Source organism: Ambystoma mexicanum, chromosome 1q (genome assembly GCF_040938575.1).
Source record: "Ambystoma mexicanum isolate Mex_15411 chromosome 1q, UKY_AmexF1_1, whole genome shotgun sequence".
NCBI classification, from domain to species: Eukaryota; Metazoa; Chordata; class Amphibia; order Caudata; family Ambystomatidae; genus Ambystoma; species Ambystoma mexicanum.
In genome coordinates, this window is record NC_090922.1 from 1,236,716,301 (window position 1) to 1,237,608,800 (window position 892,500).

At 45.7% G+C, this 892,500-nt stretch overlaps 1 protein-coding gene across 6 annotated transcripts; it reads right to left on the minus strand.

The window, feature by feature from the left end:
* Nucleotides 1–233,645: 233,645 nt before the first annotated feature.
* Nucleotides 233,646–755,673, minus strand: ATG4C (autophagy related 4C cysteine peptidase). Of its 6 annotated transcripts, XM_069642012.1 has the most exons (12): nt 755,187–755,526; nt 700,814–700,949; nt 645,746–645,880; nt 587,759–587,842; nt 524,597–524,839; nt 504,966–505,296; nt 453,229–453,299; nt 441,630–441,751; nt 395,135–395,213; nt 394,398–394,474; nt 288,617–288,736; nt 233,646–234,292 (listed from the first exon to the last, which is right to left on the minus strand). In XM_069642012.1, the coding sequence occupies exons 3-12, from the start codon at nt 645,819–645,821 to the stop codon at nt 234,122–234,124; spliced, it is 1,374 nt and encodes a 457-aa protein (XP_069498113.1). In that variant the 5' UTR covers nt 645,822–645,880; nt 700,814–700,949; nt 755,187–755,526; the 3' UTR covers nt 233,646–234,121. The 6 variants fall into 6 exon arrangements, with proteins under 6 accessions (XP_069498113.1, XP_069498112.1, XP_069498115.1 ...); XM_069642011.1 differs by lacking the exon at nt 700,814–700,949 and having other exon boundaries at nt 755,187–755,673; XM_069642014.1 differs by lacking the exon at nt 700,814–700,949 and having other exon boundaries at nt 288,626–288,736; nt 755,187–755,527.
* Between the last annotated feature and the right edge of the window lie 136,827 nt (nt 755,674–892,500).

Below are 892,500 nucleotides of genomic sequence, written 5' to 3' on the forward strand. Positions count from 1 at the left end.
TTGACCATAACAAAGGCTGGGAGTCACTGGCTAGTACCAAACACCAGAGCTAGTGGCCGGCTACTGTTAAAAATACCAATGTGCATGGCTAAAAGCCATGCCTAGTAGCCCATCACTATTTTCAAATATAGAGTGGGCAACATTCAAAGCTGTAGTCAGTGGCTATCGCAAAAGGCCATGGCGTGTGCCCATTAATATGTTAGAATATACTGTCTGATCACGACGTGGCCGTCCCCCTTGAGTCACCTGTGGTCCCCGGGCATTAATAACTACATCCCCAATGTTGAAAGATTCCCGGCGTGGTATGAGGCGGGACTAGAGAGGGTAGGACAGCTCCTACGATGTAATTCCTTCATCACTCTTCCGGAACTGACAGAGGCCCTTAATATATGTGTACTATCCACCTTCCATTACCTACAGATCAAAGGGGTCCTAACAAAGGCAGCATGGAAGGCAAAACTTAGTAGAGAACTCACCCCCTTCGAAAAGCTCCTGGACTCCAAAACTGACAGGAAAGGCCTGATTTCCGCCATGTATAAATTACTCGTAGAAGCGGGTGGAGGGAACACACTTAATCTCAGGACGCGTTGGGAGAAAGACATGGGCCTAGAAATAGATGATGACATGTGGGATAATATGAGCCGCATGGCAACGCGCACATCCATATCGTGCCAATACAAGCTCCATTCCATAAAACTTTTGCATCGCTGGCAGTATGACCCCTATAGACTATCCAAAATGTACCAGTCACCCCCCCTCTGTTGGCATGAATGTGGACAAGTTGCGGACTATTGGAACATGTGGTGGGGATGCCCTAAGATTAAGATCTATTAGGATGAGGTCTTGGGGTGGATTAGACGCCTGGACGGGATTCAGAGAACAGCGGACCCTCATCTAGTCCTTTTTCGGTCTAGAGAAAATAGAAGATGAGTGGAAGAGAGTACAAGGCTTGGCCCCCCATCTCCTGCTTGCAGCCCGAACCTTAATAGCCACCAAGTGGAAATCAGCTATGACCCCAACCGAGACTGAATGGATAAACATTGTAATGAACATATGCACCATGGAAAAAATCACAGCCTCACTCCACGGCAGAGCAACACAGTGTGAGACCCTGTGGTCTGATTTTTTTATCCAAACACACATCAAAAAGACATCCACCCTAGTGGGGACAAGGTCCAATGTCCGTGTGGCTCGAATGGGTCCCTCCCCTCTTGATGCTGTCCCCCCTCCGGCCTCCGCTTTGATCCTGTTCCCATACTACTGACCAGACGACATCCAAATTAAGATAGGATAGGAAGCCCTCCCTATGGAGAGCCCCTGCACACATGACATCGAAAAAGTTTCAAGTTGTGACAATGACCACATGACCATACCAGCACGACTCCTTGGTAACACGACTTCCTAGTCCATGGGGGGCAGGGGATGGGGGAAAGTGTAAGAGAATGAAGAAAATTAGGGATCCAAGTACAACGTTTTCACTGTTATTCAGTTTGGTTCATGGTTGCAAAATTGTGTAATGTGTTCTGGTTTTATTTCCACCTGTTTAATGCCTATGAATCCATACGTAACTTTTTCTTTTGTTTATTTTTCCTTGAGAAATTGTTATGTGTTAAAACCTAATAAAAACCAAATAAAAAAAAAAAAGAATATACTGTCTGCATAGCTCAAAACCGTGGCCACTGGCTAGTATTGTGTTGAAGACCAGGGCTAGTGACTGGTTGGCGTATATAATATACAGTGGGCACAGCTGAAGGTCATAACTAGTGGCTGGTTAATATTGTATAATACATAGTGGGCACGGCCGAAGGCCATCGCTTATTGCATTTTATTATTTTAAAATATACAGTGGACATGGCCAAAAGAGACACGAATTGCTCAAGGTCAAATGCCATGGCTAATGGCCCATTTATATGTTAGAATACAGAGCAGTAACAGCCAAAGATTGTGGCCACAGGCCAGTAGTGTGCTAAAGTCCATGGCTAGTGCCTGATCAGTGTGTATAATATACAGTGGACAGGGTTTGAAAGCTGTATCCACTTGTAAAGGCCAACATCTATGGTTGGTAGCCTGTTAGTGTTTAGAAATATTCAGTGCACACGGGTGAAGGTTGTGACAACTGTCCATAACTGAAGGCCATGACTAGTACCCATTAATGTGCTAAACTATATTTAGCCTTGGACACAGCCCATGGTTGAAGGCCATGCTTTAGGCCTGTTATTGTTGTAATGTAATTAGTGTTGTCACCATTGATGGCATCAGTGATGTGATTTGTAATGTTATCAGTGTGCTCGTACAACATATAATTAGTGATGTCATCCGTGATGTGATCTGCAATGTCATCATTGTGGTCATAGGCTGCGCAACAGAGGCCGAACAGTTAAGGTGGTTTTAGCTGAATTTCAGGGGTTTTGTTGCATTAAGTTCTCACCTTACCGTCCCTGCAACTAAAGATTTTTCCTTGCATTCCAAAGGTTCTGTTACAAAGTATTGCTCACCTTAACATCCCTGCAACTAAAGTTTTTTCTTTTCCTTGAATTTCAAGAGTTTTGTTATTCCATACATTTTTGACACTTCCAGAGCATTAGCATGGACTTCGGCCACGGTCAGTGGGCATGGCCTTTAGCCGTGTCCACTGTTCATTTTAAAACGCTACCAGACCACTAGCCATGGCCTTCGGATTGCAGGAATTGAGAACTCACAATGTTTTTAGGCAATGCGCAGTGAGATTAAATTCTTTGCGATGGAGCTCACACTTTGGTTAAGCAGCCTTCTCCAAGCGGTGCACCTATTTTTGGCACAATTAGTTTGGCACGGGCCAATTTGGCACACCGATTCCGCCCCAGCGCCCTTTTCGGCAGGCTCTTTTTTTGTGCAAAAGCCATTGTCGGCCCGTTATTTTAGCGCAAGGGATGTATGGACGTGGCTGACATTGCAGCCACGTCTAAATGCCCTCATGCCAAATAAGATCACAGGACTGCACTGCAACAAACCTCGCCACCTCCCACTTTCGTTGCTTTTCTTTTAATTAAATTAAATTCATTAAATTAAAAAAAAAACATACAGTATTGAATGCTGGTCTTTCAGAGTTCAAGACCCAGCATTTAACCACTAGGCCTCAATGGCTTGGTGCTTCATGGGGCATACCTTTCATACTTAGCCTATAATTTAATATGTTCCATGATAAAAGGCTAGGTATGAAACTTGAAAAAATTCAAACAATAGCATCATTGTAGAATAATGGTTAAGTGCTGTGTCTTTAACGCGTTAAAGTCAGTGTTCTCTGATAGCAGCGTCCAGTATAAATGTGATTTTTTTAATTGGATTTTTTAATGTTTTATAATGTTTCCCAGAGACGGTGTAGTCCTCTTTTTTAATATATGGGCAGTGTAAGGGGGAATGTCTGGTGTGAGGGTGTGCATGTCATCTGAGAGGGTGTGCATACAATGTGTGTGCATTTCATGTGAGCGTTTGTGTGTGTTTACATGGTGTAAAGTTGTTTGTGAGGGATAGATGCATGCAGTTTATAATACTGCAATAAATAAATGTGTTTCGTGTTTCATACGTGTTCAGTGCCTGCAGGTTAATGCCAATTGTGACCTCTTGCACCAAAACATCCTTGCGCCGAGAAGTACAAAATGCAAAATGCCTGCAGGTTCATGCCACGCCAATTGGGACTTCCTTGCACCAACAGGTCCCTGCCCCAGCGGGCTGCCTCGAACTAGTCACGCCCAAACAGAAACTGTGGTGAAAAGGTCACGCCATAACGCCGTGCACCTAAATGACCATGCCGAAATGTCCTATCCCGTGCTCCAAACCCCTTGTTTTATGGCCGGTCCTTTGGTGACTGTTGTGATACATCGCACAACCCCAACTAATCACATTTAAGCAGCACGAAAACAGGAAAAAAATTCTCGGCTTCCAAGAATAACATATGCCCAGGTACTTTTATGCACCCATAGCGAAAATGTAAAGCTGGTACCCATAAATATACGTAAAGTACTGCTTAGCTTCAAAGTGAGGAAGGGGTCAGCACCATCAGGCCATGTTGCTCTATGTGGTCTTGTAACTTTGCCTCATTTATTAGGCACCATGACTTGAGGGGGCTGGCCTTTTTTCCTCATTTTGAAGCTAAGCAGATTCAGTCATGGTTACTGCATGTATGGGAGACTTGGGTCACTAGTGATTTTTCAACCTCGAGGTTACTGTAGCTGTAAAAATATCTATTTTCTTTATTATGTATAAACATTGCAGGCTTTAAGAACTCACAATGTTTTTAGTTAATGCCCTGTGCGATAAAATTAATTGCAGAGGATCATTCACTTTAGTTAAGCAGCGTGCAACAAGCACCTTGTTTTATGGCCGGTCTCTTAGTGACTGTTGTGATACATCGCACAACCCCAACTACCAACTGCATTTGAGCAGCACAGAAAAGGCTAAAAATTGATCGGCTGCAAGAATAACATATGCCCAGGTACTTCTGCCCCTTAGCAAAAATCAAAAGCTAGCACCCATGAATATACACACCGTAAGTGGCCACATATTTTAAAGTGAAATATACAAATGTAGTTCAATTGACCTTCTCCTTAGATGAAAATGCGCAAGACAAAATAGCATTGGACGTTTAAAGAAAGTAATGAACACCAGAAAAATAACCTGAGAGAGGAAATCTTTCAATAAATATGCAGGCAAAGTATAAAAGGTGCTCACCTTTTAAACCCAGCAATCTGTAGTGAAATATTCTATGGAAAACAAAATCCCAATATGAAACAAGTGCTTGTGGGCTTTTGGGTAAGTATCTGCACTGGAATCATAGCAACCTGAGTAAAATCCTGGAATCCAAATACTTGAGCAAGCTTACCAGCCTCAAAAAAATCCAAGGGGTTTCATCCGCCCTTTGAAAAAAAGTTACGCTATCCACCCACATGTGTCCTTTACCTGTGCCCTGAAAAGCAATCACAATCAGCGGAACATAACTGCACCAGTGTCCAAGATTGCAAACTCTCTTGCTACATCATGGGCAAATACTCATGACTTACTTGCCCTCTCATAATTGCCCCTCCTCACACCATGTCTGTCTTTCAACAATACTCTGCTTTATAAAGCTAACTTCAAAAGTACACATGCCATAGTCTCACTCAAATATATAAATCCTTATAGAACCATATTAGGCAAAAGTGTACCGTCATGGCATTATTCACCCATCTGGACTGTGAGACTACAAATACCAGAATGAAATTCAGCAAAAGGCAAAAAAATTGTTTCTGAGTGCAAAGTTTTCAAGGACTGACAGTTGCATGGTTTAAAAAAAAATATGCGTATGCCGTGTGTTATGAGATATTCAAAACTTTGAGAACTCACAATGTTTTCAGGCAATGCGCAGTGAGATTACAATATTTGCCATGGAGCACACACTTTGGTTAAGCAGTGTTCTCCAAGCGGTACACCCCTTTTCAGCGCCACCATTTTGGCATGGGTCGATTTGGCATGGGCATTCCACCGAAACGCTCATTTCGGCAGGCCCTATTTGGCACAAAAGCCATTCCAGCATGCGTGTTGTTTTGGTGAAAGGGATGTTGGGACATGGCTGACTTTACAGCCACGTCTAAATGCCTCATGCTAAATATGATCACATGACTGCACTGCAACAAACCTCGCCACCACCCTCTTGCTTTGCTTTTCTTTTAATTAAATTAAATTATTTAAATAAAGAAAAAGAACACACAGCCTTGAACCCTGGTTTGTCAGACCTCGAAGCCCAGCTTCCAACCACTAGTCCACAATGGCTTGCTGTTTCATGGGGCCTACAGTTCCTACTTAGCCTATAATTTAATATGTTCAATGATATAGGGCTAGGTATGAAAATTGTGAAAATCCAAACAATAAAATCAGTGTAGCATAAACGTTAAGTGGTTCATCTCGAACTCCTTAAGGTCAGGGTTCTCTGATAGCAATCTTCAGCATAAAGATGATTTTAAAAATTGAATTTTTTCTGTTTTTATAAAAATGTGAATGCCGTGTTTTATGAGATATTTAAAACTAAGAAAACACATGGCATTCAGGACGGTGGACTGTCTGCCATCCATGCAGGAATACGGGACCGACCCTGCTTAGTTTCATTTCAAGGAAGGATCCTGCCCATTTAGGCCATGTTTCTCTAAGAGTTCTTCAAAGGGGGAGGTCATATATTAGGCAACATGGCCTTAGTGGGCTGACCCCTTCCTCACTTTGAAGCAAAGCAGGATTTGTCCCAGTTACTGCAAGGATGAGAAGCCCACTGCTGCTGTAAAAACACCTGTTTGTTTCTTTTTTATTATTGAGTGGGAGACTACAAATACCAGAATGCAATTCAGGAAAAGGCAAAAAATTGTCTCTGAGTGCAGAACCTTCAAACACTGACAGTAGCATGATTTAAAAAAGAGAAGGGAGACCTGGATGGCAATCGAATCACTGGCCATGGCCACTGAGTTTTCACCCCCGACGTCACTATAGTTATAAAAATTACTTTAAAAAATGTAACCGCAGGTACAGAACTATAGTTATTAAAATAATATAACCGCAGGTACCGAACCATGCTTGTGGTTCTCTGTAGTCCTTTGTAACCTCAGATACAGCCAGGAATATCGGCAAAACAGTTGAAAAAATGCTTCCCTGCCCCCCTCATCTGTGCCAGCTCACCTCACTCCCCAGACAGCCTCCTCACCTCCCCTGCCTTCTCCCTTTCACTCCAGAGCACACGCTGCTTTTGTGACACAGTTTGCTTTCAGATGTTGGCTATTAGCAGCTATAGCCGAAGCTACAGAAACCTTTGTGTTGCAAACTCGGACCCTGGACACCCTTCATCTCCCAAATTTCACTCAGTGCTTTCTAGCCATCCCCCACCTCTACCCCGGTGGCATTTGTATGTCTTTGACCTGCAAATAGTTTTTTGCTGCATTCCATTTTCCCATAACCTTGTCTATAGCCTCGAATATCTCTCACATCGAGAGAAAAACAAGATGGTGGTTGTTTCATTTTTGAAAACCATGATCCTACAATGCACCATGGGAGATATAAGTATAATTTTTGGAGAAGTCGGCACCCCCTTCTCCATCAATTTTTAAAATAACCATAGCACAGAATAACCCCAAGCCATGCATGGCATGCTAGTCAACGCTTTGTGCCCAAGTTGTTTCCGGCCTGGTCCAAATCCGTTCAGCGGTTTGGGATGTGCGCTTTCACAAAAACATTGAGAGATATTCGAGGTTATAGTCAAGGATATGTGACTATATACGGAAAAAAACGATTTGCAGGTTTCATCAGGCTAAAGGTGAGAGGTGGGAGGTGGCTTAAGGGTACCAAGTGAAATTTGTGATCTTTGATGTCATCATTGTGGTCATAGACTGGGCAACAGGGGGCGCAAAGTTAAGGTGGCTTTAGACGAATTTCAGGGCTTTTGTTGTGTTAAGTTCTCACCTTAACGTCCCTGTAAATAAAAATGTTTCCTGCGGTAGCGTCCTTGTAGTTATGGTTAAGTTGCTTAATTCATAGAAAGAGCACTTTTTGGACGGCTTATAACTTTGTCCCCCATGGATGAACCATAACCAAACTTTGCAAAAAAGCATATGGCATCCTCAGAGTGATTCTGCGAAGCCGGGTGCGTTGGGGAGGCTAAGTTATAGGGGGTTCCAAAATATGTGGAAATCCTAATGTGGGGTGAAATATAGGCCCTGAATGCCAGAAATAAAGAGGCCAGATTCATGTGTAAATGCCCATTAAAGTATAAGGCCAGCACAGAAATGGTGATGTCAGACATGAGGCCTATTGACCCAAAAACAGGCCCACATCTCAAAGGAAAGAAAGTGGGCCTGAATCTCAAGATAAGCAAGGAAAAGAAAGCCATGTGGCTGACAATGCTGGTTTACTCAACCCATGGAGAGCTGCACTTTTTCTTAAAGAGACAGCAGCGTGTATAATATTGTTATGCAACATGAGACTGTGAACCCCAAATTGTAATTGAAACCAATTACAAGAAATAAAGAACTTCTGTTGTGTTTTTTCCCACATCCAAATGACAGTATGCTAAGAGAAGTGTTCACTAGACTTTCAGAGTTTGAACATGGTTTGCTCATACAACTGCCCTATACATATGGACAATCCAGAAGTGGTATTCATGTATTTTGCAACTTTGGGATCAAAGAAATCCATTACACCTGGATATTGGACCCAGGTGCCTTGTAAAATGTTATGTAAAATGCATTTTGCGTGGGTTTAAAATCTGTTGCTTGCAGGATTTTTACATGCAGCCGGTCATTTCTCCTGAGATGGAACTTAACCTCAAAGACCCTTCCTGTACTGGCCAAGGGGTTGGAGGTCTGGTTGTCAACCATCAATCAAGGCCATTAGAGATGCAATCATGGGCCATCACAGGCATTGAAGGGGGGGCAAACATAAACATGAGCCAGGCTCTGGCTGATCGCATGCTCAAGGGAAAATGAAACTGAAAGTGAATAAAGAAAAGACTGTAGTTAGTTAATGTAAAAATATACATTATTGCATGAAAAGGGGCAGCGTATATGCCACAATGGTCATTCCAGACTTTTATTAAGGTGACAGTATCCACCTTTGAACCATGCTAAAACGGTTTTTGTGTGATAAACATAACTAAAGTTATTAATTAAAATTTGATGTGGGCCTTCTCTTGATTCTGATAGATTTGAAAGGTGGTGGGAGGGTGAAGGAAATAATTAACATGAGAACTATGAAGTGGCATATTTTTCACTAATACGGCTCCTGAGTAAATGAAGAAAAACGGTATCACTGCATAGGAAGTGTGTGCCGACTTCAGATTAGCAGCATCTGGTTTGTCATAAAATTTAATTCTTACAAATATATTCATACATGTAAAGATTTGAAAAATTAGGGTACTTGCCATGTTGAGAGATTTTTAGAGTTTTGAACATGCCGAGTCCACCTGTTAGTTTGTGATGAAAAGCGTTCTCCTTCCACAGCTGTACTAACTCACACCCCTCATCTCCTTGTCATATTAGCACACAGGTGGGGGCAGGTAGAGAAAACCAGCCAATCCCTTTTAGGGGGTTCATGACAAGTTTGTGCTGTTGTTTGCCCTATAAGTAGACCAGTTTGCATTGGGCTTTTTCACTTATTCTGGGAGACATCTTGCTGCTGAACTCTTGAGAGAAACATCCAAGCAGAGAGGCCCCACATCTTGCATTTGAGACAGGAACCATGAGACATAGAAGCTGACTGGGCCCCTTTGGAGGATTCAGAGGAGACTATCCTTGACTGACACCCTTGTTGTCCCAGAGGTACCCTGCCATTCCCTACTGATCCCTGATGCTCATTACAAGGCCTCTCGTGTAAGTAAAACTATCCCCAGAGCTATAGATTGTGTAGGCCTGCATTTTGAAGCATTGTTTAAGTTAGTTCCCTGTAGCAAAATATCCTGTTTGCCTGTGTAGATCCTTAGCATATTTAATTCAAGTAAATCAATTAATTCCCCTATAGAAATACCAGGATGTGTTTTGTTGGCATTCGAATCCAGCAAGCTCTTCCCAGTGTGTTTTGAGCCAGTATAGACATAAAGATCTGCCAAAAAAATTAATCCCATGTGAGGTTTCAGGGTACAAAATTAATTCCCCATTGATCCCCTTCATTTTAAATCAGAATTGAGATATCTGGTATTTCCTTTGCCTGTGTGGAAGAAAAACGAAATTGTCCCTGGGTACCCGTTGTGCTCAGACCATAACCATAAAGCCCTGCCTGTTCCTTTTAGGTGTGGCAAAACAAATTTTCCCGTTGCTTTTCTTTCCCTCATATTAGATCTGTGACCAGAATTCCAAAACAATTTTCCTATTGTGTTCCCACTGTCTGCCACTGGCCTTCAATTCAGAGGGGCCGAACCTAATTGATGTTTGGAGGGTGGGAGAAAAGTATTATAACCAAATCATCAATCACTGTGTGTCTTGAATTGTTCTCTTTCTGAATTGGTGGTGCCTTTACGGAAGTCATTTTTGTTCTTGTGTTGCCACAGCCTTGGTGGCTGATGTTAGTCTGTTTGTAAAATTTGGTTTAAATAAATTAATAAATATATTCTTACTACACACTGGTCTGGTTCCTAGTCCATTGTAGCACTGGGTATTTGTTGAGATTGGGTGTGCGATTGGGTTGGAGCCCTTACCAAATAGAACCTGAATCAAAATCATAGTGATTTGTTGTGTGCCACATTCATTGGTGTTAAAGGAACTCCATGATTTGAGTGTGGCCGCGTAATAAACCGTAACACTAATAGACGCAATGGAAAAAAGGCTTTTTTTTGCTCACGCCTACAGCCCAAAACGCTGGATGGATTTTCACCAAATTTGCGCGAGGAGTGGCGGCCTGGTCCCAAAAGGGTGCTTTTGTAAATTTGGTGTAAAACAGTCTAGTAGTTTTTTTTAAAACAGCCAAAAAGTAGGTCCAAAGAAATTAGTAATATCTGGGTCTGGTCTGCGGACTCACTTCCCTATTCGGTCCCCAGAAAAAAAACCTGGACCAATAAGAGTCTGGTGTGATCTCTGCGGGCATCAGTCCAGTCACGCCTGCTGATTGGATGGTGAAAAGTGTGAGGTACATCCTATTTTTTTAAATGATTGCAATGTTGGATCCATGGACACCGGTGGCTGCTGTCCGTGGATAGTGTGGTGGGGAAAAAGTCTGTAAAACACATTTGGGGTTATTAGGTGGTCGAAAGAGGGGCTACAAGGGGGGGTTGATGGGGAAGAATAAAGATGATATTGAGCTGCCTTTCTAGGTTAAAAAATTGAGTGTGGGTGCCGCTGAGTCCGCGGGCACCAGGGTAGTCTCTGGACAGCGCTGAGAATGAACAATTTGGAAAAACACATTTGGGGTTATTTGATGGCTGAAAGAGGGCATGGAAAGGGTAGGGGAATGGAATTAAGATAATGTGGAGCTGTTTTTTTAGATGAAAAAATGGTGTGCATGTGTCGCCGAGTCCGCAGTCACCTCTTGATCGACGGACATTATATGGATGGCAGTGGGTTCTGGGTGAGTTTTGTTATTTGAAGGTGTATTGTATGTATATGGTTGAAATCTGTTGTGGTGGTTATAGCCAGTGGCCAAAGATCTGTCCACTGGCAACACATAGTATAATATGTGTATAGTAATTATAGGTAATGCAGAGGGAGTATACAGCATATGTGACATGATGACATTATATAATTAAAGTACATATAGTATTTATGATTGCACTACAATTGAGGATAGTGCTTCTTGATGTCTCATCCACCTTTCATATGGTGAACCATTGTATCCTTATTAAACAGTTACATGATACCTTTAGCATCGTGGAACAGGCACTGGACTCACTGATCTGTTTTCCTCACTAACCACCCTCCCCATCTGCAACTCAGCTGCTTGTACTCCACCACCTCATTGTGTACTTACAGAGTACTGCATGGTTTTATCCTATCATTTTGGCAATTACATTTCTAGTTCTCCCCTCTGCCTCCCCCGATGTGTTTCTTGTTTTCTCATTTCCAGTGTTATGTTAATGACACATAGTTTTCCTTAAGCTTCCCTGAACTAATGTGTTCTCTTAGTTTTTTATCCCTGATTGTCTGAAGGCCATTGAGGCATTGTGTGTGGCTAAAAATATCTGTCTCAATGTCAGTAAGATCTTTCTTACTATGACACCTGTACCCTGCTTTTTTAATACTCTTTGGCTGCTGTCTTTGGGCTGCCTACTCTTAACATTCTGTGAGGCCAAAAACCTTGGGGTTATCTTTAAATCTTTTCTCTCTTTTACTCCTTACATTTTGGAGTTTGTAAAGAAAGCCCATGGCTTGAGCTTGACCTTCTTACAGGCATTGTACCATTCCTTACCTTCCCCCAGAAGCTCAACATCCGTAGAGCCCTTGTAGTGTGTATGATATTATATGATATGGCATTTATAACGTGTCTTCACACAAGTGTTTCCGTAGGCTGGACTACTGCAACAGCCTCTTCCTTAACCGCCCAATTTGGTATCTGTACCTCTTTCGGCTAATCCAGAATAGGGCTGCAAGACTTATCCTTGGCCTGAAGCCCTGGGAATCTATTGCTGCAGCCCAAAATGTGTACATTGGGTCCTGCTAATTGTAAAGACTATAATATGTCCAACTTTGTTTCCCTAAATACTGCACTGCTACAGCGCTCCACTGCTGTAACTTCAATACTCTGCTTGTCAAATGCCTTTTGAAACAGAGAGCTGGAGGCGTGCCTCTGTCTTCAGACTGTGTTTCTCTTTAGAACAGCCTTCCTGCTCCTTTTAAACTTGAGCTGGACTTTCTTAAATTCAGAAAACTTCTCAAAGCTGTGCTTTTGTGTTCCTCTTTTACTTAATCCCTTCCACTGGTGGCTTCGTCCCTCATAAACCTCAAAGGTTCCATGCCCTATATTTAGTTGACAACTGTAAACTCCTCCACCCTTCAGCACTGTCCTTACGAGTGTACCGCCTGGTGGCTGTTTACTACACCCTTGGAACTCCTTTGCCAGAGCAGGTAGTTTGTGGCCTCCCACTTGGTATGTCTTGGTACTTTCCTTCTGGGCTTCTTTGAGCACTTGGTAATGCCTACTCCTCTTTCCATGCATGCACTTTGTTTACTGAACAATGCATATGTGCATTTCTAGCATCAGTGTGTACAATTTTCTTGGATAAGCAAGGGAAATGCAAATAGAAACGTTTTATACAACATGTATAAGTGGCAGTTGGTGTGTGGAAGTTTAATATGTGGATAGGGTTATTTGTAGAGCTTTTTAAACTAATTGGTGGATAGATGTACAACTGTTTCCAAGCAGGCAATGAGGGAGTGGTATAAACATAACAGTAAAACGGGTAGAAAGGCTGTCATGTGTGATGGTGTGCATGTACAATCCAGTTTTTTTAATAGAGGGCACTGCATAGACCACAGATAATTATAAAGGGTCATGGAATATGTGTTGAAAACAGTAGTGAAACCAACGAAGGGAAACTAACATTCGAGAAGGGCCGGAGCCTGGAAGAGGGAGGACCCAGTGGTGAAAAGGCATCACCCAAAGCACAAACAGAAAGGAACTTTTGTTTATTTTAAAAGCCATTATGTCCTTATAGGGAAAAGAGACCTTTTTTGTAGAAAAGAGACTTAACCACCGTAGGCCATTATTGCTGAGAGTGGAACTGTTGACTTGTGCTGGGAAAGCTCAAGCGTGTGCTGTTCTCCCAAATCCTATATTGTCCCGTGCTGAAAACGTGGGGCAGGGAGACCTCGACTACCGCATCCGGACTTATTATTTGAGAACACTTCCTTCTTTCTCTTCTTTCTTAAGAACATTATCCCACACTTCTTTTTGTATTAGCATAAGGATTGGCAATAGGTTTTTTAGTATATTCCCTTTTAATTTGACAAGATGCCACTCGGGCTGCGTTGTTATTGTTTGATGGTCGAAGCTTGCTTCCATTTAAGATTTAGGTTTAGATTAGCAGTTTCTCCAACCTACCTAAACAATTTAATAAACACCCTTGAACTGTGATCACTTGTGTCTGTCTTCACTTTTGCCATCATAAGTTCCTTACACATAGTAGAAAATGGGAGTGTTGGTGAATCTTATTGAGTCTACTGAAAAACGTAAAGTAGATGCAGTCTATAAGCTTATTTTTTTTATTTCTATTTTGTAACTGTGAAAGGTGGTTCCTGAAGGAACCTTTTTTTGGTATGTTTTGATGGTAATTTATTTTTTCAGGAGAGTCCAGGAAGTAAGGTGGGTAGGGAAGTAAGGGAATGGGCAGCAAACACAGCTATGGAGGGACATGTCAATACGGGAAGATGTTGGGCGTGCATTACATCTAAGGTAGGGGGCAGTGTTTCTTATGCTCCTTGATTGCAGCCTCGAAAGCACTTCGAAACTGCTCCCCCCTGCAGAGTGGTGTGTTGCAGTGTATACAGAGTATAGTTGTCTTCGAACGATATGGATCAACAGCCACTTTTATATCTAGCAAGGTAACTGGTGGGATCTTGTGCCCCACATGAGTAGCCTGTGTGGTGGCAGTATTGGTTGAGGAAGACAGCATGCTTCTTCCTGAGAAAGGAACAGCCTTTCTCACAGCATGGTGGTGGTTGGATTTGGTGTGACGGCGCATGGAGGTGGTCCCGTAGGAGTACCGCCCAGGATGTCCGCCACTGAGTACAATCAGTGCATTTTACCCTGGTAGCCTTAGCATTTGGTACACCCCCAATGGTGATAAAGAACTGCCACACCAATGATTCTCTGTGGGTGTTAGAGATATTCATTTCCTCTACCTAATTTTCCTGGTCCTCTTGATTGTTTTTTGAATTATTGCCCTCCAGCTGGTGTTAGTGGTGGTAGTGGTGGTGGTGGCTCCTGGGGAGGAGAGATGGCAATAGCTGATGCTATTTTTGAAGATAAATAGTAGTTCTGGTGACATTCTTCCAAGCATGTGCTGTGTCCTTAATTGCAAATGGATAATCAGTCAAAAATAGGTGTTTGAAACTGTTTGCGAAGCAAGGACCCATTCACGAAGTGCACATGAGTTTGCAAACACGTCAACAAGCCGCGCAATCGCGAGGTCACGTCACACTGTCCCGAAAGTCTGTGGTGGCGTGAGATGTTAGCAAATATAAGCGAACACAAAAATGGTGGAAAAAGTTGTAAAAAGTATATAGAAGTGTTAAAAATGTTGCTAGGAGGTGGCGAATACCACAGTTTTAAGATAAAACGTTGTACATCGGTCATAAATGCGTCTATATCGGGGTTAAGTATTATATTAAGAAGGTGTAGCAAATTAGCGTGCACTGGTAAAAACCTGTGAAATTCAGTGAAAAATGTTGTTAAAGGGATGTTATGGTTAAGCTGCACTAATAAAAACCTATGAAATACAGTGAAAAAACGTTGGTAAAGGGATGTTATGGTTACAAGTAAAACCAAAGAAAAAAATGAAAAGTCACCAGTTATGGCAAGCTAAGCAACCATAACTCATGCTACCATCGTGCACTGCTAACACTAACACCCAGGACATCAAAGATGACATCACACATGTCATCTTTGACATCACTGATGAATTCACATATTAAATTAATTGTCAAAAATAGTTCTTACAAGGGGCTGTGTTCACAATGTTGATAGCAACATCTTAGGAGATTAGGAGACCTATGACGAAGTACTTCATGCATTAAAGAAGGTACTCATCTAAACAAAATGTTATATTGGTGTGTTGTTAATACAGGAACGTAATAATACATTCACACAGGCTATGAAGTGCAATATTTTTAATCTGGTAATTGTCAATAGTAAAATAATGAATGCTACCTTATCGCAGTTTTCAGTAATGTTAAACATGAAATAAATAGCTAACAATTCAAGACTTACTACACACATTTGTTAGTACAAACAATACAAACAATACATATAAAGACTCACAATGCATACACATCAGAGGCATGTACAGGGAAACTAAAGTAAGGAGGAAAGAAACAGCATCACCATAAAATGTCAACAACATTCAAGTTCATCTTTATGTATACAAATGAATTGTCTGTTTGAGGCCTGCTTATTGCCCCATGTATGTGCACCATGAGCTCATACTAATCCCTAAGGAAAGTACTTTAAGAATAAATGACAAGGTTAATCTCTAGATATATGGCCCCTTTTGAATTTTAATATTCTAACTGGCAGTGAAAAACAAACACCTGGCATAGATATATCAGTGAACAAAAACATGTGGGATAGATATGTGATGTCATCAGTGATGTCATAAATTGACATTTGTAATGTTATCTTTAATGTGCTGGTTGTTAGTGTTAGCAGTGCAGGGTGGTGGCGTGAGTCATGGTTGCTTAGCTTACAATAACTGGCGAATTTCTGGAGGGTTTCGGTTTTACTTGTAACCATAATGTCCCTTTAACAAAGTGTCTTCACTGAATTGCATAGGTGTAAATTAGTGTAACTAAACCATAATGTCCCTTTCACAAAGTTTTTTCATTTAATATATACATTCACTGAAAAAACATTGTTAAAGGAACATTATGGTTAGGTTGCACTAATAAAAACATATGCAACTCACTGAAAAAACGTCTTTAAAGGGACGTTATGGTTACAAGTAAAACCGAAAAACCTATGAAATTCACCAGTTATGTTAAGCTAAGCAACCATAACTCACACCACAACTGTGCACTGCTAAGACTAACACCCAGGACATCAAAGATGACATCACAAATGTCATTGATGACATCACATATCAGGACCACTTGTTTTTGTTCACTGACATATCTAGGCCAGTTGGTTTTGTTCACTGACAGTCAGGATATTAACATTTGAAAGGTACTATATAGCCAGACGTTAACCTTGCCGTATGTTCTTAAAGTACTTTCCTTAGGGTTTGGCCTCAGCTCATGGTACATCTACGTGGGGCAATAAGCATGCTTCAAACACGCAATTTATTTGTATCCATGAATATAAACTTTAATGTTATTAACCTTTTCTAGGGATGCTCTTTCTTTCTTACTTACTTTAGTTTCCCTGTATGTGCCTCTGATTTGTATGCATTGTGGGTCTTCATATGTATTGTTTGTACTAGCACAAGTGTGTACTAAGTCTTGAATTGTTAGCTAGTTATAACATGTTTAACATTACTCAAAAGTCTGATTAGGCAGCATTAATTATTTTACTATCCAAAATTACAAGATTATAAATATTGTACTTCTATGGTGCATGATCCAGCCATATCCTATGTTTATGTGTGATTATGTTCCTGTATTAACAACAACACTCTGATGTAATGTTTTGTTTAGATGAGAACATTCTTTAATAGATTAAGTAGTTCATGATAGGTCTCCTGATCACCCCTGACATCTTGTTACCAACATTATAAACACAACCCGTGTAGGGACTTTTCATCAAAATTAGTTTCATTTATGATGTCATCAGTAATGTCATCAATGACATTTGTGATGTCATCTTTGATGTCCTGGGTGTCAGTCTTAGCTGTGCTCGCTGGTGGCGTGAGTTATGGTTGCTTAGCTTGCCATAACTGGTCAATTTCTAAGATTTTTTGATTTTACCATAACGTCCCTTTAGGAATGTTTTTTCATTTAATTTCATAGGTTTTTATTAGTGCAACTTAACCATAGCATCCCTTTAACAATGTTTTTTCAGTAAATTTCATAGGTTTTTATTAGTGCAACTCAACCAAAACGTCCCTTTAACAAAGTTTCTTCAGTGAATTTCATAGGTTTTTATTAATGTAACTTAACCATAACATCCCTTTAACAAAGTTTTTTCAGTGAATTTCATAGGTTTTATATTAGTGCAACTTAACCATAACGTCCCTTTAACAAAAACATTTCTGTGAATTTCATGGGTTTTAACACGTGTATGCTAATTTCTTACAACTTACTAATATCATACTTACCCCAATACAGCAACATTTGTGCCCAATTTACAAAGTTTCACCTTAAAACTCTGCTATTCCCCACCTTCTAGCATCATTTTTAACACTTCTTTACACTTTTTGCAACTTTGTCCACTTCTTTTGCATCCGTCGACATCCACGAACATCTGATGTCATCCCAGACTTTCCGGACGGTGTCATGTGACGAAGTGCTCGTGCGCGCATGATTCCGTGTACGCAAATGGTCCGCACTTCGCAAACGGATCCATGTTTCACCGACAGTTTAGAACTGCACTTTCTGCTGATCTAGCAACTTTCAAGCTAAACATTTGCCCTTGCACAGCTCCTACACTTACTTACTACTCATTATCCATTAACAATCTAGTGCAGAGGACATACTTGGAAGAATATTAGCAAGAATATTAGCAAAACTGCTATTCATTTTATAAATGACATCAGCTATTGCCATAGCTCCACCCCAAGAGCCACCACCATCACTACCAGCTGGAGGACCCAGCAAAAAAGGTGCAGTACTTCCAAAGAGAATGAAGAGGACCAAAATAAAGTAAGGGGTAAAAAAAAAAAATGGAGGGTGGGGGAGATGGCGGTGGGGAGAGCCGGCCATCAGGCGGCTTGGAATGGAGCTTGTACCGCCGGTTCAAGCCCACATTCATAGCCACCTGATTGGCTGGCTCCCCCGCCCAGGGTGCTAATTGCCAATTGTATACTAGAGATAAATATAGAAGGACAGAAACAATTTTCTGTTAAAACACTTTTCTCTAGCATACAATAAGGACCATAATCGATGGACCTTTATAACTATCCACGGTCTCCACAGTCCCCTTTCGAGGCCATGGATCATTACAAGACCTGGATGGCACATGCACACCATCACACAGGGCAGCCCTTCTACCCTTTTTTGATTTTATATGTGTAACACTCTCTCAATGCCTGCTTTCAAACAGTCACATCCTACCATCAATCACTTCCAAAAACTGTACACATAGCCCTATGACCATATTAACCTCCACACACCAACTGCCACTTAACAACCTTCTACAAATCTTTTGCATCTGCATTTCGGATGCCAGGTTGGGACACCACTGACCAACTACTGGAGGAGAGGAATTCTAAGGGTGGGATGCATCTTAACTGTAACATCCCTTTAACAATGTTTTTTCTGTCAATTTAATAGATTTTTATAAGTGAAAATGTTTCATGGTGTTACATCACTGTATATAAGTTATTAATAATTCCTCTTTTCATGTATATGAAAGAACTATAAACCTCCTTTAAGAAACATATTTTTTGCAACACATACTTATGTCTGTCATTATCAGCAGTACATGCTGGGGATGTAATTCATCGTTCAATTGCCTATGGCACAGCGCTCCACCATGACCCCAGCCAATCCAAACCACCCTTATTATTCACTGCACCTACCCTGCATCCTAGCTCAGTGTTCACTGTACCCTAATGATGTAATCAATGGTCAGTGCTCATGGCTTGCAGCCATGGCCTGTCTCCAAACCCATGGGGCATGGGCTTCGGCCATGCCGCATTCCCCATTAAGCAAATTCGAGTACACATTTGCATTTGCAGAGGGGCAGGCCCACTACCCAGAAACCAAATGTATATCACTAGTTTTTCTGCTTACATTCTTACAATTTGGAAAAATAAAACACAAGACATAGTTCCAAAAACATGTTTTCAGGTCATTGCTAATGCTCATCGCGCAGGTTTGTTGTAATCCAGTCCACCACTGCAGACTGTAAAAGCAAGCAGAATATTTTTTCCCATTCAAACCTAACGCTTTTTCCATGCCGCATGATCCAATAAGAAAATTACAGTACACATTTCTCCTTGCTGACGGCCATGCCCATTGCCCAGGCACCAATATTATATCACTGTTTTGTGTACTTACATTTTCACACTTTCCAACAAATGAAATGCAGGACATATTTGCAAAACCATGCTTTTAAGTTCTTGCTGACCCTCCTCCTGCACATTTGCTGCAATCCCATCCAGCATTTCAACCTGTACCCACAAGAAGAGTTTTATTTTCCCATTCAAACCTATCCCAATTTCTAAAAACTTTACCAGATAGCCGGTCCCTGGTGGCAATGCCCGCTTTAACCCCATTGCTAGTCCCTCGTGGTCATGGGCAGTAGCCAGATTGTCCAGGTCATCGCCTGACCCGGACAATCTGCCCACTGCCCATGGCCCTAGGCTATACATCAGTCACCAAAGGTATATCACTTTTTTTTGTACCTACATTATGACGCTTTTCAAAAAACAAAACACTGACACATTTGCAAAACCATTCTTTCAGGACCTTGCCAATACTCCTTGCAAAAGATTTCTGCAAATCCACCCATGTTTTATTTTTTGAAAAGTGTCAAAATGTACATACATAAAATAGTCATATGACTTAAACCCCCCACTTGACAAAATCCATTCAGACTTTGCACAAATATTCAAGGTTGGGTCTATAATCCCTTTTGAAAACTTTTCTGCAAATTTGTCAAACAGCAACAAAGTTATAAGCCATCTAGAAATTTAGAGAACCCCCCTCTAATGTAGCCCCCTCTTGACAAAACTCCAGAAAACTTTGCAAAATCATTTATATCTAGATCTAAAGTATTTTTACAAACTCTAGTGCAGATTTGTCAATGGCACCACATTTATAAGGCTTTACAATATTTTGGGATCCCCCGCTCTAATTGTGTTCCCTCTTGACAAAACATCACCATACTTTCCAAAACCGTTCAGAATCACTGTCTAAAATGAAAATTCCAGATTTGTATGCAGTTTCATTGAGTGGCACCAAAGTTATAAGCCACCTAAAAACTGCTTTTCGCCAACCCTGTAATGCACAAATAAGCATGGATGCCCCCGAACATCTTAGATGTTTTTCGAACATCTCAGGAATGCCCCGGACTGTTCGCAGACATCAGCAAAGAAATGCACTGTTTTTTGGCTTTTTAAGGCCATATGCCATCCCATCCTCATCGCCCCTCACGTCCCCATAGATTGTTTGATAAATTTGACAAGTGCAATGTTGTATTTTTTTATATGTTTTTACCGCAATGTTCGCAAACATCGGTGCTGTCCGCGAATCCAACATGGAGGGCGTTTCCAAAAATCTGATGTACCTCATACAGGTACAGGTAGGCGAGTCCGCGGACCAAACCCAGATATCACTATTTTTTTAACCTACTTTTTGTCCTTTAAAAAAGAAATACTGGACGGATTTACACAAAATTTACAAAAGCACGCTTTCGGGACCAAGCCACTGCAAATTTGGTGAAAATCAGTACAGCGGTTTGGGCTGTAGGTGTGAGCAAAATTATTTTTCAATTACGTCTATGGGAAAAACCGCACATTTTGGGATCCCTCTTATAACACCCCACCTGCCCTTGAAGAAACTTCACGAAACTTTGCAGGGTCGATCTGACAGGGCCATTTACTTTTTTTGCAAAGTTTCGTGAGGATTCGGGGGCAGAGTTATAAGTCGCCCAAAATGTGCTCTTCCGATTGGTTGAGCAACTTAACCATAACTACAGAGCCGCTACCACAGGCTCTGTGATAATATTTGTAATGTATTATCTATATGTCATAGATATAAAATATATGTATTATTTAACATGATTATTTAACAGATAAAGGTGAAGCATAATATCTCATTTTACATATCATTATATATTTATTTTAAAAAACATTTTATTGTTTTCTTGAAAGCATGGACCTAGCTCGAGAGCAGTGGAGCGCTGTAGCCATTGGGCAGGGTGTGGCTAGCCAGTGTTTGGGCTGGCATCTTTTAACAGTAGCGCATCAGTGCAAGTTGTGGTCTGTGCTTCATGCTGTAATCTGGTCCTCCCAACTAGAGCACCGCCTCCGTTTTGATGGCGTCACTATTTCCCCCAGCCAGTGTCGAAATGAAACATTAGCATGTGATGCTACATTGCATTTGGTAGGTGTCGGTGCAGACATGTAATTGTTATACATCTTCTGTTTATCATTATCATTATTGAGATGGCACAGCGAGTTAAGCACTCGCATCTCTCAGCCCAGCAGGGTCTGCTGAGCTCTGCATCTTTCTGAGGTCAATACATTCAGTAACACTGAGTTGGGAACTAATGACATCTACTATGAAGCTCTAAGAGACAATTCAGTTTGTGGTGCGTGCTGTACAAATGATACTCATAATTATTACAATACCAAGTGAAACATAATATGTGAAATAGAAGCCTGTGATGTTTGTAGAACAATCTGTGACATCTCTACTCATCAGTAATAAATTAAATCATTCCCCACAATTATTGCAGTTGATTTGTGATGTCAAAGTGCTTGCTGCAAGAAGCAGCACATGCTGTGAAAGGCAGCTCCCTGAATAGAGTACCAGCTGCCACACGCTTAATGAAATAAATGCCTAGCTTTTCAGATTCTCTGGTTTTACCGCCATTCCTACATTTTGCCTCAGCTGCTGGTTGAGGGCCTGGTCCGGTGGTGGAGGTTGAGAAGCACAGTACGCAGATAGGAAGCAGCGGCGTACTACAGAAGCAGGGTGGGAACAGCTCCAGGCGCTCACACATCTCGAGCGCCTGAAGACCGTGCACATGGCAGCGTTGTGCGCTATAAATAGCGCTAACATAACATCTTGCGCAGCTGGAGTGATCACAAAAGACTCTTGAAATAAAACACAAGGCAGTAGCAGTAGCGGGTTTGAATGTATTACTTCAAATGCAAGGCCAATATCCTACAGTCAAAAATATAGCTCAGTGAATTGATCATTAGTGTTCTATGACGAAAGGTCAACAGTCTTTTTTTTAAACAAAGTAGCGTTTTAAGTTGTTCTTTTTGCCGCTCCCGTGTTACGCTTCCTTTGCTCGTCAGCTATCCACATTGACTCCCCCCCTCCCCAACCCCGCCTGCCTCTCTAGTACGACCCTTCCCACCCACACACATGTACGGTGGGAGGTAGAATTCAAAATTCAATAATCCTGACCTATCGTTTTTTTCACATTTTTGGGGAAATATTCCACTAAATACAGGGTGGTGCATTAATGGCTCGCCCTTTTCTGTAACCCGCAGCTCGGGCTCTGTTGCCGGCAAGGCCAGGTCAGCGCTTCATACTTTGGAGGTAAATGAATTGAGTAACATTTTATATTCACCTTTTTATTGAATTGAGTAAAATTAAGTTGGATAATAATGACTGCTTTCAGAAGTGGGAGGAATCTAGCATGAAGTACTATAAAAATTGTGATACCAATATAACATACAAAAATTGAGTAATGTTCTCCCAACAAGTACATTTTAAGGATGTTTTATGTCACCTCAGAGTTCTGTTCCCGGACATGTTGTCTCGCTTTGGTATGCAGTGATTATAAGAAGAAAAAAAAAGAACGAATGCAGCAATAACGAACACATATATATATATGGTGGATGGAGTTTCGGGGTTCGGAGTGGGGTTGGAAGCATGGGAAGTGTGGGGTTTCGGGGGTACGGGCACCCCCAATTAACAATTATGTTTTTATTTGCTTAAATCTCGCTTTATGTGGCACACATTTCCTTGTATTCATTTGGCTTGGGGTACATTATTATGTTATTATTAATATTAATATTAGAATTGTCATGATTATTATTATTTCTTTATTTGTTTTTCGTTAAATATATAACCTTTATCAAACAAATTCAATAAAACATATTAATATAAGAAGAAAAAAAGAAAAATTGCATACTGCATTACAAAGGATAAAAAAAAAGCTGAAACATGTTCATACCTTTCAGTTCAATCACAAAATCAATACATTTACAGCACAAAGTGCAACACATTTTTTTCGTACCCACTTTTAGAAGCAAGTCCTGTTCCCCAATAGCTTATTTAGCACAAATTACAATAATTTACACACCTCAGTTAGAAACCATAACGCAGCAATTTGGAGGGATATAGAACCATTGTGCAACATCTCCCACCAGAGCAGATCCAAATCAACTCTTTCTATGTTCCTCACATGTCTGCTAAATAGGCGTATTGGTGCATATCTTGACGCATTGCAATTTATTAATAAATGTCTCTTGTGTTTCTGTGCAATCAGTAAGAAGACAAAATCGACACTTAGATAGAGACATGCTAAGCCCACTTCTTATGTCCCTTGTTTGTTTGTTTTATTCACTTATAATGCGCACCAGACCCGAGGGTAATAGGGCGCAGCAGTAAAGGATATGCGAAGCTTAGGTTACATGGTTACAGATAATAATATACAGGCAGTGCCCTTATCTCCCCCGTATTGAGAACATTGAAGTGAAACCGCATAAAATCATTGCATCGCCTTTTGTCTGGGAATTGTACAAGGTAGGATTCGGGGCTGCCCAATTTTTTATAATGAGAGACTAGCTGAGGAAATAGCTTGGTGTTAAGCACCTCCTGCACAGTGTTCGCCCAGTCATTATGCTGTAATAACTTTTTAACTTTCAATGGCCTAGTAATTAGTAAATCAATAGTAAGTCCCAATCTGTCTAAAATATCCACACATTCACCTTGCAATGTAGGTACAAACCCCACCTCCTAAATTTGAATATATATTCTCACTTTCGCCAGCTAACAGTTTCCTGCAGAGAGATCATCTTCGTCAGTCTATCAGACTACTTACAGATTGGAGGCCCAACTTGTACCGAATTGCTACAAATGAAACCGATTTGGGCAAGCAATAGAAAATAGATCTCCATATCTTCGCTTCATACTTGCCCAATTCCGGCCTAGCCCATAAAATGAACAGCTCTAGACCATAACATATTTTAGGAATCATTTTCGATATGAGAAATAAAGTAGGGGAATTAATGAAAACTTCCCATACTTATAGTCAACCTTTTTCATCTGGGCAATACACTTGGTTACCTTCATGTAGTATTACTAATCCATCTCAAGACTACAGGGCTCGTGGCGAAGCAAGCACGAGAAGTCATCCACTGTAGCACGTCATAATGTACATGACGTACGAGTGCTGAGAGCGAGCGGACATTCAAATGCAAACAGTAATGCTCGTCAGCCGGTGGAGCCTGATAGTACTTAACTAGATTTCTCCCGATATGTACATATAATAAATACATATATTTATCTTACCCTTTGCTTCACGTGCCTTATACTTCACTTCAGTTCAAGAAATTGACGATAGTGCTGTTTTTTAGTGTTCTGAAAGATGGGGAACCCCAAATAACTCATATAAACTCTACAGGCTAATTCTGCCACTGAGCTTCATAATCACAGATTTCTTGACATTAATCGCTAGTCTATTCTTTGAGATAAAGTCACTGAAGGCGCTAAGTAAGCATTGTAAACCTTTGGGGGCATAATCAAAAAGCAAATACTCATCAGCATACGCAAACTAGCATATTTTCACTCCTCAAAAAAATGCAGCCCTTTCTAAACATCTTCCTGCCTCAGACATATATAAATTGAAAAGCTGAGGAGCAAAAATGCATCCCTGCTGAAGTCAATTTGTGATGCTTGTTAGAAAGGTTAATGCACCATCTCGATTGAGCCTCACTTGTACCACGGACCCTAGATGCAGATGAATCAGAATCAAAATAAGGCCAGAGGGGCACCCTAGGTCAAATCATTTCATCCATAGTTGGTTTCGATTGACTAAATCGAAGGCACTGGAGAGGTCCATAGCCACGATGTAAATAGGTGGGCTATTAGTCATCCATGCCTTCTCCTGCAGAGTTGTGAGAATCACACCACCCGCATATGTCCCCGCTCACATCCTAAACCCAATTTGTAATGGTGACAAAATATTATGGGTCTCGGCCCACTCCTCTACATGTTCCAGTATCAATCGCATAAAGATTTTTGAATCAGCGTCTAATAATGCTATCAGGCGGTAGTTGGAGGGGCAAGATCGATTCCCCTTTTTTTAAAATGGGGATGATGTATGTATGAGGTGTGCCAAGATTGTGGGACTGACCTAGTCTGAATAATATCAGTAAACAAAAGGTAGAGGGCTTTTGCCCACAGCTCTGAATTGTCTTTAAGCATCACATTAGATAGATGATTTGGGCCTGATGCCCTAGATATACTGGCTTTATTAATCTGTTTCTCAATCCCTGATATAGAGAATTATACATCCCAAGGATACTTAATTAGTCCCTCTAGCATTACTGCAAGGGTCCCATCTACTTGTGTAGTCCCTTCATTTCGTGACCCAAAATGGCCCTTCCATTTTTCTTCTGGTATCGCCATTGTTTGAATGGAGCTTTGTGAAATTTCCTTGGAGTTAATTAATATCCAGAATTGTCTTGATGACCCATCTTTAAGTACATAACACATTCGCTCACTATCTGCCTGGTATAGAGATGCTCTCTGGCCTTGTAGCCAGTTTTTAGATTGATTCCGCACCTTTCTGACTTCTAGATATTTCAACTCAGGCTTGAGTGTGGAGGTTAGGATATACCTCATTTTTTTTTCCATGTCTGTCGTTTATGGTCTTGAACATGACTATCATAAGTATGTAGTCGATATACAGAGCTTTGAGGCACAGTTACTACCTTTTTGGATTTAATTATCAATGTCTCCACATAGTTACAGTATTGATCATGGGAGCATCAAAATCATTTAGTGTCCAGCTTAATGTTGTTAAAATGAAGAAGGAACACATTATTGAATTTCTTTAGCTTGCCTTTATGCAATGTAAGTCTTGTTTTGGCATGAATAGCCATCAGGGTCTGTCCGTAGACCATCTTCTGCCAATTTCCAAGCATCAACAAAAACGTAGTTTCTAACATTTTGGAGTTGATTCACAAAAGCGTTTTACAATGGCGCAATCCCATAGGAAAACGTTCTGTGAATCAAGCCCTAAATTATCACTACAAGATATACTATGCAAACTAAACTCTGTTGACCATGTCTATCAAAAACCTTGATGTGAAGATGTAATCTATCGTTGAAGAACGGGAGCCATCCGACCAGGTAGCAGGATTGTCAAAAGGGTTCAGTAGTTCATTCACCAGGAACAAGCCCCAGCTATGGAAAAACGAATTCCATAGTTTGCCTTGTAATTTCTTTCTGGAACATCTTGGTGCCCCCCCCAATGTAATTTTTACTATGCTTAGTCTCCGTTGTAAGCAGCCACAAATCTCTTTCCTCAAGAGCCCCTGTATCCCCATCCCTTATAATTTGTGCATTCAAATCCCCTACAATAATGATCTGTAAGCCAGAAATACACATTTGACGATCCTCTATAAATGAATTCAATAATTTGATTCTGTCTTTCAAATTCAAATGAGGTTTCCAATAAATGTTAATAAGCAGAACATGCAGGGAGGACAGGTTTTCATTTAACTCAAGCAAGCGGTACAAGCAGCAGCTCAGCGTGGTGATAATTTCTCTTACCATCAGGTTAATGCCAATCTTAATAGTGATTAACAGACCTCCAGAAGGTCTTCCCCTCAGTCCCTTAGTTGCAGGTTTACTATGAACCACAAAGCCATTAAAACACAGGGATCTATTAGCCATGTCTCTTGAATACAAAAAATGTAAAAATTTGAAAGGATGTTACAGAGTTCTAAAGAGTTGCACAGGTGCCAAGAACCACTAGAGTTCCACGATAATAGTGAGTGAGACTTTCTTGGGGTAAATAGAATGTTTTAGTGATTGCAGTTGCGAGTTTGAGTCATGCAGACTCATAGCGAACCATCAATTCATGTCTGGTTCACCACCCCCCTGAAACCCTGCAATCTTCTTATTGGGTAGATTGTTAGAGATCTCAATTTCTTGACTAGCAGTATTCCTCCCAAACTCTGTACCATGAAACCCTGGACTAAAGGATGAAATATCACATCCAAGTTTGAGCTGAGAGGCCTCTTTCAATAGTAATTCATAGACAGTTCATGAATGTAAGACAAGGCGGACATGGTCGTATCTTTCAGGGTGAATAAAGTCCACCAACTTAATGTCCACCAAAGAAATCAGTCGCAAACTTGAAATCTCATTTAGGAGTGGCAGGACCCGCCATCTATTAAGCGAGTTAGTGCCCCTATATTCAAACAGATAATGCATAATGGCACTTGGATCGTCTGGAAAACAGGGTTGTCTCCAAGGGACCCCATTGAGATTGCTCTCAAAAACTGATAAGTAGCTTCTATCAGCCCCTTCCTCCCGGTGAGTCACACCCATAAGAGATGCCTGCCATAAGCCATCCTGCTCCCCTGCTGAGTTGAGCTAACACCACCAGTGAGGGTTCTATCATCTGAATGCAACTCCCCCCTACCCCAGGGTACCCCCTTTTTGATCTCCTTAATCATCAGCAAGGGGCAAAAATGTGTTAGTGTTTTGTGTCCGTTCAGCCATGAATGGTGGAGGCCCCCTCCTATCAGCGATGAATGGTCGAGTAGGTTGTGTGCCCAGGATTTCCATTACCATTTTCTTAACCAGAAATTCTAGTAGCTTATTGTTATTTAAATGGTTGCCCCTGCACATCTCTCTATCCTGAGCCACTCCAGAGGTGGTAGTCGGGGTAGTTGGTGAGACACTAGAAATATCCTTAATTTGACGAGGTTCATTTAACTGGAGTTGCCCCTCATTACTAGGTGCCTTAGATGTATCTGCATTCCCCAACTCAGTCAATACCTCTATATTGGGAGCCCGACTGACTCCAGTGGAGCTCATAATTCCAATGGAGCCCTTTTTGGAGGCTGAGGTACAAGCTGCCATCCTACTCAGAGATGACCCCTTATCTATATTTCTAGTAAAAAGGTTATATAGGGGAGTATTTGGTTTTGAGGAAGGTGACTCACTGCTGAGTGCATGTTTTTGGTGAATCTCGTTATGTTTATTTTTCCGTGGATTTTTGCCCTTATGTTTCATGGCTTCAATCAAGTGAAGGGGGGCATTGCAAGCCTCACCTTTACCAGGGGAATCCCCAATTATACAGCACTCTACCACTTCATTAATTGGCGAGAGGCCGCACTCTGGATCCTGGGAGGCACTCACCTCCTCCCTCACCATATTCCACCAGGAGTTGCGGGCTGGTCTATTAGAGCCCTTCCCCGCATCCAATTTCAGCACTTTTGTCTTTTTCCTATTTCTTTTAGAGGAGGTCATAGGCACAAGTGGTCTTTGGTCCGTATTAGTATGGTTTGCAGTCTCACCTACAGTACCGGCCGAATTCAATTTCAAATCTACCAAAACACATTTTTCTACCTCTTCTACAGAAGAGTTAGCTTGATTGAGGTCCGGGGAAGGTTCCAAAAGACAAACCTGAAGCAAATCCTCAGTAATGTCAGTCACAATCTCCACCGACTTACTTCGATTACATGGACAAGGTTGTCCCAGACCCTGCCTCTGAATATTATTCAGAAGCATATTTATACTTCAGGAGAGAATTGGGCCTCTCCTCATTAGAAGGAGTGGTACAATGGAAGGAATTGGCTCTGTTTAGGAACATTTTGGCCGAAGACAACATCAGAATCATGAAACTGGTAAAACATGAGTTAGTGCGTGATAAGGACTTGATGCTGAAAAAATGGGTTGAGAGGTCTAAGGCTAAATTGGCAAATTTAGCCTGTTCAGAAGAAGACCTTCTGAGAACCCCATGAGAGTGAAGAAGAAACATTTTGAATCAGACTGGATCCTCACAGAGGATAAAGCTGCAACATACAAACTGACGGCTGATTTACCATCGAACATCCGAAAGATAAACCATCCTAGGGTTTACCTCATTAAATTCCCAGACAGGAAATTTAGGGAAACCTTTATGAGGATTTGCTTTAATCAACTACCAACAAATGAGATCAAATGTATACAACGATTATCCCAGATCAAAACAGTGTAGATTCTGCCACCTTCCTGAACAGTTAGAATCTGTTAAACATCTATTGACATCATGCAAAGCATTGAGACGCAAATACAACCTTTTTTCCAACCATTAATACGAAATCTTACTATTTTAGATGATGAAGGCAGAGGGTCGGCTGTGATTGGTGGAGATTCCTGTTACGCTCACCTGGTCTCCACGGGGGCGTCGCACGAAGCTGGGCGATGAATGTCTGCATGTGCGTCGCGCGAAGCTGAGTGATGAATGCCTGCACGTGTCTTCTCTGTCTCACTACTTCTTCACAAGGGGGCTTTTGCCTAGAATGTTGAAACGAGATGTTAACCAGCTGTGAGGGGTGGGCTAGACTCCCACCTCCCGTAACCTCCTAGTGCCCCCCTCTGCTTATGCCTCACCTTAGGTGTTTTTATGGCGGGTTCTCCATCCTGTGACTGAATGCAGGGGCGCGTTGATGTTCATAAGCCTCTCTTCTGGATCTAGTTGCGTCACTGAACCTGCGGGTTGTAGCTGAGTCCTAAGCAACTGTGACTCTGTAGGTAAGTCTCTATGCCTAGTTTTTGCTTCAATGTTCTTAGTTGCCAAAGTTCTCACTATTGTGCTTATTCCTTTGCAGGTGCGGTTTTGGCGGTGCCAGATGAAGGATTGACCTCTCTCCGCAACGCTGAGCAGAATTCCTGCAGGTGAGTATTAGGGCGAGAGCGCAGCGTCGGAGTGTATTAGCAAATGGTTCTTTTCACTTGTGCGACTAACCTGATGTTTTCTTTCCTGTTCTGCAGGTGTGGTGTGACTCCGGAGCGGTGATCGCGTGAACCGCTTCGATGGATTACAGGAAGAGTGCAGCCTCCGGGTGAGTATTGGCTCTCTATGCTTGTGTTTCCTTTCTGCAGATGCGACGATTCCTGAGAGCGGCAGAAGGGAAAGCCTTTCGGATAGACTGCTTCTCAGGTAAGGACTCATCCGCTGTTCTTGTTCTTATTCTCTCTTCCTTTCCTCTCTCAACAGGTGCTGATGGTTCGTGGTTCCCAAGGCGGCATGGCTGAAGAACGAGTAAACTGGAGCTAAGCAGACACAGTGAGCGTTACGCTGCAGGAGTGCAGAATAACGCAAAGCGTGTTCTGTCCTTAGGGTGTGGTTTATATAGCCCTGCACAAGTAGTCCCAGGTAAAGTAGTCCCTCCAGCCACACCCTGCACAAGTAGTCCTTGGTAAAGTAGTCCTTCCAGCCACACCCGAAGCTAGACTGTATGGCTCAGTTCTTTCAGGCTGGGCTATGTGTGTTTCCATGCTCCCTGCAACCTGTTTTACATGATGGAATACTATGACCCTGGCGCCAACGGCGCCAGGACTGACTCCAGGAAGTCCTGAGGCAACCTTTTGGGGCCTTAAAGGTCCCGATGGGTGCCAGCAACTGGGGTAGGCTGGTCTGCTCGTGGCCTCTGGGGGCATGGACCATGACAATTCCACAAAATGGGTCATAGCAATAGTCTCATTCATAAACAAGATTCTATCATTGGATACAAATAAAACTGACTAGCGAATGTCTGTCTAACAAAAACTATACAGGTTTTAACCATGACCCTGTGTTTGAGACCATCAAGCTAAACTAAGCACAGGTGCCTCCATGCTTTTTGGTGCTAGGAGGAACTTTCTTCGATCCTAGAAGGATGTGGATTGTTTTGTTTGTTAGTTTGTCTGGTTGTTTTTCTTTTGTAAACATTGTAAAAATTGCAACGCAATTAAATCAATAAAAAAATTATACTGCTGAGACACTTAGTGTGTTCTGCCAGTTCGTTTTGAATTGATTCAGTAAGCCCACCCTCCCTACCACATTTGATCTCCACTCTCCCCCTCCACTCAGAGACGAGAAGCCTGTGTGGAGGAAACTGCATCCTCCAAGTCAGAGAAATGTTCAGACAACGCTAAAATAAAAATAGGTGACGTGTCTAAAAATGAAGACTCATTCACAATGATAGGGGCAACAGGAGTAAGCGCTGAAGCAAATTGAACAGACTCCTCAACTTCTCCCCCAGGGCAGGAGCCACCCGATCCGAGGGGGAGCAATGACAATTCATCTCTCGCAACTGCAAGTAGGGTTAGGTCCGTCACAGTGGGTGGGGCGGGGGGATGTGGAGAGCCAGCACCCTACGCATCGTGTTTTTCACCGGAGTGAACACGAGCAGGACAGAAAGTATCAGCATAAATGCCTGCAGACCTTCCTTTTCTAGTCCTAGGATAGGCTGCATGTTTAATCAAGGTCTAATGTTATTTTAGACAGACCGGAGTACCAAGAAGCTTAAATATCGCTTTGCAAAAGCCAAACAGACAAAGGCTTCCTCCTTACAGATCAGTTTATAAGCAATTTATAAACAAAGGCACTCAGCGAATGAGAAGAGCAGCTCGATCCTCAACAAGAACTATTAGCACAGTTAACCAGAAACACTTATGACCCTCGTATGAGAAAGCTGGCCAGCAGGCTAACAGGCACTCTGTTGGCACTCCGGCTGTGCACGCTTGGTTGCGTGCGTCCCGGTGCCTAAATAGGCAAAGGGACATGGCCTAACGCAGTTGTTTCACAGTACACTGATATCTGCAGATATAAATAAAAAGGAATATGTCAGAGCACAGTAATAGCTTCAATCAACCTTTAAAGTCCACAAAGATGTAAAAGTGAAGAAGTCCACGTACCAAACAAGTACGATAGTCAGCATGAGTCCAACAATCATGGGAGGCGTGGTAAGCAAATCCAGGTGACACAGGCACTTTGCTGGTATTCCGGATGTGCGTGCGCGCACGTGCTCTCGTCACAGTGACTAAATAGCCAAAGGGGCGTGGCCTAACAGCGTTGTTTCACAGTACACTGATATTAAACAAGTATGATAGTCAGCATGAGTCCAGCAATCATGAGAGGCGTGGAAGACGTGCCGAGCAAGTCCAGGCGACACAGCACTTTGTTGGCACTCCGTGTCATCATTATTAGAATTGTAATTTCTATTATTATTATTATCATTATTATTGTTATTATTATTATAATAATAATTATTATATGGTATTTATTTAGCCTAGACCTATCTTTGTAAAGTGCAGTCAGTGCAAAGTAATTTTATACTGCAAAAAGGACCACTTGCACTGACTTTGCACTGCAAAAATACACTTTGCACAGTTCCATGAATCAGGGTTTGTGCCGGTGTTGCAAAATAACTTTTCAGCAGTGCAAAGTCACTTTGAACCGTGCAAATATTCCATGAATCGGGCCCATATCATCTTATCAATTAATCTTATCAATTATTGACACCAAACATAGGTGCCTCAACTACTTGGAATACTTGTTTTGGGGGCTGCAAATGGCAAACCAAGCACATCTTCCAAGCATTCCTGTGTCTGTCCCACATCCCGCTCGTATCCACTGCTCCCCACAATCACACTCTCCAGTCGCCCTCTAACTATCACCCAATCCCCTTGCATCTCAATACGTCTTTAAAATATAAAACACCTACCTTAAATGCCATCTTACATCTTAATGTTGCAGGTCACTGTGGAAACAGAAAATGAACTCCCATTTATTTTCTCTGTGGTGGGCATTTTTGGGTTGGACTACTTTTTCTTTTGTGAGAAGACGCCCCTGAAAAAAACATATTTTCTTTAGAGGAAACCTTCATATATACGCACCATTAGCATGTCGGGTGTTTTGCCAGAATGCTAATGTCAACAATCAACTCACCAGCAGCTTGTAAGTACAGGCGGAACCATGATGGGTTACATCTCTGGTGGGTTGAAGAAATGAAAAGAAGGGTGTTGCTGTAAAAAGTCAGAAAGGAAAGACTGAAACAAAAACGAAGAGAGGAAAAGGGAAGAGGGGTTGTGTGAGACCACTCAGGAGATCATTGTACATATTATGCCTCTACATTGTGCTCGTTATAAAAATGGAAACTATACAAATTGTATTTACTTGCAGTATCCTCCATTGCATTCAACAGTTTTTCATGTTTACTAAACTGCTCAGGTCTTTCAATCATGTTTCAACACCTGATAGTCTTTCCTTGTCTTTAAGATGTTTCTATTGAAACATGTGATGGCCCCCCTAGCCCCTAGTGGTCTATATGTGTCAGTATCCCTCAAAACTGCTGTACAAAGGTCAACTTGAGCGTGTAGCTCATAGGAATCATGTTAGTTCTTTTTAATAGATCTTCTCAAAAGAGATGAATTCTCTCATATAACCAGAACATGGGTGTCAGACTGACTGGTACTTTTGCGCATTTCCAGCAAGAGTAAGAGATGAGAGAGCACACTTTTGAAAAGAGGTCTCTGTGGACATCACCTCATTGACAGATCTCTTGAGCGTTTTTGATGTTAAGCAGAATGTCCATCCATTGACCATCAGATAGAATCTTGGTAAATTCTTTGTACTATTTGTCATTTATTGATGTTAGCGGTGCCAATGTAACAGAAGTTCAAATCAAATCTCGTCATAAAGTTCAATATGGATATGATAGTCCAGATTTTCAGGATTTGCACGCCGCTTCGCAACTATCATACCTGGACTGAACTTTATAACAAGATTTGAATTGAACTAGTGCTACACAGGCAAGTCTACACTAGATTATGAATCGTTGAATTATTACACCAATCCTCCTGATGAGTCACTGGATGGTGGTGAAACATGTGTAGAGGACGAGGACATAAATACAATCTGGCTAAAAAAAGAATATAACAAGTTATCAATGCAATACAAGTTTATTTCAACAATAACTACAAGTCTGATAAGGCGCTTTTGTCTACCCAACATCCAACATCTGAACTTTAAAGTGAATGTTTTGCATTGGGCAGACACACTCTTTTGGCTGAAAGACAAGCGACGTGACAATCATAGTTATATTAAGATTATTGCATAAGAGGATAACATATGTCTGCAGTTTATTTAATAAAAACGTAATAAAATATGTTCGAACTGAAAACTGAAGTGCATAATCAAGCCATTGATCAGGCCACTTAACCCATTCTGGTTTTAATACTGGGCTTAGAACAGTAGGAGTATCTACTATATGTTTCCAAATAATCTTCTTTATAGAATATATAATCATCCAACGCCCAGAAGGTAGACTAACCACACATACAAGGCAGGAGGACTATATACCTCTTTCATGAGTCAATGACATTGAATTCCTGTTAGTTATGTGGATGCTTTTAGAGATTTGGCTTTTCCCTTATATCCTTAAATATCTTGACCTTTACCCATATGCTGCTCCTCCGCAAGGGAAAACAGTAGCTGTCATACAATTGGTTTATTTATTGTAACAAAAATGGCACTCTCCCATATATTCAAATAGAAGATTCACTCTTAAAGGGATGGTCTAGTAAAAATTTTTATTTAAAAAATAGATAGGCAACATAAAAAAAAAATACTAGCATTCTCCGTTTTAAAACTTCCTATGTAAAATTTTGAGCTATTCAAGCTCAAAATTCGCAAAAGCAAGCACATGGGCGCATCCATTTTGTGAAATGGAGGCCCTCCTGTGCTGGCTTTTGCTTTTGCGGCACTAATGAAGGAAAAGTCAGCCAGCTGTAGTAAACAAAGGCTACCGCTAGGTGGTTTTCCCTTCATTAGTGCTATAGGCGGAGGACGGGGACCGGAGACCAGAGCAGGAAAGCTGCAGCTGAATCTCGGTAAGTGCTATTTATTTTTTTTAAAAAAATAAGCACTAGCTGCGTTTTTTTTTCTAAGTTTAACTTAGAAATAAAACCGCAGCTTTAAAAACGTTGTATTTATGTTTGCGGTCGCTTTTGAAGCGACCGCAAACATAAATACAACGTTATTGTGTTGGAAAACGCTGCGGTTTTTCTTTCCAAGTTTCTCAGGCTCCACCGGCTCAGAGGAGCCTGAGAAACCTGGAAAGAAAAAACGCAGCGTTTTCCAACACAACCGCGTTGTTTCTGCCTGAATCTGCTTTACCATTTGGGGCTCTCGGGCTCCCCACGGGGAGCCCGAGAGCCCCAAATGGTAAAGCAGATTCAGGCAGAAACAACGCGGCATTTGGGACTCTCGGGCTCCCCGTGGAGAGCCCGAGAGCCCCAAATGTGAAAGCAGATTTGGGCAGACAACGCAGCATTTAGCATTTACCAATTGGGTCTCTCGGGCTCCCCAGCGGTAGCCTTTGTTTACTACAGCTGGCTGGCTTTTCCTTCATTAGTGCCGCAAAAGCAAAAGCCAGCACAGGAGGGCCTCCATTTCACAAAATGGATGCGCCCATGTGCTTGCTTTTGCGAATTTTGAACTTGAATAGCTCAAAATTTTACATAGGAAGTTTTAAAACAGAGAATGCTAGTATTTTTTTTTATGTTGCCTATCTATTTTTTAAATAAAAATTTTTACTAGCCCATCCCTTTAAATGGCATGCACACACTTCAGATATGTATTCTTTTTGGCATATGACTCAGAAAGTATTTTCCTCATTATCCAAAAACATTCCCCTTTCAAGAGGTTTGCAAGAACATTCAGTGTAGTTTGCCCTTAAACATGCTCGAGCTAATCTCTTTGATCTCTTAGGGTTTCAATGGGGCATGGTTATTAATGACTATTATCATTTACCTAGCATCACATGATCATTCTAATAACGCACTAGTGCATAAAGAAACTAAGGGACTGTGCCCTCTACATGTGTTAACAAAAGTCCAACTGAGGCTTTTCTGTTTTCTGTCCTACTTTTTTTGTGGTACTTTTAAGACTACATGAATGCAGATATTCAAGATGGATTTCCTAGACTTTTCTAGGCATTGTTCTATCATCTTATCTGTTAGATTGCAATGACAAGAAAGTGGGTTGAATGATGCTTACATTTCTTCTCACAAAGAAGATTATTGGCAAATCTACTTTGATGAGGATACCATTCCAACCTATCGTAATGTTACGGCTTGTTTGCCCATGCTATCACTGGGATCCTTCCGCAGCATGTGTGATCATCTGCAAAGTTTCATAGTCATCAAAAAGTGTGCAATCACATTTTTCATCATCTAGTAGATTTTATTAAGCAATTGGCTAGGAAATACCTGCATGCATGACACAGTGATATGTGCTTTTCCATGGGGACATATTATGCATTGTCTAAGATGTTCTGTGCACAACTCCTCTGTTCACTTGTAGACGGTGCAGGATTTCCTCAAGTAGAATTTTACCAGTATGTGTTACTGATTATGGAGTAGCCTCTTGACGCATTGAAGGGTGTGTAGCAGTTATGTGAAGAGATTAATAATGAGCTGCACATCTTTACTTGCTATAACCTATCCTGCATCCAGCTTTCTCCTACAAACTGATTTGAAGAAAATACATGAAAAAACACTAACTGTAAATCACCAAATTAAGCTTCTAAATTCGTTCTGAGTTTTTTGAGAGCCAACTCCAGCTGAACATTTCAATACAGTGCGTACCTGCAATTATAGCAGGTGCCACAAGGACATCAGCATGCTCTGCTGTTAAGGAGGTACATCAATGATTTTTTTTACCTTTATTCTTGTTGATCATTACACTCTTGTTCGTAGTCTTTCTTCTTTTGGCATTTACGGTTCTGTTCTTTCATGGTTATCTTATTCATGTATTCACTCATTTGTAGTTTCTTGGAAGGGACAATGAACCTCATTCCGACTATGCCAGTATCCTAGCGGTAGAGCCAGCTTCCCAGTGGTGGTACAGGCGTAGTTGCGCATTCCGGCTGCCCACAACGATTCTCTCGCAGTTAGACCAACATCAATTCTCAAGCTCCATTCAGCTTGTCCCTTCTTAGGCTCTCGGTTGCACTGGCTTCTTAGCGCTCTCTCTGCTGCTTCCCAGCTGATGGCCACCTCTTCCCAGGTTCACATTACCAGGGTACCTCCTCTGCTTGGAGACGCATTCCTCTCTCACTTCTCGCCTCATACTTGATGAGTATTCCTCTTTCAATCCACTCGTCTCAGTGGATTGATCACTTTTTCTTAAAGAGACAGTTTCTCCTTTTTTCGGAATTATAACATTGGTTATCTTCTTCTACGGCCCAATCCTGATAGTTGCCAGGGTTTGACAGACCCATATATGCCATCATGTACAGACCCATATATGCCATCATGTTTACGGGTGATGGGAATTCCTCACAGGAATGGGAATCCTTGTTCCCTGAGGGGAAGTCTCTCCAGGTGAGATCGCACTTGCCTCTACCCCTAAGAAGGGTGTTGCGGAGCGGGCTCACTTTGCTAGCCTCACACGGGGGCTCCCTCTTTGGAAGAAGTGACAAATTCCCTCGATTTGTCACAACACCCTTATCTTACACCTTATTTTATTCCAAAGGCAGGGGTACATTAATCTTTTGGGCTGTACCTCACCATGGAAGTATTTTCACAATGTAGAGCTTTCAATGACTTTAATATATATTCTGGAACTTAAAGATCCTCTAATACCCTCCAACACAAGCTCCTATTTTCACAGTCAAGCACCATTGGTAAAGCCGTAACGTTGAGGAACAATGGTGTTTTATAATCCAAAATATACTTGCAAGAGATAATATAAAGTTTTAAAACCTGCTCCCCCGGGGCTCACCTCCTCTCAAAAAACATATTGGGAATCATCCAAGATTTTTTTTATCATTTATCTAACTTGTATGTAAAGTGTTGCCAAAAATATGTGGCCATAACATAAAAAGGAGAGTCTGGTTTGTAAAATACTGAGCGTTTTATCCCTTTTAAAGTATATTACAAATAACAGACATTTTCCAAAGGAGATATAGATTATGATTTATCAATGGCAATCATTACACTTAGTTAAAAAAAAAAAGTGACCAAAGATCTGGCGCAGCCTTACAAAGATCCTACAGTCTAAGATTTGGGAAGATATTACGTTATGAATTTTATCTAATTTAAGGGTCAGGCAAACAACCTCCATGGTTATTCACCAGTTATTGCTTTCTACCACATGTTAAACGGGGGGGTACATTTGCCAAATCAGATAAATGTGCTTCCTCACTATATACTTGGGAGAAGTGAACAATCTATGAACAAGGGTTCACATTATTGCCAGATTGATTTTTTTTGTCTTTGGAGAACGGTTTAGCTATTAGTTTCCAAAAATATTTAGAATCTTGCTTAGCGCAAAGCCTGTTCACCCAAAGTCTCTGAATGGTGTCTGGTCTTTACATTTGCTACATAAAGATGTGTACTCTTTTCAAAGAAAAGTAATTACAGAAGAGCCTGGGGAAGGGGACCCTATGTCACCCTCCAGCATTCTGAGTCAAACCACCAACAAGTATAAACTGGTTTAATAGCAGTGCTAAAAAAATAAAAATAAAAAGGTTACTATGTGGGTTGAATGGTCAAAATTGGCCAGGCGTCACCAAATTGGTACTCTGCTACTTCAAACATTTGTTCCCTGATGAGATAGGGGCTCAACATTTCCCACCTCAATTGCCACCTCAATTGCCAGGTATTATTCGATAAAATGGGGGTGGGGAACTATTCATGCATTCACCCTGACCAGAAAATGGATTAGGTCCAGCGGCAAATTGTTACTTTCTGTGGAATCCCAAGTTTCTAAATCTTCATTTGTTTGCCAATTTGAACCCCTAGTCATAATATATTCTATTGTTAAATCCCCTTTACTGTGGTTAAATGTAAGATGGCCAGCCATTTACAGCCCTTTATATGTTATTTAATATGCAAACTCTGCTACAAACCCATTTGACCCCTTTTCAATATGAATGCTAAAAATGTCTCACTCCCTGTGTTAGAAATGATAGAATTTTGCACTCTGTTGCTTCATTTTCATCTAAGAATCCTTAAGATAAATCATTTACTAGTCTGCAATTAAAATCATCCACCCTCCCCCTAATAAAGAGTGAACATGTAATTTCCCCTTACCATCCAGTTCAGTGACAGAATATGAAATTCATTTTGAGAGTGAAGAGTATTAATCCCGGATAAAGTGTAGGATTTGGAGACTAAAGCAGTTTATAATACATGATAAAACGCTTACCTCACGAACAAAATTGACTACTAAGAGGTTGAGTACTTTGGAATAAGAGAGAGCCAGGAAAAGATCAATCCAAAAGCGCAACACCTCCTGAAATTCTTCTTACGAGTAGCTAATTGTGCTACTGTTGCATAGTTCTTAATAAAACGTGGGCCTATAGCCCACATTTCTTGCAATAAAATAATATCTTTATTGTTAACAAAGGTTAGCCACCCCTCATTAGATGGGTTCTCCTTCACCTCAGCAATTTTCCAAGATAATCTTAAATGTTGTTGCCCACTAGTGTTGTTAGCCTCCCATTCTATTGGAATGGGGGTACCCAATTGCACATTGGGGTTAACAAGACAGTCATTGTCCCCTAAAATGGTTAAAGCTTAATAATTGTTAATACAAATAGCACAATTTATTTGCTGAATAAGCGTCTTACAAATGCACAATAAAATAAAAAAAATGTAAACAAACAGTATTACCTTCTGTCAAGTTAACCTTGGGAGGAGGTTTACTAGATAAAGCCTGTTGAGAACCCTGTAGTTGCTTGTTCTTAATTAGATCGGAGGAATTCTTGGTATTAAGCTTCCATTGTGAATTTACCTCATGAGGATAAGAGTGCCTTTGGTTATCGCAGGCCTGTTTGTAGTTTGCAGATGAAAGAAATCCACCATGGAGTGGTATAATTCCAATGTAGAATATTTCAATCCAAAATTGAAATACACAATCATGAGATAGGTTACTGCATGGGGACAGGAAAAGATAAGTCGACACAATTACTTAATACAAATTTAGGATGATCCCAACCTACATGCCATCAGCGGGTCTCTCTGGGATTCCTGTTAATTTCTAAACTTATTGAACCAATACAGTGATGTATTCCGTAATTATGTAGTATATTCCTAGCATTGTTAGGGTTCCCCTGTGTCTACCAATACCAGGGGAACAACTTTGGGTAGAGTATCTGATGGAAATAATGTGTTCCCATCGGAATCTGAAAGGCTACTGGCTGAGTTAGGGAGTTGTCAATTAAATAAAATTACATGATGGTTCACGACAAAGGTAATTTCAAACTGAACCAGCCTTCCGCACAACATTCTGCATGGTTAAAAGGGCATTTTGAGTTGCAGCAGAATCATGTGATATGCTAGTAATATGCTTTGTTTTAAGAGCCTGCACATATCACATTGGTGTTTACAGTATTACTAAGGGACTGTTGTGGTACCAGGTTATTTTCGAGTGAGCTTTCATGGGCAGCAACGGTCCAACAAGCAAAAGAACCAGGCATTCCAGTAGTCTTGAGATTTAACCATCTGACTTTCAAGGGGTGAGACATAGCTGGCTCAGATACAGTAAAAAAGCCCTAGTTGTGGAACCTCCTGGGAATTTTCCCCCACCATAAGTTGGTTATTTCTTAGAAGTTCCTTTGCCCTTTGTGCCATTCTGGGGAAGTGTTCTGCTGGTCACTTCTTTACTGTTGGGTGTCCGTACGTTTCCTTCTCTTGTTTGCACACAACTTTGTAAGGCAAGGGAGCAAGTCTGTACTACAGACGGTATGCCCTGTATGTCCTCATTAGTTAGGTGAAAGCAATAAATGCTTTGTTCCTGGGCCGGAAGTACCTAACAAATCTAAATTGGTGGCACCAGGATTAACTCCCTTGATACATGCAACAGCCATTTTCTTCATTAATCTCAGTTGTATTATTTTTGATCCCAGGTAAATTAGTGTTTGAAGAATGTTTATTTTAAAGATATTTGCAGCGCAGGTAGTGAAGCAGTAACTCCCTCCCCTGATGGAATATTATCTTTGCGCCCTACCTACACCGTGCCTTCAAAGTTAACTTGGATATTTTAGCATCCCATTCTCCAATCACCCCGTTAGGTAAATATCAAGTTCACAGCCCCCTTTTTATTGTGTCCCTTCTCTTTACATGGAACCTGAGGTGGCTTACACTTTCCTGAGGTACCTTACATTTTGCCATCATATTATATAATAAAGAATATGCCTAATAATCCTGGTAATTAAAATATCAAACAATTAAAAAAACAAAATCACTTTTTTCAAAAAGTTATGACACATCTACAGCAATATGTTCACTTAATATGAGCCAAAAAAGGCTTAGTCAGGAACACCCAACTGGCTCAAGAGGCACCCTTGGTCTGACTCCCCAGGCTACAACTTGTATAAGGATAATTAAAACTGCTTGAAATCTCAGTATCTCTGAGGAACATCTGGTTTTATTAGGGAGAAACAATGTATCCAGGCCTTATCATGAAAAACCCTATTGCTCTATAACACTGAGACTTCATGCACAGGCTCTCAGCTAATGGGCTCCCAACTTAAAGTAGGGATCAAATGCAATGCGTCCACAAGTAGTTTGCTGCCAGTACACAAAGGTCATTGCTCACAAATAAACGCTTTCTGAGGGTGCACAGTTCAATTAAGATGGAGTTCTAAAGAGCCACCCTTTATGGTCGTACTGCAGCAGTGCCTCTTAAGAGGACTCAATCTCCAAAGTTGTTCATAGTTTTGTTAATTGGATAAAGTCAATAAGTCAGATAAACACTATAGAAATATAAGCATGTGAATATACGAGTTCAGTCCAGCTTCAATTCAGCAACAATCCTAACCATGTAAGTGCAATACCGGGGTCCAAACACACAGACAGCTCAGAACAGTATAATAGTAGCAGAATGCTCAAGCTCTTCAATGCTGCAAACCTGCAGGAACATGTTGGTGTAGTGGTGGAGGCAGAAGACAGCAAGTACTTCCACACATTCTCAGACCCACTGGCAGCGCGCTGTAATGGTTTGGTGCCAAAGACTCACTGGAGACTCACCAGGACTACTTTAAGTGCCCTGCTACAGTGGTAGCTTGCTTTAACTTGCTGTGGCAGTGAATCTGTAAGCAGGCTTTTTTCAGATTTTACTTAAGAGCTTCCTTTTTCTTGTCTGTTTCCTGCTCCTCCAACTAAGACATCGGCAGAGCAGCTGCCCACTACAGCTGCTGTGTGTGTGAACACACTGTGCTCATTAATCCGTTTGCAGGCTTTTCCTGGATTTGGCTTCAGTGTCCCTCTTCTTGTCTTGTTCCCACTCCTTCTGCCACGCTGTTACATACACTTCTTTTGGCAGTTGGACATGGACACCTAGGGCCTAATTCACAGAGCGTTTTCCAATGGGGTTTTGCCATTATAAAACGCTTCTGTGAATTGGGCCCTTACTCTTTTGATCGGTTGCTCCTCCTTTAAATGATCAAATACAATTTCTATGGACTGATTGTACAAATGACTCCTATGTTTTTGGAAACTTACTTCATGTCCAATTCCACTGCTGACCAATCCCTGTTATGCATTAACATTTCGACAATTAATTATTATAGCTTGTGTACACACATTTTAAATGCTATCAAGTAAAGAATTCAATTTCTTGATAGTGTATGCCCTAGAACTTTCATCTTTTTTCTGCCTGATATTTTCTGTTTAGTCATTCTTTTTGCTAGATAAATCATAATTTTGAATGTGGTCAACACATTTAAATCGTTGGTCTTTTTCTAACATTTCACTATTGAATTCTGCATAGCCTGATAGAATGAACATGCGGCTGACTGTTTTTGCCTTCTTTGAAACAAATGGTGCAGAAGGCATATATTTGTATTTACCTATATTAGTGCATATTATAGTTTTGGTGGCCACGCAGCATCATCCATTGCAGCTTTGTGGCCTCCAGAAACAAAACACTCGGGCACTCGTTGGTTGCTTAAGGTACTACGTGTGTTACGTCCAAAATGTATTGAACATGATTTTAAAAAAATATAGTTCAACTGGTCACATCAAAATCCAGACATAGACTGATGGAAAGGAAAACAAAAACAGCTGTGAAGGTGTAAATTTGCCACGAGTTTCGCACTTTATAGGACTTCCTCAGGCTAATGTTGTGCCACCAAGAAGCATTAGTGGGATGTTATTGGAGATTGGCCATAGTGGCCATGTAGGGATGACAAAGACTAAAGGGATATTGAGTAGAAATTATTGGTGGCATGGGTTGGATTCAGATATTGAGGAGTTGGTCAAGGGTTGTTTCATTTCTCTTTGTTGCACGCATGATCTGCTGTACCAGTGATGTCAGACATGATGCCATATGTAGTGTCATAAGTGATATCTCAGTGATGTTATTTGTGGTGTTTTCAGGGTGCTTAGGGGCCGTGCAGTGGGGGCATCATAGTTAAGGTTCCGCAACTTCAGCACCAGCACCAATGTTGCATTAAATCGGCATCTTTATGTCACTTCAACGAAGGTTGTTTCACTGAATTTCAAGAGTTTCAATGCATCAGATTGTTTCACCTTATAAATGCTTCAACTAAAGCTTTTTCACTGGGTATATATGTTACAAAAACCTTCGAAATTCAAGGAAAAAACTTTAGTTGCATGTCGTTAAGGTGAAGACCCCTGAAATTCAGCTAAAGTCACCTTAACTTCACCCTCCCCCCCGTTGCGCAGCCTATGACCACAATGATGACATCCCATCAAAATGTGTTTATGTGTAATTAGGTGAATGCATGTTTGGTGTTCCATTGTATGTTGTTTATGTTGAAACCAATGAAAATTGTTTTAATAAAAAAGAAAAATGATGACATCCCATATCACATCACTGATGACATCACTAATTACATTACAACAGTAACTGGCATTAAGCATGGCTTTCAGCCATGGTCAGTGTGCACAGCCAAATATATTTTAGCACATACATGGGTAATAGTCGTGGCCTTCAGTTGATGCCCGGTCATAAGCGTGCTATAAATTACCAATAAATAAAATAAGAACCCAACTACAGCACATAATCAATATAAGGTATTTTCAATAAACTGAAGGTGATTTGGAGCAGTCCAGACTGGCACTGAGATGTAGTTACAGAGGACCGAAACAGAGAACTAGAAAGACCACTTCTTAGTTGTCTCCTTCCAAGCCAATCTAGTTTTCAGTCTGCTGATGGTTTTCCTACGAGGTGACCATGTGCCGAATTATGCTTTTAGTTTGGCAGTCAGGCAGCCCGCCGAAGTGGTGGTGGTGGTGGTCTTGTAGGTGAAGCACAATGTGGGAAATTTGACCATCTGCATGGGGGGCATGGGCTCACCTGTGTGTTTTTAAAATGCTTAATTAAATGGAATGATGGAAGACCGACCTCAGCCAAATGTGTGGGGCTAATCCATACACATTTTCCTCTGCTCACACTGCAACAAATGCATTGACCCATGTACTCTGGTGTGGACACAGCCTACAGGCTCAGTCTGGCCCTGGCATATTTAGTTGAAATTTGACAGCTGAGGAGAGCACAGTGTCACCCGGAAAGTGGGAGTCCAAACGTCCCCCTGCCATGATCAGCCTGATTAACTGACAAAGGTTCAATGGCACCACCCTGCCTTTTCGTTCGGCCTTCGAGCTGGTGGCAGCAATTATCATACCAACATGGGGTACTTCAAACAGGCCCACACAGGCCCTGGCTGCAGTGGATAATAAAGGAGACGGGAAACTCAACAACCTTTCATAAGCAACTGTGTCAACCTGAAGCCAGCTCCCATCTCTCAGTATTGATAGCAGTGAACTGTCATGTCTGGGTGTTTTGTTGCAGTAGACTCCTGCCCGCTAGGGGGACCACATTCATAGGTACAAGAATGTGGTTTGGAGGAGACAGAGAGTCTGGTCTCTCAACAACTTCAAGGGAGACCTGACACTTTAACAGTGAAGGAAGGCCAGGTTATACAAAGAGGGAAGCAAGAACCCTCCTCTAAATTTCTCCCATACAGCAGAGGGGGATAATGAAATCAGCGGACCCTCCAGCCACTCCAGAACCAGTACCCAGCCAAAGCAAAGCATGCCCTGTTAGGCTCTGCAGCATGCTTCTGGGATAGGAAGTGCCAGAAGGTCTCTAAACCTTCAACCAAGTACAAGGCAGCTGCCTGCAACACACTCCTCAGCTTTGGGCCATCCGCCTTAAAGGATGACACAAGTCCATTGAAGAAGCTGGGAGAAGTGCCTCAACAAGCATCTACTGCTGTTTACCTTAAAGGACATTATTTTGATCCAGTTCAGTTCCTGGATCCGCAACCGACTGCAATGGCTAACCGGTGTCAAGCCGCAATCGCTTAAAGAAACCGGAGACGTCTCGACCAGTGCTTCAGAACCATCGATCAGTACTGAGACAACGATTCCTGACCCCGAGCCGCCATGAAGACCAGCCGGCAGCTGTTCTTCCAGCTTCACTCCATGAACCATCTTGGCATTGATACGGCCGCAGCCAACTCCCTTCTCAAACTCTGTCAAAGGAGCCTGCAAATCACCCTGAAGCTGACTTGACCGTGTTGTGCATTAAGAACGCCTGCAGCCAAAGGTACATTGTGGTTCTGTCACCCTGGTTCTTCCAAGAAGGCCCCTAGAAACATTTTAAGACCACTTGCTCCTTTTGTGCTGAAGCCAAGAAACCTTAACACACTGTTGTGGTAATTAACCATAACGACTACCCTCCTGTTAATATCCAGAGTGCATCCTTTTTCCTTCTTCGAAAATGTCTGTCCTCTGTATTCATTTACAGGGTGGGTTGTATTTCATAGTGTTGTTAAACGGCCTGTTGTGATTTATAAAGTAGATCTTTTTAATACAACCTTGACTGGACACTCCTTTTATCATTGGGTAATAATTGTATTTTCACTGTGTTGCAACTAACCAACGACACACAACCTTTAGATGAGATAAACCGGCCGTTCCGTCCAGGTTACCAAAATTGGAAAAGGAGGTTTTTCATTTTAATTGTATGCTTACTTATTCCAATCTGTTCAGATTGCTTCTGGTGTATTCGATGTGTGGGAGTGATTGATGGTTTAGGAACTGATTTTCACCCTTGAACCACTGGTACACCCAAAGTTGATTTGTCACACACACAATTGTGAACGAGATTTTAGCAGAGCTGGGGAGCCAGTGTAATTCATGCAAGGTGGTTATGATGTGGTCAAATTTCCTATAGCAGGTTATGAAGTGAGCGGGCCATGGTGAGCTGCTTTGATAGGGGCCAGGAGAGCAGTCGGTGAGCGCGAGGTGTGCATTACCCCTTTCGTTATGCAAAATGTTGAGCTTGTGGAATAGTGAGATCTAATACTATGCAGTTCGTGCCTTTTCCTGTTGTGTTTTTGGAAGGATGAAATGCGATCCACAATGAAGCCTAGGGATTTTAAGTGGATGACCTGTGGGTTGAACTTGTCCAAATGCATCTCATCTAGCCACCTTTATCTAGGCACTTGTTATCCACATTTCAATGGTTTCAAAGCATGAGCAAAGGCGAATGATATCTTGTGGGCCCTTGACCTATAGGTACAACTGTGTATCATCTGTCTACAGCTGTATCATGATATTTGGGGGGAAATGGTGTCTCTTCCAAATGCCTCCTTTTAACTGCTTTTCTCTGTCTTCATCCCTCTTGTTTCCACCTCTGCCGTCTCTTCCTCCCCTTTCCATCTTCTACATTCAAAGTATTTGCTCAATATCACATCTTTTTGTTTGTCTGTGTCACTCCTCCCCCCTCATTTCAACACCCAAGCCTTCCTTCACATGTTTTACCCTTCCTCGTCCTCACGCTGCCCCCTGTTTTTTTCAGCCCACGACTCAGCACCATTTCTTGTTGTCCCTGTCTCCTCTTGCTGCAACCTTTCTATGTTAGAGGTAGAAAGGGGACTGCAGGCTCAGAAGCTGAAGCAGATTTGTTAACTGCCATAGAGGAGGTAACACACCAGTATCCTCATTTTAGATATTATTTAAGCTCATTTAAAAAAAAAAGAGAAGTATTTGCCGAATTAATATTTAGAAAAAAGAATTTCAAGTGAAAAGGTTCACTATCGGAATTCGTCAGTCCAAAAATACACATGTTATTTCTAGAAACTGGATCACATTTCATCTGGGAGGGATCCACTACACTGGCTCCCTATTTCGGCCCGTATTCACTTTAAGCTTGCAACGTTAGTTTATAGAGACAGGCCCCAAGTGTACCAGAAGAGCTGCATCAGTCAATGCCTACCCACTTGCACGCTCTTTTCTGCAAATTTGGGAACAATTAACAAAGACAGATTCAGAAGGATGGGTGGTCTAGGGAAGGCCTTCCCCAACCAAGCTGTACTAATATAGATCTCTCTCCCGAGCACTCTGAGGTTGGACAGCAATGTGATAACCTTTAGGGCCTCTCTAAAAACGATTCTCTTTAAATTGCTGGTTCATAGTCAGGGATGACGCAGCCTCTTGATATATACTGATATCAATTTGACCTCTTCTTTTACGTTCTATTGTGTTTATGTGGCGCCCAGATGCCTGCAGGTTTACGGCGTGGTACAAATAAATAAATAAATAAGAATTAGAAGATCTGTGGCATATTATCAAAACATTGCCTTTGCGCAAAAAAAACTGGAGGAAATTAATTTTGCAACAGTGTTGATGCTTAGATAATACAGAATAAAGTGAACACGTTTGGACTAAGGCAAAAATGAAACAGACCTATCAAAGTTTTGCTCAATGTATTAGCACAAGTGCAAATGTTAGGCAATCTGGCCTATGGCCTAGTGCACAGCAGTGGAGTTGTTGCATGTACGAAATATTTTTTATTTTTTATTTTGGCGGTACAATAGCAATAACATCACAAATTAGAAAGACGGAGAAAACAAAATGTTAGAAAATAGCACGAACAAAAACCACTGCATCAAATATGCTTTCAGAATTTACTATTATCCTAAAACTCTACGCTGGCAAAAAAAAGGTTATTTTCTTTAAATTCTAGGCGCACCTTAGCTGTTGATTAAATGTAATACATTCCCCCTCTGGACAAGCTGGGTACTTTCTCTTAGCTGTGTGTGGATTGACATTTTCGTTTATTATTAAATGGCCATGTACTATCACATTGCCACTTAACTGGCTTGAATAGATTAGGTTCCAATCCATAGTACTTGATATTCATTCTTTAATAGTGTAATAAGTATGCGCATCCCATGTCTAAGTGACTCGGCGCCCAAATGCAGTTCCATCGGCATTTTGCTCATGTTCATTCCGTTTATGAGATTGTTTTACATATTATTAAGCCACCCATCTGATGTATAATGACAGCCCTGCTGACACCGTCTGACCTAATTTGACAATCTGGATAGAAATCGCGGGGCAGGCTGCTCACTGCCTGTGACTTTAACAGCATTGCTTTGGGCCCGGAATCAATTCTTTCTGTTTACAGACCATTTCACAGGCCCTTGCCTGCAACATCACTTGTGTCAGTCCCATAAATACTTTGCTGTATATAATGCTTGAATTAGCATAATGGTTTCGGCGCAGAGCTTTAAGCACAAAGAAGGAAATGTCAACATGTTCCCTCCACTTAGGCAATTAAGAGCCATTATGCTGCCTCAGTGAAAATATCATCAAGGTTAAAGACAGCCCCAAACACCCCTCTAACCTTTTTATTCCAAGTCCAACAAATGAGGCATGTACTTTGAAATGTTTGTAAACAGCACCAATTGGAAGCTCTTTCTGTATCATGTTTAATCAGGTTTTTCTTTGGACGACCTGCAACACGGAAAGAGGTTTGTGTTTTAAGAACGTGTTCGGTTGAATCTTTTTCAGGAAGACAGAATTTTATATTAGAAGCTGTGTATTCGTTGCTGCATTAATTTATTTATGTATGTGTTGTATAAATAGTTCAAAATAAACTGAATTTTTTACAATATTTACAATTACTAATTACTAAAATGCGAATCACACATATTAACTCCAATATCAACAAATAATACATTTTCAGCACTTAAAAGAATATGTGTATGTACAGATTAAAATAATAAAACAGATCACATTAAAAGGAATGTGTTGCTGCATTAAAGGACATATGAAACAGAAGGTTAAAAATATTAGGGCCAGAACCACAATGCTATGTTTGTGTTCATGGTGCATTATTTCTTAATAGGGTAATGCGAAAAGAGTATTCAAATCCTATAAGGTCTACAAGTACACTGCATTAGGAGTGGTCGAAATGGGGAGATTTCATGCCGCCGAAGAAATTGGCAAATGTTGCCCAAATCGGCCCACTCCACCGTTTCCCTTCAGAAGTGAAATGGGCAATGGCAGCGATTTTTAGACATGCCAAATTTCACTTTTGCCCCAGGTCCAAAAGCTGTAAAATCTGGATGATATGGATGTTGCGCCTAGATACCTCCGGGTTAGGTGCACTATATAAATGCATAAACAAATAAATATCCCAACTTCTAGCAAAGGGGTATTTGAGACAAATTATACCTATTTCGCTTTGCCAGCCGTAATTTAGCCCACACCTAATTGTGAGTGAATAAACACCTCCATTCCTTTAGTAGGAAAGAATAAAGTCAGCCTATTTATATGTTTACCTTTTCTTGTAGCACTTGCCATAGATGACGTCTTCTCCTAGGTCAACGTAGAGGGTAGGACTTTCTATGTAACACAGTCCTGCCCGTCAGTCCTCAACATCTGGTCTTTTATCTGAAAGCCCATTTGAATAATTAGGTCTTCAGATTCTTTGACAGTGATGTGGTTTTGCTGATTTTAAATGTTGGAATCAAGGGAGCTGAGCTCCAAAGCAAAGGGCCCCACGAGGCATACAACAATGTTGAACAATGCCTGGATGATTTACTGCCACATTATTTTATTTATATTTTATTTTTACATTTATATAACCCCCAGACACACGGGTATCATGGCTGTTGTACAGGAGAACAAGGAGAAGGTGCAACAGTCAATCAAGGCAATACACCGGTAGGTGTAACAGTCAATCATGGTAATACAGCGGTAGGTGCAACAGTCAATCGGGCTAATACAGCGGTAAGTGCAACAGTCAATCAAGGTAATACAACAGTAGGTGCAACCAGGGCCGGTCTTTGCATCAGGCAGCCCAGGCGGCTGCCTGACGCCAGTCAGCCTCTAGGGGGCGCTGCAACAGCAGTCCAAAGTGCTAGAATGCACGTGTAACACATTCGTTTCCTAACATTATAAAAATGATTGTGCCTATTCATTTTTATAATGTTAGGAAACGAACGTGTTACACGTGTATTCTACCACTGGCACTGCTGCAGGCTGCAACCTTGGCCCTCGGGCAGGGCAGTGCTAGAATACATGTGTAACACGTTCATTTCCTAACATTATAAAAGTGTGCCTGTTCATTTCTATAACGTTAGTAAACGAACGTGTTACACGTGTATTCTACCACTGGCACTGCTGCAGGCTGCAGCCTCGGCCCTCAGACAGGGCAGTCCTAGAATACACGTGTAACACGTTCATTTCCTAACATTATAAAAGTGAATGTGCCTGTTCGTTTTTATAATGTTAGGAAACGAACGTGTTACACGTGTATTCTGTAGCCTCGGCCAGGGCGGTTTCTAGTCCATTTGGTGCCCAGGGCGAAACACTAGGAATGCGCCCCCCCGGTCCCCCTCCCATGCGCCACTCCGACCGCACCCCGAGCAACACTCCCGCTGCACCGCGCACACCACTCCCACCGCACCCTGCGAACCACTCCCACTGCACCCTGTGCGCCATTCCAAAACTACACCGTTAAAGAAATCCTACCCAAAGTCAAACAGTCAGACACACAGGGAATGAATTGCCATTTGCAACGGTGGGCCACTTTTTCACTGGTGCCCAAGACAATTTTATGCCCCAGTCCACTTAGGCTTCAGATAATGAGGACTGGATACACCAACCAAGAGACCATGAATAATATGGCACAGGATGCAGTATATACAACCAACAAAGAACACAAGATGCTGAAGGGGTTTGGAGGCAACCTAAGCCAAAGGAGCAATGACAAGGAGACACCTGAACCCAATAAACTATCACTTTAACATTCTTTGAATGGGAATCAAGGGTTATGCTTTGATACAGTAAAGTCTTGACTGTTGTAAGGATACATGGACCAGGATTATTTATTTATTCATGCAATGTTTGTCGGGTACCTGCATATTTATTTATGCAATGTGTGTCAGACACAGGTATCCGACAAACATTGCATAATTAAATAAATTATCCGTCTCCATGTAAACATTGCATAAATAAATAAACCGGTTCGTAGCTTAAAGAATATTTACTCAGCAACACTGGTCAAAACTATTATCCGCATAGTGAAGTAACTCATCACCAGTGCCAAGGAAGTGGTTTAAAGTGTAATTGATATATAGTTTGGAAAAGAAGCAGCATGAAAGAAATAGCGCTGCTTTAAACTATTATTTTGGCAATTTTCTGGGCTTGCAGGGATGCACCATGGGCCCACGGTGCGTCCCTGCAAGGCACGCCCACTCCCCACAGCCCACTGCACCTCCCCTCCCATCTCAATGCCAGCACGAAACCATTAAGTGACTAATGGGCCACCATTAGCAGTTTCCTGCCGGCATTGTGATGGAAGGGGCTGGTCTTAGCTGCAGGGGGACCTAAAGTGTTTTTATTGGTGTGCTTATGCCCCCCACTCCAAGTGGCGCTAAAGTGGTCAGAGGGAGCCTCTGACTTCTGTAATGTCACGTAGTACTTTTGTACTATGTGACATTACAGTCGGAAGGGGCAGCACCAGCACCTGACCTGCAGAACCTTCCCCACGTCAATGTGCCGCCCCACAAACTGAGGAATTCCATTCCCTCCAGAGGCTCCAAGGACCGGGGCAATTGCACCCCTTAGGGCTATTGCGTCCCGGGTAGTTGCCCACCTCGTCCGGGCCAAGAAACGGGCCTGGCCTCGGCCCTCAGGCAGGGCAGGGCAATTGGCAAATAAATTAGCAACATTTGTTGCTTTATTACCTTCCCCTGGCCTCGGGTTGCGCCGGCACTGCTGGCGCCAACCAGGCCCATGGGCGCACGTGCGGTGTGCCCTCCTCCAAGCTATGGGCACGCACTGACACTGAAGTGTGGTTAGATTGAGGCTGGCTGGTGTTCACAGCCCCGGCCATTACAGAAAAGAGGAGCGAGTGGGTCACTTAATCCTGAAGTTGTTCCCATCACAAGCACACACTGCCAAGCAGCAGCAGAATCAACAAATACAAACAGTTGCTACATCCTGCCATCGCTGATTGGCCTTGTTTCAGGAAACCCGGCAGTAACTACAGCCTGTCGAGGCAAGCACACTTCTTTCCTCCTGCTCCCGTCCTCGCAGGTGAGGCCTATTGCTGCATAGGCGTTTTATTTATTTTAAAATGGTATTGTGGAGTTGACTGGGCCATCCAAGAACAGCCTCTGGAGGCCACAAAGCTAGACACTTTTGTCAAGGCTCAAGTAGTCATGAAAAAGGAAGCAAGCACTGGTGGTGGACTCTCCTCAGGAGATCAAAAGGCAAGTTCTCAGAAGACCTGGGCAGCGTGTCACTGTCAGCAGATCTTAGACAGTTGCACATTCCAGCTGGGTTGGATTGGTCGGTCCATTGGCTGGGCCAAAATCACTTCGAGGGCGAGGCCCTGGGGGCCGGTACCACTCTCGGGCTGGTTTGGGGGTTACTTCGCCCCCCCTAGTTCCCGCTCCCGAGCATATTGCTCGTCGTTCCCTCTTTCCTGGGCATGCACTGCTGACTTTATTTTAGTGCAAGAGTTTCATACATTTCACTGTTCGCTCAGACCTGTTTTATACCCTTCTTTGTCGTTGTGCTTCTTTTGTTTGGAATAGCAATCAGGCTAGTCTAAGAAGATAAACAAACACCTACACGAACACGCCTTGTGAATGATGGTGTGAAGGATGGATGCAGGCGCTGAACCAAAAGCTGAGCAAAGTCCGCAAAGCAGCTGGCTTGGGAAAGCGACTCAGCAACTACAGTAGAAACCGTCTCCATGGACGGTTGGCCCGTCTTCCGTATAATGCAAATACCCAGACTTGCAGGATGCATGCTTCACTTTCTTTGTTCCATTGGGGCGACATGCTGTAGCATCAATTCATGGCCTTTAAAATACCCCGCACGGTGCAGCTTCCGATCTACTTTAACACAAATGTTGGGAAATGGCCTTGACTAGCTAACGCCACATTAATCAAAGCCAGGTATCTAAAGAATGGTTCAAGTGTTGGGGAATCACCTGCTCACACTTTCTGTCGTGTGACCAACCAGTGCGCAAAAGATGTTTCAGAGCGTGGGGCTCTTGATGCTACCCATTTCTGTATTTGATATACCAGCAGCTAAACACACCCTTGGGAGGCAGCTCCTTCTGCATAGTACATTTCTCTCCCAAGCACGGGCCAATGTGCTTTACCATAATGGAGAATGTGAAAAAGCGCAGGGCTGCAAGGCTGGGGTGTGAGGGTCGAGGGCAAAGCGCACTATGCTTGGGGTACACTGGAGATGCTTCCCCTGATACCCGCAGTACTCCAAGTCCCTTGAAATGAAATTCATCTATATACTGCACAATGTGCAAGGGCCGCTGTTATTCAAGCAGCACACGACGAGTAATTTGCTAAAAGTAAACTTAAGGAGTCCCAAGAAAAGGTCATCTTTCACCCTTTAAGAATTTGATTGTTTTTATTTTTATGTTGGGATGGTAGACATCGTTTTTCTTTGCGATCTTACAGTTTCATGGTGCTGCCGGGAGCTAAAATGAGTGATCACGAAGGAAACATTTAAGAATTTTGTGAGTTCACAAGCATGAGCGAAACAAACCCCAATACTCAAACTGCCATTTTTCTGCCGCGGTAATGCACTGCAGTGTATTTCCATGTAAAGTCAACATTGTAATGTCATAATAATAGAACGCCACCTCTCCAACATTAACATTGGGAGCTATGTTGAATTGTACATGCATGTTAACTCTCCTCATATGTTTAAAGTAGACTTTACCACTCACATGGAGTAGTGATATTGTTTACGTGTGACCCTCCTAAATATATTTAACTTCCCATGAAATATTTGATGCAATACATATTGCATAAATGCATGTATTTTAATGCTGAGATAGACGGGCTTGTACAGCTATTGGTGGGTATGTTGCTGGTGCTTGTTCTTGTAGTTTTGAGTAACACTGTTCAAGACCAGTTCATCACCTTTTAAGAATGGCTAAATGTTTGAGGTCATACGAATGACATTAGTGTAGATCTGAAATTGTCGATTCTCTGACCTGAGTCACAGCAGCAAACTGGTCATTGGTACTAAAAATGAAGAGCAAAAGCAGACTAACATAACCAGGCCTGTTCGGGTTTGACCCTCTTATTGCTGTTTTCTGAAGTTCATAAAATTCAGCAGATGCCAGCATTGACAATTTTGTTAACTCATAGTCCCCACTCCTGCTGCTCAGCCCATGATACATGCATGAGATCACAGGTAGGGGGGGTGGGCGCCAACAATGCTTCCCGCCTCGGGTGCAATCTGTTGTAAGACCGGCCCTGGGTGCAACAGTCAATCAAGGTAAAACAGCGGTAGGTGCAACAGTCAATCAGGGTAATACAGCGCTAGGTGCAACAGTCAATCAGGGTAATACAGGTCAGCCATCCTCAGGTAAGTGTTATGAGCATAAAGCAGTGGCACTTAATCACCTATGATATTTCCCTTTCAGTGCGGAATCCAATCCTCCAGAAGAAGCAGGACACCATGAGAAGCACAAAATCTCACCCGAATCAACAGATGACTCTGGGCCAGTTCCACTTGGGAGTTCCCCAGATGTATCATCCAACTAGGCTGTTGAAGCACTGCCACTACTGAGTCTTTGTGTATTTTTGGCATTTCACACGTCAATCATCTAGGTAAGGTTATGTCATGATACCCACTTCATGAAGAAGGGCCACTGAAAGGCTAAAACCTTCATAAATACTACCAGTGATCCTTTCAGTCCAAAATAGAGCACCAGTAGTAGGTCTTGAGTACATTTACCGTAAAGCATTGATGACTCCCTTTGATGAAAACATGAACATGTGTATTCATCAATCACAGAGTTGTGTTGAAGTTGCCATGTAAAAAAGAGGAATAGTACTGTGAAGGGTTTTCCATTTTGATTTGACAGACCTTAGCTTAATAGTTGACCCTCCTCAACTTCATTTCAGCTGAAAAACCACTAACTGTTTCAGGACCTTAAAGCTGAGGGAGTGCATCCCCTTTCTCTGTAGGTTATATGGAGCATCTCAAAGGCCGTCTTGACTCCAGCTCCAGAATGCCTCTGAACGAAGCCTCCCTTTTCAGTGACTCTACTAGACAATGGCTCTCATAGGTTTCCCAGTATCCTGCCGGTATTACCGCGGGATACCTCAAAAATGTCCCTACCATCTCCACCACCTGATATCCCGATATTAGCAGGATATTACGGGCAATGGAAATGGCAATAAATTGACATTCCATGGAGTCCCTTAGGTGTACCGGTGCCAGTGATTCTGGCATTTCTTTCCCGGTAGCGCCTGATGTATCAGCAGGTCAGGCCTGCCGGTAGATCAGAGCCCCGTCTGGCAAACTCGGGTTTCCCTTTCTGGTAATAATGCTGGTGCTGATATTACTGCCAATTTATTTGCCATTTTTACCAGACCCTGGACCTTGGAAAATGTGTCAGGTATGCCCATGGGGGAGGAAGAGAAACAAATAATTGCATATACTTCGCAAAATACCATCAAACCCCAATGACGGAGTGGGTTTTCTCATACCACATGGACATTCTGAACATCACCACCCTCCACACCCCCACCAGAACATCTTGCCTTAATTCAGCTTAGTCAGGAATGCTGCCAACACTGTGGCAGAGCCGACCTTTGATGTGTGTACTGTGTGGCTTTTCCAGGGATTTCCTCCTGATCTGGTATGTAGATCCTGTGTGGAAATGCCTTCTCTACAAGGATTGTCTGAATGCAACGTTACTGGCGATTGGGTGGTTTCCTTTCTCCCTTCTTACACATGCATACTTCTTCGCTTAAATTAATTTGTGCACTTGCTCTTCAAGTTGATTGCCAAAAGGTTGGTTTCTCAAAAAAGGACATTCTAAGTGCAACCATTTTCTGAGATGATTCCATGTTCTAATCCCTCCGCTGTATGTTCCAGAATGTTGCCATGGTTGTACCGATAGTAACAGCTGAGGATGAACACCCCCAAAGTCTGATGAAAGTTCCACCTAAGCATTCATGTTTTCCATTAGTGCTGGACACTAAGCCCCATGGTCAAAGATGGTAAGATCTCTAAACTTCATTGGCTGTGCTGTGCAAGATGCATAGGTTCGTGTACATAGCGTGAAGGGAGTACCAGATAATACTTTATAAGGGTGGACTTCACCTTTTTGTCAACAGTAACTTTAGGTGTCACCTCCCATGATCTCATGTATGACCGCCCCACCAAACTGGCCAGAAGGTACTCAATTCGTAGAACATCTTTCACTGAGTCTACTGCCCAAACAATGAATATAGTTCTATAATTATTCTAGATATAATATTCTCCAAATCTGACCACTGCTGCAGTTCTTTACACATGGAACCACTGGTGTTGCTGGTACTGGCACAACAGAAACCTTCAATGCACAGGAGGCAGGACCTTTGAAAGGGCCTCTTTATCCAGTTATTTCCAGTTGCTTGCCCTAAGGTCTCATTACCAGCAGAGGTTGACAAGGAGATACTCCTTGATGAGAATGAAGAGGAGAAAGAAGACTCCCTCTTACTTGAACACTTTCTCTTTTACCAGCTTTTAGATCCTTTCATGTAAATGTTGAAAACATCGAACCTAGCCCACTTGAGACACTAGAACTTGGCCCGATTAGTTTACTTAGCGTCGATGTGTATTTTATAATGGATAGTGTGACTGTGTGGGCCCCCCATGATCACCTGTCTTCAAACAACACTACAATAGTAGCATTCCACCACATTCCTGCACATACGTTTTTCATTTACCATTATTTCCATACTTCACTGATATGCCAGGAAAGGTGGTAAAATATGTATTATGGCAAAATGGATATAGTCCGATTGGAAATAGTGGGGCTAGCAAGGTGTTTTGATAGGTTACATGTTATTTTGTTTTAGTTTTCTTTTATTTGATTTCATTGATACACATTTTTTACCAACCATTTATTTTCTTTTTAGGAAACAATTCCTTATCTTCAATAACGGTTAGCCAGAGTGTCCGGTGTAACTCCTTCCTTTTAATTTTAGTCTAACGTCTAGTCTTCAATTCTTGGAAAGATTTTAACCCTGAATGAAATCAATGCTATCACAAAGGTGGTCTTCTCCCCACACATTAAAACAGCCCACCAGTCCTCCACGTCGAATGAAGACGATTTAAGCAAATGCTGACCCAGTTATGTGGTTCGCTCCTTGATTAAACCTGGACAGTGGAGCAAGAGATGCTTCAAAAGGCCCAGAATGCGGCAGTGAGGTTAACTGCCCACCTGGGCAAAAGAGATCACGTTTCTACATCTCGGAAAGCATTCCACTGGCTGATGGTGGAGGACCGTATTAAATTCAAGGTGGCGTGTCTGGTTTATAAATGTTACCACAAACTCGCACCCAGATACCTGAACACGAGAATCCACCAGTATTACCCTACCAGAGACCTCCGTTCAGGAGACAAACTCCTGCTATGTGTCCCTCAGACAAAATACACCTCTAAAGGAGAAAGGAGGTTCTCCGTGTTTGGCCCCAAGCTGTGGAATCAGCTGCCTTTTGGCATTCGTTCATGCACTACACTGGCAACGTTCAGAAAGGAATTAAAAACATTCCTATTCAAATGAACTTAAGTAACCATGGTGACCCTAAGCCTCCACAGCTAAACATATAACATATAGTTAACATCTGCGCCAGAATGCAATTGCTTGCTTGGTGCACGTAAGAAATGAATCAAAATCAAAATCAAAAATCAAATCAAATTTTCATCCATGTCTTCCCCTTTACAGTACCAACATTTATTTTGATCAGATTCTTCCCTATTTGCAATGATCTAGTTGGTCGGGAAAAAGGTTTAAACGTATTCACAGAAACTGATCTGGATAGAATTTGTTTAGAAATGTGGCCAGATATCCCGGAAGCGTGTTTAGTTTTCTTCTTTCCACTGGTACCTACCTGCTGTTGATTGGTAGCCGGATGCAATGGCGAGGGTGAGTTTCCAATCGTTTTCTCCTAATTTCTTTTTGACTTGCGTAGGATTCAGCTTCAGGTCAGTTAGTCAATTGCCCCCAGTTTGACTATGTTGTTGGTCACCCATTTTCCCAATGTTGTGTTGGACCCTCCTGTTAGTTCTTTGTTTAGGATTTCAAAGATTTCTGGCCGGGCTGATAGGATGGTTTTTCTGTACAATGCTAGGCTGTTCCATTCCACCACTGCTTGGAGGGAGAGAAGTCTCAACTTTCTACATATAAAAAAAGACCCTCCAGCCGAGGCCATACTTTCTCCGGAATGTTTATCATTGCCTCAGCGCCGTAGGTCACTGAAGGGACTACTTTTGACTTGTAGTAATTCAACATCGGCAGCATAGAGAAGCGGCTGTATTTCTTGTTAATTGCTGCCGCCTGACTGGCCAGGGACTTAGTTTTCTCACAAACGAGGTACAACATTGTAGTTTCCACTGCACTGTTATTTAGCCTGACTCCTAGATATTTGAATTGTTTTACTTGTTCAATCGACGTGCAGCCCATAAACCAATTCCGTTTTTCGTTGTGTTTTTTTTTATTTTTCAAAAACACATAATTTTAGTTTTCTCTTTGTTTTTCTCCAGAACATGCTCGCTAATATATTTTTGAAGGCTGTTCAACTGTCGCTGGAGGCCCACTGCAGTTTGGTCTATTAGATCATCAGCGTATGGGAGACGGGTGAGGCGATTGCTCCCTGTGGTCAGTGGGAAAGATCTGATCGTAGGTTCAAAATGCTGGAGCTCAGCCAAGAAGAAATTAAACAGTGGCGGGGCAAGAGGGCAGCTTTGTTTTATGCCTCTAGCTGTGCTGATTTCAGTTGATAGTTTTGGTGGTGTTCGAGCGGTGGGCAATCAAGGGTTCTAGGATTGATGTCGGGCAGCTCCGGGCAGCCAATTTAGCTGTGATTATACCAAATGAAAAAATTACGAAACCCTTTTAAACTAAACATTTTCTTTATTTGGGGAGTCCCCCAACACCCTGTCTCCCTTCATTTATAATCCCACCCCAGTCCCCTCACCACCCATTTTAAACCCCTAACCCCAACCCCATATATATATTGTAAAATATTTGGTGTTTTTTTTCGGTACAAATGTTTAAGTAAAAATGTTGCTCCTTATTTTAGGTTCAGTAAACTCACTGCATACCGTTTGGATTCTGTTTGTCTGGAAATACCACTGAGATTTGAATGCCCTGTGTGGAAAGAACTGGGATCTTTTTTCTCAGATAAAAGTAAAATGGTCAAGTTTGTTGGGTGATGGAAGCCTCTGGAATACAGTGTTTGGTGTGGGTACCTGTTTAGTTCAGTGTTGATTATCCTGCTTTTGGGCCCACATGCAAGGACTGTTGCGTGGTTTGGTGTGAGTGTTGGTCTTCCTGTGTTTTTGCATGCAAGAAGTTTAGGGGTTTCATTGGAGTCAGAGTTTTTTCCTGTTGGAAGGAATGGAGTTTATGTATTAAGGACCTTGGAGTTGGTATTCCTTTGAAAATGTGTTCAACATTTCACTTTTCTTGACTTTTGTTCCCTTTGGTTTAAGGGAGGGAGATATGGTGTAACCTGCTTCCCACCTTGTGTCTGTGCTGCTATCATGTGAGATGTGGAATGCCCATGAATGCCTGTGGAATGTTGGATGCAGAATGTGGTGTTAGGTGCTTGGGCCATTAACTTGGGCAGCCGGGCCATTACCCCCAATCAAGCCCTTGGAATGGTGGTTTAATGCCATTAGCACCCCGGGTTACCAAAGCGGCAACCCATGGTGCTAAAAAAAAAAGTATTTTCAGTCATTGAACAGGATGCCTCATGTGGCCCGTTCAATGACTGAAAATACTGTGCTAAAATGGCCACCAAGGAAAGGGAAGAAGGGCTCCTTGCAGAGCCCCTCTTCCCTTTCCATAGCAGCCAGAGAAGCTGGGAAGCTGTGGCAGCCCATGCGTCGCAACACATAGGTAAGTGGGGTGGGGGGAGGGTGTTGGAAATGGCCCATCAGGCGGCTTGGAACGCGGGCTGAGATTGTAGTTTCAGCCTGCATTTCTAGCCACCTGATTGGTTGGTTCCCCGTGCCAGGTGCTAATGGTGAGTGAGTGGTTTCCTTTGAGTTTTCTGTGATGTCAGTTGGAGGTGAGCTGCCTGGATGGAAGGATGCCGGTGGACGTCTCTGTGCTCCTAATGTACTTACCTGTGACCTGCACCTGATAACCTGTACCTGTAACTTGAAATAAAGAAGTGGGTTCCTTACCTGAGGCTACAGTGTCATCCTTGGAAGAAAGTACTACCTTTAACAAAACATTTCACGGTGGAACAAGCAAGATACACAGCTTCCCAATCCTCCAGTGGCTGGTTCATGCAGGCAGTGTTGTCTGCATGCACATTTTATCTTGCAAACCTATGATGATAAGAGAAATAAAATGTCTCTGGGCTGGGCAGTCCAAGGTCTGGCACAGTCAGCAAGAAGCTACCAGTTACTTCAATTATTTCTGTATAGCATTTAGGAAATATTAAATAGAAATTAGACCGTTTTAGTCGCTTCATGCTATTATTATTCAGTAATTATTGAAGCTAAATTGCACTTATCTAAAATGCAAAGAAGTTACCTGTATGTTTACATATTTCCCCAGAACTAAAAGGGCAAAAGTGGAACAACCTTCCCTTTCTAGAAATATAGGCTAGGAGCCTCCCATTGTATGTGTACCTCTGCAATGGCAAACTCTAGAGCTCAGCCTTCTACATCTCGACAAGAACCTCAAACATCCCGATGGGCCCGTTAGGTAGCTTGCTTCCTCTTCCCTTAGTTATGAGCATGTACTCCACACATCCTCCTCACTGGTCATTTACCCGCCCTTAACCTAGACAAACGTGTGCGTCAGTTAATATGTGATCTTCGACCTTTCTACAAGAGTAGTAAAAACGCGATCCCTGTGGTGGAAGCAATGTGTGCACGGATGCTTGCACGGCAAGCCATTGCCTTTGTCTTCCCAGGATTGCAGGGGCCAGGGGGCAGTGCAATCTGTATTTCCATTGCTAGCCTCCCTTTGCTGCAAACATATATCAGAGGGCAGCATTAGACCATCTGGTACAATTTGTTCAGGTGCGAGTCTCATTCTGACGGCAAAAGCGTTTCTTAACATGACCCTTTCAACCTTTAATGAAAGCATCTTCTTAAAGATGTCTGACACCTTTAAAGGCCTTCTTTTAAATGCATCTGTGCCTTCCAGATCTGGAGCACTTTTTAAAAAGCCATGGGGCAACATTTTCTTAAGTCCCCTGCAGTGGTATCCAAGGCATACAAATGCGTAAAACGGTTATACATGGTTTTACGCCTCAGATACCGCTTTGGGGCATTTAGATATTTGTTGATGGTGGAGGTGGGGCATGGAATGGCCCATGCCCTGCCACAGAAAACGAATGAGGCTCGTGTGCCAGGTCCCTGGTAAATCAGTAAAGGTGATGAACATATTTTGAATGCATTTGTGTGGTTTTTGAAGGCAGAGGGGTGCACAGGGCGGAGTTACGTTTCCACCTCCCTGTTTACCCCCGCCTCCTCAAAAAACCGTTTGGTTTTACGTCAGCACAGTATTTTCATGCTGATGTAACACCAATCGATTCCTATGGTATTCTCCAGCTTTTTAGACCAGCAAAAAGCAGTTGGATTCCATACGAACCCATTGTAAATTCTGCCTGCCATGTCTTAATGCAAAACCAAACGTTGATGGCCGGAAGGTTTTGAATAAATCCCCAGGATGCTTGTGGTCTCTTGCAGAAGGGATGTGACCAAGCAGTTTGGGGTGGACTGCCCATTTTGGGGTGGAACCAAACCTGGATTTGCATATGGTCCTCCCCCTTCTGTAATGGCTTGGCAGGTGAAGAACAATGGTCTGGAGGGTTGGGCAGAGCAATGCCAGAGGTTAAGATTAATACTAAACCGTTGAGACATCACCACTTTTTTTTTGCTATAGTCACTCGAGTGGGACAACTATTCGCAGACGTGGGTCCCAGGCCTGCTGGGCCTAGAGACCCAAGCAACTCCTCACTGATGAGGCCCAACAAGGATGAAACCTGTCTGGGAATGCTTGTGGTCTTGTGCAGAAGGTATGTGACCAAGCGGTTTGCCCGGGGCTGCCCCTTTTGTGGTGGAACCAAGTCTGATTTGCATGTGGTCTTTCCACTTTTGTAGTGGCTTGGCAGGTGAAGAACGATGATCTGGAGGGTTGCCCAGAGCAATGCCAGAGGTTAAGATTAATTATAAACCTTTCAGCCATCAACCTGTTGTATAGTGCTTGGGATAGATGCATAAGTCTGGTGATGTAAGAGGGAATATTATGGTGTGAGAGAGAGAATGTTCTGTGTGAAGGTTTGCCACCCAAGCAGTTAGAAAGAGCTCGCCTGGGTGATGAGTGCCAGTGGTTTTCCTACAAGCTATTGCATCTAACTTGATGTAACTGAACGAAGCAACTTACTGGAAACCTACCTGAAGTGCTGAGGATCCTGCCTGATCCTGAGGATCCAACCCTTTTGTTTTAACATGTCTTAATGGCAGACAGCATTTACTCAGTTTCCACTGCGAACTGTAAAAAGAAGGTCGGTTTTGCCTGCTTTTTGCACTTACATTGCTCACTTCCGAGCACAAATTATTAGAAATGTAAGGAGGCAACCGGTTTGCATGCGCTTGTGAAAGTAAGTTGTTCACTCTATACAATTTACGGTTGAAAATGAGCTCCAATGCATTCATGCAAGCATGCTATAGCCAAACATTCCCAAATGCATTGTATTCCTAGGGAATCCGCCTGCTTTTTGAGACCTGCTACCAGCATGCAAATTCCATAGGAATCCATTCCAAATCTCACCCGGCAGGTGTAAATGGCAGGCAGCATTCAGACTATATGCTTTCTGCAGTGCCAAAACAAGGCGATTAGGTCTGCTTGGATACCTTTCTTGCACTTCAAAGTGCAAATAATGAAAATTGCATGAAGAGATCTTTTCTCAAAAAAGTACAAATGTAAACGGGATCCCTCTGTGCAATTAGAGCATTTTTATAAAATACTCTCCTGTGTGCCAGGTCTCATGACCAACTCGATTGTAGTGTCTAAGGAGTACTTAATAAGGGGAAGCTGATTTTTCAACTGGGCATGCAAATAGCACATGAAAATATGCCTTTGTGAATGCACTTCTATGTTAGAACATTAGTTAAATTCCCTCTTTTTTATCTGCTATCCTGTTACATGTTAGGTAAAAATCTCAACTCTGAGCGTTTTTTTCAAATGGTAGCTTTAACACAGAGAATTAACCAATCTCTCCAAGGCACCATTTTTCAATAACCTTTCAAGGTATGTTGACCCCAAATTCTTTCCAACCACTGTCCAATTTATTTGTGACCTTTCGTTTCTAAAGTGCTTGAGGAACTAAAAGCTGTTTACCTTCACACTTATCCATTACTGAGCTACCAATTCCCCTTTCTCCTCCAGCCAATTTAGGGGTGAGCGGTCAGATTGTACTTACTTTCAGTCAGTCGGTAAAAGACCCTGTCAGGTGTGTCACTCCAGCGTTTCACTCATCTTAACTGCTCTTGACGTATCCTGCACTTCAAACACCGTTGGTCATCTCACACTTATAAACACACAGCTCCGTGCATTGATCTCATGCACGGATGTTGGCACCGTCTGTGCAATCCCTATATTTTCGTGCACTAATTTTCCCGGGTTAATTTACAGTAACAACACCAGCACTTTCGTTTGAAGTAACACGTAATTCTTCAGCCCCTGTGGTAATGTAAGTGTTGTAGTAAGATACTGCATTTTTGCATTAAAAGATCTGCACAAACATCACGCTATGTTACAAGGCTATGTTATTTTGCGTTTGTACGGTGACGAATCACAACCAGAGTCGTTTCTTATTTTTTTCTGCATGCGTGTACCGTCTTTTAATGACAGAGTTAAAAAAAAAATGTGTATAGTGTTTATTATTTCAAAGACAATACAAAGGAAGCAATAAAATGGCTTGCTATATCATAACATAAGATGCCTGCATGCATTGGCGTCATACAAACATATAAATATATATATATGTATATATATATATATATATATATATATATATATATATATATATATATCGAAATTCATCAAAGCAGGTATAGAGCAAGAGAGAAAAAAGGGCAAGGAAAATAGCACAGCTAAACATATAGATCATTAAATGCACCCCAAATTTAATCATATCTGTGGTGTTGTTCCTTCGCAAGAAAAGACACTCGCTCTCTCTCCTAGCAAGGAACTACAAACCGGAGTAGTTTCAAAACACCTGTGCTTCTCCATAATGTGGCTATAGTGGCCTCGCTCAGGAAGACCAGCCCTTGGTCTGCTGCAGAGCAGTGCTTGAAAGAGAGTAAGGTAGGAGGGTGGGAGAAGCGAGACAGAGCGAGGGCAGTGGCGGGGGAGATTGCTTTCTATTAGAGCAGATGCATGTGAGTCTGAGATATAGAGGCCAGATTCTAGAGAGAGGTGGCACGGTTATGGGTGAAAGGATCGAATACAAAGGATCAAAATGCAATACATTTGAGTCAAAAGGACTGAAAAAAAGACCAGATTTTTTTTGGGGGGGGATCAACCCCAAACCCCCATTTTTATGCCAAAAACCATTAATTTTACCTATACCAAAACCCCCAGAAAAATACATAAAAAAAGGCAATCAGTCTTTTTTTTCGGTCCTTTTGACTCGAATGTATTGCTTTCAATCCTTTTGTTTTCGAATTAATGACTGGACAACAGGTGGCACAGATATGTATATGTTTTGATCATTTACGGGTTGTGTTTCCAAGGCAGCTTTCGGGTAGTAGCAGATGAGTGACGGGCCTGTTCCAAGACTAGGACACATAAGAAGAGGAATGTTGTTGGTAACACAAGGCAGAGGGTTTCGGATCGAGTGGCAAACTAAAAATATTTTGCCTAACACCTAGAAGTGAGGTAGACTGCTTGAGTGTGCCTTTTATCATGGTAGGAAGGCTTATGGAGGATAGCTCAGGGGCAACGTGCTTGCCTTGGAAACAAGACAACACGGAGCACTACAGGTTCGATCCCCGGGTCCACGCTTAGAATCCTCTGGGTATTAAGCATGTTATAAATAACCTGTCATATCATATGTGTAGTTCCATTGAAGAGGGCACATGTCAACCAGAACTGGCAAGATTATGTGGACCACGGCTGCCACACTGCTTATGGTTTTTGAAGGACTGGTCTGTGTGTTTGTCATCCAGTAATATGAGTCTTTGGATGGTAAGCCTACTTTTGAACTTATACCGTGGAGCTATTTCTTTATACTTTCTACAGATGCACCGGACCTTGACTCTGCTTATGTGTTACTGCAGGAGGCAGTAGTGTCATTTCAATGCTGAGGAATGTGATAACCAATACGCACACTTAGGCAACCCTCAGCAGCTTGATTCTGGATCCTTTAGCAGGGGTTTGCAACCGTTGGCTCTCCAGATGTTTGGACTGATGTAGCGAAACATAGCTTGTGTGCTGTAGGCATTGTATGGTTATGAAGTGGTGGCAGAGTTGGTGATCGGATGAACAAGAAATATGTGAAAAAACACAAAACACACAAAGGACGTCCCACAGCAGCAATGGAACATTTCAAATGCTGGAGTAGCCCAAACGGCTGGACCTTGGTAGGAAGACGCACCTTTGAGTGTGGACACATTTTGCGCTGGTAAAGAACAGGCCACAGCATTTGCAGCCCCAGGATGAACAGTGACTTGTTATTTTGGATGCATGTGTTCTGTTATTGTGATTTCTACTGCACACCTCTCCCCATTTTGAGGGTCTCCCGGCGCCCAGCATATGGTAAAAAAACAACAATGCTCATCCATCTGCCACCCAGTTTACCACAATTGCAGGCCGTGCGCTAGTCAGGAACACGCTCAGAACACCAATCACAAAAATCAACACAAATTGTTCTGCCTGTAGGCAGTTGCTCAAATAGAATGATACCCGTACATAGTTCGACATAGCAGGTTATTCACAATCTCCACCTATGGAGCAGAGGCAAACACATTCGATAAGGATTTGATATGAAGCGAATAGGACATCACATGCTTGAGGAACTGTACATTCTAAAAAGGGAGGGACAAAGACAAATGAACACATTCGAAATTCAATGGCCAAGCTATGTGCCAGTCTAGCTGGAAGGAACCTTTCCAACAGATTCCCGAACTAGCTCATGGATAGAACCTACACACTGAAACAGGACAGTGATTACCGAGATGGGAGAAGATGGTCTCAGAGCCAAGCTTGGAAGGAGATGTGAGCATGGTGCCCGGCCACTCTGCTCATGCTATGTTGCTGTCCACATCTGCAAAGTATCACCCTTTCATTGGCATGAAGGCTGCTATATGCACACTGATGACACGCAACAGCTTCCATTGTGCTGCCCTGCATCTGACTGTCCCTCATTCATACTGTGCAGGCCTTGGTGTTGTGACCTCATGGCCTGCACATAGGGGATCTACCTGCACATTTGAGATAGGGACCAAAGCAGGAAATTGTACAAGCTGCACTTCTCCATACATGTGGCCTCTGCTGCAGAGGTCCTACATCTTAAGGAGGTTCAGCTGAAATATGCCCCCCAGCATCAGAACTGAGTGCAAACAGGGGATCGAACCAACACTGAGCATGACAAGCCTATCAGCAAAGCAGTCACCATGCCTGATCAAGGCACTTCCCCAGCACGACTTTTCGGCAATCGGTGCAACAATACTGTACGATGTGGTTGGACCATCTCAACAATTACTTCTGCTCCACTAGCGAAGCAGACGCTTGAGTGAAGCAGTCCATGCTCCTACTTCAAATTAGGGAAGACGGGCATGAGCTGTTTCTGGCATTATCCAACATCATACATAACAAATCGCGGTTCTCACTATGAACACCTACTTCGAAGGTTTCAACCTTAGATAAGCACACGAGACTAACATAATTATTTCTTAGCTTTTATGCCAGGGTGATGCATCTAGCAAAGTCCTTCATCTTCCGGCCTTAGAAGATTAAATGTGTACATCAGTGATTCAAGAGTGGGCATAAACCATTCATCAAGAAACTTGTATCACTTGACTGGTGAATCTGGAGATTCCATGCAACGCTCGAAGATAAAGGAGGCGGGTCTTAAGCCATATCGCTATACACTGAATTTCTGTGGCCACTGTGGGGGGATGCCACACCTGGCAGTAACGGTATTCAGATGCCCTAGCCAATTCACGACTGCCATCAGTGGGATTAACATAAGCACTTTGCCATGGTCTGCAGACTGTCAGACAAACCAAAGAGGGACCGAAAAAGGCCCTGCTCTGCTCAAACGGCCTGAGCTGATGGCAATGCTTCCTTCAGATCAGAGATCAGTCCCCTGAAACATGTTCAGCAATGAAGTGATAACCTACAAATGTGCAGTGAAAACAGCAAAGGCTGGCAGGCGCCTTTCACGTGCAACATATTCATTTATGATGCAAGGTTATCCTTTCTCTTCAATAGAGGCGTGTCGAGTGCATTCTACCAAAGAAGTTGTTTCAGCTTCTAACCTCAGTCCCAAGTTTATGTATACCTTGAATTGCATTAATTTAAAACATTGCTGCAACACTAATATTGCAAATACAATGTGAGTCAGTACATTATGGCCTTCCTTAGGCCCGGGCTACCCGTGCGACCGCCCCGGGCGTCTGATTAGCTGGCCTGCTATGCCAGCTCAGGAAGTCTTTCAAGGGCTTCTCTGAGCTGACAAGGTGGGTGAAGGCGTGGCAGGCACCCTATTGTAATGAAATGCACCCTGCACGCATGCTGGAGCCGGCTGTGCCAGCAGGAGAGCACAGTGCTTTTCATTACAATATGGCGCCGATGCTAAACCACCATGGGGCAGCCCCATGCTGGTTTGACAGCCGTGCTCTATTGAAGTGATTAACTCCCCACTCCTGCATGGGAGCAGGAAGTTAAGCACTTCATTAAATAGAGCGCTGCTGTTGGTTTTGCGGCAGCGCTCTATCTAGCAGAGCAACTAAAAAGTGGGGCTTCCCCCCCTGCATGGTCCCGGAGCAGGGTGTGCGGGGGGAGAGGGGAGAGTGCCGAATTCTGTTGACTCGCTTCACGCACTGCCAAAGCTAAGGCCGTCCCTGCAGCACATTACCACCATCTCTTTTACAGGAAAGTAACTTTAATCATCAGCCTTTTCAGACATTCATTTTCCCCGACTGGTCCTCAACTTTACCTTCAATAGCTAATAGGCCATGATTAATACCACTCTAACGGCCTCATTCCAATGGCTGAATACTTGAGATCTTTTGGCGGGACAGATCAAGGATTCACCACACACAATCAGTGAACATAGTGCGATCCCCATTGTGCACGCATGCGCACAGTGGTGGCCGGTAATGTTGGTCACCATAGCAAACCTGGAGGGTGTTTTTGACCATTCAGTTTCACGAATTGTTCCAGATTCCTGGGGACGCAGGAAAACCAGGCGTAGTCTAATGAATGAATCCAATCTACCACTGATTCGAATAATCAATTCCATGTACAGTAGCCCAACCCTGGAAGCCGGAGCAGTGTTTCTGCACCCGCTGGAAGCCGGTGCAGTGTTTGTGCAACCGCTGGAAGCCGGTGCAGTGTTTCAGCACTGGGGATCCGAAGGTCCGAATGCACTGAAAGGTTTTTGAGCTTTTCATCCGTATTAGCACCGATCGAAATATGTGTGTTATTTTGGTCTGTAGTAATAATGTATTAATTTTCTCTTGCACCTTTAATTAGGCCTCAAGGGTTATGTATAGAGATTTTTTTAGAAAAGAAATCAGTATACCACAGAGGGACAGATGAAGATTAAATGTATCTCAAGTTGTGAAATTTATTTCTCAGTTGTACATATTTCTACAAGCCGTGTAGTTCCTTTATTAATGTAAATTAGAGCAATTTTGAAACATAAATGGTTTGTGCGGCTTATGTCCGATTTCATCTATTTTATTATGCATCACGGTAATGATTTTTCCGATTTTATAGGACTTTTGTGATAGTGTGGGTAGTTTTTCACGTGTTAGCTACCTAATAACCTGCCTTTTATTCTTGGGGGAAAAAAACATCTCGGAGAAGGAAGGAAGGACGCTTTCCACTGACTTTAGAGACTAGTATTATTCTCGCAGCAGACACAAACCCAAATTCAAACTCTACTAACACCCTTGCATAAATGTTCCCTCGGCCGTTTTTCTTTCCTTTCAGAAACATGAAAACTGTTCATTAATTCTTGACATCCAGACACTGATGTCAAATGGATTTTCCGTTCAGTTCTGAGTGGCAGTGGTTTGCCCCGGGCCAGTACCACCACCAGGCTTTTGCAGGGGGGGCCCTGGGCTCCTGCAGGGAATGAAGTCAAAGGTGGAATACCCATTCATTGGGCGGTTCATAGGGCCTGACCCAGCACAAACACTTGCTACATACATTTCCACCCTGGTCACCTACCGCTCTCTTTTGCTAGGGAGCCACACCCACTTGAGGTGCAGCCGCTGCGTGCAATTCATGTATCACAAGCAGTGGCAGTGTCCATTGGACGTATTCAGCCTCCAACCAGGGCCCAACACCGGAGTCGCCATATTTATGCAAACATTGGTATTGTCTAAATACCCAGCTCTTGACTCCCTCCACAGCCCCCACGAAAGGTGCATGGTGGATACTGAATAATTTTTAATACCCATGGTGCTAGTCCCACCGGGTGGAGTCTCACTTAATTTCCATAAGTGGAAAAGTGCTGTTTTGCCAATAATGTTGGCCTTGCTGCAGGTGAATGTAAGAAAGATAGGTGGGATGCAATCTGATAGAGGGATGCAGATAACTGCAGTGTTGATGGCTGCAGGTGAGAAGCACCCATTACCTGCATGGCAGTAGGGATTCACAGTCTTCATGGGGTGAAAATGAGGCGTTATTCATAAGGGAGGCCTCAGGGCTGGGAGAGCTGCAAAGGATATGGCGTGGGTGTTTAAAGCAGCAGGGGAGGGGAGGAATCTGTGATTTGCACCCTAATCCTTCTGGGCCATCCAATCTGACAGGGAGAGAGTTTGGTGTAAAACGTGCACAATTTTAGGTCAGAGTGTTAGTGAAGTCGGAAAAATAGTAGAAAAGTAAAGATAGTGAGGGCTGAGACTAAACTTCCTCCGATTCAAGGTGATGTCCTTGCTTGGTTGACGCAGCTTCCTCCGATTCAAGGCGATGTCCTTGCTTGGTTGACGCAGCTTCCTCCGATTCAAGGTGAGGTCCTTGCTTGGTTGGCGCAGCTTCCTCCGATTCAAGGTGATGTCCTTGCTTGGTTGACGCAGCTTCCTCCGATTCAAGGTGAGGTCCTTGCTTGGTTGACGCAGCTTCCTCCGATTCAAGGTGATGTCCTTGCTTGGTTGACGCAGCTTCCTCCGATTCAAGGTGAGGTCCTTGCTTGGTTGACACAGCTTCCTCCGATTCAACGTGCAGGTAGTATGTGATGCCAAGGGAATCATCACCTCAGTATATGCCAACTATCCAGGGTCCACCCATGACAGTTTCATTTACAGAATGTCAACCCTAAACCGGGACCTAGAAGCTGGGCGGCATGGCGATACATGGCTGCTTGGTGAGTATAAATGCCCCTGCACATGCATGCATGTCAGATACTGAGTAATGTCACAACCCCACTAATGATACCCATCATCACCTCCCTAGGGGACAGTGCCTACCCACTGAGCACCCACATGATGATGCCAATTCGGAACCCCACCACACCACCCGAGGTAAGATACAACACAGCGCATTTTGCAACCCAGGCCATAGTGGAGCGCACATTCGGAGTGCTCAAGTCACGCTTTCGCTCCCTTGACCGCTCTGGTGGACAGCTGCTATACGCGCCCCCAGTAGTGTGCAGGATCATAGTGGCAGCATGTGTCCTGCACAATGTTGCAACACGCCGGGGCCTGCCGGAGGACATGGTGGTGCCCCCACATCCCCAACCACAAGCACGGCCGCTGCGCATGGGAGGGGAAAGGGCACGTGGTGAGGCAGCCCGTACACAGCTGGTGGCTAATTACTTCACCTAAAATCACACCCCTGTGGAGTGCACACAGCCCTGGCACATATCAACTGACAATCAATGATAATGACACAAGGGACAGTAAACTGTCACACCCATACCAGCCTGAGATTGATCACCTGGAATTGTTACATTGTGTGCATCCCTACCTGCCGAAAGACAACCAATGCTGTGCCACAAAAACACACACATTTATGCTGCATGAATGACTACCCTCTTGCAAAATACAACATGAAAATAGCGCCATGTCACCCAACCCCTCCCCAGCTCCGCCACCCAACACACCATGGCATGTCATGCAATGTGAAAGCAAACAAAGCAATGCACAAGACCTGACACAAGTGTCACAAAGTGCACTGTCCCAAATGGAAACTGCCCACAGACAATATGCTCCAAGTAATCAATAACAACCAGCACACATGAACATATACTGAAGCCTCAAGTTCAAGCAGACTCTGCCTGCGGTTATGGAGTTCCACCCTCGGGGCTTCCCTGTGGCCCTGTGTCTCTATTGATATGGATTCGCGCAGTCTCCAGTGCCGCCCGTTGGTCCCTGTTGGGCGCCAACATGTCTTCCCTGTGTGATTGGCAAATGGAGTCTGTGCCTGCTGTTGTTGCTCCATCTGCCTTTCAGGGGGGATAATGGAAGTGGCCACCCTCTCCATTGCCTGAGCCATCATTTCTACTGATGCTGCCTGTTGGGTTGCCATACCGTACATGGAGTTTTCCCATACAGTATTGCCTGGTGGCGCGCGGCCACCGCGTCGGCTGGCACCACACCTGTTCGGGGCAAGGCGATCTGCACCTTGCTGTGCTGGCACTGCCTAAGGCTGCAGGACTGCATTCCCCCTCTGATCTGCTGGCCCAGGAACAGGATCAGATGCTGTGGAGTGTGACCCTGCATCCGTAACTGCCAAAGGCGGACCTACCAACACTGACATCCCCATAGAAGGTTGTACCCCTGGTGCAGGTGGGTTGGAAAGAACAGAATCCCTGCCAGAAGCACAGACCTGCGACAGCACATAAGTCTCATCATCTGACTCAGCACCTGAATAGAGGTCTGGGGAGCTGCACCCAGAGGCACCCCTCGACAGTATGGTCTGCAGTACCAAAGTGTTTTCACCCACCACCACACCACGTCCCCCACTGGTGCCTGGTCGTGGCTGAGAATCCTCCTGGTTCTGCACCATCTCCTGAACCTCACCAGCATCAAGTGTGTTGTCACCTGCAAAAACATGAAATACAAGAAATGGAAACAGGCATGAGCACCATAGCACACACATAGGCCTGACAACACAGAGATCCTGTACATGGTGTACACATGTCCCACATGACTATAACCCTGGCATGCATGCACTGTCAATGAGTTTGAAGGGGAGTCAAAAAGGCAGACAATGAGGACACCAAGATGGAAAAGCAACACATTCGCAGCATGTCGTGTAGCACTGGCATCACACATCAGCCTGTGAGTGGCATGTCCAATACACATACATGACACATGCCAGCACACAGATGTCATGTAGCATAGCCATGGTAAATTAGACAACTACAGCGATATGTCAGTGAATGAGTACTGTCACACATCCATGTCACATGGACATGATGAGAAGATTAATGCAGAATAGTGTTGCAAAATATGCATGTGCCACACACTGCAACACATCCAGTGTACAATAGGACAGTGATTGTAGGCAGATGTACACATCAATGGTTGGTCACTTCAACATGACAGGAAACAACTATCATGTTCCACATGCAAACAGGCCCTAAAAATAAATTTCGGCAGGCCAATAATCCCTCGCCCTGAATGGTCTAATCATTCACATAACCAGGTAACTAAAGTGGCACAATGTGGGGTGTAAAGAATGACAGAAGCATCTAGCATATGTGGCATTAGGGATGGAAAAAGCATATGAAAAATGGGATAATCTAAACAATCAGCCTGAATGAACACAGAAAAAATCAGAACAATGTTGTTGCAAGATGATAGTTCAAGTGCAACAGCAGTAATGTGGGGCTAGTTGGCTACTGTGGGCAGAAGGGATACTGTCATACCCAAATCAAAGGCACGTGAATGTATTGGAGGAAGCACATGGGTGACACATAACACCCAGGAGTACACACCCTCACCTGGCACTCAATCAGAACCCGTCACCCAAACAACATACACATGGATTACACACACATGCATGGGCACTCACCGGACAATGCGTCGTAATTAGGTAGCTCTCCCACGCCTTGGATCTGTTCCTCTGTGACGAAGGTCCCAGCAACAGACTCATGTTCAGTGAGTTTGTTGTCCTCTGGTGGAGACCCACCGCCAGTCACCAGAGTAGCGGCATGATTTGAGGCCAGCTTGTTCTTTGCTATGCGTTTCAGGTCATTCCACCGCTTGTAGCAATCATCAGCTGTGCGCCTCACAAATCCAAGGGCACTTATGCGGTCCGCGATGGTCTGCCAGTGTGCCCTAAGTTGACCAGGTGTGGTCTTGCACCCTGCAGTCACCACCATTGCACGGCTATGTGCCGACACATAGGTCACAAGTGCATCAAGTTCGGCGTCATTAAAGCTAGGCTTCCTTGATGTGCCGGACTGTGTAGCCGTGTCTGGGGTCTCAGCCTGTAGTGCCAGAGCACCATTCTTCCTCTTTTTCAAAGGTGGAGCGGAGCCTGAGTGGCTTGCGCCGCTCTGGTCAGTAGGGACAGAAGAGCAGGTGGACCTCGTACTGGGAGTGTGCGAAGGCACAATGACCATAGGTCTTGGTGCAGGCATTGGCTGAAGTGTGATGTTGGCAGGGGCAATGTCAGTTTGATGGACCAGGACCTACACTGTTCCAGCTGAGAGACTCAGAGCTGGGGTGGATAGAGCTGCAGCTGCCCCTGCAGCCTCCCCACCCTGCCTACTTGGGGCAGCAGATGACATTGCTGCCCCAGATCCACGTGGCCTGGTGACACCAACTTGCACCGGCACACGTGGCTTAGACTTGCTGACCTGGAAGTCAGCCTGGGTGTCATCCTGTGCCGGGTCAGGTGCCACAATGGGCTGGTCCAACAAGGGCTGAGCTGGGATGGTGTCAGCCACATTTCCCTCAACCATGGGGGGGAGCATGGGTGTCCCTGATTGGTCCTCCACACATGGGGGTCTAGGGGCACCCTGCAAATCCTGGCCACGTCCCCTACTACGCCCACCACGCCCACCTTTTGGAGGTCGGCCACCTTTGCCTCCCTTATCGCTTGGTCGCCTCCCAACCATGGCACTGATGTTGTTGTGCGTATGGGAGTTGCAGTAAACAATTGTCCTGGGCAATTGGGGGTGAAAGGGGTAGGATACTAGATGGAATTTGTACCCTAGTGCTCTAGCAAGGCTGTCTGTGACCCCTGGTGGAAGATGACGGGTCACGCAATGCAAAGGCACCCCGAAAACAAAAAGTAACGTGCACGCAACCCCTCGTAGACCACGTGCGTGAAAAATGAACCTGCACTACGCTGTGGAACCCAGAAACACAAAAATAAGCGTATGTGTGTTACACGCAGCCTACAATGACCTCTGAAGGGGTACGCGACACACGGGGCAAGCACAGTTGGTAAATGCGTGCGCGACTCACCGTCTGCCTGGAAAAAGAATGTGAAAAAAATGCACGTGTGCGCGTTGGCAACACCCCCACCAAAAGAAGAATTGTACGCGGTCTGAGGAGACAGGACAAAAGAAGAAGTGAACGCTGTTTGAGGAAACAGGCCCAACAAAAAAAATGAACACTGTCAGAGGTAACAGGGAGTACGAACTTGAAACGCTGTGAAGTAATCGCACGTGAACTGACAAGAAGTACAGAATTCACCCACTCGCTCTCCACGAAAAGCACATACAAGGAAATGGGGTCCTACACGTACCTTTTAAAGCGGCCCACACATACAGCGTCACTTACGCGTGTACGCGCTAAGGCCCTTTCCTCCAATTACACAAGCTGACACTCGGACATGCAGTTTGTGGACGTGTACGGTGAACATGCACCCGTGTTGATGGAAACGCCCGCGCATGTAACGTCAATTACGCGCGTAGGCCCTTTCCTCAGATTACACACATTCACACGTGGACGTGCAGTTTTTTCACGCGCGCTGAACCACTATGCCCACGTCACAAGGGAAACGCGTAACATCACAGATGCGCTTACACACTAAGGGCCTTTGGTCCAATGAAATCGCGTACGTGTGCTGACGCGCTTACGCGCTAAGGGCCTTTCCTCCAATTACACACTGACGTGCAATTTTATCACGTGCCAAATCACTCCGTATCAAGCTGGCCACGCAACAACACACGGAAGACCACGCTCCTGCCCAGAAGGCCAAATTACTGCCCCCCAGAGCCCCGAGCACGCTCCCGCCTGCCATCTGCTGCTGCCTGACTGCCTGCTGCCCACGTGCCCTGCAATTTGCTGCCTGCACGTCAGCCAGGGGTGCAGTTGCTGTGCCCACCCCTGCTGGAACCGAAGACTCCCGACTTGGATACCATCGCTCCACAGCTCAGCCCCAGGACCCAGTTGCCCACTCACTCCTGCCTGTGGGGTTGCCATGTCGGGCACAACACCATCTGGCAACCCCCAGCCAGAGAGGCAGAGGGCCACCAGCTTCACTGCCAGGGAAGTTGGTGTCCTGGTGGAGCAAGTCCTGGGGCAGTATGATGCCCTCTTTGGAAGTTTGCGCGCCGACTATGAAGGACGGACCAGGATCTGGATGGACATCGTGACTGCCATCAACGCGGAGGGGGTGGCAGTCCGCGACTTACAACATGTCAAGAAGCGCTGGGAGGACTTCATGTCCAGGACCCTCAACAAGGCCCGGCGCCTCTTGAAGGCAGCGGATGTCAAGGGGCGCCGGGGCCACCTGTCCGACCACCAAATGAGGGTCCTGGAACGCATACGCCCAGCGCTCCACGTCCAGGTCCTTGAGAGGCAGACCCGTCTGGAGTCGAGCGGTAATTGTACATGCATACTGAATGGACGCTGTGCGTGTCGTGGTATGCCAGTAGTGTGCAGGTTGCACATGTGTTTTTATAGGGCCATGTAGGGATGTGTATGTACAGGGGCGTGAGGCTGACACATGTGAGTCCTCTCAGGTGTGAGACACATCGATGGTGTATGTGTTGGTAAGCATGCAGGCCAAATGCAGATGTGGGAGCACACATGTTTGAATTTCTGTGTATGTACGTTGGCATGGTTATGGTGTCACACATGGATGGTGGTTCCAGCTGCATGTATCTGCACTGTGTACATGTGCATGTGTGTGTATTTGACAAGTGTGCAACTGTGATGCAACATGGATGCATGTGACTCTGATATGTAGAAGGCTGAATGCCAGATGTGACATGGATGGTGATCTCATCACTGCGACAGTTGGTGGAGATGTACACATGTATGTAAGTGTGGTGGCGTGTGTGCATGTCTTGTGCACTCCCTGTGTTTCATGTGATGTAAGGCTCACCTTCGGCTGCTCATGCTGCTGTATGTGTATGGATGGTGCTGCCTGGTGCAATATTGCTGCGGAATTGCTCATGTGTGTGAGTTGAAATGACATGTGTGTTGGGGATTGTGATGCCATATCTGAAGTGTGACACTGCCACTCATGTGCAACTGTCATGTGTGTATCAGTCCATTGTACAGTGCCCTGATGCCTGTGTCCTATCTCTCCCTGTCTGCAGCATCAACTGATGAAGAGGGTGGAGAGGGTGCTGTGGAGCAAGGCGGCAGGGATTGCACCGCCAGCCGGAGACGCAAGGCCCGGCTCCCCTCCCAGGTTGTCATCTCGTCAGGGAGTGAGGAGTCCAGTGCCGCGTCCCAGGCCGCAGCTGTCGAGGGTAGGTCCAAGAGGCAGAGGTCGGAGTTGGACTCCTCGGCAGCAGAAGGGGCAGCTGAGACCCCACAGGGTCCGACGGCGGAAGATAGCATGGAGTCATCCAGGTTGGTGGGGGTTTGGTGGAGGAGGAGGCCGTGAAAGGGACAGACACGGGGTCTGGAGGTGGGGATTCCACTGGTGCTAGTGGTGCAGTGCAGGGGCAGGGACAGGAGGCAGCACAGGCCGCCGTGGAGGTGCCTGTGTGTAATCCTGTCCCCGATCCTGTGACTGCATCATCCTGCACCAGCAGGGATGCCTACGTCCAGACCTGTTTTCAGGGAGGGGATCCGCTTACAACAACTGGCCTTCCTCTCCCTACGGACGTGGCTATCCGGGACCGGGTTGAGCCTGTCCTGAGTGGGATGGCATTGCGTCAACGGGGCATGCAAGGTGACCTGCAGTATTTTCGTGAGGACACTGCACGTCATCTCGAATGCCTCGTTGACCGCATTGACCTACTGGGACGGGTCAGTCCGTTTGCTGGACCTTGTTCCGAACCCCTCCTCACCTGAACCCCCTATGCGCCAGTCGTCCTCCATGCCATCTTCACACCCATGTATCACCTGGGTACCCTGTGAAGCTGCCTCTGACCCTGCGGCCAGGCTGGTGGAGGACACATCCCTGCCACAGTCGGGAGTCGGACGTCCAGCAGGGGTGGCCATCTCAACAACGGCAAGAGCAGGGGCACAGGCACAGCAGCAGCAGCAGCAACAAGGTGGGACCCATGATGGCTCGGGGACATCAACATCGGAGGGGCAGGCATTGGCCAGAGGGCAGGAGGACCCAGGATTGGAAGTGTCTTCCGTGTGGCAGCGGTTGGGCCACGCCATAGATGCGGAGCGGCAGCGGGCGGAAGAGGCACGGCTCACGATTGTCAGGGCGGAGAACTCCATGCAGAGGGCACTGAGGCGGGCCGAGTGCCTCGAGGCAATTCGCAGGGAGTTGGAGGTGAACATGTCATCGTCCCTGTGAACCCTCAGGGCCATGGAAGAGGACCGCCTCCAGGACATTGAGCGGGAGTTCAATGATGCCCTGGCACGGCACATCAAAAAGTGAGGCATCGGACTAGCACGCTGCCATTGTAAATCGTTTTTAGAGTTAGGTTTTCTTTTCCTTTTCCTTTGATTTGTGGTGAATGGACTATGGCACACACATTTGAAAAAAAAAATTTTATTAGGTAGTTTCTTAGGTAGGTTTCATTTATTTCATTGGGCTCATGCACCCTTGACAATGTATTGTACATAGTTGGACAATGGATTATTTTGAACTTTTTCTTTTGATTTCTCCACGGCTCAATGGATTTTTCTTTTTACGTTTCCTTTGGATTTGCGTTGGTGGAGGGAGAGTTTTGACTATTTTTCTTTAGGATTACTTTGGATTGGTTGTACTTTTCATTTACTCATCTTTTGCACATGCTTTTCATTTCATGTTTGCTATTTTGTTATGCTTTCATTTCATTGCTTTATTTTTGTACATAATACATTTTCATATTTTAGTTGCATGTGTGAGATTCGCTCATTGGTTTAATGCATGTGAAAATGTGGGTTTACACAATCAATGACAACCAGTGTGTGTGTGTGTGACGGACATGTGTTGATGTACATACATGCCATTTGGGTTGTTTCATGTAATGGGCATTTGAATGTGGGGTGTATGTTATGCTTGGTTGGTCATTTGGGCAGGGGTGGCGTGCCGTGGGATTTTGGTGGCCATGAGGGCCATGATTGTGGGTCATGTTGACATGTTGGGGGGGAATGAGTGGGGGCCTGCTGGCAGGTGCCCCTCACTGATGGGGGGTGGGGGTGCTGGGGGACATGAGTGGGACATGAGTGGGGGCCTGCTAGCAGGTGCCCCTCACTGATGGGGGGTGGGGGCGCTGGGGGACATGAGTGAGAGATGAGTGGGGGCCTGCTGGCAGGTGCCCCTCACTGATGGGGGGTGGGGGTGCTGGGGGACATGAGTGGGGGCCTGCTGGCAGGTGCCCCTTACTGCTGGGGGGTGGGGGTGCTGGGGGACATGAGTAGGGGCCTGCTGGCAGGTGCCCCTCATTGATGGGGGTGGGGGTGCTGGGGGACATGAGTGGGACATGAGTGGGGGCCTGCTGGCAGGTGCCCCTCACTGATGGGGTGGGGGTGCTGGGGGACATGAGTGGGACATGAGTGGGGACCTGCTGGCAGGTGCCCCTCACTGATGGGGGGTGGGGGTACTGGGGGACATGAGTGGGGCATGAGTGGGGGCCTGCTAGCAGGTGCCCCTCACTGATGGGGGGTGGGGGTGCTGGGGGACATGAGTGGGACATGAGTGGGGCCAGCTGGCAGGTGCCCCTCACTGATGGGGGTGGGGGTGCTGGGGGACATGAGTGGGGGCCTGCTGGCAGGTGCCCCTTACTGCTAGGGGGTGGGGGTGCTGGGGGACATGAGTGGGGGCCTGCTGGCAGGTGCCCCTCATTGATGGGGGGTGGGGGTGCTGGGGGACATGAGTGGGACATGAGTGGGGGCCTGCTGGCAGGTGCCCCTCACTGATGGGGGTGGGGAGGTAGGGGTGCTGGGGGACATGAGTGGGACATGAGTGGGGGCCTGCTGGCAGGTGCCCCTCACTGATGGGGGGTAGGGGTCAGGGGGACATGAGTTGGTGATCACTAGTGCAATGTGACACGTGGCCTGGCTGGGGGGCATGGCCATGGTGGACGGGCTGCCTGCGGGACAAGTCCAGGGGTGCAGGGTAGTCCCCTGTGGTGTGGGCTGCCTGCAGGGGCCGTGGAGGGGTAGAGGGGACACCTGGGTAGGACCCACACTGCCAATTCACGTGTCGGACTCCCCGCACACCACCACTGGATACACATGACCCGCTCTGACAGCAAAATTGCGTGTGAAACCTCCCGCGCACCCCAGTAATACACGTACCCTGCCCGCACAGGGCCAATCGCATGTGAAACCTCCTGCGCACCCCAGTAATACACGTACCCCGCTCGCACAGGGCCAATCGCGTGTGAAACCTCCCGCGTACCCCAGTAACACACGTAACCCGCTCGCACAGGGCCAATCGCATGTGAAAGTTCCCGCGCACCCCAGTAACACACGTACCCTGCTCGCACAGGGCCAATCGCGTGTGAAAGTTCCCGCGCACCCCAGTAACACACATACCCCACTCGCACAGGGCCAATCGCGTGTGAAAGTTCCAGCGCACTCCAGTAACACACGTACCCCGCTCGCACAGGGCCAATCGCATGTGAAAGTTCCCGCGCACCCCAGTAACACACGTACCCCGCTCACACAGGGCCAATCACATGTGAAAGTTCCCGCGCACCCCAGTAACACATGTACCCCGCTCGCACAGGGCCAATCGCGTGTGAAAGTTCCAGCGCACCCCAGTAACACACGTACACCGCTCGCACAGGGCCAATCGCATGTGAAAGTTCCTGCGCACCCCAGTAACACACGTACCCCGCTCGCACAGGGCCAATCGCGTGTGAAAGTTCCAGCGCACCCCAGTAACACACGTACCCCGTTCGCACAGGGCCAATCGGGTGTGAAAGTTCCCGCGCACCCCAGTAACACACGTACACCGCTCGCACAGGGCCAATCGCGTGTGAAAGTTCCAGCGCACCCCAGTAACACACGTACACCGCTCGCACAGGGCCAATCGCATGTGAAAGTTCCTGCGCACCCCAGTAACACACGTACCCCGCTCGCACAGGGCCAATCGCGTGTGAAAGTTCCAGCGCACCCCAGTAACACACGTACCCCGCTCGCACAGTGCCAATCGCGTGTGAAACCTCCCGCGCACCCCAGCAATACACGTACACCGCTCGCACAGGGCCAATCACGTGTGAAACCTCCCGCGCACCCCAGTAACACACGTACCCTGCTCGCACAGGGCCAATCGCGTGTGAAAGTTCCTGCGCACCCCAGTAACACATGTACCCCGCTCGCACAGGGCCAATCGCGTGTGAAAATTCCCGCGCACTCCGGTAATACACGTACCCCGCTCGCACAAGGCCAATCACGTGTGAAACCTCCCGCGCACCCCAGTAACACACCTACCACGCTCGCACAGAGCCAATCGCGTGTGAAAGATTCCACGCACCCCAGTAACACACGTACCCCGCTCGCACAGGGCCAAATGTGTGTGAAACTTCCCACGCACCCCAGTAATACACGTACCCCACTCGCACAGGGCCAATTGTGTGTGAAACCTCCCGCGCACCCCAGTAATACATGTACCCCGCTGGCACAGGGCCAATCGCGTGTGAAACCTCCCGCGCACCCCAGTAACACACGTACCCCGCTCGCACAGGGCCAATCGCGTGTGAAAGTTCCTGCGCACCCCAGTAACACACGTACCCTGCTCGCACCGGGCCAATCACGTGTGAAAGTTCCTGGGCACCCCAGTAACACACGTACCCCGCTCGCACAGGGCCAATCGCGTGTGAAACCTCCCGCGCACCCCAGTAATACACGTACCCCGCTCGCACAGGGCCAATCACGTGTGAAACCTCCCGCGCACCCCAGTAACACACGTACCCCGCTCGCACAGGGCCAATCGCGTGTGAAAGTTCCCGCGCACCCCAGTAACACACGTACCCCACTCGCACAGGGCCAATCGTGTGTGAAACTTCCCGCGCACCCGAGTAATACACGTACCCCGCCCGCACAGGGCCAAACGCGTGTGAAAGTTCGAGTGCACCCCAGTAACACACGGACCCCTCTCGCACAGGGCCAATCGCGTGTGAAAGTTCCCGCGCACCCAGTAACACACGTACCCCGCTCACACATGGCCAATCGCGTGGGAAACTCCCCGCACCGGGGTGTACATGTATTCGGAGGGGTGCGCGGGGTGTTTTACTGGTGTTTTCGTGGTTCGGGGCCTGTGCACCATGTACGGGATTTGTGCGCTGTGCATGGCTCACGGGGAGGGGTTGGGGGCGTAACTGGCGCTGCTGCAGGGTCGCTGCTCCACTCTGCGCCACGACTGGTTTTGGATGCTAAAATCCATGAATACGCTGTGCGCGGAAATGGATTTTAGCACACGCGGCTGGCGCAGAAAGTCGCACGCGCACACTGTGCGCCAGCCGCGTGCGCCACTTGTGCACTGAATTCTATGAATTACCCTGTAAATGGTATTTTTCTTCATTCCTTTCCCTTAAATTTCAGCTTAGTACATAGTGCTGCTATATATTCTACCTATAACATTTTTCATTGAGAATTCATTAATGTATCTGTTAGTTCCATTTTTTTACGAACAGCTCTGTTCCAACAACATAGATTCACTTTGAATTATCTTTTTTTGTGAAACCATATATTAAACTTTTAATCTTATATTCCTGTTTTCCTTCCTAGTTCTATTTTAACCTTGGCTTGAAAAGCGTGTTCCATTTCTATTGTCTGGCTTTCATTCCGTTTAATAACCTTCATGAAACCTTGCTTTATTTACTGTAATTCGTCATTGACACATCTATGTGTTGGTGTCTTTGTCTCTGATGAATCCTAACCACTAATAAATAGAGGTCTATTTAGAAAATAACATGTCTTGACCGGATGTATGTCAGGATTAGGTTATTCCTATGCCTGGCCATTACTTCTTCCTGAAATGGTGCTCACCAGTAAATAAGGTGCAGTTTACTACTCTGTGAAAATCTGTCTTAGATGCAACTGATTTACAAAATGAGACGTCAATATTGTATTAAATATCCTCTAGCATCGATGTTTGATGCAGTAGCATACATCCAATGGATAGATGTGAGGAATCATCAATGCCTGCAAAACGGAAGGTCCACAAGATCAGTTTTCATCTATTACCCTGCGTAATGATGCATTTTTTCTATTTGGGTTATTATCCAAATACTGCATTTTTCAAACCTCCCCTTCTGACCTTCATTTACTATCTGTAAATCAACTGTCAAATTCCCTATAAAAATGATCAACCCTCCCCTGAAGAAACTGCCCTGAGCGTGTTTGCAAGTTTTTGGATTATATTCACAGTGAATATGCCCTTTCAGCTTCCACCGTATACATTAAAGGGCGTTTTGGGTAGAATGACTCAAAAAACAATTGCGGAATAACGTGCAAAGAGTTGAGGATGGTATCCCTGTTTAAAAAGGAATGAGAGATCTGTGAGTGAAAGGTACTGTATGAGTAAATGATTCAATTCATTGTGAGGTCAATCAATTAGGATGCACTTTTGTGATTTCACGTCCAACAAATGATTTAGACTTCTGATAATTTAGATAAACTACTTTGCCTCCTAATTCAGAGACCTTTAAACAGGTGAATGGATTGACTATCTTCGTTGTTTCTCTTTCATCAACAGAAAGATCCAAATAATGTGACTGATCCAGCTCTTGCATTTAGAAGACATAAACCCCTTTGCTCCGAATTGATAATTCTCATGGCCCCTCCGATACTCATAGACTCACCTTAAGTCAACTACTATTGCTTGATCTTACAGGCATTGCTATCACCTGGGCATCTTCAGTATTGATTTATTATGTACCACAATTTTCTTATTTATTTTGTTATCAATCTTTGAATGTAGCACATCACTGGTCTTTCCTCATCCCAATAATGTTCTGCATGCTTCCCTTCACAGTTTCAGCTTCAGGTATTTCATAGCAAACCTTTATTTGCAAAGAGCTGTCTATCTACAAGTTTCATCTTACTTCAATGACTACTCTTGGTGTCTCCGGTAGTGCTCTCCGATGGTTTCGATGGTATCTTTCTACTCGCATCTACTCTGTGTTCTGTGCTGGACACACATCCACTCCCCATCCACTTCTGTATGGCGTTCCACAGGGTTCTGTTCTTGGACTGCTGCTTTTCTCAATCTTTTTTCAGCTCTTTCTAGGACTCTATTTACTCAACTATTTCAGCCTGCCTTTCTACTGTTCAGTCTTGAATGACTTCTCACTTCCTTCATCTAAACCCATCCAAGACAGCGATACAGTTATTTTTTCATTCCTTCCCCTCCCCCGTCCCCCATCTCCCTCTGGTTTGCTTTTTCCTCCTACCTTTCTTCCTTTTTCTCCTCATGCCTGAAACCTCGGGTGACTTTTGACTCTTCTCTCTCTTTTCCTCATTATATGTTCATTACTCCCATATCCATCACCATCATTTTCATAATATACATGCCATGCATCCTTTTCTTTCTGTTCATGCCACCAATCTACTTGTCTCTACCTCTATTCTCTCTCGACTCAACTACTGCTCTGCCATCCTAGCGGGCCTTCCCTCCTCGTACCTTGTGCCACTCCATTCTGTCTTTTATTCTTCAATTTGGGTTCTCGTTTCTTTACCTCCCCGGTCCTGCATCCCCTCATCACTTCTGTCCATCTCTTACCTTCCCTTCGAATCTCGTCTGCTTTTCTACTTCCTCACTAATGCCTTTAACGGATATCATGGTAAAGCCCCCTCTATCTGTGCTCTCTGATATCACCCTATTTCCCCTCCCGTGCTCTCTGAACTCATCCCCTAAATTTACTTACTATCCCAAAATCTCCCTGTGCAACCTCTTGTTTCAGCTCATTTTCCCTCCTTGCATCAATATTATGGAACTCTCTCCCTCCTGTTATTCGGTCGTCTAGCCCACAGCACATCTTGCATTCCATCTTAAAGGCTCATCACTTTATATCCTCTCTTTCTCTATTAATTGATTTCCTTCTGACTGCTAAGATTTTTCGTTTTATCTGCTTAAAATGTTTGTACTGTACACTCTAATTCTTGTTCATCGCTTTCGAGTAAAGCGCTTTATAAATACCAATAAAATAAAAAATACAAGTGCAACCACACTCACAAAATCAACTATTTGCCTATATCCGTTGATAATATCTTCACACCCATCAATTTTCATCATTTTAGGCCCATTTGGTTAGTACATTTGTGACGGCCCGCTGACATTGATTCTAGTAAGTAGAGCCTCACACCTCCACTTTTTATTTAATTGTCAGACCAATTTTAAGTAACTGTTTTGCAAATCAGTCTCTTTCAGCAAAGCTTCCATGTTTTTCCTTGTTTACTCAATGATAGGCAGGTAGATTACCACACCCGGTTAAAAATATCAGGATTAAAGCTATAGGAAATTCATGTGGCAAGACAAGTCAGTTTAAGAAGTGTGGAATGGACCTGTCCAAAGCATTTGGTTTATGTGACTGTTTCCTAGAGGGGTGTTATACATACAAAGGGGCTAATTTATGAGTTCCAGGAGAGCTAAGGACAAACTGCATGGGATTTTTGGTGTTGTTGCAGGTGAAAAAGAGGGCATGAAATGGGATGACTGTTTCTGTGGTGTATTCCTGCTCAGCCTGCAGAAACGTTGGTTTTACACAGGATGATATTTTTAATATGACAGAAGTGAAATAGCTCCCTATAATGAGAAGGGTGCAAAAAGAGTTAATACTTAGCACAAACCTAAATAGTTGGTATTACCTGCAAGTCAGTAATGGGGCACTAACTCTGAAAATCAGAATGCTGTCATTAATCCAATAGCATTGTAACGTATTGCATATTATGGGGGATGATTCCAAAAATTCAATTTGTTTATCAACAAACTTGTATAGAGGGTTGCGGATTGGGAAATGATTCAGGAATTATATCTCATCACTGAATTAATGATGCTCAGTCCTTTTAGAACATTTCTGTGAAACTATGTATTCCAATGATTCAATTTTCTAACCTAAGCATGTGCAGTTTGGACGCTAACGTGGCACAGTCTCTCCCTTAACGGGAGACTGGAACTCTATTTGTTTAACTGATCATGGAAGGCATGGTGCTACTCTTATGCCGACGACACCCAGATACAGATCCGTCTAGACCTTGATCGGGCCGAAGTGTTGTCGGGCCTTCGGAGGTGTCTACCTGCTGTGGGGGAGTGGATGAACCACAATTGGCTCAAATTGAACGGAGACAAGAGCAAGGTTCTGGTGGTAGACTGTCCCCCCAACCCCTCACTCTGGGTGTCCTCTTTTTGGCCCTTTTCCCTTGGCCCACTTCCTGCTCCGGCGGTGAAGGTTAAAAACCTTGGTGTGGTGCTCTCAATGACCCTGTCCATGGACGCCCAAGTTACCTATGTGTGCCAATCGGGGCATTTTCAGCTCAAACCTTTGAAAAAAGCTCTCCCGATGATTCCTGCCACTCTTCGCACCCCGGTTGTGGCCGCTATGCTGTTTAGTCGGCTTGACTATTGCAATATTATTATTATTATTATTATTATCATTATTATTATTATTATTATTATTATTATTATTATTATTATTAACTCTCTTTATTTGGCCCAACCCAAGGGGCTGATCCTGCAGCTCCAATGTCTTCAAAATCTGGCTGCTAGGGTTCCCACAGGTACTCCGTATGGAGCTCATATCTCTCCCGTCCTACGCACCCTGCACTGGTTCCCAGTGGCCCAGTGGGTGAAGTTCAAAGCGCTATGCATTGTCCATCGGGCATTACATGGCCTGGGTGCGGAACATATACGCACTAAGATCACGCGGTGTTATTCAAAACGCTGTCTGCGTTCTGCCTCTTCTAAACTGTAATACGTTCCATCATTCCGCTGTGCGCGGATTGGGGGCTGTACTTTCTCCATCTCTGCGGCCCAATTATGGAACGAGCTCCCAGTATCCATAAAAAACCTATCTAACCATCTGTCGTTTAGAAAGGCCATCAACAATTATCTATTTTAGCCCTGTGTGACGTGGCCCTGCCTGTCCTGCTTTGTCTCTCCAGCGCCATGATACCCTCGGGTGGCCGTGCGCTTTAAAAGTATTCCTAACATAACATGACCTTCTCAAGCAACTAATAATTCTCACTTATGGGCAATGCGCCCTTTGAACAAAAATATGGATTAAGTCCAGCAAAAGGTAAAAACACGTGTTCGGACTTGGGCATTTGTAATTCCTACAAAATGTACATGCTTTTGTTTCTTACAATGTTTATATTTCTTTAATTTTATCAAGTAACTTATTGCCAGAACATTATATTTTGCTAATGTAATCAAAAAACCTGTTTAACAAACATGTGATTTGTACATACATTTCTACCTAATCTATTTACAGAAAATATTACTTGCACAAAATCTTGAAATACATAGGGCATGTTTACAGTGTCCTGAGAAATTAACTCTATAGAAACATGGAATTGCTATGAACATTATAACGCTATAGGGTGTATTTAGAATTCAATGTGTTAGAGGCAGTAAACATTCGCAAGCACTCTCTATATAACATTGCCTGAAAAATAGAAGACTGCATGCTTTTAAGAAACAGGGTTTGTAGCGCATAAAGTTGCTGATACTACATTGGACATTTAATTGTTCACAAAAATACAAATTTGGGGGGTCACCCCTTTCGTACACACAGTTACTCAGGTGCTATAACTTCACCATTCTATATGAGATGAAACAAACAATGTATTACAAAAAGAAGCACAAGGATAATTTGTGCAACAAGCCAAGTACGTGTACAATTAATTCATAAAAAATACTGCTTTTAAAATATACACATGTAATATGTAAGCATATTTTATAGATCAAAAACAAAGCGTTGATGGCTGGAAGGTTTAGAATGAATCTTAACCACTGGCATTGCTCTGGGCAACCCTCCAGACCACCGTTCTTCGCCTGCCAAGCCATTACAGAAGGGAAAGTCCATATGCAAATCAGGCTTGGCCCCACCCCAAAAGGGGCAGTCCAGCCCGAACTGCTAGGCCACATCCCTTCTGCACGAGACCACAAGCATCCCCAAACATGTTTTGCCCTTGTTGGGGCTCATCAGTGAGGAGTAGCTTGAGTCTCTAGGCCCAGCAGGCACGGGACCCACGTCTGGGCATACCCGTCCCACTCGGGGTGACAAAGCAAAAACAAAGAGGTGATGGCTGGAAGGTTTAGAATGAATCTTAACCACTGGCATTGCTCTGGGCAACCCTCCAGACCACCGTTCTTCGCCTGCCAAGCCATTACAGAAGGGAAAGTCCATATGCAAATCAGGCTTGGCCCCACCCCAAAAGGGGCAGTCCAGCCCGAACTGCTAGGCCACATCCCTTCTGCACGAGACCACAAGCATCCCCAAACATGTTTCGCCCTTGTTGGGGCTCATCAGTGAGGAGTAGCTTGAGTCTCTAGGCCCAGCAGGCACGGGACCCACGTCTGGGCATACCCGTCCCACTCGGGGTGACAAAGCAAAAACAAAGAGGTGATGGCTGGAAGGTTTAGAATGAATCTTAACCACTGGCATTGCTCTGGGCAACCCTCCAGACCACCGTTCTTCGCCTGCCAAGCCATTACAGAAGGGAAAGTCCATATGCAAATCAGGCTTGGCCCCACCCCAAAAGGGGCAGTCCAGCCCGAACTGCTAGGCCACATCCCTTCTGCACGAGACCACAAGCATCCCCAAACATGTTTCGCCCTTGTTGGGGCTCATCAGTGAGGAGTAGCTTGAGTCTCTAGGCCCAGCAGGCACGGGACCCACGTCTGGGCATACCCGTCCCACTCGGGGTGACAAAGCAAAAACAAAGAGGTGATGGCTGGAAGGTTTAGAATGAATCTTAACCACTGGCATTGCTCTGGGCAACCCTCCAGACGTTCTTCGCCTGCCAAGCCATTACAGAAGGGAAAGTCCATATGCAAATCAGGCTTGGCCCCAACCCAAAAGGGGCAGTCCAGCCCGAACTGCTAGGCCACATCCCTTCTGCACGAGACCACAAGCATCCCCAAACATGTTTCGCCCTTGTTGGGGCTCATCAGTGAGGAGTAGCTTGAGTCTCTATGCCCAGCAGGCACGGGACCCACGTCTGGGCATAACCGTCCCACTCGGGGTGACAAAGCAAAAACAAAGAGGTGATGGCTGGAAGGTTTAGAATGAATCTTAACCACTGGCATTGCTCTGGGCAACCCTCCAGACCACCGTTCTTCGCCTGCCAAGCCATTACAGAAGGGAAAGTCCATATGCAAATCAGGCTTGGCCCCACCCCAAAAGGGGCAGTCCAGCCCGAACTGCTAGGCCACATCCCTTCTGCACGAGACCACAAGCATCCACAAACATGTTTCGGCCTTGTTGGGCAGGAAAAAGACTGATATGTTTAGGATATTTCTTCTCTGTGAAAGATAGTGAGCTAAAGACTCTGGGTAAGTCTCTCGCAACCAGGACTAATGTCTGGCAGAGAGACTCCCAGGACCCCGCTTGTTGATTTGCATATGCAAGTAACTTTGGGTCTCACCCTAAGTTACTAGGGGAATCCAGACGTGGACCCCTTGCTCACTATTCTTAGAGAGGCACAGCTCCTCCCTACTGATGAGGTCCAACCAGACCGAAACACGTGTCTGGGGATGCTGTTGGTACTCTTGTTCAGAGGAGAATTGCCTAGCATTTCGGTGCTGGACTGCCCCAGGGCAGGACAAAGACTGATATGTTTAGGATATTTCTTCTCTGTGAAAGATAGTGAGATAAAGACTCTGTGTAAGTCTCTCGCAACCAGGACTAATGTCTGGCAGAGAGACTCCCAGGACCCCCCTTGTTGATTTGCATATGCAAGTAACTTTGGGTCTCACCCTAAGTTACTAGGGGAATTCAGACGTGGACCCCTTGCTCACTATTCTTAGAGAGGCACAGCTCCTCCCTACTGATGAGGTCCAACCAGACCGAAACACGTGTCTGGGGATGCTGTTGGTACTCTTGTTCAGAGGAGAATTGCCTAGCATTTCGGTGCTGGACTGCCCCAGGGCAGGACAAAGACTGATATGTTTAGGATATTTCTTATCTGTGAAAGATAGTGACCTAAAGACTCTGGGTAAGTCTCTCGCAACCAGGACTAATGTCTGGCAGAGAGACTCCCAGGACCCCCCTTGTTGATTAGCATATTTTATAGATTACATACATACCCAAAGTGTTTTATGAACACTTGCCTTGTAAACAATATGGTGTTTAACAACGTGTATTTTAAATAAGTTCTCCTTATGCACAAATAATCTCTCTGCACCTAGAAATGTATAATACATGAAAATGTATTATTTTACAAATACACAATGCCGAACATGTACACATAATCTAAAAAGCAAGGAACTTGAATATTACTTATACACACACTAATAAAATCACTTTTACACAAACACCAATGTACATACTTTTGAAAGAAAAAAAAATAGCAAAATATATCTTGGTTATTTTATGTTTTTTCTTTTGAGTAGTACAAAGAGAAACTAGGTTCGAATAGGATTCTGGATGGAGGACTTAATTTATGTGTAGCCATCTTGACACTCTGACTAGCACCCTCTTTGACTTTCTTTTACATAGAAGAGGATTTTGTATCACAGGTGTATGGAAAGATTAGGTTTTTCTACTTTGAAGAGAGAATGAAAGTTAATACTAATCATGCCTCCTTGTCAGCCTCATAATTCTGTCCTACCACAACATGGTAAGAAAACGTATACATGCTTCTCTTCTGAAAGTTAATTGGCTGAAGAAACAACATGCATTAAAAATAATATACGATCACTAAAGATGCTACTGCTTTTGAATGGAAAGATGGAGCAGTCTATGAAATAATTCAGGTTGCAAACATTACAATTAACAAACTCTCACCAATTATCCAATAAAAATAAACAATGTAAAACAATGGACATGTTTACAAACATGTTGAATACGTAGGTCACATTTTAATTTAAAAATACACCTTTTACAAAAACTTGATCTTTGTTACATGTGAGGGTACAGATGAATATATGGACATCATATTTTGTGTTCATATGGAAAGCACAGCAACAGTACATTTCATCACATTCAGATTCTTTGTTAACATAATACAGCAATCAGACTTTAGCAGTATTACTTTTACAATTAAAACAAACGATGAAAAGCCAACATTTTGAATACTGACTCATGCTCTCCTGTGATATTTTATCTACAATATCACTCTTATGCCCTTTTTGCTGTGTTTCAAAATACATTAAACATGCACATGAAATACAACACATTCCTTCAGCCTCTCAGAGTAAAACAATTTACTGTGACTAACTTTGCTTTGGTATTTTTCTTACTGCACGTTTACATCTCTATGCATGCCAACTCAATGAGAATGAGTGCAGAATAAATACACTGAGACAAAATTACCTTTTCGAATTATTATTCTTTATCAGCAACCAAAACTATGCAAGTTACACAGAATGACATGTGTGCCCACGTTGTATATTCGAACATAAACAAGGTTTTATCTGCGATAAAGTGCAGAGCTCTGCCTGTTGTCTCCCTTGACTTCGCACCAAAACTGGGAGAAATATAAACACAGTTTTACTAGCATGTTTAAATTCGTATTATTAATGCTGGGCCTTAAAATGAATTGAATTATTTAACCTATACTACATAGTTTCAAACATAACACTCCCATCACTTAACAACATAATTATGATTTAAATTCTTTATTTAAAATTTTCTGATAATTTGAACAAGAACCAGCAATAAATCACAAAGTTTCATAACATAGCATAAAGGATACAAACATGTAGGAACAGAAAAAGAAAGAAAAACAAAAAGAAGACATCAATATACAATCCTCAAGGTGAACTAGTACCTCCTCAAAAAGGCTCCCCAGACCTTCGCATGCAAACTCAATTTCCCCATTCTTCTGTAAATAAATTTCTCCATTTTCGCTAAGCAGTTCATTTCCGTAATCCAGTCCTCCAAAATTGGTGAGTCACGAGATTTCCAGCTCCTCAAAATCATTTTTTTGCAAATAGCAGCACCTCTGAACAAAAATTTCTTTTCCGATAGCGAAAGGTCTTCAAGCAAATCATCACAGTCTAGCACCATTGCTTTAAAATCCAAGTCAATATGTTGGTTCAAAACCCCTAGACAAAGAATACAAACCTCATGCCAAAACCCACAAACCCTCACACAGTCCCACAATAGATGTTCCATGCTGCCTTTCTCACTCCAGCAACACCAACAAACATCAGAATCACACAAACCTCTCTTTTTAAGCCTTTCCGGGCTCCAAAAAACTTGATTGAGAATTTTAATTTGCCTCGAACGATCAGTCAAACTTATTGAGCAAAGCTTCACGTTCGCACACATCACAAGCCACAGGTCAGAAGTGATTTCATAGCCCACTCTTCTGCTCCATTCAATAAGCAATTCGGTATTTTCTCTATAATTCGATACAATTCGTTGAAAAACCCTACTTGCCAGTGACTGAACACCAGTAGTGAAAAGTTCAACATTGGCATCCCCATCACATTGCACATCACCAATACATCTCTTCAATTTCCTGAAGTCCGAGATAGAAACATTTTCAACAGTAAAAGTAGTATTTAACTCAGCAAAGTCAATCCATTTCCCATTTTTAAAAACATCACCAATCCAATGAATCCCACCGAGAAAACACTCTGGCCAAAACAACACCTTGCCATTGTCTGTAATAGCCTTATTCATCTAGATAGATGCCTCAGGTGACTTCAAAGCAACCGAGCCATACATCTCCCAGATATTCTTCCAGACATCTCTAAGAAACTCAGTCAAGGGACATCTCCTACCGTGTTTGCCAACAGTCGTGAATATTGCTCTCGGGGCGAGTGGGCCCATCACACTTGCTTCAGCCACCGCCCACTCACTAGGAGAGTCCTCCACAAAGGGAAGAAAGAATTGGCAAGAGAAGGCCAAATGATATGCCTTAAAATTCGGTACACCTAACCCTCCTTTCTCAACTGGAAGCTGGAGTTTCCAAAGCTTCAGTCTTGGCGGTTTCTCATCCCAAAGAAAGGACTGTAGAGTGGTATTAATCAGCTTCCAATAATATTGACCAATTTTCAGGCGTAGCATTCATCTTAAGCGCATTCACCTTACCCCACAGAGATAGATGCAAAACCGACCATCTTTGGACGCTCAACTTCAGCTCCCTACAAACCATACCCATGTTTTCTTCAACCATATCACTCACATCCGGAGTCAACCAAACTCCCAAGTACCTCAGTTTTTTCTCACACCATTGAAATCCAAACCCCACCACCAAAGACTTATCACAATGCGCAGTCACCGGCAGTACCTCCGATTTAGACCAGTTAATCTTATATCCAGCCACTTCATGGAACCAATTAAGTGTGTCCATCAACGAATGTAAGGACAAATCCAAGTTCCTCAAAACTAATAAAAGATCATCTGTGTAGACCCAAATCTTCTGTTCAACACCGTGAAAGGAAACGCCTTGCAAATTCAAATCACACCTTAATACAATAGCCAGCGGTTCAATGGCTGGGACAAACAACAATGGTGACAGTGGACAACCCTGCCTAGTGCCCCTATGTAAATCAAAAGACTCCGACAATAAGCCATTAGTTTTAACATTGGCTGTGGGGCGAGCATATAAAAGGGCAACCCATGCAATGTATTCTTCTCCCATGTTCATATTTCTTAAAACCATAAACAAATACTGCCAGTTAATTCGATCAAATGCTTTCTCAGCATCTAGGGAGAAAATCGCCACGTCTTCATCCAAATCCTGTGCATGGGACATGGTCATTAACAAATTCCTGATATTACTGTAAGTCCTACGACCTTTAACAAACCCAGATTGGTCAGTGTGGATAAGCTTCGGCATGAGTTGTTCAATACGTAAAGCAAGTAATTTAGCCAAAATCTTATTGTCCGGGTTTATCAAACTGATTGGTCGATAGTTTGATGGTAAATTACAGTCCTTGCCCTTCTTTAAAAAGACAGAAATAGTAGCATGGTTTGTAGATGACGGGAGAAGGCCAACTTCCTTGGATTCAATAAACATATCCCTCAAAAGACCCAACACCCTCTCTGGCAGAATTTTATAAAACTCCACCGGTAATCCATCAGGTCCCGGAGTCTTCCCAGAATTCAATTTACCAATGGCCACCCTGATTTCATCAATCGTCACCAGTCTGTTCAATTGTTCCTTCTCATCACAATTAACCTTTGGAACATCCAACCTGTTCACGAAATGTTCACCTTGACCAGTAACATCAGATTCATTTCTATATAGATCAGCATAGAAGGTCTTAAAGACTGCATTAATCTCACGTGGATCAAAAGTGGTCATTCCATTCCCATCCTGAATTGAAGTAATGGTACCCTCAGATTGTTGTTGTCTCAGTCTGTAAGCCAGCCACTTATTGCACTTTTCACACCGATCGAAATAGGTACATTTGATCCTATACAAATCACCATTAGCTTTCACACAGAAAATGTCATCCAGTTCTTTCTTCAGCTTCCTCAACTCATTCCTCTTACCATCATCATTCGGAACACACACCAATTCTCTCGTCACCTCAATAATACGAGCATCAACATCAGAAGCCAACCTATCTAATTTCTTCCTTTTGCTGCTAGACAAACTTAGAGCAAGACCCTGCATCGTACATTTAAAGGCCTCCCAGATAGTTCTCTTACTAAGCTCTTCCGAAGTATTTTCCAACACAAGAAATTCAGCTTCAGACCTTAGCTTCTCCAATAGGACATCATAATATAAAATAGATGTATTCATTTTCCATTGAAACGATCTACAGCATTCAAAGTTCAGGGACACTTTCACAAAGACAGGAGCATGATCAGTGACAGCAATAGAACCTATACTGCTGTCTAACAAATTAGTGGTCATCCCACCCGCCGTGAGTAGCATATCAATTCTTGAATAAGTAGAATGTGAACCGGAATAAAAGGTAAACTCCCTGACATCAGGGGGTTGCAGCCTCCAGCAATCTTTCAAATCAAAATCTTCAACAAGAGTCCTAAATGAACGATAATGTGCATCTGTCCTCTGAACCATCCTCTGAGTTGAACCATCAATAGAAGGATCGGAAACCAAGTTAAAATCGCCTCCAATTAAAATATTGGGACAATCCAGATCAAGCACGAACTGCGACACATCCCTATAGAAGGAACCATCATCCATGGATGGAGCATAAACACTGCAGAACACACTCTTAGTCCCCTGAATATCCACCAAAAGAGCAACAATCCTGCCCACCTTATCACTGCAAGTTTTCAAAATCTTAATCGGAGAACCTTTTCGAACAAGAATTGCAACACCCCTGCTTTTACTGGTATAGCATGAGGTGAAGGCACCGTCAACCCACCTCTTCTGTTGATATTCCCCGACTCAGCTTGGCAGTAACCACAAATTAATTCCCCAGCCTTTCTGATTGCCGCGCTCAGGGTCAATCGCAGGTAAGGTTGCTCAAGACTGCAGCTCTTCTAAGGAATGCCAACCCAGGAGACAGACAGCCTGCAGCACTGAAGTCTCTCAGGAACCAGCCTTCTGCTCCCTTCGTCAATGAGTGGTTGAATGACCCAGCCCTCTCTGCCTCAAACCTTTTTCTCAAATCTATGTGTCACTCAAAAAGCACCTCCCCTTGATAACTCATCCCATTAAAATAGCACGTGATTTCCTTTGTGCCTTTACTCGATATATAAACTGCATTGCTGAAGAGAACTTGTTACATCTCTCCAGCGCTTGCTGCCCTGAGACAATGCCATGTCTTTAGCAGAACGGATCTCACATTCCACATCTTCAACACAGTGCAGCCTTGAGCCTGCACGTTTAAAGTTGATGTTTTCTATTTCCACAGCATCATGCATTTCCATCAATCTGCATCCAGTTTATAGCATGGACTGATTTGCACTACATGTTACTATGGGAGTTATATGTTAAATGGGTAGAGGTAAATTAGTATGTAGTTTCATGTTAGTTTCATTTTCAGAGCAACTCAGCCCATTAAAATAGCATTGTGCAGCAAAAGCATGTGTTCTGTGCATTGGCATCAATTTAGATTCAACCTGAGTCTCATACTCTTGGCCCTAGTTAAAATTCAAAACTTTACTAAAATGTAAATGATGAAATGCAGAGTTTACATGATGAAATGCAGAGCTTACATTCCTACATCATACACTTAATAAAGGTAAATGTTATCCTAATATGACAGTATCTACACGTATTCAAAAAGAGGATACTAAAGAGTAGGTTTTAGAAAGCAGCATTACATTTTAGCTAAAATACAAGGAATAAGACATTACTGGTATTGGTGTTTATCAGAATTTAATTCTATGTTGCATAAACGTGGACCACCAATATTGGTTGTACCTTTAAGTTCTACTGAATATGCAAGGCAAGAACTAATAGACTTTTTAAAAGAAGCAAATTCACATGTTGTACATACTGACACTTTATGCTCTAGATCAGTTAATGCTTCCATCATTGTTTCCTTGCAGTTTTAAATGTTATTTTACACAGTGAATGCCTACGATAAGGCAAATTAGCACATTACTTTTGGAGAAAAGAGGTTCAGGATCGAATAACTCACCATATTTAAAATGGTTTTCTGGATTGAAGGTGCTCATCACTTGAAGAAGATTGTTAAAACGCAATAAGTAAAGTTTATTCTCAATGATGTTACTTAAAAATTCCAAATCTGGTCAGATACCCAAACTTACACAAACCAGTAATCCATTTTCAAATGGACAAATGCACATATTGCTGTAAATATATATACATATAGCATACGAAGCAAATTAATATTTTTATCAAGGATGTAGATTTGGCTTCCATAGGAAGCAACAAGCAGAAACTATAATTAATTTACATTTTCTCGTATTGTAAAAAGAAAATCTCCTAAAAGACATTATAAATATAAGAGAGATTTGAAATCTACAATCATTAATACCTACCTTCTGATACTTTTAGCTATTTGGAATTCCAACATTGATATCCAATTTCAAAGTGACAATTCGATGGCTCTAAGTAGATGCATACTCTGATACATTTCTAAGGATGAAGCAAGTCAATTAGAGGATCTTTGGAAAGAAATAACAAGTGACTATCTGCCCATTTAATTAGTTGAAAGAATAACCAAAATAACATTAAAGGTCCTGCTTTTCCAAATTATATTAAAATGCTAGAAGAGAAATAGAGCATGAAAAAAGCTTGAAACAGCCCTATCCTGACCTTCACACAAGAAATGGATGACAATGTGTAAGAAACAAATCTTTAACTGGCCAAAAAGTGTTCACAACTGAAATAAGTATAATTTCAATAAATAATGTTCTCCAAGGTGGACGCCCTTGGTTCCAGAGGATGGATCCCTTCCCCTGGATTCCTAATTATAAAAAGAATAGTCACTTTTTTACACAGTTCCTTGGTGTCTTGTTTGGGCTCACAATATTCCTGTTTAGGCAACATCATCTTTAACAGTCTTTCTTTAATGCTACTTTCTCCTTGGTCTGGATAGCAATGTCTTCCTTTAACATCCAACTTACCAGGATTCCACAAATAAACACCTATCTTTCCTTTAACATTTATTGGGGCTTGCAACTTGCCTGGTTTACTCCCCTGCCAAGTTCCTTTATGCAATGCCAACTTCCTGATGTACTCTCCTGCCAGGACTCTTTCTTCAATGCCAATCGGCTGGTGCACTCGCCTGCCAGTACATTCACTTATGAGTTTCACTTGCCTGGTATACTTCCTTGCCAGGGCTTTTAAATATATCAATTGCTTGCTGTCTTGCTTGTCAGGATTTCGTATATATTTCACTCGTCTGGTGCCTTTGGTTTACAAGGGTTTCTCAAACTTCACTCACCTGGTGTCTTTGGTTTACCAGGACCTTTCAAATGCGTTGCTCACCTGGTGTCTTCGGTTTACCAGGACTTCTCATATGCTTCACTGTATCATCAATATTGTAGGGTTGGCCCTCAAATTGGGATATATATACTCTTTGTAAGGTTTCTTTAAGTTTCACACAACATTTACATTTCAGATACTCACAGTTCATTGAGGTTTGCCTTTTAGCTTTTTGGTATTCAAACAATCTTTTGTCATATTCACAAGGTTATAATGTTCAAAGTGCTGGTGGCGCGGTTGCCGGAAGGCCCTGGGGGCCCCATTGTCTTTGGGCAAATGCATCAGCTTTCTCCAGCCAGGTTTACGCTTCTGCGGTGGTCTGCTTTCACCTGCGTTCCAATCTGGAGGCTGCAGACGCTCTTCCGGCCTCCCTTGCAGCTTCTCGAATGCACGTCTGCTTCCCTTCAAGAGCTGGAATAGAGAACACTAGCTTCTCTAAATCGCTGTGCACACAAGACCTTCCTCGTGGCTCCCAGTACCTCAAGGACACTTCAGCCAGAACTGCTACAAAGAAATGGAGATGAATAAGCACTGCAGGATGTACTTGCTGAAACAAACACATAATTTTGAATTTGATCAATTACATTGTTAACAAAAAGAAGTTTTCAACCTAAATGTTAGTTGACCACATGAAATTAAATGTTTAGAGTGTGTAAACATTGAACATACGCTCTTATATTTTAGTGGACTTGTAGGTACAGGGAATTTAAATGGACAGTTGTGTGCAACACATTTCCTTAATCCTTTAGCATGTGCTGCAACAGCACCTAATGGGTGTTCATCCTATAATATTTGTGGTATAACATGCTTATGGTGGCAAACATATTTATGTTGGCAAACATATTTATGTTGCCAATAGAACATGACAAAAAATCAGAATATAAAAAACATCATGCAGAATTGGCAAAGGAACATGATATTTTTAAGAATTGATGAGGTAAACATGGTTTCAAACCTAATGCTTGCATTTTTATTTCTTAGAATATAAGACATTTTAAAATATAATCATTACATTTTTGATGGTGAACATGAAAATGTTAAGATATGTTACAATCAACAAAGTTAACATATATCTAGTCTTTCAATCAATTACCACAAAAGATAGTGTAACATGTGTAATTCGTCTAATTTATGGAGTTATTTTTCCTACTTTGAATGAGCACAAAACATGAGTGTTATATTGTACCATATATCATATATTGTATATAATGTGTTTTAATCTACTGCACTAAAGCATATTTATAGTTGAATTCACCTAACATTCCATGCTAGAACGGTGAACAATAGAATGAAGAGTGCTTTGGGAGGATTTGAACTGGGGCCGTTGGAATGGTTGAGGGCGTGACCAGAGAAGGATATATCTGGGGGTCTATTTATCGATTTGCTGATGTACTGAGAATAAATCAGATGACTTTATAAAATTCAGAGGCATGGACCCGCCAGTTGCCTGGAATGTTGCTGGCTGAGCTACTCGAGGACACTCCTGGATTGTGGGCAGATCATGTGGGATGGATGTATATCTGTGTCTGAAGTTTTCTGCCAGTGAAGATGAGTGGAAGCCATCAGAACAAAGGTGTATTGTGCTGGAGGACCAAGGGTTGTTGGATGTGCTCCATGTTTGTGGGCAGGTGTTTTGACTCGTGGAGAGGAATGGAAACCGTCGGAGTGGAACACGTGGGAGAAAAGAGGCGTTTCATGGGGCACCAATTGGCGTAGCATGGCGCTATTCTAGAGTAAGGGACGTTCTTCTGTGCTGTATGCACCCACTGATAAAACAGGAGGCTTGTCATTAGCACCTTCTGTGTTTGCAGAACGGTTGCCACAACAACCGAAAGGCTCCAGGAAAAGGAGCAACGAACTACTGCAAGCAGAATGGTTGCCACAACACCCAAAGGGCTTCAGCAAATTAGAAACAAGAGACTCTGAAAGTCATTACAATGCTGCAATTAACTGGATTGAGCACTGATGATCATCCCTTTAAGTAATATTATATATGTCAAGGGGGGAGCTGTGGTGCACCGACTGGATGGTAAACTGCACTAGTTCAAGGGAGTAATACTGTGGTGGTCATGTGCATCTAAAGGTCCACATAGCAGTATAGGGGTAGAAATAAATGCACTCCTAACCTCTATATCCTCTGCTCAACCACCATGAGCTGTCTCCCTCCTCAATTCTTACCCAACCCTGAAGAATAAATAGAGAAGCTGTAAACATGTCCTGGCAATACAGGGGCCTTCATACAGTTTGTAAAGGTGCTGTGCCCTCCTCATGCATAGTCTAGGATTTGAGGGTTGTTGAAGCCTGAAAAGCCTTCCCTATGTAGGACAGAGTGGATTTGGGACACAAGGAGAAATGTCTGGTGGAGGCGATTCCTTAAATTCCTATGAAGTCATTCCCTGAAAGATGGACTTACACTTTGAAAAAAACAGATATAATACTCAAGAGCCATTACTTTAGCATCTGAGAACAGGGAAAAGTAGAATCGGTATACGACTTCATTACAGGTCTTAGAGAACTGGCAAGCGAATGTAATTTTGGTCTGTCATATAATGAATACTTTCGGGACCAGTTCATGCTGAAGGCACGCAAGAGCAAAATAAGAGAGGTGATCTGGATGAAGGGGGACCCAATTTTGGATGAGGTTCTTGACATTGCAAAGAAATTGGAACATATGGCATGTGGGAAGGGAGTGAGGGCCAGACCATTGGTGTAGGGGCTCTGGGGTGCGGGACGGGGGCCAATCAATGGAGAGAGGTTTTAGTGTCCCAAGGGTGCAACATTGTTCAGCACTTCACTGATGTCTGTGGAGCACAGTATTGGTCAGCCTCGGTGTGAATGCCTCGCACCTTGCCATCCTCAGTGTGAATTCCTCACCCCTTGCCATATCAAGCTATTTTGCATATTGGACATTGCCAATGAAAGGCAAATGAGTATTTTTGATTGAACAGCACAATCATGTAATTGATGAGCAGTGTGGAAAGGTTTGTGATGTAACGAGGGGTGTTATTTGCCAAAGAAATATTCTACCGAAACAGGGTCATTTAATATATATTTGGACATAGGGGACTGACGTTGTCCCACCAATTGGCTCTGGTAATCTGCTTTAATAATGTAACTAAAATGCTGTATAGTAATTTGACAAATTATGTATAAAACGTTCACCCGCAGGGGGGCGGTGCTGACGGCTCATTCCATTCATTTCAGTTTCACAGAGCTGTACGGACCATGCTTCCCAGCTCTTTTGGGTCCAATACATTTGTGTTACTGCTTGCTTGATGTATGCTCCTATTTGGATTGGTTGTTTCGTTCCTGTGATTACTTTTACCGGATGTCCCAAGGAACACTAGTCTAACCCCATGTGCTCTGCTTCAAAATAAAATGACAAACTGACATCTAAGTTTGTTTACTGTGTTGTTGAAATTGTGTACAAGTATCTACATTTTGTACAAGTATCTACAGTTATACTTTTACTAAACAAGTCTTTTCATTTCGTCTTTGGGACTTCTGCAATGCGCGGACCTGCAGTATGCTGTAGCAGCCCTGTAGTTATGGTTAAGTTGCTCAACTCATAGAAACACACTTTTTGGGTGGCTTATAACTTTGTCTCCTCTCGACAAGTCCTCACCAAATTTTGACCCCCAATATGAATTGTGAAGGCATCATGAAGCAAGACAGAGATAACAGAAATAAAGTTCAAACAAAAGGTATTTATTAACCTAAATGTCAGGATTGTTGAAGGCCCAACTTGCCCTACACTAAGGTGGGATTTCCCTACCTGAACAAAATTAAGGAAAGACTGTGTCAAAGAGTTCAGCTTAAAAGTCTGTCTGTGTCCAAATCCTTTTCTCGCACCCACATCTAACTCTAACTAATGTGTAGGGATGTTACTAACACAATAAACAGTGTTCAACTCAAAGTATGAGCTTCTTACAGCTCTCAGCTTCCCTTCCCCAAGTGCAAGAAAGTTCAAGATTACCTTCTTCACATTCAAGGCTACACATACAATAACCCTTGGCGTTCCCTTCCCCAAGTTACAAGAAACACAGTTCACAAGGTAAAGGGATCTTGATCCTTCGACCCTCAAGACAACATTTACAGTTCAAGTCTCAGGGTGCCCTTCCACGAGACTTCAACTCGGCCAGATTTATTTTACTCTTTCAATATGTCAACTTGATTCTCCTTCTGGTTGGCTTCACTAGTTCATTCACAACATTTCTCGTTGGTTTGTTTCACAACTCATTCAGGGCTCACTAGTCTAGGCGCAGTTGTCAGATCACACGGTCCACCCATCACAGGTCACGCAACTAGGATCCCTACGTTCTGCTCCCACACCTGTTTTTACACGACCCACTTGTCTTGGGCCACACAAGTACTTTGGGGTCTCTGCCGACAAACTGGCTACTACACTGGTCCCACCATGGTGGCCTCCATACATGAGGGTTCCTCTGCTGGTCTCTCCCATGCAGCCTCCATATTGCACCTCTCTCCTTCTCTAACTCTCATTTTATACACCTGCTACTGGTTAACAGGTTGCAAGTGGGTGTATTCACTTGGGTTCACCTAACCATGATTATAGGGACATGCCTGACTTTCTGCAGGCATCTTCTTCATCCCATTACCAGAGTGGTAAAACAAAGGTATAGTGTTTACTACTCTCAGTCTTCTCTTCTTCATCCCAGTACATTTAACTGTGAAATGTGGGGAAATTATGGGAGCAGTCTTCTAGTAGCCCATAAAGGTTGGGGGAGGGGTACGTAGGTCATTATTAGGGAAAGGGGGATACCATGTCTCGCCTGAGGGTACCACACTCCCAAACTCCGGGGACCCTCCACCCAGGTGATCCTCCCTCACTTCTCCCTCCCCAGGGTCAGGATCCAAGAGTGATGGCCTTTCCCTGGCCACCTGAGAATAGTATCCAGAGGGTTTAGGAGTCAGAATACCCTCAGGTTTCTCACAGAATTCTTTTTGCATGTAATATGAATGTTTCTCGTTATTATCATAATCAATTGTATTTTATCAAACTATTTCAGTCAAAATTGTATTATGGCACATAAATTGAACCAACAATTTCTAAGAAATGGTGGAAGTGGTTAGAAGGCTATGCTTGGTAATGCTTGTTGTCTTTGCCGATGAGTACCACAATTGCAGCCGATAGAGCTGAATTAGGGTTGAACTCCATGGTAGAATCAGTTATGTTGAAATGTAAGATATATTCTGATTATTATGTTAATATTTGGGTTGCTCATTAAGTGGGTAACCCAATCTCATGCCCCCTAATGTACAGTCACACACCACAATTATGAGCAAGAAACAGGCAGCTTGCTCAAATCTTGTATTTATTTAAATGAATACATAAATAATCCTCATTAATTGATCTGTTATTATGCACCCAATATCAGAGACTGAAGGGGCCCCTGAGGGACCCTCGGATGTGGAAACAAGGCACAGTCACCACACACGAATAGATACGCCAGGCACGAGGTTCTGTTCCCAAAATCTAGGGTTTATTGCAATACAAAATAGTCCCAGTTGGCAAGTGGTCCCACGCCCCGCGACGTGTGTCTAACAGACCTCGGGGGACGCAAGAGAGTGCGAGACGTACATCAGTTACATATATACAAATGGAGCATTTTACAATCAGAAATGACACATTTGATGCCGCCCCCAATTCATTTCCCTTTGAATTAGAGGCGATGATTGACCAGTGTGACAATATGACACCTTAGACCACCATATTTAGTAACAGTTTGCAATCTCCAGTTTTACAGACACCATTCTTTGTGCCCGCCAGTGTCCTTCCTCTCTGCAGTATATTCGAATTTCCCCTACTCTGTGCATTTCCCCTTCCCCTGTGGTGTCCTGCTATCAGCTGGAGTAACACCCCTACTATCGTCCGCAGAGCTTCTATTCTTATTTGCAAAGGATACTCATTACATATCTCATTTATCTCCCCTATCGAAGTCCTAGGGCTTGACATCCATCTCATTGTTTCCTGCACACACACCTGCAATCTTTCTCTATCACCTATCTGTCCGGGTGGCGGCAAGGATTTCTGCATATGCAGTCTTGACGCTCTCTTCCTGCCCCTCTCAATACTCTTTCTCTTATTGCCCGGTGTGGCGAGTACTTCAGAATACTCTTGATCTAATTCATTCTTTGTTTCAAACAGTCACTTCACATGCTCTTCTATTTCTTCATCTCTCCCTCTACAACGGGCTAATGCATTTAAATCCAACAATTGTTGCGGTGGTAACTTCCCAATTAACATTTTCCATTGTCCTGACAAATATTCCCCCATGCATTCCAACAATACCTGTCTTTCGTTGTTTCTTCTGAAGTCATATAGGGACGCTAGGGGGGATCCCTCATCATTTTCATCTATATACATTTCAGCCTGTTCTTGCAGCTCACGCTTTCTCTCCTTACTGATCGCGCTGCGAGTTACTCTCGTACATTCATTCTGCTCAATTCCACTCATGGGAGGGGCAGTCGGGACAGTGGTACCCTCTTGATCAGGAGGTGCACAGGGGGCAGTGAGAGTGGGATCTGCTGGGGCTGTGGCAATTGCGAAACACTCGGGGCTGGCTGGCTAGTGGGCACTATCTGATGTAGACTGTGGCTGTGCTGGTGTTGGGAGGGGCTGAGCAACGGGAGGGGGTTGAGCGACAGCTACTGCTGTAGTCTTTTTAGTTTCACTCCTCGGGCCCTGTTTTGTTTCAGTTAAGATTCTGTTTATTAATTCGCCCAATGAGTGTAACTCTCTTTGTGGATATATTTTTTCTATGTTTAATTCATCGCGCCATCTCGCCTTTCTCAAGCTATTACTCCACTCCTCCTCCTCCTTCTCCTCAGCTTTCTCCGTCTTTGACTTATGCCTGCGCGCATGTTTCTCTCTACTTCTAAATCGGAGCATTGCTTCCCTCCTCCAGTCCCTAAGGATATCAAGTGCTCCAGGGCGTGCTCTTTTACTCATCAACACCTTTTCCAGGTTATCTATACGTTCCATCTCAAAACTCCCATCCCTCGGCCACTGAAGATTTTCCTGTTTTCTGGTTTGCTTATGCCAAGTTTCACAAAACATTATCGCTCCCATACCATACTATATGTACATATCATAAGCCGGCGTTCCTCCCGGAGGTGCTTCCTGGCCAGTTTCCAAAGATTGTTCACCGCAGCGGAAAAATCCCGCTAAGGTGGACAATACCCCAGGCATGTTTTAACCTTACCCTTGGCTAATCAAACTTACTCTGGGTGTTTGATTTTGCAAAATCAACTCTCAACCAATATCAGGATCACTTACGAATTGGGGCACGACTCACCTGCTCAATCAATTTGTCTTTTCAAGACACAATTCGTCTGCATACTGATGCCACCAATGATGTTGTGTCTGCGTATCTCGGCTCTGCCTCGTTTCGGGACCCTCACCTCCTTGTTCACTGGCCAGGGACGTCGATCAGGGATCAGCTGTTTGCAGATCTGCAAAGGAGTCTCTCATCGCTTTTGCAGGGGCGCCCCGAACACCTCTTGATCGCTCCCATCCTCGCCGTTCTTACTGCCTTTCTTATTTTGCAACGTATACGATGGAACAAGTGGGGGAGGGTCCCTATTCGGGCGCCATCTTGAAGGGGCCCCTGAGGGACCCTCGGGTGTGGAAACAAGGCACAGTCACCACACACGAATAGATACGCCAGACACGAGGTTCTGTTCCCAAAATCTAGGGTTTATTGCAATTCAAAATAGTTCCAGTTTGCCAAGTGGTCCCACGCCCCGCGACGTGTGTCTAACAGACCTCGGGGACGCAAGAGAGTGCGAGACGTACATCAGTTACATATATACAAACAGAGCATCTTACAATCAGTAATTTCACATTTGATGCCGCCCCCAATTCATTTCCCTTTGAATTAGAGGCGATGATTGACCAGTGTTACAAATATGACACCTTAGACCACCATATTTAGTAACAGTTTGCAATCTCCAGTTTTACAGACACCATTCTTTGTTTGCGAGAACACAGCGTTTCTGTTTTTCATGGGCAAGCTGCGTGTAGGAGACTAGCACATACCAGGCCTCACTATCTCTAAGTTTCGATTCTCGCTCTAGAAGCCAGCCTGCTCTCCGGGGCCTCACTGGGCTCAGAAGGGGGGCCGTAAAGAAAATATGCCTTGCTCCCTGTCTTCAAGGATACGTGAGGGAGGGAATCGGGCATTCCTGTCTGGCTCTCCAGTGTAATGTTTCAACATGTTTCTTAGCCTTGGACCATTGAAGCGAAATAATATCTACAGCAAAGCAGTTTTACATGAGGCAAAGTGGCAACGTTAGAGAGAGCAGAGAGAGAAAACAAAATGGCGATTCTGGTCATCTTAAAATGGCTTCACTCTAGTTAAACTAATAGCTACGTAATAACTAATGACTAATGAATATATATTCTTACACTGTAAATGAGGCAGTTGGTCTTCGGCCAACCAATTATCATTAATTCCCGGACCCTCAAGGGGTGCTTATTTTTTCTGGACTGACAAGACCAGTCTCTAAATGCGGGATGAGGATTCAAACCTGTGTTGCTCTGTATTGACTTGCTTCCAAGATAAACATGTTGTCCCTGACCTATCCTCCCGGCACATATATAGAGGAATTAAAGCTAGTCTTAGGGGACGTCACCACAATGTTATACAATAACAAGCAAATTGTCTACAAAAAATGAAATTAACCTGCCTGCATGAATCTCACTATTTCTCACAAACATAAATTAATTTCCTTGATCAATTATGTATATATCTTATGTTCTGAATAACACTAGACATTATCAAGCATATCAATATCCCTGACTGCACAAAAGGTCTCTAAATTACAAATAAATTCATAGTTACAAGTGAACCAAAGACTGTTCCTTTCCCTAATAACAACAGCAATTTATAGAATCAGGAAACGGTTGCATGTATCACATTTCCCATGTAGATCCTGTGCCGTGCGCTGCTGACATATGCGTGCAGTTTAAAGTAGGTTTAGAATAACTCAAAGAAGCATTCTGCAGGTTTTGGTTTATGGAAGCTGTGTTATCAATTCAGAATGCACAGACATCACCTCCTCTGCCCAACCTGGGAGAATGCTTTTAGAATTCTATTACATCACTATAGGTGTTCCTTCCCTCTTACTGCATTAATAGAATTCCACCGTGCAGGTGTAAGAATGGGGGGTATATAGGATTTACAGTTGCACTATGGATGGTTAACATTTCTATGCTTGTGATCAGAAAACTACTCTTAAATACCTGACATGCTAACCCATTTTTCTAATATAATTCAGGGTAGCAACATTCAAACTCAATGAAACCAAGATTATTGTATTTGTGCTTGTGATTTACTACTTACTATCTAGCACATTGCTTCATGACGTTATGAATCTTTCTCTTTTCATTAATACAAAATCATAGCCCATGGCAAAACACAGAGGAGACTCTTAGCTTCAAGGTGCACCCATTGGATTTTCTCTGTGTCATATGGCTAAAGAATTATGAGCATATTCAGCTTTTCTATGTAAAAGGTAATATTTTACTCATGTCCTATATTTGATCTGTGGACTAAGGTCCTGTTATTCTGTACATGACTCAAGTAAAAGGTAAACTATCTAATCGGTTCAGGGAGTGTTTGATTCCAAATATGATAATGGGTTTCTTTGTTCTCACTGCATTAGCTTCTAAATGGCCAGTTAAATTGTCAGCTAGAGTTCAAAATGTTACTTTGAATGGGCAAATCTGCCTTTGAGTGTGGGTTCCAAATGCGACCAACTGTTTACTCCTGATGCTAATCTCCCCAAAGGCCATACATTCTATGTTCCTAGTATGTTAGAGTATTATTCTTACATTATCCCCTGGAAGACTCTCAAAGGTGGGAGGGCTATCTGGCTCAGAGTTGAAGCCCAGGTCATCTAGCAGTCAATATCAGACTGAATCAAAACACAATGTTAGTCAAATCAAAACAAGAGAATCACATATTATACTTTAGGATATTATTTAATTTCACTATATTATTATAATTGTGTGGGGTGTCCAAATGACATGTAGCCAGTAATGTCAGAGGGTCCTAACAGGTAACTATGCACAATTTGGTGCAGATTGGTGGAACGGTGTGGAATTGTGCAAGGAACAAACTAACATATTCTCTGCTTTATAGATATGTTTATGTTCTCTGGATAACACAATTATAGACAGATTTGGGCCTATTCATACTTTAAAAAATGAAGTTTCAATTTCAGCTGGTGCATTCTGCATCTGTTGTTTTCTTTGAATTTGGTTACAACTCAGTCTGTGCGTGAAAATGTTCTCAATGTGTCAAGTACCTGGTCTAGTTGGTACTGAGTCTGGGGTCGAGAAGAATTGCTCCTTGACTTAATGAGTTCCTTCAAGCTGGATCTATGGTGTAGGGGTCAACCCCTGAGTACCCTCCTCCTTGAGGAATAACAGAAGAGGAAGTCCGGAGGCCGGCTCCGCATGCCGCAGGACAGCTTCCCTGGATTTACATGGCATAGGGACAGCGCGGAGCACTAGCCGCGGAGGCTGGTTGGTAAACTGGCTGTGAATTGATGGTGATGGTGTTCCAGAAGAACCAGGAAGCCAGTTCAAAGATGCAGGTCCAGGGACAGGCAGGAGGGTATACAATGGTCAGGCAGAGAACATAGGAGAAGCAGGGGAGCCAAGGCCAAACAGGGATAACAGGAGAAGGGCAGGTAGAGGAACCAGAAAGCAGAAAAAGCAGGAAACAGGTTGAGAGCAGGCAGGCTAGCAACATACAGAGCGTGTTAAAACACGTCCGAATGTAGCCGTACAGGGTTTAAATAACCCGAAGTTCCCGTGCCGTGTACATGGATGCAAGCATTGTTGCTGCAGCACCAAACAACACTATGAGGACTGCGCAAGCGCAAGGGAACAGTGCTGTGTCTCTGCGCATGCGTAACGTGCCCCAACATGGCAGTGCCCATAATAGGACCACCAGAACTGTTACATTGCCTTGCCTGCGCCCCCCTTGCTATAAACGGCAGCGCAGATAGCACCACCAGGTAGGTTGCCACAGGCCGCAGTGGTGTGAAGCCGAGGGCATGACACAATGGCCAACGTGTTGGGTGTTATCTCTCAGGAGCGCACTGGTTCACCCTTATCGTCTTAGTGAGTAAGAGGTGGAAATCATATGATGCATTTTTATGGCGTATCTCTGACTTTAATTTCAAACAGTCTCCATTGGCCTTTTATTCTTCTAAGACTGAGACATCTACCTCACACTTAACAGGATCAGTGCACTTTGAAGTTCTTCTGCGTCTGTTTTCTTCAGTGAAATAATCTTGAGTTCCATTATTCCACATGAATTGTCTCATTTTCATAATAATGAAAAATAATATTGGTTTTTATATTGCACTTCATACCAGACATACAGCTTGTAAAGATTATAATAGTAGTTGCCATTATTACACAAGTTACAGGGATTCAAGTTAATGACATCGAAGGCTGAAGGGATAAGTCAACCCTGCTTGGATTTAGGCTAACCATGGAAATTTGATTTTTAGACAATCTAACCTATCTTAATGTTAGTGTAGAGTTTTCCAAATGTAAAGGTATGCCTCTGCAATCCATTTCAATTATATAATGAAGTGGTGTTTTAGGGAATGTGGTGTGTAAGGTTATCTTTTTAAGATGGTAACCAACTATATTGGGGTGCATTTTGATGCAGGTTAAGGGGAAAGGTTTGTAATGTACCCATCCGCTCCAAGCAGAAAATGAAAATCCATCTCCACTTACATTGATTTTAATGTAGAGAAGTTGAAATATGCATCCACCCATTAAAGATCTTCAAAAACGCAGTAGGAGTACATTGGGATTCATGTAAATGCGGTCTGCCATGCAGAATGTATTATTGTGTTTATGAATGAGTGTGCTTTGAACTTGTACACCTGGGGATAAGCATATTTATGAGCCCCAAGCCCGCCCATTAAAAAAAGCAATCCAAATTGCAAGGCAAGAACTGCTTATTCTTACACTGCTTGCAAGTGTAAGAATAAGCAGTCAAATCCGTGTAATTTACAGGGGCGATCACATTCTCCCTGATTGTGATGTATTGATATTTTGGTGCAATGGGTTGATGTGATATGACTTATGGATCTTTACAGAATAATCGTAGCATGTAAGATAAAGTTATGTGCTGTGTCCAAGGAGCATTGTTTATGTGTCTACCGCTATAAAAGGGGAGTGATGGAGGGAGAGCTAGAAGGAAAAAGGGAGGAATCAAAGGAGCGATGGATGGATGAGGTGTTGGAGGGATGATATAACATTTGCTTTTAGTTGTGTCCAGTTCAAAACAGTGTGTGCTATAACTCTTAGGAATTTACGTTTCCTATGTGTTAACTAGGTAATTAAATATCTTATTTCTAATTTGTATTGTATTTGATGCAATTTGATATTGTATTATTTTCATTTCATTTTCATGTGTACCCACTTCTGCTTTTTCTGTTTTTGTTGACGTGGAGGGATTTTAACTTTTATGAAATGTATATGTTGACAAGAAACCTATTTATGCTATTTTAGTGAGATTGTGCATTTTACGAGTTTTCTTATTCAGAATGATGTTGTGAAGAGTTTAATTTGTTTACAGTTTAAAAGAAGCGTGCATGCTGTATTGACATTTAAAGTTTCCACAACAAGTCACAAGTGTGCATGTATGGGGATTCTGATCCAAATCTGTACTTAAGGAGTTGTGCACATTTTCGTGACTTGTAAGATTATTTATTATTGTATGTGAGTTAGAAGGGATGGCATGTTTCATATATTTGTGCATATATGTTCAGTGATGTTATCACCAGTATCTTCATGTAAATGTATTATCAATATGAGCAGTTTTAGTGTTGATTGTAAGTTAACATCCCAATCCAGTATGAGGTCTTTTAGTGTGGGTATCTGCTCATGGATTTTGTATATGGCTTGTTACCGTGTTACTAGTTAGATCTAGTTAAAATGAGTATGCTCATGGACCGTTAGGTTTGTTTACAACTTTGATGGTATTGTTAATATTGATGGGGACTATCTGCAGATTCTGTGCTAAAACCTGAATTTATGTATTGATACGGGTGAAAGGACATTTTATTAGATGTATATGGAAGACGTATATATTTGAATTGAACGGTGTATGTTTTTAATGTGTTTGTTTTCCACTTGTAAGATAAATGGTTAATTTAATTTTTTTCATAATGCTTTTTTGTGTGCATATATATTTGATTGATGTGGTGCCATTTCCAAAAAAATAAGGGATGGTGGTGGATGTGCTAAAAATATTTATCATGGGTCAACTGTTCCTTGCATGGACTAAATAGAAACACAAGGTTTAATAACAATTTCCAAATAACTGTACCGATGGAAAATCTACATAATGAAGGAACACGTGACAGAGAATCTGTATGATGTCTTGTGTAGTTGTTGTTGACATGTTATTAACTTGCAAGTAACTTTGGGATTCATTTGTGGGATTTTGGCAAACTCTGGACTAGTGAGGCGCTGGTAGGATTCGATAATCCAGTAGTAGTTGAAAGACAACTTACACAAGTAATGGATTAGTCAAGTTTTTTGGTGATTGTCAACCATGAGGTTGTTTTATTCGTTGGTTTGGTCTGCACCAATGAGAAACATCATTGGATGTAGAGATGATATTTATGACATGATGTTACGTTTACACAGCCGACGCCCATTTCAACCTGAGTCTTTTTCAAGGCCAATTGAGTTAGGGGTGAGCTTCCAGGTGGAGTGAGCTGGTCCTCCCAATTTGGGTGCCATTGGGCTGGTTAGCCGTTCTGAGGCCGGGTTCGGCTGTGCTGATGCTGCGGAAGTATCTGGATCTCTCATTGCGTGTTCCACACCTCTCCTTGGCCAAGCCTATGCAGCGTGCTAAGGTTGTACTCTGCTGTGTTTATAGTAGGAGCAGTTCAGAGTAGCACTGAAGGTATGTGGTGTCAGCGGTAGCTGGAGCCCTTGGGTAGCTGGTATCAGCAATGGCTGCAGTCTTTCTCCCTGGAAACAAAGGCACAATTACTCCATGCTATTACTTCGTGTTACTCTATCCCTTTAGTCCTTATGTGCCCTACGGGGAAACTGAGGCTGGACTCCCCACTTGGCATATTACTGGAATTCTATTCTTCTGCTTCCAAGTGCAGCAGTTGGCAGTTACTTCACTGGTTGATGCTCGCCCATGCCTGCTGTGTCTGCTAGATGTGGAGTAGATAGCTCCTTTAAATGTCCAGGTTTGTTTGGGCGTTTTTTTCCTCTTCTGTGTCTGCACTCTCCTTTCTCTGCGCTCTGCATAAGCCCTGTTTTGTCTTCACAGGCTGGTGCTGTGCTAAATTACTTCTCTGGCTGAGATCAGAGTGCTAATGCATGTGTCTTTGTTGTCTAGGCTTCAGATAATACCTGTACTATCTTGCAGGTGTCGGTAGATGAAGACGGTTATAGTAAACAGCTGGCATTACGGACCGGGCCAACCAGCGAGTATGATGCCGGTAAGTAGAAAGTTTGCATCCTTTTGCTTTTGTCTTGCAGGTGCGGGTCACTGTGACTAAGGGGCAATCTAAATTGCAGAAGCATGGTAAGCACACTGCTGCTTAGATGCAGGTTTAACGCAAAGCAAAGGGTGTGGCCCCTGGAGTGGCTTTTATAGCCAAGTCTCACAGCGACTAGAGCACATGTAGAGATGTTGGTTGTGGGACCCACATTGGCCATATTAGGTATCAGATGAGTCTTGCACTGCACATACAGTAACTTGTTCTACGTTTTTGGTTGTGGGGACCACCGGTGGCCATATTCGGTATCTGAGGAGTCTAGATAAGGTAACTAGTTCTATGTTTTCTCCAGTGGTGCACAAGCACTGTCCAGCCTCTAAATGTCCTGCTGGAAGCAACAGGAGTCCTGGAGAGCACCTTGAACTGGACAAGCATGACACCTCTAATCCCCTTCATCCCCCTCCTGCTTGCTTACAAAGCCATCTGCAGACCCTTCCGGCCCAGTTAACTACCGACCTATCTCCACTACCCCCTTCTTGGGCAAACTCCTGGAGAAGTTGGTTATCACCCAACTAATCCATCACAAAGAATCTGTTGGTTGTCTCCATGACCACCAATCTGGCTTCAGAGCAGCCAGAGGCACGGAAACTGCTCTCCCGAACACCTGTGATGACCTGCTCTCAAACCTTGACTCCAACTCCCCCTCCGTCCTTATCCTCCTTGATCTGTCCTCTACCTTTGACATAGTCAATCATTCCATCCTCATAAACCGGCTCCACAATACCCTGGGTATCACAGACGGGGCACTGGATTGGTTGATCTCTTTCCTCTCGAATTGGCCCTACCAAGGTTAACGGGGCCCTTTTCTCTCTTTCACCTCCCTCTCGACCTGCGGTATCCCTCAGGGCTCTATCATCTCGCCGTGGCTTTTCATCATTTACCTTACCCCACTTACCAACTGGATTATCTCCTTCTATCCTCATTTCCAGTTTTATGCTGATGACACACAGCTCTCCCTTAACCTTCCCTCCTCTTCCTCTTCCTCCTCTTCTTCCTCTCTCATTCCTGACTGTCTGACTGCTATTTAGGCATGGTGTGCCACCAACGATCTCTGCCTTAGTGCCAGTAAAACAGAGATCTTTCTCATTGGGACTCCTCCCCCCAACCTTCCCTCCTACACTCTGGCTGCCTTCCTTGGGCCCCTCCCCTCACCCTCGTGTGAGGCTTAAAATGTGGGTGTCTCTTCGACTCCCCTCCCTCCTTCATCTCATATTGCTGACCTTGCCAAGAAAGCCCACTATCAGCTTCACCTCCTCAGGGAGCATTTTCCCTTCCCTCACCTTCCATCAGAAACACAATGGGCCTCATTACGAGTGAGGCAGAACGGGTTAACGGGCTCCACTAAAGGAGGCGGACCTATTAAACCCGTTCTGCCTCATTACAAGCTCCCCTTGCAGGACCCGGTAAGTAACGCCTGGTCAAACCAGATGTCCTTACCGAGTCCCGCGAGGGGAAGAGGGAGCAAACAACAGGCCGGTCTTAATCGGCCCGTTGTTTGCACCCTCTCCCTTGCCCATTGAGCGCTATGTGGGCTCAGATGGGAATGGGGAAGGTCTGGGACTGGGTTCCTGGAGGGAGGAATTACTGGGCCCTCCAAACTATGAATGGCCCGGTAATTCCCCATTCTGGGAAACCGGACCCGATTTCGGTGGCAGCCATGCCGCCAATAGCGGCATGGCTACCGCCGAAGTCATAATAAGGCCCAATGTCTCTTTTTAAAAATGGGCGCAATAATTGCCTCATTCCATGACCTTGGAATGATGCTTATTTTTACAACTTGAGTGAACAAACTAAACATAATCTCAGCCCACAATGCTCTGTTATTTTATATTAGTCTATTACTCATACCATTTGGCCCACACGCTCTGGAGTTTTGTGACTTATCTCTTATTTGCTCAATATTTGAACTGTCAAAATGATATGACCATTCTATCCCCAAACCTATTTTTTGTGGCAAAGTTGACTTCACTTTTAAACTTGGCCGAATAATAATTGACCCAATCACTTTCTGCTACACGCGATGACTGATGTTTAGATTGTACCTCATCTTTTTGACTAAGCCTCCACCAGATTGATCTGTCATCCTTATGTATTATGTTTACTAAGAAGATTTGATTCTCTGCCATATGTTTTTGGATCTGATGATCTCTCAGACAGTTCTCGTGGGTCTGCTTTAGACTACATTGTTATTCTTTTCTTCCAATCTAAAACTTTTGATTTGATTATCCTCCTGACATTACATTGCTTTGCTCGCTTATTTAGATTGATTACTAAGTCAAAATGATGCCCATTATTTTTTGCAAATACCTGTCATGTCCAACATTTTTGTGATGTCGCACTCATCTTCAGCTCATTGTATTTGCAAATGCTGACAGGTAAGTGTGGAGGTTCTTCTTTTAAATCATTCCACCAATGTGCTACTCGAGAATTCACAATTCCTATGGTTTTACCAAATTGTGACACCCTATTACCAGTTGCGGCAGTTATTAGCTCTTTACACCCTGATTGTTCTTTCCTTCCCCACACGCACACTGGGATGATAAAAGCAGTCATTAACATTGCATGGTCACTCACACTTGTCTTAATCACTTCAAAGTTAAGAACATCTCTATGTTTAACGTTGGCAAGATAAGCATAGTCAATGATGACTCCAATGAGATTCCAAATCAGGTGGGATTCAAAATATTCTCTACAGTGAATAAAGAGTTCAATTGAGAGAATCCCCAGCTTTCCAGAAATCTTGCCCAGACCACCCCCTGGGCCATGACTCCTCATTTGTAGCACTTTCTATTCTCGATCTTTCACATGCAGTGTCAGTCAGTTCTTCAAATGCTAGAGACATTTTAGGACACAAACAATTAAAATCCCCAGATACAATTATTGGACAAGTGTAATTTGTACTTGTCCAGACTATAAGCACATTCTCTATTTCATTAATGGCGTTGTCCACTTCTACCTGAACGGGGTTGAAATAGAAATGTATTACTAGCAGACTGGATTATTTACTAGCAAGTTGATCCACCACTATTGTGGTCAAAACAACTCCTGAGATGATCTTAATTGTTTTAATTACGCATCCTTCTGCATTTTTTATAACGGCGATATTTCCCCCACTTTTCTTTAAACATTTAGGATCTTTTATGAACCCATCCACAACTGGAACAACATTTAGAGACGTCTCTTGAAGTAGTACAATATCATAGCCAGTAAACACAGCCATTATGTTAGCACCAAAGAAGCTATTATGTCCTCTAGAGTTCCAACACAACATTTTACATTCATGTGTTCCCAAATGCAGGTCTGGCACCTCTTGATGTGGACAGAGAGGAGGCAAGCCACACCGAACTGGATGGCTCTTGGTCAAGTCTAACTTGCCCCTGCTCTTCTTTGTTGACCAAACGTTCTATATTCTGTTTATTCTTACTGGCAATCAGTTGATGACTAACTCCTTTCTTCTTAGCTTCTTCATGGCGGGCTCGGTAGCTCTCAAAGCCCTCCATTAGGAGGTCCTCTGTCTGTCACAGACTACGTTCTCAGTCAATTTGGAGTAAAAGTGGACAGAACATTTCCCCACACACCTGTCATCCTACAAATATACAAACTGTATGTCAGAGAAGGAAATAGATGTAAGGCCCGGTAATGTTGCAATAACAGACAGTAATTTTGTTCTGTTGAGCAGGATAGTCCACTCTTCTTCAAACATAGATTCAAATATTAATGGTCGAGTAGCCTTTTGGACTGCCCGTCGCATGTCTTTTGGCATGATCCGCATTCATTCCTCACACCCTTAGAATATAGTTTAGAGTATGTGTGCCTCGATACAACAATCAATTCCCTTTTAGCTTTTTCATGGAGGTTATCATCATTTCCCGCTCTTGTCACACTACTTTCTAGTGTTAAGTTGCATTCCGTTCTGTCCTCCTCCTTTTGAGTCTCCTCCCACAACTCCTGTTTTTCCTGACCACCACACCCATTATTAGGAATCTTTTTGATCCTTTTTTATTAATTACTCTCTTCTTCTTTTTCCTATGTTGATTTACCTCTTGAGTTGTCGGGAGTTATTGTAACATCATACCTAGGTCCATGACTTTCCTCAATTGGTGCCATGGTAGACTCCTATGAAATGTGTGTATCATTGATTACAATGATCTCTTTTGAGGGGTTTTTGCTTTTTTCCCCATTCATAATCCGTTGCTCTCTCCTGGTTGTGGCTTTTAAAATATTGCTTAGAATTGTTCTTGAACCTTTGTTCATAATCTTCCTACGTACTTTGACATTCTTAGTTTTCTTTCTGTTATCCGCAGAGTTGCTTATTTTATTAGCCACGTTCATACCCTTGGACACACACACTGCTGTTCATCACCAATGGCAAAACAAATCCCCACTTCTCTAACTTGTACAACATCGCTTCTTATGTGATCTAAAGTCAGATCTGCAGTTACACTCTTTCCTATAATATTGGCTTCTTCCATCCTTTGTAATTGTTCCCATAATTATTTTATTATACAACAATTAGCTTGTACCTCTAGGAAAAATTTGTCCTAGAGGTGAATGAACAATTGTAAAACTACATTTGTTGCCACTAGCGGGCTGTTGTCTCTGTCTGAGGAGTCCCAATTGGATGCATCTTCCTCTACCAATCGAAGTGAGGACCGATCTCCAAACACTTCCTTTCTCAAGGATTGTACACTCTCCCGGACAATATTGACTTCATTTTCCCATCCCTCTGGAGAGTCGAACAATCTTGGAGAAACACTCAGTCTTGTAGAGGGAAATTCCAGAGAATGTATTTCATCTTCTAAACTCATACACACACCCATCGGAGAGGTGCTTGCACGTCTTTCCCCATATATGAGTACAGGACCAGATATATCAATGACCTCATTATCGTCAGTGCCTGAACCAACCATCATTGCATCTGGGATTGAGTGAGCTGTGAGTATGGCTGACTATACGTTATGTGCTGGATTTGGGTAAAGAAAGTCGTGTTTTTGCCTTTTGCTCCTTGCACCTGACATTTCAACGTTTTCCTTTCTACCTGCAAATTAAGCTCCATTTCCATTTCCAATGGTGTTACCACTTCACTTCTTAAAGTGTATCTTTTAGTTCTGCCCCGCATATTTCCAAGAGCAGGATCTAAGCAGCAACTAAAAGGCCCCTCACTTCTTTTATGCCAACTGCCAATAAAGTCAGATCGAATTACCTTGCTAAATTGCTCAATTAGTCAGTGAATTCAGCGATGTAGAAATTAACATTCGACTAATGCAGAATAGTTTTGAACGTGTTTACCCACCCTTCTCAAGGTGCTGACAGCTCAAAGGGAAGACTTCACAACAGTCACCGTTCAGCCTTTCAAAGAGCACTTGGTCCGGTACGCATTAGAAGGAAAGGCGAGGTTTGGGGGGCATTCACATCAGACTAGGGGTGGGGAATGGGAAAGAGAACAACATGTGAAGTGGGGGGAGTCTGTCGTGGGCTGAGGACCCCATTTTGCAGCAGAAAATCTGCTTTTTGGGGAATGCCGCAGGAATCTTACAACATTACCACTGTAACATTGCAGGATGTGCTGGGAATAAAATGCATCACATGAAACAGAGTGTGAAAGAGGGCAATTAGAGAGGGACAGGAGGGAAACACAATAGAGGTAAGTGGGGGACCAGGAAAAGGGGAGGGGGATACACAGTGAGTGCCAGGGAGGATGGGAAGAATGTTTAATTTGTATTATGTTTTCCCATTACAGTGGGAATAGACATATGTTATGTTACATTTTCGCGAGAATTGTCTTTTACACCTGCACAGATCACATCTACTAGGCAAGGGGCTGTGGCCAGCAGTCACTGAGGCTGCCAGCTAAGGCCCTCTAGGATTTAAAAATGTTGCGGCAATAGTCACGGCCTGGGAGAGGGCCATGGCTACCATCCACTGGAAATGGCCAAAGAGAAGTGGACCCTAAGGTCACTAGGGTGTTATGGGCCTTTGTCCATGGCGAGCAGGCATCCCTCTTTTCAAATCATTAGTGCAATATGGGCGGTGACCACGGCCAATGGTCATGGCTAGTGGGCGCCGTAAAAACTATAGTAAAATGTAGCCTTGAAATTCAGTGAAAAACCTTTAGCTAAGAGAGAGGGTGATTTGACTCAACACAACTAAACCCTTCAAACTCAGGGGGGGTGGGAAGTGATGACCATCTTTACTCGCCATCCCCCTCTTATGAATACCATGAGCACATGCATGATATCAAAAAAGGGATTCACATTGAGATACAAAATGACATCATGGGGCACATTCACTCACCTGTACTGGGTGGTGAAAAGTCATATTGTAGGTGTTGCTCCGTGACAACAAGGCCTAAAATGTTCCTGGAAGGCGAGTTTCTGTCCATTTCTTATATGCGCTGAGTTATGTGGAGTCTTATGCTTGTTGATCATCTCTGGGTGTGGTTGCACTCCATGGATCATTGCTTATTCCGTGGATCTGGAAGTTTGTTTCTATATATCTTTTGCTCCATGTTTTAGTTGCTTACTTTCTTGGGCAATGAGTGCAAGAGTAAGCATGTTTTCATATACATTTGTTCTTGTGTTCTGTGGATACATGCATGCTTTATTAATTCTGCCAGTTCGGAGTACCATATTCAACTGTAAAATTGAAAAGGCATGGAAGAATGTCAACACATTTGTGTCTGCTTTCCTTAGTGTGAAAAAAATGGATGTAACTTCATTTTGAAGAGAGCTTCATTGAATGGATAGCAGCAGCTTGACCATTTTACATATGTTGTTCAATGTTGTGAAACTTTTTTCTTAAACTAACTTTTTTACATTTAAATGTTAACTAAACAATTTTAAAATATAATATATATGTTTTGTTTGTGGTGGTCTGGTGTATGTATGTGTGGAGGTATGGGAGGTGTGTGCAGGGTGTATCTGTCAATGTGGGTGTGTTCTGTGGGTCTCTGTATGCAAAGTTTGAGCTCATTGTTTGTGTATTTTGCTATTCCATGTATATTGTATGCACATCCCGCGTGTATTTATTGTAGTCGTGCACGTGATTATGTGCATAAGTGTGTCGCAATTAAATTTTTGTATTCTGGATGTACTTGCAGATCAGAATTCTAGATGCATTTTGAGGATTTTGAAAGTGAATATCTCAATGGTGTCTTGTTTTGAGTTTCAAACTTTTTATAGCAGGCAGCAGGTCCAGCTAAGTGCTAACAATCTAGAAGATCAAAGTGGAGATTTCAACGATATGCATCCCAAAAGCAGGGTTTACATATTGTTTTTGACATCACAACATCAATAAAAGTTCACCTTATTTGGCAAGTGTTTTCGGAAAGAGGCCAGGCAACTATTGTGCCAGCTTTGGTGAACATGCATGATTTCAAATGTTACAAAAGAAAATGATTCTCTTTTTTCTAGCCATAATGTCACGCAATCTTAATCACAGGGTATCTACTGCAACACTGTAATAATCGCCAGTGAATAGTTTTTTTTTTATATTACAACCATCATTTTAGGAAGACATGATACATTCTGATGATCACCAAACTATTGCCTTCAGGAACCCCAATATTCATACTCAGGAGGGGCATTCTAGTTTATTTTAGTTTTTTCAGCACACTAAACTAATAGAGCCAATCCACTCATGATGGCTACCCCTGAATTATGAGACGTGTACGATGGGCCTCGTTAGAGAAACTTTGCACTAGAACAAGTGTACCTTTCAATGATATCACTACTCGTTTAAAAATATGAGTGTCAATAATTGCACTAGCACTGGTCCAATGAATTATAACGAGGCCCCTGGTTGGTTACAGCATGCACATGTAAGTCTTCTATGTTTTTTTTTAACTTGGTCAATGAAACGTTCACTGTTTACAAGATTTGCCTAACATGCAGAAAGTAGCTAAACCCTCGGATCTACTTACAAACATGTTTTCTTCCAATAGTCTTGCCCAACTATTGTCTTGGTGGTAGTGGCACTATTGAACTCACAAAACAAGGTCCTTGTAGCTAAGAGATAACCACTTTGTTAATAGCTGGATGACCAGTGCTTTAAGTGGGCCGGTGCTAGCTGGGGCCGACCTCCGGCAGTCTCCAGAAAAGGCTCCCGAGGGCTCCTCATGCTGGCTGATGGCTATTTACTCGGAAACAAAAGGAGAGCTGGGCAGTCCAGCCCTCCTCCTGTTTCAGAGTACAGAGCCATCAGCGGCAGGCAGCACTTTCATCCAAGGAGCCTGTGGTAAAGCATTGCACCACATGGTTTCCTTAAATGACAAGGCTGCCTGCTGGGTGTGAGCTGGGGCACACTGGTGTCACACCTTTGGTGCGCCCAGCCCCTTCTTTTGTTTAAAAGAAGGGGCTGGGCGCATCAAAGGAATAATGCCAGTGCGCCCCCGCTCTACTTCTTTTAGCAGCCCACACCCATTAGGTGAAGGAGGCCACTTGGTAGGGGCGTGGCCTAAGCACACCTATAATTAGGCCACACACCCTAACGAGAGCCCCCTTTCGATTTCTAATCCCACTTAACGCACTAGCTGGATCGTTATGTGAAAGTCCTCTTTCTGTAGCTATTTAAAGATGGTACTAAGTAGGCATATGCTTTTGGTGTAAATCTCCACTCTTCACATTCCTCCTGAAATTCTGAATAAAATTGCTTAGATCACAACTTTGTAGTCAGAGTGCCCCGTTCCTCCATCTTCATGACAGCAGTTGTGATGGCCACCCGGAACTGACCTATGTAGGTTGGCTGAGTAAGTGACAAAAAGGTTCTTATACATGTGAAGGATGTTCAGCATATACATATGGAACAGTAGGCGTGTTGCTTATATGTATACATAAAAGAAAATCTGAGACTTCCAATTTCTCAACTGCAGCAATGACTTTTTTCACTGGATGGGAGTAAATATTTCCCACAAAAGAGTGCAAGCAACTGAGGGTATTGAGTGAGCCCTAACCAACCAACAAGGATTACAGGGTGGCGTGGGTAGTGGAAGAAATAGGTTCAAAGCCATACAATTAATAATTGGCTATGTAGGGTAACACATGAAAATGTCAAATTGATTGAGGTCACTAACAGTACACAGGAATATTTTCCGACATTTGTATGCCTTTGTCCACAATGTATGCCAGCACTGTCGCTATGACAGTATTTTACCACTATAAGCAGGCCTTTCTATTCTGTTTTGCCAATATATGACCGCATTGGCTCTGTAAAAATACACTCATGTTTGCTGCGCCCACTAATAGGAGTACTGGCGCTATAAGAATACACAGGGTAATTCATAGAATTTCGCAGAAAAGTGTCGCAAGCGGCTGGCGCAGAGTGTACGCGTGCGATTGTCTGCGCCAGGCGCGTGCGCCAAAACCGATTTCCGCGCACAGCGTATTCATGGATTTCAGGCTCCCAAATCAGCCGTGGCGCAGAGTATCGCAGCGACCCTGCAGCAGCGCCAGTAACGCCCCCAAGAACGCCCTCGCGCAAGGAAAAGCCATCAAAATCGCTAAATCATCGCAAAGGGCTGCGCCAACCCTGGACCAGTTTACAGGGCTGCCAAACAAGGAACGCAAAGCGGGTAACGTTCATATCAGGGGTACGCGGGAAGTATTACATGCGATTAGCCAGGGTACGTGTATGACAGGGGTACGCGTGAAGTTTTACACGCGATTAGCCAGGGTACGTGTATTACAGGGGTACGCAGGAATTATCACACGCGATTTGGCTGGGTACGTGTATGACAGGGGTACGCGTGAAGTTCTACACGCGATTAGCCAGGGTACGTGTATTACAGGGGTACGCGGGAATTGTCACACGCGATTTGGCTGGGTACGTGTATTACAGGGGTGCGCGGGAATAATCACACGCGATTTGGCTGGGTACGTGTATTACAGGGGTGCGCGGGAAGTTACACACACGATTAGGCTGGGTGGGTCCTCACAAGTGTTTCCTGTACACCCTCCACGGCCCCTGCAGGCAGCCCACAAAACAGGGGACTACCCTGCACACCTGCTCATGTCTCCCACCCCCCACACAGCAGTGTGGGGCACCCTCCACCAGGCCCCCACTCATGTCCCCTATCACCCCCACCCCCCAGCCACCATGGGCAGCCCCAACCAGGCTCCCACCCATGTCTACCACCACCCCCACCCCCCACCCACCATGGGCAGCCTCCGCCAGGCCCCCACTCATGTCTCCCACCACCCCCACCCCTCCTGCAGTGTGGGGCACCCTCCACCAGGCCCCCACCCATGTCTCCCACCACCCCCACCCCCCACCCACCATGGGCAGCCTCCGCCAGGCCCCCACTCATGTCTCCCACCCACCCCCACCCCCCCAGCAGTGTGGTGCACCCTCCACCAGGCTCCCACCCATGTCTACCACCACCCTCACCCCCCAGCACTGTGGGGCAGCCTCCACCAGGCCCCCACTCATGTCTCCCACCACCCCCACCCCCCAGCCACCATGGGCAGCCCCTACCAGGCCCCCACTCATGTCTCCCACCCACCCCCACCCCCCAGCAGTGCAGGGGCACCCTCCGCCAGGCCCCCACTCATGTCTCCCACCCACCCCCACCCCCCCAGCAGTGTGGGGCACCCTCCACCAGGCTCCCACCCATGTCTCCCACCACCATGGACAGCCTCCGCCAGGTCCCCACTCATGTCTCCACCCACCCCCACCCCCCAGCACTGTGGGGCAGCCTCCTCCAGGCCCCCACTCATGTCTCCCACCACCCCCACCCCCCAGCCACCATGGGCAGCCCCCACCAGGCCCCCACTCATGTCTCCCACCCACCCCCACCCCCCAGCAGTGCAGGGGCACCCTCCACCAGGCTCCACCCATGTCTACCACCCCCCCCACCCCCCAGCCACCATAGGCAGCATCCACCAGGCCCCCACTCATGTCTCCCACCACCCCCACCCCCCCAGCAGTGTGGGGCACCCTCCACCAGGCCCCCACCCATGTCTCCCACCACCCCCACCCACCATGGGCAGCCCCCGCCAGGCCCCCACTCATGTCTCCCACCACCCCCACCCCCCCAGCAGTGTGGGGCACCCTCCACCAGGCCCCCACCCATGTTTCCCACCACCCCCACCCCCCAGCCACCATGGGCAGCCTCCGCCAGGCCCCCACTCATGTCTCCCACCCACCCCCACCCCCCCAGCAGTGTGGGGCACCCTCCACCAGGCTCCCACCCATGTCTACCACCACCCCCACCCCCCAGCCACCATGGGCAGCCTCCGCCAGGCCCCCACTCATGTCTCCCACCACCCCCACCCCCCCAGCAGTGTGGGGCACTCTCCACCAGGCCCCCACTCATGTCTCCCACCCACCCCCACCCACCAGCAGTGCAGGGGCACCCTCCACCAGGCTCCCACCCGTGTCTACCCCCCCACCCCCCAGCCACCATGGGCAGCCCCTGCCAGGCACCCACTCATGTCTCCCACCACCCCCACCCCCCCAGCAGTGCAGGGGCACCCTCCACCAGGCCCCCACTCATGTCTCCCACCACCCCTACCCCCCAGCAGTGCAGGGGCACCCTCCACCAGGCCCCCACCCATGTCTCCCACCACCCCCACCCCCCCGCCACCATGGGCAGCCTCCGCCAGGCCCCCACTTATGTCTCCCACCCACCCCCACCCCCCCAGCAGTGTGGGACACCCTCCACCAGGCTCCCACCCATGTCTACCACCACCCCCACCCTCCAGCCACCATGGGCAGCCCCCACCAGGCCCCCACTCATGTCTCCCACCCACCCCCACCCCCCAGCAGTGCAGGGGCAGCCCCCACCAGGCTCCCACCCATGTCTACCACCCCCCCACCCCCCAGCCACCATGGGCAGCCCCCGCCAGGCCCCCACTCATGTCTCTCACCACCCCCACTCCCCCAGCAGTGTGGGGCACCCTCCACCAGGCCCCCACCCATGTCTCCCCCCACCCACCATGGGCAGCCTCCGCCAGGCCCCCACTCATGTCTCCCACCACCCCCACCCCCCCAGCAGTGTGGGGCACCCTCCACCAGGCCCCCACCCATGTCTCCCACCACCCCCACCCCCCACCCACCATGGGCAGCCTCCGCCAGGCCCCCACTCATGTCCCCCTGGCCACAGGCCCTGACAATCCTCAAGCATGTGCCTCATGGCCAGCCACCACAGCCCAAAGACACAACCAAGTATTACATGTGCCCATGATACTACTCCAATGGAAACAATGTAAATCAACACATGTGTCTCACACACACACAATGGTTGCAAGTGAACCTGAAAACCCATATCATGACATGCATGAAAACAATGAGATGAAACCACACATTGAAGAATGAAACAATCCAAATAATGTATTAAAAACAACAGCAATGGCAATCAAAATTAACCAAAATACACAAGTAAAAAAATAACAAAATGAAGCTGGCTGTCCCTTTTCAAATTAAAATCAATAAAAGATAATCCAAAAAAATATCTTCCAAAGTTCAAGTCCATGAAAAGGAAATGAAGGGAAAAAAGAAATAGAAAACCATTGCTCCATGGGAAAAAATATTCATAGTAAAAAAAATATCCAAATCCAAAGTCCAACTATGTACAAAGTATTCAGGGTCCATCATCCCAAGAGACGAAATGAAACCTACCAAAAAACTTATCTAAAATGGAACTATATACAAAAGGTGGAGCAGTGTCCGTCGACTCCAAATAAAAATAAACTATAAAGGAAACCTATCACTAAATAACTATATACAATGGCGGCGGGCCAGTCAAGCGGCTCACTTAGTGGTGTTCCGGGCCAGGGCATCATCGAACTCCTCGTCTATGTCCCGGAGGCGGTCCTGTTCCATGGCCCGAGGGTCCGCAGGGACGCCGACATGTTCACCTCCAACTCCCTGCGGATTGCCTCGAGGCACTCGGGCCGCCTCAGGGCCCTCCGCATGGAGTTCTCCGCCCTGACCATCGTGAGCCGCGCCTCTTCCGCCCGCAGCCGCTCCGCATCTATGGCGTGGCCCAACTGCTGCCACACGGAAGACACTTCCCGTCCAGGGTCCTCCTGCCCTCCGGCCGATGCCTGCCCCTCCGATGTTGAAGGCCCCGAGCTATCGTGGCTCCCACCTACAGCCTCCTTCTGCTGCAGCTGCTGCTGTCCATGTGCCCTGTCCGATGGTGCCTGCCCATCCTCCTCCAGCTGGGGTGCAGTCGTTGATGTGGCCACCCCTGCTGGACGTCCGACTCCCGACTGTAGCAGGGATCTGTTGTCCACCAGCCTGGCCGCACGGTCGGAGGCAGCTCCATAGGGCACCCAGCTGACACATGGGTGGGAAGATGGCATGGAGGACGACTGGGGCATAGGGGGTTCTGTGGAGAAGGGGGTCGGAACAAGGTCCAGGAAACGGAGGAATCCAGCCCTGGTGAGCTGTCCCAGTGTGTCAACGCGGTCAACGAGCCATGCGAGAAGACGTGCAGACTCATCATGAAAAGACTGCAGGTCAGCTCGCATGGCCCGTTGACGCAACGCCACCCCACCCTGGACAGGCTCAACCTGGTGCAGGATAGCCACATCCGCAGGGAGAGGAAGGCCAGGTGTTGTAAGCCAATCCTCTCCCTGAGAACGGGTCTGGAGGTAGGCATCCCCGCTGGTGCAAGATGATGCAGTGACAGGAGCAGGGACAGGATTGCACACAGGCACCTCCGCGGCGGCCTGTGCTGCCTCCTGTCCCTGATCCTGCACTGCACTACTAGCACCAGTGGAATCCCCACCTCCAGACCCCGCCACTGTCGCTTGCACGGCCTCCTCCTCCACCAAACCCCCCACCAACCTGGATGACTCCGTGCCATCTTCCTCCATTGGGCCCTGTGAGGTCCCAGCTGCCCCTTCTGCTGCCGAGGAGTCCAACTCCAACCTCCCCCTCTTGGACTTCCCCTCGGCAGCTGCGGCCTGGGACGCGGCACCGGACTCCTCACTCCCCGACGAGATCACAACCTGGGAGGGGATCCGGGCCTTGCGTCTCCGGCTGGTGGTGCGACCCCTGCCGCTGTGCTCCACAGCACCTTCTCCGCCCTCTTCATCAGTTGACGCTGCAGACAGGGAGAAAGAAAACACAGGCATCAGGGCACTGTAAAATGGACTCATACACACATGACAGTTATACATGAGTGGCATTGGTAAACCTCAGACATGGCATCACAATCCCCAACACACATGTCATTTCAACTTGCACACATGAGCCATACCACAGCCATATTGCAACAGCCAGCACCATCCATTCACATACAACAGCATGAGCAGCCAAAGGTCATCCACACATCACATGCAACATAGGGAGTACACTACACATGCACACACAACACCAAACTTGCATGCATGTGTACACCTCCGCCAACTGTCGCAGTGTTTTGATCGACATCCATGTCACACCTGACAATCATTCCTCCACATCCTGTGCCATGCAAGCCCACACACACAAGCACCATCCGTGTGTCACACATGAGACCCCTCGCATGTGTCACCCTCACGGCCCTGTACACCCCCCTACTTGGCCACATAAAAATACATGTTCAACCTGCACACTCCTGGCACACCACCACACGCACAGCTTACAATCAGTATGCATGTACACTTACCGCTCGACTCCAGACGGGTCTGCTTCTCAAGGACCTGGATGTGGAGCGCTGGGGATATGCGTTCCAGGACCCTCATCTGATCTTCCGACAAGTGGCCCCGGCGCCCCTTAGCATCCGCTGCCTTCAGGAGGCGCCGGGCCTTGTTGAGGGTCCTGGACCTGAAGTCCTCCCAGCGCTTCCTGACACGTTCGTAGTCGCGGACTGCCACCTCCTCCGCGTTGATGGCAGTCATGATGTCCATCCAGATCTGAGTCCGTCCTTCCTTGTCGGCGCGCAACCTTCCGAAGAGGGCATCATACTGCCCCAGGACATGGTCCACCAGGACACCAACTTCGGTGGCAGTGAAGCTGGTGCCCCTCTGCCTCCTTGGCCGGGGGTTGCCACTGGTGCCAGATGTTGCAGTGCCCGACATGGCAACCCCAGAGGCAGGAGTGGGTGGGCAACTGGGTCCTGGGGCTGGGCTGTGGGGCGATGGAAAAGCAGTCGGGAGTCTTCGGTTCCAGCAGGGGTGGTCACAGCAACAGCACCCCTGGCTGATGTGCAGGCAGCAAATGGCAGGGCACGTGGGCAGCAGGCAGTCAGGCAGCAGCAGATGGCAGGTGGGAGCGTGCTCAGGGCTCTGGGGGGCAGTAATTCGGCCTTCTGGGCAGGAGCGTGGTCTTCCGTGTGTGAACGCGTGGCCAGCTTGATACGGAGTGATTTTGCACGTGAAAATCCAACACGTCTGCGTGTAATTTGAGGAAAGGCCCTTAGCGCGTAAACGCGTCAGCACACTGTACATTCATTGGCCCAAAGGCCACCAGCGTATGTGCGTCTATGAAGTCACGTGCACGTTGAATAGGGCACACGTTGGAAATGTTGCGTGTTAAAAAAATGAAAGACACGTCCGAGTGTCAAAGCGTGTTATTGGTGGAAATGGCCTTAGCGCGTACACGCGGAAGTGACAAAGCGTGTAATTGGTGGAAATGGCCCTACACGCAGAAGTGACAAAGCGTGTAATTGGTGGAAAAGTCCTTAGCGCGTACACGCGGAAGTGACAAAGCGTGTATTTGGTGGAAATGGCCCTACACGCAGAAGTGACAAAGCGTGTAATTGGGGGAAATGGCCCTAGTGCGTACACGACGCGTAAGTGACGCTGGACGTGTGGGCCTGCATAAAAGGTACGTGTAGAACACCATTTCCTTGTACGTGCTTTTCGTTGAGAGCGAGTGGGTGAATTCTGTACTTCTTGTCGTTTCACACGCGATTTACTTCACGGCGTTTCAAGTTCATACTCCCTGTTACCTCTGACAGCTTTTTCTCTTTTTTCTCTTTTTCTGGTTTTCCTGGGCCTGTTCCCTCAAACAGTGTTCCCTTCTACTGTTGTCCTGTCTCCTCAGACAGCGTACAAATCTTCTTTTGGCGGGGGTGTTGCCAACCAAACGCGCTTCTTTTTCACGCTCTTTTTCCTGGCAGACGGTGAGTCACGCACGTATCTAACATCTGTGCTTGCCCCGTGTGTAGCCTAACCCTTCAGAGGTCATTCTAGGCTGCGTGTGACACGCATACGTTCATTCTTGTGTTACTGGGTGTCACAGCGTAGTGCAGGTTTTTTTTTCCGCACACGTGGTCTAGGAGGGGTTGCGTGCACGTCATCTCCCTTTTCTGGGCTTCCTGTGCGTTGCGTGACCCGTCATCTTTCCCCAGGGGTCACATTCAGCCTTGCTAGAGCACTAGGGTACAATTACCATCTGGTACCCAACCCCTTTGACCCCCAATTGCCCAGGACAATAGTTTACAGCCACTCCCATACGCACATTAACATCAGTGCCATGGTTGGGAGGCGAGGATTCCATAAGGGTGGCAAAGGTGGACGAGCCACAAGTGGTGGCCGTGGTGGATCCGGTAGGGGACGTGGTCGTTACTTGCAGGGTGACCCTGTCCCCCCATGTGTGGAGGACCAGTCAAGGGCACCCATAATCCCCCCCCCTGGTTGAGGCTGATGTGGCTGACACCATCCATGCTCAGCCCTTGTTGGACCAGCCCATTGTGGCACCAGACCTGGCTGACTCCATGGCTGACTTCCAGGTCAGCAGGCCTATGACACGTGCGCTGGTGCACGTTGATGTCATCAGGCCATGTGGATCAGGGGCAGCAAGGTCATCTGCTGCCCCAAGTAGGCAGGGTGGAGAGGCTGCAGGGGCAGCTGCGGCTCCATCCACCCCAGCTCTCATACACCCAGCCAGGACAGTGTCGGTCCTAGTCCATCCTGCTGACATTCCCCCTGACACCATTACACTTGAGCCAATGCCTACACCAACTCCCATGCTGAGTGTGCAATCCCACACTCCTGATACAGAGTCCACCAGGGCTCCTGCCCCTAGTGTCCAGAGCGGCGCAGGACACTCAGGATCACCACCACCTTCCAAGCGGAAGAGGAAGAGTGCTCATCCGGCACAGGCTGATGCCCCAGACACGGCTACACAGTCCGGCCCGTCGAGGAAGCCCAGCTTCACGGATGCCGAACTGAATGCACTTGTCGAGTATGTGTCCGCACATAACGAGATGGTCATTGTTGCAGGATCCAAGACCACACCTGCACAACGCCAGGCACACTGGCAGACCGTTGCGGACATCGTAAGTGCCCTTGGAATCGTGAGGCGCACAGCCAATGATTGCTATAAGCGCTGGAATGACCTAAAGCGCAGGGCAAAGAATAAGCTGGCCTCAAGTCATGCCACAACTCTAGTGACTGGAGGTGGGTCTCCAGTAGAAGACATGGAACTCACTCCACATGAGTCAGTCACTGGGACCTACGTCACGGAGGAACAGATCCAAGGCCTGGGAGATCTGCCTGATTATGAGGCATTGTCCGGTGAGTGCACATGCATGTGTGTGTCATCCATGTGCATGGTGTGTGTGTGAGGGCTTCTGTTTGTGTGCCAGGTGAGGGTGTGTGCGCCTGAGTCGTTTGGGTCACCCATGTGCTTCATGCAATACATTCTGCGCAGCAGCATTTGGCCATAGCAGTATCCCTTCTGCCAACAGTAGACATCTAGCACAACTGCACGCCAGTTGCCCTTGAAGTGTCACCTTGCCACAACATTGTTGCTTATTTTTCTCTGTTCATTCAGTCAGATTGTTTGCATTCCACCACTTTTACTAGGCATTTCTCAGTCCTGTAGTCACATGTCTGACATGGCTATGGTAAAGTGGAGTGACTTTGTTACCTGGATATCATTTGTTCACACATGTCCCTGTGCAATCGGACCATTTTGGACTGGCAGCTCCAGGTGAAAAATCAGACCTGTTTGAATTAGAAAAGCTATTACATGCGGGAACTGGACTGAATGAATAAGTGCTGCCCTCCTCTCCATCTTCACTCAATAGCAATGGTACATGCCATCTGTGTGATGGCATGTGTATTTCACCTGGCAATCACAGGCCAATGTGTGATGCCACTGCCAGGCAGCATGCAGAAAATGTGTTCATCTTCCATCTTGGTGTCATCAGTGTGTGCCATTTGCCTGCCCTTCATACGCAGTGAGGGTGCATGCATGGGAGGGTTTTAGTCATGTGGGACATATGTCAATCAAGTACTGGTTCTCTTGCTTCTCAGCCCTCATTGTGTGCCATGGTGCTAATGCCTGTTTCCATTTGTTTTCTTTTATGTCTTTACAGGGGAAGACGCACCTGATACTGCTAGGGTTGTGGAGATGGTGCAGACCCAGGAGGGGTCCGAGGGCCGACCGACCACCAGTGAGGGACGTGGTGTGGTGGTGGGTGAGAACCCACAACTGCTGCAGGTCGTGCTCTCAAGGGGTGTCTCTGGCTGCACCTCCCCCGAGCTGTACTCAGGTGTTGATTCGGATGATGGGACCTACGTGCCGTCGCAGGCGAGTGTTCCTGGGAGGGATTCTGTTCTGTCCCACCCACCTGCACCAGGGTCAGAACCCTCAATGGGGATGTCGGTGTTGGCAGCTACGCCTTTGGTGGTTACAGATGCAGGGTCACACTCCGCGACATCTCATCCTGATCCTGGGCCAGCAGATCAGAGGGGGAATGCAGTCCTGCAGCCTCAGGCAGTGCCGGCACAGCAAGGCGCAGTACGCCTTGCCCCAGACAGGTGTGGTGCCCGCCGACGTGGTGGCCGTACGCCACCAGGCAATACTGCATGGAAGCAATCCATTTACGGTATGGCAACCCAACAGGCAGCATCATCAGAGATGATGGCTCAGGCCATGGATAGGGTGGCCACTTCCATTGTCCCCCCCGAAAGGCTGATGGAGCGACTACAGCAGGCAACCGACTCCATCTGCCAGTCACACAGGGAGGACATGTTGGCGTCCAACAGGGACAGGCGGGCGGCACTGGTGACTCTGCAGGAAGCCATCTCCATAGAGTCCCATGGCCACAAGGAAGCCCTGAGGCAGGAGCTCCTTCACCTCAGGACGACTCTTGTTGAGCTTGAGGCTTCAACAAACTGAAGGACGGAACAGCAGCTGGAGCGTCTCACCCGTATGCTCTCAGCTGAGATGCAGGCAACTAGGGCGGAGGTCCGGGCATCCCGTGAGTTGTTGCATGGGACCTCCGCACACTCATCCTCCAGAACGAGACCTACCACACCCGCATGCTTGCAGCCATGGAGGAACAGACTAGGGCCTTGCGTGGGCTGCCTCCCATAGTGCAACCACCTCCGGATGCAGCTGCACAGGGTGATAATAGCGACAGCAGTGATACTCCCACAATAGGGTAGCCGTGTGGGCCATGAGCCCATGGAGGTGTTTTTTTTTCCCCAAGATCCACACAGGTGGGTTTTGGTGTGCACCCTGTCCTCGGACCTCACCCGGGCCCATTAATGGCCATTTTTGATTTTACTTTTTTTTTTTTTTTGGGACAATGTGTTGACTTCCGTGGCTCCTGTGGGCATACGCTGCATTATGGCTGGCCACATGCAGGCTTGTCATGTATTTGGTTCAGATGCTTGGGTTTTTGTCACACACACCCCTCCTGCTTCCCGTTTCCATGGGCTTGCAAAGGGTGTGCCCAAGTGACATTGGCGTACATGGTGACATTGGACTCCCACTACATGTGTGGGTAGTCTAGTCAATACTGTGTATACATTCCTAGTGCATATTGCTGTTGTGTTGTACACTGCATGTTGCATTGATGTGTAACTCATCATCCGTGTCTACCTCCTAATTTGCAGGTCCTTTCCTCATGTCTACACAAGGCCCTCTACTTTGGAGATCGGGTCCATGTTGGCAGCAGTGCACCTACAACTCTACATGGCGGCAACACTGTACAGTTGGAAGTGGTGGGAGTGCAGGCATTTCCAGGTGGTGAGACTACTAATTCCTTACATTCGTAATGTCATGTTAATGGTAGTTTTGAGGGTCAGTGGCTGATAAGTGTTATTGCTAAATACCTGCTCAAGTGTGTTGTTGGTCCTGCATTACTGTGAGCATTTCAGGTGTCGCGAGTTTCAATTAGGGACACTGTACATTGTGACACTTGTGTCATGTTGTGGGGATTACTTTGTTTACCTGCACATAGCATGACATGGCACGGTGTGTCGTGTGGCGGTGCTGGGGATGGGTTGGGTGACATGGCACTGTCCTCATGTTGCATTTTGCAAGTGGGTATTCATTTTAGCTGCTTGAATGTGTTTTTTCACAAAACTGCATTGGTGGTGTCTGTGTAGGTAGGGATGCACACATTGTAACACTTCCAGGTGAACAATCTCAGGCTGATATGGTTTTGACGGTTGATTCTCCAGACATTCAGGATCAGTGTCAGGTTGAGTCATCATTGATTGTCAGATGGTATGTGCCAGGGCAGTGTGCACTCCACAGGGGTGTGATTTCTAGGTGAAGTAATTAGCCACTAGCTGTGTACGGGCTGCCTCCCCCCATGCCCTTTCCCCTCCCATGCGCAGCGGCCGTGCATGTGGTTGGGGATGTGGGGCCACCACCATGTCCACGGCCAGGCCCCGGCGTGTTGCAACGATGTGCAGGACACATGCTGCCACTATGATCCTGCACACTACTTGGGGAGCGTATAACAGCTGCCAGCCAGAACGGTCAAGGGAGCGAAAGCGTGACTTAAGCACTCCGAATGTGCGCTCCACTATGCCCCGGGTTGCAATGTGGGCTGTGTTATATCTTACCTCGGGTGGCGTGGTGGGGTTCCAAATTGGCGTCATCATGTGGGGGCTGAGAGGGTAGGCACTGTCCCCTGTGGAGGTGGTGATTGGTATCATTGGTGGGGTTGTGACCTTGCTCAGTATCTGACATGCATGCATGTGCAGTGGCATTCATACTCACCAATCAGCCATGTATCGCCATGCCGCCCAGCTTCTAGGTCCCGGCTTAGGGTGGACATTCGGTAAATGAAGCTGTCGTGGGTGGACACGGGATAGTTGGCATATACTGAGGTGATGATTCCCTTGGCATTACATACTACCTGCACGTTGATGGAATGCCAGTGCTTGCGGTTCCTATAGATGTGCTCAGATGCCCTGGGGGGACGTAGAGCCACATGGGTGCAGTCGATGGCACCTAGCACTTTGGGGAATCGTACCACACCGTAAAAATCCAGGGCGGCAGCATGCCTTTCTGCAGGTGTTCTGGGCAGGTATATGTGCCTGCGGACTGATGGGCGTGCAGTGATGATGTTCAAGACCTGGTGTAAGCAGCGTGACTGCGTGGCCTGTGACACCCCACCTACTATGGCACTTGTCCGCTGAAATGATCCAGTGGCTAAGAAGTGCAGTACATTGAGGACCTTCTCCAGGGGGCTGAGTGCTTGGGAGCACAGGGTGGGTGATGTGAGGTCATCCTCCCACTCACTCACCAGGTCCAGTATTATGTGTGGTGGAAACCTGTACCTCCCATACACCTGGTCATCAGGCATCCCGAAAAGGCTGGTTCTGGGTGTGAATATTCTGGCCCTGACTATCCTCCTCCTCCTCCTTTGGTAGCCCACGGCCACTGCTGCTAGGAACGGTATATTCATCCTGGCGTCTCAGCTTGTTATTTTGTTTGCGCGCAAATTTATGCGTCGCGGGTCGACGTATGCCTGCTTCCTACTGGCGTACGTGTTTCTTTGCGCTTGTTGTAGGCGAGCGTGTGAAACTTCCCGCGCACCCCTGAAATCCAGTACCCAGGCCAATAGCATGTGGAAATTCCCGCGCACCCCGGTATACACGTGCGCTGATGTACTCGCGTGTGAAACTTCCCGTGCACCCCTGAAATCCAGTACCCAGGCCAATAGCGTGTGGAAATTCCCGCGCACCCCGGTATACACGTGCGCTGATGTACTCGCGTGTGTAAGTGCCCGCGCACCCCTGAAATACACGTACATAGGCCAATCGCGTGTACGCGCACTTTTGTCCAATTACACGCGATGACACTCTGACGTGCAGTCTTTCCACGTGTGCTCCGTCATCACGTGCTATGAGGGAAACACCCGTGCGGGTCACGTCACAGACGCGCTTACGCGCTGAGGGCCTTTGGTCCAATAGAATCGCGTATGCGTGCTGACGCGCTTACGCGCTAAGGGCCTTTCCTCGAATTTCATGCTGACGTGCAGGATTTTCACGTGCCAAATCACTCCGTATCAAGCTGGCCACGCGAAAACACACGGAAGACCACGCTCCTGCCCAGAAGGCCGAATTACTGCCCCCGAGTGCCCCGAGCAGCCTCCCACGTGCCATCTGCTGCTGCTGCTGCTGCCTGCTTGCCTGCCTGCCTGCTGCCACCGTGCCCTGCCATTTGGTGCCTGCACATCAGCCATCTGCAGGGGTCCAGTTGCTGTGTCCACCCCTGCTGGAACTGAAGACTCCCGACTGGGATAACATCGCTCCACAGCCCAGCCCCAGGACCCAGTTGCCCACCCACTCCTGCCTCTGGGGTTGCCATGTCGGGCACTTCCACATCTGGCACCAGTGGCAACCCCAGGCCAGAGGGGCAGAGGGGCACCAGCTTCACTGCCACCGAAGTTGGTGTCCTGGTGGAGCATGTCCTGGGGCAGTATGATGCCCTCTTTGGATCGTCCCGCGCCAGCAAGGAAGGACGGGAGAGGATCTGGGCCGACTGTGTGGTTGCCATCAACGCGGAGGGGGTGGCAACCCGCGACGTCCAGAAGATCAAGAAGCGCTGGGAGGACTTGAGGTCCAGGACCCTCGTGAAGGCCCGGTGCCTCGTGGAGGGGGGCCGGGGCCGCATGAGTTCCATCCAGATGAGGGTCCTGGAACGCGTATGCCCAGCGCTCCACGCCCAGATCCTTGAGAGGGAGACCCGTCTGGAGTTGAGCGGTAAGTGTCCAAGCATTGCTGTGTGAGACAGGGCATGTTGCGGTGTGCTGGTTGTCTGATACTTGCCTGTATGTGTGACATAGGCCATGTATGCATGTATGTGTGCAGGGACATCATGGTAATGCATGTGCGACCAGTGATGTGTGAACCACATGGTTGTTGCATGTGTTTAAATGCCACATGGGGAGCCCTATGCAGATTTTACACATGAGAGCATGCCAGTCTCTGTTCCTGGACATGGGTGGGGGTGAGGGATGGGTGCTGATGCAAGGTACATATATGGTAGCCATGTCTGTGTACCTGACCTGCGTGTCTGTGACTTGTGAATGCCATGGATGCATGACACATGTGTGTGACAATGCACAGATTCACTGATGCAGCCTAGTTACCCTTGTATCCGCTGTGTTTGGGGTGTATGAGGCCAGATAGATGTGACTGAGGTGAAGTGTGTGCATGTGATAGGCATGACCCATGATGCATGTGAGTTCCATATCATTGTATGTTTCAAGAGTCCATTGGACATGTATGGAAATGTCCATGGCATGCACCATGCCTGTTACTGTGTGTGTTTTGCCTGGAGTGACCCATGTGTTGTGGAGGGACATGATGGAAGTGTACTTTGACAGTGGTACTCATCTGCTATTGCTTCCTGTCTAGGGGACCATTGAACAGTACCCTGATGCTTGTGTTCTATGTCTCCCTCTACGCAGCGGCTAGTGAAGAAGAGGGCAGAGACAGCACTGTGGAGCAAGGTGGCGGGAATGCCCCCACGACTGCAGCGGAAGGGGTGGGTGAGCCCCCACAGGGGCCTGCTACGGCGGAAGACGGTGAGGAGCCATCCAGGTTGGTGGTTTCCACAGAGGAGGAGGAGGCCGCCACTGAGGCACACATGGGGCCTGGTGGGGGCATCCCTGCTGGTGCAAGTGGTGCAGTCCAGGGGCAGGGGCAGGAGGCAGCACAGGTCACCGTGGAGGGGCCTGTGCATGTCGCTGTCCCTGACCCTGTGAGTGCACCACCATGCACCAGCAGGGATGCCCCGTCCCAGGCCCGTCCACAGGTAGAGGGGATGTCCATGTCACCTGACTCCCCTCCACCTGCGTACGAGGGGACCCGTGTCCGTATGGAGAAGGTCCTGATTGGGGTTGCGATGCGCGCGGGTGCAATTCGTGATGACGTGCGTGCTTCCCGGGAGGAGCACGCACATCATCACGAAGAGCACCGTGCCGACGTGGCCCAATTGGGATCTTCCATGTTCCTGCATGTGTCGGCCAATCTGGCGGCCCTCTACTCTTCTGTGGAGGCTATACGCCGGTCGTTCTCCTTGCCGTCTTCCGGCCCAGATGCCACCAGGGCCCCCTGTGGACCTGCCCTGACCAATGCAGCCAGCTCGGTGGGGATCCCATCCCTGCCACAGTCGGGAGTCAGAGGTCCAGCAGGGGTGGACACCACAGCAACTGTACCCCAGCAGATGGAGAATGTGCCGGCATCATCAGGCAGGGCACGTGCACGACGGCGTCGGTGGATTCCATCAGCCTGGATGCCGTCGTGCTGGCAGAGGCAGTTGCGTCGGAGGCAGCAGCAGAGTCAACGTGGGAGGCATCATGGCTCGGGGCCATCAACATTGGAGGGGCAGGCATCGGCCGGAGGGCAGGAGGACCCAGGACAGGAAGTGTCTTCCGTGTGGCTGCGGTTGGGCCAGCAGAAAGGTGCGGAGCGGCGGCGGGCGGAAGAGGCGCGGCTCACGATGGTCAGGGCGGAGAACTCCATGCGGAGGGCCCTGAGGCGGGCCGAGTGCCTCGAGGCAATCCGCAGGGGGTTGGAGGAGCAGATGGCGTCGTCCCTGCGGACTCTCGGGGCCATGGAACAGGACCGCCTCCGGGACATAGACGAGGAGTTTGATGATGCCCTGGCCCGGAACACCACGGAGTGAGCCGCTGGACTTGCCCGCCGCCTTTGTATATAGTTCTTTAGTTTTAGGTTTCATTTGTTTCTTCTTATGATTTGGAGTCGACGGACACTGCTCCACTTTTTGTATATAGTTGCATTTTAGTTAGGGTTTTTTGTAGGTTTCCTTTGTTCAGTTGGGCTCATGGACCCTTGGATGTTTTGTACATAGTTCGTCATTGGATTTTTTTATTTTTGATTTATTCTCCATGGAGCAATGGTCTTTGCATTTATTTTTATCTCTCGGATTGATTTTATTTTTAATGTGACTTTGAACAACATTTTTTTGGATTTGTAGTTTTGATTTTTTTGGACGGACATGCAGCTTATCTTTTTTTCATTGCCATTGTAGTTTGTTTCATTTCATTTGCATTCAATTTTTTTTAATACAATTTTGTTTTCATACTTCACTGTGTGGTATCATCTCATTGGTTTCATGCATGTCATGTTGGGTGTTTTCCCATTCATTTGCAACCATTGTGTGTGACGGACATGGGTTCATTTGCTTTATGAACATTGGGGGTGTAACATGTAATTTCCATTTCCATGTGGGTGAATGGATTACTTGGTAGGGCCTTTTGGCTGTGGAGGCTGACCATAACGCACATGATTGGGGATTGTGAGGACCTGGGTGCAGGGGGACATGAGTGGGGGCCTGGTGGAGGGTGCCCCTGGATGCTGGGGGGTGGGGGTGGTGGGAGACATGAGTGGGGGCCTGGTGGAGGGTGCCCCTGGATGCTGGGGGGTGGGGGTGCAGGGGGACATGAGTGGGGGCCTGGTGGAGGGTGCCCCTGCACTGCTGGGGGGTGGGGGTGGTGGGAGACATGAGTTGGACATGAGTGGGGGCCTGGTGGGGGCTGCCCATGGTGGCTGGGGGGGTGGTGGTAGACATGGGTGGGAGCCTGGTGGAGGGTGCCCCACACTGCTGGGGGGGTGGGGGTGGGTGGGAGACATGAGTGGGGGCCTGGCAGAGGCTGCCCATGGTGGGTGGGGTGTGGGGGTGGTGGGAGACATGGGTGGGGGCCTGGTGGAGGGTGCCCCTGCACTGCTGGGGGGTGGGGGTGGTGGTAGACATGAGTGGGGGCCTGGTGGAGGGTGCCCCTGGATGCTGGGGGGTGGGGGTGGTGGTAGACATGGGTGGGAGCCTGGTGGAGGGTGCCCCACACTGCTGGGGGGTGGGGGTGGTGGGAGACATGAGTGGGGGCCTGGTGGAGGGTGCCCCTGCACTGCTGGGGGCTGGGGGTGCAGGGGGACATGACTGGGGGCCTGGTGGAGGGTGCCCCTGAATGCTGGGGGGTGGGGGTGGTGGGAGACATGAGTGGGGGCCTGGTGGAGGCTGCCCCTGCACTGCTGGGGGGTGGGGGTGGTGGGAGACATGAGTGGGGGCCTGGTGGAGGCTGCCCCTGGTGGCTGGGGGGGTGGTGTGAGACATGAGTGGGGGCCTGGTGGAGGGTGCCCCTGCACTGCTGGGGGGTGGGGGTGTAAGGGGACATGAGTGGGGGCCTGGTGGAGGCTGCCCCTGGTGGCTGGGGGGTGGGGGTGGTGGTAGACTTGGGTGGGAGCCTGGTGGAGGGTGCCCCACACTACTGGGGGGTGGGAGTGGGTGGGAGACATGAGTGGGGGCCTGGTGGAGGGTGCCCCTGCACTGCTGTGGGGTGGGGGTGCAGGGGGATGGGGGTGGTGGGAGACATGAGTTGGACATGAGTGGGGGCCTGGTGGGGGCTGCCCATGGTGGCTGGGGGGTGGGGGTGGTGGTAGACTTGGGTGGGATCCTGGTGGAGGGTGCCCCACACTACTGGGGGGTGGGAGTGGGTGGGAGACATGAGTGGGGGCCTGGGGGAGGCTGCCCATGGTGGGTGGGGGGTGGGGGTGGTGGGAGACATGGGTGGGGGCCTGGTGGAGGGTGCCCCTGGATGCTGGGTGGTGGGGGGGCAGGGGGACATGAGTGGGGGCCTGGTGGAAGGTGCCCCTGCACTGCTGGGGGGTGGGGGTGGTGGGAGACATGAGTTGGACATGAGTGGGAGCCTGGTGGGGGCTGCCCATGGTGGCTGGGGGGTGGGGGTGGTGGGAGACATGAGTGGGGGCCTGGTGGAGGGTGCCCCTGGATGCTGGGGGGTGGGGGTGAAGGGGGACATGAGTTGGACATGAGTGGGGGCCTGGTGGATGGTGCCCCTGCACTGCTGGGGGGTGGGGGTGCAGGGGGACATGAGTGGGGGCCTGGTGGAGGGTGCCCCTGGATGCTGGGGGGTGGGGGTGGTGGGAGACATGAGTGTGAGCCTGGTGGAGGCTGCCCCTGCACTGCTGGGGGGTGTGGGAGGTGGGAGACATGAGTGGGGGCCTGGTGGAGGCTGCCCCTGGTGGCTGGGGGGTGAGGGTGGTGGGGGACATGAGTGGGGGCCTGGTGGAGGGTGCCCCTGCACTGCTGGGGGGTGGGGGTGCTGGGTGACATGAGCAGGTGTGTAGGGTAGTCCCCTGTGGTGTCGGCTGCCTGCAGGGGCCGTGGAGGGTGTACAGGGAATACCTAGGAGCACACAGCCAAATCGCGTGTAGAATTTCCCGTGTACCCCTGTCATACACGTACCCAGCCAAATCGCGTGTGGAAATTCACGGGCACGTACCCTGCCAAATCGCGTGTGGGACTTCCCGCGCACCCCTGAGATCCACGTACCCAGCCAAGTCGCGTGTGGGAATTCCCACGCACGTACCCGGCCAAATCGCGTGTGGTACTTCCCGCGCACCCCTGAAATCCACGTACCCTGCCAAATCGCGTGTGAGACTTCCCGCGCACCCCTGAGATCCACGTACCCAGACAAATCGCGTGTGGAAATTCCCGCGCACATACCCGGCCAAATCGCGTGTGGAACTTCCCGCGCACCCCTGAAATCCACGTACCCTGCTAAATCACGTGTGAGACTTCCCGCGCACCCATGAGATCCACGTACCCAGACAAATCGCGTGTGGAAATTCCCGCGCACGTACCCGGCCAAATCGCGTGTGGAACTTCCCGCGCACCCCTGAAATCCACGTACCCTGCTAAATCGCGTGTGAGACTTCCCGCGCACCCCTGAGATCCACGTACCTAGACAAATCGCGTGTGGAAATTCCCACGCACGTACCCGGCCAAATCGCGTGTGGAACTTCCCGCGCACCCCTGAAATCCACGTACCCTGCCAAATCGCGTGTGTGACTTCCCGCGCACCCCTGAGATCCACATACCCAGACAAATCGCGTGTGGAAATTCCCGCGCACGTACCCGGCCAAATCACGTGTGGAACTTCCTGCGCACCCCTGAAATCCACGTACCCTGCCAAATCGCGTGTGAGACTTCCCGCGCACCCCGGAATACACGCACACGTTATTTTTCAGTCAGCGGGTGTCCGTGTTTGTGGGTACCCCTTTGCACGTCATTTGTCCTGGAGGGCCACAGTATAGGACATTCATCATGGCTGTATATAGGTGCCATTTTTTTGGCGCACCTTTTGGCGCACATTTATTACAGGCGCAGAGACGCTACCGCCTGCTTTCTTGTGGCGGTCGTTTGTGTGCCTGTGCGCTGGTTTGACCGTGCGCTTTTTTGCCCTATTCGATTCCATGAATACGGGTTGTAGGCGAGCGTGTGGGCGTTCCGCGCACTTGCACCCTGTACTTCCCCCGTGACGCCCACATTTTGGCAAGTTGTTCCCCATTCCGAGTGTTACGCCCCGTGTTACGCCTACATTTGTTGTGTGCGCTGCGCTATGTGCGATTTTCGCTGAGGCCTGTGCGATTTTTGCTGTGACCTGGCGCACGCCGTTAGATGGCCTGTGCGCCAACGTGCGCCGCGCACTTTTTTAGCGCACATCCGATGGTTTTCTCGCGCACGGCCTTCCATGAATCGATGTGCGCTGCTTTTCGTGCGATTTTCACACTTGCACTGCGATTTTCGCTATTCCACTGAGAATCGCACGTTTTTGGCCACTTGCGCCGCGCTAATTATTCCATGAATCGGCCTGACATTTTCGTGCTGGCTGTGGTCAATAAAGGCAGTATTTCCACTTTAAGAACAATTGTGTTGTCTGTGCCTATATTTACCAGTATTTTCCTACACAAGAACTCATGTTGGCTGTGCCCATTAGTGTCATGATGCCTACCCCCGGGCATCCGATCAAGCCCATCAGCCCCGGGAGCAGGCATCCAGACATTTACATAAAACCCAGCAGCCCCAGCTAGGGGCTGTCTGGGTTCAGTCCTGGCGCCGTAGGCACCAGGCTCATAATAAAAATCAGTCCTGGCGCCACAGGCGCCAGGCTCATAGACATTACTTACCTCATGCAGACCATGCTGCAAATAAATCCAAGCCAACGTGAGGCCTGGATGGGACTATTTTACTACAGGGACTATTTTTTACTCGGGTGTGGTCCTGGGGAACTTCTTTCCTGGGACTACTTAGGAGGCTATTTAAACCACGCCCAAACAGCAGCACATGCTTCGTGTTATTCTGCATCCAGCAGCGTGACTCTCACCGTGCCTGCAGCCAGCATCCAGTCTTCTGCCACGCCCGCGTGCCTGCAGCCAGCATCCAGTCTTCTGCCACGCCCGCCTCGAATCCGGAGCTCCTAGAATAAAGAGGAAGAAAAGGACAAGGTTAGAAAACAAACTTATTTCAAATTCCTCACCTGATTCCGGATCCATTTCATCTCCCGACCTGGAAAGTACCTCAGTCCTGCACGCGTCGCTTCGCCAGCTCCAGCACGGCACCATACTCACCAGTTCTCACAGCATCTTTCGATCCGGCACTGTCTCCATCATTTCTTCGCCGTATTCCAGCACCTAGGGGAACAAGAATAACAAGGTGAGCCAAGGGAATCAACAAATAACTCTTACCACCATAGACTTACCTTATTTACCACCGGCGGTATTATTCTCCATATCTTCATATGCCGCATCTGTAAAGAGGGAGAAAAACAACACGTTAACGCATGCAGCGTTGGGTAACACAGACTCTTACCTGAACGCCAGCAGTAGCTACGAGACCTTCTTCTCACGAACTCAGTTGCAACTTAAGGAAGGAAGGGGACAAGAGTGAACATCGGGCACATTGAACTCTTTGAACTTGATACTTACCAATCCCGCCTGGGACTTCAGAGTCAATGCTTACTGGAACTCTCCCAACGCCTTCAAACCCGTGAAGTAACTGGTATCTACGCGCCCCTGCAAGACACGCAGGATGTAGAGCTTATCTTTTACAAACATAAGGTGAGGTTACTAAGGGGATATCGGCGGTGATTAGTGGGGGAGAGCGAGAATAGTTGGGAGGCCATCACTAAAACCCACAGGTGGCTAATCCCTGTCTCCACTTGCAGGAAAACACTTCTTCGGGTCCAGCAGACTAGACTAGACGGGCCAGTCCAGACAGTCATTTCTGCACTACGCATCACGTTGACGGAGACCGCAGCTGTCCAGGTCCGATCGACACCCATGTGGGGTCCAGGTGAGCGTAACAGAACACAAAGCCTTTCTAAAAATACCCACCCGGGTGTTATGGAAACCTCGGAAACCGACCAACTGGCCCAATAATTGGGGGAACTTAGGGCGGAAGTGCATGCCACTCACCAAGAGACTAATGCCCTCAGGAGAAAACTGATTGTTTCAAAGGAGCGCACTGATGATCTGGCTAGGCAACTACTGCAAAACCAAGCTGGGCAAATGCCCCTACCTGGATATGGGGGAAAACCAACCCCTGTTTCATCAAGCAATCCTGTGCAAGTGGTTTTACCAGGAAATATTCTGTTAGCTCCACCCGAACGCTTTGCTGGGGACCCCAAAAGGTTTGCCGTGTTTATGAACCAATGCTGCTTGCACTTTTTATGCAGACCGGGAGCCTTTCCAAATGACCAAGCCAAAGTAGCCTTTGTATTGTCATATCTTAGTGGCAGCGCAGCGGATTGGTCCATTCCGTTAGTCAACCAGGATGATCCTCTTCTCCAGGATTTTCAGGGTTTTTAAAGGAGCATGGAAAAACTATTCGCCAGACACTCACAGGGTCAAGCCCTGGACAACGAACTTTTATCCTTACGACAGGGTAACCAGGATCTGCTAACCAATATTGCAACCTTCAATAGGTTGGTGGTGGAAACCGGGTGGCCAGAGGAAAAACGAATTACATTGTTTCATCGTGGACTTCCGGGAGAACTCAAAGACGTCTTGGCTCAAGTTGTGAACCCACCTCAGGATTGCACAGAATTTATAAACTTAGTGGTCCAGCTAGACCACCAACTTCAGAACAGAAAGACTGATCGAGCTACGTTTGAGAATCGGGTATTGGTTAAACCCAACGTTGCCCCAAAAGGAACAGATGCATCTGAACCTATGCAGATCGGGGGGGTTAAAGGACCCTTAACTCAAAAGGAAAGAGAAAGAAGACGACAGATGCAGTTGTGTCTGTACTGTGGAACCTCAGGACATTTTCTACGGGATTGCCCTACAAAACCACCCAAGAAGGTGGTAGGAGTTGCTGATAAAAGCTACATAGAGCCTGATTCGGGAAACGACCACGCCCGACAAGCGTAGAGGTCCGCTTGCCGAGCTTAAAGAAGGACACTCAGACCTCGCATCTGATCATCCCAATGGTCCTACTTGATCCCAGGCAGCCATCACGTATGCACGCAGTAAGGGCATACATAGATAGCGGGGCCGTAGGAAACTATATGGACCACGAATTGGTGTCAAGGATGAATCTACCTCTTTGCAAAAAGACCACTTCGGATGTCATCACCACAGTTGATGGAACTGAGATTGCCTCGGGACCTGTAACTCATTCCACTACAGAGATGACACTGTTGAGTCAAGATGGGCATCGAGAGACTATTGTGTTTGATCTAATCAAAGCCCCACAGTTCCAGATAATACTGGGGATGCCATGGTTGGAAACACATAATCCTTGTATAGAATGGCAAGTGAAGAGAATAACCTTCCCGGATTGTGCACACACCTGTTACCCGGAGAAAACTTTGAACAAAGGCCTGGCTACAGTCGTTAACCCAATTGTGCAGTTACCTCAGGAATACCAAGAATTTCAGGATGTTTTTCAAAAAGAACAGGCCAATACATTACCTCCTCACAGATCATATGATTGTCAAATCGACCTCCTACCCGGTGCACAACCCCCATGCAGTAGAATCTACGCCCTCACGGAACTTGAAAATCTTCACCTACGGCAATACTTGGACCAATACCTTGCTAATGGCTTTATTCGTCCTTCCAAGTCTCCTGCATCCTCAGCTTTATTCTTCATGCCAAAAAAGGAAGGTGACCTTAGAACGTGCATAGATTACTGCGCATTAAATCAGATTACGGTAAAAAACCGATACCCATTGCCTCTGATCCCCGAATTACTAGACCAAGTAAAGGATGCTTGTATCTACACTAAGTTAGATCTCCGAGGGGCATATCATCTGGTACGTGTCAAGAAAGGCGACGAATGGAAGACTGCCTTTCGCACCAAGTACGGATTATTCGAATATCAGGTGATGCCCTTCGGGTTGTGCAATGCACCAGCTGCCTTCCAGTATTTTATGAATGATGTCCTTCAAGAACTCATTGACGTCTGTGTCGTCGTATACATAGATGATATTGTAGTGTACTCCTCCTCAGAATCAGACCATGTTAAGCACGTGCGTGCAGTCCTTGAGAAACTACGCCAGCACAAGTTATATGCAAAATTGGAAAAATGTGTTTTTCATGCTACGGAAGTTGAATTTCTTGGATTTATCCTGACTCCAAAGGTAGTCCGAATGGACTCTCGAAAGTGGCCATCACCCAGTTCAGTCAAAGGGGTACAAAGCATGCTCAGATTTGCTAATTTCTACCGCAGATTCATTCCGGACTTCTCCCATGTTGTACACCCCATCACAGCACTTTTGCTAAAAAACAAATGCTTCTTGTGGACCGAAGAGGCTGAAAAGGCCTTCCAAGAGCTAAAAGCGAAATTCACATCAGCACCTGTCTTAAAGCATCCACGCCCTGAGTTTCCATACATAGTAGAAACTGATGCATCCAGTTTAGCCATGGGAGCTGTCCTGTCCCAGAAGGATCCTGAAACTGGTCAACTTCACCCAGTAGCGTTTTGGTCCAGAAAGTTCTCAGCACCTGAGTTAAACTATGCCATTACCGATAAAGAGCTATTAGCTATCAAATCCGCCTTTAAGGCTTGGCGGCACTACCTTCTTGGTGCCAGGCCTACCATTACCGTAATCACTGATTACCGGAACCTGCAGTATTTAAAAACAGCCAAAGCCCAATCATCGCGACAACTTTGATGGGCATTGTTCTTTGCCGAATTCGATTTCGTGATCACTTATCGACCAGGCCGCAAAAATGGCAAAGCAGATGCCTTATCCCGAATAGGGATGGGAGAAGCATATGCAAACCCGGAACCGGTGCCAATAATTCCCGAGCAAAGAATTCTTGGCATAACTACTCAACAGACACTAGAAGATATTCATTCAAAAATCCAACAACTCTTCAATCCAGCAACCCTGCAGGACTGGGTAAAGAAAGGCCCGGACTACTCAGTCCTCAATGACCTACCTTACTATCAAGGACGACTATTTCTACCACACAAGGAAATACAAGAACTAGTCATCTCCAATTACCATGACACCCTGATGGAAGGGCACCCAGGTATCGCAAAAACTGAAGCGAAAATTAAGAGACAGTTCTGGTGGCCCACTTGGCGAAAAGACGTCAAGTCATTTGTGATGTCTTGTGGCATTTGCGCCCAAAATAAAAGCCAGAAGAAAAAACCCGCTGGCCTTTTACAAGCTTTGGATATTCCACCTACACCATGGCACGCCTTGTCTTTAGACTTTATTACAGATCTACCTCCATGTAATGGATTTAACACCATCCTAGTTATTGTGGATCTTTTTTCCAAGATGGCCCACTTTATTCCTTTAAAAGGATTACCTTCCGCTTCAATTTTGGCCAAGGAGTTCCTCGAAAACATTGTTCGAATACACGGATTTCCTTCCGTATTGGTCTCTGACCGAGGCAGTCAATTCATTTCACAATTTTGGAAGAAATGTTGTCAATTGGCGCAAATCGACGTGAGGTTATCAACCAGTCACCATCCCCAGACCGATGGTCAGACGGAGAGGACTAACCAGACCCTTGAACAGTACCTACGTTGCATGCTGCACCAGACCGAAAGCAATTGGAAGGATATTTTATGGATTTCCGAATATGCATACAATAACTCAGTACATTCTGGAACCGGACAAAGCCCCTTCTATACCATATACGGACATCACCCTCGAACCTCAGAACTCGATTCGCCTCAACAGTTAGAAATGCCTGCAGTTAGTCATTTACACTCTACTATTACACAAGCATTTAAGGAGGCAACAGAACATTTGAAACAAGCGAAAGAGAAATATAAGAAAAATGCTGATCAACAAAGAAGCGATGCTCCACGATATCAGATTGGGGATCAAGTTTGGCTGGCTACAAAACACATACCTCTAAAAGGAACTCGGACTTTTAATCCTAGGTATTTGGGACCTTACACTATTAAGGCCATTATCAACCGGTGGCTGTCAAGTTGGAATTACCCTCTAATATGCGGATCCATCCTGTCTTTCATGTTTCACTTCTGAAACCAGTTCAACCCGGGACAAGACTTGCCAAACCACCTGACCCCATCCTAATAGATGGAGAACCTGAATTCGAGGTAAAGAATATCCTGGACTCTAAGTTGGTTAAAGCAAGACTTTTTTATTTAATCGACTGGAAAGGTTACGGACCACAGGAAAGGTCATGGGAGCCTAGTGATCACGTTCATGCACCTCGGTTGGTGAAGAAATTCCATCGGAACTTCCCAGAAAAACCAGGGCCAAGGGGAAGAACAACTTTTGGAGGGGCCTTGTGGGGGGGGGTGCTGTCATGATGCCTACCCCCGGGCATCCGGATCAAGCCCATCAGCCCCGGGAGCAGGAATCCAGACATTTACAAAAACCCCAGCAGCCCCAGCTAGGGGCTGTCTGCGTTCAGTCCTGGCGCCGTAGGCACCAGGCTCATAATAAAAATCAGTCCTGGCGCCATAGCCGTCAGGCTCATAGACATTACTTACCTCATGCAGACCATGCTGCAAATAAATCCAAGCCAACGTAAGGCCTGGATGGGACTATTTTACTACAGAGACTATTTTTTACTCGGGTGTGGTCCTGGGGAACTTCTTTCCTGGGACTACTTTGGAGGCTATTTAAACCACGCCCAAACAGCAGCGCATGCTTCGTGTTATTCTGCATCCAGCAGCGTGACTCGCACCATGCCTGCAGCCAGCATCCAGTCTTCTGCCATGCCCGCGTGCCTGCAGCCAGCATCCAGTCTTGTGCCATGCCCGCCTCGAATCCGGAGCTCCTAGAATAAAGAGGAAGAAAAGGACAAGGTTAGAAAACGAACTTATTTCAAATTCCTCACCTGATTCCGGATCCATTTCATCTCCCGACCTGGAAAGTACCTCAGTCCTGCACGCGTCGCTTCGCCAGCTCCAGCACGCCGCCATACTCACCAGTTCTCGCAGCATCTTTCGCTCCGGCACTGTCTTAATCATTTCTTCGCCGTACTCCGGCACCTAGGGGCACAAGAATAACAAGGTGAGCCAAGGTAATCAACAAATAACTCTTACCACCATAGACTTACCTGATTTACCACCGGCGGTATTATTCTCCATATCTTCATATGCCGCATCTGTAAAGAGGGAGAAAAACAACACGTTAACGCATGCAATAGTTACCGGACAGCGTTGGGTAACACAGACTCTTACCTGAACGCCAGCAGCAGCTACGTGACCTTCTTCTCACAAACTCAGTTGCAACTTAAGGAAGGAAGGGGACAAGAGTGAACATCGGGTACATTGAACTCTTTGAACTTGATACTTACCAATCCCGCCTGGGACTTTAGAGTCAATGCTTACCGGAACTCTCCCAACGCCTTCAAACCAGTGAAGTAACTGGTATCTACGCGCCCCTGCAAGACACGCAGGATGGAGAGCTCATCTTTTACAAACATAAGGTGAGGTTACTAAGGGGATATCGGAGGTGATTAGTGGGAGAGAGCGAGAACAGTTGGGAGGCCATCACTAAAACCCACAGGTGGCTAATCCCTGTCTCCACTTGCAGGAAAATACTTCTTCGGGTCCAGCAGACAAGACTAGGCGGGCCAGTCCAGACAGTCATCTCTGCACTATGCATCACGTTGACGGAGACCGCAGCTGTCCGGATCCGATCAACACCCCTGTGGGGTCCAGGTGAGCGTAACAATTAGTGTCAGAATGTGCCACTGTAAGTGCACCCATGTTAGAAGTGCCTAGTCATTAAAATATGTGCTACTGTAAAAGCACTTGTGTTGGCTGTGCCCACTGTAAGCATTTGCCACTGTATGTAAATTCTTAATGGCTGTAACAGTAGCTGTGCCACTATAAGAACTCCCCTGTTGGATGTGTCCACTAGTGCCAGTATTTGTCACTATATGAACACTGGTACTGGCCGTACTGCCAATATACGACACTGCAGAAAAACTGGTGAACCTGTACCCATTTAAACTATTATTTATCACTACAAGAACATGCAGGTTAGATGCGCTATTAATGCAAGTGTTTGCCATTGTAATAAGAATTATGCTGGATGTGCCCAGTGATGCCAGTATTTGCCACTATGAGAACATGGCTGCTGGCTGTGCCAAAAAAGGTCAGTGTGTGTCACTGTAAAACACACATATAGCTGTGCCAAGTAAGGGCGGGTATTTGTCACTGTAAGAGCACTTGTGTCAGCTGTGCCCAGTACATTCAGTTTGTGCCAATGTAATAACACAGGTATTGGATGTGCCAGCTAAGGCCAGTATTTGCCAATGTAAAAACAGGTGTGCTGGCTGTGAATAATAATGCTATGTACGCCACTGTTGGAATAATCATGTAGGGTGTTGCCAGTAGTGCCTTTTTTGGTACTATAAGAATAATCATGTTGGGTGTGCGCAGTAATGCAAGTATTTGCCACTATAAAACATTTGTGCTGGCTGTGCCTAATGAGGCCAGTGTGTTCCACTGTAAGACAATGCCTATTACCTGTATCCAGCAAGACCAGTAGTTGTGACTGTAAGACAAGTTGTGCTGGCTGTGCCCCGTAAGGCCAGTTTATGCTAGTGTGAGAACAATAATGTTGGCAGTGCCCAGTAATGTCAGTATTTGCCACTGTAAAAAACACTTGTGTTGGATGTGCCTAATAAGGCTAGTATTTGCCATTGTAAGAATATACAAGTTGGCTATGCTCAGTAAGGCTGATAGTTGCCACTGTAAAATCACTGATGTTGGCTCTGCCCAGTAAGACCAGTAGTTGCCTCTGCAAGAATACGCTAGTTGTCTGTGCCAAATAAGGCCAGTGTTTGTCAGTTTAAGAGCACTCTTGTTGGTTAAACCCAGTAATATCATTATTGCATTGTAAAAAAACATTTCCATTGTGTGCAGAAGGCCTTCCTCCCCTGCAATCACATAGCAGGCGAGCAGCAGCATTCCACGAACCATGCAAACCTCAGACAGTCAAATATACTCACACACTCATTCCAAGTCACTCACACACACGTCCACACATATACATACTTCACATACACATGTTCTCTCTCGCAAGCATGCACTTTCACCTTCTATGACGACTCTTCAGATGTCCTCCCTTCTCCCCTTAGGGAAGCCCCTCCTCATTAGGCCAGGGAGGTGAGTCTGCTACCCAATAGTCCCCCTGGGGGTGATACTCAGTGGGGGTATCTCATGGGAGGGATTCCCCTGTAAGACAGGGGACATCCATCTGAAGAGAACGTGGTATCCCCGTAACTCACCTAACCCGCCTTCCTACCCTCATCACAACTACTCTTTCCCACTACTATTTCCTGGGCATACCTATGAATCTCAGTAATATACCCAAGTAAACCTCCTTATCAAGTACTGAGATGAGGGAGAGTCTAACAGACCCATTTAGGGAGACTAATGTTATGACTAGGTGGAGGAATCCATCCCACCAAAGGAGAAGTCGGGTAGATCTTCTGAAGGTTCCACAGAGTAGTACTGGGGCGAGCAGGAGTAGCAGAGGCATGAAGAGTGCAACTTTTCACACTAGTGAGTGGTCTTGTGTTTTGCCAAATCCTAGTGGCACAAACCATTACAAACTACTAGAGGGAAAACCAGACGAAGAGAGAGATCTTATAAGGAGGGACAAGGGCACAGCAAGCCATCAGGTTTGGAAGACTTAGAGGACCCAGGACAATTTGCAACCGGCAGATGGGCAAGAGGAGCGGAGAGCCAAATGTCCCAACTGCAGAACCGCCACAGGGGAAGACAAACTAAAGAAGAGGCAAGCAGAGACCAAAGTGAAGCTATAGGAGCAGTTCATGGGTGAGGCCACATTTCCCGACTGCGGAGCTGCCGCAGGGTAAGTGGAATCTAGAAGGAAGGTTGGATTTAGGCGCAGAGGTGCTGGTGAGGCGGTCCCCATGGGCCAAGTAAAACCAACGAGAAACCAGAGGCAGGGAGAGCCAACAGCAAGCTGAGCCATTCCACTGGACTGCATGGTCCAGGCAAGCCATTTACAATGCAGAGAGAAATACTGCAGAGTCGCATCGGCAGACGGATGGCCAAGACAGTGGTTGGGGGACCGGATAGTGTGTGGCAGACCCGCACCCCTTTGAGAAGGGATACAGAAAGAACCCCTTTGATAAACAGAAGAGAGACTTTAAGAAAACCTGCAAGAGTGAACCGTGTTCAATTGAGTAATATGCGTCTGAGAGAAGGGTCCGGGAACCATATTTTGAAACTACTGATGTACTTTTTATGGAAGACAGTAATTGACAGGGGAGTAAACCAAGTCTACATGTAACATCAACAGACCATAAAAAGAACTGTGAGAACACTACAAAGGAACACAGAGCTTGGCAGGCGAGTGAACCAAGTCTGTGTTTGAAACTAGGAGACCTGAGGAAGGAGGAAACCAGGTCTGCCAACCAGGGTCAGGGACCCACCTCAGCTTGAAGGAGCATCCAAGCCACTCTTCTTCGTCGCAGTACTTGGACAAAGGAAGCCAGGTCTGCCAATCAGGGTGAGGGACCCACAGCAGTTTGGAGACATATCCAAACTCCTCTTCTTTGTCATTTTGCCTGGTGAGAAAAGAACCAGGTTTGCTAATCCAAGGGTCGGGGACCCCAGAGATGGAGAAGATGTTGAACTGTGTTGCAAGCCCAAAGAAGGTTGGGGAAGGGAGCCTTTTCCCCCACCATTGAAAAGAACTAATAAACCCTGAAACTGTCTTCTTGTCCAGGGGAGGAGAGTCATTCCACTGGGATAGGAAGACCTCTTTTTTTATTTCATTTTGTTTTACTTAGTGTGTGAGGGACAGGATTAGGATTGTGACATTGGGCATTGAGACTTTTTGCTTTCGACATCCTGAAGGTGACATTAGTTATTATGGTTGAGGCAGGGAAACCCAGAGTTAGGGTACCATAGGATTTTCTTTTAATTTTTGTACTATAATAAATGTTTATGCCAGCCACTATGACCCCTCTGTGTCAGAGTCTTGCTACCGCACCCTTACATGTCATTCAAACAAATGATCGCTCATAAACACAAACATGCATAAGCACACCAATGTTAAGTGGGAGAGAAAAAAGGCAGAGCTCACAGTTCTAAGTAGGTAGACTATGACAATGGATAGCTGAGGAAAGCAAGTGAGGGAATTGTTGGTGCAGACCCATGGAACTAACAGTGCAGTTAAGAAGTTCAAATTGTTGTAAACTCCCAGATATAAATATTTAGCCGTAGTACCTCTGTGAACCTCCCCAATGCAGGCTGGGTATGTCTTCCCCTCTGCACCCAGAATCCCACTGCCAATAGCCATCTGTACCCCTTCTCTCCATATTCTTTCAAATCTACCTTTCATATGCCCAAATCTACCTTTCATTTCTCGCACATCGATGGAGGAAATGCTCTCCTGACAGGTATCCCAGCTGCTCACTTTGCTCCCCTAAAAGCAGTCCACCACGCGGCTGCATGTCTTATTACACGAGCATGTAAAGTTGACCGAATTAACCCCATCCTATGTGAACAACACTGGCTTCTACTCCAAGCCTGGATACTGTTCAAGACTGCATGTATTATCTACAAGGTAGCCACGAGTAGCACACCAGTTTGGCAGCTAAACTCCACATATCTGGTGGCACACTCTCCTTGCGCAGCAAATTGACCGACCGGCTTGAATCACAATTCGTCCACAAAAAGAGGATGTGCAAACAATCCTTCTCTTCTCTTGTCATGCACCCACCCTCTGGAACTTGATCCAGATGTCGGCTCACAATGCCCCTACAATTCTTCAATTTTCCAAATCTCTGAAAACATGGCTTTTTCAACAACACCTGACAAAGGACTAATTCCAATGGACACACATACTGATGCACATAACTCACAGTGCTGCGCTACTGTTAAGATGCCTTCCCAAATGGCGGCTACCCACACTCTGTACAGTGCTCTACTGCTCTTGAGCTAGGGCAGCACTTTAATAAATAAAATATTTGGTGCTTCTAATTGTATCCTTATTACTGTATTCTTTTCACCGAAACACTTGTATAGTGCTCAGTTGATCCCCATTTAGCTTTGCCCTATATAAAACTCAAAACATATATACATTTATCTCCAGTGCATTTATAGTGACTCGTCTGTATGGGGGACATGAGAGTGTGGAATGTGATAAGATCAATTTTTGCAATGCCAATTAGCATGAAAGCAGAGCACCTGGTTCTTATTTTCCCCACTGTCCAACGAGATGCAAAGCATTTAGTGATGCACCATTATAGCAGCTCCCCTTCCCCCATACACATCCAGTACGGTCTGTCATGTGTCTTTGTCCTGTCCCTGGTCTATGCAATATGTACAATCTCACATCAAAGGTTCAGTTGCTCAATACCTTCCCTTTAATTAGAAGACATGTGATGCAGGATTTACCCCAAAAATTGTTGTTCCTGATAGAAATATTTCTTGCCAAAACACCTTCTTCCCTCAAAAAAAAAATCAATGTGTGGTTCTTTAGTTAAATGTATGAATATCGGTCCTACATGAAAGCAGGAAGATTGACCTAAACCCAACATTTTGTGGATTGCTTTGTTGCTGTCAACCTCTGCAGCTTTAGAAGGCTTATCAGTTATATCCACTACCTCCTCCCCTTCCTCCTCACCTGAGTCCTCTGGAGAAGTTTTGCGGCGGTTAGGCTTCTTTCCGATCTTCTTTTTCTTTGAGAAGAGGTAGGGCCGTCCGCGGTGGGAAGCCACCCTGATTCCCTGCCAAGCAGGGAAGCAAGAGGCTTCCTTCCCGCAGAGACCGAATAGACGAGGGAAAAAAGCGGATGCTTAAAAAACCCTCGGTGAACAAGATAACAGTCCAGCAGGTCCGGGAAGTGATGAAAACCTGCAGATCCGATGTCAGAAGGAGGACGACTGAAGCAAGAATCCTGGACAGGTGTCTGAGGCGAGGTAAGTCCTTAGAAGTTTCCAGGAGAGGTGGACGAGGAAATCAGCCGGAGAGGGCAAGCGGCAAAGAGAGAAAAGGAAAGAAAGACAGGAGAACCAGAACGGCGAAGGAGCGCCGCGGGCAAGACGAAAGAGAGAAAGAACGGCGAAGAGACGCCGACTGGAGGCCCAAGGGTAAGCAAGGTAAGCACGGACGAAAAAAGCACACGGAGCAAGCAACAAGGGAAAGAAACAAAGTTGCAACGCACCGGACCCGGAAGTGGGCGGTGCTTAAGTAGTGAAACCAGGGAGACAGAGAAAGACTAGAGCGGGCAAAACCCGGAAAAGGACAGGAAAAAACAATGGACGACCTAACGGCGCCGCCAACGCCAGGCGTTCCATAGCCCCCACCGGCGACTAGACGCCGGCGGCATGACAGTATGCCCCCTTCCAATGGAGAACCCCTCCGGCTTGCCCGGAAAGAGACGATGAAACCTCTGAACCAAAGACGGGGCATGGACATGGGAGACAGGTTCCCAGGAGTCCTCAGAGTGGGGGTACCCCTTCCAATGGATGAGATATTCCAGGCGGCCACCCCGCAAGCAGGAGTCCAAAACGGAGGCCACCTCATACTCCTCCGGGGGCAAGGCAACCGGGGGCAGTACAGTCGGAATGGAGCGGTGATAGGGATCTGGCCTAAACTCTCTCAAAAGAGAGGAATGAAAAACAGGGTGCAAGCGGTGCATGTGTTTGGGCAAAGAAAGCCGATAGGCAAAAGGGTTGATCCTGCGCAGTATGGAAAAAGGTCCCAGGAATCTGGGAGACAACTTAGAGGGGCGAAGCCAACCGGGAGGTATTTGGTGGATAACCATACCTTAGTCCCCTTCTGCCAAGCGGGGGAGGGCAAGCGCTTGGGGTTACTCTGAGTACAATAGCGCCGGCTACTAGCCCGTAGACTATCGATGGCAGTCTTATGGGCCTCTTGCAAAGTGAGGAGAAGAGAGTCCACAGAAGGAACAGTAGAAGGAGCAAGAGACAAGGAAGGAGTAAAGCTGGGATGATACCCATAAGAGCAGTAGAAAGGACTAAGACCAGTGGCACTGTGAACAGAATTATTGTAGGCAAACTCCGCAGTCGGGAGAAGGCTAACCCAATTGTCCTGCTGGTTGTTGGTGAAGCAACGTAGATATTGCTCAAGAGTGGCATTTGTCCTTTCGGTCTGTCCATTGGTTTGGGGATGGAAACCTGACGACAAGGCACGGTCAATGCCCAACCTCTTGCAAAGTTCCCTCCAGAAGCGTGACGTATATTGAGAACCCCTGTCCGAGATAATCCTACTGGGAGTGCCATGTAGGTGGAAGATCTCTCTGTCAAAAACGGTTGCCATCTCCGCTGCCATGGGTAACCCAGCCAAGGGTGTAAAATGGGCCATTTTAGAGAATCAGTCAACCGTGACCATAATACAGGAACATCCCTCTGAAGCAGGCAGTTCCACGATGAAGTCCGTCGAGATAATACTCCAGGGTCTCTTTGGTACCTCACTCTGCTGTAGGTAACCAATGGGTCGTTGGGTAGAATGTTTAGATCTACAACATATAGGGCAGGAGCGAACATACAAGTCCACCTCTTTAGACATTTCTGGCCACCAAAAACTCAGTCGAAGAAGTTCCAGAGTATTCTTCGCCCCCCTGTGACCAGCCACAAGATCGTCGTGGCACCATCTTAGTGCGGTGCGTCGAGTCTGGGAATCGGGTAGGTAGAGACGTTGTTGCTTGAATCCCAGGCCATTCGGTATGGTGATGTCATCTGAGTGGAGAACGGTATGGGGAATACCCTCAGACTGTGTGCCTTTACGTACCCACTCCAAAAAGGCATCTGCAGTATATATGAATTTTACGTCCGTTAGAAGCAAACTGGGAAGTTCTCTGGTCGTGCCACCGGAACATGGCCTTCGAGAAAGGGCATCTGCTAGGATATTCTTAGATCCCGGTAGATAGGTCAGGAAAAAGTCGTATTGAGAGAAAAAATGGGCCCACCAGGCCTGGCGTGAATTGACGCACTCCATATTCTGCAGGACCTTGAGGTTTTTGTGATCCGTTCTTATCTCAAATGGGTGAATGCCCCCTGCAGAAGATGTCGCCATTCTTCACAAGCAGTCTTCATGGCCAGAAGCTCCTTCTCAATGACGGAGTAATGTGATTGACTGACATTCAAGGTCTTGGAAAGATAGGCTATTGGGTATTCGAGTCCAGCATGTTCCTGTAAGAGAACTGCACACAAAGCAGCTGACGAGGCATCGGTCTCCACAATGAATCTTAATCCTTGGTCCGGTTGCCGGAGGATGGGAGCAGAGCAAATCTTCTCCTTTAACAGTAAGAAGGCTAGATCAGCTTCTTGAGTCCAGGAAAAAGGATTGGAAGTCTTCTTGAGTAGCCTGGTAATAGGGAGAACCGTCTCCGAGAATCCCTGAATGAATTTGCGATAAAAATTTGCAAGCCCAAGGAACCTTTGGATATCCTTCACTGATTCCGGAGTAGGCCAATGCAAAATAGCTTTGGTTTTAGCTGGGTCCATGTGGATGCCTTCCGCGGAAAGAATAAAACCAAGGTAGGTTACCTGAGAAACTCCAAAGACACACTTCTCTACATTGGCCTTGAGATGGTGGTCCTGTAGCCTTTTAAGAACTTGGATGAGATGAGTACTATGGATCTGTGCAGTTTTCGAGTATATCAAGATATCATCGAGGTAGATTATGACACAATGAAAAAGAAGATCAGAGAATGTTCTGTTCATAAAGCGCTGGAAGATAGACGGCGCATTGACCAAGCCGAACGGCATTACGCAGTACTCGTAATGACCGAACGGAGTCCGGAATGCAGTCTTCCATTCGTCCCCAGGATGGATGCGCAGAAGATGTTAGGCTCTTCAAATCGATCTTTGAAAAGATCCGTGCTCCCTGCACCGCCTCTAGAATATCCTTCATGAGAGGCATGGGGTAACGGTCTCTTATTGTCACTTGATTGAGGCCCCGGTAGTCGATGCACGGTCTTAATTCATCCAAACCTTTTTTCGGAACAAAAAACAGAGATGCCCCTGCAGGAGAGTGGGAATGTTGGATGAGACCGTGTTGTAAATTGGAGTCCAGGTAGTCCTTGAGAACTCTCTTCTCCTTGAGGGAAAGAGAAAACATATGGCCAAACGGTACCAGAGCATTGGGCACCAGGGTGATATGGCAATCCTCAGGCCGATGTGGAGGTAGTTCTTGAGGACCTTCACCCTGAAAAACTTCCTGATAACGAAGACACTCCTTAGAAATATTGTTCACGGATAGAACATCCGTCAGAGTAGGAGGATCCGGAAGGGTGTGGATCGTTGCAGCCAAGGGTTGTATCGAGCAGAACTTCTTGCAAAAACTAGAAGAAAAAGACAGTTGGTTCTTGGTCCAATCAATAGTAGGGTTATGCTTCCGGAGCCAGGAAACCCCCAGGATGACGGGAAAATGAGCTGCTCGGATCAAGTCGAATTGGATGGTCTCAGTATGATGGAGAACCTTCATGATCATGGGAGAGGTAGCATGGGTGATGAGATCGGAGCTTAGGGGTGTACCATCAACGACCTCAACCTTTTGGTCTTCCTCCTTCTCCAGACGACTGATGCCAGTCTTGTCAGCCCAGACGACGTCCATAAAGCATCCAGCTGCCCCGCAGTCCAGTAGCGCTAGGACTTCGAATGTCTGATGTAAGTGGTTCAACTGGACTGCAATAACCATGAGACGATTGTCTTCGGAGGGGTTGATGGTAGGTGTAATAGACAGAGAGACGTAGGGACCGGAATAGCCCCCTTGGTAACTGGTCCCTACTAGTTCCGAGGTATGGCGTTTCCCGACCTGCGGGGAGGTACGTCTGGACAGTCCCTTAAGACATGGGTGTTGGAACCGCAGTACATGCATAGATTGAGGTCTCTGCGCCGCTTCCGTTCTTCGGGGGTAAGAGGTCCCCTAATGGTTCCGATCTGCATTGGCTCGTCTTTAGCTGAACCCGAGGGAACGGAGCAGGATGGAGCTGGGTTAGCAGAGGTGGGGAACCCACGTTGTCTCCGCCGCTCAGACCGTCTTTCGGATAACCGAAAATCGAGCTGGAGGACAGTAGCCCAGAGCAGCGAGAGTGTGGAGGGGAGGCTAACCCTAGCAAGTTCATCCTTAAGGTCTTCTTTCAGACCTCGACGAAAAATAGTGTACTGAGCATTCTCTTGCCAACCCGTATCAGCGGCCACCCTTTTAAAGCGGGAGATATATGACAAAAGGTCTGTGCTTCCCTGACGGATATCTAGTAGCTGTTCACTGGCTACTAATGTAGTCTCTTTCTGTTCAAACGCCAGTTTGAACTGGGCGGTGAACCCAGCATAATCCTGAAGAAGAGGACTGGCACTGGTTACCAAAGGGGCTGCCCATGACAGGGAATTTCCGGTCAAATTCGAGATGAGAAACCCTATGCAGGCTTGGTCTGTAGCGTAAGACTGAGGTCTAAATGTGAAATAAATCACGCAAGCCTCCATGAATTCCTTAAATTTGTTGAGTGATCCGTCGTATTTGCCGCAGGATAAAGGCATAGGAGGAAGGTCACTGCGGGACTGCTCGAAGCGGTCCAACCTTTGTCTGAGGGTAGTGTTTTCCGTCTTTACTACCTGTAACTCTTGAGTGAGATTATGGACAGCTGTTAGCAGTTCTTGCACCTGCTCGGGAGAGGCCATGGTTCTTAACTGTGGGCGTTGCAAACTGTCAACCTCCGCAGCTTTAGAAGGCGTATCAGTTATATCCACTACCTCCTCCCCTTCCTCCTCACCTGAGTCCTCTGGAGAAGTTTCGCGGCGGTTAGCCTTCTTTCCGATCTTCTTCTTCTTTGAGAAGAGGTAGGGCCATCCGCGGTGGGAAGCCACCCTGATTCCCTGCCTAGCAGGGAAGCACGAGGCTTCCTTCCCGCAGAGAACGAATATATGAGGGAAAAAAGCGGATGCTTAAAAAAACCCTCGGTGAAAAGATTACCTTTCAGCTGGTCCGGGAAGTGATGAAAACCTGCAGATCCGATGTCAGAAGAAGGACGACTGAAGCAAGAATCCTGGACAGGTGTCTGGTGGCGAGGTAAGTCCTTAGAAGTTTCCAGGAGAGGTGGACGAGGAAATCAGCCGGAGAGGGCAAGTGGCAAAGAGAGAAAAGGAAAGAAAGACAGGAGAACCAGAACGGCGAAGGAGCGCCGCGGGCGAGACGAAAGAGAGAAAGAACGGCGAAGAGACGCCGACTGGAGGCCCAAGGGTAAGCAAGGTAAGCAAGGAGGAAAAAAGCACACGGAGCAAGCAACAAGGGAAAGAAACAAAGTTGCAACGCACCGGACCCGGAAGTGGGCGGTGCTTAAGTAGCGAAACCAGGGAGACAGAGAAAGACTGGAGCGGGCAAAACCCGGAAATGGACCAGAAAAAACAATGGACGACCTAACGGCGCCGCCAACGCCAGGCGTTCCATAGCCCCCACCAGCGACTAGACGCCGGCGGCATGACAGTTGCTGCATCTGGTCTTGTGACCGTTGCAGGATCAGGGTGCAACAAGATAGGGCAAGAAAAAAGCTTAAAAGGGAAATGGGGAAGTCTAACAAACAGCCGCAGGTAAATGTTTTGGTTCATTCTGAAGCATGGTCCCAGCTGATTAAATTGTTCAGAGAGTGCCGGGGGCCCTTAGTGATAAAAGGGAATGAGTACTGATCTAGAACTCATTGATCTAGAGGAGGATTTCATGTTGAGAAAGAGAAATAAGAGTGAGACGTGGGGCAGGAAAAGTCCAACAGGGGAACAGTTGCTTGGTAGGTTTAGTGTTAGTTTGGACCGTACCTTTTGTAGGGGACAGGTAGAGAAGACATGGTTATTTCGTATCAGTGCAAACAGACATGCCAGTGGAAGAGAGGTAGATGTCAGCACAGTTAAAAAGAAAGGGGAGCGTTAACAGAAGGTAATATGTAGTGGGTGGACGTTTTTTTATTAATTACATTTCCTTGGGTGGAGGTAGGGACATCATTTCACCAAAATACATGGGGTAGTGGAAGTGACATCACCGGATCCTTGACCTCTGATGACATTACAGGAAGTGATGTAATTTGACCCCGCCCCGAAGTGACATCATGGGAAGTGGTGGAACACAACCTTTCACCCCTTGACAAAACAGAAAGTGGCATCACATAGCATTGTTCCTAAGTACACTATGATAAATAGGGTACTGAAATCACTGTAATGTAATATACATTTCATACAAGAATGAATCACCATATGTATCGTTAATATCAGTGTAGACAGGCCCATGTTACCAAATTACTGTGAATGCAAGCAGACGTCCAAGGCCAAATGTTAATGATGTGTTACTATATAGCACTTACACTTACGCGCTTTATATAGAACAAATATACATACAATATCAGCCAACGTGTTGGTACTAATTTACAGACCTCAGAAGGATGAAAGGCTGAGTTTTGAACCTGCAACCTGCATATCACACACCCATCACAGCAGCGAATGCTCAACCCACTGAGCTATCTTACCAGCTATAGCTATCTTACCGGCTATAGTAAAATGAGCAATTACATGTCTGAATATTCTCAAAGTCAGAAAGCAAATTACACTCTGTAGTGGATAGCAATAAACTGGTAACTGAAATTTAACAGCAGGCCAGTGCATCTGCCGGTCTGGGGCAAAGCTGGCCACATGTCAAACCTGCGTGAATTACTCTACAGGCTTCAGAGGTTGACAAAATACATACCATTGTGAGGGTTCATAACTTTGTTTTAAAGAATTTAGAGTAGCGCAGGGAAAGCAGCGCACTCACACGGCATCACATACTCTGAGCACTCATTACCTTATAACTGCAAACATACATCCTGAACAGCATGCCATTGAGATAGGAAAGATAGACACATTACAAATAAAGCATTAATGGTGGCACAATGAATTCAAGGGCCACTTCCACTTATGTGCTATGGTAAAATAGTTCTACACTGTAGCAAGCTTTTAGACACAAGGATTTTGTCAAGTGACCGAGGACAATGAGAAGGAATGTCTTTTGATGATCGTAACAGAGACAACCGCAGAAAAAACCATGCTATAACTGCAACTTGCGAGAAGCAAAATACACATCGTTTTGTCTGCATTGTAAATTTGAGGTGTTTAAGAACAGACTAAATCAGGGACTAACCCCCTGAAGTGTGCCTACAATAAACCTTTAATGAGTCTTGCAATTACTGTATAGAATTCCAGAAATACTATTTGTTATTCCTGTTCTTTCTTATTTAGGGTCACTGCTCAAAGTATTGCACTTGTGAAACCCCTGTTTTTTTTTAAGAGGCCTGAACTAGAAAGCCAGCCACTGCAGAAACAAAGAGCTACATGGCGCTGGTCACAGCCCAGGAGCTTCCATTAAAAGAAATGAAAAATAAATGTTTTTTAAAAAAATATTTAGGGGTAGCAAGGGAGACCTCAGGGTTTGCATTTGTGACCCCTGGTGACCCACAAATGATGTCGCGGGAGGATAGCTCAGCGGCAACGTGCTCGCCTTGGAAGCAAGACGACACCCCGGGTCTGAGCTTATAAATCTCTGGGTATTTAAGCATGTTATAAAATACGCAACTAAGAAAAAAAAAACATTTAAGCAAAAAAAATAACAATTACTGTAACAGTGCCTCGATGCCCATGGGCTGTGTGAGCGCTTTAAAAAAAAATGCAAAATGCAAATGTCCCTGGGTGGAGGTTGTAAACTTGTTAGTACTCTCTACCGTAGGTATTTTGAAATGGAGCATTAAGAAGGGGGTGGTTTAATCTATTGGGCATCGAGCAAGGTTAGCGTTGTTTGTTAACTTAGAACTGTGACATTAAAGCAACCCTTTTCAAACTATTCAGTTGCGTCTGTGGTTAATAGCGCCGTACTGTCCGAAGTGGTTTCTAGTGAAAGACAGCATGTGTGCTTTTGTATATGTATATGTATTTACAGAGCACTGGGTGTCCTTACTTTGCAACAGCCCATGCTCTGTGGATAATGCACATGTATGTGTCGCTGTGCAGAATCTGCATGTATGAAACTAAATGTTGCAGGAAGGGCTGAAGATTCCATTCTATAGTCCATGATTTTGCATGAGCAAGAGGGTGCTGATACACAAATATCTGCACAAGAGCAAAGCAGTAGATACCCATGGAAATTTCTGATTTGCACATGTTTCGTTATGTTACGATATTGTGCATTTGTATAGCACCTCAAATATCATTGGTATGATCTCAAAGCGCTGTGGGTTGGATGCCCCTCGGGGACCGTAGTCCAGGTCAGTGGAAGGAGTAGGGTAGTTGCTTGGTTGCACTCAGTATGTGTGCAGCCAGTGCGGGGTGTAGCGGCATTATAATGGTAGGTGTGGTGCAGTGGCTGTGTGAGGTCAGTAGAATGTGTGCAGCAAAGCCACTGACCTTGGGTATGCCTTCAGGCGGCGGTGGCGCTTGTGTACAGTATTGTGTGTGCAGGTAGGCTGATTTCTTCGTGCGGTATAGCTGGGTTCTAAAGACTGTTGAGGTGTATGTGTGGGTGAGTAGGTATTTGTGCAGCCATGCCGAATTGATTGCGGGGTATAGCTATATTCTATTAATATTGGTGTAGCAGAGAGAGTAAGCCTATTGGTGTGTGTGAGTACCAGTAAGGATTGTTTGGAGACCCCTGTTCTTGTTTTATTTCCTGTATTTTCTGAGCTCTAATTTAGAGGGGCATTGGCTCTCCAATAGGGTTCTTTGTCAGATTCCTCGCCTGCTTCAGAGTGTCTACCCGTGATTTGGGACAGAGTGCGACTGTTTCAGAAGCATTGTTATAAGTACTGTTGGGACCGTTTTCTGGGTCCGGGTAATAGTGTGTGGCAGGTGGATGGGCCCTCCTATCGTAGTTTATGGACTGAGTTGTGGAATTGTGTTATATTATTGTCCCTTCTGGGAATTCAGTGCTAGGGAGCTCCTTGGATCGTAGGGCATAGTGCTTATCTGTAGGAGACTAGAAGAGGTCTGACCAGGTGTAGACACTGCGCCCCGGGTGAAGGATTTCATTGCAAAAGATTGTATTCAGATCGGGGTACCCTGGCTTGATCGGAGCACTTTGTATACCTGATGGCTGATATCTGGCCCAGTTGTAATGTTTGAACATAGGTGCTGTTGGTCTCTGGGATTGTAGTTCTGTGCATTATTCCCAGATGAGTGTGATTGACTCAGGTTAACAAGAGCAGACCACATCATAATTGCTTATAACATAAGTGCAATTACGCTCTGGGTTTGTAGTTCTGCGCATTGGTTCAACAGATAAGTGAGATTGATAGAGGTTGACATCTCCTGGAATGATGTGCAGAGTGTACTTGGAGGAAGATGATGTTCAGGCAAAGAAACATAAGTGCTGTTATGACTCGGATTAGTAGATAGGGTATTGTTTTCCAGCTAAATAGGTGGGTAGATGGGTGTCTCCTGGTCTTGGAGTGTGGTGCATGCATGGTATGGGAAATTGAGCAGGTCCAGTCGTAGCATAGTATCTGGTGGTGTTATGTCTCGGGTCAGAAGTTGTGGGCATTAAGATTGTAGAGGAGTTAGGGTGGAATGGAAAGGTCTGGTTATTGAAGCCTGAGATGGTAGTGACAGAATTTGGAGACATTATTGAGGTGTTGAGACAGGGTTAGGTCTGAGTCCATGGTGCACCCAAGGTTTTTGACAGTGGTGGAGGTCGGGAGCGGGTACTGAGGGAGGGTGGATGTGAGCAAGGTTGTGGGAAAAATTAGAGCTCAGCGAATACGGGAAATAAAACAAGAACAGGGTTCTCCAAACAATCCGTACTGGTACTCACACACACCAATATGCTTCTGAGTCCCGACTTTTCTTTCCTTACCGTTTTGATGTGGTTCCTGCCAATACTTGCCAATTGGTGGTGCGTCGCGTGGCCCAGGGCAGTCCCGCATAAGGTTTTAGGAGAAAAGCCAGCTTTTGAGTGCTTTCTGGAAAGCCATGTAGTTTTGGCTATGTCGGAGGCAGTGAGTTCGACAGTGTTGGTGCCAGGGTACAGCAGGTGGACCCTCTGGTCCTGGCTGAATTGGAGGCGGGGACCACTAGGAGGAGGGCCATGCTTAACCTTAGGGTGCAGGATGGGAGATGAGGCATAATCATTTTTGTATGTATAAGAGGCCGGCTTTGTGTACCGCTCGGTGAGTAATGCACAAGATTTTGAAGGTGGCCCTTATTCTGATTGGGAGCCAGTGTAGTGTACGGAGAGCAGATGAGATGTAGTCCCTTCATCCCAGTGCAAGAAGTCTGGCAGCTGCATGTTTGACTCTTTGGAGTTTTAGTTGGTAGGCCGGTGCACCCAGGTAGATGGAGTTTGCATAGTCAAGTCTGGACATGACAATGGACATAATTGCACCCAGTCTGTTAAGGTAGGAGAGGGAATGGGAAGATGTGCTTCGGAAGCCTGGGATGGTAGTGACAGGATTTGGAGACATTATTGAGGTGTTGAGACAGGGTTAGGTCTGAGTCCATGGTGCACCCAAGGTTTTTGACAGTGGTGGAGATTCCCAAGGTTGTGGGAAAAGAGCTGAATTGCTGCATACCATGATCGCTGTTTTCCCTGGGTTCAGAAGGAGATGGTTACTTGTCATCTATAAGTCAATATCTATGAGACATGCTGCTAGGTCAGGGCAAGGATCGGAGCTTGATTTGGAAATTCTCAGCAAAATGTGTGTGTCATTGGCGTAGTTATAGCAGGTGAGGCTGTGTGAGCGGATGATCCTGGGCAGAGGGGTCATGTAAAGGTTGACGAGAAGTGGTGACTCGCGGGCGCGTTGGGGCACTATAGTGTCCACTGGGCATGTGAAGGAGAGGAAAGGTGGGAGCCAAGTGATTTGCTGTCTTTTATTAAGGAAAGAGGCAATCCAGTTGAGTGCCGAGTCTCGAATTCCTAGAGAGTGGAGTCTGTCTGGATCAAGTGATTAATGGTGTCAAATGCTGCTGAGAGGTCAAGAAATACAAGTCCTTCAGAGTCTGCAGAGACTTTGAGGTCATCCCAGATCGAGAACAGGGTGGTTTTTGTTCCATGGCGTGGACAGAAGTCTAATTATACGGGGTCTAGGAGGCTGTTGGATTCCACAAAACAGTTGAGCTGTGAGTATGCAGAGCGGCTGATGAGCTTTGTAAATTATCAGGTTTTGGAGATGAGCCTATAGTTCATTGGTTGGAGAGGGTGGAGGGGTTTGACATGCATGGTTTTGAAGCCTTCTGGGAAAATGCCAGAGGTGAGGGAGTCGTTAATAATGGACCTTACCACTTCTCAAGTGGAGGTGAAGATTTCTTTGAGGAGAGAGGTGGGACATGGGTCAATGAGGGAGCCGGAGGGTTCGCTGCTGGAAAGTAGTTTTACGAATTCCTCACTCGAGATGGGGTTGAAAGAGCAGAAAGAAGGGCTTCCTAGGTGGGGATGGTAGATTCTTTGAGAGCGGTTGTTGGGCGGGGGGTTGGCGAGTTTGGCATTAGGTTGGCTGTTCTGTCTAAGGCAGTATTGTGGAAGTGTTCATAGAGGGAGTTGCATAGGGTTTGCATGGAGGTGGTCGGGCAGAGGTGCAAGAAGGCTTCAGGAATTCCAAGATTATTCTGTGGAGGTCTTTGCTGCTGTTTCGCAGTTTAGTTTCTTTTGGATCTTGGATTTGTAGTTTCGGTGATGGTGGCTGAACACTGACTTGCTTAGAGGGGTTCTGGAGGCTCACCATTTCAACTTAAAGCAACAATTTTGGGCTTTGAACGCTTTGAGGTGAGGGGGTAAACTGACCTTTGCGGGAGGGAGTGGGTTTGCAGGGGGTGAGAGGAAGGAGTGAGTCGTTTAGCTAGGAGTCAAAGAGCTCGATGGGTACGGGGGTTCCGAGTGATAGTTTCGAATGCCATAGTTTCGAATCGAATGGCAAAGTTTCGAATAAAAATGTGTTGAAAAATGCATTTTTAAAAAAAAATGTAATGGGGGTCCTCCCAACCCCTGTTTTTTTACCACTTAACACCCGTTTTAGTTTAAAAAAACCTTCACCTACAAAAAAAAATGCATTTTTTCGAAATTTTTGTCATTCAAAACTATGTTTTTGAAACAATGCCTGGATACCGGGTACGGGTCTATCTGTGGCCAGGAATGCAGGGGCTTCAGCCAGGTCATGTAGTACGTTGACCTTGTTCAAAGTTAAGGCATACCACACAAAGCTAAAATTGGTGCAAATCTCACGATGCCTGGAGAATTTCGGAGATTTCTTGAGGATAATACTTCTGACTCACATTTGCAAAGCTGTGCCAGGCATGAATAAACTGCACATAAGAGATGTTCATGGACATCTCATGATATGCTCAAGAATAAGTGATCTGGCCCTATGTTTATGCACAAAATGTATTCATTGCTTGTATTTGCCCAGTTCAGTCTATGTTAAATCTGGTCCCCTTAGCTGACATGCTGTATTTTAAAAATATCGTCCCGCCAAGAACAGACTTATTGCAGGGATTTTTGCTGATCTAGCTCTTTTGGCAACAACCACCACCATGACCGTTGCTTCTCCTCTAAAACGAAGGCCACCTTTGTAGCTGGTATGGATATTAAAGAGCCCTTTGTGGGTGGTGCCCTTGCAAGATGCCAAATCTTGCATTGCCCTAAAACCCGTCCATTTCTACTCCCTTATGTACTTTTCACACATCAGGTGCAACCCATTATTTTTCTTTATTTTCTGTGATTTTGAAATATTGTGAATAAAAAGTTGCAAAGAAGGGTTTGGCACTGTGTTAGAAGAAAAGGCACGAGTTCATGCCTTTTATTGGAGTAACCGGAAACAATATGCAGAGATGTCACAGTCTTTCAAAGTCCCATGGACCTCTTCAGCAGATGGCGCAAAGTGCATCATCTGCTGAAGCAGTCCATGGGACTTTGAAAGCTAATGCACTCTTCCATCTCTGCATAATATTTCTAGCCTGTTCAATAAAAGGCATCCAAACCTGCTTTTTCGTGTGTACAAAAGGGTGGACGTTCAATAAAGATCTAAACTATAAACATGTTTTATAATGCTCCAATTAGGTTTAACTTTTAGTTAAATTGCCGTATTCCCTCCAGGCGTAGCAATCTAGTGTCTGGAGGTGAGTTACTCTAACCTTCATGGGCTACAAGAGTGCTGCTTGCCCACTTAAAACACCGGGTGCATTTATCCGGGTGAGGAACAAGATATGCTGTTGCCATTGTGTGAAATCAAACCGCGTTGTCTGGGTTCGGGACCTGGTTAAATTAGCATTCAATAGGTTTGGTGTGCATTTCTAAGAGTTCCAAGACTTGGCCCATGCTAGTAGGGGCATCTCTATTAAGCCGTTAGTGAAGATTGCAGCTACGCTTTGTCCTTATGGGCAGGGGTGTTGCTAGGTCTGGAAAAGATCCGGGGCTGCGCTAATGTCAGAACTGTCGGGACTGGGGGCTAGCTATCCTTTTGGTTATAGCTCCTGAGATTCTATCCGGGGCTACAACCAAAAGACCAGGGGCTATAGCCCCCATAGCCCCTCCCCCTCTGCTTATGGGCCTGCAAGCGCTTGGGAGTAAAGTATTATTGGCTAAAAATCCAGGGCAGTGTAAAGGTCCCCAGGGTGACGTTGCTTGGACAAGCGGGAGATAACATGATTATACGTTTTGGCCAAATGCTGAGATTATAACACTGCTCTTCCAAGTCCAAACTCAGAATGTGACTACTACTTCCCCTGCTTGGAACATGATCGAACAATTCCTATCATAATATTTAATTTCTGCTATTTCTGTGCAGACAACGTGTCTGTGATTTCAAAACTCGATGTTAAGTTTGCATTGCAACATGGGTCCTAAAGTGTGGCTGGAGAGACAGCGGCCTGCCAGCGCTCGTTCAGGACCTGTGCCATGTTTCTGCGGCCTCAGGGGGCTGATATGCCAAGATTCATAGAAGGTGGGTAAGTCATGGTCCAGTGGAAAGACAGCAGTTAGTCATAATGTGATTTCAACAGTTTTAGGTCCTCGGGGCACGCCGTCGAATCACCATGAGCTATTTCACAGCCCACTCAAATGGGCTGCAGTAGTTTATCATGTCAAAGTACCCTACAGAGGGTCTTGTCTGGGGCCGCTGGCTGTTGGGCACGGGATTGTATCTCGGGTCCCCTGCAGGCTTTTCAAGGAGGCATCCATTATTTCTTCCCTTTGAAGGCACAAAGAAGACCACAAAAAAAATACAGATTTTCATGTAAATATATGTGTAGGCAAAATCGCTTTTGCTTAGTGTTGTTCTGGGTGAGCAACACAGGGAAAGTAAAGGTAAAATGTTCGTTCTGTTCAGAATGTCACTCACTAATCCCATGAACTTTTGCTGTGGGTAATTTAGTAGAACCACAAAGTGTTGCCAACATAAACATGTCCTCTTAACCTACACTTGCGCTTTTCGACAGCACTTGTTTTTTTCTTTAAACTGTGCGTAGGACCTAACTGCGTTGCCAATTTCACTTCGAGATGGGCTGCCCAGGCGCGTCCATTTTGATAACATTAACAATGGTGTCATTTTCAGGAGAGCAATTACCCCGGGTTTATTTAGTGACAGTACAAAAAGGTTACACCGTGCTTTCCCGCTACTTGCTTATATCGACACTGAAAAGGTAGCATCTGGTCAACTCAAGAGGCCGTCACGTTTTCCGCGACGCCTAATTAAATGGCAAAATTTATCAACATTAACAACAAAGTGCTGAAATGTATTGATCAATTCACATGATCTGAGCTGACAAATGCTTAAAGGCATTTCCATAATGCCCTACACATGTTAAAATGTGTAATGAAAAAGAATGCCGTATTAACATTAAATGTGAAATGAAAAGGGTGGTTTTGTAATGGAAGCCAATGCCCTGCGGCGGCGCGCTTTGTTTCCTGCGCCACGTCCGAGGCCGAGGCTGTTTGAGCTGCGTACAGATGGGCCTCTGACAGGCCTACAGCTGTTCTCCTAATTGTCCACTAAGCGTTCTATTGATTCCCGGATTCAAAGTACATGTGTCTTTCAGCTCCAGCTAGCCCGTGAAGTGGCAGAGACATTCTTCGCCGAGTGACAGGCCTGCTTGAAGCCTAAAAAATGCGGCCTGCCACTTTCAATCGAGGATCCCGCTTTCAGAGTGGGAAAGGGTTGATTTTTTTTTCTCCCTCTCCAAGCAGGGAGCTTTGTGGTAGCCGTCCGTGTTTTATTTCGCAAACTTTGAGCAGCAATTAATTAAACACAATCACAGAGAGCTTTAATTCTCCTCTTAGCACGTGCAGATTGCAGCTGGCTGATAAAGAGCTGCGTAGGTCCGTCAGCGATTGCTAACAAGCGATTAGGCGCCGGCGGCCATATGCAGCCATTGTTTTCTCCCTCCCCGCACATGCGCACTCGCATTGTCATTTGGCTCGCAAGTTCACTTTTAGCATTCCTGTTTTTTTTTTCCAAAGCATGGATCATCTGCAATTGCGGATTATGCCACTCAGACAGAACACAGTTTTAAACCCGTCTTATTTTAATCTAAAGACTGAAAGATAAGATGCATATCGCGTGCACGGATCATAAATCTTCAAAGAAACAAATAGCCCTGGATAAAACTGTAAAAGTTATTTTGGTCTCTGCAAAAAGGAATTTATTCATCTAAAATTTCCAGGCCAGTGTGCCATGATTGGCTTAGCCGCTGCATCTCATTTCTTTCCAGTTGTGTATGCCGTGCACTTCAAGAAGGCCTGATCACTCCAAAGCTTTAACTATATCAGTGGCCTCGTGAAATAAAGCACAAGGGCCTGAAATAGAGCCACACAGGGAAGAAAAATCACAGCCTTCTGGGAGTTTATTAAAGGATCCTGTGAGAGATGGGCCCACGCTTCCATTATTTTTCCAGTTCCTCTCCTTGTTTGCCAATGATAACCACTCTTCAGGTACCCGCGCAAGCCAGAAAGCTCGCTAAATGAGGCTAGCATTCCCCATGAGTGTCAATATATTTTTCTTAAACTTATACAGAACTCAATATCTTTGTTGGTGCACAAAGATCTTAATTGTGGAACAAGCAAATGCGCCCAGTTAACAAAAAAGCAGCATTCTTCTAGTTGGCACACTGGAAAATATATTCCGAATTTAATCTGTTTTTCCACACTAGAGCACTGAAAGAAATCTATTCACTGCACACAGATAGGAGGCCTGCTCTTTAGAAGAAGAAGAAAAAAGCTGTTCTTAATGCACAGATTCCATTTTTTTCCAATTATAGCATGAGCTAGTTTAAAAGGAATAGCTTTTCAGAGGCTTTTAACTTTAGACTTTTGTCTTGTTGAGTGAACTTTAGCTACACTAAATTTTAAGTAAATTTGTGATGACTGAGCAATGTACATTGGCTGAGCAGGAATCCAATAACCCACAGGACGAATTAATTTCCAACAAAAAGGGCAGAAACCTCAAGTGCCACGAGTGTATGGAGTTTCCTACTATCTCTCTGGAGCCATTTTTGCAAATCACCTCTGCTATTCATATTCAAAGTCCGTCTCCTTCAGCAGCGCAGAGATCTTTTTTCATGACAAAACAGAAGATGACATTCATTAGTGCCTAACTTGCATAAGCTTCCTTAAATTTATTGGCTTCGTACTGCAAGAGGTTTCAGAGCACAGTGGTTTCAAAGTGCGGCGTAACTTCCATCCCAAGTTTTGCAATTTGGAGGGAAAATTGGTGGACATCGAAATGTGTCGGATGCCTCAATTGAGGTGCAATGATAGTCATATGTAGTCACTCCAAACTGATCAAATGGTGCCCAGTAGTCCTCCTGTATCGTGTTGTTGCACCAGTGATGAGCGGGTGTATGCCCACACCGTTTCCACTCTTTTGCAGCTCCTCCTCACCCACTAAACTCGACTCAATTTCTAGTCCTTGCTTTACCTGTACACATTTCTGTGTGTAATGAATCATTCAAGGTACAGTTCATGGAAGATATGGAAAGCAGCTTCTGGGCACCTCACCTACTTCCAGACACACAAGTCTATGAAACAGCTGATCATTAAGTCTGTTTCTTTATACCTCCTACAAATATGCTTTGTGCTATTTATTATTCTTAAGGTGGTCATCTCAAGTGTCTAGTCGTAACGTGATGAAATTCTAGACGTGTCAAAATGTCCCGTCACCTGGGGAATGAAACATTCCTAGGGATATCATCACCCGATCAATCATCAGACCGGCAGACATACATTCTGTAGAAAGTGAGACAAAACTTTCCAGTCATGTAAAAAGGCTTGTCAAATGCTGAATACTGATTGCACTCAGTCATAATCACTCAGCAAATCATAAGAAAAATAGATGTGAAAAGTGCTTTCAAATAACATTTATGGTTCCTTAGAATGGTTACAAAAACCTAGCACATGATAACAGTGTTCCGCTCCAATGTCACGCAAAAGGAATATTGTGAAAACGCTTTTTTTACCACGATTTGAATGATGCTTTCAAGTACATTAGTTCTTTACATTTGTTCTTTGGAAAAATGATCACAGTTACTAAAATATATACCTACGAGAAGCGGTCGCAACCCAGGTATGGGCACAATGTTGCGTATCTCATCACTTTCCTAGCTGGAGCCGGAATTTATCTCCTATGATATTCTAGACATTATGTGGCCGAGTCACACAACTCTGGGTTTTGACATATGTTACGCTAGGTGTAAGTTACTCCGCTGTCCTGCCGTACTTGTCACCTGAAATCGATCTTCGCAAAGAACATTTTTTTAAGTTACTACTGTTGGAAAATGTGTGTAACTTACAAAAAAAATTCCTAAATGTTTTTCTCTCACAACAATTGATTTTTCTACCACATTCCCCTATTGATTATAGAAATGTACTTTCAGTATCTGTACGTTTTCACTCTGTCTCATGATTTCTCTTCGAATATTACCCAATGCCCAACCCCTTCTTTCTTCTCTACAACTCCTCTATTTGCTCCATACTCTTCCCTTTGCACCGTTCTCCTACAGTGGTTTGACGCCTCCTGAAGTTGGCATTTAGCACCAAAGAAAAAAGCTTACATGCATGCTTACAATTACATATACTTTATTCACTTCCACAGCTCACATCCAACACTTGCACCTCGAACGTTCAGGTGTAATCTGAGTTTGTTGACACACAATGCCAGAAGGTACATATCAGCTCACGAGAATGCCTTTTAGACTTGTTTCGGCAGCAGCAGTTTTCCAAAGGATTCTGCATAGATACTTCCGGAAACTGCAGGGAGTGTTGTTCTTTCAAGATGACATACTGACAGTAGGGAAGACATTGAGAGAACATGATGAGGGGTTGGGACAGGTAATTGAAATAATCAAGGAAGCTGATTTGACTTTAAAGATAGAAAACATGCAAGTTCAGGTAAGACTCTATAGACTATGTGGGACACAAGATAAGCAACAAGGAACCTAGGAAAGAGCATGCGGATGCTGTAATAAATAATTTGGCTCCCAAGGACAAGCCTGAAATCAGGTTATTTTTGGGCCTGGTAGAATACTACTTAACTTGCATACCCATTTTTGCTGAGACATGCAGCAATATAAGGAAGATGCGTAAAGATGAGGTAAAGTATGAGTGGACAGAAGCTTCTGAAAAAGAGTTCAACGATATCAAAAGTAAAGGCTCCTGCTCTGTCATCTTTTGATGTGGCAGACACTTGCATTGTGATGACCAATGCTAGTGAGAAAGGGCTGGGGGCAGTTTTATTGCAAGAGAGGTGTGGAAGGGTGATAGCATTTGCCTCACTTCTCCCGGGGGTTGCAGAACAAAAATATTCAGTGATTGAAAAGGATGCCCTCAGAGTCGTTTGGGCAATAGGCATGTCTACATTTTTATTGTGGGGGGGGGGAAGAGACGTTCTAGTGAGGATGGATCACAAACTGTTGTTTGGAATTTCTGGCAACATAGGTTTGGAGGGTGCTCCCTCAATATATTAAGTAGGTGATGTTACTCCGGAGACATGGAGTATTTCTTATTACTGGACAGGATGTTAATGGTGAACTGCTGAAATGCAGGACCAGGTTGTAGAGAAACCTAAAGAGATGGTAAGAGGATGCTGGATAGTTTATGAAGGTGAATGCAAGCTTGCTCCGTACCTCAAAATAAGAGATGAGCTACACCTAGAAGGAAGTTTCGTGGTGAAGGGAACAAAATATTACCTCCACAGGGGAATAGAGGTAAAATATCAGAGCTGTGTCATGAGGGACACTTAGAGATGACAAAGATGAAGGGACACATACATGGAGATTTGGTGGCCAGGAATATAGGGAGAAGAAGAAGCTTTGGTGAAGGTGTACGAGAGCTGCAGGGAAAGTGACAAAGTACTAAAGACGAGGATTAAAACACTAGCACCAAATGACCTACTGGATATGCCATGAATCCTTGTGGCGATAGGCATATTGGGGCCCTGCATGACAATCACAGGAGGGCGTTAACCTCAAATAAAGCGGAGCTCTATTCCGGACGCATACGAGTGTATCATGTGAAGACATCCCTATATCATCCGCAAAATAATGGGGTGGTATGAAGATTTAACAGGACACTCATGGATTCAGTTAGGATGGTGAGAACCACGAGTAGGAACTAGGAGGAGGAAGATAAAGAAGAAGGTCGGGGCACACAATCTGGCTCCCAACTCTACCACTGGATTAATTCCATTCAAGGTACTTAGGAGAAGAAACTCATTTTCTATGTTGTGTCGACCATGGATGGCACTAGCAAAATATGCAGACTGTGACAAGGAGCTAAAATGTCTGCAAAGTAAGATGGGGTAGATGAAGGAACGATATAACAAGATCAAATGTACCAGGGACCGAGAGATACATTTTGGTCAAAAAGTGTTTATAAAAAGACAAAGAAATTATTTTAAGGTTCAAACAAATATGTGGGACCACATGTTGTGGTGGGAGTATTTCATGATACGGCTGTCACTGCAAATGGTAGAATATGGAACAAGAGTAAAATAGCTTTAGTTAAATACATGTTTGGTCGAAAGGGAGATGTTGTGCAATATGAATGCTAAATGTTCTGTCATGTGCCATCTGCAGTACCAACAGGAGCTTGGTGTTGCTTTGATACAAACTGGAACATAAAGTTATACAAGGAGATGTGGAATGAGGGGCAGGAGAGGGCGGTTAAATGACTGAGCAAGAAAGAGTGAGGGTGAAAGTAGCTCTTGCGGGTCTGTATGATAGAACCTGCACTTATCAATAAAGAAGATTAATATTCATCTCAGCCTCATCCCCGCTTCATTTGGATTCAATAGAATCCTCGCCACATAACGTGAGGTGATTAAAGAGAAGTTCTGAAACTCATACTTTATTCATGTGTGGCAGAAATACTTTTTTTCATTTGCTTTTCTCTTGCGTCTCTACATGGTCCAATATGGTTTTAATTCCTTCGCTTTATATTTCAGAGATGGCTTTCATCATATTTTGCTGATTGTTTCCTGCACCCTTCCTTGCATAAACTTTCTGTTCTGTTGCTCACTATTCCACATGGTAATGCCCTTTGATCATCTCACGCCTTGATCTTTATTATTATTTTAATTGTTTAGTGCGCAGACATAGCCCAAGGACAGCTGAGCACAGTACAGAGTGTGGGTAGCCCGCAATTGGTCTGCCATCTTTTAACAGTAGTACATCGGGATGTGCGTCCATTGGAATTAGTCCTTGGTCAGGTGTTGTTGAAAGAGCAATTTTTGTGGGAGATTTTCGAATCTGGAAAATTGTGGGGGCATTCCGAGCCGATACTGGGATCGAGTTCCAGAAGGTGGGTGCATGACAAGAGAAGGATTGTTTGCGGGTCCTCTCTCAGCGGATGAGTTGTGATTCAAGCCGGTTGGTTGATTTGCTGCACGAGGAGCGTGTGCCACCAGATATGTGGAGCTTATCTGCCAGGTACGCTGTAGTGCTACTTGTGAGAGCTTCGTAGATGATACATGCAGCCTTGAACAGTATCCTGGCTTGGAATTGAAGCCAATGAGGTTTGCGTAGAATGGGGGTAATTCGGTCATATTTCCGTGTTCCTGTAATAAGACATGCTGCCACGTGGTGGACTGCTTTCATAGGAGCCAAGTGAGAAGATGAAAGCCCTGTCAGGAGAGCATTTCCCCGATCGATGTGGCAGACCACAATGGCCTGCGCTACAGTGAGGAAGTCCTGCGGCAGGATGAAGGGTTTGATTTTTCAACGGTGTAAGAAATCTGAGGGTATTCTCACTCCTACTCCACTTGGATTCTCTATGCAGGTGGCCAGGGACAGGCCATCGCGTTAGGATCCTGAACTTGGGGGTGGAGAAGTGAGGAAGGATCACCTGGGAGGAGGGTCCTTCTTGAGGATTGGGAGTGGGATGCCTCTAGACAAGACATGTTATTCTCCTTTTCCTAGTAATAGTTAACCTAACCCTCCCCCAACCTTTATATGCCGTTGCAAGACAATTCCCATCATGATTCCACACACAACACCTGGAAGTACGAAGACGAAGAAAAGGCAATTGAGAGTAATGAAGTTAACCCTCTTCACCACTTAGGTACTGAGACGGAGAAGCTGCATCCCAAATACTGGGAAGGTCAGGCATGTCTGCCTAACTATGGTCAGGCAGGTTTAATTAGCCTGACACACTTGAAGCCTGTTAGAAGGCTGCAGGAGCAGAACATGAGCAACCAATGACGAGGAAGAGAGACTTCAAGGAGAACCAGCGAAGAGAGCCATGAAGGAGAAGAAGGGAGACCAGCAGGTGACCCACTCTTCGAGGGACAGCAGAGGTAGAACTGATGCCAAACCAGGACGCCGGCAGACGCAGGCCTCAAGGAACGCTCAATGTGTTCGCAAGAAGCAGCAGGGGCTCGCATTGGAGGTGTTCCCTGCCCCAGAAGTGGAGCTGAGACCGCAGCTGAAGCCACAGAGTGCAGGAGCAGGTTGCTAGTGAGTGTAAGAGCGACATGCAAACACCGGGGAATTCCGAACAGGACCGCAGGCAAGTGCCCATCCACCTATTGAATGTTGAACTATATTAAAACGTGATCTTGCAAGAAACCAAGGTATACTGAATACCAAACTACATGAAATCCTATCATAGCAAGAAAGCAAGGTATACGGAATACCGAACTACATAAAACCTTAACATTGTAAGAAACTAAGGTATGCTGAATACAAACTATATAAAAATGTAACATTACAAGAAAATGCAGATATACTGAATACCGACTTATATGAGAGTGACTTTAGAACAGCACACTACAGGGAAACCTCACATTGAATTAAACAAGCACATTGAATTGTGAACTTTAAAACACCTTTACCTTGGACAATGTTAGTGTGCCTTCAAATTTGAATTTGATTAAGAAACATAAGAATAATTTAGAACTCTGAATTGAAACTCAAAGCCTAGTATAGCCGTGTTGCACAGTGAATTACATCTACCCTTACAATTGACTACAGTAAAGACTAAAGAAAGCATGAACAATGAACCTTAATTAATTAATGCAGTGTGACAAGACAACTACTTGGCAAAGGGCGTGTGATACATGGTGGCAGGGCCACAAAGCAATCCAGGAAAAGCCAAACGATATAAGATTGCACCCTAAAAACCAGTAGACCAACACAGCAGAGTCAAGTAAGGGTGACTTGGTGCACAGGAGCAAGTGCCATGGAACTTGTATGTTGGGTTGAGAAGTCCAGGGACCCTGGTTGCACGACCTGTGATGGATGGACCGTGTGGTCTGACAAATGCACCTAGACCAGAGGAACGGTGAAAGTTAAGGATACCGTGAAACCAACCCAATGAGAGTCCAGGTTGCGTGACCTGTGATGGGTAGACCGTGGGTAGACTGTGTGGTCCGACAACTGCACCTAGATCAGAGAATCCCAATTGGTATGAGCTAAAGACATCACGAAACAACCTCAACAAAACCATTGCAACACTTTTGAACTACACTTATTGTCTTGGGAACAGAATCCTGAGACCCTTTTGTTTTGGATTGTACTACTTAAAACTTGGGGAAAGGAAGCCCAAGGATTGATCTTGAACTGTATTGCCTTCAACTGAAGAAGATAACCTTTGAGACTTTTATTGTATGGAACTTTCTCATGCTTGAGGAAGGGGAGCTGAGAAAAACCTGTGTGCTGGATGAAGCTCAGAACTTTGAGTTGAACACTGTTTCTTTTAAGTTTGACATTCCTACACATTGGTTTACATTGGTTTACTATAGTTGTGAGGACAAGGATAGGTTCTGGACATGGACAGACTTAGGTTTAACTCTTTGACACAGACTTTCCTTAGTTTTATTTTGATAGGGAACTCCCATATTAGCCTAGGGCAAGCTAGGCCTTCAACCATCCTGACATTTCAGTTAAATAAACATCTTTTGTTTAAACTTGAAGTCAGTTGTCTGTGTCGTACTTCAAGATGCCTTCACAAAGGGTAGAGATACTGAGCCATGCTATTAGGGCCTTCTTGGTTATGTGCTTCTGGAAAGACGGATTGCTGTCAATGGTGAAGCCTAAGGATTTTGCTAAGTCTGGAGTTGTGGATCAAATACTTCCAGGCGCATATCATTGAGCCATTGTTGGACAAGTTGTTTTTTTTAGCAGGCAGACCGATGAGGATGAATTCAGTCTCGGATGGGTTTAGTTTGAGGTAGGGAATCAACATCCAGGACTGGATGATGGCTAGCTAAACACGGAGATGACGCCCTGCGCGCTATTTACTCTCATGTACAACTGAGTATCGTCCACGTATTGGTGGATGGTTATATTGGGATCTTTGAGGAGAGTGCCCAAAGGCTCCATGTAAAGGTTAAAAATAATTGGTGAGAGAGGATGGGGCTTTGGGGGACTCCACAGGAGACCTGGAGTCGGTTAGAACACAACACATCCATTCAAACAGCCTGGTGTCTGCCTGAGATGTGAAGGGTTTTGACCCATGCTGAATCAATAGACTGGGTAGATGTGGGGATGAGCTGTCGCCGCCCATCATTCCATCCCAGAGTCCAGGAGAACCGCGCAGTTGTGCGCATACCAAAAGCGCCAGGGGTGAAAGGTGGTGCCAAAGGAAAAATAGCAGCACCTGTCAGATAAAAAGCACTTTTAAATCACCTCTGTTTCTTTGAGGGCAAGCTCCAAATGTCCATTCCAAACATTGCAAGATAGCTAATACCGGAGACCTTTGTTCAAAAAAATCCGTTTTACTGATGTCAAAAATTTGCTGAAATCATGGGCACAAGACCACTCTAAAGATTCAACCTTCTTGTGGGGGGTTCCACATAACCACTCAAATGTAAGGATGCCCATCAAAACAATAGCAAAAATCTCCTGTCAAATTCAAGACAACTCAAAAATGGATGCAATACCGGTACTCACCACTATCAGAAAGCCGGCGTTTTAAAACCACCAGACTTTTGTGTAAAACGGAACAGATGAACCCAAACCAGGCCAAGGAAAGACTTGCTAAGAGGTGGATACAATGTAAAACTATATTCTGAAATGACTTGAAGGAAGTAATTATTTAATGTATATGTAAAAATTGTAAGTTTGATTTAAACTGGGAACTAAAGTGACATTTAGCTGAATTCTGCCTGACAACTACCCCCGACAGGAGAAACCTGCTCAGCCACTCTTCCCAGGCCTAGCTGCATCCTGCTGCCCCCACCAAAAGGAGATGACACCTCTCTGATTAGATTAGGGGAGGGGCACCTGCAGGAGGTTGAACAAAGCACTGTCCTGGGCTCAGGCAAATGTTATATTGGGGGGGTCGTAAAGTGGCTTCCTCTTGGGAGAAGTGGGAGGAGAAGTGCCTCTGGAAGCCACCCGAGCTGGAGGCGGGGACAGACAGAAGCTTCCCCCATGTGCTTTGGAACCTAAACCACACCCATCTGGGCCAGAGCATAATTTAAAAAAAAGATGGATAATTCATAGTACAGACTTGTCAGAATTATATAAGTAATATCATTTTTCTTGTGATTTTTCTGTGCACGTTTTAAGAGGTGTTAGGACCCTGTGGTGTATTCTGGGGGGTTGCTAGTGGAGAATAGGGTCTTACTCCAAATGTCTGCCTGTTAAAAATCTGACACTCCATTTCTTCCCCCAATCAAGGGAGAGAGGAAAGCTTGGCCAATGATAAGTGAGAGGGGCAGGCTTAGCTAGGCCCAGGCACACACCCATTTTCAAAACACATAAAAAGGGCCACTGAAACCCAGGTAGGGGATTCACTTTCCACTTTCTTGCGGGATGCTTTGCCGGGAGACTCCAGACTTCAAATCCATCAACCTCCAGAGACCAGAGATCCAGAGAGACCAGAGATCCAGAGACCAGAGATCCAGAGAGACCAGAAATCCAGAGAGACCAGAACTGTGCAGTGCTGAGAGCAGAACCAGAGACCAGACCGCTGTGAGCAGAACCGCCAGAAGTCCCGTCCAACTTGACCAGACCTTGACGGCTTATTTCAAAAATATAGTGTGAATACTCACTGTGCCAAAACCAATCTCTTAGTTTAAAATAATCTAATCCAAACTATTTTAGCCTATTAGAACTGCCTCCTAGAACCGTGTCATTCTGTCATCTTTAAAACTGAAAACTGTTATCTGTCATTCTGAGCTTTAAAATTTCAAATCCGAAAATCTACTTTCACAAAATCGTCCGTATCTCCGGAACCGTTTGTGCTAGGAACGGGATTTAACTTTCCTTTGAAACCGACTTCCTACTCCTTATACTTTTACCGCAATCGCGATTCACGCACTCGCAAAATTTACCGCGATTTGCGATTTGGCCTGATTTCGTCATCTGTAAAAAGATAGCCGCTTTTGCCTGAACTGCTAAAATTCGTTTGCAACCTAATAACCATCCCTGAACCATTGTTAGGGCTGACCTGAACTGATTTAAAGTGTCTACCACTCACCCTGAACCTCCTATAGGGAATTAAAAGCAATCTTAGCATTTTTCACTTCCTTGCCACCACATTACCAAGCACTCTTGCCCGTGTTTTAAAAAGCATACCGGTTGTCTAAGCTTGCGGGGGGGGGGTAACTGAATTCCGTATTGTATTTGATTGTATTCCTGAAGACTGTGTGTGTTACTTCCATCTCCTTGCATTGCATATAGGGGTGGTGAATTGCCACCAGGGGAAAAGTGAACATATTATCTCTTGTGAAACCATATCAGTTTATTTTCTGTACTGCATTTATTCCACCTTGCATTTCCTTGAAACCATAAAGCATTTCAGCTACCTCATCCTCTATACTAATTCTAAGTAACCAAATCAGTTTACCAGTAGAACATTATCCATTGTTGATCACTGTCATATTTTAAGTGTGATATCCAATATTAATTTATTATAAAAGTGTGATAGATATATATTGTTATATTTCTCAAATAAACCTTTTAAATTTGCAAAACAGACCTACTTCTTGGCTCAGTGGGGTCAGGGGGATTCTAAGAGGGGGGTGTTATACAAGGGTTGTCATCCAGAGTACTGAACTGGACCTAAAAATATATCAATAAGGGTTTCCCTCAGCATCCCAGACTAGGCATTGACTTAGCTGTAGTGCTGAAGTGAGGCCGCTTAACAGAGAGTAAGGAGGTAAATCAATTCAGGGCTGTGCCTGTCAGCAAGGAGGGATAGAAGGATGCGTCAGTCAACAGTGTCAAATGCAGTTGAGAGGTCAAGGTGGGCGAGGAGGCAGTTGGCTAGATCAACTGGATCTAGGTTTTTTTAAAAAAAGAGATCATATGAGACCAGTTTTGAGGGTGTCTGGGAATGATCCTTCTGCAAGGGAGGCATTGATGATGCTGCGCTGCGCATTGAGTGCTGGACCTGTAAATTGTTTAATGATGGAGGCCGGAATTATATAATCAGAGAAAGAAGTAGGTTTGAGGGAAGAAATAATTTTTAGGTGATCCGGAGGAAAGAGAGGAGAGAATGTGGTCCAGGGGGGCAGTGTGTGTGCCAGAGTGCAGGGGATGCTAATGCTGCAAAGCTTGATTCAATTGGTCGCTTGGATTTTGTCTAATAATTCAGTAAAAAAATGTTGATTCATCGCATTTTTCCTGAGTTGCTGGTACCTCAGGGTTGGTACAATGCTTTATTACTGCAAAGTTGGCTTTGCTCCTCCTGTTGCATGCTGCAGCAATGGTGGTGGTGTAGTAAGCAGCTTTGGACTCAGTAATCAGAATCCTACTGCTTGGGCATAGAGATATGAGGCTGGTGAGATCTCCCGAGTTATGGTTTTTGTACAACCATTCCTCTAGGGCTCTGATTGAGCATTTGTTGGGGGCTAGTTCAGTGGGGTACCATGGGTGGATGGTTTGGTCTTTGTGGCTGGATTTTAGGGGGGCATTTGTGTCCACCAGTTTCTGAATAATTCCAGGAATAATTCCACGTGCTATATTAGTTTAGAATTCACAAGTGCTTTTTTATCACCCCTGAAAAAAACTTGTCATCCAGAAAGCACCACATTAGTTACATAACACAGTTCATTTTAATTTAGGATTGAGGCAGTGTCAATATATGGGTACAAAATTGCATATGCATTTCGGAATGTTTTCTGGATGATGAGTTGTTGCTTAAAAGGAGTGACTGAGGATTTAAGTTACATGCAGCTCACTTTTGAACATAGCGAGAGCACATGGTATTTTTCAGGGGCGACCCTGGAATTATATACATATATGTTTTAGCCTTGTGCCAAGGGCCTACTGTACAATCAAGCTCCGAAGGCCTAGATTAACCTAGTAAATTCTGATCAGAACAATCAGAGTATAAAACAATCAGTCAAAGAGAACTACAAAGTTAGCCATGCCCACCTTCACTTGTTTTCTATACACTTGTTGAAATCACGTCAATTCTAAAACTGGGGGTTGTCCTTTAAAAAAGAACTGCATTCTGGGAGTTTTATTGTCAGATTAATTAAATGAAAAATGGAACTGGGCACCTGATGCCAATCCTTTATAAAAAAAAAAAAGAAAAGGAGGCCCTGCACTGGAAAAAATGTGTCCCAGTGAAATTAGGTCATCTGGTCTCAATAACTCCTGCCACCTCTAAACAGTATTAGACAATCTTACATCACTGGCCGATGATGCAGTGGTGCCATTTTAAATCTTCTGTCTGTCGCCATTGAATTAACCAATCATCCAATTTTAAGGTGAAAGTGGGATTTAGAACAATTTCCATGGATCAGAGAAAGCACTTTCTCAAAGAGGAATTTTCTGCCTGCCTAATTTGGACCCATGGGACATATGTCTTTAACACCTCAGATTAAGAGGTTAATTCCAAGTTTAGCTATATTTCCACAGTATTTCCATGGAAATACCACTAAAATTAGTTACTGTTTCCACAACTCGGCACAGTGGATTTACAGCTGGTTTTGGAGTGGTGGCATACAGTGTTAATGATCCTCATAAGGACTTGATAGATTATCAACTGCAGCAAATCCACCTATTTTTGGCATTAAAGTGGAGGATTTACCTTCGACATATTGGTAGAGGTAAATCCTCTACTTCAAAGTAAATGTCAGAATTTGGTGGTGCAGTAAAAATAGTGGCAATTCTGTTAATACCCAAAAATGGCAGTAACCGAATTAACGCTATTTTATTCATACTGCCTCGCCAACTGCAGAATTACCTCCTAAGTGAGGTTATTTGAGCAGCCTATCGTATGTAAATAGCACACATATTGTGGGATTGCATTTATTCATGCATCACATCTTTAGGAACAGCAGAACATTCCACCTTCCTCACGACCTAAATCATCTGGGGCCTGGTAGCATTTTCGCTGCATTGATGACGTGGATGCAGAGGTCATACTTCTTAGATATTAATGGGTGGGAAAGTGGGTGGGAAAGTGCTCTCCAGCACTGGCATATTTTCTCTGGGAACTTGTTTGGAAATTATTACATCTTAAATAGCCATGCCTGGCTCACATATCACACACTTCAGGTCATCTGCTCTCATCCAAAACATGCCAAATAACAGATCAGGCACTTTCTGAGAAAAGAAGCCCAACATTACTTCATGAGCCTAATTTTTCTATGTAGAATCTGGGACTTCTTAGTTAAAGCTGCTGTAATCAAAAGAAAGTTACCAATCACCTGTAATAACATGAATAACTAAGAAGCCCGTCATGCGGAATCCAGGATTACTTAGTTTAAGATGGTGAAACCAGGAATATCCCACCAGTAACCAGTCATAACATTAACGTTATGTGTCCACCCTTTCTAGGTATCAGATACAGGATCCAGGATGTCCTACTTCAAGATGCCGAAACCAGGATTACGCTACCAGTCCGCAGACTTAGAACATTAATGAGTAAGACGCCGAGCATTACTCTAGGATTCACCTTTTCTATGCACTGGGTGTAAAATCCAGGACTTCCTATTTCACAATGCCATAATCAGGTGCATGTTACCAGTCAGCGGTCATAACATTAATAACTTTTGTTTTTGATGCACCCTGAAAATGTGTATTTTCCTCTGGTGTGATGGGTCTTTAAACTCTCAGCTTTGGTTTCAGTTGTATAGAACATATGTAGGTGGGAGGGTAATCAAGAAAGTTTCTATAAAGAGCAACTTAACACATGTATTCAAAGACTATATGCGCAGTTAGCTTTGTGCCATAAACGAACAATGCAAGGCAGATTATTTGGCAATAAAAGAGGTCCTATGAATGCACCTTACCATAGGAGATATAGCTGTATTACAGCAAACGGCTCTCATCATAGGGCTCTGTTCGGCATATCCAGCTGTGGAATCCCTATTTTAGGCGGTTCTGCTTATCATCTTTAGTTAGGATGCTGTTCTGAGGTTTCAGGTGAATGTGCTGCCCATCTACACAGGCTTGTCCTAATTACTTTTAATTCAGCTTCTTTTGTATGCCTTGAATTATTTGGGAGATTTGTTTGCAAATGTATTTACTTTAGAATACAATGATTAAAAAACGTGTGCAATTATAATAGGACTAATGCTTAGTTGTGTAATTAATCATATGTTATGTTCTGTAATCCTTATTTATAAAGGGAGTCTTATATGCCAGAGGGGCTTACCATGGCACAGACCATGGCACAGACAGAAAGACCACAGCCTATCTGAGTATTAAGGAAAATTACATGGATTTCTTAAATCGGCATGGGCTTCAATATTACTTTGCCTTAGAGTAGGGCGTTATGTCACGGTTTAATCCACGACACACGCCAGCCAGGGAACGCCTTCCCCTACAATGAATGTGGCGCACAATAAAACACGTTTTATTTTTAGTATACTGCAGATTCTTTTTGAGTAGGTCTCCAACCCGTCTGGCACCCAACCCAACCTCCACCAGCACCCTGTGTCACAATGGACTAGGAACCAAGCTGGTGTGTATTCATAAGATATTTTATTAATTATTCAATGTAATGAGGGTAATCAAAATAGAACAGCCACCAAAATTGTGGCAACACAAATGCAATATCCTATCTAGAGTGACCAGGTTGAAATAGACTGTTACACTAGCTTTTGTTTTAATGGCAAAACAGGAAAATAATTCCACACAAAGTGATAGCACCTTCACCACTCACCCCCAAATATCAATTGGACTTGCTTCCTTCGAAAGGGAGGCAGTGGCAAGTAGTAGGAATATAGGGGGAAAAAGCCCACCACCAAAATATGGGAAGCCAGCAAAAAAACGGAAAATCCGTTTTTGGAGCAAAATGGAAGAATGAGGTTTTTATTATTTCTCACAACTGCTAGGTGACAGAATAGAAGAACATTTGCAGTGCTTACACTAAGGAGACAGGCAAAGTTTTAGAGAATACTAATCAGTACACCAGGGAACATAGAAATAGAGTAGAAAAATAGTTTTTTGGGAGAAAGCAAATGCATGGGGAAAATACAGTGGCACATGGAAATTCGTTTACACTGAGCCTTATAATGACAGGGAGGGTCTGGGAAAGGGGTTTAGCTCACAAACACTACAATCGGTTTTGGTTCAGGTTGACAGATGCAAAGAGGAATGACACTGGCAAATGAAAATTCGCTTAGCAGCGCATAATTTAAACAGAGGGACAAATTTGTTTTTCAGCTCACAAAGGGATTGATTCTTTTGGGCAACACTTTAATGACTAGAACAATTAACAGAAACACTGGCAAAAAGATTGGTAGTTTCAAACTCCACCAATCCCAATCCTGTGAAATTAAATGGGGGAATAAATTGATTTACTTACCCAAATATTAAGGATTTATACAGACAAATGAGGGGTTTTTCAATGGGGATATGCTAATATACACAGGCAAACAAAAGATTCTTCTATGGGGAGATGACTGAACTACACTGGCAATTGGGGTTTTCAATGGGGAAATATTGGATGCACTGCCACACAATGAAGGGATTATGCAATTTAGGGCTGGAGTTATTTCTACTTACATAGCAAGCCTTTGTTTAAGTTTCAGGAAAGCCAGCTGCATCTCAAGACACTCTGGAAAGAAAGGGCAAGGGGTCTGGTCACTCCACTCTCAAAGATGGTAAGATTCAGCAGCCTTCTCTCCATCCTCCTTCCCCTGTCTCCCCGGTTTTTGTGTGTATCCTGAGTCCTAGTACATGGCAGTCCCCCTTTCATAGCAGAAATGACATGACAAATTTTACAATCTAGGGGGAAGTACCCTGCCATAATCCCTGCTGCTAAGATTGGACAGTAACCCTATCTCTCTCCGCCCACAGTCAGGATTGGTTTAGGTGTTTTGAAGCAACATCTGTCTTTTCCCGTTCATCACCATCCTTTGTTCTCCTTTCAACTTTTTGGCAAAACTAGTGATGTATCATAACTTCATAATTGTACTAGCAACTACCATACGAAACTTAGATTCGGTTTTAGCTGATCATGGGGAATTAGATAAACTGACCGCCAAATCCATACGATGTAGCATGGCCAGGTGTCACATTTTTGTTGTTTTCATACAATGTACAGCAGTTATGAATATGTAAGTTATCAAGCATATTCCTAATTTCGTTTTCCACCAACTCTCAGATTTGTCACATTCAGATCAGCCAGAAACCTAGTCTAAATGGCCATTCCTTTTCCCAGAGTCACACGTAGATGCATTTTATACCCCCAAAACTGCCTGGAAATTACATGCAAAATGGCATAAAAATAAAATTAATCCTCATTCTCATTGCTGTGCAAAATGCCTAAAAATGAATAGTCTTTCATATCAATAATGAGTGTTTCTGTCAGCAAATGGGATGGCTGCTTCATCCCCAACAGCCACCTGTTCCCCTGGGTCAGCCTGGGACCAGACATTTTTATCGGTCTTCTTTGAAGTTAGTGTGGGCTTTTGAAGTGGGTACAACACGGATTCACACCTTTTAGTCATGCTTCAGCCATGGGTGGAATTCTTTTGAAGGCTTTGCTTTCCTGCCACTAAGTCTGTAGAATAGGCAATTTTGACGCCTTCAGCAGCATCACATTTTACTTCAGCGTTATTAGATAGGAGGTGTGACATCCAGCTGGAGTGGTGCTTTTCATTGTGCAGTTTTTGCACCCAGCCAGAACAGGTTTTTCCTGAAGGAAGTGTCTCTTCAACTGTCACTGGGTTTTTTTGGGTGAACATATATACATTGCTTTGGTCAACCCACACATCCTGTTCTGTTTTCCTGACATTTTTCTATGAGAAGTGATATATTTTTCCATTGTGGCTTTTTAAAGCTGTTTTTATTTTGCAAACACATGTGCAGGCTGTTTTTGCTTACAATATTTTAAAAAATCCTGTTTTCTATGTCACCGGATTCCTGGATTCCTCCTTCTTTTGTGCTTAAACTGCTGCTTGTCCATTGACAATGCAAGGTAGGCCCCTTTCCCCATGGTTCTTTAATTTTTTGAACAAAAGAAAAAGCCAGGCCGTTTTTGTTGCAGTGTTTAAATTCCTGCCATTCATGTGACAGGGAAAGCAAAAGCCAGGCCGTTTTTGGTTGCAGTGTTTAAATGGCTGCTATTCTTGTGAAAGGGACTTCTGTTTGGGGCCGTTAAATGCACTCCACAGTTACATAGCCCTGAAGCTTGACCAGATAACATTGAGTACCCCTGCTGTACATAACGGGTCGACCAAACGCGCAACAGTCTGTTTTCTGCAGAGCTATAATTAACACATTTTCTCTTAAGAAAGAGGGGTGTTCTTGGGTTCTAGACCATGTGTGCTCAAGAGACTGACTTGGACTTCTAAAGGGAGACAGTGGAGCTGTCCTCACACAAGTGTGGCATGGGCTCATCTAGACCGTCTCAACAGATTCTTCACCCAGTCCCTTGTTTCAGGAGACCGACCAAAGCTGAGCTGCAGTAGTCTATTTTTGACGACACAAAGGCATTAGCAATGGACACTCTGTGATAAAAGCAGACCATGAAGTGAAGTTGCTTAAGGGAAATGATGCTTTGCTCATTTCATATGTCATCATTAAGTTATCTGACATGACTAGCAAGTTCTGTTCTCTCTTTGTTGGTGTTACTTTGGTCTTGGAAGCATTGAATTTAAGTCTGCTAGCATCAATTTATGCACTGCAGCCTGCATGTACTCAGGACAACCATTCATGAAGAATGTATGTATTGGTGGCATACAAAAAGAATTGCATGTTGTCTAAATTCACCAGTTGACCCAAGGTTTTCAGGTACAAATTAAAGCATAGTGGATAGAGGGCAGAGCCCTGAGGCACCCCACAATCTCTCCAATCATCTGAGATGTATAGGAACCCACTACAATGGTTTGGGTGGGACCTTCTAGAATATACCCCAGTCAACTCAGGGCAGAGACTGCTATTCCCATGTGTTTAGGCTAAGGGTGATATTGGGATTTATGGAGCCAAATGCTACTGAGAGGTAGAAGAGTAATAATATTCCAGCACCACCATCATGTACCCTCTTGCTGTCATTATTCATCGTCATTACCCATATCATGGTAGCTAGGCCCAGTCAAACGCTTGCCTGAAATGGATCGCGGAGATGGAACCTTTTCATATATTGCCGCTGTTGGGATGTGGCCAGTGTCAGACTGGGCCATCAGCCATTCGGCCCGTGGCCTGGCCGAAATCACTTGGAGGGCGGGTGAGGCCCTGGGGGCCGTTTTCTGAACCACACACCTGGGCCTGTTTGGGTTTATTGCAACTTACGTTATTTTAAGTAACGTTAAGTTACATTGCTCTCCTTTGCAACCCCCGCCGTGGATGCATTCATCATCAGAGAAAAGTAACACCAAAGTGTTACCTTTCTTTGATGAATGCTTCTGACTGCATGATCAGAGTGGGCCTGGGGCGGGCCCTGCATTAACCATGCGCAGTGTGCCCTGGAGGCAGCCCTGAGCCAACTGCCATTGGCAACACCATGGCAGCAGGTGAAGACAATTTAGACAATAAGTGTTACTATTTTAGAAAACACTGGGAGCAGCCGGGCTGGGCCCGGCCCGCTCCCAGTGAATTGTAGGTAACATGAATCCCACTCTCGGGCCGTGCACATTTGCAAGTTGCTAATTGCTTCTTCCTCCAAGTGCACTGTGCATTAAGGTTCCGTGGCCTGGGGGTGGGAGATGGACTGGGTGGGCCGATCCTGAGGCAGGGTGACGTGTGAGCTACTGAGTCTGGTTTACCTCAAGTGAAGGAGGAAACAAGCATACCGATGCACTGTCTCCTTCAAACATTTCCACTTTCATTCGCACAATGGATGCTGCATGTCTGGATTAGAGGCAGGAAATAAGCAAGTTTTACTTACTTTCTGAAGTTTCCAACTTTCCATGCATGTTAAGGGTGGACTGTAGGCTGCACAGCTACATGCTGGGGGATGTTTTGTGAGTTATAACTGTTTCACTCTATTCTATGTCGATCAAGTGGACCATGTGGTGATTAACTAGAGACTAGGAATGAATGGTAATGCAACAGTTTGGGCTTCTGTGTTTGGTATGGGAAAGGCCCTGTCATAGTTGTATTAACTGGCCGTTGATGGTAGCAGCAACATGGCGCGACATGGGCATATAATAGCAGTGCCTTGCAAATTCCTAATACTTATACAAAAGCCAAAACCTTTGGCTTTCCCAATGCCTATTTATAACAGGACTTCAGTGAAGGACAAACATAGGGGCTGAAGGCATATCTGTCTAAGACATTCTTTATCACACCATTAGTGGGTTTACAGCTCCAATTAAGTACTTAACTCTTGAAGGCTGCTCTGAGAAAACACTGCAAAGTTTGATGGTAAGGCTCGAATAAGGCAAGCTCAAAGAATTCCCATGAAAAGGAATTTTGGACGGGAAGGGGCAGGAACTGGGTGGATATGGCCCAGGTCCCCTCCCCCACAGTTACACACCTAAACAGCCTCCCTAGCAACCCCCGCACTTGAGGACTGTTTCTGTACCCCTACAGTCCCCCACCTGCACTTGACACCTGATGTTTGAAATTACCACCAGCTGGCTCTACTTCTCTTATTGTTTTATTTATTCTATTACCCCTTGTACTGTACTGCCCCAACCCCCCCTCCAGCCCCGCACATCTCCTCCTCCCCCTTCCTCCACACTTGCGCAATCTGAATGACACTTGGCCTAGTAGGATCGCTGTCTCTGTCTTCCCTCTGTTCCCCCTCCCTTGCCACGTTGCGCCTTGAAACACTTGTGTGTAGGCGGATTATAAATGCCATATCATGATTAGCATGGCCATGGACAGTCAATGGATGGGCCAATAACCAAACACCACCTACAAGCTTTGTGTCCCTCCTCATTTACCATTCTCCCTATCTGCACTCTAATGCGACAGTTTGGACTTAAAGCGGCACCTAATAGCCACAACTAAAAAGAAAACATTGAACATTGTATTAAGCCATTGTCTGCTAAATGGGGGTAGATAGATTTGGGCAGGGCAGGCTATTGGGTCTTTAATACAGGCCTGAAGGCACAGGGGTATTAACACATTTAAAGCAGAACCATTTGTGGCGTTTGGCCTCTATAACCGTTCAGTTCTTGAACCCTTAGGCGTTACTAACTGCTTACTCTGCATGCCCTAATTAACACGTTACCATTTACCAGAGCCACATGCGGCCCCTACTGTGCATGTTTAGTAGCTATGTGTGGCCTCGCTAAATCTCCTGCATGTGTACATACACGTGAACAGCATCCCACATGCAGCAGTGTTTGATATGTGCATTAATTGGAGCACTCTCTCTCTTGCAGCATTTGAACAGCTACTACGACACATCCTGGCACAAGGAAATCACAGGAGACAACATGGGACACTCTGGGTGACAACTAACCTAAGCTAAGTGCTGCACTACCTCATGTGTGTGTATTATGCTGCTATGCCTTTGTATACTGCGATAGTGATATTGTATGTGTGTGTAGAGTCAGAAGCAGGGACGTATGTTTGTATGAGTGCTGTGTAACAGCTCGCTGGAAGCATGCGCAGTGGTCAAAGCCTTAGCATAACATCCCCAATCTATCCATAACCTTTCCCTAAACCTCATTTTGGTTTCCCTACTTCCCCCACTTCCTATCCAACCATCATCACCCTAACCCACCTTCCCTGATGGGGCTGCAGAGCCCTGTATAAACATTGACTTACAGCAGGTTGCAAAACCACAGTAGGGGTGGTTGGTTCATACCACTCCTGGCCTCGGAGTTGTGGACCCTGTCCCAGAACTGTATGCAAAGTTATGTTATTTTATGAGTTGTGTTGTAATGTAATATTTGAGCATAAGTACAACTGGCAAGGTACTTTCCGTGTCATCATTTGGCTGTACTGCTTATTAAATGCAACTCTAGTTTCATGACCAGTGGCAACGAGTAGACATGCCTTGAGTCTAGTACTGCAAAATAAGTATTTAGCTATGTGAGGATTTAAAAAAAATAAAATGAATGTTATCACTTTCTCAAGCGTATACATAAAACTTAATGTAGAGGAGGGGCCAAGTACCTCTACTGAAGTCCCATCCCCATTCTGCCTATATGACGGCAGCCAGGAATTGCGACATTTACAAAGCCAATAATGGCACCTATACCGCGAAGAGTCCTTGAAACAAGGTATCCATTGAGAAAACCCTACATGTATCCGCGAAGAAATGATGGTCTTCTGAAGGAAGTTCCGGGAAGAAGTGTGAAAATGAATGAAAGAGAAGACTGGTGACGTTACATGAAGCAGAGATGACGCACCCAGAAGAGATGCCAATGAAGAAAGAATATAGACCTTGTAGAATCTGACGGCGAAGTAAAGAATTGAGCAACGTTTTATGTGCGGAATGAAACTTGTACGTGCGAGGAAGCACTGAAGAAAATGCAAAGCCATTTCACTTCTAGGCGATCTCAACCTGGGCTTCAACGACCCATTGGATAAACATCCTATTTCTACTGCCAACATATTGTCTGAACTTGGCCTGACCCAAAAAATTAGCACGCCCACTCACAACTAAGGGAGAACCTTAGATTGGGTAGCCGACTACAACTGCACTGCCAATATTATTTCTATCTCCCCTCAAGTGTGGACGGACCATTCCCTCCTGTCTTTCGCACTCACAACAACCAGACCTCTAACCCCAGTTATTCCTACTGCCCCTCCCAGTTTAACCAGGAATAAAAAGATTATTACGGTGGATAAACTTATTCCCGCCATTCTACCCACCCTTAACTCTCTTGCAGACAGCCCAGATCTCTGAACACTTGTTGACGAATACAACAAAATCATGCGAACATCGCTTGACATCATTGCCCCGATTAAACTTAGACCAAGCAAGCCAAAAACCCATTTGAACAAATTCTTCACCCCACAGCTAAAAAACATACGACAAATAAAAAGGAACAGTGAAACTTCCTGGAGATCACTCCCTTCAGAAGCAAACAGAATCAAATTGACTAAGATCTCCTCCCACTACAAAAAGGAAATCTGTCTGCCTAAACGAGAATCCTACAACAACCGCATTTCTCAAGCGAATTCCAGTATGAAGGAATTATTCATAATCTTTAAAGAATTAGAGACTCCTAACCCAGCTCCTGACAACTGTACTAAAGACAAAACCTTGTGCTCAGACATCAACAGGTGCTGTCTAACAAAGTAACCACCCTCCAAAACAAAATACCTAAAAAAAAAGCATCCTTAAGCTCTGTATTACTGCATAAAAACATAACCACCGACATCCTCACTAAAAAAACACAACTCCGAACACCCCTTCCATCCGTTTCAACTTCACTAAAACTTCCACTCTCGAGGTAGAAAAAGTTATTCTCTCGCTTAAGCCTTCCAGTTGTCAGAGCGACCTTTGTCCTGCCCAGCTGATAAAGGATGCAGCGAGGGAACTTGCTCCTTTTATCTCCAAACTTATCAATGCCTCCTTCGCATCAGGCACCATCCCTACCAACCTCAAACAATCATAGGTGCTCCCATTGCTAAAAAAACAAACCATAGACCCACTCAGACCAACTAATTACCGCCCCATTACAACAGTACCCTTTCTCTTAAAAATTCTAGACAAGGTTGCCTACCTTCAAATCCAGAAATACCTGGAACTTCACCACCTTTTAGGAGCCCGACAATCGGGCTTCTGTTCCCAACATGGAACGGAGACCGCCCTCATCGACCCGAAGGCCCAGATAGATGAGTTAAGGGACAAGGGGAAATCAGCCCTCCTTCTCCTCCTTGACCTCTCGGCTGCATTAGACCTTGTAGACCACAAGGTCTTATGCAGCCATCTAGACTCAGCTGCACACTTCTCCAAGGAGGCCATAGTCTGGATCAAGCCATTTTTAAGCAATAGGACCATGAGGGTCTTCTACCCTTCATCAGAAGCAAACCCCATTCAGATCACCTGTGGGGTGCCCCAGGGTTCTTGCGTCTCTCCTACGCTTTACAACATATTCACTAAGCCCCTTTTCGATGATCTGGACCATCTTGGTATTTTAATTTAATTTTACATTTATAAAGCGCTCACACAGCCCGCAGGCATCGAGGCGCTGTTACAGGAATTGTTTATTTTTCTTAGTTGCGTAATTGTGTTTTTTTGTTTTGTTTTTTGTCTTAGTTACGTATTTATAACGCGCTTAAACACTCAGAGGTTTCTAAGCGCGGACCCGGGGATCGAACCTGTTGTTGCTCCGTGTCGTCTTGCTTCCAAGACGCGCACGCTGCCGCTGTGCTATCCTCCCGAGACGGTATCACCTACACTAATTATGCAGATGATACCCAGATTCTCCTCCCACTTTCAGGGCATTACGTCAAGGATTTGGCCTTGGTGAATAGAGTTTACCTCATCATCCAGGCATGGATGGCGACCCACAGTCTATGCCTGAATGATGATAAAACAGAGCTCATCATCCTGGGCACCCCCACCAACCTCAAAAAACGAGGTCAGGATTATTCCTCTTTCATAATCGATGGCAATCTCATCAAAGTAGCCAACGAGGTAAAGAACCTTGGCTTTTACCTTGACTCCACTCTTTCCTTCACCAAACAAGTGAATGCAATGGCCGCTGCCACCGCTTACACTTGTAAGCTTATCAGAAACGGCAAACCCTTTCTCTCAGACTAGAGTTGCATTATCCTGGCCAGAGCCCTCATCCTCTCTAGGTTAGATTATTGCAACGCTCTCTATATTGGATCCAATAAATTGATTATCCAGAAAATCCAAATCGTCCAAAATAATGCTCTTAGGGCGGCCCTTGGTGTGACCAGAAGATCACACATATCTGAGATCAGGCGTCAAAACAACTGGCTCTCGACCCATAACCAAATCCAGCTAAAAATTGCTTCCCTCAACCACAAAGCTCTGAATAATGCTGCTCCTAGCTATCTCACTGAGAGATTCCATAGAAGAACCTCCATCTGACCCATGAGACTAGCCAACTCCAACTGCCTCACCATCCCTAGATTTAAGCTATTGAAGGTTGGAGGCAGTAGCTTTCCGGTCAAAGCTGCCCAGTCATGGAATGCCATGCCACCCTCACTCAGAGAAGTTCAATCATTCCTGAACTTCAGACATAACAACACTAACTGGCTCAAATCCACCTATCATTAAGGTCCTTTGTATTTATTGTTTGCTCACTTGCGTTCTTGTACATGTACCATTGCTCTACTGTTTATCATTTGTAACCTATTCCTGTAATCTAAGCTTTGTATCTCCTTGTATCCTTCTGCGCCCTGATACCCTTGGGTCTGGTGCGCATTATAAATTAATAAACAAACAAATAAATGTACAGATGCAGTAACACAAGTAGACAAAGTAATCATGAAGCTGCCTACATAGTGAATAGATTGCAAGCGGTGCCGCCAATATATACATAGAAATGTATAGAATCTGGATGTTCCATGACACATTTTAGCAAACTTGGACCCTGTGAATGAAGGGCTGAAAGTGTGGTGCAGCAGAACAGAATACCTAATGGCGAAGAAAGCTTCGAGAAAGCTTGCCTGTCCCAGTGTCAAGAGTCGGGGCACCAAGAGCCTGGTTATCTACTTAAGAAGATACAATGAACGTGAGAAGCGAGCTGAGCTCCTGTTTGAGGTGTAATGGAAAAACACTAGAAGTGCCAGGTTTCCTTCATCTAATAGCATAAAATACAACGAAGGAGCTCAAAACGTGGTCTCTAGTCACCTGGTCAGATGAAAATAGACATTGGGGTAAGCCACACCGAGACCAGAAAATAAGGCCATGCCTTCACTCCCTTTTATTCTCAGGCACAGTGAGCCTTCACAAGGCTGAGTTCAAACATAGTCATTGAATGGCAGACCGCAGGCGTGATGATGGATGTTAGGCTAACTGGGTGGGGAGGCATGACCTTGCCAACACACCCAGCACCTGGGCTACTTGCTTGCGTGATGCTAGCGAGTGGAATATTCCAGAAGGGTACAAGCTTGCCAACCAACGGTAGAGAACCACGAGAAAGGAACCTTACAATTTGTGAAGCCAATAGAACATTGTGTATTTTCATGACACAGAAGATGACTTGCACTTGGGGTGGGCTTAGTTGTCCACCGGACCTTAGAGACCCAATCCCCATCCTCATCCCTACAGAAAGTATACTTAGATGTTTCCTTTAAGCCTATCGCATCCCCTAGTAGGTTTTCTTATTTTGCCACGTAGTAGAACGTCACTTATGACAAATCTTTAGTTTAAAGTTGTGTTTTATCATTAAATGTTTGGAAGAACCCTTGTGTGAGAATGCTGTACATCGTCCGTTGATGCCCGTTGTACTCCCTGTTTTAACTTGCAAATAAAACAGTTGTGATTTTGCCAAACTTCCTGTGTCAGTCTGATTAATGATCTATGAGAAAGATATGCATCCCCATCCATCTCAGACACTGGTACCTCGTCTTAAAGGACTCAGTGTTCAATAACATGCAACAGACACATGAACAGAGGCGTTGCTGGGGGCGGGGGCTAAGGGGGCTATATCCCCTGGTCTTTTGGTTGTAGCCCGGATAAAATCTCAGAAGCTACAACCAAAAGGCTAGCTATCCCCCAGTCCCGACATTAGCATAGCCCCACGTCTTTTCCAGACCTAGCAACACCCCTGCACTGAACCCTCCATAAGTAGCATTTTCTGTAAAGTAGTGAATTGACGCGGTTCACAGATGATAGTTTGAGGGCCCCTTCTTTAGAGGCGAGGGGTGGGCCTCTTCTTTTGAGGCGAGGGGTGGGACACACTTTTTTGGGTGTCCAGGCCTATTTCTTGTCCTAGTCCGACACTGGATGTGGCTGCCTTTTTCATACGTTTTGATATGAAGGATAGACAAGCAAAGTATAAGGTGAAAGCCCACAGGGCCACATTCTATTATGACTGCAGGCACTCTAGGCAGAGGCGTTTCTAGGGGGGAGCTAAGGGGGCTACAGCCCCTGGTCTTTTGGTTGTAGCCCCGGATAGAATCTCAGGAGCTACAACCAAAAGACTAGCTAGCCCCCAGTCCCGACAGTTCTGATATCAGCGTAGCCCCGGGTCTTTTCCAGACCTAGCAACACCCCTGACTCTAGGTATACAATAAAGGAGGTAGGGGGTGGTATATTATTTTAAGTTATATTCCATCAAATCGTTTGGCAGAAATGTCCAAATTGGGAATAGATGTGCTGGGCATTGTTAGTTCCCCCTCGAATCCAATGCTTTTGTTTCCAGCTCATGGGACCCGTGGCCTAGAGATAGCATCAGTACCACAGCAGTGCATGGGTTTCGTGTTGTTCCCCCTCATTCCACTACGAATAGTAATTACCTGCACGGGATCGGCTCTCTCACACCTTCATAAGCGCTTCCAGCCCACCCTTTGGAGGTCTCGCTGTTAACAATACTGTTAACTAGAACAATAGGCAAATGTCCTGCAGCTCGACCTGCGCATTACGTGGAGATGCAGCAACGCCCAAGCTCATTATGAATAAGTACAACATGGTTTGTTGTAAACTGGCTAAAGAGATATTTGCTCAATACAGAACTGCTATTGGTATGGACTCACTAGACTGCATAGAGAAACATATCTCAACTGTCAAGGCATCTGCTTTTCCAGAACTAACCACGCACTCCAAATTCCAAGCTTCCCAGAGCTTCAAAAGGAGATATTTATAAATATTCCACTAGCTCTTCAAAGCAATGCATAGAAGTCAACCAACCTCCAGTAGATGAGCTCTTCCATTTTGATGAGCCAACCCCACCTGCAAGCACAATGTTTTAAAAATGCAAGGTCTTTATATTCTGGATTGGTTTGTACAGGTTCTGCAACCTTAGTTCAAGTGAGAGAGGACGATTTTCACAGTCCGAGAAATGTGTGTGCAGTTGCACCGCACACAACCGACCACCCGCCCACCCACACGTATCCCCTACCAGGGCCACAGTTCTATTACATTTTTATGTACACCTCTTCCTCTGCTTGCAGCAGATACTATGGGGAAGACAGATGCATGCTGGAGAAACCTCTCTCCACTGAACAGCTGTAGACAGTCATAGATTTAGAAGGGCCAGGATCTTTTGCTGCTAGCCTATATGGCACACCTCCATGTCTCTCTTCTAGGGCTCTTTTTAATGTCGTCTCTCTCCTCTATGTCTAATGAGATCAGAATTGGACATTTATAGACCTCAGGGCTGAGAAGAAAATCCAGTCAGGTTGTCAGGATATTTGTAATCAATGTGCAGGTACAATGAATTGCCATGGACTGCTTCCCAAATGTGAGTACCATTCGGAAAGCCCAAGTGTTTTTTGCTGTTTGGAAGGTGGACACATCCTTTCTTTGTGTACTTTATGTTTGCATCATCATCATCTTTAATAATTCTCATTGGCGGAACACCAATACCAATGTCTGTCGTGTATTAAAACAAACTATATACACACCACATCTAGTTACCCAGAAAGGGGGCACCGGGGTTATTTTGACACTGCACAGGCCAGCGAGGTTAAGAGCGTCTTGAGGGGTATTTAAGGGATAGGGAAGGTTCGGGAAGCATGCGACGGTTGGGGACTTTGGTTTGAGAAGTTCTGTCGCCTGCTCCCGAGCCTTCGCTGGTAGTGAGGACTTGGTGACTAGTGTAAAGTGAGGTGAGGTAGGTTAGTTTGTTGTATTAAGGGAGGTTAGGGGAATTATTTAACATATTATTTTGTTAGAGCTGGTCAAGTGGCACAAGGTAGCACCACTTACCTTGTATTTCACATGTTTCTGGGCGGTGTCCGTTTTTGGGGGTGCGCGGTTCCGACAGTCCTTTTAGTTCGTATATTTTATTAAATAATTGCCGCTTCAGGCTCCTGCGCGCGGCTTTCCCTCCTTTCAAGTACAGCTGTGCAGGGGGTTAAGGACGTTATCCGTCCTTTTTAAGAGCCCGGAACGTAGGTAGAGTACGTTATGGGGCAAAATCCATTTATGGAGTTAGAGCTGGTCAAGTGGCACAGGAGCAGAGTGCTCGCTTTGACACGTGCAAAGCCTGCCTACGCAGGTTCGTATCCCGTTAGGGGGCAAAATCCATTCATTAATGGGACCGTAACCCGATTAGGAGCCATTAGTGATGTTATAAACAGCACAGTAGAAGGCAGTGTGTTTTCTGCCGTTTAGTAACAGAATTTACATTTTGTGCTTTGTTTTGTGCCTGCTATGATGGTTGTCTACAAGGATAAGGCAGTGGTTGGGAGTTAGAGCTGGTCAAGTGGCACAGCGAGTAGAGCGTTCGCTTTGACACACGTGTAGACCCTGCCTACGCAGGTTTGAATCCCGACAAGGCCAAACTCAGCATTTCATCCTTCGATAGATGCAAAATTATTTTTAAAATTTTTTTAAAAAGAGCAAGGGTTAGTAATTTTATATAAGAACTATGGGTAATTTTAAATTGGGGAAGGTTGACAGTTATTTTACTCTTTCTCTTTATTATCTTGGTTTTCACCTCATTTCTTCTATCCTTTTTCTTCACAGGGGTCAGTTGTCCGCAGTTAGGTGCTGCCCGGGGTTTTATCGTAGTTATTCATTAAATAGGGGCATTATTTAGAACCCGGATCATATTTTTTATTGTACAATGGTGGGCCAGGGCGCCAGCAAGAAGGGTTTAGTAGATGCCAGGGCACTTAGGGAGGCCCTGGAGATTATTAGTAGGGCATCTAAAGCCCAACTGGAAGAGGCGGTAGGGGAGGTTACAGGAGAATAGAGGTAGGTGGTGGTAGACCGCAGCGCAGAGCAGCGGGAGATGAGGCTCTAGCAGCAGTGGTGGCTTGCACCCCTGCGGCTGGCAGAGAGGAGGCATGGGAATCCAGGGGTTGAAAGTTGAGGAGGGAGATCGATATGAGAGCTTCTAGGGGGGAATTGCATTTAGGTGAGGAACCTGTTAGGGTTGGAGGGCATATTGATCAGGAGGAGGTGGAGGATTTGAGGAATGTTCAAGAAGGGACAGGACAAGAGATCCACGTCAGTGGGTGTGATGGGGCGCAGGGCGGGGCAGCCGGGCAGAGGGGCAAGGGTGGCAAATACCTGAAGAAAAGTGTAGTTGGGAGAAGGAGAGATAGGTCCCCATCATTAAGTGATGTTAGGGAGGGGAGCGGAACGGCCCCACTAAAAAGGGGGACAGGTAGCGGAGGGTGCTGCGCAGCCCCCGTTGTTCGAGAGGATGAATATGGAGAGGGTTTAGGTACGGCCCCTCCTTGGGCAGCGCAAGGTCAGTCTAGCGGGTGCAGCACGGCCCCTAGCGAGGAGGATCACAGGGTGGAGGGGAGCATGCCTCGCCCGAGAGAAGAGGACCAGGAAGGGGTTTCCGCAGCCCGCCGAGAAGACATCAAAGGAGTGACGGGGCGGATGCCCCGGGCTCACAAGAAAATGATCCACGAGACCCGAGCATGAGCTCTCATCAACAATGGGATTTCAGGAATGAAGTTGGGATTGAGGAATATGTGGGGCAGTGGGAGGATGAAGCAATAATGAGAGGAGGTAATGAGAGGAGGGGTTCTAGGTGGGTTCGGGAAAGACAGGAGCAACGGGTTTGGGGAGCAAGAGGTCGGGGGAGCAATTGGTTGGGCGAGACGGCTGACATGTTTTGTCCCCACAGTAGGAGCCCAGTAAGAAAAGAAATGAGGAGCATTGGAGTGGAGGCCAGACCGCAGACAGGAGATGGCGGAACGGAAAGAGGTGAGCGGGAAAGGGATTGGTCATCTGCATGGCAGAGAGGGGATACGAGAACAAGGGTAGGAAATGAAGGGTCAGGTTTGCAAGAGACAAGGAAAGAGATTGGTGTACAGGCTATTGGAGCCATGGGGGGTGACAAGGGAATTTGCTTGGTGAAGATACAAACGGATAATGTGGTTGAGCCATTGGTGCTCGAGGTACAGGTTTCAAAAGTAAATGAGGTCGAAGTGAAGAGCAAGGAGAAAAAGCTACCTTACATAGGCATCACAAAACCTTTGGGGGCGCACTTAATGGCAGCAACTAAGGACAAGATTCAGGCAGGGGAATTTGTGGACATCTTTAAATTGCTTCATAGGGAAGTGAGAGCAAAGGAGGGTTCGAAGGAAGAGGAGAGAGAGTTGGCTTCGCGCCCAAGTTTCCCAGTCACAATTGAAAACTGGACATCAGTGTTCATTATTTACGCTCGTGTATATTGTGTATAATTTCCGGAGCAGTGTGTGGCTTTGCTAAAATATATGGATGTGATCAGGAAGGCGTTTACAAGTTTCGGGGGCTTTGCGTGGGTGCGTTATGATGAGGAATTTAGAGCGAGGATGGCTGAAGACAGTCAGGGGCGGGGGGATGAGGTAGAGGGCAGTCCTCAGCAGCGTGTTGGGCGTTTAACTAGGATGGCTGCACAAGGAGCTTATGTAGGTTTAGGCATGAATGTAGCAAATCAGCAGGAAAACACTCTCTCACTCAGTGTTTCCAACAGGGAGACAGGGGTAGGGCGAGAGGATCTGGCAGAGGGGTTGTGGGAAAAGGCTTTTACTCCAGTTAAATTGGATATGTTGGAGAAGTAGTTGGAATTTTATCCGGACATGGAAGGAGCGAGAATTTTGAGTGAAGGTTTTGGACATGTTTTCAGGTTGGGCTAACAGGGGCCATAGCTGTAGGTGATTTAGTTGTATCCCCACTGGGAGTGGTGCCTAAGAAAGCCCCTTGGGAATTCAGATTGATACACCATTTGTCATGGCCCGAAGGCATGCCTGTCAATGATTTCCTTGCCCCTGAAGAATGTGGGGTTGTTTATGCAAGTGTGGATCGGGCTGTATACTTGGTGAGGAAAGCTGGGTGTGGGGCCTTTATGGCCAAGTGTGACATTAAGGCAGCTTTCAGATTGTTGCCAGTGCACCCAAATGATTTTTGGCTGTTGGGTTTGCAATTTGAAGACAGGATATACATCGACAAAGCTTTACCAATGGGGTGTGCAAATTATTGCGCCTTGTTTGAGCGTTTAAGTTCCTTCCTGCAATGGGTCTTTTCATACACCTCTGGCTGTAAAAGTGTTCTGCATTACCTAGATGACTTCCTGTTTATTAGCGGGGCGGAAGGAGAAGGAGAGTGTGAAGAGATGCTGAAGTTGTTCCAAGTTTTGATGGGAGAACTGGGCGTGCCTTTAGGGCCGGCAGTGGTGTTGACATTTCTAGGGATTGAGCTGGATTCATTGGCTATGACCTCACGCTTGCTGCACGACAAGGTGAGCAAACTGGTGGGATTGCTGGAGAAAGCGGTAGGGGCCAAGAAGTTGATGCTAGTGGAAATGCAGTTTGGTGGGGCATTTGAATTTTGCATGCAAAGTGGTGGCCCCAGGGCTGATTTTTTGCAGAAACATGGCAAGGTCGATGGCAGGAGCAAAGTGCCCACATCATCGGATAAGAGGGACAGGTGCAGTGAGGGAAGATTGTAGAATTTGGCTTCGTTTTTGGAGAATTTTAATGGAGTTTCCATGTGGTTGGAAGGAGAGCCGGTCTCTTGGGAAGTGCACATTCTTTCAGACGCAGCAGGCGCAGGAGGTTTTGGAGTGTTTTGGGGAGGAAAGTGGTCTGCGTAGAAGTGGCCATCGCTTTGGTTGGAGGGGGGAACGAGCATTGCATTCCTGGAATTTTTTCCCTTGTTGGTGGTGTTGGAGTTGTGGGGGAAGGAGTTGCAAAATAAGAAGGTGAATTTCAACATAGGCAATGAATGCGTGGTCCATGTAGTGAATTGACAGTCAGCAAGGGATCAGAGGGTGTTGAGGCTGATGAGAGTTTGTTTTGCGTTGCATGGAATCGAATGTGATTTTCAAGGCAACACATGTGCCAGGCAAGGATAATGGCATCGCTGATGCGTTATCTCATTTTCAATGGCAGAGATTCCGTGGATTGGCTCCAGATGCGGAACAGGAGGGGCAGAGGATTCCGGAGAAGCTGTGGAAAATAGGAAGATGAGAGCACTTTCATTGGTGGAGGGTTCGCTGGTTCTGGCATCTAGAGAGGCTTACAGGAGAGCTTGGGAGGATTTTATAAGAGGAGGGGCTCGTAGTTGGAAAGGTTGGGGGATGCGGAAGAGCGGAGAAGGAACGATGTCACTAATTTCCTACTGAGGTGCATGAATAGGGGTTGGTCCCAAGTAACTATATTGGGAACAATGGCAGGGATTGCTTTCTACGGGAAGTGGTTTTGGGGTTTTCAACCAAGCGGGGGAGACATGTCAAGCAGGATGATTGAAGGTTGGGCAAGGGAAAGCAAGAGGGAAAAAGTTAAGAGGAGACCGATATCGGCTGAATCGCTAGTTAGGCTGTGTCAGGCCGTAGGGGGAATTTGCTGGTCGGACTGGGAAGGTGAATTGGTTACAATCTGTTTTACTTGGCTATTCTTTGGGGCTTTTAGGGTTTCTGAGTTGGTGGGGGGGAAGATGGGAGTTGGTGGTCTGCAATGGGAAGATGTTCAGTTCACTAACGTGGGTTTGGACATCAAGATTAAGAGGTCTAAAACAGATCAGAAGGGAAAGGGCTCTTGGGTTTTGCTGGGGCGGGGGAGTAAGGAGTTATGCCCGGTTCGGACAGGTTTGGCTTGGAAGGAGCGTTGTGGGGGTAGGTTAGGTTTGGTTTTTCAGCACGAGTTGGGAGAGCCACTGTTAGCGCAGCAAGTTTTGGGGGTGTTAAGGAAAGCTTTGTTAGCGGTGGGTGAGAAGGCAGGGGATTTTGGAACTCATTCATTTAGGATTGGGGCAGCATCTGAAGGTAGCAGATTGGGCTATTCTGAAGACAAGGTGAAAAGTTTGGGGCGTTGGAAGTCTGAAAGATACAAAGGGTATGTCAGGGATTTGGATAAACGGGATGTTTGAAAGAATGGTTTTAAGAATTTTCAGGAGTGTTGTATTAAACAGAATGTTGGTTTTTGTCAGTAATTAATCATTTCTTTTTCAGATGCTGCTCGGAGGCCGGGGCAGATGGCACAGTTATGGATTGTGGGTATTTTCATTGTTAGGTGGGCTGGGAAAGAGGCTGAGAAAAGAGTTTTTGGCAGGCAATTGGGTTGCAGCTATGGAGATGTTTTGGTAAGATGGCCAGGTTTAGGGGGGCTTCGCTGGGATCAGTTACTCCCAATGTTGGCTGGGTTGAGGGAGCGCCACGGGACTCCAGATGGGCTGATTATTCATGCTGCGGAAAATGACCTGGTTAGGGATACTGGTGTGGCTCTCCTTAGAAAAATGAAAAGGGATTTGTTATGGGTTCGGGAAATGTGGCCACAAGCATCTGTAGTTTGGACCAAGTTGTTGCCTAGGAGAGTTTGGAGCGGAGCGAGAAGTGAAGGAGAAATTGAGCGAGCATGGAAGGGCATGAACAGGGAGATGGTAATATTTTGTGCCTCTGTCGCGGTGCAGGTTTATCGTTCAGGAAGGATTTATGTTATATAGGGAGGATGGTGTCCACTTATCTATGATTGGTAATACTTACTATCTGTCAGAAGTGATCTGGTTGGTGAGAGATATGTTAAAGAGTTGGAAGTAAGAAGGAGTGGGGCAGAAAGAACACCTCGGGGAGGGTTTTTCTGGTGGCTGGGGCATGGCCCCTTTAGATGTGGGGGGAGGGAAGCACAATGGGGGAATGGCGCGGGAAAGGATGGGGTGGTGCTGTTTGCACAAGCGGGCTACCCCGGGGGAGCAAGTATTGAACCTGAAGGGGCATGGCCCCAGGGGAAAAACGGGACGCCTTGAGAAGTGGTAAGGAGACTGTTGGGACCAAGGGATGTTTAGGGAGCAAGTTGATTTCTTTAATTATTTAATTGTTGGGAAAAATAAAATTGTAGTTGTTATTTGGTTGTGTAAATAGTTGTAAGGCCAGGGAGCCAGGTAAGCGTTTATTTGTAAGCTTTGACCTGTCACATTAAAGCAACCTTTTCCACTGTAACGAGTCTGGGTTTTTGTGCAATAAGTCAAAAAGGGGGACCTGGGGGGAACGCAAAGAGTTCCCCCCGGGGTTATTTTGACGCTGCACAGGCCAGCGAGGTGGCCGTGTGCAGAGCGTCTTCAGGGGTATTTAAGGGACAGGGAAGGTTCGGGAAGCAGGCGATGGTTGGGGACTTTGGTTTGACCCGCCCGCCCCCTTTGTTGATGGGTTATGGTATCAGGTTTTAGTTTAGTGGGGGGGTACCATCTCTTAATTTTGTTTTCTCTGGATCAAATTTCTGTAAAAAGTTGCTGGGGGGCTTTAGGGTACCGTTTTCAGTTCGTACTTTTGGTAGTTTTATGTGACAGGTTGGGGCATTAGATTTGTGTGATGTATATTAGCCGTTGCTGATGTGGCAGGTCAGACTGGCTGCAGGTCATAGGAAAGAGGAATTTGGTGTAGAGGGGAGTTTGGATGGGTCTGGGAAATTGTTGTGGTGGCGGGGGCATGGCCCCTTTAGATGTGGGGGGAGGGAAGCACAATGGGGGAATGGCCGGGAAAGGATGGGGTGGTGCTGTTTGCACACGCGGGCTACCCCGGGGGAGCAGGTATTGAACCTGAAGGGGCATGGCCCCAGGGGAAAAACAGGACGCCTTGAGAAGTGGTAAGGAGACTGTTGGGACCAAGGGATGTTTAGGGAGCAAGTTGATTTCTTTAATTATTTAATTGTTGGGAAAATGAAAATTGTAGTTGGTATTTGGTTGTGTAAATAGTTGTAAGTCCAGGGAGCCAGGTAAGCATTTATTTGTAAGCTTTGACCTGTCACATTAAAACAACCTTTTCCACTCTAAGGAGTCTGGGTTTTTGTGCAATAAGTCAAAATGGTGCTAGCACGCACCACAAATGATGGTGCAACATACTATAGCTATTTACATGTTGGATCAAATGTGCAAATAGGAAGTGTAGTCACATTAAAGTAAATATGATATTGGAAATTGTACTTTGCTAAAGGGATGTATTAAATGGACATACTTAACGCATTCGAACAAAGTATCCTCTTTGCCGCAATAATAATATCACGCTGTGTATATAGTGCTTCCTGCCGGATTGCTCAATTTTCTAAGAGCTGTTTCAATAGGTGGTGTTAAATGGTCCTCAAGTTATCGACCTCTATAGGAGGAAGGGCTGAGTCAGCCCTCACTGGAATACTAAACTGTCTTGCAAGCTAAACACAGATTTCTGTGGCAAGCGCTTGACTGGCTGAGCTATCTTGCCTCCTTTTTGGTTTGGGCTAGCGATACCTACAAGTCGAAACTACTGAATTAGAGTACATAGATGAAGAAATGGCATATGGGAAGGACACACCCGCTTGTAGGTGTCTGGTTATTTGCACACCCATTGACTGCTCATGGCCATGCAAATCTCCATGGACGTTCCCACCCAGTTCCTGAACAACCCCCCCCCCCCACCCAAAACACCTTCTCATGGAAACTCTTTGAGCTCGCTTTATTCATAGCCTTCCCATCAAATATTGCACTTGAAGTGCCTGCCAGTGTTTATTTAAAGCAGGCTTCTGCGAGTTATTGACTTAATTGGAGTTCTAAACCCGCTACTGGTGTAATAACCATTTCTTAACTGGTTCTGCCTTCGCCCACTAGATTTATAAGAATTCTGCATGTCCTTCAATGAAGACCTGTTAAAAACAAGCATTGACAAATTCAACCGTTTTGGCTTGTGTAGAAGTATTAGGCATTTGCCAGGCACTGCTCATAGTGGCCCAGGCAGGGGTGGACTGGCCTATAGGGAAGTCAGGAGATTTCTCAGTAGGCCTCTGCACCCTGGGCCTCTTTTGTGCGGTATTTACAAATGTTCCCATAGGTAAAGGGTTGCGCTTGCTGAAAATGTTTAATATGGGCCCACTTTGAAAATTATTTCCAGGGCCTCTTTTGGTTGCCAGTCCACCCATGGGCCGAGGTACTCTCCCCATTTTGCACCTGCTATCATCAGTGGCCAGTTAATACCACCACGGCTTTGCCTGGCAAGTGCCTTTCGAATGCCTACACAAAAGCCCAAACGGTTGGCATTGCCAAGGCTTGTTGATTCTGTAAGCGGTAAATAAATATAAGCCGCTTTTTTCAAATGTTATGCAACCAAATAAAAATGTGCTACTGCTTCTCAGAGTACACACAATTAAACCAATGAAACACCTGGAAGCAAAGCATTAAATGTATAGTACTCTTTCTCAACTGTTTGACCGATTAACTCATGCTCCAAAGCAATGAACACTTTCCATGGCTGTCTTTTGACAGGTAGCTACACAGTCGGAGGAGAAAATCATCACCAAAGGAGGTGCAGAAAGCAACGGTGATAGCGGCCATGCAGAGCGACTTGTTTTTCACACACAAACAATCATCAGAAATCAGATTCTGCAAATTGAGCTTTCAGCGGCTCGACCCCGATAACTGCATAATGTGTTCCTCAGATCCCGTTTTAACCAAGGAATTTACTGGCCTGAATATATTAGATTTGCAAAGGGCCCCAGTGTCACTGACACTATTGGCAGCTGTGTTAACAGTGAAGGGGATGGCTTTGTACGGCAGTCCAGTTATTATATTTCTCCAGAGACCATGACTCATTAATCAAATATTCATACATCTCTACAAATACACACAGAACAGAGAAGACCCTCAGACCAGAGCATCCCGGCACAAGCGCCCATTCATCGGACACTGACCAAATCCTGAGAACATGCGGTCATGTTTTGCATTTCTAGTGGTCTATGTACTCTTTGGTGCCCCGCTCCCCAAAAAGCAGAGCACAAATGATCTTACTGATGGCGAGTGGCACAGAGTCACAATTAGAATGATTCCATGCTTGCTTCATAACTTCCTTTTCAAGTGAGCACAGTCAACCAATTCTTCTGTCCTTTGTTTACCATCAAACAAGCACATTTTTCCCATACGGATGCAGGAAGCCAAGGCCGTGCTCCTATTAATCCAAGAATTTGTATTAGCACGAAAGGAGCCCCCTATTTCCCCAGCTGTGAAGGCCAATGAAGGAGAGTCGGGCACTCAACAGTCTCAGAAAGAATTAACAGGACATCCAAGAGCTCAACTGAGGAAAGCCATGGCAAATAATATAAAGTAACCATGGTCCTACTTGTAACCCCCACTTCCCTTGTGCTGTGTCCCCCAACTATAGCCCCCCACTGCTTCCCAAGTTTGCCCTTCATAAATCCAATTCATGGACAACTATAAAGCACCTACATTTAACCTGGGGAGTCCATGATCATAAAAAATGACCCCTTCATCTGACCGCTCCATGTGTAATATTGCTGCCAAGTTGAATGGTCAATATTTGCTCTAGCAGTTACTACCCAAATGGACAGTTTTTCTATGCGATCATTTGTGCAGAATATCCAGTGGAAATGTAGAGACATTCCACATTACCCACAAAGTACACCTCTTCCCATTGCTCGCCAGTGGTGAGCTCCACGATGTCACTCCCCAGGGAGGTGGCCAGTCTTTTCCCCAGAGGTCACCTCTCATCCCTCCAAATGCCAAAGGTCTCCTGGACACCCACCAGTGTCTTCTTCAAAAGCAGCCCAGATTAGATAAACCAAAGACAGGTGGGCAGTTTGTAATCATTTAGTACCGCCTCTATACTATCGAAATAGCAGAGAGGCAACAGAAACTTAGGGATTGGTCATACATTTATGGTGCGTGCCCATCGCATACAAGGCCGATCCACAGCCATTTGCTGGAGGTGAAAAGCAAAGACACCCACCAGCAGAAGCCTAACCTGGTCATGGAGCGTATTTTTAATAGACTGTCCATATCATCCGGCAGTAGCACCCCTTACTGTCGGTAGTGGGGACCTTCAAGTTATGTAATATAGGCCGTTGAATTTTATAGAACTGCCCACCATTGCACTTGGGTAACTGGGAGCAAGCTCTGAAATTTTAGGGAGGGCTCATCAAAAAAAATTGGAAAATAGATGGGGTGATTAAGAAAATTCAGCATATCACCAGGTTCTGCAACTTGCAGCACCACATTTGTTGGCCCACAACTCACTCGGCCCCACACCCATTGTCCACACTATCGACTATGCTCCTATTCCAATCTAGCTTCAACCTGGAAACAGCACCAAAAGCATAACACGTCACATTCTCAATGACCTCCACATTATCACTAAGAAAGAACAGTCCTACTAGTACTCGACCTCTATTAATCTTTCAACACCATCAACCACACCATTCTCCTCAACATCCTGTACTACATGGTGAAACCCTGAGGCACAGCACTCGACTGGTTAACAGACGTCCTCACTAAGGGGACGCACTGTGTCTCCAGGCCCCCTTCTCCACCTGACCCTACCCCAGTGAAGTACAGGGTCCAGCAAGGTTCCTCCAAGCCTCCACTCAATTTCAGCATACACATAGAATCCCTTGGGCAGCCACTTAGCAAACACAGGATCATTTCCACCAATACACAGATGACACAAAAATATACTTCCAAATCCTCTCATCTTCACACCCTCAAAAGCTGTCTCTCTACTATCACCACCTGGATGGCCACCCATTTCCACAGACGCAACCTTTCCAAGATGGAATACCTCATCATCTGCCCACACTCTCTCTGGCATAAAACCAACCTCACCATTTGGATTAAAGAACTCACCCCAGGCAACCCACACATATCTGTCTTTACTCTCGTCAAATCCTTTGGCTTCACCCTCGACCCCCACATTTCCTTCATACACCACATAGCTGCCGCCACCAATGTACAACTACACATCACAAAATTCACTGTGGGTGCATATCTTGCAGTGACTACACATGCCAGCTTGTGTTGTGCCACCATTAAAATAATCCTTTCTCCCTAAGCTCGAGCAGCCTCAATTAATGTTTGTGCACTTTTTCACACAATGACAAATACGCCAACGGATTGCCCCTTGAAGCATCACTGGCTATAAAAAGCCCTGTCCTGGCCAAAACACTCTCCAAGGTAAAGATCAGTAAAAAAAGAAAATACCAGTTCAACAGGTCCCAAGAATCCAATGGACAGTTAACATCTCCATTTCACAGGGGCGACTGCAGTAGAGATTTAAACAAATAATGATAATGGACCCGAAGAGTAACCCACTCATCCGCTTACAGTTGCTATCATTGGTTTAAACTTTAGCCACTATTCTATGTCCACCTTGACCCTGAACTATACCTGCCACAGTGCTGCTTGGGGTTTGGTAGACACTTGTTTAAATGAACATGAAAGAGGCATCACCTGTATAATCAGAGACGTTTTTATGGGAGGGCAAAAGGGGCACTTGCCCAGGGTCCCCACCTTGGAGGGGGCCCCACAAGGTTAGCTGATCTGAAGAAGTAAGATTTGATTGTTCACCAGTCTTAAATAGCACACGTCAGGATATTCTATGGGGTGCTGCTGAGGCTCTAAACCCATTGCCTTTCTGTTTTGGCAAGTGCATTCATCCTTGATCAATTCATCATGTATTGCTTTCTGTGTTCACTGTGGTATACAGAGTTTGTGTGTTCTTTATGGTACAACTCTGTAGCATTCTTTCCTGTTGATCACGTGCAATAGGCAATGGTAAAATGCATGCTGATAAATTGAGTGCCACAATGCTTCAGTAGTTAGTTCAGTGTGTGAAGCACCCATTGCAGAGATATGTGTTCATATGCAAAATAGAATATCACATTCCAGCAAGGCTGGCTGAGCCTTTCCTATGTCTGAAGTTTATATCCCTACCTGCATATGTACTAGGCTTTGCAGAACAACATCTGATATTATCAGCAATGTACCTGTACCAGATAGGGGTTGCTATAAAAACGAACTCATTATCTGTATGATGAAGGTCTAGAAATTGGTTTGTTCAGGTGGGGTGTTGTAAAACCTAGGCAATCGCCTCCAACGATAGCATAAACTGTTAGTCCAAGAGGTGAATAAGTATCCAAATTCAAGACTATGGAACGACAGCGTTCATGTTTGTATCCTGGATTTGCCAGCAGACGATTCAGTGATCCTGGTCAAATCATCTAATATATCTTACATTACTGTGCTGTCTTCTGTGGGGTTTGCCTTCTTGCATGGTGCTGGTATCATTTAGCCCATTAGTTGATCTTTCTTCTTATGTAGGCCATTTGGGTGGAAGGGTTGGTCGACAGAAAAGAGCAGACCATATGTTACAGGCCTCAGGCAAGCATATTTTAAGGTCTGCTTGTTTGACACAAAACACGGTTTCCTTTTTGGTAAAAGTCAAAGGTTTTTATGCACGTTTATAAATGAAAATATAAATGAAATGTCACAAGCCATTGTTTTGGAAGTATTTAAAGCTTTACAATACAAAAGACAAACCCAGATAAAATGTGTTAAATCAAATCGATTGGTATGCTGGTTTATATACTTCCCTTGATGATGGAGAGAATGAAGCTAGAATCATTCCCATTTTGCAGAACACCCTTCTATAATATTTTGTTTAAAAATGGTCATGTTTGGTAATGTGATTTGTGTACTTTCCAAGTCTGTTTTTTAAAAAAAATAAAATGAGATTGTTTTAGTTCATGGTAAGAACTGGAAAAGAAAGTGTTCAAATACAGAAATTGCAGAGTTGGCACAAATCCCAGCTTCAACCCTTCACCCCTCGAACAATATGTGATCCTGGGCATTGTGTATTGCCTAACCTCTCAATATTGCCAGTCTCTAAATCTTTCAAACTTGTCAGGCCTTCTGAGTGATTTCCTTCTCATGGTATGATCTTCATAAAAGTCTTATTCATGGTTTCACTGTGTTAATAGTGAGGATATTTATATCGCACAGGCATGTGTTCCTTTGATATCTATTGGCAACACTATTTGAAAACTATATCCCACTACAAATCTCAGTCTGTCTGGATAAAGACACCTTCCTGGTAGCTTCTAATCTGCCTCCACTATCCATGCTATGGTATGTGTAGGGTTCTCCTTCCTTCCAATTGATGGTCTTTATTCATGCATGAGCACTTTTGCATTCTGTGAGGCAGCTAATGTCAGTTCTCTGTCTATTGTGGGTTACATGTACCTTTTACATACAGTCCTGCATTAATACTGCATCTACCTTCCTGGATATTATTGATAAAAAGTATCCTGTATGTACTAGAACAGTAACCCCTTTGTAGACTGCTAATGTTGGTCTTCAAATGCTACTTGTTCATCATTCTTATTTGAGCAAGAATGAAGAGGGCAAGGGGACTTAAAGGGAGTAAACGTGCTTATTATGCTGCGAGACAACATATCAACCTATAGGCTGTGAGCACGGGGGGGTGGGGGTGTATGGGGCGACCAGTATTCTTGATGCCTTAATTCCTTTAGTTTGGTGGAGGGGCCCCCAAAGATGTCCGTGCCCAGGGCCCCAAAAGTGCTTAAGATGGCTCTGTGTATAATGTCCTGTACCTTCCACTGAAGGGAGAGAAATAGGTGTGCCCAAAACCCTGTTGTACAGTGTGTGCACAACAGTACTATACATTTGTCAAGCACAACACGTGCATCGCCTCCTGTTACGGATGTGCAATGGTGCCAGATCGTTGTTGCAGGGCAGCTCAGCAAAGCGCGATATCTGTTGCACTTAAAGGGTACAGAACGCGCAGCATATCAGTCGCTTCAGGCACCACACCGTGTGGAGAGGTGCACGCATTTTCACCACAAGCTCATCGTCAATATGAAAAAAATCAATAAATCAGCCAGAGACCACTTGACTGTACAAGAGTATCTCAGGGTCAAGGTGGTCATGAAATATTAGCTGGAATTACAGCCATCGATGTTGCCAACTGTAGCTATGGGTGCAGTTCTGATGTATAAATAATAAACAAATCTCTCAACGAAGAGCACCACCCTATTGGGTAATTTATTTTTTTTATTGTTCATTTTTTTAATGCGCCTATTCACAAGTGCTTCGCAGTGTAGCAGATATTGTCACAATGCTTTGAAGCAAACACTGCCCACCATGAAGCGCTTTATATTGTAATTGGTTATTTGTAACACACTTAATACACAAAGGTTTCTAAGTGCGTACCCAGGGATCGAACCTGTGCTGCTCGACGTAGTCTTGCTTCCAAGGCAAACACGTTGCCCCTGAGCTATCATCCCGAGACATCCCGGTGTGTACTGTGGCACCTACCCGCTTTGTAACAACATTCGTCTAAAAACTCTCAAACCAGGTTTAAATAAACCTCGTATCAGATCTCAGGAGAACACGAGGTAGAACAGATGTACTGAATTTCCTGAGGTGGTTTTTGCTGTGACAAACTTTGTACATAGGCAAGTGGGTATACAGAGAAAAACGTTTAAATGTGTTCATTAGCCGGTTTCCATCTGTAAATTCTGCCAGCTATCTGGTGAACGGCAGATTAATTCAATTTTCTACAAGTTAAAACTGATTGGAAAGGGATTTCTATTTCAATAGGTTGAAATTTCGAATAATATTATATGATGGAATTTATATGCAAATTGATAATGACATTTAAAAAAAAACTGTACTTTAGCTGTATCTCTTATATATTTGTGATTTTATGCCTAATGAAGTTATTAAAGAAAGTTATGTCATAAGAACCTTTCGGCTTGTTCTGCCATCTCAACATTTGATAGATATTTTATATCAACAACGATCAACGATACATAGATCTATATAACGAATGGTCAAACCAGTGTTCATGCCCAGAAAGTCCAAAAGATGGCACGGCGGACATTCTGGTGAGTGGTGCAGAACGTAGCATTAGCAGCTTAATACTATGAAGGGGGAAGCCATGCCCGGAAAGTCCAAAAGATGGCACCTGGTGAGTGTTGCAGAACGTAGCATTAGCAGCTTAATATTATGAAGTGGGAAGCCACGCCCAGAAAGTACAAAAGATGGCATGGCAGACATTCTGGTGAGTGGTGCAGAACGTAGCAATGGCGGCTTAATACTATGAAGTGGGGAGCCATGCATTTGGAGCTCAAAATACTGGAACCGGACAAAATGAAAAGAAACCATATTGACAAACTGGCAAAGGCTATGCAGTGGGGGCATTATTTTTGATGACGTGAAACTGTCCAGGCAGAATATTATGGGTGTGGGGAGAGTTGACTTGCAAAAGAGGAAGAGCAATCGTAGGAAACGCCGCTTTAAAAATCTTTGACAAGGCTTCTTCTAAACTGCTCTGCCCAGTACTGGAGATCTGGGGACCTACCATTTGATGAGTGGCACCGGTCATAGCCAAAACTATCAAACTGAAAGTGCTGGCGGATGGCAAGAGGGTGCCCTGCATTGGCATCAGGACATAGCCAATACAAATCTAGCCCCCCTCCCTACATCACTAGCCCTGAATGCCAAAACAGTATCAAAGAACCAGCAGCGCTGGAATTACATAATTACATGGGAAAAGCTCTCAGATAACCTAAAACGTGTCTGGATTATGCAAGCAGCACACGGGTCCTGTTGATTCCAGCAGTACATTTCATAGCCCCAGCACCTCTATTCTAGAGACCGTTCCAAGGTGGCACCACCCCGTGGCACATAGGCTTGGACTGGCATATAGGGCAGTAGATCAGTGTCCAAAGTGTAGACCCACATGCTTGTGTCGGGCCTTGTTTTAGGCCACAGTGAGCCAGTTGGAAAAGTTACTGAAATGTGAAGCTGGTGGGTTTGAACAATGAAAAGGAAGAGGATTCAGTCTGGGAATCCTCCTGTCCCCTGCACACTTTCAAATGTTTGGACAAGTCCAATACTGCTATTTAAACAAAATGTAAAGAAATCACTTAAATTCTATTTGTGACAAATATAAACAAACACAGTTGTGCAAGACCAAAGATATTTATATCAAAAAAAGTGTAGTTCAAATTTTTGAAAAGTTATATACAAACGAAGAAACAAAATAGTATCAATAGACGACACCAAATTTACAGAGGTAATGAAGTCCGATTCAATTGGCGACGCGTTTCGAGGAGGTTTTCCTCTTCTTCATATTGCCAGAATTGGACTCTTAATCCAAAGAAAAAACATTGGCTCAAATAAATGTGTTGACACAAAAATCTATCTTTATAAAACATATTCTATATATTCAACCTTAATATCTGTTACCCATATTATGCCTAAAGAGATCCTAATCCCCTATGATACTAGTAACACGGTTTCAATCTACTTTCATGTGTATAGTCATCAATTTAGGGTAATATACCCTTTGATTAACCACAGCATCTCTGTTAAAAGATATGAAAAGTCACTAGGTAGTCCCCACCCTGCGGGATTGGCAACGTTAAATGTTGAGTGTTACTATTTGTTCATAGACTCAATATTTTCTAATAGACAAGTAAGAGGCAATATTAGTATAGATAGTTACCCTTGGGGACATGTGGTCCCAATCACGTAGTGCAGGAAAGGTGAAAACAAGTAGCGAACGTGCCACTGAACATCTGGAAGTGAATTCCTCAAAACTGAGCACATATGTTCAAAGTTTCTATAAAGTCAAAGGAGACATGTCCTAAAAGAGATGAAGACACTCAGCTGCGTAGATACAGATAATTAGAGGTAGTAAAATCCATTAATTAAACCCGAGTAACATACCTAATGTACGTGTATACGATTGTGGAGAGTAAGGTGACTGAAACCAAACAATGGATGGAGACCTCTAGTCTCAGTCTTGTGCCTGCAGTTGGCGGCGGCACTCATTAATCCAGTATGTGGGTATAAACTAATGGAAAAACAAAGTAGGAGTGAGCTGTTAGCATTGATCTAATTCTGATCTGAGTCTGAAAAATGGCTAAATGTACAAAGACTAAAGAAGTTACCTTTGCAACGTTACACGCACTACGAGATGGCAGAAGTCAGTTTAAGTCGGTAGTTGTGTTACAAACACGATCTGACACGAGGACGCCAGAACGCGGGTCTACGAGTCATTTCAACTGTGAAACGAAATAAAAGAGAGAGCGGCTTAGGTATTGATACTTTTTACAGAGTCCCTACCAAACTAGTGGGGTGAACAAGCACGCGCGTAGCTGAGGCGCGGGGGGACAGCTGTTCACAGGGTCTGATCCAGGGCTCTGCGTCTTCCACTGGAACCATGGAAACTGAATTTAAATAAAGCCCGAGGTACAAAATGGAAAAAGGACTCAGGAATAAGGGCCGGAGAGTCAGCCATATTTGAGTGGTTTACATGAACATAGACGTGGTATATAATAGAAGCCGTAAGAAGTGGTTGTTAAAGATGAGGTGTTGAAATAAAAGGAGATCAAGATAAATCAAATATGCAAACTAAGGGCAATCTTGATAGATCCTAAGGGAGCAAAACATACTAGGGCCTAAAACAGACACATGGAACATATGCAGAATAGCACTTATGCTATCCTGCCTATGATTAGATTAAGGACAAATAGAAGTATCTGGCTGTGAAGCATAATATTCACACTGGTACCTGAAATGGTCACCTATGGTAACTAATAGGCCAAAGCGTGTTGAGTCAAAGGGTGGGCAAGAACATATACATATCTATGATGCTAAGCCGTCAGGGTGAAGAGTACTAAGGCTGCTAGTCAGCAACGGTTGTGGCAGTGTGTGGCCTCCATGTCCATAATTTGTTAAGTAAATTAATTACAGTAATTCTCGTTGTAAAACATGCAGTTTTAGAAGAGTTTGATCATTGTGGAGAATATTCCAATTTTGTTTATACTTTTTGAAATCTGAAAACTCTGCCTTGAAAATTTAGATATGAATAACAGTGAAGTATCTTTCACATTTGATTTAGTTCGTAGTAAATCAGTGTGTGTGATCTCAGAGGCTCTGTTTTTTGCTACTTCTAGAATCTCTGGAGGGTAACCTCCATTCTGAAATTTACCGACAATGTTTGTGCATTCCTTATCGAAATCTTCTGGGTCAGAAATTATTCTTTTAAGTCGCAAGATTTTACTGTAAGGTAAGCTTTGAAGCATTGCCCTCAGGTGGAAACTTGAATAATGTAACAGATTGTTAGCATCGGTTGGTTTGTGATATACAGATGTTGGGATTTTGTTGTTAACAATACTTAAATTGACATCCAGAAAGTGTAGGTAAGGGTTACCAATCTCAATAGTAAATTTAACTCTTGGATGTATAAAGTTGAGGTATTCAAAAAACAAATTTAGGTCTTCTTGTGTGCCACACCAGATGCAGAAAATATCAATAAACCTCTTCCATGTGAGGATATATGATGACCACATGGGGTGTTCCAGTACATGTTCAAGTTTAACAGTTCCAAAATGAATTGTGGGTTACCTTTAGCCCCTGAGCTGTTGAGGAGTAGCCATTCGACAGAGTCCATACCCTCGCTTTGAGGGATTGAGGTGTATAAGCTGCAGACGTCAAGACTAAATAGTATGCAGTCTGCACTGATGGCTGAGAAATCTTTTAGGCCATTCAAGAAATCTGTTGTATCCTTCAAATAGGTAGATGATGCCTGTATAAGTGGTTGTAGTAGTCTGTCAATATAAACTGCCAGAGAATCAAAGACGCTCTCCGTTCCAGCAACAATAGGTCTAAGGGGTGGATTGTGTTTGTCCTTATGAATCTTGGGGAGCCCATAGAAAACCGGTGTGATCGGGGGTCCCTGTCTAATGTTGCATAGGTATCAGTGTCACTAAGAAGTTCAGTGCATCTCTTCATATAGAAGGACATATCCATGATTACTATTGCACCGCCCTTGTCTGCCGGTTTGATAGTAATGTCTTTGCTTTTGGCTAGATCGTCTATTAAATCTAATTGACCGTTCTTGATGTTGATAGGTGTTTTCCTCTTGTAATCAATTCTGCTTAAATCTTGCAACACACTCTTCTCAAACAAATTCAGGATTGAATTGTGTATATGAGGATCAAATATGCTCTTAGGACGTATTTCCAACATTTCCTCCTCGGTTGATTTCGGTTCTATTTCAGGTTGTGAATCAAAAAAGATCTTCAACCTTAATTTCCTCAACAATCTGTGTAGACAGACTTTTTCTTGGAATGACGAGGTATTACACGTTGGAACGAAAGATCCTTTGTTTAGTATTTTAAATTGTTCTGCTGAGAGACTCTTGCTAGAGATGTTGACCACCAAGTTGTTTACCTTTATTTGTTTTTCTTTTTTGTTTGTGGCTTTCTTCCCTCTCCTGGTGTTTCTCTTGTACCTAATAAAAACCCTAGTGGAGGTATTAGGTTCAGTTTCTTTATTAGCTGGGGATGTTGGTGCTCGTGGTCTGTTAGTATCCTCACGTAAATCACGTTCACTTGTCTGTTCCGAAGCAGGCCTCTGTATTGGTTCCCCAACACTACTATCACTCCTATTGCCTGAGTTTGTTGAGCCAGTATTTTGTTGTCTGCTACGATTAAAGTTCCATTGTCGATAATATTCCTGCCAATTATATACTATATATCGTTCAAATAGTCAAAGGTATCTCTCTTGAATTTTCGTAATTTCCTTTGCTCTATTTCAGTTTCATAGTTAGCCAATTTTGAGTTGATATCCTCTAATATATCAGAGAGATCCTTAGCAGATTTAAATTGATATATTTGATCTTGAAGGGACTTAATGTCAGAGTCAATAATTTCAAGAGATTTTGACAGTTCCTCGATAGTTAAAAGTATCAGGTCCAAAGAACACTACAAAGAGAGGCATACTGGATTGACAAAATGGGTTCCCTACAGCCTTGGGGACTAAATGAGGATTTTACCTTAAATTGCTTTTTATGATCTTCAACTACTCAATAGGGAATATTTGATGTTAAAAGAATAGAATGTAAAATTGATGGTTGTTCCACAGTGCTTGTGAAATGTTTGTAATGTTAAGGAGAGCCAAATGCCTTCTTGTAGAATTAAGCCCATTACAAAGTATGCACATTTGAATGCCTTGTTAATTGAATTATTACTCCCTCTGATGTCTACTCATTATGTTTAATCATTTGTATGTATTTAAAAAGAACAGCTGCATTATGTTTCATAAAAGATATCTATGATCTAGGGTGACTTCCATTACATGTTTTACAACGAGAATTACTGTACTTAACAAATTATGGACATGGAGGCCACACGCTGCCACAACTGTTGGTGACTAGCAGCCTTAGCACTCTTCACCCTGACGGCTTGGCATCCTAGATATGTATATGTTCTTGCCCACCCTTTGCCTCAACATGCTTTAGCCTATTAGTTACCATAGGTGACCATTTCAAGTACCAGTGTGAATATTATGCTTCACAGCCAGATACTTCTATTTGTCCTTACTCTAATCATAAGCGGGATGGCATAAGTGCTATTTTTCATATGTTCCATGTGTCTTTTTTAGGCACTAGTATGTTTTGCTCCCGTAGGATCTATCAAGATTGCCCTTAGTTTGCATATTTGATTTATCTTGATCTCCTTTTATTTCAACACCTCATCTTTAACAACCACTTCTTACGGCTTCTATTATATACCACGTCTATGTTCATGTAAACCACTCAAATATGGCTGACTCTCCGGTCCTTATTCCTAAGTCCCTTTTCCATTTTGTACCTCAGGCTTTATTTAAATTCAATTCAACAGGGCGCGTGTCATTTCCATAGTTACAGTGGAAGACACAGAGCCCTGGATTAGACCCTGTAAACAGCTGTCCCCCCGCGCTTCAGGTACTCGTGCACTTGTTCACTCCACTTGTTTGGTAGGGACTCTGTAAAAAGTATCAATATCTAAGCCACTCTCTCTTTTCTTTCGTTTCACAGTTGAAATGACACGTAGACCCGGGTTCTGGCGTCCTCGTGTCAGATCGTGTTTGTAACACAACTACCGACTTAAACTGACTTCCGACATCTCGCCGTGCGTGTAACTTTGCAAAGGTAACTTCTTTAGTCTTTGTACATTTAGCCATTTTTCAGACTCAGATCAGAATTAGATCATTGCTAATAGCTCGCTCCGACTTTGTTTTTCCATTAGTTTATACCCACATACTGGGTTAATGAGTGCCGCCGCCAACTGCAGGCACAAAACTGAGACTAGAGGGCTCCATCCATTGTTTGGATTCAGTCACCTTACTCTCCACAATCATATACACGTACGTTAGGTATGTTACTCGGATTTAATTAATGCATTTTACTACCTCTAATTATCTGTATCTACGCAGCTGAGTGTCTTCATTTCTTTTAGGACACGTCTCCTTTGACTTTATAGAAACTATGAACGTATGTTCTCAGTTTTGAGGAATTCACTTCCAGATGTTCAGTGGCACGTATTGAGTTTATGAACAAATAGCAACACTCAAGATTAACGTTGCCAAGCCCGCAGGTTGGGGACTACTAGTGATTTTTCACATCTTTTAACAGAGATGCTGTGGTTAATCAAAGGGTATATTACCCTAAATTGATGACTATACACATGAAAGTAGGTTGAACCCATGTTACTAGTATCATAGGGGATTAGGATCTCTTTAGGCATAATATGGGTAACAGATATTAAGGTTGAATATATAGAATATGTTTTATAAAGATAGATTCTTGTGTCAACACATTTATTTGAACCAATGTGTTTTCTTTGGATTAAGAGTCCAATTCTGGCCATATGAAGAAGAGGAAAACATCCTCAAAACGCGTCGCCAATTGAATCGGACTTCATTACCTCTGTAAATTTGGTGTCGTCTATTGATACTATTTTGTTTCTTCGTTTGTATATAACTTTTCAAAAATTTGAACTACACTCTTTTGATATAAATATCTTTGGTCTTGCACAACTGTGTTTGTTTATATTTGTCACAAACAGAATTTAAGTGATTTCTTTACATTTTGTTTAAATAGCAGTATTGGGCTTGTCCAAACATTTGAAAGTGTGCAGGGGACAGGAGGATTCCCAGGCTGAATCCTCTTCCTTTTCATTGTTTTTTGTAGGGGTTTTGTGCCATGACCCCAGTTCCTCCCCCGCACCTAATTTTCTATGAACTAAAGGTGTGCACCTTTGTCCAACCTTAAGCTGGTAGGTTTGGCCAATATTGCCGACGGAATTTTGCAACTCTTATTTTTACAAAAGACATCCCCAAGGTAGTTCTCAAACAGTTCATTGTGAAAAGTAAAGTGATATATGACATTTATAATGCGCCTATACACAAGTGTTTCAAGGCGCGACGAGGAGGGGGGGACAAGGTGAGACAGACAACGATCCTACTAGGCCAGGTGTCATTCAGATCGCGCAAGTGCAGTGTAGAGGGGTAGGGAAAAAGTGCAAGGGGAAAGGGAGAAGTGCAGTACAGGTTTAGTAGAAACAAGATAAATAATAAGGGCCAGCAGGTGGCAAGTGCAAGATAAGTGCAGACAAGTGCTGGGAAGGGGGGCTGTAGAGGTACAGAGACAGTCCCACAGTGCAGGGGTTGCCAGGGAGACAGTGCAGAAGAGAGTGGCTGGGCCACGGCCCGGGATAGGAGAGTGGCCCCGTTGCAGATTCTGTGCAGTTTCAGTAATATTAACAGGGGAGAGGGGGAGAGAAAGCGGAGGCAAAGAGGAAGGTTTTGAGGTGCTTCCGGAACCGGAGATGGTTCTCCTCAAGTTCCCCCAGCTCGTTGCTTGGAGAAGCGGCTGACCCTGAGGGAGTTGGAGCGAATGAGCGAAGAGCTCGAGAAGGAAGATATTTAGGAAGAGACAGTTGAAGTTATTTTGGCCCGAGGCCCCAGAAGGCCTTGTGGACAATGCAGAGGGTTTTGAACTTAATCCTCGCAACCACTGGGAGCCAGTGTAGCCATTTCAGTCCTGGAGAGATACGGTCCCTGGGCTTGAGGTGAAGGACAAGTCTCACAGTCCTGTTCTGGATGAGTTGCAAAGGGCGGAGAGTAGAGGCAGGCAGATTTAGATAGAGGCTGTTGCAGTAGTCCAGCTTCGAGAGAACCAGGGCTCTAGAGACAGTGAGCTTCTGGGGGAAGGAGAGGAAAGGAAGGATACCTCTGAGGAGGTGTAGCTGGTAGTGTGACTTCTTAGAGACGTCAGATATGTGATGAGAGAAAGAGTGTGGTGTCGAAGATGACCCCAAGGTTTTTAGCCTTGCAGGTAGGAGCAGGAAGAGGGCCAAGAGAGGCCGGCCAGAGAGCTGCAGGGAAGGAGGGAGTGGGTGTGCCGATGAGTAGGATCTCAGTCTTACTGGCATTAAGGCAGAGGTCATTGGCGGCACACCATTCCTGGATAGCAGAAAGACAGTCAGAGATGAGGGAAGGAGAAGAAGATGCCGAGGGTAGCCTGAAAATGAGCTGGGTATCAACCACAAAAGTGCATTTGCGAATTTAGGAATTTCATTTTTTGCAGTGCCCATCCCTATTTGAAGTCCAGAGCTGACCCTGGCAGCACCCTCTACCGGACGGAAGCATTTCCTTCTGGTGGACCTGGTGCTGGAAATTAAGTACCGGCCGGATCGCACTGCCCCTTCTCCCACATTCATGGGTGTTATCACCCTCCGCCCAGGCTTGTCAGCTTGGTGGAAACATGAACTAGATGGAGGGTACTGATGTAACAAGGCACCTTGTATCTGAAGGAACTTTGGCAGAACTTAAGGAATCCGGAAGGGAAGGGGTTTGAGGAAGGAGATGTGAAAGACATTCACATTACCTCCTACTTGTAAACATTGTCCTCTGGGAAGGAGCTACAATGTGACACCTGAGGGTGATTGTCCCAGGAGAACTGCAAATAATGGATCAGTGCCGGACAGCTGTGCCATCATCCAGCAAAGCCAATGAGATCCAGCTTGGGAAAGACTTACAGTAGTGACATTAGCTGTGGGGTAGGAAGGCCAGAGAATGAGGAGGGCATGCTGCATTTACATTACCATCATGCCACCTGCGTTTAGTTACCATATTGGGCAATGAGTCAGGTTGAACGACTTTGTCAGCTTATTTCTAAGTAAAGTCACGTTTAAGATTTGTTTCTGCATGTGTCCACGCATCCACATTTTGAGTAGATATAACACAAGCCAACATCTAATATTTCAAACTGTGGACAGGTATCGCTAAAGCTACCTTCATGAATTTGAGCCTTCCATTACATGGACTGCTATTAACCATGAATCGGGTGATGTCAATGGCATTTGCATTTCTGCTCTTCATGTTGGTTTGAGACTCGAAAATTACTTCAAAGTACATTTTGCATTCATCAGAACCATCACATTTCTTGCAAAGGAAAACTGAACTCTGGGCCAACCTACTGTATCCAATTCCTTTGTCTATTGCATGCATGAATGGATATGGTTTTCTAAGGAATGGGCACTGCTACGAAGCAATAGAGAATTCTACATCGAAAGACTAACTTCCCACAGAGTGGAGCAATGCAGAGGTGGGATCTGTGGGCGACAATGGGAGGGACACTGAATGGCATTCCATTTGTTAGAGCATCATCCAAGCAGCAGTAGTGTCTCCAGTTCTTTCCTGAAGTGTACTAGAGCGCGAGCCATTTTAATGTCTGGTGGGAAGGCCGGTTTCCTAGTCTTCACCTTGTGGGATGCGTTGGTGTTCAGTCTCACTGTCAGTTTCTGGAATTTAGATGAGTCAAGAAGTGGCTACCCCTCTAGCCAAGGATGGCAGTGGTTTGATGTAATTCGGGTTGGTTGAAACGGATCCCGGTTGGTATCACCAGCCAGTGTAGCTCACTGAATGTGTGGGAGAGGAGCTCAAACTTTCACATGCCAGCAACTAGTCTATAGAGCGTTGTGTACTGGTATGAGTGGTGCGAGGTCTGACGTAGCGACACCAGAGTAGAGCGTACCCCCTTCATCTTGGTGCGACAATATCAGGCCACCTTGGCGTTCTTTGCAATGTTTATGTTTATTGAATTTATATAGCACTTTAAGCCAGTGTGCGGCTTGAACAATAAGTTACAATTGATGGTAACACAGAGATTCGATGCTTGTGACTAGTTTCAGTGAATTTCTTGGAGATTTCGATAGCGATGATCTGACGAGTGCTTGTTTAGCTGTTTTGCCGGGCATAACACTAGTTTTGGTGGGATTGAGTTTTAAGCATTCCCTCATCATCATAGACTTAATGAGCGCAGCAGTATTTCCCATGAGTTTTCTTCAATGTGACTGACTTTTTAGTGTAGCCGTGTGGCCTCAGTGTATTCATGCACCAAGATGTCAGGATGCCCGAGAGCAGCTCCTAGAGGCTCCGTGCATAGGTTGGAGACTTGCACTACACGATAGACCCTTGCAGGACTACACCAGACTGGGAGCGCAGCGATCTCAATTCGAACCAGTCGGTGCCTTTCTGACCGATTAGAGACACACGAGTCAAGCATAGAATACGTACATCCCATCTGAGTAGCCAGACGCGCGAGTATTGATATTGAATGTTGTTGGAAGATCGGGCTGGACCAGGAGACATGCATTGCCTCAGGAGGATAACTCAGGGGCAACAAGCTCGCCTTGGAAGCAAGACAAGTTCAATCCCTGAGTCCGCGCTTAGAAACCTCTGGGTATTAAGCACGTTATAAATAACCTATCATATCATGTGCAATGCACCATCCACAGCCTATATAGTGATGTTGGCGTTCTACAGTTGGGTGTAAACCAAGACTGGTTGTCCTGCACATCTGCAGTGATGTATATGTTTGTGCAGTTGCAGATACAAGATGAATTCAATGATCTACCCTAGGAATGCTAGGCTTGTGATCAGGCAGTGCTTGTGGGGGTGAGATTCGTAGCAGGCGTATTTAGCCTGATTTTTTTGTTTGTTGTAACAATGAGATAGAATAGCGCATTCAAGATTTGGAGAACATGGAAAAGCACGTGGTCTCGGGTTGCTTAGTTGACAAAGGCAGGACGTCACCCTCATAGTGGTGAGTTTGTGGGGCGAAGGTATGCTGGAGATTTCGGTGGTCTAGTTGGGTCTGGATTTTGATGATCTGTGACTTCCGATCAAGGGAATCCAGAAGTTGTTTTGGCGTAGCATTATTTCACTGATTGTGGCACCGGGGGTCCCGGAGGAGTTTGCAGAAATATTTTATAGCCTAAAAGGGAGCTCAGATTTTATTTTCAGCCTCAGTGTTTGCTGTTGTAGAGAGTAAGTCAATTGTGCATACTAGTGGATGCCACACAATTATTTGAGTGACATGCATTTAAATATATAAATATCAGGTCTTATGGACAGCCTTCATTAAATGTGTTGAGCAGGTTTCAAAGTTATTTAATCGGAATCACAAAATGTGTACAAGTGAGTTCCAATTTCCATGTCACCAATTTGGCCACTGGCCACATAGTCCCCAAAAAGGAAGCAAAAGATAATACCAGTTTTTATATAGTGCTAGCTCACCAGAGGGCACCCAAGCTCTGTAATAACAGCTGATATTATCAGCCACGTGGTACTCAATTTATTGACCTCGGAAGGATGAAAGGCTGAGTTGCCCTTGCCAGGATTCGAACCTGCGTCAGCAGGCTACGCACATAGGTCAGAAACTAGCATTCTATGACTTGTAGTCCTGGATTCATAATTGGGAAATCCGGGACTGCAAGTCTCACAATGCAAACAAGAAACAGAACTGGAGTACCATCTCCAGAACGGAATGGGGCATGTAGTCATTAACCCCGCCTGTAGAGACTAGACCGACCTTCACGGTCACCTACCACGTGCATCACTTGAGCAGCGGCCAATTGTCTCACGAGAACGCCCGTTATTATTTTCATTGCGTTGTTTCAGAACATGCACGTCACTAATTGACCAGAACGTTCAGATTGAGGGCAGTAAATGCTGACAATGGCCTGCATTTTAAACCGCTGCACCTGTTGTCCGATTGGCTGAGCAGATTATTTCCCCACACGCACTCTTGGAAGGGTGGCACGAAAAAGCTACACACCAATTTCCATTTCTTTCTTGCATCCTTGGAAGAGCAGCTGCAAAAAGAAAAAGTGCTCAGGCAGAAAACGATAACACGTTCATCATTTGAAGTATTGCTTGAAGAAAATGTATTGACACCAGTGAGTAAAATAGACAAAGTCGAAATCTCAGAACACATTACTCAGGTAGTGCATACACACTCATCATATCTACTAATGGAGACCATGCGACTCCAAACTGTACCCAGGAGGCCACATCACTCACTTAGTGTTCAGGTTTCAAGTTGTGCATTTGCATTAAGCCACCCGGCTTTTGCGTACAAGACAATGCGTATTAAAACAGATTAGCAATATGTCCATGCGTATTAGACAATACATTTCTCATACTTAACAGCTACAAGATGATGGCGCAGAGTTAAAGCCGTGTCTATCAAATGGGGCCCGCCTTCAGCTATTGACACCGTGCACCACCACCTCCGGTGTTACAGCAGCGAGCACTGGGCTGAGAGAAGGCTCTGCCCAACTTTAAATGGAGAAGCAGCTAGGAAAGCCAGTGCATGTGCAGCACAGCATAATGCGCCGACACATACCCCAACAAATGTAGAGTTACAACATGGACAGCACTCCGCACAATGATCATGTGCCATGGAGCACAAGCCATCTTTGTCCTAAGGTACAAAGGCAGTGCAGCGCAAGGGCCAGCCCACCGATCAGTGCAGATAGCCACAGGACAATGTGTGCAAAGGCGGAGTTGCACCAAGAAAGGTGGCTACGCCCACCACAGCAAGGCATTCATCGTGGCTAGCCCCAAAGCACATGTTCTAATAGCAAGGTTTGTGAACCACCAAACTAAAAGGAAGTCTGCACTGCGATTGGAAGCCCTGGTGAGATCGGGGCGAGAGGTGTCCAGCCTAAATGTTGGGCCCATCTGGCAGAATGCTCAGGGTAATAAAGAAGCACAGAGGTATAAAAACGAACCTAAGAGGAATTTGCAAAATGTATAAGCAAGTGTCACCAAAGTGCACAAGAGGATATTGAAAGCGGAAAACATGATTCAGTTTAGAGAGTTACTTGTAGTAAGTTGGAAAGAGCCATTGGGGTCTGGAAATTGTCCACCTGGTTCGTTGTTAAGAAAACTCATAAGGCCTTGCTCAGGTGGCTGCCTGAGAGAGCTTTCTGTAGCCCAGTGCGTGCTAGTGTTCATAATTATATGGATTGCAGCACAGTTTTGAGAGCGGACAGAGATTTAGTAGCATTCCTTGCCGGAACCAGACAACTCTCAGATTACACCCAGGTGGCGCAAACATCTTTTGACCAAGCGATGAGAAAGTGCACTATTTAGCGGTAAAAAATATGCTCATCGTTCTCTCTAGACTGAGCGGTATGGACAATGGCAATCATGCTCCTTTGATAGTGCTCAGGGGTCCTGGATAGGTCTGTAAAATTGTGCAGTGGAGAGATGAGGAGCCAGACAGACGCGGAAGCTGAGGGCGTAGCCTGGATACACCTGGACATAGATTTGAGGGTAATAGTGGGGATAGAGGATTCTCGATTGGATTATGAAATTCTAACCATCACTGTACATTTCTCTTGTTTGCAAACTGGGTCTAGAACAGTGAGGAATACCCTTTCCCTCTTCCACTTGGGACGGAGTAGAAGCATAGTAATTGGCTCATCGTTGATGTTTTATGGGGGTTAGCAATAGTAGGGGAGGCAGGATCACACTTGCAAGGTTCTGCCTTGTCGGCTCGCTTAAGGGTGGTGCACCAACAGAAAGGGCATGGATAGTAAATGGGTAATTGGGGCAGGGGAATTTGCCTTCAATAGAGGCACTTTGATAGTGACGTTTCATTTCCAGACAACACCCCAATTGCACAGTCTCTGACAAGGTGTGGTGATGGGGGGGAGGGGGGAGGGGGGTGGGAGTGGAGGGACAGATGGGCTGCTGACTGGTAGGAAGGTTGGTGTTTGGAGTGTACTGTCGAGGCTGGCAAGAATATAGAATGGGGTAGGAAGCCAGAGCTGTTAAACCAAGTACTGAAGAGAGTTTGGATTGGGATATATGCAAAATCAGCTTGATATCTGATATAAATAAAATGACTACCGCTGTTCAGGATAGCATGATTAGGGGTGGCCGAACGGGTATGACATCAAACGTGAGGGGGTTAGTGTAGTCACGAGACACCAGATTCACTCGTAGCTATTCCTCACATTTCACTGCAAGTGGGAGGAGGTGTTGGGAAGGAGAGAGGGTCTTCCCACCACTCTAAGCAATTCTGAATGAGAAACAAACTGTAAAGTGCACATTGAGGGAGCAGGGTCGAGGTGGGTGTACACACAGCAAAGTGTATGAATGCATAGTGCAAGCATTAGGAGCTATATAGTAGAGGCGAGTGTAAACGGCATCTTAGTTATTGTCAGCCATTTTTGGACGGAAGCCCAAGCGCAGCGAAAAGCACCAAACGTGTTCGTAGTAGATTTGCATTGACCACACAGACATAAGCCCCACCACGCGTGAACTTCGGCAAGTTACAAGCTTGCCATTGTCTCAGAGACTGTAGGCCTTCACGCCCCCGAAAGGATGTACTCTGCAAGGCCACAAGAAGGGGGCAGAGCACCTATTGGCAGTTACCATTCCACAATACAGATAGCATGACTCCTCAGCGCCAACACCGCACACGTCAGAGTTACAGCCCTCCTATGCTTTGATTGCAAGCCCCCCACATACCACAGCACCAGTCAGGCCTAGACCACTGACCAAAGAGCTGCAAGACCCCCGATGGATCAGGAAGCAAGGCTATCTTGCCTTCACATTTGGGTCATGTGATTTTTGCTGTGAGGTGCCAGGGAGGGATGAAATTATAACTCAAAATGAGGGTGGAGGACCTTGGAGGCTGCTGGCACATCTGGGAGTTAGTGAAGTACACAAGTTGGTATGACCTTGGCTCCCCCCCTGGGCCCATCTCTGTGTCTGCCAGGTGCACCATTACAGTGATAGAGTAGCATTGTTTTCAAAATAAGCAATTGCTTGTTAGGCCCCGTTTTATCATGGATGACGAGCCCAGGAGCACTCACGGAGACGGACAAGAACGCCTGGACCAATGGTATAGTATCACCTATGGAGTGGGCCGCCCATGTATAGGGTCACTCCAACCAGCCATGTGGGATTTTACTCTATGTAGTGACATTTATGACGCCAGGCATCCTTATACCTTTTTGCACATCCCCAATTTGCCAGAACGTTTGGCAGGAAGCAGATTTCTTTGCTGATGTTTTACAAAAATTGGGGGTTGCCTGGGTAGCATTTGTGCTTAGGTAAAAAATGTTTGTTTTTATTTGTTGTTAATTTGATGGCTGCAGAGCCTACTAGAACAGAGACTCACTCCCTTGTCTCTAAACTTAGAAACAGAAAAATTGTTCCAACTATGCTAGTGCGCTCATCTTATGGTAAGAACATAGATATAGGTCTCAAAAGGTCTTCTATTATAATTGTATTAGTTGCGTGCAGTAAGCCGACACATGTGTCAGCCATCGGTCATTCTCAAGGCTTGTGATTGCAGTAGGTAACAATAATACATATTAGATACAATTGAACCAAATATAAGTATGTACAAATGATTGGCACATCATTCATTGATGAGTGTTAAATTCAATGCATCATTTTCAGTATTCAGAGATATTGGTGGCAGTCATGCCAAAACCAAAACAAAATTCATAGATTCCATTGCATTTCGAACAAATAATGACCCATTGTCCAGAAACCAGCAGATCAATATAAATTCAATAAAATACAATAAAATACAAAATTGTGAAGTGCATAGAACCCCAAACAAAGCGAGTTATCTTTTTTTTAAAAAAAACTTGTTTATATATGAAACAGCGCACAGGAGAACATACATAGCAATATTGCATATACCTCAGACAACACGAGTTATCTTTTTTTTAAATCCCCAGTCTATCAGCGTTTACAAGATTGACATGGAGCTGGTGAGCGATGGAGAAAAGGAGAATATTTTCAGGAATGTAGTATGGGGGTGTGATGTCCGCACAGCCACTAGTTAAGTTTGCAGTAACATGCTTGTTGAGTTGAAGTAATATCACGTTCATGAAGCCAAGAGGCCTCCACAGAGGATGCAAATCATGGACTTAGTTCAAAAAGTTTTATTTGCGACTAAGTACCATCTTGGACAACTCAAAAGGGGTCAAAATGACAAAACAGACATCTTGCTTTGAATGTTTTTACCAAACGTCTCTCTGGGTCTCTACCTGCTGTTGCCCTTTAGGGGGTTGCTCAGACCACTGATGTCCACATTGATAGCGGCCTCTCCAAGTAGAGCCCAAGTTGGGTAGCACTGATCAGGAGTTGTGGGTATTCGTGTTTAAGCTCTGGGCTCTTGGCAAGCCCCACAGAGTCTCCCAGGTGTGAGGTAGGCCAGGAGGGTTTGGCTCACTTCGCGGCCCAGGTACTGAACCAACAACCACCAAACCCCATATGATCCCCTCCCCCGTAGAGTCGACACTCTTGCATAAGTGCCTGTTGCTAGAACTCAATGAGAGCCCTCAAACTGACTGTTGTCTAACCACCTTCACATTCTGTCACATGCTTTGTCCTCCTCCCACTATCGGTAACAAACAGATTTGTGATTTCACTCTCCCTATACCTTCAAGGGGGAAGTCAACCCACTACCTCCATATCTGTGGAAGAATCCATCTATTCTTTGATGACAGCAAAACAAAAGAGGAGATGGCAGAAAGGTTTAGAATTAATCTTGACCTCTGGCACTGCTCTGGGCAGCCCTATTTCACCTATTCCGTTTTGCTATATGCTTTGATGACATGCAGAAGTTCAGCTCTGCATTCTTCAGCCATTAAATATTTGGAAATGTATCTGCGGTTTTGTTGGATAGGGCAGTCCAAAGAGTTTCCCTTCTGCTGCCAGACTGAACTCCCTAGGCATCTCTGCTGCCTTCGGGTGAATTTGAAGGAAAACCGACCTGAATTTCTCAGAATAGAGTGCAGTGGTGGTGTTACCTTAAAACACAAGGAAAATTGTACTCCTCTTGGTCTAATGGAGAACCAGTCTTCGTTACCTCAATAGTCATCTAAAAAAAAGTGGGTAAGCAGGACAACAGCACTAAGTAGGTGCTCCTACACCAAGTGGACTGAGTGGGTGGTCCAGGAGGCATTTGTAGCCTGTTTGAACTGGTATCATGAGTTACAGCTTATGCAATGCCATGAGGTTGCCATCTGTGAGCTCATCATTGTGCGTGCTCATGGGTTGCACAACAGGGGGCACAGAGCTAACAGGGGTGTAACAGCTAACACGTCAAATTTCAAGGGTCTTGGAGTTAAACTGACACCTTAATGAAATCTAAACTAATGTTTTTTGCACTGAATTGCAAAGATTTTGTAGAATTGAGCTGTCAACTTAACTGTGCCTTAACTAAAGAGTTTTCCCTGAATATTTACTATGGGGTGATAGTAGTTGTACAGTAGGTGAGGTGAAATCTATGAGCCATTGCATTTTCCAAATTTCTATGTCTAACTTTTAACCTGTTAGATGCATCCACAGGACAGGACATTTCTAATTTATATTCTTTGGGCTGGGCCCCCTAAAATAAAGTGTGGTGCAAATCCATCCAATGATTCAAAAGATATAAAGTGAGTAAAAAAAAGTGTGTGTGTTTTACTTTCAGCATTGGCAACATACACTATTTTTAGACCGGCACATGGCTGGATGGAGTCTCGCTAGCTTCGTTTTGAAAACAGCCAGAAGCAGGGGGAATGGATTATTTTGATGGTGCGGTGGCCATCGATACACTATATTTATATATATATTAGCAAAAGGGGTACCTCTGCACCTATATCTGTTGTAGATCACCAATTAAGCACTGGTTGTTATGAAAATATAAAAATAGGACAACCTCTTGACCCAACGATACTGGGGAAAATACATGAATTGAAAAAAAGGACAGAGCGTGTCTAGTGGGACAAATGAATAGTCCTTTAGAATATAATCATTCGTTATTCGAATTAATGAAAAAAGAGAATATTACTGATATCGTCACTATTCATCAATTTCATTGAAGAAAGGGAAAAAAGGTTCAGAATAAGAAAATATTCCAATGTTAATGACAACATAAGTAAGCCATATTATTGAATGTGTAAATGTTAAACATTAGAAAATGAATTGTGAGAAAGTGAAAAAGTATATACATTTGTAGAAAATGTATTGTGAAAAAGTATATATCATTGTAGCAAATAAAAATTAACTGACATAAAACAAAATATAACAAAAATGAGTGCAGAAAGATATCACCAAAAGAAGGAAGGTAAGAGAAGTTTACTAGTGAAAAATTCAAGAGGACCCTTAAAGTTATTTTTAACTGATGGCATAAATTAAGTGTTGCACTTGAAAAAATATATAAATATAAAAAATTCTGTATGTTTTTACAATAATAAATATAGTATTATGCAAGAAATTTGGCCGATGCTTAGATGTAAATAACGCTGCTCACCGAATCCACTGATTAGCATTGTACTCTCCATGTATATAGATCCAGTGTAGCACCAATTGAGTGTGTATGAACCGAACACTGTGCTGTGGTGAAACACAGTAAGCCCTACGTGCTACATGTGAATTCTTACTGTGTCGCATTCGTGCATTTGGATGAAAGCTGCAGCCCTATAAGGCAGGATCATTTTAGTGGCTCTAGCTTCTATTGGATATTCGTACAAGGGATAAGATGAATGGCTTGAGGCCCTCTTAGAATGGACTAAAGAGAGGAGAAACCACTGCAACAGTTTAAAAAAGAACTAATTGAATGAGTGATGAATTACCTTCAATGGGGAGACTGGGATTAGCCCACAATTAATACCTGGAATGAAATTCCAAAAAGGGCCATGCATTTGGGGCATTAAATCTAGACGCACCCAAAATGGTGCCATTCTTACTTGTCTTTAAGACCCTCGACTTAACTCTGTAGGTTGGATATCCAAAATTGTTCCCTACGAGTACGCTATCGTCTATATTATCATTAGTAGGAGGTTCCAAAGACCTTGGCCAGTAGACTTGGAGGATTCATTTAATTTAATGCCGGCAATGCCCAGTGGGATCTGCTTAGTTACAAGGATGGGGAATATGGGCTGTTGCCAATTAGCCATTGGCCTTCCCTTTTAAAATAATTGGTGCAACCTGTACAGTAGCCAGGTCCAAGGGCCAGCGGGACCCAAAGAAGATACAGTACAAAACAAAGCTAAAATTCAGTGAAAACACTTTTGTTAAAACAGAGTTAAGATGGTCCGCTTTATTGCAAGAAAACTATTGAAATTTAGTGGGTGTGTGAAGTGACTACCATTTTAACTCAGTCAACCCTGTCATTCAGCACAAGCATATACATGATAGCACAACGAGGATTAACAATGAGATTTAAAAAAAGACATTATGGGGGACATCTACCATGGGGACCCAGAAATGAGATGGACGTTACCCACGCCTGCGGAATTTCAAGGGTTTTGTTGGGATAAATCTGATCCTCTTAACCCTGTCTTAACCATGTAGATATACATATATACACAACAACATGACAAATATGAACAGCAAGTGTGCCATAAGCACTTTTACACCACCTAAAGACAGTCTGCTGTCTTATTACAAACGTCTATGAGAGGGGGAAATTTGTCCCACTCATTTAAATCCAAAGTTCCATGCTTAATCTACACTACAACTCGTACAGTCCTGGGTCGTAGTTAAATATTCTTATTGTATGAACAACAATTCACTACTTTCCGCAACTGAATCATGGCAACGAATGACAGTGAAGTAACATGCAATTTACAAAGAACACATCTCCCATAATGCACTGGTTAAAACTTTCAATTGTTCAGCAATAAAAATACGCCATTTTTGGCTTAATTTATTTTCGAATTAAAGAGGAACAGCACCAACTGAAATTTGAGATTAGGACTGTCATTTTTCTCAGGTTATGGAGGCCTAACCCGATCAAGGTAACAGCACGACCCCACTCGCTCACCGTTGCTGTGGGCAGGGCAGAGCGCCATACTGTTTCTGGTTGGTCCGGGTCCACCACAACCTCACCACAGCAAACTCCTCCATGCGGTTAAAGGTGATTTCTGTGGCCAACTTTTGTCCTGGTATCTTTGTATAAAGGTGAATACCTTAATTAGGCTAACAAAGTCATTCATTTGGAAGCTTTCATAATTTTCAGATCACTTCATCGGGCAAGAAAGAATGCATCTTTATGAAAATCATAACAGCTTATTCATTTACCCCTGGAAATCCTTTATCTGTTGATATCCTAGTCTTTTTATTCATAGGTCCTTCCACAAGGAGCCATCCACTATACTTCAGAAGTTAGCCCTTCGCGCTATGAACAAAGGGAATCACGGATAGCCTTTCAATTGGTTTCCTTGTTTGATAAGTAAAAGCCTGGAATCTCTCAAATCGTAGGACACTTCTATTGTTTAGGCATTGTGGCAGAATTCCAGGAAAAGGAGAGCACACGTGATCTGGCTGAAGGCAAAGGTATTGGCACTTTTATGGCAGGAGCATTGAATGCAGGGTAACATTCACACATGTTCATGCATTGCAATGCGAGATCTCGCGAGATGTGCACAGGGTAATCGCTAGGCACTAATGAAGTCAGCATCTCCCACCATTTCATTCATTCCGCAGGACGCTGAAGCTGCTTTTCGTTTGTGAAGTATATTTCTGCAACACAAATAGGCATGTGGGAGAAGGGGTGAAAATGCATACATCCGGTCAAGCAGAATTAAGTTAAGAAATGAGACCGAAGAGTGAGTGCACAATGTACAAACTAACAAAGCAGAGAGAGCTCCTAACTACAACTGTTCTGTCATTTTTAATGAGTATACATTTCTTACTCGTCTTTAAAAATATATGTTATATATTTCCCCAGGTATATCCTGTATGCCTTCTTTGGTTTTCTTTTTGCTTCGCTTAAAAAAAATGAGGTTATAAGAAATTGTTCCAAGCAAAAGTGGTTTGGGGCCGGGGAGACAGGTTTGCACGAGCTACGGGCAAACCTGCCCACAACATTTTGTATGGAGGCAGTAGACGACTGTTTGCAGGCTCCCATCCGCTTTCATCACTTCTCTTCCCCCATTTATTTTATGACACCATTTAAAATCTGTACAAGTCAGAGTTACATTCCCATAAAGCCAAATTGTTGAGATAGGAAACAAACACTGCTCCATCTACCGGGTAATAATTGGTTTTGTCCAGTTTAATTGGTTAACATTATTAGCATTACATCTTTGAAATCGAAGAAAAAAATGCAATATTTTATATTCTGAGATCCAACAGTAATGTTAACGAGCCGCCATTATAAAATCACATTACACATCTTATGTAGTATCCTAACTCACAATTCTGCTGGTGTAATTGCATCAATCAGTATTACTGCTTACAATTACTGTCTAAAATAAAAAGAACTCATCTCAGAGAGTGGAACACAAAATGTGGAATTTAAACTCTAGGTCCTAAAATTATATTGCTATTAACACAATTACAGTTGTGAGCTTTATAAATGATTCCAACGACCAATTTAACATTCCTAAAAAATATTAAAATCTTTAAAAAAAAAACTATTTTAGCGTTGCTTGTTTTTTTTCCTTCCAATTGGCGAATGTCCTCCTGGAAAACGGCCCAGAATCCAATGTTAAAAAAAGCTGCTACAGCAAGACAAACTCATCAGTGTTAAATCTTGGTAATCTTTTCCCTTCTTCCTCCGATAAAAGGTCATTTTGTTCACAGGCTGGAAAGGAGTCGAATTCATAGTCCCTGGAATGACCCTTTACAAAGGTAAATAAAGGATACTTCTCTTTGGCTGAGGATTTCAGCACCTAAAATGTAAAAAGAAATATGAAATAAAGATGAACCCAAACCGCAGCATTGAACTTGCATAGTGAAATGTGTATAATTTTACTTAAATGATGGACCACGATCAAACAAGAATGCCCACAAATGATTTATCACAATGGAGGTCCACCTCCATAAGAAAACTATTATAGAGGTGGCCAATTTATTTCAAAAATATGATCACAAAATAAACATTGATCGTTTAAATTGAGGGATTGCCATTAGTATAATGGCTTGGAACACTCCCTCAAAACAGTGCCTCGTTTTAACAAGCGGTGTAACTGGGTCTTGCTAAACGAAGCTAAACCTCTCCGATAGCGTCTGTAAGAACCATAAAGAGTGCAGAAACCGTTCATGTAATACTGTGCAAAAATGCAGGCCAAATGGGAGATCTGTGGAGTTTAGTGTTTGCACTGTTATCATTTGGCATTTCCCCATTTCATTGGTGCATAAAGTGAAAGGAAGTTGCTTGGAGCCCCCTTGCTAGGGTGAGGCACTGGCAGTGCTGGAATTCATATGTGCGAAAAATGCAGCAGTGCCTCACTCTAAAATGGCTGCCGTGGAAGATAGGTGCTGCCATGATCTGCTACAAAATCTCATTAGCATATCTGCCATAGCCAGAGAGCTTGCCTAACCCTGCTCAGCTAATGAAAAGAGCTGCAGACATCAATGCTCCGACTGAGTTCCTCTGAACAGTGCCAGGATGTCACCATACAGAGGAGTGCGGACACAAAAGGCAACAGTAACCCAGAGTTGGAACCCGCTGTTATTTCTTCCAGTCTGCAGCTTTGCAGCAGTCACCCGGCTCGTCTCTTCTGCCTTTGTTATCTAGTCCCTTTCTGATCATGCCTCTCCATCCTGGACCATAGGCTAAGAAACCAACCTGTGGTGTACATTGGTTATTTGTATTTGAATTTAGTGAACCGCGATCAAAAGTATGACAAGAGGTTCCGTCCTAGACATCATTAACCTTCATGACCACTGTCATCCAAGTTTTTTGGTAGAGCTGCTTATTATGAAATGTAGTCATAGGGCTACCTCTCTAATAAGAAGGCAGTTACAATTAATTACAGACATGCAATCTTTCAAGTCCTTAACGTTGCAAGTAATCCACTGGGCCATCGATAGATTACTTAAATTCTTCTTGATCTAGAGCAGAGTTCAGTGCAAAGGGTTAAACACATTCATTTTCCAGATGTAACCACCCGATAATCAACGGTGAGTCAGATGTAGTATGCATGTTCTGTGATTTGTTTCAATCACCAGCTTGTTGAATCTTGAGCGCAGAAGAAATCGTATAGTAAGAGTATCCCTTCAATCCTCAAAAATACTCACTGCAATACTTCACATGGCTGTAATAATTACCCAAACAACATTTCTTTAGTGAACATCCAGTTCCCACTGCAAAGAAAGGGAAAGAGAAAATGTCTAGTCTCCCATCTCCCTGCTGTGCTACTGCTTCACATTATGAGGTGCACTTCTATGCTCAAATCACCACAGTTCTCGGCCAGGAACACTTTCTCTCACCCTGGAATGTCATACCCAGTGGGTAAACACCAATTAAGCCCGGGCAAAAGTATTCAGCCATAATCGGACACCGGCGTCTTTGTAGTTTGGTGAACTCAAGCTGAGCTAAACATTACCAGTGGTTTGGTCTCATTGGGCATGCACAGATGGATTTAGGGATTAGTGGTGCCAGACACAGTCTGAAACATCTGAGTCTTGGTCATTTTTGGGAGATTTTAAGCTGTTCGGAACATTTACAGAAGAGTAAGCAGTTTGCTCTAGCAGCTGAGGGACTAGAAGTTAGTTGGAGTGGCAGAACATTGAAGTTGTCTTTAGTTGAGTTACAGACAGAACATTAACATAGGGTTCATTGATGAATAGGTAGAAAATAGAAATAGGTTATGCCATATTTTAGTCACAAGTACTGCCTACTATGTCGCAGAGAACACCATGCATGACAAAACCAAAGCACTTGGTGTCAGAGAGAGGAAATGGCCACCACAAAATGGTTCAGAGGCAGGCAGATTACATTCAGTGGCTCTAAATCATTAGGTCGCATTTTCGTGGTTAGAGAAAATAAAGTATTGCTTGTGTAGAGAAAATCTTAATTCTTTGGAGGCAGGAGAGTTTATTATGTGGCTGTTATGGAGCGTAATCTTTTTGTGATCATAGAAAGTACTAGTTAAAGAGAAAATGTTTACCATGCTTTGTAGAAGGGAGGTGATTATGGACTTCATTACGAGTTTGGCACAAATACAGCAGTAATTCTGCCCCGGCGGTATTGCATTTACTGCCATGATGACTGACGGAATTACCACCGCATCATGATGGATGCACGCACACCGCCCCAGCAGCAACAGTAATACCATCCAGCGGTATTACCACCGACAATGGTCATCTGACAGTAATACAGTCCAGAGACAACAGTATTACCATTACCGCTGGCACACCCAGCGGTATTACCACCGCTACACTCAGTGTTATTACCACCAGCGGAAATAACGTCCCCACCGGAACGGGAAGCACAGCAGCGGCCATCTTTAAAAACTCGATCCACTCAGAATCTCCCATTTCCTGTTGCCATCCGGACACCATAATTGGCAAATCATGTCACAGGAAAATGGAAAGGCTAGCCTACCTGAACTGAGGCTGTGCAAGCCAATGTTCTCGCAGAATGAGCTGCACACGCTCACGCTGGCACAGGAAGTTGTGCACCATGCAGAGGAAATGTTTGGCAGTAGGCAGCACAAGACCTCTGCCCAGAGGAAGGCTGCAATATGCACCTCCATCCAGGACAAGGTGACGGCTGTGGGCACCGTTACGTGATGGAGGACTGCCGCAAATGATGGAATGACTTGAAGTTGAGGGTCTGCAGCCTCATCTCACACCATAGGAGGTGGCACTGTGGAACCCCCTCACCCTCATGCCATGGGAGGAGAAGGAAAGAGTCATCCTCTACATGGAGGGTATCGAGGGAAACGGGAGCACAGAAGCCGGAGCAGGAAGCCACAGAAACAGTGATAAGTCTATCAGACCTCCATGTACATGTGAATGCACAGGCCAAAAGCATCTGTCCCCCAGCGCACATTAGCACAACGGACAAGGGAATGGGCAAACACATCACAATCACAGCAGATGCACAGTGAGTGCACGCATTTGCAAGGGAAGACAGGGAATTTGTAGTAATGCACATGCATTGTAGGTGAAATGAGCATGACAACACATGGAAACATGAGAAGCACCCATGTGTGCCATGATAATCCCTGCTGGCAAGTGAAGCACCAGTGCACCCACAACAAGCAGCTTTGTCAGGCAAACAGGCAACATGCACTTGCATGCATGGTGTACACCCACATCAGGCACTAGCTTCAACTAGCAATAGCAGCACTCATTGGCGTAATACCGCCCATGCCAATCATACAAAATGTGCTTAAGTAGAACACACACAATGTTGCAAGAGTGTCTCCCAAGCCCGCTGACAGGTCTGCAAAGTGAAGCATGTCATTGTACTCACAACAGGTACACAGTCAACGGACAGTGAAGAGGCCATACCCTCCCCTGCTGTCACTCGGTCTACCTCCACCCCAGCACATGCTAGACCCATAGGCAGTGGGAGTAAGAGGAGGAGCAGGGCAGCAAGGCCACCAGAACCCACTGCAGTGGAACCTATGGCAGGGACAGAGGAAAACACCATCCCCACATTGGTGCCCAGTGGCCCCTCCACTGGCCATGCAGGTGACACGCCCATCACCGAAGCTGCAATAGCTGGCCCCTATGGCAATCCACATGGCTGCAGTCCCCGCTCTGGCACCCATACGCCAGGGCACCATCACACCCTTATCACCATCTCAGATAGTGCAGCAACAGCCCCAACAGCATCGTGGCATGGGTAGCGACCGCACCACCAATGAGGATGACATGGGCTTCCGCTCCTCGTGCTTCAGTCCCAACCCTCCCACTAGCCCTCGACCTCTGCCCGCACACACGTCAGCCATTGGGGCATGGCTAGATGCCATAGAGCGGCTTAAGACATCACTTAAGACACTGGCGGGCCAGCAGGTGGAACATATGAAGGCATTAGGGACTGCATGTCGGGGTGTTGCCGCCAGATGTCCCGTTCCCTCACTCAGGCCACCATTGCCACGACCACGGTCAGGCAGAGGATGAGGGAACACACTAAGGGTATGACGGCCTTTGCAGAGTCCCTAAATGCTGGCATGCTACTGACCCTGCAGCATATCCGGAAATCGGGGGTCTGAGCCCTCCAACTCTGTCACCCCCACAGATGGGTGTCAGCCCAGGACTCCAAGGTGCAGCCCAAAGCGCCATCTGACACCAAAAGTGCTGGAGCAGGCTACGAAGCCCAAGAGGTACCGGAAGTGACTGTTTTTGTTTGACATTGCAGGGGCGTTTTAGGGATGATGTAGGGATGGTGTTTGGGGATGGTGATTTTTTTATTCTTTGCAATTCAACCTTTGACACATAGTCAAGTAAAAAGCAGCATGTATCATAGCTCTTAAAAGCAAAAATATCACATGAGTCCATGACATTCAATGGATAAAAGCAGCTGTCATATAATAAAACCACATAATAACAAGAATGCATTCAAGTTTAAGGTTTAAAAGCCATGATAAAGGGGGAACATAAAAGCAAAGAAATCCATCAATATGGGTTTTTAAAAAGGGGAAAGGAAGGTACTATGTGCCAAGTTGTTAAATAGGTAACATTTTCATATGAGCTTATCCTTGATACGGTTCCAAATGTGGCATGCAGCTGCCGTAATAAACAAAGATTTTGTGCAGTAAAAAGAGTTTCAAAATTGGTCAAACCCCAGAATTCCCATAGATTTTAGAGTAAAAATGAGTCAAGAGGCTACAATGTGGCTTCATTTCCATCCCCTGTTTGCATTTACCTCCACCTGTTAGGTGGAGGTAAATGCAATGTGTTTTTGGCAGTATTACTGCCCAATTTTAACCATATTACCATCATATTTCAACTCTTAATATGGCAGTAATACCATTGTGATTTTGGCAGTAATTCTGTCGCACTAATATTGTCAGCGTTGATCCCGCCGACGGTAATACCGTTGGCTGTACTACCGCTGTGTGGGGTGAAATGAAAGCCACAGAGTGTCAGAGTTGGAGAGGCCATGCTAGGCCCCTATTGTGAGAGGGAAGCTGGCTAATGTGGAGTTCCATTGAAATATAAAAGCCAGTGCAAAACCGTGATTTTCGACATAAGGCCTACTGAAATGGAAAGAAATGGGCCCAGCCAACTCCACTAAAATGGACAGGTGCGTAAGTGAAGAGGAATATACCCGAGAGGTTAAAACTGATGGATATGCCCAATTAATAAAAAATATCATGTGGTGCTGCAGATGCTGACTTGTGTAAACTGGGAAAAGGGCACCTTTTGACAGATTCAAAACTGCAGCAGTAAACATGGGAAAATCTACATCAAAACGATAGGCCTAGTGAAAAATACCAAGGAGGAATTGTGCCTTGCATTTAACAAGTGAAGCCAAGCAACCTATTTCGGAGAAAGACACTTACCTTTCACAAATAAACTGACATTCATATAGAAAGGGCCACTTGTTGGATTTTCTATGTCACTGTGGCCTATGTGTGATTAATACCTAAAGTGAACTTATATCTGTCCAAACCGTATGTCAAGATAGATTGTAGTTTAAACAACATGCCCATTTATAATGCTAAAATGTTACATGTAAGCACATCTTGTTGATTTAAAGCTGTATTTTCTGAAGTATGGATGCAGATTGTGTTTTCCCCACTAAACTGAAAAGCCTGGTTCAGTTAGAAATACATAGAAATAATAGAGAATTAGATCCAAATTGTGGGAGTTGTAGATTACACAGCCAGCAGAAATTACCTTTAAGGTCAGGTCTCCCCTTTAACTGTGCATTAGTGGCCAACAGAAATGACCTTTTCAGGGCTGACTCGACCTCAAGAAAAGGATTTAGAGCAACTAATGGATGATCAAACATTGCGTATGAAACAGATAAACAGATGTTTGTGTCAGGTGACGATGGAGAAATGAAACTTGGGAATAGGTGGTGGCCATATGAAACTGAGGGATACATGTGATGCCTTGCCATTCGGCCACCTTTTCGTTAATTAAAAGAAACTCGTATGTCCCAGTGAGTCCATCCCAGACTCATATTAAAGGGGATAAGAAGCCTGTCGATATCATGTAAATATGAATCCAGTGTGATGTATACAAGTTGAAATATAAAGACAATTATGATTACGGCCTTCTCATAATTCAGAGGGAATGGAAAGTTGGTGTGATGATAGGTTATAGAAGTAAGGTTTGAATCAGGAAGGGGCAGATTTGTCACTATTTCGGCTCAGGAGTAGATCGATAAAAACAGTAGCTCCTCCCAGCAAGGGTGTCCAGAGATTGATTAGTATTTTTCGCCATAAAATATAGAACTCAACTATATATATATGTGCCTGCCGTTAATTTATTTTGCAATTTGTATAGCGCACCCAATCCGGAGGCATCTGGGCGCTGATCTTAACAGTAAAACAGTATCAACGGTTACAGAGGTTCACAGGTAGATAGGACATAAGGAGGAAATGGGGTTACACAGTTACAGTATTACATGTGGGCATATAGATGGACCTTTCCACCCAGTGTTGGAAAGCAATGACGATTTAGGTGTTAGAGATGGTGCAGGTAAGCTCAGGGGAGTCATTTCAGTAACTTCTGTGAAAAGAGCCATGTTTTCAAATGTTTGCGGATGGACCAGAAGGAGGCTTCTGACCTTAATGAGGCTGGTAAGATGTTCCAATGTTTGTGTGCTACCACAGGGAAACTGCTGCCTCCTGCATTCTGATGTTCAAAATGTGTGGTGGCGAGTAAACGCGAGTAGGCTGAGCGTGAAGGCCTGTTAGAATGGTTGATGGTGAATTTGTCAGCCAGATATTTTGGAGCAGACTTATGTATACATTTATGGGTCATGGAAAACGTTTTGAAAAGTATTCATTCTTGTATGGGAAGCCAGTGTGTGTTCCGTCTTGTCAGTGAGATGTGAGTCTTTTTGGGTATGTTTAATGCTGCTCTCAGGGTGTTGTTTTGGATAACCTGCAGCTTTTTGATATTGTAGTTCTTTGTCCCAGCATAGAGGGTGTTACAATAGTCTAGTCTGGAGAGGATAAGGTCTCTGGCTAGAGTGATGACACTGTCAGGTGACAGGAAAGGTCAGCAGGCATTAACAAGCTTAGATGTGTAGGCTGCAGCTGAAGCAGTGGCATGGACTCGTTTAGTTAGGGATAGCGTTGCATCAAGGTAAAAAGAAAGAGTTTTTACTTCCTTGGACACCTTGATGATATTGCCATCAATGTTAAAGGATTTTGATGAGTCCTCGAGTTTGTTTAGCCGGTGTTGTGAACCAATGAGGAGAGGTTCTGTCTTTACATCATTTAGGCATAATCCATGTTTGGCCATCCAGGTCTGAATAGTTTGATAGATTATATTGATTGATTCAGTGGCTGTGTCATGAGATCCGGATAAGGGTATGAGGATTTCAGTGTCATTTGCATAATTGGTGTAGGCGACACCCAGATCGGCAAGAAGGTCGAAGAGAGGTTTTGTAAATATATTATAAAGAGTCAGTGAGACACAAGAACTTTGGGGTACGCCGCATAAGACCTGGCCGGGCAGTGATACGGAGATGGGAGAAAAGACTCATGGTTCTATCCTTGAGGAAGGAGCGTACCCATTGGATGGCTTTAGGTGAGAAGTGTGCCGTTGAGGCTATATGATTTTAGAGAATATTATGGTTGACCAGGTCAAACGCTGCTGAGAGGTCTAACAGGAGGAGGAGAGCTAAATTGCCCTGGTCTTTTAGCTCATCCGTTTGTATTTTAGGTCCACTAGTGCTGTTTCCGTCCCATGTCTAGGGCGGAAGCCTGATTGTCATAAGCCAAGAAGGTTATTAGATTCTAGATAGTTTTGGATATGGAGATAAGCTGCTCTGTCCAACATTTTGAGGAGAAATGGCACTGTGGTTATAGGTCGATAGTCAGTTGGAATATTGGGGTGTAGAGTAGATTTTTTCAGCACGGGGAAGGAGCCACGCATCTTTAAGATTAGCTGGGACAGTGCTGCTTTCAAACAAAGTGCTGATTAATTTAGTGATGAATGGTGTTAGTTTGTTGGCACATTCTTTAAAAAGTGAAGCTGGGCATATTTAATCTTTGCATCTGGAGGGTTTGAGTTTGGTTATACTGTTCAGGGCCACAACGTTTGAGACGGGGGAGAATTCAAAGAGTGCGCCTGTGTTGTAGCTTGCGGTGCTCAGTCTGTTGAGGTTGTGGGGGTTTAAGATTTGGTTTTGTGTTTCAATTTTGGATTGAAGGAGGGCTATTTTCTCCAAAAGGGCTTTCTGAATGCCGGTGCACCAGTTCTCGTCTGAGACAACCTTCAGGTGGTCGCACAGGCACCTCAAGTTCTCTTAATATGGCAAAGGGTTCCTCGGTTCTTGACTTGGGATTTGTGATTCTTTCATTATATGTTACACTTTTTGGAGGATGGCTTGCTCATAATTTGATGCAGCGAGGAAGGCTGCCTTGTTCAATTCTGTTGGGAAAATTTTCCTGTTGGACTCAGCAGTTCCCTTGGTGCTGCGTAGTGTTTTCAGATTGGGGGTGTACCATGTCTTGAGGTGGGCTAGGGTTTTCGCTTTGCACAAGGCAAGTGGGGCAACTTCATTGATGGCTGCTTGGACAGTAGTTGTAGCGGTCGATCATGACTGCAGGGTCGTTAGTCAATTGGTTATGGTCTGCTGTGATGGGTTGAAGTAAGGCAGGATATTCTCTGCGGTGATACTGTGAGAATTTCTAGATGGGACAGCTGGAGCCATAGGTGGGGGGTGTCAGTCCTGGAGTTCTCATCGTATTGAAGGTGATGATGTGGTGGTTCGACAAGGGGCATTGTGAGTTAGATGTTATGGTTGTTTTGCAGTTATGATCCGCTAGCCAGTCAAGTGTGCGCACTTGACGTGCGTATGGTTGTTAATTCGATGGGTGTAGCCTAGTGCAGTGAAGGTGTTAGCCAAGGCTGAGGCATGGTTGTCTTTGGGGTCGTTGAAGCTCAAGTTGGTAGAGAGGAGTTGAGATACGTTGTCCTAGAAGGAGGCAATTGGGCCAGGAGGTCTGTAGATGAGGTGACTGTAGGGGATAGGGCAATTTTAAAGGATATTAGTTTGCGGGAGTGGAAGGTGAAATCAGGCATTTCCCTGATGTTAAGGGTGTTCTTGGCAATAATTGCTACTCACCCGCCTTTAGCTGTTGGTCGATCTGTCCTGAAGATGGTATAGTTTTCAGGGACGGCGAGCGTGAGACCTGGGCAAGAAGCTGCATGGAGCCAAGTTTCAGTGATGGCTAGGAGGTCAGGTTTTTTGGATGAGATGAGCTATGCGATGTCTCGGGCATGTGCCGGAAGGGACCTGGCATTGATGAGGACACCCTGGAGAGAGATAGTTTCCAAGTTTGCGTTATGACTTAGGGTGCGGATGGTATTAGTATTTTGTCGTTCAGGTATGGAGGGTTTCTCAATCGATGGGTTCATGGGAAAGGTGGTATGGACAGAGGTCTTCTGGGTATTCTAAACACAAGCATTGATGTTTAGGTATTTGGTTGTCAATGATGCATGGAAAGATGTTCTGGAATTAAGGTGAGTGTTCCTCCAAGTGGGTGAAGGGATGGTAGTGGCAAATGAGAGCCTTCTGAGCTGGGCAGTCCGAGTTGATAGTCGGTTGTTTCAGGGCAAGATATGTGATTCCTAGGTTTGGACAAAGCGGTCAAGGTTCCCACCAGTTCGTTAATGGGATTGGAGGGTTGCCAAGGCCATGGATATGGATGGTGTGTGTTGGCAGGTGGGAGGGAGCGTGATGGGGGTATGTTTGAGGGGTCAGGTAAATTGTGTGACATTGTTAGTGTGATGATGCAAGGGTTGTGAACAGGAGTTTTGAGGTGTGTCATCTTAATGGGCGTACTTGCAAGTGTATGAGGACGAGGTACGGTGATTAGCGAGTGGGTGCAGATAGGCGAATATGTGTCTAGGACGCTTGTAAGAGTGGGCATAAGTGTAGGCTGAGTTTGAGGTAATGAGGTGGATAGGGCTAGGTGCTCGGCCAAATTTTCTTGCAGTAGATAAAGCGGTTGGCTTGAGTGCGAGCCAGTGGAGATAGGGTTCAGTGTGCGCTTACGTTTGTAGGGCTCCTGAGCAAATTGATTTTTGTGCAAGGAATGACACCAGTCAGTTAGTCAGACGTTAGACGCTGTCAATGAGGACAGATTTGCCTTATGAGGGTTATCTAGCTATACGGGCATGTTAGAAAAGCATTAATCTAGCATAGGAACCTAGTATGTAATACGAGATACAGTACAGTTAGACTATTCTGACAAGGTAAGTTACGGTTGTTACATAGCAGGTAATTTGCAAAAACTCAGTAGGGTAGAGATATTTAGCGTTCTGCCGTTCATAACATTGAACTTGGATGGGAGGTGCCTATCAGTAAATTGGGCAGAGTTTGCAAGCAATACCGTGTGGACTCAGCTGCCATTGCACAATGGTTAATATACACTGTGCGACAGCACAAGTGAGCTGATGATTACAGTAAGTAGGATACACAGTCTGATGTTTATCTTAGTGAATGTCTGGGGTACATGCTTTTAGAACGTACTATTATAGATCAAATGCAAGCAGCAGTGAACCAGCGGTGGGTAGTATGGCTCACGGTTCCGGAAGGCCCGGACAGGCACAGACAGGGGCCATGGGTAACAGGCCTTTGGGATAGGGCCGGCTTCCGCCAGCCGGCGTGTATGATTGCCTATATGGGGAAATTAGGAGCCAATCGCAACAGGCGTTAGAGGCGCGGGTCAAGAAGTCCACAGATACTAGTTGTTAGGGTCGGAAGTTGCCGACCGCCATTTTGGAGTAGGCATTAACATGGTGTGGACATCAAATAAGCAGCATTTTCAGACAATTCTGAGACTGTAGCCCCGAGAGGAAATCTGGAATCCAGACCGGTAGTAGTTGTGACAAATGTAGATTTTTCCATTGCTTTTAAGAAATACACAGATTTTGGCATTATTGTGCGGCGTGACTCCCTTGAAGCCTCATGGCCTTACCTCGTAGGATGCTGCATGGATTAGCTGCTTCTGCAGCCGTGGTGGTGGCAAGCGATGGTACAGTGTTGGAGAGCTCCTGCTACCTGGATGAAGCTGTACTGCCTGCTTCGCAGTTATCTGAAAAATTAGGGTAGCTGCCATGTTGTTAGATTTTTAGGAACACTAAAAGTTAAACCCACTTGTCATTTTGGGATGATGAATCTTTCTCTTCCCTTGGCCTCCATCATCCACACCTCCCAACACCTTGTCCAATCAACAGGCGGTGGGCATACTCACAGAGAGAAAGGGAGAGAGCTGGCCAATCCGTAGCGTGGGAATTATGATACTAATGGAGTGTCACCAGCCCTATAAGAGATTAGTTTACAATCTGAGAGGGATCTTCTGGGCTTTCTTTGACTTTTTGACTCTTGGGACCTTGCTTTGGACTGATTTTTCCCTTGATTTTTCCCACTCTATTGCTGAAGGTAGTCTACTTCTGGACTCTTGAAAGGAAAGGAACAACTAGCAGAGAGACAGAGCTACACAAGACTTAAACATTGCATGGGAGACAGGCACGGGGAAATCTAGAAGCTAGCTGTGCCTGCCATTTGATGAGCCAGAGGAAGTCTGGGTGCTGGGGACTACCCTTGACCGAAGCCTTTGACCGGATCTGTGCTCTACTCAGAGGAGTCCTGCTGTTTGCCTGGATGCCCCATAACCAAGGCCTCCCATGTAAGTAGAGTAATCCAAATGCCAACAAGAGTGTGGGGGGAGGGGTTCTGCCAGCCTTAATCTCCATCTCGCAAAGCAGGTAGGGTGGTGGAACTGGGGAGACCCTTAGCACATTTATCAAATCGAACTCAAATTAATTATAGAAAATCACCTTATCCAGTTGAATTGAATTGTGTTGGGGACTGCCTGCCTTAATCCTTTCCATTAAATTGTGGGGAGGGTGGAAGCTGTGTAGATCCTTAGCACATTGAATTTAAGTTAACTCAATTAATGAGAAAATCATGGGATGAGTGTTGTTAGAGTTCAAAACTAACAAAGTCCATGCCCAGTGTGTTAGAGCCGGTATAGACAAAGTACTTGGGTGACTATGTTTCTGAAACCCCTGTCTTCGGTACAGAAGGGGGTGTGTCCAGGATGCCAAAATAAGTAACCCTAAAACACTGCCATTCAAGTGAATGGGGAATGTGCAAAACTAAATTTCCCATTTATTTACTTGCATACCAAAATGTTCCCATGCCCCTGCATTTTATGCAAATAAAAAGCCCAAAACGATTTCCTTTATGAGTTCCTAAACTTCGCCTTTCAAATAAAAAGCCCTAAACTATTTTTTTCATTGCATCTATTTTTCAAACCCTGACTTTTTAATAAAAAGCCAGAATGATTTTGCTACTGTATTCCCACTCCCTGTACTGCGTCTTCAAATTACGGCGTCATATATAACCTGGGGGTGGGGGTTTCTGGGAGGGAAGAGCATTGTGATAACCACAAGCAATCACTGGGGATGGTTTCAAATTTCATAATTGTCATATCCAAGAAATCCTTTGTGTGTGTTGATGTAAAGTCTCTACATTGTACCTGTGTGTTGAAGTATCTGTAAGTTCATTAACAATACAAGTCAGTCCATTGGTGCAAGTAATATGAAATTGTGATATTGTGTTGTGCCACAGCGCCTGAGGTTTTGGTTGTTTTATGGTTCTTTGTCAAACCTCTAATAAAAATATATTGTTACTATACACCGATCTGGTTCCTAGATCATTGGTCGTACAGAGGATATTTGCTGGGGGTGGTTTCGAGACCAGTTGGAGGCCTCACTAAAGTTAAATCTTGCTTGGGGGGAAAGGAGCTCTGAGTTCAGAGTGACCGCCTAATAAATCGTGACAAAGCTGGGGGCTTGTGGTAGGGATTAGAGAGAGTCTTCACTTGTAACAGTGCAATAGCAGCAGACTATTCATTTGTGTGTAATTGCATTGCAATGGATGGAAGGTTGCGTTGCATTGTAAAGGTGCCATTCAGACCTGTACCCTGGTTTCCAGGGCAGTGTATAGATAAAACAGTGTTGAACTTGAGTGGTCATTGTGAGTGGAACCTAAGCAGGAACAGGGTTGAGATGTTTGCCCTTGCATAGAGTATACAAGGTGCAGAACACATTTCAGAATGAGCACCGTAGAAATCAATATGGCCGGGAAGCACCTCCTATACAAATTGTTTATTAAAAAGGTGAATGGGTAGAACAAGAACTATGAAATGTGGCCAGCCAGAATGATGCAGGAGGTTGCCCTCTGCAAATGTGGACATGTGGCAGGATAATGGCATATTACATCAGGCCCTGACACACTTTTACATGACACAAACCAGCAAAGATGAGAAAATTAAAATGGCTCCGCTCACAGCATACATGCATTTCCATATGCTGATCATGGAAGAAAGACACCAGAATCGTGTGGCCTCTGTGCAAAACCAGGCTGAGCTTTTCTATCATGCCCAAAATAGCTGAAACAATTAGAAGCGAAAGCGCAACAGAGCCACAATTTGGCGTTAAAATGAGGAAATATTATCGAACAGCTAAAAGAGGAGTTGAAAACACAGCAGTGAGAAAATGTAGCACGAGAGGCTCAATTTTCTGCACTGCAAGGGGAGTATAAAGAATGTGCAGAAAATCTGAGCGCAAGGCAACATAAATTAAAGTAGAGTAGGCGGTTCACAATAGAGCATGCTTAGAGGACATTTTCACATTTCAATCAACATTAAAAAAGTGAAAACTGCCAGTTAATTATTAAGGGGGTTGATTCTCATGGTGAGTTCGATCAGATGCACCGAGATCTGTACACCTTGAAACAGCAGAGAGCAGTTGAGGGAAGAAAGTAACAAATGAAGTCAAGAAAATAATGCCCCGTTTCAGGAAGTGAGTCAGTTAAGGATGGACGTGGAGAAAAAGAACTGACTGACAGTAGGCTACACAATTCACAATTAACACAAGCCAAAATTGTGCACAAAGAAGAGATTAGTCTCCTGAAAAAGAAACACTCAGAATATGCACAGACAATGCAAGCCTCACAGAAGAAAAATGAGTCCCATTGTGAAGAGAACAAGGGACTAAGAGACCGATTAACGGCACAAAGTAAAGTGTTAGAAGCCACTCAAGCACTGGTTCAGAATTGAAAGCTCAGGCCTCTGCATACCACCAAGAGACAGGGACTGAGAAAAACAAATGTGAGGTTGGAAAGTGAAATAGCCAAAGACAAACAGGCTTTGAGGCACCCCGACCCGTCAGAGTATGGAAAAGAGCACTACAATTATGGAGTGATGACCTCATTACCAGGGACCTGAAGCCAACTCACCACCTCATATTTACAGAGTGCGGAAGACTTCATGCATACCACTTCTCAAGAATAGTGAAACATGAGGCAGCCGGACTCAACCAGGCCGAGTACAACGGATCCAGAAGGCCAGTCCTTATCAGACATCAATGAGAGTTCAGGGTTACTGAGTAGAAGGGAAGGAGACCGGACCAGTGGTCTGGTGCAATTTAACAATACCCTGGCAGGTACTTCTGACCAGGAGGGCTCCTATAATGAAAAGATCAGGGAGTTGGACTGTCAGAAAATGAAGTTGCGCTTTACAGAAAAAGAAGAACCCGAGTTTAGGCCTCAAAAGAGCATCTTAAAATCCTCCACACATTCAGAGAAATGCAGGGTATTCCCCACCATCCCTGGAAGGAGGGATGAGGATGAGTACTCTCCAGTGCAAAAAGGGGAGTACAAGGGAAATTACCCTGAGAGCCCACAGCACCAGGAGAAGAGAAGAGTCCAGACCCCGTAGTTCTGCAAGGTATTCCCGGTCTCAGAGGTAGGTAGCGCCAAGAGGACAGGGAATGGACCACCAACAGTAGCACCTCTGAAGCAGAGGAGGAGTGGACTCAGGTGCAGCGGAAAAGGAATTCTAGCCAAACAGAAGGTCTGGTGAAAGTCCCAATTCGGCAGATGAAGGCCATAAAAAGCTTCACGACTCCCTACCATAAGAATGTAAAAAATACTCGGTATGGGAGCATCTAAAGCTTTATGACCTAATGATGACATCATTTGGTATTAGAGATGATGAGAATCGCATGGAACTTGCTAAGTGGACATTCTCCCCTGAATACTCCAGCTTCTTTGCAGGGATGGAGGACCAAGATCACCAAAAATGGTCCACCTGTAAGGCGGCCATTCTGAAACACTTCTCAATTCGAGGCCCGCAAGGCGGCCTACAGTCTGCAGTGTGGGGAAGACCAAGCAACTAGAGAGTTTGTGCAAGAGCTGAAACAAGCATTTGCACAGACTTCTAGGCGGGTGAAGGACCCAATTAGTAAGGGACTTCCATGAGCGTAGGACCCTGGGTTGGGTGATGTAAAGGCCACCAGGATCTAAAAGCCCTCTGAAAGTAAGAATAACCAAAACAAAAAAAAGAAACTTTGTATACACCTTCAACTGTAAAGGTAGCGGAGGTGAAAAATATTCCCCCATTGGACTTGGAGATAGGACATAAAAATACTCCTCCCGCCAATCAGCCGGACGAGAGGCGGAAGAGACCCTCGGATCCAATCCAATTGGGTGGTGGCGGGGCAGGATACCAGACCAACACTCCATCTGACCCTGCCACTTATATCAGTCCGAGATACAAGGGTAATAGACCCATCCTGGGGTATATCTACACTCCGCCAGCACAGAAAGGGGGGCCCAACCAGGTAGGAACCGCCCCGGAAACCTTCCCTCAAAACTTCCCAGAGGAGGCAAGAAATACTCTGCCCTCCAACCTAAACTTCTTTCCCAGATACCCTTCAAACCCTCATTTCCAGAATAATCCTCTCTCTCCCCACTTTCAGGAAAATAGATTTCTGAATCCAGGAGAAGGGAGACCTAGGATGGAAGGTTATCAGGGAAACTCCCAATACCCGAGCTACTCCAGGAGAAGGGACAGCTACCCTTTGCAGGAGCAGTAAAGGTATGAATCCAGAATTCCCTACCAACCAGAAAAAATGTCACAACTGGAGCGCCAAGTCCAACAATTAACCGATGACCTGGGTCGCATGTTGAGGGCTCAGCAGAACCCTCAACTGAAAACTGCTGCCTCAAATAATTTAACACCTGGGTCTGATGCCCTAGGTGGGGAATGACGGGAAGAAAACTCTGTCAACCAACAGGTTCCAGAGGAGCAGGCACGGGTGTAAAGGAGATGCGAAGATGCTGAGAATCCCTAGAGGAAGCTTCCTTTCCTACTGGAACAAAACCCCTGAACCTGAATCTCCTACCCCAGATAAGATAGAACCTAAAGAACAGAGGGTAAATATGGTAAGAAATCGAAAGGCAAAGACAACCACTTTGTGGTGGTAGTCTGCATCATCCCTTTTGAAGGAGAAGAATGCCTGGAGGATTCAGGGAAGAAAATCTTCTCTTTCAGAGATTGAGGAATCCCTCCCAAGGAAAAATGGGTCCCAAAAGACACCGCTTTTGACGGGGTAAGTATGAAAACAAACCCAGAGCAAGAAGTGCTTAAACCCAAACAATGTCACCCATAGGACCCAGAAATCACAGAGGTATCCTCCCTCCCGCCCCCCCCCCCCATGCAGGTTCAGGTTACTGTATTCAGGAAAAGGGGAACAGCAAAGAATCAGGGGAGAAAAGGGACTTCCCCAATCCCACCTGTACTTGGGTGCAAAATCTTTACAGATTCCCGGACTCTGACACAGAAAACTGTCCAAGATCACACAGTGTCGGAGTTCAATATAAAAATGTAAACCGCCAAGCTGGCAGAGAATAAACATTTTCTTTGCCCCCTTGAGGAGAGAGAAGGAAGATTTTATGCTTCTGTCAAGGTACAGGGTCAGTGTGCATTATCAGAGCTGGTGGATACTGGATCATAGGCCACCCTCCTGTCCAAAAAGACCTTCGACCAACAAAATTCAGGAAGGGGAGAGAGTCGCCAAATTCCTACCAGTTTCCAGGCCCATTTCCCACTGATCAATTTAAATATGGGAATGGTCTGATGGGAGTTTCCCGAATAATGCTTCGCTGATGAAGCTTCTTCCGTTATTCAGGCATACTCTGGTGAGAACAGGCTCCTCCGCCTCACTTACCTGAATGGGGAAAAACAGCTGTTCACCCTTTATCTGGATGTTGGTCAAACTTTGTGCAGGTTTTTCATCATCTTTTGTAATGGGATTTGGGTTTTCTTCCGATTATGGATTGGTATACAACCTCAGAGTATTTACCTCCAGTGTGGAATGCCACTTAAAACTGGGAGCGAGGATGATTTTCAAGAAAAGAGAAGGGTTCCCATCACCAGTTTATTCTGCTGCAGAGATGACTGTGATGTCTGGGACTTGATTGCTCCTAAAATGGAATTCTATTTTGTTGGACCGTTTTTCAATCATGTGGTATGTGCCATTCAAATTCAGATAATTTGTGTATTGTTTTAATTTGATTGGCCGGTTAGTCTGAGTCCAGAGGACCTTGTTCAGGCATCCAATCAGGGGTGATCACTTCCGAAGGAGGTCATTTGGAGGTTATTCCCCAAGAGACAAGGTGTGCCCTTTGGAGTGACTATCCTCACTGGGTGTTGCACCCTATGTCGCCCAACTTTTATTTCCAGATCTGCAGTCCCTTCGACGAAAATATCATTCCCATCAAAGTTGTCCAGGAAGAGGTGTGTCCAAATTCCAAACATCTCCTGCCTAGCAGATAGATGTATGCTATATATGTCCATGGGCGACAGAAGCATAGAACATAATTGTTGGGTTGCGAGGGATGTCCCCTCCGCCTTTTACTTAAGTAGTGACATTCTCAAATCGATTTGCAATTAATTAGGACCAATTGATAACAATGCCTGGTCCCAACTGGGGGGGTAACCCCATGGGCTTTGACAACACTGAGAAAGCATTTTGGTCAGCTCAATTGCTGCCATATGCGGTTGAAGTTCAAGTGAGGGAAGAGGTTACCATCGAAGGATATGTGTGTCAATTTACAATTTCCCTAAAAATTAAGCGAGGACAGAACCTCAAAAACCATTACGCCTATGTAAATTTGAATTATCTCCAACAACAAGGTTTGTATTTACATCCGACACCCCTGGTTGACTTAGAACAGAACCCCATTCAAATATTGGTGGATAACAGCGACCCTCAAAGTATCACTTTGGGCGCAGACACTTTACTGGAATGGCGGTTGATGCCCAACATTATTCTATTGACTTTGGTAATGAGATCATTGGACTAATTCCAAATGACTGCTTCAATATCGACAATGGTATCCCTTCCGAAAAGGTTTTCACCAGGCAAGGAGGGAATTTCTTGGTGTACTCTTCCTGCCCTTATGTTGTGGAAGAGGTGACCTGTGACATCAGGAAGGATGAGGTGGTATTCCGAGTCAACAGTGACTACCTCCCATCCTTGGAACCTCTGGTGCAGGCCAACATCATCACAAGAGATCTCGCCACCCAAGTGGAGGTTACCGCTGAAATTGGCTTGCCTGAGGTCTTTCCAGGTTTCACGCAGATGGTCTAACAACAAATCGATCTCGCTGATTACTGTGAGACCGAAGAGCAAAAACAGAAGCTGAAAAGGTGTTTCTAGATTTTCAGGATATCTTTGCAGTGGATTCATATGACTGTGGACACACAGAGATACATAATCCACCATACCCACCGACCCCCAGATGGCTCCAGTATTTGTAAAGCAATACCTGTTACCTCTCGCGTCCATGGAGTCACTCACAGAAGTTATTTAAAACTTAGAATCCCGTGGGATAACTCGTCTAATTCAAAGTACCTTTTACAACCCGGTACTGGGGATACTCAACCCCAATGGCCAATGGAGACTGTGCGCAGACCTAAGGGAGTTAAATAAAGGGGTACACATGTCAAGATGGGCCATTCCCTACATCGATCAGGGACTGGCCCAGATTCAAGGGTCAAAGGTATATACCAGCATTGACCTGACCAGTGGTTACTGGACAGTACCTGTGAGTAGTGAAGACCAGTATAAGCTTGCCTTTACCTTCGGGGGGCTTAATACACATAGACCTTAACCCCCTTTGTATACATAAACTCTGGCAATGAATTTAACATATTCCTGCATAAGGCCATTCCCGATTTGGCCAAAAGGGAAAACCTGGCCTATGTGGATGATGTCTTAAATCAAGAGCTCGCCTGTGGAGGAGCATATAGCAGAAATACGCTATGTTCCGACCAAGTTGCAGAAAGCCGGAGTAAAACTGTCCTTTCAGAAGGCACAGTGATGTAAGACGTACGTGAACCTCTTAGGGCACGAAATCCCCCAGGCAAAAAAGGTGGAAGCATTATTGAAATTGAAAGACCCTACTACTCTGCGATATTTAAGAAGCCTTCTTCGACTCACTAATTATAATAGAAAGTTCATTGAAGACTACGCAGAGGTCACTCAACCTTTGGTGGTCCATTTATTAAAGGCTGGGGGTCAAGTTGGAGTGGGGTCCGGAACAACCCGAGGCAGTAAAACAACTTAAGAGAAGCCTTTCCAAAACCCCTTGTTTTGCTTACCCCACAAAGAACATGGAGTTCTTCTTAGAGACGAGGTTCTCAGATAATTGCTTAACAGCGGTATTATACCAAAAGCACGACAAGGTCAACAAAGTAATATCATACGAGAGCATGACTTTGTCCAAACTGGTAGCTGGCATTGGGAATGCCTGGGTGAATGATGTCCAGAACCCTCTGCTGGGTACAAACTAGGTCCCTGAAATAATCGGGTGTCAGAGTTTATGGTGGTACATCAAGCCATCCTCACTGCAGCACACCACCAACTCAAAGAACTGGTCTTAATGACTGATTATGTCAGGCAAGGGTTTGTTGAACACCTGATTAACTTGAAAAATCAAGGCATGCTGTGTACAAACCAACCACTAAAGCATGGGAAATTAATTCAATCAGTTGATGATCTGGTAACCTCTAATGAGATGACCATCTATTGGAAAAAGATAAGGCCACTCCAAAATAGAAGGCGCAGACAAAACTGGAAATGACTTGGCAGAACCGTTGGCTAAAAGCGGAGCCCTTCACAGGGATCTCATAGAAACTGAATCCCTGTTGAGGGAAATCCAGATCACTTCTATCACCAGGTCCCAAACCCATGCCAATAATGAACTCGCAACTGCCCAGTGGAGTAAAGAAACCCCAGACGCAGAACTGATTACTGCACAAAAAGAGGACCCAATTATTGGGAAATTATATCAACATATTGAAGACCCCGTGAATTTTCCTCTGACAGAATCCAATTACATCGGGAAGGAGGATCTCTGAGTGTTGATGAAGTTTTCCAAGATTTTATGAATCCAAGACGTTTGTTGGTACAGAGATCCATATCTGGATGTGACCAGTGGGTAGTACCTACCTCATTCTGGAGCCGGATGTTAAGTCACGCCCATGATGCGGTTACTGCCGCTCATAGGGGATTTCATTCCACATTAGAAATCTTGCGCTGGGTCGCATATTGGCCACACATGGGCCAGGACCTCAACATCTACTTAAAGGGGTGTCTTGGGTGTGTGCAGTTTCAGTCACGTTCACTCACACACTGAGCTCCCCTACAGAAGAGGGGAATGACACTGCCTTGGTCGGATTGGCAAGTCGATTTCATCAGGCCAGTGATTTGCTCCTCTAAAGGAAACCAGTACATGTTGACTGTGACATGCGTGTTTACCAAGTGAGTAGAATGTCTTCCGGCCCCGGATTGTAAGGCGGGGACAGCTGCCATACTAATGATCAACCACATCTTCTCTCGCATCAGGCATTCCCCAACGTATTGAGTCAAACCGAGCAAGTCATTTTGCCAGCAAGGTGAAGACCAAGATGTGGAAGATACTACGAGTAAAAAGAAAACTCCACATTGCCTACCGCCTAGCCTCGAGCGGGGGAGCTAAGAGGTACAATAAAACAATTGTGGGCATATTGAAGACATTTGTGGCCGACTCTGGACCATGTTGCGGTTGTCCTAATGGCCATTAGGTCCACGCCGTCTTCTGCAACCAAAATGTCTCCATTTGAGCTCATGACTGGATGGAAAATGGCACTACCTCAGCATCTGCTGTACAGAAATCAAGAGCAGACCCTGATCAACGCATCCACTACACATGAATACATTGAGAATTTAAGGAAACACCTGCAGCATGCTTTTGCTAACGCTCAGCGCAATTTAGAAAAGTTGGCAGAAGGAATTAAAGCCTACTACAACTTAAAAACTAACAAGAAGGAGTACGAAGTAGGAGACTGGGTCTACCTATACAATTGCCAAAGTAACCAGACCAAGGAGCAGAAGTTGCTCCCCTCTTGCCACACCGCCTTTGAAATTGTCAATAAAATCTCACCTGTCGCCTGTAAGATCTGCATCCCTAAAAGAAGAACATACGCAAGAGAAATAGGTTCATATCAATCAGTCAAAGAGCTGTCACCCCCAGTAGATTTTACAACTGATTATATAGCCCAGTGAGCGTAGAGCCAAGGAACCATCTGAAGAATGAAAGAAAGCCAGGAAACCCGGATGTAGAATATCACACATTTACAGGCAGTAAAGGAATTTATACTCACAAAGAATGTATAAAAATCAGGAAAAATAAAAAATGTGTAGAAATGTTAATCTAAGAGAAATAAATGGCAATGTGTTATGTGAGGTTGTTTTGTTGTTCAAGCTGGGGGATGAAGTACTGTATAATATCCTTAACCTCTCATTTACCCTCTTAACACTCAATAATGCCTTACCTTCACAGCCTGGGGGTAGGAGGTTCCAAAAAGGGAGGGGTTCCAGGACCAAACCCCAAAATCCGAATAGAGTGGAGTGCAGACCAGAGTGTCACTCCCTCAGGACCGGAAAAGAGCAGACGTGCTCCAACGAGGAAATTCATGGAATGAGCCAAGGCAACGAGAAAACAAAAACCCCACCCTCCCTGGCTCATTTCTACAGGTCAATGAGTCAAAGACACGGGGCGGAGGACATGTGGGGTGAAAAGATAGCCCCAGAGTGACAGATATGGAAAGGCCATGCTAGGCCCCTATTGTGAGTGAAGCTGGCTAATGCAGAGTACAATTGAAATATAAAAGCCAGTGCAAAACTGTGATTTTCGACATAAGGCCTAGTGAAATGGAAAGAAATGGGACTAGCTAACTTCACTAAAATGGACAGGTGCGCAAATGAACGGGAATCAACCCGAGACCTTAAAACTGACGGATGTGCCCAATGATTAAGAAACAACATGTGGTCCTGCAGATGCTGACTTCATGTAAACTAGGGAAAGGCACTTTGAGAGACTCAAAACTGCAGCAATACACATGGGAAAATATACATTGAAATAGTAGGCATGTGAAAAATACCAAGGAGGAATTGTGCCTTACATTTAGCAAGTAAAGCCAAGTGACATTACAGAGAAAGACAAATAAACTGACATTCAAATGGAAAGACCCACTTGTTGGATGTTCTATGTAACTGTAGCCTATGTGTGAATAATAACTAAAATGAACTTATATCTGTCGAACCGGATGTCAAGAAAGATTGTAGTTTAAACAACATGCCCAGATATAATTCTAAAATGTTAAATGCAAGTACATCTCGTCGATTTAAAGCTGTATTTTCTGAAGTATGGATGCAGCGGATGTTTTCCCCACTAAACTGAAAAATCTGTGTCTTTGAAAATTTGAACTCCAGACCTGGCCTGGGCCCACTAGGAAAAGCAGGCCTGGTTCAGTTAGAAATATAAAGAAATAATAGAGAATTAGATCCATATTGTAGGAGTTGTAGATAACACAGCCAGCAGATATGAAGGTCAGGTCTCCCCATTAACTGTTCGTTAGTGGCCAACAGAAATTTATTTATTTATTTATTTATGATCTTTTAAGGGCTGACTCGACCTCAAGAAAAGGCCTCAAAGCCACTGATGGATAATCAAGCATTGTGTATGAAACAGATAAGCAAATGTTTGTGTCAGGTGAAAAGGAAGAAATTAAACTTGGGAATAGGTGGGGGATATGTGAAACTGAAGGATACATGTGATGCCTTGCCATTTGATTAAATAATGGGGCACCTTTCTTTAATTAAAAGAGGATCGTATGTCCCAGTGAGGCTAGCCTGGACTCATATTAAAGGGGATTAGAAGCCTGTCGATATCATATAAATACAAATCCTGTGTGATGTAAACAAGTTGAGTTATTAAAGACAATCATGATTTTTGCCTTCTCATATTTCCGAGGGAATGGAAAGTTGGTGTGAAGATAGGATATGGAAGTAAGGTTTGAATCAGGAAGGGGCAGATTTGTCACTATTTCGGCACAGGAATAAATCGGTAAAAATGGTAGCTCCTCCCAGGAAGGCCATGCTGAGAAATGATTAGTATTTTCCGATTTGACATAAAATTATATATGTGCCTGCAGTCATCTGAAAAATTAGGGTAGCTGCCTTGGTGTTAGATTTTTAGGAACATGTTAAACCCACTTGTCATTTTGGGATGATGAATCTTTCTCCTCCCTCAGCCTCCATCATCCACACCTCCAAACTCCTTGTCCAATCAACAGGCAGTGGGCGTATTGGCGTAGGGGAAGGGAGAGAGCTGGCCAACCCGTAGTGTGGGAATTATGATAATAATGGAGTGTCACCAGCCCTATAAGAGATCATTTTGTTTTCAATCTGAGAGGGATCTTCTGGGCTTTCTTTGACTTTTTGACTCTTGGGGCCGTTCTTTGGACTTCTAATTTTCCCTGGACTTCCCCACTCTATTGCTGGAGGTAGTCTACTTCTAACTAGCAGAGAGTCAGAGGGCTACCCAGGCCTTAAACATTGCATGGGGGATGGAGACTGAGAAATCTAGAAGCTATCTGGGCCTGCTATTTGAGGAGCCAGAGGAAGTCTGGGGGCTGCGGACTACCCTTGAACGAAGCCTTTGACCAGATCTGTGATGTCCTCAGAGGAGCCCTGCTGTTCCCTGAATGCCCCATAACCAAGGCCTCCCATGTAAGTGGATTAATCCAAATGCCAGCAAAAGTGTGGGGGTAATCAGCCAGTCTTAATCTCCATCCCGCATAGCAGGTAGGGGTGGAACTGGGGATACCCTTGGCACATTTTATTAAATCTAACTAACAATAATTCCACTTTAGAAAGCCACCCAATCCAGTTAAATTGAATTGTGTTGGGCACTGCCAGCCTTAATCCTTTCCATTAATCATGGGGATGGGTCAAGCTATTTAGATCCTTAGCAAATTGAATTGAAGTTAAATCAATTAATTCCCATATAGAAAATCACAGGGTGAGTGGTGTTAAGAGTTCGAAACTAGCAAAGCTCATGCCCACTGTGTTAGAGCCGGTATAGACAAAGTACTTGGGTGCCCCTACCTTTCTGAAACCTCTGTTGCCAGTACAGAAGGGGTGGTGGCCATAATCCCAAAATAAGTAACCCTAAAACGCTGCCATTCAAGTGAATGTAGAGTGTGCAAAACGGAATTTCCCATTCATTTACTTGCATCCCAAAACGATTTTCCCCAAGGACCAGCATTTTATGCAAATAAAAAGCCAAAACGATTTTGCTACTGTATTCCCACTCCCTGTACCTGGTCTTTAAATTAAGGGGTCATATATAACTGATGCCTGGGGGTTGTGTTTGCTGGGAGAGAAGAGCATTGTGATAACCCCAAGCAATCAATGGGGATTGATTCAAATTTCCTAACTGTTAATGTACAAGAAATCCTTTGTGGGTGTGTTGATGTAAAGTCTCTAAGTTTTACCTGTGTGTTGTAGTATCTAAGTTCTTTAGAAATACAAGTCAGTCAAATGGTGCAAGTAATTTGAAATTGTGATGTGTAGTGCCACGGCGGCAGTGGCTGATGTTTTAGTTGTTATATGGTTCTTTGTCAACCTTAAATAAAAAATATATTCTTACTATACACCGGTCTGGTTCCTAGCTCATTGGTGGCATTTGCTGGGGGTGTTGCGAGACAGGTTGGAGCTCTCGCTAAAGTTGAATCTGCATAAGTGATTTGGATGCGCGCCACTTTGCATGGGGGAAAGGAACTTCCTGAGTTGAGAGTGACCGCCTAATAAATCGTGACAGCTGATGGTATTACCATTGCCTCCTAATTTGGCAGTACGGTAAAAGTGGTGTCAATACAGTTACTGCCACTTTTAATGTATACCACCAGACATATCAGCCCCAATATCCGGTGGTTGGTAGTGTGTCTTTCTAGTGCTAGGGAGGATGGAATCCCAGTGACCACCTTGCATGTTATTAATGCACACGAAACGTATAACATCCCAGTATTGTTTGGGGGCAAGCAGGAAACTCCATTTAATAACTGAAAATGAGTGTGCCATCTTTTAGTGGGTAGAGAAGATACTTTTATCTTGCTGGAGGCTAATCTCAGTGGCTGTAACGGAGTATGTAACACCTAAGGTGCCATCTTCTAGTTACAGGAAAGTGATCAGTCCGAGTGATAAATAGCTGGTGCACCTAAAGGTATCAGGGGGTGAGTAATGAGTGCAGGAGGAGGTTTGGTCTATCGTCTCTGTGGCAGAAGGGGGAGGAGTTACAGGTTGTACATTCTGAGCCGAGAGAAACAACACACTGTGCAGAGGTGGAGTATAGGGGATGTTCCCGGTCTCCTTTCTCTACTACCACCCACATATAGGGTGTACAAGTCGGTAGAGGATGATGATCATCACAATAAAAGTGACCCATCCAAGTACAGGCAGGAAAACATGGATTTGGGAAACAGTAATACCATGGAGAAAGAGGAGGCCACACCTAAGTTATAGAAAGGAAGGAAGGGCAAAGATGCACTTCCACATTTGTACAAGGACTTTCAAAGACAGCCTTTCACATCTGAAAGCGCAAAACGTCAGCGTGTGGCAGCTGCAGCACCAACTCCAACGCCATCTCCTTTGCAGCCAAAGTAGCATAGGAGGACAAGTCTACCAGGTCCGCAAGAAAGTCTGAACTGTGGACGTTTTTCATAGTGAAGAACACACAATGATACCACTTGAACTCTGCACAACGTAACTGTGTTGGGGAAAGGTACAAGTTGGGTAACACAGCTTTGCAGTGCCATATGACATGACACCAAGCACAGTACCAGGCTATAACCAGAAGACACATAATTTAGCAGTCTCACCAATAGCTAATCATCATACCACCCCAGAAAATATTGCTATTGTTCAATAGCCGCAGGGACTGGCTGCAGTGGTGGTAACTGACTTTAATAGCCATCAATGTCATTAGCGTTTGTGCTACTACTGTTCTGCACTTCTGCCACTGCTATTTCAGAACCACACTAATTCACAAAGCCACCTTGTAAGAGGGCTGGCAGCAATACCCCTAGCATTCTTTTCGGTTCTTCTTGTGAAACAAGAGCTGCAAACGTGAGCATTTTGGATACTCCAGGTCCTGCACGATAGCCCGAAACAGATGACAAATTCTAACTCCAATCATTTGCTGTGGTGCATTTTAATGTTCTACAGCACTAACTGCAAAAGATAAACAGTTGGTTTAGAAAACACCCCATCATTCCCAGGACATCACTATCTTTTGTGTAACATCACATGCTCTAAATGGCATCTGGGTGGCTTCTTCGGTATCCAGCCAAGTTAATACAGTTCAGTGGTAGCTTGAACCTTTCCCATACCTCCCCATCATGTCAAAGATTGAATACGCAAGTGGCCCATTCCTAATATTTAATAACAAGGTGAACATAATTAATTGGATTTAAGGATTTCTGCCTGCCTTCAAATGATTTACAACCGAGTTGCAAGTTCGCAAATCACAACAACATGACACCATTTGGTCAATTGATTATTTAAACCAAATTAGCTCTTTTAACTCAAATTAAAGTCGTTCTAATCTCATTTCAGCTCTGCAGACATTGGTGCAACCAAAAGGCGTGACCCTCTTCTGCAATATTTGGGGAACTAACCTTTCCGAGGCAGGCACCTGCCCTTTTCCTGCACTCTTGCTCAGTCAGTCACCTACAAGAAAGTACAGTGGCGGGGGGAACATGCCTGTCTGTGGCATCCTACACTACTGAGGAGTTTAGCTACCCGCAAATGATGGTCATCTGACAATGCAGGCAGTACATGCCAGCGTGACTTGGTGAGTCTGTGCCTGCCCAAATAGCTGTTGCACCTAAAGAGCGAACATCATCACCTCCAAGAGGTGGTGCTGATTGCAACAATGCCCTGCTGGTAGATGGTGCCATTGGTACAGTATGCATAGAGGGCAGAGATACTTGGGCAGGATAAGAGGGCACAAGGGAGTGATGGCCGTTTGTGACAGTGTGTCTGGGACCAGCATCTGGCAGATGTGTCATCCTTTAAGGGTACTCTCTTACTGCTGTTCCCATCACTCTGAAGTCTGCGCATAAGGACTAGTCAAACCATGCCTCGGTTTCGCTTTGTCAATGTGCCAAAGGAGTAATACTCTTTGGTACATTTCCTTCACTAGATCTTTACATAAGTTGCATTTCTTGGTTACTTCCTATCCCCCTCAAAGTGTTCCCCTCCTCCAAGCTAAAGTGGTCCTAGGTCCATGATGAGGCGGGCACTGTCTACGCTTGTGTTCGGTACATTCACTTTCCTACATCAAGCATGACGACGGATGACTGTGGCTGCATTTCCCCACCTGCAAGGGCAGGGACAGACAGAGGCATCCGTCTGCTGTCATCTGCTGATGCACAGCGTCTGTTCTCTTCAACCTGTTGCTCTTCCATACCCTGCAGTACCACTTGCACCCTCACCTCTACTATCTATGGGCAGCCCCACACCTCTACTGCATCCTCTCCCTGCAGACTTCCCGAGTCATAAAGAAAGTTGACAAGTCATTACCAAGCAAATATTCTAGTGTATCCACAGCTGCTAATGTCAACTTTCATTAAGACAGCTAGTATCATCCAATCCAACGTTCTCCTTGCAAGTTCTTTCCACAGCCTCGGGCAGATAGATTCACTGCATAGTCCCTCCCAAAGTGTGTCTTCATACCCCTCCACCCCTTCCTCTTCATGTGGCAGTGAAAGACCCCTCCATTGCCACTCCTACTTCCATCGCCTCCCCCTCTGGCAGTCGCAAGCTCGCAGCCCTCCCTTGTGAGCCCCCTGCCTCAACTCCATCTTCAGAGCTGTCTCTCCATGACTGTCCCAGATCAAACTTGCTGTGTCTGGCACCTACTAGGCCCAAACCTCACAATTAACACCAATGCTCCCAGAAAACCCAACCTTTTCTTCCATCTTCATGTCTCCTTCCTTCAAATAAAAATCCCTGCCCTGCTTCATGATCTTAATTCCTGTAAGGACTAACACTAAACAAAAATAACATACAAGTAACTCACTGACAAGTGCAAACAAATGGATTCCGATGGGTTCTCGGACACACAAAGAAAGGAAAAACACAGGAAGGATTCTCCCAATCAGACATATATTGTAAGGTGTTTTAGGGTTCACAAAAAGGCAAAAATACAAAAAGCGGAAATAAGTTCAATTTTTTTGGGGATGAGGTTAAAGGCAAGATTAGGGAAACAAATGGAATTCGCACAAGGCCAGCCAAATTGGATTCAGAAATCAAAAAGAGAACCCGATTGTTTCTTTTTTTTTTATTTGAGTGAAACAAAAAGGAATATAAAGAGGGGAAATAACAGGAAACGTTTGTTGCCATTTGTCTAACTTTCTATAAAGGAGTGTAAAAAGAAAATAATAGAGGAAGCACAGTAAAAACAGAACAAGACAAAAGGGGAAAACATGTTTCAAAAGCTCTAAAATGTAATACACTGGCAAAAAACACTAACACCAAAATAAATACAAAATTGATAAAGCAAAAAAGGGATATGGTTCTTTAATTGGGGCACAGACCTCCCAGAGCACACTGGACCTCACCAAGAGGTTTGATGACTGATTAACAGACTAAACAAAAAGCAGTTAGCCAAGAGCCACAGGATTCATTCAGACATTCTATTGGCTAATCAGCAGCCCTGCGTGACCTCCAAGTCCAGAGGGCTGGATTTGTCGGAAACGAAAAGAAAGTCTGTGCAGATGTTCAACTAGCCTTCACTCCAGTTCTCCAGGCAACTAATCATTTGTGAGGAGCCTCACATTGGTGACATCTCTTGCGATAGGTGCCTCATTTTTGCTGAACAGGTTCACTCCCCCTTTGCCTATAAGCTTCACTGTTGCAGTTCTCCTATGATAATCATCCAGTGCACTTTTTGCAAATCGCCCCCCGACCTTCGTGAACCAAGGGGAGTAGTCGTTGATAAAACCTACTAAAGTGGGTACTACTAAATCCATGCCTGGGGCCAGACTAAAGATCAAGGGACTAGTACATTTCCTGCACACTAGATTCCGAAGTAGGAGCTCATCTATAAATGTTCATGTCCATGCCATGTCAGGCGTCCACTGGTGACCTCCAAAGTGTGTTACACACATGTTGCCTTTAGACTCTAAAAGGGAGATTTCAACCTTCAACAAGTCCTTTATAATCTCTCCAGGGCAGATGTTCATTGTTTTATGGCATCCTCACCTCCATTGATCCTGAAGCCCCACAGCATTAACCTTGGCGGTTGCCCCTAATCCCCCCCTCTCCACACCACTCCAGCCAGTCAATAGAAGGTCTAATAAGATGCTGCATTTTGGTGTCTAGCTCTTATCTCTCTGCCGCTTTTCCATACGTTCATCCTACTGCACACTCCAGGCCTTCAAGGAAGGGCCGGGCCTCCTCTCCTGCATGCAGGTGGGAACCGCTGCTGTGCACCTCCCTGCCAATACAAGGGGCAAGGTTCTCCACACCAATCATGTCTTTCAGCATGTGCCTTTTATAAACCATGTGGTGCCACTGCATGGTCAAAGATTTCCCCCTTTGAATCAGCCATGAGACAACTCCACACCAGGGCCATCCGGTAGAGCAAGATTTGATAATGGAGAAATCCTCCCACTCTTCCATCTAGCTCCACCCTCTGACCCCTACTGCTTTGTGATAACTTCTAAAATCAGGGAAGCAGAATCCCACAAACATCCCACTGAAGAAGATTCCACCCAAATGTTACTCTATTTTACTCTTCCTGTAGATAGAAGTGCAGCAATGTGTGAAGCAGTGTTAAGCCCTTCCCTGATAAAAGGAGGCTTGTGTTATTAAAACATTATTTAGGCACAACAACCTTCTTAAAGTGTCCATGGCCCAAGGCGGGAAATTGAGACTGAGAAAAACACAGCCAGTGTTACACAGACAACTATTGCTGGGTCCAGAATGGAGCAAGTGACTATATAGCTTAGACACGCGTAACCATAAATGCCTGGGTATGGCAGAAGAAGCCTTAACCAAGGACAAGAGATGTTAACTTAAGGGTTCCTGTCTTTGGAACCCTAGAAAACAGTCAAGCACACTCCGAGTGGGCAAAGATTTAAGAAGGGTCTGGCCAGAATGAAGAGCATTAATTAGAAACTGTCACAGATGGCCTGAATAATTCTGAGTTCCACTGAAACTTCAAGGGTTTTTATTGAATTTCTAACAGCATTGGTATGGGACTCCTGTAGAGGGGTCCGTTTAAGGGCCATCGCCCTTCCCCTTCTTCCTCCCGTGGACTCCCTTCACCAAAGTCTAGCCTTCCGCAATACCTAGTGTGAATTCCAACTAGAGATCGGTAACCCCTACTATCAAAGAGCTAGTCTTGCTATCTGTGAGGCCTTTAAAGCTGAAGCCTCACTGGTCTTACTCTCACCAGGACTTCCAGAGGTCAAATGATATTACACTTGTGCCAGTAACAGACACCCTGGTCCGTTCTCTCACTTGCTCCATTTCTCTCCTCTCCCTGACCTTACTAGTCCCCTCTACTTCCTCTCCTTTGCTATGCCAATATCCTCATCTCTGATGCCCTATTCTCACTCTCTTTTGTCCTCTCTTCCCAACCCACCTTCCCAGGGATATGGTGCCTTGCACACCATTCTCCTCACTTCCCGAGTGTAGCTGACCCACTGTCTAAGCCTCCAGGGCTTAATCTTACCACACTTTCTCGCCCATCTCTTCCAACTACCTCCTGCCTCCTACTTCACCTCTGCCCTTGCCACTACTCCCACTACCGATTTGCACTCTCTCCACCCCTCCTACCATACAGTATCGATCTCACTCACTCCAATTCCCCCTCAACTTTCTCTCCCTCATCTCTCCAACACTCACCTTTAATACACCCCCTCACACTACACTACATACAACTGGGCCACTCTCTCACAAATACCTTGCCTTTACTCTGCTCCAACTCTGCCAGCAACTTGTCAGTACTCCACTCCATGTCTGCTGTCGTCCTGGTCTCTTGCTCCATCTCCACTCCTTCTCACCATCAAATATACACACTACCCTCAATTCACTCCTTCCATTCCTTAATTATTCTGCTGGGAGATTTCAACCTACATCTCTTCTATTAATTGCTCTGTTCCTTTGCTTTCTATTCCTGACTCTTACTACCTTTCCCTTATTCCTGCACCTCCTTTCTATGTCTCTGGCTCCCATCTTGACCTTATCTTCCTCATTAGTGACCTCCTCTGTCTATGATCTTCCTGTCTATTCCTCTGACAATCATCTTCTTTTCTCTATAATTACTCGCCCCTGTCCCTAGTCTGCTTCTCTTGCTTCTTCCCCTCCCCATACTTACTACTGCCAACATATTTGTGCATTCAATACTCCATTTGTTTCTTACTGTATTGCTCATCTTCCATCCCACTCCACTTTTGAATCTCTCTACCAGTGATTCTGCTTCTTCCCTCTTCTTCTCTTGATATTCTTTATGCGATTTCTTCTTTCTCACCTACTAGCAAACATTCACAACCTTGGCTTATGCTGAAACATCACTCAATGCGACATTTTTTATCGCTTAGAACATTGCTGGCATAGGTCATACTCAGACTTTCTTTGCCGCCTTATTTTCACTCGTCCTATGAAGTTTCTCTTCTCTCTGCTAAGCGTTCCTATTACTCTGACCTTATCTCTTACTCATCTCATCCTCGCCATCTCTTCCAAACTTTGTCCCGTATACTTTCTCTTCCTTCGCTTGACCTTACCCTCATCTCCCCGCTCTCGGCTACTGATCTTGCCTCCTACTTTACCTCGAAGGGGACGATTCTACGCTCCTACTCCGAAGGCTCCCTTTTCCTCTCAATCTACTCTCATGCCTTCCTCACACTTGCTAATCCTGATAATGAACTCCTGTTGTTCAGTGCTCATCCTACTTCTGCTGCTTTGAACACCATACCTTCATCCCAAACACCCAAGATCTATCCTTCCTTATGGTCTTACCTCACTACTCTCTTCAACATCTCCCTTCTTTCCTCAAATTTTCCCTTATCATTTAAGGATGCTACAATTCTTCCTATCCTTAAAAAGCCTTCTCTTGACCCTGTTCTTCCTACTCACTTATGACCTATACCTCTTCTTCCTCATCTCGCTAATCTCTAAGTGTGCCTTGTCTATTCTCAACGTTTCTCCTTTCACCTCTACCAACTCTATTCTTCCTCGTTTTTCAATCTGGTTTTCGCTCCCTCCACTCCACGGAGACTGCGCTATTATCAGTCTGACTCTTTTCTCTGCACGTTATATTAAGCACTCTTCTCGTAATACTTCTTGATTTATCTGCTGCTATCAAAAATGTCTTCTCTCTTTTCCTATGGGCTTTCTGGCTCTGTCCTTCTCTGGTTCAAATTGTATCCGTTTAATCGCACTTACTACATCTTTTGGGCTAGTAAATCTCTTCTACCTTTCCACTCCACTATTGTCTTCCCCAAGGTTTAGTCTTGAATCAATTCCTTTTTTTACTTTACATTTTTCATCTTGCCCTAAATTATCTCTTCCTTTGGGTTGTCCCACCACCTCTATGCTGATGACACCCAACTTATTCTATTATTTTCTTCTTTCTCTTCTGCTATCCACTCTACTTTAACCTCACGTCTCTTGGCCTTCAAATCTTGGATATCCGATCACTACCTCATTCTTCATTCTTTGAAGACCTTTCCTTTCCCACCTTTTTTACTCCCACTCCCCTTACTCCTGCATCTCTTTCTGCCCCCCCTTTCCTTCCCTCTATTTCTACTTCTGATCGCAATCTTGGTGTACACTTAGAATCCTCGCTTTCCTCTTCTCTTCACATCTCTATGCTCTCTTGTTCTTGCCGGGGCAACGTTTTTAACATCTGTAACGCAACACCCTTTCTTACTTTCCAGGCCGCTAAAATATTCATTTCCTTCTTCGGCATCCCAGTTTCTCATCTTAGTCCCCTGAAGTCTATTTTTAATTGGTCTATTCGTCTTCTCGGTTCTCTCTCCCCTTGTTATTCAATCACTCCTGCTCCATCTGCTCTTTGCTGAAATTCAAATTTCTTTGTATGATCCTTAAATCCCCTTATAATCTTGTTCACCCGCATCTTTCTTCCCTGGTGTCCTTTTATTCTCCCCCACGTACTGTTCGCTCCCAGTCGATTTCTTTTAACTGTTCCTCCCCCACCCTGTGCCCAGTCTGGCTTTTGCTCATTCTCTTTACTAGCTCCCATCCACTGGAACGCACCCGTTCTTTCCCCTTGTATTTCTTCATACCCTCTTTTTTGCTCTGCTCTCAAAACTCATTTGCTCTAGTTTCACTTGGTTAGTCTTGTCATGGTTTTCCCCTTTAATTGTACCGTGGTGTAATGTTTTGTGCAGCTCTTTGGCGTAAAGCGCTTAGTAAATACAAACTAAATACAAAAATAGAAAACCCCAACCACTATTAGTTGCAGCAGTCATCAGACTCTGTGGGCTAATGTGTGCCAGTCTTTTCCCCAAAAGGCTGGGTTACACAGTTGCAAGGCCTTCCAAAAAACATCTATGCCCATCACCCATTTTCAGCACGTTTTTGCTTGCAGTCTCTGTTTGCAGAGAAGCAACAAGGCACTCGGGATGCTCGTTTTTCTTGCGATTTTCCTCCTGTGCTGGTGATTCTAGTTTCAAATTCGGTTTGGGAAGGATTTCTGTGTTTTGCCTGCTGCCCTGCAGTCTTTCCTCACCCCAAGTTTATTTTATGTTGCCCTGCCAGTCTCATAGGGTCCACCTGGTTGGATGCTGGGTGTCTTATTCCTATTTGACAAGAATTCAACTTCATTTCATGTCTGTTCTTGATTCAGTTTCCCTGGCTCCAGGTTTACTTGGTAGTGCCAGATGTACTCCGGGAGTTGTGCAGCAGAGGTTGGTAGCACTGTCAACATGCGTAAAGGGGGACTACACACATAAGTAATCTGAAAAAAAGGTACAAAGAGTACTTCACAGAAGAGTGACACCTTGCAGGAAAAACACACATTTATTAACTCCCAACAGCTGGGAGAAAGACTCAGACAGCCCTGCAAACTGAACTGGTTGAAAGGTTCTCAGCCCTGCCCACTGCTAACACTTTTTATACAACAAAACATTAGTTACATTTTGGGGCAGGTCAAACAATGTGATTGGTAGAGCATCCTTGGGATCCTATAGTATTCTATAGATTGGGACACCTCTATTGGACAGCTGTTTCTTGAAATAAAACCCTTTAACCCCCGATTCATGATGTCATGATGCTCACATATCCCCTCCCATAATAACATCACTTTGTGTTGACGAGCAGAAAACCCTTTGCTTTAATTTGCTGGCCCAGTCCAACATACAAATAGATACTAAGCTACAAACTAATTGGACTGTGTGTTTGAAGATAACGCCAGCTTCGGCACAATAGTGCCAGGGTCAAAAACAATCGTCTCAGCTCTCGGATAGGTTCCCTTCCTCTTTCCTGCTCCTCTACTCGCCTTAGAAATAAACTCATGCACCACAGTTTCTGGAAAGTATTTCCTGCTATTTTATTCTCAATTGCTATTGTATTCACTGCCAGAACTCGTGCAACTTATGTGGAACTACAGCTGGTGTGTCTGGATGGGGCTCGTCCCAGGAGAAACTTTTCCCTAGGCAATAATGAATTAGCTACTCGACCTTGGTGAGCTGATATCGACTTTTATCGTGTTAGCAGATGCTCAGTTTTGCTGTGGCCTCTTAACTAAAATGTAATAATGGCTTCTATCAAGTATGCCTTCGACCTGCTCCAAGATGGCCGTACTATGGTTCATTAATACACAGAACACTAATCCTTATTATAGTTCTATTTTACTGCTACCATTACCTCTAATGAAAAGCCCCAACTATGCTCCACGTATACTTGTAAAAATCCAAAATAAGCAAAGCCCTACGTGCATATGTGCTAAAAAGCGCTGCACACACATGCTCTAAAAGATGAACCCAAAATGGGATTATTGCTACATGGGTGATTATTCTTCGCAATCACTGTGCTCTCACACCCTTATTTATCTATGCCTTGGAACTGCATCTTCATTGTGTGTTATTTCATGTATATTTCTTTGCGCAGCACCCTGCTCCCAGTCATGCGGCACTCTAGGTGTAATGTACATGCGTCATGACATCATCCTACACGTGACTCTTATGTCACTACTTCATTTTTATAACTGGTACATGCACCCTCCCCCTCTTGTGGACCTTACATTTACATCTCTTCACATGAATAGCACATGAGGGGGTCTCAAAGACTGGGACTGAGGAGAGTGTGCTGTGACAGGGTGAGGCTTATGGCCTGGTCAGGCGGAAAGGAACTCCCCCATCCCAAAATGTGGGGTGAAAGAGTTGGTGGGGGTCCTTTTCCCCTTGGCAGGGTCATAAGTCTACCCTGACATAGCACATCCTCCTAAAATAGGAGACAGGCGACGAATTTACACTGTTCAGGCAGAAAATCATTTTGGGGTTTCATGCTCCCTAATTTTCTGGGTCCCCTGAATTTTGGGCTGGTTTTGGTGGTTTTAGGACTGTTCATTTGTGGCTAGAGGGACTTTGTCATATGCCTACCAGAGCAAGGGTGATTCTAAGAACTCCATTTTGTTCCAGAGTTACAGTCATCCAGAAGAACAAGTTACTCTTACCTGGTAACGTTCTTTCGATGGGATGGTCCGACGACGTATTCCATATCTATGACAGTAATCACCACAGCTGTGCTGCTTCGGAAAATCTTTCGGCGTCTGCATCCTGCATCGATGACGTCGATACGCCGCCCTCGAGGACCTCCTCCGATGGCCGACGTCACTGGATGTTACAAGTAGGACGCACGACGCCCGTAGCCTCAGTTGTAGTTTTTCACCAGAACGTGTGGCACCAGTCTTCTGCCAGTCTGACCACACAAAGCCTTGCGGAAACGTAAGATGCAATCGCATAAGAAATTTTGTAGCGGGGAAGGTAGGGAGGGAGCGATATGGAATACGTCGTCGGACCATCCCGTCGAAAGAACTTTACCAGGTAAGAGAGTAACTTGTTCTTCGAGGGGATTGGGTCCTTCGACGTATTCCATATCTATGACAGACTCCCAAAGCAGTACCAACGTAAGGAGGTGGGAAAAAGAATTTAGAAGATAGAAATTTAGAATGCCCAATCAAATTTAAGAGTAAAGGACCGCCTTGCCAAAGGCCAGATCCTGCCCACGGATACAATCGAGGGAGTAGTGACGTACAAAAGTATGGGCCGAAGCCCAGGTGGCTGCATCACAGATATTACGAATAGGAACACCCCTCTGCAGGGCAGTAGAGGCAGCCATACCCCTGGTAGAATGGGCCCGCAAGCCTATCAGAGGGTCCTTACCCACCAAGCGGTAACATTCAGAAATTGCCAGGATAATCCATCGAGACAAAGTCTGCTTTGTAACAGCGTGTCCCAAACGCCTTCCAGCGTAACCAATAAAGAGTTGATCGTCCACTCTGACCCGGGTCATGCATGAAATATAAAAGCTTAAAGCTCTTCTAGGATCCAGCCTATGGAGCCTCTCGTCTTCCCTACAAGGATGCGGAGGAGGATAAAACGCTGGAAGAATAACCTTCTGGCCTAAATGAAATTCCGACACCACCTTCGGAAGAAAAGAAGGACGAACTCTAAGGACAACCCTGTCCTTGTGAAACACAGCGAAGGGTGGCTTAACTGAAAGTGCCTGTAACTCACTCACTCTGCGAGCGGAAGTGACCGCAACTAAAAATACAGTTTTAAGAGTTAACAGTCTCAAAGGGCAGGAATGCAAAGGCTCAAACGGAGCACCCATTAGAAACTTGAGAACAAGGTTCAAATCCCAACCGGGCACCTGGAAAGGTGGAGGGAACACATTAGTGAGCCTTTTTAGAAACTGAGAAATTAAAGGAATTTTAAAATAAGAACACTCTTCAGATGAGCGCTTAAATATGGACAGTGCCGCCAGGTAACCTTTAACGGTACCCACTTGCAGGCCCTTGTGGGCCAAAGAAAGCAAAAAAGACAGAACCACAGGAATGTCACATGAAAAAGGATCCACATTCTTAACCCTGCACCAGTCGCAGAACTTTCTCCAACGGCAACGGTACAGGGACTTTGTTGCCGGCCGTCTGCCGAAAGCAACACCTCCATCACGTCTTCAGGGAGGTCCCAATCCTTATACATCAACCTTTCAGAAGCCAAGCGTGAAGGTTGAGGGATCTGACCTCTGAATGGAGAACCTGACCCCCTTCCCGTGAGAGCAGATCGTCTTGGTAGGGAAGACGACGTGGAGGGCAGATGGACAAGTCGAGAAGGTCCGAGTACCACGTCCTCCTGGCCCATGCCGGAGCAATGAGGATCATCCGGGAACCGAACCTCTGTAACCTCCGCAGCACTTGCGGAATGACGGGGACTGGAGGAAACGCGTACAGCAGTGGGAATGGCCACTCCACCACGAACGAGTCTCCTAAGGCTCCTCTTGGAGGAAATTCCCACGAGCAGAACCTTTCGCACTTCCAGTTTGTCATGCATGCTGGACGCTACGCTCGTAGAACAGCTAGACCGTTCTACTCCAAATGGAGGCTATTCGATACGTTACCGGGAAAACGACGTTTACACTTTTCACGTCGCTAACTTCACGTGACTTTTGCTTCGTCACGTGAAATACGGTATCACGTACTTAAGCAGCGTAGAAACTTCACTCGCTGCTTCTGATCGTCTCTATTGGCGTCGTGTAGCTGAACCTCTGATCTACATCCTGGTATATTCCTACAGCTACTTTTGGGCCTTCGATAGCGTGTGTTCCGCCACACGCTGATTCCTGGAGCTATCCCTTCGCGTGAAAATCCACACGCGCTCATTGTCTTCATACGCGGCTGGCCAATGCTGCGTGAATCCTGCCCGCGTGTAAAATCCACACGCGCTCTTCGTCTTCAAGTGCGGCCGGCCCAGGCTGCGTGAATCCTGCCCGCGTGTAAAATCCACACGCGCTCTTTGTCTTCATACGCGGCTGGCCAAGGCTGCGTGAATCCTGCCCGCGTGTAACATCCACACGCGCTCTTCGTCTTCAAGTGCGGCCGGCCCAGGCTGCGTGAATCCTGCCCGCGTGTAAAATCCACACGCGCTCTTTGTCTTCATACGCGGCTGGCCAAGGCTGCGTGAATCCTGCCCGCGTGTAAAATCCACACGCGCTCTTCGTCTTCAAGTGCGGCTGGCCAAGGCTGCGCGAACCCTGCCCGCGTGTAAATCCACACGCGCACGCTGTCTTCACACGCGGCTGGCCCAGGCTGCGCGATTCCTGCCCGCGTGTAAATCCACACGCTCACGTTGTCTTCAAACGCTATTTTCTTCTAACTCCTGCATCTGTGGAATTAACAGAAGGATTGATCCCTAAGTGGGAAGGAAGCCTTTCAAGGATTATTGGAAGTGACTTTGAACTGAACTTTGGACGCTATCCTGTGGTGAATTCAACCCGTATCTAGCGTGAGCCTCGTTCCGTCCGGGATAAGTCTCCCTTACTAATTTTCCCTTCCCTGTCGTTTTGTTCTTCAATTCAAATCCATCAAGAGGCTTCTGGATTGTTCTACCCAGAGATACAGGTCAGTGTGATCATTCCTGTCATTATCTAACTCATCATACTCAGGTTGGAGCAGTTATTCATGATACTTTAATTTGTCCTAGGCTGGATTACTATACCTTACCCACGCCCTTTCCAGTGATCCATCGCTCTGCCTGTTTTATCAGCCAGAGGGTTGTATCATTTGGAAGGTCTTTGTTGACTTCACGACTATCAAGTCGGGTGAACAGGGATCCGGAAGACCCTACCTCCTGTATCCTTTTGAATATCGTATCCTTTTCAGTTGATACTTTGGTGCATTCTGACACAGTTGACACTGGAGGCGAAGAGATCCACTTGAGGGGTCCCCCAAAGGGCAAAGATCTCCAGGAGAATCTCCTGAGCCAACTCCCACTTGTGAGAGATCGCGCTCTGCCTGCTCAGAGCGTCCGCCGTCTCGTTTTCTTCTCCGGCCAGATGAACTGCCGAGACCGAAATTTCCGCTTGATTGCCCAGAACCAGAGCTGCATTGCCTCCCTGCACTGAGGAAGTAAGCATGCCCCCCCCCTTTTTGTTGAGGTAGTGCATAGCCACTGCATTGGCCGTCAGAATCAGGACATTCTTTCCTCGCACAGTCGGCAGAAAAGCCTTCAGTGCAAGCCTGACAGCCCTCAGCTCCAACAGATTGATATGGATTCTGGACTCCGACGGAGACCAACGACCGCTGACTGTCAACTCATTGGCACAAGCTCCCCATCCCGTGAAGGATGCGTCCGTCACGATCGTCACCTCCGACCAGGGTAGCCAAAATGGAGCCCCCTTCATCAGATTGCCTTTGACGGCCCACCACAGAAGGTCCTGGGCGACCGAGGGCGGCACCTGAACGGGGTCCGACATCCTGCCGGAGGACTGAGACCACTGGAGCTTGAGTGCCCATTGCAAAGATCTCATCCGCAACCTGGCCTCTGGCACCAGAAGAATGCAGGATGTCATGAGGCTGAGCAATCTCAAGAACTCGAAAGCAGGGAGACTCTGGGCATGTTGGAACTTTTGCACCATCTGCTGAATGTGATGAGCCCTTACCTGGGGAGGAAAACACTGCCCCAGAGACGTGTCGAGCACTGCTCCGATGCACTGGAGCCTTTGAGCTGGCGTCAAGTGGGACTCCTTTAAGTTGAGGGAGAAGCCCAACTTGTGGAGGGAGTGGCAGGTGACGGACAGATGATCCAGGACTTGCTCAGGAGAGCGCGCCCTGATCAACCAATCGTCCGGGTAGGGGTAGACGTGAATACCCCCATTCCTGAGATGCGCTGCCACCACTACCATGAGCTTGGTGAAGACCCTTGGGGCGGATGTCAATCCGAACGGCAGGACCCGAAACTGAAAGTGTGAGCCGCCAACCGCGAACCTCAGGTACTTCTTGTGCTTTGCATGGATCGGCACATGAAAATAAGCGTCCTTGAGGTCGAGAGACACCAACCAGTCCTGAAGTTGAAGGGCCTGGAGGACTTGAGAAAGAGTAACCATCTTGAACTGGTCCTTCCTGAGGAGTTTGTTCAAACCGCGCAAGTACATGATGGGTCTCAATCCCATGTCTTTCTTTGAAATAAAAAATAAGGTGAATACCATCCCTTGTTCCTCTCTGCTACAGGCACCAGTTCTATGGCGCCTTTCTCCAGCAGGGATTGAATTTCCTGCGCAAGGAGCGGATCCGGACTCTTCAAAGAGAGATTCCCTGGTGGATTGTCATAAGGCCTCTGCCGGAAAGGAAGACAGTAGCCGTGGGCTATGATCTCCAGAACCCACACATCTGAAGTAATGGCACGCCATTCGACAAGATGCTGCGCCAGCCTTCCCCCAACCATTAAACCATGGGACATTGCCTCATGACTGAGCTGAAGCGGCTGTGGCGTTGCCTGAGGGCAAAGATGCAAAAGCCCGAGCGGCCTTGGCACCTCGAGTACCTTGTTTTCCACCTCTGGCATTCCTACGGTGGCCCCTTTGATAGCAGCTCCTTTCGCTTGACCAAAGGATGAGTAATAACGAAAGGAACCTCCCCTCCATTGCTGTCCCCTAGGACAAAAAGGCGAAGGTTGGCGAACTGCAGCACCCAACGACTTTGCTGCAGCTTTTGAGGTCTGCAACCTCTCAAGGCTCTCGTCAGCCTTGCTGCCAAAAAGATGGACACCATCAAAGGGCATGTTGAGGAGCCGGCTTGCACATCAGGAGCAAACCCCGACTTTCGCAACCACGCAAACTGCGTATTACGGTGCTCGCCGCCATGGACCGGCTGACGCAATCTGCCATATCCAAACCCGACTGAACGGCCTCACACATGGCATCCTTGCCATCCTGGACCATAGCAAGAAAACCATCCCGTTCGTCCCCTTTGGGAATATTCAGCCGCTAAGGAAACACAGTTCCACAGAGTGTGCATGAAACGTGACATGGCACATATGGAGTTGGCAGCCCGAAGAGCCATACCCCCTCAAGAAAACACTTTCTTCGCCCAACCATCAAAATGCTTGTCGTCCCTATCAGGAGGGATGGTAGGATACAAGGCCTGCTTTGCTGGGGCCGTAGCCGCCTGCACCACCAAACACTCCGGAGTGGGGTGCGCGGTCAAGTAGCAGGGGTCGCTACTGGCAGGGTGGTATTTTTGCGGCAAAGACTTGCCCACTGACGGGAGACTCACCTGAGCAGTCCAAGCCGCCGCCACCCTCCTCTGTAGAGCCATATGGAATGGCAGTACCGGGTCAGTTGGTGGACTTTGGTCGAGGATATCCGTGAGGTCATCCTGAAGAAAATCCCCTGGGTAGCAGACCGCCCCAAGTACTCGGTGACCCTTGACATAAGGCGTTGGCACGAGGAGTCAGCATGGGTGCCAGGCTCAGGCCTACAAAACTCCACCTCCGAAGAGGTGTCCAGACCACTGGCGTCATGCAGTGACTGACGCAGGTCCTCAATCTGACTATGTCCCGAGATAATCTCATCTGGCACCGTATCAGGAACCATGCCATCATTAGAGCCCTCATCCACCTCCGAAATGTAATCAAGATGGTGGAAAGTGGGCACAGAATGGGGAACAAAGCCATGCTTGGCCTTGACCAGAGCCTTTCTAGGGGGTTCCACCGTACCCCGGGGTACCCCCGTCGAAACAGCCTCAAAAAGCGTCGAGTGAATCGGCGTCGACGCCGAACGCGGCGCCGACAGCATCGACACAGGCCTCGAGGGCGGAGCCCCGAGGGTGTCCTTCGACAGCCTGGGCGCCGATGGCGTCGACGCCTTCCTCAGAGGTGGAGCCTCGAGAGAGTCCCTCGATGACCTCGGCGCTATAGGCATCGACGTCTTCTTCAAAGACATCACAGGTGCACACGGTCTCGAGCGCATCGAGGACCGGGACCTGGAACGGGCAGGACTAGAACGATTCCCCTTATCCGAGCGGGACCTTCCCCGCGAATCGTGCCGACCACCCAAGCCCGAAGGTGTACAAGCGGTGTCTCTAGTACGGTCACGCCCGACCCCACTCGGGAGGCGCGGACGGACCGGTGCCCTGCGTTTCAAGAATCGCCAGCATTTTCTTACCGAAGGAAGCCCATTCCTCCGGAGTCGCATGCTTGGTGGGATAAACAACCTGCCGACGGGCAGAGTCCTCGGACGAGAACGGGGAAGGCGACCGATGACAGCACTTCCGGGAGTGCTTCGAAGAGGCAGAGGAGTGGCGGGACCCACTCCGGGCCCGAGACACCCTAGACTTACGACGATGATGTGGAGAGTCGCCCCTCGAATCGTCCGTCGAAAGCCCAGTCGACCTCGACTACGAGGCTTTGGACACCTTACCGACCAACAGTTTCTTCTTGCGCTCCCGTAAGGCTTTGGACGTAAGCGACTGGCAGTCGACACAATCATCCGTGTCATGGGCCTCCCCGAGGCACCAGAGGCAGGCGTTGTGCGAGTCCGTCACCGACATCTTGGACCCTCAGTCCCCACATTTCTTGAAGCCCGGACGCGGGGTGGAAGAAGAGGAAGACATCTCGAAAACTTCTTACAACCGAAAAAGTTCGAAGAACCGAAAGAACAGAAACTCCAAAGAGTCGAGGCGCGCCGAGATCTCAGAAGCGAACACGTTCGCGGAAAAAAACGGAACTGAGGCTACGGGCGTCGTGCGTCCTACTTATAACATCCAGTGATGTCGGCCGTCGGAGGAGGTCCTCGAGGGCGGCGTATCGACGTCATCGACGCAGAAACATTTTACGAAGCAGTACAGCTGTGGTGATTACTGTCATAGATATGGAATACGTCGGAGGACCCAATCCCCTCAAAAGCGTGTTGTGCAGTAGGTTGATGGCAGCAGTGATTTCGTTTTGGCTACCCCAGAGCTTTAGCCACTTTTACTGGATTAGTAGCCCAAGGTACCTATGTGATATGTGATAGCAATTGTGGTACTATTGCATTACTTAAGCCCTGCTCCTAGCTATTTTGTTTCGGGCCATCCTTTTGTCTGCATGGGCCATAGGCAAGGCCAAATGTTAGTTTTGTTGGTGTAGGTCCTCCCGAGCAAATGAGGGAAACCTCTGTTGCGATTTGAAACATGATAGACAAACTTAAAAGTCCTCTAGATATCCCAATCTATATATACTGGGGGAGTGTTTGTGTTTCTTTAGAGGCCATCTGCTTTAATGGGCACCAAAAGCTGTGGAGTATCATGGTGTGACCATATTAGCTGGAGCCTGGCTCATTTGTCCTTGGCTCCCTGCTTATTCCCTGCTGGTGGAATTCCACCCTTGTCTCCTCCTTAGCTTCCAGCCATGGATTTAGCTGGCTGTATACAAGGTGCTCCATTGTGGGACATCTTCCCGTCTGCAGTGCTGCCTCCTGGGCAAATGCTTCAAGCCCAAGTGGCTTAAGGTTAGGGTTTTTCCTGGCCTGGAAATGGGTTGGCTTGCTGCCGCTATGCCCCAGTTCAAGTTTTGGGGGTCCTGGGTCACCTTCTGCACTTGTCCCCCACCGCTCAATCATGGCACCATTTCTTGCTGGCTGCCCCTTCCTGCTCACTGAATTGACCTGAAACTTCGTCAGGTTCGTCCATGCTCATGTCGCTATTTTCATGGGTGCTGAGTCATCTGTATTGTAGGTCATCATGCCCGGTGTCCCATTTATTATAGATGTACATAACTCATAGGCACATGCAAGAAAGGAATACAATTCAATTGTGAAAGAGACAAAGGCAATTGGGAATGAATGCAAGATATGTGGAACAACTTACAAGGTTTTTTGGTTTTCGGAATAGGATTGTATTAACCATTATACTAAATAAGGTATCAGAAAGTAACACTTCAGATTGGAATACTTGAAGGTCAATCATATATAGATACATTGGCTCTAAAGAAGCACACAATCAGTAAACTCAGTCTATGACTATGTGAAACACGTGTTAGCCAGTCAAATTGAATCAACTTATTATCTTGATTATAAATTGTTGCATCTGAAAATTCAGTATCTAGAAACAAGTATTGCGATCCGAAGAACAGATTTGTTCTTTTGCAATTAGTTAATCATTATAAATGTGTAGAGCACTTCAGATTAGTGTTATCGTTTTACATAGTTCATTATTAAGATTGGAAAGGTCATTAAATGTTCAATACAATAAATTATTAGCATTATTTCACTGTGTAGAATTTGTGTACTAGTGCACTCAGTTGATCTCAAAAAGGTTTTTGTTTACATATATCTTTCATCATAAACAGGTATTGTATCTTTAGAGACAGAGTAGCAGCTCTTTAAGCACTTGATAACTTATACAAAAGAGGGATTGTTCAAAATTAGACACAATCTGTTTACAATTTGTGGCAATATGTATTACATAGAACTGCCCTGTAAGACAATTATCTGGCGTTAAGGCTTGCATTTCGGCTAATTGCATGCCCACAATGCTTTGGTCACGTGGCTTTGAAATGGAGGTGAACTTCCACTGAGAACTACAAGGAGGAGCTGTGGTATGTGTGACTTTGTTCAAATGGCTTACTCTATGACTGACAGAAGAAAGGCTGGCCTGCGTTGGATTCGAACTTGCAAGGCCGACTCCATGTAACAGACCAGAAATTTACTCCTCAGTTAAATTAATGGAAGTTATTCAGACTCACCAACTCCTAAACAAAAAGAAGACTTGATCCGCATTCCCAATTGAAAAATATTTGCTTATGGGGTATAGCTTTTGAATCCAAAGGAATGGCCTACAGATTAAAGGAAGCCTGCCCTCCAAGCTCTAGCGATATTTTAATTAACTGAAGACGTTGAAGATCTACACCGGTCAATAGGTCTACGTGTTCTTTTTTTCCAGCGCTTGCCGCTTATGAAAGGAAACTAAAGAAATGGGCGACATCTGGATAAGTGTAGTGCAACCACACTTCTCACCAACACAAGTTCAAAGCCCGAGCAGGGTCTCATCACTCCTGGATAAAGAGTCACGCCTCTTCAAGAAAAGCTTTGGCTGTTAAAGCATACCCTAAAGTCTTACCCACTACCAAGCGTCCAGCTTTCTGTTCTGAGCCAGTGGGTGGAGTAGCCTTCTGGACAGGTCATTCCTTCATTATCAAGGGTTTACCTTAAAACTGCAGAAGACAAAATTGCTGAGAGCTATTTAGCTCCTGCTTGTAATCTTGTAGAGCCCAGTGTTTTCAGATAAAAAAGCCAAAAAAATAAAGCATGATCTTTAAACAATGTAATCAGCTGAAAAATTAAGATATGAAGACGCAAACATGCTAAGCACATAAATGATGAAAAAAAGGCTGGTGTTCATTTATTTTCAGTAATGCATTAAAACAGATTATTAATTGCCAGTTTTTCATTGGGAACGGAATACGACAAGAATATGAGTTAAACAACGGTTTAAGAAAAATTGTTCGCAACAGTGAAACTTAAGGCTAAAGTGATTCTTTGAAACGGACAAATAGAAGCAGCTTGTTTGAAAATATGATTTAATAAAGTGGAATTGGGCCAAGGGCAGCCTGAGGGTTTTCCACGTCTCCAGAACTTCAAGAATAAACTGAGGGGTATCGTCATCGCCCATAGAACATTGCATTATCGATTGTAGGTCAGGTTTGTCAGGGAACGCTCGACGCAGCACGTCCCATATTTGTGTCTGGATCTTGTTAAATGAAGCTCCATCATTTGCATAGTTTTCTAAATTCACTCCTTTGTACCCTGCTTTTACACACACATTCCCAGCCAGGTCTCCAATAGTTTCTACCAATAAACTTTTTAGGTCGCTAACTGCCTGAGGTACCCCAGCTGTCTGTTTTTCAGATGCATAGATCCACTTACCTGCACCCGCTACGAGGGGTAGGAGTGCCTTTATTAAATTGCTTTTATCCATCTAGTGCGGCCTGCCAGACCCCTTATCTATAAGGGGGCATCTGCATCTTTTCCCTATTCCCATCAACTATTTTTCCACTTCCCTTTTTCCTTGCCACTGCCATTTGACCAAACCTGCTCCTTACCCTGCCGCCTGCACCCCACAAACTCTCCACCCAGGGAGTTTGTTCAGGTGCTTTCTCTGCCTCTTCATCCTCATCTTCGTACTCCTCAATTGCACTCCACCAATCTTCTGCTCTTTTCGGTGGGACCCCAAGTTCTCATACCCTAGGCTATCCTCTCTAGATCTTCCATATCGTTGAACATTTTCCAAAGGTCTAATATCTCTTTGCAACTGTTTCCCCTTATATTTGGCTGTCAGAAATATGGACATGTGTTCTAAAATTCCCTTATTATGGGATCCCTACTCTGGCCATGAGGGGGGCATCCCCCCTTCTCTTGTTTCTGCCACCCATGGCTTGTGGTACTTTTCAATTCTGTCAAAAAATAGGGTCGGGCCTTACACATGTACTCTATGGGTGTTTCTCCTCCCATTATAATGGCCTGTGTGCCTCACTATTTCTTCGCCCTCGCTAGTGTGCCACGCACGCTGCTGCTGGATGTCAAAAACAAAACATTTAAAAATCTGTTCTTCATCCCCTCCCTCCCAGCAAGAAAATAAAATGGCAAGCACTCTTCCCTCCCTAAATCACAAGCACTCTTCCACTCTCCCCTTTTTCAACACGCACACCTCATCGCTTTCACATACCACACACGGTTTACGCAATAACCCTCCTCAGGCCTCCACCTTACATAACAAACAAAACAAGCAAAAATAAAAACCACTATTTCCGAGACCACTAATTATGTGTGGCTCCTATTAATTTTCTTTTTCTTCGGTTACACAATATACGTGATACCACCTTCTCCCCTCACTCGGAAAGGCTCCCTACCATTTAGTTTAACCTTTCCTTAATATTCTCCTTAAAAAGTTAATACTAAAAAATACAACAAACCACATCCATACCATTCCAACTTCCCAATTTTTCTGTCTGACTTCACAAACAGACCAAGATAGGGGGAGGGGGTCCAGAAGAGCCAACTGCTAAATCCCCTGTGTTTACTTACTGCTAGCCTTTCAAGCGCGCAGGAACCCTGAAATTGTACAGCCTTGCAAATGTAAAGTGATTTTATTTAGGGTCCAGGGTTGATGATCATTTGTTTTGAAATTTGTATAAAGTTAAATATTGTGATTTGAGTTTCTCCTACGAAATTGTGAGAGTTATTTATGAAGAGAGAAGTTTGTGTTGTGCCACGTATAAAGTGGTGTGTGACATTTTAGTGTGATTTTCTATTACCTATCATCCAAATAAATACACATACATTTCTTGCACACCAGCCTGGTTCTTAGCTCATTGGTAGCGCATGCGGAGGGATCCAGGGGGTGTGCTATGCGCATCAGGAATAGGGCTGAATAAAATACTGACAATAGTTTGTTGTGTAGCACCTTGATTGGCGAGGGAAGGAACTCCCTGCGATGAGGGTGGCCTCTCAAACGGTTACAGTGTGCCATCTTCCCCCATGTTTGGGAGTATGAGAAAAGGACTCATCTTGCCCTGTGCCCCAGGATTGGGACCCTCGGCACCTGGAGAGCCAAGACAGCCGTTGTTGCTAGTGAACTGCTTGGTTCCGTTTTCAAGAGCCGTTTGACACATTCAAACCACCAGAACCCTCTGGCGCTGCCTTTTGCACGCTCCCAATCTTTGAATCGCTCGCACAGCACCAAGAAGGGTGGTTCGGCACTGCCGGTCCACCATGAACTGAGAAAGGTTTTATTGACTGCCAACTGTCCCTGGGTCCACCTTTGGGCCCTAGAGATTAGTTAGGTTAAATTCATCAATTGTTGCATACAAGAACACATCTTTTTAAAGGTGGTTTGATTTGGCAGATGCAAGCTGGAATTTAACCAAAGCACTGGCTAAGTTACTTAGCCATGGTACATCATCAAATCTGATTAATTAAATTTGACAAAGATCCTGATCTAAAATGTACCATACTGATCTTTTTAAATAAACTTTGACAATGCATTTACTGCGGCGGTCTCGATCGAGCAGCGATCGGGACCCTAGTCTGTGAGAGACACCTGCATTGTGCATTAGGTAAGTGAGCACACTGCGGACACTTGGCTATGTATTCTGTGATGCTACACACACACACACCTTGGGGTCAACATAAGGCTTGTGCATTTTTAGCGGTTTTTACAACACACATTGATTATGACTCACTGTGTTTGTAGTGGTATGCAGTTACATTTTTGTGGACTTTTGATTATCTTTCTAACTCATTAGCAGTAAGTTTAGTACCTTATTGTATTTGCTCTTAATTAGGCTCGCTTGTATTTTGGACACAGACTCATCTGCGGCATTCCCGCGGGTGTGAAGTGTTCGGTACACTGTCAGCAACGGCGTGCAAATGAATACACTTTGTTTTGGGTACTTTAATTGGACCGATACATATGCGCTTAGGCGCTACACTATATTGGACGGCTCTCCTGTAGTCCCTACCTCTTTGACCATTGAGCCACTGAATATCTTGTGAGACCCTCTATTCCCACGTAGACCACAGGCTAGTCTGATTTTTATATCCTGTTTTCCACAGTTTTGAATATTTCTGCCATCATCCCTTCAGACCTTATTCCCTCCTCACCGACTTGCAGTCGGGTAAGTGCTATGAAATTTCTCTTGTTACACATGTAACTAGGTATCTCTTACATTCTACCCTTTGTGGTCTAAAAGGATTTCTACCTTTAATGTAGTCCCATTCGGGTATTTTGTAGGTCCAGTGTGTGACCTGGAGTCACTATGAGATGACAAGGAGGTCAGTCTCTTATTTAGCATTACATTTACTAATATTTACTAATAAGCATCTGTTTTGGAGATACACACTGACGGACATTGTTTTACATTATTTTGTAGACACATTGCTGAAACAAGTTGTACAAAGACTAGAAAGTTGAGTCCGCTCAAGCCCTGAAGAAGGATTTTGTTATAATCCGAAACCGTCGGCAAACCATGTTCACCATCATTTGAGTGTATCAGGGGATACAACCCCATGTGCTTTAATTTATGTACAAATGATCTTCTGTGACACAACAGTGTACATATGGATACAACCTTTCTGTTCTCTCACTTTATTTGAAGAGGACCATTTATTGTGGTATTACAAACTTCATTTTGAATGATTTATTGTGATGTAACATACCTCATTTTGGATGCGTTATTTTGTATGTTTATTTTCAACTCCTGGATTCTGAGGACATCATGCCTCTAACTATATGTAAATAGAATTTTTTTTTGGAATACAGACTCGCATGTGTGGTTCCGTTTACTTTACTGGGTGCAAAGCACACACACAAATGATTGTATGGAACCTACCAATTATATGTAATCAATTACCCAAGAACTCGCATTGATTTCATGTTTGACTCACTATTTTATTTTTCTGTACTCAGTCACATTTCTAGCATAAGCGGGGTATCTACCCCTTAGGAGTGCACTAGAGGGGGCGCCTGTTAGCAATAACTGGCTTATGGTACATCCTTTCAAATAAATGACACGCCCGTAAAAAGATTGAACGCCCAGTTTCCGATTAGATAATAATTTGCCTCCAGGCAGAGGGCAAGTCCCAATATCAAAAATAATATTAAACCAATAGCAGGATGTCTCTAATATGCAAGCCTATGACAAATGCAGGTGTCTGTAACATTAGTATATAAATACATATTGAAATGTTGACCCAAAATTCTTCCAGCGTAGAATGAAATGTGAAACGTTCATTACAATATTAAGAAACGCTGTGGCTTAGACCAGAGGAATACATCAAATATTGCTTGGATCATTATTGGTAGGGATTAAAGTTGAGCCTACTATGGCATGCTACAAGAGTGTACATGTGTTTCTGGGTGTATGGCTACTAGTGTGTGTGTGTGTGTGTGTATCCACTAAACAATATTTGTTCAATACAGTTATGGGCCACCTCTTGCCAAAAAAACCTTTGAATGTCAGTGAGAAACACTCGAGTTGGAGGGATATTACAGTAGCTGCACAACACAAGAAACACTGATAAAGGTTAGCAATGGAAACGTAGCTTGCCCTCGCCATGCACAGCGCACGATGTCACACACGGCATTGCATATGGCATCACAAATGTCATTGGCCCCCACCTCTTGTTCCCACTGGGTGCGGCTGACATGATCCAAATCAAATAAGTCGTTTTTATCACACAAGCCTTTAATAGGCCATGCTGCCAGGTGCCTTGAGGCTTGCATGATAGGTGCCAACTTCTAAATATCCAAAAGAAAAAAAGGACTATACTATGGTGCTTTGCAGCAATGGCGCAGTTTCGGGTCTTCCTCAGAGATGGCAGAAGTGCACAAGAATTGTCAACAGGCATGTGTGTGCACCCTGTCATGCTCACAAGGGGTACAGTAGTCGCATGCTGACCATCTGACATCTCACCATCAACTTCACAATAGAGGTAACAGAGTAGCACAGAAGAGAATGTGCAAACATACAAGGACACTATGTTTAACTGTGCACGCTTAACAACAAGAAACGCTTGAAGAATCCAACACAAAATAGTTTCCTTTACAGACTTCACAACATATCTACACTTAGCCATTGGGATGACTGGCATACACGAGCATTGACAAAGAGCAATATGTTTGCAGGCATTGCAAAGGCGAATTACCCATGTATTTTACTGCTACTGAGCTCACGCGCGCACCCACCCGCCTCGTATCGCAAACGCGCCACGAGAATGAATGATAAGTGTATCCTGTTTTGTTGCAGGATGCTCCATGCAGAATGGCAGCAGTGTGGGTTCTACGGAATGCAGTGCGTCTTATTCCAGCCCATCTCCTTGGACCTTTACTCCATCCCACGCTTGGCAATGGCCGCCAGCACCACCAATGACTAAATTATGGGAGACTATATATATAAAAAAAAGAGGGGGCTGATCTACTCATGAAAATATATCCCTCACTCCCCTACTAGCCCCACAAAGTCTCTGTGATGACCAATAGCAACGCAGACAGCTTTGGGCGTCATCGCCCTAGTAAGATAGGGCCATTGTAAATGTTAGATCTTTTTTTAGGTGTTCTTATAATGTCAATATTTTTATGTTTTGTACATGTGGATTAAAAGGTTAAATTTGTGTATCTCTAAGTGAACCATGACAGTTTTTGTTTGGTGATAATTGTGAATGATCTGACCTTGTGCGTGGGAAGGCGGGAAGCTGTTCTTTGTGGAATTTCTGTATGCTATAGTGCCATCAATGAGCCAAAACTAAAACACCAGAGTAGCGATGGGCCCAAGGGGCCATACACGGGGTAATTTCAGGTCAAATAAAAGTAGCCAGTACCAGTGAGTGACAGCTTATACGAGACCGTAAGAAGCTGCGCATTCAGGGTTCACCAGGGGGAGGTGTGCACCGTCACAGACGCGGAGCCCCATGCAAACAGTGCAGTGCGGTGTGGTAATCCTCGTGTGAATCAAGGTCAGGTCAAAAGGCCACCTGCTGGGAGATAATTAAAGGCGGAAATCACGAAAAGGGTGCGGAAAATCACCAATGTGAAGAGGAGGACGCCGACACACGTGTGAAAATGCACGAGTGCAAACAAGCTAGCCAGAGAATCAAGAGAAGAAAACACGACTGGGGTGGGGGGGAGGGGGCGCACTTCTAGAAACGTGCTCACTCGGGTCACACGAATATGCTCACACACACGAATATGGAATGGAATGCCTTTGCAGTCAGGCCCACCGCAAGCGGAACGTTTGCGGAGATGCCAGCAATAGCAAGACGGTCGCCGCCCCGATGGAAAGCAGGTGCATTGCAGGTGCAAAGGCGTATACTGCTCGCATCTCACACGTGCTCCCCGCCCATACCTGGAGTGCTTCTACAAATCCACTTCATGCTTTACACAATATGCATTAAGCGCCCATTCACAAAACAAGCCAATTATTAGTACAGGAAGTTTTAAAGGGTTTAAAAAAAAAGTAACCAATCAAAGAAAGTTATAACACTCCTCTGTTAACATTCGTTGCGATATTCTGGGCACGTCATTTTAACCAATCCAGCAAAACAGCTTTAAAAAAAGAGTTAAATAAAATGCGCATTTAAAACGGACATGTAATCTCGGGAACAGCCGGTGTGCTCGAACGGTAGGCAAAGGAGGAAACCAAACCACCATTTTAGTAGGTTCAGAGTGGGAAGCCTCATTATTTGATTTTTTTTAACAGCGCGAATACGTTTTTAAATAAAATGATTCTTTGCTAATTAAATACATTAAACACAGTCAATTTTAGCAGTTGTATTTAGGTATAAGAAACGCCATGTCTTATTCCCCTGGAATACTGTGTGTAATTCGCCAAGACGCCTGAAAATAAAGTCCGTCAAATCCTTTTAAATAAGCAACGACCACGTGACAGGAACATGAAAGAAACCCTGAGTTTTCCTTTGTAAACATTCGGTTTCTCTCGGTAACCCTCCCAACTCTCCAATACGGCGTTCTTTTGGTCACACGAGGCTCTTGTGCCCCGACATATCCTCGGATCACTTACCAATCCTTCACTGCCCGCGTGCAGGTGTGTGCGCCAAACTCCGCAATTTGCTTTATTGTGACAGTGAGCGCATTGCCTCTTTCAAAGTAATTCTAATTAGACGGCGCTCTCACATTCAGAGCAATGTTTCACTCATTTCTATTTCAACACTGCCACCTCCTGGAATTATACGGGACTACTGCGGCGCGTTATTTATTGCCATGGCTCCGTTATTTTCGCGGTAGATAAGAACGTTAACCCTTACATGTATTAAACCTTGCTACACAATATAAGTACCTAAAAGACCCAGCATAAGGCGTACCTGGCTTGGAATCGTAGAAACGAGTAAATGCAGCACGTTTGCAGGAATTTCGTTAATGCTGAAATGTGTTCTGTCTCAGGATGTTCGTAAAATGCCTGTATGATATGAAAACGCCCTTCTTTGTTGCATTGCAGTCTGGCTTATTTACCTCTGATTAAATGTTTTGGTATTAAAATAATGCACACTTCGTCACAGAGCAATACATATACATTTGTAGCTGTGCACGCACATGGAATATGCATGTACACAAAAAGGTAGAATTCATATAACGATTTGAGAAGGGACGCACATCATGCAAACAAAAACATACTGCGCTAGGTCTGTACCATGGTTGCCTTTCAGAAAATACGTACTCAATTGTGAGCATGCGTTTTGCATTTGTCTGGAAGCCATCCTTTCATAAATATTTATTTTTATTTTTTGGATTTGTAGATCGCACTACAACCCACAGGCATCAAGGCGCTATTACAGGAGACTGTAGGTAAATATGGCGACGATTTTTAAAGTTACCGGTATTAACGCCGACTTGCGCCTACAGAGAGAAAAGTTTCGGCCGGTGGCTCTGTGAGTCGAATAGTCTTCCCTCCAGAGATCACCCGGATGTGCGCCTACTAGCTTCTCTGTGAATACCCGCAACAGTATTTTTTTTAGTAGCGACAAGTACCTCGCGAGATCTGCAGTGAAGTGTTAGGAGCACGTCTGTCAGAGCAGCTCTTTCTAAAGCCTTTCCCAGCACGGCTTGCACTATTCCCAGGACTTGCCTCGCTGTGGTCAGGCCCGTGGACATCGTGGTTCCTACGTGGATAGGTTTTGTTTTCCTCTCCTTCCCTTATGCTAAATTATTATGAGCAAAAGAAGCCACGTGCTTTGCAGGAACTTCGTGTGTAAAACACGTGGTAATGAACCTATTGAACACACATTTCGTAGCTTATTACACACACTAGGCGGAGCTACTAGGCATGTGGGCCAATAACAGCCATTACAGCACTCACCTTACTCACTTCTTCAGCAACCTTCTCAAAGTCGGGCACATCCCTGCAGTAGAAGCCAATGGTACAACTGGGGTCCATCTTTTTAAAGGACATCTTTTTTGGGGAAGAGCAGTGGAACGACTGTAATCACAAAACAACAAGAACATGTCAGAACGGGCGCTGCCAGAGACGCACCCGCACTCATTCTGTGAAGGCGACACACGTGGCGACACGTCACGCCGTGAGCGTAGCCAGCTGTCACTTTCACACGCCTGAAACGGGAGCACTCAGCAAGCACCCACAGCGCGACGCCCAAAGGTTTATTAACATTTAGTGACAAGCACCCCGTGAAATAACAGTCTGGTTTAAACAGAAACATGGTTTTCATTGTAGAGCAGACGCGGTATGTACGGTGTGCGTTTATCCATCATTCGGGCACAGGACTGCTGAGCAGGCAAATGCCTGCAGGTGCGCCTCTTTACTTCTTCTGCACTCACTTCGTCACACACTCACTTTGCCACATCTCTTCTTACCTATACCTCGACTGCACTCCACTCCGTCATTACAGGGGGAACCCCCTCTTCTTTTCCCCCCCATCTCCACCCCAGACCTCAAACCTTACCTGTAAGTGAACCGTAATCCTACACATTACCACTTTCACAATGAAATAGAAGCGGGAAGACATAACTATGTGAAGAAGATGGAAGCGCAGGAGACATTTTCTGGCCAAAGTAAAGGGGGGCCATGTGTTTCCGCCCATAACTTCCCTTCTTGTGGAAATGCAAACGGTTGCAGTGGACTGTGGTGACTTTAATGGGCAGATTCATTGACAATGCCTTTGTGTCTTCCTAAGGGGTTTGTGGAGGGGTTAAGAGGAGCATTGTTTCTTCCTACGGCCAGTTTCGTTACATATAAAATCAGGCCGGGTGATCAGGGCAAGAGTTCAGTGCACAGCAAGCGACTTCACCCACTTCCGCATCATTATGCGTTTCAATGCCCCCCTTGTGCACAGAAAACCTGCCCTCAAGGTGGGAAGAAGTGAGGTGGGGAGGAGATGCACTTGCAGAGATTGTGAATGGGTGGGGGGGTGTTTTAGGGGCTAGTGAACAATAGTTCTTAGCAGGATTTATCCACAGCCTGCTGGCGAGGGGTGAGAAGAGATATTCTACATGAAAAGGGGCCCTGGACATGTTTTTTAAAGTGGCCCCATATTATACCGTGCAGGCAAGCCAAATCCTTCAAAGTGGGGTAGGTGGGTTGTCCCACAAACAACAAAACCCATAGGTTGGGAGCCTCAACTATCACTGGCACCTTGTGGTAGGAGCAATACTATAGAACAGTGTTGGTGGCAGGAGGAATGCAAACAAAAACTGGTGAGGTCGAGACTTGAGCTATAAGTATTAAATCGTTATTTTTATTTCATTTTGATTTAAATATAAAAATAGAGAAACATTTTTTAATGATTAGTTCAATAAAAAACATTATAGAGTCATACATTCACATTCATTCGTACCATTCGATCCTAGAACAATTCATAATTTTAAGAACTTGGACATTTTCCAAATATCTTGTATTGTATCTTTGACAGTTGTTCACTCAAAAAACATTTGGAGAAAATGGGTCAGAAAAGTGAATTTGAAAGCACATTTAAACCTATATAGGGACTACCAAGTAAAACGAACATATCACATTTGAAAGAGTGAAAGAGAGCATATTGGAAGCTTTGTAGCACAGGAAAAGCCTCCCTACAACCCGGTCACAGGACCCTGCACCCTCATGGTCACCCTTTTCTGCCACCATTGATAGAAAAACCATTTGCTATTCTAGGACCTTAACTAAATATACTGGGACGAAGAAGAGCAAAGGAAGCATATGGAATAGCAGTATGCAAATACAATCAAGTACTGCAACGAGGTGGCCCACGGAGGGCATGAAGAATACTAAAGAGGCTTTAGTGAATGGTGTTGACGTTGCGTGAGGGTAGTCTCAGCAAGATAAAACAGAAAGCAAGAAAGGACCAGGGAAGAACAGAAGATCAATTGTCAACAGACTCTTAAACCGCAACAAAAAAATCTTAATTATCGCATCACAGTCGATAATTTAAGAAAATTGAACTACAGATCCCAGGCTAAGGATCAAAGGAGGATGACAAGTAAAGAAGTCACCTGGGGGGAAAGGCTGGCAGGGGCATTAGCAGGGGAAAATTCGTCACCATAGCGTCCAAAAATAAATGAGCTGGCAGACAAGTATTCGGAAGGTCATTTTAGGGACATGGCGCTGGCCTCTTGGAATACGAGAGGCTTCTCCCACCTCTTCAGTAAAGGGGACTTACATTTAGAAGAGTACAATATAGTGTGTCTGCAAGAGACATTGCTGCGTGATCCACCGTTACTGGATGGTTACTCAGTTTTCCTAAATCCAGCGACTAAGGAAGCTAGTGGCCGCAGCAGGCCTCTTATTGGCAATGAAAAATAACAACTTTAAGGTAATCTTTGTATCCATAAAGCCAGGAGTACATAAACAAATGAGGAAGCTTTTGATACTAAACTTATACTGGAACATCGTCTCAGTTGCAGCTAAAGGATTTGCAAGAACGGTTCATAATTTGAGGAAGCAATGGGAAGTTGGAGTAATCTGGATATTTTAATATGCAGAGATCTCAATATCCACTGCTTCAATAAAGGAGCACGCTTGATAATGGAAGCCTCGCCTTCTGCAACCCCCCTCCTACCCCCAAGAAATTAGAGTACTTGTTTGGAGGACGGAACTGGAATAAAGAAACGTTTTCTTAGTGAACGGCCACACGGAGGGGGATATCCCCGCTAATGCCACCTGGACGAGAGGCAACAAAAAAAAGTTACTCGACTATATTTTTGCCTCCGAAATCATATATACGAATTTGAATAGCCTGAATGTGTGGATGACGGATTCTAGCGATCATGGAATCCTAAGTGTGAAAATTAAGGGACGGCTGGGCGTAATTCTTCTTAGCATGGACGACAACCTCTTAATCAAACCTGGAAGAAAGACTAATAATCCAGAAAGAGCTGCAGGAAGTCAGAAGGAGGGTCTACAGAGCGGAAATTCTTTAGGTCAACAGAATCCAATGGCTTTCAGCGAAGTTAGGAGGAAGGGCAGTCACTCTTCCTTTTTAAAGCTGCAGGCTTTTGATGAGGTTGTAGCCCGAAAGAAAAAAGACCTTAAAAGGCGCATTCGAGACTTTCAAAAAGAAGATCCAAAAGTCACCTTTGGTGTAAAACGCCTAAAACAATCCTACAAAAACTGGATTAAAGATCCTAAATGGGCAATCCTTCAAAGGTACACCAAACGTTTTTTAAACATAGTTTCCATAATAGATGGGAAGAAAAAAAAAATATTTCATTGTTGCCTAATTAGTTTCAAAAATGGCAACTGAGGAGAAGAGCCCCCCAACTGGTTATGGAGAAAAAGGTATATAAAGTTACTTTAGGTAAAAAGTATAATTTCAAATTGTAATTTTGAGAGGTTGTCAAATTTTACCTTACCTTGAAGTTGTCCTCTCTTCAAACATATAATGTATTGGCCTTGATAAGCTGCTCTCCTATCCTCGGCTGCTTTCGCATTACTATGTTGCCGAAATGCGCTATTTATAGCGTGCAAAACAGCGCAAATATACCTTTTTCTCCATAACTAATTGGGGGGCTCTTCTCCTCAGTTGCCATTTTTGAAACTAATTAGGCAACAACCAAATATTTTTTTTTCTTCCCATCTATTATTCATTCTCTTCCCTGCAGTCAAAAGAAACTGATGACACATAAAAGCTCAGTCTACCAGAAGTGACCAAATAATATTGAGCTTTCCTGAAAAAGATATTGATTTAAAGAAATCCTATGAAAACAGCCAAATATTTTGGGTGAGTCAGAGATTTTTGTAATAATCAGACAATGTTCATTTATATTTTTTTTAGAATAGAGTACAATGATCACTACTTACTTCAATAAAAAAGAAAAGGGAAACAATAATTCTATAATTGTTATTTTTCCTTTTTTTCTCCCTTTTCTTTTCTCCATTCCTTTTTCCTTAAGAGACCAAAATCTTTTTCTCCTGATGAACTATTGTAACTGTCAATGGGGAAACACGTGTTGAGACATTTACAACAATTTAATTTTGAAAAAAGAGCTTAACGAAATATTTTGAAAAATGTGTGAAAACAACACAAAGTTAATCAATTTGTTTGAGAAAACGACATCTTTTCAACCTTGAAAAGAAACATTTTGAACAATGTGTGAAAAGAACACAGTCAATAAATTTGATCTGACTCACTGAACAGGAAGTCTTTCATCAAATTATTTAGGGAGTTGGCGCATTGTAGTGACATTTTTCACATATTAATGATTTAATGCAGTTTGTCAAATATCACTTATACAACAGAGTGCAACGGGAGTCATCTACCTCGGCACAGTGGCCCAACAAATAACACAGTGAACATAGAGTGTATCAAGAGTCCTCTCCCTGGTCGCAGTGCTCCATATAATACCACTAATAAGACTGAGTGTAATGGGAGCCCTCTGCTTTGTGGTAATGGTACATCAAATACAGCTGAAAAAGATCTTCGGGCTACACCTCCCTCATCAAGTTACTATTTTGGGAGAAAACAGTAAGGAAACCTAGAAGAAATGCAGAAAATCCTGGGATTAGTATCCTTCACCAGATGGTCAAGTGTAAGCCAAACAAGGGTGTGACCTTCAGTACTTCCAGGAAGGAATTAAAGAGACTAATTCAACTCGTCAAGTGAAATGCTAAAAGAACACTGTCTGAAGCTTTTACTGAAGAATCAGGAGAAGGGAGCCATTTCCCTGTTCCATTGTAGGTGAACATTGAAGGAATTACTCCTATGCTGCTATAAGACTGAAGTGTTAACAGTAGAAGAGAGTCATTGTCCTGGTGAAGAAAACACATACTTTTATTTAGTTAAAAGATTATGTTTCTAAGTAGTAGGGTTAGATTAGATGGTTTTCTGACTGAGGGAGTTGGGGGGAAGGGGAGAACATGTCTGTTGACGGACATTCTGATGGACCACAAAGTTTTCTTAGGTTGAGGCAGCCTAAACCCCTTAGGAAGGGGTCATGGTGTGGGCTAAAAAAACCCTTATATCAACAAAGAAACCTATCCTAGCCTATGTCTGTCAGTTCCCTTCTTCTACACCCTTGCAGCTAGTTGTGTTAGGTAACCCTTTAGAATAGGGAAAAATAGGTGTTTATTCCTTTGGTTTAAAAAAACCTTCAGTGAGATGGCAAATCAGATTTTGCGCCCTCTGCCTGACCCACCACAGTAGGGGAACGTAGGCCAAATCACTACCGGCAGGCCTTTTTCCATGTTTTAAAGAAACTCCCTGTTCACAGTAAACATAGTATTTTTTCAATATCTAATGGGATTGGGTCCTTAAAATGAAAAACATTCTTAGACTGCCGTGGGTACCTCCTTCCATTGCAGGACCCTCCTCCACATTTGAGAGTGAAACTTACATATGCTGAATTACCATGCATACAATGGCATTATTGGGGCATCTGAGACTGCCCTTGTCATAGGCCACAGTAAATGTGCAGCTATTCCCGGTTTATGATCACTATATATTGCCATTTCTGTGGAGTTTGAGACTGTAAAGACATGTGGCGCTCTTGCTTACATATTTTACAGGCTAATTTTAATTATCCAGTACATTTACTAGAGAATGCCTGTAACACTTGCGTGTCTCCGGCCTTCTTTCCATAATTATGGTTGGATTTGTTTAGGCATGTAATATAGGCCCAGTAATCCAGGCGTCCCTGGGTTCGATCTCTTTTTACACCACATAACAAAAATAAAACGGTAACCAGTCCCCATGTACGCGCTTGATGTTAGGCATTACAATTAATCCTTATGGACTCTTCCTGGTTTTAGAGGCGTGTTAATTTTCCCTCTCCCCCTCTCCCCTTCTCCCGCTCTCCAGGTGGTGATGAAGGCATATTTCCTGCACATAGCTGGTTGATGACGCAGGGTAGAGTTTGCTTTCAAGACATCCCAAATTCTCTAATTTCTTAAGCGGACCTCTGTATGGCATTTTTTGGAGAGATGCAGTATAATTCACAACATACCGAGGTCCTCTCAGATGTTTTAGGAGGACCTCTGTAGGCGGTCATTAGTACTGCACATCTACAATAAATACTTGTATTGTAACAGAACACAGAAAGGGAAAACTACATTTAGCCCAATGGGATCAGGAAAGTAACCCTAATACTCCCTCTGACTCTGAAAAGAAAGATCACTACATGGCCGAAGTTTTGAAATTGACACACACGCAGGACATGTTACAGTACTCCTGATAGGAAGAAAAGAAATTAAACAAGCCATTATTAGATTACATTGGTGTAAGGAAACAAGAGCAACATTTAGTGTGTTGGAAGATTATGCCACAGCATTTCCAGTTGTCAGCCAACCACAAAGTCAGCTTTCTGGCTTCCTTTTACTGTATCTCCCGTCTCAGAAGCAATGGTGCTGGCGGTATTTTGGGGGCTGCACAACCAAAATGCTCCAAAACCAAAAATGTACAGAAGTGCCATAGCCTACCTACTCACTCAGATACGTCAAATGACAATATCTTGAAAATGATGAGTTGGCCAAAATGGTGCAAGTATCTGAGTATGCAATGCCATCCAAATTATGTGTCATTTGATCTCCATACCTGGTTTCATAGTTGAACTAATATGGGAGATCAAATTGCTTTATGGCCTACAATTGATGCGATTGGTCATCTATACATAGCCGGAGAGTTAAATGTCTAGCTCACAGATCCATGATAAAATGGGACTTGTAAGGAAATATTCTGCAAGAGGCAAATACGCCATCCTACCAAATACATAGTGACCAAATATAAAATCAGGGGGTGGGCTGGACCAGGGGATGGTTCTCAAAAATCCCAAGGATTTCGAGCGATATGTGGAGGTTCATGTGGCATAGTGCAGAGGGATGTCTCAACGTATGGCAAGCAGACTGCATAGCCTCTATTCAAGAGAAAGTCTAGACGTCATTTATGGCTCAGAATGCACAGCAATACTCTTGCTGCAAATTTAATACAGACATTATTTTGGTTGGCGAATAGCGCGCTTTTCACACCAGTGGAGGGTAATGGGAGATTGGGGCATCTTACATGTGCTGTTCATGTAAATCTCTCAAATTAACCATTAAGCATATGGCCCTGGATAAGGAACAGATAGATCGCCTCTGGAGTAATGGCTGGCTTGCCATTTGAGAGATTTGTAATGTAAAAGCCCCCATCTCTTTGCAGAGCTTGAGGAGAGGGAGTTTGATGCAGAATACCAAATGTGAGAGAAAAGTCGGCAGAGTAGTTGATTTGTTATTAGCAGCTCGGACAGTCCGACCGTACACAGCGTGCATCCCCTGAAACCTGCTTACCTGATCTGAATCCAGGAAGGAATTAAAGAGACTCATTTCAACTCGGGTCTGGGTTCTGCACTCTCTTGGATGGGATCAGCTGCCTCCTTACTCTTTGGCGTGCGTGCGTGTGTGTGTGTTTTTCATGAACTGCATAACAGTTACAATTCTGCAAATGATCAAGCATATTCATAATGTACATCTATCTTCCCACAGATTGTCATATTTGTCCCATTTTAAAATCAGCCAGAAACGAGTCTTGACTGGCCATTGCAGTCTACAAAGTGCTTGAAACATGTACTTTGTCTCTTAACATCTGCCTGAAAATTGATGGGAAAATAGCATAAAACAACTATTTTTCTTATTCTGGGTACTGTGGAAAAATGCCTAAAATGCTGTAGGATCTGCCACATATGGGAAGGTGCTTCATCAACCCCTACAGCCAAATGTCTCCCCCTGGCGGGACTGTACTAGGACTTGGGACACACAAAAACCGGGGAGACGGAAGGAGGACTGAGAGAAGGGTGCTGAACCTTACAATCCTAGAGAGTGCAGTGACCAGATCCCTTGCCCTATCTGTCCAGAGTGGCCTGAGATGCAGCTGGCTTTCCTGAATCCTAAACCAAGGCTTGCGTTGTAAGTAGCATATAACCCCAGGCCTAAATTGCATAAGCCCTTCATTTTTGTAATAGTACATCTAATATTTCCCATTGAAAACTCTAACCTGCCCGTGTAATTTAGTCATCTACCCATAGAAGAATCTCTTGTTTGCCTGTGTATGTTAGCTTATCTCCTTTGAAAAACCTCTGAGTTTTCTGTGTTAGTGTTTTTTTCAAGTAAATCGATTAATTCCCCCATTGAAATTCATGGTTCAAGATTGTTGCGATTCGAAATCAAGCATCTTGTTCCTTGTGTTTTTGTTTAATTGTTAGTCAGTAAAGTGTTCTCAAAACAATTATTCTCCTTGAAACTAAAAAAACGAATTTGTCTGTGTATTTTGTGCATTACCAAAAAAATTCCTTTTTTGCATCTGTTCCATTAAACCCAAACCGGTGTTCCCGTTGTGAGCAATCCCTTTTGCCTAGAAGTCTACCTGTTATGAGCCTCTGTCCTTGTCACTGAAACTGATTTTCCTATTGTAAAGTTAAACCTCTTCCCTGAGCCGCCTGTCATTGTAAGCGCCAGTATATTCACTGTATTTTCTCTTTGCATTTGCTTTTTCTCAAAAACGATTTTCCTACTGCATTTCTATTTTGCCCTGGTGTGCTGATTAGTATTCTCTAAAACTTTGCCTAAGTGTAAGCAATACACATTTTCTTCTATTCTGTCCCCTAGCAGCTGTGAGCAATAAACAAAATCCTATTCTGCCATTTTACTCCAAAAATGGGTTTTCCCTTTCTTTGCTGGCTTCCCATCTTGTGGTGGTGGGCTTCACCCCAAATCCAATTTTCCCCCAATATCCCTACTCCTTGCCGCAGTCTTCCATTCAAAGGAATCAAGTTTAATTGATGTTTGGGGGGCAGTGTTGCAGGGGGAGTGCTTAATGGTTGGTGCTATCACTTTGCGTGGAATTGTTATTTTCGTGTTTTGTCATTAAAGCAAAAGAGAGTCTAACAGTCTATTTCAACCTGATTGTATTTTCCCGTTTGTCATAACAAAAGCGAGTGTAACAGCCCATTTCCACTTGGTCACTCTAGATAGGATATTGCATTTGTGTTGCCACAATTTTGGTGGCTGCTGTATTTTGATTATACTTCTTTACATTGAATAGTAAATTAATAAATATCCAATTGATACACACCGGCCTGGTTCCTAGTCCATTGTGACACGGGGTGTTTGTGGTGGTTGGGTGCGAGATGGGTTGGAGGCCTACTCAAAAGAATCTGCAGTATATTAAAAGTGAAAAGGGCTTTATTGTGCGCCACATCCATTGTAGGGGAAGGAGTTCCCCAGCTGGCGTGTGCCGTGTAATAAACTGTGACCTTTCTGCAATGATAAAAAGTTACCACAAGTAGCAACATAGCAACACGACTAAGGGAAACACTGTTTCCCAGTACTGATAGGTCCTTCGGGCTATCAGTTTCCCCATAACATACGAGCAAAGGCCAGTGCAGGGAAGCTTAAGGCTTCACTGTACAGCAAAAAGTACTAGTCAGATTAAAAAATAAAAGCAAAAAGTTTAGGGGTTCCATAAAGATGGAAGGAAAGGTGCAATAAAGAGAATCTTTCCTAACACATGACCCCCCCCCACCCCAGACTAATGAACAGAGGGAACTAATCCACCCCTGGATGGGTCCTCTGTTCCAGCCGGTTATCCCCGTTGGACAGCCCATCAACATTGCTACTTTTGGGATCTGGCCTATGCCCAATAGTGAAGTCCAAGGCCTGCAGACTCATGAACCACCTGAGCCACTTTGGACTCTCTCCCTTAATATCTATCAACCACCTCAGGGTTTGAGTGGGAGCATACACAGTGAAGTGAGTCCCATGGAGGTAGGATCTCAACTTCCTGAGGCACGATACAATGGAAAAACAACTCTTCTCCACCTGGGGCCAACTGAGTTCTCCACTCTTAAACTGGTAGCTTGCTAGACATAGGGTGTTCCTCACCTTTGTCATTAAGCTGTGAAAGTCTTCCAACTATCCCAGTGTAATAGGAATCTGTCTGCATTATGAAAGGTCTCTTCCAATCAGGTTCCCTTAAACCAGGGGCCTCTCCTAGGGATTCTTTCAGGCCAGCGAAGGCCTTCTCACACTCAGGAGTCCATAAGAACTATTTAGGTCCCCTATGAGTAGTGAGGGCAGTCAGAGGGACAGCTATATTTCTATAGGCTGCCACTTTGCTCCTGTATTTCCCAGTGAGGCCCAGGAGAGTCCTCACTTGGGCTTTTGGGGGGGGGGGGGGGGGTTGCCCACCTCTGTACCCAATGTACTCCACTGATAAGAGGTTGCATCTTGTCCCCACACACACCGACATTATGCCTGAGGAAGGCCAATGGCTCCTGTTCAGTTTGACACTTGTCTGTCTTCCTGAACAAGTTGGCCTGATGAAGGTCCTGACACCCAGTCTCTTGAGTCAGACCCATTTCCTTCCAAGTGGGGGTTGAATCTGCCATGTCATCCAGACATTTATTGCTGAGATCCATTTTCCCCATTCAGAATAGGGGCTAGGCTCAGTTGACAGGTGTTAGTTGCAGCCACAAATCCAGAAGTCCATACACTGAAGTAAGGCTCTGAAAAGCAGAAACAGGCCGTCTCCTCCTCAGCACAGACTGCAAGGGATATGTTGCCATACCCTGCAGAGATCAGAACAGCAACTGAACTTTCAGTACAGAGCTGATCCACTAAGGTGTTAGTTCTTAGTGAAGAGCATGCTTCTGTCTTGAGGACAGGACACAGAGCTCTAGTGTCCAAACAGAATCCAAAACTGGCTTTACCTGTATATCCCTCCAGTTCCTCAGAACATAATTAACAGCTAGAATACTCATACACTCTGTTCCATCACAGGGTGGATCTCACACCAACCGTCAGAACCTTCTCCTGGTCCTGAGCACAATACCCAAACTTGGTGGGTTCACATACTCCATTCTGTTATAAAGGGTGTCAGTGACATCAAGGGGGGGAGATTGCCTCAACAAACTCTCCAGCTCACCTTGCGGATGTGGGGACAGGTTAGGAGACACTAGGCCATCTTCACTGAAGCCATTACAATGGCTGCTTTGACACAGGGCAGGGAGACACAGATTTCTCTGGCTCCCACTCTATAGCCATAAGCAGGGCTCCAATTGTATCTCTCAAGATAAAACCCACCATACTATTCTCAGGAATCTGTATGGCAACCTGTCCAGGTTCACCAAAGCCTTGAGAATAGTTTACCTTGCCAAGCTGTGAAGCATGACAAGGCCCAGACCACTCACAGGTAGTCAGGGATTTGCAGAACAGGTCCGACAGGAGAAGGTCCCACCTCTTTCTCTGGGGCTCACTGAGAGCTCCAATCAAACTCCTGAGACATCTGACAGATCTCTCTCTCTCAGACCATCCTGTGGATTGACAGCTCAGTGACACTTGACAGGTCACTTCACCATCCCTCCACTGGGTCGGACCACTACTGAGCACAGCAGAGGATCTAACCTCTGTAGCGGCCATTCAGTAGGGTGTCAATGTTTGACTTGGCAGTCATTCCTGTGGGTTGGCACAAGGGCGTATGGGATTATGATCAGTAATCACCACTTGCAACCTATTGGCTGAGGTTTCCAGAGTCAAAGGGATAATAAAATTAGGAGTTGTCTCTGGTAACAATGAGTTCATGCCTAAAAGTGAACTCTGGAGTAAAATGAATTCTTGTCTCACTTTTGTCAATCAGGTGACAGAGAGGGAGACCCTTACATTGTTTTTACTCTGGGACCCCACCCCCCCATCATGGGCCAGCAGGAATGTGTGTTAGACCCCACAGGTGATATCCCGACACTAGGATGCCTCACCAGGGGAATGTCACACACCAAATGTAGGAGGAAGGGCCTCACTGTCACGCTCACCTGATTCCCACAGAGGCGCAGGTCTGGCTTCGAGTGCTGATGCTTCTTCAATGGTGAAGCGCAGGACTCTGATGATGGACAGGAAGGGCCCCTCTACTCTGGCTTTTCTGGCTCGCAGGAATATTCCCCTTAGGGTCTGGAAGGATGAGTTCTCCATCCTGCTTCTGATGCAGGGGCGCGTTGAAACCCAGTTACTTCACTGGATTGAGGTTTGATGGGAGTTCAAAATAAGCTTGACTATTCAGGTGAGGCGCTGTAAGAGTTCAGTTGCAAGTTCAAAAGTTCAAGCTTAATAATAATGTTCATTGTCTTATTGCAGCAAGCGCTAATGCTTATGTCTTTTTCCCCTTAGGGGCCGGGGTTCGGAATGCCGGAGATATGGCGCCGACCCGAAGTATAAGTTCTGGATGAGCGTTCAGGTAATGTCTTTGCATTCGCTCATTCAATGTCTTTGTCTTTTTTCCCCATTGGGGCCGGGGTCCGGAATGCCAGGAAGCGGCAGGACCCGAAATGAAATGGGAATGACCCAACAAGTAAGTCTTAGAAGGAAACTGAGCTTTTCCTATTTCCCTTCCTTCTCTCACCTTGTTTTCTTGTCTTTTCTCTCTAGGCTCTGGGAAGTGGGTGCGGATCCGGATGATCGCTGCTGAAGATGGAGGCGCCCAGGAAAGGCGAGTGAAATGCAGCGCTGCAGCGATCGAAGCGAAATGCTTTTAAAATGAGATCTTCCCTTTCAGGATCGTCGGTGTGATGTCCCCGTGATGCAGCTTTAGCAGGTAAGGTCTTCTTTCTCTCACCAATTCTCTCTTATCTCCCTTTGCAGGCAACCCAGGATGCTGACAGGCGTGGCTGAAGTCCAGATGCAGGAGCTGACACGGTGAGCGTCCAGCTGCGAGGAGCAGAACAGCGCGAAGCGTGAGTTGCTGATCGGGTGTGGTTTAAATAGCTTTGGAAGAAGCTCCAAGTGTGTATCCTTCCACCGATCAGGTATGTATCCTTCCCCGACCACACCCGGGTGGAAAGTAGTCCCACAGGTAAAGTAGTTCCATTCAGGCCTCAAGAGGGCCTGGATGTAGCAGCATGGTCTGCATCAGGTAAGGGCACATTAAAACACTTAAACTCATGTCTAGCTTTATGAGCCTGGCGCCTAAGGCACCAGGACAGGGATCCAGCATGAGCCTGGCGCCTAAGGCGCCAGGACTGCGTCCAAAGGGCCCCAGCTTGTGCCCGCTGGCACTCCCCTGGGGGAAATGATGCCTGCCTCTGGGGTTGCTGGGTCGGACCTGGCTCCTTGGAGGTAGGCATCATGACAGTACCCCCCCTCAAGGCCCCTCCCAAGGTTCTTTCCTCTGGGGGTTTTGGCTTGTTCGGAAATCTCCGGTGAAACCTTTGTACTAATCGAGGTGCGTGGACATGGTTACTAGGCTCCCACGATCTCTCCTGAGGACCATATCCCTTCCAGTCAACAAGATAGAAGAGTTTCGACTTTACCACCTTGGAGTCTAAAATGTCTTTAACTTCGAATTCTAATTCCCCTTCAATTTGAACTGGATCTGGAGGCTTGGACAATCGGGTTCCTGGTTGTACTGGCTTCAAAAGTGATGCATGAAAAACTGGATGAATACGCATGTTGGACGGTAGATCCAGTTTAAAGGCCACTGGGTTGTTTATAGCCTTGATGGGATAAGGTCCTATGAATCTGGGATTGAAGGTTCGCGGGCCCTTGAGGGGTAAATGTTTAGTTGCTAGCCATACCTGGTCTCCTACTTGGTAAGGAGGAGTTTTACTTCGGACCAAATCAGCGTTTTCTTTATACTTTTTCTTGGCTTGCTGTAAATGACTTGCAGCTTCTTTGAAGGCTCGGGTTATTGTGGAATGCAGATGATTTACTGCGTACATTTCCAGGGTCAGAGGTGGATCTAGGTCAGAAGTCCGAGGATGGTGACCATACAAAGTATAAAAAGGGGTTTGTCCGGTTCCAGAATGCACTGAGTTGTTGTATGCATATTCTGCAATCCAAAGAATGTCTTTCCAATTCAATTCAGATTGGTGTAACATGCACCGAAGATATTGCTCAAGAGTCTGATTGGTTCTATCGGTTTGTCCGTCGGTCTGGGGGTGGTGGCTGGTGGATAACCGCACATCTATTTGTGCTAATCGGCAGCACTTCTTCCAAAAATGGGAGATAAATTGTCTTCCACGATCCGAGACTAATACGGAAGGGAAACCATGTATGCGAACTATATTCTCCAGGAATTCCTTGGCCAAGGTGGAAGCTGAAGGCAAACCTTTTAAAGGGATAAAGTGGGCCATTTTGGAGAATAGGTCCACAATTACAAGGATTGTGTTGTAACCAGCACAAGGAGGCAGGTCGGTTATAAAGTCCATTGACAGGGTGTGCCATGGTGCCGGTGGAATATCCAAGGCTTGAAGTAGGCCGGCTGGCCTTTTCTTTAGAGCTTTGTTTTGGGTGCAAATTCCGCAAGACAGAACAAAAGACTTTATGTCTTTTCTCCAAGAAGGCCACCAGAAGTGGCGTTTGATTTTTTCCTCCGTTTTAGCGATACCAGGGTGTCCTTCCATTAAAGATTCATGATGATGGGCAATAACAAGTTCTTGCAATTCTTTACTTGGCAGAAACAACCGCTCCTGGAAGTAGGGTAAGTCATCCTTAACGGTGTAATGAGGACCCTTTTGACTCCATTCCAGTAAGGTTGAAGAGTCTAGAAGTTGTTTTACTTGCGTTTGGATGTCCTCAATAGTTTGCAATGAAGTTAGGCCTAAGATTCTTTGTTCTGGTATGATTGGCACAGGTTCTAAACTCGAATTGGGTTCTTTCATGCCAATCCGGGATAAGGCGTCCGGTTTACCATTCTTGCAGCCAGGGCGATGGGTAATTACAAAATCAAATTCCGCAAAGAATAGAGCCCATCGGAGTTCTCGTGATGCTTGAGCCTTGGCCGTCTTTAAATACTGTAAATTTCTGTGGTCCGTAATTATGGTGATGGTGTGTCTTGCCCCGAGAAGGTAGTGACGCCAAGCCTTGAAAGCAGATTTAATAGCCAGTAACTCTTTGTCGGTAATTGCGTAGTTGATTTCAAGAGGAGAACATTTCCTGGACCAAAAGGCCACAGGGTGTAGTTGGTTAGTTTCTGGGTCTCTTTGCGACAGGACAGCTCCCATGGCCGAACTGGATGCGTCGGTTTCCACAATGTAAGGGAGATCTGGGTGCGGGTGCTTCAATATAGGTGCAGAGGTGAACTTGGTTTTCAGGTCCTGAAAGGCTTGTTCGGCAAGAGTCCATTCAAAGCGTTTGTTTTTCTTTAGGAGAGCTGTGATGGGTTGGACTGTTCGGGAAAATTCCGGAATGAATCTTCGATAGAAATTGGCGAAGCAGAGCATGCTCTGAACTCCCTTCACCGAGCTAGGAGATGGCCATTTGAGGATGGCGTCCACCTTTCGCGAGTCCATTCGGACTCCTTGAGGTGTCAGGATGAATCCGAGAAACTCAACTTTTGTGGTATGAAAAACGCATTTTTCGAGCTTTGCAAATAGTCTGTGCTGGCGCAATTTCTCAAGAACTGCCCTAACATGTTTTCTGTGATCGGATTCTGAAGAAAAGTACACCAGGATGTCGTCAATATAAACAATGACACAGACATCGATAAGTTCCCGAAGAACATCATTCATAAAGTACTGAAAGGCGGCAGGTGCATTGCACAAACTGAAGGGCATCACCTGATATTCGAAGAGCCCAAATTTGGTGCGGAATGCAGTCTTCCATTCGTCGCCTTCTTTTATACGCACCAGGTGATAAGCTCCTCGGAGATCTAACTTGGTGTACACACAAGCGTCTTTCACCTGGTCGATAAGCTCAGGGATCAGGGGCAGAGGATAACGATTCTTAATCGTTATTTGATTTAGGGCGCGATAGTCTATACATGTTCTAAGGTCGCCCTCTTTTTTCGGCATGAAGAACAGAGCTGAGGAGACAGGAGACTTGGACGGGCGAATAAAACCATTGGCTAGGTACTGATCTAAATACTGACGCAAATGCAGGTTCTCAGGTTCCGTAAGAGCATAAATCCTACTACAAGGTAGTTGAGCATTGGGTACCAGATCGATTTGGCAATCATAAGACCGATAGGGAGGTAACGTGTTAGCCTGTTCCTTCTGAAAAACATCTTGGAATTCTTGGTATTCCGACAGTAGCTGTACAGGGGTGGAAGTTGCTGAGGCTAGACCCATAACTGGATTTCTTGGATAACAAGTTGGTTCACAATCAGGAAAACTTATCTTCTTTGCTCGCCAGTCGATTCTGGGATTATGTGTTTCTAACCAAGGAATTCCAAGAATTACTTGAAATTGTGGGGCCTTGATCACATCAAACACGATTGCTTCCCGATGTCCATCCTGACCCACCAGTGTCATTTCAACAGTGGAATGCGTTACAGGCCCTGAGGCTATTTCGGTTCCATCTACTGTAGTAATGACATCTTGGGTTACTTTCGGGCGGAGAGGGAGCTTAATCTGGAAGCCAATTCACGGTCTGTGTAGTTTCCAATAGCTCCACTGTCGATGTATGCTTTTACAGCATGCAACTGCTGAGGCTGTTTTGGGTCCACGAGCACCATTGGCATGACAAAATGCGAGGTCAAAGAGTTTGTTTTCAAGCTCGGCAAGTGGACCCCTACGCTTCTCGGGCTAGGTCGTTTCCCGAATCAGGTGTCAATAAATCGTTATCAGTGGCTCCAACCACCTTCTTAGGTGGTTTAACTGGACAATTTCGAAGAAAGTGAACGGAAGTCCCGCAATACAGACAAAGTTGCATTTGCCGCCTTCTTTCTCGTTCCTTCTGCGTTAATGGTCCTTTAACACCGCCGATTTGAATAGGTTCGGATACATCGGTACTCTTGGAGTTAGCGTGGGTTTTGATCGGTACTCGGGTTTCGTACTTTAACCGATCTGCTTTTCTATTGAACCACCAAGTCTATGTAGTCTGCGCAGACCTGGGGTGGATCTACTATCTGAGCTAGAACATCCTTAAGCTCTCCGCGCAGGCCTCGATGAAACAATGTGATCCTTTTGTTTTCTGGCCATCCAGTTTCCACAACCAGTCTATTAAAGGTGGCAACGTAGGACAGGAGATCCTGATTACCTTGTCGTAAGGATAGCAGTTCGTTATCAAGGGCTTGTCCTTGAGAGTGTCGAGCAAACAATCTTTCCATGCTGGACTGGAATCCCTGAAAATCCTGGAGAATGGGATCATCCTGATTTACCAATGGAATAGACCAGTCGGCAGCACTGCCACTGAGGTAAGATAGTATAAAGGCTACCTTGGTCTGGTCGTTAGGGAAGGCCCCGGGTCTGCATAGAAAGTGTAAACGACATTGGTTCATAAAGACGGCATATTTCTTGGGATCCCCCGCAAAACGCTCAGGCGGGGCCAAAGGCATGTGTCCAGGTAGATTGATTTGTACCGGGTTATTCAAACCCATTGATGTGGAAGTACCTCCGGAATTAGGTAAAGGAGTGTGCCCTGCCTGGGCCTGCAATAACCTTTTGGCCAGGTCATCAGTTCTTTCCTTGGATAGGATCAGTTCTCTTTTGAGAGCGTTGGTCTCCTGGCGGGCTGAGTGCACTTATGCCCGTAATTCCCCCAAAAGCTGGGCCAGCTGATCTGTCTCGGAAGTCTCCATAGTGCCCAGGTGGGAAATTGTGGGTAGACTTCGTGTTCTGTCACGCTCACCTGATTCCCACGGAGGCGCAGGTCTGGCTTCGAGTGCTGATGCTTCTTCAATGGTGAAGCGCAGGACTCTGATGATGGACAGGAAGGGCTCCTCTACTCTGGCTTTTCTGGCTTGCAGGAATATTCCCCTTAGGGTCTGGAAGGATGAGTTCTCCATCCTGCTTCTGATGCAGGGGCGCGTTGAAACCCAGTTACTTCACTGGATTGAGGTTTGATGGGAGTTCAAAATAAGTTTGACTATTCAGGTGAGGCGCTGTAAGAGTTCTGTTGCAAGTTCAAAAGTTCAAGCTTAATAATAATGTTCATTGTCTTATTGCAGCAAGCGCTAATGCTTATGTCTTTTTCCCCTTAGGGGCCGGGGTTCGGAATGCCGGAGATATGGCGCCGACCCGAAGTGTAAGTTCTGGATGAGCGTTGAGGTAATGTCTTTGCATTCGCTCATTCAATGTCTTTGTCTTTTTTCCCCATTGGGGCCGGGGGCCGGAATGCCAGGAAGCGGCAGGACCCGAAATGAAATGGGAATGACCCAACAAGTAAGTCTTAGAAGGAAACTGAGCTTTTCCTATTTCCCTTCCTTCTCTCACCTTGTTTTCTTGTCTTTTCTCTCTAGGCTCTGGGAAGTGGGTGCGGATCCGGATGATCGCTGCTGAAGATGGAGGCGCCCAGGAAAGGTGAGTGAAATGCAGAGCTGCAGCGATCGAAGCGAAATGCTTTTAAAATGATGTCTTCCCTTTCAGGATCGTCGGTGTGATGTCCCCGTGATGCAGCTTTAGCAGGTAAGGTCTTCTTTCTCTCCAATTCTCTCTTATCTCCCTTTGCAGGCAACCCAGGATGCTGACAGGCGTGGCTGAAGTCCAGATGCAGGAGCGGACACGATGAGCGTCCAGCTGCGAGGAGCAGAACAACGCGAAGCCTGAGTTGCTGATCGGGTGTGGTTTAAATAGCTTTGGAAGAAGTTCCAAGTGTGTATCCTTCCACCGATCAGGTATGTATCCTTCCCCGACCACACCCGGGTGGAAAGTAGTCCCACAGGTAAAGTAGTTCCATTCAGGCCTCAAGAGGGCCTGGATGTAGCAGCGTGGTCTGCATCAGGTAAGTGCACATTAAAACACTTGAACACATGTCTAGCTTTATGAGCCTGGCGCCTAAGGCGCCGGGACAGGGATCCAACATGAGCCTGGCGCCTAAGGCGCCAGGACTGCGTCCAAAGGGCCCCAGCTTGGGCCCGCTGGCACTCCCCTGGGGGAAATGATGCCTGCCTCAGGGGTTGCTGGGTCGGACCTGGCTCCTTGGAGGTAGGCATCATGACACTCACAACCTGAGCAACCTCTCAAGGTTTGCTCTGGTGGGCTCTGTGGGTGTACTTTGCAGTAATCCACCTTCCTGTTGAACTCTTGCTTCACTGGAGGAGAATCCTCCCATTGGAAGCAGGCCTTTCTCTATAGGCCTAACCATGATGATTTTCCTTTCTGTTGGTCCATACTTCTTGGTCTCGTATGACTCTCCTCTACCTGTATACTAGGCAGCCGAGGAGGCCCATAGGAATCAAGGTTTTCTGGGGGTCCCTCTTCCAACTACCCCAACATCAGTTGTAGGTAAGGCAGGGGGAATATTCTCCTTCCCTCTGCCTCTGTTTCCAACTCCACTGGCCATGGGTTTCCCCTTAGGCCTAAGTGTTCTCTTAGGCTTGGCTTAGACAGCCTGATTTCGAGGCCTAGTTCTTGATGGCTCTAGTGAGGGCCTATCGGGACCCAAGTCTTGAAGGCTCAACTCACCCAGCACTCTTCTAGGAACCACTCGCCTTACATTGACAGATGCCCTGACCATTTCGCTATTCACAGCTTGAATGACAGGTGCTACTGGAACATTAAGAGATGGCCTACCAGCCAACAGAGTATCCCCCAAAGGAACTCTGGCAAGAACCTGTGGGTTTACCATGAAGGAAGCCACTTCAGTATGACTGGACCCAGTGTTCCTAACAGTAGAGGTAGTTGCACCTGCTACCTGAACACTCAACAGAATGATCACTATGTAATAGGACTGGGATGGGAGCCAGTGCTCCAGCACTGCTGGTTTCCAAAGAATCTAGACAAACTTCAGTCTCTTCCTCTGAGGGAATGCAGTCGAAAGGGAAGATCACCCCTGCCATCTCTTCCTTATACTGAGAGAAGGCCAGACTGGCAGAGTGGACTCGCAAGGTTTTACCCTTACATTTGGGGTCCCCCTTCCTGTGGATACTTGCTCCCAAAAGCCCAAAAACGAAGCTGGTCAGCCACAGGACAGTTCCCAGGCACTTCCAAAGGCTGTCTTTGGCAGGGCACCGGGCAGACGTCGGGAATGGCTGGTCCCTCCACTCCAAGTGTCGTGGCACCTTTGCATGATTACTGAAGATCACGATCAAGACAGGGCTCCACCAGGGCTGCCGCAGAAGTTGGTTGCCAAGCCTTCTTCAGTCAGGTTTCTTCATGGGTATCACAGCTGGACAGGATACCTGGCTCCTTCAGGTTTCTCCAGGATCTCTCCAGAACGGGTAAGGGGTCCTCCTCTTATCCTAAAAGCCATGTAGGAGCTGAAACTCCCACTAGCCAATAGAAGGACTAGCCCACACAGGACCACTGGCGGGAACATTCATGCGTTACACTCAGACACACAAACCAGATTGGAGTCAGAATGACCCAGCCCACATCATGCCTGCAAATACACATAGCCCTCCAGTAGCCTGCCAAAAGCTGCTGCTTTCCCAGGCACCAGAAGTCCTTATAAGGATTTTCCTGGCCTCTGAGGCCAGGAAGATGGCTAAACAACCAGATGTACAGGTCAGATTAAAAAATAAAAGCAGAAAGTTTAGGGGTTCCATAAAGATGCAAGGAAAGGTGCAATAAAGAGAATCTTTCCTAACAGATGGCAAGACATCAGGTGAGATGTGGTATCCCCACCAATTAAGAGACTCTAGACCCACTAGGGATAGTCTATTTCCTTCCCGACTCATGGCTCGTCATTATCCAACCATTCCCCTAGAAGGTGCAGGACGAGGAAGAACAGGAGTTACCTAAATGATGATCCCTCTCCCAGTACTGTGACGAGGAAGATCCCCCAATGACTCACAAGGGATTTGTAAGAGCAATACTTTGACAAGGGAGAAGAATGGAGGAATGAGCATTACATGCAAGAACAACATAGAGCAGTCTAGTCTTTCCCAAAATCCCATTGGCCAAAGCCAGTGTAAAAGCAATTTAAGACTCACAAAGTATGAGAGAGGCCCTCCCTGGAGGGCATAGTGGAAGGAATTGTTTGTTGCAGAAGGGGCCTTGGACTGCTGTTCCAAAGAAGCGAAGGTGGAACCCTTGCACCCCAACACCTTGTGGAGAACTGGGGACCGCTGGACGAACCCCGGAAACCGCTATGGCCCCCCAAAAGGGGGTGAACTCCTGGCCACCAGTAGTGTGCCAGAGAGAAGCTGGAGGCTCCCTCACTGGGGAACTGCAGCTGAAAGCAAGAAGTTTAAATCTGCTATTGTTACAGCTGGGAGGAAGACACTTGCTGGAGACCTCTAGTGCTCTTGGTGTTGACCGAGGGACAGTGGGGCTGGTGCGAGGTCTGTGGAGCTATGCTGCGAGGATGCCAGAAGCAGACGAGAAGCTTCAGAGCGTTCACAGGAACCGAAAGCAGCATCTGCATTGCCTGAGCCTGGATATATGCTGAACAAAATAGCGGGAGCTGCAAGAGGCACAGAAGCTGCAAAGTAGAGGTGACAAGAAGGAACAGAACACTGAAGAGCGGCAGGTTTACCACAGGAGAACTTATACACGACATCAAGAGCCGGTGAGCGCACTCAACGGAAGCAGGGACACTGTGGAGTATTGGCAACCCGGAAGCAAATAACATTGAGTGACGGATATGAGAAAGAGCGAACAAGTGATTATTACTTAAAGAGTCAAGACAGAATATAATAAATATGATACTTTAAAACCTGTAAATGTGCGCAGTGCACATATGAGGAACGCCCTGGCAGGAGAGTATAGCAGGCAGATTTAAGTTACAAGAGAAAAGCCGTGGCATAGAGTATACCAGGCATAGGCAAGTTTCAAGTGTGCTCATATAGGAAAGAAATGGCAGGAGAGTATACCAGGAAGATGCTAGCTGCAAAAGTATTCATATAATAAAGTCCTGGTAAAGAAGCATAACAGTCAAGGTCAAGTTGAGCAGTGTGTAAAATACATCACCTAAGGAAGTCCTGGCAAAGTTACAGCAGGACTGGAAAAAGGCTGAGTTAAAACATATCAAAGAGGAGAGAAAACCTGGCAGGAGAGTACACCAGGTACCCTATCAAGATACAGACTAACAGCCAAGTTGTTTTGTATACCAGGTGTGTAGTTGACCAAGAGAAACCTAATGAACTGATATTCTTGAAAGTATAAAACAGAGTGAAGAGAAATCCAGTGGAAGGGAACCACTCTCTGGAAAAAGGTACTCCAGGAAAATTTTGAGTTTGTTTATTTGGTATTGCGCGCTAAACCCATTAGGTAGCCGGGCGCAGTAGAGGTCAAGACAACTTAAGCTTAGTTACAGAATGTGTACAGAGAAGCATATAATATACAAAACAGTTGGAAAAATAGGTGCTGCCAGGATAGTTTCAGTGGCAGACGGAAGGAATCACGTTAAGAGGCATACAGCAGAGACAGGAGTGTAAGGTACCGACAAGGTAAGCTAACAGTCATTCGTTCGTAGCCATTTATTTACATTGAGTCTAAATTTAGGATATGGTTGTTCCTTTCTGAGGTCATGGGGTAATGCATTCCAAGTTTGTGCTGCAATAACTGGGAAGCGAGATCCTCCAGCTGTAACACGTTTAAATCTAGGAGTTTCAAGGGTATAGGCATTGGCTACTCTCATTGGATATGTAGATGATCTTCTATTTATCCTTTCAGCAAGGTAAGGTGGGGCTGTTTAAGCATTTGGAGGTAAGGGAGGCTGTTTTTAGGAGTATCCTGTCAGATATTTTTAGCCAATGAACCTCTCTTCTAGCATCTGAAATGTGTTCTCTCCAAGGGATATTCAGGGCTGCTGTTAGGGCATTATTTTGCATTCTTTGTATTTTGTCGATGATATTTTTGTTGGCGCCTGAGTAGAGAGTGTTACAGTCTAATCTCGACATTACGAGGGCATTGGCATGGGTGATGCAACTCGAGGTAGAGAGGAATGGTCTACATGCTCGGATAAGCTTACAGGTATAAACTGTGGAGGATGCGAGTGAGTTGACCTGTTTCTTAAGCGAGAGAGTGGCATCAAGATAGAAGCCTAGTGTTTTAACCACTGCCATCACCTTGATGAGATTGTTGTCGATATTGAAGGCGGTATAGCTAGGGCTAAGTTTTTTTATGTTGGTTTCGGAGCCTAGGATTAGTATCTCAGTTTTATTGTCATTCAGGCAGAGGCCATGAGATGCCATCCATGCCTGAATGAGGAGGTAAACTCTGTTTACTAAGGATGTGTCCTCCAAAAAGTTGCCCGAAAGGGGAATGAGGATCTGGGTATCATCTGCATAATTTGTGTAGGTGATACACAGTCTGTCCAATTTGTCGAAAAAAGGCTTAGTAAAGATGTTGTACATAGTGGGTGAGACACAGGATCCTTTGGGTACTCCACAGGAGATTTGGGTTGGATCAGCAGCCGTTAGTGGGGAGAAGACTTGCATTGTCCTGTTGGCCAGGAAGGATTGGACCCAGGCTATGGCTTCCCCTGAAAAGTGCGCCGCCGACCTAAGATGATTGCATAAGACTGCGTGATCCACTAGGTCGAACGCTGCAGAGAGGTCCAGGAGAAGTAGCAAAGCTGTTTGTCCCTTGTCCTTGTCAACTCGTCAATTTGAGTCTTAAGGTCTAGCAAGGCAGTTCCCATTCCGTGGAGTGGGCGGAAGCCAGACTGTCGTGATCCTAGTACGTGATTAGCTTCTAGATATTCCTAAATTTGAATATAGGCTACTCTATCAATAATTTTGAGTAGAAAGGGGACAGTGGTAATCAGTCTATAGTTGGTGGGGATGGTAGGGTCTAGTGATTGTTTTTTAAGCAGGGGGAGGACCCAGGATTCTTTGAGGTTATTGGGTACTGTATTGGTTTTAAAGGAAGCGTTTATGAGCTTGGAGATGAATGGGGCAAGGTCTCTAGCCGCATCCTTTATAATTTGTGCCGGGCAGCTGTCGCCCTTGCAGTTAGATGGTTTTAGCGAGAGAAATTTTTTCCGTATCAAGAATAGAGATTTCTTTAAAGGTAAATGGTGTAGTTGTGTTATGCCCTGTGTCAGGGGATGGTTGTTGCTCAGAGGCAGGCAGAGATGCTTTTTGGATTGCTATTTTCTATTGGAGAGTAGTAATTTTGTTTAGGAGGGCATTTTGAATTGCAGTACACCATAGCTTGTCCTTAGGGACAGTGTCTGCCGGTGGAGTTGGGGCTTCCATTTCGCGGAGGATAGAGAACAGTTCCTTAGTATTGGAGTTACTCATTTCCTTTTTGAAGATTTATACACCACTCCAGGCCAAAGCAATGTTTCCCTTTCTACCTTAGAGTTGATTTTCAGAATGTGAGGGCCAGACAGTTCTTTGGACACAGGACATTTTTCTTTGGACATCTTGACATTGGACAGAGCCTTAGTTTTGTTTTAGGTAGGGAAAGACGACTTACAGTAGGGATTGCAAGGCATTTTCCATCTCCCTTTTTATTTATAATAAATGTTTATGGCCAAAACCATGAATCCTCTTGTGTCCACGTCTCATTCCTGGCTCCTTACACCTCCCAGAAATTTCACCTATATACATGCTTGGGCAAAGACAACATTGGAATTAACTATCTTTCCTGCACTGTATATGGGTTGTCACCCAACCTCTGGTGGTGTTAATGGAGTGAGGTGGGAGAATTTCCCTTGTTTACAACAGAATATTTTACTAGGACCCTAGTTCTTAGGGATCAAGTGTAAGTGGTTTCAACCCAGCACTCCACCTAAGTCAATGCCTAGTATGTGATGCCCAGCTGGAACCCTTATTTATATATTTTTATGTCTAAAGTTCTTTTATTTCTGGATGATGTACCCTTATATAACGCCCCTCTCTTTGAATCCCCCCGGTCTCACTGAACCAAGAAGAAGGTTGTTTTGCAAAGTCAAAAGATTTATTTGATGGTTTTGAACTATATATATATATATATATATATATATATATATATATATATATATATATATATATATATATATATATATATATATATATATCACACTTTCATGAATATTAACAATATCTAGATATCACACTTATTAATATGTATACACTGATCAGCAATGGGTGATATAACAACCACCAACGATCTCTTTAATCAATAGAAGTATGGGTGAGAAGAATCATGTAGCAGAGAATAAATGCAATCATATGAAATTAATGCAGCACAGAAATGAAACTTGATATGAATTCAATCAAAGACAATGTGATCACTCTTTCCCCGTTATTACTCAATCCCCCCTAATATGCAGTATGAAGAGATGGAATGAGGACACACAGGTTTCAGGAATATACAATCAACAATGCAGTTCAATCCCGATTCCTCCAACAAGCTTAGAGAACGGGAATGATTTTACACAGGTCAAATGCTTTTGAATGTGGTTTGAAATGAATGTGAAAAATGCTAAACATGGATTTTAATTCGCTAAATGGGATTCAAAACTAGTGGGAGCTGCTTTGGATAGTTTCAGGTAGACACTAGCAATGATGCTGGAATGACTAATAGATAGGAAATTGAATACCGAGATTGTATGCAAGAAATAGCAATTTTATATGGAATGAAATTGAGCCAAATGCAGAATCGCGGCAAACTTTTCAGTGCGCGAGAAATGCGATTACAGAAAAAGTATAAGTAGTTGGAGGGCGGTTTATGTACGGTTCAAAAGTTAGACGTTTTACTAAAGGTCGATTTTTCTCAAAAGAGTCAATGTTTCAAAATGAAAGATGCGCTATGGAAGATTAGGAATAAAGATTTCTTAACACTAAGGAGTCTATGGAGCCGCAAATTACACGACAGCACAGCCACCGATCCAGAGGCGCCCCCGGATGGTTGCTATCTGCCCGAGACGCTTGCCTTTCTTCAGCAAATATATATTAGCGCAAAGATGATTATCACTACAATTATCACAGGATTATATGGATTAGAGAAGGATTCAGGATAGACAAAAGAGATTCTACAATGCAGTTCTGGATATGTTGGAAGTGGTTGGATAGGATTACCTAAGGTTAAGAGATTTGCTATGGACAGTTCTATGCTAAATACTCAACTATGGTTTGGAATGGGCCGTCAAGATCTGGTCAAAGGTTTGCCTGGAATTTGCTCGCCACAGGACAGGTCTCAGGTGCTTGGTTCTGATCTCAGCAAGGCACTCTGGTCTGCACGGCCCCCTGGACTGGATCTGAAAGGTTGGTTCTGGATACAGCTCTGCTCTACGGGTTTGGATCTCTGGGTTCTTGGCAAGAAGCAGCCAAAACAGCACAGCCAGGCTGTTGAATTGGTTGGGCCCGTGGAAGTTTGGGGTTAAAATCAGCTTGCAAGATTCTAAAGGCCAGCTGAGAAAGGTTCAGCTTTTTGGATTAGGCCTTTTGCTTCAGGGTTCTGGAGTCTGGATATGGGTTCTGGAGTCTGGATATGGGTTTTCCCTGCAGAGCGCTTCGCCGGTCGATCAGTTGATGGGTGAATGTGTGTCCCTCTGTGCCCTCAACAGTCCCCATTTATGTATTTCCCAACAGGGTGGGGAGGCTGATTATACTAAGCCCACCCTCTAGGAAACTGATTGGTCTAAGTATTCCCTCTCTCCTGATTCGAGAAGGAAACAGTGTGTCATGATGTGTCATGTTTATGGTCCAGGGAGAAAAAACTCCCCTTTGTGTCTAAACAGAAAATCTATTGTTCATAAAAAAAACATTCACAATATCCCAAACTTGCTAATATTACATATTTACATTACAGATTAATTAAGGCACGTGTCTGTCAAAGTCCCATGTTCTGGAGAGCTCCGGTTCACAAATGACAGTTTTTCACGCTTTTGGTAGGTTACTCAGTGTCAGTTCTGTACCAATATTTTCACATACATGCACATACCAACTGGGCATATTCCTGTCAATTTTCATATTTTTAACATTATCACAACTGCTACAAAGTCCACATTTTGATAGTTCTGTCTCTGAATATCGCACACATTCCAGAGTAGTTTCTACTTGTGAGCAACCTCTTCATTTTAATAACCTCTAAATTCCATATTTATACCAGTTCGGCACAATTGTCTATAAGTCTTTTCCTCAAACATATATTTTCTCCAGTTTAAAATCCACATCTCAGTCTGGACCCGCCTCCAAGGCTTGGCTGAGCCAGATGGTAACTTGAGCTTCTTCCTGCCAGGGCTGGTTTCTATTGACGCCCCACATTAGCATTTCCTTTCAGTTCAAGGGAGTCCTTTGTCTCCACTCAGAGCAACAGGCAAAAGTGCTCCTCCCTTTTCCTTTCAAACCTGCCTGTCAGATCCTCAGCAGAGCACAGGGGAAAAGATTCCTTTGTTTGGGAGAGGGCGTGGAATGTCTTTGAAGCTCAGTGCGGCTGGCTTTAACTTTTAACCCAATGTTTTAACATAGTCTTGTCCTAAAATACAAATTACAGTTTTAACAAATATATCCACCAATCTCCTAATTCCAGCCTTTTTAAAATATAGTTTTGAATTGTATCCACCGCTATTGCTTCCGATAGCAAGTCTTTCCTTTTCATACTATGATTTCAATGTATCAGTTAAAATTACAGGTTTAAGTAATCACCAGCTTCTGACACAGGCGAGTAGCGGTACTACGCCCATTTTTGACATATTTCTTTCAAGCCAGCATCTTTAAAGGTGGATTTTCTTCTGATAAATATGTTTCTGCTGACATCGTGCGTAGGTGAATTCTTTAAATAAATTGATGTTGAACACCCAACAAGGAGGTTGGATCTCTTGTGATGTTTGGAAACCATGATTTTTGCACTTTCCACAGTCAAGGAAAAATTGATTTTTAAAGCAGTTTCATTTTCCTCTGTGGGCAGCCAAATGATAGGTTTTGGCAGTGGTCTTCTGTGTGGCCACTGACATAGGCAAAAGAGGATTGGGTGCCTGTTTTCAGGTTTCCCAGCGCACTTCTGGGTGATTTTAGCATGCATAATGCTTTCCAGCAGCCATTGCTGATGTTTCTGATGCACACAGCGCACAGTAACGTTGCAGGGCATGGACTAGTGGGTTAAAACATCCCACACAAGGAAAGAATAGAGTTTGTCCTAGCAACATTAGCTGTTGTCTGTGTGTGGATGTGTGTCCTTTATATTGTGTTATATGTTTGTAAATAGTACATTTGGAATCTATTTCAGGCCTTTGCCTCTTTTTCAAGAAGATTTGGGGGCATCCATGAGGTTTGCTTGGAACTAGCAAGCTTTTGTGGTGCCGATCCCCATTGGGCCAAAGACAAGCGAGTGTCCTCCGAAGCGTACAGTAAGTCAAACTCCTAGCTTAATCGCAATTTTTAAGAAAAGGTATCAAACTCAGGGTTATGTGCCTTGGTCTTTGCAATTGTCGTCCACCCCATCTCAGTCTCTGAATCTCTGCCACCCAAAGCCCACTTTAGGCATTCTTTACCACTGCCAGTAAAACAAACAAAAATTGCAAATCAAACACCATCATAACTCTTCTATACCAAAGCAATCTGATCAAATACTCTAATACTGAAGTTCTGGCTGATACCAGAGCCGTTGAGTATTTCGCCATGGGGCATTAGTCGGTGGACTTCACAGTCATGTCAACTCCCAAGTCCTGGGCTCCCCACTTCTTCCCCTTTACTGGGACTGTTCAGTGGTTCATTTGTCAGATGTGTGTTCTGGCTCAGAACTGCCTATTTCCACCCTGTGACTGATCAAAATCTGGGGTACCAGTAGTCCATGGGTGATAATCGCTTTCTAATCCAGCAATCAGCCCACACCTCTAATACACCAGAATGAATCCTAACAGATAGGATTAAACAAGCATACAATTACAATTATAAACCTCCTTGTCCAATATTTGTAACATGGATGGAACGGCAGGCTTATCTCCTCTAAAGGTCATGGATCGTTGGTTATTTGCAACACAGTGAAAATACAATTATTACCCAATGATAAAAGGAGTGTCCAGTCAAAGTTGTATACAAATATCTACTTTATTATTATCACAACAGACAATCTAATAACACTATTAAATAACATCCTCCCTGTAAAGGAATGCAGAGAACAAACAGTTTCTAATACGGAAAAGGGAGGCACTCTATACTGACAGTAGGGTAGTTTGTATGGTTAATAACCATGATCGTTTTTTAAAAAGCTTCTTGGCTTCAGCCAAAAGGGAGAAAGGGTCTTAGAATGTCTAGAGGGGGCTTTTGGGAAGGACAAGAGGGACAAAACCACATTGTACCTCTTAATGTAGTTTTTCTGGGTGCTCGACAGTGTCGAGTTGGCTTCAGGTTGCTTTTCAGGCTTCTGCAAGAGAGTTCGGGATGGGAGTCAGTGACAGATATCAGGCAGCAAGACTAATGGCTGCAGGCCGGCCTTCACCGTGACTCAGGGTCAGGGCTCATTGCCTCAGTGCTGATCAGCAGTTCTGAAGCGCTGGTCAAGACATCTCGGGTTCATTCAGTGACTGCGGCAGAGTTGCAGGCAGTTGCGGATCGAGGAACTCGACTGGCTCGAGAATGTCCTTTAAGGAGAACGGCAAAAGGTGCTTGTCGTTGCACTTCTCCCCACCTCATCAATGGGCTTGCATTTTCCTTTGAGGTTGACCGGCCAGAGGTAGGGGGTTTGTTGCAGGCAGCAGCCTTGTCCTTGGTTTTGGGTTCAGGGACCTTCTGGCACTCCCTGTCCAGGGAGCTTGCTGCAGAGCCTAGCAGGACATGCTGTGTGCTGGCTGGGTACTGGTTCTGAAGTGGCTGGAGGTTCTTCTAAGTTCTTTTCTTTATTTTTTTATTTCATTTATTTGGATTGATTCCTTATGAACTTTTACAAAACATATGAAATTAAATATTTAACACATATATAAGACATACGGGCACATAACATTCCATGGAGCATTTATACACATCTATATGTATAAAACATCTAAAACATCCAACAAATAACATTTCGTTATCTCGGATTATATAGCGACCTTGTTCTTTATCATTCAGCAAGTCACCACTATAACTAATGATCTCCATATTACGTTTCACAGTTAATCCACATCTTCCTGAGAACAACTAAAAAAACGAGCTAAAAATGTATACAACGAATTCCATGGTATAAAATGTAGAAGACCGTTAAGATATTGATTGTTAATTTAAAACCTTTCCAGTCCGAGTTAGATAATGCACACAAGACAATAACACCAACCTTTCTTCAAGTATGTGTACTTATGGTGTTCAAGTTCTTCAATACGGCACTCCAAATCTTGAATAAGGCTATGTGAACCGATTGGAGGTTAGAATTAAGAAAATTCCATATTTCATCATTTTTTTATGGCATCATAATTGCTTACAAAATGACCTAGGTTGGTCATATAAAGTATTCCCAACTTTGGACATGATGTTAAAAAAAGTCTTGGTGTTTCAATATTCGACTGACATTTACAAACTCTGCATATTCTTTGTTCAATGGGAATGTTGCTATGGCTCCCTTGTGATGCGAGTACTGGGAGTGCATTTACTCTCTGTTTCACCATAAAATTACGAATGCCAGGACCTGGGTCTTTTAGAAGGTACTTTTGGGTTTTAAGGTACTGATGACCAATAATTGATATATACTTGAAATTATGTAGAGTCTGGAGATGTGAACAGTTGTTAATCCAGTCCTGCTGTTCAAGCTTATGTTTAAAAAAAACCTTAAGGACTCCAAATTCTGTACCTCGTGTGTAGTCTGGACTCCAACTCATTTCCTTAAAGCATTCATCATTTAGTTTTACAAATTATTAAAGGGTTTCGAGGCATAGTTTAAAACCATAAAATGATTGACAATTGGTGCTCCATTGACAACACTGAGTGTATCATCATAGGCTGTGGGCTTAGCAATTGCCCTATGTACTTGAACAGAGTTGTAAAATTACAAGCCTCTCCCTCAACGACTAACCTAAGAATTGTTGTGAACTGATGTGGTTCTGTTCCCTAAGTTGTTGGCTATAGTAGTTGACTTTGATTAAGGCCTGCCCATTTGAAACTGTTTTATCTGTTTTGTATTTTGCTATGTATATGCTATGTTTCATTGTTATTCTCTGCATTTGTCTTTATGTCAGCGCCCTTACGCCTCAGGGTCAGTGGAGCGCGGTACAAATAAATTTCTTTCAACTATGTTAAGCCACATGAGATCTTTCATGGCTAAGGCTTCAAGATCATATAATATGGCGGGTGTAAAACTTTGTTTATATAGTTTAATGATGTCATCGATCGAATCTCCTGCTGCTTGACTTGCAAATGTGCTAATCAAGCAGGCCAGCTGTCTTGCCTTCCTTCTTTTGGTCTCCACAATGGATTTATAATTTGTATCAGCACTCAATTCGATTCCTAGTTAGGGATAGCTATCAACATAATCAACTCTATGGGAATATATTTGAAAATGTACTCTGGTGTGTCTATTACTTGCAACTAACATGCTTCTAGCTTATTCATGTTGATCACCAGGACGTTTTGATCTGCGAACTCAATAAGGGCCGTAACATTTATTATTAGCTCCCCTTATTGTTCGATCTAACAGAACAAGGTCGTCAGCATAGAGTAGACTCGCAATATGTCTGGTACCAAGCTTAACAAAGCATCCCTCAGCAGCCAACAGTTTTGCTGGAAGATCGGCTAAATATAGATTGAACAGAAGGGCAGCCAGGATACAGTCTTGTCTAACCCCTCTGTTCACATCTCTAGGGGATGTGACTGTCCCGATGTTATTGCGTCACACTCATACACTATTACCAGAGTATAGGTGCATAATGATTGATAACAGTTTTTCTGGGCAACCCCAAACTTGCAACTTCTTCCATAAGGTGACTCGGTTAACAGAGTCAAATGCAGCACTGAAATCTACCCAGATGACAGAGTGCTGGATTACCCTTTTGAGCAGCTTCACACATTAGTGCATCTAGCAACCTAATATTTGTGGTTGCAGACCCACATCTGAATCCTGTTTGGGTGTCATGCAATATATTATTTTCTTCTACCCAGGATTGAAGTGCTTTCAACACAAAAGTAGTGAACAATTTGCCTGTGACATCTAGCACAGAGAGGAGTCGGTAATTTACAAGACATAGTCTAGCACCTTTCTTATGTATAGGCAAAAGAATCGCTGACTTCCATGATGGAGGAATGCATTTTTCAGAGCATATTTTGCAAAATACGACATACAATGCTTTTGCCCATGCCTCAGGATCAGATTTAAGAACAGCATTCAACCCGATTGGTACAGGCGCTCAGGATTTCTTCCGGTTTACTATTGCTTTATGGATTTCACTAATACTAGGGGATGATAACCATTTCCCTTCATTAGCATTTTCAAAGAATAATGCTTTTTTTGGACCCGAAGTTTGACATGACACATTCCTTCCACCTATACTCTGGAATTGGGTTCAACATTGTGCCTCAAGAGTCACCTTTAGCTCTAGCTAACATTTGCCAAATAGATCTAGCGTTCACTACAAAGTAGCGAGAACATAGAGTGCCACTTTCTATTAAGGACAGAGTATCTTCGTCTTCTTAACCAGTTTTTTAACTCTTTGTACGTTTAACCTTTGCTTCACACAACCATTTTTACTCACATTCCATCCATGTGCGCCTTATTTGGCGCAGCATTAATCGCTTTGCATCACGTACTTCGATGTCAAAAGGTGTGTTTGTGTTTACGGTCACTGATTTCAAATTGTTGGTTACCTACTTTCCCCGTTTCATGTGCAAGTGTTTCCAATCAACTCTTGATGTATTCTACATTACATCTTCACCAATAATCTAAAACGAGAGCATTGTTATATATATATAAATATTGGCTTTACTTAGATTTTTGGCTGACCAGGATATCCTGTTGCCTCTATTATTGACTTTAACATCCGCATGGGTTATCATTCTTTCAAATTCAGTATACATGTTTAGGGCAAGAATCAAGATGTTATGGTCGCTAAAGTCATTCTCTTGGGATTCCAACTGTACAACTCTTTCTGAACAGTAGCTGGTACCAAATAAATAATCTAGGGTTGAGGAGCAGGTACCAGCAGGCCATGTACATTTACCAGGGCAGTCCCCTGATGTGAGTCCGTTGTACATCAAGAAACCCCACTCTCTCAGGGTGTCAATCCACTTCTTACCTTTTTGGTTGCATCTAGGTTTACTCATAATGCGCTTTGGCCTAACATAATTGGGGCCAAGAACAGGATCACTACATGCTGCATTGAAATCACTGTCAGAGCAAATTCATGACTTTGAGTGGACATCCATGTTGAACAAATATCAATTGTCTCTAATGTTTCGTCTAAGCTATCACCTTTAGGTGGGACATATATGTTAATGAGCAACATCGGAATCATGCAACTGTAGCAAGAATGTTATCTGGGCTGATGATTATATTCATGTTAACTAGTGGGACAGTACGTTTCACTCCGATAATCAAGCCGCCGAACAGGCGACCACGAATACCTTGTTTTGCAAGGTGTTGAATCAAAGTGTAGCCCTCCAAATAGATCTTTGAACAGAGCCATGTTTCTTGCATGAAGAATATATCAAATTCAGACAGTAGGGGTAGTGATCTTTTTGGATCTAATAAATGAGGAAAAAACCCTCGTGTTCGACCTGGCAACACCCCTCGTGTTCCAACTGGCAAACTTTAAAGTTCATTTTGACTATCAATTGGCAGAACAAAAACGTTTTAAACCAATCCCAACCCGTAGCATCGTCAAGGACATCCTTGTTGGCAATTACTGCGGTCTTACCTACTACCTCAGCTCCTGATATTACAGACTCTACTGGGGGTAAGGGGGTCTTGTTTACATGGGGTACAGGGACATTCGAGGGGCAATCAATAACATTTTCCACATTTTGAATTGATGACTGATGGTTACGAAAAACGCGGTCACTTCAGAAGAGGTACCATTATTTACCTTCACAGGTTGAACAAAACTAAAATCAGCAGAGGATAAAACATGTAATGCAAGTATTCTGCTACACACATGAAGAAGATCAGGCCTGTTAGTACGGCCATCAGTAAATGTCGTCAGGCCTCTACTGAGTGTGAATATTTTTGTTTCTCTTACAACAGGAGGAACACAGGGTGGGCACATTGTGGGTTGGGGGTTGTACTGGATTGGCTTGATACGTGTTTCCAGAGGCCAACAGGGCATGCTCTGCCAACAAACATGTCAATTCACCTAGGTTGATGCACAGGTGTTGCATCTTCATTTTAACTCACAGGGGGATCATCGATCAACAACCAACTGCTCAGGGTGCCAGGAGCTCCCTGACCCTTTGGGCATTTCCTCTTAGGATTCAATGGATTCTGTACCACAGGTACCTGTTTGGGCAAGATCGAGGTCGAATTTAAAGGGACAGCTGATTTCTTTTGGTCAGCAGCAATACCTTTCTTCTTAGTAGTCTGTTCATATAGCCTGGCACGTTTTGCAAGGCGTCTCTCTTTACAAGTGTTGTACATAGATAAATCAGAGGTATCCACTTTGCCTCTCTCCAAGACCATAGGAATTGGTCTTGACTCTCAGTCTACATTTTCAGAAACAAGGTCAATAGGCACTGCCGAATCTTCATGGACCAGTATTTTTGAGTCATGTGTTTCTGGTCGTAATCTAAAGTTTCGTTCTTTGAGAGCTGTTCCATGGGTTTTTAGTTCAAGCATTACTATACATAATTTTAAAAGAATGTTTACCGCATATTGCAGAACACCTTCAGACATGTCTACATTGTTACTTGAGGCGGATTCATTGATGTTGTTAGATCATATTGTAGGATTTACGTTAACATCAATGGATCCCCTAATGGAACTTGGACATAGATTGGGTGACGACAGTCGTTCTTGGGTAGGTGGACTGGAGGGTAAATTCTAATCTGTCTGGTGAAAAATCAACTTGTGTCACAGGACTCTCCAGGTCTCCAGGATGTCTGCAGAGGCATTATTCACATAATGATCAGCCTTAGTTGTCAGAATCGGTCCAGAAGTTTTAACCTGTGCATTGATGGGCATAGCACACCTGGCAGCAGTACCCGAAAACATGTAGCACATTGCAAGAAGTGAGTTATTGTCTATGTCTCCATAATCTGTATTGGAGACTTCAAACGGTGGTGTAGATGTTTGGGAAACCTGTGTTTTTACACAGTTCACACGTGTGGCCATAGGTTGGCCAAAGGCTGTAATTAGACCTGCCTCAGTTGCATTATCATGTGCGTCAAAGCAACTTGTTGCAACAGAGCGTGTAGCCATACGAGATGAATCAGCACAATTTCCAGGTTTAAATGCACCACCCCTTTTCGGGGGAAGTTTTTCGCAAATGTTGCTAATCCAGGTTTTCTGTGACCTTGTTTTCATTATTGCTTTGCTTGGCATGTCCTGTGTATATTATGAATTTTTCCAAATAGCTTTGGTTTTAGAGCTGTATGTGGTACAGTAAAGATGTCTGGACAAGCAGAATGCAAAACCTCTGTGGGCACTGCAGTTACTTAGTAAAAGTTTGTGAGTAATTTTATAAAACCTTTGTCTTTCAATTTAGACTGAACTACTAAAATCATAGATCGAAAGGCCTATGTACCACTAAACATAGGACCCACTCCCGACCTATTGGTGCATCAGGCAGTTAGTGGCACAGATGGTTGGGCTATGGGATATAGGCTGAAGTATTGCTCTCCCACTCCTATGTCCACTGTAATAACAGAGGGCGGCTTAAGATCATGCAAATCAGGTAGTAGCGATCAGTTAAGCAACAGTAGTCCAACGTGAGGGACGGAGGATCTAAGACAATCGCTTAGAAAGACAGCAGCTTGGCATAAAGATTATGAAGTACAGTCACAGTGGTTTATATGGCAGGGTTCACACACAGTTACATTGGGCTTGATACTACGTGCACTTTGCCCCGTGCCTCAATCCTCCAAACATCAAACACACTGACCACATACCGGAGGGGAGGTCGCCTAGCACAGGGATAGTGCAGGGTGCAGTCTGCACTCACCGCCTTACTACGTGGGCACACCGGGCACACACCTCGAGCCACCGCCACTCATGCACACCTTTGGTTTCCTCTCCCACACGACTCTGAGGAAAGTTTGCTGCGCGCTGCCACCCACCTCAAGCCTCACTCCTTGGATCACACTCAGCCGTACCGCACCTTGCCTTGACTGCCTGGCTCGCAGGGCTCATGGGGCTCTTTCTCCTTTCCCCTATCTTTTTCCCCCACTGCGGCAACTGGCTGTGGGGCTTGGAGCTTGGCGAGCTTGAGGAAAGGACATTCAGACGTGAAAGAACGTGTCAAACCGCACTGCCTCAGGAAGGAAGCAAGCAATCAAACACAGCAGCCGCTTCGGACACAAACATGTGAATCCGTTTACAAACTCAAATGATCTATAATGCGTCTGTCATGCGGTTCAAGAAACAGGGGTCTCCCTAATCGGGTACACCATCCATTTGAGGATTATATATAATTGCTGATCCGAGCAAGCAATAGCACCACGTATACAAAGTACAAGCACTTAAGCAGATAATTTATTTGCCAATTCAGGCAACTCTGAATGCTGTAACAACCAAAAGATCTTGCTGAGGTACATGGGGACGTTCATCCAATGATTACTGCCTTGAGAAAGACAATGTCGAAACACGTTGGCTGTTTCTTCTTAAGAGTGGACCACAATAATAAAAGAACACTCATAATCGTACACCAGATACATTTCATGTCAAACAATTTAAGGGGGCGAGCGCGACTAACTAGCAAAACATGTTATCTCTTGAATTTCATTACTTGTTTGAAGAATATCCATTGCTAATACAAACATGTATGAATTTTCCAATCTGTAAGATGTTATTTTTTTAGCAGACTTCACATGAGTTGCAGTTCTGTAAAGTTTCACTTCTTTAAAAGTCTATTATTGGACTACTAGAGCACAATGGACTCTGTTCATTACAAGCACATCATAGGACAATTAACTTTAATTAGAAACATATCAAATCATACTATTAATAAAAAACGAACAGAAGAATTTTGTAAACCTTTTCTTAATTACATTCTGATCATTATATGTTGCGCTGTATCCATCCGCAAGCAATGAATACAACTTATACGTACAGAAAAAAACTGTCAACACTGGTCTTCTACATGCAGAATGGATGGATTAGGAGAGGACCAACATAGACTCTAATGCAAGAGGAAAGGGAAACAATTGGACGGACAGTGGATTTAACACCAGTGGGAACAGCGAGAAACTCAAATTGTACGAAAGAGAAGGAGCAAGCAGTGAAACACCAGCTGGAATTCGGCGAGTGATACTATGCTGGTCGGTTGGTAAGACCCCCCCCAGAGAGACGTGGGGAGAGAGAAGCAAACAATTTACTGTCTGAGAACTGCTAAAATGGCCTGAGCCACAGATCACACTAGGCAAATAATTGATTCAAGCATGAACAGGCTCAATTCTTTGTTAGGTTATATGAATTCCCAAAGCTACGCAAGACTGGAGAACAGAACTGCACCAAGGATGAAAATGCTATGTTACAAATTCTGTAGATTTACTGAATGTGAAAATGCTACAATCTGGGAACTGCAGTAAAAATTTCAAGAATTTCAGAATTGAATACAGTCTGTCAATGCTGTATATTGAGAACTGTATTAATATAAAATCATAACAGGACTACAGAGATTTTAATCAAGTGTAAAACTATGCAATAGTCCAGAATCTGCGATAAGACTCCCAAAGCATTTAATATGCAAAAGAGGTGCATGGAAAAATCTCAATATGGAAACTTAGAAAATCCAGGTTGGGACTTGGTATCCTGTTAAAGTCGGAGCGTCTGGGATCTCCAACTACAGCTGAGAAGTCCAAATGGAGCCCATCATCAGAGGGTGAGACTAAAAAACAAAAAAAAGACAGTCTTTCTGCACGCACCTCTAGGGCATTGAGAAAATAATTAAGAGGATAAAAGAGGTGAACAGCTAGAGGATTAGAAAGGGGAGGAATTCTGCGATTAGGAAACCAGCTAAGGGACAAGTGAAGGAAAGCGTACAACAGGAAAGACTGATTTGACTGAAAAACTGTGAGAAAGAAGATGTAGTTATTGAAACATCAATCCAGACAACTACTCAAAGCAAGTTTACTGAAATAAACATTTGCTTAATTGAACTAGGTTTGTAAGAATTACTTACACTCCACTACAATGTGTCTTATATAGAATTATTTTTGTGAAGTGCACAGATAAAACTACAGCAAATAGACAACACATGAAACAAAACATCTCTGATGATTATACTTCATGACTACATGGGTTATTTGTGGCTAGTTATGGTATTTATCAAACTAAAATGTGTCCTTTCCCTGTTAGGAGGAGCTGTTTGGAAAATAAAAGATTTCATTTTGGGGGCCTGTTTATGCGCAGGGATAGCCACATGAGCTCTCAGTTACTTCTGTTTTTTTCAGAATAAAACCTCTCTTTGGGAATTGAAATGGAGAGTCAACGCAAAAGCGAGTTGTAAAATGATCAAAATGTGAGGCTTTCATGAAGACTGCAGAACAGCTTGGATTGCTCTGACCAGATGCATCTCTCAAACCGAGTCACCAAGATCAGATGAGATCAGGAGAAGGGTTTGGGAGAGTGGATGAAAGTTGAAGGGGTCTGACAGACAATTTCAGGAAACAAGCACAAACAAATATGAGCGAAGCATGAATCGCTTAGGATGGAGTAGAAGATACGTAATATGGCTCTGGTAAAATGAGGAATGAGAATGTAGTAAAGCATGGACACCTGGCTCTCCCTGGATTCCATAATTATTACTGATAGGCAAGGATTATTCCAACGAGTCCTGTCACATCATGAAAGTCCCAAGAAAATATAGAAAGAACTAAACCTACTAAACACATTCAGCAAAAACTCCTTACTTGTGACCACCATATGAGGTTGACATCAGGAACCTGGCAGTTCTAGTAGAATTCAATCGAACTAGTGCTTTCATACATTGGTTACTGGGTGTCGAGCAGTGCAACATCCTCCAACATTGTCCATCTTGAATTGGGGGTTTAGAATTAGGGTTTCCCGTTTTCAGTGTTTTACCAATTTTGGTGGTGTTTCGCAGGGGAATAAAAAGAAAAAAAAAGTAAAATCTGTGTTCATCATTGTTTAAGGAAAGCATGGTTATCAGAAGCACGACAGACAGGAGTATAATCCAAGGGTGGTTATTAAACAGTATAAGGATGAAAAAAACATCTAATCTAAGCATAAATCTAAGATGGGAGCAAGCTACAACCATCAAAATAAAGAAAACGCTGTCCTAGTGGTGTCGTGTCAAAACGAAATGGGCTACACTAATAAACCTATTACCAAATTCGTACTCTATATAACAAAAGGGTGTGAGATAATGATATGTATAACAAAAGAGTGTATTGCAAACTAAAATGTCCAACAGGGTTTCGCTAGTTCAGGACTGCTGAACTAGTGTACTCCCTTCCTCACCTTACATCACATCACGGGACAAGGGGAACAGTGGCATGAACGTGGGCCCCGCCCCGCCTCGAGTCTATAGGCATCAGGAACCAGTTTCTTCAGAAAAGGCAGAATCCCTCGAATCAATGTCTTTTGCTTGGTGTCACAAGACTTTCCCAAGCTCTCACCATGTGAGAGTCCCCTCTTCCCCAGCTTCCTCGCGTTACCCCCTTCCTTGGTTTCACCTTCGTCTTTACACCACTGTTCATTCACTTTAACAAAATGCAGGATTCACTTTCCCTTGCTTTCACTTGGCATCCCTCCGTCGGGTTCAACTGTGCGCCCTGGTGCCTGCGGCGTATAATAAATAGATAAATAAAAATAAAACATAAAATAAATATAGCCTTCAAATCATAGTTCAGTTAACTTCATTAGTTATACTAGTTTATAGTTTATAACAGTGAGGAACTCGATGTCTTTTTAAACAAGTATTTGAGGTGGCATCTCTCTGTCAGGTTCACATTTGCCTTTACAACTTCATCACAATGCGAGATTCGCTCCCCTTAGCTTTCTCTTGGCTTCCCTATGTCAGGTTCACACTTGCCGTTGCAACTTTATCACAATGCTTTACATTACCATTGTTCACTTTGTTTCCCACTTGTAAAAGACTTTCGATTGTAGGAGGATTTTGCTTGCACCTTTGTATGACCACTTTGGCTTTCTTTTACTTAGGTTTGCCTCTCCTAAGGCCTTTTGGTATTCACAGTCTTTCCAATTATCTTACTTTCAATCTAACAGTTTCACTCTGGGTGCAGAGCTTTTCGAAATGGTAATATTCTATTATCGGACCACTCTGTTATTCCTAGCATATTTCAGTCTTAAACACATTCGCAATGTTGCAGGCTTCCATCATGGTTTTCCATGACACGCGCAGCTACTGCATTCATCGTTCTGGTTACAATGTACTTCACAAAAACCTGCAAGCCTCAAACGCTTTGGTATCGCTTACTCGATAAAGCAAACCTGTCTCAGAGTTCACTCACTGGTAGTGCTCGATACAATTCATCTAGCGTTTCCTTGACGCAAAGGCTATTGGCACAGCACGGCTCGCTTTCTCCCAACTTAGTCGTTCACCCGAAGGAGGGCCTGCCTTCACTTTGTGCATTAGCGGGTAGGTTTCTTTTGAAAAGTCTGCGCTAGCTTCACTCTGCAGCTGGCCGGATCATGGCCCTTCTCTCACCTCTTGGTCCATTCTTGCTCTGCTTCCATGGTCACTCCAATTTCATGGGATCTGTTCTCCTGTCGATTTGCTGGTTCTGGTCATCTTGCTTGCCTTGCCTCTCAGGTGCACATTTTATCCCGGTGGGGAAAGGGAAAAGGATTCAGGTGTGAGTCATTAAGTGCCGGACTCTGCCTGACCCTGATATTGGGAAATGCGAAACTGAAAAGTTGTGTACGAGTCTGTCTTTCTCTGAAGTGCTTTGTCCGTGCAGTAGAGTGTGTGAAGGAAAGGGGGCCGGGAGAGAATGTTCTTCGATAGCATATAGAACAAGGGTGTTCTACAGGGAAATGGGTGGAAGGATACCGCGTCTCTCCGCCAGTTACCCCACTCCCACTCACCAGGGACCCCCATCCAGGTGATCCTCCCGCACTGGACCCCTGGATCCAACAGCGATGGCTGTGCCCTGGCCACCTGGATGATAGATCCCCAGGCGACTGGTCTGTGAGATACCCTTTGGTTTCTCACATAACCCATTGTTTCCCTCAAACAAATCACGGATGATACAGTTTGAGTGTAGACAAACATTTATCTTTTATTGCTGTGTGTGTATTATGCATAATACTTTTGGAACAAACAAAAAAAACAGCACAGATGGTGTTGATGCAGTCCTGGCTATCTCTTTGCATTCTTGGACTTGTAGGCCTGAATTTGTAATGGAAAAGGAAAACTACGCATACAAACATGCAAAGAATCAAAAAAGGGGCAGATGGTCTCAAGTTGCATAAGAGCAGGTAAGAGGCTAAAATAATTTTGCAGGGAACTGTGATGAATCCGATGGACTCATCGCCAATTCTCTGTCAGTGATCACCTCCCATGTGGTCAAAGGACGGCAGTTGCTACCTGATGCTCGGCTCGGGTTGTTTATTTGAGGGAGGATCACATAGGAGGGGACAACTACCGGGGAGAAGGGAGGATTCCATTAGATGAGACTTAGCATTCCACCCTTTTCCATAAAGCCTATAACATCTAAGTTCTAGAGGGCTTGTTGTCACTGAACAATGTCCCCTTATGAAAATCAGAAACCCCTTCCCTTATGTCACTCTAGCTAAAGCTTCACGTATACCTCAACATTCACAACAAACAGAAAACATCTTCCGTTTCTGACATTTCTGTATGTGAAGCTTTTGAACATCATCATCTTGGAAATCCAATTGCATCTATGAACTTCAGCTCCCATAAAGCCACAAGTACTGAGACGAAAGAGAAGGAGGGAAAAGTTAATGCAGATTAAGCAAAGTCCAAAAGACCAACATGTGGACTAGTTGTTCTATTCACACTAAATTGCCCGTGACATTTAAAAATGGCAACTCCAGCATACAGAAAGGCAGTATGGGAAAGAACCGCAGAGGAGAAAAACAGCACTTGCATGCAGTGGCTCGTGAATTGCGAGCTACAGACACCGGCATGGTAAGAGAGGAGTAGTGAAGAAAGCAAACCTGAAGGACTGCGTGAGCACCGAGAAGCACAGCGGAGCTCCTGGAGGTATGGTTGAGTCAGGAAGTGGCTTTCTCCAGTCCTGGCCCCAGAAGGTATTCCGTGAGCAAACGCAGAGCCGCAGGAAACCCTGAAGAGACACCCGCATCGCCTCGGAAGCCAATTCCATGGAGGCAGCTTCACCGCAGAGGCACGCCATAAGTTGGGGACACCATGAACAACCGGTGAGCTGGCCCTGAGCCATTGGGGACCCCGGGGCATACCGACAAACAAGCAAGCAAGTGAATGAAGTATGTGAGATTGATATTTTGGGCAATTCTCAAAGGCGATTTAAACACGGGCAAAACCTAATGTTAAATGAAGGTTTAAGAGAAAGAAGATTTGAATACTGACAAGAAAAAGTGCAACACAATCTGAATGATTACATATGCATGAGATGTCAATGTGGGGGAGAGCTGAAATAAGCGTTATCCTAAGCAAATACATTGGACAGAACAAAGATGTGATATATTGAAAATAACAGTAAATCCAATAGAGAAGTCCTGGTAAAGAGAAGACACCAGGCATTTGACATTTGGGGGAAAGATACCTGGCAGGGGATTATACCAGGCAATCTATTGAAATTGGGAAAAGACTGAACATTGTTGCAGGATACATGGCAGGGGAGTATACCAGGGGAACGAAGAAGGCCATAAAAGAGGGATCCTGACAGTCAAACACACCAGGCTGTTGAAAACTGTACAAAATATCTTGAACACTTGGGGGAAGATACCTGGCCAGGAAGTATACCAGGAGATATGAAGAACCCACAAGAGGATTCCTGGCAAAGGCGTATGCTGGGAATTCCAACAGAAGCTGTAAATAAAAGCTTAACAGCGATACAAAATACCTGGCAAGGAAATATACCAGAGAATCTGAAAGAACACCAGGCAAATATTTAAATTTACAGAACGAGGACCTTGTGAATCCAATATAAAGACCTTACTGTTCAAGAAAGACACTTTTGCAACAAAGGCATTGTTGGCTGTTTTGAAAGATATTGTGTGAACAAGAACTTTCTGAATCCAGTGCAAAACCCTTAAGGAATTGTTGGATAAAGAGACACTCTTGTGCTACAAAGAAACTCGTTTGAAAAAGACACTTTCACCATCCGCCCCAAAAATCCAGGGGAAGGGAACTATCCTCTGGTGTCAAGGATTTCTCCTTGGAAAATACTTTTGGATGTATTCTTTATGTTTTGATTATGAACACTTTAGACTTAACATATGTCAGAGACATTTCGTTTGCATCCTTAACTGTTTGTTTCTAGTGTGAGGGTCAGTTTTGCAGGTTTTGGACATAAGTACGGTGTCCAAGTTACTAACTAATTGACACAGACTTATTCTTAGTTCTAGTTTCTTAGGTACGGAACCTCCTTCCATAGGATAGGGCTAGAGAGACGTTTTACCAATCCATTTCTTTTAAATAAAATGTCTGACAACGAGAATACTGCAACATTGTGTCTGCCCCTCATATCTGACCCCTCACAGAACCCCAAGACATGTACTACCCAAAGATAATATATGGTGTTCAAGAGGGGAAGAGGAAGGTGCATGAGGGGCAGAAGCAGGGATATCTGTGTATGCATTTTCAAAGCTGCTGGCAGGACAAGGACCCAAGCAACCCTCCTTAGAAATAAATGGTGGGAACTAATTTTCTGTTCACACAGATTACAACAAAGCACTTGGTAAAAATATAAATGTTGAGTATTTACAAAGTGGATGGTTAAAAAGATTCTGGAACCAGACAAAAGAGTTGGATATTTATTTTGATGGGTGTTAGGGGTTCAAAATTGAAGATAAACATCCTATTCTTTAAATGATCAGTACAATCATATTTTGCTGAAAACCTTGTATAGGGAGCAACAGTAGTGACAGTCCCTTGGAGCATTTCTCCAAAAGAACTTTAATGGACTAGTGTTTGATGGATGATCTTGGAAATACAAGGCACAATTTGATCAAGAATTTTCTCTGATGCCAACTGATTATTTTCAGGCTTGTAACTTCAGGAATCCTATAATGAACTAAAAATTGCTACTTTAAAAAAATCTAACATTATTAAGGGGAATATATGATATTACATGTTTCAGTTTATATCGTACTCAGTATGAGAATGTCTGAAAATGTCCACTAGATGGCAGTGCTGACCTTGCTTTTAATTTTAACTTGAGTACGTTAATCCATGTTTAGCAAGGTCAGTGCTGACATCTAATGAACATTTTCCGACATCTTTCGGATAAACCCCTAAAAGGGAAAAATATTTTCAGGGGCAGAAATCTGATTAAATCGGATTTTACGGAACTTCAAAAAATCTATTTATAATCACGCACATTAGATTAGGGCTAATCCGTTTGAGCTTTGGATCCTAATGTCCCACTGTATGCAAGCCGTTCACAATAGTTTCTGCAAAGTAATATTGGATTTAGAACACAATGGTAAAGATACGTAAAAGGGAAGTTGTCTGGCCTTTACCCTGGAAGGAAGTTTTCTACTTGACAGTGACCAAATCCCAAATCAAAGTGTTTACTAGAGAGAGGTTTGACCTCTTATTGGTCAATGAGGAATCTGAGAAAAATGACATAACAACAGCGAGACCCTATTTGCACATCTCAAGTTTAGATTGAGTGAATTGATTCATTTGCAATCGGTGCTCTTTCAGGCAAAGAATGGTGTTAAAATGTTTTCTTGTGGGTTGCTTGCCCCTTACAATTGATTGCAACTGAGTTATGGAAGGCTATTCCTACATCAGACTATGCTTGTTCTTGTGATCATTCTATCATTGAAACACCATTCACCTTTTGTTTTAATGTCCTTATTATATGAAGATTCTGTTAAAAAACGATTTGTATATTAAGGCAGAGAGGGTTCTGGGATTGTAGAACATCTGCATTTGTCTTTAACTTCTTATGACATGACTGCTATATCAATAAGATTTGCAATACAGAAATGTATTTCAGAGGCATTGACTTTTAGATGGAAAATGCGGCTCAATTAAATATAGGATCTATTTAATGTTTGTTCAGAGGTATGATATATTTTACAATATATTATTTATTATTAGATGGCAAGTTGGATCAATTACAATGGTGAAAATACTGGATGTTTTTCATGTGGTATGATCATTCAGAAACATGGTCCGATGAGATGGGGTTAGTTTGTGAAGGAATCACTCTTGGTGGCAAACAGTGAACCCTATGTCTCTTCCTCCTTTTTATAAGTCTAGGTCAGCGGTCTTCAAACTTTTTTGGCCAGGGCCCCCCTAAGCAAAATTTGGGCAGGACGGGCCCCCCCAAAAAAGCCAAATGGACAGTATGTATTGCACACCATCACTGCACCCTACTCCCAGTATAGTGCCTGGGCTCCCCCACCTGCTCCCATCACAGTTGCTGTGCTCCCCCATCCCACTCCTACCCAGTCCCGGGGCTCTCCCCACCCCATCACACACCCTGGGCTCTCCGCACCCTGCTCCCACCACTATCCCATGGTTCACGGCCACCCTGCTCCCACCACAGTCACTGGGCTCTCCCCATCCCATTTCCCAACACAGTGCGAGGCCCAATTGGAGGGGCATAACTATTTCCCCAAAAAATGCCATAGCGACCGAGCGCAGGAGAGAGCCCAACGAACCAATCAAGGGAGGTTCGGGGTGTTTTCCCCCCCGTGATTTTTTAAAAAAAATAATAGGTTAAAATGTTGCATAGTAGAGCATACCTTAAAAAGAAATGGGTAAATAGCCAAACAGTTTGCAATTGATATATACCACCAGGGGGCGCCGAGATGCACTGACGCATCCGCACTGGTCTCCTCCAAAGGGCGCTGTAAGTGGGACTTGAGCCCCCCCCCGGACCCCCAGGAGTGCAGTGCCGACCCCCCCCCGCGGATCATCGACTCAGCGGTGCCCCCGCGGCCCCAACTCCGATCTCCCGGCGTGGAGATTTCACCGAGTTCGGACCCTCGGAGAGAGGAGGGAGAAGGAGCTCCGCCTTCCCCCGCACCGCGGCTCCGCAGGAGGTAACGGAGAGCCGCGGCTCGGATAGGCCCCGCGGGTGCTGTCCCCCTCCGCGTTGAACTTGTCTGGAGCGGATCCTGCCTTCTTGGAGCCCCGAGCAGAGCCACACAGGATCTCGAGCAGTGCCAGCCTTCCCCAGCACCGCGGCCCCTTGAGCGGGGCGCCGCCGAGTCGCGGCCTACGCGAGGCCTCTGACTCAGCCGGACGGGGCGGAAGAGCGCCCCCCCTGGACTTCGGAGCTTGGGACCCCTCCTGAATCCGGGCGGGTTCGCGCAGTGCTCCGGGCTGCTCCCCGCTTCACTGGGGTGCTGCATGCTGGGCCAGGCGGACTGCGCCTCCCCCGGGCCCACCGCCGGACTGTGGAGCTGGCGCAGAAGCGCACTCAGGAGGCGCGGCCTCCCCTCCCGGAATTTTTCAACCCCATCGACGGCCACGGAGCCAGTCTTCATCAGGGACCCCCAAAGGTAGGGGCTCCCACAAAGGTGCCCACGACGATCCCTACACCCCTCCCCAGGCAGGCCTTCCCTACACAGCTGGGGAACCGCACGACGGGAGCTCAGGGGCGAGGGTGCCCCAAATCGACAACCTGCAACCAGCGCCACGGAGAAAAGAATACCCCCCCGGACCCCCCGCAGCATTTCTGGAACGACCACAAAGAACGCCAATACAGTGGCGACTTGAATCAGACTCGGGACGAGGAGCGATGGGCCCGTATCGGCTGTGCCTTGGAGACCTGGCTTGAGCAACCTCCCGCCCCAACAGTGAGTACAACGCCGAGGCCGTATACAGGGAAGACCCCCTGCTGCCCCCCCGGGCGTAGTCTGGTAACCCGGCGGTACTACCCATTGGGCCTAGGGCACTGGGGAGAAGATCCCGTGGTGTTGGTCGGGGGAGGCCTATGAACTGGAAGGAATCCCTGCAGAGATTTCGACGTAAACCCTCAGGCTCGCCTACCAGCCCGGAGATGGCGGCCCCGGCACCCCTGGACATGTCTGACACTAGCACGGTCACCAGAGGCATGGCGGCCCTCCTGGAGGAAATAAGAGGCTTCAGAGCAGACATAACGCTACGGCTGGATACCCTGGATAAAAAAGTGGACAACATAGACGACAGGGTCCAAGCGCTTGAAAACAACACGGCCTCGAGTGACATTTTCGAGACGCAATTCGACATGCGCCTATCGGAACTTGAGAGGAGAGAAGAGAAATGCTCCCTAAAACTGGATGACCTGGAAAATAGGGAACGGCGCTGTAATCTTCGCTTTCTGGGGTTCCCGGAACGGGAAGGTGAAACGCAAATGGACATAATCAAAGCTGTGAACGCAGTGGTGGGGTCTCTCTTCGAGGGGGCGAACACGAATGAACCCACAATTGGCAGAGCCCACAGGGCGGGAGCGATCAATAGAGGCCCCAGGTCCATTCTTGTGCGTTTCCATTACTTTACGGAAAAGAACAAAATACTGGAACTGGCGCGTAAGAGGGGCCCGGTGGACTTGGAGGGAGCCCTGATTTCGGTTTACCAGGATCTGTCCGCCTTCACCCTGGCAAGACGTCGTCTCTGTTCCCCGCTGACAAAAATGCTCCAAGCCAAGGGGGTCCGATACAGGTGGGGATACCCTTTTTCGCTCTCCTTTGAACTGGATGGGTACAAATATGCCCCTGTCACGGAGGATGACATTCGCAGGGTGTCGGGCGAACTTCTCGGAGAACCAAACGTGGAGGGGGAAGACCAAGAACGTGGAAGAGAGCCCGTCGGACCCGGGAGAATTAAGGCTTCTCAGGAGAGACGTAAAGTCCGAGGCCACAGGAAATTCAGGAGAGTGGCTCCGGCATCCCCGGGGCAACCTGACACTTGAGGAATCCCAGGATGCTTCACGGTCAAGTTTGACTTCCAGGTCTTTGGGGGAATCACTGTGATCATTTGTATTCTGAACATGATAGGGGGGGGGGGGGCTCAGGTTGTGGTTGTTGGATAGTTTAAGAGCCCGGAGGAGGGAGACAATGGTGGCCTGGCTCAGCGACAAGATGAAGCCGCTGGTCCACCAGGCGTTCTGGGGGGAGGGAAAGGTTGGGGTTAGTTCGAGAGGATTCTAAAGGGGCCAAGCCAAGTTTTCGGGTCTGTTTTGTAACTGTGGTTTTGTTATTGGACTATAGCGGGTGGTGGAAGCACTGTGGGAGCGCTGGAATTATTCGTCCCGAGAAGGGAGACATGGGCTCTTACCATTGCTATGATGGATGATTCCTTGCAATATTTGACAGTGGGTTCGCTAAATGTGCGGGGACTCAACTCTCCCACCAAAAGGTCGTTCCTGGTGAGGGAATTCACAAGGCTCCGGCTCCATTTCTTATTTGTACAAGAAACACATTGGGTTCGGGATAGGGAACCAAAGCTGAGAGCTAAAGCTATTGAACAGGTCTATGCAGCGTCCTTCCGGGCCAAGAAACGGGGAGTGGCCCCATTGGTTTCCCCCGGGGCCCGTTTCATTCTCAAAGCCCAGAGGTCAGACCCGGAAGGACGATATATCATGGTTAAGGGGAAGGTGAGGGGTCGGCTGTTCACCATGGTCGGTATTTATGCTCCGAATGAGGCGCAAGATGTCTGCTGGATGGGGATGAGAGAGAAAATCGTAGCTTTTTCCGAGGGTACTTTACTGGTCGGGGGGGATTTTAATATGGTTCTCTGCCCTGATAGAGATAGGAGTTCGCCCAATCCATACCCCAACCAACGCCTCCAAAAAAAAAATGGCCGTGGCATTTCAGTCAGTTAACGACGATCTGGGCTTGAGCGACACACACCACACAGATAAAGATCGAGACCCTGACTTCACTTTTTTCTCGAAACCTCATGCCACTTTCTCCCGCATCGATCACTTCTTGGTTGATGCCACGGTCCGGGGCGAAGTCACCGTATCAGGGGTAGAGGTGGTTCCCTGGACGGACCACGACATGGTTAGAATAAAAGTGGGTGTGCCCCCAGCCCCGCCACCCGGGTCCTTATGGAGGTGTAACAACCTCCTTCTACATGACAAAGAGGTGCGACAATCCCTCCTTACAGCCATTACTGAATACTTCTCTATCAACGACAACGGGGAGGTCGGAGTCATGGGGGTTTGGGAGGCATTCAAGGCGACCACTAGAGGCATTCTCATCGGGACAGGTTCAAGAAAAAAGAGGGAGAGGGGACAGGAGGAGGCACAGTTGAGGAAAAAGATAGAGGCTATCCAACCTGGTGGGAAACTAAAAACACAAATGTTCCCAGGGAAGTGGGAGGAACTCCAAAGGTTGCGCTCAAGCCTGGCAGACCTCCAGGTTGGACAAACGGAAAAAAAGCTGTCCTTCCTGAAACAGAAGTACATGGAAAAGGGGGAAAAGGCTGATAAAATACTGGCTTGGAGGCTCCGGGAGCTCAGAAATAGTAGGAGGGTTAATTCCATCCGCCACCGGGAGGGGAGCCAACTGCAAGAGACAGCAAAATAGCTGAACACTTTCGGCACTATTATGAACGCTTATACAGCTCGGAATACACAGGGGACGGAACCGAGATCGACAGTTTCTTGGACTCTCTCCCGATTCCCGGCCTCTCACCTGAAAAGGCAGACATACTGGATCTCCCTGTATCTCCTGAGGAGGTAATAGATACCATATCCTCCTTGAAGAGTGGAACAGCCCCAGGTGACGATGGGTTTACAGTCAAATTCTATAAGACTTTCCGGTCCACGCTAGCCCCGTTTATGTCCAAAATGTTCAACTCGGCACTTGACCAGGGCACCCTCCCACCTTCAATGATGTCAGCACTGATAGTAGTAATCCCTAAAGAGGGGAAGGACCCTTCCCAGTGTCAATCATATCGCCCCATTTCCCTTCTCAACGTGGATGTCAAGATCCTGGCCAAACTTCTGGCGAACAGGCTGGCAAAACTCCTCCCTTCACTTATACATGGAGATCAGGTAGGGTTCATCCCGGGACGCCAGGGGTCCGATAACATACGAAAGACCCTAGACCTCATGTACGAGGCCTCGAGGCAGGGGGAAGAGGGCTACCTGCTAGCTTTAGATTCAGAGAAGGCCTTTGACCGTGTCGAGTGGCCTTATATGGGCAAAGTTCTCCAGAAAATGGGCCTCGGGGAGAATTTTTGTAGATGGGTCTCCACACTATATAATACTCCCACGGCAAGAGTTTTGGTTAACGGCGGTACGTCGGAACCCTTGGCTCTATCTAGAGGGACCCGGCAAGGCTGTCCCCTTTCCCCCCTTCTATACGCTCTGGCAATGGAGCCACTGGCCATAGTGATCAGAGCGGACTGTGGAATTACGGGGATACGCTGTGGTGACTGCGATTTTAAACTTTCACTATTTGCCGACGATATCTTGGGGTACCTAACCAACCTTCAGGACTCTCTACCCAGATTATTTGATCTTATAAACCACTACGGGGCCTTCTCGGGGCTTAAGATAAACGCCTCCAAGTCTAGTATTATGCCAATGGGTCTCGGGGACAGAGACATTGGGGATCGCTCGGAATTCCTGGGAGTGAGGATAGAACGTGTGTCCACCAGGTATTTGGGCACCAGCATCCCTAGGAACCTCTCGCTACTATATCAGTATAACTTCCCGGAGATCCTGGCCAAAATCAGCAGCGACCTCAAACGCTGGGCTCCCCTTACACTCTCCTGGTTTGGCCGTATGGTAACGGTTAAAATGAATATACTGCCTCGCCTCCTGTATCTCTTTGCAGCCCTCCCTGTGGTCATTCCTGAATCCTTCTTCGAGGTTCTACAGGCCCGTGTCCTCCAGTTTATATGGGACGGGAGAAGACCAAGAATCAGATTTTCCATCCTGACCCTGCCGAAATCTCACGGTGGATTCGCCCTCCCCGACTTTAGATTATACTACTATAAAGCAGCTCAGCTCCGGGTGATGATGGAGCACATGCGAGAGGATATGAGGACCTACTGGACATATATAGAAGATGTCCACGCACACCCTAAAAAAGTTAGAGATCTGCTATGGGCCTCCCCTAGAACCATCCCCTCCTATGTCAGAGAACACCCCACACTGGCAGTCTTGTGGGCACTCTGGAAGCCGAATAAAGATAACAAAATGTTGTCGTCCTGGCCGGCCCCTTTAACGTCGCTATGGGGTCCGCCTATGAACCTAGACACCAGAGGCTTCCGCGACACGCAAGCTTGGTCAGATATGGGGTTGGAGAGAGTTTCCCAGCTCTCCCGTGAGGAGGGCTTCATTGACTACGAACAATTGACCGAAGCACTGGAGGATAAACCACCAACAATCTTTGAGTACTTGCGTTTGAAGGTAATTCTGACTCATCCTCGGTGGGCTGACAATCTAACCCGCCCCCTTACCCCCTTTGAAGAAGTATTAACTAAAAGTGTCACTCGAAAGGGCTCCCTGTCCAAGTTCTATAGTACCTTGATAACGGCTAATCTGGAGGGGAGGCAACCCTTCAAACGTATATGGGAAGAAAGGCTGGGCATGGCATTAGATGACCATACATGGAGGGCAGTTTTCAAAACCATATTTACTGGTACTCTGTACACTGCAGCCATGGAGCATAGTATTAAGATTCTCCACTCCTGGCATCGCCCCCCAGACACCCTCTCCAAAATGTTCGCGGAAGTATCCCCCTACTGTCCTAGGCTGTGTCACCAAAGAGGCACATGGTTCCATATGTGGTGGGGATGCCCGGTTATTCAGGTGTTCTGGTCGGAGCTTCTCAGCTGGATTAAGGATATAGAGGGATTCTGTCCAACGCTTCTCCCCTTAGAAATCCTCCTGGGTACTCCCATGCCGGAAACGGAACAAAGTGCATTCCCGATGGTCATCGGGGCCATGCTGAGGGCGGGGAGGCTAGCACTGGCCCAAAAGTGGAAAAGCACTCTTGCACCAACCAAGGAGGAGTGGCTCGGTAAATTAAGGGTTATATTCACTTATGAAAAACTTACTGCAGTAAAAAACGATAGAGTCTTGGAGTCCTCACAGGAATGGACAGCAGTTCTCCTCCACGATGAATGTGTCTCTATGCGACTGTAATGATGGATCCCAATATGTATCTCCCGGGCTCACCCCAGCGCCGGCCCTAGAACGGGAGACTGTCCAACATTTTGCTTTGATCCATGCTGCTCCCACGATGTCAAATTGTACAACAAACGCATATAATGATGTTCGAAAGTTCTCACTGCTGCTTCCGTAACCTGCAAAAACCTCAAAGCTTGGTATGTTGCAAAGTTGGGGGGGAGGGGAGGGTGGGGGTTGGGGGAAGGGAATTATGTTGAAAAAAGTTGTGGGAGGGGGCGGGTTGGGGGTGGCGGGATGGGAGTAAAAAGTAAAAAATACTGTCAGTTATGTTGGCCTAGTGTATTGCTGGTAGGGATTGCTCCTGCACCCTACCTTATTTGTATTATGTCAATAAAAACAAAGTTAAAAAAAAAACAGTTTGCAATTGGTGCTGGGGGGCACAGGGGGCAGGAATGACATTTTTTACTGGACATCTATGATAGATGTCCAGTAAAAAGATACCATCCCTGTCCCCTGGGCCCCACAGGGCCTAACACAATCAACATGATTATGTGTGCATGCAAGGCGCTAGGGTGCCAAGGGGGAAGCATGGTATTTTTGATTGGACATCTATAATAGGAATCCAGAATAAAAATTGTATCCCTGTCACCTGGGCTCCACAGCACCTCAGGAGAGCTGATTTTGGCAGGTGGGTAGGGGGACTGTGCAATGAAGGCATTTAGGCATTTTTTAAATTCCTCTGTTGTACAACCCTCCTCCCCCCTCTATCCACCACTTGCCAAAATCAGCTAAACGGACCAAAACAAACTAACACACACACACCCACACACATTCATACAGTAATCACTTTCATTCACACGAGCATCCATCACCATACACTCACTCATAACACAAGCATACACGCATCCATACACATGTTTAAATAAAAAGAAAATGAACATAAACATACCTTCTGCATTGGCCTGCGTGTGGGTGCTGAAACGCCCTGCTCCAGGATGCTCTGTCCGTATGTGGGAGGCGGCGCAGGAGCTCCCCCTCGCACATACAAACATGCAGTGCCCCAGCCAGCATTTCCAATGTGCTATGCAATGCTGGCTAAGCAAAACGCCCCAGCACTTGCGTGGCTCAGTGAGCATGTGCGGCTGCGGAACTAAACTGAACTGTCAAAGGGCAATAGTGTTTCCCTTTGACAGTTCAGCCAGCCCAGGAACACTCCATCAGCTGGAAAAAGCAGCTGAGGGAGTGCTCATTGTTTCACTGCGCTGGCTCCTTAACTCCTCCATAATGGGTGAGGGGGCCACTGGGTGGGTGCCGCCTCGCCGTTCTGGATGAGCTGCCAGGTTCAGACTGGCTTATAGGGCAATAGGGAAATGCCTGTACCAAAAATGCAAAATGCTAGTGTGGGCCAGTCAAAAAGGGCCACCTTTTTGGCCAATGTGGGCCAGTTTGATGAGTTACTTCACTATGCAGTTAGTAATTTTGACCATTGTTGCTGAATAAATATTATTTAAATATCACAATTTACTTACATTTTAACACAAAGCACCCCCTTGAGTATTATTCAAACAGTCTGAAACTAAAGGAATGAATATCCATTCACAACTGGGGCCCACTTTTTCATTGGTGCCTAAGACAGTTTCAGGCTTCAACCCGACCATGTGAGCCGCCCCTTGCCCATTTCTTCCAAACTCATTGTTTTTTAAAAGCATGTTTTTTTATTTATTATTATTTTTTCACATTTCATGCTGGGCTCTCATAGCCCCTCAGGGATGCGGCCGCGGCCCCCTGCGGGGGCGCTCCCCACAGTTTAAATACTGCTAGTCTAGGTGGAGGAAACACCAAAGAGGGCAGATCAGATAATATGGTCCCCAACATAGGAATCCAGGAATTCCAAGCTGCCTACATCACAGGTCCCTCAGGACTCCAATTCCTCCACAGAGGCCAAAGCAGGTAAACCTCCATGACACACCTCTTTCCTCCCTGCCCAACTTAGAATTGCTATCCATCCGTAGGGGGATGGGTCAAAGTTGAAAATACCACACCCAGGTCAGACGAATCCCTTAGAAACCAATACCCAGTACACTAACTCTGGCACTATCTTGCAGGGGCCCCAGAGGGTTAAGCATTCTTTACTTACTTTTCCAAGACCCTCCAAGGAATCCTATGCACAGTATTACTTCAACACTCTGCCCCAAATTCCCTCTTGCACCAATCCCTTCAAAACCCTGATTAACTTTGGGTCATACAAGGTCCAGGTAGGGAGGTGAGATGGGGATCATCTAAGAGAAGTATCCTCATATTCCCATATTCCCAAAAATAAAGTGGGCCTCAAATGTTTAAAGTCCTATTCACGGGACCCCCCATTGCTCTTCCCAGGACAGAGGTCCTGGGAAGACAAAAGGTCGATCTTCCTAAGACCTCACCAGAGGACTATCTCCTCATTGCTTCATCACTCAGTGAGGTGCCACCTCTGGTATAATTGCTGAAAACAAACCTGCCCAAGAGGGAGCCCAGCATGGTTTGTAAGGAAGATTTAGCACAACAGCTTGCAAGGAACTATGATCATAATGGGGGATTTCCTACTATGCAATAAAACACAGAATCTTGACATGTCAACAAATGCAAAATCATGTTTTCTTGGGGGGGTGTGGGTCAGAGACGTTTGCGGTGGAAAGAAAGTGAACAGGAGTTCAGGGTGGAGAGAGGGTAAACTGCATGGGGCCTGAATGGAGAGGTCCGAATTACAAATTCCTGCCCTTGCAATGAAGGATTCAACTTATTTTGTGTCACGAACAGGGAATATATATACTCATGCGTAACTCAATGCAAGTTGCTTGTGTGGAGCAGTCATAAATTGAGACAAGGAGGTTAAATAATGGGCACTCTACGTGCCAAGCTGACAAGTGAGGCAGAGTCAGCACAGGCAGACTGACCTGCAAGTTTGAAACTCGCCTGGAGCAGGAGAAATAAAAACGCAGAGAAGAGGCGGAGAGAGAGAAGTCGGGACGCCAGACCCACGGCATCAGTATGACACGAGAAACCATGTGAAGGACATCCTACAGAGAAACATTAGAGGAGAGAAAAATCAGAGAGAAGTTGGGATGCCAGAATCATGGCATCAGCCCGACATGAGAATGCCTGGGAGGAAAAACTTTGAGAGGGGCACTGGGACGCCCAAGACCCAGGGTCCACACGACACGAGAAAACGACAACAAAGAGCCAGGAGAGAGAGAGAAGTGGGGGCAAAACAAACTAAGGGTCAGTCAAGCACGTGAAGACTATGGGGCAGGAGTCCAAGCAGAGGTTGTGTGCAAGACCACAGAAATCCCATGGACAGTCGGTCTCTACAATATCGTTGATACCACCATGCAAGCAAAGACACAGGGTGTCCACTTCCTAGTCAACGGACCAGGAGGAGAAAATAAGCTGCAAGAGAAGTACAACGCCAAAGGACATACTCCAACAGCTGGAGACCTGTGAAGAGGTTCAGAACAAATGAGGTTCCCAGAAACATTCTTCCCCTGAACAGAAGGCAACGGGGAGAACGGGTATAACGGGCTGCCAAGAACAAAACAGAATAAGAAACAAATAATTCATGTCAGTATAAGCCATAAAATTAATTTCCCCTTTGAGTATAGGAACTTAAACTAGGGGGATATAAGACAAGATTAATACAAGAGAAAAGAAAAATACTACAAGAAAAGATCCACAAATGATACCCTGGAAAGGGGGGGGGCGTCACAAACTCATTTATAGAAGACAGAGAATACAATAATAAGAAGCAATGTTGGTGAATCCAAGTTGAACGAAATCAGACAAGTGAAGCTAAATAAGAGGCAAATTGGACAAAGCAAACCAAGTTCTAATTGGACACAAGAAAAAGCTTATTCTGACAGAGAAATAACCACAAACCATAGTTGAAGAGTTGCAAATACCATTGCAAGATATCTCAAGAGACTATTGAAAGATTACCTACTGTTGAAGTGTCTTACAGACTGGTACTAGAAGTACAGTCATTCTCCACCTAGAAGTTAGTTTATATAGTGGCAGGGTCAGATAGAATAATTTTGGACAGTCGACATTTTACCTTTGGACATTCACGTCATACCGACTAGCACCTCACAAATATCGGCAGGGTCCACTCAGAGATAGGGAAAGCTAGGCCTTATCTTAATTTAATACAAAATATCTTGCACCATGTCCTCAAAGTTTCTGCGTCCTTCTGACCCTCCACACAACTTACAACACCTTGAAATATGCCATTTTAGTTAGAAGATGCCATAGCTGCGCTCCTCTAACTAACATGGCATGGCTTGGGGTGTAGAGGGGTGCCTCGAGATGAGAAGGACATGCTGCAATTGTGCTTCTCAGAATTACCACGAGTGGGCGCTTGGATGTGGAAGGTGATGCAAGGGGCTGGATACGGAGCCAGACAGATAGCAGGGGGAGCGACGGTGGAGTGCATGTACCTTTTATCTAAATCAAACATTTTAAACGGTTTGGGAATCCACTCATTTGAATGCATCTTCTGTAGCTTGCACTTTGGAACACTGTGTCAGACGAACGGAGTACAATGAAAGCAGCTGACTTGCAGAGATGCCAGTAAGAAGGCTTGTGTTCAGACCTTTACACTTGCCTGCTCCAAATTGAGGACACGTTTTAGGACTAGCACGATCCATCATCTCTTTCCTTTTATCCAATGGTTCACCGTAGGGCTCATGACATTTATTTGACTAGGAGTTCATAGACCAGGGGAATTTTTTATAATCTTAATTGTTAAGTGACTTGAATATAGCTAGTATGCAAGGATGATGCGTCCAATGTTCCAAAGTACAATGCTGTTTTTATGCGAGTTTCCCTTCTGTGGTCAAACTAACTTGTTGTATGTATGCCCACTTGCATTGTCGCCACCGAAGAATTGTTCACCTTGCTGAGTAGTCGCATATTTAGCTAGGATTAATAACATGCCTATAGGATTTTAAATCTTTAGTTTTCTTTCTCTCGAATTTTGCCGATTTTCCTTTTAAGGGTATTGTCGGGCAGCACATGTCCTGCCAAGTGAATCGTCAGTGATTTATCCGTTTCTATAATTAGTGGCGCTGCTGGTGTTTTACTTTCTTTGGCACTAGTCCGAAATGCACAAACTGTGTTCTTAAAATCTATTTTCCCTGCATCCGGTGAATGATGTTGCTGTTTGCAAAAAGTAACTTTATTTTCCATGGTGCAGGCCCTTACCCTGCACCCAATAGGCTAGTACGGTAGTGACTTGATCGGGCATACACAGTTTGTAATGTAAAATACAAGAGAGAAGCTACAAAGAGTGTGCATGGTGGATATGCCTGCGCTGTTATACCGAGGATTCTCCAGAATATGGTGTATGTAGCATTTTACTATCAATTGTAATCTGCCTTTTTTGAAATAATATACTCTGCAGGCCCTGCAGAGGTGTTGCTAGGTGTGGAAAAGATCCAGAGCTACACTAAAGTCAGGACTCGGACTAGCTAGCCTTTTAGTTGTAGCCACCGAGTTTCTACTCGGGGTAGAAGTGGGGCTATAGCCCCTTGAGCCCCCCTACACTCCCTCCCCTCCGCCCCTCCAAATCCCTCCCTAGCAACAACTCTGGTGCCCACTGACGTCAATGTTACCACAACCGGAAATTAAACCTATTGAACATGAAGATTACTATTTTGTGTGTCTTTGTGGAGTGGTATTTCTGGGCACAATTACATGCCTTACTACTATTCATAAACTGCGCAATGTTTTTGAAGTGTATGTATTTTGTAAAAAAAATAAAGTAATTGTCACCCCCATACCTTTTCTCCATGTATTGCCAGCACACCTGCGCTGTAAAGTAACCCCATAAACATGACATCCTTTTCTGTCATCCAATCAGCGGAGAGCAAGGCGGAAACTGTGCTCCTGCCCAATCCTAGCATTAGGGGTGTGGACATTAAGCTTGCCCCTGCCATATACTTTAGTAGTGATGTCATTTGGCATGATAAATAAGGGAATCTCACAGCACACAGACACTGATTCCTGACTTCTTCCTGATTTCTGTGTGGCGCCCTGTTCCTGATTTCGCCATCCTTGTTCCTGATTCCTGATTTTCCTTACAAAGCTAAGGCCTCAGCATTGCTGAACTCCTTTTTCAGCTAGGTCCAAATTCTGAAGCAATCCCAAAAATCCAAGCGAAGCATTTTGATCCAGTCTGGCTTGCTACTACTAAATGCATGCCTGCCGCAAACTCGCCATCCCACTGATCGTCAGTCATCAGTAAACCAGAAGGGCCAGTCCAGTGCCATCCAGGTGACCAGAACCACCCAGCTGACCCTATCCTGCCAGATGTGCCCTGCTGTCCTTGGTTAGATCCGATCCGTGTGCTGACCAGAACCCTTGACGGTCCAGAATCCTAAACTAAAGTGGACTGCAAGTATTAATAGGAAGCATAGAAAATCATAGCATACATTGCCTTGTTTTGTTCCATCACTGCTCTGAACCATCCTATCCTTACCTGAAGAACTTGTAACACTGTCAGAACCACTCTTGAAACCAGGCCTTTGATTCTTTGCACTAGTGCCAACTTCTTTAAATAATTGTGTCTTGTAAAATCCTAAACCCTCAATCCTCCTTCGGGTAATCGGACTGAGTCCGCCAGGGCGGGCGCGGAGGTACTCGGGTTGGTTCCGTGGATCAATTCTAGAGCTTACTGTATTTCAATCTGGTAACCTAGCCTGAATGCCCTAGTGTAGAGATAACTATCCTTGTAAAAATTGATTTCTGTTTTCTTTTTCGCGCCATTATTTTCCAAAAACACCCCTCATTCAACATTGCATAATTCACTAAATTTAATCGCTAAAGACTTCATTTCAACTCTGAATTATACCCAAGACCCATAGCTACTTCTCAACCGAAAAACCTCCAAATCAGTATATTTCACCCATTTTTCTTAAAAAACGTTTGGTTAATTTTAGGCGGGAATCCGCATTTCTGCAAAGTTGAATATGTGTGATTTTTGTTTTAAATTATTTTCAACCTTCCATTAAGATTTAAAGTGTTTCCTTTTGCTCAAACTATAGCTCATGATTGTTGGCATCTTTCCAATGTTGCTCCCATAGAAATCTATACTGATTAAGGATCTTTGCACACTTTTCATTGTTTTGCTAAGCCATTTTCGAATGTCATTTTAAAAGTGTAAGATTTCAAACCCGTTTTTTCTCTCTTGTTTGGGGAGGGAAGTCTGTATTCAAATTCTGTTTACTGTGCTTTATTCCTGATCACCTGCTGCTTCCTTATATCTAACTAGAATTGCTTATTTGCGGGTTGAGGAATATTGCAGGGAGAAATCCTAATTTAAGTGCTATCTTTTCAACCTAGCCAAAAGTGTTCTTTTCTCTGATGTGTTCTATTTTGTGTTGCTAAAAGTAAATTTAACTGCCTTACATACATTTTTATTTGTTATTGTCACCACATTGGTGATTGCTACTCCATATGCAAAAGTATATGTTTCATTTGAATTTTAAATAAATAAATAAATATTACCTGTACCAACCAGCCTGATTTCAGGTCCAAAGTGACCTGGGGTATTTTGAGAAGGGGTGTGATATGAGTGGTATATCACTCAGAATATTGATATACTTCAAATGTGCAACAGTGATGCGGGTCTGTGCAGAATGCCTGGTAGACCACCAGGAGTAAAATGGTGATGCATGAGTGAAACATGCGTCACCAAAATTGTGCACATGCAGCATGCATTTTGTTCCATAGACCAGAACGCACAGTTTTCACGTTGCACCAAGCATTGGACCGGACGCTTTCAGAACCAGATATTTTAACATGGACCACACTGTTTCACTCATGCGTCACCATTTTACTCCTGGTGGTCTACCAGGCATTCTGCACAGGCCTGCATCACTGTTGCACATCTCAAGTTACGATCTCCGCACCAGAGAGGATACACTACACCTGGAGCCATACCCACTTGTGCAACCACGCCACTCCACTTACCTCCATGGATACTTCACGGCAAACCGGAACTATTCGCCGAGTTCCACACAGAGCACCTCTTCACTCTATGGGCACGTATGGACTACTACCACAGCAAATAGGGGGTACAGACCCCTGGCAGGATTCCCTCGCCACTACCGAATCCACCACTAGTAGACCTCTTTGAGGATCATTTGGTCATGATCCCCCCCCTTGTTTTCGTCTCAGATTTGGGACCCCACCCTGGCCCATTCCAGTCTGCGGGACCCTGAGAGACGTCCACCTTCAGGACACTTCGGCCCACTCTTAAAGTGCAACTTCGCACTAGCAATCCAGCAATTATATGAGGATTGTCCACAGCATCCTACTGCTATTGCAGCAGGAGGTAAGCTGTTTTTTGATACACCATGTGATGTATCACCACGGCACCACTCGGCCAGTATTCAATACTATTATGAACCAGTCAATTATTCTCTGAGATCCTGACAGCTTCTTTTAAACCTACAGATTCTACGGACAGCACCACAATTGGTGTCTCTCCTGACGAAGGCCATTATATAGACAGGCTTCAATCAAGCCCTATTTTGGCCGAAACACACCTGTGTCAATCCCCGTGACACAACTGTACCATCCCCCTCTCGTGTATATTTTGTAAAGACTGTTGTGTACACCCTGTGTGAACAAATCCTGGGACCATCTTAAGTCTCAGGCGCACTTCCTTTGCTTAGTAGGTTTTCTCTACCCCATCTGTCTTTGGAATGTGCCTCCTTGTGGAGTTTTGACCTCAATACCTCCGAGGTCGACACTTACCCGTGTTACCATCGTTCACAATCACTCTTGTCCGTTTGTTTTCTCAAAACTTTCGTGCTTATCGAAAGTAAAGTCAATTGTAAAATCAACACAAAATGCTCTGTCATTGTAAAATAAACATACACACACAGAACAACTTTATGGCTTGTAGGATCTTTTCATCCTGATTATTTTCTTCTTGTACTTATCAGCAAAGAAGGCATGTTCCACTGTCCCCTTGTTTGCATTTTCTCCACGTATCCAGGTCGACTTATTGTAACAAACCTTTTTAGGACAATTGTTCCATTTTTTTAAAAACATGTTGTAAATGCATGTTTTAACTATAAAAACTTTAAGCCAATACATGATTTATAGATATTTATTTCAACAGGTCTCTTGTATTCAGTGGCCTGCCTTCAACAGTACCCCCTTTCCTTTAAATTGGCATGGTTTTATGGCTTCAAGTTCGAACACAACAAGTTCGAACACAAATACACAGCTGAAGAAATTGAAGCAAGACAAAGTCAATAACTACCTGAGCACGACAGTACACAGAGGACGATTTTCCTGATCCAGAACCCAGTCCAATGGAAGATGTGTTCACTCAGTATCAATGTCATTGCTGTAAACTGATATCCACTTGAAAACACCTGTTGAAGTAAGAATTTCACATGTAGAGTCTATCTATCCGAAGACTATCTCCCAGCACAGTGCATAACGCAGCAAAGTGACTTCAGGGCAGTGTGTCATACTCCTTCAGTTCATCGAATAATGATGGCACTGATGCATAAACTTCAAGGCACTGTTCACCTGTGTGTCCTATAAGGGTGCAGAAGTACGCGTATGACACAGTGGTGGTATACTTGTTGACAAAGACTTATTTATATATAAAAGTAAAGAAAAGGAAAACCTATCTTGCCCTATTTCTAAGGGGGGTTGCCCTACCCCAACAAATAGTCTAAGGAATCTGTCAGCATGTCCAAAAAAGTAAAATGTCCATTGTCCTGTATCCAAGCCTATTGCTGTCCCTTACACTCTAGACTAACTAAGGAAAAATTGAGTATCCTCTTGATCCATAAGGAGGCTTCTCTAGTTCTGGATGCCAACTTAAATGCTCAGGTCTTGATTCAAAAACACAAATTGTTCTTTAACTTAAATGTTATTGGTGATAGATACTTCTCCAGAGGTATACAAAAACACACCAGGATTAATGGGGAATTGCCCTCACTCCTCTTTACTTTCACTGTCTTTCTTAAACCCAGTTTCCAAGTATCAAGGGGGAGTCTTTTCACCTTTTATTTCTCCTGTTCACTATACTGCCAGACTTGACCTTAGATCTTAGTGTCCCAGAAAAAGTCCCTTCTTTTAGCAACGGGTCCTCAACCCCTTATCTTCACTTCTTGCACCTCCCTCTCTCTCTCGCTCTCTTGTGTGGGTTCCAGACCCCTCTGTGTTCTCTCGGGATCTCCCCGACTTGTTGGGCGACTTCCCTCTCTTTTGTGTGGGTCCCAGACTCCTTTGTGTTGTCTTGGGACGTCCCCGACTTGTTGTGGGCCTCAGCCTGTTGGTTGGATGCTTCTTCAGATTGAAATGGTCCCTGACCCCTGTGTGCTATAGGGGAGGCATGGTATCACAAGTATGACACTGACACAAGGGGTACAATTTGAAAAACCTTTATTGAAGTTTCTTGGGTTGGAAAACTCCTACTCTACTATCCTATAACTAAGATGGGAGTAGTCTGAACCATCAAACGATAAAAAAACCAGTCCTAGTGGAGTCTGTCAAATCAAAATGGCCAATGCTAACAAAACCTAATGCCTGCCCAATCTCTTGTTCAAAAAGTGTATGCAAAGGAAAAATCAGTGTTCAAATTAATAAAGGCGGCTGAATCAGCTCTCCCCACGTTACACCTCACTGGGTAAGGCGGTCCTTGTAGGCAGGATGACACACTCTGTCTCGAGTTCTCAGTACAATAAACCGTTCCAAAACGTGGATCGAAGCCCGCTTGACCTTCGACGTTAAAGTCCATCTTGCAGACCTTCAAATAATATTTCAACACAAAGTTCACATAGGTCCCCCTCCGTCGGGCTCAGACCACTTCAAACACAGTTCACAAGGGTTCCCCTCTGCCGGGCTCAGACCTCTTCAGCACAGTTCAACAAAACCTGCAAAGCTCCCTTCCCCAAGTTTATTTAATTTCGGGTGTCCCTCAGATGGGCTCAGACCACTTTCGGGTGTCAAAGACTTTCGAATGTGCGTGGCTGCCTTTACAGACCTCCACAGGACTACTTTGATTAAAAGTTCAAAATTCAACATCAACTCTCCCCTTCTCTAGGAGGTAATTCTGCTTACTTTGCTTTTTCACTTAATTCGCTGTATCGTTACAATGCACCTTTCACAGAGACCTTTGAGTGGGCTACTTCATTTTGCTGTAACACTCTGTTATTCAGTATCGCTGATACCACAGCTCTTTTTACTTCAAAGTTCATTCACAGGTCTGCCTTTCCTCGCATCTCATCCACACGCATGCATCCTTCACTTGCAATATAATATTTCCACTTAAAACTTTCTTTAACACACACCGATCTCCCAAGTCACTTGCCTACATACCAGCTGTGTGTATTTCTTTCTTGGCTTTAAGATTTCCAATCCACGCATCAAGGTTAGAACCACAGGCTTGGCCTTGCCTCCCAAACGTTGCTGTTCACCCAGCAGGGTCGCTGGTGTCCTTGAAACACAATGCAGTCTTCACTTGCGGGATCTGGCCTTCTCCATGTGTCTTTCGCAGCCTGTCGGAGGCAACAACCTCCAGTAGGGAACTCTTGGGGTTTCGACCCGCTGCTCTAGTCCCTTGGTCCGTTCTCTGCTCCAGTAGGTTTGCCTTCGCCCCGCAAGTCCTGCTCGTACTCGTGTTCGTGTTCCACCTTGCTCAGAGTGTCTCTTTGGGTTTTGCCTTTTATCAGTGTGAGGAGAGCACTTTGGTATCATGAGGATGCACTTGAAGTCAAGTGCCTGACTTTGCCTGAACCGATTAAAAGGACATTTTCAGTACGATGTATGAGAGTTAGTCTGTTACTCTCAGTCGCCCCTTCCTCCGCCCAGTGTGTGTGTAAAAAAGGGGGGGTGAGGGGAGATTGGACCTCAGAGAATCCTACAAAAGAGGATGGGGTAGATGACTGAAAAAGGGGGGAATATCACGTCTCACTGTCGGCTGCCTCACCCCCCACTCCACGAAGACCCCTCGCCCAGGTGATCCTCCCGCATTGGTCCACCCCCCATGTCTGATTCCAAAGTCGATGGCCATGCCCTGGCCACCTGAGGGAGAGATCCCAAGTGACTAGCAGGGTGAGACGCCTCTGGTTTCTCAGTGCTGTGCTTGCAGGGCTTCCCCCAACTTTGTGTGGGTCCCAGACCCTGATGTGCTTCTCTTGCAGGGCTTTCCAGATTTTGTATGTGTCCCAGACTCCTCTCTCAGGTTTACCGCACAGTATACCCAGGATGGGTTCACTAACCTGCCAAGCACTTGTTCCGATAAGTCAGTTTCTTAGTCCCACCTCAAACCCTCCCAGAGTACTGGTACAAGGGAGATGGGTTACTAAAGCCTTACGCAACTATCTCCTTCCTTCTCCTTTATCTCTACCACCCGCTATGGTAACCCAGGTACCTTTGGGGGCTTTACTGGCTTGTTCTGGCAGCTTCACAGAACTGCTTCTTTCTGCTGCCTGCTTCTGCATGCCACCCAGTGCTCTTCGCATGTCCTCCCAGTGTTCCCAGGTCTGGTCCCTCTCGGCTTGCACTTCTCGGTCCGACTGTGATCCGACTCTCGGTCTCTCCCAGTCCTCCGATTCACCAGCCTCAACAACGGGCAAACAGTGTGTGTTGGGCGAGGCTCCGACAGCCTTTCCTGTTCTCTGCGACCAGCCTCCAGCCAGCTCTCGGTTCCTCGAGGGAGTATCTGACAAGTACACCGTCCTCCTAACCTTTTTATCTTTTACTCTGGCTCTGGTTGACTGTGCCAGGTATGTTGGTCCCGCTGTGGGCCTTTGCCTCTTTGCCTGTTCTTCGTGTCAGGGGTTGTCTGAACTCCATCTGGTAAGCCCTCACTCTTCCTCATTCCAGTATAGTCTATATGGTTGCGGGTCTTCTACCCTACAGAAATACATAGGCATCAGGGAAACTATAGAAGATTATGTGGCATGAGAGGAAAGAAGGGACAGAGATGAGGGAGGTGCATACCGCATTCTCTCAAGGCAGTTGTTACTTGTCCCATAGAGAGTTTCCCTGCCCCCGAGACCCACTCCACCCCCCCCACCGCCCCGCCCCCTTGAGTATCACCCCAAGGGGGACTATCGGATAGCAGCCTCACCTCCCTGGCCTCATGGGAAGGGGCTACCCCATGGGAGTAGTGACAATACCCTGGGAATCGCCACAGTCCCCACTAATGAGGGAGTATAGCATTAAATGATTGCTAATATTTGACATACATCACTGTACCAATCATTACTGTACTTTCACAAGCGTTACAGGATATTTATTTTCAAGGAATAGCACTAGTAATTGGCTTTTCTTTGTGCAGAAGCCCATTCTTGCACACCTATAATATAAAAGATCTATTGTTAGCATGTCTTTCTAAATGCATCTTTATTTTTAGTTAATTTATGGGGATCTCTGAGGTGCTCATTGGTTCCTGAAATAGTGTCACATGCTTTCCAATGCCAAATAGTTATTTTTGGTGAAGCTTCAGTTTCATTATGTGGATTTTCTGATGAAAACACATTAATTTAATGTGGATTTAAATAGAAAATGTAAACAAAAGTGGTCCCATATTATGAGAGGAAATTGCATCCTTGATCATTAACTACTTGACAGAAAAATACTCTACTCGGATGTCTTAGGGGGTGCTTTGGGATGGTTTTAAAGCGGTGCAAAGAGGGGGTGCTAATTAGCTGCTCAGCTACATATATCAAGCAAAGGGGGGCCTTGTGGTTACATTTGGAGAAAGAATTGCAGGAAACAGGGGGAATCCCCCCGTTGTTCGGTGACTGTAAGGTAACTTTTGCTTGTCCAAGGGCAGGGAGGTTCCATTATACTTTTATCTGTCACTAGATATCAAGCCCTCAGGTTAAAGGAGCAGATAGGCAACACCTATGAGGTTACTGTAGAGAGTGGCCCATTTAAAGGATGGGTCTCCTTGTACAAATTACTGGATATGGTGTGGGGTGCATTTACAGGCCCTAAACAGAAATCCCTGTCACCTGAAGAGCTGCATTAAACATTGCCAACAAAAACGGCTGTGCTTTGCTTTCCCTGGCACGTGTGGCAAGCATTTTAACATTGTACCACGAGCAGCTCTTCATTTGCCTCTATTCCATTTGAATGACAAAAAGTTAAACAGTTCACCAAAAACAGCCCTGCGTTGCTCCGATTTCATCTAAATGACAAGAAGTATGCATTACACCCAAAAATGGCTGTGTTTGACTTTTAATGCACATGAGGGGCAAGAAATTCAACACTCAACGAGAAACGGCTTTGTTTTCCCTTTCATGTGAACCGCAGCACGTTACACACGGCAAAAGAAAAATGACTTAAAAGCCACAGAGAAAAGACCACTTCACTTCAGGGAAATCCGTGTTGGGTGGGGGGAGGTTGACTAAAGCCAGGTACATTATGTTTTCCCCCACAAGACTCCAATCACATTTGAAGCGGCCCACACCACCAGACTAACCAGTTTGGCCTAAAGCAGGAAACTTCACAAGGAAGTGCCCCGCTCTCAATGAAAGTCGCACCGACTAGTGAACTATTCCGCAGTAACCTGTGATGTGATTATGGGTTAAATAATTCCCTGCTCTGCCACACTCTAAGGCAGGGGGTCAGGGAGGACAAAGAAAGCGAAGTGTGGATGGAGTATGACTAGGAGGGAAGCCCTTCCTGCAACCCCTACTAAAGATGAACTGAGACTTCAAAGAAGGTCGTAGAAATCTCTGGTTGCAAGCTGACCCAGGAAGACAGTGGGCTGTGGGGGATGATGCGCCCCTCCCACAGAGATTGATTTCAATTTAGACATTTTTCTCCGCACTAAGAATAAGAAATAATTTAGTTTTATGCTATTTCTCCATGCAATTTCCAGGCAGATTTTTAGAGACTAAGTGCATATTCCTAGAACTGAAATGGCCAGTAAAGACTAGTTTATGGCGGATTTAAAAATGGGACAAATATGACAGTTGGTGGAAAGGTGGAGATGGACATTATGAATATACATGATCCTTTGCAGAGTTCTAAGTGTAATATATTGTGGGAAAAAGGACAAAAATGTGCCAAATGGATATGCTACATCGTACGGATTTGGCAATCGATTTATCTAATTCCCCGTGACCAGCCACAACTGTATATCTGGTTCACCTGGCCGAAACGAGTAGAAATATGAAGTTATGAGGCATAACTCAGTTTTGCTAAAAAGTTGACCTGGGAACAAAGAACTGTAATAAATGCCAAACAGACAGATGGTGCTCTCTCTCCCCTTGAACCAATGATGCCAGAGGGCAGAGAGAGGAATGGTAGGCGGCCCTATCCCAGGGTAGAGGACATTCTAGAATACTCCCCTAGATTGTTAAGTGAATGATGTCATTTTGCCTATATAAGGGGGGGGGGGACTGTACTAGACAGACACACAAGAATCCGGGGAACAGGAGGTGGACGGAGAGGAGGCAGATGAACCATACCAAGGGGAGTGCAGAGACCAGACCCTTGCCTAGCTGTCCAGAGTGTCCTGAGATCCAGCTGGCTTTCCAGAATCCCAAACCAAGGCTTACTTTGTAAGTAGCAGATAGCCCTGTTGAAAATCCCATTGAAAGCCACAAATTGCCAGTACAATTCATTCACCTTTCCATAGAATAATCTGAATTAGCCTTTGTATGTTAGAGTATTCTCTGTAGTCCTTAGATTTTGTAATAAATCAATTAATTCCCTGATTGAAATGCACGTTCGAAATTCTTGCCATTCGAAATCAACAGTCTTGTCGAGTGTTTTTATTAATTATTCTAGTCATTTAAGTATTGACTCAAAAGAATTAGTCTGTGTACTGAAACCAAATTTACCTGTGTATTGTGTGCATTACCCCATAAACTCCTAATTTGCTTCTGTCCTCTTAAAAAACCCAAACCCTAGTCCCATTGAGAGCACCCCCTGTTGCATAGAATCCTACCTGTATGTGCCTCTGTCCTTGAAAAACGATTTCCCATTTTGAAAGCTAAATCCCTTACCTTAGCTGTCGGTCATTGCAAATCCCATGTAAAACGAATTTCCATTTGCCGTTTGTATTTTTCCTTTTTTCATTTGCTTTCTCTGAAAACCGACTGTTCCTTTTCTTTCCACGCTGCCCTAGTGCTCTGATTAGTAGTATCTAAGCTTCCCTATGTCATCAAGTGTAGCAACATGAATTTCTGTTCAATCTCTCCCCTAGCAGTTGTGAGTAGCCGTGTGAGTAATAATCAAAATCCGATTCTGCCGTTTTGCCCTGAAAACAGGTTTTTCACTTTCTTTTCTGGCTTCCCATTTTGGGGTGGTGGGATTTATTCCAAATCCGATTTTCTCTTTCTTTCCTTACTGCTTGCCACTGCATTCCATACCAAGGAATTCAGTTAGTTGAGGTTTGGGGGTGAGTGTGCAGGGGGAATGCTAAATGATGGAGCTATAATTTGATTAAAAACTGTTCTTTTTCCTGTTTTGCCATTAAAGATCCATGTAAACTGTGATAGGATATCTGAGCCAATTGTTCTGTAGGAATCATTGCATTTGTGATGCCATATATTAGTAGCTGCTGTATTTTGAGTTTTTTTCCTTTTTCATTAAATAATAAGTTAATAAATATCTTATTGATGCACACGTCCTGGTTCCTAGTCCATTGTGACACGCAGTGTTTGTGAAGGTTGGGTGCGAGACGGGTTGGATGCCTACTCAGAAAGAATCGGTAGTATATTACAGATAAAAGCGCTTTTATTGTGCGCCACATTCATAGTCGGGGAAGAAGTGCCTGGCTGGAGTGTGCCGTGTTATAAAACCGTGACAAAGTGGGGGCTCGTGCCATGATTGAGGTTAGAGTTTTCACCTGTGGCAGTCCAACACAGTAGACTAACCCATTGAAGGTAGTGTTACTTTTGGTGGTTAGAAAGCTGTGTTACACTGTAAAGGCACCATCTAAAAACGTGTACTTTAGGTATCAGGCCTGAGTATCAAAATAGAATATTGTAACCATTTTGTCCTTGCATAGATAACCAAAGGAAGAACACTCTTCATAATGAGCACCGTGGAAATTAGCATGGTTGGGCAGCACCTTCTGGCCAAGTAGTTCATTAATGGGGAATGGGCAGAGCAGGGGCAGGAGGCCTGGCTATCCAGTGTGATGCAGTAGGTGACCTCTATAAACATGGATGTGTGGCAGGACAGTGGCCTTTTACATCAAGCCCCGACTGACTTTTACATGACACAGACCACCAAATATGAGTAGATTAACATGGTCCAGCTCACTGCGTACATTTACTTCCACATAGTCATGGAAGAAAGATACCAAGAAAGTGTAACCTCTGTGCAAAATCAGCCTGAGCGTTTAAATCAAACACAGAGTGAGTTAAGGGAGGTAGAGGAGAAAATGCGAGCGAGCCAAAATTCGGAGCTAGAATTAGGAAACCTTATTAAGCAGCTAAAGGAGGAGCTGGCAGTTCAGCAACAAACTAATTCAGAACAGGAGGCCCTATTATCTGCATTAAAAGAGGAGGGCCAAGAAAGGGTTGACTCTCTATGAGAGAGTCAGCTAAAATGGAGTCAACAGGTGACGTACAATAGAATTAGCTTAGGGGATATATGCACTTTGCAAACTTAGATTAAGCGAGTAAAAGAGGAGAATAACCAGTTAATTATTAAAGAAGTCCATTCCCAAACAGATTTTCACCAGGAACGCCAGAAGTTGAACACTATAAAACAACAGAGAGATAACCTGACTGAACAGATTGGCACACTGTATCTGGAAAAAGATGCCCTATGCCAGGAAGTGTACAAATAAAAAGACCTGGAGGAAAAACAGTCATGTTCTCAGGAACTGACCAACATACAATTTGTGAATGAAAAATTAATGGGGCACATAAGACAAATAGAATGTGATCTAGAGCAGACAATACAGAAAAAGAGTGAGGAGCGGCATCTCCTGCAACAAAAATGGTCAGAGGATTTCCAGACCATAAAAGAGGCACAGAAAGAAAATGAGGCCCTGGCTGATGAGAGCAGGGGACTCCAGAGCCAAGTAGTAGCACAAGGGAAGGTCATAGAAGTCAGTCAAGCCCTGATAGCAGATCACAATGATCAGACCTTTGCATACCATCAAGAAATAGTTGGAGAGTGGCTGGGCAACCCCTGATCACAGCGTGATGCCCTGTGTAACAAGGGCCTCAAGCCAACTTACCACCCTATGCGCAAGGCACTGATAACTTCATCTCCACCGGATCACAAGAACCAGGAACTATGAGACAGACAGACTCAATTAGGCCAGGCATGATTGAGCCAGCAGGCCAGCGTGAGATTGATGGGCGTGCTTCCCTGTTTAGATTCAGAAATATTGTAGATAATGTATCTGACCTGAAGACTCCTATGAAAAGAACATCAGGGAGTTAAACCTCCACCAAATCAGGGAAGTGGGGAGAGTTCTCCACCAACCCCGGAAAAAGAGATGAGTCAGATGTCTACTCCCCTGTGCAAAAGGGGAGTCCAAGGGAAGTGACCCAGAGAGCCCACAATACAACAGGGAGAAGAGCTAGGCCCAGTCATTCTGGGAGAGATTCCCAAGCTCAAAGAATCAGGGAGCGCCTAGAGGATAGGGATGGGACCTCAAATAGCAGCAGCTCCGAGTGAGGGCGAATGGACTCGGGTGCAGCGGAAAGAGAAGGCTGCCAAACTAAAGAGAACTCTGGTGAAAGACCCAATTAGACAGTTAAAAGCCATTAGAAACTTCATGACTTTGTACCATACAAATGCCAAGTACTCAATCTGGGAGCATCTGGAGCTATATGACCAGATGAGGATGTCATTTGCCATTAAAACTTATCAGAATGTAATGGAGTTTGCCAAATGGATATTCTCTCCAGAACGCTCCAGCTTCTTTGCTGGGCTGGAGGATTAAAACCATTCAAGATGGTCTACCTAGAAGGCAGCCATCTTGAAGCACTTCTCCATCCACAGAAACTCCCAGGAGACTCGCAAGGGGGCCTACAACCTCCAGTGTGGAGAGGATCAGGCCCAGAGAGTATTTGTCCAGGAATTGAAGTGGGCATTTTCACAAACCACTAAATGGGTGCGCAAGAACAGTAGAGAGTTCATCAATACCTATTTCCATGCACTCCCTAAGTACATTATGACGCAGCTGGTTAGGGACTTCCACGATGAAAGGACCCTGGACTGGGTAATAGAGCAAGCTACCAGGATCTATAATGTCCAAAAGCCAGTAGAAAATAAGAATTGCCCCAAAAACCCCAAACAAACCAACACCCCCCGCTGCTGCCAAGGTCGCAGAGGTGAAGGTTACCCCCATTTTAGACCTAGAAATGGGGGGTGCCTAAAAATACACCTCCCACTAACCAATCAAATCAGAGTAGAGAAGACCCCCTGACCAGTTCTACAAAGGTAGGGTACCAAACAAATGTGTCACCTACATCAGCCCTAGGTACAAGGGGAATAGACCCATCTTGGGGTACGTATGGGGGGGATCCAACCAGGTGAGTACAGCCCCTGGAAACTTCCCTCCAAACTTTCCTCAGGAGGGCAGTAACCTTCCACCCTCTAGTTTAAGTTTCTTCCCCAGGTACCCTCGAAACTCCAACATTCAAAACAAAACAATTCTTTTATTATTAACCCTCCTTTCTCTCCCTGCTTTCAGGAGTCCAGACCACCAAATCAGGGAGAAGGAAGACCAAGAATGGTGGGCTACCAGGGAAACCTTCCATATCAAGGCTACTCTGGAGGAAGGGATAGTTACCCTTCTCGAGAACAGCAAAGATTTGACTCAAGACCCCCGTATCAGCCAGAGAGGGTGTCACAACTGGAGCACCAGGTCTAGAGCTTGACCCAAGACCTGAGTCGCATGTTGAGGGCTGAGCAGAACCCTCCGATGAACATGGATGCTTACAACAGCTCAAATCCAGGGTCTGCCACCCTGGAACAATGACGGGGAGAGAACTCCGACACCCGCTTAACAGGGGTGATGGCTATACAGTAGTGTCGGAAGTGGCCTTGTCTGTTCCATTTAACTTCCTGAGGTGTGGCTTGAATACAGCCTTGCTGGTTTATGCTGGATCACACCTGGGGATCACGCCTTTGAGGTCCTTTCCTCTACTCACAGGCTGCTCGGCTCAGGCACTGCTTCTGCTTATTCATTTTCTTCTTTGTTCTACTGAGAACACAGCCGAAAAGCAGAGAAGGACCCAGCAGCGCGGCGTTCGGTGCCCCCGGCTGTGCCCTGCAGCTATCTGCAGCCTCCTGTCATCACCAAAGAAGGTAGGCAAATGGAGGTAAAAAGTTGCTGTCCAGTTGTAGAGAAGTTTCGGAAAGCTTGGGAAGCCAGGATAGAGCAGGGATAGAGCGCAGATAGAAGCACTGATAAGTCTCTACTATCCAGAGAGTGATAGTGGAGCCCAGTTGTAGAGAAGTTTCAGAAAGCTTGGGAAGCCAGGATAGAGCAGGGATAGAGCGCAGATAGAAGCACTGATAAGTCTCTACTATCCAGAGAGTGATAGTGGAGCCCAGTGGTGCTCTGTGGTGAAGCTGTGTGGCCGACTGGTCACCCATGTTCGGTGCTCTGGTCTGCCGGGGTACACCTGGGACCTGGTAGTCTGTGGGGAGGTTTTGTTTTCTGCACGCTCCCTACACCCCGCCCGGCAGGTGTCTTTATCCTTGGACTCTGTATGAGTGGAGCCAGGTGGGGCAACTTCTTGGTAGGCAAGAAAGTCTTGTCTCGGTACGAGCCTCAAGTAGACCTCCAACGTTGGCTGGTGCCTTGGTGAGCGTCTTTGGTCACGGAGTTGGCACTGCAAAAGAGTTATACAAAGTACTACTTGTTAAAGCTCTCATAAGGTTACAGTGGGGACTGTGAGTTCTTTAACCTTTGACCCACGAGTAACTTTCAATTGGCAAGATGTTGAAAATGTATAACTTACGCAGTGCCCCTCAAGAGGAGGACCCTTCCACCTCAGTCTCTGAGGAGGTGCCTGTTTTACCCCTGAAAAATGATATGGTGAGTAAGTTTACCTTTAATTGCTATAAAGTGTTTTTTATTCCTCCAAAAGGCATGTACCCGGGCGATTTGGAACTACCTGCCTGTTCAGGATTCCCCGGGCCGCCGAATGAAGTAGGAGCCTCCACTCTGCTCAATCACCCGATTTATGATTTATGTGCGACGAATCTGAATTACACCTTAACCACGTCCTCAATGAAGCACACCATTGGCTCCGTGTTCCTGAGAAGGGAAAGAGCCCAATCACCAGTGGATCCGGGCACAGCAGAGATAGTGACAGGCGTGCCCATACTGGTGGGAAACTTGTCAGATAAGGAGTTAAATGGGGCAAATCTCCTTGAAGTTGAACTTTTAGACCTGGAAAGTCGCGACTCAATCGAAGTCTCATTCACATTGAACATTATACCCAGAATTGGGGACAAAGAAGCAGTTTCTCTTAATAACGGTGTCAAATCCCCAGACAAACTAACAAGCCCAGTGGACACATCGAGCCTATATCCACGAATGACTCTGGTGAATTTATGCCACCCACAATAATGGCCCTCAACTTCGTTCTGACCTCTTTGGTCAAGGTCTTTCAAAACCTAAAGCTTGAGGTATAGCAGCAATCTGGAATGCTACTTGAAATTACAAAAGACCTAGAACCGAGCAAAATCTCCATGGTGGCTATAAAAATGGTTTTGAACGAATCAATGTTTGAAATCTTGGGGGAATTACTTTCTATTTCCAGCCTGCAATCAATTAAGCTGGATCATTTACTTGATAGATGGTCAGAGTCTAAGGCAGAGATTAGGGTTCTATCTTAGAAAATAGATGTTTTGTCCCAACAATCTCCCAACGTCATAAGTTCGATCCTGTAAACATCTCATTGGTTGATGTGATGGTGGATACCCCGCTCTCTGCCTCAGTTATGGAGGAATTTTTGCGTTTGGCCCTAGTGGTGGAGTCTGAATTACTTAATGATATTCTGGACAGAGAGGGAGGTCAGTCTCCAACTTGGGAGGTTGAGCCTGAGGTGGAGTCTAAAAAGAAGAAATCGAACAGGAAAACCAAAAATCAAAAGAAAAGAGCAATTAAGCCCTTATCTGATCCTCTGCCTCTAATGGGCAAGAAAGCGAAGAAAACAAAACAGAAGAATCAATCAGACACAAACCGGTTCATCAAAATCCTGAAGGGGAAGATTATACCATCTAAAGCTACTGACGGCTTTAATTTCACCAACATTTCCAAAGAAAAAAGGTAAAATCTATTGCATATGCTCAGGAAGATCAGGAGAATGCTTCGGCAGAGGTGATGGTGAAATCAACGAGTGCAGTGGCAATTCAAACTGATCCACTCACTCCCCCACCCCCAAGGAAAATAGGCCCGATCTTTTTAAAAGCACCTCCGAAAGCCAAGCAGGTCAAACCGGTGCCTACCAGTACAGCTGACTGTTGGCGATTGGGGCACAGGGGAAGTGGACATATACCAACCTGTGAGTAACAACCTACCGCCTCAGCTGACTTATGGAGCTTTCCCTGCACAGCTATTGGTGGGAGGGCCCGGTATTGGTTGGTCTCCGACCCTCAGCCTAGTCCACAAACCGAAAGTACAGCTATTGACTCTCGACAACTAGTACCAAAATCAGCTGTACAAAAGACGGAGCTTAAAGTTCATCTCTCAAGAAAGTTGCAGTCAGCTACTGGAAATACTCCTTTAAAATCACTCTGCGATTTTGACAGACATGAAATCTATTCCGTCTTTGAAGTACTTTTCAACAGCGGATACCAAACTTGTGACCTTCCCATTTAGTCAAAATACCAACACAGTTGAACTGTTACTAAGCTCAAGATTGGGCAAAGAAATGATCATGGGACCTAAAGAGGATTGGTGTCAACGGGGTATAATAATCTCGGAACTATGTCCTCCAATGCCAAACTCACACCCATGTTTACCGCCCAACTCGGGATCAAATTCAGCTCCTATTGGTCCAGACACCTCGCTTTACTCTTCACTGAATATGTGGGACCTAGTTCCGGAGATCACAAGCCAAGTTTTCCTTAAGATGGGTATACCACAGCACAGACTCAAGTTGATCGCCATATCACTCTACTATCTTGGAACTCAAGGGGTTTCAATTCACTCTCCTCTGATCCTGTCAGACTTCAGACTATTCAGAGTTCAGATCTGATTTTTTTACAGGAATCTTGTTTATGTATAATGTGGGAATTGATGGCTTTTCAACTTTTCAGCAGCTTGCCCAGCAGGTGGGGGGGGGGGGGGCTGGAGACCCACAGGGGACCTCTTTGTTGCATGTAGAAATTATGTTTTTGTGTTTTTGCTTCCTCTGAATTGCGATCAATAGAGAGACAGGGAATCCAAATTCTGAGAGTGTGCCTGTTTGACGATAAGCGAGTGGTGCATTGGTTCGTGGTCAATTTGTATTGGAACCCATTGGGATGTAAGCTTGGGGTGTTTCTACAATATCTATCGGACCATCTTCTTAAATATGCTTCCCTATTTCCGGCAGATCAGCTACTAATAGCGGGAGATTTAAACTCCCAATGTGTTGATGCCTTGGATAGATCATATGGCATTAGTAAATCTAGCACAAAGAATGGAAAAACCGTGTTAAAATTCATGAGGGAAAGAAACCTCTTGCTACTGAACGGTAACGTGGTGGGTGACTGCTCTTGTGAACCCACTTGGCATAGAGGTGTGTCCTTCTCCACTTTAGACTATTTCTTCGTAACCAGAAAGATTTTTGACTGCTGTTCTAAATGTGTTGTCTCTAAAGAAAATACAGACAACCATGATATGCTGATAGCTACAATCTCCCGAGAAGGGGCTTTGTTACAACCAGTCTATCAGCCAGAGGTCGTAGTAAATTCTGCTGGTAATCGCCTCAGACAATTTGATAGAGGGGGTATGACTCTTACAAACAATTTGTCTGGATGGGTTAAACAGCTGTCGGACAATCAGTTATCCTTTTGCTGTGCCCCTGCTAACTTTCAGGCTTTTTTGTGGGAATGAAGTCCCCAATCTGCTCAGGTACATAAAAAACAGGTGACCCATAAACATGTGTATGATTCTCACCTCCACCAGCAAAAGAGGCTGAAATGGAAAAACACGGCTAGGTTGAAAAAAGAGCTTCTAGATCAGCATCGGAGGGGACTGAATAATGTTTATTGGAACTGGGTGCGCTTGCACAGACACTTTATATCAGCAAGATGGGGAAATGACATTGAGGGCTGTATTCCTCAGAAACTCAAGAAACTTCTGGGCAATTGTAGGATCTCTGGACGGCCAACTTTCAGATACTCAAGAAATTATGTTGCAGGAGCAGGTGTGGGTTTAGCATTTTATAGAGGTGTATGGCGACTGATACCCAAGTTCCCAATACGGAACTGAGAGACGTTTGGTCCCCATCTTATTCCTGTGAGACCATCGAAACGCTGATCAGGAAGTCGTCTAGTTCCAGAGCAGTTGACCCGAACGGCCTAAGGAATTCCATTCTAAAAAGAAAGTCCTCCCTATGGCCGCAGTTACTGAAACTTCTATTTGATAATATCTTGTTGACTAAGGAATTTCCGGAATCGCAGAGATCTTCAGTGGTGATTCCTATATGCAAAAAATGGGACCGCCTGTCTGCTTCGAACTACTGTCCGATATCTCTTTTAGATACAGATAGTAAAACTTTTGTAGGTTTGAGATCTGGGCCAAGTTAGAAGGTATTCCGAAAGAAGAAACTGGTTTCAGAAGGGGGCTGTCGACCTCCCTTGATGGATTACTACTGAGTTGTCTGAGTGGCAATCTTCGGAGAAAGGTGGTCAGCCGTTGTTTGGAGGTTGGATCAATCTCTCAGGCGTTCAAAACCATTAATAGAAATTTGCTTTGGAAAAAAATTGAACACCCGGGGGGTCCCGCCTCACCTCTCGTCTATTCTCATTGAACTCCACCATAAAACGACTATGCGAGTTAGGCTCTCGAGAATGGGTGCCCTGTCGGACCCAATTAAGATCAAATGAGGAGACCGACAGGGGTGTCTGATCGCTCCCTTTCTATTTATTCTCTTCATCTCAGACCTGGCCCTATGGTTGCAAGACAGGGGCTTGGTGTCCCTAAAAATTGAGATTTGAAAACTAGTTGGCTGGCCTATGCCGATGATGTGGTCGTCTTGGCCCATACACAAGTTATTCTCCAGCGCCTACTATCGGTCTTAGCAGACTATGCCAAGAAACAATCCATTTAAATCCAGAATTGTTGTATTTAAGCATCCAAAAAAGTTACTCAAGTCATTCACTTGGATGTTGGCAAATCGGCCAATAGAGGTAGTTTCCGAGATCACCTACCTAGGGGCCAGCAGAGAATATTTCCCAACCATGGGGCATGTTGTTGCAACAATTGAGCTTAAGGTAATAAACGTGGGTGAGCAGATGAAAAACATTCTTTACAAATTCTGCAAGTTCTCTATTCTGCCCATGATTAAATTCTATATAGGTAAAGTAGTCCTGATTAATATATTTGGCCTGGATTGTAATCCTTTAGCGTTTGATATAGATTGGGATAAAATCAAGGCCAAACTGTTAAAGAAGCCGTTGAATCTCACCAATTGTGTTCCCATTAGCTGTCTGACGCACAAACTGGGCTTGACCTCGCTAAGGGGTATTATGGAGTGGAAATGGGTCTCAATGCTGAGGTCAATTCTAGATCCGCCCACATGTTCACTGTATGAAGACAGAGTTTTGACCAGCCAGAGAGGATGTAATATCTTCCTTAACAACTTGGAAGTAAGATGTCAGAAATATTGGCTGACTCAGATTGCTCAATAGAACAGCTTGTTCAGAATCCCATGAAAGTCAAAATGCACATCCAGCATGCAGACTGGATTAGGACAATTGACAGAATGAGGCAGGCAAAGCTCTCTGCTTCTCATAATGAAACTATGAAGGCGAGAACTTTTCTGCCTCATTATTTAAATTGGTCATCTGATTCAGCCATAAAATAAACTTTCCTGAGATTCAGACTGAATTTACTTCCCACACGGGAAATCCTGTCAATAAGAAATACTAAGGAATTCCCGACTGATATCTGTAATAAATGTGAAGATAAGGAAAGTCAACCTTTGTACCATCTACTCTAAGTGCCCATGCACGTGGGCGCTGAGAGTCGCCAAATTCCAGTGCAGAGGTATATAAACTCATTACATCCAAGAAAATTGATTATACAATGTGGGTTTGAATACATGTTACACATGGTCATTTTAATCATTGCACGCAAGATAGCATGCGTTCATATAAGTTTAATGGCTTTTGCTGTGAAGCCAGGGTCTTTCACAGTTTAGACAGACGATTATTTGCCTGAAGTACATGCCTTCTACTATAAGCTACTATAAGCTACTGCTAAAGGATGTGGCTTGTATAGCACTGGAAACTGAGAATTGTCCAGGTTGTGCCACCTGGCTAAGTCAACTCTCAGAGAAGGCTCTACACAACTTCATGGATCATCTTAGCTTGAAGTGGTAATTTATTTAGGTATATTGTGCTGTTCATTCTATTTTCTTTTCAAAGTTATACAGTCTTCATAGCCATTTCCCAATCTGGCTGCCCACAATGCATTACACCTTGACAAATGGTGCTTCAAACTAAAAGCAAGGGCAGACAGTCAGAATATACAAAAAACAAAGACCATCCGGCCTCCACATACAGGTTTCATAACTACATCAATATACATCTCGACACAATCACACCTGCTAATTTAATTAAGCAGGGTGTCCCACTGGGGTGTTACAAGTCTTTGACCATAACATTCACTTGGGTATGCAAGCTTCATTGAAATGCCACCATCTGCCCGCCAACACCCAAGACATCTGGACACTTGGGAGCTCATGTTCAGCTCGGAGTAATGCAAATCAAAGACGCAAAAGCCTTTCATTTCGGCGCAACCCACTTTCCACAATTTATAAGTCGATGAGGAGGGGCAAAATGCAGCTTGCCTCTCCGCCATACACATTTTCCAGCATTTGCAGTGGAATGGTGCTGGTGCCAAAAGCTGGCGGACTCATAGGGATCAATTGTAAACGGCTGTCTGCCATGCGTACATGTGCAAAAGGCATACTTCTATGCTGCGTTTTGCCCTCCCCTTTCGCACTCCAACGTACCAAAATTCGGCTGCAGAGACCTACTTACGTGGAAGTGCACACGTAAAGGATCGCCGCAGCCAAATTACATGGAACTCGAATATGAGTCCCATGTTGTCTCTTGCCAGTCAAATGCAGATGGTCTAAATACAACATTTGAGAACAGAGCATCTTGGATCCAGTTAAATGTCAACTCATAACATCAAACAGTAGCACTAGCTAAATGAATTCAGCAGGATATTCCACAGGGGTGTGCTACAAGTCTGAAATTATAACACAACCGTCCTTTTCACATTCAACTTACTCATAGGGCAACAAGCTTCAATGACCTACAACTATCTGCTGGTCAAACAGTGTCTGTTGACGATCAAATGCAAACAACATAACACGTGTATTTGTAGAGCGCACGCTTACCATCAGTGAGGTCTCGTGGCGCTATTGACAGTAAACAGATGTCTATGGTTACCCAGATGAACTTCCACAGATGGGGTATGGTATAAGGCTGAAGTGGCACATCGCCTCTATGGTTGCTATGTACTCTTGATCACCTAATGTGACTGATTCCATTGAACCCTATATTCCTTTTCTTTTAATAGTTTCAAATGAGTTTCACAATGTGCCCCATTCGTATTAATTGTCACCTTATCATAGCATGTGGGATGTCAAATATGGATTAGGGACCAGTCAAGGAAAAACAACAACAGCGTACTGCCCATCCGTTACCCACCCACACTTTCCATGTAAAGGGTATAAAATAGAGCCTCATTCTGAAATTGAATATTTAACGAAGCATCTTTTGGAAACAGACTGCTATCCACGCCAGCAAATTCCCACATCACCAAGCACCAAAAGTAAACTAGTGTTTTTCTATTGTATTTACATGGTAAAGTAGGTCCAATGGACAGAACTTTCTACACTTCATTATATTTACCATAGATTAAAAAAAATACCCCAAAACATGTTTGAAAATGTTTGAATTTTTTTTTTTAATTGAAACTTCAGTTCAACAATCTTAAAAGGAAACAATTAAAAAAGAGAACCTTTTGTTACACGAGAACGAAAGAAGTATCCAATCCTTCAAAATGAAACCGAACAGAAAGAAATTGAGCACCATGTTGACATCATAAGACAAAAAAGAGGGAAAGAAGGGAGAGGAGAAAGAAAGGATAAACTGAGCTAGACATCCTTGTCTTGTGTGTTTGACAGGTCATGCAATGCATTGGCGTTTTTTTAATCATTTTTCCACCAAATTAGGCATATTCTTTCATCAATATCGAATCCATATAGTCCACTACTGCACATGTCAATTTTACTTTGTCTCCCGCGGTCACATACGCCCACCAATTTTCCATATCGTTGCCTACGGGTGCACATCTCCCGAGATGACGAGACCGGTGTATGCTGGCAATGGGCAGACTATTAAGAGATGTTTATGTGATTCAATTTCGAGCTTACAATGATGACAGATTGTCCTATTTCTTTGTTGCGTCTTTGCCACAACAAGTCTTTGGTATTCCGCACATTTATTCGTAACTTCAGAAATTGTTCGCGATGATGGCGTGACGGGCAGTTTGTCAAGTAGCGATATTGTACATTTAGTTTATGTGCTCCTATTCCCGACTTCAGTGTCGATTGCATTTTTTGATGTTTTTCTTGGTTGGTAATCCAACACCAGGTTTCAAATTTCTTTTTCACAAGTTGTGGATGTTAGATCAAGTCTGATCTTTAGGTCAGCGTTTGACAAGATTCCTTCCAAAAGTCGCTTCCAATGCTCTAGTAAACTTGACCAACCACAACCTAGTTTTTCTGAAAGAAATTTGATATGCAGGGGTTGGAGGGTTCAGAATCATTTTACGCATGGTCACCAATGATTTCCAAGTCACCCAGGAATGCAAATAATTCAAAGACCGTTCGTAGCGTAGAGCTGTCATTGAAATGTAAGAAGGTAATCTTAGCACACGCCGCCAAAATTGACCCACTAGTCTTTGCCAGTAGAGGAGATCTATGTTCCAACAGGCTTCAGCACCAAATGTTATGGCAGGAACTACTTTTTGTACGTAGAATATGATGACCAGTGCTAATGTGAATTTCCCATAGTCCTTATAGATCTTTGCACCTTGTATGCCGAATTGCTTCATTCGATTGACTAATTCTAGCCCCTAATGATGTTCGTTTAGTGAGATGTTAAACATAATACCAAGGTAGCGAATAGAAGTGACAGGACTTAGTCTTTCATCTGCAATTTTCCACCTAAATCCTCTCTCCTTCGTGCCAAGCGACCCGATGGTCATTATCTTAGTTTTTTCAGTATTTATTTCCAGGTCGTTGAGATTTAAGTACTCATATCGTTTATTTAGTCATCGTTGCAGGTCAATCTGCATAGAGTCCATGAGAACAAGGTCATCAGCAGCATAGGTTATGCATTTGATTGGAGTGTTATTGAGTTTTGGAGGAAAGCATCGAACTTGATCTAGATGTCTTTGCAAATCTCAGATGAACAACTTGAATAGTTCGGCGGCTAAGGGGTAGCCCTGGTTAACCTCTTTTTTAGTTGATATTTTTTCTTGAGAGAACGCCCTGATTGTTTAGGCAAATCCGAATCACTGTATCAGTGTGTAGAGCTTTTGCTGGTTCAAGCATAGTTGAGGGGCAATTCCAATTGGATAGTTTCTGCCAGAGCTTTCCACGATTTACTTTGTCAAACGCCTAGCACATATCGATAAAGGCCAGAAATGTTTTTTTCTTCGCCTTTAAGGTTTTAAGTTTTAGTATGTTCAATATCAACAGATTGACTTCCACTCCCACTCCTTCTGTAAAGCCAGTTTGGCAGATGTCGAGGATCGTTTCCTGACACGCCCACAGAGCTAATTTCTGCCGCAGAAATGAGGCGAAGATTTTTCCAATAGTGTCCAGAAGGGCAATCGGACGATAGTTGGTCGGATCAGCCCGATTGCCCTTCTTATAGATTGGCGCTATTATTGCTTCATGCCAAGAATCAGGAATCCGCCTTGATGTGGAAATTGCCATGAACAGATCTTCAATGAAAACTGCCCACTAAGGTGCATGTTTTTTCATCATCACATTTGTGATCAGGTCTGGACCAGCAGCGTGTGAGTTCTTCAGGCCGCGTATTGCTCTTTCGATGTCTAACAAGTCCATTTTTAGATCCCACATATTTTGTTCATTCTTTGTCGAAATCCTTGGTTCGAACGATGGTTTGCTGTAAATTTGAACATAATGTGATTCCCATTTGGCCGCTGTAATATCGTTGGAAATAGATGCGAGACATCTGGAGGTGCCTGCATTGAGAATGGCCCAGATTTGACGGGTGTTTTTGGACACTAAGAGTTTCATCATGGCTTCTGCTCGATCTTGTTCAATAATGGCTATATGAGATTTGAGCCAATTTCTATATTGTTGTCGTTGATGTCTGATTGCTATACCTACTTCATCCCTTTTCTTTGGAGAGCCTTTGTTTTTTTTCAGCAATCTTATATCACATCGCAGCACTCTCTTTGCGGATGAGAGAATGTTGCTTGATAGATGCTTGTGCATTACACCTATTGATCGTGATGAGACCAATGAATGAGTCTTAGCTGTCCATTTTTGTTTGACTTCCCTCTAACATATTGCAGTCAGAACACGTATGCCAGTCGTGATGGCTGTTTTGTACTTCACGCTCATTACGTTATAATTGAGAGAGGGCATGTCACTAATATCTCTCTGTGCAGCGACTATACACAGTAGATGGTATTGCCCCATCACATTTTCTCATGTCATACCAGTCTTTCTTGTGGAACCTTTCTTTTCTTTGACACAGGGGGGTGTGGGGAGTGGACCCTCCGGCACATCTCTTGGAGGGCAGGTATGCCGCTCTGGGTATCTGTGTGAATTTGGGGGGGCCCTCTTGGGCATTGCAATTGAGAGCAGCACCCATGTAGTGTCTAAGCTGGTTGCAAAGTACTGGCCAATGGAATTTGCTTGTGCCATATGTGACTTTGCCCCTTGCCCTATGTCAGATGCTATCCACAGGAGGAGATTGCAATGCCCAATGCTTTTACCTCACAGGTATGCCTCTGATGCTTGTGGTGCATTAGGTAAAACAGTCTCTAGTCTTACCATGAATACAATGTATGCCATGGATCATCGTATTGACCTTGCCCTGCGCAATGTACTGCCCGATTCCATGTGCTCTTGTACCAGCAATTGCTTTGCCACATGCCTGATTTCCTATGTGAAGGAAAAGGCAGCATTGGACCTTGCGGTTTTGCAGCCCACCGAACAATTGTACATATGAATTTCCTGGCTTTCTTATGTGTTACATTTTTTAGTGCTTTGCAATTGGGAGCTGGACATTCACTAATCTACGTCTTGGTATAGTCTAGGCCTAGTAGAAGGTATTGCCCCATGACATTAGCCCGTGTCAGAACTGTCTTTCTCTGGACTCAAATCTTTTCATTTCCAACAGGAGGAGAGTAGGACATCAAGTGCTTTCACAGCACACTCTGAAACATCTCATGGGGCGCAGGAAGGCCACTACTGGCCACTTTCGGGATGTCAGTTTCTGGGTTTACAAATAAAAGCATGAATGTCAATATCGGTCTTTGCAGAATCCAAGGCAAGTGGAATATATTGCTGCCTTCCATGTGTATCATGACTGTGCCCATGCTATGAGTTATTTCATTTCTTGTCCTAAAGCAAAGCACGTGTTCTACCAATAAATTATCGTTACGCTCCGATATCTTTCAATTGACACATGCATGCCAGTCATGTTTGCTTTTGTCATTAGTGCTGATATGTTTTTCTGAAGTACAATTGCAAGCAGTCGTGTCAGTAATATTTTCGATTATATGTGATTTCATCGCTGGGAAAAAAACATTGAGGGGTTCTGAATATTTTTTTTGACCCACTAACTACCCGTCCCAACATATTTTAGGACTGGTGCAATTATATAAACAAAATCCATTCCTAGAATATTTGGGTAAAGTGTTGGAGAGTGTTTTAAAAGAAAATATCGAGTGCCCCCAATGTTCTCTTTCAGCTCTGAAATCACTGGGTCCCATAGGTTCCATGGCAGTGTCTATGGCACGGAGAACGTTTTGCCTTATCACATGTGTGATAACTGTGCCTTCTGCTCTTGGGCTGCTTCCTTTAATTTCCAGAAGAGGAGACCATAGCAGCCACTGTTGACTGGATTGTCCAACATTCCACGGAACAGGTGTGCTACTCAGGGTTGCTTTGTGCATCTGTTGTGAGGGAGGCAGAGGGTCATCAGTCTCAGTGGTTGCATGTCTCTAATAAGCGCTGATGTAGTGCCTAGACCAAGTGGAATGTACAGCCCAAAGCCAGCAGTCAGCCCGATATACAAGCAGTCTCACTATGGCCCAAAATCATGTGCGGTGCTGGAGGGCAGTTTTAGGAAGCACATGATAAGCGGCCCGACTGTGATCACCCAAAATCTAGTGCCCAAGTGCCAGCATCCACTCAATCAGCTGGGGCTTTGATATGTGTACTCTGCCCTGAGTGACCCTCATACATAAGCTGTCCCAATGCTTTCAATTGTCCTGAAAAGAATTATGAAAGAATGAAGCAGAGGGGTCAGTGCTGATAGGTTACATGCAATGGGAATAAAAACAGTGCAGCTTCTCGAGGTGATGTTAGGTGGCTACAAGTCACATGATAGCAAGGCCATATGCCTCACTAGCTCACCAGGATCTGGATGTGTTGGCTGCAGGGATCAGCTGAAGAATGTGCATTATCCCATTGTACTGGTGATCTTATCCCCTAAGACCAGAAGGATGAACATCTAGGCTTTCCTTTGGCCCATTGAAACCACCTTTCACCCCAATTTGGAGAGAATTAATTTCACAAAGAGGCTAATCATCTGAGGTGTGTGCCATATAGAAGCTTGGCATACTTTCTGGCTTCCTCCTGCGGGAGGGGGGGGGAATAGTGAGATGAGTAGAGCACGATTCTTTCACATGTCATATGTGGGGTATTTTGCTGTCGGCGGTTTATGATTTCTTAGACAATATGCTCTCGAAGATGAAGCATTTAGATGTACTCTTTCTGCAGCATCGCTTTTGCCATTGACACACCGGCCTGAGGTTCTTGGCATAGTGCTGCATTGCGCCTTCTACATAGTAATTGGCTCAGCTACCATTATGGGAATGAATACAGATTTGAAATGGAATTTCGCAAACCTCTTCATTTTTATGCAGGGTGTTTGTAACTTGACCAAACAGACAATATATGTGAGAACAATATTTCAGGACACATTTCATGTTGAAAAAAATGCACCTAAAGCAGCGCATTTCTGAATAGCATTACAAAAAAAATGTTGAATCAAAAACGTACAATGGGATCCATGAAACAATTGCAGGTGATTAGCAAAGGTTCGTAGTCGATTGAAAACAATATGCTACATTGCAGAAAAGAAGGAAGTTCTAGTATTGCTGATGTCCTTCAAACAACGAGTTGAAAAGATAATTCACAATAATGTAACTAGTGTGATACAAAATGTGCTCATTCTAGGCACAAGGATATACGAAAGTCAAAAATACCTGTCTAATTCAGCATTGAAACTCTTGGAAGCTTGCAGGTGCTGCAGAGAAACGTCAGAGAATGGATTCAGTAGCTTTGCTGTAAGTAGATGTTGTTGCATCTATAGAGAATGTATAGGAAACAATGTAGCTAGCAGCCAAGTAGCTCTTTAAAAATCCTAACTCCACGAGGAAGAAAGACATGGGGCCTCATTACGAGGTGGGAGGTAAGGGATTACCGGCACCGGTAAGGGCACCGGTGCCGGTAATGCCTTACCTCCCTACTACGAGTTCCCTTTGCGGGTCCATCCTGAACGCCTGGTTTTTGCAGGCGTTAAGGACGGGACGCGCAAAGGGACTCTAGAGGTAATAACGGTACCACAATTTGCGGTACCGTTATTAGCGCCTTCCCCATTGAGCCCTATGGGGGCTCAAATGGGAATGGGGAATGGCCCTGGTGAATGGGGAATTACCGGTCCCTCCGACCTCGGAATGGACCGGTAATTGCTCCATTCACCAGGGCACAGTCGGAAGGGTTTTGGAGGCAGCCATGGAGTTAGCTCCATGGCTGCCTCCAACCTCGTAATGAGGCCCATGGTCTTTAACATTGCATGCCAGAAATTGTAGTTCTGTTTTTTGATTTAAAGGAATTGTCATACAAGCCCACTCACGTAACAGAGAAAGAACAAAAAAGGACTGTCGATGTTGACAGGAAAATGAATGCAGCAAGTACATACTGATAAGAGGCGTGTGTGATTTCGAAAGGTGTGTGGGGAAAAGAGGGGTTACATATGTTAAATAGGCTAAATGATGTAATGGTACTGTCTTATATAGGTACTTGCTGCAAACTTCAATTTGCCATAGTCCAGGTCAGGCTCTACAGGAACCATTGGATGATATTCCTTCCTCGTGGCCAAACAGTGCTGGTTATTACAATGGATGCTCGCACACGTTTCTTCACATGTAAATAAGATAATTTACACTAACGCAAGACTCCAACCACTGTGAAGCCCAGGTGGTGATTGGGACATCATAAGAAGAACGAAAGATGCAATATATCACACCCTGCCATCAGAGCTGACATTGCAAAGAATTAACTTGTTCTCTTGACCGAGTTCTGTGGATAAAAGTATCTTGATATTGCCTAAAAATTGCACCTTGGGTATTTTGTGGAACATTACACAACTTTAACAGATTTGGAGGCATTGGCAGAAACGCAGCAAAGACTTTCTTCAATTTGAATTCCTTTTTCGGAGCAGTGTTGTAAAGGAGTGGCAGGGACATTCAGCAGCTACCCAGATTACCAGCAAGAGGGTACTTGGGCCTCATCAAAATCCCTACTGCAAGAACGGAAGACTCAACCATAGGGCAAGGTTTACTGTCTTTAATATCAATCAAAGTGACAGGGATTACACTAGAACAGCATGTCGTTCCCAGAGTTCTCCTCCTCCAAACGTGTGTCACACTATTTTAGCTGCTAGTGACATAACAAAGACAAGTTGCGTCCCAAAAAACCTATCAGGGAAGGGGATGGGTTAATCAGGGACACTATATATGTAATCGATAGGGGTTAGTCTAGTTATTGGATGCCCATATCTGGTGGACCACCTCCAAGTGTCAGGAATACAAAGTTGCAGGTTACCCTAAAGGTAAATGGCTCATGCAACACAGTGTGCTTAACGTGAAAGGCAGTCAGGGATTGGGCAGAACAGGTCTTCTCAGCCTTGGAACCTTGGACAGTTACCAGGTCAGGTGAAAATCTATAAGGTTGGGAACGATCCCCAAAGGTGATGTGTGTTCTCAGCAAGTTGCCATCTCTGATCGCCTAAGCCCAAAGACAGAACATTCACAGCTGAACCTGTATAGTAATTTTATCTTTCCAACCTCTGGTTCGATGGGAACAGCTTTCCCCATGTACAAAATGAAGCTCTTATGCTTGTAATTATGAGCATTTTATGCTGTATCCCTCACAGGTGCTTTATCACCTTGGCTAGCTGAAAACCTTCCATCTCTGCTCGTCCTTGGTGGGGATTTGCACCGTATCTGCGCTAGAAGCTCTGTCTGCTTCAACTGGATCAATCTGTCAGCCTTTCCCCATTTACTTGAATGCACCTATGGCTTCCATATTGGTTTTTATGGCCGTCCATGTTAGTCGCAATTTAAACATGTGCAAGCTAGTTGTATGTATTCTTGGCAACTTGATGTTTCAGCTTAGCAAGGATATACTTGTGTATGTGTCGTCTTTCTATACAAGTCATAAGCATTTGTTTGTGTCTACCAGCAATAAACTATAGTGTTTGTGTAGCTTCATGCATGGATGCCTATATGCTTCATGGCTAACGCATCTATGTCATGATGTTAGTAGTGAAGTCATCAGCTTCTTCGAAGTTATACTCCGTCAACTTGTTCGATCGAGGACAACTGTATCTCCCCCATGTATCTCCCCCATATTGGCAGTCAGGTACGGTTTGAATGGCTGCTTGAGCGAATAGCATTTCTCACATCTGAGGAACATCAATGATGGCGGGGAAGAGCCTAGGAGTGATGTGCATGCCTCATTTCTCTGCCTTCAGCTGTGAGTTGGGTGGGGGGTCACGAGGGCCAAACTTGTATCCTCCTCTTCAATGTGTCCTCTGGTCAACAAGATAACCACACTCTCCAGATGACCCTCCCTATTCACGTACAGTCTCAGGACCCAGTCCTTTGTTACTCTTCCTAGATGACCACAATACTTTTGAAAGGTCGCTCAGACTCCAGGTCATATAACTAATCTCCATCAGGGGTGCACCATACCCTATTTCCTCCAATACCCCCAATAGTCGAATGAGTTCGAAGGAAACATGAAAACTGTGCCTGGCAGGAACAGAGGACACTGCGTCAGGTGTGCTGGCGGGAACAGAGGACACTGTGTCAGCTGCGATTTCAGCATGTTACGTCTTTTTGTGTCTTCATCCTCTTGTGTCTCTACGTCCAGCAATACCTTCATCCCTATAGACTTTTCAGTAGTCTTCCTGCATTGTGTTATTGCTACTCTGAAGACACAAAAAGTGAATAACACTAGTAGCAATGCTGCTACCGGTAGTTTCAGTCTGTTGGCCATCCATGACGGTATGACGAAAAGATGTATTGCAACTAGTCGTCCTGTCCTATAGCTTTTGTCTATGCCTCCATTTTAGCATGCAGGTCTGATAGTTGAGTGATCGCTTCTGTTAGGGTCCCATTTTCTTCATCATGGATGGGTGTGTATGTACAGCAGGAAGGCCCGATCTTGGCACAAATGCCTCCTTCCATAGCCATGAGAAGATCTAGAATGTATCGGTTCTGTAGGGCCATTAACCTGACCGCTCTCAGTTCTTCTTTGATGGCTTTGAACTCCTTAACAGTTGAGTTCATCGTCTGCATCAGCTCCCATTGTGTGATCTGGCACCACATGGCATTGACATTAGTTTGAATTGCTGGAACAATGGATGGAAAGAACATCTCTGTCCTGCTGAACAGCCTATGTCCTAGTGGTATAGTATCAAGTTAATCTTACATCTTTGATGACGCATAGTTTAGTCTCTTCACTCTTGTTAGCTGTACAGATCTCTTCTTCCGCTGGTGAGCATCCATCTTAGGGAACCCATCTACTTTTTACATCCTTTCGAGGTCCTACTAATGCTGGTGTGTTTAGCTGTACTAGAGAGCATATTGCTCCACAATATGGCAGCAGGTACATGTACGCCTTGGACCCGCAGGCCCTGTAGTGGTCCATTAGCACTGCGGTGACGACCTTCATGCCTGGTATCTTCAATATCTGCTTGCATCCTTTATTTTTTCCAACCTTCACTGGACCATCATTCTGAAAACACAATCAAGCGCACTCGAGTGGTAGAATCGGCATAGTACCTGCTTCATTCTCTACCCAAGTGAGCAGCTTTGCACTTGCTCCCCATTCCTTGAGGCAATAATTGTTTTCCATTTGTACCACTTCTACTGGAACTGTTACAAGTACATGTGCTTTGCTCCCAACCATTCCCTCTTTCCATCTTTCAGCTGTGTACATGTGTCCATATACTAGTGATTGTGGTCTCTCCCAGCATCCTGGCATTCCTCCCATCTCCTTTTCTCCTGTCTTGGGGTATTGTGGTTCCATTGGTTTTACAATGCTGGCTTCTCCTTTGTGTGGCCCCTCAGGGATATACTCCATTGTCGTGTCAGTGCTCCAGTAGTCCTCTATCATTTCTTGAGTCTTGATTTAGCTGTCTTAATATGGGAACGTCTTCAGCAACATCCATTTTAGTGTAGCTTATCTCCCTTGAAATCGACCTCTGGTTAAGCAGAGCAACAAGTGCATGAGGCATTGGGCTCTGGCGGTTGGAATTTCAGTTGCTACAAATGTTCTGGATGTGCTCATGGCATGGGGATAAGAGAGCACACATAGAAACTCTCCTTTGTGGTTTCTTTCCACACCTTGGTCACGTGCTTGTACCACGTGTTAGATATATGGAGCTGAATCTGTTATTTATGAATGTACCTGCTCAAAGGCTACATCAGTATTACATCTGAATATATGTACCACTCTGGCAGTATTATTGACCTGCTCAGGTAGGACTTCCATGAGAGCATGGATAGAATCATTAGAAGGAATCAGAGCATGTGTATGCGAAAATAGAATCCTGCATAGTGCAAAAATGGTAGAGAGTCTTGAGTCTTGATTTAGCTGTCTTAATATGGGAACGTCTTCTGCAACATCCATCTTAGTGTAGCTTATCTCCCTTGAAATCGACCTCTGGTTAAGCAGAGCAACAAGTGCATGAGGCATTGGGCTCTGGCGGTTGGAATTTCAGTTGCTACAAATGTTCTGGATGTGCTCATGGCATGGGGATAAGAGAGCACACATAGAAACTCTACTTGGTGGTTTCTTTCCACACCTTGGTCACGTGCTTGTACTACGTGTTAGATATATGGAGCTGAATCTGCTATTTATGAATGTACCTGCTCAAAGGCTACATCAGTATTACATCTGAATATATGTACCACTCTGGCAGTATTATTGACCTGCTCAGGTAGGACTTCCATGAGAGCATGGATAGAATCATTAGAAGGAATCAGAGCATGTGTATGCGAAAATAGAATCCTGCATAGTGCAAACATGGTAGAGAGAAAAGAAGGCACAAAACATCAACACAGCAGTTCGAATTACAGTTCCCATTTTTGGCAGTACCGAATGTCCTTTGTAATGTTCAGAAAGTCTGCAAAGTCACCAGAAAAGCCTAAAAAACATGTTATTGCTTTAGTGTGTTAGTTAAGCTCTACTTCTATAATATTGGGCAAAAACTACGAAAAACAATTCTTCCTACACTAAACGGACGTTTGCACGGTTTAATATCGTAATAATGGATGGATCTCTGTGGGCCAGAAGAGGGTATATGTTTGTGCCATTTAATGACTAAAGGCATGAAAGACAATCTAGGTGGTATCATCCGTTCCGGCTTAATCACAGATGTAATGAAGTGCTTCTCAAAGGTTTTGTGCAGGTACGAAACCTTGTATTTTAAGGCAGTCCTTTCACTTTCACAATGAATACCTAGTGTGAGCAAATTATAATGTGCCTAATCTAGTTCTGTGTTTTGATTTTCCCCAACTCTGGTCATAGATCTAGTGCTTCTTCTTGCATCAAATCGTCTTCGTGCTGGCGGGCGGATGTTTCACTTTGGCAGGGCTTGATATCTCCAATGTAGTTACAGGCTTTCTACAGCGATTGGTTTGAACCAAGTTTGCAAATAGAGTCCCACGGATAAAGCAGTGGCTGCTTGAGTCGCTCGGAGTTCATTTCTGGTGTGTTTTCTTCCTCAACCTTCTTCGACCTCTCCCGCCAGGACTACAGCTGTCGAGAGATAAGAGGCACAAGCCATCACTGAAGCAATGTAATCATGCATTTCACCACCCAAGACAACTGCAGAAAAATGGGCGTCTCTCAGTGCTCTAGTGGGAGGAGGAAGTGGGAGTCGCAAGCGTCGGCCTGTCACCACTTCATGAGGTGTTAAATGGTGGTCAGATCCAGGCTGATTGCGCAATGTGAACAAGGCCAGGGGCAGGCAATGGGGCCATCCGTTTTTCAATGTTGCTTTAATTTTGGCTATTTTCTCCTTTAGCAGGCCACAGAGGCGATGCATATTCATTCGCTTGTGGGGGTACGCACAGGAAAATGTACGCTTAATCCCCAGTAGGGCTGTTATGTGTTCAAAAGTCTCATTTACAAATTGAGGCCCATTGTCTGACCGCAGGCCCTCGCATCTCACCTACCCCCCATTGTGGGAACACCTCTCTGATGTATTTTCCCGCCCTGAGGGCATCACAGTGTGACCATAGACCTTGTTCGATCCACCGGAAAAAAGTGCATATCACTACTATCATGTAGCAGAGGTGAGGTTGCATTAGGCAGCCACTTTAAAGCCGCTCAGTGCTGCAATACTTGACAAGCTTGATGCTATTTTAAATAGTTTCATATTGTTTGTGTAATTGCTGCACTTCATTTCATTGCGTTTTCGAATGCTGGGTTTCATTTATTAGTGTGAGGGCTCTGCTGTTATTCACTCCCTCCCCACTAGTCCTCTTTCTTTATCTAAGAGCAGGTGGGGCCTCGCCGGTCTTCTTAGCCTCTCCGGCACTTTTGTGCTGGAGAGAGCGCCCATGCAGCAGACGGGCACAGCAGGCACACTGTTAGTGTGCAGAAGGCGTGCTTATTGCAAGCCCGTCCGTGCTATGGATGTGCAGGATGGTGCTTTTCGTTTCTCCAGGCTGGAATAAATTAATTTAGCGCCCTGGATAATTTCCTGCGGGTTGGGAAGATTGTTCTGCCTTAAGCTCACTACGCACTTCACACGTGGCGCCCCATCAGGCTCAGAGCGTAATGGTCTGACAACTGTTGCTACTCAACATCCACTCGCTGCAAGCTCATGCAACCGATATACATCATCTTCTGTCTGATCGCTGTCCAGACATGCTCTGTTTAACCGAGACCTGGTTGCAGGAGTGTTCGGCGCCGACTTTAGTCCAACGATTCTGGCTGATTTTAAAATTATACACCTTGACCGGCGCTCCACTCATATAGGAGGTGGGGTAGCAGTGATTTTTAAAACTAACCTTAAAGTCACGCAGCTGGTGCTCTCACACTCTCTGGTTATAGAAGCGCTACTGTTGAGATGCTTCTTGTACTTGCCAATTTTTGATCATCTATCGTTCTCCAGGATCTTACGCAGGATTTCTTGAGACCCTATTAGATCTTTTAGCTGATCTACAAACAGTATTTGCACATCTTGTTGTGCTGGGAGATTTTAATTTGAAATTCAATGGCCCCCGGGCTCCATCGCTTGATCTTTTTTTTGACAGCTTGGACGACCTGGGTCTTCAACAATTTGTTGCAGGACCCACTCATAAGCGAGGGAACACGCTATGATTTGGTTCTGGCCAATGAAGCACAATTAACCACTTGTCCAGTTGAGGCTGTGCTATGGCTGGACCAATTTCTGGTGTCCTGCCATTTTAAAGTAGCTTGGGAGAAGCCTAAGATTGTCCCTCCCAGAGTGTGGCAGCGCTGCTGGCGGTCGGCTGATCTTCAGGGCTTTGTTTCTTCAGTCGGAGCAAAATGTTGTGCTCCCCCGTAAGCCGCCCTCTCTGTATTATCCCGCTCATTGCAAGTAGCAACTGATGAGGTGGCCCCCTTAAGGCTAATTCAGCCACGTAGTCTCCCGTCGGAACCTTGGTTCTCTGAACAGGTTAACTCAGCTCAACTTGAACTACATCAGGCGGAGCGGAAATGGCAGATAATCTATGACCAGGATTGTAGGCCGAGTATAAAGTTAGTGCAGCAGTCTACTCCACAGCAATACTGGCTGCTAGGAAAGCTCATCTATCTCAGAAAATTGAGTTATCCTTATTTAAGCCTAAAGCCCTGTTCGCAGTGGTAAAATCATGGTCATCTTCGGCTAATCTTGTGCCTATAGTTGGCTCCTTTTAGGAGCTCTGTGACTCGCTATCTCAATTCTTTGCCACTAAAGTTGAGACTATTTGAGCTAGTATCTCGGTGGCAGCAATGGCATCTGCTGATGGGAGCGAACCATTAGCCCTAAACGGCTCGACTGCATCTAGAGGGTGGTCTCTCTTTCCTCCATTTGCAGAGTCAGGGATCTCGGCTGCCATCCATCAGATTAAGTCAGTGGCTCTGTCTGATGTGGTTCCACTAGCAGTAATTAAGGGCATTTCCTCTGATCTCCTGAGTGAGATCACAACAGCCATTAATGTCTCCTGCCAGTCAGGTTGCATACCTCAAGAGCAGCTTAAGATGGCAACAGTGATCCCACTCTTAAAAAGCTATCGTTGGACCCCACACTTCTTTCCAATTTTCGTCCCATCTCACTCCTACCTATTTTTATGAAGCTCCTCGAGTCCCTGATTTCAACACTCCGGTCATACTTTATGAAGACCTCTGAACTTTTTGACCACGCTCAGTCAGGTTTCAGACCTGGCCAGGGGACAAAGTGTTTTGGTGTCAGTCCAGACGATATGGCTAGGCTGGTGGATGCAGGGGGGTGGGTGCCTTGGTTTTACTCATCTCTCGGCAGCGTTTGATACGGTGGACCACCCTACCCTGCTGGCCCGCCTGGCTCAGGTGGGAATTTCTGGTCAAGTACTTGCTTGTGTTACTTCCTTTCTGGCTAACAGAACTCAAATACTTTCTCTTCCACCCTTCCTGTCGGATTTTTCCCACTTGCTTCCGCCTTGTCTCCTATCTGGTTTAATATCTACATCTAGCCATTGGTGTGTGCGTCTCCTCCGCTCCTTCGGTATCAGGTGCTATTCATATGCCAATGACACTCAGATCCTGATTCGTTTAGATCTCGAGCAAGCTGAAGATCGGGCGACAGAGGACGGACGTTCACGCTGGGTCTGAAAACGAAGCGAGGACCGTAATTCAAATCTAGAACTTAGCGGCACTGAAAAGCCCAGCTGGCTGAGCACATTACCAGCGAGGAGACTGGTCACTTGGGAAGGGCTCTGTTTTCTCGAACAAGGATCGCCCGTTTACAAGAGCCTATGAGGCACAACAAAGGCTTGCAGGTTTAAAAAGGCACACACTCTGCGAGTTCAAAATTGCAGTCTCCTTTGAAGACGGTCCTACTAAACCGTTGGCAGCTCAATTGTTTAAAGCCACCACGGTTTGAGAAGAACACTATTGGGTGGATGGTACAAGAAAGTGAAGACCTATTTGTCGAAGTTTGCCTTGACGAAGCTCTTATATTTGCATTATTCTTGTTGAGAAAGAACAAAACATGTTGGGTGTTTTAGGTGTTGTATATTTTGACAGCACCCAGTAATGAACTATTAAATAGATTAGAACCTTGTGTTTGTAGACAGAAGGATTCACCTAACAAGAATATGTGTTACTTAAAGTGAGCAGCCCACAAGTTGGGAGCTACCTTAATCGAGCATTCGATAGATGTGTCATTACAAGTTTGAGCTGAGTGCTGCTGTTTTTTTGTTTGATAGCGGTTGTATGCGAGACCGATAGTGAGTTTGCATGTTTGCACTTTGTGAAACAGTAAGAAAAAATCTTTTTAGGCAGGAGTTTTCCTACAATGTGTTGTATTTTAACTATTGTGTATATGTTTTTTTAATATATATTAATATAATAAAGCTTTGTAATAAATGTTTTCAGTGTTTGTGAATGCCTGATATAATTCCTATGGGCACATTAATGTTAGTGTTCTATTCTCCTTACAAGGGACATAGCATGGAGGCAACGAGATTCTTAAGTTAAGAAGCTATCGCAGGCAGGTAATTGGGGATGAATCTTGGGGCCGTTTAAGCTTTCCCCAATGTCTTTCTAGTGTTTTTGCTGAGATGTCATCATGCCTGCATCAGTGACTGTCTGTCATGGGAGACTGGATGAACCACAATTTCCTTAAGCTCAATGGAGACAAAACTGAGGTTTTGGTGGTCGGTTCTTCCTCTGATCCTTCATGTTGGGTGTCCTCTTTCTGGCCATATTCTCTGGGCCCTCTTCCTGTTCCGGTTGTGAAAGTGAAGAATTTAGGAATGTCATCTCTGCTACTCTTTTCATGGATGCACAAGTATCGGCGGTTTGTCAGGTTGGCCACTTTCACCTCAAGACACACAGAAAGGTGCTTCCGTTCCTACCCCGGAATCTCAGGCCGCCAGTGGTAGCGGCCATGGTCTTGAGTCACTTGGACTATTGTAACTCATATCTGGCCCAACCTAAGGGTATTGTCCAGCAGCTGCAGCGCCTACCTGGCTGTGCATGCCGCTACGAGATTCCCTTGTGGGGCTCATATCTCCCCAGTTTCGCGGTCCCTGCACTGGTTGCCTGTGGCTCAACGTATTAGGTTTAAGTCACTTTGTTTGGTACACTGTACGCTTCGCAACCAAGGGGCAGAATATCTACGAGCTAAATGTACCAGTCATCTTCCAAATCGGACAAAACGCTCTGCTGGTTTTTTGTGCGTACCGTCCTTTCGCCGATCGCGTATTGGAGGCTGGCCTTTCTCAGTGGCCGCGGCCCAATTATGGAATGATCTCCCACTGGCATTGAAAAAAATCAATCAAACCACCTGGCATTCAGAAAGGCCTTGAAGACATATCTGCTTTAGAAGTCTTATTAGCTTAGATGGGTTTATCGTTTACCTCGTTCTCTAGCGCCATGATACCTCCGGGTGACCGTGCGCTTTATACATTTTCATAACATAGCGGTAGGCGTGGCAGACCTCGACCATGTCTACGTAATCTACATTGAAGAGGGAAAATCTGTATGTCCCTTACCTCCTGACGGGGCCTCCAAACAGAAGAAGCACTCCCGACAGAATAATTATCGCTTATCCGAGATTGCACCCGGTCCCACTGCTCCCAGCGTAAGCTCACATCACGAACGACATCCAGCCATCCACCCACCCAATCCCGCAATGGCAGGAGCCCTAGCCAACACTAACAATGACAACCAAAATCGAGCTGGAGACGACTACATGGAACAAATCGATTGACGACCCGGCAAGCCATGCTGCAGGTCGTTCGAGATTTCATGACGACATAGCTGCGTTAGAGAGGAAGCACACGTGCAGTTGGCACAAATCGGGACACTCGCACACAAATCCACACGAAGAACATACGTGTACATTTCTATGAGCTAGGGGACAGTGAGACACATCCTGGCTGCATGTTTGTTATTTTCCATATAGGCTTGCTGCTGCACCGCAGATACGCAAGATGCCAGAAGAGCTTGTGTATATACTTGCAGATGCTACTCGCTATTAACTCTATGGATGGACAGGAGCACTCAAGGGACCTGACCACTCATTGCATGCTTTTAACCTATGAACAATCATATTGGAAGCATAACCAGAACTTAAGTAGGCCTCAGACCAATCCAGCACACTAAACTTATTTCACAGAGATCTCGAAGCTACAAACTGCTGAGCGAGCAGAATCTCCCTGGCAGCGACTGCCACCTCCAAGGCCACAATGTTGCGATTGAGATTCCTCACTCACGGTGCCACGATGAGCCCAGCTACAGGAGAGGATACCTCAAGCTAAAATACAAATCAAATTGAAGTAATTCGGCTTCACCAGCAGTCTCTGCACTGGTGACCCGGCCGACTTGACAGGACGCCAAAGCCTGGAAGCTGGGAAGATGCAGCTGTCTCACGTCTGAGGCTGAACCTCGCAAAATCATTTTAACAATCCGTCTACAATATGCATTAGCAAAGACCTCATTGCTACACACTGTCACAGTCACACCTTGTTGTTACACATTGTACTAGAGATGTCTTGCAGGCTGGGAACAAAGGTGGTACCAGGCTTGGGGGCCCGCAGCCTGACCAATCGGGACAGTGGGGGATAGGGGCTGGTGGCCGGAATCTCCAGCCAATCATCAGGGGTCTAATGTAACATTTCTCAGGTAGCAATTTTTAGGCATGAACCAAGTGCACCACCTGACATCATAACCACCAATAACCAAGCATCATATATATCCCCATACTGTACCTACCACTCTGGGAGCCAACCCAGAGCGGAGCTAGGTTCTGGGAAGGATTTTGGTAAGTAACGCCGATTGTGACATCACAAGTGTACAAAAAGGGCCTGCGAGCCCACAATCAATGAGATGTACTTTGGGCTGAATTTGGCGCCTCGTATGTTGTTCCTGCTCGTTTGATATAATAAAACGGCAGTTACCCTTTGCTCCTTGTGTGGACCTTGACTTCTTTGGGACATTGAAAGGAGTTAGAAATATTATTGAAGAAAAAAGCTGTGAAGAGGAATGGAGAAAGGCAATGTTGAACTGCCCCCCCAGCTTACCCCCAACCAGCCTCCCCCACCAACCCCTACTGTGTGCCAATCTGCATCTGCACAGAACCATGTCTCCAGCCTGGCCTCTGAGTGCCTAAGCTTGTCAGTGTTATGTTGCCATTTCAGATGCTGGCTCATGAGAGAGAGAAGAGATTGAGAAGCGTTAATTGAGAAGCGTTAAGAAAAGCTAGGAGAAACAAAAGCTGCATGAACGCAGTTCCACTGCTGCTGGTAGATGTCACTATGGCGGAGCGGCTTGTGAAAGACGCCAACCCCATCAGCGCTTCTGCACAGAGAAGCTGTGTTGCAGTGCAGAGCAGCCGTGTCGCAGCACAAAAAGAAACGGGACCACAGCTAGCCCCACAACAGAAAAACATACACTAGATCACCACGTACTTTCAAGAGGAAGGTTCCCCGGCCCTACCTTAGGAGTCCTCATCAATGCGACCCTAAAAACAAACTTTGATATAGGTTTTCCTTCAACGACAGGTCTCCCAGGTAGCAAGCCGCACTGAGAAAGTGCACAGGGCAAAACCCTGCTTTTAAGCATTTTTGCACATGTACAAACTCGGAAAGGGGAAGGAAGCAAGGAAATTGCTTAGAGAAAGCTCATCAACACTCACCAGGAGAGGTATATATAAGCAAGGGACAGGAAACGGTATATGTGAGTGTATTGGGTGAGGTCAGAGGAGGAAGTGGACAGTGACCAAAAGACGAGCAGTTTGAAGAGTTTTGGAGCAGACAAGGCATTGGAGAGAAAGAGAGGGGGAAAGAGGGGGGAAAGAAGGGGAGAGAGGGGGACAAAGAGGTGGAGGGAGAGAAGGGGCGAGAGGGGGAGAAAGAGGGGGAGAAAGAGGGGGACAGAGGGGGACAGAGGGGGACAGAGGGGGACAGAGGGGAAGAAAGGACAGTGTCAGGTTAAGGTGCAGACTGAAGAGAAGACTGATGTCTGAAGACTGATACTGTAGCAGTGTGGGAGGAGTGGGAGAAATCGCATGAGGGGAGGAGTAGTAGTGTGGGAGGAGAAGGAGCATTAGAGTGGGAAGATGGGTAGCAGTAGCGAGGGAGGACACATCAGTAGGAGTTGGCATCAAAGGGGGTGAGGCAGGAAAGAGGAGTGAAATATTGGAGGGACAGAAAGTTGGTGGGGAAAGAGAGATGTGAAGAACAGTTACAGTTGAAAGGAGGGGTAAGGTTTGACACGGATGGAACCAGGTAAATTTTACTGAGTAGCTGCAAGGCACAATCCCCTACCTTTCCATTAGCACACTAACCTGTGGTGAGAGTAGGGAAAGTTAGGAAGTTCCAGAGGGAGTTTGTGTGCTTGCTTTTAGGAAGAACACAATTAGTATAAAAGGCAGCTATTAGACAGTAAGGGTCAACAATCGATAGAACTAACCAGAAGTTAGACGCCTGGGGTAGGGAGCACGTTTGTGGGAAGTCAAAAGACAGAGGGATAGCCATACATCCCCCCCCAAAGTCAAATAAAAACCTTGAAACGTCCTTGAGACTGAGTGTTTTCTGTGCCATCTGTGGCAGTCGGCAGATTTGTCTTCCGCATTTGCACGTGTAGTGTGTTTGCATAAATTTAGGGTACACTCTTTTCAGGGGGGAGGGGCACAGACTGCATCAACACCAGTGTTTTCTCTGGTTTGTGTAACCAGGTCCATTACCACAAGATGACCGAGGCAAACACTGGTGGGTCACGATAAGTGCATCGACATTTAAGTGATGCCAGATAGAAATACATGTATCTCTATGGTGTGGAGGTGGTGAATGGACGATTCAAGGAGAAAAAGTATGGGGTGGCCACACCTTTAAATATTTCCAACCTTCTGTTTTTGTTAGTCACGTGCGCGTGGTAGTCCATATGGCTCCTAGCACTGGGGTATTTCTTTTTTAAAAAACTATTGTGGCCTCAAGATGATTATCTCGATCTTTCTTTGGTTTTAGGAAGTTGGATGGTGACAGCTGTAATTTAGCTGTGGTTTCACAAGGGGCGCAAGCCGATTTACAGCATTAGTCCCTCAATCTACCGTTTTGATAGCAATAGGGGTACTAATGTATTTAAGTCCTGCTCTCTGTCACTTTATTTTGGGCCTATCCTTTGTATGGGAAAACCACAACAAAGGCCTAAAATGATCGTCATACAATCATGACATCACTCGGGGCCCAGCCCTACACTCTCAGAAGTGGCTTGGACTGTTTCAACCAGTTTCTGGTCTGGTGCACCGGAGTGTTTGGACGTTTTTGGAGCCAACCTGATTAGCTGTTAACCAAAATCTTTGTGCGATTATATGCCTGGCTTAGGCCAGCCCAGGAGTTTTTGGGTACCTCTAGGGGAGACCCAAAGCCTGCATCAGTTCGGCTGGATGTATCCTGGATTTCTGCTGGAGGATTTTTCCACTAAACTGCTACCATTTTAGGACCTGGGCCCAGTGCCTTACCTGTGCTTAAGGTTTTGTGTTTGGCTTCTAGAAGTCCTTTCTGCATGGCCCTTTGTCATCTCCCTGGTCCTCCACACTGGATGGGTGGTAATCCCCATGTTGGGAACGTTTCTGGGCCATTTTACTACTGTCTTTCCACAATAATGACTTGGGGTACGCCTGCTGGACTAGTAGTAAGCATCTGACCATAAAGTTCATCCACCGACATCTCTCATCTCCTCCATCACCACAAAATACTCCAATAGAGTCCCAGAACCTTCTCCATCAGCTGCAGTACCTTAAATACCTTCTGTTGCTGTACAGTCAGTGGCAAAAACTTAAACCTATTGAAATAACTGGGTCCCCTCAACCATAAGAAGCTCTGTCACATCTTGATCTGAGCAGCCCAACCACCCCCCCCACCACCCCTTTTGAAAAGCAATCAGTCTCCATGTCTAAAAGGGGTGAACATGCTGGATTGCCTTTATCCCCCAATCAAGCTTCAGAGTGCTCTACCTTACATCACCCACCTCCACCCATGAAGCAGGAAAACACGTACACTACATAGATTAATGACATTAAGAGGAGGACAAACTAGGAAGAACAGAAAAAGATCAAGGGATAAAACAAGGGAGTCAATACACATACAAAAACAAAATGTAGCAGACTAAACGCCTTCTATTACCTCTTAGCACCAACAGACAAACCGACTCTGCCAGTATTGCACATGCTTCCTCTCCTTCCAACTGTCAACCTCCCCTCAAAAGCTTAGCAAAGTCCACAAAAGAAAAGGAAGCAACCTAGGCCTTTTGAAGAGCAACAAACTTCCTTTGGGCGTTTGATATCTCTGACCGGTTACTAGAGATTCTCTAGGAAGCCTTAGGGGTATCCATCAATAACTTAAACAATTGAGAGAATCAAACTAGCTTTGCTTCAGAACTTAAAGCAAACTCTCATCAGAATGGTTGCGCGATGTGAGGACCTATTTTTTGGGAGTTAGAGTAGAACCATCAGACCACATCTAAAAAAGCAAAACAACATAATGGAAAGGGTTTTCACCACAACAGATAGAGTTTGCCGGCCAGGACTTCGGATATGTTTCACAGTTCCTTGATATATCACATTAGTATATACCAGGTAGTGCTTAGTATATACATTTGTGGTGATTCTTTATTCAAATATACTTGCTCAATCTTCTTCTTCACTTTGGTATTTCATGCATCTGCACTTTTTCCCTTTGTTTTGTCCGCATTCAAGCATTCAAACATTGTTCCTAAAGAATCTTGCCTTTAAACTTTGCCTTGTCTGTATTCAAATAAACTTCGTCTTTGCGTTTTTTTTACATCAAACATTCTTCTTATCGGGGGTTGAATCTGTACTGTGCTCTTAAATGCATTTAAACAAGCTTTGCCTTTGTATATTTTCTGAATTAGCACTCTTGTACCATTCAATAACTCCCAAGCTCTGTTGTCTGAACGCCCCAGGGTCCCCAATAGCTCTGGGTGGACTTCTCACCATCTGTGCCAGTGTTTGCACCATGTCGTAGTAGCCTCTTCCTCTGCTTTCCAGTTCGGGGTATATGGATGCCTTCTGTATCCAGCGAAGCTCTGCAGACACCTGCCAGTTTTCCCTCGTAGCACGGAGTGAAGACTGCTGTCTAGTCGAGCGGCCCGGCTTCCAACGGCCTCTGCACTGCTCTCGGCTTCTTCCCTCACAAACAGCATCTCCCTCTCTTTTCCGGTAGCCTTGCCAGCTTTGCCAGGCGTCTCGGTGAGTCCTGCCTTCAAAAGCCTTCGCACAGATATCAGCGTTCCCCTCAGCATGACTTGCTGTGCTCTCCCTTCTCCGCATTTCAATGCGGTTGCCATTTTGAAATGTCCTGCTCATGACAGGTGTGGGAAAATAACTAGTAAGCATGTTACAGTTCAACCTCTTGTCATCTTGCATAAACTCCTTTGTCCTCTTCCTCGTCCCAGTACTTGAGTGGTTATGGGAGTTGACGTCCATAACTTCATTGGGGGTTTTTAACTCCAGGGTGTTTCTCATTACGTATTCCACAAAAAGTTATTTCATGATCAAAAGATGCTATGTGTTATATTCGATAAGCTACTTCACCTCAAGTCCACTGACACAATTTAAAAAGCTGAGAATGAATGGTAGACGCCTCACGGTTCAACTGGACCAGACTGAGCAGCCTTTAAGTTGGTGACAAATGCCTGTGGGAAGTCGTGGGGGGGGTCACATATCCTTCCCAAAGTAGCAAAAGACCTTTCTTCTAGGTTATGTGCCCGTTATGTTCCCACACAGCGAACCACTAGTAGCAGTAGCTGTGCCTTTCAAATCAATAGACCTACACTTACTGAAGTGTAGGTGAGAAAAATATCACTATGCTGGATGAAGTGGGGATGACTTTTTCAAGCACTCCAGTTGGGAAGATTATTTTATTGCTTATAGCACAGACAGCTCGACAGCAGCAGAGCGCTTTACAACGGGAGGGAGTCAGCATTGGTTTTTGGCATTTTATACAGTAGCACAGTACTGTTGGTGGAAGGAGTGTGGGATTCATTTTTATACATCTACCAGGTATTTTTTTTATTTCTATGTGGTTTACACAATAAACCTTTACAAATTCGTTACAGATTCACATCATAAAAGAAATGAATGTGTTAAAAACAAGTCCATGTAATAATCATAATTAGTTAACATGTGCAAAACGATCTTAAGAAAAAAACAGTTTCAGTTAAAAATTACAAATAATTGTTTTTTGTTTGTTTCTGCAATAAAAAAAGTTAAATACATCATCAACAAACAGAGTAACCGAAAATACTAAAGAACCATTTTATACAAAAAAGAATCATCTACTATTTGTTTGAGAGAAGGCTAGATAATACCTCTTGCCATTCCTAGCTATGCACAGTTGCAATAGTAGTCACATTCAGGGAGTCCTCAATTTTGTACAATAGTTTGTTAGTGCTAACAGCAATGCAGTGTTGTCTCCCCACATACATCTAACCCAGAAAGACTGTCTCACAATAGTGTTTGGTTCTGGATAGTAAATACCTAGTGAGTTAACTCTATCCTGTTCGAAATGAGAGGAGTCTAGCACCAAGTGTTAGCGTTTCCGGCACATCTGTGCTAAAACAAAATCGACAATTGCCATCTTTTGCTGCACTAGATTGTTTGTACCAATGATGAGTACGCTCACATGGAGCAAATTGATTTAATTTGTACCATAGGTAAGTTCTCTGTGCTTTTTCACATAGGAATCGTCATTAGATTTTAGGTATTGTTGAAAGAGCCATGTTCTAGTGCTCTGTGGAACTGGAAGATGGTAGGGGCATTCCGAGTGTTTGCTGGGATGTAGTTCCAGATGCTCATGGTTGAAATGAATTCAAATACTCATTCAATTTTTCTGGTAAAAAGCAACTTCAATAGCGATAAAGCAGACGAATATGGCCAATGCATGGTATACATTATACTTGTGTTATACACATTTAGCTGTTTTTGTTACTTTTGGCTTTTTTTTTAAAATAAATCCGCGGGATTATTTTGTCAATTTTTTTAATGAGGTTTGTGCTTTTCAGGACATTTTGATGTATGATTTGCTTTCTTAACACGAGGCCAGGCAGTTTTCATTAACGCCAGGTATGTCTTTTGGTTACACCTTTCTTTTGTAATGTTCCCATTTTTCCCCCCCCCCCCCATCTCTTCTTTAGGACACTACTATCTTTATCCATTCTTTATTCCTAGACTGAATCTATTGGGCCTGGACATTGAGAGACATTGTTTGTTTGTTGTACATTTTGGACCTTGGCACTTCTCTTGGCCCGGTATGCATGCCCTGCTCATGCACCTCCTCCTTTGTCATTTCTGGTCAACTTTGGAGTTCTTCTCACATTGGGTTTTGATTATTTTCCTTTTTCCATTTCTTATACACGTTGCCCTGATGAAGGGCCATGCTGGGGCCGAAATGCATTCGCCATATGGCTTGTCTCTATTGAATTTGGGGCCGAAATGCATTCGCCATATGGCTTGTCTCTTTTGAATTTGGGGCCGAAATGCATTCGCCATATGGCTTGTCTCTATTGAATTTGGGTCCGAAATGCATTCGCCATATGGCTTGTCTCTATTGAATTTGGGTCTGAAATGCATTCGCCATATGGCTTGTCTCTATTGAATTTGGGTCTGAAATGCATTCGCCATATGGCTTGTCTCTATTGAATTTGGGTCCGAAATGCATTCGCCATATGGCTTGTCTCTATTGAATTTGATTTTTACCATATTAAATTGATTATTTGCCTTTGTTGATTGAGTGTGTGCTTATATTTATGAACTTAATGTGACATTTGTTGCGTGGAGGCAGCCATCGCTGGGTTTATCATTTCAGTCGCTTTCTATGTCCCTTTCATTGTTTCCACTATAAACAATAGCACCCACTTTTCTTGTGGTGTTCTTTTTTTGTTTTTGAGTGGTGACGGCTCACAGTTCTGTAATCCCCAAGCACCTACAGCCCGGGTACAATGATGCATAACATAACCAGCCACGAGGACATGGATGGCCCTTGCTGTCCTACACTGTAACACTCGGAACAGCCGAGCACTGAATTAGGACAGAGGTGAGGGGCAAGCAAATCAGGGAAACATGTGACCAGTGGCACTTAAACACATCACGCTTGCTTGGCTCTGCCCGACCTCCAGCTCCGTGAACAAAAGCGCAGTTTGACAACCAAGGCCGCTGCCCAGCCTTGGCGTACCAAATGAAAATAATGTTCATTTTGCTCCGTCTATTGCTAAAGCCCGAAATGTGGTTTCCAGCCGCAGACTTCCAAATATTGTGAAAGCGACGCAGCCGAGTTGACTGTAATGGACGATTGCTCCGTGGCGCGATCATTTATTTTGCTGCTTTGCAATGTTTAACAAGCTGGAGACAGAGACAAACGATGGAGGCGCTACACCATAAATTAAACCCCGGTACAAAGTACTTAACCTTCTGGCATCTCGGCTGATTATAGTTTTCTAAGAAAAACAGAATTTCCACATCTACCTTGCAGCGCAATGCTATGCAGGGTGCAAGTTGCTAACACCTCACAATGCAATTAGTGTTTGATTGGTTTGGGAAGGGAACAGTGTCAAATCTTTAGCCACACACTACCTCGAGAGGGAAGTCCTTTCTGCTGACATCTACAAAAGACTGGCAGTAATGGGGGTCCATGTAAATCAAGCTGTCATCTGCAAGGACAAAACAGAAGACAAGTAATTCAAAAACACCTTATTATTACACTGCTTACAAACCAATTTCTATGCAAAGCAGTAAAGGGAGGTGGTGGGGAGAGCAAGAAATGGGTTGCCCGGCTGATCGCTATTGACGGACGCCTAGGTTCTGCAGGACAGATTAACTGTTGCATAATGAAATATGCTTGCATAGGCAGAATTTTTACAAAGCGATGAGACCGTCATTAAATTTTTTGGTAATAAAATTACTTTTACAAACACACAATTATGTTACGCAGTTTGCCAATGAGAAATGGGTTGGGGCGCTCGAGCTGACAGGAAGGACATATTGCTTGTCAGCTTAGCAACAACTAGAACCCACTTAAACTGGTAGAAAGTAAATATGTAAATAGGAACTGCCAAACAGTGCAGGATAATACTGAGTTGTATTATAGAGAAGATAAAACATGCCTTGTTTATAGAGCAAAGGACATGATTATACATGCATCTTAGAGAAAGCAATTACAATGCAGACTATATGACAAATGGCTGGACTTTGGAGGGGCTGCTGGAATTAATAAAGTACTCTTCGCATTGTCCTACCCTAATCACTCTACCAGTGCAGTGCCAGATTTGTAAAGACAATATTGAGAAGTCAGGTCTTGTTATTGAACCAACCTTGGAAGCCAACAAAGTAATAGGACTGCTTAGGCTTGCCACCGATAATTCCAACACAATACTCCAGGCTTAAAACCCCCTGTAAAGAGAACAAAACCAGGTCAGACGCTATTTATTTCAAAATACTTGACATTGAACATTTTCTCCTAAATACCTGAACAGTAAGGCAACTTGTGTTTTTTACTGTGGATTTCAATGGCTGCAAAGAAACCATGTAATCTGACTCTGGAGGTATAGCAGCAGCAGGTACATCCGAAACCTTTGAAAAGCAGGGCATGCTGTTCAACTTCGCTCACAATGAGTGCCTGGCATTTAATGAAATAACAGAATATTGGCTACATATTAGAGCTGCAATCTAAGAATGGCTTCATTTGCTTAAATGTGACTCCATGAACCCGTAGCAAGTCCAGCAATTTGCTGTCTAGCAAGTCGTGTTTACCTCTCAGATTGGCTCAAATATCCTAACTAACATAGCTTAGTCTTTAATAAAAACTGGACGCACAGGGAAGGTCTGACTCCATGAGCATCTTCATCCCAAGGATGCAATCTCTGCTAAAAAAAAAAAAAGGGAGGGGGCACCTTGTATTGAGCTACATTTAGCAAGAGCGATTCTGTACTTACAGCTCTGCCTGCGAGTACCTTCAAAATCTGACCTGTGCGCTGTATCCCCCATTGCAATTGCACCGAAGCATTACTGGATTAAATAATCTTCAGCAGTTAGGAGATATTTTAAAAATAGTCTCTAACATATTCCCCTCACCCTTCATACTCCTTGCCATTGAACATCCTGCCCATGACCAAACCATGCTCTTTGACCTGGCCCAATGTTCTACACCTGCCAGCAGACCCAGGCCTCCACTAATGTGCATGTCGATGAGAACTTGGAAAAGTGAAAGAATTGTCTGGGTACCTCTTGCTCTTTATACACGTCACCCAACTGCTCACAGGTCCTCAAGTTCCCTTTGAATGCTCTAGCAGCCAACACTAGCCACAGAGGTAGCATCATACATTACACAACAGCTCTGCACACTTTCTGCCTGTAGGCCATTGCTAAAGTTACTGGACAGCCTTAATTAAGACCGTCTCGAAACATTGCAATTACTATGTCATTCTGAATGCAATATATGCTATACTTGAGTCTGCGGTCTACATACACCAGTCAGGGGAAGCAATGAACGATGAAATAGAGTGTTAGCTGACCACAACAGTGGCAGGTTACTAGTCTACAAATATCAAATGACAAAATATAACATGATATAAATATGCTCAGTTCTGAGAAAACAAGCAAAATATGCCACCGTTTATGTTCAGCACCCATCTTCAAAGGAATACAGGAAGAATTCAAAGAATGACAATGGGCCTCATTACGAGTCCGGCGGTAACCGTGGCGGTAAAACCGCCTGGTTACCGCCGGACTCGTATTACCTTTCCGCCTCCGTGACTCTCGGAAATACCAGGGCATTACGACTGGGAATCCCGGAGGCGGAATGGTGTAAATCCCCATTCCCATTGAGTCCTATAGGACTCAATGGGAATGGGGAAGTGGAAACACTGGCACCATCTCGTGATGGTGCTGGTGTTTCCACGTCCGCCTGCAGGCGGGAGGTGTTGCTGGCGGGAAGATCACCTCCCGCCTGCAGAACTCGGGATCGGGCGGTCCGGAATTAACAGTGGCGGCGGGTTTACCGCCACTGTTAATTCCGGACCGCCCGACCTGTAATGAGGCCCAATGTTTCTTAGGGGGAAGGCAACCGAAATAGGGTTTTCCGCAATGCTTAAACTAAGTATTCGGTCTTGCGTGTACCCATAAGGAGTAGCCCACAGGGCTGCCTTAAAGGTGACATTCAGGGATGCATTACAAAAATGGCAATGCCAGCACGAGCGTGGATCCCTTAAGAAGGGTGAAGTCTTTAGGTTCAGGCAGCATTTTAAACATCACAAAATGAGTAATTGGAGCCTTTGGGATTTTCTTGCCATGAAAAGGGCCTTCATAGGTCCCAAAAAGATCATCTCAAAGGCCTGTGTCCTTTGTACAGTCAAGTTACACAGAGTGTCATGAGAACATCCTAATTATGCAATGTTCCCTCCACATCAAAGTGCTTGGAAGGAAAGAAAACATTATTTCTACATAGACTTAAAATCTGACAGAACCTTAACCACACACTTTTCCTTCGTTAAATATTGCATGTTTCCAACTCACTACACATCCAGGCAATATCAACCACAAAAATGTCCAGGACACGAATTTAAGATCGCTAGTATTTACCCACGGGATTAAAATAATGTATGAGACTAAAACAGAGAACCACAAACAGATCCCAGATCTGCAAATTCGTACTCTACAGGAAGTTGTAAATTTCTACTGAGGACATCTACTAGAAGATTATGTTCCCCTGGAACATTTTGGTGCAGGAGGAACATGTTGTGTATCAGTGCCCAATTCCATGTGTTTTGGCACGGCTTGACAGACCCGGAGAGTGTGCCCTGCCCAGTTTATTTATAGCAAGCATGGCTGTAGTGCTGTCTGTTAGAACTAGAACTGTTTTCCCTTGTAACTGGTCTTGAAAAGCTTTCAGAGCTTTCAACACTACCAGAAGCTCTAACAGGTTGATGTGCTTGTTCACTAGTGTTTGCGCCCTGCACTGTATGTTGAAGATTTGGGTCTCATTACAAGGTTGGAGATAGCCTTGCCGGTAAAGCCGGCAAGACTACCTCCAAACTTGCAAGAAAGTCCGGCACCCACGAATGGGCAATTACCAGGGTATTTTGGCCCCGCCGGACCCGGTAATTGCCCTTTTGCAGGTGCCGGAATCGGGTGATCCCCATTTGAGCCCCATAGGGCTCAATGGGAATGGGGATGCCTGTAGCACCGGCACTGTCCATAACGGTGCCTGTGCTACAGGCATGCTGTGCTCGTGGGTGCCCTTCATTCCGCCAGGTCAGACCTGGCAGAATGAAAGCCACCCGCGAGCACAACTCAGTTTGCTGGTCCGGATACAACCGGTACCGTTGTATCCAGACCAGCAAACTTGTAATGAGGCCCAATGTGCTCCCCACCCTCATAGGGAAGCGTCAGTGGTAAGAGTGGCCTCTATTGCTGGTGTGGTGAATGATTTCCCTTTGCGAAGGTTCTCCCTTGACCACCACTGCAGGGACATAAGGAACAAGTTACTTACCTGTAACTGTTGTTCTCCAGCATGGGTCTGGCATGGATTCACATGCTCATGAATATTCCCCGTCGTCAGGCTGGGAATCCTCGGTAAAGAAAAAAATCACTATCAGTTTCGTTTCTGATCTGTCTTTCTTAGTAGTAACCAATCACTGATCTCTGGGTCATACTGCCCCCAGCCAATGACTGCCATCTCCCTAAGCCCCGCCCCTGGCAGCCATCCTCAGATTTGGTAGCACGGCAAGAGGCAGTATGACCAAGTGAAGAGCCACAGAGGGGTAGGTGGGAGGGTTCGCATGTGAATCCATGCCAGACCCATGCTGGAGAACAACAGTTACAGGTAAGTAACTTGTTCCTTCTCCAGCACGGGGTCTGGCATGGATTCACATGCTCATGAATAAAAGAATACATAGCAGTATACACATGCACAACCACGGGAGGTGGCAAAGGCTCAACATTAAGCATTACCTACAAACTCAACATTAAGCAATTCTTACCTCCTCATCAGGCTCACCTTAGGCAAACAGGTTGCGCAGTACTGCTTGGCCGACCCTGGACTCCTCCCTGGAGTCCCGATCGACGCAGTAGAATCTTGTGAAGGTGTGCGTCGACCTCCAAGTAGCAGCCCTGCAGATGTCCAGCAGGTGCACACCAGACAGGAACGCCGTGGTAGCAGCGATCACTCTGGTCGAATGGGCTCTCGGACGGCCGGGCAGCGGTCGGTTTGCCAACCGGAGACAGTGCATGATGCAGCCGGAGAGCCATCTGGAAATGGAAGTCTTTGAGAGAGCCTTCCCTTGATTCACAGACCCAAAGTTCACAAACAGTTGTGACGTCTTCTGAAAACTCTTTGTGCGGTCCACGTAGAACCTCGTGGCCGGCATCGAAGGCGACGGGAAGAAAACTGGTAACACCAAGGGCTTGTTGAGGTGCAAGTCCGACGGCACCTTGGGCATGAAGGAGGGATGCGTCCTCAGCACCGCCCTCGTGTCATGAAAAGTCAAGTATGGAGGCTTGCAAGATAGGGCCTGGATCTCTCCCACTCGCCATGCAGAGGTGATGGCCATGAGGAACGCTGTCTTCCATGACAGGAACTTCAAAGGCGCCGAATGCATAGGCTCGAATGGGGCCCCCATGAGCCTGGTCAGCACCACATTAAGCTCCCACGCCGGGGCAGGAGCCTTCACCGGCGGGAACGATCGGAATAGTCCCTTCATAAATTCCTTCACCAGGCGATGAGACCACAAGGACGCCCGTCCCGTAGTCGTGGTATATCGGGAGATGACAGCCAGATGTATTTTGATGGAGGCGTGAGCCAGTCCAGCTATGGCCAGCGACAGTAGGTACGGCAGTATTTGAGGGGCCGTAATCCGCAGAGGGTTAATCTTCTGTGCACGGCACCAGACAGAGAACCTCTTCCATTTATGACCTTAACACGTGAGAGTTGAGGATGCCCTGGCCTTTGCAAGAACCTCTCTGCAATCAGCCGGTATATCGTACCCTCCAAACTCTAGTGCTGCAGGAGCCAGGCCTGCAAGTTCAGCGACTGTGGGTCGTGATGGAGAATGGCGCCTCCTTCTCTGGAGAGAAGATCCGCGTCCGCCGGCAGCTTGACTGATGGGGACGTTGACAAGTCCAGAAGGTCCGGGAACCAGATCTGCCTCGGCCACGCCGGTGCGACGAGGATCATCCTGCACCTGGACTTCTTGAGCTGGTTGATGAGGCGGAGCATCAACAGCAACAGAGGGAACGCGTATAGAAACAGGCCGTCCCAGGGAAACGAGAAAGCATCGCCCATGCTCCTCGGCTGTGGGAACCTGCTGGCGAACCTCTGGAGTTCATCGCCGTCGCGAACAGGTCGATCTGGGGTTTGCCCCATCGTTGGAAGAGCCGATCCACTTGATCCTGGCGCAGTTCCCACTCGTGGCACGAGCGCAGCTCCCTGCTGAGTGAGTCGCTGATGGTGTTTTTTATTCCTGCCAAGTGGAAGGGAACCAGAAACATCCCCTGGGCAACGGCCCAGTGCCACAGATCCTGGGCCTCCTTGGATAGGGATGGGGATCTGGTGCCCCCTTGCTTCCGTATGTAGAACATCATGGTGGTGTTGTCTGTGAAGATCCTCACCACCTTGTCCTTGAGGGACGGAAGGAACGACTTGAGAGCCCAGAACACTGCTCGGAGCTCCAGAATGTTGATGTGGAGAGACCTCCTCCGGGAGCCTTGCGTGGAGATCTCTGCTGTGGGCCCCCCAACCCTCCAGAGAGGCGTTGGTCGTCACCGTCTCCTGAAATGCCAGGGTTTGAAAGTCCGTACCCGTAGTTAGGTGAGCACGGGTGCCCCACCATAGGATCGGCCGACGGAACTCCTCATCGAGAGGGATCCTGTCCTCGAAGCAGCCCGTCGCCTGAAACCAGCGGGCGTCGAGGAACTCCTGTAGCGGACGCATCCGAAGTCTGCAAAGGGGTACAAGATAGATGCATGAGGACATCATCCCGAGAAGGGAATTGATGGACCTCACCCTGGCCACGTCCGTGGCTAACAGGCGCCGCACCTTGCCCAGGATGGTCTTGATCCTCTCCTCTGAAGGGGAGGCCAATTGCCCCATTGTATCGAGCTTCGCTCCCAGAAACAGTGCTACTTGCGATGGGACCAGGTGGGATTTGGGGTAGTTGATGGCGAACCCCAGCTCCGTGAGCAACCGGACGGTCCTCACCATGTGTTCGACGGCGAGTTCCCTTGTCCTTGCCCGGGTTAGCCAGTCGTCCAGGTAGGGGTAGACGTGGATCCCCTGCAGGCGCAGCCGCGCCGCCACCGGTGCCAGGCACTTGGTGAAAACCGTGGGTGCCGACATTAATCCGAACGGTAGGGCTCCGAATTGGTAGTGGCGTCCTTGAACCACGAACCTGAGGAACTTCCTGTGCCTTTTCAGAATGGGGATGTGGAAGTAAGCATCCTCCAGGTCCAATGACGATAGGAAATCGCCTTCCTCAGGCTGTCCCAGCACGTGCTGGAGGGTGACCATCCTGAATTTCTGCGTCTTGATGCATTTGTTTAACCGAAGCAGGTCCAGGATGGGGCGCCAACCGCCTGTCTTCTTTCTGACGAGGAAGTACCTTGAGTACACTCCGGAGCCCCGGAGCCTCCTGGGGACGAGCTCGATGGCACCTTTCTTGAGCATCGCCCTTACCTCCAACAGCAGTTGAGGGACGCGATTCTCCTTCCTGGCCACGGGGGGAATGCGAGGGCACTTCTTTTAGAATTCCAGCAAGTGCCCGTTGGCCAGGGTGTCCAACACCCAAAGGTCAGTGGAGATGGACTCCCACACGCTGACGAACTTCGTCAGCTGCCCTCCCACCGGGGTACTTCGGTGGGGGCCCGACAACACGGCCGGGTCAGTTTTGCTTAGAGGCGGCCTTGCCGCCTTGGCCTCCTTGGCGACGACGGCGGCGGGATCCCCCTTGCTTGCCGCGACCTCTGTAGGCCTCCTGGGAAGAGGAGCGTGCCGTGCCGCCTGCCGGTAAGTCGAGGAGCCACCGCTGGATCCTTTGGAGGCACCCTATCTGCCTCCAGAGCTCCGAAAGGGGCGTCGCTGTTGAAGCACCCCTAGGGCCCAGGCCGTCTCCGAGTCGGTCTTGATGGCCTGTAGAGACTCGTCCACCGCCTTACCAAAAAGGTTGTTGCCGTCGAACGGCATGTCCAACACTCTGGTCTGGACGTCCTGGCGAAAGTCAGTCGCCTTGAGCCAAGCTCGTCGTTGCCACCGTTATGGCGTGATCCGACGCCACCTCGCCTTCCTGCTGAATTTCTAGGGCTTCCGCCCTCTTGTCATCAGGCAGGAAGTCTAGCATGGGAGCCATCTTGAACCAGAGCTCCCTGTCGTAGCGGGCCACGATCACCAAGGCATTGGCCGCCTTAATCGTCGTCGCCGCCGAGATGACTCGTCGTCCCATGGAGTCCAACTTCTTGCCCTCGCTGTCCGACGGGGAAGTGGAAGTTGAAGCCGCCGCACCCGCTGCCTTCTTCTTAGCTGCTGGCGAGATGACAGAGTCCGGCATGGGCTGGGCCCTGAGGCACAAGGGGGCGGCATCAGGGAATCGGTACTTCTTCTCGTACCTGTCCCTCTTGGTGGGTGTCGTGGAAGGGTTCTTGAGGACAGCAAGCCCCTCCTCCTAGATGTCGTCGAGCAAAGGCACCGCGAGGAGCGTCTTCCTCTTGGCCTCTCGTCGTTGGTACAGAAACCCTTCCTTCTTTTGTTCTTCAGGGGAGAGCTGGAAGAGCTTGGATGCCCTAGTGATCATGGCGTGGAAAGAGCCAATTTCGTCGGCTGGAGAAGCCCGAGGGGGGGGCGATGACGGGATGTCCGCTGTGTCATCACCGCCGTCATCGTCCGTCCCCGTCGCTGTATCCGTCGCCGTATCCTCTCTAGGGTCCGGCGAGGAGGATGCGGGGACCACGAGTCTCGCAGGCACGAAGGGCAGACTCTTCTCCGCTTGTTCGGAGGGCTTCCCAATGGGCCTGGTTCTGGATCCTCCGCCGGGGTCCGTGGTAATCTCATCCTTATCTCGGCACATAAGGATTGGATTGCCAACAAAATGGCCGCCGAGCTATCCTGGGGCTCGGGTAATGGCTGCGACGGACGGGATGGCAGCTCCACTGGGCCCTCTTCATCGTCATTGTCGCTATCTTCGATCACTTCAGCAGGGACCGCCCCCTGGGATCGAACCTTCTCGAACCTCTTGTTGAGGCCTATGAACCTCTCGTTGAGGCCTATGGACCTCTCGTCGAGGCCTAAGGACCTCTCGTCGAGGCCTATGGACCTCTCGTCGAGGCCCTTCTTGGTTTCCACCAGCTCCTCCTCAGAGGCTGATTCCGAGTCTGTAATGGCCACCACCCCCCCTCTTTTTCTGACAGGGATTTCACGGGGGTCTTAACGATGGGCTGGAAAGAGGATTCCCTCCGAGGTGGCAGGGATACTCTGGGCCCAGAGGCCGTTTCCACTGGCGTAGACTCAGCCGGCTTCGCCAGGGTCGCAGCGACCACTTCGATAGAGGCCTTTGCCGGCTGGATCAAAGCCCTCAGCACCTTAGGTGCGTCCTGGGCCTTCGCCTTGGGGGGAGGGTCAGCGCCTCACTCCCCCTTCGAGATCGACCGGGTCCGCTCCAGCGACTTACCCGGGTTCTCGGACTTCCTCTTCCCCGAACCAGACCGCTGGCTCGTGGTTGAACGTGCCAGGGAAGTAGCGCCCTGCCTGGCAGCCGGAGAGCCTGACCTTTCAGTGCTCCCGGGGCCCACGGACTCGCGGTGCTTGGCCTTCTGTAGGGCCCCCGTCGCCGGAGCACCCTCACAGGACTTAGAAGCCAGCTGAGACTTTTTCTTTGCCTTTTCACCGGCTGTGCCCTTCTTAATCCAGGCGCGAGGGTGGAACGACGATCTTGTTTGGTCCGTTCCGAAAGGTTCTTGCAGAACGCACAGTCCTTCTCCCCATGCGTCTTGTCCTCATGAAGGCAGTAGAGACATCGCGAATGCTCTTCCTCCTTGGAAACGTTTTGCAAACCGCATCCGGGGCAGCACCTGAACAGCTTGGATCCGGGCGTCGAGCTTCCTTTGTCCTGGGCCATGTCCGTTGAGGTAGGCCGCAGATCTTCTGGAATCCTCCAAGAAGTGTAAACTCTACGGAAACTTCACCCTTGAGGGGCGTAGAAGAATTTCGAAACAGGTCCCCGTTGTCGGAAGTAGAAACGGTGGAGCTTGAGGCTCGATTAAACTGAAAAAATGAGAATCTCCTGAAAAAGCATGAAAACACAGCAGAAAACTCGAGAGCTAAAGCACGAGGACTCCCAACGGTTACCAGACATTTGGTCGAAAAAAATTGGTCGACCAGACAAATGGTCGAACCAATTTGGTCGAAAACCAAATGGTCGAATTTTTTTTTTATTTTTATTTTCACACTTTTTTTAAAAAAAACGAAAACCCGAAAAATAAATATATAATTTAAAAAAAAATTTCGACCATTTGGTTTCCGACGAAATTGCGTCGACCAAATGTCTTTCGACCAGTTTTCGGTCGACCAAATGTCTGGACACCCTCCCAACACTTGAGCGTGCGGTAAAAATCTGAGGATGGCTGCCAGGGGCGGGGTTTAGGGAGAGGGCAGTCATTGGCTGGGGGCAGTATGACCCAGAGATCAGTGATTGGTTACTACTAAGAAAGACAGATCAGAAACGAAAATGATACTGATTTTTTCTTTACCGAGGATTCCCAGCCTGACGGGGAATATTCATGAGCATGTGAATCCATGCCAGACCCCATGCTGGAGAACTAGAGACTACAAGACAACCACTAACTGGTCCCACTGACTGCTGGCCTGAGACTATTGTCTTGGAAGCCACTCTTGCATCCGATGCATGCGCAGGTGGGCGTGAGGCACTAGGTAGATGCAGGAAGCCATCATTTCGAGCAGGTGCATGAACTTGCATACATTGATCTGAGGACCGGCTATAATTTGTGGCATTTGGAATAGCATGTTTTGGACCCTCTCGTCGGAGGGGAAGAGACGACAGATTTCTGTCCAAATTAACGCACCCAGAAATTGTTTGACGTGACTGGGCACAGATTTTTTCTAGTTGATGGAGAACCCTTATGGTTTCTTGCATGTTTCTGAAACACGCTTGAGGTGCGTCTCCTGTAACTAGCCAGTCATCTAGATGAGGATACCCTGAAATGAATTTTGTGCGAAGGTGAGCCGTCACCACTGCAAGAACTTTGGTAAACGCTCTTGGTGCCGAGGCTATTCCAAATGGCAGTAATTTGAATTGATAATGAGTGTTTCCCACTTGAAATCTTCTGTGCGCTGGCAACATTGAAATATGAAAGTATGCATCTTTCATGTCCAATATTGCCGTGTAGCGCACCTTTTAAAGAAGACGTATTACCTCCTGCAGGGTAGTCTTCCTGAATTTTGGTGGCTTGTGTGAGGGGTCCAAATTGAGAGACAGACACAAAAGTGTAGTTTTCTCTATGTTTGCCATTTATTAAAATAAAAAAGTGTAAGATAAATTCCTATCTTTCCCTATACAAACAAGAATGTTCTACCTAGCAAACTAGAACTAAAGAAAGTTGAACGAGTGTTCAAAAAGCATATGACCTTCACATTAATATATATAACAAACATATACATTGAATAATTGGCTGTCTTCAGTTCAACAAAAAAAAGCAAAAGTGCACACTTATAATTTCTAGAAGGTACTCCTTGTGACCACGGGTGGGCTTCCTTCACCTGGATCAATTCAGGAATACCCTTGGGAAAGTTCTGATTCAACAAAGTTCTGTTCAGTTCAATACAAAATGTATTTTCCATCCACTGCATCCTTCCACTTGGTAAATGCCTCTTTCTCAAACTCTTGTTCAAAAACTAAAGCAATTGTTTTCCTCCACAGTATCCTTCCTGGTTAGGCAAATGTCTTGTTCACAAAACACCAGTTCATAAACCAAGGCAATTGTTTTCCTCCACACAAGGTCTTTCTCGTGATGCAAATCAAATATTCGCATATCACATTTACCATTCCAATGGAATGTTTGTGTCATTATAGCACTGCAACTACCTTTACTGATGCAACCATTTATCAGAATGATAGTTACCAAAGTCTTTCCACACACCTTTTTACCACAACCACATTTCTTTGGAGCAACTGTTTCTTTCCTGGAATACTCGCCTGCCAGGACTAACTACAAGTGGTACCTTTCATGGTTCACTCTCCTGCCAGGAAGAAAAAAACTCCTATTACTACAGTTGGTCTCTTCTTTTAGTGGCAATATGGGTTACAGAATTTCACAAACTGGTGTCTCAGGAAAGGAGAATTATGCCTTTCTTGCCCTTTTAGGTCTCTGTTATAGTCTCTGTGCTGTTGGCAATGTGGGTTACAGGTTTCCTCAAGTTGACATCTCATAAATGGAGAATTGCACACTTTTTTGCCTTCCTACTCCTTTATGACCACTTGGCCGTTGACAATGTGGGTTACAGATTTTCCCAAGTTGACATCTCATTAATGGAGACTTCGCCCCATTTGCCTGCTTATTTTACTTGCTCGGTATTCAAAATAGTCTGATTTTAGCAAATGTTCCACTCAGAGCGACCCAGGGTTACCTTCTCTTGCAGGCCAACTCACCAGCTTCGTTTGGCATTTCTGTGTTGCTCCCTGCTGCTGCTGTGACCCCTCAGCGGATCTGTAATCCGATTGAAAGCTCTTTCGTACCTGCCACCACCTGCACGGCCCTTCTCTTGAGTGCCACCGGCTCTGTTGAGTCTTCGCATCTTCAAGCACCTCCAAGGAACTTGCGTTGGGAGCACGTCTCCCGCACAGCTGGGCTTCTCTACCTGTTGCTGACCACGACTCTGCTTCCTGCTGCACCTACTCTGTAAAACTGCACACCTTCTCTTCCCACGTCGGCTTCTGCTGGCGTTCTGCACTTCTGCTGCACCTCCAACTGCTTTGGCATCTTTCAAGACTGCTTCTGCCTCTGGTGCTCCTTCCCTTCTCATTCACAGTTGTGGTCCATTTTCAGGTTTAAAGGTCCCGTCCAGGTGCCTTGCCTTCAAACAACTAGACTGCACATTCTCTTATGTGGCATATTGATTCACATTGACTCTTTGTCCATCTTCCTCATTCCAGTAGCACAGGCATTATGGATCTTGAAGTCCACAATGGATTTATGTCCTTCATGTCTATTCATTTCTATTGGATTTTTTAACTGCATGTTATCAGAGTTAGGAGATGCTATATGAGTGATGTATGACTAAACACTAGGGCTAAGATTTATACCCAAGATGGAATCATGGCCATTAGAGGATGTCACATTCGAATCAGGTACTCCCAAGGTATACAACTTATTCTGTCTAGGTAACTTTGCACAGAAGGTTCTTCGGGGTTCCTCATGCCATCAGATATTTGGGAATTACAGAACTCATCTTCGCAAGAAGATGAATAGCGCTTCTCTCCCAAAGGAGTCACCACTTTCACCTGACAGCCATCTCCTCCCATGTGATCCTCCCTCATGATACCACCACCAGGTTTAGGATCAGGTAGCCGCTGCCTTACCCTGTCCACTTGGGAGGAGATCTTAGGCTGGGGTTCAGTGGTGACTCTGCAGGATTCGTCACACTTGAAAATACTTGTTTGCAGGATGCAGATCTAGTACAGGGCACACGGTTAAGTTCTTTTTGGGTACAAGGAGGTACACTGAATAAATACTTTTGCTTACCTTTAGAAAGGGGAAGAGTTCTTTGGCTAATCATGGAAATTATGTCTCCACTTCCGCTTGCAGGATGAGCTGATGTTCTTGCAACATCATTCTGTGCTTTGGCAGATGGTAACAGGGTTTTAGTAGGAATTCGATGGAATATCCGTCTGCGGTGGTAGACAGCACCCACTGGTCTGAGCTTATCTCGTCCCATGAATGGGTGAATGATGAAATTCTACCTCCTACTGGAGATACAAGGGAGGGAATCTTTGAACGAAAAGTCACTTGCTGGTAGGGGTGCATCTAGAGGCTGCACTACTACCTTTACCTTTGCCTCATCTGAAACCACAGTGTTGAGGTTTGGTAGGTAGATTGTGTACCCTGGGCTGTGCACCAGAAAGAGGACCCAGATGCGAACCCTGAATGCATCGGTCTGGAGCCAATGTAATGGCAGGTGTTAAAAACTCTGCATTGGTTAAATGGCTTGTTAGAAATTTGACTTATGGTCTTAAGCATGTCGTGTTTCTTTTTCACTGTCTCTAAAGCTTCATCGATAGCTTTGCCAAACAGGACTGATTCCTCAATAGGCTTGTTCATTAAAGTGGCCCGAGTTCCTGGTGTGAACCCAGAACTAGGCAGCCAAGAATGTATCTTTAATAGGGTTCTTTGTGCAAGGATTCTGCCTGCCGTTTCTTTAAAATGTTATGGGTGATAAGTCTACCCTCTTTAATGATGTTGAGTAATTGGCCACCTATGGGTCCAAAAGAAACATACTGGGGGAACGTGTACAGTGGACACGGCTGAACGCTGTGGCCACTGGCCCAGCAGTATTTTAAAATATACAGTAGGCACGGCCAAAGACCAGGCTCTACTAGCTAGTTGGCCCAAAAGACCTGCATAGTGGGTCCAAAAGACACATATTGGCCTTTGGCCGTGTCCACTGCACTGAACTTGAACTAAGGTTTTTTTTTTCAGCGACCACCAAACTATAGTTCAGTTGAGTATCAAGTTCCATGGGAATGGGAACATGCCAAAGTTGGACGGTGAGATCCTCAATGCGGAAGAATGGACGACATTCACTCAAAATCATATTATGGAGTCGATATATCGATGATCTATTCATCATATGGAAAGGCACAAGTAGAGAATGGCTACAGTTTGTTGCAGTAATTAACGATAATTCACATAACATTAAGTTCATGAAACAGCATGATACCAAACGCATCACACACCTGGATATCAAGATAGACATCGTTGATGGGAAGATGCAGATCTAGATGTATAGGAAGGCCACAAGCCCTACTACATGCCGAGAGTGGCCAATATAAAATGGAGCATCCCATATTGAGAATGTATTAGGATCAGATTGTACCTATCGTACGATGCCCCAGAAATCACCTGAATCAATTAATGAAAATATAAGTCAGACGTTTTGACGAAATCTCTCGCTGCTTCACCTGATCATGACAATCTACAAACCTCAAATACCCCAACTTATGTTTCCCACTCTGATTCCCTTTCTTAAAATAAATTATTCAAATTATCAAAATACATTTAAAAAACATTGAAAATAAAAAACACAAATTAATAATCTGCAGACTTCAGGCATGTTCGTTTCTGCATGCATCTGTTAATGTGACGTCACTCTGGCTTCTGACATTCACAAATGTTCCGGCTAGTCCAGACATGTCAAAATTACTCAGCAAATGCAGTGCGCAAGCACATTTGTGCAGCGGTTTGTATGCCATATTCGTCCGTTAATGCCATACCATCACAGCGGATGCCCACGAACGTCATCACATAACCGCGCAGCATGGTGATGTGTCAGCGACTAGTGCCCATGGACATCTTGAAACTTCCTAGAATTGCTGAAAATTCCATTTCAAGTTGAAACGTCACCCTTCAACACCTAACTAGTGCTATTCTTACTTGTTTTCAACTCTTTGCAACTTTTCATGACTTTTTTTAGGCACCAGTGTCCGCAGACAGGAGAATAGTCTTTGGACGGATTATCCTTAGGCACCCTCCCATTTTTTTTACTCATTCTCAATCTAGCACACCTGGAGAGAGCATCTTTTTTAGGAGCTAATTTCTGCAGAAATCTACAAGAAGAAATGGCATTGGTCATGGCCATCCCTCCTCCCCCAGGTCACCACGACCACCTGGAGGACCTGGACAGGGGCCGTGCAGTGTAGGAGGAAAAGCAAGATGAGGTAGAGGAGGTACCTACTACCTCGGGCACTCAAAAGTATGGGTGTGGTGGCTTTTTACCACCGTTGGAGGGGTGCCAAAGGCTTGGGGTGCCAAAGGCTTAGGCTGCCCATGTTAAATGCACTGAGCGTGGAGCCACACTCAGTCGCGGACAACACAGGCATTACTCCTTTGGTACTACCTCCATGTGCCGCCACACCTGTACATTCCACCCGGGTGCTCTGAGAAAGGCGGTTCCTTTCTCCGGTAGTAGGCTCACCTCCTCTACTGCATCTTCCTCAACTGCTCCTGCCACCACACAATCCACCAGGGCAGAGGATTTCTCCTGCTGCCATACAAGAGGCTGTTGATCCTTTCTCTTCACAGAAAGCAGTCCTCTGTATGTACCGCGGCACAGTCCTCTGCAGGGGGCAGAAGCTTTGAAGTGCCTTAAAGGCTGCTGTGAAGGCGTGTAAGAAGCGCTGCGCCCTAGCTTGAATTTAAGATCAGGCCAATAATTTCCCTCTGTCCTCCTGTCCCTCCCTTTCGGTGATTGGTGCCCTTCCCCTCCCCAGCCTTCCCTCCTCTATCAACCTCTGGAGAAAAATAAAATGTAAAAAAAAAAAAGGATCCATTGGAAACCACCTTACAGAGTTCAAAAATCAAAAAAACAAATTAAACGTATTTGTATTTTTATTTGTATAGCGCAAACCAGGCCCAAGGGCAACTGGGCGCATATCTTGACAGAACATTACAGCAATGACATATAATCGCAGTAGTCATAACAATTGTGACAAAGTTACCGTAATCTTATAGACTCATCTACTTTATATTTCTGCGTAGTAGTTCGATTAGAAGATTCTCCAGTATTTTCTTTAGCATTATGTTCTATGCTAATGGAAATAATGGAGTTTTGTATAGTAGAGAAAAAGAAAAGGTGGCACATTATCTTTCGTTCAAGAATCTGGACACTGGCCATGTCCACAACTGTACAATTCAACCATGTCAGTGTGAACCTCAATCATACTGCTCTGATCCCAATGTTCTTTTTTTAGAATTTAATATTCAAGTGTCATTACAGTTTTCCAGTGCTCCTAAAAACATGGAGTCTCGTGACTTAAGCCAACACGTGTTTTGACCATGATGTCTTTTTCAAAGCTAAGTAAACGTTTTGCAGAATAAAATGTAGTTTTCAGGAAGTATTTGTTTTCCAATGATTGTAGCGAGTTTTTTGTATCTCTCAATTGAAGAATCAGGGTGCCCTGTGGGTTACATTCAGCCGCATTCGGCGACTCATTGAAGTCTGCAGCCTGTAATGACACTTGAATATTATATTCTAAAAAAGATCATAGGGCGCAGCATGATTGGTGTTCACACTGAAGTTACATTTCCTTAAAAGATTTCCTCTAGAACACAATACGCAGCCAACTAATAATTCTCTGTCACTCCTATACCTCAGTACGTAAGACAAAAGGTTGCCCTAAATATTGTCTATACCAACCATGTCACAAACACTCACATTACACCAACATGTAAAACAACCCCATTCGCTGTTAGTCATACTGTCCACAGACGTCCAGGCTGTCAGAGGAGTCCGCAATTGTTTCCATGAAGGGCTTAGTCAGAGAACCAAATTGTATTTCATGAAGTATAAACTAATTATATTTTCTTTACAAACAAAAAAGCGCAAATTATATCTTTCTCACCATATCCAACTAAGTGTCCATACCTAATATGATACTTCTTGCAATTAGTTAGCCGAATAACTACCGATCAACCACATTATTCAATTTACAATGTTCATTTTCATTACATAATCACTGCACACATTACTGTGGTCATATCCAGTGTCCAGAGTCTTGCTCCAAGAGTCTGGACAGTGGCCATGGCCACAGCTAGACTCTTTAGCCGTGGTATAACCTAGGCATAGCCACAACCATACTCCATGTTATAACCACTTTACACACCTCAGTAACAACCAACATATGTGTTTTTATGCCAAACGCATCTAGATTACTCACACTCACTACTTACATGAAATCTGCATAAATATACCCAGATACAGAACACCTCCCAGTCCAAATGATGTCCACGGACACATGTTTGTGTTCGGGGCTAGGCATACACATGGGGAACACACTCTGTGCCTGCATAGGTCACGGACAGTAAACATGAACTCAGCGACAACCACATAGCCGTTTTTCACCTACAACAAACTTTTTTTCCCCCCACTCTCTCACCATTCCCAGACACTCCTTCACCCACAAAATAACCCCAAATGTATTTTCCAGAATTCTTTCCGATACGTTGCCCGCAGACAAATGCTGTGGTTCGCATATCCAATATTGCAGCTGTTTCAAAAAGATTGACGATCCTCATGCTTTTTAATAACCAATCAGCACACGTGCTTGAAGTCTGCGAACATCACGCAGCTCCCTCATTGGCCCCGAGGCATCCGTGGACACCTAACAAGGAAGGGAATCCACGGACTGTACGCCAATATCACACATTATGTACTTTTTGGCAATTTTCTTCAAATCTACTGGATGGATTTACATCAAATATTCAAAAGCATACTTCCAGGCCACTGCTCCTCGTGCAAGTTTGCGGCAAATCCATCCATCGGTTTGTGTTGTAGACGTGAGCAGGTTTTTTTTCAATCTATGTGTATCCAGATTTCAAATGTTTTGGGCCCCCATACAACTATGCCCCGCCTCCCCTTGACGGAATTGCACCAAACTTCACAAAACCATTCAAAGATGGCCATATGACATGCATTACTCACCGTAATAGCATTTCTGATGATTGTATCATTTGTGATGTCATCTTTGATGTCCGGGGTGTTAGTCTTAGCAGTGGATAGTGGTGGCGCGAGTTATGGTTGCTTAGCTTACAATAACTGGCGAATTTCTGGGTTTTTTCGGTTTTACCAGTAACCATAACGTCCCCTTAAAGTTTTTTCATTGAATTTCATAGGTTTTTATTAGTCCAACTTAACAATAACATCCCTTTAACAAAGTTTTTTCAGTGAATTTCATGGGTTTTTACCAGTGCATGCTATTTTCCTACAACTTACTAATATCCTACTTAGCCAATAAGCAATATTTTTGTCCAATTTACAAAGTTTCACCTTAAATTTCACACCTTGTAGCATCATTTTTAACATGCCTTTACACTTTTTGCAACTTTTTGAAAAAATTTTGCATCCGTAGACGTCCGGGAACATCTGACTTCATCGCAGACCTTCTGGATAGTGCCACATGACCATATGCTTGCGTGCGCATGGTGACATGTTCGCAAAGAGGTCTGCACTTCGTGATCGTATACATGCTTCGAAGACAGTTCGGAACTGCATTTTCTACTGATCTAGGAACTTTCAAAACTTTAAAATTTCCCTTGCACACCTCCTACACCTTTTCGTACTCATTAGCCATTACCAATCTAGTACACAGTACATACTTAGAAGAATTTTATCAAAACTGCTATTTATCTTAAAAATGGCATCAGTTATTGCCATTCCCCCTTCCCAAGAGCCACCACCACCACCACCAGCTGGAGGACCTTCGCAAACAAAAAAAGCACAGTACTTTCAAAGACAATGAAGAGGACCAAGAAGATGAGAAGAGGAAGTGCCTACTTCTATCACCAAGATCGAATCATGGGTGTACCAGTTCTTTGCTACTGTTGGGGGTGTACCAAAGGCTAAAGCTACCAAAGTGAAATGCACGGAGTGCAATTTTGTACTCAGTCGCAGACTACCTGGACAGTACTCCTACGGGACCACCTTCATGCGCCACCACACCAAATCCAATGACCGCAATGCTCTCAGAAAGGTTGTTCCTTTCTCAGCAAGTAATACGCTGTCTTCCTCCACCTCATATTCCTCAACAAAAACTGTAATCACACTGCCTGATGTCTGCCTATAGCGACGCCTGTGGCGCCCCGCTGTAAGGAAGGAAGGAAAATCCTTTTCCAAGACAGCCAACATGGAAAGAGAAGGCAGGGCTCCGTCCACAGCCCCTCTTCCCTTGCCATGGCAGCCTGCAAAACCCTATGAACATATTACCACAAGCACCTTTTTTCCCTTTCAAACCTATTCTACCTTTGAGTTTTGCCAAATGTTGTGCAGATTCGTCAAATGACACCACATTTATATGCCTTTACGATATTTTGGGACCCCCCTCTAATTTTGCAAAACAACATGCAGTTTCATTGAGTGGCGCAAAAGTTATAAGCCATCCAAAAACTGCATTTCCCCAACCCTGTAATGCAGAAATAGGTACAGATGTCCTAGGACTATGCTTGTAGACATCTGAAGTGTCCGCAAACACCACAGGACTGGCCCAGGACATCTGGAGTGTTCGATGACTTTCGGGGGGTGAAACAACCTGTTTTTTGGCTTCTTATGGATATATACAATCCAATCCTCATCCCCGCCACATCCCCAGAGATTGTTTGTTGAGTTCGACAAGTGCAAATGTGCAATGCTGCTTTAAAAAAAAAAAAAAATTCACTGCACTGTCCGCAGCCCCCAAAAGTCCATGAATCCAAGATGACAGGCGTTTCAGGGAAACCGACACATTTCACGTTTTCTCACCACCCAATCAGCAGCTGCGTACCGATGTCCGCGGACCACGCAAAGTCAGCTAATTTTTCTGGCCAACCGGGGGCCAGTCCGCAGACCGAACAGGGAAGTGAGTCCACGGAGCGGACATAGATATCACATTTTTTTGCCTTATGTTTTGGTCATTTAAAAAAAAAAATAAAAAAAAAAATAAACACTACTGGACGGATTTACACCACATTAACAAAAGCACGCTTTTGGGACCAAGCTGCCGCCCATGCCGCAAATTTGGTGAAAATCCGTCCAGTCCAGCAGTTTGGGCTGTAGGCGCGACCGAAATATTTTCCCATTATGTCTGGGGAAAAAAAGAAATTTCGGCACCCCCTTATAACTTCCCCCCCCCCTTCACCAAACCTCACCAAACTTTGCAAAATAATTCAGAGTGGGCCATACACTTTTTTTTTGCAAAGTTTGGATTCTCCAGGGGGAGAAAAGTTATAAGCCACCCAAAAAGTGCTCTTCCTATGGGTTTAGCAACTTAACCATAACTACATGCCCGCTACCACAGGCCATGTAATATATATATATATATATATACACACACATACATACATATATACACACACACACAGTAAAAAAAATTGTGATATCTGGCTTCGCTCCGCTGACCCATTTCCCTGTTCGATCCGTGGACAGGCATACGATTGGTCTAGAGGGTGACGTGATGTCTGTGGAAATCGGATGAGCCCCCTGATTGGATGGTGAAAAGCGTGAAATGCGTCACATTTTTGGAAACGCCCACCACGTTGGACATTGCAGTAAAAACATATTTAAAAAAACATTGCACTTGTCACACTTATTAAACAATCGCTGCGGAGGTGAAGGGGGATGGGATGAGATAGGCCTAAGATGCCAAAAAACAGGTGTTTGTCACCCCGAAAGTCTGCGAACAGTCTGGATGTTCGTGGGAAGACCTGAGAAGTTTGCGGACACTTCAGATGTTCAGGGACATCTGTGCCTATTTCTGCATTAAAGGGTTGGTGAAAAGCAGTTCTTGGATGGTTTATAACTTTGGCACCACTCAATGAGACTGCATGAAATTGTGGAGTGTTATTCTAGACTTGATTCTGAATGGGTTTGGAAAGTGGAGCTGTTTTGTCAAGGAGGAACACATTCAATGTTTGTGTAAAGTCTGAATGGATTTTGTCAAGTGAGGGCCAAGTTATAGGACTTTTGTATGTACATACATTTTGACACTTTTGAACAAAAAACATGGGCTGATTTCAAGCAAATTCGTGTAAGGAGCATTGGCAAGGACCTTAAAGCATGGTTTTGCAAATGTGCCCGTGTTTTATTTTTTGACAAGTGACATAATGTAGGTACAAAAAATAGTGATATACCTTTGGCGACTGAGGTTTAGCCTTTGGCCATGGGCAGTGGCCAGATTGTCCGGGTCATGGTATAAGGTCATGACCCCGGACAATCTGGCTACTGGTCAAAGCCGCGAGGGACAAAAAAAGGGGTTAAAGTGGCCATGTCCACCTTGGACTGGCTATGTGGTAAAGTTAATCGAAAGTGGGATAGGTTTGAAAGGGAAAAAGAAATTGCTCTTAGTAATATGGTCATAGAGTCCCGCCTTCCCTTTCCATGGTGGCCATCTTGGAAAAGGATTTTCCTTCCTACCCGTCCCGCTGTAGGAAGAAAAACATTTTTTTTAGCACCCCGGGTTCTCGCTTTGGGAGTCAGGGGTGCTAATGGCCTTTATCCCCCATTGCAGGGGCTGCAATGGAGGATAATGGTCTGGAGCCCTTGTCATTTATTTATAACGTGCTGCAGGCATCAGAGCCCACACTGACACATTTCGCTTGGGCCGATATCTTGGGCTGCCGACCCGTTATCCCCTGTTCCAGGCCCTGGAACGGGGGATGAGCATCACATTATTTCCATTAGCATAACACAAAATGCTAATGGAAATGTTGGAAAAACGTATTGAGTCTATGTACTTTACTGAGAAATGTAAAAAGTAGATTGTGTCTAAGATTCTTTTAGTTCTATTTTTTTAACTGTGAAAGGTGGTTCCTAAAGGAACCTTTCTTTTGTTTTAATTATTTTTTTTTTTTGCAGGATAGGTTGGAACGTAAGATGGAGGGAAATGAGAGAAGAGGCACCAAGCACCAATATGAAGGGCCAGGTGGACAGGGGAAGATGTTGCCCATGTGTTACTTCTAAGGTAGGGGCTAGTGTTTCTCATGCTCCTTGATTACACCTTCAAACGCACTTTGAAATTGCTTCCCCCTGCAGAGTGGTGTGGTGCAGTATATACTGTTTTGTCTCTCAACGCTCGGGTGTAATAATTATATAGAAGCTTATTAGGCCCCCGACTGACCGTATATATGGTATTGAGTAATAATGAGTGAAATATGTGCTGTATTGGATTTATGGAGAGAAACAGGTTTATCAAATTTGAGGCACATTTGGTCAACAGAGGAAGAGCCGATATCTCGCCCGCTTTGCGCTAAGAAGAAACTTTTCAATCACGATTGGATTAATAATAGAGATCTTCTATCTAATTTAAAGATTTTTAAGCATTTTTACAGTCACAAACTGGTTGAAATTCGTACAAATGTGTTCTGTAAGTTAAACTGGTCTTGCCATGAAATAGCTCCAACACTTATATAGCACTGTTTGATATGTGATTCAAACACTTCGCTGTGCATTGCTGGTATGAGATTTTTTAAAATTGTTATTAAATGATGATGTCATGCTTTAACTGTAAAGGATACTTGTTTCTGATTTTGATAAGTGTGGAATGTTTATGATAAACTAACACTAAAAAAAAAACACAATACAACAGCATTTCAGAAAAGCCTCAACGGGGGAGGATCCTTTCTACAGTAGGCACTCTAGAGTGAAGTGTTTGCTGCGGACAGGGCAAGCATGAACGTAGCAAATTTGAAGCCCAGCAGGGATGACTTAGCCCTTAGCACCATTGATTACTAAACAAGGTATTAGAACAGTGCTTAGAAGCAGCAGGAATGTGACGAAGCACTTTATATAACATGACAGCATTATATAAGTCTGTCCTTGCAAGTGAACCAATTCAGATTTAAAAAAAACTGATGAAACCCTTGGCCATTCTGGAACCGGCTTTTGCCCCTGCAAAACCTTTAAGCATTCGTTATCAACAGGGTTATTTGTAAAGCGCACGTTAACCATCAGTGGGGCATTTTGGTGCCACAGGGCGGAAACAGAAAATATTTGATCACAATGTGCCTGAAGGGATTCGAACCTGTGAGACCACGAGGTTAAACCCTGCAGTTCCATTAGTATTCGCATTAGTTTACTGCGCCATAGACAGGGTTGTGCCCCGGATCATGAACCCACAGAAGCCTATCAAACTTTTGTGCCACTATGCAGATCACATGCCCTCTAATTGAGAGGGTGAACAAAATGTTTTGCTAACACGAAATTCTTGTTGGGAGGAGGGGGGGTCCCCAAAACAAGAATGTATTTTCCCAACACGTGCAATTGTTTAATTTCAACTATAAAAAAGTTTTTTAAAAACAATTTTCTGCAGACATTTGTCAACAATTTTTCACAGAGAAGAACTATCCTGACTAACCCACGGTAATCCAGACATAGACCCCTTGCTCACTCTGCCAGCTTCACCTAACTGATGAGGCCCGACGAGGCCGAAACATGTGTCTGGGGTTGCCAATGGTACTCTTGTTCAGAGGAGAATTGCCTAGCATGTCAGTTCAGGATTGCCCTTGTGGGTGGAACCAGACTGATAAGCAAATGGATGTTTCTCTTTTGTGAAGGGTGCAGTGAGCACGCGGTGATAGACTGTCCTGAATTTTTACCCATGATCATGCTCTCACATCCATGTGTAATGGTTTTCTAATGCACAAGCATCAGACTGCTGTACAATAAAGAAAATAAAATCCTAACTTGAATATACAAACATTGGCAAAGCCAAGTGTTTGGGTTTTTATGTAGGCATGCAAAAGGCATGGCATTTTCCGGGCACTGCCATAACAGTATTATATGGCCATATGATGGCAACCACTTGCAGATAGTGGAAGCACTTTGGTATATTAGGACAGTCCCTTGCAAAGGCCTATCTAATGCCTATACACCAGCTAAAACGATTGTCTTTGCCAATGCTTGCTATTAACCAGAATTCAGAGCAAGGAACATATGCAGGAACACACGGATTATAAATCTAGGGTCTAAAGGAAGACTTTATTAAGACATTTTTATTACACCAGGAGCTGAAGCAAATACGCTATTACCTTACAAGATAAGGCTTAGAAATAACACGGGATTCCCCTCAAAAGCACAGAGGTAATGGGGGGGAACAAATCCAAACAATATCCACATGTGAGTTTTTCACCCCAGCGCAACCCCACATGCTATCTCTTTCTTATCGTCACTTCCCAAACCAACAGTTGTGGTCAATAGACAACGCTTAAAGCTCCACCTAATTGCCACAACTTAAAAAGGATTGGTGAATCTTACCCTTATAAACCATTATCTCATTATTGTGTTACTTTTTAAAGTTTATGATTCGGGAGCTCAAGTTTCAAGCAGCCATGTGTGAGAAGGCACTCTAGTCATGTTTTTATCCCTCTTTCCCATTTGAAATTTAGGAAAGGTTCAAGTCCCACAATTGCAAGCAAAAACAGAACTGAAAGGGATTCTCCTGCATGGCCACAGGAAACTTGAATGCTCAGTGATTCCCGGCTCCCTGCTACGTCAGGGGAGGGACATATTTCAGCTCGGACTGCAGTGTAAACAGGAAGCTCAAACGTACTTCAGGAAAGCATTTTAATTTGCCTCCGGCTGCAAACCAGTGGTGTGGGTTGTATGCTGTTATTTGCCCCTAGCCACTGTTCCTCTCCATCCCCCGCCCAAAACCCCAACCCTCCCCACTCCATTCTCTGCAACTGAGTAAACTGAAAATAAAAGGAGTTGCTGTAAATATTTCAGGAAAGGTTACGGGCAACAGGAAATGCAAGGATGTGGCCACACAAAAAGCTGTCCCAGAAAAAGGTGTGTAGGCTTAGACAAACTCGGTATCCAGCGCAAAACATGCAGAAAACACATCTGCATTAAATAAAAGAATCAAGGATTTACATGTTTAAAGATGGCACTGTGCAAATGTCCCAGTTAGCACAATTAACAATCCTGGTTGCAAATGAATAATTATTTTTTGAAAATTAATATCAACTAGCAAATATTACCTGTACTCCCTGTAGACAGACATAACAACACTCTTGAATTGTTAAAAAGAAAGCCCTGTAGGTCGCTGTTCCGAGTCCCTTATCGCATGATGTGCTTTGCACTCTGAAGTAAACGGCACTTAGAATGGGCATGTGCGGCTGGTTGACATACCCCGGGAGCAACCGTGGAGGGTAGCCGAAAGTTGGCTTGTTACTACATTCTAGGACCTTCTGTGCGCTCTCTCCACCTGTCGCCTCACCCTGGCGCAGTGTAGTGTGTTGCAGTGCAAACAGATCGGAAACCGTGCATCCTAGGGCCTTGAAACATTGTTTTTAATGCCTTCAAGTTTTGTTCCTCGTGTCGAGATGCTTAAAATGGGCCTTGTCCGTTCCTTCCACGTCCACATTGATGTTTGGGTGTGGTGTGCAAATGTCATGTAGCCAGTATCTGGAGGGTCCTAACAGGTAACTGCAAAATTTGGTGCAGTTTGGTGGAACGGTGTGGAATTGTTACGGAACAAACAGATTTCCACACACACACACAAGAAAGTTATGGTGGGTTTAAAAAAGGTTTGAAAATGTGAAAGTTGTAAAGTTCATTTGAGCCAAGTCACGCATTCCTCAACGCTACCTAGTAGCCATCGCTGGAAGTTCACCATAACAGCAAGGCATTGTGGATACGCAAATTAACTCAAATGCAAACCCTTTTCTCCAGGAAATTGTCTGCATGGGCAGTGCTATTTTATGGATACCTTAATACACCCAATACAAACATTTTCTAAGGCTGTCAGGACAACTACATACCTGGTGTCACCCTTATTAGAGATAATCAGTGCAGTATAGTCCTGACCGTCTTGTAGTTGGGGCATCCGGCCATATTTTCACACCAAGAAAGTTATGGTGGGTTTAAAAAGGTTTGAGGTTCAAAACTGTTGTGTCTCCAAACTGGAGGTGAACTTCCAGCGATGGCTACTAGGTGGCACTGTGGAATGTGTGACTTGGCTCAAATGCATATAACGAGTCAATACCTTAATTAGGCTCACAAAGTCGTTTATTTTGCATATTTGCGAGCTTTCGTGGAATGTCTTCACTTCCTCAGGCAGAGATGAAATTAAGCATTTTAAAACATCACCGCATTACTGCTTTCATAGCCCCTCCTGCAGATACCCTGTACCCTGTTATCTATGCCTGCATGTACCTGATTTGTAGTTATGCTCAGAAAGGAATGTGGATGTTCAACTCCCCCACACATTGCAATCTTCAAGGCCTAAATGGTATACTGTGCTAAATAGGGCAAAGTGGAGAGCAGGGAAAATAAATGAAAACACAGCCCACAATGTTAGTTTGCTCTCAGGAAGCCAGGAGGGGTTGGTTTGGTGTCAGTCATTGAATGTGCAGTACAGTTGAAGCTCGGCAAGTCAGGCCAGTCCCTTTACAAGATCAGTGGTAGCACAATCATCAACATATCAGGCTTGTCCTCGCAGAGGTCTGAAAGAGGGGTATACAGCCAGTTTATGTGTTAGGCCTGTGGCCCATGGAGCCCAGTGTGGGAATTTGTGTCAATTACTGTATAAGGATTGTGTTACATCCTCCCTCTTTAGGATTCTCAAATTTAGGTGGCTTTCCACTGGTTTTAAATTTGCTTGTATCTGCACCACTAAAATTGCATTGTGAAGCCTAGGCCTTTTTCTCAGTGGCTTTCCACTGGTTTTAAATTTGCTTGCATCTGCACCACTAAAACTGAAACCTAGGCCTTTTCTCCCTCTTTAGAATTCCAAATTTAGGTATGTCTTCTCTCCCGTCTTAGAATGTCCTGTGTTTTTCTGCGCTCGCATCCTGTGTGCCGTCGTCTTGTCCCATAGCTCTACTCGCTTGCCTCTCGCTGACTTGTCTGACTACCCCTGGCACTCCCCCCCCCTCCTCTCCCACCTACTCTATGGTGCTCTCGGTCTCCCCTATCTTTTCTAACTGCTTCTCTATTGACTATCCTGCTCTCCTCACTAAGTCTGGTAGGAAGAAGTTTAAAAAGGACATCCTGGTCTCCAACCCAGGCCTCCATATCGCTGACACCTACATCAGCGTTTCCTACAAGGAGACTCTCACCGACATCCTCTTTGTTGTTCCTTCACCAGATCTATGGACTCATCATATTGTCTCTGTGCTCTCTCCTTTCTCCTCTCCTCCCATTAATGGTGGCACCCGTTGGGACGCCCTCTTGGCCGCCTTCCTATCCTCTAAGGTCTTCATTAATGTCTACTCTAATGGGACCTTCTTGGTCCAAGGCCCTCAGTCAACCTTCTCCACATTGCCACACTTTACTCCCGCTCCACTGTCAAACATTCCTCCGATATCTGCCGCCTTCTTCAAGAACTTGACCTCGATGTCCTCGGTCTCACTGAGACATGGTTCACGGCCAGCTCTGTCACCAGCTTTGACTCGCTCCTACCTGATGGCTACAAGATCATCTCCGCCCCCAGGCCCAACCGCTCTGGCGGGGGCATAGCCCTCATCTTCCCTGAGTGTATTCCTCCCTCTGTCACTCCTACGCAGGCTTACTCCCATTTAGAATGCCTTGTCTGCAGGCTCTCTCTCTCCCCTAGCCATTCCCTTACTGTGGCTACTATATCGGCCACTTGGTCAGATTTCTTCCTTCCTCTCTGAGTGGGGGGACCTCTCCTCCTCTCTCCTGGCCGCAACCACTCAACTCCTCCTTCTTGGAGACTTCAACATCCACCTGTCCCCCCTCTGGACTCTTTCGTGACCTCTGCGACTCTCTCTGACTCACCATTCTCCCCTCTGGCATGACTCATTCTGCAGGGCACACTCTCGGTGTTCTGATATCTTCAGACCTTCCCCTCTCTGTCCCTCTCTCCTGGAGTGACCACTTTCTCCTATCCTCCCACCTCACCCTCACTGCCACCCACCTTCTCGGTCATTCAACCCATGAAGCGCATGTCAGTTGAGGCTTTCGCCGCCACCTTCTCACCCCCTTCTCCCCTCCTGGCTGACTCTCACCCCGACACAGCCCTCTCCACGCTCCACTCTTCTATATCTGATGCTGTTGATATCCTTGCCCCTATCATGAGAATCCTGAAGCCCAAAGTCAAGTGTAACTCCTGGTATGACTCAGACCTCGTCACCCTTAAACGCAAGTTTAAGGCCGAGAGGAAATGGCGTGCTTCAAGTTCATCCTCTGACAAACTGGCCTGCCGTCTGCTGCAAAGGCAATACCGGCTCTCCGTCCTCACCAAGTAGAGAGCTCACATCCAATCCCGCGTCTCGTGCGGCATCTAACAACTCGGCCAAACTCTTTAAAATCTGCAAGGAACTGGCCAATCCTGCCGCAGTCTCTACCTCTCCTGTCCTTTCCCAGGCCCTCTGCGCGGCACAGGCTTCTCACTTCATTTCTAAAAATCAGGACAGCCTGTCCTCACTCTCCTCCTCTTGCCTCCCTCCCACTATTCCCTGCTCTTCCTTTGGCCCTTTTGCAGCCACCCCTCCTCCCTCCTTCTCTGCCTTTCCCCTTTTTTCTGCAGACGAGGTTTCTAGACAAAGCCGATCTATGAATGTCTTGTCAAAACAGGTTCACCCCTGTTCCTCCAAAACTATCAAGGACCACATCGACTCCCTGGCTCCTGCCCTGGCTGATTTCTGCGATCACTCCTTCGCCACTGAAGTCTTCCCTTCCCCCCCCTGAAGCACTCCCTTGTGCACCCTCTCCTTAAGAAACCCTCTGCCGACCCCTCCTGCCCGGCTAACTATCGCCCAATCTCCATCACTCCCTTCATGGGCAAGCTCCTGGAGAAACTGGCCATCTCCCAGGTCAATCTCCACACTGAATCTGTTAGTTGTCTTCATGACCATCAATCTGGCTTCAGAGCTGCCAAAAGCATGGAAACTGCTCTCCTGAACATCCGTGAAGACCTGCTCACCAACCTTGACTAACACCCCGTTGTAACGCTCACCTGGTATCCACGGGCACGTCAATCAGCCTGTTCTGACCTCTTACAACCTTGAACCCTTCCCTGGAGGCTATTCGACTGGAGAATGTGCCTGAAACACAGGATTGGTAGAGTTTAACTCCCTATTGCCTCTATGTGCTTCAACCCCTTCTTCCCTGGGGTCCAACCCTTCGCTTTGATCCAGTTACTTCACTGGCAGGTAAGTATAATGAGTCTTTTGAACAGTTCTCTAACTTCGTTCCTTTCCTTCCTTAGATGAATGGCGGCGTCCTGGTATTGCGGCGTGCTGCTGAGATGAGTAGCGCTGAAGGTGAGTGAGAGCGCGATGCACCCCTTTCGTATTTGTATTGAACTGAGTTCTTTTTCTGTGTCTTTTAGGTGCCGCGACATTTTCAGCGTGGATGCCGGTTATGAAGAACAAATGCGGTGGGTAAGCACGGTATGCGGCGCCTCTAGATGTCTCCACGCTAATCTGGAGTGTCTTTTCCCTCTTGCAGATGGATGAGAAGTTCCGGAGACAGAGTTCCCACAGAGCGGCTGGGATTCAGGTAAGCGTTTGAAGCTCGTACAGTATTTAAAAATAAGCGAAGATTTGCAGAATGCTTACTAATGGCTTTTTTCTGTTCTTTTCCCCTTTTCCTTAGAAAGCGGCGTGCCGTGTTGGGAATGACACCGCCGAAGATGCCCACAGAACAGAAGGAGCGATGAATGATGGGCAGAAACGCCGCAAGGTAAGGCTGTTACTAACGGTGTTCTTGCAGGAGCTGAGCGCAGAAGAAAGATGCAGGCCTACTGGAGACCGATCCGAACACGGCGAGTGTCACACTGCAGGTGCAGAAATTGCAAAGCATGTTTCTCAGCCTGGGTGTGGCTTAAATAATCTCTGGGTATCCCAGGTGTCTCTGGGATGGAACAAGTTACTTACCTGTAACTGTTGTTCTCCAGCATGGGTCTGGCATGGATTCACATGCTCATGAATATTCCCCATCGTCAGGCTGGGAATCCTCTGTAAAGAAAAAACTAGTATCAGTTTCGTTTCTGATCTGTCTTTCGTAGTAATAACCAATCACTGGTCTCTGCGTCATACGGACCACAGCCAATGACTGCCCTCTACCTAAGCACCGCCTCTGGCAGCCATCTTCAGATTTGGAAGCACGTGAAGTGGCAGTATGACCAAGTGAAGAGCCGCAGAGGGGTAGGCGGGAGGGTTCGCATGTGAATCCATGCCAGACCCATGCTGGAGAACAACAGTTACAGGTAAGTAACTTGTTCCTTCTCCAGCATGGGGTCTGGCATGGATTCACATGCTCATGAATAAAGAATACATAGCAGTACACACATGCACAACCACGGGAGGTGGCAAAGGCTCAACATTAAGCATTGCATCAAACTCAACATTAAGCATCTTACCTCCTCACCAGGCTCACCTCAGGCGAACAGGTTGCGCAGCACTGCTTGGCCGACCCTGGACTCCTCCCTGGAATCCCGATCGACGCAGTAGAACTTCGTGAAGGTGTGCGTCGACCTCCACGTAGCAGCCCTGCATATGTCCAGCAGGGGCACACCAGAAAGGAACGCTGTGGTAGCTGCGATCGCTCTTGTGGAATGGGCTCTCGGACGGCCGGGCAGCGGTCGGTTTGCCAACCGATGACAGTACATGATACAGCCGGAGAGCCATCTGGAAATGGAAGCCTTCGAGAGAGCCTTCCCCTGATTGACAGGTCCAAAGTTCACAAAGAGTTGTGACGTCTTCCGAAAACACTTTGTGCGGTCCACGTAGAACTTCAGCGCTCTAGCCACATCCAGCGAGTGCAAAGTCCTCTCAGCCGGCGACGAAGGCGACGGGAAGAACACAGGCAACACCAAGGGTTCGTTGAGATGGAAGTCCGACGGTACCTTGGGCATGAAGGAGGGGTGCGTCCTGAGCACTACCCTTGTGTCGTGAAAAGTCAAGTACGGGGCCTTGCAGGAAAGGGCCTGGATCTCTCCCACCCATCGTGCGGAGGTGATGGCCACAAGAAACGCTGTTTTCCACGACAGAAACTTCAACGGGGCAGAGTGCAGAGGCTCGAACGGAGGTCCCATGAGCTTGGTCAGCACCACGTTGAGCTCCCACGCCGGGGCCGGAGCCTTCACCGGCGGGAACGATCTGAACAGTCCCTTCATGAACTCTTTCACCAGACGTGTGCCAGTCCAGCTTTGGCCAGCGTCAGCAGGTACGGCAGAACTTGGGGAGCCGTAATCCGTAGAGGGTTAATCTTCTGTGCGTGGCACCAAACAGAGAACCTCTTCCATTTGTGTCCGTAGCATTTAAGAGTCGAGGCAACCCTGGCCTTTGCAAGAACCTCTCTGCAGTCGGCCGGTATGTCGTATCCTCCAAACTCTAGCGCTGCAGGAGCCAGGCCTGCAAGTTCAGCGATTTCGGGTCGTGGTGGAGGATGGCGCCTCCTTCCCTGGAGAGCAGATCCGCGTCCACCGGCAGCTTGATTGGCGGGGACGCTGACAAGTCCAGAAGGTCCGGGAACCATATCTGCCTCGGCCACGCAGGTGCGACGAGGATCATCCTGCACCGTGACCTCTTGAGCTGGTTGACGAGCCGGATTAGCAGTGGCAAAGGAGGGAACGCGTAGAGGAACAGGCCCTCCCAGGGGAACGAGAAAGCATCGCCCATGCTCCTCGCCTGGGGAAACCTGCTGGCGAACCTCCGGCACTTGGAGTTCGTCGCCGTCGCGAACAGGTCGATCTGGGGTGTGCCCCACCGTCGGAAGAGGCGATCCAGCCTGCTTGGACAGTGCTGGGGACCTGGTTCCGCCCTGTTTTCTGATGTAAAACATGGTGGTGGTGTTGTCGGTGAAGATCCTCACCACCTTGCCCTTGAGGGACGGGAGGAAGGCCCTGAGGGCCCAAAACACTGCACGGAGCTCCAGGACGTTGATATGTAAGGATTTCTCCGTCGGGAGCCAAAGGCCCCTTGCGTGCAGATTTTCGGTGTGCGCTCCCCACCCTTCCAGGGAGGCATCCGTGGTCACTGTCTCCTGGTGGGCTGGGGTCTGGAAGTCCATGCCCGCCGTCAGATGCGCGCGGGTGCCCCACCACCGGATCGCTCGTCGCAAACTCTCGTCGAGTGTGATCCTTTCCTCGAAGTTGCCCGTCGTTTGGATCCAGCGCGCGTCCAGGAACTCCTGCAACGGGCGCATCCGGAGCCTGCACATGGGAATGAGGTAGATGCAGGAAGACATCATTCCGAGGAGGGACTTGATGGACCTCACCTTGGCCGCGTCGGCCACCAACATCCGCTGCACCTTGCCCAGGATGGTCCTGGTCCTCTCCTCCGACGGGGAGGCCCGAAGGGACACTGTGTTGAGCCTCACTCCCAGAAACAGAGTGTCTTGCGCGGGTACCAGGTGGGATTTGGCGTAGTTCACGGAGAATCCCAGGTCCGTGAGAAGTTGGACGGTCCTTGCCGTGTGGACCACGGCGAGCTCCATTGTCTTGGCTCGGATGAGCCAGTCGTCCAGGTAGGGGTAGACGTGGATCCCTTCGCGGCGCAGCTGAGCCGCCACCGGTGCGAGGCACTTGGTGAACACCTTGGGTGCCGACCGTAGACCGAAGGGGAGGGCTTTGAACTGGTAATGCCGCCCTTGGACCACAAACCTGAGGAATTTTCGGTGCCCCTTCAAGATGGGAATATGGAAGTAGGCATCCTCCAAATCCAACGACGACAGGAAGTCGCCTTCCTCCAGCTGACCCAGGACGTGCTGGAGGGTGACCATCCGGAACTTTTGCGCCTTGATGAACTTGTTCAGACGTCGCAGGTCCAGGATGGGGCGCCATCCCCCTGTCTTCTTCTTCACGAGGAAGTATCTCGAGTAGACTCCGGAGCCCCGAAGCCTCTTTGGGACGAGTTCGATGGCGCCCTTTTTGAGCATCGCCTTCACCTCCAGGAGAAGTTGAGGGACGTGAAGTTCTTTCCTGGCCACGGGGGGGACGCACGGACACTTTCTTTGAAACTCGAGCGCGTGGCCCCGGGCCAAGGCGGCCAGCACCCAACCGTCGGTGGAGATGGACTCCCACACGCTGACGAAGCTCGCCAGCCGGCCTCCCACCGGGGTGCTTTGGTGGGGGCCCGACCCCCCGGCCGGTTCAATCCTGCTTCGACGAGGCTTTAGCGCCTTGTCCTTGGCGACGACGGCGGGGTCCGCCAGGCTTGCCTCGTCCTCTGTAGGCCTCCTGAGATGACGAGCGGGCCGCTTGACGGTAGGAGGAGAAACCGCCGCCGGAACCTTTGGAGGCGCCCTTGCCTCCGCTGCTCCGAAAGGGCGTCCGTCGCTGTTGCAGAACTCCAAGGGCCCGGGCCGTCTCGGTGTCCGCTTTAATGGCCTGAAGGGAATCGTCCACCGTCTTCCCAAACAGGTTGTTCCCATCGAAGGGCATGTCCAGGACTCTGGTCTGAACGTCTTGACGGAAGTCCGTAGCCTTGAGCCATCCACGCCATCCAACGAATGCTTAAAGTCCAGCTCAAATCTGCTACGCTTATAAAATACAAAAATTTGCATTTATTTCTCTCCCCCTATTCAAATACTCTAATCTTTGTTGCATAAAAAACAGAGTATATTGATGATTAAGTTGTAAATGTTTTTGTCTACTATTCCTTTGAGAACTTATGAGACAGTGGGGACGCCATGTTGTAACCTTAAGTAATAAAGGTAAAGAAACTGGTTTTCCAGCCCTTTCAGAATTTGGATTTGTATGTTTTTCCTCCCAAAATGCATAATCTGTTAAGTGAGCAGTACTGGATTTGGAGATGTATGAAAATTGTGTCTATAGTAAATAACTGTAGCTTAAATGTTTGAGGTCAGGACCACCCCCCTGTTCTAAATATTTGTATATGCCCTATTGTCCTGTCCGATTTTGGGGCTATCCCTCAAGTTACCAAAGTTGCTGATATAGCTTAGCTATAATAGGGATCATAAATTGGTCTTATATATTCACGAAAGTGAAATTTGGTTTTTATTTGTTCCCAGACCCGTGAGTATCACTTAACCACTGCAGTTACATCACAGTGGACTCCCCCTCCTTTTACCCTAACCGACACTTGCATTACATAAACCGTCCGAACATGGAGCATACACTCAGCTTCTCGGAGGATCAAATCAATGACATAATTCGGGGCCCCACACTTTTCAACATGGAAGGGGCCCAAGCACATCTAGATTCCACCGCTACAGGTGAGGATCTCCTTAATTTTAAAAAACGGGTCTTCAGAACAGAGGTACATGGTCACTTCCTATGTGAATATTTACGAGCAAACATGGTACCACTAGGCCTAATAATACGTAATGAGCCAGCCCTTTTTCTAGATGACAGGGTATATATGGAGGACTTCAGCAAAATTTCCACCAAATGCAGTAGAGACCTAATGGCTCTTACTATTACAACAGCTAAGAGAATACACATCAAAATGATGACGGACCTTAAAAATGAGGAAAACAAATTTCTCAATGATGAATCGATTGCCAACGCGAGGGAGAAACTTAAAGAAATAGATGCAACCCTTGCCACTTTCTCAGCCCTCACTTTAGAAAGAAAACATAAAAAACTTACCAAGGACATAAAAAACTTTAAACTAGAAAATGTTTACCCTTACCTGGCAATAGATTATAAAGACATCAAAGAAAAAGAAAGAATTGCCAAACAAGGGGGAATTAATAGAAGTCGCCGCAAAGGCGTCTCCTTTTCGGGCTCAGACAACTCGAGCTCAGGATCCTCATCGGGAGATCAAAGCAATTCGGGAGGCAACAACCCGAACTATGGTCAATTCCTACCACCTCCTCAGATGCCTTTTTTAGGGCAAGGCGGCCCCAGAGGCGGGTTCTGGGGACCCCCTCCACCTTTTCAAATGCCGCCTTACAATTTCCCACAGTGGGGTTATCCAGGCAGGAGACGCAGGGGCAACCGAAGACATCAGACTTAATCCCCATATTTAACCTGTCTAATATACCACTCTCCAGAGAAGAGACCTCACTCTTGGCCAAAGGCCTCTCCTATGTACCAACGAAAACCACTGACTGGTTCCAACTGGATGGTGAAATATCCACCTTTTTACGTACGATCCGAAGGAAAATCTTCTTCAAGGATAAAAATGCACCTCAAGAAACAGAGGACACAGGACTAAGACCAAAAAGTGAATTCCACCCAAGGGATAGTGACATCCCTTCTACATTTCTTGCGTTTGAAAAATGCCTTAGACAGGAAATAAAAAAACTCAAGGATATACAAAACCATCACAGAAATAACCTCACCACTGGGGAACAAAAGGCACTCAAATCTTTGGGAAACAATCCCGACATCGTGATAAAAATGGCAGACAAGGGCGGTGGCATTGTGATACAAAGTAGAGAGCAATACACGTTAATGGTCATGGCATTACTAAATGAAGACAACAACTATAAAAAACTCAAAAAAGACCCCACAAACCAGCTGAAAAACAAAATAAAAGAAATGACAAAGTACGCAGCCGAAAGAGACTGGATCTCCGACAAAGAAGAGGCGTTCTTAAATACTGCGGAGGGGAGGATACCGGCGTTCTACGCCTTACCCAAAATTCATAAAAACATGACCCTGCCTCCAGGCAGACCGATTGTCTCAGGTTGTGGCTCCATACTTGAACCTGTGTGTAAATTCATAGACTTCTTTCTCAAACCTCTGTGCCAAAACACACCCACATACCTCAAGGATACCATGATGACTATCAGCATATTTGAAAATCAACTTTTTGATCCCAGCACGGAAGAAATTGTCACTATGGACATCAAGAGCCTATACACGAGTATCCCTCAGGAACAGGCGGTCGAATGCATAAGACAACATCTAGTCCGACACATGATACAGAAAAGAGTTCCAGCTAACTTTATTTCTGAACTTCTGGACTTTGCAATAACTAATAATTACTTTTCATTTAATGAGACTTTTTACCAACAGACATGTGGCACAGCTATGGGGGCAGCGTATGCACCGAGCCTAGCCATCATCTTCATGGCCGAATATGAGGAAACCTACATACTTAACAATGCCAATCCATTCCACAATAACATTCGTTTATGGTATAGATACATCGATGATGTCATCTTTTTATGGCATGGCAGCAAGCAAGAATTGGCCAATTTCTTAGAGTGGATTAACAACTTAACACAGGAAATCCAATTCACAATGAGCCATGATAATGAGAAAATGAATTTTTTGGACCTCAATATAATGGCCACAGGCGGGAAAATCTCATGCTCAATTTTCAAAAAAGAAACGGACCGCAACACAACCCTACACTACAGAAGTAACCATCCCAAGAGTCTACGTACCAATCTGCCATATGGACAATTCCTTAGAATCAGACGCAACTGCACTGACACGAAGGATTTTAAAATACACGCATCCGAATTACAACTTAAACTTGAAAATAGAGGATACCCCAAAAAACTTCTGAAAGACACGAAGAAAAGGGCTTTATACACACCAAGAGAAGCTTTGTTGACCCCCAAGATCCGGAATCCAGATTCTGAAGACACCATGACTTGCGTCACGACCTTCAACGCCAATACATCCAAACTCAGAGGAACTATTAAAAAACTATGGCCCATTGTCCAGTTGAGCCTGCCAGGAGAACCCTTGCCTAGAATGGCTTTGAAAAGATCTAAAAATCTAAAAGATCTCTTAACACATGCCAGGAACAAGCGAAAAGACTCCAGATCTACTCTGTGGAATATGAGGGAGATTCGGGGGCACCACCCATGCGGCAACTGCTCTGTTTGCAGTCAAACTATGAAATTACGGTCTTTCCCGGTGGATGGCAAAGAATGGGAAATTCGCCATTTCTCGAATTGTAAGACACCGAATGTCATCTACCTCATTGAATGTCCTTGTCACCTACGATACATAGGACAAACATCGAGGCCAGTCAACAAAAGAATTGGAGAACACAAGTCGAGAATAAGATGTAAGATCCATAATGCACCGTTAGTCTCACATTTCCTCGAATATCAGCACAACTGTGACTCCTTTAAATGGTGGACAGTGGATAAAGTGAGTGACAGTTCAAATACCGCCAATGCTCTTAACTTTAAAGAATCCTGGTGGATCTTTAAATTACAGACCACAACTCATGGTCTGAATGAACTTGCCCCTGTTGAGTACTTATAAGCATCTGGCCCCCCGCCATTGGAACCAGCACTGATCTGCCAGCACCATACTCCGATTCAGCACTTCAGGCTGACAGGTCCCCTACAGAGTTTATATCCAACAGCTCTGCAGCACCAACATCCTAGTATTTATTACCCTTTATGAATACACCTACCATCTACCCTTTGCGATGTAAAACCGGGGCAAGAGTCCGCACGCGTCCTTGTCTCCATGGCAACTGGCCACTGCACTCACGCACATGCACAGCTGTCGATTGTACAGCTGGTGCTGCGTCATGTATCAGAACGTCAGGCTGATGGGTTCTCCTACAGAGCTCACGTAAATCAGAGCTGCTAAATTCGTACCCCTATTAGGGCTGCCCCTCCCGAGTACACCCACATCCTACCAGTTCACTTCAAGGCTGCGCCACGGTTTTTTATACACGGCCGCTCCCACATGGGAACTGACCACCTTACTCATACGCATGCGCGGTGGGTGTCTGTTCGACCTTTGCGCGTGCGCCCGTGTTACCGCAGGCCACCGACCTGCGGGGCACGGGCGCATGCGCGATGGGTGTTTATATGTCCATCGCGCATGCGCTCCACGTCTCACTCGTACAGCTCCAGTCCACATTCAAGAGACAGAGACGAGACACAGCACATTCAGTGTGCCCATACACGATGGAATAGGTAAGCTAAAGCCCACCTTGGGGCCTCTCCTACCACCCACCTGTTTCCGCCTACAACTCTCTTAACGCTTGTTGACTAGGAATTGTTCCTTTTCTCTTCTCCCTGCCCCCCCATCCCCTCCACACAGATTCGTGTGCCTGAACTTCTCCCACCTCGGGATAGGATATTTCGCTCCACCGAGCGGTTCCCCACCGAGGGACCCCCCCAGCACCCCACAATCCTGGAGCACTATTAAGAAGGTACTTTATCCTTACCTATACCCTTGCTCCAGTACTTGGTATGTCAGCCACGTGTGTAACTCGCATCACATGCTGAAAATTTCTTTGCAGACAACCCATCCTCACACCAAACCTTTGGGTCTCCAACATCGCCCCCGGGAGCCCACTCCAGAGCTCCCCACCCCTTCTAACGCAATGTCAGTATATGGGTTCGGAGGGCTCATCCACAGCGTGTAACCCCTCACGGGCTTTTTTAATGTTTGTACATAAAATCCACATTCTGGATATTCAACAATATCCTGTATATTGTTTTTTTTTAAACTATAGGAAGACCTGCTAATCTGGGCCATAGAAGAAGGCTGCTATCTCTATACAGCCGAAACGTCCTACGTCACACGGTCCAACATTAAGACCTACGACAGACATTAACTCTACCACCTCCAGTGTGGACGTCGCCTCCCAGCAGTTCCTATTTTTAGGTGTCACGAAGCAAAAAAACGTTTTGTACAAAATACTAGCCACAAAAGTGTTGCCTCTTAGTAGACCTTATTTTCAGGTTCTCTTAAGCAAATGTTGGTTTGGTACAAAACGCTGATGACAAATATGAATCAATATTTTGTTTAGCCTCCCAGCAGTTCCTATTTTTAGGTGTAGACCTTATTTTCAGGTTCTCTTAAGCAAATGTTGGTTTGGTACAAAACGCTGATGACAAATATGAATCAATATTTTGTTTAAATATATAGGTAATAGAATTGAGTTTCTTTTCCTGAAAAAAGTAGTATTGTGAAGTCAACAAACTACACCTCTTTTCTACAATGTGTTCTTTTTGAAAAATGTATAACGAATGCTTAAAGTCCAGCTCAAATCTGGTACGCTTATAAAATACAAAAATTTGCATTTATTTCTCTCCCCCTATTCAAATACTCTAATCTTTGTTGCATAAAAAACAGAGTATATTGATGATTAAGTTGTAAATGTTTTTGTCTACTATTCCTTTGAGAACTTATGAGACAGTGGGGACGCTATGTTGTAACCTTAAGTAATAAAGGTAAAGAAACTGGTTTTCCAGCCCTTGCCTCCCAGCAGTTCCTATTTTTAGGTGTCACGAAGCAAAAAAACGTTTTGTACAAAATACTAGCCACAAAAGTGTTGCCTCTTAGTAGACCTTATTTTCAGGTTCTCTTAAGCAAATGTTGGTTTGGTACAAAACGCTGATGACAAATATGAATCAATATTTTGTTTAGCCTCCCAGCAGTTCCTATTTTTAGGTGTAGACCTTATTTTCAGGTTCTCTTAAGCAAATGTTGGTTTGGTACAAAACGCTGATGACAAATATGAATCAATATTTTGTTTAAATATATAGGTAATAGAATTGAGTTTCTTTTCCTGAAAAAAGTAGTATTGTGAAGTCAACAAACTACACCTCTTTTCTACAATGTGTTCTTTTTGAAAAATGTATAACGAATGCTTAAAGTCCAGCTCAAATCTGGTACGCTTATAAAATACAAAAATTTGCATTTATTTCTCTCCCCCTATTCAAATACTCTAATCTTTGTTGCATAAAAAACAGAGTATATTGATGATTAAGTTGTAAATGTTTTTGTCTACTATTCCTTTGAGAACTTATGAGACAGTGGGGACGCCATGTTGTAACCTTAAGTAATAAAGGTAAAGAAACTGGTTTTCCAGCCCTTTCAGAATTTGGATTTGTATGTTTTTCCTCCCAAAATGCATAATCTGTTAAGTGAGCAGTACTGGATTTGGAGATGTATGAAAATTGTGTCTATAGTAAATAACTGTAGCTTAAATGTTTGAGGTCAGGACCACCCCCCTGTTCTAAATATTTGTATATGCCCTATTGTCCTGTCCGATTTTGGGGCTATCCCTCAAGTTACCAAAATCCACGCCGCCTAAGGCAAACGCCGTTGCCCAACTGGCGGAACCCAGTGTCGGCGATGTCTGTCGCAACGGTAATGGCGTGGTCCGAAGCCACCTCCCCTTCCTGCAGGATCTCCAGGGCCTCTGCCCTCTTGTCGTCCGGCAAGAAGTCCAGCAGGGGAGCCAGTTTGTACCAGAGCTCCCTGTCGTATCGGGCCACGATAGCCAAGGCGTTGGCATCTTTAATCGTCGTTGCTGCAGACGAGATGACTCTGCGTCCCATAGCGTCCAATTTCTTTCCCTCGCCGTCCGGTGGGGAAGTCGATGTGGAGGCCGCACCCCCCCCCGCTTTTTTCCTGGCCGCCGCGGAGACGACGGAGTCCGGAGTAGGCTGCGCCCGGAGGCACAGGGGGGCCGTGTCCGGGACCAGGTACTTTTCTCGTACCGGTCTCTTCTAGCTGGCGTCGTGGACGGGTTCTTGAGGAGGGTGAGGCCCTCATCCCAAATGTCGTCCAATAGAGGCACCGCGAGGACCGTCTTCCTCTTGGCCTCGCGCCGCTGATAAAGGAAACCTTCCTTCTTCTTCTCCTCAGGGCAGAGTTGGAAAAGCTCGGATGCCCTGGCGATCATTGAGTGGAACGATCCAATCTCGTCGGGCGGAGAAGCCCTGGTGGGAGGCGACGACGGTACATCCTCATCGTATACCTCGTCGTCCGTACCCGTCGCTGCCGTGTCAGCGGTTCTGGGTCCCCCGACGGGAGAGGTTCCGTCGGCAACGGTAGTCTCGTCCTTATCTCAGAGCATAAGGACTGTATAGCCAACAAAATGGCCGCCGAGTTGTCTCGCGGCGCTGGCAGAGGGGAATCCGACGGGCGATCAGGGGCCCCGTCGGTACCCTCGACGATGTCGTCGTCACCTGCGTCGGGATCCATCCCGACGGGCCGGTCTTCTTCCACGCCGAGGCCGTGGCTTAAGACCTCGACCAGCTCCTCCTCCGAGGTTGAGGCCGAATCTACGACGACGCCCTGCCCCCCCTTTTTCTTCCCCACGGGGGATTTCACGGGGGTCCTATCGATGGGCACAAAAGAGGACTCCCTCCGAGGTGGCAGGGAGACTCTGAGCCCCGAGGTCGCCACCACTGGTGTAGCCTCCACAGGCTGAGCCAGGGCCGCCGCGACAGTTTCGATAGAGGGCTTGGCCGGATGGATTAAGGCCTTCACCACCTTAGGTGCGCTCACCGCCTTATCCTTGAGGGGGGGACACTGCCTCGCTCCCCCTCCGCCTTCGAGCTCGACCGGGGCCTCTCCAGGAGCTTCGCCGGGTCCTCGGCCTTCCTCTTACCCGACCCAGAGCGTTGACTCGTGGTTGATGGTGCCGGGGAGGGTGCGCCCTCGGCGCTCCCGGTGCCAGCGGACTTGCGGTGCTTGGCCTTATGTTGGACCCCCGTCGCCGGGGCGTCCTCAAAGGTCTTAGAAGACCGCTCGGATTTCTTCCTCTTCTTCTCGCCGGACGGGCTCTTCCCTTCTAGCCAGTTGGCGAGACGTTGATGGCGGTCCTTCATGGTCCGCTCCGACATGTTGCCGCAAAACGCACAGTTCTTCTCCACGTGCGTCTTGTCCTCATGTAGGCAGTAAAGACAAAAAGAGTGTTCGTCCTCCTGAAGACGTTCTGCAGCTGGCATCCAGGGCAGACCCTGAACAGCTTTCCGGGCGTCGAGCTTCCCTTCTCCTGGGCCATGGCCGGGCCTGAGAAACTTCTGGAGTCCTCCAAAAGCGTAGCTCGACGAAATCTTCACCCTTGAGGGGCGCAGACGAATCCGAAACGGGTCCCCGTTGATCGGATGGAGAGTCGGTGGAGCTTGAGGCTCTTTTGACCGAAAAAACGAAGTTTTTGAGAAAAAACGTGAAAAAATAGCACTAACGCTCGAGAGCAATAGCACGAGGATCCCAACACATGAACGTGCGGTAAAAATCTGAAGATGGCTGCCAGAGGCGGTGCTTAGGTAGAGGGCAGTCATTGGCTGTGGTCAGTATGACGCAGAGACCAGTGATTGGTTATTACTACGAAAGACAGATCAGAAACGAAACTGATACTAGTTTTTTCTTTACCGAGGATTCCCAGCCTGACGACGGGGAATATTCATGAGCATGTGAATCCATGCCAGACCCCATGCTGGAGAAGAACCACACCCAAAAGACTAGACCGCGCATGCAGTTCTGGGAACCGAAATATGTGGGGGCATCCATCTTGTCCCCATCAATGCACTACAAGTCCAATCCCCAATGTTATCCTATGGGAGTGAGTGAGTCTGGAGCCACAAGCGCCAAGTCTGACTCCAAGTGGGTCTTTGGAGGGATGGAGAGGCCCTTGAGAGCCATGTAGGTGATCGTGGCCTGGCTCCAGCCTGACATCTTGGAGGGCTGGGGACAAGAGGGGCAGGAATCATGACACCCGTGCGTTCTTATCTTGCTTGATCTCTCTTCTGCCTTTGACACTGTCAACCATGCTATCCTGCTCAACCATCTCCGTGATAACCTGGGCAGCACTGGTCAGGCTCTGGCGTGGCTAACTTCTTTCCTCTCCAACCCACCCTCGCAGGTCCAACTTGGATCCTTCCTCTCCGACATCTTTTTCTCTACCTGTGGTGTCCCCCAGGGATCTAACCTCTCTCTAACCTCTCCCTGCCTGTTCAACCAATACCTGGCCCTCCTTGCCCACCGTATCGCCGCTCTCTGTCCCAACTTCCAGTGCTATGCGGATGATACCCAGCTCGTTTTCAGGCTACCCTCGGCCCCATCCTCCTCTCCTTCCCTAATTTCTGACTGTCTGTCTGCCATCCAGGAATGTTGTGCCGACAACTACCTCTGCCTTAATGCCAGTAAGATGGAGATTCTACTCATCGGCACACCCACTCACTCCTTCCCTGCAGCTCTCTGTCCGGCCTCTCTTGGCCCTCCTCCTACTCCCACCTGCAAGGCAAAAATCCTTGAGGTCATCTTTGACGCTGCACTCTCCTTCTCCCCTCACATCTCTGACGTCTCTAAGAAGTCACACTACCAGCTGCACCTCCTTGGAGGTATTCTTCCTTTCCTCTCCTTCCCCCAGACACTCACTGTCTCCAGAGCCCTGGTCCTCTCTAAACTGGACTATTGTAACAGCCTCTATCTAAATCTGCCTGCCTCCAGTCTTCGCCCTCTGCAACTTATCCAGAATAGGATTTCGAGACTTATCCTTGGCCTCAAGCCCAGGGATCGTATCTCTCCAGGACTGAAATCTCTGCACTGGCTCCCAGTGGCTGTGAGGATTAAGTTCAAAACCCTCTGTACTGTACACAAGGCCTTCTGGGTTCCGGGGCCGAAATACCTTCAACTCTCTTTTTCTAAATATCTTCCTTCTCGAGCTCTTCGCTCATCAGCCTCCAACTCCCTCTGGGTCAGTCGCTTCTCCAAGCAGCGAGTTGGTGGCAGATCACTCTCTTCAGCAGGGGGCTCCCTCTGGAATAGCCTTCCTGCCTCCCTGAAACTCGAGGAGAACCATCTCCGGTTCCGGAAGCACCTCAAAACCTTCCTCTTTGCTTCTGCTTTCTCTCCTCCTCTCCCCTGCTGAATTCCTGACCTAAATTGCACTGGTTACCTGGCCACCTTTTCTTATCTCTGGCCCAGGCCCCGTCAATTGCCGACCTGCACTCCCTCCCTGGAAACCCCTGCACCTGGGTACCATTTTTTATGTATCCCTACAGTCCCCCTACCAGCACTTATGTCTGCACTTCCTTGCACTTGCCACTAGCTGGTCGTTTTATTTTGCTTATTTATTCTACTTTCCCCATGTACTGCACTTTCCCCCTCTCCCTTCCCATGCACTTGCACAATCTGAATGACACCTGGCCTAGTAGGATTGTTGTCTGTCCTCCGTTTGTTCCCCCCCCCTTGCCTCGTCGCACCTTGAAACACTTGTGTATAGGCGCGTTATAAATGCCATATCATATCAATCAAGAGACATGGGTGAGGTTTGACTAGGGACAAGGGCCATGGAAAGCTTTTGGCAGATGGGGCTGGGTTCGAGGGAGTTTGACAACAATTCATTGCCTTAGAAAGGCTGGTGGGGCTGGTGCAGTGCCAGTTGAATGTCTGAATGGCTTTGGAAAAAAAAGTGTTGGCCTGGATGTTGTGATCCCTGTATCTCCAAGGGAAAAAGGTGAACGTCTGTTATTTGCAATAGTGACTCACAAAACCGCGACGTCTGTTCATGCCCCCAGCCAGTGTTTTGAAAATGTGCATGCATTTGAATTCATAGGTCTTTTTTGCCTAGGTGCGTGCATTTTAATTCATAGGTCTTTCTGGGTGGGTGGGGGGAGAGAGAAAAGAGGTAGAGAGAAAAGAGAAAAAGAGGGAGAAGAGAGAAAAGAGGGAGAAGAGAGAAAATAGGGAGAAAAGAAAGAAAAGAGAAAATAAAGAGTGAGAATAGAGGGGGTAGAACAGGGGAAAAAAGAAAGAGCGAGAAAGGAAAGAGTGAGGAAGAAAAGAGAAAAGAAAGGGTGAAGGAGAAAAGAGCGAGGAGGAGAGACAGGGAGAAAAGAAAAAAGAAAGCGTGAGGGAGAAAAGATAGAGAAGAGAAAGTGAGGGAGAAAATAGGGGGAGAGACAGGGAGAAAAAAAAAAAAAAGCAGGCAGAAAAGAGGGGCAGAGGGGGAAAGAGGAGAGGGGGAGGGCGATTGCAGCTTTTCCTACTCATCGTCCACAAAAATTTCGGACCAACAATTAGAAAAATGTTCCTGTAACAAAAGTGTTGCGTGAATAAGAAACTTAATATTTCACTGGCTACAGCTGATTTATTGAGAAACAATATGATGGACATTTAATAAATAGTTGGCTGTAAATACTACATTCACTCAATAAAATGTAATGGTGTGCAACGTGCACCACAAGTTTTAAAGCTGCTCATAAACGATCACAATATCGGAACCTGTTCTTGTACACACACAACATGTCAGGATAACCACATTTTAAGGTGGGGCATCTGCCTTATACAATAGTCAAATTGCACACTTTATAATTCCCATACTGCCCGCATGCTTGTGGTGAGTAGTCTGAGAAAGTCAGATAAAACAGTTGGCTTCATCAATGCTCATTTTCAACAGGACTTCAGTGTAAGGAACAGATATAAATGAAGGTGCTGTAGTGCCTTTTTCAGCTGCAACAAAGCCGTTAACCCTCAACAAAAACACTTACAAATAAAACTGGACGGCCATAGTTTGATGTAACTGCTTCATTAAATAGCTCAAAGAGATCTCAAGCGGATGTGTTTTAGGGTAATGGGGCAGGTACTGGGCGGAAATGGCCATAGGAATTAGTATGGCCATGGGCAGTCATTTGGATGGGTAAATAACCAAACAACACCTGCAAGCTGTGTGTCCCTCCTCACATGCCATCTCCCTCCTAGGTGTATTCCAATGAAATAGTTTAGAAATGTCTATGTTGTTTATCCTTAATCTACATATTGTCCCATTTACTCCCCTCCACGGTCTGGTCAGAATGTCTCTCCAACTCACTCCTTTGTAAGAAGCTCACTGCTTCCCGTCAAAACGGATTCTAATTTATTGTACGTTTTGGGATAAAATGAGCATTAGTCCTCCTGCATATATAAAAAGTATCATGGAGGGATTAGTTGCAGTCTATTTACGCCACGACACCACCTTCAGATGGATTTAGATCTTTTGAGGTTGGAGGCCTGGATGTGATGCATGGAGGCCTGGATGTGATGCAATGGAAAGAATAAACCACCGACAATGGCAAGGTGTTTTTTTTGCTTCCCCTTCTTCACTTGGGCTACCTCTAAAACTGCCTGTCCACCATTCCCCGCCTGCCCGCCATTCCCCGCCTGCCCGCCATTCCCCGCCTGCCCGCCATTCCCCACTGGATGGCTTTACGTTGCCTTATGCTTAACTTTACCACGAAGGAAACCATTCTTTACCTAGTCCCGAATACTGCCCCACTCGCCTTACTCCTTCACCCATAGATCGCAACCTTTGTGTCCTCGTCAATGGAGACTTGAAATATTTCCATTTCATCAGGGCCACTCCTGCAGCCAGACTCATCCTCAACAAGAAAATCCTCACGCACCACTCCTAAAATAAAAATAAATCCGATCAACGGCATTACTGTGCAGGCCTACATCCCCTATATTTCTTCAGTGCCTTCAACAAAGTCTGCCACATGCTCCCTCTTCCATCTTCCCATATACTCCCCCGATGTCAACCTACCGTCGCCACGCAGGATGGCCATCCATGCAAAATCAATCCTTCAAAGTTTGTGCTGTGCATGTTTATCTCTCCCCAAGGTCTTGCAGACAGTCTCTTACTGTACTCTTCCACTATACTGATCTACTACTCTGAACAACCCTTCTGCCCCCGTTCTCCCTACGCCTCACTCCTTTTCCTACTTTTCTCTGCTTGCGCCATTCCACGGAAATGTGAACCTCCCTGGCATCAAAGTAATTTTATTAGGGGAACGGCTTACGATCAGGTGCAACTTAGTCTCGGGAGGATAGCTCAGCGGCAACGTGCTCGCCTTGGAAGCAAGACGACACGGAGTAACACAGGTTCGATCCCCAGGTCCGTGCACAGAAACCTCTGGGTATTAAGCGTGTTATAAATAACCTATCATATCATAACCTCCACTTGCAAAGGAAGGAAAGGGCACTCCTAGCTCACCATGATGCCCTTCCTATGCTGACCACTCAGCCCGCACCACGTGCCAACGTCTACAGGACTACTCGGATAGAGATTGTATCTATGTAAATACTGGCCCTAGACCCCAGTTGTCATACTATTTATGTTTTGCCCACTTGTCTCTGTACCTTTTCTTACCCCTCCAGCCCCTCGCCTACTTCATCCAGGCTACCAAGGAACATTATAAAGGCACCCTACATCTAGGGAATCCTTCCACAATATATACTATGCATGGCACTTCTGTTTGAAATCAGATCCTTGCCATTAATAAATACAATGAAACAAATATAATAAAAAAGAGATTAGACAATCAGGTTTGCCTGCAGAAAGAATGCAATCTTATTCCTATATAGGAAATTCAAACTCGTATCCACTGACGTTTCATGCATACATTGGAGCGTTGCTGTATTTTGAAATGCTAAATCAGCTACAGACTGTTTATAATTGAGAAGTCGAACATCATACCTTTACAAATTCAAAGTATTCCAAATTGGTTCTCTCTCCTCCCAGTCTCACCGGAACTAAGATAATAACCGCTTTTTCGGACCCCGAAGAACACTGCTTGTCAAAGACATCCCCACTGTAAACTGGAAATGAATAAACTCTTCATTAACTGCAGACACATTGCAAAAGCAGGATTTAAAAACAGTAAAAAAGTAAAAGCAGAAACGCAATTAAAGGTTTAACACTTTTTGAAGACAGAACATTTTCTGTTTTTAAGTATAAAATATCAGAAGAAAGATAGTACATTAATGGCAATTTACAGTATGCACACTTAGCTCCCACTTGCATGTTTCATGCGAGCCCGCTTAGTACGTAAGAAGCAGTTTACCATGCCAATGCCATTTTGTGCAATTAGCAGATCAGTGTCAGTTTCTATTAGGGCCGGTTTGCACAGGACAGCCAGGAGGATAGCCGACCTTCAGCATTTATAACCTCTTTGTTAGTTTGCCTTATGACCAGGAGCACATCATGTACAAACTTCATTATGTCCTGTTTGAACCTACTGGAAACTGACCAAGGTGTGCTGTTATCTGATCATTGCTCAGACGTATCTGCCTCCTCCCCAAAGGTTGTACCTTCTGGTGTCTGAGGCCTAGATTGCAGCAAAGCAAAGACTGACATCAGGCCTCCGCGCTCTCAGCATTTGGACTGCAGGAAACTGGGTGGGCAGGACAGTCGGGTCCAGCCAAGCCTTCAAGCCAACAGCATGTAGACCTACAGTTTCTCTCTGGGAACTTCTTTAAGGCACACATACATTATTTTGTTTAGCACCAAGATTTTCCCTGGTCTTAGTCTTGGAGCAGAGATCGGGTGAGGGATGGTTTTAGTGCCAGTGACATGATTAGATATAGCTGAGATTGGGGCAGGCGACATTTCAGCGTTTGCTGAGGTGGCAGCCCTGGATCAATATCCACACACGCGCTGGTGAAAACTCTGATGCTAACAGCAGCAGAATTGGGTTATTGCATCTGCACGGCTATCTTTAGCCCCAGCACGAGGATCAAGTATGGCTGGTGGCATAATAACAATTTCACCAGTGTTGGCGCCGGAACGAACACTGATACAGGTGCGGTCATAATGCTAGCGGTAAAACTTGGGCAACACAAAGTCCAGCAGAAACCTAGTAATTGTGCTGGCTCTCCACCATGAATGTATGCCGACTCTAAAAGTAGTCTCAGACAAAACCCCAATATATCCAGCTTTTGCACAGTCCAAGTATATTCTAAATTGTTCACAGGCGCAATATATTTGCTATTTGTCAATCCCAGTATACTAGCAGTTGGTATAATCCTAGTTTGGCATTACCAGTTTCAACAATGACAGCACATTACCATTGTAACAACCCCACTATATTCGTAGTTTAACAAAAGGATAATTCTGAAGCCCCAGGTTGTATCCACTAATAACGCAAACAGTTTTGTTTCTTTTTTAAGTACTCCATTTTTTAAATATCCCAGGTGAACAAAACTTGGTTTTGTGGTATTTTAGAAATCAGATATTTAAAGCACCACTTCTTTTCACTGTGATCACTATACCTGTTATGAGGTCACTAGTTCCAAGAAACCACCAAAATGGCAAGACGCGCTATACAAGATTCATTTGCATTGCATTACATTACATAATAACCCCAGAATATACCTAGTTTAACAAGTCTTTTGCAAAATTTCAGCAAATGATCAGTTTGACAATCCAGGCATTTTCCTATTGCACACAGTACTCCGTATGGCACAGGTAAGTCACATGGAGGGGAACATTTGGGACTAGGGGAAGCCACCTGCTGAGTGACGAGATGCTGTAGGTGGATATAGGGGACACTCAGAGTCCATTGTGTTCAATCAGAATCCGGAGACTAGGTGGCATTTTGGTTTAAATAGTTCTTTTTTATTTAAAATCCAAACCCTGAGCGGTCCCTAAATTTCTCTGCCCTACCTTCAAGAAAAGAAAGGAGTCTAAAAGAGTGCGTTCAGGATGTCCTACAAAGTAAGCAAAGTCTGCCATCCAGAAACCTATTCTAATGTGACTACTGCCACAACCACTATAAACGAAAATAACCTAACTTTAACAGAGGTACTATAAGGGCCTTTGCCCAAATGAAAATGGCGGCTGGTTACTGACCCGCCACAATGACTATCAGAAAAAAAGAGGCTCTTTGACCTGTGGCACAGTTCAAGCCGGAAACCAAATGAGCCTTCATGCTTCCCTTCCTCTGGCTGCACGTCAGTCTTGAATTAGTCTCTTTCTTCTTGTGTTTACCAGGCACCTTGTCTCAGTGTCTGTTTCTTCCACCCTTCAGAACCACCTGGTTCATAAGTCGACACCAGGTTCTCTCCTTGGGGACCCCAGCAAGGAATTGCTGGGTAGTTTTCCAGTTAACCGCCTCTGTGCTTTCATCCCTCCCTGGGCTCTCGGGTCTCTCATCCCACAACTTGGGGTCTGGTTTCTCGCACCATCCCTTGGGGTCTCGCTGGGCCTTTCCAACCTCCCGGTCCCCTGGAGCAACCATGTACCTTTCATCTCCGTGCAGGGCTTCACCGGGCAGACATTCCAATAGGCCGATACGACTTCTCCCTTCCGGCTTCTCTCCGGTGTTCTGCTTCTCATGAAGCTGGTGCTCTCTCATGCATTCTCCCGGTGGGGCTTCAGCATCAGTTCTGCGTTGGCTGCTAGTTTGCCGGTGTATGCTTGCTTTTTCCTGCCACACCTCCCATGAGGAGGTCTGTCCTCCTTTGCAGCTCCGCAAGCGACTCTCCACCCCAATTAGGAACACTGATTGGATCTTTCAAAACTAATTGCATTACACTAGCCAATGCCCTAGTAATGTCTAAATTGGACTACTGTAATGCCCTTTATGCAGGCGCTAGCAAAACGGCCATAAATAAAATGCAAATACTTCAGAACAACTCTCTTAGAGCAGCTCTGGACATACCCCGCAGAGCCCACATTTCCATCATCAGGAAAGACCATCACTGGTTAAAAATTAGTCACAGAGTCCTCCTCAAGAGATTATCCCTTACCTATAAAGGCCTGAACAATACTGCGCCCCCTATATCTCGGCCAGACTGACTAGAAAATCTTCTACTCACCACACTAGAGCCTCCAACAACCACCTACTTGAAATACCTAGATTTAGACTATCTAAAGAGGGTGGAGCAAGCTTCCCGGTTAGAGCTGCCCGTGCCTGGAATGCACTCCCCACCGCACTGAGAGCCAACCTACCCTACACCAGATTTAGATATAATGTGAAAAGTTGGCTATGGACTAAGGATGACCTACAATTGACGCCTCTGCGCTAGCCTTGGATCGACAAGCACACTTATATAACTGACACTTCTGAAACATCTCAATAGATTCCCTCTTGTAAGGGTCCCGTACTTTGCATCTTTGTATTCACTTGTACATTCTGTATACCTGTGTTCATGCAAATTCATCAATAATACATGTACTGCATTTTTGTATATCTCCTATGTATGTAACCCAAGCCTAAGTATTCTTGTAACTGCTGCACCCGGCTACCCCTGGGTTTGGAGCGCATTATCAAATAATAAACTAAACTTTATCTTCCACACAACCAGGTGGTGGGTCCATCTTCTGCTGCCCCTCCCGCCATGAAGACGGTGCATGAAAAGGACCAGATACCATACCAGCCATTTGTGTAGTAAGTTGCACCTGGTTATACAGTTTAACTCCCATATAACCAACACAACTATTAGATTTGTGAGGCAAGATTGCACTCAAAGAATGGTAGGGCAGGTAACCTGCTCCTCACTAGTGGTTACAATCCTAGTCTTATCTACACACTGAAGCATTTCTGAACCCTCGTCAATGGTGTATTTGCAATATGCCTTCCATGGGCAGAAAATCGAGTCATCATTATGCCAACCTAAGGCTCTCTTTTCTGTGTTTAGATCCCTTTCAGCTGCAGCTAGACTGACCCAGTCTGTCAGCACTTCCCAAGACCTATGTGATTCAATGGTGCAATTTTTTATCACAAAGATCGAGACAATGCATGCCAATATTGCGCTGGCCATGACTACATCTATCCCTATAATGGAAACTCCAGCCCCTACGAGCTTGACAGATCGAGCTGGTTGGTCTTCCTTTCGGGAGTCACTGAGGCTGATGTACTTGCTGCTATTCAGCATATTAAGTCGGGGGGCCCCCTCTTATGTAATTTTTTTTAGCAGTGATGCAAGACATCTCCTCCGTGCTGCTGTGCGAGATTACGGGGGCAGTATACCACCTGAGCTCAAGGCTGCTATTGCAATCCCCCTGCTTAAGAAGCCCTTGCTTGATCGCCTGCAGTTATCTATCGCCCGATCTCACTTCTGCCGTTTCTTATGAAACTTCTTGAATCGTTGGTCTCACCTTTACTTTCATCCTTTATGGAATCTACGGAACTCTTGGACCCCACCCAATCTGGTTTTAGAGCAGGTTGGGGGCACGGAGAGCGTCTTCGTTTTGGTTCAGGATGACATGGCCAGGATGGTGGATGCTGCTAGGGTGGGTGCCCTGATTTGTTAGATCTTTCAGCGGCTGCTAGGGTGGGTGCCCTGATTTGTTAGATCTTTCAGCGGCATTTGATACTGTTAACCACCCCATCCTGCTCACCTGCTTAGCTCAAGTTGGCATCTCGGGTCAGGTGCTTTCCTGGTTCACTTCGTTGCTGCTGGATAGAACCCAAACCTTGTCACGTGCCCCTTTCCTTTTGGGTTCTTCTGTTCTCTGCTGCGATGTTCTGCAGGGCTCCGCTTTGTCTCCCATTCTCTTCAATATTTACATCTGGCCTCTTGCGTGTCTCATCCGTCTAGATCTTGATCAGGCTGAGATGTCGTCGTGCCTGCATCGCTGCCTGACTGCCATTGGGGCATGGATGAACCACAACTGGCTGAAGTTGAATGGAGACGAGACAGAGGTGCTGGTGGTGGGTTCTCCCCCTGATCCTTCACTCTGGGTGTCTTACTTCTGGCCTACTTCTCTGGGTCCTCCTACAGTCCCGGTGGTTAAGGTGAGGAACCTGGGTGCGATTGTCTCTGCCTCACTCTCTATTGAGGCACAAGTTACTACAGTGTGCCAGACAGGCTTTTTTCACCTTAAAATACTGAAGGTGCTTCCATTTATTCCCTCGCACTTACTCCTCCCCTGTTGTTGCAGCTCTGGTACTTAGTCGTCTAGATTACTGCAACTCACTATATTTGGCCCAGCCCAAAGCTCTAGTGCAGCAGCTTCAGCGCTTACAGAATATGGCTTCTAGGGTGGCTACTGGTTCCCCTTATGGTGCTGCGGTCCTTACACTGGCTGCCAGTTACTCAGCACATCGCTTTCAACTCTTTGCTTGGTACACCATGCCTTGCATGACCAAGAGGCCGAATATCTTTGCAACAAGTTTACTCGATACTTGCCTACACGGCCACTCCGTCTGCCGTGGGGCTACTTGTTGTCCCTTTATTTTGCTGCTCCTGTATTGGAGGATAAGCTTTTTCAGTTGCCTCAGCCCGGATGTGGAATGATCTTCTGCCCACTCCGAAAAATTGCTCAAGCCATCTGCTTTTTAGGAAAGCCCTACAAACCTATCTGTTTCATTAATTCAGACGTAGCAGTTTTTTTTGTATTCTTTCCTACTTTGTCTCTCTCTCCCAGTGCCACGATACCCTCGGGTGACCGAGCACTTAACACATTCCAATAACATAACATAAATGTATGCTTCAGGCTTGAACCAGTCATCAGGTCTTCTCCAGCGGATCTAGGTGATAAGCAAGTCTTCCAAGGACTGACCCACACTCATTGGGTGGCGCAGAGATCAGTTGACGCCCTCCAGGGGATCAGGTTCGTGCCCTATGATCCAGAAACCGAAAACACCTCCTTGCTGACTATCACTAATGTAAGCTTCCGGTCCCCATTTGCACTCTCTCTCCTACCTTCTCATATCTTTCTGCCCAGGCCCAACCTGGCCTGCTGGAACCTCTCTGCTGTCCACGGGTAGTGGTTCTCGACCCCGCCATCTCTGGGATAGTAGTAGTAGTAGTAGTAGTATCTCCCGCTCTAGGTCTCTTCCCTCCAGCCCAGATAAGTGCCTCAACCCTCCTCGCCCTCCTGGTTGGTATCCTAATGGTGGTACTCCTCCAGACTCCCCAAACACCCTCTCTGGATATTCATTCTCCTCCAGCCTCCTCCATGCTCAGACTAGATGGTATTCCGTCTCCAATTTCCTCACAGCCACCTCTTCTCCTCGGATGGTCTGTTTCATCCACTCTCCATCAATTCTCCTCCCTCTGGTGACACCTCTCTTCCTACAACCTCCTTCCAGCTTGCTCCTCCTGCTCTCCTCTCAGTACTTATTTATCTTGACACTCTCTGCCAAACTCCTTCCCTATCACCTCCTCTTCAAACACCCCTGACCTCCAGACTGTGGACGCTGTTCACACTGGTTCAACATTCCTCCTGGGGGGTGCTTAACATAGGCTACACCTCTGTGGTGTGCACTAAGTTAGCCCGTGACTGTGTCATGTTCCAAGGGTCCTGAGGGCTGCGGATGTAATGGCCTAAGGTTATTTTAGGCCCGGCTGCCATTTTGGATCGCATAGGGCCATTGATCCGATTGATGTCCCTCCCCTTCCTCCTATAGGCGTTCAGCTAAAGGACAAACCTGGTCAGCCTCTCCTTCTCTTCCCACCGGGTGACTTCGTTACCAGCAATACACCCAATAAGCAAGCCAGGAATTCAGTGCTTTGGTTGTGTGGAATTTGCATTTTATTTCCCTGCAATACAAGCATTCTTTGCATGGAACTTTTAATTTGTTTTTTTTAAGAATGTGCATGTAGTTCTGGCTTCTTTGAGTTCACCGAGAGTTTCTAAAATGCCATGGTGCTCAATACACTTGGGCAGAGTAGCCCTCAGCACCGCTGCTGAAGGAATCACTGCATGGCAGACCTCTGAATTGAACCTTTGTGAATGAGATGCTGTTTGCTTAAAGAGGAAACGCAATTTCCAAGCAGAGCTTTTGGGTCTGGCCAGTGGGTGTAACTGGTGTATGGGACAATCCGTTAGATAGCGTCACTTTTCCCTACAGGGGAGACCATTTCCATGAGGCTGATAGATGTGGTCGCTAACATATAGTTTCCCTAGGATTGGAAATATGCGGGAGAACCTCATGGAGAGTGGGAAGAATCCTACAGATCCCTCACTGAAACCCTGCCTAATGCCTCCTTCCAGGTGGCCAGGGGAAAGCAGCGCTTGCTGATCCCAACCCTGGGGGTGGTGTACTGCGGGATGATCACCTGGGAGGAGACAGGGCCCAGGGTGCTGAGGAGATTCTGTGGAATGTGACAGTATTTTTCCTCCGACCGGAAGATTCTTAACCGGCACCCAAAGAAGTTCTGGCTAATTGTCATTTTAATGTCTCTCAACCTCATAAAATCTAAGGTTGTAATCCCCAAGGTTATAAAATCCAAAAAAACTACAACAAAAGGAAGATCCTTTTTGGTATCCCAAACTAAATACTTTCCTCAATCCAGAGAGTGCAATGTAAAGGATTATGGAAATGTTGTCTTCACTAACCCATCTTCCTCTGTGATAGCTAATTCCCATAGTCCCTCTGTTAAAAGCTTTAAGGGAATCAAATCTACCCTTACAAATACTTTAAAAGTGGAAAACCTAACCTTTGTTAAAAGAAACTACAAGTCCCAGAATCCTAGAGGTACTAAGACGAAGAAGAAGAGGGCTGAAAAGGCATGTAAATGTCAAGCAATTAAGCCTAGTAGCCATTGCAGTAGTCCGTCAATTAAAGCTTATAGCCCACACCTGAAGAGAATCATGGAACCTGTGAGGTATTCAATGACCCATCAGGAGAGGAGGAGCAGAAGGAGCTGGAATGTGCGCTGGAAGGTTGGCTGTAGCACTAGGCTGGTAAATCACAAAAAAGTGGAAGAACAGAAGGGATGCCGGAAAGTGGATACAGCAGATTTCACCTGCAAGTTCTGAGAGAGTCCTGTTCTATCAAAATCTTAAGTACAGAGGCTGCACAGAGGAAGACATACAGGAAACTGAGTTTTCCACATGGGAGCCTGATTGCCATGATTGCAGAGCTGTGAACGTGCAGGAGACTAAGGTCAGAAGCAGAAGGCAAGCTGAGGGTCCCAGGGGGAGAGGGAGAGAGGGTGGAACTCCCAAATCAAGTGGCCGAACTGAAAACACCTGTGCTGGAGAAGGCTGGAGAAGGTTGTGGGTCTCCAGTGAGCCAGAAGCAGTAGAAGTGGTAGAGGAAATCGGGAAAGCAGTGCATCGCACAAAACTAGTGTCAAGGAAGCCACATTCAAATATGCTGTGCAAGCCTTGCTGGTAACTGTAGCCAGCTCCTAAGTGACTTGCGTATTGAGAGTGAAAGCTGTTTGCTCTATCTGAAGTCCTATTAACAATAGAATTGTAGCATGCGCGTATAACGTTGAAGATCAGCACTCGCGTGAGAAGACAATATCATTGAAAACCATTGTTGCCTTTTGATTTTGACTTTCACTGACTTCCTGACAAGCACCTGAGTTTCGTAAGTTTAGGTGGGGAGAACCCCATTAGAGTTAAGGACAGATCACTTTATCCTTTCTTTGAATACAAGTCTATAACAATCTCACCATGGCACCCCTTGGTCAGTCTCTTCCTTCACCACAGGTAATACTACTGGGGTCAAGGCAGTCTCCTTTGTGTTCTAGTTTGTTCCCTCTCCCTGGGTGGCTGTGGCATGGGTGAGTGCTTTAAGACTTCTGTGGCTGTTTCCCTGGAGGTTATGGGTATCCATATTAACAGTAAGGGTGTGCAGCCTTCCGACTGCCCCCTGCCTTCATGTGGGGACTCAGTGTGAGTGGCCTATGTATTCCGGGTAAGTCTCCACAAGGCCTAGAATTCACTAGATTGGTCCCGTTAACCACCCCACTGTGAGTTGCTAAGGTAAGGCAGGGGAATTTATCAAATCCTTCATGAATCACAAGACAAATTAAGACCAAGAAGAGGAATGAAACCCACAATGAATATCAGCGGACGAGAGAGAAGGAGAATGAACAAAGGACAGTGTAGTGTGAGGATGAAGTTGAATGCCCAGTATAAAAATGGGAGAAAACCTCAGAACAGAGAGAGAGAGGAGATGGAGCAGAGAGGGAAATTCAACTGGAAGGGGAATGGGAGGGAGAAAAAGGGGAGAGAGGAGGATTTAATGAACAAACAAAAAAAGTCAGAAATGTGACCGCTATACTCTTTTGGGGTCTCCAAACAAATCATCATCCCAGCCCTCAAACGCTCTACTGACGACCGAACATAGGATAGCGTTAATTTCCCTATACCTCACCCCCAACCTCACCTTCCAAGCAGGGGCCTGAAAGCACTACCAGGAATTTCATCCACAACAACCAGAGTACACGGATCCAGCAACACGGCCTAGGTGAGAAACAGCATGATGGTCTTTCTCTTTTCCCTCAACTAAGCTCTGGCACTCAATCCCTGATGTCAGCATGCAAAGGAAAACTACCTAACTCTTCAGAAAGTTCACAACAACCTGACTATTCAAATTACACACTAGCAGGGCACCCTGAAATACTGGACCAAACCTAAGCACCCCAAAGCAACATTAATCAACAGACATCCCAAACTCAGGGTCAATTAACTGTAAAAAAAAATGAGACTTGTGGACATATGGCCATACACCTCACATACATGAACCATAATACATCCGGTGCTAAGAACGATCAGAAGAACAAAACAAAACGGAGAGACAGGACACACTCCGTTTACTCTCGTCGACCCCTCACACAATTTCAGATGATCAGACTGAGGCAGGTAAGTCTCCCTGTGGCCACCTTCCCCCCACTCCCAATAAACGAAATTGGAATTTTAAGAACTCTTCTTCCACACAGACAACAGCTCAACAAAAGTGATACTTCAGTTCAATAGGCTGGAACTGAAAATGTTCTTTCTAGCCTTGGAACTCCTATGATGGGAGTCCTCGCTAACCCTATCCCATTTCTCAACCCCACTAACCCACGCTTATCTCCATCTCTTAACACCTTGCTCTACTCACTAAGTCAATACTTGCAAAATATCACATTAACTGAGTAATGCCACTGCTCACATCTGTAGTTCTATTACATGCTCCCAACAACCACCCGTGCCCCTTTTCTTGCTGGGCCGCACCAAACGAGGTAATGAGAACCACAGAGGTATGCTATACAAGACCACTTTACATTAAAATGAGTCTCTTAGTATCTCTTTGAAGTCTGGCTAGAGAGTTTCAGGTCTCTGCCAGAGCTCTAGAGAATACATATTAAGGGACTCTGGAGTCTCTCAGCTGCTCCATAATGACAAACCAGTGCATCCTGGTGAAAGTATAGTGGCAAACACCTTTTAGATACTAATGTTAAGCTGGGGAGACATACAAGTTGAATGTTGAACATTTCTTTATTTTTACCATAGGTTTAGGTTTATTAAATTTATATAGTGTTTAAGCCAAAGCGCTTTACAATATAACAGGTACAAAAGTGAGAGAAGCATATTTACAAACATTAACAGGAACAGGTCATTAAAACAATAAGTAGAACTATTTACAGGGAGGGGGGTAGAGGAGGGGGGTATGTGAAGGGAGTAACGGTGTAGGATTTGAAGTAGGGGAGAGGATTGGGGAGGGGGGAGTGATCTGGTGTCCTCATTGCCCTTAAGTAGTATATGTTAACAATTTAAGGTCAGAGGGGAAGCAGAGAGGATGGGGGTGAGCGGAGGGGGGGAGTAAGGGTAGGAGGGGAGGGGTAGGGAAGGGAAGGGAAGGGAAGAGAAGACAGGGGGCGGGAGTCAATGGTTTACCTTGCATTGTTATTCTCCTTTCCTCCTTGCCCCCAGGTCATGAATAATAGACTGAACTTTGCTGCTGTATTTGTGCTATGAATAGATTTTCTTTTTTTTTTTTTTTTACGCATTGCTTGGAACATTGATGAGTTTTCCACAGGTATACTGCATTACACTGTTACTTTATTGTGATCATTGTTATTAGCACTGATATGAATTCTCATTTATATAGCGTTTTTTATCCATGTCTATGGATGCCACAGTTCATGTGGTTAAAGAATGCAGCCATGATGGATTGTGAGCCATGTATAAAAACCTTTATGATGCCCTCAATCCATTATGGTCGCCATGCATTGGCAATGCCAGTAGGATTGGCTATGCACATGTAAAAGGAAGATTTATATTTGTAAAGCTCCCACACAGAAACAAAAAAGTCATAAACCCCTACAGTTTGTAAAGCCAGACCTACTGGCTTTGCCAATGCGGGTTTAAATTGCAGTCACATTTAGAAGTTGTCCACCAATGAATACACATGCTCCCTATTCCAAAGGCGGCTCGGCTGCTGTGCAGAAGTCTCGAGTCCCCACTATCCGACCCCCAAACTCAGTCACAATATCTAACAAAATAACGTCATTTCACATTTTCAAAAATAAAAATATTGAATAAAATTGGATTGTTGTATTCAATATTTGAATTGCCTATTGATACAAAGAAAGATGAACTGTAAATCGTTATGCATGTGTACCTGTACAGTCCTGAGCAACATAAATGGTTATTCCATGGACCTCGGGCTCAAGAGCTTCTTCGACCGATTTTCTACACAAAGACAGAAATAATGAAAGATAGAGTAACAGTAATATTAATTATGAGAAATGCGAAAAGTCACAAATGATGACACTACAAACATTATTGCAGCACAACAATGCTAAATGCGAACGTTTGACAACGATTTATTGAAGCCTTTCACATGTCTATGTACAGTGCAAAATGTAGGCTAAACTAAACCTCATAAGTGAACAATTCTACTCAAGCAAATCAGAAGACATCTGCACATGCTACCCGTCTCAAAAGAAAGGATTATATAGCAGACAAGAGACACAAAAGAAGTTTCAACCCCTTAATTTTGAGACGGTTGCATAAAAGGACGATAGAAAAAGGAAAAAACAAAAAGAGAATGGCAGCGCCACTGTACTTTGAATAATGGCACAGGACAGGGGTAAAGAACGAGGGGAACACGTTCTCTTTTAACTGAGCTGGCACTCCCTCTGCACCTAGGCTTGGAGGCTCTCCGACAAGGTTTGTGGAGACGGCATTTAAACACAAGAGGAAGAAATTCAGGCTAACAATGTCAAGATGGTGGATATACAAAACACAAGTGCTGGGTCCTACACTAAAGTGGACCTGGTGTCCCAAATCTATTTGTCTATTCTAAAAATCAAGGAATCCACGTTCCCAAACACCATGTCCTCCTGCAGTTTAGTCTCCAAGTGTATTTCTTTCAAGACCAATCTTTATTGAACACGTTCAAACATATTATATAGTCACAAGGCAATCTAACAAGTGGGATGGCCAACCTCACAGAAATTTACCCAAGATCACATTTCCCAGGGAAGTAACATAAGGCAGGTTTTTCTATGGGACCAGACTAGAGCCAATCAAATACAGGAATAGTACAGATGTACACTTTTGAGCCTTGCACAAGGGTCTCATTTAAGATGCTAGAGACTTATAAAGAAGACCACGATGGACAACACCAACAGAAACCATAAGGGAAGGTAGAAGGTGGGGGATGAGGGGCCACTGCGTGGGTAAGGTGTATACATTATTAAATGGCGTCCATATAGATTTGTACTACTCCTCTCACTCCCTCTTCATAAAGGAATGTTTCGGCTTAGCAGAAAACAAGACAAGACTCTCGATCCAATCTTTACAAGAAGGCCGCCTATCCAACTTCCATACCTTCAGAACGTCCATCTTTGCAAAACCCAGCACCGTATCCAACCACAGTTTCAAACCAGGTCATTGAGACGAGGTGCGTGGAATTGATAACAGGCCATGAAGACCACACAGTCAACAGTTCATTCTATGTACGACCAAATCTCCCTTCTGATCCAAATAAATGGTCTTCCTTTGCCAAGTATATACAGGTGTGACGACAAGGGTCTCAGAATTTGGGTATTTTCAAAGAAAATTCTTTATTAAGCAAGTGTAAGACAAAACAGTATTTGAGGAATAAATAAAAGTGCTCAAACTTATGATTTAGAAGTTCATCTCTGTGTGAATTACGCAAACCCAAGGTGTACTTCACCTATTAAGTAAAAAGGTGCCTAAAAATCCTAAAGTAACTTTGCCTGTTACACCTAATACTCAAACCTAAAAGACACGTTTTCTGAATCATATGTTCCTAATCAAGTGAGCTGTCAAAATAGCCAAATCATATGGTGCAAGGAGGAAAAAATACTCCAAGTCCTTTCCTCAGGTGAAAAGTGTTTAGGGTAAAATATCCAAATTAAAGTGCTCTCTCAAATTAATGAAGTGCATACATTCAAAAAGGTCTTCTCTCATGGCCTCCTTTGGTAGACAACCAACAGGGCCACTTATGCAAAAAACTCAAACTTGGGACCTGTAGTTCTCTTCCAGGTGCAGGGCTTCTTAGGCGAGGGATCAGCTAGGACCTGCACTTTAGTTCATAATCTTAGTCCTCTGGTTGATTCATCCCTCTCTTGGTTGTTTGGCACATTGTTCAAACCTCCTGTTGGGGTTCTGGGTTTTTCTCTCTCTCTCTCTTTCTTTCACAGCCTTCAGCTTCTGTTCATCTTCCGCTTCCAGGGGTCCTTTGTGCCCAAACTCCTGTTGGGGTCTGTTCTCCTTTCTCTATTTGAACGTACCCGCCCACTATCCATCTTCCTTTCATGGTTTCTGACCCTACCCCATCTTCCTGCAGGGGTTCTCATCAGTCTCTATCTGACTTCGGTCTCTTACACCCTCTGTGGGGTATTCTCACTTCTTACTTGGTGGCCCTTTTCACTGTGATTTTCCCTTTCCTTTTGCTTTGCACCTCCCCGATTCAGAAGTCTTGGCATTCCTCCTCTTTCCTACAAGAGTCTCTTTATTTAATCCTTCTTGCTTTCTTTCTTTCTTTGTTTGTGTCCTCAGGGGACCTGGATTTGTGCCCCCAACCACTTCAGGGGATATTTGCTTTTGCCAGTCACCACTCTATAGGTGTCTTGGTTTGCCCGACTTATCTTCATGGGTCCTGCTTATGTCCTGGTCTCTTAACTGGTCTCTTAATGAAGTTTATCCTTTGCCTCTTCCCAGGCTGGTCAGCTCTTCCACTCTTTTGGCTTTGTCAGTGAAGCGGGAGTACTCCCCTTTCCCCCACTGGGTAGATCAGTTTATCCAGGCTCTTCAGGCAGCTTCCTGGGCAGTTAATGCTCCAGGGTCGTCAAGGCTCCTTCACCCAGACAGCAACTTCCCCTCTTTTCATGATACAGCTAATCTTCTTGCATCAGCATCTGGCGACAAGTACAGGGAACCTGACTGAGACCAGTTCAGAGTAGGCTGGCTTTGCTTTTATAGCCAGACTCCTCCTCAGCCTGTAAGCCACTTATTGGTTTAAATCCCCTGCTTACAGGATTGGGTGGTAGGGTGTTTCCACTCTGGTCCTCTCTTTCTGGATTGTCCAGTATGAGGTTCGGTTTTAATCATGATTTAATTTCATTTTCTTTTATATATTCCTATTTTATAGTGGGCCTCTTTAAAATATCACTGTTACAATGGTTTTTCACCCCACAATAGTGCAATCGTCGCCCAGTTCATCTTAATAAATACTTAATATCTTAATGTGTGTCTTCTCTTTTTTGGGTATTTTATTCATTCAATTGTATGTTTGAAATATTGATTCATATCACAAAGAAACATACATTTGATTGTGTGACATTCTGTGACTTTGTCAATGTTTTACATGCATTGGTGTGCTTAGCCAACAATCAACTTTGGCGTACGTGCATCAATGTTTCACCAATTGGTTGGCTTTGCCAAGGCCGGAGTTACAGTTTATTGATAAGAACAACATTATGTATTTTTTATCTATATTGTTATCATTGACCCATTGGGTTTCCTACTTTCTGTATATAACAAATCTAGTTAGATACAATCTTATACATGATGAGCAGTACATGTATAACCTTCTATGGTGTTTCCATCTGGAAGCGAGAGTAGGGAAAAAGAGAAAAATTAACATGTGAGTTGGCGAGGAGTCTGTCCACAAGTTGTGTCCACATAGTTGTGGTATTTATCATAAGGGCCAGGTGGTGTTAAGCTATATAATGCCAATGTGGAATACTGTAAACGCACTAAAAAGTTGAGCCCAAATACACTGCAGGTACTTATCCTCTTATTCTGATCATTTCAATTCTGGGTGCTGATACTAATACTGGTCCTTCAGAAAAGCATTGAAAACCTGGCTCTTCACTTGAGACACCTGACAGTTCACAGGCGTACGTACATGTTCCTTTGAGCCTGTATCCCCCTCCTCTCCTGTTCATAATTGGAGTGTAACTGGTTGTACCAGCGCCTTGATGCCCGAGGGTTTTGCACACTTAAATGTAAAATAAATGATGTTTCCCACTTCTACCTACTTTACTATCCAAAGATATATTGGGAGACCACGCTTAACATGGGGAATTCCTTCCACCCCACTCAGGAAGACCCACAATAAATCAGTTATTTTTGTTCAGCTAGCCCTGTCCGACTCTTATAGAGCCACGTAGAACCCTGCCTAGTGTCAATAATGAGCCAAGAACTAGGCCGGGGTGTAGAGAGAATATATATTTATTTAAAAGTATAGGTTCAATTATTAATTGCCTTAAATGGTTACATATGCCACCTTCTGTGTAGCATAAACAAAGCTTTAAAAAAATATGACACTTTTTACTTTTTGTCATAGATTCAGGGAGGCACATGAACAGGGGATCTTGTTCCACAAATCCCTTTGATGTCGAAATGAAATAAAATCATGGCATATTAGAGCATAAAGATCACTTGATAAGGTTTACATTTAAAATAACTGCACAGTTTTGGTTTTCAAAGCAATTTCGCATGCATCACTTGGTATGCGTTGTTTCTCTGCACACTTGAAAATGCTAGCAGTTTTAAATTGCACAGTCTTTTGAGGATACTTTTGAGGGATAGAACCCTTTTTTCACCAAAAAAGCAATACAAAATCGTTCTACTATTAGGGTCACTTCTTCACTCTTGGGAAAGAGTAACTATTTTATAATTGAGGATTACACTTGGTTTCACTCGGCAAAGCTTTTCTTTCCCAAGCACCAAAAACCCAGGCTTCAGTTATATACAGCACCCCTCTGTTTAAAGGCAAGGTCTGGGGAGTGGGGGCAATTGTGAATTTTGTTTTTTTAAGGACACCCTTCTTTTTTGAGAAGTCTGGGGTTGACAGGAAACATAAATGTACCCAATTACTTTAAATGACTAACAACTTCATGGTAGGAAAGGGGGCAGATGTTTCAAACTCCTCCGAACTCCCCTCTGCGCCGATCTATTTGGGAATTAATTAAATTAATATTAAGCCAAATATGCTAAGGGACTACCCAGTTTCTCCCCCACCCACTATTAAGGGAAAATATTAAGGCAGGCAGATCCTCCACACACTTGGATTAATCTACTTACATTGGAAGCCTCTTTTAATGGCACGCAGGAAAGACAACAGGGCTCCTCTTTGGACAGCACAGGGGTCTGGGCAAACGCTTCAGTCAAAAATAGGCATCCATCCCTCATTTGGGTCGCCTTAATCGTAGGGCCCAGTCAGCTTTTAAGCTTTGCCAGCCTCTGCCTCCCATGCAAGGTTAAGTTTCTAGACAATTATGAGGTCTCTCCACCCAGGTAATATTAGGCAGCTGCGTCAGGACTCACCCAGATGGATTATAGGCAAGTCTCCTTCAAGATATTTAGGCAGCTCTCCCTTTCTCCATATGGCAAGGGCTTGTTACCATGTATGCCGCACCTCCAAATATTCAAATTATTTATCGATTGCTTCTGACTTATCATTGGAGGATTCGCCCCTCCCCCCCCCCCCCAAGATCCAACCCCTCTCTTGCCGATAGGCTCTGGAAGTTCTGCAGTTGAATTGATGGGACAGAAAGACACAGAGTTATCGGGCAAAAAGTAATTACATAGGAAAAAAAATTCAATTGACAAAATAAACACCATAATACATATTTATTTTTAGTCCCCTAATCATGATGGATCTATTAAATTGTCTCCAATTTTAGCATGGTACTATGCATGCGAGCTATGGTTTTTCGCCCTCTAGGCAGAATTATCATAGTTAGGAAGTTGACATTTTCTACCCAGATATATAATTTAATGAGCCACCAGCTCCCCAACTTACAGATTCGTTACATTCTTGGGGAAGCTAGAAACACATTTTCGACTAGAACTTAATTTCCAAAATTCAGATTTGAAAGAAAATTATAGCAATACCACCACCTTCAAATCAGCTCTAAAACAACATATTCAGTAAAGTGCCACATTTCAAAAGTTACTGGGTAAAATGGCATTTTAAATGTGAGCCTATGGACCATAATTATACATAGATAGCTAATTTATCAATTTAAGTTGCAGGGAGGCCAAAGCATTTGTTCTAGTCTCCAGTCTCTGCCGCTTATGTTGACTTAAACATGGGGTAAATCCATGAGCCTTTGTTCTCTTAGGGCTAATGGATGCTGAAGAGATTCTTATCCTTCAGGCCACATGGCTCATCTCTGCCCTCTGAACATCATGAGGCAGTACTGTCATTTATCCTTCCAATCTTGAGTCCACCACGTTGAACATCTAAAGTTTTTTAAATTTTTATTTTAGAGCTGCACCCATGTAGGGCTGGCTCTGTTGTTGATCTGGTCGCCATAAATTCCTGTTATGCACGAGTCAAGCGCTTCCCTCAAGCTTCAAAGCAATGATCTTTCATCTGGACAGCAGAACATAGCAATAGCAATAGCATGTCATGGGGAAAGTAACTGAGTCTGTGTTAAGTCACCCCAGTGTCAAAAATTCTGTACTTCGCATTTCGCAATAGCTTACTTTAGACATGAGGCCTTCCTAGTATTTGTAACATGTTTCCACATCACTGTTCATTTTACCAACATAACAGATTCATTCTCATCAACATTTTTCCTTTTTTCCAAAATGATCACGTATCTGGAATTTGCACTTTCACTCTTGGAAACCTCCCACTTTTCATGTAGAATCATTTTCTTTACTTTTTCTTGGCCTCATCAATTGCAATGCAAGGCCCTTTTTATATCGGTGTCTTTGCCTTGCTTTGCACCTCCAGTATTTTTAATGTAATTCACAATGAGCAATTTCCATTTTCTTCATATTCCTTGTGTCATGTGCACAAAGACACTCATCACAAGTCAGGCAGTAACCCTTAAAAGTGATGTTAATGGAATTAGCGCTGCAAATACTGCTCCGCCGGATCATGAGCTGACGCAAATATCACCGACTGTAATAGTAGCCTCCGCTATTACAGCCGGCACTATTACAGACGGCCATACCAGGCGCAAACACAGACGCATCACAAGTCCATGTTCGGCAGTACTAGTGCCGAAAACCGGCACAAATACTGCCGAAAACACGGCGCAGTTACCCTCCAGCTTTCAGCTGGTAGTCAATGAACACAGGTACCTGAAATGAAGCCACAGGTGAACCCAATCCAACCCAAAGGGATACATAAATTGCACCCCTATCCCAAACACTGTTTCCAACACCATGCAGCCACTAGCCACTGTGAGCTGGAACAGGCAGCTGCTCATACTGCGCTTGGAAACAGAGCGTCAGGACAACCAGGCCAGTGCACAGAGAGAATGGGGGGTGGGGTTGAGGAGGAGGCGGCAGACGAGGCAGAGGGGAAGGGGGATGAGGATGAGGAGGAGAGGCCGAACAAGGCGTACACCAAAATCCAGGGTTAGGACCTCACCTTGGACCCTCACTGACAGCCAGTTGTTCACCCTGTACCGCCTCAACAGGGAGACCATAACAGAGCTGCTCACCAAAATACAGGAACGCATGGGGTGCAGGATTAACATCCAGACAGCTGTGCCCCCACTGCTGAAGCTAGTGTCCATCCTACAATTCCTTGGCACTGGCACCTTCCAGCACTCTGTGGCCATGATGCATGGCATAGCACAGCCCACACTCTTCGCATTGCTGGGCCAGGTGCTTGAAGTGTTTCTGCGGCATGTGCAATGCCACAAGCTCACTACCACCCCAGCCCAGGTCAATGCCATAAAGGCACAGTTCTATGCCATTACCCAAATGCCAAATGTGATCACTGCCCTGGATTGTACCCTTGTTGTGCTGGTGGAACCCCAGGCCCACGAAACAGTGTACCGAAACCGCAAGCACTACCACTCCCTGAATGCGCAGATGACCTGCGACCCCAGCCTGTACATCACCCACTGCTGTGCCCACTACCCTAGTTCCACCCACGATGCCATGATCTTACGGAACAGCACACTGCCAGGATACATGGAGAGGCACAGAGGACAACAGACCTGCATAGTGGGTGAGGAGAAAAACCAGCATGCACGGGCTGTGGGGCACATGGCCAAATGGAGGGTGAGGGTGAGAATAACCACACAAAGGTTGGCATGACAAGCAAATGCAATATCTGTACTTGACCACCTCCCACACAACGTCACAGTACAGGCCAGGGAGAAAGCACATGTCAAACTTACCTGCATGGAGAAGCAGTAGTACACATACAGTAGAAACCATAAACACCAACATAACTACAGGTACCACGATGCAACATGCACTTACCAAAGCAATGCTGACAAATGGCCACATTGCCTCACACAACAACCCTGCCAGTGCAACAGCCATGCACCCATGTGTGGCCAACCCACAATGCCCACCCGTTAGCATCAGACGCCCAGGAGGTTCCATGGGACACCCAATATGCCACATGCACGGTGTACATATACTGCCACATGATAGCTACCATGTCTGCTGCACAGGTCACCGACATATACTGTACGTAACTTATGCTGCAAGGGAACAGGGTGTATGTGAATCACAATCAATGCATGACATGAGTGAAAATGCATGCACAGACATAGAATACACACATGCCGTTAAATGAAGACCCATTTTCATGCACAAATAGCCCATTGACCTGACCTTGTGTAAGTCCACCACTACACCTTACACCATAACTAATAGCTTTGCCTCCCCCATGATATGATATGATCTGATATGGAATTTGTAACGAGCCTATACACAAGTGTTTCAAGGTGAGACGAAGCAAAGGAGGAGGAACAAAGGGAAGACAGAGACAACGATCTTACTAGGCTAGGTGACACTGAGATTGCGCAAATGTAGGGGAGAGGGGTGGGGAAAAGTGCGAGGAGAAAGGGGAGGGGGCAGTGCAGTAAATGGGATCAAACAAACAATAAAAGAAGTGCGGCCAGCTGGTGGCATGTGCAAGGGTATGTGCAGACAGCAGGTGTCCAAAGTGCTGGTAGGGGGACTGTAGGGTTACAGATACAGACCCAAGTGCAAGGGTTGCCAGGGGGGCAGTGCAGGTGTGCAACTAGCAGGGAGGGGACCTGGGCCTGAGATCAGAGGGTAGCCAGGTGACCAGTGCAATTTCAGTTTCAGCCAGGAATTCAGCATGGTAGAGGAAGAGAGAAGGCAGAAGCAAAGAGGAGTCTTGAGTTGCTTTCGAACCGGAGATGGTTCTCCTAAAGTTTCAGAGAGGCAGGGAGGGTGTTCCAGAGGGCGGCCCCAGCCAAAGAAATATCTACCACCAACTCGTTGCTCGTTCAGAGGAAGAGTAGAGGGAGGAGGGGGAGAGGACGAGAGAGAGGACAGGATGTCCTGAGTTTTAGAGAGGAAATGAGAAGCCAGGCACATGCAGGGGGCCTGGGAGGGAACAGGAGAGGTAGAGACTGCAGGCAGGATTGGCCAGCTCCTTGCAGATTTTAAAGAGTTCATCTGAGTTATTGGCTGGTGCAGAGACACAGGCTTGGATATGGGCTCTCTTCTTGGTGCGGACAGCGAGCCGGTATTGCTTTTGGAGCAGGCGGCAGGTCAGTTTATGAGAGGATGCACAGGAAGCACGCCATTTCCTCTCAGCCACCCTGCACTTGCGTTTAAGGGTGACTAGGTCTGAGTCATACCAGGAGTTGCACTTGGCTTTGGGCTTCAACCGGATCCTCATGACAGGGGCAAGAACATCAAGAGTATCAGAGATAGAGTGGACCATGGAAAGGGCTGTGTCGGGATGTTAGTCAGCCAGAGGAGGAGGAAGGGGTGGAAAGTGGCGGCGAAAGCCTCAACTGACACACACTTCATAGGTCAGATAATCGAGAAGGTAGGTGGCATTGCTGGAGTTGGCTTTGCCTGAGGGGCAGATAGGGTGAGATGGGAGGAAAGGAGAAAGTGATCACTCCAGGAGAGAGGAGTGGTGAGAGAGATAGAGAGGGGACGGTCTGAAGAGGTTAGAACATCCAGAGTGTGCCATGCAGAGTGAGTCGGGCCGGAGGGGAGAATAGAAAGAGTCGCAGAGGTTGCAAAAGAGTCCAGAGGAAGGACAGAAAGCATCCAGGTGGATGTTAAAGTCTCCAAGAAGGAGGAGTTGAGTGGTCAAGGCCAGGAGGAAGGAGGAGAGGTCCGCCCACAAAGAGGAAGGAGGAGATCTGACCAGGTGGCCAATAGATGGTAGCCACAGTAATAATGGCCAGGAGAGAGAGAAATCCAGCAGGCAAGGCATTCGAAAGAGGAGTAGGCCTGCATAGGAATGCAGGTGACTCCTGATACCCATAGCTGCTCTGGCTAATGACCCCTGTGTATGATCCACGAACACAGCAGGAGAATGCCTACAACCACGCTCACAGCAGGGCCCGTGTTTGCATTGACTGTGCCTTCGGCATCCTGAAGGCACGTTTGTGCTGCCTCAGCCTTACCGGTGGAGCCCTGATGTATGCTCCACAGAAAGCGGGAAAAATTGTGCTTGTGTGTGCCATGCTGCACAATATCTGCCTGAAGTGATGTTCCGCTACCCCTGATGTGGACATGCAACTCACAGAGGAAGAGGATGTAGTGCCTGCGGCAGAGGCAAATGCATGCATTGCCAGAGATTACATGAGGGATGGGAGATTGGCAAGCCAGGGACTGATGGAAAATTTCTTTTGACACTGTCACATGGCACAAGCCATGCACGACTGACACCTCCTCAATCAAACATGACAATGACACAATCAAGAATGTCCTTGCATTGATCACAGGTTTTTAAAGAATGAAGTGCCCCAACTATCCCCCCTCCCATCACCAACACCCCATCACACTATCCCCTTCCCCCTCCCACCACCAACTCACCAGCAGGGCCACTCATGACAATTAGTGCCTCAGAGTCCTTTACGACCGTGGCCTCTTCCTCCTCCTGCCAGCCTCCAGTGATTTTAGGCACAGAAGGCACTGTGACTGACTCCTCGGTGTGCCCTGCTGTGACCCTTGTGGGAGTCAAAGGGACAGAGCATGTACCCAGGTTTTGTTGGCTTTACACCTCTGTGCTTGGCTGGATGGCCTCTGCCAGTGCAGAAACACCTTCAGTCATCTCCCTGACCCTCTGGGCGTGCTGTGTCAGGTAGGCAGTAGTCCCCAGCCCTGTTCCACGTGATGGCCTGCACAATTCTGCTGGTGGCCACTTGAATGCTGTCCCTTATCGCCTTCAGTTGCTCTGAGTGCGTGTGGCCAATTGCCTCGATCTCCCGCTGTCTGCACGGCATCTCATCAAGCCTCTGCAACAGCATGCTGCATGTAGGTGTGTGCTGTGTGGGGAGGGGATGTGCACTGGCCCTGGGCTGAATTCAGGAGAGCCATAAGAGGGTGTGTCAACGTCTGGCTCTGGCCACTGCATGCTGGCGGCGGTAAGGGCTGCCTTGGGACTGTGGACGCTCGCACCGTGGGGGGGCTCTCCAGAGCTTATGGATGCTAGCGGCATGGGGGGCTTTTCGGGGGCCAGTGGATGCTGGTGGCATGGGGAGCTCTCCAGGTTCCTCTGAACACTGGTGGCGTGGGGGGCGCTCTCCGGGGTCTGTGGCCCTTCAGTAGGTAATAACACCAGGATGGTGTCCGCCAGTGACTCCATAGTCGCCCTGCCAGCATTGCCTTGGTCTCCGAGCCTCCAGCTGTGGGAGTGGGTGCAGGGTGCCCTGCACTGCTCCTGGTAGCCTGTGGTGTAGATGTTGGCTTGGTTCTGCTGTGTTGCGGTCTTACAAGGCAGGAAATCCACCTCAGTAGAGCCTGACTAGGCCTTTGCAGGGTGGTGGTAGTAGCAGACCTGGAGGGCCTGGATGCGCTGCTCCCAGATGGGCCTGCTACCACCTCCTCTTCTGATGCCTCCGTCAATGTGCAAGTGCCTACAGGGGCATAGGAAATGTCAGGCATGGTCCCCCACATGTGTTGGCATGAAAGACACATTTGCTATGGTACAGAGTGTGGCCCCACACATTGACAAATGGGCATGGTTGGTCATGGGAGGTTGCATGCGGGCCCAGCATCATGACCCTTCATGCCCCCACATCCCCTACCCAAGTGGCATTCACATGTTGGGGGTGGTGGCCTAGTCCATGGCAGGGGCACGACTATATGGTATGGGGCACTGCTGTGCAGACAGCAAAGCTGCACTGTGGTGCATGGTGATTGGCAGGCTGAGCACATGTTGGTCTGGGGAGCGTGTACTTTCCTGTGGCTTGTCTGCCATGCCAACATGGGGCAGGCCAAATGGGCTCACAACATGCTGATGTGACTGCTGCACGTTGTTGTGGTCACACACACACCACAATCTCGCTGGCACAGGGTGCAGCGGTAAAGGTGTGGTGTGCATGGCATTTGGTTAGATCACTTCCTGCTGCTGTGAAGCTCAGGGGTGCCATTGGTGCCCTGCAACATGGCTGCTGTGGAGTGTGGCTGTCCCACCGCCCTGTTGGCATGTCGAGCTTCTGGGTCTGCTGACTTGTGTCCCTGTCCACTGGGGCATTTCATGCTGGGCTGTCATTTGAGCATGCACTTGTTCTGGGTGGGGGTTGATTCACCTCCTGCCCCGTGGCTACTGGCACCCGCCTCCGCACTACCGAATCTCTATATTCCTTCTATGGCCAGCACAGTTCTACACTGCACTTTTCCTCCCAGGCGGTGAGGACCAGTGGCTCCACCGTGTGACCTCCACAGTCGCCAGGGACTCCTGGTGGTGCTGGGACAGCGGTCCTTGCACCCCGACCCTCAGGTCATTCACCACTTGTGGCAGTCCTCTCCATCACAGGGTACCCTGATGTCACCTTCTGGCTGATGGCATGCCAGATGGCGGTCCTGTGGTCTTCCGCTGCTGACCGCCATATAGTACGTCACAGTGGGCAATTACCTCATCTGTGAGGACCAAAAGCTCCCCTGCACTAAATTCTGTTTTGCTCAGACTATGTTCTGCCACCTTGCCTCTGATTCTCTCCCAAGACATTCTGGCTTCTTTCTCAGACTGGATGGGTGCAGGAAGTGAAGCGATTCGATGGATTGTGTTTTTCAAAATGGCCGCTGCAAAGCTTCCCGTTCTGGCGATCTCCGGCAGTAGCGCAATTCGCACCAGTTTTTCGGCTGTTACCCTTATTTCAGTGCAGCTTACACCGAGCGCTAATAGCGGTACCGCTGGAGTCAGGGGTGCGTTCATACCAGGTTGTGATGCAGCGCTAATACCATCACATGGCCCGGTAGTAACGCTATTTCCACTCGTTGGATATTGTGCCTGATTACCGGCCAACTTGTGATGAGGCTCACACACATTGCATTCACTAGGCACCTGGGCTGTGTTAAGGTTTTAAGGCTGGCTTGTCATTTTTCCAGTGTGCCTTTTCTCATAAAAATGTATTTCACATTAGAGGCCTAAACTGGCGTTTAATTTCATATTCTGGGGCCGTCATTGAACCCCACAACTAAAATGTCCTTCCTGTTATTTTACAGTAGATAACCCACAATGTTGTTTAAATGCAATTGTACACATAGTGGTACTATATTACTAAGAAATAACACACAAAGTGCTTCTTACCGACCCTTGAGAAACATGCACCCTAGCAGGAAAGGACAAAGAACATGGATCAGAACTCAAAATACAATTCTTGAAAACTGATAGCCACTTTATCAAGGCCATGATTGATGTGAAAAACGTGAAACCCTTTTCAGCCAGCTGTCAGTTTAAGGACAAAACCACACAAAGGCAATTCAAAGTACAAGCCAGCTGAAAGCAGGAAACCAACTAATCCAACACATAAAATAAATCGAGCACATGCATGAAAAGAAAGTATAACAGCTTCTTATTTCAATTTGACTTACCACATATATGCCAAGCAAAGAACTATGATTAAAAATAACATTTACGATTTTAGCCAATAAGGATACATCTGCCATAACTCTTAAAAGGTGCACCTGGTTGTGTTGGGTGAGTTCTCTTACCTTTCTAATGGCATACATTAATATTAGGATGCTGCTGGATAATGGCTGTGTGGGGTACACATTGCAGTACACAGGCAGGCTTGAAACCGCACATAGCTTTGCAAAGGTGACATATACACAGGCTCGGACTCATAGCAGTGAATTGGCCAGTGTCCTTCTAGGAATCATCCCCAATATTTACCAATAAGCAGAGCTGAACTGGCCTATAGGGAACTCTGAAGATTTCCTGGTAGGCCTCTGCACACTGGGCCTTTTTTGTTTGGTAGCCGATTTACTTTTCACTTTTTTCATACGAAAAGGGTTGGGCTTGCTGAAATTATTTCCAGGGCCTCTTTGGTTCCCAGTCCACCCCTACCAATAAGACAAATCCCAAATACCTGCAGGGTGCATAGGATTTGGAAGCAGAGTTGGCACTAGGTGGTTGGTTTTACAGAGCTGATCGATAGCCTCTGTTCTGTCACTCGCAGTTGCTGCCCTGAGCTCATCAATGTGTGCTGTCGGCTAATTGGCTCGTGGCTTGAGGTATTCAGTAGCTGCTGATATGTCCATTGTTTGCACATTATGCCTCAAGCAGCTGCTCTGTGTTAAACATTAAATGTACAATTTCATATTGCCACAGCCAGGTGGCAGCAGAGCACAGTCATGGTGGCAGCAAGAGCTCAGGGCAGCAACAACGAGTGACAGAACAGAGGCTGTCGATCTGCTCTGTAAGACCAGCCACCAAGTGCCTACTCAGCTTCCAAATCCTAATGTACCCCTGCAGGTATTTGGGATTTGTCTCGTTGGTAAATATTCCCTGGGGATGATTCCTAGCAGGACATGGGTCATTGACTGCTATGAGTCAGAGCCTGTATTTGTCATTTTTGCAAAGAATGTCAGCTATGTGTGGTTTCAAGACTGCCTGTGTGCTGCAATGTGTAGCCCAAACAGCTTTTATTGCAGCTGTTGGCCCCACCATGTCCCACCAATCTGCCAAAGATGTCCGCTTACTGGGTGTGGTAAAATGGTAAGACACAGAGGCCTCCTTTTCCACAAGAGGCTTATCAGTTTCTATCAATCCAGTCAGATTCCTGTAAGACATTCTCTAAGTGTACAGAATAATGTGAAGCAATCACCTGACATTTACACCAATCGGAAAAAGGGTTAATTTCAAAACCTTGTGCGTTGCCCATTGCGGATACCACAGAGGGGCCTTTCCTCCTTCAGAAGTAAGTTTCAGTACTACACTCCTTCCAGAAAACTGAGGTCCAGCATTGCTGCACTAGTATTAGTAGTCCCCAACTTCAACAACAGACAGCAAGGTTTATCCTCCTTTTCAATTCTGGCCATAGAACTGTGGAACACCCTACCCACCACTCTCTGGCTGGAGGAGAAGGTCTAACTTTCAGAAAAACCAGCTCAAGACTTGGTTCTCCAACCAATCACTTTGAAAGAAGAGAAGGATAATAGCAACCGTCTTCACCTTTAATCTCAGTGAAATCTACCATCAACAGCCAGGAAGTGACCACCAACCTCACCACCATCCCCATCATCCCGTAAGGAATTCCTCACTACTTCTCACCATTTCCTCACATCATGCATCCTTACACCTCCGACAGACAACTTCCTAGGTCTAGTGTACTTAACAGATTCATATCCTATCCATCTTGTATATACAACCATACTGTTAATGTTTGCACACCACAATGTGGCGGCTGCCTATATGGCTAACCTGCCCAGTCGGCAGCAACCACAAAGAGCGATTTTTATATCGACACAGAGGTAACAGGTACTTCTGACCTGTATCCATCAACACCTAAGGTTTCTGCAACTGCCTTCCCACTATCCGACTAACACACACTGTGCTCCTCTCGCAAAGAGTCATGCGCAGCAAAGCTAACATTAATGGCAGAAGGGCGCAATACAAGACCACTTTACACAACATGTCTATACATAGTCATAGTTTAAGAAAATGAATCCTTTCGTCTGATCAGTTCTGCCAAAAGTATTTATGTAAAAATTAAATCAATGAGCTGATGAAAAGAAGTATCAATGTTAACCATTTAAGACCAGGGGCGAAGTAAGAAAGCTCTCCAATTTAGGACTCTGCCTTCCCATGCCATCTGTTCTTAGGCAATCTAATCAAACCGGATGGCCTATTGTATCAAACATGTCAGATAAGTCAAGTAGAATTAGGGCTCCAACAGTGTCACCTTCAACAACCTCCCTCATCTGGTCGAGCTTTGCTCCTTGTGTGCATGGCCAGGCTTAGAGCCTGTTTGTGCACGGCCTAATGGCCAGTTATCTACCACAAAGTTTGTGAGTTGTTGTGTTACCACATTCTCCAACTGTATGTTGAGAAAGAAAAATTGAGATGTTAGGCGGAAGTTGCCAAAATTGTCTTGATATATGCCTGTTCCCACACATCGGGAATCATATTGGTAATCAGCAATGAATTAAAAGGGTCCCTGCTTAAGTCATTAAACAATGGAAAGATGTCTTTAGCTAATTTAGTTAGTACATGTTCTAATGGATATGTTGAACAGTGTGCAGGTTGTATCCAAGCACTAATCCCTTCGAAGAACAAAGTCTGAAAATTGGGTGACCAACTGTAGCGTGGCAAAGAATGGACAGCAGTTTTAGAGGGTGAAAATCTGTGAAAACAGCTCCAACGTTTTCTACTTCATCACAGAAAAATTAGACAGCACATCTACCATTATCTGAGAGAGAACTTCAGTAGCTGAGGGAGGCAGGGGATTGTCTAAATAATACAAGATGTCAAAGATTTCCTTAAAAGCATTAGTTATATTTTCTATCCAATGAGACAGAAAGGCTTTCTTTGCAATTATATTTAGGTTTAATCTTCCCTGAAAGAAAATGCTTTAAGTGGTGCTTCTTTGCCGATCAGTTTTGCCATGTAACTGGCCATACGGCCAATTGAATTAATCAGCTTAGGTATACCAGAGTATGCACTTTACAGGAAAATAGATTAGCTTCAACTAGTTCACATGTAATTAAATTCCAAGATCTTGAGGAAGTTATTCAATAATCTGTATTAGTTGAAACTTGTGTGAACGATAGTTATAGTAAATAGGATTCTAAAATGAGGAGACCAGATCACTGGGAACAGATTCAATGACTACTTCTGTGAAAAAGATCTAATCTAAGATGTGACTTGATTGAGTGCAATCAAAATGTCACAAAGATATGAAATGAAGTAAGCAAATGAGATTTGCCACTAGTGTGAATATCAACAAACCAGAAGTTCAATAGACGTATTTCTGTTGGCGATTCCCCTGGCATGCCCAATTTCTTTTTCACATGATGAGATAAGGGATCAACAAATCATAATTTATATATTCTGTGATGCGGTGAGTCTCGCCATTAGTGGCTCAGACTCAGAAATCAGCAGGCAATGCTTTGACGATCTGTATGGTTTGTTTGTAAATAATTGCGATACCCCTCAACGTATTCCAAATCATACGCAGCTCAAGAATTTAAAGCTGGACTGTAACATTCACATGATCAATGGATGTTTGTTATTTGCTAACAATGTTTCGATCAAGCATATAATATCACCATCTTTTTCCAAAATCAAGTTATGAATCGTGGGCATTGTGCATGCTTTAATCCGCGCTTTGTCAAACCTTCCTTTGCTAATAATGACATTTTGAGGCACAAGGGCTTTCATCGGTGACCAGGATGAAAGAGGTTTTATGACTTTAAAAGGTGACCTGACCCTACCCCAATTCTTAGTTGGATGAGAATTGGAGCACCAGATCCCCAAGTACAGCTTTACAAATTATAGAGGATTGGACAGGGTCTTGGGCTCTACATATGAACTGGCGCAGACTGGCTCGCTTTTGCGCACCTTCAGTTATCAGTGGAAAGAAAAATAACTGGCATTCACAACCCTCACACACTAAATTTAGGGCAGCCTTCCCCCCTGCTATGCAATGTGCAATAATGTAAAACGAGGGATCAAATCTGAAAAAAAGATCAAGGTTTATTTCCAGATAAAATCTGTGTCTCAATTACAATGATCAGTGCTGCAAGGAAGGTTTTCTACCAGTTAACACTACGTAACCATCCCATGATGGTCTAGAAGTGTTTCCGGTGGTGTATCTGCCACATATCAGTAGAAAGAGAAAAAAAAGACTGTCTTTCACATGCAGATGCTGTGATCGGAGTGGTCAGAGATTGTGCATGCGAGAAGTTCTTCTAGTGAACATTGAAGATGTTGACACACATGGCCTTTGAAATACCCAAATGCGAAAGAGAAGTCAAGGGTGTTTCTTTTCATTTCACTCAATAATATGAGGATGTAATGGCAGTAGGCAAAACTGTGGCACACTAAGAGCCCTCATCGCTCATCTACGTGGGCGTACAGCCTCCATAACCCAGGCATCCTTGAACCCCAGTTTGGACATTTCTATTGTGTAAGGTTCTAGCTATGGTGAGGGACTAAAGGCAAAATACCTACCCGTCAGACTGTCTTCAGGGGTTTCCTAGGGGTGACCCGACCTACCACTTTCTTAGGTTTTTCAAAATAGGAGCGAATGGTTTTAGTGCCGGAAATAAAAACCTTAGTTCAGCACCGCCCCTATATTTTACTACTCTTGCTCTCCCTCTGTCTTTCGTCCTGTCTCACTCCCGCAAATAGTCCTTCCAATCTCTCACTTCTGTCCCTCCGATGTCCACTCTCTTCCTTCTCAACTCTACTCCCCTCTCCCTTTCCTAGTCTACTCTCATCCCTGCACTCTACCATATTTTCCTCTCCCATCTACTCTCCTCCCTCCACTCTTTCCTATACATTCCTATTTGTTCACTCTCTCAAACACTCTCCTTTTTCACACTCACTTATTCTACTGCACTAACATACCACCGTTCACATGGTGAAGCAACCATGCACTCATTTCACAGACATTCTTTGAATCGGGTACCGCTCTCCCTCACCTGAACCAACACCTCACCAGAATCATGCTCCACAACAATATCCAATCGCTCTGCTCTTCTGTCCTTTCAAAGTCTGATCTCTCGGTCCGCCTCCACGCCAACTGAACATACCTGAACATGCCATATCATGTCTGAGTCTTGTTTTCTTTTTTGATACAGCTCCTTCCCTTTGTCCTCCCCTCCCCGTTGGTTCCCTTTATCACATGCTTCTCAGGTCTAGTGTATCTCTGGTTTCCTTTGGGGTTGGGCCACTGAAGGAGGAAGGTTTAAAACCCCTCAGTAGACCCAGTGCCTTTTTACACATAGTGCATAACGCAGCCTCTTTGATGTAGGCTACTGGATGTCTGCTGCAAACGCGGAGCTGAGTTACAGAAAAATGTTTTAACGGACTGGTGTGGATGATCTTTCTTCAGCAAAGCTGGAGGCTTTTTTTCCATAGAGTGTGAGTAACCCCCTATGCTTGCCTTTCTGTGTTAAAGCCTGTCACAGTGTACATCTACAGCCAAGTGAATGCGATGAACACCAAATAAACATCTAAACCAATAATGAAACCAAGGGATGTTTTGCTTTAGGGATAGCATAATTGCCCTGATCTCACATGGTGTCTGCTTCCAAGGAGTAGGAGCTTTTCCCTGTTCCCAGTTGCTGTGTTGTGGCACTCATCTATCCTGAGAAAGGGACTATATGTGGGTGACAAAGGAATCCTCTCAATATGGCCCTGTAGCCCACTATCCTCTAGCTCGGGGAGGTACCCCACCCCCCACTTGGACACCTCACTGAAGGACCCCTGAGAAAGGCAGAGGACTTCATTAAAGGGGTTATAGTGCCCCAGTACAAGGAATATGAAGCACTTCTTATTGTTTGCACAAGGCGTATCTCTTCCCACGCCTCCTTGAAATTACTGCCCAAAGTCATGGCATGGGCTTTTAACCACTGCACAACCTCGCCTGGTGCTGCCTACAGGCTCATAAGCCCAGTAACAGGCCCAGCCCTGAAAGTATTTGTTGTGGCTTCCCACGGACCACTGTTCACTATTCCAAGTGTTCTCTCCTAGCTCTTTCTGCTCATGCTTAACCACTCCTCCATCCATACTCAACTGTTCACCAGGACTCCTGGCCTCTCTAACCATCAGGTTTCACAAGCTATATTGCTCTCCAAGTGGCTAAACACTGTTTGGGAGGGGGTATTGGCACTAGTTCAATGTCTATCACAAGAAGACTCCTCGTGGCAAGTCTGACGTCTGCTGAATTAATAGTCTGCGAGCCATTTTGACGTTTGGCGCAATTCCAGACATTTCCCAGATTACCTGCTTAACCTGCTAAAGTTTGGAACACAGCTTCCTGTATTTGCAGATGGTTCTCATCAGTGGAGTAACTTTGCTGAAAAAGTTGGGGGGGACATGACATCTAAAGAAAAGTTGCCCCAGTCAAATGAATGGGGACAAAATGGTGTGCCATGAAAGTTGGGGGGGACAAACACCCTTTTCTCCCCCTAAAATAACACCCATGGTTCTCATGCTTCGCTCTACTATTGACAGTCTCTGTCATCCCAGTTCCGCATTTGTAGTATTGTACTCTGCCGTTTGACCAAGATAGCGAGCGCTGGTTTCTCCAATGTTTGCAGAGACCCACTCGCAAGCTTTGACGTTCTGTGGGCTTTTCTTTGCTGAACTGCTCTTTTGAGTGATTTTAAGAAGAGGGGTTTATGTCCTCGTTGGCTCCACCAACCGGCTTGAATCACTAGTCCACAAAGAGGACCCGCAGACAATTCTTCTCTTGTCACGCACTCACCCTCTGGACCTCAATCTCAATATCAAGTCTGAATGCCCCCAAAGTTCTCCAATTGCGCAAATCTCTCACAAGGTGGCCATTCCACAGCACCTGACCATGGGCTAATCCCAATGGACACACCAAATGTAACTCACAGTACTGCACTACTGTTAAACAATGCCATTCCAAATGCTGCCTACCCAAACCTTGTACACCGCTTCACTGCTCTCGTGTAAGTCGACGCTTTAAACAATAAAATAAAGAAATACAAAACAGGTGAACCCCTGAGATTCTGTTCAAGCCACATTTACCAAAGTCATATTGGTGGAGACTAGCGTTAACCTTTCTTTGGATAGTCCTGGGGTATTTGCTAATAAAGATGGGTCTAACTTTCTTCTCATAATTCAAGATGACATTATAAACTAGGGAATGATGAAAGAATGGAGGGGGTTCTCTCCCATTGCTTCCTCCTGAAGACTGGCTTTTCTAGACTGCAGAGACCCCTCTGGTTCTTGTGAGTGAGTTAGAGGGTCAGCTTCATCACATCTCCTGCACCCTTATTCAATCAAGCACCCTGCCCCTTGTGGTGGGACTTACCATAGGGAGACGAGAAAGTTGATCAACATTGGCATGTACCTTACTTTCTCTGCGTTGGAATATGACTGTAAACTCAGGGACCACCTCATAAGGCAGGTTTAGGAATTCTTAAGTCTTGATAACAAGAGAGGACCTGGTGTGAGGAGTCTGAATCAGTATCCAGATAAGCATTTCAGGGCCTCAACGGCCCCTTGCTTGTCAGGTACGCCATGTCAATGGGGTAGTTTTGTTCTAGCTACCTGCTGATGTAGCAGATCGGTTGCTCTTTCCGCTTGCTTTCCAGAGATAGAATTTTGGAGGCATCTGTTTGTAAGCTAAACACATTTCCTCAGTAACATACAATGGAGGGTTACATAAAGCTGGCTTTCACAGCCTCTGTCCAAACAATGTGCTGTGGCAAGATGACTTCAGCATGTCTATCTAGGGACCATCCTTCTCGGAGATTTAGGTTATAAAGCAGATGTAATAACCAGAAAGGATCGGATCTCCCTCTTGGTGGCTGAAAATGGGATGGACCAGACTGTCGCTGCCTCCTCCGTTTGTAGTCTTACTTCTCAGCTACCCACTTTGGAGACTAAGCACTTAACAGATGACTGAGCCAGTATTCACTTGGTGGGAAATTACGCTGTGTCCCGCTCTCCAAAAGGTCTGGCAGTAAAAATGTTTTATATTTTTCCTCTAGAAAGTACTCTGGATGACTACAACAATGGCATCAACCACAGAGCCCCAATATGGGCTCAGGTGATACTCCATGAGGTGTTGAAAAATAGCAGGCATCTCCATTTGTTCCAAAAGGGAGAATACTGAAGGGACAGCACAAGCAGTTTTGTCCTGAGGTTTTGGGTTGATGGGTATACCCCAGCGCCCTTTAGTCAGGCACAGGATGGAAAATATGTTGGACGCCCCAGTTGCTCTATTCTTTCATGCATGACCTGGGAGTTGACAAGTTACTGACTTTACAGAAGCAGATAGAAAATCCCCAATTCAAGTGTCGTCTGGTTTCTCTACCAACAGTTTAGATGAGGAACAATCACTTTGCAAGCCTTAAATAATACTTAAGCATCTTCTGAACCTTTTGCCTGATCACCTCTCTCCAGAATCAGCCAAAATGACTGAAATTCAATTACCAAATCTGTGATTTGGCCAAATTTCAGCCATTTGAAAATTGAGAACGGCTGAACAGTTTGACCAGATCACACATTCAGTGCTGGGGGCTGCGAGGGTTTATCCTGCACCTTTGCTCATTATATTGTGAACAGGAGTTGCAGGGGTGTCCCCCACAGCCATCCCAAAAAACAAAACAAAAAATAATAAAAAAGAAAATAAACGACCCTGCGGCACCGGTTCCCGATCACGGAAGTTAAAGGGAACAGGCGTCACAGGGACACAAGGTGAGTAGGTGTTTTGGGGGTGGTGTGGATGTGGTGTGGGCGTGGGTTGGGCTGCGGGCCAAGTTGTAAATGTTCAGGGGAGAAAATACTGAAGATTATTTCAGAAAAATAATCTTCAGTCTTTTCTCCCTCAAACATTTGGATCGCAGGCTTTCAACCAAGATCCCTCTCTCCAGGGTTCAACTTGCCTGAGGTTGTGCATCCACAATCAGAGAATTCTTTCAAACAACCATTGATTTCCAAGAAGATGCCTTGGAAATGTTTCACCAGGTAAGGTCCTGTTGAGCAGAAACTTGCAGATTGGTTGGAAATTCTATTATCAAAGCAGGAGATGGGGGCGATGCTGCTTGCTGTCAGTGAACCAGTTCACACTGAAGACCTGTTTTTTTTTTTTACAAATCTGACTGGGTTGCAGTATGTGGTAGATGAGGTATCCTAGGGACTCACACCAAACCAATAGACTAACAGCTCATTCTCAGGTCTGAGGAGGACAACCATCTCCTTGTGTCATTTTTCAAACGTTTTATGTTCGGCTCTTTGGTTATAACTGGGCTTCCAGGAAATGCTTTAGGATAATGGTACAAATCAAGCCCATCCATTTTTTCATTCTCTGTATAACTTGTGTGGTATGAAAAGAGTTATGTTCTTGCTCTTCCCAGCATTCACATAATATGTCCAGTAGATCACAAGCATTCTGGCCATATACTATATTCAAGAAGGAAAACCCGTCAGAGGCCTGAGGTTCCCTAGATGGTGATGGACAGTGCCCAAGAGACCAACCTTAACATAATTGTTTAACCAACTTCCTTACCATGTACTTTAGTGTTTTATTGAAATATTCTACAAGTTCATCTGTTTGGGATGATAAATGGAGGTCTTTACATAAAACTTGAGCCCTGTCTGGTTAACATTTCCTTAGAACACTCTACCCTCGAGAAATACAAATGAAGGTGTTTCAGGATGGTGTAGTGCTGGATTGCAGTTGAGGATACGAGGTGACTATTGTTGCCGTTTCCATTTTACTAAAACCCTTTGGGCCAGCTCCTTGCACTCATAAGATACAGCCTGTGCTGTCAAAAGTGGTATACCTGTAGGGATGCTCCAGTTTCGCCAATATGACTGGGCTCACTGCTGATTTAGTAGTAGTGTAGGGCCGAGTAGGTGCTTGAGCCACTACTCGCCACTGTACTTCTGCTGAGTAGTAGTCATTTAACACAATCAGGAGGTATGGCAAGGGGCGTTAAGCAAGGGAGAGGTTCAGAGCCAATGGCACCATTCTTTGAGGAAACACCTGGTTCCTAGTATTTTCCATAAGGAAATTACTGATAGCCCAAAGAGAAAACAATCGACAGGAAGTAGAGATGGGACTTAAAGTGAGGTCAAGCAGAAGGGAGTTAAACAAACCCAGGAGGGAATCAATACAATATAGAAAGTCCAACTTTGGCTAAGGACTTCTCTCTTGGAAAAGAATGGAATGTCAGAGAAACAGGAGGGTTGACTGAATATTACCCGCTGGCCCTTTCTCAGCCTGAACGTTAACCCTTTGGTGCCTGCCGGTTTGATTATTCTTTCAAAGTGGCGGCAGATCATGTGCAAAGATTCTGATCAACTGAATAAAGAACAGACTGCTACTAGCTCCCCCTTTCTATTCCTAATGCAATGCTTAAACTGCATTCTAGATCCAATACTAAACGCAGGACAATGAAGTCACCCGAAATCATACTCTGTGGAAGGAACTCAAAGTTACTGAAGTCCCATGACACTGATGTACCAGACCCCCTGGCTGGCCATTCATGTATCGTAGACTCATGAAGCCACAAAATCACTGTCCTTTCCATTGTTTGACTGCAATATTTTGAGGCTAGGTGAAAGGAACGGTTTTAAATGGCAACATTTTCATTGTTGCCTTTCAAGGTGAACCTGCATATTCCTTTGCAGTAAAAGAAGGGGTTAGTACTTTGTGAAAAAGAAGATAAATTGGTGTGTTGTGTGCCTATAAACAAACCACATCGAATCCAATTCACTCTATAAACACTGCAGACAAGATGTAAATAACATCTGTACACATTTCGGGATTGAAAAGATGTAAATTAGAACAGGCATGCCGAGCGTGGTTTCAGTTTTCAGTTCTACGGGACTGACCCTTCTGGACGTATTTGCATGTAATAAAACAATGTTTTTCTTGCAAACCGTGCACTCATTATTGACCCCTTCTGGAGCAAATATTTGATCAATTAGTATTTGGGTCTGCCTTACAGAATTTGGTAATCCCTTACGTGATTCCAGATCCTCTGTGAAGCTAGGGGTTTCGCCGCCACGCATTCTGGGTTGCAGCATCCGTCTGCAGTGACCAGTCTGTGTGCACACTCTAAAGAGGTCCGCAGGGACCATGTTGCCAGTAGGCTTACCCGATTCTTGGAGCGGGGCACTGAACTCAGCTGTGCAGGCAATTAGAGGGGGATGCCAAATCAGAGGCGCTCGGAAGAATGCTTAGAACAGGAGGGAGTGAAAGTTGTAGTTTAGGTGTGTATGGGTGTGAGGAAAAGCCATGTGGTTTTATTATATAATTTTTGGGTAGCAGGAAGTTGGATTTCTTCCACCGCGGGGAAAGATAAAGTCATAGTAGAGTAGTAGTGATAAAAGAGAATTGGGATATCTCCTCTTGGAAGAGGAAAAACAGCGCTGTAAATAAAGTGACGGACCAGTATATAGAGGACCCGGTATCCCTATGCCTGACAGTGAAGGGAGCGTGAGGAGGGTGGAGTGCCCTCATCTCAAGAGAAAGGAGACAGAGGCAGGAACTACATCAGTGTGTAAATAAGTGTTTTTATTGATTTTATTATTATTTGTATATATAAAAGAGTGGGGGCAATTGTTGCCCAAAGTGTGGAGATAGGGGTTGTGTGGTGGTCAGTGTGTGCGCACAAGAACGGTTTGAGGGGGTGATGTTTGGTGGGTGGGTGTGAAAGGGGGGGGGGGATTTTGTTGAGGAGCATTAGGAAGCTCATGGAGTAAAACGGTACTGGAATGATCAGTATTTTTAGGACTTTAGATAAGGTTGGCAAACGTGTGCCGTGTTGCCGCAGTATAAGGAGAACATTCTGAAGTATCATTGTGAGCGAGTTCAGGGGACCGAGGGAAACATGTTTAAATCTTGGCCTGAGGAGAGCACGGATGACAAGGCATTTCTTGAGCACATATACATTTATTTGCCATCAAAATATAAAGAAAATACATTTAAAAGTAGGAAAGATATTCTCAAACTGTATGGATAGAATAACCCATTAAACACACACATTATCACCCTACCACCCTGCTCCCCCTTCCGCAGGTTACACCAACCCCCAGTATGTGCCCTCCACCGAGTCAGACAAGAGACCCCAGTGGGCGTATCGATACAACACGAAACCCATTGATTATGCAAGTAGATAATAAGGCGCAGAGAGAATTAGAAACAGCGCTGAAGAAAACAGAGGAGAACGTGAGTAACGAAGGGGCAAAGGGAGGAGCAGAGTGTGGAAATGGGCACAGATCAGTGGCGGGCAGGAGCAATTCTTTTAAAATAGATAGCAGGGTCATCAGAGAATTCCAGGTAGCGACAAGTGCAGAACACCCAAATTCAGGGGGATAACCAGAGGTTTCACCACAGGAGGGCATATGTGCCCACAGTGTAGACTAGAACTCCGTAGGTACAGAGTGAGTAGTAGTGGTCGCAGAAGAGGGATGGCAACATATGAAGAACAGGTGAATGATGGACCATGAGAGGGCAGGGACACCATGAGGCCCGAGGCTTAGTACGCAAAGGGCAAGAGGGGAGGGAGAATGCCAGATGACAAAAACAGGGGCACAGTTCCAGTTATTGCACAAGGGACGAGAGCACACTATGGGCCCTCGCCACACATGAATAGGAACAACTTAATGAAGGCATTATCCTCACTCACAGCGCAGCTGGGCAAGTGGATATCTAACTAGAATAGCAGATAGTAGGAACCACATTAGCTGTAGGGGATAGAAAGAGTTTGTTCGCTGCACTGTTGGGGGAACAGGAAGACGAAATATGGAAGGCGGCAGGGTATGCAGGAGTACAGATGAACAGTGACTATCATGATGGAGCGCCATTTAACGACTGTCAAGCACACGTATGGAAAGCTTTAAGGTTAGCCTACCCAGACACACATGACAAATTCGATCATTGCCCTGACAGTGAATGCAGATGAGGACACCGCTCTGTGTATTAACCAGATTCAGGAGATGTGGCGAGTAGATACAGGGGAAGCTTGGAACAAGAATATAGCTATATTCTATTATATGTTATGTAAGGGACTTCCCGAGGAAGCGCAGAATGATTTAGATAAGGTGGTTGGTATTGAAACAAAGGGATGGGTTGAAGTTCAGGAACATATAGTACATCATTGTAGAAGACATGACAAGAAGGAGATAGTGGAACAAGCGCTAAGGGAAGAGGTGAAACTGGTACAGAAAAAATGTGCTCAATTAAGCGTGGAAGGATTACTTGAACTACCGAAGGGCAATCCGACCCAAGGCACGTGAACGGGTCGAGGGTTACACAGACAACAGAATAGAAATGGGATGTTTCCAGAGGAGGTTTTCAGAGGCAGAGGGGGTGATTTCGGAGGGGTAAGGCCCAGGTTTGGAGGACAGTGTTGGTCATGTGGGAAGATGGGACATTTTGCGAGAGAATACTGAAGCAGACCACCTTATTCTTATGATCCCCACACCTACCCTAGTCGACAGGTGTTTTCTCTCACCTATCGCCCGCTATCGAAGATGTTGCTTCCCCTTTCCACATACGCCCCCGGTCCCATGCCTGCCCCATCACAAAAGCAACAGTTCCAGTACCAAAAGCCAGCAGTCAAAACAGTGTCAAGCACTGAACGCCACACAGTCAAACGTGCAGCAACCACTGAAGCAGACTCCTACATGACCATGGGATAATAATCCCATGCCACAAGCCACACAGCCCTGGGATCAAAATCCATTGCCAAAAGGTACAGTAACGCAGTATACAGGAGCAAGCGATTTGAGGGGCACCCCCTTCACAATTCCCATTGGACAGCCCAGAGATTTCTGACATGCCCGGTTCTGCCAGTAACTGCTGACCTGGAAGAGGAACCCCTAGGTAGGTGTGCAGATGGGAAACAAAAACATTTATAGTTAACACAGGGGCTACAAAGTCCTGTATTAGGAAAGGAGGGTTTCCCTTGTTGGGTAACAAAGGATAAGCAGGGATTCTGTGGAGCCATTATTGTATTAAAAAGATACTGCAGTAAATCTTTTGGGCAGGGGCCGCCCAAGTACACTAAATGTGGCCATTTAATTTACTGAGGAAAGCTTAGTGCCACGATTATACGAGTACTTTACAGCAACAGTGCCACAAGAGGAGTGCACTTACATCCAGATTTGTTCCTTTATGAGTTGACAGTTTTGTTAGGATGGGTGCCAGGAATAATGGATAATTTTTGTTCAGGCAGGCTATCCACCAGAACATTCACCAGACACGATCACATTAGATTTGGAAGCAGTGATCACGAAAAACGACAGAGTAATTCTATTAGGAACAGATGAGAAAGGGGATGAATGGTGCACAGTTTTGTGCATTGTCTCAACACAACTCAAGGATATCGAAGACACAAGAGAAATGATTTTTTTAAATGTGCTTACCATGCCAAATTATCAACATAGAGAGGTACCCCCACACACTATGCTGGTTGTCACAACATTGCTATCACACGTACAAGAAGATATGGACCAGTAACCCTGATGATGTAGGATTGTTGGACAGCATTGGGGTAGTTCCCATCACGACAAAGCACGGCGCAGTGTTACCCAGGGTAAGGCAATACCCCATTCCAAAGGAAGGAGATGAAGGTATCTATGACACCATTGTAACATTGTGGCAGCAAGGCATAATGTAGCCATCAGAGTCACCATATAACATGGCTTTATACCCTATCAAAAAAGCAATGGTTTCATCCGGAAGGATGGTGTAAGACTTGCGCCCGTTGAACAATATTGTTGAGGCAGAATTCCTAGGGTTAGCCAACCCCGCTACAATTCTTTGCAATATACCCACTGTGGCAACACATTTTACTGTGATCGATCTCAAGAGTGCATTCTTCTCCATTCCATTGTACCTAAACTCCCAATATCTCACAGCATTTACTTATTGGGAGCAAAGATTCAAGCACACAAGGTTACCTCAAGGATACGGAGAGTCCCCAAGTATCTTTAACAGAGTATCGCAAATGGATTTAGGTAACATACAAGTACAGAGCACAATTATTCAACATATAGATGACCTTTTGGTCTGCAGCACCGCAGAAGAACAATGCAGGAAGAATTCAGTGACATTTTTTACATTACTCACAGAAAAAGGATATAAAATAGATAAAGAGAAATGGCAGCATTGCCAGAAAGAGTTTGTATACCTAAGGCAAATAATATCCTCAGCAGGAAGACGCGTTAACACCAAAGAGAGCAGCTGCAGTGCAAAGCAGAGCTCAACCAACCACTGTTAGACAAATGAAATAGTTTGTAGGGCTGTTCAATTATTGCAGATACGCAGCACACATTCATGGGACACAAACCCCTGGCTTATTACAGTGAACTTTTAGATCCAGTAATGCAGTCATTTTCAATGCGCGCATTGTATTGGCAGCAGCAGCTTTCACAATTGAGAAAAGTTCGAAAATCATCATGGTCTACCCAGTAACTTTATATGTAGAACACACAGTTTTTGCTATTTCAGAGAAGTCAAAATCAACCGTTGCCACACAGTGAGTGTTCGGATATGAGGTAATATTGTCCAACCCTTCAATTCACATTATTGGGTGTCACGCAGTGAACCCAGCGACATTCTTTGCAGAAACCGTACGTTTAGGTGACGAAGTACCCGGCTGTGTGACATATGAAGGTCCTGAAGAGGACATGGCAAAGATCAGAGAGGATGCACTTGAGAAAGAGGTGATGTTTCGTTGATGGTTCAGAGACACACGGGTACAGCAGTAGTGAGCCTTGTGGATGGGTAGTATGAGCTCATGATAAGAAAAAGGTGGCTGCCCGCACACTACTCCGAACAAGCAGCTGAGCTCATAGCAGTCATAGAAGCATTAGAAATGTCAAAAGGTACCCCAGTTACCATTTATTCTGATTCTGCATATGTTACCTCCACCATGCATTCAGGATAGTCGAGATGGTGCAGGAGAGAGTTTAGAAAATCTAATAGAACACCTGTGCAGTATGCAGCATTGACAGCTACATTGATTGATGCATTAACAGGTCCCTCAGTAGTTGCTGTTGTAAAATGTGCAGCCCATACGTATAACTCAGACTCAATTTCTTATAGTCTGATGCAGCAGATGAAGCAGCGAAGGAAGCAGCATACTTAAGAGTACCAAACATTAAAGGATACCTTGACATAGCATTTAAACAGGTACACCTGCCCACACGGTATACATCAACCCCTTTGACACAGATAATTAAACTACAGGGAGGAGCGCCACAACAAGAGAAGCACTTGTGGGCCAAAAGAGATATTTCCTTACACCTACTGACCTAATCAGGAGGCAAAATATAGGTAATGTAGTAATGCCTCAAGAATTGCTTACAGTGTCCTTAGAGCAAATGCACTATTGATATTGATAATTTATTTGTATCACGCTCAAACACAAGTGTTTCAGAGCGCGACGAGGCAAGGTAGGGGAACAAGGGAGAACAAAAACAACGATCTTACTAGGCCCAGTGACATTGAGAACGCGCAAGTGCAGGGGAGAGGGAAGGGGGAAAATGCAGAGCAAAGGAATACAAAAAAAACAACAGTGGAAGTGCAGCCAGCAAGTGGCAAGAGCTAGGTAAGGTACAGATAGGGGGTGTCTGATAAGTGCAGAAAAGAGGGTCGGGGGGGACTGTAGGGTTACAGATACAGTCCCAAGTGCAAGGGTTGCCAGGAGGCAGTGCGGGTGCGTGGCAGGGTGAGCAAGTACCTGGGCCGGAAATCAGAGGGTGACTAGGTGCACGATGCTGAAGCAGAACAGATCAGCAGGGGAGAGGAGGAGCAAAGGCAGAAGTAAAGAAGAAGGTCTTGAGGTGCCATGGTGGGGTCGTAGAAAAGAGTGTGTATAGGTATAATGACACTGAAGTAGTACATATGTCAGCAAATAAGAGTGGATCAATGCCCAGAAGCAAAAGAGAAACTGAATATAGAAAAACGGAATATAGGGACACTGGACATGGGGACACCGATTATAAATGGATCCGCTTAGATGCTTTTGCAGATGTGTATCACCCGACACGGATAACCTTTGGTAGAACAATATGCGTAAAGAGGGACAAGAGAGGTCAAAAGATTCCCGATATATAGGTTCTCTGATCCCACATGCAACTGGCACTCCCAGATTATTCATCACCAAAGAAATGCCACCTCTGATGGCACAATGTCTAATGCACTTGGCCTATGTAGGGTACAAGGGTTGTTTCAAGGGCACAGGGTTCAAGCCACTGGGCTACCACCAGACACAAGTGAGTGCTCTGAGAATAAGGAGCAAATGCAGTGTCAAAATTGGAAGGTGCTGTGTTCTCTGACAACAGATGGGAGATGTGGCTGGTGAGCTGCAGAGGGGTTGCTGTGGGGTATTGGGATTTTCAGAAGTAGTGGCACACGTAAACGAGATGTATGATGTATGGAATAAATATGTGCCAACAGACACCTGGATACAGATGAATGAACAACCCGCTAAAGTAAAGATACTTACAGATTTCTCCCTGTGTTTTAAGGGCAATGGCAGTGTGCCTGGCAGCACCAATGATCGCTGCAACGGGACATTATATATGCTGGATTTGACGGGAGGCACTGCAGCGCTCATGGACCTCTTCTGGAACTATGCATATCTCCATCTTTTGCCATTTTGATACGGTATGTGCACCCTGTCGACATTACATTCCGCTGTTATGCCTGATGCTCACCTCACCATTACAAATGTGTGACACCTACCCCCAGTTACAACTGTGCTCCCACCCCACCAGCGTACCCGTTCATCAATGAGCTTTTCTCACTATAAACATTCCAACTACCTTTCTCAAGAATCATCCGTCAAGCTCAAGGCAATCAAGGGCCTATTTCACATATTCATGAGAACCAAAATGTTTTTCGCGTCCTTACTGGCTCCAGGAATCCAAGCTGCAGCAAACTCCAAATGGTTGCATATTTCCAGGTGGGAAAAGCTGCAGATTGCAAATGAGACTGAGCATGGCCTCAACTCGATGAGGAGGAGGTACGGGCCAAACGGTTGACACTCCAGTAGAAGTACATTATGGACTTCCGCACAGCCATGGGGTGGAGAGTGTGCAAAAAAAATAGGAAGTTCCTGTTGAACCTACATTCCCCCATCCCCCAACGATACGGACAATGTGTCCCTGACCCACGCCATAGGTCGCCCTGCACAATGGAGAATGAAGCAGGGGTGGGAGAAGAGGATTAGCGGGATTGGGTATTTTCATGGGCCCGTTCCTGGTTGGGCTTAGCCATAAACATGCTAGTTTCCATTCCTGTCCTTTTACTCGTTGGATTCTGTACCTGTCAGCTTGTTCAACAATGCTGCTCCAAGACATTACCCAAAGGAGCAATGATGATGTCCCCAACCCTCACAACAGGTAAGGCCACCACCGTCTCAAAACATGTGTGTACACAAACAGAGAAATGGAATAGCAAATGGGGGCACAAGATAGTAAGCATGGAAGAGCCAGTTGGTCTCGCGGGAGCCCTCTTACCCCGCCACCTGACCCTGAGAATTATGTAGAACACTGGGTAGATCTTGCAGGGCATGGGGGATATTGCTTTATGACATGTACCCCAGAAGGGTATGCCTGAAGGCAAGGCATTTTTCATTATGTGTGCCAAGTGTGGGTGCCCAAAGACGATTCATACAGGGAGAGGGGAGCAAGATTGGTTATTGAATTTACTAGAGTTGGAGTTTTGGGATGCAGGTGCAACACCCCAACTGTGGAAAGAGGTTTTGGCTGTGCAAATTGTATTAACAAATAGTTGGTCCTTTGCTATTAGTATTTTGCTGTTTGGATTGGCAGTTCTGCACACATGTTATTTGCAGTTGAGCTTTGGCACACTTTAGAAAGCATCATAAAGCCTTATACGATGAAAAATGAGAAACAATTTGATAATGTCACATACTATAGGTAGAGATCAGAGATAGGGTGTGTGGGTGTGTGTGGTATGTTTTCTAGCTAGTAGTAGTGACCATATAGTGTTTTGGTTTTATTAGGGATGTAGAACAACCTTAGACTGTTGGTAAAAGGTAGTTGAAGAGCGAGATAGGTTAAAGTGTAGTGTTTTAGTAACATAAGCGGAGGGTGCCGTGGTTGCAAGAGCTCTGCCATTTTGGATTAGGCCTTGCAAGAAACAGTAGCTAGAGAATTAGGCCGCTTGGGGCTTTTGCTTTGTCCATTTAATTAGAATGTATGCATCCTTCTCCCAGCGAGCATACAGACGGCCAAGGCTGAGGATAAAAGGGAGACGCATTGTACCGAACAAGTTAATTGTGTCAGATTGAGCTGTGTACAGGAGCTCGGAATGGAATGTTGGTCATAGATTATTAGAATATTGTTGCAGCTGTGGAGGAAAAACTATGAGAACAGGACCTGGTATCGGGCACTGCCAAGCAGTCCAGCTAGGTTTGGAGACCTAGTGCCCCCACTGAAAAGTGGCCAGACAATTTCAACTGCAGGTGTTTTCATCAACTAGAGCAATCAAATCCGAGAAATTCATTACCAAGAGCCAAGCCTTCATTGTGTTTATTATAAGCACCTGGTTCCCAAAAGAGATACAGTAGTGAACTTAATAGGGGTGCAGCGTGTTCTCAGTTGGGAGTCAAAAGAGGTGATGCCAATGAGCACAGCTGCAAGGTCCAATGAGCCATTCAGGAGTGCCAAATTGTCTTATCTCCTGAGGAAGCCATTTTATCATCGGGTGGGTTTGACCTCATTGTTTTGTGAGGGATATTAGCTGGCACTGTATATTTCTTTTCAAGCTTTATTCAGTTTTAATCTATTTTCGATTGGATAGGCAAATGAGTGGGGTGCAGATCCACCAATACATGCCACTGTGCTGGTCCCCTTCAAAATGCTCCCCCTAATATCACTGTTGTGGTTTTTGATTTATTTTTTCAAAGGTTTTCAAATCAAGGTTTTCGTTGCTCTTTCTCAGTGTGAAAAACATTAGCTCTTCATTGGGTCCTCTCCGAGGCATGCACATCACGAGTGATACGAAGATGTCCTGACCAATAAGAAGAGTACATTATTGTAACCAGTTATTTGAGTTTTATGCCGACGGCACAATTAGGTTATCTTGTAAGGAGTTGCATTTAGATATGCACGACCAATGGGGTGATGAACTGTAGGACCAGTTTAGATTTTTGTATAGGTGTTAGCCAATGGGGATGGGGGATGTGGGATTATGTTGTATCGGATATATTTTGCCTTTGCGAAGGTGCGGTTTGCCGATATAAAAGATGTAACTTATAATATGCGTGAAGAGCGTGGTTTCAGTTTTCAGTTCCATGGGACAGAATGAGACTCCTAGGTGTCTTGTGCACTGTTTATTGACCCCTTCTGGAGTGAATTTTTGATTGATCGGTTTTTGTGTCTGCCCTACAATTGCTTTCAGCCAAATATATAGAGGTCACATTCTTCATAGCAGGTAGTCCCATATATGCTACTATGTTGTGTGGCTTAGGGAGTGCCTTGCAGGAATAGGAGACCTTGTCTCCCAACGGGGAGTCTCTCCCAATAAGGCCCCACTTGCCCAAACCCCTAGGGAGGGTCTTGTCGAGCGGTCTCACCTCCCTAGCCTCACAGGGAGAGGCATGCACCCAGGGAGAATGGATGAATACCCTCAATTCGTCACAGCACACAAACATAAAAATAAGTAACTCCAAATAATGGATAAATATAAATAACTGTAAATATATATTAAGTTAAAAAGTCTGATGTCCGACTGCTTCTGCAAGACGATTTTGACAGACACAGCTTACTCGGACCCTGATTTCAACCTCTGTACCGAGGTGGCCACTCTCCGGGTGGTGGACAAATCCTTTGGGTGACTGTTGGAGCCCCCATCTGCTGGTTTCAATGGATCGTGCAGTGGCATACAAAACGTTGAATCATGAGGCGATATTTCCATTTCATCAACAAGCTTGGGAATTTTAGATCACATCCTGGAGCGTTTTTCATCTTTCATGTCTGGGCACTGTGGCGGACCTTAAGTAAGACATGGCCCAGAGGACATTTTCTCAACCAGGTCTTCATTTTATTTAAATAAAAATGCCTCACCTCCTAATGCCTAAAAAAACTAAAGGTGCTCGTTGGGATGTCAAAATAAAAAAAACATCAGTCCCCTGTCCTAACCTGTCCAACAAACTAGCCCCACCACTGGATGAAAGGAAACAAAACAGAGGACAGTGTTTTCACACTGGAGGTTGTCAACACTTATTAGATGGCCCCTTCTCCAGCAGATAATCTTCAGAATTAAATGGTCATCCCAGGACATTGTCCTGGCCTGGGTCACTGCAGCAGCTCTCAAAAAAGGAAGTAATTAGAACGTTCAAAAACCAACCAGGTCTAGGTTCCACTCGTTACAAAGTCACTCAGTTCATGAAAACTTTTCAAGTGGTCAAAAAGGATTGCTCAGTTCAACAAGGTTTCAATACTTCAATCCAAGGGGGTACTCAATCTATCCTCCCTACAACAATGCTTTATTTTAAGGGCCAAATCGCTCACTCGAGCCTTCACACTCTGGGGTAGCGTGGGCGTCACACTTTTCAATTAAACTTAAAACTAAGAGAATCATAAATGTTATCAGTTCTTGTGCCACTAGAGACACCTCAGCCCTTGTTCTCCAACCCCTGGGATTCTTCTGCATTTCTCTGGTGGGATCTGTGTCCCTTTATCCTTATATGACACTTCAATATGGCTTTCTTGGCGTTCAATGTTCTCTGTTTTTGCATCACTCTGGACACTTCATACATTTTCAAGGACATCTCAGTGTCTCGTTAAATGATTACTCATTTGTCATAATACTGTTTTAAATGTTGTTCTCATTTCACCGAATCTGCGATGTATTTTGCATTTCTGCACTCTGTGTTCTGGGTTTGTGTTTGGTTAACCCTCTTCCTATATCTAGAAGAATAGAACACATCCTGTGTTTGTTTGTGGTCTTTTTTTTTTCACACAGCAAACCTCAATGTCAATACATTTGGGATTTGGGGCTACCCAATGTCCCACGGTCACCTCATTCTGTCCCGGATTATTAGACATGGTATCAAGGTAATCTCAACAACTGCCAGGTCACTTCCCTTCAGCTCGCGATCATAAGCAACTAACTGCTGCACTTAGAGAATTTGACAGAGCTCATGATTGCTTTTTATGTTTTGCATATATTACTTTTTGGGTGTTTGCCTCGCTAAGGGGTTCAGGTATGCTCTTTGGCAGTTCCCAAGTTTACCCTATAGTGCAAGATATGTTTATTATGATCCTACATAGAATGGACGTGACCTAAGGGTTTGGACTGGGCCTGGACTTTTCCACCTATGTGGGATACACTGGTTGAAACTTGGGGGATTGAGAGCTGCCTATGGCAGTTGGACCCATGTTTAGTCAAGCTTTCCATCCATCAGACTTTTTTCGACCTTGTTGAGCCCATATATTTAGTGAGCCTGGATTAGAGGTGAGGGCAGTGGTGAAAGTGAGTGAGAACGGTCGGGAGTGGTGTTCCACTACTCTTATTTTTTACTATCAACAGCTCCACTACTTTCTGTAACCATTTTCTTTTTTTTTTTTATTATTGATTTAGTTGCATTATTTTTATGTTACAACTTTTCAATAAACATGACATATCAACACAGTCTGAACATGGTAGATTAAAATAATATTAAAAGCAATTTAAGATCATTTCTCTAAGGACCATTCAGGGTGGACAACAGTAAATACAAAATAGATATCAATAATCTGATATTCACAATTTGATCAGAGTTTCTTCAAAAAAAAAAGAAAAAAGAGGACACAGTGTCTTAAATTTCATCATGCTCGGTTCAACTAAGAGTAATCATCGGAGATTCGATGAATTTTCCCTTGATCTAAATTTAAAGAGAGAAGAAAATGAACAGTTGCTATCTGAATTTTCAAGTCTGTCGAGCCAAAAATACGATCCCAACAGGCATCAGGTTCATACATAGCATATCCAGGGCAGTATTTGTGAAAATGCAAATGCCTCAGACTAGTAAGATTAGGACATGTAGTGATTAAATGTGCTAAGGTTTCTGGGATTTTGGTTGTTTGACAAAACCGACAAAAAAGTTTGAAGAGGTCCTATAAGGTGATGCGTATAGAGCAGATCTCTCGTTTCCCATATATGTAGCCGGAAACGGAGAATTAAATTTCTATATTTCGGTGAAGGGGCTCTTGATAAATAGGATTGTGTAGTGCCTATCTTATGTGGTGGAAAACAAAAGCTTGAGGCATGTTTATAAGTGAGACATTTCTGATGATTCATGATCCAGGAGGTCTGATGGATTTTTTGTTTAGCCTTATCAGGATTTTGCAGAAGGGTTTCAATTGAGATATCTGCGTCAGCTAAGATCTTGTAAACTGCTGACAGCCATCTTTGGATAAAGACGTGATCTGTCGTAAAGATGTAGTTCGACAATACCTTAAGTAGGTTGTCTATCCGAGATGATAATAGACATTTCCTGAAAAATGAACATTGTTTCCAATTAATATGTGCTGACAGAGAAGAGAGGCCTAGTTCATATCGTAACCATGAGATAGGAATACACTGCGGCAAATGCAACACATTCCGCCAAAATTTAGCCTCCCATTTATCAAGAGTTGTAGATGGTATGGGGGATCCTGTTTCCAAACCATATAATACGGTGGGAATGACTTTCATCCGCCAAAATGTTAAGGCCGGGATTATGGAACATTTTCCAAATTTTGCAAGAAGAATACGTGATTGTGAAATCGCTGTAAGAGGTTTGACTTCGATCTGAGCCATGTGTTCAATGGATGGAGTGAGGCTTCAAAAATAATACCTAAGTAGGTATATGATGAAACCAGGGACAAAGAAATATTATTACTAATCAGCCAATGTTTCCGAGTATGGAAACCAAGATGAAGATTGTACATCAAGATTTGAGTCTTTGTGGAGTTAATTTTTAAATCATTCTCTACTACATAGTGGTCTAGGGCTGATAAAAGTTTTTGTAACCCATTGGGAGTCTTTGAAATGAGAACGATATGATCAGCATAGAACAGTGCTTTAATTGGGACACCATTAATTTTCGGAGAATCTGATTGTATGGGTTCAAAGGAAAATTTGATATCTTGGATATAATAATTAAAAATGGCTGCCGCTAACAGACAGCCTTGTTTAAGGCCGCGTGTAGTCGGAATCGGATGGGAAAGTAAGCCATTCAATGTCAATCTAACCTGAACCGTGGTGGTAGAATGAAAGTGATAAATAAGATCGGTAATGGAGGGGGGACATTTGTCATGAATAAGTTTAGACATAAGTTTGACTCTAGAAATTGAGTCAAATGCAGAGTGCAGGTCCACAAAAGCAAAGTAGACCTGCTGTTTTTGAATGTGACACAAAGATTTGATGGAGTTTAGAAGAAACAAGTTAACTGCTGTGCCCATTCCGGCAACAAAACCTGTTTGGAACGGATTGCGATGTAGATGGATTGAAGTCCATGCAGAAAATTCAAGCAGTAAAAACTTTGCAAAAATCTTGCTCGGCGAGTCAAGGAGCGCGATGGGTCGATAATTCTCGGGAAGCAAACGATCTCCCTTTTTGTAAATGGGCACGAGAATAGACGAGTGCCATGAAGATGGGAGTGTTCGAGTGATCAAAATATTTTGAAATAAAAGGAAGAGGATTTGGGCACAATGGTTTATGTTGGATTTAAGCATTAAATTGCTGATTCCATCGGGTCCTGCAGCTCTTGAATTTTTAGCCAATTTTATGTAATTAATAATGGTTTCCATCTCGCAGTTCAGGGACCATTGCGTGGTGGACTGCATTTGGTATTTGAAATTACTGAACTCTGGATCAGAATATAATTCGGAGAAATGTTGGACCCATTGCGCTTCTTGCACGCCATTGGCTTGTGCATCTAGTTGATGATTACAATGTTTATGCTTAAGTAATTTTCATATACTTGCAGAATTTTTTGTAGCTAGAATGTTAAGCATAAACTCACTATCTTGTTGAAATAACAAGGCTCTATGTCCACGAACCCAGTTGGTATAGCGGGTTTTTGCCTGCCTTGCATGGTCAAACCGAGAGCTTAGTGACGAGGAGAGCAATAATTTCCGTTCTTGCCTATAACTCGACCCTTTATGATGTAATTCATGATCAAAGGAGTGTAAATGAGTAATCGACCTCTGTTTAGATGTAAGAATGTTGTTCTGAAATTGTTGTAAAATGTGTGTATATTCGATCTTGGAATTGGAATTGGGCACCGTAGAAGGGGCAAGTAATTGTTTTAACATCCAAAACATTCTAGAGGACACCGAGAGGCGATTACCAGAGGAATTGATAACAAGTTGTTGAGAGGACCTTTTAGTATAAGAAGGCGCTATAGCCAGGGGTCTTAGGAAATGTAGTGTCAAAAGCTTGTGGTCACTATACATCTGAGGAGTGATGTTTAGTGAAGTGATATTATCAAACAAATTTGAATCAGCATATATGTAATCAATTGTACTGGTGCTTAAATCACGGCGCCAAGTAGTTGAGGGTGGAAGATCACCAGGCATAGACCCGTTGATCATCATAAAGTTATTGTGAGACATGAAGGTAGACCAAGTCAAGACCTCCTGGGCAGTAGATTCAGAAGTTGGATTAAAACAATCAAGATTAAGATCGCCAAGAAGAAAAGTGACAGTAACATCAGATGCCTGAGAAACCATTTCCAACATATAGGAGAGTTCTCTAAGGAATAAATCCAAAGAGAGTTTTGCCGGATTCCGGTATATATTGAAAATGGCCATATTGCCTCCACAGCCAATTACTCAGACTAATTGTATATAGATGTCGAAGGCGCACCATGGAACTATTTCTATGTCAGAAGATTGTCTAACTGCTACCAAGAGGCCCGACATTGGACGACCTTTCTCACCTCTTATAGCCGCAATAAGTGCATTTGCATAATTGTCCCAAACAGGAGGAGTTAGAAACAATGTTTCTTGAAAAGCCAGTATATCGTAAGAGTGAGTGAACACATCAATAGAATGTTGTAAGTGGACATGGCCTCTGGTGTTCCAACAACCTAGTGAAATGGAACGATATTTCGGAGGATCTTGAGGTTATAAATTGTGACAGCCATTTTTGGTAGATTGGTAAACTCGTGTGGTTTGAAGGGATTTACCTGAGTCACTAACCGATAAATTTGTTGAAGTGAACAGGGATTGTGATCGATCGGGGTCCTGAGAGATGAGAAATCCCATCTCAAACAATATCAGCTTAGCATTCCAAAGCAATTTCGCCACAGTAGCTGAAGGAATCCATAGACGGACAATGGTGAAGTCAGCATCCGCAATGAATTCCACCAGGTCAATATCAGTTGACGAGATATGTTCCAAGGTGTCAACATCATTCAGGATGTTTAATACACACTGTCTATTGAGATCATACAGAGGATGAGAGCCACCACGACATTTCATGATCAATGAGTGGCCATTTGGTGCACAAGTATTGGAGACTTGAGATAGAGTTTTGGGAGGTATTTTACTGAAGTTCATATTTTTGGATGACTGCAAGGTGGCGGGAAGGGGGTGATAGTTCAACTTTGTCGATGCAGGGGTGGTGACAGACCAGGACTGGCGGGTAGGAAGGCTACGTAATGAGTCCTGAGATTGATGTGGAACTGCTATTGAAGAACCAGGGCGCGGACCACTTTGGACATGAGTGATAGCCAGCGCATTATTATTGGAAGAACCAATATATGGAGCACCGTGGATTTCAAAAAAAGCGTCCATCAAAGATTTAAACTGAGAGGTCATTTTATCAGAATTATGTAAAGTGTTGTTGCACGGCATGTTGTTAGGAGCTTGATCTTGGACTGTGGTAGGGGGTAACATGGAAACTGGAGGGGGAGGCGTTGTACTTGTAGGCGCCATTCTGAAAGGATTGTTGGTTGAAATCAGGGGAACAGCATCGGTAGACTGAGTGGGAACACAGATGGGAAGAATAGCCTGGTTTTTCAGGGAAAGATATTCATCAATGGCATTTTTAATGAGAACAATTTTTGCAGTAGATGAATTATCAGGGCAAATTATGGGGCCGGAAGTGATCGAAGTAGCAGCCTTTGAACATGCAGGAGGCACCAAGTTTTCCAAAGCATTAATTAAATTATGTAGAGGAGAGTAATGAGAATTATTAAGAGGAAGTGGACTGCCACAAGGACCACTCTTATCAATTTGACAAGCTGGCTTGGGTTGATTGATAGATGGAGCCTGTGGGAAACTTGCAGATGAAGGTTTAAAGAAAGAGGCAGTGGAATTCTTCGGGAGCTTCGGGGCAAGCATGTTTTTAGATTTCTTGATAAGTGATTGCCTAAACGGCAATTTCTTTTTCTTTTGACGTTTGCCTTTTAAAGGCTCCTGAGCAATGTCAGGACAAGAAACAGGAGGGTGGCTAGTAGAAGGAGTTGGTTGAATAGAATCAATAATCACCAACTCAGGAATCTCGTAAGGTAGATTTCCTTGAGTCGTGGAGATGGTCTCCCAAGAAGAATCATTGACCACAATGGCTTCATTAACGGGATCGTCCTCAGTGGGGCGAATGATTTCTTCAAATGAGGGAACAGTGGGAAAGGGTCCCAAATGGGTAGAGACTGGATGAACAGGCGCTTGAGTTGGCACAGGATTTAGGGAGGTTATCCAATCGTACATGGTGTCAATCTGCAGGGATTGAGTAGACATTTTGTTGTCAAGGCGTTCAAACAGTTTGTAAATACTTAACACTGTGGTATTTAATGCAGCAAGCATGATTTCAAGCATGGTGGGTAAAGTGATAGACACAGAAACCGGTGAAGATGGTTGAGGCTGCGCACGCGGAGTCGGATGCGGGTAAAGAGAAGCATCACTTGGAGCATTACTGATGGATGAGATTTCATGTGGCTGGGCTAGATCGTGGATACTAGCCACAGAAAAAGGGGAGTGGGGTAAATCAGCATAAGAAGAGATGGTCTCCTTATTTGCAGGGGTAAGACTTTCATGAATGGTATCTAAAGTAGGAGCTATTGGCAGGACATGCATTTTGAAGCAATGGTTATCGGCAGCAATCAAAGTTGAATCAGAGACAAGTTGTGACATTGGGGCTATTGGAGACCCTGTCCATTGACGGGGACCAGCAGCACGGCACGGAGCATGCACCACGTTTTGAGAGGTGCCAAACGTGCCGTGCACTGGAGTTATGGGTTGACAAAGGGATGTGCGAGTGTGGTTGCTTTCCGTGATAATTGAGCCATGGGTTGACAGAGGAAAAGTATCTGTGGGTGTCCGTTGTGATTGCAATGGAGGGGCAGATAGAGCCGGCAACCTACGAAACGCACAAAAATTATTCATCACAGAATTTGTCAGATTAGCAGCAATTACAGAATCATCGGGCATGCCTACTTTGAGAGACTGAAGATGGGTGAACATAGTAAATTATGCAAAAAAAATAGAAAAAAGAAAGATAAAAAGGAGACAAAAAGTAATAATAATGATATATATAAAAATGAAACAAAATGGAGCACCCTCGACGCCCTCAACACCCGTGGACAGCCGTAGACAGCCCTTGACAAACAGCGCTTCACAAAAAAGCGCGGGTGTCCAGGATTAAATGGATTGTGGGAAAGGAGGGCGGGGCCAAGGGCCTCGAAGAAAAAAACAAAGTCCCTTCTTTATTTTCATTTTTTTCTTTTCCTTTGAAGTCACGGGGAAGAGGCAGCAGAAAGGCACAGCTAGCAGCAATCCTTGAGAGGGCAGCGAGTCCAGCCGTAGACAGCCCTTGCCAAACAGCGCTTCACAAAAAAGCCATTTTCACCATTCGGGAACTGTTCTTTGTTAAGTTACATCACACTTCTCCATTTTACCACGGATATCAGTTACAGCTAATCTCAAATCTGCTTCAACTCAATTGGATGTCCACAGCATAACTGCAACCCTTGAAACATGTGTTGCACGTTGCTATCCTCCTTCCTACTACGTCCCCTTCCAGAGTCACACTTCACCTACTTTTTGGTCCACTTCTATCACTAGTTGAGGGTGTGAGTATGGCTACATAGACGGCGCAGTTACATAAGGTTTCAAATTATGCTTGCATTTTTCCAGGTCCATGGGCGTGTGTCATCAGTGAGCAAGAGATTATCTGGCTTTGATGGGCTTCACAATCAGAGAACCAAGCAGTCAAACAAAAAGAGGAGATCTGCACTTGTGGAAGTAGGAAAAACCAAACCAAGGCAGCCATCTTGTCAGGCAGAATCTGTGGAAATCACTACATAATAAATAATGGTGCTATTCCTTGTTTAAGCACAGAGGGGTTTTCAAGTTGGTACACAGACAGAGTTAGACTGTTACCTTAGTGGCAGCCCAGTTGGGTAGAAGTATAGGAAACACAATTCAATTTGGGCAATGTGAGTCAAAATCCAGGTTCATACCCTTATGCACTTTGGGTGACAGTCAGAAAATGTCAAATCCCCTCTGCGGACCCATGGGCAAAACTCAATCTCAGAACGAACCTGTGCAGACACCACAGACTGGGGTCCAGAGGTTACCATTATCAAACTCAGATGCAGAGAACCCTAGAGTGGGAGATGGCAGACAGTCATCAGGAACCAGAGCAGATCAGGCGGCTGCCATCTTGGCCTGTCATCTTGGGCTTTCTTGATGCCAAGATGGTGACTTGCTGCCTTTTATCCTATACCCTCGGACCTGTAGCGAACACCACACTGGCAATAACTTCGAATTGGAGGATGGAAGCCACACATGGGGACAGAGAGAATGAAGGAGATGGTGGACCCGTTCAGGATTGACCAAACATGCATGACTAGATTAGCAGAGAAACAGACTCATCAATCAGGACCCAACGGGACTAATTCGGTCCATCAACCGAGATTTAAAAGGAAGGTGGAGAAATCCAAGTATGGGAGTTACGCTGCGAGACAGGACACAGTACCTTAAGTGCAAGCACAGTGTGAAAAAAAGGGAGATTTGGGATTCCAAGATGGCGGCTGGCAGGATACAGACGCGAGTTGCAGAGCTCTGTCCCACCAGGCCACAATATTAGCATTACCATAAAGCAAACACAACAGCGATGTGGTAGTGGAATCCCTGTGAACGTAACGTAACCAGACTCTGAGGAGCACCACTCAAACTGTACGCTCAGTGGGGCTGGGCTCCACCAGTGCCTGCGACCTCATCCCACCAGTTGGACCGAGCAGTCGCTCTGGAAAGGTGCTACCCGCACAAGTCCAGCAACTAGGCGCAAAGCAAGAACCTGGCAGGGGACGGACCCCGGTGAAGGTGCAGCGGCGAGTGACTGACAGGGCAGGGGAGAGCTAGAAGTGTTGCAAGGCAAAGGGCCCGGTGGTGCAGAAGGCGCTGAACAGGAGAGTGCATAAAAGCCTGTGGTGGCCAGGGACACAGCTGCTGGAAGGGTGGAAGACAATTCGGAGAACCGGCAAACATCACAGGGCAACTTGGGGCCTGGCCAGGAATCACCGCTGCAGAGTGGAAGCACAACGACAATAAATTAAGGAGACCAGCCTTCCCCCGCCCACGAACAGAAGAACTCCAATTGTGGGGGAAGGGGAAGCAGTGGAGTCCATGAAATGTAGCTGCCCTGGGGCACACACCATGAGCGGCGTGTCTGGCGCGGGGTTAGCAGCAACTGAGGGAGGCCCTGCTAACAACAAAAAAACAACAACAAAAAAAGTCAGAGGATTGAAAGGCTCCAGGGGCAGGGAAGGACTGAGCCCAGAGAATACCCACTCACCCCCACTGACAGGGGGGCCACATCAACTTCTGACCATGATACTACACGATACCCCAGGCAAAGGCAGAGCACAAATGGCAGTGCACTGTGAAAGAGCTGGGAGAGGGAACAAGGCCCAAAGCTATAAAGCTGGGATAGAGACTGTGGGAGTCGAAATAAGGTAGCGCCATTTAAAAAAGCAAATGGACAATCCTTGGCGGTTGGGCAGAACCCCCCCCCCAAAAAGGCCAACAGGACCAGGAAGAGCTTAATATGGCAACCGTAAAGAAGATCTGCAGCAGTGCTTTAAAAACGTTCAAGATCGATTTATGGAAACCGTACAGTGACCAAGCCAAACCTGACAGGATGCCAGACCCAGGAGGGAGAAGTCGCCTGGGTCCCACGTTCGAGACACAGGCTACAACAATGAAATGACCCAATGGACAACTACAGCGATGGGAATGGTCTGCTCTCAGGCATATGAGCAAATCCACGCATTGTCTGCACGAACACATAGTTACATATTGTTGCAAATGACAGGTACACCGCGAGCTGGGAACAACGATGGTTCCAGGCTGGGGGGCTCGCGAGTGGACCAATCAGAACATGGGGCACTCACCACTGACGCCACTAACATTAGCCAATCATTAGGGGTCTTCGTGTAACACCGTACAGTGCAAGTTCAGACTGATAAAAACAGAACTGAAGCAGTCCATACAAGAACTGAAGTGGATACTGCCAAGCTAGAGAAACGGACGAATATCACGGAAAAATCTTTGCAGGAGATGGCGGATGACATGATCCAGGAACATATCTCCTGCTTCTCCCACAATCTGGAACTACAGTCTGATGACTTGGAGAATTGGTCCAGAAATCGAACATCCACATCAAGAACCTAGCAGAGACCGTTGCAGATAAATACCTCAAGAGCATGATACAGTAAATGTTTGCCGATCTACTGGATGCGGAACAAGAGAGGCCCGTTCAACTGGACAGGATCCGCTGGGTGGAGCCAAGAAGAATACACATGTGTCCAGACCGAGAAATGTCCTGGTGGCAGTAAACTCCTATGCCCAAAAAGGATTAGGTTTTGAAAGCGGAGCGCATATCAAGTCCCATAGGGATCAATGGCTTGGACATTCAGCTGTACCAAGATCTGTCCTAAAGCACATTACAAAAAAGAAGGGCAATGGGTCCAGTTGTACGATACCCCACTTAATAAAATGTTAAATACACATGGACATTTCCCTTTGGGTTACTATTTGCGTGGGAAGCCCACCAGGTCAGTGGAACTGATACACTATATAAAAACTAGTTTAAGTCGTAATCGTCCGACTGGCGAGAAAAAGGGCATGACAAGAGGTTGCCTTTTGTCCGTTGCAATTTGAAAGATCAAGAGTGCACTAGACACAATAGCGGCACCGGTGGGGGTCACCACGCTGACTGCAGTCGATTGGAATCCAGTGGCAGGGGTTTTAGTATACCCCACAAGTTGATCTCTGGGAGTGTAGGAGGGTGGACCATGCATCAAGGCGCCCATAGGAACTTTGACTCTTCCCAGGCAGTTGAGGGGTGAGGGGAGGGAAGCCTTGGTTGGTTTTGTAGGGAAAGAGGGGGGAATGGGGACAGGGGAGTTGGTGGGGGAGGTGAAGGGCAGGGTGGCACTAGAGGGTGGGAGATGAGGCAGAGAAGCATGCAGATAGGGTAGAGGGGAGGTGGATTTCCCATTGCAATAACCATCACACTTCCGATGCATAACATACAGGGCATGAACAATCCAGTGAAAAGGAGAACATTAGAGGCTTACCTGTGGAAAAGAGAAGCCGGACATAGTGATGTACCAAGAAACCCACATTAGGAAGCGAGACAAGATGGAGCTCAGGATCTGGGGGAGACACCCAGGTCCATCAGGTCAATACCTTGGATAAGACAGCAGGGGTGCTAATAGCAATACGGGATAGGCTGGACATGCAGGTCCAGGGCACTCAAGTGGACCCAGCAGGGAGATTTATATTTCTTCATGGACATATAGACTCACATCCATACACATTGACTGCTGTCTATGCTCCCAATACCGGCCAAGATGGCTTTTTGCACTGCGGCTTGGCGAAACTGGAAGGGTTCACACAAGGAGAGATGATCGTAATGGGAGATTTTAACATGGCATGGGACCCTTAGGTGGACAGAAGTACAGGGGCATCTCGGCACATACAGGCACTGTCAAAGCACTAACACAGAGGATGTCTGGAGGGGGGGTTAGAGGGTTCACCTACTACTACTCCCATGTCCACTACACCCCATCTAGAATCGATTACATCTGGGCCTCCATGAGATTACTGGGGAAGGTTAAAGGTGTGGAGTTGGGTACCATCTCATGGTCAGATCATGCCCCAACTTTGGTGACGATAGATGCAATAAGGGGTGTGGGGGGTGTTGTGGAAATAGTAATTCCTGACAGACCTCCTGCAGGACCACTTTCTCACTAAGGCCATCAGGGACAGAATGACACTGGAGTTGGTGTGGGGCACGTTTAAGGCGGTGATGAGGGGAGAGTTGCTATAGATGAAAGGCACAATGGAGACCGAGCTCTAACAAAGAGCTCAAAAACAAACCCAAGTTCGGCTAGAATTACTCTGCACAAAACTAGCAGAGAAATCCCTGCTGTACACAAAGCAAAGGTAACTATATAGAGACAAACAAGGCAGACAGCATGCTAGCAAGGCAACTGAAAAGCAAAACACTGGCTCACACAGTTCTAAAAATGACAACACGAGAAGGTGGCAAAGTCACGGGTAACGATGCAATTCTTGCAATCTTTGAGGACTACTACTCCGCATTATACACCAAGGACAGCCCAGATGCGGATAGGCAAGAAGCATACCTAAGCACTTTCCCACTACCCAACATTTCTAGCTTAGAAAGAGAAGATCTGGAAAGAGATCCAAAAAAGCAAGGTGGTGAAGGCTATCAAAACACTCCCCCTAAATAAGGCCCCTGGTCCAGATGGTTATCCGGCAAGCTTTTATTAAAAAGAAAACAAATTAAAAAATAAATAAATAAAAATCGGGGCAATCGTAATCCTGTGGCGCACTAAATTACTGAATTTTTTTTGGGTCCAAGGGACATATTACATTGACAATAAACGAAGCAAAACTGGTGGTTTTTCCAGAACCTAACAAGGACCTGACACTCCCTGGGACTTACAGGCCCACAGCATTAATACATTTCGATGTGAAGATGTAAACTAAAATATTAGCAAATAGGCTGACTGTGCTACGGCAAAAAATCTTTGGGCAGGACTGATCTGGGTTTATATCCAATGGCGTCTTCCTCAGGGCTCATGCAAATTTAAGAATATGTTCAATAATAATCATGTATATAACATGTATTAGCAACGAGTCACACAAATTGTAAAGTTTAGCCATGCAGCACTTTTAGATGGATTTGTCAAGATGTGCCACGTGTCACACAGACTGTAACAGTGTATAGATTTGTGTAGATTAGCCACATAGAAGAATTTGGAGAGCATCCAAAGTACTAACCCCCTGCTCCTGTCTCCCAACACACCACCAAACACTACACACACCCACTGGGATAGCCAACCTATACACTAACACAACCAACACAAGCTTACAACAACAAACATGGACAATGGACCTTATCGGTCTGGTTGCAACAAGCCAGTGCACACAACCGGATCTTTACCAAGAGGCAATTAAGGGGGTTTATGTTTCTACTAGTAATATGGCTAGCAATAGCACAGAAGTGGAAGAAGAGGTAAGCACCAACAGAGTTTGACTAGTTGCGGAAAGTCTGGAACTTAGTGACTCTGGAGTGGGTAACCTATAACTTGCAAGGGGACTGGGAAGCATTTAGGCAAGGCTGGGGGCAAGTGCTGTCATATCTCGTAAGTGATTATAGGGTACAATGGTGTCCGCATCGACCGAGAATATTGGACATACTGCGATTGCGGCGGGCATGTTCGATGAAGATAATACAACTACTTATCTGTCCATCTCTTGATGGGAGGAAGAGTGGGGGAGGTTCAGAAGAGTGCAGGAGGTAGGTGGGCATTTAATGTTTTATATGCTATGCAAAAACCAATAAAAACCGATTATTGTTACTGCAACCTAGGAAGGAAGGTAGGTTCACAGGAGGCCAACCTAAAAGCCAGTTACAAAAAGGGGCAGCATTAGCCCAGTGCAGCCACAGATAGAGGGGAGCCTAGGACTAAGGTACAAAGTAGTTTGAGGCACCTTTTGTCCATATCGAGTGGTTAGCAAACATTTAGATATTGAGAGAAGATATAAGAGCAAAGAGAAAGAAACTGGTCAAACAGAAAGAACACAAGATAATTGAAGAGGTCTTGTTTGACAAAGAAAGTCTTACTGGAGACGTTGGTAGAGGGCACAGAAACTCTACCCAGAAGGACCCCGGAGTGGGGCTGCGGCCATGCCTATACTTGACAGATCACTGAGCTCTGATGAAATCCCATGTTTCAACCCAGGTGATGGGAAGGGGAAACACGGGGTGTCACCACATGCTTTGTGAAATAGTCCTGGAGGTGATAGAAATGGTGGATCCCCACTCTAGGCTATTGTGTACAAATATCCCTTCAGCCAACTGCTAAAGGAACAGGCATTGCTGGTTCCTGTAAAGATCCCTAACTGGAATAAAGTTGTCACTGTGACCCATGTTGAGGGGCACGTTTTTGATGCCAGTACAGACACCCTCAAGTTGCCAGCAGAATCTGTTAATTACACGTTACAGCACAACTGGATGATTTTGTCAAAGGACCAAAATTTAAATCAGTGCATCGCCAAGTCCCCAAAAGTGGAATCATTTGGATTTAGAGTCCTAGTACAAGCGGAGACAATATTAGGTTTCCTGCACTTCCCTGTACAGCTGCCCGCAAGGCTGCCTCATTAAAGTTCATGGAAAGCAGCTCAACGTTATGAAGCAGACACTTAAACTATATTCAGAACCATGACTGCAATCTTCAGCCGAGCAGCCCGACCCATGAATCTGGACTGAATGATTGCAAAATGATGGCACCCCCTATTAACAGTTCGGACCGAAATGCTGCATAAAGAGAATTCAAGGTCAGTTGGGGTTTCATAGTTCTATTAAGTCACTCAGTTAGAAACTTACAAAGTTACAAAGCAAAACTCCAGCGGGAAGCTATCGGACAATTGTAGTGAGGTGCCATGAGTGGACCCACGACCAATCAAGTTTGGAAAGGTGTGGTGGTTACCAGCTACATGAGTAAAAGGCAGGAGAATCTGCTGCTGTGCATGGAGGCTACAGTACAGTGGAGTTGGCAGAGAGGGAGAAGGAATTTGGCAAAAGTGAGAGGAGAGTAGCAGGGTGTGAAAAACTATCAGGGGGAGGATGAAAGACCACCCGAGAAGCAAGAAGTGGAAGAGATAAAGGAGTAGGTGTACACAAGAGCTAAGCACCAGGAGGGTGTAAAGTAAAAAGAATAGCCAGTAGATGATGGAAAGAAATTGAAAGTGGCCGAAATGATAAGACTAGTTAAAACAACCAGGATAATTGGGGCCGAGTAAAGAAGAGAAGCTAAGAAGAGAGGTCACGAAAACCAGAGCATGGTGAGGCATCAAGGAGGAAAGATGGAAGGAGAAGACCAGATCCAAGTAAGTGAAGGATGTCAAGGAGGTGGTATCCAAGCCTAGGGGCAAAATGTTGGCGAGTTGGTTAAGACCCAAATGCTGGGAAAGGTAGGGCCTACGACCAGCACTAACCATGTTTAGCCTAGAGAACCCCATGGACCACAGTCATTCTAACCAAGAAATGAAAGAGCCTGTCCATGTGCATGTGCATGTGATGCAGCTCACCAAGACTGGTGCTGCTGGCTCTAGAAAAAGAGAAGAATGAGGACATCCTGACAACTTAAGCAAAAGTCAAGCACCCAACCAAAAGTGCAAAAAAAGAAGTGCCGGGGAAACCTAAATCCCAAACAGGAGTGCTTTGTGTCCACCAACTGGCTGAGGCAGAGAAGGTTGTATTGATAGACTATAGTCTACTAGAATGCTTGAGGTGTTTTGTTACTTTGATCCCCCACAACAGATACTGGTAAACCTAATATCTTAGCAGTTCTGTTGTGCAATAAAGGACTCTGGATACCTGAAATCTTGAATGCAAGTTCTGTGTTGATTCCTCTGCCGTGACAGCAACCCTGTGGCAAGGAGGTGGAAAGGCTTGCCAGTTGCATGGCTGTAGCCTCATCCGCTGGGATGAAGACACCTTGGTACAGAGCTGTGATGGTACGGAGAAGCCTGAACCACTGTGGCAAACTGGACTGTGGTCCATCTACGCCATGACATCAGGACACGTTGTAAAGAGGTGTGCAGTGGCACTCCACTCCATGGGACAGAGTTTGGCAGATCATGGAGGTGGGCTGATGCTTGTGAATCTGATTTGGTTTTATAGAATAGAAAGTGACTTCAGACGTCTGGCCATAAAGTAAGCTCGTCATATGGACATATTTTGGACTTCAACATCCTTTACATTAGGAAAGTTTCACTGACTGTCCTTCTACAACTTTGCACAGTTTTGATTGAATATTATCCCTCTTGAGTTAGCCATACACTGTAGGCCGTCCTCCAACAAGTACTTAATAGAACCAGGACTTTATCCAAGTGGGGAAACTTTGATTCTTCTAGATCTATGAATCTTTTAGATCCTGAAACCGGGGCTTATAAGGAAGGTGTTGGGATTTCCAATACACCACCAGCATGTGTCTTTTGTGGGTTTTTTCCTGGGTTTTACTCTTATGTGCGATATGTGAACTTCTTACTCTATATTGCCAAGAAGCCCATTTGTGCTTGTTTTTTTAATTCAAACATAATTTTCCTGAAGATTAACCGCCTCTGTTCCTCCCTATGTGTGACAGATACTGTATACCTGTGGTTTTCACACAGTCCAAACATTTTAAAATCACGTTTATGAGGTGCCCATCAACTTAATGTTGTCTCTATCTGTAACTGGGAGGGAAAACATGGGAGGGTGTTAAACAATGTTTTAATGTAACGCCTTTATGGATCTTACTGTTGCCCCTGTCTTTTTCTTTCATGTGCTTGTAGCGCTGAAGGTATATATTGGTTTCAAATAAAACAGATTGAGTGCATACACCCAATTCAATGTGTTGTCTTCAAAACTGAAAAGCCTCAAGAAAAAAAATAAAAACAAAGACATGGTTTACCTTAACAGATGAGCAACAACAGCTGGGCCGTACCAGTCTCCTGCCATTTTGCCTGAATTCTTTCCATGTTCGGTTAGTTGGTGCAAACCAAAGAGTGCACCAGGGCAATCTGCAAACCAGGAAATTATTTTTCGGTGGCAATCTACACAGTCCATTTCTTGGTCCCCACTAATGTTTCTTTGGTTTTCTAAACTTGAATTTGGCAGAACGCTGGATTTTCGTTCTTCAGGAAGTGGTGCTTCAAATGGTGCTGCCAACTTTTTTGATGTAAAGCTTGTCCATAAGTCTGAATCTGAATGCTCTTGGTTCAATGCTTCTGGCCAGGTCCATGCTAAATAGTGTTTTGACATAACAAATATTTGTTACTATCAATCAGTTTTCCACTGAACGATACAGAGAACAACAAGCAACCAACATAGTCCACTTGGCAACATGCTTTGTGAATAAACCCCCCCACAAGTGAATGAGTTTCAGGTCACAATACCTAGGAACAATTGAAGAGCGCTTTCGGAGTGGCACTTCCTGACCTAAGCTCTTGTTTTCCTACACTGCGTAGTGGATTTCTCACCAAACATTTCCTTGAATAATGTATTAGATACTAAAAATAACTTCCTTTGCTTTTTGAGGTAATTCTATCATGGTGCATTAAATCTTGTGAAGACAAAACAGGCCTTGCAAATTGTTAAAAATCAATCTTCCTGCAGGATGAGTTTCTAAGTTGACATATTTGACTTAAAGGACAGGCACTCGTCACATGTTTACAGGTGACAAAGAATTGACCAGTGCTTTCTATAAAATGGTGCATGTCACCATAAGCCCAATTCATATTTTATGCAATGCCACCCAAAGGCCAGCCATGCATAGCAAAACGTATTTCCCCTTTACAGCAAACAAAATATTTTCACAGTAAATATAAAATAAAAGTTCCAAACATCCCTGTAAATCGCCAGCAAGGTCGAATACTGCGCAAATGGTACTCATCCTTCATAAAATCGATTTGGCAATGCGAGTGGGCAAGTTCTGCAAAATTACCTGTCAATGTCAACCTCAATCACCTCATGTGGTTACTGTGAACAAGCCACTAGGTTGTGGCGAAACAAGTCAGGCTGCCGTCTGGCAACAATATGACTGGGATATTTTGATTAAAACATCAAACTATGAAATAAAGGTTGTTAACTTTGTACCACCCGTGCAGTTTGTCTGTTGATTTTTGTCTGCGATGAGGTGTTTGGAACCAACATGTAAGGAGTGCTGCTCGATGGAACGGCGTCTTAGTATGCTGTACATAACTGAAAAAAGTGTTCTATTATACATGTTCATTAATCACATTGAAGACATTAGAAAAACATTTAAAAAAGCTCATAATGTCAATTGATGTTTAGAACTCATCAGAAATCACATCGTAACATTAAAAGATGTATGTAAAACATCAAACAATAGTGTGTCACATGAATACAAACACATGCAACTGCACGGTAGGCCCAAAAACCGGTAAGAAAAAACTATCCAAGGAATTCATTTTAAAGTGCACGTTTAGCAAGAAAAACAAGTTTTATTACATACAAATATGCCTGGGTGCGTCAGTCAGCTCTGTCAACACACCCCCGTCCTGCGCACCTGGTGCCTTCCTGCCAGCTGCTCTTTTTCACCACTTAGCAAGCCCCGCCCACCTAGTGCCTTCCTGCTTGCCGCTCTGTTTCCCTACTTAAGGAGCCCTCCAGCTTCTTTTCCTTTGCAGATGGGGAGCAGGTCCAAGTGGCTCTAGGTCATCTGGCCTAGGCCGCGCCCACCTGGTGCCTTCCTGCTTGCCGCTCTTTTTCACCACTTAGCAAGCCCCGCCCGCCTGGTGCGTTCCTGCTTCCTGCTCTTTTTCACCACTTAGCAAGCCACGCCCATCTGGTGCCTTCCTGCTTCCTGCCCTTTTTCACCACTTAGCAAGCCTCGCCCACCTGGTGCCTTCCTGATTAACGCTCTTTTGCACCACTTAGCAAGCCACGCCCATCTGGTGCCTTCCTGCTTGCCGCTCTTTTTCACCACTTAGCAAGCCACGCCCACCTGGTGCCTTCCTGCTTCCCGCTCTTTTTCACCACTTAGCAAGCCCCGCCCGCCTGGTGCCTTCCTGCTTCCTGCCCTTTTTCACCACTTAGCAAGCCCCGCCCATCTGGTGCCTTCCTGCTTGCCGCTCTTTTTCACCACTTAGCAAGCCACGCCCACCTGGTGCCTTCCTGCTTGCCGCTCTTTTTCACCACTTAGCAAGCCACGCCCACCTGGTGCCTTCCTGCTTCCCGCTCTTTTTCACCACTTAGCAAGCCCTACCCATCTGGCGCCTTCCTGCTTGCCGCTCTTTTTCACCACTTAGCAAGCCACGCCCACCTGGTGCCTTCCTGCTTGCTGCTCTTTTTCACCACTTAACAAGCCACGCCCACCTGGTGCCTTCCTGCTTGCCGCTCCGTTTCCCTACTTAAGGAGTTCTCCAGCTTCTTTTCCTTTGCAGATGGGGAGCAGGTGCAAGTGGATCTAGGTCACCTGGCCTAGGCCGTACCCACCTGGTGCCTTCCTGCCTGCCGCTCTTTTTCACCACTTAGCAAGCCCCGCCCACCTGGTGCCTTCCTGCTTCCCGCTCTTTTTCACCACTTAGCAAGCCCCCCTCCCCCAACTGGTGCCTTCCTGCTTGCCGCTCTTTTTCACCACTTAGCAAGGCCCATTCACCTGGATCCTTCCCGCTTGCCGCTCTTTTCCACCACTTAGCAAGCCACGCCCACCTGGTGCCTTCCTTCACCATCACCGTCTTGTGGCAAATGCTGGATTTGACTTTTATGGACTATCTGAAATGTCGTCAGGCCTAGTATGATAGTCGCTTGTTTTGTTCCTCCCCTCCATTTCTGCACCCCTCTCCCTCACCTTTTGTTTTTCTCCGGCTCTTCCACAAATGTCGTCAGGCCTAGTACGGTAGTCACCTGTCTGTTTCCATTTCCTTCCCACTCTCCCGCTCCCTTCCTTATCTATGTCTTAGCTCTTGCACTATCTGAAATGTCGTCAGGCCGAGTACGATAGTTAATTTCACATCCTTACTGTTCATGGCCTGTAAGAATGTGGTTGTATTTTCCCTTGTTCCCTCCCTTGCCTTGAAGCACTTTGAAAAACATTGTGTATAGGCGCTATATAAATAAACGATCATATCAGTTTACTGTGTTTATAGTGGAAAACCCACATAACATTTGTTACAAATATTAAGTACATGTTAATCCCACGCTTCCAAATGGCTAGCCCCTATTCAAAAATCAAAACACAACCTATACAACTCAAACCATTCGGTCAGTGACCGGCCCATGATCATTTAAATGCTGCCTCCCTACAAAGGACCTGATTGTGTAGTCCGCAAAAATAATCAGTTTTGATTGGACAATATTATTGCTATTACTGTTGCTACAGTGGCCTTTTCTCATTGGCCAAAACAACTTCATGATGTGCATGACCCCCAAGATGACCAATCCTGAAGCGACTGCGAAATGTCAAAAATCCTAACACCAAAAGGCCCAACTCTACCTGCTAATAGAATTGGCGTAGACTGTACCTCTTCTCATGTTTCGGGCGTTGCACCCGAAGTGAGCACAGCGGTCATCACTGGACCATTTGATTATAAGAACAAAAATTGCTTGTTGTAATCAGGTGTTGCTAAAACGGGTGCATTACTGCTAGTGTTTTTAAGTTCTTGAAAAGATGTGGTCATCTCTTCTATCCAGACATGGGGTCCCTTTATTTTCTGTGCTTCTTTTAGCCCTGCAGCAGGAGTTTGGTGTAGGTGGAACAGTCAAAAATCCCTACAGTAATTACGCAATCCTAGAAACTGATGCATCCGCTTGGCTGTTGTGTGCGTTTAACTGCTGCTGCTCTTTCTGGGGTTATTCTTTTTCCTGTTGATATTATTTGTCCCAGGCACACTACCTCTTTCTGGCAATACTCCAATGTTTTCTTGTCTATCTTGTAACCCTTCTCTGCAGTATTACTGTGTCCCCTCTGCATTGTTCCTCTGTTGGGCTGCAGATCAGAAGGTAGTCTACATGTTGATTGACTGTTCGCTGTACTTGTAAGTTTCCTAAATCCATTGGCAAAACCCTATTAAAGATGTACGAGGATTCACAATAGCCCTGAGGAACAGGGTGTGCTAAAATCTCAGCCCACAGTAAGGGGAAGCAGGAATAAAATCCAATTAAACTAACAGGTCCAAAGCTCATAAATGTAGCCTAGTGCCATGAATGGCAGAAAGCTATAGATTATAAACAGGAACTAGTTCAAAATGGCAGGACTCTGGTTAATGTGACAAATGGCCCATATGTCAAAAAAAGCCAATGCCTTTCCTACTTAATGCTTGTACTACTGGGCACTTCCGCCATACAATCGAACACTAACGAAGCTTCCCCAACTACACAAACACCACATTCTATCTGTTAACTGCAAATCAGGCACAACATAACTTAATGATGCTGACAAAGAAACCCTTGAAGTGACATGGGTATAAACTATAAATATAATTGCCAGAACCTTTTGCTGCGGATAGTGCTCTGTAAAAATGTGTCAAAACTAAGTGCAATTCACACGTGGACAAAAATGCTAAACAAATGTCAACAATCCGGACACTAAAAGGACCAGATCTCTCTACGAATAGAATTTACACAGCCAGTACCTCTTCTCATGTTTTGGGCGTTTCACCTGCATACCAACAGAACCCACATAAACATAATATTTATTCCAAACAGAACATGTTCCAGTCCCTATTTGTGCAATTTTCATCAGGGGCACAGCAATTTAGGGCGTAGGCCTTGCAAATTCTTAGAAATCCCACTAGACCTGCAGGGTGAGTTCCTTAATTTACCTGGTCTTGCCACTTGCCCCAAGGTGACTGGTGACAAAATATTTACTAGTGCTTTTTGTAAAATGGTGCCTGTCGCATAAGCACACTTCATATTTGGTGCAATGCTGTCAAACATGCACTGTGAAACTTGAATTTGCCATTTACTGCAAACAAAGTACGTTTCTAGCTTCCCATAATCGCAAGCAAGGTCGAGTATCATGCAAATGGTACTAGCCCTTCATAAAAACTACATGCCAATGCTAGCGGGCTCATAGATTTTACAAGCCCTGGGGTGAATATATTTGTGTGGGTGGTTTGTCTTCATTTCACACTATTGTTTGAGGTTTCATATACATCTTTTAATGTTACATAACGGATGATGATGGGTTCCATTTAATTTGTGAGGAGGTTTCTCAGATAAATGTCCATAAATAACACGTGAACTGGTTCAAATTGACATTAACAGTGATGTTTTTTTGTCTTCATGTTTATTCTCCTCTGGGATACCCTCTTGTCTGAAACACCCAGATTTAGCTTTACGAGTTGGAATAAATAAAATCTTGTAACATGTTTTTAATTGATAGACTAATGCAAACTATTTAACATTCAAACAACTGCAACTTAAACCCCACAAATGCAGAGAAAACAATTAAAAAAAAATGTTTTGGATTGCAGTCTGAAATATTTTAAATAAAAGTTCAAATATTCCAACAGGATACCTAAACCTTTAGGGGCACATCCCAGACTGGAAACAGGATGTCATTACACTTCTATTAGGGATTGAACCAGAGTACTTAGCTCTTGGTCATATCGTTTAATAGGTTACAAAACGCTCAACTGTAAAAACTCAATTTGATGGAAAATTAGTTATCCATGGCGTGCTAAAACAAACCGCACATAGTTTTACTCCTAAGGGCCATTTTGCTACAAATTCCTCAGGCGGAGTGGGATTCAGAGCGGAAATTGAACGCTGTGGTTTCTCCACTCCATGTCAGGAATCTGCCACATCTAAATCTGCATTTTTAAGCTGGCTGAGACCCCTATACATTCTGCATGCTCTTTTTTTTATTTTCTTTTTAGCATTTAGAGTATGCTGAATCCACTGCTTAGGCAAAACAAACAAGGGGATGGCTTGAAGATTTACAATGCATCTTTGCGTCTGGAATAGCTGTGGGCAACCCTCCAGACAATCATTCTTCAGTCTGTCAAGCCATTACAGAAATGGCAAAGACCATATGAAAATCAGGCTTGGTCCCATCTCAAAAGGGGCCATCCAGTCTAACTGCTTGGTCACACCCCTTCTGCACAAGACCACAAGCAACCCCAGACATTGTTCATCATTTGGCATCATCAGTGAGGTGTAGCTCCGCCTACATCAAAATCTGGGGGATGGAATGCAAACCTTGGAAAATGCAATTATTAAATTACAGTGCTTGTCCATTTTATTGTTTGAATTGAATCTTTTTGACAGGAATGCAATTGCTCCTTTCAAGTAAAAAGTCGGGCATTGGCTCACAATGAGCTATACAATGATGGGAGAAGGCAAACAGTACATATTATGATAGCATGTAGGATGCAATATGATCAGTCACAGTGCTTTTCTCTCCATGCTCCCCAATACCAACTTACTTTTGGCAATGTTCTTTCTACACACATTCCTTATCCTTTAAAATATATGAGAGTTAATTGGATTTCCAAATCCATACATTCTGTGAGAAGGTCACAAGGGAGGCTATGGGATGGGGATTGGGAGATGCTGAGCCCCAGGCGCTGCCACCTGCTCGGTGATGCGCTCCATGGAAGTGGTATTCAGTGATCTCACAAGGTCCACATCACATGCCTGGCCTCCTTCTTCAAACATATGATACTGCTCCCAAAACCCCCATTGTGGCAAAGAAAGTATAACCAAGGTTTTGGAACTAGAAGCCCACGGGCTACAGACCCATGCCACCTGTGTCTGCAAATGTGGGGCTGTGTGTGTCGCGTGATCTCACTAGTAGATGTCAGTTGGCAGTTCGGAACAGGTATTGAAGCACAGCTTGCAAGAGGCCCCAATAAACTATATCACATTAAAACACCAAGAGCGGGAAGTAGAGACTCAGAACCAGTAGAATTCTGCAGAAGACTACAACGATGCCATCCAGTCTAGGGGCCAGTAGGAAAACATTCCTGGACTACAAGATAGTGGATGGCCATTACATAGTCTCACTGAGCAGAGCCACTGGGCAGTCAGTAGCATACGGATTCGCACAGGAGAAGTGAAGTCCGCCTAAGAATGCGCCAATCTCGAAACCCACAGCTGAATTATGCAAAGCAGCCACACGTCACTCACTTACAAAACCAAGTTCAAACCCTGAACTGTGGGTGTTAGAAAATAGTTGGATAGGGATCAGTGTTACAGGCTGGAGCGGGAGAAGGTTGCAGAACAGAGGAGGAGGAAGGAATAGAGAGAGAGAAGAAAGGACAATGTCAAACACACAGAGTGGAGAAGGTAGGGGAGGAATATCAGAAGAGAAGGAAAGTAACGAGGGGGTGAGAGAGACAGTGATGAGGAGGCAGGCAGGAGGCACACAGACATCAGGGGCCAGTGGAAAAGATGTTAAGGAGGAGAGCAGGGGCATATGCCAGGGAGGCAATGCAGGTGTGCAACTGGCTGGGGAGGGGGCCTGGCACAAGATCAAAGGATGCCCAGATGAACATTGCAGTAGCAGTTTAAGCCAGGAGTTCAGCCGGGGAGAGGAGGCGAGAAAGCAGAAGCAAACAGGAAGGTTTTGAGGTGCTTCCGGAACCAGAGATGGTTCTCCTCAAGTTTCAGGGAGGCAGAGAGACTGTTCCAGAGGGAGGCCCCAGCCGAAGAAAGATCTACCACCAACACGTTGCTTGGAGAAGCAACTGACCCTGAGGGAGTTGGAGGCAGATGAGCGAAGAGCTCGAGAAGATATTTAGGAAGAGGGAGTTGACAGTATTGAGGCCCCTGGCCCCAGAAGGCCTTGTGGATGATGTAGAGGGTTTTGAACTTAATCCTCGCAGCCACTGGGAGCCAGTGCAGAGATTTCAGTCCTGAGAGATACAATCTCTAGGCTTGAGGCCAAGGACAAGTCTCGCAGTCCTGTTCTGGATGAGTTTCAGAGAGTAGAAGCAGGCAGATTTAGAAACACGCTGTTGCAGCAGTCCAGCCTAGAGAGAACCGGAGCTCTGGAGACAGTGAGCTTCTGGGGGAAGGAGAGGAAATGAAGAATACCTCTGAGGAGATGCAGCTGGCAGTGTGACTTCTTAGAGACAGAGATGTGAGGCGAGAAGGAGAGTGTGGAGTCAAAGATGACCGCAAGTTTTTTAGCCTCACAGGTGGGAGCAGGAAAAGGGCCAAGAGAGGCCAGCCACAGAGCACCAGGAAAATAGGGAGCAAGTGTGCCGATGAGGAGAATCTAAGTCTTACTGGCATCAAGGCAGAGATCATTGGTGGCAAACCACTCCTGGATAGGAGACAGTCAGATATGAGTGAGGAAGAAGAAGTGGCAGAAGGGAGACTGAAAATGAGTTGAGTATCATCCGCATAGCACTGAAAGTTGGGGCAAAGAGCGGCAATGCGGTGGGCAAGAAGTGGAAGGTATTGGTTGAACAGTCAGGGAGAGATGTTAGACCCCAGGGGGACACCATCGGTAGAGATAGAGATAGAGGAGGAAGGACCCAAGTGGGACCTGGGAGGGTTGATCAGTGAGAAAAGAGGTCAGCCAAGCCAGGGCCTGATCGGTGATACCCAGATTATCATGGAGACGGTTGAGCAGGATGGCATCGTTGACCGTGTCAAAGGCAGAAGAAAGATCAAATAGGATGAGGAAACGGGTGTTGGAATCAAGGTTGGAGAGCAGGTCTTCACAGATGTTCAGGAGAGCAGTTTTCGTGCTTCTGGCAGCTCTGAAGCCGGACTGATGGTCATGGAGACAAGCAACAGAGATTGACATTGTGTTGAGCCATGATGAAGTCTACAGAATATTTGTAAAACAAGCTGAGTGAACAGATGAAAAGTACCAAACATACATTGTTGTCAAGATGAGCAGATGAGAAGTACTGATCCACATTATTGAAAATAGCTGCATAAAGGTCCTGGCAGAACAGCACACCAGGCAAAGTGTAGTACGTGTGATAACCTGCTGTAGAAAGGAAATGCTAAGTAAGAACCATGTCCTTGAAATTATTAACTGTTATAAAGCTGTAAAAGAACCTGCTAAACTGGGTATACCTGGTGACCTGCGAGTCTGGCACCCGCACCCAATTTGTGAGACAATAAGAGAGGAATTCTAAGGAGGACTCGGATTGTAATCAGCTTTGAATGCTAGGAGAAACCTGGGGAAGTGAGCCATTTTCCCGGTAGTGGATTGTAATACAAAAAGGAGAGGGATATCCTTTTGGGCCTCAAGGAACTTGATTATTCTCTGTTTGAACTTTTTGGCAAAAGAAACTTGGGAGAGGGAGGCTTCCACTGGATCTGTGAATATTGACCATTTGAAACTTTTTGGTTGGATTTAAACCTTTGTGTTGGGAGGAAGTTGAGAGATGGAAGACGCCTATCGAGAAGGAGGTTGGGCTGAGGCATACCCCATCACTCTTTTCCTATCCCTAATCTAGGAGGCGTTTCCCTACCTCAACCAAAACAAACGTCTCTCTCCTTTGTCAAGAGGTCCAAAGCAAAAATACATCATGTGGCCAAAAACCTATTCTCGCGCCTTAAAACGCTTGTATATAGGCGTTACAAATGCCATATTATATCATTTAATAAAAGTTTGCAACAAACAATGAGATCTCCACGTCTGCATCTCATTCCTGGCTCCTCAAAGCTATTAACTTAGGCATTGCTGACCGTTAGAGGGCTATTCAAATACTCTACTCAAATAATGAGGCAGTAATCGGGTGGATTGTCAATGGAAGCACAACAGAAATGGTAGTAATTCACATGGGGGGTTGCCAATGTTGCACGTTAGCCCAAAAGTTAATGGGCAACTGTTAGTTTTTCCTCTAATGCCCCCGCTAAGGCTAGAGAAAAACTCCCCATCCTCAAGTTTGCAAATGACAGTTCTTTTATCTCACACACCTGTAGGGCTTAAGCCCCAATTAAACGTCTTTGTAGAGTTCTGTAGATCAAACGGGCTAAAAATTAATGTGGCAAAAACTAAGGCACTGGTATGTATGGGTATCAGGGCTAGGAAAAAGCCAGTGATAAGGCTGAAATTGAATGGAGAGCTAATCAAGCCGTTTATAAGTTACAATTATTTAGGGCTATTGGCCAAATGCGATTACAAGTGGAACGCTCAAGTGGCAAGGTCCGGGGAAACACTGGCTAGGTATAGTGGGCATTAGCTAGATTCACAAAGGAACATGGCAATGGGGTGGGTAAGGGTCTCAATTGAAGCATACAAACTGCAGGCCAGGTAGGCTGCTTTGTATGGAGCTGCATTATTGGGAGTTATCAACTGCAAAAGTCTGAGTTATCGAGAATACATTTACGAAGAACATTCTAGGCCCACCCCTTAACGCACCCAACCTGCCAGTATACCTGTAAACAAATCTTCAAAGAGAGGAATCATTATGCAAGTCCAAACCAATATTATTGGCTGAGGATTTGGACCACTGCAAGGTTGGCCAGGTACAGAGAATCCCTTGTTGATATAATGGCTGAAGAAGGCGGCACTTCATTGCCATGGTTTGCCCACATAAAGAGAGCCTCATAGTATTGGGCTGAGCGAACATTGGACAGCGCCAGAACGTATGTACGCTAATACAAAGCTGTCTGTCAAAAACACTTTCCTGGCAGACAGAATCAGAAGTATTGAATATAATAGGGCAATACACCCAGTTAAGCAAGTAATGCGATTTGAAACACGCTTTGGTTATGAAGAGTACCTGGACAATGTAGCCCTCAAGTCCATGAGATCATTATATAGCAAGCTGCCAATGGGCATCCTCCTACCAGTGGCGTGGCTGCGCAACTAGTGGAATAGAAACACCACAGAAGCGTGCCCATTCTCTGATGATTGAGCTGAAAGTATTGACCGCTTCCTGTTGATCTGCTCCCATCATCTAGATATGAGAACGCGTTAGCTAAAACCCCTGCTCTGAGCAAGATCTATTAGAATCCCTGCCCAAGCAATGGCCTTATGCAGCTCTAAGGATCACTTGGCAGCGCACTCTGTGGTTAACTATTTCTATCGGGCTTGGTAAGGGAGATCGGCCAAGCTCGTGAATTCCACTATCGCAAAGGTCAGAGCTGAGGGTGTAAACCAGTTAGTAAACCATGTGATGAATAACTCTAGCGGTTGGTTCGAGCCACCCTAATTGGGCATCGAGTGACATGTATCTGCTGTGATTCTGTATGCTTTTGCACTCCATATGCACCTGTACTTTGAGATAAAGGCGTAAAATTGCGCGATAACCCCACATCATGTGATTGAAAACCTCTTTCTACGGTAGTCCTGAACGTAAATTGAATTCCCCCTTTTATAAACCAGTTGGTCTTTCCACCAATCCGTTAGCCTTAGGATGATATAGAGCTGTACGTGTGTGCTTTAATCGCATAACTTTTTAGAAATGTCTTCATGAATTCTGATGAAAACTGAACGCCGTTATCAGAAACAATTTCTGAAGGAAATCCTTCTCTCAGAAAAACTCTCCAAGGATATCACTAATTCCTTTGCTGTCACCTCTCTGACAGCACGCCATCCCACCCATTTCGTATGGAAATCCACCAACACAAATATACATTTCAACCCTTCACCTAACACCATAATTGGCCCCATTATATCGATAGCCAACTTCTTCCAGGGTTGGTCAGGTACAAAATTGGGAATGAGGGGAGTTTCTGTCACAACCTTGTTTTTATCACTCCGGCTACAAGGAACACAATTCTTGACACATTTCTCAGCCACCTTGTCCATGCCTGGCCACCAAAAACGGTTCCTCAGCTTCCTCTTGGGCGCACCTTACCCTAGATGACCCTGATGAGCCAATTCCACTAATAGATTCCTGACCTTTTCAGAAGGTACAACACACATTTCTCTCCGGGGCCTCCCATCAATTATGCTCAGTTCATCCTCAACTTCCCACCGCACTTCAAACTTCTTTTCTAATAATTCTTCACTGGGCCATCCCTCTACCGTCCACTCTTTGATGATCTGCAGGTCTTCATCCATTTGTTCACTATGCTCCCACTCCATTTGTCCCACATCAACTTCCGCCACAACATTTTCCTCTTTCCATTTACCACACACCACCTCCTCTCTTCCTGTGGTGGGCATTCTGGATAGGTAATCTGCAACAACATTTTACTTTCCTGGTAAATATCGCACTCCAAAATCATATCCTTGTAAACCTAAACACCATTGGCTAATCCAGGGTGATCCTGCTGCCCAGCTCCCACTTTCAAACATTTGGGCCAATGGTTTATGGTCCGATCTCACCAAAAAGTCCTGCCCCACAAGAAAAACTTGAAATGACATATTGCCCAAAACATCACCAATGTCTTTCGTTCAATGACTGAGTAATTATTTCCAGCCCCCTTCAAAGTTCTTGATGCAAATGCTATAATTCTTTCTGTCTTGTTATTGTCATACTGTGTGAGGGTTGCTCCCAATCCCAAAATACTGGCATCCACAGACAAAGCACACCTCTCTTCTGGAGATAACTTCCCTATAGAAGGTGCCTTTACTATGTCCTCTTATTTTCTGCATCGCCTCTTCACACACATTTGACCACTCAAATGTGACCCCTTTTTTCAACAATGACCTTAAAGGAGTGGGGAAATACAGCAAAGTTCTTCAAAAACTTGTGGTAATACTCAGCTAAACCCAAGAATAACCTTACTTACTCCTTGTCCCTAGGGCTTGGAGCTTTTTCAATCGCTTACACAAGGCTGAGTTTAGGCTTTATGCCATTAGATGATACCACATGACACAAATACTCCACACACTCCACTGCAATCTTGCACTTTTTCCTCTGCACTGTTAACCCTGCACCTTTCAGCTTATTCAACACTATTTTCAATAGCTCATCATGTTTCTCACTCGATTCAGCATAAATTAGAATGTCGTCTTGGAATACAATAAGGTTTGGCTCCCCCTCCAAATCCTTCTCCATAATCTATTGAAACACAGCTGCCGCTGAGGCTAAGCCAAGCGGCATGCAACAGCACTTAAATGTTCCTTCCGTTGTCACAAAAGCTGTGAGGTGTTGACACTTCTCTGATAGGGGTACTTGGTGATATGCCGAGGACAAATCTATAACTGAAAACACCTTGCTCAAGATTGCCAGTTCCTCCAAAATGACTGGTAGTGGATGGCGAGCTACCCAAATGTTTTTATTCAAGTCCCTTAGGTACACCAGAGACAACCATTCCGAGCTTTCAATTCGCTCAATTATCCCCCTTTGAAGTAATGTTTCTAGTTCCTCCTTCACTTTGTTTCTCAGTTTTTGGAGGTACTGTTCTCACTTTATGCACTTTCGGCACAGCTTCTTTCCTGAACTTGATACTGTGTTTGAATCCATTTAATTTTCCTAACTCCTCTGAGAACACTTCTGGAAATTCCTTTTCCCATTTGTCTCCTATCTCTGCTTTGGTAACAGGTACTGGCGTGTTAGCTTGGATTCTAATGCCTAGCTTCCTCTGTTCGCTCCACCCTACAAGCGATGACCCTTCATTGGTCACATACATTTCTTCCCCGCAACTTCTTCCTTTGCATTTCAAAATCGCCTGAAATGTTCCCAATACTTAAATCTTCACATTACCATATGCATATGGTTCTATTTCATGTCTTAGTAACACTTCCACGCTTCCTTCCACACACTACTCATATGTCTCTTTTGGACATTATTGTCCACTTTCATTGTCACCACCTTGCCATTTATTAGGAATACATCAGTTGGCCCTCTTCCTTTGCCAGACACGTCATTTACTTCCAGCATGTGTTTTGCTTGGGTCATGGATACATTTACTGGGCTTCCCTCTTTCTCTGGTCCTAGACCCCCCACCCCAATTTCGATTGGTTCAACTGTAGACCACTCATGACAAACTCTTGGAAAATGACCTTACTTTCTTGCATTTTAAGCAATTAACATTCCTCGCTGGACAGAAGATAATGGACGAAATTTGTCAGTTACTGCCACATCTGTAGCATTTGACCTCCCTTCCTTCGTTCATTTTTCTGTTGCCTTTCAATGCTGCAATCTCATTTCCGTGTTTGTCACTTTTCATGGTTCTCATGTATCGAGTAGTCTGCTCCATTCCCCTGGCGACCTCTACTGCCTGTTCTAGGGGAAAGTCCTTTGATAATAGTTTCTCTTGAACCCTGCTACTGTTAGTGCATCGTACAAAACTCTCATCAATGAGTTGGTTAATATTCCAAATTTTCTCAAAGAAGCCACAAAACATTCCACCGGCTCTTGTGGTTCTTGCACTCTCTCAAAGAATTTGTGCAGTTCAAAGGTAATGTTCTTTTTGGGTTCAAAGTGGTTTAGTAATTTTTTTTCTGCAATGATATACTCATCAGTATCCCCCTTTCCTCCTTGTTCTGGTAAGCCATTGTATACACTCCTCCCTTCTGCACCAAGGTTGTGCAGTAGGATAGCTCGTTTCCTGCTAGGACTGAACTTGTCCCCTCCTATAGCCAGTAAATATGTATCAAAAAACCTCTTCCACCCATACCACCTGATGGTTGGTATTCCTGGCTCAGGTAAAAAGGGTGGGGACATACTTGCAGCTGCCATATCTATGCTGGAGTGGAGCGTCTATAATGTATGCTTTATTTTACAATTCTTGAGTTGGCGCTTCCACTTCAGTTCCTGTGCTTGTTTTGTTCTGTTTCTATATTCCAGGAGAATGTTACTTTCAGCCGTTTCTCTGGGAGCTGTATGTCTATTGATTTGTTTTGCAGGCCTATTTGCTGTGCCTGTTTGCATTGTTATTTAGGTTGCTATGGCAGCCTTCTCTCTGTTCCGTGTTCACGCTTGCAGGTGCTTTCCTTAAGCTCGCAAGCGTGATGACGTCCTCATGGCCCCAAAATCGAAGCAATGAAGCCCATCCTTGCTACTTGTCCCTTAGACCCCCGCAACTCTCACCTGATGGTGCCGTTTCCACACCAAGGTAGTCTGCCTGGGCCAGGACACGCCTCCCTCCGCTAACCTCTCTGCTGGCCACTCCACAAAGCATGGAAGCAGCGCAGAGTCCGCCACAGGCCAGCCTCACTGTGCCATCCTCGTCGTCACTGTAAAGATTTCAGCAACGCGGTAAGAAGTACTTTATTGAAGCGGGCCTGCAGAGAGCCAAGGAAGCTGCTCACAGCTCTCCAGCAACCGTCGCTCCCTCCTAGAATGCTGTTTCCAGAGCATTCCAGATTCCAGCTTGAGAAGGCTCAGGAGGCAGATCACTACATGTACCTTTGTCGCTCCTTCCAATTTGTCCCCTGAATCCATGCCTAAAACACGTTTACATTCTTTGAGGCTGCTAATCAGAGTCCTCTGTCTATTCTGGGGTACGTCCACCTTTTTCATACAGCTTCTGATCTGTGTCCTGCTTTTATACTACAGCCCATTTACCTTCCTCATGACATCTATTGTTAAAAGGTGCCCTCCCCTATGCAAGAACACAAGTACCATCATCCTGGACTGTTATTGTTGCCCTTGAAATGCCACTGTGTTTTTTACTCTGATTCCAGCAAGCAGGGAGAGGGTAAGACAACTGGAAGGGAGTAGCTATGATTATTTTGATCGCCAAGGGGCAGCATACCAAGCTAGGGATTGTGATCACAACGAGGAGGGCACAACCAGATATTCTGGACCCCATCACTACTTTGTTTTGGCAGATGGGGGGCCTAAATGCATCTCTGCCCGGGCCCTAAAATTGCTTAAGACGTCCCCGACACATGTATGTCTGTATACATGACTAGTCAAATCTCAAATAGTTGAGGGTTTTCCTTAGACGTCTGTATCCAACCTGCAGTTAAAGAGTTGAATCTTAGTAGAGCCAATTCAGCCAGTCATCCTTCTGGTGTTGAGAAATCGATTACAATAAATTGGTTAATAACAGCACTTATTACAGGAGTTTAAATGTAATTAAGCGCAATATAATAATGTGACATTAAAAATACTGTAAAAACAATGCAACTATAATAATAATGTTTGGCATAGAAACGTTAAAGTATAATAATAAAGTATTTAAATGTAAGTAATACACATTACCCAATGCAATGGAAGCATGAAAGGTTGCCTTAGTCCTACCACGATTCTGCTTTTTCAGTAGAAGAGGGCGATCAGAGTCACTAAACACATGTAAAGAGCTGTTTAGGCAATATGACCCAAGGAGGGGGCCATTACCGGTCGGATAATGCCCCCGGGGCCATAGTTGGAAGCCTGAGCGAAGCAAAAGCTTTAACGGAGCCCCAGAGGATTAACCGACTGGTAATGGTCCCCCTCCTCGGGTCATATTGCCATTAGTACCCCAGCACATCATACCTGGGTACTAATTGGTGCTGCAACTGTTGCTCGAGAAAAACAAAAATAAAATGGCCGCCGGGTAGAAGGGACTACATGTAGTTCCTTCTCCCTTTCCATGGCGGCCATTAAAACCAATGCAGAAAAAAGTAAACAAAATGGCCACCACAGAAAGGGAGAAGTGACTACAGATACTCCCTTCTCCCTTTCCATGGCAGCCAGTTGTGGAAAGCACTTCGGATTCAGGGGAGGTTCAGAGCATTCTCAGGCAGGTAAGACCCGGGCGAGGGCCAATGAGCTTGCATTTTACAAGCTCATTGACCCTCGCCGGGTACTAATATTATATATACTACTACCCGTAGCAACAGAGTGTGTCTACAAGGACCATGAGAATGCACTTCATAGCAGCCAGATTTGTTCCCCTTTTATTGAGACCTCGTCTTAATTATGATTGAATTACGTACTGTAATAGGGACAAGTTAAGAGCGTGCATCCTATGCAGCATAGAAACGTGGAAAAATGTTTGACCGATTTGGGGTTCATTACAAGTTCCAGCGATTCACGTCTCGTATTGCCACAAGCAATAATGACAGTTACCACATGCAGACATCCATGGGTCTCCACATTCTGATGGCTTTTACTCAAATACCACATGCAGTATTGCAGAACGTTAGCATGCCATGTTTTTATGGCAACATTCAATTTCCATTCCTGTTTTGACGATGGAAACAGGTCAGACACAGCAGCACCTTAAAGTGTTATTGTACTGTGCAAAATAATGTCCCTACTGTGTATAGTGTAGTAAAGTTGGTGAGCATCTGAGAAGCCTACATTTTTACCACCTTTGTGATTCTCCCTGAAGGCTGTTGCCTTAGGTTGTGGGAATGCACTAGTCCAGGGGTCTGCAACCTGTGGGTCTCCAGAGATTTCAGACTACGACTCCCATGATCGCATTGGCTACACTAGCTATCGCTTATGCAAGTTGTTGTACAAAACACCTGGAGAGCCAAAAGGTTGCAGACCCCTGCAATAGCACTTACATTGAAATATTTAACTCCACCTAAAGTAGAAAGGTAATAAATGTAGTAATGTTTTTAGATTTCAGCTGTCAATCATGCAGTATTCACGCTGCATACTGCATGAGTCAATCATGGAGATGGTAAAAAACAGGTAGCATTTGAAATGGAAAACTGTTTTTACCAACAAGAGCCCAATCATGAGAGCCCTAGCATCAATCATGCTCTCCGAATGCTTCAAGTTCACTGGAGTACAAGTAATTACCATTATCCCTATTTAACATCTCAATTGGTTTGACATGAACCTACCTCCCAAGTATTCATAAAGGTTTTCAGAATAGCAGGAGCCAATGTGTGTGTTATGTTCTCCATCGTCTCACAGAGGCCATGTCATTAAAGATGTATCCTTTGTTACTAGATCCTATATTTCTACTCTAATGCCATCATTTGCCAGCTGAGGACAGTCCAGCCAGCCATGGACATGCATACAGGCTTCCATATTGCCCCTTTATAATGGAAAGCATGGACTAGACCATTCTGGTGCATCTTAGGTTTAAGTAATACCTTTTCTTTTATAGTGGTCCCAATTACTTACATAAAATAAATAATCATCATCATATAGTGGTAATGTTCAGCTCATTGGTAGTCTCCACACAGGCATAAAGAGCCAAGAGTACACTTTGAACTGTACCCTCTACTTATGAGCAGATCCGATGTGCAAAGTTTCACTTGCTGGAACCCACTTAATTAATTTGAGTCTCTCTGGGTGGAAGCAAATTTCACTGAAGAAAACCGCATTTACTAAAATAACTGGTTTTATTAATTTGGTGAATATCACTTATTTGTTGGATAGCCACCCCCTCCCTCTCCGCTGCCTTCCCCTAATTAGAGTGGTGGGTGGGTATCCAACATTAAAATGTTCTGTGGACAACTTGCACAGCATCCTGGTCAAGTATTCCTCAATGTGAGGATGTTCCACAGGGATCTGTTCTCTGCCCTCTTATTCTCCCTGTACACTGCCTAACTTGCCCATATAATGAAACCCTTTGGTATATCTTTTTATGCAGACGATGGTCAGATATTTCTCCTTCTGCTTTCTCTGAATCCATGCATGACCATATCTCAGAACGTCTACAGGCTGGTTAAGCTTGGATGCACTGTGGTTTCTCAATTCTCCACAATAACAAAAACAGAAATCCTCTTTTCGCCCCCTGTTTTAGCCCTCACCCTCATCTATTCCATTTCCTCAGCTCTCCATCTTGAAGTGGCTTTTGATACTAATCTGACTTTTAAATCCCACATTTCCACTACTGTCACTTTCAGTTTTTTAATATTGGGACAATTTGCTCTTTCCTAACCTTTTCAACTACCCAACTCCTTATCTCTTCCTTGGTTCTCTCTAGGTCAGATTATGGCTCTGCTCTCCTTGGTCTTCCTGCAGACCATCTTGCTCCATTCCTGTGTAAGGTTTAATTCCACCATTCGTATTTTGTTCTGCGCATTCTATTGTTTGGCTCTTGTTTGAATCCCGCCTTCTATTCCACTTCTTATCTATCGTTATCACAAGATACTTAAACTAAATGGTATATGTAAAGTTTGTCTTAATTTTAACTGCAAAGCTAAGAAATGTATGAATTGTTTACGAATTCATTATTAATGTAGATTTTGTATGTTCATTATCATATATGAAACGATTCTAATTGTTTGTACTTTAACTATGGACGAATAGTGCTTTGCCCAATAAAACAATTCACGAATAAAAACAAATTAAAAGAAAAAAGTTCTTTAAGTTCTACTTGTAGTTGCAAATGGAAGGTAAACAGGCGAGGTAACTACCCAGCACAACAAGCCAACGCAGATAATGGATGGGCAACACTGTTGGCAGAAGAGAGGAGGGAGGTCTACAGACCATTGTACCCCCATTGCTCCCCCACACCCCACTTGACAGATACCTAGTGACAAAGTGAGAAATGAGGGCCAGGCAAAGAAAGCAGGACATGTGTAGATAGATGGCTTGCATTTCCAACAAAGAAGACACTCTTCGGCACCCTAACTATCAGAGCATGAACTACAAGTAGAAACCCATTGTTACCCAGATAAGCTGAAACCAAACAGATCCCTGTTTAACAAATATTTAAAGCACATATACAGTGCATGCACACACGACGATACAATTTCGCACAACAAGCGCAACGTAAACAGCATTGAAAAATGAAACCCAAGCTACGCAAAACAAGAGGCCTTCAGGCTCCAACATATCAGTAGATGGCCCGCAGCTACCAACCTACCTCTCCCAAGAAAATGAAGCATTAGCCCCTGAGCCAGCAGCATCTGGCCCGTTCTCAGCGTGCATCCCCATCCGCAGTCTGTAGTCAACACACCCTCTGACCCCTCCAAAGGAGGAAATTCTTCTCTGTAGGTCAACCATATTCTAGAAATAAAATCTTTTCGAAACTCTTCGACATTTCCAGAAATGTCTCCCTGGTCTACTGAAGCAGGTTCCGTCACATCCTGGAAAGATTCATCGACTTCTGTAAAAAGAGATGACGAAAAACTGAAACGTGTGGTTTTGTCATATAATGTTAAAAAGAGTTCATAATTCATCATATTTTTTTCAAAGTAAATCATAAGCGGCAGCTCGGATAATGGAATTCGACTACATGCAGTGGTCGAAGTGAGCGGGAACGGTCGGGAGCGGTGTTCCACTACTTGGATTTTTTACTATTAACATCTCCACTACTTTTTTCACACTTCTCCACTTTAACACGCGATAGCAGTTACAGCTAAAATTAGATTTGTTTCAACTCAATCGGCTGTCAATGAGCATGGCTGCAACCCTTGAAAAATGTGTTGCACGTTGCTCCCTTACTGCCTACTCTGTCCCTTGCCGGGGTCACAGCTCCACTACTTTTTTTGGTACACTTCTACCACTGACTACTTGCAAGTATGCAAATTAGGCCCAAAAAGAGCTGTAAGAAGACATGTTAGAATTAATATTTCCCCAATCTATAGCAAACGTTAAAAAAAGTGACAAGAATGGATTGATTAATGCAACCATAACATGTTCTTCTGAGGGACATCCATTCTGAAAAGGAACACAGGACAACATTGTATTACTGTAGTACACAATAGATAATGTAACTGAAATGCAAATTTCAGTAGACACACATACCTTGCACCCAGTCCGTGGGGTTCCATGCACGGGGGGCCCCCACACCTTGTACACAAAGGAAGGTCCACACACGATGTGCACAGAAGCAGGCCCGCCGACCTTGTGTGCATGAGCAGGACCAAATACCTTGTGTATACTGTTATGAAGATGCGGCAAAGGCAGGTAAGTTTCATATAAGTATTTATTTAGATTAGTAAAGGGGAAAGAGGACCCCCACGCTCATGGGCTCCATTTCCTTCAGCTCTCTCCACCAACTGACAATATTGGAACAGAAACAAGAAACAGAGAACAAACATTCCATGACATCATAAAGGAAACCATGTGATATATGAGGCTACTTACAATACACCTCAGACAGGAAAGTTCCCTGCCCTAGGAAGAAGCAACACAACAAATCTTCCCCTTTTTTTTTTTTAACTCAAATTTTCATTCCATGCAACTTTTCGTTAAATCACCTAAATTATGTCGCAATAAACGGATTGCAATTCATTAAATCAATTTAACAATTTCACAATAAATAGTTCACAGTTATCAATCTCTCACTCTATCTCCCGGACACCGTCTACACATGCCCTCTCCTCACAGTGGCAATTCTATCTTTATTCCACACTTGCCCGCCGGACACACGTACTGTCCCTTTCATGACTGCCACAACTCTGACAGGGTCTGAATAAAGCGAATCTCCTTTCCTTTTTATAACTCCTTTCTTTATTCTGACCCAATCACCACACTCCATGTGTAATTCCTTTTTTCCTCTCCTCAAGTTTTCACTCGTGACCCATTCTGACTTTTTCTTCACCAATGACCTTCTAACTTCATCCACAACCAGATCGATCTCCCTACATCTACCAAGCCATGGTGGACAAGCCATAGAATACGGCTTTCTTCCCCTCATGAGCTCAAACGGGCATAAACCGGTTGTAGAATGTGGCGCCATCTTCAAGGCCCACATTCTGTTCTGTATCATAGCTAACTTGTCCAAACCACACTCCTCTCCCATACGTACACTCTCCATCACACACCTATTCATTCTTTCAACTACTCCGTTTGACTCGGGATGGTACAATGAAGTCTTTTTGTGACCAACCCCACACTTCCTCAAATAGTTGTTGAAGTTCTCCCCAATAAACTGCGGACCATTGTCCGTCAATACAGTTTCATTGCAAAAATCTCCTGTAGAACCTTTATCATATTTTCACCAGTGATGTCCCTTACAATTTTAAAATCCACCCATCTGGAAAAGAGATCTACAACTAACACAATAAATTTACCTCGATCATAACCTAGTTCCACAGGACCTAGTATGTCCATGGCAATATCACTCCATATCCTGGACGGGAGACCAACGTCCACCAAAGGTTGCTTTCTGGCTACCACTCCTTTTCCTCTCTTGGCACAAAACTGACAATTTGCCAGACAATTCTCTCTTTATCGAAACCCAGCCACCAGTAATCTTCTCTTAATATTCCTTTGGTTTTGGTAACTCCAATATGACCGCTATGTGCCAGATCAATCACCTTCTTTCTCAATCCAATCGGGACTACTGCCCTTCCCCATCTGAACAAAATATTATCATTTACAGATAATTCATCCTTCACCTCCCAATAAGGTTTCCTGCCCTCCGTCAATTCAAATTTACTTGGCCATCCTGCAGATGCAACATAGGGAATTATCCTCTTTATGATATTGTCTCTTTCCATCTCATCCAACCACTCCTGTTTGGACACAATACCATCGGTGTTGACAAACACTAATTCAATTTCTTCGCTCTCCACACTTTCAGAATCTGCCACCCTTATACTTGATAGACTGTCGGCCAAAACATTTTCCCTTCCGGGTATGACTTCCATCCTAAAGCAATGTGTCTGCATCCTGGTAACCCAACCTGCCACCCTACGAGAAACTTTGTCAAGGCCCTTATTTTCAAAAATAGCTTTCAGGCTTTTGTGATCCGTGCGTATCACAAATTCTATACCCCACACAAAGTTTCTGAAACGTTCCGCAGCCCAAAAATACGCCAGAGCCTCTTTTACTAGTACTGAGTATCTTAACTCCGCTCCCTTGAGACCCCTCGAGGCATGGGCTATCACCTCTTCAGAACCATCTTCTTGCTTCTGGGATAACACAGCTCCCAGCCCACCCTCACTAGCATCTACTGTGATAAGGGTTGGCTTTCTTGTGTCATAACATCCTAATGGACGAGTCATATTTATTTCTTCCTTTATTCTATTAAACTCCATATCACACTGACTATTCCATACAAAATCGGCACCTTTCCTTAGGATTTTTCTCATTTCCTGCACTTTGTCAGCATAGTTTATCACAAATTTATGATAAAATTCCGTCATTCCCAAAAATGGGCGCAGCTCACTCTTGCTTTTTGGTTTTTAAATGGTCTTTATGGTATTTACCATGTCTTCTTTGGGCTTAATTGCATCCCCCCTGACACTTCATGACCCAGATAGTCCACTTTTGATACCGCAAACTTACATTTCTCACCTTTTAAAGGGATACCTCTCTCCTCAAATATCCTCAAAACTCTGTGTAGATTCTTGTCATGCTCTTCCAGTGTCACTCCACTCACCAACACATCATCTTGAAAACAGAACACCCTTCACTCCCCTCAACAGACGATCCATGATTTTCTGAAATACGGACGAAGCAGACGCCAGTCCAAACGGCATTCTCCTAAACTGAAATACTCCTTCATGTGTCACAAGGAACAAGTTACTTACCTGTAACTGTTGTTCTCCAGCATGGGTCTGGCATGGATTCACATGCTCATGAATATTCCCCGTCGTCAGGCTGGGAATCCTCGGTAAAGAAAAAACCAGTATCAGTTTCGTTTCTGATCTGTCTTTCGTAGTAATAACCAATCACTGGTCTCTGCGTCATACTGACCACAGCCAATGACTGCCCTCTACCTAAGCACCGCCTCTGGCAGCCATCTTCAGATTTGGAAGCACGTGAAGTGGCAGTATGACCAAGTGAAGAGCCGCAGAGGGGTAGGCGGGAGGGTTCGCATGTGAATCCATGCCAGACCCATGCTGGAGAACAACAGTTACAGGTAAGTAACTTGTTCCTTCTCCAGCATGGGGTCTGGCATGGATTCACATGCTCATGAATAAAGAATACATAGCAGTACACACATGCACAACCACGGGGGTGGCAAAGGCTCAACATTAAGCATTGCATCAAACTCAACATTAAGCATCTTACCTCCTCACCAGTCTCACCTCAGGCGAACAGGTTGCGCAGCACTGCTTGGCCGACCCTGGACTCCTCCCTGGAATCCCGATCGACGCAGTAGAACTTCGTGAAGGTGTGCGTCGACCTCCACGTAGCAGCCCTGCATATGTCCAGCAGGGGCACACCAGAAAGGAACGCCGTGGTAGCTGCGATCGCTCTGGTGGAATGGGCTCTCGGACGGCCGGGCAGCGGTCGGTTTGCCAACCGATGACAGTACATGATACAGCCGGAGAGCCATCTGGAAATGGAAGCCTTCGAGAGAGCCTTCCCCTGATTGACAGGTCCAAAGTTCACAAAGAGTTGTGACGTCTTCCGAAAACACTTTGTGCGGTCCACGTAGAACTTCAGCGCTCTAGCCACATCCAGCGAGTGCAAAGTCCTCTCAGCCGGCGACGAAGGCGACGGGAAGAACACAGGCAACACCAAGGGTTCGTTGAGATGGAAGTCCGACGGTACCTTGGGCATGAAGGAGGGGTGCGTCCTGAGCACTACCCTCGTGTCGTGAAAAGTCAAGTACGGGGCCTTGCAGGAAAGGGCCTGGATCTCTCCCACCCGTCGTGCGGAGGTGATGGCCACAAGAAACGCTGTTTTCCACGACAGAAACTTCAACGGGGCCGAGTGCAGAGGCTCGAACGGAGGTCCCATGAGCTTGGTCAGCACCACGTTGAGCTCCCACGCCGGGGCCGGAGCCTTCACCGGGGGGAACGATCTGAACAGTCCCTTCATGAACTCTTTCACCAGATGATGAGACCACAAGGACGTCCGTCCCGTGGTTCTGGTGTATCGGGAGATCGCAGCAAGATGAATCTTGATGGACGCGTGTGCCAGTCCAGCTTTGGCCAGCGTCAGCAGGTACGGCAGAACTTGGGGAGCCGTAATCCGTAGAGGGTTAATCTTCTGTGCGTGGCACCAGACAGAGAACCTCTTCCATTTGTGTCCGTAGCATTTAAGAGTCGAGGACGCCCTGGCCTTTGCAAGAACCTCTCTGCAGTCGGCCGGTATGTCGTATCCTCCAAACTCTAGCGCTACAGGAGCCAGGCCTGCAAGTTCAGCGATTTCGGGTCGTGGTGGAGGATGGCGCCTCCTTCCCTGGAGAGCAGATCCGTGTCCACCGGCAGCTTGATTGGCGGGGACGCTGACAAGTCCAGAAGGTCCGGGAACCATATCTGCCTCGGCCACGCAGGTGCGACGAGGATCATCCTGCACCGTGACCTCTTGAGCTGGTTGACGAGCCGGATTAGCAGTGGCAAAGGAGGGAACGCGTAGAGGAACAGGCCCTCCCAGGGGAACGAGAAAGCATCGCCCATGCTCCTCGCCTGGGGAAACCTGCTGGCGAACCTCCGGCACTTGGAGTTCGTCGCCGTCGTGAACAGGTCGATCTGGGGTGTGCCCCACCGTCGGAAGAGGCGATCCACTAGATCCTGCCGTAGTTCCCACTCGTGGCACGAGCGCAGCTCCCTGCTGAGTGAGTCGGCGATGGTGTTTTTTATCCCTGCCAGATGAAACGGCACCAGAAACATCCCTTGGGCGACTGCCCAATGCCACAGGTCCTGCGCCTCCTTGGACAGTGCTGGGGACCTGGTTCCGCCCTGTTTTCTGATGTAAAACATGGTGGTGGTGTTGTCGGTGAAGATCCTCACCACCTTGCCCTTGAGGGACGGAAGGAAGGACCTGAGGGCCCAAAACACTGCACGGAGCTCCAGGACGTTGATATGTAAGGATTTCTCCGTCGGGAGCCAAAGGCCCCTTGCGTGCAGATTTTCGGTGTGCGCTCCCCACCCTTCCAGGGAGGCATCCGTGGTCACTGTCTCCTGGTGGGCTGGGGTCTGGAAGTCCATGCCCGCCGTCAGATGCGCGCGGGCGCCCCACCACCGGATCGCTCGTCGGAAACTCTCGTCGAGTGTGATCCTTTCCTCGAAGTTGACCGTCGTTTGGATCCAGAGCGCGTCCAGGAACTCCTGCAACGGGCGCATCCGGAGCCTGCACATGGGAATGAGGTAGATGCAGGAAGACATCATTCCGAGGAGGGACTTGATGGACCTCACCTTGGCCGCGTCGGCCACCAACATCCGCTGCACCTTGCCCAGGATGGTCCTGGTCCTCTCCTCCGACGGGGAGGCCCGAAGGGACACTGTGTTGAGCCTCGCTCCCAGAAACAGAGTGTCTTGCGCGGGTACCAGGTGGGATTTGGCGTAGTTCACGGAGAATCCCAGGTCCGTGAGAAGTTGGACGGTCCTTGCCGTGTGGACCACGGCGAGCTCCCTTGTCTTGGCTCGGATGAGCCAGTCGTCCAGGTAGGGGTAGACGTGGATCCCTTCGCGGCGCAGCTGAGCCGCCACCGGTGCGAGGCACTTGGTGAACACCCTGGGTGCCGACCGTAGACCGAAGGGGAGGGCTTTGAACTGGTAATGCCGCCCTTGGACCACAAACCTGAGGAATTTTCGGTGCCCCTTCAAGATGGGAATATGGAAGTAGGCATCCTCCAAATCCAACGACGACAGGAAGTCTCCTTCCTCCAGCTGACCCAGGACGTGCTGGAGGGTGACCATCCGGAACTTTTGCACCTTGATGAACTTGTTCAGACGTCGCAGGTCCAGGATGGGGCGCCATCCCCCCGTCTTCTTCTTCACGAGGAAGTATCTCGAGTAGACTCCGGAGCCCCGAAGCCTCTTTGGGACGAGTTCGATGGCGCCCTTCTTGAGCATCGCCTTCACCTCCAGGAGAAGTTGAGGGACGTGAAGTTCTTTCCTGGCCACGGGGGGGACGCGCGGACACTTTCTTTGAAACTCGAGCGCGTGGCCCCGGGCCAAGGCGTTCAGCACCCAACGGTCGGTGGAGATGGACTCCCACACGCTGACGAAGCTCGCCAGCCGGCCTCCCACCGGGGTGCTTCGGTGGGGGCCTGACCCCCCGGCCGGTTCAATCCTGCTTCGACGAGGCTTTAGCGCCTTGTCCTTGACGACGACGGCGGGGTCCGCCAGGCTTGCCTCGTCCTCTGTAGGCCTCCTGGGATGACGAGCGGGCCGCTTGACGGTAGGAGGAGAAACCGCCGCCGGAACCTTTGGAGGCGCCCTTGCCTCCGCTGCTCCGAAAGGGCGTCCGTCGTTGTTGCAGAACTCCAAGGGCCCGGGCCGTCTCGGTGTCCGCTTTAATGGCCTGAAGGGAATCGTCCACCGTTTTCCCAAACAGGTTGTTCCCATCGAAGGGCATGTCCAGGACTCTGGTCTGAACGTCTTGACGGAAGTCCGTAGCCTTGAGCCATCCACGCCGCCTAAGGCAAACGCCGTTGCCCAACTGGCGGAACCCAGTGTCGGCGATGTCCGTCGCAACGGTAATGGCGTGGTCCGAAGCCACCTCACCTTCCTGCAGGATCTCCAGGGCCTCTGCCCTCTTGTCGTCCGGCAAGAAGTCCAGCAGGGGAGCCAGTTTGTACCAGAGCTCCCTGTCGTATCGGGCCACGATAGTCAAGGTGTTGGCAGCTTTATTCGTCGTCGCTGCAGACGAGATGACTCTGCGTCCCATAGCGTCCAATTTCTTTCCCTCGCCGTCCGGTGGGGAAGTCGATGTGGAGGCCGCACCCCCCCCCGCTTTTTTCCTGGCCGCCGCGGAGACGACGGAGTCCGGGGTAGGCTGCGCCCGGAGGCACAGGGGGGCCGTGTCCGGGACCCGGTACTTTTTCTCGTACCGGTCTCTTCTAGCTGGCGTCGTGGACGGGTTCTTGAGGAGGGTGAGGCCCTCATCCCAAATGTCGTCCAATAGAGGCACCGCGAGGACCGTCTTCCTCTTGGCCTCGCGCCGCTGATAAAGGAAACCTTCCTTCTTCTTCGGGCGGAGAAGCCCTGGTGGGAGGCGACAACGGTACATCCTCGTCGTATACCTAGTCGTCCGTACCCGTCGCTGCCGTGTCAGTCCCCGTATCATCCCCTCGGGTGGACGGGGAGGAAGGCTGGAAGGGGCGCGACGGCTGAAAAGGAGGTGGAGGGTGGATCCTTCTTTTCTTGGTAGGGGGAACACCAGAAGGTCCCGGTTCTGGGTCCCCCGACGGGAGAGGTTCCGTCGGCAACGGTAGTCTCGTCCTTATCTCAGAGCATAAGGACTGTATAGCCAACAAAATGGCCGCCGAGTTGTCTCGCGGCGCTGGCAGAGGGGAATCCGACGGGCGATCAGGGGCCCCGTCGGTACCCTCGACGATGTCGTCGTCACCTGCGTCGGGATCCGTCCTGACGGGCCGGTCTTCTTCCACGCCGAGGCCGTGGCTTAAGACCTCGACCAGCTCCTCCTCCGAGGTTGAGGCCGAATCTATGACGACGATCTGCCCCCCCTTTTTCTTCCCCACGGGGGATTTCACGGGGGTCCTATCGATGGGCACAAAAGAGGACTCCCTCCGAGGTGGCAGGGAGACTCTGAGCCCCGAGGTCGCCACCACTGGTGTAGCCTCCACAGGCTGAGCCAGGGCCGCCGCGACAGTTTCGATAGAGGGCTTGGCCAGATGGATTAAGGCCTTCACCACCTTAGGTGCGCTCACCGCCTTATCCTTGAGGGGGGGGACACTGCCTCGCTCCCCCTCCGCCTTCGAGCTCGACCGGGGCCTCTCCAGGAGCTTCGCCGGGTGCTCGGCCTTCCTCTTACCCGACCCAGAGCGTTGGCTCGTGGTTGATGGTGCCGGGGAGGGTGCGCCCTGCCTGGCGCCCGTAGAGCCCGACCGTTCGGCGCTCCCGGTGCCAGCGGACTCGCGATGCTTGGCCTTATGTTGGACCCCCGTCGCCGGGGCGTCCTCAAAGGTCTTAGAAGACCGCTCGGATTTCTTCCTCTTCTTCTCGCCGGACGGGCTCTTCCCTTCTAGCCAGTTGGCGAGACGTTGATGGCGGTCCTTCATGGTCCGCTCCGACACCGACATGTTGCCGCAAAACGCACAGTTCTTCTCCACGTGCGTCTTGTCCTCATGTAGGCAGTAAAGACAAAAAGAGTGTTCGTCCTCCTTGAAGACGTTCTGCAGCTGGCATCCAGGGCAGACCCTGAACAGCTTTCCGGGCGTTGAGCTTCCCTTCTCCTGGGCCATGGCCGGGCCTGAGAAACTTCTGGAGTCCTCCAAAAGCGTAGCTCGACGAAATCTTCACCCTTGAGGGGCGCAGACGAATCCGAAACGGGTCCCCGTTGATCGGATGGAGAGTCGGTGGAGCTTGAGGCTCTTTTGACTGAAAAAACGAAGTTTTTGAGAAAAAACGTGAAAAAATAGCACTAACGCTCGAGAGCAATAGCACGAGGATCCCAACACATGAACGTGCGGTAAAAATCTGAAGATGGCTGCCAGAGGCGGTGCTTAGGTAGAGGGCAGTCATTGGCTGTGGTCAGTATGACGCAGAGACCAGTGATTGGTTATTACTACGAAAGACAGATCAGAAACGAAACTGATACTGGTTTTTTCTTTACCGAGGATTCCCAGCCTGACGACGGGGAATATTCATGAGCATGTGAATCCATGCCAGACCCCATGCTGGAGAAATGCCGTAACTTTCCTACATGCCTCCTCCAATTCAACCTGATGATAGGCTGACGTCATGTCCAGTTTTGAGAAATACCTTCCTCCACCCACCATGGTCAACAACTTCCCCATGTTGGGCAAGGGGTGCCTGTCCACCAACACACATTTATTCAACTCACGCATGTCCACGCACAGTCTTAAATCTCCTGAACTTTTCTTTACAATCACCACTGGAGAGACCCACTCAACCCCCCAGCTCTTTCAATCACTCCTGCTTCCAATAATTTCTGCAACTCTTTCTTTACACTGTCCCTCAAAGCAAAAGGCACTGGCCTGAGTTTCGCCACGGTGGGTATACTGCCCCTTTTTAATATTATCTGGTGCTGAAACCCTCTCACTTTTCCCAACGTCTCATCAAATACTTTCCCGTACTCCGACATATACCTGCCGTGAGTTGAGAGTACTTCGGATACTTGCAATACTTGCTCTGGGTGATTTGGATCGAGTCTGATTCCTAAGTTCTTTTGTTCTCTCCACCCTAACAAGGATTGTCCCTTCTTGGTAACATACACCTTGCCATCACAACTTCGTCCTTTGAATTCAAACCTACTCCACACATAACCCAATAATTCAATGCGATCTTGGTTATACCCTCCAGGACTTATGTCGGGCTCTGACAATGCAGACACTACCCCATTCATTTCACACTCAAATGCACTCCTGGACACCAGGGTTATTTTCGATCCTGAGTCAGCCATCAAGGATACTTTACATCCGTTCACCGTTAACACTGCATAGGGACGTTCACAGTCCTCTGGATCCCCACCATTGGTAACTACATTAACAGTATTAACGATAACATTTTGTAATGGCATCACAACTTCATCTTCTGATGACCTCCCATCTTCTTCCTCATTTACGTATAGCACTTTCCTTTGGCTCGATTGTCCAAATTGGTAGTTCTTGCAGCATGACGCAAAATGTCCTCTTCTTTTGCATTTGGTGCATATGCTCTTTCGCCCTGGGTACACAGCGGAGGATGCAAAATGTGTTGCACTGGCACACCGATAGCATAGTCTTTCGTCCTTCCTTTCCTCTTTCTTCTCATACCTCTGCATCGAATCTTGATTCCTCTTTTCTTCCGGATTACTCCTCCCTGACTGTCTTTTTTTTCCTCTCTTTTTGTTCTTTCCTTCATCCAGAGTTAACATCTCCGGCTTATTTGCTTTGGGCTCTGCTCCTTCAGTTTTGGAGAGTTTGGCCACACATGCCAGGGAATGTTCTACACGTTTGGCCAAGTCCAGTACTTCATCTAAATTCGGCTCATCTTTCAGCCATAGTTCCTCCCGTATCTTATTCGACCGACAATGAGTCATGAACTGATCACGAATATGTTCGAAGTTTCCTTGAAACTTGCATGTAAGGGCTAGGTGTCGCAACGCAGTCACATAATCCTCAACAGACTCACCATGAGTTTGAGTGCGCATTCAGAAATTGTAACGTTCCAAAATCGTGCTTCTTTTTGAGTTGAAATGTTTATCAAGCTTCACCAAAGCTGACTCGAACTCATTTAATTCATCACCACTTCCATCACTTGCTAGCTGAGAGAGGGTCTCAAAAATTCTCTGCCCTTCGTCACCCAAAAAGTGAAGCAATAACGCTAACTTCCTTTCACTGGAATATGCCGTTCCCCCTCCTGCCTTCATATAATGCATAAAACCCTTTCGCCATTGGGGCCAAACAATCTTCGTCGCGCCTGGGATAGGTATAAATATGGGGGGACCTGATATCCCAGGTAAAGCTGCCATTTCATCTGATTGGTGTGATATGTCTTGACTGTTTATTTTCCCTTCACAGCAAAAGGGTCCCTTTTCCAGCACTTCAGATGTCTTTCACGGAACTTCCTTGTGTCAACCCACTCAGGTATACAGCACGGACCACCTCCACCACCACTACTCCTCACAGGTGGCATACTGGACACAATAGCGTGCACCACTCTTCCTGGACTTGTGGTGATAGTTCCCCCTTTCCCCCCTTTTTTTTTTTTTTTATTTACTCCATCTGGTACCAAAACGGTGTTGTATGGATTTCTGATCCCTCCACTGATTTTCGCTTGTCCCCCTATTAGGTGGAAGGCGGTAATCACCTCAGCCCAGAATCCACTTTTCCTGCTGTTACATGGAATACGGTAATAATGATCAGGTGCGCTGCTCCCATCAAGTCCGCTCTCCGCCTCCTCCGTTCGGATCCTCGGGGCCTGGCTACAGGGTGGGTGTCAGGTGCGGGAAGGGAGAAAGGGCTGTAAAAGTCTGGAAGAGCCGTAAAAGTCTCCCGCTCCCGAAGAGCGGTATTAAACAAATAAAATGCAATTACTGCTGCAGTGTTGGAGATATGACAGGAATCATCGGATTCTGCACGGGGGCCGCTCAACGCAGTATCGTTCTCCCAGCGCCGGGGTCAACTTCTCCCACGGGGACGGCGGCGCTCGCCGGGTGCAGGGATCTTCAACTCTCCACAGTGGGCCGCTCAACGCAGGGGTGGCGGAGCAGCTAACGGACGGCGCGGGCCAGTCCTTTTCACTGCGGCAGTGCTGACAAGCATTCCTCTCCGAAAGGCACGCACAGGGAGCAGCGAGGTCTCCACTACAGGTCACTCGACGCCGGCACAGGCGGAATGTACCTCACGAATGGGGCAGGCGGAGGGGCGCAGGGAGCAGGTTCACAGGGCTACACTCAACGCAGGGGCTCGGCGGAGCGGGTGTGACTCGCAGCTGGGGTCCTTCCTTTCATCTGCCTGCCATGGCTTCACATCCCATCCTCGTCGCCATTGTTATGAAGATGCGGCAAAGGCAGGTAAGTTTCATATAAGTATTTATTTAGATTAATAAAGGGGAAAGAAGACCCCCACGCTCATGGGCTCCCTTTCCTTCAGCTCTCTCCACCAACTGACAATATTGGAACAGAAACAAGAAACAGAGAACAAACATTCCATGACATCATAAAGGATACCATGTGATATATGAGGCTACTTACAATACACCTCAGACAGGAAGGTTCCCTGCCCTAGGAAGAAGCAACACAACATATACACTCCCATGTACCTTGATATGTCCGATGTACCATGCACAGGTTCTTTGAATTGCAGGGGTCAAGCACCTTGCACAGGATGGTGGGCCCATCCATCCATGTGTGGGTTGCCCAAGCCACCTCGCATTTGTGGTCAGGTCCATGTACTGAGTATGAGAGTCAGACCCCCACACCTTGTGCACGTACCCCCAAATAGCTTCCATTGGCCTATGCACCATGCAATTGTATGCAGGTTCATTACTCGCTAGTCCACGCACCATGCAGATTAGGGTCCAAGCACCTCGCACACAGTCTCACATGCCTTGTGTGGGCCAATGAACCATGTACTGACCCCCAAGAATGCATGAGGTAATGGACCTTCAGTATTTGCCTTGTGGATCTTCCTTGCCTGGGCAGATCAGGTAACCTTGATTGTGCATTTAGTGGGCCTGCCCTTAAGTGCTCAAGCTTACCCAGGACCAGATGGGTCATATGAAAATCTGACTACCCAAGAAGCGTACAGGTGGTAGATTCAAAATAGTGGTGCATGCATGAAGCACCCAAGTACCACTTGTTCGCAGGAGCAAAGGGACAAGCATTCAGCCCAAAAGTGGTGCGCCTCCATTCACCAATGAGTTTACCATGAAAATGAGAGTGCCGAGCCGTGCAGGAAACCGATCTAGGTGAATCGGGATATCATTCCTCGTTCGAAGTTTTGGTCAATGAAGGTTTGCGGACGTCCGCCACCAGCTGGAAGACTCACTCCCACAAAGAATGAGACATGCGACAATGCAGTAGGAAATAGCTACGTGTCTATCACCCCCTCAGTGCCCTAGGCATAGAGAACAGGTTTCTCCCACAGGGCATCCAACATCCACACTCGTAAAGGAATCCTTGACTGAAAGCGACAGAGTATGCTGCGACAAATCCAGGGAATTCGTCCCCTTTCCCCAAGGGGGAGCCACGCACTTCGGGCCTAGGGAGGCGAATCCCCTACACTTGACACCCCATAGGTGATCGGGCAGGCGGGATCCCACTAATGGTGGACCCCTCATCCCCCTTGGAAGACAAGACAGTGGGCCAGAGACCCTCTCATGGGAGGTGTGGCAGGATAGAGGGACGTAATGCCATGTGTGGCTCGGCCAGGTGCTCACAGTACTTGCAGATTAAGGAGCCAGAAGATCCTAGTTCAATTGAACACAGGCAAAAGATTGCCTCTCAAGAAGTGAGTACAGTGAAGCAGACACCAGTCCCCCTGGAAGCGAGTAGGAAAGCAGAATAAGATGCGCCTGATGCAGGACCCCATGGAAAAGTAGCCCTGTGTCAGACAAAGTCACCAGCCCTCCGAGGAGCACCATCTGGAAAACATAAGTATGCTGTGCTCCAGTTAAACAGGACGAGGGTGGCAAGAACCAGCGAGACACCAAGGTGGGGTTAGATGCAAGAAGCCCCAAGGTGGGGTGAACCCAAAGAAACTCCAATGCGGGTCGAGCACAGAGAAACCGCAAGCAGGGGTGAGAGCAAGAAGAGTCCAAGCCGGTGTGAGAGCTGAGAAGCCCCTAGGTGGAGTGATCCTCAAGCGGCCCCCCAGATGGGGTAGGAGCAAATAAACTCCAAATGGAAAGACCCCAAAGAGACCCCAAGGCAGTGTGAGAGTAGAGCTACCACAAGGTGGGTTGAGTAACAGGTGGAGAGGGCACCAGGAGACCCCCAGGTGGCGAATACAAGGATCTAACCCTGAGTGGGCATATGAGCCAGGGGTCTCCAATTGGGAAACGAGGAAGAAGACAAGAGACTGAGACAAAATCCTGGCAGAAAAGAGGAAAGAGATCAATTCAAGACAAACAGCAGACCCGAGGAGACAAATATTGAAGAGGCATTCAGTGTCCTTGATTGAACTGTGTCAAAAGGGGCTCCTTGCAAAGAGACACCGGCGTGTGGGTCAGAAACCAGCGACCACCCCTTTATTCAGGCAAGGGCCCTAACTGTACCTTGGCGGAATTTATGTTTTTTCCTTTGTAGTGGTAGGGACTGTTAACAGCCCTCCAGATAAGGGGAGTACCGGCCACTTTTACTCGCTAACAAAATTTGCAAATATTGCCAAAAATAAAAATAGGGCCTCCCAACAGAAAATTGGCAAAAGATATGTACAGTTTTGAGCCCCTTCCTTCACCCTCACAGATACATGCACATGTTTGGATTAGTAGTGCACATAGTATCACAGGAAGAAACTACTATTTTAACTACCAGACTGGAAGACGTAAACATGTATCTTTTAATGTACTAGGTGCAAAGAAATCCATATTACAAAAACATTTCAGTTTTTCAGTAGCTTATAAAATACTCTCATTGGTAATTGAACTTACATTTTTACTGCCTAAAAAATAATTTTACTCCCATATTCCAAATCCTATCTGGAGCCCTTACTGTTAGGCAACTGTAAAGACTGGAGGGGGGATCTGTACTCCTGCTCTTTATATGGCAGAGTAGAGGCACAGACCACCCCAGCCAAGATTCTCTATTTGATAAACGTGGGCGAGCAATCAAGGCTTATGCTCTCAGGAGGTGATGCGGGCTGGATCTTAAGTACAGTGTAGTCCCCAAGCACCCACAAAGGAATGTCCACACACTATGTTAGTGAAAACACAGTCTTTATATAATTAAGGTTTACGTTATGTACATGATCACAATAACGCACTTTGTGCTTCGACAGTTCTAAAATGGTAAATATATACAGTTTCTATGTGGTACCACCAATACTCGGATTCCAATCAAATGCATCAACTGTAGAATGTTCAAATAGCATACTAATCAATATAGCAAAAAGTATCAACCATAGACCTAGGAGGAAAGAAAGAGTTTAGCCAATTGGCAGAATACTGGGCCCCTACCGTCAGGCACAGTTCTGTGTGACGATCCCCCCCAATGTGTAAATAAAGCTATAACACAAGCCCAGTCCATATATTGCTTATAAGAGTCTTATTTCCTTCTAGAAAGGTTCTCCCACCCCAATGCACCTGGAATAGCAGAGTTAGACATCGGGTCATCGACGGATCCTTCTTGAGCTGCTCCCTCTAAGGCAGGAGCCATGGATCGTCGAGATCCCACGGGGAAATGGTGAACAAAGGCGTTGAGACAGCAGCTTCAGTCCTGGTGGTGCTCGTCGACGTTCGGTCGTGGACATCCTGCAAAGACGAGGCGTGTGGTGCACCCCAACAACGATAGTTTGTTGACGCAAAGAGTTACAGAAGAACTTTGGCCCAGCAAGGGCGTCGGGTCGTCAGCGTCATTGTGGTCTTCGGGTGGCGGAAAACCCACCAGCGGATTCTCCTTGGAGCATCGGCGGCCTAAACTTTCTCCAGCGGGACAAAGTGATCGTCAGTGATGAGCGAGGGAGTTCTTCATTCAAAGCATTTTAATCAATGGAGAGTTGTGGCTCTGGTCGACGATGATTGTCGTTGACTGTGACAGACTTCAAAGTCCGTGCGCTTCGCTTTGTGATTCTGCTCCGGTCCCAGTCTGCGGTCGGCAGCCTTTCGAGGACCGACTTCCCGGGGCACTTCGGCAAAGGTTAGTTGGTGCACTATGGTTCCTTGTAGCTCAAGGAGAGGTCTCCTAGCCAGATCCTCTCTTGGATCAGTTCCTTGAAGGCACAGCAGCTTTCAGATTGGTGAAGGACAGCAGCAGCAATAATTCTTCCAGTGGTTTTCAAGGTTAAGCATCAACTTCAGTTTCTGAATGATTTCCATCATTGAGCGGTTACCAGATATATGGTTTGGTCTCTCATTCACTCTGCTGGGTCACACTCAGGCAATCAATCATTCAGAAGGGCATTCAGGCAGTCAGGCAGCCAATCAGGCTCACAGTGCATTCATGCAATTCTTCTCCATCCAGACACTCACGACACGGAATGTCGATTCGGACAAGCACCCAGCCATTCAGCACTCCACACTGCATTCATACCAGTTTCAGGCAGGGCTGTCTCAGTCATTGTGTCACAGACCAGATACTAGACACCCGTAACATGAAATGCGTATTCGTCACACACTCCATTCACCCAGGTCCCACCACACGGGCACCCACAACATAGTCATTGGGAAGGCTCTAGCCAGCCTGGCCTGGACTGCCCACAATACCATATATGGAACTTCCACCCAACAGCCAGTCAGGGGGAAGGGACAGAGTCAGGGCTTCCCAGGACTTTGGGAAAAACAAGGTAACAGGCAATAGAGAGCAAGAGGGCACAGGGGCCATCTTGTCTCCTACCAGGAATCAACTGATTCCAACGGCAGGGCCTGGGTATCACAAAAGGAGAATACTCCTAGCACCTGTCAAATTCAGGATGAAGCTCACACCAGCCTATACCCTACTCTGTGGGCCACACACAGGTTCGAAAAAACATACACTAGGAGTGCAGGGTTTTACTCCCACCCATGTGTGCGATAAGGGTATCCCAAGGGTCTGTTCACCATGACCAAAAAGAGGAAGAGCCGCACCGCCAGGAGTTCCACATGACCTCCTGCACAGAAAACAAAACAGAACATACATGATAAAAACATAAGGGACAAGGATATGGAGGCCGGTTATGTTTAAATGTGCCTAAAGACAAGCTGGTGGTAACATATACCTTTTTACCATTTTTGCTATATTTTTAGTATGCACATACAAGTTTACGGAATTTGGCTAATAAGAGTGGCTAGTGTCCCAACATAAACATGCCACGAGATTTTTCACTTTTTCTTTGGCAATTTTGTTCTTTGGCCTTTTACCTGCCTTCTCAGGTCAGGCAATCCCTAACAAGGCCCTGCATTTGCCTGGGAAAGCAGCTGTTTTTGTGGGCTAGTGCATGACATGTGTGTAGACCAAGGAAAGTGGGCTGGGACTGTCCGGTCCCAATCCACAAACTGGTACCAGTGACTCTAGTGTGCATGCTTGAGTCAGCCCTACAGTGGTCCCAGATTGGACCACTGCTGGTATGCATGAGAGGTGCAGGTCCTTTCTATTGGAGAGCTGAGTTTGAGAATTCACCTGATTTTAGGATAAGACGAGGAGTCATTCAGCCATTCAAGAATATCAGAAACAGAGTCAAATATCCTGTGTAGCTGTGCAGCTGACTGAAACCCTAAGGACGACTTCTGAAGAGGCGTGGCGACCTTTCCTGCAACTGTCCCAGCTGGATTACCTGATCTCAGAAAGCCCTTGTTGGCACTTCAGCTCTCGGACTGGTGGGACCAACCAGTCGCGACACCTCACGATCCTTCAGCAAGTGTCCTTGGACAACCCGGTGGACTGACCAACTCCAAATTTGGCAAAGCGTCACTGTTGCGCGTTTTCATCTAGAACTTCGGTAGTGGCCACCTAGTCGCCCTCCTACCAAGTTTCAGCTTCCAAGCTTCGAAGGATCCTGTCCTGGACGTCTATCTACATTCACTACTGCCTGCAGTCGCCTTTTTGTCACTGGAACCAGCTCCCCTTCGCTGAGTAGAATGTCCGGAAAAGGCCTGCACATCATTGTCCAAAAGGGACTTGCAACAATGCAGTAGGAAATAGCTAGGTGTCTATCACCCCCTCAGTGCCTTAGGCATAGAGAACAGGTTTCTCCCAGAGGGCATCCAACATCCACACTCGTAAAGGAACCCTTGACTGAAAGCGACAGAGTATACTGCGACAAATCCAGGGAATTCGTCCACTTTCCCCAAGGGGGAGCCACGCACTTTGGGCCTAGGGAGGCGAATCCCCTACACTTGACACCCCATAGGTGATCGGGCAGGCGGGATCCCACTTATGTCATTTGACCAAGTCATTTGAGAAAATCAGAACAAGAGGGATGAGTAAACAAAATAGTTACAGCTACCCCTTTCTCCCATTTAATAAACCTTAGAATAAACTTGTTTAAAAAGCAAGAGAATGGAATAAAATATTTGCTTAAAAAGCTGTTCTAACTAATCCATATCAATAACCAGTAAAATCCTTGAAGTATTTTGGAACATTTCTCGCCACAACAAGAACTCTTCCTGCCATTGTCCCCTCTCCTAAATAAACTTTGTGACTTTTGGGCACAAGGCCTCATTCAACTTGATTGAACTCAAAATAAGGACTTCTATTCTTGTGAACAGGTTGTCTCATTGCCTAACTGCTTACCTTGCCTTTCAGGTGTATAGGTGAAATATATGCATTTCAATAATGTGACGAGCCAGGAATGAAACGCGGACACAGATAACTCATAATGGTTGTTACAGACTTTTACTGAAACAATTAAGGGGCTAGAAAATGCTTCACTGTCCCTAATCTAGGAGGTATTTCCCTATCTCAACCAAAACTAAGTATCTGTCAAGTTTTAAGATGTCCAAAGCAAAAATGTCCTGTGTCTGAAATCCTATCCTAGCCCTCAAATTCTAAAACCAACTCTTAAGATGTAAAGGGGAACAGTCATTTCTTCAAAAAGGTGCTCAAATGTTCAGGTTCAACAAAAGGTATAACACCAACAAGAAGGTTCCAATAATCAATGTTCACAGTTCCAAAGGGGATGACTCCCTTCCCCAGGATTTACTTCATAAAACAAAAAGTTAAAAGAAACAACATTCTTTAAAGCTCAAGAGGATAACTCCCTCCTCTTGTGTTGCAACTCACTCCAGGGGTAACTGCTCCCTCTCCCAGCATTCCACAGTTAATTCAATTCTTAAGGGTAGGAGTCCTCCTTAAGATTTTCCTTTTAAGATAAAACAACTTGTGTGCGAGTCCCAGACTCATAAAACACCTGCTTACTCCCCTTCCAGGTTCTCTATCACAATTCTTTATGGGTGTAATTTTGTTTTTAGTGTGAGTGTCAGGATAGAACATTTGGACACAAGGACAGCTTTTAATTTCTGACATCCTGCAGACCGATCCTATTCTTAATTTTTGATTTTAGATCAGGAATTCCTCTTAGAGCAGGGTCAAAGAGGCATTTCTCAAACCTGTTTATATTAACAAAAGTCTTTAACCAAAAGCATGACAACTTTGAGTCAGCTTTCATTTCGAACCCCTCACAGGAGTTAATAGTCAGACTTAGAAGGAGTGAGTTTACGGTACCTTGAATTCGGCGAGGATGGTTGGAGTCAGTCAATGAGGGTTAGGTAGAATTCCTTTTTTGCTCTATCAAGAGTGGACTTGAAAGTGTTCAAGGTAGAGTGGTAGAGTTGCATGTCCTCATGCAAGTGGGTATGCTGTGCGAAGAAAACCTATAACGGGGTGACCCATGGTGGAGGATGCTGAGACAGGGGTGAAAGTAAGCAGTGGGAAGTGAGAGAAAAATAAGTTATTTAATCGGAATTGGAAGCTGAAGAAGGCAGTGCTGGTGGAAGAGGCATTGGGTGTGAAGGAGGAGAGTGAGAACTGTAGGTCAGAGAGAAAGGTGGAATGAATTTATCAGGATATGTTTGAAAGACCCGTCCTTTAGACAGGTGGAGGGATTAGCTTGGACTGTTCCCTCCTCCTCAAAATCAGTGGTTTCCAGACTGGGCTTTTCTGCTGTCAAGGGGGGCGGGGGAATTCTTTTGCATTAAGGGGAGCGGGGGAAGACACATGCTCCATGGCCAATAGTTAATGTTAACATGGTCCGCGCTCAGTCCTAGATCCTTCCCCTGCTCACCCTCACCTACATTCTTTCAACATTATACTTGCTCTCCTCTGAGCCCTAGATGGATGGTGGGATAGAGGGCAGAAGTGAGGGCAACTATAACTATTTTCTAAATCACAAAATACTCACTCTTATCTTGAGCTGAACAGAAATTAAAAGCAGTTGGGTGTCCCTTCCCCTCTTCCCCTCTACCCAAGTCACAGTAGCAAAGCGGAGTATGAGGCATGCTGGGGAAAGCGGAGGAGCTGTAGCCCAGTGGGCATTGCTCTCAGCCCCTTTTTTCTATTCCCACGTCTTGATTATCACTCCGTTCCCTCGGGGTACAAGGAATCCCTCCTGGATCCGCATCATACATTGAAACGTCACAATATCATCAGCAGGCGCAGCCACAAAGGCTGATCCTGGGCAGTGATAGTGTCTGTGTGCCCCCTTCTGCGTCTTGTACTAGACACAAAGTGTGACTATGATCAGTATAAACGACTTTTGCTGAGATTAAGCAAATTTTCTTTGCACCTTTAATGGCACTGCGAAAGACTGCATATCCTAGAGAGATGAGACAAGTCATTGAGATATGTTGTCATTCTAACTCGATCCCTGAAACTGTGTAGAATGGGTGTGTTGCTGCACCTTTGCCATGACATAATGAAACAATGTATTGCCACAATCAAGAGACATTCTGCAACGCAGCATGCAGGTAGAGACGCCTCGACACAAAGTAGACTGCTGACAAGTCAGTGTTGCCTGCTTCAGATGTGTTGCGCATTAGTAAGAAAACATTGAGCTTTTTGAAATGATGGTGGCTGGCTCTCTGTCCTAGAAAGTGTGTTCTGCTAAGCAGAGCCCACTTTCAAATGTTTCATGCTGAAAAGCATAGTGAACATGTGCATGCACTTTGCTGGACTGCGGTGTGGATTGAAAGCATGACAACTAGAGTAAAATGTGCCTCCATAAAAACAAACTGCTGAAAACAAAATTAAATTCCAACAGCCACAGGCTGCCTTTAAAGTGCCGAGACCCATGTTCAAAATACCTTCAACTGCATATCCTGGTCTGCCTGGTAGCTGTACTTAGGCCAACTATAAAAAGAAAGCTATATATGGTCAAGTAACACATGATTAAATGCAATTAAAATTGCCAAAACACAATCCAATCTCATTTGTATTTTCCACTTGGTTTCCACAGAGCTGCAGAACCATTTGTGTATTGTGTCTGGCCTGGGGGGTTTACCAACATCATCTTCTGGGGAGATGGGAGCTTCAAAAGGGGTCACTACAACAGAATGGTGAACTCACATCAAGAGGATAATTACTAGAGTCCTTCTGATGAGATGGGGTATGGTGGGGAAGGACTTATTGGATTTGCCAGACCCTTCCTGGAACTCCCTCCCCCCAAACTCCTGAAGACCAGGGATGCTGAGGGCTGATATCACTAGCAATTAACCCTCTACAGCAGTAAGAGTATAAGAGTAGTAGAAAACTTTATTCGGATATACAATTCATTAAACTGCCAATTAAAACTCATTAAATAAATAAAATGCATTGCAATTAAACTCCTCAGCGAATTATACGATACAGATTAGCAGAAGATAAGATACATTAAGATATCTTGCCAAAACAATACAAGCCATCATCAAACATGGATAACAACAGCAATCGTGTTCTTAATGAAATGGGCTAAAACAGTTAAAAATGTTGCAGCCTCACAAGTTAAAATATAATTCATAGTATCCCTACGTGTCCGTAGTCAATTTTTAATAAGAGTAGGCCTCAACCACTGCTTCCTTAAAATAGTCAAATATTTACAATCTAACAGAAAATGCCATACATCTTCTACTTGGCCCAAATCACAAGGGCAAACCTTTTCTCTTACAAGCCAAGGTGGTCCTTGATCTCAAAAGGGAGTATGTTTACCATAGTCATTAATATAAGTCTCTGGATTTCGGGGTACTTAATCTTAAGCACGTCTAGGTACTGGGGTGTAATGTTTCAATGAGTTTAAAACAGCACTTCTCACACAAAGAGCATTATACTCCATTTCAACTGCTCTCTCCTTAAGAAGAGCGCTGCGCTGAGTGTGGGATCTTTAGTCCAGTGCCCTTACATCCCCCAGCTTCTACGCCTTCATTAAACAGATTCCATCATTGTACCAGCTCTTGATTCCGTGACCAAAATTGAGCACAGAATCACACTTGGCAGATGTCACATTTAAATGTAATGGGGGAAAGGGGTTGAATTGCACATTCACAAAGAAATCTAAAAACCTCCTCTGACTTGGAGAGAGAAACTTACTATACCCAATTCATTTTTTAATGCATCCCTTTGTGTTCTGGTAGGCAAACCAGTGATCGCAACCCACTCTTCATCAGGGAATCTAAACTCAGGCTTTGAGCTGCACCCCAGATCTTTGCTCTGTACACAACAGCAGTGTTACCTTTGGAGCCTAACACCTGGAGGCACTTGCCTAAAGGTCTCCCCCCCCATAATTATCATAAAAACGAAGGAGAGCATTAAAATTCCTTGCAGCTTGTTTTGATACCATCTTTAAAGGATTGCTCCAACCACCCACTTTCCAGAAACAGGGGCCCAAGTACTTATGTTCGTCCACAACCTCAAGCAATTTATTGCTCAAATGCCAATTAAAGGATAGTTTCTTCTTACCAAACACTAATATTTTAGATTTGGAAAGATCCAACTGGAGAACTAGATCTTTAAAATATTTACAAGCATAATCTAGGTTCCTCTGTAAATCTCCTGGCATAAGATCAAACAGGGCTGTGTCATGCGCATATAATAAGGAACTAACTTAATTTCATTGAATGTAGGGGGAATTATTCGCTAGGTTACTGTGGGTGGATTGACATCAGAAAGAAAGAGCGACAACAAATAGGCCAACGGGCAACCATGCTTTACACCCACATTAGTCACACACTTATCAGAATAGCTATGATTTGGTGAACATCTAACTCTCACCAAAGTGTTTCCATAAAGCTGAAAACTGAAAAATTAACTGAAGAAGTCTTAACGGAACACCACTCCTTCAGAGCTTTTCCCACATTCTGGATCGATCTACGGAATCAAAATCTTTTGAAAAATCCAGAAAGGTAACAACGTCGACCCTTCCTTCTTCTTCCAAGATATTTCTCCACAAACAAATGTAATATAAAACATAGATCAATTGAAGAAAAGCCTCTTACAAAACCCTGCATGTATATCTGGAATGATCAAATTATTGTGTGCCCACTCTTCAAGATGCTGAGCCAAACAGACAGCACATATTTGTTTGAGGCATCCAGCAAAGCGAATTGACGATAGCAGTGGGGGTCTAATATATTACCCTTTTTAAAATAGTAATATTTAGACTCATTCTCCACGAATGCAGAGACGCAAAGAATTCAGCAATAGAACTAGAATCCTGCAACAAAATCAGGGCCCCACCAAGTCTCTGAGGCACAAATTCTTCAACTTCTATGATTGGCGACCCAATTCTGATACAGTAAGACTATCTGACATCCGTTTTCCCTTTTCAGCTTCGAACCTTCTATATTGACATTTTGACCATTGCGCGACGTGAGGTTGTCTATAAATTTGGAAGCTTTGCATGCCACGTTGTTTACCGTGCTAGTCTGCACAATCTTTCCACCCTCCCCCATGCGCTAAACATGCTGCAACCCTTATTTCATCTTGTATGCTCTTATTATTAGTTTGGCCGATGCATATATAGCATTAGGCATCTCCTTACTGCTACTTGATCCATTACTGCCCGCGCTCCAGACCTTAACTGGTGCGTTTAACTTCTCTACTGCCGCCGACACTGTTAAGGAAGCGCCTCGCGACCTGCTTAATTAACGCATATTGACTGCCCGCTCCGCCACCCAGAGCGACTATGCGACCACTCCCAATGCATTTTTCTGTGCTCTGTTCATGGCTGGCACACTGAGGGCGCGACTTCCTCCTAGCTCGGCCGTGACCGTATGCAGCACATTGTAAATCACTGGGCATTGTACTGATATTCCCTGTGGCACTACCCCGTGAACTCCACATTGCACTGATGGATACGATTATTCGCTCGGCATCCCCTGTGAATCCTTAACTGCACTGCACGGCTACTTGCCAGTACTGACCGAATGCCCACAATTGCTATGTTGACCACTGCATTATCTACCATGTGCTAGCACATTGAGTAACCAATAACCCGCTTCTTACTCACCCGCTACTATGCATTTCCAAAGTGCAGTATCCACCTTCCTCCAACTTGCACTTTGTCTGCTAATCAATTTTATAGCACATCTAGACTCAGCATTACCCTGCTTAAACTCACCCATAGCTGCACCTTCACAGAACTACAAACACATTTTCTTGGCATCCTTCTGTGCATCACAACAAATACCTAACACGGACCTTCCTGCACACCCACAACGCCCCAGCAGTACCCTCAACAATGCACACCAACAACTCCCATTCCACCTAATCATGGACACCCTTCTGGCTAACCCCTACCTCAACAATCCAGCGCTTTGGCTACAACACTTCACCAGGAAACCTTCACCTAGACTGTCACACATCGCCTACCATCACTCTATCAGCACCCAGCCTACCAAACCCTCTGACATTAAGCTCACAGTTGCCACGCACCACCATGCTCACAGCCCCCCCTGAAAACCCCCTTGTTGGACCCCCACCACTGACTCACATACCGCACCTTCCATTACACAACCTTCAACAAGTATCAAAGCAGCCCTGATCATTTCTAGGTCTCTTACTGCCTTGATATGGCTGACCTTATCACTACTCTTGACTTGGACTTTATAGCGGTCACTGAAACTTGGCTCCATGCGGCCTCAGGACCTCTGCTATCCCTGAAGGCTACACCATCATCAGAAGTGACCATAACACTGCCCAAACAAAAGGAGGAGGTATAGCCATTATTTACAAAACAGCTATAAATCTCCGTCTTTCAACTCCTGGCCAATTCAAATCAGCAGAATCCCTCACAGCTAGGCTAGCCACCTAACCAGACTATTACTGTCCACATTATATACAGACCCCCTGGTCCCATATCCACCTTTACCAAGGATCTTGCCCATACTCTATCCGAAAACACTAAAACCACTTCTCAAATCATCGTTTTAGGTGATTTCAACTTTGGACTCCATGACTCTAACGATGCATCTGCCCAAGATGTCAATAGTCTACTACTCAATCTAGGCTTCACATGACGTGTCACAGAACCTACTCACTCCAAGGGCAGAATCCTAGATTGGATTGCTGACCTTAATTGTGACGTGAAGGTCAACTCCAACCTACCATGCACCTGGACGGACCATCATTTTATCACCTTTAGCATCCCCACTAAAATCTCTCACTCCACCCCTAACATTGCACCTGCCACACTCACCAGGAACAAGTGTAACATAACTTGCGCCAAACTTATCCCACTTATCCTCCCTGCCCTCAATGATCTTTCTTCAGTATTCTCGGATCCTACTGTCTTGGCAGACTCCTACAATCAGACCATGTTAAAAGCACTAGATCTCATCGCTCCAGCCAAGCTACATAAACCCAAACCCCGGGCTCACCTTACTTCCTGGTTCACACCTCAGCTGAGAACCCTACATAAGGAAAAAAGGACCCTTGTAACTCGCTGGAGAAGCCACCCGACTGAATCCAATAAAGTTAGCATGGCATTAGCAACGCTAAACTATACAGAAGCCAGTCTGTCTGCTAAAAAAAGAGACATATAATAAACGTATTGAACTTGCCCAATCCAATACTAAGGAGCTCTTCAAAATCCTAAAGGAATTGGAATCTCCTGCCCCTCCTCCAGACACCTGTTGGTGGACCAACATCCAAGAGGCTCTCCTCGGTAAAATCACCATGCTCCAAACTAAAACCAATGGTAAAAAACAGCCTGCACTCATTTATAGCACAGCTTGCTCCTCGGGCTAACCACAAATCCAATACTGTATCCTCGCAACCATTCTCCTTCTCACCTCTCTCCACCTCTGAAGTTGAACGCATCATCAACACCCTTAAGCCGTCTAATTGTCAGGGAGACGCCTGCCCCGCCACCATTATCAAGGAGGCCTCTCACAACCTGGCGCCCTTCATCACCACACTTATAAACACCTCCTTCAGGACGGGGATCGTCCCGGATAACCTTAAGGATGCTTGGGTTATTCCTCTTCTGACAAAAACCTACCTTGGACGCTAACATTCCTACTAACTACAGGCTCATCACCACAGTGTCATTTCTCTTAAAAATTCTTGATCGAGCGGCATATCTGCAGATCCAAGATTACCTTGAAACCAATAACATCCTGGGTCTAAGGCAATCGGGCTTCCGCCCTCGCCATGGTACTGAAACTGCCCTGTTAGACCTAAAAACTCAAATAGAAGATCTAAAAGACAAGGGAAAATTAGCGCTCTTACTCTTATTAGACCTCTCCGCAGCATTCGACCTAGTCAGCCATCAAATCCTCTGCCACCACCACAGAACTGCAGCCAACTTCTCAGAGAATGCTACAGCCTGGCTTACCTCCTTCCTGGGAAACAGATCCATGAGGGTCTTCTCCCCTACCGCCACTGCAGAACCATCCCCTGTCCCATGTGGCATCCCCCCAAGGATCATGTGTGTCCCCGACACTCTACAAGGTCTTCACAAAACCTCTATTTGACATCGTGGACCACATGGCCGTCACATACACCAATTACTCTGACGACACCCAAATACTTATTCCCATTACAGGCGACTACAAAACTGATTCCTTAGCTATCAACGCCATTTACCAAGTCATCCAAGCCTGGATGGCGCAGCACAAACTATGTTAAATAATGAGAAAACTGAGCTCCACATGCTAGGCTCACCCCATTAACTCAGTAATCTTGACTCCTCATTCAAGTCCTTCACTATCGATGGTAATTCCATCAAAGTGGCCAAGGACACTAAGACACTAGGTATGTACCTTGGCTCCACCCTCTTCTTAACTAGACAAACCAATGCAGTTGCATCAGCTGCATCCTACACTTGCAAGCTCATCACAGCCTGCCGCCCCTTTCTGTCACCAGCCAACTGTACTACAGTAGCCAGGACTTTGGTCCTATCCAAAATTGACTACTGTAATGCCCTCTATCTAGGCACCAACCAATGCAATATTAGAAAACTCCAAATTATCCAAAATAATGCTATTAGAGCGGCCCTTAACATCCCTAGGACCTCACACATTTCAGAATACAGACGAAACCTCAGCTGGCTTTCAGTTACCCAAAGAATCTCCCTTAAAGCTCTGACACTTACACACAAAAGTATTGCAAATCAAGCTCCCAGTTACCTCTCCAACAGGTTCACAACTCATTAAGCTGCGAGACCTCTCACAAGCGCACACGCCAATTGCCTTGTCATCCCTCGCTTCAACCTCCAAAAATCTGGAGATCGTAGTTTCCCAGTCCTTGCAGAGAAGCTGTGCTACACTCTACCCAACCCACTCAGAGCTGAACCCTCGTTCCCTGCCTTCAAGCGCAAGGCCAAAGCTTGGTTGTCCACCCTTGACTGGGCATGACCTGATTGGAACATTCATCCCAGCATCTTAGCCCGTTTTTGCTTCTTATCCTGACTTTACTTTTTGCTCAAGCCGGTGTAAACTGCACACCTTCATTTATGTATCATGTATATTCTGTATAGTTTATTGTAAATATTGTGCCTGTAACTATGTATATCTTGCATATCTTAAGGTAAATATTGTGTCTGTATGTAACTTGCCTGTAACTAAATAATGCGCCGGGTTGCCCTCGGGCCTTGTGCGCTATACAAATTAACAAAATACAAAATTCAAATACCCATCTGGGCCTTCCACTACACCATTCTTTAGACCACTAATGTGTGCCTCTATTTCACCCAGAGTAAAAAAAAGGGCCCGATTGCACTTCCCCCTGATAGCACCAACTTATCTTTCACTTGGACCTCGAACATATAAAATGTCTTTAAAGTGCACAATCGACTGTTCCGGAAGTACTCGGCCCTCAATTTCCCCATTTCCTCCTGCAAACCCTCTCTACACCATTGTTCAAAATACTTTTGGGCGATTTTTTCACTTACAGCCCTATCTGAAAGGTTCCATTGCAGGTCTGTACATTGATTTGTTTTGTCTGCCAACAGTTTTTTTATAGACTGTCTTGAGAAACCGCAGCTGCGTAGGTGGAGTATGCTCGTAGAAAGAGACTAAGTTGACATCCTTTTTGTCTATACGACATTCATTATCAAACCATGGAGCATTCATTCTATTTATCATGGGTTTGACCATATGCTTATTGCACCTTTATATGGGCAGAATTATAAATATGCAGAAGAATTTGAGAAAAACACATCACTATTTCATCATGAGACTGAGCCCTCAGCAAATAACTATGCAAGGCTATAGATTCTTACCTTGTAACAGATATAATATTAGAAAACTCAAGTCTCTTCATGGGACGAAACTGAGACAAAGTTTCAAGATTGCTGGGTTCCAGAGGTGGAATACCCCCCAGCTGCCATTTAAGCAATATCGGATTGTGATCGACCTCTGGCCATTCTTGAGTCTCAGACCCCTTCACCTTAGAGAAATTAAAACTACCAAGCAATAGTCAGTAAAGGTTTTCTTATGACCAGCTTTGTAAGTAGGCTTTGGGGGATAATCCCCCATACATCTACAATTTAGCTCTAAAATAAATAATTATTCATGAATTAATCCATTAAACTACCCATTGCAGATAAAGCCCTCCTTATGCCTCTCACTGGAACTCCGCACAATTCCTCTACCAAGAGTTTATCTTGCATGGTAATTTTATTCTGGCCCAATTTAGCATTAAAATCTCCAATCAATATCACCTCATCCTCTTCCATATTCAACCAACCCTTTAACAGGAACAGTTCTGTCACGAGGCTGCCAATTTGTTTAAGCTTGGGAGGTACGTAGATATTTACTATTGTTATGTTTTTGTAGGAAGATGAAGAGTTTTTGCAGAGGGTCACTGCTAGGGATACTCCTCAGGCAGTCACTTACAGCAGAAGTGTTGTAATCCTTCTTCACAAGTGTCAGCAAGTCTCTGCGCCATCTGTTGGAGCTTAAACACATGGCTTTAACTATAGATATACTATCATTGGGGAAAGAACATTCCAGAAAATTGCCACTGTCGATCCATGTTTCTTGCAGGCAAATCACGTTGTGCCCACTCATTCCAATTGGCTTCGATTAGCTTATTGTTTAGGCCAGCAATGTTCCAGCTCACAGCTTTTAAAATTGGGCCATCGCTAAGCGTTTCCAACAGGTTGGTGATGGATCCTGCCTGATGCTGCTAAACCTAGATTGATGGATGCATACAACATGACGATACACCTCTTCCCTTGCCTGCTTTCAGATAGCCTTGAGGTGCTTACCGGGTTGAGCTGACACAGTATTAAACAATATCCTGTTCTGACTACAACCACATGATTTAGCTGATTCACACCCCAAAATGCTGTCAGTAGCTTTCCTCACCAACTGGGAAGCAATGGTTCCTAACCACTTACAGTGGAGATAGCAAGTGTTAGATTTTACATCTATGGTTACCATAATGCCTTTCATAGCTAGTGCATCTTGGCAATTAAAAGTGCATTGTCGTATATGATTATTAACTAGCCAAAAACGCACACTACACCCCCTCCCTCTACCCCCACAGTACATACAGTCCAAGAGAATTCAGCAAGTTGTAAAAATCCTAGAAGAGAAGTTGTTAATGTCCAAAATCTAGGACAAAGCTTTTATCAAAAGCCTTTTATAGGCATGTTCCCTCCCATGAGTTTATCCTTTGAAGGTGCATATGATGTTTTTTTTGTCGCCAGCCCTCAAGTGGGTCATCAGCCAATACATCCTCCTGGGCCTCCTGTCCTTGAGTAGAGCTCACTATACATCTGTGGAGCAATTGTCCTAAGTAGATTGTCATTGTGGGGTGACTTATATTCTTCTCTTGCTGACAAGTCATCATCTGGGGGCAAACAACTACTCATTTGAGAAGACATCCCTCTTTTTCAGTGTCAATGACTACTTTTGGCTTAGAATGAGCTGTTTCAGCCAGGATTGGATCATCAGATGCCATATCCAGCTCCAGAGTGTAGGCTGCATGGTCTGCAGAATGTTTGCTTTTTGTCAACAGCTGACACTTTAAGATGGCCTTCATTATGCCTGCAACCTGCCATCTCAGACACATCCTCAGCGTGAAACTGTAAAGATCCTACTATGAATAATCAGCTGTGGCAAAGCATCTACAGAAAAGGACAAGATTACCTTAATTCACTAATGTTTGTGATCCCTTTGGGGAAAAATCTTTTTGCATCGTTTGGCAGAATCATCGTGGACCAACTAAAATATTTCAATGGAACCTTGTTGGAGTAAAAATCTGTCCAACATCCCATCAATTGGGTGATGACAAGGATCTAGAATGAGGGTGCAAACCATCACCCTAAACATCTCTTGGAAACATTTGAGGTGGCTTGCTGGAGGAAAGCGGACTGCTGCTGGACACTTATGGACAGAAATCTGCCTGCTGAGTGGTAGCCCTGGAAGCATCCCTAGAAAAACACTTAGCTTTGAAAAGCAGAAGATTGACTCGCCTTTCCTCAAGGACCAAGGGATGGACCCCATGTCACCCCAAGGGCCAAACGTTGCTGCCTTAGGCCCGCTGCAATATGGAGTTGCTTTTAGTTGCTTTGAGCAATTCCTTTGAGCCACTGCAAAGACCAAACAAACCTGCCTAGGACACACTCAACTTCAAGCACCTTCGAACTATGCCAAAGCGAACACAGCCACCTGTTATAAGCTTCTTCCTGCTACTGAGGCTTATACAACTTCACTGCTTTGTTGCATCTAGTTGAGCCAACTTGCCGCTGAAGTAGAATCTCCACTTTCCTTTCATTAAGAATCTATTAAGCCTTCAAGCTACTCTGACTTGTCTTTGTCTGCCTGTCCCAAACCTCTATTGCCTTGTTGTAGCCCATCGAGCAAGCTCACCAACTCAAACCAGACTAGACACCCTGGAAAGTGACCAGAAACTCTGCATGCCAACTCTAGACACCTGGGAAAGTGCCCAGAAACAGCATGATGCCATTGAAAGAAGTTAATCTTTATATTGAATTTGTAATGCGCCACCTACCGACTAAACTCCATGAAGGCGCAGGGACACAATTCGAATATAAACTTGTTTAGTGAAAACATGGGATCAGACGAAGGCGAACAGAATAACCAGGTTTTAATTGCCTTACAAAATTGGGGGAAATTATCCATATGCCCAATATATGAAGGTAGAGTGTTGGAAAATTGAGCAGCTGCTACCGAGAAACGTTTGCCCCCTGTGTTGAAAAAGTTGGCAGTAGAATTACAAGCAAGCTTTTGTCTTTTTGAAGAGGGAATAAATGAAGATTTAGTTTGGAGATAGAGGGCTGCCAGGTGATATAGACATTTAAACGTCAGGCATATTACTTAGAATTGTATCCCTTTATTCAGCGGGAGCAGCACGGTGCAGGAGATGTAATCGCCACGTGAAAGTTGAAAAAACAATCTAACAGCTGCATTTTTTACTCCATGTAGCCGTTTAATCTGATGCGTTGGAAGGCCTATGTGAAGTGTGTTAATGTAATCAATCTGAGTTCATTAAGGCAACCAACTTTGCCAGCCATAAACTCATTTATAAATGGAGCTACTCTTTGTGGAATTCTTAGTCTGTAAAAAGCTGCTTTCATCACTTGATTTATTTGTATATCAAGTCCTAGATCTCGCTGCCGATGCGCTACCAAAGTAAAGAAATCTTGGAGTCTATTTCATGGGCATATCAAACAGAACAGGGGCTTCAAAAAGACGGTCTGACCTGCGAAATGTATTGTCAGGGCCCTATAAATTTGCTCTGATTTATTAGGGTTAAGCTGGAGTACATTATCAAACATCCAAACATTCACCTGGTCCAAGCATTCCAACAGCACGTGGACTCCAATATTGCAATCCGATATTATCCGATATTATCTAATACATCTAGGTGTCATGACCATAAATATGGTAGCCGAGATTAAATCCTCTCAATGATAAGCAATTGCCTCACAAAGATTTTTAATAAAATAGGAGATAATGTGGAGCCTTGCAATATACGTTGTTGGGGATAAATGGGGACCTGGTTTTACCTGCTGAGTCTTAACTGATAAAAAATAAACAAAAATAGAATGGGACCATCAGAAGGCAGGCTTAAAAATCCTTGCATTCTGCTCTATCCAATGAAGGATGTTATATTGATTCATACTGTGCACCGTTGCCATTTGTTTGGTCTCCAGGTGCTCTCGTGGTTCTGAAGGAGAGAGAGGGGTGGCTTGGTTATGGGAGAAAGAGGGAAATGACAGGCATTGTGCCCAGCTGTTGATGTCTGTAGAACCAGGAGTAACTGGCGTCTGTGCAGGTCTGTTTTCTAGGTGTATTTTGTGCACACTGGAGGTGTATTGTTGCCAGATGAGACATCCAGTGTTTGACTTATGGGATGTTTGAGGCCAGTAGGGCGTTTGTGAACTGGTTTGAGAGATGTGTGGTTTAACGATTGGGGTTTTTGATAGCTGCCTGGGGCAGGTATTTTCAGTGTGTAGGTGAGTGAGGGTGGTTGAGTAGGAGATGATTAGTAGTTTTGGGGTATTGAGTTGTGGATAGTCGCTGGGTACAGTGCAGCTATGAGATTCGGCTTCTTTGGGGCATGCACTCTCACACAGGCATGAGGAGTGCATTGCTTCAGAAACTTTGTGCAGTAATTTTGGGCTTGTCTGGGTGTGGAGAACGAGTGCAGGTAGACAATATTATATAATTGTTTGGTTTATCAGTTTCATTCTAGTGAAAGCATTTGTCTTCACTCTCTGGTGTATAATGTTTGGAACATAAAGTTATCTGAGTCCTCTGAACCCACTTGGAATAGGAACTTGTCTTAGAACTGTAATAGTAAACCAGAGTACGTGGGCGGGGGGCTTTCGCATCAACAATACCACAAGTTAGCAGAGTATCTGGGGCCCATCCGGAACCACCCCCCCTATAACGGAAAACTGTGAGGACCACAAACCTAAGCCTTTCTGTCTAAAATTATGAGGATTTCATTCTGCAGGTGGCTCACCACATCCGGAATCTGGTATCTTCCACTCGCTCTTTGTCCTTGGGTGCAAACACTATCTCTGTGCTTCGTGTTGCAGGGATTGCACTTTTCCCCTCCATTTATTTGAGGCCTGTGGCTTTATGTGTATTCACTACAGTCATTCTATGGTTTCCCTACGTGTCCCAATATCTTCTTAGCGGTTAGTCGTGATAGAGCCATATAGGTCCCTTATACGTTCTGATAGCTCCTTATGATTAGTTTCAGTAAAAGCGGTTGCAAGCTAGGTCCATCTATGCTTGGCTTTCTTGCGTTTCTGCGTTTGGCGAATGAAAAGGAAAACACTCTTGACAGTATCTACATGTATCTGTCCTCTACCTATAGACGGTGCAAGCGTGTTGTTCGTGTATGTGTGTGCATCTGTATCTTCATGCATGAATGCCAGTTTGCTTCGTAACTAACGCTGCCATGTTGTGTTGTCACTAGTGACGTTGTCACGGCTGGATCTTGTCATCAGTCAACTTGATCCATCGATGAGGCACCTGTCTCTCCGAAACCATCAACCGGATAAGGCTTAAAGGTTTGTCTCTGCAAATATATCTTTGCATATATGTGGGATACACTGGGGCACCTGGTGATTGGTCGAACATTGAGTTGCATTGTTCTTTTCTCATCCTTCGGCTGACATAGGTGATACGAGGGCCATTCCAGGGACCCTCTCTTCAGTCCCCCCCTCTGGTATACCCGTTACCACTTCTCCAAACCTGTTCACCTTCAACTTCAGGAGCCAAATCTTCATCACTCCCCCTAGTTGTCCATAGACTCTTGCATGGTCATCCAAACTCCATGCCAGACCACAGCAATCTCCTCCAGGGTTGCACCAAACCCATTTTCCCCAAAAGTGTCTGCCATCGTTAGAGTTGTTGTATACTACAGTCAGGAATCGAGGACAAGGACGACTGGTTATCTGTGCTCTCAGGATATCTTGCGGCACTATAATCTCGTCATCTTTGGAAATCGTTTCTACTAGTAATTTCATGCCTACAGTATTTTTTGGTCATATTTCGGCATTGTGTAATGCATATTCGGATGAAGCAGAATGTCAGAAACACTAGTACTAATACTGCAAGTAATACCTTCAGTACATTGGCCATCCATGTTGGTATCCATAAGAAAATGTACGAAAGCCAGCCTTCATCTTTTCCTGTATCTTTTGCTTCTGCCTCCATTTGGCATGCATTTGTGATAGCCTTCTAACTGCTTCAGTGAGTGTCCTGTCGTCTTCCTCATTAGCTGCTAATGTACAGCAAGAAGACCCGATCTTGGCGCATGCTCCTCCCTACATGGCTGTCAGGAGGCCCAGTGCATATCTATTCTGGAGAGCCATCAACCTTACTGCTCGCAGCTCTTCTTTCATGGCGCTGAAGCCCTTGACGGTCAGTTTCATTGTCGGAATCATCTCCCTCGTGATCTGGAGCCATTTTGTGTTAGTGTAGGCCTGTAAGGCACAAATAGTAGATGCAAAAAACATTCCCGTCGTGGTATCTGATCTAGGGAGTCCTCCATCGTCGATTAATAGTTTCCCCTTTTCACTCTTGTTAGTTCTACAGACCTCTTCTTCCTTCTGTTAGAATCCAATTTAGGAAACTGATCCATTTTGATATCCTCCTGTGGCACTACCAATGCTGGTGTATTGATCTGCAAGCCCAAAAATGATCCATTAATAATGCTGTGCCTAACTTCATGCCTGGAGCTTTTATTGTCTGCTTGCACTGTTTGTTTTCGCCAACCTTTATTGTACCATCATTTTGGAAACATAATGCTGCTCATTTGAGGGGTACTATGGGCATAGGTCCAAGCTCATTCTCTACCCATGTTAGTAGTTTTGCAATAGCTTCCCATTCTTGGCATTTGTCATTCTCCTCTTGTACTGTATGGACTGCAACTGTTCGCAGCGTATGTGCTTTGCTCCCACACCACCCCTTCTTTCCATCTGTCGGCTGTGTACACTTTACCATACACAAGCATCTGCGGTCTTACCCAGCATCCTGGGTCTCCTCCTACATCTGCTGGTCCCCTCTTGAGACAGGGCAAATCCTTCAATGTTATGGTTCTCGCCTCTCCCTTTTGTGGGCCTTCAGTTATGTATTCTACAGCATGGTCCTTTTTCCAGTAATTGTACATCATGTCTAAGGTTTTTATATAGCTGTCTTCATAAGCAAAAGTTGTCTTCGACATCCATCGTTAGGTTGCCGTGTTACCTTGGAACCTTCCTCTTGTGGTGCACATTGATAGGTACATAAGGCACTGTACTCTCGGTGCTGGAATTTCAGTTGCCACAAACGTTCTGGAGGCACTCATGGCATAGGGGATAAGAGAACAGACATAGCAGCTCTCTCCAGTGGTTTGACTACTTTAGTCATGAGCTTGGACAACATGTTATTAGCTACTTGGGCTGTGTCAGTTAGATAAGAATCAACCCCTCCCGTATCTACATCAGCACTGTGCCTACCTCTTGTTACTATTTTGGCAGTGCTTATGGCCTTACCTGACATGGTAGCCATACCTGCCGTAAATGGTGTGTTGGTAGGGGTCATCGCAGATTTTTCTACAACAAATGACATTTGCCAAAAAATTAGGCTAACAAGAAAAAAGAACAAATCATCATTATCACACCTTTAATAATGGCATCCATACCTCACTCCACTTCGGAATCTTGTGTTACTCCCGATATTATGATGAACTGCCTGGAATTTGCTAGAAACGTGTTAATATTTATTAGCTCAATCTCCACAGGCTTAATATTGTGCGAGTGCGATGAAAAATAATCACTCCTACAAAATGCGTATTATAGGGTCACAGAGTATCTCAATTACTGAGGGATTTCCTTGGCAAAGTCGTGGCTACATTTGGGCCAAGTGGTTCAGGAAAGCACAAAAGAATAAACTCGGAAATGGTCTTCGTGCTCACTTAGACCTTCTAACAAAATGGGACAAATTGGCCCCAATAGGTCCTGAGATGTGGGTCCTGGCCAATCATGGGACACTAAAGAAATCACAGTCGCTACTTTCATGATGACTACCTAGGTGTAAAGAAAAAAGAAAAGAAACTGACAGTGTGTCCTCACTCTGGATGTGTAGGAAGTCCTTTCCCCATCTCTCTCGCTCTAGAGCATGTAATCATTGGTTGGCCCTTGCTAGGCTGGGATAATCCTTATTGATCTTCTTGTCGGACGTTGGTACCATCCTTGTCGCTGCTTGGAGAGGCCTATGCTCAACAGGGCTTTAACATCCCCAAGAAAATTCCAGGCCTTCTTCCCTCGGTTCTTAACCGCTCTTTCAGTTACTTCTTCAAAGGTGTGGGGTCCCGTGAACCTCGGTTTGTACCAGGTCTGGGTAAAATTCCATAACAGTACCTGAGTCTATCTTCACTGTTCTCTGTATTGTTATTTTCCTCGTTACTGTTGGGCCTCTCCAAGGCAGCAGTGAAATCGTACAATTGTTTCCCCAATACATTAGACCATGCCTCTGCGTCTGTCAAAGCCCTAGTGGGAGGAGCCAGTGGAAGTTGTAGGCGCCGCTCGGTAACCACCTTGTGTGAGGTTAACTGGTGGTCGGACCATGGTTTATTGTGCAAAGTGAACAATGCTAAAGGCAGGCAGTGGAGCCAACTCTTATTCAGGGTTACTTTTATTTTGTATTGAGAAAAGTGGGTGAGTACCCCTCCCTTCAAAGCGCAGGTAGTGCACACAAACTACAGAGTGCTAAGATTTATTTTCTTAGCCGTTCATGATCAAACTAACAAGTTAAAGAACTGTTAAAACAAAATGTATTCTGAATAAAGTATCACATTAAAAATAAACATATGGCTTGAGTTGCCATTCACAGCACGATAACATTGGGTTCTAAAAGAGTGAGGTTAGTAACAAAAGGGTGATTTTTTCCACTACAAACAATATCAGCACATTACATCTGTCGACACTATTGCGCGTTTCCAGTTCGAGGCCAGTGCTTGCTCACAGGAGTAGTGTCCTCTCATTACTGGATCTAATATTCTGCTGTAGTAAGCAAGTGGTTTATAACATAATTTTTTGTGCGAGTATTGCAGTCATCACTACTCCATTGGAGAGAGAGAGAAAAAAATAATTTGTCATGATAGTCTGGGATCCCTAACACTGGAGCTGTGCATATTGCTGCATTCAGCTCTTCAAATGCCTCCGTAATTTCTTCTGTTCACTGTAATGTGCCCTCCCCTTAGTGCTTCCTTTGGTACGCTTAAAGGCCTTGTGCATGTGCTGTAATCGAACACCCATGCTCTGCAATAGTTGCAGAGCCCTTTAAACTGCTGAATTTGTCTTATTGTCATGGGTTTTGGTGTCTTGCGACATGCCTCTGCCCTTTCTGGTGTCACTTTTCGCCTCTCCTGTGATATCAACTGTCCAATGTCGAACACTTCTTTCTGGCAGTACTGCAATTTGTATTTGTATTTTGTTTATTTATATAGCGCGCCGGGCCCAAAGGCATCTGGGCGCATATCTTGGGAGACAGAGTTACATTTACACGCAAAGAGAAATAGGTGGCTCTACCAGCTTACAGTCAACGGGTAGAGCGACAGTATGACATGTGTAGATACAATATAATATGCAACAAGCAAGTACAGGCAAGACAAATATACAAAAGGTTACGCTAACAAGTACAGGCATAAAAATATAGGACCTTCACAGGAAGATAAGTTATCTACGTACAAGAGATATATACAATGAAGAATATTAACATTGTATACACGTAAACTATAGAGCAGAATACAAAAGTGAGTGACAGAGCGGCAATATCCATAATATAGCATCAGATATCTCATATGTTTTGTGCCGAGAGCCACGATTTGGTTTTGCTCTTAAAGGATTGGAAGGAAGGCTCAGCTCTGATAGCATTGGGAAGGGCATTCCAAAGTTTAGAGGCCAAGACCGGGAAGCTTGCACCGCCAGCTTTTTGAAGTTTGAATCTAAGAAGGGATAGACTATGGGCTTGGGCAGCTCTCATGGGCCGAGTGGAGTTGTGAGGTGCAAGTCGGTTGGCTAAGTAAATAGGGGTCTGACTGGACAGGAACTTATGAGTCAGGGCAAGTGTTTTCAAGGAGAGTCTATGCTTAACAGGAAGCCATTGTAGATTACGTCTGTGGTTAGAGATGTGGATGTTTCTAGGTTGTTTAAGGCCGCTCTGATGGCATTGTTCTGAATGACTTGCAGTTTGTTAAGGTTAGATTGACTAGTCCCTAGATAAAGGACGCTACAGTAGTCTATCTTGGACATGACGAGTGTTCTAGCCAGGATGGTGCAATTAGGAGTAGTCAGGAATGGTCTACAGGCAGTAATAGGTTTGCATGTATAAGCAGAAGCTGGGCTGACAGCATCAGTTTGTCTACAAAATGATAGTGTGGAGTCAAGGTAGATTCCTAGAGTTTTAGTATGCTTAGAAACCTTAATGACGTTGCCATCAATGATTAACGACTTGAAGGAAGGGTCAGGTTTATTAAAACATTGATGGGAACCCAAAATGAGGAGTACCGTCTTGTCATTGAGGCAGAGCTCATGTTGCGCCATCCATGCCTGAATAACAATGTAGACGTCATTCAGGGATTTTGTGTCCACTGCATAATCACCCGTGATGGGGATGAGTATCTGGGTGTCATCGGCATAAATGGTGCACGAGACACCCAGATAGTCAAGCACATCAAACAGTGGTTTGGTGAACACATTATAAAGTGTTGTTGACAGATATGAACCTTGGGGTACACCACAGTGAATAGGAGCGGACTCAGCAGATGCAGACGGGGAAAAAACCTGCATAGATCTGTTGCTTAAGAAGGAAATGATCCAGGCGGTGGCAGAGTCTGAAAAGTGGGTGGCTGATATAAGTTAACGGCATAAGATTTGGTAATTAACCAAATTAAAGGCAGCTAAGAGATATAGTAATAATAGCAAGGCTAATTTCCCATTGTCTTTCAGCACCTCAATCTGTGCTTGAGGGTCAATGAGGGCGGTTCCTGTCCATGCCTAGGCCTTAAACCAGATTGCCTTAAGCCAAGGAGATTGTTAACTTCAAGATAGTCCAGGATCTGAAGGTAAGCGGCTCGGTCCAATATTTTGAGCATGAATGGGACAGTGGTGATGGGCCTATAGTTGGTTGGTAGACTGTGATCATGGGAAGGTTTTTTTAAGCAAAGGAATGACCTAGGCGTCCTTTAGGTTGTCCGGAACTATACCTGTTTTGAAGGATGAATTTATAAAGGCAGTTATGAATGGGGCTAGAGCGTGGGAAGCCTCCTTGATAATGGGGGCTGGGCACGAATCTCCTTGACAGTTGGAGGGTTTAATTTTATTAATGAAGCATTCAACTTCAGCAATAGTGAGTGGAGAGAAGCTGAAAGGTTTAATGTTAGGACTGGCCTGGGTGATTGCACTCAAGGGGGTATTCAGTTGCTGGTCTGTCTGTAGACAGTTTTGCTTAGCTTTGATTTTAGTTTGGAGGGTGCTTGCCCAAGAGTGCTTTCTGTATGTTCGAGCACCATTTGCTGTATTTGGTGCAAGAATCAAGGGGAGTAGCATGCGATTCAAGTTCCTTCAGAATCTTAAACAATTCTTTGGCATTAGAGTCCGCTTTATCTACCTTGTACCCTTTTTCTGCCAGTACTGTTCACGTGTGTACCTAGTCTTTTATGCACAGATTCTGTTTTGCCGCAGATCAAAATATATACATACTGCATAACTGCACTATCAAATTGCACATTACCTAGGTCTATTTGAATGCCTGAATTGAATATGTAAGGGGACTCGCAGTACCTTTCTATATAGAAATTAAGTCAAATTGTGCGAGTCTGGGTGGAGTGGTATAGAGAAGAAGGCATTCTTCCAATCTATAACTGTAAAGTAGATAGCTTCCGTAAGAACGCTGCACAAAATTGTCACCGGATTTGGAATCAAAGGACATTCTGCCTCGACAATATAGTTTAAAGGACGCAATCCTGTATTAAACACCACAATCCCCATGGTGCCTTCTTCAGAGAGCACACTACGGTATTGCACTGTGATTCTGCTGGTACCAGGATGCCTTGTTTAACTAGGGCTGCAATTATCTCATAAATGCCCCCATCTGCCTCCCTTGACAGAGGATATTGCCTTGCTCTCTGTAAAATGTGTCCTGGTTTGTGCTTTATTTTCATTGCCCCAAGTTATAGGGACTTGTGGTCCATAAGGCACTGGGGACCTTTGCCAAATCTTCCACGATAAATGGCGCTGGTGCTTGCAGTATCATCGCCATTCTCTGTGGTACCCCTCTGTAGTGTACCTTCACCCAATTTGTAATGCTAATGTCGAATACCATTTTGTGAGCTGGGGAATTGTCCTGAAACAGTTCATCGGTCAAGGTAGTCAACCTATACCCTTCTCCCACTGCAATTACTGTCCTCCATACCAGCCTGATGTCATCTGTCCCATGCACTGTTATTCGGTCTTCTCCCACTATTACTGCCACTAGTTCTAGTGGTACCACTGTCCCCTTCTGGCTCATCTAATAGTAGTTCTGGTCTAAATATATACTCATTGGCAAGGCAAATCCCTGGGAGCCATGATATTATCACTTCCACTCCATATTGGAATAGCTCCAAATCTGCTTGGACCCCCCCCCCTCTGTACCTGTTACACTCACCTGGCTCCCTCAGAGGCGTCGATCGGAACTGGACAGCTGCGGTCTCCACCAATGTGACACGTAGGGCCGTGATGACGGACTGGACTGGCCCACCTAGCTTCGTTTGCTTGGCCCGTAGGAATATTCTTCTGCAAATGGAGAAAGGGAATTAACCACCCGTGGAGTTGTGCGTAAATCCCCCTACCCCTGCTGTTCTCCCCACAGATCACCTTTGATGTCCCCTCTTATAGTCTCACCTGATGGTTTGAAAAGATGAGCTCTCCATCCTGCAGTGAGCGCAGGGGCGCGTTGATAACCAGTTGCTTCACTGGCTCGAAGGAATTGGTGAGTTCCAGAACAATAATGACTCCAAAAAGTATGTAGTTCGTAAGAATTCACATGTCTGACTTTCACTCTTGTCCGATCCCTTGCAGTTTGCAGCTTGACCCCAGCGAAGAGTTCCTTGTGGTAGCTGACAAAGTTCAGGTAAGGATTTGGCTTATCCTACAAAGTTCAATAAAATAAGGCCAGAACGTAACCTGTGGCTTGCTCCCTTATTCAGGTGTGGAGAGAAAATATGAAGTTTGGGGAATAATGCGTCCGGCGGTAAAATAAGTAAGTCTATTGTGGTGAGAAGAGTTCCCCTTGTTTGTCCTTTCCTCTCACCTTGTTGTCCTTTTGTTCCCCTTAGGGGCCGGGGTTTGGAGCGGATGCAAGGGAGACTGCGCCGACCTGCGAAGAGGAATAGTACCCCCGGCGGTAATCAGATAAGTCTATGGGGGTCATTACCATTGCCTCTGTTTATTCCCTTGGCTCACCTTTGCTGTTCTTGTGTTCCCCTTGGGTGCCAGAGTGCAGCGGGAACGTGCAGAAGGATGCGGTGGATCGTGAGTATGCTGCGAAGGCCGGTGAGTTCAGCGCAGCACAGCAGCAGGCGAGGCAGCACGCGTAAAATGCTTCTTTCTTCCAGCTCAAAGGCGCGGTGGATCCGGAATTCAGGTAAGGATCGAAGGTTTTGCTTTTATTCTAACCTTTTCTTCTTCTTCTGTTCCTCCCTTTTTCTAGGGGCTGCAGACTCGCGGCAGGCGTGGCAGAAGACTGGTTGCAGGCTTGCAGACACGGTGAGCGTTACGCTGCTGGATGCAGAATAACGCAAAGCTTGTGCTGCTCTTCGGGAGTGGTTTAAATAGCCACCAAAGTAGTCCCAGGTAAGTATTGCTCCCCAGCTCCACTCGAGTAAAAAAATAGAGCCTAGGTAAAATAGTCCCTTCCAAGCCTCCTTTGGCTTGGAGCTCTGCAGCATGGTCTGCATCAGGTAAGTTCTACTCTATGAGCCTGGCGCCTATGGCGCCAGGACTGACTCTCCATATGAGCCTGGCACCATAGGCACCAGGACCGCACCCAAACAGCCCCTAGCAGGGGTTTTTGGGCTTGCTCAAAATAACTTGATGCCTGCTTCCAGGGTTGCTGGATCTGGTCTGGTTTCCCGGGGGTAGGCATCATGACAGTACCCTGCATCCACAACAAGCCTGAAAGATTTCCCTTACATTCAAAAGATGAAATCACATGTGTGGAACACACTATGCCTTGGTCTGTGAATGAGATGGTCATGTTAAGATTACTCATGATGTCCCTCCCCATTATGTTCACTGGTATCCGTCAGGAATGCAATAATGTTAGAGCCAAGTCATGCTCCCCTATAGACAGGGAAAGATTGTCTGTAAAAGGAGCCAAATCCACCACCCCAAAAAATCCCTGCACATTCATGCCATTGACTGACATTGGATGCCTTCCCTCCCTTATACAGTACCTAGATCCTTCCCATTGGGACCCCTGCTCTTGACTTCTTCCCTACAATCTGGCCTTCTTCCATGGGCTCTCCCCCTGCTCCCTCTTCTGAAGCCAGAGACCTCAGAGTCATTTCCAACTCCTCTCTCCTTCATCCCTCACACCCAGGACATTGCCAAGAAGTCCCACTTTCAGCTTTATCCTTCTCAAAGGAATTTTATCTTTTCTCACCTTCCACCAGAAGCTCAATGTTACCAGAGCCCTGGTTCTCGCTAGGCTTGACTATTGCAATAGCCTCCTCCTGAATCTACCTTCTTCCACTCTTCGACCCCTCCAGCTAATCCAGAACAGGGCAGTGGGACTTATCTTTGGCCTTAGGCCCAGGGACAACAGCTCTCCTGCCATATGAAGTCTACACTTGCTCCCGGTTTTTTGATTGATTGATATTTTATTTCTATCGCGCTCATACATAAGTGTTTCAGAGCGCGACCAGGCAGGGAAAGGGAACAGGGGAGAACAAAAACAACGATCTTGCTAGGCCCAGTGACATTGAGAACGTGCAAGTGCAGCCAGCAAGTGGCAAGTGCTGGGTTTATGGCAGCAGGCCGTGTAGGTCTGAAAGTGCAGGAAGAAAGGGGAGGGCTGTATGGGTACAGATACAGACCCCAGTGCAGGGGGTGGTCCGGAGGCAGTGTGTGAGGGTGGCAAGATGAGCAGGTACCTGAGCCCAGAGGACATAGGGTGGCCAGGTGCATGGTGCCGTGGGAGAGCAGAATCAACAGGGAAGAGGGGAGGAGAAGGCAGAAGCAAAGAGGAAGGTTTTGAGGTGCTTCCGGAACCAGAGATGGTTCTCCTCAAGTTTTAGAGTGGCAGGGAGGCTGTTCCAGAGAGAGGCCCCAGCCGAAAACAGCCGCTCGTTTCTTTGAGAAACGACTGACCCCGAGGGAGTTAGAGGTAGAGGAGTGGAGTGCTCGAGATGGGAGGTATTTGCGAAGGGATAGCTGAAGGTATGTTGGACCCAGGCCCCAGAAAGCCTTGTGGACAATGCAGAGGGTTTTGAATTTAATCCTTGCATCCACAGGGAGCCAATGGAGAGATTTCAGAGCTGGAGAGATACGATCCCAGGGCTTGAGGCCAAGGACATGTCTCGCAGTCCTGTTCTGGATAAGTTGTAAAGGGCGGAGAGTAGAGGCAGGTAGATTAAGAAAGAGGCTGTTGCAATAGTCCAGCTTAGAGAGAACCAGAGCTTGGGAGACAGTGCGCTTCTGGGGGAATGAGAGGAAAGGAAGAATACCTCTGAGGAGGTCCAGTAGGAGGTTTGACTTTTTTGATACATCAGCGATGTGGGCAGAGAAGGAGAGTGTGGAATCAAAGGTGACACCAAGGTTCTTGGCCTCGCAGGTGGTGATAGGAGGAGGGTCAAGAGAGGCTGGCCAGAGAGTGAGGGGAAAGGAAGGTGATGGTGTGCAAATGAGGAGGATCTCTGTCTTGCTGGCATTAAGACAAAGATCGCTGGCGGCACACCAATCTTGGATGGCAGTTAGGCAATCAGTGATGAGAGAGGTGGAGGAGGTGGCCGAGGGCAGCCTGAAAGTGAGTTGACTGTCGTCTGCGTAGCACTGGAAGTTTGAGCAGAAAATGGCAATACAGCGGGCGAGAGTTGCCAGGTATTGGTTGAAAAGCCAGGGCAAGAGGTTAGACCCCTGGGGAACACCACAGGTGGAGAGGAAGACAGATGATAGGAAGGACCCAAGTTGGACCTGGGAGGGTCGATCAGAGAGGAAAGAGGTCAGCCAGGCCAGAGCCTGATCGGTGATGCCCAAGTTATCCCGGATACGGTTGAGCAGGATGGTATGGTAGACCGTGTCAAAGGCAGAGGAGAGATCAAGTAGGATGAGAACAAAGGGAATACTAGAGTCAAGGTTGGAAAGCAGACCTTCATGGATGTTCAGGAGAGCAGTTTCCGTGCTTCTGCCAGATCTGAAGCCAGACTGATGGTCGTGGAGACAGCCAACAGAATCAGAATGAAGGTTTAGCTGAGAGATGGCCAGCTTTTCAAGGAGTTTTCCTAAGAATGGGGTAATGGAAATTGGGCGATAGTTGGCCGGACAAGAGGGATCCGCTGTCGGTTTCTTGAGGAGAGGATGCACAAGGGAGTGCTTAAGAGGGCAGGGGAAGGATCCTGAGGCAAAGGAGTGGTTGCAGAAGTCGCAAAGGGCCGGTTGCTTCACGGATTAAATTCAAATCCTTCCATATCATCCACAAGGCTGTCTGGGGCCTGCGATCACACAATCTGCAACTCTCCCTTACTAAATAGTCACCCTCTAGACTTCTGTGCTCCTCTGGCACCAACTCTTTGCATGTAAAGCATTTTGCTAAACAGAGAGCAGGTGATCGGTCACTTTCCTCAGCTGGCTCCCTCATTTGGAACAGCCTCCCCATACTTCTTCGTTGTGAGCAGGACTTTCTTAAATTCTGGAAGCTCCTCAAGACCTTCCTCTTTACCTCCTTCCCTGACTCTCTCCTCTGCTAACCTCTCAGTTGCTTGTTTGGTAATCAGGGCCCTTATGCATCCTCGGGCCCTGACCTCCCACACCGAATCGCCGTCAGCTTCTATCTTCAACACTTGCCTTGGCTCACCCTCCACCCTGGAGGCTCGCACTCATCTTTCATTGCACTTCATCTGTTGCTCACCGATGAGTTTTCCCGCACCTAAACCAAGCTCCCTCCCTTAGCACTTGCACGTTCTGAGCACTCGCAAGGCATAGTAGGTTTGTCCTTCTCTACCCCTCCACTGTATTTAATATTTGTTATGCATTTTTAATTGTAACTCATCCCCTTGTTCACTCTCTGTTGCCCTGTGGGCGCTTTGAAACAGTATTTACTTCCTGTATAAGCATCTAACAAGCAAACAAATAAATAGTCCCCACTGTATCTACGAGGAAGTATAAAGTCTTGTCACCTATCGTCACCCCTATAGGTGGTTTCTCTTCCGAGTTGAGTGTAATCAATAGGATGGAACACATCAGGACCATCTGTGGGCTGTCCTATTGTGGGTACAATGACATTCTGTTCCCTGTGAATGGGTTGCCCCACCATACTAAGAGAAACGCCAATCAAATCTGTGTGTGTCAGTGTTCTGTCGTTTTGCTGCGTCACGTGCAGTGATTGCATGCCACTCTGCATCTGCGGCGCAGGTGGTGCCTGTGAATAGAATTGTGTGGGTCCCTGCATCTGGGGTATCTGTGCGATGGGCTGGTGTGCGTGTGTGGTGTCTGCATTTGTCACTATGTATGGTCTTTGGCATAGTAGTCAGTCTGTTTTACCAGATACGTGGGCTGATATTGCATTCCACCATTCTGATGCACCCCTCGCCTGCTCCTACACTCCTGAGACATGTGCCCCATCTGTCCACACACCCAAAACTGCAGAGACCATCCTATTGGTCTCTGATAGCCCCCTGAAAACCATTCTTGGCCTTGCTGCATCCGATACCCATACCACCTTCTCCTAGGTGGCCCTTCTCTTTCTCTAAACCCGTGGTACATGTCGCCCCGACCCCCATAAAACCTTCTGCTACAGGTGGCAGTCTGTACTGCGCATGCAGTGTATCTGGTCTTTCTGCGCTTGTTAACATCGACCCTTCCATAGCATATTTTGACAACTTCTTGTGCACTAACTTTGCCTCTTCCTGCTTTGTTTCCTTGCGCTTTTCCCCCTCACATTTTCTTGCATTAGCTTACAATAATGTACTATAGTGTGCAGAATTTCAGACCATGGTTTAGCCTGCATTCCCACCAACTTCGTGAGCTGTTTTCGCACCTGCTCAGATAACCCTTGACATAATATAGGATAGAACAACCGCACTGTTTTATCCCACGGTTGACATGTCTCAAGTCGCCATTTCTCTTGAAAAGCCTGAATATACTGTAGGGGGTCTTCGCCTTCCCCCATTTTGCGCGACATAATCGCGCTGATGTCCAAAGTGTCTGGGTACTGCACCCTTAGAGCCTGTCACATGGCCGCTCGCCAGTTGTTAAACGGCAAGCCTTTGTGTGCCGTATTCTGTGCAGTAACTCCCGAGTAGCCGACCATTTTCTATACATCGTCCGCAACCTCCCCGAGGATGGCCAAAAGTAGGCTTTTCATGTAACCCACTGCTAAGGTCATCCCTGCTGTCAAACACTCTCTCATATCAATTTCTCGGCTCCCGTGGTCAATGAAGGTAATTTACACCTCAGGTTATTCTTGTTGATCTGTTGTCATGGTATGTATTGAGGTCGCCCATCTCCCTTTTCTAATAGTGGACATTGTGTCAGTCTGGTCTTACCAACTCGTCTCCTTGTACCTTTCGCGGTGGTGAACGCTCATGCCAATTCCCCCCTTCCTTCGCACCAGAAGATCGGAGCCTTTTTGTTTATGGGGCAACGCTGTCAGCACTGCGTGACATATCCCTGGGACATTGCGATCTTTCAACCCTGTCCTCCCTTAGTCAGTCTGTGCTCTTATCGTCTCCCCACATTGGGTCTCGTCCGGGATCTTCCCTTGAGAACGATGGAACGACCACCCTACCCACTCGTCCTCACTTTTCACCAAGTCATTTGTCCCTGTACCCCCGTCAGCAATGTCAAAGTTCTCCTGCAAGATGAGCCTCAACACTGCCCTTCCCAGCTGCCCCTCTTCTATGTTACTCTAACTTCCGCACACCCCCCTCATGGAGGAAGCAATGTCATTTTTATCTATTCGTGGGGTAGCCCTGCTAGGTTTTAACCACCTCGATCTCGCTCCCGCCTCCCTTGCACCTCTCCCTCTTCGTCATCACTAAAACGTGCTAATCCCATCTTCACTAGCACTTCCCTCACAGCGCACTTATCTTCCTCCCTGCGCCGTTGCTCTCTAAGGAGCTGCTCCACCTCTAACTTCCTCTTGTCCTTTATTTCCACTTGCCTTTCCCTCTCTTCTGCCCTTCTCGCCATGTTCTCAAGCTCCTCCTGCCTCTGCGCATCCTGCTCCTCACGCTCTCGCAACTTCTGCATTCTGTTTTTCCCTGCATACTCTCCTCCTGCTCCCTTCTCTCTACTTCTTCCATTACCGCTGTACAGGAGGGCGTACAACCCCTGACGGGCCCATGGGATCAGAGCTCACCCTCGAGTACTTTTAAGACGAGATATCTGCACCTTGAGGTGGATGGGGTGCGGGATTCTCTTACTCCAACACCAATCAATAAGGACAACTCAAATGGTTTGGCAAAGGGAAGTCCGTTTAATGACAAGTACAAAAACGGGGAAACATTAGGAAACCATCAGTGATGCGATCGCCTGTCTCGCTTCAACTTCCACAATCTTCATTCAAACAGCAATTCTTATAGGCAAAATTCGTCATCATTGACGTGTAACACTCAAAAGTTTGTCATACAATTCTATTGGTTAAAAAGAAAACTTAAGTATAGGTGTTATATCTGTATATGGTAACAAAGTGTGAGGATTGGCTAACTTCTTATCGGGTGGGCATCTACGCCCCTCCCTCTTCATCATTCGCATCAGGTGTCACTAAAAGTACGACGTCTCATTGGGTCTACTAGCTATAGGACCCTAGATTACTTGGCCCATTGTGATTGGGTCGGTTACACCCCTAGGCATAAATCTCCACTTTAGCAGCATGCAGAATGATTACCCAGATGCGACATGCCCCAAGATTCACCCTGCCTCCTTTCAATCAATCAGTACTTTAGGGCTATGTGTCAATTAGTTGGCTGTGGATGGTCTTGAAACTGTAGCTTCTTATCAGGAGAGGTTATGGCATCCTCTGGTTTTGGGTGACATCAGATGTTGGTACCTCTTCGTTCTTGGCTGGTCACGTGTCAGTACACCGTGAATCTGCTTCATTTTCCCTCTATTTGTGTATTTGATTCTCCATTCGGCCTTGCCAACTGCCTGGGTCTCCTTATCTCGACCTTCACGGGCAGGCTGCTATGCTCTGAAGTTTCGATTCTTCGAAGTTGCTGCTCTCCTCCCTTCCTTAGGTTGACCTTGAATTCCCAGGCATGAGCAGCTTCTTGCTAAGTTTCGATTCCGCTCTTTCGTCTGGCTTTGTGCTGGTATATGAATCCTGGCCTGTTTAACCCCTACCATCCTGGGCTTAATTCTGCTTTCGTGTAGAGTGGACTGTAATAATATAATGTGCTTCATTGAGGTAGATGTATATATGGTTGGGGCTTGCTGCTCTATTCTTCTACTACGCATATCAGGCTGCACTGTTTTCTTAGCTTCTTGCGTTACAAGCCTATGTACAGGTGTTAGCTGGTTGCATACTTTAATCCTGCTTTCCAGTTACGTTTCTTTATGTTTCGACATCATTTCTTCTTCTATGTCTGTTTTACCTTTATCCCTGGTGTTTCGTCTTAGTGTGTCATCTTTTTGGTTGTTGTTTTGTTTATCTCTACGTCTGTGCAGGCCCTTGTGTCGTCACCATTCGCCTTCGTTTAAGGCCCTTTGGGTCTCTTCTGGGACAGTTTGAAAGTAGTTTTCATGCCGTGTCAGCTGTTGGTACGGTTGTCTCAATGGGTACTGTGCTGCCCATGGTTGTCTGGTTATTGGCACTTCAACAGGTATTGCTCTTCCGATGGGCACTGGGCAAAGCCCTAGTGCGGGTCTCTGGTTTATCTGCTCATCATACGTCACATATCTTGGTGTGTACATTCCTGGTGCTTCAAAATGGGTGGCTGGAGTGCAGGCCATATCTGGGACCTCCTCTACACTGCTGTCCATCATCTTGCTTCATCTGCATCCTTGCAACTCACTGCGTGTTGGCTAGGACCTTCCATCTCTCCTGCTGCCTGCCCATTTAGTTTAAGACATATTTGTCCACCTACTCACTCATTCCGAACTATATGATCCGGTCCCTCCATGTCGTTTTTTCTGTGTGCCAAAATCTCGCTGTACTCCTTCCCCTCGCTGCCTGCGATTTGAGCTCCCTTAGTGACTTGTTCAGTCTTGTCCTGCCCTCCCTTTTACTATACGCTAAAGGTGCAAATGTGGAATTGGTATACCCATCTGTCGCTTTTATTTCCCTCACTGTATATAATCCCTGGGCTCTCGCTATTGCACCTTCGCTTTCGTATTCAGGAGGAGGGGGGGCAGCGGCTATTCGCTGCTGGCCTCCTGTTGGTTCAGCATCCAGTGATGCCGCGCCACATCACCCCCCAACTCCATCATCATCCTGAAACATCTTCCACAGCTCAAATATAGCCAGTCACTTTCTCAGGTTGTCCCCCCCCCTTGTACGCCTCGTGTATATGCGCATGTAATGGTTGCTGCACACTTTTGGAGAATCTCCCTCCTTTTGGCCTTGGCTTAGGCAGTTGACCCTTTCTGCTTCGTGTCCATTCTGCATTATATTTCTTGTCTACAAATCTTGTCCTTATAGCATGGAAGGGATTTGTACATGTGCTGTAGGGGAATACCCACCTTTTTTACCAGAATACATTACTTTGAAACTTACTGTGAGAAACCTGAAGTTGTCTCACCCGCTAGTTCCCGGGGATATGTCATCCAGGTGACCAGGATACAGCCATTGCTTTTGGATCCAGTTCCTGGGGGTTGACCAATACAGGAGGATAACCTGGATGAGGAGTCTTCGGGGAGTGAAGTGGGACACCACAGGGTGAGAAGCGGTATCCCCTTCCTTGTAACACCTTTTCCTCATCCGGTCAGATAGGATACCTAGGAACTCAACCCCGCCCAGCCCTTTCCTGACACAAACACTTTCTCACAGACAGTTCACCATAAGCCAAAACAGACTAACACCAGAGCCATATACCTGACATGTCCCAACACTATGGTCAGGCAAGGTCAGGCAATTACAGATCATTACACACCTGACTTCCATCACACTTCCTCACACGGATAAAAGGCAGAGCATGAAAGCATACTTGGAGCAAGGCAAAACACACGAGGAAACAGCAGTTCCAAGATGGAAGTTTAATACAAGGAGAAACACAGCGAGACCAGAGACGGTTGCAAGGAGAGGAGTATCGTTGACCTGTAAAGACTGTTACTTTCATGAGCCTTGGAACATAAGAAACCCAAGACCAGGAACTAAGGCTGAACAAACCTGCACACGCTGATCAAACCTGCACACTGTGTCAGAGGTACCTGGGGCTCTCCTGCGTCAATAACCAAGGCTGCGGGGAGCGTATGCCGCAATGGTACTGTCCTTGTCTCCTACAAAAAAGCAGGGTCAGAAAAGAGCACAGCTGGTGAGTCAAAGAGACTGATATCAAACCAGCATGTGTTTTGAACCAAGGATGCCAGCGGCAACATCGTATAAAGAAAACAGTGTGCAGCATTTGGGATGAGCGACGTGAATAAAATTGGAAGCCAAAGGAAATAGTCATTTATAAATGAACTTTGGGAGGCCCAACCCAGAAAAGATACCATACATAGAGTGGTCCGGTGCCACGTGGCTGCTCATTCGAAAGTCTCGGTTAGGTATCCAACCGATGTAGAGTGTGAGAGAAAGAAATATTGAGATCTAAGTGGTCGTGCAACGGTTAAGTTAAACCCTGTGCACATTCAAAAGTCTTCGATAGTTTAATGTACTTCACAATTGGTCCGAGCCTAGCTGAGGGAGATTAATTGAACAAAAGAAATGGATCTGAGCCCAGCAGAGGGGGGATCTGGGGTGAACCGAGAGTCACCCGAAAAATAATTCTCTGAACCTTGTTGTGAAAAGGATCTGAGTCTGTAAGAGGGGGATCCAACATTGAACATTTGTTTTGGAAAAGGATCTGAACCCGGTTGATGGGGATCCAGGGTGAACACCCAAATTGAATACTAGAAAAGAAAATGTGCATGTTGTATTTGGTACAGCAGGCCCTCTGCATCAAGAGACTTGCGAGAAGTAAGGAGATTTGGACACAAGGTTCTGAACTGGGAAAATGGTACTATATCCTCATGCTGCAGAAGCCAGAGTGTGTGCTTTTCTCGAGTGACCCGTCTTGCCACGTGCTGAAAACGTGGGGAAGGGAGGCCAATGGCTCAAACATCCTGACATTATTTTGTGAACACTTCTTACATTTTCATAAACATTACCCTGCATTATTTGTACATTAGTGTTAAGGTTTGGCAATAGGTTTTTTAGTATAGGCGCTTTTATTTTGACAAGACTCCACTAGGACTGCATTATTATTATTTGGTCGTAGTTTGCTACCCATCTGTAAATTTAGGTTTCAATAGCCTTTTATCACACCCTTGTGCAAGTTCAATAAACACCCTTGAACTGTGATCACTTGTGTCTGTCTAACTATTGCCACCATGCTTTCCTTACTTTACTTGACCCAAAATCGGGGTTTTCGACACTTCTGCTGTTACCAGATAAACTCACTTTACTTTACCTTAACACCAAATGTTCAAATAGAGTTTGAGCCACAAAAATCAACAGCCTCTCCGGCTTTACACCAATGTCCTGGGAGTGCTCCGCGCACTGCCCTTTTGCAATTCTCTGCCTCCAGAGGCACCCCTAGCGCTCCTGCGCATGCGCATTCCACGCACCGCCCTAAAACCCAACAATTCTTTTAATCCTTACAGCCACGAAAAAAATATTCTGCATCCCTCGTGCATCTCAAGTCTTATACGCAAACCTGATTGGTGACACCACCTCTTCAATACAGGAAAGAGAGAGTCTTCCTCTGCACTGTCCTTAAAGCCTAATTTGGCAATAAAGTCCCCTGTTAAAATGATATTAGAGTGCTCCTTTTGCTCCAGAAGCTCCTCCAAAGCTTTCTTCCATCGGTCACGACCCGAAATGGGCTTTCCAAGAGGCCAGTAGACATTCACCACTACCTTATATCATCAGCTGGTTTTAAAGCCACTGCAACTACATGATCATTGCCACCCTAATTTCTTTCAATCACAAACGGAAGAGACTTCCTAACCAGGGTTAACCCCCTCTCCCCCACACAAGAGCCCCTTCCCCAATCTTTTTGCATTTGTGGCAAAACTCAAAAAGTCCTTAGTGCGATATACCTTCTCAGCCCAGATCTCTTGCAGTGTTGGCCCATTCTACACCTATAACTATTTTTAAGGCCAGTCACAATTTAAGCATAGTTAACCCATTTCCTGCTACCTCTACTAGAGGCAACCCGGCATGTACGGTTTTATGCAACCATAAATGGGATCTTTAGCCTCGCTAGATATTTCTCAAGCTTCATCTCCAGTATTCAAAGAATGTTCCAACTCTCTAAGGGTCATGTCAATCAGATGTTGGGTCAACAACTCGCCTCCTCCTGCCTGGACACATCATCCGCTTTAGTTTCCCACCCTGGTCTCGACATTTAACATGGGTGTGCCGTACCAGGGGTCATGACTGTGGCAGATCTTAGTCTTAGAGTCGAACAAATCTCAATGCCCTCGATAACCAACATATCTCTGCATTGTATTACACAGGCCCCAACATGAGGGCTGTTAAAACCAATTCATAAATTACAGCCCCCGCAATACAAACAATCTGAAAGTATACGAATGGCAGAACAAATCTTAAGAGATATCACAAACACCTAGGATCGAATGCAAGGCATTTATAAAAGAGATCTTGAACATATTCATATTGCTGTGCATCAATCCTTTTTATTATGATGAAGCAGAGGCTAATGCGACACCGTGTGCTCATGACCTGCAACACACTGCTCTACAATAAATGGCAATGACCCATACTCCATTGGGTGAAATGATCCTGCATGCCAATTCTCGGCCCCACAATGAGTGCCAACCACACTGAGTAGTGCCTTTGGGGCATACTTCTGGAAACCGAGCGGAACATATGGATCCCACATTCACTTCTTGTCACCCTGCCCGGGTGCAACACCCCCTTCAGACAGTCTGTCTGATGGATGTCCACTGTTGACGAAGCGGCTTAGCTTATTTTTGCCTGTGTGTGTAGTGTCTAATAATATTGCCCAGGCACTTATGAGTAGGTTACCCCCACCTGAGCCTCAATGCCCACCAGAGGATGACTGGTACTTATGGCTTTTCCACTGGCTGGCCCTGCTTCGTCAATACACCTACCACGGGGCAGATCAACAACCCTGTGTAATCAAGTAGAAATGGCAATCGCGAGGCCTACTTATCTATGATACCCAAGCATATTCCACTGGAAGACAGCTCGGTACTTTGACAGTTCCTAAGGTCCTCAAGCATATTTTCCACTCTTGGAAGTCTCTCTCAAATTAACATAATTGTAGCCTACAAATTTACAGCGGAACGGCACCTTAACTCATCCTGCAGCATTATCGAAGTTTCCAGCAAGGTGATAGAGTCCATCTTGTGTTACTTTTAGACAGGCTTTTAAGCACCTCCGGCATCACAAGCAAAAGATCTTCAATTAAATTACTCCTCTTACCTCTGGAATTTGAGTAAACACTGCCCGAGGACTCCAGGGTCAGCTTGGACTTGGTGCCTATTACCGTATACAACAATGGTGCAACATACTGACAAGACATTCAGCCTCTGTTGCTGTGTCCCCAATAGCACCCACAGATTGACCAGTTTAATGTATTTAATTTAATTGTTGTTTTATAATGCGCTTAATACCAGAATTTGGTTTCTAAGCGCGGAACCGGGATTCGAACCTCTGTTGCTCTGTGTGGTCTTGCTTCCAAGATCAGCACGTTGGCCCTGTGCTATCCCCCATTGCAATTACCGGGGTCCCATACACAAGCATCATAACTGGAGCTTCACGACCAAGACCACACTTAATCAACCGCTCCAGAGTGTCTAACAGTGATCTATCCGACGGTTCTGTGAGAAACCTGAATGTGTCTCACCCACTAGTCCCCGGGAAGCTGTCATCCAGGTGGCCAGGACATAGCCATCGCTATTGGATCCAGTTTCTGGGGGTGGAATCACCTGGATGGGGGGGTGGGGTCTTCGGGGAGTGGAAGCGGAGCACCAAAGTGTGAGACACGGCATCCCCTTCCATATAATACCATTTCCCCACCCTGCCCAGTAGGATACTTAGAAACTCTACCCCCCCCCCGCCACTTTTCCAACACGAACACGTTCACACAGCGTGGACGACAACAGATTAATACCTGAGCTGTTTACCTGATAGTTCCCAACACAAGTGTCAGGCAGAGTCAGGCAGTTGCCGACAACTACACACACCAGACTACCCTTTCTCTTCCCCATAGGGATAAAAGGCAGAGCACAGGAGCATACCCCAAGCAAGGGCAAATGCACAAGGAAGCAGCAATTCCAGGATGGCAGTTCAAGTGGAAGAAAAAGCCAGTGGGTTCTGAAAGGATGTCAAGGAGTGAGTTGCCCGTGCCCTTTTCAACCCAGACCCACAAAGCCTCTGAAGGAAGATACGCTAGAACAGGAATCCTAACTGGCAGGTGGTGCGACAGATGTCCGTGGTACATGGCACCCTCACACACTGATTGCCAGGGCGGGGAGACGTGGTGGCCATCGGCTACTGTCCTTGACTCCAGCAGCAAAAGGAACCGCCAACGAGTTCAACACAGGTGGTGAGTCCGAGGAACCTTATAATTAACCGGCTTGTGTTAGGCTCAAAGTAGCAACAGTAAGAAGATACAAAAGACAAACTGATTTCTATGAACAAACTGGGTACCAGCGTCAGAGTGGCCGAGCTCTATGTGGGCATTCAGTCAAAGGCCTCTGGCTGGTGCCCCTCTCCTGAACAAAGACTGTATTGAACATAAAGAGTAAAGGAAATTACAAGTACCAATAGGCCATAGGGAAGGATGATATAAGGTGTTAAGGTGGTCATACAAGGGTTGAGCCAAATCCCTTGTACAATCAAAAGGTCCTGACACATTGCACAAGTTTTGTTTTGATGAGAATTGGCGTTTGCACCGGATGAGGGGAACGTTGTGCGAACAGTGATGTTAAAAACCGAGCACTTGCCGTAGGTTAACAGAGTGACCCACCGATACGATATTGCCCTTCGGAAGTCGCTGTTCGAATCAGCAAGCGCTCTGGTTGGTCTGAACCCGACTGAGGGAGACTGACAGTTAAAAGAAGGATCGGAGCCCAGCTGAGGGGGATCCAAGGGTGGCAGGTATTCACCCCATGTAAAGATTACCAGAAGGAACTTTTGTTTCGTTGTTTTTGGCATATCGGGCCCTCTGAAGCAACAGACTTTGCAGGAGAAGAGACTTGGGCACAGAAGGCCCCGATACTTTGAAAAAGAACTGTAAACTCTTGCTGGAGAAAGCGCCTTGAAACACTTGTGAATAGGCGCGTTATAAATGCGGTATCATATCAAAGCCCAGGAGTGTGCTGTGCTTAAGAGTCCCGCCTTATCTCGTGCTAAAAACGTGAGGAAGGGAGACACCGGTCATAGCATCCTGACTTATCATTTGGTGAACACTTTTCTTTTCTTGTGAATATAATCCCACACTTTTCTGTAGCAGTGGTGGATTGCTGAATGAGCCGGCATGCTCTTGGCGGATAAACTTAGTCTCCCCTCTCTCCACTAACTCCCTGTATTTTTGCATCTTGTAATATCTTCTTAGCCTCTTGTGCCCCGAAGCACCCATTTAAAGGAGGATTGGCGCAACCCCCTTGTGACTAACTCCAGGGAGCCTTCATTTTTCCTAGGTTTCTGCAGCTGCCAACCCTTTGCAGTGGTTACTTACATCTTCCCGGCCAGGCACACTATCCTGCTGAACCACTACCCACCCAGAAAGTACTAGAACACCTGCTTACAATGGGGCAGCAGGGCACCAAGACTAAAGCAACTAAAACTGCAAATAACCAAACTAGGAGACACACCATGGGGATTAACATTCATAGGACAAGAGCCAGGGGGAAATTACCTCTCCAGTAACAGTGACACTACAAACATTGGATGAAAGGATAGATACAGGGGCTATTCCGACACTTAGCCCCTTAGCCACAGACCACCTTAATACCATGCACCAGGTTTGCACAAGGAACTGCTTGGCGGTCACCTCCCTTCACTGAGAATCAGTGAATCCAAAATGTGTGCACTCCCGCTGGCACTCCCAAGGTGGCCGCACTCAAGTAGCCTCAGAGTCTGTCTGCCACTCTCGTCGGCTACCTTTTCCTACCTTCCCACCTAAGCAGCTGAAGTGCATAGAGCAAGCCAGGTAAGGAAAGACCCTGAAGCCGCCCGTGGAATATCGGGTGCCGGCTGCCGGCATTGTATAAGGTGTATACAATGAGATTATCCCCTTATTGTTTAGCTGGAGTCGTTCCTTTTTTTGATTATTTCATGATGTCACTCAAATTGTAACTCATTAGGGCCTCCCTGAGAGCAGCTACAAATATTCTTACAATGGCATAAGCATCCGCAGCCCAGAAACAGTGTCTCCTATCATGTCCTGACAGTAAGTGAGAACACGGCTGAACAAGCTTTCCATAAGTGCTTCATGGTGAGGTGGGCCTGTTAAGCCTACACGTCGTGGGATTACCGCGACAATAGCAAGGTGCCATTAGAATGCTAAGACTTGTAGGTGTATCAGAGGAATCACGCCAAACTTAGAACAAAAGGTCTAACAAAGTTAATAAATGATGTGCAGTGTGATGCATCTGGGGAATTCGTCACCTCTCCCCAAGGGGGAGCTGTCCTCATTTGGACTAGGGAGGTCAGCCCACTAAGCTGGACACCCACTAGGGGATAGGGCAAGCAGTACCCCACTGGGGTTGACCCCCTTCCTTAGAGCGCAGGCAATACCTAGTGTAAGGGTGCAGAGGACCAGTGGTGGTATGTCTGTTGGCAAAGACTTATTTATGAAAGAAAAAGAGAAGAAAAATCCTATCTTGCCCTATTACTATGAGGCGTTGCCCTACCTCAACAAAAATACTAAGGACTCTGAAGATGTCCAGTAAATAAAAATGTTCCCTGTCCTGTGTCCATAACCTATTTCCGTCCCTTACACTCTAAACTAACCAAGGAAAAACTGTTTGTCTTCGTGATCCAGAATGAGGCTCCTCTCATTCTGAAAAAGATTCAAAATGTTCTGTTCTTGGTGAGAAAACACAAGGAGGGATTTTTCGACTAAAAATTCTTAATGTTGGATGCTCCTCCACATGTACACAAAACACAACAGGATTTAACAGGGAATTGTATCCAGTCTTCTTACCTTGCCAGTTTCCATTTATTGCAAAGAAAAATACAATTCACAATTATTGGGGCGGGAGGGGTGTGTCTCTTCCCCTCTTCTTTCACCAATATAACACTAAGTCTGGTTTACTGTGCTGGCAAAAAAATACTATAGGTTTTCATACAGCAAAACACAGTCGCCAAATATCAGGGGGCGCGGTGGGGGATGGGGGGGGTGGTGGAAATGCCTTCCCCCGGATCTCTCTCTCCAGCTCACAAGTGTAGCACCAAGTATGGTTCCCTTTGCTGCCAGACTTGACTGTGGAGGTTTGAATTGCAGAATATGTATATTTTGCAAATGGGTCCTTCACCCCTTGTTTTAGCTTCATGCACCTCCCTTTCTCACGTATGTGGGTCCCAGTCACCTCTGGGCTGTCTCAGGATCTCCCGGACTTGTTCTGTTGCTTGTTTCTCTTCTGAGTGGGTCCCAGACCCCTTAACATTATCTTGTATCTCCCCAACTTGTTTTGGGCCCCAGTACATTGGCTGTGTGCTTCTTTGGGCTTGTGTGGGTCCTTGACCCCTTTGTGCTGCTTTTGTGAGCCTTGTCGGACTTCGTATAGGTCCCCAAACCCTAATATGCTGCTTTTGCGGGATCTCTGCTCCGGTTTCACTCAATGTCAAATTGAACAGACCTGGTGTACTCTCCTGCCAGGTACTGTTTCACATAGGATATTTTGTAAAGTTCATTCCACTTTTCACTATCCCTTTCTGTCTCTCAAGATATTGGTATGCGTCTCTTTAATCTGTTTGGCAGCCTCTATTTTCCACCAGCATGCCTGACCCTTTTCCTACATTTGGGATGATTGCTGCAGTCTCCACTATGTCTTTGCTGTCCTGCCCTTGGCGGCTGCACAGAGGTAGGCTCTCGTGTCCTCCATGGCACGCCTTCACCTTACATTAGCTTTGTCGGTTGAGTTTCGTCTTTCCCAGTCACTGGACAGGTCCCATGAAGAGACTCACCGTTCCTCAACAGCATCTCGTTCTCTATGGGTCTCTCACTACAGAACCAGTATCTAGTTCCTCGCTCCTCCAGGGCTGGCTTGACAAGGTGCACAGTCCTATTATCGTTGGGCTGCCTCTAGTAAACTGAACCGTGTAGGTTAGTTCTGCAGTGTGCTTTTCCCTCCTTGCCTGATCGTCATTCCAGTATGATTTGTATGAATGAGGTCCTGCACAAAGAGATACATAGAGGTGTGGGGGACTGAGTTGGGTGAGAGGAAAGGGGACAGAAATGGAGGGGGTGAATATCGCATTCTCCTTAGGCCATGGTCACTGGTCCCATGGAGGGCTTCCCTCCCCATGAGATCCACCCACCGAGTACCACCTCCAAGGAGACTATTGGGTAGTGGCCTCCGCACCCGGGCAGAGGCGTAGCCAGGATTGTCTAACAAGTGGGGCTTGAAGCTAATATAGTTGGGCCCACCACAGTGGCATGAACATCTGTAAATGCCCACACAGGGCTGCAGAGTGGGCATTTACTGAGTTTGGGTGGGCCTTGCCCAGTCAGGCACTACCCAGTCTATGCCTCTGCTCCCGGGCCTCATGGGCAGGGGCTCTCCCCCTCGCCCCCCCATGGAATCAGTGCAAATACCCTGGGATTCATCACACTAGATAGGGATTTATGTTAACCTCCTTTTTCCCAAGAAACCAGCAGCTTTCTTAGTTATATGGGTGTTAGCCTTTGTTTTAACTGTATTCACAGCTGGCTGGTGTAATTCCTTACCCCTTACAAGCAGCAGCCACACCTAAAAGAGAGACCGGACAATTTACCCACATTCTCTTTGTATGGAAAATAAAGCTCCAATCTGCTTTGAGGGAGGGGAGAACAACCGCCCCCAGAGCAACAGAGGCCGGGAAACCTCCTCCTGGGAGGTGTGGCAGGAGATGGGAAGCACCCACCCAGCATGCTGAGCAGAGGCGTGCACTATCCCATTGAATGGAGGGCTGCCCTGCTGGGAAACAGACCACAAAGACCCGGTTCCAGAGAGGCTTGAGCGCAGGACACCAGAACAGGAACGAACAGCCATATGAGAAGCAGACGGCAGAGCCCCACCGATCGACAATGGAAAGGGAACCAAGGATTCAAACCATGCTGAACCCAAGAATGGAGCCGGCTCAGAGAAGCTGCATCACCCTCTTGAAACCCCCACCAGGAGGACAGAAGGTACACTGTTGCTCCCAAGGAAGACAGTGATGGGAAGAAAGATCCCAGGAGACCCCAAGGCGGGGACAAGAAACCAGATCCCCTAGTTCGGGACAAAAGGAACCCCGCCCCCAATGCAGGGACGAAAGGAACCAGACCCCCCGCCCCACCAAGGCAGGGTTGAAAGAAACCAAACATTCCCCCACCCCCAAGGCAGGGATGAAAGGAACCAGACCCCCAACCCCAAGGTAGTGACAAAAGTAACCAGACCCTCCCCACCGTCCCCCAAGGCGGGGACGAAAGGATGCAGACAACCCCAAGGCAGGGCCAACATGATCCAGACAACCCCAAGGCAGGAACAAAAGCAACTAGACACCAGGGAGGTGTAAAAACCAAGAGCTAATCAATTGGAGAGTGTGCAGCAAGATTCGTGAGTGGGGAACGCCTGGTGTGGACATACACTCTAGGAAGCAGGCAAAGGATGAACACAGTTCTGAGAAAGAGTGTCTGCAGATCCCAAGGAAAAGGGATTAATCCGAAACTGAGACTCAATCCCAAAGATGGGGGAATCTTTAAGAGAATCCTAATGTCCTGAAGGGAACCTCGCAACATGAAAAGGGACTCCTTGTCTTTTGAGAAAAAACATTTTGATGGGATCAGAAATAGCCACCTTGTCTTTGTTTGGGAACAGCACTTATTGTACCTTTAAGAGTTAAGTTATTTTCATCGTATCAAGTGATCGACACCAGGCCAGCATAGGTTTCTGGACCGCTGACTTGAGCACTCTTAGATTTCTTCTCTTTAGATTAGGGCCAAAAGATTTAGGGACAGATTCATTCGAGAGATTTAAAATAAAGAAACCTTTAACCAAGAGGACATCTTATCCGTCTCTTGATTCCGACTTTTCACAGCAGATAAAATGTTCATAGAGGCCAAAAGATCAACTCATTCTGTATTAAAATTGAGGTAAAACTAAGAAATAAAACCACAACCAAAAGAGTAAAAACAAGCATACCTTGGCATATGTTCTAATGCAGAATACAGAGTATCAGACAGCAAGCAGCCTTTACAATGTGTCAGCTGGGTTGCTAATAGAAATATCACGTGTCCTGTCTCGCTGGTCTTGTACGACAGGCCCAAGTCACATGAAGACCGCCTTTTTACCCTGAAGGCATTCTTGAACTTGGTTGACATTACTACAAAAATGCTTACCTGCGGACTCCTATTCTTCTAAATTCTGCCTTCTCTGTAGCTCTCGTTAAAGGGAAGGGTTTGTAGTGTTTTTAATAGTCTATGCCTGTCCTTTTAGTTGAACTAAAATTGTATTTTTATGAAACCTTGATTGTACATTACTTCTATATCGATACTTACACACTATTGCTGTTTTGGATGCTTCCATGCCGGCTCAAATCCTCTTGAATAGTATAGCCTGCCCACAGCCCATGATACCATAATGCGATGAAGGAGAAATACCATTCGCGTTGGGCCCGTTTCAACTTTAAGATTGAGCTCACTGCAGCACTAGTAGTGCTGTGGGGCAGGGTAGGAGTTTAGAAAACACTGCTTGCTCACCCCTGTAACTCCTGCAGTGACGTAGTCATTTTGTCACAGCACTACATATATTCTTGTGGAAAAGAAGTGAGACCTTTGTATTAACTGCTAGTTTAAGGTTCACCAGTGGGTAATTTACACACAAAAGTAAAGCAATATTGGCATTTTCTTTCACAATTACACATTTACTTATTAGCAATCTACTGGTTTCTTTTTTAAAGTTTGTTTTTTGCTGGAATAAGAAAGAAAGAAAAAATGTGAAGATGGACTAAAATAAGTCAAAAGTAAGGCATTTCCGGGAGGCTCTCCAGGTCACCACTAGCACAGAGGGAGGTATGAGGCGGATGTCACACTGGCCCTGGAAAGGCAACTCTGGTGCTACTGCCAGGGGTAGGGCTCCCAAAAGGCAGGCCACTTTAGGCTGCATAAATCATTGCAGTGACACCAGCTTTATATGTTGAAATTGAAGAATTGTCCTGCAAAGAACAAAATATATGGGATAAAAAGTAACCCCAATTGCAAGTTATAAGGATATTGCAAGCCATTTAGAAGGTCTGTGACCAAATATATGGAACAAGGCAGAAAGCTGAGTTCCCACATAAGGTAATGGAACTGCAGGCTTGCAAATATCCTTTTTCGACATACAGTAAGGGGTATTTTATTCCTTATAATACATGGCCACACACGCATGCTGCTTCATCTATTGTAAGAGATCTTCCATTTGCTGTTCGATGTAATTAATCTAGAATGTGTTTGGATTTTTTTTTAAACTAGCATACGGTTTGTAATGTGTTGCAGAAAAATTGTTTGAGCACTTCAAAGCTAATATACAAGCAAAATTTTGTAATGGCTTAAGTGCAGCAGTGACAGCTGGAGTTATGCTAGGCCCTGGCTGAAGCAGCAGGCATTGTGACGTCACAGCTCAAGCGTAATAAAGGATTACAGATCAGTTGTGATGTCACAGCTAGCCTGTAATAAAAACATTATTTCCAGGCATTTATACGAATATATACAGGCTGCCGTGTATTATAAAATGATAAACCAAGCACATGCCCGTTCCTTGTTAATTTGGGGGAACAGAAAAGTTTCACATCAAATTGGTTTCCAGTTCTCACAGCAGTGAACCTGCCTTCATATGGATGCCTCATTCCATAGCGGCTATCACTGTATACACACAAAGAAAGCAGGGCGTGTACATAACAGGCGCAGCATAAAAAGGGGCTGCTGCTCTGAGCAAAGTAGTAATTCCACTCCACTGTAAAGTTATCGTTTTATCTAGTATCAATATGTTGCTTTTACGCAAGGATTATTTGACAGCCAGTTGTTAAACGTTTATCGTATTTGTGTAGGGTTAAAGAAAGCAGGGTGATCACACAGTTCATGATTAGAGATTATCAGGAGCAAACAGGTTATCTATCATATTTCAACTTACCGTCAGACTTGAAATGGTAGCATTTGCCAAGCAGGAAGACCGGGGAATTTCTACTAAAATATGTCTTGGTTTTTAACACCCAGCCTAAAAGGAATGAAATCAATGGAGCCAGTGTTAGGGACAATATTCAAGACTGTAATACGCATTACCAATATGAAATGGTTCATTTATGAGACAGAGCAGTGAGAGGCGTTTTGTCTTCTTGTCAATAACCCGAGCAAACGAGCACCTAATGTAATCCCCAATAAAATCCAATTGAGCTCATTTTGCTCCATTGAGTAATTTAGGGGTGGGGAGGCGTCACGTGCAGACATACAAGTAGGCGGGTTTCCTCCAACAACCTGCACTTGTGCTCACGCATGAAGCTGGCGAGCTCCATAGGGATCCCCAGCACTTGCACCTGCATGAAAATGCATGCTAGCGCAAATGCTTTGCCATTTGTATGGTTGAGAGGAAGGAAGGCGGTGAAATGCATGTTTCGTTTCGCCCCTCGCCTCCACCATACAAATCATTGAAAAGCAAAAGGTGTAAAGAAATTCTTTATGCAAGGATTTACGCATTTTGCTTATGCTAAGCCCGGCCGACATGAGCCCCAATGCATGTTCTACTGTACTCAAGCCAAGTTTATAGTGCAGACAAAATAATGTTGTCAAAGGTATGAAAAGACTTCTAAAAATAGATGGATAATGTTTGTTAACGATGTTGACATAATAAGAATATTTTAAAGTGAAATCAGTATAATAAAACATGTTTAGCGTGCACGTGCTTCCTTTGCAATTTGAAATAATGGGGTTCTCAAGCTCACACACCAGGCTGGAGTCAGGAGGTAAGCTAATTGTTAAGTTTATTCGGTGACAAGTTACATGGGACATATCCTGGAGCATCCATTCTAGCCAGCATACAACTCTTAACCGTCACTGGCAGAACACACAGACCACAGACCCACCAACACTCCAACATTCTACGTGACCTCACACCAACATTCCAACATACTCACACTAATGCCAATTACACTTCTCCCTCCCTAATAATCACAAACAGGAAAGGATTTACTTTCAGGCAAACCAACTCACAATCCACATGTGGCCTGCACGCAGACCAATTAAGACCCTCAGACAAATTACCACAAGTACCTCAGACAAATTACCACAAGTACCAGACTGCAACCAAACTGTGGAACCCTCATATATGAGACCCACAAGAAACCAAAACCCTGTGAAGATGAACCCAACATGAGACAACAAAACCCAAAACAGTTGTGAGATTTGGTCCTTTGGAACTTGCATTTATATTGTATGGGATTACACCAGAATAATTCTGAGTCCAAATAACCGGACAAACTCAAGAAGATGGCAAGTTTCTGTTTTATTAACAATGATCTAAAACAGGGAGGTTACAACGTACATCAATGGACGTACGCTCAGTCTCTCAATGATCTCCACAAAAATACAATTCTTACACTTAATTATGCATCAGAGTGACATCATACTACGTGGCAATAGTGACAACCCCCATCAAGGGTCGGGAATGGTTAAGGGAAACCTCTAAAAATACAATTGTATAGGACCTAGTTCAACATACCAGGTCATGTTAGTGTAGAAAAACATATTTTCGAGAAGGGACGGGAACTAAAAAATGGCTGAACTGGAGTCTTTTGCTTTTGGTTATTCTTGGTCACCAGGAATTTTAAGCTGGTCAACTGAATAGTAAAAGCCAGTCAGGCTGAAATCATTAATGAATATCTAAGGGAAGTTTACATTTAATGAATAACAGTATAGGTTATTTGCAGATGTAATGTTTAGTCTGCAAATCTAACTGGATTATACTATTCTTAGCGGAGAGGAGGGGTTAAAGTCAGCCCTACAATAAAACACAGGCAATGGCTTAAATGTAATTACCCAATGGACAACATGGCCCAGGGACCTCGCCCTAGGTAATTGCATACAATTTTAGGCATTCAATGTTTATACCATTAATTCAGCCAATAGAATTAACTGAAACCAAGACCTACAGTGAATGACAACTTGAGTGTGTTTATTCGGGACAACTTGGGCACCCTGGGTGCCAAACAATTCCAGTATGGCTCTTCCTAGGTTCTGCTCAAGTGGGGGTTGCCTGTAGTAGCAGTTATGCTATCCAAGGCTACCAGAGTGAGGCCTGTCAGTAACTACGAGGGCGATGTATGGTTGTTCCACAAGGTGCAAACACTTTGCACACACTCCGTGATAAAGTAAGGAGTCGCTAGTCTTCACCTTCCTCGTCACAATGGCATCCATGATGCATTGTTAAATATATAACTAAAACAACTTCGTCCATGTTCTGTTTTAATTCACCCATAAAATGCTACCTACCCCTTTTCCCGTTGCCAATTTAGAAACACATAAGCAGCCCGATTTCTTTTTGTCACTAATCTTTAGAATGGTTAACTTTAGCAAAGTTATTTTCCCCCAGTTTTCCTAGGCCTTATATTATAGATTTACATGGGTATTCCTTTTTTTTTGGGAGGCACAAATATCCTAGGCAAAAGGCACTGAGTGACATTGTGGGCAAAAAAGAATGGACCCCTGATCCGATTACACACTAGACAGGTACCGGGAAGAATGAGGAAGTTAACCGGACCACTTCTACTCCTGGCCAAGAGAAGGGTGGCGATGGTATTGGGTGGATCCCGACCTCAGAGTGTCAGAATGTGGTGGGATAATATACTACTGCAACGAAACGGAGGTGGAGTATGGTAGACTGGCGCCGCCCCCCGGGCGAGACCCAGAGATATCTGGAGACCATACGTTAACCACCTCATTGCACAGGCCCGAACACTGTAAGGAGATGTGCAATATCTGAAATGCACTAGGCCCTAGTGACTAGGGAAAGGGAATAATGGTCAATGGTCCAGAGGAAAACAATAATCTGTGTAGTTTAATGTCGATTGTAACCAGCCATCCGGTGTACTGTGCACATAAACAATGCATAATGTGAAGAAAAAAAGTGATGACCTACTGTGAACACCTGTGAGATCCAAGTCTTCTAATGTAAGATAACTGGTTATAAATGTTACTGCAAAATGTTAATAAACAGAGTAAAACAAAAAAAAGAAATCCTAACATCCTAGGCAAGAAAGATACCTCACTTGTTTCTAATATCCCATATATTTTTGTTTTATTTGGTAAACTTGTCCAACAAATAAACCAAGGAACATCCATCTGCTTAATTATTAAGACCTCCTTCCAAGACTGTATTCATCCTCATCGGTTCCGCCGCTAAACAAAAACAAGCTCAACAATTTCTCAGTGAAATGGACATAGGAGGATTTGAGCCGCAACTCTCGAATTCACCAAAACCTTTAGGCTTCACCATTGAGGCCAAAAACCTCTGGGTCATCTACTCTGCTCTCTCCTTCACTCCTCACATCATGAACCTTTCCAAGAAGGCTCACATCGAAATGCACCTCCTCAAAGGCATTCTCCCTTTCCTCACCTTACACCAGAAGCTCAATGTTTCCAGAGCTCTGGTCCTCTCCAGGCTGGACTACTACAACAGCTTCTTCCTCAATATCACCCTTTCCTCCCTTACTACCCCTCCAGCTACTCCAGAATAGGGATGCAAGACTTATCGTTGGCCTCAAGCCCAGGGACCATATCTCTCCTGCCCCAGAATCTCTCCACTGTCTCCCATTGGCTGCAAGGATCCAATTCCAGACCGTCTGCATCATCCACAACGCTTTCTGGGGCATGGGAACCCTCTACATTAAACTTTCCCTCGCTAAATACTCCCCTGCTAGAGCCCTCTGCTCCTCAAACTCCAACTCTTTGATTGTCAAACGCTTCTCCAAGCAGAGGTTGGGGCAGGTCCCTCTCCTTGGCTGGTGCCTCCCTTTTAAACAGCCTCCCTGCCACCCTCTGACTTGAGCCGGACCTCCTTCAGGTCCGGAAACTGCTCAAAACACGACTTTTCTATACCTCTTCCCCTTCGCTGCTAATCATCCCACTGTCGCTGAGACCTCATGAATCTCACATGATACTGGGCCGTTCTACCCAGTCGATACCAGCACCCCCTGGTCCTCCACTGCACCCCCCCTGCATGCCCTTGCTTGGGGGCTTTACATCCCCACCCTTGGGAGTCGCACATATTAGTACTTAGTCTGAGGCCTCCCCCTTGGCTGTTCCCTCCTAAGCACCCCCCCACCAGCAATTGTCCATTCCTTCCCCCCTCCCCATGCACTTCTTCACTGCAATTGTACGTCTAAATACCACAAGGCTTAGTAGGACCACAACTGTTTATCTACTGATTTTCCAATGTTGTTTCTCTCCCCTGCTCCCTTCCCATTTATTCTTGTGGCGCTTTGAAACACTGTGGGGGGATGTTTTTACCCATGCATCCGAGCCCTACCTCAAAAACTGGGCAGTACTGGCGTTGAAAACATCATGATGGCCAGAACTTCCCAGAAGATGCCCAGGGAAGGGCATGAAGAATAGGCTGCCACCCATTTTGCCGATGTTATGGGCACAGAAGGGCACTGCCTAAAACCACCATTGGACTACCAGCACAGTAGTCTGAAACCATTGGGAATGGCAATGCTGATTGCCAAAAGCAAACCCATAACTGTTGGGAATTCATTTTTCTTGAATGTCAAATATGGCAAAATCATGGGCACAGAATTACTTTACTGCAGAAACACACCAATGCCATGTCCTGAACATGGACAATATACTCCATGCAATATCACTTGCTGAAATGAATCAATCTAAAAAAATCCCAAGGATGGATGCAGTAACCACAAAATCCTGAGGGTGGCGCTGGCGGTCTAAACTCTGACAGGAGAGCTGTCTTGCAAAACTGTCTAGTGCAAAGAAAGGGGTCTCATTTCATCAAAAGTTCAAAGGGGTTGCCTGTCCTGAGAACGCTTGACACTTCAGAACTCAACACAAGAAGCCAGGAAATCACAGGGTTCTGTTAATTAAATGCAAAGTGGCTCCCTGGCCTCCTGATCTCAGCTTCCCAGAGACCACACAATGGCCCCTCTCCTCTGAAAGGAATATGTTGATTTTTACTGTTTTACTGTCAACAAAGGCCTGTCTGCCAGAAGACATGTGACTGACCCACCCAAGTCTTGGAGGCGGACTCCAACACTCTGAGGACTGAATTGAAAGTAAAATATATATTTTACAAAAACACTGATAACTCTTTGTAATCAAATGACAGAAATGTATAACTTTGAGAGACTTAATTTAAAAAATGTACCTTTAATTCAAGCCCAAACTCCAAATTGTGGGATATTCTGGGACAAAACCCTGCTGTTTATTAATATTACAGACTCCCTGTTTCAGCTAGACAAACGAAAATGCATTGGTATGTGGGTAGATATGTGAGGAACAGTTGTATAAAATTTAATGAAGATCTAATGTTGTTTAGCACATTAAAAAGTGCTAAAAGTTGCCATTTTTGAATGCAAGCTCTTAGAAACAGCAGATTTGGGACAGAGTATACCTCATGTGATATGTGACATGGGTATGTAATTTCAAACAACTGTGTAACTGTGAAATATGTATTTTGATCATATATAGATTTGGGTGCACAGATGACAGGGGAGTTTTTTCAAGAGATCATAAATGGCTGACATCACTCTGACACAATTTAGCTCCCCCAATCAGGGGAGAAATGAAAGCTGGACCAATGAGGGGCAAGTTTAGTTATGACCAACACACACACCCACTTGCAGAACATATAAATGGACCACTGAAACTTAGGTAGAGACATTCATTTCCATCTGCAGCGGGACGCTCTGCCGGAAAAATCCATACTTACCTCCATCAACCTTCAAGGAGCCAACACTTAGACTCCAAGATAAACAGAGACTACAGAACCTTAACCAAAAAGGCCACTGCCAGCAAGAGTATTTGTCAACAGGCCTGAAAATCTTTTTGCAACTGAACTCTTCAGACAGCCGGCTAACGCCGTCTGAATTTTGCCAAGAACTTTTGCAAGAACCCGGTGACAGAAATAGCCAAAGAGAAGGCAGGACCCGACCCAGAGAACCGGTGCCTAGCAGAGACCAGGCCATTGTATCCAGAGTGCTGACCCTGATGCTGTGAGCAGTTCCAGAGGCCAGGCGCTGTGAGCGGAACTCGGGAAGATCTGACCAGACTGAAGTCCGTGACCAAGTCGCTTTCCGGTTCAAAATCTCTTGTGAGTACTCAGCAAAACTCAGAACACATCTCTTAGTTAAAATCATATAATTCAATCCATTTTTAATCTAAGTAGAACTGCAGCTTAGCAATTGTGTTATTCTGCCATCATTTTTAAAGCTGAAAAAGTGTTGCGTTTAAAATTTGCAAAACCAAAAACGACCTTCACTAAATCGCTCATATCTCCGCGACCGTTTGTCTTAGAGACTTGCAGTAACTTTCATCTGAAAGCTTAGAATCTTAGCTTTTAATCGCACATTCCTACCCCTTATAGTTTTACCGCAATCGCGGAACACGCATTCGCGAATTTTGCCGCGATTTGCAAATTTCTTCACGTGTAAAAATCTGCTGCTGCTTGCCTTCCATTTGCCAGAAATTCGTTTAACCTGCTAGTTACTCCTAGATACTTGCTAAAGTGAGCCTGGACTAATAATAACTTGATTTCACTCACCCTGAACCTCCTAGAGGGAATTAAAAGCATTTTAGCATATTTTTTTCTACATTGCCAGCACATTTAAAAGCATTTGGGCCTGTGTTTTCAACGTCTGTAGTCTAAGTTGCTGGGTGAACTGAATCACATTTACTTGCATTTCTGAGAACTGTGTGCCTTCCTTCCATTTCCTTGCATTGCATAAAAGGGGGGGTGAATTGTACAAGAAAGTGATTACATTGTTTTGCTGAAATCCTATCAAGTTATTTTCTGTACTGCATTTCATTCCACATTGCATCCATTGGAAACCATAAAAGTATTGTTGCTATCTTATCCATTTCATGTCAACTCCTTAGTAATTATCAAGAAGTGTGCTAGTGCCAGATTCTCCGTTGTTAATCTTTATCATACCAGATTAAGTGTGATATCCAATTATTAATTTATTATAAAGCGTGATATATATATATTGTTTAAATCATCAATTAAACCTTTTAACTTGCAAAACAGAACTACTTCTTGGCTCAGTGGGGTCAGGAGGATTCCAAGAGAGGGGTGTTATATAGGGGTAGTCATCCAGAACGCATGAACTGGACATAAAGTTATATCAATAAGGGTTTTCATTCAGTATTATAGACTAGGCGTTGACTTAGCTGTAGTGTTGAATTGAATCCTCTTACAAATTGGGGGCTCGTGCCGGACGTTTGGGTTAGATCTACCATTTGTTCAGATTAATACAGCGTGCCAGCTGACCAGATACACATATCCGGTCGGATCACCACGCTGTGTTACGCTGTAAAGCACTCCTCATAGGAACGCTCTAAGAAAAAGGTCTGTTTTGCAAAAATAAAATACAAATTTCTGTAAGTCAGGACAGAGACCAATCTCTAGAATGACGACCTTAGAAGACATGAAAATAGCCAGAGAGCACCTCTTACATAAACTATTGGTGAGAGGTGAATGGACTGAACAGGGCCAGGATGCCTGGTTGCAGGCCATCACGCGACAGGTCACTGAAACAGGGTCAGACCTATGGAGAGATCAGGGTCCATTACATGTGGCCCTGAGTGAACTATATATGGCTCCTAAAGCCAAAGATGAACACAATAAGATTGCCAGGATAGCAGCATACCTGTACCTATATATGGGAGACATGCAGGATAAATGCACTGAAAGCCAAGATCTGGCAAATAGGCAACAGATAGCAGTAGAGAAGGCCCGATCTGATCTGGCCTCTTCTGAGCAGAGGCTGCAGAGGAGCCAGGAGTCAGAAGATGATAGTAGGCAATATATCATTAAAATAAAAGAGGATATGGGCATCCTACAACAGGAAAAGACAGACCAGGATACCAGATTTCTGGCCCTGCAGAAGGAGCACCAAGACAGTTTGGATTCCTTACTGCAGAGCCAGAAAAAGCTGGAGCAACAGATCAATTTCAACAGGGCATGCACAGAGCAGGTAGCCACCCTGCAAATCCAACTAGACAGAGAGAAAGAGGAGAGCAATAAACTGATCCTGAAAGACCTGGATACCCAGGCAGATTTTGATCAGGAGCGCCAGAAAGCCGGTGCCTTCCAAAGGCAAAGGGACGACCTGGCGGCACAGATGCAGGCTCTTAGTCAGGAAAGAGACACTTTAGGCCAGGAAGTCTGCCACTTAAAAAAGGAAATGGAAGAAAATCACCTGGCCCTCCAGGGGCTGGGTGACCTCCAAAAAGAAAACCAGAACTTGGTAGAGCACACCAGAAGGGTGGAAGATGCTCTGGCAGGAAAGGAGCAGGCCAGTAGGGATGGGACTCAGGAGGTAAACCTCCTGCAGCAAAGACTGGCCCAGTTCTCCAGGACCAACCAGGAAGCACAGAGGGAAAATGAGGCCCTCTGTCAACACAATGATAGGATCCAACAACAGGTAGCGATGCAGGAGAGACTGATAGAGTCTAGTAAGGCCTTGACTGAGGAACTGAAAGCACAAATGCAGGCTCTTGCATTGCAACAGGGAGCAGGGGCGGATAGAGATGAGGACCGCTGGGAAAGAGAGACTCCTGACCATAACCTCAGGAGCCCTAACACCAGGGGCCTTCATCTCTCCCAGTCCCTGGACTCTACCACCCCCATGTCCCCTGGCGCACATGAGCACAGGGCCACAGGGATGGCAGATTACTATCCAGCTAAAAGTATGGGGCTCATAGGCCAGTACCACTCAGGAATGGAGGGGTGGGCATCCGGGTATGGGCACCCAAGTACAGTACAGTTCAGTGGGGAACCCCAGGAGAGTAGGCCCCTTAAGGGCATCCTGAAAACCTCTGCCCAGTTAGGTCAGTGGGGGGGGTACCCAGCAAATCCTGGCAGCAAGGAGGGATCTGAGGACTCCTCTGAGCACCACAGGAAACAGGAGACCAGGTCCCCACATTCTGCCAGCCATTCCCAGGCTCGCAGAATCTGGGAAAACCTGGAAGAACAGACAGGAACCTCTGGGAGCAGTGCCTCTGAGTCAGAGGATGAATGGACAAGGGTTACCCGAACCAAAAAGGCCAATAAGGCAAAAAGGGCCTTGCTTAAGGACCCCTTAAAGCAGATTAAGGCGATCAGGAGCGTCATCACGCCTTACCATAAGAACGCTAAGTATTCTGTTTGGGAGCACTTAGAGTTGTTTGAGCAAATGATGGAGACTTTCCATTTGAAGGACAGCCAAAGCTGTATTCAATATGTAAAGTGGACCTTCTCCCCGGAATACTCCAGTTTCTTTGCGGGGCTGGAGGACCAAAATCATTTAAGATGGTCCACCTATAAGGCGGCCATCTTGAAACACTTTTCTGTTCACAGAAATCCTCAAGAGGCTCGCAAGGCAGCCTACAATTTGCAATGTGGGGAGGATCACGCCCCACAAGAATTTTTGCAAGAACTGAAACGTGCTTTTGCGCAGACCACCAGAAGGGTGCGCACAGACAGTAGAGAATTCATCAATACATTTTTTCATGCCTTGCCCAAATACATAATGACCCAGCTCGTGAGGGATTTTCACGAGAAAAGATCTTTAGACTGGGTCATTGAACAGGCTACCCGGATCTATGAGGTGCAGAAACCGGTAGATAGCAAACGTAATGCCCAGAAAAACCCCAAAGCCGACAGCACCCCTGCTGCTGCCAAGGTGGCAGAGGTAAAGGTCACCCCCGTTTTGGATTTGGAGATGGGGGGGCCTAAAAACCTACCTGCACCTAATAATGCTAGGCCCAGAAGGTCCTCGGGCCAGTCACAGACAGGGAGCCAGGGAGGCAGCCCCACAAATGGGGTCCCTCGCTCTCCTGATTATGTAAGCCCCCGTTACAAGGGAAACAGACCCATCCTGGGTTATGTGTGGACTCCTCCAGCCCAAGGGGGGAGATCCAGCCAGGAACCTAACCCAGGGAACTTTCCTCCTAACTTCCCACCGGAGGGCAGAAATTCTCCGAATCCTGGGCAGAACTTTTTCCCCAGGTATCCACCCAATTTCCAGCCCCAGAATCCTCCACCCTTCTTTCCCCAATTCCCTGAGCCCAGACAACCTAATCCGGGAGAGGGGAGGCCAAGGGTGGAGGGGTACCCAAATCTTCCCAACCCGGGGTATTACCAGAGGAGGGACAGCTACCCTTCCCGGGATCAGCCCAGGGGAGAAAACAGGGCCCCGTATCAGCCTGAGCGGGTTTCCCAGTTAGAGCGCCAGGTTCAAAACATGGCGCGGGATCTGGGTCACATACTGAGGGCGCAGCAGAACCCTCAGAACGGCATGCCGGAGCAGAACGCACCCAACTCTGGACCTGGTGCCCCAGAACAATGACGGGGGCAGCACCCCGATAACTCACCGGTTCCTAGGGAGGAGGCACAAAGGGAAGGGGGGTGTAAAGCCTTGGAGGAAGCTTCCTTCCTCACTTGTAAACTGCCCCTGGAAACCCAGGAACCGGAAACAAAATCTTTTGCCCCTGAAAGTCTGCCTCCTAAGGAGCAGAGGGGGGGTAGGAGAAACAAAAGACCCAAACAGACTCAGTTTGAGGAGGAGGTACAGATCTTCCAATTTGAGGGAGAGGGATCCTCAGAGGATCCTGGGAAAAGTATCTTCTCCTTCAGAGAGGGGGGGAACTCCTCCCAAAAAAAAATGGGTCCCTAGGGATGCAAATCCAGACTGGGGAGATGTGGAGACTGAGCTACTGCCGCCCACCATCTCATCCCAGAACCAACAGCAAGAAACTCCCCTGGTTCAAACCCATCCTGGTGACTGCCTCCAAAAAGGGGGGGGCGGCCCAGAACCAGAGCCAGGGGAACCCACAATGGCTCCGATCTCCAGTTGCCAAATTTTTCTTTCAGATTCCCAAGGCTTTCCACAGAATTCTGGCCAAATCTCTTCTCTCGCCATGTCCAAAACCAGAAAGTTAGCCAACCAGTTGTCCAAAAATGTGCATTATCTGTGCCCCCTTGAGGAGAAGGAGGGAAGATATTATGCCCCGGTACAAGTACAGGGGCAGGGTACAATTTTGGCACTGGTGGACACTGGATCTCAAGCTACCCTTCTGTCCAGAAGGGCCTTTGACGAACTGAATGCAGGAAGGGGAGAGAATTATCGTATTCCTCTCACCTCTCTTCCTGGACAACTCCAGAACTTCGACGGGAAGGAAATTCCCGTTGAGGGGATGGCAGACTTGGACATTAAAATTGGGCGACACAAGTTGAAACACCCGGTCATAGTTGTGACCCCAGAGGGCACCCCTTGTTTTCTAGGGAATGACCTCCTGAGAAGGTTGTCACCCCTAACAGATTGTGTAAACAAGGTCCTCTGGACCCAGACTAGCCGACCAATAAAATTAAATCAGAGTGTCAACCATGTTAGTTTAAACGGCACCTGCCACATGGTTGAACAAAAACCTGACCAAGTAGAATTTCACTTCCAGAATAGCCAAATTTCAGACGTGACAGTAATAGCAGTAGGACAACAGACTGGTGATGGGGGGTCCTCTCTATTTCTGAAAATCAACCTTCCTTCCAGTTTAAGGTGGTATTCCACACTGGAAGGAAACACCCTGAAATTCTTTACTAATCCACAATCAGAAACTCCCACTCCTACAGTCCAGAAAGATGTGAAATCAGCTCAGAGCCTGGCTGATATTCAGCAAATTGGAGAGCAGTTGTTCATCCCTGTTCAGTTAAATGATGGGAAGGACTCTGTTCTCGCTCGAGTGTGTGTGAACAACGGTAAGAGCTTCATCAGCGAAGCCATGTTTCGCCAACTCCCAAAAGATCCAGCCATTCCCACCTTCAAACTGATAGACAAATGGGAAATGGACCTGGAAGCACCTAATTCCAAACATCTCCTGCCAAGCAGGTGTATGCTCAAAATCTCCATTGGCAACAAGAGCATAGTCCACAATTGTTGGGTCGTGCGAGACGTCCCTGCCGCCTTTTACTTAGGCAGTGACATTCTCAATCGCTTTGCCATTAGTTTGGACCTAATAAACTTCAAAGCTTGGTCCCGATTAGCGGATAATCCCATGGGCTTTGATGATCCAGAAAAAGCATTTAGGTCAGCTCAATTGCTACCTTATGCAGTTGAAATTCAGATTAAAGAGGAAGTCACCATCCCAGAAAGGACCCGACAATTCTCCCTGGAAGTGAAAGTTAAAAGAGGACAACATTTGAAAAACCCTGATGCTTACATACATCTAAATGCTTCTCTCCAACAGCAAGGGTTGGGGGTAAACCCAGGGCTTTAAGTGGGCCGGGGCCTGCCGGGGCCAGGCCCCGGCAGTCTCCAAAAAGTGGGACTGAGCCGGGCCCCCCTTCCACTGCACGCAACATTGGCGGGATGCATTATCCCGTCGCGGCGGCAGCCGCGACGGGAGATGCGCCTGCCATGAAGTCAGGCATCTGACAGAAGTGGCAGCCAACCACAGCGATGCTGTGCCTGGCTGCCACTTCTGTAAGTCATAGTAACTGCCTCTGGTGACCTCTCGCGCGAGGGGTCACCAGAGGCAGTTACTGTCCCTTTGTTTCCCCAGGTCGCCGAGGCGTCTTTAACCCTCGGCGAACCTGGGGATTCCTCGACATTTTTCGAGGTTTATGAAAGATGACTTGAAAAGTACACAATTCAAGCCATCTTTTATAAATCTTTGCCGACGGACAATTTTGTCCGTAGTCAAAGTTTTATAAAAGATGGCTTGAATTGTGTACTTTCAAAGCCATCTTTTATAAAACCGAAATGTTTAAAAAAAAAATGGCCTGAAAAGTAGGCAAACCGTAAGGTATGCACACACACACATATATATGCATGTTCTATATCTGTGTGCGTACCTTACTATGGTTTGTGTACTTTGCAAGCCATCTTTTCTAAACATAGAAATAAATATGTTATAAAAGATGGCTTGCAAAGTACACAAACCATAGTAAGGTACGCACACAGATATATAACATGCATATATATGTGTGTGCATACCTTACGATTTGCGTACGTTTTAGGCCACGCCCCCCACAAGCCACGCCCCCAAATGAGGCCCCCCCTCGATTTCTTACCCCACTTAAAGCCCTGGGTAAACCCAACTCCATTAGTCCACATAGAACATGACACCATTCCAATAGAGGTGGATAACAGCGACTTAAAGAGTATTACTCTAGCCGCAGGCACCATTATTGGAATGGCGGTTGATGACCGACATTTCTCCATTGATCTTGGAAATGAACTGTTAGGACCAATCCCCAAGGACTGTTTTGACAGTGACAGGGATGACAATACAACACCAGACAGGATTTTTACCCGGCATGGGGGGGAACTTCCTGGTGTACACTTCCTGCCCTTATGGTAAGGAAGATGTGACTTGTGACTTCAGGAGGGATGAGGTGATTTTCCAGGTCCATGAGGGCTGCCTTTCCCACCTGAAGCCTCCGGTCCAAATCAGCACTCTGACCAGGGACTTCTCCACCCAGCTGGAGGAGGCCGCGGAGATAGCCAAACCAGAAGTCTTTCCAGGCTTCAGGCAGATGGTGGAAGAGAGAGTCAACCTAGCTGATGCCCGTGTGACTCTGGAACAAAAGCAAAAGTTGAAACAAGTTTTCTTGGATTTCCAAGATCTCTTTGCGGTAGACTCATATGACTGTGGTCGCACCGACATCCACACAACAACAATCCCCACGGACCCTGGCATGACTCCTGTGTTTGTGAAGCAATATCGCTTGCCTCTCGCATCAATGGAGTCCCTTACTGAAATAATTAAGAACCTTGAGTCCCGGGGAATAATCCGTCCAGTCCACAGCACCTTCAATAATCTGGTGCTGGGAATATTGAAGCCAAACGGCCAGTGGAGACTCTGCGCCGACCTCAGGGAGCTCAACAAACGGGTCCATACTTCCCGATGGCCTCTGCCCTACATTGACCAAGGGCTGGCCCAGATTCAGGGGTCACAGGTATTCACTGCAATAGACCTGACCAATGGATACTGGACCGTGCCGGTCAGTAGGGAGGACCAATACAAGCTGGCTTTTACCTTTGGGGGCCAGCAGTACACATGGACCCGGACTCCCTTCGGATACCTCAACTCCGGCAATGAATTCAACATTTTCCTACATAAGGCCATGCCCGACCTGGGTGCGAGGGGTAACCTGGCTTATGTAGATGATGTCCTCATCAAAAGTTCATCTGTGGAGGAACACATAGCAGAGATCCGTTATGTTCTGACGCAGTTGAGGGCCGCCGGAGCAAAACTTTCCTTTCAGAAAGCACAGTGGTGTAGAACCTGTGTTAATTTCTTGGGGCATGAGATTACTCCTCAGGGTCTCTGTCCCCAGGAAAAGAAAGTGGAAGCACTTCAGAAACTGAAAGACCCCACAACTCTGCGGGAACTAAGGAGCCTCCTTGGACTGACTAATTATAGCAGAAAGTTCATTGAGGGCTACGCAGAGATCACCAGACCCCTGATTCATCTCCTGAAGGGGGGGGTCAAGTGGGAATGGGGTCCAGAACAAGCCGAGGCAGTAAAACAACTCAAAAGAAGCCTCTCACAAGCGCCTTGCCTAGCTTACCCTGTCAGAAACAAGGAGTTCTTCCTGGAGACGGGGTTCTCTAATACGTGCTTGATGGCAGTATTATACCAAAAGCATGACAAGGTCAATAAAGTAATCTCCTATGCGAGCAAAACTTTATCCTCTGTTGACGAAAAATTCAACGATTGTGAGAAGGCACTCCTGGCAACGGTGTGGGCATTGAAGAATTACCGCCCGTTTATCCAGGGGGAACACATCATAGTGGAGACTCCACACCAGCCTCTGCAATATCTCCAAAGTGACAGAATCCGGGCCGGAAATGTGAGTAATTCCCGAATTACTTCCTGGATTCTGTCAATGCAAGGCTTTCCTGTGGAGGTCAGATATGGCCAAAACAAGAAGAGTCACCTCGCGCAAGGTCTGGCTGACTTGCATGATTGTGCCAGAGAAAACTGTCTCGAGGACGAAAGTCTAAAAGTCAAGGACAACACAGAGGCATACCTTAATTCGCCACACAAAGTCTTTGAAGAAGACAAGTGTGAGGGAATGCCCACTGTGTATGTGGATGGATGCTCTTACCATGTTGACAACAACGGGGAGAAAGAACTGGTGGCCGGCGTAGGGAATGCATGGGTGAATGAGTCCCCAGAACCCTCCGCTGGATACAAAATTGGTCCCCGAAGTAGTCAGGTGGCAGAATTGATGGCTGTGCATCAGGCCATCCTCACTGCTGTCCAGCATCAACTCCGCGAACTGGTCATAATCACAGATTCGGATTATGTACGGAACGGGTTCGTGGAGCACCTGGTTAATTGGAAAACCAGAGGCATGTTATGTGCTAACAACAAACCCTTGAAACATGGGAAGTTGATCCAAAACATTGATGATCTGGTCACCTCGAATGAGATGACCATCTATTGGAAAAAGATCAAGGGTCATTCCAAAGTAGAGGGACCAGACAAAACTGGAAATGACTTAGCTGATCAGCTGGCCAAAACCGGGGCCATCCAAGGGGATCTAATTGAGATTGAGTCCCTGTTGGGGGAAATCCAGGTCACTGCTATCACTAGGTCCCAGACAAATGCTCACAACGACCTTTCAATTGCACAATGGAGTAAGGAGACCCCTGATGCTGATTTGATTACCGCTCAGAAGGGGGATCCAATAATTGGTAAATTTTACCAGCACCTTGAGGACCCTGAGAACTTTCCCCTGACGGATACTGATTACATTGGGAAAGAGGACCTAAGAGTGTTGATTAAGTGTCCAAAAATGTTCCGGATCCAAGACGGTTTGTTGGTAAGGAAATCCAAAGCTGGCCACGATCAGTGGGTGGTTCCTATCTCATTCCGAAGCCTGATGTTAAGTCACGCCCATGATGCGGCCACCGCCGGTCATAGGGGGTTTCACACAACACTGGAAATCTTAAGAGAGGTTGCATACTGGCCACACATGGGGCAGGACCTCGACCAATACTTGAAGGGGTGTCTTGTGTGTGCACAATTTCAGCCATCCTCCCTCACGCACCGTGCGCCTCTCCAAAAGAGGGGGATGACACTGCCATGGTCAGATTTACAAATCGACTTTGTAGGCCCCGTGATTCGCTCTGCTAGGGGGAATAAGTACATGTTGACTGTGACATGCTTGTTTACCAAGTGGGTGGAATGTCTCCCAGCCCCAAATTGCAATGCAGAAACGGCAGCTGCCTTGATGATTAACCACATCTTTTCTCGTTTTGGTCTACCTCAAAGGATTGAGTCAGACAGGGGTAGCCACTTCACCAGTGAAGTAATGACAAAGATGTGGGAGATACTGGGGGTCAAAAGGAAGTTGCATATTGCTTACAGGCCAGCTTCTTCTGGGGCAGTAGAGAGATATAACCGAACCATTGTGAGCATGTTAAAGAAGTTTGTGGCAGATTCTGGGCCAAGTTGGGATATCCGATTACCTCTGGTCCTAATGGCCATCAGATCTACCCCTTCATCTGCCACCAAAATGTCACCATTTGAGTTGATGACTGGGCGCAAGATGGTGCTTCCGCAGCATTTGCTCTACAGGACCCAAGAGCAGACACTGATAAATGCCTCCACAACTCATGAGTATGTGGAGAATTTAAGGAAACACCTTCAACATGCTTTTGCTTATGCTCAGCGGAATCTAGAAAGATCAGCTAATAGCATGAAGACCCATTATGACCTGAAAACTTCCAGGAAGGAATATCAGGTGGGAGACCGGGTCTATCTATACAACTTCCAAAGGAACCAGGCCAAGCAGCGCAAATTTTTGCCTACATGGAAGGGACCCTTTGAGATCATCGACAAGATCTCCCCTGTGGCCTACAAAATCCACATCCCCAAAGGTCCTTTGGCAGCGGGGGAAGACAAGTGGGTCCACATAAACCAGTTGAAGTGTTGCCATCCCAGGCACGCTCTGCAACAACTGGAGGAATCCTCTGGAATCCTAGCGGGTACTGTCTCAGACTAATTCAGTTCCAATCATAAAACATACCACATCTAGTCTCTAAAATATTGTGATTTGCATGAAACTGTCTCTTAGTTATACTGTTTTTTATCAAAATAAGAATGTAATGTTTCGTTATGATGAAATGCATATGCTGCCCCACTATCTCAACAGTGGTGGAAAAACGTCTATGAGTAGGTATTGCCGCTCTTCCTTTGTTGTCCTAGGAGAAAGAAAACCTGGAGACGGGCCAAGGAGGACGATCCGGAGACCGGGAGCAGAGACGCAATGGGCCGGGGTACCGCCCAATATTCCCATCAGAACCGGCGAGGAGAACCGATCGATCCACCGGATGGAGGATAAGATGCTGAACTGTGCCATCTATTGGAAGAAGATGAGGAAACATCCCAGGTCTTGCGAGTCCCATCAGGAAACAGAATGGCCATCGCAAGAGGGGGGCTTGTGGGATGTTTTTACCCATGCATCCGAGCCCTACCTCAAAAACTGGGCAGTACTGGCGTTGAAAACATCATGATGGCCAGAACTTCCCAGAAGATGCCCAGGGAAGGGCATGAAGAATAGGCTGCCACCCATTTTGCCGATGTTATGGGCACAGAAGGGCACTGCCTAAAACCACCATTGGACTACCAGCACAGTGGTCTGAAACCATTGGGAATGGCAATGCTGATTGCCAAAAGCAAACCCATAACTGTTGGGAATTCATTTTTCTTGAATGTCAAATATGGCAAAATCATGGGCACAGAATTACTTTACTGCAGAAACACACCAATGCCATGTCCTGAACATGGACAATATACTCCATGCAATATCACTTGCTGAAATGAATCAATCTAAAAAAATCCCAAGGATGGATGCAGTAACCACAAAATCCTGAGGGTGGCGCTGGCGGTCTAAACTCTGACAGGAGAGCTGTCTTGCAAAACTGTCTAGTGCAAAGAAAGGGGTCTCATTTCATCAAAAGTTCAAAGGGGTTGCCTGTCCTGAGAACTCTTGACACTTCAGAACTCAACACAAGAAGCCAGGAAATCACAGGGTTCTGTTAATTAAATGCAAAGTGGCTCCCTGGCCTCCTGATCTCAGCTTCCCAGAGACCACACAATGGCCCCTCTCCTCTGAAAGGAATATGTTGATTTTTACTATTTTACTGTCAACAAAGGCCTGCCTGCCAGAAGACATGTGACTGACCCACCCAAGTCTTGGAGGCGGACTCCAACACTCTGAGGACTGAATTGAAAGTAAAATATATATTTTACAAAAACACTGATAACTCTTTGTAATCAAATGACAGAAATGTATAACTTTGAGAGACTTAATTTAAAAAATGTACCTTTAATTCAAGCCCAAACCCCAAATTGTGGGATATTCTGGGACAAAACCCTGCTGTTTATTAATATTACAGACTCCCTGTTTCAGCTAGACAAACGAAAATGCATTGGTATGTGGGTAGATATGTGAGGAACAGTTGTATAAAATTTAATGAAGATCCAATGTTGTTTAGCACATTAAAAAGTGCTAAAAGTTGCCATTTTTGAATGCAAGCTCTTAGAAACAGCAGATTTGGGACAGAGTATACCTCATGTGATATGTGACATGGGTATGTAATTTCAAACAACTGTGTAACTGTGAAATATGTATTTTGATCATATATAGATTTGGGTGCACAGATGACAGGGGAGTTTTTTCAAGAGATCATAAATGGCTGACATCACTCTGACACAATTTAGCTCCCCCAATCAGGGGAGAAATGAAAGCTGGACCAATGAGGGGCAAGTTTAGTTATGACCAACACACACACCCACTTGCAGAACATATAAATGGACCACTGAAACTTAGGTAGAGACATTCATTTCCATCTGCAGCGGGACGCTCTGCCGGAAAAATCCATACTTACCTCCATCAACCTTCAAGGAGCCAACACTTAGACTCCAAGATAAACAGAGACTACAGAACCTTAACCAAAAAGGCCACTGCCAGCAAGAGTATTTGTCAACAGGCCTGAAAATCTTTTTGCAACTGAACTCTTCAGACAGCCGGCTGACGCCGTCTGAATTTTGCCAAGAACTTTTGCAAGAACCCGGTGACAGAAATATCCAAAGAGAAGGCAGGACCCGACCCAGAGAACCGGTGCCTAGCAGAGACCAGGCCATTGTATCCAGAGTGCTGACCCCGATGCTGTGAGCAGTTCCAGAGGCCAGGCGCTGTGAGCGGAACTCGGGAAGACCTGACCAGACTGAAGTCCGTGACCAAGTCGCTTTCCGGTTCAAAATCTCTTGTGAGTACTCAGCAAAACTCAGAACACATCTCTTAGTTAAAATCATATAATTCAATCCATTTTTAATCTAAGTAGAACTGCAGCATAGCAATTGTGTTATTCTGCCATCATTTTTAAAGCTGAAAGTGTTGCGTTTAAAATTTGCAAAACCAAAAACGACCTTCACTAAATCGCTCATATCTCCGCGACCGTTTTTCTTAGAGACTTGCAGTAACTTTCATATGAAAGCTTAGAATCTTAGCTTTTAATCGCACCAAGAACCACATTCCTACCCCTTATAGTTTTACCGCAATCGCGGAACACGCATTCGCGAATTTTGCCGCGATTTGCAAATTTCTTCACGTGTAAAAATCTGCTGCTGCTTGCCTTCCATTTGCCAGAAATTCGTTTAACCTGCTAGTTACTCCTAGATACTTGCTAAAATGAGCCTGGACTAATAATAACTTGATTTCACTCACCCTGAACCTCCTAGAGGGAATTAAAAGCATTTTAGCATATTTTTTTCTACATTGCCAGCACATTTAAAAGCATTTGGGCCTGTGTTTTCAACGTCTGTAGTCTAAGTTGCTGGGTGAACTGAATCACATTTACTTGCATTTCTGAGAACTGTGTGCCTTCCTTCCATTTCCTTGCATTGCATAAAAGGGGGGGTGAATTGTACCAGAAAGTGATTACATTGTTTTGCTGAAATCCTATCAAGTTATTTTCTGTACTGCATTTCATTCCACATTGCATCCATTGGAAACCATAAAAGTATTGTTGCTATCTTATCCATTTCATGTCAACTCCTTAGTGATTATCAAGAAGTGTGCTAGTGCCAGATTCTCCGTTGTTAATCTTTATCATACCAGATTAAGTGTGATATCCAATTATTAATTTATTATAAAGCGTGATATATATATATATATATATATATATATATATATATATATATATTTTGTTTAAATTATCAATTAAACCTTTTAACTTGCAAAACAGAACTACTTCTTGGCTCAGTGGGGTCAGGAGGATTCCAAGAGAGGGGTGTTATATAGGGGTAGTCATCCAGAACGCATGAACTGGACAAAAAGTTATATCAATAAGGGTTTTCATTCAGTATTATAGACTAGGCGTTGACTTAGCTGTAGTGTTGAATTGAATCCTCTTACAACACGACTGTTGAATAAGCACCTAACAAATGCTCAATAAAATAAAAATAAAATAAACAGCTGCCTGCTTTTCCAGAAACATAACCAAGAAGGAAAAGACACCCTAGCTCCAAATCTCCATCCTTTGTAAAATCAAACCCTTCATCCTGCCATAGCGTAGGCCCTTGCAGTCTTGCATATCAATGGGGGAAATCCCTACGAAGTGTGGAGCCTTGTGCTCAAAAGTATGTTCAGCAGAGCAGCACTCCATCGTGCGTTAAGTGTAAAGACAGGTCTCTTCAGGAGGCTGTGGTGTGTGGTGTCTCAGGAAGGGGGGTAAGGCGATGAAGAATGGAGTTCCACTATTCAAGGAGGGTATCCACAAAAGCGTAGAGCTAGTTCCAGGAATCTGGAATAGGATGGTAGTTCAGACTATCCCTACAAAAGTGAGTGGCTCTTGGGGGACAATCATGCGTAAATGTTTATGGATGCGCCAGGGGCCACCGCTTCTGGGGCAGGGATCGGGCCATTTCCACTGCAGCTCATCTTCGGGCGCAGGGGGGGCACAGCAGCAAGCCACCCATGAAGCTTAGTCACCACAGCGGGGTGACACGGGTACCACGTAGGCTCGGATTCAGGTGTACTCTCCTAATTCCAGACCTGTGAATGCTAGGTGTACAAAACTCGGCCGCAGAATGCATTCTACCAAGCGCTTATGGTTCCCAAAGTCTCAAGCCGAAACGTAGATGGCGGCGGTTCCAAGGCAAAGGTCCCGTACAAGCTGGTCAGTTCACTTGCCAGTCCAAGAACACTTCCGAAGAGGCTCGTTTGCAGGTTAAAGCACGAGGCGCCCGAGTAATTAGTCCCACTACTCCAACAGGTCGAAGCGCCCTTGCAGGCCTTGTGTAATCAAGGAGAAACAGGGGCTCCGACAAGACAACAATGGGGTCAGGGTGCCAAACCTTCCAGAGGGTCACCAGCAGTTCCACGGATCTGTTTCTTTGGGTCAGGATACTTGGCTCCTTTAAAGTGCGAAGTGAACTCAGAAGATAATAGGTCTAGAGTGCCTTTTCTTATCCGAAATCTCCTCCTCGCCAAAATGAAGAGAAACCAATAGGAGATCTGCTCACATTCAACCATTCCAGACGTGGACCAATCACGGACCACAGTGGTCCCAGTCAACCCAGCACACCAGACATCCTGGCACCCAGGATGTGCATTGGAACTAGACAGCTCCAGCCCACACCCATACACACACACAAGGCATGCAGAAGCCTGCGAGAGCTTCGGTGGGCGCGGCGGTCTGCATGACCAAATAAGGAATTTCCCGGGTCTGCTGGACCTGGGGAAGGCAAAGGGACGAAATGGCCAAAGGACAGAACAAAGGACCTTATGGCGGCCATTTTAGGCACTGGCCACTGTCCTGGGCCAAACGTGGTAAATGTGGTTTGGACCATTGTAAAGAGTCAAAAATGCTTTAAACGTAACTACTGCCACCAACTCTGTCCTGGACACATTTGTACATTCACAAAAATCCTTTGAGGTTGTCTAGGGCCTTAAAAATGAAGAGATCCCAGAGCACTGTACTGGAAGGTACATTGTGCACTGATAAAATGTTGCCAAGGAACGGCAACAAAGTGAAAGACTAAAGGTAAACAGTCCGCCAGTACTGACAGTCTGAAGGGCATGTCAGTTTCACCTTACAAGATGAGCAAAAGCTGAGCAGAGCACAGCAGAAGGCTGGGCTGCACTGGTAAAAGTCATGCTCAGATGGTCAGCCAAAAGCAAAAAGTTGGCGGGGTTCACAACAGCGAAAATTACCCAAAATGGAAATCCTTCCTAATAGAAAACGAGGCAAATCATTCCAATTCAATCAACAGAAGTCTACATTATGAGAGCATAAGGTGAAGGCCGGGAGTAAGCAGGATAGTTGTTAGGGTATGGACCGAAGAATGCTGAGAGAAATAGAGAGGAAAGAATAAGAGGAGAAGATATAAGATGGCAACTTCATGAAAGGTAGAAAGGGAAAGTGGGAGAGGATGGCAAGGGTTTGTAGTGTGAAAGATTTGAAGTGACGGACAGAGCAACCAGGATAGTTGGGAGGAAAAGCTGGCTTTATGTAGGAGGTCATATAGCCAGGGAGGCGGGCTGTCATCCTTCCTAGAAGCTGTGAAAATGAATGGCTGTTGCATAAGGCGAGGATAGAAGATTGAGCTTATAGGTCTAGACAATGGACGTTCCATACAGCTGGTGGGCGATAACAATAAGACTTGAGGTTGTGCATACAATGGCTGAATTTAGGAGTATCCAGAAATAGTGAGACTCGGCTGCTATAGTTACTAATGCCATAAAAGCCTTCTTCTAAAGCTCCAGAATAAACATGGCAATACACTAGCAGATGGTGTTTGCTTTGCAGTGTAAGTTACATAAGTACATAAAAGTCGGAAATGCTTTTAACATGGAGTATATTAAAGATGTTACTATTGTGGTATATAGCTCTGTGGAATCAGTAATTTGGAAAGAAATTGCAAATGCATCCTTTAAATGCGCGCACCAAGCCAGTACCATTCAAGTACCGCTTTGCCACTGGACTCTCTGCTCCCTCAAAGGAATTACTTATTTTGTGAACTACCATATCCAGGAGGCATTGCTCCAAAGTTCGCCTAGTAAGGACTTCCCCCTCTGAAGGCGTTACTATATATTGAAGCGCGCACCAAGCCAAGTAGCATTCAAGTACCGCTTCGCCAACTTCGGCGAGGCGGCGGGGTGTTACTATAACCATCTGTAATTACCATCCCTATAGTTAGCTCGATTATAAAGAGGAACATCAACTCCCTTACCTTTATACTTCTTTTCAATCTTTTTCAAAATGCAACGAGGCATCTCACACTCAAAACAGGTATGCCTCCACAGGTTCCACTGGATGCTAATGTTGACATAATCTGCGTAACTGTAACAGATCAAAATAAAAGACGGACTTGTTCCACGCCGTTAATCAGGAACAAACGCAAGATGGTGGACAGTTCAACTTTGTCCGTGCATGGGGATATCCGGATGTTTTGCAAAGAAATCAACAATGTAGGCACACCAGTGGCAGGTGTTAGAAAGCCCGTAGAATGTATGCCACTGCAAAAATCCAGAATTTCATTTACTGATGCCGTCACACACGTAGATTTTGATGTACTGGGCAGTCCTACAGTGAATGAAGATACGAGTAAAAAAACGTCAGCATTGGTAGCTGGTAAAACGGATGTAAATGTAAATGTTGAAAAATCAATTGTAAATGATATTTCTTTATCCGACAGTGTTTTGTTGTGTAATGTTCCAATGGCTTCTACAGCTCCTGATAATCTTAAGGCTGATGTTAATAGATCGGCCGAAGCTGTAGTCATTGATATAAATCTAAATTATTCGTGTTTTTCCACACATGTCTTGTCAGAAAATGTATCAGGCTCCCCAGACCTTTTTGTAAATCATAGTCGAGCAATACATAGCTCTCAACCATTTGTGTTTCAAAGGCGGGTGAAATCACCCGATTTTGTTTTTGGCGGGTGAAACGCCCATTGAAATGAATGGGCGTGCAGGAGGCTTGGCGGGTGAGTCAGCTCCTTACAAGGCGGGTGACACCCGCCAAAAGCGTGTGAGTTGAGAGCTATGGCAATATCTGAGTTAAATGTCTCATATGTTGCTCCAACTCCGCGAAAGCGGCTCTCTATAAATCAAGATGCTAACATTTCCAATGACAGAGCCAGCCAATAAGTTATTAGAAATTGCTTTGACCTCGATATGATATGATATATGATATGATATGATATGGTATTTGTAACGCGCCTATACACAAGTGTTTCAAGGCGCGACGAGGCAGGGAGGGAGGGAAACAAGGGGAAGACAGACAAACGATCCTACTAGGCCAGGTGTCATTCAGATCGCGCAAGTGCAGAGGTAAGGGGAAAAGGAGAAAGTGCAAGGGGAGGAGGTGGGGAGGAAGTGCAGTACAAGGTAAGTAGCGTAATAAAATAATAAATAATAAATAAAAAGGGCCAGCTGGTGGCAAGTGCGAGGTAAGTGCAGAGCAAGTGCTGGGAAGGGGGGCTGTAGGGAAACAGTGACAGTCCCACAGTGCAGGGGGAGCCAGGGAGGCAGTGCAAGTGGAGAGTGGCTGAGCCCTGGACCGAGGTCGCTGAGAGTGGCCCAGATGCAGGTTTAGTGCAGAATTCAGTGGGGAGTTAAGCAGGTTTAGCAGGGGAGAGGGAGAGAGAAGGCAGAAGCGAAGAGGAAGGTTTTGAGGTACTTCCGGAACCGGAGATGGTTCTCCTCAAGTTTCAGGGAGGCAGGAAGGCTGTTCCAGAGCGAGGCCCCTGCCGCGGAGAGAGATCTACCCCCAGCTCGTTGCTTCGAGAAGCGGCTGACCATGAGGGAGTTGGAGACGGATGAGCGAAGGGCTCGTGAAGGAAGATATTTAGGAAGAGAGAGTTGAAGGTATTTAGGCCCCAGGCCCCAGAAGGCCTTGTGGACAATGCAGAGGGTTTTGAACTTAATCCTCGCAGCCACTGGGAGCCAGTGAAGAGATTTCAGTCCTGGAGAGATACGGTCCCTGGGCTTGAGGCCAAGGACAAGTCTCGCAGTTCTGTTCTGGATAAGTTGCAGAGGGCGGAGAGTGGAGGCAGGCAGATTAAGATAGAGGCTGTTACAGTAGTCCAGCCTAGAGAGAACCAGGGCTCGGGAGACAGTGAGCTTCTGGGGGAAGGAGAGGAAGGGAAGAATACCTCTGAGGAGGTGCAGCTGGTAGTGTGTCTTCTTAGAGACGTCAGATATATGAGGAGAGAAGGAGAGTGTGGAGTCGAAGATGACCCCGAGGTTTTTAGCCTTGCAGGTAGGGGCGGGAAGGGGGCCAAGGGAGGCCGGCCAGAGAGCTGCAGGGAAGGAGGGAGTGGGTGTGCCGATGAGTAGAATCTCAGTCTTACTGGCGTTAAGGCAGAGGTCATTGGCGGCACACCATTCCTGGATAGCAGACAGACAGTCGGAGATGAGGGAAGGAGAGGAGGAGGCCGAGGGTAGCCTGAAAATGAGCTGGGTATCGTCCGCATAGCACTGGAAGTGGGGGCAGAGAGCGGCGATGCGGTGGGCAAGGAGTGCCAGATACTGGTTGAAAAGCCAGGGAGAGAGGTTGGACACCACAGGTGGAGAAAAAGATGTCAGAGAGGAAGGGGCCCATTTGGACCTGGGAGGGTCGACCGGAAAGGAAAGAGGTCAGCCATGCCAGAGCCTGACCAGTGATACCCAGGTTATCACGGAGACGGTTGAGCAGGATGGCATGGTTGACAGTGTCAAAGGCAGAGGAGAGATCGAGCAGAATGAGAACGCAGGGAGTGTTGGAATCGAGGTTCAGGAGCAGGTCCTCACGGATGTTCAGGAGAGCAGTTTCCGTGCTTCTGGCCGCTCTGAAGCCGGATTGATGGTCATGAAGATTACCAACAGATTCAGCATGGAGGTTAAGCTGGGAGATGGCCAGTTTCTCCAGGAGTTTGCCCAGGAAGGGAGTAATGGAGATTGGGCGATAGTTGGCCGGGCAGGAGGGGTCGGAAGAGGGTTTCTTGAGGAGGGGGTGCACAAGGGAGTGCTTGAGGGGGGATGGGAAGACTCCAGAGGCGAATGAGTGGTTGCAAAAGTCAGCCAGGGCAGGAGCCAGGGAGTCGATGTGGTCCTTGATGGTTTTGGAGGAACAGGGGTGAACCTGTTTAGACGAGGCTTTCATAGATCGGACTTGTCTGGAAACCTCATCAGCAGAAAAAGGTGGAAAAGCAGAGAAGGAGGGCGGAGGGGCGGCTGCAAGAGAGCAAGAGGAAGAGCCGGGAAGAGAGGGAGGGAGGAGAGCGGAGGAGAGCGAGGACAGGATGTCCTGAGTTTTTGAGATGAAGTGCGAGGCCAGTGCAGTGCAGAGGGCCTGGGAGGGGACAGGAGAGGTAGAGACTGCAGCAGGGTTGGCCAGCTCCTTGCAGATTTTAAAGAGTTCGGCCGAGTTGTTAGATGCCTCAGAGATGCGGGCTTGGATAAGGGCTCTCTTCTTGGTGAGAACGGAGAGCCGGTATTGCCTTTGGAGCAGGTGGCAGGCCAGTTTGTCAGAGGATGAACATGAAGCACGCCATTTCCTCTCTGCCACCCTGCACTTGCGTTTTAGGGTGACGAGATCCGAGTCATACCAGGAGTTACATTTGGCTTTGGGCTTCAGGCGGATTCTCATGACGGGGGCAAGGATATCGAGAGTATCAGATATAGAGGAATAGAGCATGGAGAGGGCTGTGTCAGGGTGGGAGTCAGCCGGGGGGGGAGGAGGGGGCGAGAAGGTAGCAGCGAAGGCCTCAACTGACACGCGCTTCATGGGCCGGATGACCGAGAAGGTGGGTGGCAGTGAAGAGGGTGGCTTTGCCTGTGGGGTAGGGAGGGAGAGGTGGGAGGATAGGAGAAAGTGATCGCTCCAGGAGAGAGGAGTGGAGAGAGGGAGGGAGAGGGGAAGGTCAGAAGAGATCAGAGCATCAAGAGTGTGCCCTGCAGAGTGAGTAGGCCCAGACGGGAGAATAGAGAGTGAGAGAGAGTTGCAGAGTTCGCGAAAGAGACCAGTGAGGGGACAGGAGGCATCGAGGTGGATGTTGAAGTCGATGAATCTTACTATGCAAACTATGGCTAGGCTTTTTGGGACACTGGATGACAAACTGAATGTACAAACATATCAAACTGACCAAATATTAAAATGGCAAAATAGTTTCATTGAAACTCTTTGCCAACAGGAAAGGGCACTGGGCAAACAAACAATTCTAAATAACCGTAAAATGCCAGAGATATGCATAAAGAATATGACCTTGTGTGCAACAAACAGTGCCTGAAACAAAATGCGGAAAAAATGCATACAGATATGGCAACTCAAATTAATATGGAGGTTGCTTCACCAATACCTTTCATCAATAAGGTGATATGTGAACAAGACCTAAAGATCGATGGGATGAGTGTGGGAGAACATAGAATTGCTGATCAAACAAATCCACCTAAAGATGTAGCTAATCCAATATATACCATTTTTACCAGTATTGGGGTCGATAATAATAAAAATAAAACACTGGTTCAAGCGATCACAAATGAAAAAACAAAAGAAATCTAAAAATGTGAAAAATACTAAAAGCGTACCCTCCTCACAAACAAAGCAATTAAATCCTTGCAACGAATTAACAACAACAATACAGGCCTCGAGGGCAATTTCAAAAAAATATCTTCAACAGACATTGAATAAAAAAAATAGCCTTGAAATTGAACCCTATGGTTCAGACCTAAGCGCCCCTAGATGATCTAGTGGAAGTGGCAACCATAGTAGGATATCAAGAAAGTATTGACAAGCACTTAAAGGGAATGCTTCTAAAGGGACATTGTCAAATTGGGATGTCGCAGAACAAACACTGAGAGATACCCATTGGAAGGAAAATAGATGTGCTGTTGAGGAGTATATGGCTGCGCAACCTGCTCAATCCACTCTAAAATGTCATCCATTGATTCAGCATACCCCAAAAAGTAAATCTGGAACTGTGTCAATGGACGAGGAAAGTTCTAATTTGACATTAATACATCAAGAGTCATCCAAGACATCGCAAGCAGGGAGTGGCCAGAAAATACCATCTCCTTCAAAAACTGGAATTGGATGGTGTAATTCCAATAGCTCTAATATAAAGACACCTCCTCATGTTGACATCATACAAATAATAAATATGACTAAGTCAAGCCGTACAGGTCAGAAAACAAGAATTGGGTTAATTGAATACATTAAAATCACAAACCCCTAAGGTGAAAATACAGACCAATGTAAAAAGTAAGAGACCAGCTGTCCATTCTTTAATGATAGCATGTCGCCCATTACCAGCGATTCAATATAACTTGAACCGCAAGTCTGTGCTGACAGTTTTCTCTGTCATTCTGCCCTAGATGACATTTCCTCTGTGGATATAGAATTAGTTGAACTTGACAGTAATAGTAGGAAGCAAACATCAGCAAATCTACGGATTAACTCACAAGTAGTTCTAAATACATTATGGGCAGCAAAGTCCCAATTGTAGGACTTGGGTTTCAATATATTTACAGAATTAACAGAAACATCAACTGAGGGTATAGTGCGAGATCTGTGTGGACAATCTAAAGTAATAACCAACAATGGGACCTTAAATCTCAATGGCTGTCAATGCAATTTAAATCAAAAACAAAATTAACTAGAGAGTGGAATATTTGCAACTCATTCTTTGGTTAGCTGGAACACAAGGGGCCATGCACAACTATTTAATAATACATCCTTGGGTCTTGAAAATGTTGATGTTGTAGTATTCCAGGAAACGTGGTTAACTGCTGTACCCATATGGGATAATTATGATATGCACTTGGTCCCAGTAATTAGGGCAACTCGTGGACGAACCATGTCAGGTTTATTAGTAGCGATTAAACAAAGTTCCACATTACGATCGGAAAGTTGGCTTTCTCCCAATTCATATATGCAATTAATCAAGATGTATGATACAAAAAAAATGTACGCCTTAATCAACCTAAACTGGAACCCGGAAGGGTTAACTGACAAAGAATTTATAAGTAGAATGGGCTGTCTATTAGATGCAATTGCTGGAGATCAAAATGTACAATATACATACAATCGTGGCTGATGATTTCAATTTACACTTTTTAGAACAAAAACAGCTCTCTGAACAAGGACGATTGGCCAGCTGGTTACAAATGGCCACAACCCGGAACTTGTATGTATTGAATGGTTATGTTGCCTCCGATATTCCACCAGCTTTTACTTGTCATAGGCAAAACAGTGTTGCCATCATTGATTATATTTATGTTGATGTATCACTACTGTCACAAGTGTCCACCTTCTATGTACAACAGACTACACTAAGTGATCATAACATGTTAATAATGCAATGGGAAACAGAGAAATCCATGGTCGAAGAGGAGAGATTTGATAAAGTTGGTATATGTCACGATGCCTGCCCCCGGAAAGCCAGACCAGGCCCAGCAACCCCGGAAGCAGGCATCATGCCACTTGAAGCATGCCCAAAAACCCCAGTTAGGGGCTCTTTGGCTACAGGCCTGGCGCCTGCGGCGCCAGGCTCATCACAGAAATCTTACCTGTTGCAGACCATGCTGCATACCTACCTGATGCAGACCATGCTGCACGAAGCCACAAGCCAAATGAGGCTTAAAGGGACTACTTTACCTCAGGGACTCCTTTCCTCTCGGGTGGGGCTGTGGAAGAATACTTACCTGGGACTTCTTCCAAGGCTATTTAAGCCACACCCGCACAGCCACACGTGCTTCGCGTTATTCTGCTTGCTGCAGCGTAACGCTCACCGTGTCTTCAGCAGCTCCAGTCTTCAGCCACGCCCACTTCAGCCCTGGAACACCTGGAACAAGAAAAGGAGAAGAGGTCAGAACAAAACCCTTACCTGAATCCTTGATCCAGCACATCGTCGATCTGGAAGAGAGAAGCCTTCTCAGGTGCATTCCCACGCACCTCGCAGCACCGTGCTGAACTCACCAACCGAGACTGCATTCCTTTACTCCATCGCGAACCCAGCATCTCCAGGCCATTCTTCAACACCTGGGGAAGACAAGAACAGATAGGTGAGCAAGGGCAATACAAACTACCCCCAAAGACTTACAACAGGGGGGTACTCACCTCATCTCGGGTCGGCGTAGTCAATTCCGCATCCCCGCTGCACCCCGGCCACTAAGGGGAAAAACAAGAACAATACAAATCACCCCCAAAGACTTACCTGATAACCACAGGGGGGGTACTCACCTCATCTCGGGTCGGCGCAGTCAATTCCGCATCTCCGCCGCACCCCGGCCCCTAAGGGGAAAAAACAAGGACAATACTACCTAACCCCAAAGACTTACCTGATTTACCACAGGGGGGTACTCGCCTCATTTCGGGTCGGCGCAGTTTATTCTGCATCATCGCTGTACCCCAGCCCCAAAGGGGAGAACCACAATAGACCTACCAGGATCTTACTAATTGCCACTTGGAACTCTTCTGGTGGTTTAAATCCACAACCTGCAAGGAATCTGGCAGAGTGAAGATCAGACTTTTGAACTCTTACGAACAATTGGACTTAGAGTCAATACTGGAACTCACCGATTCCTCCACGCCAGTGAAGTAACTGGTCGTCTACGCGCCCCTGCGCCCGACGCAGGATGGAGAGCTCATCTTTCCAAATCTTCAGGTGAGATTAAGAGGGAACTTCAGGAGAGTTCTGTGGGCAGACAAGGGGAGTGGGAAAGCGGGTTAACGTTCAGATTACGGGAGGTTAATTCCCTTTCTCCATTGCAGAAAGATATTCATACGGGTCCAACAAACGAAGCTAAGTGGGTCTGTGCAGTCTGTCATCTCGGCTCTACGTGTTACTCTGGTGGAAGCAACAGCGGGCCAGTCCAGATCGACGCCCCCGTGGGAATCAGGTGAGCGTAACAGTATAATCACAGTTAGCCCAGCGTGTAACAAGGTGCAATGGTCGAAGACAACCTTACTAAAGTTTAAAGAACAATTTGTAAGAGAAATAGGGCAAAGGAATATTGATAGTATGGAAGGAGCTTTGGTATATCCTGAGCTAATGCAACGTTTTCAAGCAACTTCCAATACTCATAGGAAAAAGCAAACACCGAAATTGCATTATTATAGTCAGGATGTACATTTATTGAAAACAATGGTACGAACCCTAAAGAGACAAGCAATGAAATTACCCCTGTCACAGAGAGTACCCACCTTAGTTAGGATCAAGACCAAGTATAAAAATTGGATAAGACACCACAAATCAACATTATATCATAATGATGGTGTATATATGTGGAAAGAACTATACAACAAGAACACCTCCCAAATATGGCAAGCGATAAATCAAATAACAGCTGGCCAGCAAGTTGCCATACAATCTAATGCTATTCCAGAGAAAGAGTGGATTGAATACTACTCAAAGATATACTCTGTGGATGACGATCACAATAACCCTCAAATTAAAGAAACCATTGACTACTTCCATCAAAAATTGATAAGGAAGATATACTGTATTACATGAATAAAATCCGTAGGTCAAGTGCGGGCGGCCGGCCTAGACGGGCCATCAAATTTAACACTTAAGCAGCATCCTGAAGTGTGGACCGGAATTCTATGGAATATGTTTGAAAACATCAATAAAACCATCAATAAAACTCAAATTCTACTGCAATATTGGAAAAAATCTATAGTAATACCAGTATATAAAAAAGGTGATCGCTGTAACCCATCGAGCTACAGACCTATAACACTCTTGGATGCCCCAGACAAAATATTCAGTCATATAATAATGAAGGAACTGATTGATTGGTCTCAAATAATGCATAAAAGAGACCTGTTTCAGTCTGGATTTGTAGCAGGTATAGGTACAATTCCAAATATTATCTTGAACATGTTGAAGTCACAAAATGCCATCTGGAAACAGCCATTATATATGGCATTTGAGGATGGCCTTTGATTCCATCGACCGAAGGCTATTGTATGATAAACTCCTACGATATGGTTATCCAGCCTCACTAATAGCCCTTATAAAACATCTGCATAGGAATACATCAATGCAAGTAAGACTTACAATGAAGGGCTTACTCTCGGACTCATTTTCCACGAGGCGATGTATACTAGCCTCCATTCTATTCAACTAATTCATCTTGGATATGGGCGCATCATTCATGTTGGATTTGAATGATGCCCCCAAGTTGAATGATCAGCGTATAGCTTGGTTACTATACACTGACGACCTTAGGCATGTTAGTTCATAATACCATGTATGATACAGTTTATGAGCAGAATCTAAATAATAAAATAACAACTCTAACATCGCAAGCCAAGATTCTGCTTTATAGATATGGGACATTTTCTTGTAAACATATATTGTTGTTTTATCAACAAAAAGTTATACCAATCCTAACATATGGCGTTGAAGCAACATTGTAGAATTCAGCAAATAAGTGGGATATACTGGAAAGACGTTTCTGGAAAGGCATTTTTTAATCTGCCAAAAGGTACTCCATTGTCCATTCTCCGCTTCGAACTTGGCTTGTTGTCAATGACAGCCCACATAATGTGGAAAATGTGTAACCTCTTCCAGAAATGCCTGCTTTATCTAAATCAACCAAATGTGATCAGCGTAATGGCTCATTATTTAGTTTCATTTGAGCATGAATTCCCAAGAACAGAATGGCGAAACTATACATTGAATAATCTGGCAGATGCAGACATAACCATAGGCTTGTTATTGGAAAATCCCAATAGAGCAAAATTGAAATTGTATCAATACGATTGGATCCAAAATAGACGTAAATGTATGATGCTTAAAGATTTGGACAGTACTCTATTTGGTCATAAGAAAATGAGATGCATGTCAGATTATCTAGAAAAATCTCAATCACCTAAAATAAGAATGTCATACTTACGTTTTAGATTAAACTTGTGGCATATCAGAGACATTCTTGCCAGAAGAGAGTTAATAACTAAGGAATCCAATGTTTGTCGATATTATGGACAACTGCTCCAGAAGGAAACATTTAAGCATATGATTGTCGATTGTCCTAGCTTGATACAACAAAGAAATACACACTTTCGTAGAACACTTAAAATGCATTGGTCAGCTAATGCAGATGAAATCTGGCAAAATTGTTTTCTAGTAGGCAACTAGCAGTGAGAATTGCCATAGTACATTTTCTTGAATGTGTAATTCCAAAAGAGGGAAATTCCAAAAGAAAAATAAGTTTTAGTCCACACAGGACAATGCTGACCCATGGTTATTATTTGAAATGATGTGATGAAGAAAACACTGTAATAAGTATATCAAATTGAACAATGTTTTAATGTTGGTTTTCAGTATATGTAAAATGTTTTCATGTTGCTAAATGAATTTGATGTTGAAATGTGTACGTAAATTTGAAAGGTTAATTATATTAGCCAATCAAATAATAAAAAAATTAATTAATTAATTAATTAAATAAATGCAAGTTATGCCCAGACCAACTCTTTTAGATGGCTGACTGAGTTTAAGGGCAATAGCATGGGCACACATCTCCAAAGTAGCATACGAGAAGCCAAACATATTTGTTTTCATAGGCATGCTATTCGTTTTGCTTCCATCTGCAAAACATGATTTACTCCATGCAAAATCATTGCTTTTCTTATAGAAGTCTGTCTTTGAGGCATTGTGGACCAAGCCCGTCAAGCATAGCTACCTGTACCCTCATAGGTAGAATACATATGATGGGGACTACAAGTGGAGCTGCAAAAGGAGATACAAAAAAATAAAAAACTGAGGTTAACAATTATTAATCGATACATAATATATCCACGTTGAGTTTACCGCAGGAGCTTCCTCAACTGCTGGAGCAGTTCCCCTGCCTCTGGAGGGCCTGGGATCCCCCTAGATGCAAGGTAGGACCCAGGGCTCAGCCCGCTTCATATTGCGCTCCATTTGAAGCAACAACGAATTTCGCAGCAGATCAGCTGGGAATGCACACATTTACCCAGTATCACGCCGACAAATAGAAACATTTGCAACCGGTTACTAGTTTGCCATCATTCAGCCGATATTTACATCAGCCTCCATTGCAGCCCACGAGGTGGCCCACGAGGTGGCCGCCCATATTTCACTGAGCCAAACCCGACCCTAGTCTCTACCCTGGACCTGCCTCGGCGCGAGATTGGCTGCCAACATCTAATTCCAGCCGATCCGTTGCGGCAGGCAACAAGCTGGCCCACCCACAAAGGCATACCGATCAAGGCTGGTGCCTGTCCAGAGTCGACGAAGGCCAGGGCCCGGAACGCTGTCCATTTCGCACCATGAACAACCAGCGTGACCAACCCCTCTGGTGCCTGAACCTTCAACTGCCTGGTAAGCACCCTACTGCAACCCTTCTGTGACTAACATTAACAACAGTCACCCCCAGGTTCGCGACATACCTCATGACCGATACCATTCTTAACCCATAACTACCATTAATCTCATGTGTGTGCAGGTACACCCTCATTGCTGCACATAGCTCCGTGCTCGCTCCCCACCTGTTCTATACTACTGTTTCCCGTTTGCATTCAAAGATATATCCTTGTGCGCACTCACTGAGCTTGCGAGTTTCACCCTACCACCTTGTTGACTCACCCATACACTGTAATTTACTATTGCCTTTGTATTCACCGCATAGTCATAATTGCACGTTACCGGCATCCGCTAACTTATCCACCAAAACGCCTAACATGAATTTCTGTATTGTTGCATGCCATTACCCAGCCTAGCATTCCAACACACATTGAACGGTTACCAATCAATCGGTCTATGCTAACCCATAATCTACTATGCCTATGCTCTAATTTATCCCATCATGTCTATGCAGCCGAATCTAATCCACTCCACTCCACATATGCTAAATTAGCCTACTGTGCTCATGCCGTGGAATCTAGCCCACTGCAGACTACCACACCAATATTAACCTTAGCTCACTAGGCCTTTGTTGTTGATTTCAGCCTATTCTGGCTATGCCTAATTTTGTTCACTAGGCCTATGTTGTTGATTTTAGCCTATTCAGCCTATGCCTAATTCAGCCCACCAGGCCTGTCCTAGCCTTAGCCCATCCATCTAATCCACTGCAGTCTAAACCAAACCCTTTTGCTATCCCTGCCAATGCTGCTCATACTAATAGTCCTGATAAACATGGACCAAATTAAATACGCACCCTGCCCTACACTGAACAGAAATAGTAGGCTTTGAGCTAGACTCTCCACCCTATATAAACCGAAAACGACTAGCAACACCCACTTAAACCGCCGCACCAACTGTAAACATACCACTATGCATACCACATGCAAATTTACGCAGAAGCTAAAACGATAGAACACCCACCAGCAACCTTGAAACCCCAGAGATCTCTTAGCTCTGTTACGATAGCCGGAGCATTAATTAATGCCAGATCTGTCGTAGCTCACGCCACTGAAATAGCTGATATTCTAACTTCCAACAACCTTGACCTCCTAGCGGTCACAGAAACCTGGCTGCATGAGGCAGCAGGTCCAGCGCTCGCACTAGCGGTTCCAGAGGACTACCAACTCTTAAGAATGGACAGACTTTATACTAGAGGAGGTGGCTTGGCTATCATTGCTAAAGCCAACCTGGATATAAGACTATCCACACTACCCCCACTAAAATCATGCGAGTTACTTTTGGCGAAATTGCCTATATCCCCATGCTGCACGCTAACCATCTACCTTATATATAGGCCACCAGGACCTATAGGTACATTTGAAGAGTACATATCTAGCCTCTTAGCTAACAATACAAAAGTCTCCTCCCAGATAATTATCTTAGGTGACTTTAACTTAGGATTTAATGATCGGGATGACAAGCACAAGCGATAGCTACCATGCTCACTGAACATGGCCTCACCCAAAATGTCCCCCTCCCTACCCAGGACAAAGGCAGGACTCTATACTGGGTAGCCACCTTAAATTGCCCAACTACTATCACCAAAATTACACCCCAATCTTGGACTGACCACCATCTAATTAAGTTAATAATAAACAAGCAATTTGACAAAAGATAGAATTATGGCAACTCCTCTTCCCACCAGATCAAAGAAAAATATCACACCAGACAACATCCTTCCACTCCTCCTCCCTGTGATTAACGCCATGCCATGTAATTCCGTCCCAGACACTCTGGTGGATTCCTACAATGACACCATGGCAAAGGTCCTAGATACTATTGCCCCTCTAAAGTCACATAAGAGCAAACAACAGTCTAACCTTAATACTTGGTTTACCCCTCACCCCAAAGAATTAAGATTGGAAAAAAGGAAATTAGAAACCATATGGCAACGCGCCCCAACGGAAGAAAATAAACTTAATCTAAAATCTTGCGGCAACAATTACAAAAAAGAAATTATCCAAACAAAAAAAGAAGTCTTTAATGAAAGAATCTCAAAATCATGTTCCAATACCAAGGAACTATTTGTGATCCTGTGGGAATTAGAATCGCCCATACCCCCGCCAGATAATGTACCCAAAGACAAGCAATGGTGCACCAGCATTCAAAATGCCCCAGCAAATAAAGTCAAAACACTGCAAACTAAAATCGTTGTCAAAAAAGCCTCTCTTCCCCCCCTGCCGAAATACCAACCAATACCACTCCCATTGACAAGTATGACCTGGCTCCATTCAAATTCTCCAAAGTCTCCATTCAGGAAACTGAAAAAATTATTGCATCCTTAAAAGCATCGAACTGCAAAGGAGACAGCTGCACAGCCCAAATAATTAAAGACGGGGCTAGAGACCTAGCCCCCTCATCTCTAAAACTCATTAATGCTTCCTTCTCCAAGTAAATTAAAAGAATCCTGGGTTTTACCCCTTCTTAAAAAACAAAGTTTAGACCCATCCATCCAAACAAATTACAGGCCTATCACGACAGTACCATTCCTCCTCAAGATAATAGATAAGTGGCCTTTCTTCAAATTCAGAATTACCTCGAAACCAACCAACTCTTAGGCTCCCGCTGGTTGAAAATTAGTGACAGGATCCTCCTTAAAACTGTCACTAACCTTCAAATGTCTTAACAATGCAGCCCCCCCTTACCTGAGAGAAAGAATAACCAGAAAAACGTCTGCACGGCCCTCTAGAACTACCAACTCCTACTGCCTTCAAATACCCAGATTCAGACTTAAAAAAACAGGGAGGCAACAACTTCCCTGTTAAAGCGGCCCAACAATGGAACGCACTACCTATTGAGCTCAGAAGGGAACAGTCATGTTACTCTTTCAGATGTAATATCCTCAACTGGCTACACCTTAACGACCTTTAGACTGTGATCACAACTTTATGTATACATGTGTCAACATCTGTAACTAAGCATTTAGCACTTTTTTGCTCCTGTTTATTTCTATGTCTGTAAGTATTCTTGTTATGCTGTGCGCCCAGGTACCTAAGGGTTTGGTGCACCCTACAAACTAATAAACAAATAAACAAACAAACAAAATAAATAGAGATTAACAGGAAGACATTCTAGATAGGAAATAAGAAAATAGCATGGTTATCTTGAAGGTCGATTTATTAATAGCCAGTCTAATGAAATCTTCTACAATTCAATAAAAAGCATCCGAAAAAAATCCATTTGTGCCTCCAACGTCAAGAAAAAGTTTGGTCTGCCAAGCATTTCCAGATGGACATTCAATTCTACGGAGTGGCTGGATGGATACTTTGTGATCTAAATCTTGTTGTTTTGTATACTTTTTAAATGTACTGTTACATACCTTATTCTATCACGAACTGAATATGAGAAAGGTGAATATTCTTAACCATTTTCTAAACATGTACTCAGTCTACGAGTACCATACACTTTGAGAAAGCGCACAGTTTATGGTTTGATTTTGCAAAGCAGCAGAACTATTAAAATACACCTCATCCAATCGATCTAAAGACGTACAACTATTTTGTTCTTGGTCGAAAAGTGGTATAAAGGAATTGGGAAATTTACAAGTGAGCTTTTTGTTAAAGCCTTCACCTCTCGAACGCCTTGGTTCATCTTAGTCAATGTTATTTTTCCTGATGTATCCAGAGGGCACCCACCTCTTTAGAATTTCCAAGCGTGCATGACCGGATGGTACATGGTGGTTGTATACAAATTGACCGAATTACAATTGACCTTCTACACAATTGACCGAATTTAAAAAGGTCAATTAGGATATATATGCGGGGGAAACCCCCAGCAACCCCCCACCCAATACAAACCACCCCCCGCAATCCCTCACCCCAATCCCATTATATTATTATAAACCCAAACCAACCAACCATATACATAAAAATAACCAAACAGTCAATTGTACAGAAGATCAATTAGGACCACTGTAATTCGGTCAATTGTGTCATTCATCTAATTGTATTCGAACAATTCGGGTAATACGTACATGGTAGCCTGTATGGCGACTATTCTCCCAAGATGATTCTCTCACTAGCACTTCCCCATGATTGTGGCATCCATCAAGCTCTTGGTCTGCTGTGCTATGCCTTTGTCTCCCGTTTCCAACCTCCCCACTTCTTCCCAGAACAGGAGTCCCTGACCAAAACCTACTCAGCAGTCGGTTGCGCTCCTCTGTATATCCTGCTTCCCTCTCTACCCCTCCCCACACCGCTATTCCGATCCCCCTGTGATGCATGAACGGGATTACATCTGGGAGCAGAAGGGGTGGAATCTCCATGCAGGGTCTTCGACTGACCAAATAGACTCATTGATGTTTCAGTTCTCTTAAATTGTGCACAGCACATATTTTACTGGTCCACTGACCTGGTGTCGTAATTGCTGCCCAGTAAAATCCCCTTGAATGCACCAGTACAAACTCTTACTGTGTCCCAAATCCCCCAATATCCGCTCCCTGTCTGGGATTCATGTATTCATTGCCCAGTGTTTGCTAATGGATTGCCTTACTTCCAGCTTGCTAAATGACATAGGACCTGCGTATTTACTGTTGCAATAAGAGCGCTCTGACACTGTCGCCTCAGGCATGGCTCTGAAACTGCTCCTGAAAGTAGGGGAAAGCAGTGTTAATCAGAGAAAAGAAAAAAAAGCTTGCCGTCTTGGAGATGTTTTAGTTGTTATCGTTCGAGACCACAAATGAGCTTTCTTGATCTAGGCAGAGTACTACCAAAACAGAGTTTATTTAAGAGAACAGTCCGACTGTACAAGTGTGATGTACTGCGTTACAAGTCAATGTCCTGAACATCGAGATGGAAGGTCGCAATTTGAAACAAGATTGTTAAGCGAGCTGTGCCAGACACTAGAAATCTCCCAGCTATTCTGCGAGGCTTACAGCTTAGGGGCGACACTCGCACGCAAAGATGCGAAGTTCAGTTCATACGTTTACCAACATGACTGGATAAATGGTTAAATGACCAGCATTCTGGATGCAATTATAAAATCAAGTTGCATAATCATAATCGTCCATCCCCCTTTGGAACATCACTCCCTAGATGGGAGGGGTCGGGAGCAGCTTGCACGACAAGTCTGGTGTGGCTTTGCCTCCCCTCCAGTCCTTGCCCCCGCCACCCGCAGTCCCACCATGCTGTCCAGTCATCAGCAGTCAATGCCTTTGCTCAGGACTAACACCTACATTAAAAGGACTTAAAAACAGGCAGGTGGGTGGGGCATCTGGAATATGGACTAGGAGCACATGACCCTCTATAGTAAGCATCTTACATTTCCTGAATATCCAGTCTCTCATCCTCCAAATGAATGGAAGGATTCCAAAGAATTTCCATTTCTAATTCGGGAAGGCAGTGGATGACGACACCACAGGGGCCATGTCAAAAGCAATGAAGTGCTGGCTCAAGTGAGTGTTCATGCTTTCTGTAAACACTGTGTTCTTTGCAAGTTCTGAATTGTGTAGAAGCCCCAGTGGCTGCTTTGTCCCTTATTTCATGAATGCCATTGGCAGGGAGAAACCACGATACGAATTACACTTTACAATGTAAGAATATCTCAGCATGTAAAGATGCCTAGAAAGCCAAAGTACTAGAAGGCACTATGTGGTTCATTCGACTGGTTATTGTGCCTACTGTCTAGTCATTGGCTTTAACGTGACCACACAGCACTAACATGCATCTCTATTGTTTGCCCCCCCATTTCCTCGCAGCTATCTCCCCCATCACATTGACCCCCCCTATCTGCCCTACCTACCCAACTACCGTCTTCACCAGTTCCCTTGATAATGGGTGTTATTCCCCCATACTTCCTCACTCGCCCCTGGCCACCTCAAATCCATCCTTATCAATTGTTTTGGGCCACTCTTCTTTCACTGTTCCTCCCCACACTGTTCCCTCCTTTTCTCTCTCTCTCTCTCTCTCTCTCATAGAAGGGTTTCCCGTACCTCCTATTGGGAAAGATTTCCCTTGACTGCACCTTTCCTTCCATCGTTATGGAACCCCCACACCTTTTACTTTCATTTTTTATTCTGACCTGCTTTTTTTGCAGTGCAGTGACGCCTTAAGCTTCACTACACTTGCTTTTGCTCATATGTGATGGGGAAACCGACATGTCCATCAGGCTGTCAGTACTGGGAAACATAGTTTCCCTTAGTTGTGTTACTGTGTTACTACTTTTGTATCACATGTGGTAACCTTTTATCATTGTAAAATGCAGCTTACACTGCAGTTCAATGGGATACATTTTTGTTTTGCCCTAGACTAACACTCGAAGGAGGATTTTTGGTTATTCTAGGTGTACTAAAAGGATAAGCTGGTGGCAGCAGGGACTTTTTCCCACTTTTGGGGACTTTGTTTCAGCCTTACCACGTTTGACTACTAACTGTGGCTACTGGTCAAACATGGCCGTGCCACGAGAATTCTCGCTTGTCCTTTTGCCATCTTGTTCTTTAGCATTCTTATTGGCAGCAGCTTTTGGCGGGCTACTGGAGGGGTGTGTGTGCCTTTGCTGGCCGCATGTGGGCTGGGACTGTCTGGTTCCAATCCACAAACTGGTTTCAGTGTGTCTGAGTGGTATGCATGAATGTTCCGGCCAGTGGTTATGATTCGACCACTGCTGGGGGTTTGGGGGGTTGCGGGGATTGTGTGGGCTAGTTCTGTCATTGGCTAGTGAGGGCAGCTGCTCTTACCTGGCTTTTAGGGTAAGAAGAGGACCCCTACACCCATTCCTCAGAGATCCTGGAGAAACCTCTCCAGCTGTGAGACCTGTGAAGAAATCAGAGACTCATCGGAAGGAAGGCTGGCTACCAACTTCTGCTGCTGTCCTGGAGGGGCCCGGTCTTGCTGAAGATCTTTGGCAGTCCTGCGAGGGAGCTGCAACCCTTGGAGTGGATGGAACACCCATTCCGGACGTCTTCTCGGTACCCTGCAAAGGAGAGCCTTCATAAGTGCCCCGGGACCGTCCTGCGGCTGACCAGCTCCGAATCTGGGCTACCGTGCTGCCGGCGTCACGTTCTGAGTTTTGGCCTGGAACTTGGAGATCCTCAGCTGGCCCTATGAGACTAACCTCTGCGAAATGTCGGCGTCTTAGCTTCAAGGGGACCCGAGATAGGAGGGAAAGTCTGACCGAGGCAGTCAAGGCCCTTTGCATCGTCATGCTGCGGTGAGCACCGTCCGAAATCGCTTACCTGACCCGAGTCCAGTCCTGAGAAGGGTCCTTCATTGAGTTTTGTTGCATTCTTCATTCGAGAGTCCTTGCACCAGTGAAAGACGCCAACCAAAGATCAGCTAGAACCTGCAACCCCTGCAAATCGAGGACTGAGACTTTCAGTGGGAAAACCAACCTCAGACCCTCTTCCTTTGTCCTGCCAAGTTTGGGGTAGAATTGTAGTAGAGGGGTAAGTTACAGAGGTTCTTACCTAACCCTATACTTCAATTATAAGTCAAAGGGCTTATAACAAACTTATTATTACAATACTGGATTTGCCATTGCTTGCTTGCGCATGACTTCTGAAAGTTGGGGCTCCTTCCGTTAGCTACTTTAACTAGTACTCTGACAATTGGAACCTTTCACTACACCACAGAGACCCTACCTGCATTTTTTCCTGCTTCAAAGATTCTGTGGAACTTTACCTGGACTATTGGGCAAAAGGCCCCCGACAACTTAGGGCTTGACAATTTAAGTTATGTATCATTCTCTGCAGACCTTGAGTGCATAATAATAACCTTACCTTTACAGGAGTTTTGTAAAATATATTATTCTCTCTGATAAGTGAATGTATATATGTATCTATTTTTACTAGTGTGTGATAACTCTGCTTGTAGTCATTTCTCTATAGTGGGTTTTGCCCAATAAATAATAATCGTTATTAAATCAGTCCTAACCCCTCCCTTACCAGTTATCTCCACACCTTGATCACGTCTGACCCCCACAACTCTTTGATGCCTTCCGCCTTCCTTTGTCCAAAGCTCTTACCTTATCCGTCGGTGGCACATTCTTGGGCAGGCCTATTGCCTTCACAAAAGGGAGGTGCAGGACTATATGGAAATTTGCTTAGGCACTTCTGTCAGAGACCTTGGGTGACTCTTCCTAACTTGGATACTGTTAGTGATTCCCGCAAGCTCGCCAGTCCTTCCAAGGGGGAGGAGTAACAGAACAGCATAGGTCTAACTCTTAGGTGGTGGAGTGGGGGTGTTTAAGAGGTACATCACACAATTTTCAGTATTTCAAATAAGAGAATGTCCAAACACTATATTTTTATAAACATATATAACACAAAAGGTAGACAGAAAAAGAAATAACCTCAAAGGTAACCTATTTTGAGAAACAGAAGGAGCCACTATATAACATGTAAATTGTAATACAGTTAAGTAAGAGTTCTTTAGATTCAATAGAGGAAAACAAAAGGCAGTAACAGGTTTTCAATCTAGGCTGATATGTTCAAGTAAAGACCAACAAAGACCAGTTGTGCCAATAGGGGAAGCTATTGGTGGCAAAGATACCTTTGTGTGAAAGTGCCCCAAGAAGCAGTTCCAGTGAAGGCAAGCCCTCAAGAGTTTCCTGAAGCTGAAGCGGCCCAGAGATGAACAAATGTTTGAGGACTTGCCAGAGAGTCAGCAGAGCAATAGCCTGGGATCACAAACGCAGTTCTGCAACTATCCAGCGACAGTTGCTGTGCATGTTGTTCAGTGAGTGAGGATTCCAGCAATGACACACCAGTGGAGGAGGGGCTCTCTTAGGAAGTGTGAGGAGGCAGGAATGAAACTCAGACAAAAGGGTTAAAGACTTTTTATTAAAATAAAGGGGTTGGAAAAATGCCGCTGTCCCTGTACTAGAGGAGTTTTCCTACCTTAAACTAAGGATCTGTCCATGCTCAGTGTGTCCAAAACAAAACGGCCTGTTTCCAAAGTACTATTCCGACCCTCACATTCTAACGAAGTAATTCTAAAGTTGAAAGGGAAAGTGTCCTTGGGTGATATACAAATAAATAATAGTGTATACATAGTTCTAAAAGACCTTTTACAAAATAGGATCTCAAAAGTTAAAACAATTCACTACATTTCATCACATACCTGTAATATGCAAAATGTATACACAGTTTAAAATATAAAAGGTAACATTTAATTTGCAACTGCAAGTTCTTCTTCAGATTTCCAGAATAGTGTTAAACTTTACACGCGGGCATAATATTCCTCTGATTCTAAACATGCAAGACCCTATTCAAAGGTTCCACGCCTGTATTAAGCGAACAATAATACTGGTACAGAGTAATAAAAGCAAGGTGCTCTAGCTCTTTACAGTAAACAGTGGGTAAGGGTCCAGATTTTTAAGTCTAACCTTAACCTGAGGCCGCATATCATGTAGCAATTTTCATTAAAACAATAAATACTAAACATTTTTAAAAGACTAATTCTAAAAACTAAGGAGTCCCTTAATAAATACGGGTGTCTAAAAACGATAAGCTGCTCTATTTGATAAAGAGTTACTTATCCATCAACAATCACTTGCTTAGAATAATCCACAAGCGGTACAATGCAAAGTGCGTACTTTCAGAGTCGTATTAAGACAATAGTCCCAGAATGTATCTTTCTTGATGACATCGTAGCAATACACCATATGTCCTAGTATATTCATGTACTTAGTGCTCAAAGCCGAACATTCTGTGAATAGGTGTTTTGCCGTCTCTGATATCCCGTTTCATTTTCACACAGGCGGCAACATCGATCGTTATGGGGAATCCTCAAATGTGCACCCACAACAACACATGTTGGTAGTTGATTTGCTCGCGGTCTTAATCGGAAGCTCTGAATCGATATATTCGGGCATTGCCTCAGTTATCTCTGGGGTTTCAAGTATTTATGCACCGCTCTAGATACATACTCATAGCTTCTATTCGTAGCCAAAATGGCTGCAGTTGCTAATCCAGTACCACTGTTTGACTCTGTGCTTAAGATACGTTTCAGGCATTGGTAACTTGTCGCTCTAGAAAAATCGGGGCACCGACCAATATCCTTATATAGGCTGGTGGCCAAAGCATCAAATTGGCCTGTACCACACACACAAGTGGAGCTTACACCAGTCCCCAGTAATTTGAGCAATTGGCATTTAGGACACATAGATTTTAAAATGTAGTAAGCCTCTTCTAATGAGCAACTCACTTTTGAGTGAAACCAACTCCAGCTCGCACCGCAAGTATTCCATAGGGATAGATTTGCTCAACCTCAAGATGCATTTCCAAATGGCTCCTTCAATGCAACAGAGCCATCGTAGATCACTGGTAGTCAACGCCTCTAATCCGTATAGCACCATGGTGCAGAGTCATTGTTTATAGAGGGTAATGATTCCCTCCAGTGAGAACCCAGCAGTATTTTTTTGCAAAGCTACAGATTGATTGAGTCATGCGTAAGGCCTTAATCTTCTTAGTGGCCACTATATACTCATAGGCCCTGCTGCCACTCATATCTAAACCCAAATGGGGATAAGATACCACATATTGAACCTTACCAAGGGAAGTCTGAAAGTCAAGGAGTTTCACTTTTTTAGATGAGACGGCCAAAATCTTTGTTTTACCCAGATTTATGCACATTTCATTTACAGCTGCATAATCAAAGAGTCCAACATTGCTTTGGCCCCCATATAGGTGTAGTTCATCATTACCAAGTCATTGGCATACAACATGCAGGAGACGATTCTACCACCAACTTTGGGGCAACAACGAGTCGGGAGATCAGCTGTAAATAGATTATACAACAGGGGTGCCAAAGTGCAGCCCTGCTTCACCCCTTTCCCAATAGGAAAGGACATAGATCGACCACCCTCTTCATTCATGCGTACACGTGCCTGGGTATTAAAAAGTAGCCCTCTTAACGCATGAACAATCCTATTTGGACAGCCATAGTCAAGCAGTTTATCCCACAACATTGTTCTATTGACTCCATCGAATGCCGCTTTAAAGTCGACAAACTTCACATATCGTGTGGACCCTCCAGATTCCAGTGTGCCTCTCATCGGTGAATCCAGAATTCTTAAATTACATATAGTACCACAGCCAGGTCGAAACACTGTCTGTAGGGGTTGTAGTATGTTAAACTCGTCGGCCCATGTCTGGAGCTCTATTAAGAGGAGGGTGGAGAAAATCCTCCCTGTAACATCTAGTAACATCTAATAATGAGATGAGCCCATAATTACCGGTCCCATTTCTTATGCACTGGCAGGAGGATGGCTTGCTGCCACGACACTGGGATGTTTTGTGTCAAGCACACTTTGTCAAACAAGATCCTTAATATACGAGCCCATATATCGGGATTCTGTTTCAAGTACATATTGGCAAGTCCATTTGGGCCAGGCGCCCTAGAGTTTTTAAGTTTACTAATAATCAGGTGGATATCATCTTCATCAAATTTCAAAGGCCACCCCCCAGCCATACGTACTGGATGGGAGGCCACTATAGTTTCACCACCTTGCTTTTGGATGTGGTCCACCCAGTCTTTTTTACTTATAGGGTTTACAAAACGTTTGCTTTGGTCTCACTTAGCTTTGGCTAGCATATCCCTTATTTTCCTTTGGTCAGCACTACTAAGAGCGACAAACATTTCTTGCCAGCTGGCATTAAGGACAGAACACTTCCACCTACTAAGCCAACCATGATACTGTTTCTTAATGGCGTAAACACGCCTGGCAAAAGGCTGAGCTGGCAGGGCAGAATTCCGTACCAGGAATATTTCTTTTCACATGGCTCTCTTTGCGTCTCCAATTGCAAAATCAAATGTGTGCAATGATTTGCCACAAATTATACTCTAGGTTTTATTACCAACTGCAGCGATTTCAGTATTCAGTATGTCCCAGAGCAATACGGTCAATATCCCTCAGGTCGGATAACCAAGAATCAATTTTCTGTAGGTGCTTTACAGTCCAATGAATGTGATTACCTGCATGATTAGTGTAGACGTCAATGCACCTGCTTCCGGTTAGCATGGTATGTTGGAGGTTAATACTCAGTGATATGATATTATGATCCCTATGTTATATAGGGATGACCCTTAATTCGTTTGTCGCAAGTAGACAAGCATTGTTGCCAAAATAGTCATCTAATGTGGCCTTGCACTAATTTCCCCTCCAGCTGTAGCTCTCCGGTAGATTTCCATCGGATCTGCCGTTTAACATAAACAGATCCCATTGTTGCATAAAGGCGACACACTCTTTACCCTTGCGATTACCAGTACCATGAATCATTGTGCACTTTTTAAGAACTTTAGAATATGTTGCACAGGTATTTTCATCCGTACTCTTTGCATTCAAGTCTCCTCCCAGTAGAATCAGATTTTACACAATTCCCTTCACCAGTTAATAGGAGCTCCTCAATGGCTATTTGGACATCCTCAAATACTTTACTACTAGGGGGTATATATACATTAATCAGCAACATTTTCCAGTCGCTCTCACTTCCATTCTGCCACACTTCGACTACCATCACATTATCCTCAGCCAAGGTGCCCACCAACTGACGCGAGTGGTAGAAATGATTAATTCCAATTATAAGACCCCCAAATGGCCTATCCTTTAAATCTTTTTTAGCCATAGTTTGGTAGGTATAATATCCCTCCAGTTATAGGGAACTATCCAGCCAAGTTTCCTGTAACATAGATATGTCAAATTGTGTCAGGGTAGCCATAGAGCCTTTCTTATGTAATAGGTGGCTAAAAACGTGTGTATTCCAAATAGCAATATTAAAATCGGTCAACTAACCCCGTCGCTCGAAACCTCAGGGGTCACCACCACAGTACGTCCACCCCATTTACTAGCTCATACTCCAGGCACACATCCCAGCTGGCCCCGATGGCTGATTGCACCTCTCTGGATGGAACCTTCCACAGAGCCCCCTCTTTACTTGTGGAGCCCAAACTATGGATTGATAGCAATGAATGGCCAAACTGAGAATTACGTGACCCCTTCTAGTGACAAACTGAGTTTCAAACCCAGTGTAAGTAATACATTTGCGTTAGCACATAATAGCGACAATGAAGAAGTAGTACCAAATTCAATCAGCACCCAGTTCGTCTTGCTCCCCCACTTCGGGAGCTTTATCTTCTACATATCTTCAAAAGTAATAGCAGCCAGCCAAGGCACAGCCGCCCAGAGTCTAAGCAAGAGTGATCGGTTTAAAAATGGGTTTATGTACGAGGTTTTAATCTCGTCAAGTTTTACCGAGGCCCCCAACCTAAGTTGAGTCTCTGTTCTGCTGCCTATGGGTGCGCTAAGACTACCCAGCTTGTGTGCATTATTAGTGACTCAGGTGTTGGTGGTCAACGGGCCAACTAAGACAACTCAATTAGAGGCCGATAGGGAAGAGATGGCCACAGGACGAACAGACCCCGGTGGTTGCATTGAGGTATCCATACTACGATACCCCACCCTCTTCTCTTTACTCAGCGTACTCCAAGAAGGGGCAACATTGGTGTTGATCTTGGGCTGTCTCCATGTAATTTCACCATAGGCACTATGCCTTTGTACCTGGACTGGGGGAGACTCCGCAGAATAGATCGAATTGGTTTTGATGGCTCCAGATTGGGCCCAATTAACAAGCGGACTGTGAAGTGCCACTGTGTATTCTCATAATTTCAGTTGGTGTTTTTGCTGTTTTCAATATACCATCAGTCAGTGGCAACCCTCTAGGAGCAAAGATCGGCCGACTAAGACTACTGGGGCCCATACTTTCCCCAGGTAGTAAGGCCTTATCTTGAACGATAGACTCAGGCTCTGAGGAAGATGCTTTCATCGTGGAGATTTTGGCACATAATGCTTCATGGGCAAACTCCTCAGACACGGCAGCAATATTTACAGAGTCTTGAGACATCCAATCCATTCGAGACCTCGATTGCTTCTTTTGAATCATTAATGGTCACAACAGTCTTAACCTCCGTAGGATGGATAGTGCTCCTCTTCATTTCTTGACAAGGCACTAATGCATTGGGCCACTTCTTTTCTTTGCATAGTCGTCAAAGAAGGGGACACAACGGGTAGGCGTGTGTTTCTAAGCATGTGGGCCTGGCAATTGGGCTTTAGCACTCGGCACATCATTGTATGGAGTATACGTTGATCTGAGGCAACTACTGAGCACACGGCAAACACAACTTCAACATTCGCTAATAATTCAGTTAATAATTTGGGTTGGTTGCCCCCAGATTCAGGTTCCCTGAGGGATGAACGTAACCGGGGCTACTTTCTGCCCCTAAAGTGTCTCTGATGGATACCAGTGCCTCTAGATTTGGGCTAGCTAACAATTTGGAGGATGCAGAAGCATTCCTCTCTGGATGTTGCATGCCCAGTGATTTTTTACGACGTATGTGTTGGCAAAGGTTCAAAAAGAGCCATTATTGTCTAGTGAGTGCTGCGACCACGAGAGTAGTGGATCTTGAGAAGCCTTAATAGTAGCATGAGACGGGTGTGGGGGACTTGTGGCAACTATTTCACCAGGATCTTTACTATGGCTACCCATAGTTAATACAGAATCGGCTGCTAGATTGCCATTCTGGGCAAAGTAGCCTATAATCCTGGTTTGTTCCCCCTGACCCATGCATCCACTAGCGCCACCATCTTTCTTTCCTTTTTTAGGCTTTGGGCCATTTCTTGGACATTTCCTGGTTTGGGCTGACTCCTTAGTCGCTTTCCTTTAAGGGGCCACCTCACTGCGTAGGCCCCGCCTAAGGCAGGATTTAGGCTGAATTCTACTGTACACTCGTTTTTAAACAGGCGACAACACAATGCCAATGCGATAGCCCCAATAACAGCAGATATTCCTGAGGGTAATTACGCAGTAATGTACAACTTAGATAGTTGTCCCAGTATGAAACAATGGTGTATTAGGGCTGAAGCATAAAAATGTAAACAGCCCTTTAAAGCGAATCAGTCGTAGCGCATATAACACTGGTCAGACTGCTTATGATGGCAATAAGTCAAGTACTGAACCCGTGGGAAGAAAAGCAGCAACAAGCACCCACTTGTTGCATTGCAGATGCTCAACTACCGAATGCCTGCTTGGGCGGGATACATGTCAGATACACTCTGCAGCAATGCGAGACCAGATCCGATGGGCTAATCAACAGAGTGGGGCTCAAACAGTCTTTACCTTATAGCAGTTCTTGTTCCAAGCATAAGCGGCAAGGCAGGTACTGCTTTAAAAGCTCATCTCCAGCTATAACTTCTGCTTCCAGGCAGCGTAGTCCGCAGAGTGACCGCAACGCGAAAACCCGGAAACCAGGAACACAAAAAACACACTGCTGCGCTCCGTGCCTCGCGGAGGCTCTCATAGTCTTGTACTGCCACGGTCACATGTAGAAAGTGAAGACTCCAAATGTTGAAAGGCTCCAGCGAGGCGGATTAAGTGAAAACACACTGCAGCACACGGCCGCCGATGTATAAATGTTCACAAAGAAAAATGTGCATCTCCAAAACAAAAGTTCCAAAGGATAGAGTTCCATGCCCAGAGGGTGATTCCCTTCCCCTGGATTTCTCTTCACTCTGGTTTCCTTTCAGGATTATCAGTCTCTTGATGTGGCCGGTGCACAAAACTTAACTCTTGAACTTTTCCCTGTTAGGATACCTGATATACTCTCCTGTAAGGTTTCTTTTCTCCTTTGATATATTTCCTCTGCCTTTTCCTCATGTGCTCAGGTCAGGATTTCTTGAGTCAATCTTTGTTTTACACTTAGTTCAACGTAATGCCTGATATGACTTCCTATCGGGGCTTCCTCATCAAGGCATACGTTCACACTTAACATCCTCCTGGTATACTTGCTGCCAGGGAGTTTCTCCTTTGAACACGCTTACAACTTGTCTTTGCCTGGTATACTCTCCTGCCAGGGCCTTCTCATATTAGTACTTCTTTAAGTTCTATGTGAAAAGAGCTAATTGTAAAAAAGTCTCAAGAGAAAAAGACCGATTTACAATGCCCGGTTTTCTTTTGATCGTAAAAACAGCATTGTAAAGAACTTTTTCTTGAGACCTTTAAAATACATTAAATATATATATATATTTCAGTGGGTTTCACCCCCCCAAACCCCAATTGTTCCTCCCTGCCCTGCCCCACCCTCTCCCAGTGGATTTCCGCCACAGCCCCACACCCCCACCCCATACCCAAACTAAAATACATACATACACACAATACACATGCACCCACCCACACACTTACCCGTTCTCCTCGCCCTGCGCTTCTGGGTCATGCACAGACCGTCAGCCCCTGTGCGCACTCCTGTGCGGCAGGAGCACAACAGTTTGATATAGAAAGACTGCTCCATGCAGTCACGGAGCAGTCTTTCTAAATCGATCTTTTAATGAAAAGATCTTTATAAAAAGATCTGTTCACTTAGAACGCTTCTTTATACTTTCAAACTGCCGGGTATACTCTCCTGGCAGAGATTTCTTATGTGGACTGTGTACACATTTCCAATACTGATAGTTTCTTTAATTGGCTTTTTCTAGCTTTATATTCGCCTGGTATGCTTTTCCATCCGGACCTTTCACATTTGTACTGCATACACTCATACGATTTGTAAGTCTCTTATTCTGTTTGCTTTATCCCTTTTACAACAATAGTCATTTTCACATATTCGTTCAGGTACTGTTGTTCATTAACAGTGTTTGGCATGTCTGCCAATACACCCTGGTGTCCCCTCTTCCCTTCTGTGGACTCACTGGTTCTTCTTGGCATATTTTGCCTCTCTCCGGGTTAACCAACAGCAAGTTTTGGGCCCCTAGCTCGCCGCTTCAATTTCCCAGCCTTTCTGCTCTTCAAGTCTTCTGCTGGGCTCTCTGGCATCTTGCTGAGCTTCAGTCAGGTAAAAGCGACCTTCCGGACACCTGCAAACACCCAGAAGTCTTCTCTCAGCTTCTGGCATCCCAGCAGCATGTTCCTATGCACGGCCCGCTTCCCTTCTCTTCTCTTCCTACAAAAGTGGTTGGAACACCCTCTCATCCCTCAATCTCCCAGTCGCTCCTAAAAGATGTAATCTTCTCCCGCCAGCAGCTCTGCTTGGTCAGCTGCTTCAGCTGTTTACATTTCCCTGCTGCAGGCAAGCTCTCATAACAACTAGAATGCGGCTTGTGCTCACGGGCAATCTTTATTACTCAAACCCTGGGTAACTTGTGTATGAAGTTTGGGACAACGTGTTTAGTTGTTTTCAAAGGCAAGTCGGTTTTTGATGGTTTGTAAACAGATCTAGTGAAAAGGTTTTCAATACACTGGTGGATGACGGAAGGTGTAGCAAAACACCATCAAAGCATTAGGTACGGGTGGGATATCCTCAGAAGGAAAAGGGAGATAACCATGTCTCATCCGATGATGCCATGACACTACCCCGGAGATTGTCTACCCCCATGACATCCTCACTCATATAGTCGCCCCCAGGGTAGGGATCAGGTAGCAGCTACTGTCTCCTGGCCCAATGATGGGAGGACACCGCTGAAAAGGAGTGATGATATAATTGGATTCATCACATAAGAGTGATTATTCTTTATGCAGTGATTCCCTGGGAGGTGGGATGGTCTGTGTTGAGGCCAGTGGAGCGAAAAGGTGAGTTGGATGCAGTTGGCAGTAGTAATTGATTCAGGGTTTCTGACTCAGACTTCTCTGTCTGTTATGAATCTTTTATCTTTATTCTGACAAGTCTTCACATCTGTTTGTGGACTGCAAAAAGCCTGAAGAGTCTTGTTGGTTCACCCATCAGTGGCGGCACCCAGTCGCTGCTTAGTCCACAAAGCTGAAATCCTAGGTAAATGAGAGAAATCGAAGTATGTAGTATCCCGCCCACGATATAACTTCAAAGTAGCAGTTGGTCCAACATTCCGTCCATTTCGGCGTTCTTAAAAGTCACGCCCATGGTGTAGGCGGAAATGTAAGGAAAAGCACCAGGTTAACTAAGCAGCAACTTAGTGCTGCCACTGATAGGCGACCCGATGAGACTCTGCCGGCTTTTTGCAGTTCACAACGAATGTGAAGACTTGTCAGAATAAAGATAAAAGATTCATAACAGACAGTGAAGTCTGGCACACCACGACTGCATGCGTCACCTATTGTCGGCTGATCAACATGATTACCCGTCACGGGAGCCAAGAAACAGCCGTAGTTAAGAATGATTTTTCTCTAGGTTCAGAACAGAAGACACGTTGCTTCTATAAGAATTTAAAGAACAGTCCACACAAGGACGTTGACTAAAACTTCAGTAAAAGAAGATTGTGTTTTCTTTTAATTTGTGGAACTCTAGTTATTGCAACCCCTCCTTTATAATGTCCCACAATAATTGAGAGGACAGAAACATGTTGAGTCTTTCCTCTAGTGATAGGTAACCTAGAAGTGGAGATCTAGACTAATCCAGGGTCTGTACAACAGAAAGATGTATATTTTTTAGAATGTTTTTTAATGAAATTTAGGGTGCATTTAACACCCAGTCTTCAATTTAGAAGAACTTGTTGTCACTTTCACCAATGTGCGTGTTTTAGGAGTTTTTAATGTCATTTTTGTATTGTCTTCTCACTAATGAGTGTTATGACTTGTCTTAATAAAATGTTGAATTGATATATACTGGATTCTTTTGCAGTGTAACTGTTGATATTCATGGTCTACCTTTTGTTTAGTAATGGCTTGAATAATTCACCTGTGCTGAAATTCATGCTGGCATCGGTTTATGCAAAACCAAATGTTTTCTTTCAGAAGACAATTGCCATGGCAGTTCACGGACTTGGGATCACAAATACTTTGGCAACAAAAGTATAGTAGGACCCGACTGATATTTTGGAGCAGGGTCCACCCAAGAAGACACTTCTTCCTTTCAACCACAGATGATAAATTTAGCCAAGTAGGTAAAATAAATATGAGAAAATTATCCAAGATTCAGAATACTGGAATAGCTCCTATTTTAAGGGAATTATGCAAAAGTAAAGCTTCTTACCCTTCTACTGTCTGACAAGACTCCTTTATTAATTACAGAAACCTGCAAGACCATACTGCGGTCCATGGAAAGCAACCAGTCTCACTGGGTTTATACTGCAGATCACACAACACTCAGGAGTAGTTCAACAGCTTCATTTGTTCTCTGCAGGGAGGGGCAGTAGAAATACCTATACAGAGTGTTTTTAAGTCGGTGTGATCCATTTGGCTTTTCTACCTCTTGCTCTCTACATTTCTTCTCCCACTTCTCTTTTTGCTACAATGCCCGGCCAATCTAGTGGTTTATGTCTCAATTTCTATTGCGGCTTTGGAACAAATGGTGCCCCGTAAGTAAGTGTTTGTATTGGGGTTTGTTTTACCATCAGCCCAGGGACCTGCAATCGCTGTGTGGGTAAAATGGTTCCTCCTGCCAGGTGTATGTCCCCCTCTCCTCAAGCATACTCTGGTGTTGCATCTTCCCTCATGACCAGATCAGCAACCCCATCATTCCCACATTCTGCCATTTTAGGATCTGATGCAAGTATCGAGGTGGCTGGGTGGCTCTGCATTAGGACTGCTGGTGTCTCCAGTAATACCATTAATTCCATTGGCGCGCATATGCCCAGTCCTTTTTCCCCCCCTTTGTTGGATCCCGCTTTCCTCATGCTTGTGTTCTTAGTCCGCTACAGATTTGTGCACCTAAAGCGTGCTCTTCATGGAGTCCAGCACAGTGAGCAGACTCACAAATTGATCCTAAACAAATGGCCTGTATCCAGGTTACATATTATCATTTGCATGCATGCCCTGAGATTGATATTTCAGAGTAACTTCTACCTAGCGAGATTCCCCTCGAAATGTATTACTATGGGACACTTTTCCTACTCTAATACAATATATGTCTTGTTGGGCTACACTAGAGAAGTCTTCCTGAAGGGTTAACAGCAAGATGTGGGGGCGAGGGGTGTGGGGGGCAAGGGATGACCAGTGGAGCTTTGACATTTCCCCATAGACCACCTCCAGGGGTCACAACAGTTGGCTTTCTCTGGCTCCGCAGAGGTGCCCAGTCCCCTTCTACAGTCTCCCCAGAGGGGAATCCATCACACACCTCCGAAAGCTAACCTTGGTGACAGAGATGAAGAAAGGTGAGGACAGCCTCCCTCATTGATGAAAGAGGGGATATCTCTTCAGAAGTAAAGGAAATGGGGAGCTGTGCTCAACACAATGATTTAGCAAACAAATTGAGGGTTGTGCTCAACACAAGCTGATCTGAAAAACAAAATCAAATTGGATCACTTAGCTGCAACAAGAACCTTTTGTCACTCTACTATTCTGAGGTTTGGGGATGACTGAGAATTTGCAAAACAGGAGGCCATTTGAGGCTACAGATATTGCATGTATATTCACATAGAATACTTTTTACTCCCAAGATTAGAGATTGTGTTCATGTAAATGTCCCAGAATTGCACGTTGCATGCATTTGGAAGAGTAGAAGGGTCACAAGTGCAATTCCGCATATACTAGAAATAAAACTTTCATTTGCAAAAAAGCAAGTCGATTCCTAGCTCTAGTGGGGCCTCCATAGGTCCTTGTAACATCTAGGGAATCACCATTCAGTCATAAGAGAGTAAGACCTCAAATGAAGGGAGACCTCTTTCAGGCCAAAACACTTCGCTAGTGGATACCAGAAGGTGGTATAACCTTTACCAACTAACCATCCCTGATGAACTATAACCTGCAGACCATATTAATTGACTCACCCAACGAATACATAGGGTTGTAGTTTCTTGTTGGCAGTTTAGTGAATCTATACAGGAAGGGTGGTAGAGGAAGAGGGCAAGGGGGTCTAGAGAGTAAGAGGCTCTGACAAACTGGTCATCCATGAGGAGTAAGAGGTTAACCGGTCAACGCAAGAAAACGTCCTCCAACAAACACCACTGCCTTATTAAAACCTCAAAGAAGAGAATTTTGAATTGATAATGTACTGTCAGCAACCATAGAGATAATTTCTCCGAGGTTGCTAAATGGCCATATGAAAGTAAGCCCCCTTCTTGGGGCACCAATCAATTAAGAAACCAATATCCGCTGCTCACCATCACAATCTTCAGCACTCCTTGGGGAATTACCGGTTGAAGAGATGCAGATCCAAGACTGTCCAAAGAACCATGGTCCTTTAATTGTTTAACCAGGTACAAAACAACAGAGTAGAAAACCTAACTGATATCCCCTGTAGACAACCATTTAATGGCCCCCAGCAGCAGAAGCTTCTAACTGGAGCAAGGACTTCTGGAGAGACCAGGGGTTGAAGAGGGTGTGAAAAGGGAGGGAACTAGTGGGAACTTCAATCTCTGTTACTGCTCATAAGAACCATAAAGCTTCTGTACGGTTCCTCTGGACATGTCGCAAGAATGACACTCTTCACCCTTCCATCCCAGACCAGGAGGATGTGCTTAAAAGGGGGTCTAGTAACAAACACCTTTTGCTTTAAATGTATGTTAATTCATCTGGTATCAGTTTTTAAGCCTTCTTCTGAGCACTCCTTTGCCTTCTCATTTCAAGGTAGAAGAGGGCTTAAAGTACGCCTATTTCTTTGTTGCCAATAGTTTCACAGAAAATTAAGTCAACGTCAATGTGTGTGCATACATTTAGAGTTAAAGTGAATATTTCAAGTGGTTAAGATTCAGGTGCGGGTGCAGCCCCCATTGTAATTCAAGTGGGAAATCACTTGTAACATTATTCTGATACAATATTGTTTAATAATATATATTGATAATGCAAACTAGCTTGTTTCTTGCTCATGGTGGGATTGTTGTAAACTAGAGTAAACGGAGGGTCGTCCAAGACTGGAAAAAGAAAGTGAAAACACACATTTTGCTTCTGCGAATCCAGTTTGCAGTAGGTATTAAGCTTCCTTGTACATTATCTCGAGCAACTGATAACTAAGCCAACATATGGTATGGAAGTAATTAAGGGGGTGTAGTATGTTCCCAAAGAGGCAGCACAGTCACAGAAACAAAACAAAGAAACAAACCAAAGAACATTTCTTCAGTGCATGTTGTCCCACCAACACATGTTAATCTCCCAAAATATTGCTTTACCGGTTTATCAGTCCATTAAAAGTCCATCAACTCATTATATGCAGCAAACCCCTCCTCTCATAAAAAGGTTTCATGGGAGAAGAGAGGGATAGGCACAAAGAACCACCCCTGCAGTTAAATAAACCACACAAAAAACAATCCTCACGGCTGCCCCCCACCCCAGTGGCAGGCAACTACCCTGTGCATCCTCAAGGAGAGTGGCAGAAATGAAAAAACAAAAAGTAGTTGAACAGGTACCTCACACTTATACCTCCAAATGAAACCCTCTCCTCCATGAATGGAAGGATTGGCCCTCCATGAACACGCTCAGTCTCGTTGGATAGGAGACGATGGAAACCAAACCGTTCTTAATGCGTTCACACTCAATTACGAGAAGCGCTCATCTCTGAACCAGTGCACCCCAGCACAGGTCCAGAAAGGGTAGTATCCTGCAGCTTTAAGCACTACCTACTTCAATTCTCCAGCCACCCTCAACAAATGCTATCCAACTCTAGAATCAGCAGGCACCAGCATGTTTGTCCTACCGAATGACACCCAAACGGGTATTAGATCATCTCCAAAATCTATGAATTGCAACTCTGCTGGCAGATGGCACAGAGTAATCCAGAGGAATCTCCTATCAACATTGTAAAATCGTCCTCTCCCGCCTGGTTTGGGCAGCTCAGTTAATCACCATTATTTTATCTACCAAACATTCAATGGTAACATCCACGCATTTCACACTGTTGAAATTCACAGAAAGTTCTGTACACCCACCAGCATTGCCATTACTTCTCACTACAGGACTACTTTCATGCCCCCAATCCCAATCCACAGCTACTTCCTTCAGTGTTAAGGGTTCTTCCCTCCAGTCCAGGAAAAAAAAAAAGAGACTTGATGCTACACCCGATCTGCTCCTCAATTCCCCACCACTTCTCACTCCGCGTGGCATTGAGCCGACAGACAGCTGGCAGCATTTTAAAAGTTGCAGCTGGCTTGGGGAACCGGACCATCACGCTTTTCACAGGCTTCTCACCTCGACATACAACTAGTGGTTCAGTCTCCCCAACATGCGCAAGATTATGGCTTCTCCTTGCTGAGAATAAGGCTGTCATCAAAGTGAAATGGCTCAGGCCGCCAGACAGACACACACAGGAGATCGGCGAGGAAGTGTCCTCTCCTCAATCTGCAGTCTCCCTAATCCCTTTGCAGGTTCAAATTTGATTAATTTACACATCTTCTCTGTCAAAGCCTGGAACCCAATATAGCTGACGAATATTTAATTATAGTGTTCAACAGGAGAAGCTCTGGTAGATGGAATCCGATTTCAATCAATAAAAACAAACATTTGCCTTTGTAAAACCTAGTTTAAGACATTATGATTGCTATTGGGTCTTTAATAGGGAGACATCTGCAAAGCTTATGCAACAGAAAAATCTCCAATTCAAACAGGAGTAAATCGCATTTGCTAATTTTAGTTAACGTTACACTAGGTACTTACTATATTTCATGTTGTGCCATGCAGAAATAAATTTAGTTTTCAACTTTTCCACTTCATCTGTCCCAGTAGTGTCCATGTTCACATTCAATGAGAAAATCCATCACTTCTTTTGCTTTCTTTTTTAACATGCATTTGCTGTAAAGAAAAACATATCAGCAGAGTATGCATGTTGCTAAGGTAAAGGGAGATGCTGTACAAATCTAAAAAGGCCATAATATCGAGGTTTTCTACACAAAACCTCAATGCCAATCAACCCCAACTTACAAACATCGATGCATAGAGAACATCACGTTTCCCCTGTTTTTAAAACAATATTTATATATTTTACTAATTGAAATTTCACAATACGAAATCGAGGTATCCAACGAAAAAGTTTTGGTACACAAGAGAGAAAAGGAGGCTATGAGACGTGGTGCAATACATTTATCAGAATTGGACATTTTAAGACATCAATTTTTACAAGTCATCAGAACACTCAAATTGTTTGCCTAAAAGAGAGAAACTCCTGGTTCCAACACCCAATGTTCAATTTCCATAATGGTAAATGTCCCGGTTCCAACACCATTAATCTTCTTGAAGGGGCCCATCGGGCTTCCAGAATCACAGCACCGGCAGCATACTGTCACAAAGCTTTTTTAAAAAATGTTTTACCAAGAATATGTGGGATGGGATGATTCAATTATCAGTTATACAGCATTGCTTTCAAGCCGGGACGGATGTTGGTACCAAGGACCACATCTTTTCACAGACATCCTATCACACAGTGGCCATTTTACAGATCAACTGGCAGGTGGGCATAACTATTTTGGAGGTCATCATTGTGTATCCATAATAATGTTGACCACAGGAATGTCTCTCATAATCCTGTCCTAGTTTTAAAGTAGGAATCCTCACGCCCAAGTCTTCGTTCCATGGATTCAATCTAATTTAGTAATACAAAGGCATGTTGTCTGAAGAAAGCTGAATATGGATAATTGAAGAGGAGAGGGATATTGACCATACCGACCAAGATTTAACCTTGTACGGTTGATGACTCCAGGACCTTCGACCAGTCATTGGTGTTGGTGCACAAAAGTACATTTCAGAGGCACAGTTAAGACCATATCTCATTTAGTAGGTGGGTGGTCAAATTCTTTACTCAATTTTTAAAATGATTTCATAGAGTTGTCACAAAATTCAAGAAGGCATGACTGCCCAGCTTTAGCATACCAGAATTATGATGTCAACTTTTAAAAAGGCATTATTCAGGAAAGCTGCTGCAAACGTAGAATTGTCCAGTCATTGGCCCACGTCTTGTAGTGGCATCCTTGTACTTTTAAGAGTACTTTTAAGAGTACTCTGACTGATTCAAGCTATCGTAAGAAAAACAAGCATTGCCAATGACAGTTTTAACTTTTGTGTAGGCCTGTGAAAGGCATTTGTCAGACACTGCCGAGATGGTACTGCTGACTATTAATTATAGCATTTGCACATTTGAAGTTGGTGGGAAGGCCACAGGGATTAGCATGGCCATGAGCAGTCAATGGGTGGGAAAATTAGCAAACACTCTCCCCATAGCAGTACTCTACTGCAAACATGTTGGCTTACTGGTGGTGCTGTTCCGTACTGCGATTCAATGCGAGGCTAGAGGACTTCCGAAACTATTTACAACTGTGTGGGTTAATCAAATGGGTTACGGAAGGTGGATTTCTTTGTCCCAAAAGGACAGAGTGAGTCAGTGTGATGGGCAATGTGAGCCTATTCACCACGTTAGGCTGACTTCTGCACACAACAAAATTAAATTGCATCCTCTTTAAAATGTTCAACGTGGTTTATCATTCCTGGAAGAACATTAGAAAATATGGCATTTGGTATTAGCTGCAAGTGTATTACGAACAGCAATACATCCATTGTTGATCAAATTAACAAGATTTGCAGTGCAAAGCCGACGCAGAGAATTTGGGAGTGAAGCCACATAAGGGATTGACCCAGGACTTTCTGTGAAATGACAAATGGCAAGAACATGAACTGGATTAGGAATGATTTGCTTTTTTGCCCCAATTGTTTGTTTTGAAAAAGGCTCTTGAGCAGCCGAAACACATGTAAACCAACCAGAGGGCTTTGTGATTCTAATTGGAATTTAGACTGACTTTTTTCTGTGATCAAATTCACAAAATATAAAGAAACGTGTTTTTTTCTGAAACCTATGTGTGGCGCAATCATTGTGTGGCAAAACACTTGTTCAAATTAACATGAGCATATAATTTTCAGGATAACATGTTGTTGGGCAAAGAGGTCTAAGGACATGATCAGTGGTTCAGGGAGGGGTTTTGTGTACTTTAAAATGTAGGTTTAAACCAGAGGAAGGAAAAACGTAGATTATATTAAAACTAGATTAACATTTTTGACATGGGTGGTTGGGAAAGGCAGAGGAACCAAAAATTGATTTTGTGAAGTCTTGTCTTTTGGAACGGCCATAAAATATTTAAAGTCCGATATGGTTCCGTCCACAGTCCACCAACCAGATCAAATGCCTAGATAAAAGGGATTCCATGTATGGTCTAGGACAGCTCGTGCGGGAGTGAGTTTTTTTGTTGCCCACCAAAAACAAGGGATCTCCCTCTTATCAGGGAAAATGGTCAGGGTTGGTCAAACACTATGGGGTATCCGTTGTTCTAGAGTGGCCACATGTGCTTAATCAAAAGTCCAGGACCAGTTCTCGAAAGCAGGACTCCTGCTAGAGATGGACATTCAGGCCAGTGGCAAACTAAGTCTTATGGTGTTGTGGTGCCCCATTGCACTTCTTGTAGTCTTGGTAGGTCTGGTCATCCAAGAACTAGGCCACAGTTTGATGTCTTGCCTCAAAACGATAGGAAGGCCTATGAAGGTCATTTGACCCTTCATGCCGTTTGGAGTCTATAATGAGTAGGTGCACAGGATCCCCACATACGAAAGAAGTCTCCAGAGCACGGCTTTCCCACCCAAGATGTTTCAAGTAGGTATGCTCCTCTCCGACACCCCCCATGACATTTTACAGGTAGATTTTCTCCAACTAACCTAGGTACTAACTAAGGATGTTGGGCAGTGCTGCTGACCCGCTATATTTTTCTTAGTCTGGACCCCACCCTGGATGCCTAGCCTTGCTGGCCCACATACATGGCTACCCTCTCACTCTACCAACCTTAAAAGGCATAGAGCGCCCCAAACCCGCATTCAATCTCAAGGGGAGGTTGTGCCAATGACTAGATCTTTCATTCCTCCAGCTGCTCCTCTATGATCCTGCTCCTCTGCATGCTCCTGCTCTTATACTCCCTTCTCCTCCTCCATCGCTCTCTCCAACTACTCTTTTTCTTTCCACCAGCAGCACTCAGGAATGCTACCATTCACCATCCCTCACCCCACTAGTGGAGATTGGCCATCTTTTATATTTTGGGTAGTAACGTGTATGGGTGAATAAATGCTCGAATTAGCTGACCAATGTCTTATTGGGCTTCAGGACACTTATTGGCCCTAGCCCCGTGTGCTCTATTCCTTCTCTTATGGGTGAACGCCTATGGCATGGGGGGTTTCTAATGATTTAGTTAATGTCCTGCCAAGGCCAACCTTGTCTTGGGAGGATAGCTCAGAGGCAACGTGCTCGCCTTGGAAGCCAGACGACACAGAGCAACACAAGTTCGATCCCCGAGTCTGTGCTTAGGAACCTCTGGGTATTAAGCGAGTTATAAATAAGCTATCATATCATATCATACTAACCATGTTAAGTGAGGCGTGTCATGGCTGCTTCCTGCGCCAGTGCTCTGTCGGTAGCGTTCACAGGGAACTGGCTGGCTCTCTGAGCCAGCCCTCTGCCTGGCAAGTTTGTGGCAAACTTGTTCTCATTCGTACTACCTTTAATTGGTAAAGGTAAACTATTGAAGTCTATGTGCACCTGCAGAACATGAGTGCCAGATTACGGTCTATGCCATATGTTTTTTCTTTGAGGCCAGGTTTACAATCGATGCCAGGCTTTGCCCCTTTCGTACAAGTTAGGCAGGGACTTACCCTCTGAACACCCAGGCCTATGAACCTCAATCCCCACTAGAATGCCTGTGTTTCAGCCCCTCATTAACAGCCCTTGTGTGTTGAAGAACGCTGGCTATGGAGTTTTTGCTGGATATTTTTAAGAGGGACAGGTCATCTAGGTCTGTATGGCCAGCATCATCACTTGCTAAGTTCTCTCTGCTGCCTCTGCCCAAGTGGCTATCACTCAAGGCAAATACAAATGCCGGAGAGGAAGAATGTGGAGTATGTTTGGACTGTTCACCAAGAAAATGAGTTTGAAGGCATAAAGAAATAGCCACAGCTCCAGCACTGGCCAGGTTTGATGTGCAGTAGGAGAAAATAGTCACAACGGGCGGAATTCCTGTTGAACCTTTCGTGGAAGGTTTGGAGAGTTTGTGAGAGCTACTTCTGGAGGAAGGTATTGAGGTTACCCAATCATCTAACGGGTTATATGATACGACATGAACTAAGACTTCAGTCCCCGACATCGATAACCAGGTGGAAAACCCTCTCACTTTATGGGAAATGTGTTGTGCCTTCTCCACCTGTGCCCTTTGAAATTTTGAACAGCCAGAGCGAGCAGAAAGATAAGTACCTGAAGGAATGGGTGGACCGCTGCAATGGTTTATTGTTGTCCAATGACATTACGACTGACTTGTTATTGATCAACCCTACGAAAGTTAAGAAGCTCCTGCAGGAAAAGGACTGGATTGAAACCACAGAGTAGGTGCATAATAACAAGCCAAATCAGTATATCACTTGGGAGTCAAAGAAATTAAATCAACCCCCGAAATATTTAAAACGATTTCCATCATCTCATTATCATTATCTACTCATGAGATGTAGAATTAATATATTACCAACCAAAGAGATTCTGTTACGTAGAAAACAGATTACATCACAGGAGGCTACATGTCGCTTTTGTAAAAAGGACCAGGAAATTGAAACTATAAAACACCAGGTAGTAATCTGCCCAGGATTGAGGGAACGTTGAGCAACCTTCTTGGGTGCATATGCTGAGACACAAGAATTGATGACGAATGGTGGAAGGGGCTAATGACCGCAGAAAATAAATCGTAGTAACAATTGCAGCCCTAAAGTTTGTGGAAACAATCCTAAAAGATTAACCATATTAACAATCATGAAATTTATGGAAAATTTGAAAATACTTATGACGAATAGTTTTGAACTTAGAGTATTTTTTTGAATACTGTGATGCACAAGAAATGGATAATGTTAAAGGTTTAAATGTGTTACCCAATAAAACATTTTTTTTTTTTAAAATAGTCACAACTGATGCCAGGGAATATGGTTTAGTGGTGGTACTTTAAGAAAGTGTGTGAAATGTGGAACAAACTGCTGCATTTGCTTGTGGAGGTGAAAATTGCCCTCAGTGTTTAAAAGTTGAGAGCTGTTAAACCCTTGTGAGAAAGCTTTCAAGAGTAATTTGTGGAAGGAATAGAACATTTTATTGATAAGAGGTCTAGTGAGCTAGCATGAATTAGACAGAGATGTAAAATAGATGCCTAAATAAACCAAGGGAAGGTTTAGGAGAGATTTCCGGTAGCCAAAATGGAGGACAATGTGAAGATAAAGAAATTCGTAAGACTAGTGGGGCACCACAGAATTATTTTGCATTTCCAAAGATGCAGTGGTATTGCAAGGCACTAGACCTGTGACTGCAAACTGATGTTGGGAAAAATAGAAGTAGGAGCTGATGGAGCTTAATTTAAGTGAGCAGAGGGCCTGGTGACACCTTAGGTCACAGAGGTTTTTGTAGTATCGCACAATGCATTATTCACTGTAGTATTTTCTACAGAAGTAACTTCGGCGAACAGTATATCCATCTGGTGTAAAAATGTAAATGAAGCTGCAGCTCAATGCTGCGGAGGAATTACCGACTGAAAAGGCTACCAGTAAACATTGTTATATCACCCTGAGGCCAAAGGAAAGTTGATCGTTTGATCACACAATCCTGGATGCAAGTGTATTGCAGTGGACAACAAATATTTAAAGCATGAGATGTACGACCGTGTCACGTGATATAGGTTGGTGCAACACTGCATGACTGCAATAGTCCCAAATAAGGTACTGGGAGATAGAATACCCAATTCTAGCATGTGTCCTGGGTGGCTGATGAGAGATAGAAAGAATTGGAAAGAAAAATAATTTAGGGGGAATAAACATGATAAACAGAATCAACAAAATGCTGCAATACACATCATGCGTGCAAGGTGATCAATGAGAAGAAAGGTAAACTGGCAAGGGTTAATGCGCTCAGAGCCGCTCTGAACACTCCCAAAAGGGTGCACATCTCCCATGCCAGGCATGGGGCGCACTGGCTCCCGGTCCAAGAACGCATCCTATTCAAGACCCTAGCCATAACCCTCAAGTGTCTCTCTCACACAGCCCCCTCTTATCGCTCAGAAAAAGTACTCTGATCCACTTCCTTGAGACCCAAAAGATCACTACTCCAATCAGCTAAACATCCCCAACTTTAAAAGGGGTAAAGCCGGAGTCTCCAGCTTGCCAGTCCTAACTCCTAAACATTGGAATGCCCTCCCTACGCCCCTAACAAATGAGACCTCCCACTTATTCTTCCGTAAGGCGCTCAAAACCAATCTTTTCAGCTAACCTACTCCACCCACCCAGACTTCGATTCTAGGAAGGTGCTGAGTTACCTATGGCTCCCCTGCAACCACTGAACTGTTGAGACCCCCTTCCTACTGTAACAATGTCACAACTAACTACCAACTGTCTTGTATCAGGTTCACTGGAATCACGAACCACAGCAGGCGATCCTGCTGTTTCATGTAACTAAGTAAGCATCATTGTTTCTCCTGTAACTAAGTAAACTTCTTTGTAACAGTGTCACTATGCCCCAGGGCTGCTTTGTGCACTTTATAAATGTAAAAAATAAAGGTTTTATGTCTAGGAATAAGATAAAGTGGTAGCCTACATTTTTACAACCTACGAAAGCATTTAAGAACCGAGAAACTGCTGTGAAATCAGATGATGGAATAAGCTGAAACAAGGGGAGAATCAAATTCATTAAAAAAAGGATTATGAAATAGCTTTCAAATACTAAAAGGTGATATCATAGGTCCTGTACATAAATTAAAATTAACACCACCACTTGAAGTTTGAGTGGGTGAATTGCCTCGGTCCCAGCCACTGCCTTCAATTTCTCTGACCTTTACTTCACTATAATTCTTAGCATTCAGATTCATCTCAATTCACAGTTTTTTCAGCTCGATTTACTACAACTCACAGCATAAAATATTGCCTCCGTCTCACCTGCTTTTCATTTGGGTTTACTCAGCATGCTTTTCAAACCTGCAACTGTTCCTTTTTCCTTTAGTACTTTGCTCCTAAAAGTTCTTCAACAATTTCACAACCACGAATTGATAACAGGGCATTCAAATGAAAAAATGTTTCACATTAATGTCCAACTATCACCCTTACTTTTTCTTCATTTCCATCTTCCTGTTTTAACTAATTCAGGTTCATCATCGGCTGATTCTAAGGCTCCATTCCCTCCCATTGGCTCTGTTCTCTGTAGTCCTGCCTTCTCCAGCGACTGTCTTTGGGGTTGCCCAACAACCCGCAGTTTTACTAAACAGAATCACCTGCCCTCCAGACTGGTTGTCTCAATACCAATGGACCTCATGATTTCTCGGTCTAGTTTGCGTAGGCACTCAATGAGCATCAATCTTTACCACTTTCCTCTTTCATTGGTGTATTCATGAGGCCAATCTTATGATTCAGGCTTGTGCCAGGTTTTTTACTAGTCCTCACAGCTCCCAAGTAGCTTTGGGCACAGGTCGTTCCAGATTTCTGCAATATTCTCGGGCCATACATTTATCTGCCTTGTCTACACTAGTAGCATTTTAAGGAGGACTCATTCACTGCAATGCTTTTGAATCCTCGCCCCTAGTCTTCACTCCTCACATTCTCATCTGACTGACAGTCTTACCATCATGCATTTATCCTGCTCTGTTCCCTTCAGTATATCAATTTCTCCACTGCTTCCTTTTCGGTAAGCCCGCCTTTTCCTCTCTTCTCAATATTTGCACAATATTTCTCGAGCTGTATACCCCTCATTAGATCGTCTCTGCATTCTCAACTGGCCTTTGGGCCAGACACATCAGCTCCATGTTTCAATGCCTTCCCTCTAGATATATACCGTATTAAAAAAATTCCTCTCCAGATATGTACTTCATTTATATTTTTATATTGAGAGTGCATAATGTTTTGGCCAGAAATACCTAGAGAAGCAGACAAAAGTCAGAGCAGTAATATAAAATTGAGTGCCATACATTTTTGTGAAAGATGTTGAATGACCAATGGGTGAATGAGAGTGCATAATACACAGGCAGGAAAAGCAGCCATTTGTACAGCCATCCAAAAGCACTAGATATATGGAGGTTGGAATGTAGAATTAAATAAAAAGGAAGTTAATCAGGGAGGGGAGGATCATGGGAGTAGGCAGATGATGTGCTTAATAGGCGGTGGAGCTTGAGTGAGAATTTGAATAGATAGTAGAGAGGTTTTTGGTATTAAGGCGAGGGGAAATCCAAAGAGGAGGGCAGGTAGGGAGAAGTAGAGGAGGCAATAGTGAGGACAGGGAGGATGATGTACAGGGAAATTTGTGAGTTCAGAAGAGCAATAGTTGCGTAGGTGTGCTTAACGCAAGATGTTCATGGCTCGGTAGTGTGGAAGCAAGCCCATCCATGGATTTGAAAACAAGACAATTAAATAGACACTAATATTTTATAGAGCCAGTCTACTTGGAGATGAGAGAAAAGTGTGCAAGACTGTAGATGGTATGCATGGAAAAGTGCCTTGTGAAGTAGGGATGAGAAGTAGATTGTAAGGCCAAGAAGGAGACCAGCACAGAAGTCAAGGAGACAGATAACCAGGGTCAGCATGAAGGTAAGAAGAGGGGGGAAGGTCATGGGGGGGGTATTTTTGGATGTTAAGCAGATTACTCAAGGCTATAATCGAGGTATGCGTAATAGAGTGATGAAGGTTAACGTCACAGGCAAAAAGCACCCCAAGAATTATTATTATGGTATTCATTGAGAGCGGATCTAGCTTCGAAAAGCAACAGAGTGCTTTACATAGGTATACAACAGTACAGATGCATAACAGAGAGTTTAGCGTTCTAGGTGAAAGATCTTTTGATAAAGATCTTTAATATATATATATTTTTTTTCTTTATAAATAATACACCGATTTACCAAGACCGATCGATGACCGCACGGAGCAGCCTTTCTAAATCGAACAATCATGCCCCTGCCTCACCCTAGTGCGCACAGTTGCCGACAGGCTCAGCAGGACCATGAAGCGCAGGATGAAGAGAACGGGTAAGTGTGTGGGTGCGTGTGGGTTGGTGTATGGCGTTTAGGTGAGTCGGGTGGGGTCGTGAAATAATAGCACGGGAAAGTGGGGGGTGGCGTGGCAGGAGCAGCAAAGGGGAGTTTGGGTGTGTAACCCCTCTCATCTCCCGAATTGTAAAAGAAAATATAATTTAAAAAAGGCGGGTCTTTTTTATTTGTGTATTTATATTGCGCCGAAAGCCCACAGGTATAAGGGCACAGACATATAGACACAGACTTAACATATAAAAACAGTACGGGGTTCCTACCTAGTTAATGCGATCCATATCTAACAACCAGGTTCACCTGAAGAGATTAGTTTTCAGTGCTTTTTCGGAATGTGCTATAGTTCTCCTCTAGCCTGAGCTGCACTAGTAAGCTATTCCACTTCTGGGCTGCCTTCACTGGAAAGTTCCGACCTAGACCACTGGGATTTTTTGAAGGAGGCCAGTTAATCAAGGCCTGGGCCTCTGATCTCAGATAACATCTTGGTACGTAGAGTGAAGTCTTTTCCTTAAGGTATGCTGCAGCCTGTCCGGACATGCATCTGTGCGCTATCGTCATGGTCTTAAACTGAATCCAGTCTTCCACGGTCAGCCAATGCAGAGCTATTCTGTCCTCTGTTATGTGGACTCTCCTAGATTTTGTCTTTACGATTCTCACTGTGCTAATTTTGCAGGGTTTGACACCTAGCTATGCAACCTTTACTTGCGCCGATCAAGAGTGCGTTGCCATAGTCGACCCTGGAGAAAATTGTAGCCCTGGCTATGGTAGCACTGTTACCCTCACTCAAGTATGGTCTAATGGACTTGAGCAGTCAGAGGTAATATTGGCAATTTTTGATAAGTTACGTGACGTGTGCATCTGCATCTATTGGAGATTCAAAGTATAATCCCAACGTCTTCACCTTCTCGATCACAGTGATCGGGGAGCCTTTGATATTAATTATGTTATATTCACTGAGCTTCTCTCGGGCTTGGGGGGAACCGAATATCATCATCTCCATTTTGTTCCCGTTAAGGCACATCCAGTTTTTCTCCATCCAGGCTTCGATGATGTTGTATAGGGACGCTACCTTGTCATAGTCTCTACCGTAGCATCCGCTGAGCTCCATCACCACCTGGGTGTCATCTGCATAGTTCGTAAAATAAGATCTGATGTTATCGAGCACTATCCAGAGACACCTCAGATAAAGGTTGAACAACAGTGGTGATAGGCTTGAACCCTGGGAAATGCCACAGTAAATGGGCATTTTTCTTGAGAAGGCATCACCCCAATGAATTCTGGATTTCCGGTCTGATAAAAATGATACAACCCATCTGGTTGCTTCAGAGGAACAGTTACCTACGTTTTCAGGGCCCATTGTAACTGGTGATGGTCTAAGAGATCAAATGCGGTGCTTAGGTCTAACACCAGCAAGCCAGTCTTACTCATGTCCATGATACTGAACATCTGCGTTTGTAGGTCTAGCATTGCTGTCTCAGTGCTTTGCGCTTCCCTGAAACTAGATTGTTGTTTGTGTAGGATGTCTTGGCGTCTACGAATATTTAAAATTGTGCCGTGCTACTTTTTCTAGTACTTTTAACAAGACGTTAGTTATTGGCCGAAGGTTGCCCGGGTCTTTCTGGTCTAGGCCAGGTTTTTTTACTAGTGGAGTGATGGTTACTGTCTTAATAGTTTTGGGTATCTTCCCATCTCTAAGGACGCATTCACCATTCTAGTAAACAAGGGGGCAAACATCTTATTGTCTAGAATCATTTTAGGCGGTAGAAGATTCTCTGCACATGAGGTGGGTCTCATGGGCCCTAGTGTCACTTCCATTTCCTCTGCTGTGATGGAGTTGAACCTGAAACAGTCCTGGTTGTTACGTGGAATGACTGGCCTACCCTGGTCTGTTTGGTTCCGAGTAATGGCTTGTGATGTTCTTATAGCCTCTCTTGCTTTTTGTATTTTGTTGGAGAAAGCTTTCTGTACCTTTACACAGTCCACTTGTGGGGGTTAGAAGGGAGGGGTCAGGGCCTTAGGTTTTTCTACCGATGTAAGAATGTCAAACCACAGTCTTGTGGAGTTGCTGCTGCTGAGATTTGGTCCTTGTAGAAGTATTTCTTTGCTTGAGGTCTTCACTGTGAAAAGTTACCAATATTAAGGTTTCATGATGTACGACCTAAAGAAAAACGGCCATTATAAATCAGTCTTTTACTCATGAGACCTTAATGAAGAGGTCTTTTCACATTTTCACATATAACCCTTTTTAGAGGTAACAGAACAGCTATACAGCGGGGGACAGATACAGAGGGGCACAGAGGCAGAGTACAGCTGTACAGGGGGGGTGGAGCGGAGAGGGGCGGACGGTGTCTAGTGAGTCAGGTGGCACGGTAGGCTACGTGACGGCCTAGATGTTGGAGGAGAGACTCCTTGAGGTGGGTCCCAAGTTCTTTTCTCAACTGTAGGAGCGCGGGGCAAGTCTGATGCTGACCGGGAGGAGGCTACATAGTCTTGAGGCATAGGCAGAGAAGGCTTGTTTTCTGGTCCTTTTCTTTTCGCAGCAGCGGAATTTCAAGTCTGCGTGTGTCCTGTCTTTTGGTGGTGCGCTGTCTGCCAGAGATGCTGAGTTTCGCAGCAAGGTAGCTTGGTGACTTCAGGGTGACTGCCTTATATATTTGTGCGTGCAGTAGCAGCCAGTGAAGATCGATGAGGGCCAGGGTGATGTGGTCATATCTGCATAGACCCTTGATGAGGTGTGCGGCCGAATGTAGGACACTTCTTAGGGGCATAAGGAAGGACGACGGGAGGCCTTCGAGGAGAAGGGCATTGCACCCTTTCAGGTGGGATAGTACCAGTGCTTGAACTGTAGATCTAAAGCTGTCCAGAGGGAGGGCTTGACTTTCCGCAGGTGGCAGAGCTGATACCAAGCGGTCTGAGTTTTCTTAGGTATGTGTGTCTTGAGGGAGAAGCGTATCTCGATGTGGAATCAGAGGGACTTGGTGCAGAAGGTGAGCTCGGGTGTGAAGTCCTCAGGGTTCATGGTTGATAGCCAGGTCTGCATGTCTGGGTGTTCGGTGTTGTTGGCGAGGAGTAGGAATTTGGTCTTGGAGGGGGTTGAGCTTGAAGTATGCACTGGACATCCAAAACTGGATCAGCGAGATGCAGGTTTTGAGCCTGCAGATGTCCAATGTAAGGGAGGAAGGGTCTTTTTGGCACCCCTGTACATTCTGCATGGAATTGATCTTATGCTTATCCAATCGCGGGAGACATCCCCATGTTTTGTCCCCTGAAGACAGAGGACAGAAGCCATTGGATGACCCATACAGACTCCATGTAATGGCACCCCAAACTCCATATTTTTACTAGGCCGCACCATGATTTCCAAAAGCCATCCCTCCCATGTCCAGCGCTGCTCACAGCCAGCACAGCCAGCCTCACCACCTTCTCCTCCTCCTCCTCCTCCGTCTGCACCACACAAGCTCTTTTCTCATGGAATCCCAATTGCAAAAGACACAGTATTATTTCTCTTCCTCTGAGCTCACTGCCCAGTGTGTGGCCGGAGCAGAATCACCGCCCGCCCATCACTCTCCGCAAGCATGTCTATGGCCCCTCTACCCGCACAATAAAGAGCCACAGTTCCCTGACCTCTCTTGATGCAGATACACATCGGACCCCCTTTTTATGAGCAAACCGATCACCCACCACAGTTCTAATCCCCTACCGTTATATATCCTGGGTAAACATAACACATGTCAGCTTGTATCATGAGGTATCAGGCAGATAAAAAACCTCCAAGGTCACCAGGGTTTATAGGCCCCAAGGTACAAAGGGCAAAATTGATCAGATACCTAACAATATGAACTCTACAACATCCCCATGACTGTCCACTTTTTCTAGTGATTATTTGTTGCATGCCTTCAGTTCCTGTTTTTTGCTAAAATAGATTAGTTACCCTTCATCTTGTGTGCCTCACCTTCACCCCACGGAGAGGAGCCCAGCTGACCCACATGCTGCTTGGCGAACACCCAAGCATCCAGCCAATCTGGTGCAACTGTCTCCTATGTTTCTATAATGTATCTGCACATTTAGCCTAGGATATTCAAGTAATATGCATCTATATCGAAGCGCCAGCCGTGACGCGTTCCAGTCTTATAATGTGCTGCCCGTGTATTGTTTCAGCAGAGCTTGCAATCTATCCCCTGGTCTCATTCCCTACTGGGGTGTGTCCATTTATTCCGAGTTTGGGATCAGTGTTAAGAGATGGGTTCTTACATTTGGTGACCCCGACGTGATTGCTCCAAGAAGTCCCCCGTACTGCAGCAAGATCCGGGGCACCACCATCAAGACCACCCCACCTACGGCTGACCAGAATTTAAGACATTTACGCTCCTGAGCAGGTTCCGCGGGGCCCGGCTTTGCGAATACCCAGCTGCTCGCCGGAGTCGGGCACGGCTTCATTGGGGGAGGCACCCCAATTGTGGATAGACCGCTCTCGGAACACCACGGACAGGTTAGTATTGATTGCAAGAAGAATAAAAGTGGGAAAGATATGGAGCAGATGTAATAACGGGACATGGAAGGGATGGATTGGGTATGAATGAATGAAGTGAATGTTTTAAACAAAGCGCTTGTTTTCCATGGCCATTAGGTTTTTATATTGATGAGTAAAGGAGAAGAAATAAGCGGAGATACGGGAACCTAGCTCCGAATGGGGGTGGAAGTCTGAGCCGCCTAGCACTGTCCCGACCAGGAAATAAGAGGAGAGGAAAAAGTAGGAGCCTCATATGTAGTAGGCTCGGGAAAATAGTAGTGTTCATTTCTCTTTAGTATTCTATATCTTTTTGACGAAAAAAGCCCAGGAGGGGCAGTGGTGATGTGAATGTAGAGCTTGGGGGTTGGAGACTGAATAGGGTTAAAGACAAAAAAGCTCCAGGGGACGAAAAAAAAGTTGTAATAAGGCTCTTTCTTGTTCATTTAATGTTGTTAGTTTACTTGTTTGTATGTCTGGTTGAAATGTTTTTGTGGAGGTCAATGTTTTCTGTGAATACATAAATGACAAATGCATAAACAATACTGTGAAGTGTAAGAACAGAAAAGAAATATTAGACAATAAAGGTTATTAGTAAAGGAGATAACCAGGTAACCAGGTTAAAAAAAAAAAAAAAAAAAAAAAAAAAAGAGATTGAGGGTAAGAATGCCGGCGGATACACCACTCGTACATATTTGAAAACGCCTCACCCTACACAGTGACAAGATAAAGAAGTATTATGAGCAGTGGGTGGCAGAAATTAAAGGGGAGGGGTTGCCTCAGGCCTGGCCAAAAGAGGGGTCTTTTGACAAGGAAGTGTTGCACCATGTAGCCACTCATTTAGCAGCAAAGTATAAAGGCAAGCAGTTACAAAATAGAAGGGAGGTATTGGATTTGTGGAAGATGTTTGAAGAGGTACCCCCTACAGATCACAAGGAAAAGGACTTGGAGCACACTAGAATTGCAAATAATGAGGGAGGAGGAAAGGATAAAGAAGGAGAGGAACCGAAAAACTTGTACCCACTGCTGACAAAGCCAGCCCAGTGGTATAGTGATCCATTATTTTTACCTCAACCCAGTGCACCCACAACTCCTGCAGTGGCAATCCCTCCCCCTTATGACCCTGGAGGTTTGTACGGCCCAACCAATACACCACCAGCCCCTGTGGGACCCACCACACAGGATTTAGGAGCACCAATGACCAGTACCCAAGCAGAATTATCCCGATTAAGAACACTGTGTGAAAATACACTACAGTTGCCAAGGGGAGGGAAGCCACAGTTGCCGCTCCCATCGAAAAACTCCTCTGTGATACCCGAGTATGAATGGAATTCCGGGGACTTCCTCTTCCAGATCGAAAGTACCCCGATTAAAAGCAGTACGAGTAGTACGAGAAGGTGACCCAGCAAGTATAGGGTATGATAGTGTGACATCTGACAGGGAGGAAGAATGTTGGAGTGATATTGACGAGTACAAGAAGGACGGAAGGAGAGGTTACTAAGGGGATATCGGAGGTGATTAGTGGGGGAGAGCGAGAACAGTTGGGAGGCCATCACTAAAACCCACAGGTGGTTAATCCCTGTCTCCACTTGCAGGAAAATACTTCTTCGGGTCCAGCAGACAAGACTAGGCGGGCCAGTCCAGACAGTCATCTCTGCACTACACATACACGCTGAAGGAGACCGCAGCTGTCCGGGTCAGATCGACACCCCTGTGGGGTCCAGGTGAGCGTAACAACCACAAGGGATGCAAAAAAGGTTAACACGCCAAAACCAAATGGGAGAGACACACAATAACCCTTTTGCCACCACTGCGAATGCAACGCCTGCACTATTCCGGGAAACAGCTATGGTCGTAGAGAACATATTTTCCTTCCCGGGTACCAACATACACCCAGACTAGGACAGGCCACAGAGAGCACTTGCGTGATCAATCCTATCAACTACCTTACGACCAGACGAGGAACCACTGGTGGGGGCGGAGATGGGAGACAAACAGTTCATCTTCGTGGTGGACTCAGGAGCCGAAAAATGCATACGTGAAGGCAGTTCGCTGTTGGGCAAACATTTGGAAACGCAGGGATTCTCTGGGGCTGTCATCACGGTTTCTTACACTAAAGATTTGGATGTAAAGATAGGGGGAAAAACAGTGCAAGCCCCCCTACTGTATCACGAAAACTCACCAGTAAATCTGCTGGGAAGAGATCTTCTCAGCAAGCTCAATATGACAAAATAATTTACTGAAAGGGGTATAGTGTGATCTACCCCCGGAATATGCTGTTTTCGGGCAATTCTATTGATCCATACACTAACAAATGAAAGAGTCGTCCGAGGGGTGCCCACTAACGCATACATGTTTGTGTACGCGATACAAGTCTTGGCAACGGCTTCACCACATTGCTTTCACACTTATCTGTAATATTCATTTCTTGCTTTTCATGGTATTTCAAAAGATTTGTTCTTTGCGTTTCAATATACATCACATGTGATTCCTACAGCTTGCCTTCCATTCATAGGCTTATCAAATGTTTTCCACTTATTCATTCTTCAATGGTTAATAATTCTTATTCTTTCACTCGCAGTTAATTCCGTTTGTTTTAACCACTACAACCCTTCACGTTGCGTTCTCTATCTTCCACATCTCATTTTGTTTGTTCGCAACTGCTTTTGCCCTTTAATAGCGCCCAGGAGCACGCTGGCACAGGTGTTCCTCTTTGTTCATTCACTGGTCCATGTCGGCTCCTCCGGGCAGCTGCTTTTGTCTCCTTCTACTTCTTATGCACATCGTTGCTCTTGTCTGCTTTCTGTGAGTTGCCGGCAGCTCCGCTCACCTCTCACGGTTGCTGCTGGTAGCTTGCAGCAATCGGATTTGTCCCGTGCCCCTCAGCTCCTGCTGTGGCCACCCGACCAGTGAGGCTCCCACCACTGTGACACTCTCCAGGCCAGGAAAGGGCCATTGCTCATGGATCCCATCCCTAGGGGTGGAAATGCGAGGGAGGATCACCTGGGTAGGGGAGACTTGGGGAATGGTAGGCGAATGTCCTTGGGTGAGTCGCTGTTATCTCCAATTTTCATTCCATGATGAACCCTCAGTCCCAACCACTTTTATGGGATATTGCTACCCTTTTCTCTTTTTGCAGGATAACCATAGAAAGTACCAATATAGGGACACTAGCAAAAGGATGAAAAAGGATACATACCGGCGCTCCTGGGTGCCATTAACCAAAATTAGTGCCAAGGACGAGGTATCTCATCCTTTGAATTCCCTCTGTGTTGTCAAGGATGAGATAGCTCGTCTTTTTAGGCACTTTGTTTTGTGCGATCCCTGCAAAGCAGGGAAATCGCACAAAACAGTAATCCAAACCCCGGGCAATGTGAGGGGGAGGTCCCTCACGGCCCGAGGGTTGGATTACCTTCAGTTTCACGTCAGCGTGAAACTATCTGCTCCTAGGAAAGGGCATCTGACCCCAGGGAGGGCTGCATGAGATGCCCTCCTCATCTGCCCCCCAGGGAGGGCTGCATGAGATGCCCCCATCCAATTGGGGTGGGGGAAGAGTTACCCCCCTTTCCATTACAACATTTCCTGACGGTTTAGGGTGCCCCCAAGCCCCTCTCTAAAATGCAGCCTACCATTTTCAATTTCTTTCATCTCATGCAGCCTTCCGTGGGTGAATTTAAGGGGGGGCATCTCGTGCAGCCCTCCCTGGGAGCAGATATCTGCCCCCAGGGAGGGCTGCATGAGATGGGCCCCACTCCATTTTGGACGGGGGGCGGGAAGAGGGCCACCTCTCTTTCCATTACAACATTCCCCGGCGGTTTTGGGTGTCCCTCTGCCGCCTCTAAAATGCAGCCTACCATTTTCAATTTCTTTCTTTGTTTACCCAACTTCCCTTGGCGCAGATGGGCACATTTGTGTGCCAATCTGCCCCCAGTTTTCCCAAAACCTACTGCCCCATCCATTCGGAGGGCCTGTCTGTGTGGGTTGGTTTTTGGCTGGGCTGACACAGATAATGTATGTGTTTTTCTTTCCCCTTTACAGGTCTTGTGCAGTTCAAGCTACTCCTTTGTTATGCAAGTATGGAATTTTGGTTATTTCAACATTGTATACTACGCCGGGGCGGTTTGCTAGGGGGGTGGATGGGAACTGGGCCTGTAATGTTGGTTGTGTGAACGGGAGTGGGTGCTCTGGGGAGGTATTGTTGTGGCCAGGGACACATGTACAGGAGCAGCTCACAAATTCCCCTCCAGACCAGCTGAACAGTGCTGTTCCCCTGGCAGGGCAGTTTGCCACTAAGCCATCTGTACAAAGTTTAGTTTGAGCTGGGGGTTACCATACGCCCATTGGTCTTATTCCCATTTCCTATCAGTGTGCAGTCTAGCCTTCCGTGGTGGTAAATGACTGGGATGTGCCATTTATCTGGTGGAAGAAACCAAAAAGTTTGCAGATAGCTGCCAGACAGTTTGAATGTGTTATTGGTGGGCTAAGTACTGAATGTAATTCTTTTTTCCTTTGCAGTTGCGGCTTCTGGAAAGCTGTTGCTGCCTTATGCAAGTACTACATAGATTACTTATGTAGATATCCATTGTATGGTGGGGGTAGATGGTTAATGTGGTGGGAGGGACTGTGGCTGCAGTGTCAGTGGCATGGGTGGGAACGGGTAGTGGGGAGGCCCTATGGGGCAATGATGGGTGTGGCCTGCATAGAGGAAGTTGGCTGCTTTGTAGAAAATAAAAAAATTATACACATAATTAGCACCGATTTCTCAAATATGTTTGCAGTAGTAATGCAGATGGTCATTTCTTCTGATCATGCAATGTGCACTTGGCATGGAGCTCATTCCTTTTATTGCAACGGTCACCATTTGTGTCGTCCAAGTCCAGCAGTGGTCCCAGTGAACCCCGCCAGGGTCCCCATCCTTTCGCAGGGGGCAAAGCTGTAATGCAGGGTAGCCAGAGGAGCAGCCCAGTCGGGGGGTGAGGTCACTGGCTTTGGGCGCCCGTCTTCCATGTGGGTCATTTGTCCCCCAAATTCAGAAGTGGTTGAAGGGTTCTCCGGCAGGGTCCCCATCCCTTCCTGGAGGGGAAAGCTGTAGCACTGGCCAGGCAGAGATCTAGGATGGTTGTGGTTGGTGTGTGTGACCATGGCGGCCTCTCTGCCTTGTTGGTCAACTGCTCCCAAGTTCACCAGTGGTCCTGGAGCTGCGGCCAAAGCGTTCACAATGAAACTGTCCAAAATTGCATCCATTTGTGATGAATGGCGCACATTCTGTCAGGGTACCTATATTCAGAGAGCATACAAAGCACACTTGCTGTGGAGTTAATTTCCTCTGTCAGAATAGTCACCCTGCCAAAGTATCACAATGCAGTATGTGCAAGTCACCTTACCACCACGCAGTGCAATCGGTGGGCCATAGGAGCAGAAATCTTCACTGATTACAATTGCGCCAGCAGGTATTTGCCAATTACGTATCTACCTACTGTTATCTCACATGTGAAGTGCATGTCAGATTGGGGGAAGTGTGCGTCTGGGATTGTTGCAAGAGACATGTGTTGAAGCAATAGTTGTGCTAATTGGTAAACTGTATTTCTGGCCATATTCATGGGGGTTTTCCCATTTCCATTTCCTAGTGAGGATGAAGGTTGTGTGGATTATCGGCCACTTTTTCATCCAAAGGGCTGCACGACTTTTCAGAGGGCCAACGACATCTGGGTCTCGAAGGGATGGCCTCGCGGTGCACTGGTTTGGGGTAGGGGTGGGATGCACCTTCACCAGCTCAAAGGAGCCATCAGCGATGCCCAGGCAAAAGGAGATGACCCCCCCCCCGACCTTGCAGTGGCGCACCTGGGAGGAAATGATTTGGCGTCTGTTGGACGTAAAGGGGTACGGGAGCTGTTGATGGTGGAACTGGAATGTATTGCACAGAGGTTTCCAAACACTGTGGTGGCCTGGTCCTAGATGATTCCCAGGAGGGATTGGAGAACTCCAGGGAATGCAAGGGCCATCAATTCCTCGGTGAGGAAACTGAATGGGGAGCTCGTAAAGACTGACAAAGGGCAATGCTAGAATTCGGACAATTCACCATGGCTTCATCAAAGGTGAAGTGATGTTTCACCGATACGGGGTGCACCTTTCAAAAGGAGCCATGGGGCAGTTCATTGATGACATTCTGAAATTTACCCAGACGCTATGTTGCAGGGGGGAGCCCAGTAACTGATGGACTTACTGGATTGTGTAAGATGGTAATAAAATTGTGAGTAAATATGTTGACAGTGACACTCCAACTTCTTAGCAATTGATTTGTGTTCATGGCATGTCAATGTATTCAGTATGTCAGTGCTGCTTATTCTTTGCTAACCATCACCGCTTTCAGAAGCCTAATTCCACTTGCTTGCCCTTGCAGTAATTCTGTCCTTGTGACCTTCCCCCTTCCAACACAGAACCCTATGTGAATGAGCAGGCTTTGTCAAAAGTGTGCCACCCATTGTCTGGAAGGGCCTGCCATGTACTTTCTTCATCTTCCCTGTCTGCGTCTTGATTATCTCTGCCTTTTCAACTCACCCAATCACTGATACGTTGCATGGTTACTTCTCACCTCCATTACCATCCACCAGCATCCCATGGAGGAGGGGAGGGTGCAACGCACGTTGGCTGTCTCAGAATTGGTACTCTGGGTGCAATCATCATCCCCACACTAGTATTTGTGTAATGTATAGAGGAAGAGGACATCTTCCTTAGATTTTTTGTTGTCTTTGTTTTAGGTGCAGGTATGTTGCGAACTGTAGCCCACTCAGCCATCTTTGTTTATTGTACCTGACGACATTTAAATACTTAGGCTAATGATATCTCTAGCCGACATCAAGACACCATAGCGAGAACTCATGTTAGGCTAGTCACATTGGTGAACCTGAACCCATATCGATTTATGTGCCTGTGACAGCTGAGCACAATTAACGATGTAGGCTTATGATGCCCTTTGCTGTTATTCTTTCTACCCTCTTTGGATCAGTGGATTTGAAACCACAGGAACCCATAGGATATTCCCGCTCAGATGAATGGGATTCTTCCACTATTGTGATACTGTAGTCCTGGAATGCAGTGCTTGTTTATCGCCACGTCGACTTGAGGAGGAGCTCGTCTTCACTCAACATGAAGGTTTGGAATTTAGTTTTCTACTTGGTACTTGTTGCTAATCTAATGCTCAGGCTATGTGCTCACTCCTATTGCTACAGGGGATGCAGTGTGACTTTAATTGATTTATGGTCTCCGCTCCCCTCATTAGGTCTCCTTAGATTGTACTAGATATATTTCTGTGGCTTGCTCAAATTGGTAGGAGTTGAGATTGCCTTCTGCTACTTGGATTTTGAGCCCATAAGGTGATTTTTTTTAGCACACCATACTTGATTTGGATTCCTTCGGGAACCACAATGAGATAATTCAATCTGGGATACCGTGGGGTTGCTAGGCTAGGTCAAGGGGGTTTAAGATATATGTTTTTAACATTCTCTTTTATTCTTACTTTTCTTTTTTTGATTTCTTCATATATATTCTAGTGATAAATCAGACAAGGACAGAACACAAGGATCACTAATGTCCACAGAAGAAAATTGGTCAAAGGGAAGAACAGATGGAAGATAATTATAATAATGTTCATCCTTTCATATTATTAGTTCTGTTTATTGATTGTTATATGACCATTTCTTTCTAGTCCTGAAGAAGACGACTGTCAATTTGTCCCTCTTTTGTTTGAGAGATATAACTTAGACACTGCTGAGGTCGTCGAAACAACTGTTCATGTTTAGTGATACCTGTGCAATGAACAAAAACGTTGGAGATTGCACTAGGTACCAGTGGTTGGCTACTAAAGTTTGAAATGGTGGTAATTATTGCATGCAGTATTTATATATTGACTGCATTGCAATTTTGACTTATATAATAAACAATTTTATCATCAATGAATTGCTTATTCCAGACCAGTAGGTTGGAAATTATTTGTAAATTTGCACACAGCACTTTTATATTTCTTATGTTGGTTTGCAATGTTTACTCAGAATTCATTGGAGGTTTTCATGTACATCTAGATTCGAGGTTTTCATTGTGCATGTACCAATACATTAGGGTGACTAATGGTACTTATCCAATGATTTACCTCAGTTGGAGTTTCCCTCTTTTTCTTTTTGAACAGCAGTAGGTTTTTTCCATGCTGTTTTTACCCCCAACTACAGTGGGGGTTCACTTTGAGGTATGCACTTTATTGTGTATTTAGGTGTAGTTGTATTATGCATTGTGTGCTCTTTTCTTATGTAATTTGATGGGTGATTAATAAAATAAACTATTTTTATATACCCTTGACCTGGCCTATCCCCTCCTTGGTCCTACTATTGATGTCTAATTCACTTGTTCAATTGATTTAACTAGTGGTTCCGTGCGACCCACTTTTTCTTGGTGCCCACTTGTAAGAAAGCAGTGAGCTGGTCCTTAGCATTTCACGTGAGTGTTTGCAAAATAGTACTCAGTTTTTTGTAGCGTTCTGAGAGTACGTCATATTGCAGAGGGCTGCTACAGTTTGTGAGCAGAGTCTGGACCTTTTGGCGTACTTGTGTGGTGTAGGTCTGTGGCATTAAATACCACTTACTCTACTAGGTTCCATACTTTGGGAAGCACACATACCTATTGTTTTAGTCGCCATCTGTTCTTTGGGCAGTGAAGAGTTCCATAGCAACTGTACTCATGGCTTCTCGTCGATCAATGTCTGGTGCGGAGGCTTTAGCTGTATTGATGGAGTCTGGCTCGGAGCAAGGCACAGAGCTGGATATGCAATCTGAAACCGATAGGGCTTCAGAGGGTCAGCATGAAAGTGATTGGGAAAGGGAGTTCCCCATGGGTGGTAGTTCCTCCTACATGCACCTTTTCCCACACGCAGGGGACCTGTAAGGGGGAGGGGACATGCAGGACGTGCAAGGAATGTGCCAGTTCCTGACAAGGCCGAGTCCAGTGGGTGCCTCCAGCTATGGCTTCGCCTCTTGTGTCCCCTTTCCCTGGTATATCAGGGTGCACAGTGAATACAGATGGGTTTCGGCCCATTGATTTTTTCCACCTTTTTGTTGATGATAGGTTCATTGCAAAAGTGGTTCAGCAAACCAATGTATAAGATGCATAGTTCTGGAGGTCATGGGGTCCCACTCTGAAACCCCAGTCCAGAGCACAAGCATGGTTCCAACAACCGATGTCGAGATGAGAACATGTTGGGGTCTCATTCTGCTCATGGAAATATCGCTGAAGGCGTCTGTCTCAATGTAATGGTCTACTGCAGCGGTACATTCAACCTCGTTTTTTCCAGCTACAATGAGTAGAAATCGCTTTCAAGCACTGCAACATATGTTGCATTTCAATGACAACTCGGCAGCATTACCCATCACTGACCCAAACTTTGATAGGCTCTTCAAACTTCAGCCATTTCTGAAGAACTTCACTCAGCGATTTGCAGAGGTGCATGTTCCTAGCCAGAATATATCCATTGATGAATCATTGGTGTTGTACAAAGCTTGGCTAGTGTTCAAGCAAATCATTCCTAGCAAGAGCTCATGATACGGGATCAAGTTGTACCTGTTGTGTGAAAGTACCACTGGGTATGCCTACAGCATGAGTGTCTACACTGTACCCTAAACCCTCCGGGCTGCCCAGTCCATTTAAGGATAAGTAAGAATATTGTTTGGGATCTTCTCACACCATTGCTCCACAAGGGTCAACATTTGTAAGTGGACAATTTCTACACAGGAATTCCATTGTTCAAGGAATTGTTCAATCTGGGCACACTGGCATGCGGTACAATCCGCAGTAACCGCAAAGGCTTCCCCAGACAACTTGCGTGTAAGAATATGGCCAAAGGAGCATGTATGGCATTTCGGTGGGATGAACTGTTGGCAGTAAAATTCTGCGACCAAGGGATGTGTACATGCTAAGTAGAATCCATGATGAAAGTACTTCAAGAGTCACTTCGTGCGGGCAGACTCAGCAAGTGTGGAAGCCCAACTGCGTTCTTGACTACAACAAATACATGGGTGGAGTAGATAAAGCCGACCAAGTGCTTGAGCCATACCATGCTGAACGCAAGTCGCGCTTCTGGTACAAAATGTTGTCAACACGCATCATGCATGTAGCAACGTACAATGTTTATGTGGTGTACCGTGCAGCTACTCCACAAAACCTCTCCCTTATGAATTTTGAAACAGAATTTGTTCAATCTCCGACTATGGTCCATGTACAAATTCCCTCCTTTCCAGAGGTAGAAGATGTGGCCAGATTGCATGTTCCTGCTACAGCCATGAAGATGCAACCTTACAGAAAATGTAATGTGTGTACAAAACAAAGGAAGAGGAAGGATACTCAGGAGTACTGTCCCCAATGCCCTTCCATGCCAGCCCTCTGCCTACAGCCTTGTTTCCTTTTGTATCATACAAAGGAAAGATATTGGGAGATCGAATGATTTCCAGAAATGCCCATCATTCCTTGAAAGGGGCCCTTATGCTCTGAATTTGCACTCCTTCTCCTGGAAGTGTACCTTTAATGAAAATGCAACAGCATTTCAACTCACTTCACATGATTAAGCGTTCCTTCACGAGCATTGGTAGTCCTGCTCCCTCCACTTGAGGCCTGCCTTGAAAAGGCACACCACTGCCGTACCTCTCCCTTGAGGCCTGCCTTCGAAAAAACGTCAGTCTAGCTCCCTCAGCTCAAGCCGTGACTTGCAAAGGAACACGATTCAGGCTCCTTCCAATTGAGGCGTGCCTGCAAAAGAAAATCTGTTATGGATACCTTCACTCGAGGCATGCCATGCACAAGAAAGGAACTCCATTGTGGTTAACTGTCCTTTGGTGTTCTTTGGCAAGAATTGCTAGTCCTGCTCCCTCCACTTGAGGCCTGCCTTGGAAAGGCACACCACCCATGTACCTTTCCCTTCAGGCCTGCCTCAGAAGGAAACGTCAGTCTAGCACCCTCTGCAGGAGTTGTGACTTCCAAAGGAACGCAATTCAGGCTCCTTCCACTTCAGGCGCATCTTGGAAAGGAATGCCACTCCAGCTCCCTCCACTTGAGGTGTGCCTTGGAGAAGAAGGGAACACCACTCTGGTTCACTCCCCTTTGGGGTGTCTTTGCAAGGCATGCTAGTACAGCTCGCTCCACTTCAGGCATGCCTTAGAAAAAAACGTCAGTGAAGCTCCCTCTGCTTCAGGTGTACATTGAATAGGAACGCGATTCCGGCTCCTTCCACCTAAGGCTTGCCATGCAAAGAAACACCAGTCCCACTCCCTCTACTCGAGGGATGCGTTAGAGAAGACCGGGACACCATACAGGTTCCCTCCACTCAAGGGGAGTCCTTTGAAAACAGTACGGGCCACTTTGGCTCCCTTACTTGAGGTCCAAGTGTCATGAAAGTGGTACTTGGACACCATCTGTTTGGCTGAGGTGCCTTGCGTACCTCGTACCACCCTGCCTTCTTTATTGTTTTACCTCAACTAATGTTGTGTGGTGTAACTGAAATGTCTTCTGTAGGAATTTCTTGGATACGATTGGTATGTGAGGTAAAGCTACGTAGAACATGCAGATGTCATTTCTGTGAATGCACCTTCCCAGCACTGCAGAAATGATTAGCATGTTAGGGTGTGCGTTTAGTGTGGGTAAGGTTGTACATATGAATGTTTCACCATACATGCTATGGGAATACTCACATTTGGTGTTAAAGACAGCGCCTGTAGGCCAGGTAGCCAAGTGAGCCAATGTGCACTTGCTATCAGTGTGCAGATACGATTGCAGACACATGACATTTGAATGCAGACACAGTTGACATGCAATTGCTGGAACATTATGTGAAAGATATTGCCTGGAGACACGGTTGCATTGTGAGTAGATGTCCACTTGCTGCAAGTGTGCAGATACGATTGGTGGCACATGGGATTTGAATGCAGACACAGTTGATATGAAATTGCTCACAGTTGAGTCACAGTTGCATTGTGAGCAGATGTCCACATGGTATACGTTTGGAGATACGCTTGCTGTGGCGCAAGTGATTTGGTAGAGGTGCGACTACTGAAATGGATGCCTACTGACTGTAGACACGAAAAGTGTATGAATGGCCAGTGATACGGTGGGTGCCTTGTCGTGGCATCACTGCTCACAAAGAGGGTCCTCCTTGTGCAAAACAAGAAGGTTCCTCCTTGTGCTAAATCCCACCATGCCTGTCCAACTGCATTGTGACCTGTATGTATGATAAGTGTAAGCAAAGGTGCATGTGAATGGGCTTACTGACAGCACTTTACTCTTTACCGAGAGCACTAAAGAGCGCTTATTGTACGAATGATTTAGCCATTCTCACTCAGGTACAACACCCACGCATACAAGGTCTGCCTCTCATTTGGACACCTGTGAGAACGCAGAAAAGTAGGCCATGTGTTGTTGGTAGCTTGTTTCGGTGGCCAGAGTGAAATGTGTTTCTTTTCACCAAATTTCAGAGACATTTCCCTCTGTCCACCCACTGTGGGATGAACTGAGCATCTCAGAAAATGTCCCAAGTAGTTGACAGATTAATGTCTCAGCAATCGGCTAGGCGTGACAAAGAAGCAAGTGTGGCTAAAAAGAACATATTTGCTGCAATGAAATCTAAACATGGTTGAAGCAGCATGACTCATGAAAATAGTTATTCATAATGTGTCAAGAACAGAATGGCGCGTTTACTGTTGCAAGACGGAGTGCTGGAAAACTGGAATTTGGGCAAGGACAAACTCTTTGAAACTCAGAGACATCATGGCAGAGATAACATGGGCTGTTTTATTTAATTAAGAACAAGGCGCGATACGCTTGTCCTCTCCTCCTATCTACATACACATGTCATCATGCTGCCAGCTCACGCAGGGTGTGACCGCCTGTTAACCGATAAGCATATGTCCTTTTCAACTCAGAAGTAATTTAGAGCTTACCAATAATATTCAAGCATGATGAGGTTGTACATTTTATGGGATGTTTTATGGGTGGGACCTTAGAGAGTTACCCGATCAGTAGGGTGGGAGATATAGATACTATATGTAGCTTAGCAATTAGGACCAATGAGCAGTAGAGAGGTTTTCATAGCTCAGTGATCATGATGACATCAGAATGTCTCATTTGTATTATATAAACTGTGTTTTCTGTTCAAACGATTAATAATTTGAGAGTGGGAGCCTGGCTGTTGATCTTGTTTTCTCCCCAGCTTTTACATATTTCCAATAAAGCTGGGTTACCTTGCATTTGGCATACCACTCTGTGTTGTCTCTTTATTGGCAAATACCAGGTAAAGGGCTGTACTGTTTTTGGGCCTCTGTTTTCACAAACCTTACATTAAAATGCCAGTGCCCTAACCCTACGTGCCTTTCAGAGTCAACAGCCTGTTGAGAAACGTACCTCAGTGGGTCAATAACCCTGCTGCAGAGATCATTGTGTAACCTCTTAGTTCAAATCTTGTTGTTAGGTGAGTTAATGCATCACTCAATGGTGATTTGCACGTGGCTAGCAGGCGCACTTTCCTCAAAAAGAAACTTATAGCAGCCCATGGAGCCCTCCGGTAAAATGAAGATGGCCTCGTGGAACGCAAGGGGTTTTAAGCGCCTTACAGAAAAAAGTGATATCAACTTAAGTGACTAGGACTTCTGTGTCTACAAGAAACATGGTTATGCAAAAAACTGTGATTGGACGGATTTGAGATTGGTCTAAGCCCTGCAGCCAGGAGAGAAACAAGAAGAACAGCCTCAGGCCTCCAGACAGCAATAAAAACGGGGGTGGCCTGAAGTGTCCCGCCCAGGTCTTTGCAAATCTCTTCACCCAAATCATCATAGCAGAATGTTCAGCAGCACCCGGTTGGGTTCTACCCAGACTCTTTCACGGTTGGCAATTATAAACATCTACTGGAACCGTTCAGCAATTACGACTGCTGCTTTTTTGTCCTTGGTAGAATCACTCTTAGACGGTGCATATATTGAACAAGAGGCATCTGCCATCATCCTATGTGGGGACCGAAACACAACCTGCCTCCCTAGACGAATAGGGGAGAAGATTTTCACAGTACCACCTCAGTGGACAGAGGTAAGTCATGGAACTTGTTAATGGCCGAGAGGGATATGCATAGTCTAAATGGTGCAATATCACAGAATATTCCACCGCGGCCAACATGGGTTAACGAGGAGAGAAAGGCAATCCTGGACTACATCTTCGTCTCTGACTCATATCTACCAGCTTTATTGTCATTCAGAGTTGTTAAGACAGTGCAGAGTGACAATGACCTCCGGGAATTGATATGGGAGGAAAAACCCAGGACCTTAAGGCCATCGTGGGCTCAAACAGTTGAAGTGACAAATGGAGAGGTGAGGCTGAGAATTAACAAAAAAAGCAATTGACATCACAAACAAGCTATTTAATCCATCTACGGAGAAGAAATTACCACTCGGGAGTACAATAGTTGACTTTGCTCCCTTGCTGACATGTTTCAGCATTAAAAGCCAAGGCAGTAAGAAAAATCAAACCCACCTAACCTATGCTTTCAATGGCATGGTGGTAGAACAAAGGAGACTTATGAGGCAAAAGCAACATCCAGCGGTCCGATCAAACAAACCAAAAGATCGACTTGAAGCTAAATCAGCAGAAAGGTCATGTAAAAGATGGCTTTGTGCCTACAGATATAACGTTTGCACAATTGTACCGCTCATTTAACATGATTGATTGCACTTAGTTAGAATATAGAAGATTAAAGAGCATTATTGCCGCAAGTGTGGATGGCAGCTCAGAATGTAGCTTTGTCAGCTTTGCTGACCTGCAAAAGTGCATCTCATCCTGCTACTACTATGTATGCAGTCTTAAAGGCTTGTCGTAAAGGAGACCTGAGGTTGCCAACCATCTGGGATGAAGAACTAGGGGAAAACATTGATCTGAATTCCTGGCAGCGATGCTGTGGTAATACACGCCTAGTGAGTATTGACGGGGCCTAAGAGCTTCACAAACAAAGCTCCTTTTTAGGTCTTACTGGACGCCAGTACAATTATTCAAAAGACACCTTCTGGAGAACAAACTATGTTGGGAGGAGTAAAAATGCAAGGGGCACTCTCTGTCATTTGATCTGGTTCTGTTCAAAGACTAAGACATTTTGGGAGAGGGTCTGCGAGAGGCTGGGTTTGATCCTGTGTTGTAGATCCCTATGCCTGCCTCTCTACTGCCTCTCTACTGGTTCTGGGGGATGTGTCTCTTGCAGTGGAAGTCTCATTCAGCAAGAAGATCTGGATTCTCTGTGCTTGCATGATTGCGAAGAAAACTATAATAAGATCCTGGAAATCGACTTTGTATCGACGACTGGGTGGAGGAGCTGCTCACCATTTCCACCTATGAGAAAGTTATCTACAAGCAAGCAGGAGACATTGTTAAGTTTTAGGACATATGGGGAAGCTTCCGTGATGTATATGGCTGATGTGTGCGTTAAAGTCTGTATAATTCTATTTTCTGGTGACTCCATTGCCAATGTTTTATGATATACTACATTTTTTCATGTATAGCCCATAGATCTCGTAACCATAGTAATATATAATGTTTTTGTTGATTTATGCTTCTGGATGCTAATATTGCTAGTGTTTTTTGTCTAACTTTTTTTCTGACTCTCCTTTCTCTTTTTTGTTCTTTCCATTGACTTCATTGATTAGATTTTATTAGCTAATTTATCATTGTTTTTGTCCAGTTGTACGATATACTCTATTTATGTTTCACTGTTGGATATTTGACTGGTTATTGTATTAGTTTACCTGTTTATATTGAAAAATAAAAACATTGGATTGCAGATATAACCTTTACCAGCAGAACTCTGAGGTAATGCTAAAAGCCGTATGTGGGAGAAGAGCAAGAGACTTTTGGACTCTGATAAATTTGTTGGGAGGAAATCCATCTGCCGCCCAAATAAACACTGTCTGAAGAAGCTTGGATCGTCCACTTCTCCACACTGTATGAGGAAAATGGAAATATGATCCCAGACGTCCTTCCTAAGAAGACATCACATTGGGATATGAAATATGATCAAGAAATAAGAAAAATCCCAGAATTATCAAGTTCTAGAGCCCCTGCACCCGATTGTGTGAGAAATGCCAGAAGAATGGGTGTGGATCATCAAGCTCCTGTTCGACCGCATTCTGGAGACCCAGACAATTCCCAGAGGAAAGCATCATAGTCCCGATATTTAAGAAGGGCGACAGGGAAGACTCTGGAAACTACCGCCCGATCGCCCTTCTGGACGCGTTTGGTAAAATCTTTGGCTCCTTCCACCTGTCCAGCCCATCTCATTGGCTGAAACAGCAAGGATATCATTACCTCCAAACCGGGCTCAGAAAAGGGACCAGTGCAGGGGACACTATCCTGATATTAAGCTGCCTGAAGGCGAGAGCATGGGAAACAAACAGTAAGATGTACCTCGCCTTTGTGGACCTGGTCCAAGCTTTTGACCAAGTGGGTCGTAATCGCCTCTGGGACAAATTGGCATAGAAGAAATGTCCAGATTCCACATTGGTGCCCCTAATGCACCTTCATGAGAATACATCAATAAGATCAAGATCGAACCAGACAGGCCTACTTTCAGCTGAAATCCCAACATTTGGAGGCCTGAAGCAGGGGTGTACCCTGGCTCTGGAACTTCATCTTTTTTCTGGCAGACATTGGCAACAGAAAAGCTTCCCTCCACCTTTCGGCAAGATTAACCTGGCAAGACTTCTTTATGCCAATGACTTAGTTCTGATAGACCAGACACCAGTGGGTCTACAACGGCAGTTAATCGAACAGAGAAACTATGTGGCCGAGAATAACTTGGAGATAAATACAGAAAAAGGAAGATTCTGGAGTTTGGAAAACCCAAGGCCAAGAATCAAACCAATTCCAACAAATGGTACTTGGGACAAACAAGAATTGAACAGGTGACAACATTCAAATACCTAGGAATTCGGAATAACAGCCTTGTGGAAGCTCCAATTTCAGCTTTCCTGTGTAGAAAAGCAAAAAAACCTAGCAGTTCAGGCATGCAAAATAAACGTAAAATATGGCAGTTTTACCCTACAACCTGTGATGGATTTCTACCGAAAGAAAGTACCAATTCTTACATATGGTTCAGAGGCCGTCATGAAAACTCCCTCCATTCGACTGGAGGGCGTCTTTTGGAAAAAGGTAATGACAGTCCCCAGCTCTCTACCGATGCACATCTTGCAACGAGAGCTAGGAATATCTTCAGTCGAGGTGACTTTAGAGTGGAACCAATTGGCTATGTACAGCAAATGTATTGACCCGGGCCCTCGAGAAATCTTCAAGATAATACATGAAAAAATGTTACATGGCTCAAACAAAACCATAAAACAACAGATGTACGACAATGACGGTAAATTAAGCGAGTTGGAATGTTCCAGAGAACACCTTTTAAAAAAAAACCTGTAGGGTAAAAAAAGAAAATTGTATGAAAAGGACTGGATTCCCACTATGGACAATACAGCGACATTTAAATTGCATCACCAACTCAACCACGAAGTAAGAAAGTTAGGTTCTCTTCCGCAATACCTCAAGAAATTCCCTGACAAGAAACGGAGGACGCGATTTCTGCGTTTCAGATTAAACATACTCCCAACTAATGAAATTGTAGCGATACGATCCAGGAATGGACCAAGGACTTCAAACCAGTGTCGGTTCTGTACAGAAAAAGGGCAAATGGAGACTCTGAAGCATCTGTTGCTGTTCTGTACGGGTCATACAGAGCTGAGAACTCTTTTTTGGAGCCATAACCAAATCCATTCCGCCACTGAATCCAGACGACTGGTGGGCAAAACTTACGATCGGAATTAAGCTGTCCAGCATCAGTGCTGTGCTGAACTGTTTAAAACAGAGTTCTGGACGAAGCAGAGGCAGCAGTGACACACTGAATCAACCAAGAGCAAAACATGTTTGGTCAATCCAGGAGGAAGTAAACACTGAACTTGTTCATGACAGGTTCAGCTGATGTTTTGTAAAGGTTTATTTTAAACTAACTCAATAACAAAAACATTTTAAAAAATGCATCTGAAACAGAGGGATGTGTTTAAGATGCAGAAACCATTCAATTGTAACAGAACCGACTTAACTTTCGACTTCTCAATAGGACTACTAAAGGTTCAGTGATTCAGAACACACATTTCACCAGGGATGCTATACCAGTAATGGCTCAGAACACCACCTCATCAGGGAGACACACACCTCTCATCAGGGCTACTATTCCTGCGATGGCTCAGAATACACACCTTGGCTCAGAAGTAGAACACGTACATCCCATGAGAGCTGCTATACGTGTAATGACTCAGAACAGACACATTCCATCAGGGATGCTATACCTATAATGGCTCAGAACAAGCACATTCCATGATGGCTGCTATACTTGAAATGGCATGTAGTGCTGTTAAAGCATCTATATTACTCACATTCTGCATCTGGTGAGACAAACCTCTATAATTCCCAGCCTAACGGCCAAACAGAGAACATACTGAATAATCCAAAATAGGAATTTGAGAAACAGGAAGAGCGACCAATGAGGTACAAGAGAGGACAACAAAGAAAGTGAGAAGAGAAACGGAGGTGAATAAGAAGGACACACACACACGTAATAGGAGTGAGGGATAGAAACAGAGCAAAGGAGATATTTAGAGACAGTAAAATAAGAAAACAGATCAACAGCAGGCAGGGAAAGCTGGCAACAGAAAAGCAAGACTAGAATAAGGCAGCCCAATAACATAAGAGGCAGTGCAAGAAAGATCATCAAAAAGAGTAGCAATCACACCAGAGAACATTAAAAAAAAAACAGATATAGCCAGACGAATGACATGAGAGAGGAAGAGGAGTTATATCAACCGATACAGCAAGATATACAAGAGAAAAAGCAATAATAGAATGCAGGGATGGGGAAGATAGAGTGACGGATCAACAGACCGCAAAACGTGGCATAGCCACACTTAATGGGGAGAGCCAGAACATCAGTAAGTGAGACCCTGGGGAAACCAAGCAGCAAAGGGAAGGAGAGATGGAGCAAAAACATGGCGTGGCTGTCAAGCAGGTAGTGCCAGGTAGCAACAGTAGGCCAGAGATGCAGAGAAGTGATGCTGGTAGATTGAGGCACTTGATGTATGATGTTAATAGCTGGCATCTGTAGCAGTTCTTACAAGAGTTTTATGAAGATGAAGTTGGGTAGCACGCACCTACAAGTTCTTTGTCACTAATGTTTGCGAACACAGCTTTAATATTACGCATAAATTGTATAGTTGTCAGGCAGTTTACTCTCTTGTGAAGGAGGAAACACATTTTTACCCTTGAAATTGGATTTGCTCTCCAATTCTAAAAATTGGGAGTAAAATACTCTCACGACAAAGTCGTATCTGGAGCTCTGCCGAGATGTCTCGACCAGTGCTTCAGAACCGCCGATCATCACCGAGACAACGATTTCGGACCCCGAGCCACCGTGTAGGCCAGACTGCAGCCATTCGTCCAGCTTTGCTCACCAAACCATCTTGCCGCATGATACCCACAGATGACTCGTCTCGAACTCTCACAGAAGCCTGCAAAGCACCCTAAAGCCAACTTGACCCTGTTGAGCACCAGGAACACCTACAGCACAAAGTGCATTGTGATTCTGTCCCTTGGTCCTTCCAAGAAGGCCTCTAGAGACATATTATTACCCAATGCTCCCTTTCTGCTGAAGCCAACAAACAAACTGTTGTGTTATTAACCATAATGACTATCCTCCTGTCATTATCCAGTCCATCCCTTTTCTTTCTTTTTTTTTTGGGAGGTTGTATTTCTTAGTGTTGATAGACTGTTGTGATATAAATAAAGTAGATATTTTTTATACAACCTTGACTGGACAGTCCCTTGTATTTTCGCTGTGTTGCAACTAATCAATGACCCATGACCCATGACCTTTCGGAAATAAGCCTGCTGTTTCGTCCAAGTTACCAATATTGGACAAGGAGGTTTATAATACGCTTGTTATACAAATCTGTTCGGATCTCTTCTGGTGCATTAGAGGTGTGGGGCTGATTGATGGTTTACAAACCAATATTCACCTCTGGACCACTGGTACCTTGGAAGTTGATTTGTCACACGTCCCCTTTAAGAAGATCTGCCAGTGAACAGACAGGGACTGAATATGGCATTCACCCCATCAGCGGGGGGCAGACATGGCTGGTAACGGCCTGCCAGCCCTAGCCTTTGTAGGCCAGAGCAAAACAAGGGCCACAGATAGGGCTGTGGGCCATTACTAACTATGTCTGCCCCCCGCCGAGGGTGTGATCATTTGCACCCCGGCGTTGATCCAGGATGCACATTTGTTTTTTCTTACCTCGAGACATTTGTGCTGCTTGCACAGCCAATCTCCCGAGGGAAGAAACACAAAAAAAGCTGGCGTCATATGAAAAAGGGACGAAGGATTTCGTAAGGAGCTGAGACGCCGTCCGCGACGAAACACCTCGTTGCGGACCATACGAATGAAAAAATTACTTTCCAAGGTTAGTCGCTATAGACTTTGACCAAGAACAGGTACTTTTATGTTCTACGCCAGACATCACGTCTGACGTGAATGCTATGTGTGCCCATGATTTACAACAGGCATACATAGATTTCTATCCCTATGTAATGCGTATGTATGAAGATCGAACTCAGTATGAGCCGACCCTTTGCACAACTACCGAGCTAGCACATGTTCTATGAACATGATTTAATTAATGTTTACAAAATTAGGAATATGCATGTTGCCACAAACAAGTAGCCTAGACGGAAAAAACTGATATGTGGTTTTTATTCTAGGTTACCTGGAATACGACTCATTAAGAACAGTTCTGCTGGGAAGACATAAGTTATTCTTCTTGGAACAAGGCCCATTAGAGGAGGAACACCTCAATGAGGGTAAGACATGATATAGCTCTTTGTGACAGCTTGAAAACAGTATATATCCAACACTCTTAATTTAAATTCGTTTCTGTCTTCCCCACACCCCTATCCCCACTTTCTTCAGCACATTAGGCGGGTCCTTCTAAAAAACAGCCATGTTATGCTGAATTAAAATCTATGAAGACAGCACATTTAGAGGGTAATTCATAGAAATTCGCACAAAAGTGGCGCACGCGGCTGGCGCACAGCGTGCCCGTGCGAATGTCTGCGCCAGCCGCGTGCGCTAAAATCGATTTCCGCGCACAGCGTATTCATGGATTTTCGCATCCAAAACCAGCCGGGGCGCAGCGTGGCGCAGCGACCCTGTAGCAGCGCCAGTTACGCCCCCAAGAACGCCCTCGCGCAAGGAAAAGCCTCCAAAATCCCCAAATAATCGCAAAGGGCTGTGCTAACCCTGGACCAGTTCACAGGGCTGGCAAACAGCAAACGCCAAGCGGGGAACGCGTATTTCAGTGGTTCGCGGGAAGTTCCACACGCGATTGTCCTGTGTACGTGTGCATCAGGGGTGCGTGGGAAGTAACACACGCAAAAGCAGCAGGGTACGTGTATTTCAGGGGTGCGCGGGAAGTATCACACGCGATTCCATCAGGGTACGTGTATTTCAGGGGTGCGCGGGAAGTATCACACACAAAAACAGCAGGGTATGTGTATTTCAGGGGTGCGCGGGAAGTATCACACGCAAAAGCAGCAGGGTACGTGTATCTTAGGGGTGCGCGGGAAGTATCACACGCGATTCCATCAGGGTACGTGTATTCCAGGGGTGCGCGGGAAGTATCATATGCAAAAACAGCAGGGTACGTGTATTCCAGGGGTGCACGGGAAGTATCACACGCAAAAGTAGCAGGGTATGTGTATTTCAGGGGTGCGCGGGAAGTATCACACGCAAAATCAGCAGGGTACATGTATTTCGGGGGGGGCGCGGGAAGTATCACATGCGATTCCATCAGGGTATGTGTATTACAGGGGTGCGCGGGGAGCACCACACGTGAATTGCACGTGTGGGTCCTCCCAGGTGTTCCCTCTACACCCTCCACGGCCCCTGCAGGAGGGCCACACAACAGGGGCCTACCCTGCACATGTCCTGCAGGCACCCCATCCACCATGGCCATGCCCCCAAGCCAACCCACATGTCACCTTGCACTACTGCCCACCAACGCATGTCCCCCTGCACCCCCAGCCACCAGGGGCAGCCTCCACCAGGCCCCCACTCATGTCTCCCATCACCCCCAGCCACCAGGGGCAGCCTCCACCAGGCCCCCACTCATGTCTCCCATCACCCCCACCCCCCAGCAGTGCAGGGGCAGCCTCCACCAGGCTCCCACACATGTCCCCCTGCACCCCCACCTCCCAGCAGTGCAGAGGCAGCCTCCACCAGGCCCCCACCCATGTCTACCACCACCCCCACCCCCCAGCAGTGCAGGGGCAGCCTCAACCAGGCCCCCACTCATGTTTACCACCACCCCCACCCCCCAGCCACCAGGGGCAGCCTCCACTAGGCCCCCACTCATGTCTCCCATCACCCCTACCCCCAGCAGTGCAGGGGCAGCCTCCACCAGGCCCCCACTCATGTCCCCTATCACCCCCACCCCCAGCAGTGCAGGGGCAGCCTCCACCAGGCCCCCACTCATGTCCAACTCATGTCTCCCTGCACCCCCAGCCACCAGGGCCAGCCTCCACCATGCCCCCACTCATGTCTCCCACCACCCCCACTCGCACCCCCCAGCCACCAGGGGCAGCCTCCACCAGGCCCCCACTCATGTCTCCCTGCACCCCACCCCCCAGCAGTGCAGGGGCAGCCTCCACCAGGCCCCCACCCATGTCTACCACCATCCCCACCCCCCAGCAGTGCAGGGGCAGCCTCCACCAGGCTCCCACACATGTCCCCCTGCACCCCCACCTCCCAGCAGTGCAGAGGCAGCCTCCACCAGGCCCCCACCCATGTCTACCACCACCCCCACCCCCCAGCAGTGCAGGGGCAGCCTCCACCAGGCCCCCACCCATGTCTACCACCACCCCCACCCCCCAGCAGTGCAGGGGCAGCCTCAACCAGGCCCCCACTCATGTTTACCACCACCCCCACCCCCCAGCCACCAGGGGCAGCCTCCACTAGGCCCCCACTCATGTCTCCCATCACCCCTACCCCCGAGCCACCAGGGGCAGCCTCCACCAGGCCCCCGCTCATGTCCCATATCACCCCCACCCCCCAGCAGTGCAGGGGCAGCCTCCGCCAGGCCCCCACTCATGTCTCCCACCACCCCCACCCCCCAGCCACCAGGGGCAGCCTCCACCAGGCCCCCACTCATGTCTCCCACCACCCCACCCCCCAGCCACCAGGGGCAACCTCCACCAGGCCCCCACCCATGTCTACCACCACCCCCACCCCCCAGCAGTGCAGGGGCAGCCTCCACCAGGCCCCCACCCATGTCTCCCATCACCCCCACCCCCCAGCAGTGCAGGGGCAGCCTCCACCAGGCTCCCACACATGTCCCCCTGCACCCCCACCCCCCAGCAGTGCAGGGGCAGCCTCCACCAGGCCCCCACCCATGTCTACCACCACCCCCACCCCCCAGCAGTGCAGGGGCAGCCTCCACCAGGCCCCCACTCATGTCTCCCATCACCCCCACCCCCCAGCAGTGCAGGGGCAGCCTCCACCAGGCCCCCACTCATGTCCAACTCATGTCTCCCTGCACCCCCACCCCCCAGCCACCAGGGGCAGCCTCCACCAGGCCCCCACTCATGTCTCCCACCACCCCCACCCCTCCCAGGGGCAGCCTCCACCAGGCCCCCACTCATGTCTCCCATAACCCCCACCCACCAGCCACCATGGGCAGCCTCCACAAGGCCCCCACTCATGTCTCCCACCACCCCCACACCCCAGCCACCAGGGGCAGCCTCCACCAGGCCCCCACTCATGTCTCCCACCACCCCCACCCCCCAGCCACCAGGGGCAGCCTCCACCAGGCCCCCACCCATGTCTACCACCACCCCCAGCCACCAGCCACCAGGGGCAGCCTCCACCAGGCCCCCACTCATGTCCCCTATCACCCCCACCCCCCAGCAGTGCAGGGGAAGCCTCCACCAGGCCCCCACTCATGTCCCCTATCACCCCCACCCCCAGCAGTGCAGGGGCAGCCTCCACCAGGCCCCCACTCATGTCCAACTCATGTCTCCCTGCACCCCCAGCCACCAGGGCCAGCCTCCACCATGCCCCCACTCATGTCTCCCACCACCCCCACCCGCACCCCCCAGCCACCAGGGGCAGCCTCCACCAGGCCCCCACTCATGTCTCCCTGCACCCCCACCCCCCAGCAGTGCAGGGGCAGCCTCCACCAGGCCCCCACCCATGTCTACCACCATCCCCACCCCCCAGCAGTGCAGGGGCAGCCTCCACCAGGCCCCCACTCATGTCTCCCATCACCCACACCCCCCAGCCACCAGGGGCAGCCTCCACCAGGCCCCCACTCATGTCTCCCATCACCCCCACCCCCCAGCAGTGCAGGGGCAGCCTCCACCAGGCCCCCACTCATGTCGCCCAGCCAACATTTCACCACAATGTAGATCCCTGGCCCTTATGGTCAGCCTCCAAATGGCAAACACCCACCCGAGTATTGCATCCACCCACTTAGAAATGGCAAAAACATGACAGAAGCCCAATTGCAAGTTTGGAAATGAACACATGTCCCTCACATACACCCAATGGGTGTCAGTGAATGTCAAAACCCATATCATGATATGCATGAAACCAATGAGATGATGCTACGAAAAAATATGCATTAAAAGCAACATAAATTGAATCAAAAATAAACAAACAATAATAGAATTAAAAAAAAAAAACAACAGCAGGTCCGTGAAATAATGCTAAACCACAAATCATAATGCAAAGGAAAGGTGTCCAAAGTCACAGTCCACAAAAGTAAATCCAATGGAAAATTAAAAAACCATTGCTCCATGGCGAAATCATAATAAAAATTTAAAATCCAAAAGTCAACTATGTACAGATAAACTATCCAGGGTCCATGATCCCAACCGAAGAAATGAAACCTATCTAATAACACTACCTAACAAAAATAACTATATACAAAAATGTGGCCCATTGTCCAAAAGGTCCAAAAAAAAAAGCTAAACCAAAGGAAACCTAACACTAACTATATAACTATTTACAAGGGCAGCGGGCTAGTCCGACAGCTCACTTCGGGATGTTCCGGGCCAGGGCATCAATGTCCCGGAGGCGCTTCTCCTCCATGGCCCCGAGGGTCCGCAGGGCCGTCCACATGTTCCCCCCAAACTCCCTGCGGATTGCCTCGAGGCACTCGGCACGCCTCAGGGCCCTCTGCATGGAGTTCTCCGCCCTGACCATCGTGAGCCGTGCCTCTTCCGCCCGCTGCCGCTCCGCATCTATGGCGTGGCCCAACCGCTGCCACATGGAAGACACTTCCCGTCCTGGGTCCTCCTGCCCTCCGGCCGATGCCTGCCCCTCCGATGTCAAAGGCCCCGAGCCATCATGGCTCCCACCACGTTGCTGCTGTTGCTGCTGCTGCTGCGCCTCTGCCCGTGCACTGCCTCCTGCTGCCTGCACATCCCCCGCTGGCTGGGGTGCCGTCGTTGATGTGGCCACCCCTGCTGGACGTCCGACTCCCGACTGTGGCAGGGATGCCTCCTCCACCAGCCTGGCCGCACCGTCAGAGGCAGCTCCACAGGGCACCCAGGTGACTGATGGGTGGGAAGATGGCACGAAGGATGACTGGCGCATAGGGGGTTCAGTTGAGGAGGGGGTCTGAGCAAGCCCCATCAAACGGAGGAATCCGGCCTGGGTGACCTGTCCCAGTAGGCCGACGCGGTCAACGAGCCATTCGAGATGACGTGCAGTCTCCTCATGAAGAGTGCAGGTCACCTCGCATGGCCCGTTGACGCAACGCCACACCAGTCAGGACAGGCTCAACCCGGACCCGGATAGCCACGTCCGCAGGCAGAGGAAGGCCAGTTGTCGTTAACTCATCCCCTGCCTGAAAACGGGTCTGGACGTAGGCATCCCTGTTGGTGCAAGATGATGCAGTGACAGGATCAGGGACAGGATTGCACACAGGCACCTCCGCGGCGACCTGTGCTGCCTCCTGTCCCTGGTCCTGCACTGCACGACTAGCACCAGTGGAAACCCCACCTCCAGACCCAGTCTCTGTTTCTTGCACGGCCTCCTCCTCCACCAAACCCCCCCACCAACCTGGATGACTCCGTGCCATCTTCCCCCATTGGGCCCTGTGGGGTCCCAGCTGCCCCTTCTGCTGCCGAGGAGTCCAACTCCGACCTCCAGCTCTTGGACCTCCCCCCGGCAGCTGAGGCCTGGGACGCGGCACCGGACTCCTCACTCCACGACGAGATGACAACCTGGGAGGAGAGCCGGGCCTTGCGTCTCCGGCTGGCGGTGCGATCCCCGCCGCTGTGCTCCACAGCACCTTCTCCGCCCTCTTCATCAGTTGACGCTGCAGACAGGGAGAAATAAAACACAGGCATCAGGGCACTGTACAATGGACACATACACACATGAAAGTTGCACATGAGTGGCATTGGCAAACCTCAGACATGGCATCACAATCGGCAACACACATGTCATTTCAACTTGCACACATGAGCCATACCACAGCCACATCGCAACTGCCTGCACCATCCATACACATACAACAGCATGAGCAGGCAAAGGTGAGCCAGACATCACATGCAACACAGGGAGTGCACTACACATGCACGCACACCACCACACTTGCATGCATGTGTACACCTCAGCCAACTGTCGCAGTGTTCCGATGGGCATCCATGTCACATCTGCCAATCAGGCTTCCACATCCCGCTGTCACATGCAGCCATGTTGCCTCACTGTTGCACCCTTGTCAAATACACACACATGCACATGTACACAGTGCTGATACATGCAGCTGAAAACAACATACATGCGTGACATCACGAACATGCCCACTTACATACACATTCATCCAAACATGTGTGCCCACACAACTGCATTTGGCATGCAAGCCTACACACACAAGCACCATCCATGTCTCACACATGACAGCCCTCGCATGTGTTAGCCTCATGGTCCTGTACACCCCCACCCATACTCGGCCCCATACAAACAGATGTGCAACCGGCACACTACTGGCACATCACCACACGCACAGCTTACAATCATGATGCATGTACACTTACCGCTCGACTCCAGACGGGTCTGCCTCTCAAGGACCTGGACGTGGAGCCCTGGGGATATGTGTTCCAGGACCCTCATCTGATCTTCTGACAAGTGGCCCCGGCGCCCCTTAGCATCCGCTGCCTTCAAGAGGCGCCAGGCCTTGTTCAGGGTCCTGGACCTGAAGTCCTCCCAGCGCTTCTTGACATGTTGGAAGTCGCAGACTGCCACCCCCTCCGCGTTGATGGCAGTCACGATGTCCGTCCAGATCCGAGTCCCTCCTTCCTTGTCGGCACGCACACTTCCGTAGAGGGCATCATACTGCCCCAGGACTTGCTCCACCAGGACACCAACTTCCCTGGCACTGAAGTTGGTGACTCTCTGGCCGGGGGTTGTCAGTGGTGCCAGATGTTGCAGTGCCCGACATGACAACCCCAGAGGCAGGAGTGGGTGGGCAACTGGGTCCTGGGGCTGGGCTGTGGAGCGATGGAATCCCAGTCGGGAGTCTTCGGTTCCAGCAGGGGTGGTCACAGCAACAGCACCCCTGGCTGATGTGCAGGCAGTAAATGGCAGGGCACATGGGCAGCAGGCAGTCAGGCAGCAGCAGATGGCAGGTGGGAGCGTGGTCTTCCGTGTGCTTACGCGTGGCCAGCTTGATACGGAGTGATTTGGCATGTGAAAATCCTGCACGTCTGCGTGTAAATCGAGAAAAGGCCCTTAGCGCGTATGCACGTCAGCACGCATATGCGATTTCATTGGACCAAAGGCGTTTAGCGCGTAAATACGTCTGTGACGTGACGTGCGCGGGTGTTTCCCTCATTACACGTGATGACAGAGCACACGTGGATTTCCACCAATCGCGTGTGAAACTTCCTGCGCACCCCAGAAATACACGTACCCAGGCCAATCGCGTGTATGCTCAATTCCCTCCGATTACACGCGATGACACTCGGGACGTGCAGTTTTACCACATGTGCTCGCATATGCGATTTCATTGGCCCAAAGGCCACTATGCGCAGCTGTGATGTCACGCGCATGGCCGTAGAGAATGGCGCGTGTAAAAATGAAGATACATGTCCGAGTGTCAAAGCGCATAATTGGTGGAAATGGCCTCATCGCGTATGCACGTCTGACGTGTGTATAAAAGGTACATGTAGAACGCCATTTCCTTGTACGTGCTTTTCGTGGAGAACGAGTGGGTGAAATCTGTACTTCTTGTCGGTTCACACGCGATTTACTTCACGGCGTTTCCAGTTCGTACTCCCTGTTATCTCTGACAGCTTTTTCTCTTTTCCTCTTCTTCCTGGGCCTGTTTCCTCAAACAGCGTTCCCTTCTACTGTTGTCCTGTCTCCTCAGACAGCGTACAATTCTTTTGGCGGGGGTGTTGCCAACGCGCACACGCGCATATTTTTCACGCTTTTGTTCCTGGCAGACGGTGAGTCGCGCACGTATTTTACATCTGTGCTTGCCCCGTGTGTCGCGTACCCCTTCAGAGGTCATTCTAGGCTGCGTGTGACACGCATACGTTCATTCTTGTGTTTCCGGGTGCCACAGCATAGTGCAGGTTTATTTTTCCTTTGACATCTAGGAGGGGTTGCGTGCACCTTACTTCCCTTTTTTGGGGTGCCTGTCCGTTGCGTGACCCGTCATCTTTCCCCAAGGGTGACATACAGCCTTGCTAGAGCACTAGGGTACGATTACCATCTGGTACCCAACCCCTTTCACCCCCAATTGCCCAGGACAATAGTTCACATCGACTCCCATACGCACAATAACATCAGTGCCATGGCTGGGAGTCGACCAAGCCGTAAGGGTGGCAAAGGTGGTCGAGCCCCAAGTGGTGGCTGTGGTGGATCCAGTAGGGGACGTGGCCGTGACTTGCAGGGTGCCCCTAGCCCCCCATGTGTGGAGGAGCAGTCAGGGACACCAAGGCCCCCCCCCGGTTGAGGTTAACGTGGCTGACACCATCCATGCTCAGCCCTTGTTGGACCAGCCCGATGTGGAACCAGACCTGGCACACGGTGATTCCATGGCTGACTTCCAGGTCAGCAGGTCTAGGCCACGTGCGCCGGTGAACGTTGGTGTCATCAGGCCACGTGGATCAGGGGCAGCTAGGTCATCTGCTGCCCCGCGTAGGCAGGCTGGGGAGGCTGCAGGGGCAGCTGCGGCTCCATCGACCCCACCTCTCACACACCCAGCCAGGACAGTGTCGGTCCAAGTCCATCATGCTGACATTCCTCCTGACACCATCACACTTGAGCTAATGCCTGCACCAACTCCCATGCTGAGTGTGCAATCCCACGCTCCTGCCCCTAGTGTCCAGAGCAGCGTAGGACACTCAGGATCCCCACCACCTTCCAAGCGGAAGAGGAAGAGTGCTCGTCCAGTAGAGGCTGATGCCCCAGACACGGCTGCACAGTCCGGCCCGTCAAGGAAGCCCAGCTTCAATGAGGCCGAACTGAATGCACTTGTAGAGTATGTGTCCGCACAGGACCGTGAAATGGTGATTGTTGCAGGATCCAAGACCACACCTGCACAATGTCAGGCACACTGGCAGACCATTGCGGACATCATAAGTGCCCTTGGAATCGTGAGGCGCACAGCTAATGAATGCTACAAGCGCTGGAATGACCTGAAGCGCAGGGCAAAGAATAAGCTGGCCTCAAGTCATGCCGCAACTCTAGTGACTGGAGGTGGGTCTCCAGCAGACGACATAGAACTCACTCCACATGAGCAGGTTGCTGGGACCTACGTCACGGAGGAACAGATCCAAGGCGTGGGAGAACTGGCAGATTACGAGGCATTGTCCGGTGAGTGCACATGCATGTGTGTGTCATCCATGTGCATGGTGTGTGTGGGAGGGCTTCTGTTTGGGCACCAGGTGAGGGTGTGTGTGCCAGAGTGGTTTGGGTCACCCATGTGCCTCTTCCTATACATTCTTGGCACCAGCATTTGGGTATAGCAGCATCCCTTCTGCCAACATTAGACATCCAGCCCAACACCACGCCAGTTGCCCTTGGAGTGTCATCTTGCCACAACATTGTTTCTTATTTACCTCTGTTGAAACAGGCAGATTGTTTGCATACCACCACTTTTACTTGGGATTTCTCAGTCCTATTGTCACATGTATGACATGGCTATGGTACAGTGGACTGGCTTAATTTCCTGGACATGATTAGTTTAGACATGTCCCTGTGCTATAGGACCATTTTGGACTGGCAGCTGCAGCTTAAACATTTGAACCATTTCAATGAAAAGATCAATTATATGAGAAAACTGGACTGAATGAGCAATTGGTGACCTCCTCTCCCTCTTCACTTCATGGCTAGGGTGCATGCCATCTGTGTGATGGCATGTGTATTTGACCTGCCTATCACTGGCCAATGTGTGATGCCACTGCTAGGCAGCATGCAGCAAATGCGTTCATCTTCCATCTTGGTGTCATCAATGTGTGCCATCACGCAGTGAGGGTGCATGCATGGGAGGGTTTTAGTCATGTGGGACATGTGTCAATCAAGTACTGTTTCTGTAGCCTCTCAGCCCTAATTGTGTGCCATAGTGCTAATGCCCGTTTCCATTTGTTTTCTTTTATGTCTTTGCAGGGGATGACGCACTTGATACTTCTGGGGTTGTGAAGATGGTGCAGACCCAGGAGGGGTCTGAGGGCCGACCGACCTCCAGGGAGGGACGTGGTGTGGTGGTGGGTGAGAACCCACAACTGCTGCAGGTCATGCTCTCAAGGGGTGTCTCTGGCTGCACCTCCCCCGAGCTGTATTCAGGTGTCGATTCGGATGATGAGACCTATGTGCCGTCGCAGGTGAGTGTTCCTGGGAGGGATTCTGTTCTGTCCGACCCACCTGCACCAGGGTTAGAACCCTCAATGGGGATGTCAGTGTTGGCAGGTACGCCTTTGGTGGTTACGGATGCAGGGTCACACTCCGCAATTTCTGATCCTGTTCCTGGGCCAGCAGATCAGAGGGGGAATGCAGTCCTGCAGCCTCAGGCAGTGCCGGCACAGCAAGGTGCAGTTCGCCAGACAGGTGTAGTGCCCGCCGACGTGGTGGCCGTCAGCCACCTGGCAATACGGCATGGGAGCAATCCATATACGGTATGGCAACCCAACAGGCAGCATCATCAGAGATGATGGCTCAGGCCATGGATAGGGTGGCCACTTCCATTGTCCCCCCCGAAAGGCTGATGGAGCGACTACAGCAGGCATCTGCCAGTCACACAGGGAGGACATGTTGGCGTCCGACAGGGACAGGCGGGCGGCACTGGAGACTCTGCAGGAAGCCATCTCCATAGAGTCCCAGGGCCACAGGGAAGCCCGGAGGGTGGAACTCCTTCACCTCAGGACGACTCTTGTTGAGCTTGAGGCTTCAACAAACAGAAGAGCAGCTGGAGCGTCTCACCCTTACGCTCTCAGCTGAGATGCAGGCAACTAGAGCGGAGGTCCGGGCATCCCGTGAGTTGTTGCATGGGGACCTCCGCACACTTATCCTCCAGAACGAGACCTACCACACCCGCATGCTTGCAGCCATGGAGGAACAGACTAGGGCTTTGCGTGGGCTGCCTCCCATAGTGCCACCACCTCCTGATGCAGCTGCAGAGGGTGAGGAGAGCAACAGCAGTGATACTCCCACAATAGGGTAGCCGTGTAGGCCATGAGCCCATGGAGGTGTTTTTTTTTCCTCCCCCAAGATCCACACAGGTGGGTTTTGGTGTGCACCCTGTCCTCGGACCTCCTAGGTGGCCTCCCCCACTCCCCCCGGGCCCATTAATGGCCATTTTTTTTTTTTTTTTTTTTTTTTAGGGACAGTATGTTGCCTTGTGTGGCATACGCTGCATTGTGGCTGGGCACATGCAGACTTGTCATGGATTTGGTTCAGATGCTTGGGTTTTTGTCACACACACCCCTCCTGCTTCCCGTTTCCATGGGCTTGCAAAGGGTGTGCCCAAGTGACATTGACGTACATGGTGACATTTGACTCCCATGAGCTGTGTGGGCAGTCTGTAGTCAATACTGTGTATACATTCATAGTGCATATTGTTGTTGTATTGTACACTGCATGGTGTATTGATATGTGCCTCTGCATCCATCTCATCCTCCTAATTTGCAGGTCCATTCCTCATGTCTTCACAATGCGGTCCACCTTGGAACTGGAGTCCATGTTGTAAGCAGTGCATCTACACTCTGGCGTGGCGCTAACACTGTATACTTGGAAGTGTTTGGAGGGCTGCCATCATCAGGTAGTGAGGCTAGCAAATTTTTAAGTCTGTAATGTCATGTTTAAGGTAGGTTGGAGGTTGTGTAGGTGATTGGTATTCTTGGTAAGTATTTGGTAATGTGGGTTGTAGGTCCTGCATTACTGTGAGCATTTCATGTGTGGACATGTTTCCATTAGGGACACTGTAGCTGGTGACACTTGGGGCATGTTGTGGGGATTAATTTCTTTCCTCTCACATTGCATGACATGCCATGGTGTGTTGTGTGGCTGTGCCGGGGAGGGGTTGGGTGACATGGCACTGTTTTCATGTAGTATTTTGCAAGTGGGTATTCATTTCTGCAGCATGGAAGTGTCTTTTGATGACACTGCATTGGTGGTGTTTGTGTAGGTAGGGATGCACACATTGTGACACTTCCACATGAACAATCTCAGGCTGCTATGGTTCTGACAGTTGACTGTCCCTTTGTTCGTCTTAATTGTCAGGTCGAGTCATCATTGCTTATCAGATGGTATGTGCCAGGCCTGTGTGCACTCCACTGGGGTGTGATTTCTATGTGAAGTAATTAGCCACCAGCTGCGTACGGGCTGCCTCACCCCGTGCCCTCTCCCCTCCCATGCGCAGCGGGCGTGCATGTGGTTGGGGATGTGGGGGCACCACCATGTCCACAGCCACGCCCCGGCGTGTTGCAACATTGTGCAGGACGCATGCTGCCACTATGATCCTGCACACTACTGGGGGCGCATATAACAGCTGCCCGCCAGAACGGTCAAGGGAGCGAAAGCGTGACTTGAGCACTCCGAATGTGCGCTCCACTATGCCCCGGGTTGCAATATGGGCTGTGTTGTATCTTACCTCTGGAAGCGTGATGGGGTTCCGAATTGGCGTCATCATGTGGGTGCTCAGAGGGTAGGCACTGTCCCCTGGTGAGGAGGTGATGGGTATCATTAGTGGGGTAGTGACATAACTCTGCATCTGACATGCATGCATGTGCAGTGGCATTCATACTCACCAAGCAGCCATGTATCGCCATGCCGCCCAGCTTCTAGGTCCCGGCTTAGGGTAGACATTCGGTAAATGAAGCTGTCGTGGGTGGACCCTGGATAGTTGGCATATACTGAGGTGATGATTCTCTTAGCATTACATACTACCTGCACGTTGATGGAATGCCAGTGCTTGCGGTTCCTATAGATGTGCTCAGATGCCCTGGGGGGACGTAGTGCCACATGGGTGCAGTCAATGGCACCTAGCACTTTTGGGAATTGTGCCACACCGTAGAAATCGAGGGTGGCAGCCTGCCTTTCTGCAGGTGTCCTGGGAAGGTATATGTGCCTACGAATGATGGGCGTGCAGTGATGATGTTCAAGACCTGGTGTAGGCAGCGTGACTGCGTGGCCTGTGACACCCCACCCACAATGGCACTTGTCCGCTGAAATGATCCTGTGGCCAAGAAGTGCAGTACATTGAGGACCTTCTCCAGGGGGCTGAGTGCTTGGGAGCACAGGGTGGGTGATGTGAGGTCATCCTCCCACTCACTGACCAGGTCCAGTATTATGTGTGGTGGAAACCTGTACCTCCCATACACCTGGTCATCAGGCATCCCAAAAAGGCTGGTTCTGGGAGTGAAAATTCGGGCCCTCACTATCCTCCTCCTCCTCCTCCTCCTCCTTTGGTAACCCACGGCCACTGCTGCTAGGAACGGTATATTCATCCTGGCGTATGAGCTGGTTTGTTGTTTGCGCGCACTTTTATGCTGCGTGGGTCGACGTACGCCTGCATCATGCTGGCGTACGCGTTTCAGGATTGGACCATTTATTTTTCGGCATGTCGTAGGCGAACGTGTGTATCTTCCCGCCCACCCCAGGAATACACGTAGCACGCTCTCCCAGGCCCAGTCGCGGGTAAATATTCCCGCCCACCCCTGGAATACATGTACCCCACTCTCACAGGCCCAGTCGCGTGTGGAACCTCCCGCGCACCCCGTAGTACACGTGCGCACCCCGTAGTACACGTACCCAGGCTAATCGCACGGCTGGGGGGTGGGGGTGATGGGAGACATGGGTGGGGGCCTGGTGGAGGCTGCCCCTGGTGGATGGGGGGGTGCGGGTGGTGGTAGGCATGAGTGGGGGCCTGGTGGAGGCTGCCCATGCACTGCTGGGGGGTGGGGGTGGTGGTAGACATGGGTGGGGGCCTGGTGAAGGCTGCCCCTGGTGGGTGGGGGTGATGGGAGACATGAGTGGGGGCCTGGTGGAGGCTGCCCCTGCACTGCTGGGGGGTGGGGTGGTGGTAGACATGGGTGGGGGCCTGGTGGAGGCTGCCCCTGGTGGCTGGGGGGTGGGGGTGGTGGTAGACATGAGTGGGGGCCTAGTGGAGGCTGCCCCTGGTGGCTGGGCAGTGGGGGTGCAGGGAGACATGAGTGGGGGCCTGGTGGAGGCTGCCCCTGGTGGCTGGGGGGTGGGGGTGGTGGTAGACATGAGTGGGGGCCTGGTGGAGGCTGCCCCTGGTGGCTGAGGGTGATGGGAGACATGGGTTGGGGCCTGGTGGAGGCTGCCCCTGCACTGCTGGGGGGTGGGGGTGGTGGTAGACATGAGTGGGGGCCTGGTGGAGGCTGCCCCTGCACTGCTGGGGGGTGGGGGTGGTGGTAGACATGGGTGGGGGCCTGGTGGAGGCTGCCCCTGGTGGCTGGGGGTGCAGGGAGACATGAGTTGGGCATGAGTGGGGGCCTGGTGGATGCTGCCCCTGCACTGCTGGGGGGTGGGGGTGGTGGGAGACATGAGTGGGGGCCTGGTGGAGGCTGCCCCTGGTGGCTGGGGAGTGGGGGTGATGGGAGACATGTGTTGGTGATCAGTAGTGCAAGGTGACATGTGGGTTGGCTGGTGGGCATGGCCATGGTTGATGGGTTGCCTGTGGGACATGAGCAGGGGTGCAGGGTAGTACCCTGTGGTGTGGGCTGCCTGCAGGGGCCGTGGAGGGTGTAGAGGGAACACCTGGGAGGGCCCACATGGCCAAATCACGTGTAGCATTCCCCGGCACCACCAAAATACACGTACCCTGCTGAAATCGCGTGTGAATCTTCCCGCGCACCTCGGAATACACGTACCCAGGCCAATCGCGTGGAACTTCCCGCGCACCCCGTAGTACACGTACCCAGGCCAATCGCGTGTGGAACTTCCCGCGCACCCAGGAACACGCGCACACGCTATTTTTCACACAGCGGGTGTCCGTGTTTGTCGGTGCCCCTTTGCACCTCATTTGTCCTAGAGGGCCAGTGTATGGCCCATTCATCATGGCTGTATATGGGTGCTTTTTGTTGGCGCACATTTTTTTCAGTCGCAGGGGCGTTACCACCTGCTTTCTTGTGGCGTACTTGTTTGGCCCTGTGCGCGTCTGACCGTGCGCTGGTTTGCCCTATTCGATTCCATGAATACGGGTTGGAGGCGAGCGTGTGGGCGTTCCGCACACTTGCCTCCTGTACTTCCCCCGTGACGCCCATATTTTCACGCGTTGTTCCCCATTCCGAGTGTTACGCCCCGTGTTCCGCCTACTTTTGTGATGTGCGCCACGCTATGTGCGATTTCGCAGTGGCCGTGGCGCACGCTGTTGGATGACCTGTGCGCCGGCGTGCGCGGCGCACATTTTTAGCGCACATCCAATGTTTTTCTCGCGCACGGACTTCCATGAATCGATGTGCGCTGGTTTCCCTGCGATTTTCGCACTTTTACTGCGATTCGCACGTTTTAGCACCTCTGCGCGGGAATTTTCGGCGCACATTATTTCCATGAATCGACCCCTTAATGCTGGCCTCACTAGCCCTGATGAAAGTGGTCTAACCCCTTGACACCACTGAAATGGGTCGGCTCGTTTGTTCTGTGTCCTGGCAAAAGATGGCTTAAAAATCAAAAGACCCGACGCCAGATCACACATTTGGATCCTCCTATGAACTTAGAGGACAATGATATCTCATCACACTGCGATTGGAGCTTAGAAAAATTTCAATCACTCCATATACCAGAATTTAGGAGAATTTACCGAACCACTTTGGTGCATTGACCTTTTTTAGAATTAGCCCATCAACGGACACCATCGGTCTATGATATGAACATTGTGATACCCATCAAGAACCCGTGGGATTTTACGAACATCTGCCCTCCATAGAAACCGAATAAAGAAGGAAATAATTGTTTCATTTGGAAGGCAATTTTTAGATGGCGTAAAGGCAACAGAAAATAACCAAAAAAATGGGGTTTCTCAAAAAACCACTAACAAATAAAACTACCTAGATCCGATTGTGTTGCTGCCTTTAGAGAGAGGCCAAGAGATTGGATGATCAGGTGAACCCAACAACCTGCACATGAGGCCTCCAGAAAGAGACCAACACACAATTGACTGGTGATTTCCTGTCTTGAACTTTTCAGATGGTGGGGTGTTGAGTTAGGAATCTCTGTGCAATTCCCATGAATTCATTCCTTATTAAGTTTGGTGTTGATATGCATCTCATCCCCATGTCAATTTCCTAAACCCATCTGTTCATAGAGATTATACTGACAGACCCCCCGCACAGCTCTAAATCCATCAACTCTCAGAGAAAGGAAGTGGTGTGTCTTTGTTAAATACTTTGTCCCATTCCAGTCGTATTGAACCTATTCACTATTTGATTTGAACAACTTTCTATACCTGCTGAAATCCAATGAGCCACTCCTGCACTGCCGGTGCAAGGCTCTGTGTCTTTGGGATAACCACTATACCGCATCCTGCCTTTGAGAGGGAGTATTTGCATCCCTGTAACAGTACTCTGGAACGCCCAGCCTGAGGGATCGGAGGCTATGCACCAGCATAGATGCCAGAGGACAAAGCTGTTTTCAGGGGTACTCTGCTACTAGGTTAAAAACATTGGTATTGTGTAGCGTGCGCTGATGGTTTCCTCCTGCCCCAAAGTTCAGTGACAATAGCTGATATTAGCAATTATAAATGGTATTCAATTTATAGACTTCAAACTGGTGAAGGGCCGAATAGGACTTGCCGGGTTTCGAACCTGTGTTCTCCAGGTTAAATAGAAATGTCTGAGGCAAGCGCTTAACGCACTAAGCTATCTCATACGGTCAAAAAACTGAAGCCATTGCTTCGGCATGTGATCGGTTCTGTTAACCAGACTGAATCCTCATAGACCCATCCTTCTTACAGAAAAAGTTCCCAGTCTATGGAGGGAATGCAAAGACTCAGAGAATCTACCATCTACAGAAAACCTATTCGTGCATGAACCCTTCCATCCTAGGGTCAACAGTATCCCCATCTGTGTCAACTCATAGAACCCACCTTTTCTACAGGTGACCAGTTCTATACCCCTGGGTGAATCCCCAGAACTTGTCATTACTACAAGTGGGATATTGTCTGTTCTTGACACAATCTACTAGCTGTGTTAATCACATTAATTCTTGTTTTTTATTTCTTTATTCCATTGTAATTGTGGGCCATCCATCCACTGGAAGCAATGCCTTGAGATTGGCATTTGCTACCCATTGCAGGTGCATGTGGGCTTTGACTACAATTGGTTAAAAAGGGTGTTGTGGGACGTCCCCTTGATTCATTAAACTTACTGACACAATCCCAATGTTTTCCTCAAAGGTGGTAGTTTTCTCTCCCTCTCTCTTTCTCCCCCCCATCTCTCCCCCTCACTCTCCATCTAAATCCCCAGAAACCATCCTTCTGGCATGTGGCCAATTTCTTTGTCCCTCATGTATCCCCAAAATCCAACCCCTCACTGACAATGTCCACAATACATCTGCCCCTGCCAGTGAAAGATAGTCTGTACATGAGCAAATCTCCAGACCCAAGACCCTAAAATTGACCAATCGCTTTCGATAGGCAAACTCTTAGAGTTCATCAATCTTTCATGGGACTTCCTGCATCCCCTTTGCTAGAACAATACAAGTCTAAATGTGCATCTGGAAATATTCCCCCCTCACCCCAAAATATATTTAAACAGTGGTTGCTCCCCTGCTGGTATGTCAATACTCATTAATAATGCATACATGTGTGACAAACCAAAGGGCGTCTCACTTGCTAGTCTCCGGGGCTCTCCCTCTCAGGTGGCCAGGGCACAGCCATCGCCTTTGGATCCAGACCCTGGGGGTGGACCAGTGTGGGTGGGGGATCTTTGGGGAGTGTGGGTGAAGCAACCAATGGTGAGATGCGGTATCCCCCCCCCTTTCCTGTGCCCATACGCCATCCTATTTTATAGGATTGTCCAATGTCCCAAATTCCCCCACCCCCTTTCTACACAAACAGTGGGCCAAGGAAGACAGCGACAGAGTAAAGAGTCTACCACTTACATATCTCATTGGACATGTCCCATTAATTGGGTCAGTCAAAGTCAAGCACTTGACCTTCATCACATACATCCGAGACCCATTAGCTCCCCCCACACGGATGAAAGGTGGAACATAGAGACACACTCGGAGCAAGGTGAGACACGAGAAGGAGCAGCTCTTCCAGGGTGAAGGCGAACCCACTGGAGCAGGATGATCGATGGACCAGAGCGAAGGGTAGGGAACCCCTAAAGATCCCTGCAGGAGGTTGTTGCCTCCTTGAAACCGTGAAGTAGATGCAGAGAAAGCCAAATCCCAGACAAGAAGAAGCCTGCATTGTGTTTAAGGACACCAGAGGCCCTCCCGGGTGAATGACAGAGTTGGGGAAGAGAGGCCAAGTCTGTGGTTTTAACCTTGACTCGTGAATCAAAGCCGCAGAGACAAGAAATGAATGCACACAACCGGTGAGTTAGCGAAAGACATGAAAGGCCGGTTTGTGTCAAGGAAATATTGAAGCCGCAACCATGTATCTCAATTGAAGGTTGCGCGCATGCTGATGAGACGCGAACTAAAGCAAACCAGTAATGAACTTTTAAATTACCAATAACTGTGAAACCAGTGATACAGAGTAGTGCAGTGGTCCAGCGAAAGGAAATCGCCCACTCGAAAGTCTCCGCAAAATGTTTGTCTTGTATGAAGCGGCAAAGTGAACGAACTTTGAAATGTGCAATGGTCAAGATTAACCCTGATGAAAGGGGAAGTTAAAAAGATGATTGCTTTAAAAGAGGAAGATTTCTTTGAACGTTTCCGATTGTGGTACCAATACCAAGAGACATTGGGGCAAACAACATTAAGGGAGAGCTGAAGTGAAAGTCGAAGTGGTCCTGCAGAGGTCTATGGTAAAAGCCTCGCACATTCGAAAGTCATAGACATCAATGGGAGACCTGAAACATGAAATAACTCTGGGGAAGGGAATCCCCGCAAGTGCTGCAATTGCGAGGTCAGAGCCGGACTGAGGGAGACCTACGTGAACTGTTTAACTATGAAAGATATTTGGAAAGCTGGAATATAACGTGGAAGGCCAAGCGGTCCTTGACCCACGTTTTGAACTGTTTTTTTTTTTTGATAACCTGAGCCAGAATGTGTCATCCAGTTTAAGGGGAGCTGCCTTACTCAGTGCTGTTCAATGTGGGGAGGAGAGCTGACTCAGCCACCTTGATCCTTTAGGTTAGAACACTGACTTTCCTTTGCATACACATTACCCTTTAAACACTTTAAACACTTTTTGTATAAGAGATAGGGCAGGCATTAGGTTTTGTTATTATAGGCCATTTTGATTTGACATAGACTGATTAGGTCTGGGTTTTCTTTATTATTTGATGGCAGGGTCTACTCCCATCATAGCTATAGGGCAACGTAGGAGTTTTTCCAAACTCCAAGAATCTAATAAAGGTTTTGAAACTTGTAACTTTTGTGTCAATGTCATACAATCACTAGTGCTGTAATGCTCGCACACCACCTCAGACCCACACGTCTAAAACTTTTGTGCTGCTGATCACACAGCTAGGAGGATGCACCACATGAAGCAACCATACGGAATAGGGCTTGCTGCACCAAGAGTAAACCACCGACTAAATCACTTTCTCTCCCTCATGGAGACCGGTCTACCACTCCTACCAACAAGGTGAGGTATTTGGCCTTGTCAGAACATCCTAGCTTGTCTGTTCTAAAAGAGAAGGCACTTCTATGAGCTAAGTTGTTGTTACTTCCATTAATAACCCCATAACCTGAGCAACATAGGTTCACGGACAACACTTGCATGTTTGCGTCAGCCACACAAGCATCAATGTATTCCAAGTGGATAATAACTCTATCCTTGCTAAATCTGTATCAAAGTTATCTACAATACATGTTCTTTTTTTTCTGCTAGTCATCTGTGACGTGCATTTTAGATACACTTACTGTGCATCTCCATCCTTACCGCGTTAGTGAGCAAATCTACTATAGTCTTCCTCCAAGTCATTCAGGGATATTGTTCCGTGACACAGGTATTGTCGATTAACCCCTCAGCAGTGGTCTTGTCCACCACATCTCGGTCTGAATATTTAAGGTTGGGCGTTTAACCTTAACCAATCACAGTCAAACATACTAATGAACATAAAGCCAATAAGCAAGTGCACATAATTACCAAAATACAAATGTTCACTTAAATATATTTTTTATATCCTTTCAGTATAGTGGATTGCATAGTTAAACTATAAAGAAGTACAAATTACACAATATCGTGGATGGAACTCCTTGCGCCAGCACCCTGTATATATCAAAAGCATGGCACATCCTCCAGGAACCAAGAGTAATTGTTTCTCCGAACTGCTCTACTTGAAAATAATAATATGCAACCCATATTTATCTGGCTTGTGACTCAACAATAATGCATCAGTATTTACCACTACAGACTCTCTTTGTCTCCTAATGTGCAGGAAGTGGGGTGGGGGGTGATGATGCTACAATGCTGCTCTCAGATCGAAGGTTCATATGCTTCTGCTCATACTGGAGCTGCGGCCGCTTCAACTTCAAGTCATTCTGAGAGAAAAGGGAGCAGAGTGGAACGATCAATCACTGCTATATCTTTGAAACACAAAACTGCAACATCTAGTTATAACATCTGGGAAGGGCATAGGGTGCTAAAGGAACATAAGAAATGGCCTGCCACCATCATAGCCTAAACACATCTCCCACGGCCTAAAGAAGTGTCGTGTTGCAGTTTGAATTTCTGCCACCACTAAAATTCACATATACCCTCAAAATATTTAATTCAGCACTATAAACTGTTATCCAGAGTAAATGCACACATGGGTTGAGAAAGCATAATGCTTTAAAGTTGGAAAACACTTGTTATGGTAGGTGTAGTGGTTCCAGCATTCCCGGCAACCCCAGAGGTAAAAGAGTGCATTTGAACACACTAAGTTCTAGACCACACTTGTTAGACGTCTGGACCATGCTTGCTGTCCTGAGTAGTACCCACGGGGGAGGCTTTTTGATAAAACGTGAGGAAAATTGTGCATTTTAAAGAGTATTTTTTCAGTGACACTGGCCCAAACTACTAGCCGAATGGTGAAGTAACTCGTCAAACTGGCCCACATGGGACAAAAAAGTGGCCCACATGGACCAATAAAGCTGGCCCACAGTGGCATTTTGTGTTTTTGGTTCGTGCATTGCACTATATGCCAGTCTGAGCCGAATGCTATCTTTACCCTATAGGCCAGTCTGAACCGGTGCTATCTTTTCAATGAAAACGAAACACTCAGCCCCTGCATCGCCCAAATCCTTTCCGTTACTCTGCTGGGTGTGCGTTTTGGGGTGAAGGAAGCAGTGCAGTATGTTAGTGCAGTGGAGAGAGGCATAGCTGACAAGACCATGGCTGCTCCTGCCTGTAATCAAAATGGTGTCAAACGGGCGGACGGGGGCACGAAGGATCGACATTTTGGAAAAATCCCAAATATGCAAGTGTAAAAACCTGCACATGGCCATGTGGTGTACCGTGTACCGCATTGTGAAGGGGGGCTAAACGCATGTCACTTGGGCCAAGGATATCGGGACCCCCATGCGCCCTCCCCCCAGGATATTGCGTCTCCGCTCAGGTGATGTGGGGCTGGATTGATAACGGACACAAACGAAGCTGCATGTGCTGTGCAGTCCTGAGGGGCTGTGCTGAGCACACAGTGTCCTGGAGGGCTGTCTGCTCATGCTGTCCTGAGGGGCTGTGCATGCGTTGTCCTGAAGGCTGAGAGCACCCAATGTCATGAGGGGCTGTGTATGCTGTGTCCTGGGGGGGCTGTGCATGCAGTGACCTGGGGCCCTGGGGGGGCTGTGCACGTGGTGACCTGGGGCCCTTGGGGGCTGTGCATGCAGTGTCCTGGGGGCTGTGCATTAGTGGTCCCCTTGGCTGCCTGTGCACGTAGTGTTCTGGTGGGCTGTGCTCACATTGTTTCAGGGGTCTGTGGCTGTGCTCATGGAGTCCAGAAGGGGTGGGAGGGCTGTGCTCACAGTGTCCCAGGGCTGCACTCATGGTGTCCTGGGGGGCTTTGCACGCAGGGTCCTGGGGGGCTGTGTTTAGGCCAGAGGGTAAGTCCTGCATGACTGCTTCTCTGGGAAACTCCCACTTGCTGTGTAGGGCTGCGGCGCCAGGGGCGGTCCCCCGGGAATGAGATGCGAGCTGCTGAAGGGAACGGCAACAGCCTCAGTGCTTGGTTGGGCTCTCCCTCGGAGGAAGGAGTGAAAGCCTGCCCAGTGCCCAGTGAGAATCTATTGGGTTACTGGGCAGTTAGGGGGGTGTTGCAGGATGAGGGTCCAGGCGGGCCTGGCAGGCACAGGGTGATGAGAGCTTTGGGGTGGGGGGGCAGTTTTCTGCAAACCTGGTGGGGGCTATGGGGCTGTTGCAGAGGAGTGAAAGGCTCTTGTTTTCATATTGCCCGAATCTTTAATTTTGACATCCAGGACCACCGGTAAGACCTGCCCATGCCTCGCTCAACTCACACGTGACGCCTCTCAACTCATACGCCTTGGGGGGTGTCACTTTGTAAATTAATCAGTTTACTCACCCGCCGCCCACACACTTTAATGGGTTGTCATGTCAAAGTGCAGAGAACAAAAATCGGGCGATTTCACCCCCCGGGGGACAAAAAAGGCTTAACAGCTGGGACACTTGCCTAAAGAGCAGATTCCAAAATGCACACATCCACATATGTGTATAAATAGAATAAAATGCACCCATCTACATATGTGTAAATGAATAAATGCACCTATCCCATGTTCAATACTCACAACTTCCCCGAGACACGAGGGACACATGGCCACGGCCACCCCAGTCGGACTCTAACACAAAGGAGTCACAGTAATGTTGGCATAGTTTGACAGCTCAACCCCAAGGAATTACGTTTTAAATTTAAACATAAGTCTAGTAAGGAGCCAGTATTATTAATCGTGGGTGAGTAACATAGATCGTTTGAGTCAGAATGTATAGGTGGTTCCATAGTGGGAGGTTGCTTCGGCACCAATACGGTTGCCGAAGGAGTGGGCGTAGCTTTTGTCAAAAAGCCAGTGATTTTAGGCTGCCGTTTGCTGGTTGTATCAAGGTTTCCAAATGTGTCCCTTTTACCTTTTTTTCCAGACATGGTGCGTCTTTTGACCCTTTAGGGTGCCTTCCTGGGCTCCGAGGACGCTTACCCGTACTGACAGGTCCACAACGGAGACCATATGTACGCTGTCACACACATTTCATGATTCCAACTGCCACAAAAATAACAATAGCTGTGATGAGTATGAGGCAAACTTGCCGTTGTTCCAGAGGTAAAAAACTGCTCGAGGAAGCTCTCGGAAAACAGGGAGTGAAGGGCAAGAAAGGCATTACAACCCAAGTCCAAGCCAGGCCTCAATACAAGAAGAAAGGTAGACCTCTTTACACCCACACAACCAATCCCAAGAACAGTCTGTTCACTGCACCAAAAGTGGTTCCAAGAGCATAAACCCAACGGTCACCACTGCCACCCTCATTATACGTGTTAAGTAAAACACAGAATGATACTAGTCAGTACCCAGTGTACCAGCGCCAAAGGACAGCCTTTCAATTCGATATTAGAAAGAGTAGTGTCTGAGCGGGAGGCAGGTGGCAGATAAACCGATAAAAACCGGTAAGCTGCCACCATCAACAAGGTCCCCCCTCCTCCCACCGGGTGCTTTGTATGACCGCACTCACCACATGCTAACCCAAAGGGGCATTGACGGCCACAGCGCACTCACCGCTCAGACCCAGCCGGACTCCACCAGGGACGACGACCACGCTGTCACCCATGCCCCGTCTGGTCCTGGGCCTTGGTGCCGAGCTGAGCTGCCTCAATCACTTTAGGCTACCTTCCGTGGGGCCGCCCGTCACAGCCACCGCGGCCATGCTGATGACAAAAATAGGTGCGCAGCGGCCCGATGAAAGGTAAGATTTTAAAAGAAAAAAAACGTATATTTTGGCGGCTGGGGCCCATCACTTTTTAAGTGATGGGGCCCCAGCCACCACTCAAAAATACTTCTTTTAAAACCTACTTTCCGTGGGGCGGGGCCCCAGCCACCGGCCCCACGGAAGGTCAGGTTTTAAAAGAAAAAAAGTTAAGTACGTACTAATTTGGGCACAAATAAATCAACGGGCCCGCGCCACGGCAGAGTCATCCAACTCAGTATGGGGCCACGGCAGCCCTGCCTGGTGGTCGAAGAAAATTGGCCTGGGCGTGGCACTCCGGTCAGCAGCACACAGGTCACACAGACAGAAGCCCGGGTGCGGACTCTTGGCAAGTCAGGACACCACCAGGGGACCGCGCCGCCGTCCAGGCCCCGACCTGGCCCTTCCTTGCCTGATCACTGTGACAGGCTCACGGCAGGCTGCTGCTTTCGGTCCAAACTTACCTGCTTTGCCAACTGGGACTTGGTCTTCTCTCCTGTCGGGGCCTCAGGGTGGGGAGCCGCACACTGGCACGCACAAATGAAAAAGCAGGCAGAGGGGGGCCCCAGGACGCAACTAGGCTGCACCACGCAATGCAGCAGGGCAGGCTCTCTCTCTCTCACACGCTATGCCTAGACACCTTCACTTCACAGCAACTCGTGAAATGAAGATGGCGCCGCACTGCCTCCTGTAACAACACGTCGCCATGTAATTTCACTGGCCCAAAAGAACAGCCAACGAAAACTGCACATTCTGTGTTACTATATAGAATGTATTAAATACTGGATAGTAACAACAGAATGGCAGTTTTCATTGGCTGTTGTTTGTAACTTGTTGTTCACTGCTATTGCTGGCCCCTTTCAGGCCCAGCCAGCCATGGCCTGCACATGCAAGCACGAGAGATCCCAATGACAAACAAACACAATGATTTATAATGAAGCAAAGTGAAGAACAAATAAAGCAATTGCACGTGTGCTGGCCCCCCATGATTAGTACCGGTGCCCAAAAAAAGAGTGCTGTGTTGGGCACCGGCAACCACCCCCATAAATTAATCACTGAGTCTAATATCCCCATCTCTTAATCGTTTCTCAGCTTCTCAACAGGTGTCTATGGTCAACCAGGATAACCAACCTCTTTTCCTCCCATTGTGCCATCACAGGTGTCACTTTACCCCGTTTTCATGGGAAACTGGTTTTCCTGTGCCGATTTCCCATTAAAAAAATAACTCTACAAACTGAAAATGGGCAACGGGAAAATAGAAAAGAGGTTATTGTCCTCAGCAGCTGGTACACAGAGGACTCCGGTGACAGGTAAGCAGTGGGGTAGGGGAACTGTGCATTCCAAGGAGGTCCAAAGTGGTCCGAAGGAGGCAGGCACCAGGTGCCAACAGTGAAAGCAAGATGATGAACAGCCATGGATTAATGTGGACAGTTACTGGGGAATTGTGCCATATTCTAGGGTGACTGGTCAGCACTGCTACCCAGCATGCCGATATATTTTAAAACCTCTATAAAAGTGTGTGTAATTGTACCTACTACTCTGTGTCCCCAGAACACGGTCTTTGATTGTTGGTATTTTGTTAAGATAAAAAACATTTTCTGGGGGCAAGCGGGGATAGATTTCTGTTGCATTCAAAAGCATCGAGTCATTACACCACATCGTTATCACTTCAATCCGGAGCATGTCCTGCAACTATCAGATTAGCATCTATGCCATTGGGTGCCATGGTTTACAATTAGTAATGGAAAAAGGGGGCCCAAGTGAAAACAAAGACTTCAAGTGGGTTTAGAAACGGGGTAATGTACATCCCCAAGCAAGAGGATGAAGGGATCGGGGGTAAGGTTGGAAGAATTATTTTATTGTCTTCACAAAACCCCCTTAAAAATGTCAAGGGACAGTCACAGGGAACTCCCCGAGGACACTGGCCATTTATACCACCTTCAAGAAGTAACGAGCACAGGTTGTGCATAAGAAACAAAATCATCAACTCTGCAGTCGCCAGGCACTGGATTGAAAAATCCCACAACATCACCCACATAAGATTCCAAATAGTTGAGACTATTATTAAACACAATGCGCATGAAAACTTGGGTCTCAGATTAGAACAACGTGAAACTTACTGGATTGACAGCCTAGATGAAATGACACCAGGAGTAATCAATGAAGACATGAACTTCTTGTGTTACATTTGATGGGATAATGCCCAATACAGACTGAGCATTTACACTGCTGCCCACAAGATATTCAAACCTAAGCTGGCTCCCTTTCGGTACTTGAAGCTGCATAATTCTTTGTGACCTAATGCGATTTGGGATTTGCACTCTCTCCCTGTATTCCTTTCTGGACCTGGTTGCCGCACAATTATTTGTACCTCCACACAGTCTAGATGACAGTGTGAACTTATTAACTTAACACATTGAACATTAGAAAACTGCAGATGCCCTTTGTTTTTGCCTTTTCCTACCCCTCTTGATCAACACACATTTGGTTATTTCCAATACCCATACTATGGCCACTGGGGCCGTAAACACACACACACATCCAAGCTTGCACCTTAACATATATTCAGGTCGTGAATAATACCATGCTCAACGGGGCGTCCGGTGCGATTCCTATGTACAAGGCACTGCAGATTCACCATGTTTTGCCAACCAAAAAAGGGCTACCCCCATTCATCAATACCATTCATGTGGTTCTCCAACCACAAGATAGCCGGCATTCCGTGCGTCCATTTCCATGGAAGTACAGGACTCGGGGCGAATGCCGGCGGGTGTCCCAGGACGTGACTCGTGGCATCACCTAGCGACGCCGGCCAGCACATTCATTTAGACTGCCTTGCTTAGCGTATCGCTTGCTCCGCAGCAAACTGCACGCCACAACGCTACCCGCTTCCAGGCAACAAGTTGGTGACACTTTCAGCTTCTTCCCGACACTTTTTTTTATTTACCTACCTACGGCCTGATAAACGTTACCTTTAAGATACAAGACTGTTTCCAAATGGCAAACGCACCGCTATGAAGTTCCAGGCACTTTTTTCCTTGTCAGATCAGCCCAGCATTTATCTTTAACTGCACCAAACTCAATTTTGATTCCCCCCAACTAAGCTACATTATTTTCATTATTTCTGACACAGATTTCAGGAAGCTATGTCACTTTGTGATATAGTTTATTATTTGCAGTGGGAACACTTTCCCACATATTTCGGGACATGCCCCGATTTTGATTTCTGTTTTTTGTCCTCCTCCATTTCCTGTTCGGTCTGCGGACAGAACACCACAACTGATATGTACTCACATATATTCACATCAATGCGCCTTTATTTAATGTTGTGGAAATCACTACTTGTGTTGACCATTCACTACTTGTGTTGACTAGTGATCACGCGTGTTTTGTGGTATGATGCGAATGACATGTGAACTGAATTTAAGATATGTGGTGTTTAGCCCAGATGACAGAATCCCTTCCGAAATGCATTGGCTCACAGTGCCACGATAACCGTCTGGAAACTCACGCTGCTTTTTGAAAGGATTAAAACATTCGGAACTGTTTTACACGAAATTGATTGAAAGCCGTTTTGTTAACTCTTTTGTTTAAAAATATAAACAGTCAAGAGAAGACATTTGTGTAGCTCTACTATAAGAGTACACTGTGAGCAAACCAGGAATTAGGAAGTCTTCCTAGGTCACTTTTTTGGAATATTTTAAAAACTAACCATACCTCCCTGCCCCCTCGGCGTTTCCCGGGTCTGTAGCCGACATGCATGGGGGGTCTGCTATAGCCTTGTATGTTATATTGTGTCTTAACTACCTATTTTTGAAAAATTGCAAAATCAGCACTCTAGCGGACACCTACACTGATCTGATAGTGTAGGGCTTATGGCTGGAGTTGGTCAAATGTCACTGTCGCCAGTGCACCCCAGACTGCAAAGCCAACCTTGGGCCAGGATTTCAGCCCACCAACTGTTATGGGGTTGGAGCCAACCCCTAACATACAAACACACCTTCACAAATATACGCACCAAGCCCCACTTCCAGTATGTAAAATGTGCCCCTGGACATTACTATAATATTCTGTCAATGAGGGGAGTGCTTTCAAAGCAGACATCCCATGCACTTTACATTTACATATGCAACGAGCTCGTGTTCATGCACTTTATTCCCAACACATGGACAAGCATCCCATTATTATTACACAAAGCACTTGTCTTCGAGGGAGGCTTTGATTTGAAAATAGAAATGTTAAATGCATTGTACACTTTAAGACCATATATATATAATAGCTAGTGCAGTAGATATCTAGGTTGGTGGCACAAGCTTAGTATTATGGACTTCCATCTGTCTGATAGTTTCAAATCATTCGTTAATTCATATAAAGGCACCAGGCACTTTCAATAATAGGCAGCCAGCAGTGGAACAGATTGATTTTTCCATTCTCTCCCATCTTGTTGCCTCCAAACCTATTTTTTCTGTAATCAACTTTTGGAGATGCACTATGGACTTTGTTAGTTGTAGCTGCTATATACCGTCTATGCCAGGAGCGCAACCATTATAAGTGCCTTCTCTAATAAAATATATAATATATATTGCAGCAGTCACAATATTAGCACCGAGGGTGCAGATCCTGGTAAAAATCACTACTACATTGGCACAAAATAGATATCGTCGGAAAAGGAACAAAGCTGATAGACTGCTTATTTTCAATAAAACTGTAGCTGCTATTGTTAACCTACATGGACCCGTCTACTCCATTTTGCCATTTGAAAAGGTTTGCAACCTAAGGTGATGACCTATGCACTCTACCGATTGAAGCTGCTAATTTCGCACATTGTGATTTGGAAAGGTCCTTGCAACCTTTTAGCGATGCATTTTGGACTTTACTAGTCAAAGTGGCCAATGCAACGCTACATGCATAATTTGCACATTGCTATTTAGAAAAGGTCTTACAAACTTTTGCGGATGCACTATGCACTTTATGATGCAAAGTTGCTAAAGTAACTTTATATGCACAAAATGTTCCTTGCATATTGTTATTTGCAAAGATCTTGTTTATGGCACTATGCACCTTACCAGCATGTGTAATGCAGCAGTAGAAACTGTAGAAATGCATTAACACTTTTCCATTACTCAGAGTCAACACCGTTTCTGTCTCAAAATGGCCGAGCAGATGTCTTCTCATAGCTGCATACTGCTTTTGTAGAAAATAGAGAAAGCACCACAAAACACATAAAAAACAGAGTTTTTGTAATGTTTTTAAACATGATCCTTGACCTGATTAAACTGTATGTGTACAAGTAGCCAAAAGGCTATGAAACAGGTTATACCGTCTTTCTATCCAGGTCTACGTGATGAAACAAACTGAAATTGGCTTTTCAACTTTCTTGGTCGGCAGTTTTTATTACAATACAAGCTATATATATATATATATATATATATATATATATATATATATATATATATATATATATATATATATATAAAAAAATGTGTACCTGTGGAAGCCATTCATTATGAATTGGGGCTCACCTACATTGTAAATGTGATTATATGGAGAAAGATGATGTTGTTTAGGAAACTAATAACTTCTCCTAAGGACACTTTGTATGATCTTTTGGGTCGAGGTTTTCGATTTGATACAACGGCATCTGATTATTTGTCAAAATTGAAAATGGATCGCGTAGAATATTTGAACCATCTTGGCATCTCCTTAGATCTTCTTATATTTAACCCCCACAAAGTGAAAAAGAGATTTGAATGGTGGGATTGGAGTGTCACTGTCAAAAATGTAACTGCAACAGTCTTATACAAACATCTTGTGTGTGATTTTAAAAAACTGGGCACAATTGAATCCTACTTATTTCTGTTCCCTGATAAGGGCGCGCGACAGAAATATATGCCCTTCAAATTTAATGTCCTTCCAACTCGTGAAATCTTACATATACGACATGTGGGGGATGAGTTTCCACTGATTTGTAGATTTTGTAATTATCCGGATTCAATTGAAAATCTTTAACATCTAAATGGTGGACTGCGTCACTCTTAGGAATGCAAGAACACAGTATTTTGGGAAATTTGTTAACGATACAGGGGTCATCAACTTAGACTTTGGTGGAAAATGCTTCATGGGAAAAGTAAATCATTACAGCGTGCGGTAGTTAGGTTCTTGGAAAACACATGTAAACTGTATACTGAGTAATGAATATGAGATAAGTCAATAAGCATGTTAAATTGTATGTTCACTGTATATTGTGTTTAATTGCCTTCTGGTTCTTGTCTGTGTTTGTTTAGATTTGGGAACTATGTATAAGTTATTCATCTAATTTATTTAATGATGATTTTTTTTTAATCTGGTTTTCTTTTTGAATTAGGTTTTTATCTTCTGTAAAGGTTATGTTTATAACCATAAACAACACACACACACACACACATTCCCTTGGAAGGAACATTTACCACAAAGATTTCAAAACAAGTTCTTTCATAATTTCAATTATTTTTCTGTGAGAACAAGGAAGAGGAAGGGAAGATTTCAGAGTCATGTGTAAATACAGATCCGCACACATCACAAGAATGGGAATTATGCCACAGAGAAAAAAACAGTTAAAGTTAAACGAGACCCATACAAGGAAGAAACGGAAATGTATCAAAGAGAAATTATTTGTAATATAAAACTATAAATATTTCAAATCAAGTAGGATTTATGGAAAGGGTCGAAACAACATGATTCAAGATTGCCAGCCCCATTTTATATTGTGGGGGCAAAGGATCAAGTTTAAATAAATGAAGAGAAGATATGACCAAGCTAAATCCAAAAGCCTGGATCACATGATTCACGAAAGGTAAAGTGAATTTAGGATAAGGGGAATGGTATGGGTAGCACAAAACACACAGCACCACGAGGAGACACAATCTGTATTAGACTGCCATGGTTCCAAGAGATAGGTGTTGTGGTAATCCAGGAAACAGTCAAAAGAGCTCATCCTTAATGAAGGCTGGAGCATTAACAGCTGCCAGTACACTGACATCACAAAACATTGCCATACGTACACCTTTGGCTTGCTGGAATTCTCTCGGGCTCTACATATTCCACAATTTGATCATGGGGGAGCACAACATAAAGGCCCAGGTGAACAAAGTTAATTGCTACTCGTCAATAAAATCGGTTGCATGCTGTGGCCATCAAAGTGATGCCAGATATCAACCGGTTTCCTGGATATCGAGCTCTGCGAGGCTCCTTGGCGTTGTGTTGAATTTTCATGTTGGAATATTAAATTAAGTGACACTCCTGGTAGTTAGTTACTGCCATGAAAACACTTGCCTTGGTTTTCCAAAAACAATGGCTCAAATACCTTCAGCTGGGGGAAGGAAACTTGGGTAGATGCATTTGTGAGATGCATTTCATTGCTACAGCAAAAATAAACTATCAATAGTACTTTTAATCATCTAAAAATTGTAACCAAATGTTTAACGATTTTTCTTGGTGCAATAGCCTTTAATTGAGAGGGTTAAAAAGACTGACACACTGAATAAAACACTGTTGCAAGATATGCCATGTCATCTATTTTGTTTGAGCGAGTGCCAGATAGGATTTGCAGATTGCGTCGGGTGCAATGGTTGTAGCTTTGAAAAGGTCAATCGCCCTGGTTTGTAAATGCCAGTTCCCCACACCACACCGCATGACATTTCCTACTCGCAAATAGATATTTATCACTAGCCAATGACTAGTGAATACACATTGTGATGACAGGCATAGAACATTACAGTACATCCGTTCTAAAAGTAGGGAGACTTTAGTGCGAAAAACACGAGAGCATATATTTGCATACATTTTAGGTTATATTACAGGTTGGTGATGGGGGGGGGGTTCGCTCAGGGGCAGGCGTTTGTCTTAGATGCAAGACAATGCAGCGCAATACAGGTTCGAATCCTGATCCCACGCTTAGAAACCACTTCTTGGTATTAAGCGCACTATAAAAGTAAAGGCTGGTGTGGCAACGCGTGGAACTTTGGGTTGTAATGGCGTTTTTAATAGATTTGCAGGAGTAGTCGGGTGCGAGTGCCTACACGCATGCAAACACTGCACATCCTGTGAGCTGAATTAAGTGAACGCAGGAGAACAGAAGACTGAAGTATTTTAATTATCAATTTGGTAGAAGAGAAGAACTTTGCCTTCACAATAATCATTGAAAGACAATGGAGAGATGGCTACATACCCAACGGCGAATGTGGTCACGCTTGCTAGCATTAGGGGGGCACGGACAAGGCAGGGCACAGATATATACCCATTTTGTTACAGAATAGTGACCTTGCTGGACAAGGAGGATTGTAGCAACTAGAGTGTTAATCAACCCGGAACTCTAAAACAGAGGACAGCAAAATACATGGTGTCTAGGGTGGGGGTATAGGGGACAAGCAACTGGGTCCAGCTTAACAGACCTAGAAGACATGTAACAGCATGGGTCCCAAATGCACCTCAGTTGGATGATCTGACCCACACTTCACTCATTTGGAGTCTAAATATTAACTTTTTTTGAACTGCAGCCCTTCCAGTAAAATGAACCAGCATTTTCATAACAGAAGATCCTCCTTACACCATGCATCACATGAGCACATCATGCGGCCATGTGCCGCATTCCCCCAGACAACCCGTACATACCGACCCATGCAACCCTTTACTTTCTTGTAGATCCCAGATCACCTCGTTGCCAAAGTCTCTCTTCAAGAGGGGGGGTCTCCTTTTGAGGGCCCAGACATAATTTTACTCTTGTTCTTTGTAAATAAATTGCCATTATGGTGATTTAATAAGTGGAATCTAAACTTTACTGAGAGTGGTTATAAGAACCACCCAGGAACCAAAACAAAAGGCTAAAGAATCACCAATGAGCACAAGCGACAGTGCCTCAGGACAAACCACTAACTTTTCTGTCTCCACAAGCCCATCCCTTTCTCTGCACTCTATATTGGTAACTCACGCATTGGTCATAAGCTCCACCTCTGATCCAAACCAAAAATGCCTTAAAGTATTAAAATGTTACCGTTCACAAGTTGAAAGAGAAGTTTCTGTCCGTATATGCCCAATGCATAGGTTGTCTTGCTCAGGCGTCTTGCAGAACATTAGGCGGCAAACAGAATTCAGTTAAGAGTCTGTGAGGACGATAGAGTTCACTTGGGCCACATTAGTTCATCTCACAGGCACGCAGAAGACGTTCACAGGGTCCTTCTAGTGTCAGGAATGAAGTGGGCAAGTTCAGACGATTGTCATTTCTACCGTCTGCCCACATCATGTCCCTTCCATGCGTCGGATTGCAGGCTATGCACGCCTGTCAGCATGTATAAGCACCTTACAAATGCACAATAAATAAAACATGTGTCTACTCACACGGGCATCGCTAGACCATGCATTGATAGAAAAGACAGTGGTATGTGTGGCATCTGTGTCCCCTAGTACTGGTCATGCTAGCTCTAGCACTACCTCTGCTCTCACAGTGCGAGGACCACCCCTGGACTTGTGGCTGACAGGGTGGCACCAGCATGGAGGACCATCTTGTGCGAGTACCGTCTCGAGCACTTTATTTCCTCGTTTAAGACTTCTGGAAACCGGTCCTCTGCACATTTAGGAATGACGTATAATACAGGACCCTCTTTATTGGGCGTCTATGGCAAAGTTACATGTGGAAAAAAATCGTTATTGAAGTCCTCGGACAGAGGGGTCCAGCACCCTTGTGAATTAGGCTGGACCCCTCTGTCCGAGGACTTCAATAACGATTTTTTTCCACATGTAACTTTGCCATAGACGCCCTGTTCTTGAATTTGAGAAAGGCTTGGAAAACGTTTGCTTGGAAAATGTTTATCTGAGAATCTCCTAAACCGCCAGTCTCGAATATCTCGTGAACTGGGGCTTAATGGATTGCTTTACTTTACATCTACTTCCCTTTACGTCATGACGTTTCTCCAATTTCCACCAAATAATTTGCAATGAAGAAGGGTTTAGTACCTTCTAGAATTGAATGAAAAAAAAACCAACCTCCCTGAAATGAAACACCCATAATGGAGATTTATCATGGCCAAGAAACCCCGAGTAAACACACTAGCCGCTGAGGAAACGGCGCCCGGGAAGGGAGTGCTTCCTGAAGAGGTCATTTCATACATATGTGGCCATGAATGGTGTGGATTAGTAGCCAGGTGCCTTCATTGAGTGTGCCACGGATGTACAAACACCTAGAGGTTGTGCAAGCGGTACGAAAGGCCACAGAATCTCGCTTAGACATACAATTCCCCAGGCCAGCCGCGAAGAGTGCCCCATCCGAAGTCACTGCCAGCCCAGACAGTAATGAATTGCAGTCACACACATCGCCTCCCCGTCATATCCTGTGGTCTTCTGCAGAATACTCGCACACGCCCTCCCAGCAGAGAATGCAACCTTCAGTGAGGGGGAGAGGGGACGTGCATGTGTGCTCACACAGTAAAAGGAACCTTTCCGATGGGTCTCTTGTGAGAGCCAACATATCCTCTGCTGGCGCCTGGACATACGATACGGAGCATCATCAGAGGCGCTAGAATACCGCAAGATTGTCCGAGCTGACCTTTGTGCCCCCCGCTGCCGTTTCCAACAGCTGTGCACTACCCAGGCCTCTGCCCAGCTCAGATCAGGGACATGCTTTTCAAAATGTGTTGGCGCCTTATAACTAGGAGTCCATCCATCCATCCATCCATCCATCCATCCATCCATCCATCCATCCATCCATCCATCCATATATATATATATACGGGTCCAAGATGGGCTTTGCAGTCCACTTCCTGTTTCCAAAGAGCCTTGTCCACATGGTCCCTTCGGCTTCCCGTGCCTCGCACTTTACTCCCCCCAGCATCACCTGCTCCAGGTACATGGCCTTTGAGTGCTACCACCTTGACTGACACTCCAAGGTGTGCGATCAATGAATTCCGTCAACACCGAATATAAAAACACCCAGACACTGTTCAGGATGTGCTGTGTGCTACATAAATGCAGTGGATCGCTACCCCCTTTTGGTTGTTATACAGGCTGTCACAGATGGTTCAAGCTGTCTCAGAGGCCGTCCAACTGCATGGCGTGTGCGGTAAATATAATACTAGGCGCCTGGTACCCTCCCCAATCCCATGACAAGGTAAAAAGAATGAAAAGAAAAATATTGAAAAAAAGATAGATAGTCTTAACTAAGAGAAACAAGGAATAAAAAAGAAAACAACATTGTTTTCCAACCATTACTAACTCCTAAAGCATTAGAGCGCTCTGAAACACTTTTGTACGAGCGCGATAGAAATAAAATATCAATACAACCCAAATATTCTCTTTAGGGGAGTACAAAAAATAGAGGAGAAAATCTGCCTTCAATACCTCTGGCACAAACATCCTGAGGCACCACTCGTGGAAGAGTCAGCAATGGTGAAGTCTGAAGCCTGCAGCCATGAGGTCAGTCAAATCTCAGTGGAAGCACCAGTTCACTGAGCCACAGACCCAGAGAGCCAAACGAGTCTCAGGTGATAGAAGGGGAGTCCATTCCATGTTCCCTCTTGCCTCACACTGCCAGCTCGCCTTCACGCACAGAAACATTTTGTGCACGGTAGGTGGCTTAAATTAAGAACCTTGCCAAGGGTAGACCCATACCCTACCCTTTGAGCTGTTAGACTCCCATTTGTGGATGCCGGGAGTAGAGTAGTGGCGTGAAGTCCATACTGCTTGGCTACGTACTTGCTGGAGTGCGGCAATGGAGGAATCTCATACCCGCCTCAGGCCTAATATTTCTGGACCAATTGGTGGTCCGTGGGACCAGAGCGCTGGAGCCCACCAGGACAAGTGGGTGGAGGGCGAATAGGTCGACCATGCAGGCCCAGCCATGCAGCCCTCTTTGTAAAAAAGGAGAGTGGGAGAGGCTGGGCCATATTACTGAAAGTTATACCAGGATTCGAGCTGCTTCTTACTGCAGCCGATCCCTCCGTTGAGTGTCCGACAACATCAGAGGGCTTCCAGCACAGCTCCTTGCCATTGATCACCGTGTTCTGCTGCCATGCAGGTGGGGAAACATCCATTTGCCAGACACGTTCCGCAGGGTGTCTAATGCCTTTGTTCATGGCATATCTGCTTTGCCGGCCATCTTATCCACCCTCCCCTTCAGGGCTTTCTCTGCAGTACCCCTATTCAGAGGAGAGGGTCATACTTATCGACATAAAGGTCTGCCGAGACAGACACAACAGGAAGTGAAGCGGGCGGATCATCCTTATATAACCTGCCTCAAAGAAGAAAGGAGCTGCTGGAGGGGACTTGGTATGCCAGAGGTCTGGGGATTGCCATAAGCTTACCCGTTCAGCTCCCAAGGGCCCAACAACCCTTTCCCCAGAATAAAAGGAGGACTCAGCCAAGGGCAAGTTGGAATGGTCGTTTATTGCAAAAACCGACAGGGATCATGCATCACAATTCTCAAGAAGTTCCATTTCCACAAGACGCGCCTCCCCATTTTGATACCAGATTGCATCATCACCTGGGCCTTTCCCAAAAACCTATCGCTTACGTCTATTGGATGCTCTGAGTGGTAGACCCTATAGAGGGTCAGTATACGTCTAATTCTACTGGACCTTCCATGACAGGTGGCCGACCTGCCCCGTCCCCAAGAAACTGTTACATTGTAACAGGGTCGCAGACTTACCATTGGCCCTTGCCCTGTCATCCACCCCTGGATTTCTTTCACCCGATTGTCTGGAGCAAGTCTCTTGAAGGTGATGTGAAATGACTATGTGTACCCAATGTATCTGCAAGAAAAACCACCAAAATTTGTTTCACTTCTTGTCTGGGTTGCTGAGAACGGTTCGTCTTCCCACAGTGGGTGAATACCCATTGTCTAATTGGGCCACAGCATGTGGTTGTGGACCACAGAATCGGGCTCTGCAGGTCTTCAATTAAGAGGATTTATTCTGTCTTTCTGCAAATGGCCTCTTGTCATTTGAAGCTTGGAATGTGCTGGTTTATCTCTGACCTTAGCTGTGAGCTCGGCCTTCCCACTTTGTGCAGCCCGAGTCTGCTCCCTACGTCTGGTGTCCTATGGCTTGAGGCCGTCTGTTATTTTCATTATACTTATGATTCTACACACTTATATTGTGCTATGTTTCCTATAGGTTAGTCGTACGTGGTCCTACCAGGCTCCTTTTATACACTCCTCTAGTCCCATACGGTTAATTGTCATAAGCATCTGCAAGCTTGCTCTGGAACTCTTTGTTGCTTAGCGTTGCTGCATTGGGCTACTGAGGAAAATAGTGAAAGCTTTGACAGTATGTATATGTATCTGTCCTTTATCTACAGAACTGTCAGCACGTTCTTCGTCTACGCAAGTGTGTGTTTGTGTAAGCGGTGAATGGCTGCAAGTGTTCTTCATGGCTAACGCAGCTATGTCGTGGTGTCACCAAGGACGTCAGCACCATGGTTTCTCAGCATTTTAGTCAATGCTGTCCATTATGGTGTTTGAATCCATGATCAATGTTGAGTCAACTGTATCCATAAAGACATTTACTGGATAAGTTTGGAATGGCTGAGAGAATACCTCTTTGCATATGTGTCAGTCAGCGGTGGACATGGGGGTTGTCATAATAATGAGTGACTTTGGGCGTTCTTGACTCTTCGGGCCGTCATGTTCATAGGGTTAAGGAGGGGACATTCCTGGGACCCTCTCTTCCGAGCTATAAAAATCAACACATTTAAAGATGTTGCTTGTTGTTCTGTACTGGGGCTGACACCCCTTACTTGTCTAGGACTGGGATGAGGAAAATAGGACAATTGGACAATACCGTACTATAGATTTTAGATGAGGAATGCTTATGTTGCAAGTTTGTCTTCAGCCTTCAATAGCCTCGATCATTCCCCACTAATCCAGCGCATGAGGGAAGTGGCAAGGGTCTTGTGTAGTGCATCCAACTGGATAACATCAGTCCTAGGCAATAGATTATCAAGGGTTGAACCTGGAACATTACGTTCCAACCAGAAATAGTGGGCTGTGTTGTCCCACGAGGATTTTGTATTCACCCTCTTTTTAATATTTATATTAATCTCTTGTTATATGATCTTAATGCAGTCTTACAGAATTACGCAGATACCACATAAAAGATTGTTTAGAACAGAACTATGAAGAAAATTGTTTCCCGTATATTCAAGATTTTGATCAACTTGAAAAACGGATGAAAGATACTTCGATACAAGGGGTGAAAAGAGATGAGATTTTGATGGTTTCACCTTTTCATTCTATACCTAAAGTCTTATCATACTCCAACATTATTTTACCAGACACCCCTATTTCAGAATATATTTCAGAATAACAATAAACTAAAGAAGCTGCTTGTCACTTTCAATGCAATATTATACATGAAATTGCAGGTTAATAACAGATCTAGCTTTGCAAATTATCACCTTAGGTTACCAAGACAATTGAAACCCATTATCCAAAGCCCACAGTGCCCTACCTAGGCCATTATTGGAGCAAAGCTCGATTACTGCAACATTCTTTTTGTAAGCATTATACAAGAATAGTGACACAAATGCTCAGACTGAAAATCTCCACAATGTTGAGGAAGCTGCAGTTGCTTTCTATCCACGAGACTCCCCCATGAGCAAGGACTCTTGAGGCAGTTGTCATTCCACGTCATCAACGAGGTATGGCATTTTTTTGCATTGGGTGCTAGACAATGTAATTTGCTTCCATTGCATAGAGGATCTCCACCCAAGCCTTGCGGCAAGTGTCGTACCAGCCCCTTTTACGCATTAACATCTTGCAATACGACAGCTTATGCGTATCATTTAAGAACTAGTTGACAGAAGAGGGCTGTGCAAAGTTCAGGTTACTTGACAGAAACTAGAATGCTTCTTTCAATTTTTGTCTACACGGATGAAATTCCAGGCCGCGGAGAAGCCTCTGGAACTGACATTTTTCTCTGAAGCATTTCGGAAAGAAATGGTGCGTGATATAAGGACTGGTTTCACTTTATTTTATTTATTACATTTGTATAGCGCACAGCAACCCTTGGGCATTGAGACGTTGTTACTTGAAGGGAGCTTAGTTACAGGGGGAGGGCACACGGGGAGCCTTAGTTATACATTGAACAAATATAGAGCAACTATATATTAGGATACATATAATATACATTTAAGCATGGCACATTGATGTGATTTAACATGTTTGGCTGGAGATCATGGCGTACTTCAGGTGAAGAGCACAGTTTTCATGGCTTTGAGAAATGTCATGAGGGATGCCTCGCCTCGGAGGGTAGGAGGTAGGGCATTCCAATGTGAGGGTGCGAGGTAGGGGAAGCTAGAGCCACCTGCTCTAGTTCTTCTTACCATAGGCACACAGAGCATGTTGGCGTAGGGTGTTCTAGTTGGCCTTGTGGAGGGGTGGATCCTTTGTGAGTGGTATTTAGGTGTGGAGAGCTGGATGCACTTGTGGGTCAGTGTCAAGTATTTGAATAAGACCTCCTCTTTTATTGGGAGCCAGCGGGCTGCTTTCCTGGCGGCAGTAATGTGCTCTCTTTCAGAGATGCCTTGAGCAGCGCAGAGTGTGTTGTTTTGGATGACTTGTAGTCTATCCAGGTTTTTGATGGAGGTTCCCAAGAAGAGACCATTGCAGTAGTTTAACCTTGAGCCAGTGATGGCTCTGGCTATGTTTGTGCAGTTCTCTTTGGAGAGAAATGGTCTAGTTGCGTTAATTAGTTTGGCATGGTAGGCTGCCGAGGAGGCGATAGCACCGACTTGTTTGTTCATGGACAGGTTGGAGTCCAAATAAACTCCAAGGGTTTTGACTGAGTCCGATACTGGGATTTTAATGGCGTCGATAGTGAAGTGGCTGAACTGTGTGTCAAGGAAACCTACCAGGAGGTGTTCCGCTTTGTCAAAGTTGAGGCATAGTCCGTTTGCTGCCATCCAGGCCTGGATGGTGTTGTAGATGATGTTAAGCATAGTGGAGTCTGTGTCATAGTTGCCAGTGAGGGTGAGGAGGATCTGGGTATCGACTGCGTAGTTTGTTTAGGAGATACCCATAGAGTCCAGGATGAGAAAGAGTGGGTGAGTAAAGATGTTGTAGAGAATGGTAGAGAGGCAGGAGCCTTGTGGAACTCCACATAGCATGAAGGTGGGTGAGGCAGAGGCCATGTCAGAAAATACTTGCATGGTTCTGTCTTGTAGGAAGGAGGTGATCCAGGTCGTGGCCTCTGGGGGAGAATCTGGCTGTGGTGGAAAGATGGTGGCATAGGACGTCGTGGTCTACGAGGTCAAATGCTGTGGAGAGGTCGAGGAGTAAGAGTAGAGCTGGTTTGCCCAGGTCTATGGCATCGTCCATCTGGTTTTTTCTGTCCCGTGCCTAGTGCGAAAACCAGACTGACGTACCCCTAGGAGCTTGTTTTCTTCAATGAAGTGCTGTACCTGCAGGTAGGTTGCTTTGTCCAGTATCTTGAGCATGAAGGGGACGGTGGTGATGGGCCTGTAGTTATTGGGGGAGGTAGAGTCAAGTGTGGTTTTTTAAAAAAGGGGGCAGACCCAGGCTTCCTTGAGGCAGGAAGGGAATTTCCCAGTGGCAAATGAGGCGTTGACGAAAGTGGTCAGGAATGGTGCAAGGGTTTTGGCACAGTCTTTATTAATAGAAGCAGGGCAGGAGTCACCCTTGCAGTTGGACGGTTTTAGGGTCCTCATGAGGTTGATCATGTCTTGTTCCTGTATGGCTTTTAATGAGAAGAGCGGGGAGGAGTCCAGGGAGGAGGAATGGGTAAGAGTGGTGGTGGGGAGCAGGTGATTAGTGGACAGAATTTTGGTTTGGAGTGTGCTAAGTTTGTTGCGCATGGCTGTCTGAATTTTGGCACACCATACCTTATCTTTGGTGAAGTTAAGGGGGGGTGGGCATTGGGCTCTCTAATTCTCTGAAGTTTGAGGCGATTTCTTTAGTATTGGAGTTGGCATCAGAGATTCTGGATTCGAAAGATTTAGCTTTGGCAAGGATGATTGCCTTCATGCACTCTTTTGAGGAGGCTTTGAAGTCGAGTTTGACTTTATCCGAGTGGGAGGTTTGCCATCGTGTGAGGGCTGTCCGTTTTTCAGTGCAGAGTATGAGGAGGTCCGGGGTGAACCAAGCATTGGACTTTGTTCAGCTTCTGCTATATTTTGTGTCTAGATGCACATGGAGCAAACCAGCATTATGCATGTTTATTTTCCTAGCATTATAGGATATCATTAATAAGATGGAAAATGGAGTTACAATTGGTAATTATCTTTTGTAACAAATTATGGATGTTTTCCATTGAAAGCAAGTCGGTATTGCATAATATGTATTGAGTTCCTGTGCATTTGTCATCAAGATGCATCTACATGGTGCGTTTGTACACAAATAAATTGTTTGAAACCAGACATCTTTGCTGCACAACTGTTTTTTTCTAATGGGTCCATCATTTTTACTATTATAATTTAATTTACACTCCAATCATAAAAACAGTGTGTATTCCCACCTCAAAACCTTATCTGGGGCACCGATGAGCTTTACAAGGTCCAGTTAACCATAACTTGTCGTCAATGGGGTAAATTACTATAAATGGTAATTGTCAGCAGTGTCCTTGCTCAAGGGTGAGTGAGGGGTCAACTCTTCAAGACTACAATTAAAAAACATTCAAAAGCAGACTCTCCAGGCAGTGCAAGCCCTGTTCAAAATCAAACAAAAAGTAAATAGTTACATTTGTAATTGAAATAGAAACTCAGCTAAACCTGGCAGATTAGTGATAATCCTGACATGTGTTTACATTTTAATATAGCGCTTCATATTTATTTATAATTCACATTTGTAAAGCGCACAGCAGCTTGTAGGCATTGTGGCGCTGTTTCGAGACAATAAGCATGTAGTACAGTCTTAACACACAAGAAGAACATTCTTAGTGACAATAAGCTAAAAGCAGGTACAGAAATAACTCAGGGGGGAATGGGGAAAGAAGTAAGTTGATTAGAGGGGAGGGAGTTAGTTGAATAGGGTGATTTTTGGGACTTTCCTGAATGCTACGAGGGAGGCTTCAGCTCAAAGTGAGTTGGGTAGGGCGTTCCATAGTTTCGGTGCTATGTAACGGAAACCAGTACCCCTCCTTTGGCCCTTTTAATAGAAGGGATGCACAGGTGGTTAGCATAGCTAGTTCTTTTTGGGCGGGAGGATGTGTCTCTTGTAATGGATTTAGATAGATACGGCGGAGCATCTAGTGTTAGGCACTAGTGAGTAAGGGTGAGGGTCTTGAATGTAATACGATCCTTCACAGAGCCAGTGGGCTTCTCGCCTAGCTCTAGTAACGTGTTCCCTTTTTGGTATATTTAAGGCTGCTCTGAGGGCGTTATTCTGTATGACTTGGAGTCGGTTTAGATTTTTTGTAGAGGTACCTGCCAAGAGGACGTTACAATATGCCTCCAATGGTGACTCTAGCTATAGAAAGACGATTTTGCTTAGAGAGGAAAGGTTTAACTGCGTTAATGAGCTTTGTGGTATGGGTAGAAGCAGAGGCATTGGCGCTAACCTGTCATGTCATGGATAGGGTGGAGTCTAGGTAGACACCGAGTGTCTTTACTGATGAGGAGACCGGGATGAGCGTGTTATCAATGGTGAAGTTGCAATATTTTTGATCTAGTTTGGCAAATGTTTCTTTGGGGCCCATAATGATGATCTCTTTTTATCTCCATTGAGACATAGCCCATTTGTCGCCATCCAGGCTTGATTTGGGTACTATAAATCATATCGAGGGCTGCAGCGTCTTGGTCATCGGAACCTGAGAGGGGCAAGAGAACCTGTGTATCATCAGCATAGTTTGTGTACGCTAAGCCGAAGGAGTCCAATTTGTCAAAGAGTGGTTTAGTAAACAGATTGTAAAGGATGAGAGCTGTGCATGAGCCCTGAGGGACTCCACAGTGTAGTGGGAGCCGCATTTGCGTGGTTGAAGACCTTCATAGCTCTTCCGTTTAAGAATGAGGTGATCTATGAGGAGGCTTCATTAGAGAATGGTGCTGCGTGAGTGAGATGGGAAGTGAGGATCTTGTGGACCACAAGATCAAAGGCAGTCAAGAGATCCAGACGTATTAGGCGGGCCAGCTTGCCTTTGTCCATAATTGCTGTTATTTGATTTTTAAGATCTAGGAGGGCAGTTTCTGTGCCATGTCCTTTGCAGAACCCCGATTGCCTCTTGCCGAGGATGGTGTTAGTTTCGATGAATAGTTGAATTTGGTTGTGAGCTGCTTTGTCCAGGATTTTTAAGAGGAACGGACAGTGGTGATGGGTCGGTAGTTAGTTATTGGGCAAGGACGGCTCCAGGGACGTTTTCTTTTTTTAATAGAGGGTGTACCCAGGCTTCTTTAAGGCTGGCAGGGACAGATCCTGTAGCGAATGAGGCATTAATGAATGCCATTAGGAGAGATGCGAGTGAGATGGCGCATTCCTTAACAATGCTGGGAGGGCAAAGGTCTCCTTTGCACATGGATGGTTTAAGATGTTTGAGGAGGTCAAGGACTTCAGTAACATCATGGAAAGAGAAGTTAGTGGAAGAGCTGGTTAGTGGAACTGTGGGATGGGTGGTAGGGCTGGTCATGGGCAGGTCTCTGAATTGCGCTTGAATTTTGTTTTGGAGCAGTTCTATTTTATTAATCAAGGCTGCTTGTATGCTGGAGCACCATTCTTCATCTTTAACAATCTCATTGGGGCTGGTGGAAGGGGAAATGAGGTCTCGAAAAATGGAGAACATTTCCTTGGGTTGAGAGTTGGCCTTGGAGATGCGTAAAGAAACTTGGCATGAGTGACCGCTTTTTTATACTGTGTGGATATCCGTTTGAAATAGTCTTTAGTAGATCCGCTCGGGTGGGCTTACCAGTTGGCAAGAGCACTGTGTTTGTTAGTGCGTAGAGCAAGTAGATCATCCGGGAACTAGGCGTTGACGTGCATAGATGTCTTCTCCTTTTTATTTTCTAAGGGTGCTATGAGCTCAATTGCTTTAGTAAGAGTGTCAGTGTAATTATTTGCAAGTGTAGCTGGGTCATTGGAGAACGGGGGCTTAAGCTCTGGGACTTCCAGAAGAGGAAGGAGGTTGTCCTTGCTAAGTTTTTTTGAGCTTCTCCCCTCATACATGATTCCACCAACGTACCTCAGTTGATTGATAGTTTACCGACCTCTGAAGAATGTTAGCCGTTAAGATAGCTCAGCAGGTTGAGCGGTCATTGCTGTGACCTGTGCATAATCTGAAGGTCGCAGGTTCGAATTCCGGCAAGGCCATCTTAGCCTTTCGCCCTTCCTATGTCGATAAAGGAACACCAACTTCAGTTGGGTGATATTTGTATGCTAATGTGTTCTATGTACAGCGCTTTGGAAAAAAGCACTATATAAACAAAACATTACCTCTGTCCAGCCAAAATTGGACCATGATATTAGGTATAGAATTTAGCATTGAGCCCTTACCTCTCTGCACTGTTTTATTATAACATTGGTATACAATTTTTTTGGAAATTAGACCGTTTAACAACAAAAGACAATTCTGCTATCGAACCTCAATACACACAACCCAATTAATGTTTGCTTTACCACATACCAAAGTGATCAAACGACCAGACCTTCAAGAAATAATGAAAGGATATTGAGTGACTTATCAACTTTTATTATATTAACATCCCCTTCTGCAACATGTTTAGGAAGTGAAACAGCAGTAGAATGGCTGGAAATTGATACAGAAATGTGTTTTTGTAAGGTTGAATTCCTTCAATTAGGGTTTACTGAATTCCTACTATGCAAAGCTTTTTCGAGTTGAGTTACCCTATGTATTTTGGCTATCAATTATATATTAGTTCGATCTTTGAGGATCTTGCACTACTGACGCATTAACCGTTTCTGTTCTATGTGGCTGGTTCGCTCACTGCTGTATCGGTGAGGCACATACTGGGTGTGTCCTCTGTGACAGGAATTCGGACTCCTGAGGCCACTGCTGTGGCAAGGCCCTTAATTTATCTCTTCGGTGTCGGGATGCTTGCACTGCTCCATCCCACGCAGTTTATTCTCTATGCAAGTGGAACTTAACAGATAAGCTGTGGGTCACAGCATTATAAGTGTTGTATTTTTGCATTGTTGAGACTCACAACGTTCCTGTTCTACGTGAGGAAAACATAATCTGAGGTCAATGGCAGCATGTACTCCTGCAGCCTATGTTGCAACCATTTTGTGTTAAGAGAGCTTCTACGGTGGAGACCCATTCCTAACCTGTTCTCCATGTGCAAAACTTCTCCTCTTGGTTTACCTTCCACTGATCCACTCCAGCCCTTCTACATCATGAAAGCTTGCATTGGGGTTGCCCGGATTCACCTTTTCTGTTTGTGTGGGGGAAGCCTGCACAGTTCCTACTCAAGCTGACCTGCTCTGTATGAGCAAAGCGTTAAAAGGTGTATACTGCCGTTGTACCCTTTCTTTACATCCAAGGGAAACTCAAGAGTGTGTGCTCATCTGTTCCATTTGTCAGAGGGTATTTGTGCCACTGCACCCTGTGCTTCATCTGTTAGTTGCGAGCAAAACCTGCTTTTATGTCATGATGCGGACAGCTGCCGCATGATAATGATCCCATACAAATTCAATTCTTTGCACTCATTGGCTGGGTGTCACATAATTTTTACTCTTGCAAAGGAGAAAACACATTTTTACTCCCATTAAATCCCAGTAAACTACTCCCTATCTGGAGCACTTCATCTATTTAGGATGAACTCTCCTCCCCCTACCTGCTCGAACATTGTATTTAGATATCTCAGGGGTGTTGGCACAATAACAAAATTACATTAATAAGCTCTACCTCAAGCTCCCACAACTCACCTGAACCGCAAACATACAGAATTCTACATGGTTTCATCGAAATTTCTTCAGGATTTTTAGTTTTTTCTTTTAATAGTGGGTCCCCCAACTCCACGTTTCTCCCGACACATCCCCAGGTCTACCCTTCTCGCCCCCATATCCTGCTAAACAGAAGTTTACCTTTTTCTACAACAGGGTAATTTCAGTGCAGTAAATTACGACAATGTAATTTCATTCAATGAAACAGCATACAATTTACAGTCAAAAAAGTGAATCAGGACTATGGGGTAGCCTTGGCTGGCCTTTGACAACCTCTGCTCTATTTAAGGCTATGGAAGAAACAACACCTCAACCCAAAATGTCAGTAGATGAATAGTTTACTTAAAGCACAGACAGAGCATTACAAAAAAGTTAAAATGTGTTAATTCAATCAAACTAAATAAGTGCAAACAAAATAAAATTACACCAACCATTGCATATAGTTCGACAACGGTGCTTTACAAGAAGGGCTTATTAGTATCCCATAAAATTTATAGGAAAAAAAAAAAAGAAAAAAAGATCTTTTCAGAAATATGTTGTAACAATTTTATCTGCCTCTTAACAAATCGGGATAAAGATCCAGGACAGATGCATAATTTCTACTTATTCATTAGTGATTTATATTTCGCCCATCGCAGCAAGCAGTCTCATGGCACAGAGGAGTTGGTTGGTCTTACGTGTGCATTCAGCAAGCTTGAAAAGAAGCTCTGGACGTGTAAGACCGTTTACTCAGTGGGGCGTACTGCAAGCGAGGGCCACAGACCGTTCGATCATTTTATATTGGCCCAACTGGAGCCCTTAGATAGGTTTTCATACTCCAGTGCTTCTTCACCGGGCGAGAAAAAATATTGCAGATTTCTGAAGCAGGGTACATGGCCACAAATGTTATCAGTACTCTAACCAACTGCTGAAGCAGCAAGTCACTGTTAACAATCCTAAGAGGGTTGCAGGATGTTAAATGTGCTTAATAAAAGCCCAAGGTAACAAAATGTGCAGGTATTGATAATGCTGGAAGCGAGAGAAGGTCCAGCCAAAGGATGAAAAAGGATGCGAGTCGCATCTCAATGAAGCAGTCGCTCTGGGTAAATTGTATTCCAGATTCTGAGAGACACTCATACAGGATGGTCGTAGAAGGTATTCAATAAAGTAATGCTGTCTCCAGATGGGCACACGTTATTTTCACTGTTCTTTAGAATTTGAGCTTAAAGTGTCTTTGTTCAAAGGCCCCACTGTCTACACGATTTTTGCCAAATTCTAACTGTAAGGAAGGCATGGCATCAACAGTAAGACATACTGAAATATGCCAATGCATTTCGGAAATCATTTCCTTCTTCAGGACAAGTCTAGTAATCAGAGTGGATATGTACAAACACATTAACATCATAATAAGCACATTTGTTGTGAAAAATAAAAGAAAATGTAACATACCGATCAGCAGTGTTTTCAATAGTTGGTGGATAGAAAAGACAAAATAAGAATACCCTAAAAGTGATATGAAATGTAAATCCATAGTAACATAAGGCAATAAAGTTTAGTTTTACCTTATTGGTGTGGCAGATGGTGTAGACCAAAGCGTACGTGCCCACAGAGAGATGGGCCAACACCAATGTCGTGGATAGCAGGGGTAAATATAAGATCCAATAATGTTCGTAACAAATCGAATCTGGTAATCAAAAAAGAGGATCAGATCAGATGCCTCGTCATTACTGGCATATACTTGTATTTAATAAGGTAAAAGCGATGAAATATACCTTTAAGTACGTGGAGCGTGCAAATTCTCCTGTGTGTGGCTTCACTGCAGTAACTCGGACTGCCGTGTTAAGCCGTTGCCGAGACATCGGTACTTTTGTAGCACACGTGGCAAATCGAATCTAGTAGTCAAAAAAAAGAGGATCAAATCAGATGCCTCATTATTTACTGGCATACGAGTGTGTGTAATGAGATAGGAGCAGTGTGTTGAGCATGAATCAAATACCTTTAAGCACACGGAGTGTGCAAATCCTCCTGTGTGTGGCTTCACTGCAGTAACTCAGACTGCCCCGTTAAGCCGTTGCTAAGACAACGGTTCTTTTGTAGCACATGTGACCGCTTCGCAACAGCGAGTGGTCACGAATTAAGTTATGTAGCAGGTGCTAGCCTGCGGATATGAAGACACTAAATATTTATGAGGTATGCCCTATCTATGCCCACAATTGTGATAGCAAAAATAGGAAAGAACAAGAATCATAAAAATGGAAGAAATACTTCATGGTTGAAGCGCAAGTAAAGGCAACAGAAAGGGATATTCCTAAACTCCATGAGAACACAAGTATGTGACCAACTGGATCAATACATGCATATCATATGAGCAAGTAAACATAAACATAAGGCAAGTACTGAAATCAACCTCATGTGCTAAAGATGATCAAGATCCAGCCTCGTCGCGGAAGGTGACACCCGTGGGTGGCACCTTGGGTCCCAGACGACATCCGGGACATGCGGCAAGGCTGATTTAGGTGACACAAAGCTTCAAACTAGAAATAGTACAAATTCTCGGAACATGTAGTCAAATACACAATAGGAAGCACGCTGGAGGCACAAACAGTAATGTATCTCAAACATAACAGTGATAGTTGATTTCTTCATTTAAACCATGGGTGCACAACATACGGCCCGCGGGCCAAGTGCGGCCCGTGATGCTGCTGGATGCGGGCCCGGCAGGGTTGAAGACTTTCCTAATGGAAGGCGGCCCGCAAGCAGCAAAGGTCACCCTCCTTTAAGTAAGTCTTTGTTTTCCTTGCCGGGTCGTGAGTCACGTAGTGTGTGTGTGTGTATGCTGCCGAGGGAAGCTGGGGCTCGGTGACCTAATCTGCCCTGGCAGGGGTGCAGAGTACGGGGGGCTGCGGGGCCCTCCTCCCCCCCCACACCCCGGCAGAATGAAGTCGGGGCTGAGCCCCCCCGCCTCCCCTCCACGGGCCACACAGAAGAGAGGCAGTATGGAGGGCCCTTTGTTCCATCCATACTGTCTCTCTCTGGCGGCCCAGGTAAAAGCCGGGGGAAAAACGATGTTTAAAAATGGAGGGACGGATGCAAAGCAAGAGGCTCTTGTTTTGCATCTGTCCCTGCATTTCTAAAAATCCTTTTGGGTTGGTTATACTTCTACATCTGTGCAGCGGGGTGCACAGATGTAGAGGTACACCCAACCCAAAACGATTTGGGCAGTGCCAGAAGCCTCGCCAGCGTTCCAGCGCGTCTGGGTAAGTACATGGTGGGGGTGCTGTATGTTTGTGTGTGTATCTGTCTCGGCTCCGTCCTGTGTTTTTTGTTTTTGTATGTATGTTGAGATGCGGAGGTGGGGGTGTGTGTCGGGTGTGTATGGGTGTGTTTGTATGTCTGCAGTGTATGTTGAGATGCGGGGGTGGGGTGTGTGTCGGGTCTGCTTGAATGTGTTTGTGTGCAAGTGGATTGTGTGTAGAGATGCGGATGGGGGGTGTGTGTCGGGCTGCCTGAATGTTTGTTGTTGTGTGAAAGTGCATGTTGAGATGCGGGTGTGGTGGGGTCTGGTCTGCCTGAATGTGTTTGTGTCCAAGTGCATTGTATGTTGAGATGCTGGGAGGGTGGGGGTCGGAGGGGGGGGGGCTGGTTGGGTGTGCCTGAATGTTTGTTGTTGTTGTATGCACGTTCAGTGTATGTTGAGATGTGGGGGGTCCGGGTCTGTATGCGTGCATGCTTGTGAGTGTGTTTGGTGAGTTCGGGGTGGGGGGGTTCGGGTCTGTATGGGTGCATGGTGTATGCTTGTGGGTTGTGTGCTGAGTTCGGGGGGCTCGAGTTTGTATGGGTGCATGGTGTATGCTTGTGGGTTTGTAAGCTGAGTTGGGGGTGGGGGGTTCGGGTCTGTATGGGTGCATGGTTTATGCTTGTGGGTTTGTGTGCTGAGGTGGGGGGCTCGAGTTTGTATGGCTGCATGGTGTATGCTTGTGAGTTTGTATGCAGGGGTGGGGGGGTTGGGGTCTGTATGAGTATGTATGCATGGCGCATGCCTGGTGGCACAGTGTTTGCATGAGGGGTGGGTATCTTGGGGCATAGTGCTTGCATGAGGGGTGGGTGTCTTGGGGTGGGTGTCTTGGGGCATAGTGTTTGCTTGAGGGGTGGGTGTATTGGGGCATAGTGTTTGCATGAGGGGTCGGTGTCATGGGGCATAGTATTTGGTTGAGGGGTGGGTGTCTTGGGGCATAGTGTTTGCTTGAGGGGTGGGTGTCTTGGGGCATAGTGTTTGCTTGAGGGGTGGGTGTCTTGGGGCATAGTGTTTGCATGAGGGGTCAGTGTCTTGGGGCATAGTGTTTGCATGAGGGGTGGGTGTCTTGGGGCATAGTGCTTGCATGAGGGGTGGGGGCCATGGGGCATAGTGTTTGCTTGAGGGGTGGGTGCCTTGGGGCATAGTGTTTGCATGAGGGGTGGGAGCCATGGGGCATAGTGATTGCTTGTGGGGTGGGGGCTATGGGGCATAGTGTTTAATAAAAATTGGGGGTTGAAAAAGCCTCCTGCCACACCACGCCCCACCGCGCCTACCGCCTCACCCACATTTACTTTTTGGCCCACTATAGCCATCATGTAAGGTACTTTCGGCCCTCTGTCAAAATCAATTGTGCACCGCTGATTTAAACCATTCGGAACCAGACTGCAAAGTTTGTCGGTCCAAAAGGTCTCTCTGCGATTAAGGCGCAGGACCAAATCCTCATGGGGATTGTTCTTGGTCAGAACTTCTCAGAGGTTATGATTGTTCGAGGCGCAATGGCGGGCCACAGCTGAATTAGGGTTGGAGTTGCGGATACAAGACCGGTGTTCGTCCACCGTGTCTTCACCGTTCTGGTTGACTGGCCCACGTAGTATTTCCCACAGGGGCATTTGATGCCGTATATGATGTTCATACTGTCACATGTACCGAAAGTCTTGAGGAGAATCTTCTTACCTGTTCGTGGATGAAAAATAACATTGCCTTTGATAACTGAGTTGCGATTGATGCAGTGTAAACAGGGAAATGTACCGGTACGCTGTGTGATCAATTTCTTCAAGGGTGGCCTTGTATGTACCAGTTCATCCCTGAGGTTCCTACTTCTTTGATAGGTGAAAACAGGTGGCTCATTGAATAGATTTTGTACTCTCGTATCATTCTTAAAAATGCTCCAGTGTTTCTTGATGCTTTTCTTAATTTTATTACTCTGAATGGAGAATTTACATATACTGGTGACTTAAGCTCCCTTGTTGGTTTCTTCGGAGCAGATAGTAGATCTTTGCGTTCAATGCAACTGGCCCTTTCAACTGCAGAATCAAATTCTTCCTGGTGGTATCCTTGTTTCACAAATTTCTCCTTCATAGTCAATTGCTGTGAGATACAGTCATCAGGATCACTAACGATCTTTTTCACTCGCAGGAGTTGGCTAAATGGAAGGTTCCTCAATAGACTTGGCCGATGTAGCAAATTGTTTTGATCAGTTGGCTTCCGGAAAAGAGTAATACTGTAACAATTTTACAAAGGTAGCGGGCGCCCCTCTCTAGCAAGAACAGACATGATAACCTGTTCAGTGGTTATTAACCACTTGAGAGTTCGCAGCCACTGCTTTTACTCACTGTGCCTTTCACAGATGGGAAATATCCATTTGCATATCAGTCTTTGTCCTGCCCAGAGGCAGTCCAGCACCGAAATACAATGGCAACTCCAATCTGAACGAGAGTACCACCAGCAACCCCATACACGTGTTTCACCCTTGTTGGGGATCATCAGTGAGGTGAAGCTGATGCCTCTCTAAGCACAGTGAGAGGGAGACCACGTCTGGTTGCCCCCAGGAGACCTAGGGTTACCAATCCCAGGTTCCTTAAAAAATAATTTTACAAAAGGTAGCGGGCGCCCCTCTCTCGCAAGAACAGACATGATAACCTGTTCAGTGGTTATTAACCACTTGAGAGTTCGCAGCCACTGCTTTTACTCACTGTGCCTTTCACAGATGGGAAATATCCATTTGCATATCAGTCTTTGTCCTGCCCAGAGGCAGTCCAGCACCGAAATACAATGGCAACTCCAATCTGAACGAGAGTACCACCAGCAACCCCATACACGTGTTTCACCCTTGTTGGGGATCATCAGTGAGGTGAAGCTGATGCCTCTCTAAGCACAGTGAGAGGGAGACCACGTCTGGTTGCCCCCAGGAGACCTAGGGTTACCAATCCCAGGTTCCTTAAAAAATAATTTTACAAAGGTAGCGGGCGCCCCTCTCTCGCAAGAACAGACATGATAACCTGTTCAGTGGTTATTAACCACTTGAGAGTTCGCAGCCACTGCTTTTACTCACTGTGCCTTTCACAGATGGGAAATATCCATTTGCATATCAGTCTTTGTCCTGCCCAGAGGCAGTCCAGCACCGAAATACAATGGCAACTCCAATCTGAACGAGAGTACCACCAGCAACCCCATACACGTGTTTCACCCTTGTTGGGGATCATCAGTGAGGTGAAGCTGATGCCTCTCTAAGCACAGTGAGAGGGAGACCACGTCTGGTTGCCCCCAGGAGACCTAGGGTTACCAATCCCAGGTTCCTTAAAAAATAATTTTACAAAGGTAGCGGGCGCCCCTCTCTCGCAAGAACAGACATGATAACCTGTTCAGTGGTTATTAACCACCTGAGAGTTCGCAGCCACTGCTTTTACTCACTGTGCCTTTCACAGATGGGAAATACCCATTTGCATATCAGTCTTTGTCCTGCCCAGAGGCAGTCCAGCACCGAAATACAATGGCAACTCCAATCTGAACGAGAGTACCACCAGCAACCCCATACACGTGTTTCACCCTTGTTGGGGATCATCAGTGAGGTGAAGCTGATGCCTCTCTAAGCACAGTGAGAGGGAGACCACGTCTGGTTGCCCCCAGGAGACCTAGGGTTACCAATCCCAGGTTCCTTAAAAAATAATTTTACAAAGGTAGCGGGCGCCCCTCTCTCGCAAGAACAGACATGATAACCTGTTCAGTGGTTATTAACCACTTGAGAGTTCGCAGCCACTGCTTTTACTCACTGTGCCTTTCACAGATGGGAAATATCCATTTGCATATCAGTCTTTGTCCTGCCCAGAGGCAGTACAGCACCGAAATACAATGGCAACTCCAATCTGAACGAGAGTACCACCAGCAACCCCATACACGTGTTTCACCCTTGTTGGGGATCATCAGTGAGGTGAAGCTGATGCCTCTCTAAGCACAGTGAGAGGGAGACCACGTCTGGTTGCCCCCAGGAGACCTAGGGTTACCAATCCCAGGTTCCTTAAAAAATAATTTTACAAAGGTAGCGGGCGCCCCTCTCTCGCAAGAACAGACATGATAACCTGTTCAGTGGTTATTAACCACTTGAGAGTTCGCAGCCACTGCTTTTACTCACTGTGCCTTTCACAGATGGGAAATACCCATTTGCATATCAGTCTTTGTCCTGCCCAGAGGCAGTCCAGCACCGAAATACAATGGCAACTCCAATCTGAACGAGAGTACCACCAGCAACCCCATACACGTGTTTCACCATTGTATTTCGGTGCTGGACTGCCCCTGGGCAGGACAAAGACTGATATGCAAATGGATATTTCCCATCTGTGAAAGGCACAGTGAGTAAAAGCAGTGGCTGCGAACTCTCAAGTGGTTAATAACCACTGAACAGGTTATCATGTCTGTTCTTGCGAGAGAGGGGCGCCCGCTACCTTTATAAAACTATTTGTTAAGGAACCTGGGATTGGTAACCCTAGGTCTCCTGGGGGCAACCAGACGTGGTCTCCCTCTCACTGTGCTTAGAGAGGCATCAGCTTCACCTCACTGATGATCCCCAACAAGGGTGAAACACGTGTATGGGGTTGCTGGTGGTACTCTCGTTCAGATTGGAATTGCCATTGTATTTCGGTGCTGGACTGCCCCAGGGCAGGACAAAGACTGATATGCAAATGGATATTTCCCATCTGTGAAAGGCACAGTGAGTAAAAGCAGTGGCTGCGAACTCTCAAGTGGTTAATAACCACTGAACAGGTTATCATGTCTGTTCTTGCGAAAGAGGGGCGCCCGCTACCTTTATAAAACTATTTGTTAAGGAACCTGGGATTGGTAACCCTAGGTCTCCTGGGGGCAACCAGACGTGGTCTCCCCCTCACTGTGCTTAGAGAGGCATCAGCTTCACCTCACTGATGATCCCCAACAAGGGTGAAACACGTGTATGGGGTTGCTGGTGGTACTCTCGTTCAGATTGGAATTGCCATTGTATTTCGGTGCTGGACTGCCCCTGGGCAGGACAAAGACTGATATGCAAATGGATATTTCCCATCTGTGAAAGGCACAGTGAGTAAAAGCAGTGGCTGTGAACTCTCAAGTGGTTAATAACCACTGAACAGGTTATCATGTCTGTTCTTGCGAGAGAGGGGCGCCCGCTACCTTTATAAAACTATTTGTTAAGGAACCTGGGATTGGTAACCCTAGGTCTCCTGGGGGCAACCAGACGTGGTCTCCCTCTCACTGTGCTTAGAGAGGCATCAGCTTCACCTCACTGATGATCCCCAACAAGGGTGAAACACGTGTATGGGGTTGCTGGTGGTACTCTCGTTCAGATTGGAATTGCCATTGTATTTCGGTGCTGGACTGCCCCTGGGCAGGACAAAGACTGATATGCAAATGGATATTTCCCCATCTGTGAAAGGCACAGTGAGTAAAAGCAGTGGCTGCGAACTCTCAAGTGGTTAATAACCACTAAACAGGTTATCATGTCTGTTTTTGCGAGAGAGGGGCGCCCGCTACCTTTATAAAAATAATACTGTAACAATTGTCATTCCTTATGACCTCTGAATCTGAGCTAGAAGTGTTGTCGGATGGATGTTTGTCAGATGGATATTTAAAAAGCTTTCTTGGTTCTACCGGGCCATATTTCTCCATCCACGTGTACACTTCGTCGTTAATATAATCATATGTGTCACACTTAAATTTCTTGACTTTCTTTTGTTCAAGTTCAGTTTTGTATCCTTCCAATTTCGTGTTAATATCGAATTGAGTCATATTCCTCTTTACCCAATGAATCTACTAGTCGCTACTTGGTCTTTAGATTTTGTTGGATTTTTTGAGTCGGGGTGTCTCCAGGCTTATCACAGCCAGCTCCTTCAGAAACTACTATTCTGAACATTTAACTTTTCTCCTTTAGAGAGTTTTTGATCCTAGAAGTTCTGACCAAGAACAATCCCCATGAGGATTTGGGCCAGCGCCTTAATCGCAGGGAGACATTTTGGATCGACAAACTTTGCAGTCTGGTTCCGAATGGTTTAAATGAAGAAATCAACTATCACTGTTATGTTTGAGATACATTACTGTTTGTGCCTCCAGCGTGCTTCCTATTGATTATTTGACTACAGAATTTGTACTATTTCCAGTTTGAAACTTCGCTTTGTGTCACCTAAATCAGCCTTGCCGCATGTCCCGGACGTCGTCTGGGACCCAAGGTGCCACCCACAGGTGTCACCTTCCACGACAAGGCTGGATCTTGATCCGCTTTAGCACTTGAGGTTGATTTCAGTACTTGCCTGTTGTTTATGTTTATGTTTACTTGCTCATATGATATGCATTTATTGATCCAGTTGGTCACATACTTGTGTTCTCATGGAGTTTAGGAATATCCCTTTCTGTTGCCTTAACTTGCACTTGAACCATGAATTATTTCTTCAATTTTTATGATTCTTGTTCTTTCCTATTTTTGCTATCTCAATTGTGGGCATAGATAGGGCATACCTCAAATATTTACAGGCCGATTCATGGAATTCCTCACAAAAGTGTTGCACGCGGCTGGCGCACAGCGTGCCCGTGCGAATATCTGCGCCAGCCGCGTGTGATAAAATCAATTTCCGCGCACAGCGTATTCATGTATTCTCGCCTCCAAAAGCAGACGCGGCGCAGATTGGCGCAGCGACCCTGCAGCAGCGCCAGTTACGCCCCCAAGAACGCCCTCGCGCAAGGAAAAGCCATCAAGATCGCAAAACCATCGCAAAGGGCTGCGCCAACACTGTACCAGTTTACCGGACTGGCAAACAGCAAACGCAAAGCGGGGAACGCGTATTACGGGTGTCGGGAACACGCGTGCGCGAGAAGATTCACACGTGATCGGGCCTGGGGGAGCGTGTGCGTGTATTTCAGAGGTGCGCGAGAAGTTCCACACGCGATTGCCCTGGGCACGTGTATTTCAGGGGTGCGCGGGAAGTTCCACACGCGATTGGCCTGGGCGCGTGTATTTCAGGGGTGCGCGAGAAGTTCCACACGCGATTGGCCTGGGGGAGCGTGTGCATGTATTTCAGAGGTGCGCGAGAAGTTCCACACGCGATTGCCCTGGGCACGTGTATTTCAGGGGTGCGCGGGAAGTTCCACACGCGATTGGCCTGGGCGCGTGTATTTCAGGGGTGCGCGAGAAGTTCCACACGCGATTGGCCTGGGCGCATGTATTTCAGGGGTGCGCGAGAAGTTCCACACGCGATTGGCCTGGGCGCGTGTATTTCAGGGGTGCGCGAGAAGTTCCACACGCAATTGGCCTGGGCGCGTGTATTTCAGAGGTGCGCGAGAAGTTCCACATGCGATTGCCCTGGGCGCGTGTATTTCAGGGGTTCACGGGAAGTGTCACACGCGATTGGCCTGAGCGCGTGTATTTCAGGGGTGCGCAAGAAGTTCCACACGCGATTGGCCTGGGCGCGTGTATTTCAGGGGTGCGCAAGAAGTTCCACACGCGATTGGCCTGGGCGCGTGTATTTCAGGGGTGCGCAAGAAGTTCCACACGCGATTGGCCTGGGCGCGTGTATTTCAGAGGTGCGCGAGAAGTTTCACACGCGATTGGGCTGCGTGCGGGTATTTAGGGATGCGCGGGAAGTTTCACACGCGATTGGCCTGGGTGCGTGTATTTCAGGGGTGCGCGTGAAGTTTCACACGCGATTGGCCTGGGCGCGTGTATTTCAGGGGTGCGCGAGAAGTTCCACACGCGATTGGCCTGGGCGCATGTATTTCAGGGGTGCGCGAGAAGTTTGACATGCGATTGGGCTGCGTGCGGGTATTTCAGGGGTGCGTGGGATGTTTCACATGCGATTTCAGCAGGGTACGTGTATTTCAGGGGTGCCGGGGAGTCCTACATGTGATTTGGCAGTGTGGGTCCTCCCAGGTGTTCCCTGTACACCCTCCACGGCCCCTGCAGGCAGCCCACACCACAGGGGACTACCCTGCATCCCTAGTCATGTCCCGCAGGCATCCCACCCAACATGGGTATGCCCCCCAGCAAAGGCACATGTCTCCTTGCACTAATGATCACCAACTCATGTCCCCTTGCACCCCCACCCCCAGCATTGCGGGGCACCTGCCAGCAGGCCCCCACTCATGTCCAACTCATGTTCCCCACCACCCCCACCCCCCAGCACTGTGGGGCACCTGCCAGCAGGCCCCCACCCATGTCCAACTCATGTTCCCCACCACCCCCACCCCCCAGCACTGTGGGGCACCTGCCAGCAGGCCCCCACCCATGTCCAACTCATGTTCCCCACCACCCCCACCCCCCAGCACTGTGGGGCACCTGCCAGCAGGCCCCAACTCATGTTCCCCAGCCAACATGTCATCACAATCTAGATCCCTGGTCCCTATGGTCAGCCTCCAAATGCAAAATACCCACCCAAGTATTGCATCCACCCACTCAGAAATGGCAATTACATGACAGAACACCAATTGCAAGTTTCGAAACAAACACATGTCCCTCACATACACCCAATGGGTGTCAGTGAATCTCAAAACCCATATCATGATATGCATGAAACCAATGAGATGATACTACACATTGAAGTTCGATAAAAAAATATGTATTAAAGGAAACATACATAGATTAAAAAATAAAGAAACAGAAATGGGAATGTACAAAAATGAAAAGAAGCATGTCCGTGAAAAAAAGCAAAACCAAAAATCATAATCCAAAGTAATGGTGTCCAAAGTCACTGTCCACAAAAGAAAATCCAACGGGAAATAATAATTGAAAGCCATTGCTCCATGGGTAAATTGTGAAAGAAAAATAAAATCCAACAGTGAACTATGTACAGACGAACAAGCCAGGGTCCATTATCCCAACAAAAGAAATGAAACCTATCTAACAACACTAACTAATAAAATAAACTATATACAAAAATGTGGGGAATGTCCAAAAGGTCCAAAATAAATCAAAAAACAAAAGGAAACCTAACACTACCTACATAACTATGTACAAGGGCAGCAGGCTAGTCTGACGGCTCACTTTTGGATGTCCCGGCCCAGGGCATCATCGAACTCCTGCTCAATGTCCCGGAGGCGGTCCTCCTCCATGGCCCCGAGGGTCTGCAGGGCCGTCGACGTGTCCACCTCCAACCCCCTGCGGATTGCCTCGAGGCACTCGGCCCACCTCAGGGCCCTCCGCATGGAGTTCTCCGCCCTGACCATTGTGAGCCGTGCCTCTTCCGCCCGCTGCCGCTCCGCATCTATGGCGTGGCCCAACCGCTGCCACACAGAAGACACTCTCTGTCCTGGGTCCTCCTGCCCTCCGGCCGATGCCTGCCCCTCCGATGTTGAAGGCCCCGAGCCTTCATGGCTCCCACCACGTTGCTGCTGCTGCTGTGCCTCTGCCCGTGCACTGCCTCCTGCTGCCTGCACATCCTCCGCCGGCTGGGGTGCAGTCGTTGATGTGGCCACCCCTGCTGGACGTCCGACTCCCGACTGTGGCAGGGATGCCTCCTCCACCAGCCTGGCCGCACCGTCAGAGGCAGCTCCACAGGGCACCCAGGTGACTGATGGGTGGGACGATGGCACGGAGGACGACTAGTGCGTAGGGGGTTCAGTTGAGGAGGGGGTCGTAGCAAGCCCCATCAAACGGAGGAATCCGGCCTGGGTGACCTGTCCCAGCAGGCTGACGTGGTCAACGAGCCATTCGAGATGACGTGCAGTCTCCTCATGAAAAGACTGCAGGTCACCTCGCATGGCCCGTTGACGCAACGCCACACCAGTCAGGACAGGCTCAACCCGGACCCGGATAGCCACGTCTGCAGGCAGAGGAAGGCCAGTTGTCGTTTGCTCATCCCCTGCCTGAAAACGGGTCTGGACGTAGGCATCCCTGCTGGTGCAAGATGATGCAGGGACAGGGACATGGTTGCACACAGGCACCTCCTTGGCGGCCTGTGCTGCCTCCTGTCCCTGGTCCTGCACTGCACCACTAGCACCAGTGGGATCCCCACCTCCAGACCCCGTCTCTGTTGCTTGCACGGCTTCCTCCTCCACCAAACCCCCCCCCACCAACCTGGATGACTCCGTGCCATCTTCCCCCGTTGGGCCCTGTGGGGTCCCAGCTGCCCCTTCTGCTGCCGAAGAGTCCAACTCCAACCTCCGCCTCTTGGACCTCCCCCGGCAGCTGCGGCCTGGGACACGGCACCGGACTCCTCACTCCCCGACGAGATGACAACATGGGAGGGGAGCGGGGCCTTGCGTCTCCGGCTGGCGGTGGGATCCCCGCCGCTGTGCTCCACAGCACCTTCTCCGCCCTCTTCATCAGTTGATGCTGCAGAAAGGGAGAAAGAAAACACAGGCATCAGGGCACTGTACAATGGACACATACACACATGACAGTTGTACATGAGTGGCATTGGCAAACCTCAGACATGCCATCACAATCCCCAACACACATGTCATTTCAACTCGCACACATGAGCCATACCACAGCCATATCGCAACTGCCAGCACCATCCATACCCATACAACAGCATGAACAGGCAAAGCTGAGCCAGACATCACATGCAACACAGGAAGTGCACCACACATGTACACACACCACCACACTTGCATGCATGTGTACACCTCTGCCAAGTGTCGCAGTGTACAGATGGGCATCCATGTCACATCTGCCAATCAGGCTTCCACATCCCGCTGTCACATGCATCCATGTTGCATCACTGTTGCACCCTTGTCAAATACACACAAATGCACATGTACACAGTGCTGATACATGCAGCTGAAAACAACATACATGCGTGACATCACGGACATGTCTACTTACATACACATTCATCCAAACATTTGTGCCCACACAACTGCATCTGGCAGGCAAGCCTACACACACAAGCACCATCCATGTCTCACACATTACAGCCCTCGCATGTGTTAGCCCCACGGCCCTGTACACCCCTACCCATACAAACAGGTGTGCAACCTGCATACTACTGAAACATCACCACACGCACAGCTCACAATCAGGATGCATGTACACTTACCGCTCGACTCCAGACGGGTCTGCCTCTCAAGGACCTGGACGTGGAGTGCTGGGGATATGTGTTCCAGGACCCTCATCTGAACTTCTGACAAGTGGCCCCGGCGCCCCTTGGCATCCGCTGCCTTCAAGAGGCGCCGGGCCTTGTTCAGGGTCCTGGACCTGAAGTCCTCCTAGCGCTTCTTGACATGTTGGAAGTCGCCGACTGCCACCCCCTCCGCGTTGATGGCAGTCACGATGTCAGTCCAGATCTGAGTCCGTCCTTCCTTCCTTGTCGGCGCGGGAACTTCAGAAGAGGGCATCATACTGCCCCAGGACTTGCTCCACCAGGACACCAACTTTGGTGGCACTGAAGCTGGTTCCCCTCTGCCTCTCTGGCCGGGGGTTGTCAGTGGTGCCAGATGTTGCAGTGCCTGACATGACAACCCCAGAGGCAGGAGTGGGTGGGCAACTGGGTCCTGGGGCTGGGCTGTGGAGCGATGGAATCCCAGTCGGGAGTCTTCGGTTCCAGCAGGGGTGGTCACAGCAACAGCACCCCTGGCTGATGTGCAGGCAGCAAATGGCAGGGCACATGGGCAGCAGGCAGTCAGGCAGCAGCAGATGGCAGGTGGGAGCGTGCTCGGGGCTCTCTGGGGCAGTAGTTCGGCCTTCTGGGCAGGAGCGTGGTCTTCCGTGTGCTTACGCGTGGCCAGCTTGATACGGAGTGATTTGGCACGTGAAAATTCTGCCCGTCAGCGTGTGAATCGAGAGGAAAGGCCCTTAGCGCGTCAGCACGCATACGCGATTCCATTGGACCAAAGGCCCTTAGCGCGTATGCGTGTCTGTGATGTATCGCGCACAGGCGCTGCTTTTCGTGGGGTGCGGTGCGTGTGTCTTGCAGGCGTTGGGGTTCACATGCTATTACTTCACAGCGGGTGGGTGTTGGCTACGCGTTCTTCTACACGCAAGGCAGACGGTGAGTGGTACCCTGCTCCCCCAGGCCCGATCGCGTGTAAACCCACCCGCGAGCCCCTGAAATACACGTACCCCGCTCCCCCAGGCCCGATCGCGTGTAAAAACACCCGCGAGCCCCTGGAATACACGTACCCCGCTCCCCCAGGCCCGATCGCGTGTAAAACCACCCGCGAGCCCCTGAAATACATGCGCCCAGGCCAATCGCGTGTGGAACTTCCCGCGCACCTCTGAAATACACGCGCCCAGGCCAATCGCGTGTGGAACTTCCCGCGCACCTCTGAAATACACGCACACGCTCCCCCAGGCCCGATCGCGTGTAGGACTTTGGCGCACATTTTTTACCTGCGCAGGGACGTTACCGCCTGCTTTCGTGTGGCGAACAAGTATGGGCCTGTGCGCGTCTTTGGCCGTGCGCTATTTTTCCCTATTCGATTCCATCAATACGTGTTGTAGGCGAGCGTGTGGGCGTTCTGCGCACTTGCCTCCTGTACTTCCCCCGTGACGCCCACATTTTCACGAGTTGTTCCCCATTCTGCGTGTGACGCCCCGTGTTACGCCTACTTTTGTTATGTGTGCCGCGCTATGTGCGAATTCGCTGTGGCCTTATCGCACGGCGTTCGATGACCTGTGCGCCAGCGTGCGCCGCGCATTTTTTCAGCGCACAGCCCACATTTTGCGCCTGCACGGACTTCCATGAATTGATGTGCGATGTTTTCTGTGCGATAATCGCACTTGCACTGCGATTTTCGCTATTTCACTACGAATCGCACGTTTTCGCACACGTGGGCCGTTTTTTCGGCGCACATTAATTCCATGAATCGGCCTGTTAGTGTCTTCAAATCTGCAGGCTAGCACCTGCTACATAACTTAATTCGTGACCACTCGCTGTTGCGAAGCGGTCACGTGTGCTACAAAAGAACCGTTGTTTTAGCAACGGCTTAACGCGGTAGTCTGAGTTACTGCAGTGAAGCCACACACGAGGATTTGCACGCTCCATGTGCTTAAAAGTATTTGATTCATGCTCAACACACTGCTCCTATCTCATTACACACACTTGTATGCCAGTCAATAATGAGGCATCTGATTCGATCCTCTTTTTTTGACTACTAGATTCGATTTGCCACGTGTGCTACAAAAGTACCGTTGTCTCAGCAACGGCTTAACACGGCAGTCCGAGTTACTGCAGTGAAGCCACAAACAGGAGGATTTGCACGCTGCACGTGCTTAACGGAATATTTCATCGCATTTACCTTATTAAATACAAGCATATGCCCGTAATGACGAGGCATCTGATCTGATCCTCTTATTTGATTACCAGATTCGATTTGTTACGAACATTATTGGATTTTATATTTACCCCTGCTATCCACGACATTGCTGTTGGCCCATCTCTCTGTGGGCACTACGCTTTGTTCTACACCATTTGCAACACCAATAAGGTAAAACTAAACTTCATTGCCTTATGTTACTATTGATTTACATTTCATATCACTTATAGGGTATTCTTATGTTGTCTTTTCTATCCACCAACTATTGAAAACACTGCTGATCGGTATGTTACATTTTCTTTTATTTTTCACAACAAATGTGCTTATTATGATGTTAATGTGTTTGTACATATCCACTCTGATTACTAGACTTGCCCTGAAGAAGGAAATGATTTCCGAAATGCATTGGCATATTTCAGTCTGAATTATGTATGGATTGTGGCAATTGCTACCTCACTAAGAATTCATTAGTGACACTTTTTGTTTTGAATTTCTTTTGGATAAATAATCGTTTTGGATACTCAACCGTGAAACAGACTAATTTTTTTGATTAAGCATTATACATTTTTCATACCTGTTTATATTGCTTTGAACTTTGAATAACTACGTACCCAGATTGGGCCCAAAAGAGAGCGGCTGTGTGACCTAGTATTGCTACCTGGTCTTTAGCTTTTGTTGGATTTTTTGAGTCAGGGTGTCTCCAGATTTATCACAGCCAGCTCCTTCAGAACTACTATTCTGAACATTTAACTGTTCTCCTTTTTTACATTGACTTTAATATTGACTTTAATATTGACTTTAATATTTAGAGTAATTTTTGAATTTTGTGGTGCCCACTCATCTCGCCGTTTGCCATCAACAGTAAGACAGACACAAGTAACCACAGTTTAAGAGTGTTTATTGAACTCTCAAGTGTGTGATAAACGCCGATCTAAACCCAAATCTAAATATTGGAGAAACTACGACCATCAAATAATAAAGAATGCAGGCCTATTGGAGTCTTGTCAACATAAAAGGGCCTATACTAAAAAACCTATTGTCAATCCTTACTACTAATTTACAAATAATGTTGGGTGAAGTTCATGAAAAAGAAATGTGTTCACAAAATGATAAGTTAGGATGATAGGGCCTTGGCCTCCCTTCCCCACGTTTTCAGCACGGGACAAGGCGGTTCACTAGAGCAAAGCACACACTCTGGCTTCTGCAGCACAAGGATACAGTTCTAATTTCACAATTCAGGACCTCGTGTGTCCAAGTCTATATGCTTCTTGCAAGTCTCTTGACTCAGGGGGCTAGTGTACACAAAACACGTAAATGTTATTTTCCCTTTACAAAACTCAATTTGTGTGTTCACCCTGGATCCCCTTCAGCCGGGCTCAGATCCTTTTCAAAACCAAAAGTTCACTTTTGGATCCCCCTTTTCCGGGCTCAGATCCCTTTCAAACTATATTCAGATAACTTTCTCAGGTAACTCATGGTTCATCCCGGATCCCCCTCAGCCGGGCTCAGATCCCTTTCTTTCGCTCAATTAGTCTCCGTCAGCCGGGCTCGGACCAATTAGGTTGTACTTTAAACTATTGAAGACTTTCGAATGTTCACAGAATTTAGCAAGACCCTTTGCATGACCACTTCGATATCAGCATTCCTTTTTCTCACACTCCGCATCAGTTGGATACCTAACAGAGACCTTTGAATGAGGGTCCACGTGGCACTGGACCACTCAGTGTATGGTTATCTTTTCTCTCAAAGTTAAATTATAAAGTTCAACTATTTCTTTTGGTTTCCAATTATCTCTGCGTCTCTCTTTGCAAACGCCTCACACACTGTTCTCATTGTACAAGGTTGCCGCTTGCAACCTTGGTTCAAAACACAAGCTGGTTTGGTATCAGTCTCCCCGACTGACTCACCATCTGTGCTGTCTTTTCTGACGCCGCTTTATTGTAGGAACCAAGGACAATACCACAGCGGCAATCGTGCCTATCCACCTTGGTTATCAATGCAGGAGAGCCCCGGGCACCTCTGGTACACTGCGCATGTTTGATCAGTCTTAGTTCCTGTTTTTCGGTTTCTTACTTACCAAAGCTCACGAAAGTAACGGTATGTAGAGGTCACAAGTACTTCCCTCCTTGCAACTCTCTCGCCATCTTTCTCCTTGTATTAAATTGCTATCTTTGAACTGCTGTTTCCTTGTGTGGTTCCCTCGCTCAGATCCTGCTCTGCCTTTTATCCATGTGGGAAGTGTGATGGAAGTCAGATGTGTGTAACAATCTGTAATTGCCTGACCTTGCCTGTCCATGGTGTTGGCACATGTCAGGTATGCGGCTCTGGTGTTAGTCCATTGTCGCTCACAGTGAACTGTCCATGAGAAAGTGTTTGTGTCTGAAAGGGGGGTTTATGGGATGGAACTCCTATGTATCCTACCTGGCAATATGGGGAAAAGGTGTTATTGGGAAGGGGATACCGCATCTTGCCATCCGGTGTCCTACTTCCACTCCCCGAGGACCCCCCATCCAGGTGATCCTCCTGCACTGGTCCACTCCCAGGAACTGGATTCAAATACGATGGCCACGAGGATGACAGATCCCTGTGGACTAGCGGGTGAGACACCTTCAGGTTTCTCACACAACTCCCACTATTTTCTTGGCAGAGTGCCTATAGATAGAGACTGTGACATATACAGAGCTCTTTTGCTTGTCACCCTGGTGACCGAATGAGGTGGCTCACGAAGATCATTCTATCCATCAACAAGTGTGGCTGAGCAACAAGGTTTCCCAAAACTGCTCTTTGAGACTTCCATGCATTTATGCTCATGATTCAGGTCAGTCAGAACTCCTCTAGAAGAGATCTTCAGTTCTGCTGAGACTCAGGAAATTAAGCAGCTCTTGCAAAGGGCCAGATCTCCAAAACATGCTCAAATTAGGAGCCTACAGCATTTTAAATTAAAGTCCCTAAATCTAGCTGTGGGATTGCTAGTTCTGCAAGAGGACAATATAAACCTCCATGAAGGAAGCCACCTTCTATATTTTACTTAACTTAAGCAGTGTTCTGGAGATTACCTCACTATCGAGCCCTCTTCACAGATCCTGCCTACTCCTCAAGGAAGGTGGCTGTTTGCAGAGCATTTTGGACAAATGTTATCTCCAACTTCTGCCCTTCCAGTTGGTGTATCAAATTGGTACTTGTCCCCTTTGACGCAAGAGCCAAGCAGACCACCCACTGAAGAGGCTCCAATCTTTGGTGTGGTAGTTGTCAAAGATGATGGAATGTTTGTCTGGCTACAAAATGACCTACATTAAACCGACTCTGTGGGCAAACTATGATACTTTCTGTGGAGTGTCAAAGCCGGCTTTCTAACTTGGTGATGGCATTTTTACTGGTCATACATCTTCTGGACCAAATGTATCGAAAGGTACACTGAACAATCCTCAACTGATTGATGCGAGATTCACAGTGGGATTTTCACACAACTAATTAGTTCACAGAAATAAATGACGATTAGGTCTTCTCAAAAAGGTCAAAATTCTCAAATAATTAGGCAACTGAAAAGAGCCCAGAGAATAAGCTGCCTTCACGTGCACGATTCCCAAAATGCACTGATCTCGATCTTCGCTATGTTAACAGTGCATTTAATAGGGGGCATGGACCATCCGGCTCCTTAAACATATGCACTCAACACTGATCAATTATCGGGCACTATTGTGGGAACATTAAAAGACCAGTCATTCTGAAATATAAATATTAAAAAAGAAGAATACAAGTCAAGCAAGACAGCCGCTTTCTCGGTTTGAAAACGTACAGAAAGTTCAGACCTAGTTTCTATGCATTGAGTGTTTCCCTACGTCTTTTCAAACAGGGGTATGGAGATGCAAAGGTTTCCTCATACAGATAAGTGCAACAGAGTTTGGATGGGCTTTTCTGTGCAGGGAATCTCCTCCTTCGGCCCCTGAATTCGTGCAATTACGCAGCGGGATTCGCAATTGGGATCAGAAGATGAGCGTTCGGTCCAATCCTACTTTGTAAACCATTATCAACGCATCTCCTTCACTTGCGTGAAAATAATAACATTTTGCTAACCTACCTACGTATACTATAGACGAAAGTTGTTGATCCCATATATTGTGATTAATAACAGATTGAGCTCAAGAAGAGCTACAGCATTTTTTTCGCAAGAAGTGGGTGAGGAATTTTCTAAATACCTCGACGCTGCATGGCGCAGATGACGCACTTTAATGAAACATATGGTAGGATTGCTTGTATGTAAATGCTATGCTCGTGTACTGCAGTTTGTCATTTTAAAAATGCTGTGTATTTAATGTATGAATTATGAGTTATGTGTTGATGGGCATTTGTTTTTATCTGAATACAGCTTATCTGACCTCATGTGAATCGGATCCTTAAAACGAACACTTCCCCAGCGTAGGTCCGTTTGTGAGGGATGGTGGATGTGAATTGCAAATAACAGAAACGAAAAAAGAAACATATCTCCCTGACTGCACGCACGGTTGAACATTTAGAGCAATGTAACTGTGTGGCCAACTCCCAAGAGGTATGGTTCAGATTAAGCACGTACACTGTCAAATAATAAACTTTACCAAAGTTCCCCGGCACCGTGGGTCTCGAAGCACCCAAACACAAACATGCCTTTTCAATGTGTTACCAACTGCTCTCGGGACGAAGAGACACGGCAGTACAAGACACGTGTTTACGCATTTAATGACTATGCCGCATGTATGGCTCAAGTAGCGGGAAGAAGAGTCACTCTCCACTGAGAAGATACAAACAATGCACTATTCAAAGGCGGGTGTCACGCGCCATCATTATAGCATGGTAACCAGGGTTACGGGAGCCAGTCGCTAAGGTCTGCTAGTCATGCGAGATATCACACGAAAGCATCTCTGAATAGGGCACTACCCAATAAGAAAACAAACACAAATATAGACAAAAAGAAGAAGAAAGAAAAATCAAGGGCTCAGGAGATTTTAGAGAGGAGCATGACAACTCAGCAAGATAAGTACTGGCAGTGGGCACTTCCGCATGGCCTGCATCCACAGGTTCAAATCAAACTAGGACCAACTCAGCCACGCATGGTTCAAAACGTCGACAAATTAAGTGATCTGCTTACAAGCCAATGCAAGGTGCAGCACTGCGTCCTGTGTATGACGAGCTCTGGGCTGGCTTTTTTCTATTTGGCGTGTTTACTCACAACAAAACAAAAAAAACTTTGAATCCAAAAGCATATTCCTACTCTTCCAGAAGTGGAAAAAGCCCGTATTAATAACAGCAATTATTACAGTGCTTTGAAGGGAGAGGACTTTGTTACCAGTGGATCTGGGATGTTCCACTGTAAAAGTTTGTTCTATATCTTTTCCCTGCTAACTGTTGGGGGCTGCTCCGGATCACCGGGCAGCCCCATGCTCGGGTCGGGTGGCACCCGACAACACACACACTTAGGCGGCGCCCATGCCGCATACTCAGGGGTGGGGGTTCTGCCCACCCCGCTCCAGGGCACCGGAGCTCCGCACACGTGGCCAGGTCCACCTGGCCACCCAGGCTGGGGTCACATCCCCAACCCGCCTCACATGGCTGGGGGACCCACAGGGACGGCGTTGCCCGGCAGGGGCACCGTCCGGACGGCGTTGCCCAGCAGGGGCACCGTCCTTAAGCTGGGCCCCGTCCGTGGGCCCAGCACCAACAGCGCAGCACCAGCCTGGTGCAGAAGGAACGACGCTGGAGCCAGAATGGGAGTGACTGGCGAGCCGGAAGCGGCTCGCCTCTTTTATTATGTTGGTTGCGTGGCTACTGCCACGTGACCCATTACAACATCCTGGGAGCTACCATGCTCCCAGGAGGGGTTCACATGCAACACTAACTCGATCAAAGAGTTAGACGTATGCATGGAATGGATGTAGGTGGCTCTTATCGGCCCTCTTTTCACTTCTGATAAAATGTGTTAAAGTAATGTTCCATTCAAGGTCATACCGAGTGCCTTACTAAAACTGACTAGAAAACGAAATAAAATACCTAGATGGTCCACCAAGGTTTCCAAATCTCTTATGAGCAGTGCTGCAAATATTCTACGAGATGCATCAGGAATGGCGACAGGCATATATATCATTGTTTGGATTAGAGTGGTCACCCTTCATGTAAATGGGTATAATTATAGAGGATTTCCAGGTTGGTGGACATTGTGTTAGCAAAACATCCCCAAACGGAGAAATTAAAAATCAGGATCGTTCTTGCTAGTGCAAGGAGAAAAAGTGCGGACCCGCAGCCTTGAGGATTTTACTGAACAAACAACTGCATACACATCTTCTTGAGACCACGAAGGTCACAATATTTCCATAGAAGTGGCATTAGGAATAGATGTTAAAGGCTCATTCACCAGACGGGCATACATTTCCCTATAGAAACTTGCGCCCAAAAAACCTTTGGGTGGGGCGCGCTATATAAATAAAACAAACAAACTGGACCGAAAGAGCCTTCTTCTATGCAACTGGAGTCCCTCGTAACGTTGTTCCCAGTTAGTTACTGTATTGGGCAGGTCCCAAAACTTTGAGAAGTGGACATGTTTTAAATATGTCAAAGTACCCCGACTATCATTTAAATATAGCTTGTATTTTAAGCTTTTCGTGTAGTTTCTGTATTTTTGCAAGATCTTTTTTTGGAAGGAGCCTCATTTCAACATGTTCGAGAGTTTTCCTTTGCGTTAACACCCAACTGTGCCGTCTTATGGCTACTGATACCCTATGGTCGAAGGTATGTTTTGGCCTTCTGGAATTTCTCAATCCTAGTCTTCCCAGTCAAGCTCTTTAAAAGAGTAATAATTGTCTCGTATCGTTCGACAGAGAGGATATCGTGAGAAGTCTCCTGGTGGCATTGCAACACCAAATGCTTAATCACAGCCATAAATGTATTGCAAAGGGAAGAATTACACTTCACAGACAGCACCACCACTTATCAGGGGCTCCCAGCCAACAGAGTTCTCATCTCATGCATCCCTCTAGGAACGGCTGTGGTAAATGTGATAGTCGAGTGGTCACAAAACTCTTTGAAAGGTGAGCACAAGGATAATAAATTCGAGGATACATAGACCTATTCAATTCACAAAGGGCTCAAAGCTCTTCTGCAGGTAGTGGTTTTTATCGATGGTAACCAGAACCTTTGGGAGCAAAAAGGTGCAAGTCCCATATGTCCATAAACGTACTGCAAAGTAATCCTCGATCAAAAGATGCTGAAGAAGCCTTTGTGATGGAACCGAAGTTCTAACACGAGGCATCAGGTCCACAGCAGAAGAGGAATTAAAATCCCCTCCAATAAAAATGATTTTGGCACAGCCTTTGCCCAGCCAATCCCCAATATCATCATCTAGGGCAGATTTAATACCATGACAGTAGTATTTCTGCGGATTCCAATAGATATTAATGGCTAGAAATTCACTTGGGGGGTTCTCAAAGACTGCCAATAGACCAGCATTAGATGTACAAATAAAATTTGGGGGGGGGGGACAATTAGGGAAACCTGTGGTGTAGTTCAGAAACACGTTATGGTTGACTAGTGCTGGAGAAAGACTTGAATGGTTAAGTAGGGAAGGAACAAGGGCTAGGGCACCATTGCAATAGGGTTTATGCCTTTATAGATTTAGGAAAAAGTTCACATTTCAATCCTACCAAGACTGAGATAAACACATTATGGGTAAATGGCCGCCAAATAAAAATAAGCAGTACGGTAGGAGCGTTAGCCACCTGACAAAAACAAATCAAAGTACTTAAATTGTTTTATGTTAGAACTACTTGAATTTACCATTTTCATAGTATGAGCCGCTAGAAAAATAGCCACGAAGGAATGAATTTGTAAATGTACATCATCACTGTATTTAATCACATTTCCACATTATATCTGCATTTCTATGGAGGCCGGGGGCAAACATTAAAGTCGCCGTAAAAAATTAACTTGCACATAATTTCTTACTTGCGAAGAGTCAAATATCATTAGCCAATGGCTAGTAGCGAGTGAAAATGTTGCGCCGTGTAAGGATCCATTACATCCGTGATTTTAGTTCACACGGCTTGCATTTCACTGTGTACAGATTTTAAGTACAGCATTTGTATCCTCTAAAGAACATTGATTTGTGTTCAAGACATGTTGCTTCATTTTGGACGAAGGCAATTAAAAAATGATTAACTCGTACACATCGGCTTTGGAAAATGAAGGCACACAGAAAAAAAATCTCAGTATATTTTTACTTTATGTTTTGTGGAGCACTAGCTCACGGGAATGCCACGTCAAAGATCTAGTTGGTGTTACATTCATAAGTAGAGTTTGTTGGAAGCGAGTACAAATATGGTTTAGTTGAATAAAAGAGACGCATGCAGGGTGATTCAGCAACATAGTTCACGGTTTAGCAGATATGTTGTTGCTTAGTGGTGCAGCGAAGGACAGCTCATATAACTATTCACAGAGACCAGAGGCAAATTCCTGGTTAGGTTTTATACAAGGAGCCACACAGTGGCATTTAAGTGCTAGCAGAGTGATCAGGAGTTCAGGGTAAATATACATTTGCAGGTTTAATGTTCTGGCTTTCAAGTAAAGGTAGGCCTTTTATATGGCCCGTTATTTAATTAAATTTTTTTAAATTTCCAGTACTTGGGTTCGATATTTAGGTTGGGTGGTAAATTGTTTCCATGTTTGGTGCCCACCGCTGCCAAGGCTCTCCATCTGAGTCACATGTCTTTTGAACCATGGAAAAGTCATTTTATTAAATACAGATTAAGGCTCTTTGGAATATTTATTGATAGATTAAGGCTATCTTTGGAACTTATTTGTTGATGTAGGGAGGACATTTTTGGTCTCGGGGAAATGAGGCATAATGCTATGAAGATAATGTGTTTACCTTGTGGGACCTACAGAGTTGTTTTTAAAGCTGGAGTGACAGGAACCATGGTTTAAGACCTAGGTTGAGACCAACGCCTTTATTTTGGATAAGCTGTAGCGGCGGGATCTGTGACCTTTGGCTCGCTAGAATTTGTACTTCGCATGATCCCTCACGATTCACTATACTAATTAAGGCTGATGGGAGTTGTAGTCCAAAAACTCTGGAGAGCTAAAGGTTGCAGAACCCTGCTGTAGCAGATCGATCACATACTCTAGCCATGAGCATACGAGTGCTCGAATTATGTCAACCGTTAGGGTCTATTCAAGGTAGGAACGATTTTCCTCAAGATGTGTAGTTGGAACTGAGATGTTGAGTAGTCCAGAACAGTACAAGAATTGCCTTAGGAAAGGTATGTGGATACTTAGTGACTAGATTGTTTAGCTACGAGTCCTGAGTGTAGCTGATACCAAATAGGACACACAATGTACAATACCAGAAGGCTGTGAAGCATATCAGTTTTCAGAGTCTAGCCACGCCCATAGACGCAGTGGCATTTCATACATGAAGATAAAGCTTGGTGCCACCAGAGAAATGTAGGGAATCTCACGTGGGACAACAGTTACCAGTCAATGACTACATATGGTGACGCGATCCACCATTGGCAGGGACTGCGACACATGGTAGAGGAAAATGTAATTTTAGAAGCAGGAGATGTGGTGCCTTTTGACAAAGTCCCCAAGGGTAAATGATGTTCCGCTAGGCAGTGTACTCCAAATCACACCGACTAAATGTATCCGACTGTCTAATGTAAGATCCCCATTGTGCAAAACCCTATAAAAAGCCATCTCTGCTCGGGCCAGTCTCTCAGGACAGGGACGTTGACGATTTTCCTGTCAGTTTCTCTGCCGCAGTAAAGAAAGAAATCGGTTTCTGCTATGTGCTGCTGTTTTAAACCAAGTTTTGGATTGTATTACCAGTTCTGGCAGTTTGTTTGTAGTCTTGAAAGCCAACAACCACAAACGTGTCAGCATGGCAAGGTATCGTCTTTGTCAGCTTGGGTACAGTGGTGTTTACTTTTTCTTGACAATAAAGAAATTGTTCTTTTTGTCTGGCTACCAAAACGATCCGAGAACCGTGTAAGTACACTGCTTAGCTGCCAACGGGGCGAGGTTCATGTTCCACAAATGCAATAAATTAGCCAAATAAATGCAAAATAATGCCCGCATACTTTGCCCCGTGACATTTGTCGTGGATATTAGTTCAGTTAATGTTCCAGGATAAACATATTTCAAATATGGAATGTAGCTGAATACATTAGGTTTCTGCCTGATCAAAATCTTTCTTGTGTGGTTCATTTAGTCTATTTTCACGAATACAGAAGTTGGTCCTTCAAAAGGATCTGTGCCATGAATCTCTAGGCAGACTACTCGTGGACAGGGGCAAGCTCCTGGAATGCTCCAGCAGGACCTTGCTGGGTTGGGGTGTCCCTTGTGAGCTGTGCCAGAGGTTTGGTGGACTACTCCCAGCATAATTTAGAGAATTTCAGCGTAGATTAATTATGAAATGCATCATGATTTCGGGGTAGAGAAGGGAGCCTGGCACACAGTACCTCGGTCGGGTCAAACCTTAAATATTACAGCAGCCAATCAAACAATGACATGGGGTCGAGCTCCCTACATTTTTGTCTAGAATTCCATTTCAACCAACTAGAAAAATAGACCTAAATAGGATACAAAATAAGTTCATGAACAACATCGAATTTGAAACTGCAATTGCAGAAAAGTCTAATCAACACACTCCCAAACTATTCTATTGGCTTTTGCTGAAAGATTCTAACCATCGTTCCCTTGCATTTGTCGTTGTCCCGTAGCACTTTCAACCACTGTAATAGTCAGCCCTACAGATAAGGGGTACATCAGCTACTTTTACTCCCTAAAAATAGGCAAACACTCCCAACAGAAAATAGGAAATAGACATGAAGTTACTTGTGCCCCTGCTTTCACTCACACAGCGATATGGATATGTTTGGTCCAGTAGTGCGCGTAGTACCGCAGGAAAAACTACTATAATAACTGCCCGATAAGAAGAAGTCAACATGCATCTTTTAATGTTAATGAAAAACTAAGTGCAAAGAAATTATTCCAAAAACATTTTTACTCACTTATAAAATACTCCTATTTGGTATTGGACTTATTTTCTGTAAAAAATAAATTTCACTCCCTGTAAAAAATAAATTTTACTCCCAACTTTAAAAAAAATAGGGAGTAAAATACTGCCACTTCCAAATCTTATTTGTAGCACTGGTAATGGTTCAATATATGTTCAAAGGCATGTCAATAGCTGCTGATATTAAAACAAATAAAAAACCTGTTTCCATGTTCAACAATAAAACAGTATTATTGATTGCTACCACTATTCACGAAGGCTCTTTTAAATCTCTCCTCTAACCAGTTCCTCAAAACCATAGGACATACTAGGCTTTCCCTCTGCATTGCTGACAGCCAGTTTAGGAATATTCAATAGCTGGCAGCATTATGCCACCCAAGTGTGGCCTGCAGAGGGCTGGGTACGCAACAACGCGAAGCACTGCCACCACTAATGGCTCGTGTGCCCCTTTAACTGTAACTGCTAAGAATGATTAGGTGTGTCCTGAATTCCCATTAAGAATTATCGTAGGCTATGTCCACGTCTGTAGTTAGTGCATTGCAATGGGAGCCAGGAGTTATGTCGCAAGACCACTGAACTAATGACCTAACCCAGGTGGTCACAATGATAACGTTGTTGAGCAAGGCCTGCTCGCTAATTACCTGCCCAGGTTACGTGCTTTGTCCAACTGAAACCCCAACCCTCTACCATCAATCTCCATATCTAAATACTCCCAAAAATACCTCCTGCTAGCAGTTTGCTTAAAGCGTTAAGCTAATCATGCAGGCTTTTCTGGACTACAACCCGGTGCTGTGCGGCTCCCACCATTTTTGATACATGTACTAATGACAGCGGGCTGCAATGTGAGATAAGTGTTCACACGTGTGCAAACCATTAACGAAACCAGGCGAATGGTATATTGGATGCAGCCGTAAGAATGACAATGAACGAATGCTGCATGTGTGGTGGTTTACTGCACCTTGCAGGGTTATGTTTATACAACTTGTTTTACCGTTGCTGTGGTGAAATGCTGTATTCCTGCTGAAGAGATTCACTGTGTACATGTGTAAGTTTAGGGATATGCGAGTACAATCAGACGAGTGCTGGAGCTATCGGAATTTACTGGGGCGTTTGCATAAGTATTGAGCACGCACGCTGAAAGGGGCGCTGGGCTACATTTGCGAATCGAGAACTAGGACATGGCGTGCCTCCATGTATCAATTGTTGGGACTATAATCAGACAGGGGTACAAGTGGGACGGTGCGAAAATACTGCTAGTCAGGGTGAGCACAACCGAAACAACCCAACTACGTAAAAACTTACGGGGAACGTGATGGGTCATTGGAACATACGGTGGGGGGAGTAGAGGGTGGCAGTTACGGGTGGCAGTTACGGGAAGCAGCCGAACAAGTGCTGCTTCTGTGCCCGCACACGGTACTCACACTTCCTATGCTGGCTGCTGCACGACCAGGGCTGTTGCCCAGCAGCCGCTGTCCGCCGCCCCAAAACGAACTCCTATGAGCAGCCGAGGACGTTCCTCCCCCTGCAATGGAATCTCCGGCCCCGCCACCAGCTGACGCTGCTGCGTGGCAGGAGCAGCAGCAGCCAGGACAGGCTCACAGTGACGGAGGGCGACTTTACTTCCGGTGCCAGCCAAGCAGGCTGCCTGCACAGGCTCGGAACCCCTTCCTTTCTCAATTTTGCATCGAGGGAGGACTATACCAAAACAGACCCGTACCACCGTTCTTCCAGAGGATACACCCAGCTGCCGTAATGCAGCTAAGCCTTTGTAAAATATGAGTTTTAGGGAAGCCGCCCATCTGTGCACAGCTAGGACAGTAGAGGTCGCTACAGGGCCGATCAGTGAAAGGCACACAAGCGGCCTCTTCACTGACCAGTGTAGTGAACAGGCGTAGAGTTAAGCCAAGCACAGCTTCCACATTCAGTCCTCAAACAAAGGGGAGGAGTCGTTGTTTTAAATTAGATGTAGATTGTATGCAGGGGCCAGCCAAATATTACACAAGTGCTGTGGCCACCCAGCGTGCAATTGTCATCATTTGGAATGCGGAGTGTAATTGCCTTTACGCTTCGTTTTTAGGAAAAAATATTGTAGGCTGTGTTTATGGATTCCTGTGGAATCCCAGTATTTAGCAGATGCAAAGGCAATGCAAATTCGATAGGAATACATTAGTTTTATGCTTGCATAAACGTTTCTGCAGGCATAAAACATGGTGCTCTTTCAAGATGGAGAAGAAAAGCAAAGTAGAGATAAAAACGGGTACAGCATTAAATGGAGCGGTAAAAGCATTATGTTTAAGGCACAGCCCCATACAAAATGATCATACAGTGCGCAAGGCGTGCATCTACTGTCACAAGCAATATGCATGCTGCGAAACAAGCTTCCTAACGTGAAAATCAAAATAAAACACTAATGAGCTAATTTTGCTCCAGTTCATAATTTGACAGCAGGTACCTTGTACGTTTACACTCGGGCATGTACGCCGCCTTTTACCCTGCACATTTGCACTGCACTGTGCAAATGAGTAAAAAACCGCCTACCATGCGTGGCAGGCAGCATGAACAATGGATCCCTATGGAGTCTGCCTGCTTTATGCTGGCGCATAATGCAACAGGCTCCATAGAGAACCCCAGCATGTGCGCCAGCATGCAAATGCATGCTGGCGCAAATGCTGGGGCATTTATGGAGAAAGGGGCGGCGGAAACTCCAGTTTCATTCCATCCCTCCTCTCAACCATATAAGTGAATGGAAATAGCGTGTGACATAAGAAATATTGGCTTTATGTATGTTTCTTATGCTACGCCCCCTACGAACATGAGCCCTTAGAACCGAAAATTGTTTTTTTTATAACGCGTATAAGAGACATTTGAAAATAATTGTTGCAAGAAACAGTGAAAATGTGTCTACATTTTATTGTAGCAGTATCCATTTACTGTTATTTGCAGTTGGTGATAACCTTAACTTAGCATCCTTTGCAAGTGCACCTGGGTGCAATTTATCCTGCAATGGTGGAAAATTAGGGTCCTCACTCCCACCCCCTTCTTATTCATAAAGCGCACACACTCAGACCTCGCCAGCTTCCCTTTGAAAGGAAAGGCTGCAAACCCACTGGCATTCATGCATTCACAGACTGATGTTGCAAACCGAGTATACAGGCCCAGCTTTTGAGTAAATCATGATGCATTCGAATGTCATGCTGTTTCTGCACGCAGGTGTGGGGCAGATGCGTAAATTCCTCGCCCACCTCCTGCAGAAAATGCACAATTATCTCCGCCCTCATTGATTTCACTGTACATGTGGAGGCATGATTCCGTGTGGATATCTATCTATTTATTGCACATGTCGATGCAATGTAAAATGCAGAGGTGTTCCAGGCGTCTTTTTTCGGTTGATTTCAGAAGTGGATTTTAAATCGACACAGAGACCTGGTCCGCCAAGGTTTCCATGCAGATTGAAAACCCATTTGCGGAATAAAACAAAATTGTACACAGAGAACTTGCTAAGTGTATACTATGGAGACATATTTGCGAAACTAAATTGAATCATGTTCATGTTGTCAATCATTCCTTGTTGATTATTTCTCTTTCTGCCATTTTCTTTTACAGCTTTGACTTTTAAGCAATGAGGACTCTGTTATGTTCTTGTTTATAACCAGTGCTTCCTCCGGTGTGCATGTGTGTGGAGTTTGGAGTGTTGTGGGTAGAATGTGGAATGAAAGGCTCGAGGGGTGGGACGAGAGACGGTTGAGAGAGAGGGTGGATGCAGATGGAGCGCTGCGTCGTTATGGAATACATTTCCTTGAAGTCACTCTCAAGCCTATTCCCATCATTACCAAGGTGCTACATTTGGCGGCGAGGATAACGTCCCTGCTGAACCCGCGCACAGGGCTCCAGAAGGCTAGAGGCTCTCTCTGAGTTGAACCACCAGCAGGCCGAAAGTCACTGAGTCCTCAAGTAAGGAGCGCACAGCCAAGCAGCTAGCAGCAGCGAACGTAAGCACAATAATTAAACAACCTTCTCCCATATATATATATATATATATATGTAATTGCGAGTGCGAGCACAAGTGGATCAGTTGAACAAGACGATATCGTATCGTCGTAAATATTAGAGTAAAGGATCCTAAAGCATCACAAAAACATGCCACCGTCTTGGAAACTCCTAAATAGAAGTCAGGCAGAAATCATCATTCACCCAGCTTTTCCTCCTCACAGTGAAAAAAAAAAAGATTTTTTCCTTTCTTTTCCTTTTATCTTCCAAACATAAGTCATGTAGAATAAAGACTTAAACATTGCATAATAAGAATAATAGGAATAGAAAAGAGAAAGGATGCAAAGAATAACAGTACATCCTCCAGAAAGTTTTATACCAAATCGTGGGCAACTGAGTGTGGTGTGGCCAGAATGGAGGGAGTACTGGAAAAACTATATAAAGACAGTGGAACAAGATGGGTTGTCTCCACAGAAGAAAAAGATACTGTTATTACATGCATTAGGGCTTGTAGGACAATGTAAATATGGAGAGTTACCAGAGCTGTCGGGAGATGAAGCTGGTGATGTGGATGAATATCAACTTGCACTAAGACAATTGGAAAATACTATGCTACTATGCTCCAGAGGTAAATGTTGCTATAAATAGGTAACATTTTTACACGAGATCGCAAAAGGAGGATGAAACAATTGAAGAGTGTGGGTCAGCTCTAAGGAAATTGTCGCAGACTTGCCATTTCAGCACAGGCATCACGCTGGATGAGTTGATTAGAGACCAGATTATTATACACACCAGAGACCCGTTGATACAAGAAAGATTGTGGATTGTGGGCAACCCCACATTGCCGGATGCTGTAGCTATAGCAAAAAGGGTCGAATACACGATTCTCTGTTCGAAAGAGATGAAGAGCAAGAAGATGGAAGCAATAGAAGCTCAAAGTGTTGGACAAAGTCAACCTAAGCCAGCTCAAGAGTCTGGAGAGCACTCCTCTGTGAATGTGGTGAGAAGTAAAATAGAAAAAGAAGAAACAGATGAATCAATTGGGAGAAGTTATAAGCCTAAAGACCAAGATCGTAAAGAAACCAAAGGAAACACGAGAAAGCCTTCGTTCAGGAATGAAGGCAGAGACAAGGACAAATGCTATACGTGTGGCACAGTGGGACATTATGCCAAAGAAAACGGTGTCGGTGATACAAGATGATGCAGAGTCCGAGGAGGATAGAGTAGTGGTGGTTCGTGAACCAACTGGCAAGAAGTTAAAGTGCCCCTGATGTGATATTTTGTTGGAGAATTGGAAGCTCTCAGTTATGGTGGACAGTTGCTCCCCGTATACCATAATCACAACCAAGACATGGGAAAGGTTGGCGTATGAAGGGTTGAAAGCAAAGGTGCATCCATCGGATATTAAGAATCCTGGAGGATTTGAGGGTTCGAGAATTCACATCACAGGCTGGTTCAAGAGGTCGCCAAGCAGATATCAAAGTTTATATAGCTAAGAAGGGTGTAAATGTACTTGGCTAGAGGGATCAAGCAGTGAACCAGTGTTATTAGTGAAGAGCAGCAGTCCTGGTGTGGAAGGGATCTCAAGGGAGGACACCAGTGACGTGTTCCAGAAGCAGTTGGGTTTATTGGAAAACTACGCCCACAAGAACAGCCTGCCAGAAGTGCTGAGATCAGAGGCAAACCACCTTACCTTCAGGAAGCACCTGAAGACATACCTCTTCAGATGAAGAGCCTGGGGAAAGCAATGTTTCGGGGTCCTTAATAGACCGCAGTGTTTGTCACTTTATGTCTGTCTTGTTGTTGCTGTATTGTAAGTGCTAGCGCCCTGATGCCCACGGGCTACCGGCGCTATATAAAATAAAATACATACATACATACATACAAGATAGTCTTGAAACCAGGGGCAAAACCGGCTAAGCATAGCAAAGCCAGACCTATACCATTCGCTTTAGCGGATGGGGTTGAACAAGAATGAAACAGACTTGAGAAAGAGAATGTGATAGAGAAAATTGAGTCATCCCAATGGGTGAGTCCCATTATCGTTGTAGTTTTAGAAGAACGTGAAGTTGAGGATTTGTGTGGACCTCAGGGATGTGAATAAGAAAATATAGGTGGACAAATATCCCTTGCCCATCATTTCGGAGATGTTGAACTTCATCGAAGGAGCAGGTACATTTACCACGCTAGATTTATCCAATGCATATCATCAAATTAGTCTCACTGAAGACTGCAGAGATCTTACTGCATTTATTACACCGTTTGGGTTGTACTTTTACAAAAGAATTCCTTTTGGATTGGCCTCCATGGCTGCAGTGTTTCAAAGGGTCATGACCCAAGTACTTAAAGGATTTAAGGGGGCATTAGTTTACCAAGATGATATTATTGTGTTTGGAAGAGGGGAGCGAGAGGTTGCAGAGTGTATTGTCAAGATTGAATGAAAAAGGATTGAAAGTGGAGAAGTGCGAATGTAAGTTTAAAGAGGTTGAGGTTGAGTATTTAGGACATGTGGTGAGTGGGAAAGGTTATAGACCCCAACTGGAGGCCATGAAAGCTATCATCGAAGCAACTGATTCCAAGAGTAAAGAAGAACTCTGATCATTTTTGGGTCTTTGCGAATTGTATAACAACTTTGTACAGAATTTTGCCAGCGTAACATAACCCATGGGAAGGTTATTAAAAAAGGAAGTCAAGTTTGATTGGGATGCTGAGTGTGAAAAATCATCAGAGTGCATCAGGAAATGTTTATGTGAGTCAATAGATCCAGGTGGATTCGTGTTTGGAAACCAAGCAAAGTTTATTGTAGATGCCAGTGGGGTTGGTTTGGGAGCAGTTCTTTCACAAGTTTCGGACAGTGGAAGTGAAAAAGTCTTATTTCTTTTATTGTATTTGGTTTAAAAAAAAAACTTTTACAAAACACAGTTCAAAAATACAACATAAAAAAACAGAAAATCTAGTAACCAATACTCAAACATTACTCAACCATAAGTCTTATGCCATGCGTCGAGAGCCATAACAGAGATAGAGTAGGTACTCTGTAATTGAGAGAGAGATGTTGGCTTGTGTGTGGACAGTGAACTACTTCAGGAAATACGTGTGAGGAAGTACGTTTATTGTGTGTACGGATCATAAGCCGTTGGTGGAAGTGTTGTCGGTGCGAGGAATGTGTAGGGCATCCTCCAGAATAGCTAGATTAAGCTTGAAATTGCAAAGTGAAATATGTGCTTGGGGAGAAGAATCTGGTTGCCGATTTTCTTTCGAGATTGTCTCTTAATGGGGAGGAGGCAGAGCAGGTTGATGATGTGGGAGGTGTTGCTGTAGTTTTGGAAGCTATTTCTAGGGAAAAGCGGATTCAGGAAATACAAGAGGATGAAGTCTTGTGTAAACTTATACAATATACTAGAAAAGGTTGGCTGGATAAGAGGCTAGTAGATGAAGATTCTCTTCCGTTTTGGGAGGTTAAGGATGAGTGCTCTATGGAGCATGAGTTATTGCTGAGGGGAGGCAAGTTGATACCGCCCCGGTGTCTTAGGGAAGGGTTAATAGAAAGAGCTTATCAGGGGCATCCAGGTTCCACTGGCACCAAACACAATGTTCGCACCAAATATTGGTGGCCTGGAGTTGATCTCATGGTAGAAAGGTTCTTGAGGTGTTGTTGGCCTTGTGTCACAATCACGGGCCCTACCAATACTGGCCTTGCCCCTTGCACATGCCCTAGTATAGTAGCAGGCACATATGAAAACAGCCCAGTGTTTCCAAGGCACCACTGGGGTTCTTGGACCAGGTTGAGAAAGAACAAAAAGAGTTGGGCCCAGCTTGGCGTGCCTGGAGCCATGTTTCTTATTCATGAGGTGACTATGCCCTGCCACCTCTTATTCCTCCAACATGGAGGCCTTTGGGGGTGCCTGGCTCTGCCTTTTGCGTGGGGCTGGGAATGCTTAGTCATTGGGTGTGGCTGGCTATTTTAGCCACACCCAGGCAAGGGTTCCCTGCTTCACGTCATTCTGCCACTGCAGCGTGACGCTTACTGGCCTTGCTCCTGCTCTCTAGACCTGAAAGAAGAAAGAAACAGCTGTTAGACAGAGCTCTGCTCTACGGACCCGATATCTGATCCTCGGCAGTACTCACCTGGTTATCTGTCATGCATCGTGAGGGACACTTACCAGCTGCACCACCACATGTAGGGGGTCCTTTCCGGCGGCGGTGTGGGCTGTGGGTGTGCCATGATCCCGCCTCTATCCAGAGGCTTGCTGAACTCCGCGCATGGCGGCACCCTTGGTGATGTTGGTCCCGCCCACATTGGGCATTACCATGACGGCTAGATACGTGCGGAGTGCCGCCTTGTTTCCCTGCCGCCCACGTGACCCATGTCTTCTGCCTAGACGGCAGCAGCTTTCACGTGACGCCTGTACAACAAAGGGCGATCATGTGACCAGAAAGTGCTAAATAAAAGACGCCGCTTCCGGATACTCGAAGCTTCTCAGCTGTTTTATTACGGCGTTTGGCTACCTCAGTGCTCCCTGTATTCCTGTGTAATTTCCTGGATTTTGGACCTCGTTTTCTGTTTTTTTGGACTGCCATTGGGTTTTGTCCTTTTGTTGGATTTGGTACTGATTTTGGACTGATTACCTGAACTGCTACTACCTAGGATTTTGCTCTTAGTGGATTGCTGTTTCTCTTACCCATTTGCTTCGCATTTAAGGACTTTGGATTACCTAAGAACTTCATTGAACTCTGATTACAGTACCACGCAGCTGGCCATCATCCAAACCATAGTGGACCCTGAACATATCACAGCAGAGGTATCCTCCCATCTCCTTTCTGATATCCTACGATACCTTTCAGGGGGAACACTTAGGTTAGCAAGTGTCATCGGTCATCCCGACGGGTAGGTGCTCTTGTGCCTGTATCACTGTAGACCTTTGAGATCCTTGTATCTATTGCATACATAACCTTGTGTTTTTCCTTGCAGCCACCTGGGGATCCGGTGACTTCTGTTCCTGCCACCTGTGGCCCCAATAATCGGTCAGCGAGTTGTTATACTTTCTCTGACTGGTACTTGGGGACGGAGGTATTCTAAATCTACGTTGACCTCGGTTCTTGACATTATCCTTGTGTGAATTCTTGGCAGCAACCGTTCTTGGCATTTCGGCTTTTCGACTCCTCCGTCGCCGCTCCTGCTGGAAAGAGAAAAAAAACAAGACAATAGTTAGTAAGTGGAATTACCGGGCAAGGTAGCAGCGTTATGAACAGTAGTAACATCGCGCACACCATTAAGGCAGCAATTGAAGAAGGTGAAAACAGCATTGTGCTTGGGGAAAAGCGGCGCTTTAGAAAGCACCAGCATAGCGCCTTCAACGCCGGCAGCTGCTAGATGATCCACAACAGAGCACCACGCACCAAAGGGGCAGCGCTCTGCATCAAGACACTCTACAGAGCGCCAAGCATAGAAGGAACAGGTCACAGCCAGGACGCTGTGTGCCCCGACGCAAAATTGCTCAGAACTCTTACATGGCAAAAGGACACAAGTACATACAGCACAGTGCGCACAGCCAAACTGAACTTTAAACCACCCTTTAAAGACAATTATCTATGCCGCAAGGTGAAAGGACACTGAAGTAACTGACTCTATTGCGCCACCTGCTCAAGAAATAGCAGGATGGAGAGCTTCTCTTCATTCATTTTATTGTAGCAGTATCCATTTACTGTTATTTGCACTGCTGTCGGTGATAACCTTAATTTAGCATCATTTGCAAGTGCACCTGGGTGCAATTTATCCTGCAATGGTGGAAAATTAGGGTCCTCACCCTGATCTCTTCCCAATAAATCAGGTAAGCTGCGACCACGAAAGTTGGGAACCCGGGGGGGGGGGGGGTACAGGGTGGAGGGAGGAGGCCTATCCTCCACTCTCGTTAACGCAGTATTGTGTATCCCTTTTAGGATCACGCCCAGGGGTTCAGTTCCACCATAGGGTCCTGACACAGACACCACACAGAAGAGGTTTCCTGGTGCCCCCACAGAGCTAAGGTGAGTATTACACCTTGCCAGAATTCTGACAAAAGTTGCAAGGTGTTGAAAATGGTGCCTATTACTATGCATAAACCAGAACAGCCATGGGACCAGATTGGAATTGACATAGTGGGTCCTTATGATAATTTTGCGAATGAAAGAAAATGTTTAATAGTCATGGTAGATTATTGCTCTAGGTGGATGGTAAATAGAGTTGACATCCATGAGGTTATTAGATTCATGCAACATGTGTTCAGAAGGGAGGGATATCCCAAGGTGATTATTAGCGACAATGGTGTGCAGTTCAGAAGCAAAGAGATGATGGAATTTGCCAAATTGGTAGGTGTCAATTGGAGATTTTCTGCCAATTATCATCCCCAAACCAATGGGTTAGTGGAGAGATGCAACAGGGTGCTCGTGCAAGGGGTGAAGCAAGCTTTGAACAATAATATTTATGTGTGACGAACACTACTGAGAGAGTTACTTGCCGGTCACAAATTAATCTAGCAGACCGCTAGCGGCCACGAAGACGGCATTTGCCGTTTCTTGTTTCTATTTGACCCGTATGCCCGCCTTACAGAGAAGACCTGAGTTCCCTCGTCTTACCTGCTCAAGGGCATCGGATAAGTGAAGTGTGTACACACGTTACTGGGTCCTCTGGTCATCAATACCTTCCAGTATACAGATACTATCCAATCCGGTAACACTGCATGTGGCTCCAGACCTTTGTTCGATCGCCCAATTTGAGGGGCTATAATTCTTACACATCTGACTTTTGGTCCTGAGGAAGGCGTTTTCTGTCCAGATCATTACGCCGAAACGTATTTCAACTACATCTGCCTGACCTTCTTTGGCTGTTTGAGTTGACCACTGGACTTACATCAGCTATGCCAGTTTGCATATATGTAGACCTGAGCAGTACTGTAAGAAACAGTAGTCCAATGTGAATACACAAGTCAAGTTGAAACCAGTCATCTACTCCCAAAAAAACCCCACAAGGAACAAAAATTGGCTCTTGTTTTCCTTTGTCTGGGATTCCTTGGCAAACACATATGTGGATTTCCAGAACCAAAATAGGGTGAAAACGAAGCATTGTCAAACCAAAATAGGGTGAAAACTAAGTAATGTTATAATATCCCTCTGTCATAGGAATAGAATTTATTTTCTGTGTTATTTATAGTTCTTGTCCAAATGAAAACATTTTTTATTGGTTTTTTTTGCAAAAAATGTTTGTATGTTCTTTTTGTTTCACTTGTACTTAACTTTTATTGCTCTCCATGGTGCATGATTATTTCAAATGCTGTCATTTTGATCGAAAAATTATATTTTTGTGTAAAATGTCACTGAGGCTCTTGCACCAAAAGTTGTTTTATGTTTTCTATTAAAATAATGAGAATTATAGCCAAGTCTTTGGTCAATATTTAAGCGTTAAATTCCTAGCAATGACCCTCTGAAAACAGCTATGACATGACCACATGCTAAGCAGAGGTAAAATACAAAGAGCCAGAGTCAATTAGGACACTCTTTGGAACTAGAAAGTAATATGCCCAATTGAGAGTGATCCTGCAAGGGAACCTTATGCTAGACCTGTTTACTAGTCTGTGGCATTTTTCTTGTATGCTACAGTGTTGTACACTAGTTGTTTGCTTTTTGAGGTTAGAAAAAGTGAGGTGAGTATCAGTAATAGGTATACTACATCACCTGTATTTTACACCCTGTGGGGTCACTATTTGTTGATACTTGTTGAACAATAATATGTCATTTGAGAAGTTGTGGATTTGCAGGACATCTGTTAGAGCTGATAAAGGTAACTCGCTGATCGATTTGATTAGAGGCAGGGAACCCAATACTGTGTTGAATCCGGTATGGGTGAATCGTAGGAGACCAAAGGTTGTTAGCAATAGTGGTTTGGAGTATAAGAAGATGGAGTGTTCCTTTAGGGCGGAAGTGGCGCCCGGTGATCTTATCAGAATAAGAAAGGGAAGAATGTTGAGAAAGCGGGAGGCGAAGTACACCAAGCCTGTGAAAGTCAAGGAAGTGTTCAAAAATTTAATTAGGAATCAAGATGGTTACATATGGAATCTAGATCGAGGGAGTAGTCCTGTGATTTGAATCCTTGGACAAGTGAGGATCATGGGCCAGTATGACCAAATGGAAAATAACCAGCACTTATGGAAGGGGATGGCTGACCACTGGTGGATGCATTGGACTGGACTTTCTACAATGTTCTGAGTTAGGTGATGGGTCTGATGTGTACACCTACGTCGGAAACAGATTACCAATAACATCAAAGGAGGACAGGTTCGGGCTGACAAGGCCTTCATTGATTTGTCTTATCTGAGTTTCAGTTCTAATTTGTCCCTGCTAGAAGGTACCAGAGGCATAGACGGGGTATGGTCTAAGCAGGCAAAGCCCACAAAAAATCTGTAAATGCCCACTCAACAGCACTGTATGGGCATTTACAGATGTTATGCCACTGCCGTGGGCCCAACTACATTAGATTTAAGCCCCACTGGTTAGACAAGCCTGGCTACACCTCTGGAAGGTACGGCGGATAGTACAGTCTGTTTTTCTAAACTGTCTCTGTCTACGCTACTCTTTAAAATATATTGTGTGAACCTACTTTCACCAGCAGTCTGGCAACATGACCTGGATCCACCAGTGCTTTGAAGGGACACTCGCAGCTTGCAAACCACCTTCTCACAAACCACATACAGCACCACAACCAAAAGTCAAGGAGTCACTTGAAGCTCCAGAGGAGTGGTCAATAGGACGTGGTGTTTTATGGTAGCCACACAGCAGATCATCTTTTAATGGAGTAGCACGTTCAGACACAGCACAGAGATTGTTAATGGGGTGGTTTGTAACTGAATAGGTAAGGGATTGCATCTATTTTTATTTATAAAAAAACACATGCACCCGATTTCTAACGTTTATTACATAACACTGCCTATCAGTCAGGAAAATGCATGCATCCAGGTGATCAAGTAATGGGTAGGTAGACAGTGAGCAAGAGGTTTTGGCATAGAGAGTGAAACTAATCATCATTAGGGGGTTTCGAAAAAGGCATGTGTGGATGATTTTTTTTTATTTTAATTTGTCTTTCTCAGGGCCATTTAGCAGAGTTTTCCCATCCATTTGTCCCCAATTTGTCCTCCTTAGGACCTCAGAAAAGTGGAGATTTCCTTGTGTAAATGTGTAGAGTATGTGAGTCTGTATGGGTTCAGGGATGGATGACTAGTGAGGCGAATAGCGCCAGAGTTGTTAGGCATATTTAGAAAGGGTACAGGCAGGGCAAAGGAGGTGCCGATACCACCAAAGGGTATACTAACACGTTATATATACATCAAAGATATTAATAGATTGCTTTCATATTTGCAAGAATTACATGCCTTAATGAGAAAGAATGTGCCAAACCAGTTCCCGCTCGAAGGTGCGTTTCATATCGACAATTTGCATAATCTTAAACACACGTTAGATATTAAGAAGAGAGAAATCTATTCAAAACAGTAAGGCACTTATTCCAACTGGAATGAAAAAGCTTCATAAGGGTGAAATGCCACCGAATTAAGCGGAATGAAGGATTCTAATGAGAAATTGAAAGATCAGATTAAAAAATCAGAAGGGAAATGTTACCTCTTAGAGGGTGAAGAAAAGGGTCTGGCACCCGCCCTGTTCAAACCTCAATTGGTAAATGGTAAGCAGGACAAGGAAACAGCAGAGGATATTATTAATCTTTTCACCAATGTCCAGACTAGTACTTGGTTGAAGGACCGATCCAGTGTCCTTGGTACTCCACAACCAGCCACTGCACGAGTCACATTGTCCAGACCCCAATATCCCAGGGTCAGACTGCACCTGTCACCAAATTATTATTATTATAATAATTATAAATTTTACAGCGCAAAAGTAGAACAGTAGCAACGGAACACTGTACTGTACTTAGATAAAAACATTGGCAACAAGAATCTAACAAGTTATCAAGTAAATATTAGTAATAATTATTACAGTACATTACATGGATAGCCAGAATCTGGGTTGTACCATGATGTTGTTGGAAGAGCCAGTTTGTCAGTTCTTTCCTAAACAGAAGGTGACTTGGAGCAGTCCGGATTCCATGAGGGATGGAGATCCAGTGGGCCAGAGCATAGGATGATAAGGATTGTTTCCTAGTTTTCTCCTTGCAAGAGCAAAAGAAAGGCACTACAGAGAATACAAATATAGCTCTTCAGCTACAGAACATATAGGGGCAGGTTACCCAGTAGATAAAGAATTGCCCAGAGTAGGTGGAAGAAGAAGGGGCAGAGAAAAAGGGAGAGGTGAGGGCAATGGATTTTTGAGCCCCACAGTGAGTAATTATTGCAAGCAGGAGGGTTATTTTAAGAATGAGTGTGCTAATAGGCCCCAAACAAATTTTCAGTCCCCACTCCTGAATCCTCCCCCATTCCCGAACCCACCACCATTCCCGAACCTATATACACCCCAAAGGTTTGATATGGCTTAAGCCCTGTCCAGATTTTTGGAGGTACGTAAAGTCGTATTGCTTCACATACCTTGCTCACCTCATCTCTTTTGAGGACACTGGTCAGCGTTTATGGGTACCAGTAGAGGGGGACCTTGTCACATTTGAGAGATTCCTTTGTTGATTTACTGGAGCACATATACATTCACAGTGATTTGCTGCAGGGGTACAATTTATCTCTTTTCCTTTGTGAAATTATTGCAATTTTTAAGATGTTTCCAGGATGGCCTGGTGGCAGAGGAATATTTTCTACCATTTTTTTTTTCATTTTATTCGAATGCACGGAAATCTACTCTCAAAACGGCCATGCCACACTTTTTTCATCCAGTTCATTGGGCATTTTGTCCTTTGGCCTTCTTACTTCCACCTCAGGTCAAGAAATGCCATATATGGTACGCCCTTTCCCGGGCCCCAACTTGGTGTTCCCGGGCAAATTGATCATGTGTGCATCCTGGCTGGATCTGGTGGTTGGGACTCTCAGCCTGGCTAAGTCTGTCGCTGTGCAGATGTGGGGCAAGGAGCTGTCCATAACTGGATTTCCCTTGCCATTTTGAATGGCAGATCCTTGACATTGGTGAGCTGGAGCCCTAGCTGGACTTTGGGATAAAAGGAGGGGTGCTGCAGCCATTACCCAGATAGTCCTCTGGTGCCAAGACCCCAAACAAGAGTGTACTGGGAGTCCTGCTGCCCATCCTTTCAAGCACCAGGTATCTGTGAACACTTCATACAGAGAGACAAGAGAAAATCAGACGCCAGGGAGTTTTTTCATCATGGCCTTTATTTGCTGTAATAACAAGACACACACTCAAAGATATTTTTTCCTTTATCCTGCTTTATAGTCTTTTTAGATGAGGCAACCTTTTTATGCAAATGACTACCTTGTACAGGGTATGCTTCTGTTAGGCCCCCTGATTCAGAGAAAAAACATTCCTTCACTTTCCTTGGAGGGCTTATCTTCTGTGCACACCAAGCCCACATTAGCATAGCTGGCATCCACAATTTTCTCTGATGCATGAAACTGATATGCTTATTTTAGACTTGGCTGGACACAATTATGACAGTGCTCAGCACCTGCCACGAACATTTTGATGCACCGATATGTAATCCTTATCTAATTGCTGAGGTCCTGCCCAGTTAGTTAGTGCTCTATACTGTTGGAGAAATATATATACTCTATTATATGGTGCTAAAATAATACAGCTGGTCTCTCAGAATAGTCTGCATGACACACCGTGTGCCCTCTTCAATAAGAACATAGATAAATGTATATAAACTTCCCTTATTTATCTGGCCTCATCACAAGGGTGTCTACTTTTTCTGCCAATTTCCATTGTTAACCGAACAAATCTAATTACCTCACTGCGAGATGCTGCCAAAGACTATCAGCCTCCGTTGCTTGTCTGAAAGCACTTGGCATGGGTCATAATCCGCAGACCTGGCTTAGGCCTGGAAACCATTTTGGACTTCAGTTATCCATTTTGAAATACATTTTTGTCTGACACTGTATTTTCCTTCAGGGGGCTATTATTTGTTTAATTAAGCATCTCTCACTTTGTATCCTTGTGCATTTATGGAATATGTGTAACATTAAAAGTGCCCTTCATTTCCTGGGCCATCCCAACCTAAATATGCGCAGTGTCATGTGCACTTTTTACTTTTAATAAAGGCACTCTAATCCTGATTTCTGCAATGATGAATGGGAGAGTGAACCTATTTGATCTGCCTATCGTGTTATCTATATTCAGTTGAGGGGGAAGGGGTTGGCACACCCTATACATTTCCCCCCTCTGGTCAATATTCGACCAGTGGTCAATATTCAACCACTTCGCCCAGTGTCCACCCTCCCCCAAATGCAGTGCACCTATGCATCCCTATCCCAGTCACCCCCCTCAGTGCAATTCTCAACAGATAAAAATCTCAAGAAGGGGCGGAAATCTAAACAAAATTCTTCTGCAAAGAGAAACATACTGGACCGACAAATTGAACTCAATGCAACCCAATGGGATGAACACAGATTGGGATTTAGGTTGCTTTCTATAAAAGAGCACAGAAACACCAACCGGTCAGCAAGAATCCAAATAGCCCCCCGAGTATAGAATTGTATTTGTAAAAAATCGGGCTAGTACAAAACAAATGCATATGAAATAAATAGAAAACATTTTTTGAGTGCTCTCTAATGAGCCATGCAACACTTTAAACAACAAACAGCATGTTTAGTAACATCCCAAAACTTCTGTAGATACGATCTAGAAGCTTATTGAAACTATTCTAAGATGGCGGCCATGCAATCACAGAAAACTAGCTAGTTGACTTCTTGGTAGAAAGCAATAAGGGACTACATCTAGGGAGTTCAAAGAAACACAATCAAGGCGTGGAGCTACCTCAAGGAGACACACATGCTGTAAAAGGGGACAGGAGAGCGCGGACCAAGGGAAGGAGAAAATTAAAATCGTGATCGGCACCAGACAGCAACACGAGCCGCTTGCGGCAGTGCTGAGCGGACGACAACGAGCTTGCACGTACGGCAAGCCAAAGAAAGTAGCCGACAGCGGTCCGCAGAGTCAGGTGAGACAACCGGGACACGATATGAAAGTAAAGCATGAAAAACGCTGAACTAGGGTAAGGTGACTGGGGCACAGCGCTATGATGTAGCGACTGTTCCCAGCACCAAACCCGCTCATAAACATTCAAAATTCATGTAGAAAAACCACGTCATATTCATTCTTTACAGATCAGGCGTAATACTCAAGACAAACACAAGAGTTGATGAATAAACGATACTGGAATGAAAGTCATAAGTATTAGAGACTGACAGATGGGAGAGATCCACAGTATTACAGGTACATTGGTCTATTTAGTCAAAAGAAATTGTGAAGCTATATAGAACATGAACAGAGGGTCTAAATAGAAATATATATTTAACTTTCAGATACATCAGATTGAAGTATAGAATTTGGTCGCACCTGATGAAGGGCTAAGAGAGAGCCCGAAACGCGTTGTGCATCAACGGAAAGAAAAGAGACTATTTGATCAATAGTCCCTTGATTTCATTTGAGAATTATGGACTCTAAACTGTAAAGATCAACAAGAAAAAGAATGTTAAAGAGACATTAGAAACATTTTCGGATTTAAAAAGTTGTGAAAACACGGACATATTGTTTGGTTTATTGAAAACTGTTTCAAACATGAGACTGCATGTAACATTTTGTTGTAAAATGGGTATTTTTTGAATCACTAACAAAACTGAATAGAGATACTACCCAGACCTTTAAGGGTCATTGTTTTTGGTTAAGAATAAAATGTGAAAGCAAAAATTGCACTGAGATAATGTGTTTTGCATGTTAATGCCTAAAAGTGTGCACAGAGTATGATCATTTTTGTTGAAGTGATCTTTCAAACCACTGTGTATTCCGATTCTGTAGCCCAGAATTAAACTCTGTTTAGCACCTAAGCTTGTATTTAATTCTAATAAGTAAGCATTGGAGTACACATTAAGGTGCATAGAATTAAGGAGTGCTCCTCTACACCCAAATTGACCCTTTGCCAGGTTTCTCTTGCATAACAGGTTTTCTTTTCTCAACCATTCACTTCTTTCAGTAATACGTAATAATATCTGCTTGACTCTTGTCAATGCTTTCTTGACTCTTGACAATGCCTCTTCAACAGTTATCGGTCCCCTTTTCTCAGACCTTTAATATATTCAAGTGTTCTTAGCTTCCTTCGTGCAATGGACATGCCCTGGGGTACCCCTGCCTTCTAGGTAGACTCGTTGATTTCCAGTCACGTGTCTGTTGGCTTTTATATGGCGCTGGAAAACCTCCTTCAGTTCTTGCTGCTTTGTGCCACCTTTCCACACCTCAGGTTCCCATCTAAAGGACTTCGATTCGCCCCACTGCCTTCCCTGGAGCACCGGTAAGCACTGTCCTTGCAGTCCTGTAGCTGCGAACGCCCAGGGAGCTTCTCTCTGCTCCGGCCATCTCGGCAGCATTCCGCAACGCCGGTCCTGCTTCCCCCAGCTCACTCGCGAATCTTGGCCTGGCTTCTCTTCTGTTCCCGCTCCTCTGCTACTGCAGCTTACCCAGATCTCTGCTTTTCGTCCTGTGCTCACTGTGTTCCACAAAGGAAGAAGTCGTCCTCCTCTTGTGATCGATTCCCCATTTTAACGTTCCCGCCCTCAATTCAGGTTTCAGAAAGACTAGACTGCTCCTTGTTAAGCCAACTGTCTTTCTTCAGTGTTTGATACCTCTTTCTCGTCCAATTAGCAAAGTGATGTTCGTGTGTGTAAGAGTCAATAAAGAGAGGATGTATGGCTCTGGTGTGTCTCTTCCTCATCCCAGTACCTGACTGGTGTTTACTGGGAGATGATTTATGTGAAAGATAGGGAAGGGACTGGTAGTAACCTACAAAGTCCTAGTGGAAATCGGACTCTTTACAAAAGGGAAATGGGGGATACCCTGTCGCACCCAAGGGTGCCTCATCCTCACTCCCCAGGTCTCCGCCACCCGGGTGATTCTCCCACATATGTCCACACCCAGGCTTAGGATCCGATAGCAACTGCCTTTCCCTGGCCACCTGGGAGGAGGATATATTGGGGAAAGAAGTGGCAACACCCTCAAGTTCCTCACACAGGGTACTGCAGAGAATCATGCCAGCACGTAGGGACTGAGTAGGATTCAAGCCTTCCTCCTTTTTGATGAGGCCAGGGGACTGGCCTTGCCACACATGGAAGTCACACTTCTTTGCTTGGCAATAAAGAATTTTCTCTTAGCCGTTGTAAAACATGCCGGACATGAAGGACATGCTGTGTGTATGATTCAGAGAAGATGAGGATGCCATCGAGATAAATTACTACAAATGTATTTATTTATTAGACATTTGTATGGCGCCTATACAGCAAATGATCAATAATGTCTCTGAAGACATTGTTCATGAAATATTGAAATGTGGTTGGGGCATTGCATAAGACTAAGGGCATAACCAAATATTCATACAAGCCAGAGGTTTTTAATTCAGTTTTTCCAGTCGCCGCCTCCCTGAATTTAAACCAGATTGTCAGCTTCTCTTAGGTGTAACCAATGGCAGAATATTTCAGTTGATCTAGGAGCACTGAGATCAATGTAAGAGGGTACTGATTTTTCACTGAAACCAAATTCAAGGCTTGATATCCAACACAGGGCCTGAGGTCCCCCTCTTGAAAGTAAAGAGGGGTGACGCAACCAGTGGCTGTGAATGACGGATGGTCCAGTTCTGTAATGCCTTGTGAAGATACGCCTTTAGTATTTTGGCTTACTTAACAGTGAGTGAATACATCCTTCAAATTCATAAAGAAGTTCCGGGTTCCAAGTCAATATGGCAGTCATACTCCCTATGTGAAGGCAAGTGTTCTGCCTGTCCTTTAACGAAAACATCCATGATAGCATGGTATTTTTTTGGTATGGCTGCGAGAACCCTGGGAGATTGCACCTGTGCTAGAGAGCCCAGAGATGTGAGACTTACATGAGGACAAGAGTGTGCCCATATCTGAGTCAAAACAATGGTCTCTACAGAACTGGGATGAAAACGTCACTGTTAGATTATTCCAGCCTATAACGGAATTATATCTTTCTAGCCAGGAAACCACTAATATGACTCCAAACTGAAGAGCGCAGATCAAACCAAAACATATGCTTTCTCTGTGTCCTGTTAATGCCCTATACAAAGGTGGGATTTCCCTACCTGAACGAAACTAAGGAAAGTCGGGTCAAAGAGTTCAATTTAAAAGTCTGTCTATGGCCCAAACCTATCCTTGCCCTTACAACTAAACAATGTGTAGGGATGTCAATAATAAAAGAAATGGCGATCAACACAAAGTTCTGAGCTTTTTCCAGCTCTTAGCTTCCTCTTCAGCTCCCCTTCCCCAAGTTCAAGACAGTTCCACAAAAGGTCTCAAGATTACCTTTCCCAAGTTCAAGGCAATATAGTTCCACACATTCCTCAGAGTTTGCTTCCCCAAGTTCAATGCAACACAGTTCAAACGAAAAGGGGTCTTCAGGCTCCGTCCTCAAGACAGTATTTGCAGTTCACCAAATCTCAGGGTTCCCTTCCCCAAGACTTCAACGTAGCAACTTGTACTGGTTTCCATCTTTCAAAGTGCAACACAAATCTAGGCCAACTTGACCCTCCTTCTGGATTGCATTAGCAGTTCATTCATAGTGTTCCTCTTAGCTTATTTCACAATGTCTTTGGCTTTTACAATTCAGGTCTCCCTGGGCTAGGCACAGTTGTCAGACCACACGGTCCACCGATTACAGGTCACACAATCAGGAACCCTAGGCTCTTTAGCCAACACATGTTCTTCTGTATTTGCCCTTGTGTACGGCTTCACATTCACTTAACTTTTCTTTGTCGTCCTCTTGTCTACATGTGCAGGTTCACACTCTCCTGGCTTCTCCTGGTTAGCCTCTTGGCTTTGACATTATGTGTCACACGTTGTATACCATTATTTGACCTTGCCACACTGTATCCATTCATAAAGATCACTTTAAGGTGGTTTTTGTATTCCCCACCTTTTTTTAACACTCTTGCACACTTGCGCTCTCTTCCGTAGACTGCTTGAAAATGGGCCCTTTCCCTTTTCTCCTTTCACCAGCTATTAGCTTTGCTCATAAGGTTTCATTCAGTTCGATATTCAATATGCTTATTTTAGCTTAATTTCAAGTTTTCATTCAGTTCAGCATGCAACATGCGTGATTTAGCTTCATTTCAAGTGTTCATTCAATTCGGGATTCAATATGCATATTTTAACTTTGTTTCAAGTTTTCATTTAGTTCGGGATTCAATATAATTCATACAGCACTTTGGTACTTATGCATGACCCCCTGGGATCGCTACGGCTCTGGGTGCCCTTCCCTTGCACTCACCAGTACTCTGCGTTTGGCTACTCTGCTTCTAGTCAGCTTCACAGGCTGGTGGGCCAGTCTCGGTGTGCCCCGCTTGCTCGCTGGGTACTTCCTGACACACACCGGCAGGTCCGCTTCTGCTCCACAGACACTGACAGTATCCTCTCCTTCTTCTCTCTTGCTCGAAGCTACAGGTGCTTTCCCTCAACCACAGAGGCTTCCACACCTGTGGCAGCCTAATGGGACGACTCGCTCTGGGCTCCACAGGATCTTTGGGACATCTGCCAACATTCCGGCTTCTCCTCAGGACCCGCCACAACTGTTTCCTCGTGAGAAGGGCCCTCTGCTGGTCTCTCTCACTGTTGCTCTCCATGTTGCTTCTTTGGTCGTCTTTTATGCACCTGCAACCATTTGAAAGGTTGCAGTTGTGGACTCTCATTTGGGTTTGCCTGACTATAGTTAAAGGAACATGCCCGATCTTTAAAGCACCCTGTAGACATCTTCCTCGTCCCAGTACTAGAGTGGTGAAAGGAGTTACTAGTGTTCATAACTCCTAGTCACCTCTTCCTTGTCCCAGTATTGTCATAGCAAAACTATGGGACAAGTAGGGGAGATCTTTTACAATAGCCCCCACAGGCTGGGGGAGGGTTAGGTTGGTGTTCAATACGAAAAGGGGGACACCATGTCTCACCCTTGGCCCTTCTCTTCTTCCCCCTCTTTCTGGGGCTCATAGAATGGTAATATCTCTGGGTATTTTCCTGGTTAGTGGGACAGGGAAAGCAATACCCCATAACGACCTTTGGGATAGAGGGTTCTTACTGAAAGGGAAGTGTGGAATACTGTGTCTCATCTGAGGGCATCTCATACCCAATCCACAAGGACCCTCCACCTAGGTGATCCACCCTTGCTTCTCCGCACTCAGGGTCAGGATCCCAAAGCGATGGCCTTTAGCTGGCCACCTGAGAAGAGGACCCAAGGGGAGTAGATGTGAGGATGCCCTGAAATTTCTCACAGTTCTTGATTGGTAACCATGATGAATGTTAGGAAAGATGTCTTTTTTAGCAACTTTCTCTCAATAGTTCTATGGATTCCCCAAACGTTTTGCTTTTTGTTTTATTCTGTCCTGACTTATTACAGGGAACCTTCAGGTTCACTTCTCTGGCCTTTTGCTCATTTTTGTTATGGGTCCATCAGACTATCAGTACTGGGAAACTGTTTCCCCTTTATCTTTTTACCTTTTAGGTAACTTTTTAATAGTGCACAGTGCACACAGCATCGTATAATGCGTTGCAGTGGGGATACCTTTGTATCAGCCTAGTCTTTTACACTTGGGATTTTTGGTTACTTTTATATGTGCCTAAACACAAGCTGTTGGCATTAAACATATTTTTACCATTTTCACAGTATGGCTAGTGTGCTTGTTCACGCTTACCATGCATGGCTACAGAACATGGCTAGTTCCCTAAAATAGCCACGCCATGAGATTTTTACGTTTTCCTCGGCCATGTTTTTGTTCAGCCTTCTTCCTGTCTTCCCAGGTCAGGGAATCCCATATAAGGGCATGCGCTTGCCTTGGAAAGCAAGAGCTTTCACGGCCTAGCAATGCCTTTGTGTGTATGGCCCAGGAAGGCGGTGGGACTGTCTGGTCCCATTCCACATTCATGGTGTCTGAAAGTCTAGGTGTATAGCATGAGTGAAGCCCACAGTGGTCCCTGATTGGGCCACTGGTGGCTGTTTGAATGGTGCAGATCTTTATCATTGGTGGGCTTGGATTTCGGATAGGAAGAGGACCCTTGCAGCCATTTCTTCACATCAGCATTGGAGTCAAGTATATAAGAGCAGCTGACTGAAGATCCGTACACAACTCCCAAAGAGGCCCGTGAGGAACCAATCGATGAGACTCGGACACACAAGAGTCATGGTTTTGGTCAAAGACTTTTATTAAAATAAAAGGGGGTGTAGAAATGCCTCTCTGTCCCTTCTCTAAGAGTTGTTTCCCTACCTAAAACCAGGGTCAGACTGGGGCAACACTGGGGCACCTAAAGAAAATGACCCTCACCTAAAAAATAAAATGGTCCTCAAACCCTTATCCGTGAATCGCATGAATACACAACTTTACAGAAAATGCAACTTATGGAGCGTTAATGGTGTTTGTTGCATGTAATGTTTTGTGTAAACGATTGAGAAAACCAGTGATAACATTCCTTTTTTTTTTAAAAGAAAGGCCGCCAAAGTGGCTAACGTGCACTAAAGAGGACCATGTTACATCACACAGCATTGAAGATATGCATTTACTAGTGGTTATAGACACACAGTGATGGGCTTGTCTGACTGGCTGCTGGTAGCTCTGCTAAAGCCTTGCTTTAGTGGATACTTGAACAAAAAAAGTAAAGATGACGATAACCCAATAAACACAGTATATATCATATAAATACAGTACAGGGCTTGTAACAATGATATGATGAGCACCACCTGGATATCAAGCATCACCCAATAACTAGGGGCTATCCATTTGGCTCCGGACTGAAGAACTACTAGAGCACAGCATGCAGTAAATATAACTTCCACGCAAGATGTAAACTATAACTATTGCACTTTCTCAATACTGCAGCGTTCCTGCAGGCCAGGAGAAAATTATATGCCCAGTTACTCGGAGCATTTTACAGCTGCTATCATCGATGGCCAGTTAATACCACTATGCAGTGCCTGGCATGTGCCCTTCCCATGCCTACTAAAGCCCAAACTGTTGGCATTGCCAACGCTTGCTGATATTACAACTAGAGCCTGTCATCTGCAGGCTAAATGCAACCCTCTACAGCAGAGGTACACTAACTCCAACAAAGCTCTATTTTTCCCCATGGCATTTCTATGAATAGTGCCAAGAGACGTCTTAAGGTATTTGGTCACAGACCCTTAACACTTACAAATAATAAAGCAATGCCTACATGTGTGTTTTTATTCACGTTCTTGTGTATGAATTATTCTTACATCTGCTAGATGATGATGGGCCAAAGAAACGTAAGCGTATGATGCAACATGTGTTGGATATTTGTTCAAGGTGTTGCACACCCAGTGTGAGAACAGGGCATGTACTTATTCCTTAGATTTTAGATTTTCAGGCCATGGTCTTACTGGATATATACCACTGAGAGGGAGTGCACAATGCGCCACTCTCACAGGCCGAGCCTCTGTGCTGATAGACCTTGATGGCAGGCAGTCAGTGTATAAACACGCATAACACATTGACATATAAGATGTGTCTAATATTTGCTGCTTCTTCATGCCTTTTGTAATGGTGGTGGTGTTTGTACACACTAGTAACACTAGCGTGATTGAACAAAATTCTTTAAGATGCAAAATTTGCAGGACTGTTTACCAAAAGCTCCCTCCTCGGTTAATACCGGAACAGCCTGCCTAACATGTGAACAAGGAGAAGAGGGAGGGTGGACTGGCAAGGAGCTGGTGAAGGTCAGAACTGAGGCAAGGGGGAAGGCTCATGGATGAATGCTGAGACCAGGGACTTGGGAGAGGAGACTGAGCAAAGACCTGCTGACCCATGGCGTCCTCTGGTCGAAGTGTACGAAATGAAGTAGTGGAACTGTGTTCCCTGCTGGCCTGCCCCCCCCCCCCCCCGCTCCCCACAAACCCCATCGGCACGCCCCCGCCCACACACAATCCAAACCCTCAAAGAAAAACACCTGCTGTTTAAGGGAATGTTCAGTGCAGTGCAAGTTTAAACTTCTTCCTACACTGATATTTGAAAAGTAAACCATTCAAGAGTGGTTTCTTTTAAAATAAAAGTATAGGAGCAGCAAGACTTAAAAACAAAAAGTAGAGGAGCACCACTCCCAAACGCTCCCCCCTACTTCGACCACTGCAGGGGAATACATGAGGTAAAAGCAAATGGGGTGTGGCATTGAGAAAGCATATTTTTAGAGTGCATTGAGAAAGTCACATTAAAAGGACACACTCTACGCTGGAACTTAGATCCAAGCTCTGACAGGCCTATAGGGCAATAGGGTAATGCCCAAACCAAAAACACAATGCTATTGTGAGACCTTTTTTTTGGTCAAAGTGGGCCACTTTCGAGGCCCATGTGGACCAGTTTGATAAGGTATTTAACCATGCGACTAGTAGTTTTGCCCAGTGCTACTGAATAAATATTCTTTAAAATGCACAATTTCCATCGCATTTTATCAAAAACCTCCTACTACGCAGTCTGTCAGAAAAGGAATGAATTGCCATTTGCAACTCAGTGGGCCACTATTTTTATTGCTGCTGTGTCAGAGCCTCTACCGGTGCATTGCCCCCTAGTAGCTCCTTCTCCGTCAGCTTCCCTAATGGGCCTCATTACACGGTAGGCGGTAAAAAATGCGATTTACCGGCATGGCGCTATTAGCGTGTCCGCCCTCGCAGGAGACCGCTAACAGTGTTCCATTACGAGTAAGCGGACATGCGCATAGGGCCATGCCGGTAAATGACCCTACCGCCCTGGCGCAAAAGCACCTTTCCGGCTCCGACCAAAGTGCTGATAGCACCTCCGCCCTCATGCTGCATGCTATTAGCGGTCACCGCTATTAGCGGTCACCGTAAAACACCGGAACCGGAAATAGCGTCATCGCACAGGAACGGGAAAGAGCCCGGCGGCCATCTTTAAAAACACAATCCATTGCCATCCCCTGCACTCAGGACCTGCAGCAACACCACAACTGGCAAAACCACTTCCCACAATAACAAACAATGCCCAAGGCCCTAAAGAAAGCTGATGTGCGCCAGTGCAAAGAACGCTTTTCAAACGACGAATTGAAAATGCTGGCAGACACCCTGGCTGCAAATGCAGACGTAGTGTTTGCTAGCGACATGCGGCGCCCTGCACTCCTGAGAAAAAAGGAGATCTGGGCTGAGGTGGCGCAGAAAGTCAGTGCAGTGGGCTCCACCCCCCGCACCGTAAAGGACGTGCGCAAGCGGTGGGATGATCTGCGCCTCCGTGTACGCAGCATATTATCGGCCAACAGGAATCTGGCCATGGGCACAGGAGGCGGAGGAGGATCCCCGATGAAGATGCAGGAGTGGGAGGAGACATGTGCCAGCACCATTGGCATTGAATCCATCGAGGGAGTGGGCCGAATGGAGTGCGGTGTGGCAACAACGTCAGACGGAGGTGAGTGTCCACGCAAAACACTGCAATGCAAAGCATGAGTTCCTCCCCCAAATCTGAAATGGGAATTAGCTTATGGATGGGGTCATCACACACACATGTACACAACCCTGCATATATGCCGTGCATATTCCCACACAACCACATGCATGCAGCACCTCACACACGTGTCGCCCTGACTCATGTCCGGATGACCCACCCATCTGGCCAACAACCTGCATGTCCAAACTAGATGTCCAAATCCAAAGGACTGCAGCAACAACAACATATGCATGATGCACCTTGACCCATGACTGATGCTATCCCTGTCTTGCTCCCCCACAGGGTCACATTCTGACAGTGAGGAGCTGGACTCTGCAACGCAGGCCCCACCATCCAAAAAGCAGGCCAAGGGAAAGGATGCAGGCACCAGGCCCAGTACATCGAGGGGCACTGGGAAATCTGGAGTGGCCCAGCGTTCACAAGCCACACACGCACCGACCACACCAAGGGTCGAAATGCCATCCGACACTGTGGTAGCACCCACACCACCCACCCCCACCACTCAGGAGCCAGTGCCAGAAGGCACGCCGTCCGCAGCCAATAGCTCCGTCGGAGAAGCAGCAGCCACGGCACCCATTAGTGATGTGGACGACCCATGTCTGACACCGGAAGGGCAGCGTACACCCAGCACCCAGCTGTCCCCACACCACAGCCCATGCAACACATCCAATGGCAGCATCCATGAGGTGCATGCCGGAGATTCAATGGATGGGTCATTCAGTCCCGTGGCAAGCTCACCTGATGTCGGCCACATGCAGCAAGCTGCGCCGAGGAGTAACAGGGGCAGGGCCGCAGACGACAGCATGAGCCTGATACGACAGCGCCAGGAGGAGCTCAATGCCCTGGTTGCCCGGCAAGTGAGCGAGGCTGCCTCGACCAGGGAGGAGATCCGGGGGTTATCAAGGGACATGAAAGCTGCCTTGGACAGCAACACGACGCGCCTATGTGACGAGATGGCCGCTGTGAGGCAGGTCCTAACGCACATTGCTGAGGCGATGGAGAGCATGCGTCACACACAGGGAGCAGATCAACCAGCCACCCCCTCGTCTACTAGCTCCGACCAAACAACCATCCTGCGCAGGTCCAGCCGGTCCTTGCGGCAGTCAGACTCACAACCCCCCAATGGTGGTGGTGGAGAAGGGAAGTAGGGCCAGCCTGTCACTGTTGACACTTGGAGACTAATGCAGCACTGATGTGCACACCATGTTTGGTGGAGTTGTGGGGGGAGGGGGGTGAGGGTGTTTGGTGGAGTTGTGGGGGGAGGTGGGTGAGGGTGTTTGGTGGAGTTGTGGGGGGAGGGGGGTGAGGGTGTTTGGTGGAGTTGTGGGGGGAGGGGGGAAAGTGTTTGGTGGAGTTGTGGGGGGAGGGGGGTGAGGGTGTTTGGTGGAGTTGTGGGGGGAGGGGGGTGAGGGTGTTTGGTGGAGTTGTGGGGGGAGGGGGGTGAGGGTGTTTGGGGTGGAGGGTACATGCACGTTTGAATGACATAATGCTCAATACACACGTAATGGCATGGATAATCACATGACTGGACATTGATTATTGTGTATGTGTGCTTTATTGTTGAAGGGTGCACTGTGTTAATATCCTCCATACACCCCGTGCCCTGAGCTCCACATCAATTGCACCCTCCTAATCCATGTGCATAAAAAACAATGGTCTATCAGGTGCTGCCGCACAGCACGTCCCTCATGGGCATCGCCACCTGCATGACCTGCAGCCCCCTCTCCTCCATCCTCATCCCCGTCATCATCCTCAGACGGTGGTTGCAGTTCAATGTCAGGGGGCATTGGCACATTCCGTCTGATACACATATTGTGCAGCATGACACATGCCATGGTGATCTTGGCCACCTTCTCATGCCCGTACAGGAGTGCCCCGCCCGACCTGCTGAGGCACCGGAAGCGTTCCTTCAATAGGCCGAATGTCTGCTCGATCACCACGCGGGTACGGGTGTGTGCATGATTGTAGTCCTCTTCGTGCCTGTTCTGTGGGTTCCGCACAGGGGTAAGGAGCTACCTCTTCAGGGGATAACCTGCATCACCTGCATGGGTGCAACAATGGGTATGTGTAAGTGTCTACATAAAGTGGAGCCTGCACATATCACACAAACAAACATAGCATTTTCAACGACATCCACTGATCCAAGCACGCATGGCAATCAGGGTAACTGCAATGTGGGAAGGTGAGGTGGTCCTTGCAAGTGGACATGCACCATGCATGCATACGTCAGGGATTGCCATGTCCCGCCTGAGTTTAAGTAATTTGTGTTTCCTGGCCCTGGCAACGTTAGTGCCACACTGCTAGTACACTGCCATTCCTTAGTTGATGTCCCCATGCTGTTCAATGGCAATTCAGTGGTGGGGTACGGGTGTGGCTCACTACAATGGCTACAGGAGATCCATTTGTATGCACTCATGTGCGCGGATAATTTCTGATGTTGTTCAGCGTACATTTCAGATGTGATTTTTATATGCATGTTGCTGATTTGTGTAATGGGGGGAATGGTGTGTTGTGCGGTGTGCATGTTGTTTGGAATGGCCTCTTTGGCGTAATGGATAGATATGTTTGTCGTGGCACTCCCTTCTAGCATGTGGTTTTGTGTCTGGTCCATTGTGGGCTGCCTCACTGTACAGTGATGCAAATATGTATGTCCATTCTTCTCCTGACGCCAGTTCACGCCCAGTTGGAGTATGCATCTCCCCCCCCAATCACGCCCAGTTGGAGTATGCATCTCCCCCCCAATCACGCCCAGTTGGAGTATGCATCTCCCCCCCCCCAATCACGCCCAGTTGGAGTATGCATCTACCCCCCCACTCACAATCACATCACACTGCCATGTGGTTGGCCTGCTACTCACCAAGTAGCCACGAACGTTGTCCAGCATGTCGCTCCATGTATCGTGGTATTGTCCAGTTCCGCAGGACCATTGCATCATGGGTTGAACCGGGATATCGGGCACAGCAATGTGTGATGATCTTATTGGAGTCACATACCATTTGGACGTTGATGGAGTGGTATTGCTTTCTGTTACGGTACACTACCTCATTGGCATGTGGGACCACCAGTTCAACATGGGTACAGTCGATGGCCCCGATGCAACTTGGGATGCCTGCCAGTGAATGGAAGCCAACTTTGGTGTTGGAGATCTCCTGGGCAGTCCGTGGCATGTATATGTGTTGACTTGTGTGCTTCAGGAGGGCATCGAGCACCTGGTTCAGTGTGCGTGAGAATACTGGTTGTGATATGCCATGCATCTGACCTACCGTATGCTGGTAGGTGCCTGTGGCCAAGAAGTGGAGCACAGTTACCACCTTCAGTAGAGGGGGGATGGCAGTACGGATGTCAATGAGACTCACAATGTCGTTGTATATCATGTCTACAATGGTGGTGATGGTATCCCGGTCCAGACGGTACAGGGTGTGTATCTGCTCAGGGGTTAGGTTGACTGGACTGGCTCTGATCCTGGGAATTGGTGGCTGCCTCTGTGGTATCACTAGGTGCACTGGTGGTGCTTGCTGCGCCTGTCTTGCCCTCCTCCTCCTCCTCCTCCTGCGTCTCCTCTGTGCTGCCTGTTGTTGAAGCTGCTGCACTGCAATCATGTCCTCTAGCCCATGTAATGCTGCTAGTATTGCATCCATCTTGGTGTGGGAATGGGTGTGGGAAGGGGTGTGGTGTGCTCTTTTGTCCTGCCAGTCTCCATTGCCTCCACCTGTGCTGATTTTGTCAACCTGTGGCAGGTAGGAACACTGCTGTGCTCTTTTAACGTGTGGTTCGCGATGGCGGTATTAGCGCCTTGCCGGTAAGGGGTTTTTGGGTCTACTACATGCCGGTATTTCCATGTCCGCATGGCTCGTGATGGCGTGATATTAGCGCTATGCCGCTATTTCCGGACTGAGGGGGCACGCGCTCACGGACTTGCCGCTAATAGTGCCACCGTACTTAGCGGTGCCGCTAATAGCGGTATGTCCGGGTCGTAATTGGGGAGGGGATTTACCGATACCGGTAATCCCTTACCGGTAACGGTAAATCCCTACCGCCTAACGTGTAATGAGGCCCTTTGCCGCTGTTCTCTGGGGGAGCCGTGCGCTCGCGCTGCTTTTTTGGATGTCAAATTGCAACGCTATTTTAACACGTTTGAAAGGACTTGCAGCCCGTCCATCATTTTTTGGGATGTGGATTTAAAAGTGCTGGTAGGATTTCCAGATCCTCCCAGATGCTTAAGGGAAGAAGCGGCCGCCACTGAGCTCCTCGTTTTATAGTCGGTAAACATTTAAAACCCAGTGGGGATGAAAGGAACTTAACCAGTTCCGAAGTATACAGCTAAATCCACCTCAGAGCTTCGCGCCCTGCCACTGCCCGTACTGGCTGACCACAAAAGTGATGGGTGGAAGGTTTCGAATGAATCTAAACCACTGGCAATTGCTCTGGGCAACCTTCCACACCACCGTTTTTTAGCCCGTCTGCGCCATTGCAAAAGGGGACCAGCCATGTGCAAATCAGTCAGCAGCTGCTGCCACATCAGGTAGCAGCCCAGCCCGAACTGCTAGGCCAGGTCCCCTTTGCACAGAAAACCAAGCAACCCCAGACATGTTTCGGCCTTGTTGGACCTCCTCAGTGAGGTGCAGCCTGGTTCCCTGTGGCGCAGCGAGCAAGGGACCCACGTCTGGGCATACCCTCTCTCACAAGGAGAAACAAACTGACCACAAAAGTGATGGGTGGAAGGTTTCGAATGAATCTAAACCACTGGCAATTGCTCTGGGCAACCTTCCACACCACCTAGTCGGAGCATGGGCGGCCCTCCTCACAGATGCAACAATACATGCCCCACTTCTGTTCTACAAGAAAAAGAGGGACATGTATTGCTGCCTGTCCGCCCACAGTGCACTCCAGAGGGAGATGAAGACCTCCCAGCTATTCATTTAATTCATAACCTGGATTAATCTTGTAAATTTGCAGGTTCCAATCACAATTTAATAAACTGGACTTTCATTAAATTACCATTAAGAAAAGTAACAAAGAGGGATAGGCTTAAAAGGAGAAAACCACCTTTTTACTACTGATGGTAAATATCCAAGGCAGCGTTCAACAAAAATGTAATCGATCATCCTACTTGCTAGTAATGTGGTATTACCATTGGATATTTACCATCAGTAGTAAAAAGGTGGTTTTCTCCTTTTAAGCCTATGCCTCTTTGTTAATTTTCTTAATGGTAATTTAATGAAAGTCCATTTTATTAAATTGTGATTGGAACATGCAAATGTACAAGATTAATGCAGGTTGTGAATTAAATGAATAGCTGGGAGGTCTTCATCTCGCTCTGGAGTGCACTGTGGGCGGACAGGTAGCAGTACATGTCCCTCTTTTTCTTTTGGTTCTTTAATAGTCCCGAGTGGCCCCGTGACATTGGCCACAGTGCACCTGAAGTTCCGACTGAAGTTCACACATTAATTCAGAATTGAGTTATTGAGAATTACTAAGCACCTAAAGTTAAGAATTTAGTGCCTCCCGCCCCCCACAACACGCCACTTCTGTTCTACGCCAAGTTAATACGCGTTACTGAAAAAACCTCTGAGAGGAGTAAACAAGGTCAATGTGGGCGAGGCCAAGCCGCTCGCATCAATTTAAAATAATGTTCAGGTTTCTCTGTCAGCAGAGAGTTTGCTTTGAATTGGCCCCTCGCCCTCAGCACTTATATATTTATTATTTAATGTTTTTGGTAGAACGAGCGCCAAGTTGCGCTTCCTGTTTTGCGTACACGATTTAAACGTCCATGAGCTACCTACACGCTTGTACAAGAGGGCAGAAACTTGTTTTCAACATTTATACACAATTTTTCCAGATCCCCTTTCTGTCAGCCTGAATTTAGATGTGCGTCACACGTTTTTATTTGTTACTGTCCCAAGGACCATTTGTCAATTAGTGACCTATTTCTACACTCTCAACAACCCCTACAAATGCCACAGCAACTGTATTCACACAAAACAATCACACTCAACACCAAGCCTCACTGGCTAAACCTGATTTTGACCACCAGGAACATCAGATGAATTCTCCACTCTGTGCAGGAGCGCCGGTGCTATCGTCCAGGTGGCCGGGGCATGGCCATCGCTATTGGATCCACACCCCGGGGGTGGACCAGTGTGGGAGGATCACCTGGATGAGCGGTCCCGAGGGAGTGGCCGTGGGGCACCCAATGGAGAGACGCGGTACCCCTTCCCTATTTTCCTATTACCCCTTTTGTTTCAATATGCTATCTGGTAACCGTACCCCCCACTTTCTACACAAACACTACTACACTGGCTGAGCACTCTGGGAGAAGACAGACTCACACCCAACCATTCCATGCAACATGTCCCAATCTCAGGGTCAGGCAGGGTCAGGCAATTACTAGTAACGACTCACACCTGAATCCTGTTACCTTTCCCCACACGGATAAAAGGGAGAGCATGAGAGCACACTATGAGCAAGGTGAGAGGTGAAAAGCATAATTGAGCAGGATTGTCACGCTGGTTACTGGACAAAGGCAGAAGACGAGCAGGTCAAGATGGGGCCACAAGCAGGGAGAAGCCCTTGACCTTGTCCGCCTGTGATCGGTCATAATTGAACAGTCGGTTAACAGCTGGAGCAACAAAGAATTGCCATCCTACGTGTGCAGACTTGCCAAGGACCTCCTGTCAGATCTCTGGTCTACCTCCCCTCTCTCCTCACCTGAATCTTCAGAGGATATGTCTTTGGACGCCTTTTCAGCCTGGCGTCTCTTCTTCTTTGGTGCCTTGTCCATAGGTTTATTGATCTTCTGCTCGTGTAAATAAGGTCTGGCCCCCCGTAGGCCACCTTGACAGAGATGGGAATCTGCCCTTGGGGACCCCCGGGGGGCCAGACCCAAATTCCAGGGAAAAAGCCAGAAGGCAGAAAAAACCCTGTAGATCGAGTATGCAGGAAGTGGATTGCGAAAGGAGTCCGTAGACTGAAGTACTGAGTGGTCGGTTCCCCGCTGAGGTAGGATTGCTAGTCTCTGACAGCAGCCAAAGTAAGTATGGGAGAGGAAAGATTCTCTGAGGGTTGTTGCAAACACTAATTAGAGTGATGACTGATATAAAGAGAGAGAGAAAGGAAGGATAGGCACTTCAGTAGATGGGAAGTTAAGGAAGTAGAAATTAAAAGAGTAGCAACTAAGAATAGAATCCAGAACAGAACAAGAAAGGATAATAACAAGAAACGCAATCTACTCAACAATTCAAACCTGGATGGCAGAAAACTGGCTCTGCCTTAACAGTGACAAAACTGAGCTCCTGCTGGTTGGCTCACCGTCCACCCTAAATAAACTAAACAAACAGTACTCCTCCTTCGTCATAGACAGTATCCCCATCACCGTCCCCCAGTCCATCAAAACCCTTGGAGTGTACCTTGAACCTGACATGTCCATGAATAAACAGGTCAACGCCATAACCTCCACATCCGCCTACTACTCCAAACTCATCAATGCGACCAGACCATTCCTGACCCAACAAAACTGTCTCACCATCGCTAGAGCCATCATTGGCTCGAGACTCGACTACTGTAATGCCCTATTCATTGGTACCACTGCCAAGAATATAGCCAAACTCCAAACTGTTCAGAATAACGCGCTCAGAGCTGCCACAGGCCTCTCACGCAAAGACCATATCTCTGAACTCAGAAGACAAGTCCACTGGCTTCCTGTCAAGCAAAGAATTATCTTCAAAGCCTTGGCCTTAACTCACAAATGTCTCCATGACCTTGCTCCTCCTTACCTAAGCCGCAGGATTACCAAACCCATCTCTCAAAAACCATCTAGACTACAATACTCTAACCTCCTGTCTATCCCTAGGACTCACAAAGCGCGTGCGGGCGGCTCCAGCTTCCCATCAGTTGCCCCCACCCTCTGGAATGCGCTCCCTCCGCACCTCAGAGCCATTGAATCCCACACTGCATTCCGCAAAGCCATCAAAACTAACCTCTTTGTCTGAACTCTCAAAACCTACCTGCAACGCACTGTAACCTGTAACTACCCAAATGTTTTCAAGTATTTTTTTCTAGGGCGGCTTCAATGTAACCCTCAAGTAAGCACGCTTAACCACTGTTCCAGCGCCTCGATGTCTGCGGGCTGTTTGTGCGCTTTACAAATTCAAATAAATAAATAAAATAAATAAATAACACCAGGGCGGATTACCGACAACATATAAAGAGCTGTAAATGGCAGGAAAGCTCTCGAGTCATGTGGCAGAAAACGAACGTGTACAGAAAAGGCAGTAGAAAGATACAAATAAGAAAAGGACATGAAATGCGCGTAGGGACGCGAAAGGCTGTAATACTAGTAAAGAAAAGGATAATTAGGAGGACCAGATGCCGAAGCTCAGAGCGGGTGCAAAAGTAGGAGGAGTCGTGAAACCACTTCACAGAATGACAAACCTGAGAGCGATGTGAAGGAGCAAAGAATGGCGGAAGAAACGCCGAAGTGATGAAAGTAAAACAAACGTGCCAGAAAGGTGAAAAACCAGAAAGTGCACGAATGAAAAGCAAACAGAGACGACGTGTGCAGAGAGAACGGAAAGGGTAGTACAATGAGAGGATTCTATTACACAGAGTAGCCACGGAGGAACAGGAGGGTAATGAATATCAGGAGATACCCGGAGCGCCGTAGAAAGAAACACAGATACAACACACCGACAAGGGGCGGAGCTGACATTTATAAGAGCGTCGGCCATCTTGGGTGAGGACTAGAGCGGAGAAACACATGGACCTTAGTGTCTCCAATAGTCCCATAATTTCCAGTCACGATTCCTGACACCTCCTGCATGGCGAGACGAAGCAGGGAGGAGCTGCGGCTACCGAGTATTCTCCTTAGCTCGAGAGAAACAGATGCTGAACAAGCAGCTCAGTGCAGCCAGTGATTTAGAGGCAACATTGCTATACCAGTTGGCATTGAAACAAAGGTTTTGAGCAGAGATAACCTGATAAATTAAACTGTGTTATGAAGTGGATGAATAGAGAATGCAGATGAAAGCCTGAGGTGAAAGGAAGTGATCCTTTGGAACTAAAATATAAGAGATACATTGTGACAGAGTGGTCCGGCACCCGTGTGTGCTCATTCGAAGGTCTCTAGAAGGAGTATCTCAGAAAGATGTTAAAGCAGTGAGATGTGAAAGTTCTAAGTGGTCCTGCACCAGTTAGATGGAAAACGGTCTACAATCGAAAGTCTTCGCACATATAACCTTGGCAAAAAGGAATGCAGGCTTGCACCCGATCGAGGGGAGTCTGCCCTGATAAGAGAAAATAAGTTGTGTGAAGCATTCTTTGAAGCACATGCTCTGAGCCCGGCAGAGGGGCTCTATTGTGTATTCTAAGAAAAGGGGGAATCCGAGCCCGATTGAGGGAGATTGCATTGAGAAGAAGATAGAGAAAGAGGTCTGAGCCCGGTTGAGAAGACCAAGAGAAGAGACCGTAAAATGGTTTAAATTGTCATGTATGGACTAATGCATTTCAACACAGAGAGACTTGATATGTTACAAAAAGTACACTATGCTGAAAAGTCGTGGTCTGCCTTAGAGACTGCCTCCTCATGCCAAAGAAGTCAGAGAGTGCTCCAGGTGCTGTATTGTTCTGCCTTGTCCCGTGCTGATGCGTGGGGAAGGGGGAGTTACAGTTCAGCAGTCCTGAACTACCATGTTACCTGGACCTTTTTGTTTATTACACACTGTTTTTACACATTGAAACATCCCACACCCCTTTTTTTCTTTAGAGAAGGGTTTGACAATAGGTTTCTTAGTATATGCCATTTTTGATTTTCCTGGACTGGACTTGACTAGGACAGCGTTTACTTTTATTTGATGGTCGTAGCTTGCTCCCATCATTAGAATTAGGTGTCAGGTTTCTTGATTGTCGTGAAGAATATGAAACCTCCGTCCACAAGTATCGCAGAGAGAGATTACAAGATGACTCCCTATGCAATCATTGAGACCACAGGTGGGTGATCTTCGAAGCCTGGAACCGCGGAACGCTGATAACCCCAAGGCCCCCAAGGCTGCTGTAAAGGAAAGCTTTGATTAGCACCTAATGAGCACAGTACAACCAGAGCGACTGAATAATAGCGGGAGCTTACCGAAGCAGGGAGACGGTATGGGCGTATCCCCTGGGTTTGGTGTTGGTTCCGTGGAAGGGGCACGTGTGCTGGTTCCCCGATGACAGAGGGGCGAGGAGCAGTGGCCTGGGTGCAAACCCTAGCCTACCCGCCTGTAGCGAGTGCCGGAATCAATGACTTGAAGACTTGATGTAGCAAGGAAAGTGAAACGCCAAATCCAATAAGGGCAAACCAAGTCAGTCCGTATTACAATCCGAGGTCAGGTGATCTATCGAGGTAGCAAAGCCAAAGAGCATAACCAAAGCAAGTCCATGTAGAAGTCCGAGTCGTGTATCCGTGAAAACAAGTAAGTCCTGATCGCCATACAGAGTCCTCCAAAGTGAACAGCTGTGAAGCAAAGATTCGCGGGCAGTTCAAGGTTTAAATAGAGGCCGCCTCCATGTCACATGACCCGCGAGGGAAATGGGTGGGCGTATTACGTGACCCGTGAGCGGGACACATGAGCGCGGATTCCGCCTCACTGATCGCGGAAGCGGCTGTCTGCGAGCATTATCCTGCAGACGCCATGGGAGACGCCAACGAAGAAACAGGAAGTTCCCATATTTGTGTGCCTGCACGTGACACCCTCCCACCGCGAGTGACAGAACGGGAGGCTGCGGGTAGTGTGACTGTAGTGTGATTGCTGCATGACCTAGGTGCTTGTGCATGGTGTGGAGAGGGAAGTGAGGTGAGCGTGACATTAGGTTTAGATAGGCATTTTTTCTAACCCATGCAAAGTTCAATAAACACCCTTGAACTATAATTTTTTGTGTTTGTCGTACTTTTGATACCATGCCTTCCTTACAGAAGCAAAATGAAACCGAAATCCAAATGGCCTGCTAGTGCTCTCCCCTGTGAACCACATGGGGGCTGGCGGCCTGTTGTTGTTACATTTAACATTACTACAGGAAGAAACGAAAAAAAAATAACAGGCCCAATTCCCAGGCAGCACAGTGGTCGCCATTAGGCAGGCTGAGAGTGAGGCAGCTGCCTGAGACCCAGGCTGCGCTGCCTCTGCGCGATATCATGGAAATGGTCAAATGGACAACGCGCCATATATATATATATATATATATATATATATATATATATATATATATATCTCCAAGTTATAAATTCAACGGGCCTACTCAGCTCTCAATTTTATTCGGCCCAGGCCGAATTCGTGACTGCTCAGTCCGATGCTGCCTAAAACCAAAGCTAAGGGTCTGTCAATGTCAGAATGTCCAAAACAAAACCATCCTCTGTCCAAAGTACTGTTATGGCCCGCACATTCTAACAAAATGAACTCTAAGGTGCAAAGGGTAATGTCTTTGGTCTTGAGTGGTTTATAAATGTTCAAAAAGGAAAATGCATAACTTTAACAGAAAAGTTCCAGAAGGATAGAGTTCCTTGTTCCAGATGGTGGTTTCCCATGGATTTCTCTTCCCTCATTTGTATTTTCAAATGTATCAGTCCCTAGTGTTTCTCATGATCCACAACAGAACTGGTATTTTGAGAAACCGGAGGGTGTCCTCACATCTACTCCCCCTGGATTCTCTTCTCAGTTGGCCAGGGAAAGGCCATTGCTTTTGGATCCCAATCCTTTGGGTGGAGAAGTGAGGGAGAATCACCTGGGTAGAGGGTCCTTGGGGATTGCGGAAGGGATCCATAATAAACCCATAGTCAAAGAAACCTTTGTAGGTTGTTGTTACCCCATTTCCTTTGGTCAGAGTGGCGTCAGGAGGAATGATAAGCCTCGAAGACTGAGAGTGAGAAAAAGTGGGGTGCACCCAGGCGAGACATGGTATCCCCTTCCTCTATTGATGACCAACTTAACCTTTCCCCAACCTTTTTTGGTTATTGTAAGTTAGTTCCCCTCATTTGCACATATATGACACTTGACAGTACTGAGGCAAGGGAGAGGCAGCAAGAGTAATGAACACTATACCATTACACCATTTTAATATTGGGATGAAGACAATGCCTGCAAAGTGTTGTGAAGGTCAGGCATGTACCATTAATCATGACCAGGCAAGCTTAATTGGGAAAGCACACCTGCAACCTGTTAAAGTGTTGCAGGTGTATAAAATGAGAGAGAGAAAGCAACACATGGAGAAGCAGCAGCAAGACCTGGGTGACCAGCAGGGAACCTTGTTTCGGGAGAGACGAGCCGCTGGAGAGAACTGTGGTGAGTCAGTCTGCTGTATGCAGCATGCTGAGACGCTGGGGACTGCAGAGAGAGGTGGTCTCGTGAAGTGTGACATGGAAGCTGGGGCTCCGTGGAGCGGACTGAGGGCAGAAAAGGCAGCTATGTGGAGAGGCCATCCCTTTCCCTTTGAACAGAAGTGTTGATTCCCCTGTGTCAATTATTTGACACAGGAGTGTCTGAGGGGTAGGAGTTGGACCCCTGACAGCAAAAGCAGAAGTACATGTGCTCTGCGCTGCGGGGAAAACTATCAATGAGACTGGTGACTTTCTGACAGATGAGAAACCCGGTATAACTTGGTGCGCGAGTGCCTGAACATTTACATTGTTGAAGTATACTTTGTATCAGAGTGTATCAGAGCGGTCACGTGTCTCAGAGAGAGCATTTTAGAAAGTCTCTGGTTAAGAACATTTCCATCGTTGATTGTTAAAGCACAAGAAGGAATACTTTGTATCGGAGTGGTTGCGTCTCTCAGGAAGAATGTTTTCAAATGTCTCCAAGTGCTGAGCATTTTTATTGAAGTAAAGCAAATGAATACTGAACACCAGGCTGAATGGAAATTGAACCTTAAGCAAAACTAATGCACATTGAACACCAAACTGAATAAAAACTGTACAATTAAGCAAAGTGACTACATGTTCAATTCCGAACGGAATGGAACTTTAAAATTAAGCAAAATAAATGTACATTGAAGATCAAACTAAATAGAACTTTAAAATGAAGCGAAAGAAATGCATATTGAATACATAATTGAATGAAATCTTTAAAAGGTATGAATGCATATTAAGAGCACAATTAAAAGAAACCCTGAAGTTAAACATATTACATAAGGAAAGGAAATAACGCTTTATGGCCCAAGGTAATGTAGAGAACAGTCAAAATGCCCACATGACAACAGTTTATGGAAAAGGGTGCAAGTGTGACAGAGAGTCATAAGATCGCAACAACATTGTGATGGTGAAGTTAAAGCCTTGGGGAAGGGAACACTGAGACTTGAGGAACTACACTTGACTTGAAGACGGATCCTCAAGACCGTTTTGTGTTTGAACTGTGTTACTTGGAGTGCCTCAAGATCCTTTTGTGTTTGAACTGTGTTGCTTGGAAAGCTTCAAGACCATTTTGGGTTTGAACTGTGTTGCTTGGAACTTGGGCAAGGGTACCCCAAGGTTTGTTTAGAACTGTATCACCTTGAACCTAAGAAAGATTTTTTTGAGACTTTTAGTGGAACTGTTTTACACTTGGGGAAGGGAGCTGAAAGAAAGCTGCGAGCTGGAAGAAGCTCCGAACTTTATTTTGAACACTGTGTCTTTGGTTACTGACATCCTAGGTTGTGAGGGCAAGTAAAGGTTTTGGACACAGACAGACATTTAAGTTGAACTCTTTGACACTGTGTCTTGCTTCATGAAGCCTTCACAGTGCACAAAAGAACTTGGCTCTTTGTCTTTATCTTGTTAGGATATATGATTTACTCTCTTGACAGGTGTTCACGCCTCTTCTCTTTGCTAGTCCTGATATATCTTTCTCAGGACCCTTTAGGTGATGTATTTCTTATAGATTGTTCAGTTTGCCCTTGCCTGGTGTGCTTCCCTACCAGGCCCTTCCTATGTGAACACACTTCCAATTGCCTGATATAGTTTCCTGCCAGGGCTTTCTTAAATGAACATACTTTCAACTTCCTGGTATATTCTCCTGCCAGGACTTCCTTATATGCACACACATGCCACTGACTAGTATACTCTCCTGCCAGGACTTTCTTAAATGAACACACTTACAAACAACTGCCTGGTATACTCTCCTTCAAGGGCTTTTCACATGTGAACTCTGCATACACTTCCAAACTTGATATTCTCTTAGGTTTGTGTTATCTGCTACTGTATCTGCCTGGTATATTATCCTGCCAGGGCGTATCTTATATGTGTTTTTCATACACTCACAAACTTGAAAGTCTCTTACTTCTGTTTTCCCTTTTAACGAAATGCTCACTGGCTCTTTCTCTTTCATGTACTTCATTTGCTTCCTTTACAGTTATTCACATCTGGCATGGCTGCCAATATGCCCCGGTGTCCCTGCTTCTCTCTCGTGGACTCACTGGCTCTTGCTGATGTACTTCATTTCTCCCACGGCATCTCCCACAGCAAGCCAGTGGAGGTCTTTCAGTGTTTCCTTTCATCTCATGTGAGGAATCTGACGGTGCCTTCACTTCTTACCCCAACATATCCTCCTCCCAGGTGGCCAGGAAAAGACCATTGCTATCAGATCCTGACCCTGGGGGTAGATATGCGAGAGAGGACTACTTTGGTGGAGGAGACTTGGGGAGTGGAGGTGAGACACCCTTGGGTGAGACACAGTATTCCCCATTTCCCTTTATTAAGGAGTCCGCCATCCCTCAGGCCTTTAAAGGCTGTTGTCAGTCCCTTCCATCTTTTTCCCATAAATCATACCCCAACAGACACCAGTTAGCCACTGGGACGAGGAAGAGACAAACCAGAGTAATACTTCCTCTTGTTATTGACTCACTCACGTACAAACCAGTTATGTACTGGGACGAGGTGGAGGCAAACAAGAGCAATGCAGAACTCCCGAGACCACAGTGAATGGTCTAGTTCTTTTAGAACCTATCAATCTGGCTGGAGATTTAAAAGCAGGAAGAATGGGGAAAATGATGTCAGCTATGGCAGCAGATCTACAGACTGCTGGAAGAGCGCAGACCTCTCCTGGAAGGCAGTGTCGCAGAGTGCTCAAGAAGCCCAGTTAGATGCAGAGTGTATGCAGCGGGAAGCAAGACTGAAGGAAGCTGGAGGCCTACGGCGAACTACGGAAAGGGAACCTACATGAACAGGTAAATCTTCCGAGTGAGGCCTGAGCTGCGAGAGATGCATCAGGGGCAAGAGCGAAGCCACAGTGAAACGCTGTGGAGACCGAGTGAGACACTGCGCGAGAGAGAGAGATCTTTTGGTGGCCGGAAGCCTCGCTGGAGTGTCGGAAGCACCGACCGGTGAATCAACATAAGCAGGGCTACACCGGGACAGCAAGCGAGCATGTCAGACCTGTGAGAACTTTAATGAATGCCGATCCAAATGAAAGCTAGCACTTTTGAATACTGATCTGAATGAAAGAAAGCACTTTTAAATAAAGATCTGAATGAAAACAAGTACTGTTGAATACCGATCTGAATGAAAGCAGTTTTGTGGAATCAAACGCTATAAAGGAACTGTGTAAACAAGCATTGGCAAGAGCCATAGAAGAATATGAAATTGCACCAAGTGAATAGTGCCAAAATAAGCAAAGGCAAAGCCTCATAAGGATGTGAAATGAGAACCACTGTAGAGCTGAAACAGTGGCAACGTGCATACAAGGAAGAAGAGACAAGTAAAGTGTGCGGTTGCGTGACCTGTAAAGGGTCGGCCGTGTGAACCGATAACTGCGCCCATATCGAGTATACCTACCTATGGAAAGCCACTAAGAATACCTGCAAAGAAGTTGGTAATAGAAACTGAAATACATTTTATCTGAACTGAAATTAAGGAACTGTAAGTTGTGAAATCGGTGAAAGGTAACCAAACCAGAAGAGCTAGGACATATCACAAGGAATTGTGTTTTTTTGTTTTTTCATTTAGGACTTTTTGGTCTATTACAAACCTTTGTCACAGTTCGCTAGAAAAAAAACTATGACGAGGTAAAACAGCATGTTTAGACAATAAAGTTCATTCGGACTGTGTATGAGAGTCTCTATTAAGTCTACTGAAGTCCCTGCCGAGAAATGGAATAACACTAAAGATGGCAGAGTAGTTGTTTCCTTGTGATAGAAAAGCGCACAGCACTTCTGCATCGTTCTTATAGGGCGTAGTCACCCATCTTTTGAGATAAAAGGTTCGCACCTCAGTCAGCGCTGTGCAGAAAAGGGTTACATGCTTCAAATTTTCAGTTTCTCCTTACTTATTACAAAAGTGGCATCAAGGAGTTAAAGTTTGCTTATAGATGTTAAGTAGCTGATTAGTTGGCAGCAGGTTTAGTCTGAAACACAAGATGTAGTTCCTGTACCAGAGATTCAGGAATTTAATAAGATATCTAGGCAGCTGATTCCTGGGTTTGATGTCTTCTCTTATCGCTGTAGGGAGATTAAACGCATTCTTGTTCTCGTGGGTCTTGATCCAGTCCTTGGTCCACAATTTCTGTTTAGCCTTTGTGGGATTGCCGACTAGTTTTTCAGGGTCAGATTGCAACTGTTTCAGGCGGGCGCGGCATGCTTTTGAGCCAGTCACTCAGTAGAGCATCCAAACCATTTATCAGCACCAAATACAAACTTTGGTAGGGCTTGGCTGGGCGAGATGATATGCATTTTTGAAAAAGAGTCAAGGATTTCCATTGGCTTCTTGCCACAAGCAAGATTAAACCTAGCTCATGTTAGATAAGCGCAGTAGGAATTATGTTTGGAACATAAAGTAGTTTTCTCAAGAATACTCCCTCTAGAGTGGACCAAAGTTCCCATGGGGTACATATACATCTTTCCGCACCATACAGTAGAGCCGGGGTCACTTTAGCTGTGTAATATGTTAGCATGGGCAGTAGCAAACATTTGCCAAATCTCTTCTGTATAATGTAACCTTGCGTAATCAGGGTTCTAAGCTTTACTTTCAAGGTGCTCTGTCTCGCCTGGTCCACTTTACTGTTATTGATAGGTACCAGGCTTTGTTGACGATTGTCAAGGCCTGGTTAGCTAGGGACCTTTTGAAAGTGGGGCTACGGGCGCACCCTCATGGACCAAGGGTCATAATGTTGGTTTTTGCAAGGTTCATTTCTAGCCCATTTGCAGACAGATATTTCTGTGACAGTCTAATTCTCTTTGAAGACCGATTGGTGTGTTGTAAATCAGTACTAAGTCATCTGTGTAGAGTATATGAGGAAGGTGTTGAGTTCCAATTTTGGGAGGAAAAGAGTGTCTCTTATTAATATGATCCTCCAGATCTGATGAAAAGAGATTGAATAGAATCGCTGCTAACGGACAGCCTTGCTTTAAACCATTAATGGTGTTGATCTATGTTGAGAGAAGACCTTGGGCGTTAAGACGTATTCTTATGTTGGTGTTATCATAAAGGGACTTGATTGCAGCAAGTAAGTCGTCGGGGCAATTCCATGATTCCGTCTTCGCCCTTAACCAGAGGCGGTCAACACTGTCGAAGGCTTTTCTTATGTCAATAAAGGCCAAATAAATTCTGTTGTTTTCTTTGTAGTTTAAGCAGATTTAATAAAAATATATTAAGCTCAGTTCCGACTCCTTTGGTGAATCCTGACTGGCATGGGGCGTCTCTATCATTGGGGGATATCCAAGACTGGAGTTGTCGGTGAAGGAATAATGCAAAAAGTTTGCAGATAGCATCTAGCAGGGCTATGGGATGATAATTTGCAGGGTTCTCCCTAGGGCCTTTCTTGTATATGGGCACAATTCTCGCCGACCTCCAGGAAGTGGGGACAGTTTTGCTCCTCAAGTTATGGGTCAATAAGTTGAAGATCAAGGGTGCCCAAGCCTCCGGCATGGTCTTGATCATAGCTTTAGTTATGCCATCAGGCCCAGGCGCTCTGGAATTATTAGCCCTCTTGATGATTGTCTCAACCTCATCTGTATCGAGCTGTAGTTGCCATCCCTTTGTGGATTGAAGAGGGGAGGCAGGAGTTATTTCACTTTAAGAAACAAATAATTTCTGATAATAGTCGACCCAAACTTCTTCCGAGATCACATTAGCTAGATGCGTGGTCTTTAGGGTTCCGGTTACATTATTTAATTGCCATGTAGCTCTCATGTCCTTTTTGTTGAGAAATTTTAGCATTGTTTCTGCATTGTTCTGTACGAGCTATGATTTATATCTCTTGAGCCAATTCTTAAATTGTTGTTTTCTTTTTCTTGTCTGCCCTTTTCGATCTTCTTATAGATACTTAATCTGCTTCAGATCTTTATGGAGGAGTTTCTTTGCTTGGACAACGTTTCTATCATGGACATGTTTATGGGACTGCCTCTTATGGTACACGCTTTGCATCTGGATTTTATGCTGCAACAATAAAGGCGTGTAATTTACATTGTTCTTGACCCGGATATGTCTTTGAAGGTTCTCAGCGAGAGCTATGATATCCTTGCTACGCAACCTTAGACGATTGAGAGCCTGATTCGATTCAATGGAAACCCGCAAGTAGTCTGGAATGATGGCTGATTTAGAGGACCAAGTGAGTTGGAGGAGTGCATGATCACTAGTGGTTTTCTGGATAATCCCAAATGTTTTCACGTTGAGTAGTAGGCAGCTGGAAATAATGACACAGTCGAGGACACTAGAGGAGGTGCCGTTGGACCAAGTCAGCTTATAGGGGTAGTCTCCGTGGGTAAAACCATTCATCATATGCATGTCTCGAGCCGTCACTGTGTCCATCAAATGTGCAGCTTGCTTGGAACCTCAGGAGGGTGGAGTAGGCAGGCCTATGTGAATACATGGGCAGTTGAAATCATCTCCAGCGATGATAAAATGAGGGTTGAAAGCGGCCGTCCCTTCATCGATAATAGTAGTTAAAGCAGGGATGAATTCATCAGTCGATATGGCCGAAAGGTTCCAGTATATGGGCCTTGATAGGCTGGATTAAGTAGAGACGAATATCCATTGAGCGTTGGAGCCATGTTTCCTGTAAGCATACAGTTTGAAAGTCTCCTGATGAAAGGTTAGAGTCATTTGGTAGATGGGCAAATCCTCTGGTGTTCCAAAATGGTATTTTCAATAGCACTTGTTGTGGTTAATATAAGGCATAATTTTCGGGACATCTATCATGAGTCGATTGTGGTAGGGCAGATTTCTGCATACAAGGCATGTGGTTAAGGAATGAGACTCTTCTAGAAGCCTTGTCATTAGCGGCTGAAATAACAAGCATACTGTTGTCGTCTTCACATCTGAAAAAATCACTCGGCCTATTTGATGAAGTATATTCCAACTTGTTTACATCGCGGTCCAGGATTTTTTGTTTGTGGGAACTTGGGTGGAGGTCGTCTCTACCCGAAGAGAGCAGATGGTGATTACCATCAGTGTATGCCTTCTACGAATAACTCATTGTGGGATGATGTTTCTCTACATTGAAAGCCCATCAGGAGTGAGATATGTGCCATTTCTAATAGAGAAGACTTAACCGAATTGGTTCTCAAGTGCAGGATCACTTTGTCCATGATGTTTACTTTAGGGAATTCTACGACCTTGATGTCATCTGATCGTAAGAACCGTAAGAGAGGAAAGTTGTAGAATAGTTTTAGTACATAGGAGCGGTTCAGGATTAGGTGGTCATGCGCAGGGAGTGTTACCAGCGTTTCTTCAGTAGAGTTTTTTTAATTTAAATATGTCGCATTGTAGTCAATGAGAAGGGGCTTGTTGTTGTCTGTGAGCGTAAGATCTGAAGCCTGGAGGATATCGATCGAGACAAGACAGGTGATCGTTGTTGGAAAGTGACTTCATATGCATACAAGGCCCGAGGCGCTGATGATGTTTTGACGCTTCTCTGTTAATGTAAGAAAAGGCAGTGGAGTTGTGTACGATGCAATGTGGCCTTTGTTGAGGGTGATCTTTATATTCAGAATCTTCGAGGGCTCACTCTCACAGAGGAGCAGTTCACAAGAGGAATGGGAACAGGATGGTCATCCACTACCAATTCTGTTTTTGGGTTAGCTGAAACGTCCTGGTTATCAATCAGACTTTGATCATCGTCGATCATGTAAGTGGAGAAGATCAAGCAGCCCTCCTCATCGTTATTAAAAGACGTATTCCTCACCGGTGACATTTTATTGCAATCTTTGAACTCTGGCCTGTCCGGGGTCTTAGCATGAATTGCCTTCCAAAGGGAGGGAAGATCTTTTGCATCAAAGTCATGAGTATCGCGCAAATTGCATATAAAATTTCGAGCTTCATTGGAGTTTTTATGTTTTGGCATGGGTTGATTTTTTTCGGCAAGCTGATCTCCTTAGATGGAGTCGAGTTAACTTGCCTTTTTTCCTTTTAAGTCTTTCAAAGAAAGGGTGACAACTGGATTGTAGGTTAATTAGTGCTGGGTTGTTTTTAGTAGAAGGCTCTTCTATGGTCGTCTTCAGTTCGCTCGCCCTCGTCTCTATTAAGTGTGCATTAATGAATGGGGGTCATAGAGGAAGAATCAGCTATAGGCAAAGGCATGGTTGTCGATGACTCTAGTTGAGTCTCTGCAGATGACTGATTTTCATTTTCCATGCTCTGTGTCACCTTGGATGTCATGGTTTCTTTTTTTGCAGCTCTGTATTAGAGGCTTTCAGTACAAAAGATCTAGCACAGAGTTCAGCAGGCATTTCTTGTCTGCTCTATCAAGTTTAAGTGTATCTTCCAGTTGTCTTCGAATGGTATCAGCGCCTTCCATCTCTTGTTCGACTCTGGTTTGTAGGGACGTAATAAAATATTCTATATAGACCATTTTGGAGTTAATCAGGGCCAGCAAGGTCGCTTGATCTTTGGCGTTCTCATTAAGCCCTTCATATAACTCCAAAAAGGGTGCTAACGAGATGGATAGAGCAGACATCAGGTTTCATTGTGTTTTAAAAGAGATCGAGTTAATGTCGGGTGAGGGCCTGGTGGGCAAATTTGGCGAGTGTCCTGAAGCATCGGACAGAGTGACCTCTGGGAGGTGCTCTTGCATAGTGAGCATGGCATGGGATACACCAGGAAATCAATCAATGGTCTTTAGACAAGATCCCTTTTATGGGTTTGATTGCTGGATGAGAGTTGAACGGGCGTGGTGTCAGGTGCCCAGTGAGGTTCCGCTGTAGCTTCTTGGGCAGCTATTGCGTTTTGAGCAGGAACGAAACAGGAGGCTGGTTACTGTGTGGCGTGAACAGAGTCAGTAGTGTGGCTGGTTTTTATGACTTCTGGCGCTGACAACATTGACATGTTAGGCTGAATGGTAACAGTGTTTTCCGCTTCTATATGATGCAATGGGTGCAATCTCTCAGGTGACTCACCCGTTTGGTCATTAGTGTTCGTCAAAGAGGTCACTCGAGGAAATGTGACAAGAGAATTAGAGATGACTGTGTTTGACTGAGGGGAGACACCCTCCCGTGTATTGTCTGCAACAGTCATCAGGCGAGAGGTGGTGGTGATTGAGGTATCAAGGCACGTAGAAAAAGATGCAGAAAAAGCGGGCACCTGAGTTACATTTTCTCATGTTAGAGTAGCACTATCCACCACATCGCTGGTCATGCAGGAGGGATCCTGTTGCGATGCCTGTGCAGCCATGAGGGCAAACACTTGATCTGAGTCAGACAAGACTGTCTCGGTCTCTAGGATTTCGGCATCAGTAAGATCTAGTTGTAAGAATTCTCTTGGTTTGGTAGATGCAAGGTTGACTGTCAAAGTGCGGCTTTGAATGGTGTGGAGCATCTTTGTGTAGGCAGCAGGTTTTTCTTTTTTAAAGCGTTGATGAGGCCTGTAAGTTCTATGCCTCCGCTAACGTCATGTAACCAACTAGTAAGGGTACTAGATAAGAGGACACCTGGCAGTTTTGTGTTAGCTTTTGATTGGGCTGGTGAGGCAATACAGGATTAAGGCATTCTGCTTGAAGAGCCAGAAGACATGCTCACCTGGGTTTTGAGCTGTTGCCTCGACCTTGTCATCGGAAAGAAGTGGAGGAAACCGTTCGTTGAAACTATCGGGGAATGGGTTGGCCACCCCTTTGCTCCACAGCCAATAGAAACAACACTCTGATGCACTCTTTGTGGCTCCGCGAGTGTTTGGAGATTTTATAGGAGGAGCAAAGTAGTCAGCTTCACAAAGCAGCAATGGAGAAAGACTCTCACAGTCCCAGATCGGCACGTAACAGCAGAGCAGCAAAGTTCCAACATAAACAACACTCTGCTACCCTCCCATTTGTGTTTTGAAGAAGTTGAAAGACTTAAAAGCTTGGGGAGTGGATCCCCTTTCCATTATTAACTATATTGAAGCTTGGGGAAGGGAACCCCTTTGCATTGTGAACTATCACATACCTTGGGGAAGGGAATCCTTTTCAAACCAAGAGCTGGAAGAACCTCTGACCTGTTATTTGAACACTTATTATTTTGACACTGACATCCCTACACATTGTATACAAACAGATGTGAGGGCCAGCATAGGTTTTGGACACAGACAGACTTTTATTTTGGACTTCCTGACATAGACTATCCTCAGTTTCATTTAGGTAGGGAAATCCCACCTTAGCATAGGGCAAGCTAGGCCTTCTACCAACTGTTTGTCTGTAGAATAAATGTTTGTAGCCCAAACTTCAGTGCTGTTGTCTGTGTCTACTTCATGATGCCTTCACACTCGCCACTTTCGTTTCTTGGCTCCTCTCCCTCTTGCTGTTCCTGCTGGGATCTTGTTTTTCATTTCAGGCTTCAGAAAGGCAAACGCTGCCTCTCAACACCTGCAAATGGCCAGGAGCCCTCTGTCAGATTCTATTGCATTCCTACAACGTGTTCTCTCTTGTTGTCAGCTTTCCTTTTTCTCTTTATCGAGCCGGTTGGCTCCATGGCACTCTCTGCAGCACTACTGTCTCTTGGTCCATACCGAGATAAGCAGCTTTCTCCCTTCAACAGCGCTCCTTAGTCAGCTGCCTCTGCTGTTTACATTTCCGGGTCACAGGAATGCGCTCACAACATCTAGGGTGCAGCTTGTGTTCTTGGTCTTCTTTGCTCTGCATTACCCGGTTCATCTTCCTCATCCCAGCATTCTTGTAGTTATGGGAATGGAAGTCCATTCTTGATGTTTGATATGTAAATTCTGGGTAAGTGTACTCAGTGGTCTTTAAAGACAAGTCAGTTCTGGATGATTTGTAGGTAGTGTCTGAGAAGGTGTTGTCTAGAGTCTTAGGGGGTAAGTCAGATTTTGACAGCTCACATACAGATCTCGTTAAAAGGTTTTTAGTACCCTTCCTATGTGGATGAGAGGAGGTGTAACAATATGCCATTAAGGCATTGGGTAGGGATTGGTTATCCTCAAGAGAGGAAGGGGAAGGTGACATCCCTTTAAATCAGAGTCTCTCATGGACTGTGCCAAGGATACTGAAAAGGGGTGACAAGCCAAAGAACCAGGGGAAGGAGGTAGAAAGCCGAGAGAGGGCAGAAAGCCGAGAATACCAGTCCAAGGGTCCTGTATGTAACAGAGCGGGAGGAGGCGAAGCTGTTGCAGAATGCAGAGCCCATTTAATCCAGAGAAAGGAGCAAATACAAACAAGTTGGAACCAAGAGTTTGGTGGTGTCGTGACCATCCAGCAATCGTTGTGGGCAGCCAGCCCTCACAACGACACTGACACCACCAGGGGGATGGAGCAACTCATATAGCGAGTCCCGGCATCAGTTCTATCCACAAGGTGATAGCGGTACACATATGAAACAGGCCATGTGGAAAGTGAACTGTGGAGCTACCAAGAAGTCGAGAGAGAGTCTAAAGTCCTACGGGTACTGGCAGATTTACCACTTAAGAGAGAAGGTTATACAGGGAACAGGAATACCGGAAAGTTAAAAGGGACTAGTTAAACAAAACTCATCCCAGTACTAATGGTGTGAGAAACCTGAAGGCCTCCTCACATTTATTTCCTTTGAATCCCCTTCTCAGGTAGCTAGGGAAGGACCATTGCTCTTGGACCACGATCCTGGGTTTGGAGAAACAAGAGACAATTACGTGGGGGGAGAGTCCTTTGGGATTGGAGAGAGGGTAACCCTGAGGGTGATGCAGTACTTCCCCTTTCCATTCCATGATGTACTATAGTCTCAGAAGCTTTTGTGTGTTGTTGTTATCCCTTTTCCCTTGATTAAGATAGTATCCGAAAAAATGTGAAACCTCAGAGATGCGGAAAGAGAGTGAGAAAGAGAAAGCTACCCATACTCGAGACAGGATACTCCCCTTTCCTTAATTGTGACCAATCCGAACCTTCCCCTATCTTTATGGGGTATTGTAGGAACTCTCCCCTAATTTCCCTACATTCAACATCTGAAAGTACTGGGACAAGGAAGAGGAGACTAAGAGTGATGAACAATACACCTTTTCACCACTTAGGTACTGAGACGAAGTATGGTGAGGGTCAAGCATGTCCTCTTAAACAGGATCAGTCAAGTTTATTTAGAGGTCCTCACCTGCAACCTGTCAAAGGGCTGCAGGTGTATAAAGGGAAACAAGTGAAGAGAGAAAATGAGCAGCAGCAGGGAGGCTTGGGCAGGCGAGACTAGGAGAGCCTTTCTGTGTGGAGGCAGCAATGGTGGGACCTGAAATGTGACCAGGATGCCGGCAGATATTCCCAAGGTGTGAGAGCCTCTGAGGCAGAGTCGAAGCAACTGGGAGCTGCTAACGAGCACCAGATAAAGAGAGGACGCCATCCGTGTCTACCCTGTGGAAACAAAGTTGCTGGCACCCGCAGAAGTGAAAGCAACATGCGAGCGGGTCTCGCTGAGGTCGGGCGTCAACCTGGGAAGCTGAAAGAGCAGCAACGGCTTTCGTAGGAAGGGGCTGCAAACCAGTGAATGCTGGCGAAAAGACACTTGAAAACGGGGGCATTCTGGGTGGGCAGCTTACTATGAATGAAGCTCCATGTGAATGAAATGCTTCAAAGCAAAATGGGATACATTTTGAATACTGAACTGAATGGATGTTTTTCAAATAGCGCCAACCAAAATAAATTGAATACTGAACTGAATGGAAGTTTCTAAATAGCGCTAAACTGACATTTTGAATATCAAACTGATCGAAAGTTAAAACCAGCATTAAAACAATATATATTGAATACCAAACTAAGTGGAAGTTGTAAACAGTGTCATACCAAGCATATTGACTGCTGAGCTGAATGAAAGTTTACAACAATGATAAAACAAGCATGGTGAATACCGAATTGGATGAGCATACAAAAGTTACCCTTATATTGAATATTAATGAACTTTACAAGCAAAACCAAGAATCAATACAGAATACGAGGAGAATACCCATATGAAAGCAGCCTATGGGGAAAGGAATTAATGTGAAGGACTGAATCCAAAGGTAGGCATTGTAAGAAAGGCATGGTATCAAAGCAAGACAGACACAAGTGATAACAGTTCAAGGGTGTTTATTAAACTGTAAAGTGGTTGAGATAAATGCCTAATATAAACCTAAATCTGAGATGGGAGCAAGCTACGACCATCAAATAATAAGAATACAGTCCTAGTGGAGTCTAGTCAAATAGAAATGGCCTATACTAAGAAAACCTATTAGCAATCCCTACCGCTATCCTATAAAATAGTGTGGGATAATGTTCACAAGAAAAGAAAGAAGTAATCATAAAATGATAAGTCAGGATGTTATGGCTGGGTTCTCCCGCCTCCAGGTTTTTAGCATGGGACAAGATGGGACTCTTGAGCACAGCACACCCCTAGGCTTCTCTGACATGGGCTCCCAGTTCCTTTTCTCTGTATCAGGGCCTTCACCCAAGTTTCTTCTCATGCTAAGTCTCTTGCTTCAGAGGCCTGATATGCTAAAACAACAAAAGTACCTTCTGATAACCTTCACGTAGGGTGATTGTTCTTCACCAGGGGATGCCCCTCAGCTGGGCTTTGATCCTTTTCTCAGTGATTAGCCTCCCTCATTCGAGCTCAGACCAACCATTCACTGTGGACATCCCTCATTCGGGTTCATAGTTGTCGTCACAATGTTATTCATTTAGCTTCTTTGCAACTTTTCTCTTGATGTCCCTCAGTCGGGTTCACTATCGTCTTCTGATCACAGTTTCCTTATTTTTAATACTCAAGTGTCACAATGTCTTTTTAAACAGCCACCTTTTTGTTACGTCCCACTCATCCGGGCTTAGACCTTCCACAGTACTTGCCAAATTTAAACATAGACTTCCAAAGGTCGATCACATCTCGCTGGCTCACTTTGTCACCTTATGGCAAGGGCGTGTTTATTCACAATAACCAGTTCGCACTGCGTTCCCCTCCGCCGGGTGCAAACGCATGACTCGCAGTTCCCTCAGTCGGGTCACAATTTCACAAACGTGAAACCTTTTTGCAACTTGTCAAGGACTTTCGATTCTACAAGGGGTTTTGCGTGACCCGTGTAGGACCACCTAGACACCTCACGTCGGCCTTCCCTATGGCCTCTTGGTCTTGGTAAAGTGCTTCCCCTCTTGGCTCAATACCGTCTCATTGTTCAGGAGAGGGGTACTAGTTAGAGATGGTTTCCTCCTTCGCAAGAGAGTTAAAAGTGTGCGTAAAATTAAAACTTTGTGACAAAACCACTGTATTTCAAAGTGATTCTAAATAATTGATTGCACCTGTGGAAAAAATGTTCCCCCACACAAGAACCTTGTAGATGCATACTACCCAGCTTCATCTTCATGATACTTGGGCACATACTCTGTTAAGATTTACCACAGATGCCAGCTAGTTACATCGGGTGATTCATAAATCATGTCCTTCACTCTACCAGCATCACTTCTCAGCGTCTTGGGACTACTGTTGCTGCTTGGCACTTCCTGCTTTACAGCCACTCCATGTTTTTGCTCCATCTCTCCTTCCCTTTGCTACTTTGTGTCCCCTGTCCATCACTTTCTGATGCTCTGCTTCTCACCCGTAAAGTGTTGCAATGGCACATTTTGTGGTCTGTTTTTCTGTCACTCTGCCTCTCCCATCTCTGAATTCTATTGTTGTTTTTCCCTCCTATATCTCGCTGTATCGGTTGATAGAACTCCTCTTCCTCTCTCATGTCATTACTCTGGCTATATCTGCTTTTTTCTTTTTTTCGGTTGTGATTGCCACTCCTTTTGATTATCTTTCTTGCACTGTCTCTTATGTTATTGGGCTACCCTTCTCTAGTCTTGCTTTTCTATTTACATCTCTTCCCACCTGCTGTTGATCTGTGTTTTATTTTACTGTCTCCAAATGTGTCTTTTGCTCTGATTCTATCCCTCACTTCTATTGTGTGTTTGTCCTATTTTAACTCTGTTTCCCTTCTCACTTTCTTTGTTGCCCTATCATGTAGTGCATTGCTCTCTGTTCCTGTTGCTCAAATTCCTGTTTTGGATTGTCTAGTATGTTCTCTGTCCCTTCGTCCCCCCTCCTGCTACACTGTTGATCTTCTGTATTGCTTAGGTTCAGAGTTGCTCTTCCTCTCCTGTTTTTCTGTTTGTCTTTTTACATAGCACCAATAAATATCCAAAAAGCTGAAATGGCTTTTCTATTTAAAAATATAGTGCATCTCTGCCATTGGGTGCTCCTTTTTAGATGTGTGTAAACCTTTTGGCTATTAGGCTGGGAATTATAGAGTTCGAGGTGTGTCTGATCAGATGCAGCACTTGCTTGAATACAGATGCTTTACCAACACTATGCCATTACAAGTGCAAGAGCCCATATGGGATGTGTGTTCTGAGCCATTACAGGTAAAGCAGCCCAGTTGAGATGTATCTGTTCTGAGCCATCACAAATATAGCAGTCCTCATGGGATGTGCTTCTTCTGAGCCATTACAAATATAGCAGCCCAAATGAGATGTTGTTCTGAGCTATTATATGTATAGTGTTCCTTATGGGATGTGCATGTTCTACTTTCGAGCCATCACAGGTATAGCAGCCCTGATAAGGCGTGTGTTCGTACACATTTAGCAGTCCTCATGGGATGTGCTTCTTCTGAGCCATTACAAGTATAGCAGCCCAAATGGATTGTGTCTGTTCTGAGCCATCACAGGGCTAGCAGCCCAGATGAGGTGGGTGTTTTGAGCCATTACAAGCACAGCGGCCCTGAAGAGTTGTGTTCTGAGCAATCACAAGTATAGCAGCCCTGATGAGTTGTGTGTTATGAGCCATTACAAGTAAAGCATCCTGTATGAAATGTGTGTTCTGATTCACTGAACATTTAGTAGTCCTTTTCATAAGTTGGAAATTAAGTCAACTGTGTTACAATTGAATGTTACCTGCATCTTAAATGCATATCTCAGATGCAGACTCATTAACTCACCTATTAATAGGATTTGAACTAACAGGCTACAAAATAATCTCTGCAGCACAGTTATTGACTCACTGAGCTGCCTTTCCCAACAGGCTGTTGACACTGAACTGCACATCGGGTTAGGGCGCTGGCAGTTCCATGTGAGGCTTGCCTGATGTAAATGGCTTGTCAAAAGCTCTAAGCCTGTTTGGTCTATCCTACATTAGTCTGGAGATTCATAATGAGACTTTGAAATGTAACTTTTTTATGAATGTGATATAGTTTATAAATAAACTTTACACATACAATACAAAAAATATATAAATATACCTTATCACATATACTTCATTACAAATCATCAGACATTAGAATCTTCAAAAAGAAAAGAAAATGAACACTATAGTCATATATCAAACATTGTTAAAATGAATAATATAAAACCTCTTCACATTGATAAGAAATCTAAATTAACTGGCTTAACCCCCACACGATAGCAATTGTATGTAGTTAGAATCCTTCAAATTGAGATCCCTAGAAGGCTTTCTATAACTAACCATACATTGTACATTGCAATAAAAACCTTAATGTTAGTTGCATTGATACTATGCCACCAAAAGGCTGCCTCCGCTATACTTTCTTTCTCATGGACCTATCTGCCATACTGGGTATTATATGTTTTTACCATATTAGAGTACTTTGTCAATACGTGTTTCATTTCTCAGTATGTTCTTTCTTACATATTCGGCAGGAACGTTCAGTGAGCGGTAGCTGATTAATTATTCCAGTAGTTGCTAGCACCGGCAAGTTGTTTAGCCTAACTAATAGTATGAAGCGTCTTAACCTAACTGCCGGGCAAACGTTTAAATACAACTGCGGTTTTTAGAAAGTATACAGCATATATGATACATATTGATAACTCTTTAAGCCTACAAGATGGGAATAATGTTCCAGCCAGTCCCATAGATCAACTTTCTTTTGATAGGGCGCTATTTGCTGCTAAAGAGAATCCCCCACCTCGTGAGCTCCAACAAATCTCCTTGAGATAGTTAACCATGTTGTTTTTTAGGTGAGAGCTCCCTGATCCCTCCCGAGTGTCCTGTCTCAAAGAGAACAAGAGTTGATTATCCAAAGAGTTCAACATATTCAGGTACAATTCAGCCCTTTTCTTAAGCACCATGGATTTTAGTGACTGTAAAGTCAATTCAATTGCCAATGGTATGCAGGTAGAAAGGCCCAAGACTTTTTTTTCCAATACTTGCCTTTGACTACGTGCAACTATTTAAGGTCAACCGTCTGAAGGGCTTCCAAGCCATAAGTGATCATTGGGGCTAGAACTTGCTGGTATAAGAAACGGGCAGCACAGACAGTAACTCCGCCATGACTGATAGTAAAACGGTGGACCAAGCCTGTAGTTTGGGCAGCTCTGATCGTTCTGGCGTGTTTACACTGAACGTAATCTCCCTTAGATTCAATTTCGATACCTAGATATTTGTAACTTGGAGTATAAAGAATCACTGATTCCTATATCGTTAGCCTGGTGCAAGCTATTTTTTTATTTGTAAACACCATCACTTGTGTTTTCTCCAGATTGATTATAAGGCCATTTCTTTTCCCATAATGCCATAGGGCTTCTGCTGATCTACGTAAACCACTAAATGTGTGGTAAAGAATTACCAAATTGTCCGCATAAGCAAGGACGGGACAAAGATCTTCACCAATTACCGGAGGACAATTATGCACCTGACCAATCAATACAGGAAGATCATAAACAAACAGATTATAAAAGGTAGGCGCCGTTAGGCAGCCTTGTTTGAATCCTCTATTCTGCTCAATTTGAGCAGTCACGTTCCCCTGCAAATCAAGTTTTAGGGCAACAGTGTTATTTTGTGGAGGAGCCCCAGATACTATAACAGGCCTTGCAGGCATCCTAATCCCTTCAATTTTGACCACAGAATTACTCTGCGGACTAGGTCGAATGCCGCCTTAAAATCAACGTATAGTGTGTATAAGGGAGGATTACCCATCTTCCTAGCGTTAGTACACAAGGTGTCCAGAATGATCAGATTATGTGTAGTGGAATAGCCCTTACGGAATCCACTTTGAAAACGATTAAACACTCCCTTATTAATAGCCCATGCTTGAAGTTGTTCTAATATTAAGCTGGCGAAAAGTTTACCAATGCAATCTAGCATAGATAATAATCTATAATTGACAGGGTCACTCTTATCTCCCTTCTTATATACATGTATTAACAGTGCTCGCTGCCAGGAATTAGGTAGTTTTCCTTTGTGGAGAACTTTTTCGAAGAGAATCTTCAATAGTTGAGCCCAAAATTCCGGTTTGCTTTTTAATGCAATATTAGCGAGACCATTCGGTCCCGGGGCACCTGAAGATTTGAATTTTTTAATCTTGATAAGGAGCAAATCGGTAGTAACTTCAAAGGGCGTAAATGGTGGAACAACATTTCCTATCGAGATTCCCATTTCATGAGTTGGTATATTAGGATCCATCAGGAATCTCTCCCATATATGCGCACCAATGGGATTAATCAAGGAAGTTGTCCTATTACCCCTCACTTCCCCCAGTAAAGACCAAATGTTTCGAGAATTCCTTTTACATAAAAGGTGTATAGTTTCTTGCCATTGTCTAAGCTTCATCTGATATTTTGTTTTGTTTTATCCAACCCCTGAAATTCCAGTTTACAGGCAGAGACATAAGAACTAATCGTAGGGCATGTTTTCTTAGCCCTACGTATCTCTGCTCTAAGTAATCTTTTTGAGTCTCTAATTTCTCTGTCGTATTGCTTTCTTTTGGGGGGGGGCATTCACAGCAATTTTGTTTCCGGAAGTGGCATGGGTATTAGCGAAGGAGGAGATCCAGTTTTCGATATTGTCACTGGACATCCCCTGAAACAAGCCAATATCCAGGTCACGTTCAGCTGTCAATGCTTGGCCAGCTTTTATGATGTTCTTTTCAGATGACACAATACAGGTATTGCCATGGTTAACCCTAGCATTCCCCATAGGCTTCAACAAATTACTTATTTTGTCAGAGGCCAGTGTTAGCCCAAGTGATGCATGATCACTCCAAACCTGCCTGGTCACCTCCATATCCTTTACCCACACTGCAAGTTCGGGGGTAACAAAAATATAATCCAGTGTACTACTGGAACCATCATTCGCCCAGGTTTCCTTACCGGGGTGATCGCTGCTAGTTCTTCCGTTAATCATTTCCATGTCCCACATTTCGAAAAAGCTAAGCCAGTACAGCCCCTCAGGATCTTGGATCGCATGTGACATACTCTTAGATCTTAATTGGGGATTACTCGTTGTCCCAACCCCCCCTGTCATATGGCAATTGAAATCCCCCACGATCGCCACCAATTTGTTTTCCTGGTTCATTATCCAGTTTATCAGGATTTCATGTAGTGTTTCCTGAATAGTTTCAGTCTTTAACGCTCCTGGTGGGCTGTAAAAGCTTAACAACAAAATGTTCTCAATTACACCGTCTGCTGGAATTTCCAGCTCAACAGCTGTCACAGAATAGTCAAGCTTAGCATCAATTCGACGCGACTTAAGGTTATGACGGACCCCAATAATTAGTCCCCCATACGGTCTCCCCCACAAGCCTTTTTTTGCTAGAGATTGTTACAATGTATAACAATTCAGCACTATTGGGGTTGTCAGCCAAACCTCCTGGAGGCAAATACAAGTGTATTTAGTTATAAAGGGCAGTGAGCCTTCGGGGAGAGTAAATGACTAAAGCCCCTGCAATTCCACGTTAGGATTGAGCAACCTCATTCCTTTTGAAGAACCACCGGTAAGGACTCGACCAGCCATTTCAATATATTTTGTATGTCTGCCAAATGCACCTCCTTCTCAGCTGCCAATTGAGGCACTTGAGATTTAGGCTTTGGTTCTGCAACCGGCTTCCTTGGGCAGTCATGATCTTCTTTTTCTGGATGCACATCAATCTCCACGTCAGCCTCTAATAAGTTCTCTTTATATGAACGCATCATCTGGGCAGTTGCAAGAAATGTACAGTGTATAGCCGATATGTTAGTATTTAGACCATTGAGTGGCTCTATATATTCAAAATCTTCTAACCTCAAGACTCTCAACTGCGGGATTGATTGCAGTCTGATCAGAAATTCAGTTCTCGTGAGCCAGTCATGGTCATTGTTCTGGTAGAGGTTCTTAATTATACAAATACAGCTCTTAATTTGCACTGGCATCTGCACATCACCCATAGATGCTGGTTTTGCGATATCCCTGTGCTGGGCAGTTTGCCTTTTACTGTCCGGAGTGGAAGAAACCTTATCTGCTTCCTGCTCGAGTTGTGAGGTTAGAAACTCTGGCAGTTCTTACTCTTCGTCGGTTAATTCCTTGTCCTTCTCCGGGATCAGCCAACTAGTGAGATGCCTAGCCCTTTCAAAATGTTGCTTTTTGGCCCGGGTCGCTTTCTTCTTATTTATATTTGCTATTTTGGACGGTAATAACATCTCAGAGGGCGATGGTGTAACATTATGGGGCTGTTTCCTCGTTGCCGCCTTCTTAGCTAATCTCTGTTGTTTGCGAGAGAAGAATACCACTGAGTTGTTTGTCTCGTTAGGGTTTTGTTCTGGGTTCACTTTTGGATCAGTAGCCAATAATATAGCCTCAGAGAGATTATTTTCAACCTCATCATTGATATTATTCTCATGCACCTTCAGGGAAGCCAAATTTATTGTGTTCTCTAATATTTGGCCACACATTTTCAGCATGATCTTTAATGCAAATTGTAGCAAAGCTACTGATGACTGAATCTCATTCAAAGCATTAGGGCACCAGAAGGAATCCGCGGTTAGCTCAGAATATGAGTTTTCTGCATGAATTTCCAAGTTAGGTGATACGGATAGTCTGTCCGTGGTTATCATTGATTGTAATTGCTCTTTCACTGGCCTTACCTGGGTACAGCCTTCAGCCAGCTTACTTAACACAGGGGTTATCGATCTTTGCATCGGAAAGCACAACTCCAAGAGTGAGTTATATTCAATTTAAGGCACGTTTACCTCTTCTTGGTGGCTGCTACCATTTAAAATGGACGATTCCCCTTTCTCAGATATGTTCAAATTCTTCTCTATTTGTGCATTAGGCAAGAAGAAAGACGTAATCGGTCCTTTACTTATTAGAGCTTGCTTTTTCAATTTGCCTTTGCTTCCCGGTCTCTCAGCCCTCTCTAGAGGTTGATTAGTATTTTTCCTTTGCAAATTATAATTGGCTAACATCTTCACCTTTTGAAGTACTAAAGCTTTACAGCTAATAATAAAGACAGCGCAAAAAAGTAGACAGTGCTATCAGAGCTCTCCACGGTTTACAGTATTCCTCATAGAGTGTGCCGGGATCAAAGGAGTTTCTCCCACAGTCTCCCGGCACTGTTTGCTACCACACACTTCACCCACTCTGAGACCGTTTAGAAATTAGGCAGCGGGAGCGGAATCAATCTGTGTTCAATTCCTAAATACCAGGTCTCTTTAGAGTTTTGCATAATGTGTTGATAGTCAAGAAATTACAATGCCAGACCAAAGCGTGTGTTAGTAACAGATGCTGGTAAACAAACATACAAACGCATAGTGCAGGTAATCAGTGGGCACGGTACGTCAATTGGGCAATCAAACTAATAACTGGCTGTAAGTGGCTAACCCAGAGCCCCTCAGGCACCCTAATCACTGCGTTGCTCACTGCCACATGGCTACAGCTTCACTGGCTCCACAGCCTCACTCGGGGCATACGCGGGATTTCCAATACGTTCTGGGCTAACAGAGGGATCAAAGGGGCCAAGGCCCCAGCAGTCTCCCACTTTCACTCAGCTTGATTTGTTTAGCACAATTGCAGCATAATTTTATGCGCTCGCTATCAATTGCTTTATTGCTAACCAATTATCAGTTCCGCTTCAAAGCAAATGCGAACAACTGCGGACAACTGTGAAAATTCTATGCAGCAGGCACCTTCCAGCAGGAGATAAAGCTCCAAACCGCTTACAAATGCTGCATTTTTCTAGATGCACCGTCCAAAGATTCGGCGGTCTGCTCAGCGTTTCACTCAGTCTGCCCGATCTGCTCTGCGTGATTAGAGGAAAGGACCTTGTGCATACAGGTACGCGTACACGTCAAACTGTCAGACCATCAAGCCTCACTGAATCACAGAACCCAAGTATCAGACGCTTCCGACAACCCCATGCACCCCATGCACTAGATTTATGGCAGTTGGACTCAGTAATCGTACATGAGAGAAGCAGACGTTGTGAAAAGCGCAAGACCGAGTAGAAGGGATTGAAGTGCATGACAGCAATGCCATCTTCTCACACTGTTGGAGGTTGGTGGGAAGAGCTCAGACACTGTTCTTGCTCTGTACTTTAGGTCGCTTCAGAAAATGGCAACACATGATTGTGCTTTCTTAACAGCAGCTCTGTTAAGAAATTCAGGTACTTTCCCAAAACATATCAGTCATGCTAAGAAATGTGGGCATGATGCAATCAGCCCTGCTGTGAATATTTGGTATTGTGCCACGACATGCTTATGGTATAGCAGCTCTGTTGATAAATTAGGCTACTTTAACTGAATATATAGCAGTCCTGTTGAGAGGTACAGATACAATATGTGCCACAACACTGCTTCTACCTGTATCCAATATACCTGCTTATGGTGAGTGGTCAGAAAGGGAGTTAAAGTTCAGACCACATACCTAGCTATGCAATTGTTGTGCTTCTGTGATGAAAAGAATAGAAAGTACGAAATGCCCATGCTGCTGCAACTGCGCTGCCTCTATTAAAGCCAATTAAGCAGAAATGCAGCCCTTGCTTAAGACAATTTTCTTTTCACACAATACTACCTGTGACCTAAAACAAAGTGAAAACCATGTTCATGATTCAAAATGCTTTAATAACACTGTAACCTACAAAATGCAGGCAGTTGAACAAAGTGAACACAACACAAATTCCCTTTTACATTACTCAGAAAGTATTATCTTGATAGAATCATTAACAGAGGAGAGGGCTAAAAACAATTAAACAGATTAGGATTCTTCTCAGTTGCTTCTTTCAAGGAACTGTGTTGATTACTAAAGTAAAGAGTGAATTTGAAAGCTGCTGCCAGCCAGGCTGTCACTAGTGAGCTCCATGATTTATGGGGGTGCTGACATGAATAGCCTGTGTAAGTGGTACACATGGAAGAATTTAAATAGCCGTATTGACAAGATTTCTGTGTATAGAAAGTCCTAATACGTACGTTATTTGGAGGACTGGTTCCATGTACTGCTGACATCCGTCACACCATTCACCAGCTGCAATTCCCAGTCTTATGTTTCTTTTGCCAGAGTCTTTGCAGGTCTGGGTTCGAAAAGGGCAAGGGGAACTCCCTCCTTGATGTCCTTTCAGGTCTCCACACCTTTCTCCTCGGTTTGAACTGCTGTCCTGGAATAATGGTTTCCTTGTGCATTTGGCCTTGCTCAGAGTATGTTCTTGTGGTCTGCCTTTTATCCCAGTGGGGAAGGGAAAGAGCAGTCAGGTGTGTGTAGTTGTCAGCAATTGCATGACTCTGTCTGACCCTTGTGTTGGGACATGTCAGGTAAACGACTCTGATATTAGTCCGTTGTTGTTCACGGGGTGAGAAAGTGTTCGTGTTGGAAAGGGGGGGGGTAGAATTTCTAGGTATCCTACTGGACAGGATGGGGAAAAGGTGTCACAAGAAAGGGGATACCTCGTCTCACCCTTCGACCTCCCACTTCCACTCCCCTAAGATCCCCCCCATCCAGGAGATCCTCCCGCACTGGTCGACCCCCAGGAACTATATCCAATAGCGATGGCCATGTCCTGGCCACCTGGATGACAGATCCCCAGGGACTAGTAAGTAAGACACCTTGAGGTTTCTCACAGCATGAACAGAATTGCCACCAAATAAACTTTGGGGATAAAGGCAGTGCAGCAAGGCCAAAGACAGGAAAAAGGTGCGTGACAAAGTCAAGAGGCCAAAAAGGAGAATCTAAGGAAGTGTGCCTTTTGGCATAGGGGCAAATGCAGAGAAACCTGTGTGAGCTGAAGAATCAAAAGGCCCTGGTTGCGCCCGACCTGTGATGGGTGGACAATGTGGTCTGATACCCCCTAAACCTGTGAGCCCTACATTAAAAAAGGTAAAGACACTGCAAAACCTACCAAGAAGGTAGTTATCATCATTTCATTGATTATTGACATCCCTATATATTGTTTAGCTTTAGTTGTGAGGGCAAGCATAGGTTTTGGACACAGACAGGCTTTGAAGTTAAACTCTTTGACTAAGACCTTCCTTAGTTTTGTTCAGGTAGGGAAATCCCACCTTAGTATAGGGAAAGTTAGGCCTTCTACCAACCAAAAGAGGACAAGGAAGCTACCAGACCCCTAAAATAATTGCAGAACTTAGTCCAAAGGATAAGCAGAGACTATTTAGATATGGTGTATTGAGTAACACAATATAATCAAGAAATCCCCTGTGAACAAACACAGCACCCATGAGAAGTTAGTCATTCTCCTAGCCTTAGTTATATTAGTGGTAGGGAGGGTCATATAGGTTAGATATGAACAGTGGATGAGCTTGTTTTGAACATTCATTCTGACTGATGAGCACCTTAGTTAGTAAAAAGGTAGTGACCCCCCATTGACATCAGGAAAGGCAGGCCTTATTTTACTTTAAATTAACTTCATGGTAAACATTTCTTCTCAGCATCTGTGTCCTTCTTCTGATCCTCCACACTACTTAAAACACTTTTTGGGGAGAAGCTTTGTAACCTTTGGGTACAAGGCCCCACTCTTCATAGGGATTGTACTTTTGAAGTGAGGGGACATTTCTTTTAACTTAGTTTCATTCTACTGCATCCCTTACTTGCCTTCTTATGTGATATACTTTATTGAATGCATTCATAAGAACCTATGGTGACCGTTTATATGTTTATAATTGACTGTTGTGTAATATTATCACCTGCTTGTTTAATTTCCTAGTGTGTGTTTTGGGCCTAGAATAAATATAGTGTGTTTGTACTTACCTTTCTAAATTGAATTCTTGTGTGGTTTACTGCGTGAACCCATTGTGGACCCCTGACCCCACTCACACTCTCCTGTGAATAGCCTTGATAACACTCAAATGCTACCTAGATTGGGTTTTGGCTAACCCCTCAGAGTTACCCTGTTCACCACAACTAGGGTGGCCTCCTAAAATCTGTCCACCAGGCCAGATTCTAGAAATCCATCTTAACAATGACTACTTCGGTTTGTTCCATTATTTGCCCTGATGCCAAAGGAGTGCCTTCTACTGCATGCACAGCTTCAGGAGGTGATGTAGGTACTATATGAAACCCATGTCTTTTGACAATCGATACGTCAACGTAGTTCCCAGTAACCCAAGAATCCAACATAACATGTTCTGAATGTTTCAAGAGCTTTTAAGAACGTTTTGTTTTTGTTTTGTGCGTTTTTCCTCTTCCCTTTCCAACCCCCCTTGTCTTCATGCGCCTTGAAACACAATTGCTGTCTAGTGTGCAATACAAACGTCCAATAAATAAATAAATAAAATAACTGGGATGAGTAATATTTTTGAGATCACCATCTGGAATTCCACTTGTAAATAAATATGCATTACGGCTGTGAGAGCATGGGAGCCGGGGTCATTGGGACTCATCCCCACTAGTGGCACGTGCCCCAACCTCTACCTTTACTGGGCACATGTTCAGAGGTTTCCATTCCCCATCCCTTTTGACAGTCGAACATCAACCTGGAGAACCAGATCCAAAAGCTCTGGTAAGGCAGCTGGAAGAGACAGTATGTCAGAAAGCTTGGAACAAAACTATTGGCTTAACATAAAGGGAACTGTAAAAAGGCTTTCCTGAAAGAGCCAGAGAGGACCTAGTTAGCAGCACACATACCGACCAGACTAACATCCACCAAGATTTTGGAATTTCTTGAAGATCAAAAAATGCCATTGGGGTATCTGCGACAATGGCACACTTCATATCTGCAAATTCTGTTTGTACCTTGGAGCCCCATGTCAACAACTGATCCGTTATATTGAGTCGTCTCAGTGGTTCAGTGAGGTTTGATAGATCCTGGATGAAGCATTCACAAAGGTTTGCCATGCTAGCTCCCTACCTCTGATGGAGATGTGGAAGTTGATCTACCTTGATATCGGCTACCCTTTGAGGGTCTGTGGAGAGACCCTTTCCTGGAATATTTAGCAAACAAATGTGATTTTTCTTTCTGCAGTGTTTGCCAAGGATAGGGGCGAAATACAGAGGCAACTATTGGAATGAGAAACGGGGCTGGGCTCATAGGGCAGGCTAGAGGTGTGGGAGTGGGAATGTACAGCAGGGGCACATGGGCATATGGCGCCGAGTGGTATAGACAGGCTTTGGTAGGTGGACATGTGAGGCATGGAGGTGCAAAAGGTTGTAGGAGTTACTGTGGACTGCGGATGGTGCCCATGCAGAAAAAGAAGAAAAGTGTCACTGGCTCAGACCAGCAGAGGCTAGAAAGGTTGATGCTGTAACGCAGCTGCGGAAGCCCCAAGATAAGCGTGTACAGGAGGGAGCAGCAAACAACAAAAGATAAAAAAACAGAATGGGGAGTTTGTTGATGTTTTGGAGCGCCAAAATAGAGTGGTAAGAGGAAAAGAATGGTCCAAAGAGGAGGAGAGAGATTTGGTCAGGCGAGTTAGGGTTTCAGTGACTATTGAGAATTGGACATCAGCATTCATAATATATGCCCGTGACTACTGCATGAAGTACCCAGAGAGATGTGGTGCACTTTTCAGGCACATTGATGTCAGAGGAGAGCATTTGTGAAGTTTGGGCTTTTGCCTGGGTCAGATATAATGAAGAGTTCTGAGCCCTCATGGGAGAGTGTGGTATCGGGCGAGCTTGAAATGGACCTCTGATTAGACTAGATGGATCCCACTCGGAGGGCATCCAATGCATGCATAGCCAGTGTGTTGCCCTTATCCTACTGTTTCTTTCTTGGGTTCTCCACCCAGAAGAAGTTGGGGCAGGTTTTAATGGGCTGTTGGGCATACAAAAAGGAGGCTTCCGAAAAGAACTGTGCATACATTTAGGCACAAGTGCAGTAGGTGTCTGGGGCAGCACCCAGTCACTCAGTGACAGGGGATGGCAGAGTTGCTGGTCCAATGATAGGGGAAGAGCAGGATTTGTAGTCAGCAGGGTGGTTGGCAAAGATATTTATACCAAAAGTTACTGGGAAGTGATTTTCAGTACGGTTTTAAATTGGGGCATAGGGATCAAAAGAGGGGAGATGGGTAGTGAATTTCAGGTCAGGAAAAGAGTGCTATATAAGTGATTGTGAAAAAGTTGCAGAAGGATTTGAGTGCAGGTAGAACTGAAGGACCATTGAAGGGGTGGCCATTGAAGTAGCTGTAGTTTTCCCGCTACTCGTGCTGCCTAAGAGGAGGAATATAGGTTAATACACAATTTGCTGTTGCAGGAACAGATCTGTGAATGATTGTAACCCATAAATGAAGTGCAAGATGAGTTACGCACGTATGACCAGGCCTTAGCACACTTGTGTAAGTGTAGCAGGTAGGCATGATGTTTTTAGTTTGCTGCAGGTACATGTGGAGGATTTCTGGCTGCTTCGAATTCAGTTTCCTGATGAGATTTTTGTAAACAAAGATTTACCCATGGGTTGATCGGCATCGTTCGCATGACTTGAACGTTTTAGTGGGTTTCGACATTGGTTTTGTTAATCCGGGATGGGTTCAAAGAAGATGTTGCTTTAGTTGGGTGATATCCATTTTGTGGGCCTGGCAAAGGTTGAGAGGGAAGGTGTGGGTCTGTTGGGTGAGTTTGTGAAATCAATGTAGAGGTTGGGGGCCCTGTTAGTGCTGGAGAAGAAAGAGGGGCAAGCAGTGAATTTGATGTTTTTGGACATTGAGTGGGATTTAGTAGAGAAGCACTGCAGGTTGTTGAAGCATAAGCTATAAACATTGAGGATTTGAGGATGAAGAAGATGGAGTTGAGAAAAACTACTGGGCCACCAGAATTTGGCGTGTAAAGTGGCAATGTCGGCTAGAAACTTTTCCAGGAACACAGCAGGGACTATGACTTGTGTGAAGTATCTACAAACGAGATAAGGCTATGGGGAGCAGTCAGGAGAAGACCTAAGAGTATGGCTTTCGTTTTCGAAGGGCTAATGGGCAATATACATGTGATTGGTAGGGGATCTGGCGAATTCAGAGATTTTTGGGTATGTCAGGAGCAGCAGCATTTGGTTTGTCTTTCAGGGGAAAGTAGTGTGTGGAATGGTGGCCTGACTCAAGTGGAGGGGAAGTGTTCAATGATGTTTGCTTAGACTATTTTCTTTGGTAGCGGCTTTGAGTTTTTGGGGAGGGTATTTTGCTGAAAAAAAGTGAATTTCAATGTGGACAATGAAGGGGTGATAGTGGTAGTGAAGGGGCAATCAGCTAGTGACAAGAGGGTTCTGAAGTTGCTGTTTTAGGATTCCTGCATCCCAATATTGTTTGTAAAACAAGGGTTGTGCCTTGTAAGGACACAAGCATAGCCAATGCATTTCCAGTGGTAGAGATTCCGTGGGTTGGCACTGTAGGCAGAGAGGCAGCGTGGGTTCGGGAAGGTCTGTGGCAGCTAGGAGTTTTAAGGGTCCTGGATTTGGTTGAGAAATCGTCGGTGACATCTTCATATACAGGGCACAGCAGATCATGGTTGCAGTTCCTTAATGCTGGGCTGCAGCACTGAAGAAGCAGGGTGGACGCAGAAGAAAGCAGAAGGGACGACATGATGCATTTCATACAAAGGTCAGTAGAGAAAGGTTTGATGAGGACCACAACCACAAGAGCAGGAAAACTGCCAGGCATTGCATTCTAAAATATGAGGTTTGTGGGATTTGCTTCAAGTGGAGCAGGCAAGATGCCCAGGAAAATGTTGAAGTGTTGGTTTAGGGAGAGAGGAAAGCTAAAGGGAGTGGGGGGTTGGTGACAGCATAATTGTTAAGTAAAATGACTGGAGGCTTGGGAGAAGAGTGTTGGTGAGGATGCAAGAAGGTGTTGTTCAAGACTGGCTTTATATTGTTGGTCTTTTGAGCCCTTATTTATTTATAGCTAGTATGAACTACTGTGTTAGGGACCTATTGTTCCAGGATAACAAAGTGAGTGTAGTGAGGCTAGACTTTTTCATTAGAAGGTCAAAAAGTGACCAAAAATGAACAGGGACTTGGTTGCTGTCTGCAAAATCGAGAAGAGGGGGATTATGGCCAGTAGAGAATAGGATTTGGTGTGAGGGGATGTTCCGGTCCAGGTTTTTAGGTGGAAGGAATGTTGGCTGGCCAAGTATTAGCCATATTAGGAAAGAGTCCAAAGGTTGCTTGATATGGATAATATGGGCTTTGGCACATGCTCCTTTAGCATTGGGGTGGATTCTGAGGGGAGAGGACTGGGCATACAGGAGAAAGAGTTGAAGAAGCTGGGGAGGTGGAAGTCAAATAACTATATGGGCTTTTTAAGGCCTCTGCGGGGGGTGCACAGTGTGGAGAGATGTGGAACAAAAATTGGCAAAGCTAATAGTTGTGGCATTTGTAGTTGTTTATTGCATTTTACATTTCTAGGTAAGTATGTAGTAGATACACTACTGAGATAGTAATTCCAAACGTGACTGCAAATTAGTGCTTGCAGAAAATAACATTAGTAATAGACATAGCAGAAAGGCTTATCTTCACTACAGTGTACAGAAGTCTTTTTACCAAGTGTATTACTAATGTTACTTGACAGCAAGCACTATGTTCTCAAAGTGGTACTGATGGTGATTTTAAGAGTGAGCAAGGGTGGCAGGGGTATGGGTGAGTTAGTTTGAAAAGGAAAAGAGGTGAACTAAGGTAGTCGCCAGGAATGAGCATGGAAGGCAAGGATGAGCTAGGATGAGTGGGAGGCAGGAATGGCCAAGGAGGGTAAGCTGGTGGAGATAAGGAAAGATGAGGTTGGTTGGTTGGGTGAAAAGTGGGTGGACGGGGATGGGGTAAGGATAGTGGGGGTAAAGTGGGGTGGGGGTATGGGGATGCGCTAGGATGAGTGGGGGTAGGAAGAGTTTAGCTAGGGCAGTGGTTGTGGAGGTAAGCAAGTGAGAAGTAGGGTGTGTATGGTAGAGTGGGTGGGCAGGGGTGAGGTAGGGAAGGTATGGGTAGAGAGGTGGGGATGGGTGGTGGAGGAATGGGTCGAGGGGGGGTGTTTTGGGATATAGTATAGAGTGGTATGGTATAGAGGGGTGAAGTGGGATAAGAGTAGAACTGGGCAAGGAAGGATAAGAAGGGTTAGAGAGGCGTGAGGAAGGATGGGTGGGGGTATAGCGGGGTGGAACAGGGCTCAAAAGGTGCCTCAGTGGAGTGGATGTTGGAGGCAGAGTGCATGGAGAGGGTAGAGTTGGGCAGTGAGGTAAAGTGGGGGCATGGTGTTAGCGTGGAGTGGGTTCGAGTGGGGTTTTTAAGATGGGTGATGTGGAGTGGGGGTATGATGTGGAATGATTGGATGGTCTAATGTAGGGAATGGGGTGGCTTGGTGTGGTGTGGTGGGGTTTTAGTGCAGAGTTGAATGTTGGTGTGAAGTGTTGGTGGTATGGAGAAGTGGTGTCAAGTGCAGTGGTTTGGAGGTGGGTTGTGGGGATGGAGTCGAGTGGTGGGGTGTGGAGAAGTGGTGTAGAATGTTTTGAGTGGTCGTGGTCTGGGGTTGTGGTGGGGTGAAATGGCAAAACGCTCCGTCCACCTTTGAAAGAAGTCCAAATTACCTGCTTACAATGGAAACAGCCCAAAAACAAGCCACACAATGGCAGACATTGGTAAGAAACCAACACACGTAAATATGAATTAGACAACATTCATTAAAAGAAATGACACGCAATACTATTTGTACAACTTACAAACGCTCATAGAGAATACAGAGCATTAATGCAACCAAAATGCAGGACTAATTGGCTAACATAATTCGTTGGATTAGAAAGGCTACCTGGGAAACAGCTTTGCTCCCACTGTGGGAGGATCTCTATTCATGTGTTAAAATGTATGAGCAAATTGGTGGTTGTGTTACTGCATCAGAGTGCTAATTGGCAAAAGATGTTATGTTGTCACGTTTCTTCTTGTTACGGCAGAAAGTCTGCAGTTCTACTGACGGCCATCAGATGTCCTCATACGAAATACCAAACTCACATGGGAGAACATATATTTGCTTGAATGAGCTGTCCAGTGAAGTGCAATTGGCAGAGTGGTTTTATAGATGCCTTTTGTCACTTCTTTTTCTTCCTGGATTTAAAGTGAAAATATAGAGTGATTTGTAGGGGATCAATGGACAGTTTGTGTAGTAGAAGTGTGAACATTGTACATCCAGCAGACAGGTACAATACTCAGATATGAACAATTAAATCGCTTAGTATATAAATCACCCACATTCTGTAAACAAAGCCCCAATGAGAAACGGGAGGTGGCAAACCGTATTATGTGGTTTAGTAGTGATTGCATGAAATCGAAGACCATTTGGGGAACATAAGAATGACCACAGGATTTTATATTTGAAATGTGCCTGTAATAGTGATTCAACCATGAAACCCTTCTGACCATGACATGCACACTCTCTGCTAATTGAATTCATCACAACATTCACCCTAACAATGCGAAATATCAATGGAGAGATGAGGAGGTTTTGCAAGATATGGAGGATGGGGAGTATCCCTTTGTGCTCAGCAATGAGTTCTATACTCATGAGTTAAGAATGATATTGGAGGAGTTTGTGGAGAAGTGCGGATAATGGGGGTTGGGGGGGTAGAGGCATAAATATCACCTCAACACCTCTGGGGAGGAGGCTCTGATACACTGATACTGTGCATCCTGAGTGCAAGATGCACAGCAATTGTTATTAGTAGTTATTTTTTCCGGAGAAGCTAGAGTACGGGTTTATGATCTTATCCATCAATTTCTAAAAGGTGGCAGGAGTACTGTGCAACAGTAGCTCAAATTCAAAGTGGTGTGGAAAAGGCAGTTTTTTCCCTATCGGTGTGGTTTAGGGGTACCTGCCAGTAACCTTTGATTAGGTCCAGAGTGGATATGTATTTAGATGTTTTTATTTATGTTTTGGGCTGCAGTAGTGTTCAGGAAGGCTTGCATAGTTCTGTTTGGATAGACAGGTTAGCCCCAGCTTACAGTGATAGGGAGACTGGGAGGAGTAGGACAGAGCTGTGCTGTGGTGAGGGAAATAAGCACATTTTTGCAGGGGATGGGGAGGGTTGCAAGAGGAAGGAATTAAGGATCATGGCAGGAGTTACATTTTTAAAAGATGTCTAGTTTAGTGTGCAAGGCAATTGTGTCAGGTTAGCATTGATGTGTAAGCTTAGATCTGTCACATTAAAAAAAAACATTTTCCATTTAATAAGAGTGTGGGCATCTCACCACAGAGAGGTTCGGGCATGGCAAGGCATGAGTCTCCTTCCTGGGATGTTTGGGCATGCGGTTCAGCCAACTCACGAGTCAGGCGGTTGCGCTTATGGTATGTGCTCAAATAGGTGCTTGAAGGTTCGGGAACCTGCAACTGTCTGTGTTTTAAATGCTTGTCCCACTGTCCCACCATAGTAAATTAAGGCATCTGTGGATTGTTATTTCGGTGATGTCATCGGGGATTGTTAGAGGAAGGCTCTGATGGAGGTGGGCCGGGTGGGATTTTCTAACAGGTTTGGGTGTTAGGGTGAATCTATAATTTGTAATCATTGTTTTTGCCGCTGGTGTGGTGGGTCAGTCTAGAGGTGTGTGGGTTGGAAGTTCGTTTTCACAGGAACGTCTGTTAGTAGCTGTATTTTTGTAAGGTTGTAAGGTTGTGGGTGTGGCATAGTGTTAAGGAGGGCTTAGTTAATTCTGTTGCGATGGACAGGCTAACCTGGGTGTGTACAGTGGAGGGGGAGGGTGTGGCAGATTTGGACCAAAAAATGAGGCACATCTCAAGATGGAATTAGGGGATGAGGCAATAGTTACATTAACATTACAGGTTATGTTAGACGTTGTGCAGATTAATCTGTAAAATAATTGAGCCAGATTATCAGTGAATGGTAAATGTAGACCTTTCACATTAAAGCAATCTTTTCACTTAATAGGATGGCATTGTCTGTAATATCTTTGCCAAGAGACAGATGAGTCTGCACTAACTGACAAATGTACAAAGTTTGACTATGTTTCCTTATGGCCAAAGAGTTGATATCTGTCTCCTACCAAATAGTAAGGCGTAAGCAGTGAATCTGTCATACTTTACCGATGCACACAAAAGCACCTGTGCAGGCAACACAGTAGCCCTTATGCCCTAGGAAACCATGTAGGTTTCTTATTTCAAGACCAGGGATCCAGAACACAAGCAGACGTTTTCTGCGCAACGTTTCCGGAAATAATGTTTGTGTGCGTCTGAGACACACAACAGTGGTGTTGTTCTATTTTGTGAAAACTGTCGAAAGACTATTCCGTTTCGCTTAATAATATTAGCATGCATCGAGATATAAACACAGGGGGTGCACTCATGGGTCATCACAAACATAGGACGTTTTGTGCAGGAATTTCTTTCAGTAATGTCATAGTGAACATTTGAAAACATTTTTACTGACTTTAAAAAAAGACTCCCATGAGGCAGTTCAACATTGTGTTACACTTCAGACTTCCCTGCGGGCATCCTTGCCGAATACAACTTCTTTACAGGCTCCTCTATGGTCCAGGTACAAGCTACCATGGCGTCTGTACAAACGTCAACGCATTCCAGGTCACCTGACACATCTTGTACGTGGAAGACGTAGAGCAAGCCACGCCCCTCTTACGACTATAAAACCACCGTCTTCCAAGGGTCTCGTTGCTGCTAATTAGCGTTACCAGCTACTCGTGGTTTCGTCCGTTTCCTCTTCGTGTCTTCCTACACAAATCCTTATCTGAACTCCTGGTTTTGACCCTTTGCCTGACTTTTGGATTGCCTCGTCTCCTCCTTCATTCCTGTCGTGCTCGTCTGGTTGTTGGACTCGGAACGCTACTGGATACGCCTCTCTTCTGTGTCTTGCGGTTCTTTCCTGGTTGCCGCTCTGCACTTCAATTTTGCTGTCTACTATCCGGATCATCTCAACAGCTATTCAACTATACTCGTGTACTCAGGTACATACCTATTGTCTTCCATGGATATTCCTTTCTGTTGGATTCTGGGACATTGAGTGACTTTCCTGTGAGATTGCTCTTAAGTGCATATGAACGCCCTCCTGAACTGCACCAACCCGGCACTAGTGCGTCCCTCGTGCCGTTCGGGGTTACTTACCTATACTAACTTCCCTGTTTGTTATTTTCTCCTGCCGTTGTTTTCAGAGTCCTGGATTCCTCTTACTCCATTTATCTTTATTCGGGTCAGTTGTTTGTCAATTCTATAACTATAGTGGGAACTGATACTGATTTAGTTCAATTCCACTCATTTGTGTCATTCTTTGTAGATCATCCCGGGGAAACTCAACTCCACTCCAATATCTATCTAGGTAGTTGTCCAATTATTTCAACTGTTCTAATCACTTGTATAATATCAACACTGTCTAATATCTTGATATTCTTTTGCAGCATTGGTATTGGCGGTGTGTGTTCTCCCCGCTCTTTCACTCAATTGACACCTCTGTCTGTTCTAACTGAAACAGCAGAGAGGTACGTTGTGGAAAAGAGCCGCTCTTTGAGGAAGCCTGAGTATTATACTCAGGGGAGCTGGGATGGAAGGCTGAATTTGGAATCTTATACCACCAACATCTCCAAGGTCAATTTCTCTGCATCTTCGGCCTATTCGGAGTGGTGAGTAACAGAATTAGCAGCTTTAAAAAAAAAAAATGTCCACAGAGGCCAGTGATGCTTTGAATCAAATCGTGCAAATGGTCACGGATCTACGTACCGACTTGACCAATGCACAAGAAGCACTGCGCCAATGCATGGACGCCATTCAATCTTTGGTTACCACACCAGCGTCACAGATGGCTGGTGCTGGAGCTACAGCATCAGGTTCAGGGTTTCCACCACCACAGCAAGAACCAAACCCGATCATGCTTACAACCCAGTTCCCTCTCGCTCCTCCTGAACTCTTCCTAGGTGACCCTAAACAATATCGAACCTTCATTAATCAATGCAAATTGCATTTTTTGTGTCGCCCCGCCTCATTTCCCACATCTACAACCAAAGCGGCTTTTGTTTTGTCTCATTTGGGAGGCACTGCAGCCGCATGGGCTAACCCGTTGTTGGAATCTAATAGTCATGTTCTCTACAATTGTGATGCCCTTCTTGCTATGATGAGTAAAGTATTTGATACACGTTATACTACCCAAGCTACTGATCTGGAACTATTAAAACATCGACAAGGAAACAATTCTTTATTAGTTTATTTGGCACAATTCAATCAGTTGGCAGCAGAAACTGACTGGCCTGAAGAAAAGAAGACAGCTGTCTTCTATCAAGGTCTGTCAGATGAACTAAAGGTCATCCTCTCCACTGTTCCTGTAGTCCCCGCAGCATTCGGGGAACTGCTAGACTTAGTCCTTCAGATTGATGCTCGTAAGTCTGAAAGACGCAGCGAAAAGAAAAATGCATTGTTCAACAAGGTTTCAGCAGAGGCCTCGTCTTCATCGTCTCCTGCGCCTGAACCTTTGCAGATTGGGGTAGTTAGGGGACCACTTACCCCTGCTCAACGAGAATATCGTCGAGTACACAATCTCTGCATGTATTGTGGGGCCTCTGATCACTTATTACCTGAGTGTACCAGAAAACCTAGAAGAAAGGCGGGAAACGCCAAATCCCGACAGTAGACAGAGTCCCTATGTCGTGAAACTCACCCTTGGACTCTACATTACAGAATCCGAGTCATTTAGTCCGTCTACCTGTTACATTTTCCTTAGATCATGGTGTTTCATTCCAGACAACAGCCGTGATTGATGTAGGTGCAACAGGTAATTATGTTGATCAATGTTTTGCCGCCATGTCAAAAATACCACTGGTTCGCAAAACTATACCTGAAACAGTGAATGCAGTGGATGGTTCACTTCTTGTCTCAGGAATGGTAACTCACCAAACAGTTCCATTACATATGAGTACTGATGAAGGCCATACTGAAGACATATCATTTGATATCATTAAAGCACCAGCTTACAAAGTGTCACGGCTCGCTCCCTTTGCTCCCGTTCCCGTCACTTGGGGGCATGTTTTGGGGTTTATTCCCTACTGGACATTTCCTCCGAACCTTATGCTACAGTGCTGTGATGAATTGGGAGCGCTAAAACCTTATTTTCCAAGTTACTTCCCTTCCGGATCCATTCCAGGTGTTTGGCAGCCAGCATGCTACTTTAATCTAATGACTATGCTTCCCAGCATGCCTGGCTCACTGCTTCACCTCCTCCCTTGCAGGACAAGGTTGGATGGAGGATAGGCAACACCTGTGGCTGCAGGTGCAGCAGGCGGCACACCTGAGGGGTGAGCTCGTTAAGCAGCTTTAAAAGCCTCAGTTTGCTTCAGTCCAGCGCTGGTCATTGTTGCAGTGTTCTTGTTGTGACTGGTCCCTTGTTCCTAGCTTTTGTGCCTGGTTCCTAGTTCCTGTTTCTTGTTCCTCTGCCCTGGATTTCGGATTTATGTTCTTAATTGATTTCTGCTTTCTGGATTTCCCTTTCTGTCTTCCTCTGTCTGCAGGCAGCCTTTCTCTGTGCTTTACCCTTTGATGCTGCCCAATTTGCCAGTGTTCTCTGTTTCTTTGATGCTGTCCTTTGCTACTGAAAAACTTGATGAATTAGTCTTTCCCTTTATAGATTTAGCTTCCTGCCTTTTCTCCTTGGATGGGTGGGAAAGGTTTCCTTTTGTGATATCATTTTCCCTGCTCCTGATCCTTACTTTCTATTGGGATCCATTCCATGTTTTCCATTGCACTTCTGCATTTATTTCCCATTGATTATTAGGTGTGTGGTGCTGTTGTAACTAGTCCCTGTGTGAATGCCTTTTGTTTTCCTCACTATTCTATCATCACAATTCCTACTTGCCCCTTGACTTGGGTCTTATGTAATTAGTTATCCTCCACCCATTGCTGTTATAGCCTTCTGGGTCCCTGTTTGATCAACTGGGTTTGTGGGTTTACTGACATTCAAGTGGTCCTTCCGGTCCTCGTGAGTACTGTTTCTAAGTTCCTTATTCAGTATCATCCAGAGTGTCAGCTCACAGATCCTGTCCTTGCTTGCCCTCTAGGTGGGCTTAGCGCTGTCAGTATCTGTAATAGCATAGTGGGTAAGGAGTTTGCCGACTTTCCTTTCAGTCATAAGGAGGTTCTAAGTGCTTACCCCACATCCCTTTTCATATATTGGTATTATTGTTTCACTCTATTCGCACTCCTGGGTTTTAGTATACACGAGTCTTGGGTATTGTATGCACGTTGTTAGATTCAAAGTTGTTCACTGTGCAATTCCGTGCACATTTCCCTTGCCATATTCATTGCCTTTTTCCTTTCTTAACACAAAGTCATTCTGGGCATTCCATGGTTGAAACTTCATAATCCTGCCATCGACTGGTCGACATCTCAGATTCAGTTTCCTTCCAATATGTGCAATACTCAATGTACTACATTACTCGGTATTACCCATGATAGTCCAGTCAGGGCGCTAGTTTCACCTACGATGCATATCGGAGCTGTCTCTAAAAATGTTACCTCTGTGATACCTTTTCAATATGCAGATTACACAGATGTTTTTGACAAAGGGATGGCAGAAACTCTACCCCCACATAGAGCTTATGATTGCCCAATAGACATAATTCCGGGTGTTAAAATACCATCCGGCAGAGTGTACTCCCTCACTCTCAAAGAAGACGAAGTTCTTAAAGATTACATAGACAAGGTGTTGACCATGGGATTCATTCGTCCTTCCAAATCACCAATTTCATCACCACTTTTCTTTGTCCCTAAGAAGGAAGGGGACCTACGTCCTTGTATTGATTATCATGCTTTGAATGCAGCAACCATAAAAAACCAGTATCCTCTTCCTCTGATCTCTGTCCTTCTTGATCAATTGGGATCTTCCAAAATATTCACTGAGCTTGATCTCAGAGGAGCTTACAATCTCGTCCGCATGAGAGAGGGGGATGAATGGAAGACCGCATTTAAAACACATTACGGTCTGTTTGAGTATCTTGTCATGCCTTTTGGGTTATGTAAAGCCCCGGCCACCTTTCAAGCTTTCATGAATGATCTGTTTTACGACATTCTGGATCAATTTGTTGTTGTCTAGCTGGACGACATCTTGATTTACTCTCAAAACCAGGAAGACCACGAAAAACATGTCAAGATAGTACTCCAACGTCTGAGAGAACATAGATTGTTTGTTAAAGCCGAAAAGTGCATATTTCATGCCTCAGAGGTGGAATTTTTGGGATATGACCTTACTAATAATGGAGTGCGCATGAGCCAATCCAAAATTAGTGCAATTCTGGAATGGCCTGTGCCCAATTCAATCAAATCTTTACAATACATTCCTGGGATTTGCAAACTTTTATAGACACTTCATCAGTGGGGTTTCTGAAATATCTGCACCTTTTACCTCTCTGACAAGTGCCAAAGTACCATTTGTATGGTCTTCAGAAGCTCAGAGAGCCTTTGATCAATTAAAATCAGCCTTCACTTCTGCTCCTGTTCTCAAACATCCTGATCCCGAGCTTCCTTTTTTTGTTGAAGCTGATGCTTCAGGTTATGCCCTGGGGGCGGTATTGTCTCAAACCTGTCCGCATTCGGGAGAGATTCATCCTGTTGCCTATTTCTCTCGTAAATTGACAGCTTACGAAAAAAATTATTCCATCACAGAACGCAAACTTTTAGCCATCAGAGACGCATTCTTGGAATGGAGGCATCATCTTTTGGGGGCCAAACACCTTGTAACTGTTTATTCGGATCACCGTAGTCTGTTAGCCTTGAAATCTATGAAATGTCTTACGGCTAGACAGGCGCGGTGGCATTTATTCTTTTCGCAATACCAATTTGTTATCACATACCGTCCTGCTAAAGCTCAAGTCCCGGCTGATACTCTCTCGCGCTTACATGCGGATGGTCAGTCTCAACAGGTCGAAGCTCTTCCTCTTCTACCAAACAAGGTTGTTTGTGGTTGTTCTGTTCAGCCCTCTTTGCGTTCAATCATCCTTGATTGGGTTTCAAAACATCCAATAGAGATCACTGACCTCAATCTGGAAATCATTCAGGGTATGCCATTCATCCAAGGGCGCGTCTATATACCCTCAGGTCAAGCTAGAGATTTAGCGCTTCAGTGGTCTCACGATTCTTTGATTGCTGCACATCCAGGAACTCAAAAAACTCTTGAAGCCTTACGGCGTTGGGCTAGGTGGCCTTCCATGGTTCGTGATGTAAAGGATTACATTTTGACTTGTTCCATATGTACTCAGTGTAAATCTTCTAGAGCCAAACCGGTTGGATTGTTACAACCTCTTTCTGTGCCGTACAAACCTTAGCAGATGCTGTCAATGGATTTCATTATGGAACTTCCTGGCGTTCAGGGTTATGACACTATTTGGGTAATCGTTGATTACTTCACTAAATATGCATTGTTCATACCTTGTTCTGGTTTGCCTGCAGCTCCGGAATTGGCGAAACTGTTCTTGACAAATGTGTTTCGTTTATTTGGTTTACCCTCGGTTATTGTTTCCGATCGTGGCTCACAATTTACGTCACGGTTTTGGAAGGCTCTTACAGCTTCTCTGGTTATTGAGGACAGGTATTCCTCGGCGTACCATCCTCAAACGGATGGGCAGACTGAGAGAACTAATGCTACCATCGAACAGTATGTACGCTGTTCATGCCTTCAGTACCAACAGTCTTGGTTTACTTCTTTGCCTTATGCAGAATTTGCATACATCAACTGGAGTTTCTCCCTTTTTTGCCCTGTATGGTGGTCATCCTAGGGCACTTCCACTTGATCCAGTATTACTGGCCATTAATCCTGCAGCAAAAGATTGCATCAGAGATCTCGATAAGATTCATTAGGATGTACGCTGTCATTTACTCCGAGCTCAAGATCGTGCCAAGAAGTATGCTGATGTGCATCGATCACCTGCTCCAGTCTATCGCAGTGGCATGAAGGTGTGGTTATCGTCCCGCAATTTGCGAATTGCAGGCAAACGCTCGCTTCTGCCCAAATTTGTGGGACCCTATGTCATTACTGATGTCATCAATCCTGTGGCAGTTAAGCTTTCTCTGCCGCGATCATGGCGCATACATCCAGTCTTTCATGTCTCCTTGATCAAGCCTTTCATCCATGGGACCCGTCTGCCTACTCGTCCTTCGCCGATCTTGGTGGATGGTGAGGAGGAATATGAGGTCTCGCGTATCCTGGACTGCAGGGTGTCTAGGGGTACGTTGTTCTACCTCGTGGATTGGAAGGGGTATGGGCCTGAGGACCGTACTTGGGAGCCACTCTCCAATTTGCATTGACCGGTTCTTCTGAGGAGCTTCCATTCTGCCAGGGGGTTGCCGGAGTCTTTGGGGGAGGATGCTGTTACACTTCAGACTTCCCTGCGGGCATCCTTGCCGAATACAACTTCTTTACAGGCTCCTCTATGGTCCAGGTACAAGCTACCATGGCGTCTGTACAAACGTTGACGCATTCCAGGTCACCTAACACGTCTTGTACGTGGAAGATGTACAGCAAGCCACGCCCCTCTTACGACTATAAAACCACCGTCTTCCAAGGGGCTCGTTGCTGCTAATTAGCGTTACCAGCTACTCGCAGTTTCGTCCGTTTCCTCTTCGTGTCTTCCTAAACTAATCCTTATCTGAACTCCTGGTTTTGACCCTTTGCCTGACTTTTGGATTGCCTCGTCTCCTCCTTCATTCCTGTCGTGCTCGTCTGGTTGTTGGACTTGGAACGCTACTGGATACGCCTCTCTTCTGTGTCTTGCGGTTCTTTCCTGGGTGCCGCTCTGCACTTCAATTTTGCTGTCTACTATCCGGATCATCTCAACAGCTATTCAACTATACTCGTGTACTCAGGTACATACCTATTGTCTTCCATGGATATTCTTTTCTGTTGGATTCTGGGACATTGAGTGACTTTCCTGTGAGATTGCTCTTAAGTGCATATGAACGCCCTCCTGAACTGCACCAACCCGGCACTAGTGCGTCCCTCGTGCCGTTCGGGGTTACTTACCTATACTAACTTCGCTGTTTGTTATTTTCTCCTGTCGTTGTTTTCAGAGTCCTGGATTCCTCTTACTCCATTTATCTTTATTCAGGTCAGTTGTTTGTCAATTCTATAACTATAGTGGGAACTGATACTGATTTAGTTCAATTCCACTCATTTGTGTCATTCTTTGTAGATCATCCCGGGGAAACTCAACTCCACTCCAATATCTATCTAGGTAGTTGTCCAATTATTTCAACTGTTCTAATCACTTGTAAATTATCAACACTGTCTAATATCTTGATATTCTTTTGCAGCATTGGTATTGGCGGTGTGTGTTCTCCCCGCTCTTTTACTCAATTGACACCTCTGTCTGTTCTAACTGAAACAGCAGAGAGGTACGTTGTGGAAAAGAGCCCCTCTTTGAGGAAGCCTGAGTATTATACTCAGGGGAGCTGGGATGGAAGGCTGAATTTGGAATCTTATACCACCAACATCTCCAAGGTCAATTTCTCTGCATCTTCGGCCTATTCGGAGTGGTGAGTAACACATTGACTGGTATCAAAAGTCTATTAATTCTGCTTCCCAAGTTGGCTTAACCTATTTGCTAAACAGACCAATGGAATATTAGCTCTCACATCTCCGGTGCACCCACACACCTTATGACTCTCTCTCTCTACTGACTAGAACTACGGTTTCCCGAAGGCGTTCAACCTAACAGCGCTTTGACAACATACCAATGATACATAAGGCGCTATATAAATGCCAAGTAACATAACAAAACATATCACATTTTTCCAAGATTGGTTTCAAATTTGTGATACCTCTGAAGTGACTTTGCGGAACTGGTCAGCTAACAGGTAAATCCCAAACGTTTTAAAATTTATTATGTTATGCTATTGGGTTGTATGCAACGCTCTGCTTCCATTTGCATGTTCTGTTGGCCCTCTGGCAAATCTGAATGAGATGAGGTTTGGAATTGGTTAGCATGGAAAGAGGGAAAATGAAAGACATTTTGCTGTTATGTTGACAATGAACTCACATGAAGGGCAGGTGGGTCACAATTTGGCTCCTGTAAATCACATTGGGTCTTTTGATAATCCAGTGAGCCTAGCCACACACAACTACAGAGGCTAACCACTTGATGGAATTGTGTTTTGAGGAGGCATGTGGACATCTTCTCCTGGTTGGCACATTAACTAAATTCTGTATGCACACGTAGACACAACCATGACTAATTAGATGGGTATAAGGAAATTAGTTGTAAACTACATTCCGCCTTCCCTCCCTCTCCTTACCCAGCTGATTTCCTGGGAATCAGCCAGTTATATACCAGACAAGACTTGCCATTTGCAAGAGTGCACCTGAAAAAAACTAGCTCACAAAACTGTTTATAGTGATGAGAAATCTGGCCAATGGCATCCCTTCAGGGTCAAGGTTGTCAGAGAGGAGTGTGTTACTATACCAGTAATGATGATCATTGCAATCGCACTGTGCAGAAAGTCATGGGGAGTTGTGCTGCTGCTGCACTGTGTAAGAGGTGAAAGACCTCCAGGGAGCTGGTCTAATGATTTACGCGAGGCCTGGATGTGAGCGGTTCCCATATAACGCATAACGGATGCTGTTAATGTGTGGCATCGGTGATGAATCTGGACAATTCGTCCCATCACCCCAGTGGGGAGCCACCCCCTTTGAGGCTAGGGGATGAGCCTGCTAAGCAGCAAACCCCCTAGGGGTTTCGGCAGGTGGGGCCCCACTGGGAGTGATTACACTCTTGGGGACAAAGACACCCATTCCAATAAGAAACTCACAGTCCAAAACACATTTTTTGCATATATGGGTGTTAGAAAGACTTTGGTATCTCCCATTCTAACTATAACCAACAGCAACCCTTCTTCCACTATTTTGGCTTCAGATAATGCTGAACATCGTCTGAATGCCCTAATCAAAGTAGATGGGCACAATTCTTTTGTTTCTGGTGATGTACATAAGAACAAAGAGGACTGCAAGTTGAGGTGTGACTCCTACGGCAGGAGGAGAGTAATCCGTACATAGAGGCAAGCCTCTTTAGAGATGATATCCTGGAGGGGCAGAGCCAGACCAAGCCACAGAACCAGCAGTGGCATGGAGGAAGAGAGACCCGCTAGCTGGAGGCGGAAAGGCGGGGATTCTGATTGAGCAAGAAGCTCCGGTTAGGGAAAAGACAGAGACGAGACTACAACAGTCCTCACTGGTGACACAAGCAGTGGTGGAGCTAGCATCTAGCAACCGAGGCTGAGACCAGAGGAGAGAAGGGAACCCAGGTCCCCAGGCTTCAGGGCAGCAAGTCCCTTTGCCTCTGAGATGAACAGAGAGAATCACCACTGGGAGATCCGACGAAGGTCTGAGAGCTTGAGAGAGCTGAACGGGCACACACCCTATGTAAAACGGAGTAAGAGGGATAGAAACACTTGAGAGTACTGGACGGGCACAGGTCCTATGTAAACCAGAGTGACAGGGATACGTGTCTTATATGTCAAGGCTGGGAAAGCCAATAAAGAAACGAGAAACTGATCAACCCGACGGGTATACGTCCTATGTGAAACAGTTTGAAAGGAGTATGAACATTCTGAAACATGGCTGGAAAAACCAAGGAGGTTACGAAACCTGCAATACCCGAGCCGACAGATGCACTGCTTCTATTAAGATGATTGAGAACCAGTACACCTACCAAAGTGTCAAAGGACTTTGTGGAGTCCAAATGCCATGAAGGTTGGGCATAGAAAATTGTGTTAAAAGTGATCCTGGAGGGATTTGAAGAGCCTGAGAAAAGTAATCAAAGGACACGCCTTCTTTTCCAAGGGAGAAGATAAAACAATACAGAGGCTATTTGTTTTTTCATCAGCAGAATCTACAAGTAGACTGTGAATTGTGTCATTATATTTTAAGACAGAAAATAAGTCATCTGAGAGTTGGGGCCAGGCAAAGTCACAGACAGAGGTTATTGTTTCAACCTCCCTTTTTCCTTTCAGTAGGATTTTCTAAAGTGGTAGGGCCAGTTGATTAGGATTTGGACTCAGAACTATTTCTTTTGGACTTGGACAAGCATCTTTAGTTTTGTTTCAGAAGGGTGGAAACTTCCCTCATAGTGTCATGATTCCTGCCCCTCTTGTCCCCAACCCTCCAAGATGTCAAGCTGGAGCCAGGCCACGATCACCTACATGGCCCTCAAGGGCTTCTCCATCCCTCCAAAGACTCACTTGGAGTCAGACTTGGCGCTTGTGGCACCAGACTCACTCACTCCCACAGGATAACATTGGGGATTGGACTTGTAATGCATTGATGGGGATAAGATGGATGCCCCCACATATTTCGGTTCCCAGTACTGCACGTGCGGTCTAGTCTTTTGGGTGTGGTTCATCCCAGAGGCACCTGGGATACCCAGAGACTATTTAAGCCACACCCAGGCTGAGAAGCATGCTTTGCATTTTCTGCACATGCAGCGTGACACTCACCTTGTTCGGATCGGTTTCCAGTGGGTCTGCATCTTTCTTCTGCGCTCAGCTCCTGCAAGAACAAGAACACAGTTTGGAACAGCCTTACATTGCAGCCCTTCTGCCCATCATTCAACGCTCCTTCTGTTCTGCGGGCATCTTCGGCGGTGTCATTCCTATCCTGGCACGCCGCTTCCTAAAGAAGAGGAAAAGAACAGAGAGAAGGCATTAGTAAGCATTCTACAGCTCTTCGCTTATTTTTTTTCAAATACAGTACGAGCTTCAAACGCTTACCTGAATCCCAGCCGCTCTGGGCAACTGTGTCTCTGGAACTTCTCATCCATCTGCGAGGGGGAAAAGACACTCCAGGTTAGCGTGGAAACATCTAGAGGCACCGCATACCGTGCTTACTCACCGCATTTGTTCTTCATAACCGGCATCCACACTGACAACGTCGCGGCACCTAAAAGACACAGAAAAAGAACTCAGTTCAATACAAATATGAAAAGGGTGCATCGCGCATTGCGCTCTCACTCACCTTCAGCGCCACTCATCTCAGCAGCACGCCGCCATCCCCGGATGCCGGCCATCATCTAAGAAGGAAAGGAACGAAGTTAGAGAACTGTTCAAAGACTCATTATACTTACCAGTCGGACTCTCACCAGTGAAGTAACTAGGCACCAATGAGCCCGCATCAATCAACGCGCCCCTATGCTGAAAGCAGGACAGAGAGCACACCATCCAAGAAAACAAGGCCCAGTCGCCAGTTGAATAGTCTCCAGGGAAGGGTTTGAGGTCGTAAGAGGCCAGGACCGGCTGAGTGACTTCCCCGTGGATACCAGGTGAGCGTTACACATAGCGATAGGGCAAGATAGGTATTTTTCTTTCATTTCGAATAAACACCCTTGAATCCTGACCCACTGCAGTCCGAGACCTTCTTCTGGTTCGCCACTTATGGTGTCAGACGTGGGGCATAGGCCGGCTGATATAAGCTTGGGACCCCGCCTCTTTACCAAGTAGAGAAGGCCAAATCCCCTACTCTAGCCACTCTCTAATCCATTGGCTTTGATATATAAAGCATAGAGAGCTTCTCCATCCCGCCAACTGAAAGGCATTTAATACAAAAGGTTTGAGTCTTTTCCCTCCACCCAGAACCTACATTAGACTACAAACAAAATCCGGGCTAGCCTGGCGATATGCCCTAGAGGTTGCCGCTGGTGTAGTAGATCCCGATTATAGGCGGAGGTTGGGTGATCCTCCATAACTATGGGACCTCTACCTATCTAGCTAAAGAGCGGAAAGTCATAACCCGGGGGATCCTTGAAAATGCCCTCAACGCAGTACCCCAAGAAGTGGAGATCTTACTTGAAACCAAGAGTGGGTCAATGGGGTTTGGGGAGACCGCCCTCATGAGAGAGGAACCTGAGATGAGAGAGGATAAAGATATTGTCCCATTGCCTGATCTTGCTTCCACTCAAAGAAACAACCCTCGACCTAATGGTTGCCCATTGGGTGGTTTAATGGGTCAAGAGTAAGACTCGGACACAGTAATCAGTTTGGATACAATTTTGATATTTCATTGATAATAAAATAATAAGAAGGGTTGCGGAAATTTTACCTGTCCCCAAATCTAGGAGGGATTTTCCTACCTCAAAAAAACTAAGGAACGTCTGTGTCAGATTGTTCTTCGTTCGGTGTCCAAAATTCAAAATCTGACCCTTGCACTCTAAACTCAATATAATGTATACAGGGAGACTCTGATACGTTTTATAATTGTAGCTTGTTTCAAATGTTCTCAACATAAAGTTCCAAGGTGCAGAACAGAAAAAGGACATAAAGATTTTGAAAGAGAAAGGGATCCTCCCTTCCCTATGTTTTCTCTGGTAATTCAGAAGTGTATCCAGCACCTCTGGATGAAGGTTGGTATTGTTCCATACAAATATTGAGGTGGGAGGTTGGTTCAACCCCTGTGTATCACTCTTCTTGCAATATTTCACTTCACAATTCAAGGGGGAATGCCTTCTCCCTTGAAGTTCTTCTTTTCTTTCAATTCCACAGTTTCAGGAAAATACTCCTTTTCAGAGTTCACTTTCAGTACTCAAGCCTTTTACACCATTCCACTTAGCATCAGGGGAATTAATCTTCTCTTCCAGTTTCTTTGCTTTTTATACTTTATCACAATTCAACTTTACTCAAGGGGTATGATTCCTTCCTTTTTTGGGTGGGGATGATCTTTTATGGGTTGGAATTATCTTAATGTTATGTATTATGGCGTTAATTTCTGCAATTTTTTACTGAAAATATTTTCGGAACTTGTATGAATTGGATGCGTCTTCTATTTTTTATTTTTATGAAGTATATAGATTTTATTTATATTGGAAATATTTTATTATGGAAACTGTACAAAGTCAATATTTGATTATACATGCAATACATTTGTAAATAGATTCCTCCCTTGCCTTTCTCTTAAGCACATAGTTCTCTTGTTTAATTCTCACACTCTTGTCTCTTTCTACCTCTGGTGTATTTTCCTGCCAGGGTATTTGTGACTTTCTCTTTGGTTCTTGAAAGGGGTATGAGTCTGCCCTTTTGGGTTTACAACTTCGGATCTATTTGCCTCCTCACTCCTGGTTTACTTCCTTGCCAGGGCATCACTTCCTGTCTCATTCCAGGTTTACTCTCCTGCCAGGATGTCACTTCACCTCTTACTCCTGGTTTACCCCCTTGCCAGGCTATCACTTCCCCTCTTACTCCTGGTCTACTCCATTGCCAGGATATCTCTTTACTTCTCACTCTTTGTTTACTTCCTTGTTAGGGTATCACTTTACGTCTTATCTTCCTCTCTGGTTACTAGTCTCACTTCTTATTCATGGTTTACTTCCTTCCCAGGATATCACTTTGCTTCTCACCCTTAGTTTACTTTCCTGCTAGGATATTGCTTCACTTCTTATCCCCCCCTCCGACTCCCTGTTTGACTGGCGCACTAACCTGCCAGGGCTTTCTTTATGCACTCTTTCTTTCATCCACGTCACAATAGCTTTCCACAGTTGGGCAACTGACCCCTTTCCAATAGAGTTTGTATTTACTTTGTCTCACCTTTCCAAGGGTTGGGTCTTCAACCACTTTTCACATTTGTCCGTATGTATGACAGTTCCTCTTCTACAGTTTTGGGCTTCCGTTTCACTTTCAACAATGTTCACATACACATAATTCCCACTGTTGCAATACTGGGTCACTGTTACAATTTTCTCATTTATATCAGTTCCTTTACTATTTTCAATGGCTTTCTCTCACATGCTCAGCATGATGCAGCATTCGATGTTAGGCTCCCCGGTAACCCATTCTGTCTCCCTGGGTTCACCAGGTGTCTCTGACAATCCTTGCCACTCCTCTTTGGCTACTCATTCGGTCAGCTGACTAGGCATATGTCCTGTCAGCCAGTCTGTCTTCGCTCTGGTTTCTCGCATTCTGGGTGGCTCCTGCTGCTCCCGGTCCCCAGGTGGCAGGCTGCATTTGGTTCAGTTCCTCCTCACACTGTCCATTTGGGCCTCCGTGCTGCGACTCACAATCTCTTGGTTTCTGGCCTCTTTGTCGACGTTCACACCAATTACTGACGGCCTTGGACTCTGCCACACTCTCTCATTGCTATCAGCTGTGGTCATTTTATACTTCTCGGCATCAGTCAAAAGTTTCCAAAAACTAGAATGCAGCATTGGCTTACCAATTCCAGGCATCTTCATTGCTCCATCTCTCTTCCTCGTCGCAGTACTTAAATGGGGGAGCAGGAGGAGGAGCAGGATAAGAAGCCATTTGACTGGAAACACCTGGGACTTCTTCCTCTATGTCGCAATAAGCCATACAAGTATTTTGTACAGGTGTATGGGTGTCATGTGGAATTAAGCCTGCAAGGTTTTTTGCTACATGGTTTTCCTCCCTCTCTGGAGTTGGTCTTCCCCTAAGTGGTCCTCCTGCAGATTTCAGGTAGCTGTTGCCTTTCCCTGGACACAAAAGAGGAGCTTCCCTGTTGAGAATCAGTGCCGATATTGCTAGAATCATCACAGTAGGTAACCTCAGAAGAACAAGGGCATAACCAAGCTAGTCCCTTTTTATTATATAAAAAATGGGTTACTTTATCGAGAAGGTGTAGGGAAAGATGGTGTTCACTGTATGCAACTGGTGGTTCCCCTTAGTCATCGAAGGGTAGTGTTGGAGCTGGATCACTCCCTTCTCACAGCCACCCATCTGGGGATAGGGAAGACCCAAAGCCAGATAATTTGGTTTTACTGGCCCAGAGTATTCTCAAGATGTGAAAAAACTGCGTCTTCACCTTCGAGATTTGACCAAAAGACAGCAGCTACTCATGTTACCCAGGCTCTGTCATAACCACTTCCCATTATTGAAGTTCCCTTTAGCAGAACAGCGATGGTCATAGTGGGCCCGCTAGAAACATCGAAGTTGGGTAATAAGTACATCATAGTGATCGATGACTGTGCTACACGCTACCCCGAAGCGTTTCCTCTTAGGAATAATACTGTTCAACAGAAGCTAAAACATCTGCTTCCATTTTTGTCATGAGTAGGATTCCCCAAGGAAATCAGGGAACCACTTTTATGTCAAAGATCATGAACAACGTAAAGGAAATGCTCTACATCAAAACCCTATGGACCACCATCTAGCATTCCCAAACAGAAGACCTTGTGGAGAGGTTTAACCAAACTTTAAGAGGAATCCTTCTCAAGTTGGTAGAGACGGATGGTAGAAATTTTGACGTTATGATTCCATGGGCTCTCTTTGCAAATAGGGAAACATCTCAGGCATCTCTAGCATATTCACCTTTTGAGTTACTGCATGGGTGAGAACCTTAAGACGTGCAGGTTTAACTAGCTAACTGCTCTATTTGAGAGGATATTGTTGGGTGTGGAAATGCATATGGTATTCAAATCTCCAACAATTGGTGTTGTGTGAATGTTTTTATCATGTGCAATAAGATCTAACATTTCATTTATCAGGTAAAAGGGCCTCATGATAAGTTTGCCGGTCCGGAAACAACGGTACTGGTAAGCTTGCTGGTACCCTTGTTTCCGGACCGGCAAACTATGAGTTCTGAGAGCAGATGCCTTTGAGCCTGGCAGGTCTGACCTGGCGGGCAGAACAGCACCCGCAGGCAGAACTCGATGGATGCACCAGCACCATTCATGAATGGTGCCGGTTCATCCAGCCTCCCCATTCCCATTGAGTCCAATGGGACTCAAATGGGAATGGGGAGTAATATTTTTCGGCGCCTGGGAACTCCAGCAGAAGCCATGCCGGTATTTACCGGCACGGCTAATGCCAGAGTCATAATGACCCCCCAAAAATATATCATCCAACATGGCCACCGGATTCCAATATATGTTCAGGATAGCTGCATGTAGGCCCATGGGGAAAAGTGGATTAAGTGATGATAGGTTCATTAATTGGATACCAGGGTATGGCGATGCCCATGCCATTCATTTACAGGGTAATTCATGGAATAAATGTGTGCCGAAAAGGGGAGCGCAAGCGTGAAAATCGCAGCGCACGCGTGCAAAAGCTGCACACGCTGCCGTTCATCGATTCATGGAATGCGCTGCACGTGTAAACCCTGGGATGTGCGCCAAATCCTTGGGTGGCTCATGCGGGCGCACATGTCACCAAACGCTGTGCACGACGCGCACAGGGAAAGCGCACAACGTGTAGCGCACACAAGAAAAGTGGCCGGAACATGGGGCATAACACGCGGAATGGGGAACAATGTGTGAAAATGTTGGCGATACGGGGGAAGTACAGAGGTGAATGCTCACAATGTCCACATGCGCACTAAAAACACGTATTCATGGAATCGAACAGGGGAAACCCATGCGCCAAAAAAGACGCGCTAATCAGGAAACACGTATGCCAGCAGGAAGCAGGCGTAAGCGACCCCGCGCAGCATAAAAGTGTGAGCAAACAACAAACAAGCTCATACGCTACGATGAATATACCGTTCCTTGCAGCCGTGGTCGTGGGACACCGCAGGAGGAGGAGGATAGCCAGGCCCCACATTTTTTTACCCAGGACCAGCCTTTTTGGGATGCCTGATGACCAGGTGTATGGGAGGTACAAGTTCCACCAGTAATAATCCTAGAACTGGTCAGGGAGTGGGAAGATGACCTCACATCACCCACCCTGTGCTCCCAAGCACTGAGCCCCTTGGAAAAGGTGCTGAATGTACTGCACTTCTTGGCAACTGGGTCATTTCAGCGGACAAGTGCCATAGTTGGGGGTGTCTCACAGGCCACGCAGTCACGCTGCCTACACCAGGTGTTGGCGATCATGACTGCATGCCCCTCAGTCCGCAAACACATATACATGCCCACAAAACCTGCAGAAAGGCAGACCGTGGTCCAGGACTTTTACGGGGTGGCACACTTCCCCAAAGTGCTAGGTGCCATTGATTGCACCCATGTGGCTCCCTGTCCTCCCAGTGCCACTGAGCACATCTAACCGCAAGCACTGGCAATCCATCAACGTGCAGGTTGTATGTGATGCCAAGGGAATCATCACCTCAGTATATGCAACTATCCGGGGTCCAGCCATGATAGTTTCATATTCCGAATGTCACCCCTAACCCGGGACCTGGAAGCTGGGCGGCATGGCGACGCATGGTTAATTGGTGAGTATAAATGCCTCTGCACATGCATGCATGTCGGACACTGAGAAATGGGAAAACCCCACTAATGACAAGCATTATCACCTCCCCAGGGGACAGTGCCTACCCTTGAGCACCTACATGATGACGCCAATACGGAACCCCACCACACCACCCGAGGTAAGATACAACACAGCCCATATTGCAACCCGGGGCATAGTGGAGCGCACATTCGGAATGCTGAAGTCATGCTTTCGCTCCCTTGACCGCTCTGGTGGGAAGCTGCTATATGCGCCCCCAGTAGTGTGCAGGATCATAGTGGCAGCATGTGTCCTGCACAACGTTGCAACCCGGCGGGGCGTGCCGGTGGACATGGTGGTGCCCCCACATCCCCAACCACATGCATGCCCGCTGCGCATGGGAGGTGAAAGGGCATGTGGTGAGGCAGCCCGTACCCAGCTTGTGGCAAATTTCTTCACCTAAAATCCCACCTCTGCGGAGTGCACACAGGCCTGGCACATACCCGCTGACAATTTATGATGTTGACAAAAGAGACAGTCAACTGTCACAACTATACCACCCTGAGATTGTTTACCTGGAAGTGCTACATAGTGTGCATCCCTAGCTACTTAAACACACCCAATGCTGTGTCAGTAAAAGGCACACATTCATGCAGCATGAAGGACTACCCCCTTGCAAAACACTACAAACAAATAGTGGCATGTCACCCAACCCCTCCCTAACCCCATCTCAGCTACCAAACACACCATGGCATGGCATGCGATGTGAAAGCAACCAAATGAATGCACATCACATGACACAAGTGTCACAAAGTGCATCGTCCCAAATGGAAACAGGCCACAGAGAATTGCCTCTCACCAATGAAATAAAAACAGCACACATTAACAAATACTTACCAGCAAGACAACACATCAGTACAGGATCCAACAGTGGCAACATATGACAGTAAAAAATGAAAGTAGTGCAAGTGTCATAACCTGACTAAGGCAGCACATCGACCCCTTCCAACTGCAGAGTGTTGCTGGTAGGCAAATGTGGCAGTGTACTGCATACAACATGAACAGCATCTGCAAAGGAGACAGGCTCGTTAAGACATGAAGAAGCTACATGTATATATGCAAAAAGTCCAGTATGTAAAACCATATACAAATCCACCATGCAGTGAAGAAATGGACAACAATCCCCACTAGGAACGTATACACAGTTTGGACTACAGACTGCCCACACAATTTATGGGAGCCCAATGCCTCTGTGTGAATTACTGTGGTGTCCGGTTAAAGGTGTGAATACAAAAGGTTCGAATGCAATAGGATCGGGTCAATAGGACCGAAAACAAAAGGTTTGAATTTTTTTAAATTATATATTTTTTTGGGTTTCCGTTTAGGTAAAAAAGTGTTTTTTACCAGAAAAACAGGGGTTGGGGGGACCCCCCAAAAAAATAAATATAGATAAACATTTTTTTCGAACCTTTTGTTTTTGGTCCTTTTGATTCGACCCTTTAACCTATAACCAGTTACTGTCACTTGGTCACACCCTTTGCGAGCCCATGGAAAGGGGAAGCAGGAGGGGTGTGTGTTGCAGGAACCCAAGTTTCTAACCCAAAGACAGGACAAGCCTGCATGTGCCCAGTTGGAATACACAGTGGATGCCTACGAGAGCGGTTTATAGTCATAATATCGAAAAAATAATGTCGAATTACAAAAATGTCGAAAAAAAAATGTCGAATTCAAAAATGTCGAAAACACATACATATAATAGAAAAAGTCATTAATTCGAAAATAAAATGTCGAAAAAAATTTTGAAAAACCAATGTTAAAATAACTATGTAAAATGTCACACATACTAACGTTTTTTATTGGGGGGGTCCCCCCCCAAACCCCCCATCCCAAACCCCTATCCCAACCCTCCACTCCTCCCCATCCCCCCCAACACCCCCCATGGATATACCTTTAATTTTTTTTAAAAAGTATTTAATAAAACATTAATTAAATAATTAATTATTAAAAAAACCCATCCCAAACCCCTACCCCAACCCCCCCTCCTCCCCATCCCCCCCACTCACCATGGATATACCTTTAACCATTTAAAAAATATATGTTTTATAAAATATAATTAATTAATTATTTATTTAAACATTAATTCGAAAACAAATCGAAAAAAATTCGACATTTTTGTAATTCGACATTTTTATTTTCGACATTTTTTTTTCGACATTTTGACTTTCGATATTATTGTATTCGACATTATGACTGGACACCTACGAGAGCCACACAAAGCAACACACTGTAACATTAATTCAAAATCTAAAAGAAAATGGTTATGAACAAAAAAGTAAATGCAAATTAAATATAGAAAAAGAAAAGGTAAATGTAAAGTAAAACAAATAAATTAAATAATAAAGTTAAAATCAGAAGCATAATCAAATAAAAATAAATGTAGGAAAATCAAAATAACAAATTAAGAATTAAAACAAAATGAAAATAATAAATAGAAAAAAGAAGAAGAAATAAAGATAACAAATGAATTAAATACTAATGATATTTAGCAAATCGGAATGAAATGTGAAAAAACCCCCAAAAAATAAAAAAATAAATGGCCATGTGTCGACCAATGGGGGGGGCTATCCAGGAGGGACGAGGTACAGAGTGTACCCCAACACCCACATGCGTGGATGTTGAGAAGTAAAACCTACATGGGCTCATGGCCTGCACGGCTACCCTACAGTGGGAGAACTGCCGTCGCTGTCATCACCCTCCGGTGGTACATCAGAAGGTGGGTGTGATATGGGAGGCAGACCACGCAAAGCCTTGGCATGCTCCTCCATGGCAGCAACCATGCGGGTCTGAAAGGTTTGGTTCTGCAGGATGATGGTACGGAGATCCCCATGCAGCACCTCACGGGTAGCATGCATTTCTGCCTGCAAGGCTTCGCGTGAATCCCGGATCGCCTCACGGGTTGCCTGGAGCTCAGCTGAGAGTGTGCGTGTCAGCTGCTCCAGCTGCTGTTCTGACCTTGTACTCCGGGACACCTCAAGTGCACCCAGAGTATCTCTGAGGGACCTGTGTTCTAACCTCAGGGCATCCCTGTGGGCCTGTGACTCTACAGATATGGCTGTGCGCAGAGTCTCCAGTCCAGCCCGTCGGTCCCTGTTGGTCGCCAACATGTCCTCCCTGTGTGAGTGGCACATGGACTCTGTTGCCTGCTGCTGGAGCTCCACCTGCCTTTCAGGGGGGAGAATGGAAGTGGCCACCCTGTCCACGGCCTGAGCCATCATCTCACACAATGCCCCCTGTTGTACATGGAGTTGTCCCACACAGTATTGCCTGGTGGCGCACGGCCACCGCGTTGGTGGGCACCACACCTGTTTGGGGCAAGCTGATGTGCACCTTGCTGTGCTGGCACTGCCTGAGGGTGCAGGACTGCATTCCTCCTTTGATCTGCTGGCCCAGGAACAGGAGCAAATATTGTGGAGTGTGACCCTGCATCCGTAACCGCCGCAGGCGGACTTTCCAACACTGCATGCCCCAAACAGGGGTCTACCCCCAGTGCAGGTGGGTTGGACAGAACAGCATCCCTGCCAGAAACACTCACCTGAGACGGGACATATGTCCAAATGTCAGATTCAGCACCTGATTCATAGAGGTCTCCGGAGGTGTACCCAGAGACACCCGTGGACAGTATGGTCTGTAGGAGTAATGGGTTTTCACCCACCACCACTCCACGTCCTCCACTGGTGCCTGGTTGTGGCTGTGAGTACTCCTTCCTCCGTGCCATCTCCTCCTCCTCAACAGCATCTAATGCCTCATCACCTGCAAAAACATAAAAGAAAAGTAATGAAAAAAGGCACGAGCACCATAGCCCACACACATAGGCATGACGAAGTAGTCATCGAGTACATAAATGACACATGTCACACATGACAATAACTCTGGCATGTATGCACTGGCAATGAGTTGGAAGGGGAGCCAAAAAGCAGACACTGAGGACTCCAAGATGGAAAAGCAACACATGTGCTTCATGCTGCAACAAAGCCAGTGTTCACTAATGCAGTGATGGGAGGCCCATGGATACATCAATGGTTGGTCACTTGGACATGACAGAAGGCAATTGTCATGTTGAACATTCAAACAGGGCCCCGAAGTGATTGCATGCAGGGCATGTGTAGGTGCACAATACTCAATCAGCCTGATTGATGAAATCATTCCCATAATAATTAAATAAATGTGGGGCATTGTGGGGTGTAATTTATGTCTGAAGTATGTTAAATTTGGGGCACACCGGCACAATAATTTGTGCTAAACATGCAAAGGATTCCATAAATCAGGCAGAATGAACAGGAAAACATTATGAACAATGTTGTAGCATGATGGCAGTTGAAGGGCAAGTGCAGTAATCAGGTGCAAATTGTTCACTGCGGTCAGAAGAGATACTGTAAAACCCAAACCCAAGGCCAGGGGCCATTTTGGAGGCACCACATGGGTGACCCATAGCAGTCATGACTACACAGCCTCACCTGGCACTCAATCAGAACACATCACCCAAGCAACATACACATGGTTTGCACACACATGCATGGCCACTCACCGGACATTGCCTCAAGATCTGGTAGGTCTCCCCCGTCTTGCATCTGATCCTCTGTGATGAAGCCTCCAGCGATAGACTCATGTTCTGTGAGCACTTCCTCCTCTGGTGGAGACCAACTGCCAGTCACCAGAGTAGAGGCATGATTGGAAGCCAGCTTGTTCTTTGCTCTGCGTTTGAGGTAATTCCACCGCTTAGAGCAATCATCAGCTGTGCACCTCACAAATCTAAGGGAACCAATATGGTCCGCGATGCACTGCCAGTGGGCCCTACATTGAGCAGTTGTAGTGTTGCACCCTGCAGTCACCAGCATTTCGCGGCCATGGGCCAACACGTAGCCCACAAGTGCGTCTAGTTCCACATCATTGAAACTATGCTTCCTTGACGTGCCGGAGAGGGGAGCCGTATCTGGGGTCCCAGCATGTACCGCAAGAGCAACCTTCTTCCTCTTGAGAGGTGGTGCGGACCCTGAGTGGCTTACGCCGCTCTGGTTGGTAGGGGCTGAAGCGCAGGTGGACTGTGCACTGGAAGTAGCCAAAGGCACGATGATCAAAGGTCTCACTGCAGGCATTGGCTGTTGGGTGATGTTGGCAGGACCAACCTCGGTGTGATGGGCTTGGACCAACACTGTCCCGGCTGGATGACTCAGAGCTGGGGTGGATTGAGCTGCAGCTGCCCCTGCAGCCTCCTCACCCTGGCTACTTGGGTCAGCAGATGACATTGCTGCCCCAGATCCACGTGGCCTGGTGACAACAACTTTCACCGCCACACGTGGCTTTTACATGGTGACATGGAAGTCGGCCTGTGAGTCATCCTGTGCCAGTTCGGTCGACATTATGGGCCGGGTTAAGAAGGCCTGAGCTGGGATGGTGTCAGCTGCATCTACCCGACCCACTGGCAGGGGCATAGGTGTCCCTGATTGGTCCTCCACACACTGGCCTCTTGGGCCACCCTGCACATCCTGGCCAGGTCCCCTACCACGGACACCTCTTGTAGGTCGGCCACCTTTGCCTCCCTTTCCACTTGGTCACCACCCAACCATGGCACTGATGTTCTTGTGCGAACGGGAGGTGCAGTAAACAATTGTCCTGGGAAATTGGGGTGAAAGGGGCAGGGTACTAGATGGAATACGTACCCTAGTGCTCTAGCAAGGCTGTCTGTGACCCTTGGGGGAAGATGACGGGTCACGCAACGCTCAGGCACCCCAAAAACAAAATTTAACATGCACGCGACCCCTGGTAGCCCACGTGCGTGGAATAAAGAACCTGCACTATGCTGTGGCAATCAGAAACACAAAAATGAGCATATGCGTGGTACACGCAGGCTTCAATGTCCTCTGAATGGGAACGCGACACACGGGGGCAACCACAGTTGAAAAATATGGGCGCGACTCACTGTCTGCTTGGAAAAAGAACGTGAAAAAGACGCGTGTGTTTGCATTGGCAACACCCCTGCCAAAAGAAGAATTCAACGCTGTCTGAGTATACAAGGAGTACAAACTGGAACAGTTGTGAAGTAATCGCGTGTGAACCGACAAGAAGTACAAAAATCACCCCTCGCTCTCCACAAAAAGCACGTACAAGAAAATGCCGTCCTACGCATACCTTTTAACCCAGCCCACATGTGCAACGTCACTTACGTGCATACGCGCTAAGGGCCTTTCCTCCAATTACACTCAGTGACACCCGGACGTGCAGTTTTTTCATGTGTACAATCAACATGCACCCGTGTGGAGGGAAACGCCCACGCGCATTACGTCACAGACGCACTTACGCGCTAAGGGCCTTTCCTCAAATTACACGCTGACATGCAGTTTTTTCACATGCCAAATCACTCCGTATCAAGCTGGCCACACGACAACACACGGAAGACCATGCTCCTGCCCAGGAGGCCATTTTCCTGCCCCCCAGAGCCCCAAACACGCTCCCACCTGCCATCTTCTGCTGCCTGCCTGCCTGCTGGCCACGTGCCCTGCTATTTGGTGCCTGCACGTCAGCCATCTGCAGGGGTCCAGTTGCTGTGACCACCCCTGCTGGAACAGAAGACTCCCGACTGGTATTCCATCGCTCCCCACCCCAGCCCCAGGACCCAGTTGCCACCCACACCTGCCTCGGGAGTTGCCATGTCCGACACAACACCATCATGCACCAGTGGCAACCTCCCAGCAGAGAAGCAGAGGGCTGCCAGCTTCAGTGCCAATGAAGTTGACATCCTGGTGGAGCAAGTCCTGGGGCATTATGATGCCCTCTTTGGAAGTTCACGCGCCGACAATGAAAGATGGAAGAGGATCTGGAAGGACATCATGGCTGCCATCATCGTGGAGGGGGTGGCAGCCCGCAACATGCAACATGTCCGGAAGCGCTGGGAGGACTTCAGGTCCAGGACCCTCAGCAAGGCCCGGCACCTCTTGAAGGCAACGCATGCAGAGGGGTGCCGGGTCCACCTTACCAACATCCAGGTGAGGGTCCCAGCGCTCCACCTTCAGATCCTTCAGAGGCAGACCTGTCCGGAGTCGAGTGGTAAGTGTACATGCGTACTGATTAGATGCTGTGCATGGTGAGGTGTGGCAGGAGTGTGCAGGTTGGACATATGTCTTGGTAGGCCCCTGTATGTATGTGTATGTACAGGGACATGAGCCTGCCGCATGTGAGTCCAGTCATGTGTGAGGCACATCAATGGTGTATGTGTTCAAATGCATGGTGGCCAAATGCATGTGTGGGTGCACACATGTTTACATTTCTGTGTATGTACTGTGGCATGGTTGTGGTGTGACACATGGATGCTGGTTCCACCTTCATGTATGTGCACAATGTACATGTGTGTGTATTTGACATGTGTGCCACTGTGATACACCATGGATGCATGTGAAACTAACATGTAGGAGGCTGATTGGCAGATGTGTCATGGATGGCAATGATTTCACTGCGACAGGTGTTGAAGATGTACAGATGCATGTATGTCTGGTGGCGTGTGTGCATGTGTTCAGCACTCTCCGTGCTGCATGGGACATCAGGCTAACCTTCGAATGGTGCTGCCTGCTGCAACATTCCTGTTAATTTGCGCATGTGTGTGGGTTGAAATGATATGTGTGTTGGGGAGTGTGATGCCATGTGTGAAGTTTGACACTGCCACTCATGTGCAACTGTCATGTGTGTATCAGACCATTGTACAGTGTCATGATGCCTGTGTTCTGTCTCTCCCTCTCTGCAGCGTCAACTGATGAAGAGGGCGGAGACGGTGCTGTGGAGCAAAGCGGCAGGGATCCCACTGCCAGCCGGAGACGCAAGGCCCAGCTCCCCTCCCAGGTTGTCATCTCGTCAGGGAGTGAGGAGTCTGGTGCTGCGTCCATGGCCGCAGCTGCCGAGGGTAGGTCCAAGAGGCGGAAGTCGGAGGTGGACTCCTCGGCAGCAGAAGGGGCAGCTGAGACCCCACAGGGACCTATGGAGGAAGATGGCACAGAGTTATCCAGGTTGCTGGGGGGTTTGATTGAGGAGGAGGCCGTGGAAGGCCCACACACAGGGTCTGGAGGGGGATTCCACTGGTGCTAGTGATGCAGTCCAGGGGCAGGGAGAGGAGGTAGCACAGGCGGCCGTGGAGATGCCTGTGTGTAATCCTGTCTCCGATCCTGTGACTGCATCATCCCGCACATGCAGAAATGCCTTCGTCCAGACCCATTCTCAGGGAGGGGATGCGCAAACAACAACTGGCCTTCCTCTCCCTGCGGACGTCGCAATCCGGGACCGTGTTGAGCTTGTCCTGGCTGGGGTGGCGTTGCGTCAACGTGGCATCCGGGCTGACGTGCAGGGTTCTCGTGAGGATGCTGCACGTTATTTCGGATGTCTCATTGACCGCGTCGACCTATTAGGACGGGTCACCAGTGCTGGGTTCCTCCATCTGCTGGACCTTGTACCGACCCCCTCCTCAACTGAACCCCATATGCGCCAGTTGTCCTCTGTGCCATCTTCCGGCCCAAGTATCACCTGGGCACCCTGTGGAGCTGCCTCTGACCCAGCGGCCAGGCTGGTGGAGGGCACATCCCTGCCACAGTCGGGAGTCGGAGGTCCAGCAGGGGTGGCCACCCCAACAACTGGACCCCAGCAGGAGGAGGACATGCAGGCATCAACAGGCAGGGCACATGCACGGCAGCAGCAGGCTCAAGATGGGAGCGATGATGGCTCGGGGCCATCGACATCAGAGGGACAGGCATTGGCTGGAGGCAGGAGGACCCTGGATTGGGAGTGTCTTCCGTGTGGCAGCATTTGGGCCAGCAAATAGATGCGGAGTGGCGGCGGGCGGAAGAGGTACGGCTCACTATGTTCAGGGCGGAGAACTCCATGCTCAGGGCGTTGAGGCGGGCTGAGTTCCTCGAGGAAATTTGCAGGGAGTTGGCGGTGGACATGGCATTATCCCTGCGAGATCTCGGGGTCAGGGAACAGGCCCGCCTCCAGGACGTTGAACAGGAGTTCGATGATGCCCTGGCCTGGTAAATCAACAAGTGAGCCGTAGGCTTGCCCCCCGCCATTGTATATAGTTCATTTGTGTTAGGTTTCCTTTCTATTTTTTTTCATTTTGGGCGCATGGACTATGCCCCACCTTTTTGTGTATAGTTATTTATTAGGTAGGGTTTTTTGTAGGGTTCCTTTGGATTGTTGGGCTCATAGACCCTGGATTTTTACATTGTATATAGTTCTGGGCTGGATTTGACTTCATTGATTTTTTTTTCCCATGGAGCAATGGTTTTATTTATTTTTTACCTTTGGATTTGGTTTGATGGACGAACGCTTTGCAGCCATTTTCATTTGGATTTATTTGGAATCAGCATTCATATATTGGATATCCAGCCTTTTGTTTATAATTTCATTTCTTGTGTGATTTTCTTTCATTCCGTTGATTTTGTATTTAATACATTTTGATTTCCTACTTCTTTTATGTGGTATTCTCTCATTGGTTTCGTGCATGTCACGATGTGGGTTTTCTCATTCACTTGCCCCCATTGTGTGTGTCTGACAGACATGTATTGATGTGCATACTTGTCATTTAGGGTTTATCATGACATGGGGATTTCAATGTGGAGTGGATGGAATACTTGGTTGGGTGTTTGGACTGGGGTGGCGTGGGGTGGGATTTGGGTGTCTATAAGGGCCATGAGTGTGGATTGTGATGACATGTTGGGGGGGACATGAGTCAGGGCCTGCTGGCAGGTGCCCTTCACTGGGGGTGGGTGGCGGTGCAGGGGGACATGAGTCGGGGCCTGCGGGCAGGTGCCCGTCACTGGGGGTGGGTGGTGGTGCAGGGGGACATGAGTTGGGGCCTGCTGCAGGTGCCCGTCACTGGGGGTGGGTGGGGGTACAGGGGGACATGAGTCAGGGCCTGCTGGCAGGCGCCCATCACTGGGAGTGGGTGGGGATGCAGGGGGACATGAGTCGGGGCCTGCTGGCAGGTGCCCGTCAATGGTGGGTGGGTGAGAGGGTGGGGGGACATGAGTCGGGTCTCACAAGTGTGCTCACAAGTGCATGGTGCCATGTGGGCTGCCTGCAGGGCATGGTGAGGGTTGTAGAGTATTCCCCTGTGGTATGGGCTGCCTGCAGGGCATGGGGAGGGGGGAAACCGCACACCTGGGAGGGCCCACAATGCCAAATAGCGTGTGAAACTCCCTGCGTACACCCCAAATACACGTAGCCTGCTCTCGCCTGGAGTATCACGTGTGAAACTTCCTGTGCACCCCCAAAATACACATACCCCGCTCACACAAGGCCTATCGCATGTGAAACTCCCTGTGTACCCCCAAAATACACGTACCCCACTCTCACCTGGTGTATTGTGTGTGTAACTTCCTGCGCACCCCCAAAATACACGTACCCTGCTCGCACAAGGCCTATCGTGTGTGCAACTCCCCACACACCCCCCAAATACACATAGCCCGCTCTTGCCTGGAGTATCGTGTGTGAAACTTCGCGCGCCCCCAAAATACACGTACCCCGCACGCACAAGGCCTATTGCATGTGAAACTCCCCGCGTACCCCCGAAACACACATACCCCGCTCTCGACTGGAGTATCGCTTGTGAAACTTCCTGCATACCCCCAACATACACTTACCCCGCTCGCACAAGGCCTATCGCATGTGCAACTCCCCACGCACCCCCCAAATGCACGTACCCCGCTCTCGCCTGGAGTATCGCATGTGAAACTTCCCACGCACCCCCAAAATACACATACCCCACTCGCACAAGGCCTATCGCGTGTGAAACTCCCCGCGTACCCCTGAAATACAGGTACCCCTCTCTCACCTGGAGTATCACGTGTGAATCTTCCCGCGCACCCCCAACATACATGTACCCCGCTCGCACAAGGCCTATCGTGTGTGCAACTCCCTGCGCAACCCTAAATACACATACCCTGCTCTCACCTGGAGTATTGCGTGTGAAACTTCCCACACACACCCAAAATACATGTACCCCGCTCTCACCTGGAGTATCGCGTGTGAAACTTCCCGCGCACACCCCCAAAATACATGTACCCTGCTCACACAAGGCCTATCGCGTGTGAAACTCCCTGCGTACCCCCGAAATACATGTACCCCGCTCTCGCCTGGAGTATCGTGTGTGAAACTTCACGCACACCCCCAACATACACGTACACTGCTCGCTCAAGGCCTATCGGGTGTGCAAATCCCTGCGCACCCCCCAAATATACATACCCCACTCTCGCCTGGAGTATCTCGTGTGAAACTTCCCGTGCACCCCCAACATACACGTACCCCGCTCGCACAAGGCCTATCGCATATGCAACTCCCCGCGCACTCCCCAAATAAACGCAGGCACCCCATCCACCCTGGGCATGCCCCACAGGCAGCCCACTCACCCTCCCCATGCCCCGCAGGCAGCCCATCCACCCTGGCCATGCCCCACAGGCAGCCCACGCCACAGGGGGGGTGCTTTTTCTATGCGATTTACCTGCACGAGCGGGGTACGCGTATTCCGATGGGTGCACCAGTACATTTTCACGCTTTTGGCTGCCGTGAGCGGAGTGCGCGTAGTATTTTCACACAAATTCTAGTGTACCGGCCCTGTAAGATGGTGCAGGGTTAGCGCGGCCTTTTGTGCTGCATTGGGGATTTCAATGCCTTTTCCTTGGGCAAGGGGCGTTCTTGGGGGTGTAACTGGCGCTGCGGGATGTTCTCTGCATCAGCGCTCAAAATGGCTTGGTAATTCCATGAATATGCGGTGCGCCAGAATGCAATTTAGCGCACGCGGCTGGCGCACGCTCCCTCTCTGCGCAGCTCGCATGCGCTGCCTCTGCGATTAAATCTATGAATTACCCCCTCAATATCCAGATCCAATTTTACAGCTGTTAACATACCTACCAAGGGTCTCCCTTTAGCCTGTTTTATGGCTGGAACCCAGGAAATGTTATAGTTTGGCCATGTCGTTTGAGTGGTTCTCCACATTTCATGTAAGATAAGAATATCACGTTTGGCTAGAGTAATCTTTCTGTTGTGATGGAGCAAGTGTTTAAATCCTCTGGTGTTGCATACACCCATCCTGAGGTTCCGGTTTGACATTGTATCTTGGCATTAATAGTTTTTCTGTGATTTTGTCCTTAATGGCTTTTTTCAGCCACAACCATTTTGGATGACCTGAATTTGAGGGTGCATCCTTAAAGTAGACTTTGCGTGACAATTGACCTCTGTCGCCTTCACAATTAATAAAAAAGAGGTTCAAATTCAAGTCCTTGTGGCGAATCAGCCATAGAATGTGTAGGATGTTTTGTCTGTCTTGATTTGGATACATGTGTAGGTTTTTGTAGATATAAATCAAAACCTTGATATTGTAATTTAGCCTTAGTATTCCAAAGTAAGTCCTTAACGATCTGTGACGTAAGGATAATCCCACATTGTCCAACTTTGAGTTATTAATACATTTGATTTATTGAATGTCTTGGGATTGTATACGTTTTAAGTTAGGTATGGTCTTGAATGCAGTTAGTAGTGTTGCTTGATTGGGAAATGGATCAGCTCTTTGCCTGTTGATCATCATTAACATTAACATATCTGAATGTCTAAGAGATTAATTGCTAATTTAATAATCATCATTTCTGCCATGAAATTTGGAACAGTTGGAGCTATCCTGTTCTTGAAGGGGACCTATCCGCACCCTCACCAGGGGAGGCAGATGTCTCTTTCTGTTCAGCGATTGGTAAGCATTGGTGTGTGCTCCGTTGTCAGGGTTGTATGCACTATTAATAGATTGTTTAGGTGCTCGAGATCTTTTTTGTTCCATAGTCAAAATGTTAGTATAATCATCCTCTAGATCCACTGTATTTTTATTATTGTTTTTTTTTTATCCTTTCCTCTATTCTCAGAAGCAGGAAGATGGCGCAAAGACTCTTGTGCTTAGCTTATTAGAAGGAGGGACTGTTTTGTAGTATGTTGAAAAATTCAATAGTTCATCACTCTCCTCATCATCGTGTACTTTCGGAGGGTGTGATGTGGAGACAACTATACCAGTGGAATTTTGAGTCTGTGTTTCAACAACCGGCTGCATGCTGTCAACTACAGGAAGTGAACAGATCTAGGTTGAACTTTGGAGGTTGCAATTCATGCTGGAAAGGTAAATGATTCAATTATTTTTTTAGATTTGCTAGTGCTTGCTCTAGCTACAGGGGGATGGTTCTTAGTTCATTTTGTTTTTCTAACATTAGTTCATCATCTAAATTTATTTTCACGTTTCTGATGCTGAAATAGATCAAATAGTGGTCCTTGGTCTTGTGCAGGTTCAATGGCCTCGATTATACTAGCCGATAGATAGGTTACCTGTGATATACAAGGAACATTTTGAGATAAAATTTCTATTACATCACTTGTCTGAGAAACTACCATGATAGTCATAATGGACTTTGATCCCCCTCTAGATGTTTCGCAGTGAATGGGATCAGCAATAGAGTTTTGGTTGTTCTTTGGCCAACAATGTTCATGGTGTGTCATTACCGCTGCCAGTTAGTCTACATTAGCTGATAGTATGTTCAGTAGAGATTTGTGCTGGTCAGTTTTTTTTTCTATGGTTTTGAATATTTTGGTTAAGCTGTAAATACCAGTGTTTATGGCAGTTGAGGTTTTTTCATACAAGTGATTAGGGGTGGATCAGCCCAAATGAGGGTCTCGGGGTAGATTGTACACAAGACATTGGAGAAGATACAGAGGAGTTGAACGTTGAATTTGCTGATTTAGGATGCAGGATAGGCGAATTCGATACATTTAGAGGAGGCTTGGTTATAAGATCATCAGCTTGCGTTTCAGAAATCGTATAGTCAGCGTTAGGAAATTGAAAAATTGCACCAGCAGTTCCCACAATCGATGCAGCCTGAGGGATCAAGGTTTCAGGCATAGAGTGGTGTGCTTGTGTAAGTGACTTCAATCTAGCACTCCAACTAAGTCAATGCCTAGTCTGGGATGCCCAATGGAAGCCCTTGTTTATATATTTTTATGTCAAAGTTCTTTAAATCTGGATGATGAACGCTTATATAACGCCCCTCTCTTTGAATCTCCCCGACCTCACTGAGCCAAGAAGTAGGTTTGTTTTGCAAATTAAAAGGTTTATTTGAAGAATTGAACAATATATATATCACACTTTTATGAATAAAATAATATCTGAATAGCACACTTATGAATATGAACAGTAATCAGTAATGGGTAATATCACAATATCAAAAATCTCTTTAATCAGTTAGGAGTAGGAATAGGAGAATAAGGTAGCAGGGAACACTTGGTATCGGTCAAGGAAATGCAGGATAGGAAAATGCAACACATAAATAAACTTAATATGGTTTCAATCAAAAGACAATATGATCACTTTTTCCCCTGTTATTACTCACTCCCCCCACTATGCAATATGAAGAGGTGGAAATGAGGGCACACAGGTTTCAGGAATACAATCAATAATGAATTTCAATCCCAGTTCCCCCCAGCAGGCGTAGAGAAAACAGGTATGATTTTAAGACAGGCAAAAATGCTTTTGAATGTGATTGCAATGGATGGGAAAAATATGCTAAAATGATTTTAATTCACTAAAGGAGATTCAGGATTAGTGAGAGTACTTTGAATTGGTTCAGTCAACACTAGCAATGATTCATGAATGATTATCAGATTGAAAACGAATTTCAGTAGTTGGAAACATGAAACAGCTATTTTGACAAGTGGTGAAATGGAGCCAAATTGCAATTGGCAGCAACCTTTCCGCGTGCGTGAAATGCGATTGTGGAAATAATATTAGGAATTGGAATGTTTTAGGTTCTTTGGAAAGCTTAGGATCTTAGCTTTAAAATGACAGTTAAATTTCGGTTATAGGACGTGTGGTTCAAAAGTTACAGAGGTTTTTGTGAAGGTATATTTTTCAGAAATAAAGTCAAGATTTCAAAATGACAGATCGCGCTTTAAAGAGTAGGAAGCAATATGGACTTATACTAAGGCTATGAAACTACAAGATACCCCAACGGGACAACCACCAGAAACAGGGTGCCTTCCTCTTCTGATTGCTGTGCGTCAAGACACTTGAAAAATATCAGCGCATAGATGATTATTGCTACAATTATCACAGACAATGTAATGGAAAGGATTCAGGATGGACACAGGATTCTATAGTGCCGTTCTGGATAAGTGGAATGGATGGTATAGTATTACTTTAAACTAGGAGATGACTATGGACAGTTCTAGACTAAATACTCACTCCTAAGCTTTAGAATGGAGTGGGCCTCGTCAAAGATCTGGTCAAGGGTTTGGCTTCACTCGCCACCGGACAGGTCTCAGGCACTCTGGGTTCTGCTCTCAGCACTGCACTGCGGTCTGGGTGGCCTCTTGAACTGGATCTGATGGGTTCTGGATACAGCGCTGCTTTCTGGGTCTGGATCGTGGTTCTAGCACAGGGTTCTTAGCTAGAAGCAAAACAGCTCAGCCAGGCTGTTGAATGGTTTAGTTAGGCCCTGTGGAAGTTTAGAGGTTAGACTCAGTTTGCAAAAGATTCTGAAGGCCTGCTGAAAAGAGTTCAGTTTTGGGTTAGGCCTCTGCGTCAGGGTTCTAGAGTTTGGTTCTAGAGTTGGTTCTAGATCTGGAGTCTGGAGTCTTCCTGCAGGGTGCTGCGCCAAGAAATCAGTTGAGTAGTGGAAAAATGTGTGTGTTATCTGTCCTCACAGTCCCTATTTATGTATTTCCAAAGTGGGTGGGGAGACTGATTCTACAATACCCAACCTTCTCAGGATCTGATAGGTTAGAGGATTTCCTATCCCCTGATTGGAGAAAGGATCAGCGTGTCAGAATGAGTCAGAGTGATGCTGTGTTTATGGTCCAAAAGAAATCCCTCCCTTTTGCTTTTACATAGAAAATCTATTTTTCCCAAAAAACATATTTCCCAGATACACAAGTTGTTGAGAATACATAATTACATGACAGATTGCTTAAGGTACATTTCTGTTCAAATCCCATGTTTCTACGAGCTTGGGTTCAGAAATGACAACATTTTCAAGCTTTTGGAGGGTTTCTCAATATTCATTCTGCACCAAATTTGATACCTGCATGCATATCCTCTCTCAGCATATTACTGTACGTTTTCCTGTCCCTAACATAAATACAGTAGCTACAATATGAATAAATTCCGAGGTTTAGTCACAGAACATCACACAATTTCAGCTTAGTCTTAAACTGTGAGTGAATTTTTCATTTTCACAATCTCAAAATTTCACATTTTTGTCAGTTCAGTACACTTTGTTATAAGCATTTTTATAAAACATACATTTACTCCAATGTTAAATCCACATCTCAGTCTGGTCCGCCCCCAGAGCTGGGCTGACTCAGAGGGTCACATGTCTTGTTTCCTGCCAGCAGTTTGTGGTCAGTTACACCCCAAATTAGCATTCCCTATTCAGTCCAAGGCATCTATTGTTCCTTTCTCCGGGCTGCAGAGAAAATCTCCTCCCCTCTTGATTAGCATGCCAATACGACATCCTCCTTCTGGTGGGAATGACAAGGTGTGAAGGGTTCTCAGGGGAAGCAAGCCTTTTGGAGTTTTAACTGCATCAGGTTACTTTCTGATCAATTGTAACATAGTTCCTTGTGAAAAAAAATAACATTTATAAACTTAAAATAAGCAACATATCTTTAAATTAAGTCTTTTTCAACATGAAATCACTGTGTGGCACTCTATATGGCATTTTGATGGAATTCTCTTGTCAGGAATCAGGGTTGGCACAGGCGTGGAGTGCTAAAATACGCCTATTGAGACATTATGTGCTGGAAGGACAAGGAAACTTCAGTTCCCAGCATCCTTTGTGTTATTTTGTAGTTTGGCCCGTGCGCGCCTTGCCAGCTGTACTGCATCAAAAATCAAGGCAGCTTAAAGGCAGGCAACGGCGGTGGGCAGGTGTGGCTTATTGTTGATTTGGAGCAGGAGGCAGGCTGCCGCGTTCGGCAACAGGAGGTAGGCGTCCGCGTGCGACGAAACGAGATGCAGGGGAGAAACGCTTGATCGCACGCGTTCACGGTGCGGTAGGAGCAGGAGGGGCGCTGAATAGCCGGCAGAGACAACGCTTGCTGTTCTTTGTCTGGGAAGTCCCACGGGGCTCCCCAGACTCAAGATAAGTACTCGTGGGGGCAATATATTTCTGAACTGCTTGGAATGATTTACCGCTGTTTCAATATTTGTCTGGGAAGTCCTGCGGGCTCCCCAGACCTGAGATAAGTAACGCCCTAATCTCTTTGAATTCAATTGGTGTGAAAAACTAAAGTGTGTTTGTTACTCGTATAATTCAAGAACTTCGCCAATCTTGTGTGGGTTAATGCAGGAAGTACTGCATATGGACAGCGACATTTCACTAGTGCCAGGAAATGCATTTATGTTGTATGTTGCTAACGCTGCCCGAAGGGTCATGTGTATTGTCTAATCATTTTAGGAAGCTTTCCCTTATGTGTAGTCATATTGCTTGCTTATGTGTTGTAAGAGAATGATATTTCAGAGCAGGATACAGTACACGTATTAAGGTGTGCTATTCAGGAAGCAGGTACATGTTAATAGTGCAGGTGATATTTCTGTTCATTCTATGTGAGTAAGAGTAGGGTTTTTTCCTGGTGTTTCCCCAGTCCCATCCACCTTAGGAGTTTCCTTACCCTCTTTCCGGTGTTCCTAATTTCCCCTCCCTATCCACAACCTCTCCCTAACCCCTCTTCCCCCCATTGGCTGCCACGTGGCGACCTGTTTCCTAACTCAGGCGCCTGTGCCAACCACGGTGGGAGGTTCGAGTTCATTCGGCTTCCGTGGTTCGGGGGAGAGTGTCGATCTCTCTTCCTTCCAGTTAGTGTGATTGTGACATCTCTTCTTTGGCGTAGTTTGAGTTCAATTGTTCAACTTTACACAAATGGTTTTAAAACGCCAGCTTTCTGGTAGAGGTGAGCAACGGTATTACACCCATTTTGACAGCTGTCTTTCCATCAAGTATCTTTAAAATAGGATTTTGTTCTGCTGACATTGTATTGATGTGGATTCTTGCAGTAAATGATGTGGAACACCCAACAAAGAGGTTGGATCTTTTAGGTGATTTGTGAGCCATGATTTTAGCAATTTTTGACAATCAAGAAAACGGATTTTCAAACAGCTCTGTGTTTCTTTTTCAATCAGCATTGCTATTTCCAAGTGGTTTCAGGCTACTTTGTGGGTAGCACAATGGTGGTTTTTGGCAGTGGTCTCCTGTGTTCAATAAGATAGGCAAAAGTGGATGGTGGCCTATTTTTCAGGTTTTCACTGCGCAATTTCTGGTGATTTCTAGCGAGCAGCATGCTTTCCAGTGGCCATTATGATGTTTCTGCTGCCAGTAATGCACAGTGATGTTGCAGTGCTTGGATGAGTGGGTTGATACATCCCACACTTGTGTTTGGGAAGATTATCTGGAGCTTGCATCGAGTTTTTCACAACTTGTGAATTATCAATTGTGTGAATTAAGGGCTCAAAAACTTGCGGTGAGGGAATTTGCGCTGTAGTATAAACGTGCATGTCCTTTTCAAAATTGAGGGCAGGCTCGCTTATTTGTTTGGGACATGGCAATAATTCAGCATCAGTTACATGCTGGTTGTTGTGTATGGCTAGCAAGGACTCAATAGCAGGTGTAAAATGAGGAGTTTCATAGAATGTAATGTCACATCAGTGCCAGTGATGGTAATAGGAAGCACAGGCCTCGCTACAGGGGCGGTAGCTGTGGTATATCGCTTTCCAGGTTGATAAAAATGTCGTCTGTTAGCGGTTTGGATCGTTGGGTTTTAGATTTCCTCGGTCGGGGAGCAATGTTGGGTGTACGTCAGGTTCTGTGGATGTGGTTAAGGCATGGCTGGAAAACACGCTATTTGCATGCTCTGGCATGGTTGTAGTTATATTGTAGAGAGCCATGTTAATAGCAAACCTCAATAAGAGTAAAGGTAACAGCTACTTGCAGGTCTGCTGAACAGGGAACAGCACTCTCCAACGCACTCCCACAATACGCACGCACAATGCGTGCACGCTTTCGTATATGTAGTGGCTATGGGATAAGTGGGCGGTGCTTAGCGTTCTATCAAAAATAGAAAAATAAAAAGTGAGACGTATTGAATTAACAATGTAAGTCTATATATTAGAGTTCTCAGATATAAGGTAGAGGCAGCGCCTACTCGGCACAGTCCACACAAGGCAAGATAGAAATGAGGAATCGGTTCAATGTTCACTGTTGTTGAGTGAAGCAGTCCAAAACAGCACTGCTGGATCAGTGAACAGCGGGGCACAGCGGAACAGCACTCTCCAACGCACTCCCACAATGCTGGTGGGATGATGGTTATATTGTGAATATGATTACATTCTATATATATTTGTTGAATTGAACTGCCAGGCATTTCCTTATTGCTTTATTGAATGTACAAGTGTGAAGGACAGATATCCTTTTGTTACAGTGTTTCCTTTAGCCTATTTTAGGCAGGGAAACCCTTGTCAGGGTAGGGATAATGAGGTGTTTATACAACCGTTTCATTTAATAAAATGGCTAATTTTGAAAACTCTTTACAAAGTTCTCCACCTCAAATTTCTGACCCCTCCCAGGAGCCACCCCCTTTGAGACTAGGGAGGTGGGCCTGCTAATTAAGACCCTTCGTTTTGTTTTAGAAGGTAGGGCCCTTCCCATATTTTTCTGACTCACTGTAGTCCTTCTTCTGGTTTGCCACATGTCAGGGAACCAACCTTAGGAGGAGAATCCAGAAGGAACAGATTGTTAGAAACATAATGGGCTAGGAGGAAGAGAAGTGGAGGGGGAACAAGGAGGGAATGACTGGAGGCTGACCCTGTTTTAATATGGAAGAATTGAATCTCCTGAGAGGCTGTCTGATGTGACAGACCAAAAGACCTGTCAAGAGGGGATGGGAACCCCACTCAACCTTGGGGGTGGGAACTACCAGGTGTTTAACCTGATCTGGCAATGCCCAAAAGGTGGGGTTTGGGAGTAGGAAGGGCCCCAGGCTCTCTCCCTTCTATCTGTACCTGGCTAAGTGAACTAAGAACCACCTGTTCTTGTTCCGTACCTGTTATGCACAATACTGGCTAGACTCTTTCTGTTTGTTCCTGTAGGACTACATTTCCCAGAATACCGAGTGGTGGAGAAGAAAGTGAGAAACCCAAGGGGAAGACAGCCATTGAGGAACTGAAAGACCACGGAGCGGTCTGCCCTTCCAACCAGCAATACAGACGCTCTAAGTTACACAAACCGTAAAGTTAATAATGTCTTCTGCAGGAGCTTTGTTTTGACCTGCTACAAACTCTGAAATATACTACTTTGAGTGGGCTGCCATAACCAAATGCTGGCTGACCCACGTACGATAAAGGGCTGAGGCTTGATGCCCATTATATGTTTTTGTGTACTTTTAACCCAGCCCCCAGGTAGAAGGATGCCAGTGAAAGGCCTGGGGAACCAGCATATAGATAGAACTAAGGGAAGGGGGAGATAAAAGGGGCCCCAAAGTCAAGGCAGTGTGGGTTGTTCAAGTGAGGTCAAGGGAGGAGAATGAGGGCCAAAAGACCAAGTGGAGGAAGGACAGTGAAGAGGAGCATGGAGGAGGACTGCTGAAAGTGTGTGCAAGGTGAGTTATAGGTTGGGTGGGAAAAAGTGATAATTAAGTGTGAGTAGCGTAGTGGGGAGAGTAGTAATGTGAAGAGGGAAGAGTAGAGGCATAGAGCGAAGGAGTGAGGAGCAGAAAGAACATCAGAGGTACATCGAGAGCAAGAGTGAGGGAGAGTAAAAGGAGAGTGGGAGGAAAAGAGGTGACAGCAAGAATAGAACATTAGATCGAGGTGTACAAGAGTGTACAATAAAAGGACTAAGTGAGACCTGAGGAAGTGGAAGGCGCCTTTCCTTGATAACATTCTGACTGTGGGATATAGGTTAGGATCAACCTGGTTTGTCCCCAGAGGAAGTAGGATAGAAAAGGTGTTTACCTTTAGGCCATAATGACCAGTAGTCAATGGAGACTTCGATGGGCATTTGGGTCTCCATCCAGTGTGGTCATGTTGATATCCTGGAAGTGGTAATCCTCTGATAGAGTAGTTGTGAGAAGTCATGAGGCACTCTGGACTGGGTGGGTGCTGCTTGCAGTGGATAGTGTGCACTGCCTTGTCCTAAATCACCGTGGAGAAAAAAGGGGAGACATACATTCACAGGCAAAGTACCAAGTCAACAGTGGACGATCTAGGCAAAATCCCCATAGAGACACCTAGGAGTAGGATTGCAATGTCACAGTTGAAAGCAAAATCTCAGCAGAACAAATTATGGCGAGACGCCTAGATGCAAAATAAAAGCAGGGAAAAATTACAGTTGCACACCTCGGAGCAAACACAAGGAAAGGAAAAATTACAGTGGGGTACCTAGGAGCAAAACCTCAATGGGCCTCATTACGGGTCCAGCGGTAACCCTGCCGGTGTTACCGGCGGGTTGCTGCCGGATGCCTTATAATTTACCGGTGCCTGATTTCCCGATGCCACCGGGCTATTACAAGCCCGGCGGCCGGGAAGTCAGGCGCCGGTACATTTGTTTATCCCCATTCCCATAAAGTCCTATGGGACATGCAGGAGTGGGGAAACAGGAGCACCGGCACCGTTAGCAACAGTGCCAGTGCTCCCGTGACAAGTCTGCCTACTGTGGCCGCAGCACCCGGCAGGGTCAGACCTGTTGGGCACAGCGGCTCCAGCAGACAAACTTTTAGTTTGCCAATTCGGAAACAAGGGTGCCGGTGAGCTTACCGGCACCCTTGTTTCCGGACCGGCAACATAATGAGGCCAAATGAATCCAAATTACAGCAGGTCAGCAAAGTGCACAAAAATTAAGAAGCCACATATAGGCAGAACGTGGCATGATACAGAGGCGTAGGCAGGGTAGGGCCTGAGGGGCAAGGCCCACCCAAAATCTGTAAATGCCCCCTCAGCAGCGCTATGTGGGCATTTACAGATATTTTTGTCAGTGCAGTGGGCCCAACTACATTAGCTTCAGGCCCCATTTGCTAGACAATCCTGGCTACACCTCTGGCATGATAAAGTATGAAAAGGCAAAACAAAGCACTGCAAGTCATAGCAAATGTCTAACAAGGCAAAACAACCTGATCATCTCCGTGCATTCCTTCCACTGGCCTCTGCAGACATCCCCAGTCCTCTTTCTCACATTGCCACTTTCAAACCCTGTCTCTCTCATAAATATATATTGCAGGGCCTGCAGTAGCAGCCCTGAAGTTATGGTTAAGTTGCTCAACCCATAGGAAGAACACTTTTTGGGTGGTTTATAACTTTTCCCCCCCCTGACGAATCCTTACCAAACTTTCCAAAAACAAAGTATATGGTCCCGTCAGAATTTGTCTGTGAAGTTTGGTGAGGTTTCGTCAAGGGGGGCAAAGTTGTAGGGGGGTCCCAAATTGTGTGTTTTTCCATAGACGCAATGGGAACAAAATTTTGCATATTTTCACCAAATTTGCAGCAGGAGCGGTGGCTTTGTCCCGAAAGCGTGCTTTTGTAATTTTGGTGTAAATACGTCCAGTATATATTTTTTTTAAACGTCCCAAAAGTAGGTTAAAAAAAATTCATGATATCTGGGTTCGATCCGCAGACTAGCTTCCCTGTACAGTCCCTTGATTTATAGCCGGTCACTTGGTGACTCTTTACATACATTGCACAACCCCACTAACCACATTTAAGCAGCACAGAAATGGGACAAAAATGAACTGCTGGAAGAATAACATAGGCCCATGTACTTTCTGCACCCATAGCGAAAATCAAAAGCTGGCACCCATGAATATACGCACAGTAAGTGACCATATATCTTAATGTGAAATGTAAACATTTTCTTCATTTGTCCTTCAACAAAAGGTAGTGCACAAGACAAAATAGCAATGGACTTTTTTTAAAGTAATGAACACCAGAAAAATAACCTGAGAAAGGAAAGGTTCCAATAAATATGCTGGCAAAGTATAAAAGGTGCTCACCTTTTAAACACAGCAATTTGTAGTGAAATATTCCATGGAAAACAAAATCCCAATACAAAACAAGTGCTTGTGGTCTTGTGGGTAAGCGCCTGCACTGGGAACATGATAACTGAGTAAAATCCTGGTATCCAAATACTTGAGCAAGCTTTCCAACCTCAAAAAACCGAAGTTGTTGCGCATCTGCCCTATGAATAAAAGTTACGTTCTTCACCTACATGTGTCCTTTACTGGTGCCCTGAAAAGCAGCCACTATCAGGGAAAAATAACTGTACCAGGATTGCAAACTCTCTTGCCACATCGTGGGCAAATATTCATGACTTACTTGCCCTCTCATCAATACCCCTCCCCACCCCCATGCCTGGCTTTCAACAATACTCTGCTTTATAAAGCTAACTTGAAAAGTGCACATACCTTAGTGTCACTCAAATATATAAATCTTTATAGAACTATGTTAGGCAAAGGGTGCACTACAATTGTGGCATTATTCCCCCATCTTGACTGTGAGACTACAAATACCAGCATGCAAATCGGCAAAAGGCAACAAAAATTGTCTCTGAGTGCAAAGCTTTCAAGGACTGACAGAAGCACGGTTTGAAAAAAAATTATGTGTATGCTGTGAGTTATGAGATATTTAAAACTAAGAAAACACACAACATGGGAACCTGTGGACTGTCTCCCATCCATACAGTAACTGGGACCGACCTTTCTTAGTTTCAAAGCGAGGAAGGATCCAGCCCCCTAAGGCCATGTTTCTCTAAGTGGTCTTGTAAGGTGGGCTCATTTATCAGGCAACATGGCCTTAGGGGCCTGACCCCTTCCTTGCTTTGAAACTAAGCAGGGTTTGTCCTAGTTACTGCAGGGATGGGAAACTCATTGTTGCTGTAAAAATAACAATTTGTTTTTATCATTGACTGAGAGAATACAAATACCAGAATGCAATTCAGCAAAATGCAAAAAATGGTCTCTGAGTGCAAAACTTTCAAGGACTGACAGCAGGTTTAAAAAAAAAAGATAATTCGGATGCCCATTCAGTCGCCCATCCATGCAGTAACCGAGACTGACCCTACTTAGCTTGAAAGCGGGACTGACCCTACTTAACTTCAAAGAAGGGAAAGGGCCAGCTAGTTTCTCTAAGTGGTCTTGTAAGTTTGGCTCATTTATCTGGCAAGATGGCATGAGGAGGCTGGTCCCTCCCTCACTTTGAAGCTTAGCAAGGTCTGTCCTGGTTACGGCATGGATGGGAGACATGATTTATCACCCTCAACATCAGTATAGCTGTAAATATATCTTTTAAAAAAACTGTAACCGCGGGTACTGAACTACACATTCTCATGGCTATCCGTAGTACTATGTAGCCTCCAAAATAGCCGCGAATATCGGGAAAATGGCGGCAAGAAAGAAATGCTTTCTGGCCACGTCAGGCCCTCACCAAGTGCCCTTCTCATCTGTGCCAGCTCCCCCACTCTCCAGACGGCCTCCTCACCTCCCCTGACCTCTCTCTTTAACCCCACAACACACGCTGTTTCTTTGATGCAGTTTGCTTTGAGATTTCAGCTATTCGTAACTATAGCCAAGTCTACAGAAAGCGTTGTGTTGCAAACTCAGTCCCTACACCCCTTCAACTCCCAAATGTCACTTGGTGCTCTCTAGCTAACCCTCCCCCACATCCCCACTGCTAGCCTGATGACATTTGCATGTTCTTTGACCTGCAAATAGCTTTTTCCATGTGTTTCATTTTCCCATATCCCCAGCTATAACCTCGAATATCTCTCGCATCGAGACACAAACAATATGGGGGCTTTTTAATTTCTGAAAACCATGATCTTGCAATGCACCATGGGAGATATAACTATCAATTTTTTAGAAGGGGGCACCCCCATGCTCTGTCAAATATATAAATAACTACTGCACGGAATAACCCCAAACCATGTATGGATTGGGAAAATGAATGGGAAGTAGGTAGTTTGGAAAAAATATTTTTTTGTCTTCTTAATGACTTTCTTATTTTTTAACGTATCTTTACAAACTTTACAGTCTCGGGGCGCCCGCAAGTCCCTAATCACTTATGAAAATTCCATCAAATCCGTTATTTACAATAGAATTTTGAGGGGTTCCTATAGGAGTCCAACTCACCTTAAGTATAGGGCTATCGCCACCCTATAATGTATATATATATATGCATATATATATACATATACATACATATATATATATATATATTCAATTAAAAACATTTGTTATAGGGACGTTATGTTACAAGCTAAGCAACTATGACTCATGCCACTACCGTGCACTGCTATGACTAACACCCATGACATCACAAATGCAATGTTGCACTCAGTGCATTTCACTTTGGTAGCTTTAGCCTTTGGTACATTCTGAACAGTGGTAAAGAACTGCCACACCCATTATTCTCTCTGGGTGCTAGAAGTAGGCACTTCCTCTACCTCATCTTCTTGGTCCTCTTCATTGTTTTTTGAAGTACTGCACTTATTTTGTTGTGTAGGTCCTCCAGCTGGTGGGGGTGGCTCTTTTTGGGAGGAGGGATGGCAAATGTTGATGCCATTTTAATGATAAATAGCAGTTTAGCTAATATTCTTCCAAGTATGTGCTTTGTGCTAGATTGTTAATGGATAATGAGTAAGAATAGGTGTAGGAGCTGTGCAAGGGTACATTTTGAGCTTCAAAGTTCCTAGATGAGCTGAAACTGCAGTTCCGAACTGTTCGCGAAGCACAGACTCGTTCGCGAAGTGTGGACACGTTCACGGACACTTCATCATACCGTGCACGCTTGGTCACATGACATTGTCTAGAAAGTCCGCGATGATGTCAGATGTTCACAGACATTGACGGACACAAGACAGTGGGAAAAGTTGCAAAAAGTGTATAGATGTGTTAAAATGATGCTAGAAGGTGGGGAATGGCAGAGTTGTAAGATGAAACTTTGTAAATTGGACAGAGATGTTGCGATATAGGGGTAAGTATGATATCAGTAAGTTGTAAGAAATTAGCGTGCACTGGTAAAAAGCCATGAAATTCACTGAAAAAACTTTGTTAAAGGGACATTATGGTTAAGTTGCACTAATAAAAACCTATTAAATTCACAAAAAAACTTTGTTAAAGGGACGTTATGATTAAGTTGCACTAATAAAAACCTATACAATTCACTGAAAACACTTTGTTAAAAGGACGTTATGGTTAAGTTGCACTAACAAAAACCTATGAAATTCACTGAAAAATCTTTGTTAAAGGGACGTTATGGTTAAGTTGCACTAATAAAAACCTATAAAATTCACTGAAAACACTTTGTTAAAAGGACGTTATGGTTAAGTTGCACTAATAAATACCTATGAAATTCACTGAAAAAACTTTGTTAAAGGGACTTTATGGTTACAAGTAAATCCGAGAAACAAAAAGAAATTCTCCAGTTATGGTAAGCTAAGCAACCACAACTTGCGCCATCACCGTGCACTGCTAAGACTAACACCCAGGACAGATGACATCACAAATGGCATTGATGACATCACTGATGACTTCACATATTAAATTAATTTTAATAAACTGTCCCTACAAGGGGCTGAGTTTATAATGTTGGAATCAAGATGTTAGGGGTGATTGGGAGACCAATCATGAACTACTTAATGTATTAAATAATGTACTTATTTAAACAACAATTATATTCTAGTGTTGTTGTTAGTAGAGGAACCTAATCATGCATAAATATGGGCAATTGTTGCAGCATGCATCATGGAAGTACAATATTTTTAATCTGGTAATTTCCAATAGTAAAATCATAAATGCTACCTTATGAGGGTTTTGAGTAATGTTAAACATGGAATAAATAGGTAATAATTGAAAACGTACCACACACTTGTGTTAGTAGACAAAATACATAGAAAAACACACAATTCATACAAATTAGAGGCACATAGAGGGAAACTAAAGTAAGGAAGAAAGAAACAACAGCACCAAAAAATGACAATAACATTATAGTTAATCATCATGTACACAAATTAATTGTGTGTTTGAGGTGTGCTTATTGCCCCGTGTATGTGCACTATTAGCTCAGATTAAGAACATATAAAAAGGTTAGAGGGTAATTCATAGAATTCAGCGCACAAGTAGCGCACGCGGCTGGGCACAGTGTGCGCGTGAGAATTTCTGCGCCAGCCACGTGCGCTAAAATCCATTTCCACGCACAGCATATTCATGGATTTGAACATCTAAAACCAGCTGTGGAGCTGAGTGGCGCAGCGACCCTGCAGCAGCGCCAGTTACGCCCCCAACCCCTCCCCGTGCACCATGCACAGCGCACAAATCCTGTACATGGCGCACAGGCCCCCAACCACGAAAATGCCTGTAAAACTCCCTGCGCACCCCTCCAAATACACGTACCCCGCAGCACGGGGAGTGTCACACACGATTGGAGTGGGGTACGTGTATAACAGGGGTTCGTGGGAAGTTTCACATGCGAAATGCCCTGTGCGAGTGGGGTACGTGTATTCCTGGGGTGCGCGGGAAGTTTCACACACAATAGGCCCTGTGCCAGTGGGGTATGTGTATTCCTGGGGTGCGCGGGAAGTTTCACACGCGATTGGAGTGGGGAACATGTATAACAGGGGTTTGCAGGAAGTTTCACATGTGAAATGCCCTGTGCGAGTGGGGTACGTGTATTCCTGGGGTGCGCGGGAAGTTTCACATGCGATTGGAGCGGGGTATGTGTATAACAGGGGTTTGCGGGAAGTTTCACACGCGAAATGCCCTGTGCCAGTGGGGTACGTGTATTCCTGGGGTGCGTGGGAAGTTTCACATGCGAAATGCCCTCTGCGAGTGGGGTACGTGTATTCCTGGGGTGCGCGGGAAGTTTCACATGCGATAGGCCCTGTGCCAGTGGGGTACGTGTATTCCTGGGGTGCGTGGGAAGTTTCACACGCGAAATGCCCTGTGCGAGTGGGGTACGTGTATTCTTGGGGTGCGTGGGAAGTTTCACACGCGATAGGCCCTGTGCCAGTGGGGTACGTGTATTCCTGGGGTGCGTGGGAAGTTTCACACGCGAAATGCCCTGTGCGAGTGGGGTACGTGTATTCCTGGGGTGCACAGGAAATTTCACACGCGATTGGAGCGGGGAACGCGTATAACAGGGGTTCACGGTAAGTTTCACATGCGAAATGCCCTGTGCAAGTGGGGTACGTGCATTCCTGGGGTGCGCGGGAAGTTTCACACGCAATAGGCCCTGTGCCAGTGGGGTACGTGTATTCCTGGGGTGCGCGGGAAGTTTCACACGCGAAATGCCCTGTGCCAGTGGGGTACGTGTATTCCTGGGGTGCGCAGGAAGTTTCACACATGATAGGCCCTGTGCCAGTGGGGTATGTGTATTCCTGGGGTGCGTGGGAAGTTTCACACATGATTGGAGTGGGGAACATGTCTAACAGGGGTTCGCTGGAAGTTTCACACGTGAAATGCCCTGTGCGAGTGGGGTACATGTATTCCTGGGGTGCGCGGGAAGTTTCACACGCAATGGGAGCAGGGTACGTGTATAACAGGGGTTCGCGGGAAGTTTCACACGCGAAATGCCCTGTGCCAGTGGGGTACGTGTATTCCTGGGGTGCGTGGGAAGTTTCACACGCGAAATGTCCTGTGCGAGTGGGGTACGTGTATTCCTGGGGTGCGCGGGAAGTTTCACATGCGATAGGCCCTGTGCCAGTGGGTTACGTGTATTCCTGGGGTGCGTGGGAAGTTTCACACGCGAAATGCCCTGTGCGAGTGGGGTACGTGTATTCCTGGGGTGCGCGGGAAGTTTCACACGCGATAGGCCCTGTGCCAGTTGGTTACGTGTATTCCTGGGGTGCGTGGGAAGTTTCACACGCGAAATGCCCTGTGCGAGTGGGGTACGTGTATTCCTGGGGTGCGCGGGAAGTTTCACACGCGATAGGCCCTGTGCCAGTGGGGTACGTGTATTCCTGGGGTGCGTGGGATGTTTCACACGCGAAATGCCCTGTGCGAGTGGGGTATGTGTATTCCTGGGGTGCGCAGGAAGTTTCACACGCGATAGGCCCTGTGGGAGTGGGGTACGTGTATTCCTGGGGTGCACAGGAAATTTCACACGCGTTTGGAGCGGGGAACGCGTATAACAGGGGTTCACAGGAAGTTTCACACGCAAAATGCCCTGTGCAAGTGGGGTACGTGTATTCCTGGGGTGCGCGGGAAGTTTCACACGCGATAGGCCCTGTGCGAGTGGGGTACGTGTATTCCTGGGGTGCGCGGGAAGTTTCACATGCGATTGGAGCGGGGAACGTGTATAACAGGGATTCGCAGGAAGTTTCACACGTGAAATGCCCTGTGCGAGTGGGCATTTCACGTGTGAAACTTCCTGTTTGGGGTGCGCGGGAAGTTTCACACGCGATAGGCCCTGTGCCAGTGGGGTACATGTATTCCTGGGGTGCGCGGGAAGTTTCACATGCGAAATGCCCTGTGGGAGTGGGGTACGTGTATTCCTGGGCTGCGCGGGAAGTTTCACACTCGATAGGCCCTGTGCAAGTGGGGTACGTGTATTCCTGGGGTGCGCAGGAAGTTTCACACGTGATTTTACTGTCAGAGCGGGGTACGTGATTTTCGGGGGTTCGCGGGGAGTCCTACACGTGAATTGGCAGTGTGGGTCCTCCCAGGTGTTCCCTCTACACCAGTGGTCTTCAAACTTTTTGACCCCGAGCCCCCCCTAAGAAAGATTTCTCCGGCCCAGGCCCCCCCTATACACATGTACTCCAAAATGTTACTCGGTTGCGAACGGTTATCGCACGCTGGAGTATAATGGTGCCCCCAACGAAGGAGTGCATGCCACACACCACGTTGTTTCAAAATCATTGCTTGCAATGATTCAAATCAGATGAGGACAAATATTTGTGAACAAAGCATTCCGATTATTTTGCTATAATACAGAGGACTCGACTAAAAATAGTGTTGGGTATTTATTTCACACAAACGAAAACACCCAATATTGCTGTCCTGTAGTAACATTTGCTATGCAAGTGCTGTAACAATTTGTTTCTGAAGTACAACAACGTACTGTCAATGCTGTCACTTGCAAGTTGGACAGTGGCATACTGGAGAACTAGTGTGAAGGGTGGGCCTGCCTTTCACCAGCCAGCCTGTCAATATTGGGTTCAATTTTTCCAATAGCCAACCGCAGGCTTTCTTCCACCTCCAGCTTTGACCGATATTTTGTCTTTAGGGCTGCAAGTGCAGAGAACCCAATTTCGCACAGGTATGAGGTGCTGAAAGGTAAAAGTACATTGACTGCACATTTCGATAAAGTTGGATACTCTGCACACACATGTTGCCAAAATGCACCCAAAGACAATTTTCTGAATTGGCTCTCTACTAGGCGGTCACTTTGGAGCTCCATTAGTTCCTCCTGGAGTTGTATTGGGAGATGGGCTCCTACGTCAGCTAGGAAAGGCTGAACCACCCAGTCATTCATGTTGCAATTGTCGTCAGGAAAGTACTTTTCGAGACTGGTTCTGAGAGCATTTAAATGGTTTCCAATTACTTCAGAAACACATGAGAGATCATACTCCGTCTCCTCAAGAGCATCTTCTAATAATGGGAACGCATCGGCTATGCCAATATCAACCCTCCTCCTCCAAAGCTCCAGCTTCTTCTTGAATGCCGATATTTTTGCATTCATGGCAAATGATGTGGTTTCTGTGCCTTGCAGGGAGAGGTTTAGAAAATTTAGCTTTTCAAAGATGTCGCCAAGGTAAGCCAACCGTATAAGCCAGCGTGGATCACACAGAGGCTCTGCTTTTGTCTGGTCTAACTCCAGGAGAAAGTGTCTCACTTCGTTTCTGAGTTCATAGATGCGATTTAAAACCTTTCCCCTGGATAGCCACCTGACCTCTGTGTGAAACAGCAAAGCATCATGGTCAGCTCCCATTTCTGCACATAAGGTGGCAAACAGACGGGCTCTTGTGGGGTGCATCTTAATAAAATTTACGATCTTTACAACAGAAGTCAAAACTTGTGTCAGTTCATGCCCCATATTGCGCACAGCCAAAGCTTCTCGGTGTATCATGCAGTGTGTCCACACAATATGTGGAGCTACTGCCAATACTTTTGCTTTTAGCCCAGCTCTAGCACCACACATTGAAGGAGCACCATCCGTGCAAATACCAACACACGCCTCCCACTTTAGGCAGTTGGAATTTAGGAAGTTGTTTAAAATTTCAAAGAGTTCGGGTGCAGTTGCTCTGCCCTTAATTTGCTTACAAAACAAGAAGTCCTCCAACATCTCCTTTCCATGGCAGTACCTCACATAGGCAATCAAGTGAGCTTCTTTTGATATGTCAGTGGCCTCATCCAACTGTAGGGCGAACTGGCTGTCTTTCAAGCGCAATACCAATTCTGTACTGATATCAGAGGACAGGTCAGCAATACGGCGGCAAATTGTTGTGTCTGACATAGGGATACTTTTGCATTTCTCTGCTGCACTTTCACCAAGCATTACCCGGTTGACAGCGAGAATGGTTGGGAGAATCACTTTCTCAGCATCTGTAAAAGGCTTCTTGTTTTTGCCAAGAAAGTACGCAATGTGGTAAGATGCTTTCAAAGCATTTGCAGGTACAGATGCCACACTTTTAACAGTCTCCTTTTGCTTTTTCATGCCTTGCAGCTGCCGTACGAAGAAATCCCTGGTCTTTTTTGCTAAATCGGCATGTTTGGTTTCCAAATGCCGCCTTAATTTTGTTGGCTTCAGGCTGTCATTTGCTAATGTAGCACCACAAATCACACACTGCGGCTTCACTTCCCCAGCGACTGTGATGCATGTGAACCCAAAGTCCAAATAAGAGTGATCATATTTCCGTGTTTTTGCATTTCTTGTGTATGTTCCCACCTCTCCTTCCGCTTTACGTTTCAGATCCCTACCATCTTTGGGCACTAGAAAACGATCCATCGAGAAAAGGAGCCTGAACCTGTCGAAACATTTCAAACGGTTTTAAAAAAGTAGAAATGCACCCCAAAAAAAGCATAAACATGGCAAACACCACTTGCAAAGAGTTGAACTGAGCCATGTGAAAATGTTGGGGTTGGTGGGAAACACCCCATGCAAAAAAGGGTCAGAAATATGGGGTGGGGAAAAAAGGAGGGGAGATTTTAAAAAAGCAAAAATTCAACAAAAAACGTTCTGAAAAGCTTGGGAGTGGGGGAGGGAAACCCCACACAAAAATGGGTCCGAAACACTGGTTGGATAAAATACATTGGTACAAGTCTCAGAAGAATTACTATTCAGATCATGCAGGCCCAGTTCTAATTTCTTTTTGCAGTGTGGCCCCGAACTAGGTTGCAGGTGATAATGTGCCCCCCCCTGGGTTGCCCTTGATGATGCGTATGTCCCGTCCCCCCGGTCACCCGTGATGTGGCATCAAGCAATGCAGCGCCATACAGTGATAGAAATCAGATGGGCAGTTAGTAGTGCAAGAGTGCAAGAGGACAGCTTTGTGGGGAGGTCAGGCAACTAAAAGCAGATTGGAGCTTTACCCACAAATACAGGATATGGGAATCCAAAGGAGATGGGTTTGCAGTGAGAGGTGGCATACGGCATGAAGAAAATGGGGCCTTGTGAAATCCATACCGGCAAGGGGTGGTGGTGGTGGTGGCGGAGGCTTTGCCGAAAGGAGTATCAACCTCAGAATTGGGAAAGAAAAAAGGTACCACCAAAAGTTGAAAAACATTCTCCAAAAGTCAGTAAATTATCTGTCAAACAGGACCAACACTGAAAACGAACCTGACTTCATATCCAGAGAAATAAATTTCAAGCTGCAAGTTACTACCAGGCATGAGAAGTCACTCACCACTTCAATTCGCCAAATGCACACCATATATATACTCCCCATGATCACTCGCTATTGGCAGGTGAAGGTTGAGAGCCCTGGTTTAACCAACACATTTTTTCCAGAACGAGGAGCATTGCACAAGCTAGGGATCCAATGGATGACTGGAAACACAGCCATGGCAAATGAAGCAGGACCGGTGCTGCATTAACAACGCGGCTCCCCCATGGCAGATTGCTGGGCTCCAGCAATCTGCCATGGGGGAGCCGCGTTGTAAAAAAAAACACCAGCAGAGCAGTTCCGGTCCCCCGCTCGCCTCCTCTCCTCCATGCATGCCCCCCAATGTGGGGGATGCAGGGAGAGAGGGGCGCAGGGGGACCGGTGCTGCATTAACAACGCGGCTCCCCCATGGCAGATTGCCACGGGGGAGCCGTGTTAAACATAAAGCGGAACGAGTCACTTACCTCGGACTCGTCGGCGGCGGCGGCAGCAGCAGCAACAACAACAGGGAACACAGGACACCACAACGCAGCCTGGACGCGCGATCCAAATGCAGGAAAGCGCGCGTCCAGGCTGCGTTTATTTCCTGTTTCCATGGCCACGCCCCCACCACATCGCACTGGCTGAGCATGTGCATGGGAGCCAGTGGCTCCCCATTGCACATGCTCAGTTCAGTGCGGCCAAAAAAAAAAAAAGCGTTACTCGTTTTCTTTTCTTTTGGAAGGCATCACGCGCCCCCCCAGGCATGGTGGCGCGCCCCCCAAGGGGGGCGCGCCCCACAGATTGAAGACCTCTGCTCTACACCCTCCATGGCCCCTGCAGGCAGCCCACACCACAGGGGACTACCCTGCACCCCATGTCATGTCCCACAGGCAGCCCATCCACCATGGACATGCCCCCCAGTCAAGCCCTGTGACCTTTCACTAGTGATCACCAACTCATGTTCCCCAGCACCCCCACCCCCCAGCAGTCAGGGGCACCTGCCAGCAGGCCCCCACTCATGTCCCCCAGCACCCCCACCCCCCAGCAGTCAGGGGCACCTGCCAGCAGGCCCCCACGCATGTTCCCCTGCACCCCCACCCCCCAGCAGTGAGGGCACCTGCCAGCAGGCCCCCACTCATGTCTCCGAGCACCCCCACCCCCCAGCAGTCAAGGGCACCTGCCAGCAGGCCCCCACTCATGTCCCACACATGTCCCCCAGCACCCCCACCCCCCAGCAGTTAGGGGCACCTGCCAGAGGCCCCCGCTCATGTCCCCCAGCACCCCCACCCCCAGCAGTCAGGGGCACCTGCCAGCAGGCCCCCACTCATGTCCCCCAGGACCCCCACCCCCAGCAGTCAGGGGCACCTGCCATCAGGCCCCCACTCATGTCCCCCAGCACCCCCACCCCCCAGCAGTCAGGGGCACCTGCCAGCAGCCCCCCACTCATGTCCCACACATGTCCCCCAGCACCCCCACCCCCAGCAGTCAGGGGCACCTGCCAGCAGGCCCCCACACATGTTCCCCAGCACCCCCACCCCCCAGCAGTCAGGGGCACCTGCCAGCAGGCCCCCACTCATGTCCCCCAGCACCCCCACCCCACAGCAGTCAGGGGCACCTGCCAGCAGGTCCCCACTCATGTCCCACACATGTCCCCCAGCACCCCCACCCCCCAGCAATCAGGGGCACCTGCCAGCAGGCCCCCACTCATTTCCCACACATGTCCCCCAGCACCCCCACCCCCCAGCAGTCAGGGGCACCTGCCAGCAGGCCCCCAAACCTGTTCCTCAGCACCCCCACCCCCTAGCAGTCAGGGGCACCTGCCAGCAGGCCCCCACTCATGTCCCCCAGCAACCCCACCCCCCAGCAGTCAGGGGCACCTGCCAGCAGGCCCCCACTCATGTCCCACACATGTCCCCCAGCACCCACACCTCCCAGCAGTCAGGGGCACCTGCCAGCAGGCCCCCACTCATGTCCCACTCATGTCCCCCAGCACCCCACCCCCCAGCATTCAGGGGTACCTGCCAGCAGGCCCCCACACATTTCCCCCAGCACCCCCACCCCCCAGCAGTGACGGGCACCTGCCAGCAGGCCCCCACTAAATTCCCCAGCACCCCCACCCCCCAGCAGTCAGGGGCACCTGCCAGCAGGCCCCCACTCATGTCCCCCAGCACCCACGTTATGACAATCCTCAATCATGGGCCTCATGGCCACCCACACCACACCCCACGCCACCCCAGCCCAAAGACCCAAACAAGTATTGCATCCACCCACAGAGAAATGGCCATTACATGATACAACCCGAATGGCAAGTATGTACAAGAACACATGTCCGTCACCACACACAATGGGTGCAAGTGAATGTGAAAACCCATATCATGACATGCATGAAACCAATGAGAGAATACCACACATCAAAGTATGAAACAAAAATGTATTGAACACAATATGAATGTAATGGAAAATAAAATTCAATAATGGGAATAAGAAATAAAATGCAGCATGTCAAGAAAAAAAGAAAAAATATGAAATCAGAATCCAAAGAACTCCAAATGAAAATGTGTCCAAAGTCTCAGTCCAACAAAGCAAATCCAAGGGAAAAAAATATAGGAAATCCATTGCGCCATGGTGAAATTAAAATAAAAACGAGAAACATCCACTGTTCAACTATATACAAATCAGCAATCCAGGGTCCATGAGCCCAACAAATGAAATGAAACCTACAAAAAAAACCTACCTAATAATGAACTATATACAAAAATGTGGTGCATTGTCCAAGCGGCCCAAAATAAAAAAACAGAAAGGAAACCTAACACTATCTAACTATTTACAATGGCAGCGGGCTAGTCCGACGGCTTACTTATTGATGTCCCGGGCCAGGGCAGCATCGAACTCCCGCTCAGTGTCCTGGAGGCGGTCCTCTTCCATTGCCCCGAGGGTTCGCAGGGATGACGACATGTTCACCTCCAACTCCCTGCGAATTGCCTTGAGGCACTCGGCCTGCCTCAGGGCCCTCAGCATGGAGTTCTCCGCCCTGACCATTGTTAGCTGTGCCTCTTCCGCCCGCTGCCGGTCCGCTTCTATGGCGTGGCCCAACCGCTGCCACACGGAAGACACCTGCCCTATGGCCGATGCCTGCCCCTCCGATGTTGAAGGCCCCGAGCCATCATTGCTCCCACCATGTTGCTGCTGCTGTGCCTGTGCCTCCGCCCTGGCTCTTGCTGCCTGCACGTCCTCCTCCGGCTGGGGTGCAGTTGTCGTGGTGGCCACACCTGCTGGACGTCCGACTCCTGACTGTGGCAGGGATGTGTCCTCCACCAGCCTAGCCGCTGGGTCAGGGGCAGCTCCACAGGGTACTCAGGTGACACATGGGTGGGAAGATGGCATGGAGGACGACTAGCGCGTAGGGGGTTCAGGTGAGGAGGGGGTCGCAAGAAGGTCCAGCACATGGAGGAATCCAGCACCGGTGACCCGTCCCAGTAGGTCAACGTGGTCAAAGAGGCATGCGAGACGACGTGCAGTCTCTCCACAAAAAGACTGCAGGTCACCTCGCATGCCCCGTTGACGCAACGCTATCCCACTCAGGACAGGCTCAACACGGTCCCGGATAGCCACGACCGCAGGGAGAGGAAGGCCAGTTGTCGTGCGCTCATCCCCTCCCTGAAAACGGGTCTGGACATAGGCATCCCGCTGGTGCCAGATGATGCAGTGACAGGATCAGGGACAGGATTACACACAGGCACCTCCGCCGTGGCCTGTGCTGCCTCCTGTCCCTGCCCCTGCACTGCACCACTAGCACCAGTGGAATCCCCACCTCCATACCCCGTGTGTGTCCCTTCCGTGGCCTCCTCCTCCACCAAACCCCCCACCAACCTGGATGACTCCGTGCCAATTTCCTCCGTTGGACCATGTGAGGTCTCAGCTGCCCCTTCTGCTGCCGAGAAGTCCACCTCCGACCTCTGCCTCTTGGACCTACCCTCGGCAGCTGTGGCCTGGGACGCGGCACCAGACTCCTCACTCCCCGACGAGATGACAATCTGGGGGGGAGCCGGGCCTTGCGTCTCCGGCTGGTGGTGCGATCCCTGCCGCTGTGCTCCACAGCACCCTCTCCGCCCTCTTCATCAGTTGACGCTGCAGACAGGGAGAGATAAAACACAGACATCAGGGCACTGTACAATGGACTGATACACACATGACAGTTGCACATGAGTGGCAGTGTCAAACTTCAGACATGGCATCACACTCCATGACACACATGTCATTTCAACTCACACACATGAGCATTTCCACAGCAATTTTGCACCAGGCAGCAACATCCATACACATACAACAGCATGAACAGCCGAAGGTGAGCCTGACATCACATGAAACACAGGGAGTGCACTAGACACGCACACACGCCACCACACTTACATGCATGTCTACATCTTCTCCAACTGTTGCAGTGATGCGATCGCCTTACATGTCACATCTGGCATTCAGCCTTCTACATATCAGTGTCACGTGCATCCATGTTGCATCACAGTTGCACACTTGTGAAATACACACACATGCACATGTACACATGCAGCAGGAACCACCATCCATGTGTGACACCACAACCATGCCAACGTACATACACAGAAATTCAAAGGGGTTGGGTGACATGGCGCTGTTCTCATGTTGTATTTAGCAAGTGGGTAATGAATTTATCAGCATAGATGTATGTCTTTTGATGACACATCATTGGTGGTGTTTGGGTAGGTAGGGATGCACACAATGTAACACTTCCAGGTGACCAATCTCAGGATTGTATGGTTGTGACAGTTGAGTGTCCCTTATGTCATCATCATTGATTGTCAGCTGGTATGTGCCAGGTCTGTGTGCACTCCACAGGGGTGTGATTTTATGTGAAGTAATTAGCCACCAGCTGCGTACGGGCTGCCTCACCAAGTGCCCTTTCCCCTCCCATGCACACCAGGCGTGCATGTGGTTGGGGATGTGGGGGCACCACCATTTCCACCAGCAGGCCCGGGATGTTGCAACGTTGTGCAGGACACATGCTGCCACTATGATCCTGCACACTACTGGGGGAGCATATAACAGCTGCCCACTAGAGCGGTCAAGGGAGCGAAAGCGTGACTTGAGCACTCCGAATGTGCGCTCCACTATGCCCCGGGTTGGAATATGGGCTGTGTTGTATCTTACCTCGGGTGGCGTGGTGGGGTTCCGAATTGGCGTCATCATGTGGGTGCTCAGAGGGTAGGCACTGTCCCCTGTGGAGGTGGTGATGGGTATCATTAGTGGGGTTGTGACATTACTCAGTATCTGACATGCATGCGTGTGCAGTGGCATTTATACTCACCAAGCAGCCATGTATCGCTATGCCGCCCAGCTTCTAGGTCCGGTTTAGTGTTGACATTCTGTAAATGAAACTGTCGTGGGTGGACCCTGGATAGTTGGCATATACTGAGGTGATGATTCCCTTGGCATCACATACTACCTGCACGTTGATGGAATGCCAGTGCTTGCTGTTTCTATAGATGTGCTCAAATGCCCTGGGGGGACGTAGAGCCACATGGGTGCAATCAATGGCACCTAGCACTTTGGGGAATTGTGCCACCCCATAGAAATCCTCGACGGCAGCCTGCCTTTCTGCAGGTGTTCTGGGCAGGTATATGTGCCTGCGGACTGATGGGCGTGCAGTCATGATGGCCAACACCTGGTGTAGGCAGCGTGACTGCGTGGCCTGTGACACCCCCCCCACTATAGCACTTGTCCGCTGAAATGATCCAGTGGCCAAGAAGTGCAGTACAATGAGGACCTTCTCCATGGGGCTGAGTGCTTGGGAGCACAGGGTGGGTGATGTGAGGTCATCCTCCCACTCACTCACCAGGTTGAGTATTATGTGAGGTGGAAACCTGTACCTCCCATACACCTGGTCATCAGGCATCCCAAAAAAGCTGGTTCTGGGTGTAAAAATTCTGGGCCTGACTATCCTCCTCCTCCTCCTGCGGTATCCCACGACCACTGCTGCTAGGAAAGGTATATTCATATTGGCGTCTGAGCTTGTTTGTTGTTTGCGCGCACTTTTATGCTGCGCGGGTCCACGTACTCCTGCTTCCTGCTGGCATACGTGGTTCCGGATTAGTGCGTCTTTTTTGGCGCACGCATTAGCCCCGTTCGATTCCATGAATACGTGTTGTAGACGCGCGTGTGGGCGTTCCGCGCATTTGCCTCCTGTACTTCCTCCGTGACGGCCACATTTTCACGTGTTGTTCCCCATTCCGCATGTTACGCCCCCTGTTCCGCCTACTTTTGCTGTGTGCGCTGCGCTATGTGCGCTTAGTGCACGCTGTTTAGAGACGTGTGCGCCAGCGTGCGCCATGCAGAATTTTAGCGCACATTCAGGGATTTACACGCGCACGGACTTCCATGAATCGCTGTGCGTGGATTTCGCTGCGATTTTCGCACTTGCACTGCGATTCGCACGCTTTCGCACTCTTGCGCCGAAAATTTCAGCGCACATTAATTCCATGAATCGGCCTCTTAATGTGTAGATATATAGCACTTTTTCAATGTTGGAAATTCTCACTGTCAGTAAAAACAAAAAACTAGCCTAATCATGTCAGTAAACAAAAACAAGTGGCCCAGATATGTGATATCATCAGTGATGTCATCAATTACATGTGTGATGTCATTGTTCATGTCCTGGGTGTTAGTCTTAGCAGTGCACGGTGGTGGCACGAGTTATTGTTGCTTGCTTACTATAAACTGACACATTTCTGGGGGTTTTTGATTTTACCTGTAACCATAACGTCCCTTCAGCATTGAATATTTATACACAGTAGAGGCCCTGTAGTTCTGGTTAAGTTCATAAACCCATAGGTTTGGGCGGCCATAGGTATGTTGCTCAACCCATAGGCTTGGGTGGCTTATAACTTTGCCCCCCCCAGGTGAATCCTCACCAAACTTTGCAACAACAGTATACGGACCCCTCAGATTAATTCTGGTGAGGTTTAGTCCAGGGGGAGCAAAGTAATAGTGGGGTCCCAAAATGTGTGGTTTTCCTCATAGACGCAATGGAAAAAGAATTTTGCTCATGCCTACAGCCCAAACCGCTGGACTGATTTTCACCAAATTAGCAGCAGGAGCGGCAGCTTGGTGCTTTTGTAAATTTGGTGTAAATCTGTCCAGATGTTGGGCATGCTTTAAATGTAAGGTAGGGGGCAGTGTTTCTCATGTTCATTGAGGACAGCCTCGAAAGCACTTTGGAACTGCTACCCCCTGCAGAGTGGTGTGTTGCAGTATATACAGAGTACTGTTGTCTTAACATGGACATGGATCAACAGCCTCTTTTATGGCTTACATGGTAGCTGGCGGGATCTTCTGCCCCACAGGAGTGGCCTGTGTGTTGGCAGTAGCGGTTGAGGAAGATGAGGTAGAGGAAGAGAACCCACTACTTCCTGAGAAAGGAAGAGCCTTTCTGTGAGCATTCAGGTGATTGCATTTGGTGTGGCGTTGCATGGAGGTGGTCACGTAGGAATACTGCCCAGTTTGTCCACGAGTGAGTACACTGTTGCACTCAGTGCATTTAACCTTTGTAACCTTAACCTTCTGTACATCTCTAACGGTGGAAAAAAATTGCCACACCCATGATTCTCTCTGGGTGCTGGAGGTAGGCATTTCATCTGTCTCATCTTCCTGGTACTCTTGATTGTTTTCTGCATGATTGCGCTTTTTCCATTGGGGAGGCCCTTTAGATCTTTAGATGGTGGTGGCTACTGGTGAGGAGGGATGTTCATGGATGATGCCGTTTTTGAAGTTAAATAGCAGTTGTGCTAATATTGCTCCAAGCATGTGGTTTCTCCTGGATTGCAGATGGAAAATTAGTAAGAATACGTCTAGGAAATGTGAAAGAGTACATTTTCCACTTGAAACTTCCTAGATCAGCTGAAAATGCAGGTTCAAACTTTTCACAAGACATGGACCCTTCGCAAAGCATGGACGTGTTCGCGACCACGTCATCACACGCAGCACGTGCGCACGTTGTCACGTGACACCATCCGAAAAGTAGTGCTGTGACCTCAGACGTCCGCGTATGCTGGCAAACAGGAAACGGTACTAAAAAAGTTGAAGAAAGTTCATAGAAGTGTTAAAAATGTGGCTAGGAGGTTGGGAATGGCACAGGTTTGACTTGAAATTTCTATATTGGCAGAAAATGCTTATGCATTGGCGGGGAAGTATGATATTAGGAAGTTGTAGCACATTAGGGTGCACTGTTAAAAACCTATGAAATTCACAAGAAAAACATTGTTAAAGGGACGTTATGTTTATGTTGCACTAATAAAAACCTATGAAATTCAGTGAACAAACTTGATGGTTACAAGTAAAACCGAAAAATCCCAGAAATTCACCAGTTATGGTAAGCTAAGCACCACCACCGTGCCCTGCTAAGACATACACCCAGGACATCAAAGAGGACATCACAAATGTCATTGATGACATCAATGATGGCATCACATATATGGCCACTTGTTTTTGGTCACTGACATATGTAGACTAGTTGTTTCTGTTCACGGACAGTGAGAATTTGAAAACTGCAAAAGGTGCTATATATGTAGACATTAACCTTCTCATATGTTCTTCCCTGATAGTGAGTGGCTACATTTTGACCTCTTAGGCCTACTAACTCCAAAATGTTCTTAAATTACTTCTCACAAAACATCCTGTGGAAAGTAAACATTAATTCAATATGTGTAAGATAGTCAATGATAGATAGGTGACATCTATCAATGTATATTTCTTTATGCTTTTTTTCTGAATTTTTCACACTGGAATAACTTTATTTCTATCCACCATGAAAGTTCATAATTTCCTCCTACCTGTTCGTTCAGATAGATACAAATGTATAAACCAATCATATGTAAAAATGTTTCCCAGCATCATTTTTACTTTTCATTCAGAATCATATGCATATGTAAATAGTGACAATTCCTTCACACTTTTGGAATAAATTCGAGAAACACTTTAAATGGCATGGTGCGTGCCGTAGAAGTTGGTAAAATAGTTCAACGAGAGAAAAACCATGTGCTGCTATAACTGTATTCTAGATTGGCTCAGATTTTGTTCTTCTAATCCAAAAGCTGGAATACTTTGCCTGGAATGGTAAATGCTTTTGCCCTTTTCAGGCTGACTGCAATGGCATGTCACTGGATTGGTTGATATATTAAATCTTTATAATGCTCGCTATCTGAAATTGGAGCTTAACCAGAGCGAATTTCATATATTTGGTAAAGTAGCTCACTTGACCAAGGAATACACTGCAAAGATATATGCGTATGTTCGAATTCTAGCATATCCCCTCAGTCTCATATTTGAAAACAACTTGTAGAGTTCAAACCTCCCAACCTGTGTTTCTCACATAAACCTTTTTAACCCCTATAGAAAAAATACTCTGACACATGTATTTGTATTACATACTGCTTGAAATGAACATTCTCTGTGCTAGAAAATCCTAACCAGGAAATTAATCTTTAACCTTTCATTACCCCCTAGGAGGGAATATGATATGATATTATAAGTCATTTAGAATGAGCCTGTACACAAGTGTTTTTAGGCTCACACAAGAAAGGGAGGACAGACGAAGGACAAAACAACAATCTTAATAGACCTTGTGTCATTCAGATCGCGCAAGTGCAGGCAGGTGATGTTGTTTTCTTGACAAGATGTGTAGGTTTTATTTATTTCAAAATTGTATTTATCCTTCATTTATGATACAGATAACTGGTTTCAAAGCATAGCAAGGTCAAAGTAAAAACAATATATGGGTTTGCTTGATCATTTACCATAACACAGATGGACTACAAGTCTAGAACAACAGTTCACATTGTTGTCTGTGGCCCTCGTATTAGATCAGGGTACTTTTTTAATTGTTGTATTTATTTATTAGTTATGGGTAAGGCGCCTATACAGCAATTTGGTTTTTCAAGGCACCACAAGACAAAACGGGAGGGGGGACATGGGAGAAAGATACAATAATGGTCCTACTAGGCCTTGTGACATTCAGATCGTGCAAGCGCAGAACATGAAGTGCGAGATAAAAAGGGTAGGGGAGGCGGAAGTGCAGGTCGGAACCCAATAAAGTGCTAAGGAGGGAGGGGAAAGGAGAAGATGGAAAGTGAAGGTAAAATAATGGGAGGCAAATAGGCAAGTGCCAGGGAAAGCAGGTAAGCACAGTGAGGGGGAGGTGGGAGTAAAGTGAGGACAGCTAGCAAGTGCAAGAAAAGCTGGTACGCCGATGTGGCGGTGCTGGGAGGAAGGGGGCCTGGGACCCTGTAATACACAGAGGGAACCAGGATGCCAGTCATGGAGGAGGAGGAAGGAGTTATCAGGGTAGCGGGGAAAAACTCCCGGGAAACACAATGAATCAATTCAGTGTGACGAATCAAATGCTTCTATAAACAAATTACATGGAAGTATTTCAATATTGAAAGTCTAATGACCTGTTGAGGAAAACTAGTCCAAACATTATATAATGGGGCCCATTCATGGATAAATTGTGGTAGGTGGCCTTGTGTGGTGGCAGTTATTTTCTCATTCCAGAAGAGGTTAAGAATGGGGCCCTCTGGCTGTTTCCAACAATTTGCTACTGTTATTCTTTTTGCTGTCAGCAGCTGTGTTATCAGGGAGGAATGTGAGCCCCTTAGAAGGTCAATACTTGCAACCACATTGCCCAGGAACACTAACAGGGTGCCCAAAGGCAGAACACTCCCGTGATGTCTGTAATATGTGAGAGAGCATCCTTCCAAAAGACTTAAGCCTTCAAACAAAAGCACCACATATGGTATAAGGTCACTTGCTCCCCACATTCGCTCCAGCATATTTATTTAATTTATTTACAATTTTCATACAGTGCAAACAAGGCAAAAGCAGCTGAGCGCTGTACATCATAACACGTATAAAAATCGACGGATGGTGTAAGGAATGTGTCGCACCCTCACCAGATATCCCCGGTCACGCTACACTGCAGGCTTGCAGTACCTCGCGTTTCTCATACCCAAAACACCTTCTTCATGCATCGTTGGAGGCTACACGGGCAATGTTGGGTACGGGCCGGCAGGTCAAGGCGCTGGTCCACTGCATGTACCATTGCCAGGGGAACCCGACTCAAGCTTGCTCAGCTGATCACTGCTGACGTCTCACGCACCGCCTCCTGCTCTGTATAAAACGTGGCGGGTCGGGAGCGTCCTTGCTTCTGATTAAAGTTGCGGCTCGACCCTTGGTTCCTGATTGTTCTGTGAATTCCCTTGTTTCTGACTTCTGCTTCTCAGGTCTGTTAACCCTGCCTTCCTTGATACGAAACCAGCCGTGCTTCCAGAATTCTCCTGCCTTGCCCTTCTGTAAATGCTTTTGGCCGACACAACGCTGATTTTTGCTACGCCTCCTGGACTCCGTCTGCCTAATGTTTTGTGACTTTACCTGCTCGCACCCTGTCAAGACCTGTGCTACACTCCTGGACTCCGCCTGCCTAACGTTTTGTGACTTTACCTCGCTTGCACGCTGTCAAGACCTCTGCTACGCTTCCTGGATTCCGATTGCTGAACGCTTTGTGACCTCACTGGCTGCACGTTACCGAACCACTTTTAGTCTTCGCGGATTGTGTCGGATTGTGTTTCCGCGATTATCGTCTGAGCACAGAACTAGAGACCCTATCCTGCCATTTCCACATGCTCCATCCCGTTGCTAGTACGCCCTTGTTCCGCCCGAGAATCAGGCCCCTTAACATTACTAACCTAGCTCCTCCGCCGTTGCTCATTACCTTTTGCCTCAACCTTTGGACTGCCTCAACCACACTATCTACATATAGGTAAGGGACACTCCACACACCTAACATCAGTCTACTATCCGGATTGAATCTTACCTGTTTTCTGTTCACATAGGGCCTGCTATACTAGAAGAGCTAGTGCGCCGACAGCCAGTCCCCCAAACCAACCGATCAGCATTCTGGTCCTGAAACAGTTATCTGGAAAATACAGGTTAGTTCCTTACTGTTTTGTGCATACACTGCTTGTGTGGCATTCATCAGCTGACACCTGTTCTTTTGGTTTTCAGCGGGTGTCCGTGACTACCTGAACTGTCACACCGCTCTTTCGATTAATAGATACCTCACTTGTATTTCAGAGCAGGAGAGCGATACATTGATAGAAAGATCACCAACTCAACCTACTAAAAGAAGGAATAAAACAGAATGAATAGAATCAGAAAGCAATATTCCAAGGCAATTCTTTCAGTACTTTCCTAAATTTCAGGTACTCAGCAACTGTACGTATATGTATGTATATGAACAGGTAGTGAGTTCCAGTGCTTCATAGCAGCAACAGAAAATGATCTTTTACAGGTATGAGCATGAAGAAAGTGTTAAACCTCTAGACACAGGTAGTCCAAGCTAGAAATCTTCCAAAGACCCCCAGAAATCTTTTATTATTCAAACAGATAAGGAGTTTTAAAATATGTGCTTTGTGTACAGTACATAGAAATATAAGACCAAATGAAAAGTGTCATAAGTTTAAATATATGAACTCCCAGTTCACCCTGTCAAAGGCCTTGGTAGCATCCAAGGCCAAGATCGTCATGAGAGTTCCCTCCCTCCTAGCAATTGCGATTACATTTTTATAAGTATATACTACTGAGTAATCTGGTTTGTAATTAAGCCAGTCTTGTCCAGACTGATAAGGGAGGGAAGAACTGACATCAATCTAGAAGACAAGATCTTCAAATATGACCTGTTACCAACATTTAGGAAGGTGAGACTGAGATATATATTGATCCCGTAAATCGCCAACAAGCATTTCCCTGGGAGTAACACATGGTAAAAAGAAGTCATCACTCCCATTTTCCCAGGTTTGGAATGGTTTGTCTTACCCCAGTCGCCTGTGAAGTTTAAAATGTTATTCCTCACTTTTATCAGTTTCAGCTTGTACAACAGTATTTTATTGGCCCTGTTACCCTGAATATAGAAGGATTGCTTTGTTTGTAGCATTGCATGAACAATGTCTGTAGCCATGTGTGACTTGAAACAAATTCACCCCTCTCCCGGGAGTTGGGGGGGACTATCTTGGGGACTAGGGAGGTGAGCCTGCTAGATTTAACACCCTCTAGGGGATAGGGCATGCAGGATCCCACTGTGGGTGACCCCCCATATAGGACAGGCTCCAAGAAAAAGAAGGACGAGATTATTAATAACCGATAGTGACAAAACAGAAAGCAACATCTGGTATTATAGCAACCTCAGAGGGAAAGTTTGCGAAACCAAGAAACGATTGAAGAGACTTCAGTGAATCCGGAATGGTCCAATCGAGGATGGCTTTTATTTTAGAGGTACACATCTGAATGCCTCTTGGCATCAAATCATACCCAAGGAACTACACTTCAGTGGAATGAAACACACACTTCTCGGCTTTCACATATAGGTGGTGTTCACAAGCCATTGTAGACGGTTTTAACATGGATAATGTGGGCATCATAAGAAGGTGAGTAGATCAATGTGTCATCCAAATAGATGACTATGAATTGATCCATAATGTCACTGAAAACATTGTTCATAAAATATTGAAAGGTCGTATGGGCGAATAAACCATACCTGGTTTCAAAGGCGGTCTTCCACTTGTCCCCTTGTTAAATGTGAACCAGATTATAAGCACCCCCGAGATCCAGTTTGTTATAGACAGCTGATGAGCCCAGTTGATCGAGCAAGACCAAGATGAGAGGCAGTGGATATTGGTTTTTAATCATAACTGCATTGAATGTGCGGTAGTCTATGCAAGGCCTTCAATCACCCTCCTTCTTAGGGACAAAGAATAATGTGGATGTCGCAGGAGATCTGGAAGGAGGAATGAACCCTATAGACAATGCCTTGTCAATGTATTCTTTCAAAACCCGGTCCTCGGGGAAGGTGAGTGATTAGACCCTGCCTGATGGGATCTTGGCACCCGGAACAAGGTCGATCGGGCAGTCATAGACCCGGTGAGATGGCAATGTCTCTGCTCTGGCGTTATCGAACACAACCAGATACGATGAGTATTCCAAAGAGATGGATGCCTTTGGACCGGATGAGACTGACCCAATACAAGAAACCGCAGAGACGAGAGCCTGAGCGGGGGTATGTCAGGGTTGCCACTGTCTAGGTTACCTGGTCTGGGTTCCCTTGGTAGGGTGGTCTGGATTGGAAAGTAACTTGTGTCTTTGTTGTCAGTTATGCTCCTGTTTGGGCCTTAACAATTTCATTCAGTGTCTGAATTCTAGCCCAAGTCAAGATGGAGGAAGCAGTCAGTGATCTGATTGGATGGAATGTTATCAAGGACAGTTGGGAGCTCAGCTAACTGCCTTTCATTGTTAGAACTACAGCTGAGTAGGAGGTATTTTAGGTTGTTTCAGTTTGGAGGCCTTTCCTATGGCCTGTCATAGAATTTGACGTTTGCGGAGGACATCTACAACGCAGGAAAAAAAAAGCCAATCAGTTCGCCAAGAAACTGAGCTAAGTTAAAGTCATGTTTTATGAGGCTTTGTAAATCCGTAATAATCTTGACTGCAAGTTGAGCTTAGAGCTATTAATTTACATTTTGTTGCAAAGTATCTGTGAGTTGAACTGTTGCTCTTCCAAGGAGCAATCTGACTGTTAAAATTAGATAAATCCTTTCATTGGGAGGCAGAGCGAACATTCTTCCATCTGCGTGTCAGCGCTTGTTCCCATGTGTTCATTCCCTGACCCGGCAGAGCGGAAGATTAGACGCGCAACTCGTGTCTAGAAATCAAACTTTTTGGTTTCCGTTTCCGACGACTTCACTTGTTCCCGATCGGTGCCTGCACTCGGGAAGTCTGATTTAACATGGGCGGGCTTTGTTTTTGTATCGTGTGGCCGCCACAAGATTTAACTGCACTGTGAGTCGGCACAGACTTATACCTATCATGCAGTTACCTGACTCCTGTCAGGACAGTCAAACTATCGGTTTTTACACCATGTTTTCGTGATGGGGCACATTTTGGCACTTCAAGGCAGCAGCAAGTTCTCTGGCATGAACTCTCATGGCAGATCCCGGGGGAAGGTAGCCTGAATTGTTTGTGTTTGCGCTTGATTAGTGCAACGACTCTGTACCTCAGTGGAGACAGGAGCGCGGTCCAACTAAGACAGCTCGCACATTATAAAGAAAGGAAATATAAAGCAGGAAGGTACGTGTTTATTTTTGTCTACAACTGTTGGAATTGCTGATCCCTTTCAAACCCAACTTAAGGAGTTAAACACGTTTACAGAAAAGCATCTGTGTTAACCCTAAGATTTATCACTGTACTTCGGAAGTCAGCAGTTGCGCAGTATGCAAAGGCAAAGTACTAACACTCAACTAAAAGGTTGTGCAGGTTCAAAGAATTGGTTAATAGAGAAGTCCAACAGATGCAGTAATTCAACATTCTTATACAAAAGTTTGATGACAACCCTCATGGCCATCAGCTGAGGGTGAACATGTAACATTGTGTACATTGAATTTATGGACAACTAATTCAGTGCTTGTTAGTTCCAGTTTGATCATTCAGAATTGTGTTTGTATTTTGTTTTCGCTACAGATTTTCAGAGACTCACACCAGT

Coding starts and splice junctions, on each gene's coding strand:
- ATG4C (XM_069642011.1), bottom strand. CDS start 645,821: ATGGACACTACTGGGACAGATGAAGTGGAAAAGTTGAAAACTAAATTT. Junction 395,214..441,629: donor AATACTTTGAATTTGTAAAG/GTATGATGTTCG, acceptor TTCTCTTTACAG/GGGGTTTTAAGCCTGGAGTA. Junction 234,293..288,616: donor TTGCTGAAGAAGTGAGTAAG/GTGAGTGCTGTA, acceptor TTTACATTTTAG/GTGCTGAAATCCTCAGCCAA.